The sequence below is a fragment of the Harpia harpyja genome, chromosome 2 (assembly GCF_026419915.1).
Source record: "Harpia harpyja isolate bHarHar1 chromosome 2, bHarHar1 primary haplotype, whole genome shotgun sequence".
In the NCBI taxonomy this organism is placed as follows: Eukaryota; Metazoa; Chordata; class Aves; order Accipitriformes; family Accipitridae; genus Harpia; species Harpia harpyja.
This window is the reverse complement of record NC_068941.1, coordinates 38962453-40109002: the sequence shown is the minus strand read 5'-3', so window position 1 is coordinate 40109002 and position 1146550 is coordinate 38962453. Positions and strand designations below refer to the sequence as shown.

The 1146550-nt window shown below is 44.7% G+C and overlaps 31 protein-coding genes, 3 long non-coding RNA genes and 1 other non-coding gene across 78 annotated transcripts in view; 14 read left to right on the top strand and 21 right to left on the bottom strand.

The window, feature by feature from the left end:
• The window catches only part of GATB (glutamyl-tRNA amidotransferase subunit B), a 52232-nt gene extending 4646 nt beyond the window's left edge, over nt 1-47586 (top strand). Inside the window, exons 3-13 of the mRNA XM_052777183.1 lie at nt 19982-20095; nt 23193-23391; nt 24387-24509; nt 27765-27878; nt 28934-29018; nt 29390-29434; nt 31517-31706; nt 38237-38370; nt 38783-38861; nt 44411-44545; nt 47123-47586. Of these exons, the coding sequence (XP_052633143.1) occupies nt 19982-20095; nt 23193-23391; nt 24387-24509; nt 27765-27878; nt 28934-29018; nt 29390-29434; nt 31517-31706; nt 38237-38370; nt 38783-38861; nt 44411-44545; nt 47123-47251 (1347 nt within the window). The 3' untranslated portion in view covers nt 47252-47586. The remainder of the gene's footprint in view (nt 1-19981; nt 20096-23192; nt 23392-24386; nt 24510-27764; nt 27879-28933; nt 29019-29389; nt 29435-31516; nt 31707-38236; nt 38371-38782; nt 38862-44410; nt 44546-47122) is intronic.
• Nucleotides 47587-57527: 9941 nt separating this feature from the next.
• On the bottom strand, nt 57528-152622 carry FHIP1A (FHF complex subunit HOOK interacting protein 1A). Of its 6 annotated transcripts, XM_052777083.1 has the most exons (13): nt 152512-152622; nt 152087-152175; nt 96817-97046; nt 94786-95412; nt 89773-89931; nt 87442-87528; nt 75324-75491; nt 71518-71597; nt 69892-70079; nt 68350-69390; nt 64570-64748; nt 64146-64284; nt 57528-60035 (listed from the first exon to the last, which is right to left on the bottom strand). In XM_052777083.1, exons 3-13 carry the CDS (start codon nt 96916-96918, stop codon nt 59785-59787), a joined length of 3021 nt encoding a protein of 1006 aa, XP_052633043.1. In that variant the 5' UTR covers nt 96919-97046; nt 152087-152175; nt 152512-152622; the 3' UTR covers nt 57528-59784. The 6 variants fall into 6 exon arrangements, with proteins under 6 accessions (XP_052633043.1, XP_052633058.1, XP_052633051.1 ...); XM_052777098.1 differs by lacking the exon at nt 152087-152175 and having other exon boundaries at nt 152512-152614; XM_052777091.1 differs by lacking the exon at nt 152512-152622 and having other exon boundaries at nt 152087-152251.
• On the top strand, nt 152320-269122 carry SH3D19 (SH3 domain containing 19). 4 transcript variants are annotated; one of them, XM_052777063.1, is made up of 23 exons: nt 152320-152434; nt 153264-153368; nt 172429-172571; nt 201827-201866; nt 222536-222576; nt 228767-228807; nt 229667-229709; nt 230946-231093; nt 231317-231518; nt 232127-233119; nt 246247-246354; nt 249774-249886; nt 252120-252178; nt 254535-254799; nt 256139-256207; nt 257495-257567; nt 257849-257979; nt 260348-260406; nt 262113-262300; nt 262561-262613; nt 263136-263322; nt 264231-264328; nt 265676-269122. In XM_052777063.1, the coding sequence occupies exons 6-23, from the start codon at nt 228792-228794 to the stop codon at nt 265790-265792; spliced, it is 2922 nt and encodes a 973-aa protein (XP_052633023.1). In that variant the 5' UTR covers nt 152320-152434; nt 153264-153368; nt 172429-172571; nt 201827-201866; nt 222536-222576; nt 228767-228791; the 3' UTR covers nt 265793-269122. The 4 variants fall into 4 exon arrangements, with proteins under 4 accessions (XP_052633023.1, XP_052633014.1, XP_052633004.1 ...); XM_052777073.1 differs by lacking the exons at nt 152320-152434; nt 153264-153368; nt 172429-172571 and adding an exon at nt 182678-182693; XM_052777054.1 differs by lacking the exons at nt 152320-152434; nt 153264-153368; nt 172429-172571; nt 228767-228807 and adding an exon at nt 182372-182693 and having other exon boundaries at nt 232130-233119.
• A 2518-nt stretch (nt 269123-271640) lies between these two features.
• Nucleotides 271641-276012, bottom strand: RPS3A (ribosomal protein S3A). Its single transcript, XM_052777141.1, has 6 exons — nt 275827-276012; nt 274868-274971; nt 273520-273707; nt 273137-273345; nt 272404-272513; nt 271641-271803 (listed from the first exon to the last, which is right to left on the bottom strand). The coding sequence occupies exons 1-6, from the start codon at nt 275886-275888 to the stop codon at nt 271682-271684; spliced, it is 795 nt and encodes a 264-aa protein (XP_052633101.1). The 5' UTR covers nt 275889-276012; the 3' UTR covers nt 271641-271681.
• On the bottom strand, nt 272077-272146 carry LOC128139111 (small nucleolar RNA SNORD73). Its single transcript, XR_008234227.1, has one exon. It is a non-coding gene; the product is annotated as a small nucleolar RNA SNORD73 (small nucleolar RNA).
• A 2395-nt stretch (nt 276013-278407) lies between the features above and the next one.
• LOC128136859 (ribonuclease CL2-like) lies at nt 278408-279467 on the top strand. 2 transcript variants are annotated; one of them, XM_052777155.1, is made up of 2 exons: nt 278408-278510; nt 278933-279467. In XM_052777155.1, exon 2 carries the CDS (start codon nt 278939-278941, stop codon nt 279368-279370), a length of 432 nt encoding a protein of 143 aa, XP_052633115.1. In that variant the 5' UTR covers nt 278408-278510; nt 278933-278938; the 3' UTR covers nt 279371-279467. The 2 variants fall into 2 exon arrangements, with proteins under 2 accessions (XP_052633115.1, XP_052633123.1); XM_052777163.1 differs by having other exon boundaries at nt 278428-278516.
• Nucleotides 279468-282232: 2765 nt separating this feature from the next.
• LOC128136869 (uncharacterized) lies at nt 282233-285547 on the bottom strand. Its single transcript, XR_008233510.1, has 2 exons — nt 284717-285547; nt 282233-283997 (listed from the first exon to the last, which is right to left on the bottom strand). It is a non-coding gene; the product is annotated as an uncharacterized LOC128136869 (long non-coding RNA).
• Nucleotides 285548-285716: 169 nt separating this feature from the next.
• On the top strand, nt 285717-287187 carry MBOAT4 (membrane bound O-acyltransferase domain containing 4). The gene is given in 4 exon segments (XM_052781004.1): nt 285717-285886; nt 286164-286468; nt 286471-286618; nt 286620-287187. Coding segments are annotated over 4 exon segments (1065 nt in total). The 3' UTR covers nt 287062-287187.
• PRAG1 (PEAK1 related, kinase-activating pseudokinase 1) lies at nt 287187-318567 on the bottom strand. Of its 2 annotated transcripts, XM_052777033.1 has the most exons (7): nt 317945-318567; nt 313902-314296; nt 310672-312506; nt 301477-301634; nt 297354-298093; nt 292808-293899; nt 287187-288507 (listed from the first exon to the last, which is right to left on the bottom strand). In XM_052777033.1, the coding sequence occupies exons 2-6, from the start codon at nt 314256-314258 to the stop codon at nt 292862-292864; spliced, it is 4128 nt and encodes a 1375-aa protein (XP_052632993.1). In that variant the 5' UTR covers nt 314259-314296; nt 317945-318567; the 3' UTR covers nt 287187-288507; nt 292808-292861. The 2 variants fall into 2 exon arrangements, with proteins under 2 accessions (XP_052632993.1, XP_052632984.1); XM_052777024.1 differs by lacking the exons at nt 287187-288507; nt 317945-318567 and adding an exon at nt 289954-290129 and having other exon boundaries at nt 292751-293899; nt 313902-315046.
• A 26424-nt stretch (nt 318568-344991) lies between these two features.
• On the top strand, nt 344992-346284 carry CLDN23 (claudin 23). Its single transcript, XM_052810816.1, has one exon. The coding sequence runs from the start codon at nt 345181-345183 to the stop codon at nt 345880-345882; it is 702 nt and encodes a 233-aa protein (XP_052666776.1). The 5' UTR covers nt 344992-345180; the 3' UTR covers nt 345883-346284.
• Nucleotides 346285-347057: 773 nt separating this feature from the next.
• LOC128139064 (low-density lipoprotein receptor-related protein 2-like) lies at nt 347058-360810 on the bottom strand. The gene is made up of 33 exons (XM_052781003.1): nt 360693-360810; nt 360089-360208; nt 359563-359682; nt 359254-359481; nt 358915-359028; nt 358696-358815; nt 358262-358387; nt 357955-358161; nt 357621-357789; nt 357316-357484; nt 356842-357067; nt 356366-356491; nt 355943-356158; nt 355412-355720; nt 354944-355156; nt 354178-354756; nt 353553-353768; nt 353091-353329; nt 352879-353008; nt 352356-352534; nt 352053-352239; nt 351492-351710; nt 351081-351264; nt 350597-350798; nt 350362-350526; nt 349875-350075; nt 349241-349784; nt 348964-349092; nt 348670-348777; nt 348345-348581; nt 347789-348212; nt 347431-347566; nt 347058-347130 (listed from the first exon to the last, which is right to left on the bottom strand). The coding sequence occupies exons 1-33, from the start codon at nt 360808-360810 to the stop codon at nt 347074-347076; spliced, it is 6717 nt and encodes a 2238-aa protein (XP_052636963.1). The 3' UTR covers nt 347058-347073.
• A 25386-nt stretch (nt 360811-386196) lies between these two features.
• On the top strand, nt 386197-392801 carry PPP1R3B (protein phosphatase 1 regulatory subunit 3B). 3 transcript variants are annotated; one of them, XM_052776990.1, is made up of 2 exons: nt 386197-386273; nt 389267-392801. In XM_052776990.1, the coding sequence occupies exons 1-2, from the start codon at nt 386260-386262 to the stop codon at nt 390156-390158; spliced, it is 906 nt and encodes a 301-aa protein (XP_052632950.1). In that variant the 5' UTR covers nt 386197-386259; the 3' UTR covers nt 390159-392801. The 3 variants fall into 3 exon arrangements, with proteins under 3 accessions (XP_052632950.1, XP_052632959.1, XP_052632968.1); XM_052776999.1 differs by lacking the exon at nt 386197-386273 and adding an exon at nt 386367-386840; XM_052777008.1 differs by lacking the exon at nt 386197-386273 and adding an exon at nt 386367-386846.
• Nucleotides 392802-397949: 5148 nt separating this feature from the next.
• Nucleotides 397950-399565, bottom strand: LOC128136800 (uncharacterized). The gene is made up of 2 exons (XR_008233484.1): nt 398731-399565; nt 397950-398261 (listed from the first exon to the last, which is right to left on the bottom strand). It is a non-coding gene; the product is annotated as an uncharacterized LOC128136800 (long non-coding RNA).
• Nucleotides 399566-426402: 26837 nt separating this feature from the next.
• ERI1 (exoribonuclease 1) lies at nt 426403-436969 on the bottom strand. Of its 6 annotated transcripts, none has more exons than XM_052776915.1 (7): nt 436839-436969; nt 435839-436014; nt 433253-433463; nt 431829-431912; nt 431083-431192; nt 428759-428873; nt 426403-426815 (listed from the first exon to the last, which is right to left on the bottom strand). In XM_052776915.1, exons 1-7 carry the CDS (start codon nt 436917-436919, stop codon nt 426573-426575), a joined length of 1020 nt encoding a protein of 339 aa, XP_052632875.1. In that variant the 5' UTR covers nt 436920-436969; the 3' UTR covers nt 426403-426572. The 6 variants fall into 6 exon arrangements, with proteins under 6 accessions (XP_052632875.1, XP_052632924.1, XP_052632886.1 ...); XM_052776964.1 differs by having other exon boundaries at nt 435839-436009; nt 436839-436960; XM_052776926.1 differs by lacking the exon at nt 436839-436969 and adding an exon at nt 436210-436648.
• Nucleotides 436970-438511: 1542 nt separating this feature from the next.
• MFHAS1 (multifunctional ROCO family signaling regulator 1) lies at nt 438512-473933 on the bottom strand. Of its 5 annotated transcripts, XM_052776903.1 has the most exons (5): nt 470603-473932; nt 444308-444434; nt 442273-442702; nt 441334-441464; nt 438512-440732 (listed from the first exon to the last, which is right to left on the bottom strand). In XM_052776903.1, the coding sequence occupies exons 1-3, from the start codon at nt 473784-473786 to the stop codon at nt 442699-442701; spliced, it is 3315 nt and encodes a 1104-aa protein (XP_052632863.1). In that variant the 5' UTR covers nt 473787-473932; the 3' UTR covers nt 438512-440732; nt 441334-441464; nt 442273-442698. The 5 variants fall into 5 exon arrangements, with proteins under 5 accessions (XP_052632863.1, XP_052632833.1, XP_052632852.1 ...); XM_052776873.1 differs by lacking the exon at nt 441334-441464 and having other exon boundaries at nt 444277-444434; nt 470603-473933; XM_052776892.1 differs by lacking the exon at nt 441334-441464 and having other exon boundaries at nt 442238-442702.
• A 7140-nt stretch (nt 473934-481073) lies between these two features.
• Nucleotides 481074-628920, top strand: TNKS (tankyrase). 3 transcript variants are annotated; one of them, XM_052776663.1, is made up of 27 exons: nt 481074-481606; nt 492958-493182; nt 516503-516598; nt 559833-559869; nt 560742-560817; nt 582045-582139; nt 584958-585024; nt 585483-585669; nt 587711-587832; nt 590424-590515; nt 590610-590688; nt 598900-599071; nt 602898-602977; nt 603995-604140; nt 605148-605313; nt 608030-608249; nt 608524-608633; nt 611204-611392; nt 612752-612989; nt 613723-613805; nt 616344-616464; nt 617094-617191; nt 618552-618626; nt 619829-619934; nt 620798-620984; nt 621730-621886; nt 623711-628920. In XM_052776663.1, the coding sequence occupies exons 1-27, from the start codon at nt 481108-481110 to the stop codon at nt 623795-623797; spliced, it is 3810 nt and encodes a 1269-aa protein (XP_052632623.1). In that variant the 5' UTR covers nt 481074-481107; the 3' UTR covers nt 623798-628920. The 3 variants fall into 3 exon arrangements, with proteins under 3 accessions (XP_052632623.1, XP_052632618.1, XP_052632633.1); XM_052776658.1 differs by having other exon boundaries at nt 612752-613025; XM_052776673.1 differs by lacking the exons at nt 481074-481606; nt 492958-493182; nt 516503-516598 and adding an exon at nt 559601-559662 and having other exon boundaries at nt 612752-613025.
• On the top strand, nt 529712-828784 carry SARAF (store-operated calcium entry associated regulatory factor). 2 transcript variants are annotated; one of them, XM_052776723.1, is made up of 7 exons: nt 529712-529715; nt 819713-819813; nt 820265-820440; nt 821692-822082; nt 825781-825886; nt 827873-827991; nt 828510-828784. In XM_052776723.1, the coding sequence occupies exons 2-7, from the start codon at nt 819720-819722 to the stop codon at nt 828533-828535; spliced, it is 912 nt and encodes a 303-aa protein (XP_052632683.1). In that variant the 5' UTR covers nt 529712-529715; nt 819713-819719; the 3' UTR covers nt 828536-828784. The 2 variants fall into 2 exon arrangements, with proteins under 2 accessions (XP_052632683.1, XP_052632672.1); XM_052776712.1 differs by having other exon boundaries at nt 825778-825886.
• DUSP4 (dual specificity phosphatase 4) lies at nt 629545-634356 on the bottom strand. Its single transcript, XM_052776699.1, has 4 exons — nt 633955-634356; nt 631027-631163; nt 630436-630655; nt 629545-630198 (listed from the first exon to the last, which is right to left on the bottom strand). Exons 1-4 carry the CDS (start codon nt 634346-634348, stop codon nt 629813-629815), a joined length of 1137 nt encoding a protein of 378 aa, XP_052632659.1. The 5' UTR covers nt 634349-634356; the 3' UTR covers nt 629545-629812.
• On the bottom strand, nt 707208-744170 carry LOC128136775 (uncharacterized). Of its 2 annotated transcripts, XR_008233471.1 has the most exons (4): nt 744084-744170; nt 713696-713847; nt 712149-712222; nt 707208-709345 (listed from the first exon to the last, which is right to left on the bottom strand). It is a non-coding gene; the product is annotated as an uncharacterized LOC128136775 (long non-coding RNA). The 2 variants fall into 2 exon arrangements; XR_008233473.1 differs by lacking the exon at nt 712149-712222.
• On the top strand, nt 743310-747879 carry SPINK2 (serine peptidase inhibitor Kazal type 2). Its single transcript, XM_052776812.1, has 4 exons — nt 743310-743417; nt 743760-743797; nt 744433-744542; nt 747712-747879. Exons 1-4 carry the CDS (start codon nt 743369-743371, stop codon nt 747755-747757), a joined length of 243 nt encoding a protein of 80 aa, XP_052632772.1. The 5' UTR covers nt 743310-743368; the 3' UTR covers nt 747758-747879.
• THEGL (theg spermatid protein like) lies at nt 750242-791024 on the bottom strand. Of its 4 annotated transcripts, XR_008233459.1 has the most exons (10): nt 790946-791024; nt 786477-786527; nt 785351-785473; nt 783580-783717; nt 783146-783266; nt 781965-782096; nt 781279-781454; nt 779291-780665; nt 773665-773827; nt 750242-750918 (listed from the first exon to the last, which is right to left on the bottom strand). XR_008233459.1 is itself a non-coding variant. In XM_052776748.1 (9 exons), exons 1-9 carry the CDS (start codon nt 789735-789737, stop codon nt 780551-780553), a joined length of 984 nt encoding a protein of 327 aa, XP_052632708.1. In that variant the 3' UTR covers nt 778894-780550. The 4 variants fall into 4 exon arrangements, 2 of the variants coding, with proteins under 2 accessions (XP_052632708.1, XP_052632697.1); XM_052776748.1 differs by lacking the exons at nt 750242-750918; nt 773665-773827; nt 790946-791024 and adding exons at nt 789293-789326; nt 789644-789737 and having other exon boundaries at nt 778894-780665; XR_008233468.1 differs by lacking the exons at nt 786477-786527; nt 790946-791024 and having other exon boundaries at nt 785351-785713.
• On the bottom strand, nt 758370-759844 carry LOC128139063 (inositol 1,4,5-trisphosphate receptor-interacting protein-like 1). Its single transcript, XM_052781002.1, has 3 exons — nt 759684-759844; nt 759396-759456; nt 758370-759231 (listed from the first exon to the last, which is right to left on the bottom strand). Exons 1-3 carry the CDS (start codon nt 759842-759844, stop codon nt 758836-758838), a joined length of 618 nt encoding a protein of 205 aa, XP_052636962.1. The 3' UTR covers nt 758370-758835.
• Nucleotides 769229-777725, top strand: HOPX (HOP homeobox). 2 transcript variants are annotated; one of them, XM_052776836.1, is made up of 3 exons: nt 769229-769568; nt 774358-774533; nt 777023-777725. In XM_052776836.1, exons 2-3 carry the CDS (start codon nt 774390-774392, stop codon nt 777098-777100), a joined length of 222 nt encoding a protein of 73 aa, XP_052632796.1. In that variant the 5' UTR covers nt 769229-769568; nt 774358-774389; the 3' UTR covers nt 777101-777725. The 2 variants fall into 2 exon arrangements, with proteins under 2 accessions (XP_052632796.1, XP_052632786.1); XM_052776826.1 differs by lacking the exon at nt 769229-769568 and adding an exon at nt 773953-774102.
• ARL9 (ADP ribosylation factor like GTPase 9) lies at nt 790085-796123 on the bottom strand. 3 transcript variants are annotated; one of them, XM_052776764.1, is made up of 4 exons: nt 795935-796123; nt 795363-795531; nt 792392-792567; nt 790085-791266 (listed from the first exon to the last, which is right to left on the bottom strand). In XM_052776764.1, exons 1-4 carry the CDS (start codon nt 796079-796081, stop codon nt 791087-791089), a joined length of 672 nt encoding a protein of 223 aa, XP_052632724.1. In that variant the 5' UTR covers nt 796082-796123; the 3' UTR covers nt 790085-791086. The 3 variants fall into 3 exon arrangements, with proteins under 3 accessions (XP_052632724.1, XP_052632743.1, XP_052632734.1); XM_052776783.1 differs by lacking the exon at nt 795935-796123 and adding an exon at nt 794180-794254 and having other exon boundaries at nt 795363-795534; XM_052776774.1 differs by lacking the exons at nt 795363-795531; nt 795935-796123 and adding an exon at nt 792803-794134.
• Nucleotides 797750-812165, bottom strand: SRP72 (signal recognition particle 72). The gene is made up of 19 exons (XM_052776687.1): nt 812003-812165; nt 810622-810742; nt 808696-808819; nt 807737-807880; nt 806851-806962; nt 805645-805676; nt 804902-805026; nt 804752-804809; nt 804431-804562; nt 803898-804026; nt 803305-803377; nt 802672-802736; nt 801854-801949; nt 801283-801386; nt 800588-800665; nt 799783-799920; nt 799482-799519; nt 799004-799163; nt 797750-798006 (listed from the first exon to the last, which is right to left on the bottom strand). The coding sequence occupies exons 1-19, from the start codon at nt 812124-812126 to the stop codon at nt 797832-797834; spliced, it is 2028 nt and encodes a 675-aa protein (XP_052632647.1). The 5' UTR covers nt 812127-812165; the 3' UTR covers nt 797750-797831.
• Nucleotides 813039-819450, bottom strand: LEPROTL1 (leptin receptor overlapping transcript like 1). The gene is made up of 4 exons (XM_052776799.1): nt 819298-819450; nt 818718-818793; nt 817163-817349; nt 813039-815513 (listed from the first exon to the last, which is right to left on the bottom strand). The coding sequence occupies exons 1-4, from the start codon at nt 819311-819313 to the stop codon at nt 815397-815399; spliced, it is 396 nt and encodes a 131-aa protein (XP_052632759.1). The 5' UTR covers nt 819314-819450; the 3' UTR covers nt 813039-815396.
• A 14714-nt stretch (nt 828785-843498) lies between the features above and the next one.
• REST (RE1 silencing transcription factor) lies at nt 843499-860125 on the top strand. The gene is made up of 4 exons (XM_052776643.1): nt 843499-843623; nt 844968-845878; nt 851447-851530; nt 854633-860125. Exons 1-4 carry the CDS (start codon nt 843499-843501, stop codon nt 856333-856335), a joined length of 2823 nt encoding a protein of 940 aa, XP_052632603.1. The 3' UTR covers nt 856336-860125.
• Nucleotides 860126-866751: 6626 nt separating this feature from the next.
• On the bottom strand, nt 866752-876959 carry NOA1 (nitric oxide associated 1). Its single transcript, XM_052776621.1, has 7 exons — nt 875970-876959; nt 875079-875243; nt 874002-874198; nt 871468-871599; nt 869224-869340; nt 868277-868394; nt 866752-867696 (listed from the first exon to the last, which is right to left on the bottom strand). The coding sequence occupies exons 1-7, from the start codon at nt 876913-876915 to the stop codon at nt 867491-867493; spliced, it is 1881 nt and encodes a 626-aa protein (XP_052632581.1). The 5' UTR covers nt 876916-876959; the 3' UTR covers nt 866752-867490.
• A 71-nt stretch (nt 876960-877030) lies between these two features.
• POLR2B (RNA polymerase II subunit B) lies at nt 877031-897456 on the top strand. 2 transcript variants are annotated; one of them, XM_052776601.1, is made up of 25 exons: nt 877031-877158; nt 877465-877537; nt 879270-879420; nt 882540-882652; nt 882926-883145; nt 884075-884233; nt 885276-885440; nt 885951-886147; nt 886875-886994; nt 887364-887550; nt 888670-888813; nt 889095-889234; nt 889356-889467; nt 889928-890082; nt 890340-890538; nt 890648-890816; nt 891281-891377; nt 892720-892814; nt 893103-893353; nt 893439-893528; nt 893812-893919; nt 894388-894501; nt 894594-894754; nt 896128-896323; nt 897209-897456. In XM_052776601.1, exons 1-25 carry the CDS (start codon nt 877140-877142, stop codon nt 897296-897298), a joined length of 3525 nt encoding a protein of 1174 aa, XP_052632561.1. In that variant the 5' UTR covers nt 877031-877139; the 3' UTR covers nt 897299-897456. The 2 variants fall into 2 exon arrangements, with proteins under 2 accessions (XP_052632561.1, XP_052632571.1); XM_052776611.1 differs by lacking the exons at nt 877031-877158; nt 877465-877537 and having other exon boundaries at nt 879279-879420; nt 882517-882652.
• IGFBP7 (insulin like growth factor binding protein 7) lies at nt 897402-916191 on the bottom strand. The gene is made up of 5 exons (XM_052776632.1): nt 915681-916191; nt 902708-902817; nt 901035-901151; nt 900055-900181; nt 897402-897634 (listed from the first exon to the last, which is right to left on the bottom strand). The coding sequence occupies exons 1-5, from the start codon at nt 916174-916176 to the stop codon at nt 897615-897617; spliced, it is 870 nt and encodes a 289-aa protein (XP_052632592.1). The 5' UTR covers nt 916177-916191; the 3' UTR covers nt 897402-897614.
• A 2927-nt stretch (nt 916192-919118) lies between these two features.
• LOC128136645 (probable E3 ubiquitin-protein ligase HERC3) lies at nt 919119-939628 on the top strand. Of its 2 annotated transcripts, XM_052776568.1 has the most exons (23): nt 919119-919207; nt 920215-920347; nt 921002-921078; nt 921650-921871; nt 922636-922727; nt 923322-923452; nt 924229-924377; nt 924695-924771; nt 925076-925170; nt 926380-926439; nt 926988-927090; nt 927250-927433; nt 928342-928520; nt 929368-929466; nt 930673-930777; nt 930852-930974; nt 934235-934375; nt 934491-934657; nt 935726-935792; nt 936025-936104; nt 937135-937318; nt 937703-937802; nt 938419-939628. In XM_052776568.1, exons 1-23 carry the CDS (start codon nt 919153-919155, stop codon nt 938631-938633), a joined length of 2838 nt encoding a protein of 945 aa, XP_052632528.1. In that variant the 5' UTR covers nt 919119-919152; the 3' UTR covers nt 938634-939628. The 2 variants fall into 2 exon arrangements, with proteins under 2 accessions (XP_052632528.1, XP_052632534.1); XM_052776574.1 differs by lacking the exons at nt 919119-919207; nt 921002-921078 and having other exon boundaries at nt 919484-920347.
• On the bottom strand, nt 929481-934112 carry PYURF (PIGY upstream open reading frame). The gene is made up of 3 exons (XM_052776582.1): nt 933892-934112; nt 933558-933718; nt 929481-932372 (listed from the first exon to the last, which is right to left on the bottom strand). Exons 1-2 carry the CDS (start codon nt 934095-934097, stop codon nt 933577-933579), a joined length of 348 nt encoding a protein of 115 aa, XP_052632542.1. The 5' UTR covers nt 934098-934112; the 3' UTR covers nt 929481-932372; nt 933558-933576.
• PIGY (phosphatidylinositol glycan anchor biosynthesis class Y) lies at nt 932794-933559 on the bottom strand. Its single transcript, XM_052776590.1, has one exon. The coding sequence runs from the start codon at nt 933541-933543 to the stop codon at nt 933313-933315; it is 231 nt and encodes a 76-aa protein (XP_052632550.1). The 5' UTR covers nt 933544-933559; the 3' UTR covers nt 932794-933312.
• Nucleotides 939629-943882: 4254 nt separating the features above from the next.
• On the top strand, nt 943883-996606 carry HERC3 (HECT and RLD domain containing E3 ubiquitin protein ligase 3). Of its 5 annotated transcripts, none has more exons than XM_052776549.1 (25): nt 943883-943952; nt 948887-949144; nt 962701-962860; nt 964320-964396; nt 964989-965210; nt 967611-967702; nt 968718-968848; nt 969474-969634; nt 970160-970236; nt 971005-971129; nt 971680-971739; nt 974115-974226; nt 974941-975130; nt 976871-977034; nt 977563-977676; nt 978977-979000; nt 979088-979177; nt 980964-981134; nt 981777-981920; nt 983263-983429; nt 984580-984646; nt 986462-986544; nt 991659-991842; nt 992589-992691; nt 994764-996606. In XM_052776549.1, the coding sequence occupies exons 2-25, from the start codon at nt 948919-948921 to the stop codon at nt 994970-994972; spliced, it is 3153 nt and encodes a 1050-aa protein (XP_052632509.1). In that variant the 5' UTR covers nt 943883-943952; nt 948887-948918; the 3' UTR covers nt 994973-996606. The 5 variants fall into 5 exon arrangements, 3 of the variants coding, with proteins under 3 accessions (XP_052632509.1, XP_052632516.1, XP_052632501.1); XM_052776556.1 differs by lacking the exon at nt 943883-943952 and adding an exon at nt 944124-944146; XM_052776541.1 differs by lacking the exon at nt 943883-943952 and adding an exon at nt 947720-947789.
• A 6456-nt stretch (nt 996607-1003062) lies between these two features.
• Nucleotides 1003063-1137776, bottom strand: FAM13A (family with sequence similarity 13 member A). Of its 7 annotated transcripts, none has more exons than XM_052776524.1 (23): nt 1137647-1137776; nt 1134746-1134935; nt 1131664-1131873; nt 1122232-1122412; nt 1111334-1111493; nt 1079497-1079669; nt 1053627-1053668; nt 1043401-1043445; nt 1041608-1041787; nt 1038533-1038719; nt 1035527-1035603; nt 1034758-1034800; nt 1029556-1029703; nt 1021587-1021800; nt 1021061-1021199; nt 1019875-1019956; nt 1019516-1019736; nt 1018101-1018184; nt 1013828-1013923; nt 1012178-1012261; nt 1007970-1008166; nt 1007176-1007277; nt 1003063-1006117 (listed from the first exon to the last, which is right to left on the bottom strand). In XM_052776524.1, exons 1-23 carry the CDS (start codon nt 1137671-1137673, stop codon nt 1005991-1005993), a joined length of 3009 nt encoding a protein of 1002 aa, XP_052632484.1. In that variant the 5' UTR covers nt 1137674-1137776; the 3' UTR covers nt 1003063-1005990. The 7 variants fall into 7 exon arrangements, with proteins under 7 accessions (XP_052632484.1, XP_052632440.1, XP_052632446.1 ...); XM_052776480.1 differs by lacking the exon at nt 1137647-1137776 and adding an exon at nt 1135314-1135442; XM_052776486.1 differs by lacking the exon at nt 1012178-1012261 and having other exon boundaries at nt 1137647-1137769.
• Between the last annotated feature and the right edge of the window lie 8774 nt (nt 1137777-1146550).

Below are 1146550 nucleotides of genomic sequence, written 5' to 3'. Positions count from 1 at the left end.
AGCTTTTCTAGTTGCTATACATTTCTGGGTCACTAATGAGTGTGAGCATGAGCCTTTACTGTGGTCTGCACAGGAGAGGGGAAACTAGAAGAATGTGTTTAGCCCTCCTCCATCTCTCCTCTTTATATTTTCTTCCTGTACTGTAATACAGCTTATTTTATGCTTCTGCTGCAAGAAGGCCTTAGGAGGACTGTCACAGTATTAGTGTCATGGCCATTTCACTATGCTGCTCTCATAATGTGCCTCTGAGAGACAGCTATGGGCAAGAATAGCTATGCAGGTGCACTCTTGTTCGGCATGAGAAAAAATAATGTGGCAAAGCTTTGATTAGAAAAGTAGATTTAGAAGCAGTGAGACTGGACGGCACATCCCATGCTACTCTGCACACTTTTTGTGCCCTGTGGTGGTGGAGCCCTTCACCACTAGACCAGATAGCATCTTATTCAAATTACTGTAAGGATCTCCTTTCTTTGGGACTACATATGACTACATTACATTTCATGTAATGAAATGTGCACAGGCCTGGTTTTTTTTTATCTGGGGAATGGACTTTGCAGTGATCTTAGCTTGGTGTCTTTAGAGGACCTGTTACAAAGAAAGTTTTATGCTACATGTGGTGGCATATAGTGCATCATACCTGCAGATTGATCTAAAATTCTTCTGAGGATCCATAAAGGTGGTTGCACTCCCAGTCTGATTTATCCTCTTTGAAAATTCTGAGAATCTTTATAAAGGTTTATAAAGATAAGACTGGGCTCACAAAGAGAATCCATGATTATCTATTCTCATGATGGAGGTGGCTGACTAAAGGTTAATTATAGCTCAGCTACAGAAATAAGATGGTAGATGTAGTAGCTAAAGGCTGAAACCTTTTTGTCTGTGCTTACAGTCTTTGATGCTAATCACATGAAAAGATGCACATTTTACATTTGTCTCCTACATGACTAAAGTGAAAGCCTGATCCTATTTCTTTGTAGGCAAGTGTACTAAGAAATAATCTAGGATTTACATAACCAAGGTTTAAACTAATAAGATTTGAATGAATGTTAGCCCTAGAGTCTTAAGTATTTTGAAATTTTTGACACCTTCTCATGCATTTGCATTTCATTCTCTTCACAGTGTGAATAGCATCTGTTTTATCTTTTTTTAAGATAGAGTTTTTGGAAACGCTTGGTAATGATTAAGCACTCTTTCTAATGAAGAAAAGGTAAATACCTTCTGACCTCAAGAAACAGAGTAAGATTGGTGTTGAACACTGCTGTAGAATATCATGAGATGCATGATTTTATCTGAATATACAGTTTTTTCCTGTTCCACTGGACATTCTTGAGGGCTTGACAACTCACTCACTGCTATCCTGTACTGAGATTTTCGTATCCTCTTGTTTTAAACTCCTTTAGTTTTCATGCTGTAAATAGTGTTAGAAGGATGCATTTGGGTCCTACTGTATCTTCTCTTACCCATATAATAACAGTTGGGCAACCAGATACGCGTTTTCATGGAAGAAAGCAGGGCTAGAACAGCTATTAGCCCTTGATCCTTCTGGTATTGCACCACTGGCAACTTAAACTCCAAACTCTGACTTCTCTGAAGCTGAGGAATGTCACTGCAACGCTGCACAGTAGCGGAGAGCACGCGTATCATGCTGTTGCCTTCCCCAGCCTGCAGTGCTACGCTGTTGAGATGGCTGCCCAGGGATGCGACAGGGTTAATACCCAGTTTGGGGATGTGGAGGGTGCTTTAGTTCCCCTTCCTATGTTGACACTGCATCCATCCTTGACAGTGACAGATACCCACTGTTTTTCCAGATGTCTTGGGTGATAGATTATCAGACTTTATGATGAATTTTAGATATTATTAATATACAAAATTTACCTGATGCATTTGCTTTCAAAGGCACTGAGAGGTTTGTGTGAGATTTTGGTGGATCTGTCTGCCAGCTATACGTATTGGACCAGAAACAGCATTTGAGACCAGGATTTATGCTATACAGCATGAAACTAGATTTTTTGATATCCTGTGCCTGTTAAATCTGGTGATTGCAACAGCTGCTTTACCAACTTGTGCTTTCAGTTTTGTTTTGACATTCCTGCTGGCATGCATATGAATTTACTCCCTTCTTGTACTACTATGCTTTGAAAAAAACCTGCTTCTTAGCTTGACTTTTGATAACTACATTTTTAATTGCATGCACCTTTCTTGAGGAACTGGACAATCTTCTGGTCTTTGTATGCATGTTGGTTTAGCTTCCATTATATAAATTTTCTTCTTTTCTTTGAAACGACGTGATGCCTAGGTTATTGTATCCATGAGCTCTCCTCTAAAAATAAATTAGTGGACATACCTGAAGGAAAAAGTGAGTTCATGCTTGTTTTAAGCCATTTACTTATGTCTAGGTTCACTTTAACTGCTTGTTACTTCTTTCGGTAAGACTGTAATAATTGTACTTAGGGGAAAAAAGGAGATATTTTCTTAGAAATTGATGGCACCTTTCTGTTGCAGTCCTTTCTTTCCTGATAATATTTGGGTTTTCTACATGCATTGTATAGTCAGTGGTTAACATTCTTTTGTTGCTCACGCAGTCCCAGCTTGCTGGATTTACAGTCCCAGTAAGCCTCTAAAAAGAAAATCCCACATAATTTAGAAAAAAACCAGGGGAACGAAATAGGCTTTCAAACCATTGCTCCCTGAGAATGTCTTTGCAGTTCATAGACCCTTAAATTTCTGAGTGCATGATGGATTAAAGCCTGCCTACATAATTTCAAGCTGTAATCAGTTCAATGCTGTTGTACTGGTTAGGAGAGATATTTGAAAGATGAGGGAGGCCTGCTTCAGCTGACTTTTAGGGCTAGGTTATGGTAGGGGTTGTTCCTCATTCTGTTTCTTTCTCTTTCCTAGGATCATTCACAGCCCCGGGGTTACCCGTGGAGCTAATCTCCTTCAGTGGGATCTGAGAAGTCTTACACTTCCTCAGTTACTGCTGTTGCTTAGCTTAGCTTTATTTCGTACTTACCTGTAAATGCCATTTTTCTGGAGATGCCTCTGCTTTTGTGCTTTGAAGTGTTTGGTGACGTTTGTTGCTCTTCTCTCAAGCTTTGAAGGAGTCCCCTGTAAGGTTTTCTCTTGCTTTTTGCTGTGTCTGGTTTATTTGTGGGAAGTTCTGACACTCATTCTGGGTGTTTTAATCTTTTTGTCAAGGCTAACAATTCCTGTAGGGCTTTGTCTCCTTAACACCTCAGTAACTGTGCTACCTACTGAGCTCTCTTTCTTTTTGTTGTTCTTGTTGGCTTTCCTGTTCATCCTTAACAGATCCCTCTGGCTGATGTAAACTTGCCAGTTAGAACAGCATTGAGTTGATAAAACATCTTGCTATCACCTGTTTCAGTAGATCCTTCAATGCATCACTGATGTTATCCATGTATTTTATCTCTTTTTGTGTCGTTTTTTTGGTGGGTTTTTTTTTTATTGCTTTACCTTTTGCTTTATACAGATATTTTTCTACTTCTTAGCAGGGAGCAGGAGTTTGTAGTATCTTGATTCCTTTCTTACAGTTCTGTTACTGCAGTTATTGTGCCATGTTTGATACTTTTGGACAGCGTGACCATTACCTGACAACTAGACAGATCGGTGTCCCCTCTTTCTGGATTCAGTCTGAAATTGCTGCTGAAACACACATTAGCTTTTTGCAGTAGTTTTTCTTAGTGCGCTGGGAATTTCTTTAAGTTTGAACTGTGAGTGGGTTTTCTGGGGGCAAATTTCTATTACTTCTCTTACCAGGCACTATATGTGCTCTGGCATTCTTAAGTGTTTAATTTTCTCTCAGTATGTAGACAAACAGTCTGGTTCCAGGTGACTCCCTTTAAGGAAATCCAAGGTAGTATTGATGTGCGGAAAACAGACTCCACAATCAGTGAGATTGTAAAGTAGGTATGTTCATTCAGCGCTGGGCAGCACGGGGGGTAGTCCCACCAAAGTCGTGTGCGCCTGATTTTGGCAGTTCACTTTAAATTTATACAGTCAAGTGTTACATATACATAGAGTTTCGCAATACGCCTATACATAGGCATTACCTATCCCCGCTTCATATTATAATTAGCTCTAGGAAGTCATTTCCATAGTTTCCTTTCAACTGCGCTTGCGCAGTGCCTCCTTATGGTGGTCGTCTGGTGGTCGTGAAGATGAAGGCTGTATGTCTTCTTCACAGTGAACTCTTAACCTTCTGTCCCTGCGCAGACTCAGTTGTCCCTTGGCATTTGTCCAAATCACAAGGTCGGTCTTGGCTGGTTCTTGGAGTCACTGCTGATTCTTATCAGGGACTATCTCCTGTCTCAGTCAGCCTCAACAATGGAAACGTTAAACATCACTTCTCATCCCCTTGGGCCATGTCTACCTCTATTGAAACTTCTTTAATTTCATTATAAGCTATATAATTATTAAACAATTCCTATCTACATTCATATATCTACTATATCTACTAAGGTTCCTTTGGTTCCCCGTCTCAGTCCCCCCTTTTCTAGAAAATAGTAAATTCTTTTACTATATCCAACTCTAGTATTTTAATGCATTATTTCCTTATTTAGCATTTTCTCAAAATATTTGTTGGACTCAAGTTTTCGTCGCAACTGATTCTTTTTCCATTCACTGTAAGAGTCCCCTGTACTCTTACAGCACCAAACGCCACATTGAACCATTATGCAAAGGACTACAGACAAAAGAATGATGATTATTACAGTGACAAACAATTGTTTCAACCATGTGAAATTTGGTAACCAGGAGGTTAATTTTTCCCATATCTCAGTGAATCCCCATGAAGTGTCATCTTGTGACATTAAATGTAAAAGTTGGGTTTTTTTCCAAATTTGAGAGAGATCTGTTTCTATTCGTTTCTTTTGGTTAACATAGGTGCAGCAGCGTTCATTAATTACAGTGCACAGGCCCCCTTGCTGAGCAAAGAGCATGTCTAGACCTAGTCGATTCTGGAGCACCATTTTTCCTAGGGAGGTGGTTTCTTCCTGGAGGGCCTTTATAGCATCGATTGTGACATTATTAATAATTTCCATAGTGGCAGAAAGATTTACCAGAGCTTTTTCTAATTCACTAACTCCCAATGATGGAATGAGCCATCGTACAAAACTATGAAAGCTAGTTGGTCTTTCCACTAGAGGATTGCTGGTGCGTTTTTGCCTTACTACTGGTTTCATATAAGTTCGTAAAAAGTTTTGGGAATCGTGATCCGTTAAATTTTTAATCGTAATGGTATTAGGAGCTATGGTTCCTACGGCACATTGGCCAGTCCAACCTAGAGGCAGTACTTTATATCCTGTCTGTCCACAAATCCAATACCATCCTAATCCTACTGGGGTGGGCCATCCCCTGGGTGTAATAGAATTATGCCCCCGGGTTCTTGCAACCCGGGTTTGATTGGAGTTCCACATGTTTGCGCCACCATACTTAATATATTCAGTACAATTAGGGTAACTTCCAATAACTTAACTGATCCACATTTAGGGTCTGTGTTATTACCTCCAGAATTCTTAGTTGTGTTTTTCAGATGGCACCTTTGAACACATGGAACCTTTTGGGTTTCATTCCACAATTCGCTCAAATCTGTTTGCCATTGAAGGTTCTCAGGGGGTATTTCAGTGTACCTTGTGAGGGACATGTTATTAAAAGCTGCTACTATCACAGAGATGTTAGAAAAGACTGTAGCAATTACAGGGTAGCCCCGTCCAAGACCCTTAGGAAAACATGAACATATCCAGCAATCAGTTTGATTTACTATTTTTGCAATACTCTCGTGGAGTTGAACAAACGTGTTCCCATCCCATGTTACGCTCCTTGTTACCAAGGTTGCCCATGTTACCGCGTAAAAACTAAGTGTCCATCGGGTTTTGTGGTGACTTTCCATGGAGTTTTGGGTGACTTTTTCACTCTGGTGTGATGAATCCAAGCGTTCTGTTCCTTGATTCTGATTGCAGTAAAGGAGGTGAGTAGTACTTGGAATGGTCCTTCCCACTGCGGTTCCAGGGTTTTTTCTGTAAGAGACTTTACATATACGTAATCTCCAGGTTGTATATTATGTACAGGTCCATCTAAACCTCTCCCTCGAGTCCCAGCTACATGTTTCCTGATTTTATTGAGCTGTTTACTTAATGCTATCATGTAAGAGGTCACAATTTCATCCCCAGCTTGTACAGACACCCCTTTTTGTATTTCATAGGGTCTCCCATATAACATTTCAAAGGGACTCAGTCCTTCCCTTGTCCTTGGTCTTGTTCGTATACGCAAAAGGGCTAAAGGGAGAGACTGAGGCCATGTTAGATTTGCTTCTTGTCCCAATTTTACAATTTGCTGTTTGATTAAGTGGTTCATTTTTTCTACTTGACCACTTGACTGGGGGTGATATGGAGTATGAAGTTGCCAATCTATACCCAAATGGCGGCTAACTTGTTGTACTATTCTTGAGACAAAATGTGGTCCTCTGTCAGAGGACATGGTTGCTGGAACCCCGAAACGTGGTATTATTTCTTGCACTAATATTTTAGTTACCTCCCGGGCTTTAGCCGTTCTTGTTGGGAATGCTTCTGGCCAACCTGAAAAGGTATCAGTTAATACTAGTAAATATCGATACCCCCCTTTTCTTGGAAGTTCTGTGAAGTCAATTTGCCATTGCTGTCCAGGTCCATTGCCTTTCCCAATATGACCCATTTCTAGTTTGGGGGTATTCTTAGGATTAGTCTGAAGGCAAAGATCGCATTGTTGAGTCACTTGTCTCACTGTGGTATATAAATTTCTAGCCACAATTTCTCTTATTAAATGTTTATACAGAGCCTCTGTCCCCCAATGTCTTTTTCTATGCTCCTCCCGTATCAAATGCCACAGTAAGCAAGAGGGAATGATTAGTTTTCCCTGTGGGGTATGAGCCCACCCTTCTTCATTATATGACCCTTCTAAATCTGTAATAAGTTTCTGATCTTCCTTGGTATATTCTGGCTTACCTTTTAGGGAGATTTGTCTATCAGGAATTAAAGCCCCTTCTATTTTTACCTTTGTTCTGGCCACTTGTTTTGCCTCTCTGTCCGCCAGTTCATTTCCTTTTTCCAAATCTGAGCTCACTTTCTGGTGTGCCTTAATATGCATAATCGCTACTTTCTTAGGGAGCTGGACAGCTTCCAGTAACTTCAGAATTTCTTCTGCGTGTTTGATATTTTTCCCCTGGGAATTCAATAGTCCTCTCTCCTTCCAAATTGTTCCATGTGCGTGTACAACTCCAAAGGCATATTTTGAGTCTGTATAAATGTTCACAACTTTGCCCTGGGCCAATTCCAGGGCGCGGGTCAGAGCAATTATTTCTGCCTTCTGTGCAGAGGTGTTCATGGGCAAAGCCCCTGATTCTATTACCTCTTGACTGGTGGTGATGGCATATCCCGCATGTCGATTACCATTTAGGACATAACTGCTTCCGTCTGTGAACCAGGTTTCTCCGTTTTCCATGGGGCTGTCTTTCAGGTCTGGGCGACTTGCATATGTTGCTTCGATGGTTTCCAAACAGTCGTGATGTACTGGTTCTCCTGTGTTCCCGCTGAGAAAAGAAGCTGGGTTGACAATGTTAGTGACTACAATCTCCACGTCATCCTGTTCTACCAATATAGCTTGATACCTCAGGAATCTTTGGGGAGAGAGCCAGTGTCCACCCTTTGTTTCCAGTACTGTTGATACTGTATGAGACACTAAAACAGTCATTTTCTGGCCCAGAGTAAACTTTCGGGCTTCCTGTATGTTTAGTATCACAGCCGCAACTGCCCGCAGGCATCCAGGCCAACCTTTTGCAGTCGTGTCTAACTGCTTAGAGAGGTAGGCAACAGCCCGTCGATACGGACCCAGGTTTTGTGCTAATATTCCCAGGGCAATGCCCTGCTTCTCGTGTGAGTAAAGAAGAAACGGCTTACTTACATCTGGGAGTCCCAAGGCCGGGGCCGACATTAAAGCCTTTTTCAGTAGCTCAAAGGCTCGTTCGGTCTCCTTGTTCCACTCAAGGTGTTTCTGCTCAGTGGTTGTTAGCGCATACAGTGGTTTAACAAGCAATCCATAATTATAGATCCACAATCGGCACCACCCTGTCATTCCCAGAAAAGTTCGTAACTCTTTCACTGTCTGAGGTCTCTGAGTTTGGCATATTGCCTCTTTACGGGCTTGTCCCAAAGTCCTTTGTCCTGCACTAATTTCATAGCCCAAATAATTCACTTTGCGTTGTATTACCTGTGCCGCCTTCTTGGATACCCGGTACCCTTGAAGTCCCAGGAAATTCAACAGACTCACCGTCCACGTCATACAATCTCTCTCTGTCTTGGTGGCGATCAGGATATCATCCACATACTGTAACAGCTTTCCCTCCTCAGACGGGGTTTCCCAGGATTCTAAGTCTTTTGCAAGCTGATTGCCAAAAATGGTAGGACTATTCTTAAATCCTTGTGGCAACACCGTCCAAGTGAGCTGGGTCTTTCGACCACTCTTGGGGTTTTCCCATTCAAATGCAAATAATTTTTGGCTGGCTTCATGGAGAGGGAGGCAAAAGAAAGCATCCTTTAAATCTAAAACAGTAAACCAAGTTAATTCAGGTGTTAATACAGTTAACAGGGTATATGGGTTCGCCACTACCGGGTAAAGATCTTCAGTTATCTTATTCACTGCCCGTAAGTCCTGGACCACCCGATATGACCCATCGGGCTTCTGAACCGGTAGTATAGGGGTATTGAATTCAGACTCACACTCTTTTAGTAATCCCAACTGCAAAAATTTTTCTATCACTGGTCGAATTCCTTCTCTGTCTTCCTTCTTTAGGGGATATTGTTTAATCCTTACCGGTTTTCGGCCTTCCTTGATCCTAACTTCAACAGGGGGAGCACTTTTCACTCTTCCAGGTGCATCAGTAGCCCATACCCCCGGGTACACTTGGTTTAAGATGTCCTCGTTAATGTTTCCTTCTAGGGGGAGACTGGTTAAGGTTAGGCTCAGTATTTGAATATATTCTTGATCTTTTACCTCCAGAGTAATTTCCCCTTTTTCGAATACAATTTTTGCTTCCAATTGTTCCAACAAGTCCCTTCCCAAAAGTGCCTTTGGGGAGTTGGGCATATATAAAAATTTATGAATGCCCCACTGTTTTCCTAATTTATATTCTAAAGGTTTACAAAAATATGCCTTTTCACTTTGACCAGTTGCTCCTTTCACCATGACATAATCATTTCCCAGGGGCATCAAAGCTTGGTTCAGAACCGAGTATGTTGCCCCTGTATCTACCAAGAATTCTATTTCTTGTTGTGTTTTCCCTAGCTTAATTATAACCAGTGGATCCGCTAGGGTAGATTCCCCAGGTTCCCGTCAATTTCCCTTCACATGGGCTACTGTTCTTCCTGCTTGAGCCCCCTGATCCTCCTTCTTGTTCTTTGGGCATTCCTTTTTCCAATGACCAAATTTCTTACACAAAGCACATTGATCTTTGCCCAGTCGGGGCAAGCCTCGCCTAGGCCCTCTTCCTCTTTCTTCCTGGATAACAGCCATTAATTTTCTTTGTCCCTGCCTATATCCTTCTTCTCTGTTACTAAATACTCTCCATGCCTCATCCAATAATATTTCTAAATTCCTACCCTCTGTAGGGCGCAATTTTTGAAGTTTGCGCCTTATATCCCCTGTAGATTGACCCAAAAATAGGGAGACCAATTGTTGTATTCCTACCTCTGACCCAGGATCCAGCGGTGTGTTGCGGCGCATTGCATCCCTCAATCGATCCAGGAATTCAGATGGAGACTCGGAAGGACTCTGTTTGACTGCATATAAAGCTGACCAATTTATAATTTTGGGGATTGCCCTCTCCATTCCTTTTGTAATCCAATCCTGATACCCCTGCAATCTTTCCATATGTGCAGATCTATTAACATCCCACTTTGGGTCTTGGAGAGGGAAATATTCTTTAACGTCCCCTCCTGTGATCTTATAATGATCTTCAGCTAGGTTCCCTGCTGTTTTTAAAATCAGCTGTTTCTCTGTTTCGGTCATATATTCTAATAATAGCTGTATATCCTTCCAATCAGGGTTATGCTGTTTTACAATAAATTGGAAATGTTTAGTTACACTTACCGGATCACTCCTATAATCTTTAGCAACCTTTTTCCATTCCCCTAGGTCAGCAGTAGAAAACGGTACTTTGATTAACATCGTCCCACCATCCGGCCTCACCGCCTCTCGGAGAGGTGCTTGTAAAGCTGTTGAGGTAGTTTTCTTCCTAGTACGGGAAGATACAGGGCTGTCCGGGGGGGTTGGAGTTCTATCCGAGTCTGCATCCTGTTCCTGTGGTCGAGGGGGAGGCTTAAACAAATCAGTTAGATCTTGTTCTGGTACCTGATGAATTTTATTTGTCTTTGTACATCTTTGTCCAATACTACATGCCGAACAACACCGTCTCAGTTTACCTCTAAGCTCCTTGTTGTTTTCTCGCTCAACTGCGAGCACCATGGGGTCCTGTGGGGGTACTATTCCACAGTCCCTTTGCCACTCCGGGTGGTTTCGGAGGGTGAAAAACATGTCTGCATATGAAACTTCATCCCATTTTCTTTCTCTCCTTAAAAACAGCATTAGTTGTAATAGAGTATTATAATCTGTTGACCCATTAAGTGGCCACTTAGCATCACCTTCTAACTTATATAACGGCCACCATTGATTGCAATACTTAATAAGGTTCTTTTTATTTTCCGTACCTCCGGCCCCAACAATATCTTTCCAGTGGGTAATAACACAGCCCAGAGGACTCTTCCTCAATATTCCCCCTTGATTGTTTCCCATTTCATTACTTCTCCCCTTAATATGATTCCATGCAAATTGTTTCTTACACCTCTTTATAGAATTCTCCTGGTTTTTCTCTCACATGTCCTGAATTCCGAGATTAAATTTTCCTTTTCACACACCAATTTCACTATTTTGGTTATCTTTCCAACCACAAACAATCCCAACTGTGTATGTAGTTCGTTCCCTCTTATCCCAAGGAGTCCAAACCCCACACTCAGGGCATTCAATATCCCCGCCACAATCTATTTGCAACCTCTGTTTACACCACACACATTCCAGGACATATGAGGGCATACACTCATTTCCTGGATGTAAAAGACACCATTCTAATACCCACATTTATGCGATGCACCATACAGGGACTTTCTTATACCAACACCACAAAATGATTAAGATAATCAAACTCAAACTTACAATTACAACTTTAACATATAAATTCAAGTTTCAAATCATCAGTGAGTCACACTTCGTTTGTCTCCGGCCGTACCCCTTGTGAAGTTACGAAACTGTGGAGCAGAACTCCACACACGCTCTGCAGCTGAGCTGTGTCTCTTTTTCAAACGTTCAATCCACAGTTTTAGATATTTACACATTAACAAACATATATACACATATGAATCTCAACATAACATTTTCACATTCTCACACAAAATCTTTAACATTAAATTTCCAAACATTCATACCATACAATCATCGCTCCAGGTGATAACTTTTCAGCAGCTGCAAAAATGTATCAAGCGCAATTGCGAGGGGGTCCACTTACCCCATAAACCAAGCGCAATTGCGAGGGGGTGCGCCTACCCTTCTCCTGCCTCTTATATACCAGTCATCGACAGGTCCGTCCTGGCTCCCGATACTGGGATACAGCAGTCACCCCGGATTTGCTCGATCTACCCTCAAGATCGCTAGCGGCCGCTCTATCGGTCAGCAAATCCCCCCTTGTTACCGTCCAGGGTACCCTCCTCCCATACGGGGACTACGCTGCACGCCAGACGTCTCTGCGCGATTTACCAGCTGCCCCGGCCTGTACTTTTACAGGCTCCCCTTGTAGAACATACCGTTTGGACCGCGGCTTCAGGAGGTTGTTGTCTGCTCCCGCGGTGAGCGGCTGGCAGCGGAGGCTCCTCCGAGGAAAGTGCTCGGGGCGCGCCTAGGGGCGTCCGCTCCGCAGTCGGTCCCGCAGCCGAGCAGAGAGTCTCCTGCCTGGCTCGCCAAACTGATGTGCGGAAAACAGACTCCACAATCAGTGAGATTGTAAAGTAGGTATGTTCATTCAGCGCTGGGCAGCACGGGGGGTAGTCCCACCAAAGTCGTGTGCGCCTGATTTTGGCAGTTCACTTTAAATTTATACAGTCAAGTGTTACATATACATAGAGTTTCGCAATACGCCTATACATAGGCATTACCTATCCCCGCTTCATATTATAATTAGCTCTAGGAAGTCATTTCCATAGTTTCCTTTCAACTGCGCTTGCGCAGTGCCTCCTTATGGTGGTCGTCTGGTGGTCGTGAAGATGAAGGCTGTATGTCTTCTTCACAGTGAACTCTTAACCTTCTGTCCCTGCGCAGACTCAGTTGTCCCTTGGCATTTGTCCAAATCACAAGGTCGGTCTTGGCTGGTTCTTGGAGTCACTGCTGATTCTTATCAGGGACTATCTCCTGTCTCAGTCAGCCTCAACAATGGAAACGTTAAACATCACTTCTCATCCCCTTGGGCCATGTCTACCTCTATTGAAACTTCTTTAATTTCATTATAAGCTAGATAATTATTAAACAATTCCTATCTACATTCATATATCTACTATATCTACTAAGGTTCCTTTGGTTCCCCGTCTCAGTATATATTGTATATATGTTTATGAAAGCAGTGCTCTCTTAAGCAAAAGTTTCTGTAACAATCATGGGTCTACCAATTTGTTAGCATTTTAACTTTGCAAACTGACATCTTGCTACTTCGTTCTTAACAATTTTTTCTTTGAAGAGTTTTTTCATTGAAAGGTATTTAGGAAACATTGTCCAACAGTAATGACAGATAATTGTAGGCTGGGTCTTTGTTCTCTTCATGGTTAGCTGTCTCCTGTAATGTTGTGTAACCATCAGGTTTATGTATTTTGTTTGAAACCTATCTTGGTGCAATTAGGCTGTAATTGGTTCCTGGGGTAAAATTAATTTGTGTTCTCTCTGATTATCAGCCACCTTGCCACCTTAAATATATTATGACTGTGTATTTGATTTTGAGAGGATTATGTAAGCTTCTGCAACTTGCGTTTATTAGTTACATGTGCAGATTTTGCCACTGCAACCATTGTTTTCTATACAGAAATGCTAGTTTTGCAGTTTCACTGCCAAGTTCAGCCAAATTTGCCTCAAAAAAATTCAGGTTTGTAGAGGTTTTTGTGAATATATTAGCAAGCAAATGAAGAGGAAAGTAGCAGTTGAGTCTCTTCTCTCTTCTCCCCACTGCTCTGAGCTTTATTTGGTTGGGCTGCTGCTATTCAGATATTTGTGACACTTTATACTCAATTTGGGATGTTTGATGAAATGGGGAGAAGATGGGGGAATCATGAAGGAGAGAGTGTTACTGAGGTAACACTTAGGTAAAACAAACTAGGGCAATTATTTATAGGAAATTAGTCTTAGTTGGTTCTGCTATTCCAGAACAACTTTGTTACAAACAAAGAATTTTACTTTGCTTTCCTCATAGCTTTTTGCAAGACTTGTTGCATTATGTCGCCTATTGTTTTCCTGAATTAGTATATTGTCTCTATGTGTGATAGACCACTTCTTCTCAATTTGTATGTTTTGCTTTCTTAAGAGATCTGGGTCAGCCTGGAGGTAAAGATGGCTAGCTCTTTGGAGAGCAAATAAGCGTTTTTCAGGAGACAGCAAATGGAGGAAAAAGGGATGAGGGAGTTGGAGCAAAGGCCTGGGAATTTTTAGTGTGTGTTTAGTGTGGGCTTTCAGACACGCAAAGATTGCAGGAAGGAGCAGAGAGCAGATAGCCAAGACTTAGAAATGACAGAAAATGACAGTCAATGTGTATCAAAGGTCAGAATTTGTTACAACTAAGAAAACCACAGAGCTGGCCCTCCCCAAGCCTACAAGCAAAGGACCATCTGCAAGGATAAACAGGGCAGGGGTTGGTTTATAAACTCTGTTCTGTCCTAAGTGTTCTGAATTTTCTCTATTTTACAAGTTAAACAATCTAGGTTATAGTGAAGAAGGCAGATGTTATTCATGTTTAAAAGCCTTTTTTAGCCTTTTTTGTGGAGCTCAGAGTAGGAAAAAAGGTCTGAGAAGGTCCACCTCAAAGCTCTGGTTGATTTTGGATTTTACCACATTCTGTAACTTAGGTTTTAGCCATTGCTCAGTCCCCTACCTCCAGCAGCAGTGAAGTGTTTTCCCTGGATCTTCCTGTATTTAACTTGTCCTGGATCACGTAGCATTATCAATGGTTTAAATTTCAACTGGCGTTAAGAGAGGGACCATCCTTATAACAGGTCAGGAGAAGATGTGGCAGATGCAGAACACTGTGCTGTCAACAGGGAGGGCATGGATGTTAGAGGGATACTGGACTTATTGGTGGGAACACCATAGAAGCACAGTGTTTGATTGTGGATATCATGAACCATATTATCACCGTTGTTTTATCTTCCCTGTGGGTTCTCCTGCGTGGAACCGGTTCTGCATGGTAGAAATTTATTTGGTTTTAGCTGCTGCTGCTGGGATCTGAGACACAAAGATCAATAGTTTGAGGCAGTGCTACTGGATTGGCTGCTTCCCTACCACTCCAGAAAACAGATTTATTCCACTGAGACCATCGAGCCCTTCGGCCACACAGCGGTCTGAATGGATTTTTCCTTCTGTGTTTTTTTAGCAACCCCTGTCTGAAAGGGCTGAGCAACCCAGAGGTTGGTCAGTATTTAAATAGCTTTGTATCTGGTGATACCTTCCTATTTTTCTTATTCCCAGGGGTCAGCATTTCTCCCTACTGCTGCTGAATTTTTCTGGTCATCACTGACACTGGAAAATGCTTCCTCCAATTCTAAACCTTGTGATATGAGCTCTCAGGCTAGCTCTTCAGCTTCGAGAAAGTGTGCCCTCCTATTCTTTGAGTACACATAAAGTAACATGTTTGGGAGCTGGGTGCTTCTTAAAATGTCAGACTTGCCTGGTTTTAAGATAACGACTTGAATGAGTGTGTGCTAGATCACTGTAAGCCAACTTTGCCATCAGACAAGGTTAGGAATAATAATGCGTTTTGTATAGCAGCATACATCTTCGGTACCAGACTGCAGAAAGATAAAGTTACAAAATGTATTAAGGTATATTTCATGCCACCCGCCCACCCACCACCCCAATCTTCCTTTGCTGCCTCAGCTTCCCAGTTGCCATTTTGTTCTCTTAAGCTGAAACCTCTTTCTATTTATCTAAGATCTTAATTTAAAATGTCTGGTGCTTCCTCCTCTACTCTCTTGCTGCTTTCCTTAGGGATACAAACATAATGTTCATATTAGGGTAGGAAATATGCTGTGAAGTAGATGCTGGACTGAAATGCAGAAGACCCTAAACTGAAGCTGGCCTTCTATTTAGATGTCTCCTGCAGTTAGAGACCTTTGTTTTTGGAATATGTGCGCTCTTTGCAGACCAAACAAATGACAAGACTTACGTTGGCTTGTTTTTTAAATTTTTACTGTATGCTTAGAGGGATGGGGTCTGATTCTAGACCTGTTGAAATAAATGGGTCATTTGGGAAATGGTTAGCTCTTAATTTATTGTAACGTATGTTCTGTACATGCATAGCTACAAGGCAGTTATGCCCTTCTGTGTGCATGGGAGTGTGCCAAGGAAGAACACTGCATTGAAGTACTCATCTGCAGTGTCAGACTGAACAGTCACAATTACATTTAGACTAAGTAGATACAAGAGGAGTTTATTTTGAAGTTTAACTTATGATTGCACTTTGAAGAACCATATATTGGAGCAAGTTGATACTTTTAACACAGCAAGAATAGTAAGACTGAGTATATCCATTAGTAGAAGCAAATAAAAATCAGACTGATATGAAATGGGAGTACTAGGAAATATGATTAGATCTATCTGTTGAGGTTTCTAAATATTACTGCCTGGTCTACAGAGAGCTGGCTAAGTACCTTGCACTACTTCCTTCTTCCAGCTGTTATTTTGAATGAAAAGGAGCTAAAATTAAATGTTTCTTAGATAAACAGTCCTGTAGTTAATCTGATTAAGGCTGATTTCTTCATGATTATAAGTAGGAATGAAGGTCTTAAGATAGCCAATTAATATGAAATCTACTTTATTAATTATTTATTAATAATGTGTGACCTAGAATCAAAAACTTCTAAAATTTCTGGGGAATTATTTTAATTTGATGTGTTTAGTACAAGGAATACTTTGTTCCATAACTTAGGCTTCCTGGGTGCCACTGTTATGGCAAAGATTACTTTTGTTTGTTTGTTTGTTTTTAAAGCTAGCAAAAACAAACTTTTTCCAGGAGAGAGATCTAGATGTTTCTTCATTTTTTCCCAACTTATCCTATATAATACTCATTAGCAAAACAAGAAACTGCATACCTAGTCTCTTTAAAATGTAAAAATGATCATTTGCTAAATATAGAAACATATCTCTTCACCTAAATGGGGGCCAGCTTTCTCTAATGTATTAACATAAGGAGTAAACATGCTGTTAAAGAAAAAACTGTTAAAAAATTGCTTTTGGTGGATATTTATGCTGTTGAAGGTATTGTGTATAGTTTTGTATGGCTATTGAGTAGTCTTGTATTTAAAACCAAGGTCTTGACTAAACTGACCTTGCAAATAAAGATGATAAATTTTTAAAGGAGTCTTTCTACTTGTGAACTAGCTATAAAGAATAGATGACTATCAGAAAAAGAAAGATCTTGGTTGCATTGTTCTTTCATTTCTTTAGAGCTCAGTTACCATGGTGCTCTAGCAGGATAGTGTAGCTACAAGGGAAATGGTGCTGGTGGTGTGATGCCATTGTTAAGGTTTCTCATGAGTTTCTAATACAAACAATTTACATTTCCTTTTGTGATAGCTCTCTAGGAATTTCTTTAAATAAATGCCTAGGAGAGATGCTTCCATTTTAGAAGACCAGATGTATTTAAGAAGGCTTGATAGGCTCTTGTGTTTTGTCCATAGCCATTGCAGGAACTACACAGCTTGCTTTCAAGGCCAGCACTTTGCTAACATACCAGACTGGCAGCTTGTCAGTTCAAGCCAGTAATTTAAATCTTTGGTGCTAGTCAAAGCTGTCAACTTAATAACAGCTTACTGCATAAACACGCTTGGGGGACTTATTCTAGGTCATTAGTATGGGAAGTTTCACATACTGAATTGATGTTTATTATTGCACATTATTTGAAAAGCTAGGCTTTTTTGAAGGAAAAGTAGTAGTTTGCTTAAACAAGTCTGCTTTATGTGCATAGCCGTGATCACTGGAATGGGTAGTAGTTGTCCTTCAGAAATGGAGCAGTATTAAACAGATAAGTTTTGATTTTTGAGGAAGTAGAGAGTCATCTGATTATGAACACTTTGGAGTTGGGTTTTGTCTCCTTCTCCGATTACAATCAGTTACAACCCCTGCACCATCAGGAAATGTAGCAAGATACCAGTTCACTACTTTGACACAGTGGTGTTTTGAGTCTACCCAGCCTTTATGGAAGCCTTAATGGTTTCTGGTGACCAGTTGTTAAAGAGCTGACTGGCATGGTCCTCCCTAATTTGTAAAGCTGAACAGGATCATGCCATAAGGCTTTAGTAGGAGGAAATTCTGCCTGTGTATTTAGAAATATTATGATATTTTGAACATTGAACAATTTGACTAACACTGTTACAAGTTTCCTTGAACAGTAAAAAAAAGTATCTGTACTGTCTGGAAGCATTTAATTGCTGAAAACAGGAGCATCTCCTATATAATGAACTGCTGCTATGATACTAAAATAAATTAATATTTCGTAGTTACCAATTTTGCTTTAGATTACAGTCAGGACTAATTGCATTAATTTTGCTGTGGATCAGTATTTCAAAGGGAAATGGTTCTTCCTTTTTTCTTGTTTAAAATTTGCTTTATGTATCTTTTAAATTTTTTAATAAATAAAATATGCCTGAACAGATGATGTGTTCTAGTTAGCCATATATAGCTACACTAAAGATCTGAAAGTTCCCTCGTTAAATGTCTTAAATATTTAATTTCTTTTCTGTATAAGCAATTTTTAAGTTTCTGTTACATGAAGAGTTTTTTATATTTTCTCTTATTATTTTGATTTTTGAAATATTAGACGAGTGAAGCAAAGAGATTCTTTTTCCGGCTGAAGACATGGGATGATGGGAAATGTACAGTTGCTTAATCTGTTTTCAGAAATCAGGCTGGAGAATATAAAAAGCAAATACTGTCAGAAACATTGAAGAAGACATTATTTAGGCCTTTTATGTTCTGGTCAATGCAGATGAAGTCATGTAGATTCTTTTACATAATGTGCCCCTTTAATGGTCCTGGTGGAAGTTGACTTCTTGGCAGCTGTACAGTGCAGAATAAGATGGATAAAGTTCTGTTCCTGTTTCAAAATACTGTAAGTGTGAGCATGTCAGAGTTGTAACTAAGACAAATTCAGTCTTACTTTCTTTTCAGTTTTATCCATTTGGTGTTAGTTAAACCAACTGTTAAATTAATGAGAGCACATTGGGAAAAACATAACTTTGAAACATTGCTTGTTAGTACTCTTTGGAGTGGATTTTTCTTTCTCCTCTGGATCCTGACACTGCTGAGGAGTTAGAAGGGTGTAGCACTGAGAGTGATGGGTCCATGGTGAGAAACTGCATTTAACTCCTTTATTTCTTCCTGAAGGCCGTACTGGGTCTTCAGATCACGTGGCATTCTGCAAGAACCTTAATCCCATGGGTTACCTGGCTAATGGAAATGCATGTATACTTGTAGCCATGAGATCAATTGATGTCTCTTTGGTTCTGTTTTAGCAAAGCATGTGTCCTGGTTTTGGCTGGGGTAGAGTTAATTGTCTTCCTAGTAGTTGGTACAGTGCTGTGTTTTTGATTTAGTATGAGAATAATGTTGTTAACACACCAATGTGTTTAGTTGTTGCTAAGTAGTGTTTATATTAAGGATTTTTCAGCTTCTCATGCCCTGCCAGCAAGAAGGCTGGAGGGGCACAAGAAGTTGAGAGGGGACGCAGCCAGGGCAGCTGACCCAAACTGGCCAAAGGGATATTCCATACCATGTGACATCATGTCCAGTATACTGGGGGGAGTTGTCTGGGAGGGGCAGATCGCTGCTCAGGGACTGGCTGAGCATTGGTCAGCGGGTGGTGAGCAATTGGCATTGTGCATCACTTGTCTTTCTCAGGTTATGTTTCACTCACTTTTTGTTATCTTCCTTTTCATTATTATTATTATTATTATTATTATTATTATTATCTCTTTTTATTTCAATTATTAAACTCAGCTATCTCAACCCATGAGTTTTACTTGTTTTCAATTGTCCTCCCCATCCCACTGGGGTGGTGAAGGGAGGAGTGAGTGGCTGTGTGGTGCTTAGTTGCTGGCTGGGGTTAAACCATGGCAGCATGTAAGTGTGCTTAATTTCATCCTGGTTAAGCAAAGCATTGAAATCTACCTGTAGATACTCATGAATTCACTGTGGTTCTGTGGTTACAGGTGTACTGTAGTGTTTTACTGAAATGGCACTGCAGTTCCCTAATCCAAATCCCCTGTGTTTCCAGTTCCCAGTATGAGTTGACAGCTAGTTACAAGTCAATTACCATTTGCCATGGTTTGTCTCTTGCACCCTCTAAGATTCAAAAGTACTGGAATGTTTGCAAAAGTAGCAAGCCAGAGCAGTGCACGCCTCCTTATGTGGCATGACAAAACAACTGAATGGCTTGTTTTTTCATCTTAAAGCTTTGCAGATTTGTAGCTACCATGACTTCAATGATGAATAAGAGCTACCCACACAAGGAAGGAGATCTAGTGGTGGCTGAAGGCAAGCAAAATTGAATGTATGCTCAATATAAGGCAATGTGTGGGAGACAACATTTGTTACATACTGAGTATCTGAGCAAAAACCATGTGTCATGTTTCCTTAGGTTCTCAACAGGAGATGTGTAGAAGCAGCAGTGATGACAGGCCTGGCACTCAACTGCAGCATAAACAAGAAGTCCTTGTTTGACAGAAAACACTATTTCTATGCAGATCTGCCTGTAAGTACACAGTATGGCTGGTCCCTTTACAGCTGTAGGAAAGGTCAAGTCTGGAGTACGGATGGCAATAGGGGATGAGTGAAGAGATGCTTTTTCTGTTTTCAGTCAGTGTTCTGCTCACTCCAACAGGATGCTGCACTGTGCCCTTATGAGTAGACAGCTGTACCCTAGTGCTCACTGATTAAATATGATTGCTCTGATTGCTGACTCCTTGCTTAGCTGCACGATTCCAGTAGCTTAATGTAATTGAATTGGGAGCTGGAGCTGCTTTGCCCCTTAAGTTCTCCCTTCCTGGTGTTTAGTACTAATTGTCTGTTAGGGTAAAAGCAGTCTGATAATAGTCCTTCATTTAAAGTGAATGTATAACAAACACAGGTTCCAGTGGTATAAACATAATAGTGTCCTTCTCGTGTGTGCTTAGGGACTTAAAAATACTTAATTTCCCTTTAAAACTTTCTCAGTCAGCAGTTCCAATAAATAAAAAAAAAAAAACAGAGAAGCTGAGTCTTTGCAGTATGGTTTGTTGGTAGCTTTCACATTTGGTAGAAGGTGTCACTGGAAGTCAACTGCATTTTGCTGCACTTGATATGGGTGTAGAAATATTGAATTAATTTAAGAACCTGACTCCTGTCTTTGCAACAGGATGCAGCAGTGTTTGACCCTTCTTTTCTATTTTAATGAAATTAAACCTTTCTAATTTTAAACTTTTTTTTTTCTGTCAGCTTATTTGTACTGAATGTTCAGTTTAACACTAACCTGTCAAAGGGAGGACACTAGTTTTACTTCCTCTTATTTTGGGGTGAAGATCTGATGACTGCACTAAAATAAAAAAATCTGTTTTATCTGAGAAAGATCAGGCATGTTAGCTTATCCTCTCTTTAGGTGAGGTGTCCTGGACATCCGGAGAAGCAGAGTGGGAGATTTCTCAGGTCCCATATTAAAGTGTAGAGGTGCTGTATTATTCACCAAACTACTTTCTCTCCCACTATTTTGTTCAGGCACTGGAAATATTTTGAAGTTACACAACACGTATTCAAATACAATTGCTTCCCACCTTAGAAAGAGAATTATGCTATAGCTGTCCACTGGAGACCTGGATCTCAGAAGAGATTTCTGTTCTGTTTTCTTCCAGGTTGGGAACTTGTGGCTTTTCTGTGAAATTGATATAATTACTGATTTGGTTTCTGTGGATAACTTTGCTAATGTTTGTGAGCCATTAAGAGGCCCTTTTGTTGGGGGCTCTGTAGTGAGCTACTGGGAATGTAAACCGCAAACTTAGCAGTTTGAATTGCCAATACTTTTTTTTTCTTACTTGTAATACTATCTTAAAGCCCATTTCCAGACCTGAAGGAGAAAAAAGTGAAATAGCAGGAAATACATACAACTTTCAAAATTCCTTTACACATCATAAAGAAACACCAAAAACATCACAAACTTGTTTGCAAGCCACTTTTGGTGCTTCTGCTGTTAAACTGAAAACAATCTCTCATATTCTTGTGATGTCTGCTGCTATCAGTCTACTGTATAGAAGCTATATGGAAGAATGTTGTCATAAGAAAGAAACCGCATCCATGTGTTTAGAGAAGAGTGAGGTGGAAGAAGGTGTGTACAGCGCCAAATGGGCTGCCATTGTCTGCAGACATGAGTTACGGGATCCTCAGGTCAGATAAGCATGGACATTGGGTTAAAGGAGATGCTGACACATTTTATTAGCTTCAAACATGTAATTCTGGCTTTCTACTGGCTGACTTCTGCAGTTTAAGCACTGACAATAAATGGCCCGACCTGCATTTCATAGTGAAACATCTAGTCAGGAACCCTGTAATAAGATGCAGAGTTTAGGCTAATGAGCTGTATAGAACAGATAAAATAAATCCAGCTCTTAGGGTCATTTGACAATGGGATTATTGTTACTCCTGAAAATGGGGCTTTGGATGGGAAATGGGATTCTTGTTATTTATTGTCACTTGCTATTTCAGGCTTTACAAAAATCACTTTAATGAGAAGTTTTAGGAGATGGGAAGAGCTGTGTGATTAGCATAGGCTGCATAGAGTCAGTTATTTTATTTTTCTCATAGTGATTATGGCTAGAAGGTCATGCACTTCATTGCATATATAAATTGAGCTGTTCACAGGGCCAGACCATTGTTCTCCATTCCAATGCACTGTCACCATCTCTACCTTTTAAGAGTAACCTCGTCCTCCCTGCAAAATATGCAAATGCTCCTCCCAATTCATTGAAATCTGGCAGGCTTTTCTTTTTTTTTAATTCTCACCTCTGCGGGCACAAGCAGGCTAGGAAGGAGGAAGAGATGGGGACCCTACCTCAACAGAGTAATTGATTCACTTCTGTATTTTTACATCATTGCAGTTATTCCAATACCTTGTCACTGGCAGCCCCCTTTCTGGCTAGCAGTTTCCCCTTTGAGTGGAGTCCCAGGCATGAGGTGGCATTTACCAGCTGTGTGCCTTATGTGGGGTTGCAGTGTCTATCTTTTAAATTGCTACATTAATGAAATTGAGCTTTCTTATTTTCTTGATTTCCACCCCCCCTTCCCTCTCCCTCACCTCCCCTCTAATAAGTAAAGTTCTGAACAGGTGGAGAGAGATATTCAGCCTGATGGGAGGATGAATGATAGTCCCAGCTTGGGGATGGAATATGGTAACTGGCTTCAGACATGATCAGGGAACCACAGGCGTTGAAGAACCTCTTCTAGTCCATTTCCTGCCCCAAGGCAGTATCAGTGAAATTTATGTCATCATTGGCAAGTGGTTGTGCAGTTGATTATTGATTATTTCTGTATTAGTATGGTATCTTATACTTGTCTGTATTGAGGAGTGCTCTTATTTCTTCCAGACCTCCAGCTTCTCACAGGTATGTCAAATTCTAGACCCATCTTCTAGCTTGCTTCCTTTCCAGCTAAGCAAAATAACTTCTGAATTTATATGTGCATGTGTTCTATCTTCTTATATAGGTCACTATGAAGTTGTTGCATTTTCAGTTTTGTTCTTAGTCTATAATATTTGCACTTGGTCATGCTGCTGCTTTCTGAAAAGTGAATGTTTTATTTGAGTATAAAGCTAATTTTGTTGACAGACTGGCTATCAAATCACTCAGCAAAGAGTTCCTATTGCGGTGAATGGAAGACTGTCATACAGTCTCTGCATAGACAACAAAATGAGCCAGATGGTGACCAAAACTGTGAGGATTAAACAAATTCAGTTGGAGCAAGACAGTGGAAAGAGTCTTCATGATGACACAAGGAGCCAGACTCTCATTGACTTGAATAGGGCTGGTAGGCTTGGATTATTTTCCTATTTTTCTCCTCCTTTCTGTGTAAGATGAGTCTTTAAAGGTAAATGGGTGACAGGGAACAGGTGGAAAATAAAAACAGCCTGATGTCTCTCTCCTTGAAAATAAAAATGCATCAAAATGACCATTACACTTGAAGCAGGGGAATACTTGAATTTTTTAATGGGCAGTGGACCTTTCCCATTGCTGTTGGTTGATGGCAATTGGCTATAGCAAGTTAGGAGTCTGTTGGCTCCAGTTTGCTCAAAACTGTATGTGTCAGTCACAGCCACTCAGCTATTTAAGCTCTTGCCACTGCATCCGTTGTTGTTTAAAAAAAAAAAATAAAAAAAATCACAGACCTAGTGAATCAAGTTTGTGTATAGAAGGAGCAGCTGTTGGAATTTGTCAGTGCATGAGTCAGACGTTTCTTTTAATTATTAGCTTTGAAAAAATGTAGATTTTCTCTTCAAACTTTGAAATTGTAAATGGAATGAACCAAATTAGCACACAACGTGGGCAGCAACCTGGATGGCCTAGCCTGACTGGGACACAGTGCTACAGTGTCCATTGAAGTTAAGGGCTGTGGCTGCTCATATTCTTTGAGGGCTGGATCCTGAAGCTAAAAACTAGACTACATCTGTTTACAGTTCTCTCTGTTCCAAAATTAGGTTAAGGTAAAAAATTTGAATCTGGAATCGGATTAGCTTTAAATGGGAGTTCTCTCGGAGAAGGGCAGAAGAGGAATGTGTTCTTCTGATCTGCATGTCATGAAAGGGTGGAGGATTGTCTGCAGTTTGTCTGCTCCTTTAAAAAAATAGGAGGATAAGTTTTTATAGCAATCTGCAGCTAGGCCCATAGTGACAGTTACTAAATAATACATGGGGGTTTATTTTTTTCAAAAAAAGCCCAAGTGCTTTCATGTGTTTAGCCAGTTGCACTCTAATATGCCAAGATCAAAAGCTATTGTTGAAAATCTCCTGTCTCTTTCCCTGATAGGAGTTGGCCTCATGGAGGTTGTCATGGAGCCTGATATGTGCTGTGGGGAAGAAGCAGCTGCAGCAGTCAGAGAGCTTCAGCTCATTCTTCAAACACTTGGGAGCAGCCAGGCAGTCATGGCAGGTACAGAAGGGGGAAGGGCATGTTCCCTTGTCACCAGTAATTCTCTGCATTTGCAGAGTTTTGCAGCTTCTGGTTATTTTGCTCTCTGGTTGCTTATAATGCATAGCCTTTTCTGGCTGTTGTTCTTAGAATCCTCAGAGCCTGTCCTAATGTCTGCCATGCTTCAGGTGTTCTTATGGGCCTGCCTTCATCTGCAGAGCTTTGCGGTGCTAGATTTTATATTGCCTCACACAATAATTTTACAGGATAAACCTAGGCAGGAAGGAATGTCCCCAGGGTTCTTGTGGTGTTTCTCCCTGTCTGTCCTCTCTTGCTTGCCACAGGACTGCAGCACAGAAGATCTGTAGTAAGGATTAGTTATAGAATATACAAGTTATGGGACAAAGTAGTGGGAGCATGGATCATCTTACAAGTTGTATGTTAGGTCGCAGCTAGTCATAAAATGGGTGTAGGCAGTAAACTTGTGCTGGTGTCATGGGTGAGATGGAGTAAATGACAGCGCATAGCAGACACGGGTGCTGGGGTTAATTTAAGAACCAACGAGTCTGCAGCTTTTACCCTACTTGATCATTTCACAGACTCACTCCGTCTCTCCCTCCCCTCCAGCATTATGTTCACTTGGTCTCAATTTCTCTTCCCACTAAGGAGATCACTGCTGGTTTGGGGAGGTGGGCCAGAAAATTGTGTTGGTTTGTGCTGTGCAGCAGGCTTGCAGATACTGGTCGCAGGTGTTAAGAGGCCAAGGTCCTAGGTATTCCCTGGCATTTGTCTCCATGCATCTTTCTGATCTTTGGGATCCTCCCCCACCTGCAGGATCTCTCTAGCCAAGATCACTGCTACCCTTCTGAGACCACTTCCTCTTTTGGAAACCCCTGCTTTTGACACGAGCTCTTCTTTCTGGAACCCTAAGGCCCCAGTCTTTGCAATAGGTGATGTACAGAAGCACAGCGTGTGATCAGCCTCCTAACAGGTGATGCTGTCTCATGTCTCTCTGTTAATTGGAGGATTCAGGTAATGCCATTTTTGCTTAGTCCTAATGTTACCAAAATTTACAACCAGCCCATGGTTACAGCTAGCAAATAGCAGGCTTCTGCTTGAGAGTTTAAATGTACAGTTTTGGGCATTCATCCCGACCACACATACACCCAATTATAAGCTACCTATTAGTGTTCACAATGTAAGCTATATTTTTGCCTGTGACAGTTGGCCTTGCTGTTCTGGCAACAAATTCAGTCCATAGTATAAGTGGATGCATCTCCTAGAGAACTGAGTCAGAGTGGTCCATGTATTACTCAATAAACAGGATCCAATAAATGTTGGCTAGTGATGCAAATCTAATTTAATGTAGGGGGAAATAATAATTGCTAGACATTATATATGTTTCTGAATCTTTTCTCTCACTAGTGTTACACATGTCAAATGGGGCACAGTTGTTAATATTAAACAGCCAGTTTGCATGCTTCTTCAAAGGCCTTCATGGACATACATATACACCATCATTTATCACAACTGAATTTGGCCCTAAGATTGCCATTGGAATTGCAGTATGATATCTTTTATCGCAGTGAGATTTCTGACTTTGGAGGAGAATTCCAGTGTTGGGAATATTTTTCCTCCAGTATAGTTGACTTTAAAAGTATTTGGATTTTTTTTCAGTGTGGTGTTTAGGGGCTTTCTACTGTGGTTTTCTCTCATTATAATTACTTTCTTTCGAATAAGGGCTTTACATTCTCATATTTTACCTTCATTCTACTGGTGTGTTCAGTGAAGACAAGTGCCTGGTTTTATCAGTGTTATTTCATCAACAACAAACAGATGAAAAGATGATTTCATTGCAAAGTGAAAGGAAAAGAAGCTGGGCTTAAAGGAAAAAAGCTTTTTTAAGAACATTTGGGACCTGGCTCTCCTTTCACTTATGCCTGATTAACTTCATTGTCTTGTCACATTGACACTTACATCCAAGTAGAAGCAGGTCATGTCTCAAAATGAAGCAAGGGCAGGACAAGACTATTCTTCTTTTAGAGCAAGTACTCATTTCACCTCAAAGAGGGAGCACATGCAAAACACTTTTCTTCAAAGAGTTGTTGGGTCATTCCAGAACCTTTGTCCTTCATTTGCATGTCTGGGAAGACTCTGTGAAGGCAGAGGAAGTTAGTGCACTATCATCCAGCCTACTTTTACAAAGTGTACCAAGACCTCTCTAGTCAATTTACATCTATTGACCGGAATGGATTCTGAAGCTGTAGATGTCTTCACAGGTTTAAGTCCAAGTTATTTTGCGCTCTCTTTAATAATGCTCCTGTATCTAAGCAGTAAGTGTTTGTTTCTTTTTATCTCTGAAATTAAAAAGAAACAATAACCCAACCAAAACCAAAGAGGAAGGCTACAGATGTTCACTGTGCAATATGGGAAAAATTATATTTCTCTTTAGTATAACCCCTCCTGGTGGTTTATTCCGACTAGTTGAATAACTGTGACAAGCCTTTTCTTCTCAGAAAGGATGTCTTTAGAGGGATAAAACTTAGAAAGATACAATTACAAGTTACTTGTGGTTGAGTCATTAAAGATCTCTAAGGACATTGTTCCATTTTGGACTAAAAGTGCAGGATGCTTTTATATATAACTTTGTATTCCGTTTCAGTTTTTGGTAACCAGGGAAATTTGGGGGGCGGGGTGGGGCAGATTGCAGTTTCTTGAAGGAAAGGAAGAAAATTACAAAAAAATCCACTACTATTCACATTTTGTCCTTGAACTGTAAATTTCCAAGAACACCTTAGTAAATCTGTTCAACATAACTGTAAGTTCTTGTGTTCTATGCTAGGGTAGTATATGTCCATCAAATTGTAATTCCAAAAGGTATTTTTATGCTGTTTTTAGAGGAATGGAAGCTCACAGTCCACCACTTTAAATTGCTTGTCTAATTCTGCCCTTTATTGAAGAGCTGTGAATCAGAATCACTATATGGCTTAGAGGATCTGTGCTGCACTGCACCATGCAGTTTTCTCTGAGAGGAATTATGAGCAGTAATTTTTTTTCAAGAGTAGTATTCTCAGAAAATTTTGAATGATTGGAGGCAGAGTCTTGAGATGGAATCACAAGCAGAACACTATGATGACATGGTTGTTACTCCTTTCTGAACATATGGAAGTCTGCTATTAATGCTCTGCACATAACATGCAGTTTATTAATGCATGACAACATTTTTACTCTAGTTTACAGGGTAGACTATTCTGTTGATGAAGTTTCCTTTTACAGAGGGTCAGCTGAGAGTGGATGCCAATGTTTCTGTGCATCACCCTGGAGAGCCTTATGGAGTGAGGACTGAAGTGAAGAATATCAATAGCATACGATTCCTGGCAAAAGCAGTAGGTAAATGATGGTTGCTTCATTATAGGAGCATTGTAGATATTTTTTGTGGTCTGACATGAAATATGTCAGGCTTCTGAGTGTAGTAATTGGCCCTAAGTGCCCTGACTAGCTTCATCTGGGTGTCCCATCCATGCACCTTGCCCATGGGTCCAGAAGTCCCATTTAAGCTCAGGCTGGGGCCTTCAGACTTTGCCTGAGCTACATCACAGGTGTGCCAGTTTTCAGTCCTGTCTCCTGTTGGACCTTGGACCTGTTCTGTAGTCTTGTTCCCAGTCCTGTCTCTGGACTTACCTCCTGCTGCTTCTGACTGAACTCCCTGGATGGATCCTGGACCCAACTCATCCCCTCACCTTGACTGAGACTGTCAGTGGACCCTGTTAATAGCACATGCCTCTGCCCATGCTGTTCAGACCACCAGCATGCTGTGGTCACCCTCAGCTCCTGGCTTGTCACCCCTCGTGGAGCAGCCCTGCTCTTGCCGCTCCCTGACAGAATAAGTCTTTGTGTGGGGTACAGTGGGGACAGCAGCCGTGTTACTCTGCAGTTTTCTTGCAGAGGTAACCCTCTGCTTGCAAGAAGAGTAAAGCAGATGATTCAATGCCGAGCATGTTTACTGCTGAAATATGTTAGCAGTAGCTGTGTCCTTCAGTGTAGATGATTGCTTTCTGCTGAGTACGGTAGGTGGTGTGGATGAAGTTCAGATGCAGCTCAGGTACAAGCAAGAAAGGATGATTATTACATCTCCAAAAGAAAACTCAGCTGGGTGATAGGAAGGTCACTAGGAATGTACGGCTTGGCTGCAGTGTCTGGGAGAAAATGTTTTTTATTTAAAGGGAATAAAAGAAGATGAGGAAAACATGCAAAGAAAAAAAACAGTGCTGGAGAGAGGGACAGTGACTGATAATTCTGCCTGTAACTACTGTTGTTTATTTCATTAAGGTTCAAACAACAAACTATTCCGTTACTGCATAGCATTGAAAAATGAAATAGTGGAGTATACAAAAGCTAATAGTGCAGTATAACAAGCTTATTCTTTTTTCTTTTGTTTCTGTCAGATTATGAAATACAGAGGCAAATTGAAGAACTTGAAAATGGAGGAACAATTCTGAATGAAACAAGAGCCTTTGATTCCAAGCTTGGGTGAGTTTTTATTTTGGAGGAACATCAGGAATAGCAGCTTTGGTGTGCCAGGGATACCTAGTGACATGATCAGGAGAGGTAATGTAGTATTGCTGAACTTCTGTCTTCTAAAGCTAATGTTCACAAGCATAGTCTCCTCACAGATAGTAATTTATTACTAAAGTCGAGGCTTTTTCACAACAGATTGTGTGCTACATCAAGCAGTGTCTGTGTGAAAATGACTGCCCTCTTACATATATACATTCTTTGAAGTGGCCTTAAGAAGCTCTCCTGATTTTCATGAGGCAAAGTTTTTGTTTTGTGTTTTTACCAGAAAACTAATTCTGTGGGGTACCACTTACCACATCTTACTTGTTTTGTTTTTATTTTAGGTGCACTGTACCAATGAGAGATAAAGAAGGAAAACAGGATTATCGGTAATTTTTTAATAAAGTTAACATTTAAAGAACTGAGAATGTATTTCATTTCTTAAGTGTAGTCAGGGTAATGAGCATATAAAGTTTGTCAGCATAGTGAGTATGTATTGGAAGTTTACCTTCAACTGGAAGGGGAAGAGACCTATCAAAATCAGTGCTAGTCTGAGCAGTTCAGATCTACAGCTGTGTCTCATCTCTGCTAAAACCCATAGACTTTTCCCCAAAACTAAGCTGGAGTACCTTAGCTCAAAGTGGGTAAGTTGAAGGTTTACTTTGTGGCCACTACACCTGCGTTATTAAGAATGCCAGACATGAAACGTAAGAATATTCTGAGTTAAGCATTGCTCCCAGTTTAAGAAAATAAGAAATGATTTTCAGATAGCAGACAAAGCCTCTCCATGCTTAAATTCTGTGATCATAGATTACAATCACTGTCTGAAAATCCTAACTACTACTGAAAGGTGTCAGCATTCATAGGCAGGTATCTACCTTAAGATCTTTGTAGACCTAATGAAGGTGTTACCTTGCTAAGTAATTCTTGCCTTCTACCTGTGTGAGATGACAGCCATCAAACCATAAACAGCCACCCAAGAAGGATTTAGACAGAGGGTGAGGGGACAAGCCATGAGTCCTGTTAGGAAGAAATGCTGCTGGGAACAAGTGCTGGGGCAAAGCTGCAAAGCAGCAGCACAGCTGCTCAGCGCCTTAGGACAGGAGGTAATCACAGTGGTGTCTGGATGAGATGGGGAAGAGTGATGCAGCTCAGTGATTGCTGATTGCTCTGGGCACCCGTTTTCCTGTTCTGTGCGTGCCTGCCTCCTCCCCTGGTTAGGGCCATCTTAGCGCTGGTCCTCCCAGTAGTTACCTAGCTTTGCATCCCAGAGACAGTCTTCCTGTTACTCCCAGAGTTCACTTCCCAGCTGGAGAATTGTAGTTCTGCAGACGAACTTTCAGAGCCCCTTAGCTTTGCCATATCTGTGTTCCTGTTAGATCTACATGTATTCTACCACTGATCTTACTAGAGCAGAGCAAGGATTTTGAAAACATCCCACAAACTTTAAATTTGAATCTGCTTTTTAAATTACTGTTTGTAGAAATGCAGCAGAAAAGTCAGTGATCATTTTGTGAATTCCTTATTTTGGTGGGGCCTGGCATGAGGCTTATTTAACAAGACTAATTCGAAAAAAGCAAAAGAAAATTCATGAAAATGTAGGCAAAACTGGTGAGTCTGAGATATTTCAAATAAAGACCAGAAAGATTATTACTAAGATTATGATCAGTATTAAACTTTGGTTTTCAGTTTTTTTGTAACTTACTGCTGCACTTCATACATTAAACTTAAAATCTATGTTTAGGCAGATTTGAAATAGAGATTATTATAGTAAATGTAGAGGGTGCCCAATGTCCTTTATTCTGATATTTTTGAACCCCTCATTTGATCATGTAAGAGTAAGGTTCTGCTTCAATCGCAGTTATTCCAGTGGTTTCAATTGGCCTTCTCTTTAAGGGAGGCTTTTGTTCTGTGATGGCACCCTGCTGAGCACAGTAACTTTGCTTTTAGCACAGCATGAGATTTCATCAAGATTTTTGAAGTTAGTCTGGAAAAGGTTACAACCTGCCCAGATCGCTCCTGGCAGTTGGCTGTCAATCTGGGGTTTTCCCTGCCAGTCCAATCCCATTTTTGTCTGGATCCACAATTCATGCTTGATACCAAAAGGAGTGAGTTGTTTCCATATCTATTCTTATTGGTTTTATTGGTTTTTCTAATTATTATTTTGGGTGTAGAAGTGTTAATCACCCCTTTTCTATCATCGACTCTTGGACAATACTCAAAGAAAGAAAATAGAGGCTTTGCAGCTTTTCAGGGGTTGATCTCTTACTGCTTAATGATGATACAGCCAAGGCATGAGTTTTTAATATTTTGTTCATTTGAAACAGTAGTACAACTTCCATGTAAGTATAAACTTGTGATATAAATTTTATTCCTTTTTGTTTAGCTTCTGAGTGAAAATAATTATAAAGGTTTTGGGGTTTGTTTTGGGGGGTTTTTTTTGGTTGGTTTTTTTTTTTCATTTTTACTAGGTTTATGCCAGAGCCAAACCTTCCTCCATTGATTCTGTATGATGCGAAATCTTTGCCAGCTAATATGAACCATCAGCAAGTGGTAAATATTGACTGGATTCATGAGAGACTGCCTGACCTCCCCAGTGTGAAGAGAGCAAAGCTTGTTGAACAGTATGGGATTCTTCCTGAACACAGCTTCACCTTATTGGTAGGTCTATTGATCAAGTGCAAAAATAAGTCTAGCAGCTTCAAAGTTGCATGTTTTTTGAAAAGATTTACAAATGTCATATTAACCAGCTGGCAGTTCTCATGGATGTTTTTTAGTTGGAAATATGTCCAGTGCATACTTTGTACCTTGGAGCCATATACATAGAATGGTGGGGAAAAGAAACCATACACAGTGTGCATAGAAGTTTCTTATGCAAGGTGCAGTCAAATAACTATTATTTAATATTGATCTTCTCTGTCTACACATGCATGCACCTGTGACTGATTGCAACAAATGTACAACTTCCTGCTGACAAACCCTTGTCTGCAAGTGCCTGCTCTTCTTGTCTTTGGGTCTGGTACAAGGCTGGGCACATTGTCAGTATTTAACAAATTAAGAGATATGTTTTCCTGACTGCAGAAGCAAAACCCAAAGTTTAAATCTTTCAGCTTCACTTGCCCGTTGATCTGGCTTCCACACTATTTTGGAAAAAAAAAAAAAAAAAGACTTATTCTCAGGTAAATACACAAAATGGTTGTACAGCGTCAACTTTGACCTCACAATGCAATTTACCAGGGATAGGTTCAGAAGAGGGGATGAGAAAGAAAAGACTGTGTCACAGCATGAGATTTCATCAAGATATGGATATAGGCAAGGAAGTGACAGAAAAATCTCTTAACTTCCAAAATTATTCTAAAGGAGTTTGAGCTTCTTAAATACAAACTGCATTATCTCTGTTTGGCAATGATAACTCTGTGTGGGGAGTAGTATACCCACCCAAGATTAGACATTTCATGTAGTCAGCTAAGCTAGGACAGTGTCCTGCTTTGGTTACCTCTGTAATTAGTGGAGACAGAAGGAAAAGGACTTCTTTAGAGTAAGATTCAGAGCGGAACCATAAGTACTTTAAATTGTCCTCTGGAGGAGTTTCTTTCCTTTGACTATAAATGGAGGGAGAGCAGTGCACCTAACTTAACTAGCTAATATCCCTCCTTTGTGCGTCTGTAGTTTAATACACTTGTACAGAAGCTGGTTCTATGGAAAAAAATTAAAAAGGTTCTTTCCTCTGAAGAAAGCTGTTAGGAAAACTGCTTTTGTGGTGCTGTGCCATTTTAGTGAGTTGCAGATCTTTTACTGTTTGGTGGGCAGGTGAGTCATAAGTCTCATCAAAGTCATGAGGCTGCAGTGATAGCATTGAGAGGTGTCAGTAGTTCTTACCTTTCTATTTCATTGTATAACTGCAAAATGTGATTTCACAGTCAGTATTCCTGTCCATGCATGCATTTTTTCACATCAACATGTTTCTCGCATATTGAAATAAACAGAGCTCAGAAGGGTAGATAGGTCCTGACCCCTTTTTTCTGACTTTTTTTACTTCTTCCTCCCCTCTGGTGAGTTGACCCTGGCCTGCTGCTAAGCACCACAGCTCCTTGTTCATTCCTCCCCACCAGTGTGACAGGGAAGAGAATAAGAAGCACAAAAGCAAGAAAACTCATGGTTTGAGACACTTAAATAAGTGAAGGAAAAAGGAAGGGAAGAACCCAGAAGTGATGCAAATGCAATCACTCACCACCTTCCACAAGGAGACTGATGCCCAACCAGTCTCCAACCAATGACAAAGACTACCTCCCCCAGAATGCCCTTCCTTCAGTTTTCCTTGTTGAGCAGGGCGTTATATGGCATGGAATATCTCCTTGGTCAGTTTGGGTTAGCTGTCCAGGTTGTGTCCCTGCCCAGCTTCGTGCCCACCCTCAGCCTGCTCGCTGTGGGGGGCAGAGTGGGAAAAAGAGAAAGTACTGCTCTCAGCAATAGCCAAAACACCGGTGTGTTGTCAGCACTGCTTTAGTCACAAGTCCAAAACACAGCACCCTACAGGCCGCTCTTAAGAAAATAAACTCCATCCCAGCCAGACCCGGTACACCCACTCCTTTCACTTGGCATCGACCCACTTCTTCTGCATTTCAATTTTGCTAGTATTGAGGGCTTCTGCTGTGTGGTTTCTGTTGCCTCTATCAACTAGCTGCATATATTTGCCTCATCATGCTGTTCCTTTCCACCTGTTCTCTGAAATCCACTATTGCCTTTGCTTTTTCCCTTTTAACTTTTTTTGCAGCATGTAAGACAATTAATGAGCTCCAAGCTGAAATTTGGGATTCAGCTTGTAATAAGATAATGCATCCATTTGAATGCATGAAGTGAATGTGTTCTTCATTGCTGGTCTTCTTTTATTGTGCATTAGAATGTCAGCATGTATACTCTCCATAAAAGTTGCTTGCCTGTTCACTGGGAGACTAGTTAACCTTAATTCATCTGAAAACGGTATGTCCGTTGCCGTGTTAAGCTTACATCAGAAGTTGCAGAAGATTGCTGATAGGGCCAGATGCACAAATCTAATGAGCATTCTTTCAAGTTAGAGCACCCAGGAGTGCTCATTAAATAAATGGCAGTGGTAGAGGGATGACTCTGAAATGCAAAATCCCTGTTCTGCGCCAACTTGTTAGAGAAAACATTATGCGCCAAAGTTATAATAAGACAATACCGTACTTCAGCATGCAAGTTAGTTTCCAAGCTTGCTTCATGAGCTTTATTCTCATATACAATAGCTGCTGCCTGTATGTACTGCAGTATTGAGAATGAGACTCCTGCTTTGCCTTATTACAAGATGTAGTGAAATGGAAGGAGAGCATTACCTATTAATATCTTTATATCTGAAATTTCTTAAGTGTAAACTGCTGCATTTTTGACAGTTTTGTATAAATTGCAAAGAAGTTTCTGATTGTCTTCATGCAGAACCATTCTCACTCGTAAAGATACAATTCTTTGAGCCATGTAGACTCCATAGTATTTGGGTACTCAATTTCTGCATGCAATTTCTACTTCGTTGTGTAAACTGGTAGGCTGCAAATACTTCAGTCAAGAAGGATCTTTGACAACTTTGCGGTTATGGTATTATAATATTTTGGTCTTGCTTCCTATTGAGTCAAAAAAGTAAGATGTTTTGGCATAGACCTTAATGTGACGGTTTGTTTTCAAAAAGTATGCTGAAGTCTGGGGAGGTCCAACCAAAAAATAGATCAGTTGTCATAGTACAGCATTAGAAAAAAACCAGTGTGATCACTTCCTTTCTCATCAGAATTCCAAGTCTTCCTGTGCATTTACTGTTCCTCTGCTTAGTCAGGCCATTCCACTTGGGCTTTGGCTTATTGCTTTGGTGGAACAATTACATTGGTGAATCCTTCAAACAGTCAAAAGTGGGATGCTGTACAAGTTGGGTTTGACCATTGAGTTTATGACACGCCGTCCTCATACACGTTGGTGTGCAGGTGAATTTATGCTTATTTTTAGAACTTAAATCATTTTATAAGAAGCTGTAGGAAAAAGTTTGAACTTTCTTTGACTGCTCTGCTTGTCTGCTTTAATAGGCTAGATTTGCTGGGGTTTTTTTTCCCCTGACAGTCTTGCACATTTTTGCAGCAGTTGTTACCTCACAGTTGGTTATTGTGGGAACTGTGATGGTGAAAATGGGAATAAGAAAGCAGAAAATGAAATTTTATTTGTGAACATTGATGTAGTTTTCTTCTTCAGGAAACATTATTGGTCTTTAAAAGCATAAGTTTGCATTACAGACCCAATGTCCCTAAATATTGTACCCATGGTATTCTGTAAAATAATGTGTTGTTTTAAACTTCTTTAAAAAGCATCTGAAATCACTCCACCACTAGTTTTTTAGACATCTCAGTACTATTAAATGATAGTTTTAAACCATATTTAAGAAATTTGCATCTGGTTGAAATATTGGTGTGTCAGATTTCATGCCAGTGAGACTCTAGTGAGTAAGTTACAGCATATTTGGTGTGTAACAGGAGCACCAAGTGGGCCTGGATCACAAACATGGTGCTGCAATTCCAGATTTCTGGTTTTCCTTCTATGAATATTAAAATACATTATTCACAATTAAGTGAGAACAGTCAGTTAGCATTACTGTACACCAGCATGTTAGAGCATGTGGTGGTTTTCAGCTCAGATCTATCACAAGGGACAGGTGGGGGGGGGGGGGGGCGTAGTTGGAGTGAATTTGGCATGAAGAAAGTTGACCAAAATGCAGAACAAATTAAAGTAAAAAAATCAAAGTTCAAGTAGTATAGTATCTAGAAATTGAAGCTAATCAAGTTATGCCTACATTTTTCTAATATGGCAAGAAATTAAGGAAAATATTTCATTTCTGTTAGTCATTTTCATGTTTTGACATTCTGCCTTATTCATGTCAGTCTAGCATTGCTGGGTTTTCCTACTCTTTGGCTACAGAAAATGACAGTCACTTTAAAAAACCTACAACAAAATGCAAGGGAATTTTGGGGAATATGTATGGTTTTATGTGCACAAGTAGTGAGTATGGGGTTCGGTACCTGGTAGCATATGTAAGCCTGTCTGTCTGTCTGAGCATTCCTGGGCTTTTCTGTTCTTGCTGCCTTGGAAATCATCTGAATAAAATGTGAAGGCTAGGTATGTTTGTCCTTGATTTTCAAAGGTCTGGCAGCAGGGTCAGAGCTGTAGCGCCAGCCAGGCTGTTGGTATCCAGAAATCTGAATGTGCTCACTTCTAGAGATATGCTTTCTAGCCTATACATGATGAAAGTGTTGGACATGCTGTGTCTGAGTTGTGTGGCCTGCATTCAGACATGTGGCATCCGCAGACATTGTTTTCATGTGCATAATGTTGTAGCTAGACCTACTCTGCCTGGCGTGTAAAATCTTCTGCAGCATGTGTAAACAAACGAGCATTTATATGTGCTCACTTCTTCCTACCTAAATTGAACAGGTGTTTTTGTGGAAGAGAGCCTGCTGTTTAAATAATCAGTGTTTGGTTGTGCTATTGAATCCTGAGGTGAATTAGAAAGAGTACAGTATTTAGTAATGCATCATTTTAGTAATTCCACTTAATACACACGCAGTTTTTAATCAAGTTTACTGTACTTTGGTAATCATGTCATTCCTTCACTTTTTTTTTTTACGCCAGATTTGTTCCTCTAGTCTGTTTAGCCTTAGATTTTACATAATTTGATTACAAAGTAACTGCTAGTTAAATTTATAAGACACTGGAAATGAAGGGAATTATGTCTGTGTGTATGGGCTAACTAGGGGGAGTTGTAAACTGGGTTTACCTTGGTTGACAAAAGACGTCAGTGGCTTTCCTAGGCTGAGAACTTGGTTTCTTTGCTCACTGTCTCAAGGCAAAGAGGATGGGTCTGATTTTTGTCAGACCGGTTTTGCAGCACCTGAACCATTAATCTAAGTACATTTTGTTCTGTTTCACGGAACAGAGAGCAGTAGTCTGCAGTCTTCTGAAAAGCCATACATCATTACCAATGAAAAATGTGGTATCTAGAGCTGTTGGAAGTTTGTGTTGTGAAAGTTTTGAGGAGGAAAGTCTAAAATTCTGTATTGCTATGGTGATAAATTGCCTTCAAAAACAAGGGCAAATGAGACTCTTTTGATGGGATGTGTTTGAGTGGAAAAGTCAGGCTTTGGTTTAGTGTGTACCTGCACTCTTTTTGCTTGGAACTGTTCCGAGATCTGGCTGCAGTCAGTATGTGCTTGAGAAATGTTTTTGTTGTGGTGGCAGTATACTTAGAATAGCTCCTTGGCTGTCTCTAAACTGCGGCCTCTCAACTTCTGAGACCTGGGTTGTCCTCCTGTGCGTTTACGCTGCACACTGCAGTAGTCCAATGGCATACTGGATTTGGATTCCTCCTTGAAAAGTTTGGAGCTGCCACTTGTATCCCTTCAGCCTTCAGTAGACCTAATGAGTTCTGTGCTACAGTTAAAGATCCATCAATGCCTTGATGACAAACAGCACAGCATTCAACAGACTGTGCAGTTATCTGTTCTTCTAAAAACAATCTCAGATTTCACTTCGGCTATAAATTGAATCCCCTACTGTCATACCTTCTGAGCATTTAGGGTGCTGTGGAAAAGCTTACATAGCTTCTCTGAAAAAACTAGAAAAATAAAATCCTGCTTCTTACTGTATGACCGTTCCAAATCATTGAAGGGTGAATGCAAGCTAAACTTATTCCTTCAATCCAAAATAAATAGAAGTGACTCCAAGATCAAGAGTGAAATACCTGTAGACAGTTTCAGGAGAACTCTCTTCTTGGTAAAAGATAGCATGACAGCCTGTTAGATGGCAGCATTATATTTTCTAGCATTATCTGTACTTAAAACACATGAGAAGATGAGAAAGCTTCTCCCCAAATGCTGATTTTAGGGAGGACTTAAGAGAAAGAAGATTGCTCGTTTATTGAAAGTTCCATTGAAACAGGCTGGCAGATAAGCTCTATGTACCTATTCTAGACATAACATAGTTTGTTTGCTGTTATGTTAAAATGACTCCAAAGTCTTGTGACTTTGCAATGAATTCACAAAACCAAGTTTACTTTAGGATTGAGTATTTATACTCCAAATGTAATTGTATAATTAATCATGTTTCCACTCTGGTATCTTTTTGATGCATTTACTTTTCTTGAGCAGAATGAAGATGGATTAACAGAATTCTTTGAGAATGTGGTAAAACAGACCCAAATGAAGCCAAAGAAAGTGATCGGCTGGATTCTAAATGACCTGCTCAGTTATTTGAAACAACATTCCCTTACAGTGAAGGAAAGGTCAGGCTTCTTGGTTACTACAATGGTGAAACAAAAGTGATTCTTTTCTCATGTACCATGAATAGTATCATGTCACTCCATTGCTCACTTCTGCTTTAGTTATTATCTGTGAAGTTTGTTACGCTAGGCAGTACTGTGTAGGCCTTGATGCTATCCTGCTGAATGAAGTTAACCAAATACCTTACAGAGAAGAGGACCATGTAGTTAAGAATAGTGATCAGTCTTCCCTCTTTGGAATATGACAATGGTAAGGCATAGTCAGGCTATCAATACCATAGCTGAATATAGTGTATCATGAGGAAAAATACTAGCTTGTCATGCTAAACCATGTGATCTTTAGGCAAGCAACAGTAGCCTAGATATATTACTTTACCTTATTCTCTGAGGTAATTTCTGCCCCCTTTTTCCATAGCCCAGTCAGTCCTTTTCTCCTGGCTGACCTTCTGAACCTTCTAGAAAAAAAAGAAATTTCTTCTACAGCAGCAAAGCAGGTAAGTACCTTTTTGATTTTACTGTATGTTGAATCTGTGGCCACTTACTCTATTCGTGTAGCAATTCCATAATCAGTGTGTACCAGTACATAGGTTACTTCAAAAGGAAATTATTTAGACTGTTGATGAAGGATAAATTATGTATCTATACTATATACATATAATAGATGAAAATGCCTCGTGTGTATATAATCTTATAGATATATCTGCATATTCAGTGTTAGAAGGGAGCACAAGCCAAATAGTAGATTTAAGCCATGTGAACTGAAGTCAGTTAAATAAATCCTGCTTCTGAACAGACTGGACACTAGATCTCAATTTCACAGTTTGAGTCAGACCTGAGTGAAAGGTCAGTGGGAGCTAATCCATGGCTTGCAATTAAGCTGAGAGTATCAGTTACTAGGTACTAAGGGACAGTAAGGTCTATGTTCCCAAGCATTAGCATGTGGAAAAGGATATAATTCACCTGAGTGTAGTCACCAAAAGGGTTCTGCTTTGCTGTACCCCTGAGTCAAAAGTGGAGAGGTCTGGCTGTTCTTTTTATCCTTGCTTCTTTAAGCAAGTGCTATCATGGACCTCTCAAGCAAGTACTGATGGTAAAGCTAGTTTCTCCCTCTTTTTAAATATCATCTTGCTTGATTTTTATCTGAAAAATCAGCTCTTGATGACTTGTATCTAAAATTGTGAACTGCTTATGATGGGTATGGTGACTGCTGTGTTTATAGACAAAATTTGGAGGGTTTTTGTGATAGGGAATAATCTGTCATTCACCTTAAATTGTTGTTGGCTCATTTATGTGGAATGCATTGTCTTTTCAGATTAATTATTGTCCTCTAGATGAGGCATTAGATGACTGCTTCTTCTCAGGTGTTCATCAGTGAAAGTGTTAATGAAGATGTTTAACTTCCAGTGAAGATATTTAACTTGGCAGTGTCTGCTTTCAAGCTTTTAACACTGAAATACACAGGGCAGGTTTCCATCTTTTTCTAGCACATACTGATTTAATCCAAGTCCAACTTTGGAATAGTATTGAAGTCAGTTCATTTTTTTCATGATTATAAACCAGGTATAACTGTTGCAAATGTGGCTCTTTACCCTGCTTGGAGACACTTAAACTTCCTGGTTTGTTTTCCTTTTTGGAGATGCTCGTGGTTCTTAATTCAGTTGGTATTGTCGGTCTGCTTCTGTGAATAGCCAGCTGCGTATGACAGGCATCATAAATAAGGATTTAAGTGCCTGTCTTAAGGCATGTGCATTTGGAAATTTGGGATTGGAAAAGTAAAAGCTTCAAAAAGGAGATAAAGTATTAATAGGAAAAGCATTGGAATGCACAGCAGTTCCGTGCCTGCGGGCTTATGGCTCACCCATCAGTTTGGTGTCTGCATTTGAAAGGGAAGCTTCAGAACTCCAGTCTTAACTCTTGGCTTCCTTGTGGAGGTGGAGACAGGGTACTAATGCTCTTCTACGGGAGTTTCTTGCCTTGTGATATATTTGTGTGCCAGCACTTCTGACAGGTTATGAAACGTCAAGAATTTCAGAGATGCTTTTCTTGTTTAATTACCAACTCCTTGTAATGTGCATGTTGTCCTCGGTGCTCTGAAATTGGACACAGAGAAATAACAGTACTGTTTGCCATCACTGAGTGATGCTATCAAACTGCAGAAACCTTGCCACATTTAGAAAAGTATTTTGGTTGCCTGGATGTCGGAAGAATAACAAATGTTTATAACAATTCTCAGCAGTAGGCAGAGATACTGGATGGCCTGAGGGCAGAAAGGGCTATATATACACTACAGCAGATGAATTGCAGCTCTTGGGGTGGGGGAGAAGGAACTGCAGTGGTAGAGACAGATCCAAAGAGAAAGGATGGAAAGGTTCAATGGGGTGAGCAAGCAGACATGCATACACATACATGCTCGCTGCAGGAAGCTGTTAACAGTTTAAAATTTTTAAGAGGTTTTGTGTTCGGTCTCTGCTGTATAAGGCACTAAAACACAGGCAGATAAAAGCCGTGAGCACTGATTATAGACACAGAACATTGTATGGTAGGATGCATATGCCAAGGAAGGGGCACTGTGTGCTTACATAATTGCCACTTAAGTAATTAACAGAGCTCACGCCCAACTTGCCATCAGATACAGCATCCTACTCCAGAGGTCTCTGAAGCAGTTTCAGATTGGCGTGCCTGTGCAAAGGGGAGCAGCTTACAGCTCTGCCGGTGTGCAGGGCTGTGGGGTGAGCGTGTCCTGGATCAGGGGACCTGCACAGGCACATGCTGTGGCCCACCCCAGAGGCACCATGTTGAAGCCCACAGTGGGAGGTGCCGGTGCTGCTCACCCAGGGCTGAAACCAGTCTGATGGGGAGTATGCCCAAGATGGAGCCTCGGTTCTCGTTTGCAGGGCTGGCAGCGAGTATATCTCTGGCATAAGGGGCCTGCCTTTGAGTTACGCCATTGTGGGAAGAGGCTGGTTCCTGGGCCAGGGAAGCAGAAACTTGCCCCTGCTGCTGAGAGCTGTGCTGGAGCAACTCCGTGCGAGCACCCTTGTCGCACGTTCATCGGGGATCTGTAGCAGGGTATGGAGCAGAGCAGACCCCAGGTCTTGTTTGCTTCTGCACTTGCATAGGTCACCCACATAGGAGTAACTTCAACAGACTCACTTGGCATTTCTACTTTAAAGTAGATAGCAGGGAAATGAGTACAGTACACAAACCTAAACAGAACCATCTGCTTTGACAATTACGGCTATACCATCTGGAGGACTGGACCCAGCCTGCCCCTCACTTTTGTCAGAGGCTGAGGGACAACTGCCAGACATCGAGGCTTCCATCACTGGAAAGGAGAGATGCCCAGCGGACTGACTCGAGTGGTACTGCCTGCTGCTTTCCTCCCACCCTTGGCAGCAAATCACTGCAGATAGGGTTTCCATTTGGAGCGTTCTCAGGCACAGCAGTCAGCTGGCACGTTCACCAGTTGCAAAATGTTTGATATGATGCCCGTGGCAGCCAGACGTGTAAGTCCTGATTAATTCATCTTGACCAATGGTTTGCTGCTATGCCTGTGTAGGTAGAGACCACAGAACATCATTAAAATCTAATCACGCTCAGCCAAGAATCAATAGTAGAAACTACTGAGATTTCAGTAATGGAAATGAGGCCCGAGATTCTCGTTTTGGCTCTGGAGACTTCATAATTTGATCCTCCTGTTGTGGTGCAGGCAGTTTGTGTAAATGAGTTTAAATAATTTTTTAAACTGCTTTCTTTAGATTCATACTCCTTGCCAAGTAGAGAAGCATGTTTTTAAAAGTGCATCTTTGACAGGTCTTGGCCACATCTCTTTCTGCTTTCCTACATACCTGTAAACAAGCAAAGGCCTTGATAACATTGTTGCTCTACTAGCTAAGTGGAGATAGATGCTTGTTACCAAATTGAAAAGTACACATGATGCAGATGTCACAGGGAAAATCTGGTGCCTTCAAGGTTTCTAATGGGCAAGCTTCTCTTGGTGCCAGGAGACATTTGGCATAGGAATAGCAGGGAATCAGAGCTGGATCTCTGACTGCCAAGCTGTCCTGCCACTGGTCTAAGTCAGCCTGATGAATGAGTTGCTCCTGGGTAACTCTGCCATGGTCAGCTGTGTAGATTTTGTTTGTTGCAGATTTTCCCCTCCTGCAGCCCATGACATCTTGCTTGAATACATACCAGTCCTAAAAATCACATCTGCCTTTTTCCAGGAGAGCGACACGGCTTATTCATTGTCCAGCCCCTGATTTGTGCAGTGCTTCAGACTTTCCAGGGTGTTTTGTTATGAGCTGTGCTCCTCCTTCTGAGGGGTGATGTACTGTCCCTGTGCCCCGGGAGCCCTTGAGGACAAAAAATCTTCCTGCCTGGTCCCTCAGGGAAGGAGCAGTAGGGGGCTGCCTGGGATAGCAATGGAGTGCAACAATAAAAAGGCAAGCAGCTGCAGACAGGTTGAATCTCTGTTGGATGTATTTCTTTCTAGGGGTGTTCCAGGTAGCACTGCCATGATGATTTTTAAGTACTGCATTAGAAGGAAGATCTTGTAGAAGACATCATATACTGCACTGATTTATTTAGATATAAATATCTGAAAGCTTTACGTATAGTGGTTGTAACTCTGGCTGCTTATCAGTAACTTTAATAGTGATCTGCCTTTAACCCTCTGACAGGGAAAAAACAAGATGTAGCTGCCACAATAAAGCTGCGTGTCATTACCCTCTCTCAAGGTCTCCAGCAGAGTGATAAGATCCCATAAAAAGCTTTGGGGTACTGCTGGCAAACAAATCACCTCTTGCAGGAATTGTGTCAATGCATGGTTCTTAAATACCTGTTGTGGCTACAAAAGTGTTTATCTGAAGGTCTTTGTACCAGAAAATCCTTCATGCTGAAGAAAATTGCTGGGATAGTTGAAATACCATCCCACGTGCTTCATTTTTCCTAAGTTCTCTTGCTGCCCTGCTAATTATTTAACATGCAGTTTGAATGCCCCTTCTCGTCTCCCCATCCCAGCAGCATCTTCATCCTACAGTGAGTATTAAATGCTGAAATTTTGATGTGACATCTATTTCCATATTGGTACACAGCAATGGCCCAAACATACAATTATATCTTCAGCTCAGGATGGAGCACAAGCAGCTGTTCTAATAAGGGTTTTCTTTTTCTCCTCCCACAGCTCTGAAATAAGAGCAAAGGGAATACAGCAAATGACTGCCCAAGGAAATTGGTTTTTTATAAATGTTCTCTTCTCTCAAGTTTATTCCAGGGCGATAGCCCTGCTACAGCATAGGAAAACACCCTAGTGTTAACAAGTGATTATTCCAGGGGCCTTGGTTCACCCAGCAGTCCAGTACTTGGAGGTGATGCATAGGTGGGCTGGAGCTGCTGCATTCATTCTGCTCAGCACTATTTTTCTTCTGCTTTGTCATATGTATCCTCATTACACCTTGCTGATGAGGACTGGTAATGGGATGAGTTACCAGGGATTGGACTTGGTACAATAGTCAGCTAATCGTCAGTTCCCGGGCAGAGACATTGCTCATGGAGATGCATTTCCTTACTGCTCTCAGGCAGTTCTTGTGAATAATGCGAGATGAGCACGAGTACTGCCGGAGGAACAGCCTTGCAGTTGGTGACAGTCTCTGCCATGGTACCCCCCTCTCCCAGCGAGGGAGCAGCGGCTCAGCGCAGCGAGGTACACAGGGGCTGCGCTCGGCAAACTACTTTGAAGAGGTACCATCACTGGTAGTAGCGGGCAGCTCCCAGTACTGCGGTAGGCTGCAGAGCACCGGTTGCGAACCATTAACCTGTACTCATGCAGTAAGTGAAAATGTTTTGTCTTATTTCAGGATGCAGAAAAGGAGGGAGGGTACAAGAGCTCTTTCAGCGAGGTGCAGGATTAAATCTTGGGTTTGTTCACATTTAGACAATCTGCTCTTGCTTTAACTAAAATCTGGCTTCTTGGATCAGTAACTGAAATACTGCATGTAAGCATGTCAAGACACTGACCTTCGCTAGTCTTTGTCGTTTTCAGGTGCTTGCAGAATTGTGGAAGGGAGAAGGGAAGACTCCTCTTGAAATTGTTAAAGAAAAGGAACTTGAACTGATACAGGATCAAAAAGAGCTTGAACAGATCTGCCAGGCGGTGATTGATGGACAAGAAAATGAGGTGATTATGATGGTGCTGGGAAGCTTGTGCACTATGGCAGTCTGTGGCTCTAAAAAGGGGGTTAAAATGGCCTTTTTTTTTTTTTTTTTTCCCTCCTTTTGATTGGCATTTGAGCTCTGGAGCCAGTATAGGAGCATTAAAGCTGCTGCTCTGCTATTATCAGGCTTTTCTTCTCCTTTCTTATTTTACTAAGTGGTTTTTTGGAAATTGAAGCATACACAAAATGATCAGCAAAAGAAATTACCAGTCTGGCTAATGTGCTAAGTCATTCTGAGAGACCATAAAAATTTAATGCAGGAAAGCAAAACTGTGGGGCTCTTTCCCTCTTCAGCTATACTGCCATTAACCTGACCTGGCCACCCGGCCACATAACTCTGATTTTTGTGTCATCTCTTGTGATATTAGGGCAACAATGTTAAACTGTTCTGAAGCTGGAGATTGAAGTTACCTGCCAGCAAGGCATATATTAGTTATGGAATTAGAGACTGTATCAGAGCTGGCAAGGCAAAAATTTTACTTGCACCTTTCTCTTCGCCATGTCCTTGTCTCCCTCCTCTGCCAAAGAGACAAGTCTAGCTGGCTCTCCTGCCTGACAATGTCTGTGGGGTGGGGAGGAGCCGGACCCCCGTGGCAGCAGCATCAGTGCCTCCAGAGCTGCTGTCTGCTCTGCTATTCTGGTGCTGGGCTGTGGCAGCAGCACAAATGCTGCAGTAGGAAAGATGGGGTTTTGGCTCTTCCCCATCTCCTTGGAAGGACACGCAGCAGCCTGCGTGGCTCATTGGTCTACAAAGGTCTGAGCTGGGAAAAAGGGAAAAAAACATTGTTGATCATGAAGGGAAGGAGTGGGAAGGGATCTTGACAGAGTCTAAAATCTGCTTTATAAAAAGCAAAATGAAAACAAGTGCTTATATGTTCTCTGGAGCAAAATGTAAAAGCAGAAGTGAATAGCTTGTTTCTAACATAAACATTGTCTAGATACATTTGCCATTTGGAAAAAAACATTAACATCTTTTGAGAACAATACCACCCACCCCAGATCTCATTGGGGGATGCTAACAGCTCTGCAAGAGCTTTTGATAAAGAGAATGAGCTTGCAGTAGGTCGGCGTGACCTCCATCAGACTGACTCATTTGCAGAGCCTGATAAAAGTGCTGCTGTATTTTCAGACTGGTACGGAAGCACAAGTGTGGATAGAAAGAACACAAGAACTGATTGGGAAGTGCAGAAGCTGAAGGTCCATAACTACACTCCCATTTCAATAATAGTGCTTTTTCTGAGAATGTAATAATTCCTCTGTTTTCCACTGTTTTAGTCAAGCCAAATGCAGTAGAAGGGCCTCTCTTCCCTACTTTTTCCAGATGATCTTTTGCCAAGGCAAAAGCTGCCTTGAAGGCCTGTAATTCACTGCTTTAAATTGCTGTGAGAGCTTACCTTACAAAATAGCATCAGCTGAGTACTTGACAGGGAAAATAAAAAAGTATGCCGTGCTTTTTGATAGTAACTTTCTTTAAAATGAACTAACTTACAGTTGCTCAAGCCAATGCAGAGCACTTTCTGAAAATGCAGTATCACCTGGATTGTTCTGCACTCTGCCCCATATAGGTAATTTCTAGCAGATCAGGAGTAATGAGTCTTTTCTGTATTGTGATGTCACAGAGAAGATTTTAGACTGCCAATAATTAGGATACCGTAATGAGCAGCAATATTTGCATTTGTGCTTGGTATTGGCACAGTTGGTGGTTCATATGTTCGCAATCCTTCCCTTAATATCTGTAAATATGACATCCTGTTTAATTGAAGCTATCATGTTTTTCCCAGTAACTCTGACAATGTAGAGAATGTTTTCCCTGCCACACAAACAATACGAAGGCCAGACGCTTGTCTTTTCAGCAGTAGCATCTCCTTTAGGAATGCCTGAAAGTGAAATTTCCAATGCTTTTTTCAGTGGCTTTACTTAGCTTTTAAATATGGCTCTTGCTATTTTGCAGGTGACTGTGCATCAAACACTAGCTGCCTGATAGGAGGTTGAATTTCTGATGGGTTAATTAATTGCTGTGTTGCAAAGGATTCCTTGCTTAAAGGAAGTAACATGCTGTTAGAAAAACACCTACGTCTGTGCTTGAAGGACCTCACAAATATTATCAAATAGATTATGATTTGATGCAAATTACTTGTTATAACTGAACACTATATTGAGTAAAAAGGTAGATCCTATTAGCAAAAGAAGTCATCTCATTTTTCTGGCTCTTTTCCAGGAAGTCGCTGTTCAAGTTGCAGACTCTGTTAAAATCCAAAAGTGTTTTCTGACTTTTTCAATAAGAGGAGATCTTTCTATTAGTTGTAAGGCCTTGCTGCTGTAGGGACTTGCTGTTGTCTCATGGGAGCAGAGCAGGAGCTTATTGCAAAGCTGAAGGTAGTTTTTATAAATAACACCTTAGCCCCAAATATATAGTATTCTACACAATGATCTGAAAGGACAAAACTATTCATACCTTGGCTGTGAATGAGTGAAGATGTCTGATTTTCCTATAACAGTGGTGTCTGTTGTTTTGTTGTTGGTTTTTTTTTTCTTTAAAGGTTATGGCGATAAAGGCAGGAAATCGAAAAGTTCTAAATAAGTTAATTGGGCTGGTACAAAGAGAAACACAAGGACGATCCAATCCTGTTCTGGTGAAGCAGTTATTAGAGAAGAAGCTGTCAGAGTAGCCACAAGAGAAAAACCATACAAGTGTCTGCAGAAGACATGTGCTTCGTTCTGTCTGGTTCACTGCAAATGAACTTTGGTGCCATAGCATGAGGACTGTTGGTTATACTTCAAGCAGCATTACATCCTACCCTTCCCCGGATGCATCAGCCCAAAGCAGATGAGCAAAAGAATAGCAGGAGATGATACAGTCATTTGCATCTCCCTCACTTTGGTGTGGCATTCAGAAATGTGATTTCCACACAGCCACGGGAAACAAGTTCCCAGGGATGTCTGTGAGTATGCAGAGAGCTGAAGCTGTATTGGTTAGTTTTGTAATAAAGTAAGTGTAAACTCAGCTTTTCTAGCTGCCTTTTTGTGAGAAGGGAAATTCACAGATCTTGAACACGAAATCTGGTGGTGCACAACAACAAGTCATTGTAAATTCGTGCGAGCACACTAGTAACAATGATTAAAACACCTAGCAGTAATTAAGATGACCACGTGTGCCTCCATGCCTAGCAGAAGGGAAAACAACATCCACTGCTATGATTCTTCCTGGTTTCATAAGGAAGTGCCTGAGGCTGGTGCCACAAACAGATAAGTAAGTGCCTACATCTAAGAATTAGCGTCAGATTGTTTGTTCACCACCTTCTTGTTACGTGTCTAAACATCTGCTTTGCCTACTCGCAGCTCTTTCAGTTCTGAAGAGTGCCTAACGGATGTATGCCTGAGCCCTTCCGAGGTTCACATCCCCTTAGGGCCTGGGAAGTTCAGTATAGCAGATGTGCTTCTGCCAGCCCTGCACTACAGAGAACAAGTCGTGCCTTTCTCTTACGCAGTAGCCCAGTGAAGGGACCATTTGCTCCAGTTTGGGTTTTTGTCTGCTGGTGAGAACTTGACCCTATGTTACAAATGCTCCAAGCCTCCAGTTGCTGCATGCTTCTCTGGCAGATGGCTTTCTGCCATCACCTGGAACTGCACCACTTTGTGGAAGGAACTGAACATGCAGTTGGCTTACCAAAACTGAGCAAGATTCAGCTCTGTCCTAGGGTCTGCTCCACTATTTAATCCTAAGGGGTGTTATATGCTGTTTTATTTTTATACCTTCCATTTTTCAGCTCCTAGCTTTAAGTACCCACTGAAATCCAGGGTCCTAGAGTTAACTTGCCAGTCCCAACCCACTTCAGCTGATCAAACCATTAACAGGAAACGCAACTAGAGGCAGCCTATCAAATTTACATTTATTAGGGAAAGAATTCCCATCTAGTACTAAGGGTTTGAAGTTCTTAAATCCCTTCTGCAGGCTGCTAAGCCATACATTTTAAAGATCACGTTTATCTCAGACCTCAGAGATACTTCTTCAGAATTGTTCTTTAGGATCTGCCTGCAGGGCAGACATTGTCAGAGGATCGCAGCAGGTATGGGGCCCTGGGAATTCAGTCACCTTTTGCAAATGTGGTCCTTGCAACACTGGTTCAAACTAGGTTGATGGCAGTTCATTCTCAAGAGTAGCAGTGCTAATGTATGTTTCAAGGAGGACATTTCTGTACAAACTGGCTCATGGTTTGAGTGTGAACTCTTACTTAGAAGGAAAAAAAAGCCCATGGTTTTCAAATACATTTAATGAATAAAATGTATACCCATTATTCACATAAAAATAACTTCACGATTCAAAAGCCATATAGCTGACAAAAAGCAGTAACATAGTTGCAATCAAAAACTGTGACCCTTCCAAAAAAACCCCGAAACAAACCCAACCAAACCTCCAAAAACTCCCCAAAAAACAAAACCCCAAACTACCCCCCCCCCAGGATTTTCATGTAACCTGACCTTCACACAAAGGCTTTTACTATCACTTTTCACATCATGAGCAAAAAGTACCATTTTTACTTACAGTGGTGTGAGTTTCCAGGTAAACGTTCAGTCAATGAAGGTTTGAATTATACAGCAAACATTAAATTTTGGAATTCTGTTCAACTCTTGCCCTGACAGCAAGAAATGAAAAGGCACAAGGGCTTCTGCATGAAATCTTGAATCTTAATTTAAAGGTACTCCCTTGGTTTAGAAAAACACAATTGTTTCCAAAAGGTGGTCCTCCAAGGTTAATGCTTTTTCTTGCACAGCTTGATGCTGCTGTGCTGTTTCCCCTCTGCTGTAGTGGGTGCCTCTTAAAAAAAGAGAAAGCAAAACAATGATGTATTTGGAAAAGTAATAATTAAGCTGCGTTTAAAAGAAGGAAGGATCTCTACTACTGTAGCATGGCTACTGCTGGTAGATGTCTTCTTAATGGCTACTTCTTCTTAGCCACTCTTTTCCTATGTAATTACACTGGGCTAATAGGGTTGAAAATCATGAGCCAAGTTCTGTATGAGTAGTCTATGTGACTACAGCATTAGATCTTTAAATGGATAAGGGAAGAGCAATTGACCTCATCTACCTGGACTTGTGCAAAGCATTTGACACTGTTCCACATGACATTGTTGCTAAATTGGGGAGACAGGGATTTGGCAGATGGACCACTATTGGCTGGATGGTCGCACTCAAAGAGTTGCGGTCAACAGCTCGATGTCTGAATGGAGACCAGTGGCAAGTGGTGTTCCTCAGGGGTCGGTATTGGGACTAGTGCTGTTTAACATCTTTGTTGGTGACATGGACAGTGGGATCGAGTGTACCCTCAGCAAGTTTGCCAACAACACCAAGCTGTGTGGTGCAGTCGACACGCTGGAGGGAAGGGATGCCATCCAGAGGGACCTTGACAGGCCCGAGAGGTGGGCCCATGCAAACCTCATGAAGTTCAACAAGGCCGAGTGCAAGGTCCTGCACATGGGTCAGGGCAGTCCCAAGCACAAATACAGGCTGTGTGGAGAATGGATTGAGAGCAGCCCTGAGGAGAAGGACTTGGGGGTGTTGGTTGACAAGAAGCTCAGCATGACCCAGCAATGTGCGTTCGCAGCCCAACCGTATCCTGGGCTGCATCAAAAGAAGCATGACCAGCAGGTCAAGGGAGGTGATTCTGCCCCTCTACTCCGGCTCTCGTGAGACCCCACCTGGAGTACTGCGTTCAGCTCTGGGGCCCCCAACATAAGAAGGACATGGACCTGTTGGAGCAAGTCCAGAGGAGGGCCACGAAGATGATCAGAGGAATAGAACACCCCTCCTATGAAGACAGGCTGAGAGAGTTGGGGTTGTTCAGCCTGGAGAAGAGAAGGCTCTGGGGAGACATTAGAGCAGCCTTCCAGTACCTAAAGGGGACCTACAAGAAGCCAGAGAGGGACTTTTTACAATGGCATGTAGTGATAGGACAAGAGATAATGGCTTTAAACTGAAAGAGGGTAGATTTAGATTGGATGTAAGGAAGAAATTCATCACTATGAGGGTGGTGAGACGCTGGAACAGGTTGCCCAGAGAGGCTGTGGATGCCCCATCCCTGGAAGTGTTCCAGGCCATGCTGGACAGGGCTTTGAGCAACCTGGTCCAGTGGAAGGTGTCCGTGCCCACGGCAGGGGCATTGGAACTAGATGATCTTTTAAGGTCCCTATCAACCCAAACCATTCTACAATTCTATGATTTACTGTACATCTCAAATCTATTTTCACCTCCACCTGCCAGACACAATGGATAACAAGAAAGATTAAAAAGGAGTAATTGCAATATTCTTCCCCTTCCAGGGAAGGGAAAGAGCAGCTATAGTCTATAAATTTTGCACTGTATTATGAAACAGTCACTTCTAAATTTTTTAAAGAAATCTTTTGCAGACGCATACAAAATGTAAATTTCTTTCTGATAGAAAGAAGTGGTTTGAGTCAAATGAGATAAAGATGATGAATCTTTTTAACATTTGTGGAGATACCAGCTATCAACTTCATCAAAGCAGTGGTAGCTGGCAGTGCTAGGGCCTAGCAATGAGAAGGCTCACCAGGGCCAGCTACCATTGCTCCTACTATGGCAGTCTGCATTAAGGGGCTCATCAGTCACTTTACACCATTTTCATTGGACCAATACAACCAAAACACCAGATCCTTTTTTGCCTGCCAAGGGCCTAATACAGCAGCCTAAATACAACCACCACCTTCCTCTGTGTCCTAAATGGAGCTAAAGGCAAATTCTAAATACTCCACAAGTGAACTCTGTACTGTGCAAAACAGCTTTGGTTTATATTTGCACAGCTGTACTCAATGGAGCACATTAAAAGACAAAGCAGCAGCCTCAAGGAATTTAATATCTGCTATTGTAAAGACAAATAAAAAAACCCATAGGACAGGTGAGTCTGCAAGATAAAGGGCAGAGCCTAACTATGAAGTGTTCGATGTCAGAACATTTTGCAGACCGGGAGAGGCTGTTTTAAGTGTGGTTGTACTGAAGCTAGGAACTCAAGAATTAAGATTGAGGCTTTGACCCCAACTTACATGTCTTATTTAGCTACAACAGTGCTCCCTGATCTACTGATTGCAGATGCCATCTGTGCAACAGCATTAGGCAGGGTGAGTTAAGGACAGTTTCATGCAGATTTTCAGCAGTAACCGTCCATGAACGGAGGGCCAAGGAAAATGCTCACAAATTAAAAGCTGACACCAGACACTGTCACGACAATCTCATCTACTCGTTGCTGTAAGTCCTTTGGGAGGTCACTCCTGAGGGTGGAGAGATGATACTTACTATCCTGTATAGCTGAAGTATCCCATATCCGAGAGTGCAGAAGAGGAGAAGAAAGCTGTCTAAAAAGATGCCGGCAATGCTGAAGTAGTGAAGAAAGAATTTCTAGTGCTCAGCCTCGGCTGCAGAGTTTAATTTTAACTATGCTAAAAATAGAAGCATATGATAGGAACCTTAACTAAAAAATTTACAGCTAGAGTATTCACACTGTGATTTCACTGTGGCCCTTTCCACTCCACTTCTGCAGCATGGTGTCAGTGTACTGTAATGTTCTCATTTCTCTTCTGAGCATCCCTCTACCTACACACTTTCACAACCACTGACCTTGGCAGCACCTTTGCAGTGACTTACGGCCTTCTGTGCATGCTCAACATGTAGAGCGTTTGGGTTTTTCACGTAAAGAAAAACAAACTAGGTTTTCACTCAACTCCTCTCAAACTGCGCGAGGGAAAAGATGGAACAGCATGCTGCTGGTCTTTCGCCCTTGTGGCCTGCATCTTCCTTGCAATGCTGTTTACAAATACTGCGAAGTTCACTGGATTCGGCTTCACATAATGGCCATATAAAACCAAGTTACAGCGGATAGGAGGTCAAGATTTATCGGCCCAAATGCATAGAAGCTTACCTGCATTGGATTGGCTGTTGAGTGCAAGTCATCTCTCTCCCCTCGGAAGCTGCAAACTTTCAGGTAATATATATATATATGAGAGAATTCTATTGCTAAACAGTGTGAGGAAGGCAATAAAATACAAAATCCTAAGTTGTTATGACCCATAATTTGCTGCGCCTTTTTCTGCCCATTGCAATGGCAAATTTAAACTCCATCTAGAGGAGCCCCTGGGCCAACCCAGATCAGTAATTAGGGATGACTGCAGCGGAAACACAAAACCACCAGGAATGCTCCTTCTCTTCTGACCATGGTCCGACGCACACCCCACATCAGGCGGTACAGCCTGAATTTTAACTGCAGCAAAGCAAACCTACAGAACTGTTCAGGCCCTGCCATGAGGCAACAAAGATGCAAAAGCAGGTAGAGTTCAGTGAGCAACGCAGCTGTGCATGGTCCTAATGAGTACTGAGTCTTCCCTCTAGGACTATCCTAGTCCCAGACCCTTAAAATCTCCCTGTAAGGGTGTACAGGCATTTCACAATTGTCTGCAGCATTTGCTGACCATTTGTACGTATAGATGGAGAGGGACCCTGACCTTTGCTGTTCCTCCCTTTTATCTGTGTGTGAGGTCCAACTCATGACCCTGCAAATGACTCCCTCTCACCTGCTAGCTTCTCCCCAAAAAAAGACTGGTGACAGCTGTGCCAGACCCCACGTTACCCCAGCACATACACAGGCAGCCGATTATTTTATGCCACATCTGTTGCCTTGTCATCGCAGCCTTTGGAGAAAGGCCTAGAGCTGGGTTCAGTACTTAGAGCTGCAGAGGTTGTACCACCATGACCTAATCCTAACAAGAGCACTTGAAGGCCAACAGTTTCACTGTAGGGAATGCTCCCTCCGTGCACAGGCATTTTGTGTAAGCACAAAGCAAGAGTTCTCCTGACATATGGTCGCATCAGCCACAGCTTTAATTATCTAAAGCATTTACACCCACTAAGCAGGCATAACCATCAGTAAAGTTGTATTTTACCTTCTCATTTCTGAAGCTTGAGAGGCCACATTTTCAGACTGGTCTTGGAGGCCCCTAGGTTTTTCACACTGAAGCTCAAAACCAGATGTTATGACTCCGGAGTTTCACAACAGACACTGGTAAGAGTTTCCAACACCAAGCTGTGCTTGGACACCGAGGGACACCTCGAGAGGCATGAGTCCTTGGCTCAAGCTGCAGCAAGGGATACCAACACCCAGAGCTGCTCCCTCTCCTTTGAGGATGAAATGGCATTTCATCTGAGCTCTGGCCAAACTGACACAGCAGCACTGAGCTGGACACAGTTTAGTTGTCTTGGATTTGACTCATCCCTGTTATTTTTTGGTCTAAATCCAAGCTAGTTATTTTTAAAGTAGAGTGCAATAAAATACAGCTGCTGTGGAATTGGCTTTGTCAGAAATGTAAGTTTGCAGGTATTTAGTCCACAATACATAATTGTATGCGGGCAGTCTGCTGAAGCACCAGAGAAAGTTATTTGGTTGAGAAATGCAGCCTTTGCACAAAAGTTCCATCAGGGCTTTTAGCCCAGAGACTTCAGTCTTAATTTAATCCAGCTGCCACACAAGAACCATTATAATCAATGAACAAAAAGAAGATTTGCACAGTCAGCAACAAAACGCCACTTTAAGCACCTACATATTTGAGAATCCAAGTAATGCTCCTATTCATAAATAAGAGGCTTCCAGCTGAGCTCATAACAAATGAAGTACATTGATGCTGGGCCACAACGTGTTTAGAAAAGCTGGGGGCCCCTAAAAAATAAAGTACATCTAGTCAGAGCTGGGCTTCCACCAACAACAGAGTCACTGAAATAGCGTTGCATTCTGTGGCTGTCTGCGGTCAGACAGCTGGCACCACTGTCATATTATCTGAATACCTATTTATGCAAGTCTGACACCACCTTAACAAGGAGCAATTTTTACCCTCCTTCGCGCAGTTCTGGCCCAAAACATTACATAGCAGTGCTATCTACTTGGACAGTTACCACAGGACACTGTCATATTCATTTTTCATGTTTGGTGTGATCTTTTTCTTCCTGGTCCCTGGTAAATCAGAGCAACACAAAAGTAAATTCTTACTGCATTCACACAGAGGCAAGTGCCCCCTGCTAATCTGCGGCATCTTACCTTTGGTTTGCTCATTAACGTAAGCAGCTTGAGTGTCACATACCCTCCGTTTCTGCTGATAGTGCTCAAAAGGTGCAAGGAAGAACATACTGTAATTATCTAAATCGGATCTGGACACAGCAGTAACATTACTGTACTATGCCAGAGCTATCTGACTTAAAAGAAAAAAGAGGAAAATCCCAGTATTCTACTCATAACCACAGATGCAGTTTAAATGTTACAAATGTAACAGGAGCTGTCATAAAAACTGCAGGCATGACATAGCAATTTCAGTAAATACAGCACAGTAAATTGCTTGTTAAATCAAGCTGCCCTCAAACAGGAGCTGTGGCTACAAATTCAAATGATACAATGACTTAATTTAACTGCACCAAATCACACCACTCCCATCCTTTTCTTCCCAGCCTTGCGATTTTAGAGCTTCTTAGAGGAGCTAAAAAACCTTCCTGAAGCACAAAACCTTCTGTGAGGCATAAGCAGAGTGCACAAAAGGGTAGTGAATGCGTATGCGCTGTGCTAGATGGTATACTTCCCTTGGTAAATAGAACTTAACCTCTTGAACTTAAACCCTTGGACGCTGCGGGATGCAGTAAATTTGTTTGCAAATGTTTTTCTCTGAAGGAGTGAACAGACCACTTAGGCATTGCGCCCGGGCCAAAGAGCAATTAGAATGGCGCTGGTGGCAGAAACGCTGTTCAGGCTTACTGTCTATCCAGCTCTGTTCCCATTCCAAAGCACAGCCCCTGCCAATGTCTGAGAGCCACCCCAATCACACCATGTTTTTTCCCATCCTAGGAAATTTACCGATCTTACTAAGACGATCAAATCGCATCGGAAATGCAAATGCACTAAGTGGGTACAGCAGCATGACACCACTGAATTCATCAGACTTTTTACAAAGTGATAGACCCCAATGAAAGAGGAAATAAGTCGTTTATGAACCGGATGCTCTGAAGGATGCATCTGGGTGTGCCAGTGGGAGGGACAGCCCATGCCCACTCCTGGGAATTTTCTCATCTCCACGGAATACAGCTGAAAACAGAAGCTCTCATTTCTGTTCTTCCAAACCAAGGCCTAGAAGTTGCCAGGACAAAAAAGGCAGTGCATCTTTCACATCCCAAACTGCAACAACAAAAACTTGATGTCATTAGAAACCCTATATTTTTCTTTAGGGCACACATGGAAAAGATCACATTTGAGAAAAATGCCTAGAATAGAATAATAAAAAGGCAGTAAGTAGGGCTCACAACACAGCACATGAATTGCAACTGACTCTACATGCCCAAAGATCAGCGTGTGCAGAGGGTGATGCTGTTTGAATGAAAGTTGCCAAGTGCGTTAGCCCAATTAATACAAACCATGTGTGTATGTGTGCTGAGACTAACCCACAGGGCATCCAAAAATGGTCAAAGGTAAAAGAGAATGACTGCAAGTGTTTTAAGACAAAGTGTTCACTTTATAGGTAGGTTGCAAAAAAAATAGCAGGTTGAAATTGCCAGAAAGATTCCTAGCTACAGCAGAACAGCTTAAAAACACACTCAAAGGCTACATCATTGGAAATGTGGCATTCACAGTGTGAAACATCTAGCAGGAGACTGGAAATTAACTTTGGTATCACTGAGCCACCACCTGCAGGTTTTGGAATAGATCTGCTAACCCCAAGACACTTCATTCGTGGCTGATGCTGAGACAATGTGCTGAAGAGGGACTGCTCTAATCACACACACATGCGTGAGTGTGGGGAAATCCAGACAACAGAGCACTTCCTTATTCTTGGAAAGAGCAACATAACGCTGCGTCCTCCAGGGCCCTACCGGCTGGACCACAGCTTGGACCATAGGCATATTGGGTTTTTTGGAAAAAGATTCATCATTGGTGAGAGCTGGGATAACGCCTTATCTAGCTGGAAGGAAGAAGCTTATTAAACAAGCATTTGGCTGAAGAACTTAAGCACACAGAGGTGATTAATCTCAAGAGATCAACATTTTCAAGCTAAATCACAGGTTCTGCATTTTGAAGACAGGAAGATGCAATTCCTGCCAATATGTTTTTTTGCTGGGTGCTGGACATTATGCTACTATCACAACTAAGACATAGCTGCAAGTCTGATCCCACCCAGGAAACAAGTAATATAAAGTGACACGTATGATCGCAATTTTTACAGTCCTGAGCCAGGGTCACTACACCCAACCACCTCTTCCTTTTGGGTAGACGACAGACAGATCTCCCATTTACAAGAGGACACTGCGCACAAACACAGTTCTGACCTTTCAGCAAGAAGTCTTCCACACGACTCCAGATTTCAAAGGCTGAATTTATCCTACTGGATGTAGAGCATAAGCTCCACTACAGCTTATGAAGTAAATCCTCCCCTTCCTCAAATTTACAGATGCTTTTTTGAGCAGTCCACATTTTAAAATCCCCATGTAGCTTAATAGACCTGCTGAGATGAAACTTTGTACATTTGTTGAAAACACCAGTTAAAATTAACAATCTCAAAAAAAATCCCTTCTACCCAGCAAATAAAGATTCTTATTTTAGAATAAAAACAAGGAAAGGGAGTGTTCACAAAGTAACCTTACTGCCTTGAGCACTAGTCTGCAGAACTTTTTTTTTTTTTTTAATTATTTTTCATTCCTTTTTTAAAAGTCTGTCAGAAAAAGGATTGGATTGCTTCTGCAATTTAGCACTTGCTTCTGAACCACTAAAAGTTAGCTGATCACACTCATTTGGTACTTTTTCTTTTGCTCACATAAAGTTCCTAGCAAAAGAGGTGAGGAGAGGAGCAAGCACTGACCCTGCATCCACAATGCTAAAACACTTAGCAACACAACACTAAAACACAACACTACTGAACCTCTTCAGGCCAGGCCTGCAAGTACAGCATGAAAGACAGCACTACTGGTAATAGTGGGAACTGGAACGTAGGAGTGGGGAAAGAAACCATTATGTCCTAGAACAAGTTTTAAAAAAAAAAAAAAAAAAAAAAAATCTTAATTTACTCATTGCCCATTTACAACAACAATGCAGGGGGGAAAAGAAAAAGAAAGAGCTCTCTTAAACCTGGATAACTAAGATTTAAGAAAAAACCCACAGCCTTGGCTTCAGCTTCCAAGGAAGCTTGTGAGGTGAAACAGGGCCATGTGGAGATCGGTAGGTGATTTACAGGATGGTGATGCAATGGTGCCTAAAAAAATAAACAAGTTAGAAGTGAAAGCAAACCAGAGTCAGCCAGGAAGCTACATGACCCCCACCCATTGTGTAAGTGAAGACTGTACAGCAAACAAGTGAAGACAGACCCAGAGAATTTCTTGAGGTGATTTTGTTAGAGATACCCTTTGGGTTTTTTTTTTCCTTGGAACAGCCTACAGCAGTCTGACACAATGAATGTGTCTCACAGCTTGTAGATTAAAGGTACAACTTTTCAGAAGCATCTAAAGGATTTAAGAGCTTAAATTGCACTGCAAATTCCACAGGAATTTGACCTGTAATTAATTAGACTCTTCTGGAGTGTCTTTGTTCTTTGTTTTTAAAGTGTTCTTTTGCCTTGCAATCTCTGAGAAAGTGTGTTTCAAAATCAGGATGCGATTAATGAGCATCCCACATTATGGAATTACAATGAGCAGGAGAACTAATGTATGCAAGTGTTATTTCTGATTTCTGTTTCTTCAGACTTCCTGGAGTCACTGTTAGTTTCTTTCCTGGACAAAGGGGTTTAAGGCTTTCTTGAACTAAGCCCCTCTTTATGTAGCCAACTACAGCACAGTGGAAGCACAATTATGCTACTAAGATAAGACAAAATGCAGTGGTGATGCACCAATTCATCATGTTTGGATTCTTCTAATGAAGCCCATTACTCACAGAAGAGAATTTTCTCAAGCAGTTAGTCACCAGCAGACAGCTTTCCCTGTTACTCCTTCCTTTTGTACAGCTGGTGAATAGTCTGGTCCTCCCATCACCATCCCAAAAGTGCAATATTAGGAAAAGTCAACACCTAAATTAAAAGTAAACACACAGTATTTAACTTTCCCTTAACCAAAAAAATTAACAATAAAACAGAACAGCTTTCAGGAGCAAGCCAACCTTTTTCATTAAAAAAAAAAAAAAAAAGAAAAAAAGAAAAAAAAAGACAAAACCAGCCTGCTGTCCTTTTAATACTACTGAAAGATATTGAATACCTTTCCTTAGCTTATTAAAATAAGCATAAAAACAAACTACATACTAATTATAGCTTGCATAGAAATATTTTGTTTTGTACTTTGTGCAAATCTTACTAAATAAGGCATGCTTGAGAGTTTAGGTAGCAATGCAGTAGTTATCAAAGAATGCTGAGAAACTGCAAGGAAAATTCCAGGCAGTCTGCAATCCACATCCACTTACACAGTTCATTTGACTTCAAAGACCAACAGCTGATAGCTGCAGATCTGTCTGCAACATAAGGCAATATGGTATGTGTAGGGTCCAGCACCTGCTTTCAGCTAGTCATGGATTTAGTACATATAAGACCCCTTGAATTCAAAAAACCTGAGCCACTAGTTAAAAAAGAGGGCTTCAGATGTGGATTGGTAAGAACCCTGTTTCAGGGAAAAGGAAAGGAAGGGGGAAAGAGGACAAAATCACAAAGAAGCACAACCCTTCACATAAAGGGGTTTTGTTCAGATTTTGTGTATATTTTTTATACCCTGAACTGTCCCCATGGGGCAATGTTTTTTCCAAATAAACTGTCTGCTACCAAGTTATCCAGAAAAGTATTTCTGGAACAGAAAATCTAAAATGTTTGCCTCTCTTAGCCAACCTACAAGTGTCTATTGCAGAAATTCAACAGGAATCAGTGACACTAAAGAAGGGTGGCTGTGTAAAGAGGAGGAGATGAAGTAGGAAATTGCAGTAAGAGCAGTATCAGAAATGTCTCATATAATTTATGTAGCACAGAGGGAAATTATAAGGCCTAATATAAGGTAACATGGAATAACATTTTGTCTCCTTGTTCCCCCTCCAAATCAAGTATTTTCAGGAAATATTGAAGTACAACCTTCTTTTGTAAGCAGCTTTGCATTAAAAATCTGTTTAAACTCCAAAAGCTTTTTTAAAACACGTTTAAAAAAAAAAACACTAATAATAATCCTCAAAATCCCCCAGTATTTTGTAACATAAAACGGAATGTTCCTGGGCAAGAGCTGCCAGCTCCTTCAGGAACTCTGGGAAAAGGGCAGCTGCGAGTACGGCATTCCTCACGTGCGCAGGAAGGCTGGGATGAGCCAGGCCTTTCTTTCCTTTCTGTCCCAGGAAAGGCTGGAGTACAGCCAGGTAAGCTTCAGAGAGGTTCCTTCCTTTCCCCACATTGCTGCTGTGCTGGACATTACCTAAAGCCAGGAAGAGAGGAGAGGAAAGAAAAAAAAAAAAAAAAAAAGGCTCAGTATATTAAGTACACACAGTATTTGTACAGTGTTCAAACCCAGTTTACAAGGATTGTGTTCAGAGCTGTAGTTCGCAGCGCCCAGACCGTGCAGGCTGATACTCCGCTAATCCAACATTTTAAAGTTCTATGTGGCCTGATTCTATTGCATTTTTTATTAGCTATCTTTCCCCAGGTTATATATTATTCAGTTCCAGCTCTGATGAGAGAAGTATGTGCGCAGAAGAAGACTCAAGGGGAAGAGTAATATGGATTTACCTTATGAAATAGCAGATAATATCTACCCATCTAGACCCAGCATGGTTGTCTCAATTTAAATGATACTGTGCTCTAGCACTCCCCCACATCAAAATACCATTTGGACTTTACTTCTCTCTCTCTTTCTCTATCCTCTCCCCATGAATCATCGCGAAAATGGGTTTGAGGCTGAGCTATCACATCGCCATGGGAGTTTGAAGCAAGCTAGAAACTAAGGGAAAAAACGTTTGAAAATTTGATTTTTCTACAGCTGTAGGTCCCACTAACTACACTTACTTTTGACCCCCTGTAAAGCAACTAAACATTAAGAAAACAGCAAACGAAAACCACCGTGTGCTCTGCTATATGATCTCTGCTGCCAGAGTTCAGAGGATCAGGGCTCAAGCATCAGAACGCATGGAATTACAGTGACAGAAGCACTTAAATTTCAATCAATTGCTCCTTGTTTCAACCTGGAGCAGAACTGCACTTTAATTAGATGATAATTAATTTAGTGAAACTAAAAAGGTGACAAAATTTAACACTGATGGAAATAAATACTTTACAAAGAAAAATTAACCTGCAGAACTCACTGCCACAAGATGTCATTGAGGCCAGAAGCAGAGACAGATAAAACCCTGTCTAACTTACAAGTGGATGTTCTCATGAGCTGTGTAAGCAAATCATTAAAAAGAAATAAAGGACTCTCGTATTAACTCACATACTGCAGATAATGCAGCAATGTAGCGTTTGGCTTAAGAGGTTTCCCTTAAAGTGCATGCAGTTTATGTTAAAACAACTCAGTCTCAGGTTACACCACCCTTTTTCTGAAACCTCTCCAAGCAGCTAACATGAGGACCCGCAGATGAATGCCTCACCCGATGCAGCAGAGTAATCCCTCTGTTCAACAGCTCTGCACTTTTGTTCCTTTCCTGTAGTTCTCCTAAGGCACTGTGGAATTACTGTACACTTCCAAATACTCGAAAGAAATTTTCATCTTAATCATCTAACAGACTTGTACTTTTCTTGAGTTTCAAAACCCTTTCCAACTGCAGACTTATCAATCATTCATATTGTTATTCTACAAATTTCTATCTACCAGAGACAGAATAGAGGAATTTCAGTTCTGTGGAAAATTCTGACTGTGGGAAGAAAAACAACTTTATTAAGTTTTGAGCTTCCCTTGAAGATTTTTTTTTTTTTTAGATTTTCTAATGTCAAAATGTTTCATAATTAATATTTTACTTTTTTAAATAGTTTAGCCAAAATAACCAGAATGCTAGTATACTGTCAAAGCTCTTTTTTTTAAGTCTTCCCTTCAAAAAGCATCAAAATTGATACATTTCCCTAAAAATTATTTTGATTCAGATTTAACTGCCTATTGAACACACACACACACACACACACACACACACACACACACATCCCCCACAAAACAACCAACCAGCAAAAAAAAAAACCAAAAACCACCACACACCACACAAAGAAAAGAGAAAAGCACAGAAAGCTGGTCTAGGGACCAGAGATTTGATTTTTTTCTTTGACCAAGACTGTCCACTTCTTTCTAAGGTCAGGATGCAAACTGAATCATACAATTGAGAAAATGATTACTCTGGAGATATTGTTACCAACACACTGAAAGAAGGGCAGCATTTCTTATGGGATCTACATCATGACAGCCCTACGTATCTAACTAGAACCCGAGCTACTGTGTAAGGAAACCACATACTACTGCAACCAGAAAATAACAAATCATCCATTTCTGCTCAAACACTTTCAGAGACCATCACTGTTAAGAGAAAGAAAATGCTCTGGTTTTACATTTGTGTTCCCCACTAAGTCTGGCTTCTGTTTTTCAGATGTGAATTCTGTAGGAGGCTAGTTATGCTCAGACCTGTAGAAAAAACTTTGGGGTTATTCACCACTTCCATTTGGGAAAAAAACCCTCAGAGAAGAGCTTATTTGCATGACACTCAAAGGTGGCATTCAAGCTAACGCAAAGAAATCCTACAGGAGTTCCTAATTATTATTTTTTTCATTTACCATTAGTGTAGTAGTTCCTACCTCGCACTTCTTAATCAATATAATGAACTACTGTGGGTTGATGGACTACTGAGCCAACTTGCCACAGGAATTACAGTTTGATTACTTGCATCACCAGTCTTGTTGGGAACCAAGCCTGCAGTTATCCAGACATTTATTTACTCTCCATCTATTTGTCAAGAGGTGCCTTCTTTGCAGGAGTTGCCACAACACAGAAGAAAATGTACCAACAGGGTGACTAAGCAGCCTTGTTTCAAATTCCTAAATAATAACCAGCATGAGTCAACCTGGCAAATTCTGAAGCCCACAGAAGAAAACTGACATAAAATAGTAAGGATAAATAAATGCCCTTGGGAATGCATTATATAAAAGTTCTTATTGCCAGCACCTGAAAAAAAGGACTCTAAATGTTGCCTCCTAATCTCATCTCCCACATGCTAGCTACAATACCATCTAATTGTAAAGCTTTCTAATCTATGGGACCAGAATGTAGAGCCTAAAATGCTACTGACATTTGCAATACACAGCTCCTTTACAGCAGGCACCTTCCACAGGCTAATTCTTCAAGAAGCAGCCTTAGCAAGATCATAATTCTACAGACTAGATGTACTGCAGAGCTTAGAAACACATACCATGCTGACTAGAAACTAGGTAAATTATTATTCAGAGCCTTGAAAAATGAAAACACAATTAAAATGGCACATAAAAAGTCCCACTTTCCACACCTCTGGAAATCCAAGAAAAGTATCAACGTCTTCACAGAGGTATAGGCAGAGGGAGTGATTATTAATGACTCCCAATGATGAGTAAGCACACACCTGTAAATGCAGCCTCTCAACCCTGTTGCTGAGTCAGCTCTTAGTCACTGCGGTCACTGCTCTCACCATATTTGACACATTCCCATGTGTGGGAAGTTGGCTTTTAAGGGAAACCTACACCCAACATTGCCTGCTCAGCAGCAAGCTGAGAACATGCACATCCTCAGGGCAGAGCCCCAACTCTACCAGTTGCCTGGCTGCATCTGGAAAGTTCTTAGTTAGAACATAAGATTCTTCATTTTGCTTATTTTTACTAGCTTCCCCCACAGCAGTGTAAATACTGGTAACTGTCAAGACAGGTGTAGCATGCACTATGCTTGAGAAGCAGCAGATGTTATGTAAGTCTCCTAGAAAGCTGGCTTGTTGGGATGATGCCTGTTTAACTCCCCACTGCTTTCAAAGTGTCCTGGCTTTTACACCCACCCACCCCTTTTTCCTGCTGTTGTTTTGTTTTTCATTCAAAAAAGCACATTCAAAGTTTTCTGGCTAATATTGATCTCTTTCAGTATTAGTCCAAACCATAATATGAATCCTTATTCAATTGTTACAGAAACCAATTCATTCTGGACTTCTGTCCTAACATTTATCAAAGAAGAACCAATGACTAGCTGAAGGTCAGGCTAAAAATGAAATGAAATCATGCACATATGCCATCTCACCTCATGCCTTGAAAGCAAGCTTGTTTACGGCCAAAGTGACAGCGAGTCAAGAGCTCATTTTGTTACTCCTTTAAACAGACATTTTCTGTAGCAGATGAAAGATTCTAATGAGCAAAGAACATCCAAATAGATCCATATATTGTGGCCTACTGAGCATCCTCAGCTTACAGTCAGAAGGATACATCTGGTTAATGATATTCACAACATACCACACCTACTTTTAATCATTCTGTAGAAAAAGAGAGAGGTAACTGGTGAGTCGTTCCACCCAGCACTCCTCCAAGTGTGGTTAATGTTTACCTTTGGTTAGCAATTCTTCCACAGCATCAGACATGTCCACACGAAACAGCAAGTATTGCTGGGCCTCCAGGAGAAGAGCTGGGAAGTCTTTTTCCACGGAAGCAAAATGTTCAATTTTATTTTTCACAGATGCCAGCACCTGCCAAAACAACAGTAACAATTACTTCTTCCTCCTTTGCTCCCAGCACAGCCACAGACTGAATACTCAGGCCTTCTCTAGCTGCATTAAAACACAGTTACAACAAAAGTTATGGTCACACAGAATTTCCAGTTCTTTGCACAAATGTAATTAAAACATCAAAACGAGATGAGAGGCTCTTAGGTGGGAAAGCAACAGGTGGAACTGAAAAATGCTAACATAAGGTTTAACGAGACACCAAAAATACTGTTCCAACAGGCAGAACTAACACTTGTGGTCAAATACCTGATAAAGTGACCGCACACTAGGCTGAAACACCATGTTGGTGTTGAGCAGAAAGGAGCGAAGAAGAGGCTGTGGATAACTTGCCAGCTGAGTAATAATCCCAATAAGCAGCAAATTTACATGCAAGGAATTCTCCAGCATGTTCTCCAGCTTCGACAACACTACGCTGATGAACGGTCCTGTAAGAAAAGAAGGAACCAATGTTTTTGTTTTCACCAAAGAAAAATCCTAAGATCCAGGAAATAGGCATTTAAAAGGAACTTTGATCATCATAACCAACCAAATTAGACCTCCCACACGCTAATTACAACCAGCAGGGAGAAAAACTAAACTATATGTTAACAGACAAAATAGACTTAACAGAGGTGCTGAAGGCTTTTGTGATTAGAAGCACTTTTGCTAGCTAGCCAATCAGTTTACATTAATGGCATATTTAACATGCATAACTATTCTACTTTACACATGCCAATAAGGATTTAGCCTAGTACGTTATGGTCTACTGTTCTATTCCTCTTGAAGTTAATCGGAACGGTACCACTAGTTTCAATGTAAAGAGAAACTGCCCTTTTTACTCTTCTTGTGCCTTATTTCTACATAAGGACTGGGCAAAGTAATTTACAGCTAGCTTTCTTATCAAAAAACTCTGGTGTTCTAAGGAAAATACAAAAATGCTAGTCTAAACATAAAAATCAAGATCTGTGATAGTTCAACATCACAAAAAAAGGCATTTGCAGTACTGCAAACAGTCACACAAAGCAGGGAAGACATTAAAATAGATTTATAAGCAAAATTATTGGTAGACATAGGCTTTATCACATAAATGTCACCAATAAATAATAGCTTTAGTGTGTGTATTCATGCCGCAGGATAACCACTGAAATACAGAAGCATTTACCACAAAAGTACATAAACCCTTAGTGCTCAAGCTTAAGAAACCTTTGCAAGGCTGAGCATGACTTTAACCAAATACTACATATCGTCAGATGACAGAGCTGGTGAGATGCTTGAGGCAGCCGGTACGACTGACCTAATCGCAAGTAAAGTCTTAGAAATGACACTTGTCCCACACCCAGTCCCACTACACTATTCTGGCTGCGTAAAAGCTAGGGAAACCACACAGAAGAATCCCTGGGTGACACAGTTACAGCACTGCTAACTTTGAATATCCCACCCTACTCCCCAGCACAAGATGCATGCCACAGGCATTTCTAGGGTCAAGCAGGTAGCCATAACCCGACCCCATTCCAGCTCCCCTCAGCTAGCAAAAGGCTGCCGTTCGAGCTACCTGGGCACAGTTTAGCCCCATTTAATAAGCCTTCTGTAAACTATGGCAGAGACTAAAGCAATCCTGGGCCAGCGCAACAGTAAGGATCAAATCAGAAGTGCCTACATTGCCACTTCACCGAACAGAGTTTCAGTAAAGGTTGAAGTCTATAATATTTTATAGCAACCGTGAGTATAAAGCAAACACTCCCTCGAGACTCATCTATCATAGCTAATGCCGGCACAGCTCCAGTCACAAGAGGAAAGATAGGAGGGCCATTGTTGACAAGGCTTTACGTGGCTGCTACCTTTCAACCACCATGTCAGCCATTAGAGTGAAGGTTGGTATCACATCCTGCAGGAATCCCCCCTGCCTGTGTACCCAATGGAGCAGCCCCAAAATCTTTTTTTGAGATACAGTTCCTCCTGTCCCAACATAACCTACTGCTTCCCCTCTCATGTTCATGGAGACATTTTCGCAGAGCTCCTGACGACCACAGTGCAGTGGGAGCCCTACTGTATCAAAAGGGATGGCAAAAGAAGGAGTTGAGATACATCACTGTTCTCTCCTCTAGGTCAGACTTCAAAGCTGAGTAGGTAAAGCTGAAGCTAGATACTTGTAACAAGTGCTGTATGCCACTGCAAGAGGTTACCAAGATACAGTTAAAAATTTCTCAGTGGCAGAGTGACTTTTTCCCCCAAGAAACTTTTGGAATGAGAGTCAGAGGAACTGAGCAGAGTTTGCAAGCCTTGTAAGAAACAGGGTAAACAGATGACAAGTCAAAAAATTATTCTTCTCCTGACTGTGCATCTCTATGTGGCCACAAAATCAAGCACTGATGGGGGGGGGGGGGGGGGGGGGAGAGCAGAATATAAATTCCTGTTTCTGAACACCACATTCTTTCTTGCTTAGGGGAAAACAGGGATGATAGAGTTTAATGCTTTTAAATTGCACATAGACACCAATAGGACATTTTCTTCATAGATCCATAGGCCTGAAGAGAGCATCTTTTCACTGCTGACACTTACTGGGTGTGGGAACCTCTGTTTGGTTATTTGATTCTGCAGAGAGAAGCCCCATCCCATGACAGCATCCCAAAACAGCAAAAGCAACCAAGAATCCTTATCACACACATCTACAAACATAATACAGCATTTCAAATTAAATATATTATTATATTTGAAAGACACTGCAACCTTAACATTTCTGAGGTATTGTTATGAGCACCTCCATCCTTGCAATCATTAAGATCTCCATTAAAGCAAGGTAAACAGCCTAAGAGTAAAACAGGATGTGGATGGGGAGCAAACAGCAAGGCTTTTTGTGTTGTTTTTTGTTTGGTTGGGGTTTTTTCCCTTTGTTTTGCTCAGTTATGGGGGTTTTGTGGTTTGTGGGGTATGGGGGAAGGGGGGAACAATGGAGAGAGGGACTCAATGAAGAACAAGAGACAAGGACAACATTTTTGAGCTACATTTGACAGCAGATAATGGGAAACAGCAAGGTTTGAATGTGATTAGCTTCCAGTACAAGGAAATTGCTACCACAGCAAATATAGCAAATTGATTTAAAAACAGGCTGAATTTTTCAATTAAGAAACAGTGCCAGGCATGCTGGCCACAGCTGACCAGAAAGGGCTGCATTTCAATGGACAACAAATGTTTTCCCCCCTCCATTCAAACGAACGAGAAGCCATCTTATAGAGGTTTCGTTTTGGATGAGGAAACCTAGTTACATTATTATTTTTTATTATTTGCATTACTGTGGTATCTAGGAGACCTAATTAAAGACCAGGAGCCCACAGTGCAAGGAGCTGTACAAATACAGATCAAAAGCCCACTCTAACCTCCGGTAGCACTGTCATTCCTGAATGGCTGGGCAGTCTGCAGATACCAAGCTTAAATTGCTGCCTGGCACAAGACAGAAAAGCATACCAACAACGAGGGCAGACCTGACATTGGAGGAACAGGATGGCAGGGCAGAGCATGGAGACAGGCATGTACAGACATGGCACCGGTGCTGCCACCGCGTGCTAAAATGTGAAATAGCAGAGAGAAAAAAAATGGCAACGTGATACCACATCCATAGCATCAGAGATGAAAGCCACCAGAAAAACAAATTATTTACCTGGGGCGTGTATATTAGAACAGTTATGCCAATCCCCTTTCAATTGCAAAAGCTTTCTCTAGAATGATGGAGCTCTCACATACAAACAACGTAACCCCTGGTCAAGATTTTAAACAATTACAAAAAAAAGCAGCCAACCCCCCTCCCCCCCTCGAGTAACCACCATTTGCTGTCACCACACTGATTGCTCTGCTCTCCTTTCATGTTGGATCTCTCACTCTCCTTGGACCGATCTCAGCTATTTGGGCTATACCCTCTTTAGTGCCAGGACTGTTACTTTCTTTATGCTCATGCTGTGTGCCACACAGTATGATCTCATTTGGCCACCTTTAATCACCATGCCTTCCTGCATTTGTTATTAACTGTATTATGTAATTAACAGGACATTCCACCTGTAAATGGAGCACTCTGGCTCCTCGCAGCATGCTTGGGAGAGACATCCTCCTTTGGTCCAAAGGGAGATGACATGCTCTCCACAGAAGGGGTGTCTGTGGAGAAATTCTCAAAGTCATCCTCCTCTTCTGCAGGAGAGACAGGCTCAGGAGTATCCAACTTCTGCTCCTCCAAGTTTGCACTGTTTGGATCCAGTTCCTTAATAATTTTGTCATACTGTGCAATGAAATCCTCACCATCTGTGCTCAGCAGTCTTACACTTAAGTTACGATCTTCCTCCTGAGGAGGAAGCTTCAACTCTAAGTCTGGCTGTGGATCAATTGCAATCATTTTCTGGTTTATTTGTTCTTTCATTACACCTTGAGTCAAGCTTGAATTTCTCTTACTGTGCTCATCCAAGTCCATTTCCAGCTGGCTCTTTGCAAGAGGCCCATTGACTACAGTCTGGCTTTGGACTTCATATTCTCTGGCTGCATTTAAAGTTTTCTCCTTAGAGTTGTCATCATCTTGAGTATCCTTCTGGGCACATAACCTGTAAACAATAACATCATCCTGAAAGTCTGATTCCTCTATGTAAGATCCTTTGATTAGCATGATGGCATTTTTTTTCATTTCTTGAATGTGTTTTGGTGGCTCTGCAGGTGGCTGCATGTCAGTGCTTCCCAGATCATCATATGGTTGTGGTGAGCTCACATCAGATCCAGGAGAAATCCCCGTGTCATAGCTATCATCCCATTCTAGCTCCAACTGCATCTTCTCACCGAATGGAGTTACTTGAGAGGAGCTACACGTGCTAGGTGCCCTTTGCTGGAGCCGAAACATGGGGTATTCCACATCTGTACTGTTCTCTTCAGCAAGCGTTTGGATAAAGGTGTCCGGATCAGGGTTTACTCCATCATACAAGGCAGACCAAACCTTACAGTCTTTCAGGCACTGGAGGATGGCTTCTTGAGCTTCCCCCAGATACTGCAAGTAGCTGATGTCCACAGCTCTTCCATATTCCACAATGCAAATAGATTCAGAAGAGCGTCTACCAGAATCTGAAAGTAAAGAAGATTATTCATATCATGAGTAATATACCACAAGTTCTCTAGCACGGCATCTACTAAGAAACGGCATAGAGTCTTTAGCCCTAACCATCCAATAAGGCAGGAATATCAAACCATAAAGATGAAGAGATTTGCTCATAAACATACATGACTGGTTCCTACTGCCAAGATGGAGCTGTAACTAAAGATTTCTGAGAGACCAGCCCACACTCAAACCTTAAAACAACAGCAACCACTCTGAAGCAGCCAGAGCTGCTGTCATGTATCTGTGCATTTTCATAAATGCATATTCAAGTTAGATAGCTGTTAAAATAAGGTTTCAATAGACCTGGACACATGGAAGGAATTAAATAAGCTTTCCAGTCCAGGCTTCCCCAATTTATTGTTGGCCACCACATTTCCTTCCCCTCCCATCCTTCCCCACCTCCTCCCATGAGCTGCTACCAAATCAAACTCAGTTCATGATCTGGTCTTCCCCTGAGCACCAATTACCTTTAGTTTGTGCTGCTTTTGTCCATAGAATATAATCTTTTCCTTGGCTTTCAAGTGTCAAGGTGATCCCAGTGGAGCAGCAGACTGGCGTTAGGGCCAGCAGTTTTGCAGCAGATACAGAATAACAGTCTCTCTCTTTCACAGCCCACCGCTGGCTCAACATCATGTGGTTACATGGGATCAGATATCTGAAACGGCAGTGTCTAGCATTACTTCATCACCCTTTCATGTTAGAGAAAGCAACAACATACAAAATTCCCTTCCCACCTTCCTGCCCTCTCCAAATTAAAAGAAACAGTAATAATAATCTTGACAGTGATCCATATTCTAAACCTCTCAAGAGCATGAAACCCTGACTCTTTATATTGTGAAGCTACAGTTTGATGAGGAACTGTCAAAATGAGTAGAGACAGGAGATCAGTTGCATCAGAACAGGGAAGTGAACAATCCTTTGCAGGTCAGAGAAAACTTGCTGTCAGAAGGGATGGAGGAAGTGTGGGATGGGCAGATGTCAAAGGCCAGCAGTGTGGTCTGGTCCCACTATGAATGAGTCCTGTCTCAGAATCCTTAATTTATTTGTTTTCCTGGGAAATGCAGAGAGAGACAGTTTACGTTTGCCAGGCAAGCAGCCAGCAAAAAGGAGGGAAGGGTCATCAAGGTGTTTTACTGCAGTAGATCAAGACTGAGCTCTCATGCAGAGGGAATAAGCTACGGGGAGTAGAAAGAATAGAGGAAGCACAGTCTTGTATTGAACTTCTTCAGAGCACTTTTGTTCAACTTTTTAAAAGCACTTTATTAAGAGCCTCAGTGTTAACTGGACTGATGTTGCACCATTTAAAATGCAAACAAATTCTAAAAGATTCCCTAAATAAACAAAAAGAAGATTAAATACAGCACTCTACTGCTGTTAAAGCAGTGACATAGTTGAATTCACAGAGGTCCTAACAGCATTCGCAGGCACCACAGCCAGACCTATAGGGGATTTCACCTTAATGCCTGTGGATGGAGGGACAGACAGTGTCTGAAACGTTCATACGATCTACAGTGCTAAAAGCCCAATTAATTCAGTTACACCAATATTTTCAAATAAATAATCAATTCTCACCTAATACACACTCCAAAATTATGAGTATTCTGAAGCAAAGCAAAAATAATCAACACTACGTAACAATCTACCTACAGCAGTTCAGGAACCTGAAGTATTCTCAGTGAGAGAGGAATCAAAGAGGCGGAAAACAACAAGAAAGAAGGTGGAAGCTGCAAACGAGTATATAGCTCTGTATCACAGTGTACAATACACTAGAGAAAACATGCAGGAGAGAAGAATTATACATTTAGAAGCAGGGAATAAGCAGTTTGGAGGCAATAAATATATTCTTAGCTTCTCTTCTCTCACTTTTATAGAAATAAATCACAAGAAAAATCTCTTGCTCCTGAAGATCACAGGACATAAATCACACTTCTTCAGGTCTGGTAGACTTTTGTCAGGATCATAAATATTCTTATCTCTGTAGTTGCTTGGATTTCTGCTCTCTTGGCAAACTCTCATCCAGCTCTGCATCTATAGGCAGAGACCGTACGTCCCAGAATTAGGATGAAGAGTGGAAAAAGGAGTTTGGGCTTTACCTTAAAACTAGCTGTAACATCACATCTTCACAATGCAAGCCAATGAGTGTTCTGAACAATGCCAAGGAGACCACACAGAGCTGGAAAATGATAAATGTTGTCAGTTTTTGATCTGGAAATTGTACCTTTCCAATCTTCCCTGAATGCTACATTACAAAATGGCTCTGCCAGATCATCATGCTTTATAAGACACTGTTAGTGATATTTCATTTTGTCAGCACCCCATGGGATTTTTTTTTTGACATTTTCTAGAGCTATACACATAACGTTACATTTTAACAAAATACAATCCAGAATTTTCCTTCAAATAAGTTATTAAAAAAAGCAGTAATTTACCAGTCCTTAATATTATTAAAATTTATTAATTTAATTTAACTCAGCATGAACTGAAACCTGTAACTTCCAAGACAGCATGTTAGTTTTTACTTCTGACATAGAATTTGAACAAACTAAAGGCCTTTTCTGAAAGAAAAGTTATAAACTGCCTCAAGTTTCTGTTGCCTTAAGTATAAGGAATGATTAGTGTTCTGCACATTAAGAACCTGAATGCTTCTATAAATATAGCTTAATGTACTGACAGGACTAAACAAGTCATTTTTGTCAGAATTTACTCCATATGGAGTGTTCATAGCCCCACCATTACAGGTCACTTGAACATCTGGGAACTATGGCAAGGCATGAAGATCCTTTCCGTGAGGCCAGAAGACAGGAAAGAAAAGTAGGATTTCTCATTGGAATTGCATGCTTGCCTCTTTAGCAAAGGTCTGATCAAATATACCCATAACTAGGTATTTCAGTAGTCACACTCAGCAGAGACAAAAATCATACCCATTCTGTCATCGGCACCCCACTTTCGCAATGGCTTTAGGACAGACTAGAAACGTGGCCTTCTACAGGCTTTTTTGGTCACTATTTAGACATACACCACTTTCAAAGCTATCGTACAGTACATTTCTACCTGCCAGACACTTGCTAGACTGCAGTTGTGTCCAAAATGGTAGAAGCATGAGCTGCAAGCTTTCACTAGTTTTCACAGACTGCAGCACCATTATCTCCCTGCCTCTTAATGCATTTTTCCTTGGGCACTTTCTCCTGTGCTGCTCTCTCATGGAAACAGTATCTCACAGCTGGCTTAGACTCCAGGACCAGGCTGACTCTTGTAAGAATTATATAGCCTAAGTTGACCTTTTCCTAAAGTTTCAAGTTGGTGTTTAAATCTTGCCTCTCCCCATATTAATTACATAAACTCAGATAATTAATATATGAAATTAATTGCACTTTTCAGTAGCTAACAAAAGAAACAGATTAGGACAAAATAAGGAAACGGCTACAGATATTTCTCTACCTCATTTTTTCAGTCACTGAACATCCTTTGTAATTCATTCAGGATGAAATCCAGCATCCTGCCTGGGCATGGCTTCTCTTCCACCCTGTGGAATTTCCTCCTCTTCTCTGCAGTCACTCCCCTTGCTCCCACTGTTAAAATGCTCTATTCTAGCTCTGCAACAGCACATTGTTACGTTCCTCTCTCCAGCCCATGCTTTCGCAATAATATAAACTTAAAGATTGTTTCACCCTTTCCAGTTCTCTCCTTCAGATGAGCGACTCGGCTCCCCTACAATATGATCAGCTGTGCACAGTGACCAAGACCAGATGAATGCATAGATTTCTTAAAAAAATACATATACATACATGTATTTTTCCTTACTTGGCAGGTACGTCTGTGAAACAGTTAAATAGCAATGTTTAAGTGAACCTCACTTGATAGCCTCTGAAAAGTAAGTTTCTTTGACTGCCTTCCCTAGTTTGGTCATTGAACTAACACTCACAGAAGAACAAAAGAAAGGGAATAAGCAGAGAGAAGAGAAACGGGGAATGCTCATGAACTGGCCTGCTGTGAGGCAAAGCAGAGCTCAAACTTGTTGCCCTGCCACCACTGTCCACTGCTTGTACTAGGAACCAACAGTTAGTCCAAGACCTCATGTCTACAGAAATAGATGCAGAAAGCAAAAGGGCAAGAGAGGAACAAATAACCAGAACTGGAGTTCTTAACAGGAATGTGGGGGCAGAGTTGAAGAGCTTCACAACAAGCTTTTGGAAGAAGTCAGATCCTTGCATGAAAGGTGTGTTTTAGCCGGGTGACATGGGGGAAAAACAGGAAATCTCATTTCCTCTGTGAAATTTACTGAGATCCCAGTCTAACTTTTCTTCATACTGTGAAAGTTCAAAAACCTGCTACTGCCTTAAATTTTCCTGTATTTAAGAAATTTCAGTTTATAAGGACACTTATAAACTGGATACTTATTTGTCTTTGCAACCATATTGCAAATCAGGAATCACCTGAATAAATAAAACTAGTTTATTTCTGTATTTTGTAAAAAGAAAAGATTTAAAATACACTCAAGGAGACAAAGAGGATAGTATTTTTACAAGTCCTTTTGGCCACCTGGCTGTACATAACTTTAACCCTGTGAATTATTAATAAGTATTTTCATCAGTAATAATGTACGTAGCTTTTGTGCTGTGGAAACACACAGAAGGCTGCAGTTCTGGCTTTTGCACTTGGCCAAGCTATACTGCAGAAAACTCATTTAGCATCACAGAACCATTTTGGCTGAGATCCTGAGTTGCTCAGGGCTGCAGAATTCTTTACAATTCCCATCTCGTTTGCCTATGGAACAGTAATTAATGATTAGCAGAGACAACAGCATTTGCATTTTCGTCGACAGAAGCTGTTTCAGTTTTCAGAGTTAATCCATCTTAGAGATGCAGTAACAGAAGCATATATCCATATTTGCATGCACTCACATTTCAAAACAAATTTCAGATGAAGCTACTGTCCCTAATACACAAATTTAATGCACATACTGGTGTTCTGGCTTTTCTTGTACCTGCACTAAAACTTTATTCTTTATATCATCTATGAAGCTGTGCACCATGCAAGATTCAGCCAAGACTGCCAACCAAGCAAGGCTCAAAAGGGTAGGTAGTCCAGTGCAACACATAGTCATTTTCTCTGCCTGAAGATCCAACCGTTAGCAAAGGTAACTACTATGGTTGTCAGCTAGCTCTCCAGCCACTGTGGTACATTGTGCCTAGGCTGAGAAGGGACTCAGTGCAAATTTGAGATAAACCTTACTACACAGGGGAGTAAAAGCAAAGCAAAGGAAGCAGCAGTCTGATCACTTGAGCAAGAAAGCACCTTCTTTTAATCAAAGAAGAAAGCAGGCAACATCACGGTTAAGTAAACATGCTATAATAATACAGACTTGATTCCTGAGAAATATATTGGCAATACTGCAATTCACAACTTGGATCAGTTTGGAGACATCCATATTGGGCTCCCATCATCTCCCAGAAGGACTATTTGAAAATGCTTGTTGCTTGGCAAAACTCCAAAGATCAAAAATGCTCCTTGCCACAAGTATATTTTATAAGTCCCAGTGTAAGTTATCTATGGCAGCACTAATTCAGCAGTATCCAGAATAAAAATGCTTCCAAATTTACCTTTAATCTTCTAACAGATTCCAGACTTCCAGAAGACCTCATCTCCCTCTATCCCATTTCCTCTATGTGTGAAACCACCTCACACTTTTATCAACTTAGTATAGTGGTAGCTAAATGTCATCACACACACACACTAAAAATAACATTGAGGGGGTGGAGAAATCACACATTTTGGGGAGGGGAGTGGGGTGGCAAAACTCCTAGTTAAACAGATACCCACTGAATATATGGAATCTGCTATTTAAATATTTAACCTACATCCATGCTGAGTACCTGAACTTCCTTCCTACTTTTCTTACCCGGAATGGTGTGTTGATTCGGCTAGTAAGTGTATCTAGGATATGCACATTCTCATGTCGGTGCAGCAAAATAAAACGGAGGAAAATCTTGAGGAGGGCTGGCTCTGAAACACTACGCAAAAATAGATCCAGGTACGCAGTAGTAGTCATCACTTCTTCCACAGTCACCTGCAAGCAAAAATAATGTAAATGCAAATATACTGCATACACAAAATATCCATCCACCCTCTGCAACTGTATACCTGGCAAACACTCTAAGCTCTCCATACATAACACTGCAACAAAAACATTGAGGTCTTTGCTTTTAAATTTGCAAAGAGCATGCTTCTGAATGGCTCACAAGCATTTAGAACCCATTTCTTATCTGTCTTGCTTCCCCAGGAAAAAAACCACCCTCCCCCCAAACTGACACCCGAAATCTCACACATACTGAAATACAAAGAGACAAATGCTGGAAGCTCCCCATCACCTTTCTGCCCATGTCAGCTCTTTTGCATCACACTTCTGTCATCCTTCAGAAGCATTTTCAGGTGTTGTGAACACCTGCATCTACCACTTTATTAAAAATAAATGTCAGAGCACAATCAAAGCACAGTACAAACTCATGGTTCTAGAGCTTTCAAGAAAAAAATCCCCATAGCTATCCAGAATTTTGCCACAATTTTCCTTCCTTTTATTTTCCCACAGCACAATTTCTCATCTTACTCAATTTTTAAAAGGAGTATGTATATACATACATAGACACACAAACCAAACCCCAAAATCTTCGCTATTGACTATTTGTATATCAAAATAAAATTCAAATATCCATGCGACATTTGCATACCATAACCCACGCTGCTCTGCTTATTGCAATCTTTTGGAGCTTATCTATTCACAGTATACACTGGCAAAGCACAGAAAATTCCAAAGGCCACCTCTGCACCATGTACTGCTGATGCAAAGTCAGCTTTTTAAAAACAGTTACCCAGGAACTTAATAAGCTTAAGTGCACAAAGATAAACCCTTAAATACAAGAATCTGCCTATATGAAAGGAAGCATTAAACATCTTTTGTTTACCAAACTTAGCTGGAGAAATGAAAAGACTGATTTTATTAAAAAAAAAGAATCAAAGCTGTCACTTAAGAGCTAAGAGGATTTAGAAAATACTCAGAAGGGCAACATTTACGTAACATGCTGTAAATATTAAAATCCCTGTTCCATTATGCTGCATGTTAGCCATGTACACAGTAATGTCATGCTGCAAATGTTCTCTTTAAAGCATTTAAGATCACAAGCTGCTTCTGGCTGGTTACACAGAACATAGGAATGCTGTATGCAGCCTGCAGACCTTATGGAGAGGGTGCACCAATGTGGAGAGCAGAGAGAAGCTCTAAAGTTAAGGTCATTGATTCACTCTCATTCTGAGGCTTTATTCTAATGCTCAGCTTCACCATCCTCAATCAGCGGGCTACTAGCTCATTTTGGCATTAGAAACAAAGCACCAGTGAAGCAGCAAGAGTCAAATTTTTCACCAGGATGGGAAAATAAGTTCACCTTCTTGGTTTATTGCAGTAAGGTTGGTCAAAATCAAGCATTAAAATGTAACAGTGAAAGGAAAGGAATGAGGCACACTTTCACAGGATCTGTGAACTTCATAAGGCTAAGTAAGCAACAGCTATAGACATATTTTCTAGACCTGTAGTTGCATGTTCAGTGCTACCAAAACCAGAAATAAGAATATAGTACTTTCACAAAATAGTATCTATTAACATATACTCCAACTCAGAATACAGTTTATTAATTCAATCCTCCTTCCCTCACAAGTGAAAAAAAATAAAGTTACTAGGCTAAGCACCCCAAAGTTACAGATTGCCCGAATAAGCACTATGCCTACAGCTCTAACTCAAATTCTGTATTATTGTAAGTGTGATAAAGCAAACGTTGTTTGTGCACATACACACACTTTTCCATAGGATTACTGCCATATTCAACCACCAAAAAACCTGCTCAGGAGAGGAGCCAGGGTTGTGAAACAAAGGAAATTGTTTCTGGTTGGAGCCAAGATTCTTCTTCTTTTTTTTTTTTTTTTTTTTTTTTTGCAATAGCCAAAAGGTGTGGGGACTTGTGGGGTAAAAAAGAATGGTTTTCTGGTGGAAGCTGTTGACTATTGCCCTGAGAACTGGCTTTTTTTGTTTTTTATAGCAGCAAGCTGTAAAAAGCAAAGCCCAAGAAATCCATCATGTGACATCATTATGATAGCATACAGTTCATCGAAGAGTTTAAACCCCATGCCAAGGAAAGGCCAGACAGAAGTAATACATCATTATGTCTCTGTGTCACTTCTCCTTCATCCTTTATAGGGAAAAGGAAGCACCTTCTTGGCCTGCAGGTTTCACAGATGTTTGCTAAAGGCAGAGGAATGGGCCTGTGTATATGTATAAAATACCAAAGCTGTAAATGAAAGCAAGAAAAGCCAGCAGATTCATAAGGGCAGTGACCTTCTTCTGAAATCGATGCTCTTTGGACATCTCATCCTACATTTGTACCAGTCAGAGAAACCCATATGCTTTTCAGAGTGCATATCATGAATGAAACAAAGAGCAGAAGAAAGTCAGCTAGAGACTACTTTAGAAAAGAAACGTTCAATTCTGAGAGCATGTTCAGTGCTCCTAACAGCTTGAGGACTAGATGAAAAAAGAAATCATGTTTACCGTAGCCAACACTTCACTGATACCACTGAAGAGAGCTAGAAGAACCAAACAATGATTAATGAAGCCCAAACAGTTCACAAAGGAGTGAGTTACAACCTTGTTAAATCTCAATTGTTTGAATTGAGGTTTTTTGTGCAGGGTGCCACATTACACTTAGTTTTTAGTTCTTCTTGGGAAAGAAGTTGCTGAATCTGCTTAACCATTTTCTGAGAAAGAGGAAAGACGACTAAGTTTTGTCAAGATTTAAGTGGATTTGTAAGAATCATTTTTCAATGAAAATGCACTGCCTTATCCACAACACTCCTTCAAACTTTTGCAATAAATAAAGCTAGGATCTATTTCACAGCTCACTGTGCAACACTCAAAGCAGGCAAGTTAATGCTGTACAAGTGATTTTAATGCTATCATGTTCTAGAAGTTCCAGTGCGCTCTCAGTGTGCCTTTGTGTGCAACTTGACCATACAGACCAGCACAGAGACCATTCTTCTGCTTCCTCGCAAGAGCAAATCAAAGAAAAATATTGCTTTTCAGCATTTGAAATGAAAGCCACGTATGCTGCTTAGGAAAAAGATCAATTAATCTGGCAAGCAGACATCTGTGCCTTTACAATTATATCTTATTTTGCCACCTTGCATTCTGTGTTTGCTTCTCCCTTTCACCATATCTGACAGTAAGTGTAACTTCCAAAGATTTGAGGCACCTAGAGAAGTATTCAAAAAGGCTAATTTTAGCTCCATGAAGCTAGTTTTCCTTTTACTCAATGGGATACATTAGCCCGCTCTGAATGAGCCTCTAGAGAACTCACTTTTTTTGCAACTAACTAGAAGGACGTTGGAGAAATCAGTTACACTTAGGCAAAACCCAGCATTGGCAAAACCCCTTTTAACTGTACACCTTTTCTACAGATCACATTACACATAATACATTGAGTGTTGAAAGTGAGACTCGTTCAATTTGTGCAGTTATTATTGAAGATCTCTGTTTTCTAAGATACCAAAGCCACGCTATTAAGCTTCATTCAGAGTACTTGCTGGTTGTCTCCTCTTAAACTAATGTCTCGTGAGACAGATTTGGGGAAAGTAGAGAAATCCTTCCTAATAAATTCAACTTGGTACTTCAGTAAACAACAAAAGAACCAATGTTCCCAGAGAACAAAACATTTACTACCCATGTCAAACATGTCCACTACAGTCAAATTGTGAGGCAGCTTACAAAAACTTTGTATCACTGTAAACATTGATTACAGTATAATTTGTCCAAGTAAGCTTTTAGCTAGCCTTCAGAATTTAACATCTTTGAAAGGATGATAAAAAACAAGACAAAGCTTACACACATCCACAAATCCAATATTTAATTTAAAAATTCTTCACTTCTGACAATTCAAGTATCAGGAAAAATACCATAACAAAGGGAGATGAATAAAATTAAGACATGGTATTTTTCTAGACAAGCCCTTTGTTAAGTAAGTAAATTTCAAGCTATGTTTTTGATAAAGGTATTTCAGCAACATTAAAATCCACCACTGCCACAACAGCAAAAATAAAAACCCACCAGCAGCATCCCTTGCATTAGATCTTTTCTACTAATGGTAAAGACCAGGGATATCTCTGCTCCCAAGATAAAATTGTAGGATTTAAAATGAAAAACAAGAAAAATCCATATCCATTGCATTAATCAGAACAGTATTCTCCCACTTTTATTTTCATTATCCACAGTTGTAACAATAAAAAGTTGCTGGAATTTTTTTTTTCAATATACATGCAAATTTAAAGTGTCTATCTAAAAGATACCATTTAAAAAACTCATCCACGTGTTTTTCTATACAACAATCAGTTGTTACAGATATTTAAGTTGTAATCTGCCACAAAAGGGACTACCTGGGAGTCCGACAGATACTAGATTAGAGATTATTGAAAAGAGAAAGCCACTTTTAGCCTTGTAATACCCTTCTCTAATTATGTAATAATTTTTAGCAAACCTTTTCTCGCCTCCTTTGATGACTGACTAGATGGTAAAGCAGAACAGTGTAAAGAGATCCAGCTTTTACAAGTCACTGTGCCAAGTAATAGCAAAGAGCCAGAAATTACTGTCATCGCAAGTTCAGTTTAATATATTATACTCACTGTGTTAGACCAATTGCACTGATTCTTTATTACTGGCTATTTTCCCTTGGGATCCACACCAATATATTTTCTAATTTACAGCTTCATGCCCTCTTAGAGGAATATGGCTATCACAATTCCTCCTTTCCTTCACATTTCCCTTCCTACAAGGATTTCATATTGCCCATGAAGAGACCATGAATGTTCTTATTAGAACTTATCCTCTAGATCCACAAGCAGTTTAAACCTGAATAAGCCCACCTCACTGATGAAAAAAGTCCAACCATTCCCACTCTTTTCTCCTTTCTATTCATTTTCAACTTCTTGCCCCCTGCTTATACTGGTAGAAGGGTTCATGCTTCAATTCACTGCACAGTGAATTGGCTCAGGGAATTGATTCAGGTTAAAACTATCCAGGAAATAAAGGTGAGTTTTAACCTCAATCAGTGTCCCATATGAACAGTTGTCCTGGCAAAAGAGAGGGAGGGGACAAGTGGGATCAGGGACAGAGGAAGTTTGCACGCTGGGGGAACTAAAAATCAGAACTGCTTCAACTTCCCTCAGCTTATGTTTATAAACTGCTACAGTTTATACCAGGTTAAAATTCAACTCAATTGCAGTGTTTGATGCAAAAAGTGAAAGCACCTTTAACATATAGCCACTTTGTAGCCAATAAAATTAAGTTTTGTAGCTACTAATGGGTTTCTCCAAAGCATGAGACTATTCAAAGTTTTCCAGTAATGCTTGGGTTACACCTTTTTACAGCAGCTGTCCAAATACTTTCAGCAAGGTGAAAGGTGGCATTATTTCTAAATGGGAACCAACAGTCTTGTAGGATATTTATAAAGATACTCCTTCTAATCTGTACACTATAATTTACCGGTCATTTCCCCCTAGCTGAGCTGTGTAATCATCAAGCAAGTATTATTGAATTATCACTGTGTTAGAGGTTTTCATTTAGATGGGTTAGTGCGCAATAGAATTGAGGTCCATTTGACAAAGCTTATTTGACAAGACCATGCCAGATCTTCCACAGAGCAGTTCTGTTCACTTGGCCAACTGCAACGTTTTACACTAAAAAGCTGGTACAATTTTCCATTATTCAGATTAAAACAACCCTTCCAAGTAGAAAAATAATTATATCATAGTTAGCAATTAAATGCCATGTAGTAAAGCAGTAAATGCTAAGACATGAAAAATTTGCATTTATCATATAATTTGTCAAATTTTCAGCACTATCTTCAATAAATTGAAATAACACAAATTACATAAACACTCAAGATGTTTTGAGTAGCTATCTTTGTCACCCAAATTCTCTGAATGCCAAATTAAAAGTAAATCATATGCACTTACAGTAAAGAGATGTATATAACCAATCTGAGTTGTATCAAAGATAGCATAATATTTATATATACCACAGTGTGGCTCCTAATTATCTAGCACATGGTTTTGACTGCAAAATATATACATATTAAAGACCTTCTGAGAAGAATTTCACTCAGATTTTTACAATAGTGCTAAAAGAATAAGGTAAATAAGCATTTTCTACTGCCAAATATATAAAGACTAAAACAAGACAATACAGCCTCTAGCAGAACTAGTAAAACAGACTTTGGCCTCAGAAGATCTTAAATTTTTTTTTGATAGAACTCCAGAATTTTAGTTTTGAAAGTGAAGCGAGAATTAGCCAATGAAATATGTCACAGAAATTTGACAGTATGGCTCTGTGCCTGAGCAGAATTATACCTTCTCACAAGTATTTTTTTCTGAAGCACCAAAACCCAGGGAAGAACATACAGAACTGCATAATTTCAAGTTGTAACTGACATGCCATCAGAAAATACCAGTCTTAAATTAAGAACAGATTCTGCCAGATAGTCTCAATTTTCTTAAATCCCAGACACTTAGACCAGAAAGAATAGAAGATGGTTTGGGCAAAAGAAAACTACCAAATTAACTTTTTCTTTAGCTCTGTATCTTTATGGACAAAATACTTCATTCCTTCTGGTTTTAACTGAATTTGTACAGAAATAAGGAATTTGTGACCTTGCATAATGACAACCCCCCTGAACAATGTTATTGAATCGCTTTTTTCAATGTCTCAAGAAACTCAGATGTCAGAAGTAAGGGAGGGAACTCTTTTGTAAAAAGTACAATAAAATCCAGACAACCAAAGGACAAGACAGGGCTATCCAGCACAGCCAGGTAATGCATATCCCTATCTATATAATACAAATCTGGGCTCTGTCTACCCATTCAGCAACATGCAGCTTCTGAGATACGAACATATTTGTCAATTGCTCATTACACATGTAGGTGGGATAACCCACACAAAGTGACAAGACTAGTACAGATCAGGTATAAATTAGGCTACAAGAACATGCTATATTTAGGATACTTATCTTTGAGAAATTAAGTTAGGGAGTCATAAACTTCAGAATGTTTGGGTTATTTAAGCACATTGCAGTTAATCTGCTACATAAATAACCTTCACAGAACTCACTGTGAAAAACAGGTTATTTCAAGCCAGCTAGCTAGCCCAATCAATTTGAAACTTCCTTAACTGGCAAAAAACTGAACTAGCGAATTCTTTTTCAACTCCACACTAGCTTCCTGCGATAAAACCATAAAAATCACACCAAGCAAAATATGTCGGTCTCCCCACCCCCTGACTTTTTCATAGAAACACGTCTCTATCCTCAACACTCTTGCACTGTTTCATTTACACAGTGAACTGTGTACATCATAAGTATGTATAGGGAGACAATCTGCAAAAATTAAAAAAAGGCAGAGCTTAGTACATAGTTCCCTAAACGTTACAGACATTTCAAGATCACACATATACATATCTCAAAGCTTTGGACCACATACTGAAATTCTGAACTACTGGTACTGAAATTCTACTTACTGAAATTCTGATGCTACTTTTACCAAAAGTCTTGTTTGATAGTCCAATGTTTTAAACTGGAAGAAGGTTGTCTTCAGTAATCCCAGGTCCCTAAAATGAGAGTGAAACTGTGGAGCAAGGAAGACCTACCCTTAGAGGAGGGGGATCAGGTTAGGCAACATTTAAACAAACCAGATATACATGAGTCTGTGGGGCCTGATAGATTGCATCCCTGACTGTCGTGGCCACTCTAGGTTTTTGAAAGGTTGTGGCTACCTGAAGAGGCTCCTGAGGACCAGAAGTAAGCACATGTCGCTCCAGTCTTCAAGAAGGATAATCCAGGGAACTACAAGCTGGTCAGCCTCACATCAATCCCTGGGAAGGGGATGGAATAAAACCTCCTGAAGGCCATTTCCAAACATATTAAGAAGGTTGACTGGGAGTATGGATTTATGAAGAGGAAATCAAGCCTGACCAACCTGATAGCCTTCTACAATAAGATGACTAGCTCGATGGATAAATGGAGATCAGTTATTATTTATCTTGCAAGGCTTTCAACACTGTCTCTTGTACAACATCCTCATAGACAAAATTATGAAGAACACACTGATAAGTGGACAGTGAGGTGGATCAAAAACTAGCTGAACTGCTGGGCTCAAAGGATTGTCATCAGCAATGCAAAGTCCTGGCTAGAGGCCAGTGATGTGGGGTCTACACTGGGGCCAATACTGTTTAACATCTTCATTAATGACCTAGATGATGAGATGGAGTGCACCCTTGTGACAAAGATGACCCACAGCCTCCTGGGCTACATTAAGAAAAGTATTCCTAGCAGGTTGGTGGGGGGCAAGTCCAGCAAAGGCCCACAAAGATAATTATGGGATGGAAGCATCTATCATATGAGGAGAGGCTGAGAGAGCTGGGACTGTTCAACATGAAGAAGAGAAGGCTCAGGCAGGATCTTATCCATGTGTGCAAACAGCTGCTGGGAAGAAGCAAAGAAGATGAAGCCAAACTCTTCTCAGTGGTGCCCAGTGAAAGGACAAGCAAGAAGCAATGGGTCACAAACTGAAATCCAGGAAATTCCAACCAGACATCAGGAAAAATTAAAAAAAAAAAAAAAAAAAAATCAAAGACCACACATTTTTCTACTGTACAGGTGGTCAAACACTGGAACAGTGTTGCCCAGAGAGGGTGCACCACCTCCAGCTTTGGAGACATTCAACATCCAACTGGACACATCCCTGAGTAACATGCTGTAGCTGACTCTGCTCTAAGCAGGAGGGTTCGACAGGACGATCTCCAGAGGTGCCTGCCAGCCTCACTCATTCTGTGATTCTGTGAAAAGGCAGGAGGAAGGAAGAGACTGGACAGCACCAATCATCTACAATATAGGCTTAGCTTTAATCCAAAAGTGAGTAAACCTCCTCATACCAGACATTTTGCTCATATCTGAATACACCAGTTGTAAAGGCAAACTGATGATGTTGTTATTCCATGAGGGATTAAAAGCTAGTAAGATTTTTAGCTACACGATTTATCTAATAGTGCTTGCACAGCTGTTTGGCTTGTTTTATTTTATATACTTGAATCAACTAAATTTGATTTGGTGATCAGACAGGAAGTCACATTAACATGATTTGTTTACGTTGCTGCTGTTGTTTTAAACAGAAATCAAGTTCTATCACACCGAGAACAGAAAAGATTGAAGACTTCTTTCCTAGATGTTTACATTTTTGACTGGAGCTGTCTTTGCAAAAACAATATATGCAATTCTGTGTCTTGCTGCAGAGCAATTTTTTCCTCAAAACATTACTTCTTGAAGAAAAACTAAAATATAGTACAGAGAGAACAGGTCTGAAGTAGTATGCCTACCCAACAGTCATTCAAGAGCAGAGCCAGAAGCTCATCTCCCTTCCAATTTTTACATTAAGGTAGAACCATGGGTGCCAGACTGGATGTGGGATGTCAAGGCTTGAATGCCACATGAGGTCTGGACTCCTTTCCATCCTTCTGTTCATGTGTATCACCAAGAGTTATCAGAAGCAGCTGTTAAATTCTAGAAATAAGAGTTATAGGGACACCTTGGGAAGACGTACCAATAATTATCATCTCTTCTTACCACCCCTCCCTTTAACCTTCCACAGATCTGTCTTTCTAATCAGGTATTTATACCATGCTCCATTACTCATTGTATTTGAGCTCATAAGCCAGAATGAGTCAGAACAACCTGAACTGAATGACTGGATAAAAACTAAAATCTTCAGCCACAAGTAGACTTTAGGATACCAAACCAACTTCACTGAGTTTAAAAGAAAAATCAAGATCCATTTAGTATTGTGTTCAATGAAAGAACTTGTTTTAAACACCATCATGGTGCATCTGGTCTCTTGTTTTGGGCCTTCACAATTTTTTCTTAACCTAAAGGTTAATTACAACACTTAAGTCCCCAAATGGGTGATACAGTTTCCAAAGCCTACTCCTCAACTTAGCATGAATGTTTTCAATGGCACCTAGAAATTATTTTAATGTGTGAAAGAGCTGTTGCAGCATAATTATCTGTCAAAGTGCGTAGACATCTGTCCCAAAAGCACAGATGTAAAATAGTTATTTTCTGTTAAATTAATGCAGGCACAGCACAGAAAGACCGAAGAGGTCGAATGTGCCTCTACTTACTTCTTTCCTCTTGCTATGGAGTTTTGGTCTCACGTATGTGAGAGTCTTGTATCAGATCCACTAGATGGTGCAATCCATCTTCTCCATTAAACGCATTTGAAGTTTATACACATAAGTAGTTAATTTTTAAACAGGAAAAAGTCAAACTTAATGCTAATCAAGGAAAGGTTTATTACTGGAAGAACAAGGCACCAAACAGAATGTCAGGGTCCAGGAAATATCTAGGCTTGACACTCATATACGTTAGCAGCCAACATCTCCATTTTCAAGAGAAATATGATTTCACCCAATTTCAGAGTATATAAATGAGGTTCAACAAAATTTTCATCACATGAAAAAAAAGTAATAAGAACAGCATGCTTTAAATGATTTAAGTAACATCAACAGGGAAATAATCAACCCAATAGGGGGTTAGCAGATTTACAGACCAATAAGAATGGCATCCAGCAGCATGGTAGTATTCAAAACAACCTAAAATTTGTCTTAAGTACTTCATAGGTGAAAACAGTACCCACACTAAGACTAGAATCCCACAGCTACATTCTGCTATCTCCCTTGTTATCTGTAACCTCGACCTAAAGCCGGTTAGCTTTTCACTTCTGATTCTAATTCCCAGTCTTGGTAAGGGATTAAATCAAGACACACAAATAGAAAAAAATTACTGCCAGGTAAGGAGGTGAACTATCTCAATGACAGACTACAGTCTTGATCTGGATGGCAGCCAAATTTTATTTCGGCCCTTGCCAAGTTCCCAAATGTTTGAGATCTGCTGAATCATTGAAGAAGATTCTGTACTGCTTTATTACTTTCTTAGTAAGTGATTATTTACCATGAAGAATTGTGTGCATTGCCAAGACAAGTCCTAGACTAGAAAGTGGGGTACAGTGTTTAACTAGCCTCTCAGAAAATGGAACAGGTGCAGTGCTTTCTGCTTGGCAGGCTTAGTAAAAATTAGTAGACCTTCAAAAAGTAATTTATTAGTCCTCTCCTGGCAGTTTTTGTGGCTTTTTACTCTCAACAATTCCTACTTTTTCTCCTCAAACAAGGTATTCTTTTTACAGGGCAATGAGGACTGTTAATTGACATATTCTGCAACAGTTGGAAATGTAGTTTGCTGCAGCCTAACAAAAAAAGAATAAATTAAGTAATTCACCAACATCAGTGACATATTTTGCAAAGGATAACCCCTAAAATTCAAAGAAAAATAGATTTTTTTTTCTTCAAACCAACATAAATTGCATCCTAATACATTAGAAAATTGATACCAAACTCCATTTCTTCTCCACTTTATGAAAATAGCTCTACCAACTGTGATAAGGAACTACAAAACAATACCAACTTTGCTAAAATTAGCATAATATTTCTTGATTGTACATTTTCCTTGTGGGCATTTTCCTTTTGGAAGGTGTTCATTTGGAAAAAAAAAAACCCTTCATGGAATAGTGTCTGCCATGATGAAATGTTGTCTAAAAAGTCACTGCTTTTTTGATGATATATCAGCCTAGTGCAACAAAAATATTTTGGTTCTTCATTTCACTTAAGAATTTTAAACATTTTCAGAAATACCAATATGTTGCTTAATAATCTGTATAATGTAAACAGAAAGTATGGAATAAAAAGATGGGAAGTTAGCCTAGAAACTTACTCAATTATATGGAAGTCACTACTGACAGTGCATTTAATAGTATCTTTACACAGAGATCATCCATAATGCTTTTGCCTGTTATTATTTCGTGTCATGCTTGCATACACCACTGACCTTATGGAGCGCAGGAGCCATTACTGGCACCAAAAATCCATTGTAAATGTAATTCACAAGCTGGTTACGTATCAAGGGATGTGCCACCTAAGAGGGTGGAAGAGAGAAAGACACAGAACAGTTCCAATGAGATTTAAAATAAGACAGGGCACAGACTACTATTATCCACTACCAAAACCCTTTCCTATTTAACAAGACGTTCATTTGTCCTTCTCACCAGCATTTGCTATGATTCAGGTTCTTAAAGATATTTCCTTCCTCAAAGAAATACACAAACTATGTTTAATTATAGTAAGCCTGCCAAATTTAGAGAACAGGGCTTTTCAATCTCCCTGCATGCTGACAAAGATGAATGGATGGACAGAAAAGTGTGTATACCCATGCATCGAAGGAAGATTTGAGATTCTAAATTTAGCTCCTGCGACCTTGTCAGGGTCACTCGAAGGTGGATTTGCCATTGTTGACTTGTCCTCTTACAAGAAAAAGCAGAACAGCTGCTTTCCTATGGTTCAAGAGTAGGTAAACCAAAGCGCTCTCTAGCTATGGGGTAAGAACATATTGTTCACATGCCCTTCTCCCAATCACTGTAAAACAAACAGAAATGAAAACAAAACCTACATTATTCAATCAATAGGCTGGTTAGGAGCTTTAAAAAATTAACTGCTATTAGAAGCCAAAAATTTACTTTTATAATGAAGCATTTGTTTTGTTTTCACGAAGAAAACATATTATCAATTCATGCATTTAAAAGAAATTTGATAAAAGCAGGAAAAAATTCCATTAGAAGCATTCTAAGTTAACATATTCTGTTTGAAGTTCACATAGAGCCTGGAATATCACAGCCTACATGTGGCCACAAATACATTCTCCCACTTGCAATTCTTCCCAGACTTCCTTTAATTTGTAACACTTCCTTTGGAAAGGAGAAGAAAAAGCGTTGCCCTTCCTACGCTGTGATCCAGGGAAAAAGTAGTAAATGGCAAGAGGTCTTGGCTACGCTGTCCCTTTTTAATCTCTGGTCAAAGTTTTTGGGTCAACACAGAACAAGCCACACCACAAAGACCATTCCAGGCACAGAGCAAAAATTCCTGCAGTAATTGAGCTTTCAATTCAGCTGGAGAAAGACTATGAAGACACAATCAAGCAGCAGTCAGAAACTGCTCTTTCTGCTTGTCAGTTGAAGATCCTTAACCTTTTTGAGTTTATTTGAAAAGTGGTTTTAAAATAATATGTTCTTCTTTAATTTGTCTGCAGTAACCTTTATATCAATTTTTTTTAAAAAGGTATCACATATGACCTCCTGCAAATGTAGATCGGTAGAAAAATTCTGCTTAGACATCAGAATGAATATTGTCTCCTTGTCATGTTTAAACAAGCATGTTAAAAATCTTATATATTGCATTTAAAGAATGACTATTTTCATTATTATTTTTATTATTATTTTCGCTTGTTCAATGCTGTAACAGTCAATCAGCTGCTTTACTGTATTTTGCACACGTCTCACTAAAACATATCTTTTATTTAACAGTAAATGTGACTAAATTTTCAATCCTATTCAGCACATCTCTTCAAGTAACATGTAAATCTACAGTTTCTGTAAAATTTATATCATGTTTTAATAAAATACCGGATAAGGGTTCTATAGGGTTTTCTAGCCTTAAAAACAATATAAAAAGACAAAAACCCCTCATTTTATGTTTAGATCAGAGAAAAAAAAATAGTAAGGGATCAAAGCCAGAAAAAAAAAAATGTAATCAAGAAATAATCATTAAGAACAGAGAGTGCATTCAAAACAGGCCAATCTAAAATGAATTTATATTTCTAGGAATATAGCTAAATTCTGCTTGGAAAGCTTGCTTTATGCAGTACTCGCCAACAGGCAAAATGGACTGTTTTCTTTTGTACGCTATTATGAAAGCTTAGACAAACACAGAATGGTTTTCAGCACTTAAATATATAAAGACTACTTTTTCCCACATGTAAAGGCATTCAATTTACTTTTAGTATCAACAGTGGTATTAAAATGCAATAAACTTTTTTTTTTTTTAAAAACAGAAAATCCTCCCAATTACATAATGAAATATCATGCCGCCACACAAATTTACTGCTTTCATTTGAAACATTTGTCACCTGAAAACCAAGAACATATTTATTCATCCCTATAACCAGGACAAACAGCACAATGCATCCATTTTATAAGCAACTTATTTTAGTGTAACTTAAAAAGTCCATGCCATTAATAAAAGTAAATAAACTCTACAATTTACAAACTTTTGCAGAATATATAAAACACTACTACTTCGGAAGGACAGGCCAACTCTGCTCCATTACCTGTATCACAGCATTGCAAAATTCAAGGGAATTCATGAATTGTACAAGGGCTGGTGACAAGAGCCAGTCATCTTTCAGGAGGCAATGCCACTCTTCTCCTTTTTCTTCCAGCTTTGTAGGCAAAGATGAATAGAGGCCACTTAGTCCTGTTGCTAGCACCTGTATTTCAAAAACAGAAGAGAAATAACTTACGTTCCAACTGTCCACCTACTTGAATGGCAATGCCACAAATGGTTTCTCTTATTAGTTTTAGTAACATAAAAGAGTGTTGAGATTAATTTCATTTCCTTTTGAAAGAGTCCTGTCGTAGAAAGACATGAATATTTTAAAGAGCATTCTATATAATATCCTTCTTTCGAGAGTTGGTATTTAGGAGAAAGTGATGGAGAAATTCAGGTTGTCTTTTTTTTTTTTTAATCCGAAGTTATAATTTATTTTTAAATACTTCTTTTTAAATGCTTCTAAAATCATTTCACACTTTCCTTCAGTCCCTTCCAGAAGAAGCCATCACTGCCATATATCTACAGTTTGTCTTTTGTTGGTGATTTGAATCTTACTGCTCACACATTCCTATATGAAGTCATTTCACTTGGAAATATGAAACATTAGAAATGGAAGGAGAAAGTACCCCCATCAACAAAAATGAAGTTGAGCTTCATATAAACCACAGGTATCTGTTAACTTTCATTCCTAGGCACTTGGACTCAGCTGAATCCACTTAAAAAAAAATTCTAACTGTTCATAATTTCTCATTTTCCTTTCTTATTTATTTGGAAGGGGGAGGGGAAGAAATAAAAAAGCCTGAAATAAGTTACTGTGTAAACATTGTTTCCAGTGACATTAAGGCTTACAGGTGATTTATGTAGAATATATCACTGAAGCATAAGATTGTATTTTTAGTTACAATTTAAAAAGCATATTTCCAAAAAGGTTTTTTAAATTTAACTGAATATATCTAGAGTATTGGTAGTTTCAGACCATGTTTTTAATTATTAAAGTTATTTGAAGCTGGAAACTTTCTAAATGTTATTTACAACTCTTATCCTTCTGACATGATTTTATACAACTTCAGGATGATTTTTAAGATGATCCTCATTTTAATGGGAACATTAAGACTCAGCCTGATGGAAATCTTTTTAGTTTTCATTCAACAGACTCTTGTAAGAATTTTTCCTCTTTCTACAAAGGGCTACTTGGCACCTACAGGGCTAGACAGTCAAAGCTCAGATGAAACACAACTGTTTGACCTGGACATTGTCAACTCTTTGTTTTCTAACACATAAAAGACCAAGGGTTCAAGGAAGGGCATTCAGGTTTTGATCATACGCAAGCATAACCAATTATAATTGCTAAACCATCCAGTCAGACAAAGGCTGTCTTTCTGAATGCTTTCCATTCCTAAATCACATAATTTTGAAGTGGGATTTATTCTGGCATACATAATTAAGCCAAATATTAAGGGGGGGGGGGAATACTGTGGAAAATTCACTGCTTTAGCGCACTGTGCTACTTTTTTTTATACACATATATACATAGATATATAAAGAAAGATGCTGGAGATATGTTAAAAGCTTTATTTGGACAATCACCTTCTTCTATAACCAGAATCTTTTTTGCTTTCTCTGTCTCTCATGGTAGAAGAGCTAAAAGCAAAAAGTTGGGAAGATCTTACTAGGCCTATAGAACTACCTATACATAACCACCCCACCCCCCACACACACACACTCACAAACCCAGGCTTCAGACAGTTCTAGGAAGCAAAGAATTCTGAAGAGAGAACTTGAGTTTCTTTTGTGTTGCACACTTGATTTTCCATTGTCTGCTTAAAATTTAATTGCTATTCATAAACACATACGTACCCTCTCAGTAAGCAATTTGATTTTCAGAGCTGTGGACTATCCACATTTCTCCTTCATATGGAAGTTTAGTCCTTAAGCACAAGGAACCAACCTTAAACAAAATGTACTACTCTCCACTAAAAGGGGCAGTGAACTCACTATCAGTCAAGGTCTTGAAGTGAAGAATTCTTCAGTTTGTCTGACTTACTGAAGTAAGAAGTGCCAGATATAGCTGCTAAAATCTGTAAAGTTTAAAAAGCTCTTGGTTTTGCTATGAAGTACAACCCAAATGGCTCTATGAAATTATGTTTCTAAAGCACTGAGACAGAGTAGCCACTGGAAGCAATTTCATCTCTTTACGTAAAAAACATTTGAAAATTTTCATAGAAGTATATGGTATAAACAGGATTACCATTTGAAATTACCAACAGAACTCTTCACATATAAAACAATGCACATATATAGACCACATTATGGAGTTTTAATCAGTAAAATGATAAACATGAATTTAAAAAAATCTGAAAGGGAAGGAAATGAATGAGTGCACAACCTGGAAGGGCAAGATTGGTTTTATTTTTTGTTTTACCTAGAGCAGTGTCTTTTCAAACTTCTCCCAACATTTGTCATGTCAACACTACATGCTCATCTACTTTTACAAGCATCTCCAGCAGGTTTCCTTTTTTTCTCACCATCGAGTTGTGAGTCTTTCTGCAAACCAGTCTCGATTCATTTATTTTCTCTTAACTCACAGAAGACACTGACTATGTGATTTGTAATCCCAGACACATTATATGATTAAAATCTGTTAATATATAATCAATCGCCATCTGGCCAATTCCTTTCCTTTAATAATTCCCTTTCCTCCCACATCCATAGTCTACCTCTGTGTAGCTTCAACTTTTCAAGGACATTGCAGAGCCATACCTCCTCCTGCTTTAATACATGCTTTCCTAAGCTGCGAGGTATTTACAGATACAAAGTTTTATGGAGAGACTTTGAGATGCTATCCTGCTCAAAATCCTTCAGAAACATTGTTTTCTTACTATAATGCTGGACAGATAATATCTTCAATCAGAGTCAGAAAACTTTCAGGTCAAAACATGATAAAAATGATATGGCAGAAAAATGTCTATAAAATCAGAAAGCCTTGTCTACATATTCTGTTTTGAAAACATGTTAGTGATGTATCTTACTGCAGCCTGTCCCCTTCCTTTATAGTTTATTCACGTACAGTTTTGAATACTATGGACAATCTTGTTTTAAAAAGCTGCTAACCTAAGTGAGCTCAAAAAATACTATCAAGAAAGCCTTCAGGATCACTTCAGCACAGATCTAACACTGGTTCAGCTATATGAGGCAGCAGAGATTTATGGCCAGACCCCGCCCCAGGGCACGTCTATACTATGCAATAAGGCATGGTAAAGAAAACCCTATATGCTACCAACCAACTCAGCCCCAGAACCAGAGAAAGCATCAACACAGTGCCATCCAAATGCCACTCCTATCAGCACAGGACTGTGCTAGCTGTTTTGCAGAGTAGTTGAGGCCACATCTGCACTGATTTAACTGATATACAGCAATGCCACTGACACCTACAGAGTATTCCACCAGAACAAAACTTGTTCCTTCAGCTCATTACACTCAAATTCAAAAAAGATGTTGTGCTAGTGAGCTAATTCTATGGCATTGCATTAAAGTTTTATTATAGACTTAGGCCACTCATTACTGTTCAGAAAAGTCTGATTTTAGCACATTTTGACAAGAAGCCTTCCTAATTAGAATGATTGTCAATCATAGCTCCCTGCTGTTCGAAGGTTAATATAGCTGGCTTTTATCTTCAGTGTAAAAAGGCTGGGGGTTTTGTGGGGGTTTTGGTTTGGGGTTTTTGGGGTTTTTTTTGTTTTAAATTAATTGGAAGATGTAATTATGGAAGTTATAGCATGGATCCAATAATGGTATCTGTCCCAGGGACAGTTTGAGAATCAAGTTCATATTCTTTAGCAGCATCTATTACACAAGGTCAACTGGAGTCTCTCAGGACAAGAAATTTGATGCAATATTTACCACTGACAAAGGAAACCTTTTGTAAGTTTTGGGTTGGAACTTGTAGGCCTCCTCCAACCTGTATACCTGGCTCTGCCTTACTGCTCAAAGGACATAACAACTTCAGAGTAAATGGAAACCTACAGCTGGAATTGCTGTCATGCACTAATGCTTAAGGCAAGGATTCTAGTGTCTCTGCTCTAAAGCTCTCTGCCCTATATGTAAGGCTCCCCTCCATTTTTTCTGGCATTTATTAAACTAAAACGCAAGGCACATAGAAGATAAAAGAATCAGTCCAAAAACTGGCACACAAGAGCAACTTTTCTACAGAATGATACTTGGTTTTGAACCCATCCATTGCAGATCTCAAACTGATTTTTCAATAAGGCATGAAGAAGCAGTTGTTGTCATGTGCATTCTGCTTTAGCCTTAAAACTGCAGTAGGGCAGCTTTCTTTGTTAAATTAGATTACTTACTTGTTTAACAGCAAAGGTTTTCTATTCATGTAGTGAGATTGATTTGCCAGATGTAACAATGCAACACTACTACCAAATTTTTAACAGAGTACAACATAGCAAGATTGTGGTTTGCCTGAGACAGTCATGGAAACGTCTAATTCTGTGACAAAGTCTCCCTTTTACCTTGCAAAAATATTACACTGCTATAACACTCACACTATTTTCACACTTATTTTTTGAACTGTTGAATTGATATTACAGTGTGGCAAGCACAGCCCACTTAAGCTTGCACTGCCACGAGAAACAACAGCCTCAGAACACCTTGTTCCCAATTTCTCACTCCCTTCACCCCCAGAATCTCATAAGGGCCTCCAGTGAGACAGAACAGGTTTCCCTCCCACCAAGTTCTACTATAACTTCCATCAGTTCCCCAGTTCAATTCACTGCGTGACTGCAAAGACACTTGTGTTGGCCCACAGGACACTGGTATGGAAACAAGAAGCAAGACTACGTTTGGCAGTGGGTCTAGCTTGAACAGCATTACAATTTGTGAAACAGCTGTCAACAGAAACAAATGCATTACAACACATCTTTATCAAAAATGACAGAAAAGGATGAGAAGAATACAGGGAACAGTTTAGCATTGAAGATCAAGCAAAACAAGAACAACTTACTGGGCAAAAATAGGTGTTTTCTGCTATGTGGTTTGCAACAACGTTGTTTTCTGCAGACAGAGACATTATGAAAAGCAGCGCATCACGGGCCTGTTGGCCTACTGTTCCTTCTCGATGGATGAAGGGAATCAGCAGAGAAAATATGAGGAAATTGGCAGCTCCTTGGTCCTCGCTGGTATGGAAAAACAGTTCTAAAATGGAGGGATCTTTGGCTATTATAGAGCAGAGCTGGTTCAAGAGGATGACCAGCTCTGTTTCCACTGTTGGAGTGGCTGTTCCTGAGCAGGAACTCAGCAACATCATCAAAGGCTTCAAGATGGGCTTGTGATGCAGCAAAGGCTGATGGGACTGGGTTACTAGCATTTCATACATTTTGAGTTGCTCGATTTTTGTCTCATCAGTGAACTCTCGCCGTAGGCTCCAAAGAAAAAGCTTCTCCATGATGTTTTCTGAGACCACAAACTCCAGAATAGGCCCCATTGAGGCATCCTTTGCTTGCTCCTCAATTAATAAGAAAAGCATGTGCTCCACATAATTCTGAACAGTGCTGGCCTCATCAGGTGAAATCACCCCGTACTTTGCCTGAGTGTTTTTCAAAGGATCATGCTTCTCTAAGATTTTCAGAACCTAAAGAGAAACAGTTATTTGAATGCATTTTTAAAAAATATGAACTTACCCCATAAGGAAAAAAAAGCATCAAAATTCTTAACACAAAAAGTGCAAACTCTTTTTATGCTTTTAGTTTTTGTCTGTCAAACTTCCTAATAAATTGAAAAGTTTCACATTTGGCATGTACGAGGCCAAAACGGAATGCTTTTGTTCACTTTATTTTTTTTATAAGCACCTGAATTTGCCACTTGCCCTATTGCTGAAACTTGGGGTTCTCTGAAGCATGGTTGTTTAAACTAGTATGAAGTTTAAACTAGGTTCCCTTAGCCTTCAGAAATTGAGTTTCAATGACGTTTGAAGTAAGTTTCTTTGTCACAGAGGACTGAAATCAAAGGGCCTGCTCTTCAGCCAGAGTAACTGTGCTCAGGAGTATCAATATGATGAGATGCAGAAGCCCACAGAGCTGGTCTTTTCTTGCCACATCTTATATAATGCCAAATGGCCACTGATACCCACACACTCTTGCAACATTCAATATAGATTTAGGATTGAGTAACAATTCTCATCCCAGCATTTATACCCCTGGATTAAATTCTGTTCTGCATGCAATCAATGAAGCTTGTTGTCTGTGAAACAACCACTGTCTTTAGCCTTTTTGTGGAGGATAATTGCCACAAAACCACAAAGGAACAGCAGCTCCCCTAACATGACAGCATCACTAGAGTTAAGTGAGAAAAGGTGATTCTTGAACAATGGCTCTTCTGACTCTGGAAACATCTCAGAAACACTACCATTCATCTGGCTTGCTTCTCAGGATAGCGAAAAAACAACAAAAGCAGCAGCACACAAATCAATTTTACATAAACTGTTAGTTATTCATATTACTGCAGCAAATAAGACCTTATATTATGGTGCTCGGAGCAAAGCATCTTTGCCTGAAAGCAATTATAATCCTGATGACATGCAAACAATTTTTAGAACATGCTGAAGTGCATAATCTACATCTATCCATAATAAAGAACGCTGCATACAGCTTTGCACCATGCGTCTAATATACTTTACATAAGATAGGCAAGCCTTACCCAGCAAAGGAAAGGAAACACAGAGGTTTGCAACAGGGTACAATTCACAGTGAATCACTAGGAAAGCCAGTAAGAAGATTGAGGCCTTCAGTAAGGTATTACCGTGTCCTACCACTTGCCATTTAGATGCAAATCTGGAGTTCAAAGTGTGATTAGTAAAGCCTAACCACACCTTGAAAGGTCAGTTACCTTTACGTTTTAAAATGTTTCAGTGTCATCTACCACATTCTGCATGACAGACATTTCTTCCTGAGCCATTCAGGATTATCCGAAAAGAGAGAATGAAGCAAATTCCTATTAATGCAGCCTACTTCAAATCAATAAAACTAATTAACATTACCTGTGCCCAGTGTGTTCTAAACACTATCATGCATGTTTCTGGGTCAACACCCTGCAGGCTCGGAGCCTGCCGATTTTTGCTGATACTGGTTCCAGAGGACATTATAAATTTTCTGAAGGTCAAGCCAACTAGGCCATGCTGGATTTCTTTTTAAAATCCTGTAGTTAGCTACAGCTGTTCAAGCATCATGATGAGATTGATATGTTTTGAGCTTTGGTATCCACAGAAATCTGTTTAAAAAAAACCAAAACACATACACACATCAAATTATAGTGTATAACAAAAAGAACATACTTAAAGAGAATACTAAAAACTTTTTTCTTTTAATTCAATTTGAGGATACAACTTTTTAAAGCATGTTATATGGGACCATCTTCTCAAATTTTTCCTCATTATAATAGTTTCTAATGCTCAAAATTTTGAGATCAGTGACTGAATTAAGGTTCTATTGAAATAAATAAGCATAACAGAAGCTCATGCAGTAAACATTTTATGCATGTCACTACATTTTTAGTTTTTCATTATGACATTTTTGCCATCTGACCATGTCTGTCTTCAGAGTTGCTTAGTAACTAATGTTGTATAGACTACACAGGTAAAAAAAGTACAGGTTATTTCTCTATTTTTTAAAAACAATATTTCCATGTGTCATGGTTTAACCCCAGCCAGCAACTAAGCACCACGCAGCTGCTCACTCACTTCCCCCCCACCCAGTGGGATGGGGGAGAAAATCAGGAAAAGAAGTAAAACTCGTGGTTTGAGATAAGAATGGTTTAATAGAACAGAAAAGAAGAAACTAATAATGATAACACTAATAAAATGAGAGCAGTAATAATAAAAGGATTAGAATATACAAATGATGCACAGTGCAATTGCTCACCACTCGCCGATTGATGCCCAGTTAATCCCCAAGCGGTGATCCCCCCTCCCCTCCCCCCAGTTTATATACTGGGCATGATGTCACATGGTATGGAATACCCCATTGGCCACTTTGGGTCAGGTGCCCTAGCTGTGTCCCATCCCAACTTCTTGTGTCCCTCCAGCTTTCTTGCTGCTGGGCATGAGAATCTGAAAAAATCCTTTACTTTAGACTAAACATTACTTAGCAACAACTGAAAACATCAGTGTGTTATCAACATTCTTCGCATACTGAACTCAAAACATAGCACTGTACCAGCTACTAGGAAGACAATTAACTCTATCCCAGCTGAAACCAGGACACCATGAATAGATATAATTACAAATACTTAAAGTTTTCTGTCAGAAAGCATATCATAAACAGTTGAAGACATTTGCAGAACACCATATGCAAGTAGAAGGACGCATCTGTATCAATACCAAAGTAACCAAAACCAAACAACATAAAAGATAAAACCTTCGTGTATCCAAAGCCAAACAAATTGAGATGTGATATTAAAGGACTATGAGAATAACACCAAACATTGAAACATTCTTTTCATCCATTATTTAATATCCTAGATATCTGAGTATCAAAGTAGTTGTACACCTGCAGGGGAAAGTTAAAATGAAACAGACAGGTATCTTCCAGATATCTGAGAGGCTTAAGAGGACATATTATTCCCTCAAGCACCAATATCTAAGTCACACAGTCGTGTGTGAGTCCCCCCCCCTTTTTTTCCCCACCATAAGCTTTACATTTTTATTGTCCCTTTTGCAAACCAACTAGGCTTTTAATTTAATCCAGTTTTGGGCCATAGCAAAAAAAAAAAAAAAAAAAAAAGGAAAAGAAAAACCAACCAAACAAAAAAAAAACAAACCAAAAAAACCAAACAAAAAACCCACACCAAACAAAAAAAGCACCATGCAAAAAAAACAAAAACCAAAACCCACCAGCAAAAAAACCCACCCCAAAAATCCCACCCAAACCAAACCTCCACAACACCAAAGTACAAAGAGTTAGGAAGACAACAAATGCACTACAAGTTCCTACAGCTCATGTAAATCATAGCAGATTTTTATTTTCAATAGAGGCTGCATTTTGAAGTGCTCTCCTTTTCTCCCGTCTTCATTAGGATCCCAGGGCCCCTGGACATTCATTGGCTTTATGAAATACATGAGGAAATTTTTGTACCATAAGTTGCCACAGCCCATATAGCAACTCTTTGCCAGTATAGTAGGTATTTCTCTGTGTATATCTTAAAAGATAAAAATCTTTTCTCCACAGTGGACATCTCTCCTCCCTGCATATGTGCTCTGCTTATATTCTTGAAACTGTTAGCACAGGAAAACATACAGCCTATCTCAAAAGTTGCAGCAACTTTTGCCAATTTCAAAATGTCCAAAAATATACAGGGTATAACTTTAAGATTTCCGAGGCAAGCAAAAAGCAAAAGATGGTTATGCGTTCCCCTGTATCTATATATGTATATTCACATGTTCAAGATTCAACAGGATTGAACTGCATGATCAGCCTCCCCTCTCCATCCTAACCCTTGCTTCTTACAGCACATAAGATGCATTTCCTATGCATTTTCTAAATGCTCTCATACAAGACAATTAACACAATCTAGTCTATTCTTTTTGCAGATAAAACGTTCCATGTGTGGAGAAGCCATCATAAATCCTGGACAGTTTATCTGTTTGGGTAACACTACTTCCAGAACGAACCTGGTGCTCCATACAAGCTACTTTCCAGGTAATAAACCACCTGGAACCAGATGCATTGTGCAAAACCAGTGAGAATTAGCTCATGAAAGCCAGCCAACACTGGGAACAGAAGTAATCCCATATAAAATATCATCAAAGTCTCTCTACTCCTTGCCCTTCCGACTCTACCCACACTTCTCACCTGCCTCTCTCTTCTGTGCTTACACTGGCCTTACACTTCCAAGCACTCCCCTTCCAAACAGTTTGGTTCATATGCTTATTTATTTGAAGGCACCTACCAGTATACTGCTACTTCTTAAAAAGTCTTGTGAAAATGAATAGTACTATTTCTACATTACTGATGTTCCTGCACAGGAAGAAAAAAAAAATTTAAAAAGAAAAATAATCAGAAATCAAAGTAGCAAGTGGATTTGAGAACCCAACTTCAGAGGCCTAGGATCTGTTTTTTTATTGTTAGTGACTTAAGTAGCTACCACTGTACATTCAATGCACAGCTTCTGGTGACTTTTGCTTGCAGCTCTGAGCGCTCAACATTCCTACCAAAAAACACTCAGAAAACAATATGCATGCTTAGAGACCATTTAGAAAAAGCCTGCTCTAAGTAGTTTGCCTAGTACCATACCTAATAATCCAAAGGAATGTTTAATTGACCTATTCTTCAGATCACCTGTCCACTTCCTGCCAGCTCCCTCTTTGTCAGCCCTTTCCTTCAAACAGAAATCTTCCTGTTTCTGTAAAAGTTCAGCAGACTCCTCCAGGCAAAAGTGTCCTTCACTGCACAGCCCTGATTCACCCTTTGAGCAGATCTGTCCTGTGCATGAAGTGAAGCAAGCAGCTTTGGAAAAACTAATGTGATCATTTTAATTAAAGATGGTATCATAAGGTGCAGCAAGAGAACTTAATTAACAAAGCAGAGGCAAGCTCAGTTCTGGAATTTAGCGGTTGCTTGACTTTACAACTTAGAGGTTGTTTCAATGTAGACTTTGCATGTTATTTAAGAACTTAAATAAAAGAAACTGATATTACACATCTACATATCACATGACAAATTCTGTCAGCAGTACAGCAATATGATACCAAGAGTAGAATCGGAAACTTCAGATCAGCTTCCACTATTTAAGCTAGTAAACAACAATAAGGGAGATTACGGCATTCTTTAAGAATGGTGATAAAAATCAAAGATCAGCGATGTAAGACTCTTGGGATGCATGCAAAGCTCTAGGATGTACCACACACAAGCAATCCAAAACCATTTAGGCCATTACCCAATCTTCTCCTCTAATCTGTTCTAATTCTCAGTCCTCCCTAGCCTTCGCAATTTTCTTTTTTCCTCATGCATCTTTCCTAGCCCAGGCTCAGACTCTACTCCACGAACTTCAAGACAGTACTCATTCCCTCCCCATCAGACAGACCCTCCTTTAAATAACTAATTCTATCTTGCAGCTCTCTAAACATACTTTTTTGGGGTAGAGGTTCCACACTGGTGCTTTCTCATGACAGATTCCTGAAATATTGCCCTACTTCTCTGCAGCTATGAGAAGACCTAAAGTGAACAGAAATGGTACATCTCTCACCACATTTTCAAAATACAGCAAGATGCCAAGAGATCCAGTGACAGTGTGTCCAGTAGAAAAGCTAACTTTGCACAAAAGTGCTACTTAGTTGACATTTGTGTAAGAATTTATAACCACCATGATGTTACTGAGCACTCAAGTCCTGCCTGTTAACAGCTTACTGCCTACGCAGATGACTGCTACAGTCTGCACTTGTAGAAGGGACATCTTTTCCTACACAAGAATATCCTAAGTCTAACCACTATGTATAAAGAACACATATAGCCCCCATGAAACAAGTCTTCAAGACAAGAATGTGTTCCCTCATCTCCTGCATAAAGTCCCCTAAGGTCCTATTTATCCAAGATATTTAAGAGCTTCTTGCTATTTCCAAGTCCCAGTTTGGGCACACTCAAATTACAATGCTGGGAGTTGTCAGATAACACAGGTCATTAACAACTACCAGCATTTTGATTCAAATCAGATCTTTTTCAGGGTTAGATGACACTAGATCAGAACAGCAAGGGCTTTCAGTCATGCTAACTCTAGAAATGTCTACGCTACCAACCACAGAAAACTTTTAGGAAGGTTCCCTCGAGCTGATGTTGCACACATCCTGCCTGATCCATTTGCTGTATTTGTTATCACAGGCATAAACATTACCCCACTGCTTGACAAAGATCTTTGGGAGTATGCGACTGACAAACTGTAAAATAGCAAATTAATCTCCAGCATTTATGTACTCTAACTAAAACCTGCACCTAACAGTATACTGCACATACATACAATCACAAGATTAAAGCCACTTACGTCTTTAATAACAAAGAATCACAAAAAAGATCATTTGTCCCTTTGTTGAAAATATTTTGATAAAGAAATTAAAATCTAATTATATAAAAGAGTTTGGTTTGATTAAGAAGTAAAAAAATGTGAAGCATAGGTATGGGAGTGTTAAGTTTGAAATGTAGTCATAGGAACTTAGGAACTTTAGAAAATGTACTATGTGTGACTATAAGAATTCAAGTATTGTCTAAAATCAGTTAACCACAGAAACTTTGACAAAGATTTGTTGGTTTGTAGTGTTTTGTTTTAGGAAACTAGGGAAACCATTATGGACACCAGTTTGCTGCCTGGAAACCCCTTACCCTTCCCACCTCGATCTAATTATTGAGGATTCCAATCAGTAGAGTTAAGTGAGATTAACCAATGATTGTTTTAACATAAGAATATTAATAAGATGGTGTGACTGAAGGACCAATTATTAGAAAGGTTAAATTTAAGAATAGACATAGTACGCATTTTTATGTAAACTAATATAGATGATGGTGAGAATCATACTGCGCAGAATCACCTAAGAGAGGTCAAGAAGCGGACAAGTGAGGAAGACTATGGAAGACCACCAGAGGGCTTCTGAAGACCACCAGAGACCTTCACTGCGCTTGCGTAAAGGACATTTACATATGTTAATAGTTTCCCAGAAAACTAATGATTATGTATAACATTTCTCAGAAATCTAGTGAATATGTATAACAGGTGTGCATTTAACCTGCATAGTTAAACCAGACAGATGCACACGATAGGTGGAGCGATCCCCCGTGTGCCCAGCGCTGCAATAAAGGAGTGCCTGCTTCTTAACTTCTCATTGTTGTTAAGGAGTTTTATTCTGGATTTCAGCAACACCTTGGTGACAAACAATAACATGTCAGTAAAATTCACTCTAACCGTTCATTCTGAATGTTCACTCCTACTGCACAAAGTCATCATAAACAGACTGTTTATGCATCAAATGAAGAACAAAAATACCAAATTTGAATTATTAGCTGAAAACAACTTGCCTGCAGAAAACATTATGTTGACGAGGGCTAAGTTCACTTGCATCTAGCCCAGCTATTGGATCAGAAATCTAAGACTAGTGAGAGAACACAGACATTGTCCTTACAGTGGCCAATACGATGGGGTTTTAATCATCTCTAATTTAAAAGTAACAAGACAGCAACAAGCAGACTGCAATGTGCAATAATATTTCTAAGATCACATCAATTCCCTTAAGGAAGCAGATATTTCCAGTTTGGAAAGCAGCTTGGAATGCTGGGATTTCCTTAGTAATACAAAACACTAATAGATTGTGTAGGCTTCAAAGTCTTCAAACTCTGTAACAGTGTTTCAAAAAGCATTCAAAGCTTTTGACAACTTAAGTGGTCACAGGGTAGATCCTAAAAACAGCATACCTATTTAAAAAAGGAATAACTGAACTGGAAGAGATACTATCTTTTAAGATACATATCAATCTAAAGTTAGCATGCTCTAGTTATAGCAGTAGTAGAAAGAATATATTCATTATATTTGTGGTAAGCAGATTTTGTTACTAGATTAGTAGGATTTCTTGATTATTTTGCAAGACCAAATGTGCCATAGTAACTGCAACGTTACATTATTCCCTGTGAAGTAAAACTAACTCCAATTAAATAGAACAGATAACCTGACCATATTGAGTCCAAAGGTGAGAAAATAAATTAATTTATACAACATCGATTCTTGGAGGTAGAAGTGAACTTGTGGGCCACTAAGAACAAAAGTAACCATTTATTTTAATCAGTTCATGGTTAAAATTTTACAGTAATTTAGCCTTTCCTCTCTGCTAAATCCTGATCAAGGTATTACTCCACCATTTGATAGTCCTGACAAGTGCAAATACACCTCTCCTGCAGTCTGTTCAAAATTCTACTTCCAAAAACCACTGCTCTGTTTAATACTTCAACCCTGCCACACAATAACAGAACCTTCTTAGCAGGTAAATCTTTCCACAGTTCAACTGTATGTTATCTATCAATTGTTTAACCCTATTACAAGGCCAAGTCCACTTACATGAGACTTCTAGAGCTATTTCAATTGTCCATACTGACAACAATTTTGTCTCTAATCCCTCCTCTCCTACACGAGGTACCTGCCCTTACTGCCAAGGGTTTATATATTTAACAATCCCCATGTGGAACAAGAAGCACCAGCATACACATCACACACATGAGGAACTGAGGTTCAAAGAGACAAGTCACTATCTCCCCTAAGATCTTCCTATATTTCTGGGTAACTGGACAACAGCTTTTGAAATTGGGTAACTAATTCGCACCTACATAAACTTTGTTGGTACCATATTAAATACCTTTCAGTGTGGGCTTGGTTAGTTGGTTGGGGTTTTTTCCTGCAAATCCGGTCAACTGTTGCATATACAAACGTGCTAACAAGCACCCATCTCTCCCTAAGCAGCAGCAGAGAAACTTATACAGTCACATACATAGGTCTATAACAATGTTTGTGCAGTCTTGGTAAGTGAAGAGGATGGGAGGAAGAGAGCAGAAAACTTTAGCACAACTCAGCCTATTTCCAGTTTTAAAAAAAGCAGCAATCCACAACTGTGCTGGGTAGCTTTAGATTAGTGATGAGATTGAGACCCAGTCATTGGACTCGTGGAGGATATCTGCTTTCAGTTTTCCTTCAGAAGTCTGTAAATCATCAACCCTTTTTACACAGCTGATTACAGGGCTCAACTCCCCAGTCAACAGAAGTACTTATTTTATGGCAAAGTACACTGGAAGAACAGCCTAGCAGAGAATCCCTTGTGAAGTCTGCTCCCACTGGAGTGTCTCTTTCAAAAGTTTCACTTTTGAATTTAAAAAAGTAGCACAGAAGTTTGCAGGACTGGGGCTTCCCAGGCAGTGCACAACATACAGACAAAAGATACACTGCATAATACAGTAAGGTAGACACAAAATATGCTGCAAGGCTCTGCAATTTAATTATCAAGGTTGTCTTCTGTTGAAACGCTAAGATGCTGTATTCTCCAACAGTTCTCGAACACAAATCTACCTCTTTTATCAGATACTGTATGCTTCTGCTCTACTGGCCAAAGCTTTCCACTCTGTCAGTCCAGGTACACAAGAGACAACAGAGAGATGGATAAGAAGCCTCAATGGCAGTGAAAGAAACAGCATATATCAAAACATTTTCATGGATCAGTGTAGCATAAAGGGGCTTGAAATTAGACAACTTCAAAGAAGCAGAGGGAAATTATATGGTCTTATGCAATCACATCTCTGCAGTCTCTGATAAGTGGATGAGGGAGGGTAAGAGAAAAATGAGTGGCAAATTTTAGCATGCCTCAACTTAGTTCCAGCTTAAAAGGGACCTTGTTCAGGGTTTGTTTATTTTTGATTGAAAAGAAAGCCTTCTGCATAAATTTATCAGCTTTTCTTTAGGGACTATGATCAGGGAGAGGCTTTAAATTTTATTAACAACAGCATTTCAAAGGAAGACATCAATCCTTTCAAAGGAAAGGATTCATCCTGGTTTATGATAAGTTTTGCTACAAAAGCAAAGCCTATGAAGAACAGTCACATCCCCACCCTTAATGATCCTATACATTCACCACCAGAATGCAGTAGGATTACAGCTTGCTCACTGGAGAGCAGTAGGTCTGTAGTAGGCAACCAAGAAAATGTCAGTGGTGAAAAGCCATTGCATCAGAGGATCCCCTTTTTGGTTAAGTACTACCCACCTTCAGAAGCTCTACTAGAAAGAAAGCTGCAGCAGATTACTAGAGGAACAGTTTAAACCACATGAACAGTTATCCTCCTTCTTCATTTGGTCTTTCTTGTTTCAATGCTGCAGTCTACCAATTGTCCTGTCCTTTGTCTGCCTCAAGCAGACATTTCACATTTAGTCAGCTTTCTTCAATCTATCTTTTCCACCCAGTATCTGCAAAGACACTATGCCTTCCATGAGTGGGTGGGAGAAGATACCTTTTACACTGATAAAGCTATCTGCTTAAAAGCCTAACAGAGAACAAGTCACTACAAATTGTAAAGCAATGTAGTTAATCAAAGTATCAATCTGTTCTCATCAAGCACGATTTAATCCAACCTGCTAACATGAAAGTAAGAACGTCTTGTGACTTGTCCCCACAGAGACTGCCTAACAAGATCTATCCCATGAGAGAAACTACATGCAGTATGTTTTATAATGAGACAAAAATCTTACTGTCCCATCTACAGTCAGCCTGCTGCAGTTAAAAAACACAATTCATCTTTTCTCAAATCTACGGGGAGCTACACTACTCACATGTTTATTGTAAATTCACATTATCTCGGACAACTAATTGGGGTACACCTAACCTCTTCATGTGATGTGTGTAATCCTATGGTATTATACATTAGGGGACCCAGGTTACAGCATTAAATAAATCCACAGTTCTCCAGACACATGAATGGGCAATTCCCCCACAGTAAGTACAGCAACAGCGACAGACAAGAGGCCCACCTCGCAGCCCCAGTTCAGCAGTGCTGCAGTGGTATAAATGTGCACACTTCAAGGGCAAGCAACGAGATCAACTCACACTGGCAGCCTATGCACTGGGACACAGGCTAAGCCAAATCCCAAGCCTGCAGAGACTTCTTTCATTTTGGCTGACCCATGCAGCAGAACAGACACATCAGTTAGGTAGTATGGTCCAAAATGCATTGATGGGTTAGGCTAAAATCATACCAGTGGGTCTAGGAAAGTATACAGCTAACCAACAAAGACGATTCATCAAAGGGCATATTACCAAAGCTAGAGAAATGACTGTGATTGTTCAAGAAAACAGTAATTAAATAAAGCAGAATACATGATAGAGACCTTGACCTCCTCAAGGAGGGCTCTATTTACATGATACACCACAGGGCATGTTCATCTACCACATGCATTTGCGCACAGGCAATTTCACTGGAACTCAAGAGCGTACAATCACTGAAGTTACTCTTGCAAAGTCTCAGGAGGAATGAACTACACATTCATATCCCTACATCATAAATCTGAAGCTAGGGAGGGAAAAAATAAGGTTGCAATTCTAGTGGTATGACTTGTTCCTTTTAGAGAGACATAAGGAATATAATAAACCTGTTTATCTGTTGTGTTTCATCTCCTCCCATTTGGCCTGCTACAGAAAGGCAACAATTCAGTAACAATTAGTGGTTCAAAACAGAGATTATGTTGGTTAAAAACTTAAGAACAAAATAGCAGCTAGGGTACTTAAAATCCAAGATAAATATCTCTCTATTCTTAGTAGCACTCAGGCACATTATGACTGAAGTATCTTGTCTGCTACTAGCCAACAACTGCTGCAAAAAGGATATTAAAACCTTAAACCAAACTAAAAAAACAAAAAAAACCCCCAAAAACCACACACACCCCCCCAAAAAACAGCTCAGAAAAGTTCATTTCTACCTATATACTGAAGAATGCAGATGTCATTGAACTGAAATAAATTCAAAGGCTTTAACTTTGCTGGTTCATTCCCAAATCACCACCAAAATTGCTGACCCAAGAAAAGCATGTTTCCATAGAAAACCAAGTCATTAAAATGTCTGAGGCCCACAGACCAAAGCGTTCGGTGGTGTACTGTGCGAGACAGGCATTACAAGCAAAACAAAACTCAATTTAAAACTTTGTACTGTGAATATGCTTTCATACCAAGTTTCAAAGAGAAAGAGAACAACCCCAAAGGGCATAGCACAAGTCACTGAATGAAAGCTACCTCCCATTCCTTGATTTACAGGTGAACTGCAGGTATCAGCTTCTGTGTCTACACTAGTAATTTTGTTTTTTCATAATTGAAGTGAATTATTGGGAAAAAACAGTTGTTGCCAACCTCCCCATCTCTACTGAGAATTTGTACAGGTTTTATTTCAAAATTTATCACAATCCAGGAGTGGAAGAGCGCAACACATCAGAAAGCAGACATTTAATAAAACCTACTTTATGTTCTGGTTATGCTAGTGGAAGAAAGAAATCAAAATGACCCATGCAATCTGCAACATCGATTTTGATTTCCAAGATAATTCTGACATCTGTGTGACATACAAACTTGGCCCCAACACGCTCATAATTTAGGAAAACCACATGCTTCTTGAAGTTGTGATGCTGAAGTGAATGGAACTTCTTTTCTTTTTTAAAGTTTTTTTTTGAGAAAGGTAAAACTTTATCTATAGCTAAAAGTATAAAATAAATTCATAGGAAATTATTAAGTTGCCTATCTAGAAAACCTTCCTGACGGGAAGATGAATGACACCAGCAAAGCAGTAGGAGGCTCTATACTCTGAAAATTTAAAACTATTTTTGGAACACTAGCATACAGAATAGGAAGTACTACCTTCCTGAGAGAAAGATGCTCTAGAAAAAATGTTATCAATATACCTGTAATTATCATATATAGATTACAGAAAACAAGATTAAGCTACATGTTTTATGGCTACAGTAGTAATATGTAAGACAATTTTTCAAGTGATTTGTATAACATGTCAAACTACTCATTAAAATAAGCATAAGAAGTCCAAGAATAACATTCTCAAGTCTACAAAGTGACGTTAAATTAGATATGTATGCTTTCAGCACTAATCCACAATAATATACAAATACACATATATTCTAAACATTCCATATTTCATGATAAAGAAGCCATAAACTTTTTTTTTTTTAACTTCCAAACTCTCAAATGATTCTGCAGGTTCTAAATATAGTTCAAGCACAAGAATCAGTAGTAAAACACCATTAAGATTATCCTGATTACTTGATCAATAAACCAACAAACCAACCAACAAGCTTCCCCAGAGGACTGTCACCAAGTTTTCACTGAGAAAAGAACTTCCACTCTGCAGATGGAATTCCTCTCTCTAGTCCACATGCATATGTTACTTCTCTTTATCTGTCTCTTTCAAATTAAAAGCTCCAGCAAAGGACAGAATATGCCTTAAAATCAAAATAGTTAGGTGTAGAATGGATATCGCGTAGTTGTTAACATAATACTTACTCTAGAAGCATATTTATTTCTCCTCCCAGGGCTTTATTCACAATACAAAGTTCCTTTTTTTTTCCTGGGAAAAAAAAATGGGTTTATAACTGTATCTAAATTTAGGTAGCTATCTATCACACAATAAAACCCTCTCATACTTCTCAATATGTTCATTATAGTGCGTGGACTATACTAATTGACTAGATGACTTGAATCTGTCATTTATCTTTCTGTACACAGTTAACTGAAACTACTCATTTTAGAAAGAATTACCACCCCAAGACACTTACCCACCAAGTCAACATTATTTCCTACACTTTGAAGTGATAACCTGTTAGTGAAATGATGAACTAACGAATGAAGTGAATGAGCAAAAGCACATCATTACGCAGCTTCAGGACAACTGTTTCATTGCACTGTAGGATGGCAGAAGCCCATCACAAATTACTCCTCAAACCTAGTAAGCTTAATGAGCCACTAAAACCTGAAAGGTCGTTTTCATATCTCACACTATGTACTATGTACTGCCTGACATTAGGTAGGGGGTTGTGATAAAATGTTAAATTTAGTGGATTGACACTTTTGAACATAAATGTACTTTCATGGTCTTTTTTTCCTTCTTTTAAAAAATAAAAAGAAGAACAAAAAGAACAGAACACTGTGTGAACCAACATTGTTTGCATTAGACATTTGCAATTTAGCTTGGAGAAAGCTCCAGAAGCTAGTGAACTCCCTTTGTCCTAAATTATGTTCCAGGCTTACCAAAGAGAAAAGAACTTGCAAAATCGTTTTTCATTTCCTTTTTATGACTATCGATTGCCAAATTTGGGGAAACCACTGAACAAACATTACTGTTTAAGATGAGACCCACAAATCACTATAGCACACTGTTCACTGAAGAACAATGATGAGGAAGAAAAGCAAAAGGTGGCAAAAGAAGCACTGCTTACAAAATCCTATCCTGTCCCTCCAGTTCCCAATTCCCATAACGCAGAAAACCCCAGGTATTTGGTCTCATAGGAAATTGCACAGAAACGCTGCTCGCTCTCTCCCTTTCTATGCCAACTCAGAGCAGACAAGCAGAAGTTGAAGATTTGTTTTATATTAATTCCTATTGCAAAGTCAAGAACCTCAATAAAATAACACTTCCCCCATCTGTGAGCATAGATCCATGAAAACCCAACTTCTCCTCCTGCAGTGACACCCTTATTTAAAAACATTAATACAGATTTACAAGTTGAATGGACTTTGGCAGAATATGGTTTTCTATACGTACATTGAATTTTTTGCTTTTAATACATATGGTAGTAAACAACAAAATTCGATGTGGATTGTTGGCATTTTCATGATGTTTAGTGCATAAAAAGCTAAATCAAAGAAAAATCCACATTATTTATATTTCCATTTCTATTTAGTTTCATTGCATTTTATACAGGTGGTAGGTGTTTTTCCCTCTAAGCCTCTCCAGCTTTCCTAGGAATAAAATTGTCATGTGAACAGTGTTAAGTTGCCCATTATGCAGAGAAGAAATTAATTCTTCATCTCTGATCTCATAACACAAGTCTGCTCTACTATGAAAATATGTTAAATTCTTACACCACCTAGTCTTCTGCAACTGGAAACTGAATGACATTACAGCATCTTCCATTCTTGTGACTACCCTTGCCTGGATAATAAGACATATGAATACATTGGCAAAAAAGAAACATATATAGTCTATACAATACTTGTCTCAGACATGTTGCTAGCATGCAAAAAAAGAAAGTGCTAAATAATTGAGGGAACAATTTGAAAAAAAAAGATCCAGGTAATCTGACACTTTCATAACAATTCTGTATAATTTTTTTTCAGTCTTGCCTTTGAACCTTTGGGAAAACATGAATAGAAATACAGGTGTCTTTCTAGTCCAGGGAGGAATGAAGATAAAGTAGCAATTTTCATGCCCTGGAGGGTAAAAGAAGGTAAATAATAGCCCTTTCTGAATTGCAAATGAAGACTGTACATCTTATAAAGGGAGTGCTCCGAAAAACATGGAACCTCACAAATGTTGCAGGAGAACAATATCTACTAAAAGGTGGGGTAAATATCAGAAGCTAGTAAAAATAAAATTTAATTACTATTTAAAGTTTTTAACACTTGGAATGATCAATACTGAAAGCCTAGTAAAGAAGACAGTTGGATGTCAGCCCTAGCAGGAATGCTTCTTGGTACAGATAGTCAAAAGTCAAACCACAACCCCTCCCACCTAATTTTATAACATGTAAGGAGACTTCTACAGGTGTGGGAAAGCACAGGTTCCACCCATCAATAGGTTGTTCTTATTCCTGCCTGCACACCTCCAAAAGCGAGGCAGTGTCTGTATATGTCTTCGGGAACCCTGCTGCTGCTTCTCACCTCTACTACTGTCCTTCTGTCTGAGTCGGTCGGAACTGCAGAAGCTACAGTACACCAATACTTTTTTTTTTTTTTTTTTTTTTTAAGTAGTTGGGGTGTACTCTTATCTCCCGTGCCTGAAATCCAGCACCTCTCCTCTCCCATTTCCCCTCATCCCAAATTTTTCAATTCACCTTTATGATCTTGAAAATTGGCAATAGATGTGCTACCCAAAATTGCAAACTGAGCCTTATGCAAAGTCACATATCAGTCCTCATAGAGCTCCAAAGGAGAAGCACAAGTTGAAGGCAGGAACACTTTGAAGAGGCATGAGAAAGTCTGTCTGTATGCACAGACCTTGAACATTAGCCACCTGTAACCACAGCATGTTTGGAAGTAAGACCTCCAACTTTAATCCTGAGGACATGGTTCTAGACACTGAATTACAAATTTATGATTTTTTTCCAACATCTCAATTAAAAGGGGAAATAGCCAATGAGAATTAGAAAGTATATGTCAAATCAATTTTTTGTTTTGATATATGTCGTGGTTTAACTCCAGCTGGTAACTAAGCACCATGCAGCCGCTCACTCACTCCTCCCCCACCCAGTGGGATGGGGGAGAGAATTGGGGGAAAAAAAGTAAAACTCGCGGGTTGAGGTAAAAACAGTTTAATAGAACAGAAAAGAAGAAACTAATAATAATTATGATGATAACAATAATAAAGTTACAATAATAATAATAATAGGATTGGAATATACAAAACAAATGATGCACAATGCAGTTACTCACCATTCGCCGACCGATGCCCAGTTAGTTCCCGAGCAGTGATCCCCCCAGGCCAATTCCCCCCAGTTTATATACTGGGCATGATATCACATGGTATGGAAGACCCCGTTGGCCAGTTTGGGTCAGCTGTCCTGGCTGTGTCCCCTCCCAACTTCTTGTGCCCCTCCAGCCTTCTTGCTGGCTGGGCATGAGAAGCTGAAAAGTCCCTGACCTAGTCTAAACACCACTTAGCAACAACTGAAAACATCAGTGTGTTACCAACATTCTTCTCCTACTAAATCCAAAACATAGCACTATACCAGCTACTAGAAAGAAAATTAACTCTATCCCAGCTGAAACCAGGACAATATATCAGTTATGAAAGTACTTTAGTACATGCAAAACTATTACATCATTTACCAGTTATCCCTCTGCTGAAACAAAACAGAGTATTTCTCCTGTCACCACATATATTGCCATCTCTGTACTCTGTTTTATGTGTTTCCACATTTCACTCTGTTTTATCTCCAAGTCCACCTCTCCCCACAGACACCATTTTACTCGCATCGTAATTCATGCCATGGGCACTCCAATAATAAAGCACTCCAACACTGTTTCAGAATGCATTGTCTCTTCGCTAGTCAGTGTTCGGATATCCCTGCTGTTCTCAAGCATACTTGTACTCTGAAGGACATTAACCTTCAGTGCTTAGAGTCGCAGAATGTCTCAGGAGGTCCTTCATTGACTGTATGGGAGAATTTGCATACAATCAAGCATCTGCACTGAAAAACTAACTGAAAATAAATAGTGTTATAGTAAGTCAGCACTAAACCAAAAATATACTACTAATGACAAATTAATGAAGGATGGTAGCAAACCTCTCTTCAGGAGTGCCAGTACCAAAAGTGCATCTGCCTGCAATTACACATACCACAACAATCAACCTAATTGGAAAGAACCAGTCCCCAAAGTTGCCAGCACTTGAAAATTCAAACCCGCTAGATTCAACATGTACAAATGGAGTTGTGGCAGTGCCTCTCCATCCTTTAACTCAGCAGGACTAGAAGCCAAAATGCGCTGTTTTCTCTGACAAGGGAAAAACTGAGTTCTCCTTGTGACAGTGTATCAATCGACCAACTCAGCCATCAATAAGATCAATGCAAAAAATAAAACACAGTACAGTGATGGATGACTACTAGCATAGTAAACCTACCACCAGAAGCAGTCATGGGCTCTATGGACCCACGAGGGCTGTAGCTACCGCTATTAAAATACAGTGCTACAGCAGCTGTCCCATCTCACATCCCTCAGAGTACTACAAAGGGGTTTAAGTATCAATTTAACATGGGATGGTAAGAAAAAAGATTCACCTTGCACCTCTAGCAACCATTTAAACAACAGATTCTGTCATGGTAGTTTCAGAGATATTTGAAGTACTATTTTAACGTTGCTCTGTAAAGAGGTGCAATGATTAAAGAACTCAACCTGAGAAGATTAGTGTAAATTTTTCAAAATAAAGACCACATGGAAGCAAACTTGAACCAAATCAGGTTACAAGTGGAGTGATTGAGTTTTATTGCCTCAGACACCAGAACCAGCCATGTTCACTCACAATCACTGAATCTTACAAATATTTATTGGGAAACCTTCAAAGCCTGAAAGTTTCTAGATGGATTGAACAAGTTTCTTTGGACTTAGGCAAGATTGTATGAGCAATTTGCTGGGAAAAAGTATTAACTGGACTTGCCAGAATTCCCTCAAATCTGTTAAATTCCCTCTTATTTGCTCTGAATAGCATGCTGGGGACACAATCATCATAAGCCACAGTGGTAAGTGCCTACATGCAAGAGTTCAAGCCAGGAGACTCAACGTTCTCCTCCAATTCTCCTCCTTTTACGTGAGCCTAAGGCAAATAACTCAGTTTCTCCTGTAAGATGAGAGCAACAGGCTTTTGGAGAGCTCTGATTATTATTAAAGCAGCAAGTCACCATTATTCAGTTGACAGTCTGGCTGTTTTAACTGCCCAGAAAACTCTCAGTCCCTACGTACCACACTCAGACAACAACTTAGACTTATAGCCCCCACCAGAAACTTCTCTTTGGCAAAATGTTTCTAAACCCAGGGCCTACAAGTAATGAATTATCATCTTACCTTAATTTCTATATTTTGGCATTGCGCAGGAAAGATAAGACAGAATCAAGGCCCTCTAAATGAAGAAGAAAATACATTAAGTGTTTCAGAACACCAGTGCGAGGATTTCATGCAATGTATGGCTATTATTAGAGTGCTATTTTGCTTAGCAGATCAGAGGATATAATCAGCAGATGATGCAGCCATGATTTGCAAAGCACAGCCTTATTAAAGACTAATGAGATAAACGAGTTAAAATTTACATTTTGCTCCACTGATAAGGTTCATTGGCACACTTAACTCCAACACCATGGTTTGAATATTAAACCCACTTATTAATGTCTAATAAAGCTAATTATAATGCTGAGTGGCATTAAACTATAATAACCAAGCAGCATGTTAGAATCACATCCTTTAGTATTACTGTAGCTCTGAAATTAAGTGTTCTGCACCTGGAAATAAATACCTGTCGAGCTCATGCTGTGAGAAAGTACTAGCCTTCTGTACCTTTTTCCTGACCCTTCTGAAAGCCCAAAGCCATGTTCTAACAATGCAATGGGCAGGTAAACATTGCTCGTTACTATGATTTCAACAGTGTCTGTCTGTCTTATTGCAGTAACAGTAAGGATTAAGTGACAAGTATTTTTGTATCTACAACATTTTTCATTACGCTTGGCATCTGTTAATCCCTAACAGAAAAAGCACTGAGATACTAACAAAATTAACAACAAAAGTCTGGAGACCATATTTGTTTGGTTTTACTCACCTTTTTCACTATCTTCTGTCAAAACTACACACACTACTGTAAAACACCCATCATTTACTGAAAAGGATACCGAAAATACAATTCAGCCTTACACTAACCTATATATTTTTATGCCACATCTATCTAATATGAGCACTTAAATGGACAATGATCATTTTTAAGGATAATGTAAGAGGACAAGGGCCATAACATTCTTTCCATTTTAATCTCCTCAATGTATCTGTCCTGTGACAGCAATGGAAAGAAGGCAAGATGGGATAATTAAGTGCCAGCTATCTGTGGATCAACAGTAACCAGCGTCAGGACTCACATGTGCCAGTCCAAAAAGAATTTCTGGTAAGCACAAGCTTAAGATGCACAGTTCCTCTCAGAGCTCCCCATCCCAACACAAGAGTGGTACCAGCTCTCCTTCCATGAGGAGAGCCATGGAAGGTACAGGACTGCACAGCAGCCATCACTACCTTTTCAAAGTAAAACATACCAAAAAAATGACAACAAAAGGCATAAAAACACTACCGATAAAATAACTCCACTTCTTATTTGTAAGGTAATAGTCAAAAGGAAATATTCATTATGCACATAAAAAAGGCATTGCAGAACTACCAGAATTTTTTCTTCTGTGGGGAAAAGTGAAAAGGCACTTACACTATGACAATAAAAGAAACTAGCTGAGCAAATCATGTGTGAAGCATTAAATGCAACTGCTTTTTGGAACATGCTTTTGTTCCTTTCAATTTATCACCCGATTTAAACATTCAGCTTGTAATACAATCCATTCCACTTTCTTTGGCCCAGCTTTAAAATACAGGCATGCCATATTTCAGCAGCGGAAGCAAGGAAATGCAGTGGAGCTCAGAAACAGAAGATTTGGTATATGGCTTGATGTGAAGCATTCCACTGCATCTCTGGTTGTAGGAATCCATGGGTATACATTGGTAACCCTAAGTCTGTGCTGTAGTCAGGCACAAAAAAAATTAGAGCGGTCCACTTCAGTGGTAGGTTCTTGTGCCACAAAACCACCAAGCCAGATGAGCTCCACCAGACCTTTTCAGCTACTTGTAGCATGAGTTATGTCAAAAGGAACACCACCACCCCATCCACCCCCATGCTCTTCACATGGTTCCTATGGCACGCATCAGGTCTTGAAGTCACTCCTGGAAAGGAGTGTTTGTTCCAGTGCTCAGAGGATCCCTCCCAACAATCTGTCTTGAAAATGGATACTTGTGACTTTTCCTGGAAAAGCAGAACCATCAAGCTTCTTTCCCTAAGGGAAAATCCTGCCAGCCTGATCCCACAGGAGCCCCTCTCTCTACACAGGTTCTTCCCAAAAAGGAGAAAGTGGCTCTGCAGTCCTTTTCCTTCAATACACTGCAGTAGATATGGCTTTTCCCAAGCCATTTTATGAGTATGGTTTGTTTACTAAAAGAATAATCAGAGAAGCTGCTCCAATTACTCTTTCAACTATGCTAATACTTGGTAGGTATTCTGAATCTAAATGCTTCAATACTTCCCTGCATCTATAAACAACAGATGCATCTAAAGCATATTATATTTTTAAAAGAGAGACAGCCAGCAGCACAGTATTCCCACAGGCAGCCTTGTCAGGAAAAGATATAAGTGGTAAATAATTAATTTTCCTAGGTTAACTTGAATTCCAGACGAGCATTTGTGAGCAACAGTGCCATGGAAAGGCAACTAACAACTCTAGTTTGTATTCCTGTCCAGCAGGCAGTTTTACCTTACATGCAACCACTGACAGCAAAAGTTTTATCATCTCAGAGATAGGGAAAAATAAAGAACACTTATGCAAGTCCAGCAAAGACTCTTCTGTGAAATACAAAGAACTCGGAAGTCTGTGCCTGGCTACTGCTGTATTTTTTATTATTTCCTTTTTTGACAGTTAATAGGCCAAACACAGATAGGTGCTGAGCACTGATGTCAGACTGCAGCACACAGAACCCTCCAGTATCATCTACCCTACAAATAATTAACGACATCATTCCCTGCTTACTATGCTTTTTTCTCCTGCATTACAGATGTTTGGCAGGAAGGTTGGGGACAATTCTAAACATGTGGGGGGGCACATTCCAATCAAATCTTCTTTTCAACACTGATCTTAAATTTAGCAGTTTAGCAAGTAAAGATTTAAAACAGTGCATAAAGTCTTACGAATAGTACTGGTGTACATTCAGTATTTGTTGCCTCAAAAGTGCTGGCAGATCATGACAGAGAAAGAATAGTTCATACAATCAGGAATAAGCTGGCTTTTGAGACAAGACTTCGCAGAAGATAGTTCCTTTTCCCTGGAAATGCCCCACAAAAATGGACTAGAAAACTACATAAACATCTAAGCAACAAACTTCATTAACATATTGTTTATGCATTAATTTTCTGACAAATGAGGGGTTTCTTAAGTAATTCTATACCTGGTGATACCCATAAAGGGGACGGAAGAGCCTCTCACGCTTAGCTTCATTTTCAAGCCATGGAACTAGATCTAATACCACAGGAATTTTTCTTCCAAGTCTGATTTTATTTCTTGTACTTCTAGAACTTGACTCTGTGACCAAGAGCAAAGTTGATGGACCTCAAGATCCTATTTCCTTTCATTTCAGTCAGCTGAATTTTTAGAGGATCAGAATAGTTATATATTTCTTTATAATAGAGCTGCATTACAACCATGATAAAGAAATGGTAGAAATGTTCTGCTCTGTTCATTACAATCAATAGATTATGTAGCTCAGACAGAAAGCAGAAGGAATTATGAAAAAAGAAAGTAATCTTTAAACTATTAATACTTCCAGAACAACTTTTCTTTCAGATACACAGATTCCCACCTCCCAAACACAGCTAATAATGTCAGAAGCCCTGAGATTCATATGGTCAGAGTGACTAATATTTACATTAAGCAAATGTATTGCCATAGTAACATAGACACCACAGAGCTATCTACCTGCCACAGCTCACTAAATTATTTAGCGTGCCAATACTACAGTGACACTGTGTAAATGATCACATTCATTAAGAGCAGAGTATGTGCTGAAATACTCAATGTTAGACAGCTATATTTATTGCCATGAAAAAAAAAACCAGCACCAGTATTGAAAAAAAAGCAGAGAAGCATAGAGGAAGGCTACAGCCTGTAGCAGAGCAACGCACCTTAAAAAGTTTCATTTAAAAAACATGTCCACATCCCCATCCCTGTGCAAAGCAGGACAAACTATAATCCCACTTACGGAACATAAGGCAGACCTGCTGCGGCCAGAACAAAATGAGATATTAGTTACTTCCCACATTACATTTTTGGGATAGTCATTAAATTCATTTAACATGCATCTTACATTCCCAAAATAGTATTCTATATTGTGGGATTATAAGAGCTAGTGCACATGAAATATTCAGAAGTAACTATGACACTCCAAAATCTGCAGTTCTTCAACAGTCAACATATTTACAGTTAGGAGAGAGGTGCAATATTCTGGGTGACATTTGCCACGTCCTCCAAGTGGTAGATGACGGCAAAGATCCGACTGGTTTGTGTAAATCACTATCCTCAATCCGAGTTAAAGCAGTTTGAAAACCTCAAGCACTTCCTGCACTATGGATATTTTCCCCTCATCACGTGCAACGGCAGAATCAATGACAGGTCAAGAAAACGAAGGGACAGCTTAAGTCAGCTCTTGCGACCAGATGGATTTCTTCCTAATTTTTGGCAGCTATAGCCCCTTTTTTTGTTGGGCACAAATCATGTTTTTTCACATCTCTCTTTGAACTCAAAACAACCAAGAGGAAGCCAAAGAGTCATAGCACAAAGATCCAGGCACAAAACTAACCCAGCCCAGCTCTAACCAACTCCTGTTCTCTCTTATCTTTTTAATTCTTCATAGGCTCAATTTACAGAATTTCAATGCAAGAGAAAGCTTTAAATAATTTCATCTATTAAATTTTTATGGAAAATAAGTCTGGCATACGCCCTTCTCCACCCTCATGTTTGTATTATTATTCACCTGCATGGAAATGCCACAGAGTCTTAACGATATTTTTATAGTACTAGCAATAATCAAATCTAACCTCAAAACAATAGATTACTATAACACAGACTCATGTAGAATGGAGATCGTGAGAGACCAGCTTTTCAAAATATCGCAGTGTTTGGGCTATGTTGTTCTCCAGAGAGAATATTGCTTAGATAGCAAGAGTCTGCTTTTCTTAAGCAAGTTTTTTTACTTAAGAATTATTCAAGCACTGACTTGATCCTCCGCAGGAGAATGTCAGGGAAGTATGGAGAACAGCACCATGGTTTGAAAGCAGTTTTAGAAAGTAGTCTTATGGGACCTATCGATAAAATCCAGATTACTTTCCACTCTCTACTAAGCATTTTAGATGTTCGGAATATATTCTGTACTGTAAGACAATGTGACATGCATAATTTATTGTTTTTAACTCATTCAAACAATGAGTGACATTGCATATCTCACTATCACATGAAAGAAATCCTCCCTTGATGCTCCATCTGCATAGCCTCAATCTTTCCCTCCATTCACCAGCTGAATCTTATTTCTGAGATAAAACAAAGATACTCACACCAAAGTAATAATGAGACTTCCCCTTTGCCAGATACAGTATTAAAAAAAAAAAAAAAAAAACAAAACCAAAAAAACCCACCACAACAAAACACCACAAATTTTTCATTCCATTATCTTTAGAAGACGACACTAATAAAAGCATCATTTTGAAACATGCTGTTGACAATCAGCTTGATTATGCTCATCATCTCAAAGATCCTCTCTCCTACTGGTATTTGCTAGAGCAACCACATCTAAAACTATACATTTTTTCAGTAGACAATATAAACAATTCATGCAGTTATTTAGTGACTTCTCGTATCCAAGAAGTAGACAGAACTATACTTAGTAGCATATCATACTGGACCAATCTGTGCTTACAATTTTGCTGAGCTCCTGACAATTCTTGCAGCTGAGAATGTAAGATTTGGCACTTCGAATTAACTAAAGCATCTTCCAATGCTAACTAGAACATCAGCATTACTGTTACTAGTAATTTTAGCCAAGCTTCTTGCTATCCTGTATTTATTGCAGAAGCTTAATCTGCAAGATTGCCATAATCAGACAAGAGGTATCAAGGGGGTTGAATGATTTGAAGTAAGAGAAATTAAAAACCAAAACAAAACAAAAGCTTGAGCTGACAGTTCTCTACTATGGGAACAGTGTAGGAATTGGGTATCTTTACCTCTATTTACCTATGTTCTGTAATTCCTCTGAAGCAGTACTATAGAAATGTAATTCAGGATCAAAACAGAATTCTGAAAGCTATGCACAGTACAACTACAGAAAGACAAAAGTATCCATGAAAAGCCATACTTTGCCATGACTATACAGACAGCTTCCCAATATTCAGACTAGAGAGGGCTGCCTCAAATACCGGTACTGGAGAGCACAGGGGCGGTGAAGAACACCAAAAAGTTGACTGCTTATGGAAGTAAGTTCATCTTCCAAAAGTACTTAGTCAGTGAACTTCTTACACGGAGTCTCCACTCAGGACCCTATTTGAATCATAGAATCATTTAGGTTGGAAGAGACCTTGTCCTGGTTTCAGCTGGGATAGAGTTAACTGTCTTCCTAGTAGCTGGTACAGTGCTATGTTTTGAGTTCAGTATGCAAAGAATGTTGATAACACTGATGTTTTCAGTTGTTGCTCAGTAGTGTTTAGTCTAAAGTCAAGGATTTTTCAGCTTCTCATGCCCAGCCAGCAAGAAAGCTGGAGGGGCACAAGAAGTTGGCACAGGACACAGCCAGGGCACCTGACCCAAACTGGCCAACGGTGTATTCCATACCATGTGACGTCCCATCTAGTATAGGAACGGGGAAGTGGGGGCAGGGATTCGCCGCTCGGGGACTGGCGGGGTGTCGGTCGGCGGGTGGTGAGCAATTGCACTGCGCATCATTTGTACATTCCAATCCTTTCATTATTGCTGTTGTCATTTTATTAGTGTTATCATTATCATTATTAGTTTCTTCTTTTCTGTTCTATTAAACCGTTCTTATCTCAACCCACGGGTTTTGCTTCTTTTCCCGATTTTCTCCCCCATCCCACTGGGTGGGGGGGAGTGAGTGAGCGGCTGCGTGGTGTTTAGTTGCTGGCTGGGGTTAAACCACGACAGACCTTTAAAATCATCAAGTCCAAACATTAACCTAACGCTGCCAAGTCCACCACTAAACCATGTCCCCAAGTGCCACATCTACAGGTCCTTTAAATACCTCCAGGGATGGTGACTCAACCACTTCCCCTGGGCAGTCCTTTCCAATGCTTGACAACCCCTTCCATGAAGAAATTTTCCTAATATCCAATCTAAACCTCCCCTGGCACAACTTAAGGCCATTTCCTCTCGTCCTATTGATGTACTTAAGACACCTTAAAAAGGCCATGAAGGTCTTGTGAAACAGAATACCCTTTGTATAAACAATGCATGCCTTGCTAACAACTGTGCCCCTGAAGAACTAAAAGACTGATAAGAAGGGAATATCCTACCCCAAGAGGTGCCAAAAGTTGAATCATTGCTAATAGGCATGAAGTCAGCAAAGATCTTTAGTAACTGGAGGAAAGGTAAAGGTAGCAGGGGGAGATCAGGACCACGGACTCAATTCAAGACCAAAAAGACTTACTCCCCACTCTCCCTGAGCATGCACTGTAGAATAAAAGAACACTACCTTTAATTTGAAGCAAGGAAAACTAAATATGTAAAACTAAACTGTATAAATTGCTTGCCCGTTTAGGCATAAGGTGTGCTAGCTTTGTGAATTACCACCTAGCCCCCATCTTTACGCAAACATGAATTGGAATAAAATACCTCTGCTCTGTGTGTATATTGGGGTCTTGCACACTGGGTAAACGACCACACTTTTGGGACAACGGTATCAGTTGTTACTTGGGAAAAGAGACCAACACCCACCTCACTACAACCTCCTTTCAGGTAGTTGTAGAGAGCCATATGGTCTCCCCTCTGCCTCCTTTTCTCCGGGCTAAACAACCCCAGTTCCCTCAGCCACTCCTTGTAAGGCTTGATCTCTAGACCCTCCATCAGCTTTGTTGCTCTTCTTTGGACACACTCCAGCACCTTAATGTCTTTCTTGTAGTGACAGGCCCAAACCTGAACACAGTATTCGAGGTGCAGCCTCACCAGTGCCCAGTACAGGGAGATGATCGCTTCCCTAGTCCTGCTGGCCACGCTATTTCTGATACAAGTCAGGACGCTATTGGCCTTCTTGGCCACCTGGGCACACTGCTGGCTCATATTCAGCCGGCTGTTGACCAACATCCCCGGGTCCTTTTCCGCTGGGCAGCTTTCCAGCCACTCTTCCCCAAGCCTGTAGTGTTGCATGGGGTTGTTGTGATCCAAGTGCAGGACCCAGCACTGATCCTTGTGGAACCTCATACAATTGGCCTCGGTGGCCCATCGATCCAGCCTGTCCAGATCCCTCTTGAGACCCTTTCTGCCCTCAAGCAGATCACCACTCCCACCCAACTTGGTGTTGTCTGCAACCTTACTGAGGGTGCAGTACCCGATCCCCTTGTCCAGATCATTGATGAAGATATTAAACAGAACTGGCCCCAGTACTGAGCCCTGGGGAACACCACTTGTGACCGGGTGCCTCCAACTGGATTAACTCCATTCACCACCACTCTTTGGGCCTGGCCATCCAGCCAGGTTTTTTGTTTGGGTTTTTTTGAGATGAGTTTAACAGAATGTCTGCTGGTTTTAGAGAAATATCTTAATCTGTGAAAGATGAATTCTGCTGATAGGACTGTCAAAATATAAATTGATCAGATGAGAAGCAACTGACTAGTGGACTAATTAGCAGCAAGGAATAGAATTACACAAAGCCTCAAAATTCCAAGCAGAGGTATCAATTACATTTACATGTTACAAATCACCTTACTGATAAAGTGCAAGCTGGAAGTAGGAAGTCACCTTCAAGTATTCAGCATCTTAAAGCACATTTGCAATAGAGCCAGTAGGGATATCTGCTCGGTTCATTGGAGTAATTTAAAATGTGCACTAATACTTGAAATGTTTCTATGACAATTGAGCACTCAGCTAAAGTGCCTGAGATGAGCCTTTGACAATTCTAGATAAGAAACACTAAGCAATTAAGAGACGTATCCAAACATTAACTTTAAATTCCACTTAGGGTGAATTTTCTCCTGCAACTTCTATCTTTCAAGCTTGTAACTGAAAGCACTAGAAAAGTCAGTCCTGCTACATAAACCACAATTAATTGTAAACAGAAAACCCGTATTTTGTTTTCAAGCCAACAGTGAGTAGATGAACCCAAAGAGTAACAACAGTCCACAGGAATACTGACTTAATTTTATTAGATTTGGCTCAGCACCGTTACTACTGGATCCAAACTGTCTCCTGCAGAACAATTCGAGTAACAGCAATGCAAAACACTCTGCTCCAACAGGAGTGCTTTACAGATCAGGTGTAGTACCATTCCCAAACCAAGCCCACGTTTTTGCATGGTGCTATATTATGCTATAACAAATCTTCTCAAAACCTAATATTAAGCAAGCTTTACATGATATCAGCTTACATACAGCAGAACAAGAACTAATTATGACCACAGATGAAGCTGAGCTGACTTCAGGCAGAATGGACATCTCTGTGCTGAGCCTCCCAGTGCTTCCCATTCCAGGAACACATGTCCAAAGTGGTTCTGTACAGCAACAGTTTATTAATTTTGGTTCTGTTCAGGCAAAACTGGTTGTACCATTACCAGAGACAAACTGACTTTGGAAACATTAAAGCCAGATTTGCTGTAATGCTGTGCCATGCCATGCCAACTCCAACATACCTAAACTATTTTTGGATCTACAGTGTGGTTAGTCCGCTGTCCAGATAATCTGCCAACACATAATTGTGAGTTGACATTATACGTGTACGGTCAATATGGATTACAAAAATTTTGCCAATATAAATTATGAAATTATATAACCAGATATAAAGCATACTGCACAATAAGCAAGATTTCTTTTAGTCTTCCCCAGTGATCCAATATAACTGCTGCTTGAATTCCCTTAACAGTACACAGAGTAGCAGGTTCAGAAGAAAAGCAAGTATGAAATTTCAGTATCGCTTACTTTAAAAGAAGACTTTACAGCAAAACACTTTTATTGTATAAAAGATTACTCAAATCAGAATCTTTTTTTACTCTGTATATACAATAAAGTCTGACCCACAGTAAGGGGTTTTGCATGTAATTTTAAACAGACCTATCATGCAGATCCACACATAAATTAAGTTGGATAGCTAAAAACTCGTACGTGTACCCAATTTTCATTTCTGGATGACCTAACCTGTTCTGTGTCAGCAAGACACATTTAAGCCTGCAGTGCATTACTGGGTAGTCCTCTACTATAGGTGTATATGCATGCATGTGCACATATGTGCTAACTGCGGCACATTTGGACAACTCAGTACCCTGAGAAGAAGAAGAAAAAAATCCAAAATCACCATTTCTCTGGCTCAGTTAATTTTAAAAGTCAGAATAAAGCAGGTATAGGAACTGAATGGCAGCTCTACTGCAGTTTCACATATTAAGGTTAACAAGCAGCAAGTAGGCTACCTAACAAGGACGTAATTGGCATTAAAGGCAACAGCAGCACATCTAATTTCCGGTGCTACAGTCACTATCTCAAGGGTGTTTTGTTAACACCAAAGTATCAATGACTGTACAGAGTATCTTACATCAATGTTTTTACTTTTAACATATTCAAGAATCTTGTGGTGCATTTTGTTACTTTCTCATGCATTATTCTGATACAAGGCTTGGCCTCACCCAGTGTGACATGTCCTGTTCAGTTTAATGGCAACTTGATTCCCCATTCTTAAAGTGAAATAGAAAAACTATAAAAGGTTCATTTTTATTATTATTTGTTACTATTGCCCTTCCTTCCAGGCTCCCCCTTTAACCCCCGTTTTTCAAGGGACACTCTCGAACACTAAAGCCCTGCAGCAATCTGCCAAACCAACAAAGAAAAGGCAACCACATGCTTAACACAGTCATCAAACTGATGTAGAACCTCCATGCTTGCGGAAGTGAACATGTTTAAATGCCTTGCTGGACCAAGGCCAACTCAGCACTTTGCAGGACTAAGCCCCAAAAGAGCAAGAAGTCTGGAAGGAAGAAGCAAATCCAGGCCTCCCATATGGCATAAAAGAGCATTAACTGACACAGGGTTGACCTATATTTGGTCAAATTGTAATTTGTTTGAGCCAAAGCAGGCTCAAAAAGGTCCTTGAACATGAGGAGCTCCAGAGACTTGTTGCTTAGTAGTTCAGAATCCAAAAGGTGAAGACAGAGTCAGCGGGTGGAAAAAACTCCAGAACTCAAATATCTCTCATCCTCATTTCCATATCTTAGTCCTCCAACAACTTAGTTTTAATGAAAGTGCCAAAATCCTAGTTCTGCAGAGCACTTTGCCAAAGAACCAAATCACTTCAGACAACAGAGTTAAGAGCTGTTACTGAGGTTTTTGTTTTTGAGGTGCTGCAGTACCTGGCTAAACACAACTTGCAAGAACACAGTAAGTGTTCAAATGATTCCTCAAAATCCACACGAAACAACCAGAGCAATGAATCTGTAGTTACAGCCAGGGAGTGGGAGCTGCCTTTATTTTTACTAACCCAGAAAAACTCCTTCCACATTCAGCTCTCCTCCTCAGCCAGGATGGGAACAGAGCCCTTTGTCAGGGTTAGCTTAGTCAGCCGCCTCTCTCATGCCGGCAGCTCCTTTTATACATAGCAGGGAGACTGAAGAGGTAGAGCAAAGCTTAGCATTATCAGCTCAAGCCCAGGACTTTAAAAGGAATAAAGTCTTTTCCCACTTTGCATACCACAACAACTCAGCTCCCTGGTGCAATGAACTATGCCTTTTTCCACTTCCATCCTGCCCCCACAATGAAAAAGTATCTTTGCCATGTTTTCTAACTGGCAGAAACTTCCAGTCTGGACTCCCCAAACAGGATTAATGCAGATATAATTTGCACATAGCTGAGATCCTCTCGTTTAAGTCATGATTTACTTGTATCTATGCATTTCTCCTACTCTTTCAAAACTACCTGTAACAATGATCAGGGCAATTTTCTTATAGTAATTCCTGTATATCTAGAATAATGTTTTTAATTGTTCGATCATTTGGTGTCAGCTGATCTCCCGCAGACAACCTGCCATATTGCTGAAGGTGTTGTGTGAGTGATAAGAATAAAATGGGTAAAATCAAAAGAGGTGTATAAAGGAACAGACCAGACAGAAGCAATTGAAGTTTTTTTCAGCACCTCCTCCCTGCACAGCACCGCCCCCCCCCAAAAAAAAACGCACAAAATTTCAGGTTGCATGACTAAAGTCACAGTTGGCACCAGTGACACTGGGATGGGACAGTGGGACAATACCAGAGAGCTCAGTAAAGTAAGGGGCAGCAGCTATCTAAAATTTTTCAGTTAGAACAAGAGAGGTCCTCTCACCACAGACACCCACACACCATCAATGGAAAAGTCCCACATTAATTCAAGAAACGCAGAATTCATATAAGTTTTGGTACAACAAAAGTCAACCAACAGCAGAACAACCAGCACAATGTCTCTGATTTAACAAAGGCAAGCAGAAATTGGGTGGACAAATCCATAAGGACCCGAACAGATTGCCTAACTAAACCTTTACCTAGACCCTACTTCCTAATTCTGCTTATAAAAAAAAATTGTGCTGTTCACCCCAAATTCCCTTCCACCTCGTCTACTTAACCTGAGGTAAAAGTAGAACAAGCATTCCAAGCAAGGAGGCAGACGCACACAAGGCTCCTCTTCACTCCAAAATTAGATTATTAAGATGACCATTTTAAACACAGTTTTATCAAGTTTACCACACCATTTTCTCATAGTAAGTACTCATATAGTGCAAAAGTCCTATCAGCTTTCTTCTTTGCTAACCTTAGTCCTTAAAGCCTTCTTTGTTCCAGTAAAATAATTTTCTAATCAACTTAGATATCCAGAGCAGATGCATGATCCAGGGTGGGTCTGAAACAAGACTAGCTTTTTGCTGCCATTTCATATCTCAAAATAAAGTTGACTTTACCACTTACAATTATTTTTAAAAGTTTCAAGCTTTCAGCTTCCCATTTTCTGATCCCACTTACATAGTTTCAATTTCTCTCTCCCTCCCAACATCAGAAAAGCAAAAACTATAATAATTGTTTTGTATCAGGATGCTCAATTTGGATGCCTGCTGTGCTCTCATTGACACTTTTCCCACAGGTGCTCCAGGCAGTGCAGAATTAAGATAGTGAAAGTAATTGCTAACACCCTTTTGGTTTAGTTGTTGTCACTGCCCAGTTCAAAAGAAGTAGAAGTACAAAGCATGATCTTCCATGGCTGACAGAGGAAGAGCTACAGAAATAAATGAGACAGCAAAACAAGAGGGAAGGAAAATTAGAGAGAAGTGCAGAGAAAAAGGATAGATGCAGATAAGCAAGGGCCACTTAAGTGACTGGAGTCTGTCACCTCTCCCTCCAGTTCCAGTATCATTCCTGCAGAACATTAGTTTATCAGAAGAGAGTAAACAGAGGAAGATGGAAATAGCAGAACTGAAGGAAACAAAACCAAGCATTTTTTTTCCCCCAGGCAAAAAAAGATGGGAAGAAATAAAGAAAAACAATAGATGGAAAACAGAAGATAGATTTATATGATTTGCACTGATTAAAATACTAATCAGCCTCTTCTGTACTGTACAGCAGTGTTAAAAAACCCCTACCACCACCACCACCCATGCACATACATACCAATACATATACAAGTCAATACACGTTGCTGTTGGGAGTCAAGCTGCTGCATACTTAATACAGAGGAAGATTTACTGAACAGGTATTTCTAAATTCACATTCAAACCCCTAAAGCCTCAATATCTACACCTTGAACATAAAAAATGACAGTTTCAGATGCAGATATCTTGCTATTAAAGAAAACCCGAACAATTACATATGCATTAAATAAACCTTACGTCATTTATTTCCTTAATTCTTTATGTGCCAAAACATGAAAAAAGAACCCCAAACAATAAAAACCAACAACAAAACGCCCAGACACGGGCCCACCTTACTATGCATTATTAAAATGCCAAGCATAGTAGGTTGTTAATTTTTCACTTGAAGTAACTGCATAACTTGGTCAGGGAATTATTCAGTTCTAAAAACTCTGTAGCCATTTCATTTCACCTTTCATTTTCTATCATCCACAAGTCAGAATCGTATATGCAGGTTAATGAAAAGTAAAGTGCACAAGTCCTTGAATCCCAGATACAGATGGGATGTGCTGTAAGCAATTTTTCTTATCATAACTGATAAATGAGCAAAAAAAACCCCCCAAAATAAAAATTGAAATATACAGAGATGTTAGTATAAGCATAGTAAGTCAGAAGTTATTTTTATCATACTGGAAACAAAATTTCTTCTTTCTATAAGCCCAAGATATATTTTCAATCTTTTTATCATGTCTCTATGCTATGCATCATGAAGATAGATGGTGATAGATGAATGGCAGTAGAATGGTGATAGATTAAAAATAGTGACACTCAGGAGTACAAGAAGTTTAAAAGAGTACTTTGAGTATAAACATAAGTGTATGAGCAAGAACATAATTATCTGTATGCCAACAGACAAACACAGCACATCCCCATGGACAGGTTCTTTTTCTGTGAACACCCTCCTGCTATTAAATGTGCAGGAGTCAGGGTTGGGGAAGGATGCCGACTCAAACTTGTGGTAAATAAAAAAATTTAACCACAACAGATGTGCATTTACCTAACCACTGTTCTCCTGACTCACACAGAAGAGGTCTTTCAAAACTTCTTAAGATGTAGGCCTGTAATTGATGCTTGCTTAAAGAGTCTAGGAGATGGGAAATATGTATACTGATCTGCTGTAAAAAGGCGGTGATCGGAAGACCATAGATTGGGCTAGTCTTTGTATAAAATGCTAAACATCCACTTGTGCGGCAGTTTGGAGGCACAGTTGTCACCTGGTCACTTGCACAAATAACGTCCTATCTTTGCACTCTCTGCTCAGGCTGTGAGCATGCTGAGGCGAGGGAAGATTGTGGCATCATCTCACTCCTGACTTAAGTAAGTGGGAATCCCACTCACAGGAATCAGTTGTTCCAGCTACTCCCCCCTAGATAATTTTAAGACAATTATTCTACATCATGAGACGCTTACGCTTACTGCTTTTGTATGCTACTACAGCACTCTTTATTAAGAGGCTCAAGAAAGAGGGTATACCATATAGGTTTAAAAAAAAAAAAGATGTAAAAGAAAAAAATCACACAATACATAAATTCTGTAGTTTGACAGAAGAAAGGATTTGGGGGGCTGTGCTCTCCTCCAGAAGTATCCAGCACTGGGCTTGTCTCAATTAGATTCAAAGCCTATATTGTTTCAGAACATTTAAGAACTTTTTTGGAAGCTAATGGTGACATGGTAAATGAAACACTCCGACAGAGCACGTACAAGCTCAGTTGTCTTATTATTAGTAACATATGCTAGTCAATACATTGTGAAAAAAGCACACATACTTTTAAAAATGTAGAACAGATGCACTTACATTACCTCCCCAGTTTGCATTTTAGAAGACACAGGTGTAAGATACACTGCCCTATACCAGTTCAGGTGATTTTGTGGAGTACATGTTTGTAAGATAATCATGCAAACAATTAAAAATTTCCATTACAAGAGAAAAACCAAACCATTCATAAAAGAGCATCAGTAACTCTGCTCAGGGTTTGTCGGGTTATTTTTTTGCTTGGTTCCCCCCGCCCCCGCCACCCTTCCCGTATCAGGAAAAGTGAGAAGTTCTGAACAGGGTCATTCATGATACCGATTCAGCTGCTGCATTGCCTTTCAAAAGTGCCAGACCAGTTTTTCTTGTTTCTTTTAAGCAAGCAATGCAATGGGACAATAGCTTCATCTCCCAAATTAACTATTGTTGGGCACCCAGCTCTAAGCAATTGGCTTACTCTGTGCAAGCACTTTATTACTACCCTCCTACTTGTTTGTATTTCTCAAAATGCAGCGTATTATTCTCTTCGACTGTAGCTGCTTCCCACATGTTCATTCATCTTATTTTGTCTCACTGGATTTCTTCAACTGTGTCTCATTAAACAGTCTGAATTTTTCTTTCCAGCTGCATGCTATGTTGACTTTCAGTGAAATTAAGGTAGATTTACACCAATGAAAGGAAAACAGAATCCAGTAGCACAGTCTTAAGATTTAAGAGACAACAAAGCTTTCTAGGCTATGAATGTTAGTACTCAAAGATTAGCAATTCATCTTAATCTCAGTTCTATCCTTCTAGGACAAAACAGTTATTTAGAGTTCCTGATAGGGTTTTTACTAAAAGCATAGCCCCAAAAGACGGGGTGAGCCAATAGAACAGTTCATAGTTCCCAAGAGAACGAGATCTTGTCCCTGGCTCCACATCCCTAGCACATTTATTTTGTACTTCCTGTTCAGTTAACGAAGCAATTCAGCTTAATAACAGCTCTAACAAGAATCAAATCAGAAGGGAGTAAGCCCACATCACTGCAAGCTGGCAACAGGAGGGAGAAACCGGGGGGGGGGGGCGGGGGGGGGCGGGAACTGTGCAGCTTCCACCTTTGACAAGAAACTGTATCAGCTTTGCTGCTCCTGGAATTATTCCCCGATTTTTATTACCATAGCTGTACATTTAGAGCCAGCAAGTCCAATTTTGAAGATTTATAGCCAATCCCTTGTTACTGAGCCAGTAATTAATGATATGTTAGTTCTTCTGAAATAATGTTACAAGAATTCAAACTTATTAGCAGTAAACATTTCAAAATGTTAGGAGACACTGGATCCCTGGTCTCACCTTATTCCAAACTAACCAAATGCAAAAGAAATATTCCCTGGCCTGATAGCCACTGTGCCCCTGGTAAGGGACACAAACTGATAAAGGAGGTATATGGAAACATAACATAAAATGCTAGCAGAAGTGGACAAAAACTCATTAGATATACTGAACATGATCACTAGTCAAAATATTCCCAGAAGTAAATTTCTTTTTGCAAATTAATAAAAATTCCTTATTTTCTTAAAATAAACTTTTTATATCCTTTCCTCCTCTGGAACTGGATTCTCAAGGATTGCTTTCCAGTTTTATTTCTCCAAGAATAAACCTCCAACTCCACATTTGGCCAATGGCCATTCCAAGCTGAACGCAACCCTTGGAGGCCAGCAGATTCTTTTGCACCTCACCCACCCTAGCAACTAAGAGTAGGACTGTGCCTCTCCCTACCTGGCCACAAACAAAAGTAATAGAGGATACTGCAACCTCCTCATCTATTCTGTCCCACCCTCAAAGATCCTTGGTACGGAGGTGTCGTGGTTTCAGCCCAGCCGGTAACAAAGGACCACGCAGCCGCTCGCTCACTCCTCCCGCCCCCCTCCGGTGGGATAGGGAGGAGACGGAGGAGAGAAAAGAAAAAAAAAAACCGGAACCTCGAGGGTTGAGACAAGGGCAGTTTACTGGGACAACACAAAAAAAGGTTACAACAACAACAACGGTACTAATGAAAGAATATACAAAAAGAGTGATGCACAGTGCAACTGCTCACCACCCGGAACCCGACGCTCCGCCACCGAAAGTCCCGAGCCCTCCCCCCGGCCCGCTCCCCGTTTATATACTGAGCATGATGTCACATGGTATGGAATAGCTCCTTGGCTAGTTCAGGTCGGCTGCCCGGCTATGCCCCCCCACCTCCCAGGTTCCTGTAAAAATTAACTCTATCCCAGCTGAACCTGGGACAGGAGGGAACCAATTCCAGAATGTATCTACTATGACTCCAGTAAAAAGACTTTAGTTCCTACCTTAAAACACACTTTGCTGCGCAGCTGACATGGTTGTGAAAGGGAAAACAGACTGATAATGTTACAGCCTCAAAATAAGGGGAGAGGCAGGAAAGTTGTTTCTCTCAGGCATAATACTTTTTTTGAACTGCTCCTGGGATGACACCTACCATTACTTCCTTAATCACAGCAAAATAGAGTTTCTGTCTTGTCATTCATGAATAGCAAAAAGTTACGCTGAAGTTTCTAAGCTGCTTTCAGAAGAGAAGTATTTAAATTACTTTGGCTTTTGCAAGTTTTTTTCCCCATGTCATGACCTTTGTAGGCCTTAGAACTGAAAGATTTCCTTGGTTATCAAGTCCCCCTCATCTGCTATCATAATTTATAATCCTTCATAAATTGATCAAGCTCCAGCTTTTAATGTTCTCTTACATTCACTGAAGATACTATGACATTTCCAAAGCACGGAAATAGCAGTCCACATGTTTTTTTTCCCCAGTATCATATTGTAGCCTACTTACTCATTAGAATCACCCATAGAATCAGATAACTGTCAGAGTGTTTTATGAGTCTGCCTTTTAAATGAGAAGGTAAGTAATTAGATCTTTAAAGACTGTACTGTAAGATAAATTTTAAAGTTACTGAATTCACATGCAAAAGCTTCATTACCCGCAGCATCTTCGAAAGATTCATTTTTTTTCAGTTGCAGCTGGTTGCTCAAGGATATACATAAACAATTATTTCACATGGCTAAAATGAAGGCTCCTCTCCAGCTCATCCTACAACAATAATACTCTGCTGCTGGTGTGTAGAAAGTGTATTTTGCATAGGCCACTTGAGAATCTACAACATTTTACAGATCGGCAACATAATTTCAGCACACAGGGAGAACAAACTCTCAACTCGAGCAAAGCTCATTAGGACTTAAAAACAACCAGCAAAACTAGCAATGATTAAATATCAACATCCTGAGATAGAGTTGTGGGGTTGTTTTTTTAGTAATGTTGTTATACATCTTCTCAGTATAACTGGATAGCCATTAAGTGTGAAGAACAGCTATGAAGCAAGAGAAATGCTGTTGAAGAAGCTCAATATTACGTGATACTTACCAAGTTATTTTCTAGTATCCCTTTTTATATCTGAAGGATCTCAAACAGCTTCAGAAAGCAATCAAATTCTAATTGTACAGTGATTAAACTGACAAACACCAACTGTTCTGCATTGAAACAAAATATTTAGACATTTCTTACACTTTAAGTTCAATGTTGGTAAAATAAATCCCAGAATAGTACCAATCAAGTCAATGAGTTACAGTAATTTTACCTAGGAGAACACAGAATATGGGTCAAAGTTTTGATATTGTTTCAGGTTAGCCGCCTCCTGTGGTAGGGTAGTCATCAAAGATTTCCCCATTAGCAAAAGATTCAACCAAAAAAGACATTCACATATTGTCACACACTGCCTGTGTGCCAGAAAGACTTTCCCTTCCTCTTGCATATAACATTCTTACTAGAAGAGAGGCGAAAAAACCCATTGTCTCATAAAACAGTTTCCATGCAAACTTCAAAAAAAAGCTTCAAAACCTGGGACTGAAGTAGTCAGCTGCACACCTTTGTAATACAAGGAAATGACCTACAACAAAACAGCCTGTGTATAAGGTACACTGTTGCACTTTACTGGTAGGAAGAGGAAGCTTTCAAATTGAATGGACATAAAAAGAATATTACAATAAATCATTTTGCAAACTACATGCTAGTTCCAGCAATCAGTGCCCTTCAGGAATGTATCATATTTATCTAATCACTTCCACCTTCTCTTGATTAAGATAAGCCACAGTTCATTTTAGTTAATAGAGCCACAAAAGTAGGATGAAACAAGTATTCTGCTTAGCTTGCATTTTGTAAACTTGAGCACGCATGTGGCAATGGAATCAATTAATTTACTGCCCAGTCAATTTCTTCACTTTGAACCTCAAGCACTGCCAGCAAATCTCATTAATCTGGGTAGTAAAAAAGTTTCTCCAAAATTCCTTCTCAATCATGTCATACTTAGTGTCCAAATCTTTGTTTTAAAATACTTACAACAAAAATAATATTCAAGGTAAATTTTACAACATTCAACTTAATAGGAAACTAAGGCCACAAACACTGCTTTAAAAAGCCCAACAGTACACTTGAAGTAGGTGACAGATTACTTTTTCGTTAATCCAATTCTATTTCTAGCAAACCAGAGTTTAAAAAATTTCTCCAGAATCCAGGGAGATAAATGACAATGTACATTCATAGTCCTGAAACATACACTAAAGCAGAGACACAGAGTCCTTTAAAACAATTAAAGGGAGTATATGATACATGATTTAAATACCCACAACTTTGATCCTGTATTCTCCTCCCTCTGGATATCTCCTTTTCCTCTCTCTGTTCCTGCATAAGTGTTAATTGGTGACAAGTTCTAGAACTCATTGTTACAGGCCACAACAGGTACCAAAAGTATATATGATTTTTAAAAGCAATGAGTCAAATTCATGAAAGAAAAAAACCCACTGAACTTATAGAACAGAAAGACTATTAAATAAGCCCATGGACTGCACATGGCCAGAGATAATGCCATACGCTTGGACTACGCACGTATTCCACCCTATGCAGCTGCCACTGGAAAACACCACTGTGCTGAGCTGATCTTTGACCCCGGCCAGTACAGATGCTCTTAAGTTGTCATTTCAGTCGCAGGTGTCAGTGGAGCCAGTAGGATGGAATCCAAATCCAACCAACAGGAAAACATGCTGAATCACATGAGGCCCTCTCTGGTTTTACATCAAAATAGCATTTCTGTGACACGGCCACTGGGACCCCCAGCTTCTGTGCTGGGGCAGCACAACTTCCACCAGGCTCCTGACCCCTGCTTTCAAGGGCCATAAACCCATCAACTCCTGTTGCAAGGACAGTTGAACTTGAAAAGCCTCAGTAATCCCCACTGCTCCATATACCACAAATGCATCGAATGTCATTATCTCCATTGCTTGTCTGATTAACAAGAAGCTCGTCTGACAACAGCTACAGAAAGGTTTCTCTAGTGTTTCTCTGTTCAGCCCAACAGATTCTAGGACTGCAGAAACAAGCCCAGAATCTAATGAACAAGTTTCTATTTAGCCTTCCAATTCAGTCCATTCTTGCAAGCCTATATATTAACAGTATATCTTACTCCTCTCTTTCATTTATTCCAAGTTTATATTTTGAAATAATAATGCACACTTTAAAATATTTTAATGAATCCACACTTGGAAAAAATGAAGTTAGCTTTACCTGAAAACCATCTTTGTTTTAAAAAAAAAATTGGGATTTGAAGAACAATGATACACAGGAAAATATTCTGTCAACTAAGAATTTGAACCTTAGAGATTTTGTTCTGCAGTTTTATTTTGTATTAGCATGACTTTTTCCTTACAAGTTTGCTGCCATCACAATGGTGGTTTTTCCTCCAAAATAAACATAAAAACATTATGTCAATAATACTCACTTTTGTTATGAAAAACATAGTAACTTTTTTTTTTTTTAAGACTATCATAAAATCTCTTAATTTCTAACATTGAACTTACCAAATCTCCTTTATTCAGAATGGTCACAAATTCCCTTAGGTTTCATAGGGCTGCTACCGAGAACAATTTACACTAACTTAGTACTAAGGTGAAGCCAATTCTGGAAAGATACCTACTTACTATTTTTATTTCAGTGAGACCAAAGTTGAGAAAAACAGCTGTCACTATTATCAGAAAACTAGTCTTACTTTTCTATGTCATCATGCCAGTGGCCTCTCCTATCTACCATTACACACTGCTAACTTCCCTGCACTGTGCTTAATTCTTCAGGGCAAAATATGCACTTATCTAATTAGACTCAAGACAGAAGCAATGACAAATAAGTCAAGATGGTTGGACAAAACATTCTTTATGACATACCCTGAAACTCTGCAATGAATAGCCCACATTATGTGATATATATGCAAGTTTTTTCCTTCTTTGTCTTGAGCTGAGAAAGAGCAAGTGTCTTATGCATTACTAAAGCAATGTATACACTTTTATAATTCTCCAAACTGCCAGGCATATGTGTGCTTTATAGAGGTGGCCTCAGCATCATAGTGAGAGCAAATTTGTACACTAATATATAGTGATAAGACTGGAAATAAGAACTATTTAAATTATTTATAGAACATCACTGGCTCCTAAAGATGGCCATGCCAAGTAACCTGCAACTGGCCCAAGGAATCCTATGAAAGAGTAAAATCTAAATCATGTAATAGCTCTTTTCTATTAATATTAACATTTTGTAAAGCTCAAGGCAGTTTAAAAATTACCTACATCAGCAGAACAGGATCTTCCTCTATAATTTTAATTTCAGGTAACTGATAGTAACCAAGTTTTTACTGGATTGCTCCTAAGATCAAACTCACTGCTGAATGAAAAAGATACTTCCCTCCCCAACAAGTCTGAGTCTTCACATTTTTTTCTACCTTTCACCAGAAAAAAAAACAACAACAAAACCACACACACAGGAAGAATACAGCTGAAAGGAAGCATGATCCTAAGACCCAGCATACAAACTAAATAACTTAACAAAAGGACTTTTATCCATTTTGTGTCTTTTTTCATTCTGAAATTCCAACCTCAATCTAGGAATGCTTTCCTTAGTAAAGTTTAATTGAAAACAAAAATATATGGGAACATACTTATTTCAAATGCATTAATATTTTCTGTTAAAAAAACACTATCAACTCTAGTCCCAACTGTGATTAAAGCCTTAAACACAGATAAACTTAATAAACTTAAACTAGATACTTAAGCTCTTACATTAAGAAATTATTATTTTTTTGCATTACTATTGTTAGCTAAACCAAGAGGAACTCAAACATACTAGTATAATTGATGACTTGAACTAACATGGAATAGGAACTATTGGGAACTAGAGAAAGACTTCACAACACTCTGTTAGTTTATGTCACTTCCCACCATCAGTGACTGTATTACCTTTCCATTAGCATAACTAGATTTTAAGTCAGGGACAGAAGAAACAAGTAAGTGAAAGCTGTACACTGCTATAAACAAAGTTACAGAATAAGACTGGACTATAGTTTAAACTAACAGTTGTTCTTTTGTTTTCTATCAGGAGAAAGAAATAGACTTGCCTTTATTGTGTAAGATATTAAATTCTAACACTACAAACCATCTGACAAACTCTTACCTACAGCAACTGATTGAGAAATAGTCACTTTGGCAATCAAAGCTGCTTCCATACAGCCACAGAACCACGGATTAGCTGTAGCTCAGCACAGGTAAAAGCTGATACTCATTCAATTTTGGATATAGTGCCATCTGTCTTGAGAACACATAGCTCTTCTGGACAAACACCCTGCTAGCTAAGCTTCTAGACAAGGCTTGACATTCAGAAACATTTTAATGATTTGCATGTAATAAAACAGATTTACAACACTGTCAGAGCTGCCAATTAATTCCTTCAGACGGTGGAAACAATAACATATTAAGTATTTAACTTGTCAAGCATCAGTGTATCTACAGCCCCTCAGTTTCCTAAAGATACTTTGATATGATACTTTGGGAACTTGTACAATATATTACAAAGAAACCAGATGCCTCCCTAACCATTACAGAGCAGGACAGGTTAGTATGAGAAGAATAGCCTCACTTCCAGCTTAAAGAAGAGTCTCCCATTCACGGGTCAGCATCAAGAAATGCAAAAAACTGCATCAAGAAAGAGGTGGAAGAATTAATACGTAGCATTACAGGGGAGGATAAGACCAGACACATGCTATATGAAAGGCTGCTGAAAGATGGTGTTCATTTTCATAAGGCAAGTGTTTGGACTTTTAAAAATAACAAACAAGGCACAAGAGTTTACCAGAGAGTTAATATTTAGTTAATACCTACCAGCTATTCAGATGTTTTCTAATCAGCTTCAAAGAAAAACAGGAACTAGTGATTATTGTAAAGTATCCTTTCATATTTGTTCCCCTTTCTAGTGCTATTTGACTGGTATGAATGGCCTACCTGATGTAACCAACTCAACTCTAGAAACCAAACAAACTGTCAGATTTTCAAGCTTGTCTGTACTAATCCCAGTCTCATTTCACACCCATGCATCAGGCTCCCTCCTACTAGCTAGCTTGGGCTTCTCTTATGCACACAACTTCCTTATGTCAAGCTTGCAATTAACATCCACACCTCCTCCCCAAATGACGCCAACTCTTCTGTGAAACATTCAAGCTATGAAGACCACACCCCCATTCATGCTCTTTCATCAGTACCTTTTGCAACCCGAGAGTAAGCTTCTCTTGGGAAGGCAACTCGTAAGTGTCCAGCCCTTTTCACCTTGTAAAACAGCTTATCTAATAAAAAAGGCACATGTATGATGATGCATCAAAAACCAAATGATATTCATGCTTGTAGATCAGGTCAGGGAAGAGGTTTATCTGAATTTTCATCTGTCAGCTGACTAGTTTCACTGCAGAGTAAAATGAAATAAGATAATCCAATGACAAACCAAAGTCTAGGAGCCTCTACCCCTTATTCTTTTTTTTTTTTTTTGTAAAAGTATTTCTAAAGTTTCTGTGCTCAATTTTTAAGCACATAGAGAAGACGAGTCTTTCTTCCTTCAACTCTTTCTGTATCCTACAAGTATACCTGCTAGAGTCAGAGAAAAAAAAGAAAATGTAAATTCTTCACATGATGGGCTTTTCAACTATTTCATATCTCATATTCCAAATGACATGGAGACATTCTGAAACAAAAAAAGAGGAGTCTTGCCAACTCAAGAAAATCCTGGTGTACAGTCTGTTGTGTTCTCATCAGTGTGCCGCTGGTAATCTATCACCAACTTACAGGGTATGTAGGTCACATACAATTGTTGTCCAAAAGTTACAGGCCACTAAGAGACAGCTAAAGTGCATTTGATAATTGCCACATATTCATTTCACATGTAAGCAATTACTGTGGTTGCCACAGGAATACTATGCAACTGTCATCCTCTGTGGAGCATAGCATATAGGTGTGAACAAGAAGAGAACAGAAATGCCAAACATTGACAGGATGCTCTAGTGCCCACATTATCTAAATGCAGCTCAGTGCTACTAGAGCCTCTATTTGACATTTTAAGTAAGACTGAAGTCTCAAGCCCACTTTTCAGAGGACAGGTGTCCATACTGCAAAAACCAATCGTGACACCCAGCATTCCAAATAGAGAGCTCATGGTTCAGCAAATGGATTATTGCAACCCAAACACATTTGCATCCATGCTGAACCTCAAAAACACTTGTGCATCACACACTGAATATGTTTGGGGCAATTAAGAAACTGTTCTGGCTAAAAAGTAACCACTGGGGGAAAAAATAAATAATAAAACGCAAAAGCAGAAAAAAGTGGTGTGACACTGAATGCTAAAGCTGGCTACGCTGCCAAAAAGCTGATTACAAAACTCAATTTTCAGGCAGGAAATGCATCATAACAACATCTTGTTAAACAAGCTAAACACATGCAAAGGCAAAGGAGAAGGAGAAATCCACACCTTTCTGTCAACACTGGAGTCATTTATATTAAATTTATATTTGACATGTAACAAGGCCACACACATACAAAAAAATGCAAGTATGAAAAGGGTGTCTATTCATTTACACAGTGCTTAGCATCCAGAATTGATTTTACAGACATCCTGCTAACCTGTCTAACAAATTCCTCCAAACTACATAAATTAATTCAAAATAGGGAGGCTGTCAGTTTTTCTGTCTTATAAGCAAGGAGGTAAAATTCTGAAATAGTTTTCAGCATGCTGAAAGGAAATCATGCAAAAGTTAAAAAGGTTGTTTCCAGCAGATGTGGGAAACGAGTATGCAAGAAGCACCCATGGAGGTGCCTCAAGTGATCAGAATTGGGGGGAGGGGGAGGGAATGAGCCTCTTAACAGATTTGTTTTAAAGATTCCAGCGTGCTTCAACCTGAAGAACATTTCTTACCTAGAATCTCAAGCCTGAAACCAAAAATTGGCACAAAACCTGAAACCATAGCCAATGAAGAACAGAGTTGTATGATGAACAATCCCATTTCTGATCTGGCTAGTGCATGTTTTCCATTATATGCTTAATAAAATATTACACATTTAAGAGTAGTGCCATATTATCCTAACATATTCAGTGTTTCAGCTTCAAAGTACTGCAAGACTGACTCAAGGAATCTTTACTACTACTGCTGAGGCAGTAAAGAAAAACACAAAGGTCTGTTCTTTTGTAGTCTACAAAAGCATGATTTCTCTATGATATGCAGTTTACGTGCAGGTTTTAAAGAGAAGGCATTCAGAACATGGAAAGATTCTCTGACCACACATATGTAAAAAAATCTGGATCTGAAACCTTAACATCAAGCTATGGTAACTTTCCAGAACCTAAGTGCCTTTAGCTTCCCAACTCATTTAAAAACAAACAAAACAAACCAAAAAACCACAGACACACACCTTAGGTTAGAGGGCAAAAGACAACTCAGTCTAGTATACAAAATCACAAGAATTTGAATAATCTAAAGAAATTCCAATTTCCAGTCAGCTTTTTTTTTTTCTTCATTAAAAAAGCTGTAATTAAATTTTAAAAAGCACAGTTATAATTAAACAGAGAGCTTCCTGTATTTGTGGCCCAGGAGAGTCATATTAATCACACAGTATTGCTACTGTGTACTTGTTACCAGCTCTCATTCACCTCCAGACAAAATTCAGTACTTCCAGGTAGAAAACAATACATCCGAGGCACTGACGGATCCATTGACACTTGGATCTCTTTCTAGGCACTGATAAACCATTACTGTCAAGCAGAGTCTTGCCTTATTTAATGTATTTTGGGAAGAGCAAGTATTTTGCTTTTGCATCAAATACCCAGCTTTGTAAAAGCAAGCAAGCAACACCACACACCAGGTAAAAAAATAACACATGCATGCATTCTGTATCCTAAAGGCAGGCGGGGAAGGGCAGAGGGGGAGAGAGAGAACACAAAAAGTTGCTGCCTTCTCATTTCTGAAAACTGAGACAAATGAGGAAAATATGAAATGGTAGAGGAGCTGCTCAAAAAATTGGAACCGGATATAAAAAAATATATATAATTTAAAATCATATAGATATCAGGAAAAAATATATATCAGCTTACATTGCTTGGATAGGCTGAAATTCTGCTCTAAAATGGGTGTGATAAGTATATTGAAAAGCTTTAGAACATAAAAAACAGTCAGTTCATACTAGTAACCTTCATGAATTAAGATGCTCTATTTTATATCTTGATATCATCAACATCATAATAGAAGGCAGTTTTCAATGTTTCTTCAACCCACAGCAGAGCAGTCTGTCAAACCTTCTTTTAACAGGCAGGTTACAGGACATCCTCAGAATGACAAAAGCCTTTTCAAGGATTTCTAAGCGAGTAGCCAAGAACTAGCCATCATCCTCTTTTACACAATTAATTTTGAGCTCAGGATTATACTGTATTTTATTGGACATGAAAGTTGTCCTTAGAGACTGTATTGCATCCCACATATCATAACCTACACCACTACCCAGGCTACATATTATGAAAGATGCATAGCCTTGTGGTTTGGGAAATTTAAATTGCTTTCCTTATCTTTCCCCTTCACGTGAAAGCCCAAGAAAATAACCCCAGAAACCATAGTCCACAGATTTATGAATCAATACAAACACTCCCAGTAGCAATACATGCCATTCAAAATCTCACAAAAAGAACAGATGGACTTTAAAAGGGAAGTATGTTAAAAATTAGCTCTGTTTCATACATGCATGATAGTAATTTAGAGAAAGAACACATCATAGAAGTGATACATCCTGGGAAACTTCCCTCTGTGAGTGGGGGAAAAAAAAAAAAAAAGAGTCTCCTAAACTGTTAATTTTACATAAAATTGTGCCTATTTGCTTTTGATTTAAAGATCAGTCGACACTGCAGGACTTCCTCAAATCTTTGCTTTTCTTCTGCTATTCACAGCTTTGCCCAATAGCATCCAAGAGAAATTAAAACCTTTGTTTAGTGTCACTGTTGTTATCCCTAGCATTCAGACAAGAAATCTCACACAGTGAAGAGCCATCTCTGCTTTGTGCTGTTACTGGACAATTAATTAAAGGAAAAGAGTTAGTGCATCCAAATAAACACAGGGTACAAGGGCAGCACAATAGAGGGTTGTTTACAACATACAGTGGATTACACGAAAGAGTTTGCCAAATTGTCACTAGCACAAGCTGATTAAATCTGCATGGCAGAAAGCAGACATAAGCACAAGTCTGGAAGCAGTAAAACCACAGTGGCTTGGATGCAATGCCATACAAATATGAGAAAACTGCTTTTGAAGCTAATCTAGGCATCTTCACACCACATTTTGTAGCACTCCCCGTTCCAGGATTTGCTTCTGCAGAGCCAGTGTGGGTATAGGCACGCCCGCAGCGCTTTTTTCATGTTGTTGTCTTCTAATAGAGAGTTCTAGCTACTTTTCAACAGCCAAAGATATGTGAAGTTCTGTGTCTCGCTCATCTACTCCTGCGGGGGGAATCACCTCAAAGTCATCTAGTCCTTCCCTCTTTGCCATGGTAATACCCATCATGTTTCTGTCACAACTCACAGATGCTTGCATCACCAATTCTTAAAATTATTCACAACTTTTCCTGATAATATATTCCAGTGCAACAGTATCTTACCAAGGAGAGAAAACAGATCATTGTGAGAAACATGTATATTTCACATAGACTAACCCTTACTCTCTCATTTCTCCACTATCTCTTTCTCTTTGAAGCTAAAATAACAGCTCCTGGTTCATTGACTCATTCCTCCAGATACCCAGGTATTCTCACTGCTCCTCTCCAGACTCCCTCCAATGTGTTTGTATTACCTTCTTTTTTCTTTTTTCTTTTTTTTTTTTTAATAAATTCCATCTTCAAAAGTGGACACTATCTCAACATTGGTTAGAAAGATTACTTAATTTGCAGAATATACTTCTATTCTGACATACGTGATGCAGTCACAGGACCCCACGGTAAGAACGAGAAGGGTCTTAAAGGTTTACTGAAGCAAGCGTTGGGGAGAAGCATTTGGTCCCTCTGGCCTTCTCTGATTGCTCTCATCAAGCAGGAGGCAGTAATTACTTTAAAGAAGCCTTGCTGTGTTTTAAGTAAGGAAATGGGCTGTGGGGCTCATGCTTTTGCTATGCAAACCTCAGCCCCAACCTGAGAACCACCCCTCTACCCCTATTAAAAAAATCCTTTTCTAAGGGCAGAATTCAGTCATTCTGTGACAATATCTTGGTAAAATATTCTCTAATTTTACAATTACATAACAATGGTGACTCTTATTATTCTTGTCATCCACTATAATACCTAAATCCTTCAAATATATATATAAAAAAAACCAACTAACCAACCAAAAAACCCCACGCCAAAACCAAAACACTCATGAGTCCATTCCTAGAGAAAACAATGTTTTTCAAGCAGTTTAGCACTTACCCACAGTCAATTCCTCCAGACATTCTTTAACAAGATTGAAGTTTTGACATTTTCTATCAGAAAGAGTCAAGCTATCAGAGATCAACTGTTCCTCTCCTGTTAGCATTCCGGAGAAAGAAATTGCATTAGTCTAACATGGTTTAATCTTAAAAATAAAATCATATGGGTTACTGTTCACTTCTTTAGGAGGGTTTAATTCCCAGGAAAAATACTGGAACAAATAATCGAAGTTAAACAACTGGGTCTACAACTGCTTATTTCCACTTCCACTTCCCCCCCTGCCCCGTAAAGACAAGACACTATAATCACTCTTCTCAGTGTCACAGTATTACACACATCCTCCATGAGTTAAGTAACTGCAGCAGCTCAGGGATTACATCAGCCAGCTCTTACCCTTTCAATAGTGTTTTTTAAACACTTTGAACTTAAACTTATCCAAATGCTCTGCAACTCATTCCTTCCTCACACCAGCTTAGGGTTTTAGCACTTGCCTTGAACACCAAGTTCACCTCTGAATCCCAGTCTCTCTTACAAAATATGAAGAAAAAAAAAGACCTCAGTCTGCTTTGCATTATCTCTCCACAGCTCCAGTCTTCAAACAGCAGCAAACCTTCCCTCTTTTCCTTTTTACTAACATTATATTTCTATAATGATTTCTTGTTACTCTTTTTGAGTTGGTCATTCTGAATGTTGCATTTCAATTATATGTGCTTGCGCTTTATTTTTACACTTGTCCTTGGCAATCCAGCCTGGATTCCCTTTCTCTCCTTGTGTTTGATGTTAAAGAGCTCACTAGTAGCCAGGTCAGCCTCTCACTACTTTTCATATTTTCGTCTGTGGAAGAATAGTTCCAATTTCTTCCATTAACATGATTTCCTGAAGGAACAATCTCTCTCTTCCCCCCCCCTTCTTTTTTCTTTTCTCTTAACACACAGAACTAGTGGATAAGATTCATGTTAACTAGACTTACCTGAAGTCTGCCTTTCTAAAAATCCATTGTTTTATTTTAGCACAAATCCTGCTTCCCAGACTCTCATTTGCTCTCACACAAGTTACTTATCTTCTGGTTATAACAAAGCTTGGAAGAGCCTATCCACTGATTACTTTCTTCATATTTAGTACCTGGAAAGCTTTACCAAGGTCCTCCAAGAACTTACTAGGAACCTGCATCCCACCATACTCTCTAACCAACACTCCTAGGTAATTGAAATCCTGTGATCTGGATGATTTCTCCTAGGGGTCCACAAACACCCTCATCCAGAGAATGTCCCCAATTTGCCAGCCTTCAGTCACCTCTACCAAGAGAGCACCAATATTCTTTACCTTTTTATTCATGCAGACTTTTAGTAGAATTGTTTAGAATGGAAAAGTTTATTTATTCTGCTATCAAATGCTTTTTAACTCCCTTGTGCCACAGACCCTAATATTCCTGTACTTGAATAAATAATATTTTTATCTCAGAATATTTGAGTGGACCTTGGAATGATAACTGCTTAGATCACATTGTCTCCTGTCACTGACCCCAATGCTGAGTGCTCCTGAAATGTTGCTGTTGAGTTGATGCCTCTTTTAAACCGAAACTGTTGTTACTTTAAATGTTTGCCAAAACTCTGTATGAATGTTACCACTAGTAATGGAATATGCCTTGCTGCCAATACAACAAAATTCTATCCCCCACACTTGCTGCTACTTTAAAATCAAACAGTAACTTTCCACCTATTGAATCATTGCACATCATTACCATAGCAGGTACGTGTAACGCACAGCACGTACTGAGTTTAAGCTATGCATAGTTTATCACTTCCTAAACTAATACAACATCCATGAAATGGGAGGCATTACTATCACTTTAGAATTTTAAATTGTCAAGAGGAAGAATCAGATAACACTTCATTCATCTTTAATTCATTGAACTTTTTAAAATGTATCTGCACACAAAGTTATTCAAATACTGTTGAATTTCACTGAAGACTAATGGGAAAAGTTCATGCAAATACAAGCCACAAATTCTGCTAACATTTTTTTTTTCTTATAGGCAAAGACTAAAGGAAACATTAATACCTGGAAAAGTGTTCAAATAGCTTCTATATACACCAAAAGTCAAATAATTCAGTCATTTTAACTTAGCTGCCTTGAATGTCAGCAGAACCAAGGTCTGTGTGCCCAGAACTTTGCCTACTCCCTCAGCTACAGAAGTCAATCTAATGAAGAGCATTATCACTTCCTTTGACCTTTGTCCCTATGTCCTTAATGTTGGGTAGTGGATGCGATTTACCATTTCTGATTTACCCATTTTACTAACAAGTTGCTAAAACCAACACTACTAACAAAAGCTATAACTTGCAAATAGCATTCATCATAAATGCAGTATTTGCCAAACTGCCTTACTTGTTTCCCTCTGAATAATTATTTTTTTTTTTCAACAATAAAAGTTCTTGTGAAAAGAAAAAAGTTTTCCAAGTACTCCACTGGCATCCAAGCAAAACAAACCTAGCTCTATCTAGCCTAAGGAAATTATGCAAAACCATCTCAATACTACTGTGTGTTCTGCTGTATCAACACTAGCAAGTCAGGAACCCTAAGCACTGGGCTGTTGCTGGCAAACATCACCACTGTAAAAATCATGCCAGCGAAATACTGCTGAAGGCAGATGTAACCACTGACATCCATAAAACCTCTGTGTTATCTGGCAGCCAGTTCGCACTAACATCTCCCAATGTTGTTCGCATTGCTGGGACCAAAACATTAAGAAATCACTGTGGGGGCAAATCAGTTTCTGCCCTCCATGTTTATTTTCCTCCATTACTCTTTTTTTTCCCCCTCCACTTCTAAGAAAATGTAATTTTACTTCACATGCTCCTCATCCTATGACAGTGTTTCAAGGAGCTGATAAAGAACTTTCTAATTGTTTACCTGCAACCAGTCCGAGCAGGCAAGCATAATTAATCTTAACACAAGTCAGCAATTCAGAAAGGAAGCAATCCTGTTACACCTATTGCTGACTATGTGTTCTATGCTTCCCTGTACTGAATGGCAAAATGGCCAATTAAAAAAAAAAAAAAAAAAAAGAAAAAAAGAAAAAGAAAAAAGGCAAGACCGCCTCAAAGTAGCAGACTAGTTGAATCCACTACTTCTTTGAAACTCAGAATCATGAGTCCCAATATGACTGATATTCCCAGTCCACGCCAGGCATTCCAAGGACATTTGTGTGGTTCAATAACAACATCAGAGCAAAGCAAGGAGCAACACACCCTTTTTTGAAGATGCTAATGGTTTGCAGAAAAATCTTTGGCTGCTTAGCACCTGTCATCGCTGTACCTCGATCAGGCACACAGGAGAGAGAACCCAGCATAATTCTCAGTCACACACAGAGAGGAACAGAGCCCTCACCTCCAAAATGAATCCACATCTTGCTGTGGTTGGGAGCATGCATTTCCAGCAAAGTCCAGCACTGAAAATCAAGGGAGTTCCTCAAAAGGGGAGATAAGATTTTGTTCTCCATAGGTTTCCTTACAGGAATACTGAACTTATGACACTGTACTAAAACATATTTAAGGCACCAGAAAAGTGTAAAAGTGTCACAAATGTGCAAGGAGGAAACAGGACAGCTATGTTTAATAAAGCACATGGGTCCAGTATAACAATGTAACAAGCTACAGATGTTTCAACTTCAACTTGTGATTACAGAAGTAGCACCTCCCTACTCAGGCTCCCTTCTTTCCTTCTATGTTCAAGGTATATATGCTTACAGAAACACTACTTTTAATGTAATGCCAGTACAGTGGTGAAGCAGCAAGCCAAATTATCTCTCCCTCTCAGGTTTGTTGCATTAGGGCAGGAACCTGCAAATGAGTTAGCACAACTCAGTAAAAACCCACACTACTTTTTGGACCTGGCTGTACAACAGCAATTTTTCATTTGTTGCTCTTTGACTTGTGTGTCAAAAATGAAATATCTGAAAAATGTTTAGTTATTACAAATATATTAACTGTTAGTTGTTAATGAAACTAACTCAAAAATACAAAATTCTCTTCCCTCCTGCTCAGGGTACCTGAGGTTTTACAAAAGATTTTGTAATGCAAGTGGGATTGATTCTTCAGCAGTTCAACTCTTCAACCATCAGCACAGTGCAATAAAAACAGCCAACAGTTAAATTTAAGTTACAATTCAAAAGTTTACTGGCATATGGGTCTTGTCAATAGCTTAAAGGCTTTATTTCTTTAATGTGCATTAAGGAAATCCTTCTATCTGTGCGCTCTTTTGCTGGCATCATTCTATCAGTTCCCCAGGCAAACTAAACTACTACTAGAATACTCACTACCTTAGAACTACTTATATAAAAATTTTCACAGAAATGAATCATACCCTCCACCAATATACAATACAGGCAACTTTAGAAAATGAACTAGAATTAGAAGGATAAAGGGCACAAGTGTCTTTCAGCAACAGTTATTTACGCACAGAACCTAGTACGTGTTTTTATTATCACAAAACCTTTTTGCCTTTTTTGTTTGGTTTTGGTTTTTTTAAACCCAACCAGACAAGCTCTTCTAAGGCATGCAATTCTTTAAATAAACAAAACTGTCTGTCATACTGTTTGGAGGCTACAGTAGATCTACAAGGGGACAAGATGATATTTGATTATGCTTCTACAGTTAAACGGCAAAAAATTGTGTAATAAGAATTTGCCTAATACTTCTAGCACTAATCTAGCTATGTATTTCCCCACACAGAAGCAGATGATATGTCCTCTACAATGCTAATTAGGATTAGACCAGAATTAATTGCCATGGTCTATCATCACTGCAGGTAGGCAATTCAGTATTACCTCACAATTTGATGACTTTTTTTTTTTCTTTTTTTCTGTTTCTTTAAAAAAAAAAAAAAAGTAGCAATTGATTTCCCAATAATTTACCACCCATGGGGAGCCACCACAGTTTGAAACAGAATAAATTTCAGGACAAATTCTGCAACTGCTATGAAAACACGCTGCATTTAGTTCGGAATTAATGCGAGTCAAAGCCCCAAGTACATCTTACACAAACTAACTCAGGATCTCATTCCTCCTTTTCAGGTGGCAGTTGATTTTGGAGGAAAATAAACCTGTCACATATATGTGGAACTAAGGTTTCAGGCCTCCTGTGTGCAAAGAGCTATATTTGTGTCATGTTTCCAAACTTCCCCCTGTTAATTAAAGGTAATCCCACTAGATATCAGAGGTAACACGTTCTTAGATCGTGTCTTCACGTGCCTTGAGCCTCTACCACCGCTATCACCAGCTCTTACCTTATCTGCTCTGCTTCCATTCCACATGGAATTGCCTCACCTGGACATGCCCTTCAGGACCACCCTTGACAAGAATTTTTTGGCCACATGGTTTAAAATGGAAAGCATTCTTATCATACCATGAATGAGTCATTTACTAAAAGACACCTACATATAATAATAGGAAGTCTTATGATCAATGCCTAAGAAAGTAAGGCAAGATATGTTCCCAAAAGCTCCTCTGTCTTTGCTACACTAACTTTAGCTGTGAATGCTTTGCTATCATCAGAACACCTCCAAACTTAAGCTGACACTTTAAAATGTACTTGTGTGTCTATATCTATTACACAGGAGTAATTATGCCAGAACCACTTATTGCTGTACATGCTCACAAATGCATTCAAAACTGTTCTTTCAAATCAGCCCAGTCAGTCTTCAGACTTAATCCAGGTCTAACTGACCTGCTCCCCATGACACAGTGAAGTCCTAGCTCTACTTTCCAAATGGATTAATCCAATCAGGAAAAGGCACCATTTCCTGGAGGCTGTTCACACAAGTTTTAAAAAGTACAGCAATTCTTACAGAACAGCCATACCAGCAGCTACTTACAAGCCTTTATTTGGCCACTATGGTGTACTGCAAAAAGGACTAAAAAAAAAAAAAAAAAAAATCAGAATTTCCAGATCAGTAGTGCCCCAGCTTTTGACCAGTGCAGGCTTTTGTAGCCTCTTCTGGAAGCACCCCGAGGTTTCTTGTCTTGACTCAACACTATCAGAGCATTAGAAGTGCATTCATAACATACCTAAAGTATAGGCGTCCACTGTTGTGTAATACATTACCTGAAACACACCCAAAAGCGGGACACAAAAAGCACTATTTTGCCAACAGCCTTCCTTAATGTCCTCTTTCCTGGGAGCTTCCTCCAATGGGGATAGAGTATACAATTTTTCCTGGGTTGTAGCCCAGTCTTACACTAAATAACTATCTGATTAGGCTGAGAAGAGACCACAAGTAAGCTAATAATGCCAAATAAGCACATTTGAGTAGAAGAGTCTTAGAGTTTAAGTGTCTGTAAACCAAAATATAGGTATAAAATTGTTACAAAAAAAGGATGACTGGAAAAAGAAGTCACAAAAGCCCTGTTCTGAGCAGCACATAACACCACAAACATACCACACAACTACTCTGGGCATGCCATAGAGCACAAAGAAAGAGAGAAAACATCTCTCGAATGTTTGGGAGAAACTACTAGTCAAAATAACATACCAGGATGTGCAGACCTGCATTTTTTAAAACTCAAGTACACAACTCAAACATTAAAGAACTAAACAAGATTTCCATGAGCCTAATTAAAATTTGAAAAGCCTTTGCAACGAAACCCTCTGCAAGCACCAAAAAGCAGCACCTCTATACTAATAAATAAAGATATGCAAGGGTGGAACAGCAGTATTTGTGAATAAGTTCTTTTTAAGAGAGCCTTAAAACTTTGTGTACATCAAAGTAATCTTGGTAACCCTTCAATGAACAGTTTAACAGAGAAATTGATGCTTCAGATAGTACTGAGAGCCTGTAAATCTGAAGACTTAAGCTTAACAAACATCAATGCATTAGTATAATCTTTTGAAAAGCAAATATATCTATAGATTTCTAAAACTCAGTTTCATGCTAGGATCAAATAAAACCACGTCAGAGGCAGTTTCTCCAATTTCGCTTCTCTTACTTTCAGATTCTGTGAAGTTTTGTATCCCATTTTGGAGGAAAAAAAAAACCAAACCCAAAACACCCCTCACAGAGGATAATCCAATTTTTACCATTACCACCATATAGTTTAGACACAATGTGGATACAGAAAAGGAAAAAAAAAAAAAACCAAAGAGGGGAGAGGAGAAAAAAAGAGGATGTAAATGAAGTTAGATTTCTTCCATGGGCTTTAGCAACACATTTTTCATCATTTTAATTGAATTCACTTATTTTTCAAAGCACATATCATCCATCAATCACCGTGGCTCAATAAATAGATTAAAATAGCTGTTAGCAGAAATCAATTGAAAACATTTGTCTTGATCGAGATGGATAACAGAAAAAGGCATCTGGTTGTTCCATCAGCTTCACAACTGCCATCCTCACACCAATATCTCACTGGTACTATCCTGACCTTTGCAATTATTTATACTTTACAATGTAGACTGTAAGTTTTTCTGCCTTTTCCTTCTCCCTTTGACCTTCCATGTTCGTTAAAGCAGAGCCAGAGAAGAAGAAACGAATTACAGCATTAGGTCCTAATTCTTAGATTAGTTTCAGATCAGGTGGACACTTTATACACAGCCCAGCAGAAGTAAGGCAACACAAACAACGTGAAAACCCTAATCCAACTTCACTCCTTTGGGTATTATAAACCCTTCCAATCGCCATTTTTTCTAAAAGGTTTACTCTAGAAATTATGATATAAAAACAGCACAGGCCAGAAACATAGGTCTGTACTGCATGACCTAACACTATTACAATATTGGTGTGTGAGAGATCTCTTTGAATGGGTGGTTTATTATCACTCCCTCTTCTCTCTGAAAATGAAAACAAGATAGAAGCATCATGCTTCACCACTAATGTGATGAGGTCCTGAATCCTTCTTACAGCTACAAGGAGGAATAAAACCACTGTTGTACAGACGAAAAATGCAACTATAAACTCTTGCACAGCATTAGTTTCGCATTGATCAACAGAAAACACCTAGGCAGAGGGAGAGGCCACTGGCAGCTTCTGAAGTCTTTTTCAGTTCAACTAGAAGTAGTATGGCAGCATATAAAATAACACACTCATTTTTAGGCATTTTTCTTCTTATCATCATATGAGATGTGTTAATGCTAATCAGAAAACCAATCACACACCCCAGGTAGGAGGAGGAAATCAGACTGAAATAAAAATCTCCAAATACTACTAAGCGTGCCTTAATATTTCTGAGTTATAAGAAACCGTATGCCTCAACCTGGCAAACTGTCCTATACTGGCAGGCTGGCCCTACGCACAACCTCCTAACAGAGTGTATCTGCCTGCACCTACAGATTTGTCCACATGGAGTAACTCAAAATCATGCCGAGTTACTCCCAACGACCTCGGGTGACAGAACACGTTCACATGACCTTACTAATAGTTCCTTTTTGCCTCAAAGATCAGAGAGAGCAACACAGCAATCCCTTTATCAGGACACACTGCCTTCTCCAGTTACCAGGGCGCTGAAGTTGCTGAGACTTTCCTTTGGCATCCCAAGAAAATACCAGGATAGCCTCCAGTGATTTGGTGAGTGACTCAATGAGCGTCCTGAAGAAAAAAAATAATCCATGTTACCAGCCTGTTAAAACGAAGCCCGAACCCAAACTGACAACCCACACGCAGGGTCACAGAGCTAACAGATGCAAGTAGAAATACCTGGCGCTACGTAAAGCGTCGCACTTGTGAGGAAAAAGCCTTCTTTGAAACAAAAGCGCACATCCCACGCTCTCACCTTGGCACTCGCCCGCTGCCCAGCTCGCAGCCCTGCGCGAAGCCTGGGTCCTCTCCCAGAAGTTCGCGGCCAACGCTGCCCAGCTCGCCCTACAAACCAGCAGCGGAAAAGCCGAGCCAAAAAGATAAAGGGGATTAGGCAGGCATTACTTCCAGTGACCTATATACTCCCCCCTCAGCCCTGCGGCAGCCCCGAGGCAGACAGCAGCTGCTCGGCTGCGGGGGACACCGGCCCGCCGCCCCGCCCCGCCCCGCACCGCCGACGAGACGCCTCCTCAACTCGGCGTCCCGGCTGCCGCCCAACCCTGGGCGGGAACGACTGAGCCCGTCACGGAGGCCCCGCCGCCAGGTCCGAGGCCCGTCCCCAACCGCCGCCACCCCCTCACGGCTCCCGCCCCGGGGAAGGGGGGGTGGCCCAGCCCCTACCTGGCGCGGGCGGTGGCGGAAAGTTTCCCCGGGGAGGGGCGAGGCGGGCTCCGCTCCCTCTTTGCCGAAGCGACCGGCTCTGGGAGGGAGGGAAAGGAGGGAGGGAGGGAGGGGAAGGAGGGAAAGAGGCTGCCGCCCAGGTAAATCGCCGTCAGCGACGGGGCAGCCGGGACCGGCGCTAATCCCTCAGGAGGGAGGGATCCCCCTCAAGCCCGCCCTCACCGAGCGCCCCGGAGGCTCCATCCCCTCAGGGCGGGCATCTTCCCCCCACCCTCCTCCTCCTCCTCCTCCCTCTCAAAGCCGGCGGCCCCAACTCGGTACCAGCCGCCGAGTTTGTGTAAGCGAGGGGCCGGGCCGCTGAGTCAGAGAGGCGGGGAGGAGCCGCGACCTGACGGGGTGAGGCCCGGCCCGCGGCCGCTCTCCGCCCGCCGAGGCGAGAGCGGCCGCAGAAGAGGAGGCAGTCGGTCGGTGCCGCCTTTTGAGGTGATACTTGTGGGTATCAGGTGAGGAGGTGTCGGCCCGGAAAGAAACACGCTCCTGGAGAGAGAGGGAGGAAAAAAAAAAAAACCCACAAACCAAAGAACCAAAAATCAGTGTTTAAAAAAAAAGTAAAAACGTGTGGTAGATGGGCGCTGTATTTTACAGGCGATGCCATAGGACGAAGGTGGCCCCAGTTATGCGAGTCACTAGGTGGCACTGTTATACACACACCCCCTTTTTAATTATTATTATTACTTTTTTTTTTTCTTTAGATGATACCGCGGCGTATGAGTGTTGTTTTCTCTCAGCAGAAAATGCCGGTGCTCCCTGGGGAGCGTTTCTCTGCAAGCGGGAGCATTTCGAGTCCTCTTTCCTCGGTGAGCCGCACGCTGGCCTTTGGGGCCCGTTTGCTTTGTTGAAAGGGTACAGGTGGGGGGAATCGCCTGCCTGCCATTTGCCTGGACCCTCCTGGAGGGTTACGCACGTAGCCCCCGTGAATAACTAAGCAAGCTTCCTGCCGTCGATTTCTCCCATGGAAAACCTGCAAAACAGAAGTACCATTTTAAATCTAGCCCATATTACTTACAAATTAGAATTAATTCCCTAATGGTACAAGCTATATAGTTCTTATTTTTAAATACCTGACTATAACTGTGATAGACTGCTGTGAATAGTTAAGCATGGTGCGCTGTGCTATTGTGTGGTGGTTTGTTTTTTTTTTTTTTAATGGCTTCAGATAAATTAATTAATTAAGACTGCCAGGGTACTGATTGTGATTTTGCTAATGACTCAAAATAGGAAGAGATGCTGGCCTATTAGGGTAACAGCTCATTTAAATAAATGTATAATATAATTTACCAAGTGTAATGGTATTCTCGATGAGCTCAGGAAGTGTTCTCTCCAAATGCTCCATGTAATTAAAGAATAGTTTACTAAGACTACTAACTAACTAGATCCACACAAACTAACTCACGCCTAGGTATGCCAGAGTTAAGATTTCCCAACCCAGGACAAAACCAGCATCCAAAAATCCAGTCAGAAATAAAACTGATCTAACCTGAGTCAGGTTCCTCCACTTAGAAAAACTGGAAGAATCATTGGTTCTTGTAAAATACCTTGACACATGTTGAACCTAAATCTAAGCTTTAAGGAGCAGGGGAACTGCCATTTCCAGAGACTATAATTCCTGCCTCTTATGCTGTCATTTATTGTTTTCAGAACTGCAAGATGAAATATTAGTTTGACATAATTCTTTATTGCAAATGGTATGGTAGAAGTGCTCAGCAGAACTACTAATGTCATCCCCCTCATAATCTGAATCCAGAATCTGTTACCTAGATGTCTGGGTGTGCAGGTCTCTTGTTGGAGATGTGAGTTCCTCCATTAGATCTGGTATTTCTTACCGTTCATTCAGGAAGCAGCTTCCCTGTGCTGCTATAGAGCTTGGGTACACAGGTGGGTGGCATTCAGTGGCTGCCTAGGATGGCAGAGCAGAAGCCAGCTTGGGAATTTAGTAAAATTGTCTAGAGGACTTTAGCAGAAACTGAGAGGATACTTCTGTTTAAATTGTTTGGTCTCAGAAGCATGGGAACTGTCAGCCAGCACACAGATGAAAGATGCCCTTTGTGTGAAACATCTCATCATAAGCAGATCATTAAGGAGTGAGCCTCTGAAACAGTGCCTGTTATGGATGCTGATATAATCTATTTCACTTCTTTCTATTGCTGCTCTAAGCATTTTAAAAACACTCCATAATTATTTTTCCTGTGATAATTAGGCTGAATCCGAGATAGCTGTCCCTTTACATCCCTATCTCTTAATCATTAGATAAGCTGTTCTATCACACGGAGTTAGAAGAGATGGAAGTGTAAAGATGACTTATCACAAGCTCCCACTAATCCTCCTACTGGCCATCTTTGTTCTGAAGGCATTCTTAGCTACTAAGAAATACTTCACCCAGGTATAAGAGTAAGAAGCATAACGCTTGAACCCAAACATAATTGACTGACAGGATAGTTGCAAGTAGTAAAGGTAACACAAGATTTAACAAACAGCATTTGCCAGTCTTGAATGTTGTGTCATCAGTACAATTGTGCAGGGCCTCTAGTGAAGTTTAAGCAATAATTACAACTAAGTTTGTATTTATAGTAGTTAGAAAATGTAACAACATGTATGCTCATACTTTTGGTCACCAGCTTTGCTCCATGGAAAGCTCTGGCTTTCTAAAGAAATCCAGAAAGTTTCTGCTTTCTGTGACCCAGGGGCATGCCTGCAGCATCAGGAAAAAAAAGTATCTCTACAGATACCCTAAAACCTTCACACTAAGAAAGAAAAGCACTGTACTTTAAATGCTTATGCAAAACCATTGTTTACTTCTAGCTAAATCATATTTCATCTGAATGGTGTAAACCACACTTACCCCTTAATGTTCAAAGATGTCCCCAAGCTTTTTTGAGGTACGGTTTTGCAGATATTTTGTTTCAATGCACAGTTTACAATGTAGTACCATTCTAAAATCATTAGTATGTGAAAGATAAATGTTGTATTTACATGGATAGAATCCAGACACTTGGCTGGAGTGGTAACTAATAAAAATATTTATACAGATTGGAAATCAGTATGTTAACTTTAAGTGCTTAAGCAATACAATGAATACAAGAAACCTCAGATTGCTAAGAAAAAGAGATAATGAATTCTAAAATGTCTGTACTTTGATGAACAGAAACAACTTAAAATATTTTGTAATCTATCTTAACTGGTGTTTGTTGATTTACTGGTGTCATGACAACTCTTTAAACAAAAGGAAGTTTGTTAAAGAAGTTCTATAACAGGATTTAGTTAAAAAGACTCACCTTTGACCATTATAAATTAGTGATTTACGAGAGAAACCAAAATAAGTTCACTGCCCCTTTAACAAAATTATTTTTCCTCTTTAAAACCAGATTTGGTTATCTATGATACATTGTAAGGGCCTGACACTAATTTTGAGAATAAGTTAATTCACTCTGCTCCAAAAGTCAGTCCACTCACAGTCTGTAATTTCTCATATGCTGTAAATCGGCACAGGTCAGCACTGCTATCAAAAGAAGTAATCTTGCCTTCCTCCACCCATTCTGTCCCCGTTTACACTTCCATCTTCCTTGATGCAGTCAAAGAAAATCTATGCAGCTGTTTAATAAACGAGATCAGTTCCCTGACCCAGATTAAAATTATCCCCCCCCCCTTTTTTTTTTTTACAGTTAACTTTAACATGGATCAGTTCTTTGATCTGCTTCACCTGCCACCACATAAATCCTTACCCTGGCACAAGAGAGGGAGCAGCATGAGGGCAGGAACAAACTGGGGCACCATAAATTAACATAAAGAATATGTGAAGCTGAAAGCATGATTCCAAAAATGTCTTTTAGCAGATAGGCATCTAGAAACAATTGTGCTCTATCCTATTGTTCCTGAGGTTTTTTTCCTTGAGAATCTGTGTCTAAAGCACATGCTATAATATATCCTCTGCATTATCTGAGAACTTGCCTTTGTCCTCTCCAGATACTCTCTTTTTCTCTTTATGCTTTGAAAACATAGAGCTGAACCCTGTACTTGTGCTGTAAATCCTTCAAGCTGTGTACTTGGGGACGAGAGGGGCAGCTGACAAAAAAAAAAAAAAAGCCTCCCTTCTCACAGAAACAAGACAAAACCTCCTTCCTTCTCTGTAGGCTGCTACTGTTGCTGGGTAGTTGCAGGATAGAAAATTTTTCATTCTCTCATAGATTTCTTCCGGATTTGCTGAACCATCCCTGCCAGCAAAGATTTATGTCTGGACCCTAGCAAATCGCTTACCTTAAGAATACAGCTGAAGGATATTTAACAAAACTATATCCCTAGAGGATGAGTAGCAGTAGACTCTTTAAAGGCTCATCATCCTCCTTTTCTAATTACGAGTTATACGCCAAGGTCCAGTGGGATCTTTGGCCAAGAACTACATAACACATTTCTTAATGAAAATTAGGTTATCAGCATTATTCTGCTTTTCTGGTTATACAGACTGTGATTATAGTGAATGTGGTGTTTAAGCAAACAGAGCCAAAGCTACTCTTCCATAACCTATAACTTGCACACATGTCACATGACAGTCAATAGTGGAAGAACATCCACATTTTCTATCCCTGCCCCCTCAATAGTCACCTCTGACAATCTGGATTTAACAATTTAATTATCTCAGGTTTTTAAAAAAACCCAGAATGTTGTCAGTTCATTAGTAGGGAAAATTTTAGTAGACCACAATCCACTACTGAACACTGGCTCAGATACAAGGCCTCCTCCCAGCTAGTTACAATGCAATCTATGTAAATTCTTTAGAGAAGCACTTGCTTATTAATAGCTATACAGTATTCTTCCTATTTTCATAACACCTCCCTTAGTTTTCACCAAAGCCCTCCCAAAGTCACGCTTCTGTCTGCTTTCATAAAACCTTCCACTTTGTCCTCCTGATAGACCATGTTTTTGGTAGACTCTAATAACTGAGCTACTGACAATGGGAAATAGGTTACCTGCGATATGGGAAAATCCTGCAGTCTGTGTTGCATGAAGCCTATCTTCCAGATATGAAATCAGAAATACTGGAATTTTTAATTTTTTTTTCCCCTGAACTAACATGAATTTGCACCTGCTGGAAATTGCTACTGAAGGGGGAGGAAAGAAAATGTCATACTGTATGAGCCCACTGGTCTCTGGATAGTACTACTGTCCAGCTGCGTGCCTGGGAAGATGCAGAGACAAAACAGGTGATGAAAGATCATGTAAGTCTGCATGCCTCTCTTACACCACTTAAAATACAATGAAATATCATTAAGTAGCATTCTTGTGAGAGTATATGAATACTGATTTCCTCTATGAATGGACCAGTACTAGCCAGGAGATGAACCATTCAGCTGCTAGGCAAAAAATCTATAGTGAATCAGAGAGTAATTCTTAGTAGTGTTTTGTTCCTCTGCATGGGCTTTTTTGTTCCTTGCTTAGGTCTGGAATAAAGTGATTCTTCACCATTGTCAGATATTTTGTGAAGTCAGTAGGTGTTACTTTCTACAGAGAAAATAAGAGAGAGAAATAAGACTTGCAAAGGAGGAGAGCTTCACTCTGCATTTCTTGCACACAATGTACAGAAAGATTTTTTTTCCCAGAAACTCAGTTGTTTTTAATGGTTTACATTGCAGCTTTACTTCCCTTCAGAGTTTATGGCTGTTAAGAGTCATAAATATAACGTAGTTAATTGAGAGAAGTCTTTACTTAATCTTTTGAAAAATTGTTTTTCATTTTTTGCCAATGATGACTTTACTCATGCCAAATAAATACTCGGTGCAAAAGAAAAGCTGGGCACCTATCTTTGTGTGAGATTAATTACTTGAAATGCTCAGAGTGGGCAGTTGGAGAAAGACTCTCAGGAAGAGACTGAGAACAGTCAAGACAAAACCTCCAGTATGACAGACACAAGGCCCCACATTTTAAGGTCCCTCCTTGTTCTGCAAGGTATTCAATAGGAAGTTTTACTGAAATCCTCAGCAATTTGCTGAATTGGAGGTCAATGGCCATTTGGAGATTTGGGGTCAAATAACAGCATTAGTAAGTGCCTAAAATTCTTTGAAATAAAATCCTGTTGGGATTTGTTCAAAAGCATCTGGCAGGTGAGAAGTGCTCTTAACCCTTTGCATTTAAAAATCATTGGATAAAATGCACAGACAGTATAAGGATCAAATACCAGGCTCCAAGTCTCCTTGAGTTCTTAGGTGCTAGCTGGTACAATCATGCTCCTCTTGCTTGCTCTTCCCAGGCTTGTGCTCTTTGCAGCATAGTACCCCAGCTTCAAAAGACTCCCCAGTTTCCCACTTGGTGTAAATTGATGGGTAAGAAACATGCTAGGAAGGAAAGGTGAATTTGAATTTCTTTGGCTGAGTTAAAACTAATCCATGCTCTTTTATTTTGTAGGCAAATGATCTATTAATGAACTATTTCTAGGGCCAACAGCAGCTCCTCAACAGATGTGTTTTGAAGACAGCTCCCTCCAGTTCTAAGAGTGGTTTCTAGATACTGGGCGCTAACTATAAAAATCTTCATTCATAGCCCTAATTCATACACAGAATCTCTAGAGAGGACAGGATTACAGTTACACTCTTATGTATTGCATAGCCCTTTAGCTAGCTCTAAGCAGCTCCCTGCTCAGTGGAGACTTCTTGGATGGCCTTTGTAAGGGGCTTAGTTCTCCCCATGCACTTCATGAAGGACCTGTAAAGCAGGTATGAATTTCACTCTAACATGTGAAAGTTAGGCAGTGCCAGCACTGTTGAAACCTGGCCATTAACTGTCTTGCTGAAGGCAAAACAGAGAACCAGAAATTGTTAGAATTATGATTCAAAGGAATTTGTCTTTCAGCTGCCTTTTTAGGGTATTTCTGTTGAGTTGTTTTGCTATTCCTATTTTTCCTTATATTTCTCTCCCCATAATGAGATTCTGTAGTATTTTACTTGCATTAAGGGAAACTTGCATATGGTTGCCATCCACCTATACAAAGGAAAAGAAAACAATGCGTGCTTAGTATCCTAAATAGATTAGATTATATAATGAAATGTTACTAATTTTGAACTTGGACTGTTACAGTTCAAGAAATATTGCCTAACTGTACAGCATGAGTTATACACACTCGTCTCTGAGAATTCAGTTATAGTTTGCACACCCAAGAACTTGTATATTTACAGAATATAAGCTGCCAGATACTAGTGTCTTGAGATTCTTTATCGTAAGAAATTATTTGTTCAAGTTCAAGCTTGACACCCTTGTTTAAAAAAAATATCATTTTCAGGGAATATGTCCTTTAACATGTAGTCACTGGCAATTGCAATCCTGATGGAATTCAATGTTTTTCATTTGTTGGCCCTGGCAGCTGTGCATTAGTAAAATAAATAAATTAAATAAACAGCAACATCTGTTCCAGTCACTAGAGGCTTATTGCTGGAGTTATCTGCATCGGATGGGAGGAGAAGCTCTGTAGAGGAGCTCGGCTTTCCATAGCAGAGATTAGTGGAATCACTAGGAATAAATATGTAGAATTGTGTGACCTGTGGGAAATATCTCACCTGCCAAATGATGACACTAACTAGTATTAAAGTCTGACGTCCTCTAGCATCTATTCTGTATTATGCATATGAGTAGGAATCCCAGTATATTCAAAAAGCTAATATGGTATCAGTCTGTATCTTATTAAAAAGAAAATCTGTGGTGTAGCTGAGAACCTAAGCCTGTAGGTTTTTTCTTTTAGTTCATTATTCTTGGCTCCAGAGTATACATACTCTATAGATGTATATGAATAGTATAAATGTGTGTGTATATATATTTATGAATATACACATAATTCTTTGTGTGCATGTGTATGTGAGTGGGACTGGATAACACTGGATAAAGATGCAAAATAAATTCTTAATCAACCAGACACATGTAACTTGCCAATTCCATGAAAATAATCTGGGAAAGTAGTATAGAGCTCTAGGAAAAAAGTGGCAGAATGAACCAGAACGTTTCACTTCCTTTATTGGAATCCAGAAACTCAAATGGAAGTTGCTTATTGGGGTTGCAACCATAGCTAGAAATACATGCTAATAAATAGATATTAAAATTGGAAGGAAAACAAAATTGAAATTTATAGACTTCTGAAGATGATTGTGCTGCTAAAGTGCTATAGTTGTATAGTGCATGGTTGTTTCAATTGGCAAAATCAGATTTCTGTGAAACCATTTCTGTACTGAGTCCTAAGCATTTAAGAAAAGAATTTATTGTAGTTAATCTGTTCCTAGCCGGAGCCTGAAACTCAAAACTGAGCTGCTTTTGACAGAAGTTGCTCTCTTCTGGGAAGGTAACTAGTTGCCCACCTTCTTCTGGTTCTTGTGCAGACACCTCTTTGGGTCTAATCCTAGCAATCAGAGACTCACAGAAACACAGAATCGTTTGGGTTGGAAGAGGTTTCTGGAGGCCACCTAGGCCAAGCCCCTGCTCAGAGCAGGACCAAATAAATCAGCTTGCTCAGGGCTTTTTCCAGGACAGTTTCAAATGTTTCCAAGGATGGAGATTCCACAATCTGTTTGGGCCCTCATGTCAAATACCCCCAGTATTTGACTGCCTTCATGGTAACACAGTTGTTCCTGATACCTAGTGGGAATTTTCTGTGTTCTAACTTGCACCCATTGCCTCTTGCCCTATCATTCTGCACCTTCAATAAAAGACAAGGACACGCTGCTGACTCACATTCAGCTTGTTGTCCAACTGGACCTCCAGGTCTTTTTATGCAGAGCTGCTTTCTACCTAGCTGGCTTCTACCCTGTCCTGTTGTGTGAAGTTATTCCATCCCTGGCACAGGACTTTGCATTTGCCCTTGTTAAACTTTATGAGGTTCCCATCAGCCCATTTATCTAGGATGCAGAGGTCCTGCTGAGTAGCAGTCCTGCCCTCCAGTGTAACAGCTGTGCCCTGCAGTTTGGTATCACTCACAGACTTGCTGTGTGTGCAGTCCATCCCATTATCCAGGTCTTTATTAAAGGTGTTAAACAGTATTGACCCTAGTATCCATCCCTGCCTGAAGGCGCTGCTAGTAAGTGATGGCTAGTTGGATTTTGTACCACTGATCCTAGATAGTTTCCTGGGACCAGCAATACAGCCAGTTGCAATGCCTGGCTTCGTAGGAAAAGCAGCTGTCAGGGCCTTTCAATGCTTAATTTTAGTAAGTAGAGTCTGTGGCATCATTACTCTCATAAGCACTAGAGGGCTGTCAATGAAGTGATCTGGTTGCAGGTTTAAAGCAGCGAGTAAGCAGGAGGTAGTGGTAGTGTGAGGGCCAGTAACTGAAGCCTAGGAAGAGGTGCAGAATGCCTTGCTAGATCACTGATCATTGCAACACAGTGGTGGTAAAGCAACAGTTAAAATGGGTTCAAAGGGGAGTAAATAAAATGGAGGACAAGTCCCATTGATTGTAATTGATATTGAAAAAAGTACTCCTGGCACTTTCTTTGGCTCAGAAAGTTTCTGAACTGCTTATTGCTGGGGAGAGAGGTTAGTTAAGCTATTTTCATCCTCTTCCTGTAAGTATGTACTATTAGCTGTTGCAGAAGATGGAATATCAGGCTAGACAGACCCATCTGTGTGAGCCATTATAGAGTACTTGACTTCCATCTCTTTTCACATTAAAAACATGAAAGTATTAACAGGCTAAGTGGTAGTGAGGTAGAAGTTGAAGGAAAGAAGATGTTGACTTTGTTTTGATATCCAGGAGGAAGCTGAGAAGGTTGGAGGTTCCCACTTTCTTTTTCATCCTTTAGAAACAATTTATTGCAAGCAGCAGATGCGGAAGAGAAAGGAGCAGAATATGGACTATTTAGAGTAATTGTTACAGCTCTGGGAAGAATTCTATTTACCAGTTCTCTACTTTAAGCACTGAATGTCAGCCAAGTAAGTCAGATGGATATGTGTGGGTAAAAGGGATATGTGGTAATTTGAAGGAACATGAGTATGCCAGCAAAGGCGTCTTCGACTTTGTGTGAGGGTGCTTTTCAGTTTTCAAATTATATCTCAGTCTGATAGGTAATTTTCAGGCTTGCTGCAGTGAAAATTGTTCACATGAAAGTATAGTGCAGCCTATATTTGATTACTAATTGGTTGGCATTTATCTCTCTAGTTTTGTCAATTTTGTATTACTTCTAGTCTGCAAAGAACATCAGTAATATGTGGACATCACAGATACAGAAATCAGGAATTGCAGCATGAAGATATTTATTGTGTAATAATTAAATTTGATAATTGCAGCTATTTGAAGTAAAACTATAAATGGTTCATATAAAGTAATTCTGTTTTTAAAGATAATGAGCTATAGAATTTAGTAGCACTGGGAACTAAATTCTTTAAAATTTGCTGTGGCTAATGCTTTTTTCATACTAATTTCATACTTAAAACTCCACCAGCATTAATGGAGTTAATCCTGATTTTCATTTACATAAATGCAAAGAAAGCTCAGCCTCAGTGATTTTTCACATACTGTTTCAAGTGTGCTTGAAACTGCTAAACTCACTTAATTCCACATAAAAATAAAGCTTAATGCAGAGATCTAATTGTTCTTATTTCACACATAAACCTCTATGGCAAACAACAGAACAATGATATACTGTTCTTTGACATTTTAGATTTGCAATACTCGTTCAACATTCAGAGGCTTTTTGAGCTGTATTTTTATCAATGAAAAGTCTGTGAAACCACTTAACTAAAAATTAGCTTCTATTAATGTAATCCTGTCCACTAGCTTCCATAGATGATGGAAGTACTAACTGCCTGTATCAAAAGGAAGAAAAAGCGTTTGATTTTTAAGACATAAATCAAGTCCTTCGTTTCTTAATCTTTGATCAGCTTTGCTTATATGGGCACATAATCTGACCCCCTTTACCATCTAATTTTCAACCTCTTTCCTCTCCCTCCCCTTAGTATGGAGCTTTCATCAAGGCCAGATTTATTTTTTTTTTTCTCCAGGGACTAGTCATGCCTCATTCATTTTTCTCCCTAGTGTTTAGAAACCCCGTTGCAATGTTAAACCATCAGGAAATACCCACTTCTTGGAACATAAAACGCATCCTTTTTTTTTTTTTTTTTGTTACTAGGCTGCCGCTCTATGGCCGTATGCATGAACTACAGTTTTAGTTCCACTGAAGTAAACTATTGGAGGGGTTTCTGGGAATGTGTGATAGAACATCTGGGCTTCAGGTTCTACAGCAAGAGTATGATTACCTTAAAGAGGACAAAGGAAAAGACTACCATTTCATCTGTAGGCAGCTACCAGGCTGATGTCTTAAATACATTACAGACTATCTTTTTGATCATTGATACTGTGCATAATGTATTACCCTAACATGTAATTTACCACTATGCTGCTTGCCCTGGCTGTCTAAAATAATGCTATTTTGAATTGGATTTTCAAATGAGAGAATATTCAGTCTTTTATGCCAGAAAGCAAAAGGATATGCTTTCAAAATACCCTGGCTAGGAAATCAAGTAGATGCTTAGACCGATACATGCCTGGTGTCCTTCATAAGTATGAAGTTTTGATGCTTTTGAATTTGTGCAATAACTAAGTCATGGAAGTGAATCAAAGTGTGTTTTAAATGTAGAGGCTTATATGTAGCCATACAAAGTGGTTTACAAATGGGTTAAAGGCTCATCTAAACTTTTACTAAGAATTTTTTCACTTATGGGAGGTTAGAATACGCTGCCTAATAAGTTATTATATAAGTCACTATTTTCACATCTGCTTCTGAAAATGGAGAGGATTGAAATTTAGCAGATCTGCCTTCTAGAGTACCATGAGCAAGCTGTAGATTTGTCTGCCGGTAAGCACTTCTGCTCGAATTCTACAGTGTCAAGACCTTTCAGAGCCAAAACTCATGTTGAAGAGGGTGGGAATGGCACTGTATATATGTATAGTATTATTCCTCATCCTTGGGCAATTTTGCATGTTTCCATTCAGAAAGAGGAATAAGAGCAAGCTCGAGATACATTCTTGCCTTCATTTTTAGCACACCCAAACTAACAGGAAAACTCCAAGGTTGATGGAGATCTAATTTCTCGTAGATGTTAACTTCTCAAGAACACAGTCCCTGGTTGATGTCCTGTCAGTGACTGTCAGTTACTACATAAAATATTGTAAGGGCTTCAAAATGATACTATTTTTTGTATAAACAATACCTGTCATTTGAAAGCAATCTGAAAAATTAAAGTCCAAAGCAAAGGAAATTCATTAATCCAGGTGAATAAAAGAGGTCTTATTAGCCAGAGAAGCCCAGTAGCTTGAAAACAAGCTTGAAATTTTTAATATATGTTTTCTTTTGAATATTCTCCTGTATGCACTCCTGGGTTTTTTGGAGGGCAGAGGAGAAAGAGGATTGTTAAAAATTAAACGGCTTGCTCTTACTAAAAAAAAATCCATTGTACAGTCATCCTTGATTTAAACTAAAACAGGTACTGACCTTTGGTCATGTTAGTAACATTCTTCCAGAGAATCTCTACAGCATTTTAATATTTTGTGTTAATGTAGATTAATATTATAACAAGGGACAAAACTCCCTAGAATGGTATTTTCAGGATGTTCAGCTGTAATGCACCTTTGGTTTTGAAACAGAACCTGTTCTTAAAAGTGCTAATTAGTTCTGCCAAGAAGGTAACAGTGCCTATGCCCTAATAAACCAAACTGTAATATATATTAGGAGGCTCTGAATGCCGCAGTTACATTGCCCCATTTAGGAATATTACAAGCAAAATTTACTATGAACAGGAGATTGAGAAAGAAGGAGAGATCATAAAACAGTATAAAGCAGGAGCTCAGAAAGAAATTGGATGAGAAACCGCTTGGGTATGGGAACTAAACTAGAATAAAAGAAGATAAAAAATTACCTCTTTTTCTAAAGTATTTCTGCAGCAGTCACTACAAGCACAAGCAACATAAGTGGTGTGGCTTAAAACCATACACTGAAGTTGCAAGAGACAGCATTGAAATATAATGAAAGTATTTTTAAGAAGCAGGGATGCTGACCAAATAGCTAGAGGCTGGAATGCAGAAGAAAGTGAGGCTGCCTGAAGCAGGATGCAAAATCCTCCTCTGTAGCTTATTTGTTGTAGCAGAAGCACCAAGGTCCCTAGAGTACCGATCGGTGCCGAGTACAAACCTAATAAGTGCTGCAGTGCAGCAGTTTTTGACACCTAACGCATGCAGCTGAAACACTCAAGTCTACCAGCAAGGCTAAAGAGTGAGATTTAGAGCAGTAGACAGTGAGAAAACATCAACAAATTTTCTGTTTGGTGGCACTGTGTCAGGTATATGCACAAGCAAACTATGTATGCAGAGGCATACAGCGAGCAAAAGCTAGGGTAGCTGTAGTTTGTAAGAAGTAATTTAACTGCTGATTTAAGATGGTGAATTGAACTGCAAACCAAACCAGTAACAGTCAACACAGTTTTTGAGCTGCTGTAATAAACTGAATTATTTCCTTCACATGGAGATACTAAAAATGTCCATCTTGTACAAAATGTTGTATTTTTTTCCCCCGAAACTTCTGCATAACTTAGTTGCCATTTATCACTATTTTTCTCCTGCATTCTTCCTAAATGGTTGAAAATGCCAGTGCACCATATTCCAGATACAGCTGAAACAGAGCTGCAATAGGGCTGTATATAAGATTATTTATGCTGCTGAATTCCAAATATGATCCATGGCTATTCTCAAAATGCCACTGTTTCTTTGTTTTTACAATGGCATCATGTAACAGGTCTGTATTTAGTTGCACACTTTTCACCTGTCTGGTCTGGGTCTGCTTCTGAGACAGTAGGTGTCCAAAACTGATATGTTTTTTTAAAACAAAATAACATGCCCTCAATGTTTTAGAAATGTGAAAATGTCTTAATACTACCGAGTGATCCTAATCCCGAGAAAGGGACCTTTTCCTCCCTATGCATCTAAGTTATCCACAAGGGGAAAAGGCCTATGAAACCCAATCAATCTTAGTGTCAAGACATGGAAATATAAATAACTGCTTTTACCTTATCTTCCTTTCCTCTTGTTGTTTACTAGGAATTAGTCAAACAGATTCTGTGTGTTTATTTTATCATAGTGCCCAGCTGATTTAGTTATAGCCAGAATCCTGCTGTGCCAAAACAGAAAGTGCCTAGAGGACCCAAATGTAGTTTTCCCAGTTTTCCTGTCCCTTGCCACTAAAGACCTTGGATAGCATCATTGAACTAGCAAGGTTAGAGGCCTAGAGAGGCAGAGTTAATTACCTGCTTCTGCCATCCCTGGTGAAATGCCATTTCACTTTTCTGTATTTCAGTTTCTATATGCATTGTATTTCCTTCCTCTCGTCTTTTTTTTTTGTGTCGTTGCTTTGTTTTGTGTTGGGTTTTTTCCATATTCGTTTTGACAGTAAGCTCTTCAGCGTAGGAACAGTGCATCTAAAGGGCCCACTCTGAGTTGGAAGCTCTTTGTGTTGGTATAATCACGCCAATAAATTCTTTAGTCCAGGTACTCTAGCTCACATTGTCACTTTATTTCACTAGATGTAGATCCTCACAGCACTTCTTCCTCACTAATATTCTGTTTTAGCAGGGACGAGCAGATTAGAAGGAGCAGGACACCTGCTACCACCCTTGCAAAACGGTGGAGGTCATGGTCAGATCCAATTAAGAACAAGAACTTGAGAGATACAGAAGTTAGTATCCCCTTCAGCTACCCAGTGCTCTGCCCTCTCTCACCTCAGATCAAGTTTTGCATTGAAATAATCTCCTGTCTTGATTTTGCTGCTTCGTTTAATTATCTGTACTGTTTGTACTATTTCTTTTCATGTTGTGTCTATTAAGCTACCATTTCTTTTCCTGTTGGCTTGACTGAAAAAGTCTTATCCTGAATATGCATGAAATCTAGTACAACCTTCAGGCAGTGGTGAATCTCCAATACTGTTATTTATAAAAGATATTTTGTGGACACTAAACACAGTAGTAAATTTATTGAAGTGTAAAGAGAAAAATTGCTCAATACAATGCAACATTTCAGGAGCACATTTTGGTATAGCTCTCAATCACACACACACATGAAGTTATACCATCTGTCATAAAAGAATTGAATGTGGTAAATTCTGTGAGCAGTATATAAAATCTAAGGCTCAAAAAGCTAGCCACTTCCACAGTACCAGCTCCAGGAAGCTGGCTTGATTTCCCTTCGGTCTTATATTTAACAAATTGCTGCAAAATTATGTGGGTGGTTTTTTGTTTCTCTTCAAAACACACCTTTTTGAAACTTCACTCTTTAATATTTTCTGTTCACATCCTAATGAATAAACATTCACATCTCAGAATTTACCACAGCTGGCAGAAAGTGGCAGCACTATTTGTTAGAAGAGAGGCAAAAGACTGAAATGGAAAGGCATTATTACCCCATAAATGTGATCTTATCAAATCAATCTGCAGGTCTGGAAAATTCATAGTTCTTCCATTGAATCATAGAATCATTGAGGTTGGAAAAGACCTTCAAGATCATCGAGTCCAACCATCAACCATGCCCACTAAACCATGTCCTGGAGTACCCCGTCTACTCGCTTTTAGAATACCTCCAGGGATGGTGACTCAACCACTTCCCTGGGCAGCCTATTCCAACGCCTGACAACCCTCTCAGTAAAAAAATTTTTCCTAATATCTAACCTAAATCTCCCTTGCCTCAACTTGAGGCCATTTCCTCTTGTCCTATCTCCAGCCACCTGACAGAAGAGACCAACACCCACCTCACTACAACCCCCCTTCAGGTAGTTGTAGAGAGTGATAAGGTCTCCCCTCAGCCTCCTCTTTTCTAGACTGAACAACCCCAGATCCCTCAGCCGCTCCTCATAAGACTTGTGCTCCAGGCCCCTCATCAACTTGGTTGCTCTCCTCTGAACACGCTCCAGCAACTCAATGTCTTTCCTGTAGTGAGGGGCCCAAAACTGAACACAGTACTCGAGGTGCGGCCTCACCAGTGCCCAATACAGGGGAACAATCACTTCCCTGCTCCTGCTGGGCACGCTATTTCTGATACAGGCCAGGATGCCGTTGGCCTTCTTGGCCACCTGGGCACACTGCCGGCTCATATTCAGCCGGCTGTTGACCAGCACGCCCAGGTCTTTCTCTGCCGGGCAGCTTTCCAGCCACTCTGCCCCAAGCCTGTAGCGCTGCATGGGGTTGCCGTGACCGAAGTGCAGGACCCGGCACTTGGCCTTGTTGAACGTCATACGATTGGCCTCAGCCCATCGATCCAGCCTGTCCAGATCTCTTTGTAGAGCCTCCCTACCCTCAAGCAGATCGACCCTGCCTCCCAATTTTGTGTCGTCTGCAAACTTGCTGAGAGTGCACTCAATCCCCTCATCCAAATCATCAATAAAGATATTAAACAGAACAGGGCCCAACACTGAGCCCTGGGGAACACCACTTGTGACCTGCCACCAACTGGATTTCACTCCATTCACCACTACCCTCTGGGCTCGGCCATCCAGCCAGTTTTTCACCCAGTGAAGAGTACACTTATCCAAGCCATGAGACGCCAGTTTCTCAAGGAGTATGCCATGAGAGACAGTGTCAAAGGCCTTGCTGAAGTCAAGGAAGATAACATCCACAGCCTTTCCCTCATCCACTAGGCGGGTCACCTGGTCATAGAAGGAGATCAGGTTGGTCAAGCAGGACCTGCCTTTTGTAAACCCATGCTGACTGGGCCTGATCCCCTTCTTATCCTGGACTTGCCATGTGAGTGCTCTCAAGACAAACCATTCCATAATCTTCCCCGGTACCGAGGTCAGGCTGACAGGCCTGTAGTTCCCCGGATCCTCCCACCGACCCTTCTTATAAATGGGAGTCACATTGGCAAGCCTCCAGTCCTCTGGGACTTCCCCCGTTGACCAGGATTGCCGATAGATGATAGAGAGTAGCTTGGCAAGGACCTCTGCCAGTTCCCTAAGTACTCTTGGATGGATCCCATCAGGTCCCATAGATTTCTGAGTGTCCAGATGGCGTAGTAGGTCACTAACTATTTCCTCCTGGATTAAGGGGGGTATGTTCTGCTCTTCATCCTTACCTTCCAGCTCAAGGGGTGGAGTACCCTGAGGATAACTGGATTCACTATTAAAGACTGAGGCAAAGAAGGCATTAAGTACCTCGGCCTTTTCCTCATCTCTGGTTGCTACGTTCCCTTCAGTATCCATTAAAGGACGATTATTCTCCTTGGGATTCTTTTTACTGTTAACATATTTGTAAAAACATTTTTTGTTGTCCCTTACGATAGTGGCCAGATTTAGTTCTAGCTGAGCTTTTGCCTTTCTAATTTTCTCTCTGTATGATCTAACAAGATCCCTGTACTCCTCCCAAGTTGCCCGCCCTTTCCTCCAGAGATGATACACTCTCCTTTTTTTCCTGACTCCTAGCAAAAGCTCCCCATTCAGCCAGGCTGGTCATTTTCCTCGGCAGTTCGACTTGCGGCACATGGGAATAGCCCGGTCCTGAGCCATTATGATTTCCTTCTTAAAGAATGTCCATCCCTCCTGGACCCCTTTGCCCTTCAGGACCGTCTCCCAAGGGACTCTCTCAACCAGTGCCTTGAAGAGGCCAAAGTTAGCCCTCCGGAAGTCCATAGTAGTGGTTTTGCTGACCACCTTCCTTGCCTCACCAAGAATTGAAAATTCTATCATTTCATGGTCGCTAAGCCCAAGACGGCCTCCGACCATCACACCTCCCACCAGTCCTTCCCTGTTCTTAAACAACAGATCTAGCAAGGCTCCTCCCCGGTTGGCTCACCCACCAGCTGTGTCAGGAAGTTATCTTCCACACACTCCAGGAACCTCCTCGATTGTTTACTCACTGCTGTGTTGTATTTCCAGCAGATGTCTGGAAAGTTAAAGTCCCCCATGAGGACTGCTTCAACACTGTATGTGTGTTGTGGATAATGTGAGGACTTACATGCCTAATCCAAAACCAGCTGAAGCTGGCAGAAAGACTCCATTGTTTTGATTGTAATTCTTTGGAGTATGTGTCCTCATCTACTGACACAGATTAAAATAGGCGTACAGAAATACCTGTGCCAAGCTCCTGTGCCTGCGCCTGCTTACAACAGAGGGAAAGCACTTGTATTTCTACTGTTTTTTTAAATGAGGAAAACCAATCCTGGTGTAGAAGGGAGCCCACCACATTAAGTAAACAATGCAGCAGGACTACATGAGAATTTTTACACTACATGTCTAGAAGGAGGAGGACTGAATTCACGGCCTTAGGGGAGGATAAGCAAGACTAGCTTTAAACCATCTTTGTAGTCCTCTGATTCTGGGTTGCTTGGCAGTCTGAACTGGTTTCCAACTGGTGCTGAAGTTCTGGCTCTGACAGCTCCCATTTGCCATGTTTTGCAAGAGGCCTTTGAATAAACAGCCTTTATACTCTTTATACTTTTATACTGCCACCAGCAAGGACTCCACTAACTGCAGAACACTCCAACTATCTGAGCAGGCATAAAATGGCTAGAGCATATTTGAAGACGTTTAAAGTGCACAAGAACTACTTCACTTTTATTGAGATGTCCTAAGTAATTTCTATGAGGATCACTTGCCAGCAAGCAGTGTGCTAATACAGCTCTGTCATCACTGTTCCAGTTCATCACTGAAGTTGCTCCCCAAAGTAACAGAAGAAGTGCAGAAGACACGACACTGGAGGCTGTGGTGAAACCTACACAAAACTTCCTTGTGATCAGAGTCTGGATCAGTGTGGACCATATGGGCTTATCATAAATGTGCTAGAATATTTATTATACAAAGAATAAAAATATAAACACAACTTTTTATTGTAGGCAACAAAAGAGTAATGTAACTGGGAGAAAAGTGAGGAATTAATCATAGGCATAGTTGATGGCACAAACATAAGAACTGTGATACCAAATGTAAGGCCTGAATTTCTGTTAAATAACAAACATCTCAGTGTGTCTTTACATTCTTTTTATTTCCCGGATTAAGGTATTAATGATTGGGGGGTGTTTGGGTCATTTAAAAGCCAGAAATAAACTAGAATGTACAGCAAGTTTGTCCTGACCCTCCCTTTTCTACTGCTAACCCTTGCTTCCTGGCTTTTGTGCTTCCACCTCCCCGTTCCTTAAAACTGCTTGTCCTCAGTAGTGATCACGTCACAGTCATGCACCAATTAAAAGTCTTACAAGACAGTCCCTCTAAATGGTTTCTGATTCTACCATTTCTCCTGATTCCCAATTTCTGATTCTACCATTTCTCCTGCTTCCTCACTAGCCTTTAATAAAAGTGATACTTCTGGTAGCCTCAGAATTTCCTGCTTGAAGTAAGTCTTAAAGTAGCATGTGTGTAACAGCCAGCTGACTGAAGACAGAGGTAGTATGAGAACTGGGAGGCCTTTTAGTGAATATTTTCAATATAAAAAGATTAATGTGACAGGACTCTGGAAAAAAGACATTAGACAAATAAAAAATTAAGTCCAATGGGCATAATTTTTAAACATTTTTACTTGGTTCAGTAGAACCTGTTCAGTTTGCTTTCTCAGGAGTGCCGTGAACTTCTGTTTTTCCTATTTCTTCTTGGCTCACTGTTTGTATTCTGATATCACTTTGCACAGAAAAAGATTGCCTCTTGGAGAGTTCAGTTACACATGCTGTTCAAGTGATCCTGTCAAGGATGAATGGTAATACAAATTGTCCATCCTTTGAACATGATTTGGATTACACTACAGAAATTACATGTCAATATTGGATAGAGCTCTATGGGGGATATACACAAGAAATATAGGGTTATATGTGGACATGATTTGTCATTCCCCTCCTGACACCACTCACTCTACATGCCTGTTCTTTATTTATAGGCAAGAAGCATGCTGACATTTCAATATTCCCTCAGCTCAACAGTTCAGAGTACAGTCACAGCAAGAAAAGGAACATGCGTAACCATGAATAGCCTGAGATTCATTGCACTGGATTTTCCAAGAATTTAATTCTAAATTAAAAGGTAAGCCACAATGCTAATTTTACAGGGATTTTGAAAAGGGGAGGTCAAATTTTAGGATAAAAATAAAAGATGTATGAATAGCATTCATAAGATAATGAAGAGACTGGAAAATGGCATACAAAATTCCCTTTACATTTTAGTAGTAATTATAGGAGACAACAGATGCTGTCCTGTCATGCAACATAATATTTTACTTTATCTAGGTCTGGGCTTTAATTGTATTACTAGGGCCAAAAGTCAATCTTAGCTTATTTCTATGAATTGTGTCTTTGTTACTGACAGAAACAGATATCATGTATACACAAACACATGCAAATGTGTGACACAAATAAAAGTTGTGCTATTGTAATTAGAAGGATGAAAAAAGTGTATGAATTGAATTAGGCTTCAGTTAGTTTCATTAACATGCCAGGGTACTGTGATCATGAGCACATTAGAAATATCTTAACAGTGATGATTTTCCATTTCTCATGCCCCCTTTGAAAATAATTTTTGTCATACATTAGGAAATCATGAAAATTTGTAGTTGTCTCCTTGAAAGTTTTGACCTGGTAATTATGCAGAATGAATATGATACTTCTGCTAGTAGAAGACTAAGAATGTCAAAGTATTTCAGAGTAAATAAGATGGGGATTACAACTTGCAAATACAAGGTATTTTGGTATTTTAAGTTAGCAAGAACCATTGCACTCAGGCAAAAATTCACTTCCTGGGGAGAACAGGAAGTGTAATTTAATTGATTTCATTCACTAAATCTGTTTTTAAACTCAAGCCTGTAAATTTTCAGAAGTCTTGAGCAAATACCAAAAAAAGAATCAGAATGGAAACATCCAAGCATGTCACTTTTCCAGTTGTTAACACACCAGATGTAATGTTAGCACATGTGAACCTGTCTAGCATTAAGCAGTTACTTTTTTTTCCAAGACATTTTTCACCAAGAAACAAAAATAAAAGTCCTGCTAGACTCAGAAATCTCTGGTTCAGCCAACATTATGTCAATATTATTGGGCTTCAGTTGCTAACAACTTGCAAGCTGGAGAATTAATAACCAGACTTAAGTTGCCACCACTCACTAATGAGGCTGGAACGTGACCTGCACACCTAACCAGCCATGAATAAAAATAAAAAGCTCAAGGCTCATTTACTACAACTGTCAAACTAATGCATTTTCTTTAGTGCTAATCCAAAGAAGGATGAGTCTTAGTGCTGCAGCAGTATATCAACATTCAGCCAGTGAAAGCACCAGAGTAAAACAAGAGACAATTTACTCCAGAAATTCTCAATATATGTTTTCCTTTTGCTATAAAAGTTTCTAATGTCTTGCCCTGGGACCGGTCGATAAACCCATATTAATCCTCTTGGAAGGCTGTATTTCCCGTAATTGTGTGAGATGGGACCAAGGTTTTATCTGCATATTTTACATTCTCCTTTGCAAATTTTTGCATTCCTTTCTCAGTCTTAAATCATTGCTTTGCCAATAATAATTGTGTATGCCAGAGCTATCAACAGTAGAAAATTCCATATGTTGCTGCACAGATGAAACACAGAGAAAAGAATAACTCAAACCTACCTCCTTTATATGCACCCCTCCAATCTGGGCAAAAGCGGGGTGTAGATTTCATGGATGAATTCTAGCTCAAAAACGGTGTTTTAATTATATTTTCAATTAAATCAGAACATGTCACTTGTTTTCTCTCAACTTGAAGGAAGTCTGAAATTGTTGTCCAGACAGATACAAATTTGGGGCATGACCACATCCATAAATTTTCAGAATATAAAGGCTGTGTTACAACCCTGAAGGTTTTGTGGAATGAAGTTGTCTCTCTCTAAGAGACCTGCTTCGGGCCTGATAGGTTGTTCCTGGCTCCAGCTCAGTGCTGAACACATGGCTTTTGTGAAAGCATCCCAGAAACTGATTCTGACACTCTCTTCCTTATTTTCCAGACCATTGAACTCTTACTGATCAGGAATTGAACACTGTAGAGATCCTTTAAACAACTTCTGTCATTGAGACAGCATTGAGAGGAGGGGAGTTCACAGCAGATGTAAAAGATTTCTTTCTGTGAAGCAGTTCCCAAACTGATAAAGTTAACCTGAGATAAGCATTTAGGAGATTTTGTCCATAAAGACAATTTGGTTAGGCAATGGGAACAACCAGAAAGAGTGTAGAAAAGCACACGTGAGTGTGTCTGGAATTTTTGCCCTACTAATTTCTGGATGCCACTTCCTGACCTTGGAAACAACAAAATCCCACGTAAATTGGAGTGAGGCCCTTTTTGGAGAAAGGAGGAATAGCCCATACCTCCTCCCATGGTGTAAAACTCCAGGACATCCTACCCAGGCTTTTCTCTGCCTTTCATGCTTTCCACACTCCTAATGCTTTCTGCTCAGCAGCCCCTTGAAGAATGTGGCATTTCCTTTGAGCTAATGAAATTGCAAAAAGCAGCTGTAAGGTTTGGACTGAATAGGCTGTTTCTCTGTGAGGAAAGAGTGCAGTTTCTTTCTGGGTAAAGGAATAAATATTGTGAAGAATAAACAGTATGAGTAGCTGCAGTCTGAGGAAGGCAGAGGTTTGGGGCAGGCTAGAGGAGTTAAAATATATACGCATTGGGGAAGAGTAGGAGAGGCTATGGTGACATAAAATGCTGCAGAAAAGATGTGAGGGAAGTCTAAAAAGGTTTGAAAATCATGCCTTAAGGAAAATCTGAGTTGCTTCAGTTTTCAGCTGAGAACTATTATGTACATATCTCACTCAAAAACTGGCTAACACGAAGCTCTGATGAAAGGTGCGAGTTTTCTGTGAGAAACTGTCCATCCAACTCTGATTTTGCCAACAGTGTCTTGCAAAAATGCTGCTAACCTTCATGAATCCAGACCTCACTGGGAGCTCCAGACATTTGGCAGACATTTGGTTTTCACTTATGTAACTAAAACAGAGGAATTTCGTTACTGTTGTGCCATCACATTATAAAATTTAACTTTGTATTTTTTTAATCACATGAATTTTTTTTCTTTTGAATGACACAATCCTATAATTATACTTGGTGAATATGGAAAAAAATTCTGAACCCAGTGAACGTGCGTAGGTATATGCAAAGTAATAAGGAGGTAAAAAAAAAGCATAAGGCCTCCATTGTTAGACTATACTGATAACAAAACTCAACATCAAAGAGTTTAGCAAGAGGTCATTGATACTAAAAACACCAGATTGCTTTGTAGTAGCAATGTATGGATAACATGAAACTATTTCTGGGAGTCAGAAAAAAGAATAGTTCTGCAGCTCAATTTTTCATCTATCTAAATAGTATAGGTATCTCCTTGATTACTTGGGAGTTGTCAGCTCAGAAACTACAGTTGTTAAAATAAGTATGTATAACTGGAGTGCAGGACCTCTAAAAGCCTAGCAAAAGAGATTCTTGCAAGCATGAGTGTGAAATACATAAACTTCCTAGTTGATGTCTAGCCTTAAGCCTCTTTAAAGCCGGTATGGAGGCCCTGATGATGAGGATGCTTGTCATCATCTATTCCTCTATTGACATTTGGTGATTAGGGTAAGGGTTGTGGTATAAAATTGAAGAAGACAGGACCGATACTATCATGTAGGATTATTTTTATTTTTCCCCTAATTGCTACTGAGGTATGCAGGTCCATCCTTCTTATGAGATAAATTGAAAAATAAATGTCTGAGAAACACTGCTATATCTTGCATCACGTTTGGCTGGCTGGCTTAAAATAAGCAGATGTCATCCAAAATTTGTCAAGGGTCCTAGCCAAGTACTCAGTCAAAGCTACCAAACTGTTTTTTCATTCTTCAGTTTTTATAAAAACAGAATTGTTTTAAGAAGCTGTGTGTTGATGAATGTATGGCTGAAAGATAATGTCTGTAACAGATCAAAATAATTTTTTTAAAGTTGGAAACTCATAATATTCTATTTGTAGCAGTCTATTTTGAATTTTTGAAAAACTTCCACATTAGAAAAGTGTTTTTCCATTAGCAAACACACATTAATGTAACTAGAATGTTACAACCTCATTAATATTAAACTTTTCAGCACTGAACTCACAAATTAGTAATTATCATACAATAATTTAATTGCAGAATTACCCTATTGCTGAATATTAACATACCTTTGTGAATACTTCTGGTAAGTGTGAACTGTGTCAATATTCAGCACAAGGAAAACATGACAGAATGCCTGACTGCTCACAGGTGGTACCATGGAAAAAAAAACCAAAAACCAAACCCCTCCCAAAAACAACAGAAAAAACAGGCGACTTCAAATTTTTGTATTCAGCTGTGAAGATTATCCACCTGTATGTCATATATATTTCCAGTGAAAGGCAGTTTACATGCATTTCATGGCAGAAGAACAGAAGAAAACAAAATCAGAGCTACTCATATCTGTAACCAATTTCAGTACTGTGAGAAACTTCTAAATTTACTGCAATGGACAAATTTATGACCCTGCTTCACCTTTTGAAAATTCTTTAGGACTCTGTTTGCTGTCTTCCATAAGTTTTTCCCTTGTCAGCTCTTTGCACTGAAGTGCAAACTGCAGCAGAAAAGCTGGACTCTCATCCTGGGGCTAGCATTGTATATTCTTAGGTATTAGACTCATTTGTGTCCAATGTGGTAATACTTCTTACATCATGCTGTTGCCAGCTCACTTAGCACAACATCAACACTGTCCACTGATAACTCTGTGGTTATAGAGTAAGCATGAATACTTCAGGACTCAAACTACGAATCAATTTGGCCTTGACAGCCTCTCTTTGTAAGAAGCATTTACCTCTGACCCAGCTCTTTTCCCTGCCATATTTCCTCACATTTTTTCAACTTTTCCTTATTCTCTTTAATCATGAAGGCAGTAGAAACAGACATATTTCTTACCCTGTGAGTGATAACACTAATAAAGGAGAAAAATACTGTTAAGGGATGTTTGTTAACAGGACAGGAGAGGAAAGGGTGCTTTTAGTCCACAAAAGTTGGAAAACAGCAAAAGTAACCAAAATTATTTGTAAAACTAGTTTAAAAACTAACAACTGTAAGAATCTCCCTCTGAATAGGTTTACCCCACTTGGCTGCCAGTTGTTGGTCTTTTGAAATTATTGGATTTGCTGCTTTCATACAGAGATCCTTCTCATTTTTTGAGAGCAGTCTCAAAATCCCTAGTTTTACATAAAGGTAATTTCCCAGTGTTTCAACACGAAAGGTCCTTTTTTGAGGAAATCAATAATCTTCTATTTCAATCATCTTCACTCATCATAAAACCATCTACCTTTAGACTGTCATCATGCTGATATGCTGGGAGCCACAAGCAGTTGTAACAATGCAAGGAGAACCTGCACTTAGCTGGAGACATTTCAGGAAGCCTGTAGGCTCCTGATATGTCATTCTCCAACTACACTAAAACCCATTGGACCAGCTGAACACAAATGGAGATCAAATTATCAGATCTTGGCCCTCAGCAATGTCAGCTTCCTATACTTGGCTATATTGTCAATGTCATTCATCTATTGAACGACACCCTTGTTATTTTTACTCAGAACAAAAATAATGTTGTCATGTCCAAAGGCTACATTTTCTCATTTGAAAACACTCTTTTTCATCCTTTGCATTTTTAAAAAATCCTTTGTCTGCATTCTTTTGTGGTCTGAGGCTCCTGTATCTTAGCCAAACACTGATACATTCATTGCAGGCTTCAGCTGCTTTGCAGAACCTGAATAGACATTGAGGCTACATGGGCGACTTCAATTAAGCAGTTCTATAGAGATGATATTTTTTGTTGAAAAACAGTGTCTTTTTGCAGGGCCAAACAAAGTGGCAATTCCAGGGATGCAAATCAGAACAAAATACTTAAAAAATAATAACTGCCAAGGCAACTAAGTGTAAGCATTCAGCAGGGAGTACAAAGACCCATTTACCCAGTTGTTTCCTTCTTTTACTCTACCATTGTGAAATTCCAAGTATGTACATTACCGCAAAGATGCATATGATGAAATAGAATTTCAGTGAAAAATTTCCAGATTTTAATAACCAAATTGCAGACTTTTTGAGATGGTAAGGTTTGTTTTCTTGAAGAAGTGTAGCTATGAAAATATACAAAAGTCTTTTTATTCCTACGCACATGTACACAGCAGTGATTCTCACTGAAGTACAAGAATGCAATTATTTTTCCTTCACCCTGCTTGTTAGACACAAATACTTTGTATTTCATGAAGGGCTTTAGAGCAGCATATGCCACATGCTGATGTGTTCCTCTCAACTACCTGAGACTATAGCAAGTGCTCTGCTTTTTTGTTCCTTTTTTTTATAAAACTTTTGCAACTTGCTTCTACATGTACTTTTTCTTCCCCTTTTATATCTTTTTGATAATTTCTATCAGTTTATTTGCTGAAAAGTGAAAGAGGAGCTTTGTTCCTTGACTTTCTGGAGAGAATTTCCCACATGGCTTTAATTCCTGCTGCACTTGAAATGGTTGGGTCCAGTTCATCCCCCCCTCCTCTTTGTTTCCTTCTTCCCCTGGGCCCAGCAACCCCGCAGAAGTCTTTTTTTATGTGTGTTTCAATCTGAGCCAAATTATCGCAAATTACTCTGTCTGGCCTAGGCTATTATTAGACCAGCCAGCAACTGTGGCTCCTTTGATTATTTCAACAGCTGGTTTTGCTGCTTCTCTAAAGACCCAAAAGCACAGCTCTCTCCTCCCCCTAGGAACTGCTTACCCAGATAAAGGGCTGTGTCAGGATCTGTTCCAAGACTGCTAAGGTAGATCTGCTGTTGCTGCTCAGGAGCACTCTGTCAGACCCCCGTCTATCTCCTGCAGACTTGTTAAAGCCTACCTCCTTCCTAGGTACCTCCATTATTCACAGACCTTTATCAGGTATCAAGCCAGTGATGTGTTGTTGCATTTCACAGAAAACCCTAAAGCTGTTTATCACTTGAAAATACCAACATAAACTAGAAGTGCAGCACAGCTCACAGTCAGAGAGTATGGATGAGTGCATCTGGCAAGCACTCACTAGAGAAGAATTATTTGTAAGAAATGGAGCTCTAGACATCCACCCTCTGTCTCTACTCCCTTAGAGTCCTTACATGTTAGCAGATTTTGCAGCTGAGAGAAGTGAAGAGTATGCGAACATACTGTCTTACACATTCCTGTATATTACCCTACATACACTTGTTCTATAGGCATTTAAAACCTAAAGAACACCTCTAAGCTTGAATGCTTGTGACATTTGTACACCAACAGTGTCAGCACACCTACAGACAACATACCCTGAAGAATTCTAGCTACTGGTAAGCAACCTCCTTTTGGAGGGAATGCATATTGCATATTATTGAATGTTTTTTGCAATAAATGTTTCAGAAATATGATTCGAGTATTACATGCAATGCTGCCTTGCATTTTAATTTCGTTTAAATGCTGGGAATTTTTACTTGTTTCCAGTAGTACTGATTGGAAACTGTTTCCAGTACTGTTTCCAGTAGTATGTTGGTTATTGCTACCTGAATCTTGTATCCACATATGAATTGTATCTTAGTTTGATCCCTTCCTTTTTGACGAAATCCATCTTCAATCAGTTCCAAGCATTTCCCTCTAGCTCTAAAACTCAGTCCCTGTCCCAAGTGCATTTCCCGCTGGCAGAGCTTGGTATATGGCCAAGCAGTTGCTTCAGAGACTTCATCACTTTATATAATTTAGGTATTGTACTTTCATTTTTAAGTAAGACTTCCCTTGTGAATGCTAAGGAACTCTTGATGATCGTCAACATTAAATGATCCTTCCATACTGTATTATTTGAGATTTGGGGGAATGTTTTCTTAGTCATAGCTGGAACTACTCTCTTCAGCATGTTTTTCTTCAGCCTAAGATCTCTCCAAATGTATTTTTCAGTTTTATATGCTTGGAAGCCTCTGTGTTAATTTCATCAACAGCAACAAAAGGTTTAATTCAATCTTCTGCGCTCTTTGAATTTGTGTTATGTTCTATGGTATATTTCTGTTTTTTCTTTCCTTGGTAATTTTACATGATAGCATGCTTCCTTTCCTTACCCCCCAGCAGTAGTGAAACACATCATACAAAAAGGAGATATTCAGGAAGCGGAAAATGGATGATCCTTGTCACTCTTTGTGCTTAGTGGAGTTTAGGAGCTGAATATGGGTGCTTCATTTTGGCTCCACAGCAAAGAACCAGCATACAAACACCACATACTGTTTGTTTTACACAGGAGATTCTCTTTTGTCTCTCACACATGCACATACAAGCGACTTCCCTCCCTCCCGCTGTTCTGCCTCATACTTTCCCCATTGGAACTTCTTTTTTGTGTTTTTTGTTGCAGGTGAGGCTTTGTGGCACAGCCTTATAGCCTTATCTGTGACAGCAGTGCTCCACTGAGGAACTTTGTATCCAATTTAGATCATGTAGAAGGCACGCTGATCTTGCATTCAAATTTGTGAGGCGAGATCCTTTGACTACCATGCTATCCACCCATGCAGAGGTCACCTGAAGCATAAGGCTTTTGAGAACCCATACCTGCAGTGGAAGGTTTGATTTGTCTGTTATATAGTGCTGCTGTACATCCAATTTTATGCCTGGCCTTACTTCCTTTTATAGTATAAAGCCTTATGTCCTTCTAAAGTGTAACTATTATACCATTTGAACACTAAACATTCCAGTGAAAAAAAGCCGCTGTTAAGGAACAATGATTGTAAAGTCAAGCACTGAAACACTAAGAAATGCATAGACAATCATTTGTATTCCTGCATTATATTTTTCAGTTTTGTGTTCACATACATTTTTTTCAACCTGCATGATCTGCTTTATTCAGTGTACAGAGTAGATGGTGCTTAGTGAGTCAGCACAGATATTGCTCAACATTAGGATTACTCAATGTTTTGTTGTATCTTCCTGGTCTAATTTGTGGTCACATACTTTATTTATTTACTGTCCCTTATTCACCTGCTCTGAAGCTGAATTTAACTTCCTTATATGCTCTCTTTAGTGGTGGAGTCATCTGTAAAAACGTTTATGACTTGGTTTTACAGTAACCATATGATGTGAAGAAGCAATGTAATTTCAATTTTAGATATGGGCAACTGAGGCCCAGGAAAAAAAAAGAAAAAAAATTAAAGCTAAAACTACATCTGACTTCTAAGTGTCCAACTTGAAACGTGCCCAGATTGTTCATATCGCTTCTGCGCTGGAAGTGGGTACCTCACCGGTTTCAAGTGCGTCCGTGAGATTACTTCAAGTCCTGAAGTAGTTCAAACCACCCTAACGAACCCCACGCCAGGAAACACATCCTCCTGGCGGCGAATTAGCGCCGGCCGCCGTTTGAACGCCTGCCTGCCCTCAGCCCTAAGCCGATGGGCCGCCCAGGGCCCAGCTCGGCAGGGCCGGGCAGCTCTTCTACCCCGCCGGCACCCCCCGGTGCTCCCGGCTTCCCGGCCCGCTCGCAGTGACTGCCCTTTTCCCCTCCTAACCCTCGTCGTGAGGGGAGGAAGACCTCGGACCCCCTGGCCGCAAGCCCTTTCTCCCCCTTCGCACGGGGCCGCTCGGGTTCACACGCCCCCCCCGGTACCGGCGGTGACGCCCCGGCCCGGCCCCACAGGGCACCCGCGAGGTGCCCGCCGCGGCGGAGAGCTGCCCGGCGGCGGCCGCCAGGTACCTCCCCCCGCCACCGCCTCCTCCGCCCCCTTTTGTGGCGGTGCCAGGCGGCCGCCGGGTTTCCTGCTGACGCCGGAGAGCCGCGGATGGGCAGGAAAGGCCGCGGCCGCCGCCGCCTCTCCCTCCTCTCCTCTCCTCCCGCCCGCCGGCTCCCGCCTCGCCCCCGCTCGCCCCGCCGGCAGGAGCGCGGAGCGGCCCGCGCCGAAAGCTCGCCGGGAGAAGCGGGGCGGAGAGGGCGCAGGTGCGGGGCAGGCCCGGGGATCAGGGGGGCCGGGCGGCCGCGCTGAGGGGAGGGCGCCGGCCGCGGGCGGACATGGCAGCCCCCGCTTCTTGAATGCTGTCAGCCGCCGCCCCCCGCCGCCGATGGCCGAAGCCTGGAGGCTGGAGGAGGACGAGGAGGAGCTGCGGGAGCTCGGCAGGAGGCACCGGAGGGTCGCCCTGAGCTCGGCGGCAGGTGAGGGGCGGGGGCGCGGCGGGCCGCGGCGTCGCTTGCTTCAGGCTAGCCCTGGCCCGCTCCCCGGGTCTGAATTCCTGTCGGGGGCTGGGCGGCGTTGGCGGTGCCGCCCCAACGTGCGCCGTCCCAGTCGGCTTCGCCCCGGGTCGGGTCAGTTCAGCTCCGGTGCATCCGAGCCACGGGCCGGCGTCAGCCCCGAGCGCGCTGCCGGCGGGCTCTCCGGCCCGAGGCTCAGCCCCGCAGCTCGCTCCTTCTCCGAGCTGATGCTAACGCGGACACGCGCTGTCCGCCACAGGCACGTCCAGGCGCTTAAGATGCCGTATCAGGAAACAAAATACCGATTTTTCTTGAAAGCACCAAGGTGGAGGAACATCTAGGCGTCAAAGTTGTCCACATGTAGCCGTTTCCGTGTAGGTATGGGCAACAGGCCTTGGCGAGCAGGAGGTAAGAATTGGCGTATACGAGAAGGCATGGAGACAGGAGCTTGGGAGCAAGCAGATTGATAAGTCTTCGTGGAGAGACTTGGAGGTCGCGACAAGCTTTTATTTGAAATGGTGAAATCCAGTGGACCCTGGCAGCAGTTGAAAGTATTTACTTAAGACGTCATTGTTAATTGAGGGGCAATGCGCGTTACCACTTTTCTGTAGCCACTGAGGTGTGAATGCAGCGTTCCTTTTTCTGTCAGTGTAAAAGCCCCTCCAGAATGAGTCATTTTCCTATGGTCTGTTTCCAGAGAAGATCTCAGCCGCACTGCATGTTTAAAGTTGAATTTCAAATATTCTGATTTTTAATAATTATGATACAACCTTAACGATGTAGTAACTTCTACAATTCATGTGGTTTTGCATCCTTTTGAGCAACAAGAAATTTAGTGTCCCCTCATAGATGGCAAAACACAGCAATTTGGAGGATCACAGAAGAAAACTTGCAACAGGCAGGCGCTATGGCTTCCAGTGACCCTAGGTATGTCACCGCATATCTGGACAGGTGCGGGATTAGCAGGACCCTATTGAAACTATTGTGGCTTGGCATGTGTGCAGGGTTTTGCCTTGTCTAGGGTAGGGTGCAAATAAAAAAGTGTTGGTTCCTCTATGGTTTCCTCAATAGCTAAATGTTCATGCTGCTAGTTATGATGTCTGCTTCTTAAAGGTGTTTGTTTTGGAGATTTTTATTAGCGGAAAACACATAATTGGTTTGACGGACGGTTTATATATGTATATAATCTTTGCCTCCTTCTTGCGGAGCAAAGCTTGTTCCTAGAGTTTGTCTTTGGCACAATGCTACTAATCAGTAATAAAGGGCCTGGGTCCTTTTTTTTATTTTTATTATTACTTTGTCCTGACAATGCCCCTTTGAAGTGGGTCGGGCACTGTTTACCTTACTGGTGAAAAGTATGTGTGAATGAACAGCATTCTGCTTTAGCTGTCTCACCTTCTTTCCATCTGTTTGCAAGACTCTACAGTGGATGATGGCACAGACTCCCAGCAGAGCATTCTTAAGGCATCCGTGAAGAATATCACCTGAGGTGGATGAGTTTGCTGTTCTTCCCTTACTTGACAAGTCTCTTATACCTTTATTTACAAACCTATTGAAAATAAGTGGGGGTTTTTTGAGGTGCAATATGCAGTTACACTGCCAAAATGGTAATGTAAGTAGGTGTTAAATAACCCATTGGATATTTTTGCAGGGTTTAAGAAATGTTGTAGTTGCATCTTAGCAGACTGTCAATTTAAGCATTTCAGTCTATTAAACTAATTGTGAATGCGAACAACTTAAACTTCTGGTATGCTCAGCTTATGCATGGAAGTGCATAAGGACAGTTGCTTACCTTTGTCCTGCACATACAAGGTATGTATGCAAAGTGGTAGTTGAAAGGTGAAAGTTCACAAATGCTTCTGACTTACTAAACACTCAGACATGTAATTAGCACTGTTTTATTGGAGGACCAGAACACAGGAGACCGGAATGAAGTAGTAGTATTTTCCTTTGAAGCTAGTCACAGTTGTGCTATGCCAGATACTGTAGGATGAAGCCAGCTAAACTAATCTAACAGCTTGCCGCTGCTAGAGGTGTGATTTCTTTCGTGGATGTGCACTTCTGCTCTTTCTCCTGTGTCAGCTCTGCTGCTTGTCTGATCTGTTGGTGAGTGAAGTCACTGAAGTTGCGGTTTGGTGGCAGCCTGGGCTGATCTACCTGGTGGCTGCTGAGACCTTTCTTGGAGCCCTTGTGCTCGGTAGGACCTGCACCAACCTGTTCTGGTGCGTTGGCTGAACAGAGAGCTATTTTTCTTGTTCTCTTCAGTGGATGGGAGCCTGCTGATTCAGCTTGCTGGAATGGTTTTGTACAGGTTCTAATGAATGTTGAAGCTGGCACAAGGGAAAGAGTAGGAACATGCAGCCGGAGGGAGGTAAGAGACTATGCCAGGAGTTAGTTTGGCTTAGGTTGCTGTGAAACTGCAGCCTGAGAGCTGTTAGAGATCTACTCATGTGGTGTTATTTATTTGGCTGGGTGGAGGGGGTTGTTTGGGTGGTTGGGGTTTTTTGCTGGATTGGGTTGGGGGCTTTTTTACTGGTTTAATAGCTGAAGAGGCTTTCTTAAGCACTAGACAAGTTGCAGAGCTGATGTTAAAGCAGGGAATGAAAACTTGGAGACATTAGAAGATGAGATGGGCAGAACTGTCCTTGTCCGTGGAGTTGTCATAGATAGCTCAGCTGACTTGTCTGACTGCCTGTTTTTACCCCACTGCATGTCATGACGATGGAATTGTTTTCTCTGAATTCAAGAAAGCTTTTTAATTACCATGTTCTGGAAAACCTGCGAGAAGATATTAAGTAGAGCAATTTGAGAGTCTTCTAACAAAATGATTTTCCCCTTGAGAAAATGCTGATTGTTTGATTTTTTTTTTTTATATGTACAGGGATTTTTTAAGTGATAGGGAGGAGAACTAGGATATGTTCTTTAAAAATTTGAGAAGAATAAAATTAGCTGTATAGGTTCATTAAACTGAATCATCTGGTCACCTGCTGTGGGAAAGGAAGCCAGTCTTGCTGGAAACCTTTAGGTTTCTTTACTGTAACATAAATAAGTAAAATAACGTGATCGATTTCTACCCCCCTTGTTTCATATTTCTGTCACATACATCATTGCTCTGGGAAGTAATAGAAAACATTGGATTTTTTTGTTTAGAATGTTAGTATTTTTATTTAGTTTGTTTTTAATAAAGTGGAAACAAAAAACAACCACCACCAAACTAAACTAATATCCTATTTCCCCATAGACTTACTGGCTCTCTTCAGTCTGACTTTGGACCTTAATCTGGTGTACTTTCATATTCTGACTAGATTTTTATTCTGTGACTACTGACTAAAATAAGTGGACCTGCAGGAAAGTTTATAGTAAATATAGTAAATCTTAGTTATGAACTGCATTGGTTAATTGGGGTTGGACTAGATGATCTTTGAAGGTCTCTTCCAACCCAAACTGTTCTGTGATTATGTGTCCTTGCCGCTGCATTAGGGCTGAAGGATTATCTTAGTATTCTGATATTATCTAAAGTGCACGAGAAATTTTTAACATATTCAGTATCTGTGTTATTTCACTTTGAATTCTGGTCAGTGTTCCTGGAGAAAGAATAGCCCATTATGGATGTGGCAGATTTCTCCTTACTTAAAAATAAAATAAAATTGCCAAATACAGAAGTCAATAATGAAATTTATTTGAATTCATAATGAAGAGCTATTGTGATTAGTACTTTAATGTGTGGTTAAAAGTACAGATGGTCAATAATACAAGGAAAGGCTTTGACATAATTTAATATTGCTCTGTTTTACTTATCACAAATGCTTGTCTGTGATTTGTTCACACACAGCAGCTGTAAATTTTGCACACGAGTTTTGCTATGCTTACTGAACATCTCTGTTTTCTTTCTGTTTGTGTGCCCCCTGCCTTCCCCCCCCCCCCCCCTCCTGTTTCTCCATAGTATTTCAGATGTTTTCTGGAACTTTTTCAACTCTAGTGGGCAATTTTAGATTATGGGTGAAATAATCTATTTTTGGTTGATTGATTGACTAAGTGCTTTGGGGTTTTTTTTGCCAAAACAAGATCTAGCTCAGAGTTGGATCAATTCTTTACACTCCCACAACTCCCACATCAAACTGGCGCTGACTTGTTTTGGAAGCTGAGAACAATGAGCTGTGTCCAATATAACAAATTAATGTTGAATATTTCTCTACTCAACATGCTGAGAGGTTATGGGGGTACGTTTGTGTAGTGTGTCTGATGAAATTCAGTGAACATTAATTTGCAGGCATCGTGGACTTTTTACAGATAAATGAAGAATTTGATACAAGAATGTTCAGCAGTTGTTCCCATGTTAATGCAAAATATGTGTTTGGCTTTAAGAAGTAAAAAATAAGATGGTCTGAAATTCTTCATGAAATTCTTAAGTCTGAGACTGATTAAGTGATGATGTCCTTTTAGGGTTCACTGGATCATTAACATGAGCAGCTTGATGTTAGTACTTCCCAAGGGGTGCCAGTGACCCTGGAGCAGAGAGGAAGCATGATTAGGAAAACGGTGGCTCTAAGAGTTAGTAGCTGTGTTCTTAAAATCTTGACTAAATCTTATATTTAAGAAGTGGAAAGATCTGCATCTTACAGAACAGAAGTCAGCATTGTTCAGCTGGAAACTTCTTTGTCTGCATGCTTGTGTCCTTCAGTGCTATCTGGAAATTGTTTTGATTGTCCATAGCAACAGTAACCATTTATCGTCTCTTATTGAGAGAAGAAAAAAAAAAATCCTGATGGAGCAGATCAGCTGTCTTGAATAAATGCATAAGGTCTACCTATGATCTGCTAGTCTGTCCACGTGTACACAAGAAGCCCTTAAAAAGAGGGCTGAGAGGAGAGTTGGGGGGGTGGGAGCGGGTATTTGTTTTTATTTATTTATTTATTTAATCAGTTGGCTCACAAGTTCAAGAAGTAGCAGAGTTGGTTGCCAGCTGGGCATCTCTTCCCTCTTTCTCCTGGGATTCAGTCTGTTCTGTTTTTGTAGTCCCAATGCAGGCTCAAGGGCTTCAGTTTTAATAATTGCTTGAGGCACCACCACAGTAAAACACTTAAAATTTGAAGAGCACAAATAATGTAATTCTTCTGTAATAATCTCTAACTGGTGCTAATATATTGTATCATGTAAGTATTAAAAAGATTACCTGATTAGGCCTTTCCCATAGCCTGTTGAAGTTACTGCACACATTTCCACTAAATTTCAGAGTCTTTGAATGTAACTTGCTTGAGGTAAACATAAGATACTAACTAAAGCTTTTGTGGAAGTTAAATAATGTAGCCTATATGTCAAAATTCACCAACATATCTTGAAATTCAAGTGTGCTGTCAGTGGCAAGAAAAAAACCTGCTTGCAGTTACTTGGCCAAGAGTGTAGACTGAACCACAAAGAATGTCATGTCTTCTGAAGAAACAACCCTTCTAAAAATGAAGGCTGCTCTAAGGAAAATAACGGAATACCTTCTGATAGTCAACAGGGTCATTCCCTAGCCAACGAAACTGTAGAAGGACAAATAATAATAAGTATTATTATTAAGTGATGAAATGGACCTTCTTCATTTAGGTTATAGCCAAAGCAAGGCACAAAAATATATCTTTGCTTAAGGAGCAGTGAGTTTGTAGCCAGAGAATAACCCATTGAGTTATTGCCTGAAGACCATGCTGTTAACTGTGTTGCAGGCAATCATTTCCTGTCAAGGTAACAAAGGATAAATCAGGGTTCTTGCATAAAGAATGGGGATGGACAGCAAAGAGCAGAACGAGTCATAACCTCATTGCAAGAAGCTTTTACCATAGTCGTCATTGTTTACAGATGGAAAAAACTTTAATATTTGTAAATAAATTTGTCAATATTTACTTTTGACAGTATAGCCTTGATTTAAAATCAGAAACGGAGAAGCAGTGTTGACGCTCTCTCCATTAAAAGTTGATGTAGTTCTGCGTGTGTTGTTTCAATAAATATCTCGTACAATATGTGTAGTATGAAAAGAAATTTTATTTTGATAGCACTTAAAGCCATTGGACATAAACTTCTTCTCTTGATGCTTATTACCTATGGTTAAATACAGTGCTTTACATTTAGCATGGTTTAGTTTCTTTGCTTTGATGATTTTGTGTTTGTGGCCATGGAAGTGTTGGCTGGAAGAGAGCGTCCTGCTTGAACAGGACTGTTGCCAAGGTTAGATTCATCCAGCCAAGGCTTTGCCTAGCTGTGTCTTGAAAAGTCTCACAAAAGAGAGGGATTTGCAGCCTCAGTGGGAAACCTGCTCCAGTGCTGCACTATCTCCTAGTGAAGGAATTTTTCCTGATGTTCAACCTGAACCTCCCAAGCCACTGTCCACTAACACCAGGAAGAGTTTGCATTTGGGATCTTGTTGCTACCCTTCAAGTAGCTGCGTGCTGTTGTTACATAGCTCTTTTGCCTCCTCTTTTCCGGACTAAAGAAGTCTGACCCCTTCAGCCTTCTCATTGCGCAGTCCTGCCTCACTTACTCAGGTTCTCAAACTGTCCAAAAATGAAGTGGAAGCACTGGCTTCATTGCTGGCCAAGATGTTTACTCTTCTTTTGAAAAACAACATGCACCAAAGTTACTGAAGCATTCCAGCAGCAGACTTGGGAAGACAATATATCATCTGTTTATCTGTGGTTTATGATTGGCAAGCATCGTTCCCTTCAGTGAAGGACAAAAATAAGTTTTGCAGGAAAGCATAGATTTAGCGGTTGATGGCACATAGCAGGAAAACTTCCTTTTTTCCCTCAACATTGTATGAATTTTGAAAGACACAGGGTTTTATGGATATTGGTATTTTTAAATTGACCATCTGATGTAGTGCTGTGTTACACTAACTGCTTCAGGTGGTGGTGCAAATCAGCAGACATTTATATGGATTGTGTGTGTTATTCTAAAAATATCAATTTGACATTCTGACTTGAGAATTTAGCATCTTCTTACAAGATTTAATGGAATTCTAAATAAGATGCTTCAAAGATGAACTTAATTGGTTTATGAGGTCTTGCATATGTTACAAAACAAATCTATACCTGCTTTCTGTGGCTGTATGTAGCTGTATTTGGGTCCAGTTTGAAGGGCTGGATGAAAGCAAGGCTGAAAATGTTCACACCGTAGTAGAAGCTGAATGCAACAGATCTTATTGCTCATTTTCTTTCCTACTGCCTTTTTTCCCCCCTAAGCTTTTTAAGAAGTTGTTGTATTTATTTTGTGTGTGAGTCACCACCTCAGTCAGCTTGTTCAGGCTTTTGGAGAAAATGGGATTGGATCAGAACGTGCAGAAGATTTCAAATTATTGACATTGTCAGTCCTATAACTAATAGGGTGTACTGCCTCAGCCTTTCAGAGCTGTGATAGTAGCTCACATGTGCCCCACTGTGCAAACTGAAAAAAAACATGGAACAAGAATTTTATAATTTTCATGTCCTTAGGAACGTCATACTGGATCAGACAAAAGGTTCATCTTCTCAGATGATGAACCTGTTTCTTACAATTGCCTACACATGTCTTCTGGAAAGTATGCAAGAAACATCTCTTAGGATTCAATATTTACTTCCAAGAGAGATTCCTTCCTCTCTGCAGTCAATGTCTTAGCAACTTCTTGGAGGCTGCATGTGAAAGGCCCTGCTAAATTGTTGCCAATGGATTTATCTTTCAGGAGTTTAATTCCTTTTTTGAATCCACTTACACTTCGATCTTAAAATCTTACATGGTAGTAAGGAACACAATTATTGATTATATAAGATCAGTTACTAGCTTTTACTTGCTGGTTGGTATTTTTACTGGGTATTCACTAGTTCCGGAATTGTGATGATAAATTTCTCTATATTTTGCTTTTTTAAGATGGTTTTCAGCATGGTGATTTACACTTTTAAAAACTTCAGTAAATTTTCAAGCACTGTGTTTCCTACAAAGGGGTTTCTGATCCATTCTGCTTCTAGACAGAATATTGCATGCATAAAAGAAGCCATTTGATTTTTTTGTTCAGCTATAACATTTTGCTTCTATTTATGAGAGAAGCTAAAATGAATATAAATTGTTTTCTTAAGGTGATAAATTTGTATTCATCATGCACTCTGTCTTGCATTAAAACTTGAGCACTCAATATCACAGATCTACACATGAAAATTGATTCAGGTTGTGCACATCTGTGCTAAATCATTTACAAGAATTTTTGAGTGTACAGTGTGCTGTGATGTTATTCATTATTAAAATACTGTTGGCTTATCCTGTAGTAGCGATGGGACATAAACACCTGGAAACAAGCTTAGCATTTTGATAACTTTCTCATAATAAATTGCTCCATCAGTGTGCTGTATTCATTGTGTAACTGTCCGTATTGTAAATCTAGGGTACAGAAACTAATAGAAATGTGGGACTTGGGATCAAAGTAAAAGTTTTGGAAGAAATCTCTCTCCTTCTTTGAAAACAGTATTGTCAGGTGCCACAGTTTATCTGATGGCAAATGCTGTAAGCTTTGACATTTGTCATAAGCTTGTCAACCTTTGCAAGTATGTCTGACGAAACACCCAGTGATCTCCAGACTGGAATGATGAAGTTCACCTGAGAATGGAGTTCCTGAGGGTGGGACACCCTGTTTAAGCAGGTAAAGACAGTGCTTGGAAGAGTGTCACTAGCAGTGTGGGACAGGTATCGCTGAACGATGAGGTAGGATAATGCTGCAGACCTCATGTATCCAGCGCTCATGGGCGTAAGTTCATGATGACAAAATCTCTTTTTCTGTGCTGGTGTAGAAAGCTTGCTGTAGATAACCAATATCATCTCTGGGAAATGCACAGTAGCTGCTGCCGTGACGTTAGGCACGCTTCATTTCTCTAATTGCTGTCCACTAGCTTGATGTTGGTGGATCAGTTATTAAGAACAATTTAATTGAGGTGTGTCATTATGGTATTTTACTCTTGGCACCGTAGCAATGTAGAGGTACTTATTAGTGTATTTACAGAGGCTGGATGCCTCTGACAGGATCTGTAGGCCTTTTTGGTGTGTGCATGGGAGTGGCAAGAGGAGAGGTCTGGGAGTGCGTGGGAGGAGAGGTATTTCTCCAAGGTACCAAAGAAATCAAACAGTCTCTGCCAGCATTACCAGAGTGCACAGGAACCATGGGTTTATCTGCAGTAAACACAGGATCCTTTGTTTTGAGGGTTTCTGGATGCTTATGGCTTTGACATCCTTTTGCTTGTTCATTTAAGGCTGCCGTATGGTTTTTGCAGCCTCTCATTGGACAGTAGGGAAACTGCTTCATGTTACTGTGAGTAGCAACAGAATGGGTGGAATTTGCATTTAGAAGACTGACAACAAGATGCACTAACCTGATGTCAGGGCTGGAAGCAGCTAAAAAAATACTTTTATGATAGCTGCTTTTTCTATTGTGTATTTTTTGAGAGGCTGTAAGGAGAAGTCCAACGGCTCAACATTTGGAAAAACAAATGAGAAGGCTCCGTGAAATACTGTAACTTCTCAGGAGCCCAGAGTTAGGTGCAGTCAGCTCTTGCCTGAAATACAGGGGCCACATGTGAAGAATGAAAGGTGTATGCATCTAATATGAGTGGTTGTTTATAATGCATTTCTTAGAATTGTGACTTACAGCTTTCATTTTGTACACAGAGACACAGTATTTTTATTGTGATTTGTATATGTTTTGTCAATTGTGTTGAATTCAACCATGTTTTCAATTTTTCATTAAAAAATAATACACCAAGCTGTGTGTTGTGAACCATACTCATTTCTACTGAGCATGCTTGAAGTTCTTACAAAGTGGTATAAAAGCCCTGTGCTCTGGAAGGATTGCCTGCCTCTCTTTCATCACAGCAGGTGGTGTTTCTATTTCACGACTTACTATTTCCTTGTTGTCCCCCTCTTCTTTCCTCCTGTCTTCCTTCTTTATAAAACATTGTTATTTTCTTCTCTTTTGGAGCTTGGGAGAATATATGTATGTTCCCCACCGGTTAGGCAAGTGGACCTGTGTTAAGAAGGCAATGGCACTGGTGTCCAGCGACTGCATCTTTTCTGTCCTTGTCACAGTCAGTGAGGACCCATGGACTTCCTCAGTCGTCTTCTGCTCCTTGGCACTTTTACCGATTACCCAGGACTTCTGATGCACTCCCACTGTTTGAACTGGGCTCCCCTTTCAACTTCCTATCTCTAGTTGTATAAGACCCTATTTCAGTGTTGGTCAGATGAGTCTGCACACCTTCATTTTCCCGTGGACCGGCCTGATGCAAAAGACGTGGCTACAGAGCGATCAGATTTACTGCACAGACACGCCTTCTGCATGAGGTAAAATCACAGTGCAAGGAATCCAGCCGTACACAGTGACTTCTGGTCAGGATGGTCCTCAAGGACCAAAGGGCACATGTATGCAGATTTACATGCACATGTTACACCAGTAACGAAGGAGTCTGAGGTACCTTAAAGGGGATTTGGTATATGTTTAACACTTCACTTGGAGTAGATGTGGATAAACTCATCTTACACCTCAGTAAAATGTCTTCAGAATGCCAGGTGACTCACATCTTAAAAAATGAATTTTGGATGCTGATGTTTACGTTATCAAATAATATGCATTAAAATACGACATGTTTCAAGAATAGAAAAGTGCTGGGCTTCCTGTTCTGTGGAATACTAGCTTAAAGTTGCACAAGTTTTAAGCATGTGCCCAATGCTAATGGATGAGGGTTATCTCAGATTGCAACAATTTATTGGTATATACCAACATTATTAAACAAATCAATTTTTACACCTTTGAATTAATCCCTTTTATGATGTTTCTAGATCTTGTAATCTTTCTTTTATGATAAAGTGCAAGAGACCTTTTTGGGAATAATCCATTTTGTGGTACTTAAGAAAAATCCAGTGCATGTGAGAAGCAATTGCTACATTCACTTTCCCAGAATTTTGTATTTCTGTATGGCTGTTGGGCAGTATTACCAATGTCACTGGAGGAAAACATTTTGTTAATAGGCTAATTTCAAATGCACTTCTATAGAAAATCAGTACTTGCAACAAAATCATTGAGGTTTAAGAATGTTCTTGTTAGGTGTCTTTATGTGGACTGGGTAAACAATTTGGGGATTCTTTCATCATAAATAGTGACAAGGGACCACAAAATATTTAAAGAACAAGCTATTGAGTATTTCAGTGGTATCTTAAGAGAAATAAATATAGTTATTTGTGTGGTACAGTTCTTCTGGTTTTATAGAGGTTTTTCTTTTATGGTTGAGTGTGTTACAATCTTTTAATAAGTAATTTTCTTTCTTTCTGCATCATTTCATCCTGCTAGTCTCCAAATTCCTCCCAAAGTGCAGACTTATGCCCTTACTTGCACTCACCATAATGTCCAATTCCTAAACTGGAAGCGGTGTCATCTCTATTGCTGTCAGTGGCTTCACAGGATGAAATAATCCAGAAAAGATTCTTCTTGTTTGTTTATTTTAAAGCTGAATTAGTTTCCTGTGTTACAAAAGTGGGAGTATCTTCTGCTGATATTGCTATTCAGCACTTTATTGTGAATCCATGTCTCGCGCACATTAAATAAGGCTTAACTACCAAGTGCATAATGCATAAGGTTACACTGGAGACATTTGTTGTTGAGGTTTGCCATCTCAACAATCAAAACATTGTTTTGGGTAAGCAAATTCAGAAAACTTAATTGCCCAATGGGACAGTATTGTTGGGTTGGCAGGGAGAGTGGGAACGGTGAAATTTGCAAAGTGTTTTATGTTCAAGAATAAATATTCTTACTATATAGCATAGTAGACGGAGATTACATCTTTTGAACGTAGGGTGTGATTTATCAAAAATTGTAAATTATTATCTGAAACGTATACAACAAAGGCTGTTTCTACAACACGTGCTTTTGTGCTGTGTAGGTCAAAGGAAACTGCTTAAATGGTGGAATTGATATCCCCTGCAGTCATAGCCTCAAATTATCCTGCCTGTGGCCAGGAATGCACAAGTTTAAGAAACTGCTGTTTAACAGGAAAAAATCCAAAACAAACAAGCTAAATGCCCTGTAGAAGACTTAAAGAAAATGGTTCTTTTTATATTCTTTTCAGAAAGCCTTTTATCATGATTGGCTCAGTCACTCAACAGCACTATTTCTCTGTGCATATTTCAGGTCTCCAGGCATAGAGTGTGCCCTAAATTAGTGTGGTAAGGGGCATGTTGTGACAGGTAAGTGCACCTACGCACAGGTGTTCAGAGCTGTACTTTTGGTGCTGGTTGTGCTGGTCCACAAGCAGGGCAAACCCCTGAGGAGAAAAAGAATTGAATACGTTTGGATCTTGGATATGGTGTATGAATGTTTATAAGATGCTCTGTTAGTACAATGTAGGAACCACAAGTTTTACACATGTGTAACTGTATTGCATTTATTGCGTGTTGTGTATCAGCACCCTATGGCAGGCAGACATACTGTACCGTAAGGCTCTGAGCTCTGTTGTCTCGTTGAGGAATATGCAGAGCCTCTACAGGCATGCTGAATCTCTGATTTGGGAAGAAAGAGATAGTAGCATGCTCTTGAAAGGTAATTTCCTTTTATGGGCAATGCTAGCAACATCAGAGAAATGTTTTTCAGAAATGTAGATATAACATTTCTGAAATGCCTAGAGAGGAAGGTATTTTGTGGTTATAAATCTTTTGTCTATCAAAAAGTTGGGCCAATTGGCATTTTCCTCATGAAAGTATCAAAAAAAATTAAGTAGTAGGGCTTGTCTTGAGTAGCTCCCACTGTGATTCTGGTGGTGTGCAGGTACCTATGTCTGCTTGTACCTGAAGTACATAATCTAAGAATTACATTGCACTGATCAGCTGGGATGTCTTGTATGAAGATGTGTGGATTTGTACTTTCAGGAGTTGCTCATTTCTTGAAAAAAGAGCTTTAGAAACAACTGTCTCCTAAATTTCCTTCTTAAACAAGTGCGGTAAAAGGTACAAGTGTGGTAACATATGCATATGCTTCGTATATTTGATTGCCTATATACTTTATCATTCACAGCCTGAGAACAAGACCTGTTCCCAGTGCTCAGTTTGGTCTAGGTTCTTACAACATGGACCTTTTTGAGAAGCAGTAAGAGCTTACACAATCTGTTTCCTTTCTCTCTTGTTTCTGCATTAGGCGCACTCTTATGCTGGCATGTATGTTCACACTGATGCATGCACACTTTTGCTGTTGCAATGAAGGAGTAACATAGGAGCAAGAATGAGGGGGTGGAAATTCAGAGTCACAAAAACAAATTAGCAGCAAATGTAGCACTGGCAAATGTGGCCTCTGGGCAGTAAATTTTTTTTTCACTTATATATTGTACAAGTGCACAAAAGGCTTTAAAGATGACTATAGTTTATCGCTAATCTCTTTAGCAAGTTAAAGAATATGGTGTTTGGATAATTACAAGCTTTATGGTGGTCAGTAGGTTTCAAGGTTGAATACTCAACCACAGAGGTTCAGCGCATTCTTAGGTATGTGTTGGGGTCCCCTCCCAGCCATAAATCAGTCATGCTTAAGGGTGGGGGAAAAAAGCATTACACCAAGTATGAAAAACTGCAGGAATGCTTTGTCCTTACAAGATTCGGTTACTGTTTAGTATTAAAACTGACAGACTAGTGTAATTTCATTTGGGGGGGTTATGTATTTTTTTCCTGCAATGTACTGCTCTGGAATTCAGCAGCATACTGTAGAATTTAAAGTAAGTATAAAAACTGTCTGCCTTTACAATTATAAACTTTGAGTGTGTCCTGTTTTTGTGGCCTTTTGGAGTAAAGGGAAAGCTATACATAAACTAAATGAAAAAAGTTTCTTCCAAGCCTCTCATTAATCTCTCCTTGAGCCTTCTGCCTTTTAAACAACTGATAAGGGACTCTGCTGTTACGATACTAAAATACATAAATAAATGTTCAGTTTTATGGGTTTTGTTGTATAGCAGTTCCTAATAAAATTGAGTGAAATTTATAGTAGATTCTATACAGTGGAATTAACTTGTGTTGTTCTGACTCCTTACCTGAGAGAAGTGCTAAAAAGAATGAAGAGTTGCTGTGAGCCACATTGTGCCTTAACAGAATGGAAGACAAAAAGATTGCAGTATTACTGGCAGTTATTGCTTATGTCAGTGCAAATAAAGCAACTAGCATTGAAAATCTTGCATAAATGCAGACCTTTATCCCAGAAAATGTGCAGTTTAGTTTAACTGAGGGCCCCATCCACGTTGGCAATTTGAAATGGAAATTTGGGGCTCTTGATCTAATGCGGTTGGCTAATAGGGACTGTTGGACCATTTAGTTATGATCAGATGGGTAATAGTCAAGATACATGTTACTAAAACAATGGTAGGAGCCACTGCATTTCTACATGACGCACTGTAAAGCTGCTGCATTGATCTTGGCATGTAGATTTGTTAAGGCCTGGAAGCTTACAAAAGTATGCTCATTGGGGATTAATGCATTCTGATTAGGGGAAGTTGTATAGCCTCTTTCAGCAATTGCTATTCTGAGACTATGACTTCTCTGTATATTTTGTATTTTGGTGTTCCCAGCACTGCTTAAGAGCACACTGTTCCCATTGCTTGGTTTATCTAGAGGTTTTCCATCATTACAGAAGTATTGTTATAAGCATCTCATGCTACTTTTCATTATGAAACCAGTGCTGTGCCATCAGGGGCTATAAACAACAGAGATGGAGACAGCTGGTTGCTCTAACTACACCTCTTCCTGAAGAGTGTTATGATGTCCTGCCCCCTCTGGTGGCTGCTCAATTCAAGACCCATAATTAAGATGAAAAACACAGTATTTCCCAGAAATGGAAATGGTATGTGCTTCCCTTTGCTCCCTTCAGCCAGTTCAGCTTTTAAAAGAGATCAAGCTGTGGGATGGGGTTAAGAGTAGGAAGTTACCTACCTCAGGAGGTAGTTGCATTGGAAGTTCCTCAGCAGCTTTGCAAGTTCGAAACGGCAGAATGTGTATTAACTTTCCACTCATTTTTCAACAGCATTTCATGTTTATACTTAAATTTTTTTCTAGTGAGAGCACGCTTTTCAGTTGAAGTTACTCCTAGCAACATGATACTTTGAAGAAGCAAAATAAACAGAGAAAAACAATGGCTCTGTTTGGTGTGAGTTGCCTTTTTCCTTTTCTTTGCTTGTCTTCCAGAGACAAGAGTGAATGCCGTAAAAGCTATTGTTTTCTGCTTTGGTGGTCTTTTTGGCAAAAACTTAAGCTATTCTGAGTTTGTGGAGCAACTGAAATAATGTTGTGTCAGTTATTTTTCTCCTGATGGTTGTGTTTATATTTTCCTTGAGAAGAAAAACTGTTCTATCATATTAAAAGCAAACAAACAAATAAGATAATTTTCCCATGCTTGAAGGGTAAGAGAATCACCAGTTAAAGAAACCTGACCCTTTCTAAAAGCAACTGGAACATGACATTTCTGTCTGCTGCTCAATCTGTGAATGCTGAAAAAAGGCATAAAGTGTCCGTGGTATTGATGAAAGATACACAGCACGATTTTGTAAATAAGCACTAGATTTTCCAAACAGTTGTGGTATGAATAGCAGATCTTTGTGTGCTGATGCTTTCCTTGATTCTTCTGCAATGCTTAAAACTTGGCACCGGTCTTCCCAACCTCAGCCAGGAGTATCTGACTTCTTCCACCTCATCTGCTCCACCTGCCAGCTCCTTGACTTCTTGCACTGTATCCTGCTGCTGAACAAAGATAATATATTTCTCCCGCACTGGCTGTATTTGTATAAGGGCAGCAAAGGTTTTGTAAAGAATAGATAATAGTATGAAGTGGAGAAAATCTCTTTAAGTATGGACTGTGGGAGGTTGGAGGATGGTCAGTTCTTATGGATTGAGAGACTGCAAGTCTCTGGCTATGGGAGTTGTGGATTGAAGGACAGGCAGGAAGAACTTTTTTTCTGTCTGCAGAAGAACCATCTTTGTGCTGTATGTCTGTGCTATCTGAGCTATCTGGCAATATCTGCTGTAGTAAAATTAGACATGATAGCACTGCACCACCTCTAGGGTAGTTGTCAGTAAATCGACAACAGATCTGCCATGCTAGCACAAATTCTGAACTACACACTGTTCTCCTCTATCAGGTTGGGGAGATGATGCTGATTTTCAAGAACAGTTCATTAGCCAAAATAAACTTAGAATCAAACAATCCAGTTCTCTAGCTTGTGAGTACTAGCTGCTTAGGAATTCCTAGCCTATTTGACTATAGCTAAATACACCGTAAGGACTTGTATTACTTCAGCAACACAAGGATAGGAAGAACAGTACTGGTGTCTCATCTGTGGAAGCTTGCGTCTGGAAGGTATCATCTGTCACTGGAAGTGGAATTTTTTCCTATAAATGTCCCATGCTGGAGTGCAGACTGCTCTGTTTGTTCATTGTGCATGCTAGTGCAGCAAACATTCAATGTTTGCTCTAATCTGACATGCGGTTTTGGCTTCCAGAGTTTAGAATTGAAGGATATACAGTATTGTGCTAGAAAGACATCATGTCCCATAATGTTTTATAGCAATTTATGTCTTTGATATAGAGGAATATTGGTAGTGCAGGATTTGATTTTCAGATCCTTGCATCTATACAGTTGTCTTGCTTATTTCTGTTAGAAAAGATTACAAAGAGATGTCTCAGTTGTTGAGGTAACATGTATAGAGTAAAAGAGAATCAGCTGTGGACATGCACTTTTGTGACCCGACTTCTGCAGGGCAAGGATTTGCCTGCAGAATGCAGGAATAGGATCTGCGTGTGTGTGTGTTTAAATGTAACATATGTATATGTGTGTGTATATTAAAAAAAAAAAAAAAATTTGCCTGTTTTCTTCTGGGCTTTCATATTCTAGAGGTGTGTGACATCACTTGAATTGGTGCTTGTATGTAATGCTAAAACAGCATCTAGAACTGCAAAATTTAAGCACTAAATTGAAAGATTCAGCTCTTTGAGTCTCTTGTTATGCTTGATACTAAATCAAATTTAAAAGATTAAGTTCACAATAACCTTAAACAGGTGCAGGTTTTATTTCTACTTTAAAATGCTAACAGTGTGCTTGTAGGATTACATTTCCCTTTGTTCTTTTTAGTAAGACCAGTGTACATGTGGATGATGTGCTTTCACTAAGTTTAGCAGTAAATAAGATGTGTAAAAAAAAAAAAAAAAAAAAAAAGTAATGTTTCCTGTTTCAACATTTCAATAAAACAAAAGGGAAAAGGGAATTGCATTGATTTCCTGAATGAGCCGGTTGCAGTGGTGTGGCCAGGCTGTGGTGGATCTGCCGACTGGACGTGGGCTGAGGGGGAGAGCTCCCAGACGCTGTGTTTACATGTGCTCTGACACCTTTTCTTCCTTCTTACTGGTTTATTCACACAATCTTTTTAGAAGTGGGAGGGTTTTGTCTGAATACTGTGAGGTTGTGGCTGTGTACATAACAGGGAACACCGATAACAAGCAACATATGGCAGGCAGATTTCAGTAGGAAGTCCTGCCTTATTTTTTTCAGTGCTCACAGGTTAGGAGATTACATGAACAAATGATAAGGATGGAAGGAGCCTTTCTGTGTGTGTTTGAACAACTGTTGCTGCAACTCTGGTTTGAGCTATACCGTGCTGTTTCTACCTAACAGAGTAGCACACGGTGTGATGAAATGGAGATCACTGTGAGTCAGAAACACAATAAATTATACACTGTGTGGCTATGACAGCTCAATAGGAGCACCTATGGATAGAAAAAGTATTAGATACTTCTTTGAGCACTGTTGACATGCAATAATTTTTTACCACTTTAATGAAAACATAATCAAATAAGCACATAAAACTTGGAGAGGACAATATTTCTTCTGTACATGAGATAAAGCTACACAAACGTGTGGTATTAAGAGAACAAATTTTATTTCAAATGCAGAGCTTTAAGGTTAAAAATACAATCTGTGAGTATGAAATTTTTTTTAGGAAGACTCTTATTCTTCTGTATAGACAAGCTTTTCAGTAAAGTGTTTACTAACACAGGAAAAATAGCTTTCTGTTTGAAGTACACACAGATGGAATCAGAAGCAAAATTACCATGGTCAGTGGAGATTATATATAGCTGTAAGAATATCCTTCTAATTGCATAGTGGATCTTTCTGTAATAAATGATTAAGCCCCCCTCTAATTTTAGAATATACATAACTTAGGAGGACACAAATCTCAATTGCTTCTTTCAGGTAGTTGAAAAGGCATGCGGTAAGAGATATTCTGGACTTACAATACAACTGATAATATGTGAATTCTGATAACAGTGGTTATTTTTTAATGCTTGTATGATAATCTTAACTCTTAGGAGAAGTATTTTATACTTTCTTTGCGTAGCGGAGCTTTAAAAAATAAAAAAAAAACTTTTAGAAATTTATCTAGAGATGGCTTTAGCAACTGATAAATTGTTCAGCAAAAGAAGTTTATCTGAGTTGTTATGATTGTACCGTGTAGATTTTTATTTGCAGGTCAATCTCAGTGCAAATAAGCTTCTTGAAATACAGGATAAAAAAAAACGTTTCTGAAAACACAGAAAGATTCAGTATCTAGAACACCCAGAAGTCAAAGAGTTAATGATGGGGCTGCACTGGATTCAGTGTATTTGCAGATGTTGCTGCAACCAACTGGTGATTTTTCTCCCATCCTGTCAGGGAACTCTGCCAGCCATGATTCATGGAATGATTTTTTTGCGCTGAGTAATCTGTGGTTTTTCTTTTTTCCTCTTCCTTCTCTCTTATTTTTACCCTAAACTAAGGTCCTATTCATTTCAGCTAAAGGGAGGGGAAGCTTCCAAAGCATTAATGCAAAACATTAAATATACTGTGTTTTGAGTAGAGGAATTTTAACAAATGTTAGACTTGCAGTAATTTTATTTGGTCTCAGGCAGAGTAGTCCAGTACAGAAAAACAGTTTTGTAACTGAATTGGCTTTTGGTTTTGCTAGTCATACAGTGTGACAGTTCTTTTAAGACTTCTGTACTAGTATTGCTAAAGAACATCCAACTTTTGTGCTGATATTATGCCTCCTTTCTCACAGATCGCTCTGAAAGAAATAAACCAGACTGCCGTTCTTCAGGGTAAGAACCATATTTCTGTATTTATTCTTCTCTTCTTTTCCCCTTTTTCCTTAATTTTTTTCCTTTTATGGGATGAACTAGGAAATTAGCCAGAAAAATAAAAACGCCATTCTTCTACTTCTCTGTTTTGGTAACAGTAATGAAATAGCAAAATAGCTTTGTGTTAAAGGTAATTGTTTTATATTCCTTATGGGCAAAATTTTGCAGGGAATTAACAGGGCTTACTACACTGTAATTGTGTGCACTTAGCATCCAAAGGCTTGTTTACGTATCACATACAGGGTTGTTTGGTAAAACTGTGGTTTAAGACAAGAAGCCCTCATGACTTTTGCTTCTTTGAACTGTTTGCTTCTGTAGCAAGGAACATAATTCCTAGTTCAGTCAAGAATAGCAACACTTTATTCCATTAACTCTGATCCCATCATATGTAAGGTTTCAAAACCAAGAGAAGAAAACGAATGGGTATTAAACAAAACGCGCGCGCGCACACACACACACACACATTTTGTGTTTATTTAGAATTTCCATCAGCATATGCTGCGAACTTCTAAGATATTGATTTGCAAGGCCACATTTTCTGTTAAGTTTCTGAATATTCTGTAGTTGTTATCCTCTTGCTGTTTAAAAAATCTCTTTCTCTTTTGCCTTATTTCCAAACTCTCCCTCTCAATTCTCTACCAGGGAATAAGATTTTGTCCATATCCTGGGGTGGATGATGGGATTTTAATAAAGTAAAGTGATAGAGCAGACCAGCTAACACTGGCTCTGCCAGTCCTTTGTGAAAAGCCTTTCTAAAGGATGCCCCTGGTGTCCAGCCTTCTGACATGACATGACCTTTTCATTTGATTTTTAGAGTCTGATTATTATTTTTTTTTGTTACATTTTTACAGTACAGTGGGGTAGCTTTTATAGCCAGAAGAACAGAGGGAACTGTAGCCACTTCTTATAGCACAGTTGATGTGTTGTATCTACCATGTGATGTGATGGAAGAGAGGATGCTTTTTCCTTCTCTCCCATATCCGCAAACAGCACTGTAGCTGTTTCCAGCATTATGTTTAAGTTGCAGGGGAGTATTGCCTTTGTCTTTGATTACTTATATCTACTTAAAACATCAATCGCTGTATTTCCTTTTATAATTAAAAATACTTAACTTTTTTTTCTTAAAATGATGCAGCTACAGTCTACATGTTTGAACTTTTATTAGATCATGTCATATTACAATAATGTCAAATAAATCCAAATTATTATCAAAAGGAAATCTAATTTTATCAAAGAGTTTAGTTAAGGTTGAAACAGTTTCAGTCTGTTCCCCTTTCTTCTGGCTGGTCCTTCCCACCAGTACCTTTTTGCTCTGGAGTGTATTTTAGAAGTTCTAATTTGGAACAAAAAGCAAAGTAAAACTTCATATTTTTTCCATGGAATTGGAATTTCAAATGTGGACCAGCTCTGACAGTAAAACACTGCCCTAAGTTATCTGGGTTACAGATTCCAAATTCTCACTTGGAAAGCACAGATAAATTAACAGTATAATGTAGGTCGCTAATAATGTTGATAAAAATGCAGCTTTCAATAGTCTTTCATTCCTGTCGGTAAAGCATGTGCTTTGTAACCATATCTATGCATCTTCTGACCCCTTCTCAGTCTCACTGGCCATCGTGTCATGATAGTTTTGCTTTCCAGGATGAGCTATGAGGAAGAAAAGTCATTGTTTAAAGAGTAGTGTGGTTTAGTGCATGTCTTGCTGCTGCTTCTAGGCTAGAGCCTTAGATGACATACTCTGCTAACTGATACTGCTACACCCTGTGGTTCATCTCTCATTATAGTTTGAAGCATAATCCCGTGGTGACAAATTGCTGGGTGAGATTCTTATCCCCAGTCTGGCCATGTCATGTCTGGGAAAAGAGCTGCAGCTGCATGAAGACCAGAGCCCCTTCCTGTAAGAACTAAGGGAAAACTAAATAGTGACGTATGCAAGACTTAATTAAAGTGCAAAATACACTTCTCTTGTAACATGGGCAGCATTTCAGAGCTGTTTTAGTTCCACTGGGGACAGTTTTATGGCTTATGCCCCTTTATGATGAGCTACTACACCCATGACACTTTCCTCTCTGTGGGCAGCTCATGGCCAGGGAAAGAGAAAATACAATGGCTCAAAGACATCTTGTCTACTTTTTACTTAAGCTGCATGTTGTGGGATGCATCTCTTGAAAGTGCAACGTACCATCCCTCTCATGATCTAAAGCAGAACAAAAATGACCCTGCAGGTCTTCGTACTTACACTCAAGGTCTAGTAACAAGAATTTCTGCACTAGAATTACTATAAAATAATGGAGGTGGACATCGGGATACTAGCTGACTGGATGAAGACATATGCAATGAGCCTTAAGAAAGGTAGATATCCTGAGATGAAATAATGGGTGTAGATGTTTCCAAGAGAGAGCCAGAGAAGTAGAAGTTTATTTCATACAAAGCGCTGGTGAGATCTTGCCCAGAAGTCTGTCCAGTCTAACCACAAATGTGGAACACAGGGATAAGAAGAGACAAAAAAAGCCCAACCACCACCACCACTACCAAATCCTCCTCAGGCTCTGTAAGGTTAAGTTTTAGTCTGGAATACAGTCAGCTTAATAAAAAGATCACATGACGATATTTCTTGCGATTGCAGGGGTCTAAAGCTTGTCCTTTCCAACACCATGTTCTTATATGTTTCTATGTCTGTGTATTTCTACATCAGCTTGTGCTTGAGTCTTTGCAGTATTAGGGATGAATAGCTCATATACAATGAAACAGGAACAGTTTTAAAACATAGCTCAGACATAATTTATTTGCAATGAGAAGCATATAAAAAACTTCTAGATAGAACAGTATATAAATGGTCTTTAATATAGTTCCTTTTATTATAGGATGATGCCATTTAGATAATGCGGGGTGAAACATATTTATAGCGGTATCAGGAATTCTGAGAAATACTCTGGTTTTGTTACTAGCCTATCAAATGTTTAGTATGGGAGAAATGCTACAGGAAGGTAGAGTATTCTCAGTGGTGATACTGGATCTAGCATGACACTGGGAAGAAATTTGGGGAGTGGGTGAACCAAAGACCACAGGTAATGTTTTAAAAGGAGGGAAACAGATACTAGATAATGCTTACAAAATGCACATTGATACACTATCTTTTGCCTCTTTTGGTAATTAGCAACCATCTGCCACACAGGAGAGTTTAGATAAAGTGGGTAGCAGAACAGGGCCTGTGGATATCTCTTTCATGTACCGCTCTGCACTGATTTTTCTTGTTAAATGTTAGCACATTAGTAAGATCAAAACAGATGTTCCCTGAATCCAAATTATACCTATTGCTATGTTAAATTTTTATCGAAACATTTAATTTCATGACCTAATATTAACCATCCTTCAATTGTTGTATTTCACACAGTATTAAAAATATGTCTGTACTGGCAACAGTGATCTGTAAGTATCATTATTTCTTGATTTTACTGTCAGGTCACACACTGTTGGCTCTGATAGCTTCAGGTCATGCCCTGCTGTAACACAGTTCAATTAGGTCAAAAGAAGTAGACCTTTTAGTCTTATGCCTCTAAATGTTTTCAAACTGAAAATTATATGATAGTAGTAGAATAGAAGATTTCAGGCATCCATATATTTGCAGTTAATTCCTGAACTGGATTAATTTCATTATGCTTTTTTTTCCCTTTGGGGTAAGGATTATGGATCAAAATATCCTGAAACACAGTCTTGTAATGTGATATAATTCATTGTAGTTGCCTTGACCTTGGAGATGAGAGGATGAAGGTAGCTAAACTGCAACAATTTATTGAGAGATTTAGTAGCATATCAATCACTTGAAGTCAAGTAAGAGATTTTGATTTTTAAAAACTAGGAGTCTACTGTGAAAGCTTGCCCTCAAAATGGGGCAGGGGAAGAAAATAATTAGTTCATTTCTAGGTTTTACTGGCATATAGTCTGCCGGCTGATGGTAATGTGGTAAAGTTCTTTTACAGCTGGTTGCCTTCACTTGATTGAACTAAATTGGGCTGTTTTATTTAAAATGCATCAAGTCAACAATACAAATAGACACAACCCGTCTTTTGTTCCTTTATAAAGACCCACTTGAAGTGGCTGATCAAAGGGGCTACAGATCCCTTTAGTGAGGATCTGGTAAATCAAGCTATCATTTTTATGAATGGTGTTTTGTATCTTTGGTTTTAGGTTTTTTTATATAGCAGAATTCCATTAGTGAAAGCTTCTCTACATTTCTATTTCGCCTGCTATATAATGTTGATCTTGTGCAATTGTGTTTAATAAATATTACAGTAATGGTCTGACTATATCTCACGAATGTGTTTTCCCAGATTATCTGTAAAGCCTGAAAGACACCTTTTAATTAAGATCTTAAGCCTTTAACAGAACATGAAGGGAGTCTTAAGGCACAGGCCTAAGAATGTAGTGGAACTGTCCTCACTTTATAGTTAAACTGATGTGCTTTTACAAATCAGTATGCTTCTGAGGTCTTGAGAAAACAGACAGTAACAGGATTTTCTATGTTGTAACCATTACGGTCAATCTGTGGTTAGTCATTTAATAATTCCAGCTTTGCATATCTGAAGGGCGATACGAGAGTCCTTCCTTCTGCTGCAGAAATCTTTCTAGCTCCTAACCCCTGAAGCCTGGGGTTCTAGTTTGAAGCCTCTCACAAATTGCTGCTGACATTTGTGCATGTAACAACTTGAGTTGTTTTGTCCTCAAGAGTAATTTCACTGCTAATTTTGTAGGCCACTTAACAGACTTTGTGTATTTTAGGTAGATTTAAAAGCCAGGGTACCGTATTGGAATTGGGCATTGAAAAGAGTGACAGGTGCTCTTGTAACTCTACTGAAGACCTCTACCTCTCTGTTGTGTCAAATGGACAATGTGGAGAGACTGCTGCTGCTGCTTCTGTACTGAGAAATCATAGAATGGTGGAAGTGTTGATGGGAAGGGACCTCTGCAGGTCATGTAGTCAAACATCTTGCTCATAGTGGGGAGATGCTAACACTAGGTCAGGCCAATGATGTCTCTTTCTAGCCAAGTCTTGAAAGCCTCCCAGGAGAGAAAGATTGAGCCCACTGGTTCTCAGCCCACTTATAGGCTGCTTGTCTGTCTCGTACTAACTCAATTTCCAAATGATAATGCTGTGGGAGACAGCATCAAAAGAACCAATCTAAATCTAGTTCTTTAGTTCAAACACTGGACTACTTAATATCCAAAAGGACCAGATTCATTCCCACAAACATCCTGAAATATAGTTTTTCATTGTGTCATTCAGAAGCCTTGTATTGTCCACTGGCAATGTCTGCATTACCTTGTCAATGCAGCTGTTCCACACAGGAAAATTTCAGGCTTTTGCTCATCCAGCCAGTGTTACAGGTTGTAATACAGATCTGAAGTTTGAGACTTTGAACCTTGCTGGCACTCCATCTGAAAGGGAAGGGTTGTGTGTAGAAGAAGGAATGTTGGGCGATGACACTTGTTTTACTGTTACATTCTTATTCTTTATATGTAGCTTTTACGATTTTAAGGCTAGGGAGTAGCAGGTTGCTCTTAGACTAAGCATACTTTTACGTTGTGAAAAAAGGAATGTCACTTTTGTACGCTCCCAGTAGGCCAGAAGTTGATGTAATAAAAAGTATCTAGTCTCCTTCCCAAACCCTTGGGGTGTAGTTTCACAATTGCCTTGAGCTGAGCTAAGCCTGTGCCACTCCAGAAGGAAGGATCTCATCCCCTCCTTTGGGCTGTTACCAGTGCTCGTGCGGTTAGTTGGATCAGAAGGCTGATCTCCAGGGAAAAAACCAGCTGTCTCTCCACTTTACAGATGAAGCAGGTTCAGCAGAGGGGGCAGAGTGATTTCTTGCAAGTCGCACAATAAATCAATGGCAGAGCTTGAAGCAGGGGCTCGGTGTCATGACTTTCGTTGTTGGTATCTAAAAAGTAGGATCATGTGGCTCCATTTTTTTTTTGTTCGGAGAGCTAAATTTTGGACTCAGTCACTCGGAGCGTGGTGCAATCCCACTGGTTAAGCATGGATTGAAACTGGTGAAACTTGAGATTGGAATCTGCTTACGTGTCTCTCTTTTGTTTATCATGTGTTTCTGGTCAGCAGCACGTGCTGTGCACGTCAGAGATGTTCCTCCTGGGAGTAGAATAAGCTGGAGCAATTTTGCACAACATATTTCTTTGACAGCCTCTTTGCCACAACAAATCATTAATTTATTCTTTGCAATGTTAATTTTCCCTGCTCAGTTTATATTTATCTGTAAATGAGAAAAAAAAAAATCACAGGTAGAGCAGAGGAATAAATGGCAGATGGGTTCAGCTTAGTTGTTGGCAATTAGGGATCATGCAGGTTTCTAGAGCCTGTTGCTGCGGGTGTTTGTTTTAATGCCACCAATTCATCGCTGTTGTGTTGGGGATTTTTGGCTATTCATCTCACAGATAGCAGTAAAGAGTTACTGTGAAGGGCGCATCCTAGCCAGCCTTCCAGATTCCTTATTCCTAAACAGAGAAGAGGGATTTGTTTTAATAAAAGAGCGCTCTGTTCCTGGTTTCTGCAAAGGGAATTTTGAAGGCCTGTTTGCTTTGGTGCCCTGAACAACTCCTTCTGTTGTCTGGGCTGCTCTCCAGTGCGTATGCTAATTCATAATGGAAAATAATGCTGAGAATGAGATGGTTGTTGAAGGAATAAAGAGAACAAGGTTCACCCTCCATCTTCACTCGAAAGAATTTCAGTGCTTCTTTGGGCATCTTGTGTACATGAGCAAGTTTCACTGTCCCATCACCTTTCAAAGGAGATTCCTGTAGAAGGTACTGAGGACCACCCAGACACAAGGCCACTCTCCTTGTGCATTAGGAGAATTGTCTGGGGCATAAATAACCATGATAGACCTCAGTTCTACAAAAGGTGGTTTCAGGAAGTACACGATTATGCATCACAGTTTTTTTAATCACGGAACTTTCCTTTTAAAGGTCATTTTGAGAAGATTTCACTTTTTCTCTATAAAATGGCAATAATTCTCTTTAAAATAACCATATGGCTTTGTATTTTAACCCTGCTCTGAGATGAACGGAAGATGTGGTGAGAACTGGAATTGTCTGTCTATAAGTGACATGTGACGGGCCCAATTAATCAGTCATGGTTATAATTCTGCTTCTTTATGATTATTCTTTCTTTTCCCCAAGACATTTCAGTAACAAATAGCACAAGAAATTAATCTGGTGAGTGGGAAAGAGTGCTGGAAGAGAATTCTTTCCAAAGGTATTTGTAATAGTCTCAAAGAAAACAGAGAAGGAGGGGGAGCTGCTAAGGGAAGCCTATGGGTTATGTGTCAGGGCTGAGGAGGCAGACTCAGCAGGTTGTAAACTTCCAGCTCAGAAGTAGTAGTAGTTCAGTTCTCTCTGAAAGAATTTCATGCTGATATTTTAAGAGTGCTGGAGCTGATACTTGAGCTTTGGTTTATTTCCGTAAGGATTTGTGCAGGTTTCTGTCTAAGCTCAGGTCAGTATCTACATTTTCCTTCACCTGTGGAATTTGAGTGGGAGAGCTCAGTTTGCAGTTGTATCGTGTTGGTTTCCATGGCCTTTTACTCTGATGTGCACAAGAGAGAAGAGATTGTTACTTCTTCCTTTTTTTCATTCTCTTTTTCTGTACTGCTCAGCTACTTTGTCATTTCATTTTAAGTTATTCCTTGGTGTCTGCAGATCATTCTGATATAGGTAATCAGTTACCTTAAATAGCATCTGATTTGGCAGGTTGAACATTGAAATGATTGATCAAGTACTCTTTCAAAGCATGTTACAGTTGCATCCTCACTCCATTATGGGGGAAAAATATTCCTAGTGAGGCCTGTCACATTGATAGTTTCTTCCTTCTTACTGTATTTCTTTCTAATGCTTGCTTTCTTCCTTCTTACTGTATTTCTTTCTAATGGTTGCTGTGCAGTTTGCACAGCTGTACTTTAGGCTCTGATCCTGTCATTTGTGAGACATTGCATTTCTGATTTTTGCTGCAAAATTTCTCCTTTCAAAAGCGGTATTTTGCTCAGTGCAGGTATCACCATTTGAATTTAGGCCATGTTTACATATAGGGTTTGTCCTAGTTTTGGCCATCTGTGACAAACCACAGGCTCAACTGAGCTAGTACTAGTCCTTAGTGTAGACAAGGATGAGCTGCTTTTGCATCTGTTTCCAGCTACTTCAGCTTCAGGAAGAGAACTAAGCTTCAGTGGTACAAAAGTCATGTTGCCTGTTCCCTTGGAGGCTACAACCAAGGCAGGTCACGGGCAGGTCCCTTGCTGCAGAGGACTGAAATTAGACCATGCAACCCTAAATGTGGGAAGATTCATGTAAGTATGGTCTTTATAAGTATGCATAGCCACATCTTAATCTTGGGAGAGTTATTAGAAGAGGTTTGTCATCTGTTCTGGGTATAGTGGACATTCCTATCACCTGAGGCTTGAGGCAAAGGTTGACTTCTAATTAAAGAGAAGGTCCAAATCTAATCATAGTGTTCCAATCACAAACAATGATTACTTTGTTAAATCTGTCTTTTGATCTACAGCATAATACTTAGCTCTAGCGAAAGAAGTACATTAGTGATCTCATGTTTTATTAAGCAATAGTTTTGCTTGGAATGAATGCTTAGTGGAAAGAAATAGCTTTGGTTTTACTGTTATAATTCTTCTATTCCATGTCATCTGGACTTATGCTCCCCCATCTCCTCACACATCAGCATCTAGTATTAATACATTATTAGTTCAAACAATCATGATATCATTTTATGATTGGACCAGTTCAGGAAGTTTCCTTCCTCTCCCAAGAACACAGTTTCTTTTGGGCAACTGCTTTTAAGACCATTGTGTTACTACCTTGTTTCCACTGCCCCTTCTAAAATACTAGGTCCATGAATAGCTAAAAGCATGTAGTGCTCCTGACAGGTGAATGTTGGACAGCTAGGAAGGAAGAGGACAGTATCATGGGACAAGACAGTAATGACAGCTGCAGGAGAGGCGTTCTCACCACATCTTACTGGTGTATAGGACAGAAGATTATTTGCATTACTGCCCAATCTATCTTCTTCGTTCTGAGGCTGGTGACAAGGAATTGTGTTCTGTTAAATGAGCATTTTACAGTGTGAACAGACCACCAATGCTTTCTGTTAATAACAGCATTTTTTTTTTCCATCTAGGACAGATCTGAAATGATGATACAGTTCTCTGTATTTCCTTTAATTACTATTCCCATACTGTCTTTTGTAGATTTTTTAAATGATGTCTGTTACTATTTGAATTGACAAAATGCACTTCTTAATGTGGTAACTGCCTTGCTGCAGGTGCTAAACAGGTATTTTGCTTAGTGTAATACAGATGTACTTAATGGCCATATAAAACAAAATCAGTAACCTTCTTGGAGGGTGTAAAATAGAAATTGCCAAGATTATTTTCACGTTAAAAAAAAAATCAGAATTTTCAAATGTCTTTAAAAACTAAACAACCCAAGATTTGTCCTTTTATCTTAAGGTTTATCTTATTAGAACAACTGAAGCAACTGGAAAAAAAGGCGAAGTTTTCAGACAGGTGACCTCGTTCCATCCTGAAAGACAACTAAGGGTGTAAAAATGGCCTTTGTGGAACTGACCAAAAGTCCACCTATTCCATTATTCTTATTCTGTCTTTGCTTATGTGTGAAATAGAAGCACAAGTGTGCATTGGAAAGTATCCATGCATTCTGTCAGCATGCAGATTTGTGTGGCTTGGGTCCCCCGAGAGAGGTGATGCTTTGTATTTAATAGCTCTCAATGGGCTTTCTTTAGGGTTTTTTTAATTCATATATACTTCTAGCACGCACAGTGTTTTGTAGTAAGTAATGCCATAGCTTAACTTCATGTTGCATGCTGAAAAGTCTGACTCTTTCAAACTTGATGTCTGCTGGTTTTATATAATGTTTTCTACATCTTGTAGTGTAAGAGACTGAGCTGTCATTCCCTATAGCTTTGCTGCTTCTTGAGAAAGTTAAAATGCCATTGTTCTGGGTTTAAATAGATTGTGTTAATCAATTAGGAAGTCTTAAGGAAAAGGTCACTATTACTTTTGGAGGCTCAGAGGTATGTTAGCAAGGGAAGAGGGAGGTAAGGTTGTTGGCTGACATGAGAAAAAGGACAGGAACAATTTACTGCCTTTGGAGTTAAGGGCATCACTGAGAGCGGAGGTTAGAGAAATTACCTATTATCTGAATCCAGAGCCTTTAAGCTGCACTGGAGATTTTAAAAAAAAAAAAAAAAGTTATTTTCTAAGCCTGTTTTTGTAAGGATTTGGGATCAAGGGTCAGAGGTCAGAGGTGAAGTGGTTGTTACGAGGGAAGGGTAAGCCCACTGGTCCCTGTTTTTTCTATTCTTTCAGTCGCCTGAGTAAGCTGAACCTGATGCTTTGTGGCTCTTTAGTTTGCTCTGCCTAATTCACCTGATGGCATATGGTGCATTGTTTGAAGTGCATGGAGGAGCACGTGAAAGACCTATGTGTTTGGGGGATTCTTACAGGCTAGGGGGGGACATTGATTTCCGCAGCTGTTAAATGTTTTGGCAAGGTATTTCTTACGACTGTTGCTCTGGAAAGGTCCGCTTCAATCTGTTCTACAAGGTGTTTGTTTCTGAAGCTAAATTTAGTTGAGTGGTAAAAGGTGATGATAGCGATTATTTCTTCCAAGCTATAACCATCCATTAGAGGCTGCAGTATTTACTGATTTGACATATAATTTGAGGTCCGTGATGTTGTAAGGCAGCCAGACTATATGATTGAGGGTGGAGGAAGTTCCTCTTGTCTTGTAGTACATTTGTAACGTCACTTGCTCAAAGATGAGATCTGTTTCACTGGAGAAGTGTCCCCATTGGTTAAAGACCTTCTCTTAGTTGTTGAGGTAGGTATTTTGAGTGCTCTTACAGCAAATTCAGTGCTGTGCCCGCCTATCAGCGTTTTGCAGTGTGTTTGGGATAGATGCAGGTTTTGTAGGCATAGGTGTGATTTTAAAAATCTGGCTTCTATGGTTGATGCTTCTATTTCACCCTTGGAAAAGAATTTGAGTATGTAAAAACCTGTCTGTTGAAAAATAATCTTTGATGTGTATCTTTTCGGAATGGTTCACCTTAATCTCAGAGTTGCTGGATCTTTGTGAATGAATAAAAAGGACTGCAGTTTAAGGTCATATTTAAACTTGGAGGTAAACATTGTAGACCTACAGATGTATGAATGTATGGTTTGTTGTTATGTAGTGCAAGTTTCTGACGAATCTTTTTCTGTGTTTTGTAACCAAAAAAACTCTGTCAATATCTGTGATATAGAAGAAAAGGAAGCATTTCAGTGTTTTTGGAGGAAGTGTATAGGCAAACACGCCATTTCTCTGACTGAGCTGCATGCAGGTCACTTTCTGGAAAGACAGGTCTGGTGAAGGGTGTGGTTATGAGATTTGATTTTACAATTTCTGTGCATGGTGCATTCTGTAAGGGCCACTGTTACAAGTTCATGGACCCCATGTACTGTAGGGTGTAACTCTGTGAGTCAGCAGTCCATTGGAACAAGATGTGATCACGCATGAAGATAGTTTTACTTTTGTGAGGCTTTAACATGGGAGGGTTGAAAATGAGTGTTTCTGATGCTTGTTAAATGATTGATTTTATTTATAAATATAAGTGGCCAGTTTGAAGCCAGTATGTCTCTTTATACAGGTAACCTTGTAATATTCTTACACACGTTTTTTGGCTGCTGGTTCACATTTACAGTGTAGAAGGGGTTTTGGGTTTTTGTTTCTTGTTTTTAAGTGCTGAATTAAGATTTCACTATATTTGATGTATATGTATTAATACATCTGTCTTATAGACTGCCTCTTCACAACAAATGTCTTTGCTCTCAATGTACATCTGTAATTAAAACAATGAAGAAATTCCTTTTGTTTCCTCACTCAGCTAAAGCTTAAACTCCAGCACAATTCACACTGCATATTTGACTTGGATGGCCTACGAAGAAGTTCAATTAGGCTAAAGGAGTGTGGAAACCCTACGGGATGGGTCTTGTCAAAGAGCTCAGCATTGGCCATAGTCTTACTTTGAAATTCTCGAAAGTGTTCAGCTGATTTTTTGGCATTGATGTCACACCAGCATCAAACACTTCTTGTAATGCCACTTCGGTGGTTTAGGTTGAACTTTATATTTTGGATGCTTCTCAAATGGCTGGGTTTTGTATTACAGAAATATTGTACATGGAATTGTGTGCTGTTAATCTCTGGTTAGGCAGGATCCAGATACAATCTTAACTGCTGAGTGTAGAAGCTATTTGGTACTGTCCCTTGGAAGTGTGACTCAATTATCCATCTGCCAGAGGCCTTAAGATGCCTCAAGATTCCCCAGGAACTCCTTCCTCATACATACACTAGTTTCCTCCTCAAAGGATGCACAGTAGTTGAAGCAAATGGGCCTATATTTTACAGATTATTTTTACACAGGAAACAAACAGATCTAGGCAAAGTAAGTAACACCTATACCTTGTTCCCGCGATTTGATTGCTGTTCTGAAGTCTTTGAAGTCTGTAAGCATGCAAGCACCAGAGCATTCTCCTCTGGATTCCTCACCTCCAGCTCATGCATTCTCTGGGTCCTGCTGAGTTCTTGCCCTTGCAGTCAACACCCTTTAGTTCCTGCTTGTTCCTCTCTGGAGCCATACTCTGTTGTGTTTCTATTCCTAAGCTTCTCAGCCTCTATATTTTCAGAAGGCCAGCCGAAATACACCTGGGTTTTCGTTACTTTGGGTGATTTCTCCCCCCATCCCCTATTCTTTTCTCTTTGCTGATCTGCAGGTGGCTGGTTTAGTAGGGATTTAAGATACTGTTGTAAAGCAAAGTGTTATCTGTTTTGTTAGTAATCATTATTAATGCTTCTAGTCATATGAGGACATTCACATACCACTTTCCCCCTTTACAAAACTTAAAGATAACCTTAACGCTCTACTTATATGTACTATGAAGTACACAGACTATTTGAAGAAAATCTAATATCCATACTTTTTAATAGGTAAAGCCCTGTAAAGGTATCTTGAATCCTGTGGATCCAGATCTACAGGTTTTCTTTATGCCTTTGTCCTGCTCATGCTTCATGATTAAACTGGGTTTTATTCATCTGTGATGTCAATTACAAAGGTTTTGGAGCTCATTCAGCCACCAGATTGTATTTGATGTACAGAGATGTATGAAGCGAGCAGAATGTCCTGTCAGTGGCTAGAGAGGGCTTTGATTTACTGACTGAAATGGTACCACAAATAATTGAACCAAAGAACCATTCTTCAGAAGCAAGCTTTGTTTCATATTGTTTAACTGTAGAAGTAGGGCACTGTCATCTTTCTCCATTTGCAGATGCAGAAACTACATAGACTTTAATGGTAAAGAATTTCCATCAAAAGAAGCTGCAGTTTACAGCTAAGTTGTTTTATCTGAAAGAGCTGGTTCTTCCCTTCAGTTTTTTAACCCTTTTGTGTCTGAATGTACTGCTGGCTGGGCCCAAATATTCTGTCACTATCACTGTGACAATTCAGTGATACTTGCATTTACGTTTACAGTGCTACATTGCTATTATGCTATTATTAAAATTATAGGTGCTTTCTACTTCTAGAAATATTTACTACCAAGGTTAAATTGTCATTAAAGCATAAATACTATTTATTAATTTTAATCAAAACATACTAGCAGGTTTATCCCAACAATGAGTAAAAATATGTTGAGAGGTGGCATAGAGGAGAATCTTCTTAGCTGTTACGGGAGGGCCAAACTCTTCAATAAGCAGAACCCTCTGTTCTTGTAATGTACATTGTATTGGGAGCTAAAATCAGTCAATATACAATGAAGATGGAGAGTAACTTGAATCATGCTCTGAGGATTTGCCTTTCTGGAATGGGCGTGTTCATACAGTGATCTTCAGGGGCAAGGTGCAGTTCAGCTCAGGTTGTTGTCTGAAAGAAGATGCTAGGGGAAATCTAGTTAGCATGTCTGTAGCTCTGGATCAGGAAGGAGTTAATTCAGGGTGCACATGAGCTGAGCGACTCAGATTTACAAAAAATTTGGGGGGTGTTTCAGCTTCAGGGTCTAAGCTGGACATTACTAAGTGTGGAAGCTGTTGCAACCTCATGTTGCTGTGAGAATCGGAGTGTGAAATTTTATCATCTGCTGCCATTATCTGCTCTGACTTCCTGCCTGTGTTCTGCCTAAAAATTGAAGGTTCGGTTGCTAAAATACGATCCCCAAGTATGACAGTGACAAGCACATGAATATGTAAGAAGTGGTTGAAGAAACAGCTAGAGAGCAATTCCTGAAAGGATTTCCATATGCTGATCCATGCGAGCTGTTTTAATTAGCTGAGCAGCTGGATTTTAGCTGCTTCTTAAGTACATCCTCACTTGTCCGGACAGTGGGAAGTCGCAATTGTGGCATTCATTAAGTAACGCAGAAGTAGACATCCTCAGCAGAGTGATGAGGATTGAATTGTCACTGGACTTAATTACTGGTTCAGGATTACTTGCTTTTGGGGCTGGACCCAAGAGAGAAGCAAAGTTGTACCGGGGTGAGTCTGATTTCCTAGGTGACCAGATCTGTACTGTTGAGCATGTGATTTCCTAGGTGACTGGATCTTTATTAGTCTCCTGTACCTGCAGGGCCGTGACAATACCCCATGATTTAGCAGAGAACGTGAGAGTGTGTCTTCATTTTACAGAGAGGCCACTGTGGTGCCAGGCTGCTGCCAGCTGTTTTTTTTTCTGGTGCTTGTCTGATCTCCCAGTGAGCCAATCTGGATGACCAGCACTAACAGGAAAAATAAACAACCAAGAGTGGATCAACTGATACTGAGGGGTGAGAAGAACCTCTGACCCGAGGCATAGCCAGCATTTGGTGATTTGCTGTCAGATTAGCTGCAGAGGCATGGACTTAAGGTTTGTTTTTGTGAGTAGAGGCTGAGCTGCTTACCCCAAGGACTGCCGCTGGCCTCCCCAGCTGTCCGCTCCCACCACTTCTCCAGTGTCACCCTGGTGCTCCTGTGGCTACGCAGCCAGCTGGAGCAGTCGGCCTGTCTGGCTGAAAACTAATCGGGATGTTTGGGATGGGACTGTTTGTTGTTAGCAAAATCACGTGGCTGATCCAGCAGGCTTGTGACCACGTCAGCACCAACACAAGAGAGCTGGTGGAAATGGCGAGTGTGGGGAAGGTGGGACTACCAGCTACGCAGTCTCCACTTCTCTTACACTAATGGGTAAACTGCACCCGGAGTCTGTGTATCATGTAATCTAATTTACACTGTCACATGGAGGACTGGGAGTTCTCTGCAGTGGAGGCATTGAAGAGGTTGATCACTGTGGATACGTTTTCAGTGTAGATTCATTTAATCCACAGGATTAATACAGTTCTGTCTACTGCATCCACATCATGAAGATGGGATAGCTGCAACTCTTCTGTCCTAACTTTGAGAGCTTTTTGGTCAAACTGACAGGTCTGTCTTTGGCCCGGTGTCAGGGTGGTGGTAAATCTGATCTTTTGCACCACCCTTAATTTAACTATAAAATTACTAACATCTTTCTGTGACTCAGTCTGCAGTGAAATCATTTAGGTGTCATTTTAAACATTTTGTGTTTGGAATAATGTCTTCTAATAAGTTTAAAAAATGTTACACTGTAGTACACTGGCTGTTATAAAGATGGCATGATTTCTAAAGTAACTGAGAGGCATATATGATGCCTTTTATTAAACTAGTGTTTTGCCTGACAGTAATTTCAACATCAGCTATTTAAAAATTCTTGGCTCACATTCCAAGAAGTCACAAGACACTGAAAAGAGCAACATTTTAACTTTTTTTACTCTGTGCATGTGTAAGACAGGGTCAATAACCATCAGAATTAAAAATATGTTAAAAAGCTTTTGCACAGGTATGTGAACCTAAGGACTGATACTTTAAGAAAAGCTTCGTATAACATGACGTGAAGGATTAATTTTGAGTCTTTGCAGCAGATGCTTCAGTATATTCATTTTTTAGAACAAGTGATCATTCTTTTTCATTGGGTTTTTTTTTTTTTCCCCACCAGGCTTTTGTGTATGTCTAGAGTGATGTATGAAAGAAGTGCAATCAGTTTTCCTGTAGAATGTTCGTTGTTATGTCAGTTTAGATAAAGAAACCAAAGGTCCTGGTTCTGATAAAGGGAGCAGGCATTGTGGAGGGTTGCTCGATTCCTGCTGAGAATCCCATGCCGGCCAATAGGAGACTGGTGGATGTGGATGAAGGAGAGATGCTGAGACAGGACCGTAGCTTGGGATGTCTTCTCTATCCCAAGCGGTACCACAACCCATAGGTCAGAAGACTGTAGATAGCCTGGGAGACCCCCCTAAACGGCTATTGGTATGCTTACAGGCAGGAGGGAGCAGTCACAAACCAGTACTGCCTGCGTTCTCCAGAGGCAGATAAAGCCCAGCACTCCTCTGCCTGTTTGCGCTCAGCAGCAGAGCTGTCTCACCATCAGCTGGCTGGTGGGAACATGTCCGTGAGGTGCCCTTGGCTCAGCTGGAGCCACTGCTGCTCCTGAAACAGCTAAAAGACTTGTGGGTGAAAACGTAGCCTCCTGGCCTCTTTGCTCCGGTAACGCGTGCCTTGAACGCTGTCCTGCTCCGGGCACGCACAGATCCCTGCCTTGTTGCTTGGAGATGCCCGTGTGACACGACGTTTATTCCACTTGAACAGCACCTCCCCTCTGCTGCTGTGTGGGGACTGTTCAGGTGAGGGATACTCGCACGGTTGCTGTGTTGGGTCAGGAGTCACCCCGCAGGAGCGGGCCTTTGAGAAATACTGTAGCTACACTGAAGTTGTGTTTGAAGAGGGACACTGCTCACTGCAGGTAAAAGTGTTGGAGCAGAGCCCCTAATGAGGGAGAGCCCATGATTTATACACAGTAAGTGCACTTACTCCGCTGAACAGTTTACAGCTCTTTGCCCAGTCTAGTTTGTGGGAATTTTATTTCCCTGATACACAGACCTAAAATACATTTTTTAAGTGTTTTCCTCAAGTGTTTATATTTAGAAAACCTGTCCTTGAAACCCAGAATAAAGCCTGCCAGGAAGAGTGAGTAGGTGTTTAACAACTTCAAACACACCACTCTGGGTTCTTTATCTCTCAGAAACGGTGACCTATGGGACCCTTTTCATATTACTGCTGACTTAAAGCACCCAACTACTTTCAGCATAGCAGGTACAGCAGCTTGCAGATCCCCTCTGAACTTGTTGAGTGGGTTGGTTTGGGTGTACAGAAGGCCTGACAGAGGTGGGTTAGTTCCCCCTTTTGAGGGGCTGGCAGGTGAAGCTGGACATGAAACAAAGTTTGTGCTTTAAATTAACAGTGAAGTCTAGGATAAATATGCAGATGTCAGAAGAGTTGCTCTGGTTGTCCACTCCTGCATGCTAAATCATGTGGGGGATGGATGAATAGTTTGCATCTTTACTTATCCCATATTAGGTATGGCTGGGCTGGTGTTGGAGCTAATGTTTATCAGGGTCGTTAATGCTCTGAAACTTCCTGCTGTCTGCGTTGTTTTCTTCCAGCAAAATGAGTTTGGACTTTTGCTTATGTACATTGCAGGGTGACACAGGAGCTGCTGTCCCCCACCCCCAGGGGCTAGTTATTGTCACACTGTCCCCCCAGGTGTTCTTATGTAACTGTTGGGGGAGTCACACTGGGACCAGGATCAGAGATCCCACGCAGATTAAACTTCTTCCCTTTTTGTTTTTCTTTGACATATGCGTTTGTGGGGATTTTGTGTGTGCTCTGGTTCATTGCTGTGCCTTATGGACAGGAGGAGGAGGTGGGAAAGAGGCAGGAACTCCATACAGTAGAGTAATTGCTTCAGCTCCTACCTCATCAAATAGGATAATTAAATTCGATTTGGTTATGTTAATTATTTGGATGGCTTGAGAGAAAATGTGTCATTAACTGTGGAGCAGAGGAGGATATTAATAACCCCACCACAGAGGATATTAATAACCTTACCACTTCTCTCTTTGCAAGACAGGACAAGAGACCAGAAAATTGTTGCCTGTGGAACGGGGAGGGCTTAGCTCAGCATAAGGTATGGGCAAAATCACCAGCTGCCCCAAGAACAGCATCTTATTTAAATTACTGGGGTTTAGTGTATAACAAAGTTAGGGAATTTGCAGTTCCTTTACAGGGCTTCATGGGGCGGGGGCAGGAAATTTCTACATCCACTCCCATTCCCATGTTTTTAAAGGGCTTAAATAATTCTAAGCTAAATGTGAATCAAACTCTCCTGGGGGTGGGAAGTGTAGTGCTTTGCCAAAAGGTTGTTGATGGGTGACCTGTTAATGGAAAGTGGAAAAGAAAAACTATCTGCTAACAACTTGTTTTGCCTGTAAGCTCATAAATTTTCTAACAGAACCATGGGTTCTAAATTACACGGATAGTTGCATACTTGTACTGCCTTGCTTTTGATATATCCATACTTCAACTTCTCTAGATCGGTTTTGTGAAAGGTTTTGCTTCTTTGTTTTTTGTATTTTGATTTTAAAATCCTTTTCTATACCTTTTTGGTCCTCATGTTGCATGGAAAACTTGAACTTTTGCCTACATGATGACTTCTATGATTTCTAGTCAAAAATACCTGCTCATATTTGAAAGTGCTCATCGGATTCTGAGGCAAATTGCAATGGGTCAGAGGGGTCTTGCTAGTGGAAGAAAGAACTTAACTTGTTCCTTTTGGTTCTTACTGATACTTGAATATGCACACTTTATAGATTTCCTAATTTCCTGCTATAAAGCTTAAGTAAGTCTTGAATTCTGACTATAGAAAGTTTTTGCTACTCCAGAAGATTTCAGATTCATGTTACCAGACTTGAGTCTCCCTCCTGTCTGATACTAAATATGATTAAAATAAAACCCTAAAGACTGTAGTTATTCACAGCAATGAAAGCAGAAGAATAAAGCTTCAAACATCCAAAAGAAAGAGACTTGAGTTACAAGGAATTAAAAAAAGGAGTCTGGGGTACATCTGGGAGGAAGATACAACTAAAAGCGTTTCTTAAAGATAAGGCTGTATTATGATGGGACGTTTTGAAGGAAAAAATTAGAATCCTTTTCTGCTGAGAATGCACAGCGAAATATGACTGATAGAAATGTTTTCTAACGCAGCTTTGCTAGCTGTGTGGATAGGGGCCAAGCCACATTTGAACTGTTTCTGAAACCAGACAGATAGGCATTGTTTATCCTAGACTAGCCAAACTATTTCAGAAAACAGTTCAGTCAGATCAACATTCATTTCTAGTCTTAATTAGTTTTCAGAATGACTGTAGGACATTTTCATCCACGTCCTTTTTGACCGTCTCTTTCTTCTCTCTTCCAAATCCCCCTATTCTTCATCCCACTGGAGTAATTGCAGCCATCAGCAATTGCAGTGGAAGTGCGTGTGGAGCTAAGCAGAGCCCTGACGGAGTTGGTGTGCTGCGTGCCTGCTGCAGGCAGAGCGAGAGCAGTGCTAAAATGCTAATGCCCTCCCTGTACTAACATTCCTGCTGTTACACTGCTGATGAAGGCTGTGGTGGAAGGCTTCCAGAAAAGACTTGATTAGTATATCTTTCTGTTGTAATTAAGATATTGTATTAATTTCAGCCAGATACAGTCTATTTATTTTCAGCCTTTGAAAAGACTATTCAGTACGTCCAGAGGCTTCTTACCAAGAAGTATTCTTTACCTGCTGTGTTTAAAAGAAAATAGAGCAAAAAAAGTCCTTTTCTGAAGTAGTTGTGTATTGGGTTTTCTTAGTCTCCTCTGTAGTTTTGCACAAGTGGCAGGTTATTAATACCATGTTCTTAAGTTAGCAACACTTTCTGAAAATGATAATCCCAAGTGTCCTGGTTAGTTTTGGGTTTTACCTGCAAAAATAGTAAGCAGTGCTGTATCTGTTAAATAAGACATTCAGAAGAGAGGCATCCGAAACCTTAGTCTCACCAAGAAAACAGATGAGCTGGCAAAAGGAAACATTTTTGTGTCGTTGTGTATCAACAAATTTTTGGTCATGTTGTCTTCCTGTCTAACCCCACCCACCAAGTTATTACTGAAAACTGCAATCTCTACTGAAAGGGAAGATAAATTGTTAAGTAATTGTTAAAAATATTTAGCAAAGGGGTTGTAGTTTTTTACTCGGCTGTGTAAGTTTTATTTATTTACAAGAATGTTAAGTCATTAAATGCTTATAATCTGAGAATATGCACACCCACATGGGCTCTCCTCCAAGTTTTCCTGTCAAATGAGACAGAATGTGAACTTCAACACAGAATTGAGAGGAAAAAAATGGTTTTAATAATTGGCTTTCTATCTTTGCAGAGTCTTGCAGCTAAGCTGTAACCTGGTTTTCATTAGAAGGGTTGGATATGGTTGTATATACTCCAGGAGTTTTGAACAAATTTCTGGAAGATATCAACCTAGGGCAAAAATGCACTTGGCAAACCCTTTATAATATATGGGGAATTTCTGCGTGATGTTACTTAGTTGTTTTTAATTTGAGACATTAACCACATTGTAATAATTTTTTTTTCTTCATTAAGCCAAGGACCCTTGTCATCCATAAGAGCAGCGATCAAGAGATGTAAGTCTACTTTTCCTATTTTTTGAGAACCATAATATTGTAAGATTGCTACATCTTCATTTTTAGTAACTGGTTAACTTTATATGTGAAAACAAAGTAGCTAGCAGGCTTTTGGGGGGCTGTAATTTCTTTCTCTTCTTCTTTTCTGCTTCACATTAGACCATGTTTTTGCTTGGCTGGTGGGCTTTTCCTTCTTGCCAGTTATTAACATTTTCTTATTTATGCACTAATTCATTTGTGCACAGATGTGATCCATCTCTAAAGAATTTGGATTACACGTGCCCAATTTTTAGTTCACTTGACAAAACAGAAGATTGTTCTATTTTAGTAGAAATCTGCAGCAACTGCTCATTGACTGTACTGGGGACAGGATTAGACTCATGCACTGGGCTCATTTTGGAAAAAAAATTGTTTATAAATCTTGAATGAAAGTCCAAACTCTTCTTCCCTGGTTTCATTGTTTAACTCCTCTTTCCCATTCCCTGATCATGATATTTCCAGGCAGAGAGTTTCTTTAGGTGCATCTTCCAAAGTATTTTATGCTGTTTCTTTCTTCTACTTTTTATTTTTATTTCCCTTCTGCCCATGGTTTCAATTTTATATTAATGAAACAACCCTTAGGATTCTGCTATGGGGAAAAATAAATTAGTGTATGTACTACTGATTTGTTTTTCCTGGACCTATTAGTCAGGGGCTCATTAGTATGGATTAGGTTGGAGGTAGTCAAAGGGGATCATGAAAGCTTTATTCAGATCAAGTCTACATGATGCTGTAGTTAAAATGCAGCACTTTATCTGTGCTGTTGCTGCCATAGATAGGAAACTGCAAAACAGAGAGCACCAGATCACAGAGGGCCTTTTGTGGTGGACTCAGAAATTGATTCAGACTGCCTAAGCCCCAGTACCTCATCTAACTGAGAAACCGTCTAAAAGATCATTAAGCAATTGACCTCTGTGTTTTTAAAAATATAGTAGCAAGTGATACTTTGTTTTGATGCACAATCACGTAAAAAAAAAAATCTAGTCAAGAAGCCCTGGCTCATATCCGATAACATTATACCTAATAATATTAATATGTAAATAACTATGATGAAATGTAAGTACCATGTGAATTATTCAGATGATAAGCTAGAAAAAAAATCTCCATGCACATATCAGGGCATTGTATATGAAACCATAGTTCTTTGTATGCCAGTAACCACACTTGTGGATGGACCTAAGTTAAAAATGGACCCTGAATAATTCCTAACTCCCCTTGCCATTAATCTGGAAAAAGTATGGTATCCTCTGGAAAAGTCTATTTCCCTAACAGAGTTAGAAATCTATCTTTATTTCTTAATCACATTCTGTGGGCTATTTATCTCTAATTTCAAGAAACAAGATAGGTATGTGCAGGGTTTCAACTTTCCAACCTGTGGACAATGCTTTATATGACTTTGTATCGGTGTCTTGTGGCCAAAGAGGAAGAGAGTTTATCTTCCTTTCAGCCACCCTGACTACAACTCTGGATAGAAAGACAGTGTAATTTTGTTTCAATTGTTTGACCCAGTAGAACTCAGAAAAGTGAGCCCAACAAGCTTGAAGAAAGCAAGCATGTGAACATGAGATGTGCTCGTGAGTGATTTTTTACTCTCAACTCTTCAAAAGTTACCCCTGGAATTTTAATGATGGTCTCAGGCCAGCTCCCACTGAAATCAGTGAAACTATTTCCATTTATGCTAGTGCAGCAACATGCACAACAATGCCAAAGAAAGTAAAAAGTGGCAAGCCAACTGCTGCAGTAGTGAGGCAAAGGGGAACAATGTTTTTGCTCACTTCCCCACCCTTCCAGAACAGGGCTACAGAAGCGAGTCTGCTGCCCTAAAATGTTGGAAGAACCTGCAGGCTTGTTCCGTTCTCATTCTGTTCTAAGCAAGTATGTGGCTGAATGAAGGATGTGTAACAGCTTGTATGCACTCTGAGGCTGTGGCTTCCCATTTGGCAGTTTTGCAGCCATTTTTGGCTGTGGGTTTTATTTGTTTTTCATTTTTGTTTTGTTTTGCTTGGGGGCTTCCTAGGTTCTTTTGGCTCCCACTTTTTCCCAACCAGATCAATTCTGTGACCTCATTCTCTCCCCATCTGCACAAACATTTGGGCTGGCATAATGCAGGGAATCATGCAGAGGCAGGAACATACAGCCCAAGGAAAGGTGTAGGAAGGAGTGAAGTGCCTTCATAAATCATTATTGTCAGACTGGAGTGAAACTACCAGCTTGCTTTAAGGGTGTAGTTATGCAGGTTTTATTCAGCAGCAATGCGAGCCTCTCTGGTGCCCAGCAGTTTGGTCAGCTGTGAAAAGGGTATTCGACCTCACTGGGGGTGGGAAGAGGAATCTCCATCACCCCCCTAGGTTACTTTTTATCAGTTCCCTCACTGAAGTTGCACAAAGAAGAACTGGAGCTGGGAAGCAGAGGAAGGAAACAGAGATTGTTCTTGGGGGTGGCACGTTCCTTCTCTTGTGCTGCTGGTGGTCTGAGCCCAAGGTGAACAGGTTCAAAGAGAGAAAATCGACAAAAACTGTACAGAAAGTGCTCGGTTTTTTATTTAACATTCTGAGCTCACTTACTGTGGGGTCATATGCATGCTAATGATCGTTCAAGGGGGAACAAAAGTCCATGTTTGGAAGGGAAATTGGGCATGACCATCTCTTTTAGCTACATTCAAGTATTAAATCAGCCTAGCTCTAATGTCAGATAACCTAACATTTCCCTGAGGTGCCTAGAAGAACTAGAGGAAAAGGAGCAAGACCTCCCCCTTGTGCCATCAGGAGAAAAGCTTCAACTCTTACTTCAGAGCTGCATGAAAATTTCCAATTAGTTTGAACCCCCACTTTTACAGAAATAGTCTAATCAGATCTTGGGTGAAATCAGACTTTTTTTTCTGGTTTTGGCTTGAGGATTACCTGCTCCTTTTAGTGTTCCCTGAAGAAGGGCCTCCACAGCCATGTAACACCTTTGGTATTGCAAAGACCGCAAGTGTTGCCTCTGGCATGGGACCATTCTGTCAGCTCTTCTGATGTATTACTTTGTAGGTAAGGGGCGGAATGTTTGCCCACTCTTGAGGCTATCCTTGAGATGCTATAATGAATAATCTTTATTCCTAGGCAGCTATATAGTGAGAAAAATAACTTCTCAGTCTAATAGTCTACACATTTCATAGGATTGATGGTAGAAATGTCTAGCCCGGTGTTAAAAAAGCATTGAAAGAAGCTGTGTTTTTAAATATTAGCACATGTCCTTGTCGTAGAAAGTAATATTATTACTTTTAAACCTATTAATAATAGTTAATATGAATTAACTGAAATAGTTAATTGGCAGGATTGTGTTTACTCACAGCTGCTGGAAGGACAATAGATAAAAATCACCAGAAAAATTTGGAGCTTGATTTCCCACAAGGCTTGGGCTATTTGAGGCTATGCTTCCAATCTTTGATGCAAAATGAAACTTACTTGTAAAACACTCTGCAATGACAAAACTGTTCAGTATTGCACACAGATTTGCTAATGGAAACACAGAAATACTATTACGCAGTGTCTATGTTGTGGAAGTGCTCAGTGCTCACAGCAGGGTGGTATCTCAGCAGGTCCCTGAATGAACTTCATAGTTGCCTCTATATTGCCTTAAAAGATTGCCTGAAAGACTAAGTTCTAGCCCAGCTCTCTTCCAAAGACTCAAAAGTGCATGTCAGACTTCTGTTGCCACCAGCTTGTCTGTAGCATCGCAATTCATGATTTTGTGGTATAATGGTGGTTGTACTCACAGGCACCTTGATCTCGCAGTTTAAAATGCCCCCTGCACCATAGTATGTATGTGTTTCAAATACAAATGACATATTAAGTGCACTTGAAAAGTAGGACCCAGAGAAGAAACAATAGAGGAAAAACATTCTAAACATAAGTATACAGCACAAACTGAGTACCCTTTACCACTGCACATTCAAAAATAATTGGATAAAGCCCACTAAATAGTGCTTGTAAGAAGAATGTACAAAAAATGAATCTATAAGTCACTGATCTGTCCTCTATTTACAGTATTACCATTAATCCTTTACTTGCTTAAATTCTACTATACAAGGTTAAACACATTTAGATGCCTCATTGACACTAATGGAAATAAATAGTGACAATGTTATGAGTTGATTTGATGTTTTTTTCTTTCCCCTGAGACCAATAAAGTTATAAGATGAAAAAGTGCAGATTTTATGTGCTGAGTTTTTCCTCTCCCATCCCTTCTTTAACTGGTTTGTTTACCTTTTACTTAATACCACTAAGCATATGCTTCTGGAAATGTCAACAATTCTCACCCTGAGCATTTCTTAGTGTGGAAGTTGAGGAGCCAACTGTCTTGGAAATACATTTCCATTGACTCCCCTGATGGAAGAAAGGGTTTTCAAATCTTAAAGCTGTCATAATTTGAAATCTGGGGGAGAAATTAATAACATGCTTTTTCAAGGCAGTCCACAAAAGGAATGACTTACAGGATCAAAAGACCACGAGGCCAGAAAAATGGCTGCAGGTTTTTTTTTCTTTTGTTTTCAAATCAGGTGTTTGCTGTATTTTAAAAATTCATGTCTTCTCTCATACACTTTTTAATTCAAATTCATTTCTTTGAAATGGTAAAGGAATGAACGCTGTGCAAGTCTGTGTGCAAGGATTATTTAGAAAGTTTGTATTTTCTTTTCCCTAGCATTTGTGGAACTCCAAGAAATACATGAAAGCAGAAGATGCAGTAGCTTTCACCTCTGCTCCTACTGTGTATTTAAGAGCTTCCAAACAAAAGATGTTCTAAAAGTGTGGTTGTAACAAAAATGTGACAGCAAAAAGAAGGGAGTGTTTGATGGAAGAAGGGAAGAACTTTGTCAAGGTCCTTAAAAAATAAATGTTTATATGAAATGTTTATGTACATGGAAGTAGCTTGATTCCATAAATGCCTGGGAGATTTATTTTTTTCAGACAGAATGAGCACATTCTGAAAACATATGATGGCTTGGCTATTAGCCCTTTTGAAAAGACGTGCTTATATCTACTAGTAAAGTTATTTTTATATAAATATTTTAAATGTGTTGTTTTCAAGTGAGTTTACTTGTTTACCTGAAATTTGGAGTTTGATGGATTACATAGATGCCTCACTGGAGTCTTTTTGCCTATGTTAAGAGAGGAAAAAGGTCTTTCAGACTTTTTCTAGGTTTTTCTTATTTGTTTTAATAACTTTAATAAATAGAAGTACATTTAGAGTCTCACAGGAGAAAACAGCATGTAAAATTTATCTCAAAGAAAGAATGAAAGAATTTAACAGGTTTATCAGTTCAGTTCTACATCCCTCATTAATTAGCTTTTATTTCTAATGCCCTTATCATTGTAATTTGGCTATACCCCAAGCAGTTGTATTGAATACATTTACCAAATGAACGCTTTCTTCCATCCTCTTTGCAAAAGTAACCTTGGAACTGGTTGGTTTGGGTGAGTTTGTTTTTTTTTCTTTAATGTGTGTATTAGATCAATGCTGTGTTAAGATCTCTGAAGAAAAAGGTGAAGGTGAGGTGTAGGGGATTTTTATTTACTTATTTTAGGCAAACAATTTTTACAGAACTGGTTTAGGAGAATTGCAGTCATGCCTGAAACTTTGAGGTCTGCCTCTTACTAGGATCAGCCTGCCTGCCCATACCTCTTTGATAGGTGAGAGTATAAATTATGGGGTCCCAGCTGCTTTGCATCTGTATCAACTCCTCAGTGTAACCCATTATTTTTGGAAGGGAAAAAGAGCAGACCCAAATAAACCATGATTTTAAACTAAATAAAGCATTCAAAGAGATTTGACTTCCCTATCCTTGTTCCTCCAGTGGCTCTTTGTTGAGCCATACAGTGGATGTTTCCATATTCGGTTATATTCTTCACGGTTAATTTATTGCAAGGGAAGCTTCTAAACAGCCATTGTTAAAATCAGCATGAGACTAGAAATAAAATCTGCTTTTATTTTAGTTTTTTAAGAAACTATATTGTGAATAGACATTACAATTGTCCTTTTACAACACTGGCACGTGCGCTATCCTTGCGTGACTAACTCATTTGATCATGGTTTCTGTCACTCTGAAGCCTTGGTTTGTTCTCCTTCACCTCCTCTTCCTCTTCTGTAACCCCTTCTTTTTTTCCTCTAGCACTCATGAATAGTGCACATCAAAAATGCCCTGTCGAAGAGGTATGTTTGACACGCTGCTATGCAACTCTTGAATCAAGTATGCTTTGCCGATTTCAGCTAATGATTCTGTGATGGCACAGAAACAGCATAATTGTCAGCTTTTGCACAATAAGACTACCACTTCCTAAATTGCACTTGCTATGCAAAAATTTGTCCCTCGGATAATTTCCTTTTCTCTCTAAAGAAATAAAAAAGAAAATATAATGTGGCCATTGAAAAAATTATTTGAATATAAATATGGCAAAAATAGAAAAACGAAGAGATTAATCCACAAATGATTAAACTTTAGGAAGTTTCTAGCTGGGAACATTTCATTTTTTCTTTTTACATAAAGGGGGGTGAAATAGCTTCTTAGATCTTGTGCCTTAGTACTTTTCCCTTCTCTAAAACAAACAAAAAGAGACATTAAAAAAGATTAAAGAACACATCTCAGAAATGAGCCATCAAAGCAAAGCCAGACGTGTTTAACACTTCTTTTTGTTTTATTCATGGATTGTTTTGACTACAGACAAAGAAATTTCGACTCTAGGGTCACTGCAATGCAGAATGCAGGAATGTGTGGTGAGGAAGAAAAAAGGGGACAGGACCATCTCTCTTGGTGGTAACTTGGACACAGAGTGACTTAAACGGATTATGAAACTGCACCCGAAACCTTTTAGAAACTTCTCCTCATATTTAATACAAATAATTTTTTTTTTTAAACTTGGCCACTCTTAAAATCTGGAATTTATGATCAGATGCTGTATGTTCTCCATTTTGTTGATAGTGGATTGGTAAGGGCTCTGCTATTATCCTCATCTTATTGCTGTGACAGTATATTTTAACCTCTTCAAAACTTTTGTTTCTTTTCTTTAAATAGCTTCTCGGACCTCTAGCCATAGCGAACAGCAGAGGGATAGAAGGTATGATGCTGTTTTTTATATTGCAATTAGGTGTTACTGTAAGGCTTGTTAGATTGTGTCACAGTATTAGTTTTTATGGATTTCTCCTCTATTTTATTTTTTTCCTTCTTTCTATTCTTAGTGTGTTTAAAAGTAAATTAGACTTGGAATAAAATAAAAATACTGTGATTCTTAAGCACAGAGTAGGTTAAGAGTTTGAGGAGTTTTCTCATCGACTTTTGTATGCGTCCTCAAAAAAAAGATGCAACCAACCATCAAACCTCTGCAGAACTGTTTTACTTTCCTGACATCTATTTACAGAATCACTTCACAATGAAAATAAGCACATTTTGAGGCCTCCTTCCAGTTTCTCAAAGGGTATTGAGAAAGGAGGTCACCAACCTGGATAGCTGGTGAACTGAGTCTGCCATTATTTCAGGTGTGAAGAAATTGTAGCCCCCCCCCCCCCCCTTTTTTTTTTAATTCTTTTTACAATAGTTTTAGAAGTTATGCTTGTGCAGGTTTTTTCTGTCAGCAGACAGAGGCTTCTGTAGCAGACGCTTCATCTACTCAAAAAACTCACTTATCAAAGTGTATTTTGTGTGAGACTCTAGATTGGTCAGTGTTACTCTGGGGGCCGTGGTCTGGGAAGGTGGGCCATCACGGCAGCTTATGCTCTAAAGCAGTCATTATAGTGATAAAGCAGGAGTAGTACCTACGGGTCCTTAACTGTCACAGAAGTCCCTATTGTGCTAGGTGCTGTAAGCAGATAGGCCGTGTCCCAAAGGCCTCCTGAGGCTTGCTCTGCCCCACTTCAGCAAAGTGGGAGGTTTCCCTAGAGGTCTGAGGGTAGACAAGCTTTTAGGTAGCCAGCCAGAAGCAGTTTTAACTATCCTACTGTTTTCACATTGTAGCAGGCTAAGGGCAAACACATGATTAGTTCTCATTACCTGGTGAAGACTAAGACGTCTTCCATCTAATTGAGTTACACTTGTGTTGTAGTACTTTAAACATGTAAATTATTTCACTGAAGCCAGTAAACCTACTTTTTGGCTTAGGCATTTAATTAGGTCCTTTGAATGGAAGCCTAAGTGCTTGTTAGAAAGGTCAGGTAAGTTACTTTGAAATAATGGAAAAACATCTTTGGTTAAATCAAAAAGACCTGATTTCCCATGCTGAGAAAACCTTGGTCTTTTATACTTAAAAGAACTATTTAAAATGTTTTAGGTAATTATTCCCCTTTGCCTTCATTTCCAGGCGTCCTGAAATTACAATAGTTGCTGCTGAACCCCTCCGGCCATCCTCCTGGTTTCCAGGTGCAAACCCTGTCACTCCTCATGGATTAGGATTCCCTTCTGCTTCATCTCATGCTCAGTGGAGGAGAAATGAGCATATTCCTGCTGAGGTGAGCGTGAATTTACATGAGGTGCGTTTGATTTACAAAGGTAAAAAGCACATTAAGTTAGAGAGGAACAGAGTTTTTGCTTAGACTTTCATCACATTGAATAAAAGACTATGACAGTGTTCTTTTCCTCTGCACATGTTAATTTAGTATTTTTAAATTTATATGCTTTTTTTTAAAAGATCACATCTGGACGTACATTAATATTTATCTCTCTGTTTTGTAGCTTCCACCATCATATGAGCAGGTGATAAAAGAAATCAATCAAGTGCAAGTCAATACAACAAATAACAATAATGCTGCTGCTCCTAGACATACCACTACTTCTGCAACACAAACTGACTTTCCACAGGAACTAATCAGCCATTTGCCAGGAAGTAATGTAAAAACTAGTGTGCCTACACACTGGGAATCTGCAGGCTATCCGGGTGAGGCTGGTTTGGATTTCTTATTGATGCAAACCTTACTCTGTCTCCTGAAGATGTTCTTTACTATTGGTCTGTGCAGCATTTAATATGAATAACAGTTAAATTTCTGTGAATTATTACTGGTGTAAATTTCTACAAAAATCTTCTGAAGAACTGCCATTGCATTCACGGTCAGACTATGATTAAACCTTGAAAGTTTTGCTCGATTCAGCTATAATGGCAATTGCTTTGAGGCCAGAGGAGGTCAGATGTCCAATCAGAATAGCAGCAGTGTTACACGTTCAGACTGAAAAGTGTGCAAACCAAGCTGGGGAAGTTACTGTACTATTTTTTTGGTCTAGATGTTGCTTGCATGCCCCTCATGCTGCAAGCTAACAAGTAGTTTTGAACTCACAATGTGTATATACCATGCATTTTAGCAATCTTCAGCTTCTTCCTAGAGTTTGTATATTTTTGTCATTCATCTTTTTAGAAAGAGAACTGCAGTTTCACAAGCAGCAGTAAGTTCTGAATGAAAACCATCATGTTTACCATTCCGATGGCTGACAAAAAATAACATAAATAAAGTGTTCTGGAATAGGTAACTGAAACCTTTTCTTTTCTGTTAGCAGGGCAGAGTCCTCTTAAACCTCCTAGGCCTTCTGCATCTCTCCTGAATAGGTGTCTTTCAGAAAATGAGAATCCCTTAATAGTTTTTGAAGTGTCTGAAGGTCAGAGGTGCCAAGAAAATCCCAATGCTGTGATACGTCCTGTGCCAAAGCCAAGATCAAGAAGCAATCTCAGACCTGTGGTCAAAAATACTGAAAGCAAGGTAGACAATGGAGAAGTGAACCAGTCTACCACAAAAAGGCAGCAACCTCCAGTTCAGCAGTCACCTCTGTTAGATGATAGCATACTAGACAATCACTTGGCGATGGACAGCATGAGTACAGAAAAGAGCCAAAATAGTATTGTTTCAAGGATCAAAGTTTTTGAATCCCAAGGAACTAATGATACCTCAGGATTATCAAAAAAGCCAGAAATTGCCCCTCGTTCATTCACCCCAAGACCTGTTACTGCAAAGAAGCCAGTAGTTGCTCCAAAGCCAGGGGTAAGCAGAATTTCAGGAGACTGGGATGCATGGACAGAAAGCAAATCAACACCTTCCAAGCAATTGCAGCCTCAACCTGAAGTAGTTGGGAGCAGTGTTGTAACCAAACCTGAGCTGCCAAAGAAGCCAAAACCTGGCCTTGTTAAAAGTAGTAGTAGTGATTTTCTTGATGTAAGGAGTGGATCAGTTGCAGAGAACAGTGATGGACAAAAGAAATTTCCCGTTCCTGCTCCAAGGCCTCTTGTTCCTAAAAAGTCACATTACGCAGAAAATCCTGCCCTTTCTTTGGCCTCACTAAAACCGATTGCTGCTCCCCCACGGGCTTCTGTATCTGCCCAAGAAAAAGTTTTCAAGTCTCTGGGGGAATTGTCACCTGCAGCCAACTCCTCAGCACCTGCTTTGCAAAATAAACTAGATGTGGAAAGAGATCTGATCAGTTTTGATGATGACGTTTTGCCCGTAAGTCCAGCTTGTGTAGTTAAAGATAGCATCAGTTCTGAAGCAGCAGCAGGTAAGAAGAAATTTTTTTAAACTGTCCCTGTGGTTACTCTTTGCAGGTGTATGAGCCTGTGTGAGTTATGTCTACCTGTCTTGGCGGGGTTTATGTGTGTATATGAAATTCTTGGTTTTCTATTATGTCAAGATCACTATGAAATTACTTGGATTTTGAGACTCGGGAGGTTTCAAGGCTATATAAATCTCAGAACTTGCCTGCTGGATTTATTACATGATTACTAAAATAATGATAAAAGACTTGATGTTATACGCTAGTTGTCACCTCCAGAATGTATCGCAATTCTCTCTGGGGAGCTTGGGACATCTTATCTCTCACCATCTAATCTCATTTATTTGAGTGCCTGAAGTTCTGTAGTGGAAACCTAGTCATCTAGAGAAGCAGCAATGTTTGTTACATTTATGGAAACTTCTGATCAAACATACTGGTATACTCTGTCCATCTCACCAGTGCCTAATTTTCTCTTTCCTGTCTTTGTGGCTTGTCTTGTCTTGTCATGCGACTATGTGCTTGTTATGCAACTTCAATTTTTTCTAATAAGTGAAAATAATTATTTCGTATGGACAGATTAATTACTACAGCTACATCGCTTTCATAAACCTTGTTTGATTCCATTAAGCAGTTGGGGTCAATTTTTTAATGCTGTTTTAGTTAAAGACACAGGTTGGTGTTGGGCTGTCATTAAATTTTATAGCAATAGGTTTTTCCCTCTTAATATTCAGGTATGTCCTGGTTTAGCTTATCAGCCCCATTGCAATCCAGAGAGAGTTCTGCTTTAAAACAGATGGTGTGTGTCATACAAAATGTTTGTTCAAGGGACTATGATTTTTATTATTTTTTTTTCAACTTCATTTTTTGTTAAACATCTCAGCTTTCTGAAAAGAGAAGCATAGATACTGTGTAGTTGTCACAGTAAATCGATATTAATGATTGTTAACAAATGCGATTTCTTCACAGTTTGTGGATTATATAATTAGATGAATTTCCGATTCGTTATTGTTTCTCCTCTGTATTGGCATAAAAACCCCAAGGCAGATGTAGAAAGTCCCTTAAAGCCCTAAACTGCTAACATCAGCATGTACAGACATACAGATCTCAGGGGAGCTTAATGAAAGTAGTGAAATAAGGCACCAGAAGATCCTATAGGAGAGGTGATTAGCTCAACATGGATACAAGTCCATTTTTTCTTGGACTGACAGATTCCAGGAACACTACAGAAGCTGTACCAAGCCTGGAAGGAGACAGGAGTACAGGGTGTCTGGAGAGGTGTTTCGTACTTACGTCAAGGAAGTGTATGACTGATGGTGTCTAGCTGGGAACAGTCACGGTCATCGCATCTGGGGACTGGAGTCGTGGAACAGCCACTGTGCATGTGATGGTTTTAGAAGAAAGTTAGAAGCATGAGGGAGGACTCTTGCTTTCTGTGCATTTAGGGTAAATCTTTTGTAGTTTCAGTAATTTTATTTTGATTAATACATGCAACAAACAGAAGGAAAACGTAACCATTCTAAGTAGTAGGCAAGAAAAGAGAATACTTAAATTTTGAAAGTGCGTAAAAAGGAAAATGTTTTGGCTATGTACGCTAAAAGACTGCCTTTCCCCCAACCTGGAAAAATAAAGTAACCTTAATTTTTCTGTTAAATCAGAGGTTGAGTGATCCCAAATGAAAATCACCTGAAAAAATAGCTTTCATGATAAAGTGGTAAGAATGTCAGTCTTTGTCTTTCTGGTTGGTGTCCTAGGTGTTATTCTTGATTTAATTAAGAAAAAAATACTTAACATTCTCATGGTCAACAGAAGAATTACTCATATGATAGCTTCCTGACTTCTTGAGTCACCTGTCCATGATGTTATTCATTCAATAAAATGGCATCTTTGCTGCAACCCCTTCTTACCTACTAAAGAGAAAAAGGTCTGACAGCATTATCACTTTATTACACTGTAAAATTAGGATTCATTCCAGATTTTTGCAGGCATTTGTGAGCTCAAGATCATATCCTGTACTCTTTATTACTAATGCAGCACCATGTCTTGACAAAGCATCCACAAGAAGAACACTGGCTTTCTGAAAAATGAGGCAACACGGAGCACTAACACTAGCTATTTCTCATGTTCCCATAGGAACAGCTTAGGATTTGCAAGATGAATCCACAGTAAAATGTTTTGCAAAGGCAGGAAGAGAAGCTCTAATCTTGGTCCCATTTCCCCAGACCTTTGCATTTCTTACAAATTTGTCACTGTCGTTATTTAGCAAAATGACATTGCTCCACTTGTTGTTATGGCAACCCTAGGAAAGGAAGAAGGCTTTTATGCAGTGGTGTTTGAAACTAAGCACCAACAGCTTGTTTGTCAAAGAATAGTGTTACATCACAGATTATAGTGTTCACAAAAGTTAATTTTTTTCTGATACAGGACAAATGCGTCTAGTACTTAGACTAATGTAAATAGAACTGGACAGATCGATCACTGCTGCTGCTAATGCCTGATGCAACAGTAAGAAGGTGAAGTGTTCAGTTGATGATGAGGCAGGTGCAGAAGTTGAAGTGAGCATATGAACGAAAAGGTGAAACAGGCCAAACAAATGCAGAATGTCCACAGCAATTTAGTTGACTGACATAAGATGCCAGCTTCCTCTAACAGAAGGCTACCATCTCCACAGTAGTGAAAGATATTTGAATATTATCTGTGTTGAATCTGTTGAATATTATATGTGCTAAGATCAACAGTGTTGGCAACAAACCAGTTTATAGTTTCACCAGTTTAACTGTCAGTGTTTAACTGGTAGTTTAACTACCAAAGCTAGCTGGATGATTTTCTTTCAAGTTTACCTCAGGCAGTCCCATGGGTTTCATCAGTGTTTGACAGCATCTCCAACAGCACAGCTTTCAGTAGAGTGAACTTGCTCTTACTCAAACATTAATCATTTTATCTTTGTCCAGCCTATATGGAGGGGGGGAACCGTTCTGGTACAAATAGAGACTCTGGGTACTGAGATCCCTTTCAAAGGTTTCAGCATCTACTCTGTCACTTGAAGTCTGTGGGAGCTTTAGAAGCTCTACAGCCCTGAGATTCAGAGCTGAACTGTGGCAGAACCTTGCATCCAACTCGTGCCTCTGATGCTGGCCCAAGGGAAGTGCCAGCAAGGAGAAGTCAGGAATGACAAATATGTAGAACTACTCCTTTCATCAGCAGCCAAAATTGATGGCAGTTTTAAGTGCCATAATTTTGGACTCAAAGGCTAGAGATAATGTTCAAAGCCATTTGTATCCTAATGAAACTACTCCTGTTCAAGTCCGTCATTTAGAATGTGAAAGCATCTGTTTGGGACTCTAAATCTTGAGGTGCTAATGCCTTGATGACAATTATGATATTTTGGATCATCTGGAGTATTTTTACATTTCTCTTATAGCTGATAACAGGGATTTGTGCAGTTCCTGAAGGTTAAAAGTTTTGGTAATCTGTTAGGTGGGCTTTCTTCTCACTAATCCATTTTTAAAAAGGCTTGAAAATGAAATCCTAGTGCAAGTTGAACTGAGTGTAAATTCCATGGCTTCAGAAGATCCATGATTTTACCCATAACTTATATTAATTGTTATGTTAAAGCACGTAGTGTGCCTGCTTGCTAAACATTCTAAGAATGTGTGTTTTGGACAAAGAAAGTGAGGTAACAGTGCATTTAAAGCACACATTTAAATTAAAACCTGGAGGTGATCTTGCTAGAATGTTTTCATTCCTTTTTGCATGTAGAGAGTTATTCTTCTCTCTCATCTTCTCTCTCTCTAAAACAGCATATAATTCACTGATTACTCTATGCCTGATATACCAGAACTCAATTTAAACCAAATGCTTAGAAAAGTAGTTCAGAGAGCGCCTTACCTTACCAGCAGGAGACAGCTCTCTCTTTTGGTATCTTCATCATATTAGTGTATTTCAATTCTAACAGTAATACTACTGCATTTCTTAATTGTTTTATCTATCTAGCTGTCTATCTATCTGTCTACTTCATCACAGTATAAAAGTTCATTTCTGCCTGTATGGTGAAAAAAACACCAACCAAACTAATGCTGCTATCCATTTATATGTATTGTTCCTTCTTGTGGCATGAACGGTAGAGTTTGGGTGACTTTGTCAATTCAGAAAAATTGCTGCCTGAGTAACTCCAAATTTGTGTGCTGTGGGGATATTGACCACCTGCTTGTTTTTAATTGCTTCCTCAAGAAGGAAAAGAAAAAAGAACTGAGATATTTCTAACTGGTAGATTAGTCCAGACATATCTTCAAAATAATGCAGCTTTTCTTAGGGTTCTGCTGCGTTACTTCTGATGACTCTTTGTGCTGGTTTTGGCTGGGATAATTTTCTTCATAGTAGCTAGTACGGGGCTATATTTTGGATTTGTGCTGAAAATAGCGTTGATAATGCCGAGATGTTTTAGCTATTGCTGAGCAGTGCTCACACAGAGCCAAGGCCTTTTCTGCTTCTCACCCCACCCCACCAGCGAGGAGGCTGGGGGTGCACAAGAAGTTGGGAGGGGACACAGCTGGGACAGCTGACCCCGACTGACCCAAGGGATGTCCCAGACCATATGACATCATGCTCAGCAGATAAAGCTGGGGGAAGAAGGAGGAAGGGGGGACATTTGGAATGATGGCATTTGCCTTCCCAAGTAACAGTTACGTGTGATGGAGCCTCGCTTTCCTGGAGATGGCTGAACACCTGCCTGCCGATGGGAAGTGGTGAATGAATTCCTTGTTTTGTTTTGCTTTGCTTGTGTGCACAGCTTTTGCTTTACCTATTAAACTGTCTCTATCTCAACCCACGAGTTTTTGCACTTTCACCCTTCCGATTCTCTACCCCGTCCCACTGGGGGAGAATGAGGGAGCAGCTGTGTGGGGCTTAGTTGCCAGCTGGGGTTAAACCACAACACTCTTGTGGTTATTTTAAAGTTACCTGTCTCCTTTTTTACTTACTGCCAAAAGTATCATTCCCAGAAAAGAGCGAGCTGTCTCATCCATTTTAATCTGCTATTTGGCTTAAACCCCTGACAAAACCAGATTTACCTGAAGACTTGCTGTTGTGGGGTGGAGTAGTGGAGGTATGGGTCTGTGTTGTGTCCTGTTGGTTTTGGTGCAAGGTTGGCAATCTCCAGCAGAATTGGTAACAAGCATCCATTAACTCTTCACAGGCTACAGATGTTTGCTTAGTAAACATAAATTGGAGCCTTCAAGGAGCTTGGAAGTGACTCCACTGTTACCACAGGAGAGGGCCTTATATCTAGTTTCAGGAAACAAATAAGGTTTTTAAATCATAGCTATGTAGTAGATGAGGAGCCCTTTAGGTTGTCAAATGCAAATGAATTTGCTTTTGAGTTCCATGTCTATAGATGCCATTAAGTGGTAACACACAAATAATAATGTTCTTAATAATAATTGTCTTCTCAGATGATTAAATCTGTTTAGTTTACAATAACACTTAAAATGCAGATATCTTTTGATCAGAAAGATTGTCAAAGAACAACAAAATGCTTATTTAAAAGAAGTGTTTATAAATAGAACTATTGTTTTCCTTTGCTGAAAGCATGTGAGATTCTTGTAAGAGGGTAGATAGGTATTTTAAACAACATTAATAAATTCCCTTGTCCGTCACGTTTTCATTAAAAAGATTTTGTATGCCCTACTGTTTTCCATCATCAATCCGCTGCTTTGGAGATTTCCAGCTTGCCTGTTTTGGGGCACTTCAATCTCTTGCCAGTGAACAAGCATTCATTCACCTGACAAGAATGGACAAGGCTGTGTTTCTTAATCTCCAGGGTAATTTGGGGTTTGGTTTTTTTGTCACCCACTGTATGTCCAAATACCCTCCGGCATCCAATTTTTGAAGTTAGACCAGGTTATGCAACCAATTTTTAACAACATGACCTCATGGCTGACCTGTTCTGGGCAGGAGGTTGGATTAGAGACCTCCTAAAGGCTCTTGCAATCTGAACTATCCTAGCCTTACTTGAACTAGCAAAATAGATTAATGATGTAGGAATAGCCTCCAAACTCTCACATAATAGCTTGTGCTGGTCTAAGCAGTCCTTTTGTGCCAGAGGCGGTGTAATTACTATCACCTTTACTAGTATGGATAAGCTAGCGATGAACCAAACAGTTGTGCTTTTAGATACATACAGATAGTAATTGTGGGCATTCCCGCAGTTTGAGAGAGAAGTGCTGAAAGCTTGGAAAAGGTCCATTTATATCTGTCTCTGTGTACGATGTAGCACTGTAGTTTTCCACCCCATAAATGCTTGTATTGCCATTGTTACAATAGCCCAAGAAATTTTGCTATTCTAGATTTTATTTCATCTGCTCTCCAGCTTTCTAACAGTGTAGATGAGATATTTCACTGCTCAGTTAAGGACATCTTGCATTTTCAACAAGTACATTTAGTTTGGATCTTCTGCTGCATATCTCAGCAATTTTTTTTCTATACTTTCCAGACAATATCAAACTCTACATAACATTTGACTTGTGGACTTTTGTCATACTGATGGCTAGGCTCCTTCTGCAAACGCCACATGTGTCCTGTAAACATCATTCATTCTTTGGATTGGACTTGTTCCTCAAAAATAGTGATCACTGGCCTTGAGTTGCCTTGCTTTCTGTGGTGATCCGTCAGATGTCAGCAGTGAACAGGGAGCAATGCCTGAAACCTATGCAAGTAGTTCACTACATTTACTGCTACTCAGAGCAGAGAAAATGTTGCTGGATAAATTCTTCCTGTCCTGAAGTCTTTGCACAACTAATTTTAAAAAATCTTGTTAATCTGTGAGACGTTTGAAGTTTCTGTTTTGGCATCTGGACATAATATTTCTGGGAGGATAAATAATCCTCAAGACAAAACTTTCTGAAATTACTGTGTGCTTGCTCTGGTGTTGTGTGCTTTTGATAAAACAGCATAAGCAGATGTAGAAATAAAACTAATGGTTTGGCAACTGCACTGGAAAAGCTACTTATATGTAAAGGTTGTTACATAGAAGAGATTTTTACCAGCCCACTCAAGTACCTGTTTGACTAAATGTACCATATCAGGTAAAGCAAATCTCCTTGGCCTGATGAACTATAATTCTTTGAATGAAGCAGGACCACACAGTCCGTTCATAGCCTCTACCAAAATAACTGGGCTAGTCATGAAAAACCTCTTTGTAGATCAGGGAGAAAGAAATCTTAGAACGTTATGGTAGCAGATTTGCTTATCTCTTCTCCAATTTTAAGCCTGAAGCCATACTAAGTCTACTCCTGAATACTGTATTCCTTTTGAGTGACCTGGTCTACTCTCCTAGTGTTAGGAGAATGCTGGGAAGCCTGAGTTTCACCTGAGCTTACTTTCAGGTTATGTGCAGATTACATCCTGAAAGAGCCTGCATCCCATTCTCTTTCTTTTTTTTTTCCTTTTTCTGTTTTGATTTCCCAGTCTATTAAAAGATATGGTCGTGACCAGATCATGGCAATTTTCCATGCAGAGGGAGCTGCAAATTGCATATTTTGAGAAAGGTGGTGTAGTCTGTATTATTCTCTCTGGGTCAGAAATACCATTTCTAAGAACAGTGAACTGTTAATTTTGGTGATGAAAAATACTGGGGAAAACTGAGATTGGGAAAATCACTGATGCTGGAATTTAGGTACGATACCTGTCTAATATGTCTATTTTTAGTTGTAAATGGGTTGAGATTTAGAATGTCTGAGTGAACATCAGACTTTTGGTTGTCGCATTTCACAGTGTTTCTTGAGCATGGACCCCATTCCTCTGTCAGGTTTCCATTGAATCTCCAGCTATATTACTAGGAGGGGCCTGTTGTTGAAAAACTTCGCCCAAGTATGGGTTAAGTATGCTTCCACAAACACCAGAGTGGTTTCATGGGGCTAGGTTTTAATAAAACCATTTGTTGGTGAGGCTTGGCTCTGTTCTCTGTTCCTGGAAGGCCTCAATAACAGTACTGTAATGTGTGAGGATAATGTGCAAGCCTTGCCTTTAACAGCTGATTTAGTTTTTTTAATTAAACATTGAAAGTAGACACAGTTGCATACTTCTGTGGTGGCAAGTGTTGTAATGTCAGCATCAACACCTTTTGTACTACGTTGTTCTCGTGTACTGAGAGTACTTCTTGCAGGACTGAGCATCTTCACAGCAGATACTGCTATGCTGTGCTTTTAGCTTTCCACATCTGATTTGTTTGGAGATTCCCCTTTATTGCTGCTGAGGTATCTGTTACCCTCTTACTACCACTTACTGAAAGACTACCAATAAATATTTCAGAAAGATACCCATCTGTCCTGCTCATATGGGCAAAACCTAGTGTTTGTTCTGTAACCTCCTAATTTTTTATTTTAAACAAGGATGGTAAATGAGAGTGGGGAAAACGAGCTGCCTCTCCTAAACTGGTAAAAGAAAGAGATGATACACGGTATATTTGAATACACAGCTTTCATTTGTCTTTCCTGCAAACAAGCACAGTAATACATGTTATCACATAAACCTTTGAAACAGAAGCTGTAGAAAAGGGAGACTAAGGAAGACACAGGCTTTAAGCATCATTGTAAAAGTTTAATAAAAAAAAAATCAATAGAAGTCTGTGGATATATGTTATGAAAAATGTCTTGCAGATTAATTTCCTTGAGCTGAGAAGCTTTAAATGAGTACATTAAAAATTCTGTTTTCACACCTCTGTGAATTATGCTCAAACGATGCCCAATTGTTGTTAAACAACATAAAAATTTGATATGCTGTCAGTGCCATTGCACAAAGCAGCACAGTCGTTTACTCGGCCAATTTCTGCTGCAAACTCAGCACTGGGGAATGGAATAACACAAACAAGGTAATAAGTTTTAAACTAATTATGAGGTGACAACATTATAATTGAACATAAGATAATGAGTGGAAAACTAAGGTTCATCAAATGGTTTTCTCAGCCTTAAAAATTACTTTTCTCAGACTTAAAGATTACTTCTCAGATTTACTGATTTAGAGACCTCTGCCCACTGTTGAATGGTCGAGAAAACCATTTTTACGCATAGCAGTCATTAACAGCTGACAAGCAGTAATTTTGTACAATTTTAAATCTCCCATAAATTTACAAGAATACAGATCTGTGATTATTTTGGGGGTTTAGAACATTTCTACTTGTTGTCACAATGTCTATATTTTTATAAGATGGAGGCTTTGGAAAATTGTTTCCTCGTTGTTAAACTTCCTTAACCTCTGCAGAACCTTACCTTGAGAGATGCTCCACGTGCAGGTGTGTTCCCTATGGTCCTGCTGTGTCAAGGAGCCCATGACTTAGCCCTGCTTACCTTTCCTCTGCTCGCCCTGTGTCTCCAGCTTCCCAATGGGCCAGTGCAGCTTTAAGGCCCTGCTGCCCTGCTGCCTCGTCAGGGTCACTCCTCAATCTGTTGCAGAGTTGTCAGATAACTGAAAGAGAAGAAAGCCTGCTGTCAGTTTTCTTTTTTCAGCTGCACTAAAGTCACTCTGAACACCAGCATAAGAGTTAAGATTAGATAAATCTTCTGTTTTGAATGCAATTCAAATGTTAGCATTCTAGCTAGCAGGCATAGGTATAAAGGAATAAAAGAAAATTGTAACTGCAGGCTTGCTCTAAGAGTGGGATTTTTGTTTCTTGTAATGACCGTACTGCCAGAATGCTTGCACCTGTCTTGTGGTCTGTGTTTTCAAGTCCTCTACAAAAAACCTTGCTACGATAAAGCTTTCATTGAAGAGACCTAAACCTTTTACTGACTAGTGCTAATCCATAACTTAAACAAGATGTTAGTTTTACCCTTACCTTCTAAAACATTGTGGGTTGCCTGTGCCTAGTTTGTGTATGCGCCGGTGTCTTTGGGCACAACGTGATGGAGCCATCTTCTGTCTAGATGGTAACAGAGCTTAGTTTTAACTATAGCCTGTACACCTTTAGCTGTAGACAAATCGTTGACCTGTGATGATCCTTTCTACCTGAAGTGTACACTCAAAGCTGTTGTACAAGCAGCCTGACAGAAGGAATTGATGTGCTTTGGTTCATGATTAAACTGTGACATGAAGGTACCCAGGCAGATTTCTGGGGAGCCTGTAGGCAGGTAGATCTCTTGACTTTGGGAGAGACCACGGCACAAACCCCCATGGCACACCTGTATGTGGTGGATACGCCAGCAAAGACAGCCTTAAGCAAGGAGCTAGTGAGAGGTGGACATCTGAGCAGGGGTGAGCGTGCGTGGGCCTTGCGGCATGTTGTCCCTGCTGTTGCTACAGCTGCGCACTGGCAGCGGGAGCTGTGGGTATGGACAGAGGGGGCTGCTGGCAGCAGGCAGATGTGCCCGGCAAGGAGGAGCGGCAGCAGAGGCTGGGGTAGCTGTGACCGCCAAATCATGTGCATGCGGAAGGGCAGTCCATTACACTGTAATTTGGCAGCCCAGTATTACCCAGTGTTTTCTCTCTCTGAAATTACTTTGGACCTGGTTTTGTTTAAAAAACAAACAAACAAACAAAACATAGAGCTTGATGTACTTGGTCTTCTTCCCCTCTCTCTAAAAATGCCAAGGCTTTTTTAATTAAAATGCTAAAAGGTTTTTAATGAGGTGGTTCATAAATAAATACTGTATTTCTGGATTTTTCTTAAATCCTATGTATATTCCTAGACACAGATTTCTAGTGTCTTGATAATCATAGAATCATAGAATGATTTGGGTTGGAAGGGACCTTAAAGATCATCTAGTTCCAATGCCCCTGCCATGGGCAGGGACACCTTCCACTAGACCAGGTTGCTCAAAGTCTCATCCAACCTGGCCTGGAACACTTCCAGGGATGGGGCATCCACAGCTTCTCTGGGCAGCCTGTTCCAGTGCCTCACCACCCTCACAGTAAAGAATGTCTTCCTTACATCCAGTCTAAATCTACCCTCTTTCAGTGTAAAGCCATTACCTCTTGTCCTATCACTACATGCCCTTGTAAAAACTCCCTCTCCAGCTTTCCTGTAGGTCCCCTTTGGGTACTAGAAGGCTGCTATAATGTCTCCCCAGAGCCTTCTCTTCTCCAGGCTGAACAACCCCAACTCTCTCAGCCTGTCTTCATAGGAGGGGTGTTCTATTCCTCTGATCATCTTCGTGGCCCTCCTCTGGACTCGCTCCAACAGGTCCATGTCCTTCTTATGTTGGGGGCCCCAGAACGCAGTACTCCAGGTGGGGTGTCACAAGAGCGGAGTAGAGTGGCAGAATTACCTCCCTTGACCTGCTGGTCATGCTTCTTTTGGTGCAGCCCAGGATACGGTTGGCTTTCTGGGCTGCAAGCACACATTGCTGGGTCATGCTGAGCTTCTTGTTAACCAACACCCCCAAGTCCTTCTCCTCAGGGCTGCTCTCAATCCATTCTCCGCACAGCCTGTATTTGTGCTTGGGACTGCCCTGACCCATGTGCAGGACCTTGCACTTGTCCTTGCTGAACTTCATGAGGTTTGCATGGGCCCACCTCTCGAGCCTGTCAAGGTCCCCCTGGATGGCATCCCTTCCCTCCAGCGTGTCGACCGCACCACACAGCTTGGTGTCGTCGGCAAACTTGCTGAGGGTACACTCGATCCCACTGTCCATGTCGCCGACAAAGATGTTAAACAGCGCTGGTCCCAATACTGACACCTGAGGAACACCACTCATCACTGGTCTCCACTTGGACATTGAGCCGTTGACTGCAACTCTTTGAATGCGACCATCCAGCCAATTCCTTATCCACCGAGTGGTCCATCCGTCAAATCCATGTCTCTCCAATTTAGAGACAAGGATGTCATGTGGAACAGTGTCAAATGCTTTGCACTGCATTGTGTTATACTATCCAAAATTATCTGTAAGAAATCATGACTTCAAATTACATAATTTTTTAAATTGTTTTTTATAAGTGTTGAAAATAAAATTTTATCAAATACAGGGCTTCCAACTTTGTCAGAAAGTGTGGCAATAGTTTTGGGAAAGGGTATGTTTTTATAAAAAGTCCTGAAGAATTTAAAGAGATGCCCAGCATACTTCCTCTCTGAGACTCTGACACTCCATAAATAACATCTCATTGAGCTACACATCTAAAAAGACCACCAGCGGAGATCAGACTTGGTTGTTGGGGCTATGAATATATGTCATAGAGAATTTATTGTCTGGAGTTCTTCTCCAGTTTCCACTTTACACATTTATGATACCGTTAAGTGTTGCCATTTTACTGCAGTTTTTGGTAATGTCAGAGAAAAAGGTAGCAGTTGTTAACAACAGAGAAGTAGTATAAATGAAGTATTGCTCTTTGGCATGAAGGTGTACTTGAGAAAGAACCCGTTGATTTGGATTTTATTTACGTACAAGTATTTTTACAGCTGCTTTCTACATGCGCATATGTTCCCATGCCTATTAATAAGAGACCAGTGCTTAAGTTTATGAAGCATAGAAAACGTTGCTCCTGTCTTACCAATGGAATGATTGGACAGGCTTGTAGAGGAATGAGTGATACCGGCAGGGGCAGAGCTCAGGCACGATTCCCAGTCCTCGGTCTGAACCAGTCTCCTCCATGACGCCAGGTTTACAATCAACAAAATGATGCAGAATCTTCCAGGGAATTAGTTGTTCTACACCAAAGACATTATGTAATCACTAATACTTAAATGCTTTGCATTTGTTTTGTTTTGTTTTGTTTCTATAGGCATTTTATCTGCTGCAGTGCTGATTCTTTAGCTTTGGCAAGATTTTATTGATTAAAACTTTTTAGCAAATGTGTTCACAGCTATGTCTGCATATTGGAGCAACTGCTTTGAAAACGTTTCCCTAAAGCCATCCTGATTTCAGGTCCCTATTACCAAGCAATGCAGTTCCTTTTGTTCAGTGGCTTATATAATCCCAGAAGGCATCTGGAGCGTGTTTATGTTAAGTCAACTATCAATGCAGATGTACAGAAAAGACATGTTATTTACAAAGAGCTGAGTATGCTATTTGCATCAGCCTGATTTTTTTTTTTTTATTACTTTCTTTGGTGTGAAATATGAATGTCCTTAATAATGAAAGCAATACGCAGCGAGATGTGTGTTCAGCAAATAAATATTAAATATGTTGGTTTTTTTTTTTTCCTTTTAGATCCATTTCAGTTCCTCACCAAAATTGAACCTGCAAAGGAACAGACAGCTCAACCAGCTTTAGCCCGGAAACCCACTGTGATCCGAATCCCAGCTAAACCCGGGAAACGTAAGTTCTTCTCCCAAATTGTCTGAGAAGTCTCTGTCAGAAAATAATCTTAATTGGGACTTACTATTTACTAATTGAGTTGCTGTTTACTAGCTATATTAGCTGCCAAAGGAATCCCATGATACAGTTTGACAAGATAGAGGAGCCAACATAAGGGCTGTGGTGGGAGGGAGAAATAGCTGGGAGTCATGTTCCCCTCTCCCTGCCTCCCAGCTACCTCGTCTGGCTCCCTCCCTTGCACTAAGTTTGATGTCCCTCAAACCTTATGGAGCTAATGCGTATCAGAGGTGAAACAGTGTGTGTGGGGGGATCTAAAGGCTGGCAGGGAAGAGCTGGAGGAGACCCTTTCAGCAGAAGCAAGCTTGTTTCGTCAGCTAAACCATATCACTGAGCTGTACCTTTGGTCAAATTGACTTCTGTTCTGACATCAGCTGAGGATATTTTAATGCTGCTCCCGAGCTTCCTGGGAGCAGGACCCCCACTTGTCAAAGGAACAACATTAGTGTATTAAACTTTGCTTCAAACACAGCTTAGTTGGGATGTAAGCATAGTTTTCACGGCTTACATCAAAAAGTTCCCTTGACCCTTGTTAGATTTGAAATCTGTGGCCATTTAAGCAATAGTGTTTTGGTAGCAGTTGAGGGCATGAAAAAGGCCTGTGAGAACTTGGATGCAAAAACCTGATGTGTTCAATTTTGTGTCAAGGTCTAGACTATAGTTTTCTGACAGTTACTGTATCCCTAATGCCTTCCACCTCTAATCCTTCACAGCTTTACAAATTACACTGACAGTACCTCAGAGTGGAAATTTATCAGAGCGCCACAAGGTCTTTGTGTTGATCTTTGTATGCTGGAGTGCATACTTGCTTCTGTTTAGCCTTATGGTTTATCCTCAAAGCTTAGGGAGAAATGTCACAAGATAGCTCTTAAAATTTTTATTTCAAAATCATGTTTTACGGCATTGAGTAGGCATAGAGCCAACTTGTAGCAACTAGATGTCCAGGTGGCTTTTCTCCTAAGATTTTCTCTTGTTATTTCCTGAGTTCCCTTTTCCTCCCACCACCCCCCCAGTGGTAAAATAGTAGGCTTTCTTTTCCTCTGCATATGTGAGAAATGCAGTAGAAATGATTAAAAATGCAGGGAAGACTGAAGGTAAAGCTATGAGGAGAAGTCTTTCTGTTAATACTTGATCATAAATAAAAGGGTTTTTTCAGTTGGAAGAATATGTTTACGAACTACTGTAAAGAACCCAAGACATAATTCTTCTCTACAAAGGAAATTGTAATTTCCATTAAAAAAAAAAAGAGGCCTGACAATTTATTTTTTTCTTTTTTTTTTTTCCTGAGCTAGATTCTCTTTTGAACTTTTAGATAACTGGTCCCTTGCTGCTCTCTAGTGGTAATTGAACTTTCCACAGGAGACTGCCAGTCACTGTATTTGACTACGATTGTCAGGGGGGTGTGAAGGACTGCTTTATGGGAGGCTGTGGCTGGAAGATTAATGGGATGTGGAGAAACAGAAGCAGATTCCAAGAAAGCAGAGTAGCCTGTTGTCAGATAGGAGCTGCTGCAGACATGTAAACTGTTAAAAGTTAAAAAATGAGAGAAGTACAACTGGGCCAAGGTATAACATGGATATAGTAGGATTTACCTTGTAAGAGGGCCACATAATCTCAGTACAAGGGGTCTTTCACCATCGTGGGCATGGAGGGAGATTAATTCTGTCAGGAACCAGCACAAACCAAAAAGAAAACCCCCAATAAACAAACACCACCCCACCCCCCCCCACCCCCCCAGCACTACCAAAAAGGAGACAGAGCTGGATGCTTAAGAATTTGAACTCCAGTAAAGCACTCATTTAGCATGAGCATTTTTGTTGAGATGTGATTAGAAAGGAAGCATTAAACATCCACTTCAGTTATTACACTTAGAAATCACTGAGAATAACACCTGCCTTCTAGTTCTTGGGGTTTTTTTAAAATTCTTTTATTTCCTTTAATTTTGTCTTATAAAGAGTAAAGGCGAGGAAATTAGGCCATCTGTGTACGTATCAAGATTTGAAGTGGTGTGAATAAATAAATCTCTCGTGCTTTTTATATATCAGTAAGGTATGATAAGAGAATATTTCTCCTGCAATTACTGTCAGGTATTTTTTTTACTTCTCATCCATCATACTAGCTTAGAAGAGCGATGAACTTCACTAACTTTTTTTCCCTGTGCTTGGTCACTGCCAACACGGTAACCGTGACCTGCTCCTAGGAATAAGGGATTTATCCTCAAGCTGATCCATTTTTAAACATCACACCAGTGTTTTAGATCATAGTAACGCAACTGAGGTGTTAAAAACAAACAACACTTCTCCTTCATATGTGTCGTTTCTTTGCTGAGAGTACTTTTCATGAAATGAGCAACTGAAAGTTTTCATTTGGATAGAATCTCTCCTCTTTTTTGTCATCAGTCTATAAATGTCCAGACTGTCTACACATATTTTTACATAACTCCAAGACTGGCTGGAGTTCAGAAGAACTTAAGTGTCTGAAGTTCTTTGTATGAAATTAATTTTTTTGATATACAAATACATTGTAAAATAGATAGCAAGGTTCCAATATATAAAGACAAAATGATTGGTAAATATGCTGGCAAAACCTTTCCAAATGCTTTCCAGGTTTCAATGGCAGAGACATTGAAAGAAAATACCGTATAATCAGCAGGTTTTTTTGTTCCTTATTGAGACTGAGGACGTCATCACTCTTCCCTAGGAAGAGCCATACTGTTTCCTCTTCCATGTCCTAAATTTGCTTAGCTCCTTAAAGACTACTAGGGAGCTTCCATCTCTGTTTTCTTTCTGTCACCCTGAATTTTGTAGCAGGCAACCGTTTCTTTTCTTGCCTTTACCTTTCTGGAGATTCTTCCATCCAAGTCTCCTGATCTTTCAGGGTTACTTGAAATAACCCTCAGCTGTTTTCCAGCCTTAAGGATATTCCAGGAGCTGACAGCTGAAAAAAGTGAGCCAGTTTAGAAATGTGGCTGAGAGATGGTGATGGTGTTTCAGGGTATTCAGTAATGAGTCTGACATTCCCAGGGGTAGAAACTCTTCTACTCATCTAATATTATATCAACAAGTATTGCAGCTGAAACCCTAGAATAACTTGCTGGTGTCCTGAGAGTAAAGTGAAGACCCATTATGCAGGATGGGAAGTACTCCTGAAGTCCACCTCAGAGTTGCAATGTTCCCTTCATGTCCCTTTTCTCTTCGCTAGTCTTTAAGTGGTCCTGCCCATTGGCTGCCCTGGCTTTGAGGAAGGAAGTTGCGTTCACAAAAAAAATGCCCCAAACCAAGGTGGATTCCCTTACCTATTGTTGGTCTATGTAAGGAAGCTATTAATTAGACTTTCATTCAAGAACTTTTGGTTTTTTACAGCTTTAAATGAAATCCCGCATAGCCCTCCACCACTTCCTGCTGAAAAGCCCATTGGGAACACCTCCAATATCACAGTGGGAAAAGCCAACAGCAGTGACGTAGTAAAAAAAGTGGTAAGTTAGAACTGCTTTCCTGGGTTACAACTTTGACTGCTCTGGTTAACAGATCTCTTGTGACTCTCAAGCATTTGTAAGGTAAGTTATTTGAAGGACGAAAGGATGAAAAGGACTACTCAAAAATACAAGGCTTTTTTCTTTTAATTGCATTCTCTAATTTAATTAGGTAATTTAGACTGCTGTCAGTTCTGAAAAGCACTTTGTTGATTCTACTAAACTTTGATCACATCTATCTTCAATTTTCTGTGTTTAGCAGCTGGAATCAGGATATTCTACAATTTAGTTTCAAAAGCACTGCAAAGTGGTTCAAAGTCCAATGAGATTTACATAGTGAAATATTGTCAAAGTCCTTTAGAAATGTATTTTTTTACCTTCATACACACAGTACCTCTCAGTATCTGTGCTAATTTCCAGGCAGAGGGAACTTTTCTGTAGATGAATGAAGCTTGCTTTCTTCAGCTCTTTCCTTCTGGTTGTTTTCTACTGGTCATGTCAGAGCCTGAGTAGAACTATCTATTTGGGAAAGTAAGGCTCTGCTCCTCGCTCCTGAGAGCATAGTAACGGTAGACACTGTAGCTGTGTATCCTATATGCCCTTTGACACAGATTTACAAAAGGGAATTAAAATAAACTAGAAAATGATAGTAGAATTTCCAGATATTGAGTGCTGTGATGGCAAGAATGGCAGAGAATCTTGTGGAAACCACAGGCAGTAAAAAGATCAAATCAAATCAAAAGCTCTCACTAGATGGACAGCTGCCAACAAATGTCTTTGTGGCTACCTCTGCTAATAGGATAAAGGGGCTTTTAAATGTCATGGTTGAAAAGGCTATTCACAGAGGTCCCATCTTTTCTGGATAATGCTGAAAAAATAATTTCCAATACAAGACATTAAATAACATTTTATACAATGCAACCCCAAAACTTTTACAATGTCATCCAGGTTATTGTGACAGGCATGTGTAAGCTTCAGAGGATTTTTTTTAAGAAAAAGCCTGCATCAAATCCACTGAAACATTTAAATCTTATCTTTGGAAAGAACTTCTGTGCTTCTAAAACTAGTATTTTTTGTCAGTGGAAGTGATTAACCAGCAACAGTAGAAATTCTTGACTGTAAGCAGCAGTTGGCGCAGATTTCTTCCTTTTCACACAGAAGAGGAAAATTTGTGCTATGAGGATAACATCCCCATCTGAAAGTGGCAGGTTGTTTTCTTTCTAATCAGGATCATTTGATCAGGAACATTCATTTGGGGACTTAATCAAGGGTCAAAATTTTGTCACAAAATACATGCAGGTATTTTCTAGGTGGGAAAAATCACAGAAATTGTTTACCAGTTTCAAGCACATGTATCCTTGATTAAGTAACAAGACTGTTCAGACCTATTTAAAGTTACTGGTTCAAAAAGGATACTTTTGAACCCAGATCCAGCACTCTGATTTACCATGCTGTCCCACAAGCAGCTGTGCTTGTTCGCCAGAGCTGGCAGTGCTTTCTCGCACTAGCATGAAAACAAACAGCAGGAGGCAGAAAGGATGGTAACTTGTTACTCCATTACTGTGGTCCAAGCCCTTCAGACATGGCACATGTTCCCCTCTGCTGACTCTGCTACAGGGTAGTAATCTCTGGCAGGGTCAGGATGGGCAGCTGGGAGGAGTGACACCTTAATCTGCCAGAGAAAGAGTCACCAGGGTTTATCTGTTAGACCTCTAGGAAACGTACTTAGATGGCTACTTTAATGAGAGCTAATGTTATTTGCAAGAGACTCTGTGCTGTGTGAGTTGCATCAATGTCATGTTCTCTGTTTTAAGCCTGTTCAGAGTGTTTCATCTGTCAAATCGAAATGGATAATGTAACTGCAGTAGTTGGAATCCTATGGGCAGTGAAATTGTACATTTGTATGACTCTCCTGAATTTGCCTCTTAAGCCCTGACTCCCATGTAGTAGGAAAAGAGGGCTGGGTCATACCTAATGCACAATTTAAGCTGTGATTCAGGTAGTCAGCGAGGTTATTTACATCTCCTTCTATGTCCAACAAGACTTTAAAATGCTAGAACACACCATAATACTTAATTCTCAGACCTACAGAAACTCTTGTTTTTCCTGTCTGTAGGATGTGATATAATTTAATATAAGAAATGCATCATTTAATATAAGAAATGCATCATTTAAGCAAGATCATTTTTGTTTCTTAGGCTTAAAGAAATGGCTTTTTTCTTTTGAACCTTTGTAGGAGTTGGATCATTCAGAACAGGGTGGAGTGCCTCAGCTAGAACCTGTACTACCCCCAAGGTAAGTGCAATTCCTCAGTGACTCACTTAAAAGTGGTGTTTCCGAGTTAGTTTGCCTAGTTGGTCTCAGTGCAGACACCACCAACTCTAGTCCTAACTCAATAGGCTTGGATAGGTAGTATGCTTACTAATAAATAGGCAGGACCAAGTTGCTAGCCGATTAATACTTGTTTGTACATTATTGGTATGAGCAGGGAGATTATAGGAGGACGGCTGTTTGGCTCTTCAGCTAATGTACAGTGGCTGCTGACAGTCATTCCTTTCTGCATCTTTAACCTTTTCACCCACAGCTGAACATAGAACATCCCCTCCTGCATGACCTTTTGATCAACAGCCCTTGCACTTATGCCAGGGTTTGAGTGGTGAAGGAATGGAGGTGGCAGATGCTGCCACCCTGAAAAGGGCAGATGCTGGGCCAGCACCTTTCCAGAAGCACTGGCTAGTTTCTACAGTTCACTTCAGACCTAAAACGCCTGTGAAGGTGCAGAATCAATGATAACCTTGGTTTTTATCAGTGATAACCTTGGGTTTTTTTATTCTTTTGAACCAACAAGAAAGAAGGCCTGCAGAGGCAAAAGTAGCTGGACCAGCCTTAAATTCAGGTCCACTAAATGCCAGAGGCAAACTGGAGGAAGATAAGGCATTGGCTAGCTAGCCCACTGCGGCTATCTCAGCATCTGCACTCTAAATCTGTGGGTTTAAACACAAGAGTTTGCTCTGTTGTGTCAGGTAAAGAGAATCTTTCAGTTATTAAACTTAGTCTACCAATAATAATAAGTATTCATTAACAGGAAAGAATATGGTAGTACCTACAAAGAAACACCTCATTATTGCCCCTTACGGGCTTGTTACTTTCCCCCGTTCTGTTTATCATACGAGCATTCCCGATTCTCCTGAAGGTCTCTGGAACTACAGTAAACATTTTGTCCTTTCACTCTTCTGCTCAAATGGATTTTTTTTTTTTTTTAAAGTAAGCAATCATAATACTCTGAATTGCTTGTTAGGGTTTTCTTGTTTAGTTGAGTTTCCTTACAAACATATGGGTTGATTTGTTTCCACATTTAATGCAGTCTAACTTGGAATTTCCCCTTTTGTCAATATTAAAAATGCTTAGTTTAGGATGAGGCCAAGAAAGGGGAGAGGTGGAAGTTGAACAGAAGTGGAAAATTTTTTTGAAATTTAAAAAATAATCCATACACAAATAGTAGTAGAGAGCTCTTACCAGGAGTATTAGTAGAGTGCTAGTATCTTCACGAGTGGTGGATGACACTCACAATATATGTCAGAAGGATACTCCAAAGATCCACTAATGCACATTTGTTGTGGTTGATGATAATTTTTACAGACCCTTGAGGAATTCACGCAAGCAAATAATTATGCTGAATTACACTATATGAAAAAAGGAGAGACAATTGTAGCAGAAACATGCAGTAACTGGCTGAAGATCCAATAACAATACAACAATATTGTATTTTAGGAATAGTGGTAGTGCCAGGGTTCTTAATAACAGGAAGCCAAAGTTTTATGTACATAATGCTTGTTTATAACAGAGGTGATTTTTAATTAACAAATTATTGATTTGGCCACGCTCTTTGATTCTAAAAATCATGGCTCGTGTGTACTGTATAGGCAGCTTTTTTTAATCATTGCTTAATAAGGGGGATTTAAATGTTTTAAAAAATTACCACTGTCACTTACTAGTCTCTGATTTTGGTTTCTAAACTACTGGTACACTAATGAGAGTGTGGTATCTCCAGCACTGCTAGAAAACTCAAGTATTTGCAGTGGTGTTTTCTTTCTGCAGTAGACATCTGTTGCATAAAAATAGTAAATTCTGCTATTGATGCCATGGTGCAAAGTGGTGTCCTATGTCATGAGTTTCAGCAGAGGCCCAAAAGTCACGTCAGGTAAGTGACATCCCAGGGAATGAGCTAGGCTGATTCCTGAAGACCAGCTAGATCAGCAGAGCTTCTCAGGGCTTTCACTAAAGCTCTCCACTAGAAGAACTCCATCCTGAGGCAGCTTCGGAAAAATCTCTGTCTAAAGGTGAATTGCTGAAAGAAATTCTGCTTATGTAGTGGGCTCCCGAGAAAGCTGGCAGGCTGTCGATAAGCAGAAGTGGTAAGCAGAGTTGGAAATATGTAGTCAAAGGATCTGTCTGAGGACTTGATCATCCAGTCCCAGTGTCTGAAGAGTTCATATATTCCCGGCAAGCTTCAGATACTACACACTCTACAGCCCAGGTCATCATGAGTCCTGTTTCCTTATTGCATGCTCTATAGCTAGGGCTGTGGTGGAGGATGAGGTGGCAGGCTTATCAATACGCATACTTCTCTGATGGTTTGCCCAACTTTTAGGCCTGTGGATGGAAAATTTATACCTGCTCGACCTCCCCCACCTAAAGGTGTTCCTGGAAGGCCACCTCCACCAAAACTCTCTGCAGCCAAGACCTCCTCCCAGAAGGATGCTCTTTCACGATCTACTTCTGACATCGCTCCTGATAAAAGACCCAGCAAGTTCAGACTGGGACCCAAGAGAGCAAAAAGTCAAGTCTTTAAAAATCCAGATCCAGCATTACCTCCTAGACCTAAACCGGGTCATCCTCTCTACAATAAATACATGGTGAGAGTTGAGATACTCTATCTGAGACTGTTGTTAATAAAACAGTGCTGGTTAAAATAGTAGTGAAAAAGGTAGTAAGGTATGTTACTATTATGTTGCTTTCAAAGTGCATCTATCAGCATAATCTTCCTTAGAAAATACTAATAGATAAATAGTAATAATTACTGTAAGGTAATACTGGAGAAAGCAATATATACATGCAAAGTATAGATATATGTGTGTGTATTTTTGTGTATATATGTAATTTATATAGATATATCTTTAATGCATAGCTTTTGGGATTTAGGGGTTCTTTTTACAGTCACCAGTTCAGAATTCTATTACAGCACGTAAAATGATGTTAAATAATTGCATTTGCGTATTGTTTTTTCCCTGTATATGTCAAAATGCTTAATAAAATTGGGGGAGCATTAGAACTTAAAAAGTAGTTACCTTGCTTAATCAAGCCTGCAAAGAGTGAGGAATGTAACATCACTTATCTTACAGTTTCATTCTATTGATGCCATGCCTTTTCATTATAAAAGTGTTTCTTTTTGGTATTGCATGTGTTGTTAGGCAATATTAAATATAAATGGATCAACTTTACAGAAAAATGGAGAGAGTCTTTCCCAAGATATTTGAAACTGGTCAGTGATCAGAGCTGGTGACTCCTTGAACCAGTGCTGCTGTCAAAAACAGCACCCACACAACAGTAGCATGAACAACATCAACATTCAGCATGAAATGGAAGCTTTCTGTTGCCTTCTTTTTGATCTTCACTCTTGCATTTAGATCCTTGGTGGAGCAGAGGAGCAACAAAGAGAGAAAAGGATGTATCTAAGTTGATAGTAGGATCAGCTTTGAGATAAGGGAAGCATTTTGCTTCCTTTCTTGTGTAGCCACACCCATTTACATAAGAAATGTGTGACATACTTTTGTAGATTATATTTTTTTCAGTAGCAGATCACTAGTCATTCCCTGCTCTTAAGTGTTACTGTCATTGAAATTCTCCTCCCAGGTTTTTTTTTCAGTGTCCTCCATGACAAATGAATACATTTCTGTGTCAGTGTGTTGCTGAACATCATGTACCTACCACATGGTATGATACCAGTTAGGTGGCTAAGACACTGTTAAAGTGGATGACAACACCTGGGTTTCTCAAAGTGGCAGTTTGTATCACCAGCAGTCTGTTCTGAATGCCTTCCAAAGGAGCTTGCCCTCTTCCACTGGACTCGTAAATCAGTTACCTGTAGTAGGTGGTCAGGATAGTTCCATCATCTGACCACTTTCACTTGCAGTGGGAATTTCAGGTGCTTAGAAGTGAAACAAACTCTTCCATTTGCCTCTGTTTCTATTCAAGCTACCTGTGCCTCATGGAGTTGCCAAGGAAGATTGTCTTCCCAGGAACACTGGAGAACTGTCCTGTAAGGTAAGGCATTTTTTTCTGCTGATAAATATTTAATGAGCAAGACTCCTGTTGTATCAGGTGCTTTAGGCTTTAAAGTTTACACTGAGAAATGTAATAGTGGTTTATTAAATCCTTGTGTTTCTTTAATAAAAACAAAACAACCACCAAAACAAAACCTAATAATGGTGATTTGCCTTATAGCACAGGGACATTCTGCTTACGAGGCAGAGCAACAGTAATTACTTGGAGTGCCAGAAGGGAGAGGAAACTGGTAAAGTTCCTCTGTCTCATAGAAAGATAATCACTCCCTTGGCTGAGTATCTGAAAAGTGGGCAAAAGATAAGCAAGCAGTTTTATGAAGTGCTGTACATGATATATCAATGAATTGACTTTGACATACAGACTTCAAAGTATTTTCCTCTCTCTGCTTCTACAGAACCTAACCTGGTTTTAGGGCATGACTGTATTAATATTAAGTAGCCAGTATAAGTTATGGCTATGATAGGTTTTTGATTATTATCAGAAACCTACATGGCTGAAATAGATTTCTATGCAATCTGTTGTTACCTGTTGTAATTCATATTATTCTGGCATTATCTTTGTCGGGCTTTTTTGGTTGGGTTTTTTGTATGCAATGAATTACTTTGAATGTAATTCACGCACAGTGATTCTCATCAGTACAGTCTGAAAATTCCTAGTGTGCGGGATGGGGAAGAAGGCTCAGCATTTTTAATATAATTTCCCTTTATAAAGATCCCACAACAAAATTGTCATTTCACCTCAGCGTTATCTTCCTGTAAGCAAAGGCCTAGTGGCTCGCTTGCCCCTCTAAAATGCTTGGCAGTCGGCAGATGTGCTGCCCCTGCTCAGTGTGCTGGGCAAGAGTTGGGCTGGGGTGTTCTGTCCAAGCAAGGAAGAATAATTCACAGCACGCACTACCAAGCAGCAGTGCAAAATTTGGCCACGACCCTTGCAATGAGAGTTGCTATCAACGCTCTGGATTTCTGACTCACAGAGGTAGCTGAGGCTTTGTCTATACTGGGAAAAGTTGTATGCCTTCCCTTCCTTTTACTGGCTCAAAAGTAGATTTTGGTGAAATGCATTCTGGTTTACACTGGCGAAAGGCATACAGAATTCAGACCCATAGCTATATGACCAGTACTAACTGTTGCCTCCAAAGGTGATTCTCTGATACCAGAACAACATTGTGTCCAAAGTCAGAAAATTACTTTCAGAGTACGTCACAGAGAATCTCTGTTAGTATCTTCTGTGATTTATAAACTACTTGGATTTATTTGTTGTTGTCAGGATTCAAACCACCCTCCAAAAGTTTCTGACACAAGTGCACCTCATGCTGTAGTCCTGCATGATTTTCCTGCAGGTAAGTAAATGTGAATATTCTGGAAGCATTTTCTTAGGAATTAGAGCTTAAAAGGATGAGGAAGCTCAGCCTATAAGATCTGCATGTAGAGTTGTTCAAATCCATGGGTTTAGCTATAGTTGGGCCAATTTAGTTAAAGCTAACTGGTTTATCAAGTATAATTAAGACTTTTTGAAAACTCATTCTGGTTTTGTCTGTGATATTTATATTAAGCAGATTTTAGTTAAAGAAAATCACTGAGTGTGACGACTACTGTTAACTGAAATGATGCTGTCTTACAGAGCATGCTGATGACTTGGACCTTCATTCTGGAGACACTGTTTGTCTTTTGGAGAAAATCGATACCGAGTGGTACAGAGGAAAATGTGGGAATCGCACAGGGATATTTCCTGCCAGCTTTGTTAAAGTAGTTGTATGTAGGCTTTGTATACATTGCTACATAAGATCCTATTGCATTTGTTTTCTGGTTCTATTTTACTATAGATCTTGTGTGTTTAACTCCATTCTGTATTTAGATAATCTCTTTTCCCTCTGGCAGCACAGAAGACATATCAACTTGTTTGTATGGTGTTAGAAAGATGCTTGATTTGGCATGACTGACTTGTGTTTTGGGGATTATTTTGCTGTTAATTTGAAGCCAAGTGAGAAAATTGTGGCCCTTACCAGATTCTCTTTGTTAACCTGGGTGGTTTCTCAGGGTCTACAGAGAAGGTTATTTTTCACAACTGCATGTAAGGATCAAGACCAAGTAAGATGGTTGCTTTTTGTGCCTCCCCCAACCCCCCAGCTTCTCTCATTTTCTTGTCACTTGAACTGTGCTAGAATCACCACTTTTATAGCCATGTAGTGAACTAGGTCAGGGCAGCAGCTGAGCCCAATGAAACATGTTTTTTTCTTCCTAGAATATTTTTTTCCTGGCTGGATCAATTCGCCTAAGTGGCTGCACAAATGGTTGTGCTGGCACAGTGCAAGGAGATTGTGTTGTTGCACATGAGCAGCTTAAAGTAATCCTGTTACTGAATGTGACACTTGACAGTAAACGGCAGGCAAGAGACAGGTGCTGTTTTGGAGCCCAATAGCAATTAATTGAGTGCCTCATCTTTAAAAGGGATACAGTATGGTTCACTGCATCAAAAGCTGGGTCAAATCTATTGCAAGCCTGAATCTGAGATTGAAGTCCATTTTGTGACAGTAGAAAGGGCTGTTGGGCTATCCACATCAGCCATATGGACATGGAGGAATGCTAAACTGACACCAGGATGCAGTGAAGGTGTATGGCTGGGCATTAGACAGTAAGTGTCTGTGTCGAGCCGGGACAGCTGGCAGAGATGAGCACTGCTGCTACATGGACAATACCAAGTATTTGGTAACTGCCAGAGAGTATAGGGTGTCTGTTTAGTTTGTAATGGTGTTATTGGAGAAAAATTTTAAGATTTGAGAAGTGCTGAAGAATAAAAACTAAACTCAGGGGTAGTAATAATAGAACTATGCTCTATTCGCTTTCACAAGAAAGATTTGTTAGCTAAATTGATCAGCTGCTTCTACACAGACCAACAATTTAATTTAAAAGCTCTTGTTACTACTGGTGGCTAATAGACAAAAGATTTTATGTTAAAGCAGTAGAATGAGTATTTGGGGTCAAATTCAGCATTGATGCAGACACATACAACTTCTTAAAAGCTAGGGAAGATGTGTTTCAAATTTCTGTTTTAGTTGTAAAAGGTGGTTACCATTTGAGTGCAAAAATCTTTTGTTTCAGCAAAATTAAAAAAAAAAAAAAAAAGGAAAAAGTGCAGTACATGAGGCTAATTTACTGAGTGAATTCTCCTGTTCATTCGTGTCAGATTTGATCTTGATACAAGGTCTCTATACAATACGCTATAGTATGTTTTACAGTATTGAGCTGGGTAGCAGCTTAGGTCTGGACACCTAACAATAATACATGGTTATTACTTTCCATAGAACCTTCAGAGCACCACAGATACCAGCTCCTCTAGAAAGAGCACTGTGAAGATTATTTGTCCTAAAAGGACAGCCAGCATGATTTCCTCCAGTCCTTCACAAAAGCTAATGAAACATTTTCTCGTTCATTTCTATGGGAACTGGCTAATGCTATAGTAAGCGGTAACCCAAAGCTCCTCGCCAGGGTCTCTAGCCTTGTAGTCTTATACATCTCACAGATCATGCTTCACATCACACCAAAAATACAATTGAAGTCTTCTTATGATAAAGTACTTGAATGCTGTCTGTTTGATATATCCATGTATTGATTTTCTAAATTATATTTATCCAATTCAAGTGAGATTTGTGAGATGTATTTTTGTTTGGAGGACAGCTGGCTACCAAAGCCCAGAAAGGATAAGTGTAAACACTAATTTTGTCTATTGTGATATATTGTGCTAGTAAATAATAGAGAGCAAATACCAATTGAAAGTTGGGAGCTAAATGCAACAACCTGTAGTAGCATCCAGGCCCATATTCTGTCAATCAATCGTGCCACAAGTAGAAAGAGTAAACCAGCTTCATAACAGAAAACATTAAATAGTGCTCCTTGTTTGCATGAGACTGAAAAATGAGAAATCAGGCATACAAAACTGAAATCTACATTAATATGGTCATATATCATAGCATGCCAGGGACTATAGAGCATCACGTGGAGGTCATAACTGGAGCTGATGCTTAGCTGAAAAACAGATTATTTTAACGAGTTCCAAGCTTATTGTAGTTATGTTGCCATGAGCTTGAAATGAAAGATTTTACTTATTTTGTTGTCTTAATAGATTGATGTTCCAGAAGAAGGCAACAGGAAAAAAATACCCTGTTCATCAAAATGTATTAAGTGAGTTAGATAAATCTTACTTTCTTTCTCATGTCGATTTACTAGGAAGTAAAAAGAAAGATAACTTTGAAGCAGGTCTTATCTGTGCTGAGGTTAATATGGTTAACAGTTTCTTCACCAAAATATATTTAAAAAATTAAGCTCTCAAAACTGAAAGTTTATGATGTTTTAGTAAGACTCATATTCAGGTAAAAAAAATTCTAAAAACTCACTTCATGGCTTCAAAAAATTGGTAGATCACTTTATAATAAAAGTTTATATAGATATAGTCCACTCACTTTCCTTCCTCTTATGAGCTGTATTAGGAGAGCATTTCCCATAATTTTTCATGAAAATTAGTTACAGAAACTGTGAACCAATCTGATTAACTTCAGCAGCATTGCACTCTCCTCTCTTTGCTCCTGGCCTTGTTACTTTCTTCTAGAATCCTCATAAGATGTAACATGGTAGGGCTCCTACCCATTTGAAAGAACAAGATAAAATGGGGCAGAACATAGCTGTACTTTAAGTAGAGAAATCTATCTAACCTTAAAATCTATAACTGTACAGGTGAATCTAAAGTTCCCCAGATCAAATTATCAAATGTACTTCAAGCACTTTCATTTCCGATTTGCAAACAATTTGTACTAAGATTTGTGGGCAAGGAACAACTTTTCATGCTGTTTTTACTCTATGATGATTTACTGGATTTTGTAATCATTCACTGCAGCAATTAAAGCAAATTCAGGCAGAGGCAGGAACTACTAGTATCAATGGGATCATTCAGTTTGTTCTTCAGATAGAGCTTGGCTTGTCTTAAATGAAACTTTTAAAAGCTTTTTAAAAGCTGCTTCTGCAGGTAAGAAAGAAACAAAGTGCTAGCTCTGTCCTGAAGCTTTTGCAAAGATCTGAGTGGGGGACAGGGGTGGGAATCAAGCTTCTTACGTTGGTTGTATGCTACAATCCTATAGAAAGAATTAAAGCCTATTATCACTTTTTTCTGGCATGGTATTTCTGATAAATCAAAAATTTTCTTAGAGTAATTTCTTAAATTTCTTTTATTAGTTTATTAAATTATTAAACCTATTTAAGTAAGGAAGAAATTTAGTTTTTTCAGTATTCTACCAAATTATGTAAAATTTATCAGATGCTGCATTGATGTTTCTTTCTTCGATAGATAAGTTATTTCCCCGTGCCTGGGATAGACTTTACAGAATAAAGTTTGTCAAAGTAGATAAAAACTAGCTTCCACTTATGACACCTCCATGTATTTGGGACAAATACACAGCACCTACCCCCCACTCATGTTTGTTTGCATCTAAATTGGATGCTAGCTCAAAAAAACATCAAACTCTTAACAAAAGTGTATCTGGACACTTACTTGGATATAGGCAAAAATATAAAATGGGACAGGTAGCCCAGAAACAAAGTGATATGGTTTTTGTTTTTGTTGGGAAGAGAAATAGGGTCTTATGCAAAGTACTGTAACAGACAGGAATTGGGATGCAGAAGTTGCCTCCAGCTCCTCCAGACTCCATACTCATCCTCCTCAGAAAGAAGAGATGAGAACCAGGGCTAGACCCCGGTTTTCCACCTGTTCTACCTTCAGTGCATTTTTTCATCATTTTAATTAAAGATATCAATCCATATTTTGCACAATGCTGTCTTATTATTAAGTGGGCGATAATAATAAATAAGCAAAGTAAGTTTCTCTTTTGTTTGTGCAGAGGCCCAAGATGTGTAGCACGATTTGAATACATCGGAGATCAGAAAGATGAGCTCAGTTTTTCGGAAGGTGAAACTATTATCCTTAAAGAATATGTAAATGAAGAGTGGGCCAAAGGAGAGCTCAGAGGCACATGTGGAATTTTCCCCTTGAACTTCGTGGAAGTAATTGAAGATCTGCCTGGAACAGGTATGAATGCGTTTGCAAAACTCTTCAAGAACATGGTTTTGTACTGCATGCATGTAGGCAGCATATAGGAGAAAAGTCCAAAAGCACGATGAACGTGGGAAGGAGGCAGAAAGGGAAAGAAGACAGATAAAAAAAAAATCAAAAGGAATAGTAGCACTTCTTAAGAAGCTATTCTTAATAATTACTTTGAATATCTAAAATCTCTAGTAACGTTTTTAATAGTCATTGCTGCTATTCTAAGTTGTGCTTCACTTGTGTAGGTACAGGAGCAGCACTGAAGAATAAGGTGGAGGTTTCTTCTTCCCTTCCTCAGGTAATAAAATTTTATAGGTAAGGGCCAGAATTTACATAGCGGTTTCGTAGATTTACATAGACTTTCTATTATAATGTCAGATTAGCTGCACAACTTTAAACCTGAATATAACACAACTCCCACAGCACACAATGCTGCATGGTCACATCTTGAATTCTGACGGTTGGCCTGAATTGATTGAATTCATAGCTTCTGGCAAATTAACATAAGTAAATTTTTGTCCTTTGCCCTTAAGCAAATTCTTGTTAGCTCTATTTTAAGTATTGCTGCAGTGGTCTAATTTTGAATTTATTAATCCTGTCCCCTGCCACCAATGACAAAAAGGAATGCATCTCTGAGCCTAGATGAAATTCTGTGGTAATTGCTGAAATGCCATTCTAGTCTACATCTGCAGTGACACTATTGTCTGAGAGAAAGTCAGGACACCCCTGTTCTGTACAGCTGCTTTCACCAGTATCTATCAGCTTATGGGCTCCATTAACGCTTCTAAAATTAATGCATTTCTTCTGTTCACTTGAATAGAACAACAGATGCTCAGTAGAGTGGTGTGAAGCGCTTCATGATTTTACAGCAGAAACCAAAGATGATTTATCCTTTAAAAAGGGAGACTACATCCAAATACTAGAACAAGTAGATTCGGCATGGTATAGAGGAAGACTGAATGAAAAGGAAGGGATTTTCCCAGCAGTTTTTGTTCAGACCTGCTCAGGTACAGTGCTCCTGCTAGATGGCAATTGATTATTCCTTGGGTGGTGACAGTCATGACAGAGTTCTGGGAGAACCCAACTATTGCATTGCATTAACAAGCCACACGCCACCACATTCCTTAATATCCTAAAGCTAAACTAAGTGTTGAACCACCCTCTCCAATAATGGCAATATAATGCTCCAGTCAGTAAGTAAGCTGGGACATGATACAGATTCTGGGATGGTTTAAAGTGTGGTTTGGACACAGGCAAAACAGAACCATTGAGCTGCCTTTAGTAGGAATTCAGGGGTACAAAAGATAGGGGGGAGCCAGGTTCTCCCTCAGCTGAAGAGAAACACTGCAGTACAGCCAAAGAGCTGGCAGACCTGTAAATAACTGCAACTGCTGCGTCTTGGCACAGAAGTATTGTAATGCCCTTGGTGAAGCAAGGAATGAATGCTGCTTGCTTTCCTCAAGCTTCTGTTTGGTCCTGAAATCAATGCAGTCAAAACCTTCACAGAGGACACAGAAAATCACAATTTTTTGCCCATAGTTTTTGCAAGTAAAGCCACAAGTGAAAGTTGACAGGAGATATAATTCCACATAACTGGCAAATAGCACACACTGAGTGCTGCTTCACCTCCACATACAAAGAGGAAAAGACAGCTTTTATTCAATATCGCCATTGGAGAGTTCAAGTAAGTGAACTTTAAATTTAGTCCTCTTAGAAGCAGAACCATGTAGTGTAAAATGAACTGGTTTCATTTTATTCCAGTAGGGCAGTGAGTTTGCCAAGTAGCAGTAGTAATAACATCTGGACACCCTGTAGCACACGAGAGGGGAGAAAACATGAAAATGACAGGAAACTTCTCCAGAAAGGGATTTATTTCACTCCAGTCAAAATAACTTGTCTTGTCCATGTTCTGCAGCCAGGGTAGAGCTGTCACAGTCTGTAGGAGGGAAGAAAGGAAAAGCCAAAGCTCTGTATGATTTTCATGGAGAAAATGAAGATGAGCTTTCCTTCAAAGTAAGTACCTCTCTTGGCCCAATTTTCCAAATGGTCTTATGCTCCTAAAGAATACTAAAAAATAACTTTTCCACTGTGAAAATAGGCTTGGAACAAGAAAGAAGCATATAGAATAGGCATAGATACTAACACATTTGATAAACGGTATCTCTAAAAAAATGTTTGCTCTTACCACTTCCATTTCATATTGGCAAAATCTTCACTGAAGACATTGAAAAGAGGTCAGGAGTGGCAGAATTCCTCTGACTTTTCTGATTCAGTAAACATAAGAAACAAACCTCATTTTGCAGTACATTCAGTTCTTGATCAGTTGATGCAGTCAAGGAAGCCTCTTTTTTAACTAGAAAGAGGGCAGGGAGAAGGAGGATAATACTAAGAGTGCCAGTGCTACAGCAGCAATGCCTCTAAGGGACACCTAGTACAGCAAACTCTAAAAGTTTGGCAGCAAAATACATAGTTACCATGGGAACGTGGGGAGAAATGAAATACTTGCTGGATGCCCAGATAATATTAAGAAGCGTTAACAAGCAGCAGCATGCCCTTGTAGATTCAAAGTCATGATTTAGGTAACTCTGTCCTCAAAAGCAAGTTCCTGAGAAACAGCAGACTTTCACAGCAGGCCCCAAATTGTGCTTAGCAGCTGGAACACACTATTTTCTCTTTTAAAACTAGCAAAATAATTAGTTTCAGCATTAGCAGCTTGCAATGCTGAAAGGATAGATGATTCTTTAAAGCAGAAAAGGGGAACAGAGGTACTGGAAGAAAGGCCAGGGCCATGACAGTACTTCAGATGAAGAGTGTGGCATGGGACAATGAAAACAGGAACAAGTATCAAACACAGGAGCTGCAGTTTATTTTGAACAGCCACACCGAGCTACTTAAACGATTGCTTTCCTTTCTGGGAAAGTTTCTGAAGGAAAGAGGAAAGTTTCCAAGTGCTGGAAAATATTGGGAGTACATTGGGGGGGGGGGGGGGGAGGCTTAAGAAAATAAACCCTCATAACAGAGCAGGGAAATACACACAAATAACAAGTAAGGTGGGGGCCTGTGAGCCAGCTCTCCAATGTACCTACCTACCTGGAGAGCTTAAGCAACACAAGAAGTTATCCAGCAGTGCTGTTTTTTCCTTCCAGAAGGCAGTGATTTTCCAGCATAGACAAGTATTTACCCTAAGAGAAGCTTCAGCTGGTTTAGGCAAACAATCTTGAAGAGATGTAACCAACAGAAGAGACTGGCCACATCCTGCTTCTATTTGCTTGATATTAATTGCTTCTGAATAACATCAGCTATGCATGCATTAACATTGATAGTAAGCTATACTGGCTCACATTACTCCTTCTCTTACAGGCAGGTGATACAATAACAGAGCTGGAATCTGTAGACGAGGACTGGATGAGTGGAGAGATACAAGGAAAGTCTGGGATATTTCCCAAGAACTTTGTTCAGATTTTAAAAACACCGTGAAGTGTTGCCTCTCTTTGTACTCCCTGCATGTGGGAGAGAATGTTTTCTATCCTAAAGGCACAGCAAAGACAACATGTTTTGACTATCAATGTTTTGCACTACTTTTTCTAGAGAGTCATACTAGTATCTTGAAGTCAAATAAGAAAATCTAAGTCTTTTGTGACAGTGTATGTAGTCATGCTTCATGAATGCTCTGAGAGCAAATACAAGCAGGATTTTTAGCAGTTTCCAACTAGGGAAATACTGTGGTGCAACACCATTTTAACTTAAATAGCATAAGTAATAAATAGTATGTTTACTATCTGGTATTACATTTATCATGCACAAAGTCTGCATAAAGTAAGCTTCTTTGGGCTTCTTTAAAAACTTTTAAAATCCAAATTTAAAAAATTGTTTTTAAGATATAATTACAGCACTCGGCATGTAGATCAAGTTTGATGTTCAGGTTTCATTACTGCTTGACTTCCACATTAGGAGTAAAATCCACGTGTTTTATGACTTAGAGGATAAGGATGATAACTGATATTTTGTAGTAGAAAAAATATCAAATCTAATACTGGTAAGAGGGAAAACTCCGAAGCAAATCCTTGTGTAGTATTCTTCTATTCTTAGCCCAAGCTGCTCATACAGGAAGATCACAAAAGCAAAACTTTAAGTATTTTGCCTCTTAAAGAATAATGTTCAAATCAGTATGAATCATCTTAGACCTTCTTCCCTTCCCCCCAAATCCTTTCCAGATACAGGTTTAGATTTTTCTACTGCCCACTGTTCAAGCACCATCGTACCCTTCTTTTCCAGCTGAAGTTAGTTGTGACAGACAGCATTTACTGAGCTTTCTCAGATCCCCTCCATGCAGTAGCTGCACTATTCCAACTATTTGCCCCTCCACCCCCTTCATGTAAGTGGAAAGCCAGTCTTCACTCTGCATTTCATTTATCACTCAAGCACTGGAACATACTTCAGCAACACTATTCCTATCCTTAACATGAAGGATATTATACAGCCTTGGTTTTAGCTTTCAGCAGACATGGGATTAGTTTCCAGTTTGTTACCACATACCAACTATACTGAGCATCATTATAAATGGTCTGTCGAGGCCTTAAGGAAAACACGCCTGGCAAGAGGTTACTTCAAGCAGCTCTAACAAAGGCATTTAGTAAAAAGCAGCAGTGTGACTTGAATGACAAACTTAGACAGACATGATTGAGGTAGCTTCACATTATAGGAACTTCTGGTAGTAAATTCCTTTTTGCAACCCTTGGCTTCTGACAAAATAGTTAAATGCATCTTGATTAACCGTTAACTTCATCAGACTGGAACAGAAAAAGAATTATGCTGCAGTTAGCTCTTTCACTGCTGACAGTATTCCATCACTTTCGTACTATATAACAAAAAGGAACCAGTAAGCTGTTAGCATGAGTCATTACTTCAGAGAGATGCAGGTCACTAGGTATCAAGATACCCTTACAAGATTTTTCTTTGTGGGTCTGAAAATTCAGGTTGCAAAAGGGCCAACAGTTGAGTGGTAGATAGAGACTGGAAACTAGAATCATCATGATTGACCTCGGGATAGTTTTGGCTTAGTGATGTGCCTACCTACAACTTTATCAATACGAGGTCTAAGTATTACAGCAACAAATACCTACTGCTACAAAAGATCAGGGTGCATCTAAATTGGTGTGTGAGCAAGCTGGGGAGGGTAGCCCTCCCCTCCCCATGCCCTGCACTTTGGTTACCATCACAGCAGGCAGAAACAAGCTTACAGCCAAAACTGCAACTCCCCTACAACAGGGAAGGGGCATCCAGTCTCAGTAGCAGACTGGAGCTCACCTGAAGCAAGCCTCAGGAACACGGAGCACAGACATGAGGCCCTCAGCACCATTTCGCTCTGCAGTCACTGTTATGCCATGGTACTTGCAAATATAGACACAGGTGTTAGCCCTCTGGTTTTTTTTTTTTCTCTAGAAGCTTCATGAATGTGAAGCATTGTGCATTTAAACTGCACCAATACCATTTGCACAACTGGGGGATGAAGATCACACAAAGTTTTATGAGCAGAGAACTGGATTTCTACTTTCATTAAGAGGATTAACATTATAAAACCAATTATAAATTATGTGCTATTCTAGAGAGATGGAAACATGATAATTTATACAGCTATTACTCAGTTTTACCATCCCCAACAAGTCTATCCATAACTCCTGTGTAATCAAACTTTAACATAAGTCCACCTCAGAAGACAACCCTTCCCACTCTCCAAGTTCTCCTGCCAGGGGATTCCAAAGGTCCTTGTTTATTCTAACAAACAGCCATCTCCTTCTGGAGAAATCCAAGGAAACAAATACATAGATAGATAGCTTTCCTGACTCCTGCAAGCCCACTCAAGACTTTTCAACCATAAACTTTCAGTGGATCACCCTGTTAAAACAGGCTTCTTCCAACATGACCTGTGCCAACGCAATTCCTGAATGTCCAGTGAGCACAGCAGGGGGAGAATAGCAGAACCAAGCAAAGCCCACACCAACAAACAGAATACCCAGATCCTCCAAAGACATACTGCATCATTGTGGTGGTGGATGAGGCTTAAGTGTACGATGTTTACTTACTGTTTGTCTGGCGCAGTTTTCTAAGATTTTGATACAAGTCTCAAAAGTAGAACTGAATTTTTATATTTTTTTTTATTTCCTCCTCCCCGTTTTTATAACTGTGTATTAACCAGTTGTTTTTGTAACTTCCACTGAATGTTTAAAGTCAGTGCCTGTCAGTAGATAAGACCACTGCTTTATTTTAATCTACTCCTCCCTATTACGCAGGGTAGGAAGAGCAGCAAAGCCTTACATTCAGAGCAAGGAGTGCCACCTGAAGGCTGCTTGCATTACTGCAGGCAGCTAAACCAGCGTATTTATTAAAACTGAAACAAGTTAGATGCTTGGCTTTGACGGCAAGGTATTTTCTTAAGACTCAATGCCTCATATCACCATGAAGCTGCATACAGATCATAACATAAAATTCCTAAGGTGTACAGTACATAATCCGCAAAAAAAACCGAGAATGGGGTGGAGCACAAATCCTAACTGCAATCTAGTAGCAAATTTCAGCTGTAACCTTGAAATTCAGCTAGACCCCCATACGTTAGTATGATAATAAAAGCCTCATTTATCGAAACATTTTCTGTTTGATCCACCCTCTGGAAATATCTTCAGGAAGACGTCTTTGTTGTGTGTACAATTAACGGTGTCCTAAATAAATCTTTGTTAAGTCCAGTAAGTTTTATTATGGTACCTCTGTAAATTAAGAATGTATTTAACCAAATAAAATTTTTATAATTAAGTCAGTCATGATGGCATTTTTATTGTCTTATGCTGTGGAGAGCTGAGCCTTCCACCTGACATGGCAGTTTTATGGATCTCATTCTGCTTACGTATTTAACACAACAGCAAAAAAACCAACCCCCCACCCCCAAACAAATCAGAGAGTAATATCACATCCCTTTACAAGTAGTCCAGACCCCTCAGAGAATCCTGATGGCTTTAACGCAGTTTATTCAAGTCTTCGGACTTGGGTACGTTTCACACTTACCACCTGCAGCAACCAGCTGTCATCGCATGGTATCGCACAAGACAGTGATGCTCTATCTACTCATGCTGTGGCAAGATTACTTATGACGAAGACACAGGCTGACCCTGAGCTGACTGGCAATTCTACACATAACTTGCATGTGCTCTGCTGATTGCTGCTATTCATACACCGTGATTTTTCAGCTGATATTTGTACAGAGGGTGTTTAAAATTTCCCTTCCTGCTTACTTTTCCCCCATCTGAAATCATTTCACAGAGCATACATTTACCCAGCGCTCCTACGTGGTAATGCCAGCAGTCTACTGCTCAAAAAATAAAAAAAAAAAAAAAAAAAGAAAAAAGCAAGCTCTTGTTCTTTCCCCAAATCCTCTTGGACTAGCCTTTTTGCAACATGCACTCCTCAGACGTACACCTGAAGGGAAAAGTACAGGATAAAAGACATGTAAGTTTTCAGAAGCAAGCTCGGAAACACCACTTTAGGATTTCTAACTCTCCCAGTCTACAGAGTACAGGCTAGTTGCAGTCCCTCAGCATTTGTTTGATGGAACTGTTGCTAAAGCAGAGGAAATGCAGCCAACACACATCCATTATGAGAAAGCTCTGACAGATCTTCCTCTAATACAGGGCTTGAATATGTGCATATACATATATGTACACACCTGCACTAAAACTTCCTGTAGCAGGTTCAAGAATTTTCAACCTCAGCATACTGACCCTAAATCATGGTTTCTTTTCCCAACTCCAGTAAAAAGTTCTCATTTTTGTTAGAGAAGTAAAGGGGCATTTGTTGCAATTTATGGCTTCAAAAATATGACTGACTGGGACTCTTGGATGAGGATGACACCTGCCTCAACAGTACAGCTGAAAAGGGCAAAGCAGAAGATTAAAAGCAGCACTATTCCTTTCTCCTGTTCCAGCATCGTTATAGCTTTGAGCACTCACTACCGTTCCACTACACAAACTGGAAGAAGCAGAACAAGTAGGCCTGTATTTACAATCCAGTAAAGATGGTTACCTGAATATTAAGTCATGGGTTATTCTAAATATCCTCCCCTTCCGATTAAAATAGTAACTTAGAATCACAACATGAAATCACATCACCTGCAGTCTTCTAAATTAGAAAACATACTTTTCATTTGGCATATTATTTGCTCCAAACCAGAATTACCAAGTAGGAAAAGGTGAAAATCCCCAACACTGCAGAGTACGGCCCTCATGGGTAGCATCCCTCTACTTCTCCCCTAGTATCTTTGTTGCAACAGTAACATTTCCTTACTTTCCTTCATTTCTTGTCCTGAGCTATTTCACAGCTGACTGCAGGAGCCACCACCACCATCTCAGTGACCGCCCCAAGCAGCTCCATACCATTTTGTTCTCAGGCTTTAAATCACAAACTGGCGAATAATCTAATAGCACAAACTTTAGGTTTGTTGCCCAATTCTAAACAAAACATGCCAATAATGCAAAATACTCCTTGTTTTAGCCAGAAAAACACACTCTTCAATTTTTAAGCCAGCATAAGCTGAACAAGCGACAATGCTACTGGATAATGGAAAAAGCACTGTTAAAATTACTCAGCAAACATAGACTATTGCCTTTTTATGATAGAATTTTTTTCCCCTGAAGTTCCACAGGTTTTTCAGCTGTGATTACGGTTACCCCTCGGTTCTGATAGAGATTAAAAAATTACATACAACCCTACTCTTGAGCATATTCTGCATTTCTATACTGCTCAAAACTAACACTGCTTCCATCATCAAAATTGCAGCTTAAAGATCTTTTAACACCTTTTGACTATCAGAGACCAACTCTGTCCCATGAGAGGTCGTATCAAATTACCACCAAGAAGCTTAAACATACACATACGTAATTCTCAGGTTAAGTAGTATGGATAAATCCCTAAGACTTCCCTATAACAAAAAATTCTGGAACAGTAAGTTTCCCTGTGTGGCACCCCATCTGCCCTGTAAAATGCTCCTCTTTAAAGCACCTTTCACCAACACAAGCTCTGCACGCACCCACAAGGTTTCTTTTCTGGGCACCAAAATTATTGGGAAAAAACAACATACAGAATCCTTGGTATTGCACTTTCCACCTTTCAAAAAGGACAACCCACCTTCTTCCACCCATCTCACAACACCAATCATGAAAAACAGATCTCCAAAACAAGTTTTTCTTTTTGTTTAGACCAAGGCAATAGTTTTACCTTATTAAAAACCCATCCACATATCCAATATTGTCCAGCAGCAATACAGGCAACCAAACGTTAGTTCTGTATATTAAAACTTTTATTTTCCATCAGTTTTTAGTTTCAGACAGACTCTTGCACGGGCGGCTCATATCCATCAGCTCGCTCTACTTTTGTGCCTGCCTCATCCCCAGAAGGTTTTCCAGCACCACCACCTTCACCATGCAGTTCCATCAGCTTGCCCACTAAAAAGAGGAAGTATTATAAACAGTGAGAGATGCACCTATTTAAACACTTTTCAATTACTGAATTGCTCATCATATACAAATTAAAACACCAGAACATTTAATGTAGGTACGATCAAGTCTGTTCCAAAAAGCTCATGCAAGGAGATGCTGGCGCAATAACTGACAGTCAGACAAAAACAAGCAGTGAAATAAGTGCTACATAATGAAATTGCAAATTAAACTTTTTTTAAAGAGAGGTAAAGTCAAGAACCTACTACTGCATTATATGGGAATGTCAGAAAATGGGAAAATAGAATCATTCCATGTCATCTGGGACCGAAACATTTTGTCATCATTCATTCCCAAGCCAAAGCCTTTGAACATTCAGCAGCAGTTTCAGGCAAGAATTCAAAAAAAGCTCCAAACTGAATGATCACTGCTTGGCTTTCAAGCCTGAAAGCCAAATGCCGGACTAGAAGCACAAGCCTTTTTACTACTACAGCTACTTAAACTTACAATGCTGTTTTAACATCTTTATCCAAAAGCAAACACATTTTAAACTAACAGCTTCCCACATCCTCCACTAAGAACACTGAACATTTGCAGTGATTGCCTTACATTCAAACTTGGGCTTCTTCAGCATCTTAACCTTGCGGACATAGACATCATGAAGAGGGTAAATGGACTGACACGCCTTCTCTATGTCTTTGCCAATGCTGTCTGGGATCCTGAGAAATCAGAGAGCACATCAGTACCAGAACATTAAAAATTGTGCCTGCTTCTTCATCAGCAACGCAGGCTTAAAAGAATTCTTAAGAATACATAATATTCTACAGAAGTCTGCATCATCAATACTACCTTCACACTCTGACAATTTTCTTCAAATATGTCTAGATTCGAAGACATTTTCCTTGCAATGTTAGGAGGGAGATATAGATAGATAGATAGGTAGTGCAAATGTGCTCATTTTGAGAGCAAATCTGCAATCAAACTTTTGGAAGCAAACACCACACTTTGGAAAACTTCCTTCTGTCAGAAGAACCCAGAACATTCACAGCCCCAACTGATCAGAATTCCAGTTTTAGTCTGTAGAAACATGAATCAAAAAAACTGGAGAGCCTGATTTTACATTTATGCAAACATGATGGTTTACAAAAGTCAAATATGACGCAGAGACTAACAGAGTATTTGAAAAAAATGGCACATCAGCTTTTCAATGAGACACACCTTGCCTGGTCTCTGCCAAGCAGTACACGAAGCACCAGCATTCCCCAAGTACTCAGTAACAACTGACCAACAAACAACTACTTAAACTGTATCGGAGAAAAAAGAAAACGCGGCCAAAGCTTACAGCTTATTGACAACTTCTTTCAGGTCATTGGTTTGGACCTCTCGGGTCATGATTTCCATCATCTTCTTGCGAATCTGTCGAACCTGCTGATGCTGGGCATACGAGGTCTTGCGGATTTGGTTATTACGCTTCTTCGTGAAACCCACACAGAAGAGGCGCAGTAGGTAACCATCGGTAGTTTTGACATCTACATGGGCTTCAATCATTGTCTAAAAAGGAAACAGTCATTTATCATCAACATGATGGACAGGTTTCTCAAAACCATGCACCTGACATTGATTAATATCTGCTGATGCCACTTCAAACACAGCTTTACAATGCATCAGTGGTTACCTCCTTTCCTAAAGGCACTAGCCAGAATGCAGACCTTGTTCCTTACACACCTGCCATTTTTTGACCATGGAACACATTTTATCCCGGGTGAGATCCATTCCATGGAAGTTGGTCAGACAATTCTTGCCCTGAACATCCTCAGTTATCAGTTTAAATTTACGGAAGGCAACCTCATCATTCTGCAGATCAGCCAGACTCACTTCAAATACACGACCCTTCAGTCCATCAGAGGCAATTTCTGTAATATGAAACAAAATAAAACACCTTTTATTAACATTAGAAAAGTATTATTCAAATCAGATACTGAACTTCCATTTGATGTTTTCTAATAGTAGGTGATGCCACTAGCTTCACAGCTCTGAAGTCTATACGTATCTTGAACAAGATCAAATCAACTTAGAGAACCAAATAACATATTTTGTTAACTTTGTGAGCAATCTTTTTAAGATAATTATATCAGATGCTAAGCACAAATACCAGTACACTGCAGATTCCAGCCTGTGTAACAGTCTGGGGTTTTTTTAAGTGGAAGGGTTTACAAAGTATTTGGAAATAATGAACAATAATGAAAACATAAAAATCCACCTGTGCTCAGCAGAGATAAAGCAGCAACAAACACCTAAGTACAGTCATTTTACAGCTCCACCTCTAACAATTAACCATTTTAACACTAGCTTACTCATGCCTGGTTTACAGTGACCTTATTTTACTTGTTTCACATGTATACAGTTCAAAATAATGACCATCTTTGTAACTTTTAAGTGCAACCGGAATAGTATAATGCCATTCTATTTAGCCATTCTACACAGCTAACCTTCCAAAAGGCTTCCTTTTCCTAAGGTGTGCCAGACCATACAAAAAACCTTTACCGTTCTGTGATACATCTACATGTGCTCCCATTAAGTTAGCAATCCTAGCTATCAACAGAGATCTCTTTACCTATAAGCTTCAAATTTCAGTCTCTTCTAACACAATGCTCCTTTATGATCCTATCATGACCAAGGTCTCCTGTTGCACTGTCACCACGTGTCCCTGTGATAATCAGAACGAATCCTTAATTCTTAACTTTCCTCAAACTTGTCAGGTTACAAGAGCAGGTCATAAGAAGCTTCAGGCATGTCCTTTCATATCATATCCATGGTTTGGTACTCTCGTACAAACAAGGACCACGCCACATTAACCTCCCTGCAACTAAGCTCATTTATTTAAACAACTCTGTCAACTTAAGAACACTCACTCGAAACAAGCAATTAAGTTAGAGTCTTTTTTTTAAAACTGCCAGGTTCATAGTATTATGAGCAAAAACTATTTGTCAGCAGTTCTTTAATCGAGTCGCATTTGGAGCTAGCACATGGAACAAATACATCTCCCTCTGCTGCATAAAACCCCACTACTCACTAGTTCCTTGAGTCCTGGTGACAAGTGTCTTCCCGATGTTTCGGATATTAAACATTGCTGGTGCTTTGACATCATACCAGTCCTTTTTGGAGAAAGGATCAACCCTTAATTTAAATAAAGCAGAAAAGATTTTCTTACTGATTTTCTCAGATTAAATCGGTCTGAAGCAAGACCTTCCTCCCCACACGCTTTGCAAAATGGAAATGCAAACATCAGCATTTTGGGCTTTCAAGTTTAACATGGACAGGTTGGCAAGTATGTGAATGCAGACGGTCAGCATTACCCACTCCAGTGAGGCAGGCATTCATTTCAATTTACTTCAGAAAGACAGAAATCAACTGCAGAAACATCATAAACCTAAGATGACGGAAAAAAACCATACAGCGCTACAATTCCGGCTACCGCTCAGGAGCGACACAAGCGGTGCACTTTAACCAACTTCCCCACGAAGACCCCCCCCCCCTTCATTTCTTGACTTCTGCAGCTAAAAGACACCAGACACAACGAAGCCTGCACCAACGCCGCCCCAGAACCCCAGCTTCTACAGCGAGCAAACTACGCCAGGCCTGCGGCCGCAGGATTACAGCCACGGCCGGGGCCGGGGCTGGAGCCGGGGCCGGGCGCGGGTCTGGCCCTGCCCTCCCACACGCCCCACGGCCGCGGAGCGCTCCCCACACCGAGGCCCTTCCCGGCGCCGGGGCAGCGGGCACACGGCGGGGCTGCAGGAAGCCCGGCCCGGCCGGGACCCGCGCTCTCACAGCGGCAGCCGTCCCGTCCCGTCCCCCGCCGCCACGCAGCTCGCCCCGCATCCAGGCGAGGCCCGCGCCCGTCCGCCGCCATGACAGCAGCGGCCCGCTCGCCGTCCGCCGCCATCCGCCCCCCATCCACGGCATCCTGCCGCCCCGGCGTCCCGCCCGGCGCCCCCGGGCCCCGTCTCCTCCTCTCCCGGCCGCCCTTACACTTTCTTCTTGGCGCCTTTCTTGCCGCCCTTGGTGAGGCGCTTGTTCTTGCCGACCGCCATGGTCCCGCCCTGCCGACGAAAAGGCCGGAAGCGCCCGCTCGCGCGAGATTATACGAGAGTGGGGCTCGCGCGAGAACTGCGGGCGGCGGGCAGCGCTCTCGCGAGAGCGGAGCCACATCTCGCCGGGAGGGGGCGGGCGGCCCGCCCCCTGGGACGTACCACAGCGGGACGGAACCAATGGCGCGGGGGAAAAGGGGGGGGGGGCTGGGGGCGCTGCAGCTCTGTCGCGGGATGTGGCGCGTTGGCCTTTCTGCGCCTTTCGTGGCCCCGCAGAGCCCGCCGGCGCTGTTCGGTCCCGTCCCCTCCCCAAGGAATTTTGGGTTAGGACTTTTGGGGACCTTTCGGTGCACCCTGAGGCCTCCATGCTGAGGCAGCCTTGGCACGCTTTCCAGCACATCACTTCTGGCCTTTCTGTGCCTCTCGTGGGTGTCCCGGGCCCCTCCTCGTGGCTTTCGGGGTGCTCCAGGACGATGGTCTGTGTTGCCAGGGCAGGGACCAAGGGATGGTGGCCGTTCTCCGAGGGCTGAAGGGCTGAGATGGAAAGAAAGAGAGCAGAGATCAAACCCCTGTGTCTGCAGAGGTCCCGGGGCATCCTCACCAGACAGCGCCAGCCCACCCAGCCCTTCCCACGCTATGGGGAAGCTGGGGCACTGCAGGGACAACTAGAAGCTGCTGGTCTGGGCTGCCTCGGGTGCTTCGACCGATTCCTCCTCTCCCCTCTGCACAGGGGTGCAGAGCCCACCTTGCCTGGGGCAGGGCACACCGCCCTCGCTAACCCACGCAGGCAGTCGGCACCTCCTCGCTCGCTCTGACGCCTCGTGCCCTAGGCACACGCAGCCCGTCACCCCATGACGGCCTGACCATCCGGGGCGACGCAGGACAGCAGCCGAGGGGAGAGCGTGGCGCAGGAGGAGGCTCCCATCAGCCCACCTGCGTGGGCAGGGATGGGAGAGGGAGATGCGGTGCCCAGGCCAGCGCCTGGCAGTCAGGACTCCTGTGGGACAAGAGGGGACCACAGGTTGTAGCTCACTGATGAACCTCACAGCAACCTCTGGCAAGGATGCCTGAGGGCCCTCCAGGTAGGGTAGGCTCTAGCATGGGTACCTGTACCGTGCCGGCTAGAGACAGCACTGGGACACAAGGCTGAGGCAGACCCTTGCCAGGCATCCAGGCTTTTTCCTCCTCCTCCTGGGGACACCATCCCCTTCCCACCCACACCAGGTCAGTGGAAGGCAGAGTGTGTCCGGGAGGCGGTGATGAGAGCCCCCATCCTGCTGCCAAGCCCAGCAGGAGCAGGTTCTTGTCAGCCTCAGAGAGTCAGCAAGGGGGCTGTGCTGATCTTCCATGTCTGCGAGGTTTTGGCCAGGTGGCTGCGCTGTTCCCACTGCAAGGGCTGTGTGACTTTTAGGAGGATTTCTGGAGAGGCTCACAAAGCTGTAGAGATGACACCACAGCCCAGGGCAGGGCACTCTCCACCTACATCGTGGCCAGGCTTAGACCTTTTCCAGCTCTTTTTGGGAAGGTGGTGCCCAGGACCGAGCCTACCCCAGGCTGAAGGACATGGTGGGCCTGGGACAGAGAGGAGAATGGCTCTGTGCTGTCCTTGGGGACAAGTAGGTCAGGTCTGACAGTGACACACACTCAAAGAGTGCATCTCTCAGCAGCCCATAGCCCTAGTGCTGAGGCCCATTTGTGAAGTGTCGGCATCCAGTGTCATTGTCCGCCTTGAATCACTGGTGGGGTCAAACTTCGTTGCTCCTGCAGAAGAAGGGCAGCTGAGGGCTCCTGTCCGCTTTCTTCCTCATCCTCCATTTGCCACTTCCCATCACAGTCTCTATCATGTCTTTGAAGAGGACGATGGAGACCACTTGCACCCGGTGGTGACAGCCTCTCCTGGGCACTGTATGCCTTTCCCTCTGGAGGGTACACGCTCTCCTTGGGGCTCCATCAGGTTCTCCCTGATGGTCAAGGGAAAGGGGTGCGTTTTTGATGGGCTCAGGCTGGCTCCTGGCTCTTTGCTTGTCTCTGCCTCAGCGGAGCAGCCGGGAGCATGTGAGGTAACAGCGGGGCAAAATGCATCCTGGCACTTCCCAGGGGTACGAACTTGCCTGCAAGGGTGTACAGGGAAAAGGGACACATAGCTCCTGAAGCAATGCAGGGCAGCTGTGGACATACCACATCGTCCAAGAAGGGCAGGAGCGTCTGTCAGCTGCCCCAGAGGTGATGCTGACATCCTGTCCCTCTGCCAGGGAACTAGAAGGCGTCTTGGCCTGCCACCCAAGGGGACCCAGGCGTCCTGCCCACCATGGGACACGTGGCCCGAGGCCAGAATGCATGGGCCAAGGCAACGTTGGGAGGGGGCACCCAAGGGCACATGCGCAGCCAGTCACGTGGTTCGTTAATGACTGCCTAATGACCCTGGGAGGGCCACGAGGGGGAGTGGGGCCTCCTGGATGCCTGGCTCCCCCCCAACATCCGCTGGACTTTGCTCTTTGCCCTGCCTCTCCTCCTGGATCCTTGCCCATTGGGCCCAGCTGGGGCCAGTATAAAAGAGGCACGGAGGAGTGGGAGGGATCCTGGAGACCCCGAGGCCATAAGGGAAACTGAGGCACACACACAGAGGTGCGGGTGAGGGATGCGTCAGGGGACCAGAGTGTCTGCGGGAGGAGGACTGTGAGGAACCCAAGCATCCAGTGGGGGAGGGACGATATGTAGGGGATGCAGGTGTCGGGGCAGGGGTGGGTCTATAGGGGACCCAGGGGTCCAGGGCGGGTGTTCCATAGGGGACCCAGGCTTCTGGGGAGTGCAGAACTGTAGGGGACCCCGGTGTCCATGGGGTGTTCTGTGGGGGACCCAGGCATCCAGGTGGGATCCACAGATGGCCCAGGTGTCTGGGGAGGGGGGTCCCCTCATGCATTTAGAGGGGATCTGTAAGGGACGCAGGTGTCCGGGCAGGGGAATATGTAGAGGAATTGAGCGTCCAGGGTGGGGTTTCCAATCGGGGGCCCAGAAGTCCAGATGGCCCTGACCCCCACTTTCCACAGGTGCTCATGGCAGGCTGGGCCCTCTGCACGGCCCTGGTGCTGGCAGCGCTGGCAGGGGCGGTGGGCGAGACCCGCTATGAGAAGTTCCTGCGGCAGCACGTGGACCACCCCCGGACATCCGTGCTCGCAGCGCACCGCTACTGCGAGACCATGCTGGCACGCCGGCGGGTGACTGCCCCGGGGCGGCCCTGCAAGCCCTCCAACACCTTTGTGCACGCACCGGCCGAGGAGCTGCTGGCTGCCTGCACCCAGACGCCTGACACAGCGGGGCTCCACAGCACCCCGACACCCATGGGCCTCACAGCCTGCCGCCTGCGGGGGGGGGACACCCGGCCTCCTTGCGCCTACCGGGCTCGGCAGCTCCAGCACCACGTGCGCGTCGCCTGCCTTGACGGGCTGCCTGTGCACCTCGCTGGCACCCACGCACCCCCCCAGTGAGGCTTGACATGGCGGGGGGGAGGCTGTAGGTGGGGATGTGGGTTCTCCCTCCCACTGGGGGCTCCGTTAGGGCCTGCAATAAAGGAGGTGCCACAGGCCTGGGCTCCGACATCAGCTTCTGGGGGGGACCCTGCGATCCTACCCCTCTCTGGGTGCCCCTGAGCCCCCTTGGGTGCCCCCAGCCCTGTCCAAGGTGGACCTGGCCCCCCATGTGCTTCATAAACCCCTGGGTTTTCCCAATCTCCTGGGTGTCCCATAGCACCCTAGAGTGACTCTGACCTCTCCTGTGCCCCATAGACTCCCCTTTCCTGGGTGCTGCACAACTCCCCTGGGTGCCCCATAACCCCCCCCAGGGTCCCCCTGATGCCCTGGATGTGCACCCAACTCTCTCCCCTGGTATCCTGACCCTTTGGGTGTCACATTGTTGCCTTCCTGGATGCCCCATAGCTCCTGCAGGGTCTCCCAACCTCCCATGTGCCTCATAACCCCCTGGGTGCTGCCAACTTCCCCCATGCCTGTCCCGTAAACCCTCACGTGCCCCACAGTCCTCTCTCCCACATGCCTCTGCCCCCATCTGGGGCCTTTCTGGGGCTGAGGCTGATCTTGGGCCCCCTTGGCACTCCCATGGAGCCGAGCACTGGCTGGGGCCACACACAGCCCTGAACCACCACCCCACGCACACTGAACACACACAAAAACACAACATATGCACACATGCAAACACAAAACGCACACAAAGCATGCAGCGTGCACACAACCACACACCGCACTCGCAACACAAAACATACACACACACTCCTACACACAACATGCATACACAGCACAAACACACACACAATACGCAAGCATATACACACAACACATACACTACATGCACACACATACACAAACAAGTATTTTCTTGGGTTTGGATGGGATTTCATGTGCTTCAGCTTGTGTTCATCACCTCTTGTCCTGTCACGGGGCACCACTAAGAAGAGCGTGGCTCCCTTGTCTTCATTCCTCCCCATCGGTACTTATCAGTACACTGATAAGCTCCGCCTGCCTGAGCCTTCTCTTCTCCAGGCTGAACAGTCCCAGCTCTCTCAGCCTTTCCTCTTATCAGAGTTGCTCCAGTCCCTTCATCATCCTCAGCCCTTTGCTGGACTCTCTCCAGTATGTTCATGTCTCTCTTGTAGTGGGGAGTCCATCACTAGATCCAGCATTCCAGGCGTGTGTCTGTAATGCTGAGCAGAGGAGCAGGCTCACCTCCCTCCACCCGCTGGCAATACTGCCTAGTGCAGCCCAGCAGGCTGGGGGTCCTCTTTGCTCTGGTCCTATTACTGAGGGAGCCCTGAGGACTCCGATGGAAGTGCTGACATCCAGGTGCTGTGCTGTTGTAAAAAGGCTGCCCAAATGCACTCAGAAATTGTAGCTGAGGAGGAAATGAAGGGCAGCAAATGGTCTTCCCGATCCTTTTCAATTTCTCCCTGTCCAAGATGTCCCTTCATGTGCCTTGAGCAACTCAGGTGCTCCTTTTCTGGAATTCATCAGAAAGGCACTTGGAGGGACCTCCATGGACTGGTGAGCTCCAACTCTCAGCCCTGCCCCAGTGAGGAGAGCTCTACTCTCTGTACGCTGGAGAGGAATTGGGGTATTTTGAAGGTGTTTGGGGCATTCCTGGCAACTTCCAGCAGACTCACTTCTCCACCCTGCTCCCTCCTGGCCATGGGAGGAGCTGGGTGGGCAGACCCTCTCAGGAGGCAATGCCCAGGGTCTCTGCAAGTACAAGGATTTGATCTCTGCTCTGTTTCTTTCTACCTTGGTTCTTCAAGGCTTGGAGGAGGACTCCAGCCTCTCCATCTGTTCTCTGGCAGCTCAGATCACCCTGACACTGAGAGAGAAAAATATCACCACTGTGATTTACCTGTGGAGCCTTGCACTACAGGCTCTGAAGAGCATGGGAGAGGTGGCACCCATCTTGGGGAGACAGCTCTGAGCAGCAGTCCCAGAGCAGCAATGGCAGTTCTGGGATGCCCTGCATGCTGGGGCTACCTGAGTGTACTTGAAAGTCTGGTTTGTTCTGGCATCTCCCCTTTGCCCGCAGGGCAGCTCCACCCCTCAGGCACATCCCATCCCATTATTGCACTGTTGGTTCACCCCTCTGCTGTGTTTTCCCCTAAGAAGTGACTCTGCTTCTTCAGCATATGTTAGTGTCCATTCTTTGTGAAGGCTAAAGGGAAAAAAAACTCAGCCACAAAGGAATCAGGATCATCCCGAGGGTGTTAGGACATCCACTCTTTCTGACAGCCAGTGGTAATGCGTATCATACCCAGGTACTTTATCTCTAAGGCAAAGCACCAGTTGATCTGCTGGCTTCATAACAAGGATCAGAAAAGCTGTAGCCGTTCCTGCCATCTCCAAAAGGAGACACCAGGACAAGAAATGCCTCTCTACAGGGCTTGCATATCATGTGAAAGGGAGTGGAAGGGGAATAGCATGGAGCCCTAGACCTTTTTCCCCATCACTGGCTACTGTGCATGGTCCTTGGAGCTGCACACCTCTTCTCTCAGGAACTCTGTGGTGAGGTTGAGGGGAACCAGCACAGGGGATGGTCTCCAGTGATGTCAGTCCCTGTTCTAAATGTCCCCAAAACTTAGGAGGTACAAAAGGATCCGTCTCCATCTGGCCTTGGCCTCAACACCGAAAGAGAAAAAGGCGATCCTAATCGGATTCTGCCTTGAAAAATAAATCACCTCTTTTGCCACTGCTGGCACAGGGAGGGGCACAGTGCTGGCCCCTCACCCATACTAAGTTCAACTGATGTGGCTGAGCTCAAGAGTTGCAAGGCTGTATTGCAGGCAAAAAAGTGACTTGCAGAAATTTCACTTAATTTAATTTATTGCCAATTAACGTACACTTTTAATTACTGATTTGGGTATTAAGAAGCACAGAAGATATAAAAAAATTACATGAGGACTTAAGGAAATGCCTTCCCTCCCCCTTCCCCAGGCACAACTTCAAACCTCAGTGAGTGGGATCACGGCTGCGATGCGAGACTTCCACACTATCCTTAAACTACTGGGATGTGGTCCTTTATCCAGGGAGACAAAAAGGCCTTTGCCACAAGCAGCAGTGGGCCATTTACAGGCAGTGGTCAGCAAATCTGTAATGGCAACAAGTAGCAAAAAGCCAGCATGGGACTGGTGCCTGAAAATAGAGGAGGGATTTTTGCATTTTTGTATTTTAATAAACCATTGCATTTGTTTCTTAATTCCTTTCTCATTTAGGTACTTTCATGTCCTGCCTATCACAGCCAAATGTAAAGTTCCAAGGTTTGTGGTTGATTCTGCCTTATAACACCACAGGGAGATGGAAACTATATCATCTCTGTTTTGTGGATGGGAGTTAAGCAGCTTTCCTAAGGTCACAGAGAAAGTCTGAGACAGGAGCTCTATTCAGGCCTCCTGAACCCTATTTAATGGCCTCCCTTCCCCTTTACATGCTTTTCTCTGGAGAAAAGACAAACCGTGTCAGTCTGACTTTTTCTTTAAAAAAACTTTTTTTGCTTTCAATGTATGTCTTTCACTTTGCCGTGTGTCCTGCAGCAGATCAGTATAGGCTGCATTACAACAGGCAACAAAAACTGTTCCCAAAACAGCACTATATTCCACCAAGAAAGCAGCTATAAACTTTTTGGATGCTAGCCTAAAGCTAGTATCTAAGTTATATCTGCTCGAATTTCATGCCCAGAGTTTGCTCTGACAGTGGTCAACCTGCTGTTCTCACCTGCTGTATTACCAAACAATTAATGCCTTAGCCAGGAACTGGGCTGTTGCTTGTTTAGTGCATGCAAATGAAGCAAATTATGCTCTCTCCCATGCTTCACTATGGCTCATGTGCTTGCTCTAAGATCACACTTCCACTGCCCAGCATCTGATGGTACAAAATGAGAGGCATAGCACTGTGTTAACATTTCCAACGCTACTGTGGAAAGTCATTTCTACTTCTTGAAAAGCAATGGCATTTTTGCAGAACCATAGCAGGGAATTGCTTACACAGGCACTGCAAAGGCCTTCAAAAATATTTACTCAGCAAAGTCAATACTGGGCTCCATAGATTTGGCAGAATGAGTCCTGTGAAACTAGGCTGTTGCTGCATGCCATGCATGCCAAAATTGACATGGAAAAAGCTTCTCTCCAGTGCTATCGCTTGCACTTAAAACATACCCTGCACAAATACAGCAAAATACAGCCGGTTGCTCTGCAGCATTTGCTCTAATAATTTTTTCCATGGGGTTTTGGTCCCCTGCCTTCTTATAACCAAATAACTCATCCAAACAATGTGGTAAGCTTTCCAACATGACGATAGCTTGAAAAGCTCAGTGAAGAGTAGAAGCATTCATAAAAGTCAGACTCGATATATTTTTAAAATCAAAATTTCTTTTTTTTAATGAGCACAGTTCTTTCTGTAGCTTTAGGCACCAATTTTGCTCTTTTTATTGAAAAACGGACTAATCTAAATATTTCGAAGCATTTGTCAAAGGAAGGGGAAAACCTTACTTCTTCTACCCCTCCAATATGTCATTTTTTTTCTTCCAGAAGGAAATTCCAGGTTATTCCTCTTTGTATTCACACTGTTCATATGCCTAAAATAAAGCAGATATTAACTGAGTTTAAAATAAAAATAAATTCATGAGCTTTCCATTTGAATTTGTCTGGTTTTTCTTGGCTATATCTCATGAAGAAGAGTCAAGTCCTGTAGACTGATTTTCTTGGGCTTTTTGTCTGTTTAGCATGAAATACTGCTGGTAGCATTGTAAGAGCAATAGCAACTGGCTTCACATCACCCTAGAGATCACTCTTCAAATCACCTTTCAAGCCTGGCCCAAAAGCCTTTTGCTTTCTTATATGGCACATTTTTGAATGAATGCACACTTTAAATAGTTTAACTGCAATGACTAATTTCTACCATCACAAATATCTCTGTGAGTCCATTTTTTTTAAAAATTTATTATTTACTTGAAGAAAAACTGTTTGGAGAGAACAGAGCTATTCCTTTATCTCTGGTAAATTAAAAGACCCTGTAGCTTGGTCTGTGTTGAGGCTGAGGGCCTCACCCTCCCTCATCACTGAGAAGTGGCAGAACCCATCCTCTCCTTTCTGTGACCAGGGTTTAAATACTGGGACGTCCCCACCACTACCCCATAACAAGTGAGGCCAGAGTTAGAAAAAAGGCATAGCTTTCTGTGAAGGACTGAGCTGAGAGGAAGAGAAGAGAAAGAACCAAGCCTCTGGGAGCACCTGGGGATTTTGCTCTGAGGTGCATCCCAGCATGGCACACGTGGCAGCTCCAAGAGGCGCTTACCTCGGCAGCTCACTCTCACTGTCTTCAAAATATGTAGTAATGGCCCAGGCGTCTGGCAGAGCAAATAACCAACCCCAAGTTTTTCCACCTACACAGAAACCTTGGGTCAGAGGTGCTTGAAGGAGTCAGCACTGACGAATGCAACAAACATGCTCTTCCTGCAGATACCTCTGTTTCCTTGGCTCTGCTCTGTTTCTTTGAGGTCCTGCCATGTATAAAGAGGAGCCAGAGCAGCCCTTGGCTCAGTCCTTTCTCCAGGCATCACAGGCAGTTGAAGCAGCAAGGTGCTTGATGTGCTGGGCAGACCTGCTTGTCCTCCCTGCGGCCCCATACTGACTGGCAGCTTTCCTCTTTGCTGCTCTCTTCCACCACCTCTGTGCTTCGGGGTACCTCTCTGGCTGCCCAGTATGTGGTTGTCACCCCCGCTGCCGTGCCGAGGGCAAGTCATGCCTGTGGATGCTTTCTGGGGGCTCTTCTGGTCAGAGGTGCAACAGGACACACGGTAGTAAGTCCCCGCTGACTCGGGTAGGGACATTTGTATGGCTTGGATGTGAGTTGTTCCCAGTCCCCCCTCTCTGCAGTGGGTGCAGATCAAGGTTGTTAAGGACAAAACAGCCAGGCCAGACACTCTGGTGTTGCGAGAGTTGGGTTTAGGGGTGTACCAGGATAAGCACATGGGCAAGGGGAGCAGGGTAGGGAATGGGGACTGTCTCTGGTGTGGCTAGGATGAGGGCCAGGCAGGGCCAGCAATATCTGCTCCAGTCTGCCCCCATTCCTGCTTGCAGCCACGGTGGCCCTGGTGATCCCTCAGCCCCATGAGAAGCCAAGAGGCAGACTACAGGGAGACTGTGGAGGCTGCAGGACCCAGACTAACCCACACTATCAACACCCTGGTGGGAGTTTCAAGCCCCGTTTTCCCCAAAAGGCAGCCAAAGGGCATCTGGTCTCTTCTAGGTACATATTCCTCCTCATTGGAGGATGTCTCCTTGCCAGCACAGCCATGGGCAGCTACGCTGTGTTGCTCCACATCCCTGCCACTGGCTCCATGCTCGTCCTCCTCTCCGTCAGCCCAGCTCGTGCCCACACCTGGGTCTTCGCCCTCCAGATGTCCTGGCAGACACTCTGCCACCTGCTTCTGAGCAGCCGGGAGCTGGACCCACAGGGTGCCAGGTAACGCCCCGGCTCTGCCTCCTTTCCGCTCCTCCCCTCGGTGGGCTGGGGGCCCTCCTGGTCATTTTGTGAGGGTGGTGGGCCCCCCGGGCCGCACTGGCTTGCTGTTCCACAGCCATCAGTCTCCCCGCTGGCTCCGGCCGCATCCCCGTGCGTGGGCGACTCTGGGCACGGCAGTGCTCTGGGGACGTGGGACAGCACATCTCCCGTGTGTGTGCCTCTAACGCTCCCTTCGAGGAGGGACTCCTAGCAGCTCTCAGGTGCCCTCTCCTTCCAGGCCAGCCGTTGCCCTCTCTGCCATCACGCTGTTCACCCAGAAAGCTACATCTCTGGCCCTGGACATCCACAAAGGGCTCATGCCGCTCCAGCTGGGCCAAGGGCTTTTGCAGCGTGCGCTGCCCCTCCGCAGCTACCTGCTCTTTTTCCCAGCCCTCCTCGGAGGTCCCCTCTGCTCCTTCAGCAGGTTTCAGGCCCAGGCCGAGTACTGCGGTGCTCTCCCCTGCTCGCTGAGGGCCGCTGGCCAGCAGTGCCTCTGTGCCCTGGCCCTGCAGGGGCTGGCGGGAGGGCTGGCCACAGGCAGGGCTGCGCCGGACAGGGCTGCGCCAGACTGGGCTGCCTGTCCCGCGTCTGGGCACGGGCCCTGCTCCTCCGGCTGGCCTACTGTTCGCACAGGGTGCTGGATGAGGCCCTCCTCGAAGTGGTGGGCTTCGGGCCAGTGGCGGGCCCGGGAGATGTTTCTGTCCACGACCACCCACCGCCTGGCCATCTTCACCCGAACCTGGAACAAGAGCACGTCCCGCTGCTTGAGGAGACTTGTCTTCCAGCGCTGCCCAGCCCAGCCGCTCCTAGTCGCTTTTGCCTTCTCCGCCTGGTGGCACGGCCTCCGGCCCGGGCAAGTCTTTGGTTTCCTGTGCTGGGCTGTCATGGTGGAGGCTGACTACTGCAGCCATCCCTTCCTCGGCGCCTGGGCCACCTCCCGGGGTATGAAGCTCCTCTACCGTGGCACAACCTGGGTGTTCACGCAGCTCATCGTCGCCTACATCCTGGTGGCTGTGGAGACCGAGAGCTTCTCCATGCTCTGCCTGCTCTGGACTTCCTGCAACAGCATCCTTCCCCTCTCCTATGGCCTCACGCTGCTGCTGCTGCTGCTTGCCAAGAAGCCGAAGCAGAACTGAGCCTGTCCTGGGCGAACTTGTGCGGCCAGTGGGGCACATCCCTGCACACGTGAGCACACAGGGTGAGAAGTGCTATTGGCCGAGCAATCTCATATAACAGCAACTCCAGAGAATCAGGTTGCCTTTTACTTCTGGGATATCCCCCAGCTTTGAGGGCTGCTCTGAAGCAGGGAGGTGAGGTCACCAGACCAGTGGGGGCCTGGGCACAGGGAAAGGGGCTGGCCATCTGTCTGGGGGCAGCACAAGACAAGAAACACCCCTTTCCCCACCCAGCGGTACTACCGAGATGCATAGGTGGTACTCCTATGTGGTAGTCCTCCAGCAATTGCTCCTCAGCACTGTCTCTGTGGCATGCAGACCCCAAACCGTGCTCCCAATTAGGCGTCTCCTGCAATACCTGCCCCCCACAAGTGGGTGACATGCTTGGCCCCTGGGGTGCTGGGTCAGCTATGTCCCCTGCCACACCGGGAAGAGGGATGGTCCATCCCCTCCACCATTCTTGCAGAGGATCCTGGGCACGGGGGCAAGAATGCTGCTGGGAAAAGGGGGGCTACTGCCCATGGTGTGCTGAGGACAGCATAAGCAAGGGAGAGTAAGCCAGCAAAGTCCTAGGACTCAGCTGTGGCATTCAACTGAGGCTTAGGTGTCCCTTTCCCCACAAAGATACACAGCAGAAATCCTAATGCACTTCTCCAGTTCACGCACTGGCCTAGGACCCAAAAGCCTGTTTAGGCTGTGGAAGAAGCATGAGCTACCATAGGGGAAGGTATCAGGAAAGCATGGAGCTAAAAGTTTCTGTTTATATGAGAGCAAGAAGCCACCCACCGAATATCAAAATAATATAGCTGAAAATGCTGCAAGACTATTGTTGGCCTCTGGTCTGCTGGGCATGCTGCTGCAGGGTACCAGGACCAACACCAGAACCAGTCTTAAGTGCCCAAACTCAAGGGAAAAAAATTTTGATCACGTTAACATCCCACACCGTGCAGGCCCTGTGTCAATACCTGTATCAGTGTTTGTCACTAAACTGAAACTCAGCACGCAAAATCAATCTAGCCTTGTTTTATGCGGGTTGTTTGGATGTTTGGCTTCTTCTTGAGTCCCACTGAGTACCCATCCCAAGCCTTGCAAGCCACTTGCCACACATATAATCTCCCCGTTGCCAGCACAGCTTGCATTTGTCAGGGCTAGGCCCTGTCTCCTTCAGTGCTGTCCTGCAGAGCTGCCTCCAACTTATTCCCTATATCCATGCTTAGAAACTGAGTCATCTCTTCATCTTATCTCTGAAAAACATGCTGGGCTCCTTCAGGCAGGTTCTCCAGCTGTTTCATCACTCTGCTGGCCCATGTGAGACCACATGCAGCAAGCCAGGACCAGACTTTCCAGGGTGACGTGTCCGGGATGGTCCACAGGACAGTGGTTCCCAAGCCAGAAGGCTCCTGCCACCTATGTTGGAGGGAAGTGGACCCAAGAGTCAGTCGCAAGAAAGCCAGCGTATAAAAAAATCCCGACGGCCGCAGTTGGAGCCATCCCACATTCTTTCAGCAGGCAGGGACGTGCACAGCCTCCTCCCTAAGGGTATCAGGGGAAATTCATTGCAAGTGGGTGCCCAGCCAAGGAATCATCCCCTCCCATCAGCAGCAACCATAGCCAAACAGATTTAAAAAAAAAAATAAAAAAATCCAGGTGAGAAGCCTGGAAAAGATTCACAGAAAGTGTATGAAGTGTCAAAAAAACTGGGGAATTAAAATTCCCCCAAGAGAACAGGCTGGATCTGGAGATGAGTCAAGGCTGGAGGAAAGCACTCATGAATTTCTCCCCATTTTGAGCTGGGAGAGGGTTAGCTCAGCTAGTGACATCCTGTCTCAGCTAAGCTGATGCTGGGCTCTCTCCACATGTCCCAAACCTACCGCTTCTCCAAGGGCTGCAGAACTGGTGCCAGGAGCAGGGCAGCTCATCTCTGCCTCATGTTGGGGGTGGAAGAATAAAAGCAGCCTACGACCTTTTGGAAAATCAGTTTTTCTAAGCAGCAGCACGGCCTCTCTACCAAGCTGAGTGGCTGCTATATGTCTGGATGGAGGGAAAGGGACCGGAGGGAGCCAGGCCAGCTTCTCCCTCTTCCACCGTGCTGCTCTTGCATCACATCTCTTGGAGGAGCATGTTTGCAGCACACCCACCCCTATGCATTTCTAATTCAAATAACAGCAGCAATAAGACCCTCGCAGACCACAGGCCAGTGGCCCTGGCCTTTCACATGCCAGCTCATCTCTCAGTAAAGGGGTTAAATAAATGCTAGACACAAGGGACAGGTGAATTACCAGGTGAAGAGAGGGAGCTGGACGGATGGGGAAAGCAAAGCAACCTGGCCCTGACTTCCCTCCCCAAGGCCTTGGAGGCAAATTGGGGATTTTCCATTTCATTAACTTTACAAGGGGTAATTCCCAGCATGCAGCATCATCCTCATGAACAAACCCATCCTGGGCTCTCTCACCCTTTCACAATTAGCAGCCCGCACAGCTGCACCACTAGACCGGAAAGCCATGCTGTATTAGTATCTAATGAATGTAACAGGCAGCTGATATTGAATTGCCCACAGTGGAAAGTACAACTGATACACAGAAACAAGCAGTAATTTTTGTTTTTAAAGTGAGAAGCGAAATGCATGCCAAAACCCACAAAAGACGTGAATTTGAAAGCCCCTCCTGGTTCTCCCTTGCAAAGGAGCATTACATGAATTGCTCTTGCTCCCCAGGAGAAGCAGCCGACCGTTCATCCCTGCTGCCCACTCTGGAGAGTGGTGGTGTTCCTGGGCAAAAAGGCTCTGATGCTTTAGCAGGGGTGGGGATCAAAGGACTGTCCCACAGGCGCAGAAATCAACTCAAGTACATTGAGTTCATTAGAAACATGCACACACGCAGGCAGGAGTTTATTAGTCCACAGACTTACCATACCAAAAAAAAAAATTCCCCAAAATAGGGGTAGGTTCCCAGTTTTGCCTGCTCGCAAATTAACAGTGCTGAGAGTACTAAACATGTCTTGTGCACTCTGATGGGAGTGCGGGTGTATTGGTTTTGTGTGGCAAGGTTTTGGTAGCGGGTGGGGTTACAGGGGTGGCTTCTGTAAGAAGCTGCTGGAAGCTTCCCCTGTGTTCGACAGAGCCCATACCAGCCGGCTCTAAGACAGACCCGCCGCCGGCCAAGGCCAAGCCAATCAGCGATAGTGGTAACGCCTCTGTGATAACATTTTTAAGAAGGAAAAAAAGTTGGGACGGCGGTATTCGGCAGCCGGAGAGAGGAGTGAGAACATGTAAGAGAAACAATCCTGCGGACACCAAGGTCAGTGAAGAAGGAGGGGGAGGAGATGCTCCAGGCGCCGGAGCAGAGATTCCCCTGCAGCCCGTGGTGAAGACCATGGTGAGGCAGGCTGTCCCCCTGCAGTCCATGGAGGTCCACAGTGGAGCAGATATCCACCTGCAGCCCGTGGAGGACCCCACGCCGGAGCAGGTGGGTTCCCGAAGGAGGCTGTGACCCCGTGGGAACCCCGCGCTGGAGCAGGCTCCTGGCAGGACCTGCGGATCTGTGGAGAGAGGAGCCCACAGAGCAGGTTTTCTGGCAGGACTTGTGACCCCGTGGGGGGCTCACGCTGGAGCAGTCTGTGCCTGAAGGACTGCACACTGTGGAAAGGACCCATGCTGGAGCAGTTCGTGAAGAACTGCAGCCCGTGGGAAGGACCCACGTTGGAGAAGTTCGTGGAGGACTGTCTCCCGTGGGTGGGACCCCACGCTGGAGCAGGGGAAGAGTGTGATGAGTCCTCCCCCTGAGGAGGATGAAGCGGCAGAAAATAACGTGTGATGAACTGACCGTAAACCCCATCCCCGTCCCCCTGTGCCGCTGGGGGGGGGGTGGTAGAGAATCCGGGAGTGAAGTTGTGCCCGGGAAGAAGGGAGGGGTGGAGGGAAGGTGTTCTGAGATTTGGTTTTATTTCTCATTACCCTACTCCGGTTGATTTGTAATAAATCAAGTTAATTTTTCCCCAAACTGAGTCTGTTTTGCCCGTGACGGTAATTGGTGAGTGATCTCTCCTATCCTTATCTCGACCCACAAGCTCTTTGTTATATTTTCTCTCCCCTGTCCAGTTGAGAAGGAGGGGGAGTGATAGAACAGCTCTGGTGGGCACCTGGCATCCAGCCAGGGTTAACCCATCACAGTCTTTTTGGTGGAGAATGCGGGCAAGTGAGGAATTTGAGATAAGGATAGTAACTGAGAGAGGTAACGGGCAAAACATGGACTGAACGCAGCTAGAGAGTTAAGAGCTGCATGACGAGCGGGGAATTTTTATTGTTGTAATTGTGGTGAAGGGACGAGGGGTGGATTGTGTGTAAATTGTCTACTTTTTGTCGGTTTTGTGATGATATTATTTTGATTTTGGTGTGGGGAATTCTTTTTTGTTGATGTGAGTGAAGATTTTGTGTGATGAATGTAGATTTTAATGATAGTTCTTAAAAAATGTGATGCACAGAGGCGAGGGGTGGAATGTATTGGTTTTGTGTGGCAAGGTTTTGGTAGCGGGTGGGGTTACAGGGGTGGCTTCTGTAAGAAGCTGCTGGAAGCTTCCCCTGTGTTCGACAGAGCCCATACCAGCCGGCTCTAAGACAGACCCGCCGCCGGCCAAGGCCAAGCCAATCAGCGATAGTGGTAACGCCTCTGTGATAACATTTTTAAGAAGGAAAAAAAGTTGGGACGGCGGTATTCGGCAGCCGGAGAGAGGAGTGAGAACATGTAAGAGAAACAATCCTGCGGACACCAAGGTCAGTGAAGAAGGAGGGGGAGGAGATGCTCCAGGCGCCGGAGCAGAGATTCCCCTGCAGCCCGTGGTGAAGACCATGGTGAGGCAGGCTGTCCCCCTGCAGTCCATGGAGGTCCACAGTGGAGCAGATATCCACCTGCAGCCCGTGGAGGACCCCACGCCGGAGCAGGTGGGTTCCCGAAGGAGGCTGTGACCCCGTGGGAACCCCGCGCTGGAGCAGGCTCCTGGCAGGACCTGCGGATCTGTGGAGAGAGGAGCCCACAGAGCAGGTTTTCTGGCAGGACTTGTGACCCCGTGGGGGGCTCACGCTGGAGCAGTCTGTGCCTGAAGGACTGCACACTGTGGAAAGGACCCATGCTGGAGCAGTTCGTGAAGAACTGCAGCCCGTGGGAAGGACCCACGTTGGAGAAGTTCGTGGAGGACTGTCTCCCGTGGGTGGGACCCCACGCTGGAGCAGGGGAAGAGTGTGATGAGTCCTCCCCCTGAGGAGGATGAAGCGGCAGAAAATAACGTGTGATGAACTGACCGTAAACCCCATCCCCGTCCCCCTGTGCCGCTGGGGGGGGGTGGTAGAGAATCCGGGAGTGAAGTTGTGCCCGGGAAGAAGGGAGGGGTGGAGGGAAGGTGTTCTGAGATTTGGTTTTATTTCTCATTACCCTACTCCGGTTGATTTGTAATAAATCAAGTTAATTTTTCCCCAAACTGAGTCTGTTTTGCCCGTGACGGTAATTGGTGAGTGATCTCTCCTATCCTTATCTCGACCCACAAGCTCTTTGTTATATTTTCTCTCCCCTGTCCAGTTGAGAAGGAGGGGGAGTGATAGAACAGCTCTGGTGGGCACCTGGCATCCAGCCAGGGTTAACCCATCACAGCGGGGCAGGAGCTGAATGTGCATTCACAGCTGAGATTCAAGCCTCTCGCCTATAAAGGGGCTGTGTACCTTTAGCTGCAAGGCAACCGGGAGCCCTCTGCTGCCTCCAAGACACATCCAAGGTCAGAGCAGCTGCAGCAGTTTTAATGTGTGTGAAAGGGAGGCCGGCTCAGCAGATGCTAAGTACTGGCAGCACAGCCAGTCTTCCAGTTCAATGCTCCGCTCCATGTCCACAGCCCTCTCTGCAAACTTCATCATGAGCAGGGCACGCTTCATGTCCACCCAATTCTGAAGCACCTGGCAGAGGGCTTCCTCATGGCTGAGGGGCTGCTCAGTGAGGTCTTTCCGGGGCCCCCAAAGCAGACACTGCAGCATCCGCTTGGCCTCGGTGATCCGCACACGCTTGATGGGATCCGCTTCCAGTAGCAGGTGGGCCAGCTGCTGGAGCCCGCGGGAGTAGATGGACAGGCAGGGCAGAGCAGGGAGGTCCTCAGGGCTGTACTCCTGCTCCCTGAGGTGCACCTTCTCCTCAAAGGGGTTGGGCTGGTGCAGCAGCTCGTAGATGAGAATACCAGTCTGAAACTCATCAAACTTCTTGTACTGAGAAGCCGACACAATCTCCGGGGCCAGCCGGGCCTGACTCTTCTTCAGTTTGGAGTCTCCGCTTCCTGGCTTCTGTTTGGCTTTCAAAAAATTGCTGATGATGAGGCGGGGTAAGTGTTTGTCATCTTTGGCTTTCACACAGCTCATGGGGGGCTTGCAGGGGACAAGCAGGAGGTTCTCCAGGCACAGGTCACGATGGATGATGCCGTGCTCTTTGAGATGCTCCAGGCCATTGCAGAGCTGGAGGAGCAAGAAGCAAACGCGACGTTCGTACAGCTCGGGCTTGGCTTGGTGCAACATCACCGAGTCCCTCACGAAGTCAGCAGTGGTCTGGCTTGGCACCTCCCGGGTAATGACCACCACACAGTCGTGCTCACTGGCAGTGCGGGAGGGATGGAGGCCATCCCCAGGCATGCTTTTCCCCACATCTGAGGCCAGCAGCATGCTGGAGGGGACAGAGGCCACAAAATGCCCACAGTCCTGCTGGATGTTGAAGTGGACTGGCACTGCAGGGCTGCAGTATGAAGCAGCCACCTTGGACTCCTGGGTTTTACAAATCTGTGAGGAGAGACCAGAAGAAAAGTCTCATCAGTCAGTGACAGAGGCAGGGCAGAGACCAGAAGTTCAGAGGTGGGTTCCTAAGCTGAGATTTGCAGATGCTAAGGAAGACATCACTAGAAGTAGGGTGCGCATTGGTCCTTTTAGTACTTTAAACTATCTCCTGGCTTGAGGATCTTTCTTGTCCTGCAATACCCCAACCTTATCAACCAGATGTCTGGGTTGCATTTCTGGGCATGCTTCTTTTGCCAGGCAATGCTCAGTATTTGCAGGAAAGGAGGAAGGTAGTCCTCCCATGAGTAACTTCGTGAGATTTTGTTTCATTGCCACAGAAGCAACATAACTTTCACATCACAGATGTCATCGAGATTCCCCCCCGAGACTCAGGAGACATTCTGCAGAGGGAAAAGCAAAGCCTGTGGCAGAAGATGTGCTGCCTCCATCTCTGGAAACAGTTAACACTTGCCTAGATGAGGCCCCACACGACATGACACAGCTGCGAGGGTGGTCCTGTTTAGAGTGAGGGGTGGACAGAGACCTCCAGCACTTTCTTCCCACCTAATGCTTCTCTGGTCTGAAGCCCTGGAGCCACTTTCACATCTTCCTCAACCACTCCACTTCCTTGCTGTCAGCAAGTACTCTTAACCCCCTGATCAATGGCTAAGGGAAACCAGCAGCAAGTTGTACTCATCAGCACAGGGAAAAAACACCAGAGAGAAAATGGGAGCTAACAACAGGCTTAGAAATAAGTGAGAGTGCAGCAAACTCAAGGGAAAAAAGCATTTTATAATCTGGATTCTCTTAAACCCACATGACTTTTATCTTCATTTTGTTATGTATTTTAGCTTTATGACTGCATTAAAGACTAAACAAACTCATACTCAAGTATCCATTAGCTTATGGGGCCTTCTGGCGTTTCTATTATACACTTCTTTTTTTTTTAATTTTATTTAGCGATGTATTTATATCTCACCCACAGGAATCGGCAACAGGCTGAAACTCAGCATAAAAGGTTTCAAACCCTGGAGCGTGCCACTGCCAGTCACAGCATGCGTGCAAAATCGGACAAGAAATCAATTTTGCCTCAGAGTTAAAATAAATGCAAGAATAGAGAGGAGCTGGAAAAGTGGGCTGCTTTTGTATTCCTCTAGCAAGGGTCTGAATCTAGGCATTTGCAGGTAATTCACTCAGATGAGATGATACTGTGGAGATGGGGCATTTCGAATCCCCATTGTCCTCTCTTTTCTAAACAAAAATACCCTGCCGTGGCTGCATGCTTATTTTGTGGAAAGACAAGCTAGGCAGACTGCAGATTAACACAGTGGGATGCAGGAAGACGCAGAAGGTCCCCAAAGGCAGAGGAGGCCTTCCAGCCCTCTGCTGAACAAGCCTGCTTTTTCCTCCCCACGTAGAGAAGACATGTAAGGCTTAGGAAAAGGGGAGGAACTCCTGTGAGAGAGGAGCCTCTGGAAGAATAACTGCAACCAAACGAAGACAGGGAGATCTTCCCCAGCCAGCCATTCTTCGTGACTTTGGCTGCACCAGAGGCATCGTCCATGCAGCAAGTTCCGAGTAGGAGCCTGGGGCTGGCTTAGTCACGCATCTTTAAAGTGGAGAAAGAAGCCAAGGCGTGGAGCATATCTTGGCTTAAATCCTTCAAAGCCATTTCATGTAACCCTGGCTCCTTCTAACTGTTTTATACGTGTCTGTCTGTGCACAGCCCAAACTCTGGCTCCTGCTCCTCAGCAGGCTCCTTGGCTCAAGTCAGATCCTCTGCCCATTTTCAGCTCTCCAAGTCTAATTTTAACTACAGGTCTGTGATCTCCTTCATGTCGGAAAATCTGTACCAGAAGCCAGGAGAGGCAGCTAGGAATCAGCCAGTTGTAAAGTTTCACAATTATCCTCTTCTTCAGCTACCAAAAGGAAGGTGGCACATGGGAACGTTGCAGGAGGTGTACGCATGTACATGTGTAAACACATATACAACTTCACTTTACGCTGGCACAGAGTACAGCCATGTTGCAGTGTTTTTGGCTTTGTTAAGGCACCCTGCAGTGTACCAAGGGCACAGAGTAAGCCCACATCACACGCAGGGACACAAGCGCAGTCCCATTAAGAGAGTGAAATGTGCCGTTTCTGCCTTGGCAAGAATTCATGCACTACAGCCATAGAGCTGAGCCTCTGAACCCACCTAACATGGCAGGCAAGAGCAAAGGTGTGTGCGTGCCACAAGGAACTGCAGATTGAAAAGGAGCACACCAGTTCACCACGCAGTTCTTGGGTTTCAGAAGGAAAGTTGTGATGGATTTAGGTATAACACACAAGAGAAGCTGCAGCTCTGAGTGCTGGACTAGAGGTATTGATGCAAGATCTCATCTAACTCCATTCTCGTTATTTACAGCCCCCCTGTTGGGTTGACTGTACTTCCTTTAGAATATGAACTGGCTTTAAAGCCATCACTTAACTAAAACATCCCCTTGGGGTTCATAATGGTGGAAACGATTCAGCATAGATTGTTTTTTTTTTTCCTTGCTTAATGCATCTCTGACAGTGCTTTTTCAGGAATTACTTTAGGTTTTGAAAACAACCTGAAGAGTAAGCAGCAATGAGATGCCCCTAGGGTTAAGTCAGAATAGAAATTAAAGGCCCTGTATTCAAGTTTAACGTGGGTCAAGAACCCAAAATCCATGGGATATCCATGGAACAGGTTGGATAAGCTTACTTATCCAGGTTTCAAAGAGCTGAACTATTGCACCTCAAGTTTCCATTTCAAACATGGATTCTGTAGAGTTACAGGAAAATGTTTCAGACCTAACCTTACACAGCATGTCTGGGTCAGGCTCGCATTGTTTAATCGAGATCTACAATATCTTAACGCCTGCAGTTTCAAGATCATTTAAGCACTCACATGGTTTCTGGGTCAGACCTTCCACTTAAAAGGCAGGCAGAGGCAAAAATGCTGTCTTTTGAACAGCCTTTCATCAGCTTGTGTCATCAGAGCCAAATGTCTCTGAGTTTACAACATCGTATTTGCACAAAGATTTTTTTTAGAGAGAAGCTGGTTGGGTTTCAGACCCTACTAGTCTGCAGCAATAAGCATCTGACTGGCATTTGTTCCAACAAAAACTACTTCTCCAAGTTAACCTTTGCAAGTCGTAGGGGAAAAGTGGCAATTTTGGAAGGGGCTTTGCTCACCCAACTTCACCTGTGAGAAAGACAAGCAGAGGAAACAGGCCATTGTGTGCTGATGGTACTTCTCAAAGGCGTACCACTAAGTCTGCTTCCCACTCTTTCATTCAAATCCATACACCAGAAAGGGGGAAAAAGAAGCTCGAAGGTTCAGTCCCAGCTCAGCTATGGGCCCCCATACAGCTTTGGGCCCTGCAGATCTTTGCCTCATCCTCCCAACTGGAAGATGGAGATAAGCCTGGATACCTCCCGGGTGTGGCCTTACCTTCACAGCATAGGTGGTAGAAGGGTCCTTGGAGCAGGTGGCACAGTAATATATTGCATCCCCCGAATCGCAACAGGGCTTGTTGCACGCCAGCTTGAAGAGCGACCAGTTGTTCTCACTGAAGTGCAGCTCATTCTTCTGCTCCCGCATGAAGCAGTCCTCACACTTGGCAACCAGGCGGCGCAAGGACTCGGCGTAGAGGGCCCCCAGCTTGGCGTACACCCCCTCCTTGCTGTCGATGTTGCTCAGGAGATTGTGAAGCTGGAGGCTGGAGCCCGATGACACCTGGCTGGACACACTGAGCTGCGAGGAGGAAAGCGACTGGAGGTTTCTGCTGGGGATGCAAGCCCCTGTGCTCTTACCAGTGGCTGAACCCCAGTAGCTGTTTCCTTTGGAGCCTTTCTCCAGGGACTCGGAGGAGGAGAAGGCGCCAGGGCGGCCCCCCAGGCTGGCTGGGTGGATGAAGGGAGGCTCCTCTCGGAGGCAGACGTTGCTCTCGGAGTGGCTGACATTCAGCCTGGGGCTGGCAGCACCGGCTGCTCTGCCTGAAGATGCCTGTCCCCCAAAAAAGCCATCTGGGGAGGACACTGTTCTGCTTACTGTCTTCTTCTGGGGCAGAGGGGGCGGGCAGCTGGGGGCAGAGGAGGAACCATCCTCACTGGAGGCAGGAAGGAAAGGGACAGGGGGAAACACTTGGCTCTCAGCTGGAGGGGGCGAGTGGTTTGGCTCAGATGAGCGCCCTAGGAGACAGCAACACACAAGAAGATGCCATGAGTGGCCCTTGGGGCCTGGAAGCGCAGGACCCTCTCCATGTCCCTGCCACCCCCACAGGCTACGTCTCCCAGGGTCCCGCCTGGGAACAAAGCAGCAAGCCAGGTTACGTCTGAACCCAACGCACAGTCCTCATCTATTCATGACTTCAAAGCTTCACTGAAGGCGTTAGGGATTTAATCCAGTTTAATACAGCAGGTTTGCAAAGCAGGCTGCAACCAGCCATCTAGAGAAATGCTCCCCCCCAAAACCACTCCCCTATGAACAGCATACACAGTAGTAAAAAGCTAGTAGAGGGTAAATATTAAAGCTGTGACATTATCCACAGGGAGGTAAGAATGAAGCACTCCGGATAGGAGGACAATCTCTTAAACACAGCCTGTTTCACCTGGGAGCTGCCACCCAGTGCTTCAGCAGCATGGTGTGATAAGGAGAGAGTGACTCACACTACACAGCTCTGTCCCTCCAGCTGTACCAGAGCAGCCCAAGAAGTATATGGAACCTGTCTCTCTGCCTCACACAGGGTATGGGTCACTGGGCAAGGCCCGGGATTTTGGCAATTTCCATCCCCCTGAAAAAATCTGGCCTCCCCCCCTGCTGCCTGTCCTCCGGCTTATTGCCAGATCTCTTTGCTGAGGGCAGCCTGGCCCCACTACATACCACTAAACCCCAAGCAGCTCCACGTCCTATCTGGACATGGATTGGGTTGGGATGGCTGGCTTTTTTCAGGCAGCTGTAGCAGCTGTTTTCTTACCCTGGACAGACTGGAGACAGGTGATACAGTTGCATGTCATGGAAGAAAGGGAAGGAAAATGAAAAGGAAAAAAAGATGATTTGACATTGAAATAAAAAGCAATAATTTCAGGTCATGGAGATGGAACGAATGAGGAGTGGAGGGGTCTGCAGGGGAAATTAAAAGAAGAGACGTAATTTCAGAGAATTTTCTATGCCACTTGAATGACAGGCAGGACTCTTGATAAACTTGAGGTCTGCTAACACCTTGAAAGGTGCGTGGTGGGGTTTTTCTCCAAGCAAGCTCAGCAGATAGCAGGATCTATTGCTTTCTTTGAACCCAGCTTCCAAAGCTGCAGAGTGGTAGCAAGCCATCCTTCCTCCTCACGAGGCTGCTGGTGAAGGTTCAGCTGCCAGCAGGCACTTCCTCACAGTGTCTTTCTGCTTGCTCCACAGGAACGCCCTGGGGCAGCTTCATGTCAGCCCGCAGCTCCCTCACAACCCTAGTGACTCACCAGCTCTCGAACACAACCTCCAAGTGCAGGGACTCAGATCCCGGAGCTCCCAGCCTGTCCTGGCATGTCACATGCAGGCTCAAAGCCGCACCAGCTGGGCCAGAACAGCAATCCCTGTTAGCTGCTCTCCACCTGGAACAGCATGAGTTGAGGCCACGTCCCTTAGTTCTCAGCTACCAGGGTGGATGCCGGCACGATCTGTCCTTGTCCTTCCCCACCAGAGTTTGGTAGCATGACATTAATTTTCATTTCTCCGCTCCACTGTCAAGGCTGCCTATATGCTCCTGCTGCAATACACCCCATTCCAAGCAACAGCGTTGAGAGACACCCCAGGAATGAGCAGCACTGATTTTGGCTTCTGTAGCAGATGAGGTTCCCATGCAAGGCAGTTTCGGTACCCCGTTTCTGACAACATGCTCAGAAACAGCTCTGCAGGAAATGTTGTGAATCAGCACACATCCCTTTTGCTCCAGTTTCTGGGTGCTGAGCTATCTGACTCCCATTGGGCCCTTGCCCCAGCTGTCTGCCTGCATTGTACACCCAGTCACCGAGCAATTGACTGCTCTCCAGTTTCAGCTGCTCTGCAGCTGCACAGGTAACTGTGGAGCCCATGGCTCAACAGAGATGCATGCCCCAAGCTTTAATGAAAACCCAGACACCTGCATCACACCCTGCCCGGTCCATGGGAAAGATCCCCTCTGTTAAAACCCTGTCAAAAGCCACAGGCAGGGATCGTTCAGCATGGCATCTCTCGCCACTTCCAGTCCAAGGGGCTTTGACAGAGGATACAGCCAAGAGAAATTCTTCAGCATGCAGCCCAAGAGCAACTCAACAGAGGCATCTCTGCCAGGACACGCAGCTGAATCCCCATTTTGAGAGGCAAGATTTACTTGACAGAGCCTTACGGAACAAACGTCAGCACTGGAAGCTTTGGCAACCAGTCCACATGCCTAGTCCACAAATGCCAAACTGCTCTTACGTTTTTTTTATGTGCTGCTGGGCTCTGCCCCAAGCACAGGTTAACAAATGAAACCCTTTCACAACTTTCCTAACAGTGCTCTGCGCCTTCAGTGTAGAGTCCCTCTGCATGTCAAGGGCTTAAAAGTTCCCCCTCGCTTCATATTTTAACATCTGACAGCATAGCCAATTAATTTAAGCTCACCTCACTTAGTGATTGACTGCATAGCTTCTTGCTTGCGTCAGCAAGAAAAAATTGCATTCGGGTTATTCACTTAAAAACTCATGTTTCCCAAGATGAGTTGAAACAGTTGTTTCTGTTAGTGAAGGCAGAGAAATCCTCTTGTCCTGTATCATTTTTGACAGCAAATTGCTTCTGTGCCCAGCAAGTAAAGATCCAACATATGTGAGTTTTTCTTCCCCCTGTACAATTTCCTGGCATGGTCTCACTCTCAGACTCCAAGTTAGCAGTGGAAAAATGGAGTTTCCAGAGCTCTGGCTCTTAATTTTATTGCTGCACTTTGTTGCTCTTGGAAAGACAGAACTTCCACTACACGAAGGCTGCTTTTGCAAAGGAAATACTTTCTGAGCTGCTGAACACGTTAGTGCATGTCTAAGTTACGCACTGATGAAAAAAGTGACTTCATAGTAAGTATTTTTTAATCTCAGTTAAACGAGTGCAGGCAGATTTTTTCCTCTTCAAGAAATAATTGGGAACACAATGAGAGGGAGAGACCACCTCTAGCACAAGACTCTTTCTGGTACTACTCAAATCTATGGAGGACTTTCTATGGCAGGGCTACTTGTGACCTCGCGCAACATATGAAGCACAAGCAGGATAAGGACAATTGCTTTCAGATGGAGGTTTTATGCAGATGAGAGGAGGGCTACAGGATGAATGATTTTGATGTTTGCCAAATGAAAAAGGAAAAAGCCCATGATGTTGCCCTGACCCTGCCACATTCATTTTAAGTGCATCAAGAGGCAGAAGGGTAGAAGTGGAAAGATGAAGGGTTGCTGGAGAAACTAGGTGATTGGACCCTCATGATCCCTGCTCTGAAGATGCTGCCTCAGCAGTGGGCCTCAGGATGGAGGTAACTCCTTCCTCCGGTCCGATGCTACCTCTCCCACACCCAGTGGTCACTTACTGCCATCACTGCCAGTTTGTGTGTCCGAGTCGAGGCTGTCAGTGGAGCCAGCGGTGAAGCTGACGTGGACGCTCCTGAAAGGTGGGCTGAGGCTCTCGGCAGAGCTGTTGCTGACCCTCTCTAACTCAGCGTTACTCGGGTTCATTTTCAGAGTGTGCCTAGAGAGAGTGAAAGAGAAGAGTCAGGAGACAGATAGCAAAAGATACCCTGCATGCACTGTGGAGACTCAAGCCAAGAGCAGCCTTAGCTTGGTCCCTGCCCATCCATACAGACACTGTGCAGCCTGTTACCATGCCACGGCACCTCATTCCTGTGCATTTTTCTTCTTTCTCTGGCACCTGGGGATCACATCCTACTGACACTGAGCAGGTTATAGGCTTGCAGCCCCCATGCCAGCCCCTCATGACAAACCAGCTGTGCTTGAGCAGAGAGAGAACCACTGAGGCAACATCATCCAGCCCCAGTCTGTGCCTCCTTTGCCTAGTACATGTGGGGTCCTGGACCACATCCCATCTTGGCCACCGTCACTGGGAAGTGAGGACCCACCAGCATTTGCCTTCAGTAAATTTCTCAAGGGAAGGGAGTGGCATCACTCCTTCCATTTTACAGAAGGGCAGGTTGAGGCTGGGTGTCAGAACCCAATTCCTTCATGGCAGAGGCATAAGCGGAAGAAGAGTCCATCCCTAGCAGCTGTTGTCTCCTCAGTGCATCACAGTAACAACTGACACCTTCCGAAAGAAGAAGCGCCTCTGCAGAAAACAAGTGTCTGCCAAACTCAGGACCTATCATGCAGCTTTTAATGCAAGACCTACAGTTTTCCATGCAGCTTCCATCTAAAAAAATAAATAAATAAACCATAAACTGGGTTTATAATCTGCCAGGTCACAGTTTAAGTGATCAGTTGTAGGCAAGCAGGACTTTCCGCTAAGATAAAGAATTTCCCTTGCATTTTCTTCATTTTTTCCTCCCTGGAAAACAACAGAAACTTTTGAAATCAGGCAGCACATCAGAGCACAAACACTCCTAGCTTTGGTACGGTTCAGACTCTCTATCAGCCAGCAAATGAAGGTTATCAGTCCACATTTTTTAAGTAAAACTGCCAATCTGCTGATAAAATTCAACACGTTGTTGATTAAGAACGTAAAAAGGTTAGTGGCAGACTAAAAAAGAAAAAGGACTTCCACCAGCTATCTTGCTGGAAGGTATCCGGCGTTTCCTAATCAGACGGCTGAATGGCTGCTGAGAAAGACAAACAAAAGACGTGCATGACCGTTTTCTTGTGGCACCCTGTTCAGGCGCTCAGGGTCCCTCCTCTTCCAAAACCCCCAAGCACAGCAGATGCCACGAGCGATTTTTATTTGAAGATTGAGAAATTATTCGTTCCCCATCCAGACAAAGCACTTACTCTCGTGTCCACACCACCACATGGAGAGCAGAGTGTATGAGAAGCCCGGAAGAAACTTCTGCCAGACTTCCTCATTTGCCTGAGCAGCCTCGGTCTAAAAATACTCAGGGGCTGATGAAAATAAGGCTCTAAAAACCACCTCAGGTATAACTCAGCAGAGACACTGGTCTTGCACCAGTGACGAATCTACCACGGCAAGCCTCTTGGGGATGATTTACAAAACTTCGCAATGCACCACACAAATCACAGTTAAAAAATAAAAAGTGAGAGAGACACACATTGAGGTTTTTAGCTCTGTTACGATTAATGCTGTTGAAAGCAACCAACTAGACTTAAATCCTTTTCACTTTTTTTTTTTTAATTATAAAGTTATATCTGTATCCTATAACTTTCTCAGACATTTAACTTCTAGTAATTTGGGGGGGAAAAATGCATGGGTGCATACATGCGGGTACACTGTCTGACCTGGCAAGAATCAAGGAAGCATCTAAATCCGTAAGAAAAGAAAAAGATTTTGCAAGAGAGCCTGTCTCGATTTGCACAGATGAGAGGTTTTCTAACACATTCCTCCCCCACCCCCCCTCCCCAAGAAAAGTTGGTGCATTTCTGTTTCCTTCCCATCTCTTAAACACAAATCCACAGAGCTGCCTTACCATTCCCGCACTCAGAGAGAGATGGGACTTTGCTCGGTGGGGTCCAAGGTCCACCGCACGCAGCCACACCTATTCCTCCAAGCAACCTGGGTGCAACGCGGTGTCGGCCAGAACTGTGCTGGCTGCTGCTTTTGCTGAGCTCAATGTCGCGGTGAAGTCAGATGTACAGAGAGCCCTGTTTCCTCTCTGTACCGCCGTGACTTATGTAAAATGCAGTTCCTGAATAGGCACACCGAAATAGAAATTGTTTGCTGCTTAAACGACATCCTGCTCTTGTTTCAGATGTTACAGCCGGGCTGGCTAATACCGCCTGGAAATACCTCCGCTTTACATCTCCCTCTCCGCTTCACATCTTCCTCTTCCCCTACGAGCTGCTTGAAGCCCAGGCTGCAGCCTGCACAGATTAAAATACTGCCCACTATACCAAAGAATTACTGAAAACACTTGCTAGGGTCAAACTCTCCCATTTCAGTAAAATTCCACCCCAAGAGCTGAACAGCTCATCGCTGCAACAGCCTGTGGGATCTTGATTTACAGCTAAGCCGAACTTCCCCTGCTTTGCTAGTGTTCCTTCCACCACGTGTGACTGCGAGGGCACAGGTGGCTATTCTCCGTCTTGCCCTTTTCACCAAAGGTTATTGGAAATAAAGACCATCAACCCATCTTAAACCTGAAGAAATCACTGGGATTGCCCCCCCACCAGCTTGCTGACATCTGTGGGCTCCACTCCCCTTCAGAAAGATATAGCAGTTGTTAATTTACCTCCATTTCAAAAATCTGTGCTCAGCACCTTAAATGTAACCAGCAACTTCAAGAGAAGCACCAGAGCCTCCTTCATGTGCCAGTGCATAAAGAACAGGTCACAAGAGTCAGCTCTCCCAGTCTAATAACCTAAAAGGACAGGATTTCCAGCTCTCAAAATTATTCTGGTGGCTTTAAATATACTTCAATTACTCAACATCCTCCATGCAACACACTGGCATATTCAGGCAACCCTTCCCATTCGCTATTCCCCAGTTTTCCCATCCTAAACAATTTCATGCAGCTGGCTTTCCACATGATTCCCACAGTCCTGCCTAAAACAAGTCAAGGTTGAAAACAGCGGTCATGTGAAAAAAACCCACCACCCCGCCCCCACCCCTCAAACCAAAACCAAAACAGTTTGGAGTTCTGTAACATTGCAAAGGGACCCAAATCATTTGCCATGCCCCACGTCGCACCTCTGGCCAGGGCATGCTTCGTCTTTCCCGTGATTCATATTCAAGTAGTAGCCATGTGTTTAATTTCACATTTCTTAACAGATCGGGGTCCCACCTGATGCTGCTGCGGGACTCCAGCATCGCTGACTGCGTGCCTTGCACTTCTCGGAGAGAGAATGGAGACGGGCACCAAAGCATGGCTCCCCTAACTACAGCAGACACGCGCCTCTTGGCATATCGCCCCAGGGATCCCTTGGACTCCGGGCATGCCTTCGGCTTGAATTTCCTGCCCAAGATTTGACACGCAGCTCTGATTACCTACCAAAAGTGCAAGGGGCAGGGAGGTTTTGAGAGGGGGAGAAGGCCACTCGGACGCAAGAGCTGCAAGGCTCACGCTTGCTCCTTTCCAGCAGCCATCACACGTGCAGCCTGTTGGCAGCAGTGGAGGGTGCTGGAAGACATCTCTCCCCAGCGCAGAGACCCGATCACAAGGAGCACCCGCTCTGCAGCCCCATCACGGGGGTTTCCCAGCCTTGCTGTGCTGGCAGGAGGGGGTCGCTCCTTCTCAGCACAGATGACAGGACTTGAACAGCTAACAGAGATGCTGAACTTTATACATCATGCAAAAGGGGAAGGAAGCAGAGGAGAGCAGAGAACACACACAAAACACTACAAAACAAACCGCACTCCAGGACAAGTCTGGTGATAATGTCAACAGGACACCCCCTCCAAAATAAAATACTGGAACTAATGCATGGCAGAGGGAAGAGCTAGACTGCATTACAGCATCAAACACAACACATGGCTGGGCATAATTGTTACACAAGAGGAAGCACTGTTGTACCATATGCTTGTCTATCATGAAACGTGAATAATTATATCTTCCTCCCTCCACTGCTCGCTCTTCTAGCATCTTCCCCTGGATGCACAGGGCAGTTAAAAGCCAGCATACAGGAGCTTACAACATTTGAGGCTTGGATTTGTACTTATCCTTCTGCTACCAGCTGGCAAACATGGAGAAACCAAAATCGAGGTGAGGGGAAGAAAGGATTTTGAAACACTCCTAGCTCTGTCCAGAGGACTACACCGCCCCTCCCTGTACCAAAAAGGTTTTACGTAGCGCAGGTTAAGTTGAAACAAGGGTTTGGAGTCTGGGGATGCAAGGGGAAATTCGGATGGGGTGCAGAATTAAGATGGTAGATGGGTAAAAAATTAAATCACTGCATGCTCCGATGTGGTGAAGAGGACACCAGATCTCATTTCGATTTCCAACTCTGCACTTTTTGAAGAGCTAAGATAGGAAACACACAGAAAAGTGAATGACTTTCATTTTAAAAGAAACAAACTCTCCTAAAAGATGGGCTGATAAATCACAACCTTTTAAAAATGATCCACTGGCAGAAGCAGCACAAGAAATTGCCAATTAGTTTTAGACAAAAAACACAGGGGGAATCCAAAAGCTGTATTTCCTCCCTGTCCTGGAGCATGATTCTCTCTCCTGCTTGAGCCATACCCTCCCTTCTTTGCTTTATTTACTTATTTAATTATTAATTATGTATTTAAATAGACTCCACCCAGAGTTTCTTATTTATTTATTTATTATTTTAATAATAATAAATCTGGCTTGTCCTAGACCAAACAGCAGCTCCCTGCTGTCATCCACAGTCACGGACAAGAGGGCCAAAACCTGGGACCCATGTGACTTCCAATTGCATTTGTAATTGCCACAGCAGCTCCATGTAGCCAGTCTGCTTTTGCCACAGGGGTACACCCTGATACTGAGCTCCAAGGAGAAACAGGTGCCTTGGGAATGGTAAGAAAGGGGGAATATTCTGTCTCAGGTGCAGCACTGCTCCATCGCAAACCGATTCCTGGCAAGGAACACACGGCGCAGTCCCACCTCCCCAGCAAGGAACAAACCTGGCTCTTTTCCTGGTGATCCAATTCCCAACATAGTCGGTTTTTTGTAACGCTCTTGTTTTCTGTTCCCTCTGGCAACAAGCGGCAGCAGCAGCACCGTAACATGCAATCTTGGCACACCTCAAGCTCATTTGTCCCGGCTGTTTTCAGTGATGGCGGGTGTCGGGATGTGCCGTGCTACGCACCTTTGTTACCCCAAGCGAGCGCATTCAGCAAATTTCAGAAGTTATCTACGGTGCTGCCTTTTGAAGGTGGCATTAATTATGATGAAAACAGCTCAAGAGCCAACAGCTCGAGATGCAAAACAGCATCGCTGTTTCCTTTCTTTAAGAGGCACATGAAATAAATTAACCGTCAAGGTTTTGCAGGCTAGAAGGAACCGTGAGGATCATTTAGCCTGACCCGCTGCATAAGAGAGACATAAATTTCAGCAAAGATTCATTCCTCATGCCAAGAAACTGAAGGCCACGCTACAGCATTTCACACCAAAGAACCTTTAAATCATTGCACATACAAGTCCTGGGGATCCTAGTTCCCCTGGTGAGCCCTTTCCTTAGCCAACTACCTTCCCAGCTTTTGGAAGAAGACCAGCCACTATCTTCCCTTTCCAATCTCTTTCCTCTTGTAATTAAACTCATTTTCCATTCCGTTTCAGACCAAGCAAACCTTAAATATCTATAATCTTTCAAACAAGCAGGAAAAAAGGACTGTATGAAGAAACAGTCACAAGAGGTCCAGAGTAGATTTATGTGGGATGAAACAGGCACAAATTCATTATTTTCCTTTTTTGCACCAACTTTTAAAACTCCCTAAAATCAAACCTTCCACCATCCTAAGAGACAGCTTACTGCAAAACCAGAGTTTCCTCAGTGCCTGGCAGGAATTCACCCTGTAAAAACTTTTTTCCCTTTTAATTGTTAGAGCCAAGATGAACAAAACATCTACAGAGTCCCTTTTTCTTTCTCTGCTTTGAAACTAGTTTGAACACACATGTGAGTTTTCTTTAAAATAAGCAATTAAGTTTAATTAGAAAAGTCAAACAGGCAGGCTTCATTTTCCAGCATGAAATCAAATACCTTGCTGCAGCTTGAGATCTAGAAGGAAAAAGGATGGTTACATGCCTTTCCTGCAGCTGAAATGAACCCTGATTTGCTAAGCCCCAAGCCGCAAGACTGTGCCACAGCCAGGTCTACACTGGCTTCATCTCCCTCCATCCATCCAAGGAGCCTTTGCAGCGGTGCCACCTGAGAACATCTTGGGCTGAGGCGCTCTGTCTCTGCGAGGGACTACATAAGCATAACAGAAGTATCGGTGGTTCTTCCGTTACGGACGAGCACATGCCCACGGACTGCCCAGACCTAGGAGAGTATGGATGTGTCTCAGAGTCATCTTTGTGTGCAAGACCTCCTCCCTTCTTCAGGCATTTGGCTGCAGCCCAGGAGGACCAGAGGAGATGCTCCTCCAGCAGCAGGTCAGAGTCATGTCATAACCCGAAGCTGCAAGCAACGACTGCCCAGGGTAACACAATCCCGCTATGGTGATTTTAACCAGTTGTGCACGTAGCCATCCCTCCCACCACCATGCACAGGTAACACCACCCTGGTTCCTGCATCAACATGCTCAGAGAAGCCACGCTCGAGACAAAAACAAGAGCACCCTCAAAGCAAACAAACAAAGCAATCAGCTGGGTTTGCAGGGCTTGCAAAACCTGCCATCTGATCAAATCGCTCCTCAGGCCGGCTGTGCAGGGGTTTGGTAGCCAGAGAGAGGGCTATGCTCTTTGAGCAAGGTGCCCCAAGGCTCAGCTGCAGGCATCGAGGCGTTTATGAGACAAACAGATGTAGCACAACACATGGCCTACAGCCACAGGGGGTAAAAGAAATGCCAGCACCTACCTCAACCACCTGGCAGGGTTTATGGCTCTGCCAGAGATCCCGGTCACGGATGCCACGTGTTCCCTGACCTCAGTTTCCCCGCCTGCTTTCACACGGGCTTTCTAGCACACATGCTTTCAGGATGACTCAGAAGCAATTGTTATTGGCACAGCCCAATCACACCAGGAGCACACACCAGCCCCTCCAAGGAGGGGAAAATGCTCCACGCCCCTCAGGACGGATCATAACTCCTTGTGGAGGGCAGCAGCGGGGCATGCTCCTGGCTTGGAGCACAGCTGGTCCAAGTCACCCAGCCAAGGAGACACCCTGACACATCAAGAAGCCCCCTGCCTCCACTCCCAGCCCTCATGAAGGCAGAAAGGAGACTCCAAGCACTGCCAGGGAAGCATCCTTGCCTCCAGTACAGACAAAGGGCTCTGCATAGCTCTGCATAGCTGCTCCTCCATGAGTGGAAGGAGGTCCTAGCACTGCAAGTGGAAGATGCTGCTGGGAAATACATTGCTGAGTCTGAGTGCCACCACCCTTCTGGCGTGCCCAGTGACCTCTGCTCTGCAGGGGAAGGGATCAGGTTCTGGAGGACTTTCAGCAGGCAACTTGGTGTTTCCTAAATGATCACTGCTCGACAGCATCATATCAACTCTGCTGGGCCTCAACACCACCTCATGTGGCAGGTGCAACCCCAAGCCACAGGCTGATAGGAGACACCAAGTGGCAGCAGCCATGAAAGTAAGTTCACAGGGTCAAAGCTAAAGCACATCTTGGTGTTCTCTTTCATTTTAGAGGCAACAAAGCTCATCTGTGTGCTCACTTGCTTGTGGACCTTTTCTTTCCTCTAACTCCAGCAGGCATGCAGCATCACAGCAGGAAGCTCAGCATTAAGGAGAACTAAAGCCTCTTGTTCATCTCTTCCCTTTCCTCGAGAAACATAATTTGTTCCCCACTTGGTCAATTTAAAACACTAGTTCCCTGGGCTAGCCAACCCCAAAAACACTGAAAATTCCATGTGAGAACAAAACAGACGATGGGCCAACTCAACCACAGTCTCAACCTGGAGGTCACTGATGCCTATGCATAAGCTTGGCCATGGACCCCAAGAGCAAGGTCTTCTCTGAGCACCCATCCCTTCTTCTCTCAACTTTTTAATCAAGGAGCTGGAGTCAAATCTGTTGTGCAATGCACAGTTCCAGGTAACAAAACTGACACATGCAATAAAGCAAATAGAGGACACCCGCAGAATGTGGAAGTATCCCTCCCCAGTATGCTCAGACAACCTAATTCATTAGTTGCATGGAAAGGAAATCAATTTTTCTTCCTCCATTTTATCTTTTTTTTTTTGCGATACGCACAGCTGCAGATACTGAATGCACACAAAGTATCAGAAGCCTGGTTTTTTAATTGCTTAGCAGAGCTACTTCCTTCCCAGATGGACAGCTCTCCCTCATTCACATTTGTTTTCTAGGGCCTGCTGTCGTCCTGCCTGCAAACCTGACTTCCACGACAGTGGCGAGGGGAAGGCTGCCTGAAGCCAGGTGGCTCCCACACATCATAAGCACACGTTAAGCAAGCTCCAATTACCTGCTTGCAGGCAAGGAGTCCTCCCTGGGAAATTGCAGCTTCAAGAGCTAACCTTGAAAGCCAAAAGACATTAGAGCCAAACTGAAAATGAGGATTCCAGAGGCCCTTGCTATTAGCACCAAGAGAAGTTGCCCAGTTCCACTTACAAGAGGAACTTGCAACCCCAGATTTTCTATCCTAGTCAACATCAAGGAACTGTGCCAAGACAGAATGAAGCTGACCTGGGAAACACCAGCCATCCCGGGCACAGACCTTGTTCTCACTTGAATATTGGGACCCAAGGCCGTACCTTCCAGCCCTGAAGGGCCTTTGCAAGTACGCATGGCATTTGAACCAGGACTTGCAAAGTTCTGACAGCTTTTCAGAGTAAAAAGGTAAGTAGTTTTTCAGCTGGGCAGTCTCCTCCCATGCTCCTGAAAGCCCACCTTTGAACAGAAAAGGAAGAAAAAAAAGAACGGGAAGCACCTCCTAGTCAATGAATCCCTGCAGCAAACATCACTATTGCAAATGTTTAATAGACAGCTGCGCACACACTCACAGGGCTGTACCTGGACTGCTTTTTCGGCGGCGGTGGCGGTGGTGCAAACTCCACGCCATTACTCTTGTCTTTAGGGAACTCAAAGGAGAAAGACGACGATTTGCTGATCCCAGTCTGACTCTCCAGCATTGGGCCGTCATCCACAAGGTCAGCACCAGCTCTTCCATTCTCAGCTCCCACTGCCCACGGGTGGGTTAAGAGCTCCTTCTCCTCCTCCTGCTCCTCCTCCTCCTCTATCCGGCACTGCTTGGTCCATGTTGGGATATAGTATTTCTGCCTCCTGTCATAGGATGAGCCTGCCAGGCCTCTGCTCGACTCCTCCACAGAGACCCCGTTGACCTGAGTGCATGGAGAAGGGGATGCCCCAAAGGCACCTGTATCAGTATAGCTCCTCGGCAGCAGCTGAACACCAGCTCCGTCATGGCTGTTGTCATCACCAAACCTTGCCACGTGGGAGCTGACCGGAGGCACACGGTTCCCCTCACTGCCTGGCTGGCTGTTTTTGGACATCTTTGGGGGAATGGCTGGACTTTCAGTAACTGAGGTCTTGGCAGGAGCTGCCAGATGAAATCTTGGGCTGTTCTCACTTCCAGATGCTTGAAAAATCTCTCCAGGCTCAATGGCAGGTGATGAAGTCCCAAAATCGGGATGGGAAGTGGGGCTGATACATGGCCACTGAACTCCTACTGCCGAATCAGGGCTGCTGAGGAATATTGTCTTGTGATCATCCTCAGTGTGTGCCGTCATTATAGTTATCTTTGCTGCCACCTGGCTGGTGGAGTCCTGGTATTCCTTCTCACCACCCAACGCCCAGCCACCATCCCTCCACGTCCCATCAGCTTGCTCCTTGCCAGTGCTGCGGGCCAGCTTCTCCGCTTTTGCCTGTCCACCGACAGCCTTCAGCTGCGCCTTCTTCCTCTTGGTGCTCTCGGCGTAGATGGGATCACCGTGGGCTGGCTCGGTGAGGCGAGGGCGCTGCGGCTCCACCAGAGCCTGCTGAGGGGTGCTCGAACCCTCAGGCCGGGAGCCTCCGGTGGCAGAGGGCTCTCCAGGGAGAAGCGAGTCCTCGTCCTCCCGGGACAAAGCAAAGGCAGCCGCCTTGCTGCTCCCTGTGCTCTCAGGGAGGGCAGCAGGCTCAGCGTGGAGAGCCAGCTTTTTCCTCTCTGAACACAGGGCATAGGGGAGAGGATCGCCCTGGTCTTTTGTGATGCAGAAGGCCACGTTCACCGCTTTGCGCTCCTCTTCGCCGAACTTGACCGCCCTGCCACTTGGCCTGGGAATCTCGGGAGCATCCCTTTGCCTCCATCCGCAGGGGGCAGGGCTCTCCTTCTCGCACCGGGCACCCTTCCCCTCCACACAACGCGGCTCCCAGGAGATGGGGCGCTCCCTGCAGCAGTCCGTGATTGAACAGTACTCGCCCCCTTCGCTTTCAAAGCCAGAGGAGAGGTGACCGCAGTCAGCCTCCGAGGGGAGCGCTGCTCCTTCTCTGGCTCGGGAAGAAGGGTTTCTGCTGGAGTTCGTGGTGCTTCTGTCCCCCAAGGTGGACAGATTAGGGCAGGGGGCCCGATGCGGCAGGGAAAACTTGTCTTTGGCTCTGTCCTCCTGCTTGCCCACCTCACCCACAAGCACCAGGCTGTGGATGGAGACATTTCTCTCCACTCGACTCTCCAGGCTGCGCAGGCCCACCATGGAGTAGCTAGGAGGACAGCAAGACACGCAGTCACTGGGTGGGTTGTGAAGGAAGGGCTTTCTCACACCACCATTGCCAAAATTGTCGAGGCAGATCCGCTGCGCTTCTCCTGATTTCAGAAAGAGTTGTTTGCCAGAAACCATGCCCCAGCTGACCTGCATGGGCCAAAGAGACAAGTGCACTGTCAGGATGTGCATATGCAAAATGAAGGAGAAATTTGGAAAAAAAAAAAAAAAAAAAAAGGAAAAAGCCCATCTCCACAGTAAAGCCCTCTGGCATTCACCGTCTGTTTTGCTCTGTGCTCACCCTGCCCCACCAATAAACACTGCAAATCTTTTCTACTTAAACTACACTTGTCCTATTTCCTGGACCATTTACAATCCTTGCATTACCAACAATGGCAATGAACTGAAATAAGGCATTCTCCTTTCTCTTTCTATGGGTTCACTGCCAGAAACATGTCCAACCTGTCATCCTGTCTGTGAATCACCGTGCAATTAAAGATTCAGAGAGGGAAGGAATAGTTGCACCTCTCTGCTTATTTTCATTTCATTTCACACTGCTGCTCCGGAGTCACATGCTCTGGAGCACAGACGCAGACTATCACAGGTTACCCTGGGACAGCAGCTTGGCTATGGTCAGCAGTAGGGACTGAGGAGCAGGTGAGCAAATGTATCAGAAATCAATTAATCTGAGGGACATCTGTCCTGCTTGCCAAAGGAGGAGTGGGAGAGGCAGAGAGTAACACGTGCCCACGAAGCGACCTCCTGTCCCCGGGTGGCAGAACCCGCTCCCACAGTGCCAAACTCAGCCTGGGTCCAAATCTGCGTGCACAGATCAAACCCCACCAACGATGGCAGCCTGTGCTCACGTGCCCTTTACCCCTAGAAGAGAAGCAAGGGAGAGCAACAGGAGGCTAAGAGAGCTGGCAAGCCCTGACTCTCCTCTGGGGCAAGGGTGGGAGATACGAGCACACCTAAGGCACCGGGAAGGTAACAGCAGCCCATGCTTCACTCTGTGTGGCTGGGGCAGTGCTGGTATCAATCGGTCAGGGAGAGGAGTGAACCACCCATCCCGACTGCAACTCAAACCACAGAGGCTTGCCAGTTTGCAGGCAGGCAGCAGCGCTACACCCAGAGGGCATTACTGCTCTGGCAAAGGTTGGGAGCCCAAGGAGCTGGGCTAGGAAGGCAGGGCACTTTGTTCCTCACCCATGAAGACCATGGATCCAGTTAGCACTGACTGCAACCACACAGGACTTCTTTTCAGTATATCTTCCCAGGAAAATAACTTTAACCCGCATCCTCATTTAAAATCCGGAAGTTCCTAAACAAACAACGTATTTTTAAGCTCCTTTGCACATGCTTCATGAGTAACTGCTCATTCAGCTTCAGCCAAAGATACTTTGAGAAGCCAATATATGGCTTAAAAACCTGAGTCAAGACCAGAAGGAAGAACAAAGGGAAGGAAACCGTTTTAACAGATATTCCTAGCACTCCTGAGGAGAGGTAAGTAACGGGAAGTCATGCTTTGACTGGATTAATCATTACCTGTGACAGATCTGCATTCATATTCACATCCGCCCACGCGTCAGAAACATCCGAGTTTATCATAGTTGGCTTCACAGCAATTGTTGGCTTCGAGAAGGGGGAGGTATTTACACTTTCGTCTTCCAACACGGGGCTCTCAGGCTTGGTCCTAACTCCATTCGGGAGCACGCCACGTGCTCCCACGTCTGAGGGTGTTTGCAGCCGATGGGAACTCTTTGGGTTGAAGCAGTTTTTGCAGGAGCCAGGCTTCCAAATGTGTTCCACAAAGTCACTGCACGCAGACATCTTCAAATCCTCGTGGCTCAGACCGAGAGCCCTCTGCGTCTTCTGCACTGTCCTCCGCTGCTCATTTTGCATTTGCTCCCCAGAGCCGCTCTTAAAGATCACCTAGTTATCTGGAAAAGCACAACACTGTCTGATTAGTTTGGTTATGCCCCAAAATGGGAAGATTTTTAATAGGACAGGTGATAATTACACTTACTCTGCTTTCATCACAAAGGCTTATTGTTTACGAGGCTTTTTTCACAGCTTAGCTAAAGCCCACACAATCACTTAAAAAGCCTCAACTTCTAAGCATAGCTCTGTAATAAAGAAGACATCAAGCAAGCAGCATTCCTATGTGATTTAATTCCCTGTTTAATGAGCATGTATAACCAGCCTCGTGCAAGGTTTGGATCAAGGGTAAAGGAAAGAGGTCTTGGAAATAGCTGTTCACAGCCACACAAGGAGAGCCAGGCAGGAAAAATTCCTTCTCCAAAGTGGCATCCTCTCTCTGAAAATAAAAAAGCCTAGAGATACAAGGACCAGAATCAGCAACTGTGTAACCAAGGGGACCAGCAACAACCTTCCTTCACCCCGAAGCACCACTGTGATTACTGCTGTGGTACACAAAGGCTTCTCTCCCACCCAGTGCAACAGAGAAAGGCAATCAGCAAGGCTGGGGCTGGCACTGATTTGAGCAAGTGGCTGGCAAAAAGCTCTTATCTGGTTTTCCAGGAGCCACAAATAACAGTGTCAGCTCCCTGAAACGATTTATTGTCTGCAAGGGGAGAAACGTTTTGCTCTTGGATTACTTACAGACAAGGATGCCTTCCCATCTTCCTTCCCCAGGAGGAAATGCCCCAGGAACAAGACATTCCTGCATTCCTGTGCCCCCCCCAACCCCCCCACCCCACCCCACACGGCCAGGTCTGATTGCACTCAGCCAGTCGCTACCTGGAGCTAACAACTTTGGAGATACTTCAGACGAGGACTCCCACAAAGCTCAGTGGATTAGGGAAGAGAAAGATCAGAAAACGCAACTAGATGAGGAAAATTGCAGCCGGTTCCTAGGGGTGTCAGGGCACACAAGTCCCCCACATGGCTCCACAGAGTCTTTCCCCACCTAACCAGCTTCAGTTCATCATCTCCTGGCCAGCTGACCCCAGTGCAAACTGAGGCTCCTTCCCCGAGGGTCTCTGAGTGAACAGGCACTTTTACACCCCAATCCTGATGGCACAAGAGCCAAATTTACCAGCCTGATCCTTCAGCGCTTCCTCCACGCAGGCATACTGCAACATCACTGTAGCTATGGACATCTTTGCACCTGCACGCACCTCTAAACACGCCTGCACTTCAGTAAAGCCTTTTGCCTCTAGGCTCAGATATGCCCTGGCCAGCCTCTCCAACAGCCACCCTACTGCATGGTGAAAAGAAAAAATACTACTAAGAGCCTAGGTGGGACAAAGTGAAGGGGGGCGAGAGCCACTGACCCACAACCGTCATCTGAATTCAATGCCACCTTTGGGAAGGGAGGCTTTGATCGGCTAAAGCTTTAGTACCTGCAGACTCATTCTGTCTGGCATGCTGATAAATTAGGATCTGTTTCATGAAAGAACAGAATAAAGGGGAGTATCAGTGGGACTCACTAATCAGATTGGTGCATGTCTCTCTCTTTTTAGGGAAAAGATGGTTTTAGACAGGTTTTTCCATGGACTTCACAGAGTCCAAATTAACCAAAGGACAGCAAATCACTCTTGGACATACCCCCAACACCTTCAATGAGATTAACGTTATTTGCAGGGAAAACATCTTTAAAAAATATTCTATTCTTTGCTTCCTTTCAGATCTAGCAAGCAGTGTCCGGCATCACCCAGAGTTGAACAAGTGTCCTGATGAGAGCCAGCAAAGAAAAAACGAAAAAATCAAAGGGAGGAAAGCAGGGACCGGAGCCAGAAAAAACTCTTCACTTCTGGTTTAATAACCGGTGCTGCCAACTGCCTTTTAAAGATCGGGATTTCCCTTTCTGCAGCCAAAGCAGCCGTTGTTTCTCGCTGCCCAGAGCCCGGGACAGGCGGCCCCGTGTCCGCACCCCGGCGGGGCGGCCGGGACCGACCCCGCACCAACCCACGCGGCGCCGCGCGGGGAAACCGGCCGGGCTCGGCCCCCGCCCCGGGCAAGCCGAAAGCCAGGAGCTGGGTCTGAGGCACCCCCGGAGCCCCCGCGCCTCCCGGGGCACCGGCGAGGACCCGGTATAAAAGCTACCTGTTACCTAGGCTAGAGATGCTAGGATGCTGCACCAGGATGCTCCGGCGCAAGAGGAAACCCCCAACCCAAGCGGCTCTGGCTGCCGGACGGCCCCCCTCCGGGCGCCGGGCGCCCACCGGGACCGGGAAAAGTTTACCGGGCAGGGCCCGCCGGGGCTCCCGGCGCGGGCGGCGGTGCCGGTCGGGACTGGGGCGCGCCCCGGGCCGGCTGCACGCACCGCCCCCCCCCGGCCACTCCCTCCCGCCCTCCGCCCGCGTGCTCGGTGGGCACCGGCACGGCACGGCACGGCACGGCACGGCACGGCACGGCCCCGAGCGGCGGCGGGGTCCCTCCCAGCCCGGCTTTGTCCCGGGAGGCGGAGGCGCAGCGCCCGCCCCCGGCCCCGCTCCCCGCTCACCAGCCTCCCGCCGCCGCCGCGGCGGGGCTGGGCTCGGCTCGGCTCGGCTCCGCTCCGCTCCGCGCTGCGCTGCGCCCGGCCACGGCCGCCGCCGCCGCCACCGGGCGAGTGGCGAGCGGGGCCCCGCGTGGGCCGGGGGGCAGGGGCCGCCCCGCCCCGCCCCACCCCGCCTCCCGGCCCGCCCCCTCGGGGCACGGCGTGGGCAGCAGCCCGGGCGGGGGCTGGGCGGCTCCCCCCCGCTCCCCCCGCACACGCGTGTCTCCCCCCCTTGCACAAAGCACACCCACTCGCTGCAGGGCCACACGCAACCCGCGGCGACGACACCCCCCACCCCCCCCCGGCAGCGCTCACGCAGACACGCACCCTCTCAGGGACATCCCCCTGCGGGTACCAACCCCCTCGGGGGGATGCAGGCACCCACGCACCCCAGCAGCCCCGCACAGACCCCGTAGGGTCCTACATCACCCCCACCCCTTGCAGGGACACGGCCAGAGCACCCACACCCCTGCACCCCGACACCAGGTTTGAGGATGGTCCTGGACCCAGCTGGAAGATACTGGGAGCCAGAAAGCTCACTCATCCTCGCCGAGCTTGCCAGACAAGGACATGGTGAAGTTCAGCCCGAGGGGATGCTGTGGAAGGAAGAGAAGTTTGCAGCGACCAAAAGCAGGATTTGATCCCACCGTGCAAAAAATGCAGACAGCACCTCAGGAAAATCCCGAATCTCTGTTGGCCTGGGAGGCTGGGGGTCATTAAAAGGGAGCGGCATGAGGTTTTGCTCCCTGTAGCACCTGAGCTGTACTTTAGGGCAGGCTGGAAAAGGAATGGTCTTCCCTCACCCCAGCCCTTGCTCTGTGGTGTCTCGTTTGGAGCATCTAAATTCTCCAAAACCAGGACCCCTCCCCCCCCAGGTTTCCCCCTGCCCTGGTCAGGGCCTTAGCGCAGTTCTTTGCTTAAGCCACCTTTCCTTTAGTGCAACAAAGCATTCTTAGTCTCATATGTTTCAGGAGAAAATAGTGGATTAAAAAGGCAAGTAGGCTTGCATAATGGGAAATCCAAGCCCTGAATAGAAAAACAGAAGCTGGAGATATGCACAGCACTTATCATAGAAAAAAATTACCTCTCGGGAACCAATCATCCCAGTAAATTCTTCTTCAGGGAATTTTGGCAGTACTGCAACTTGCAAACCTTTATGCTTGCAAACATCCTGGCTGGCTGGTCTTCTGCAGTTACAGCTGTCTGCTCATGCTCTCCCTTCTTTTTTGATCAGTTATTAAAATAGTCCAGAGACCCCACAGTAAGCAAAAACACAGGAAAACATAGGAACTCCTCCACTTAATCTGCCAGATTGCCATGAAGACATCCGCTTACCACACCTCCCGCTTCTTTCAAGCAAGCCACTCGCAATCAATTTGCTGCGTCTTTTTGCATGCAGGATCCCAGTGCCAGCGTGCCCAGTTGAACAAGTAAATTAGCTCTCAGAAATGCCTTCATCATGACAGAAACCCCTCTTCCAGCACAGAGCCATGGCTCATCTGTGAGAGGGGAAAATGAGCTCGGAAAATGAGTGGCCCAGATTTCCCACATTTTCCCTATTTTGAAAGATTTGGATGAAAGAACCTAGCCCTAACCAGCCCAACTGAGGCTGTAGCTGAGGTCTCTATGGCTGGCTAATTTGGGAGGATGGTAAACTTCCCCAAATTCAAGCATCAGAGTTTCATACCTGGAAGTTTAAAAAGAGCCTCCACTTTCTAATAATGGAGGTGCTATAATTTTCTCGCCATGCCTGCTCAGTGAAGAGTCAGGGACACCTTAGGGACGGAAAACCAGATTTAAAATTCTTCCTAGGTTCACACTGGAACAGCACTGGACCTGCTGAGCAAACTGTCCTGAGATATTCACCCCAGGTAGAAACGCCTTTCCCATGCCAGAAGCCTTGGGATTATGGGATAATGAAAATTCATTTTTTCTAATAAAGTCATCCTCTTTATGTCCAAAGATTTCAGTGGAAAATTGAAAAACCTCAAATTTTCATAAAATGATTGTTCTGTAAGGTCTGAGACCAAACATGATGGCTTTTTGCATGGCTGTAAAGTCCCGTAGCTTCTCCAGTACAGTATTCATCATTGTTCATTTTAGGTATTTTCTCAGTGGCCAAGAAAACTTGTGATAAAGAAGCCCTCTCAAGTGGAAAGCAGCACACAAAGCCCGCTAAGACACGACCACATGGCTTGGCCAGCCATATATCTTCCAATGTATTGTTTTCCAGAATGCTGACTCAGCAGCAAGGCACATGGCTCGGAGCAACCCTGACGGCACAAAGGGAAATTTCAGGCCCACCAGAGCTTCAAGCACCATCCCTTGCTGGCAGAAGCGAGACCATCACCGAGTCTTGTTTTCATCGTGTCAGCTGTAAGAAACCCCCCCCAAGAACAGGAAGACAAACATAAACCAACAGGGAGTTTCTCTGTAGGCAGACAAAAAAAAGCAAAGCTCTCTGGAGCTGGGTTCAGCATCGCTCACGGCCAGTAAAGCTGTCCAGTTCCCAAGGCTGCTGGTGCCAACAGTGCCTTTTACTCCAGGGGACTCAAAAAAAACAACAGGAAAAAATGTGACACCTTTTATCAGTTATGGTCCACACTGTGTGACTGAGCAAATCTTAGTTGCCACCTGGGGTGCACAGATCTCTTCTGGCTGTGGTCCCCAACGTGCTGGGGAGTCTTCCTGTCACTGCCAGGACTCCAGCTTTGTCCATGGTGTCACAGCTGGTAGATCTTTCGGGTGGAAGTGGGGTGGCATCGTCTGTGCTGCAACCGGTTTGCCTGCTCATACATAGGAAGAATAAATGCACCTGTGATGGAGCCAGGGGCAACCAGTGCCAGCACCTACTGCCTGCCTGGCAAAAGAGCAAAGGGCCATCCTTCAGCAGGCTCTTGGGAGGTTAATACCTGCTGCCACTCAACGAGCTGCTTTGGTCAATGCGCATGTCCCTGGAAAGTGCCTCTCCTGCACTGCAGACCCTTTTCCTACTGGAAAAGTAGGTTGGTGGCTTTGTTTGCCGTGCCCCTTTTCTCCCCCAGCCCTCCCTTTCCTGCCGGAGCGGATGTGCTGGCTGCCCTCCGCAGCCCCTGCCCCCGCCCCTGGGACTTCTCCTGGCTCTTGGGGACATTGTCGCCACCCTGACGCCCCATCTTGCTGTAGGAAGAGAATATACCTGGGGAAATAGGTGTCCCTTTTGTTCAAAACAACATTGTGAGACCCAGCTCCAAAAAATCCTCAAAATCCAGCCCCTTTCCTGGGAAGAGCAGATTAAAAGCATCAGCCATAAAGAATGAAACCCTCATGTGGTCTCTTAACCACCCTCCATGGGAGTTACCCCCACTGCTAACATCTGGAGGCCCAAAGTGTGATCTCTGTAGGACCCATCGACCTTGTAGGAACAGAATGAAGCCCTAAATCGCTAACACAACCCCATGTGCAGGCAGCAGCCCCCCGTCCCACCCTGGCCACTGCGATGGGCTGCAAATCAGTATGCCAACCAGCGACAGGCACCGCTATTCCTTTGCTCCGCGGACTGTGTCAAAGGGGGAGCTCGGTTCTCCATACCCAAGAGCAACAGTGGCTGTTAAGAAATCACGGGATAATAGCCCTTTTGATGGATGCTCAGCTTGTGCTTTCGGGATGTAGCGGTTGTCGTGGGGCTGGGAAGGGGGAGGGGGCAGAGAGGCATATGACAGTGCCGATAACAAGTGGGCTTTGTACACCATGGCCAGGGGCTCCCACAGCTGCTCCGGCCCCCTTTCCCGCTTGAGGTAGTTTGGGTGGGAGAAAAGGCTACAAAAGCTCAAGCAAACAAGCATGACACAGATAAGAATTTAATGATTCAGTCCCTGCCTCTCCTTAAAGAGCAAAACTGGCAGAGCATCTCCTCCTGCCATTCAGGCAGGGGCTCTGGAGAGGAGAGGCTCCTCCGGGCTGGTGGTCTGGCTGCTGTGGTGCCTCCTAGACAGGGAATGCCCTTGAGCATGTCCGTCCAGTTTGTTTTCTTTCTCCGTGTAGCTGGTGAATACTTGCAGCCTATGCTGCCCAAGGCCCTCACCTGCTTCTTGCCATCACTCCAAGAGCCTTGGTGGTACTGACATGGAGCCTGATGGCAATCTGGAGCATCCCCCACCCTGGGAGAGGGCAGGGCAGACCATTGGCTCTGAACCAGCCTGTCCCAGTGAGCAGGCAAGAAAAGGAACAAGCCTGGGGGTGGGCACCATGGCAGAGGGAGGACCACAGAGCACACGGTATCGAACCAATATTAACTCCATGTATCCCTGGCTTTACTTCACCTGTCATCACTTGATGACAGTGGGTTTTTTTGATGACGCATATTCTATGTGGATGGGGAGATAGCGATGATGGCAGCTGGCTAAGATTGCCAAAAAAATACTTCCCCCCCCCCCAAAAAAAAACCCAGGCAGAAAAACCCCACCCCCAAGCCCCCATACACTTTGTTTCTGTAATCCCTGTCCCAACAGGACACAAGCATAGCCTCCCAGCCAGCATGTGTGGTTGCTCTTATTAAGCTTTGAACAGCTGGGGGATTTGGAGATGGTATTAGCTAATACAATCCAGGCTCAATTAGCAAAGGAAGCATGGAGATTCCAGCTCCCGTTGGGACAGATGTGGGCAGGACCACTCCAGAGGGTTAATCACAGGGCAACTTGTACTTCATCCATAAATAACCAAGCTGCCTGTGTCCCCCCCTCCCACCCACGGCTGCCGTTGGAGTGGGAACGTTTGCCATTGCCAAACACTGCCTTACTCCCTGGACCCAGCTAAAACCCGCTTTCCTGCCCACGGGCTGGGAGAGGGGAGGACTAACCGCAGCGGGGAGGGAAAGCAGGCATGCACGCAGGTGCAGAAAGCTGGCAGCCAAACAAAGGGAGATCGCAGGAGCAGATACAGGCGAATGCAGGCTACAGTGCTTGTCAGCACGGCTTTCTATGAGCAAGACCAAAGGCAAGGGGAGGGGGGATGAAGGAGATGGTTTCTCATTGATGGGAAGATGCTAAGATGCACCAGCAATGGGACACCAGTGCTTTGTTTAAAACTGGGACCCCTGGGCAGAGCTTTTGTTATCACGAATGCTCTTTGCTTGGCCAGCTGGGAAAAACAGTGGGCTCACTGGGCTGCTGGGGCATCCTTCAGTACAGACTTCCAAACACTCCTGGCCACCTCAGGATGAAGCAGGGCCCACATCTCTGAACAACTTAATGGGCACCGGCTTCCAAACTTCCCCCCACACCAGCCTCCTTGAAAAGCTAAACCAAACCCACATGGATGCCTGATGAGCATCCCCAGCCTCAGCTGGTTCCTCATTTCCAAAAGCTCCCCTCAAATCTCTCATCTGTCTTTTTAGGGCATTTTAAAGACACATAGCCCCTCATGTGCTGAGACACAGAGACTCCCTCACTGGAGACAGGCCTCCGCTTGCAGAGCTGGTGAACCGGTTCCCAGGGTGCGAGTTGCATGGGCAAGCTCTCCCACGCATGGATGGGTTTCGCATAGCCCTGTCTGAGGCTGGCTGCTAAATGCCAGCTCTCTGTGGAAAGCAGATGGACTTGGAAAGGTTGGGGGGTGCCCAAGGCACTTGGCACTTTGGAAAAGGTTGCTCCTGAAGCCAGGGCTGAGGACTGCCAAAAGGCAAGATGTTCATTGATTTTTTAGTTCTCTGAAGACAGGAGTCAGGAATCAGACCAGGGAAGAGTGGTGAGGGATGGGGCTTGGGCCAGTCAAAGCAACTGGCATGGGAGATGCAGCAAACCAGACTTGCTTTCCCAGCCTGCCTTGGATGGGGAACCAAAAGTCTTGCAGAGCGAGCTAATTGTCCTTGAGCAGTGCCAGGTGAATGCAAATAAATGTCAAGCACCTTCCAAGGTGTCAGCTTGGGAAATAAACCCACCAGCCTCTTCCCAGTCCAGTTGCTGGGACTCTCACAGAGGAAGCAGTAGCCTCCAGCGCTGTGGAACAACTTTGCGGAGGGCAGCAAACACCACCTGGTCTCATGTCAGAGTACCCCAGGGTCTGACGCTCCTGCTGCACCCAGAAGACATAGCTAGGTCTGGAAAAGCCATCACCACACAAAGAGCAGACACACAGACACGAGGCACCACGGGAGAGCACGCAGCTGATTTTTGCCTCTCTCCAATAAGAGTGGCTTTTTTCCTTGCTCCTCAGCGGTGTTTGGTGTTTACAGGCGCTGGGAAACATTTGCTCCTTGCACTCCTTCCAATGGAGCGTGGGAAAAGCTCTCACCCAAAGCAAAAAAACACGGGAATTTGCTTTCAAGTCTATTCTTCTCACTCTCTTTCTCTCCAAGTGAAAAGCCCTGAGCTGGCTTTTTTTCTTTGCAAGGCAAGTTTTCTGGCCAAGGCAAACTGGTGTTTGTCTCATGCTGTCAGCAGAGTGACAGGCATCAATACAAGCTGAGGGGCATGGCAGTGGCAAAGCAACCGGGACAGAGGGAGTGGTAACAGGGCAGACAGGGCCTGTGTGCACCTTCCCCTCCTTTTAGATAAGGGAAATGGCACATTTCAGCTTCAGTAGAAAGAAATAAGGGCTTGGTCTGGGGGGCATTTTTCTCCCAGAGGATATATAGGGCCTTTGGTTTGGTGCTTGGCTCACTGAGGCAGACAAAGAAGAAAGGAAAATTAGCATGACAAAAAAAAAATGGAGGTTGCCCCCCCCTGCTAACTGGCTCTGGAGAGAATAAGTAGTGAGCAGAAATACAAAAGCATCCTCCACTGTCAGAAGCAACGCCAGGGTTTCTCCCATGCCTCATCCAGCTGCTGTGTGCTGGATCTGGCCAGCGAAGGCAGCCTCTGCACCAGCACCTGGCACACGCAGGCGTCGAGTGCCATCAGCCCTATGTGCCGAAAGTTCCCGGGGCTGGGACGGGAATGTGCGCCAGCCCAGCTGCTCAGTCCTTGCTGGCACCTCAGCCTCCAGAGAGCTGGCAGGAGGAGGCTTCCCACCCTGCCCACCAATGTCTGCCTCCTCTCCTGGGCTCTCCACCTGGTCCAGGAGAGCCTGCAGGAGGGCAAGTGGCTTCGGGTGGCCTATTTGCAACAAGGCTAGGGTGATGCAGGAAGGCAGGGAACTTTCAAGCAAAAGAAAGGCAGTCATGCACTTCCTTGCCTGGGGGACCAGAAATTACTCCTTCTCCAGAAAACAAGGCTGAGGGACCCAACAGGAGTCTGCAGAACTCACAGGACAGTGACAAACCTGGAGAAAATGGAGACCTCAGGGAACTGGCCTTTCCCCTGGTGCAGGTGGACACCGCAGGAAAGGTGCTCCCCATGTCCAAGGATGCTGCTAGGAGGGGAAGAAAGGCACCGTTGCCTCGCCTCACAGCCCTCTCTCCAGTTTTGCAGGGCAACCCTGGGGACCAGCAAAAGGACAACTGTAACCCCTGATATGACCCAAGAGACCCACTCTATGCCCGGACAAAAGAGGGAGGAACACCCTTTATACCCAGAGGCTGAAGGCAGATCTCACGCTTCCAAACTCCATCCTGCAAGTAACATGATGCCCCCAGCACAATTTTTCCTGTGTGAAACTCTCTCCGCAAGAGGTGCCTTAGGTGAGCAGCTGCAGAGGCAGCCAGATCCCAGAGGAGGTGTTTGCTTTCTCCATCTCCCCCCCACCCCACACCCTCTTTTTAATTGTTTGTGCATCAAGAAACAACTTGCCATATTGCAACCTCCCAAAGGGAGGCAGGCATTGAACTTGTAACCTGAAACTGCCTCTCAGGGAGACAGCCAGCACCCACCTCCCTCTGTTCCCACATCCTCTCCCCAGGGAGACAGTCAGCACCCACCTCCCTCTGTTCCCAGATCCTCTCCCTGGCTCATCCCCGCCTGAGCAGCAGCCATGTCCTCCCCTCGCTCTGCTCGGCTCTTCAACAGCTACATGCTTCACTGTTAATGAGTGTAGAGAAAAAAAGCACAGAGCTGCCTTTCAGGACCTCTCTCAGACACCAAAACATCTCTGCATTAATAATCCCTTTCAAAAGCCCCTTCCTCGCACACATCCCCCCCCAGCCCCTGATGCTTTTCAGGAGCAACTGATTCATCTGAGGTGCAAAACAGCACGGTAAAATTTTAATACAGCCCGAACATGATGTGAGAGTGCTCAACTGTCTTTTAAGCAGCCTGTCTGTCTCCAGCAACTGCTTTGAAGGCAAGATCGCTTCAGCGCTGCGTGAAGAGCTTCAAAGAGAATATTTGGGACTGATTTTGACATGACTCAGAGAAGGCAGGAAGCCTCCAAACACAGTTCCCTCAAAGGATGAGCACCAGCAGAGGAACATGCCAGCTCTTGCCATGCCTCCCTGCTGGGGGTTGGTCCAGCTGGACCACATGGGAGAGCCTCAGAGGACCAGAGGTGCGTGTACCTATAGGATACCTACTGAGTGCTGTGACCTGGTCCCCATCTCCACAGATTCCCGTGGGGAAGAAATTTCCCCGACCACTGGTTGTATTGCATGCTAAAAGCCCTGGGACCTATGAGCTGCCCCCAGCCGTGACTGCAAGGGCTGGAAAGCAGGGGGGAGTTCTCCATGCCCCAGGGTACATGTGTTGATAGGAAAAGTATGAAAACAAGGCAAAACACTTGGGTTAGCCCAAACAGGAAGAGATGCTGATAGCACCCAAGGACTCCTCTACAGCCAGTAAACAAAAGGGAAACAAAACCAGTGCCCCAGAAAGTGGGGCTAGGAGATGTGTGTACAGAAGGACACAGCACAGGCAGAGGAGGGTGCTTCCCAAGAGAGGCTTTGGAAGCCTCCATGAGCTCAGCCAGCAAATATCCTTAAACTTTGCTGCTTTTCAGTGTCACACACTGTTCTTTGGCTCCCTGGGCCTCTCCAGACCTGCGAGCAGCACAGCGCTGCCCTCATGCAGGCAAATGCTCTGGCCCTGGAGACCTTTGAACTCAGCTTGGGAACATCGACCTCCAAAGCAAGAAGCTGAGCTCTGCATTTCCAGGTGACCTGCCACAGGGCAGCTGGCAGGTCCTGGTGATCTTGTATTGTCTCTGCTCCCAAACTACGGGCAGAACACCACCTAAAGCACCTTGTCCCAAGTAGCAGGGATCTATGTCCGTACTGAGCAGCTCTCACAGCTCCTTCTCAGACCATCTGTTCCCATTTACCTGCCAAATTGGCCCCAGTAGCACGTCAGCCCAAGGCTGCTGGAAGGATGTTGGGAAAGTGCAGGCTGCAATCCTGCGTGATCAAGAAAGAGAGGGTGAAGCCACTGAGAAGAGGGTAGAGTATGTTTGAGTTGGTAAAATCCCTGGGGGTACTGCAGCATTTGGCTTTTCTCTGCAAATTGTGCAATGCACCAAAGTAATTTGCCTCCTGGGCCACTGCAAAGAGGACTCAGAAAGGCAGGAATGCCTTTCTTGAAAATTTAAAAGCAGATCACGACAAGACTCCCTCTCCATGCCCCTCCATGGGCAGCGCCAGCACACAGGGCTGGTAGGGAACAAGGCCCAAGACCGGGCCCCAGGACAGCGTGGTCTGACTCAAGCAAGGGGGAGAAAAGGGCAAGAGCCAAACCCAAGGTCTGGGCAGCACAGCTGTAGGCACACAGGCTCACACGGGCTGGGAAGGAGATGGGCAGGGAGGCTGTGGAAGACAAGGACAGCAGCCCTCACGCTTTGGAAGAAAGGACTCTTTCGACATGAAGGCAAGGCAGCCCCAATGACCGCAGGGGTGATGCCTGGGGGAGTTCAGGGCAGCTGACCTCTACTGCCCTGCAGAGACAAGCCTGAGAGGACCCCAAAGTGCACAGACCTGCACAGAGCTGAAGGGAACACAACCACCTGAGCCCTAGGTTTACATAAAGGTGGTGCAATTTTTGGAGGTCATTTCGAGTCTGAAGCTACCTATGGAGAGGGATCAACGTGGTATCAACCTCAGGGTCACTTCTCACTCCAAAAGAGACCATTCCCCTTCCCAGGGCTACATTCATGACCAGGTTTCCCTGCAGAAACTTATCCACTTAGCAGAACTAGCATCTGTGCTGACACATCCTGAGCATCTGCACTTACTTACAGGAGAGCAGCTGAAGAACTTGGCCTGGCTGTCAGGGAGCAACAAGTGCAGAGAACACCCCACTCTAGGCTGCACGTAGCCTGAGAAATCCCAAAGGGGGGCTTATTTGGGGGAAAGTCAGTGGATTTCAGAGCTGAGCTGTATTTGCAAGAGATTCAGCAGACATGCCTCCTAGGACATTTTTGAAATGAGAACTCTCCATGTCAACTGGGAAGTGAAAAAGGCACGCATATCAACCTTTTACTGGACTTAGCCCAGAGAGGGAACAGAAGCACCATCTCACCTGCAGCAGGGCTGTTTAAATGCAGTCATCAGCCACTCAGCCTCCAGCAGGACTGTGCCACCCCTAGAAACATACCCGCAAGGTGCGCGGGCTGAGGATGAAGCTTCTTACACGCAGTTTGTGCTCTCTCAGTTGCAGGAAGATGCAAGACATTGACCTATCTGTTTGCTGGAGGTCTGTTGCTCCTAAAAGGTTGCAGTCAGCAGTACCTCACAGGAAAATGGAGACAACTGAATGCCAATTACATCTACGCAATTTAAGAAAACAGCAATACTCAATTAGCTAATGGGCACACTTAGTGTCGGCTGACACACCCAGGAGCATAGGCATGTCTGCGAGGAAACGTCAGAGTTTCTGTATGATCACACCCCTTATATTTCAAAGCCACCTTCTGAACTAGGAATGACAAGGGAAAGAGAAAGGAGCCAGCAGTCCTGTGAGGGAGTGACAAGACAGGTAGGATGGCTGAGCAAAGGGTGGTGTGACAGGAAGGGATCACAAAATCAACAAAATGGGGCTTATGCAGGGGCACCATCAGCACTTGCATGTAAGCAAGGAATTGCTTACAAGCCACCATTGTGGAGAAATCCCCCAAACCCTTTCCAGGAACTAAACATGCTGGGGAGTCTCTCTAACATGTCTGTACACTAATGCATGCAGTACAGGGAATAAACACGAGGAACTAGAGTTCTGTGTGCAGTTGCAGGGCTGCGATCTTGTGGTGGGATGGTTCCCATTACTGGAGTGTTGCAAGGAAGGGATACAGGCTCTTCAGGAAGGACAGGATGGGAAGATGAAGGGGGGCAGTTGCCCTTCATGTGAGACAGCAGCTGGAGTGCGTGGAGGTCTGTCTGGGGACAGATAAGGAACCAGCTGAGAGCTTATGGACTAGGACTAAAGGGAGAACAGGTACAGGTGGTGTTATTATAGTGGGTGTCCGCTATAGGCCACCTGACCAGGAAGAATAAGTGGATGAGGGCCTCTACAGAAAGAAGCAGCCTCGTGTTCACAGGCCCTGGTGTCCTCATGGGGGACTTCAACCACCCTGATATTTACTGGAGGAACAACACAGCAGGACATAAGCAATCCAGGAGGTTTGCGGAGTGCATTGATCATAAATTGCTCTTCCAAGTGACAGAGGAGCCAACAAGGAGAGGTACTCTGCTGGACCTCATACTCATCAACAAGGAGGTGCTTGTTGCAGATGTGAAAGCAGCCTTTGCTTCGGTGACCATGAGATAGTGGAATTCAGGATCCTGAGGCGAAGGAGGAGGGTGAGAAGCAAGCTCACAACCCAGGACTTCAGGAGAGCAGACTTTGGCCTCTTCCAAGATCTGCTTGCAAGAGTCCCATGGGATAAGGCCCTGAAGGGAAGCAGAGCACAGAGGAGGGGGAGGGCAAGCAAAACCAGCCGGTTAATATTCAAGGATCACCTCCTCCAAGCTCCATCCCAACAAATATGTACCTAGGCAAAAATGCCAGGAGGCCTGTGTGGATGAACAAAGAGCTCCTGGCCAAACTCAGACACAGAAAGGAAGCATACAGAGGGTGGAAGCAAGGGTAGGTAACCTGGGGGGAATACAGAAACATTGTCTGAGCATCCCTGTCCAGATTCAATTCCAGTTGGGCTTTAGCTTTCCTAACTCCAGAGAGTGAGGTGGATTGAAAGCTGGCCTAATGGCCAGGCCCGGAGGGTGGCGATTAGCGGCAGGAAGTCTAGTTGGAGGCCAGTCACTAGTGGTGTACCCCGGTGGTCAAGATTGGGTCTGATCCTGTTCAATATCTTCATTAATGATATGGATGATGGGGCAGACTGTGCCTTCAGCAAGTTTGCTGATGACACAAAACTGGGAGGACTGGCTGATATGCCAGAGAGTTGTGCTGCCATCCAGAAGGACCTGGACAGGCTAGGGAAGTGGGCTGACAGCAAATGAAGTGCAATGACTTCATGAAGTTCAATAAAGAGAAGCGGAAAGTCATGCACCTGGGGAGAAACAGCCCTAGGCACCAGTACATGCTGTGGGCCACCCAGATGGAAAGCAGCTTGGCAGAAAAGGACCTCGGGGACCTGGTGGACACCAAGTTGAACACAAGCCAGCAGTGTGCCCTCACACAAAAGGTTAATGGTATCCTGGGCTGCATTAGGAGGAGTGCTGCCAGCAGGTGTGGGGAGGTGATCCTTCCCTCTGCTCAGCACTGGTGAGGCCACAACTGGAGTATTGTGTCCAGTTCTGGGCTCCCCAGTACAAGAAAGACATGGACATACTGGAGAGAGTCCCGCAAAGGGCCATGAAGATGATGAAGGGACTGGAAACCCCTCTGCTATGAGGAAAGGCTGCAAGAGCTGGGATTGTTCAGCCTAGAGAATGAAAGACTCGGGGGGGATCTTATTCATGTATACAAATACCTGAAGGGAGAGTGTAAAGAAGGTGGAGCCAGGATCTTTTCAGTGGTGCCCAGTGTTAGGACCAGAGACAATGGGCACAAACTGAAACACAGGAGGTTCTGTCTGAACATCAGGAAACACTTTTTTAATGCGAGATTGACTGAGCACTGGCACAGGTTGTCCAGGGAAGTTGCACAGTCTCCATCCTTGGAGAAACTCTGATCCATGATGGGGGCCAACTGTCTGGAAGGCAGCTTTGCTGCAAGGGTGACAGAGCACTGGCACAGGTTGCCCAGAGAGGCTGTGGAATCTCCATCTTTGGAGGTATTCCAAAGCTGATGGACATGGTCCTGGGCAGCCTGCTCTAGGTGGCCGTGCTTGACTGGGAGAATTGGACTAGATGACCTCCAGAGGTCCTTTCCAACCTCAACCATTCTGTGATTCTGTGAAACTCTAACCCTTCACAGGAGGGCACACTTATGCCATTGGAATCAGTTGTGCTGAGCCAGTTGATGATGCTGGACAGCCACTAAGTGGGGAGACAGTACTCCTAATGAGGTGACAGAACGAACTGGTTGAATGTTGTAGTCCAGGCTGGCTGGAGGATGCACCTCCAAAAAGCCATGTGGGACCTGAGGTCTCTAACACCTTACAAGCTTTCTGGCATGGAGCGTGTGATGGATAAGGATACAGTCCAAAGAGACATGAAGATACAAGAAGGTACAGCCATGCTGACCAGATCCCCCGCTTGAAACCCACACAGGACTCCTAAGGGTTTATGCTACACACCCCAAATTACCAAATCTTCCTATTTCTCGGAGTGCAACCGCTTGATAATAGTGTTGTGCCTCTTCCGGGGCCTACAATAACGTTCCTATGTAAGAACACCCAAGGTCCATGAAGGCCATAATCATGTCTCCAGCAGTGGCCAAAAAGTACAGGCATCTGAAGGTCTCCTGGTCTCCAGCAAGCTTGCAGGGCTTCTTAGGCCAAAGTTAGTGTCTTTGGATTTAGCATTCCCAGACTCTTCCATGAATAACTCCAGTTTCCCCTGGAGGCCCTAGAAATTGCAAGAGCCCCTCTGCAACATCCTGCAGCAAGTAATTCTGCAGCTCTGTGCTGGGCTGGGGGAAGTACCATCTCTTATTGCTTATGTTGAACCTGTCACTTGCTAGCTTTATTCAACACTTTCTAGATCCTAGTTCTTGTGTTGGAAAGGCAGTGCACACTCATTCCCTCTTCAGCATTCATGGATTTATCAACCTTTCTTGTACTGTCCCTCAGTTGTCTCCTCTTTCTTCCTCCTAGGCACTGCACGAGGCTGCTGGTGCTCCCCTGTGGAACATATTCACAGCCTAAACAAAGTAGCAGCTGACAACAAACAGCATGCAGGGATGAGACAAGGCACTGCATGTCAGAATAATGCTGATGAGAAAACTGGTTTACAAGCAGAGTGCAATACCATCTGTCCCAGGGTGGGTATCACCTATGGAGAAGGCTCATGCAGAGCATGGTCAGAGTTCCACCGGCACCAAAACAGGGCAGGGACAGGAGACACCAGTCTGATCACTGCCAGGAATGCTGAAATGCCAAGGTACTGTGCCAGGCTGTAATGTGCAACAGGCATAGTACCTTGGCACCAGTACAAACTGGCTCTTGGAACAGTGCAGAAAAAACCATGGAGAACCATCTTCTGGGAAGATATACAGTATGTTTCTGTGCTATCACCTTTCCCAGGGGCTGTTTTTGTAAGATAAGATTTGACCTCTCAAGAGCAGCATCAGACAAACCCAGTCCCCCTTGGTATTTTACCACTGGGCAATGATTTATGGAGCAGTCTAGGAGCACCTCCAGCCAAGGTAGAAAAAAAAGCAGGATAAGAACTTGATCCTGTTTGGCTTTGCAGCTGCAGCTGACATCAAGTTGAACATCTCTCTGAAAGGTCAGCCCTGCCAAGACAAGCCTGTCTTCATAGGAGGGGTGTTCCATTCCTCTGATCATCTTCGTGGCCCTCCTCTGGACTTGCTCCAACAGGTCCATGTCCTTCTTATGTTGGGGGCCCCAGAGCTGAACGCAGTACTCCAGGTGGGGTCTCACGAGAGTGGAGTAGAGGGGCAGAATCACCTCCCTTGACCTGCTGGTCATGCTTCTTTTCATGCAGCCCAGGATACGGTTGGCTTTCTGGCCTGCGAGCACACGTTGCCGGGTCGTGCTGAACTTCTTGTCAACCAACACCCCCAAGTCCTTCTCCTCAGGGCTGCTCTCAATCCATTCTCCACACAGCCTGTATTTGGGCTTGGGACTGCCCTGACCCATGTGCAGGACCTTGCACTTGTCCTTGTTGAACTTCATGAGGTTTGCATGGGCCCACCTCTCGAGCCCGTCAAGGTCCCTCTGGATGGCATCCCTTCCCTCCAGCGTGTTGACCGCACCACACAGCTTGGTGTCATTGGCAAACTTGCTGCGGTGCACTTGATCCCACTGTCCATGTTGCTGACAAAGATGTTAAACAGCACTGGTCCCAATACTGACACCTGAGGAACACCACTCATCACTGGTCTCCACTTGGACATTGAGCCGTTGACCGCAACTCTTTGAGTGTGACCATGCAGCCAATTCCTTATCCACCGAGTGGTCCATCTGTCAAATCCATGTCTCTCCAATTTAGACAGGAGTGTGGAACAGTGTCAAACACTTTGCACAAGTCCAGGTAGATGATGTTGGTTGCTCTTCCCTTATCCACCAATGCTGTAACCCCATCGTAGAAGGCCACCAGATTTGTCAGGCATAATTTGCCCTTAGTGAAGCCATGTTGGCTGTCACCAATGACCTCCCTAATTTCCATGTGCCTTAGCATAGTTTCCAGGAGGATTTGGTCCATGATCCTGCCAGGCACAGAGGTGAGACTGACTGGCCTGTAGTTCTCTGGGTCTTCCTTTTTTCCCTTTTTAAAAAGGGGGGTATGTTTCCCCTTTTCCAGTCAGTGGGAACTTCACTGGATTTCCACAACTTCTTAAATATGATGGATAGTGGCTTAGCCACTTCATCTGCCAGTTCCTTCAGGACCCGTGGATGCATCTCATCAGGTCCCATGGACTTGTGCACCTTCAGGTTCCTTAGATGGTCTCAAACCTGATCTTCTCCTACACTGGGCAGTTCTTCATTCTCCCAGTCCCTGCCTTTGCCTTCTGTGAGTTGGGCAGTGTGGCTGGAGCACTTGCTGGTGAAGACTGAGGCAAAAGAATTATTGAGTACCTCAGCCTCCTCCATGTCTCAGGTAACTAGGTCTCCCCTCTCCTCCCAGAGAGGGCCTACATTTCCCCTAGTCTTCCTTTTATCACCGATGTACCTATAGAAGCTTTTCTTGTTGCCCTTGATGTCCCTGGCCACATTTAATTCTATCAGGACTTTAGCTTTCCTAACCTGATTGCTGGCTGCTCAGACAATTTCTCTGTATTCCTCCCAGGCTACCTATCTTTGCTTCCACCCTCTGTAGGCTTCATTTTTTTGTATTTGAGTTTGTCCAGGAGCTCCTTGTTCATCCATGCAGGCCTCCTGGCATTTTTGCCTGACTTCCTCCTTGTTGGGATGCATTGCTCCTGAGCTTGGAGGAAATGATTCTTGAATATTAACCAGCTTTCTTGGGCCCCTCTTCCCTCCAGGGCTGTATCCCATGGTACACTACCAAGCAGATCCCTAAAGAGGCCAAAGTCCAGGGTAGTGAGCTTGCTCTGTGCCCTCCTTGCTTCCCTAAGGATCTTAACACCACCATTTCATGGTCACTGCAGCCAAGGCTGCCCTTGAGCTTCACATTCCCCACCAGCCTCTCCTTGCTGGTGAGAACAAGGTCCAGCATAGCACCTCTCCTCGTTGGCTCATCTATCACATGGAGAAGGAAGTTACCATCAACGCATTCCAGGAACCTCCTGGATTGCTTATGCCCTGCTATGTTGTCCCTCCAACAGATATTGGGGTGGCTGAAGTCCCCCATGAGGACCAGGGCTTGTGAACATGAGGCTGCTCCTATCTGTCTATAGAGGGCCTCATCTACTTGGTCCTCCTGGTCAGGTGGCCTGTAGCAGACCCCCACTATAATGTCACCTGTCCCTGCCCTCCCTTTAATCCTGTCCCATAGGCTCTTGGTCAGCTCCTCATCCATCCCCAGGCAGAGCTCCATACACTCCAGCTGGTCATTCACATAGAGGGTGACACCCTCTCCTCATCTCCCCTGCCTGTCCTTCCTAAAGAGCCTGTATCCTTACATTCCAACACTCCAGTCATAGGAGCCATCCCACCACATCTCCATGATGCCAATAAGATCATAGCCCTGCAGGTGCGTGCACGTCTCTAACTCCTCTTGTTTATTCCCTATGCTACATGTGTTTGCATTGAAGCATTTAAGTTGAGCCCCTGATGAAGCTGACTTACTGGCTGGTGTGGCTTGAATTCCTTTGTGTTGCTCTTCAAGTGCTCTCCTGCTGACCTGTGATCCCTCTCAAGGCTCTGGACATCTATTGCTGGCACTGGCATTAAACTGGTAGGGGTGGGATGGATTGAGGTTCCCCTCCCCTGGTACCAGTCTCTGTCTGAATAGAAAGGAAAGCCTTAGTCCCTGTGTGAGGTTTACAGCTGCTGATCTTGTCTTCTAACTATGTGGGCCTGTGTCCCTCACTGAGATGGGCCAAAATGCGACTGGGAGTGGCTGCATATATTGTGGGTAGAAAATTTTCAGAGCAGCTGAGAGGTGGAATTTGTGCTGTGAGTAATAGGAGGTCCTACAAAATGAGTTAGCGGATGTTTTAGGTGATTCATTGTCTTCTGATAACTGCCCAGCTCCTGAGGCATTGCTGGCATGCAAAAACAAGGTATGTCTTGGTGAATCAGAGGGCCAAGGGAAGAGTATGGGTGGTAGTTAGCAAAGACATGCACAAGTTTATTCAGGGATCAAACTGTAAACTGCCACTATTTTCCAAGGTCTGCGGTGAACTTCCTGGAAAAATTGGGTCTCCTTTGCTGCCAGATTTGGGGTGTGCCTTGGGAGCAAGCCCCTTGCTCCATCCTCCAAATGCAGGCACTGGTATGAAAGGCTTAGAAGAGCCAGGCTGAGTCATCTGTATGTGATACCTCCTGCCCACCCTCCAAAAACATGTCTGGTGAGTCCTCTGTGCCAGGCAGCAAGAGGTAAGGTCTCACTGGTGCTGCCTGGATGATCCTGGGTGTCTCCAAAAGATGGGAGCACCTTTTCTTCCATCTCCTGCTGGCCTTCAGGACACATCTCCAGATTCCTCCTTGGCCTTGGTTTCTCTGCCAGGCATCTAAGCTAAATAATGTGTTTGCCTTTACAACTGCCAAGAATATTTGACATCTTGAGTACCCACAGGTTACTTTGGAGGGGCCAGATGAGTGGCAAGGTCTGGAGGATGACAGAGAGAGCAAGAAACTCAGTGCCAGCTCATACCTACATCACCACTAGCTTCTCACTTTAAACCAGAGGTCAGGCATTTGTCACGGAATGAAAAGGAGCAGAAAACACAGAGGACTTTGCAATGCAGCTCAGTGGCCTTACATATGTCCCAGGGCAAACTTTGTAATTATACCTTATCCTAATTACTGCTGTAGCAGCAAAGACAGCAAAACAACAGAACAGGCACCAGCACCCAGGGCACCCAGGGCAGTCCTGGCCATGGGAAAGGATGCAAGCATTCCCAGCCCTAGCTATTAAATCCCAAATTCTGGTGCTCAGGAAGCTCAGCAACAAGCTTGCAAGTTCAGACATTTCAGTAAGGCTATTTTAAATGCAGTGGCAGGCCTGAAGGAGGAATGCAAGGTCAGCTCTTCCATATGCGCTGTGTTTCCATTGTACGCATAAGTAACATAGGTGTCGTGGTTTAACCCCAGCCAGCAACTAAACACCACGCAGCCGCTCACTCACTCCCCCCCACCCAGTGGGATGGGGGAGAAAATCGGGAGAAGAAGCAAAACCCGTGGGTTGAGATAAGAACGGTTTAATAGAACAGAAAAGAAGAAACTAATAATGATAATGATAACACTAATAAAATGACAACAGCAATAATGAAAGGATTGGAATGTACAAATGATACGCAGTGCAATTGCTCACCACCCGCCGACCGACACCCAGCCAGTCCCCCGAGCGGCGAATCCCTGCCCCCCACTTCCCCGTTTCTGTACTGGATGGGACGTCACATGGTATGGAATACACCGTTGGCCAGTTTGGGTCAGGTGCCCTGGCTGTGTCCTGTGCCAACTTCTTGTGCCCCTCCAGCTTTCTCACTGGCTGGGCATGAGAAGCTGAAAAATCCTTGACATTAGTCTAAACACTACTGAGCAACAACTGAAAACATCAGTGTTATCAACATTCTTCGCTCTGAACTCAAAACATAGCACTGTACCAGCTACTAGGAAGACAGTTAACTCTATCCCAGCTGAAACCAGGACAATAGGGCCACTTCGCAGGGCACTAACACTGAGCCAAAGGAAAAGAAAGGACTGTTGTGTCCAAGTGCAATGCAGATGTGGTCCTGATGCAGGAGAATAACCCACCTTTGGTACATATTGAATATTTTCTTTTGCAGACCCATGGCAGCATTGTCTGGAAGAGCCCTCCACAGTCTCTGGTCCAGGCTCCCTCTTGGAGCAAGACTATTGGCCACAGTGATGAAGGCCAGACAGCTTTGTCTAACCATCACTCAGCAACCCCCAAGGGTGATAAGCCACCACCACTCTGAGGACCTGTCCTAGGGCTGCCTCTGCTCTTGGGGGAGATTTTTTTTCCTAATATCCAGGCTGAAATCCCAGTGCTGCAGGGCAATTCCTTGCAAGCAGCTTTTTATAAAAGGGAGAGGAAAGAAAAAGAGAAGAGCAGAGGAAAGATCTGAGAATTAGCAAAGCTCAAATGTTTGCAGGTGGCCTTAGACTGAATGGGCTAGCTCTGTGCCCAGGGTTTGCCTTGCTAATGATTGCTTATCAGTGAGAAGATGGCTTATGTGCTGAAAAGCGAGCGATGGACATGAAGAAACTGTAGGAGCGTGAAGAGGACCAAGGGGCAGGTGACACCATCACTGTCATTTGAGGAAAGCAAATGGAAGAAACTGATGACCGCTGCCTTTCTTGCATTTAGCTTTCACTTAAAAGTTGAATCTAGAGGTGAATAACTCACTGAAGGGATCAATTACCTTCCACAAACCACCAAGATAAAAAGATAACTAGCTGAGACTTTGCAGTCTCTCTCTTAGGCACCTACAGCCAAACCCTTGCCCCGGCATTTAGCCATGACGATGAACAGAAAAGGGGTCGGGAAATGGGCCAGGATTGCGAAAGAAGAGGTTCACGAACTTTCAGCTAGGTGAAATGTGTATGAGCTACAGCAACACTCATTATCAGAGGAGGAGCCGTCTCCAGTTCCCAAGACACGCTCTCCAAGAACTGCTGGAGGGCTGGAGCAGAACCAAGGAAATGGCACAGAATGAGCATAGCATCCTGTTTAAAAGGCTTGAAGTCAAGTTATAGATCCATAATTCAGTGCCTGGAAAATCAACCTGCACAAAGGATTAATTCAGAAGCACCAAGGGGCTAATATGGGGGCTGAGAAGTGGACAAATGGGATTTCTTAAGAACTATTTTATCCCAAACCATTTAAATTTCTTCTCTCAAAGATTTGGCAGAAAAAGGGGAAGTAGCAGATGTGATAATTTTGACCTCCATAAAGGACTTTGTGTTATCAAATTCAGACTTCTTGTCAGAAAGGGAAATATCATCTAGATGAAGGACAGATGTAAAATTGGTGCAAAAATAGCACCTTGATCTGGTGACAAGAGCTATTCATGGCTCACGGTCAGACTAGAAGGACATATACAGAAAGGACCAGCAGGAAAATGGTCCTGGCTTTGGTATTATTCAATGCTTCCATATTATGGGCTAGAAGCCACGCTATGCTGCCTTAGAAATATTGTGGATAATGTTAAAGAAAATGAGACCAGAGGAATGCCAGAAAGTAGATGAATCAGGTGACCTTAAAGACCTGGCAAAGACAGGATTTGACATCAGTCAGGTGTGAAATGCTTTGAAATTGGATCAATCCAACCCAAGGAAAGAATGAGATGCGGGATGACACAGGCCACAAACCAGGCAGGGAACATGCTGGAAGGAAGCCTTCCTCTGGTGGTGGAGAGGAAGACATGTCACATGCTTTAAGGATGTCTGCAACTCTATTTCCATCACTGAATAAGTGTCAGGGACCAAATCAGTGCCACAGAGGGTTTCATACTTAGGGGATAGAGATAGTTCACCCTAGCTTTACTCTGCCCATGACTGCTGTGTCTACCTGCCCTCTCCTTCCTGCCTAAGTGGCTGGCAGAGGCAAGGGTGATGGGGACAAGCAGCTAGCCGGGGCCAGCTGCTCTCATTACAGCTTAGCCTTAATGAAACTCCACCATGCTGGGAATAGTGTGGGGTACCAAGTCTCCATGTGGCCCACAGCTTATGCCTGCTTTGAGAGGGAGCTGATTCCTGAAGGATGCTGTGGCCAGCGAATAGGCAGCCTGCCCTGGACACCCCCAGAGAAGGGCAGGCCTGCAGCCAGGCACAAACACCTGGCCACCACAGCCAGATCAGTGAGAAAGTCCCACTGAGCAAGGCACAGGCCAATGCCACCAGTGGAAACCTCTCCTATCTCCCAGGGCAAGAGTGATCAGGCCGCCTCATCCTGGAGGCAAGACCACCATCCTGCAGCCCTCCATACTTTCTCAGGTATCCAAAATCCTACCCACCCATATAACAACTTCCTACTGTCACCAGTATTAAGCCCCCACAGTCTCTGAGAGAGGGCACCCAGTACATCCCAGGGCCAACCGGCAGGCAATCCTGCACCTCATGTGAGCAGCAAGTCCTACCAGGCACTTCATACAGGCTGTGGCACACTGGGCATCCTTCTGGGAGTCAAGCAGTCTCCTGGAGCTTTGAAGCAGCCTAGCATTTTAGGAAAAGAGAGGACTTCTGTGGCATTTCATAAGAACTTTCTCACCCTGATGATCTAGCGGCAGCCTTTGCAATTCAGCAGCAAAAAAGTCCTCTAGATAGGGCTACCAGTGATGCTGTTTACCCAGTGAATTTTTATTATGAGAGGATAAGAACCACGGTGAATGGTGATATTCCCCCTCACACACTCTCCCCACACCCCAGCCCGTAGGTCAGTGGCTTTTCGGCCAACCATGTGGGTTTGAACATTCAAATGACAGGTCCAGGCAGCACACGCTGCTTTGGGATTTGCAGAGGTTGCCTGTTATCCTCCACAAGCAGACGCAAGGCTAGAAAGAAGCAGATGCTGGCAGAACTGCAGGGCACTGGTCCAGAGGGGTGGGGTTTTTTACCTTGGTATAAAAGGGAAGGTACAAGGTACCCAAGACTAATCCTGCTTTGCTTGTACCTATGCTTCACGTTCTCTGTGGCTGGTGATTTCACTGGTCTTTCCATGCCAAAATCAATTAGCTTTGTCTCTGCTGATGTACTGACTGCCTTAAAAGTACATGTTGATGGTATCAGGCACACTGAAGGTAGGCTGTACTGCGTGGATCTGACACCTTGCCAGGGAGAAAAATATTTTCCTTTCATTTGCAAGATTTCTCTGACTAACCTGGAAGAGTCCTGTGCTTTCCCCCAAAGGGGGCAGGATCCTCCTGTGAAGTAAAACTGGGCAGTCTGTTCACCAGCAAGTAACATGGGAGTGAGATGCAGCTATCCTTCTATCCAAAATGTCCACATAGTTCACAAATACAGTGGGGGAACTTCCTATCGTGAAGACGGAAGTCTCATCCCACTGATGCTCTCATCCTGTCCACTATCAGAATAAAATTCCCGTAGACTAGAAGTCCCACTGTTTCTCAGTCCCCAGAACAGGCATGGGACAGAGCTGTCTCCTGCCCAGGGCTTTCTCAAGAGGAAAGGTTTAAGCAGGTCTTTTCTCCTGTGGCCTTGGCCACACATCCAGTGGTTTGACCCACAGAGCTGACCGAACTGCTAGAACATACGTAAAGGCACAGTCATAAGCCATCTGCGCTTTGGTTTCAGGCCTTTCAGCCCAACGAGAGATCAAAGTACATGCAGATGAGTCACATTTACAGTAACTAGATGAACCCCATCATGAAGAACTGCTTTTGCTTTGCCAGTTGCAACATGTTCTGCACCCACGGGCATTGGCATTGCCCTTTAGCTCCCAAGCTCTGTGGCCCAGGAGCTGGACAAACATGCAGTTTCCACAGCCAGACACAGCTTTAACTGCTCTCTTCTCCCTGTCTGAAAAGGGCTGCACCTCCAAAACCCAGCACGAGAGCTTTGCATCCAAACCACTCTCAACCATTTCAGGATTGAGTCAAAAATAGATAATAGCTGCAAAAATGCTTTTTATATAATTCTCTGAACTGAAAGCAGAGTCTCAGAAGCAGCACTGGGCAATCTGGCAAGTTCAAGTGCAGCAGTTTGGAAGTGAGGGAGTTTAATGGATGAGTGAATACCTGGGGGGCATCTACTAAGGCTTTCAACAACTCATTCTCAGGATCTAGTCTGAATAGTGTTCAGAGAGAGTCACAGCTGGGCTGCAGAAACAAAGCGGTAACAACCTCAGCGCTCACTGATGGATTTACTGCTCCCTGCAGGCGTTAGAGGATACTGCCCCCGGATTGCACACGTGTATACAGCTCCCTCACGCTGAGTTTTGAGCAGGGGAAACAGTCAAGACTCCTATGGGCCTCAGGCCTGAGTATGATAAGCCACTGCTGGGTCACAGCCCCGGAGTGGGACCTGCCAGCACAGGGCTTGCAAGCCCTTGCATACCCAACCCATTCCCTGGTCTCCAATAATCCCTCGAAAGTGCATCCTTGGGGCTGCCGTCACCACCGTGGCCAGTCTGGAGGGTGGCAGGTCAATGGGCAAATGGAAGGCTAATAAATCTGCTTGCAGAAGTCACGCCCCAAAAGGCTGGAGAGCTGGGACATGGAGCTGCATGCTGGGTGCCGACCACTGCTGTCTGCGCTCTGGGGAGGACACACAGACTTCTGTTCCACATTCAGCTAGCAAGGAGGACCACAGACCCTGTCTTGCTTGGAGGCTCATCCTTGGCCTCCCAGGGGGCACAAAGACAGTAGTGTATGTGTCCAGGGAGGAAGCTGAGAGAAGCCCATTGCAACTGCAGCTGTTTGCACAATGCAGAACGTGTCCCAGTTACTCACACGCTGCCTGGGCAGTGCTTGAAAGCAAGGAGTCATCGATGGGGAACCTTCATTTTGCGCTCTTAGAAACTCACCCACTCCAAGTTCTAGAAGAAAAAGCAGCAAAATGGAATAGTCAGAACCAAGTCCTTCAACCTGGGCACCTGCCTAATAAGACTTTCCTGTGGGGTGGAGACTGAGGAGAGACTTAGACAACCAGGTCTAATGCTAAAAAACCCAGCATAGGCTGTTTGAGCCATCCTGCTTTGCTCCCAGCCTGCAGGGATTCAGGGTTTCAACAGAAAGGCAAACACAGGTGGCTAGGGGCTAGACCAGAGGAAATTGCAACCCCTCAAGTGCCCCCAGGCATTGCTCCCAGGCAGTCCCCATCTCCTACAGCAGGCAGGACACAGGGGGCTGCCAAGCTCTGCAAAGCAAATTCTGTTAAAGTGAGAGACAACCAGGGTTAAGTGTTGTGCCTGCTAGGCACCTGCCAGACACAGGGCAACCCAGGGAGGCAGAGCACATGTGCTGCCATTTGCCATGTCTGCAGACCTATCTGCCACGTGGCTCAGCGTCCAGCATGGGCACTTTGAACCCGAGAAGCAGTCAGGTACAATATAACTTGTGTGACATGCAGGCAGCGTGGTGGCACGGGGGAGATCTTGCCGTATGTGACACAGGTGAAGCCCCAGGGTCAGTGGGATGTAAACAGGAATTACCAGCTGCAGGCTCCTGCTAAACAGCCCTGGCCCTGGCTCTTCCCTGCACTGCAAACAGGATGCTGAGAGATCCTGCTGCTGCTGAGGACAAGCCCCACAGCGGTGAGGGGAAAAGGGGTCAGAGTAACCCCCTCGCAAATACGTCCCATCCCCCCCGCCCCGGTCTCAGTGTCATGAGCTCAGCAGACAGCATAGGGGCAGAGCTGCCTTCATGCAGGGAAGCTCTTCTCTCCAGAGCCACTTTTTGAAAGCTCTGCTGGACCCGAGAATCTAGATCAAACTAAGGATCGCAGAAGCAGCTTTGGAGACTGTTATGTGCATGTGTTCCCCAGCTGTGGCCATCTCTGGCATCAGGTAAGGCCCAGTTATTACACCAGGCTCTGCTCAGTTGGTGTGATAATGGTTGTCATGGTTTAACCCCAGCCAGCAACCCAACTAGCCACTAGTGCTATCCACACTGACCCTACACTGAGCCACTGTCACATAAGAGACACTAGTACTTGTCCAGTCTGGGGTACCATCACCACCAGTGGCTGGAAGCAGATACCTAGGGAGGCAGGGGACAGACTGAATGCAGCAATGTTGCCCTGAATGCATTCCCAGACTTCAGTGGCGCAGGGTATCTGAGGCTGGAAGCAGCAACCCGGCACTCAATAGCTCATCATGGGGGGGGGGGTGTGTTAAATTTTTTTTTTTCTTGGAATCAAGCCTAAGCTCTGACCATCCTGCCCTGGATCTCTTCCAGTTCCAGTTAGCTCAAGGCCTTCTGCTGCTCCTCCAAGTTACAAAGGGGGGGGGTGTGTGTATGTTTAAAAAATAATAATAATAAGAAAATGCAAGCCAACTCAATCAGGTCTGGGTACAGTTTCCATCACGTTCTTAGAGATGACTTTGCCAAGATAGGAAAAACTAAGTCACAGCCTTGGAGAAGTAGGAAACACCAAGTAAGGTGGCTCTCCCCACCCAGCAGCTAGGGAAACATGGGAAGGAAGGCAGTTTCAGCCAGACCATTTTATCTCTGTGACCAGATGGCTTTAAATGCTTCCCCAGAGCTTGGAAGGGCCAGGCTCTGCTTTGAATTGCTTTTTATAAGACCTCATTAGAAAGTAAAAGGGAAGAAATGAACAATCTATAACTTTGTGGTATCGGGAAACAGCTCTGTTAATCCCATTTCCTTCCCCGAGCTTACTCAGAGCAGGTCATCCAGCACCAGGGCCACATCACCTTATCTGCTTATTGTTGCCCCGCAATCAGAAGCCTGGGCTCCTGCCCAAAGGGCAGATGCATCCTCCTGGGCATTATTAATAAATTGGAAAGGCTCAGGTTGTTAAATCTGACACCGCTGCTTAATTGTGACGCTCCCAGCACCCAGCTTCTACTTGCTGCTCCAGATCCAAGCAGTGACCACCTCCCAAAGCCAAGCCTGTGGGACTGAGGGCAAGAGGGGCAGAGCATCGCTGGGGGAGCAGACAAGAGGCACCCTAGGGCAGGCACTGCAAAGCCCAGGGTGGGGGTACCTGTGGCACTCCTCGCATCCTGAGCAGCAGGCCTCTAGGTTTCTTGGCCTGTCTGGGAAAAACATGGGCAAATCTGACAAGATGCAGAATTTTGCCCTTTCCAGCAGGGCTGGCGCATGCCCTGCCCGCACACCTGGGATGGGGGCAAAGCCCTTGCCAGCAACACAGAGCTCAGGTCTTGCTCCCACCTGCTCACAGCTACAGTATGGCCTGGCTACTCCACAGGTCACCACTGCTTTACCTGCCAGCATTGCCACTGAGTTGTGTTTTGTCACCTTAGTAAAAGCCTCCTGAGCTCAAGAGGAGCCAAATGGCACTGATGGGCCCTCATACATGGCACCCAGGCTCACCGGGCCACCCAGCTCACTACTAGCCCTTTCCCTCTGCCTCCCTCTCCCCCAGGAGGACTATGTCTTCTCAGAGCCAACCTCCAGCTCGTGTCCACATGGAAAGGAAAATACAGCCTCCTGCGAGAGTCAGGACTAAGAGATTTCAGACTTTCAGCTCCTGCTCCTGTCAGGGGTCCCATGGCAGAAGGCAGCCTCAGGCAACACATCAGGCAGGCAGCATTTAGTGTGTTGGTTGGACCCACAGCTCCAAGGGCAGTAATGGGTGGCTTGGCATGGAGTCAATAGCTGGAGTGGGGTAAAAGTTAAAAAAGTTAATGGGACAGAAAGAGAAACAGCAATCCCTAGCTTAGTTTCTCAGCTGAGGAGTGCCAAATTTTAGCAAATTACTACCTGTATACAACAAAGCCAGGCGTCCCCAGTCTGGACCTATGCACAGCTGGCTGTCAGCATTGACGCCCTGCAGACACGGCTGGGGACATGAGCCTCTGGCTGAGTCCAACCCACCCCTGCCTTCCCGCTGGACTGAGATCCAGTGATCAACAGCTCCGCAATCTGTCCCCAAAATGATCTGGCACCCACAGAGCAGAAGGGCTTCAGGGGCACTTGGGCAATAGGGGTGGGACGGAGGAGTGGGGAAGGGAGCTGGTCCAGCAGCTGGTCCAGCACAGACCCACCCAGCCCTCCAGGTGGCCGAGGCCGCGAATCCCGCAGTGCAAAGGTGCTGGGGCACACACATGCAGCCCTCTGGATCAGCTGGGGTTGCTCATCCCAAATTAATCCACAGAGGATGCTGCCCTCTTTTGGGCTCAGCGTGACTGGCAGAAATTCAGGGAAATTTGGAGAGGCCCAAAACCAGTGCTTTTTGGGGCTCAAAACCTCACATAGGGGTTTCTTCAAATGTGGCGACTTCCCATACCTATCTCAGTGGACATCCCAGGGGCTTTACCCACTGAGATCCAGGCTGCTGCGCCTGCGGGTGGCCTCTGAGCGCAGCCTGGGAAGGGAAGAGCAGGGCCAAGCTCAGGAGCGGTCCCTGAAGGACAAGGGGATGCTTGCTGGGATGAACAGCAAGAAGATGAAGACCAGGGGTTGGGAAGGTCTCCTGGGCCTGGGGAGGACCACGGCGTCCTTACCAACTGTGAGAGTCGCTAGCATTTCATCTTAATTAGTGATTTTCCTAAATTAATTCAGTTGATAGTAAAATAAGTTCACAGTCAGTTTAAGCGAGCTTTAACAGGGTCCTGTGCTTCCCCAGCAGGGAGGAGTAGGGACCGAGCACTGCCAAGCCCTCCCAAGGGGTGACGCTGAGACGTCCCAGTGCCATCTGTAGCAGCCCGGGGATGGCTGACCACCCCCAGCCCTGCTACCTGCAAGGGGAGAGGGGAGGCCAGAGCTTCGGCGGTTCCCGCAGGCTCCCACACCCCTGGCAGGCGCTGCCCCTGCAGCAGCACTCGGAGCTGGGTGCCAGCCAGCCCTGCCTGCACCGGGCTCCTCCCTGCCTGCACTTCCTTCTGCCGCTGGCACCTCCCCGCAGTCCTGGGCACAGCCAGGACGGTGGCCTGCACCGGCTTCGGGGGACCCTGGGACTACTGCCCGACCGTGGGATATCCCTGCCTGCACCAAGCAGCCCAGGGGCACCAGTAACACCTCTTCTGCTCAGGTGACGGGCAGCAGCGGTGAGCCTCTGCTCTCCCCCGGAACCCCCGCAGACCTCTCTGCCTCTGGCGAGCAGAAGCACACTGGAGCCCGCTTCACCCACCTCTCCAGCATGCGGACGCCGACGGCGATGATCGTGGGGCTGGTGCTGTGCCCCTGCGGGCTCCTGCTGACGCTCACGGGCACGCTGGCACCCAGCTGGAGGCAGGTGAGCCTCATACCCAACCAGCCCGTTGACCTCGTCTTGGAGCAGGGCATCTGGGACATGTGCAGTGAGCGGCAGAGCAGCCACGACCGCCACTGCGGGCAGGCTGATGAGCTGGGCTACTTTGAGCAGGTGCCTGTGCGAGTGGCCCAAGGGCTGATGCCTACCTCGCTGGTGCTCACCTTCCTCGGCTTGGTGGTGGCTGCCCTGGGGGTTCGCTGCTGGCAGAAGGAGCCACGGCACCTGCTGGCTGGTGTGGCAGGGCTTGTGCTGCTCCTCTCAGGGCTGCTGAGCCTCGTGCCTGCCTCCTGGTACACCCACGAGCTGTGGGCACTGCCTGCACCCGCTAGCAGCACGCTGGTTGTAGGCTACAGCTTGGTGCTGAGCTACTTAGGAAGCTGCCTGGAGATCTTGGGGGGGCTGGCCCTCACCCTCAGCTTCCACCACTGCTGCAAGAAGCGCAGGGCCCCCAAACTGCCCCCCAGCCCTGTGCTGGAGGCTGGGCCGTGCTCCACCACTGGGGCTTACCGCAATCCCTGGGACGTCCTGGAGGACGAGCGAGATGGACAGCACCAGAGGAGCACCCTGCCTTGTGACTCCGACCTGTAGCCCCAGCACAGGGACAGCAGTGGGCACCAGCCAGCCCGCCTGCCTGACACTGAGAGCAGCGCTGGCTCCTGCCCCTCCAAGCCATGCCCTTCTCTTGGGGTACTTCAGGGCAGGCTGGAAACAAAACCAAGGACCTGGCTTGAATCTCTGCAACCTCCTCAAAAGCCTGCCATGCTCCGGGCCCCACAACTGTGCCAAAGCCATGCTGAGTTGAGGACCAGCCCTGGCTCCAGTGCCTCCATGCAGTTTTTAGCTCATCCTCCTGCACTGCACAGCAGCTTAGGCAAAGGCAGCTCCGGTGTTCCCACGTGAGCATGGTATAGGTTAGCACCTTGTAGCCTTCAGGGCTGGGAATAGGGGAGGGGACCACCTCCCACATGTCTCTGCTCAACTCAGGGCTGTGCAAACAGCAAAATAAATGAAGAGGAATGGGTCTGTGCTGTGGGATGGTTATGGGCTTTCTGCCAGGCAGGCTGGGCTGACAGCCAGTGTGCAAGGCTAACCTGGCTCCCCCATGCTTTGCCTGAAGCAGGGATGAAAGGTCTGTAAAAGGGTACAGGTAGCTTTTATAGCACCTTCCTCAAGGACTTTTGCCCCATGGTCAAAATCAGCTCTGGAAGAGGTTTCTCATTCCCTGAGTACAGCCACTTCAGGGGTGGGGGGGGGGGGTTGGGGGGGGAGAAAAAAAGAGAGATCACAGGGAAAAAAAATAGCATATATTTCCCCTTTCATCATTAGCTTGGTGCGAGGCAGTAAAACTGGTCTCGCTGGTTTGTAAGGGACACTCGGGAGGTCAGAACTGCACTATAAAATGCTGCTTGGCACCCTGCATAACAGGGCAAGAGCTGAACCAGCTTCCTTGCAGAGCTATTTGGCCAGATTTCTACCCCAGGAGAGCCCAAAGCACCCTGGTCAGCAAGCTAAGCCTTGCTGCAGAGGGACAGTGGATTGAGATGCCCTAAGTGTGATTAAGGGATGGTACAGGATGCCCTGTGTGATGCAGGGGGGGATCAAATTCAGGTGGCTCAGAGAACGTGTTGGAGCTGGAGACTTCCCGAAAAGCCTCCCAAAGCTTTTTGCTCTGGACTGTAAGTTCCCTAGAGCTTAGACATCTGGGAAGAGCAAACCAAGCTCCCCTTCCCAGCCCACACACAAACCACAATAGCACCAGAGATGCTGCACAACATTCCTTTATGAAAATACAGTGTCGGGGCAATATGGTCCCTTCCTCAGCGGGGCTGGCAGCTCCTGCAGAGATCACAGACAGGTGCATCAAGGATGAGTCTGAGCCAGCCTCCCTGGACCCACCCCACATCTTGGCACAGGGGCTCCAGCCACAGATGGAGAGGGACAGCCCCTGTACCAGCCAGACTCTAGGCACCCCCAGGTCTTGCCCCTCTTCCCCAGCAGGAGGGCAGAGCTTGCCTCAGGAGTGGGCACCATGCCAGCACTGGGCCTGGGGAAGGATCTGCATATGGGGGGGGGGCTTTGCGGCACCCCACGGTGGCAGGGGGGTCCCTACCAGGGCCTGCTCCAGATGCTACTCACCTCTTTCCCTTCGTAAGCTTCATTCACAAAGGTATCGCTCTTGGGGGGAAGCTCTTCCTCCTCCTCATCCTCTTCCTCAGGATCGCTTTCACGGTGGTACAAGGTCAGCACTCGGGTGGAGGCAGTGCTTGAGGTCCTGGGGAGGAAAAAAAGTACACTGAGGATGGCATGGCTATCTCTTAGAGATGAGGCAGATCCCAAGGTCCTGCCATAAATTCCCGGTAACAGCCTGCCAGGGTGATCGGAGCTTTCCACATAGCCCAGGAGTGCCCCAGGACACCACGCTGTCCCTGGGCAGGGAGACCGTGTCCCTCTCCATCCCCAGTTGTACCTGGCCCAGCCCAGCCCCAGAGCTCACCTCCTCCGCCTGTCCCGCCTCCGCATGTAGGCCAGGGCCCCCACAGCAGCGACAGTGAGCAGCAGGAGCACAGCCACCCCCAGGGCGATAGGTCCTGCAACGGGCTTCACCTCTGCCTCCTCGCAGTAGTTGCCACGATAGCCCAGGGCGCAGTGGCATGTCACTCGCCCAGCCTCGATGGCGCAGTCCCCGCGCAGGTTACACGTCTCACTGCTGCACGGCACAGCCCCCAGCACCTCCTCAGTGCTGGGGGGTACGAGGAAGGGCTCTCCATGCTCCCGGGGGCCAGGGGCTGCGGGCAGGCTGGGGCCGGGCTGCTGAGGCTTGGGTGCAGCTGTGGGGAAGGCTGGTTTTTGTTCTTCCACATGGGACGTTCTGGATGGTGCCACTGTGGGGACCTGTGTCCCCACCTCCACAGAGGGGCCTGGAGGGATGGGCATAGGTCAGCAGAGACCCAGGTGAGACCCCCCTTCCCAAACTGGGGGAGACTGGGCAGGCTCCCCACCCCGTGCGCAGCCAGAACCCTTGCACGCCCCTGCCACGGGCAGGCACTCACAGTCAGACTCATCGGAGCCGTCAGCGCAGTCAGGGTGCCCATCGCAGACCTGCTCTTCGGAGATGCAGCTCTGGAGGTCAGGGCAGGCCTGGAGCAGGGCCGGGCAGGGTGGTGCCGGCGTGCATGCCACCCCACGCACCAGGTGGTAGCCAGGGGAGCAGCGGCACAGCCGCCCTGCAGGGTTGGGCAAGCAGAGCTGGGCACAGCCCCCGTTGCTCTTCGCACAGCCGTTGGTGCCTGCCAAAACAGCATGGGTTAGCATGGCCACCACGGGGCACGGCTCAGCCCCCCCCAATGCCTCGGCCTAGGGCAGCCCCAGACCCACCTTCCTGTGAGAACTGGCTGTAAATCCTTATGGCTACCAATTCCTGTTCCATTGGGAACCACCAGCTCTCAGCCCGCTCCAGCCGGCTGTGCCAGATCTTGCTGGAGCCTGGGAGACACACGGGGTCAGCACTGCTCCATCTCTTCTTGCAAGGGTGCCCGGAATGGGAGGTGGGGTCCCCCAGCCTGCCCTTCACCCCGGGGAGGGGCAGCCAGCACCCCACAGAGATTGGCAGACACCCCTGTGTCCTGGTGCAGTAGGAGGAGCTGGCCAAAGCACAGCAAATGGACTCACCGTTGGTTGAGGTCGTGCTCCAGAGCAGAAAGCCTTCTCCGATGGCAAAGAGCGAGAGGCCGTGCAGCCCTTCCCTCACCACCTGGAAGCGGGATCCATCCAGCTCAACGCTGCTGATGGTACCTCTCTCTGCAGGGCAGAGACGCAGGGACATCAGATGTAGGGGCACAGAGGGCTCCGGGCTGCACCTCGGGGCTGTGCCAGGCTGTGCCCTGCGGACCGAGCGCCTGAACCACCGCTACATCCCCAGCAGTGCCCTGACTCAGCCCACACTCACCGCGGTCTGCCCAGTACAGCCGGGTGCCAGCACCCCCGAAGGTGAGGCCAGTGGGAGCCCGGGCTCTCCTCCAGACCACTCTGCGGCCGGTGCCGTCCATGGCCGCGCACTCCACTGCGGCGCTGGGCCGGCGCCTGCCTGCCGCCGTGACAAAGCACATGGTGGAAGCACGAGGACACAGCGCCAGCCAGGCAGCGCCCTGCAGCCCCCCGCTGAGCAGCACCAGGGCCCACCGCCCCCCCGGAGCTGCCACACGGATGCTGGGCGGCTGCCCCCCGATCCAGTACAGGTTCCCGCTCAGCCAGTCCAGGGCCAAGGACGTCACCGTGCCCTCCACAGCCACCGCCTGCTTCCAGGACAGCCGGCCCCAGTCCTTCAGGCGCAGCAGCCCGATGGAGTCGCCCCCCACCTCCGCAAAGTACAGGCTCTTGTCTTTCACTGCGTAGTCGATGGCTGTCAGGCGGCCCACCTTGGCCAAGGGCAGGGCTTGGTGTGGGGGAAGGCCTTGGGATCCAGCCGTTGTGGGCAGGTCCTTCAGGTAGACCTGGAGGAAGGAGGCAGCGCTAGGACAGGGACCCCGCTCCCCTGATGACAGAGGACAGCAGCCCTCAGGGCCAGCTCAGGAGGACCGTACCTGTGCCACGGCTGCCGGTGACACCAGGAGGGCAAAGGCCGAATCGCGGAGGGGCAGGCAGGTGGTCTCATCATCGGCCAGCATCAGCCTGGCGGGGCACCGGCACTGCCCGGCGTGCCTGGCGCTCAGCAGGCACAGGTGGGAGCAGCCGCGCGCCACGCACGGGTTAGGGGCCACAGGGCGCAGGGCTGGGTGCATCACCTGTGGGAAGGGCAGGCTCAGCCTCACAGCCCTGCCAGTGCCCAACACGACTGACACCACGCCATGCTGCCGAGGCCCAGACACAGCCCAGCTGGGGGCAGAATAGCGAGGCAGAGATGCTCCAAGAGGACCAGAGACCCTTGACTGCAGGGACTGCTGCCCAAAGACCACCGGGATGGGGGTACAGCTCCCAGTGGCTCTGCACTCAGAGGATGGCAGGGCCGTGCAGGGTGGGACCCCCAGCAGAGCTAGCACAGCAGGGTTCAGGGCTCCCCCAGGTAGGTACCTGGAGGCCATGGGGCTGCCCGTGTCGTTTGAGCAGCACGGTTCTGTTCTTGCCGCTGGCCTTGTCCACTTGCTGCACGGACCATGCCTTCCTCTCCGACCAGTAGAGCTGCCCCTCGCACACCGCCGCTGCGAAGGGGCTCTGGACCCAGCCCAGCTGCAGGACCTGGCAGAGAGGCCGTGAGCACCCACCCTGGCTCCCATCAGGAACCCGTCACCAGAGCCACACCACAGACCTTCACACTGGTGCCATCCAGACGTGCAGAACCAATGCTGCCCAGCTTCTCATCCAGCCAGAAGATCCTCCAGGTGGGGAGGTCGAGGGCCAGTGCTGTGGGCCAACCCAGCCCCTGGGCCAGCAGCACATGCCGCCGACTCCCATCCATGGTGGCCTCCATCAGCCGTGGGTGGCTCCCCACCTCTGACCAGTACAACAGCCTGGTGGGAAGAGAGGTGCTGGCCCACAGACCTGGCACAGCATCGTCCCAGTACCAGGGCAGCCCAGAGGAGCGGCATGGAGCTTCCCATCCCATCAGGGATGCACTGAGAGCTCCACCCAGGGCAGGGGCAGGTGCCTTCTTCCCCACTTGCACACCCCCAACAGCACCCAGGTGAGGCCATCCCAACTCTTCCCCAGCCTGTCCACCTGCATCTGTGGAAAAAAGCAGGGCAGGGCAGGGATGGCAAGGAGGTCCCCATATCCTCTTGTCCCAGACTTACCCTGCCAGAGGCTGGAGCACCAGGGAGTGGGGCTGGTCCAGGTCTCCATCCATCACCACAGTGTACTCTGGTATCCCTCGCCAGGCAGCGCCCAGGCGAGTGGCCAGCACCTGCCCTGCTGCCCCATCTGTCCAGTACAGGTTCCTCCCAAGCCAGTCCACTGCTACACAGTCTGATCTCACACCTGCAATGCGCTCAAGAGTCAGCACCCATAGGGTGACAGCTGCATGGCCCTTTGGCACAATGCTCCCCGCCCAGACCCCCTCCATCCCAGGAGGTCTGGCTCCACCCAACCCTGTTCCCACCAGCACCTCTCCACACAAGGGGACACAGCCTGGCACCCACTGCAACCTGGAGATTGCACAGCCACAGAGAGGCCAGCCCTGCTAACCCCACGCTGTCACAGCCCACCTTTCACCAGTGTGCCTTTCTTGCCCGAGTCGAGGTCCTGCCAGCGGATGCTCTCTGAGGCCAAGTCCATCCAGAAGACTTTCCTCTCCACCAGGTCATAGTCAAGTGAGAAGACAACGCGATCCTTGTCAGTAGCCAGTAGCACCTCCTCACGCCCACTCCGCAGGCCATAGGACAACACCTCTGACTGCACGGCCACCAGCAACATGGGCTCTGGTCCTGGGGCAACACAGGCGCCCGGACTCTGCTCAGTGCTGGTGGCCCCAGCACACGCAGGCAGGAATCATGGCGCTCACAGGCATTGGAGCCTGCTGGGACTCGGCCCTGCCGCACAGCATGTTCCTCAGCTAGTGCAGGTGGATCTTCCGATCAGCCACGGGCTGGCAAGCAGCAGCTCACAGCTGAGTGGGGCCTGGGAGGCCACATGGCAGAGGGGACAGGACCATTCGTGGGATTACAAGGCTCATGGGCAGCAGGCACAGGGGGCAGGTACCCACCGGCTTCTGGTGTACCCTAGAGTGCCATGGACCCTCGGCGCTGCTTGACCGTCACAGGGCTTACCAGTGAGTTTGCAGACACGTCCGTCAGGCTCCAGCAGGTAGCCAGGGAGACAGCCACAGCTGTAGGACCCTGGGGCATTGAGGCACGTCTGGCTGCAGGCTCCCTCGCCCCGCTCCGTGCACTCGTCTATGTCCACGCAGGACAGACCGTCCTCGGCCAGCCGATAGCCCGGGTCACACCAGCACCGCTGCGGGGAAAGGGGCTGTCAGGGTCCTGCCTTGGGGACACATGAGGCTCCCTCCTGCAGCTGGACCAGGGCAGCATGGTGGGGTAAGCCCCTGGACCAGGACTGCTGGCACTCACAGGGCCCTGGGGCGAGGGGTAGCAGAGATGAGTGCAGGACTGCTGGCAGGGCACAGAGCAGTTCCCCCCCTCATCCGAGCCGTCTGCGCAGTCCTGCTGGCCATCGCACACTAGGGATGCATTCAGGCAGGCCCTCAGCCCACATGGGTACTCGTGACTCTGGCAGGGAGCAGGTTGGCCTGCAAGGACATGTAGGGAAGCCTGCCCTGAGCCTCGTCCACCAGCTCCTTTCACTCAGCTGGGGCAGATTCAGCTGCTCCTGCAAAGTGCCCAGGGCTCACTGCAGCCACCTTCAGAGCTGTGCCTGTAGCCTGGCTTCAGGTTATCCTAATCCCAAGGCCACCAGCCCTATAGGAACAACAGCTACCCGGGGCCTGGAACCACCACAAATGCTTGGAAGAAGCAAGGAGCACACAGGGCCTTTCGCCTCTGTACAGACACGTCCCCACCTCCCTCTGTGCTGGGCACCCACCAACCACCCCTGGGTGAGACACAGAGGGAATAAAAGCAGGGTGTTGCTCACAGCCAGCCTCATCGCTGCCATCTGTGCAGTCACTCTCTCCGTCGCAGCGCCAGACGTCAGGGATGCACTTGTGGCCATGGGAGCAGCCCCACTGGTGGTCCCCACACAGCCCTTCCTCCCAGGGACAGCCCTACAAGAGCAGAGGGTGAACAGGGCCACCAGCCCTCCTGGGAGCGAGCAGGGACAGGCTGTGTCCACACCACCCCACTCACCTGCTCGTCTGTGCCATCCCCACAGTCGGCGGCACCGTCACAGCGCCAGGCCTCCGGCACACACTCCCCGCTGTGGGGACAGGCCACCTCACCCGTGCGGCAGAGCAGCGGCCGGGGCACGGCGCAGCCCTCCTCATCCGAGCCGTCCCGGCAGTCGCGGTCGCCGTCGCAGCGCAGGGCCAGGGCCACGCATTGCCCGCTCCGGCAGGAGAACTCAGCGGGACCGCACTCCTTCGGCACTGTGGGCAGGTCCAGGGCTGAGTGGGGGCATTGTCCCCATCCCTGTCCCCATCCCCATCCCACCAGCGCAGGCATGGCACTGAGCAGGGTACGGCCCCTCCAGCCGCTCGGCAGGTTGCCCCAGGCACTGCCTGCTCCTGGACCCACAGGAAACTTGGCGCACCCACCTGTGGGGCAGGCAACCCCCAGAAGCCCCTGTCCCATCCAGCCCCAGGGTCTCACCACAGGCCTGCTCGTCGGTGTGGTCCAGGCAGTCGGCATGGCCGTCACACAGCCAGCTCTCAGGGATGCAGCGGGTGGCAGCGTCACAGCGCAGGGCGCACTCCTGCGTGGGGCTCCAGCAGCCTGTCTCATCCGAGGCATCAGGGCACTGTGGCACCCCATCGCAGCGCTCCGCAGCCCCAATGCATATGGCTCCGCTCGCACAGTGGAAGGCCCCTGGGGAGACAAGGCGCCTTGCTAAGCCTGCAGTAGGCAGCCAGGGTGCCCAGACCCTCTGCTAGCCCTGCAGTGACCTAGAATGGCCCCATGCTACAGCGAAAGGGCTTGGTCCCTCCTAGTCAGTGCATCTCCAGCAGCCTAGGTCCCGAGCAAGGCCAGTGAGGCAGTCTCAACTCAGCCACATCTAGGTCACCACAAGCAGTGGGGCCAGCCCTATCCCCTTCTGACAGCACCTCCAGCCCAGCACCGAGCTCAGAAGAAACCAGTATGCCACATCACAAGCACCAGAGCCCAGGACACACTCAGACCTTCCCAGGGCCCCACCCCACCAACCCCACCAGGAAGCAGCCAGAAGCCCTGGCACAGGGCAACCCAGCTGCACAGGGGACTGAAGAACAGCTCCTACCTGGGGTGTCACAGAGCTGGGCACACCCATCCTCATCAGAGCCATCTGCACAGTCCTTCTCCCCATCACACACGTACTCCTGGTCCACGCACTCGGTGCCGTCACGGCAGGGCACATGTGTGCGAGGACAGGAGAGATGGAGGACTGGGGTCAGGGGGCGTGCAGGGCTGGATGGGAGGGGTGGGGTATGCGGCACTACCCGTGCAGGACTGGTTGGACGCTGGGTGATAGTAGTTGGCCGTGGGGTAGTGGTCTTGGTTGGCAAGGACCGAGTGGTGGTGGTGGTGGTGGCAGTCGTGGTGGTGGTGGCAGCTGGTTGCACAGTGGTGGTCTTGGTTGGTGTGGTCCGGGCAGTGGTTGGCGCTGGGGTGGTCTTGGTTGATGTGGACTGGCTGGTTGTGGTTGGTGATGTGGTAGCCTTGCTGGTTGGTGCACGAGTAGTGGTGGGCACAGCGGTGGTCTTGCTTGGTGTAGGTCTTGTGGAGGTAGTGGGCCAAGCAGCAGTAGTACTTGTGGTTGTCTTCATAGTGGCGGTCACAGGTGGAGGGAGCGGCAGGGCAGACTCCTTGCTGGGTGGCACTGGCAGAGGCACAGGAACATGAGCCTGGATTTGGGGCTGTGCCATCCCCACACTCAAGGCACCTCCAAGAGCACCCCACATAGCCACCAGCAGCCAGGCACCCTGGTCCAGCTCAGAGCACCACAGGCCACCCAGCCACATCAGGTACAGCACCAGTGCCCGGCAAAGAGCCATGGCCACTCTTACCAGCCTGCAGCTCCGAGCCTACGAAGGCCACCACTCCCTGCACGCCTGCTGCTGGCATGGACAGCACAAGGGCCAGCGTCCTCCGGTCCCACAGCAGCAGAGCTGTCCCATTTGCTGACACCAGGTATGGTTCGAAGGCAGCCACAAGGCCATGGGACCAGCTGGGTGCCAGGGTGACTGCTTGCCGCTTGGTCAGACTCAGTGACTGTAGGCCTGCGAGGCAGAGGGATGGTGTAGGACCCTGGGGCCCACAGGCACCCCTCGTGGCCCACCCCATGGCCCACCCCGTGCCCCCATAACCCACAGCTATGGCAGGCACCTCATGGCTGAGGCCAGGGGCTCAGCCATGGGAATGGGTCTGCCCCACGAGCACCCCACTGCCCAGGCAGGGAGCTGCTGCATGTAGGGCATGGCTTGTCACTCCTGTCTATAGCGACCACCTCCGCTCTCCCTGCTCCCAGGACTCACCCAGGACTGAGCTCCAGAGCAGGCTGAAGGCTCTGCTATCCATGGCTGCAGGCAGGTCTCCAGGCCAGGTCTCATTCCAGGCATCCCACGGAGCACCCCCAGCCAGGCTCAGCTGCTGCAGGGGCTGCCCACGGGCTAACCAGTACAGAGCGCCCCGCTGCCAGTCCAAGAAGAGGTGCTGGATGCTGCTGCGAGCACGGTGCAGGATGCGTGGGGACATGTCAGACGCCTGGATCACTCCGATGTCCCTCCGGTTACATGCGAGCCAGTACAGGTCCCCTGAGCGGATGTCCACACGGGCAGAGCAGACTTGGCAAGAGTAGGCAGGCAAGCAGTTACAAGGCTGTCCCATGACCCCGCTTCTCTGCCTAGTCACCCCTGCCCCCAAATCCAGGCCACAGCTGCCCAGCGTCTCGGCACGGCCCCAGCGTGGGGACCACGGGACTGCTGGGCTCTGCACCCAGGAGATCCTCAGGCCTCAGGGAGCACCAGGAAGGGGAGCATGCCCTCCATCACCCCATAGGGTCTCACCTGGCAGCCCAGTTGCAATGGCCTCTCTCCTGCCAGGGTGCCCCACAACACGCAGCAGCGTCCCATGGTCATCCGTCCCGTAGAGCACCGACCTCTGCCAGTCCACGTCTTGCAGGTGGAGGGGCTCCTGCCACTCCTGCACCCATTTGCTGTGTGCTCCAGGGCCCACCTGCACCAGGGAGATGGCCTTCCCCGATGCATACACGATGGACAGCTCTGCAGGGTGCAAGGGCAGCGTGTGAGCGTGGCGCCAGGGGCACTGGACGGGGTCACCAGCATAAACCAAGGCAGAAATGTAACAGCACTGGTGTGTGCTGGGAACCTCATCCCATCAAAGCCACAGCCCCTTACGGCCTCCCTCTGACTCCCACAGTGATGTGTCCCAGCCCAGGCAGCCAAGCCCGCCTTGCAGACCCTGCTTACCTGCGCACTTCCCTGAGGGCAGGAGGAAAAGGCCCTCCGGACACGCACATTTGTAGCCCCGAGGGTGCACAGGGGACAGAAGGCAAAGGTGACTGCACAGGCCCGGAGCACATGCAGCAGTGTCCCCTGGAAGCAAGGGGACATTAAGAGCTCAGGCAGCCATGACCGCCCATGCCTCTCCTGATCCCCAAAAAACACAGGCTGTCCCGGGGCTGGATATGGGCTGGCTACCCCAGGCAGGGTAGCAGTGTCACATGAGGTAGGAGGGCTCAGCTCTACCTAAAGCCATGGGACTCGGCTGCTTTCCTACAGGTTCATACTTCCCCTCTCCCACAACCCCTCATTGCAGGACCAGGAGAGCCATCGGGCAGGACCCAGTGAGCTCCAGGACCCAGCACAGCCTCCCCCAACACCCAGGGAAGCAGCAGGGATGCTGCCAGCCCTGCACTGGAGCGGGCGCCCGGCAGAGTACTTACGGGGAGGCTGCTGCAGTGCATGCAGGACAGTGAAAGCCGAGACAGGGGCACGGAGCAACACTGCATGCTCCTGGGGAGAGGCCCGGGTGGCCGACACCAGCTCTGTGCCATCAGTCCAGAAGAACCGGCTCTCAAACACAGCCAGGCCCAGTGGCTCCGTGTGGCTCCGCAGGACAGCGGGAAAGGAGTGGCGCCCGCTGCCATCCACCTGCAGCGTCTCGATGGACTGGGGACAAGGCAAGGCACGGTGACCATGTGGCACCCCCACACCCCGGCACTGTCCCACAGCCACGGGGCTCACAGTGGTGCCTTCCCCCTCCCAGCCCAGGGATGCGTGCCAGACCTGGGCACCGCTCCGTGCTCCCTCCCATGCCTTGGTTGTAGCCACAGGGGAACCAGGGCCGCCCTCTCCACTCCCACCTCATCGCCTCCCAGCACCTGGGGGGGCAGAACCCTGCTGCCCTGCATCCCTACCTCCTTGTACTCGCTGATCCAGTACAGCCTGCCAGCCACATGGTCCAGGCTCAGCCCCACAGGCTCCTCCATGGACACCACTGTGAGCTCCCGCCGGTTTGAGCCATCCATGCCAGCTGCAGCAATGACTGTTCGGCCCCTCTGCCCGCGATTGACCCAGTACAGGGACCTGGGGGCAGGCACTAAGCACCCACTTCACAGCATAACACCAGTGCTGCCACAGCCCCACAGCAGGCGTGACATGGTCAGCACCAGCATCGCTCACCCAGGAGCCCAGGGCCAACCCTGGCTCACTCGCACCTCACCTTGCAGCCGGATGCACTGTCAGCTGCTCCGGTGCCACGTCCTTCCCCAGCACTGTCACGTAGCCCCTGCCATCGCCCAGCCCCGCGCAGATGGCTGCAGGGTGGCTACTGGCCCAGTACAGCTGGCCTGTGAACCAGTCCACAGAGATGCTGTTCACCTCTCCGGCATCTGCAGAGACAGAGCAATTTAAGGCACACCACCCCTGCTGCGGGCCAGGAGGCAAACCCCATGTTGCCCCTTCCTCTACAGGAAAGGCAGGGCTGGGGTGGCAGGCCAGCTCTCAGCTCCCATCTCAGCCCCGCTACGGCACCCAGCACCCTCACTCCTCCCCACCTGCATAGAGGGGCTGCGTGCCCTTCCCTGGGAGACGAGCCCAGAGCTCGCCCTCCTCTGTCAGCCAGTAGTAGGTTTCTCGGAGCAGGTCATACACCAGGGCGCGGGGTTCGGTATTGCTGGAGAGCAGAGGCCGGTAGGCTTGGGTCCGCACATCCAGAAGGGCCAGGTCCTGCCCCACGGCCACCACGATCTGCGTCGCGTTGTCTGCCAGGGCAAGGGGGATGTCAGCCAGTGAGCGGGGACATGGCTAGCTGGGGTCACGGCCCAGCCCCTCGGACAGCCCGGGCTGCCCAGCTCACCCTACCTGCCACTTCGCAGGTGGTGCCATGCCACAGGGTGTAGCCCTGGAGGCAGGCGCAGCTGAAAGCGCCCGGGGTGTTGCTGCACAGCTGGCTGCAGGGGCTGTACTCCAGAGAACACTCGTCCACATCTGCGGGGATAGGTGCAGCCAGGAACCTGCCGCACAGCTGGCTAGCCACCCCCAGACAGCACCACCACTGCTCCCCAGGGACCACAGGCAGGCTCCCTAGATACCAGGACCTGGGCCCCAGCCCCAAAACACACCAGCTGCCTCTGGGACATGACCTAGACACAGCCTTTGCAGGGCCAGGCGTCACACGCAGGCAGGAGCAGGGCTGAGGCAGGCGTTCCCGCGCAAGCACCGGCTCCGGGGAGACCCTGCTTTTGGCAGCCGAGGCTGCACATGCCCGAAGCGCGTACACCCTGACCTCTCCTTACCAGCACAGTTCTGCCCATCCGCCTGCAGCACCCAGCCGGCCCCACAGGAGCACTGCACTCCCCAGTGCGTGTCAGTGCACGTCTCCGCACAGCCCCCGTTGCGTACGAAGCAGCTCCGACCTGCAGGGACACAGCAGAGGGGTGACACGATGCAGGACAGCTCTGTGGCTCCCCCGGGCCCCAGCCACACAGGCAGTGGCCGGCAGCCACACGACTCACCGCATGTGCTGGGCTCATCGGTGCCATCCAGGCAGTCATCCTCATCATTGCACATCAGGGACTCCAGGATACACTTCCCCTCGTCACACCGCACCATGCCAGGAGGGCAGGGGGCTATGGCGCACACAGCTCATGTCAGGAGGGCAGACTGATACCAGGTGGGCACAGGGGAGGCCATGGGTCCCTGACTCATGGGGAGGCCCCGCAAAGCATCAACAGGTTCCCGGGATGCTTGCCACCATCCCAAGGGGAGCTGGGGCCCACGAAGGCAAAGTACCCCTTACATCACACATGGCCTAGAGAGGTCTCACCCCACTGAGGAGCATCCAGCGTGCTTACCACAGACATCTTCATCCGAGGAATCACCACAGTTGTCAATCCCGTTGCACTTCCACTCGGCCATGATGCACACCCTGTTCCTGCACTGCCACTGCCCAGGCAGACAGGGCTGCTGGGGACACCCCTCCTCATCCCAGCCGTCGTCGCAGTCCTGGTGCCGATCGCACAGCTCCCAGTGTGGGATACAGTGGTGGGTGCCGGGACACTGCACCTTCTTTGCCCCACACACTGAGGGAACAGAGCAGCACTCACACCCTGCCCTGTGCCCCCAGCCACCCCCACTCAGCCCCCCCAGCAGAGACTACGTACCACAGTCGTGCTCATCAGAGCCATCCAGGCAGTCAGCAGCACCATCGCAACGCCAGCTGCTAGAAACACACCGGCCGTCATCACACTGCCAAACATGGGGGTCCCCACCACAGGCAACATCTGCAGGGACAGCACACGGTCACTGGGACCTACCGCTCCGGCACAACCAAAAGGGTCCCCTCCATCCTGGCACGGGGCAGGTGCTGGCAATGCCTGTGGGGCTCTGCCAAGGGGCTGGCCCGCAGCAGCCCCCAACAGGGCTCTCGGGCAGGTGGGGGGCTGCCTCGCTCAGCTTGGGATCCAGGATATGTCCCCGTGCCACAGACATCCCCCGGGAGCTCTGGGGCACACACGGCCCTGCGGGGTGCCACGCAGGAGCCGCTGGCAGAGCCAGCAAGGAGCGAGGTGCCTCTGGCCTGCCCTGCCCCACCACCTGCCAGAGCGGCTGGGCCCCTCGATGCCCGAGCAGCGCAGCCCCTCAAGCCACCCCGCGACAGAGGATGGGTGCCAGCTTCCCCTCGCTCACCGCACTGCTCGTCCGTCCCGTCAGGACACTGCTGCTCGCCATCACAGAGCCAGGGAATGGGGATGCAGCTGGCACCGCAGGCAGCCTGGCGTGAGGCCGCACACGTGGGGCTGGCGGGCGCTGCGGGAGAGAGGGATGCCGGCCCCTGGTCAACCTGGGCAGCCACGGCCAACACCCGCCGGCACACACCCCACACAGCTCCCTGCTCTGCTTGAGGGTACCAGCACAGCCCCGCAGAGGGGGGGACTGGCCCCAGCCAGGGGCACCCCAGGACCTCGTGCAGGGTTGGAGGGAGAACTGCAGCCTCTCGTTCCCCCCCACCCAGGGAAGGGGGGGACCCCCCAGCCCCTCCCCCAGGCAGCGGGACAGGGCTACTCAGGGTGCAGGACCCCCCCACGCTGTCAGGGTGGGAAGGATGCCACGGAGGGCAGGAACCCCCACATCACCGGGGAGTGGGGAGAACGGGGACACCCTAGGTGGCAGGGAACCCCCCGCCCATAGCCCATCGCCGGGGGGGGGCCAGCAAGCAGCCCTGAGGCAGCGGGCGCCCACCGCAGCCCCTCGGGATGGGGCAGGGACCCCCCCCTTCCCAGCCCCGGCTCACGGGCGCGGCGGGTCCCGGCACCGGCGGCGATCCCGGCCAGCAGCAGCGGCGGCAGGAGGATGCTGAGGAGGACCAGGAGCAGGCGGAGCGGCGGCGGCGGCTGCGGGGGGCGGCCCATGGCGGCGGCAGCGGCGGCGAGGGGCGGCTCCGGGGGGCCCGGCCGGCGGAGGGGAGCGGGCCGCTGCCGCCGCCGCCGCCTTTATGCCCGGGCGCGGGCAGCCATTGGGCACCGCGGGCACCGCCCGCCGCCGGCGGAGACCCCGGCCCGCCCCGCTACCGCGGGGGCTGCGCCGGGCTGACCCGGGGAGCCTCCAGCCAGGGTCTGGTGGCGAGGGGGGACGGCCTCAGGCGGGGCAGCTGCGGTCCCAGGCCGGGCACGCTCGGGGCCCGCCGCCCTCCAAGAGCTGGGGGATGTAAAGGGTCCCCAAGCCACCCCCCCACTCCCCGCTCCGCTAGCCCGTCTCGTCCCGCTGCGCCGGGCCGCCTTATCGGCCTGGGATTGTTGTGAGAACCGGGTCCCGCAGCACCTGCGCCGGGCGTGGGAAAGCAGCGGCAGCCTTGAACGCGGGGGCATCCCCCGAAAACACCGGCCTGGTGCTGCGCACAGCTGCCCGCCCGGCCGCCGCCGGTCCTCGACCTTGAGGGCTGCGAAGGAGCCGCCGGAGCACAACAAGGAGAGCAAAAGCAGCGGCTGAGGGAGGAAAACAGCCCAACAAGAGGATAAGGCACCTGCCGCCGCCTGGGAAAGGAGCCTTCTCCCACCGGGCAAAGCGGAGAGGCATGGCCCAAGCCGAGGAGATGGCCCCGGGGGCACGGGGGGGGGGGGTCGGCAGGCCTCCTGGCTACGCACCCGAGGGAAGCTGGCAGCGTGCTGCCCCTCCACGGCTTTTGGCTTGCCAGCCGGCTGCGCAAGGTGGCATGAGTGTCTGTCGACCCCGAAGACCAGCCTGTGCTTCAAGCACATCCATTGCCCGTGGATGCTGTGCATTCGTCCTCTCCAGCCTCCCCATGAAACTCCCCACACGTGAGCTGAATCTGGGCAGTTACTGCTGTGGGTACACACCCACAGGCAGACAACTGTCTGTCTATGAGATGTTCAGGCACGTACAAGGGGCATTTGCTCAGGAAGGGAAAGCTCTTCGTGTGATCTCCTGCATGCTGTGGATATACTGGATGCCAGCCACGGGGCTGGCACAGGAAGGGCTCTGGCACAGCCAAGTCAGCTGGGAGCTCAGGGCAGAGGCACCATCAGGTAGATGGAAAGACCAGGGTGTTGCACAAAGGAGATGCCCCAGGCCCATGACATGGCCGGAGAGACCATTTGTCCCAGGATGTGGTGCCCCGTGAGCGTTAGCCCCTGTGCCCATACACACCCCTGCCAGTGCTGCAGCCCAGGGGGCAGATTGGCCCAGCTGTCCTCTCTCTCTGGGGCAGCGTCCCAGCGGCCCTGGGCAATTGGTTTCCTGGGGTGCTTCCCAGGAAACAGAAGTGTGCAAGTCCCAGGGATGATGAGCACCCCTGTGGCAGGGACACCAGGCAAGGGGGTCCTAGTGGTTGGGGGAGGGAGCGGAAAGGACAGATGGACGCACAACAGAGCAGTATCCAGGCACCCTCAGGCCGTGCAGAAAGCCCCGATGCCCTCATCACCCCTACAGGCCAGCACTGAGAGTTGTGGTAGGTCCCTGGGGATCTGCCCCATCTCCAGGGGCTGCCCCAGCCCTCCCACCCCCCCAGCATACTCTTTTCTCCCTAGGATGTCCAGCACTGCCTCCACCCAGGCACTGAGCCTGTACCACTGCGAGAGCCAACCCAAGGAAGGGGACAAAGAGACTCCCCCCAAGAGCAATACCTCTGTGATGGGAAGGAGGAGGACAGCACTTTGGGCTGCCCAGGGAGGTGCCCAGCATATGTGATCCTTTTCCTGCTTTCCATATCATTTCCTCGGCCTGGGAAGGGGCCATGGCAGCCTGCCCAGGTGGATGTGCAAGCCCCTAGTAGTTCTCTGGGCTGGGGGTTGCAATGTGCATTGCTCCCGGGAGACTAGTGGGCTCTCCTTGCCCACCTGTCCTTGAGTTCAATTTAATTCCAGCATGGCCTTTGTCTTCCCCTGATATCAGGCTCCCCCCATGGCGTAACCACGCCACCGAAGCAGTAACTCCTGGCAGCAGCTGGCTGGCAAGTGCAGGTGGCAGCAGAGGGACTGTGGAAAAGGGTCCAGAAGTTAGTGGGTGCACCTGAGCATTAGGTTGGCAAGCTGGGGCAGCAGTGGTGGACACCTGGTGTGGCCAGCCTCTTAAAATGCAGGAGATTTTTTTTAAAAGCGTTATTTTAAGTCAAAGTATTTAAAATATATGTGTATAGATAGAAGAACGTACAGGTATATGTATGCACAGACAGTGGCCCCCTGTACACAATTATATTCATATGCACAGACAGTGGCTTTTGCTCTACGAGGTACTGGCTTTTTTTTCCCCAAGTTCTGGAGAGATTTCAGGTTTTTCTTTACAATTCCATCAGTTGGGAAGTCTCCTTTTCTCACTGACATTTAGATTCTCCTTTCTCTGCCTCCAAAAGCTAAGGGGGGGCTTGAAGATAGCAAAAAGCTCTCACCAAAATGATGAGAGGGAGTAAATCAGTGCTCACTTGAACAACAGCATGCAAAATGCTATATAAAAGTCCAGCACCATGTCCCAATAAGTGCAAAATAACATTTTCACCTTTAACTATTCCTAGTACAGCAAACAAATTTTTCAAATATCCAAAGGCTGTTTCACATTAGTGTGATCGATTTTATATTGTTCACATAAAATTATATGTATCCTTTCTGCTATATGATTGATCAAATTCTCTTCTCATTGTTCGTGTAAGAAGTTTTAAACTATTCCTGTTTACCTACAGTGACTTTTAAGCACTCTTTTCCTAAAGATGAGGGTTGTCATGCTTGTAAAGAAGAAAAAAAATTTCAGTGGGACACCTTGCCTCACATCAGTTATTAAGCTACTGCAACCTTATTCCCATAAAGAAAGTACAGTTCTACTTGACTCTGTGCTGAGTGTCCGTGCTCAGAATTAAACTGCCTGCAATCTGTTGTCTTGTTGTCTAAAATTTATTCCAGCAGAAAAACTGGATTTCATGAAACACCCATTTCTTCCTAGGAAAACATCTTATTCAATGCTGAAGTTCCTCAAAATAAAATTTCAGAGCATTCCAAACTATTTTAATAAAGGTGGGTTTTATTTCAGCTTCAAACTGAAATACCCTTGTGGCCAGCACACGTGCCCAGCACCAGCCCCAAAGCAGCAGCGGCAGCATCTGCCTTGGTGGGTGTTTTAATGAGCAAGGAAGCGGTCTCACAAGTGATACTTTCAGCCTCCAAGATCCTCAGCATAGGCAGGAGGAGCACAAACACCGAGACCTGTGGACAAGTCCTCCCACCTCCCAAAGACCAAACAGCCCTGGAAAAATAAGTTTACAAACCTAAGGCACTGCTGGGGAGAACTAGGAAATACTAGCACCTGCTGTGATGCAGCATGGCAAGAAACTTAGAGTAACAGCACCCTTTACCATAGTATTCTTTCCATTAATTAAAAGGGTTAATTTTGAAAGGAATGACATTCAGGCAAGCTGGAGGACTAATTTCATGAATGCACTAAGGAAACAATTTCTTGCTCTCAGCAGTAACAACAAGAGCTACGCTGCTCTCATCACCCTAGAAGTGGTTGGAAACTTGATGTGTTTGCCCTCATGCCATTTGTTTCAGAACAGAACAGGAGAGCACGATCTTTTCAAGAAGCGAGTGAACTATCAGGGTAAGGAAATTGAGCTGGTTTCAACCTCTTTCACTGACTCTGGAAAATAAATCCAGAAGGTACTGTTTAGTCCCCAAAAGGGTCTAAAAATGTTTGCTTGTTTTCAAAAAACTCTAAGCTCATGATTGCATCTCCCCCACATGCTTGTCATCCTGCTCTTCCCCAGTTCGGTGAGAGTTATCCGTGAGACCTGGGGAAGATAGAGAAGGAAATCAGGACCTCCACTTGCAGATGCCACAGCCTCCTCGCCATCTCCCCTCAGGGTGAAGATCACCCATCAGGATCTGCCTGTGATGCCTCTCCACGCCGCCACTGGGGAGCAGCAGAAGGCTGCAGGAAAGCCCTGTCTTGTCGTCCTGCTCTTCCCAGGCTCTCTGAGTTATCCGTGAGACCCGGGGAAGACGGAGAAGGAAATCAGGACCTCCACTCGCAGATACCATAGCCCATGCCCGGCCTTACAGCACCCCTGTCGCACATCCCACCTTCCAGCCTCGCAGGCTGCCACCAAACCCTGCTCAAATCTTCCCTGCACCCTCACCGAGGAGGTGGGACAAGGTGATAGACTCTGCTAGGAGGCCAAGTCCAGGTTTAGCCCAGGACAGGATGATGCGGGGGAAGTCTCCTAGCCCTGGTAGCTCTGACCTGGCTCTGGGGCTCTGATCCTTCCACCTTTGGAGCAAAAATCACAGTCAGCGCACACCAACAGGGCAGAAGCATCTCTCCAGGGGACAACTGTGCTAGTAGGACATTAGGGACCTCCCACTTGGTGACACACACACTCATGTGTGTGTATATATACACACACATACATGGATTCACACACATCTATATGGACGTTGAAGGATTGTTTCCAGTCCTTTGATACCCTGCTCCACTGAGGTGTCTCCTGCCAGGCAGGTCCATGAGGTTAGTTTATCCTGGACATGGTATTTAAACCAATCTGAAGTGCTGCTGTCCCCCCTTGCCACAGGTTATGGCCAAGAGTATGGGAAGATGGGCAACCCAGTCATGAGCAGCTGAGTGTCCCTTGCACAGATGGGTAAGATTGCCTGCAAAGATTAAGCAACACAGTGGCTGGATAAAGGGCAGTGTTGGCTGCCGCTTATAATGACTGCAGACTGAATTCATCATTACGGATGTCTTGTTGGCTCTCATGGGCAGTAGCTGACCCCTCATTGTCTCATCTGGCCTCATCTCTGTGCCCCACCATGCTTTCTGGCACAGGGCCTCCACTCTTCACAGCAGCCACACTGTCGTACACACATGTTGCTCACCCCTCCAGCCAGTCCTGCTTTCAGCCAAGCTGCCGCCTCACACCGACATGTTTCTACACTTCGTGTCCAGGACCTGGCAGATCTGACTGGGACCAGGAAACTTACCCCAGAATAACCAGCTGGCCACACCTTGCTCTTCCTCAAACAGAAGTAAAACTGTTTGCGGAAAAAAAATGGCAGAGGTCTTCCTTTCTATTCTGTTTTTCCATCTTCTACTTAATAGCTTGAAGTTCCTCCTTGCCCATACCCCGTCCCTGGTTCTGCATTCACCATACAGAATGAACACGTAGGCAATGACACATTCTCACTCTGTCCCTTGGCTGAACTCATTATCTAGCAGAGTGAAAACCCAAATCATGATAAAAGGTCCTCCTCTTCCAGAAGCAGCAAGCCCAACATTGCTCCAGCATCAGATATCTACTGTTAGCATCACATTGCTGGTTTTAGCTGCTTAGTAAGGCATACCAAGAAAAAGAAATGTCTTTATCATCTCTTCCTTAGATGCACGTAACTTCTCAAGAAAACATCTGATGCGTCATTTCTTGGAAAATTAGCCTGCCTTTAACATGCCCCCAGAACAGCTCCTCCCCACCCAGTTTTGACCAGATTTCTTTTTTTAGAAGACTTTGGCTTTCTGATTTCCAACAGTCTGCAGATTTTTCCTCCTTCTCTACGTACTGAAGGCTGCATCTGCACTTGGCCAGTGCTGCTAGGCTCAGCCAGAGCAGGGACCAGCTCATACACATCATGGCTTCTCATCTGACCCACCCATGTGTGTTCCCTCCATGAACATCACAGTGTAGGTTGGGATCTGGGTACACTCAGTCCTCACTGCCAGAAGCACAGTTGGTGTCCTGGACCAGGATGTCCTCCTTGACTCACAATATTGCCCTGGAGTCACTGATGCCTGCTCTCAGTATTTGCATTAAAACCTCACCTACTTTGATTGCTCCAGGCCTGGGACAACAGTGCAGCCCACTGCGAAGTGAAGCACATGGTGAAGGCGCTCATACAGGAAGCAACAGCAAACCTCATCCTCTGCCAACACTGCCAGGGTCACTTCTTTAATGATTCCAGGCAGCACTGAGAGCTGCTGGGAGACAAAGGAGGCTATAAAACAGGCCAATCTGCCCTCCTCTCAGGCTGTCACAGCAGATCTTACTTATTGCCAGTGAGCAATAAAGCATTATAACCCTGGGACAGCTTGTGCTCCACACATCATCTCCCTTTCTTGTTCCCCAAGGAGCTTTCCACAAAATCAAGGGGGGAAAAGCCACAAAGAAAAAGAAATGATGCTTAAGGAGGAGAGAGAACTGGGAAAATGTGCAGTCCTCCCCGAAACCTCATCCAGGTTCCAGTGATCAGCATTTCTTGAGCCAGACAAGGTGTCTCCATCTAATAGTCCTTGATGGCTTTTTCTTCAAGGTATCCCTTTTTGAACTCTTGCAAGCCTCAATATCCCACAGCAGGCACTTCCTCCTCTCAGCTCTGTGCTGTGGGAAGAAACCAGCTCTTCTTGCTTCCTTATAACAGGCCACCCAAGAGCTTCACCTGGTGAAAGACAGTTCCTCCTTGGCTGCTCACAGCTGTACCTCATCTGTCCTCTCAAGGCTAAATAACCCTACCCTGTTCCTGGTGTAGAAACTATACCAGACCTTTAAAAATCCTTGGTGCTCTCCTCTGGCACTGGGGAGACCATAGCTGTGCAGAGCATCTGAGACATGGGCACACCCTGGCTGCAGATACACTGCTTGCAAGCGGCATTTCCATTTTGTTCCTTTCCTAGCTATTCCTAAGGTCTGTCTCAGACATGGTAACGGTTAATCCATTCCTTGGCATCCCGAGAGCTGCAGCTAGCAGCCAGGTGCCTGTGAAACAGAGCATCCCTGCTGCGGGCACATACCTGCACAGCTTCTTGTTCATGCCGTGCTGTGCTGGGATGCCGTATGGCCAACCCTCACTCTTCAGCCAGAAGTGGGGCTTCTCACCTTGCACAATCAGCTTGGGTTTGAGCACAAACCCAGTGCAAATCCCAGATGTAGGATTTCATGTACCGGAGCACTCCTTGCATCTCTGCCACTACCATGCAGTTAAGTTGCTACATACTTCCAGGCTAATTCTTCTCCTCCAAAAGCTCTTCAGAGGCAGGCAAGAGCACGTTGTGCTAAACGACTGAGTTACCTCAACCTGGCACACAACGAGAGAGGTGACAAGATCAGGTTAGCGTTGACCATGAAATCTCACCCATTGCCTTGCAGGGTGCTGCTCTTCAGCATCAGCACTTGCGCTTACTGCGGCAGATGGCACGGTGCACTCCAGGGGAGAGAATGACAAATGCTGGAGACCCATACTGCTTTAAAATAGATGCACGCATGTTTTTGTTCATCACAGCCCATTCATGTCTTCCTTCCTGATTGGCAGTGCTGGAAACAACATTAGCTGCATGGGAAATGTGCCTTGCTGTCTGCTTCTCATACCGCAAGAGCACAGAAGACACCTTTTGGTGTGGGGTTCCAGGAATGGCATGCTAACATCAGGCTGTCCACAGATCACCTTGAGGATATTAGCCTGGGAGACCCAACAGTTGTGATCATACTGGCTGGACTTGGTACAAATCTTGTCACTTCCCAAGCACATGTTTTGCTTGGGGACTTTTGTCACCTTCCCCTCTCCTGCTAGGTCTCCGGACCATAGGATTAAGAGATGAAAAGCAGTAGGATGGGGTCAGTCCCTTGCTGTCTGGCATCATCATGCAGCCCCTGCTGCCAAAGTCAGTCACGAGCAGCTGTTCCCCTTACCTAGCAGACACCAGGAAGGTGGGCAGTTGGAGCAAGAAGGGCATCAGCCCAGGCAACTACAGCCATTTGCTATTGTAGGACCCACATTTTGCAGTGGGCTTTGGTAGGTGCTGTATTTAGTCTGTCCTGTTGAATGTCTGTCTGCCTTGAGTCTGGAATGAGCAGAGAAATCCCAATGCTCAAGCGAAGAGGAGGAGCACTCCAGGAAGATTCGATGGGAGCAAGAGACATAGGCAGGGTTGGTATTCCTCCCTGGAATAATACTGCCTAAATCCTACTGATTGCAAAAGTCTCATGCAGGATAAGCATTTTGGCTTTATTTCATGACTCACAGCAGCTTTGCTCTCTGCCAGATCAAACTGCACCACACACCGCTTTACACTGACTGGGCTTTTAGACCCATGCAAAACACTGCTGTTGCCGTACTACCCAAAAGCAGGCACCCGGGGAGCTGTGGCTGCGTCCAGAGCATCTTGCTTAATCCCATGAATACCAGTCCCCACAAAAATAGAAACAATCGCCTTCTCACAGAGGAGCTTGCTGTATCAAGTTTCTAGCGCTCACAGCAACCAAGATAAACTAATATTATCTTTGTGGCTGGTAGATTAAATGGTTTCTTTCCTGTAATGTTAAATAAGTGAGGGATTTTTTGTGTGTATTTTGGGGAAGCAGGAGTCTGGAGTATCTCCTCACCTTTATGACATATTGTGCCCACTTAATTTTTTGCATTGATGACATGGAAAGTGTGCTTGAAGCCAAAAATGGAGCGTGTTTGCCATACATAGCAAGTGTGTTGGCAGAGAGAGGCTGGTTCAGCTAATCAAGCAGCCTGCATTACTTAAAACAATCCTAAACCTCCAGCGGGCCCTGCAGTTAGCACATCATGTCCGGGGCTCAGCATCTGGGACAATGCTGCCATGGCAGACTCGCTGGGATGAGACTGGGAAACAAGCGGAGGAGAGAGCCCTGTAGCCATGGCTCTGACACTGCCTCAATTTTCATATAAGAAGTATTCAAATAGGCTTGCCAAGACTGCTTTGGAGGCTAGTCTCCCATCTCAGGGTAGGGTTTTAATTTCCAACATGTAGTCTTTCTTTCATTTTACTGCCAGAATTTTAATCATCTTCAAATGAATAAATGCAAAAGATTTGCCTACATGCTCACTGCTGCTCACTGTAACTTCATCTTGTCTCAGGTGGCTGTTGGTAAGATGCCCCGCCAGCTCTCCCTGGAAAACCTGAGGGAAGATTTTTAAATCTCCTGTAATTTGACCTGTCTGTTCAAGCGGGATGCCCAGAAGCCACTGAGGTGCTGATTTTTAAGGTGTGCAAGGCCTTTCTCAGAGACTGGCAGTCTCCCAGGAGGTGCCCAAATGCACGGGGAAGTGCTGACATCCACCCTCCGAAGCACAGTCGCCTCTCGAGAAGCGGGCGGTCTCTGCATTTTCCCTTCAGAGCAATGTGGGAGTGTTGGCGCTGAGCATTTTGTTGTCCCTTGGAGGGACTGTGCCACTAAGTCCTGGGACATAAAGCGCTGCACTCATTTTCTTCTTTTAGGGTGGGACCCTCTTTCATTCCTCCCAGCTTACTCTGGCTTAACCCCATTACCTATAAGCAGCGGTTGCTTGATACTAGCCATTCAGTCTGTGGGTCCCTTTCTCAAAACCTTTTAAACCCACAGGTCAACAGCAAGCCATAGGTCACCATTAGACCCAAGCATAATAAAGGCCTCCAATACATCCCAGTTCCAGGAAAATCAAGCCCAGTAGAGGCGGGAGACCTCCTGGCAGGACCTCCCTTCCTCCCTGCAGTGCCATTAGCCAAAGACACAGAGCAACAAGGCAATGTGGGATGCTGTCTCCACTTTCCATGAGACCATTTGCTTTTCTCCTGCCCCAAGCACCCTCAGGGTATGCTCTTGCCACCACGAAGGAAGAGCTTCACAGGGAACGGCAGGCTTGTGACCTTCAGCGCACCTCTTTCCTGCAGTGAGTTGATGCTGCCAATCCCTTTGGAAAGCCCTGGGGCTGGCTGTAGCAGCAAGTCTACTGCAAACTAGAGCTCTGGGCAGCCACAGATTGCAGCATCTAGCACAAATGCATGACCCGGCTACTTTTTTTCTGGGAAACAAAGATGTGTGAGCCTTGGGACCATGACTATGGGGCTCTTGATTCCTCGGAGTGGAGCTGCGCTGATCCAGCCAAACACATTCGCTGTGGCCTTGTGGCTTTTTGGGAAGTATCAAGGGGCAGATGACACCGACATGAGCAGACAGTGCTGCCTGAGCTGGCTGGGAGGGCGATGGGGAGGGTGCATGTGATGCTGTCATGCAGGAGATGCTGGGTGTGGTTGGCATTGCATCCCACATGGTTGAGGGGAGAAGCTGTCCTGAGCAGGCTGTGTGGTGTGGAGATACCAGGGTAAAGACAGGGCAGCCCAGAATCTTCAGCTTGTGTGAGTCATCTACATATCTAAAGTATGCCAGGATGTAGATTGCCTTATTCTCGAAGAAAACAGACATTTTTAACCTAGCACCCACCATCACAGCCCCCATCTCCAGTTAAGGCAGTCCCAGGCCCTTTGGGGAGATGATAAAGGCTATAGGAGATGAAAGGTAACTGGGACAAGCTCAAGGGCTGTGAAACTTCCTCCCGCATTAGCCGCACACACATATAACCTGCCAGGCTGTTTGGTTTTTCGGAGATAACCCCAGGGTTAACACTCAGGAACGCAGCCTGTTTGAGCCTGCCAGCACCTCCCAGTGCCTCCCAGCCTCAGTGAGAGCCCCAAGCCCAGGCAGCCTCCAGGGCAGAGCACAGCACAGCACAAGGACCAGAGGGCATGGTAAATAACTGTGGCTTGTTTAAACAGCCCCAGCCTGGCAGCAAAAGGTAAAACAGCAGGAGTGAGACTTGGGCAGCTTTTGGCCTTGCAGGGCTACCATGAAACCAGCCACCAGATGTTTCCTCAAGTGCCCTGCCTACCTCCAGAGGAAGGGGCGAAGTAAGATGCTCAGTCTCAGTGCAGACACCCGGGGTTTAGCCCCTCCGGGGGTGGCTGGCATTACACAGTCACTGCTGAGCCACGCCAGCCTGGCAGGGCACAAGCGCTTTGTCCCGAGGGTACCGGAGAGGTGATCGAGCACCTGCCAAGGCCTGGCTGCATCCCAGCAGGAGGCCGGGGGAAGGCTTCTTCACAGAGGGGGAGTCTGACCCCCCTAACCACCTGGGAGGGACACGGGAGCCTGGCAGCTCCTCTCTCCAGCTGCAGCTCAAGGCCTGGCAAGGGGCCGTGTTGACTTTGTGCTCCAGGGCTGCACAGGCACGTGTACAGAGCTCACCACCCTGCGCAGCGGCTGTTCTCAGAATAAGTCCTGGACTTCAGCCCTGAAGCTGGCAGCGCTCACAGCACAGCATCTCCATCTGATCGGCGGCCAGGACAGACCCCAGAGCTGCCCTCCTGCTCCCTATGCAATGAGGGCAGAGGGTGCCCCAAGCCAGACAGGGAAAGACCCCACTGGGTCCTGCAATCTGTGCCACCTACCACAGGGGAGCTTCAAGACGCTTTCTCAGATCCCCTGTTTCACCATCACAGTCCTGCCATCGGGCGAAGCAGAGGGACCATTCCCATCAGCTCAGCATTGCGCAGAATTAAGGTGATTTAGTCTGAAAGTCCTTGATGCTCCATTTCTGGCCTTTGGAGCCTGCTCCCTGGCCGTGCTCAGTTTCCTGCACTTCTGTGGAGATAGCAAAGCTTTCTACTGCTACGTTCAGCCCTTGTTTCACTTTGCTCTTGAATGCCACTACAGGGGAGAGAGAGAGAGAGAGAATGGAAACATAGAGGGCCAGCAGCAGAAAGGAGGAGAAGGCTGGGCAACTGTCTGCAGCTGGTTTCCCAATAACTCTGCATGAGTTCGGGGAGAGCATTGCTGCCAGAGGATTTTCGGCGTGTTTACATTGCATCTCCACTGGATGTGAAACAGGCACTTTAACCGAAAGGACTCTTCGCCAGCCTTTCAACCACCTCTGCAGAGCTGGGACTCCCATGTTCCTCTTGCATTTGCAAGAAGGGAAATACGGGTTTCCACTGCCATCTTCCAGGCCTGCCTAGAGGAGAAGTCCGTGTTAGACTAAATAAACTCTGTGCTGACAGGGACCCTGAGGAAAGGGCTGCACAGAGGCACTTGCTTAAGACGCAGCTGCCTGTGCCTAAGGCAGATCAGCAGCAACCTCCCAGGGAGTCCAGACAGCCAGGGAAAGGGAAACCTTGCAGTCCCCAGAGGCCTGAGAGGGAAGCCACATTGCTTCTTGCTGGAGGCATCTTCTGGAAGGCATTTGCTCACCATGTTTGTTTGAAGCCTGGAGTTAAGATTGAACTAATCAGACATTAGCCCTGTGCAGCCCAAAGAGCACCTGCCACAGACACAGGGGACTTTGCAACAATATCCACAGAGAACACATCTTTGTTGGCTACAACCGCTCAGCGTGAGCACCTGCTTGCTTTTTCCTCCAAACTGAGTCCAGGCTGAGACTGAAAGGCATTAAACAACTGAAAAAGCTTGGAGAGAGCTTGAATAGCCTTTTTCACAAGATGAAAGGAAGAGCAAAGTTAGGACACAGTTTACTTACAGGTTAAAAAAATAGTCTCCAGTAGTCACACAGCCACACAGTAGCTGGTTGCCACTTGACTTATCCAGCATGCTCCTCCCGAGTGCCAGCCCATGCCTGCCTCTTGCAGTCTCTAGCTTACCCCAGAAAGGAGTATGCTTTACCTCACGCTTGGGCCCATTGATCAAGATATCTCAGATGACCCAGTAAAAGAGCTCAGGAAAGCTCGGGGGCCTCTTTTGGATGACCTTCGGTCACTGTCAGACCTGGTCACTGAAACAGGAATTGGGTCACAACCTCTGGTAAGAGCAAAACTCAACTCGCACAGGAAAGGCAAACCATGAGGGAGCCTCCAGTTGCTGCTCCAGTTTTTGGAGCTGAAACCTGACTTTGATCTGCCCCTGAATTTACACCTTGCTCTGACGCCAGTGTCTGCACTGGCTTTGGGTCAGACGCTTCAGACCAAACTCCAGGAGATTGCCTGTGGACAGGATGATGATAAGCACCACCACAGTCCTGTGAGGCACAGAAACTTATGAAAACCATCTTTTCCGCTCTTCCTGTGATGTTCCCTAAACCAGGCCAGCACAGTAGCAACCCATGATGAGAATGCTATGGCTGATTGTGCCTCCAAAACCTCATGCAGGGAGGCAAAGGCTGAGGCTGGGGAACTTGGAAGGGCAGCAGGGAGAGCTGTGCCCCACCACAGGGCCTGGGACATCCCAGAGAGAGACCAGGGAGGGCTGTGCAGCTTCTGGGGTCCTACCTCAGTGGCCAAGCTTGGTGACCTCTTGGATGACATTCTGACAGCAATGCTTTTGCATTTGAAGCACAGGGCACATGCCACACAATTCAAAGGACTGCCTGGCACTCTACAAAGCAATAAGAAACACCACCACCAAGCAGCTGGACCAGGCAAAGCAGTCTGCTGTGCATGGCTCAGCAGGCAGGGCCAGTCCTCATCACCTAGGGGTTCCATGGAGGCCAGCTCAAGCTCTGGGGACTGCCTGGAAGAATGACCCCTCTCTTCTTGCAGCTCTGTGTAGGGCAAGCAAAGGACAGTCTCCACAGTGCCTTTGAGACACACCATGTGTCACTCGCCCCATGCGAGTCTCCTCAGGAGTGAAATGTGACACTGAGTGTGTGGGGCAGGTGTCACCTCCTTGCATACCAAGCCCCACTGCTCCAGCCCATGTGTCCATATGAGGCATTCCCCAGCTGCCCTTATCACTATTTCAGGACCACTTGAATTCCTGGGTCTTATCAGGCTTTTTCTAGACACGTGAGCTCTTGAGCTCAAACGCCACTAGGCCACATCTGGGCCCTTCCTTGTCTCTGCACCGAGCCAGCTGCACAGAAGTTGGGGTGCCAGCGTTGACCTAAAGGGCAGCTTTTGGATGATAAACTGTTTTTTTGCTCAGAGGATCACAGAAATCACAGACTCTCAGGCTGCAACTTCTCATGGCCCTGTTTATTATCAAGCAGAGACTCATTTCACCTGCCACAGGGCAGGCACCTTTGCGTTTTACACCAGTGATGCTCACCAGTATCCTTGCTGCTGGTCCCAGCTCTCCCAGTACAGGGTAGTTGGAGTTACCAGTGCTGCCCGGGTTCTCCAGCTGAAGCATGTGGGTGGGGAAGCATCATCTCAGGATGGCTATCGCTACCTGTCCCCACAGGTGATTTCAAGATATTTGCAAACCCCAGGAGCATTTCTACATGGGAGCCCTTGGGTAGGGAGGAGGAGTTGGGCAGCCTTGCTCTTTGCTCTGCAGCTGTCCCTCTGCCATAGGATTTTGCCTTCTGTGAAAATTTCTAGGGAGAAATTCCAATCTACCTGTGACACTGTGAGTCCTTAAGCTCAAATGTGGTCCATCTCCCCCCGCACCCTGTCTGGTAGGGAGCTATGGCAGATGCCTGAGGAAGAGAAGAGCTGGACAAGCCTGTAGTGATTGCTCTCTGGATTACTTTCCCAGCCAGTGCAATTTGCAGATCAAGGATTTCCTGAAAAGGCAGCAGCGTCTTTGTGTGCAACGGTGGCATTTTTTCTTCTGTGAATGTGTCTGGTCCCTTTTTGAACTCGCATCAGTTTTTAGCATCCACAAGGTTCTGTGACAGGGAGTTGCACATTTTATGTACACCTCCTTTACAAATGGAAAAAATTAAGAGTGGTCTGATGCTAGCAGCTGATGGGATGACAGGATCTCCGATATAATCTTCATTCACATAGAAAGTCTTAGACCAGAGTGAGTGGTGAAACAAACCAGCCAAACTTACTTAAGACAACAGCGCAGATGGCAGCTGAACATGCCGTGGGTAACAGCAATACCCAGCACAAACCCATCTGGTCCGCGGCAGGAGCTAAGGCAAGCAGGAATCTTCAGAGGTGCAAGAGTCACATCGTGCACTGTGGGCAAAGGTCTGTGAGCCAGATCACTTGCACACAGCCCACAGATAGGCTTATTTGCTTTATGCAGAATAAGATACCTCTGTATTAGTAAGAGATGCATGTGTTTACCTTAGATTAGGATAACTTGGCTTTTGCATATTTGATCGCTTCCTACAGGTTAGGAGAATTTTATATTGGTAATAAATGAATTAAAGGAAGGGCTTTGCTCTGAGACAGTGTAGTGAGCTCATGCTCATCTGCTACTTCCTATCTGCAAGTGCTTTGAGGCCTTTACTAAACCATTTTGAGAGTCATCCTTTTCTTTCTTTCTTTCTCCTCTCTTAGCCACATAATGCTGGATTTCATACCACACTGATATACGAGTTCTCCATGTCTTATCTGCCTCCCATCCTGTATTTTCTCATTGCACCACATACTCTTAATTTTAAGCACTGTGGGTTTTTGCCTGTTCGTGAGAGCCTTGGTCCCCTGAGATGGGTCTGTGAACTCCCACAGACTGCATCAGGGGGATCAGTAGCCATCGATGCTTTCCGGGGGCAACAGTTTCAAATGGGGAAATATAATGTAATCATACAATCATGCACAGCTCTACGTGGAAGGGAGCTCTGGAGGTGTCTGTCCCCTCCCCAATCCTTGCATGAGGGCCACACTCACAGTCAGGTCAGAATCTTTGGGGCTGCATCCAGGCGAGGCTTGATCGTCCCCAAGGATGGAGATGCCACCACCTCTCTGGGCCATGTACTGCTGCCCCATTCTCATGGAGCAGAGCGGTTTCCACCTATCCCGTCAGAGGTGCCTCTTGGCTCTTGTCCTTTCACCAGGCACCTCTGAGAAAGGCTCTGCATTCCCTGTCTACCTTTCAGGCAGTGGAAGATGCATCTGTGGCCCCGCCAGCCGTCTCTCTGGGCTGAAGAAGCCCAGCTCCCTCAGTCTCTCCTTATACACCATGCGCTCCACACAACTCGGTGGCTGCTGCCGGGCTGCAGCTTGTCACCATTTCTCTCGCACCGGGGAACCAGACTGGGCATAGTGCTCCATGTACAGCCTCGGCAGTGCCCAGTGGTGGGGAACACAACCCTGGGGATGATTTAAGAGCCTCAAACTTTGGAATGGCCCAGAAAAGGCAATTAAAGCTGGAGTGCGGCGCAATGCGTTTGGCATATCACAACCACACCGTCCGATCATAACGCGATAACACACCCATAAGGGAGAGTGGGCTGCAAAACAAAGGAAATCCACTTAATAAATAGGATGCATGCTCGCACAGATAAGAAATACTGGAGGCCAGCAGTGCCATGATACGTGGTGGTCAGGCCCATGACAGACTGTCCACTGCAGTGTCCGTACCAGATGGGGACGTTGCCTGCTTTTGCAATCTTGGTGTCAAATGTCCTCCCTGCCCCAAGGAGAGATTTATTTTAAATATATTCTTTAACTTTAGAAATCTCTATGGTATTCTTTGCACTTAAGTCTTAATTTGCAATTTATGCTTTATATTTTCTGTTACAAATCGTATATTGTAGTTATGTAGAAGCATATTTATTGCCATATAATAGATAAATATGTATTTTCATATTTACGGGTGTCTGATGAAACATATGCCCTCTCCCCCCCACCCCATTACCCAGCCTACAGGACAGCAATGAGCCAGGAGTACTGATGAACCTGGCCCCCAGCTTATGTGAGAGATGAGGCCGAGAGCAGCCAACCACTGACACGTGGACCCAGCTCCACGATCAAAGCCCCTGGGTCAACCAGGGGCCACTGATTGCTATTTATAGCTGCCTGAGCTCATGTTTAAGCGGAGGCTTTAAAAAGCTCGGAGGCAGTTTGGATGCCAGGGTGGCTCTGTCCTGCACGTGCAGCACATGGTTCTTTGCACAAGAATGGTGCAAAGCCCAAATTGTGTCATTGTACAGGCGGATCAGGCTGTGGCTGTCAGGGAGGCCACAAACAGCTTGGGCTAAGCTCTTAATCAAATAGTACTTGATTATTTTATTTGCTTGAGCTAAGATCTAGCTCTGCCTGCCTTTTGGAGGACCCAAGCGAATCCCTTACCTGAGCAAACCCCACCACAACCACAGCTCTAGTGACTGTGGGATCAAGGGCTACAAAGGTTGTCCCAAAACTGTCGAACAGCTCAAACCCAGCTCATGGCAGCAATGACCTGAGCTGCATTAGGCTTTGTAAGGGCTCCCATGGAGGATCCAACCAGCAATGACCTCGAGGGAAGGCAAGTCAGAAGACTGGACTTGAAGTCATTTCAAGACCATGCAATCAAAGAGAGTTGAGAAAGTTGGCAGCATTTGAGGTGGGTCAGCTCTCTGTAGGGCAGCCAGCCTAGATATACAGCCCTTCTCCAAGGCATGAAGCACCTTCCTGTCTCTGGGACGTGCTGATGATGAGATTCGAAGCGCTCTGTGAGTCTCAGATGATAAGGTTACAGCAACCAGCTTCAGAAAACAGAGTGTTTTGTCTTTTCCAGGCTGTCACCACACTAGGAGCCTGAAGGGCATAGGAAACGTTGTGTTCTGAAGCGACCCTTACACGAATGGAAATAATTAGTGCAGACAGTTCGGTATTGCCTGCAATTTTTCAGCATTGCACTATTAGTTTTGATGGAGCGGTACTGCACAAAATTGGACTAATGCAGTGGGGGTTAAAGTATTTTTGAAAGAGTAGGAAAGATGGCCTATCAATAGAGACTGAGTGGCAGTTGGCTTTTGGAAAAAACACCTGAGTTATCATTGTAGTTTTGGAGGTGAAAAAAGATCAAAACCTAAGACAGCTCAAAATCTGTGTCACCAGGTTTCTTTTTTCTCTGCAACTGGAAAGCTCAACAGTAGATGATGTTCTGCTCTTCGAGCTTGTTTAAGCATAGGGCATAACACTGAACTCTTACACCTTTCCATACAGATTCTTAACACTAGCATACACGTCTTTGTGCAGGATTGTGCCCATGTACATGTGAGAGTCACACTGATGCCCACGTTGCTGTCCTCTTGCACAAGACATGAAAAAGCAATATTGCATTCACTTCCTTTCTCAGAAACCAGTCATCTAAAATACAGCAGTCACCAGGGGATGTTCAGCTGCTATGCACTATTGCACCTCTTCTAGATTTGTCTCTCCTTTATCGGGAGCAGATAAGTCAGTAAATCCAATTCCCAGCCTATTTGTGATGACTTTCAGAACCATTATATTTATTTCAACTTACTGATTTTCCTACAGCCCCTGGCTATCGCTGCTTTTTTCCAGCTTTACTGGTGCCACCTGGTTCAGATCACTATAGGCTGGTCTCCCATCTCACAAAGCCAAGGACTTTCTTCACCACCTGCTGTGTCTGCACCACCTTGATCTGCCTTGCAGCACTTTAACTTCTGCTCAGGAGCAGTGGCATCCAGAGAAACCTGATGGACACCAAGCAGTTTGTTTTGTTTTACTTTTGGGAGAGGGGTGCATTTTCTTTATGTTAGTTTTCAGCCACTGCTGGATCCCAGCGACTGCTGCTCAAGGCTGACAGCACCCTCCTCGTCCGCGTGCCATCCCATGCACATGGAAGCCGGGCAGATCAGTAATAGGAGATGAGCAAAGACTAGAGGAGGAGGAGATGGGATGAAGGAGACAGCCAAAAATGCTCACAGGCTCCATGGGCTTGGGACATGCGCTATTCCCAGCTGTCAGCACTGGAACGCTGCTTAATGTACTGTTTGATGGCCTGACTTCCTCCTCCCTGACCAGAGCCAGTGTCAGGCTTCCTATGAATAACCAGCCTGCTTTCCAGGTCCCATCAGAGTTATTCCTGACCTGGGTGTGTGTCTGGTTTGCAGGCACATTTCCTAAAGTCTGCCTCATCCAATCCAAGTTTAGAAGTCCTTGCTCTGGTGCAAAAATGCTGTGCATAACTGATACCTGCTAGGTGCAGATGAGATTAGCTAGATCTTGCTAGATCTTGCTGTCTCTGCAGGATCCTAAGCACTCAGGAGAGGAGGCAATGCCAAGCTACCTGCAGACAGCAGAGGTATTTGTATGCACCAAACGTGGAATCTCAAGTGATCTACTCAGCTGCATTTAACATGCAACTTCAGAAGTACAAGAACCACAGAGAGGGGTAATTTCAGCTAGCAGTCAGCTTCTGCAAGAAGAAAACCTCAAGCTTCTGGATAATTGGGTAAATCCTTGAATATCACCAGGGTTTTTTTCCTGGGATTAAATTAAAAATTCCAAATAAAAAGGCCAGATTACACTTGAAAAATGCTTTCAAAGAATGCAAAGGCTGATGATGGGAGTAGCTCCAGCTGACCTCCTAAACCCAGCACCCTCCGCTTAGCTCTTGCCTTTACTGTTGACTTTTAAATGGTATCTCGAGCAAGTACCAAAGACAAAGTCAGGCATCCTGTTCCTGCTAACTTTCAGATTCCCTCTATAGTGAATGCACAGAGATAGGCAAGTCAGGAAAGCAATGGATCCCATCTTTCATTGACGCTAATCTTAGGATGAGAAAAAATTCTTCATGGAGGGACTGACCACTCTCTGCTGCAGAAGAGAGAGCTTGGATACTGACAGAGGCTCCGCTGAAGGGCATGAACCCCTGAAAGGAGCTTAGGATCATACCTATCATCAAGAACTACATGCACTCCTCAATCTGGCCTTTTGTCTCTCAGCCTTCATCAGCATACAAGTGACTTTCAGGCAAAGCACAGTCTCTCATGCAAAGATAAGCCCTCCAAGTCCCCAGGCCCGGATACATGCAAGTTCCCAAGACATCCGCCCCACCAAATAAGGTTTGCAGTCTTTGTAGGGCACCGAAGTTAAAATATACATTGCTTTGCTATGACTTGTGCATCTAGGGCAGATGCAAGTCCAGCCAGTCGGTCACTTGTATGGTGTAAACAAGGCAAGCTGTCAATGCAGCTGGACTGATTCAACCTGCCTGGGAAGAGCTGAGCATCCCTCTGTCTCTGCAATCACATCAGTGTATCAATGGAAATAACCCCGATTCCTTTTTATACCCTCATCACTCCAGCCCAGCCCTTGCTGTCGCTCTCCTGCAAGAGCACATATGGAGTTTGGAGGATTTGAGGTTCTGGTCCAGGCTGTGTCTTTATGCTCCTTTTTCCCTTCATGTAGGAGGGCATGTACCACTTACAGACAATTTTTTTTTATTTTTTTTTTTTTCTATACATCATATCTGCACAACCAGGTACTCTTGGGTTCAAGCAAACAGCAGAAGGGATGGACAGCCACTGTGTTTCCCTGCATCAACTAAAGCATAACAAAGAAAAGTTTCTGAGAGGTCAAGCCAGACATTTTGACTGGATATTAGGAAAAATTTCTTTACTGAAGGGTTGTCAGGTATTGGAAAAGGCTGCCCAGGGAAGTGGTTGAGTCACCATCCCTGGAGGTATTCAAAAAGCATGTAGACAAGGCACTTCAGGACATGGTTTAGTGGGCATGGTTGATGGCTGGACTCAATGATCTTAAAGGTCTTTTCCAACCTAAATGATTCTATGACATCTCCACAGTGCGTGTTCACTAGGGGAAGGGATGCTCTCAAGAAAAAAAAAGTAAGGATGGGTACACAGTTGTTGCACTGCTTTGTGCAATCTTGGGGCAGACAACCAACCTCCTTTCTTTTGCTATGATTTTTCCAGGACTTCACTGATGGGAATGAAATCTGTAGGCTGCACGAAGGCAAGGTCTTGGAGCAGCTCTCTGAAGAGAACATCATAGATGCTGAGAAAGCAGGAGGTACCCTTCTCTTTTTGGAGGGGCTTGCCCACTCTTGGGTCTCAATCTCTGCGAAGAGGTTGCTTTAAACTGGTACCCTGCGTATAGTGTCTCACCTTAGCACTGCTATAACGTTTTTGACAAGCACGTTGTATGCCTGGCCAAGGACTTAACCTCTTTGTTGCTCCTGCCTGCCAGTCATTTGGTTGCTCTACTGTCATTTTGTCTCCCTGTGCTGCCCTTAGGGCTCTTCCTTCACTGGAAGCCCATTCCCTTTTTCTCTGTGGGTAGCAGCTTTCCTTAGGGCATTTGTAGTAACTTACTTGCATTCATTCCCTTCCCTATAACCTCCCCTTTTTCGCCAGGATTTTCATGGTGTCTTTTGCTGGGCATTTTTATTATTAAGAACCAATAGTTTTATACTATCGAGTCTTTTTCTACAACACACAGTACCAGGCCAGGCTTTGCATCTGGCCCCACACTATCTCCTCAGTGACCACTGGGCTGGAAAGGAAGGTGCCGTGGTCTTCAGCAGGGAGAGTACATGTTCCTTGGGGTGCTTGGCCACAAGCATATACGAGATCCAAAGGGAGCTGTGCCAAAGTAAATATCCTACCTCGGGCCTGCAGCCAATGTACTGAAGTAACCCCTCATTTCTTGACAGAGCCAGGAGAAGCAGTGGGGCCTTTGCCTTGGAGCACATCTCCCCAAAGCACAGTCAAGACCCTTAACAGAGAGCAGGATTTCCTTTGATACTGGGGCACATTGAATGCTTTTTGCTTAATTTCCTGGGATGGCCACAGGAGTTTGAGTCCTACAGAAATAAAAGAAGGGAATCCCATCACCCAACAGGACTTCTCAAGTCTCTTCTTTGGTGGAGCTGTGTTTGCTGTGACTCTACAGAAGCTGGACGGGGGCCTGGGACCACAAGGAGCTCCCAAGCAACACACTTCAGACCTCAGTACGCAGTTGCAGCTAAGACGAAGTTGATGGTGAACCACAGAGTGAGAGAAGCCATGTTTCCTACAGATTTCTGTCACGTTGTCTCTCTCTCCTGCTTTTGTTATCCCAGCTTTTTCCACTGCTCCAAGACCAGCCCCATGACATGTACGATAGCTGGCCAAGGGGCTGTCAGTGCTGGCTGGCCAGCTGGTGCAGACACTGACTGGCCAGCGGGCTACCGTGGCCAAGCCCCGCTCTGCTTTTGCTCAGTGAGGATGCTTACTGGGTCTCTCCCCACCAGCTGTCGATTCTCACAAAACTTAAAAAGGGTCTGGAAGCTTCCCACTTCCCCATCTAGTGTGGCTGAAACCCACCAGTACATTTAGAAGGGATGAGGGAGGACTGACAGCCAGACAGACATCCAGCTCAGTCATGGATACATCCTTTCTGGAGGATGGCACGTCATGCTGCTGACTGCAACCACTCCTGGGGCTGTGCCTGGCTGACTCTCCTGCAGTGCCCCAGTGCTGCCCAAAATAGCCTCTCAGTTTCAGTCAGGCTTTCCTCCCTGACCACGTACCCTCAATGACAAAAATTACTCCAAAATTAGTTTCTCCTTTAGTGTTTTGATATGAAGCAACATCTGATTAAAATTACTTCAGAGGTACCCTCAGAGCCCTGTCACAGGCAGGTGGACTTTTAACAAAAGCCTTCCTCTGCTTGGTGCAAGCATTGTGGCCTGGCTCAAAGGCATCAGCAGCAGTTTCTCAGCGCTGCCGATTTGGAAATTGCTGGCAAGTGCCAACATTGCAACAGCATCAGCCACACCACCGCGGCCCGCACCATCCGCTTCCGCAGACTGCTGCAGTGAGCACAAGGAGCGTGGCACCTTTGCCGCCGCCCCGAGGACTTCCAGCAGCCCGGGATGGAGACATCCCCTCAACCGCGCTGCTGGGCACTCCCAGGTGTGGACGTGCAGGGGGCTGGAGCCCCCGTGCCCATTGGCAGCAATGGGGGATGGCAGCTGGGGTGGTAGGGAGAACAAGGTAGCAGGAGGGAGCTGCTGATTTGGGAGAGGGCACGAGGTGTGGGACGGGGTGCCCCACGGTGGCAGGCCCGGCATGGCTCCCTGGGCAGCGCTGTTACATCAGCTGCTCCGCCAGTTTACAACACTCGCCCTTGAGCCTTGGCCCCGCAGCCTGCTGTGGTGCGGACATGTTGCACAACACCCCTGGCCCCGCTCCCTTTCCCTGCGGGGGCTGCCGGCGGCAGGCTGCAGGGAGGCCGAGCTGTCACAGCAGCCTGCCAGTTTCCGACAGGGTGGAGAAGGTGCTCCATCCACTCCTGCCTCTAGGACGGCACTGGAGGAGGCAGCAGGACCAGGAAGGGTCCCCAAGGACCTACTCAAGCCTGCTGGTAGAGGTGGCTCTTGAGGAACCGTGGCAGGGGAAGGAGGGCTGCCCTGCAGGAGGGATGGAGAAGCTCTGCCTCCCCTCCCACACCAAGCTAGTGGGGCCGCACCCCAGGGGTGTGGAAGCCACCACGTCCTGTCCCAGGGGACCCTGGGGTAAATCCTCCAGCTGAACCAGGAACAAACCCCAGGTGAGACATGATGGGAGAGTGGGACCCTCCTTCCAGAGCTGTCTGTCATGGATGGGACTGGTTCTGCAATGCTCCTCCAGGGAGAAATACCCCTGGAGCCTCTTCCCAATGCGAGGGAGCAAGCTCCTCCTCATCCCTCAGCAAGGTGGGAGGGGTGGAAAGCTGTGGGGAAATCCCAAAGACCACTGTGCAATAGCCTAGTGAAGAGCTAAATATAGCCACTATCTCAGCTCCCCAAAGATAACAGCCTGTGTCCACAGTCTGCCACAATGCCCTGCCCCAACTTCCACCTACCTTTGCTTTGAGGGCAAACACCAAGCAGCAATTGTGAAACACCCTGTCCCCGCTCACGGCAAACAGGGCTTGTATCACGGGGCAGAAACGCGCCCTAAGCCCCCTCACATGCATTCCTTCCCTGGCGCTGGGGGCTGGCTGGCCAAAACCCACACAGGTCAGAGGCTAACCAACATCTCCCTCGGCACCTCTGTGGTGCTGAGCAGCCAGCAACGTGCAGGAGAAACCTGGGGCAGAGCAGAGCAACAAGTGTAAGTCAGGTTGGGGCTTCCCAGTTTTTGGGCTCATCCCATTAAGCTCACCGCTTCCACCTGAATCTCTCTGGTGTCCCAAGATCAGTGGCACTGAGCCAGGCTGCGGTGACCCTGCCTGGAGAAGGAGAGGCAGCAGTGGAGAGGGCCCATGGGCCGTGACCACCTTATCGGGTCTCTGTCTATTGCTCCCAGGCAAATCTGAACATGGCTCCCCTCATCCCTGCTGTAAACCCCATCACTAAGTAGCACACGCTGAAATCCCACCATACCCTTGGCACATGAAATATTACTGTAAGTCTGCAAGACTCCTGCAGCGGGTACATCTTTCAGCTCTTGCTCCCCAACTTTAAACCTTACCACTGCCTTTATCTAAAAAGGGTTTATAAAACAAAAAACAATGTGGCTTTTTTTCCCCCTCAACAAAACCCTTTTGCTTTGCAGAGTAATAAGTTTATGAAATGGCAGCTTCCAGCAGGAAGTCTCTGGCTTTAACCATAGCTCTATGTGTTTCCACAAGTTAATTGAAAACAAATGTTGACACTTCAATCCTGCTTTTATGCTCTGTAAGGGAGGCGAGAGAGAGCGGCATTGCTCGCAGCTGTGCAGTTAGAGGCCAGACGTGGCAAAAAAAGAGGCAAATACTTTTATCCCCACCATTACCATGGGGAAAAGGTAGATGCACCATCCCCACCTTGCAGCAGGCTTTACAGCCTCCACTGCTTGCCCCGGTAGGCAGCATTTGTCCCCAAAGCTGCTTCCCTGCCGGGGCAGCCAGCTCCGTGCACGCTTTTCGCATCGTCGAGGATGTCGGGCTCCGCGCCGAAGCGGACTCAGGAGCAGCCCCGGGGAGCAGAGACGGGACCGGCGGCAGGACAGCTGGGAAGACCCCGTGGCCCAGCTGGCCCCGCAAAGCACTGGGGGTCTACGCCAGATCCTCAGCGTGCCTGGCAGATGCTTTCAGGGTGTCGGAAACACCCTCCCAGCTCCACACGTGTGCCGGACAGGGACTCCCGTGGGGCGGGCCTCTGGGCCAGCTGGGCCCTGCAGGTGTTTTTTCCCACTGTAAGTCACCTCTATGAGAAAGTCATTTTTTCCACTCCACACCGTAAATATTGTCTGGAAAGAGGATTTTGGAGAATCCTCTGGAGATTTCTACCCAGCGCCAGCCCGGAGCCACGGACGCAAGACATGGCTGCGTGAGTGACCCTCCTCCCCGCCCGTCCCTGAGCACCCAAACACCCGGGACCAGCTCAGCCGAGAAGGATCAGCGCCCCAGAAAGGCTTTTCTGCCTCAAGAACACGTTCCTGTAGGTTTAGCCCTCATCTGCTTATTTGCGACGTCCACGAAGCCCCACTCTGCCCTCCCGGAGAGGCAGGGACGGCACCGTGGCACGGGAGCCAGGCGTTGCCGCAGGACAGAGAGGGACTGGGAGCATCCAAGGCCTGACACGGAGCTTCCACCTTCTGCCGACGCAAGCCAGGCCTGCTCGGGGAAAGGCGGAGGGGGCTGCCTTAGCAAGATCGCTCCACAAAGGAGAGGGTCCCTCAGGTTTGATGGCCCCGGGAAGCGCTGCCGCTGCCCCCCCCTCCGGCTCCTCAGGAGCCGCCCCCCGCCGCTGCCCCCCCACGGGCTGCCCCGCCACCGCCCCCGGCCCCGCGCGTGCCGGGCGCCCGGCGGCCTATTGGCCCCCCGCCGCGTTCGGAGCGCGCTCATTGGCTGCGACGCGGGCTGGCCCGGCGGGCGGGGCGGGGCGGGGCGGGGCGGCGCGGGCGGTCGGTCTTAAGGCGCCGGGTCCGGCGCTGCCTGGGCTGTGGTGGCGAGCCGGGGGGGCTGTCGGGGCCGGCCTCATGCACTGCACCAGGTATAGTCCCTGTGGGGCTCGCGTCCTCCTTCCTTTGCTGCTGCTTTTTGGCTTCCCCGAGTGCCTGCCGTGCTCGCCGGTGCGGGGTCGCAGCCCCCTCGGGTGCGCGGGAGGGGCACCAGCGCTCCCCGACCGCGGTGCCGCTACCGGGGGGAGCGGGGACCGTCTTGGCTTGGCGCCCCGGGTGAGCCGGCGGCGGGGTGCCCCTCCGCCGGGCTCGCCGAGGGTGTCCTGGAGCCCCGGCGGGGCCGGGCGGCGGGTCTTGGCCCGGGTTTGCAGCGCTGCTTTTGCTTGCAAAGGGGACGGGCTGCAGCGGGGCTAACGTATCCCCTGGACCCCGGGTAAATGCCGGTGACGGGTGGGCCGTGCCCTCGGAACAGCTCGGCTTTTCCTGAACCGGAGAGGAGAAGAGGGCAGAAAACCCGAGTGCCGCTTTTTCCAGCAGCGTGTCACGTCTAAAAACTTCTGGCTTAGCAGCTGCTGCACGCCGAGCCCTCTGCGAGAGGGTTACCTCTTTACAGGCAGCGCTGGAAGCAGAATGGAGGCAATCGAAGGGTTTTGATAAATGTAGGTGTAAATAAGTCCTTTGCTCTGTCTTGCTTCTCCTTCCTAGAAGTGGAGGAGGGAAGAGTGAGTGGTGACATCCTCTTCTGGAGAGGGTAGAGCTGTGGGAAGATGTCCGGAGACAGAATCTAGTCTGTTCACTCCTTGAGAGGAAGGGGAAAGGAATCGGCCCCTGTACCTGCGTAGGGCTGCCTGCCTTGCACTGCTTGCTTCCTAGAGCTCGCTTTCCTGTGTGAGCTCTCAAAACTATTTCCCTGATCCCACCTTCAAAGCATGTGAAGTTCAAGACAGCCAACACTAGCCCCAAAAGGGAAACCTTCCTCTGTGGGCTGTGAGTTGGGCATCAGTAAGCTCTCAAGTGCAGAAGGAGATGTCTGGGGTATCAAAGGAGCTGAAAAAGTTTGTAAAAGCATGGAGCTCAGCCTAATCATAGGTCTGCAAAGCTCTTACTGTAGTTCTTAGCTTGGAAAAAAGCTCCAAGTAATGCAAATCAGGCTGGATATTTCATACCTCTTCATTCTAAAAATTGTGAAGTAACCAAAGCTTACTAAGAAATCTGATGTCTCAGCAGTTATCGGAATTCAGCTGAATAAATTTCCCTGGGAAAAGATGCTGTGTGGATGAAACTGGCCCAAGTAAGAGAGAAGCATTGAAGGCTGCCTTAATTTAAAGGAGGAAATGACCTATATAAAGTGTGTGTGAATAAAAACTTGGCAAAACCAGGTAGAGATGAGCAGAATGATGTTAGCAGACAGGTGGATCTGCTGTCTGTCTTGTACAGCTGCCCTTGAGCTGAAAGGAGGCTGAAGGAGGCAATACCAAAGGAGTTAGCTGGTGGGTGTGTTGGGAAGCAAACCTTGGCACATGTGCTCTGAATAAACAGATGCCCTTGCTGAATGGATGCTGTGAAAGCGTGCTCAGAGCTGCTCTGTTGCTGTTGCAGGGTGGGGAGTTAAAGCACCAATTTGGAGAGCGTAGCTCTTGCTTTTTCTTGGCACGGGGGCAGCAATCAAGTACTAGAGCTGGCTGTGCGTGGCTTTGGCAGCCAGAGCTCTGCCGCATCATGTGGCCGCCAGCCGCTGCTACTGCTGCTGGCTCATCCTGCTCTGCACAGTGGGAGCAGCTTTGGAGCCTGGCCTGCAGCCAAACGGGATTTTTATTAAGGGAATACTCTGTGTTTAAGGTCAGCTGCAATGCAACTGACTTAAGGGGGATGTGTGTGATAAATCTGTCCAGCAGTTTATCCAGAGCCAGGCCAAAGAGTCTGCCAAAAACATCCAGCCTAACCTCAGTGCAAGGCCCGGAGCGATAGGTACGATGTTTTGGGAGCTGCCTGGCTGTAGAGGCATCTCCAGGGTTACATCTGGCAAGGTGCTGGGTGGGAGCTGCCCTAGAGTGGGTGCACAGAGTTGGATGGTGCTGCATCCCTGGAGGAATGGGCTGGATGCTGGAGGAGGAGAGGCTGTGGTAGAGGGGCACATGGCCTGTCCCTTTTTGGGGACAGACTTGCTTCCAAAGGCTTGGTCGACCTTGAGTAGGTGAGTTGTGTTTGGCAGAGCCCTGTGGCTATACAGGTGTTTCCCAGGGGCTCAGCACAAGTGCTGTGGAGGCTTGAGGTGTGAAGTCTGCGTTGGAGGTAAAATCTGCTGGGCCATCTGAGCTGACATCTGTTTTGAAGTGCAGTGGAGAGAAGAAAGAGGCTCCTCTGTAGGTGCTGAGCAATGTTGGCTAAGTCTCTACCCTGCTGCTGTATCAGACTGTTGCTATCCTTACAATACCACTTGCAGATACTTTAGATGGAGCAGTTCTAGGAGACAGTGATGAGCAAAGTACGTAGCTCAACCAAACGAGTGCTTTTTAGCCTCTAAAAATACCAGACACTTGGGGTTTATGAAAGGTGAGGTCAGTTGTGTACAGCACCTTGTGACAAACTGAGTTCCTGCTCCTACAAAAGCATCTGATGCCATGGGGAGAGTCCTCCCTGGAGGGAGGAGAGCACAGCAGGAATACTGCTTTATGTAGCACTGGAATTTGATAATCTCTTGATTTTGTGGACATCAGCAGGACTGAGCCATGGGTTTTGCTTTGGGTCAGAAATGCTCTAGAGCCTGCTATTGCTAGCCTAGTAGGGCAGTGCCTGCGTGTGTCTTCAAATGGTGACTCTGTCCCTGTAGTAATTGGAAGAGATCTTGTTCAAGGGCACAACAGGCTCTGGTCCTGCCACTTCTGCTGTAGCACATTTCTCACAGTGTCTGTAAATCACACCATGCAAGTACCTGCCTTTAATTAAGCTTGATGAGGGACTTGTGGAGTTGATGGAAGCAAGTTTCTTTGGGATGGCTAGGGGGGAAGTGGTGTAGCATTTGTCTGACAAAAGTCATATCAAAATGCTTTTCTAATATCAACTAACCCTTCTTCTCATCTTGCAGAGTATTAGACTATTTTCCTCACAAACAAGCAATGGCTGTGGATGTAGCAATGCAGCTATACCTGTGCTCCTCACCCTTGCGGAGAGAGAAGTGTGCCTGCAAAATTGCTCCAAAGCCAAGCAAGCCGTTGCGGCCGTGCATCCAGCTGAGTAGCAAAACTACACTGAATGGACCAGAAGAGGCAGCAAACTCCTTCACACACAACAAAGTGAAGAAGAGGGTGTCGTTTGCAGATAGCAGAGGCTTTGCTTTGACGATGGTTAAGGTGTTCTCAGAGTTTGATGATCCGCTAGATATTCCTTTCAACATCACCGAGCTGATAGACAACATTGTGGGCCTAACAACAGTGGAGAGGGACAGCTTTGTCCTGGATTTTGTTCAGCCCTCTGTGGACTACCTGGACTTCAGAAACCGCCTCCAGGCAGACTGTGTCTGCCTTGAAAACTGTATGCTAAAGGAGCGATCTGTTGTGGGAACAGTGAAGGTGAGGAACCTCGCTTTTGAAAAGACTGTGAAGATCAGGATGACATTTGACACCTGGAAAAACTTTGTAGATTACCCATGCCAGTATGTCAAGGATACGTATGGAGGGTCAGATCGGGACACATTTTCCTTCGACATCAGCTTGCCTGAGGGAATTCAGTCCCATGAAAGAGTAGAGTTTGCCATCTCCTTTGAGTGCAATGGGAAGGTGTACTGGGACAGCAACAAGGGCACAAATTACAGGATCATACGGTCAGAACTGAAGTCTGCCCAAGAAGCTGTCCGCCCCCCGCAGGGCCCTGACTTTGGCAGCGCCTTTGACCAGTTTGGGAGCCCTCGGTGCTCCTACGGCCTCTTTCCTGAGTGGCCCAGCTATTCGGGCTATGAGAAGCTAGGGCCTTACTATTGACCAAAGGACAAAGTCCTGATTGACTAACTGTTGCTGGTGTGTCTGCAGGCCTGGGAGCTGGTCTGAACACGAGGTGTACGGAAAGGTGGAAGAAGTATGGCTCCCTGTAGCTCTGCATAAGCCTCCCGGCAAAACCAGATGTGCTCTGCTGGCAGTGGGCTTATAGTCAGGGAAGCATCTCTGGCAGGCATAAAGGGCAGCCTTCCCTGCCTCAGCTCAGATAACTGGCTCTCCAGATGCTCAAAGGACCAGGAGCCGTTGCTCATGTATCTCTTCAGTGCTGCTACTCCTTCCTCTTCTATAAAGCTGCTAGTCTCCAGGGAAACACTACCGTGCTTATATTGTCTGTCCAAGCTATGTAGTGGTGGCTGGTTTGTATTGCTTGCCTAGTGTTAAAAGGCTTTTTTCAAAATATGTTCTAGTATTATGTTTTTAGTGGGCTGTACTTCAGCTGCATGGTTCTCCTTGCAAAGCTGGCCTGTGCCTGTCAGGTAGTAGAAGAGTTGGCTTGCGGGGAACAGAGCCCTCTCCTTGCATGTGTCCTTGTAGCGTGAGGTCCTTCCTACTGGAGGCAGAAAGGGTGTTTTGGAAATGAAAATGCAACTGTGATGACAGGAAATGTGGCCCTACAGCTGGCCGTATTAGGACATGTATGTGCCTGTGGGAGAGGATCTGATATGCTTAGTCACCAGTTGTTTTATCAGCTGATCTTGGAAAAACTCTCATTATACCCTTGGTGTTACCAAAAATAGAGATTAGCTGTGTGGTGCTTGTAACACAACCATGGGTTGACAGCCTTGACTGCTGCCTTCAAAACCCTCCTGTTTCTTTTATCACAAGTGATTGATGATGCTTTTCCCCTGTGATGGACATCTGAAGTCAGCTGTTGGCTGTGCTGGGCCCTGAAAATGCAGTTCTTCCTCCTGTGGACTGTAAAACAGGGTTTTGTCCAGCTGGGGCCCACAGTCCTGTGCAGGAGGCTGTGCTCAAATGTTGCAGGAGCTAAACACAAATGGACCACATGGCTACTCTGTGCTGTGTCCTGTTACAAGAAGGTGACTGTTGTGTACCTACTGTGGTGGAAGTGCCTTGACTGAGAAAGGGGTGGTACATGCAATCCCAGCAATGTGTTGGGATAAACAGGCTTTGGAAATGATGTTGCTTTTAAAAAAGGTCTCCTAATGGTTTGTTATTCTGTGCCACGGACTGCTTGGCAGCTAATGGCATGGCACTGCTCACATGTGAGGATGCTGTGGCTATACTGGATTAATATCAACATGCTGGGCTTCCCTAGCTGTTGTAGCAGTAGCTGCCATTCCGACCTGTAAATGCCCAAACTTTGCATCTCTGTGTCTGTAAGAAGTGGCTCACCCCACCTGTGCAAAGAACTAACTGTGAGGAATGTGAGATGTGGGGTTATCCTGACACTGCCCCTGGATGTGAAACAAATCATGGATGTGAGCTGTCCCTATCTTCAAAGAGGGGGCTTGTCTTCTGGGCCTGTGCTGAGGTGAGGTGGCCAGCTTGTGCAGTGCCAAACAGCCTCACAAAGCTTCTTGCGTGCTAGTTGAGCAGAATAACTTCATCCCTCAGCTCAAAGGGAGAGTGCCGAATAGTTTGTAGAAACAGAGGTCAAGGGAATCTTACTTTTTTTCTAGTGCATAAGCTTTATATAGTTTTTTGGGTGCCTATAATAGCTTATGGATGGGCTTGAGAGAAGCAATGGGCTAGACTACTTAACTTTTTAAACCTAGCTTTTAATTCTGGAGACTACTGTATATAATACTTACAAGCTGTTTTACCCTAACCTAGATGATCACTGTTGGATGCTGAAAGGGACAAGAGCTAGCCTTCAACTGCTGCTTTTTCAAAACCCAACACCAACGCATGTCATCACTATGCTTGATCACTTAGTTGAGGTGGTAAATCTACTTGCTAGCCCAGAACTCATCAGGCTTGGTTGCTCTGTTCAAACAGCTTCCCAAGCCAGCTCTTATAACCTGCATCTGGTCTCTCTTGAAGGGACTGTTGCCTAGCTTGGCTTGAACCTGGTTTTAAATTTAAAGCAAGTCTGAGTGACACTGATCTTTTTTTTCCTTTTTTTTTTCTTTTTTTTTTTTTTATTTAGTGTATGGTGTTAATGCTATAAGACACTGACTGTAGAAAAGTCATGTTCTCCTGGCATGCTGTCATGCCTACGGAGAGCTGTTTGTGGGCTGAAACAAGGCATGTGTCTGGGGTGCTGTGGATGGTGGTATCTCCTTATGGGCCTGTTCATTTTCAGGCTGTGGATGGGGTGTGCTTAGGGAGGAATGTGAAATATAAGCTAGAAGAGCAATGCCATAAGTAAAAGCTAGGCTGGGAACTGACTATTTGACCAATAGTGGTTTAAAAATATTACTTGTGGCCTTTCCCCTTTTCCCTTTTTCCATTGCCAATGTGAACATAGTAGCGAGGGGTTGCTCTCCTCGCTCTAGGCCTGGAAGTGCCTTGTGGGTTGTTTTGCATGTTTGTTTTTTAAGAGATATTTTTGTACACAACATTCAAGTGGAAAATGCACTTTATAATTGCCATGTAATGACTCTTTTAAAACTATAGTCCTGTTTTTATCTGATTGTTATAATAAAGGTGGAACAAAATGTTGGCTGTGTATCGTCGTCTTATTTAAACACCCACGGGGCTCGGGAGGCGATTTGGACACAGGACCAGCTTCCTGCAAGTGGCCATTGGCAGGGAGGAGCACACATCCGCAGTGGACTCTGCTGCCTGCCACAGGAAAGAGCTGCCTATTCCTGCTGCCTTCCTGCCAACACAAATGCTTCCAGAGCCTCTGCAGCTGTGGGAAGGAGCAGAGGAGCCAGGCCCTTGCCTTTGCGCTTAAGTTTCCCCACTAACCACTGTGTTCCTGAGCTGCTCTTCACTCTTTCCCTGCTTGCAGTGCCAGGAACAGCCTTTTCAGGTTTTTCTGCATTTGTTTCAGGTCAGGCTCAGTCCTCCCCCCTACCTGGCTTGATCTGGGATCAATGCTTTCTTTCTGCCTGGGTACTGGGGTGTGACGGATACAAGGAGAGCTGTTGCAGTAGGAGGGTCAGGCTCTTTTCTAATACCAGGATCAAGTGAAAGTTAGACCCTTCACCTCAAACTAGATTTTCCTGTTGCCACTGCAATAAAAAGCACTGGCAGGAAAGGTGCCCCTTTGCAGAGAGGGAACAACTCTAGTGTAAATGCCAGCCAGGGCTAGTTGCAGGATGTGACCTGGCTTTCACCACAAAGATGAGGTCTTGGTGATGCCCTGGAAGTGTTGCATTTCAAACAGTCAACTACTGAGTTGGGTGGCTTTTGCCACTTACAGATAAGAGAAGAAAGCAAGCTGGTGGGAGGGGGAAAAAAAAGCACATACAGTCTTGGTGTAGGCTGGCTTGAGGGACTATGCAGGCAGTACTTCCTATCCTGCTACAAAGCCTTACAGAGTGTGAGCTTAGCCCTTGCTCTATACAGAAATAAAACTGAGCACCTTCTGACTGTGGCTATTTCTGAGTCTCTTGCTTTCAGAAGATGAACTATCTTTCCAGGGTGTTTTGCTTTCAGCAGCAGCTGGGTAAGGTAAAGCTTTTGGTTTCTCAGCTTCCTCCCCCAGTCTTTGAATCACAAAACCAAGCATGCTGACCCAGTGGGGTGTGAGCTCTTCCACGGAGTGGTGAAGGTGCTCCCCTTGACAGAGGAGTATGGAATTTGCATGCACCTGGGAAAAGGGTATTGCATGGTGTTTCTTGCTGGTCTGTGATGTTTTCCTCCCCTGTGCCTCAGGGGAGCCTGCGTTGGCTGTCACCCACTGCTGTTTGTGCCCAGAGGCCCTTCTGGCATTGTCTTTGTGGTGGGATTCTTCCAGGGGTGGCAGATCTGCCCAAAGGCAGCTGAGCGCTGCTCTGCAGTAGGAGTGCTGGGGTCCTGGGAAAGGGAACAGCACAGGCTGAGGGGGGCGAAAAGTTATGTGTGTGTGATTTTTCACATGCAGGTGGGTAAGAGAGAAACCCTGCATGTAATCCCCAGCCTGACAGCAGTTATGCCATGAGAAGTAGTATAAGGCAAAGGGCTTCGCTTTCTTGGCAACCATTTGCCACTCCCTTTTCTCCCCAAATTCTGTCAGCGCCACATCTAACCAACAGCTGTTAAGCACCATTAAAAATGCTTCAGATATATATATATATATTTTTTACTACTGTTCTTCTTTTAATCAAACATACAACACAGACCTCTTTTAAAAGGCCATCTGATTATTTTTCTGGTTGCAGGGGGAAAAAATAAATATTTTTAAAAGCTATTTGTGCCCCTCCCCCTGCCCCAGCACATCCCCAGGTGATTCGGGTGGCTTGGCCGTGGCTACTTTCACATCCGAACACTGACCCAAGCTCATGAGTGAGACAACTGCAGTCAGCCATTTCCTGTAACAGTTTTGTGGCCGAAAACCCCATGTGATGACGGTTTCTGTTTGCGAGATAAGGAAGTCCAAGCTATGCCTGCTGACATCTGGGGCTGCCAAGATGTGCAAGCGTTAGAAGGGCTAAGAGAGCTCTTGGATTTCTCTCCTAATGCCCAGGTGTTACTTGCTAGAGGATACAGACACTGCAATTACTACATTTATAAAGCCCTTGGTGGCAGGTGTGATTGTGTGCTTGCTGTTTAATATACAAAGATTTCTTAGAGTGCTCCTGGCATTCCCCACCCCCTTAGGCTTTGCTCTGAGGTTCCCAAGCCTCTGTATCCTGAGGTTTTTCGGTGCCACCTCTTGGCAGAGATAATCAAGCTGGGATATGATGTTGATCTCGGCTGAGGTGTTTGGAGGTTCAGGTTTGCTAAGTCTGTGCTCCATGGACAGCTCTGTAAAGGGGAGGGGGGCAGGTGTTCCCCTGGTCCATATCCAACTCCCTTTGCCAAGCACAATCGCCCACTGGCCCAGGGATGCTGTCTTACAGGGGAGCAGCTCTGCTGAACCACTGCCACCACAGCACCCTCATCTAGAGCACACTGGATTGCAAGTCCTGGATGCAGTGACAAAGGCAGGATATGGGCTCTCTGCACCCGCATCCTGGCAGAACAGGGTCAAAACTGTATAAGAAGAAGTTTGTTAAAAGTAGATCCAAGCACCCCAGGAAGAGCACAGGTGAGAGTTTGCTGCTCTCTTCCCATTCTCATGCTTTCTAAGAAGGTCCTTGCTGGGGAATATGGACTGCCAGAGTTGTCCCCAGCCTTGTCCAGCTTCCAGAGCAGGGCTGGTGACAGGCTGAAAAAGTTTTCTTTGAGGCTGCTCATGTATTGAAAAAGGGCCTTGAGTTCATGTTTCAAGACATGCTTAGCTCATGGCCCTGCTTAATCAGAAAGTGAGGCTCTGTTGCTAACTGAGCACCAGACAACAGTGCGAGCACAGCTACAGCTAAGACACATGATCCTGAAAGTGAGGAGGTGATGAGCAAAAATGTAGGAAATCCAAGAGAAGCTGACTGCTTTCAAACCCAACGAGGACAGTTCAGCCTGCCGTCTGTCTGTGTCTCTGTACAGATGCTGGATGAGCACTCCATATTCTTGCTTTAGATGTTTGCCAGGCTAAACTCAGCATGGGGGATGCTCAGGTGAAAAACTGCATACAGCAGGGTAAGATGCAGAGGGTAGGAAAAATGTCTCTGCCAAACCATGCGAGTGTAAATGCATCCAGATAGTGCTTTGCTGCTGGAGCAAATTTTTCTTTGGTGTTAAACGTAGCTCTTGCAGGCGCTCGAAGTGGAGAGTGACCTGTGGAAGATGTGTTTGCCTTGCTAACAGAGGGCAGCAGTAGCATAAGAGGGGAGGAAGACCGAGTGCATCATTTCCCGGCAGCAGTCAGCATTTCTTCTTTGGTTTCCCCTCCACAAACTGTCAGCAAATGAGCCTCACTAAGAAACTGGGTCTTTGGGGTCATGTCTCCTGTCCACGAGGCAAAGGATAAGCGGTGCTTTCTTTTTGACATGTACCATGGGGCTTCCTGTTGCTCTGTAGCATCTCCCTCATGCTCTACAGCAGGGCATTCCCCTTATCTCTCTTATACACCATGATGCTGTTTCCACCACTGCTAGCATAACCATCAGGAAACTCAAGCATGAGCTTGGTTTCGCAATGTCTTCCACAAGCTTGTGTGTGGTCTGGGGGCAGGAAGGGCACTTGTGTGCAGTGGGAGGAGGCTGTGCCAAGGACACAGCTCGCAGCAGCACCGAGAGTACCCTGCACCCCTGGGAACAGCACAGAGCTTTGCCATAAAGCCAGCAGCATGGGGCTGGGTTGCGATGCTCCCAAACTCCCCTGGTATTTCCACAGACTTGCTCCTACTGGGCAGTTCGGCAGGCTCTAAACTATTGCAATAAAACATATTTATGTCCTTGTCTCTTTTTGATGGAGCTAAGCTTCAAACCAGCTCCTCTGGCCCAGCAAGGTTCTGCCACGCTGCAGCCAGAGAAGCTGCCTAGCCTGTCTTTATCCTCCCCCTTGGAGGGGTACCGTGCCAGACAATTAGCTGTCTTTAAAGACTTGTTATTGACATTTACACGAGGCTTAAAAAAAGAAAAATGGTGTCTTTGTTGAAAAATAATTGCAGCTGGCATGTTCCTTAGTACAGATAAGTCAGAGCAGTCACCAAGTTAAGTACTTTGGCTCCTGGAACCGGGAACCAGGCAAGCCCTTCCAGCCGATACATTAGTCACAGGCCTTCTCTCTGCTCCAATGCTGCTACGTGGTCTCAGGGGGGAGGGAAGGCTCAGACTTCATAACCCAGGAGAATTGTGCTCAAAAGAGCATAAGAAGAGGGTGAAATATTCAGGATATCTCCTTAAATGCTTTTATAGCTTCCAGCTATTTCTGGTGTGGGAGCCTTCTTGAGACCATGGTGATGTCTTTATATTTAATGAATCCTAGACAGGTTCAAGTGGGAAGAGATCTCTAGATGTCTGCTCCAAGCAGGACCACTCTCACAGCTAGCTGAGGTCACTCAAGGCCTCATCCGTGTGGATGATGATGACCTCAATGGAGATGCCACCACATCTCTGTGCCCTGTCCCAGGGCTGCCCCGCTCTCCTGGGGAAAAGACATGTTCCTCAGCAATCAAAGGAGCTCTGAGCAACATTGCAGCCTTGCAAAAGCACCCTGTTTGTTCCAGCTCCTGGCCAGATTCAGGACATATGGATGTGAGGGGACAAGGTAAGTGGCCACAGGACAAAAATATTTCAGGGCTAGCAAGTCCTAACCCATGTGTAGTCTGAGGCAAGGGAGCAGCTGCTATTTGCATATAGCAAGGTACTTGCTATATCAAGGCCTCCTGCAGTAAAGGGTAGAACCATACTCCCAATACAGTTGCTGGAAAACCCTGCTGCCAAGAGCTCAAGCCCCAAACTGACCTACAGCCCACCTTCCAACGACACCCATCAAGGTCAATCTGAGTAAACCAGACCCCAGTTTCCTTCCCAGCACTCAATACTCAGCAGTAGGGAACTCATGATCTCCTGGGCCTGCTTTCCATCTTTATGGTCCCTGCCAGAACAAAACTGGAGCATTATCAGCAGGAATGTAATTCCTCAGTGTTTGTGTGGTGACACTCCAGCACTATGGAGACAGGCACTTTTATAGGAAGAAATATAATAGTCCTCTCCAGCCCCACTCGGGGTTTTATGACTGTTCCCCTTTCACACATTGTTCCCCTGGACACCTGGCAGGTGTTGCTTCTCCTGCATTTTCCTACTTGCTGTGCTTATTGGCATCTGGGAGACCATCAGAAATGCAGAGTGTTTATTCATCTATGAGCTCAGCTGAACGTGTCCTTGATAATGTTGCAAGCCAGGGCTCAGGGTAGCTGTAGGTGATGTGGTGACAAAGACCACGAGTGGCACCTTCCACCCCTCATTCCACAGCACACTTGGTCACTGGGGTAAGACATGTTGGCACAGGTCTTCCTCTTGGGCTGAGGACTGTCACAGCCCAGCTTTACTTTCTCCAAGAAGCTGTCTCCAAGCACATCAACTCACAATAGGAGGCAAACTAAAAATAAATAAATCCATCGAACCCTCCACTCCTCCATGGTGGCTTCTGCAGGAGAAGAACTTCACTTCAGAGACCAGAACAATTATCACTAGAATGCTTTACAGCCATGCAAGCAATTATAGCAGACATGTACTAACTTTTAAGTTGGTGGTCAACAAGATTTCTTAGACAACCAATGAATCTACACACAAATCTTTCAGTGCTTCTAAATGCCCTGCAATAACAGCCCAGTGCTGGTAAACAGTGAGCCATAAAGCCAGCAGGGATGCACTCACTGAGAGTTAATAGCAGGATGACTGAGCATTTTAGTCATTTTTCCTTTTTTTAGTTTTGGTGTTACTGCAAGGGAACACAGCTTTTGTTCAGGCAAGCTGTCTTGTGAGTGTTATTTCTGCTAATAGGTATCCTGTTTTAGTCTAAAATTGAGAAATTGAGTATTTATTAACAGTTTGGTACAAAAAGCTTTTGTCATTACTCACCTGCATCAAACTGGATTTAGTGTTTAACCACTTACCTCAACAAATACAGGCACTGCACACATGACTTGGTGGCCTGCTCTGAGACCTGGGAAACCCATGGCAGTCTCAGGCTGCTTAGGACCCGCAGAGCCCAAGGCTGTCTTTGAGGCTGGGCACCATGTGAAATGGCTCCAGCTGGCAACTCAGGATCACTTTGAAAAGGAAAGCAGAGTCATCTCCCTCTGAAATCAGAGCAATATCTGCTAGCAAGGAAAGAAGATCTCCAAGGGCCTTGTCTTGGCCACAGTAATGCCTGTAGGATGCAGCTGTGCCCTGGGTGAGGGGACCAGCAGCTTGCGTTGGCCATCATCCTCTGGCGCACTGGCAACATGGAGCAACTCAGCTGTGCTGGGAAAAGTCCACCCTTGGCCTTAAGGTGACTGGATGGGGAAGCACGACACTGGCCACTCCAGCCACCTTTGCCCCTTGCCTCTCCTCTCCTCTTCCTGGAGCAATTTCTCAGGATGGGGGAGAGGACCCTGGTGTTCAGCTCCTTCGGCACCTGTTGGCCCACATGGCCATGGAGCACAGAGGTGGCCTGGCAGGGGACAGACCATACCCACTTCCTCACCACTTGCCCTGGCCGAGGACACCAGAGCCCATGCTTATGCATGCGGAAGACATGCAGGGAAGGTGCAGAAATTCATACCGACGACCGGTTATTGAGCTTACATTAAAAACACAGCATGCTTTTTTAAGGATGTGGGGGGCAAGCAGCAGGTTACATGAGATCTATGTCTCTTGCTACCATGGTACCTGCCAGCAGCTGAGCAGTGGTCCCCCAAGCCTGCCTGTCCCCTTCTCTGCCAGATCAGGTCTCAGGTAATGCGGGAGCAACACTGTCTGCTCCTCTCCAAGAGTGTCCCCGTCCCAAGAGCAGAGCATTGACATACCTCACAGTAGCCAGGCAGAACCATTGACAGGCAGAAAGCAGTGCTAAAGTTACTCAGGTTGGTGTGCTTCATGTTGTGCACATCCTCTAAAGCAGGTCTTGTGCTGGTCCCCATGCTACTTGGTAGAGCCAATCCTTCACTTGCCTGCAGCCTGGATTTTTCACCTGTGAATGTCTATTAGACCAGGCATTATTTCTGAGTGCTTGTTGTAACTTGTCTTGCTGCTGCGTTGCTTTCTTGTAGGATGTGTCTCAGAAAGCACGCTGAATCGAGTGGTGCGATTCTCATATGGTCTCCCCCTGGTCCAGCAGCAGCACCAGCCAGAACTGGCAAAATAGCCCTTCTTATAAAGATGGCTTGCTAGGCTGACTTGTGGGTGCCACACTGGAGGTAGCCAAATTCTGGCTACATTAACCAACCTCCAAATAACCATGTAACCCCCTCTTCCCAAACAAAACAATGGGATGTGGGAAGCCATGGCTCCAGGTCATCTCAATGAAGCTAAATACCATCTGTAAGGCTACAGGATGGGCTACACTCCTACTGAGGAGACAGAGGAGCCCAAGTCCTGGGGAGGTGGCAGGGCCAGGCCATCTCTGACCCCCGTTGTGGACTGGAGAATGTGGTCTCACGTTGTAGGGCCTGGGACAAGTCTCTTGTGCTGGATTACACAGCTAGGCATCAGAAACACTCATTCCTCTTGCCTGCTGTGTGCTGGAAGGGCTAAGTCCATCGAATCTGCAGCTGAAGTGTGTCAGCTTGGGAAAAATCCTGCCTCACGGATGAATGTCTGGAATGAAAGAGTGCCAGCATGCCTGCACACCGTGCTAAGCTGAGCCAGCACAGGCTCTCAGGTTCTGTCTGCCTTAATCCAGCTAAATTCAGACTCAGCATTAAAGCACTGCTTAGATCCCCAGACATTGCAGTTGCACAGCCACACTGCAGAAGGTGCGGCTCCTTTGAACACCCCTAAGCTACCTGTCAACTTCAGCCATGCTTTTCATGAGGCTGGGACTGGGCTGCAGGTCAGTCCTGACCGATCCTCTTGGGCTTCTCCGTCTCAGTAGTGCCTTTACTGAATGGAGACAGGATGGCATTCTGGCGCAGCACATTCAGTTATTCGTCTTTTCTTGCCATCAGCCAGCTCCTTACAGCAAAGGCCCCCCAGCGATGACGGGCATCTTCCCCCATCATGGGTAGGAAGAGCAAGGGAGAAAGAAGGCCTCAGTTCAGCTTTCTAATTAACAAAATGAGAGATCTGCCTGAGTCTGGAAAAAGTGCCCATCTGGCAGGACCCTGCAGCTCCACCCTCAGGGAATTTGCGTTTCTGACACTCAATCTGCCTACTTGAGAGAATACACTTCCAGGATCAGCTGCAAGCAGAGAGACTTGTGAGCCAGTTCTGTACAACTCTTACCCTAAATAAGGCTCCACCCAGCTCTAGCTGGAGCCAAACAAAGCAAAGGCTCTTTTCTTCCGAAATACACAGGAGGTCATAAGCTAGCTTGGAGCTGTATTTTCAGCTCTGACGTTGCTTTTCAGCTCTGCTGCTTGTGTTCGTGCTTGGCTGCTTCTCCCTTTCCAAATTCCAGCCGTGGATTGCCTTTGTTTCCTTAACGATGTGAAGAAGGAAGAAGTTTGGCTATGGTCTTACATGAAAAGAGCGGATGCAATTTATAGCATCTTGCACTAAGGGGGCACTGAGAACAACTAGGAGCCTCAAACTAATCTGAACCTGAATCAGTAGCCAGATTTTTCCAAGGTGCAGATGACCCAACAAGAGGAATGGGTGAGCGGTGACCAAGGGGAGTTCCCAGCTGCAGTATAGACCCTGAGAAAAGAAAAGACTGGCAAATCTGAACCCCGGGGAAATCTCCAGAACTCAAACTTTTCCGTTGATCAGAGAGAGTGATCCCTTCTCAGAGGATCAACTGTTTGGTATGGAGTGGCTCCATGGCCCAGCAGACCAAGCTGTAAATACGGCCCCAGGGACCCAGACCACTCCAAACTGGTGCAATTACTGAACTGTGGGGATGAATAATCATCCAAATAGCTTTCTCAGGCGATGCAGGGAAGAAATGTTACCAACCGTGTGAAAATTGAGACCATATGCTTCTGGGATGCTTTCTGAGCGGAGTGAGCTTGACAAAGCTGGAGTGAGTTCAAGGCTGGTTCCCAGGTCAGACCCCGGCACAGCAGTCCCTCCTCTTCTGGTCCCAGGGACTCTCCCAGCTCTGGTCATTATTTTCACTGCAGCCAGTGCCTACTTTTCTGCACTACCTAGTGAAAGGCTGCAAGGCCTCCAAGGCCGAGACAGAGCTTGTGCTTTGTTTGTTTGGAAAAAATGAATGCTAGAAAAAAACACGCCGGAGAACTGCCTCTGGCCTCCCCCATCTGTGCATGAAGGCAACTCCTCCACGGTGGCAGCAGCCTCTCCTTCTGCTTGGCAGGTGTTGTCTGGACCAGAGCCATAGATACAGGATCTGTTCTTTGTTGAGCATGGAAAGGAGAAGCAGTTGCTTGTCATAGCCCATGCCAGAAAACACTTTGCTATGCACTTTAACAGCCGACTTGGTAACACAGAGGTGCTGGCCCCTGTTCTCTGCGCTTCATTCCCTGAAGAAGCAGGGCAATCATTGCTTTTTCTTTGTACGAAGAAGCTGTCGGACATAACCTGGCACCTGAAAGGGGTTCTTCCACCGTGCAATTAGTTTCTGGGGATTTGGGATTCTTTCACATCCTGAAAGATGGCATTTTCCACCTCTTGGGAGGCCTGTCCCTCATCATCCAGCTCTCTGTGTGCCAGTAATGGAGCCACATGTGCATGTGCCAGAGCCTCCCTGATGCTTTGGCCTGGTTACCCTGTCCTGCACAGCCTCAGCTACAGCTCCCACATCTCTGGAGGGCACGCACCGGCGGCTGGGAAACTGGGAGAAGGCAAAGCGAGCCCTAATCAAGCAAGGCGGCTAGTTATTACCAAGCTGCTCTTTCTAGTGCAAGAAGCCCTGGAGCAGCAAAACTGCTCGCCTCGCATATGCTCATTAGCAGCACGGATAAGAGCAGCATTGATTGCAGGCTATAATTAGATCTCTGGGACCTTTCTGGACTGGCTTTCTCTGGCATTGTGCTACTTTGAAAGCACTTCCAATTTCTTTTCTCATTCTTTTTTTCTTTTCTGAATGGTTGGGATGGCATTTCCTTATTCAGCAGATTTGGGACAGTTTCTGTTTTCTCCGTTGTGGCTCACAGACCTCTCCTCAACTTGGTGCCACAAGCCCCACACCACAGATTTAGCAAAAGCTCCATTGTTTGACCACTCCTGCTCCCTTGGGCTGTAGAGTTGGCCAGACTGTAGCTCTCTTCTTAGCACTGCATGGTTAACCTGCCAGGCAGCCCTCCCTGCTTCAGTTAGCTTGCCAAGATGTAGTTTTGTGAGTATCTTCCTCTGATGATGACTGATTTTCCTGGAATTGCTTTCTTCACATGCTCTGCGCAGCCAGCCTCGAGCACTCCCAGAAGAGATGGATGCAGTCAGCCAGCGCTAAGCACGCACTCCCGGCACAGTGGCCTACATGGAAATTATTACTCCTCCCCTGGAGTGCTGGAAAACCACCCCAGCATCCACTCAGTGAAAACAGGGGAGGAAGAGTGAACGGAAAGACCCACAGCACAAAGGCCTGGTGTTCACGTATCGACACTCCATGTGGCAAATGGGACCCTGGGGGTCTCCCTGCTTCTGGCTTCCCCTCCACGATGCTGGTGTGTTGGAGACAACCACTAAGCAAGGCCCTGCAGCGGGCATGGGCCTTCTGGGCTGCACCACGTTCATCTCTCTTTGCTACATCCACAGACCATTCCTTCATCTTCTGCTGCGCCGCCCACACAGCAGCCGGGAGGCAAGGGCAGAGGTGCCGGCAGCCCACCTGGGATCACGGAGCCAGAGGCAAACACGCACAACGAAGCTTGGCTGAGCCATGTGCTGAAGGAGAGTATCTGAGGAAGCACGTTTGCACCTCTGGTTTTGAACCCAAGGCCAAACCGACTGAGATGAAAGTGTATTTTTGGGTGGCACTCTCTTTTGAGACCAGAAATTCACCCCGGACAAAACATTTTGGTGATGAGCTACTTTTCAGCTTCCTGTATTCTCACCGAAGGCTTGCTGACCTCACGCTGACGTGTAACCTGAACTAGATATACCGAGTGCCTGCCTCTTCCCAGTACCTTCAGGCAGCAACACAAACTGACCCACCCAATGCAAGTTAATTGTGCTATTTTCTGCAATGTCAACATGAATTTTGTCCTATTGTTTGTGCTTCAAAGCTATGTGAATCCTTGGAAGCAATTTTATCTTTATTCCATAGCCTCCCCTTCCCTTCCATTTCTCTTCCCTAATCTTAAATTGCTTTTCTGCTGATTTAAAGTTAAAGCAGTTTAAAGCCAAAGCTCTGCTCTGAGACATGACTTTGTGAAACTGTATTTGCTTACGTATTAAATTTGTTCCCTGTGTGAGATCTAAGCCAGATCTGCTGAGGTTAGTGGCTCTCATACGGGTTTATTGCTTGTTACTCCTCTGAACCCAGGAAGAACCAGTCCAGCAAAGTGGAGCAGGTGTTTTATTCTGGGTAATTTTCTAATTACCTATATCAGCTCTGCACGTGCAAACCACAGTATCTAACCAAAAGTTCATCATTGGCAGAACATGGCCTGGCTGGAGCTGAGAAACTTGATTATATCCAAGGGGTGAAAAAGAAATTACAAGCTTGAGTTTCAGAGCCCAGCACAGGTTCTGACCCAGCTCACAAGATTAGCAACCAAAAATTTAAGATCAAGATCTCCATCTGCAGGTATGGCAGGAAGAAGTTCTCTAAATTGAGCAGCATGAATTGGGTCTCCCCATTTACTTTCTTTTATATGTAGGTGATTTCTGATCCACAAAGGCCTTTTGGTACCTAACTCCATCTCCCCTGTAGGTCTTACAAGTTGCCTAGAGCAGCCTGTAATAAACCAGACCTGGCAACACTGTGGAATAATTTCTAGCACAGAACTGCCCAAGCGGTAGGACAAGAACATTTGTAATCAGCAGGGTCTAAGGACAGAGCCTCTCTCTCCCAAGACAACCACGGGTTTTCGGCAAATCGGTCTGGTGGGAGGAAGAGACAGCCGCAACCACTTCTGTCCCAAGGCATTTGACAAGGCAATGCATAGTTCGCACTGGAGCCAAAGTCCATTAGTTTAGCAACAAAAAGCTGGCAGCACCTGATTTTCTAATGTAACCTGATACCACTATTTAAAGTTTACGGTGTGAATTATTAACAGAGTTCCACCCAATGCCTTAACATTGGGAGGCTGGAAAAATCACCTACTTTCAAGGGCAGGTTCAATTTCCTTCGTCTGACCTAGATTCTATAATCCCCCCCCCCCCCCGCATCTTAGCCTTATTTACACTTTTAAATTGACATGTATGATGTGTGGCTTACCACCCTTCCATGAAAAGATGAACAAGTGGGTGAAGGTCACTGCTACCTGTCTGTTGGAAGGGAACAAGCTGAACGGGAGGCAAAGAGAGAGAGAGGGCGGTTCTGTTTTCTTTTGATATAGTTTGGCACTGAAAACGCGCACGCCTAAAAAGAAATGGAATGTTTAAAGGACACTATGACAGGGACAGGTTTGCAGGGTAAAGAAAAATCCCCTCCTGGCCAGACAGAAACTCAGGTTGTCTCTGCCTCTCCCAGGCCACTCTCTGATGCTCCCATCTCCCCCTTGCCCTGTGCTCCCCTGGCAATCTCCCTGATAGGAACCCCCATTTCAAGCGTCCCATTCCCTCCTGGTCTCCTCTCCCTGCCTCGGTTTCCCTCTGGAAACCCACTGCTGATACAGGAGCCCGTCATATCATCCTTACTTCTATCAGGGGCCAAGCCATGCCCCAGGTTTCTCCTGAGACGTCTGCAGCTAAGTGGTACCCGAGCATCTGGATGCTCGTGCTACCCATGCAGGCTGAGCAGCAAGCTGTGCCATGACGTGAGAAACGTGACATCCATGCTGCTCAAGGGCCTGGCCTCTTGCCCGATAATTGGCTTGAAGAAGGAGGAGAAAAAAATTGTTTGCAGGAGTATCATGGAAAGACATCAAGACAGGGCTATTAGTAAGAGGCGAGACATAACCTGCAGGCCACATGTCACGGGACCTTGTGGTGAGGCCATCGTGTGGTATGTGCAACTCAGTGTGCCTTCGTGGGGAGGCAAACATAACCCTCACTCCTGTGGACCTGTAGCTACTCAACCTTTACATTGAATATCTCAGTGCTTTGTGACGTTCTTGGGAAACACCTCAGGACCGCCAGGAGTGTTTCTCCCTTCTGTGAACGACCTTCCCTCGGTCCTGTGCCCATCCCTTGCCATTGCAGAGGGTGCCACAATGGGCAGGCATCAGCGTTCTTAATCCTCACTTAGCTGAGCTGCTATACCTAGACACAAACTAAAAGAGCCTTTGACTCACTCTGGGCAATTGCTCCCCTGACCGCTCCATTGGCAGCTCACCCTGCAGGGTGCTACAGAAGCACACAGAGGCTGTGTGGCCGGGCAAAGCAGGCAGCAAATCCAGCAGCCAGCAAATTGGGCTTCCCTCTGCGGCACATGGATCTTGGCCCTGATGGACACAATGCATTAGGCTGGCAACCTGCCTGCCTGTCCCCTGCAGCTGCTCACTGTCGTGGAAGTCCCTCCATCCTCAGGACTGCAGATCCACACGCTTTTTTCCCAGAATATACTGCATTTATTTGTAGCACCTCAAGAATTTTCCTTGCCTTGTTTTCTGGCCACCTTCCTAATTTTTCCAGGGCATCTTGGATTGTTAATTTCATGCCACATTCAAAATCCTGGAGAGTTATTGCAAGCAAGTGCCCTCACTTGCCATTGAGATGTGCAGTCTCCAACTTCCCTTTACACAACCCTCACTTTTGCACACAGACCACAGCCCTCTTACCATGGGATCCAGTCTGCTATCCATCACCTCACAGACCTCTGGTGATACTATACCCAGTACAAACCACTCCTCCGTGGAGTCCGAGTGTCTCCCTTTCCTGCCAGCACCATGCAGAGACAATGGCCCGCTCCTTCTCAGCAGTATTTTCTCTTCTGCAAACCACAACTGGCTCCTGCTTTGCAGCAGCAAAAGCAGATATCTGTATTTCACTGTGTTATTAGGAAGTGAAATTATTTCACAGTATTTGCCAAAATATCTTTCTTCCCAGATTTCAGTATGACTAGGAACGGGAAGAAGATGCTGCTCTAGTTTCACCTACTTGAAGAAGTGTTTGGCATGCAGCTAAAGAGCAGAGCATGCCACAGAAACAAGAGTGGGACATACCTGCTGGTGGCCAGGCTGCCTTCAAGACCAAACACATCTGCCTAGAGAGCCTGCAGAGCCTCCTGGAGACTGCTGTCCCAGGGAATGGCTCTTGAGGCCAGCCCCTCACTTTTCATGGCGGAAAGCCCAACTGCCTACATGGGAACCATCTTCCAGCACAGCTTCCAGTGCTACTTGCTCCCCATGAGTGTCAGGTCTCTCCAGCCAAGGGGCAGAGGCCAGCAAGGACCCCAGCCACACGTGTGAACCAAGCCCTGATGTTAGAGCAAGAGCGGGGACGGCCACAGGGGTGACTCCATCCATGTGTCTGTCCTGCTGAGACAAGGTGGTCTGCACAGGGCAGACACCTTGGGCCACAGCTAAATACCTCCCCCTTTATGGAGAGGAGATGGAAAGAGGCCAAAGCTCTGGGAGGGACTGGCAGCCATGCAGAGGGACAGGAAGGGCAGCCTGGGAGAGGCTGGAGAAGGCTGATAGGGAAAGGTGGAGAAACACCACCCTGTTCCTCCTCAGTGGCTTTGCTCTCCCCTCCTGCCACTTCCAATACACAACCACCAGGAAAGCAGCTGTCAGTTTGGTGAGAGGGTGTGCCTTCGCACTGGAGGAGGAGGGGGGGACCTGGGGAAGGAGACCCAAGGCCAGAAAGGCAGGTGGAGATGCCCCAGCACCACCAAATGGGAATGACGGGAGACTGAGACTGAAGAAAATGGCAGTGGGAAGCCTCTTCTGTTTGCACTGTGTGCCCTCACAGGTCTGAGGAAGAAGAGCAGGGTTCCCCAGGCTCACCATGGCCATCCTACTCCACCATAGTGCTCCACAGTAGAGGAAAGTGAGGAACTAGCGAGAAGTCACTCCCCTGCCCAAGACACAGCAGCAACCACAGACAAGGACGCCTCAAAGTGAGGCAAGATGCACATTTCTCATCCGCCCAGCAAGCAGCTCTGCCCAACTGATTCCCCTGAGGAAAGGAGGAGAAAAATGTGTGTCACACCCTGACCAGAAGCCAGCCAGCAGCTCACAGTCACATCAGCTGTCATAAAACTGCAAAATAACCTTGTGGCTTAGCCAAGCCAAACCCCGTTGCTCTGAAATTAATTTAGTAAAGCATAGGCAACTCTGGTCAGAAGGCCCATAGGAAACACCCCAAAAGAGAGACATAAAGTTTTCTCGAAGTTGCTTTTAGGGCAGGTTAAGAAGGCCTTCCTTAGATGACAATGAATGGTCATCTAAGCACAGGGTAGCAGAATCAGTTGTGATTTTGCTGGAGCCAGTTAGACTTTGGAGGCAAAAAATTCTCCCCATGAGATAACGTGAAGTTGCTTAGGACCAAACTTTTCATAAGAAAAGGCTGGGCCAAGCAATGGCTCATTTAAGAGGAAAACCGTAAGGTTTTTAAAATGCCAAACGTCAAGTGTTTTAAAACTGCGTGATGAAACATTTGGAGAAACCCAAACCAAAGTATCCCCTGAGCCTTGATTCACATTCACTTTGACCCTCCATCCTGGTTTGGGGTGAGGAAAGAGTGAAAAGTCTGTAGTTTTCTTGGCACAAGCAAACCCTTCCCTACAAGGATGTTTGAATTTACCGTGAGAGGGGCCTGAAGGCTTGCAGGGAACGGTGCCTGCGTAAGGCATAGCTATGGCTTTCTCCCCACTGAAACCCAGGCACTCAACTTAGGCCTTGCATTCGCTTGTGAGGGAGGCTTTTAACCGAAAAGAAGGATTAGCATGGAAAAAATGACTCTGTGGGTATTGCGTTGGAGTCTGGGGCTTCCTTGACTCATAGCATTGGCAGAGCATCCAAAGCTGGACTTCAAAGTTGGACCCAGGCCTTGGAGACCTTAAAATCCCAGTGGTACTTGGGCCCCGCTGTCTGGAAAGGCTCTCTGCCAGGCTCTGAGCCTGCTCCTCCTCACCCAGGGCAGGGTTATTACTGCTTGTTGGCTCCAAACCTTTCCTCTGGTGACAGTAGTCGTATTTTCTCCAGCTGCTGCAAGTCTCTGTTCCTCAACCGTTAACCCTCCCACCAGAGACAGCTGTGAACTCGCAGGATACCTGTCCTTCCCCCTTGGTGTGAATCCCAAATTTCTTTGGTTTCTCCCAGGAGGAGATGGAGAGAAGACAGCCCTCCTTCTCTACTGCCTCCAGGGCATGGGCTAACGAGAACACGTGCCTGCTATTTCTTCCTCTGAGATAACACGAACAGAGCCCATCGCAGACACAGGATGCCTGTAGCAGCCATCCTGCCTTTCTCCTGCCTCCAGCAATGTCAGATCAGCGATGCTGTTAAAGCAGTGAAACAATTGTCTTGCATGGAGGTAACCAACACCGATTCACAGCCCTTCCATGGCAAGGACTGATCCAAACAAGTCAGGCAGCGAACAGTGCCGAGACCTGGGGATGGGAGAAGCCTGGAAAGTCAGGGGAGGTGGGGTTTCCCAAAAGGCGAGGAAGAAACGGCACATCTCTTCAGCAAGTTCGTGAGGTTGAGATGGCAGCCTGCGAAGATGCGAAAGGATGCACGGTGCTGGGCCTTGGTGAGGAGGAGCCAACACTCCTACAGACAGCAAAAGCCCCACGACAGAAAGAGGTGTCCGACTGGCTGCCCTTTGAGCCAGCCTGGAGAATCTCAAAGGATTTCACGATGAAAGAAGTAGCAGGCAGATTGAGGGGTCAGGAAAGGGAAATTCTCAGAAAGCAGCAGTGCAGCTCCAGGCAGCCTTTTGCACAAACGGCTGAATGCAGACAGAACGAAGGTCTAACAGGAGACAGAGAAGAGGGAAGCCTGGACATCTGCCCAAGACTACCGAGGAGCAGTCTGACTGGGAAAGATCAGTCCTACAAAGCTCTAAGGCCCAGCACAGCTTCTCTGGGTTTGCTCTTGCAGTGAGAGGTGTGTGACAGGCTCCCAGCCCAGTCCATGCTGATAGACCTAAATCTGACCGCAGTGGAATGCTGCAAAGCAAAGGCATTCACAAGAGATGAAGGCCGTGGTAGACATTTTGGTGATGATTACCAGGTTTTAAGCCTGTTGGCAAGGTTTCCAGACATGGAATTTTCCCCATTAAGTCATCTGATGGACCCGTGCTGGAGCCAGAACCTCACCATCTTCCATATAGGGAATCAAACCTTGTGTCACTCCCTGCCCCCCTGCCCCTGTGTTTCTAAATCCTGTTTAAAAATAGGATGTTTCCGAGTTCAAGCTCCCCTAGTGAAAACCATAGGAACAGTTGCTATCCAAAACAGTGTTGTCATGAGTTGTGTACACCAAAAGACTATAAAACTGGAGTGCAGAAAGCCAGTGACCTCAGGAGAGGTAAAAATGGCTGCAAAATTACTCCCTCTCCATTCAAACGTGTTGCTTTCTTAGACAGTGCCTGCCAAAGGAGACAAATGTTTTTTAATTATTCAGCCCCCAAAGTCATTAAGTAGACTAGTACCAAGCTAGCTGAAGTCTGACATCTTTGCTTTTTTTTTTTTTTTTTTAAATGAGCATACTACATTTCCTTCAAAAAACATCTTTGCTGTGCAAAAGAGCAAAAGCCAGCAGCCTATGTTTAATTGGGTCCCTGTATGTTTGGCTTATGTGCACTTTAAGAGAGAGAGAGAGAAGAATGCAAATATGGGAACAGGGCCAGCATTTGCAAAATTCATGAGAAAAAAACTCCACAGTCACTGCTTCCACAGAAGCACTGCCTCCCAGGAATTTATACCTACACAACCGACCAACAGAAGACAAAAGCATGCAGCATGGTCGCTTGTGCTTAGCTCTCCTTCCCTTCTCCCTCCAGCAGCACAGGGACATCAGGTCTGGGTAGTTTCTCAGCCTGTGATGCTGTGATATAGGAACAGGACAGCTGAATAAGCTATCTGTAGTCTTTCTGTCAGTCAGATCTGCCTTGGTCAAACACTGCTCCTAGGAAGGTCAGAAGTCTGCAGAAAGGAGGGAACTGCTGCAGTAGGCTTTCAGTCTGCCGCAGCAGAAAATACCCATGCAACTTCTCCTCCAAAGCAAAAATCAAGGCTGAACGTACCAGTAGTGGGAATCCTCCTCTAAGGACTTCACACTCCACGTGGCTTGGCACAGAACAACTGGTAGCGAGAGATTCCCTGTCGCTGCTGGCTCCTGAGAGCGGAAAAGCCAGGCTGGAAGTGCTGAGATCTAGGATGCTCATGTTGCTCCATGCCACTTGGCAACCAGACAGCCCATCACAGCAGTTTTCAGCCCATTCCCAGGAAGAGGGCAGGGGAGGAAGTCCTGGTGCCAAATCTGAGATGATGTGACCTACTGCCAGAGCCCCACAGTGACTGTAGGTGAACACTGGCTAGCAGCACCACATGCAAGCATACCAGTGTGGGACACAGCTGGGCTGCTGTGGTCAGGCCTCTGTCCACCATAAGGCACTAGGATAGCAGAACATGAGACTCCCGAGAAGGAGCTATGTATGCAGCTGATGCTGTGTCCGAGCTGTAAGACCAATGACTTGCCTCCGGCAGAGTAAGTGCTCTCCACTCTCAACTCTGAGCCGTTGAGCAAGGTGACCTCACTGTGTTTTCCCACTCAGAGACCTTTTCTATGTTGCTCTGAGGACAAGCAGAGTACAGACCACCTTTGAGTCAAACGCTTGGCTCTGAGCAGACCACGTTAAGCAGAACACAGAACGAGAGCAGCTCATCAGCAACTGGAAGGCCTTCTCAAGCAGCAAAAGGCTCTCAAAAGTGTTCAAAAATATCTAGAGCCCTACAGCCTTGTGTGGCAACACCAAGAAAAGAAATCCTGAAGAGAAGACTTAGTACTGGACAACCACAGACAAGGCACTGGCCCTGAATTTCTCAACAGCCCTGAAACTCAAAGCTTCCTGCTTGGATGTTTTTTTCTGTTTAAGCACAACCCTTAAACAGAGAGTGTTTTCAGCAGTGCAAGTAGAAACTATTGCAGCTGGCTTAAGTGATGGACAACCATTGTGAAAATGCCTACAATGGTGCAAGCATCTAGTGGGACCTATTTTCTGGAGGTTACTGCCCTCACATATATCAGTGTTGTTCATCTCCCACTGCTAGTTGTGCTTGCCTCTCCGCAAAAGATTGTCTGAACTCACCTGGCCAACATTTTGCTCCAGTTAGAGCTGGAAAAAAGGACATTGAAAATGCAATGACCTTTCTCACGATGAGACCCTCATCACCCCAGGGTCATTTTCAGATGTTTGACATCCTGAGCATGCACAATGTGGAAATTTATCCTCAGCTGATTCTTATAAAGTAAACAAGCAAGAACACAATGCCTCTGCAAAACTGGTACATCTAAGGGGACTGCAAATACCTGAAGATTGGAGTAATGTGTAGGGTAAACGCTACTTTAGTACTTTCTTATATTTTCCTTGCCAGAGACCAAAAGACCTTCCGTATATTAATAAAGCAAGAATCCTCTGTGTCAGTAGTCCACAGATGAATCAAGAGCCTGTGGTATTAAAAATTGGGAAATTTAGAAAAGAAGCTAGAGCTGGAAAAAAAAAAAAGCACTAGCAACTTGGGAAAAACTCTGGTGCTTTTTTAGGAGCCTCAGGAAAGGCTAAAAGTTAAAATTGGCCCGAGCATCTCAGGTAATGCTTATGGCTACACACATCCTCCTGCTTTTTCTGGAGAACTGGCTACTAGCACTGGCCATGACTTAGAAGCCATTGGTCCTTCTCACCTCTGACTCCTTGTTGGGTGACCTTGGAAATGTACTTGGGGTCACGTTGGACACCTAAAAAAGGGCCGGTATAGGCACTAAGCAAAACTGTTAAGTTCCACGTCTTGCCTTGACCCTTTCCTCAGTTCTGCCTCTCTCTGAGTGCGTTCAGACCCTCCCTGCCTGACGTGACATTTCCCCAGGTGTCAAGAGCTCAGAAGTACCTTGAGCAAAAGATGGGAGCAGCACTATTTCCCCACACCCTGCCTCTCCCCTACAGTCGTGGCTCAGGAGAAAGGCATGTCTCTGTCCATCACACGTACACCATTTGTAACAAAAACCACCCTGTCCAAGGACTGTTTCCACCTTACCGGTGAGGAGTGTGGTTTTCTGCCAACATATTATTTTTTGGGCCTGTTTACATATAATCAGGGCCTAGCTCACTCCAGTTTGTTGACATCTTTCTTCTGGAGGTCCTCAAACTGGACACCATGCTTCTGATACAACCCTACAAACACCAAGCGGAGGGAAAACAACCATCTCCCCTGCTCCCGTCACCTGGGTGCAAGCTAGGCAGGAGAAATCACCCCTGAGGACAAAAGATGTGTAGCTCCAGAACATCAAGGATACTTTTTGGCTCATCCAAAAACTGGAGTGAAGCTGGATAAGCACCACCTAGAACTGTGCTTAGAGGTGTGGTTATTCTGAAATAGAGGCTGCTACATCTCAAAGCTGACAACCTCTGCAGAAGTCAGGGCAGCAGCTGCCAGAGAGGGTGTTCTTGTGGATACCAAATCCCTGGGAACATGGACTGCAGGAAAGACTTAGTCACTGGCAAAGATGCACCTGGGTGTTATGTTTATGCTAGAATTACATTTGCTTATTATCTATTCAGAAGTCCCTTTCTTTTCTATCTTGTGCAATCTTGTTTTCTGAGTCCCTTAGCACTCACTGAAGACTCCTTTTCGTATTGAGCCTGCCAGTACTGGGGTTAAGATGAACTGGAATGAAACCTATAGCTTTGTGGACAGAGGGTGTCCTACAGTCATCAGAAAAGGCAAAGAGAGGGGAGATGTTACCCACAGAAACCTTGAAAGGATTCAGAATCCAAGAAGTGGGTGCCAGCTAAGCTCTCAGTGGACCCTGAACGAATACCACCACCAACAGTAAGATGGCAACGGGGAAGAAAAAGTGCCATCAGGCTGAACTCTGGGAAGGTGTTTCAGAAGGCAACCTGAAGCCAGCATCCCCCCACCCCCAACTCTGTCTTCAGTCTCCTCTAGAATAACATTGGCTGCTTTAAAAGTTTGGTATAGGCCAGCTGGTGAAAGAATTTGTGCCCAATTTGCCAGGTAAAAAGGGACTAGTTTGTAGCGCTGCTGCTGTCACACAAGGTCAAAGTCACCCGTGAAATAGTGCAGGCCCCAGGCCAAACACAGAGACAAGCCCACAATAGCATTAGCTGCCAAACTCAGAAAGCCTTTGACTGCAGCGTTATTACCTAAATTTAAGGGCAGCAGGACTAGTTGAATTATTCATTGCAAGAAAACTCTCTGGCAAACCTTAGCCCTGCTACCTGTTAACAGACTGAGGGCAAACTGCCTTTCTGTTTACAGATGCTTGTTATGCAGAAGTGTACGAACTGTTTCTGCAAAACACATTTCAGCCTAGGAGCTGTCTGCCAGTCCTTTACTTCTGCAGCTCCCTGCCTGTGAGTTGTACCACATCTCAGATGACAGAGTGGTATCCCTGCTCCCTGCAGTACCTGTAAGTCCTACCCATGGGCAGAAGAGAGATACAGCCCAGGGAGAAGGAGGATTCTGCCTGCAAAGTGTGTGGGTAGATTTCACTGTCCTTTTTTTGCAGATGCTTATGCATGTATTTGCTGGTATCCATTTTCCACTCTTTCTTGTTTTGCTCTGGGAGATTATCTTCTTTCTCCAGTGGGGGTTTTTTCCCTGTCTGGGGGACCAGACCAGAGACAGTGCTGAGAGTCCATCGTTAGATGCACTTCTACTGCAGACCCTCCATCTGCAGCCAGCGCTCTGTCCCTTTCTGCCTTCAGCAGTCTCGCAGCCATTTCCAAATCTTCTGGCTAAATAATCAAAACAAAGCACTCCCTTGCTGGTGGAAGATGCTAGTGCTGTGCTATCAGTGTTGCAGGCACATCCCTTTGAAGCCTTGCACTACCCTTTCCAGAGGCAGAGCTCCATTACCAGGCACAGTCTTTAGCACAGAAAAACTGCTTTCTGGGAAGAGGTAGGATGTGGCTGAAGGCAGCCCAGAAAGGCTGGCTGCTCCAAACTTATGAAGGGAAAATAGAGTGCAAGAATACTCCCTTTTTTTTCTTTTTTTTCTTCCCCTTTTTTGGGCATTCTTCTTTTTGCAGGGGAGGGCTAGTTCTCCTGCCAACCCCTTCCACCTATACTCAGCTATGTCTCAGTGTCTTGCAAGGCTGGGTTCACTGCCTAGCACTCTAGTTTGCCCCACTTGTTCTCATGCAGTTGCACCGAAAGCAGCTCTGTCCTCATGCAAGAAGTGCCTTTTCATGTTCTACCAGCAGAAAGGAGACAACAGTCCCAGGCTCTGTGGTTTGTGCAGACAACCACAGAGATAGTTTGGCAGGCAAAAGTTGCCGTGAGAGGGAGTGACACCTAACCCTGAAAGCACTAAGACAAGGCATCCCAAATGCAGCATTTTGTTCTAAGAAACTGAAAAGCTGAAATCCCTTCATCCCAGCTTAAATACTTGCACCAAACCACTACCAAAAAATAAGCATCGCTCTTTCCTCACTTCAGCAAGTGCTTCAGAGACTCTTCCCAACTTTGAATCAGTTCAAGACTTCCTAAAGGCCAAAGGCTAAGCACCCTGGTCTGCAATTGAGGACCTTGGCAAATAATCGATTTCCACAAAGATCAGCTCCTCCACCACTCCTGTGCAAACAGGCAGTAGAGCAGAAGTTGATCCCAACCTTAACAAACCTATAGCAGCTGTCACTATTCATTTTCACTGAGGTGCAGAAACAAAACAACTAAATCCAGATCTAGCTGTCTTCTGCCCATGCTTTTTGGGAAGGCTAGTGAGTGAGCCAAACAGAAACACGTCTCATTTCCCAAAGCCTCTGGTGTTTGGGAGATGATGTCTTGGCCTCACAATTGCATTCCCTCCCCTGGCTGCCTGAAGTCCCCATCTCTCTAGCAAAGGGAAGCTTGTATGCTGCACAGCAGCAGCACAGCTTCTACCTCCAGCTAAGTCTTATTAAGAGGCAGCAAAGACCAACAGGACAATTCATCCTCTGGAGGTACTTGTCTCTTCCTGTTAAGCTGACTAGGCCATGGGCTTGCTCCAGGGGCACCATTCCAGTGCCCACACACAGGTATGAGCAACAGCGCTACTGGAGGTATCTCAGGTCTCCAGTCTGGCCTCCAGCTGCTGCTTCAGAAGACAGGAGGACTCCTGCAGGTCCCATATGGTATCTGCAAGCTTTGTGCAGACAGCTCAGATACCAGAGGGCACCAGACAGCTATGTTTAGGTAACTAACTCTTTCCCCTAGCAGGCCCTACAGGTCTAATTCTTAAAGAGCTTAAGATAAAGTGAATTATGTGCTGTTTGCGCCAAGCTCTTCTGAGACAGGAAGAAATAAAGCAGAATTCGAAACAGGACTAGAGCAAAAACTATAACTCTATGGCAAACCCAGCAAGTGGGAACCGTTTCTAATGAACTGACATTCTTCTGTCTCCTTGAGAAAACAATCTCCTAGTTAGTCTCCATTTGCCCATTAAACCCTACCAAAAAGGCACACTTCATCATGCTTCCTTGAGATGTTCTGTAGACTATGTCTGTCTGGAAAGACTCACAGACTCCTTTTCCATTTCAAGGCCCATCATTTAAGGTTGTAGCCTTCAGAGTGGATCACCAAACCTGTTTTGTAGTGGGACACTGCAGTCCCCTGCCATCCTTTCGTTTGCCCTCGTACTGGCAGATCCTGGAAGGATGGCTCCAAGCACAGCCAGATTGCCCTCTACATTGTGTTGGATCCTAACGGTCCAGTAAGTCATCGGTGCCTTAGCAGTGTGCTAAGTGGCCCATAGACACCTTGCACCCGAGGATTTGGCTGTATATATGCTCCCAAGACCACTTTTCACATTCACATGAAGGCAAAGTAAATCCAACGACATGGATCAGTAGAGGATCTTGGCGAGACATTCTAGTGCTGCTGCTAAAATCACTGGCAGCTATTGGTTCCCAGCAAGCTTTCAAGAGTAAGACAGCCTGTCACAGGAAACCAACGAGCAGAGAACAGTGTCAGAGCTTGCTTTTAAAGCAGCAAAATCAAGCCATAAGTGAAAGAGAAGAGACAGCTGGAGAAGGTGACTTTCCCCCAAAGACACTGGATGAAGAATGAACACTTTGCATTCCAGCACTGCCTGTGCACTGATGGATCTCTTCTTGAAGCCACGCTGCAGCAACAACTGTAGCAAAGCTCAAGGTGAGACTATAGAAAGTGATTTTGTTTAACAAACCCTAAACTGATTACACTCATGCACACTCGCATATAATCACAAGTACTATGACAGGATTCCACGCGGTCAGTCCAGAATGCAAGCATCAAGGGTCCATGCTCTTGCTAGGATTACTTGCAATAAGATGGAAGAAAAAAGATTGCAGCTACCCTCCCCCACCCTCCAGAACTCTCAGGTTCGTAAGCATACGCGTATTTTGGATGTGCTTTCTGTACCTGTAGGAGTGCGACCTGTGATTAGGATCATCTTGTCCTACCCATCTCTGTGAATCATTAAGGATATACTCTGTCTTTTGTCTCCTTATGTCAACGACTAATTGCTCCAAATCCCATTCTTTTCTCATCCAACCAGCATATTTTTATGCCTTGAGATTTCAGGTTTGTCTTGCCTTGGTTTAGGCTGCCCCTTGTTCATCCCATCTAGGTATTCTAAGGAGCTGTAGGTGTGCTGTAATTTTGATGACCTGCTAACACATGTGCCATCAGCACCTGTCATTCTCATACACCTCTAACACCTTCCTTCTGGTGCTTCTAGACACTCCCATTCCTTCTCCATTCACAACAATACGTCTATTACAAGTCTCAAGAACTCCTGGTAGCATGAAAGAGGTGAAGAGCAATTGCTGTTTCTTAGCAGTCATCACAAACATAGTCTATAGGGTTTTATGCTGTCAGTCCAAGTGACTGCATGCACTCAGAGCTCTTGGAAGTCTCAGCACTAGAGCCAAGGCAGGCAGACTGCAGTGTCCCATTGCACCAGAAAGCATTTGCAGAAGATAACATCCTGTGTGTCCAGAGATGAGATGCAGAGCCAGCTGCTTTGGAGACCAGGAGCTTGAGTGGAATTCCCTCAGGCAAGGGCCTGTCTCCAAGCTCAGCCAAAATCATGACAGCAGTTGCACAGCCTCTTCCTCTAGTGTTGTCTACTGAAAAGAAACAGTAGAGGGTTTTGGGAAGACAGCAGCTGAGGAGACAAGGCAGCTGATTTCCATTTCTAGCACTATCCTTACTCACTGCATAAACTTGAACAGCAATTTAAAGCTATGCCTGAATTTCATCCTCTTTAAAACAGGGTTAGTAACTTTGCCATAAACCACAGTCTCTGTAGAAAACTTACTGTGCTTGTCCCTCTCCTTAAAGCAAGCGTAGGGCTCAGCCCAACTACACATACTTTGGGAGGTTATGTTCTTGACATTGAGGGGCTGCTGACTATGATAAAATGCCATGGTCAGGAGCACAGCATAGGGAAAAGAAAACAAGAGGGAGAAAGGGAAAAAGAAATGGGAAGCCTTAGCCCAGACATGCACAGTACAGCTGATGCCCGACAGAGTGGAAAGCTTGAACAGAAAAGCAAAAGGAGGACAGAAAGCAGTCAGTTGTACTTCAAGGTACGTTACAGACACTTAGTCCTGCCAAAAACCCCGCAAGTGAACAGAGCAGTGGTTGCCTGCCAGACTGAAGGGTAGTTGGTGTGGATGGAGGAACAGAGGTCATCTAGAGTACACAAAGACAGTTCAGTCCATTCTACATGTGCTCCAGAACTCAAAGATTGGGGGGCAGGGGACACACACAGTTTCAAGACATTTGTATTCCAAAAGAAAGACGACTGTATGTACAAAGGGCTCTAAAGCATGAGGAATTGGCTGAGCTGCAGGATGTGCTTGAGGAGATTTTGTGCAATTTTTAAAAGATTATGCAGATGGCAGGAAAGAAGAGGAACAGATGGGAAGCTCCCCACAGCAATGGCCAGGTGGCTGCAGCCACCAGCTCAGATGTTAAGCTGTGAAGCCCCTTCATATATAGTATGAACATAGTCGGACAAGCTTACTACATAGACAGTGGCACACAGCCAAGCTCTATGTTCTTCACCTCTCAGACACAAAAGCTAATGTTTCCACCACAGAGTATTTTGCTCACTACCACAGCTACCAGGAGGGACCTGAATTAGGTCTGTGGTCTCTTGGCTCAGGAAAGAAGTAGTTCAACAGCATGACTACCTTGGTTCAGGATAGAAGTTTCATCTAGTATGACACAACTACTGCAACCTCTACAGAAATGTTTCACACACAGACAGAATCAGCCAAGCACAGAGGGGTTCATTCACTCTGTGCCAAATCACACCATTAAGCAACCAAAAAATTCCCATGTCTATGTCAAGCAGTATCCACCAAGGTGGGCAGGTCTCTTGGCTGGAGGACAGGAAGAAGACATTTCTGTTTTCTGCCTAAAAGGGAGCTAAATCATAGGCTGCTACAGTGATTCTGTTTTCATAGTGAAAGATCATTGTCTGAGGATCATTCATTTTGGAAGCCTTGATCCAACACTTACAAGAACATCACCATCTCCCAGACTAAACTACGGAAGAAAACTTCCTGCCGATATGTTGAGGCACAGTGTTTATAACACAACTGACTTCCTCTATGGAGCTGCCACCATCTCTGCCTGATAATATCTTGCTCTGTGCTAAAAGCTGCAGCCCTGCTGGGATTGCTGCACAAGAACAGCCAGCAAGGCTGATCAAGGTGCTCCAGAGCTCCACAGTGTCACACTCCAAGGTGTTAAACAGCTACGCAATGCTAAATGCTACACAACTGCCACAAGAATGTCTTGCTCTGAACAAAATCCATTGTTTGTCACACGCTCCTGTACTCGACAGCACAAAAACACTTTCTCAGCACCACTGTTTCTTCTAAAGCGCTTCCGATTTCCCAGTCTTCCTGAAACCATATGTAGATCTCTTCATCTTCCCAATCCCTCAAATACAAGCTTTAAAAAGATAAGTTGTAAAAAGATAAGTTTAAAAACTTTATTTTCCTCTTTCAAGGCCAACACAAGTTTTCCATGTTTGATGGCTAATGACAATCTGTCAGAAAAATCATTTGAACAGGCTTACTCACTGAAATCTAGTAAAGCATCACTCTACCTCTTCCACATGATGCTACACTTAACCAACGCAGCTCTAGTGTAGAAACAAATACCCATCACGCATCTAACTTAACTAGCATTCGGTTTCAAAATGACCCTGTCCTTGCCACGTTTTTTAATCTCTAATGGTGGCAGCAGCCCCAGACACATGCATGTGATGGCATGTATGAATGTAAGCACCATTAAACCATGAGAATTTGCCACAAGCTTTTTGCCATGACTTGTGAAGGAAGCCGAGAGAGAGGTTCTCCATTTACTTATGCTGTCCCTCCTACTGTTAAGTATCTGTTAAATGACTGCAGCATTCAGGAACCACAACACCACACTACACAAACTCCTAACAACGCAGCAGTCCCTGATCTGATAAGGTTTCTGTAAGACCTGTTCGTAACAGTTAGGCTAGCAGCGCAGACAAGATTAGAGCATAGAGTACAACTGCTTCCAGACATGGCTTGTTAGAAAATCAGTACAAGCAGGGTCAGGGAAGGACTATTTCATGTAAGCAAAACAAGCAAGAACAAGGAGCGAGCCAGCAAATTCCAGAGAAGCCAGCCCCAAAACCAGCAAATTTGAAGTCTTTGAGAAGGGTCTGAAGAAGAAACATGCCCATGTGGCTCTGCAGATTAACAGAGGGAAACAAAGCACCAGCATAGCTGAAGGAAACTGCTCCCAAAGACCTGCAGCATGCCAACAGAGGGTCTTTGCAGGCACCACAGCTATTCCCTCCGATGCCGGATAAGGATGCCTGATTTCTTTTTCAGCCATACCCCACCCAGGCTTCTCAGCTCAAATAAATGCCCCTTATCTACAAGGGCTGCGTGTTTGCCAAAGACTGCCAAGTGTGGTGACCTGCTCTATGGATATTACTCTCAGCAGGACATGGTTTAACTTTCCAAATGAATACATTGCAAGACACTGTGTTGGTAGGAAAGTACAGCTCTTTAACAGTAATGAGAAACAGTCCTCTGAAGACCAAAGCTGGTATGAAGGCCCTGTCTGTGGCCAAAAACACATGGAAAATTCCTAGTTAACTAAGTGATCCCAGCAGCAGTTAAGACTACTGGATAATCTACAGCTTGTTTTTCCCCTTAACTGGTTTTCACAGAACCACAGCAGTGTTGTTTGGAAAGGAGGTCGGGAGGTCTCTTGTCCAGTCTCCCATTTGGAGCAGAGCTATCACTAACATGAGGTCGGGGGGCTGCCTCCATCTTCCCTCTCTTTGTGGAGGACAGCAATATATGTCCATGCTATCCCCCAGACTGTGCTTAAATACAACCAAGCTTAGTGCAGAAGCAGTGAATTACCCCCTCTGTATGTGGCATTAGGCATCCCAAAAAGCCTGTTCTCGAAGTTCCTCAACTGTATTAAACACTCAGACTATACAGATAGGTATAAGCACACACCTGGCCTACCCTCCCTAGATCATCTAATAACATGTCACTTCTCCCTTGTTTTCAGGTCTCTATCATCTTAGTCCATATCTGCATAAATGGAAATTAATCACAAACATTCAAGTGTTCTCAAGTAAGAAAGGGAGGCACTTTGAGTCTCATACTGCTGGCTGCTACACCTGTCTCTAAATTACATATAAAGCGCTTTCATGCTGCTCAGAGCACAAGTATTCAACTACTTATCAATTCAAACTATGAATTGTTATGAAATAAAGAAAGGAACACAGCAACGAGACCTCCAAATCACACTGATTACAGTCATAAGTAAACATACGCGATGCCCAAGCATGGTGTTTTGCTGAGCATGTAGCTGTCTGGGAAGGTGTGTCACACTTCACGGCCAGCCTGCAGCCCAGGACCTGCACGCCACCCCAAAGCTGAACACCAGCACGATGAAGCAATTCCTGCTTATTGGGACATCTCTGGCTCACAGAGGTCCATTTGGCTACGTGTCCTCTTTAAAAATCAACATCGCTGAAACAGGGAACATAAACAAAGGTGGTCAGAATCACCTGCAAGATCATTACTACCATTCACTTCAAGCAGCAAAAAAACATGATTAGCAATAACTTAGCCAAGAAAGTAGGCAAAACCCCCCCTACTATGTATCTGCAAGCAGCATCACAAGATTTACAATTAATGCATGCAGTCATGACCACACTGAGTTAAGATCGCAGGAGCAAGGCATGGTACTACCCATGGGGCACCCCTGAACTGAGTGGCCACAAGAGGAGACAGCTGCCTGAGCCATGCAATCACATCCCTAATCAGAACACACCCAGCGGTCACCTCTGCCGTAAAGAGGTGTCCAAGGCTCTTGTCATTCATTTGAAAAAGCCTCTCCTCCATGTCAGGCCACTTCGTGCAAAGCAGTCATGCTCCTTTAATTTAAGGAGCACATCCGTGAAGCTACTTCAGGCTTTTCTCCCACAACACCAAGTCCTCCAATTTAAAGAGGACAAAAGCCAGTCAGTGTTGGGAGGCTGTGAATGCACAAAGACCAAACTAGAAGAAACCCAAGAGAGAAGCGACTTCTCATCCTCCAAAGCCCTGTCTGCATCCGTACTTGCAGATCAGCACCCCATTCTCCACTGGATGAGCAGGAAGGTCTTCTAAAATGAAGTGTTAGCCTGCCCCCTACTATGGCTGTTTAGCTACGCCACAGCTCAATACAAGGTAGAGCAGAAGCATGGACTGACCATCACCTTGCTACTTCGCATATCACCATTAGGGGAATCCTTCTGGTAAGCTGTCACTGCTACCCACGGGGCTGTCAAATACGAAGTCCTTGAGAAGGGGCTAGAACGGTCTTAGTTGCAACAGAACGATGTTCTACACATTTAGCCCGTTCAAAATCCTCCAGTCAGTAACTGGGTCTCTTGACACCTATGCTCCACAGGTAAGGCTTCCAATTTCTTTTTAAGGGGGCTGTGTTGTTTTTTTCCTAGATTAAAAAGAGCATACAGAGATCTTGCCTAGCACAAACTTCTTTCCAGGGGAGGCAAAAGTTCACTAAGAAAAAGGGAAAGGGAGGACTTAAAAACAGCCTTGGGAACTGTAGGATGAGAGAAATGAGTTGTCCTGTAGCGAAGCTCTGGTGAAAAAACACTGCTTCCGCAAGGTCACCAAAGAGCAGTAAGGGCTTGCAGTGAAGCACTGAGAGCTCTCCAAAGGCACGAGAACCTCAACTCAAGGTGAACTGAGGTTTTTTACTTATTTCCACTGCTGGGAACAGCCCCCTCCTCATTGCAATGTTCATTTCCAACAAAATATGGAAACAACAACTACCTTGTTAAACTAAATTACTGAATTACCTTCTTATGAGACAAGCACAGACAGGAGCAGTTTCTATGGACAACTGACTTGCTGAGACTTGCCCCTGTAGCCATACCTGACTAGGAGGTTGATGGGAGGCTACAAACTGTTGTGACCCCTTCTTCCCCATGCAGCTAGCGACATTTGCTCAGAGACACAGAGGTTATTGGCCTTTAACCTGCCCGAGAAGCCTTTTTTCATCTAACACAACCCCAAGATTCTATGAATCCCTCTCACGTTCATATAAATACATATTAAGAAATGTACTTGAAAGTGCTCATGTTGAAATTTGTCCGCAACTCCTTTGTTTAAAGTTCATTAGCATTTTACAAAGGCTGTCTGCCTGTAGAATTTCTCAAGTACAGCTCCTGAAATGTGAAATGAAAAAAAAAACAGACAACAACAACAAAACAAGGCCTCATTACTATATCAGCAGGATAGTGTCTGCATGGTTTTTTTCTGCATAAAAAGGAGATTGTTTCTTACATAGTTGTCAATGAATTTTTCCAGCTTGGGATGACTCCTCTAATAAATAAAAATATTCGTTACAGCAGAGATGCACTCAGCAAGCTTCTCTGGGTGAACAAATGAGATCAATCTGAAAAAACAGTATTTGGCTGAACACAAGTGTCACTACTAAAATCACCATACCACATATGGTTTTCTCCTCAAATGCTTCCCTCCCCTTTAGTATGAAAGCATGCAGGAAAATTTATCCCTTTACTGAGTGTTGTGAACTAGTCCCATTCATGAGACTCAAGCGACCTAGCCATGGCAACGTTGCTAGTCCACCAGAGAAGACTAATCATGAGCCATGCTGAGACCGAGACTCCCAAGACTGCTGAAGTCATCTCATGCTTTATAGAGCGATTTCAGTACCTGACATGTTAATAAATACCAACTTATTTTAATACGTTTGTTTACATTTCAAGCAAACCAATAAACATTGATAAAATTCACTTCATCTCAAAATCACAGAAACGAACATTCTGTGAAAATAGTTACAGCTTCCAGTTTGACATTAATCCAACTTAGATAACATAGTATCCAGAATGATTCTACTGGTTTCTGCAACTCACTGATAAAAAAAACCAACCTACTCAAGCAGTAAACAGAAAACAATTATTATTTAACCCTTATCTCAAAGTATCTCTCAAGTTTTTTAACAAAAATAAACAACTGTACTTAAAATAAATGATGTAAAATTACAAAAGCTCTTCGCTTACGAAACCTGAAGTATAATCTGTAACAAATAAAGTTTTTCATTGGCCTATGAGCCTGGTTACAGACCTGTAAATAAAAGACTAGTGACAAAGTCTGTGATACTGCCAGCACCCCAAGGGGACATCTGCTGAGCTAGACTCAATTTTATCATAGAAACCTGCACCACAGTATCTCAGAGACAAAAGAAGTAAATTACCATGGTTCTTCAGAAAAGAGGATACTATGGTCGCTACAGTGAAATATAATTAACAATTTGTACAAAATATGGGCTGACAAATAAATGGTATTTTCAGAGTAAGCATATTAGAGATTTGGATTTTACCCTTCTGAAAATACATCAAATATTGTTACAGAAAGACAGGAAACTGTAAGGTTCAACAAAACTCTACAACTAGAACAAGTATTTACTTTCAGAAAAAAATGAACATCATTCTAAAGCAGTTGTAGCTGTCCAAATCTGCGACTCTGGAAAGAAAACTGCTTCCTTCCTACACGTGAAGCAACAAAGAATTAACCAATACTTCTCTCTCTTACATGAATTTAAAATAAATTTTTCACGTTTCCATTGATCCGCTTTAACAGTCAGAAGAGCAAGGGGAGCTGGGAGGAGTTTGATTAGTCAAGCAGTGACTATCATGAACAAAGCTTTATTATGAATTGGTATTTTGTTTCCTGAATGTAAGTGGCAGAAAGAATGAATGAATTATAATACAGGGATACCGAACTAACTTTTTTTGACTAAGAGCAACCAAAATAAATCATTCTGCTTTTCAGAACAAGCCATTCTAATACAAAGCTGATCACATTAATGTTGTACTTCATAACCACCCATGGGACAAAGCAAATTAGCACTTTGGCCTCTTTTGAATATCAGCTTACCTGGGGCCTAGGAAGAAAGCAGAAGTTGTTGTTAATAATTAGATGTGGCCTTTACTAATAAAATCATATTAATCTTCCAATGTTAGATTTTGAGATAAAGGCATAGCTTCATGGTGGCAGAGGTAGGGAAAGATACCAAAAATAGTTGAGCATGTCTTTAACTACGAACTAGAAGCTTCCTGTTTTGTTTTATGGAATAAGCACACAGCACAAAATTTTGACGATCTGGCATGTTTTGAACTTATTTTTACTTCACTCGTTTTTAAGTCCAAATGGCTGACAGTATCTAAAAGCAACATTAAATGAAGTGCAGCTATGAGTGTAGCAGGAATAGGAGATACGATTCTCAAAGTGAAAATCTGAAGAACCTTCTCTTCTAAATACAGGTTAAAAAAAAATTACTATCATACTGCATTAATGGAATTTTTATTCAATACACAGCTCTTCTATTTGATGTGGAAGCAGACAAACACATCCCTTAAAGAAAAAAAAAAACCAAACCCCAAACAACACAGTACTTCTCTACTGCTTTAGAAATTATGAATGTGCTCCCATTTCTCCTAGACTTTGTAAAAAAAAAAAAAAAAAAAAAAAAATTACCAGCAGGAACCCTTAGAAGAGTGCCTTATCAGGAAAGGCCAGCCCGACCACTTCCTATTTCAGTTCTCCCAGCAATGTCTTATTTGTGTGCAATGAATAATCAGGTGCTAGATATCATTAGAGTATGGCATAGCAAATAAGTACCACCCACAGGCTGGGGTGGAACAGCAGTGCACAGGCTCAATCAACTTTTGCATGTGTTTAAATTACATGTTCTTAAAAGCTTAACACTTTGCCTGGATTCTGCATATCAACCTTACTGCTAGAAAAGTTGCAAACAACAACAAAAAATCATCAGTATAAAAATATGCTGTAACACAGGCTTCAAAGAGCAAAGAGCTTCCACACTCCTCTTTATTTCAACAGAGACGATTAGTTAAGGTGCTTTCAGATTCTGCACTGCAGACAGGTTGGCAGAGGTGGCCGTTTAATAAGGTCTTAACAGTCTTTAGCGGGTATCTGAGAGCAGTTCCTAAGGCAGAACCCCGAACTGCTAGTTTCTGTAGCGGGGCATCTGTGGAGCAGGGGCTCCCTCTAAGGGGACCGAGGAGGAGACTGTCATAAGCTGTCCAGCATGCATTCTCTCATTCACCCGCAGTTCACAGCCATCCTGTAGCATCCTTATAGCTATCCTTGCAATGTTTTTAGAATCATCAAGTCCACTGTGAGGTCTCCCATCATAATTCATGCCCAGCTTTTCAAGCATGATTGTCAGCTTGGTCTGGTTCCTCGGAACCTGATGGAGAAAGTGAACCACATTCAAGAATTAGGTTCTGTACCAAGTCTTTTTAATCTAACACAGTGCAGTAGAAACATGCAGATTTTAAGTCTACTTAAGTCACATACTACTTTCATGTTGCCTTTTGTCAGATCACTAACAATGTAACTTCAAAGTACCTTGGTGAGACAGACACTCTCATTTTTACAGAGGAGACATAGTCAACTGGAGCTTGTCTAGACTCAGGATAACGTCAAGAGCCTCTCGCCATTACCAGCACCAGCTCAAGATGTACCAGTGCTGGCAACAGTGGAAGCCATGGCCTAGCTAGGTTTAACAAGCCTTATAAAAAAGGAATTACCACCCAAAGTGGTACTGCAGAGGGAATCAGATTTTTTTTTTTTTCCTTTTAAATGCCAAGCGAATCAAGAAGCACCAGACTCCTGATTCTCACTGACATCAAGCTTCTGAACACCTCCGAATACCACAGGAACAGAGAAGCAACACCTATAGCAGCCGATGTTTACATGGATGACCAACAGCATGAACAGACAAGGAAGCTTAACTGACCCATGCAAAGTGCTACACCAGCAAAAGCCTCAAGTCCTCTCTTGATTAACTACTAAATATACATTTGTTCTTTGAAAAGATCAAAGAAAAACAAAAGGGTAACTTTAAAGGAAAACTTTAGTTTGCTCTCTTGGTGGTGATAGTTAGGGTGGGGGAACATGGGACATGACAAGTTCCAGGATATTGTACCATACTACTGGATTTAATAGCTAGGCGGCATGGCGACAACACAGTTGCCAAAACCTGGCCATATGCAACTCCAATAATAACACCCACAAACTGGGCAGGAGAGACATACCTGCAGGTTGTGAGATATTCCACAGGAAAGTTACAATACATTCCTTGTCATTCATTTTATCTATTACTACTACTGAACAACCGATTCAACAACAGCACAGAATAGCTAAACAGAAGCGCTGAACAACTATAAAATGCTGCAACTGTCTGCATTTATTTAAAAAAAAAAATAATTACAAAAAGTAAAAAGAAAGTGATTCCTTCTAAGTTATAGTCTTCATTGCCTTTGATGAAAAAGCACTCACTGCTCAACAGAGAAGGAAAAAGAAGGTATGTCTAGGTTAAAGCTGATAGGACTAACAAGACCATTCGGTGCTCTAGCGTGTTTCCAACAGAAACGGTCATGCGGAGAAGGCACAATAATAGCGGGAGAAGTGGAGTAACCCTGTAATATTCACCCAGCACAAAGTAAGGCTCTTCTCTTATTAAACGTTAACAACTTCTTTTTTCCTAGAGGTTACATTTAGTATGAAAAAGCCCTTCAAGAGAAGATTGTCAGCTAGGCTGAAATCATACAAATGGTTTAGTGTAGACTGGCTAGGAATTTGCTAGAATCTCCAGTAACCCATTTTATGGCAATCTGACAGTGAAAGAAAGCAGCAATAAGGTCCAGCACTGAACTTGGTATTACTTTTCTCTTGACAATTTGATTCCACTGTAGATACATCCTAATCTTTCTCTGTCCCCATTACACTGTCAAAAGTGGAGATATCCGAGGGTACTGGTGCAAATTGGTTTTGTAGTGTATTACATGAAAACAGGGAAAAATAATTGAAAAATCAATACAGAGTCTTTTCAGCTGAACTACTTCAAGACACACTTGATGTAAGAGCACCGGTATGACATTTTTAGACAATCCTTCATGGAGCATCTCCTGATTCTTAAAAACAAGATTAAAATCAAAATGCAGTAGATTATACGATCTTCAATTAGTGAAGTGAGATCTGGGCATGAAGCACATTTGAAAATCAGGCCCCAGGGAACTAGTTTGAGTACTATAATTTTATACTACATAAGTAAAGATGACAAGCACAACAGGACATTCTAGACTTAAATCAGATTTTCCTGGAAGAGAAACAACAATTTGTACAAACCTTATAGAAGTTCCCATACGATTTGCGAATATTGATCCACTTTTTGGCAAAAGAAGGGTATTTGATACGGCTGATACGGCACTGGATGTTCAAAAATTTACTCATATCCCAAGATCTTAAAAAGTCAAAACAGAAAAGAGAAAAACATTACAATACATAATTCAGATGCCCTGCATTCTACATATTGCACAGCTGTTGCACAAACAGCTGACTTTGGTGATGAGTAGAAGGAAAACAGTTTAGGAAAAGCTCTTTTGCTATAGTCAAGGTAAAGAATTTTTTAATATGAATTTGTTAATCATGGGGAAGACAAATAATGACATGAGCAAGATTTTCACTAGGACGGTTTCAGGTCCAGGATGGTTAAAATAAAAAATAGCATGCCAACTTCTCCACCTACCACATCTACTCCAAAACCCACCAATAAACTAGACGCTTACACAGCCCTTGGGGAAGCAAGCGACACCTTAAATTTTCCTGATCACTTGGGTACGCATGCATCTCTCTACTTAACGTAGGTTATTGAAACAAGACTGCACTCAATTTTAGGAGAACCAGACTTTTATGGAAAGAAGATGAAACTATAACCCTATGCACTTCTAGTCTGCCTTCCTAAAGGGAACCACCCAAAAAGTTTGTAAACTTCAAGCTAAAATAAAGCCTTTTTTCCCCTCTCTTGCAGCTGTCTACACAATTTCACATACATGACAGAGATTTCACTGCACCTATTTTCCTGGAGGAATTTCACTGAGGGGATTCCCCTGGAGGGGAATTCCAGACATGCTCTAGGCCCAGTAATATAACCAGTCTTGCACCAGTTTTGCTTTAGCATTTTCTTCTTTTAATTCACTGTTGCTTCCAAAGATAGAAACCTAATCATAGGTAAAATAATTGGATTGACATTATTTTAACTCCTTATTTTTAAGGTGTACATGGATCTAACCCGTATACTTCAAGTCTTGTGTGACAGCTTCTAAATGGCTTCACTGTTCACACTGGATACAACCACACTTCAATGTTATAGGTTCTTCACCAGAAAAGAGCTGTGATTTATAGTCATTGTCCAAATCGTCAGGAATTTTGAGAAAAAAAAGTCTTACGGCCAAAAAAATTTTCCCACTTGCTAAGTTGAGTTCGTTAAAAAAGCTTTTGTTGTGTATCCATTCATCTCCTATGATACATTATTTTTCAAACCACTCATATTATACACTAGAATATTTATCTGTGTTTTACTTGACAGAAGTGTTAGGAAGTCATACTAAGATCCCACACACTCTTTTCATAAACTCCGTTTTTGTTTCGGGGTTCATCTCTCTTTGGTTCAACACAGTCATTGTAACAGAGCAGCACAGGACTGCCTTTTTAATCCAGAACAGCCGAAGACCTACTCCAGGCAAACAGGCGCAGCAACATGAAAATGCATCATTCACTTCAACACAGCTAATGTTAAAAACTCCCTGTCCTACTTAAATCCCTCATTCCAAGAGAAGGAGAAAAGCAGATGTTAACAGAAAAGTAATGTTTCACAGCTAAAAAGCAAGCATCACGTACAGAAAAATTCTCTGGCCAGTGCTATATAAGATAAGGCTCCAACAGTATCTTTCATCATATAACAAAGCTAAGATCACAAGAACAGTATTGCATCACAGGTATATCTAGATCTCAAGTTCTGTTCACTTTGCAGTCATTATGAGACTTGATTTTCCACCCAGCCTTTGGGACAGAGCAAGTTCAGGTGGCAGTTCAAGGCCTAGTCAACCCCTCACACAGAAAGCTTGTCAAGAGCTGGGACCCACCAGAGCCACAGTCCTCTAAGCCAAAGCAGAGAGCCTTCTGTGCTAGCCATTTCTCCTTGTTCGATAAACAGCATAATCCATTATTGCTTTCTGCCGAAACATGCAGGACGTATTAACAGTAACACTAACACACATAGGATACAACACAATCACCACAGGTCTCCGAAACCTCAGATTCAGGAGAGCATGGGAGTTGCTTAGAACTGAAATTGAACAACATTATTTTCAGGTATTATGTGCTATAAGAAAGCCAGATGTAAACAGAGAATTACAACAACAAAAAAAGGACAAAAGTCTATTCAACATCATTTAGTTGCATAAAGAAAGCTAGGAAAGAAACAGTGCCATCTAATGGATTTAAGCTTAATTTCAAATTGTTTAGTTCCGCTTTTCTGATTTTCCTGAAAGCTAAAATTATAATACAATGGCAAAACGGAAGTGTCATGATCTGCCTTTAGCAATACTCTCACAAAGATTAAACATTGTTTTGCAGTTTTAGATTGTGCTGAAGGTTGCATAAGGACATACCCATCTGTCAACATGGAATAGCTATACTTTGTTCCCAGTTCTCGCTGTCTCATCCACTCTATGACGTTCTGCAGAACTTGAGGAAATGTATCAGCTTTATCAACAATGTCCTAAGAGAACCAAAAAAACAAAAGTGAGGACCATTTTATCAGAAAAAAAACCCAGCGTGAAGTGTAAGAATTATATTGGCATATAGGCACTCACTAAGTTGGCTTCACAAAAATCTTTAGAAACAGATTACATGTTAAGCAGACAATTGGACGGATTTTTCCAAACTGAAAAAACCCCCACCACAAAAGCACCACTAAAAGAGCCAACCTCCAAATGGCATCTATAAAGGTAACAAGGTTAGTCAGCTGTTGAACATGGATTAAAACCTTTGAGCTTGCTTCCCAGGCTCCTGCTCAAGTCACTTGATCACAAGCTATTGTCATCATAGGACTATAAACCCTTTAGAATAAAAATCTTAGAAGAGGAACTGATGCAGTTCAAAAGGTGGTTTCCTCTGCTAAAGATTTTCTACACATGGATTACAAAATGAATGTTTTTCCCTACAGCCCCTTACAAACACCTAAATGACCAACTTAGTGAAGTCAGTTCTGTCATAATTGGGAGAGAGGGAAAACACAAGGATTAAGAGAATAAGCCTTACAGAAAAATTACCATGAAAATTATCACTCTGAAGACATCAACACCACATCTCTTTTTTTCATATTTTTTCCAGAAGAAACAAAAGTGCAAATTACCTGGGTGATTCCTGTCAGACTGATGCAGAAGTTTGAAAGCTTGGGATTGATCTCTGGCTTTACATATTGCTGAAAGGTATCCTCCTGTAATAAGAGAATCAAACAGCAGCAGCACACTGTAGCAACTTCTTTGGCTTGCCTATAGCTGAAAGGCAATAGCGGCTACTTGTCCTGCTGGAGGCAAAAAGGAGTGTGTACCTCCCCAGCCAGTATGAGCGTCCTGACTGGCCATCATGAGATTCCCAGTGGGACAGATGGATGGCTTTCCAACCAGAACATGTCCTTCCTCTCAGCCAGTAGGCACCAAAGAGCAAGGATGTGGATGTAAGAGGGGAGGTGGACAGACTGCAATAAAGGGGAGGATTTGGGAAAATGATAGCATGAATAAGGAAAAAAGAAGTGAGAGGCATGAGCAAAGCCTGATGTTTTTCAGGTGGTATCTCTAAAAGCTCACCTGTAATTCAAGGCAGGCAACTGGCTACACATCTCAGAGGCTGCATGCAAGTCACACACCTCTGGATGGCAGCCAGAAATACACACGATGACCTCACTCTAGGAAACTGAGCAGTACAAGAATGAAGACTACATGCAAGTTTCATGGAAAAAAGAAAGCCCCAAATCCCTGCTGCTATACAAACCCTTTTGGACAGAGGAAAAACCCATGCTGTTTCTTCCTACTCTAAAGGTAATAAAACAATCTTGGTATCTGCACAATCCTCTCTTGTTAGTCATACATGCAGCTACACGCTAATGCGGCATCACAGTGATTACTGGAAATCATCCTCCTCTTAGAAGTTCTTGATAAACGAACCATTAGTCAGAGGTGCATGCACTTCCTCCGTTTCTCTGAGTCACTCAGTTTCAGTTAGACAGCAAGTAGTTTTTCCTAAAAGAAAGCTGTACTGGAACAGACAACTTGAAGCTGCCAAATGCCTACCTAAAATCAGGTTACACACCTGTCAATCTGTCAGGTGCACTGTGGAATTAGTCTAGCCTGCCAAGAAGCAGAGTTCGCTCAACTCCACTTTCTAGATCTCTGCATTAGTCTCTTCTAGATTGCCTCACACAGGACCACAGAATTTTCTAATTCTTGTTTATGACAAAGTCCTGGAGTCCTAGAAATAGCTTTGTGGATCTTAAAGCAGGGAAAGACACAGGGGAGGATGACTGAGAAACTGAAAGTCCCTCATATCAGTAGAGGGAGTCAACAGCAGGAGCATGATCTATTCCAAATGCTTTAAGAATAAAGTTTTGTTTGTACGCAACAGCCACAGAGGATAGGTCTTTATGGGAAAAAAAGAAAAAAAAAAAAAAAGCTATTTTTAATGAAGTTCAACATCTACCTAAAAACCAATCTAAGACCTTGTGAAGCAAGGAAGTTACATTGAAGTACAGCATACTGACACAGTAATTAGATCACTTACTATTTCCAGGGTATGCGTGTTTAGTAAGACAATAGGAAACTCAATTATTTCATGTATGAATTCAGGTGGGTTTCCTTCTTCACATGTTGCTTCAAAGTCAACAACACAGATGTAGTCATAGTAGCTGTCTCCATTAATGGGTTCCTTCTGCATCAGCTTCTGTTTCTTGTAATAGTTTTTCAGTCTCTTTTTCAGCACATCTTTCACTCCTCTAAAGAGATAGGGAAAGTGACAAAGAACACACTCTCATTTAATTAATTATTTCACCATTGTAGAACTGAAGCTATATTTAACATTTGAAAGTTCATCATTTATTAACCTCATTTTGAACACCAGCACTTAAGAAGTCTGCATTCAACTTTATCATACAGTTAATGCTCCATTATCTGGGATAACGTAAAGGCTGCAATAGCCCCCAACAACTAACACAGCTATATAATATCAGTATTTGGGTATGGGCTGGGAAGTGCAGCGCAGAGACACTCTGTAGTCACCTCCAGTTCAGCAAGACCCAGTAGCCGGAGCCTTTGCAAAGCCCAAGTCTTTGCAGATTGCTCCTAGATGACCTCTGGCCCTGGAAGCAGTACTGCTTCACCCATACTTCAGTGCCCTCTGCCTGAAGCGACTGATGCCTGAGGTATTTCTGCATCAGTGGCACAGATAATGCAGAATCCAGCTAAAACGCTCACATTTTAAATTCGTCTCAATTTATATTTAAAATTGAGCTCGAGTAACTTGATAAAGTACTTGAGATTTCAGTTGTCAGAAGAACTTCCTGGTCAAGATCCTGCTTTTCAGGAGGTTTGTGGCTAACACGTAAGTTCACAGTGGCAAGCGATTGAAGTTACTTACTGCATCTTTTTAATACAAACATAATATGCAAGTGCAGGTGCCAGAACTGCCACGTACCAAACCAGAGCTGAATAAACAAGCATAATTTACTCTCCAAAGGACGTTATTTTTAAAATTACACATTGCAAATGAAATCGCAGAAGCCGTAAGAGCTACTTGTAGCTTATCAGAAAAGCAGCCCACTGATCCACAAGGGAAAAACTGGAGTCAGACTACTAAACATGCATTTGAGAACATCAGCTGCTTCTACAAACACAGATAACTCTTTTTCACTCTGGTTTATTAATCTAGTTTAATTCAATGACCAATTCATTCAAAGTTGAGACAGTATGGGAGCTGTTGGAGTGGAAAATCACCTTTTTCTTCATCACACCTATAAAAGAGGTTGAAGGAGGAGATTATCTGCTATCAAAATAACCCTAAGGGAAAGGATGGTGTGTGGCAAGCTGCTCAATTCACTACATTAGAGGTGATGCACTGTTTGTTTGCATGTAAGACATATTCTGACCAACTTAATTGAATATATCAAACAAAAGAAGTCTAGCTTAGCTAAAAGAAGTTTAAAGCTTTCTGCCTTTACAACTGAATAAAAAGCACAAATAGAAAATTAATAACCTAGGAGGAAACCACAAACATAATTTACTATTTGAATTCTGCTTTTTATTTTTAAGTCAGAATAACTGCTGAATAGCTGTACTAATCTAACCTGTTTTACCAAAAATTTTATCAGGTAATGATAAAAATTTTTCCTCCTGAGAAGCTAAATTCATTTAACCAAAGGAGGAATGAAAAAAACTACGCAGCCAGAACATCTGCAGACAGACAGGGTGGAGGTGGCAGGCTGCACTTCCCACCCACGTAATATTTTTTTTCTTTTATTCTGTTCAAATGAATCTCTGTTCCTTCTGGGTTTTTTTCCTCTGAACATCCTCTCCCCTACAGTCACCTTCTCCTCTAGAAAGCTAGACTTCTCCTTTCAGACTCCTTCTCACCTTTCATATTCCCTCTTCCTCCAGAGCAGTAGCTTCTCACTTTGCTAACTACCCACCACCACCACTGTTTCCCAATTACTGCTGCCAATAGAAACAATACACTTTGTTTTTCCCAGCTGACCTTCTTCTCAACATATCAGATTTGTCAGGCCACAGCAGTATCAAAGGGTCTTGCAGGTCATTTCCGATAGAGCAGGAACCACTCTCTATACTCCTAGCCCTTTCCGCCTCCTCAGTGAGCACAAACCCAGTTTATAATACATTCACCTACTCACATTATTCTCTCTCATCTATTCAGATTAGCAAACTCTCCATCTAAAGGAACCTGTCCTCTGCATTGATTAAATTCCAAGCCCTATCACCACAGAGGTTCTAGCCAAGATTAGATCTGTACTGGCTACAGTAAATAACAATACGTATGTTCTGAAGCGAGTTTCTATATGCTGAAGGTCTGCAAAACCTTCCCCCTTGACCAAAAAAGTGTTGAGAAGTACCCTACAGTTACATATTCTTTTGTTTGTGTTACCAGTTGAGACAGCACACATTTCTGGTAACACATTAAGCAGTATCACATGCACTAATCCTGTAACAAAAGCTGCATCAAGATTGCACATAAAACAACTGGCATTTGGTGGCGTGTCTGCTTTTCACTTTGTGGTGTGTTTTTAAAATTTAAAATAATCATCCCTTATGGCTCTACCGCTCTCAAAGATAAATCAAAAGGTTTACAAATCAACCTAACCTGGTTTCAAGCTTGAATTCTGCAAGTTTACTTCTGAGCTCATCTCTGGTCATTCTGTTGATACAACCATTGGTTATAGCAATTTCTTTGTAAATCGGATCACTGAAGTCATTCGAACTGGCAGTTGAGTTTTTCCCATTAGTTTCTTGATCACTGATCCTACACTGCTGCCTACCCTAGAAGAAAGAGAAATCCGAAGGTCATTTAAGAATGTCGCAACAAGAAGGTAGAGCATTAAAATTTTCACATCATTTTGGCACCAAAATGCAGCAAACCGTCATGCTGTTTCACTCGTGATGAAACCGAGTGAACTATCCTACAGACGGCTAAGAAAATCAATACTGAAGCAGACGGAATAAAGGGATACTAACGCACGTGTCTGAAGTCATGCCAAAGAGTAGCTCTAAGAGACAAAACCTGAAGGTGTGTCCCACTTTCAACAGAGAGTTAGTTCTCCGGTAAGAGCTGGCAAAACCTCGACTGGCAGTACCTTAATTAACGAGAATCTCCACTAACTGAGACACACAGACAGACAGATGTCCAATGCTGTGCAAAATGAATAAAACAATACTTTAAGAGGAAGAACTAACGGCACTTCGACTCTAAACGGTTACTCGCAGCCTTTGTGGGCCAAGCACACGGCAGGGCCGGCCTCCCCCGGGCCCGCCGCCGCCACCACCACCACAGCCGCCGGGGCCTCCCTGGCCTCGGGCGCAGACGGAAGGGCCCGTGGCACTGGAGGCGCCCCCCTGGGTAAGGCGGCACTCGGCCCGCCCGGGCAGGCCGCGCTAGGCCCCGCCGCACCGGCCTGGCCCCGGGAACCACCGAAGGGCCGGGGCGAGGCCGGGCCCGAACAGCGCAGCCACCGGGACGCCCTCTGCGCATGCGCCGGGGGAGCAGCGGCGGGCCGGGGGCGCCGGCGCATGCCCGGCGCGGCCAGCACCGCCCGCCCGGCTCCTGCGGGGCCGCCTGGCGCCTCCCGCCGCCCCAGCGCACTCACCGGCGGGCAGGCGGCGGGGGCGGGCGGCGCCGGCGCCTCTTTGGGGGCAGCCTGCGGGCGGTTCTCCTTCTGCTCCTCCATGGCGGCGGCGGCGGTGGGGACGGGGACGGCGGCCCGTCGGGGGGCGGGGAGAGCGCGGGGCCCGCCCCTGGGCGGTGGGGGCGGCCCCGCCGCCGCCTCCGCCCTCGCCGGGCCGTCGCCGGCACTGTGCGTGCTGAGGCCCGAGCAGCTCCTCGGCTCCGCCTCCCACCTTCCCCGTCTGGGGTAAAGAATTGCCGTGGGCGTGTGCCACGCGTGCCCGGCCTGCCTCGCCCCCTGCCCGCCCCGGCTGTGTCCCGCCGGCCCTCGGCCCCGCTCCTCTGCGGCAGCACCTCTGCCTTCACGCTCCCGCCGTCGGCCCTCCTGAGCTTCTGCGGAGCAGCCTCCTGGGCGTCGGGTCACGGCAGCTCTCTGGAAGCTCTGGCCGCGTTATGGGAAAACCGCACTGGACAGACGCCTTTTTTACGCTTCCACGTTCCTCTCCTCACGAGGCTGACTTTGCGCAGGGCATCCTAAACACGGACCTGGGACACCCGTGGGTAGCCACATCCCGGCTACCAGAACGATTCAGCTGGCCCCCATCCCCTCCCTGCCCAGGGAAGTTGCCTCACGTGTTCGTCCCCAAATCCCCAGTCAACAAGTGGGGTGGGGTGGATGGCACAAGACACATGTGAGCCCTCTGGGTCTTCTTGGCCAGGAGGTGAAGGCAAAGGGAGAAGGCCTTCCTGTCCATCATGGGTCAGTTAGTTTTCCACTGGTGCTTCCCACAGCCCTGGAGCGCACTCCAGGCACATCCTGAGTTTTCCCTCCTGTTCCTCAGCGATAGAGGCCAACATATATGTGGCAACCACCTGACTGATGCAGCCACCCTGACACCTCCACATCTGCCAGCCCCTAAATAGCCTGGCATCTTTCTCATCTACCCTGTTGTGGCTGGGGCCCAGCCACCCACCCTCAAGTCTTGCCTCCTGCCTCACTCCAGCACGCCAGCATCTTGTCGCAGATGCTGCCATCCCTTCCCCTAGACCTGCTGTGCAGCATCACTGTGTTTGGTGGGGTTGCCACAGAGGTCTGTCTTGTCTTTTACTCCAGATGAGAGTGGTGATGGAAGTGGGGTCACACACAGCTGCTCAGAACTGTGTGGGAGGGGACTTGCTCCCTACTTTTAATTCTCCCTCCTGGCACTGCTGCAAATGCCCATGTTGGCAAGCAGAGGGCCATCTGTCTGACTGCCCTCACCTCTGAACAACGTGGCACTTGAGCAGGGTTTGCAGGGAACCAAGCATTACAAGAAAGCAAACAACATGGTACCAATGCGAATCACTGAGCTGGCCTCAAAAAACACCCCAAACGCAGTAGGGAAAAAGCTGTTCCGCAGAAATCACCTGCCTTGGTGGAGTGGGCAATGGTTCACAGATGTTAATCCAAGTAAGGGGCTCCATGCTCAGATTCACTCAATGCCAAATCTCTTGATGATTTTGTGAGTCATTTGCTAACAGCTCCTAAAAAAGCTCCTAAAAGCTCTGGCTCCTGGATTCAGAAAACCCCAGATCTACAATTAGGCGCAGACCCTTCCAGAGGCAGGACCCAAGGAGGCACTGGAAGGGGAGAAACAGATCAAACAGCCAGGCCTCTCCTTGAGATTGAGATCACTTTTATTTTCAGTTGTTTTGGCGAGTATGTGTGGGCAAGTGTGGGTGTGGTGCATGTACATCTGGGCATGCATGTGTGTGTGCGCAGAGTCCTGCCCAGTGATGTAGATTATATGAATACCTGCAATTACAGTCCACGAACTGAGCCATGAAGTGCGTGATGAGTGCTACACTGAGGCCCACTTGCTTGCCTCTTCTTGTGCTTACTGCAGTGCAGCATCTCCACCTCCCCGCACTGCCGTTCCAAGGATGCCAGCCCAAGATCCCACCCAAAGGGCGTGGGAGCAGCTGAGCTCCGGGATCTGGCTCTGCAGGAGTGAGCTGGTGGGTTTTCACCTCACTTAGTGAGCTCCTAAATACCATTTGCAGTTCCCTTTAACACAGCTATATCCGTCTTCTCACAGTGAGGAACCCCTACTGCTCTGACAAACTTTAACTACCTCAGAGGTACAAAGGGGAAGAGAACAGGGCCCCATGCAAGCTCCGGTGCTACAGCACGGCCAAGCGCATCTTAGGTTCCTGGGAAAGCAGCACCCAAATACACTATTGAGTTTTCACAGCCACTGTGGAACTGTAGCATAGAGGATGCTGCAAGGGAGATGACCCGTGCTTCTGCAGCCTCCAGTCTCTTCCATCTGATTTGAGAGACCACAAGGCAGGTTAAATCCCAATCTGATCTCTATTTCTGTTTAACTTTAAAGCTGAATCCCCCAAGCTCAGAGCAGAGACAGAATGCAGAAAAAACAGTATTACCACGAAAGACTAGTCAAACACATCCTGGCCTCGTGGCAGGTTGGAAACAATCCCATTTCTCTGACCTTTTTGCCTTTAGCACAGATAAAGCAAAGGTGTCCCATCACCCAGGACCCTCTGCAGTTGCCAGAGGCCTCCAAGTACCTCTGCAAGCCCCAAGATGAGCTAGATGTGTAGCATCACCCTTCGGGCTCCCTCTCACTCTACCTCAACAGACTTGTCTGCTGCTTAGGGACACGCAGTTTCTCACATTATGCAGACCTAGCAGAAGGCAAAGCTGCTCTCCTGGGAGTTTCACTTGGACGGATGCAGGTTTCAATCCCAGGTTGTGCTTCAGAGCATAACACAAAGTACTCCAGGACATGTGCAGCTGCTGAAAGTCCTGCAGTGCAAAGCAACTTGCCAGCTCTGCTTCCAAACCTGTCTGCACCAGTTTCAGTAGGAAATCAACTGGTCAACAAGCAAGGGGTCTGCAAACCAATAAGCAAAACCAGCACAGTCCTCTCGAGTGAAGTAGGCATCTAGTACCAGGAGATTGTCCTCCTGTTCCAAAGGGGTTAAATTCACTGTCAGCTCCATGGGGAGACAATTGATGCCCCAGTCCTTTCTGCCCTCTTCACAATACACTTTCAGTAAAGGCCACAGGGTGCTCCACAGAGGCCTTAGTCATTTCTAGCAGTTCAATAACTCTCTGGGCAGGGACAAGAACAGGAATATAATACATGCTCTGAACTGAGGTATCTCTGCTTTTAGGGCACTGCCTTCAAGTCCTCTTTCCTTGTGGCTGGACTCATGAAAAGTGACAGATCCTTCAAAAATACGGGGCCCTCATCCCTGGGGCTCAGGGATGTTAAATGGGGTCTAAGAGGCAGGAGCTCAGCAAAGGGACACTGTGTGCAGAGGATTCCAGGATGCATCCTTAAAAGAGAGCGACACCAAAATCAAAAGGACTATCAGCCACTTGGCTTGGTTCTCCTGCACAGATCTCCCACCTGGCAGTTGCAAAGGGGAGACATTTTTGAACTGCATAGAAAATTAAATGGCTTTTGCATATTAAAAAAATACAGATGAAAACACAGTTACACCAGTTACTAAACAGTGGGCGGATGAGCGATCACCTTTTCATATTAAATAGACCCAACTAGACTGATCTCCATACTGCCACACTCCTGGCATTACAGCTTCAGTGCACACAGCAGACTGAGTGCCTCCAAAGGCCAGGTAATGCTGTGCTCCCGCTGAAGTGGCATGCTGCAGCAGGAGGGCTGCGGTCCCAAAGAGCAGGCCGTAAGATGTCTGCTCTGTCCTCTCACTCCTCCAATGCTCATGCGTCCCAGACCAGATGGGCGCACTGGGAAACAGGCCTCCGGCTGGAAAAGGATTCCAGTTTGTGGTTTCTTTACAATGTGGTTTCCACACAACGTCACAGCAACAAATCGCTAGTTTCTTCCTATAGAGAACAGAAAGAGAGAGGTAAGTAGCAGAGAAGAGAGGAGGAGAAGGCTGCCCAGCATGGGAGGTGACAGTAGGGAATGCTCTAACATAAGTTCTGACTATACCAAGGCCCTTCATGTCTCATGGGCAGCAAGAGTCAGGACAAGGGAGTTTCCCAGCACTATTCCTGACACTGTTCAAAGATCTCACCTCCCTTCCACTCCCTCCAGCTGCCACAGGCAATTTCTAGTCCCGAATTTATCTATAGCGATACAGAAGCACAATCAATCAATGCTTCTCACTGACATAAGAAAGGTTCAAATACCCATTGCCAGAGGTGGCAGGTCAACACATGAAATCTGAGCCCAAGCTCTTCCCCCAGCTGGAATGATATCCTGAAGAGATGCAAAGCTGACGGAGCTGCCAGCTTTTATTTGGCAGCTTTCCCACCTGAAGTGAGGCACAATGGCTTGATTTCTTCCACCTGGCCTCTGCAATCTCCCACCAGAGTGGGTTCTGCCCTGCATTTCCCAGTGTTAAGCTCCTGCCAATGGGGATACTTGCAGCCCTGCACACAAGGCTGGTATTTGAAGGACCAGAAGCCAGGGGAATGTCACCTGTGCAACAGCAGCAGGTCCCAGCAGGATGCATGTCACTGTCTTGCACTGGTTGCGGGCCCTGCCAGCGTGCATCCTGGTCGGGACTGCCTGCTGACCAGTATCACCCACCCCAGGTCTGCCATCACGGCCTGAAGGGTTAAGAGCTGTACATTAACACAAGCATTTTAAGTCCCTCATCTCTCAGACCTCCACCAGCATCTGATGAAGGGATCCTGGCTCTGGAAATGCCTGCCTCCTATTTGATTTACACTAAATCAAATATTTGCATGGAGCAGGACTCATACAGCCCAGTTATCAGGGCTCAGCTGCAGGGCACAAACTGACAGCAACATCTTAGAAGTCCTCAAAACCACCTAGTCAGGAGAGAAACCAGCACTGTGGGGCCAGTGCTCAGCCTGCCCTTTCACACGTCTGGCCCAGGAGAACGGCTGCTCACGAAGCACGGCTGCCAGGGTCAGCCCAAGGGGATCAGGGCCAGTTTGTACAACACAGCCACATGCTGCTTCACTGGATCTCTGCACAAAAATGCCTGTGTGGCTTTGCTAGCAGGAGGACCCAGATCTAAATTTCTACTGCTCTAGTGGACACAATGCATGGAGAGTACTGCAATGGCAACTCCAGAGCATCCAGACATGGCAGACAATGAGCTGCTGGGGGCTAGCGATAAAGAAGAAATGGCAGGTGCCGGGGGCACACTGACTGCCCTTCTTCCGTCCCTGCGTGATTACAATACATCCTTACTACTTCATGGCACAGCGCATGTGAATGCACAAGGCAGGAAACATTTCCCAGCCTGCTTCTCCTCCCGCTCTGCAGCCACCGCCCAAGCCTGCTGTGTGGGACACAGCCAACTGTTTTGCAGTGGAGCAATTTTAAAGGCTTCACAGCATCAACCCCCTACCCGACAAAGTCTTGGCCAACTGCCACAAAACTCACTTGTCCAGGAACAAATCCAGGGAATCCCGCTACAGCTCATTTCAAGAGACTTTCCTCCAAGCAGGTCTGAATTAAATGGTACCAAGAACATTTTTACATTCATCATGAGATCCACATGGGTTTTCAACACGCGATCAATGGTCCACAGAATCCTATCCCCAGTGCTTTCCCTCTGGCCAGCGGCCCTGCCATCTGCAGCAATCGTTTTGCTTCATGCCTCGTTGTTATCCCCGACCTCCAGGTGACTGCGTCCACTCCAGCCATGAGGCCCCCACCTGGGAGCTGCCCCCGCCCCACAGCATTTCAGAGTCCAAAGTCCCATCGATCTCCGTCAGCATGCAACTCCAGAACTGGAGAGATGGGAGCACTGCAGAGCATCAGCCATGTTCTGCCCGGTGGAAAACCTTTGGCACCAGCACTGACGATTTATCTGGAAGAGGAAAGGATAAAGAAAAAGTAATGTAGCACGAGCAGCAGGGTTCATAGCGGTTGTGATGAATAACCTAACATGCACAATTTTCACTAGGCTTCTAAATAGGGAGGGTGAGGTCTTCAAAAGTAACACAGGCCTTTTTGAGAACACAAGTTTCCTGCCAGCTGAGTGACTGTGAAACTGGGACACAGTTGTTAGATGTTGTGAAAGGCAGGCTGCAGGACAGGAGGACAAGTGCACACGCATAGCCTGACAGCACAGTACAACAAAACTTGCAACCTGAGGTTAGAAATGTGCTGAGCCAAGTATGCACACAGGAGGACCAAATGAATAGACAGTGGTGACCTGTGGCTCAGGATCAGGGCAGCTACCTTGTTTCCTGCCCCAGGTGGGCACTTCCAACTTCACCTTCACACACAGCTCAACAGCCCCTCATTATCGAAGCTATTCTCCAGCAGGATGAGCATATTTTGGGGTGGGAGGGTACTGAACAGAGAGAACAGCATCCAAAGGTACTTTCAGATACTGAAGTGAAAGTAATAGGCATTCACATGCAGCACAGCAGCAGCCACCAGCAAGATACTTGGCTCGCTCCTTTAAGCTCCCTGCCAAATTCCCTTGTGCCACTCCAAGGAGAGCAGGCCATGGCTGCATTTCTGTTCTCACTTCAGAACATGGTTTAGTGGGCATGGCTGATGGTTGGACTCGATGATCTTGAAGGTCCTTCCCAACCTAAATGATTCTATGATTCTATGATTCTGCAAGAAAACCTATGCATCAAAAAGCCAAGGCACTGGCTGTTTTTATGACTGTTGTTCCACATTTGTTCCCACCACAACACAGCTCTGTTTTCCAAGCACATCCCCACTCCGTGGAGTGAAGGACACATAGGCTATTGATACACAGGAGGGCAAGGCTTCTGTCCAGAGGGACCTCACCAAATTGGAGGACTGGGCCAACAACAGTGCTGTAAAATTCAACAAGGACAAGTGCATAGCCCTAAATCTAGAACAGGACAACACCATGTACCACCATAGCCTGGGGTCCAGCTGGCTTAGGATCTGGTGGAGAGCATATTGAACACAAGCCAGCAGTGCATCTTTGTGGCAATGAAAGCCAAGCTGTAATAAGGAAGACTCAGACAGGACAGAAGGAAAAAAGTTCTGCTCCAGGAGGGCAGCGTTAACTCTGGAGTCCAGAGAGGTGGTGGCACCTCCACCCTTGGCAGTCATCAACCCTCGCCTATGCAAGGTCCCAAGCAACCTCACCTGGCTGTGAGGGTGGCCCTGCTTGGAGCAGGGGGTGGACAGAGACCTCTTGAGGTCCCGCCCTACCTAAACCTGCCTATGATTGTATTATCTCCTAATCTGTCCTGCCCACTATGTGTCTTGCATCTGCCACAACACAGCTCAGGGAACACCTCAACTCATTTTACTGTACCTCTGATCCTTTGAGCAGGCTGTCTATATCCACAAATAATTAGAACAGTCCCCAGGCTGTGGGGCTGCTACCTTCCAGAAAAAATACTTAGTGAGGGTGTGTTTTACGTAGGCTTTCTGGTGTCTACTGACAGGGGAATGGGGGTCTGCTTTCAGGTCTCACTTGGAACAAGGGCTGATCACAGTAGGAGTTGGGGGGTAAACCAAGGCAACATTAACTCGCTCGCTGCCATTCTTGGGACAGATGATCTCCGTCAGTCCCTCTGGTCTCGGCTGACTCAGCAGTTCTCCTGTGAATAAGGGAAAACAATGAAAACACTTAAGCATCGGCAAGGCAGTTTTGGCAGTTTTTGCTTTTAGCATGCCCTTCCCCTCCCCCTCACCAAGTAGACATCCATGATGGATGCAAGTGAACACTGTAAGAGGGCCTACTGGTCCTGCAACCCAAGCAGGTCTCATCCATGTAACCATGGTGAATGTCCTGGTGATTACAGCTTGGAGACATGCTGCTGCACACAAATGTAACATCTGCCATCTTTCCTGTCTCTGCTTTGAATCACTGCACACAGACTTGAGAGCTCCTTAGGGATTCATAGCATCTAGATGGAGCCTATTGAGATGGAGGTTTTAGGAGTAGGTGTTTTAATTAGGCTTTGGGGGCAGATGGGATCCAGAAGTTTACCTTCAATCTCCATGAAGGGGAAGAAGCTGACCTGTAGCATCAGCAGGAAACTGGCAGACAGGTAGAGAAAGCTACAGATACAAACCTTATTATTCACATCTGCATACTACAGCCATCCACACCCACAAAGCTACCGAAAAAGCAGCTGTCTTTCAGTCCAAGTAGAAGGATGCTACAAGGACCCTGCCAAGACCACCTTCTTTGGTATGAACCAGAAGGAAGATGGTCTGAAAGCACTGCTACAGACATGATTTTTGCATCACTTCAGTATTTCTCCCCTAACAAATTCTAGGGAGGACCTCAAACCAGCCACAGACAAACGTGCTTGACCTTTTCTAAACCTGTATGTTACCTCCTGTTCTGTCCCTGAGAAACCCTGCCCATTGCAGCTGTCCAGCTGTTGCTCCAGTACTGCAACTTCTGAGCTGGAGCTACCTAGGAGCTGGAGAAACCCTGCTGTTCTGCAATGGCTGGCCAGCTGCAGGCTGCCTCTCTTAGCTGCCAGAACAATATTTAGAAGCAGGTAAAAATACTCAAGAGGATTCCCTAACGGCCCTCTCCCTGGTCGCACTTGCCACAGCTGCTGTGGGACTGCTGCTGCGTCCTGTCAGGGCTCTGGACCACACTATACTCTGCTGAGCATGCAGATCCCAGCTCCCAGCCGTCAGCTCTTCCCTAATGGAGGCAGTACCAGCTCTGTATTGAGTCAGTAGCAGCGGGGGGCTCTCACACCACACGGTATCCCTCTGCTAGATGAGTTGTGTCAGCTCTGCTGTTCAAGTGCCAAGTTGGCAGCTGCCCACCACTGGCACCCTTGCAGCATGTAGTCCAGGGCAAGACGCAGGTCAGCACAGTGAGAGGGGAAAGCCAGGTGCTGCAATGTGCCCAGCTCCGAGGAACACTTCCCCAGCAGCTTGCTCAGAGCAACTCAAGTTTCCTCCTGGCTCCACTCCACACATGACTGGCCCCAGCAGGGCAGATTCCCTGGCCATTGACATGCCATCTCCTTGGTGTAGTCCAGCCACAGCTTAGACAGCCAATAGCACCAGAAGCACCTCTTGATACCAGTCTGGCAGGTAGGGTCTGCTCTCAAAGGCAATATGGGATGGGAGCATCCATGCCCAGCAAGGGCTCAATTCTTCTACTGAGCGTGCCGACATCGGTGCCAAACAGCCCTACCCAAGGCAGAGGCACCAGGCCACAGCTGGCTTGTGCCAGCTAGATCAGTGACTTCCTTTACAGAGGAAGGCCGGCTGTAAGCAGGCTACAGTCACAGGTCCGTACAAAACTTCTGTAGCCATCAATCAAGCAGCCACCGTGAGCTGTCCCCACTTCCACTAAAACACTCAAGACAGATGATTCTTGGACTCCCCTATTTTGAAACGCACTTGCAATAAATTCCTCTGCTGTTAAACAAAGAACATCAGAAAAATGTCTCCCTGTGTCTAGCTGCGATTGCCAGGCACCCCAGGAAAACCAGAAAAGAAATCATGCTTTGAAGAAGTACTGCCCAGGCTGCGCAGCAATGGCAGAACAGTCAGCCCCATCACACATGAAGCCCCCCAAATGCTGCTTCCCTCCTCTCCTCCTCACACTGTTTCTCTTCTCACTTTCATGAAAAAGCAGCTTTAAAACCTCTTGGTTCTTCCAAAGCAAGAACACATAATTTGGTATCGTGAAAGCAGAGGGGAGAGACTGGCAGGGAACACACACACACAGCTCCCCTTGAGAGAGACCCCACCTCTGGGGCCAGTCATTCCAGTTTGCCCCTATGGTCCACAATCTGAATTTACATTTGGTTTGAATATTTACCCTTGTCTCACACCCACACTCAAACCTGAAGTGGAAGAGCAGCTTTTAAGCCTTGCAGACATGTCTCCCAAAACAGAAGAATCGTGATGGTATTTGCAATTCAAAGTTAAATCTGCAAGGCAGCGTCCTTAATTACGTGAGCTGTTGCACGCTGAAAGCAGCACTGCATCCCATCAAGCACATACACCACAGGGCTCTGTGTCCTAGTGATTCCCAGGTTTCCAACCCCAGGTTGACTTCCAAACTGCATTATTGCTAACAGTACTGAAAACACCAGCTCTGACAGGTGCGTCATAAAATCAGTGCACGATTATGTGCTTTAAAGACAGGGCTAATATCCATTAGATCTTAAACCAGAGGAGTGCAATAAGACCAGTCTGTCTGCTTGAGCCTTCATTCCCATTTCCATCTCCCTACTTCAGGAATCCTTAGATGGAGATTTCTCAGGCAGAGAAGATTGCTGCAGGGTAAAACAGATGCCTCATTTGCAGGCAAACCCCTTCCCACAGCTCTTCAGTCAACCCTCCTTTTCTTTACCTTCCCCTCTAGGTTGCCTCTGGGATAAAGCTCACCGCACTCTGTCCCCAGCCTCATCCACACCTTCTCCAGCCCCACTCCCATTTCCTGCTGACATACACACTGCTCCCCAGAAGACATAATTTTCTCACAGTTACTCCATGAGATATATCACACACCAAGTAGGCAGAAGGTCACCTGTGCATCCTTCCTATTTCTCCCCCTCCCAGCTAAGGGATGTCCCACTGCCTTCCCACCAGAGCATTCTTGTCCTCTTGTCTTTGCAAAGTGTTCATCTTTGCTGCAGAAACTCATCACAGTACTAAAACAGGCATAACTATCTAAATCATGCTTCACATCACTGCTAAATAAAAGCCAGTGCAAATCCCATTGCAATATGCCATCTTCAGAGCTCAAACTAGCATTGAGACACTGCTGGGAGAGTTGCACACTCTCCAGTCCCAGAATCTCCTGGAGGTTTCAGAAACCTCATGTTTCTATTCAGAAATTATTCAAGCTGCAGGAGATTAGAAATAAAAGTCTTCAGGGCTGTGGCAAGGTGGGAAAGAAGAGATCAAACGAAGTATTGCACTGATACAAAAGAAAAAGTGAAGTGCCTGGTATGCAGTGGTGTTTGCTTCACTTAACTGTTAAGTTTAAATGTAGCTAGAGCAGCCCATGTCTGCAGCACTTGTTCTACCCCTGTGTACAGACTAGCCAGTCTGTATTTTGATTGCACATTCCTTTATGAGCATGTCACAAATTTTACTGGAAACCTCAGTTCTGCTGCCCCCTCTGAAAGGTTGCCCTGCAATAGCACACACACAAACCACAAAGCTTATCCTAGTCTCGACGTGGCCTTGGTTTTAATGTTAACTTCCACAGAAGCCACTAAGGTTTTAACGAAAACTCCAACTATTTTGTCTTAAGGCTAAAGACTAACATGATCGAGTTTTTGAAGAAAAATCCCATCTTCTGGGAGACAAATCTGCATCACTAAGGTTATTCAGCTGATTTAGGAGTATGAGCCCTATTTGCAAAGGCCCTTTAATGCTGGGTACTTGCTGACCAAGGCCTGATTTTTAGATGCATCTAAGTCCCAGTTCAGGTGATAGCAGAGTCACCCACCAAGCCTGGTTAAAAGCACCTGCAAATAGACAACAGATGCTTTAGAAGATGCCCCTTTGCTGCCTCTCCATTTACAATGGCAGAAACGGTGCAGAGGAGTTGCATCTGTCCCATGGCCATCCTCCTGGTGTTTTGGCACAGAAACAGGTCTCCACAGCTGGGTAAAATGTGCTGTACAGCAGGCTAAGGCTGAGATATAAACCAAGACCCTGTCATGAAACTACCACGGTTGGTTTTGGCTGCAGCATAAGCTGGTTTGTAAACTCCCCCAGGCAGATGGGGTAAGCGAGTCATGGTGCCCACTCTATTTAAAAGAAACCTGCTACATGTGGGCGGTCACAGGCAAAGATAGGAACAAACCTTCAGTCATGCCCAAAGCTCTTAACAGAAGGGCCTGTTTCCTCTCAGCATTAGCCAGCTCACCCAAAGCAGGTATTTTTATGTCAGCAAGATGTTCTTTGCTGCCACTGTTTTATCCCAGAACAGACACAGGCACGGCCAACTTTGAGCTCATGCTGGGCTCCCGGGTCAGGCCAACGCCTGCAGCCCGCAAGGATAACTGCATGTGCCAGACAGAGCTTAATTGAGTATCGCCACTCGGTGTGCAAGGAAGACATTTCTACTGTCATATATGCCTAGGAACACAGAAAAGCATCACTGTACAATTTTTGGTCAAGTACAGAGTTAGGTACATTACTCCTTCTGTCCTTGATTTACTGTAATTTGGGGAGGGATGCCTCCCTCGGGGCCCATGCCAGTGATCAGACCCATGCGTGCTGCAAAGCACACTTCACTGGGCTTTAGGAAATACCCGTGAAATGCCAGATACCCATGACAAATCAGAGAGTTAGGAGGGAGGCTGACAGCAAGAAAAGTGAGTACTTGCAGGAGTGTTCGGTTACTCCATGCTGGCAGCCAGACAAGGCCAGCTGTAAGCCTACTTGGCTGCCTAACAGAGAGAAGAGTTTTGCACGCAAGGAGGAAAATCCCACCCGGACCATTTGCCTTCATGCAGTTCCCACTGCAACGGCTGTGCTAAGTGGCACAAGGTTCCTTGTTCATGTGTCAACAATCTGCAGCAAGAGCACAGGGGTGAGAGACTCCGCTCGGGCCTGCCGAGCCACCTCCTTTCTCTCAGAGCTCCCAGGAGAACACATTTGCACAGTATCAGCCTGATGGTGTTTCTCATTTTCATGCTGTCGTTCCTGCTGTCAGGATCTGGACTCCATTAGGACAACCAGCAAGCAGTGGATGAGCAGGACCCTGGCCCTCGCTCCTTGGTGCTGCTTCTCTCTCTTCAGTCTGCTTGGGACGTTGAGGCCCATGCTTCATGACAGGGGCATGAGACAGCCAAAACCAAGCTGTTCCTACATCCTGCCCTGCCTCAGCACTGACCCACTCACTCCACCCCATGCCCCAGAGCTGCTCCAACCACATACCCACTGGTTTTTGCAGCCCCACTGCTCATTTGCTCTCCTACCCCAAATCCCTTCTCACTCTTCCTCCTTGCTGAAGGCCTTCAGACACCAACCACTGCAAGTGGGGTTGGCAGGAGACAGACTTTACATCTCAGCCTCAACTGCTTCTCTGTCAAGCCTCCTTTGACTAAACCTTGCTTGTGACATCTCTCAGCACAGCACCCAGCAGTCATGCCTTCAGAAAAGTAGAAAATGGAACACTTCAACACTGCCCGCGTACCAAAAGCATGTGTCCCGTGCTCGGTTTCTAACAGCAGTCAGAAAGCAGGGCTCACAAGAGAGCCCTAGGTCCCAGGACACCCCTCTGCTTTGCATGTAGTCCTACCCCCTTTCATCCATACAACTGCAAAGAGATTGGGGTTGGAGAAGCTACAGCTTCTCTGCCTGGCTGTTAGCTGTTTTGAGGTTCAACAGCTGGAGCACTTACACAATTAGATCAAACCTGTCACAAAGGCAGGATGAGTTGAATAGACATGTACACAGATCTCCCCCTCTGCTGCAAGCACAGGCAACACCCTCACACACTGGGACTTTGCAGCCAGCTCTACAGCAGACGAGAAATCTGCCAGGAGTCTTGGCAGAACAAGAGGGAAGGAGATGGTGTCTCACACCAAGCCTGTTTCTACTCCACGCCATTTAAATCTTGTCTTCACCACTCTCTGCTTGGATGAAATGAGTGAGTTGCTTCCTGCAAATGTTGCTGTGCACGACACACAAGCTTATTCTCAAGCACTGCGCACAGAAAATACTGCTCTGTATTGGTATGAATTTTTAATATGCTCCTCACAGCACTGCCTGCATGTCACGCACAAAAACATTCCCCAGAAAGTCAGAACTCTGCACTTTCCTTGATTTATTTCTAGAGTCCTGAGCAACCTTATCTACCTGGCCTGCTTGGAGCAGAGGATTGGATTGAGACCTCCAAGTTAGGACTTCATTTTCTTCTCACTGGACGCTATTCTCCTGGCTGCAAATGTAACAAAAATAAAGAAGCTGAAAGCAGAGACATCACAAAATGGAGCAGAGCAGGGTGAAATCCACATTATGAACAAAAGTTTCACGCACCTCACATTGCAATCCCGCTTAAAGGAGCTTAAACTAGCAAACAAAACCAACAACAACCCCAGCCTGTGAAAGTGCCCCAGTGGGAGAGACCACTGTGGAAAAAAGGAACAGAGAAGAAAACTCTGTTGGTAAGCACCAATCACAACAGCAGGCTGGTGAGCAGAGCCATCCACCAAGTACTGCATGTGCACAGGAACATATCAGCCTGGGATTAAATATAGTTAAAAAAGAAAGGCAAGGCTTGAAAACAAAAAGCGAAGCTTGCTCTGGAAATGCAGAGTGGGAAAGGCAGCCAGTTGCAAGGCAAAGGACCAACGTGCAGACATGAGTCCCCAAGACCAGAAGCTGAGAGCACAGAGAAAGGATGTGAAGAGCAAGAAAGAGGGTCAGAGCTTTCCAAAATATGCAAAAGGAACTGATGGCAATTTGCCATTTCTCCTTTTAAGGGTTCAAGACCAAAAATGTCAGCAGTGACACCTTCCTTGAACACAAGAGTAGTCTCCTGTGGGTGCTCAGCTCCACTCCAAAGCATCACAACTGCCAGAGAGACAGGCTCAGCCTTGGGGCTGCTGCCTGACCCAAGCACCAGACTGCTTTCCAGCCCTTGCATTCATAGCACCAGCTGCCTCTCGAGCCTGCACCTCATCTCTAGGCCTCACAGCTCTGGCTGTGGACATGTATATGGCTCACCTTGAGTATCTCCCCCAGCTGGCTGCACAGGAAAATGTTTTCCCAAGGCTCTTAATTCATGACAGATGACAGAAACATGAAACAACCTCCATGGTGGATCTCTGGAAACAGGCAGTAGTGCTTTTCAGCTTGGAGCTGACAGGTCTAGGTCAAGCTTGAGGACCTAGAGCTGCAGTTCCCCAGGCCAGGAACCCCAGACCAGCTGCAGAAGCTGTGCTCTGCTCAGCTCAAGCCCAAGCAGCTTTCCTACCGCAGCTGAGATCACCCTGCACTTCACCTCCTACCCAAGGAGCTACCAGGCTAATCACCCTGGCAGGAAGCCAGGGACAGTGCCAAAGGGTAAGGTGCTCTGCAAGGCCTGCCCAGGAGACACAGGGAGATAGATGCTGTACCTGGCAACTGCGACCTCTAATTTTAGCCACTCAGGGAAGGGGAGAGGTCACACAAATACCAGCTAGAGACTGGAAGGCTTAAGGGCGTTAAACACCCTCCTCCCTCCCCAAGTCATGACAGCGTCAGCTAGCTCTTAACCCCTTGCTGTCACACCAGAAGAGGACATTGACACACCTCAGCAGTTGCAAAAGCTCTGGGCAAGCCTTTGGCACTGGACGGAGCGTAACTCTGGGTGGAGAACTTGAGTGGAAAGCATTTTGGATGCTCGACTCAGCAGCTACAGGAGGGTAATTATTCAAAATGCCAATTTACACCTCATCTACTAATTTCCCCAACATGAGTTATTTGAGATCATCCCTTACCAGTGTGGCAGTACAAGGTTTCCAAGCATAAAACTTGGAAAACTCTACATTTGTCCCAAAACATTAGTTAATTATCTTTCTCTCAGGCACACAGAAGTTAATTATAGTTAGAACTAGAATTCAATTAAAAGCAAAACGAAAAGCCCACACATTCCCCAAACCACACAATTTGGTACTTCCTATTTTCATACTCACAAACGAGAATGGAGACAGCAGTAGGAAATCATCAAAACAGCTCCATCAAAATAACTCCAGGAGCAGCCATGAAGGTTTCCGCCCTTCTGTCTCATTCTGACAGTATGACATAAGCAGCTCAGAGAAATAAAGGATGGTTGACATCTAACTTATTCCTAAGCCTGTGCGGGTAACTGATCTACCATCAGTGTGGCTAAACAATGCATGCAACATCTCTTTCCTCTTTCCGCAACTGATGAAATACTGAGTGCAGAGAGCATTTATGCCAGGTAACAATGACATCTCAGCAAGAGGCCTGCCACGAGGAGAGGAGGATATGACTTTTGACACCACCACCCCCTCCAAAAAGATGGGGTGAGCGGGGTGTGAACATGATGCCATTTCTCCTCTGTCCTGTCAAATTCAATCTATTTCAAATAGTATTTCAGCGTGAGTAGCCTCCCTTGTCCACCTTCATCTCTACCTGTTCTTCTGGGCACTCCATCCTTCTTCTCCCTGTGCAACAGGGAAGGTGGGAGCAAGCCACCTCCGCCCATGAGTGACCACAGCAGGCACTGGAGAAAGTAAGTGACCAAAGAGGGCAAGTAAACAGCACAGCATAAAGGCAGGAAAATGAAAGGGGACACTGGGGAAAAGTTGAAATAAAAAACAAAGCATCCTCCAAATTGCTGAATATTTTGCTGCCCTTCTAGTATCTAAAAAGCTCCTTGAATTGGCAGGTTGCAACACAGCACTTTCAGATGACTGCAATACAAAGCCATGAAAAATTGATTTGCTTCATTAACATTTTAGGACCTTATTAGCTGGAACGAAATTGACTGTCAAGGCATTTTAAGGGAGAGTCATGGTGTAATGAGCTCAGTGCGAATTATCCTCATCCCAGAATAGGAACAGGCCTGTCATTGAGTAACCAAGCCCAGAATCTACCTTTTGGTTATTTTTAATTCCACCCCTTCAGCCGTATCTGCCATGAGCACTTTCTCATTCTGCCAAGGCAAGGCACCAGCTGGAGAGAAAGCTGCAGCCCGCCCCAACCTGTCTGCTCTCACCCAGTAACAGCAAGGCACAACTGCATGCAGAGCATCCACCTGAACGCTAGACACCACCAGCTGCAGCCAGTCCAAACAGCAACAACTCCCACCAGCCATAAGCCCACCTTTCCAAACAGTAATTCCAAAGCTATTACACCCTCATCACAGAGGAGATGCTGAGCCTTCTTTCATCCTGATGATTAGCATGCTGCAGGTCCCACTAAAGGAAAAAAAAGAGTTTAAGAGTTCTCAAAACCATTACTATGATAAAGTTAACAGGCAGGGTTCACTGTAGTCTGCAGGGATCCACCAGGACTGGTCAGCATCCTGCTAGCTCCGGCTCTTTGCGTTTGGGTCATAACACATTAATAGCTGGCCATGTGAAAAGCCAGCTCCTGGAGGGGGGCTTACAAGACTCAGTCTCATGGACTTCCAGCCTTATGCAACAGATGAGGCAGGGCCAAGTCTCAGCTTTCCCCTCTGCTAAATTTAGAGAATTAGGCAAGCCTGCAAGTCATCTTCCTCACAATAGTTTGGCTACAGTATTGCACCCAGAACTGGCTGATCATTTTTCTGACTGCTCCAACGCAAGAACTAGGAAGCCTCAATGCAGGTACTGCAACGTGCACTTGAAGAAAACCAAAGGAAGCGGTCCAGCACCTGACACAGCCTGCAGAACTCCCTGCTGCAACAGGCTGTAGATTCAAGAAGCTCACGAGGGTTCACGAAGAGACTGGACCAGTAACTGGCAAAGTGTCTTTAAGCATTACCAAAGAGACAAATCCTTGTGCTGAAGATAGACAAAGGCTGGGAAAGCACTTGGGACAAGTTTTTTCTCCCAGTTGGCTTGCTCCTTCCCCACAAGATGTCCACACATGCCATGACTGAAGGTAGAATCCTGGCTATGCAGCCCCTCTTCTGGAAGTTCAGCAAAGTCCAGCTTGGGAGTGAAATACCTGCAGTTCCCCTTGTAGTAGCCTTTTACATTCTGCCACAGCAACCTTTTTTTTTTTTTTTTTTAATTTACCTGCTTTTTGCCAGCCAAGAAAAAGAAGAACAAACCAAAACACATGCAAGACATGCATGTACATGTGCTGCGCAACAGTTTTCCCTGAGATTAAATAAACTCCTTCCTGGGTAAAAGTAACTTGGCTCCACGAGTTGCTGTTGCCCTAGGGTCATTCCAAGGCTTCAGTGTGTTCTGCAAACTGAATTGGAGGGAGCTGTATTTTCAAACCTGCACAGTAAGTATTCTCTTCCAGATCATTAAAGGTGAGATACGTATGCAATACTCCTCTGTAAAGCTATTTAGGTCACTCTAAAACCCTTGCTGTTCAGCAGGACAACCACAGAGCCCACTTAAGCAAAGGAACAAATTATTTTTATTTTTTCCCTCCATCATCAACTGGTCTAAGGAGCAAAATCTAAACACCGTAAGTCCCATTCAGGCTCAAATGTTAAGTCAAGTAAATATTTTACATGTTAATTGAACCAACTTGAACTAATCCCTGTTTTAACCTATTAACATGACTTTCTATTGAAGCCACTTTACTGTGGAATTCGATCTATGCATGTACATCAGATAATTTATTCTAGGCTCATGCTTAATTGGAGCAAAATGCCTCCTTGGTGCTTCTCCTACAAAGCTACCCACTTCCTGCTAGTTAATAACTAACACCACACTACATGCTGACCACAGGTATGGCTTTAGCCAAGAGGAACCTGCAGGATCACAGAAGTTTCCTTAATTACAAGGGCATCAAATCTAACTTGCTTCTCTGTATATATTTTTTCCCTTTACATTGAAGTTCCACGAGTACATCCTTAGGTCAAGTGTTTCTTCCTTGTGAGACAGTGTGATGTAGATTTGCATGAAGCTATATGGCTGAAATCAGAGAAGCAGAGCACTGAGACCAGTGGCCAACTCTCTTCTGGGTCTCATGGGTAAGGCTGGTATCTTCTATAAAAGCATTGCTGGTACACATGGCAGTGCCCAAGCAGCACTCCACAGAGCTCAGAACCTGAGTTTCGCTATGCCAACAGAGGTGGAGAACTGATTTTTGTTTCAAATCTTCTCCATTTGTTTGGTTTAAAGTATTTTTGTTATTACCAAAATTGCGCTCTCTCTGAAGTCTGAGTGAGCTGCTGGCTTTGCACTGCTCAATGGTCAAGAACAAAGCTCTGTCTGTCCTTCTACTATTAAGAGCTTTTACTTGTCCCCTTTTCCAGAGGGGATGAGAACTAGTCTTTTAAATCTTTTTTTTTTTTTTGCTGTGATTCCTCAGCACTTCCAATCACTTAACCATTCTTCTCTGAACCCTCTCATTCCCTAATATCCAATCAGGTGACAACTAACAACTGTAAATCAAGGCAATAACTAGCTTTTGCTTACACACACCTTTTCCCCAAGGGAAAGTGGTTAGTTATGGACTTAACATTAGATTGTTTTACTACCTCTGCTGAAACCAATTCTTACTACTTTTTATTCTGCCACTGGAACGCCTTCCAATGATAAGTCATACGAGTTCAGAAACAATAGCTTTGCTGCTTAACTCCTGCAGAGTTCATTGCCTGCTAAATGCCATCTGGTCTGGGGTTCTCAGTGCCCAAAAATAAACTGCAGCATCCGTCTTTGCTGTTTAAAAATCACTTCTATGGCAGTCATGTTTGCTACTGAAACAGGAAGGAGCCCTGGGGGCTGTAAAGAACTCATCAGCCTCCCAGGGAGGCAGCAGGATTGCCAGGAGAACATTTTACTCCCCCACTCCCCTGCACCTTCCCAGGAGCTGCCTGCTCCACTATGGGACTCTGGGACAAAGCTGAGCTCCTTCCTGGCCCCCTAACTATTTGTGCTGCAAACCTGTATTACGTCAAGGTTTTCTCCAGGCAGCTTTCTACCAGGTGGATAACACTGAGGTATTTACTCCCCAGTGTCACTGTAACACAGCCCTGGCCTCCTCTCCTTCAATGTTTCACCAACCCACCTGAACCGCAAGCTGGCTGGCTCTCCTCTGGATGTGCCCAGCACTGATCCCCTCAGAGGGATCTGTCTTGGGAAGAAATAAACTTAAAACTTCCCAGTCATTTACTTGTACTGATCAAAGAGGAGAGACTCGGAGAGATCTTAAGCATATGGTCAAGATACCCCAAGAGTGAGGACTATTGGGACTGGAAAAGCAGGAACCAGCAGGATGCTCGCTTTCAAATGCCATTCAGCGCTGGTGTTCAGGCCCCAACCAGGCTTGCTCTGAGGGGAGGTGAAGCAGATGTGGCAGCTCAAGAGATAGCTTCTGCCAGAAAAGTGGGCAAAACACTGGAGAAGGAGGAGGAGAACAGGAGAAGACAGCATGTTGCAGAGCTACTCAGAGATCACGCGTTATTTTAGACAGTGCGCTTCCCACGATACAATGGCAGAGCAACAACCAAAGAAATAAGGTCAATCACACAAACTCACACAAAAGGCCATCACAAGAGAAGCAAAGAGCATCCCCTCCTCTGCTGCGTTTCATCCAGGATCCCAATTTGTTCCGAGATGCAGGAGTCCCTGGAGGACCACCAGCATTTTGGACATAACACAGTTTAAAGGGGGAGCACGAGCCAGACTGGACTAGAAAGAGTCTTTCCTTCCCTCTGCCACCACCAAAAGTTTGCTCTGTGAGGCAAAAATTCAGAGAAAGCACAGACCTAGTGGCTGCTTCTATTTGCACACATAAGGATTTTGCAGGCTTGGTGCTAGTGGAAATGTGTCCCACAGCTCTGGACTTCACCAGCAGCCAGCTGGGAGCCAGAGGCACCGTGTCCCTTCTCCATGATCTGCTTCCCTCCCACCTCCCTCAGCCTCCTGCATTTTTCTTAAACACACAAGCCAAGAGAGCAGTCCTCCAAGCAAGGCAAAGCTTTATTAAAAATGACTGATTAAGAAGTTTTAAATCCTTCTGTAATGATGACTGGATTATCCACATCATGCTGAATTATGCAACTGGGGATAAAGCAGCACAGAGCAAGTGGCGAAAATGCTGTCTCCAGCAGAGCCACAACTTTGCGGGCAGCTCCCACATGCCATGTTGGCAATGAACTAGAGGCCAGGCAAGAACTGCACTCAAGCTGCTCAACCTCCCTACGAGGTCCATGCTGCCAGCATCCACCCTGCTGTCCAGGGGCAGAAGCAGCCATTCAGTAAGCGAACAGCTACGCTGCTCAGCTTCCCCTGGCCCAAAGACACCCAGCCATGCTTGCAGCTGCCGGCTTTTAATGGGAAGCACATTTTTAGCACCTGCAAAGTGCTGTGCTAATCCAAGTCACAGATTCAGAGCCAGCCTACTGTGCTCCCCAAACCAGCCCATCAAGCATCTGCTCTCATCACACCCTCTTCAGCCCAATGGTTTGGGGGGGGGGGGTATTTTTTACTTTTTTTTTTTTTTATCAGATCCCCATGTGAATCACTAACTTGAACATGGTCTTGCCTTGTTTGGCAACATTTTCTTAAGATTGTGTTTAGCTTCACTGCAGGCATTCAAAAACGTGCATGTGTGTATGTACATAACGTGCTAGCCCTTCTTTTGTTGTAGAAGATAAGATTTATTTCAAAGAATGACAAGGAACAAGTTAAAAATAATAGGCAGCTTCAAAAGCTTTGTGGTAGCGTTCTGTTACAAAAGAAGACAGAGAAAGGTACTTTTTTTCTGATCCCAAAGGAAGGTTCCCAAACTTTTCTTTCATCCAAAAAAGTCTTTACTTTGGCTGAGCCTTTGAAGCACAAATACATTGCTTGGGAAAAAACACACACACGACTCAACTCTTGATCATTTATTTCAGCATCTTATCCTAGGAAGGCTCCAAACTGACCACAGCAGCCACTTGCTGAGCTGAATTATTTGCCCGCACAAGCATCGGTTAATATCTTGCCAAAATCCAGTAAGCATCACCTCAGAGTCTGTAGGGCTCCCTCTGGGCACAGGCACGCTCCTCTGAGAAATTACAAACTTCTCACTTACTAAAGCTGGCATGAAAATGTCACCAATGCTAGATCACAGGTTTCTCCTTCACCAGCATGAGTGAGACTCCCTGCCCAAAACCCCTGACAGTACAGGTTCAGGTACACAGATCTGACTGGACCTGTTAGCAAGGACAAATCACACAGGAGCTTCATTCCCTACGCAGCCCTCCAGCACTGTCACGAAGCTGGGCACAAGTTCCTGGAGATGACCAAAGTTCCCGAGTGAGGCTCCACATTGCCTCCATTTTCACCCACTGAATGTTTCTGCACAACTGTCCACCAGAAGCTTAAAAAAAACCCAGTAAGAAGTAAATTCTTGCTCAGCAGATCTCTGGGATATTGCAGCCAGCAAGCAATGACATCTCTTCCCAATGTCCCAGTTGTCTGCCTTCACTCCCATCTCAATGTGAAAGCAGGCGTGGGATGTTCGGAAACAAGTCAGAAGGCAGCTGAAGCAGAGCAGTCAGCTATACGAAAATAGGAGCTCAAAGCTCCGCAGAGCCACCTTTAACAAAGGAGCTGGCTTTCAAAAAAACCAAAAACCCCCAAAACAAAACCAGTAAAAAAGTTTGAAAGCTTCAGTTATATATTCCTGGCACCAAGAGCTCAAGGTGCTCCAGTTGGGCATGATTCCAGCAGTGCATTTTCAAGCCTGGGATGGCTCAGTCCTGGTCCTAACAGGGTATAGTGAAAGGAAGCCCATGTATTAAAGACCTATGAAACCAGAGGCATACTGGTTCCCACACAATCTCCCATTGCGCACGCAGTTGTCTCCCTACTTTGGTGCCAGTGAAACACCATCTTCCCTACGCTATCCTCCTAGAATTTGGATGATGGGTGCTGTTTGGGGGTGTTAAAGTCCCTGCCACTTACTACACCTCCAAGATGCTGAAAAAGTTAACTGCTGTCAGAGGCTTATTGCTACCTTTTTAAACAGAGCTCTGAGCCCCAGAGCAAGGTGGGGAGGCCAAGCGGACAGGGCTTGAGAGGGCTGAGCAGGACTGCCAGGGGGCCCCAACGCAGCACTGGCACAAGCTCAGGGTGAGCAGACTGCCCTCAGAGCCCTGAAGCTGCAGCATGGCTGCCTTACTTCACAGGAACAAATGTCGTCTTTCGCACTGTAGCCATCCCTTACGGCCCAACCAAAATAGATTTAAGCTGTTCCGTAGTAAAAATAACAGCGACCAAGAAACGTTATGTCAGATCACAGGAGGGGGAAGCTCTTTTTTGATAGATTTCCTAAATTTAGCTGCTTTGATAAACCAGAGTCATTTGGACACGAGAATTTTCCATATCCAGTGCATGCATCATTATCTGAAATAAGAGCATCAAAATCTCTCAGACAAAGAAAGAGCCTGTTCAAAAGGAAGATTTAGAGAAACGCACAGGGAGCTGAAAACTCGTCTGGTTACGCAACGCATGTAAGTAGGCCTGGTGCTTGCTGCTGACTCCCTGGTTTGGAAACCTGCCACCAAACACATTTGACCCCATCCAGCAGTTCTGCCTGTAAAATACAGCCGCACATGGCAAGGGGGTAAGAAGCACCACGCAGACCAGGAGAGGAAACACACAGAAAACCTCCCATCCTTGCAGCAGCACAGACTTATCAACAGGATAAGTCTGTGCCTCTCTCCCTGCCTGGGATGCCCCAGCAGCATGGAGAGAGGTCTGCCTGCTTGCTCCTCTCTGGACATAGCATGCTGGCTTCCTGAAGATACAGCCCAGATGAGGCTTCCCCAGGAAAGGCCACCCATCCAAAGGACTACTTGGGGACTACTTTAAGGCAGCATTGATCATCCCAGCTCTTGCTGCTTGCTCCTGGTTGGGCTGCCCAGTGATGTGGTGGTGCAAGATGGAGTCACACAGAAGGGGTAACGGTGGGACGGAGGCTGGCTGGCTCAGAGCCCACATTAAGGCAGCGGAGGCCAAGCCAGCAGTTGTACCCTTAACCTACTGTGCTCTTTAAAACCAGTTTGCGCCCAGGACCAGCTCCCCATCATAGAGTGAAAGCTTGGCACCACAGAGCTGCAGCTCAGTCTGACACCAGTTTGTCTGGATTTACAATTCCCTGTGCCCTTGGGCAACTCCTGGGTGAGTCTGCAATTTGCAAGATGCCTTCCACATACAGATCTCCCAATGTGTGCTGAGCAGCTCAGCTGCCTCCTTACCATCTCTTCTGCTCCAGCTCCTATGGGTCCCATCATGACTAACTTCCCCTGCTAAATAAGGTCATCACTCCTGTGAGCCAGTCCCCACTTCACAGATAGAGAAGAGGATGAGGAATTACAAAAGGAAGGGGAAATCTAATTTTTTTAGCTGCCCTGAGTCCCCTTTGCTCCCACAGAGACAAGGCCCCAGCTGCTCAGCCCTTTTTGAGGAAAAAACAAATGAACTGGGCGTAAATACCTTGAAACATTCCCTATCACACATTGCAATAAATACAGTGGCATCTCAACTATCTGTTGAGGATGTAGTCCTGTAAAGTGCAATGGTTTGCAATTTGACAGACAGTTATGCTATTTTTCCCCATAATGTAGTAGAGGAGAACATGTGTACAGACTAGTGAGTTACACAGTATAAATACAGAGCAAGGGTGGAAAGATACAAATGCAAATATCAGGATGGTCAATATGAGATGACTGCTTTTCAGAGTGGAACACTATCCCCAGCCATTATCCCATTTTTGGGTCCTTCATTCTTGATTGATTGTGGTTTATCTGAGAATTTTAATGAGAGTGATGAAAATGCAACTGTTCAGACCCAGGCAATAGGAATACTTACAGTAAAAGACTGATGTCAGGCAGCCAGTCTCAGACAGAGGTCCCTGACTCTCCATCCTCCACACCATACATTCTGTGCCCGTGCGTTTCAGCTCCGCGCATTGCTAAGTCCTTGCTTTCTAACATTATCTGTTCACAAAAAAATTGCTTGTCGTTCATACCTGACTGCTTCATCTAAGAAAGAGGCCACAGTGAGTGAAGAAAGGTATTAAACAGTCAGCAATACAGCTCCACAACAGAAGCTAGAGATGCAGCTGGGTGCTACTGCACCATGCAGCACTCACAGTCTGTGCTGCTGCACAATTTTGCAGTTCTGCTGCGTCCACCACAATGTTTCAGAGGCCACACAACAGAGATGCATGTTTCTTCTGCTGCAGGAAGGTCACTCTCCCCTTGTTGACCATGTAGCAAGGGGCCATACTAGCTGTAAGGATACTTGTTTTGCGGTAGGTTTGGGACAAATCAGCTGCTCCAGCAGTCCCCTGTTGCCAGCCTTTCATAGATGCAAAAGCACCAAATGCATTGCACATGTCTCAAAGTCAAGCAAGACCCAGTCACTGTGTCCACCTTCAATATTTTTCCACTGTGTTGTTTTACGTGGCAGAAACAGCAGCTAGATACATGGGATGCAAATCAGGTCAAGCACCTCTGTCTCAAGCCAAACCCTGCAGATTTTGGTGCTGTGGAAACCATGGCCAATTTATTTTTTAGAAGCTCATCAACAACCCTACCCTTCTACAGGGCAGGATCTGTCCCTTATCACATGCCACTGCTCACTCTGTATTGCTGGAGAGGAAAACACCTGCTAAAAATGCAAAAAAAGATGCTCTAAAAAGAATTCACCACACAGAAATTGGAGATCATTCAAGAGACGCGTCTCGAGCACAGGGTGCCACGATCTTGCATTCTGTTGGGAAAAAAACCTACAATATTAATTTTATCATCAATCACAGCATGAGGTCCACAAATCCCTGTCCTACCATTGTTGTACCTTTGTCTCCTTCCTGTTAAACCATAACAGGGAGAGCCTGAAAACTCTACAGAAAGCAATAGGCACCAGCTGAAGGAGAAGGGACCTCTCCCAGAATCGTCTAGGATATCCAGGTTCCCTCTCATGTAACACAAATAAAAATGCTTATCTAAACTGGATGCTTGGCAAGCATCACCCTAAAACTGGGTAAAGGGGAAGATATCCTGGTATCGCTTTCACAAAGGGCCTTACAGAGATCACTTAAGCCAAGCTTGTGAAACCCCGCCAACAAAAGCCCAGCAGAAGTCTCCCGTCATCTCATCAGCACAATTCAGTGTAACCTAGATCAACAACAATACAGCTCCTTCCTAGAGTATTCAAGCATCACCTCTGAGTCAGCATGTGGCACAACCAGGCAGGTCTGAACAGGATTTGAGATGCAGCTTTGTTTTGCTCTGAAGGTTACTTGCCTCCATAGTTCAGTTTAGCCTGATCCTCACAAAGCTCTAAGTCTAATGGACTTCCCCACAAAAGTGCCTAACTCACCTGAAAGCTGTCTCGTGGTTCATGCAGAGCTTGCCATGCTGAACTGTCAACTCAAAATTAATGTTACCTTGTAAAGTCTGTAGGTCCTAGCCCAGTTTCACACCCACCCCCAGGAGTCCAACCTAGCCACAGCTAAAACCAGTAGAGTAGGTGTACCTCAGTACACCTTTTGGAGAAGCACTGAGGTCCTGAGAATGACCACTGAAAAAAAAAACCAGATCTGAAATTAAGGTTTTGCTTTAAACCACAACCAACTCAAGCAGGCAGGCACTCCAGCAGTCACAGTTCAGTCTGAACACAGCCTCCATCCACTGGCCACAAGCAAGTCACCTCTAACCACGGAGCCTGCATCAGTCCTAAACCACACTGCCACTGACCAAGCTGGCAACCCAATCAGCGCATTCAGGACCAAGCTTTAGCCACGAAAATACCACAAGTACAATATGACTTCAGCCTCCAGCAGCCTGCTGGGGCAGAACCGTAAGCCCTCAAAGATGGTCCAGCTGAACACCCCAAATGAAATTTCTCCCAAAGCCAACCAGTCAGTTGTTTCATAGGTCTTGAACCCCCCAACCCCAGTTTTTACATCTGGTTCCCAACAAAGAAATTGCTAGAGAGCAAATTGTTCCAGCTGAGCAGCTGGGAGAGAAGGCCACATTCACACAGGTGATCTTCCCATTACAGGTTGAAAACTTCATCCACTCAACAGCTTCTAAAAATGCCAAGGCCTCCTCATCTTCTGTATGAGGCACCTGACACTGTGGTCACCAGAATCCCATCAGCTCTCCTGCTGTAGTCAAGGAGATAGCTGTATAGCAGACCAAGGAAGCAGGCTGAGACTCCTCCAACCCAGCTGCACCACTTTCTCAGACCCAGATATGTTCTTAGCTAGCCAAAAGCACCAACACATGTTGTTTGCAGCAGCAGGAGTTTGATTGTTGTAACTGACTTACTTTAAGGACTCCCTCCCCACTTCTTGTCCCTACAAGGTGCTCCCTTAAATAGCACATCCTTAAATTGGCATCCCACAAGCTCACCTGAGAATAGGTGACCTTAACTGGCACCAGCCAGCCTGCTTACTCTCACAGTTGTCCACATCTGTATACCAAGCGCAAGTACCACAAGCAAGGAGAGAGAGATAAAAGGAAGTAACTGGTCATCTTGCATTCACCCCCCAGACCCATTTTCTTTACTCATTTGCATAGGTTATTCTTCCTCTACTCAGGATGGTGCAGGGGGGGAGGGACGAAAAAAAATTGTACTCTGATGACTTCCAAGAATTCAAATCCAACACAGAACTTTTCATTCAATACATTTTCTCCCTTCTCCCCTGGCAAACTGTTTTCAAGAGCCAAACAACTAGCCTGCACTATTATTAGCAAATCATTCATTGGAAAGCATGCTAGGCTACCACAGTTACCTGCTTAATACTGCAAATGCAACAAGACACCACAGCATACAGGAGAATTACCTACCAGATGCACTCATATTTTGCTTTTAAACTGATACTTTTTTTTCAGAGCTCTACCCCAATGTCAAATAACGTGTTCACAGCATCACTAAAAGGCAACAAAGATTCAGCAACTGTTGATGATTTCCCACCATCTTCTCCTGGGATGCAAAAGGAGTAGCACCTTGCAATATATCTGCATGTGGATCATGCACATGATACATCTCAACCCAACTTACATGGGAAAAGTTTTCACACTTAGGAGTTTTTAGAAAGAGGCATCACACCACCAGAAGTGCATGCACACAGCAGGAAGCAAAGCACATTTCATGACATCTTTGTCCACAGTGTGCTGAAGCACAGCACAAATCAGTCCTCATGGAATCAATTGACTCTGGAGAGGGGAAAACCTACATTAATATTTTATCTCACCCCCACAGTCAGTAGCTTTTAAATAGTTCTCATTCAATGAAACAAAGAATCACTTGGTACTGAGCATCTCTCTTATAGGTCATTTCCTGCAAAGACAAATTTCAGTGACTGTAAAAATAAAACACACAAACCAAAAAAAAGTAATGCATTAAAGGCCAAGAACTCTGCTTTGCTTCACTAACCTAACCAAAAAGATCCACTCAACCAAATCCAGTGTTTTCCTGGTTCGGTGATGGCAGTTCAAAGTCCAGAGGCCCAAAGCCCAGAGATGACTCCCATGGGGAATGGGGCAGGGCAAGACAAGCTGTTAAGGAACAAACCAGAAGTTTTCTGGTACCAAGCTGACATACTAGGAATCCTTTCCTTTAGCAGAAATGCATAGGAACTTTTTGCATAAGGAAGAGGATTCCTTCAAACAGTGTTAAATATGCACGTTGCCTTCCTAATTTCAAGTAATTTTAGCAAGTTCCATATTAGAAGCCTTAAAAAAAAGCCCCCAAACACACAGAAAGCAATGCACACAATGCAAGGTAACCAGACACTGCAGGCAGCAGGACAGCTCTAAGAAGGCAATTCAAAGCCTCAGCCTCTCTTCTGGCATCCACAGTTGAGTTTGTTCCTCCCGTTCCTGTGTCATCCCAAGCCAGACTGTCAGGCACAAGCCCAGCTCTGCACTGGCTACTCCAGTTCTCCCCAAGGACTGGTTCCCACACCTACACCCCACCAGGCACAGTCCCACAGTAGCTGTCTACGCTGCACACCACACTCTTCCTCTGGCAATTTCTCTGCCTCCTCCAAGATCACGAAACATTTGTTGTCTCTTTCCCAAATGTGTTGTTTAAATTCGAGGATGCCCTACCACAGCCACCAAGCAAGAGAACCTCAGACGCTCACCATGCAACACACACCTTAACATGAAGGAAATCTCTAAAAATCCCTGGTGGTAAATAGACTGTGTTTCTACACTATTATGTACAGCAAGTCACACCACTCAGGGTTGTCACTTCAGCAGCACAGAAATCAGCTCTTGTCAGTGCTAGAGCTTCCCGAAGTTCAGCAACTGCTCTGTTCTCTTCTCCTCCTGAATCACAGGGCCTCGTTCAGCTTTCTTCTGCCACCCAGATCATGCACGTCCAGTGCTCCCACTGTGCTCAAGTCTTGCCCTACTGTCTCTGATTACGCCACAGTACTCTGCTGAAGCCACAACCTTCAGGAGAGCGTGACAACAGCACCAAAACAGCTGCAGCCTCTACTTTGAAAGTTAGGCAAAAAAGACTCCACCCTCAAATGGGGAAAATAAAAGGCTGTCAAATGCTAGCATCAGGTTTTGTAACAAGCAGGTGTTGCTCTACTGCAATTGTCTGTGAAAAAACCCCAGCTGCTTACGATTTAATTACAAAGGACAATTAGATACCTGACATCAGCCTTTCACTGAGAGGCAGCTCAGATTTTGGAGCAACTTCTGAGCCCTTCTGACAAAACCAGTCCCACCTGCTCCCTCCTCAGCTTGCACAGAACTTGACAGCATGACACATCGTGGGATCTTCCACCTCTCCATCTCCTGACTCCATCCCAGCCACCAAGGGAGTTCATGCTTGCTTTTGACTCCAACGCAGGGATGGTGAGCATGGTTCACTTTGAATCACATGAATAACGTGGCCTAGAATTAGCCCTGCTCTGGCCATGACACAGAGTGTCACAGGGGAACTACACTACGATACCTCCATCTGCACCCCTGAAGGCGACTGGCATGTAATCCTTGCTTCTGCTCACCTTTGATGTGTCTGGGAGACGAGTGGAGTAGAGGCTCGTGATCTCCTCCCTATTCTGATACCTTAGGAAGGGGGCAGCAAGGCAGGCGGGAGATGTGCACTTCCTCTCCACAGAAGACCTCTTGCCAGTCCTCGGGCATCTCTCAAAACTCCCCAATAACTTTGCAGCATCCTTTTGGAGAAGGGCTGCTAGGCTCGCACACGGTACCTTTGCCTGTGGCTTTCTGTCTGTTGTCACATTTTTAATCTGTGGAAACCCAGATCATCTTGTCTTGCTTGTGACAGCATTTTGCCCATTTTCCACAACGGACAAAGGCTCTGGCTTTCCTGTGTCTACATTCATACATGTAACATCACAGGCAGGAAAAAAGGAAAACCACCGGTCAAATGCAATCCCCCCCACCTCAAACGCCAAAAGGATCCACATCAGACATCAGGACACCTTGTACACACCACAGTCTGGAAGGGCCTGTGGTGGCCTGGACCCAGCCTAGCGCAGGGCAAGAAGAGACAGCAGCAGAGCAGTTAGCAGGTGGACATGAAGGCAAGCTTGGAAAATCCAGTCACATTTGTCCCAACATAGCACACATCTACTATCAGACAGATGGCAAACCACCTCCATCCCCCCCAATCCCAAGTCACTTAATAGCTTATGGGACATGAACAACATAAAAGCCCTTAAGTCCAGGGACTAAAAGAACATCACATACAAAATCACAGCATTTCACAATGCCCGCAACAACCCAATTTAGGTCTCATCGTCTTGGAGTGCTGAACTATTCTTGTTGGTCACTGCAAGCAGGGATATGCCTTTCTTAGCCTGGCAGGGATACTTTTATTATATATAGTGCAAATGTAAAAGAAAAAAAAAAAAACAATTCAACACACCACTTATCAGCCAAGCAGATGACTGCAGCCTCAAAGCACATTGAGATTCCAGTTCAGATGCCAATTCGGTTACTATTTCACCCAGCTACAAAACTGTTTCAAACATGAAAACTTCCTTAAAAGGACCCTATCAAGGGTTTTATATATAATTTTTATATCACTTTTATTCACTGTTTGTTTGCAATAAACCCTCAAAAGACTGAATCCAGAATCTCAACTCTTATCAACCATTTCTATGCACACTAGCTTGTTCTTAGAGAACTTCTGTGTGTATTTTCAATGGAAGTTATAGCATGTGCGCATGCAGGACCGAGAGGGAAGGGAAGGAGAGGAAAAGCAAGGATTAATCCTCAACTCGAGCAACCAAGTCCCCTCTTTAAAGGGGATTCCAATGAAAATTTTGGATAACCAAAGAATGCACCATTGGTTTCATGAATGACGACAAATATTGCACAACCAAACACACAGCCAGACTGCACTTCCATTTTTGAGCACAAATTTGGCAGTGTCTCCACAGAAATATTTCCCTTATTAAGGTCAACAGGCTGCAAAGCAGTTCTTCAGTGCAGTCCTAAAAAGACCACAGCCCTATTTAAGAATTAGCAGCATTGCAATTGCCATGGATTTCCGCTGGAAGAGCTTGGAAAGAAACAGACACCTCCCTCGCTACACATTTTTGTAACATTAGACCCATCTCTTTCCTACACCCTGTTAAAAATGACACCAACCATGATTCACCTGCACAAGAGCAAGCTTGGCAGCACGACTTTAAACATGCACACCTTCTGATCAACAAAATCAGGAGGAAAAAAGTCTTCAGCTTCATGATTGCCATTTAGGGGCTCCTAAACAGTCATTTACTCATACAGCAGATACACAGCAAAGAGCATTTTAGATTAAATGCAGACAGATAGGCCTCGCCAAGCCAAATGACGGTTCACATTTTTCATACAATCCAGGTCATAGCTGGGCTAGATTTAAGCATCATCCAAGACGACAAGCAGGTTTCTTGATTAATTGCAGCCTTTAACCACTCTTCAGCGCTTCCACAGATCAGCCCTGCCGTTGAAATACATTTGTCTTCTCAACGTGCTCTTCCCCCAGCTAGACTCGCACAGTATTCATGTTAAGACAGTGACCCCCTGCTCCAAGGCAGGGCCACTTGGGATGCTAAGTCCTGTGCCCCTGGCACCGAGGCCCGGCTTCTCCCTTGGAAAGCTTCAGAAACGCTGCAACCCTCCTTCCACAGGCAGCATCACCCAGGTGGTGTTCGGAGGCCTGGCACATGAACCACTGCTCCTCCCATGCCCAACAATGCACTGCTTAGTTGCACCAGCCCTTGCCAGCACACCTACCCTGGCTCCCAGGTGAGAGAATTCCTTTCCTACCTCTAAGGAAACATATGGCACAGCAAAATCCAAAGGAAAATGCCCTTCGATTTCAATGCCCCCCTTATGCTTCCAGTCCTGCTCTGACTGTCACTGGTCAGCAAAGATGCCAATCATCTGCAGACAGTCCAGCTCTTCACATTTCACTTTTAAAGCATCACCTACTCACCGGGGAAAAAAAAAATGATCAGCCACAAAACTTTCACACACAAAAAAAAAAAAAAAGAAAGAAAAAAAAAAGGTATGTGACTGCAGTTCTGAATTATTCACAAGCTAAACCTTCAATAGCCATCCATCACGCCTGCACATACAGTTTGCTGTCTTGGCTGATTTTGGTGGGGTTTTTTTTGGGTGGCTGGTTGGCTTTGGCTTGGGGTTTTTTTGTTTTGGTTTGGGTTTTTTGGGGGGGTGGTTCTGTGGTTTTTTTAGTCTTCGGGGTTTTTTTGGAAAGCAGATCACATTGCCCCAAGCACCACGTCAGCAGCAAGACCCAGCATGCGGATACCACTCAGCAACTCACACAGCATGGGGTCACCCCCCCCAGCCCAACGGCTCTTACATAAGCTAGCACAGTTAGAGGGAGATGCAATCGACGGAGCCAGGACGCTGGCTGAGGAGCAAACAGCATCTCCTTATTTTCAAGGTCCAGAGAAAAAAAAAAGAAAAGGAAAAAAACAAAAAAAACAACACAACCCCCCCAAAACACACCTTATTATTCACATTTGCCTATGGACTAACTGAGTACCACTGCTTGCTTTAACTCTAATCATACTCCAGTTCCCCCACAATTTCAGGCTACTTGTAAATAAAGAATGCTCCAACAAACTTCCAACATGGGTGTGCGTGTGTAAAAAAAAGCATATTTCTAGAGCACAGCTTACAGTTCAGAGTGCATTTTGATTTCATACAGATTTACACACCAAAGCACCTTTCCCATGGCCCCCGCAAGCTCTAGAGCAAACCCAGCAGAGGAGGGAGGGCACAGGTTAGGAGGCAGTACCTGCATACATACAAAGTAAAACAGATGCTGCTGGAAACCACCACCTATAAACCCACGACTTTAGAAGTGACAGCTTTACAAAGCACCACAACTAGTCATATTCCAGAGAAGAGAGATTATGCTTTTTTCATTAGATGAAGGGTGAGCGAGGAAAGAAAATAATTGCTCTCAAGAATAGCTCCAAGAATAGCAGTCTGGGAATCACTTCTAGGTAAGACACTTAAACAAAGAAGATGGAGTATCCCTCTCTGTTCAGGGAGGAATTCTTCCTGCTAGAGACAGGGCTCCCATACGAGAAAGAGCTTTTTATACAGGGCTACGGAGACCAACACACCCATTGTCTACCAGCAGGAGCTTTCCTGCATTCAGAGAGGCTGCAGCACAGGCCAGGTTTTGGGGGGTGGGAGGTGGAAGGGGGGGAGGATGAGACACCTGCAGTCTTTCAGTCCTATCTGCGTTTACAAATAGCCCCAAGGAAGGGGGAGCTGCAGGGTGAAGGGAATTAGGAAAAAAACTGCAGTGCCATTCAAATGAATCAAAACAAGGAGAAGGACAGGTCAGGGCCTTTTCAACAATGGCACAAGCAACGCTCGGGGCCAAAACCCAAAAAGCAGAGAGAAAAGGCACAGACAAAGGGGATGCAACACCCGCCTCATCTCAGAATAGGGTTATTTTAAGCCTGTCTCCTTGGAGCTACCCTAATATTTTCTCTCATGACTCAAGTCACCAGGGAAGGGAGTTAGAGCAGAGGAGAAAAAAGAAGGAAAAAAAAAAAAAAAAGACAGAAAAAAAAAAAGACAGAGCTAAGACTAACACCATAAAACTCCCTCCTAGAAGGGGTAAAGCTCCAGAAGACATGAAAGGCAAGCTCGGCTATGCCTTACCTGGAAAAGTGTGTGGGTTGGGTGACCCTCTTTTAAGGCACTTTGAACAGAGGACGTGCACAGTGTAGTACAGGCCCGGCCATTCCTGGAGCAGGACATTCAGTTCTTCCACTAAAGGGGTAATAGCTTGCCAAGCTGTCCAGATATTTGGTAGGGACGCATGACTAGCAATAGACAGAGTATCTGGCTGCAGAGGTCCCCTGGCAGGCCGGTAACTCACCACCACGGGCACCTTTCCCCGGTAGGCATAGATCTGGTATTTGCCATCTGACCGCTGAACCACGTGGCTGTTAATCTGGACGCTGTAGCGTGCAAACAAGCCGGGTGGGAAAATGAATGGAAAGCTATATTCAATCTGCAGCTGCTCGACCACGAAGGACTGTCCGCTCAGATTGGCGCCGTTGATCCACGCCTCTGCATGGGGCACCTCATTTTTTACGTAGCAGGGGAACTTGTACCAAGCGGCTGCCCCATTTAGGGGCTTGCATTTGGGTTTGTTGACACAGTAACAGAGCCCCATCTTCTCCAGCAGCTCCAGGATGAGCTGCAGATCCTCCCGGCTCTGGACATGGGGCTTAAGAAGGAGACGGATAACGTGGGCAGGGAGGAGGCCGTGCAGCAAGAAGCCCTCCACGTAATGGTGGAGCTGAGTGGCCCTCAGTTCGTCAATGTGGGTGTCGCTGAGCAGTTTTTGGAGCAGCACAGTGGCATCCCGCTGGCAGAAGACATTGAGGATGTCAATGAGCCGCGGCAGGTTGTGGAACACATACTCCCGCAAGGTGAGGTGCTCCTCGAAGTAGAGCAGCTTCCCACTCTCATGCAGGTAGGACAGGGCGCTCTGGAGCCGATCCTCCGTCAGGCCCGCCTGCAAGCCCAACCGGGCAGAGTCCCACCAGCTAAGCCACAGCTGCTGAGCTTGCGGTTGGAAGTGCAGCTCCTCCAGCACTTGCCAGGATTTGGGCAACACCCGGTGCAGGTTCGGGAAGATATCCCGGTGCTCAGCCACCGAGAGCAGCTTGTCCCGCAGGCGACGCACCTGGCAATGGTCCCGGCAGCTGAAAGGCAGCACTGGAGACAGGATCTGTGGGCGGTGGTTGAGAAGGTACTGAAACTGGGCTTTCTTTCGCCGCAAGTTCTTGTCCGAGACCCCATAAAAGGCAGCATGCGGGCTGGAGCAGCGCAGGTCGAAGTCCTGCCCCAGAGCCTCATCCACCTGCTGGACCAAGCTCTGGAGTCCCTCGGCATCCCTCTTCTCCTGCTGAGCGATCTGGTGATGGATGTCCAGGCACTTCTCTTCCAACTCCCGCTCCGCACAGAGGTCAGCATGGGTTCCCACCATGCACACCACTGCGTGGGGCACCTTGGAACCAAGCCAGTGCAAGAAATAGCCCACAGAGGGGTAGAAGCGCTGAGGGACATAGGCACTCAAATTCACCACCAGCACGTACAGCGCTCCGGGAGAGAGGAAGAAAGACTGTATAACATCATAGCTCGGGTCCCCCGCCAGCTCATACACAATGAATGTCAGGCCCCTCTCTGCATCCGCTGTCCAGTCCATCACCTCAATGCCCTTGCTGCCTCCTGACAGTCCCAGTCCTGACGGTACTTGGGGGGCATTCGGTGGCAGCGACGGTGCAGGGCACGGTGTTTCCCCTTTCACTCGGTGGGAGGGCATGTGAGAACGGATGTCCTGCCGCTCAACGGGGAGATGTTCCAGCTGCTGCATGGCAGGTACTCGCGCTGAGGAAGCGTCCTGAGGCTCTGGGAAGGGGCAACACCCAGCCGGCACTCTCCCACCGTCCTGCTGCTGCCCAGGGCACCCTCTGGGCTGGGTGCTCCCTGCCTCCAGACCTCCCACGTCCTCCCTCTGCCCATCCTCCTCCATGAGGCATCGTCTCAGCAGGGTCTTTCCCGCATCCTTTAGGCCCATCAGGACCAGCTTGAGGCGGGGTTTGAGGGCAGGCTGGGAGTGGGCCAGCTCCTGCTGGTAGGCTGCGATGTAGGGGATGCCTTTCATGCACACCTCATAGGGGGGCTGGATGAGGGGGTTGTCCTTGATCTTCCACAGGGTGACACGGGAAAGCTGCCCGAAGCCCTCGGGCAGGATGGCAATCTGGTTGCCTTGCAGGACCAGCTCCTCCAGGCTGTGGAGGAGCACGATGGAGTCCGGCAGGTAGCGGATGCGGTTGTTGTCCAGCCAGAGGGTGCGGAGCTGGCGGAGCTGGCAGAGGTGAGGGGGCAGCAGGGTGAGCTGGTTGCGGCTCAGGTAGAGCTCCTCCAGACTGGGTAGCGCCAAGATGGCAGCGGGGAACTCCCCCAGCAGATTGGAGGAGAGGTTCAGCATCTTGAGCCGCTGCAGGCTGCCAAAGCCGGCGGGCAGGGCCTGGAGCCGGTTGCCGTCCAGCATGAGGCTCTCGAGGGCGCTCAGCTGGCAGAGGCCCTCCGGCAGGGCTGCCAGCCCGGTGCCGCTCAGCCAGAGGATCTTCAGGCGGTGGAGGGCGGCGATGCCCTCAGGCAGGGCCCCGAGGTGGCGGTTGCCGGAGCAGTCGAGCTCCTCCAGGGCGGCCAGCTCCAGCAGCGGGGCGGGGAAGGAGGGCAGCAGGTTGTGGTCGACGTCAAGGGCGCGGAGGTGCCGCAGGCGGCCCAGGCCCTCGGGCAGGCGGCGCAGCCGGTTGAAGCTGAGGTCGAGCTCCTCGAGGCGGCCCAGCTCGGCGAGGCGGGGGGGCAGGCCCGGGTCCTCGGCGCCCAGCTCGTTGTGGCTGAGGCTGAGCTTGCGCAGGCCCCGCAGCCCCGCCAGCGCCCCGCCGTCCCCCAGGGCCCGCAGCCGGTTGTGGCTGAGGTCGAGCTCGGCCAGGCGGCCCAGGTGGCGCAGGGCGGCGGCGGGCAGGCGGCCCAGCCGGTTGCGCCGCAGGCTGAGCACCCGCAGACCGCTCAGGGCGGCGCCCACCTCCTCGGGCAGCTCTTCCAGCCCCCGCCCGCTCAGGTTCAGCGCCTCCAGCTCCCCCAGGGCGGCCGCCGGGGGCGAGCGGCGAGGCGCAGCGGCGGGGGGCGGCGGCGGCGGCCCCCCCGGCGGCCCCGCGTCCGGCTCGGGCTCGGGCTCGGCGGGGCCGCCCCGCAGCTTCCGTGCGCGCAGGGCGGCGTCGCGCCACAGCCGCACCGCCTTCGGGGTCTCCGTCTGCGCCATGGCCGGGGCGAGCGGGCCCCCCGCCCCGCCCTACCTGCCGCCGCCCTACCTGCCGCCGCCGCTGCTGCTCGCCATGGGCGCGGCCGCGCTGCGCGCCGCCGCCGCGGCGGGCTCGGGGCTCCCCGCGGCTCCGCGCCGGCACTGCCAGCCGCCCCGCGCCGCCCCGCGCACGTAGCCGCCGCCGCCGCCCCGCCGGGGGCGGGACGCGGGCACGGCCCGCCCCGCGCCGCCCGCGGCGGCAGCCTGCCCCGCCAGCGCCGCACCGCCCCCGCGCCGGGGAGGGCCGGCCCCCGCCGCGGGGACAGCCGGCGCCGGGACACCCCGCCCCGGCCTGCCTGGAAACCCCCGCCCGGCGGGCACTGGCAGATCCCGCCGCGGAGGAAGGGTCCCCGTCTCCGGCCTGAGGCTCCCAGCCTGCGGCTCCTGCCCCTCGCACCGTCTGGCACGGCCCGGGAGCGCGGCCCCGCCGCCTGCCCGCGGCCCTTCGGATGCCCGCGGTGTGTGACAGCAGCCGCCCGCCGCCCCGGGGTCTCACCCTGCCCCTGGGCTTGCTGCGAGGTCTGGGAGCCGCTGGGCTCACAGAGCACTGCTCACCCCGTGGAGTAACAGCAAAAGCTCTCGCCTTGCCCATCCCCGCGTCATTTCTGCACCAGGCAAAGGCTGGGTTTTCATCCAGCCCTGCAAGGAACCGAGATTAACCTTCCTTCCCGTTAAATAAGTGCGTTTCCGTGTTGGAGGGTACGAAAGCCCGTGAACCTCTGGTTAGTCGGAGCAACTCTGCCACCTTCCTGCCGCGCTTTGTTTCCTTTGCTGCGCACATCGGGCCAGATCCTAAACACTGCCTTCTTCAGGATCCTCAGCCAACCTTTGCTCCCAGGGCTCACAGAAGTATGCCTGGAAATTTCTACCACTGCTACAGGGGGGAAACAGGGCCGGTTTATAGCGAGGCCGCGAAGCAGACTGACAGAGGCTGTGGACACTCGGATCTCCCGAGATGCGTGACCTTACCCTTACAAATGCCGGTGATGCCCCGTGCCCAAAGGTTCAGAGGTTTTGAGATGTCACTGGTTTTGTACAGCGTAGAATACTTCAGCGTGCTTTCGGGGCTTGACAACAGTCGGTTCCTCTCACCTTGCCGTGTTGTAACAGCTACCATTAAAGCACACTGTAAGCTATTACTTCAGAGCCATGAAGAGAAGGAAAAGCATTTGAAAAGTGGGCCACGGGGGCAATGAGTTTCACAGCCTTTATTCTCGTCTTTAATGTGGAGAGCCCTCACAAGAACGACGCCTTCTCTTTTGGATCACCCTGCACATCTAACCGCGCTCCCACTTGCAGAGAAGGAGAGTGCTGAACCATAGTCACTGCACTAAATTATTAAATTTACTGACTACTAAAACTACAGATCGCAAAGGCTCAGGTTCAGTTGCCATCTTTCCCATCAGTAACAGACAAGCAGGGGCAAGATAATCTCTGAGTCCTAACAAACCTTTACCAGGTTTCTGCTAAATGCCTTTCTGAGCACGACGTCACCCCTGGGTAGGGAAAAAGTTGCAGTGTTGGCTGGTAAAGCCAAACAAAGGATGCAAAGGACAGGGAGGAAAGCCCACGGGCCTGGGAGAAAGCGTGGCTGTGTGAAGGTAAGACCCAGCTCCAAGCAGGGTTCAGGAGCTGCCCAAAGCCAGTGGCAGTCCTGGGGTCTGGGCCCATGGTTTGGCTCCAGGGCCACCACTCCGGCTGGAGGGGAACAGGAATGCAGGGACACTCATGATCCAGGAGGCTCTGCTGAGAGGGACTAAACCTGGGGATAAACCTTCTTTTCCCATCCTTCCTGGTTGGCTGGTGTCAGATCCTGACCCCGGGAAACAGAGATACTTCGTGGCCTCTTGCTAAATTGTGCCCATCTAGAGCTAGTTTCCAGGCTTGCCCTCATTTATTTTCAGAGCATCCCTGCATTGGGTCAGTACATGTTTTATTTGGGCTAACCCAGTTTCTCTCTTTGTTTTTCCTGAAGATCACTTGGGAAGTAGCCCTTCTCTGTGTGCCCAAAGGAGCACTCTCCTTCCCCACTTCAAAAGTAGCACATTCAGTTCCTCCTGGGGAAACAGTAATTCTCTTCTCCCTCCCTCTTGCCCAATTGCTCTTATGATACCATGTTGATGGTTTCATTTCCAACTCTCTACATGCAAAGCCACTCAGCCTGTCGCTATCAAAATCACGTTTTTAAATCAAGATGTCATTTCTGGCATCAAATTTGCAGCTGATTTTCTTCCTCCCTGTGCCTTGTGCAGGTAAAGACAGAAAAAGCAGCATCGTTATTGGGGGCCACCCTCCCCATGACGCCCGCAAGCGCTGCAGATCCCTTCTGAAGCCAGGGCAGGCTCCCAGTTGCTCTATGATCTGCAGCAAGTGTAACCCGAAAGGCTGCCACTCTGCACTATCTTCTTGTTTCCCACGGGAAAACTGGACAACCCCCTCCACCAGGGACGCTTCAAGCAGCTGCTCTACTCAGCCAGCTGAAAAATACCCTGGAGAGAAGCGCTTATCTCCATTTGCCTGCTACTAGAGGTCATGGCCTGTATTAAACACATCTTTCTGACAGCATGCAAGGACAGCCAGGGAGGAGCTGGCCAAAGCAGGGAAAGTTTTGACTGTCAAAACCCCTATCACAAAATAGGCAAAGCAGCAGGAGCTGAATGCCTCCCCAAGGTAATGAAGAGGGGGAGAAAAGTCAGGCATCACTAGTCAAATTTTGATGAGCTTGGGTAGGTGGTGAATGAAGCTAAGCCAGAAAAAACAGTGCTGCTCAGAGGTTGTCCAAGGAGGAAAGCTCTGGTTTTTTCCCACCAACTTTACATTTTATCCTACTATACCTGCACAGGTGTGCAAATCTGTGAGTAACTTCAAACAGCTAGGGATGGTGTCTCTTGGCTTCTTTAACACATTCACCATGGTTAAAACTGCCAGTTGTGAGTGAGGTACTCTCTGGGGAAAGGGAAGATTTTGTTTCTCAGAAAATGTAGCTTTTGCTAGAGACCTAGATGATCCCTTGTCTTCCCATCTGCTTAGGCAGAGGAGACACGTTTCTCCAAAGAGGACTTCCTGATTTCCTCTTGATTTGCTTGTTGGCATCCTAGCAGTCCATTAAACATGAGCACCAGCATGCTGGATGCTGGTTTTGGAACCATTTCCTATTTGTTGGAGCTTAAAAATATTCAGAAACCACCCCAAACCCCTCTCCTAGCTGTCATCAGCTGGAGCTGAGAGGCAGGTGGTTGTAAAATTGCCAGCAATGCTATAAAGCTTTTTGTTTAAAAAAAAAAAGCAAAAGAAATGAATCCCATTTCAGTGGATTCCATTATATGCCAGAATTGCATTTGGAGTTATTAATTTTAAATAGTGGCCCTGGAAAGTCCTATTGATGCGTTTTAATTATTCAGCTGAAGTCTGAGGTGCCTCCACTTTACTGAGCCCTGCAGCTGCATCATTAATAAGATTTCTATCTAAAGCACCTCCCAGGTCAGGTAAAAGACAATGAGTTATCAACAGTTTTTTAGAGCCTGACTCTGGGCTTTGTGGGACAAGAGGTGCAAATGTAATCAGCCACTTGTGACAGGACGTGAACCTAAATCAGCTCAACAGATGCATTAAGCCGCTGCGGCAAGCGGATGTGGGGAGCACTGTGGGCCGCTGCAGAGCTCATGGGCTCTGGCGTCAGCACTGAGCAAGGCTGGCATCCCCTCAGGAGAGTTCTTGTCTTCCACGCCACCAGACACGCAGCCCAGATGGTAAAAGCCCCGGGTTCCCGCTTCATCAGCAGTTGAAGAAGCCATGTTTCCAAGGGCTCGGTGGCTGGCCAGGGAACAAGCAATGGGTTGACTGAACACTTTCAAAGATCCTCCCCATGTTCCTCCTCAACCTTAAGTAGAAATCCTGTGAGGATGAGGAAATTTTGCCCAGAACTGCATTCCTCACACTGTTTTGCCCACTGTTTCTGCAGGAATGGTAACAATCTACCCCAAGGCACACCAAGCCATATACAAATGGTGATGACAGCCCTTGAAGGGATCCTGGACATGCTTTGGGCAGGGGAAAGAAAAGGGTTGCGGTGGACAGCACTGTTGCTTGCCTCATCTCCCTGGAGGGGACCAGTGCTGCTGTACATGTGGGGCAGGATGGTGGAAGCTTGGGGAAACTGGGGGCTGCAATGAGATAGGGACCCCCACCCAAAAGTGGGGGTCTGAAGAGGAAGTGCATTCCCAGAACTGCTTGGCATCACATCCTGTGAAACCCAGGGCCAGGCCCCACTTCTCCATGGACAGGTCTCATATTGTGAATCCTAACCCCTTTACTTGTTCCTTCCCAGGCACAGCTTTCATAGCACCACAGAAAGGTTTGGGTCAGAAAGCACCTTTAAATATAGAATCATAGAATCATTTAGGTTGGAAAAGACCTTCAAGATCATCCAGTCCAAGCCCCTTGCCTTGCGCAGGGACATCTTCAACTAGAGCAGGTTGCTCAAAGCCCCGCCCAACCTGACCTTGAACACTTCTGATGACGGGGCATCCACTGCCCCTCTGGGCAACCTGTTCCAGTGTCTCACCACCCTCATTGTAAAAAAATTCTTCCTTATGTCCAAGCTAAACCTGCCCTCTTTTCAGTTTTAAACCGCTGCCCCTTGCCCTGTCACTACAGGCCCTGGTGAAAAGTCTCTCTCCTTCTTTCTTATAAGACCCCTTTATATTTTGAAAGGCCTCAGCAAGGTCTCCCTGGAGCCTCCTCTTCTCCAGGCTGAACAACCCCAATTCTCTCAGCATTTCTTCATGGGAGAGGGGTTGTGGCCCTTGTCTGGACCCGCTCCAAGAGGTCCATGTCTGTCTCGTACTGAGGACCCCAGAGCTGGACGCAGTACTCCTGGTGGGGTCTCACCGGAGCAGAGTAGAAGGGCAGAATCACCTCCCTCAACCTGCTGGTCATGCTTCTTTTGATGCAGCCCAGGACACGACTGGCTTTCTGGGCTGCAAGCGCATATTGGCAGCTCATGTCCAGTTTTTCATCCACCAGTAGTTCCAAGTCCTTCCCCGCAGGGCTTTCCGGAAAGGCTGACGCAGAGTGTAGTGTTTCTTACTCAATCCTACAACCAACAATGAATTGTTAAGGCCACCATGAATCCCAAATCTTAAAAAATACTACTTGTGTATTTTAAAATCTTTCAGGAAGTAGAACAAGTGTTTGCATACCAATACATTTCATAAAAGTGATGCTGTCTGTAACCTTGGTTTATGGGAAATACAGAGAGGGGTAAAGGAATGTGATTTGTTTGCCACTGATGCCACAAAAGCAACTGGCTGGTGAAAAAACTGCGGGAAGCCAGTGGCGAGCTGAACAGACGCATACTGCTGCTCTGGGCTCTTAAATGTCTTGCAAAGCTTGAGCGTGACAAACCAGATGTTGTAGTGAGCTTGCAAAGTCCTTTCAGGAGTTTTGAACTGAAAGAAGGCTGCGAAGCAGCAGCTGCCCAGGTTCAGGTGTCAGGGAAGTCTTGCCGAGCTCTCTCAGTGCCTGGTCAAGGCCCATGGCTTCGAAGTCATGGCACAAACAAGAACTGAGCTGGGCACATTTTAACTGGATCTTCATTTACTGCTCCAACAGTCAGGGGATCGATTTCATGCCTACCACCTCAGCGCTGGCAGAAGGGTACTTCGTAGCACTAGACCAGATCCTCATTTCTTCTGAAATACTGTTTTCTGATTTTCTGTGCCCCCAGTGTTAGACCCAGTCAGCGCTTCTTCAGCGCATCACACGGTGCTACGCAAACACTTCCCAACGCCCTTTCCCTACCAAACAAATAAAGCAGATGTTTGCCAGGACGAGGCTGGCTGGCATCAGCCACATTCACTCCCGTTAACGGGAATTCCTCATCACTTTCCCCATTCTCTGACCTGTGGCTGCTGCCCCACCAGAGCTGGGAGCCCCAGTACCTGCTGTACTGGGAATTCTCCAGGAATTGTTGCTGTTCATGTTTTTCCTGTCAATGGAATCTCCCTTGTACTCACAGATTAAAGTTAAGTGAACTCGAGATCTCTTGGTGACAGTTATTGGGGATTTCCGACTTAAACAGTTTATCCATAATGGGTGTTTGTATCCTCCCTCGATACCAGTAAGCCAGAAGCACTTTGGTCTCATCTTCCTGCTGCTTTCCAAATCCTGATTTAACCGCTTCTGCTTATTCTCATGCAGTTCAGATCCTCTCATTCCACAGAGGGCCTTACGGGGCTGTTTCGGTCCCTGACATCCTTGGATTTCTCTTTCTTACCCTCAGCACTGACAGCCACCGTCTGCCTTGCCGCCCTCAGCTTCCCGTTCCACCCCTCGGCACTTTGTTATTTCTGATGCAGACGGAGCGTTCCCCGCTCGCCTCTTTCTGCCGTTTGCTGTACGTGGCTTTTTAGTGACTGCCTCGCCCTGGAGAACAGGCTCCAAGCCAAAGCTGCTTTCCTCCCCGAGGCGAGCGAAGAAATGGCCTTTCAGCTTCGCTAATGAACTTCTGAAAGAACTGCCAGACTTCATTTAGGTTTCTCCCTCCGCTTGCTCTCCCGCCGGTCTCGCTCCATCATTTTCCAGCTTTGGGAAAGGAGCTGCACCGAAACGAAACCACGCTGCCGGCTGGATCGCTTCCAGGGGAGCGGAGAAGGTGAGCGCTCGGCCAAGCGCTGCCTCTGCAGGCCAGGCAACCCACCCGCCTCAGGCGTGACCCTTACTTCAAGGCCGGCCTGTGCCGCCCTCCCGGGCGCGGAGGCGGAGGAGGGCCGCCTCGCCTCCCGCACCGCCTTCCTAGCGGCAACAGCGGGCTCCGGAGGGGAACGCTTCCTCTCGCCCCTGCCCCCCGGCCGGGGTCGGGGGTCGCATCGGGGCTCGCACCGGGGGCCCTGCCGGCCCACCCTTGGGCTCCCCTCCCGCCCCTTCTCCCGGTACCGGCAGCCGCCGCCGTGATTCGGTTCCCGGGCGCGGCCGGCCCCGCCCCCGGCCCCGCCCCCGGGCCCGCCCCCCACCGGAGGGGGCCGCCGCATGCAGCCCCCAGGGGGCAGGCGCGAGCCGCTGCCTCCCCGTGGGGCGGGACCCGGCGAGGCCTCGCCCCCGCCCTCGCCCGCCCCACCCCGCCCCGTCCCGCCCCGCCGCCACCGGGGAGGCGTCACGTCCGGGCGCCGCGTGTTGGGATTGGCCGGGTGCGGGCGGAAGCGTGGGCGGGGGTTGCCGCCGTTGCCGCAGTGACGGGGGCCGGGGGGGGGGGGGCGGGGGGGGCGCGCGGAGGAGGGCGAAGATGGCGGCGCCGCGTCGCTCCCAGCACCACCACCACCACCACCCGCCGCCGCCGCCCGGGCCGGCCTCGCCGCCGGCCGCCGCCTCGCCGCCGCGCAGCCCCAGCCTGGCACCGGCCGACCTCGCCCCCGCCGCGCAGCGCCACAGCCTGGCCGGCCCCGAAGGCGAGGCTCCCCCCGACGTGGAGCGGCCTCCGGCCCCGGAGTGCTCGGAGGGCGCGGGCGCCGCCGCCCCGGGCCCGCCGCCGGGCTCGGGCAGCAGCTCCAGCAGTTCCTCCTCGTCCTCCTCCTCGTCTGCCTCGTCGTCGGTCGCGTCGAGCCCGGCGGCGGAGAGTCCCGAGGCGGCGGCGGGCCCGGGCGCGGCGAGCGGGGCCTTCCGCGAGCTGCTGGAGGCCTGCCGCAATGGGGACGTGACGCGCGTGAAGCGCCTGGTGGACACGGGCAACGTGAACGCCAAGGACATGGCGGGCCGCAAGTCCACGCCGCTCCACTTCGCCGCCGGTGGGTACCGGGGCCGGGGCCGGTCCGGCCTCCCGTTCGCGGCGAGGGCAGTGACAGCGAGTGCGTCGGGACAGGGAGGGTACGGCTCCCCACCTGGCCCCCCGGGAGTAGCTTCCCTCGCTTCGGGGAGTGGACCGCCAGCCTCTCGGTGGGTCGGCAGAACTCGAGCCTGAGCTGAGAGGAGGGGTGCGCGCACGCTTCCCCGGCAGTGTTTCGCTGCAGGTTGTGGGGAGACGGCTCTTAAATCTCCTTCCCGCCCCCTCCCCCCCTCCGCCCCATAAAATGGAAGGTGATTCTTCCTTTGGGTGAAACGAGTGGGAGAGGAGATCTGGAGGTGTAAGAGAGACTGCGTGGTCTACAAGTATGGATGTTTTTCTCTGTGTTTGATGCATAGGCAGCTGCAAACTTGTGCACGTATGCTTAGGAAGTGAGAAACTGGAATTCACGATAGAGTTGGCTTGAAGTTAAGGGTTTCACCTGTATTGTGGTAGCTCTCGAAAGTCAGGGACCTTTGATGCATGTAGGCTTGATAGGAATCAAAGTTGATGCCTTGGGCTTTGTAACTTTTTTTTTTTCATTTGGGCACAGCTGCTGATTGATCTCTGCATCTCTTGTGGTCTGAGCGGGCTGGGGAAAGAGGTGAAGTGGAACAACTGAACTTGATATAAGTTATAGATGTGTCCAGGAGAGAATATGACACTTAGTGCAGAGATGTTGTTGTGATCAGAAATAATGGCATAAAAGCAGTTAACAGTGAGGTCCAACAGTTTACCTTAACTGGAAGTAAACTTTACTTTTTGGCAAGTATAGCTATTACCAGTTAGCGTAGTCCATAAAGAGAACATTTTCTACAGAGTGTGGGCTTCACTGGGGGCACAGGGCACATGAAGTTCATGATAAAAGTAAAATGAGAAAGATGTTTTAAATCATCAGCCCAAACTCAGGACTTGCCCAGTTACTAGGTCTGTGGTCAGGCTGAGGGGCTTCTGACACATGCCACAGTGTTACAGGACTGGACTTTATGTAGTAGGGGGCACAGATCTTCGAGCTTTAAGTGGTGCACTAGTACACATAAATTAAGATCATTAACAGGACTATATTTAGTGGTCGGTATTTAAATGCTGGCGTATGGCTCTAAAGCACTGTGTTGAAATCGATAATAAAAATAAACATTTTATGGCACAATGTTGCCTGGAGCTCTGAACGGTGTTGTTCAATTTATCAATCGGATAATACTCTCTGAGATCGTATGGGTTTGTTTTCATTTTCAGAGTACAAGTGGCATTTCATGATGCCTCAAAGGGAACTTTTGGTCCTGAGCAGTTTCTTTTTCATTCTTCTCTGATCCCTGAGCTCTACCAGTAAAGCATGACCTTATGCATGTGGAGTTCAAAACACAGTGAACCGCTGGGATACAGAGATGGACTTAATGTTAGCAAACCCTGGAACATAATGCTGGTACAACTGCATGCATGTGCATGAAGTTCTTAAAAGTTTTGGGAGGGTGATCTTGAGTCTGCTTTGCTTGTTTGGGATTCAGACTTAAAATTAGACCTTGCTGCTTCCCCTTAAACTCTGAGATCTCAAGTTGTAACTTCAGTGCTAGTACAAAGTAGTGCTGAAGCTGCAGTGGTAATTTCTACTTTGATTAGAGAAGGAATGAACAAAACTTACTTGAGGGGATAAGGCTTTGAAAGGCGATAGTGTCAGTAGGATGTTACTGTAATAGCAATGGAAGGTGCTTCCTTGTACCATGAGGAAAACGGCAGATGAAGTTCTTGTACTTAACAAATTCCTGTATCTGTTTTTCTAGATTTAAGGCTTTCCTTAGCTACCATACATATTTTATCTCAAATCACTGCAGTATGTCTGGTCCAAATGGATTTGATGCGTAATCATAGTATTAGGCAGATTTCTTATTACAGAGATCTTGGGGTCCTGCATTTTGGAAAGGCCCGTAAGCACGTTGTTTGAATGCAACTGATCTTAGGCAGTATATATCTGCCGGTGATGCAGTGTGTTGATTTGATCTCCTTCTCCTTTGTGGGCAAAAGGAGAAATAAAACTTGTTTGCTTATGAGCATAGGAGTCTGCTGTGTATATGAAGCTGTGTTATGGATAATAGGTCATATTTTATGAGCCATACATAAGTGTGAATTATATGGCCCCTTCGCTAGGGGAACGGCAGTTGGAGAGTGCAATATGCAATGTTTTAAACTGCTTCTTTCAAACCTTTTGAAGCTAAATTCTTAAATGACAAGACAGAGGATTCCACTTCAGACCTTGTGATTTCTGATAGAGGAATTCTTCTAATTTCTTCTTCATTTCCCAGTTTTGGGGGTAGCTGGATTCCTCTCCCCCCACCCTCATTCCCCGCTCTGGGTACTTGGCTTCTCCCTAGCTCAGTCTGGTTTTCTCAGATGTCCTTTTTGGCAGCAAGGCCAGGCAGTTAAGTTACTTTTGCTGTAACAGGGAGGGACAACTTCCCTAGTTCCAGTTTCTTGTGAAAAGCACTAAGTTCAGGTTTCCTTAAGGTTTGTGAGGTTTCTAGTTTCAAAATCACCTTTATCTCCTTTCCCGTGGCAGAAGGAAGATAAAAGGGGTGACTTCTGAGAGCGTTCAGAATCATTAGCATGTACATAAGCTGGGGATAAGGTGAGAACTGAAATCTCTGTAATCAGTTATTTCAAAAGCCGGAGATAGATATGAATCTGCTTCTAGAAGTTGAAGTCATCTGTCCATTATCCACTTCCAGATAAAATGTGCACAGCCACATCAAGTTGAAGCAACAGTGTTATCCAGATTTTCTTTATTTGGGATATCTGAATGGTCAATTGATCTGAATGAAGGGGAATCGGTTCTTCAACTCTGTGTTGAAATGTCAGCTAGTGTGCTGAATAAATCCGACCTACTTTGGTTAGCTATTCATAAGGCATAAATTAATACTGAGGCCATATCAGGGTGATAGAGACCTCTCTTGCAAGCAGGAAGAGGTTGCACAAAGGATCATTTTCCTTTCATCCTCCAACTGGACTGTTATTCTAGCAGAGCCTCTCTTGAAATTCTGAATGTCTTTCAGGATGTGTGGTGCTCAGCTTTTCCTTTGCAAGTGATTCTTCTGTAGAGGTACACATGCTTGGATAGAGGAAAACTCAGTAGTGTCTCAACTGCTGTGTGGATTGCAGGGTATTTGGGTCTCTGGTACCAGTGCAGGCTTTGTATATTGTCCAGCAGCACCCAAGAATCAGAGTAAGAAGCAGATTCTAAAGACTTGAAAGTGATTGAGTGACTTTAAAATACAAAAAAGAAACCAAGTGGAGGTATTAATGTATTCACAGCATTTGCATTCAGTTTTTTCAATGAAAACTAGCTTGCTTATAACTAAAAAGAATTAAAAAAGTAACTGTGCTAGGCACGAACAAAGGTATGTTTGGCTCGAGGTTTTATCCGTACTGGTGGTGAAAAGCAGATGTCTAGGGAAGAGTTATACACTTGCCCTATTCATATATGATACTTCTCTGAGTACTCTTCCTGCAGTTTGTAGCTCAGCAACTATTTGAGCAAGACCCAGTTTCTACATGTTAGTAGTAGCTCATCCTGTGGTAAGGAGTTCACTAAATAATTGGACTATTAACTTGTATTAAAAGTAACTTGCTGCTGCTTTGTTTTTTCCACCCTCTTCAACCAGAATATCCTGTGTTCTGCTTAATGGTTCTCTTCTTCAAACTGCATTGAATGAGGCAAACTATTCCGCTCCCTTGCCTTTCCACTGCATTCCTCCTTTGATCTAAAGATGTGTTACCTCTTTTCCTTGAGAAAGATCTTAACTGTCATTGTTGATTTCACCAGATTATGAACATCTTTATTATATACCCCTCACTAGTTGAAAAATTTATTTATGCCTGTGCTGTCTGTTCTTGTAAGCTGGCTTGATAATCCTGTGTTTGGTGATGATGTTGTCACATAGTTGGCAAAATACCTTTTTAGCCAGCATAACCAAATGAGTTGGTTGTTCTGCGTGTGTGAGGTAGATTTTTCTTCCCCTTTGGGGAATGCTATTGACTTTTTTTTTTTTTTTGAATGGTTGGATGATTTCAGTCTATGTGATAATGTGTCATGTTTTGTGTGGTGTAGAGTGGGACTTTACTCAGCCTACATACTTTCTGTGAATCATGTGGTTGGGGGGGCGCCTGTATTGGTCCATTATGTTTGATGTTAGCAGTGGTGCTTTCATGGCTTTTTTTTTGTGTGTTATCCTCCATTTGTAGCACTTGCATACCAAGGCTGGCTTTCCAAGACTTTTCTACCTTTCATATGCCTAGATGGGGAGGAGTCCTGTGACCTTTTGTCTGAAATCCCAGCTTTTTCCCAGAGCCAGCAAGAATTTGTAGCAGCCAGCTTGGTAACGGACTTGCTTCTTCCCTTCTGAAACAAGGTTTAGCCTTACAAAAGGATATATATGTATTTGCTGCTGACACCTTGATTCATATGTTTTTAAGTCTAGTCTTTGCTGGTAAATCATTAGTAATAGCACCTCTTTCAGAAATGACTAGGTGGATGGACCTGATAGAAATAAGCTGAGTCCTAGCCAATTTCTTCATATAGCCACAGTCATAAGCTTGTCCAGTTCCACACCTGTTTAATGAGAAGTTTAACTTTTTTATTTAATCATGAAGTTAGCCCCTCAAGTTCTTAGGCAACATCTTCTTTTAGCTTTACAGTTATTCTCTTTCTAGTGTTCAACCCAAGGATGCAGGAGTACTAATAGTAATTGCTGAACTGTGGCTTAATGCCCACTTCTGTACTGAGGAAGAGGTAGAGGTTTCCAGAGTGGCTTTTGGAAGGTATGGAGTTGCAGTCACAGGGTGAAGTGCTCTTGGTGGTATCAGCCCAAACTCAGGCTTGGAGGAACCTGATTTAAGGTGACTCGTTAGAGCATCAGTGATATTCTTTGTTTTCTTTCTTCTTGGGTCTATAGTAATGGCAAAAAGTTGTTTGCGGAAAGTAGTCTTCTGTAAGCGTGCTTTTGATATCACTAGTAATAACCTTTGGAAGTCAAATCTTTTTATGAAGGCTAACGTATATAAATATTCTTTGGAAAATTTCTGGAGTACACAACTTTAATCCTGAAGGTGAAGGGATCTCACTTGGGTTGGAAAATAGTCAGCAGTCAGAGTTTAAGGAGAGAGCTGATCAAGTTGATTTGTCAAATAGCAAGCTGTTAATCATAAAAATGCAAGCTGCTTCAACATATGTGAGTGAGATAAGCAACTGACGAGGCAGAACTAATATAACTAGCTGCTGAGTGTTCCTTGAGGGAGAGCCAGGAAAAGGCAGGAAGTAGCTTGTAACTTATTACACACTTCCACTCTGTGCAGAGACACCTGAATCAACCGCTCCACCTGTGGTGCAACGTAAAACAAGTTAGCTTAAATTGCCCTGGAAAGCCTTGCTTGAGATACCATTCTTAAACTACTCTGACTCATTTTGTTGCAGTTGTCTGATATATCCTTGCCATAGAAGAGATGTCTGACCTTACTCAACTGTTTGTAAAGCTAAGTCACTGATTAATTCTGCCTTGTGCAACTTAAAGCAGGGGTAATAACAATTTTCAGCTGGATTCATATGGATAGAATGAAGAGTGCAGATTGTGTAGGCAATTAGGAAACATCCTGGCAGCCTTAGGCTCAGAGCCTGCAAAATGCAGACTTTCATGTAAAAAGATGAATTGATAAATTACTGGCCTTGACTTTGAATTTCTTTCTTTTATGTTTTTGTAGCATTTGTAGTACATGAACTGTTAGTGTCGCAAGCATATTACTTCCTAGGAAGGTTCAGCTTGCTTTCTTTGTGGCTGGTAACTTGAATGGTCTTGCAGTAATTTGTGCAATGTATTGTATCTCTTTCCCATTAAAATCCTTTGAAGGAATTTACAAGAGGATATAAACGAAAAATCTCAGACCTTCAGTAATACTGAACCAGGTACCCTTTTTCCTAGCTTGAAGGCTCTTCAGTTTACTTAGTTAAATCACTCAGTTTAATTGTGTTCTGCCTAGTGAAGTGGGAGAAGTGCTGGTGGCTTTTGGAAGACCTGTCTTGGGGAAAAATCTGGTCCCAGAATATGCAGTACTAAAGCAAAGAGATGTACAGTGACTTAGCTTGAAGTTTTTCCACCCTTAGCTTACAGTTTAAAACCATTCTTGAAAGGGTGTGTGCCTCTAAGATGTGTGTTTTTCCACTTCAAGGGCTTGTATTCTCATATGAGCTATGCTTAGTGCACTAACAAGTGGGGTTGCATCTAGTAAGAGTGTCTTTCCTGCTTTGCCTAAGATCACAGTAATACCTGCAGGTGTGCTTAACCTGTGATTATACACTTTTGTAAAATTTAACTCCTTTTGGAGTCAATGTGTTCTTAAGAACAAGCAGGTGAAAGGAGGAGGAAAAACACCTAGTGAGAGTTAGAAGTTTTCCGTGTGATAAGTTAAACTCTGCACATAACAGCAGCTTTGCAGAGGTTGGAATTGGCATTTGGAGGAGTTCATGCTATGTTGTGATAAAGTGACATTAATTGGGCTGCGGGTGAAACAGTACAGCTGTACTTAAACTGATCAAACTGACTACTTGATGTATTGTACCCACTGGGGAAAGCATTCTTCCGGTTCTAGTGGGAAGTCCATATATTTATTTGGTTGTTTTTTTACCAAACTTACTGAAAACTACTCTTGAAATTGTGTGATGAATTATGTGGCTTCTGGGAGTATTGGTAATTAAGTGTCTGTGAACTGTTACCATGTGAAAGCTTGTAGACTAACTGAAAGCAGGTTTAACATGGAAGCCCTAACTGGAGCATGTAGTGTTGCGGGCGGATCAGCTGGTGCTCCTGTTGCTTTCCTTGCATCGCTTCTCTCATCAGTCATTCAGCCTGCTCACCCTGTTGCCTCTTGTACTTAGGTTCAATGCCACAAGAAGAGATGGGACAGGACAAGCTTGTGGGCTGGGAGCAGGATGTGAAGTAGACAGGTGGTCTTGGCAGTAGTAGTAAGCATTTGGTTGTGTCTCTGTGTGCTGTCCTGTCTGACAGCATTTAAAACTTCTATTTAGCTTAATTTTCATGCTGCCAGTTTACTACCTAAAGCCTTTTTTTCTCACTTTCAGCCTAAAGTGACAGGTATAAATTGGAAAAAGGCAAGAATACAGCATTGGCAAAGAACTAGTTAAGTGGCGTTTTATCTGAATTGTCTGCCTGTCTCTTGATCTATGTAAAGCTATCACAGCTACGTCTACCTCCTGGCTTTTGCCAAGCCTTAGTCTTCTGTTGTTTCTGTGAGATGAGTGGAGAAATGAAGAGTCACTGAATTTTTGCCGCCTTTGGTTTGACTGATGAGTGTTTCACCCTTAATTTCAGATGTGCTCTTGCTACTGCCTTTTTATAATGGGATTACTGCTTCCTTTCTTTCCTGGACAGTGTGTTTTCTGAGGTACCGTGACTTGCCTGAAACTTCTAAATTGTGTAAAGAAGCTAAAATGAGGGCAAAGCTTGTACATTCTACCTGTGTGAAATAGCCCAGGCTAATAAGGGACCATGCCCATGAGTGTGCTTTGGAAGCTGGCAGGTGAATCTCATCAAAAAAAGCTTGCATGCTGGGCCTTTAAATATGACTCTTCTCCGTGGTTACCCTGGTTTGGGATGTTTTCTGTAGGAACCTTCTATTTGATTGTCTTTGGGGATCTTTGATTACTGGTCCTTTCTTGGGAACTCTTCCTTAGACTTAGTAAATTAAAAGTTGCGCTGGAAATATACAAGAGTAGGATTTTTACAGTCATCTTAAATGACAGCACATCAGTTTCTTCAGTTTAAACCGAATTATATGTGCTTCATCTGTCACAAATGGCTTGGCATGTGTCTGTTGTTTTTTACAAAAGGTGACCCCAACACTGCAGGAGTTTCAGTAATTACAACTGCTTTGTCAGATTGGGTCATGTGATCATTTTAAAGAGTTTCTGGCACTTTGTCAATTCAAGTTTTTACAGGTTTGCCTCTGGTGGTGGGGGAAGCTATTCCCATAATTGCTTACTTTTTCTCTGAAAGATGGGTGGTCTGGTGGGATAAAATCACAGTAACCTTTACTGTGCATTTTGAGGACTGAACAGAATAGCTAATTTGCCAAAAACTGGAAAGTGTTTATTGCTGGCATTTCCAAAGATACCTTTATCAATGAACCTATGTCCAGCAATACCTTGAAGAAGTATGTGTGTAGTCCTGAAAATCACAACACTGAACAGTTTGAAAAGGAATCTGGGTTTTCAGGCACTGTCAGGTTGTTTTTCCTTGGGAGACAGGAAGTACATGTAAAGCAAATGCTCATGCAGTTTCAGCACTGTTTTTAGTAGTTCAGCCTATAAAAACTAAAGGCTAATAAAATCTGTTGATTTACTGTTTAGTTGAAAGCATCCTTTTCTAATTCTTTTCTTGCTCAATTTTCCTTTGCCAGTCAAATGAACAATATAAAGGTGGGAACCTTGAGGGCTTGCTTCTTGGTATTTATGCCCCAGGCCTGTTAGCTTTGCTGTGGGACCAGATACCCTTTGTTTACTGTTGTACCCATTTAAGCTGTCATTTTCTATTTGAAGACTTAAGGGTGATGTTCTTGAACTGTTTTATAACAGAAACAAACAAGCAAAAAAGTTTTCATGCTAGATGCTGCAGTGATTTACAGTAGTAGTGGCCCTGCTGACAGTTCAGTTAAGAAAAACGTCTTCTGGTAGCAGTTTTATCGTGATAAATAAGTATCACTTTTAATAATACCAGTTTTGATTCGCGTACTTCCATTTCTGTGGTGTAATTTCTAATGTGAAGTGGTCAGTATATAATGTACCAGAAAGCTTTGACTCATCTGCAGTGATGGACTAAAATTGGATTGCTGAGTGTGGTGCCAGTCTGGTTGTGGGCCCCTTCTTGCAGCTGGTATGGCTCTGCAGCTTGTGGTGCAGCTGCCGAACTGCTGTTTAGCCCCATGTATTAAAGAAAACCCACCTTGGTATCTGCTCAGTGTGCTAACTTGTAATTTGTAGTGGTCCAGCATCTGTGCTGAAAGCAGCTGAGAGCTCTGTAGAGTGGGGATGGGGAAATCCTTACAGCTATCCCAAAGTAACCAGTCTGTACTTGTTAACTGGAGCCCTTGAGCTACATTGCCATACAGGATTAACCGAGGTGTGAACTGCTGCAGTCTAGTAGATGTGAGCATCTGTGTGCGTATCCATGATGTCTCCCCCAGACTGTTCTTCCACCTGCTTGCTTGTGTCTTCTATAAGAATACTTCTTTAAGCAGAAATAAAGATATTGTTAAACTAACCTGTCATCAAAACCCTGAAACCATGGTAAGCCTCAGTAAAGGGGCTTTTTGTTTTAGCCCTGCCTGCCTTAACCATAGCATTAGTCAGGTTCTACAAAACTTCTGTCCTTCAAGAAAGGGTGTTGAAGGACTCTGTGCTTCCCTGAGGAGACAGTGTAAACTCCTGCAGAATAGTTAGCCTGCAGCTTGGTTGAAAGCTGGATGTTGAGTTATAACATCAGCCTTAACTGGATAAGCTGGTGTGGATGTAAAGCTGCTAGATCTGGCTTAGAGATCTCACCATATAGGCTGTGGGGGGAAAAGCATGTTAATACTGCACCATAAGTCTGCGTAGCTCTAACTAGGGCGCTACTCTGGCAAAAAGGGGGCTTAATTCATTGAAATGGAGGTCCTATCCAGGGACTGCAACTCTGGGGTAAAACATTCTGATTTGAGAAGTTTTTGTGCATGAGTTGTTGCCTGCCACTGAGGGTGCTGACTTTTGAGAACCATTTCTTTACAGTTTCAGCAGCATTTTGCTGTGGCTGAGTTACATGGTCACCAGGGGAGAACTGACAGCTGCTTTGTTGCTTTCCTTGAGCTTTGTATTTGCCTTCTAGAAGGGAAATAACGTTTTTAGTTATGTTTTTGATCCGTGATCTGTGGAGTTAATACAATCTATAAGCTGCCAGTTAGCACCACTGTGATGGAATTTCACTTGCTGCAGCATTTAATTCAGCTGTTTCATAAATATAGCTCATATATGTGGGATTCTTCATACTTAAGCTGGTTGGTATCCATGATTACAAGAAGACACAATAACTCTTAAAGTGACAGTCTTTTAAAATACCCAGTGATACTACTTTTAGCTCCAAGATTTATAAGAAATGCAATCCAACCTTTGAGGTTCAGCCTAGTACAAAAATGAACACTTGTGGTTTAGTTCAAACTGTCCCTCTTGAGCCTGATTTTTGTTCCTGTCCTCTAAGGCAGTGGTCCCCAAAGTGGAGTGTACAAAATATTTCATTGGGGTGAAGGAAGAAAATATATTTTGTACCACTAATAAATACAGTAGAAATTTAAAAACAGTATTTATTTCATCTTTATCTCAGCCTTTTAAAATTTGTATTTTTGTGTATGTTTATAATCTACATAATAGTGCAGTAGTGCATGTATATGACTTATACATATATTGGGGGTGTGTGCTCAAAAATCTTTTTACTGATAGGGGTGTGCAATCAAAAAAGTTTGGAAACTGCTGCTCTAAGGCATTTGGGGCAATAGGAAGCACATTTGGGCACTAGAACCTTTCCAGGTTTATCGTGGACAATGGTGTCAGTGCCTGGCATGCTGATGCAGGATTTTGAAGCATATTAGTTTAATGATACTGGCTTTATGGTGATGTTTTCCCTGGCCATAACAGAGGCTGTGTTCCTAGGCTGAGACCTTCCTGAGGCATTATTTTCCAGCTGAACTCTCAATTCTACTTATCTATAACTTCTAAGTCTGTCACTTTGTCAGCTGGAGGTAGTCAGACTCTTTGTAAAAGAGCAAGAATGTAGTTTGGGTTGAGATAAGGTGGTTCTGCTTGAGCACTGACAGTGTCCTTCAGTGTTTATTAATGAGGTCTTCTTCAAGATGAAGACCTATATTGAGAGATAGTATGCAAGATGCTTGCTTTAGGTATGCACAGATTATACTAAATTTTTAAGATTTATAATAAGCTTTTCTTGAAAAAGAATGGCAAGCCTATTGTAGAACTTCATGGGAGAGAGTGGCAGCCAGTCAGGCTAATTATACTACAACACTGTTCACTTCTGTCATGACTGTAAGTGAATCTTCAGCTGTTGTTTGAGCAGATGAATATAGTCTCACTTTATGGTGAAATGAACCAAAAAGTAGAAGAGGGACATGAATAATATCATTTGATGTCTGTACACTGGACTAAGAGTGAACAGTTTTAAATATTAAATCGTTTTGTTTTACCAGACTAATGAACAGAAATATGTTCTCTTACAGGTTTTGGAAGGAAGGATGTTGTAGAGCATTTGCTACAGACAGGAGCCAACGTTCATGCTCGTGATGACGGAGGGCTGATACCTCTTCACAATGCCTGCTCTTTTGGTCATGCTGAAGTGGTTAGTCTGTTACTGTGTCAAGGGGCAGACCCAAATGCTAGAGACAATTGGAACTACACTCCTTTGCATGAAGCTGCTATCAAGGGGAAGATAGATGTGTGTATTGGTAAGTGTCTGTCACTTCTTATATTGAAATTTTACCAGATACATGTTTTGTGCAGTTGTAATTGTTAATGTGCTGGACTTGAGATGAAAGATACTGCTTGTTCTTAAGAGCTAACTTCTTTTAAACCTGCAGGTAAGTATAGCGATAGTAATTTAAAACTAACTTTTTCATGGTGTATAATACAAGCTTTGCTGAACTTGCATCTGAAAAACTAACCTGGCGAGGTTGGGTAAAGCCTCCTCGTCTGTTAAATTACAGTATTCAGAATCTGAATATGGAAGTTTGTCTGTCTTGGTCGCTCTCAAGAAAACTAGCTTTACTAGGTAAAGTCTTTGCTTTTTGGGCTGCTCTATATGTTGTCCTAGTGGTTAGGAAGATGGTTAACCTTTCATTCTATACAGTATGAGGAAACATCTCATTAGTCCTTTGGAGATTTCCAATACAAGTTACAGGATACCATTGTTGACAGTGGTTATAGATCTTCAGTGCGTGTGCTGTAGCCTGGAGCCAAAGCAGTTTCAAATAAAATTGAACACTTCAATCATTTTAAATGTTTAGAACGTATAAAAAGCTTTTCAGTCAGGATGTCTTTAACTTTTATGGTTTTTCTCAGTGTACTTAGTATTACTTTTTTTCTAAATGGGAAATTCTATTTTTATTTTTTACACTCAGATCAGTTCCTTGAACTTATTTATCAATTCTGGTTCTTCTCACATCTACTAACTTGAATAAAATGGCCTGCTCAACATTGTGTTTTATATCAAACGTGGAAAGGAAAGCTTGATTTTTAGGAACCACAGTTAGATTATGAACATAAGATTTGTTCTATATGTTATCCAGATAACAAGACACAATTTTCAGAATTTCAGATAATGTCTATTTGCTTAAAGACTTATTAAGCAAAATTCCTGCAGAGAAAGCTGCAAAACTTACAGGACAAGTTCTTGCATTAGCTTTATTGCAATACTTATGTCATTACTTAAAAAAAAAAACCACCAAAAATTGAGGGAAAGAAAATTGGAGGAAGCACCAAAATATAATTTTTTTAGTCTATTTCTTCTTTTTACAAGGGATGTGATGGACTTCATTCATTTCATCTCTTTGTGTGAGGTAAAACATACGGAGAATATTTTACAGCAGTTACTGAGTATAGTTGGTTATGCAGCAGTACTATGGGAAGAGGTCCCTTGATATAGTAGGTCCCAATAACAGTCTGTTGTGACAATGGTGAATAGAAAAGTAAGCTTAAATTCCAGTCAGTAACTGGAGTTTTGTATGTGACTTAAAGGAAGTTATTACTTTGGTCTGTTCAGTGCTGGAGTCTGCCTGGCTTTGGGAACTGCTGACTGAAAATACAAATTAAATGGGAGAAGGTTGATAGTAAGAAGCTGAGAAGAAAAGTGCCCTGTAAAGGAGGACTGGGTTTGTTTGGTTTGGAAAAGATTCGTCTTGCTTGGTCTTTTAAAACCTTGTTACAAAGCAGGAAGGGGTGCAGCAGCACACCTTTGTGTTCATAGGTGATAGGATGAAAGATGGTTGCAACAAAAGGTTTTAGGATTGGGGGGGCAGCATGGGTAGTGTCACTTTGGGTGGTTTGTCTAAAGGCTCTGTGGTACTCTGTGGAGGAGATAGGGCAGGTCAGATCAAGGTGGCAGATTATGTGGTACACCAATTTTGATATACAATGTTGGCAGTAATTTGAGATTATTTAGATCTAATTACCATAATCAAACTGATGATACCTTTAAAGGTATACTATAATTCAGCAAGAAGTTGTGGGCTTGGTGAAAGGAAGTACAGAATCAAATTTATGGCTTGTATTACACAGAACTTCATTCTCTAAATGTTAGATGTTAGACTAAGGGGATGATCCGTATATATAAAATATTCACCGTGTTGTACTGATCAAATCCCAAAGCTATTCTGATGTCTGCTGCAGTTGTAGGGTTCCTTGGAAGCACTGAGCAGGGCTGCAGGACTAGATGCAGTTCTTACAAAGCTACTTGCAGGCAGATTGGAGTCTGGGAATTTTTAAAAAATTTACTCTATTTTATATTAAAGGAGCAACCATGATGCTGTTGTGCTCAGTTTAGTTACAGATATACATGTATTTTGTACTTCAGATATTTGATCTGTCAACATTGAGAGTTACTACTGAAGGCAGTGTCACCAGTCACTAGATTTAATATGTACCGTAGTATGATGTTTCTTTGGGATTTAGTTGATTCCATAAAACTGCTGGGAGACAAGTATGGACAAAGAAGTCTGTTCTTTCTTGTTTGTGGTGAGTTTGTTTGCAATTAATATCTAGTGGGCAAGCATGTTTTGCTGTCTTTGGCAAGTTCCTGTTTCTTTTGAATGGTTTTATATATAATTTTTATATTAAGGTCTTCAGCTTTTGTCTCAAAAAGTCTTTTGAAGGAACACATTATACACAGGATAATGGAACAATGATTGTATGGGGCACAAATTCTGACTAGGAATACTTGAATAGCTTTCTGGAATATATTGTACAGTACTGCTATTTACACCTTAAGTGTAGACTTACAGCAGATATGAAGGAAGAAATTGGCCTCTAAAAAAAAAAAATCACATTCTTAGAGTATTCCTTTTTAAACAAGCAAGGCATGTTTTTTTTAAAAGCATTATTGAAGAATAGTCTCTGGAAATCCTGGCATAACCTAGAATTTATTGCTGAACTTAGATATCTGTCTGAAAAGCAATAGACTGTGTAGGAATTAGTCATCTAGACTCATTTTTGGCTACCTATTCTTGGCATCTTCTTCCAAATGATGTAATGGGAGAGACCTTTCCAATTTATCTTCTCTCCTTCCCTTCTTCTTTGCCACCCCAGTCTGCATCTTTTCTTTATCATATCTAGCATAGAATGGTGTTCTTTTGGCCACTTTACAGGTCAAAAAGGGACAAAGTGATAATTGAACAAAGCATGGAGATGCAGCACGTTCATGAATAACAGTTTTTCAGAGGAAAACTCCAGGCATTGAAGCAGGGTGGGAAGACCAGCAAAAGCTAGGTAGTGATTGCACTACAACTATAGAATGCTCTTGTGTCTAGCACTAGCCTTAGAATGGAATGTGCATATTTGTGCTAAAAGTACTATGAGTGCTCAGCTGTACAGCCAACTTTAATAGGTACAAACCCTGCCACTGGGAAGCTTATGTGGAAATAAGAAGTGTACATGAATGGATGAAAACTCATCAGACTATGCACAAACTTCTACTCCAGGAAACTGTAAGACAGCAAATGACTAGTATGATTTCTTGTTCTTCTGTTTTACTGGTTGCATATTACAATCGTAGGACAGTGCAGGAACTTAAAGGGAGAGAACACAAATATGCTGAGTTTGGGAGGAATATGGACTGTGGCACTTTCAGGTGGCAGTTGTTTTTGTGTCCTGGGTCTGGAAGTGCAAGAGATCTTGGAGTATGGTAAGCAGTACTCAGCTGGTTTGCTGACCATCTCTTACAATATATTTAGTCACTGCAGATTTGTTTAGTTGCTAAGTAGTTGAATCCATTTGAAAGCGTTGTTTGCTATATGTAATCAATTTTTGGACTAAATGTATTGAAGCATTAAAACCAATTGTCAGATAGTGTTCTCCAGTATTTATGGCATCTAGGATTGCTTTATCTGTCAGGAAGATGCATTTTCAGTGTTTGTGGGCTGCTTCTAGAGCTAATGAAAAGTGGTTTTGTTCCTCAGTGTTGCATTTGCTCATGGAATAATGAACGAATGGTGAACTCTGTAAAGTGTGTTTGGAGGAATGCCGCAATGTCAGGGTAGTGACTGTTCTACAGGTCAGGCTGGGGAGAACGGATGATCTATTTCTTCATCTGAAAGTCTATACTGCAGTCAGACCAAAGATCTGTGTAGCTCACTTTTCTCCAACAATGACTATGAATGGCTTTAGTGTATCCTTCTTTCTCATGGCTGCCAGCAATTTAGGAACTTGATAAAGTAGAGGCTGCATCTGGACTGTGTTGCGTAGCCATTGGTATAAAAAATTATTGAAAGATAGATCTAATCGCTTCTTAAATGCTGCTATACTTCTGGCTTTGAAGGTGTTCTGTGGCAGGAGAGTTCTACAATTTAGTAGCCCTGCAGGAAAAAAGCAACCCTTCCTTTTCATGGGAAATAGTGAACAGTCATTTCTATTTGTACTCTGCATATCCTTCATGATTTTATAGGCCTCTATCTTTTCTTCCTTCAAATGTCTCTTTTCCAAGCTGAAAAACTCAGTCTTCTGTCATGTTATCCTGTTGAATATTCTGGTATTTTTGTCTTTTTTTTTTTTTTTTTTTAAGGGTGAGGAGTTGGTATGTGGGGGTACAGACATCAAAACTAGGTGTAGTAGATTTATAGGGTAACTTTCTGTTTTGGTTTTCTGGTTGCTGAGCACTGAATGGGCGTAGCTCCAAGGTATTTCCTGAGGGGTAACAGCTCCTTTAAGACTGTGTGTTTGCGCAACACACTTTTTTTGTTAAAAAAAATAGGCTAAAAATAACCTTACGGAAGCTGTGCTTATGCAGTCTGTCCGGGCTTGCTTTGTCCTCCACTGTGTTTCTGCAGAGGCTGTGGTTGTTCCTGCAGAGATGTTTTTGGGTTTGTTTTTTTTTTTCCCCAGGTGGTTCTCCACTTAAGTGTTGTGAGAACTATAGGACTGCTAGCCTGAAAGTGATCTCAGGTGTCATACACCTGCTTAGTTTTTAAAGGGCATCCTTCACAAATATGCAAACCATGAGCATCTTCTATGGTGATGCCATGATTTATGGATCTTGAACATACAGGGTACTCTAGTAATTTTAGGGAAATAAAAAATTCTAGCTAATGAAAAGCTCCCTTGAACACTGTACAAAACTGTGAAAGTTTTTTAAAATTGCTTTTAGCCCATGCAGTGCTAAGGATCCGTCAGGAATTACTTAATATGACATTAGACCAGTGTTTTGATTGGCTTCCTCTGGGCGAGTCATAAAATTTCCTGCAAAGGTCCTGTGGCATGATGAATTTACCATCCCGGTGCTACGAAGCGATCTCTAATGGTAGCGTCAAGGTGCGTTTGTCTCTTTTTGACCAGAGAACTTCTGTGGAAATTGATTTTTTTTCCATTATCCTTTTTGCACTTGAAAGATACAGCAAGCAAGCAAACTAAAACTTTTTTAAGCTAGCAGGTTTTCCAAAGTACAGGTCCTGCCCTTAGCATAGGGATCACTGTTATTTAAATGTCTCTTTGTTAACATGTCAAAACATTGCTCACCCTGCTATGCTTTCTTGGACTGGGGAAGGAGAAGAATTCATTAGCTATTGCCTTCTGCTATTACATATCTTTAGGCTGAAATATGTGGAGGGAATATGATGTGACCCCTTCCTGCAGGGCAGGTAAGTCTTCTGTCAGGATTAAAAAAAAAAATGAACTACAAAAGGTAGTTCATGGGTAGAACGAGTGCACAGTAAACCTTAAACAAATTGTAGAAGTGGTAATTTGCCCAATTATTGAACTGCTCGCCTGTTTGGTCACCTTGCAAAGAAGGCATATACGACAAATAGTGAAATTATTACAGTTGATGATGTTTTTGTCCCTTGAGATTTTAGAATGCTCAAAGTGTTTTGCCTTCCAAGCAGAGGAACTGTAATGCTCTAAAAGTTAGAGCTGTGTCTGATTTTACTACCTGAAAAATTAAAAAAAAAAATCACAGGAAATACTGTCAAAGAGCAAAATTATGCAGTAGCCAGTTCTTTTGGGGAATGGGATGGGGTGAGGTGAGGGGGAGAAGCTTTAGCATCTTAACTGAAAAATGATTACAGTGACTATAGATTTAGCTGCTGGATTGACAGAAGCCTGTAAGAAGACTAGTAGCTTCTTAATAAATATTAGAGGGGGATATTGGTAATTGAGGTACATTGGGAGCTGGTTATGCACGTTGTCTGTTGGAGAGATGTACTGAATTCCCAAAGACTCTCTTGGAGAACTGGTGTTCTAGAAGGAAGCTTAGATTCAAAGAGGCATCCCAGGAATCTGATATTTGGAGGCTTGTAAAATCATTGGAAAATGCTCTTAAGTGAGTACTTCCAAATATTTTGTCTAAAATGTTTAACTATTGTTGCTGTTTATATCAGAAGATTCTTGAATATTGTTAATATTCCTGCTTTGACTTTTGAATTACGGAGTTGGAGCACTACTGCTGCTGACTACTCAGTGTGCGGTGGGAAAACAGTGACTTGTATTTGAACATTTTTAAGCTGCAGGACAGTCTAAAGAACTTTAGACTGTTCTTGTGTACCAGAAACTTGAGTTTTGTTCCATTAGGAGGACATGAATTAATCCCTACAGTGGGGGAGCTCTCCTGTCTCTTGGTTGCAGTTAACATTGACATACAGAGCAAAGACACCTTGTGGTTTCATCTGCTTTAAGGCCAAGCAGTCCTGGTTAACAGCATCTATCTAGTATCTGTCTAGATATGCCAAATAAATATCCTGGCTATTAATAGTATTTATTACTCAGATACTGATCAAAGGCAAATCTGTTGTGGAAGCAGGCTCATCAGACTATTCAGGTTATGAATTCTTTTGGTCTGTTTCTGTCTGTGAGTGATAGCATGTGTGTGGACCCCTGCTTCCTTGAGTAGCAAATGGTTTTAAATCCTGTGCATACACAGTGGCTCAAAGACCTAATATGCTTAAGTCTACTCATACTGTTTCTTCATGGGGTCCTTCTCAAGTGAACCTTGCATGATAGCAACTGTAGGATAAAAATTCCATGTTTTAGGTTGAGTGGAAGGATGCTTTTGCTTTCTCACTGGAGTTCTTGTTCATGGTTTTAAATAGTGTCATGTCCTCTAACCACTTGTTTAAGCTATGTCAGCTTCTAAATGTTAGTATTCATCACAGAATTGAGAGCTGCTTGGGCTGAATCTTACTACATTTCCCACTGCGTAAGTCTGTAGTTCAGACTTCCCGTATTGAAAGGGACCTGAGAGTAAGGCTGCGTTCTCTGTGAGCTCGTGGGGGTGGAGGAACCCATGATTGAAGTCAAACATTGGTAATTTGGAGAAATTCTGTAATACTGTTGTCATAGTAACAATGGACTGGAGTGTGAGACAACAGGGCTTTTGTCAAAAGTGACTACAGAAAATGGTTTGGGGCACTCTACCATGGCATATACAACTGCAGTGCTCCCTGGTGGACTTTGACAGAAGGACAGGAGGGAAGTTGGTCAGTTTCTGTGTGTGAAGGATACCTCTTCGGTATGTGACATCTATGTGCAGGCAGGTCTGTTAATGTAGTGCAGTCTACAGGAGTTACTGTTATGGGAAAAGCTGCCAAAATGAGATGGGGTTGTTTGCTATAAAGGCTCTAGGGAATCCTTTCTGCTGGCATTTGCATCTGTGCACATGTAGCTGTGATAGATGCTTTATGAAGAAAATCTCTGTGAGCAGTGTCAGTCACACATGTGTGCCTGACAAAGGTCTCGGAGTGCCAGGAGCCTTGAAACGAATGGATCATTGACACAAGGCGGAACTGCCCTACCGCAACATTCTTGTGAGAGGACCAAGCATTGAGCTGGATTAATCCTGAGGTTAAATCCTCTTTGGAAACAAAATCAACAGTAAACCTGATAGCAGAGAGGGTGATGCTTTATACAGATTGGGTGAAAATGAGCCTTACTTCAGGTGAGGAAGACTTGTCTGCAGGGTTAAGCTGTTGTGGAAGGTGGCAAAGCTGAGCTACTCGAGCATGTGGACCACACCTGAATGAGACTTAAGCAGCGTGGTGCATAAATGGGATAAGATTGTAAGGCTATAATAGCACAGGAATGTATATAAATTATAGAGGCTGTTAAGATGTTTTGGAGGACTTTGTTTAGCTGCTTAAAAGTAGTCATTCATGACAAAGCAGGACTCATAGCTTGCTTAATGCTTTTGCTTAACGTTGACCTATTCTCTGAGTGGAGGAATAGGAAGACTTGGAAAGCCCCAGACCCAGTTTGAGCCAGAAAAAGGAGATATAGTAACCACTAGCCTAAAAACTAAGAAAGGAAAGAACCTGCCTAGAGACGAGAAAAAGGCCCCAATGAGAGAGAAGATGACCCCAGACCTGAATATTACTATTGGACCAGACTATGGTGTGAGAGGCAGGAACTTAGATTGTAAGAGTATAATTGCCTAGGAATTTTAGTGTTTGGGGTCCCTCTCCAGAGGTGCCCAGCTCGAGCAGTCTAAATTTGTGCACCATAGCTGGAATAAATTATGCTTTTTATTTTGAAGGCCTTGATTAGAGATTCTACTTTGGGGAACCCAGGGTCGAGCCCGAGGGAAGAAGCAGTGCCTGAGGGCGAGTGTGTGTGTGAGGAGTCAAAAGGGGCACCCGTGGGCTCACTGGAGTTGCTGCTGCGAAGGGACTCTGGTCCTACTAGTTAAAGTCTGAGGTGGTGTGTGTGCAACTCCTTGAGTGGTGGGTGAATGCTCAGGCAGCGGCTTCTCCCTTAACAATGCTAATAAAATTACTACTTGTTTTCATATCTAGAAGTAGTGGTGCTGAAGGCTTGTAAAACCTGTCATGTTAACTGTGTTGCTTACAGTCCTTAAGGCTTCATTTATATTATGGTGTTTGTATTGCTAAAAGTTGATTGAAATTCAACTTCATGAAAATAAGTTGAGAAGGATTCTCTTATCTGGGGTTTCATACATAGTGTATTTTGGAAGCCATCTGTTAGGTTTGAACTGTGTTGACATTTAATGTGTTACAACCCATCTGTGGGTTTTAGACTTTTTCCCAGTTCTATTTCTTCTTTCCTAAAATTCAGGTATCAAGAAAACTAGCCTTTTTGCCTTGTTTGGCTGCTCGGCACAGGAGAATCTGTGGAGGACAAGAAAAGAGTCATTTATTTTATGATGTTTCTTTACAAGTGTTGGTTAAAACAGAATCTGGTTGCTTGCCACAAAGGAGGTGGTACAACAATATGCAAAACACTATTGGAAAACTTGCTGTAGGGCGTTTATGGGAAGTAAGGTCTTCAAAAGTACTGATGTTAACTATTAGCAAATTGAGAGGGAGGGGAAGAGGAAGTTGCATATTACCCAGAACAGAGTAATGGAACAGATACTGCTCTTGCAGACACTGAAACTGCTTTCAGATGTCTGATGCCAGTTTACAGTGGCTTTCTATGTATCTTGCAGAATTACTTAATCTTACAGGGCTATGCTTCTGATTACTGTAGTAATATCTGCTTTTAGCTTCTCAGAGGAACCATGTGGTCTTAATGCAGTTCATATGTGGTTTAAAAATGATCTCTAGATATATGTGTAGCTGTTAAGACATAAATGAGTGGGGCCAATTCTAGCAGAGTTCTCGGATGTTTGCTTGGTCTAATGGAAAACATTGATTAAAGTATTATTATAGGATATAAAGGTTTTGCTTGTAAAAATGTGCAAGCAATGAAATATTTGTCCTATAGTGAACAAAGGAAGGTGTCTCTTTTTAATGATTTGCTCTTTCTACAATGTAAAGCAAGTGTACAAAATTAACTATGGGGATTGAAGCCTGCTGAAAATACTGAGCGCTTACCTCTTGTTCTGTGTGGTCTTCACTTCAGTCTTTCATGCAGCTAGGACTCATGATGAGCATAGACTCCTGTACTCCAGTAATTAGTTGTTTTTCCATGTTTATACAAAAGCACCACACTTCTTAGACAAAGCTATTCATTTCTAGGAAAGGCTGAAGTGTCTGGTGTGAATTCTGCTGTTGATGATGCTGTGTGTAGTCTTCATGTTTCACTGATGTCTTGTCTAAGCAAGCAGTACTGAGTAATTCCTTGGTTAGGCATGGTGCTCTTGACCCAGCTATGGTATTGGATACTGAACTTACATAACAAGGGAGCCAAGAGGAACTGGCTGCAACAATTTGGTTTTATTTTCTTGTTTGGGGTGATACAAGGATGGCACAAGACACAGGTGTGACCTAGGAGAGGAACCTGCTCAGACTGATGTAGTATGCACCCTTCCCTAGCTTGAGACCCACAGTAGTGATGATATCTTCTTACCTGACAGATTGTGAGATTTTTGCAGTGTAGAATATTTGCATGTCAAGGACCTAATGCTAAATAGGATAAGACTTGCACTGCTCTGTATCAACAGGGCATGGCGATGAGCAGTTCTGGGACTGGAGAACAAAGGGATATAGCTCTGTCCTTTAAGAATGGAAAGTAATGTGACGTGTTTTATATAATAATGTGGTCTAAGTGGCTGGGGAAAGTTTCCAAGACTGATACATGCGGTACTACTAGCTAGTCAGTTATTATTAGAGTTCTATATCTGCTTGAACTTAATGTATTCTTAGCTTCCTGATGTTTACTTCAGAAACAGAATTTTTGAGAATACCTATGTCTTCTGGCCAACATGTAGCTTTAGCCACAATTTCATGGACTGATCAGCTTGATATTCCTAAGATTTCATGTACTTCTTGTATTTCTTAAATATTTGGTAACTATGCTGTGGACTAGTGATGAGTTTACAAAATCGGCACAAGGTGCAAGTTTTATGCAAAACATGCAAAAGTTACTTGGCATGTTGGGGCTTCTTCAGTCAAGAGTTTCAGCTCTTAATCACGTCAAAACGTTACTGTGTGTGTTCCATAGGGTGTGTGACTAAGATACCATCCCCAAGTCAGGTACTGTTGAAACCTGGTAGGCACTGAAGTTCACCTCTGGAAAAGGCTGTGCTCTTGGATTGTAACAGTTGTTTTGTTTGTTGGGGGTTTTTTTCTTTTTTTTTTTTTTTTCCTTACCCTTCTTGTTCACACGTCACTGAATGGTCAGTTGAGAGCTGCTGCAAGGGTTTGAATCTCTTCAACGCATATTTCTTCTGGTGCTAAAAAAGAGAAACTGGTTTTGATTATAGATACACCCTTTCTGTTTCAGAAAAATGGTAAATCCAGGACAGGGTCTAAGAAACTTTTAAAGACTCCTCAGTGTGTTGCTTCCTGAGTGTTAGATTTTGGTGCACTGGCAAATAATGCATTCTGGTAGCCACATAGCTAATTCTACATGCAATCTATCACCTGACTTCCACCAGGAGTTTTTTTCCCCAAACTTCACCTTGAAGAAATGGTTAGCATATGCAGAAGGAGTTTGGAATTGGTCTTTGGCTTCTCTTAACTCTCCTCAATTCCTTTTCCTCTTAGGATGCTACTTGTTGACCTGATTTGCCTCAGTGGCTGCTTTTGCTTTTCAAGGACACTGAAAGCAGGGTTCTTAATCTGTCAAGTGGGATACCAGGATTACAGCTGACATTTATTTGAATAAAACTTGAAGTAGAAAGGTGAATTCATTCAGAGAAAAGTGAAATGGGGACCAAGCAATGAAGAAAGACTTGTCCTTAAAGCAGCTTTCAGCTTGGGATATAGATGAAAACATAAATTGCTTAGACGGTAGGGCAGCAGTTAAGATTTCTAGCTGTTCAATAAACAGTATACTAAAACAAATGCTTAGAAACTAAGTAGCTGCAGAATTGTTGCTTGCAAGGAAAAACGGCATGATTTAGTTGTGGCATTGTGAGGCCTCAACCCGTACTATCTAAAAATGGGCTAAATGCTTTTGTTTTTCTTTTTAAAGCTCTTTTGGTTAACGGGTCTTCTATTCCATTTTGCACACTGACAACATACGTGTTCCAGATGATGACTTGAACACACTTAGGTGTGATTCTTAAGCCTCTGTGTGAAATGGGCACAAACTGAAACATGGGAGGTTCCCTCTGAACATAAGGAAATGCTTTTTACTGTCAGGGTCACCAGTCACCAACACAGGTTTCCCAAAGAGGTTGTGGAGTCTTCTTCCTTGGAGATACTGAAAAGCCATCTGGGCACAGTCCTGGGCAACTGGCTGTAGGTGGCCCTGCTTCAGCAGGTGGGTTGTTCCAGATGATCTACAGAGGCCCCTTTGACCTCAACCATTCTGCGATTCAGTGTGAGCTGTGAAAAAGGAGTGCATGAGCATGGCTGCAAATAAATGGGATTAAATAAATGCTTAGTGTAGTGTCATTCTTTGCTTGTTAGCTCAAAGAAAGTTGTTTGGGTTTGTGGGGTTTTTTTGGTAACTTAAGTTTCTAGAGTTCTTACATTTTGCAGGTTCACTGTGGAAGTCCCAAAGCTTCCCTTTACACTACACAGCTTTTGGTGCTGATTGTGCGCTTGGAGGGAGTGTTCTGGAATGACAGAGCCATCTCTTGCTTGATGCAAAAAAACCCCAACAAACAAAAAACTGCGGTGACACTAAGGTTTTGAGGTTGCTCTCTAGAAGACTGCATTCTGCATAACCTCCATATACTTTTGTTTTCTGCTAGCTGGAAATGCAAAATTTTAACTTGAAAAGTATTCCATACAAAAAATGAAACAGGAATATTTACTTCCTTAAGTCCAGGCAAGATCAAGGCTTTAAATTGCTGTTCATGCAGGCTGAGCAATCTACCAACTCTGGCTCTTTGAGGGCAGAAGGATATTATCAGCTTACTGTGCTGCCTACAGCCTCTGAAACTTTCTGCTTGTTCTCTGTCCCTGTGCATATTTAATTGCTGGTAGGCAGAACTGGTGTACCAGGGAGTGATTTTTGTAGTGCTTCCTACATATAGAAAACTAATCATAGTTAAGACGCACCTACTTGTAGGGAAACAGTTGTGGGTAGTCACTGAGGGAGAAAGGAGCCTTTTAAAAAGGTATCTTCTTGCCCTGCTGGAAGAACTCTGACCATTGCAATGCTGCTTCTGGTTTTTGTTGTCTGGTTCGGATCCTTTTCCCCTACCTTACTTTGATTAGATAAATCTGATCTCTGGAACATGTAGTGCAAACTTAATTCTAGAATACATTGAAGTATTTTGTAGTGTGTTGGGAAGTGAGGTTTATGATATGTATATATGGACCAGGAGTCAGACTATCTTGCTAAGAGGCTGAAACTTCAGTAAGGAAAGTCTAAAAGTACTTCTGGGGCAAACAACGAAAAGGCTGTGACAAAAGAGTCTTTCTGAACAATTAGAGCTTGCATGAAAATAGGATAAAGTCCTTTTAAAGTGATGCTTTGTAATATTCTTTTTGTCTAGATCCTTCTCCTCCCCTCAAAACAAACAAAGAAAGTTGGTACTGGGAGACCTTGTTCATGCTGCTGCTTTGATGATTTCTTATTCCTGCTTTGAAGCCTGTTTCTGTGAATTGTTCACCTAAGCTGAAGGAAAGTCTGACCTCTAAGCGTTGTTTCCATTTAATGTTTTATTTGGCCTCTGCTCAATTTGGTAGTTGCATCCTGATACTGTAGGAACTGGTACAGTTTCTGCACTGCATCGATGCATGAGAACCTGCCTTTCAAAGAGCAGATCTGTGTCAAGAAAGTGAGATGTTTGATATGGTTATCCTCTGTCCCTGATGGACCAAATGGTCACTTCAGCTCTAAAGCAAGAGTTGCCTCTGCTAGGAGCCATATTCTAAGCTGTCTGCATGTATAGTCTCCTAGCTATTGATTGATCCTAGCTATTGTATTGATGCCCCCAGCAGTTGCTATTATTGCTTGTCTAATGACAAGGTAATAGAAACATGCAAGCAGGTGCTATGATTTTATCTAGATTATGTCATGTTTGGCCAAAGTAACATTTCTTTTCTAGAGGTAGCTTTCTTTTACTTAGAAACAACCATTTAAGACCATGCGTCCGCATAAATTTTAAAACTCTGTATCTCCAGGAACTGGCCTGCAGGATTACAATCATAGAATGGTTTGGGTTGGAAGGGACCTTGAATGAGCATGTAGTCCAACTCCCCTGCTATGGGCAGGGATAGTTTTCACTAGATCAGGTTGCCTAAAGCCCTGTGCAGTCTGACCTTGAACACTTCCAATGATGGGGCATCCACAACTTCTCTGGGCAACCTGTTTCAGCCTTGCAGAAGTTCAGGTAGATGACATCAGTAGCTTTTCCCTTGTTGACTGATGCAATCATTCCATCGTAGAAGGCTACCAAATTACTCGGGCATGATTTGCTCTTGGTGTCTCTAATCAGCTCCCTGTCTTGCATGTGTTTCAGTATGTCTTCGAGGATGATCTGTTCCATGATCTTATTGGGCAGAGAGGTGAGGCTGACTGGTTGGTAGTTCCCAGGGTCCTCCTTTTTACCCTTTTTAAAAATGAGCGTGATGTTTCCCTTTTTCCAGTTACTGGGGATTTGCCTGACTGCCAAGATTTTTCGAATATGATTGCGAATGGCTTAGCAACTACATCAACCAATTCCGTCAGGACTCTGGGATACATCTCACTGGGTCCTGTGGACTTACCTATGTTTGGGTTCCTCAGATGGTCTTGAACCTGATCTTCACTTACAATGGGAGGGACTTCATTCTGCAGTCTCTGCCTTGAGGTTCAGGGGCTTGAGAGATGTGGGAAGAGAGCTTACCATGGAAAACTGAGGCAAAAAAAATTTAGTACCTCAGCCTTCTCCATAATGGTTATCACTAGTTTTCATGTCTTATTTATCAAGGGGGGGGGTATGTTTTATTTAGTATTCCTTTTCTAGCCAATGTTCCTATAGAAGCCCTTGTTATTTGCATCCCATGCCAAATTCAGTTCCAGCTGTGACTTAGCTTTCCTGATTCCATCCCTACACATCCAGGCAGCATCCCTATATTATTGCCAGGATACATGTCCCTGGTTCCACTGCCTGTGCATTTCCTTCTTACACTTTAGTTTGACCAGGAGGTCCTTAGTTAGCCATGTTTGTCTCCTGCCCGCATTGCCTGATTTGTTTCATGTGGGAATCGAGACCTCTTGTGCTCTAAGAAAAATGTCCTCAAAGAGCTGCCAGCTCTGTTCAGCTCCTTTGCCCCTGAGGGCAGTTTCCCAGAGGGTCCCATCCATTAATTCTTTAAACAACTGAAAGTTTGCTCTCCTAAAATTCAGTGTCCTGACTCTATTATTCACCTGGCCCATGTCCCTCAAGACTCTGAATTCCACCAGGGCATGACTACTGCAGCTCAGGCTGCCACCAATCTTGACATCCCTAATTAGTTCATCTGTGTTGGTAGGCAACAGGTCTAGTAACTCTTCTCTGGTTATGCTATCACCTGGATTAAGAAATTATCCTCGGTGCACTCCAAGACTCCTGGACTGCTTAGAGCTTGCTGTGCTGCTTCTCCAGCAGATGTCAGGGTGACTGAAGTCCCCCAGCAGGATCGGAGCCTGCAAGTGTGATGCCTCCTGTAGCTGAAGAAAGAACTCTTCATCAAAAAGCTCCCCTGGGTTGGGCAGCCTGTAGTAAACACCAACCATGAGGTCTCCTTTGTTGACTTGGCCCCTAATTTTTACCCATAAGCTCTCAACTTGTTGATAGCTGTTTTTCAAAGGCAGCTCTGTGGAGTCAATTCATGTTTTTTTACACGGAGGGCGACTGCCTGCTCCTCCTTCCTCGCTTGTCCCTTCTGAACAGTTTCTAGCCATTGATTGCAGCACTCCAGTTGTGTGATCCTTCCTACCATGTTTTGGTGATAGTGATTATATCATAGCTTTATAGCTGCGCAGTGGCTTCCAACTCCTCCTGCTCAGTACCCATGCTGTGTGCATTGGTATAGAGGCACTTCATCTGGGTCATTGACTGTGTCACCTTTTTGCAGGAACATGCCCCAATTCCTTTGAGACGTTTCACAGGTGTTTCCCTCTTGGTTCCTAATACAGCAGCAGTCCCTGGCTTTTCTCTGTTGCTCAAAACTCCATCACTTTTCCCCGCTACTTGTCTGCTGCTTTCTCCTGCTGTCAGAACTCTCATTTCTGTCTATGCTGTTGGAGAGCACTGTTCTAATTCCCTTTACAATTTTTTGATTCAGCACAGCGGGGCCTAGTGTTGCTTTTGTAAGCTTCTGTTCATCTACTTCATACTACTGCAGTCGGCATATTTGTCTCTTACTCTGTCTGGCCCCAACAAAGAACAAAACCAACATGCTGGTGCCTTGGGAATAAAACGTTGTCTGGGGTAATGGGAAACTGGGATGCCCTGAACAAGAGAAGTAGGGAAGGCAAAATGATGGGAAGTGCTTGGAGCCATTGACTCACCAGGACTTTGGCTGGTAATGTTAGGAATACTCTAAACTAGAACAAAAAAATGATCAACCTTTTCAACTCCTGTCACTGGCATGTGTCCCTGTACTGTTCTTTCTTATGCCAACCAGAGCATGTCATGTCGTTACATGATGAACTGGATTGGGCAAGTGATCACTTCTCTGATTTGCCTTGTTGTCTGACCAAATGTTTGCAGCTGCCCAAAGCAGGGTGAGCAGCCTAGGGCTGGGGGTGGCAATTCTGCCAGCCTGGTCTAGGTGAAACTGTAGCCTGTGATAGCGCTGTCTTGCAGGGGGGCAGTTTTAAAATTCTTTGTAGTCCTTTAACAATTTTTTTTTTTAATTTTTTGTTTTTTATTGGGAGTGAGGATAAAGGCTGCATGCTCTCCTGCTCTCTGCCTTGAAGTGTTGTCTGTTCTCATCCTACTAGAGATGTTCCTTACACCCCTGGAACTTGGTGTTTGGACCCTCCCTTCTCCCCTTCAAGCTAAGCACTGTTCTGCATGGCCCCTTTGTCTCAGGGGTGTTGAGACTAGCTGGACATAATTTCTCAGCTTAGCAAGGTCCTTAGCCTCTGCCTCAGAAACAGCAGCTCTCAGCCTGGAAGAGTCCACTCCAGTCTGCCACCTGAGCAATAAAACCCTACAAAGGAGCTGTGGTAGTGGTAACGCAGGTCTTTGAAGTCTTCAGCAGTTAACTGTTTGTAGACACCTTTGTTGCTAGAGGTCCAGTCTTTACAACTTTTCCTTACTTGTCCTACCTGCACCCATGGAGACTTCTACTGTATTTCTCCCTGAATTCTCTTAGGGATTTAATTGCTCACCCTGCCTTTATTCTTCTTTTTTGCTGCTTCTGCATGCTTTTTCATGTTTGTCTGTCTCTCCTACCAAATGCATTCCTGTCCTTCTGTCCCTGAACTGCCACCTGGTTATCATCTCTTCTTGTCAATAAACTACCTGCAGTGCTCCCAGGTATGTCTGGTTACTGCCTGTACACTACTCTGACTCCGAACTAAATCCTTTGGTGTGCTTAGCCTCTTTGCTCCATAATCCTCTCTTCATTCAGCTTTGATGGCTTTCACTATAAAAGGGCAGTCAAGAGTGTAGGACCTGCTCCTCTCCTTTTTTCCAACTCCTCTTAGCTGAGCTGGCAGTGGTGTTTAAGGCCATGGATGTCATCAGGTCAAGTAGTGATACTCAAACCTTTAGAGCTGTGTGCAGCTTCTGTAGCAATAACTGCCTCTCATGTCTTCTCCTTGTAATTCTGATGGCTGATGAATATAGCGTTTTTCTTAATCATGCAGCCAAGACTGGGATTGCTCACAGAATCATAGAATCATAGAATCATTTCGGTTGGAAAAGACCTTCAAGATCATCGAGTCCAACCATTAACCATGCCCCCTAAACCATGCCCTGGAGTACCCTGTCCACTCGCTTTTTGAATACTTCCAGGGATGGTGACTCAACCACTTCCCTGGGCAGCCCATTCCAATGTTTGACAACCCTCTCAGTAAAAAAATTTTTCCCAGTATCTAACCTAAATCTCCCTTGCCTCAACTTGATGCCATTTCCTCTTGTCCTATCTCCAGGCAACTGACAGAAGAGACCAACACCCACCTCACTACAACCCCCCTTCAGGTAGTTGTAGAGAGCGATAAGGTCTCCCCTCAGCCTCCTCTTTTCTAGACTGAACAGCCCCAGATCCCTCAGCCGCTCCTCATAAGACTTGTGCTCAAGGCCCCTCACCAACTTTGTTGCCCTTCTCTGGACACGCTCTAGCAGCTCAATGTCTTTCCTGTAGTGAGGGGCCCAAAACTGAACACAAGTGAAGTGGAAGTTAATCAGTGATACAGTTGTGGTTAATGTTATTAGCTGTATCTCATATATTCAACTTTATGAAGCTAAGAGTAGGGTGCTACAACTTCTGTTATATGGGGTCATTTAGCAGAAAGGCTTATGTATCTGGTAACTTGCCAAAATGGGATTATTAGATGTGAATCACAGAATTATAATTTCTAGGCAAGAAATTGTTCTTGTAACATGAGAAAAGCTTCAAAACCTCAGTGGTTTGGTTTACATGTAGAAGTAGTGAGGGGAGAAGATGTATTTAGCATTGGCTGAAAAAAGAGTTTGGAGTCCAGTGTGTTGTCTAGATGTTTTCAGAATGTGGAGGTAAATGAGCACATGATGTTTCTGGTGAAGTATAACTTGGAAACATGTCCTGCATGGGACTAGTACTGAGGCGTGTGTGTTCCTGGGACCTAAGGTTAGTGAGAGACTGACCAGCTTTGAAAGTGTCCTTTAGAGAGATGGAGGATAGTGCATATGTTGTGAGTTAAAAGGAGGGCTTTTTCTTAGGCTGTTTTCTCTGTACCTTGATACTTTGGGAGTAAGTAGATAAAGCTACAGTAATATGGTTTGGAAAGGACCTTTGGAAATCATCTCCAGAAGGTGAAGTTGAAAAGAGGGAAGAAAGGATCTATACTAAAGTTAAGGTAGCTGGAAGGGACCATGAGCATAAGGCAGTGGGACACAGTGATAAAAGAACTGGTGGGGAGAGAGGAGGCAGTGGTAGAGCTGTGGGGAACTGAAGTCTCTGGAAATGTAATTAAAAGCAGTAGGCAGCTTTAAGTACAGATACTTGTGGAAGGTCTGCCTGTTGTTCTTGCATTTTTCACTCAACAGTCAAAGGTTTGGATGTCTCCTTTTTTTGTACTTAAGTGCATCTGCTTCAAAATCCAATGTGAACTTTTCTGTCAGCATTCCTCCAAGTACACTCAGGAAGCTTGTGGATGTTGGGCCTAGACAAAGTATAACAGAAATACTCTGATCTTTGATTGTGCCTAATATTGGAACAACCAGATTGATTTTTTTATTCCCATTGTATTTCTGTCTTTCAATCAAAAATGTTTTCCTTTGGTGTACTTTTAACTGAGGCAGTATGAAGGAGGAATGGTTAAGTACTTGGGTGATGGTTTGTGTGTAGACAAACTCCCCCCCCTTTTTTTTTTTCTTTCTTCTTCAAATAAAACTTACTTCTCCCGTGTTCCTGTATAGCTACCAGGGAAGTTTTTGCCATACCTTGTTGGTGAAAATGCGAAGGTTGAAACTGCTAAAAGTAAAAATGCTTGTTCTTGGTGGGTTTATAATTTGACAGCCAAATGAGGTAGTGTTGGTTAGCTTCAAAATACCTATGCCAGGAGGCTGTGGGCCAAGTGTTTAATTTTAGGATTTATCCTGCTGTAGCAAGTTGGCAGTAATCTGAAATGATTAGTGGTTGTAGTTCATGCTCTGTGCAATACCGTAACTTTTTTTTATTTGGTGGGAAGAATGTGGCCTTTCTTATCTCTAGTACTGATCTGGTATAATAGCAGTGTAATTAAATAAAGCATTTCAGATGGTATGTGAAGATCAGAAACTTGTATATTGTAGCAGTTGCAGTGAGGGTAAAAATATAACTCTGTACCAGTCCGTGTTTGTTCTATAGTTAAACTTAAAGGACTTTGTCCATACACAATATGAAGATTCAATTAAAAGAGCTTCTTTACGCTGTTTGTACAATATGGTCTGTAGGAAAGGCAAGGATAGCCAGGTAATAGTATTGCTAGATTATTAAGGGCTCTGCCTGCAGTACAGAAAAATAATACACCCCAATGTCCCCACTGTCCAGAGGAAATAAACCAGCATATCAAAATGTTCCAGGAGTGAATTTGTGTGCACACCATCCTTGCACTTGCCTGTTAACAGTGGTCTCTTGACAGAAACTATTGCCACGTTTCATTTTCAGGCTACTCAGAAACCATCCTCTAAAACCAGTGTGCAGTATTTGAAATCCGAAATAGCTACAGTTATCTAGAATGGCTTGTTCTGTTGTGTTTCGTTATAAAGGGAATGTTTTTCTCAAACAGGAGATCTATCTTGACGGTTTTACACATCCCTGGTGCATTGAAAAGGAAATTCAGAGAGACACACCGTGTCTAGATCTCAAATACCCTGTGGTTAGAAGAGTCTTTGTGTTGGGCTAAAGTGTTAAAGGTTTTGAACAAGCAGGTGAACATTCAATTAGAAGCTGCCTATGGTTTGCCAGGTATGAAAGTACAGCTGCGTTACACCGATAGGCTAAACATCAAATGCTGGATTTCTTTTGTTAATTCATGTTGATGACAACATTGCTCACTTGGATATTTTTTTGTGAGATTATGCACTAAAAAAGTGTGGAGAGGATAGAATTGAATAGTCAATAGAGGAAATATAAGATAAGACTGCCTTTGTGACCTGAATTTGCTTCCTTTTTTCATCTGCATTCTGATACAGTCTTTATTTATATGATTGGTTTCTTCTCCCAAGATCCCAAGATGCTACTGCATTCATTTCACAGGATAGATCTGTGTCTAGGACTGAATAAGGGAGCTATCTGCAGGACTATACCCTTGGCTGTTGGAGAGGCTGGAAGGGTTATGACGAGTGGGATGAGTGATTGCAGAGACAAGAAGGACAAGTCTCATGGTTACAGCAATGGAGTTCTAACAGGTTCTTTTTCTGAACCTAGTTTGGCCACTTCAAGTGCATGTTCCACAGGCAGTCACTAATTTAGGGTTTTTGCAGGCAACCAACTTAAGCACTGTTAGTAAATTTTTAGTTTATTTCCCTAGGTTTTTGAAAAACTAAAAACCTGACATAGAAATTGTGTGTTGTAAGCCATGCCAAAACCCTTCATGGTTCATTAGCATGACTGAACAGGTTAGATACACTGCATTGTCCTTTGTCATTTTAGCCAGGAGGGGAGCTGAAAGTACTGTGTTGTCATCTTCTCTGTGTGCCAGCAGAAGTAGTAGGGAAGCCCCCTTGGTTGGTTTGCACCAGACGGAAGAATTAAGAGACTTGAAAATCTGTGCTTCTGTTTTAACATCGGGCTCTGGCAGCTGTAGATCCCTCTGACATCTTTACACCTGTTACCTCTCATTTTTCAAAGTCACCTTTCTTGCACCCTAACCTGCCTTAGCTTGGCTTCACATGCTAGTCCAAACCTCCAAACTCCAGTCAAATCCCAGTCATTCCTCTCTCGTGGTCTTTCTTCCGGGACTTTTTATCTGAGCTATTCTCTTTTCCCCTGCCACATCTTCTTGTTCAGTTTTCTCCCCTAGCTCTTTGTCCCAGGCTTTTTGCTGTGTGAATCCTTCACTGTCTTCTCATCCAGGCTGTGCTGTTTCATCATTTTGTACTGCCTGCTTTCTCTTGATAGATGCTTTGTTCCTGGGTCCCACCCTTCCCTGATGCCTTTTGGGACAAAGGGCTTCCCTCTCCTCTGGAATATAGATTTACTAGCAGGGTCCAAGTGAATAGAGACAGGACTACTGAGTGTGTCTCTCCATACTTGCTTTCTGTACTGCCTACTGTGTTTAAAAAATCCTGCAAAAAGTCCTGTTCACCACTTCCTGCTGGAGTGTGCCTGACTGGCTTGTGAGGCTGGCTCAGAGTCAAACCTGTCTGTGAGTAAGATCTCTAAGGGGGTGGTAGCATGTATGGCACAGATGGCATCTTCAGAAATGTAGGTGCCAGATCTTAACAAGCTTCTGTGAGCACGTGCTAGCTGGTTTTTTTGGTTGGTTGGTTGTTTTTTTTCCATTTTGGTGTCTTCGTCTTGGCATAGGGAAAAAAAAAACACACCAGCAAACAAAAAAACCTACTAGTAAAAGCCCAATCTGTCTACTTGAGTCTTCTTTCAAAAACATGAGACAATTGCACCTTCTTGGCAAAGCAGAAAATAAGTCAATTTATTAAAGCACCAGACTTCGGCAAAAATTCAGCTTAGGGCAAGTATGTAGCATAGCTGTAATACATGAAATTTGGCAATGTTAAAAGCATTTAAAGTCAGACTTGTATAAGAAAAGAGGTTTGAATAAAAACAATACTACCAGTTAAAATTTTAATTTAGAAAAAAGTTCATTCCTGAAAAGCCTTTTGCTGGTTAAAGTGATAACATGTAATATAATACTGGTAATTACTTTTGTTCTGGATTGGGTTATGTTTTTTCCTGGAGAATCCTGTCCATGAAGTGTTTCTGTACCCTTTGTTACAAAAAATGTTTGCAAGTATTTCTTTGTCTTGACTCCTTCAGTCCAGCTGTATCTCAACAGACATGGTTACATGAGCAACCATAAATGTCTTCTGGTTTTTATTATTTGTCTCCTTGACATTGAGTCTCTGCACCTCTGTACCCTGTCCTGTTATTCACATTTGTGCAAAGTGAACGTGTATCTGTTGCTCTGAATTTGTAATATGTTGTGCTTATTTTGCATGACATTTGGGGAAATGGAGAATTGAGGCCCTTTTGTGTCAGACCTCTAAAGTTGCTGTGGGCTTTGTTTTCCAGTTCTGTAGAAAATGCCTCGATCTTGAGAGGGGGTGGTCTGAATTGCATTGTTACTATGTTGTTTCTGATCAAAAGAGTTTACAGGTGAAATAGTGTTTTCGTTGGTTTTTTTTTTTTTTAATGAGCTTTTCCAGATGATAACTTACTGTATCAATGCCTTCCTAGCCATATGGTTGCATATTGCATTCTGAGTATTTTTATGTACTTGAATTTTTATGTGTTAATAGGCTTAGAGGGAAAAAATAGCAGCGAGAATAATAGTCTCTGAACATCCAGACTGCAGGGTACAAGGTTACACATCTTACTCTATTTGTTACACTTCTTGAAGGCAAGCCAGTATGCTGTGGTTAAGATTTTGTGTGCAAGTGACGAGCCACTGAAAGGCTGGAGTATTACTGATTTACAGAGGCGGGGTGACTTGGGATATTCGGCAGGAAAAGGAACAGGAGTGGTAACAAGCAGCAGTAGTGGTAGTAAAGGCAGGAGCAGGTTCCACAGCAGATTTCCCAGTGTGAGTCAGTGAATGCACAGCTTCCCAGCTAGCTGTCAGGAGGAACCCAAAACTGAGTATTGCAAGAGATTCGGGGTTCATGTTTATCATGCAAAGTCATGTGATCTTACTATATCTTAACTTGCCAACTTAGCCTTACTCTGAGGAAGATCCTTTGCTGCAGTGCTTAACACAAAAAAAAAAAAAAAAAAAAAAAAGAGAGAGAGGAGGAAAAAAAACCCAGAAGGAAAAATAAAGAAAATTGTGCAATGTGTTTTTATGCCTACATCATGCCGAGGAGACACTTAACAGTAAATGATCTGTGTATACCTGAGGTAAGATACTGTTTCTGCTTTCCCTGCACAGTGCTGCTGCAGCACGGAGCTGATCCAAACATTCGTAACACCGACGGGAAATCTGCGCTGGATCTGGCAGATCCTTCAGCAAAAGCTGTACTCACAGGTAAGATGCCTGCATCTCTTAGCAGTGTTACCTGTAGTTCATTTTGTGTGTATAAGTTCAGCATCATAAGACCCTTCTGCCTTTTTGGTTTTTCTGTTGTGTAAGAGCATTTTAAAACTGTCTTTTACCAGATTTCATATTGATGTAACTCGTTATTCTGCTGTGCTGCTATAGGTTTGCTTATTCTACTTATGCCAATGCTGTAATTTTCTGTTATAACATCATTCATTATTCACTGTGTTTCTGTGGTTTTTTTTCTTTTTAATTGCTACCCAATATACAGATTGAATAGGACCCCCCAACCCCTGCAAAAAAATGAAGAAAACAAATCAGGTCAATTGTTTTAAGACCTTCACTGTTGAGCCAGCAAGGACGTTTGTATAACTGTAAAAGTACCTGTGATCTGAAAGACTACCTGCTACCGATTGCGGAGATCAATAGTTACATTATATTTTGCTGCAGATTCACATGCTACCTTTTCCTTCCTCTTCCTCATTAGTCATTTTAGGTAGAACTCTTTCTCACCCACCAGTTTTTTTCCTTTTTAGGGACTGTTAGCTGCCAAATAGTATGTTTCATGAAAATATAGATAGAACTTTGTTTTTACACAGCTTTGGGGTTTTTTTAATAAATTAACTGTTATGGCATACCAGTAAGCATTAAAAGTGTAATATAATAGCCTGTCAAATCTGTATCAAGAAATACATGGTCCTCTGTGCTGATTTTGACATCTAGGAAATAATGTTTAGAACAAAGTAATCTTGGATTTTAAAATATGTACAATTAGATTTACAGAAGGGGGTTCAGCAGCTGCGCTTCATTTGAAGAAATAGCTATTTTTCTTCTTTTGCCTTTATATCCCCTATTCTCTCTCTCTTTTTATTGACAGCTTAATTTATAGGTTATGTGCTATGCAACACCCGTATTCATTCTTCAGATTATGTTCAGAGCACACCACCAGCTCCCTTCACTTTGTCAGGAACATTTCCTCATCTTTTTCCAGTGTGCTGACTGCTATACATAATTATCTACAGCTCTGCAGTGATTTGAGAATGCCTTTGGAACGGTGCACTTTAAATACATACGATTTAGTTTAATTACTCAGTGTCAAATTTAAACACGTTCCTACAGTGTTAACACTAATGTTAGCTGTGCTAAGCAGGTTAATCTGGCTTTCGACTGTTAATGGCTACAGTTGTACAGATGCTGAGGATAGAAAGGGCACCAGGGAGTCAAGGTACCTCAAAGGTGTTACTGGATATTTGGCATTAGTTGTGGGGAACTTGATACAGTTTCGGGGTTCCAGGCTCCGAGCTGGTCTTCAGGCTATGCTCAAAGATCAACTTCAGAGGATAGTAGAAGACTTAGAAAGGTCTGTGATGGTGACTTCATGTCTGCTCCACTGAGTTCTCTGGGCACTAGATCGCCACCTTGTGCTTTAGGCAATGGAGAGGGCCATGTGTCACAGCAAACAAGTGTAGAAGGATTAGAAGCAGCCGTCTGAGAATGTCCTGTCGAGTGCAGCAAGCGCCCTGTGTCCCTGGCCTCATGTCTGATGCCTCGCACGTGAGCATCCAGTAACTGCAAGCTTCTGCCACCAATGGATGTTACAAGGTTGTGCATATAAACACACATGCACAGAGCCACTTCTGCTTCTATTTAGGTCTTTTATCGTTCATAAAAAGACATAATTTTTGTATGTGTTTATTCTTCTTAGCAAGAAAATCAGCTTTTGGTTTTATCAGCTTTGTCCTCAAGGTGGCTCTTGGCTACACTGGGCGCTCTCTATGCTGTGCACCTGAGCTCTAAGCTGTGTAAAGAGGGTTTGAATCTGGCTGTAGCTGCTGTATGATGCACAATAACTGAAAAAGCTGACACTGGATGCCATTTAAATGGAAGCTTTCTATTAAGGGCTTAATTTTTCTGGATGCTGCCCTGCTTTCTAGTATCTCTATTAGGCTGCTACTTTCTCATGCATTTTCTATATGTTGTTACCTTCAGGTCTTGCTTCATCCCTCTGGAAGAAGGGGGCTTAAGGGATTTCTTAGGATCTATCTGGCTTGGGATAATCTTTAGCTACAGCAATGCTTTGCAATTAGGTGCATCAGAACTTAAAGGTATTACTGGATTAAGGATGAGTAGGATGTATTAACTTAATTTTCACTATTTAATGTTGAATGGTGGGATTTTAGAAATGCTCATATTTAGAGCTTTAGAAAGTGGAGTGATCCTGAAAGCACAATCTGTAATTGTTACTGTATTTGCATCTTTAAACAGCATGCATGTCAAGGCTGTTCTCATGACATTATTTTGGGTTCCTTTTTCTACCAGTCTATGAATATAATAGACTTGTGCACATTGCTGCTGTATTGATTGTTGGAGAACAAGGTTCCTCTTACTACTTTTTTGAGCAAGTATTTGCATAAGTTCATGCATTGATGTTAATCACTTTTTGAATGAACTATGATTATCGTCTCTCTTTGACTTCCACCTTTGACTTAGCAAAAGTGAACAGAAAACTTGTTGGTAATTGATTAAATCTTTTCAATTTGTCAAAGAGTTCTGTATGTGTTTTAAAAGGAACATTCCTGCTGCGTAAAAAGCATTTCTGGTGTTCTGGCAGCAAATGCTGAATCCACAATGATTTGTTCTTTTCTGTCTCCCAGTCTACAATAATGTATAGTATCTTTTTCTCCTGAATTACAGAAAGGATATATAAGGCAGTGGTTTCTGGGATGACTTCCAGCCATTTTCTTGCAACGTTCTCTTAAAATGTGTGTTTTATAAAGGATACATAATGCAAATGAAAGGCTAATATTTTGATGGAAACGGACTTTGAAAATTTCTTCGTAGATTAAAGTGAATTCTATAGAAATTAAACACCCAATTCCAGCTTCTTTAAAAAAAAAGGGGGGGGGGGGCAAAAAAAAAGCTGTATAATTGGGTTATCTGCTTTTTACTGCTTAAACGGGAAAGCAGTCTTTTTTCCACTTCTGCAGGATAAGCAGCATTTGTGTGAGCCAAGCACTTCATGATTGAGAGGGTGACTATTTTTTGTTTCTTCTTCCTCAGCATCCCTTACTGTTTCTGAATCAGGTTGTCAGAAAAGGATTGTAATCCTCCTCTTCTCTAGGCTGAAGTGGTAGTACAGACTCCAAAAACATATCGCATTTGAAAACCAGAGCTGTTGCACATATCAGATTAATATCCTAGTTAATTTTATTTTAGTTTAATTGCCTTTGGGGTGTGTGGTTTCTGAGATGGGGACTCATCTTTGCTGCCATACATAGCACTGTGGGACTCCCATCCAGAACAGGGCCTTTGGGAGCTTTTGCACTACAAGTCATATTAGTCTTCATTATTCTCTTACCCTGCTTATTGCCTCTTTAAACATTAATATCCTTTTATATCTTTTCTGTACAGTATATGAACAGCCAACAATATTGTGAATGATTTATGTGAATGATTTATTTTGATTTTTACACAGTGATGCTTTTTTGCCACTTCCCCATGTTATCTGCTATTTGGAAATGCTTTCTCTACGTGAATGGTCGTTCTTTGTACTTGAGCAGTTTCCAAAGCTGTTAGCAGGACCTGAAGGCACTTTGATTGGATAATATGTTCTTGACTGTTCCATGCCACTGTTTTGCAGAGTTGGTTTTGGCTGGTTTCAAGAGTTACTCCCTTGAAACAGCTCAAAATGAAAAAAGTTGGAACTGCTGCATCTACAGATTAAAGGAAGATTTCTTGGGTACGAAATAATGTCTGTTAATAGAATAGATTTTCAAAGTTAAACAGGACTCTGATCTTCCTACTTACTATGGAAATAATGTCTTTTACAAACAAAGTGCTTAGACCCTATTGAGCATTTCTCACTTATGTTTTTTTGGATGTGAAGGACAGCTTGATGAGTGAAAGTACAGCTAGGCTAAGGTTACCAGAGGCGTTAATGAGGATTCATGTTTTCATCTATTTGTCATATCAACTTTTTAATTTAAGTGGGGAGCATAGTCCATTTATTGAAATATATTTGCACAAATTTTTTTAAAGGGAACTGCCATCTATGCATAATTTGCCTCCAAGGAAGGGAGAAATCTGGTATTTCACTACAAAAAGTTTACTGAACTTTAAAGAATGAAAAATGGATCCTAGGTACAACTCATCCATTTTAAAATTAGCAGGAAGAGAAGAAACTCTTTTAGTTTGGGATAGTTTTATTTTTACTGTGGCACCTTTACAGCTTGACCATCTCATATCCCAGACTCTTTCCTTCTGGGTTGATGGTATTTCCTTTCAGGTACTCTTAGGATTTTGAAGGCATTCTGGATAGACACTAGCACTTCATTTTGGGAGGTGCCAACCTCCTTTCCCTTTCCTTTTACTGATCTAATTCTAATAGTGTGCTCTGAAATTAGATCATTTGGACAAGCTGTAGCTTCTGTCTTTAAGAAACAGTATAATAAACATCAATGCAAAAGGAAAAGTGCTTTAATGGTCAGGAGGGCAGGTGCTGCTAGAATGGTTTGGGCCATCCGTTTATCTGGGTCATTGTCCTTTCTGATGGTGACACTTGGGGTCTGCTGCTTTAGAGAAAAGTACAAGAAACCCAGCAGTTGAGTAATATATACTTGCCTTGCAGAAAACTTTCACCTTATTTCACATAGGCTGTTGGCGTATGTCTCGAAGCGAGAGGTCTGAATGGCCTTTTCCAGCACTTGTTTGTGCTTTGAATGTATGTTTTTGTGATTGCTATTTGTTTAGCATTCAGGTAGGTCTACTCTACTCATTTTTGCCAAGGCCTTCTCAGGAGGAAACAAGCCATCTGTTCTAGTTCACTGGTATGGATGTCATGTGATACTTTTACATTTGGAGTCCGTGGTGATACTTTACATCTACTTTCTGGAGGATTATAAGGAGTATCAGCTTTCCTCCGGGAATCCTGGGGCATTACTCTTCCAGTCTTTGGAAAGATGTGGGCGAAATGTACTTGTGCCACGTAAAGTCTACCATTTTGGATGGCCCTCATCTAGAAGCTCTTAACTATATGGATATGTAAATCTTGTATTCTGTTTTTAGAGAATATTATAACTGTGACTATCTTGTTATTTTTGTAAACATATAATTAAAAAAAAAAAAAATCTCATTTAGTGTGTGGTCTAGTTCCCATTTTCCTCTTTGAAGGAAGTGCACAGGTTACTTGGCTGGCCAGGAGTGAAATGCCTTCCTTTCTCAGTTCTGACATGGTCACATTTCAGTTTTATTTCTCATTTCTTTGTTTTCACAATGAGAGGAAAGAGGAAGAAACAGTCCTGTCTGTCTTCTAGATGCCATGCCATACTTTGTGTGTACTTCTGCTGTTTCCTCTTCAAGAGCAGCAGTCCTTGTTCTTTAGACTGTCTACATACAAAGTTCCACTTCAATGAAAATGAAGTTGCACTTTGGTGGCACTGCCGCTATCACCAATTCTCTTTCTGCTTCCCAGCACTGCGTTATTATTTCAAGATAGCATATCTTGATTTGAGCACTGTGCTCTGGTATAACATCCAGTTGACTTCTGTAGTGATGATTTAATAGCTTTCATGGCTTTTTTTTATTCCAGGTTTTATTCAGGCTAAGTTTGGTTTTTATTACCTCTGTGATTGCAGAAGAGCTAAATGTATTATGGGAGCCTCTAAAGGAATTCTGAATTCTGAAGTTTGTGGCTTAGATTCCAGTATAATTCCAGATGACTTATATTATGCATGGAGTGTTTATTGTTTTAATTTGTCAGTACTCCTTTGGTCTACCCATTTTATTGCCCGTTCTCTGTTTGTCTTGGGTCCTTCTAATTTCTTCATTTTTTTCTGGTAATTGAATAATTTAAATGTTTCCTTCAATGTGGTGGATTATTTTAACACAAGTTCCAGTGTGTTTTATCATAAAGGAAACAAGTTACTCCTGCTTTTAAGTGTCTGATCCTTGGAAGTACTTTGGTTTTGATTCCATGACTACGTAATTTCTTTAATCTCTTACTGAAGGACTTGTGCAAGGATTTACGTGAGCCAGTCTGTATGTTTTGCTGCCTCAGTTGTCCATTTCCATGCCTTAATGTGCTTGGATTTCTTCCTAGTGTAACTTTAGCTCTGGATGCTCTTGTTTCATAGGGTTTAGTTTTAAGATAATGAGAGCTTCTCTTCTCTTTCTCCCTGCTCCCCATTTTAGAGACAAGCGCTATCATCCTCATCTTTTGTTTAAACTTAGTTGTGTGTCTTGAACTGGCTTCTTTGGAATGTGGCTGTCTAGCTAGATCAGATGACTTTTCCTTCTTGTTCGTATCCTATATTTAGGCAAGGAGTTAAAAGTCTGTAGTCTGTTGTGCGGGCAGTCAGATAAGAAGGGGCACTGTGGGATTCAGGATTGGTGCTTTTATGAAAAGTGTGGTTTGATTTACACCATCCCCTTTGCCAGGTTTTTCACTCTTTCAGCTTTACTTTTTACCATGATATCCACTTAGGACTATTTAGTAAGAGCTCTTTGAATTCAATCAAACTCTTAACTTGTCAAAGGAAAAAATTATCTTTTCAAAGCTTTCACGAAGCACCTCAGTGCAGTCTTTCAGCTCTCTGATTCTCAGCTCTGCTATTGTATAGAGTTTTGGATGCTTTGAAAGCTTTCAGAAATGTGATGTACACAAATTTATTTAGCCTATACTACACACTGAAATTTAACAACATCAAACTCAAAAGAAGCTTTTCTTCCTAAGATTTGTTGTTATCCAAATGGACAGGATAACAAATAAGATCTCTAAACCTTCTAAGTAAAGAACCCAAAATGTATTTTCCGTGCTGCCCTAGGAAAAATAACAGCAGAAATGTGCAACAAGCATTTCTATTTCCATAGTGCATCAGAGCACTCATCTTTTTGTTTCCTTGCCTTGAGCACTGACCAATCTTATCCTTTACTGAAATTTTTTCTCTAAATGTGGATTAGATAATTTTGTTTGTTGTTAAGGTTAGGATTTGTTTGTTGGTGGTTTTAGCATAGTCTATGTTGTACACTCCTGGCTATTAATAGCAATTTCTGCCAGTCCTGACACCAAATACTACTTTGATCTGTACTACACTTTTCCAGTATCCATGGATAACTTTTCTGCATTGTTGTACCAAAATGGCCTTTTCACACTGTATACTGCATGCAATAGTAAGCCAGGGTGCAGTGGTAAGAAATGAGTGGGTGCAGAATGTTATGTAACTCATTTGTTTTGTTCTGTTTGTAAGTAGGATAGCCATGCTGCAGTTGTAACTATTTTAATGTAGTTTTTGTATACTGTCTTTGATTCTAATATGTAATCTAGTCTGTAAGCAATCATAGAACTTTCTTGAAAAAAATTTTTAGCTAGCTAGATAATTGCTACAAACAAAAGCTCCCATTGCTTTTATCTCTTGTACTGTAACTTCAAGAGCAGTCTTTCATACTTGGACTGTTTTCTTCTGAAAGTGAAGCCACGTTTAAATTTTGAAAGCGATGAGCCACTCAACTGTGAAATCTGTAGAGTCTGTGAATGTGTGGACAAAACATTTAAGACAATTTTTTCCAGGCTGAACAGGTGAATCTGAAAGAGTGTCAATGTTGCATAAGGAAAATATACTGATTAGGAAGTGGGAGAGGCAGACAATCTTAATTTTACCTTTTTATGCATATATTAGGACACAGACTCTGCTTATGAGACTGCTTACTGTTCCCCACTGCCTCATTCAACAGGACAGATGACTGTGCACTGGGGAGGAATCAGGACTGCACAGTGAAGTAGTGTTGTCTGTATGGCTTCTGCTTCATTTGCTGCAAAAGTTGAGAGCAAGAGTGAGTGGTGCAAGACAGGAAAAAAAATGTTGCATCTGTGGATAAGGCAGCTAAATATTTCCTTTGAAACAGGATTTTTTTTCTTGATTCTGACCAGTATTTCCACATGGTCTGGAGCGTCATTCTAACATGCTGAAGAACAGTGGTTTGTTTTTTGCTATTCTAGTTCATCTCTGTTAGCAACTGAGTAAAGGTTCATTGCATCCTGCTATAAAGCGCGTAAGTTTGAAGTGGCTCATGTGTTACTTCACTGCCTCCCAGGCAAGGAAGCACTGTTATAAAAGGTAGTGTGTGGTAGAAGTAATAGGCTGTTTTCCCCATTCTTTCTAAACTTGGTGATACCAGCTCATACCCAATGCTATCCAACTTCTGGTCCCAGTTCCAGGACCCTGGCTTGTCCTTCTTAAGCTTCTTATCTTGGTCCCCACTTCCTGCCAACACATTCACATGCGTGCATATGTACACCCCTTACTTGAGATCTCCATCCTTCACCCTGCCTCTTATTAGGCCTCTAGGTTTGGTTTTTTGTTGTGTGTGGTTTATTTGGTTTTGTGGTTTTTTGTTTGTTTGTTTTTCCTGCCTCCTAATCCTGGTTGTCTTCTAAATTCTTCATCCAGAATCCACGACCACTTCAGCTCCTCTGTCCGGCTAGCATCCTGGCTCTATATCCCATTCTTCTCTTCCTCCCCTCACCTACATGTTCCCAGACAGTTTCCGGTATGACTTCTATTCTTGTTTTCTTGAGCTAGCAAAATAACTCCTTTGAGAGTGTTAAATAAATGCCCAGATTTCAAAAGAATTTTAATACCATGTAGAGATTGTGTTATGTTTTGGATTATTAATTGTTGTAGCTTTCCAACCTCCCTCTTTTATGCCAGTCACTTCTTATTTTTCCTTACTTCATTTCCACAGGAGCTGTTTTGGAGTTTGAGGAAGAATGCAAATTTTGGAATTATTTTATTTTAAATTATTTGTTTCTTTTAAAATGACTAACCTAGCCAGGTGCATGTGGCTTGAAAGGTCATACTAGAATAATCTCAGTAAGCAGCATGGTTCTGATGCCCTGCTTGCAAGCCCTTACTCAGCTGAGGCCTTCTAGTAAGAAGCTTGGTCAAACTTGAAAGTATGCATTTAAGGAAGATTTGCTATGTGTGTATACCAAATTTAGTAATATTGCTAAAAGTAAATCCATAAATTGTTCTGATTGGTAGGGATATGTCAGCTTAGGGGAAGGTTTCTTCCAGTTCTTTCAAAGTGAAAAAGAGCTGAACGTAAGTCCTTACAAAAGCTCTTGGTTCCTTCACATTGCTACTGAGTGCTGTGGCTGTGTTGGGCACTCTTTCTGTACACAGTGGCTGCACCAGTTCTGTTCTCATGAGAGCTGGCTTGCTTTTGCCAGCTGAGAAGTGCTCCCGCCTTGCCGAGTAACGGGCACGGGGCGCATCCCGAGTTTTCTACGGCGCAGGGCACCTGGCTGGGTCAGAAGCATTTTTCCCCTTTAATTTTACTACATATGCGCTAGATGTGATTTAAGTTCAAGGATAAGACTTTAAAAAAGTAGTTAATACTCCTGAAATTTAAAGGGACTTGGGTTCCTGAGTTATATTTTGTTAATGTAAATGTTCAAGTGTTTTTAGAGCAATGTCTAGAAAGGAGAAATAAAATCGCTTTTTGCTTCCATTGTTTCATTATGAGGCATTAAATGACTAAAAGAATATTTGTACAAATTTATTTAAAAATGTCTTCACCTATTGCTTGTGTAACTTTTATTTCTTTGAAAACCATTGTGGTAGTTCTCAAGTCCCTGTGGCTTCATTAACCTAAGATTTGAGATAGTGATTGTTCTCATGTAGTAGGAAATCCATTTTTAACAATGTTTGAAAATTATATATTTTATATTATATACTTAAGGTTGTGAAAGTCGTCTGTGGATTTATTTGCAGTTCTTTGAAACTTCCATGCATCAAGTTTTGTCTTGCCCTTTTGCTGATGCTGCCATTCTCATAGCAGGATTTGAAGCACAACACATGTGTTTGTCTCAGATATCGCATTTCACCCTAGGATGCCCGATCATAAACTGAACAGGGATGTGCACTGGACTCTGCAGCATTTGCTGCTTCCAACAGTTCCTACGTGCTTTCCCATTTATGCAGTAAATAAAGCAGGTGTCCTGCAGATAAGATTTAGTTTGTTTGTGCTGTCCTTATTCATATACTGAATGCAGAGGGATCCTGTGAGAGGGAAAGTGTGTTATGATCAAAGCAGAATGCACATACATGCAAGTTGAGTTTAGTGTGCATGGGAAGTCAACCAGATATTGGAGGGGAATGTGTTTTAATATAGACAGACCCCTCTAGCATCACCGTTTTCAGACTTTGCCCAGCATTCTCCTTTACTCCTGTCCCTCATTTGCCTAGGTGTCTTCTCACTTTTCACCTATCTCTGTAATCCAAGCTGCAGTCTTCAGCAACCTACAGTTTAGACAGATGAGCTTGGATTTTTCAGATTGGCCATACTAGGCATTTCTTCTAACTTTGGATGACCCAAGTGTTCTGTCACGTTTCAAGTCTCTGCTCTGAAATACCTAGATGTTAAAGTTTCTTCTCAAAGAGGTTAGAAGAGGTTCTGTATTCTGTTCAAATACACAAAGCATTATGTATGAGTTTTGTGGACAGCACGAACACTCTTTGTCTTGTAGATGTGGTGCAACTCTTTTTAGGATAGTTTTAAAAATTAGATTGAGATAGGCAAGAAGAATTTCAGCCTGAAGGATTCAAAGTTGGCAGAATTACAATGGAAACTAGTCTTTAAATCATAGTTAAATAACCTTTAGTTGCCTAGTAGCTATCAGAATTGCTACCAGCTCTGTCTACAATTAGTATATTGAAAAGAGTAATATTTCTTGGATGCAGCTTGTTTTGCTTTCATGTGCTTCTGAGCTTAGACCACCTACCTTGAAGTCTTTTGAAATGAATTTCAGGGTATAGGGGACTTTTATAATTGTAGAAATATGTAATGGAAATGGAATTGACCTGACTTACTTGATGAGGTGATCTGATTCAGCAGGCTCAGATGCAGTTTACATTTCGTGTGGCCATGGGTTAGTTCTTTGTTGTGCTGTACAAATCTTTCCAGAGATGAATGAGGAGATATAAAAAGCTTATACTTAGTATCACGTAACTTACACCATCACTTCAACTGGCCTGTATTGACAGGCCAAGTGCCACAGGTTTGATGTGGTGCGTCTTCAGTGCCTTGACACAAGCCTGGTATCCAAACGCTGAGGCCATCCACCCGACTTGTTCTGTTGAAGGGGCAGTAAATTGTGAAGGGAAGGGGAGGAAGGTAATCTAAAGCAAAATACCTGCAACCTCTTGCTTATTGGACTGGCTGCAAAGAATAGGTTGAACCTGTAAGAGACTCAGTTTTCTTTCTAGAAATACACCAGATGTCCCTCTACAGTTGACTGTAGCACCATCTGGAGTCTGAATGTGGAGGATTGGTGCATATATCTCTACTTAAAGAATATACTGCATATAAGATTGCAACAGAACAGCATTGCTTCTGTTGTATTTTACACATGCTTTTTTATTCTGGAGAAAGTTTGTGTTGTTTTATACTGGGGGTGTAGTGTGTGGGGAGCATTTCAATTCTCATGCGTATGTACACGTATGTTTATATTATCAACAAAAATGAGGCAATTCTCATGTGTTAGGTAATGACAGTATTGTTTTTACATAGTTAAAGTTACTGTCAAAAGTGTTGTTTTCCATTGGTGCATGAAGAGGCTTCTAAGATGGATGCTTCTCAGTGAATGGATGTTTTACTGTTCTAAGTTTCTGAATAAACCAGTAAGTTTCTACTAAACTGGGTAGCCATTTCAGTGGTGACTAATTCATTCAAGCTATCACAAATAATGTAAGTGTTGACTGCTAAGACTCAGAAGTCCCAGGATTTGGAGTCTTATGAGCTTATGTTTGCTTCATCTTTCCCTTTTCCAGAGTGGGGGAAGCAGTCTCAATGACTATTTTTTAAGCAACTATTAACTTAATTATTTAATTGTTAAAATTATTTAATTGTCAAACAAAAATCATCCTCAACTTATCTTCACTTAGAACATAGCTTAGATATACTAAAACCCAAACAAACCAAACTGTATTTATATTCTCCAAGGAGGCTGGAGTAAGAAAGGAGAAAAAACTGCTTCCATAGTGTTTGTCTTATTTCTTAATTTGTCACTGGAAAGCAAACAGATCCTGTGGTGAATAATGCTGATGCACGAACTTGAATTTCATAGAACATGATGTATTTTAGATAGTTTAGATAGCACTAAAAAATTTCTTCAAGTAGCTGGGCATTGCAGTTTTTAAATTTAATTGTGTGGTGCCAGTATGTGGATCTGTGACTGAAGAACATGGAAAGTTTAGTTTAAGATGAGGAAAATCAGGCTGAACTGTTTTTGAAAACTTTGAGTACTTTTGTTTGTTGAAAATTTCAGGCTCAACAGAAGATTTATTAGCTTCATTTCATGCTTTCTATTTGTTGTGATCATTAAATAACAATCAAGGCTGTCTCTGTGTGATGAGAGATCACTCGTTATAATTCAATTTTCACTAGGAAGAATAAGTATTAGCATTTAAATTGAAATTGCTAATTTCCTTTTGTGTATGTCCTTAGGGTTCAATCCTGCCAGATGCTGAGCCACTCTAGTTGTGATCCAGGAAAGATCTGGGATTAAGTTGGGGTTTATTCAGACATTTAAATGTTGCTTGCTGAAGCAGGGCCATGATGTTCACCATCTCTGGAGTGAAGATGGAGGCCATTCCAATGAAGGTCTCATGGGGTGCTGTTCTGCTCTGGGGTACTATGGGTGACTTGAGGCCAGTGGCTGTAGTCTGCATCTTCTGAGCAGACAAAGCCTTGTTCCAGATTTTATAAAATAAAACACGTTACTTGTTTAAAGTGGGGGGTTTTTTCTGCATGCAGTTATTTTAGGAGAAGCGTAATATGTGGGTATAGAGGAATAAAGCAGGTCAAAGCAGTATTTCCCATCAGAGTAGTAAGCAGGCAGACCCATTATTTTGCATTTTCTTTTTTTATTGTCTTCATGGACAAAGGAACATGGGTGGGTTTTTTCTCTTAAAAAATTTAAGTTAAAATTTCTGAGCTGTAGAGAGCATGTCTTTAATGTGATGGTTGAGTTTTCATAACTTTGTGAGCACTATCCCTGATGGCTATTTATGAAACTGTTGTGTTCAGGCATGAAAAGCCAGGACTTGTCCTTCAAACCTCCTGTGTCTGTGTGAGTCAGCCCTTTCTGTGTGTCTGTCCAACATACTTCCTGGCTACAAGATGTCTGTCTTGGTGCTCTCCGTAGAAATGGGCCCTCACAGTTGAAATGCCTTTAGTCCTGGGATTAACACGGGATCTCTTTCCTCTCTAGTTTTTTCCCACAGCCCTGCAGTCACTGCAGTGCAGTCTTCCACTTTGGGGGTGTGGTTCTTCACAGTGGCACTGGCAAGAACCTCTGATAATTCAAGGGCATACAATGAGCCTTGGAAATCTTCCTACGTTGATTTCTCTTTTCTGCACGCCGCACAAAGGACACACGGAACAATATCCTTTTTTCTAACTGTCTGCATCTATCTTTGGTCCCCTTTTGTAGAATGAACATTGTTGCTTTTTCTTCTTAAAGTTCAACAGTTATTTTTTCTTCTGATTTCACGACTAGAGCTGGTTTTTCTAGGTGGTGGACTCTTTCTTCCCATACGTACAGTTCATCCAAAGCCCACCTGATGAGGTGAATTGCTGCCTTTTGTTTGTTTTTGTTTTGTATTGCTTTTCTGAGGGTAGGGGAGAAAAAAGATTTTACTTCGCATCAGGGCTATTGTCAGTCTTTTGTGGATGTACTATGTGGAGAATCTTTCAGGGCTATTGGCGTTTTCTCTGAAATTAGATTGAATTTGTCGTTTGTGCATGGCTGTTTATCAGACTGTCATGAAGGTTCAATGTTTAATTTATAATACAGCAAGAATTAACTTTATATTAAGACTTATGCTAAACCTCTGTGTAATCCTTTTGGAGGTGATTTTAAAAAGCGTGACCTCATTGGGATGCAAGAGGTCATCTATAGCTTTGAAAATGCATCAGCTGTGGTCTTTCTTTATCATTACTTCTTTCATACATGAAAGAGAAACTCTGGCAACAAAGATTCGGCCTTCCATGTCTCACAAGCCTGTTTGTTTCCAGTGTGCTTTAGAGATTTTTCGAAATTACATTTTTCTTTGTGATTTCTACCTAATTTAGTTGCATTTAATCATATGTTTTATAACTTTCCCCTGTAGTGCAGTGGGACTGTTCTTATGTTTAAAAGGACTATATGATTAAGTGCTTTACTTGGTTGGTGGCATTGAATGGTTTCTAATTTTAATGTAATAGTTAAGTCTATTGTCAGTCTTGCACGAAGATGCAAAATTTTGAATTGGTACCACATTATTAATGGAAAATTTTCATGCATCTGGCAAGCTATAACATAGATTAAGCAAAACTCTTTTGGTGCTTTGGAAATGCGTTGATAAATTGTACGCAATTATGTTGCAACACTTAGACAACCAGAATTAGAAACAGTAGACTGTAAAGTATGAATGTATGTGTTCTATGCTATTGATTATTTTTCATAAATAGTAAGTATCAGAAACCTTTGTTTTCCATGATGCTTTTTCTACTCCTGTTCCACAAAGGTAGTTACATTTTTGTTCAGAGTAAAATAATAGGTTTCAGTGGTAATTTAAAGACTGTGTAGCTGAGACTTGTTATATATATGATATATAGACATTGATGTAATTTTACTTTTCCTTGGAACTGCTTACAGGCCCAAAACTTGGACAAAAGAGGATTTATCCTCTGTTGTAATTCCCATAGTCTAATAATGTCCTTTTTATAACGAAAGCAGCTGTGTCCTGATATTTTATTAGTCTGAAATGTTTTAAGATTCAGCTTCCCTCTTTATGGATAACAAATTTATTTCTCTGCTGCTTTGTTCCAGACTCCACAGATCCTGCTGCTTTGGGTGATAAAAGTGTTTCCATAATTTTAGAACTTATTAGGCCATACATGACTCATGTATTTTTCATTGCTGCATGTATTAGTCCTTTGAAACAATTTGGGAGATGACTTGTGGCAGCAGAAATTCTGTGATTAGGTCAGCTAAGTTTGATCTTTAAGGGCTGATCACAAGAAGCAAGTTGCAGAGTTAGGGCCTATATCAGCAGTAAGAAATACAAGCTGTCTCAGTGGACAAGAACTGTTTTATAAAATAAAAACAAATCAACCCTCTCACATTTATCAAGTAGAGAAAAGGAGTACAAAACAATTCCATGCCCTCAAAAAGAGAGAGTGAACTTGGAGTTAATTCTTTCCCCTTCCGATTTCCCTTGCTTCTATGCATGTATAGATGTATTGCTCATTGAAGAGGACTGTGTCGATGAGCAACCTGTTTTTAACTGTCTCCTTTTAGTGCTTAATTGGGAAATTGTTTTCATATCCCCAAGCTTATTCATTTGGAAATGGCAATTTATATAGCTGTGGCTGAGAGAGTTAGGACAGCTTGGGTGTGTGGGAGGGATGCCCTAGGCTCTACAGAGCATAGGGCGATGACATCCATGTGAAGTCTGAACAAAGTCTTTAGAATTAGAAATAAAATGGCATTGGTATTTAATTGACACATAGATGTAATGGTCCACCTCCACAGATTGACTGAAACTTCCCTTATTAAAACCTCAGGTCAATTATCATTTATACAGTTATTTCAAGCAAGTTTCTACGAAGGTGTCCTTGTCAGTAGTTACTAAAAGTTACACCCATAGTAATTAAAGTTGCAAGCATTTGATCATAATAGCAAAATCCAGACCTTGGAAGACAGGGGTAGTTAGCTCCATGCAAGCAGCAAACTGACAGCAAAGTTCATGTCACCAGGTCTCTCCCCCTGCACCTTCCTCAGTTCCCTGCAGTGCCTTTATTGTTTTCACAGACTTAACTTTGTTACAAATGGGAGAAGGACCCTGAGGCTTATTCCCTGCATTTCTTCTCCTTACTGTCTTTTCACGTTTCTATTTGATACACCTTGTTTCTGGATAAGGTGCCCCTAAAAATCAGGTGCCTCTTTTGCTTTCCACAGACCATTGCTGACATGTGGAAAAGGCAGGCAGACCTGACAATCTGGAAGACAACAATACAGGGCGTGCCTAAGATTTATTACGTATGTGTTGTGATGAGCATATTGTTTACAGCAAAGTAGCGGTGGGTTTAATTAGAATCACTAGACAGTACTGTTGTCTTGAAATTTCAGAAAAATGCCATTTTGTACAAAGCCAGTAACTTTATTCTTTATTTCTGGTAGAAAGAAACACTGTTCTCCACGGTCCTGAAAATAGAGAAAGGAGCCATTGAGCATAGGAAGCTGGTCGTCTTTTCACCAATCCAAAAAAGTCTGTATTGCCTTGAATAATGATATTAACCCATACAGAAATTAATATATCCTGTGCTGTTTGTCAAAATGGTGAACCAAGAGTCCTTTGGGGAATAAACAGATGCAAATATGTAGACCTGAGGGAAACCTACACAGTGCTAACGGACGTGTAGATTTTTCTCTTTCTATTGCCATTTGTTTGAGGAATGAGTCTCACATTTGTTTAATCATGGAGTTATAGATAGTGAACTCTTGAGATGTTTGTTAATCCTAAAGTTAAAAGGAGGCTGAAAGAACTGGGCATCCTCCTTTTTAAGAAGAATTCTTAAATTGGTCCAGCAGTACCCTCAGCTTACTTTACATGTAAGCCATGAGTTGGTGTTCTTTGTTTGTTTCAGGGTTTCCTGGACATCTGAAAGATTGACCAAGACCTGTTAATCATTCCCTTAGTAACTTGTTTACTGCTTCAGCGTGAGTTCCCTCCCCACAGGTCACAGTCCTTCATGGACTTCTCCAATGTGGGTCCTTCCCACAGGCTGCAGTTCTTCAAGAACTGCTCCAGCGTGGGTCCCCCATGGGCCACAGCTGCCAGAAAACCTGCTTCTGTGTGGGCCCTCCACAGGCTGCAGCGTCCTTCAGAGCACATCCACTTGCTGCGGTGTGGGGTTCTCCATGGGCTGCAGTGTGGATATCTGCTCTGGCATGGTCCTCCATGGGCTGCAGGGGGACAATCTGTGCCACTATGGTCTCCTCCATGGGCTGCTGGGAATCTCTGCTCCAGCACCTGGAATAACTCCTCCCTCTCCTTCTCTGACCTGGGTGTCTGCAGGGCTCTTCCTTTTGCATTTTCTCACTCCTCTCTCACAGCTGCTGTGCAGTGTTTTTTACCCTTTCTTAAATGTGTTACCACAGGGGCACCATCAGCATCACTGATTTGCTCAGCTTTGGCCAGTGGTGGGACTGTTGAAGCCAGCTGTAAGTGGCTGTGACCAGCACAGGGCAACCCCTGGTCCCTTCTTAGAGAGGCCATCCCAGCAGCACCTCCTGCTACCAAAACCTTGACACCTGCACCCAGTACAGCTTGAAAGCTAGGTAGATGAAGTCTCTTTTTGGCCACATTGAGACTCAAGTTTGTTAAAAAGCAGTGTTAACTTCAGCTCACAAAATGAGCCTCCGCTGTAATGATTGATGTCTGCTGTGTACCATGTATTATATATACAGTGCCATCAGGCTACTTTGAAATAGGACCATCTGGAGTTTAACCTCAGTTATTTAACTTTGCCCGTACCAGAAAGCCCCTTGAGTCCATGGTGTAAATATATCAGTCATTCTGCTTCTATCCAGTGCGTAATTTTGTCTGTAATATATTTGTCATCTTTTTTTTTTAAATCATCTTTATGTGAAGAAAAGTTTCCATCTTTTCTTTTTCCACTGTAAAACAGCCTAAATTTTTTGAACTGGCTGGATGGTTGCACTCAGTTGCAGTCAACGGTTCAATGTCCAAATGCAGAGCAGTGGCGAGTGGCATTCCTCAGGGGTCGGTATTGGGACCGGCGCTGTTTAACATCTTTGTCAGCGACATGGATAGTGGGATCGAGTGCACCCTCAGCAAGTTTGCCGACGACACCAAGCTGTGTGGTGCGGTCAACACGCTGGAGGGAAGGGATGCCATCCAGAGGGACCCTGACAGGCCCGAGAGGTGGGCCCATGCAAACCTCATGAAGTTCAACAAGGCCGAGTGCAAGGTCCTGCACATGGGTCAGGGCAGTCCCAAGCCCAAATACAGGCTGTGTGGAGAATGGATTGAGAGCAGCCCTGAGGAGAAGGACTTGGGGGTGTTGGTTGACAAGAAGCTCAGCATGACCCAGCAATGTGCGTTTGCAGCCCAGAAAGCCAACCGTATCCTGGGCTGCATCAAAAGAAGCATGACCAGCAGGTCAAAGGAGGTGATTCTGCCCCTCTATTCTGCTCTCGTAAGACCCCACCTGGAGTACTGTGATCAGCTCTGGGGCCCCCAACATAAGAAGGACATGGACCTGTTGGAGCAAGTCCAGAGGAGGGCCACGAAGATGATCAGAGGAATAGAACACCCCTCCTGTGAAGACAGGCTGAGAGTTGGGGTTGTTCAGCCTGGAGAAGAGAAGGCTCTGGGGAGACATTAGAGCAGCCTTCCAGTACCTAAAGGGGACCTACAGGAAAGGTGGAGAGGGACTTTTTACGAGGGCATGTAGTGATAGGACAAGGGGTAATGGCTTTAAACTGAAAGAAGGTAGATTTAGACTGGATGTAAGGAAGACATTCTTTACTGTGAGGGTGGTGAGGCACTAGAACAGGTTGCCCAGAGAAGTTGTGGATGCCCCATCCCTGGAAGTGTTCCAGGCCAGGCTGGATGGGGGTTTGAGCAACCTGGTCTAGTGGAAGGTGTCCCTGCCCATGGCAGGGGTGTTGGAACTAGATGATCTTTAAGGTCCGTTCCAACCCAAACCATTCTATGATTCTATGACTCTATGAATTTGCAAGTGGCTATCTTTGTATTGAAACTTATAATAATTGGGGACAGTGTAAAAATGGATACACCTTCCCTGGCTCAAAACTGTGCAACTTGCCTTTTCACGTTTTACATGTAGTTTTTTGGAAACATTTTTAAAACGAGGATATTGGATTTTCTATTTTACATTGTTATTTGTCCTGGAAAATATTTTGTTCCTGCAGAAGTTAGACATGAAAGATTATCCAAATATTTGTGATTTGAGCCCTCAGAAGAATTACTCCTGAATGTGAGTAATGATACTATTTTCTCAAGCCGTATCTGTCCTTGGAAGAAACATGTACTGCTCTAAAAAATTTAAATATCTCACTTCTGCAGTAATTAATAAGATTTTCTTGAGAGTTTTAGCTGTAATTAAAGACAAAGTCTGTGCCATTATAAGTAGCATGATCTTTCTGCTCCTCAAAGATGACATAAATGCAGAATGTAATAGTGATTTGTTAGTGTGCATGAAGAGCAGCTGTCAATTTTGATATAGCTGACTGTCGTGAATCATAGTAATTTCTATTGCATTTTGCTTTACAGTGCCAGCTACCAGTCAGGTAAGTGTTTAAAAAATGTACCTAGATTTCACTTAGCATTGCAGCAGTGATGGTGGTTAATATATATCTAAACAAAAACCTCTATAATGTTAAAACCAAAATTTTACGCTAATTAAGATAATGCTTTCTACTTTAAAGAAAGCATCTACTCCTCCATGTAGAGCAAATATAAATAAAACTGACTATATTAAGTATAGCTTTTAATGGGTAAGGAAAATGTCATGCTGTGCGACTACTTACCAGAAGTTTTATTTCCTGGCGTTCTTCCTGCCCCAATAAGTCTTTTAACATTTTCCAGAGGCTTCACAGCTAGTACTTCAGCTAATAATTTTTTGATTTTGGCATCACAGCCAGAATAATCATTTAGAGGTTCACCAGTATGTTTCTAGAATGTCCCTCTACTCCCTCTTTCTCCATGGGAGATCCCTAGGAAGCACCTAGTTTCCTATTATTGTGACTTTCCCGTGTCCATCCTGTTTTTTAGGATTAGTAGGAGAGGGATCTTGAAATGGCTCTATAGAGCCATTCTTAATGGGTATATGCTGTGATGCACAAAGCACAGAGGGAACCGCCTGTGGCTTTTTCTGGTGCAAGAAAACCTGACTGTGGGAGACAGAGACCAGTATATTTGCAGTAGAGGTGCGACCCGTTAATATATAGCTACCAGTGAGCCAAAAACCATCCTGACCTGAGAAGAAAGTTGTCTTCTGAAGTATCTCAGGTACACTCAAGACTGCTGAAAGAGAATTCTTTTCCAGGTCCGGCTCCCAGGGTGGTGCTACCAGGTTTGTACAGGGTAGGCTTTTTGTGTCCCCTTGGTGTAGATACTTAAGCCTTGCTGCAGGCCAGGTGCACAAGCCAGTCAATTTGAATACTTGCGACAAGACAATTGGAGTCAGTTTTTTAATCAGACTTAGGTGAGCTAACTCTTGCCCAAGGTGGTCCTGCGAACATGGGCATGTAAAAGACATTATTTAGTATGAGGCTGCTGTACCGGATTCATGCCAGCATGCTGCATGATCTACGAAGTTATATTTTTGAAAGGCTTCTGAAAAATGTCTTCTCTGTTTGAGCCTGTCTTGTTGCTGCCATATTTTTATTGTGTTTTCTGATTGTTGACCCCATAAATGCTTGTCTTGGTTTCCCATACTTGATAGCTAAAGCAAGGAAGTGTCGTCAGGCCATGCTGTTTAAATGAGAATTCACTATGGGTCTGTTCAGACAAGTTTGCGTAAATAGAAGCAGTGAAATGATTTAGTTCAACAATTCTGCTTGATCTCATTTCTTCCTTTTTAGTTGTCACTTGCCTTTGGGTTTAGCAGAGAAATTAAACTGCCTGAGAACCAGAAATGTATGAGATTCATTTATTAACATTTCGTTTAAGCCTACCATCAAAGTTAATGGATTTATGTCTTTTTTGTACTTTACAGTTTGGAGACCTGAGATCTAAAAACTGGTTTGGTGTCGCAGAATCACAGAAACTCTCAGGTTGGAAGGGACCTCTGGAGATAGTCTAGTCCAACCCAGCTGCTAAAAGCAGGGTCATCTGGAGCAGATTGCCCAGGACCATGTCCAGTCAGGTTTTGAAAAGCTCCAAGGATAGAGACTCCACAACCTCTCTGGGCAGCCCGATCTGCTGTTTGATCATCCTTACAGTTTAAAAAAAAAAAAAAAAAAAAAAGTAGAAAAAACTTAGTGACAACAAAGTAAGAGCCAGTAGTTTTCTCAGTGTCTGAAACCAAGTATTTCTGTTTATTTGTTTCAATATATTCACGGTCAGACCAGGAACTTCAGATTTGGCAGGTGTTCGTGCTGGGTTCAGAGGTGTGCCTTTAGCTGTCCCTATGGAAGTCCACCTCAGTTTGACTGAACTGTAAGTTTCTGAAAATTTTCATTTGCAAAACCTCCAAAGAACTTACTATCGGGTTACAGCTGAAAGTTGCATCTTCATTGCCATGGAAGTATTTGTTCCAGTTTACTTCCTTACGGTACCAGTTATGCACCAGAATATGCTACCAGGTGTGGAAATGGTGGGAGATTGAGGAAACCATGCAAGTACACACCAACAAGCTTTCAGTCTAAATAGTATTTACCAAACTTTTGAAAGCAAATGATACTGAAACACCTTAGCATGGTCATGAGTTGTTAAAGACCTATTCAAAATACAGAGTCATTCAATGTAAATAGGGTGTATGGAGTTAATTAATCTTTAGTGAAGTGCTTTGAGGAATAAAACAGTTAACAAGGATGATTATTAAAAAATTGCTGTTTTCTGAGGGATATTAAGTTGAAATGAAGGAAGCAATTAACTTGAAGTTACAGTTTCATGTGCTGTGTAGACTCAAACAGGGTTTTAGTTGCATTTGCTTTGCATTTCTTTCCTGACATCAGATAGCAGCTTCTCTCTTGAAAAAATTAATCTGATATATTTTTTTGCCATTTCTTGATTTCTCCACTTATCAAGGAAAACCACCAAATGTTGCAAATGACATTTGGTCAATCACAGCATTTAGTAGAACTTATCCAAGACTGCTACTTCTTGTTATACCTCTGCTTTGGAAAACATGTGTTAACTGCTCGTTGGAAAGCACATGATTAAAAATTTGTCTGTTTGCCTGTAGCTTTGCTTTAATTAAACCAAACTCAAAAGTCTTAGGGAAGTGCATGTAGGTGTGGGGGGCAGGAAAATTGCAGAACTATCTGAAGGCTGAAAGACATGAACGTGCTCAGAATGTCAGAATTGAAGTTGCACAGGCAACCTGGGCCCAGGTCTCTGGGTTGGTTTGTTTTTTTTTTTTTTCCTGTCCTAGACAGTAACTGGGGCTCCTAATATGTTGATAGCTCCAAATCTTAGTTGGGGTATAAAGAATCAGGTCTAGAGTAGAAGTCAGTCGGTGAACTGTAAGTCGTAGGATTTATACTTTGATTTAAGGTACAGCGGGAGTAAGAGGTAGGGTGGGAAGCATTAACTCTATTTTTAAGTAACGAGGCTTTGTAAATATGGTATTGACAAAGGCTATTGCAATGCCAAGGCTCCTGCCTTTGTCCCAGGCATTTCATTTCCAAATGCTGATTTCAGCATTTGGGAACATCACTTTATTCTAAATCGTTGCTCCAGGAAGCATGTTGAACCGTATCAGAATGGGTGGGGAAAGGCAGCTAAATACTGTCAGACTTCTCACTTTGATGTGCTGAGTGGAGGTATACCATGGAAGAATTTGGGATAAAAGATAAGTTTCCTAGTACTAGGAGACAGCTTTGAAACAGTCCCTTAGCATACTTTACTGTTGGCCGCCTTGGGCATGTCAGAAGAGCTGGCCTTGAGTAGACAATAGCATCCCTCCACTCTATATACTGGTGAAATTTAGTTTCTGCCTCCTCTCCTAATAAAGTGGCTATTTCTGTACTTTCCTTTTGTATTACAGGGTGAGATTATATAAAATACTGAAGAGCGCTTTCTGTCTTTTGTTGCTGCTTTGCCAGAAAGTTTCAAATGATAGCTCTTCCTTTGTGTAGAGATGGTCATTTTTCTCATATTAACATGCCTGGAATCTGTTTTCTGTACTTCATGTTCCTCTTCATCTTCTTTCTATTTCCTCCTCTCTTATATTTGCTGTTTTTTCAAGTTAGGTTTTTAGTATACTGAATTTGTATATTGTCAAATAGACTTATCAACAGTCAGGTTCAGTTCCCTGCTTTGGAAGTATAAAGCCTTAGAAGCCTTTGCTGACTCTCCTGTCAGCAACTCCAAATAATTTTCTAAAGTTGTTTTGGGTTGGTTGGTTTGTTTTCGTTCGGGGTAACTCTAGTCTGGTCCAGTCGTGTGGACTCAGCACCCACTAGCAGCTGGAGTGCATCCTTTTGTGGATTTTCTGAAAGGCATCCATGTGGTGAACTCTAGGACTGCTACAGTATATGCACAAAACTGCAGTAAGTCAGGATGGTGAAGATTACTTTGAAAGCCCTCTCCAGATCTATAATAAAATGCTTATGTAAATATATCAGAGTTCAGAAGTACCAGAGGCAGCTTTGTCAGCCCTTCTTGTTACAGCCCACTGGTTAAAGTCTTCCAGGTCACTGAGTTAACCCAGACTTTCACAGTAGTTTTATGGATTAGCATTGCCTTTGGCAGAAATAAGGAGAGGTGTTTATATGTGTGGCCAAAGGTACCTTCTTCTTATAGGATTAGCTTTTTTCAGTCACATTCCTTTTCATTGTGTTGATGCCTGATTTATTGTCCCTAATTCTTTTGATCCTGCCATGCTATTTTTAATGCTATTCTATGTTATTGAAGCAATCAAAGCGTTTTTAACAAACTGAAGAATGGCATCAGTATGAATTTGCTGTCATTTGTGTATTGCATAAACGCAGGTGTATGCTGCAGGTTGCAATACTGCTATTGCTCTTACTCCTCCTTTGCAGGTGTTTGGTAAGCACATATACAGGTGCAATGAATCTTGCTATTGTTTAGAGGGGTGAACATTTTGAGGAATGTCACCAGATCCTGAATATGTTCACCTTGTGATGTTGTCATTGCTAAATGAGTGTATGCTTGCATATACCATAGTTGTCAGATCAATGTGGTTTAAAAGTCCTGCTCCTTAGGTACAGTCTTGTGAGAGAAAGACTGCCTTGAGCACAATCTTACTATTGGTGAAGGTAGAAAAAACAACTTTACCTATAACAATGCACTTAATCGGTGGCCAGTGTTTCATGAGCACAGTCCAGTGTGTCTTAAGGAATGGATTTGGATGCAAAGTCACTATTTTTAATATTTTATTTTGTTTGTGTATACGCTGATGGTGTTCAGCAAGGTTTGCTGCACACCAAGGAACTGGAGGATTCTTAATGTCTCTCTCAATATTAAAAGAATTCCTGCCTGTAACCCTTCTTTCTCTTGTCCTGGACTAGCTCTGTCTCTGTCCTGTTTTGTTTCTTTTCGCTGCCTGTCATACTTCTCTCTCGAACGGCTTCCTTCTATGTTTCTGGATACCTATGTACTTTGAGAAAGCTATGTCTGAAACAAGGCCTTATTTTTTTCCCCTGTTTTCCTCCTCCTCCAGTGGTCACCAGAGGGTTGAAGTACGCCTCTCCCTGCCTGGCAAACAAGGATAGGTTAGAGGGGTTTGGAGTGAAACTGCCTGACAGAATTGAGTCTGCATCATGTGGAAGTTGAAAGAAATGCTTGTCCTAGCTTGTCTGACTTGAAGAAGATCTGGCGCTCCACGCAATGCAAACAGTGTCCAGATTTTCATAATTTAGGACTCACAGTTGCTTATTGTTCCTATAGAGTGCCAAGTGCACTATTACAACTTGATAACTCTATTATTATTGTTGTGATGCCCCACCATTATACAATGTATGTGTAAACCATTTTAGGAAGGAGGGTTGGCTGTGATAATGGCACCAGGTAGAGCAATTGATTATGTGGCTGCAGTCTTTTACTTGGGATTTGTGCTGCTCAGTCAGCCTTGTTGAAAAGGCAAAATGGCATGAGTTGAACAACAGATTAATGAAGTAGTGCGCAGACTTGGTTTCTGCATTCTGAAAGAGATGATAGGGTAATGCAAAAAGAGGTCTAGAAGTATTATAGGCAGGTAGTACTGTCTTCCTTGAGAGCAGTGATAATCTGACGTTATTGAAATACGTATATGTTTGCAGTGGAGTATGACAGCACACTGCAGGGCATTAGGCCAGAATTCATTCCAGTGCAGGTTTGAGCTGAAGAGCAAGGGACTTTTTTTTTTTTTTTTTTTTTGGTAAAGAAATGTGATAGCCATTCTTTGTAGCTGCAGTTCAACAAAGCACATTAGACATGAGAATATCAAGGTCAGTAGGGCTGCTCACATGCATGCTTAAGAGTTAAGTATACTTTAGTGTGTTCTAACCATGCTATTTTCAGGACTCAGAATAGGCATTTTATAATCTACAGCTTCTCAGTAGTGGAAAAATATAAACAAAATTTGAAAAGTTCAGATGAAAAGGAGAAAAGCTGAATTAAGCTTGCAAGACTGAACATAAAAGGTGTAAGTAAATATAGAGTCAATTGATTTTTCATTCGTTTGAAGTCATCTTGTTACTACTTTGGTGGCCTAAAGGATCGTCAAATCTGACCTTCAGTATTGTTTTACACTGCCAGAGCAGAGTAAATGGGTCTTCGTATGTTTGAGGATCAGATCGATGAAAACCAGAGAAATGGAGGACAATTTTTGAAATTGAAGCAGAAGAGGTTGAACCCCATGGAACGTTCTGTATCATCATGTCAAAGACCTGTGTTGTTACAGCTGATCATGACGTAATCTGCTTAATAAATTGACTATGCTGTAGCATGCAAGTGTTAAAAATACTGAGGACAAAACATCTGCTCAGAGCCCAGTTTGGAAATCATTCCTGTGCTAGCTATGAACTTAATAATTTCCAGCCTAAAAGTATTCATGGCCATTTTACAGTTGTTATTAGTTCCTGTGCCAGCAATGACACCTAGCGTACAGAGATCTTCCAGTCCTCTATCTCTCTCCACTGATTTCGAGGGAGGCTTAAATGCATCTGTGAAGTAAAGACAGGTAAGTGGTCTTGAGTCAAAGTAGTGGAGCATACAAAATACCTCGTCTCATGACCTGAGCTTGAATGTTCAGCAAAATTTGTAAAAGCATATTATGAGTGGTGCGTGCTTTTTTTTTTTTTTTAAAGTATGTGCAAATAATAGTCACAGAGTTAATGGCATAGTGCTATTACAGCACATTGAGCAATTAATGATGAAAGTCCAGTAAGGAAAAAAGAAGGTGGCTCTTCAGTGCAAATATGCAAAAGATGTGAGGACTAATAGAGAATTGTTATATGTGAAAGGCTTCCTGGCAGGCTGCCCTGTTGGAAGAAAAGTGAAAGTTATAGTAGTGACCCCTGTAGCAGAATCCCCTAACCTTGTCTGGCCTGGTTCGGTTCCTCCCATGGGGACAGACAATATGGATGTTGATCGTTCTGGATTACTTGTCTCTCCTTTGTCATATCACAGTTTTGTGGGGTTTGGTTGGGTTTATAATGAGTTTCTTTTACCTTGCTGTTGTAATTCAGGCTAATGGCAGCCTTGACACTGCTGCGGCTAATGTAGTGATCAACCCTGCCAGACCACTGCATGAATTGAAGGTATTCCCATGGAACTGAAGGTATTGGGAATAAATAATTCAAGCTATAGAGTAGGCTGCCCCCCTACTTTCAGACCAGTGGTTTCCCTTTCAAGGATAACCTGATATGTCTTCACTTCAGGTTCTTTAATGTTCCTACAGTACCTGTACTAATACCTATTTGAAATAGTAATTCCCCATGTATCTGCATGGATAAGGTATCCTGTGTTTTCCTTTTAACCATCAGTAATTGCATCAAAGATTTGTTTAGGGTAATTCACCTTTCTGATGCGGTCACATATTGTGTCTGTCATCTTTTCTTGAGAATTGTTTTTGACCTTTACTTGCTGTTGAGGTCAAGCATGTGTATCTGAAGTTGCTTGAATCGATCTCCCCTTAAAAGGAGGCACTGAACTGGCAAGGCCACCCATCTTGGTAAATTTATGACTATTTCTTACCAGTACTTCAATAAAAATGATGTGCTGGCTCCTTCAGTGGTTTTGGATGGTGCACAGACAGGAGCACATTCAAGTCTGTTTTCCTTTTGTGGTGTTGTGCAGTTTCCATTTCTACATACTTACTGCTATTTTTCTTTTGTATCCATGTTCTATATTGCCATCCTGATTAAAAACTGAGGCAAAGCTGGTGTGAAGAAAACCAGTGCTGCCAAGTGGAGAAGAAGGATGTTCTGTCTCCAGCTAGCATTCAAGGCAAGAATGAGTAAAACATTAAAACCACATTATTTCTTCACGAAGGAGCTTGTTTTTTCTACCCATGAATTCCAGCTAGTTGTCTGTAGCAATGAAATGTCTGTAGTACTTCACAGATGAAGCATCTTTCAAGAGCGAAATTAAGATGGTGAGGTACCAGTCTAGAGCTGGTGAATGAGCCAAGGGCAGCTGAAAAACTGACTGGTGGTTGATGGCTTCCTTGTTGGCAGAAGAGCGAAGTGTTATATAGAACAGCATCATTTTTCAGGTCTTGGGGAAAGACAAGAATGGAATTTTACTCTGCAAAGAGTACAAGCAATGATTTGAGGCTCTTTGGAGGGTGCAGGGAAGGGGACTGGTAATATAAATGTCTCAATACATAAGGACCATTTAAAATAATTTACAAACCAAAAAAATTACTCAAAAGATATCTCCAGGAGACTGTTATTCATAGATACTGTTCTTTTTTTGTCAGGTATCTATTCTTTGAATAGAAGCTATATACAGTCCAGTACTGCACTGCACACTGCATTGAAATAATAGGACTGATGCTATAGCATTTTCAAGTGTATATTTTGAAATGATGTCATCAAAGCATATTTTTAAATAGTTGCCTATTCTGTAGGGTGCAAATTTTTGAATGGTAGTCCTCTGTTTTCCCTGGGTCACCTAAGTAGTGAGCACTTTACTCTTTTCAGGGCATTCCCTCGTGTTTTGAAATGAAACCTGTATTTTCTGCTGTTTCAGCGGCATTTTCAGCACATAACTTCATTTGATTATTGGCAATAGAGCATCATGGTCCACCTCATTCTGTGCTCTGCAAATTTGTTTTTGCTTGCCTTTTAAAAATACAATGTTCTTGTCTGTTTGAACATTATTGTGTATAATGGCAAGAATATTTTGGCCAGTTTATTCTTTCAATTTGGGCAGAGAAGTAGCTCTATCCTTACATAAGTAGCAGACTTGCAGAGTTGCAGCATTACTAGCAACTTTCATCTGACTGCCATCTTTGAAATGATCACCTCTTGCTATGCTTATGTGTCTGATGTAAGCCAAACCAGATGATGTAAGTGGCTGATGAGGCTGCCAGCTGTTCTGGGGAATAAGCCCCTTACGACTGTAGGTAGAGGATCTTGTCAGTATGACTGTTGTGAAGACAGCAGAAAAAACCTATGATGCATATCGGTACTTTGAATACCTCTTGGATCCTTACATCTACCACTGTCAGCCCTAAAGCAGCTGCTTCCCATGACAAATTACTGATTCTGTGCAGAATCCCCCAAGCTTCTATACACAGTCTGTTTTTGCTTGTGGGAAGGTAACATGGGAGGGGGCAGAAGTAACAAAAACCAAACATGGGATGGCATCAAATCCAGGGAAGTGGGGCTATTCATTTCTGAAAAAGCTTTTGAACAGATTTGTGCAGAGAGCTGGACTCAGTAAAATATGCATTTTGCTTCAGGAGCTCTGTTCCTACCAGCAGTGGAGAAGGAGGAAGGAAGGCAGAGCCTTGAGAACCTCCCCTGCGAAGAGCTAAGAACTGACTATATTTGAATCTTTTTTTTTTTTTTTTTTTTTTAAGAGATTCCAGCCTTTACTAATATTTTTATAAAAGCCATTTCTTGATGGACATATTACTCTTGCTACTTTAGTAATAGTAGTAGTAGTAATAATAATAATAATTACTGCTCTAATATACTCTGCTTAGAGGATTAAGCATCATCACTCCTGTAGCTAAATATTACTTTCTTTTGCAGTCAGTGACATGCCCAAAGTTGTATGCAGGTTGGTGTGTGTTCTGCTCTCCCCTGAACACCTTCTGCCGACTTCACTGGAATGGTAGGGTCTTTAGTACTCTGCCTCAAGTGTGAGGCAAGGTTTAGGCTGCATTGGCATCTTGATTTACCACCACTGTTAAACAGCCCAGGCAAGGGCAGTCTAGCTTCAATGTGTGGTCTGTCTGAATTAACCTTCTTCAGGAAGGACTTCCTTCTGTGGCCAGGCTATTGCAGGAATGAATGCAGGGAGTCAAAATTTCAGCTATCCTTTGCCTGCAGGGTAAATCTCACCTGCTAAAGGCAATTCTGTGCTGAAATTGAACAGATAATCTGGTGCGGAGAGACTGCTACCAGTTAACAGAACTATCCAAAAACCAGGGTGTCCGTTTTGCAGTTGTAGAGAAACTTAAGGTTTTTGTTCTTGTTATACATTCTAAAAATACGGAGCAAAGCAGACCTGAGTGAAGAGATGTTATTTTCTCAGTGATACACTATTTCATGTGTGGCTTTGCTGGTTAGTCTCTTGTCGTCCACTGCCCTGGAAGTGAAAGATTTATTTTTCTCTGACAGAACACAGAAAAATAACCTTTCCTTTGAAGGGAGGTGTGCAGATTCTATTTAAGTTTTAGCAATCATAGCGAAAACTCTTTTGTGAACAACTTGTTCAGTTTCCAGTAGATAAAAGGCAACTGTTTTTTTTTCTTACATGAAAACAAACCAAAACACCAAAAGCCATATGCTTGATTGATAAAAATAGAGGGATGGAAAGAACAAAGACAGACATTAAAAAAAAAAAAAGCAGCATATTCATATATTAAATCCAATACTTGACTAAGAATGGAGACAATTAATATTTCTGTGTTTGCATTGCAACTCAGGCTGGTCTTCCCTGCAAATCTAAAAGACAGGTATTTTAAGTGATTCCTTTCAAATGATTTGGTATCCTCAGGGAGCTAGATGAGAACTCCCATCAGTGTTCTAGACATTGTTGGTCTAATTACCCAGTAAATCTTGGCTTTCACGGATCTTGTTTTCTCTTGAAGTCATGTTGAGCTATACAGGGAAACCTGTTCCCGATCACTGGCAGGGAAAATGTAGCTCCATCTCATGAGTCTGCCCACTTTTGTGTGTCTGCACTACTGTAAGATGGTAGATGAGCATTTTCTTCCTGGAGCACTAGCAAGTCTGAGGGAAGATAACTTACGACTTACATGCATTGTGGCTCTTACCATATCTGGCTGTACTTTCCCATATAGGATATTCTGTCTTTGCTAAGCTTACGAGCAGCATCTTGGAGAAGGTGAGAAAAGGGGGAAGGAAAAGAGGAGTATGTTTGCTGAGACGTTGCTTCTTAGCTGCTGGCCAGGAATCCCCCCCCCTAAAAACCGAAAGTACCGTACTTCCAAGTATGGTTCAAGTTGCTAGAGTACACCGCTGATTCTTAGAGGGAAATTTTCTTGTGAAGCACAATCTCTATGTTCAAGAATCTTGAAGGCTTCCATTTCTAAGCATAGTCTTCTATTTGGGCTAAAATGGTAAATATAAAAACTGTCTTGACAAAACCCAGAGATAGACTGATGTCTTGCACTGTTCAGTGACTCCTAGATAGCCTACAGCCAGGGGTCGAGGCTGCTGGTGTGACTGTTGAATGGAAAAAGGGAAACCAGAAACTTCCCTCCCTTCGAATATTTCCTTGCCTGTTCCTTTTCAGCCTTGTGTCCTTCATCCAAATCCAAAACCATTTTGATTGTAGTAAAGCATGTTATGCTAGACATATATGCTAGAACTGTTTTAATGGCACAGTGTGATCCAGCGAGAGCTGTCCTTTCCTGGGAGTTTGTTCTTCCTCCCTGCAGTTTTCATTGTCCAGATCTCTGAAGGCAGACTCAGTTCTTTTATAACCTGTCTTTGCTCTGCTCTGCTGAGGTATGCTCAGAGGATGGCAAAAAAGGAGAGTCAGCATCAGGAAGCAGGATCTCTCAGTAACAGATCTCACCATCTCCTGTATCAGTAACCGGGCTCTGACAGAAACGGATAAGCAGGAGTCCTAAGCTGGTGGTAGGCAAGGTACAGTATTATTCCTCCTTGATGTGCTCTCTGGAAGGGGTGGTAATACTGAGTTAGCTCATGCTGAACTAATACACCTAGGACACAGTAGGGAAAACCTGCATTAACTCTTGCATGGTCCTCTTTCAATTTAGGTCAAATGGAAGTTTAAAATACCACTTTTTTGGAAGTCAAAAATGAAGTGTTCCTCAGAATAACTTTGAAATAAAGCCTTTGGCAAAATAGGCTGGTTTAGGAGCTGCTGGTAATCCTATTACCTAATAAGAGGATCATTTAAATGTATTTTCTTGGGGATATTTGATAATTAATGGTAGCAATGAATGAGGAATGTAGGAATACTTTTTGGCCAATTATATTTTGAATTATTTGAGGTAAGCAGAGTGTTTAAATCTAGGGAGAATTGCTGGAAGTAACTGAGAATGGAAAGCAGTATTTTTTCCTACTTCATGGAGAACATAATTAAACTACTTTTCACTGCAGGTCTGCACAGAAACCCGCAGAGCTGTCATGCTGAGGTTTACATGCAGTTCATGTATTTCTTTTCCGGCCCACAATGAAGAGGGAGCATCTGCTTTGGAAGGTGCTTTATTCGTGGATATACCTGTGAAAGTGAAGTCCTGGTACTTAGTTTTCCAGTGTAATAGAAATAAAGTGCACATGGTGTATCAACAGCGTCAAGCTGGACGTAACTGGTGACTGGTTTCCATAGAGTCATTTTGTGTAGGGTATCTCTTGAACAGGCAGCCCTGCATTGCATCACATGAAACTTTCTGTGCATAAATGAAAAACTGAAGAATGAATGCTCTCCTTTGGAGATGAAACATAATGACAGCAGTCTGGTGAACTAAAACTCTTGTCTTTAATTAATGAGTTAGTATCTCTTTCCTTCTATCAGCCTTCTTTTTTCCTGTGGTGCTATTCTGTTTCCAGTCTTTGTAGTGAACCACATTGTCATTTAGGGCAACAAGTTACTTTTTATTATGAAATCATATGCATAATCCTATTACCTGTGAGGAGCAGCTGACGACTCTGGGTTTGTCTAGTTTGGAGAAAAGGAGGCTGAGGGGCGACCTCATTGTTCTCTACAGCTTCCTGAGGAGGGGATGTGGAGAGGAAGGTGCTGATCTCTTCTCCCTGGTATTCGGTGACAGGACACGTGGCAATGGCTCAAAGCTGCACCAGGGGAGGCTTAGACTGGACATTAGGAAGCATTTCTTTAGTGAGAGGGTGGTCAAACACTGGAACAGGCTTCCTCAAGAGGTCGTTGATGCCCTAAGCCTGTTCGTGTTTAAGAGGCATTTGGACAATGTCCTTAATTACATGCTTTAACTTTTGGGCAGCCCTGAAGTGGTCAGGCAGTTGGACTGGATGATTGTTGTAGGTCCCTTCCCACTGAAATAGTCTATTCTATGAGGCATTTAACTAGCAAAGCATTTAAAACAATGAGGTTGATATAAGGGACTGAAAATGTTTGCAAAATTTGAGTTGTATGTAGTATATCATTTTTCTTTCATTGTTGGTAAATAACATAACCCTTCACAGCAAGACCTCCTGCATATTGGCATTAGATATTGTTATTGCTGTATTTCAGTCTTGTGGTATGTTATTCCAACAGGAGTAACAAAAAGTGCCCGAATGTAAATAACAAATTTATTTTCCCCCAACTGGTGTTTTAATAGATATTTTTTAGTGAGGACAACAGCTTGCAGATTGAGATTCTGAACACTTTCTGTAAATCCACACTTCTTTCCTCTTACAACACACCCCTAATCACATGTAAGGCACAGAGCAGCTCTTTGCCTGAGTGAGTACCCAGAGACCACACCATTGCTCAGATCAGGCACAGCTTGATCTGAGTTACTGTGACTGATCACTGGTAGTGCAAATGTGTGTTCAGAAAAGGCATTAAAGATAATTTTTAAAAATGAGACAAAACAAAGGAAATCATCGCTTTTAAGTATATATTCCCTACATCATAAGATCTGATGGGAAGGACAAGGGAGGGGAAGGATGTTCCAAGTCAAACACAGCTCTTCTTTACTCTGGGGTACTAGCATGAGTCTTTCATATCAATCCATATACCCTGTTTCCAGTCATGCTGCTGTCTCCTCTCACCCCCAAACTGTACCAAGCTTTTCCTTATTCTCCAACTGTCTTTTCACTCTTAACTGGCAAATAAAAACCCCCAAGGAGGGAAAATTTGCCCGCAGCAGTGAGGCAAAATTATTTGAGTTATGTGGCTTTAAAGTGGAAAGGTGGTTGGATTATCTTGTTACCTTTTTTGTTGTGGGGAAATGCATGTTGTTCAAAATATTTAAACTGAACTGTTGACAGATTAGTTTCCTGTTTAGCATGACAAAATTGTTCATTATAACAAAATCTGTCACCTCTGTTTTGACATTCTTTTGGTAAGGATTTACTTGCTGTACTTTGCTTAAATGTTGCATAAAAATAAGTTGACTCTTTTATTTCCCTTTAATGATATCTCTGCTCTTGGTAATGAAGATAATGTTGCGGCATTGTTTTCTTTACCTTTCAAAATAGAGTTAGGTGGTTTCGTTGCTGTGTGTTCAACGGGTTTGCCCTGTGTTTCCTCCACTTATGAAGTAGTTCCTTCCTTCTGCTCACTATTCTGTGGCCCAGCAGGTGTAGGAAATGTTTTGTGTTTTTTGTCTAGTAGGTAGAGAAGTGATTTAACTGTATTTGAGTTCCTTCCAGGTTATGTGCTGCAGGGCAAGCATGGCAATACATGTGCATTTTTTACGAGGTAGCAGCCTCTGATTTCTCAAGCTTGTAGAGTAGGTTCGGATACATGGGGCAGCTTCAGATGTACAGAGGAAGGATTGTACTGTTCAGTAAAAAACTTTTGAAGTCGGTTAAAAAATACTTTGGCACGTGTATATTTTATGTCTCATCAGTTTCCTAGCAAACATTTAAAACCCCGCTTCTTTAAATCTGTACAAATTGTTAGTACAAAATTCATTTATCTTTGCTGTATCTAACAAGGTATAGGTTTTTTGGTTAAAATAAATGCTTCAATTTTGAATCTACCTATAGGTTTTCAGACACGGTGTCCCCAGCTTGCTAGCATGTTTTATCTACAATGGGAAAATCAGAGAGATTGCAAAATTTAGTCTGCTCATGTTCACTCTGGAGTTCTTTTCAGAGAAGGATTAGATGATGGAGCATAATTTTGGAGTTTGCTTTTATACAGTATGGCTTTCCTGAGGGTTATATATATTTTTTTCTTGCTAGTTTTCTTCCGTGCTTTGTGTCAATTACAAACAGGCATTTCTGTGGCTTCTCTTTAGAGAATATACTGTGGGATCAAATAATTTCCTTGTTTGAGGAGACTGTTTAGAAGGACAGGGGAGGGAGCTGGCTTTTGGAAAGGATGTGCTGATATGAAAGCAGCTTATTTTTCCTGCTCAGTTCTGGATACACTGCTTGGCTATTGATCCACCTCTACTGTACTCAAGTCTTTGACAGAGAGAGTTTTGTAGTCCTTTGTCTTCCTCTAGAAAATCCTGGAGAGAAAATACATATGCAGACATATTACAAAAGTGAGAAAGTAGTAGTTGCCAGAAAAATGTAATAGCAGAGTTTATTAGTTATTAATATGGAGCACGGCCGGAGTAGTGGGAATTACTGTGGAGGTTTGGTTTTGCTGATAGCTGAAATTAATACAAGAAACGAAGGGAAGAGGGAGAGCCATGGGAATGTTGCTTTTGCATTAGGCATGAAGGGGTGGGTGATAGGGAAAGCTCAACAGCTCTGGAAAAAACCAATCAAATTTATTTTTTCATGTGTATTTCACAAGAGATCTCATGAGTATTGAACTTTGGTGAAAAGATGAGCCTCAACCTCTTCAGTTTTTCCCTCTCACCAGTGTGTTTTGAATTGCAGAAGATTTGGATTTTCTTCCCAGTCCTTTGAAATTCTGCAGTTCTTTTTCCTCTTCCAATCTCAGTCTGAAGACATGACAGAGGAGAGTGGTGGTGTGTCTTCAGGAAAAGTATAGCATTCTGAAATAACAGTTGTATTGAAAAGAATAGGTTTTTTACACTACAAATAAAAAATGAATGTGCGCATGGTGTTTATATGAGTAGCATGCACTAACATAAATTGAAACTACTTGTACAGGTACACTTAAGAAAGTGAGTTCTAGAAAATTTGTCAGATTTATTATTTCAGAAGAAATTATATTGTAGGGTATGGTAGCATAGTTGAAGGTAAGATGATTATATGGATTACCACGATGGGTGGTTTTAGGGGTTTTTTTGTTGCTTCGTTGTGTTGAGGTTTTTTATATTTTATTATTATGATGTTGCAGTGTGATGTGTTGTGTCTTTCCCTGCACATTCAGGAAAATTCCTGTTTGCTGTGATTGACTTAGCTTCATCTTTGTATCTTATGATTTAAGAGTTAAGAAATTTGAAACCCTCTGACAAAGGAACTTTTTCATCTTCCTTCCACTGTGTGGTGAAGGAAATCTGATAGCATTTTTTAACAAGTAGGTCAGCACCACTGAAAAGAGCTCCTTTGAGAAACAGAAGTATGTTAGGTGCCAAATGTAAACTTAATGGTGCTATAATTGCACATGCACTGAAGACCCGTTTTGATATACCACCTAATCCTTTTTAGTGACCAAAACCTATAATGTACACGCAATTTATACTTAGATATGAAGATGGTATTTAATAACCGCTGTATCTTATATGTGCTTATGTAATATATGTGCTTTGAATTGGTGGCTTAATAGACAAGAACCTCTTCCATCACTTAAGACCATAGCAGAGGTTTTGCCAATCTGCGCTATACAAAGCTGCAGATTTCCCAATGTGCTGCTTCCTGCCAAGCCTTAGAAAAGATCTAGCTTTCTGTTTCTGGAAGACTAAATCAGGAATGCTCTGGATTCAAGCTCTGTCCACCTAACTGAAAGTTATTCCAGGTAGGATGCTGCTAGCTCAGTGGTTTGGTAGAGTTGTGGCCAAAAGTGAGTAATGTTTGCTTATTTCTTTAATTCCCACCCCACTTTAAAACATGTCCCTAAAAACACTTCGCTATTAGCTGAGCCATTTTCAGTTTTTAAATTTCTATTACAAATGGCTAATTTGAATCCGCATGCACAGTTCCTGACTCATCTTCAACAGAAGAGGCAGAGTCAAGGTACCAAACCTTTCCTCCTTGATAACATTCCCCCCTGTCTGCAACTTGTTCTTGAAGACATTATCTCCTGAGTTGCTTTTCTGTCACTCTTCCATATAGTAGAGTTGCTTCAGTGTTTTTCATCTGTGACAAGAGCTTAAAAATTAGGGTCTTGCTGTGTTCCTGGTTGAGCCTATTAGCTTATAAAATCAGCCCATTTACTTGTGAGAAACAGTGGAGTGGAGAAATGCAGAGAAGTGTAAGAGGCATAACGAAATTAACCCTAAGCAAGTGGGAAGTAAGGGAGTATAATAATGAAGTCTGAAATTATTATTTTTGTTCCTCTTCCTTCTCATGTGTTTCTTGTACTTCTTAGTTATAAATGCCTTTTCCCAAAGGATATTATTTCAACATACCTTTTTTTTTATTGTTGAAATTTTTTTGCTGTGTTGGGAGGTTATTCCCACAACCTTGTGCTTTTTAGATGGTAAAATATATTGCTCAGATTTAACTTAATATTTTAGTCTTACCTGTTGCTTTACTTCAAAAAAAAAAAAAAAGTTAAATGGGGAAGAAGGAATTGATAAGTATTTTAATGGTGTGATTGGACCCTTCCAAAAGCAACCACATTGAAAATAAAATTTGAATTTGCTAGAAGAATGATGTTTTAAAATAAACCAAAAAACCCCAAAACAAAAAAAAACCAAACACCCCACTCCCCCCCCCCAAAAAAAACCCAAACCCCACAACCCTAGTAGTCTGTCACAAGCTGCCTGCTCTGATTATAACTTGAATATTTGTTTTAATACTTAAATATTACTCCAAAGATCACAGTGGATTAAAAAGGTTGGCATATGTGGATCTGTGCTCATTGCTTGCTCCTAGATCTGTAAAGTCCTGGAGGGTCAGAGAAAAGGTATATTTTAATTTATCTCTACAGTGTTTTATTTCTTTGCTAGACTCTGGATTCTGGTCCATAGATTGCTTGCTTTGTAGCAATGCCAACTCAAATGCGGAGTCCCCATTTCCCCTCCCTCCTCTCTGCACCATCTTGCTTAGGCTCTTTATTCTCAGGGACCCGTTTGGGTGGCCAGAGGCTGAGCGGGATGAAGCAACAAATCTGATGGAAAAACAAGTTCCCAGCCCCCCAGCTGCATCAGGACTCTGGTGCTGTTTTCCCAGTAGCCCCATGCATTCCTGTGCTAGCAGAGTACCTCGTTAGAAAGGCACCAGAAACACTTAAACAAGGAAAAAAGAGAGATTCTGATACCCACTGTCTCTACTGCTGTGCCAGAGAGCCCACGTCCACTGTGTTGCTGGGTAATTGTGAATACTTATTTGAAAAAAATCTGCTGGGCTGTTCATGAATATCTTGTCAATCTTGGCGTGGGACCTGTATTTTTAAAAGTGGTAGTTCAGGTTTTTCAGGGTAGGCAGCCAATAACAAGCTGTAGTCTGCACATGGTCAAAGTCAAATGTAGAGCTGCCATGTTTTCTAATGGAGCAAGATTTTACCCGTTACTTCCAGTGCTGCTAGGCCTGCAGCTGCCAAGAAAGAAACAGGAGGTCCTGAAGAGATCGCCACCTGGAAAGTTAATGAGTCAAGCGCAGTGGGACCAAGCACTGCGACCAGGTTGCCTGGAGAGGTTGTGGAGTCTCCATCCTTGGCGAGATTGAAAAGCTGCCTGGACACAGTCCTGGGCAAGCTGCTCTAGGTGGCCCTGCTTGAGTAGAAGGGTTGGACAAGAGGACCTCCAGAGTTCCCTTCAACCTCAACCATTCTGTGATTCTGTGATATTAATGAATTTTCTTGCCCCAGCCTGTGGCCATGGTTGCACATTTATCAGGCCTACATCCTTTTGTCACATATCTCAGAAGCAGGGTACCATTGACTAGTGTAAAATTTTTCACTGTTTATCAGTAGTCTGGGGATTTAAATTTGTAACTCTGATTCCATATGATGAAACTTGTTCATCCTCCTTAGTTTTTCAGTTTGGTTGAAAATACTTTCATCCATTTTTTTCCCCATTATTTTCTGCCATTCTGTTGGATAATAATGGCTTGGTTTAATGCGTGACATTAATTTTTAGGGAATTGTCCTCACTGTGGAAAACCAACACGTGATAGTATGATAACACATAAACTGCTTTGTCCAGGTTGACATTTTGGCTCTGGCTGGTTTCTGTATTAGCTGACATGTAGGGGAAGAGAGAGAGAGGAGCAATTCACCTTGTTTCTTACTGTAGATGCATTGAAAAAGCACTGTTGGTTTATGCCATACATTCAGATAGGCTTTTCAGCTTGCAGTATTCGGATGAAATTTCAACACTTCTGGGAGAGAGTGAAACAGGGTTATTTGTCTGTAGAAGTACACTGTAGGATTTATTCATTATGTTAGTTTTCTCCAGAATTTGGGATATTTTTCTTTTGTCTCACATGCGTATATGATGGTCATGTTTCACAGATTCATCTAGTAAATTAAAGCTAGAAGTGGATTGACTGATTATTCCTTGTAACTCTTTAATAACAAAATTGAGTTATGCCACACTTAGATTTTTAGTGTGACCCAGTGTAACACCACATAATCAATCATGTGGCACTAATAACCACAAAAATAGGAAGATGGCACCCTGAAGATGTGAAGCAGGAAGAACAGGTTGATGGTGGAGCAGGGTTCGTGGAGACTAGCTGCAACAGGCTGGTTGTGCTTTTCTGGCTGCAGTTTTTATCATTAAGCTGGAAAGCATAAATGAAAGGAACACATTAGGAGCCCATAAAGATTTCAGCCTGTCACTGTTGGTGCACGCCTCTCTTTCATTCTCCCAAACACAATGTTCCTGCGTATGTCTGTGTATGTCCCCAGTTCAGTACTCTGCCCTTTCAGTTACTTTCATCTGCTGCAGTTCGATTCAAAGTGGCTGCTCATCAGCATGTTGTCTCAGTGCAAGGCAAAGTCTCCTGTCTTCCATTGAGATCTCAGTTGAGCTTCCAGCTACTGATCTGCTTAACCACTGGGTGTAAGTGGCTGCTGATGTCTGATAGTTATTAAGCATTTGCTGCTAATCAGCTACTGCAAAATTCAGCTAAGGCCAGGTGCAGCAGTGGCTGCATAGCAAGGGGAGCTGTGGTCACTGTAGTTCGCAGCAGCTGATCAGAGGTCTTGGAGATAAATGGTTTTCTCCTGGGAGGGGACAGAGATAGGACTAGTTAGCTGCCTGGTGGTGGCTGTGTTTTGAAACACTGATTGTCTGTGGTTACCAGTGGTGACCTCCTAGTTCCACCATAAATGGAGCAGCAGTGGTGTGATCTGGGAGCAAGTAGAGAACTTCATGGTTTAAAGGATGCTGAGCAAGCTGTAAGCAATGGACTTGATTAGATGCAGTGAACACCGGACACTGAGCAGTTTCTGCTTACCTACCAGCTTTTGTCTGACAAGATAGGAACAGGGACACTGCTTTGGTATAGCTCTCCCTGCTCCCCATTTCACACCCTTTCTGTCCTTGCCTTCAGAAATTCCCAGGCTGACTGTCTCTGGGCTACCCAGCATGCGAAGGTGAGCAAGTCCAGTGCTCCCCTCGTGGGCTGCTGGGCCAAGAAGTGGCAGCTTTTCTGGGCTGTCACTCTGGGCTTTCTTGTAAGGAGAAGGGAGGCATGCCTGGCAAGTTCTCACCTACCTAGTGTGGCAGGATGTGTCTGGTCGTGTGGCCGTGTGTTGTTTGGGCTTACCATGAAACACAGAAAGGACAGGTTGAACTGAGATATGGTGGAAGGGCTGTATAGCAAATAGATGAAAATTGTTTGCAGCCTTGTATTTGGACTTCTGTGGCAAGGTCTAACAATATTAACTTTCACACCTGTGGCAGACAAGCTTTGTGCTATCCAAAATATTGCTGCCAAAAATCTTCTGTATTGACATTGTGATTGGAAGGATGTTTTTCTCTCAAAGCTAGCAACTGCTAAGAGATTTGGAAGAGTAATTCAGGCTGTTACCTGTGCTTTGTTCTGCAGATGCCCTTTTGCAAAACTATAAATCCTAACCTGCCCAAAGGAGCTCTTTAAGTGATGTTATTAGCTTGGTTCAAGTCAAACAGTTTGACATTCTTTGAACAGAAGTATTATGTGAGGTTGATGGTCTGTATTCCTGTACTTCAGCTCAGAACTTGAAATTCGTCTTTGCCACAAGCACGCATGGTTTGTTTTCAAATGCTTTGCAAATGAATATTTTATTAGGTAGCTGTGGCCAAATGCTGCAGGATGGCCTTTGATATGCTTCGTAGCCAAGCAGCTTTAGCTGTGTTGGCAGAGCCCTCTGGTGGGAATGCAGCCTGTGCCAGCAGCAGCCGGTCCTGCGGGCAGTGCCACCCAGTTCTCCCAAATGCCATCAGCCAGCCCTCTCTCAGCTCAGTGGCATCCCACCGTTTGCTCAAGTGGCCAAGGGGTTCCCCTTCATCCCCTTCCTAGCCAGGAGAGCAGAGCCCTGTGGAGTGCACTTGACCTTTTTTAGCAAACCTGATGGTGTGCTGTAAGCGTCTGTATAACTTTAGGTGTTGCTTTGCAAAATATGATGGCCCTTTGAGAGTAATAAAGCTAGCCAATTACAAGATAATATTTTCCTAATCCATATCACAGTGTGGGAGAGCTGTGACAAATTTCAAGAATTGCTTGTATGAATTTCAGTGGTATCTGTAAATATCTTTTTTTTTTTTTTTTTTGAAGTACCACTTAATAAAAGTAACTGATTTACTTAGGCATACAGTAGGACATTTCTAAATCAAGGCCACAGCCTGCCATTTCTGTTGGTCAGTAATGCTTTTGCTAATCAAGGTACTTGAGGAAAGGGCTTTTGTGTTTTAAAGTACCAACTTGCTGAGCATGAAAGAAAAATGTTATTACACTTGTCTAACCTAATACTATTCAAAAGCCTGGTTAGAACTGCTATATGCACTGCCAAACCAGAATGTGCAAACAGGTCTTTTAATCTGATTAGGTCCCTAAAGTGTTGATATAATACAGGCCAATAACCCTCCTGCAGGAAATCCAGCGGTTTGAGATTGTTGCACAAGTAAGGCAGTAGTAATAAAGTGTCTTTTTTTTTTTCCTCCTCACATGATGGCCAGAGCTTTTCACTCACCATTGATTTGAAACACTCAGGATTGTGCCCAGTATTTTATCTTCATTAAAATAAAAAAAAGAAGAACATGTACCATGGCTTGAAAAGGCAATTGCCTATGGTGAGCAGGATCCCCCTCTGATAAAGTTGGAGAGTGGCAGCAAGACAAAGGCAATCATATTTTTGTGTCACTCCACTTGTTTCATGATCAAGTTTTGTATATATGTATAAATTCTTCCAAAAGCTAAATTAACCTTCATGGCCTATGTTTGAAATGCCAATTTCAGTTCTTCACCTTTGTGTTGAACTCACCTGCTCTGTTGCTGGGGTTCTGCAACACAGAACCGCTCCATTAAGAGACCCGTCATTTGAGAGGCAGTTGTGTGGTGGAGCTCCTTGCTGCAGGTTCTTGTGAATTCCCAAAGCTGAATACGTTTCAGAAAGCAATTAAACACACTTGTGAAAGGAATATTCACCAGTGTGGTGAGATGGAGATACTGCCTTTGTCAGAATTCCTCAGCTGCAGCCAAGGGGATGGGGTGGGAGGTGCATGGCTGCCTGTACTCGCCCGCTTCCTCCTTATCCTTGGGTGGAGGCAGGATGCTGAACTAAAGAGGGCCCCTTAAGGCCCTGGAAAGGGCTGGTTTTGTTGTGGTTTTTGTCCTCCTCTGCTGATAACTGGAGGAGCTGTGGTGGGGGGAGTACCAAGCTGTTTGCGATGGATGAGGACTCTAACCCTCTTCCCACAGCCTGGAGAAGTTCTTTGCTGGAGGGTATCGTTTCCAGAGGAACCTTCCAGTTTACCTGCATCTCCCCTGGCCTGACGGCTTTCCTTGCCTGTAATGAGAGTTTCACTGGAGTCTTATTACAAATACACATAGGAGGCAGCACAAAGGTTTTTTTCTTTCTTGCAGGACAGCTTCGTCTTCCTCTTTTTTCTTAGTGTTGTGGTTAGAAGCTTTAATTCTCTGGCAGGTGGTATACGGTATGTTTTTCTAAGCCCTGCATCTTTTGGCTCTTAGGGTACCCTCTGCTCTGTGACTTCGTAAAGATGCTGAAAAGCTATTTTTCTAATTTCTGAATTGAAATTCCCTTACCTTTGTATTGCACAGTGTCATCATGATTCAGCTTTGTGGAATACTGTCTTACTTCCACAGGTCATCTTGTTCCATGCTCTTTTTAAGACAATCACATCTAATTTTAATCCTGTGATGCAACGACCCTCCTGAGTTGTCTATTGTAACTCAGAATTTCAAATGTAAATGTTGCTTTAACATTACTTGTGGTTATCTCTAATCTCAGAGTCTCGTAACAAAATCTCTTGGAGAGTTCATTCTCTTGTCTGTGCTTTTTATTTCAAATGTGTATTTTCTTGGAAAGTGGCTGATGATATAATATTTGGAATTTTTTAAATAATCACTGTTCTTCTGAAGAACTTGGTGAAGTCTAAGATTACCATTCAAATAGGCAGGTAAGAGCTTTGGAGATGGGTAATTTGTAGCTTTTAAAAAGCCGCACTGCCTCGCTTTTGTCTCGGAATTTATTATGCTTCCCAAGTATAATGTGACATACTGAATAGGGCAGGGGGTGGGGACATTGTCTTCAGCTGACATGCTGTTATCAGCGGGACTGTGTTTCTGGACACAAGATTTTGCAGTCATTGGTCGTCCAAAGAAAGCCTTTCCATCTGAGGATTGGACAAGAAGATGCGTCAATTTGCTGCCCGTCTCCAAGGTACTGGTGATGCTGCCTCCACAAGCTGGCTAACGTCACAGCTCCATCACCCAGCGGGGTGTGGGCTTTTTTCTCCTCTTCTCTGTTTTAATTCTGTATTTGCTTCCTACTGCATTTCTTAATCTGTCTTCTGCCAAATGCTAACAGCATGATATTTTGCAATCATTTAGGTGAATACAAGAAGGACGAACTCCTGGAAGCTGCTAGGTGAGTGCTGCTTAGAATATAAAGCATATTTTGGGGGTGGAAGCAGGAGAGGAAAAGGGATTTTTAAAACAGTAATGTTTTGCCATTGCCTTTCCATGGAGTGATGCAAACAAACCACTTCATTAGCATAAATCTCTTCGGACTTTACAGTCTGGTACAAATGGAAAAGCCTGTTTATGTAATTGAAATCCCCCACTATGGTGGTTATAAGGTTAATATTGAGTTTTTGCTTTAAGCTGCTTAAATCCTCTTTATCGTTTTGTGACTGTTCTTTTTAGGGGCAATTTAAATATTGGAATTTTTTTTTCTTTTGGTTTTTACTGCAACCTTAGGATATATTTTGAAAATAGGCTTTATCAGAACAGAGCGTAAGGAACCCTATACAAAAGGTGTAAAGTTCAGTCATGTATTCCAAAGATGCTTTCATCCTTCCTTCTGACAGCATAAGACTGTTTTATATAGACTGTTAACCCTTCTAAAAAATTTCTGGATATTGGTATGTAGTTGTTTCAAACGTTATGGGCCATATGCTGTGAAAACGTATTTAATTCAAAACATTTAATTCAGCAAATGGCTTTCAGAGGATCTGTAAAATTAGATAAAGGAAATATAAGATGAGGTTAAGAAGAGAAATTAAGAGATGGTTTTGCATGATCTTTTGTAATATACTTAACTGCAAATTTAATATTCTTTCCTGTATTTACCCTTGGTTTTGAAATGGTCGGAAGACCCTTTAGCCATCTGATGTTCTCCCTGGCAGAGTACAAATTTCAGTATACTATACTTTGATATCCAGCTCCTTAGCAAATGTTTTGCAAAGAGCTCTGTCTTTTTTTTTCCCCTTTCCGTAATACTCTCCTCTCCTTTTACAGGAGTGGTAATGAAGAAAAACTGATGGCTTTATTGACTCCTTTAAATGTGAATTGCCATGCAAGTGATGGGCGTAAGGTAAGTTAATATCTGCTTTATATTTCTGTTATTCAAGAAAGGCCAATTTAGCCATACTGGGAAGCATAGATGTATAAACCAAAAGAGTGTATGGGGGGAAAACCCGTGATGTCTTTTCACTGTAAAATTAAATGCTGCTGTTGTACTTGACGCTGACAGTTGTGTCAGATCGACAGTCGGTGGACATGGATTTTGTGTGTGTCTTTTCTTTTAAATGTGAGACCCTGGTGTACATGTAAAGTGAAGTCTTAAGACCTTTTATAAGAAAAACATCATGTACTGTTGCAGATGAATAAAATAACTAAGGGAGGAAAGTTATTATTTGTATTTGAACATTGTCTGGGTGTGGTGGTTGGTATTCGGCTTAGGTCGTAATGCCCTGCCACGTAGACTGGCACTTAACACCTTCTGCGTTTTCTTAAATTTGACATTTTTGTTTTGACTTTCTCTGGCAGGGATGTTTGAATGAGTTAAATTAAGGATTAGGCTGAAACTGGAGGAGGGAAGAACATACGGAGTGAGAAGTAGATCCTATGATTTTTAATGTTTTAGACATCAAGATGATGGTCTGTCTAGACTGTTGGATTTACAAATGTTGGTTATTTTTATTTATTTATTTATTTTACTGTGTACCAGAATGTTCTTAATCTGCATCTCTTAAAAACGTCTCTCATGTGTAACAGTACATCTCAGTCTTGGAGAGGAAAGCATGGGAGTGTGTTCCTTTATAGTTTTCTTTATTTTTGGTGGAGTGTGTTGGAGCATAGTATAAACCTCTGCCTATTCTGGAGCTGTGGTGGAACAGCCCAGTTCCACTGAAATCAATGAAGATAGGCCAGTTTACGCTGCCTTTTTATTAAAAGACATATTGTTGGTGATTATAAAAAATGTAGCTCCATTGTGAAAACATTCCTATTTTTAATGCACATTTTAAAATGTTTTCTCAGTTGTAATGCCTATGATACCTACTATGTGAAAGAAAACCCAGCCAGTTTTTCACTTGTTTACATTTATCACTGATTGAAAGTTTATGAATCTTCTAGGTTTTTAAAACAATTAATTTTATGATTTGAGGACAGGAAAATGAACAAGGGCTTTATTTAGTTCAGTTGTGTCGGAACTGATGAAATACTCCACATATTTTACGATTAAACATATTGTCCAGAGTCCTTCATTTCCCTTTTCTTTTTTTAAGCCTTTACCATTCAAATTAGATTGTATTTAGGTATTAATAGTGCACTGTGTTGTTATAATTAAGCATGGTGGTATACAGCAGTGCATTACTGAGTAATTGAGTCCCCATCACTATTGATTTAAGGTCAAAGACAGAGTTGTGATTTCTGTCAATATGGAGAGGAATAAGCCCTTGCAGATAGGTTATCTAGAACATTTATCACTCTAAAATAGGAATAAAAAAATTTAAAAAAGCTTTTAAAATTCATATTAAGCTAGCAGAAAATATTTGTGTATTATTGCAGCCTCTGAATTAGTTTGAAAATGTATGCCCAAAGGTCAGAAAGCATATTGCAGTGAAAGCTAATCAGTGTGGACACTTTGATAATTTTTCTGTGTGTTTAACTGTTGGTAAATGCACTGGTTATTAAAACTCCTTTTAAGATGGCTTGCCATTGATATTAATTAGCTTTTTTAAAATTATGTCTACCAGATGTATTTTTTTTTCCCCACCATATGTGTATAAACTGTTTAAGGTGAAGTAATTCTCTGTAGCAAGTGTGCTGTATAACTGTTAAGTATTTCATTTGTAAGGCAAAGCGTTCAGGTCCTGTACTAGTGCAAGATCACTTGGGGTTTAATCATTCTAAGCTGTGCTGCAAATTAAGTGAACTTTTCATCCTACAGCACAGCATTCTTGTAAATGAAAGTCTTTGCTGGTGTAGCTGCCTCCAGTTGACCTATGTTGATTTACACTAGCTGAGAATTTGTCCATTTTGGAAGCTGGTTTTTGCATTCCTTGATGCTTTTCATAGTTATTTTTTGCAGATCCCTTGAGTTTTCAAGCCTCAAACTTAACACAGTGTAAGGCTACAGACTTAACGCAGCTGTTAGGGCTGGGAAGTGCAGACTCTGTGGAGTGGCCTGAGGTTCTCAGCAGCATCATGCTTATTCTGCAGTACAGACATATCCACAAACTCTTGTGTACACGTTTGTCCAGTTTGTGCATTCCTTGGCCTTGCATGTTTCTGAGTTCAGCACTACTCTGATAAGGGAAACATTCAGCTTTGTAGGTGAGGAAACTGAGTCCCAGTACTGAATGGGTGATTATTTTTTCTGTATAGCAGGTGGTGGTAGTGGTTTTTTCGTACTTTGGGATGTGACTTTCCAACAGTTGTCATCTAACACCCATTGCACTGGAACTGAATAGCAGAATAGTCAGGATATTTCATTGCTGTATGCACTTTACCTTTTTTTTTTTTTTTCCCTTGGGGATCTCTTCTGTGTCACATGCATGCTAACATCTGGAGTTCCTGGATTTCCCAAACACCACATCTGCTGTGAGGTTGTGCTTCATAGAACAGATAAAAGGGGTGGAAAACTGACAGTAGCTCGCTGGTTTGAAACCAGCTCGGGTTGGAAATAACAAAGACTTACTGCATTCTGTGTGCTGCTTGCAGCCTTTTTGAAAAGTATTGATACCCAGAGTCTGATTCCTACTGGACAGGAGTCCATGCTGCTAAAACAGTTACAGCTGGTGCTGATAACCATTGCTCCATCTGTTTATTTAGCAGAGAGGTAGGTCAAAGGCTGAATAGGAGTGAAAACTGAACTTTCTTCTTCCTTCCAAGTCACAGTTAGACTATGACCATTGTGGAAACGTTCACATTACTGAAGCTCTTCAGCTGTTGCCTGAAGAGAGAATTCATTTTCGGTTGCTACTCTAGCAGTTTTTTTCTGGAGTGAAAAATGAAGGAGTGTGTGCAAAAGAAAGAGCAGTTTTATACATCAGCTAAAGCATTCCTGCATACCAAGGATCTAGGTAATTTGTGGGATTTTGTTTTGATGACCAAGGAAAAATCAACAATAGTATCTCAGAGAAGCAGCTATTTCATTGAGCTAGGTCATGGTTGATTTTTGAGTAAGTATTGGCTTATGTGCCTGTTGAACATATATGAGGCCACAAATAATAGTGTACAAGTACTGAGCTATACAGTGCAGAGCTATACGGTACAGTGTATGCAAATGAGTGTTATGCAAGGGTAAAATTTCACAGGAACTGGTTTTTTTTGTTGTTTTTTTTTTTTAAAATGGTCCTATTTGCTCTTTAAAAAGCAATGCCTGAACTGAAATGTAATAGTCATTTTTCATGCCAATTAGTCCTGCTTTGATTTTTTTTTTTTAACAGGAGACTGAAAAAATCACAGAATTGTTAGAATGTGGTGTTGTGTGTAACACAAAATTTGCATGTTACATCACTTCTGTTTAGGTTGCTTTGCAAAGTATTTGCTCTGTCAAAACGGAACTTAGACAAAATGCATGGCACCTGTGTATTCCCAATGGGTCTGAAATTTCACCGTGTCCAGCCTCTTGAGCTCTGCCAAACTGTTCGCTCTTTATGTAATCTATAGAAGTAATGACTTCTAGAAGACATGCTATTGTATTGAAGTTAACAGATGGTACTGAACTTTCACACTGTTAAAAAGCCAAGCCACCTATTTACATGTCTATCCACGTAAAGGTATGCAGGCTCCGGAGATTTGCTTTACAGCCGCAGTTATTTTCCCTCAGATTTTTTTTTTTTCCCCTCTGGGGGTGTCTTTTTCCAGACTTAGTTGTGGGTGAATTTTCAAAAAATGTTTTTGACTATTTTAAAACAACAGGTTCCTGTCTGCTACTGGAAGCTAAAGCTGTATTATTTTGTCATGGGAGCTGGATTTCTGATTTGTTACAACAGTCACAGTTTACCTAATCCAGTATTTAGTGGCAAGAGACAGGCTTAGAAGGTATCATGGTTGCAGGTTGAGTTGAAGCCATCTCTTAGCCCCCTCATTTCCTTTGGAAAGCTGTTGTGGACACTTGAAAAGCGTTTCAGGAGAAATTGATGTTGCCTCCATTTTTAAAATACAGAAGTATCTGAGCTAATAAGGAAGCATTGGTTTTAGCAATTCAGATGAGAACTCTTCTCTACAAGGCAGACTTCGCACATCACTTCTTGACAGCTTTCCAAAGTTAACTGCATCCAGTTGACATGGTAGCTGTTAGCAATGGGAGGTTGGATTTTTGTTTTGAAGGCTTGATTTTTGCTGGTATATAATATCCTGCTCCTGTCCTACATTACTCATGCTCAGATCATGCCAACACTCAAATACTCAGGTGTCGGCTGAATAAAACCTTCTCTTTGTGCAAGGGAACCCAACTCCTCTGCACAGAAGTTACTCAAAAAACAGTTTGTTTTGCTCCTTTTCTCAAGGTTCATGTCCTTCGAAGCAGAGCAAATATCTGAGATTTTGAGCTCTTTGGAGCACAGAGCAATTATTTTTATGTAAAATAAAATGGATGCTTTGTATTTTGAAAGTGTAGATTCCATTGATCTGTTGCAGCTGTGTTTTGTATTTACATTTTGTATGAACTGTGTGAAAAACGGAGAATACCATGGCGTTACCTGTGAACTGCTTGGTCTCGGGTATTTGTTCAGCATGAGGCGGGAATTACTACCAGAAGGCAGCACAGGATGCAGTTCCCCCACAGCTACATTGTTTTCCTTCCTGCGCCTTCCCTCCCTGCCTCATTCCTTAGAAAGTAGAAACGTAGAAATTTCTGCAACAAATGAACTAGGGAGGCGGCAAACAATGCATCTCCATTCTTTCCCAGCACGGGACCATCCAGCGCTGTGGATGAGGCAGTGATCCTATGGAAAAAAATAATAAGCAATTATTTATTAAAAGGCCTTTTCTAGCATGCACATAGTCCTACTTTATTTTATTTCACTGTAGTCTTCTGGCTCCTAGTGCCCCTTTTTCTGTTTATTCCCAGTTTTCAGTCCTTAACAGCTCCCAGTACCAGTCCTTAATACTTGGTATTATGCCTCTCCAACGCCTTTGTTGTTCCAAACCAGATGTAAACAACCCTGGATCCAGAATACCAGTAGCAGGCCTTTGCATTAAACTTTGTGAGTCATAGGAGATGTACTTGCCTCTTGGGTTTGATTGAGGCTGTTTCTTCAGCCCATTCCTTCCTGCCATACAGACACTCATTTTTCTTGTGCAAGGCATCATCCAGGTTCATGGATGCAGGGTACAGATGTAAGAAATCCAGCTCTGAGAAGGTCTGCAGTGTGGTGCTGGGTACCAGCATCCTTGGCCTGAAGCAACCACTGCACAAGATCTTGCATGTGTGCATTTTGTGGAGAGGATGGAGTGCCCCTCAGCTCCTGCTATAGGACATCTCTGATACCAAGTAATGTTCTGTTGGATGGGCTTGCAGATTCCTTCTTTTGCTTCCTCTGCTTCTTTCTCTCTTGAGAGATCAGCCTTGATCAGCCTGTAAACAAAGAGCTGATAAGTAGAAATTGAATTCTAACAAGATCAGGTGAGTTATGTCTCCTCTTACCAGGGAGTCTCCAATTTGCTGCTGGTAAGTGGATTTGCCAGCCCCTGTTGCAGAATTCTGCTTGTTCTCAACTATTTTAATGAAAAATCCTGCAGTTCGGAGAAAATTCATATGCCTTCCAATTTCTGAGTCTGTATGGAACAATCGATCCATGTTTTCACAAGCTTTTTCTTTACAGTTATTAAACCTAGAGACTTGAGCAGAGGTTTAGATCCTCTTCTAATCATCTTGGCTCTAGGAGCTGGGGGTTGAAGAAAAATGCCATGTTTTGCAAGACTTGTGAAAAAATTGTGTGCTAGTGACACTATAAACCTTTACAGTTGTGTGCATTTTTCTTGTGCTACAGTAGTAAAATGAGAACTAATAACACATAAACCTATAGGTCTGTTTGTTCTATAAATTTATGGTGGGCAGATAATATTCAGATGAGTATGGAACATCTTTTGGAAGAAATCATTTCACATATAAAAGTGTTTAAATGTTGTGAAAACACACAGTTTTCTACAGACAAAAGCTGCATATTTGAGCAAAAGACTTGCAAGCAGATACCTGAGGGAAGGCATTTTTGTCATACCCAAGGATATGTCTGAATCTCTGTGTGTACTCTACACATATGTATATTTTTTGTCATGTAATATATTATTTAGTGTCACAATTTACATTTTATCTTCCCCAAAATTTTATGAGCTTTTTCTGCTGGTATACATTGCTTGTTTGTGGTGTTTGTAGATATATCAAAACTCTCTAGTCTCAAGGCTTATCTACAATAAATAACTTGTGCAGAGGAGAGGAGCAAAGGAATCATAGGTTGAAACCAGATTAACAGTTGACTATGTGTATTCATGGTTAAGAACAAGTGTTTTCTCCCCGATTAGTCTAGTAAAAATTTAAAAAAATACATTAAAAAATTGTTTAACTAGAAAATGCCATTTTATTTCAGAAAAAAAGGCAGCTCCACATGGAGTAAATCCAAAACAGTTGTTCCAGAATAACTGGGTAGACTAGCCCTTGCTGAATCTGCCCACTTGCTGCTAGCATAAAATTTCAGTCTGGTTTTGGTGAAGTACTATAAAACCACTTTTGTGGGTGGGAAATGCACAGATTTGGGGCTCTTCATTTGTGGTCCTGCAAAGATTAGGCAGAAGTTTCATGATGCATGGTTACAGCTTTTGGAACTGCAGTTACCAAAAAAGCAATAGTAGTGTACTCTGTTAGTTCATATTTGGTAGTGTAAATTTGGCCATGACTGATCATTTCTAAACACTGTAGTCTTTGACACTGATCATGGATGTATTTCATGAAATGCATATGTATCAAAGGTGTATCTAGGGGTGTGAATGTGTATGTTGAGAGAGAGAGAGATAAAAAATTAAAAGTATATAGGTATATATATCCCTATATATACTCACATATACATTAATATACACTTTTATATATACCTAGCTGTTTGTACTTATATATGTGTGTGTATATCTTAGAGATATAGCTAGGTAGTGTACTTGCGTAGGGGAAGATAGGAGCCAGCACTCCCCTGTTTCTGCAAGCTGATTTTCTGGGGATTGAGGGAGGATGGAGAACACATCTATTTCTGTTTAAAACAAAAATGTTATGCTGAGAGCTTATGGCTTTAAAAATTTGGGATTTAAGATCCTTGTTTACTATGTTCAATGACTGCTGTGTTCTGCAAGTGCTACAATTGCTTGTGCTTCTTCTGCAGCCTCACCAGTGACCCATATTGGGTATGGGCATGTATACCGTTGTGGGAGAACTTGTCATCAAAAGCCAGCTGCTCCATGGCAACTGACCTATATATGCTATTATCCCACCTCAGATGTGAAGTCATTCACAGTACCTGAGTAAACCGAGTGAAAAGGGGCAGCTGGGGGTTGGACTACAAGTTGATCTTCAGAGCTCACTTCCAACCTCAGTTATTCTGTGATACCTTGGCGCCCCACAGTAATATATTTGTGTGGTCCATACTCCCAACTTGGATTTGGATGAAGGGCTTCACAACCTTAGAGCCTATCCCTGTGTATGCTATAATTAGGAGGACCGATGGAGGTAAATAGATGGACTAAAGTCCTTCTAAGCAACTCTTCCCTTAGTGAATATGTGCCTGTAGATCAGATGCACACATTTTTGTACTCTCTTCGGTTATAGCTATACTTCTCTGTAATTGAGTTAAATATTTTAAATCAAAGTCTGCATGCAAAATTAAGGGTCCTTCCTGGATTTAAGTAGTGGAAGACTGTGAAAGAGGTGACATGTCCAACATTACAAAACGGGTACAAAGCAAGTGCCATAATGTTTGTGATGTGCCTGGGGCAGAAGTGCCAATGCAGTACACACATAAAAAGAACATTTAAAAATGGCCACAACTGTATTTTGCCTTTAAAACACGATTTTGTTTGTTTAAAAAGACATTTCCCAGGATTCATGCATGTCAGAAATAGTGACAAGTTATGCTTTTTCTTATGCTGTGATCCCATTATTTCATCAGCCAAGCATGGTCAAAGTGAATAACACAAGAATCCCTCCCCTGACTTTGTACAGTGTAGATGGCTTAATTTCTATCCCTGGTGTCACTTAAGACCCTCTATGGCCAAAGGTGATACTTTCTGAATAAAATGTAAAACTGATAGCTGCTCTAAGTTTCTATTATGAGATCTTAAGTTTATTTTCCCCCAAAAGTTTAGGTGAGCATCCCTTCACCTGTTTCCATTTTCTTCAGAAATTACTTGAAGTGTAGTCTATCATATCCACAAATAGAAATTGTCCACTTGAAGGACTGGAAAGATATTGTTTATTCTGTAGTCATTCTCTCTATTGTTCTCTAAAAATCAGGAAATCTCATTTGTTAGGTCTTAATCAATGTGCTCTTCAGGAAACCTTCAAATGTATTAAAGGTGTGGGGTTTTTTTTATACCTGAACTGTTTCCCCTTGATGATTAGCTTCACACAGGGGACGGCTTCTTTCATTAGGCTATCATCTATCTACTGTCAAGAGAAAACAAGTCAAACTGGCATATTTGGGCAGAGCTGCCATTTAATATTTTATGCACATTAACTAAATGCTGTGGTCTGGACTAATGCTGGAGCTCTGTCAGCTCACAGAGCATCCAGAAGTCGAGTACTGCTGATGTTTCTTCTACTGTGATCTCGAGAGTGGACTCCTTTCCTTCTCAGAGCTTCTGAGGTTATGTTTGAGTTGAAATGTGCAGCTCAATCCATGGACTGTATGCATTTGATTTCTGTATATGGTTGACTATAGTGAATACTGTAGGTGCCATTTCTATCCTTGGTGTCACTTCCCTCTCAAAATCCCTGCATGTGAGCATGAGAGGTACTGAGAAGTAAACCGTTCTGCTTTCTTACTGATTTTCACTTTTGAATGTGGTATTAGAATACTTTGTGGCCTCCCTCTGTTGTTAGTCCTGTCATTTAGTTATACACTCTGTTTCCCATCTCTGCATCCTATCATGCAACCATCTCGGGACCTAATATCATCTTTCTTAAAAACCATTGGTGAGGATTCAGTTAAAAACTTGTTGAGTACCCATATAGACTGTATCAGTTGGATTACCCTTATGCACGTGCTTGTTGACTGCTTCAGAAAACTCCAAGTTTTAAAGGTGGGACTTCCCTTAACACTATTTGACTGTTCCCAAGCAGATCATGTTTATCCAGGTATCCACTAATTCCAGCTGTTATTATATTGTATTTTTCCTGGTACAGACATCAAAATTACAGGCCTGTAGTTCCCCAAAACATGTTTTAATGATTGGTTTGCAGCTTTCGGGTCTTCATGTACCAAGATAATCTTAAGTGAAGGTCACATACCACTAATAATTCATCTGTTTCATTCTCTAGTGCTCTCTTGAGTGAATGCAGTCCCATCCTGGCAATTTGTTGGTGTTCATTTTGATTATGGGTATCATTACCTCTTTTATGCTTAATTTAGTTTCAGACAGATCCTTTGCCAAGCTTCACCATGCTCCCAAATACGCACATGCTCACTCGCCAGGGTCCTGGTATGAGAATTACTTGTTTCTTCTAAGACGTATACCATGCAAAGAGTTCTTTTAGTTCCTCCACAACGACTTGTCGCCTGGAGAGGTCCATTCCTTGCCCTAGCATCACCTTGCCCAACTGGACTGTCTGGTGGATTTTGTGCTCTTGGTGGGTTGCAAGAAGGATTTATGGCTGGTTTGAATTCCTTTCACTAGTCACTGCTTAAACTGTTTTTGCGTGTCTAATTGTATTTTTACCTTTAATTTGCTGGAGTTTATGGTCCTTGTGATTTTCTTCAGCTTGTAATTTCAGCTTTTGGAATGATGCCTTCTTAATTCTAGTAATCTCTTTTAGCTTGCTGTTAGTCACACTGGCTTCTTTCACTTTATCAAGCCCTTCCTCATAGAAGGTATGCATTAGCATGGCATTTCCAGTGTTGTCTCTGTTTGTAGTCTTTATGCTGCCTGTAAGGACTTAATTCTCTTAGCTACCGCTTTTAGCTTACTGTTAAAAAACTTAACAATTTTTTTCATAGCTCCACTTTCTGAAGGTTTGGCAGTTGTGATGGATTATTTTAGCAAGCACTCTTCTCTGTAGAGAAGTGGAATCCAAGTACGTTATAGTCGCTGTTAAAGAGCAACTTCTGCTGCAAAGTTTTGCACCAGCTGTTGGTTGTTAATTGGTACCAGCTCAGCAGTTGCATTTACTCCTGGTCTCCCTAGCCAATTTCTTTGTAAAACAATCCCCGATACCATCCAAACATTCCACCTGTTAAGTCACCCAAAGCTGTTCTGTTTTCTGCTCTTGCTGCCTCTCTGATTTCTCTCAGCACATCAATTATCATTTGCTAATACAACCCCATCATTGACTTCATAGGTTGTATGGATAATTTAGAGTGATCAGTTTAGTTCTAAACGAAAAGAACTACAAATACTTATGTGCAAGGAGAAGTGTATTTACATAACCATTTCTAAAACTGTTGTGTAAGTTGACTGAGCAGGCAGCAGATGAACAATAAAAGGGGAGGAAAATGCCAAAATAGGACATTGTAATTGATGATGGATGTGTCATTGATGAACAAGAAAATTGAGGTTATTTGGTGAGTCTTTTCTAAGTAATACAATACACCTATAAAAGAGACTTACTTCTTACAGATTAAATTCTTTAGAATATTCATATTCTAATAACCATACATCTCAATTTTGAAACATACTAAAAGGAAGTACAAGATAAATTCTCTGCTTTTTTCCCTGTATTTTGCAAGGCTTTTCTTCAAAGGAACAGTGAAGTCTACTTGATTCAATTATAAAGGCATTAAATTCTAAAATTTGCAAATTATCACTGTAATACAAAGAGAATATTTCGTATATTTAATTTTGTGAATTATTTTATATTTTGTGTTTTAATTTCATTCCAAAATACAAGGCATAAATATTTTTTTCACACCGAGCACTGGACCTGAAATGCAATCAGTTTGCAAGCGTTGTTCCTAACAGAGTTTGTTCTGACCCTGCTTTCAATAGAATGAGTGAAGTGCTGGTCTGAATGTCATTTTAGCAGAGGGAACAGTCAAATTAATATATTCTGAGAAGCTTTTCTTCTTTTTTAATAATGTGAAAATCTTGTGGACTGAAGCCTGGAAAGTTTCTAGTCGGAAGGGGAAGGAGGAAAAGCAAAATAAATATATAACGATGGAGTGGGACAAGTGGTAAAAATAATAAGAGATATAAAAAGAAAAGGGAATAAAAGGTTGTTAGCTGACTGTAGTAGGAAAAAGATTTTGACAGCAAGTGGAAAAAGAAGAGACTGAGATGGCAAAAACCAGCAGAGTTTTGGTTCTCTGGTGTTCCAGCGTGCATCTTCTTCAGATTGTTGTATGCAGGCCTCCCCCAGTCATCTGGCATGCCTGGTTGGAGAGGAGCCTCTTGTTAACACTTTTTTTTGCTGCCAGAGCAACACCAAAATATTTCATTAAAAAGAAGGAACAGCAGCCTGAGCAAATAATTAAAGAACAGGATTCTATAGCTTCTGACACTGGCTGACAGGACAGATAAAGACTTATGTATTTGTGCTGGAAGAGGGGAGAAAGTTGTCTCATCCCACTCTCCTGGAGTGATAAGTATTTGCAGCTTGCAATTTGACAAGATTGATGGGTTAAGACTTGGGCTGCGGACTGTGCTGGCTGGCACTAAGCTGCTTTCAAAAACTCTGCAGAAACTTGGCTACCCGTGCCCCATTGCTCAGACTAGCAGCAGTAGCATCTGTTCTTCCCCATGCACTAAACTTGAATCACAGCTTCCAGTGTGTGATTTAACAAATAAAAGTTCCAGCTGTTGACATGAGAAAATCCTGCATGCCTGTGTGCTCAGTCCTCCAGCCCAGATGAGTTTGTGTTCTAGCTGGCAGGTGTTGCCAGCTGCTCCTTGGAGTACTACAGGTTTGAATACCCTCTGATGACTTTAATTAATAACATTACAGGGGCAGTTTCTTCTTCTTGCCTTTGCCCCAGCAAGAGCCAGTCATGCCTCAGTGCCTCACCTCAGACTTGTCCATTTTTGACTTGCATTTCTGACAGATTCCAGGTGATGAAAAGAAGCAACAAAAATGGCCATCCTGGACACAATGATACTGTAAGTAATTCCTATGTAGTGTTCTGCCATATCTTTCAAGGCAGTATACATCTCCTTTCAGTGTTAAACAACATTAGCAGCATTCCCTTAGGAGAAGAGAGTGGGTCTTTACTGTCATTTCATCTTCATGTAGCTCAGCAAGCCACTACTCCCTCAGCTGCCAGCATCTATCACAAAGAAACAGTGTATACTCGTCTGCCTCTCTGATAACCCATCTCAAAGTCCATCTCCCCATGCCGTTGAGCGCTGCCAGAGATCTATTCTGTGCTTCTGAATCCAGGAAAACTGCAAATGCTGGTTCATGGTAGAAGCTCCAAAATTTCTTTTTCATATTGCAGTTCCATCCATAGCCAAACCTTCATCATCCACATGTAGAAATGGAAGAGATTCTTGTAAGGAACTGTTTACTGAGAATACCACAGGTTTGAGAGGGGTGTTGCTCAGCTTTTCTGACACATCCTCTGTGGAACTATGTTACCAAATGGGTAGTAGGTTAAGATGCATGCAAATACAGAAGAGTTGGGGGGTGGAAGGTGTTGCATTTTAACTCTTGTTTAGGAAGAGGTCAAGGATCTCTAGAGCCCCATTTATGGGACCTGCTGTTTGTGAAATCCAAAGATTTCACAAGATCAGAGGTCAAGGTGGTGTTCCCATTTAAAGATTTAAGTGTCTCTCCCAGCCTTCTACCATTTCCCTCTTAGTCTCTGCTTCTAGGTCAGTCTCTGAAAGTAACGGCAGCAACTTAGTATGGAGCTATTAGGGAACTAAGCTTCATACCTGCTTTTTCTTGTGAATCAGATTGATCTTTGCTTTTAAAGTTCATTCCGAACATGGTTGCTGCCTTCTGTCTCACAGTATCTCTTTTTCTTCTGGCCTTTCCTTTAGCCCTTTATCTGCCAGGTAACGATGCTCTTTCAGGTTTGACTTTGTTTCCTTTTCTCTGAAGTAATCAATTTGAGTTATTTTCTTTTTTATATAGCTACTGTTAAGAGAATAGCTTTCAGAGCTATCTACATGGATTAAGGATTTGCCTTCCTGGTGTCAAAGATAATCATCTCCATAATTTTGAAAGTCAAGTGTCGTTGTCTGGAGAAACCTGCCGGGCAGGGAGACTGGGTTTTTCTTTTGGGATTTAATAAGGCTTTTACATGGTCATCTTCAAATATCCATCTTAAGCCTGCCTCTGCAGATGAAACTGTCTTTTCTTGTGTGGTCCTGCAGTGCCTGCATGTTTTCTCTCCTGTCAGGAAAGATATCTTTGCCCTTTACCCTCTTCTGCTTTTGGGTATATCTTGTTTGCCTCCACATACCTACCTTCTCTGTGGTGGCACTGTTTCTATGCTAGCAGGAGGAGTTCCTGAGCAGAAAAGTGAAAGCACTCATTTCCTATTCTTCCTTCTTTTAACCTCTAAGAGACAGAGACACTCTGGTTATTTCTTTGTCTACCTCTCTGCAAGATGATGCTCATCATCTTTTCTGTCCTTCCCTACCCCAGGCATCTATGTGTTTGAAAAAGCTCTTCTCTCCTAAATCTCCTGCCCCTTATTTGTCAACACTTAGCCCAACTTGCAGTACAACAGGGTCACAATGTTAATGTGTAGACCTGATGCTAAGCCGTGTCACACAGTCTTGAGGTTCAGAGATACAGTCAGAAATTTGTATTGTCTCTCAAAGGTCAGATCTACTGGTGAAACATTTAGTAGTCAGTAGTTTGGACATTACAGCCCTCTGAGAAGGAACAGATTTGTATACTCACTGGAGATCAGGAGTAGAAGAGTCCTGGTCTGTGACCCAAGTAAACCTTTTCCAAATGAGGGCTTATTCCATCAGTGTATTTGCAGTATTTTTATTCTGCTCTTCCTGTGCTTTTTAACTCTCCAGCCATTTTATTAATTCTTTCCATTTCACCTTTATTTTACATTCTTATCTTTTCCTCCAGTTTATGAACATCTGCCTGGTCTGGAGGTGTCCAGCAATAATTTGAGAAAAACATTCCAACTGTGGTTTCTGCACAGTTGAATGCAGAGAGGAATGTTCCTTCAATCTGTGATCCACAAAGCAATGCTTTGTAGCTGGTACACATTTCTAAATACTTCTAGGAGCTATGCCATTCCTGATATCTGACCGGCTCTGGACTTCATACCATAACCCAGGTGGTATAATACCTGAAAAAATTTCTGAAAGGTATTCAATTGCAATGAAAAATTTCTTTTTAATGCAGACTACTTTGTTCTCCTTCTGCCAAGTGATGGAATGAAAAGGAATGCAAACATTTCTGTCTTGTTTTTTATGTAATCTTCATTCTCGCCTAATGATGCTCTGCCCTAGCACTACTGTGTAGGTGAAATCAAGCTGGTTTTGTCTTCACTCATTTACAGCTCAAAACAGTGGATATTTTTTTTTCCTCAAAGAGATCATCTGATACACCAGAGCTCTAAATTAAGATACTGAGTGATTTGCAGATTCTGAATTGGTGAGCTGTTCAGTTCATTTTTCCCTGTCGTTAGCTGTTAGAAAGCACTATGTGAAATTTGTGATGTGATGTTTTTCTGAATTTTACTATACTAAGTCTATCCTGTTCAGCAATCTAATTAAGTACTACCGGCTGTGTTCTGAAGATGAAGCACTTAAATTACCACTGGAAACACAGTGGAGTGACAAATGTCTTCCTTAAGCATTTTGTAATACTTGTCCTTAGGAATTGGGTTTTGTGGTTTGGTTTTTGGGGTGGTTTTTTTTGTTTTTTACATAAGAAAAGTAGTTTAAGCCTTTCATCCCTGTACTTATTTATCTCTCGAGTTCAAACTTGTTGCAGCTAGCTCATCTACAGTCAACAGACCGACGTAACTTGTTTTCCTGGAGCAGCATCTATAAGTTTGTCCCTAAAGCGTAATTATGAACCATGAAATTAAATAACTCAGTACTGCTATAAAATGACCAAGGAAGTTGCACAATTTGGGTGGCTGAAGCTGACAAGCCATGTGGCTGATGAACAGAAGCACAGCCCCTTTCCTGCTCATTAAGAGCATCATTCTCTAGCTGAGGTTAGGAACCTTTATTTCTGTAGTACCTCGTGTGCAAGAGCATTGTAGCATGAATATAAAAGAATTATTTTGAGTTATTTGAAATCTGTGTTTCTAGAAGAAATTTTTTTGTATATGATGATATGTCCAGTGTTGGCACTATACAAACAAATGTCAATGAGAGATTTTCCCAAGAAAGCTTACGACCTAGTCTAAAAATGAAGGTGTAAGATGGGCACACTGCTTAAAATTAGAATGCAAATTGGTACCTGAGCAGCAAAGGAAAAGCCTGATCATTTCCACAGTGGAAAAGTTCAGGAATGTCTCTTAAGATTGTGATGTTGCGACTTGTTTTCTTACCCCATTCATCAGAATGATAAAGTGGCAACAGGAGGTATTCCACCACATCCGGAATGTCTTCCTGATGTACACTTATGATTGACGCAGTTCATTTTAGAAGTCTGTAAGAGAGCAGCATCAGGCAGGAACAGACTATTGTGATTGGAAAGAAAGATTATATCATAAATTCTAACCCAGTGAAGAGAGAGTTGTTGCCTGCTCAGAGTTTTTTTTCCTTAGTATGCCATATTCAAATAGTCATCTTGCCAGGAGTCAGGACACCTTTCAAAACAGTTTTATGCAAAACTGTGAAACAAAGGTCCCTTCTGCGATTAGAAACCTCTCTGCTCTTCCCTTAATTCAGAGGAGGTGAAACACTGTTTTGAAGGGAGCTTGTAAGACAAACTACAAAAGTTTAAGATACTATTTTTATTGCTGCTGCTCTCTACAGGCAGTATGGTCTAATTAGAATAAAGGTTTTGTTTGACAAAAGTTAGATTGGAGTTTGCTGCATACATGCAATTTCCAAATCTACCAAACCTGAAGATAATTATAGACAAGGTAAAGAAGTCCAAGGTAAAGAAGTCCCGTATATTAAAGTCTACATGAAACATTTTAAAATCTCTCCTCCTCCCTCCTTTTTTTTTTTTTTTTTTTTTTTTTTTTTGACATCATTCGTCAGCAGGGTGTTGTAGAAGAGTTAACAATGAACATACGGGTGTCTTTAGGTATTTTCTGCCAAGTCATACTTGTTTGACTGTTTGTGTAAGAATCGCCCTTACTGGTGCGTATCCATGTGGGGACCTTCTGAACATGAGAGTAGCCACAATATGTCAAGGCCAGAGCTGTCTCTCAAAATCAGGGTGTTGCCTCTTTATATGGGAAGTGCATTCTCGCAATAAGACGAAATGAAATGATGGTAATTCTAAATCACTGTATGGTCTTGTAAATTAGATGTACAATGAGACATCATATATTTGGTAAGATTGTTGTTTGTTGATTTTAATAGCCTTCAAGATGACAACTTGAGAATGAAACACATTAAGATTGTTATCAGATAGCATTATATAGAGATTTTCGTAGTAGAAGGCAAGAACAGGCAATATTAGTTCTTAAAACAGTTCCTGCAGCTGTTATTGATCATACAGATAATGGATGATACAAGATCCTTACATAAGATCCCTCAGTTTAAAGTTGCCCATAAAATGGGGAATTCATAACTTCAATCTGAAAATGCAGCTTTCTTCTGAGGCTGTGGCAGCATTACCATCTAAGAGCTGCTGAAGACTCTTTAGCAAGATAGGAAGGGAAACTGATGGTGCTTGGAGCCAGCGCTCCCATGTTGCCTGTGGACAATTTGTTGAAACCAATTTTCTGATTTCAGTAGAAGCAGCTCAGCAGCCTGCAGCTCTGGTGATTCCTTGGGGCCCATTTTGTTTGTGCAGGTGAACAAGGGGCAGCAAGTCCAAGGCGGCTGACCTTGAACAGGGATCATCAAATCAGCTGTTGGTAAAAAAGCAGTGTGAAAATACCTAAGGCTCAATGAAAATAGTATCGAACTGCTGTATGTACAGTTTTTAAATGTAAAAAATGCATTTCTTGTATTCCCAGGCAACACATTTTCAAGAAGGCTGCAGGCAAAAATACCTGCTTTAGCATTAATTGTAGGTATATGGGTTGACAGTGATTGCCATCTTGTGTACAGTGATCTTCCTTGAAATGCACAGTACCTGCTTTGACTTAATTACAGCTGCCATAAAACTTTAAAATAATGTGAGCATTTCACATGAGGGTCTACTTTACTTAATAAAAGTGGAGTTGTACTCTTTTTAATTACACTAGCAAGTAAGACAGTGTGATTGGCTTGGTAACTGTGAATGTGAGTCTTGGAAGGTAAGTGCCCTCTGGGGATTCCTGTTAGTAAGTCTCTTGCCAGGTATTGCAAGACATGGGAGGAGGGGTTAATTGATAGCTCAATTAAATCTCTTTTCTTAATGTTAAGTGATCAGTTTGATACACCTTGCAGGTGCAGTATGCAATACTGCTGTTTGTGATAGCTAGTTTCTACTTTTCTAGTGTTTCTAGTGCTATATAAGCAGCATGTTAATTTTAAACATCAGTCTCTTTACTACCATCATTCACTTGGGGTTTTTTTGCTGGTTTTTTTTTGGGTTGGGGGGGGGGGGGGGCTAATAATCCCACAGAATGAGTAGTTCGTGTAGCATGGCATTATCTTTAGGTACTTCGTTTCTGTAATTAGCATACAAGCTTGTAATGCCAGATTAGTATTTTTAACTATTAAATCTGCAACATTAATGAATGCTCTTTCTCACAAGAAAGGAAAATAAGTCCTTAAAAAAAAAAATAATCATTGAGGTAGGGCCTTCCTGCTTCCTCCTTCCTGAAGTGTATGTAAGCGCAGCATTTATAAAAGCCTTTTAGGCAACCTAAAGAGCAACTGGCAATGCTGCCTTGTGAGTCCTGATACACTAGGCCTGGATATCGGGGGGAGCAGCCCTCCAGGATCGCTGCTTCCGCAGGTTATATGGTTTGTGATTGCAGAGTTGAAGCATGCAGACTGGCGGAGGTCTCAGCCCTGTCTCCAGGTTCGGGTGCCGGGAGCATCAGTTAGCTCCTCCTCGGAGAGGCAGCTGCAGCACAGCACGCAGCTTCGCTGAAGCTGCTGTGGATCAGAAGGCCAGCACGCCAAACATCAACTGCCTGGCTGCTGCTAAATAACTAATTCCTGGTCTGTTGTGGAAGACATGGTATTCTGTGTTCGTTCATGGGACTGTGGTGTCTGCGTCGCCTTGCTTGAGGAGAAGGAAGTAGCTCACCTTTCTGAAAGGCTGGAATAGAAGTTGTCTGAAGATTTGGGATGTTGCTGTTTTGCTTCACTTCATTTGTCTTGGAACTATAAGCTTGAAACATTTTGGATTTCTTCTCTAATGAAGTTATTTGGCAAATACAGGTCTAATAGCCCTAGAAATAAAAAATGCACAGTCCCAGCTTGAGTCATAATAGTTTTAATTTTAATCAGTGAATAAGACTCCAGGGTTGATATATCTTTATTGAGAACATCCCTATTAATAATGCTTAATATGAGTAAAGCATCATCTTGGAAGTCTGCCATCATTGTTTTAGAAGTAGCATGCAGACAAGAATGGGAGTAGTTTAATTGTAGTGAGGTTGAAGGATCCTGCAGTGGTCCAAAGATTTAGTGTTTGTTCCAATTTCTTCTGGAGTTTAGACCTTTCAATAGACTGACTTTTCCCCAGTCCCTTTCAGGTTTTCAGAGTTATTAATTCGGTTGATAAAAACTGTCCTGGTTTCAGCTGGGATAGAGTTACCTGTCTTCCTAGTAGCTGGTACGGTGCTACGTTTTGAGTTCAGTATGCAAAGAATGTTGATAACACTGATGTTTTCAGTTGTTGCTCAGTAGTGTTTAGACTAAAGTCAAGGATTTTTCAGCTTCTCATGCCCAGCCAGCAAGAAAGCTGGAGGGGCACAAGAAGTTGGCACAGGACAGAAGTTGGACACAGCCAGGGCAGCTGACCCAAACTGGCCAACGGTGTATTCCATACCATGTGACTTCCCATCTAGTATAGGAACTGGGGAGTGGGGGCGGGGAATGGCCACTCGGGGGACTGGCTGGGTGTCAGTGGGCGGGTGGTGAGCAATTGCACTGCGCATCATTTGTACATTCCAATCCTTTCATTATTGCTGTTGTCATTTTATTAGTGTTATCATTATCATTATTAGTTTCTTCTTTTCTGTTCTATTAAACCATTCTTATCTCAACCCACGGGTTTTGCTTCTTTTCCCGACTTTCTCCCCCATCCCCTTGGGGGGGGGGGGGGGGGGGGAGTGAGTGAGCAGCTGCATGGTGCTTAGTTGCTGGCTGGGGTTAAACCACAACAGTAACCAAGGCAATTGTCAGAATAAACAGTACTGAAGTATTCTGCTAATGTCAATAGTGGTGTAATCTTTATCCACATTTTCATTAGTGTTTATGATATGCAGAAGCCAGCTGTTTTATAATAGGGGCAGGTATAATACCTTCTGGATCAGTCCAAATTGTTAATTCAGTAGTAGAAGCCTTTCTGAAACAGAATAATAGATCCTAATGATTTGAATGGCCAAACACTTAAAAGATTTGACTCATTTTGTTGTTGGTGGTATTTTGTATTTTGGAGACACTTTAGGGATCTTCAGGTTAGGAATGTTAGAGGTCCTTATTTTGAGCATAGATAATTCTGAAGATGGTTCTTATGGAAACTTGCATAACTGCTTCCCTAAATAAACTGAGTTACCCAGATGTTTTTCTTAGAGATGCCCTGTGCTGTCATTTCTGACGGTACAAGCTGTGTCCTCACAATGGTACGCAGGACACTTGGTAGGTGTCAAAGTAGTTACTCTTTCTGGACCAAAGTAGCTAAGTGTTGAGACTGTAGTAAAATATAATACAGACTACTCCAAGTTATGGTCATACTAAATATGTATTAATTCCTGGAAATCTATACTATTTATGGATATATAGCACCTGCTGCTGTTTACCACAGTTGAGACCATTTGTCTTGGTTTTTTTAAATCTTGATAATAGTGAAATCTGATGTTTCACCTGTAATATTATATAATGATGTTTTAATGCTGACAGTAAATCTGTACTTGGCTTAATGCTGTGAGATATGTAAGTCTTCCCATGTGTTCAAGCTGGTTTATATATGGGGTTTTAATGTAATAAAATTGCGTTGTTTGGTTGTGCGCCACAAAATAAATTGCAACAAAGATCCCTTTAAAATCCTCTGCTTCTCAGCCTTGGGAAACAGGAAACAGCATCACCCATTCATGTAAGAAATCAGTTCCTTCGGACTGATACAGCACACAAAATTTGTTTCATAATAAAAAGCTTTTAAAATAAACTTCAAGGGGAATTACGTTGTCAACGTCAAAAGCTTTCAGTTAAAACTCTGACAAATTAGCTATGGAGAAAGGTGTTATTATTACTCTGCTATTATGCAGCAAGGTGCATTACTGCTGAAGATGTGTATTTTGCAGGAAACTGCGTACAGTTTGCTCCACATGTCTTAGCACAGTACAGAATATGTACGGCTACTTGTTTGGTGCAGAGCTGAAGACAAACATTCCTGCTATGGGATAAATGCATTATTTCTTGTTCTGCAGTCTGCCTCTGGTGCACTTGTTGCAACAAGTGTACGTACAAGCAGTTTTATAACCTGTGAGTATGCAGCCTGAACTGCATAAATTTGCTCACGAATTAAAAAAAAAAAACAAACAACCTAGCATTTTAAAAACTAATTAAATTACAGCATTAAAAAGAAAAAAACCAAAACCAAACAAACAAAACCCAAACAAAACAAAGTTGGGCCGTTATTTAAATTAACTTTAAATTATAAGCTTGTTATTGCCCTAGGAGATACCTGGCTTCTTCCCCACCTTAAGGAACATTTATTTGGTTTGACAACATGAACACCATGCTTGTGCTGTGTATTTGTTAATTTGGCTAATCACAGAAAGGAAGTGTAACTTATCTTGATCCAATGTGTAAGAGAAATGAAGTGTACTTCAATGGCAGGAAGTACAGGACCTCAAATTTATGTGGCTCCCATTCTTCATCTTGTTTTGTTTTACTTTGCAGTCCACTCCTTTACACCTAGCAGCAGGCTACAACAGAGTTCGAATAGTCCAACTTCTGCTTCAGCATGGTGCAGATGTGCACGCAAAGGACAAAGGGTATGTAAAATGAATTGATTTATTATCTGTTTTCAGCGGTGGTTTTGTATTAATCAGATTGAAGAATTATTTCTCTGTTTCACATGGCAGCGTAATCTCCAATAGTTGGCTGAGAATGTGATATTTCCTTCCAAAATCTTAGTGTGAATCATCATAAATGAACTTTTGTTAGAGCCCCAATAACAGACTAGCTGTGACTGCACTTGTTTTAAGTCTTCATTGCGCCCTTAAATTTTTTTCCAAACTTTATTCTTTACTTCCGTGCACAAGCTACGCTGTGAAATCATGGACAAACAGCGTTATTTGAGGGAAGGCAATGGGGAAAAGAGACATGGGCATAGTGCAAAAAATGTGCATTGAAAAATTTACCTATAGTTTTATTATCTCGTTGCATATATATGGATGTAATTCCAAGTAATATCAGTAACACTCATGTGCTCACAACTAATGGTCCTCAAAGACCTATCTTGATTGATGTTGCCAGCAAAAATCAAGATATAGTAGAAGTTAAGCTATTCTATTTTTGCAGTAAGGATGGTAGTTACGTAAGATACCAACAAAAAGTGCACAGCAGTCAGAAATCTGGAATGATACGTGTTGTACATTGTTCTCAGCCACACGTTTCTGAACTCTAAGGTGATGATTCTCATGGTGGTCTGATAGGAAGGCTTAGTCCTAACATTGTAGAAATTTGGCCACTGGTTAAAGGCATGCCTTTTGTAGTCAAAGTCCATAGAGGTAAGATATTAATGAGTGTGTGTCCTGTCTCCGTCAGCAAACTTGAGGCACTTCCTATATCTTCATTTCCTGAGTCCAGCCTAGTGTTAAAAGAGATTTTAAATTAAGATCTTAGGGTTTTTTTTTTTTTTTTTCTTTTCTTTCCAAAACCAGTCCCAATCGTACTTAAACTCTTGAAGATTGACTAATTGTAGCACTTTTGTCTGTACATTCACCCCTGAATGGCTTTTTTGATCAGAATTGTTGTTAAATGCATAGTGGCACATTATGTAAGTTAAAAAAAAAAAAAAACATAGTAAAGCTGCATGTAATACCTATTCAGGTAGATCCAGCATTGTTAAGCAAGTTTTAGGTATTTCCCACCTTTCTGAAATTTCAGCATCACTTGGTAGAAAATTCCAGCGTAGATGCTTTAATGAGATTTGATCTCATCTGCTTGGAAAGTATGAAAAGTAATTTAAGTTGAACTTGGGGTGGGGCGGGGGGCAGGGGGGAATGGTACACTTACTTTGTATTAAACTTAAAAACAACCAAAACATACTCAGAAATGTCTGACATCCCAGTAAGCTCCCACTGTTTTTAGCAGCATCACACATTTACAATCAGTGTGGTGTTTTGTTTTTCCTTGCTGTTTCTTATTTATAAATAATTTATAAGTAAATAGGCTATAAATAAATGTCATTTATCATTTATGGAGCTAAATTAGGTTACACCGATTTCATAGACCACTTGACAATGGTCATCACTTCTAGTTACTCCCAGAGAGGACCACAGCCAAGGAAGCAGCTCTTTCTCCACTGGCCCTGTCTTTGCCTTACTGCTATTGTGTACAAAGTCACAATGTGCTGGAAAAGAAAAGGGGAGGGTATGCTGCAGAAGTGGCCAGGTGGATTGCTGCGGTGACTGTCTTTGCTGATGAGACCTTGAAGGCCTCAGTCCTCTTAGATGACCATCATTTTGGAAGAGTGCAGGAGTTTTTTTGAGTGTTCTGTGGACTGGATACTATCTGTCTCTCTCACACATACACCCATTGGTTGCAATTAAGAAAAGTAACGATGGAAAATAGCAGTTCGAAAAATTTCCCCCAAACAAATTTCCCTCTCCTGTGACAAGTGCTATGCTGCTTCTGAGAGCATCTACCTTAAAATTAAGTTTACCCTGTTGTCTAGTACATGCTGTCCCAATGCTTTTTGCGTTGATTTTGCAGTTCCGGGAATCATCCCCTGTATTTTTCATAAATGGTGAAGGGTTAATTATTGTTTTCAGTGTATTATGCATCCTGATGTTTGTTGAGCCATAACTAGCCTGCCTTGCTTGGCTTGAATTAAACTTGTTTTGTTCTCTGTAATAATTGTCCTCTTTGCATCTCCCTTTCAATGCATGAATTTTTTTATTACATCTTGTGCTTATGACTAGATCCCTGTTATTTACTTTGCTAGTGTCATTTTTAGGTATGGCCTCCAGTAATATAGCTGTACAAAAATTACAGGGACTCTCTTAGAAGTATCTTGCACGGTTAAGTAGGTTGTACTGTAAAAAAATGGGAGTAAAATCAGGTAGGTCATTCCACACTCTGGAGCAGCAATTTCAGTCTGCGTTCTATGGATATTTGTACATCTTAATAATATACCCAGGAGTTAACGTTAGCGTTATCTGGGGAGTTTTGCCTTTCGCATAGCACTTTAAACAAACAGGAGTTCATATTTGGGCAGAAACAGAACACTGATTTCTCTTGAGCAAATTGAATGTGGAATGGGACTTTCCTCCCCTCTTAATAGCTTCAAGAAAGATCATTTCAAAGCCAATTAATGCTAATCTTAGTGGCAGATTAAACATCTGTGGCCTGTTAGGACCGGAAAAAAAAAAAAAAAAAAACATTTTAATGCCAATCTTAAGTAACACGTTGTTTGGGAAGGTTAGATTTTTTTCCATTAGTTTGTGAATCTTAATTTTTAAATATTTGCATATTTAAATATTTTAGATTTAATTTGATTTCTGTTCATCTCTCAGTAGAGAGAAAATTGTTCCTCCTTTAAAAATGCTGCTTAAATAAATTTGTCATTTGCCTTCTTCCATACAGTGGTCTTGTGCCTCTTCATAATGCATGTTCATATGGACACTATGAGGTTACAGAGCTGCTGCTTAAGGTAAGCAGAGGGATGGAAAGTAGATTTAGATGTGTTAGGTGAGATATGAACTGTTTATACCAGAGCTGAAAAGGAAAATCTCCCCCCCCCCATAGTAACATTTTTCAAACATCCTGGACATCATTTCAGAAGTCTGCAACTTTACATCTTTCTGTGGCATGGTATATGTGAGTTTTTTCCCTGCCTAATTTCTTTGGACAGATAGTAGAGTTTCATTTATTTGAATTTTTCCATGGAAAAATCTGTTCTACTGAAAAACTAGCTCATACAGAAATTCTAATTTTTTTTGAGGATTCAACAGTATTTTTGTATATACAGGTATTTTTATAATTAATTTTTTGTGTATGTGTTCATATATGAAAGAATGGAACCAGTTTTTACAATGAAATGAGAATCTGTAAGCTTTTACTTGTTGAAGATGATTTCTTACTAATATAGGGCTTTCTTTGCTGTGCTAGCATGGTGCCTGTGTGAATGCTATGGACCTCTGGCAATTTACCCCCTTGCATGAGGCTGCTTCCAAGAACCGTGTGGAGGTCTGCTCCCTCCTGCTGAGTCACGGTGCGGATCCCACATTAGTCAACTGCCACGGCAAGAGTGCAGTCGATATGGCTCCAACGCCTGAGCTAAGGGAGAGGCTGACCTGTAAGTGTTTTCAGACTGGAAACAGTTGTCAGTGGGTGTAAAGGGGTGCTTTCCTTTCAAGCCAGCCCTCTCATCCTTCACAAGTAGATGCAAAGCAGCAGAGTAACTGCAGCTGTGCCTCTCAGTTTGAAGTACACAAATACCTCTAATATACCATTCGTGATATTGCCTGGTTTTCTTAGGTTTAAATTGTTTAAGGCACTGCTGAATCAGTGACTGTGGGGGTTTTTATTCTTAAAGTCCAGTTAAGTCACATAGGAGCCTCTATATCGAGGCTCTGTATCATACTTAGAGTAACTTCTGGAAGGTAGGTAGCTTCGGTGTGCAAACTTGGACATGGAAATTCCAGCACCTTCTTTTGTGGTCTTTGCAATCCTTATGCTGTTTACAAAGCAGCGTTTCAGCTCATAATTTGAATTTGTCTTCCTTTGTTTGCCCTCTTTTGAGGATTTGTTTTCTCGTTGTTATAAACTGTGAAAGATAATTAAATGAGACAAGTATGGAAACAAAGCATTATGAAGTTACAGAAAGCTCCTTCTTGAGAAGTAGATTCTGAACTCAATCATAAATAAGCTTTTGGTTTTGTCTGTCACCTTTCCAGTATAGCAGAAGCCCCCTGACACACTAAGAATGTGATCCTGCACTTTTCACAACCACAGCTAGTCAGGTTGTTGTCAGTCACTATTCTTTGCATGTGAAAGTGGTGAGATCATGTGCAGCAGAAAACTTTGCTCTAGGAGAAAAGAGGAGGGAGTTAATATCTTTTAGCTACTTCTCTACTCTCTATTCTGGGCGAGGTTAATTTACCATTTGTTTAAATTAGCAAGCAAAAAAAAAATTTTTATTAAAACTTTGTTTTATTTCTGTGTTTATAGTTTCTGGAGAGGAGTGGGGAAAGATTCATGTCCATTAATATCCACTGAAATGTGTGCACAACTGTGAGCATTATGCCAAATTTGACAGTATCTTGATGGGACATCCTGTATTTGCATACCCAAAATAACATGTTTAGTCTATTCTTGAGTTCTTTGGTTTTATACCTTAGGAATAATATTACATTTATTTGTTATTTCAGGATTTATTTGTACTTGTGCTTTGAGTAATGCTCTGTTTACAAAGAAATTTGAATTTTATTTGAAATGAAAACTTTAAAGTTATTATATTTATTTTTATTTCTAAATCCACAAATGTACTGGATGTTAAAACAAGGGTGGGAGAAGAAAGCCTTTCTTAAGCTTAGCATTTCAAGCTTGCTTATGAAAGAAAAATACTGATATTTTTACTGAGATTGCTGAGCGCTTTTTTTTTTTTTCCAATTCTAGTTCCCAGGTTCAGACATCATTCTTGCTAACCTAACTTTCATATGTACATTTTAAGAGAAACACTTTTAGTCCTTTTCAAATTCAGAATGATTTAAAACTAAAATGAACTAGCTGCTGAACTGAACAAGATGTGACACTGAAAATAACAAAATTACCTCTCCGTACTTGCAAAGATAAAACTGCTATCAAAAGCTGTTTTATCTTTGTAGCAGACTGGATTCAAATGCTTAGCCGGGGTAGCTTTCTTTAAGACCAATAGTTCAATATTTTATATTTAAATGATATATATTATTCTATTATATATAAATTATATATATTTATTCAGGCTTTACCTTGAATTATTTTAGTTGTAAATACAGTAAGGTTTTTGAAAAGCAACTGTAATGCTTTTTTCTGAAGAGCATTTAATAGCATTGTGCTCACTTGAACACATGCATAGGTAATTCAGAGGTCGCATATGCATTTAATATCAGGTGGCTGGAGGATAAGAGGGAGAAAAGCTATAAGGATTTTACCTCAAGGAATCACTTCCCCTCTCCTTCAGAATGTTCCTTCGGTTTCAATAAACCATGTTTCATGTTCTACGTCCCAGGTCAGCTACTGTCTGAAGATGTACAGAAATACTCTAATTTCCTCTTAATTGAGTATAGCTATCTTTCAATAACATTTATAAATGTGACATATTGCTGAATATTAAATGCATCTTTTTCCTCTAACAGATGAATTCAAAGGACACTCTTTACTGCAAGCAGCCAGAGAGGCAGACTTAGCCAAAGTGAAGAAGACACTTGCTTTGGAGATCATTAATTTTAAGCAGCCACAGTCGCATGAGACTGCACTGGTGAGATTATACAGTCAATCCATTTGTTTTGATAAATGTGGTGGTAGTGCTAGTTGAGTAGTTTTATTTCTACGCTATGAAAATACATTCATCATCTGAGATTGAGGATTTGCCATCAAGCACTTTATATATTAAAATTAAATCACCCTTATGGAAAAAACACCATATAATTTTTCATCACTTTTTTTTTCTTCTTCCTGGTAGATTACAGAAGGCCTCCAGCCACTCCTCACCTGTTCATTTTTCACTTCTCTTTTGCTCTTTTTCCCATCACCCTCCTTTTTTGTTGGTCAGTTGCTGGTTTTTTTTCTGGGGTCAAATTCTGTTCCAGTGGCCCAGTGCTTCCTTAATGTTTTATGTGGGCAAGCTTGGATTACAAATTTTCTTCATAGGGTATGCAAAATTGTGTTGCAAATAGATGCTAGGTATATATCATAGGGTCTTACAGGATTAGAATAGTACTGACAATACGTTAGCTATGGAAACAGGGGTCTTTGAGACTTCCCTGGCAGTATCCTGCTCTTATTTCATTGTTTGAAAGAAGCAGTGGAGGCAAAGAACACAGCCAGTATCCCAGATGCAGTGAAGGTGTTGAAGTTGAGAGAGACTGATGGTATTATTAAAACCATTACAGTTATGATACTTTATTCCAATGGAACATTTTCTTCACAGTGGTAGGTCTCAACTGCAGGCATACAACTGCATATTTAATGTTACAAACATTGTGATTGTGATCAGAACACTGTGTGTTGAGTACCAAGCATCCATATGCTCTGTTTTCTCCATGGAGGACTTAGCATCCTAGCCTGAACTTAGAACCAAGACAGAGAAGAGATATTTGGAGGCTGAGCACGAACACAATAGGAAATTTGGGATGATGTTATCGGTTTCTTCCTGACTATATCAGCTGCTGTGTAATGATCACTTCGTACTCCTGTGGTATTCTTTGTTCTTCTCCACCTGCTCATTCTGCAGAGACAGCTAGGCAAAATGGGATATTTTAGCTCTATTCATGTCCTTTGGTTCACTGTTCAATAAGTGTTTGACTGGGATTTCTCAATTTTTGCCTCCTGTACTTGAGATTTCCAAGTGGTCTCCCATCCAAAGGACTTAGCTTCCAGGATCAGATGATGTTATGTACAATTTAACCGAGCTATTCCTGTCTAAGCAGGGTGTCTTTTACCATGGGGCACTCGGGTCTGTGCCCTATTACCCCACAAAGGCCAAAGCAAGCACCTGGTTTATGTTTTGTGTTGCTCTGAGGTTTGGCAGTATTTCAGCATTTGTGTTGCTTTTAGTGCTGGTTTATCATATTGACAGGAAATACAGTTAGGGTATTAGCTGCAAAGCCTCAAAAATAGTACCACTCTTCAGAGCAAAAGTTGATCTTAATCTTTATTTACAAAGCTTGCCTTTGCAAACCTTGGACATGCTCTGCTGATGAACAGCAGTGTGGAAGCTTGAATGGCAGTTACTTCATAGTGAAGGCTGAAACTGGGGAAAAGATGATTATCAGTACTATTGCTACTTATTAGCATTCTGCTTGGGGTCTGTCTCATTGCAAAGGCTGTTGTTTTGCTATTGGAAAGTTTGAGAACTCTGTTCCAGGAGACTATCTGCTTTTTATGGGTTACTGGTTTAAAACATGGGTAAACATATAAACAAAAATACTCAAAACTCTCTTCTATTTCTCATAGTCTGCTATCTTGAGCTATCCAAACTTGAGACAAGCATTTCCGGACTGATTTTAAAGCATGGTGTTCAGCTTATGTGGAACCATGCTTGTAGTTTGAGGCCTCAGGAATGCATTGGTAGGGCCGCTGTTGAAATCACGTCAGGACCGATTGAGTCTAGTCGCTGCAGAGGATCAAAGAAGTGAGCACTTTGTTCCCTCCTTTTTTCTGGGTGCCGAACGCATAGACAAACCACAAGCAGACCCCAGCCACATTCAGGAGAATAGGTAAACCTAGCAAAGGGCTGTATGGTGTTCCCACAGGGGCAGGCTTGAGCATTGAAAGGTACTGTGTGAAAGATGCCTCTGTCTCATAGCATGGGAAAGAAGGTACTCTAAAAGAACTTTATTGCCTGTTTATTACATAATTTGTAACTGGGTGCATAACAGAGTTGCCAGTAGGTTAACAAGTTCAGTACCCGCTGAAATAAAAGAAGAAACAAAGCAACATTCAAAAGTCACCTTAATCTGACCACAGCAGCAGAATCTTAATGGACCTCTTTGGAATCCCTCTGTAGAAAGTTAGGCTGTTTCAAGCCCTTTGCCTTTACCTCCTTTGTGCATTATGTGCTGGTTTTGTCGTGATATCTTGTTCATATAGTTGGGAACATACAGCTTTTTTCATAAGTGACAAATAGCTTTAAAATGAAAATTGTTTTTCTGAGTAGAATAATTTAGCATTGATCAGTAGCTTGTATTTTGTTCAGTATGTTATAGTTTCGGCAGAAATATGATGGATTCTGTTTGTAAATTTTGTAGTCTGATGTTCAGCAGAATAATTAATGAGATGAAGTCATGGATCTTAAAGCTCTTTGTCATCTGTGTAGTTGAAATATAATTTATATTTACTTTTTTGCAGCACTGTGCTGTGGCCGCTGTGCATCCCAAGCGGAAGCAAGTTACAGAACTATTGCTCAGGAAAGGAGCAAATGTTAATGAGAAAAACAAAGAGTAGGTTTCTGAAATTTTTGTATTTTCCAAAGGACTCTGTCATACAAGGAATGTAAAACTAATTTTTTTTTATTTTTTTTTATTTTTTTTGTAGTTTCATGACACCTCTGCATGTTGCAGCTGAAAAAGCTCATAATGATGTCATGGAAGTTCTACATAAACATGGAGCAAAGGTAAATAAATATATTTTATTTAAGGCAAAAGGCAAGAAGAAGGGTTATATCGGTTATACAGTGTTAATTGTTATGATAGTTGTTGCTTTTTCTTCTGTATGCCTTGTGCTTCTCCTGTTAACCTTGAACTGTGTTTATCTTAAATCAGTACAGGATGTTCAGGTCTTCTCTCCAGTACTGAATACAGGCTTTAGGAGTCTAGCTTACTTGTTTTTAATGAATCTTGCTACTCATTTCTTATAAATGTGGTCATCTAGGTGCCTCTTGTTGCTTTATCTTGTTGGCTCAAAAATATCCAAAGTCTGAGTTTGCTGACACTGAGTTTAGTAGTCTAATGCTAGGCATCCCTTAGCCCTTGCTTGCTTCTTATTCTCTTGGTCAGATTGTTTTGCCATGTCCTTTAGCCACTGATAGGTGCTGACCAAAGTAATTTGTGAGCCTATGGTGAAGCTTGCTCAGAAGCACATGGTTCAGCAAGTTATTAGTTAAAGGCAGAGGAAAGTATAACTTTATTTAGGATGTCTTTTAAGCATCTTTCAGAAGTATTTCAGAATGATCTTTCTCTGAGTTTTAGCAGCAAACTTGACATTCATGGTAATGATAGACTTAGCTACTTAATTTTCTCAGAAACTCTTCTTGATGCGTACTTTCTTTGCATCGGTTAAAATATAAATGATCTCCTTATTTTGCTTTTAAGGGGGCTCACATTACTCTCTTTGAGCCTTCATCTTCATTCAGGTAGCTAGAAATGAAGAAATATACCTGTAATAATAATCTAGTGTGTCACTGTCAGTGTGCTAGGAGGTGCAAGCAACGTAATCGTATGCATAGTTAATACAAAGTCTTTTTATTTTGAAACAATGAATTGTAATTTATAAGCCTGTATGAGAGCTCATTGCCAGATTTCAGTAGCTGGTTCACTTCCATAGTACTTTAATGGCATCGTACAAGAGCTTAACAACAATACCATGACAGAGTTTATCGCAATCGAGAATCCTGATGCAGTGGTGACATACCAAGATTTTTCTTGGGGGTAAAGCAGGACCAGAGGTCTCAGTTATAGTCGTTAAAACCATTCATTATCATTTTCCCAGATTCACTCTTAGTAGCATACCTATGCACTGAAAGCGAAAAAATTTCATGTTGCCTTAGGAATAGATACCTCATGGCTTTATCGATCTGATTTTGCCCATGAATTCAGTACTGATGGTAGTTGGGTAGGCACTGAACAGGACATGCTGGAATTTCAAGTGTATTGATACCCAAGTACTATCTGCTTTGAAATACAAGGAATTTCTGTGTGCTGAGGGTTTCTGGAAGGACTGCTACTATACTGTAGGTATTTAAATTAGCGTTCCCTTGAAAATCTAGCTCTGTGTAGCCAGGTTAGGAGCAAGTTCAAAGACTTCATCCTTACTGGAATGGCTGAATTTTATTGTTTGTGTTAGTAGCACATTCTGATGATAGCTTGTAATTCTTTTATGTCCTGAAGCAGGGGTTCCTAAATCATGATCCATGAGTCACTTGTGGATTGAGTGGTGGTGGTGAGTGGCCCAGAGTTATCTACAGAATCATGTGGAGTGGTGTGTTCCATTGTTTTTTTCAGTTGGCAGTAAGCAAACAGAGGTACATGGTGGTCATTAAAACCCATTCTTCATTCATGTCCTGGTATATGCTTGCAATGTTATTCTAAGGATAGCCATTCACATTTGTGATCTAGCAAAGCACTTAAGTGCATGGCAGGAGACCACTAAAATTTAAGCATATATTTCCATACTGCAATGGATCAGGTCCCTCTTCATTGATTCCTTAGCTGTAAAACAGTACATAATGTAATCATGGTTTTTCATCAAAGGTAGGTCATTAAGGTTTACGAAGCACTTTGAAGTTCCCAGTTGGGATATGCTCTAGAGTATCAATTAGGTAACTAGGCATATTTAATCACTCTGAAATGTTTGGCTTGTTTGTATGTTATCATTTGACCTCTTGTTCATGCTTTGACTGTAGGCATTCAGTTCATCAGACACTCTTAAAATAGATATTTCTTTGTTTCTGATTGTTGGGACATGGCAGCTTTAATCCCTGAAGCATGATACAGGTTTTTGATTTTTTTTTTTTCCCTTTTTTTGTGTTTCTGGAAGCTTTTTCTTCCTGTTTACTCTTTTTGTGCCTTGAATTTTAGTTACTTCATAAGATGTAGTCAGATGTACTAAGCTCTTTGATCTTGTCTAGTTGTATTTTTTACAAGAGAGGGTTCTCGTGAGCTGGAGAATCTAGTTCCCCTGCAATAGCCGCCTCACAGTGAATACCCATTTGTTCTTCGAACAACACTCTCCTGCAGTTTAAGTACCTCTTTTCCATTTTGATACTTCCATTGCTGAGGTATTTGCAGTGAACAAACTGATTCTTCTTAGCCTTTGTTTTGCTAGGCTAAAAGTCTCAAACACTTAGTCTTCCCTCATAAGGGAACATTGCCATTTCCTAATCATCCTTATAACCCTTCGCTTTACTAGCACCAGAGGAAATTTTGGAGCTCAGGCAACGAGAATGGAATTCATTCCCCCTCTGCCTTACATGATGGCACTTCCATATCTCTAAAGTAAATGCTGGACTAATGCATACTGGGATCATGTTTGCCTTTTTAATAGACACAACACAGTAGTATTCAGACCCTTCCTGTAGTCTTGTAGTACACAGAGAATCTTGATTTTTTTTTTTCATGCTAATTTTTCATGTTCATGCCCTTCAGCATTCTCCTGTGCCAAGATCATTAATGAAAATACTAAAACAAAATTATCCTGTAGCCAATCACTGAGCAGCCCTCCCCCTTTCAATATGTTCAGTTCCCATATGATCCCATATCAAATGCTTACTGAAGTATGGATGGATGAGACCTACTGTATTTTCTTTACTTTGCAACAATTTCTTCCATCAAAGGAAAGGTACTGTATAAGTCAGCTTTAATCTACCTTCTGGAAACCACTACTGATTGTAGGGAGAGTAACGATTTGAAAAAGAGGAGTAACTGGAGTTTCAAAGAAAGTAGAACTTTCTTCTTCTGAAATACAGTGCCAAAAGGCAGACAGCTGATCCACAAAAAAACATCCAGTAATGGATTTAGGAGACAAAGTCATGTAAGTTTGTAGATTGAAAATCATTTGTGATTGCTTTAGCAATAGAGAAGCAGCTCTGCTATTTTCATGAGGAGCAGCTGTGATCTGTGTCAGACAGCAAAAGTGCAGTAACATGTGAAGTATGTATGTTTGGGAAATGGGCCGAAGCATGGTAAAGACTGCTTTAGGCAATTTGCTTGGGATGAACAAGAGGTGGTTCGTAGTCTTTGAACTGGATTTAATTATCCTTAATTTTATCACTGTGCAGATTTGCTGTTTGAAGTATGTCAGACTATAATAAAAAGTGAAAGACTGTTTGAATAACATGTGCCTCATCTAGACTTCTTTTACAGAAATATTTCTAAGAACACTAGTATTGCCAAGAGTCAACCTATACCCACAAATTGCTTATTTTGGTGTGTCTTGCTGGCCCTTACTGAGGACACAGACTAGATTTGTAATATGAACTGTGAAGAAGTGCTTGGTGCACATCACTTGCACATCAGCATGGTATATCTAAGCAATGCCTGTTCCATGGTCAGTGAAGATATTTTCATTAGCTTGTTACTTGAGTTTTCAGAATTGACTGTCAACTGTACATCTAAAGCACAGGTGAGAAACCCTGGGGTTTCTCAGAATTTTTGTCAAGAATGTTGATCATGAATGTTGATCATAAATGTCTGTGGTTTTAAATGCCATACCCACTTTTTACTTGTTTGCTTGAACTGCAGTGTGAAACAACATTTCACACCACTGCTTATTTGATGTTGAATATCCTCAAAGTACCTCATGAAAAACAAAAGCAGAGGATCTTTAAAGAATCCTCAAACATAAATGATTTTTTTATTAGACCCATGAGCAAATCTTCAAGTGCCACAATTGTATGTTTGAAGATGGTCAAAATCCTTTGTTTAAAAAGAAAATCACTTGAAGGTGGTGAACTAATGAAAAAGTGACTTTCGTCCTGTTTTGTTGTATTGCTAGATAGTTGGATACTTCTTATAACTAGCTCCTTGTCTGAATTTACAGATACATGGGAAATTTAATATGGTCAGAAAGACATTCAGCTTTCTAGCAGTGCAGAAGAAAAGGATTAAAGTCTTTTCTGAACTGGAATGATTGTTGGAAAGACCTGCAAGCATGCAAGTTCACTGGTATCTTGGGCAAGTGTGGAGATGTTATTAATGCTATTTGTTTAACTGTGCTATGCTTCTAAAGGATAACATTGAAACTATTCTTATGCAAGAGAAAATGAGCCTTTCTAAGATGGTGTTAGACAAATAGTGTCCCTATTCATGATGGTAGCAGAACTGGCTTCATTTTGCTCTGCTAGAAGGACCTGGCTTTATGGATCTTTGCATAATACAATTATTTCTGTGTGTCGGAGTAGTGTGTTGACAGCCTTTCATGATCATGGATTTGACAATGGTCACCATCTATCTAGACCCACACAACAGACTTTAAATGGTTGTGAATAACCTTGTTGTGTAATACCTTTCTTCCAACATTTCAAGTAGAGGTATGATCTTCTCAGGAAAGAATAAGCATCAAAAAATTGTATTTCCTTTCAGAAATGCAGCAGGTTCTGGACTATGATGGTTAACAACATGAAGAGCTGTGTGATCCGTTGTGATTGCGTGGTTCAACTTTTCTCACTGCTTAGACATCCAAACTTAGTGACATTAATCGTAAGCTTTTATGCAAAGGGACAACTGTGGAACATACGGCTGGATCATTTAGGAGCTTTCAGAGTGAAACTAGACCTTTTTTCTTCTTTTTTTCTTTTTTTTTTTTTCTTCTGACAGAGCTTGAAAATTCACCAGCCTCTCTTCACTCCTATCTTTTTTATTGTTAGTGGTGCACAAAGACACAAGACATACTGCAAGTTGTCTTCAAAATAAATGCAGCAGGAGAGCAGTTAGAATGCTTGCATTGTGCAGGGAAGGATACCCTGATACTGGAATGGCTGGCAGAGCACAAGTTTCACATGTGATTTTTAGAATGTACACCTTCTAGAAAGATCTCACAGAGAAAATTGCAGTGCTTGGAAGCTGTTGCATTTTGCACTGCTGTAGTGTCAAGGAGTAGTAGAATACACAGGGCCTTTGATACCAACAGAAAGCTGATACGCTTATGATGTCTTGCAAAAAAAGTTTCCTGAACAAGGCCCAGCTGTTGAGCTGCCACAAGGGCCTGGCAGCCAAGGGAATATTGCTGTAGCTGTGTATGCTGCTCTGAGACAGCAGCGGTGCAGGGAGGAAAAATCTCTTCGGTGTCTGATGATACACGACCATTTTGAGTTCTCTACTGCATATATCCAGGTTGGGGAAGAGGAAATGAAAGGGATAAAAGGAAGGAACAGAAGGAATTCTGCAGTGGGAAATACTGTATAAGATGGTATCTTTCAATGAAAAGCCTTACTTAAAAACACTTTTCCTTTGGTAACTGCATTCTGCTTTTATGTTGCAGTTTGAGCAGCAGAGTGACTGTTTTCATGCTGAACAGGGAAGAAACCAGATCCAGAGCCAGTGTGCTGTGGATCTAAAGCTGTCAAATCTGTCATTTTTAACTTCTTGCAGAAAACTAATTCATAAAGTAATTCAGAGCTGCAGCCTTCTAGTTTCAGACTGCATATAAAGGGGACCAGTTGAAAGTTCCTGATTTTTTTAATTAGTGCAGCTGAAACAATCTGCCTTCTTAGCACACAAATAAGGCAGTACACCTTGGATATTTTACATTTTGTCAAACAGAGTTTAAACTTGAGCTTTGAATTTTAAAGGGCACATGTTTTTAGATGTGGTATTGGGCAGGCATATGTCTTACCAGGTTTGATTTTTATGAGAGTTTAATCTCAGTTTGTATTTCAATTTGTAATGCTCAAATTGATTTTCACTTGGAAATAAATCCTGTTGCTTTCAGCCTTAGTGCAGTACGTTCTTGGGTTGGTTTTAGACAAGTGCTGCATGATTGGCAAGAGCAGATCTGCCTCAAAGTGAACATACTCCACATGAAATTGCCCTGCAAAGCCTAATTCTGCTCATGAGGGAAAGAACAGCTTCATGTGGTGCATGTGTCCCTCTGTCAGCTGCAGCCCTCTTTGTCCCGGAAGTAAGCAGGCATTTCTTCAAATGGCTGGCATTCTTCTGCCATAAGAATTGATTGCTGGCAAAGATAATTATTTGGAAGTGAAAGGAGACCTGCATACGACATGTGAGATGATGGATCTGATGACTCTGCCAGTGTTCTTTTCAAATGAATATTAATATTTTTTCCAGGTACACAGTTGGTATTGAGTTGTGCAGTGTGAATGCCTTGCTGCTGTTCTTCAATTTGTTCAGTACAGGAACATTTAACACAGGAATTCAGCGTTATGGAAGACGTTAATTGTGATTCTCTTTCTTGGGTGAACAGAGTGTTATCAGCTACTTTCAGAATCCACAAGTTTCATTTCATTCTGCCTTTACCATCACTAAACTTGTACGGCCCCAGACTTCTGCTTTTCTCTGTGCCCTTATCAGTGGTGAAAAGTATCCGGTGTCCTGAAATAGATGAGGATCATCATCTGAACAAAATGATGGATTTGGGACATTCAGCATCTAGTTAATATTTATGACAGCAGTAAGTTTTTATTTAAAACAAAACTTTTAGTGAAACCCCATTAGAGTGGCATGAGCTGAGCACGAGGTTAGAAGAAAGCAGAGCTGTTCTCCTGTACATCTTCCTGCAAGAGAGGTTTGTGATCTGAGAAATTCACGGTTTACCAGCCTGTAGAATTGTTCAGGGATATAGAAGAATTTCAGACAATATCAAATCACATTCTGCTTTATTTATGTGGCAGTTCTTTGTTCTTTCCTGTGGCTTGATATTGTTGTATTGCAGGTATTTTTCTTTGGTTTTTTGTCCTATGTGGTAGTAGATATTTTCTACATAGTTACTCCCCCAATTAAATTTAATTTAGTTACAGAATATGCATCTTACCCAAAATGTTTTTTCACTAGTTTTCATGGAAAGGTAGTAGGATTTGCAGGCTGCATTTTAGGTGAGAAATAACAAGCAAAACCTTTCTTCAGTGCCACCACAAAGATTTTGAGAAGGTAAAAAGGTGGGTTTGTACAGTAACAGAGTCTATTATGCATGCGGTTCACAGCCTGCAATCCGTAGGCTTGGAAACAGATAGGTTGTGAGTTGCTTGCAGAGAATATAGAGTAGTTCTGTATTTCATAAAGTGGTAAAAAAATGCTGTTGGACATTTGCATTTAAATTTGTCATGAATTGCTGCTAGGTACGAAGTATCTTCTTGAAAGGTTATTTTCATGAGGGTTTTTTTCTGCTTTTTAAAGCTCTCTATTACTCTCTTCCTTTCTCTGATAGTGAACCCATGGAGATGCTTCCAGTTATTTAGATACTCTGTTAGATCTTGACAGACAGATAGGTTTCCGTTATATCATACCCTTTGAAAGCTGTATTCTATTTTGCCTGTTTGTACGGTCTTGTATTGGGTAGGATTATATCCAGTTGTACTTAACATTTCTGTAAAAGTACAAAAACTGAGGGGGAAATTGAGTGTTTGTATCTAACCTCTTCCCCACCCCCCACACCCCCCTGCTTCATAGAACTCCTAATCTGACATCTTTGTTTTGCTTTAATTCTTGGTAGTGAGTAATGTTAATTCCCATTCTGAGGATGACAGATGGTAATTTCCTTAAAGCTGGAAGATCTTTGAATTGTTTGGTTAATTATTACCTCTTTCTCTTCTTCTGTGAGAGTTTTGCTTTTCTTGCACAAGGTTGATCTTCATTGAATTTGTCAAAGGCTTGATAGCTTTTTTAAGTATGGTTTGGGGGATCCTGTGTTGTCTGTTAGCCATGCAAACAAATAACCTGTGTTAAAAGACAGGAAAGCATCTGTGGTAAATTATCTTTACATTGGAGTGTTTACCTATTTTGTCATTTGGTTTTGTTTAGTTGCAATGCAGAGGGATTGACAGATAAATTTGCATGCTGGAAAATTCTTGTTATTGCTGCTCTTATTAAGAGCAGGGACAGGTGCAGGCTTTTAATTATAACTGTTTTATTTCATATTGCTGTTGATTTTTCAGATGAATGCACTGGACACACTTGGCCAAACAGCGTTGCACAGGGCTGCGTTAGCAGGTCACTTGCAAACCTGCCGGCTCTTGCTGAATTACGGCTCTGATCCCTCCATCATCTCTTTACAAGGCTTCACAGCAGCACAGATGGGAAATGAAGCAGTGCAACAAATTCTAAGTGGTGGGTAAAAATAAAGGCTTGTGTATTTGAACTTCAGCTTCTCCCTTTTCTTTACAGCTGTGGGTGTTATTTCTTTTTCAATGCAAGAGACTTGCAGTAGTTTTCTCATCCTCCTTTCTGCCATTGTGTGCACATATCTACAGTATGTACTGCGTGATACTTTTCAGAAGAAAACCACAACAAAACAAAAAAAGCCCTGCTCAATTCAGTGATTTTGTGCAAATTGGGAAGAAAATAAACATCTTGTGGATTTAGAGCGTGCTGCTGTACGGGGAGATTGTAGGAAGGCAGATGTGGGGAGTTTGGGGTTTTTTTGGTAGCAAGTTCTAAGGCAGCTGGCATATTGCTAAACATGTGAGAAACCTTTTTTCTCTCGTCAACCACTCTGTTAGGTACTCCATACTTTAGCAGTCACAAGCAGAGTGTTCCTGGCAGAAAATTACTGATAGTTGCTAAACTATTTGAACTTTTACTTCAAATCTCTTGCTTGTCCAGCAGAGAAAGATTTTTATTGTGAAAGTACTCTGGATACTGTTTAGATAACAATGTGTTTATATCTTGCATTAAAAAGGTAAATAGATCTTTGAAGAGGGTTCTACTATTTTTCATATAAGTGCTTGAGAGTTTGCATCCTCTTACCCATGCCACTTTTGAATTTTTGCCAGTAGGGAGAAGAATAATTGCAACAGTAGCTACTACAGATCAAGTAACTTACCTTAACAGTGGGATATGCATGTAGTCAAAGAAAGGCAGATACCCAGACAGAAGAGAAGACCCATGGTAGCTAGAAACTTCATTTCCTTCAGTGTTTTCAACAGTTGCCTTAAAACAGGCAAAATAAGAGGCATTTTACAGCAGTGCAAGGAAGGACTATTTGAAGTGTACCCATGCCTGAGACATAGCTGGTTACATATAGCTGGTTACACGAGTAGCATTACCTGTTTAAAGGATGCACGTGACTGTACATATTTGTATTGAGAGAGAAGAATGTTAGCTATGAATCAGAAGAAAGTAAGCATATCTCCTGCTGTTAAAGAGAATAGGAGTTTGATTTTAAAAAATAGTAAACTTACACGTATTCTGAAAACACTCATTTGATTTTTGATTAAAAATTCATTTTCACTGATTTACCTTTTCTAGGAAAACTAATTTCAGATGTCATACTGTACTGCTTTTCATTGGAGATGTAGCAGCCTTTCTCTTACATCCATGAAGGTGTTCAAGACTGACAAATTCAAAAGCTGAAAAAAAAGCATGTAGCATAGGGTTGTTGACATTTTGTTCTCTGTATTTCAAAGCTAGTAAATGAATGCTGAAATTATTTACGGAATATTACTGTGTGTTCATTTTTGTAAAATTGGGTTAAAGAAATCCTTTTTTTAAATGTTGGAGTTGTTTTGATAGTGATTTTTACCTGACTCATGAATTCGCAGCTTAAAATATTTTCCATAGAGTATAGGATTTTTTTTTTTCTCACACTTGATTGCTAAGCAACTTCCCAAATGTGAGATAACCATGAAAACAGCTTTCTGATGGCATAGTGGCCAGTGGATACAACTTTACTCTAGCTGCTTATGATTTTGGTTGCAACTGGTAGGAGTATGGCCATGTAATGTAAGAAAGCTTGTCAAGTGAGCTTGTTAATTTTTTCAAATGCTCATTAGAAAATGCTGCTGGTTTTGCTTTTCTTGGAGAGTAAGATTTGTTTTGTTTCTTTGCTCAGTGCAGCCTTTTGGTACTCAAGTTCTAATCTAGTGGAATTGAAATTTCTCTTTCCTCTAGTAATTAGATTGTGTTTATGATTGATTTCCTTTTTTACCCTGACCAAAGTCAGGGTCTTGGCTATCTTGTGAAGATAAGGACAGGTGTCCAGAGAAGAAAGAAACAATTGCTAAGGAGCAGAGCTTTGGATCCAGTATAGGACTTAGCCTCATCTATTCTCTCCCTACCTCAGGATGCTGAGGTGGTAGTGCTATTGGGGAGAGTGAGGGAGGGCAAATAACTTAAGACGAAGGTGTGAGCTGAAATCTTAACCCACTCCAACAACAGGAGTTTGATGCATGCTACACTCTGCCCACAGTCATTCACGTTTGTATCAACCCCTGCTGCCATCCTTCTCTTGCGGCATGTGTTTGAATCACTTAGAATCATAGAATCATTTAGGCTGGAAAAGACCTTTAAGATCATCAAGTGCAACTGCTTGCTAGTGCAACTGCTCCAGAAGATCGAGGTAGACTAGAGGAAAGGAGCTGGCAGCTTTGTCTATATTAAAGATGCCGCTATCGCTCTTCCCTGAGCTTTCTCAGCCTTTCCTTCACTGAGAACTTTTCTTCACTTAACAGTTGAGCTTGTAGGAGTTGCTTCTCACCTCCTTCTCCTCCTCTTCTTCCTGCAGTGAGTATGGAGGCAAGGAGGTAGCAAAAGGCCACAAAACACTGATCAAGAAGAGAAAATAGGACTGCAATAGGAAATGCTACTTCAAAGTGAATTGATAGGTTGATGTCCTTCTGTAAAGATGGCTAATTAAGAAAACAAGTATCTCTTTCTACCTGTTTTCCACTCCTGTGATATAGTCACAGATTACATTGCAAAGTCAGGAATTGACTAGATTCTGCAGAGACTGTATTAGTCTGTAAGAACGTCTCTGCAGTTTCCTCTCAGGACATAGTACCAGTTCTCTACATTTAAAGAAGTCTTTTAAGTATTTTTGATGGAGTTGCATGCCCATCTAGAATGAGTTTAGCCTGTAACAACACTCTGACTTTCTTACAGCATTCTTACAGATGATTGCAACTGCAAGTTCACCTTGCCCTGTTTGTTTTGCACTAGGCAGTCATTTCTGTCACTGATCAGGCAACATGCTGCCAGAACTTCTATTCCATAAATCCTTGAGCTTGAGACAAGTGGCTTCTACAATAGAAAGCAGTTTCTATTAAAAATGAAGTGATCAAGATTGTCTTTTCAGCTCCTTTTTGAGCAACACTGAAGAGCTCTAGGGACAGCTAACCCACTGCTCCTTTCCAGCTACTTCTTCGTCTTCCCTCACTGCATGCTTGCTTTCTCACAACTGTATTTCTAATGAGAAGTATGGTAAAGAAAGTTTTGAGGCCAAACCCTGTCATTGTCTTACAGTCATTTAAAGAGGGGAAAAAGGTGTCTCTCTAAAGGTCTCCTTTTAATCACTATATCACTCTTCTGATTCTGTTTTGAATCACTCCATGTTTATAAGAAGGGACAGGACAGATCTCATTGTCACTATGAAGTGCAGTATGCAACTGGAGCATCGTAAAGCAGGCAGTCACCATGTGGCCAGAGCTAACTTAGAAATCCCATCCTCTTGTCACTGCTTTGTAGTACCAGACGTGTCATAAGTGCAGAGTGCAAAGGCTGTCATTCATCTGCTGAATTGAGCACTTTTAACCCTGGCTGGGCACTGGTGCCTCATACAGTTTGCTGAAATTATTGAGGAAGGTGCTTTTGAACTTCAGCAAAACTTTGAATCTGTCCCAGTGAGCATGTAGATTTCTCAAATGCAGAAATGGTCATTTTTACCATACACAGGATTGGCAAAGCATTGAAATTCCATTTGGCAGAATAATGTCAACTCTAGAGTCTAAATCTGACTGGTTTACACTGAAACTAGGGTTCCGTATTCAGTTGTTTAGGCAATATGAACTTGAACATCACAACTCCAGCTGCATTTTTACAAATGACAACAGACTGTTTCTGCCCACTCCCCCACCCCCAGTTTGGAAAATATGTTGAGCACAACCTAATATAATTTAATGATCCTAAGTAATCCTAAACCATCTTTTTCCCTATGTAGAAAGTACTCCTGTGCGCACATCTGATGTGGATTATCGGTTGTTAGAAGCATCCAAAGCTGGAGACTTGGAAACTGTGAAGGTAGGTTTGAGCAATTCATGTTAACTTTCCACTATGTATTGCTGTGCAAGGCTTGTGGAAGCCTCTGCTACAAGAGTTGTGGAAGTAGTGCCCAGTGGATGGTAAATCATAAAAAATGGGAAAGCAAACCTTTTTTTTTTTTTTTTTTTTAGAAAGTAGTGCCTTAACATGTGCTGAGGTGTTTCTCTTGAGTTTTTGGTTGTTCATTCTCTCAGTCCTTCACACAGTCATGTCGTTGATGGACTCAGATGCAATGTTGCAGATGCAGCTGTAATTCTTTGAAGTGGACCCTGTGATCCTCAGAATCACAGTTTAGTAGAAACAAGCCTCAGGTGCATGATTCAATCAGAAGGCAAGAAAAGGATAGTGTTAACAGGTAGCAAATTTCACATTTTAAGCCACCCTTAATCTGAAGGTGAAGGGTCACGCTGTGGAATCCCAGCATCACAGGAAGGTTTGATCTTGTCTTTCATACTTGGTCTGTGCGCAAAATAGCCTGCAGATAGACTGTTCTGCATGTGTTCTTACCTTGAACTTCAACCTGATACATATTACTATTCAAACAGCAGTAGTTTTGTGCACCAGCAGCTACTTTGACTGCCAAGCTCAATATTTTTAGATTTCTGAAGACAACACAAGCTGGAAATGGTAACATATCTGGAGAAAGTTACATGGCTTTGAACCTGGTGCTTGATGATTTAGAGGCTCACCCTTTCTAATACATTATGAATGTCTTCATACTGCTTCCATCATTTAAGTCTTGTTTGTTATAGGAGTACTTTCAGCCACAAAATTAGACCAGCTTTTTTTTTAACTTTGCCTAAGTGGGAAGAAATTTCGTGAAACCTAACTTCTAAAAATTTATATATAAGAATAAATGGATCAAATTTTGTGTTGAGGTGTTTGGGCATGGTAGTTTGGGGTTTTTCTTTTGGGGTTTTGTTTGTTTGACTGGCTTGGGGGGGGTATTTGTTTTAGTTCTGAGCTAGATTTTGGTTTCTTCTTTTGTCTTTGCAGCAACTTTGCAGCCCTCAGAATGTGAATTGTAGAGATTTGGAAGGCCGTCATTCAACACCACTGCACTTTGCTGCGGGATATAACCGCGTATCAGTGGTGGAGTATCTGTTGCACCATGGGGCAGATGTGCATGCCAAAGATAAAGGGTACATTTCATTCCATGATATGCTCCACTGTTTTCTATTAGTGTGAGACTTCTACCCACCTCTATTCATTTTTGTTTCGAATTTCGGTAACTGCCATGTTTGTCTCTTGAAAATTTTTCTCTCTTCTTTCTTCTTGTTCCTGACATCACTGTAGGGGGATTTATAGACCATTAAGGCAGACTTATCTTTCTGGCAAAGCCATTGTCAAGTACATTTCTGCACTGTAATACATATGATCCTTTCCTTCCCCCTTTTGCCCATTTTGGAGACTTTGTTGTGCTTAAAAAGAGCCTCTAAGTTATTTCAGGTGATCTAAAATTAGTTTTGAATTGCATGGGGTAAAATACCAGGGTTATCTCTGGTTATTTTTCCAATTCTGTTAGTTAGCTTTTATTATTAAGTTAGTTATTTATTCAGTTAAATGATATGAACTGTTTATAGGTTTTTGCATTATTTGCAAAGTAATCTTGTAGAATAGCGTGATTATGTTTGATCTTTCACTGCAATATATTGGTTCAGGGTGGGATAATTCATTTCCAATGCTAAAACATTTCCAATACTGAATTTTCAGGCTCTCCCTGAAAGAAATGTTTGAGTATCTTTCTGTATCTATCCGGTGTGCAGTGCTTACTTATAACTGTACTTAAAACCCATTGTATAGTGTTATATCTTTTCTGAAATTTATACTCAAATATCCAAAGTCAGAACACTAGTGATTCTTGCAATTTAGTTTTTGGCTGTTGGTAACAGCGTCGAAGTTACTTGCTTGTGGAAGTATTAACACTGGTGCTTGCTAAGTATTTAAAAGTCTCATGGATGAGAACTGAAGGAGGATAGTGAAGTTTTAATTCATGTTTTAATAGCAGGGAAATAAAGCCATGAAAATCAGAAAGACTGAAAGATACCGATAGTGTCTGGTGGAAGTGGGAGTTTTATCTACTAGAAATTTGTATGATTGCATATTGGATTTTGTTTTCCGTAGCTATTAATACTTTCTCTTTGATTAGTGGCTTAGTACCCTTGCACAATGCCTGTTCTTATGGACACTACGAAGTGGCTGAACTCTTAGTGAGGCACGGTGCTTCTGTCAACGTGGCAGACCTGTGGAAATTCACTCCTCTGCATGAAGCAGCAGCAAAAGGAAAATACGAAATCTGCAAGCTGCTTTTAAAAGTATGTGATCTGGAGTTCAGATGTGTCTTTAAATGTATATATGTTTATTTTTGCTGAAGATTAATTCATTAATGCAAAGTTAATTGCATTCAGTGAGTTCTTTATGGTGTCTTTGAATTCATTTTCATCTTAGAATTGTCAGATGGTTTCTTGTGCAATGTCAGTTCACTTACAAAGAATCATCAGTACAGTTACTTTTTCCAGTACGTGTATTAATACTATTAGCCAAGTAGGACAAGACTCTCAAACTGGAAAAAGCAGCTGAATTTGTGTAAAAATAGGAAAACCCCACCTTATCCTATTCATCCCTTTCTGGAACAGTTACTGCAGTTAAGTAAACCTTTGTAAATACTTACACAAGAGTGTGTTACAAAACAATAACTGAGGGTGGGTCCTAAATGGTGTCTGGCATGTGGGAAATTTAAAACTGTTATATTAATGTATAATTTATCAAGCTCCTGGAGGAAATGCATATTAATATACTGGGGAATAAATATTCATTACAATTAGTGGAAGAACCTGTAAAAAGCATGAGGTAATGCCAGTATGTTTCCAGTGAGAAACATGAGTTTGAGAGACTTCTTAACATAAGGTCATATCCTGCCGTGGGAGGGTAAAAGAGGGTGCTAGAGTAGAATTTCTTGCCAATCCTATTTCCTGTTTTAGCCTTGCCTACTTCATGTCCCTCTGAAGGACAGCATTTAAAAATAGGAGTAAGTCAGAATATGCATAGTCTTAAAATGATGAGGCTTTTCCTTGTCCACTTCTCTCTTCATTTGCTGCTGCAAAGCTCCACTATTTCCCTCCTATCTCATTAATTACTTCACTTGATTACCAAAAAAGCATTTGGGGGGGTAGCACATCAGTTGAAACACATCTGCAGTAGAAACCAGAAGATATTCGGTTGTCTGTGGACTAGGCACAATGATGGCCCTGGCAATAACAGCTGAGTACAGATGTTAGTTCGGGCTATAGGAGCACTCAATCTCTCAAGCACAGTGTTACTTTATAGACTCTGCAGGTCTCTGGAGTTTTCTGATGGTTCCACTGGGAATGTAGCCTTTTTTTGTGTTCAAAGGATCGTGAATGGATGTACGACAGGAAATAGAAAAGTGCTGAAATCCTTCTTTTTGAAATCACTCTTGCACAAGAGCTAAATATGCCCTTAAGGAGACACCGTTTTGTAAAGGCTCTGGGTGTCCATGGATATATGCTCACGGTGCAGTTTCCTCAGGGCTTCTCCTGCTGTGTCTCTTATGCCAGCTGGCAGTGCTGTCAGTTCTGCTGAGCTGTGGGTGTTGAGCTTGACTCCTCCTGACTTGCGCACTTTCTGGCCTGTTCTGCTTGAAGAAAGAAACAAAAATGTACAGGCATTTTGGAGAGACTTTCTTTTTTCATCACCTTTCTTTAAAATTACCACCTTCATTTGTTTCTGTGCCTCTGAAGGGGTCTCAGAAGACATTGCCTCTTCGCTGTGATACTTATTCTGGAGAGTATTTGAATGGTTCCAATTTTGATGAGTTTTAAATTAAGGGATCTAAGGTCATATCTTGGAGAAGTCATTGCAGTTTAAAAGGCTTTGTGCAAAGAATGCTGTCTTCCCAAAAGCACCACAGATGTGGAACTGGTTCTGTGTAGTCAATACTCTGTCCCTTTCTGTCCCTTGCTCTTTACCCTTTACACCCAGAGCATTCCGGTACTGCTTCCAAATACAAGGCAGTCAGTTCCTTCTGCTCTTCCCATCCCCAGCTCATTCCCTGTGGCTCACACTAACACAGAGTTGCTGGCATCCTCAGTGAGAAATGGCAGGGTAGACTTGCTGGCAGGGGTTGGAACTCTGTGTTTGATTATTCTGAAGGGGCCAGCCAGAGAACTATAGTGCCAGCAGCTGCCCCTGCCTTATCTGTCTTTGTTTTTTCCCACTGCTGCTGAGAGTGATGAGGGAAGGAGCTGTCCTCCCACAAAATTGTACACGGACATGACTCACACCATATGCTGTATGTAGATGTAAGTTCCCCTCCTTGTCCCGTGCTCCAGTACTGTGTTCTTATCACTGGCTGATCTGCATGTTTTACCAGCACAGGTATACTCCAGCAGTCATCCAAATCCACTTTCTTCACTTTCCCACCAAAATGTTTTCTTCACTGCTTTCCAGGACCTGTAAACATCCTAAGATGGTGCTGTTATCTATTGGAAAGTGTAGAAATGAGTATTTTTCTTGTTCCCTTCTGAAACAAGTGCCTTTCAATAGCAAGGTGGCATTTAGTGAAACCTGGGGCCTGGCTTCAGTAGCTCAGAAAGGTGTGCTGAGGAAACACCTCTGCCAGCCAGTTTGCAGGAGAAGGGAAGGATTGACCGGCAAGGTATTTGCAGTTGGCTTTTCTTTAGCACCTGCTGTGACAGTAGGGTGTAGCTATATGCAGCATATGATCCTGAACCTACTTCAGTTGCAAGTAGAGCAGTGGCAGCTCTCGCAGAGGGCTGCTATTCTTGCCTGTGGAGTTGAGATTCACACAGCTGTGTTGCAGACTAGTGCTTTAGGCCTCATCCTCTTGGATTTATTCTCATGTGCCTACTAATCTATACAGTTGTTGCTTCATGATTGCAGGTTGGCAAAATCACCCGCCTCCTATCTTGTGCCACAAAATAGTGACACACTTACGTGCACTGCTCTGCTCATGGTTGTGACAGTAGCATTCCACTTTGCTCTTTGCAGCATGGAGCTGATCCAACAAAAAAGAATCGAGATGGGAACACTCCTCTAGATTTGGTGAAAGAAGGAGACACAGATATCCAGGACTTACTGCGAGGAGACGCTGCCTTGTTAGATGCTGCCAAGAAGGGGTGCCTGGCACGAGTGCAGAAGCTATGTACTCAAGAAAATATCAATTGCAGAGACACCCAGGGAAGAAATTCAACACCGCTACATCTTGCAGGTGGGTGACTCACTGGGTTTTGAAGGCTTGTATATTTATGATAGGGCTACAGAAGTTAATCACCAAAACCAGGATTGGTATAATAAGAGTTTCACAGAGGATTGTCCTGTACAGAGAGTTGTTAACTATGGCAGCTGTATTTCAGGAGGTAATACAGTTACTAGGAAAGAGGAGCTTTTGCAGTTGAAAAATTGCTTTAGCTTTTCTGTCTAATAATTTTTGTTTAGTTTAGCTCTCCTAATACCTGATTTCATTTCCTGTGCCTTTTCTACAGCTGGTTACAACAATTTGGAAGTAGCTGAATACCTTCTTGAGCATGGTGCTGATGTTAATGCCCAGGACAAAGGAGGATTAATCCCCCTACACAATGCAGCATCGTATGGGGTAGGTGCAGGCATTCTTGCCATGAGTAGACCAACAAGGAACTCCTTAAAGTCATATCCAAAACTAGTTATTTTGCAACTGTCTTGCTGTGAACGTAGTTCTGGTTTTGATGGCATGAAATACCTGTTGGGCTAAGTTGCTGTTGTGAGTCCTGTTTGTAGTCCTACGGATCTAAATAAGACACAGATTCAGGTGTGCTGTAGCAGTTAAAGGCTGTGGTTTGGAAAGATCGCTAGAACATAGCTTTTATGCAGGCAAGCAGATGCATGGCAATGAACAGTGTTAAATTTGGGGTGACTGTTGAAACAGAAAAGACCTCAAATTGTCACTGAAAGACTTGGGTGGAAGGAAGAGAACAATACCAGGGGATCGTGCGTAGGTGGTGACAGGGAAGTGGAGGCCTATTACAGCTGCTCTCTGGTGGGGAGCTATTGCTAAAGCTAGAAGTGCTGAAGGGCTACTGAGTTTGTAGTGTGGGTGTACCCCTGGGCAACCTGTCTGCTGCAGTGGGGGTGCAGTGGCTGATTCAAACCATTTTGGATGAGGCAGGCCCTCCTTCCTCCATATAGGAGGAAGCACCTGTGTGCATATCAGTTGCACAGATGCCTGATAGATTGCTTATAAGCAGCTGTTAATTGTAGATGAGGTGAGAAAGAGATCTTTTGCAAATAATTGTACAGACAGTACTTGAGAAGCTCCCAGCAGTGTGCTTAGTCAGACAGAGGACATGAAGCTCAAGCAGTGTTTTTGATGGTCTCATGATACACTTTGTCTGTTACTACCTGGCCCCGGCACAAGAAGAGTAAAATCTGCGAGAGATGATTGTAATGCTTTCGTTTGAGAGCCAAATGAAATAAAAAGTATAGTGTTCACCTTGTTTTTAAGGAGAGCGTATCAATGAAACTCAGCCTGCATCATTTGTGTTGGTTCTCTATGTCAGTCTGGGATCCCGGTGTCCTAAAAAGCAAAAAACTCCAAATCCTGCTGAAGGTTTAGAAATGCAACACAGAATTCTTTTATGATGCTGGGTCCTAATACCAAGCAATATTGTTCATCAGCATCTGCCATAAGCATTAAATTCCCAGGACCTTGCTTAGATCTAGAGATATATTTTGTTGCAAAGATTGTGTTCTTTCTTTTCAAGCACAGGAAACCCAAACACACATTTTACGTGAAGGCAAAACGTTCCTTACTGGCACAGGGAAATATAAGAGATTGGTTCAAGCTGATTATCACTTCTAAAAAATCATAATGCCAATCTAATCTGGTTGCCTTACTTTCTCTAGGAGAAGTTAACAAGGCAGTGTTTGGTGCTTTTCCATCAGCTTATTTAGTTAAGAGTTGCTGTATACCTTTACTGTGGTGGCCCACACTTCTCTCTGAGCTGTCATCAGCCCATTCAGATCTCTGTGATGGGAGGCAGAGAGGAGATGAGCACTGGTTTCACAAGTTCATAGCTGGCAGGTTTCACAGGCTCAACCTTTTCCTCACAAAGTATCTTCAGTTCTCCCACCGAGTACTTCATGCTGTCTGTCCCTCAGTAGGGTTTCATGTGGCAGAAAAGTCACAGGAGCATCAATTGCTTTAAAAGTTTGGCAGGGAGGAAAAATAAGGTCATCAGTCTTTTCAAACCACGCTTACCCAGAGAGCAAGCCCTTTTACGAGAGCTGCTAAGAGTCACTTAATTGCCATTGAGAGAAAAAATGAAATCCATTGGCAAGTCTTTGCACTTCTGCTTACAATTTCAGTGTTTCACACTCCTACCTACTCGTTTTGACTACCTGCTTTTTTTATATCTTAACTGTATCGCACAAGTAATTTTACTGGTCAGAGGCAGTGAAAAATTTTATTTGCCAGTTTTCTGTTGTCTTATTTTAACTTGGGTGACTTCAAGGATGGGATATTGATGGAAGGTGGGGTTATAAGATCATTACTTTTACAGCCCGTGTAAAACAGTTGTCCCCTTAGGACACTCATAATACTTTCTATCAATTAGAGTTCTCTCAAAATATAATTGGAGAAAGAGCAAATCTGTGCTGCCATGGATGGGTTCAAAGTCTTGCAAGAAATTGCAAGGAAGAAATAAAGTACGACAAAGACTTCTGTGTGCAGACATTTAAGTGGTGGCTCAGCAGTACAACACATTGATCTTCAGAGCTTCTAGTATCGTATCACAGGTGTTACAGCCCTGTAAATTTGTCTTGCCAGTTCAAATTTGTCTACAAATATTTTGACAGTTAACTCTATCGGTTTTATGCTGGATCAAATATAATGTCTGCTCCTGCAGCTGACACAAACCTCATGCTAGGTACTTGGGGTGATTTGGCAGAAATACAATTCTGTGCCTGATCCCAATTACACATGTGCTGGTGGATGATCTGGTAACTGTGGAGCTGCAGTATAAAGTGGTACCTGAAGAGGTGCGCTGCTACATAGACGCAGGAGGCAGAGAAGTGAGTTAAAGGAAAGAGAAATCACAGGGGTCTCTAAGCACCATTACCTCCAGCACAAAAAAGGAAATACGTGTTTCACAAGAGTCACATTGATTAAGATGTTCTTGTGTTTTCCAGCATGTGGATATAGCAGCGCTGTTGATCAAATACAATACATGCGTAAATGCAACAGATAAATGGGCGTTCACACCATTGCATGAAGCTGCACAAAAAGGAAGGACACAGCTCTGTGCTCTGCTGTTAGCTCATGGAGCAGATCCAACCATGAAGAATCAAGAGGGTCAGACACCACTAGACCTGGCAACAGTAAGTTCACGTTAGCATGCCAGCCACAGACTGCTCTGGAGGATTTGCTCTGCATATTAAATGGCTTTCTATGGCTCCATGGTGTCAATGGTCCTCAGCTTTTGCTGTGCTGAGGTGGAGGGAGATGAGCACCTCCAGGGTGCCTGTTTGTGATTTTTTTACTCATAGGTCTAGGCTTTTTCCTTTGCCTGAGATCATAATGTGGCTTGTGGTTTAAGGTTTGCTTCTGCTTAAGGATTCACTCCTAGGATCAATCCTCTCATTGCCAGAAATAACCTATCTGAAATGTCTCCAGTGGTGGTCAGCCTGTGTACCGTTGGTGATTATTTCTTTGAACCTAGGAGGAAAATCAGATGGCTCTTTAGAGAAATGGGATCATTTAGAGGATGATTATGCTCAGTGTCTGCATATTACCTCAGTTCTTTTTTGTCTAACTCCAGAACAGTATTCTAAGATTTACAGGTGGCTATCAAACTTTTTCTAAAACTGGCATCCAGAACCTTTCTTGTTAGTGGTGGCAGTGGCGGCTGGTTAAAAAGCCTAATAAGGTTACATAAACATTTATGTCCCAGGTTAACTAGTCTTGATGGAATAGATAATGCAACCAAATTGGATGCTGTGTCTGGTTATAGTGTGAGTATCTTTTAAGGCCACTGATTAATTTATGGAGAGTTCAAGAAATATCCTCCAGAATAATCTGAGCTCTAGAAAACCTGCTTTGTGATGAGGGATACAAAAACTCTGTCATTTCTCTGGGGGAAAATAAGGATGTCTTAATCATGTTCTACAAGAACATGCAAGGAGGAAATTCTTGAAAATGAGGGTCCTGCTTAATTTAGTCAACAAAGGCTAAATTCAATTGTTAGCTAAGTTCATGCTTCTCCTGTAGCTCCTGTCTTGTTTTTCTATTATAACACTGTAAGATGTGATTATAGCAAAAGCAGCGGTAAAGTCTTTCCATTGAAACCTTGATCCAGTGCAAAATGCTTCACCAGAAGTTGAGCCTGACAGAGAAATTATGAGGTGGCATTGCCCAGCATAGGTTGTGAAGGATTTCAGATAAAGTTGCTGCATTGGTCTTCCTGAATTTAACACCTATAAGGTCATTCTGCCAGAAAGGAAATTAGATGTACATTCTTACATACCTTTAGAAATGGGGAGAACTCGGTTCACCTATGTCTGAGCAGTGAATCAGAGTGTTTTTGCAACCGTGAATTCCCGTGTTACAAAAGTTGGCAGTTTTCTTTTTAACGAGGCAACAGAGCAATCAATTAAAATAAATTCAAAGAAAAATTCTTTCCAGAGATTGGTGACTTGTGATAATAGAACCTCATGTTGAATGTTCTTTCTGTTTTTCAGGCTGATGATATCCGAGCTTTGCTGATAGACGCGATGCCTCCAGAAGCTTTGCCTACATGCTTTAAGCCTCAAGCTACTGTTGTTAGTGCCTCCCTGATCTCACCAGCATCTACACCGTCCTGCCTCTCCGCGGCCAGCAGTATAGATAACCTCACTGGGCCACTGGCAGAACTAGCTGTAGGAGGGGCATCAAATGCTGGTGATGGAGCAGCAGGAACTGAAAGGAAGGAAGGAGAAGGTGCATTTGCTGCTGGACAAGTTTACGTTGCTAGAAGTACAGTAGCTTAGTATCACAATAGGCCTTGCTTTATCTGAAAAGCATTTCTGACTAGCCAGAAAATATTGTACAGCTTGAGCTGTTATCTGCATTTTAAAGTGTCTGATGCTTGCTCTGTTTTCATGTGCTCTGCCAGGAGCATTGTTGGCTGTTCATCTATGTTTTCTATCAATGATTAGGTCTGGCTACAAAGGCAGATCTGATTAGGTGCCCAGATGTTCATTGTTGATTTTATGCAGAAAATCCAATGAGAATTATTTTGATGAAGGAATTGTGATTGTGATGGCTGGGGGATTTTGCTAAGGCTTTTTAAACCCTTTGATTAGTATCTGGAATGCATGCTTTATGTCAGCATCTAGGTGATTACATAGTGAAAATACACCTACCCTTCCTTTCCTTCTCTTTGCCATGTGAGCCTGTATTTGCCACAGATCATTCGTGCTTCTTAATAGTTGATTCTGAGGAGGGAACAATGATGAGCTTTGCACTGAGCTTTCACACAGTGGAAGTGGATTGTTTATTATAGACATAGACAAGTTGATGGTAAAAAGAATCAGAGTTTGGAATTTTTACGTTAGAATCAGTGGTATTGCTTGATTTGTTTTTTAAGTTGTTGGGTTTTTTTGGTGGTTGGTTTTTTTTGGTTTTTTAATTCAGGTGCATAGGATATAACGACTTGTTTCTTCTCTTACAGTTTCTGGTCTCGACATGAACATTACCCAGTTCCTAAAAAGCCTGGGTCTTGAACACCTTCGGGACATCTTTGAGACAGAACAAGTAAGTGGCAAGCCTCATCTCTGTTTGTATGTTTAAAAGAGAGACTAATCTAATAAATGTGAGTGACATTTACATTCCCTAATTGAAAAAGAGAAACAAAAAAACCCAACCTCACATCTACAGGAAAACAAATATGTCCAAGAAAACTGCAAATTAGTTGCCAGATACTTTATGGTGAAGTTGAGAAACCTGTGAAAATCTCTTTTGCTGTTTGATTCAGATATCCAGTGTCTTTCACTTTCTTATACGTACATGATGACTGTCAGTTTGGCTTGTATTCTGAGAGACATTGGACCTTGTGAACTTTGAACATGATGGCTATAACAAAGTTAAGTTGGAATGTCGCCTGCACTTGTCCTTCAGCAGTCTTGATATCCAAACAAGCCTTTTGCCACCTGTAGTGCTGCATGTAGCACTTTGGTTAGATCTAGGAAACCCTCCAGTTTGACTATAAGCTGAAATAAAAATCCAGTTTATCAGGGCTTAGTCACACTAGAGAATGCAGAAGCTGGATTTCCTAATAGGTTAGGACTATAGTATTAACTGGGGTTTGCAGGGCTACCAAGTTTCAAATGGAATTGAGAGATGAGGGAAAAAAACCTGTAGATTTATCAATAATTCACAATACATGAAAAGAGTATGACTAATGTAACAGTTTCTCAAGCTTCCATTACTTCTTAGAGCAGAAGTACCTCTAATGTATTTGTGGACTCTTTTTAGGTACCGTTTCTTAAATTTAACATGTTACAGTTAAATAGATTATTTGTTTGCATGAGTGTGATGGACACAGCAGTGGAAGTGAAAGGTGCAAGTGCAAGAAACTGGATTTGATGGTTATTTTTTTTCCCAGGCCTCTGCTGCTAATCGTTTATGAGGGGTCAGGAAACAAACATTTGAAATGTAATGTGTTGTCTACAGGAAAAGTTCCAACTGTTTCCATGAAAGGTTACAGGAGGTATCTCCTCAAAGTTAAAATGCCATATAATCTTTGTCCCTTTCTTATATATGACACATAAGCTCTTTTCTAGTAAGAAGCAAACTGCTTCTATTAAGAAGCAAATCAGCCTATATTCTGTTCACGTTTCTTTTTTATTATTTTTCGCACTTTCCTGTTACGATGCTGGTTTTGTTCTACTTTTGCTTCCTTAACTCCTAACCTGTTTTTAAGATCTTGCCCTGCTAATAAGATTTAATAGTGCAAGTTGGATTGACTATATTAATTTATCATTTTTAAACTGTTTAACTCCTCTTGTAAGTTTCTTTCTAGTGAAAACAAGCTCATCTTCCTTCAGCTTGTTGGTTTAGGCTGCTTTTTCCAAGCACTGCAGTACCTTCATGTGGACTTTTTCACCTTGGCTCTAGTCTCTTATTCATACTGGATCTGTGCTGATGCTTTCTAATATCTGGGTTTCTTCTGTATTTTTTTCATGTTCTGCTGCATGTGATGAATGTCTTCAGTGGCTTTTCTACAGCAATCCCAGTGGGGTTGTTTCTTGCTCAATTGGATGGATGTTCAGTGTGGCTATTAATTCCTTGCTTGAGTTGCTTTCTTTTGAATTAATGATATTCAATTTGTAGTAGATAGAGTTCACACCTGCAAGTCCAGTTGTGCTAACATTCCAGCTTCTTTTGAATCCAGTTGTATGGTTTTCCATTATTTGCTGAGCTTCCCATTCTAGTTTAATGTGTAAATTTGGAAGCAGATTTTATGTAATTATCACCTCCAGATGAAATCTTTGTTTTTACAGAAACACCTCTATGCACTATTGCTTTATAGTAATAAAAATGTGTGCTTTATTTAGCCTTTATGTCCTGTTCTTTTAAAAAAAAGTTTGACATCATGTTTTATTACCTTTCTGCTTCCACCAATAATCTTTGTGACCTTGAAATTTAAAAGCTTGTCAGGTGATTGTAGATATGTTCATATATTGCAACCAAATGAATAGTTTTATGTGTCATCAAAATGTTAATTATTGCCAAAAATAGTGGAATAGTTGAGCATGACTTAGCATAGCTGACCCACTGGTTTGATACACATGCAAGTGCACACATGGATATATATACACACACTAATAGCACACACCATAATAATGTTGATGTGAAACACACTTAATGTTTATTAGTAAACTTACAGAATACCCATTTCTGTTTGTGTAGTGAAAATAATAAATTGCACAACAATGTGAAACTTAGAATGTTTCAAAAATACTCCCAGATTTGTCCCAGCATTTCCATGCATCCTCCTTCCATGTAAGTAAAAATGTTTTTGAGAATCTCCTGTGAGAACCAGCTCCTGTTAATTGCTGTAAGAGAAGTAAAAGTTTTGCACAGCTTCAGGCTGTAGCAGCTGGGTAAGGTCCTGTGGTAGTGAGAGGCTTGCCAGAAGGTGGCAGCAATTAGAAGTGCAGCAAAACATAAAACATCTGTACTCTCTTGGTTGCACCATGAATACATGCCATTTTCTGAGCTGATGGGTCTTCAGCCTTGGGAATTGGGCCGGGTTTGGCAAGTGATTTTTGTGGTCCTTCACCTTTCCAGATAACCCTGGATGTGTTGGCAGACATGGGGCATGAGGAGCTTAAAGAAATTGGGATCAATGCATATGGACACCGGCACAAATTAATAAAAGGTGTGGAGAGACTTCTAGGAGGGCAGCAAGGTAAATATGATGCTTTTACTGGTTAGTCTAAGCGTAGCATACAACAGGCTCCCAGAAGTCACCTTTTGTAAATGTAGGCATTGTCACCAGGGCTTGAAAGAATCCGGATGTCATGAAAATGTACTTGCTGGCAGACCTGGTGGCTGGGTGGGTTGTGACAGGTAAAGAACATACTGAGGACATATAGGGCTGAGTGATCACTTGCCTTTCCAGAGAATGGACACCCCTGAGGCAGCTGTGGAGGCTGTGCCAGTTTCCAGGGACTCTGTTTCACCCAGCCAGGAGCTTTTGGATTGATTTGCCCTATGTACCTACCCACAGGCCAGTTGTATCCTGAAGAGTGGACTTGATGGAGTTTTTTGCTGCCCCACACTTCCCAGATGCTTCTCTTGAAAGCGGAAACAATAAAATGCAATTATGTGCCACGTGCATTTTCCTTCTCTCTTTTAAAGCCTCTGCTGCTAACAAAAGCACTTTATCTTTTCAAGGTTGTGCTTGTCTTGTGTTTATTTTGCATTTCCTGCTGTACTGGGGTTATTTAAGAAGAATAATGATGATGATGGATACAAATAGAGCTGGTATTGTTTTCTCCTGTTGATTTTTATTCCTTTAATTCCTTCTCTTTGCAGGCACCAATCCTTATTTGACTTTCCACTGTGTGAGTCAGGGCACCATTCTCCTTGACCTTGCTCCTGACGATAAGGAGTATCAGTCCGTAGAAGAGGAGGTATTGCAAGTACCTTTCTTAATGCTCCAGTGGCAGTGTATTTCTCTTTTCACTTATAACCCCTCAGAGCTAAAGCATGCAACGCATGTTGAAAGTGATAAAATGTGTTTTGGTGTATGAATTGCATAGATCTGACGTGAAGCTTAGGGCTCTTCGTTTGTCTTTTTATACAGAGCAATGATGGAAATTATTTTGCTGTGTCCTGCCAATTTTTTTTAATAAGTGGTCTGTTTGCTCACTTAGTGTTATCCCAATTTTGCCTTTTTGGTTTTGTGTTTTGGATGTCTCATCTCATAGCAAGGGTTTCCACAGCTTTCCGGAGATAGGTGGACCTGTGAAAATCAAAGGCAGTGAGTGAAGACCAAGGGATCAAGGCCTTGCAAGTCTGTAGGCATTTTCTGTGCTTAGGCTGTTTCTGCATGTGAACCAGTTTGTTTTCTCTTGTCTCAGTGGCTTAGTTAATCTGTAACCCAGATAAACAGCTCTTGGATAATTGAGAGTTGACTGTAATTTTGCCTCCCACACACACATGCTCTTTTATTTAAGTAAACTACAAGCAGATACCATTTTGAAAGAAAAATCATAACAGAAAAGAGACTTTCTGAAGAGTTGTGCTTGGACGAAACACCATTTTACTGTGTATTTGTGTTCCTACACTGTAGCACAGAAGTGTTTGGAGTCTTTAAAAGTCTAGATATTCAGGATTGCTGCCAGCTGAGCCTGGAATATTTTTTATTAGTAACTCTGTAAACTGGAGTTTGTGTAGATCTTTTGTATAAACTTTTCTGACAGAAGGGTTGCTTGTCTGCTGTAGTAAATGGGAATATTTATTTGAGCTGTTACTAAATGTTGTTGCTGTAGCTGTAAATACCTCTGGAAAAGACATGATGAAACTGTTGAAATTCTCAGGGGCAGCTAATGACATAGGAAAATTTACAGTGCAAGCATTTCCTGTCACTGAGAAATACAAACTGTACTCATTAGAAACACATTTGTTACTACTTCAAAATGATTTTTTTGTATATTCATTTTCAAAGTTTTTTTCTAATCTAAAGCAAGTTGTGTATAATTTTGATAGCAAGTGCCACTAGTCTCCTTTTTCCTATGTAGATTTTTATTACAAGATTGGATAATTGCATCATCCAGCTTCTCTATTGTGGAACAGCATAGTGCATTGGGTGCCTGAGAAATAAGGGTGTACCTCAGTTTAAAACTGAGTTGGGGGTTTTTTGACACCTTTTAATTAATTTTCAATCAAGATTGTCTGTTGTTGCCAGTGATATACTGAGATATTGCATGAATACTTTGCCTTGCTAGCAAGCTTTGTGCGCTGAACATTCAGTTGTGTTCATTTATGTAGATGCAAAGTACAATCCGGGAGCATCGAGATGGTGGAAATGCTGGCGGGATCTTCAACAGGTACAATGTCATCAGGGTAAGTTTCAAAACCTCTTAATTCTATGTGGTAAAATAAGTTGGTACTTATGCAAGCAGGCAGAATTGGTTTAATGGATCACCCTTTTATATTTAAAGTTCTTTGTTGAAATAATATTCAGGAGCAGAGTTAAAGCAAGTGCTAAATGCTAAAATTAGACTGATCCTGTACTCTGTGCGTGGAATGAGGGTGAACTATCCACTTGTGCTCTTAAAGGAGTCTGAAGAACTGAAGACAGAAGTGGTGAAGAGCCTGACCTAGGTTTCACAGCCTGATTTAATTTCAGAGATCTATAAATTCTGTATTTGACTTTGCAGCACAGATTTTTTTTTTTTCTTGGCGTAGTCTTTTCTTGCATTTTCAAAGGAGATTTTGGAGAGGGGGAATGGATGAGCATGACTTTAATAAAAGTTTCTAACTCCCTATGCTACTTTGGATCTTGACGCCTTCTTCGCCCCTGCCAACTAGAAAAATACCTTTTACAAGCCCTGGCATATCAGACAATGGAGTGTTGTCTTTCTGAGGGAAAGTACACTTTCTGGTTCCTTTTTTGGGGGAGGAGGGAACAGAGCTCTGTTCCTGAGCTCCAGCAAACCACTGCTGTATATCTGTTTGAAAAGTGAGCCTGTGCAGAGCCTTTGCAACTTGGCCCAGTAGGTCATATGTCCTGAAGCAAATTCTGCTTCCATCCTACTCCCAACCAAAGGTGAAGTCCTTTACAGAAACCACCATGGTATTAGAGCATGTGGCTGGAACAATATCTCAAGATAGATTAAACAGCACATCTCCTAATTTCTTTCCTCAGAAGTTGTTTCTTTTCATAAAAATTGAACCTAAACCAGACAGCAAGCTGCAAAAAGCTAGCCCAGATTGTTCAACTTAGGTAAAAGCAGAGAGGGCAGGAGTTTCAGGCAGTTTGTAGTTCTTGGTGGTATTACAAACTCTGAGGGAAGAAGCCTGAAAGTATTCCTTAAACCAGAGAACTTGGGCTGCAATTTCACAATAGTTTTAACCATCTGCAAGTGGGTGCTACCAACTTGTTTGAAAGACTTCAGCCTTGCATGCAGAACAGCCATGGGGTTTCTTTATACCATTCATATGTCTTACTCTTAGTTTCCCTGTCAAATTTATGCAAATTCTGTGAAACTATATTACATTTCAATTCCAACTGAAGTATGGTTGGACCTGTTGTACCACTGCAGATTCAAAAGGTCGTGAACAAGAAGTTGCGGGAGAGATTCTGTCACAGGCAGAAGGAGGTATCAGAGGAGAATCATAATCATCACAATGAACGCATGTTGTTTCATGGTAAGGAAGTGATCTCTGTTTGTATGTACTGATAATTACAAAAAAAACCCCAAAACTTAAAAGGATCCATAGGCAATGTTAATGTTGCTGTGTCACCATCCTGTACAGTAATTGTATTTCTGCACTAGAAATGCAGGGGTGTGGGGGTGGTGGAGTTAGTCTGTGTGGTTACTGCAGTCTGAAACTACACTAGATAAAAAATACATTTTCAAAAAAAAGAAAAAAAAAGTGGGTTTGCTAAGCCATATCTAAGTCATTTCCAGTAAAGCGGCTGGAAGGATGTTACATTGCTGTGAGAAAGACAGAGTATCTTCTAAAAGAGGGGAGCAGCACACAGTAAAAGCATTTTACCCTGGCACTTCAGGCAACCATGAGGGAAAGGAATCAAAGCCAACCATGAGTCTCAGCAACATGTTTTCTAGAAGCATCCAGAAGTGCCTACAAATGACAGTTGCCTGAGGGTTCTCCTGCCCTAGATCCTTCTATGATTCTGCGTAGGAAATTGGTTTTGGGTATGATTGTCCTGACCTCTTGCCCCATCTTAACCAGTACTGACTGCTGGAGAATGTGTGCACTGACAAGATAAATTGTGCTGAAATGTGAGTGGGGGGAAAGCCATTTAATGAGATCTGTGAAATGAGTAAGAAATATGAGTCACATGTGGGATCTTGGTATATAATGATAAATCCCACACATCACTGCATCCTGCTGGGTATCGCCCCCTTCCAGCTGACTGAGCATGCTTTCTGGTGCTTAGTGGTCTATTTGAGGCAGACAAGCTCCTCTTGAAATAGACTCCTGTATTACTATAGCGCTTAACAAGTATGTATGATAACACATCATTTCATGTCATTCTGTTCTAGGGTCTCCTTTTATTAATGCTATCATTCACAAAGGATTTGATGAAAGGCATGCATACATTGGAGGAATGTTTGGAGCTGGAATTTACTTTGCCGAGAACTCCTCAAAAAGCAACCAATATGTTTATGGGATAGGGGGAGGAACAGGCTGTCCCACACACAAAGACAGATCCTGTTATATCTGCCACAGGTATGAGTCCAGCAGTATTCCATGTATGTACTTCTGGCTGTCCTAGTTTTTACAATCCCAGCACAGGATGAATTGCAGGGAAAGAATAGCCACTTGAGCTTGGTCATGGCAGGAAAAATGCAGCTTTCCATACGTCAAGGCTGAACAAAAGTGGATATAAATGCAGCGAGTCCCACAGAAAGGTCAAAATTACATCTAAGCATACAGTGAGTATAAATCAAAGGGAATTGTGGCTCAGGAAAGAGGCTTGTAACAGCAAGTTTGAAAATGAAGAGTCAGGGGAAAATAGCAATTAAACTCCAGGCACTCTCAGAACAAAACTGCAGTGCAAAGTGGTGGTCAGCAGTGCAGTGTTGTACTATGGATCAGATAATTTTGGAGGTAGTGAACAGTACTTAATCACAGCTTTGTTTTGTACTGGAGTAGATCAATGTGCTTTTCACACTTTGACACCTGTCTGTACCCTGCTGGTAGGAACACAAAGAGTTTCACCTTCTTTCAACAGCTTTATATAAAATGAACAGGTCTCCATGTGAAGGCTAAACCAAATGTGTTTTCCCTTCTGCATGTCAAGAAAGATTTTTTTGTGACGGGTTTTATACAGCCTTAGAACTGGTTTCTAAAAATGTTTCTCGAAAAACCCTTGAGAAATTAAGTGTAACAAACTCAAAAGTCTGAAATCATTCTGGAAGCATGCAACTCCTGGTAAGATATTTTGAAATTATGTTTTCTTTTTTCCTTTCAGACAAATGCTCTTCTGTAGAGTGACCCTTGGAAAATCCTTTCTTCAGTTCAGCACAATGAAAATGGCTCATGCCCCTCCAGGGCACCATTCTGTTATTGGCCGGCCAAGCGTGAATGGACTTGCCTACGCTGAATATGTTATCTATAGAGGAGAACAGGTATGTAGGTTAGCAAGGACTGGGTTTATGGAAGGGCAGAGCTTGGAGCTGGAGAGGGGATGTGACTGGTTTCCATACCAAGTGTGCTGTGATAACCTGGTTGATTACATTTTTTTCATTTAAATGTGGAAGGAAATAGTGAACTGCATCAAGCCAGCAAATGCTATTCCTTTCCACTGAGCTGCTCTGATTTACACCATGCAGAATTGCCTAATTCCCCCTGTGCAGCACTGCTGGAGTCTGTTAAGAGTTGTAGTTTCTCTCAGGGGGCGCTGGTTCTCCCATTGCGTTTTACTGGCATTACTGCAGTAACAAGAATGTGCATTTTTCACCCTTGATAATGCAGATTCTGGGCTTTTTACCTGTAGATTCCAAGTAGTGACGGTGTCCCTGTCTGCCAGAGACTACCCTTAAATGGCAACTGAGGTAGCACAACACTCTTCAGGAGGTGATTTTTAATCTGAATAACTCAGCTAGACCATTACTCTAGAAAAGTGGTTTGCTTACTACTCTGGATCCAGGCTCCAAGATTATATAAGAAGCTCAGGTTGGAAGGAACCTTGGGGAGGTCACCTAGGCCAGCGTCTTGTTCAGACCAGATTGCTGAGGGCTTTCTTTGACCAGGCAGGTCTTGAAGGCCTTGGAGAATGGTGTTTCACAGCCTCTCTCAGTAGCTTGTTCCTTTGTTTAATTATCCTCAGAGCAAAAAACATGTTCTTTGTATCCAATAGAAACCTCCCCTGATTTATTAATCTCATTCTCCTGCTGCGCAGTGCAGAAAAGAATCTGGGTCTGTTTTCTCAGTAGCCTTCCATATGTGATGGAAGATTGCTATGAGATCGCACAAAGCCTTCCCTTTTCTGAACTGAATAAGCCCATCTCCCTCAGCCCCTTCTTGTTTATCCTGTGCTCTCTCCCACTGACTATCTTACTGGTCCTTCGCCAAACTTGGCTCCAGCTTGTTGCCATCTTTCTTGTATTGGAGGGCCCAAAAGTTGTATGCAGTTGTCTCGATATGGTCTAGTGAGTACTGAATAAAGGGCAGTCATCGCTACACTCAGTTGACTGGCTACACTGTTGTTGATGTACCACAGGATGCTGGTAGCATTTATTGCTGCCAGGACACACTGTTGATTCTGCTTTAGCTTGCTGTCACCCAAGGGTCCCCAGCACCTTTCAGCAGAGCTGCTTCCCGTCCTGCAATGTTACAAGGAATTCGTTTATCCCAGGTGCATTTGCCCTTACTGGATTTCATGAGGCTTGTTGGCCTGGTCTCACCTGTCTAGGTTCCTCTGGGGCCCTGCCCTCCAGCAACTTTAGCTTTGTTCTGGGACTGAACCTCCTACCAACCGTCTTGAGAAAACACTGGGCAGACACCTGGGTTACATGCTTTGGGTGTGCTAAGTATTTTACTGCCAGTGAAGGTGTTTGCAGGTCACGTGGCAAGTCAGTGAGCATTTTAGGGTCAGACTACATCGGTCATCTGAGATTTTTTAATAACTTACAGGCACTGACTGATCCATAGGATTAGCTAACAAGGAGAGTAACTCTGTGAATTCCTGTTGCACACACGTTTTCTAGCAGTGTCTGCATGGAAGAAACATCTTTCTTTCTACCAGTGTATTAACGAAGGTATTAACTACATCAAGCAGTTCCCACTTAGTGCTGGCTAGGTTTGAAATCTCCCTTTTTCTTTTGCGCTCTGCATAGAGCTGATTCTTGCACTGTGCTTCCTGATCACTGTTTAGTGAAATCCAAAATGAGAACTTGCTGAGTATACCCTTGCATAAAGCAGTGTTGTTTTTTTCTTGACTTAACTTTCAGGCATACCCAGAATATCTCATTACATACCAGATTGTGAAACCAGAGGCTCCCTCACAGACAGCAACAGCAGCAGAGCAAAAGACCTAGTAGCTACAGAGTAGTGAAGAAGGATGTGACTTCAATCTTGGACTGGATGGATACGTGTTTCAGAAAATCAGTATCATATAAAATCCTTAACAACATGGAAATAAGCTGTATGTCTTTTGTAAAGCATTGCTGTCTTGATGAATACAATATGAGTAACTCTTGCATACTCAACTGCTACTGTTCCTTTTGAGGAAAGTTTACAAGGGACTGCCTTTTAATAACATATCTCAGGCTCCTAGTCTCTGCAGTTACCGTGTATAAAATAATGGGGTTTTGATCTAGGCTTTGGGAACATTATTGTGCAAACAGAAATCTTTATTAGTGCCATCTCACATGTTAAAATTTCAGACACTACTATTCTAGTTATTTTATTTGCAGATAAATTGCATTAAGCCCGTAATTTTCTTTTCAGTACACACCATTCATTTTATGTTTTCAAGAGATCCTAGTCAACTATTTATTTTCCTTTTGTATTCTGAAGTTGAGCCGGAACCTTCTTAAAGATATTTTGCACAAAGTCGATTTGACTGAAATCATTAACAATGCAATATGAATTTCATCTGAGAAGGGGCTAGGTCCAGTTCTTCAATATAGGGGGTTTTTTTGCACACCTCTGAGCAAACGGTAATATGAGTGAGTGTAACTTTAGAGTGGAAACAAATTGTGTCGGTTTGCTGCTTTGTCTGAGTTTTCTGGGGGAAGCCCTAGGAAGTGTTCGCAAGGGTAAACCAGCTCTTGTGCTTGGAAAAACTTCATAGAGCAGGTCAATGCCCTCTGCTGGCATCTCTAAGAGAACGTTTTATAAGGCTCCTTATTAAGTACATGCAGTTTGTGAAATGTTCTCCAGTTACAGTGGCGTATGGTTTTGCTGGAAGATAGCAGGTGAAAAGTCAGAAGATTGCATACATGAGGGCATATCTGGTTCATGTTCCTCTAATATAACACCCAGTAAATGGGTTTCATACCGGTAAGGGAGAGTGTATTATAGCTGTTTCATGTCATATCTTTGTGTGTGACATCACAGTTGAAGAGCTTAAGGGATTTACAAAAATAATAATTTTTCTGAATATCGATTTTACATTTTTATGAGAACGAGCTTTTAAAACATCAGTTGGCAAGTGGATTGTTTGCAGGTATACCAGAGAACAAAGCTAGGATTTATTTACTCTAATCCCCTTCCCTGCAAGGTCCCAGGTTTATTTCACTGGGCAGGAGAAAGTTATTTTTAAGCATTGCATAGCACAGCATCAGACAATTTCAAAAGTCCCCCTCATGGAGGATATGCATTGAACAAAAGTGGAGACCGATTTCTTTTTTGTGTTGTTTTTACAGCTTCAGAGAAGGTTGAAAATCAAGCTGTGTTAATTTTTTTCTTAACAAGCAACACCAGGAGATGTGCTTCAGTGTTGAGCATGTAACGACTGGAGAAAAAAAAATGTTATTTTGAACACAACACGCTGTACATTTCCCTATTGACCAGCACTATTTAGTATCTGATGATCCAGTTTATGCATTCAGGCTTTATCACCCTTAAAGCAAGGAAATGACAGAATAGCGTGCTTTTAGTTTATAAAAAAATATTTGTGCTCCCCATAAGTGGGATTTTGCTGACATGTTTGGATAAAACAAACTTAAACCTGAAGAGCTTTTCACTTTCAGCATTAAGACACAAAATTTTCATTTTTGACATTAAGACATTAATGTTGAAGCAATCCTCGCGGAGGAATTTCACCCACTATAAAAATCAGTCATTTGATGCAATCTGGCTGCCTGCACATCATCTGTTTGTAATATCTCTAAAGAAAACGTTAGAAATAGCAATACTCCAACAGATCTTGAACTTTGGGTTTTATTTTTCTTGAGCTGGCAGTGGATATATGGTTCTTGCTTCATTTTGTGACCTGATTAAATATGTAGCTTTGAAGTCCAAGCCAGGCTCTAGCCTAGTTGTCCTTTTAATCAAATTTCATTGATAAAATTGGGTGCTTGTATTTTGGCTACTTGTTTATAGTGTTAGGATTGCAAAGATCACCACTAGGCTTTGAAGCTTTGTATTCATCTTTTAAGTTTGGGGTTTGTTTTTAACTTAGTTAATAATGGAGTGGGGGGATGTGCCTACCTACACTAGGGTTTCAGATAGTGTTGAGAGTGAGTGTTGCTCACCATCCCCAGTTAGACATAGTTTTAAATGGTAAAACAGTTGTGCTGCTTAGGTGAGCAAAATGGTTCATGTGGGTGTGGAAGTTAAAAGCTTTACATCTTTCAAAAACAAAAACAAACCTAAAAACAAAAACCCCACAAAGCCCACACCAGATTCTGTTCTTGCTTGTTGTTTCCTGTGTGCTGATTGAACTAATGGCTAGTCTGGATTTCTTCTGCAGCCTTGAACTTCTAGAGGATAAAAATACTGTCCAGTATCTTTGAACTGCCAGTGTTAACGTATCTGATGTTCTGTGCAGAGTAAAGGTGCTGTGTGAGGAAGTCATTTTGCAGTGGTTTTTGTCTCGTAATGGCGTGATCTCGTATCCATTTGTGGCCAGACACAGAGGAATACCCAGGCCTGATAATGCGTGTGTGTGTCGTAGAAACCCGTGCAGGAGTAGCATCTGCCTCTCCTGGCATATGTTGTTGTAGCTCCTCTTACAGTTTAAAACAAAGTGAGGATCTGCCCATCGATACGGATGTTGCCCATGAAAAAGCTGGTCATGGTTTTGGTGGCAGAGCAGCGTTTAGCAGGTTGTTACGGTACAGATGCTGCTGCTTTAGCTGAGGGAGTTAACTTGATGCCTCTGAATTCTAGAGAACGGGACCTTAAAAATAGCACGCCCCCATAACCGGGCAGCTGCTGCCTCCTGAGAAATGAAGAAGTTTTTCGACTTCCTGGGAAGGGCAGTCCCCCTGATAACAGGATGCTCATTTGCAGCATTGGGTCACCGATGGAGGCATGGTAGGAGCTGAGGATGCAAGAACACACTGGGCTAAGCCATCTCATGGGCTTGGGAGCCTGGGCACCTCTCGCTGGCTCCAGAAAGAGCTATTCCTACTAAGACAGAACGTGGTGTCTGCTGGGGAAAGGGACAGTTGTCTTTCAGGCCTGTTGATTTTTTTTTCCGTGTCCCTTTGAGGCAGCATTTTGAAATGTCTGTGCGGTTTGCAACAGGACCTTAATAGGCGAAACAGAAAGAAACTTCACCACGTAGCAAAGAAGGGATGGTTCTGCTCTCCATTGCTGAAATTGTTTCCATGAGACAGATGAATTGGGTACCTGGTGCAGAGTGACATTGCAGTCTGAATGCTGTCAACAAAACTTATGTTAGAATTAAAAGCAGAGAATACAGTACCTTAATAAGGTGTATCTTATTTTCTCATCCTTATTTTTATCTGCCGGTCTATTTTGATCCCAGCTCCATGGAGACTGTTACAAACCTCTTGTACTAGTTCCACCGTTTTGCAGTCACTATGGGTCTGTAGTCCAAGGAATGAGCAATGTGTTTTCTAACCTCTGTTTTGAATGGTTGTATGTGATGCAATTGAATCCCACTGCATTATGCAGCTGGAATTTATTTTGCCTGCAAACTTTTACACTTTGCTTGTTGATAACAGAATACCCCAAAACAAAATTCTACACTGAAGCAAAAAGAAAGCCCCGCAAAATATTCTGCACTGCTGGCTTCGGTGGGCAGCAGACACAGAAGAGGCATGTGGTATGAGACTGAGTAGCTTCTGGAGAAGGGTGCTTCCTTGGCTCTGGAAGGCAGCTGATCCTACTGTTTGTTGTAGGTTAGAGGAGACGTCTGCTCCCTGTGAACGTGTGAAGCACTGAGGGATGCTAACATATCGTGCCACCGCGTGGCCTGCGGGAACTACTTAGACAGACAGTGGCAAATCTTCTCAAAAAACCCTCCTGCATCCCTGCAGTGAAGTGAGAGCTCCTGCACAGTACATACACTACCTAGAATTTCCACATGGGACTGTTAACAGAAATTGCCCACAACAGATTTTTTCAAAAGATGGGTAAAAGGAACGGGCCAACCACAAAACAGATTAGTTTGAACATTGCTAATCATTCTCAGCAGCTGAAGGTCAGGAAATGTGTGAATTTATTTTTAATGGGATTTCTCCCTTTCCATGCTGCTTTGCCACAGAAAATCTGGCTCAGAAATCTAAAAGGAGATGCATCTAATGCGTGCTTCAGTCATTTTAAGCCATGCTGCAGCCTTGCTGGGGAAGACATGGGAAAGTAGAGATTCAGTTCTAGCCACAGGTTGCGAGTGGCCTGTGAACCTCTATAGCCTTGAATCCACTGATGATCAGAGGTGGTGGCTTTGGCACAGTCCAGAGCACGCTCTCCTGATCTTTCAGAGAGAGGCAGGACACGTGCGCAGAGAGGGAGCGGCAGTGTTCCCACCTCTCTGAACACATAGTAGATATGAAACCTTGAGGATGAGGGGACAGCATATGCGTGTTAAGACTTCTGAAGGAAGGTGAATGAGCCCATGAATCAGTAGGGAACAGAAGAAACAGATGCATTTCCCATTACACTAACACATACGCCTGTCAGATCGTATTATCTGACTGGTTTTGATGTATCTCTCTTGCTGAACCTGTTGGTGGCAAGTTCTAGTGTTGGTTCCATTCATTACTAAGGTAGTTTGATTAGAGTCTCTGTATTACAAGGTAATTTTGACACTTTCTTCTTAACATCTGCAGAACTTGCTTCAGCTTTGGAAACTGAAATGGGGATTTTTCTGTGCCGCAGTCCTGCAAGCTTGTGTACCTTCATTCCTAATTGCTTTCTCTGCCAACCCAAATGGCAGTGTGCGTGGGGGTTGAGTTTTTAGACCTTTTTTTGTATAACTTGTTTTCATAACTAGCCCGGTATGTTTCCTCTCTTGGTTGCCAGTTACCTGGAGCTGGGATATCATTTATTTATTTCCTCCTTTACCCTCTCTCTCAAAGACGACGATGGGCAGGTTCTCAGCCTACCTACATGGTGGACTTTAGGTAACATCTCTGTAACAACCGAGTTTGATCTATAAATGTGCTTGGCTAAATGTCTGATCTGCAATACTTGTAATAGTTTAAAATTCAATAAATACATTTTTAACAGTTGCTCTCTGAAAGCTGAGTGTTTGCACAAACTGCTATTCTGTCTTGGTCTTAGGACAAACCTGCACCAGCCACAACTGTTGAAAACGGTTTTATTTTTATTTTCTCCAAACAATTTGTTTTCTCCCTTTCTTGGGCAATAAATAAAAAGTTAATTTCTTAAAAAAAAAAAAAAGGAACAAAACCATACATATGTACATCAGCCACACAGGCATCTTGTGTGTTAGATTGGACTGGGGGGAAGGAGAGAGGCAGGGTGGGAAATAAGGCTCCAGGTGGGTTGAAGTGAAGATGAGGCATTTTCTAGGCTTGGACCAAAAGCTGCAGCATCGCCTCCCCAGGCGCTGGCAGGGGTGAGGCTGACTGCAGGCTGCCCTGTGCCACCACCACTCCTGCTTGCCCCAAGGCCCTGCCTGCAGCTCTTCATGTCACCCAGTGTAACTGGCTCAGGTAAGCAGCACCCACCACACACACCCATGTCAGTCTGTGCAAGGGGGAAGACTGCTGCACAATAAAAGGAGGGTATTGCTCCCTTTTCAACCCAGATGAGCTAGGGGCAGAAACACAGGGAGGTGTGTCTTTTTTTTTTAGAAAACACGACAATAAAATGGGGATGGAAAGAGATGAAGACCAGGCACTTGAGGAAACCCAGTATACTGTTTTTTCCCTCCCCCAAAGAGCCTGGAAAATATCGGGGTTTGTGGCTTTTACAATTTCCCGTGCTTTCAAAACATAAAATTAAAAAGCAAAAAAACCAAGATGAGGTAAGAAATTTCTCTACGAAAAAGACATTGAGTCCAGGGTGAACGGCAGTGTCCGGCACTATTGCTTAACATCATGGGGTTCCATGCCCCCCTGCCCCCTCCGCGCCTGGCACTATCTGCCCGGCTGGCCCCAGCCCCTGAGCTAACAGCTGGGCGACGTGGTGATGGGGCTGTGCAGGTATGGGAGGCTGCTGGGGGTGGCATGGACACCCACAGAGACTGGGAAGCTGAAGACAAACTGGGAGGTGGGGGTGGAGGTGGCCTTGCCCCGCTCCCGCAGTGTCCCCGAGGGGCTGACAGCTTCCACTGCGCATGAGGTGGCCAACACCTGCGACTCAAACTGCAGCAGCTGCCCCATGAAGCTGAAGTTGGGGGAGATGATGCTCCGGCGCTGCTTGACGAACTCAAAGGCCTCCTCCAGCTTGACACGCTGCTTCATCATCAGGTAAGCCAAGCAGATGGTGGCTGAGCGGGAGATACCAGCCTGGCAGTGGACTAGGACCCGGCCACAACACTCCTTCACCGAGTCTGGAGGGCAACGGGATGAGATGTGAGACCAACGCCCTTCCAACAAAGCCAAACCCATTACCAAACCCGCAGGTGGTGGCTGACCTCCCTCCCACCAGTGCAATAACTGGCCTGGACCCTGCTGGATCCCGGTCCCCTCTGAGCCAAAGGCTCCAGGTCTTTGAGGCAGGAACCTCCCCCCCCCACCCCCAACAAGTGAAACACACACAGACACGGCTCCTCTGTGCAGGCACTCACCTATGTATTCAATTGCCTCCATGAACCAGGAGCTGATGTCGGCTTTGTGGTTATCCTCCACGGGGATGCACTTGTACTGGTAGTGCCCCTCAAAGTGGTTGGGGCAGTCTGAGGAGACGTTCAGCAGGGCTGTGATGCCCAGTGCATCAAGCATGTCCCGCCGGGCAGCGTGGTAGGCGCTGCCAAGGTAGAGGAAGGGAAGGATTTCCACAGGGCCACCCTGTTACAGAGGAAAACAACAGATACGGGGATGACCAGGGGACAGCAGTGGGCAGGACACACATCCAGATGGCTTGCAGGCCCTGAGCAGAGGCTGCCTTTCTGGGCTGTTAACCCATTTCAGCCCTACCCCTCTTCATCCCTTTCAGGAATGGGCAGGTGTGGTTAATGGGATTTGGCCTTGTCTGTTCCCCAAAGAGCACAGACACCCTGGGTTGAGGAGGACTGCCATGTTCTCCCACGAGAGGAGAGGGAGCAGGGCTCCAGCTCTGCGGGCCTCAGCTGAGGGAGAGCAGAGAGACTCCAGCAGGACCAGGTTGCAATGCTGGAAGGAGCAGTCAAAATAGCTGAGCACCGGGCTTCTGGACATACCTGGTCATGAAGAGGGGTCCCACAGGAACTGCAGCCCAAATCCAGGGGCTCAGCACTGCTGGGGGGTGACACATTGCTCAGGGACTTGGTTTTTGCGCAGAATTCGGGGTACTCCGAGGAGAAACGCTCGTAACCCCCTGCAAGAAGAGAGGCACGAAGTGTTATCCCAGGCTATGTTCACAGCACTGCGGAACAGCATAGCCGGAGCTGACGCGTCTCACCGTGCCCTTCACCACTAGATGATGCTACAGCGATGGAGAGTGGTCTCCTGCCCCAGGAGGAGCAACCGGGCTCCTGGCAGCAAGGGGGGGAATCCTGGAGGCCCCACCACTTCCTTGGAGCCAGAGCTCCCCAAGAGCTTTGCAATGTTCTTGGCTGCCCGAAGTCTCTGGTCCAGGGTTTAGTCCCCTACACGCCGCCAGCCAAAACTCCAGACAGAGGCCAAGGTTGCTCTCCTAAGATGATGGAGAGAGGATTTGTTGCCGGCATCCTCTGACTTTAACTGGAAAAGCTGCCCCCAGGCCAAAGATAGTTCAGTTCCCAGCTTTCCCAGACACAAAGCATGGGGAGGTCTCCCACTTTCCCAGCCTGACCCTCCAGCCCAGAGCTCCCAAAACAACAGGCGGGGGGAAGCGCTGGCACTGGCCAGGTACAGTTACCCTAACCCCACAGCAAAGCTGCTCTCCAGAGAGGCAGGTGTCCACTGCCTCTCAAGGACATGGGTGCAAGCTGAACATGGAGGTGAGCACCCTGTGAAAGAGCAGCTTGCTCCTTTGACCTGCTGCCAGCGGGATAAGCAAAGGTGAGCTCAGATCTTCCTAACAGCAGGTAAAACAAGAGCAAACCCCATCAGCTTCCCAGGACAGGGAAACTGCAGTGTTGGCTGCAGATAAACTCTTCTGTTGAGATCTCCGTCTCTCATTCCAATCAAACCAACAACCCTCACATCCTTGTAGAGTCTGACCTTGAGCCTTAAAAACCAACAGAAATCAGGTATTTTACTATCACCACAGGAATCTAGCTAGACCAAGCCCTGACTCCCAGGCTACCTCCTGCAGACTCACCCCAACTACACGACCTACACCTGCAGATTTGGGCTTGCCAGAGCACACACAGCGGGACACGTATTCCTTATCCAGCTTTAGCTCTGAGGCTGCCCTGAACAAGGCGGGATGTTCAGAAGACCAGTGGATGCAAGCATCTCCAGCAAAGCAGCCCAGGACTCCCTAGCCGGCTAGAGACCAGTGTTGCCAGTATCCCAGTATCCTTTATGGTTTTCTCCCCCTGCGCAAGGAAGGGCTCTAGTACCTTAAAGCAGAAACATGCATATGCATCACTGAATTGGCATTGTCCCTCCCATGTGAGCTGGGCAGTTTGCAGAGGCTGCTGTTTCCAGGGTCTGACATCCCTTTGCAGTCCTACTGGTTCGATCTGGAGGAGCACCCAGAAACAAGTGCCCCCGTTAGACTTCTTCAGGATGTCTGATCCCAAAATCCCAGCATCTACCACATCCCACTCCAGTGGGATCCTGAGAGGGAGAAGCTGCCCAGGGTGATGTGCAGACACAGGTTCCCTCCTTGGAAAATCAAAGCGACCCTTTCAAACAGTCAAAGATGTTTCTCTTTAATGTGCCTGATCAGATCTAACGCCCCGTCAGCCAAGCTCCACATCCAGTGGCTCCATCCAGTGCCGCGCAGCTCCCGGCTGTGCGCACAGGCCCTGCCCGGCACAGGCACCACGCTGCGCAGGTGCCCATCGCCACGCGACAGCCAGCCGGGCTGTTTGACAGGGAACCTGGCAGCTGCCTGATCTGCACCAGACAGATCCGGGTCTGCACCCAATAAATTTGCATTTGGACGGGCACAGGGCTGGGTTAGCACGGGTCCCGTAAGAGCCACAGGGGCAGCAGAAGCCCTCAGCTGACGAAGGCCACCCTTGAAGCACAGCAGCGTTTCCTGCCACACGTGCAGCTGCCAGCACCACGACGGCTCGTGGCGAAGGACCCAGAAGCGTGTTCCTGAGCGAGCCCTTGCTGTGCAGGCGCTCCCGCAGCAGCGCATCGTATCGCATCCTTGGAACAGCTCCTGCTGTTTTTACTCTATCTAGTACAAGAGAAGCGCCGGCTCCTCCATCTATCAAGCCTCTTAATGGATTTGCTACTCTGCATAAGCATCCTCACCCCTGCTGTAAGTAAACCGAGGAATAAATTAACTCTCAGGCTGTAAACAAAAAAAAGAAAAGACCCCACAGAGCTCATCCAGGCACCCCAGCTGAGCGTCCCCCTCCCTTAAATCATCTCACGGCAGTTCTCAGGACCGGCAGCTCCAGCTGCTCACGGCATCTCATTTAATACGCGCCGACGCTGCCGCGAGCACGGCGCGGGGGGAAAGCCCCGATCCCTGCTCTGGTCGCGAAGGGAGGACGGCGGCATCCCGGGGGTTTCTGCCCGCTGCGGAGGGACGCCGGCCTGACACCAGCGATTTGGTCCTGCACAAATACCTCCTCTGCGCCGGGGGGCCGGGGATGAACTCAAACGAAGGGGGGGAGCACACACACCCCCCCACACACACCCCCCCGCTTCCCTCCGGGTTTGCGCCTTTTTCCCCCGGGTGCCGGGCAGAGGCACGGGGCCCGCTCGGCCTGAGGCGGCTCAGAGCGCGTCCCTCTCGGGCCACCCACGCGTGGGGCGGAGGGATGCCCTCGCCGCCGACCGTCCCAGGACCCCACCGCCCCGCCGGCTGCGCCCCCTCCCCCCCCCCCCCCCGAACGCGGCACCCGCGCTCCCCCGCCGCCGGCTCCCAACTTCTGGCGGGACAGCCGGGGCGAGGAAGAGCGGGACCGGGGACCCCCCCCCCCCCCGCCAAGAGCCACAGCCAGGACGCGCGACCCGGCCCCCCGCCGCCCCCCCCTCCTCCCCCCCGGCGGTACCTGCCAGGAGGCGGATGTCGGCGCGCGCCGTGTCGCGGCGGAGCGCGCGCACCACCAGCGCCACGGTGCTGTCCTCGCGCAGGGCCTCGGCGCGCGGGCTGCGCTCGTCGTACACCACGACGGCGGCGTACAGCCCGGCGCGCAGCCGCGCCCGCACCTCGCCCTCGGCCGGCAGGATCTGCTCCAGGCTGACGGCCCCCTTGGCCCGCCGCCGCACGATCGTGTTGCAGCGCACGTTGAGCGCCCCGCGGATGTGGCCGGCGCTGTGGGCCAGGAAGGGGCGGCAGTCCAGCAGCAGGCAGCGCCCGGGGCCGCCGGGGCCGGCCTCGTCGCGGCACACCAGGCGCCGCAGCGCGCTGCCCTCCATCTCCCGCAGACCCTCGGTGGCCACCATGGCGGGAAAGGGGGGGGGGAGGGACGACGGCGGCGGCGGCGGCGGGGAGGGGGGGGACACACACGGCCCTGCGCCCGCTGCCGGCGCCGGTGCCGGTGCCGCTCGCGCACCCCCGCGCGCGCGGCGAAGCCTTTACTACCCGGCGGCGGCCGGCGCGCGCCCCCGCCCCCCGCCCCGCCCCGCCCATTCATCCCGCGCCGGGGCCGCATGAATGGACGGAAGGCGGCGGGCGGGCGCGGGCGACGTCACCGCCTCCATTCATAAAAAAAAAAAAAAAAAAAAAAAGAAACCCGGCCTCTCCGCCAGCCGGCCGGCCATGTTCTCCTCGGTTTGTGAATGGGGGAAGAGAGCGGCGGGCGGGCGGGCGGGCGGGCGGCGCCGCGCCGGTGTCACCGCGGGGCACGGGGCAGCCCTCCCCTCGGGCGCCCTGCCCGCCCGCCGTGTCACTCGCCCCCGCCGGGACCCCCTCCAGGTCACGCGCGCTGCAGGGCACACGTGCGTGCCCACCGGTACCCACGCACGTCCAGGCACCGCCGGGCACACGCGCGTGCCCACAGTCCCCCCACACACACACTTAGAGCGCACGCGGGCACGCGCACACGCACACGCACACGCACACACACCGCCGGGCGCACACGCGGGCACGCGCTCCTCTTTCCCTCTTTGTCCCTTGGCTCCCACTGAGGCCGCACTGGCTGCCACGGCCGGGGGCTTTAAAAGCTCTGCGGGTTCCCCCCGACTCCGTATCTGCCACCGCCACGTTTTCCCTCTCAGAAAATGACAGCTCATTAGCTGCAGAGCCTGGGAAACACCGCAGCACCCTGTCTGGGAAGCAGCCCCGTGGAAGGCTCTCCGATTTGACTCCTCACGTGGAGGAACGCTACTTTCAGCTAAAAGCCAAAGGAGCAAATGCACAGCCCTGAAGTGACCCCAAGAGGGTCTCCCCATAACCACCCCCTAAATGCCAAGCAGCCATTTCATCCAGACATCCCCTTTTGGGCTGCTTTCAAACTAAAGCAATGCTGCAAACCCCAACACCAGCAACCGTGCTCAGGGCATTTCCTTCAAACAGACGCTGGCCAGTCCCAGGTGAGTCTGCTTCGGAGACCTGAAGGCACTCAGCTACCCCGACGCAGATGTGGACATGGTGTAAGGTTAAGGGCCCAGCGTTCACCCAAGCCCATCTGCCCCGGTCACGACTTTCCACAGAGGGCAGCATTTGGACAGGCAGCTTGACTTGCCCTCCCCTGCATGCCCAGTAGCTGTTTATTTGGACAAGGCAGGGTGACACCTCGCTGTGCGTGCCTACCTGGGAGGAATCCAGCCTACCACGCACGTTCGAGGCCTACAGCTGGTGACACTGCTGCGTACCGCTGCCGCCTCCCCCTCACGCTCTGCTCTCCGACCGCTGCCGGATTCTCCCCTCCATCTGCGTCAGCACGATCTTTGTACCCCAGCTTTTGTGTGCTGTGCCAACCTTTCGCCAGCCAAGCCGAATCAAATTACCTACGGGGGAAACGTGGCTGCCATTTCTGTTATACACCCCACTCCGGGAATGTATTTGAGCCTGTTGCCTAATACAACAGGGGTGGAAGGCTAATTTTCTCCCGTTCCAACCTGCATCAGACACAAGGAAAGAAGAAACCTATTTCTACGGAAGTAAAGCAGACTCTGGCTGGCCAGCGACATGCCAGGGACATGCTTTCTTCCTTTAGAGAATGCTGTCAGAGACCAAAAAACTCAAACGGAGAATCTGATTTCAAACTAATTGAAAATTATGCTCTCATAGCAACATGACGTGAATCCAAGTTGGAGCGTCAAAAATATCTTAGGAAGTTTTACTCAAGAGCTGATGCCAAAATATGCTGTTCTCTTTGCTCCGCTTGGGCAAGGGATGTTGGCCACTACCATGTGATAAGCTAGGCTGCTGTCTTCAAAGCCTTCTGCACTGCTCGCTCCAGCTTTTACACTAAAAATTGAATGACCAAGGGCACAGAGCATATGTCCCTGGAGGCAGGCCCTGACATCCTAATTTTTCCCTTTCTCGTCCAGCATGTGACTGGGCCAAACTGGTCTGAGGCAGGAGAGGAAGGCAACATTGGCATGGGTGCAGGAGGGGGGATTTGGGCTGCTCTCTCTTCCTGGATGTTTGCATGAGCATTGACGGAGGACATTATTTCAGGATGGAGCATGGATGGATGTGTGTGCATGTGCATCTGACGGTGATTTCCAAGTGTTTCCACGTGCCTGAACCCTCCTCTCCCCATTGTGCATGCCTTCCTGCTGTCTGTGTGGAGGTGGCAGGTTCTTGGCTCTTTCTTCCCGAAAAATAAACTGCACCCAGCCAGGCTGCTGGAACTGCCATTGCACACCCATACCAGCTGTTCTCACCGCTGTGCTCCCGGCTGATCGTGTCTGGAGCTGATGTTGTGGTGGGGGTGGTGGCTCACAGACAGCTAGCAGTGGAGAAACTGAACCCGAAGGAAGGTGAGAGTGCCCAAATCGGACCAAGTCAGGATCCACACTTGGAGGAAAATGGGCATCTCCCTCACCACAGTTAGCTCAAAAGGAAATCTAGTTAACTTTGGAGGTGTTACGATGGGACAACCAAGAGCCACCAGAAATGCTTGCAAAGCAGAAGCCACAAGGCAAAAGAAACAACACAGTTACCTGGGGTGGAGGGGCGGCGGGGGGGTGTGTGTGGAAAGGACTGGGGAAAGGGGGAGGGATGGGAGAAGGCCATACGGCTTCATGTCCTGACTTTGCAAACCTGGAGAAGCGTGAAAGTGAATATTCCTGTCAAACAGCAGCCGTATGGCGCAAACTGAAATACATCCTGCTGGAAAACAAACAACCAAAAGAAAAGAAAGAGAGCAAGAGACATTCATTTCCTTTGCAACAGAGTCAAAGAATCGTCTTTTATAGGGCTCTGGCCAGAAGAGGCAATTGTGGCTGGAGGGAAATGAATTGTCAAAGGAGACGCACATTTGGATGATTAAATGTCAATATGTACCTTGAATTAAGGAAGAGGAATTTACACCTCATCTCACTGTGGCAGCGAAAACCAAGTTAGAGCCAGGCTGTAAGTTTGCCAGCCAATAGGTAACAATTTGTTTGGCTATCAAAATGCTTTTCCTGCCCAGAGAAATGCTGAAGCATGAGTCCCCCTGGGTGGGCAACGGCTGCTGTGGGCAGCTGGTAAACTGCTGAGCTTAGTGAGCCCTCCGGGCTTCTCCAGGCTCTCCTGGCTCTGCTTCCCCCCCCGGCTCCTGGCCCCAGCACGCACACGTGGGGTCCTGGCATGCTGTGTCACGCCGCAGGTCTCAGCTACCCGGCAGATGTGCCACCTGGGCTGGAACACAGGCCAGGATTTTGTTATGCTGGAGTTTTCCCAAGAGCTTGATTCCCTCCATCCTCCTGGTCAGCCAGCTGTACGGCTGCAGACGGATGAAGCACAGAGCTGTATCCCCGCTACTCTCAGCACGTGGCAGAGGTTGCAGCGTAAGGATGCTGCCACCTTCCCTCAGCAGCTCCCAGCAGTTAGCCAAAGGGCTGTGTGATTTGCCCTGGCATGTGCAGGAAGCCTTTGGCAGAAATGAAAGGCAGAATCAAGGTCTCAACAACCTGCAAGTCTGCGCTTACCCACAAAACCTGGCCTTCACGGAGTGCCGCGGGGTCATTGCTCCCTTTTGTCCTCACACAGCACCTTACGGTGGTCCTTTCACGGCATCTCTCTTTCTCACAGCTTACCAGGCTGGGGAAAGCATCCTCTTGTCTGCAAAGGCCAGTACAGCAGTGAAAGAGTTAACAGATTCATGTTAATAAATTCAGGCTCTCTTTTCCTCTAGGGCATATTTGCATATTAATGGTGGGGAATTGTAACGAACCTGTCTAGGGAGGCTAAAGGGAAAATTATGCAAGGTTGGCTGAGAAGGTGGGGGAGGGGAAAATGTTCATTTCCAGTGCTTTCCAACCCCTCAGCTGCAAAAGCATGTGAGCAACCTGAACTCCAGGGCAGTGCCTTGCCGAGCATGGGACACCCTGGGAATGAAGGAAGTACCTGAGCGCAGGCAGCAATTCGGACCCACCTGCATCCCTCCTGCACTGGCTTCTCATGGCTAGGCTTCACAGTGCCCCAGACATGCTTTTATTTTAAACCCAGGGCCACAACAGCAGATTTCAGCAAGCGTGTCCCAAATCATCACCCTGTCCTCCAAGGCATCCAGATAAAACGCAGCTCTTGGTGGGCTGTCAACAGAGTAGCTCATCCACAACTCAATTTCATCAGAGGATCTCTCGGGGCTTTTCAGCAGCGCTGTGCTTGGTGCAGGGTGCGATGGAGGCAGGGGAGGGGAGTTGACCCAGGCTGGGCCAAAGCATGCCTCCTTTCCCATCCCTGCTCCTTCACCCCAGGCTGCAAGTAGCTGCAGCACACGCTTGAACCCCGCCACAATCTTTGTTGCCTCAAACCCCAAAGCCCCACACACCAGCCTGAAAGCCTCTGACAGCACATGAAAAATGCTAGGAGCTTTGCCAGGTCTGCTTTCTCCGCTCTCTGCTGAAGCCTCCATTTATAATCCCCACTCCAGTGAACTGCCCTACAGATTTTATCTCAAGAAGGACAAATAATCTGTTTCTTTTGCCCTGCAATAGCAGATAGAGTGAGGGTTTATAGTCATGGGGAAATCAGCTATAAATCACTAGGTGGGAGACTAATCACTGGGCCCCTCATCTGATCTCTATCAGGAGATGGGAAAAGCAGCCTTTATTCCTGAAAGCAAAGCAGCCCTTCTTCAGAACAGTAACAGGGCCCTCCATGTACCCCAATAGCTGCAGCTGGTTTGTGCCCATGCAAATGTGATCAGGGCAGGACCCACTCAAATTAGCAGGATGCAAAGCAGCCCAAGCCATTTTCTGCTGCAGGTTTGGTTTCCTCTCTCTCTTTCTCCCTGCTGCCTTTTGCCATTGTCTCATCCTTGCCTGTAAAAGTCAATGTGGCTCCAACCACAGTGGGTGAGAAACTTGAGGTCTGATCCAGGAGAGTCAGTGAACAGGAGCAGGATTTTAAGAGGATATATGGCTTCTGAGAGATGGTTAGCTCAGGCAGTTAGTTGGAGCTGGGCGGGGGGGGGGGGGGGGGGGGGAGTGTCTGCAACAGGCCTAAGTGCCACCTGTGGAAGCAGAGAGGCTCTCCCCCTCAAAATCCCCGTGCTGTTTCTTTTTGACCCAGTTGGTTTGGAGGGGGAGGTGTGGGGGGAAACAAACTGCAGGGTTTGCAGGTTAGCTGCTGGTGGCATTCCCAAGGACTGGATGGTGGGTAAGGGCCCGCAGATCTGATGCATCACTCCGGCTCTGAAGGACTTAGGAGCCCAATGGTCCCACAGACATGGCAGACTTGCCCCTCAGTATCACCAGGACCCAGAGACCAGCCCTGATAGGGGCCAGCAGGTGCAGAGCCAGTCTGGCTGTCCCCTGGGCAGAGCATCTTCCAACACGTGGTTCAGTTTGAGTGGTGGCCAGTTGGATGCAGGGTCATTGCTGAATGTTTCTACAGCCTTGGCGGACAAGGGCAAACCACACCGGTAAGCTGCTTCCTAAGAATCTACATGATCTGTCCTTGACATTTTGTCATTTTTGATACAACTGTGGTGCCTTGCTGACTGTCAAACCCCATCAGTACCCTGTGCCAATCCCGTTTGGTCTCCTGCCTTCCCCTAAAGCCCTGAAGCTTTCCCCATTCCAGGTGTTGGGACATGTGTGGTCTGTGATCATGTTATTACAACCACAGATTATAAAGCAGATGCATAAGTGAGGTGGATAAAACAAGCACATGGGTCCCTTAATCCCAAAATTTCAAGTGCTGTGGGGATTAGACTAATATCTTTGGCTGCAGGATTTGGGGGTGCAGCAGAGCCAGAGAAGTGAATTTGTGGAAGCACGTTGATCACCCCCTCTCAGTTTGCTGTAAGACAGACTCGATGTAAGGGATCAGCTTTTGAAACTATACTGAAGCCAGTAAGGGATGCAGCATTTTAACCTCTAACATAATCTGTGACATTTTGCCTTTAGGACACATTGGATCCCACATGGCTGTGAAGCTAGAGCTCACTCCTGAAAGCTCTCTAGCCCCAGTGCAGTATTTAATCACAGGCATGCAGATCCTAGCAGCTGCCTTCTTTGGGGACATCGTTGTTTGCAAGTTGAAAGAGAAACGCCTCACTTGAATTTCCCAGTGTTCGGTTAGGCATCCGGCCTCAGTGATAGGATTGAAGCTGAGCTTTGAATGACGTTTTTTGCTAGGAAGAAAGGGCTGGGGAAGAGACATTTCTCCCTTGGGCTTAAGATCATAAATAAGACAGTGTTATGTAAGTGTGACTATAACCTATTTATACATAGTGTCAGACTCATACAATCAGGCTATGAATGACAAATGTCCCACTAATTTCTATGAATATAGCAGTGGTATTTGAGCTTTGAAACAGCAGTGGAAATGCATGTTGTTCTGTGTCAGCCATAACTGGGACTCCTCTCCAAATTATACCAAGGGAGGAGTGACTTGTGTCCGGCACTTCGTCTTACACAGGCACAGTGGGTGCAACTGGCTTCAGGCAGCTGCCTTGCACCCATTCCTGATCCCAAGGCCCAGATGGCAGGCACCAGAGGAATGGAAACCTTCTGCCTTTCTTGGGCTCTTGTCCCTCAAGCTGTGGGCCAGGTGGGAGCTGGACTCCTTGGAGGCTCTTTCAACAGGACTGTGCCCTGTTATGAAGCATGGAGATGCTGAATGTTCACTCGGGTGTCAGGGCACAGGAACCAAAAGTGTCAGCTAGCAAGGTCAAACCAACATAAGGAGCACCGGCTCACATGCAGTGTTAACCAGGGGAATGCTGTGCTGCAGGACCCTGTGTGTGCTCAGAGTTTACAGGGATTCAAAACCAAAGCGATAAATTCCTGGAAGCAAAGCTCATCGGGGGTTACTAACCATGGGGAGATTGCTGAGCGAGAAATGTTCAAGGCTAGAAGTGTGGCTGGAGTCCTTATGGCATACACTTGCCCTGTTTCTGTATGTTTGTCCCTAATATTGGTGCTGCTCTGTGTAAAGTTGCTGAGCAGAGTGGTTTGAACCAAAATGGCCACACGTGGGCTAAGGCAGCCTTAGCTGTGCGGGTCTAACTTGGGTGGCACGGCCTGATGCCTGCCTGGGATCAAGATAATGGCAACTATATAAAAACCAAAGGAAGATTCAAACCCAGAAATGACTCCTGAGGCACAGAGAAGCAGTCGTCATAATTGCGACCAGACAAAACCCCAAATCAGGTTCAAGTTTAAAGTCAGGCTTTTTCCTTCTCCATCACCTTGCACTCTGGGCTCTGCCTTGAGCACTGTCTCAGCATGGCAACTGCACATCACTGCTTCTCCCAGGGTCCCTCTCATGGCCCCTGTGCCAGCAGCCATGGACCCCTGAGACCTGAGCATCGCAGCCGCCCGCGGGAGGCTGTGGCAAGAGGAGAAAGTCCAAAATCCCTGTGGTGTTCCCTTCTGTCTCTGGCTGATCTTCCTTCCCTGCTTCACAGATGACCTCAGCTCCCACTGCGGCCTGATCACACAGATCTGGCGGGGACACATGGCCCTGGCTTGTCATGCCCTGCTGTCCCCCGCTGGAGATAAAGCAGCCGTAGTGTCCAGTGCGGATGGCCCAGGGGGTCAGAAGCGACCGCAGCTGCCGTGATGTTTTCCTAGACACCCCCAGCAGAGCCCTGTGACTGATTCACCTCCTGTCTTGGTGCATCAGGCATTGACTCACACCTAAAATGCGTCAGATGGCCGTATCCGTGAAGGGCTTCATGGACTTTGCCCCAAGCGTCCCCACTGAACTTTAAAGCTGGGCCTTCTTTTGGAGGGGGAGGCACATGGGAGACCTTTGCTCATGAGGGTCTGGGCCTCCGCAGGAACACGAAACCAGGCTGGACAACTCTCCGAGCCTCCTGCAATTTGCTTCTCGGTGATTTCATGTGCCAGCATGAGGTGTCTCTCACAAAAAAAAGGCCTGATCTGAGAAAGGCCTGATCCTGCTGCCTTTGCAGTCATGTCAAAGCCCTTGGTAGCTCCAGCAGGGACAGAGGGAAGCAGCAGAGACTTCAGGCTTTCAGGCTGCTGCCAAACAGATGCTCTTGCGGCTGAACTCAACTTCTGCAGCAGTTGGCATGCAGATGGATATAGGCACAATAGGCACATGCCACAGTCTGGCTGGCAAGAGTTTATGCCCTTGAAAATCTCTCCCAGGAGCTCGCTCCTTCTGCACTCTGCTTTGCCCAATGAGTTCATTAAAGAGAAAAGAAAACCCCTGATAGAAAGGAAACACTCTGACGGACCCCTTGATGTCCAGACCCCATCACTGACCTGGTGACTCTCTGAGCAGCCGCCCCCAAACCCCAGGAGTGGTGTTGAACACCAGTAGTGCTGGCTCAGCAATCAGGAAAAGAGACAGTAAGCAGTAGAATAGCAGGAACAGCAGAAACACTAAAACTATGTGCTAAATAGATGCGTTTAGTAGATGTCCCAGCCAGTCCAACAACACTGGGAGCGCTCAAAGGATGTTTGTACTCCAGCCATAATATAGAGATGTAAAAAGTCCAGGCAGATCAAGGACCTGGCTGCAAGTGCAGCTAACCTGCTTCAGGCACCTCGGAAACAGCATGAACCCAGGCGAGCGAGCCAGTGCTTTCCAGGTGACTCTTCCTGTCTCATGCAATGTGCCTGCGGGACTTCCTGAGCCAGCACTGGGATCTGTGCCCCTAATAACCCCTAATAGATTCTTCCTCCGTGAATAGGCCAGGGTACTTTTTGAACTCATGCAAATGCTCCGCATCCACAGCATCCTGCAGCGAGGAGTTCCACTGCTTCATTATGCCAGAGCCACTTCCTTGGGCTTGCTTTGAACATGCCACCTCCTCGTTTCACTGCTCCTCTCCATTTCTGTCCTGGAAGAGACAGTCATTTCAAACCCATCTCCCTCCAGCGATGGGAGCAGAAGAAATGGTATCTTACTTGCTGCTTAATTTGGGGACCTAACAGTGCTGCCCTGAATTAACTAATAAGAGCAAAGTATAATTCTGCCCAACTAATTCAGGAAAATATTGTCCTTTTTGCAGCTCATTTGCTGTGGCACACAAAGGATGCATAGACAGGTTTCTACTCAGCATTTGTAGACTGCTCTTCACCATCGAGACTCGCTAAATAATTTTGTCAGGACATCATCTTCTGCAAATGACACCATATAGCACCATACTCTTCTCGGAGGCAAGGGCTCCCCAGGTTGCTGGTCATTCAAGCCCTATCATTCTGGGCTCTGAGCTCCAGCTCAGTGAGTGAGCTCATGGGGTGTAACATGACTAGCAGAGAGGAAGCTGTGTTTTTGCAGAGTTTGGCATGATGTGGGAGCCTGCACGCATTTGTGCTGGTCTGTGCTGCCAGCACACGCTTGCCGGTGGCTGATAATAAAGGGAGAAGTGGTCAGACGATCACCTCTGAAGGCAAAGAGGAATGAATAGATAGTCTCTAGAACATTTTGCATAGGAGGCAAAATGTATGGGTGGCACAAGTCACGTATGCACACAGATAGGTATGTCAGGTCTGGGGGTTGTTCTCCCCTGTTTTTAGCATCACTGCCGTAAGTCCCCAATACACAGCTCCAGTGACAAGGCCATCTGTTTTGCCATGACAGCTGGCAGAGGCCAGCATGAATAGTCTGCCTCCTTTGGAGTCAGTGTACCGCCAGACTTGCTAAGAAAAGCAATTTCAGCCACGCCAGATGAAACCCACCTGCTGCCCCAGTCAGAGGCACGGGACGTGTGGGCACCACGGCACCGGGCTCTCCCAACCTCACACCACATCCCTCTTGTGCTGCAAGGCAGCAAGGTCCCGGGGCAGGGGAGGTCCCCAGTGACACCTCTTTTCACCCCTGCATTTTAGCAGGGAGAAGCTACGGTCGGGCTGTTCTCCCTGGGTGGACTTTCCCTGGGGTTTGGGGTTTTTTTCATTTTCTTTTGAAAAATGAAGAATTTTCCTCTCTCTCTCTCAATATCCTTGGTGTGACCATTACTCAGTGGCTGAGGGAGAGCATGGTGAGTAACGGTGCTGGGTGTGAGGAAAGACTGACATAGGAAAATGCAGCAAGGAGAAGGAAAGGGCGCAGACAGTGCGGCCCCACAAGCTCTCCAAAGGGCAGACCAATGGTGACAAAGTGCTCAAAAGAGGAAGCAAAAGAAAAAAATGGGGAACTGCCAGCCCTCCACTGGGTGTCCCCTGGGGAAGATGTGCAAGACCGAGTCCCCAGAGCGCATTATCCAGCAATGTGTGGCCAGCTGGTGAGTGGGGGCCTCACAGCTGCCTGCTCCAGCCCTTCTGTGCCACTTCTGGGACCCTTTTTGGGAGTACCACAAACCTGAACCCCATCTGCCTGGTGCTGATTCCACACACCTTGCTTGTCCTGGTTTCAGCTGGGATAGAGTTAATTTTCTTCCTAGTAGCTGGTATAGTGTTATGTTTTGGGTTCAGTATGAGAAGAATGTTGGTAACACACTGATGTTTTCGGTTGGTGCTAAGTAATATTTAGTCTAAAGTCAAGGACTTTTCAGCTTCTCATGCCCAGCCAGCAAGAAGGCTGGAGGAGCACAAGAAGTTGGGAGGGGGCACAGCCAGGGCACCTGACACAAAGTGGCTAAAGTGGTATTCCATACCATGTAGCATCACGCCCAGTATATAAACTGTGGGGAGTTGGCCTGGGAGGGATTGCTGTTCGGGAGCTAACTGGGCATCAGTCGGCGAGTGGTGAGCAATTGCATTCTGCATCACTTGTTTTGTATATTCCAATCCTTTTATTATTATTATTGTCATTTTATTATTGTTATTATTATCATTATTAGTTTCTTCCTTTCTGTTCTATTTAACTGTTCTTATCTCAACCCATGAGTTTTACTTTTTCTTCCGATTCTTTCCCCCCATCCCACTGGGGGGGGGGGGGGGGAGGGAGTGAGTGGCTGCGTGGTGCTTGGTTACCAGCTGGGGTTAAACCATGACACTTGCTGCAAGAGGAGAGGGGTTGTCTGTAATCACAGGGGTCCCCTGGGAATGGCTACCTCCTTCCGAATATTCACTAGGCTTCCTCATGCAGAGAAGGGATCCAGCACCCTTTCTGGGAAAGCCAGACCCAACTGCTGCCTTTGGAGCATCCTACAACTTCTCAGCATCCTTGGGGCTCTCCTGAATAGAGGAATACCTGGCTAGTGGACCTGACTCAGGTCTGAATGCACTGGTCAGAGAAGTTAATCTGAACTATAATTTCAAATGTTGCCTTAAAAAGATGGCCAGACACTTTTTAACAGAAGTAGCCTTGAGACTATCCCAATAGAAATAGGGGCTCACAGGAACTTTTGGGGGGGAGGGATGGGCCCATCTACCAGCATCAGTGATGCCACCAGGAGGCTTTGTTTGAAGAAAGGAAACTGAGACAATTTACGCAGAAGCAAGGACCTCAGCGGGGTTACCCCCACATTAAGGGAACCTTGTTAATCGTGATTAGCGCCAGGGATCTCCTGCGGAGGTCAAAGCCAGAGGTGCAATTGCGACCCATGGCAGTCCTTGCACCCCCCTTGCACCATGCACTGGTTTCAGTTCCACCCAAAATTCCTCCTTAAGCATGTGGTATAAGACAGAAGAGGAAAGGAAAATTTCCAGCAGAAGGGTTTTTCAGAGCTACCCATTGCATTTGTTTGGCCTTGTAAAAGCTCACTTCATCTGCAAGGAAAATTTCTGCAAATGTGGCCACACAACGGCTTTGCAGAAAAATTTTGAGGGCCACTGGTATCTCTTCTGCAGACCTCCTGGGTCAAGGGAAAACCTGCCTAACTTTCCCTCCCTGTATTTGGAGAGCAAATTGGCAGGGATGTGCTTTTGCTTCCTCACATGAGGGTTGGCCTCCCTCTTCCTGTGTGCTTGGGAAAAACTGCAAAGGTCTCAGGACAAAACTGAGCTTTCTAATTCTCATCAAATCTACTGTGATAATTTTCACCCTTTCCTCCCTGTGTTACACATGTCCCTGTCAGCTTTGCTGCTGCACAGCTGAGGAAACCCACCCTGCATCACTGAGATGTCCCATCTCATCCTGCCCTGTCCTGTCCATCAGGAAAGGGCAATGGGGAAAGACTCCATTTCTTATACCACACTTTCTTTTTTTCTGAACTTCCTTGATTGAGCCTGTTGGAAAAAAAATAGCTATGGCAAAGCACTAGGGACTGCAAAAAGCCTGGAAACAGCGAAACGATGAGGGCAGAGCATCCTTCCTCCCCAGGAAAGTGCAACCAGGGCATACAGCAAGCACTGATGTGCATGCGCCTGTGGTGTCAGGGTCTCATGGAGAAAGGGACTGGGATGAACCAGTGGTTTTAATTGCAGACATGAATTTTTGCCACAGTCTTACCAATTCAGTGCTGTTTTGGGGCACACACATGCCTAAGCATTGCCAGTGCCTGTTACATGGGGAGCAAAAGCACGCTTAGCTGGCATGGATTGGTTTTGTATTAGCCCATTTCCTTTTGCCTGACACAGGAGAAATTTGTCTTGCATTAGCGTTGTTTCCTACCCACTTGGAAAGGAAGAAGTGGGTGGTGGCCACATCCCCTTCTCTGAAGGCCGTCCCCGGTGAAGGGGGCCCCGGGGCTGGAGGGGAGGGAGCAGAGGGGGCCCGCTTCATCACGGCATCCGCTCGAAGCATGTCAGACAGCTTTTAACGTGCCATCACACAGCCAAGGGTCAGCCCTGTCTGCAACACACCCTCTTCATCCTCATCTAACCGTCACAGCAGCACAGACAGCTCCTAGTTGCCCAGCAATGCTGGCTGCAGACCTGCTTTCCCACAGCATCCCTTCCTTAGTTTGAAATCTCTGGCTGGCAAAATGTCTTGTTTGTCGCTTTTTTCCCCAGAAGCTATGCCATCCTGCATTGTCCATCACTCAGCAGGAAGTTTTCTGGCGTGACTGCAGGTGCCAGCAGGGAGGTTGGGTAGCTGCTGTGGCCACTGGCCATGAGACACAGACTCCCAGCAGGAAAGGCTGGCCAGGCTCATGAATGACCGCTGCTTGCTCGATGTAATGAGCAAATAATGTTAACAAGCAGCTGTAATCTCCTGGCTTTGCGCCCTCGCCCTTTCCACGCACAGGGGCAATGTGAGGGTGTTAGGGCCGGCGTCTCCCTCCCTGACACCCTGTGTGCTTGCAACCCAGGACCAGCAGAGATGCAATCCAGAGCTGTGCCAGCCAGCATGGCCCCTTTCCCCCTTCCCTTGGCCCTGCAACCTCTGGGCCAGAGCAGCTCTTATACCTACTGCATGACTTCTCAAATCCCCCCAGCATGTGATGGTGTAGGGATGCATGTGCTTAAGTGCAGACACCCACCCACCCAGACAAATTTAATGTCCATCTCACTCAAGCCGGGGGGGGGGGGGGGGGCACAGACCCTTCAAGTCAAACAGATATTCAGTCTTGCTGGCATCTTTGGGCCCTTAGATGCTCCCTCTGAGGGCCAGTGCTCTTTGGCATTAAGGGCTGACTCTAGCATTATCATTTTGTTGGCGGAAGAGATGTTAGGATTAGGGGCAGAGGAAAGAAAGAGTTGGAAATGTGCTCCATTTCCTAGAGGCGGACGCTTTTTCCTCCTCCCAAATTGCCCAGTCAACCACAAGATGAGTCACTGGTCTCCCGCATTTCTACCTGACCCACTTTTGGCTTATCGGGGCTGACTGCAGAGCTTTTGTTTCTAGGATGCACATATGCACAGCCACGGAGCTGCGATGCTTTGGGCTTTTCCTGTGTGAAATAACCTGGAAGCAGGGAAGCTTTTCAGCCCCGGGCTTCCCTTGAAGGCACAAAATGATGACCATCCCAGGCCACCATCATCCAGGCTCCAGTAGGAAGGTCCTGGGGGCTTTGCCTGAGCTCTGTGCAGCTGCTGCAGGGAGGTTTGACCCCCGGCAGCTCCAAGCTGAGCCTGAGGGTCTGGGGCTGTGAAGCCGTTATCCCGTGGTTAGGTTTCCCCCTGGGGAAGCTGAAAGGAATAAACAGCAGATGGGACAGCTCGTTTTGCTTGCCTGCTAATGGGTTTCAGCAGGCTGCTCCTAATTTGCCTTGCTCCTGTCTGTGGAAAGGTACTGTCATAAGTCAGGATGCTTGCGCAGCCCAAAGGAAAAGCATCTCTCAGAGGTGCTCAGATGACTGTGCCCACCAGGTGCCTGTTTGCCTCCTCAGTGCTGCATCTGGCACGGACCTCTCCTTTTCCAAAACCAGGAGCAACACTGCTTTGAACCACGGTTGAAATGGTTAGCTGAGAAACACAGATTAGCGGCAGAAAGCAGAAACGGCATCCCAGGCACAGGAACAGCCCTGGGCGGCAGTATAAATAGACACACGCTTGCTCCGCTTTGTGCATGGTGGTGTCATGATTTTTTTTTTCCACTGCCCAAGGGAAATTCCCAGGGGTGAAATGTCCATCCCAATCGTATTTTCCATGTCCAACTCATTGTACTCCCTACCTGTTCAGCCATCACATCTTGAAGGATGTTGCAGGGAACTTGCCTTGCAACCAGATCATGCCTTGCTTTCACCTCCCTTTGCTGACTGGTAAGGCAGGGCTTGTTCCTCTGTCCCCCGCTATAACTGTGTGCCTGTCTCTCTCTCCGGCTTCTGGTGCAGTATCTCTGTGGCTGCCTGAAAGAGCCCCTGCCTGGCCTCTGTCACCTGCAGCCAGTCCCTGGCTTGCTTGTCTCTCACCATGCTTTGTTGCAGCCTCTCGCTTAGGATCCCAAATTCAGGTTAAGTGTCTCAACACCTCAAGCCAATGGCTATGGCCCTCGTGGCTTGGGTGCAGGGCAGCAAAAAAGCCCAAGCCTACCCACAGGGCATGGTGGGACTCTCAGGAGAAACTCACTGAAGAGGGGCAGCGAAGGGGAAGGTTGCGCTTATTTGGCTGCTAAATGTACAAGGACTGTTTAGTGCTGCGAAAGGCCACTTTGGCTCAGTACCTGTCGCACACAGGGCAACGTCGAGGTTATCCCAGACTCAACTCCAGCTCCACTCATGCTGAATAGAGGACATTTATTGTCAGCCTTAAAAAGCTGCCGACAGCTGTACAAGGTCCATGTCCATGCGCTGCCTGTTGTGTACCCCAAAGATGCTCACAGCCCCCTACAGCAGGGCAGCTGTAAAGTGGCACCTCCTTTCGGCTCTCCGCAGCACCTGGCAAACCCTGAAAGCAACTGAGCTAGCAAACAAATAACGTGGTTCCTGCCCACAGGCTGTAAAACGTGGGAGAAGGAGGCCACGCATCTCAGTGAGCGGCTTCCCAGGCTTCTGACCACAGTGAAGGCTGGGGGCCAGGTACTGGTGAAACGGCCTGTTTATGTTTTCAGTGCACATGGCCCTAATTACTGGTGTCCGCGCACTAATCCATGCTCTGCGGGCAAGCCAGGAGGCGAGGTTGGGCACACCTGCCCAGCATGTGGGACCCAGCCTGGAGCGCCGGCAGGGTCTGGCAGGATCATGAGGTGCCTGTGCCCCCCGTGTGGGAGGCACCCAGCCTCTGCCTGTGCCCGGTTGTGTCCACCAGCCCACACATCAGGGCCATGCTGCCCAGCAGGAACCTGCCCAGAGCCAGCCTGAGGGTCATGCCAGGCCCCGTCTCCCAGATTTTGGGCAGGTTTGGGGTGCAAGGGGTTTGCCTGGGCTGGAAACGTGCTGATCAAGGCAGGGTTGTGGCTAAGCCCTCCCAGCCGCAGCCGTGCCGGAGTCGGCCGCACCCTGGCTCCCATCCGAAGAGGTGGCTCCCTTGGCCAAGGTGCACTCCTCCACAAATGTTTACAATATTTGGCACTTGCTAAGTCCCTGGCTCTCTGCGCCAAGATTTTGGGCGGTGTGACAGCTATTTGTTACACCCTGGAAAAGTGGGAGACTGCATTTGTTTGGAAATCGGGGGTTGTTTATTTGACTCTTCCCATGATCTCCTCTGACAAATGAGAAGCTGTTTAATGAGGCTTTTCTTCCTTTTTTAATGGGAGCTACAACTTCTGACATGACTTTTCTCATATGAGCCCCTAACTGTAGTACCTGCGATGAACTGCAGCTACTTGTAGCCTCATAAAACCAAAAGTGCCAGGTCCTTTTCATGCCCTTTCCTCTGCCCCTTAGAGCAGCCTGTGGAAATCTGGTCACATCCATCCTATTAAGCTCATTTTCACTCTAGAGCAGAGCACCCAAACTGCTGACCGGGTTTCTTTCCTAGCCACAGCCTAACACTGTGCCCCATTGCTGAGGTCCCCATCTGGGGAACTCCTTCCCAGGCAACTCACAAAGATAAAACCCACTCCTCATTTCAGACCCTGAAAGTACATAGCAAAATATTTGCAGGAGGGTGCAGATGTGCCTAGAGTCACTGACATACAAGCCACTGCACTCAGCCAAGTTTGGGAGCGTTAATGAAGCTGGCCTGGATTTACAGCAGCACAAAAGAACAAAATTCAGGCTTTGATTAAAAAAGAAAGAAGTCGAGGAAATCCCATGTAAATGTAATAGGTGTCGAAGGAAGATGATGTTTTTTCACTGGTGAGGAATAAAAATTTGTACTGAAAGTCAATTAAGTGAGCAAGCAGTATGCTTTTCCCCAGCCTTCAATTTGGGAATCACATCAATTCCCTAAATCTCCCTTTGGAGATGACTTTTACCTCCGCTGTTAAATATCACTGCTGGAATTGCAATGAGAGGAAATCAGTGGTATTCACTGATATATGGACCTGCCAGGAGAGAATGGGGTTCATCTGAAAATGTGGTCATAATTCTCTTTGCGTTATTTCCCCACTTCCTGCACTTCTCTGCCTCCGCCTTTGTACGTTAGTAGTCCAGGCTGAAACCCTCAGCTCAGCATGTCCTCGATTGCAGCAGGACTGGGGTGCCTCAACAAAGACAAGCCAAAGGGACACCCAAGAGGGACTGAGCAAAATCCAGGCTGAAGTCACCATCTCCCGGAGCTCTCCTCAGTCCATAGGGCATAGCCATTAGTACCCAGCACTTCCTTGGCACAGCCTCCAGCCCCCGGAGCCCACCCTGCCTGCCAGTGTCTCGGCTCACTCCGCTCACCCCATCCTTGGGACAGTGCCCGCAACACCCAGCAATTACTCGTTTTTGGCAAGCAATTTAGCAGCCCCGAGTTGCTCGTAGTGCAGCGAACATCCTGTGAGCACCAGAGGCGAGGGGGGGACCACAGGATGTGAAGTGCAAAGCTTATCAGAAATGCCCCCACAGGAAACACAGTGATGAATATAGAAACCTGATCAAACCGCAGCCGGAAATGGGCTGCTGAAGGCTCCGAGAGATGCTGGGCTCTCTTGTGACCTGCCGAATTGCTATCTGCTTCCTTCCAGCAAAATTAAAAGAGGGGCAATGATATCTGAGGAGGAAAGTTGAATGCACATGGGGAGAAGGTGTCCAGCCCAGCAGAGGTGCCTGCGTGTGTACCTGCTTTTGCAGGAGCCTGCTAAATTTCAGCCCTCTCTCATACAGATGCCAACTGCAGCCTGTGCTTCTTCATTAGGTGCTGGGTCAGATCTAAAGCGGGAGGCTGTCAGCGCTGTCCAGCACCTCCACGGCTGGCCCCAGCCCCGAGGCACTGCACCCCACTCCCACAGCCCATGCAGCCGCTCGGGCTCCTCCACGTGCCCGGACCAGGACCAGCTCACGTTTGGCAGGGATGCTTCGGAGCCGGTTCTGCCCCGCCGGTGGGCGTTAGCTGGTAACGCTGGGACACCTGCCGAGGCCGCCGCCTCGACGGACTCCTACAAGTGCATTGCTTAAGGGTGAAACACAGCGAGCGGGACAGACTGCAGAAATAACAGCCTCGGCAAGAAAGCACATGGCTCGCAGGCCGAAGGGCCCCTCTGCCATGCCTGTGCTCACCAAGCCTCTGCCTGACTCCCCAGGTGGGCTCTCCATCACAGCATCTTCAGTCCCAGCAGTGGCCGCTGAATGAACCCATCTCATTCGCCCTGGGAGCCCAGGACTGGAAAGCAAAGGGGGAAGAGACATCCTGACAGCCTGGGCTCACAGGTGTCCATAATATGTCGGTTAAAATGTTCCCCCTCCCTGGGGATAGTCTGTTGGTGCTGAAATTCATTTGCATTAGCTATTTTAAGCACTGGCCTCCTTCTCCAAAAAGCCCTGGAGCTGGAAAGCTTCTTGGGTTACCTCATGCACTGCTCCTCTCTGGCTCATGCCAGGTCCTAATACTTTCTGCCTCTCCAGTAAAACAAACAGGTTTTGCCTGCAGATCCCAGCCTATCCATTGCATGCCACAACCAGGTTGGTGTTCGTCTTGAACGCGATATTGTCTCTGCTTCAGCCAGGGAGAACCGTGTAGTGAGCTCCCACACTCGCTCAGGCCTAGTGATTAATCAACTAGCAAGGGCAATGGTTAAATGGCACTCAGTACCATACATAGGCACATAATGGCACAATTAAACCTCCTGAATAGATGTCAAATGACTTCCTTAAGGTAGCTGCTAAGCTTGGACAGTTCAGAGAGTTTTTAATACCAGGTGCTAATGGGCAATGCTCAAATGTAAGCCTGGGTTAATTAAATCATGCCGCAACAATCAAGCATGAATGCAGCCTAGTTGGCATTTCCAGTTTATCGTTAATATGCGACCCCCACGAGGCCCAGAATTAATCAGTACAACCAATTATTCTGCCCCCACCAATAACACCGGTGCTCACCAGGTGCCCTCGTGGTTGGGCACAGACCTTAACACAGGCTGTTTGGCTGGTGGGTGACGCTTTTCTGCCTGAGAAAAGCAGACTGTGGGTGACTGAGACCCCGCGGGGCTCACCCTTAGCTCAGCCAAGGCCATGCAAGAAGGACATAGAGCACTCTCTGGAGATGGGCACTTTTGCACTGGGAAGGTGGTGGAGCAAGCCCGTCTCGCCCAGAGGAGCAACAGGGGAGGACAACGACCCAGGGGACACAGCAGAGATGGACGAACTCTGTGTTCTGCCAGAGGCTTTGAAGCCACGTGTCAGTAGGCCTTTCTACATGTTTGTTTCCCCATCCGTAATAAAATAAGTAAAATAGCACTTAGTTGCCTCATAGGGTGTGTGAGCTGTACTTAATTGATATGTGCAAGCGATTTAAAGGCTCTGGGAAGAGGGGAGAATTGAGAGGAGCTAAATGGCGCTCATGCTCCTGCACAATGTTGTGTCCTTGTGTACTGCACCCTTCAAAGGATGGAGTGTCCCATGTCACCACTTCCCTTTAACAATAAACCCCATTTTGAAGTCAGAGACAACCTGCCCTGTCTTGTCTTGACACACAAGATGTCTTTGTAACCTTGACACCTTGACCATCAACACGCAACGGTCTGTTCTGACCCAAGGAGACAGATGTCCTTTTTGCATGCAGAAAAACGCTGCGAGTTAAATCGTCCTTCAAAACAATCCACCTCAAGGCACTGGAGTAGAAAGATAGAGGTGAACTGAGACAAAGTTGGAGAGAACCTGGGTTTACAGAGTGCTGCAGCTCTCTGCTCAGCAGCGCTGTCACGAGACGGTACAAACATATCACCAGTCCTTGGATGTGGCTTCTAGTTTCCTTTGCACTGATGTGTTGGTAATGTTATTCAAGAGTCACTTAAAATATGAAATAAGCACTCTTTTCCAGGTGCCATAGTATTTAGCCTGTTTTCTGTCACCGCTCTGGGCTGCAGTCCAAAGTGCATTATGACATTCTCTTTTTCTATGTGCTCCATCTCCCTGCTCCTCTGGATGACATCAAAGTTCAATTTTCCTTTGACTTTGACTCATCTTGGCCTTCAACAAGCACCAAAACCTCACAGCACAAGTTGTCTAAGCCACCAGCATTGTTACCTGCAGGCATGTCTTCACAACTTTCTTGAACATGCCAGCACCAGGCCTGTATGCAGAAGACTAGGCTCTGGTGTGCCTGTATGACTAGATAAGACGGGCACAGAAATGTGTGTACAGGGAGGAAACAGTTTTCAGAGGTCTTCACTGCCACAGCTGTTCCTGCCCAAGGGAAAATAATTGAAGGGTAATGATAGACATCACTGGTATGCCAGTTGCTGGAATATTTTCTCATCGAGATGATGTTAGTGCTTCTCTGTAGGCTAGATGATGTGAGGACCGTAAAAGAAACCTGTAAGGAGATAATGGGGCAAATGAACCAGGACTGCATCTGCCAGCTCCTTATGCAGCATGGAGCCACATAGTGATGCTTGGCTCCTCACAGAGGAGCTGTGAAGCTAAGAAGAAAGATGGAAGAAGAAAAAAGAAAGAGGAAGTGATGAAGAAAAATAAAATCAGCTGATTCAGCTTAGGGCCATGCACAGGCAGAGTCAGTCCCTGCCATGGCATTGACTCAAAGCTGAACAAGTGAAGGGACAGGGCTCCTACCGATGCTCCCTTGCATCCAGCCACTCATCAAAATCAGGCAGGACACTCTTTTTACACACATGCAGGTAATTAATTCAGACATCAAGAAAAAGACACTGGAGACTTATTGCTCACTTAATTAAATAAAATAAAATTGAAAGAAGCAGCACAACCTGGCAGGAGCTCAGCTCCGTGCTTCCCAGGCAGGCAATGGCTCAGCCACTAAATGTCAACTGTTGCTAGACAATACCCATCACTGGCAAATAACAAGTACTTTAGGAAGGACATCCTCTGTTCAGAGCACTCAGGACCCCTTCTGTTCCCCCAGTGAGGCAGAGAAGTCCTTAGCATGTGATGGTGAGACTTCTAGCCATGTCTAGAGACGTGCAGGCTCTGGTAAAGGCTCGGCAAGATAGAGAGCCCACTCAATCCTATCAGCTGTTGGTCCGGGGGTCAATTCCTCTCTGATTTTGTCCTTCCTTCCCTTCAAACTCTGGGCTGTGCTATCCCTCTGTACCCTAGGATGGAAAACCCAGCATGGGCAGAGATATCCTCAAGGCAGTACCCAGAAATAAGTCATGGCTTGGACCTGTAGGCTGCTGCTGTCTCCCAGGGCAGCAAAGCACAGGTAGTTCAGCCTGTGTCCCAGGACACCAGAGAAGGTCCATCTGCAGACATGGGTGACATTGAAGGCCCAGGCTGTGACTGCCATCTCACATGTCATAGGCAAGGAAGAGACCCAGCCACTGCCAGCCAGTGATTCATCCTTCCTAAGACAGTTTAGATGAATCATCTGATGCAGATATCTGCTCCTCTGCATCAACCCCAAGAGGAGATCGGCTGTCCTGCTTTGAGACATTGGCTGTTTGGTAGTACCCATCTCATGTGAGACCTTTAGCAAGATCAAGTCTAGATTTACTAAGCATCTGAGGAGCTACTGGGGCCTGACCACACAGGCCTTCACACCAGTGTAACAGTGTGAGCCCTGGGATGGGACAGTGGGTTCGTGATGTTAAAACAGCTTAGCTGGAGGCTAGACTTTATCATATCACAGTTAAGCACCACCACACTTCAGTCAACGAGGCTTGCATCATGGACAGGACCCAGGCTGGAGGTGTTACTCAGGTTACAAGCCACATTGATCTGCCAGGGGAGACAAGCCAGGAAGAGATGGCTAATTTATCATTCTTCAGACCAGTAGAAAACTCACCCAATTAACCAACACTTTGCTTTCCATGCAAGTTGTCTTTGAAGGTTTATTATTAATGCAATTAAACTGGCTTCTCTGGCTACAGCTGGGTATCTCTACAACTGGCCTATGTTGCTTTGGATCAGACATCAATATAAATAACCAGAGCTGGCTGAAATGAGAAGTCTTGGCTTGTTTGAGGAAAGCACTCTGGCTTGTTGGGTGATTTCAGGTAAGTCCCACCCTGACCCTTTACTTGACTTTCCCCATCTGCCCAGTAAGGGTACCAATGCACAGATGCTGAGGGTTGTTCTCACATGAGGATTGTCCTTTGCCCTGTCCTCAGTGAGAACGCGTTTCAAAACACTGTTTTTAAACCTCTGCGGGAGTTAGTTAGGCAGGAGCTTAGGTTGAGGTGGGCACACCAACCTGTCCAGGAGACAGGAAGAGGAAATCCCAAAATTGAACATCTGTTCTCCCTGGCATAGCTCATCCCACTTGTGATACTGCTTAGTCAGCACAGCATTTGCAAACCTATCGGAAAAACAACTGAATCATTAAAACCAGAACCTAAACCCCCTAAAACCCAAGCCCACAAAATGCAGTTATCCTTGCACAGCTTGCTCCGACTCTGGTAAAGGGCTTTGGGTGCATCAGATTTAACAGGGAGGTCAGATCAGCCATGCGGGATGTGGAGAAAATGCAGAACAGCTGCTACATACATAATGCAGCCAGTTAGAAAACATTACAGAAGTTTCTTGCCACTTAAACACGTTAATCTTGGGAGGTACTATAGACACATTCAGCAGTAATGGTCCATTCTTTCCTCTACGACTGAAAGAAATTAAAAAATGCAAGTCAACAAGACATGATCCTTGAAGGTGTCCCCAGAAAGCCCCAAAAGCTCGTTCAACGGATGAATCACCTTCAGCAACATGATAAAGCCTCCTGAATTGTGCAAATGGATTAGGACTTACAAGTTTTCTGCAAAACCATGCAACAGCTTATAATGAAAGGACAGAGAAACCAGGTGGAGAGGAAGCCAGGGGCATGGAGGGCATCAAAGTATTTAATAAAGGCTACCTGTGAAACGCAAGAAAACCCACCTTCAGCCAGGCTGATCATTTTAACTATACCAGAAAATCGCCTTTCCAAAGAGGATGGATATTGAGGCTTGTTGACAAATCTCCATCTGAGGTAGGTCTTTCTCTTTGCCTGATCCTACTCCTAACCTGGTGAGGACAGGGCAGAGTATTGCAGGAGCTCAGCTTTCACTTGGCACATTACTACCACATAGTGCATTGCAGCTAGTCTCCAGGGGTGCTTGTAGCTGATGGCACCAATAAGGTGTGAGGTTTAGTCTGCAAAAAGAGGATTAAGCCACAATCATTATCCTTATCAATGATTTCACATCACTTACCATGTAACTTTTCAATCTGCCATCAGCAAACCATGTACGTGAGGACTCTAACTGATGTTATGGCTATGGTTACAGAGGTTGTAAGTGCAGTGACCTACCAAGTCTCTCTGTATGGTCCCAGACACGTGGTCCAGGAGTTGGGCTTCCTTCAGAAGAGATTGTTCTTAATAAAATGTTTCATTGCTATTCAATTTCCTTCATGGCTCAAAGATTGTCTCCTCTAGTATCTATAAATATTCTGGTGATCCTATCCTGGACACACTCATTCCACAAGCTGATGACTGTTGCAAAAGCTGACTTAGACAGTAGGAACACAAAAGGGAAAATTTTAAACTCGGAGCTATGTCCACTCTTAGCACTTGGCTGAATCACACCCACAGTGATGTCCAGCTCCAAGCTGGCAAAACTGATCAATTGTCTTAAAAATATGTTGACTTTCCCTGCCATATAAAGTTAAGCTTGGATCCAGCAGAGTGTCTTTTGTGTGTGCTTGTGGCTAATTTCTTGAAGGAGAGTAGGCAAGAGGAGAGTCACTGAGGGAAGCACACCCGGGCCTGTGCTGCTTGGCTCACATGTTGATGAGCCAGGATGGTAGAGGGGCTGGAAGAAGCAAATGACACTAGGTGATAGTTTCCAAACAAAGGAGATCTTTGCACAGTGCATAGTTAAAGCATGGACGCACTGAACCACAGGATGTTGTGCATGCTAAAAGCTCACACAAATTCAGAGAGCAATTAGACAAATTCATGACAGAAAAATCCATCAAGGGCTATTAATTGCAAAGGCAGAGTCTCTGTTTCAGGAATTCCCTCAGTCCTACACACCTGGAGGCCAGGACAGTACCCTGGAATAGTATCAGAACATGCTAGCCCCATGCTTTTAGTTCTTGCCAGGCATTTTTTTCCTGGCCCTTAGTAGCGAGAGGATGGATGGGCTGAGTAGTGCTGGTCTCACATCAATGTGTAGCCATGGGATGCTGACCTGGGAGTACCACAGACCTACACAGGACTTCCTGCCTGTGAAGAAAATTCCCTCCAACTCCAAGTAGCAATGTCATAAGACTACAAACAAAACTGCCCAGAAAAAAAAACCCTTTTCTTTTTATCCTGGAGCATATCTGTGAGCCCTATGGAAAAGTCCCCAGGAGCAAGATCTATTGCTAATGTGAGGAGACAGAGAAGAAAGCTACACCGTTTTGCCTGAACTGCCCCTCTGATTTGAAGGCACCATCCCTGCCTCCTGTTGATTTTTTCTTCCCAGAGGCTAAAATGCACATGAATCATTAACAAGCTCGTAGAGCCCGTGCGTGCTATCATGCTTTGTGTAATTAAACCTGAGCCAGTGTGATTTGGTGAATTAATAAAGTTGCTGTTGCTGGGGTGGAAATTCCTGTTACCTGCAGCAGGGCTGGATTTGCTGTTCATCTGCATCTGCACATTTGCAGATGCCTGTGATCACAGCAGCACAAGCTATATACAGTGTATATAGATAAGGGGTAAATATGCACAGAGAAGAAGAGAATGAGAAGAAATGCATCATGATCCAAAGTTTTAGTGGCTCTTCTATCAAGGAAGAGGGCTCATCATGGCTCAGGCGCAAGAGATCAGGTTTGTCATGACGAGCTTGGGTGTCTATGCATCACTTCTAGAACCTGGGAAGACATCTCCAACACTTTGGTCTTTTGGTCTTTCTACCCATTCAAGCTGTTTCTTTACTTAGCATCTTCTCTTAATCACCTTTATCTGAGAGATCCCTGTTGAGAGGAGCAGAGGGAACCAGCCCGGTTAAAGGGAAGCAACCCTGCAGACCTAGGCAGCAGAGAAGTCCATGTTCTCTCATCCCCCTCCATTGTCCATCTGCACTCTGACACATAGAAGCGAGTAGATGAGATGCTCAGGTTTTACCTGAGTAACAGAACTTGGTTTCACTTCAGAACATTCACCTGCAGGAGCAAGTGGTACTTGCTCCAGGCACTAAGTTTTATGCAACCCCCCTCTACAACATTTGGCCTGTGATTCCTCCAATACCATTGTCCAGGTGAGCTCTCTGGGTTTGGCCTTCATTGAATTTAAGACTTTCCTGCTGTTGAATGCAAAAATCTGTCTATGTTTGAGGACATCAAGACCCTGTTGACCACCTCCTCCTGGAGGGTAATTTTGTTAATTCCTGCTTGGTAGCTGCTATGGCAGAGTCTTGGTCCTGCCAGTGATCTAGAGAGATCCCAAAGGTCTCAGTAAAGTGCTAAGGATCTGGACTGGAAATGTTCAATCTGATGGTACCCTTCCCTCCCCATGCATCTCGTGCACTAGGTTAGATATCTGTCGCTTTTATCGATCTCTTGTTTGTTCTTTCTTGAGAGTTAACAGGCGCTTGTCCCACCCCGCCAACAAGCGTGTCTGACATTGGCCTAGCTGATTTCCACCCCTCCCTGGGTGCAGAGCCCATCCGTACAACGTGAGCAACGCACACCTGTTTCTGATGGCAAGGCAGCTTCTCTGCATCAAGAGGACACTGTGTTTTTAGTGAGTGAGCAAGAAAAGAGTCATATAAAAATAGTCACCCAACTTCCTTTCCCAACCCGGGTTTCAAAGACTCCTCGGTCACCATTTGCCAGACACGCTCTGTCCAGTCAAGCAGGCAGTTCTGAGTGTACACAACTGTATGTGGTTTGAGGTGCTCTTCTGCTTTTTTTTTTTTTAAATACAATTTGGTTTCTTTTACAGTCAAAAGTGAAACCTAGGCTTGAAGTGTTATAAAAAACAGTGCAGTAGTGAAGAGGTTACACAGAACCAGAGTGGTGAATTTTCTATCAGTGCTCACTCTGTTAAGTGATAGAAAAACTCCCATGCGATATGTCCTGAGCAGCCTTCTGCTCACCATCAAGGGAGGCAAAAATGTTATTTGTCCTAAACACAGATGTGGTAAAAATAGAAGTTGAATCCTAGGCCATATTTAGCATTTCAATTAAATGACCTCATTTTTAATGAGCGTACCTAGATGATTCACATATTAGAAAAATCAGGCTATATACAGAGCTGCCCAAATGGGAAAATATAGCATGCCCAGATACAAGTGGAAGATTTAATGCATCTTCAGTTCAGATCTTCACACAACTGGTGAGATTTCAGTGGTGGTCTCTTTTCCATTCCTTGCTTCTCCTTTTCCCAATAAATGTGGACTGCAATCTGTCTTGTGCCAGGAGACCCCCATAGTTCCTCTCCCCAAAGTCAAGAGAAAGGAGGTGAAACACAGCCCAGTCAGAGCTGTTTGATCTAGAAGAGAAGGGAACAGCCCATGCTCAAGAGGCCAGCTGAGAGCAGGGCAAAGACAAGAAGTATGGCAAACACTGATGGGGTAGGAGGAAATAAATCTGCCCCAGGAGAGCAGGCCAGCCCTGGATTGGGGCCCAGAGGCATGGTGGCATCTCCATCCTTGGGGACCATCCACCATCTGGCTGTGATGGTGTGGGGGAGAGGGGGGTCACAAAGATCCCCAGACCTCCCTTACCACCTAAACACTTCTGTAATTTTACAAATCTTTGAGCAGCCCACATCTACCCCAAAGGATGGGGTTGAATGTGCCAGAAAATTAAATCTAAGCAGCAAAACTTTGGCCCTAAAATTATCATGGCAATGAGCTGTGGAAACAAAATGATTGTATTAGCAGATTGGCTTAAGCATTAGTATAAACCTGTCATTCTGTCAGAAAGGACAAATATTTCCTGCAGAGTTAATAGAGCTCTACTGGGTTGCTCCTAATAGTTGTTTATTTTATTTTTCCACTGTTCATAATAAACCTCTGTGCATCTGAAAATAGCTCTCTCTAATGAGTACTGTATGAGTACCCATGCATTATCAGTGTGCATGGGTGTGTTTGTGTGTGCTGATGACACCTCAGGTATATGTAGAGGGCTATTCAGCTCTTTGAAAAATGCCTATTCACTGGGAAACCTGAAATGTATTTGGTTCACAAAAGTTTCACCAAATCCAAAACTGGGTTAGCACATCATTGCAATCCTTGGCAGTCACTGCCAGATCTCTGCCTTTGGAGAAGACATGCACAGAAGAAATCCTGCAAGGAAGGCAAGGGACAGTTAAATGGAAAAATAAGAAAATTAAAAAAAAATTAAAATGGTTTGCTCTGATTCATACCAAAATGAACTGTCGGAAGAATGATGTTTCCCCTGAACATGAAGCCTTGCTGGTTTTTTTCAGTAAGACTCCAGTGACATGCTCTCTCACCCTTCTCTTGAGATTTTTGTCACAAATTGCTCTCCTGATAAGATTCAAGATCCTGACATGCAAAATGAGATAAAGAAGATGGATATGGTGGGCTGGTGATTTCCAGCAGTAAATCTTGTGCTACATGAAAGTCTTAACTAAAATATGGCATGTCTTCTTAATGAACAAGTTGTTTTTCATTTTGGTTAAGACATTTTGGTTCATCGAGGCACCTGGACAGCAGCTGGGTTGTCTTACAAACAACAGGTGCTCAAAACCAGGGTTCAACTCAAAAGCAGTCCGGGGGGGGGGGGGGGGGTGCTGAGAAACAAAAGATGAATTTGACTCAAAATTTTGCATGGAATTTGGTCAATGCAGATCAAATCGGTGCTGGAGCAGGGATATGGGTGAATGCTCGCAGTGTGCAACAACCAGGGAGAATGGATTTTTAACTGGAGGGGGACAAGGTATTTTTAAAGGGCTCCTGGCTGAGCTCCACATCTTTATTTTTGCTTGGTTGAGTGCAGCTGAGAAACTAGTCATGGAAAGATTTGCACCTCATGAATCCCTAGCAGACTACACCTGCAGTGACTGCCCCCATTCCGGGTACAAGCAAATTAAAAGAAGTCAGGGCCAATTTACTTAAAGATCTTTTCCAAGTCCAGTACTGTCTTCGGATGCATCAGTGGATTTTATCTCTAGGCCCATCTTTGAGCTAGACTAGCCACCTTGTAGAGGGAGTATCCACCACACAGCATGAGAAGTGCTTCTTTCTTTCCACTGGCTTTTTTCACATGACTAAGCTCTGGAGTGGCTGTCTACACTGGGGTGCACCGCCACCTCTTTATTTTATCCAGGGGTGTCAGTTGCAGCATGCTCTCACCTGGCTGAGTTCTTCAAAACCAAGTCCAGGACTGGAAATAATGATGCCTGCTGAGAAATGTGGTACCAGCTGACTGCATTGTTCAACATGGCCTTCATTGTCTTTTCTTCTGACTAAATAAGGTGGGTGGGGGTTTTGTCAAAATTGATGACTTTTCCGTGGGATAATTCTACCCAGCTCTGAAACTCCAAAATATCTCTGGCATTTCAGCTGAAGCATCAGCAGTTCCTTCCCACTGAAAATGTTCAGGCGTTTTTTGGAATTGCACACATGGGATTGTGTGTGTGGGTCATATGTGTTGTCATTTGGTGATGGAGGCAGGTCTGAAAACGCCAGGGACGTTGTTTCCTGTATAACGAGTTTCTGTGTGTGCACTAGTGTCTCTGTGAAAGAAAAGACAGAAACGTGATCCTAACCGTGGTGATGCTGGACACCCTCCATCTCTGCAGCAGGCTGCAATGTGGGCCACAGGCTGTTTTACAAAAGCTGTTCTCTCGCACTGTCTTTTCTCTGGCTCATGCTCTTTAAGCATCACCACTGCCAGATCACGTTCCCTAGAGGAAGCAGAGACGTACCAGGTCTGTGCAGCCAGCTTGGTCTGCCAGTGCAGCATTCAGGACAGGTAACAGCATCCTTGTTCTGACTAGATTCAGGCAACTGAAAGCCAGAAAAAGAAATTAAAAAAAAATGTGCCATCCATGTCCCTTGGATTTGCAGGCAAGCACTGCTCAGTGCCACCGTGCTGCTGGCAGGGCAGCGCAAAGCCAGTAATTTAGCTCCAGAACACTGTCTAGTAAATCAGCAAAAGTGCAGGGTGCCCAGCTAATGGCCCTGCCAGGGCAAGGTCCCTGAGAAGCAAGGACCTTCCAAAACAAAACCAGGAGATGATTGCTGAATGTGGGATAACAGGAAGACTTCTAGGTTTTGAGTGATGCAAACGGACAGAGAGAAAAATCACTCCTTCACCTGCATGAGCGGTTCTTCTGTGCCCAGCAAGAAGGCTAAACCCTACTCTGGGGTGTTGTTTCACTTCCTTCTCACCAAACGGGAGAGGACAAGCTGGTGTCAGAGACTGTGCTGCGTGCATGTTTTGGATTCCCTGCACAGCCTGGGAAGGGGCTGGCAGAGGAAACCCAAGTTCAGTTTCTTGCTCTATCTCTCCCTGCCGCTGTGATGGAAAACTTGTCATCTTTTCAGGAAAGCCGCTGGATGGAGAGGAGGTGTTTGAAGGAAAAGGAAGAAAAGACTGCAACACAAGCACCAAAACCACTGAGATATGGCAGCTGGCTAGTTTTTCATAGAAGACATCTGGGCAAACAGCCACCGACAGCTGACTGATGAGTTTGTTAGGCATCTTGGAAGTCCTCTGAGAAGGTGCTTACCAGGCTGGTCTCCTGACATCCAGCTGGCTGAAAGCAAACCCCCCCCAAAGCACTGCCCCTCTTCCCGTGATGACCTGCTGCCATCTGCCAGAGCATACAGCAGAGCAGCAGCCATGCCCCAGCCCCAGGAATAAGGTGTTGGAGAGGCAAAGCAGAGATGAAATTTCCTCTGAACTCTTCATGCACGCTGCAGGATTTGACAGTCTCCCAGGAGAGCGGGAAGGCCCAATCCTTTCAGAGCAGTTCCCCAGAATCCCAGCTTCTCAAATTTCATCCCTTGGGGTCCACCATTAGCTGCTCCCAGCACTGCATCCTCTGCCACACAAGGATGAAAAAATCATGCAAACAACCAACAAGGCATGGCTCACAGCTGGTATGGCACCTCGCTCTGGCCCGCACTTCATTGCAGAAGGTTATTGGGTCGGTTAAGCACGATTTCCCCTTCGTAAGTCTGTGCTGACTACTCCTGATCACCTTCCTGTCCTTCATGGATCTGGAAATGATTTCCAGGATTAGTTGAGGTGAGGCTGGCTGGCCTGTAGTTCCCCATATCTTCCTTTTTCATCTTCCTGAAGACAGGAGTGGCACTTGCTTTCTTCCAGTCTTGAGGAACTTCTCCCAATTGCCATGGTAGCAGACGCGCCACAGATGGGGAAGCACTGGACAGGCAAAGGCCATGGACATCATCTCCGACAGTTCCTCACCTCTTTACTGATATTTCCTCAGCCAAATTAAGCCAAAAAATGGGGCTGCTGAGATCTTACACAGTTTTGTACTCTGATGCTGAGGATTTTCTTGCCTATGTGCTGCTTTCTCTGGAAAGCAGTGTGACATGCCACTCCAAGCTCTGCTGGGCCATGTTTTGCAGCTCATTAGGGCATGGGCTTGTCTTTAATTAACCCAGATGCTTAAATTCAAACTAGATCTGGATCTAAATTTCTGAGGGACAGACTGCTGCTGTAAGCAATCCCACTGCTTCTCCTGGCCACTTCTATGGTCTCTGTTCCTGCCAACACTCCTGGCTGCCTCTGTACACATGTGTGGCCCCCTCTGCAGAAAGAAGACCAGCACTTTAAACCTTTAAGGTAATTATTAGTTTAGCTTCAAAAGCACATACACGCCTGAAAGAAGAGTTTCAAGCTCACACCCAAAGCAAGGGAAGCCACATGGGGATCTCTTGGAAGAGCAGCTCTCCCTGAATGGAGCTGAAGGAAGATCTCTTTAAAAGCCTCAGGTTTTGAGAAAATGAATAAACATTGGAAGCCAGCTGCTCAGGATTCACTCTGGGCTCCCTCCATGTCTTATAAGTGCCTACCAGCCTCTGAGGCTGGATCAAAGGCCAACGCATCTGGAGGGGATGCTGAAATAACAATGATTTTACTTCTGCAGAGAATCACAAAGCTGTGGCCATGGGGAAAACAAACATGGGAAGTCTGGAGAACGGAAAAAAAATCACAGAATTGGACCAGAAAGCCCCCTTCTATTTTTTATTTTCCATGAACAACAAGCCTGCATATTACTGATTTTTTTTTTTTTTTAAATATATCCTCTTGATTGCATTATGGAGATCTGCAGATTTCTGATTGACCTTACAATTCTGACTCCTCCTGTCAAACCAAATCAAAGCCTAATCTCGATCCTTCATCCAAAATGCCTGGATTGGACAGATGTTTTGGATCTGAAGCTAGATCCACGAGCCACGGAGCCTGGCAGGCATCGGCAGGCCTCCTCAGCGTGCAGGGCAACACGTGAGGAACGATGGGGCCCTGCCAGGGCTGGGCGAGAGGGAAGGCGTGTGGCAGAAAGACACAGTCTCCGTGATCCATGTGGGTGGATTTGGCTCCTTTCTTTGGAAATACTATCAACGGTGGCAGACACTCCCTCTGGACGCTGTGAGCCAGGCTCCCAAACCACCCTCACATGTACAACGTGGAGCTCTCACCTTCTGCCAGCCCGAGGCTCCCATGGGGCGATTTGCCAAGTACAGGGTGGGACTGGAAGCAAAGGTGGCATTAGGGTCTTCAATATGTGCCTTGGCTCTAGTCTATGGGGCAGCAACCTCCAAAAATATGGAGAAAGCAAGCTTTGGAGCTACTTTTTGCTCCATTCCCCACTGGTGGATGATCTTGAAGGGATTTTGCACCTTTGTACCAAAGAACTGGGAAGTCTCCAGGAAATACCCCTGCACTACACGAGCAGTGTCCAGATGCACAATATTCAGAGCAGCATCTGCCAGGATGAAGGTCCCTAAGGCCCCTCTGATGCCCCAGCTAGGATGTGTCCTCACCTTGGTGATACAGCTAGCAACACATGTGCTGAAAAGCCCCACCAATTCCACCCGTGGGAGACAGCAGTGATCACCTGGGACAGGTGAGCGCATCCTTGTGTATTTGCTTTCTTTCTGAAACTAGTCATTAGAGAGGGTGTCACTTGCTTTCAGCTGACAGCAAGCAAGGTGTTGTTACAGGAGTCTTCTTTGCATGTCAGAACTTTCTCACGGTCAAAAGTGCTCCTGGGCATGGGAAGGGTAGAGAAAGGAGTGGTGTCGCCCTCTGAGTGTATGTCTCATGCATTGAGGAAACACACAAGCCAGGAGGAACAGGAACTGTGCTGAGTGGATTGCATCAGGTCCTTTGCATCAGTATCTCACCATCCCAGCCATTTCAGTATGTCTTTCTCTACCTTGACCTGCTTCTCTTGAAATGAGGAGGGTTCTCCTGTGGATTTCTCAAGCCCTGCTCCCTGCTTGCGGGGCACCTTGTGCTGTGACTTCAACAAGCCTGCCAAGCCCTATGGTACTATGGGAGCTGGTCTGCCCCTAGGTATCTCTGACCACTTCAGAGCAATGGTAGCACCTCACAGCTGAATTGGAGAGGACAACTCCAAGGAGCAAGTTACTGTACCATTTGGTGCCTCCACAATATGGAGCTATCCCATTTAGGGTTACCCACAGACTCAGTTCTCCTCTAGTAGCTCTTCTTGTTGCTCTGCTGTGAATCCTGTGAAGCTGTCCCTCTGTGGAGCCAACTCTTCTTTCCAAATCCTGCTGCATTGTTCCCAGGCCCTCCTCCCACCTTCCTTCAGCACAGCACACCTTTCTGGCCAGAATCCATCCAGTATCATCATTAGAAGGTTTGTTGATCCCCAGAATAACACCTGCACGTTCTTTAGCAAGCACCGAATTTAGTTCATGGTTGTTTTGCCCTATATGTACTTTCATCGAGTCACACAGTGCTTGCTGACTCACAGAAAGCATTCAGGTGAAAAGCGGCAAGAATGGTAGGATGCAGGCTGGATAGCATCTCTCCCAATGGGAGGTGGATGAGACTCATCTGTTTAGCTTAGAAAGAGACCTCACGCCTCTACATGCATCCATATGGAAGGAAGGTTTCTGACAGTTGAGGTTTCTAATTTATAGGGAAACACAAAAGAGAATCTAGGGGTTGGACATGGGTACCAGAGGAATGCAGGCTGAAAGCAAAGCCAAACATTTTCTAAACAAGGTAGCAGAGTACCTGGGTAGTATGGAGAGCCCTCCATCATTTAACATCTCAAGCAAGTACTTGTCATGGAACAGAGAAAGGCACACTATATATGAAATCTTCTCAGAAGTAGCCCTGCCATGTGCTGCTTATGAAATCTTCATCCTTCCTTGTGTTCTGGTCACACATTACTGTATTATGGTGATGGGTACCAGAGACATGGTACCTTTGCACTGAACCACTCTCAGAAGGGATGAGGCACTTGCAAGAGTCAGGGGACACTAACCCTACAGGCCCCCCCCCCCCCACGCACGCATCACAACTCTACCAGGAGTGAAGAAAAACACCTCTATCCATTCACATGTACAGAATGCGCTGGCAGACTTCCCATGGGGTATGTCTGGGACACTCCGACCAGGAAAGGCCAGTCTGGTGCTGCTAGTCTCCCCACAGTGCGCAATCTCGGGCTTTAACACTGTAATGTCTCTTGCAAGTTCCTTTCTGACAGGGTTTTGGCAAGACAGGACAGCCTCTACCAGAATGAACGCTGGAGCCAAGACCAGATAAAGCAGGTGGAGTGATTTGTCATGCTGGAATAGCTATTTCATATTTCCCAGCTCAGCCCTTTTGCACGGCTTGCAGATATTCACCCCGGCTGTGTGTTTGAAAGTCCTCTGTGCCTGCAGAATATCTATGGAGCTTTAAGCATGCCCTTAACCAAAACATCAGAAGCAAAACTGATGCAATCTCTCTAGCTAACTGTGTTGGACCCTGAGGCCTCTGGAAAACTGTAGCAAGGTCCCCACAGCTTCTGGGATGAATGAGGGCCATGTTAGTGGCACTAAAGGGATGACAGCCAGCTGTGAGTTTTGCTGGCTGCACGTGTGTTTACCTCATTCATTCACATCTCACATGTAGGGAGCTGTGGATTCAATTAGAAAATAATACCCATTTGCAGCTGATTGCCTGAGACATCAGCTTTAATAGCAGCTGGAGAGAGTTAGACGCCTGAATTGGTTCTGAGCTGCACTTCCTAGTTATTATGCTTCTAATTATGGCAAACCTGCTATTTGTCAACAATGTTTTATCAAAGGTGGGGAGACATGACAGTCATCTTTTGGGAGGTGGCTCAGACTTTCTATTAGGTATTACACAAGATGGAGTCTGCCATATACCTGCTTGCCTTTCAAAGAAGCATCTGGGCTTTTTCTGTGGCAATGAGGATGTGTAGACAGCCTGGGAACAGTCGGTCTGGCAACTTGGTGGCATTCCTGTTTCTCTTCTGACACACAGGGGGCTTACACATGCTCCAGCATATTTTTTACTCCACCTGGACCAAATCTGTGAGAAGATCTGTTCTAGAAGAAAATTGGGATTTTCATTCCAATCAGGGCAGCAGACAGCTGGGAAATGGTCTAGAGCCTAGGACAAAACTTTGCTAACAGGTTATATGCTTGTAAGGAGAGAGCGAACAGTACTTCTTATGCCTGTTGCAGCAAATCAGCGAGGGTTGGTCAGTGGATCTTGGTAGCTTGGTCTTGAGGACCCCCTAAGACACAACTTTTCCTGATGGAGCTTGGTTCAGAAGAGCAGCACTTGGGCATTATACAAGTGTGTGATATGCTCTGCTTGGCTTGATGTAGAACATGGAGCAGGAGCTCTCAGGCTGTCTAATCCAGCCTCCTGCAGTCAGAGGCAACCACTGAGTAGTCATTCAGTCCTGATAGGGACACAGGGCTGCACTCCATGAGCTATAGAGCAACTGTAATGCTCTTTAGCAAGCTTAAGATTGTCTACCAAAAAAACCTACCCCCAAAGCAACAAAAATTCCTACTCCAGGAAGACAGCAAGAGAGCTGAAGGTTATTGCAAATGTCCTCAATGCCTACAAGGGAGAGGAATTTGGTAAGTGAAATTCCCATGTGTGCCTAGTAAATAGATCATAACCCTGTAACAGAATGCAAAACAACTGACCCAACCCTGCTTTTGCTGGCCAATTCGACTTGAAATTCCTTCCCAACTCCAGATTTGATGGTCTGTTTAACTCTGGGCAAGACACATCAGCCAGGCACTTGGAAAGCTCGCTAGCATCCATAGATGCAGCATCATCCTCCATATCTAGCTGTGGTCAATCTCCAGCGTTCAAGCGAGGTGTGTTTCACATCTTTCTTTCATGCACTAGTTCTGTTTGCCTTTTTCATGTGGCAGTCCTAATTGTGGCCACTGCCTCAGGAACTGACAAAGTCTATCTCAGGACATGCAAAGACAATTCCTTTTGGAGTGTCCTTCGTAGCATATGCCACATTGGCTTCATGATGAGCCAACATCTTGCTCTTGCAGAGGGATATGAACAAGCCCATTGGTGATATTAGCCTCTTTCAGGACAAAAAGAGACCAAAGATCCCAGAGAACTGGCACTTCAAAACAGCAGCACTGACCCTTCCCAGAGAGCTCTTCCATGGAGAACAAAAACCAGCCCATCCTGTGAAAATCACAGGAACCGGTTCTGGGCAGGGCAGAGGCATAGTAAACAACTTTCACCTTCCTGTGACCCTACTGCACATCACTGTAGACCATGTGCAATGTATTAGGGGTATATAGTAATCCCATAAAGGACAGGTGACTATAAAACTACAAAACACCAAAAGGCATGTAGTTAAACCATAAGCTTAAGTGTTAACATGTAATGAGGTCTCATGGTATTTCCTGCAACCTCTGAAACCCTGAGGCCCCAGGATCCCGTGGCTCTGAGAACATCTCAGCATTTTTATATAAAATATCTCCAGAAGACAGACATTTCTTTCTCACTTTGTGAAAAAAAAAAAAAACTTGAGTCTGTTCTAAAGGCATTTATTACCTCTTTTAGATCACATGAGTTTTTAGGGGCTGGCAATACATAAACCATCTTGTTCATCAGCTGGATTTATGAGACTGAGCATACTCTCTCCAATTTCAAGTTTGACACCAAATTGTGGGGAGCAGCTGATGTGCTGGCAGGCAGGCGAGGCTGTGATTCAGGGGGGCTACAATAGGCTGGAGTACTGTGCCAGCAGGAATCTTATGAAGTTTAACCAAGGCATGGGCAGACTCCTGCACCTGGGATGAAGCAACCCCTTGCACCAGGACAGGCTGGCTGGCAGAGGCAGATACCAGCTAGATTCCTCCCCTACACACACATCTTTCTCTTCTCCAGGCTGAGCATACCCAGCTCCCTTAGCATCTCCTTGTACATCACGTGCTTCTCATATCCCAGCTGACTGCATCTGCCCTGCTTGTGAGAGCTGCCAGCACTGCAGTTTGTGAATGTCACCACAGGGCAAAGAGCTGGGGGCTAGGGGACAAGGGGAAGAGGAACAAAAGAAATCATCAATGAAGCACCAGCATCCCTTTGCTTTGCAGAAGCTGACGGCTATGACTAGAAGAGGCAGAGACCCCACACTGCTTCCCCCAGCCCCATCACTGATAGGCACCCATATGAGTTGCATCTCAGAAGAGGGTGAGGTTTTTTCCCTGTACTTCAGGCACACCATGAGCTATGAGCAATCATTTGGACTGGGTGGCTGTTCTGCAATCCACTGCCTACTCTGGGGGATTAGCGTATCTAATGAGTCTCCTGCCCCTTCTAATTGTTACCCCTATACAATTACTGAAAAACCTGCCTCAACATGACCCAATATTCTCTCCCTACACTTGCTAATTGCCACAGGTCCTTACTCTTGTGCACGTGGCTATAGCTACTGGAAAATGTTCTCTTGCTCAGATAAAAATTGTAACACAGGCATTTAAACTGGGTGGCTTTGTTTATTCATTCAGCTAGAAAAAAATAGCTGGGGGAAGAGCCAGCTGAGCAAACAGCATGAGATGAGGTGAGATACTAATATTTTGTTTAGGCCTATGCCATGCAGCAGGATCCAGAAGACATGTTCCCAGTGAGGGGCCCCAAAGGGAAGCACTCCTAACTAACCTATCTGTGGTCTAAGAAATGGCCTATTTTGGGACACTGAGCATGGACTGGCTCCAGAGAAAGCAACAAAACTGTAGGTGTTAAAGTCCTGTGAATGAGCCTAAGAGATGGCTGAGTGAGTCTACTTGTGGCTGACAGCATTGACGTGACTGACAGAAGCTGGAATAAGTCCTTGAGGTCCAACACAGGTATTCCAGTCATGGGTACCTCTCTTAGGAAGTGCTGGCCACAGCTCATTTGCATTCTTTTTTGTCTACTGATACCCCTGCCCAAATTCCTTATCTCCTACGACATGGCTCTGGCCAGTTGCTCTCCAAGGTTGAGAAGTGAGAAACCACCTGACGGTCTTCCATTTTCAGATGTCCTCTTCCAGCATGCTCAGATGCTTCTGCACCCCTAGTGCTGAGTTAGGGCATTGAAACAGGGATGGGGTTCCTTGGTTTATATATTTAATTTTACCAAAGACTGTGATGAAAAAGGACAAGGACTATAAACTCCTCCCCTACCAACAGATTTGCTGTTGGGCTGAGACAAGTCCCTGAACAGAGGGAAGAAGTTTACAGACACCACTTCCTACAATACCCCCTTCTCACCACTAGTTATGTTGGCACGAAGCAGCAACCTTAGACTGCAGACCCCTGAAGCCAGGTAGAAAGACCCCCTCTCCTGGATCTGTATCATGGGCCTTATGTGAAACTGAAGACGTATCTTTTCTTTCTCTCTTCTTTTTTTTGGGGGGGGGTCATTTTAATTTTATTCAGGCTTTCAAAGGAAAAACAAACAGTGGACTCAGGTGTACCACCAGGTACCAGATGTATTTGTAGTGCACCATCCCAGAATCTTGCTCAGACTCATCTGAAAATTTCCTTCTGCTCCCCTAACAATTTGGATACTAATCAGATTCAGTAGTGCAAGTATGTGCAGATGCACATATGTTTCACATACAAAGAGTAAACAACCAAAAGGTGCCTGTAAGAGGAATCACCACGTCCCCATTGCACATGTATCTTAATCTGCCTTCTTTCTATTTCAAAGGATTGGCACCTTTTACACAACAGGCCAAGAGCTCGCAAAGTGCTGCACCTTGAAAGGCAGGGTGAAGAATACCCATTTATGAACTGCATGAACCATACAGAAAACTTTAGTGCATGCTGGCCACTCATGCGTCTCAGCAATGACTGTTCAAATTACACCTTGAAGAGAAAGTAGAGCCACAGAGTATGACTCCTACAATGAACCGGCTTCATCTAAACACAGTAATTAAGGTAATATGCAACCACTCTGCTACTTAAGTATCTGTAATAATTATGCCCCAGGAAAGTAAGCCCAACACATGTTCACAACCTTCCCCTAACATATGGGTTGTTTACACATTCAAGTTCCCATCCCATCTTCTTGGCAGCTTAGCAAAAGCATCTAAAAATATGAGGCCACATTTTTGAAATGGCCCTCTGACAATGCCATTCGATTCAAAGGCTTTTGAAAATCATCCTGGAGAGGCCCTCTGACAATGCCATTCAATCCAAAGGCTTTTGAAAATCATCCTTGAGAGGAAACTGAGTGGTAGTTTCAAGGTTCAGAGATGAACTTCTGTACTCGTACATTCAAATTACAGCCACCATTCCATGCACACCAGTGTCACCAGTTCTTGCTGGTGTTTTAGGCCAAGTCTTGTGCTCCTGTTTCCCCAGTGACTGTCACATTTGCACTCTCAAGGAAGGAGTCCCAGGATCTGTCTTGCAGTCTCCAGGATCCCACCATGAGTCAAGTCTGGAAAAGATGGAAAAGTTCTGCCTTCCCATGAGAAGGCTTAGTCACAGTGAAAGGGCAGCCAAGAGGATACAGAGAACTGGAATTTTACTTGAGCCCTGCCGTGTGCTATCAGTACAGCCACAACTAGCTCAAATCAGTTGTGACTGTCAGCTGAAGACTGCTCAGATAGCTGGTCAGGGTTTGGCTGAATCCATGTGACTCTGACAGCCTGGATGCTGACAGTTGGTGAAAAACAAGCCCCATTTCTTTCTTGTTTTAAGCCTGTGGTTACTAAGGTCCTCCCATTATCACCTCTTTTTCCTGTTTGTGATTTTGAGGTCCAAGACCAAGAATTGTAACATAGGAACACATCCAAAAAACTCAGAGATAAAAGATTGCAATATATGACACCAAAAATACAGAAGCCCCCAAATAACAGTTACTCCTGAGGCCCTAACACTGATCCTTAAACACCTTTCTTTCCTTCACACATGGGCTATTTCATTTGCATTTCTTATTAATCTTTCCCTTTCGTTTTTTAAGACTGTTTCACGTAGCCGGATTTACGCAGTGGTATAAGCAGGGCAGAAGGCAAACGCATGTAACATAGACTGCACCATTCAAGTAATTGGGGAGACGAGGAATGGGGCTTGTTGAATTCTTTCTGGCATAATTTCACCAATTTACTGCTTGTGAATTTTTTCTCTATTTTCACCTATTTTTTCTCCAACGCAATATCTGCTAGAAGTGCATCAGCCAGTGGACCCTCAATTTCATCTGAATGCCAGTGCGTTTGTTATTTAGACTGTATGACTGGCCACTGAAGTCACCAATCATTTCTTCCAGCTCACTGCATAATAATAAACCACAAATAAGACCAGTTCCTGCTGAAACAACCTGACCTGGCCCACAGACCTGAGGTTCTTCAAATAAGACAGCCTCTCCCCAGGGGATATTTGGAAAGTTATGATCAAATCTCTGCAAGCTGAACACCGAGTATTTTGAATTTCCACAGCAGTAATGCCATGAGCCTGAGCCACAAGAATATATAGAAGCAGGAGGAAACCCTTCCTGGAGAAGTGGCCTCTGAACAGATGGTAAGGAGATGAACCCATGTCATGCCAATAAATGCCCCAGTTGTTTGGAAGGACATGGTTTTTTCTGGGCTAATATTTTGTATAATTTTGGGCTTAACAGTGACGTCTGGAGATCAAAGGGATGTTTATGCTTAGATATCCCTTTAGTCTCTTGCTTAATAGGAAGGAAAGAGAATATTTATGTCAAGTCTGGATTTTCATATTCTTGTCACCATTGTTATTGTATATAAAATAGGAAAGGAAGAATCACATCCTGATTTTCTCTGTGTATTGCTGCTCTTTACCGCATCAGGGGCAAGCCAGAGGAAAGACATTGCAATATTGCATAGATTTGGTGAATATGGAAACAACTCAAGGTCCCTGGGATTCCATGATGGCTGCCACCACTCTCTTTGCTTGCTGCATGCTCCTTGCCATGTGCTGCCTTGAAAGCAAGATGGGCTGGCCATACAGAGAGGATGCAAGATGTCCCAGACAAATCCAGATAAACTACCAAATTTGGGAATGCCTCATGGAGCCCAGCCCACATTCCAGGCCTTGTTGAGGTGCACTCCTCTTGACTCATAGCACAAAGTTGACAAACTACCCACAAAGGTCTCTGAATTCTCTCTGTGATTAATTAGCCACAGGAAAACCTCAGAGAAGAGAGATGGGAGCAGTTTAACACAGCTCTCAGAATGACACAGGATGCCGAAATACTGAGGAGTTAAACCTGTCCCTTCTTCTCATCAACCTGCTCCTTAACAAGGCATCCCAGAGGCCATTCCTCCGAAGAGAAAGGTCGCAGCTTCAGGACAGATGGTGATTTTGGGGTTAGTTTTCTGAGTCATGAGTCTGGCTTCCTTCCACCTTGCAGGTTTTATTCAATAGATGACAAAACCAAGCAGTATTACTCAATGGAAAGCTTCCCATCAACTTCCATGGCAATTGAAAGAGGCCTCATTCTGTTGCTGATCTTCCTGAGATGCCACTCCTCAGACATGGTCTGTCCCTCTGCTGCCCCAAACACCTTCTGATGTTTTAAGATCCAGATCTAGACAATAGCATGTCTTGTGTACAAGACTCCCTTCTTCTTCCTCCTGCCTCCATCCCATGGCTTTATTCATGATACTAGTTTGGGACATGACAGCAGAGCTTTTCCTATACAACTCTGCATCCACAGTCATCTTTGGTCACATCATCCTATTTGGTTGGTATTTCCCGCAAGTACGTCTGCTTAAAGGCTTTGAGAATAATTTAAGCCTGCTGAGTGAAAAGGAACTTCTATGAGGGGAATTCCTCCTCTCCCCTCCAGCCTATGTCTCTAGTAAGTGAGTCCACCTCATTCTGGGCTTGCATTTGTAATCATCTGTGACATTTAAGAAAAAGCTGAATGAATTCATCATCACAACATGGTGTGCAGCAAAGAGCTCATAATTTCCCAGCCATTTACTTAAATTGCTGTAGAATACGTGTATTGAACTAAATTACAATGGGGAGAAGGGAGAAAATGGCCTTGTTGTCTTTGATTTCAATACTCCACCTAAGTGCCAAATTCACTACCTCATTACATCTTCTGATGTGTTCAAGAAACAGGAAGAAGAGGGACATGCATATGCTTTAAACCACTTGTCTAATCAAACCTTCTGCTAATTTTGGAGTGGGAAGTTTGGAAAATAAAAGATATCATTTTCTCTCCCAAATGCATAATGCTAAAATGGCGTCTGGTGCACATTCTTCCTCCTGCTGTAGCCCATCCTACTGTCACCTCAGTGTAAGCTTCTTCTCCATGGGTGCGTAAATCATGATTTTGCATATTGTCCTGCCATGATGAGGAAGTCCAGTTCAGCCAGATACTGGTCTGTGCCTTGGCTGCTCTGTGAAATCAGCCTCTAACAGAAAAGGCAACAAAACAGTCAAAGCCCAGCAGTGGCCTTCCTGTCCGAGCTGTGAACATAAAATTTCCAAGCCATGGCTCAGGTTTGGAAGTGGACGTCTGCAGCCAACCTGCTGCAGAACAAAGAGCATCAGGCAGGGTCTTCACTCTGTATGGTTTCTTCTAGGTTTCCTGTGCAAAGGCTCTGCTTGCAGGCACTAACAACTCTGACTCCCCTGTCTGACTCAAGCCACTCTGGTTCTTCTACTGTCCTGACAAACAGCAGCTGTGTGGACACACAGCAGGTTTAAAATTGGCAGACTGTTCCAGACCCTTGCCAACATATTGCTCCTAGCCAACCTAGTCTCAGCTGCCTTTCTATAGACTTTTGCAATTGTGTAGCTTAGTTCAAAGGTCCAAACTGGAGGGCACATTTGCTTGTTGAGGGCTGCTGGGCTGCTCTCCCAGAGCCCTCTTGTGGCAATGAGGGAGAGCCAAGTAAAGGCCCTTGCCTCCCCGAAAGACAAGAGGATTTCCTGAGGTGCCCCGGATGGGTTTTGCCATCCCGCGACGGCACACCAAGGCCTGAACTCAGAGCTGACCTCAGCAGACACATCTCTGCTTGGCTGGAGCAGAAACGTTTACACCACAGATTGGCTGATGCAAGACCCAAAACAGTCTTCTGTCCTGAAAATTTGTTGCTGTCCTCTTGGTTTGCCAGGGAGGAAGTTCTAGCTGATGCTGCCAATGTCTTTTCATAGCTTCACATTAGAAAAGGGGAAGCAATGCAGTAATTTTGAATGGCTTGGGAGCTTCAAGAAGCTCATAAATTTTAACAGAAATGCCTGCTAGATCTGGATTGGGTGTATTACCAGGTTGACCTACGTGTGACCACAGCCAACCAGGATTCAAAGTTTACTTCAGCCAGAGATTAACCTAAACTTCACCCCAGATTTTCATCCAGAGCCTACCTGAGATATGGTAGGCCATATCTCAGGTAAAAAACAGACCCAAGATGCTCACATCATATGGCTTCTGGAGCTGGTATCAGAGTAATATTGAACAGTGGGACAGGTTTTGTCACTGATAGTATCCTACTGCTCCTGCACCATGCCTAAGAGCCTCTCAGGTCTGATTCTCAAGGAAGGTACCAATTCGTAGTTCTCCCCCCACTCCAAAACACAGGTCTGCATCTTGCTCTTCTGCAGCTTATACAAAGGAGGTTGTGGGTTTTTTTAAGGTTTATTACTGCCATCAAAAGAGGCAAATTCTCCATGGCCAGACAAATAAATCAGAAGGTAGTGGGCTTGCAATGCACCTTTTGCCCAATATGCCAAATGTCAGAGCATTACGGCAATTCCTGCTCCGTCTCATTGTCATGGCTGTGCAATGCCAGCCGAGAAAAATGTCGTCTTTAGCACACTGATCTTCAAAAAAATATGTGATCAAAAAATACCCTTGCAGCTGAAGCACCACGAACCTGCCCTTTTCCTACACAGAACAGTTTGATGTGCACACAGCACAAGCTGTTATGCTTGCTCTCTGTTCTGAAGAGAGAAGGGAGCATTTTTGTTCAGTTAGCATGAAGTTTTGCATGGGATAGATAGCTGGAGCTGAAGATAAGGACTGTTTCATCTTGACTCAAGAAGTCCAGAGGACAAAGTGTCCTTCAAACTGTATTGGTGTGCTGTTCCTGTGACTAATTAAATATCTGTGCTGTTAAAAATGCAGGTTTGCATTTATTTGTATTGTGCAAATGATTTACTTCATAGGATTTCTTGTGATTTTATTTCACAGGATTGGAGAGATGCGATTACATCCTTAGTTTACTTAGTCCAACCACTGTTAGCTAAAGAAATCCCATCATCATCTGATCTTGGGAGGAGGGAAATTTTATATTTAATGGAGACAAGAGGACAAATTTTCCAGGCAGCATATTACATTCTTCCTCCTGAATCCCAGTTTCTTTTTCTTTTTCCTCTTCAGGAACACTAGCTAGAAGACAGACAACAATGCTGCTAGTGCATCGCTGAGCTCTGCCTTGGTTTTTACGGCAGGATCACACTGACAGCTCACATTTGGCCCGTGTTCCTCTACAACCCCCAGATACTTTTCTGAAGTACTGCTCAGACAGTTATTTTCCATTCATAAAAAAATCATAGCTCACATGCTCACAAGGTCTTTAATTCCATCCAGCTAGTGTGGCATTGGGAATTTAACTTCTTCTGAAGTGCAAAGTGGTACACCTGTCTTTTATCAAATTTTATCTCATCGATTTCAGACCTTCTCTCCAGTTTGACAGATTGTGCTGAACTTCTAATCCTTGCTGACAAAGTTCTTGTCATCTGGCCCCACAAATTAAATAGCATGGCCCTCAGTCCTTTGTCCAAATTATTAGCAGAAATTTGAAATGGCAACTAGACTGTGATGCATCCCTTGAAGGTGAATATATAAAGCCTTTCCAGTTTGGCAGTTACCAGCAAACTGCTGGGTAACTACTCTTTTTCTTCTTTTTTAAATAAGGATGCATATAGAAGGCGTGTCCAATGAGGAGCGGCTGAGGACTTTGGGCTTGTCTAGTTTGGAGAAAAGGAGGCTGAGGGGCAAGCTCATTGCTCTCTACAGCTTCCTGAGGAGGGGATGTGGAGAAGGAGGTGCTGATCTCTTCTCCCTGGTATTCAGTGACAGGATGTGTGGCAATGGCTCAAAGCTGCACCAGGAGAGGTTTAGACTGGACATTAGGAAGCATTTCTTTAGTGAGAGGGTGGTCAAACACTGGAATAGGCTTCCTCAAGAGGTACTCTAAGCCTGTCAGTGTTTAAGAGGCATTTGGACAATGTCCTTAATAACATGCTTTAACTTTTGGGCAGCCCTGAAGTGGTCAGGCAGTTGGACTGGATGATTGTTGTAGGTCCCTTCCAACTGAACTATTCTGTTCTGTTCTATTCTATTCTATGCTATTCTATATTTTTAACAGGAGCCTAACCTGTGCTATAATTCCTGACTTGATCCTGAGACTGTCACCTGGGGCAACCTCGAAACATCTTCTGTCAAGGCGTATCACACTTATGACCTACCCTGATTTCAAGGCCAGTGGACCTACCATAGGAGAATATTAAGTTAACTTGATATAATCTCCTCTTGACAAATCCACACCAGCCATAAATGTATTGGCGGCACTGAAGTGTTTCCACGGAACTTTGGTTTCATGCAACATCTGCTGTTGATAACTCTTGGTAACCAGGCTGCTTTTCAGTAAATGCTTTGGTGGAAGCACGGGTTTTGATTTTGACCATGTCCAGTTTATAGGTGCATTAAATGGTAGGACAGAGCCAGAGAAAAACAGATTATGCATTTTGGTTGCCCACATGATGTCCACTCCTTCTTGCTCCCCATCCCAGAGGCCACCAACAAGGATGCCCCTATAGCAAAGTGTGCAGCTCTCCTTTACAATATCTGTGGCTACAACAGGCCAGCAATGAGCACAGTGCTTCCCATCACAACATTCTTTAACCTCACATCAAAACTCACAAAAAAATATGCCAAAAAAAAATGTAAACTTGGGTATTTTCTTATGCTGGACCATTTAAAGGCAAAAAGACTTTACTTTCCCATTACAAATGGAAACAATTCCTATTTCCATCTGTTAGTGGCTGATACTGCCCTGATAATGCACAAAACCACTCCAAGACAGAGACATCAATCACATTGAGAAGCACCTCTCAGAAAATAAAATTAAAAAGTGTTTTCCATTTTTACGATATTAATGAAAGCATGGGGGGAAGTGGCTTCTAGTCCTGTTCTGTGAACTAGCTTTTTCCATTTTCTGCTAGATTCAGGGAGGTTTGGGAAGCTGTTAACATGCAGATAACTGAAAAGAAAGTAATTCCAACTTGATCCAATCCGATGCCCAAGTCTCAAAAAGAAGGAATAAGCCATAATGTACAGTGAGCTACCTGAACACTACCTTTGTCTTCTGCTTAGAGCTTTCCCAGACGTTGGGTTGCCATTTTTCCTGCCAGATACCCACCTATTTTGAAATCTTCATGACAACTGGCTCAGCTGTTTGCGAGAACAAAGCCAAGGACAAATCAAGCCATTGGCTGGTGTTATAACACTCTAGACTGTCTTCTGAAAATTTCAGCTACCAACAAGGTTATACTTTCATCCACCACATAATCTGCATCTGCCCCAGCTCATGGTGTTGCTGAAGACAGGGAAAGGTTTGCCAGCCAACCCTACATGGAGACTAGGAGAAGAAAGGTCTTTTTGAGTACTTGAGCACTGAGGTCTCCCAGCAGTTTATACATCCACTGAGTTTTGGATGGTTTTTTCACCACCTTCCAGAGAAACTGCAAATTGCAGAACAAATCTTGGAAGTTTTTTTATTTGTTTTTTACTTGGGCCAAGAGACAGATTTTTCCCCACCCTCACTTTCAGAAATGGCCGAGCTTGTTTTGACTGAAAAAAATTCAGCCCAAGGCAGAGGTTGACACTGAGAATTTCACTTCTGACATTCTGACTAAGTTAGACACAAGCAAAACAGGTTCTTATGAGAAGCATCAGGCAATCACAATACGAGGCACTGCAACCAGTGCAGCCTATAATACAGTTGTAATACAATCAATTCCCATGTAGTTTGCTCTTCCAGAGTGCTGGGCCATTATCTTGTCAGCTCACTGGTAAGTCAGAATAAAAGCCCACATCTAGCCAGAGCAACTTTTAGCACCTAAACAAAAGAAATCAGCATAGAGTTGTGCTGCACCAGCTGACCTGGAGAGGAACCACAACACACAGAATACAGACAGGAAGGATTTACTGTGCTCCAAAAGCAGTCTCAGTCCTGTGTCTCCACAGGGGTATAGTAGTTCTTCTCCAACAAGCATCTCACTGTGAAAGAAGGAGGTCTGTTCCACCTCTGTGGCCTTCAGCTAGTCTCTAAAGCACTTGCCTGGTGTTATTTGATGCTCTGACTCAAATCCCTTGCATGCCTGACATGGGACATGGCCTTGAGTAGAAGCCTCCTGCTTCCTGGCAGTGTCTCATAACTCTCTCCTGAGTTGTTTCCATTTGGAGTAATGCTGGGCTGGGTTTGGCAAAACCCAGCCTCAGCCAGAAGACCAATGCACAGAAACTTTTAGGCAACAACCCAGGCTGGGGTTCAGTTATTGGAATTTCTTTTTAAACAAAGAGACTTCCAAAAATACCCATTTAGTTGTGTTGGAGCTAAAATACCTCCTTCATCCTCCACAATCTCTTCTGAACGTACACGTGTCTGAAAGCTAAGCACCCTTTGGACTAGCTGGCATCTTTTCAGCTTAGCCACTAATGCCTGCCTTCCTCTGCGAGCTGACACAGCTCTTATTGGGAAAATTTCTGCCTCCACGGGCAGCTAGGAGGGATACGGAGATCTCAAGCAGAGGTTGCCGAGGAAGGGCTTTGCAGCACACAAAGATGTTCATGAGCAGATTGGGGCGGGTTTTACACAGAGGCCAAGTTACAGAGAGTGATTGATCACATCCTGGCTACAGAGGGCTGCACGGCCAGGAGGAGGACCCGTGCTCAGGGGGGACTCTGTGTTCAAAGTGAGCCCTGTGGGGTGGGAGATGCTGAAAGGGTCTCTGGTGCTGCTCCCTAAAAAGCCCTTTATCCTGATATTAGGGTTCCTATGGCAATGGGAAAACTGAGTCATCACAATGGTAGAGGAGTGGGGTTGGCATTGGACATTTCCCCATATAAGCCACTGCTTATATGAAGTATCCAGCTCATTCCTATGCCTTCCATATTCTTGTCATGCATTTGAGGTGATCAGAAGGGTTTCAGCTCTTGCCACCAACTTTTAGGGTTTTTTTGTCTTTCATGTTTTAGCAAAAACTCTTTTGGGGGCTGTTGGTATCTTTTTTCTTTGAAAAGATATAAAGTATTTTTCCAGTCATTTGTTCTCACTTTTTCCAAAGTGGCAATTTAGTGAGAAGAAAATTAAAAGGCAGTCCAACTCTCAGTGACTGAGGTTGGCTGCATGACCCCCCCACTGCATCTGGAGTTCATGGCAGCCACTGCTCTCCTCACAGGACCACAGAACGCGTAGGCACCATAGGAACATTCCCTGTGTACTCTGTGCACAATGTGGACAAGATCTGACCCACTTTACTTGGGAAGCAGTTGCTGAAAGTGTGTCTTCAGTCTCTGCCAGTAGGTGCCCAATATCCCATCTGCTCATGGAGCTCAGTCTGTCTTCAGATGCACTACTTTTTCATCACCTGCTCTTTCATCATTGCCATTTCCATCAGCAATTTCCAGCCTTCCCGGGGGAGCTATTGGGTCTGTTTGCCATCTGTCCTCCTCCTTCCCCTGAGAGCGCTTGGACTACGTTTCATTTAGTGTTGTTGGGTTTTTTAAGTAAGTAAGTTCAACATCTTTTGATAATAAATTGCTCTTGATATCCCTTGGAGGCACTTCCATCGCCTTTGGTGACCTCTTGCTCCTTCTGTGCATTACCATAGCTTAATGTTCACCTGCCCTCTTGCTATTTCATTGGTCCACATTTGACGACAGAACAAAACAACCCCTGAGTCATCATCCTATTACTCTTCTGGAGAGTGCTTACTACTACCCGAGATTACTTTTCCCCTTAGCATCCTAGCATTACTCTTTTCTCATCTGCATTCTTTTTTGTGCATGTTCTCCATTTCATTCCTTGGTTTTCATTCTTCCATCTTTATTTCTGGCAGTCCCCTTTCTTTTGCCTTTGAAAAACAAAGATGATAAAACCTACAACAGCTTTTTAGATAAGATTTTTTTTTCTAATTAACTTTTTATTGGTTTTCCTTGAGAGAATAAAAAGGATTTTTATTTTTTTAAAGGAACACAGAAAGGGACAAATACGGATAAAGCCAAAGATTCATCTAGGTTAAATAATTGGAAGAGGTGGACAAGATTATATTTAAGGTCATGAACAGAGAAGGAGAGAAGAGCAGCAAATGAAAGCAAAATCTGGGAGTGCTTTCACTTAGCCAACTTCTACAGACAAAAATAAAGCCAAGTTAAGTTCTTCTAATCTGATAAAAATACAGAATTGAGCAAATGTATCACTTCATCTAAGACTGAATTTTGTCTCTCTGTCTTTTCCATGTTGGGATTGACAGAATTTTTCAAATTTCCTTTAAAATATTATTAAAAAAAAAAAAAAAAACAGACAGCTGAGATTTCCTTCATCCTGCAAAAGCTAAAGCTTGAAGATTCAAGCACAAGACTTAGACTAATACTCCAAGGGGTGGCAAAGCTGGAATTTACTTTACAGCAGCAGTCTCACTTCATCTCCTAAACCAAGATTTTCCTCTGAAACTTCCAGACCACATTATTGGTTACTAGAGAAGGAAATGCAAAGTGCTGAGGGAAATACCAAAAGGAAGCCTATGGAGGAGCTTGACTGATTATTCACAGGAAGCGCTTCTGAGCTCTCTGCTCAGCTTCCATGGTTGCTTTGGGTGACACCAAAGAGAGATGTCTCATCATTCTCTGACCTATCTTTTTTTATTCTTTCTTCTTTTAGCACCAGTCCTTCTCGGAGCAGGGAGGGACTCTCCCTAGACAGGTATTGCTAGAGTGCGGAGCCACCACGGTCCTCTCCTATCATTCCTTCTCTCCCAGGTAATTTGTTCTCGGCACCAGGACACAGTTTGTGGTCTGCTTGATGTTTCAGTGCTTTGAAGCAAGAAGTCACAACAGACTCCTAAAATGCTTAGATTGCTGGATATGAAAAACATCCATTGGATGCCGTTGCTTCCTTTGCAGAGGGGATGTTGGTCTCCCATTGTGCCGATTTAATGCGTCAAGGAAGTCCTACCAGTGACACTGCAGGAGACAGCTTTCCCTGATGATCCAGGGGACTCTAAAGTGGTGTTTGATAGCCTGTGGCTCTTCTGTGCTTCATATACTCAAGATGTAAGTTGTGGTCTAGCCATGGTATGTGCTATGGCTTTTGCTGAAGTGTGGGTGCCGTACTTGGCCTGCAGGTTATTTCTATAGTCCTGTCTTTTCTAGCAGGCAGTCTGGGAAAGAAATGCGTTGTCAGTAGAGGGGCTCCTGAAACTCGGGTGGTGTCTGCTCTGCTACCTCTTACAGAGAAGTCCTGACTATGAAATGTGAAGGACACACCTCCTCTTATCCTCCCAGCACTGCTATCATCCAGAAAGCAGTATACAAACATGAACTAGTCTCCTGAGATTCCTAAACTCATCCTGGCTCCCAGGCTGATCCTTTCCTTCTTCCAGTTTCTTTTCTTCGGAGGCCTGCTCCTGGCTTTTCCACGCAGGTAGTGAGAGCTAGGTGGCTTGACTCTCTGCGGGGCTCTGATGACCATGCTCCCCACCCCATAGCCTCCATTGAGAACTGACATCTCCTCAACTAGCAAACAAAATTTAAGCAGGCTGCCCAGCCAGGTCTCCCATCCTACCACACCAATAAAGCCAAAACTGTTCCCCAGCTATTGTATTTCAGTAGGGAATCACAATTGTACCTTGCATTTTTTGTTTGGGGTTGTGAGAGGTTTTTTTACAGGGAGAGGGAATACATCCTCTAATTGTGTATTAGTGTTCAAGAGCTGAGCTGGTGAACTCCTTCTGGCTCAGGTGAGTGACAGAGAGAAATTCTGACTCATTTGCAACAAGGAAGGAAGTGGAGTATACCATGTGCTTAGAATTAGGGGCAGCAGACAACATTATAGCTGGAAAGGCTGCCTGCTGAGAGCACAGTGTATTTAGAAGCATCTAAAATTATTTGTGTGACTCAATACTGTTTTCCTAACACTGAGAACAGCATGTGGTAACTCTCCCCCTTAGGATGCTCTTTTTATCCTCCTTGATTTTTTTACTTGTGGATGAGAAGGGGGAAGAAAAATGAAGAAAAGGGAGACTTTCTCTGCTGTTTAATAAAATGCAAACAACACTTTGCACTTCTGCAGCAATTCAAGGTGTTTTGCAGATGAGCTTGGAGGTGTTGGACTTGAACCTCAGTTGGTATCACACGGTATCTGCTCTTGTACACGAGAGCAAAGTTTTGTGGTTATCTCTAAGTGGTTCTGATTGAGCTGAAGGGTTTGTTTATCCTGGAACAAAGCCTTTTCTTTCTGTCAAAGACAATTATACACAGTCAAAGCCATGGCAATATGTGAGCACCACTATGAAACCTGGAATGTCTAGTACAGCAATTTGAGAAGCCAGGAGGACACAACAGTAGCAGCACTAGGAAATGCTAAGGGCAGATGGTAAGGATTCTACTACGACTTATTCACCTTCATATTACAGAGGTCTTTGGTGATCCACAGCTACCAAATAGTATTTAATTTTCTACCCATTTTTGTCAGCTGCTCAAACCCCGTTCTCCCCTCACCCACAACAGTGTGCCCCTTCAGACAAATCTCACCTGATGGGATCATGTAGAAAGTGATACCTGCTCTCAGTGCCTGGACTTTGGAGAATCTACTGAATGAGCTGTCCCAGGATTTAATTTCCTTCCTAGGTAGTGAAGCTAGGTACCTGCTGTCTTTTCTTAACCTGCTTCACGTCTGGTTCCAGCCATTTCATTTGCTTCTGGCTACTGGATCAAGGAGCACTTGGCTGTCAGAAATGCTCTGAGGGTTCCCAGTGGTTGGAGATCGTGACTGAGCTACCTCTTTGCCAGCTCATTTGAGCCCAGAGCTTGCTGGGAAGCTTAAAGAAAAGACAGTTTCGTTTCACAGTGTGTCTCTGCAGGTCCAAATGGGCCTCATGCCAGGCAGGTGAGTGGGCACAGACACTGCTGTGCAGTCGTGATGATAACATGGCAGTGCCTGAGCCAGCTCTTCCCTTCAATGATTCATTATTTCCCCTGTTTTTCCTTCCCTAACCAGCTTTGCTGACAAAATTAGCAGATACCTGCTGTATGCTTAGCGCTACCATTCACAGCACAGAAGAAAATATTAATTCATTATAAATGGAAGCAAATGGACCCACATTAAGCAGGAAGCAGCTTATACTTGTATTATTGCATCAAAGTGAATGGTATGCTTTGACTCATCTAATAGAGGCCATCACAGAGGAGAGCCTGCTAAGCAGAACAGAGGAAGTCCATATCTGGATGAGAAAGCATCTAGTGACACCAGGAGCCATCTGTAAAGCTGTGCAAGTATCAACCACAGCATGTTTCTTTCTTCAAATCCCCTTGCACATAATGTAGCTATCTGGGCTGGAGCTCCTCCTGATCCACCCAAACCACAGAAAAGGGCAAATGGGCCCACAGGAAGAGACATCTTAGCCTTCCCTCTCTCCACAATCACCTCCAGTGCCCAGCACTTGTACTCTGAAAACTAAAACTGCAGAGAGAAGGAAAATCCAACTGAGATGGAGCATGTATTAATGTGGAACTCATGTAGCTGGATACCCTACCTGACTTCTTTCGGATCCACTGTTTTTGCCTGGGTACTTGTCATCTGCCCAGGATCTACTGGTGGAAAGAACCTACTTTCCATTCATGGGAAGGACTCACCCTAGCCCAAAAGAAAAGGCACCAAAATGAGAGCTATCTGCCAGCAGAGAAGCGGAGGCTGTCCATGAGTGCAACTGACTGCTACCTGCTCACAGCCAGAACATCTGCACAGAAATCATCACACCAATGAGTGAGGCCTTAGTCAGGTCCTTTTCCAGGTGTCTTTCAGTCATACTGCAGAGGATACAAGGAGTCACCGAAATGGTCTTCTTTAGGGCCAGTCAATACATTGATGAAACAATTGTTCCATCTCCAAAACATTGCTCCCACCTTGCCTTCTTCCCCTAAATCGCTTTCCCCATAATTAGCATCCCAACAGAAGCACATCTCACCTTGCAAAGAGACAAGGTCCAGACACAATGGCTTTTCCTTCTTGTTCATTCAAGGTCAGCTCCAGTCCTAAGGCATGAGCTTATTTTTTCCAACAAAGCGTTACAAAACCATGGTAATGGGATCGACCTCTGCCTCCAAGCTGCTAATGACTTCCTGGGTGAGCACCCAGGGAATGGATCCACTCTAGTCTGCATGCCGCTGGGGGAATTCATTTGCTGGAAGAGCATTACTTAGCTGACTTTCAGCACTTTCACGGAAAACAGGGGCTCAGCAATAGCTGGGTGAAACCCACAGCTTGCCAGGGGGGCTGGCTGTTGTCAGATATTGTTAAATCTCACAACGCTGCACAGCCACTGCATGTCTCTAGCAGACAGGGTGTTTTCGTTCAACAGTTATTTGGGAGCAAAGTGCACGAAGTACCTTAGGCAAGCATTATTATTAACTCTGATTATTCACCACTGGTTTTGCCATTACTCTACACTTAAGAGAGGGCACAGTGACTCAGATCCCAGGAGGCCAGTGAAGGAATGCAAAGACCACAGCAGCAGCAGGCATGAGCTCATGTCCCAAGCAGGCGCAGCAAGGCAGGTATGGTCCAAAGACCTTGTATGCTGTCTGCAGTCCAGAGCTGGCTGCAGAGCCCTCCTAGGGCATATGGCAGGCATGCGAGAGGAGGCTGCATCCCTCATTTCATGTGATGCAGATCAGGAAAAGAAAAGGAAGGGAAGAGGTTTTCCTGAGAACAACATCCGTCACAAATGAGACTGAGCCGGACTTGTGTGTTAAGCTGCATTATGAATAAGGTCTAGCAATTGAATTGGCTCTTCAGAAAAATAAATAAACAAAAATCATGATGAAACCAGGCCTGTTCCTGTTGGCATTTTGGACCCAGCTCCTTTCTGAGCTCTGACTTGCAGAGCCATTCCATAAATCCAGAGAATGGAAGACATGAGCTTCTGTACTGCAAATTGTCCTGAACAACCTGATCTAGCAGTTAGGGTGGCCCTGCTTGGTGCAGGGTTTGGAGACAACTCTCCAGAGCTTCTTTTCCACCTAGATCTCTTTATGATGCTATGATATTTCCTGCTGAAAACCATATGAAGGGAAAAGCAAAATACTTCTAATTTTTGCAGGTCTCCTCTTTTGGCACAGGTCTTTTTAGCCTCTAACAGCCAGCACGGGCCTCTCAGGAAGTGTACTCTGCTCTCCAAAGAAACATGCATATGCACCTACCCTTCCAGTGCTGCTCATTAGCACCTTTTCAATGTCCTGAATTTTTTACAGTTACTGGATAAGCAAAAAATCAATAGCAGTTTCTCTTGTCCTTTCACTGAACTCACAGAAGGACCAGTTTACCCTGGAATGACTCAACTGGCTTTGCAGCCATCCAGCTGCACAGGGATCCACAAAGAAGGTCCAACTTGAATATTGCAAGTCAATAAATATGGGAATTCAGTGTACTTGGTTTTCAAGTTGCCTGGTTTATTAACTCAGTGGTGTGGTCCAGTTGCCTAAGAAGAGGGCTGTGAGCCAGGTCTCCTGACCTGTCAGGGCCATGAGTGCAGATAAACATACTCACACCCAACAGCTCCTTTTAAGCCTGGCGTTGGGCCTTCAATGCCTGTTTGAGCTGTGCTGTGGTTTTGCTCAGCCACAGCTATGCCTGTGCCTGGCCATGGACCCTATTGGTCTGGGCTCTCATCTGCAGGCCGGCTTCCTGAGTTGACCTAGGATATGTCTTGTCACCATGATCTTGCCTGATGATCTTCATTCTTGGCTGTCTTCTAGGCCTGCCTTGCCTGGGTACTGTGAGTTGGGGCCCCGATTTGCAAAGCCCCTGCCTTGCTGGCTGTGTTACTATGCTTGGCTCCTGCTCTTTAGGGAATACCTAAGGCTGGCCCTCACTGCTCCTGGACACTAACTCTGCTACGGAGGTCCTCCATCACCTTGGGGAAATTGTTCCCATCCATGCTTGCTTTAGCTCTGGGGCTTTTCAATGCAGTGATTAATGATGGATGGGGACTGCAGCCCAAGGCAAGTCTGAGTCACCAGAGAAGTCAGCCAGGTATGTGGTTGTCCTCCCTCACGTGGCCGTCTTCAGTTTAGCATTAGATTAGATTCTTGTTCAGGATTTGTCCTAGACTTAGCTGTTGTTCGCATAGTGCAGAAAATGGACTGTTCACAACTTGTCCCATCAGTAGAGGGGAGAATCAGGAGCATCAGAGTCAGGCTGAGCGTTGTGAGACGAGCACTTTGCGCCAGGAGCCTGTTAGGAGCTGAGAGGTCTTTCATGGAGACACACAAGGTGGGCGCAGGCCAAAGTGAGACTTTGATTTCACTGTCTGTCTTTATCTGTGTCTTGAAGATGCACAAGCAATTATTTTAGTTTTGTGAATGTGCACCAAATGTGTGGCTTTCTCATAAGAAAAAGGAACAGCTTAAAAAAAAAAAAAAAATCAGGATCACAAACCTGGTTCTAATACTGCTTCAGCTTTCAGCTCACCAGGCAATCCCTTTCCTCCATGAAGACATGGTGGTATTTTTGCAACTTGTGCTTTCAGCTGAAGTCTCCCAGTGCTGGCAGACTTCTGCCTGGGCTGAGAGCTCCTTTCATTTTTCCCCCACCAGTGAAATCCCCATTTACAGCTGCTGGAGTCTTCAAAAACAAAAAGAAAACAGGAAAGCCAAAGCCTAGACTGCTCTGTCAGTGTGACAACTATAAGTCTGTAATACTAGATTTGCTCGTGAACCCTTTCCCTCGTGTCTGATGGATCATCTGACATGCATGCATCCAAACTGAGTGAGCTGGTGTAGCTATTTCCAGATGGGCTTCATCTCATCCCAGGGTGGGTGTATAAGCTGAGCGGATGATTCATTCTCTGCAGGTATTAGTCTTTACAGTCCTATCACAACCTTCAGAAATGGTGCTTTGTTGTTTATCAGCACCCACTTAAAAGAAGTAAGTACGAAAACAGTAATGCCTCATTGCAACAAATCTCATCAAGTCTGGAACTGAGCATCTAACAGCAGAGAGATGTAGGTGTACTACACTGCCTTCCTTCTGCCACTCAAAAAGTGGATGAACGAATGAAATTTTAATGCTATTGTAAATGGGAAAAAATCCCCACTGGCAGGAAAGGGTTAAGTTCCAGTGGCATCACCCCAAAAGGAAGACCAGGGTAGCTTTTCAAACCTTTTTTTTTCTCATCTTCTTTCCCCAAACCTTTCTCTGAGTGGCAGTCTCTTTTCCTTAATTCCCACAGAGAACAACAATCTTTTTGCTTGACCAAGGAAATAATAGGTGCTTACAAAAGCAAAGAACTACCTTAAATTGCTTGGGCAGCAGGAGTGGTTGGTTTAATTAATTGCCTTAGCTTTGCAGAAACATCTGGCATGCTGTTTACATCCTGTGAGAAGCAGACTTCCATTAGGAACGGAGTAAAGAAGATGAATGAAAATCTGCAAAGACTCACCCACAGACTTCAGCAAGCATAAGATCTTTAGCCTATTCCTATTGAAACCACACTGCAAAATGCATCTGCTCACACAGTCAGAATTTCAGAGTAACACAGCTCTCAGGTTCTTACAAGAGATTTGATCCTAAGAATGGCAGCAAATGGGGATGACAAAAAGAGTCTAATTATCATCATTATTATCGCAGGTAAAGTAAGACTGTCTGACCCTGGAAGGTGTTCCTGGACTTCATCCAGCTGTGTTCCAGCAAGGACACAAGGACCAGCGATAACATGGTGCAAACTGAACCACAGGCTGGAGCCTTCATCCAAAACCCATACTGAAAAACATGACCAGCATGGCACAGAGGGTTTCACAGGGTTTATTGCAAAGGCTCTGTGCGTGAAGGAGGCAGGAGAAACTGCATAAGCAGCCAGAGAAGACAGTAAGGAACCAGAGCCAGAGCCATGGATGACTTGAGCCCTGAAAAAAGAAACTGAGTTTCTTGGGTGGAGCTCTGGCGGACAGTGGTTTCAGCTGTTTCCAGTCTTCTCCAGGAGGCAGGATGCTGTGATCCTCCTCATAAACAACATTGCTCCTCATCAAAATGAAAGGGATGATTTCTAAACCACAACATTGCTTCAAAAAGTCAAGGCTGATTATCTGGCCTTGCATGTGCTGTGGTATGCATTTGGTGCTCCAAAATGTAAGGTAACTGGCAGGTGAAGACCTTGGTCTCTCTGACTGATGGGAAGCTCCAGGGAATGTGGCTGGCTGGCTCAGAGACCCTTTCCTGACCCACAGCACAAAGCTGGCTCTCCTTTCTTGGAATCAGTTGTGAAACACACATCTTCCCTAAGGGTCCAGACGGTGAAGATTTGGGTCAGAATAAAGAAAGTGAATCCAAAAGTGGTACAGACCCAGTGGGAGCCATTCCCAAAACTCCTGATGGGTTAAACTCTTCATGCTCAATACTTCCAAGAGCGAAAGACCTGGGTGGACTAAGAAATCTTTCCCATGTTTACTGAACACAAAGTGGCAGGGAGAGAGCAGATCTAAGAAAATAATCTTGTAAATGATTTATTTACCAGTGGAGGGACCAGTTCCTTCTGTCTTTCTCCCTGCATCTGGCTTTGTTATTATCTTGCACAGCCCACCAACACAGAGCAAGAAGAGATGTGCAGAGTGGGTGGGTTGGTATGGCTCATCTCATACATCATCTGCACCTAACTGCTGGGACTGTATGGAGCTTGCAGGCTGCAGGACATTTAAGAGGAGATGTATGTTGCACTGGGGACAGGGCTCTTGCCTTGGCATGCTGTGTTTCTATTGCACGCTTTTGACACTGAACATAAATGTTTTTCCTTCTTCCTAATGTCGGTTCTTGTTCCAATAAAACCAATGCCTGACTGGTCCTGTCAGAGCACAAGTCCCAGTGTACTCCCTTAATGTGGTGGGGAAGCCATTTTGAGCCCCGCTTGTCTCTTTCTTTCTTGACAGGGAGGATATTTTTAGGCCACACCGTTCCTGGAGCCCGCTTCAGGACAAAGTGGCAAGGGCTGCCAAAGCCCACTGAGGTGTGGAGCCCCAGTGGGAAGCCCAGGAATGCCCCCGGCTTGCTGGGTCACAGCCACCACCTGAACGCTACCCTTCCAGCAAGCATCTGCTTCCCCGCATTTCAGTGTGCTGCCACACAGGAACGTTCACCACGTGCAGGCAGCAATGCTGAGCTAAAATTAGAAAGAATCATTTCCAATAGATTGATAAATTAGTGTCTTTTGCAGGACCTTCCCCTGTGCGGGTTAGGAAGTGTTTTGGCTTCAATTTAGCCCTGGCATATCAGTCATCTCACCTTGTGCCTTCCATGATGTTTTCCAGCTCTACCTTCTCTATCCATCTTTCAGACCCTTCAGCCGCCTTCTTTCATTATTGTTAATGCCTAATTGACAAGAATTTCAGTCCTCTTTCTTGAGGGGGCAGCTCATGTACACGGCTACCTGATCTGGCTCATGTAAATGAATATGCAGAGAGAAAATGGTTGTTCTGGAGTGAATACAGGGTAGCAACACACTGGGAGGATTCTGCTGACACCGAACACCGAGGCCATGGCATACACTGCTGGAGAGCATTAGCAGAGCCCATTCAGAGGTTTGCCTTTCTCAGGGCTGGTTTCTGTTCTTCTTTTTATTGATGGTATATTACTTTCCAAGCTCCCCTCTGAACTGAGGAGAGATCACTTAATTTTAAAATGATGGATAGCTTCAACGCCTCTCACTTCTGAACCACCAAAGGAGCAGAGTGGAAACCACAATGACTGCCACTTGGAAGGTTGAGTTGGCCACTGCATTAAGGTATATCTTTATCAGGAGTGATCTCTCATTCCCCGAGTGGGCAGACATCTTCCACTGCCTGGAGTTTATTCTCAGTGCCATTTTTAATGCAGTCTGTGCTCAGCCAGAGTATGACAGTCATCAGCCTGCATTCAAACACTTCAGTTTGTAACACTTCATATCACTAGGCGTCATAACACCACAGTTAGAGACCTCTCAACAACCTTGGTCCTGTCATGCTTCTTGCAACCCGTGGCCATCATCTTCCTCACTTGCTGTAGCTTTATCTTCTCAGGTCCCACAAAGCAGCCACCTGGAAAGCAGCCAGTACCACCAGCTTCTGCATCCAATAGCACCCAAAAGGAAAACCTGAGACAAGCCTCAAGACCTCTGACAGTTCCTCCTGACTGTTTGGCCTTGTGCTGCTTCAGTGCCAGAAACCCTAGAGAATCTGTAGCCTGCTCCCCAAGAGGCTGGATCCCAGGAACCTGTCCTCCTCTTGTCCAGGACCTTTGGTTCAGATGGACTGGAGTGTTGAGTCTCACAGCTCCACCTCATAAGCCAGGGTGGCTGGGAGTCTTCTCACCTGATTTCAGCCATCTCCTTCAAGGTCAGTATTGTGAGGTTCCTGGACAGAGCCAGGCACCTCCAGGAGGGGAATCTTGCCCCCTACCTGATATCCAGGAAGGAAGAATTGAACCTGTCTAGGAGATGAGCTATTTGGACTAAAAAGTGTGTCTGTGCTCTCCTGCTCTAAGGTGGTGACTCCATCCTCTCTGGGAGTGACCTAACAGTAGTCAGTGCCCCCTTTCCAGAGTCATCTTCTGGCAAGACAGTAATGGATGCACTTTTCTTGGGTCCCTTCAGGCTTTCTCCAGGCTAAGGCTAGGCTCTGAGACTATGCCAGGCACCTGCTCTTCACAGACAGGGCACCAGGGGACCTGAAAAAGCTCCACCACTAGTGGCAGTCTCAACCCCATCCCCACTCTTTGGGCTCAGTGAACCCAGGCAGTGCTGGACTTTTGCTTCAACCTACTTCCCAGCAGTGTATACAAAAGTGTCACCATGTATAGCCCAACTGGACTAATCTAGTTACGGAAAACATCTTGATATGTACCCTTTGGTACCAGCTATGACCTCTTTAAAACATTCTCATCAAACCACTCTTCCTAAAGCACAAGCCAGAAATAGACTGTGGCAGTGACTCAGAAAGGGAAAGAAGAGGAGAAGAGTCATTCTGACTCAAATACCGAGGTGGGCCTCCAGAGAATGGCACATGGGACTCTCTGCACCAGCACTCACAGCTCTCCATCTCTCAGCTGCCAAAGTTCCCTCCGCAAAACCTGCAGCATGCTGGAAATGTTGCTGCTTCTCTCTCGGTAGAGGAGGTGATGCTGTGCTGACTCTGCAGCGTGACTCAAAGGCATCACTTCTCCCACAGGTCTTGACCATGGGCTGAAGTCCCAGTAGCTTTATCTGGGCTAGTAAATAACATGGGCCAAGGCTCACTGTCTGGCCTAGAGGGCAAGCGGCACTGCAGAGCTCACATCTATGCAACTAAACTCTCTTCTCTGTCTATATATCCTGGGAGTACTCCCTGTTCTGTTATTTCACCTGAGCCATGGCCAGGCACTGCTGCAAGCTGGGACAGTCAGAGCCACAACAGAGATATGGGTGGTCTCACAACTGAGCTCACAACCCAGATCTAATTAGGAAAGCCAAGAAAGAGCACTCACGTTTAACTGCTCTCCTAAGCTGGTCTGACTCTGGTTAGCACCAGTTGCCCAGCTAACAAGCATCTCGTCTGCAGAAAACATCACTCCACTGCTCCACTTGCTGAAGGCACATCTGAATGGGAGGTTTTTGCATGGGAAAAAGGAGATAATTTGCAAAAAGGTAAACAAACAGACACATTTCCCTAGAAGGAGAGAGCAGACATTCGTTACCAGAACCTAAGTGATTTCCCTTTTCTCTCCCTTCCTGTTTTTCTCATGTTCTGTGCATTTTCCCCTTTGTCCGGCAATATAGCTCAGACGATAGTATCACATGGACTTTCTGGGTCTAGAAGCATATGTTAGGTGAGTGGATAAAATAGGGCAAAGTATGGCAAAACATAGAGAAGCACAATCCCAGAGAATGGTCCTACCCCCATCCCCTCCACATCACCAGGAGCAGTGGGCTGACTTCCCAGCCTCCTCAACAAATCAGCAGGGACTCAGTCCACCAGCCTAGGGCAGGCTCACCTGCAGCAGAGAAAGCAGGTCCACAGAGAATGCAACCACATCCTCACCTCTTACAGGAACACATTCGGCTTCCCATGCTTTCCTCACCACCTGAAGCCTAGTCCACAGGAGTGTTAGTTCTTCTGGCTGGTTGTGAAAGATCAGCAGAGATCAGTCCAGGGGTGGCACTGAAGGAGCTGAGCAGTCCTCTGGCTCCTGGATACTCATCTATTTAAATGTTCTTCTTTTTGAAATTTGGGGACCATGACTGAGGAACTATCTGCCCCAGCCATCCCTTTCATTCATGGGAAGTCAGGAGGAAATTGCTCCTTTGAACTAGTTAGAGCAGTTCTGAGACCAGTTTTGTGTCTGTGACCATCTACAGTCCTTCAGCCCCTTCCACTCCAGAATTGCTCTGCCCGAAACATTCAAAATCAAGATGCTCTTTGCATCCCCCAAAACACAAGGACATCTGTGACCTGAGCTGAGCAGAGGAGTTACCTGCTTTGGGACTCTATCCCAGTGTTTGATTTTTTACAGCAGGAGGTTTTGACTCAAAAAAATTATAGCTTTGATCAATGCAACTTCTAGCTAGAGCTAGCAAAGCTTGACCCTGAGCTGGCTTCCTTCTACCAAATAGCACATTCTGCTTCAGAGCAGGAAGGGTCTTGAAGGTGTCAGAATTTTTTTAATGCATCATTTTGCCTCACCTCCTTCTGGGAAACAGGCAACTCACCTGAGCTGCAACTTTCCAAAAAGGTCAAGCCTGGGCCAGGCGGGCACAAAGGACATTGTTGCTTGAGTGAATAACATTTTGTCTAGAGCTCAACCCCAACTTTTAAATGAAAGCATCAAGGAAATCTCTATGCACCTAGACCAGCACAGCTCTTTCAGGGAAGGAATCCAAACTGCTGCCCAGCTCATCAGCGCTGTGCAGAATCACAGCAAAAGGCTTTCCCAGCTGGCAGTCCACATCCGTGCAGGCAATGTGCAGCCACTGTAATTGCTCTCTCATGCTTGCTTTTCCTGGCTTTTCAGAAGGAAGCAGCAGCTAACATATCTCAAGGGCCAGGTCCTCTGATTTTAAAAAAAACTGACCAGTACCACTGTTCTTTAATTTAAAAAGCCATTTAATGTCTGACACAACAAATGGGTCCATATTTTTAAAGTCCCACTGACTAACAGCAAAAAAATTACCTGAAATAGAGACACATCACCTTTCTCAGGAAATCAGATTGATTCTTGAAGTTTATTTAATTCAGCAATTTTGGAACCTTCTGTCAGTATTCCTGGTCATAGGTATGTGTGTGCACAGGTGCATTCTTCTGACCTGTTTCTGACCTTGATTACACCAGGGTTAATCCAAGTGAGTCCATTGCTGGCCAGGAGGTGCTTCAAACTTATGCTGTGATGACAAGAGTTTTCTCTGAGAACCTTATTGTCACGTAAGCAGCACAGAGCAAAACCAAGCACATCAACTTTCTGCAGTGTGCATCTGTCGACCCTTCTCATGACACCCCAGTTTTTGGCATGAGCCAAGCCCTCACCATGAACCTGTAATTGACTCTGCAGTTCATTGAGATGGACATATAATTGCTTTTGCTATTGTCATCTGCAGGTAAATCAGAGCTGACCATTAACATTTTTCCTTGTGCACAATGGAACTTCAGCTTCTGCAGTCTGAAACTGTGTCACAAAGGTTTGTTGCTAAACGGAAACGAAGCCAGTCACAAGGCTTTCGGTGCTGGCGAGAGCACGTCACTCCTTCTCCTTACTCTCCCACTGGAGTGGCTTATAATTAGCACAGCCCAACCAATAAAGCAGTGTCAGACTGCAGTCACGCTTCCAGAAGTTATTTATGGGCAGGAGCAAACACGTTTCATGTAAATTTGCATCGTGGTCTGGCAGGTTATCCCTGGGAATTTCTTGGTCGGAGCTGCAGTTTCAGCTGGCACTCTGCTCTGAGCAGCACAACGTTCAGCAGCCCTGCGGCAGCACACTGAGAAGTCACTTGGCCCCTCTATCATCCCTGGGAGAGTGTGGCTTGTGTTTGCTTTGGGGTGGACAAATTATGCCCTTCAATGAGTACTTTTTCCCTTCTCAGTGCAGATCTGCAGCCTTCCTACTATTCCTCTCACATTTTGGCCAGGCAAGAGCGCAAAGAACAGAGAGGTCTATCCAACTAACTGCTCTTCCTTCACTCAATTTGATGTTAAATTCCACTTATCCCATGCTTTTTCGCATTTCAGCAGACCAACACAAGAGAGATACATTTAGCACCTTAGCAGGATGCTAGAGAGAGAGAGGTGGAAAGAAATAAAGACCTTTTTGCTAGGGGTCCAGGAGACACAACAGCAAGGGCTGTCACCCAAGACAGCATGGGAGGGAGAGTCGAAGACCTTCTGTAGTCTCCTCTCACATTCTGGTGTAAGACTTACTTCAGGATGGTCATTTTACCTGGAAAAGCACATCTTCCTCAGTCATCCTTGGAACTGGCCATCACTCAAGCCTCACCCAGAAAGCAAGGGAACAGACTCCAGGGCAACACATTGGCTGGAGGAGGAACTGATGCTTTGGCTAGTTGAGGTCTCTCCCAAGGTTTATACAACAGCTGAGCAGGATGGTTGAAGATCTGCCTGATGGCATTTTTCTGGTGCCCAGGGAGCTGACATTCCCTGTATCCTAACTTCCCTCTTTACTACCTTGCCAGGTGGGAGACCCTATAAGGAGAGGCAGGGGAAGGACATTGAAGTGCTCAGCTCCCACAGTAACAGGGGCCATAACTCAGGAAAGCAACCTCCCAACCTCTCATGTCTGAGGAACATGCCTGAGACTTATTTATTTTCTCCTCACACCATTCCTTTCTGGCTGAGGCCCCTGCAACTTGAGCCATCACCTGGAATAATGTCCCAGGCCAGGAGAGAGGCTGTGGCACTGGGAAGCACCTGGGGAGTGCGAGGATGCCAGCTGAAAATTTTCCAGGCTGAGGCCCTGACATATTTTGTCCCTCTTCCTGACATGGGGACTTGATATACGTGCAATGTTGAACCATCATGGACCATCATCCAAACCCAAATACATGCAGAAAGATGCATGTCCCTGCTCATCCCAGACACCCGACAGAAAATTGCACCTAGAAGGACCAAAAGGTCTTACTTGCTTTGGAAAAGCTGGTTAATCCAGTTTGGTGTGAAATGATGTTTCCCACTCTTTACCAATGGCCTAAAATGAATTATCTAAAAGAAATCGAAGGCTGAAATCTCTTATATCTCAGGTATCCATAATGCAAGCTAGAAGGTATATTTAATGGTTTTTTAATGTATCAGAAAAGGAAAAGCCATAGGGCTGATATCATTAAAGGCAGCAAAACCATCCTAGTAAAGACGGCGGATTTAATCTGGTTCTAACATTTCTGATTAGCTTTTCTCCTTGCGAACACTTTGATTGTTTGAACCTTGCTTTTTTACTTACTGATTTTTTAATGCAATTAATACTCATTTCAACATTGCCATCGAGAGCATCTTTTCACTTGCTTTTACAAACAGAAAGCTGAGGTCTACTGTAATCAAAAGATGCACTCCAGACATGTGAAATACAGTACCACAATGTGCATTACAACAATCAATTGATAAATTACATCAGCTCGTCATTCCCAGGAAGGGTTTATTACCAACATAAAAGGAACAAATGGTTACAGCAAGAGATGGTTTGTTTTTTCTTGCTGATTTATGCAAAAGCTCTGTTCCAGCACTCACCTAAATGAAAGTGTTAAGGGAAGAATGCACTGTCATATGGATTCATATAGAGAAAAGCTATGCATCGTATAGAGGAAGCGATACTCACAGTGCTGTCTTCATCATTCGGTTCAGTTAGTTGCTTCCACCAGAGACAAAAGTTGGATCGTTAAACGTGGAGGGAAATGGAAGGAATAAAATCTTATGAAGAAAAATGCCATGAAGAGAAAAATGAAGGATAAAAGATGTTTTAAAAGCAAAGAAAAAAAAAGAATGGATTCCAAGTTACTGTAACAAACTTCTATCACGTCAAGACATTTTTCACTTTGTTGTCTCAGGAGATTCTTCAAGACCTTTTCATTTTCATTCTGATCGAGTTGCAGGAAAACACCAAAACCTGGAGAATCTTTGCCTGATTTTCTCCCCTTGCCATTGCCATTCTCAGCAAGGCTTGAACAAGAGCACTGATACATTTTGTTAAGACCTCTACAGCCTTTAATCCAACCATGGGTGCCTAGAAGAAATCCAATCTCTCCCTCAGCTGCCTTGCATATGTAGGCAGTGCTTTAAGGCAGTACTGGTTATTAGATGTGTCTGCATGGACTACAACATACAGACAGTTTAGCTTACAGTCATGACCACAAATGTGGCAGGAAATTAATGTCTTTAAGAGATCACACCTACCCATAACTTTGGCTGAGAAGCATCAAAAATCCATTTTTATTAGGCTCAATAAGAGAACTGTCACATGTGGTAGGGAAAACTAGCATATAACTCCTGCTCCATCTCTCCTTGTTTTTTTCTACACCTTTCTGAGACAACCTGGCTGTATTTTTGCAGTGTGCCTCATAATTTTCTAAATGCTGGACTGGACTTTCGCCTTGGAAGCCATTCCTGGCTCCCTGCCATCATTTTGCAGTAACAAGCTCTTACATAGGAAGTTGCCTCAGCCCCAGGCTGGGGTCTCTCCTGGTGTAAATTCTCCCTGTCTCTTAGATGGCATCAATCATTCATAGCCTTGTCCTGTTCAGAGCATCTGCTTCCCATTCTCTTCCTTAGTTTCCTCCTGATTAATTGATGAAATTGTTGAGTGTGGTTGCCTGGGGAACTGCCATTTCCTGAAGCATTTTTGGCCCCCTTTATGGGAGAAAGCAGGAAATCTTCACAGGAACCCTGAAGGTACAGCAAGGTTGAACAGGACCCACCTTTCATCAGGACAACAGAGGCTAAGACACCAAAATAAAGCCAGGCTGTTCCCAGGCTGCAACTGTGTCTGAGGGCAGAGGTGAGAGCACAAGGAGAGGAAGGACCATGTGCTTTTCCTGTCATACTCAGCATCCAAGTGGCAAATAAGCCACTCTCCAGGCAGTTTTCCCTCAGGCAGTGTCTACAATGGCTCTCAAACTCTTACCCATGATGTCATATGGGTAGCACGAACCTTGGTGCAAGGCAGAAGTGGGTGACCTTGCACTACCACCGCCTGCCCTCTTCTACCCCTGCTGTTCAGCACCTAAACTCCCTGGCTGCATGATCATGACGCTCCTGGGCAGCTTGCAAATGACCAGCACCTCAACCAGGGAAAGGCACCACCAGGAGAGCTGCAGCTGATGTGAGCACAAAAGCATGGCAAATTCTCTAGGAGCCTATGGCAATGCTTCCTCATCCAAACAAGCCCCAGGGCCAGCACAGTAATGGTTTGCAAAGAGGAGCTGGGGGCAGAGATAACAGGGATAATAAAGGCCATCTTCAGCTGCAAAGCTAGGAAGGAGGCCATGGAGAGCCTGAGCCTCAGGCCTGTGGTGTTTTTCTCCCTCTCCAATGCCCACACATCATGCTTACCACGAGGCCCAGGCTGCACAAAGAGGACTCTGCAGTATGAGTCAAATCCTGCCTCCCAGGGCTACCAGGGGACCAGTCCCATCCATCCTTTGCAAAGGCACCAGGCATGTCTCCCCCGTGCTGAAGAATGAGCGCGGAGCTTACTGACATGATGAGATAACGGACGACATTGGGACTCTATCATAAGACTTGATTTACAGGCAAGTCTCATTACAAGACAGCAATTGAGACATAATGTGGTGAAGACAACTGCCTCGTGGCGTAATTTCATAACTCGTGAGAAGCCTGGGGGACCAGAGTATCATCTCTGGATGCACTCTGGCTTCACTCCTGCATGAGACAGGAACCAGCATTGGGAAGACCCTAGAGTGGGTGCAAGCTGGGGGCTCTCTCTAGCACAAAGGGGAGGGGAGCTTTGATTTCAGTCTGTTCATCTTGCTGCCACTATTCAAAGCTATTAGTGCCAGTGCTTTTCTGCCATCATGCTTTCTTTTTCATAAGGGTTTGCTGATCACTGAAAAGGCTCATGCTATGCTGCTTTCTTAGGCTGACTCCTTCTGCTTTTATTTGACTGAAGGAGAGAGCAAACACCATCCCTGGCAGTCCAGAGATGCTTATGGTGCCACCAGCTTTCACTCACAGCACCAGAATAATCCTTAAAAATGAGACTTGAATTCTACTTGATGTTGAAGAGGAAGTACTACAGCCACTGGAAGCTGATGAGTGATTACACAAGACAGCAAAATCACTGAATTTTGGTATTAGTCAGCAGAGATGTTGTAAATGTCCCTCAGCAACTTTTCTTTCTCAAGCAGGCACACAAAGTGCTGCATGCACTGGTCCAACCATGGGAGACCACTGGATGGGTCCCAGCAGGCACAAACACTGACAAGAGACATGCTTTCTGACCTGCCATGGCTGTGGTTGGGAGGTGGCTTGTATCTGGCACAAATTCAACTGTTACAGCCCTCAGTAACTTCTAGTACCCCATGCTCTAAGCTGGATCCCAGAGCAGCTAAAATTGGGGGCAGGGGGGCTTATCCCCCTTTCAAGGGAAGTTAAATTAAGCAGCCTGGTCTATGTAGAGGGAGTCCTGGCTTGGGAACCAGGAGCCCAAATTTCTAGCTCTGCCACTCACCTTGGTAGTCTTGACCACTTCTCCCAGTCTCTTCTCTGGCCACACAACCTTTGGGCAGGGACTGCTTCCCGCTCTGCACATTTACAACCCCTAGCATTCTGAATACTGAGCCACTAGAACTTACCGTAGACTAAAAACAAATACGAAAACCCAAGTCTTTGGCTTTGTCTCTCCAGAGTTTTTGGATTAAATTCACCATTTCCCAGGGGAGAACAAGCCTTCAGAGCTAGTTACATCAATAGAAGAAGAAAGGAGGGACCAGCCCATCACTGACTCCTTAGTCCCAGAGATTGTGTATCCTGTGTCACCTCTGCTTTCCCATTTACAGCCCAGCTTCCCCCACTATGGAAATGGGGGGGGCTGCAAGCAAAGTACTGCACTGATACTCCAAAAGAAAAGAAAAGGGGAAGAAAACAAGCAGGGCTGGTGCATATGAGCTGGAGCTCCCCCAACACCCAGAGAGGCAGTGGGTGCCCAGCCTAGGGGATAGAGGCTTGCTGTAGGAAAGAAGAACCTGCTTCGTTTACAGGCAGAAATCTATGAGAATTTTTTAATGAGGATTTCAGCGGTTACAAATTGTTTCCTGGGCAATGGCTAATGACAGCTAATAGGGACCCCAGAAACAACATGACAGCACCTTCTTATTTTCTGTTGCCTGTGATCACAGTGTCCAGCTATTATTTCCATCCTCCCAAGTAGTATAATGGACAATTGCATTCACACTTCTACTCCCTTATTTTGCCAGAGATGTCACCATTCCTATTTTCTCTATAAACATAGAAATGCAAGATTTCTTCCCCCTCCCATTGCTTCAGTTCTCAACTAATATAAAGAGGCAGAAGCCAGTAAAAAGTTTATTAGCAGACCTCTCTGTAGGATCGATTTAGCATAGTTATGCATAATACAGTTTACTTCTTTTATTTTTCCTTAAATTAAAAAAAAGATAGAAAAGGGAGTTATTTTAAATTTATGAGCTGATGAGGCAGTGAGTAATGGTGAATCACTGTTTAATATTTTAGTCAACCATCTGCAAGGTGAGCTGTACTCCCATTTCAAACTGCTAGAGCTAAGAAGTCACCTCAAGTTTCATGAAAGGAATCAGTCTTGCATCAACCCCAAAAGGCTCTATTCAGCACCAAAACCAATCATCTTCCATGCAGGGATCTCAAACACACAACCTTTGAACGCAGGAGAAAACAAGCACAACTATAAGCCAGAGTGGGGGGTGAATAACACACTGAATAAAAATTGCTGCAAAGATGAAGGTGGCTTTTTTGTTAGCTCTCAGTGATTCTGCAGGCAGAGTTACAGGGAAGGGCAGCTTTCTGGCCGTGCATGGAGGACAGTGCTTACGGCTGTCTATGTGCTGGCTTGTGATTGCCTTTCTTCCTGTGCTTCCAACACCGTTACTAGAACTCCAGAGGCACTAATCCTCAGGCCAGCATGGGATTTTCCAGCCAGTATCCCAGAGGAAGCAGACACGAGCTTCTCGCTCCTGTTTCTTCTTCCTCCAGCCCAGTGATGTATGCAGAACGTCTCTGTGTCTCTGTGTCGCAGCTACCCCAGGAGAAAGCACAACAGTGCTTGCAAGGGAGGAGGATGCAGCGTTGCCCTGTGCAAAGGAGGTTTGTCAGCAGCCTGGCACCTGCAGATCCACACTGCCAGGGGACACACACGCCGTGCAGACTGGTCACCTGCCCCACCTGCAGGGACAGTGTCGGAGCAGAGAAGGTGCAGAGCCAGCTGTATCCCTTCCCATCTTCACATGGTACCTCTCCCACTGGCAACAACCTAAAGACTCTGAAATCCGAGGTGGCTCAGGAAAGCCTCCCTTAGATCTGCTGTTTCCAAATTTCCCCTTCCTCCTGCTCCCAGTGCCAAAATCCTTATCAGCGTCTTGGTCTTAGCTGCTTTCATGATAGCGTGGTTTCTCCAGGTTGGTTACTTAACTGTCTTTTGCCCACCGCTCATACCCAGATCCTCTGCTGCTATTGACAAGAGCTGTCCCTCTAGCACGTGCTACCAGCAAAAATCAGGCTCCAGGCCCAGTGTCTTTGTCTTTCTCCAAGGGCATCTTCAAGTTCCTTCCCTTGATTAATGTATAGTAAGGCTTACTAATTTCATGCCTTCCATCTCTGTAGCTGTTTTACAGCAGAGAAAAATGCAATTTCCTCTCGGTTGTCAAGTGTCACAAGAGCTTTGTGAACCATGACAATGTACATTGCTTACTGCTGCACATCCACACCCCAAAATCTAATGGTATATGAATAACAGTTTTGCAATAAATGTGAGTTATTAAATTACTATGGAGAGCCAGTGCTACAGAAAAGGGCACTGTGAGCCTCTGTGACCCAGCAGAAATATGGCTGTCTGTACAGCATGGGCAGAGCACAACCACTCCAAAGGAAACTACATCCGTTGCCTTGGGGCTGATTTCAATGGAGAGTGGAAAACCTTCACACCTTTTTATACATCTGTTACATCTGGAGGAAGACCACTCATGTCAGTTGTCTTTACATTGCTGCAAATGACAGAAAAACTTCTAGTGCATCCAATTCCTTCACAATGTTTTATTTATATAGGTATGAATGAGCAGTTTAATTTCCACATTGGTTTGCAGACATTTCTTCCACAGCAAGTGCTTCAACCACGATACAGTATAATCTGATGTCAGCACAAAGTCAATGGTTGTTCCTTCTCTCCCTAAAAATAACCTACTTCATACTCTGTAATAAAAATTTTGGGAAGATTAGGTATGCTGATTTAGACCAGAAAGATGTCTCCCTCTCTTCCCATGCCAGTGGTTCACCACCCAACCTATTAAAGAGTATGCAAACTGTATTATTTGCCATAGCTATTTTTCAATGTCCATTTTTTATTGAACCTGACCCTATCAACTGAAGGAGCCTTCTGGCATGTGGTGTCTTATCTCTGACAACACATGGAGACACCACGTTCAGTTCACCTCCTGGACTTCTCACTTAATTGGGCAGATTTGACGCTGGTTTAGTGCTAAAGAAGTTCCTGATATTATCCAGGATTCTTGCCTCAGAGATATTATCTGGCACTCAGAAAAGTGTAGGTTTGTTTTCTGAATGCTCTGTTTCCTCCATAAAAATTCAAAAAGCTTGCTCACAAGCTTGAAGGACATATCTTGAAGGACAGTAACAGAACAAAACTGAACATTCAAAGCAGTACTTTCTTTTGTCTTTTCCAGGTCTTGCAAGTGAAGCAAAATAAAGAACAAGAGAGCTTTCCACCCTCTCGGTTTTTCAGACTTATGAAAAGATCTCCAAGCAAACACATTTCACTGTTTTTTGAGGTGAGAGAAGCAAAGGAAAGAGTTGGTAGAGAAAAAGAGAGGATCTTCCCTATCTCCTTCACATTTAAGGAAGGAAAAGTTTATGGGTTTTTAAAAATTAATATGAAGCTCTGTTATTTTGATCCCTCTCCCAGGCTGTACGTCCCTTCATGTATTCAGGAACTCCTTCTCAAAGTCCTCTTTTGAACCGCCCTTGACTCTGTGCATTCACCCACTCTGTGGTGCAGTGAGCATGGTCTGGGTGACAGTGACCACCTGGTAAGACAAGGGCCCCCATCTTCATGCCACACCAAACCGCTTTTCTCACTGACTCCACCACAAGACAGAATAAAAAAAGAGAGGGTGAAAGCACTATTGTAATGCTCCAGTTCTGCCAGGAGAGTCCAGCGTGAGAGTGGAAGAAGACACCCTCCTACCAGCACGTACCGTCATTTTGCTTTCCTGTATTTGTCTGAATCTCTTATTGTTCCCCTTTCTCCACTCACTCATCGTACCACACAGAGCTGCGATCTGAAAGCCTCGTGTGTATTCATCAGTGCTTCAGAGCGGATGATTCACCTACCCCTCTTTATAATTTTATCTCCCATCAGCTGAGAAGTCAAAGTCTGCATAATGCACCATTGTTGTTTTCAGGAGCAGGCTTGTCGCTGTGATACGAATGATACCAGGAAAAAGGTATGATTTGAATTGAAACAGAGGGTCGGCAGGTAGCATCCTAAAGCTCCGGAGCTAGCAGATTAAAAATAACAACAATGAAATCATGTCTTCTAACAACCGGGAGGAAAATAATCATAATAAACACAACAGTCCTGACTGCGGCACTGCGTGGGAAGGTGCAGGCTAGAGGGTGTATCGTCCACGCTAGGCAGAAAGTAAACAGTGCTTGTTTTACATCCTTTACCACCAATTGTATCCACATCCAAGCTCTGTCTCCTGCTTGGCTACCACACTGTGCCTGGGAGACCTGTACTGGTCTCCAAGAGAGGAGCTCTGGGGGGGCATCTGCCCTGTGGGCCAGCAGCCACCAAGCTGCAGCAGCCAACCTTGCTTGGCATAGAAATATTGAGGACAGGGACAGAGGGTGCATCTGTGTCAGACCCAGCTCAGGCTCTACCATGGGTTGTTAATGCCTGAAGGACATCAGGTGGCCTTGCCCAGGACTACTGCTTTCTGCATACCATGCAGCTCTTTGTCAGGATGCCCCTCTCCTACCCCAGCCAGGAGGCTGTGAAACACCCCGACACCATGGGGGACCTCTTCCAATTCAGCTGGCTTAACGTGAAGCTGATGACACCGCCAGCTGCAATGCCTGGAAAAAGATGGACTGACAGAAACCAGTGGCTAGAGCGCCCTGACCTGAGGGTGCATCCAACCCTCCCAGAGTGTTCAGGTGGTGAAATGCACGTTTGTTTCCCTGGTGGTTGGTGTTGTCACCCTCTGTCCTGCTAACTGAATGGCAGGCACAGAGTCTTGAACATAGCTGTAACTTCCTTGCTCCGCTCTGCTCATGGAATCAAGTTATCTATTACAAAGGACATGCCTTGTTTTTCTAAATTGTCACTGGATTTTGCATGAAAGTAGGCCAGATGGAAGCAAACAGCCTCTCCCATATTGCTGGATGTCTGCCAGAGGGGCCAGATTCCCCCACACAGGAGCCACAGGAAGGACACTGAAGGCATGCCTCCCTGGGGACCATCTTGCAAAACATGGAGTGGGGAATGCCCTCATCTCTAAATTTTGACTGAGATGATTGTTTCTTAGTTAAGACAGAGCTTACTAATCCTTTCAGAAGAAGCATTCACCCATTGTGACCATGCTATTGATGGTAGGTAGGTTGTAAAGCTGCATAAGACATGCCAGAACCTCACAGGGCTCACAACAGCCCGCTTTTAATGTGATGCCATATGCTGGTGCAGAGCAATTGCTATCCTTGGCTAAGCACTGAGTTGAGGATCCTGCAAGTATACCCTGCTTTTTCACTGTGATCCTTCCTCATTTTCAGGGCAATGGTTGAGGCAGCATCTTCCACTCCATCCATCCCAACCTGTCGTATCTCGTAACATTTTTGGATTTAAGGCCTGGCCCGACTCATGACTTCTTTTGACAATGGTGGCGGCTGCCCTGAGACATCTAGTGCTGCCCACTATTTTCATTGCATCAACCCTGAAGTTTGTGGGATCAGGCAGGAAGTGGGATCACAGAAGTAATATCACTGGGGGGGAGGGAAAAAGAAAAAAAAGTTTTGTTTTAAGTGGAATCAGCTCCCCAGACAATGGTTTCATTCAAGGAGATGGAGAGAAGCAGGAGGACATACTCAGGGGAAAAGGAAATCTATGACATTTCAGGTGGCCAGACTTGTCTAGCTATCCCCTAAGTCAGAAAGTAGCCCCTCAGCTCCACCTGTAGTTAAAGGAGGAGAAAAGAATGTATAACAGCTCCCAAGCTGGGCTCTGGCTTTCAACCACCCTCCCTGGAGGCAACATATGATAACCATCTTAAAAGATAGAGGTGGTGCAAATACCCTCCTACACTGGCAAGAAATCTTTCACTGCTCTAAGCTGTGGTTCCACACAGGCTGGATTGATCCTTCAGTTGTATTACCACCAGCACAGCTATTAATCAACTCTAGTATGTACTAGCCTCAGTGACTACAAATTCTCAGCAGTTCCTCTAGGCAGCTGCATCACATACCCCTCGCTGCTCCATGGCATGAAAGACAGTAACCTGAAAAGCAGTGACTCGCATAACCACCTGGTGTTCTTGGAAAAAGCAAGCTTTGAAACAGAAATTGGCTGAGAAACAAACATCCCACAAGGACATCCAAGAATTGGCACGCTCCTACATGAGGTGCTCAGGATAATATAACAATGTGTTATCCTTCTGAGCACAGCCCAAAATTCATCCCTAGAGCTACTCAAATAAAACAAGCTCTGAAAGCAGTGTTGCTGGTATAACTACAGCTGCAACATTACCTTCAAAACAGTCTTCTTCTGGCCTCCTCTGTCCATCAGGATCACGTATTATCTACCCAACAGAGCAATGCAATCGGGTATCTGTCATGCAGACCTGGCCAAGAGAAATCCAAATTACAGATCTCAGTGTCTCCTGGGAAATACTTACCAGGGCTGTCCATATGGACAGCACGATCAGGACTCAAAGGACAACAAGAAGGAGGAAAGATGTTCTGCCCCAAGGTCTATGTAGGCTGGTAATATGCTACTGAAAGGAACTACTGAATTAATGTGTTAACTGGGTTAATAGTTTCTGTTGAACACATCTTTCAGCTACAGATCCATCAGAGACCTTGCTGAAGCCTCTGAGTACACAGGGAGAAATGAAAGGAGCAACTCACTTTGTTCTTACATAGTTATAGCTGAAGACACGGGAAGCTCACCAGGCTTGGACACATGACAAGGTCTCTACAGGTGGGATTTATCTTGCATCACTTCAGACACCTGTAACACAGACACTTCTTTGGTTTGTTCTCCTGGGCTCCCTTGATAGTCAGTGAGAAAGAAGAGGTTGTAAGAGACAGCTCCTCAAGAGGCAGGCCTCTGAAACAGGCCAGGTGTAGGTCCCTCCACTGGAGAGTGACCGTTGCTTGTTCTCCACAAAGATGGCACACCCAAGAAATCACATCTGCACTTATCTCCTAGGTCAAAGCATCTCACAGCACCACCATTCCAAAAGAGAGCCCAGCACAGGCCCCCCATGCTTTCTAAGGTCCCCCTGTCTTCCGGGAGAAGTCTCTGTGGCATGGGAATCCCCCAATATGGACGGATCTGATTCTGTTCTTGTGGCTGATGAATATGGCACTGAGCACCAGCTGCAATGGTTCACTTGCAGCAACCATCTCCAGAGACTACTATTTTTGAAAACACAGTCTGCTTGGAGAAAGTAAACAGGTTAATTTTTCTTGAGAAGACCCCACCAGAAGCTAAGGACCTGCCTTGGTTTACTGTCTACTACTTCACTGTAAATCCACAGGAAGCTCAGCTAATGGCCAACAGAGACCAGCATGAGTAGGGATTATGTGCAGGGTTTCCAAACCATGCCACAGAGCCTCAAGATAAATACCGAGTTGGTCTGAAAACACAAGTATTTTGCAGTTACTGAGTGAGCAGGTCAAAGCAGACTCCATCTGTGCTCCATTTTCTGCAGAGAATCATGCATACCTCCAAAACACTGATACTAGGTCTTAAACCTTCTCCATCTGCTGCCTGTGATGGTTGCTTGGACCATAACAAACGTGCTGCCACTTCCAGCACCCAGCAGTGATTGATGCTGTGTTAAGAGGACACCAGTGGTTCCGGTCTATTTACATTTCCAAGGAGCTTGGCTGGGTTTTGTGCTGTCATTTTCTTTTGGTATACCAGCTGTGGGAGACCAAAGGGTACAAAAATTACTGCAACGCTCAAGCAAGCAAATGCTACTGTTGAAAAAACATCCTATTTATGCCACATTTTAAAAGGAGTCCCTTTTTAAGAGTTTTAAAGAACTGCCACTAGCAACAAATGAGGCTGCTAATTTGGCCTGGCAAGCGGCGTTTGCTAAACACCATTTCAGTTTTTAATTCATCGCATGTAGATTTGGAATTGGAATTCTACTAGCAAAACCATCATCAGTGTGTTTTTGCAATCCCAGCTCCCTTTCTTTTCACATCAAGCCTGTCTCCCCCTCTCCCTCTGTCTTCCACAGCTGTCAGCTGTCATCAGCCAGGAAGGCAGATGAGCCTTGCAGATCTGACCCAATCTCCTGTGAAACAGATGCCCAGGCCCAGGTCCTCTTTGCTTCTCAGCCCCTTGTTTGCCTGCAGAAACTGCATGTGCTACTTACCCCCTGCAAAGGGAGGAAGAACAATTGACTTCCTGGGAAGCAGGCAAGGGATAAAATGCTTCGCACATTCGCTCACGCTGAGAACTGACGTCCAAGAGCCTGCTTGTGCCACTACAGATCAGGCGAGGAACAGCTGCCATGTCCCCCCTTCCACCCAAGTTGTCACCCAGCAGCTCCCACAGGGAGCTCTCCTGTTTCCTCTTGGTTTCACTGCTGCCATGAGGTTGCTCAGAGAAGGGTGCTGCTGATGCTAGCTTGACTCCAGCCATGCCAAAGTGATGGCAATTTGTGGGGAACACATTGAGGAGTTAGATCCTCTCTCCAGCACAGATCTCTGCTTCAGGGTAGAGTGAGTCCTGCCAAGAACTATGTGACTAGAATTCTCCTTTTCCCCACCCAGGTGTTTCCCCACCACCACAACCATGGCTGGAGGGAAGGTTGCAATGGTGCCAGCACTAAAAGTCCTCTGTGGAAAGAGTCCTGGTACCAAAGTGAGCTCTCAGAGGAAATGTGGCCCTGTTCAGGATGTCCTCCAACACAGCCCTCTTGCTGCTCTGATCACCCCGGTAGCTTTCCCTGATGTGTGCCCAAGCAAAAAACTCCTTAGCACCCACAAGACGGACACAATGATGTCCTCTGGCTAGGAACTAGGTAAAGGAGTCCTAATTCACTTGCACAAAAAGGGCCACCCAACGTGCCATGCTGCTAGTGTCCCACTTCCCACAGCAGCCAGGAGTGCATCTGCGTATACAGAGCCTGCAATGGGACAGGCACAGAGCCAACTCTTCCCTGGCATGTTTTGCCAGGTACCTTAGGGCCATCCTGGGGCAGAATTTGTGCGTTTAAAGCATGGCATCATATTTACATTGCACGATGCTCCACTCTTCATATATTGGAAACCAAATGCTTAATGGGAAAGAACCGAACCAGCAATCTCTTCTGTTTCATGTTTCTAGTATTTTCATATCTATTTATTTACTATGTTACGTGGCTTGCTACTGTAGAGCACAGGAGATGAACATCACATTGGAGCAACTTCCAAAAATCAGACCCCAGCTTTTTTTGCAACTAGGCTTTTGAGAATTAAGTGTAGACTAAGGGGTGGGGGGTGCCTGTGCCAAGAGATCCAAGCTGGCAGCCAGGCAAGAACCGTGCAGCAGGAAGAGGGCAGGTGATCGGGACAGGTGGGCTGTCATTCCCAGGGAAAGGAGCTGTGTAGATCCAAGCGAAGGAATCATGTTTTGAAAACTGCTTTCCGAATGAGTCAGCAGAGCCGTCTCCCAAGGCACTGGAGCCTGCCAGAGGGAAGAGCAGATAGTTTTGTTGTTTTTTTCCCTTCCGCTGTTGAGGTCGATTATTCACCATCTTGAAGTACGTCACCAGCCTTGGGAAGCTGTTTTTTGAGTAGAATACTTCTTGACTTTTCTATTTCTGAGGAATTTTTCCAGCCTGCCTTGCTGCTGTTTTGTCAAAGCCGATCTGTGAGAGCAAGGTTTGGAGGAGAAAACAGAGCAGGCCAACACATCATCCCTGCAGGCCTGGCCTACAGATGCTTTTCCCTTCCAGGCAGGGAAAGCCACTACAGCCCTCTTCATCAGAAGGACACACTGAAATCTCTCTCCCTTCAGAGACACCCCCTTCCACTTCTCTCTTCTCTCCTCTATTCACAAGTATCAGATAGATACATTTCTTTCAGAGGTGACCTCACTGGTACACACCTAATTCAATACTGAGCAGCTTGGATCTACGTTCAAGCCTGCTGCTTCTATTTCAGACCTGAGGAAGGACCAAAACGTGTCCTTTATCCAGTGATATCTATTGCTCTAAGAAGGATATGCTCTCTCGCCTTGAGTTTTTCCAGTCAAGGTAACTGACGTAGTTAAAATTACTTTCAAGGCACACAGTAAATGCTTCAGTTCTTCAAGTTAAGACTCATTCAAGTTAAGAACATTTTTGGAAGAGATGCTTGAGCCAGAACAGACTCTTCTCTGTGCTATTCCTTCTTTTTGGATATGCAGATTTGACACCCCCAAAGGGGTGGCATCTCTCATCTCCATCATGGCATGCGGCTACAAGGGCTAACATCCCAACCTTGGTCACATTCTGGCCTGACTGCCATTCTCCAGACAGTTTTGAACCCATGGCTGTGCCAGGCACAAAGCCATGGGTGAAAGGCAGTTTGTGAATAGCTGGGGCAGAAGGTATTGTGTTTGCACAGGCCAGGGGTACGCGCAACATTTTGGCTATGAGATGGTCCAAACCTGACATTCCTCTGGTTGTCATGATGACAAATGTGAAAAATAGAGTTCTGTTTTATACACCCATGCAAAAAAAAAAAAAAACCCAACATAGCATGGCTGGTCCCAGAGAATGAGCTAGAGCTTCTCCTCTCAGCCTGGGGACAGGCAGGGGGTCGCCTGCAATACAAATACAGAGAAACAAGGAACCCTGATACTCCATGCATCCGTCAGCATCAGCTTGGAGCAAGCAGCAGTCAGGAGAAACATCATCTCCACAGTATATCCTACCACATGGCAAAGCGTAAGCTCTTGACGAGCCCAAAATCTAAGAATCATAACCCCCCCCTGACATCTAAAGCCATAGACACAACCAGAGATTTTTATTTCAATCTTCCCCACCACCTCTTCTTCTCCCAGCCCAAACTAAGCTAATTACTAACCTCTCTCTTTTCCCAAAAAGGCTAGCTACTTCTTCATCCCTGCAAGTCAGCCACCCTTATCCCTCTAATTGCTTGAATGATTAGCATAATTAAGTTGAACCCAGAGTAATTGCTCCTGACCTGCCTCTACTTAGAAGCAGCAGCTTCCATTCCCAACCTGGGAATGGACTTGTGCGCTGGCAAGCATGTCTGCCCCCTCCCTGATGTATCTGTAAGCCTAGTAAAAGATAGAAGCTCTTCCTACAGACCACGCTCCACTGGCTTCCTAAGGCAGGATGCTAGGCTGCTTTTTGTAGGCTCTTTGCCATGAATAAATGCACGTCACTAAGAAACAGCTTGATAGTAAAATGGTCAGAACAGCAATATATGAAAATCAGTGTCTGGCTGCACTTGGCTAGGATTAGCTCCATCAGATGAAGCACAATTAATGCTAATTTCTTGCTGCTGCAGCCAGCTTTCCTACCTCTGACATCCTATGGGAGCAGGGATTACCATCGAGCTAACAGGATCGTCTAAAAACAGTTGTGGTCTACTCCTGGAAACAAGTTTTACACTCAATTCTTTATAGTCCAGTGCCTCTTTTTGTGATTTTTTTAAAGCCAAGCAGAATTACTGTGAGCCCTTTTTCTGATCTGCATAGAACAAGGCCGGGTAATTTTTGCCAGCAATTTCTGCACTGATTTCATTCATTTATGATGACTTTGGAAAGCCATACAGTACCACTGCAAATGACTATTTTTTCACACAGATCAATTTCTGGGTTTTCAAATACTCTGTGCTATCACCCTCGGTGGCTCTGACTTTAATCTATACTCAGACCACCTTGCTTTAGTGTGGAAAACGAGCTGAAGTTGTACTTTATCCACAGCTCATGGTTCCCTGGGCTCAAGGCACCTGCAGCAATCAGAAGCAACGAAACAGTAGATATGACAGAAATATCCACATTCCATTAAAACAGAACGCTCCTGCTTTTTACAAGTTAGTATGCAGTGGAAGTTGAGAGACAATGTCTTTAAAACCCCCAGCTAATGCATCCTATGGGCCACAGAAGAGGGTTCAGGGTACACTGGTATACCTCAGCGGTTTTTTGTGGGTTGGTTTTTTTTAGTTTCTCCTTCCTGCGATAACCTTTCACCCCAGGCTTTGTGCTCTTTGTGTGTTTATCAGCAAAGCACATCCAGATGCCCTTCAAGGGAGAAATGACTCATACCTGACTCACAATCGCTCAAGCAAAGCTGCAACCTTTAGTTCATTTCCTGGGAGAAGCATCTGTTAGATTCATCTTGGAAGATTAAGCATTTCTCACTGTCATTTTACAGATGGAGGCATTTGTGACTGGCTGAGGAAGGGTCAACTGATTCTCTGCAATGGACGGAAAACAAACTTTGGGCAGTTGAAGCGACGCACTGAGGACTGTGAAGATGTTCTTTAGCAAGTGCTGTCAGCCCCCTCCCTGTACATAACTCCCTCCTTGCAGAAGGACCTCTGGTTTCACTGTACGCCTTCAAAAAAAAAAAATCACCCTTCCCATGACAAGTGTGCAACTGTGCGAAGCAGGCAGCCGGCACACTCCCTGCCCACATTATCCCTACCCTGTTGCTGTCTCTCTCGCTGGCTGATTAACTGCCACTCAGGAAATGCAAATTGTCCGTCAGTCCGTGCTCCCCTGACTGCAGTCACAGCAGTGACTATCTGGCAATAAATATTGCCAAGTTGCCTATCTGGCAATAAATAACAAACGCACTGAGAGGCCACTGCAGAAACCACCTTGTTTCACAGACCTGGCAACTGTTCACCCCCAAAGGTTCCCCAGCTGTTTCTGCACAGCCATGGGCCCCTTCCTAATGTGACTTTTCATTCCCAGAGGATGAAAAGGAACAGACCCACTAGACACATCAAACAAGGGCAGTACTGGAAATATTTTTTTTTCTATCTTCCCTTGAAGAAACCTTAGTTCCTCTTCAGGCTAAGTCCCCATATACAGGATTTGCTTCACACAGCTTTAGAACTCTAAAAGATACTTGTACCTGCCATGTATCCCCCCGTTTTTTTAGAAACAGAGAGACACCTAGCGAGGTTACTGCCCCATCCTTTGGATGCACAAGTCCTAGGACCAGAGGAAGATCTCCCGTTCCTCCCCATGAGGACTTGATCACATGGATGTTTATACCCAGACATCCCAATAAGCCCAACCCTGCCATGGTACATGGCTTTGCTTTCCTCCTTACACTTCCAAATAGTATGGAAATGCTAATAATGATGTGTAGCCCTTGGTGTGCACATTCCTCTGCTTACCACTGTCTCCCTTCTTGGCTGAATAATCACAGATAATTCACTTGCCTGGATATGACTCACAGCTACTTTATTTCACACAAAGCAATTTCTAATTGCATGTTGTATGTCTGTGTTATGAAACCCAGCGCTAACTGTTATTACAAAATTAGTGCAGAAGACTCAAGGGGAAGGAAAACCACAGTGAGAAACCAAGTAACAACCCACAAAGGGGCAGGCCAAAACTGTGTCAGGTTTCCCGTCTCTAGTACAGGAAGCTTTTCCACACAGAGCCAAGCATTTCCCAGTTGCTCACACAGTAACTTAGAGGCAGTGAGACAACTGGGTCCTTCTTCCTTTACCCTCAGATGGGCTGAAAGTATTTTGGCAACAGAATACAATGGGGATTTGGTGTGGCTCTGCTTGTCCTTGTATCTGTGCTCAATAAGCTTTACAGCAACACCAACACGAATGGCAGCTGTGAGCTACTAGGGAGGCGGGTCCTGTCCTCTGCCAGGTGTCCCACTTCTCATGGCACTTTCACAAGACTTTTATGTGCCTCTGAAAGGGCAGGCAGTCAGCCAGAACGTATCATGGCTGGAGAAAACACAGGTGATGTTATAGACCTGGCAACTTTTTGCATTTCTGGGTAGGGCCAAGTCAGGAACATGTGAATTTTTGATTTTGCTCAGACCCTAGCTCCATCTGTTCCAGTGACCTCCTTCAGAACATTGCCATTGCTAGATACGTTGGTCAAAGTTGGGTGAAGCCTGGTAGCAGGCAGACAAGGGATAATCCATCCCGTGGGCTAAATTTTATCCCCGCTTCTGATGCAATGTCTAGACTGTTAAATAAAACAGAGCCAGGGAGAAAGATGAACTCCAGAACCCTGATCGTCCAAACTACCCAGCCATTCATACACTACAGATAGGATTTTGGCCCATACCAACAGCATCTTTCCTCAGAGCATGGCTCAAAGGACAGCACACACCAGCAACCACTCCCAACTTGCCTATATTGGCAAGGTTAGTCTGGGCTCTGCGACCCTGTATGTTCCTCTGACACTGCCCCAGCAGGCTGTACTTCCTCACAGTCCTACATACCACATGCTCTCAATTTTGTGCTATGAAAACATTGTTCTTGGATACTGAAACACACCCCTGTCATTACTTTGAATACTTTGAACTAGAAAAACATTCTTACAAAATGAATACAGACGTGTCTTGCTGTCCACTGAGGATGTATTTCTTCTCTAAATATCTATGGTGAGATGTGCGCAGAATGGTGAGCTCAGGGCAAATCATCAACCATCCACCTGCATCCAGGGGGACTAGAAAGGATCCCAACTCTGTGTGAGGAAGGGACCTGCTAGGTGCTGTGAGAAAGCACCCACAGGCAATCAAAGACCGTGAAAGGGAGAAGTAATGCCAAATAAGACTCACCACGCAAGCTGGGGAGGCAGATTCTTAGCAGCGAGGGGTGCTTAAACACCTGGACAGATTGCCACAGGGCACAGTGTTCTCTATCGCCATCAATATTTATACAAAGATGAGACATCTCGTGACAAGGAAATCACAGCTCAGCCAGAAGCTTTCAGGCAGGAAGCAGAAGGCATTGGGTGGGAGTCACTGATCTGCACTATGCAGGTGGCCAGCCTAAAAGAGCTAATGGTCTTTTCTGGCTTCAGAGCCAGAGGAAATATTGTGATTTAATCAAGCACAGAAAACCCACACAGGCAAAGGCTCAGCTCTGGAAGACTGCCAAGTCTCTGCTGTTGGGCTGCAAATGAAGTGCCCAGTCCTTCACTTGCACCACTGGCAATCAGAGGAGCTGGTCCCAGGACCCCAGAATAACACAGGTGCTCAGGATAATCAGGATTTGAGCTGTAAGCAATCAATGAAAACAAATAGGATGGATATGAGGCAGACTTTGTGTGCCCAAGGAAAGCAAAACATAGGGACAGGGCTGAGTGATCATTCAGGCCCACAAGGGGACAGACACGGTGGGGAAACGGGCATCATCTTTCTTCAAGTATCTCTTTGCCTAGCCCCGTGATCCCCTCTCGCTTCATTCATGTAAAACGCAAGAATATGAATGAGAAACTCTGCGAAGTGGAGAGGAGGAGGGGGAAAGGAGGAGAAAGGATTTCATTCTACCAGGGCAACCATCACCATGGCAACTATTTAATTAATGAGCTGCTGATGAACCCTACCAATATGGTTCTAGTGAAGTCATGCTGTAGTAATTACCAGAGTTTCATTCATCCTGTCCTGGTGGGGGCTGCGCGGGCAGCCTGGAGAAGCCTGTGAGCTCTGACAGACGGGAGAGAACAGCTTGCTGAATCAATGGAAGGAGAGCGCGTGCCTGGGAGCGTGCTCCATTACTCCTCCAAGCCAGCTCCCCGGGCACTCGAGCACGGAGACCGCATGCCGTCCAATCCGTCTTACAGTCCCACACTGCCAAAGGGCAACCCAGCTGGCCTCGTGCCACCGACGCAGGCAGCATTCACAAGCAGTCTGCAGAGCTAGCTCTCCTCCTCCCTGCTATGCTTTCAACCTCCAGAAGACGTATAAGGAAAATAAGCAAATGAGCTTGTGATTTGCCTTCTCTGGCTGGAGGATTTCTCTTTTCACCCAGCAGACAGCAGCATAACAGCTGCATGGGCATCCAAAATGGAAAAAGAGCTCCTGATAAACACAGTGAGGTCTCGAGAGGCGCGTATGTACCAGGAACTCGAAAGAGATTATGGCTATTCCATATGGAAGGAGGATAAATAAAATACCATAGATGAGATACATAAAGCAAAAACTACTACTAAAGGTGAGCATCAGGTCGGCTAATTTACCTGTTCTCATGAGACACAAGATGCTCCATGATACTGCAAGTGCTGAAAACACATCAAACCACTACCCTGTGGTGTCACCTGCTCCACAAAGATCCTCAAGCTTTGTGGGACACTGGCATGGTTTACACAAATCACAAGGATAGGACATTTTACAGTCATATTTGACTGAAAGATGTGGAATTGTACAAGCTTACATGCTGCAGGACATACCCTTTTTTAGTACTCATGGTCAACAAGCACGCTTTGCCCACTTTAGAAAACACAAATTAGTCTGCCAAATATTTTCATGGCAACTGAGAGAAATCACAAGGATATGCACCCCATTCACCTAAATCTCAGCCCACAGGATAAGCTTCGCACCCTGGAACTGCCAACACAGTAAGAATAACCATACGTTGTAGAGAATTCACTGTACATCATACTGACCATCCTGGACATCAGAGATCAGGGCCAGAAGTGGTGGGATTTATTTTCCTAGCCTTTAAACAAGCACATCTACATCTGAACCAATCATCCAGACTCCCTTTATAATCAACAGAGAGAAATAAACCCCTCTTGTTAGTAGTTTCAGATGTCTATCCAAGCATAATTTCCTTCTAGAAACACCCAGGTCTCCTCCCAAAGGACACAGCATCTATCAAATCAGTGAGTATGGATGAAAACCTCATGGAGCTCTGTACCTAGAGGGACCTGTTCTGATACAGCATCCTCATTCCTATTCTCCATATGAACACTAAGTTGGCCTCAGCCCATGGTTAAATATAGGAGCATGGTTAAGTATACCTGGCAGGAAACTGTTCATGTACTCATGTGAAATACCAAGGCATCATCCAGGCTGAGTTGTCTGTGACATCATATTGGCTAATCTTCAATTGTCTGGTACTTCAGGAGCACAGTAGTAGAGAAAAAGAGGAGTAGCCTCGATCATGACTACCTTCTGGGGTATCACATCCTGTCTGTACTCTGAAAAAACACATTTACATCATAGCTTAAGATCCAGGTCACAGGGGGAAAGCCATTTTCTAGCACCTCTCCTTTCCCAAAGAGCTAGGCAGAAAGCACAAATACTGGCTGGATAGATGGAGGCAGATTATTTTCCATATTACATAGAATTCCCATTCAGGTCAACACAACATATTCAGAACCAAGCTGAAAGTCACCACATAAACCTGAGTCCCAGGGTCCTTTGGTATGTCTTGCACCAGCTGCTGAGGAGCAAGAACTCTCCTTTCTGACACCATCAAACACTTTCCAAAGAGTTTGGTTTTGAGGCTTCAACTTTCAGCAGTGTCATAAGCAGGGTCCGACACTGTATTTTGGATAAACTGGTGCTGACAGGGCAAGGGAACTCGCAACATCCCTGATCTCAGCAACATATGGCTGCCTTCCTCCGCTGGCTAGTGGGATGCAATGTCTTCTGGTTTGGGCTGCAGATGAAACAGTGAGAAGAGTTAACCTCATCAAGGCACCTGTGAAGTCTGTTAAGAGGATCACAAGAACTCTTCTCGGAGCAATTACCTTCAATTTCCTTGGTCAGGCCGGCTGGGGACAGGATCAGCAGCGGTGCCATGGGTCGCACAAGAATGCCACACTTGCAGTAATCCTCAGCTCTTAGGGTCACTTTTAGATGGGCATATTTTAAAATGAACAGAATTTTGAAAGACAGATTATATACAATTTATGAGTACACACCAATTACCTGTTGGCTAATACACTCACACAAAATGGTTGGGACTAACGTGCACCCCAGCTAAGGGGACCCAGTGCTGACTGCCTGGACAACAGACTTGGTCAGATGGAAAAGGGTTAGTTTTTACTGCTCCTTGGACTGGGCTAGGCCTTCATCTTGCTGAGCTGTGATCTTCCAACTCCCTGCTGCTTTTCCTCATGTTTTTTCCACCTTTTTACATCAGTATGTGCCCACTTGAACCAGGAAAAGCCAACATACACATTTGCCCAAAGGGCAAAATTTGGCTGTTTCCCTGCACTTTGTCAACCATGGAAATTGGTACTCGTTAGCTCCCAGTTTGCATTACTATAGGGAATATCCACTTTATAAGCCATCTAGAAACACCAGTGCTCACAAGGAAGCTCATGCTGTCTTTCCACCATAAGGACCTGAGCCTCCATTACTGTAATATCTTTAGTAACTCATGGCACGGCTCCCCTGTGAGCTGGGGACTGGATATGAGAGGGGAGTCATCTCACCTGACGTTAGGTGCCCATCTTAGAATGAGACAAAGTGCTCACCTCTCCACAGTCTGTAGGAGGGGATTCAGACTGCTAGCACAGGATAGAGCATGGTACTGCAGATATCTCAATCTGGGCAGATGAATCACAACGAAGACACTAACAGCTACACTGAGCAATGGATTTAGGCACGCATTGCAATGCTTAGGTGGAAATGAAGAGCCCAAATCCACACTTAACACCCAAGATATCTAGCCAGTATCCTTCCCCCCCACACTGACATGTAACTCACCTGCCAACACTCAGCCTGACTGGCCGACTACTGCCAAATCTGAGCATTGTCTGTTCAAGACCAGATCCACACCTGAAAACAAGGTGGTCTTCTAGATGACATCCTGAAAGATGTGGGCAGAGAGGAGCGCTAAAAGTGTCTCTACCAGGGTGCCTCTCCTGTTAATATTGCACACTGATGGTGCTTTTACAAGAGTCTGGTTGCAACATTGCTCAAATCCCATAAAATCTAAATTCAGTTTTCTTTAAACTTCATTTTGGGGCTCTAAATGCAAACAGCTCAGTCACTCTGATCCTAATCTGACACCACTGAATCAGTCTTTATTTCTCTGGTGGAAAAAAAAAAAAAATGAGGAGAAACCTTTTGCCCAGCTTCCAGGCTCATTCTTTACGTTTGAAAATGAGGCGAGACAGCAGCCTCAAAATTTTCTTTTAGAAAAAGTAAATTTTTTTTAGAAAAAGAAATCTTTCTTATCCATGCCAGTACTAAAACATCCATGCCAAAGCACTGCTCCGAAGCAAGAGCCACCAGGACCCCTCATAACCCAGCACATACAAGATTTGCAGTGGAGGTCTGCCATTTTTCCCCTAAAAGCCCTTCTATTTATACTCATCTTGGCAGGCTTGAAAGTACCTGCCAGATGGACAGATAACTGACATCCGGAAAAGACACTCTACCAGCTGCTGTTAGCAGGGGTTGGGAAGCGTGGGGGCTGGTTAATAAGAAACCACTTACTTCCTCACGGCTGCTAGCTGCCCGCTCCCATCCTAGGGCTTAATGGAATTTGGAGAGAGTATTTCAAGTCAGACCATCTGTCAGCACACGTATATATCAGAGAAGTCCCAGCACCTTGCTTGCACGTTGAGCACAAGCTTTGTTTCCTCACAGGAAGCTTTGTTGGTGCCCTCTCCCTCATCTCTCTGACTTCCACGGCGATTCCCAAAGGGCAGGGGTTTGACCATGGATGGTACGTACTGCTGATGAGCTGGTGAGCTGAGACCCATGCCAATGGGCAGAGGGCTCCTTGGATAGCTGTTGGCTGCAAGTCAGAGGCAGCTGGGCCCAGCAGAGGGGTAAGAGGAGAAAACTAGCTTTCACACCACTCAGAAGCTGTGAGCCCTCAGACCACAGGCAGTCCTGGGTGGAAAGGCCCTGGGGGTGATGCTGGACACGAAGATGAAGGAGCTGGCAGAGCACTTTCCTTGGAAATAGAGCAAACCGCATCCTGGCCTACATTAGATGAGTGGCCAGCAGAGCAAAGGGAATTCTTAAAAAATCATGCTAGCTCTTACCCACTGCAAGAATCACAAAATTTTAAAATGCACCCGTATTTGGGAATTCTCTAACAATATTCTTGACTTTATGATCTTTCTCACTTATTTCTCAGTTTTGCTAAGAATTTCCCAGCAGGCAACATACAAACTGTGTTTATTAACAACCTGAAAGAAGATTTCTTACACCTTTCTGTGTTTAGCTTTTCCTCTGCAATTTCAAAAACCAAACGCACCCTTTTCCTTTCATTGCAAGCAGGGAGCCTGGCATAATCATGGGACTCCAGGAATTGGGGCTTTAAGACCAACTGCAACTTGTGTGAGCCTCCTGAAAAATGCACAGGCATTTCCCCCATGCTTTTCTTAAACAGAGTGTTTTAGTCTCCTTTTTAACCTAAAGCAATGCCTAGGCTCCTGTAAAAGGTAACAGCCGAGTCCATGTGGGCAGGTTGAACAACTGGGCAAAAAGCTACAAGCATTTTTGCAGTCTGTTCATCAAGAGGACCACGGGAATAAAACCACGTACTCCTTTACACTGCATCGGTACCTGTAGTTGGCTAAATCCCCTCACTTCTCCCTCTGCCCCCACACCCCCCTTTGTAACACAGCACCATGATGCCATCCTCCTTCATGAGCTCCTGAGAAGCATGGTTTATAAAAGCAAGGGACTGTCATCCTTCTACTTAAAGGGAAAGACCCCTGCCTGCACACAGAACCTAATTAAAGTGAGTTCGACTGATAGATTAGTTTGCAGCTATTTTTGTTCTCTGCAAACCTAGACATAAGAGCAAGTACTCTGTTCTGATGCATTAACATGGCACTTACCTGTAGTTCATTCACTCCATTTATTTCTTATTAATATACTTGCCTGCAGAAGAATAATAAATGGGAACAAACAATTGTTGGGATATTTCTTCTTCTGGGCCACGTTGTTTCAGAGATCTGCCTCGTACTAATAAGATACATAAGTGACAAACATTACAGCTCCTTTGTGTTTATGATCTCATTTATAACTAGAATAATCTTTGGTAACTGCTGAAGTCAAAGGAGCTACTTATAATTTAAGGGCTGGTGCTGAGATCAGCATCCACCTAATGCAATACTTGTTACAGCTTCCACCACTCCTCGACAGTTTTGCAGACACTTGCAATTTCACCCAAGAGTGCCATTTTTCTTCAAGCACCAGATCTTGGAGCCTTAATTTGTCCTCTTGTTTTCCTTTCTTTTTTTTCCTTTTTTTTTTCTTTTTTTTTTTTTTTGTCCATTTCAATCCCATTGAGTTAGAAAGAAGCCTGAGACATTCCAACAGTAAGAGACAATTAACAGCAAATTATTTTAGATAGTTTCACATTTTTCCAGGTCATTTCACATCTCTGAGGGTGTGCTTGGATTTGGAATTTAGCAATGCCAGACTACTTCTCTGAGTTTCTGCAAGCCAGTAAATCACCACTGCTGACCCCTTGAGAGCAATAGTTTTAGAAGCAGTGGCATCAATATCAGATACATTGGACAGCCCAGTAATTTAACAAGGCTGATGATCATGCTTCAAACTTCTTTTTCAATACATTGGGTCCAAAAAAACCCAAAGCCACTCTTTGTCTCTCCCCAAATCCTGCCTTGTAAATGACTTTATTTTAAATTCCTTCTGTCTGAGGTAGGCCAGGGCTCCATTAAAAACCACACACTGGCACCTTACACACACTGGTAACCTTACTACACTGACAAAAGGGGACATGTGGGGTTAAAACGCATTAATATCTTGTGGCTTGTTTCACTCAAACAATTGTGTTTTTCCTACTGTAGCAGCATGACCTTGAAAAGACCTTGCTGAACCCACGTGCTGTCAGAGTCCCACTGCCCATATTCACCTCTTCATGTCCAGGAAGATACTCCAGAGACTAGGAGTAAAGGGCTCCTCATCCACAAGATGGCAAGGGATGTTCAGGCATGGCAAGAGCTGCCCTGAACAATAAGTTGCTGCCTGCTTGTTAGGGGAGTTACAGTAGTGTGGGGTGGATCACCAGCAACAAGTGAAGAATATTCTGGGAGTAGAAGCCAGAGGAATGAAATGGGAGAAGACAAACCCAGGCTCTCGGTGAGCTGTAGGGATGGTCCCAAATGGGGATGGTTGTGCAAGCCTCAGTCATACTGATGCCGCAAGCACAAGGGGAAGGAACTGTGTAATGCAGGCAGAAGCAACTCTGGAGGAGGTCAGGGCTTCTTCCATGATAGCATTTAGATATCTTGGCTGAAAAATTCAGGAAATACTTGGTGTTCTGCTGGGACAAAAATCACATTTTAAGGTGAGTCAGCTGCAAACAGGCCCCGTTGCTGAAGAATGCTGGCTTTCCAGTTCTCTTCGGTACAGCACGGCTATCGTTCAAACTTGGTTTGTTTCTGCATTCTTCCTGTGCTTCACAGCTGCCAGCACCACAAAGGCATGCTCCTAACCTCTCAGTCCTATTGCCAACAGCCAGGGCAATGCTAACCTTCCACTACAGCGTCAGTCTGGGAATGATGAAGCAAGAGCAGTAGGAAGTCACTAGGAGTAAGACATGACTATTAGAAATTGCCAGTTCATATAAGTACTCCATTGTCACTCATTTCAGCGTGAAATTTGCTGTAAGGGCATAATCTCAAGTGTTCTGGAACAATAATCTACAGCACTGCAATTCTTGAAGACCTCTTAATGAAGAGAAACACTTAAAATTAATACTTGGCTACTGGCGGAATTGGCCGGTTCATCAGGACTTTATTACTGTTAACATATTATCTTTGCCACATAAAGTTTAATTAATGCAATGAAAGAAGAGAGTGTCACAAGCAGCAGCAAGCCCAGAAATGTCAGAAGGGGCAGCAAGCCCCACCAGTCACCCCAGACTCACCCTGGACAGGGACAGCTGATAGAAGGCAATGCCACAATAGAGTCAAATAGGTAAAGATAAATTTAACCTATTTTTAAAATAGTTGAAATCTCATAGGCAATGTCCCATACTTTGAGAGTTAACATTTCAAAACAGCCCAGTAGAAAATAGAACACAGTGAAGATATTGAGAGATTAGTTTCGTTCAAACTGATTCCAGAACTGATTATCAGTTCTGGAAGATTTGTCCATTTTTAGTAGATGTATAGTGGATTGCATGATGAAGTGAAAAAAATCTGAAAATCTTTGAATTCAAGATTCGGGCATTCTGGTGAATTCCAGTCTTCTTCTGGAATTTCCTAAACTTCTGGAATTCCCTAAACTTCTGGAATTCAAAATAGAATGATGTTCAACAGACAAATTTTTTTGTAGCAGTTGCTAATTTATTTATGGAGGAATTGTTAGCATTAGTCTGCTTTTTTTGTCAGTTTGGCAATTTTGGTATATACTGTTGAGTATTTAAAGAAATACTGAATCTATATGCCTTCGATACACTAAATTTCATCATAAAGTACCCAAGTTTCTTTAAAAGTCTGCTCCTAATTGTGAAGCAAGCAACATTTCCTAACAGACTTCCAGAAAAAGCTTCACATCCAAAATGACTTCCTGGTTTCTGCAACAACACGTGAAGCCATCAAGGAATCCTTCAACATATCTTCACCTTTGCTTTGACAAAAGGAGCCTGGCAGGTCCAGTTTCTTCCTCTTGAGTATGTACATCTCCCAGTTCATCAGTGAAGGTAGGCGGCCAAAAAAAGACCATTGCTTAAAACTGCTGTTCGACTGGATTTGGTTATTGCCTTTGTATGAAGGGTGTGAAAAGGCCCTTTTATATTTGCATAGACATGAAGAGGGAAATAAGGACCAAGATAAAACCATGTAAGAACAGAGATATTCAAGGACAGCGTGTTTAAATGGGACTGCTCTGGGCAGCCATGTTCCTTCCTTCCTTATGGGAGGCTTCCTGGGCAGAGAGCAGTCTGCACTGAGCAACAACACCTGGTGGGGGGCTAAGAGCACACCTGGTGCCTAGATCCTACAGAGGCTTCTGCCCATGATGGATCAAGTTCTCAACTTCTCCAAGGAAAGTCAATGCACTAATCCACTAGGAAATGAGTTGTACACTTTGGTTCAAATAGACCTAAGTCTCCTTTATCTTCCCCTGCACAGGATTTACACAAAAAGTAATTCTTTCTGATGCCAAACTCATAATTCAGTTCTATTACTTGCTGTATTAAATTGCTGAATCCAGTGATTTATTGATTCAATCTTAATTGTGACCTTATTTTCATCCTTGTCTTGTTCCTCTTTAAATAGTTTCATGAAACTGTAGTAAATGAGCCTAATAATGTGCTTGACAAGTACATACTTGCTCACTTTTTTATTTTAGTAAAATCCGGAAAGAGTACATGGGTCTGGTCTGCCCTTCCAAGTCATATGAACATTTGATTCTGCCTAATATCTAAAGCCCAAATTCACAAAGGCATGTAGAGGCTGAAACCCAAGTTAATAGAACCTGCTCTCATTTATTTATTGGATTATTTATTTAAATTAATTTATGCCTTTTGCAGCCTTCCCTGCAAAAGTGGGAAGCCTTCCCTTGCTGAAGGTCCAGCGAGCCCAGCATGAAAAAATTTGTGCTGCTTCATTCTGCACGGGACTCCTGCCTGTAGGTTAGTTGTGTTGGCATTTGGCTGGTTTCCAGTCATCATCCAGGCCATCACACACAAAGTAATGCCAAGGGCTACTGCATGCCCTCCACAGTCACGCGCTACTCTAGGAAAGGTGCAAGTTATGTAGGGAAACAGTCCAAGCACTCATGCCAGAAGCAAGTCTGAACTTTATAGATGGGCTCATTATCCCAGCAAAGCAAAATGCTCAGTCTTAAAGGTCTCTAATCCCCAAACTGTAAGAGCCCATTCTTTTGTCTATGCTGGACTTTCTGCACCAAATTAGAATGACTTCTGGTAAGCAAGGTCCATGACTAGCTTGTCTTCTTTCCACTTCACCACCCGCCACCCAAAAGATTGGTTCCACTACCTCTTTCCAGATACCTTACTTACTGCATTGCACAAGTACTACATACCAAGTCTCTGCATCCCAAAGACTGGGGACTGGCTAGGACCATTGTGTACTCACAGAAGGGACTGGGACCTTCAAAGAGAGCCTGGAACAGCAAACCCCTGAAAACACCCTGTGCCTCCTACCACTTCCACCTGAAAAACACACTTCCTACTCTGCAGGAAGGGAAGAATGCAAACAGATGTCTGTGCAGACATGCAGCCTAACTCCAGGTGCACAGCATCAGAAAGAAATGTTCCGTGAAGGGTGGTGTCCAACAGTGTCCTTTATTCTTTGACCATGCTAGCCTCTGACATAGGCTGTTTTCTGTGTCCAGAACAACCTAAATTCATAAGAAAAGAAAAGAAAAGAAAAGAAAAGAAAAGAAAAGAAAAGAAAAGAAAAGAAAAGAAAAGAAAAGAAAAGAAAAGAAAAGAAAAGAAAAGAAAAGAAAAGAAAAGAAAAGAAAAGAAAAGAAAAGAAAAGAAAAGAAAAGAAAAGAAAAGAAAAGCGGGGAGAACAAGGTTCTTAAGGAGCTTCTTTAATGAAAGAGAAATCTATCAATTGCTGCCGGAAGAGCTGTGTTATCATAGCAATGCGTATCTAACCATGTAGTTTAAGTCATATTTCAAGAAGGGAGGGTGTTCATTAGCTTTTTTTCTGATTTGTAGTTTTCTAGTCCCTGGAAGAACCTTATGTCAGATACACGTGCCAGAAATAAATACAGAGGACCAATGTTCCCTCCTTTTTCTATTAGTGTAATTCCACTGGCATGTGCTCCTCAGGGTAAATCCTAGTAAGATCTGCCTCTTGCCCCACCCCACATGGGTCCTTAGCCTCACTCAATTCTCTTGTCTGACTGCCAAGTTAAAGAAAATTATTAGCAGAATGATCCTCAAACAAGCACTGAACAGGAAACAGAGCTGATGATTAACTAAGGCAGAAAGGTCTCCAAACCACAGCCAGGGTTTTCTGCTCCCTTAGAACTCTGCCTGGCACCACTGGGAGCAGCTCCGACACATTCACACCACCCCAGTGCAGAAGGGGCCTCTGCTCAGCAGAAGGGAGTAGAAGCAGGTCAGACAGTGGGAAGCTGATCCCTAATGCAGGCACAAAATGAGAGACACATTTGTAACAGTCTGGAAATCCACAGGTGGATCCACACACCCTGGGAACCATCACTTGGAGTTTTTAAATCCAGACTGAGCCAGCACACGCCCCTTAGGAAAAGGCCACATAGGGAAGTCTCATGGTCCAGACCATCGCAGTCTTCTCAGGCCTTCCAACCTTTTTCTATACAGCCCTCACAAAGCACTATGGCCATTTTTCCTCTTTTGAAAACTGCATTTCTCATCTACATTGTATTACCTTGTGATGAGAGAACTCCTGAGGTCCCTGGGCAGTGACCACAACCAACGCTGGGAACTGGATGCAAAGGCTCAGCCACAGTCAGGAGTTTTGCCTTCCGGGCAGATGGTCAAGGACAATTTAGCCCTTTATTACCATAAGCAAACGGTCATCTCTAGCAACAGAATGATCATGCCAAATACCATTTCCAATTTGCGAGCCTTCCCAACAAACGAATCAATTACAACTCCTAGCTTGGATCACTACACAGCCTTGTTCCCTCCTGCATTATTTGCTCAGTAATATTGCTCTGTCTCTTCATTAACCAGCAGTGATTCGGAAAGAAACAACCATAATTCATATTCCAAAAGTCATCCTCCCATGTACCCATTCACTCACCATTCCTAATTAAGTTCATGAAAGATTAATTCCTTAATGGTTATGATTTGTAATGTTAATTAATTATCTGCTTTTCCATTAAGCATTCAGAGGTTTCCAGCATTACAGTGATTCCTTAATTAGCCTGTGGCGAGTGTAAAAAAAAAAAAAGTGAGTAACCCACTTCATTCTCTTTGTCCCTTAGGCAAATTATCTGCTGCTTGGTCTTCCATTCCATCTCCTTTCCCACTCCATGCAGAATCCCTTTCCTCCACTGCTGCAAATGTACCTGCTTTGCTCACTCATCTTTCTAAGTGGATAGCATTACCAAGAAAGTACTTTGATATGAACTCTGCCTCTCTTCATGCTTCCCAAGGTGGGCAGACCTACAATTGAAAAGCTGCCCAGCATCCTGCTACACCAGGATGGCCCTTTCTAACATTCAGATTGGGATGAGAATCCCCAGGATTGCTGAGCTGTGTCTGATGCCAGCATTGGGGACGGTATCTACATTGCAATTCAAGTTAGCCTGCCAGGAGCTCCCTGCAACTTCAGCTTCATCACAGTTTCCAAGGCAACCTCTTTAGCTCCTGGTGTTGATAGGTTTTGGAGGATGCCTAGAGGGGGTCTGCAAGCTCAGCCTGTCCTCTCTGCCCTGATGGCAGCGACTAGAAGCTCCACTAGCCACAAGACTGAGGCTGCACTTTAGAGTGAAAATTTTTAATTTCTCCAAAACTTCTGGGCAAAGCTCTAATTCTTAGCAATGTTCTTGATTGGGTGCATGCTCCAGATGTGGCACTAAATGAGCACAGAGCATAGGCATTCCCCTTGTAGCTCTTACTGCATTTTGGGAGACTCAAACCAATGTCTAAGCTGCTCTGAACAGTGGTCCCAGGCCCAAATTCCCATTGTACTTTCTGCTCCATGTCTGGTTCCCTGCTGCCTGTGGAAGAAGCTTGCTGATATCTCCTAGAAACTGCAGAGGTGTCCATGTGTCCATGTCAGGTATGGTCACCGTGGGAATGGGCATGCAGAACACAGAAGGAGAAGGGACTGAAGAGATAACTGAGGTGAACAGAGCATCAGTTCACCCTTGAGGACTGCTGCACATCTAGTTCACCCACAAAGATTACTCTGAGACGCACAGACAAGAGGCCTTTCTTCCCCAAACCGTCCTGGAAGTAGAGCAGAGCTTGGGACTTTCCTCCAGCCCTTCTTGGCTCCCTTCACGTGGCATATGAGACTTTGCAGCCACTGGTCACCACCTGCTCAGACTCAGAGCTGGGAGCAACCAAAGAAAGTCAGTGTTGAGTGGTTAGGATATATCCCTGATGCCTTTCCATTGCCATTTTTAGAGGTACCCCTAAGCCATGTTTCTCTAACACCACCATTCCCAAAACCCCTCTAACACAGTTTTCGAGGGGAATGTCAGTAACCCTGACCACCCCAAACACGGCAGGCCTGACCCAAGGTTGAAGGCCTTTTTAAGAGGTCAGAGCATTATAGTTGTGGAAGGGTGTAGTCTAGGGGCCTTGGCTTCAGCTCAGCATTTCTCCACACACCTACTCACAGAAAAAAGATTTCCCACATGCTGGATGCACCCAAGGGTGCTGCTCCACAGGCCAGGTCACTCCTTGCTCTCCTGCAGGCAATATAGCCATAGTCCTCAGGGGCAACCTCAGCATTAGCCGCCAGTTTGCTTCTAGAGTGTGGTAGATAAACCTAGTAATGTGCAAGGAACTATTGGGAATTGCAGTAAAACAGGGAGCATCTCCTCCTGGACCAGTGCAACAGGGTGAGGAGCTTGCACAGTACCACTTCCCAGCAGGAGAAGCTCCATGCTAAAGAAATAGCAAATACATGAGTAAGAAGCCACAACTTCTTTGTCCTTTGCACATGGAGATGCTGCCATCAGCAATTGTAGTTCATTCCCAAGCTCCATACTGGTATTATCCTGTCATTAGTTACTGCACTACACTTGGTTCCTACAGCAAATTCATCTCATAGCTCCAAGCCCTCCACTTGAAGCCCAAAGCCACCTGTACTAAGTAGATCTGCTGCAAAGGATTCCCTCTGTGCAATAAGCTGAAAAGGAAACCCACCAGCCCAGACTCTGTCCTCCAAATAATTTAAATGCATGTTTAAGAAAAATGCTGTAGATCAACTTCTATCTACTCCTGCTCCCCCCATCTTCTCTGCAGGTTTTTATACTATGGTCATTATCATGGGGTTAGCGCCTGCAAGCAACAGGATCTCTAAACGTAGGAAAACTGGGATTCACAGGATCCCACGGTAATGGCAATGTGCCCACAGTGTACCAGTCCTCAACGTGGCACACATATCAGAAGCGCAACAAACATGGAGGGAACAGAGCTCCCTTCCTTAGGCCACCTGGCCAGCATATATTGCAGAGGGAAAACACCAGCAGTAGTCCTGCATTTGCCAAAATGCAGCCTAAGAAATATTTCCTAACTAATTACTATCCCGTACATGCATCTCTGATCAGAAACAGCAGCGAAAGCCAAAATTAAGGGGAAGAAACAATATGGCAAACCACAGACATCCTCTCTGCTGGGGCTCAGTGAAGTGTAAACCAGTTGCAGCACACTGTAATCTCCATGCAGGTGCTTTTATTACAGCAGTAAGTGCTTCTCTGTTTAAATATGTGTTGTTTGGATGATTTCTGGTAAAGCCAGCTTGCACTGAAGCAAATGTGCCTTAGGAGAGCCACATCAGCCTGATGAGATTCTTGGTAGCTAGAGAAGCTGACAGGTAGAAAGTTCTCCTGTCAACATCATATGCATCTGCCAGGAAGTCTTCACATCAGCTGGTGACAGGGACACATGAGGATTCAAGATGGAGACCACAGCTGAGCCGTGTCCCCAGATCACCTCAGGTGACCTTTCCATTTAGATGCTTTCTGCCACTCCAGGTAAACCTTGCCCCTGTGTCCGGTTCCCATCAGGAAAAGCTGAGCAACTTTTGAAGCATTTCTCTTCTTCTCTTCCTACTGTCATTACTGCTTGGTGACTCACTCCCAAGTATGCCCACAACCTGCTAAGCCATTGCTGCTGGAAAGCCCCGCCAAACACAACACTACAGCTCAACCAGAATAAATACCACCTGTCTCCTTCTGGCCTTCAACCACCAGCACAGGCAAACCTGTGAGCTGAAGAGACCCCAGCCCTCCAAAATGGGGCTCAGAGTGAGAGACAGTACGGAGCAGACTAACCCTGCATGAATTAGCAGGGAAAAGGGGAAGGGACTCAGCTAGGAATGGCGCTTACTACCTGCTACCAGTCCTTGCTCACAGCTCCTGGGCACCTCTGGGATTGCCAGGCAGGGATCTGAAGGGCTGGGTGAGGTCTCACATGCCCCAAACATCCTCACGTCCTCACGCCTGCACAGCCCTGTCACTTGTGCTGCCCTGACAATATATGTTGGTGCTCCTAGCCCAGCAGAATGGGCTCTTTCACACTGAATTATAGATGTCTCCAGCAGGGCAAGGAAGGGAAGCGGCTGTGCATTGCTGATGCTGTGGGGATGAACGCACTACATTACAGTACAATATTATCCACTGACAGCATCTATGGCCAGTTGAGCTCTTCACCCTAAAAAATTGTTGCAAACAAAACCAGGCACGCAAGCAGGCAACACAGAGCACGTTCTGTGAGCAAGGCTGCCACCACACGGTACAAGGACAAGCCTGCAGACTCCTTCAGCCAGAGCAGGAGCGGGGAAAACCATCCTCACAACTCCAACCAGCCCTGGCCTCATTAACCAGCTATGGCCAAATCCTGCTGTCTCAGCCTGATGAATTAATTTGGTCAGGAACTGTTGCTCTTGCACCCTTCCCTCCCCTCCAAGTCATTAAAGTATCTGCAAAGAAACCACCAGAGTCTAGCAAAATAGGGATTCCTAAAACACAGATGAGTTCTGGCTGTTCTTACTAGGGAAGATATGAATCAAGTGAACCAGTTCAAGATCAGAAAAGTCTGGGCTCAGCAGAGGCTCGACGGAGCCTGAGAGCACTGACAGACAAAAGTATACCAAGGTCTTGCCATTCCTAAACTTGCATTGCTTATGGGCATGGAATTAATCCAAAAGCGTGATACTTCCAATAATGGCTGGGGAGCCTTGGCCTCTCGTGTTGAACTACAGAGCAGTTCAGGTAACTGTGATTCTGCTCTGCAATAATGGAATCATCTGCAAAAGACAGAAAATATTTTTTCTTCCTCTCTTTCAGCCCCTGCAAAATATTCCCCAAAAAGGTGGGGGAGAGATGAGTTGAAAATCTAGAGGAAAACGGAGCTTTTTCCACTACAGATTAAAATTGCCTTTATTGTTGGAAAAAACATCATGTGGATAAAAAACATTTCCAATGCTATTTTTACAAAGCTTTCTCTAGAATGCAGGTCTACCAATACACACCCCAGATGCCAGACACTGCCAAATGTATCCCAAATGTAGAAGCAAGAAGAGCAAGAGAAAACGCAGCTTTGTGATGGAGGAGTACAGGCCGGGTCAGGCCATAAAAGGGTGAGGGGGGAACAAAGCTGAGATTTACCTTCCTCCATCATCCTCAAGCCCAGGCAGTGTTTTGAGGAATCCTGCCTTTTGTAGGTCTTCCATCTAGCAGCGCCACTCAGAAATGGTACCTCCGACAAGCCCCAGGCTTTGTCACCTTCTCCTCCTTTTGCTGTTCTCCTCACTTGACTGATGGCAGGTTTCTAACAAAAATACAAACCCCACAGCTGTGGCTGGCAGTGGTGCATGGCAGTAAGATGCACACACACCCATCGTGAAGCGGTACCTCTGGCACTGGCTTTCACAGCGAAGGAACAGCCTTCAGCAGCATTGAGCCTTCATGGGGTTGGTGCTGGGCACCTTTGCAGCCAATTCATCTCCATCTCCAAGCCATCACTTAACTTCCTTGGTGAATAAAGGTCTTTTTATTCTCAATTTTACCAGACAATCCATCAGGCAGACAGGCATCAAAGCCTGACTGACCCTGACCGCGATATACTGGCCAACTCTGAAATTCTTATCTGCAGTTCGTCCTCACTCCTGGAGACCATAAAGTGTGTTGGATGGGTTTTCCCAGGATAAAAATACCTTCATTTATGGGGTCAGAGAGAGCTACAGCACACATTGTCATGAAACATGCTTGGGGTACAGCACTGCATAAACAGGGCACAGGGAAAATGGAGATGCTGACCCTACTGCCTGTCCTCCCCTCCACCTGCCCTCCCCCTGCCACAGTGATAGCTATCAGCAACCCTTTCCCCCTGGCACTAACCAGATACAGTGCCCTTGTCCCACAAACCCAGCCTAAGGGCACTGGACAGAAGCTCTGCAGGGACAGAGATGGGGAACACAGGCTTTGCCTGGATTAAGCTTTTCTCAGGTGACCACTCCATTCACAGAGCCTTTTCCTGCAGGGTGAAGAGACAGAAGAGGGTGTGAGGCTGCCTCTGAAAGCAGCTTTGGATGGACACTGCCCTGGCTGAAACCACTTACTTTGTCAGAAATATGTGGCCATGAAAGAAGATGCCTTTGACTTTTCAAAGTGTCTTCCCATATGGAAATAAGACAAGCGTTGCTGGATCAATTAACTTTCAAGCACTGTGCCGATTCAGTAGCAGCTTTGCTCCCATCGCCATGGACAACCTCTGTCCTTTCACAGCTGAAAACAGTTTCTGCTGACCCACCAGCCTGGCTGTTGCTCTATAGCTGCAGGTCATCTATGGGGTTTAACCTTAGCACCCAGAAAAATGTGAGCAGCCGTCCAGGCAGGTTCCCTTAACCCTATCTCCTTTAACAGCTTCAGCAGTTATAAGATGCATTTACAGCCTGTCTTCAAAGTTTCTGCTCTTTGAGAAAACTTTTGACATGAGAAATTCCACTGGGACCAGCTACCTCCCTCCAAAGTGGTGATGATCGCAGGACAAGTCACTAAGACGAAGTGCATTTCCCCTCTAGCAGGACGTGTGGCCCTGGTCTGCCATGCATCATTTGAACTAGCACACAGACAGACAGCAGAAGTCAAAGCCAGCAGCTGTAAATCTGTCCATGACAGACCAAGTAGATAGATGTGCTTAGTCGAGTTGGAAACAACAGCAGAAAAAAACTTCTGGAGGAGAGAGAAAAGGGAAACTATGTTGATTACTGCCCATCAGGACACCCCTTCAGGAGCTTTCCGGAGGCCCCGAGGACTACTAAAGCCCTTGTTCAAGCCTGAGCATCACAGAAATCCACACACATTTCTCTGCCAGGCAGAAGGCTGCTGCTTCGTGACGGTGACTGACGGCATGAGCAGATCCTCCAGGAGCATGTGGGTAACTCACAGCAGCCCTTTCCCCACTGAACCACAGGTCAGCAACACTCCTTAGGGCCATAGTACCAGGCAGCACATGCAGCCACCAGGAGATGCTCACCCCCTGCTCCAGGGAGCACCCCCCATGTTATACACAGATGGGAGGGAGCCAGGGACACAAAGTAGGCAGTTGTCCAGCCAGTAAATTAATTTCAAATGCAGGCAGGTGATAGATGGCATTCATGTGGGAAACAGGAGAGGACAAATTGCCCATCTGTGACTGAAACAGCAGAGAACAGCACAGGATTGAGTAAACTGAATGGCCACGGAGGGATCAAGGAAGGAGAGACTGAACGGCATGTATATAATTGAATCCCTGAGGCCTGGATCCTGTCTTTTGGGCTACATGGGATTGCAAATGTAGGAGCACAGCTGAAGTGAATGATTCATGGGCTGTGTGTGACAGATAGGACCCCCAGAGCAATCTCTTATTGGTGTGGGGGTGGGAATGCCACTGACAGGATGGTGAGGGAATGTGATGAGACAAGGAGCTTCCTCCACATCCTTCTGTGAACCTTTGAACCCAGCCTTTATGAAAACAGCCTGGAGGAGTCTGCCAAAATTAGAGGTGATGCCACAGCTCAGCGCTCTGGACCTAGCCAGGGAGGCAGCTTGTCAACTGGAACCAATCCCCCCTGCACAACAAACCCAGACTTAGACCAAAAGCTCATTAGTCTACTCGGTGCTGCTGACTTCCTCCCTACAGGAATCATTGTCAGGGAGATGAAAATGTTCAGGAAAATCAGCTCTTTCCCCTTCTCTGCCCTGCTGCTGTGCCAGGTTCAAATTGGCAGAAATGGCCAATTAGCAAGTGCCAAACCATTTCTAGGGCATTCCCAGTCTCACCAGAAAGAAGCAGGGGCCCTCCAGTGCCCTAGGAAAGAGACATTCAGCAGAGCCACCCCTGGCTGATGTGCTGAAAAGCAGCTCAGAAGCATTTTTGATCGTCCTGTGCTATGTTCCTTCAAGGGTGTTGCTTGCTTTTACCCCAGTAATTACTCAGGTGGAAAGACACGCTCCCGTACTTAGGGCAAGAGACCCACATGCATGGCACAAGTACAGCTGGGACGTGCCCAAGTGCTGTGCCCTGCCAGACTGCCTGAAGCAGCACAGGCAAGGCAGCTGCACCATCCTGCTGCTTCAGCGGATGTAAACATCCTCCCCCATATGACTGGGGGCTGCGAGAGGACATTAACTGCAGGTTATGTGTGACTGTAGCATCCTTCTCACCAGCCTCCTCTCTCCAAGAGAGGCCAGCAGTGATGGCCAAGAGAAGAGAAAACTGGAGCAAATGCATAGCCAGACTTCTCCTGTGTCACCTTCCTGCCTGCAGCGGCTCGCAGGAACCTGTTCAAGTGGGAATTTTCAGGCTATTAAGGCCACTTACAGTTTCTTGCTCTACAACTCTATTTTTTTCCCCCATTTTTTAAATTTTAGCATCCATCATCTGTGTTAAAGAGGATATTCCACACCACACTGCTGAATCCTTCAGTCTAAGGTAGCAGGCAATCTAGTGCCTTAGTCCCAATCCTCCTGGCACTACAACAGGCTAAGACCTCTCCCTATATCTGTTTTAAGCAGATGAGGTAATAGATCAGCTTTCATTTGATATTGTGAACTGATTTTATACTAAGAACTGGTGTGTCCTAGCTTGTTCCCAATTTGCCCTGCCACCTAAGCCCATGCTGCTCTTGTGCTTGAGTAAAGCTATAAGCAGCCTGGCTCCCTGTTTGCAAAGAGGCCTCATTTCACTAAATGGTACAAAACGGCTCTCCACTTGTCCCATCTTCATGAAATAATGTGGGTTTTTATTAGGCTCAGTGGCCTTACTGTCAGAGGCACTGAGACAGGCACAAAGTAGATGTTAAACCACTAATTCAAATGCTTTCCATGAATCAGAGAATAACAGAGAATACCACTAATGTTTATAACCCAGATCACCACCCAATTTTTTCAGGTGGTAGAAGAGTAAGGAACATACTGAAGCTCTTTCTACTGCAATGCAGGCACTTCTGCACTCCCAGAAATTGCCTGTGTCTCACTGATATGTTCCTGAAGGCCCAACAAATAACAACCTGTTGTCCCTTCAGCTTTGGCACACCTATCCTAGCACAGACATGCCAGCCAAACCCTCTTCCCTGACAAAGGTGATACCATTTCAAAGAACAAGAATAAATGGCACCACCAAATACATTTTTAATACCTGTGCTAAGCTGCATATCCAGAATTTTGTTGGTATTGAAATGTTGCAAAATGATACTGGTAAAAATTCCTAGCACAGGCATGAGTTTTGGGCTGTCTCTCACTGGAAGTCTCCATCCTTCCAGTGCCTGATGCCCATTGATTTCAGGAGGATAGGCAACATAAGTAAACACAGTGTGAATCAGCAGATGAAAGCTCTGAATGAATTCCAGGGGCAGGGACATAGAGTCATGGCAGGGATTCCTGGGGTCTCTCGCCCACCCTCCCACTCGCTACAGGACTATTGCCAATAGTAGATCAGCGAAGTTGTGACCTTGTCTAGCTGAGTCTTGGAAATCCCCAAGGATGAAGATGTCAGAGTCCACAAGTCTTCAACACGTTTTCTTTCCAAGGAACACCAAGAGTGAGGCAAGTTCAGTATTTCACAAGGGGACTCAATTATTTAAAAAGGAACATCAGATAATGGCATTTATCATTCTTTGTCTAAAAGCTTTCCTTGATGTTGAATCCATTCCACATTCAACCAAATTCTTTTTGCTGCAGTTTGTTGATATCCACCTTAATCACTGGCTATTTCATTTAAGACCTACTCATTACTGATTGTATATAAAAACTATTCCTGTTTTGCTTAGCATGCTTTGGGGACATAAGGAACAAACTTTCTCATCCTGGAATAAGATGGCGCTACCCACACCATGACTTTGTGCCAGAGGTTGCCACTTCAGTCCAATGTGGCTGGGGTACTTTGGGATTTTTAGCAGTAGGTCTTTGCTCACCTAGCTGATTTGCACAGATTTAAGAGGGGAAACACTCCCACAGGCAGACCCAAGCAGTTGAGCATCTCCAGCAAGCAGGGCAGTCATGAGTGGTTGAGGATAAACAATATAGGTGGAGCCATAAAAGGACCTTCCTGTCACCGTCACTAGGGTGGTCACGATCAATGGCCAATCTTTGCAGCAGGTACATCTCAGAAGCACCTAGCTAGCACTCACTGGAGCAGCAGCAAGACCAAGGTGTGCCAGAAGGGTTTCAGCCCCAAAGGTTTTGCTCAGCAGCTTGTTTTATTTTGTTTCTTCCAAGACTACAGGCCAGCCCTGCTGGAAGCAGTGGCAAATACTCAGTCACTCCTTCCTATACAACCACTTTCTTCTTAGGTGAACCTGAGGCTCTGAACTGCGCCCTTTGTTCTCCAGGCCAAACATAGACTCTCATGGGTAACATTTCTTTACTCTAAGAGAAGGACACAGGCACGCAATTCTGCTGTGAAATCTGCCCTTAGTCAATTCTGCTGCTCTTAATATCTTTCAGGTCACAAAATCTCTATGTCTTGGCTCACAACCTTGCTAGTGCCTAACCGCTGGGCAGCAGAAGAATATGAAGTACATATAAACTCACCAAAGGAACCTTTTTCTTTCAGGGAGTCATATACATTTACTTAGAAGCGTGACTAAAGTTCAAATAAATTCTAGCTTCCAAGCACAGAGGGTTGTTCCACTAAGGCAGAAAACAGACCTTCTCTGTAGGGATATAACTTCTAATTACGTATTGCTCCCTGCAGCCTATACGCTAGGATCATTATTATCTTCCATGTTTATTAATCAGCTACCTGATGTTAACAAGAAGATAACTTCTAGGAGATATGCAAATAATTCTGCAATTTTCTTTTCCAGTGACTCAGCATTCATATCAGAAATGTGTTAATAGGATACAAAAGCTATTAAGAAGCCTCTGCATAATTATCCTCTTCCTTGCCTCCAGTTCTTAATAATTTATGGAAGAAAATGGGTATTTTCTAATAGATACTCATCTTGCCAGAAGAAAAGTTGTGTAAGTTGTCTTTTCTTCTATTTAAAATCTCATTTCTTTCATTTTCCCTTCTCTGGAGACCTGTGTCTAAAATTGTATTTGAATAAGGCAAAGTTAAATACTGTCAGTGAAAAGAATTTAAACAAGTAAAATGAAATGCTTTCAGCACTGAGGCAGCTGTACTGGCACCAAGTTAAAATATGAGTGTCATGCTGAGAGTTAATAAAGCACCTGCAGATTACTTTTCCATATTTTCTCTGCAACATCAAGGGGAAGCATCTGGGACAGAACACATGGCTGCGAATGAGTTCATGTTACTGTCACAGAGAGACAACTGAAGCAATGTTAAACCTAAAGGGTCCCCTTCACCCCGTTTATCTGGGATCAAGTGTAACAAATTGATGAGCATGTAATTAACTCATTGGAAAATACATTAGTGTGGAGAATGTGGGGGCGGGGGGGCAGCTATTCTCTTAGGTGGCATGATGACAGTATGCATCCATCTTGTGCTTGCTATGCTAGAGTTGTTCAGGAGAAAGCTTGTCTGGGCTACCAACAGCTGGGGCATTGAGCTCTTACTTGGGTTTTTTTGTTTGTGTTTTTTCCTGTGCAAACACAGCTCTATGCAAGAGCTTTGCTCTTAATTGTTTAATGACATGAACTTAACAAATGAACAACTTAGATAACTCCTACCCTTGGTTTTCCTTTCTTCATCTTCCCCTTGGTTTTTCTTTCCTCACCTTCAGCTGGCACCTTTTCCTTTGAAAAATCACACATTCAAGCAGCAAGGAAACCCACCCCAGCCTAACTCTCCAGTATTTAACCCCCTGATGCTCCTTCTCCCAAGGAAATCTCACTGGAACCTGAAGGTCCCCGAAGGATGGCAAATCCAGCAACCACCCACCCATAACAAGGTAATAGAAAGATGCCCTCTTCTAAAATGGCTTAGCAGGCAAAGCTGGGGCAAAGCTAGGGAAGGAGATCAAGCAGAAAGAAAGAAATACCCCTCTACACGCTTCACCAGCCACCAAATGTTCTGATTAGCCGTCTTGCTTAAAATATCCAAGCCAGAGGCTTTTGCATGAAACATCCCTTGTAATGGGTAGTAATTTCAAAGGTGTGCTCTGAATGGCAATCTAACACTGCAATCAGTTTGCAGAGGTTACCTGGAGGAATAAGAACATATTCAGCAGATAATAAAATAACCTCCCTGTGGTGCCATGCGGGCAGGGCGCACTGTCAGAAACACACAGGAGAAGAAAAGCCATGTTTGGAAGGACTCGGAGGCTGACAGAGAGACAAGAAGGATGTGTGTGATGCCTGCATATGTACCTATATGGGACATACCAAAACATTTGAAGGGTCTAAACCCCAGCTCATATACACAAGCGTAGGCCATTTTATGAGAAGCCCGTATCCTAGATATAAGGAAACTGCATAAAAATTCCAGAGCCAGACTCTGTGTAGAGCTAACCTCTGGGCTCTGCAAAGCTAACAACTCTTATCGGCAGCTAACAGATGAGACACTCTCTGGAGAGCCGTGCTGCCCAGACACCCAGGCGTGCTGACAGGACAGCGTGCCAAGCCTTTCCAGGCCCTGCTGGCCTGGATTCCCATGACTTCAGATGCAGGCAGGTTGGCTTTATTGCTGGGGCTGTATTAATTTCTCTTCCACTTGGCAGGAACGCACTCATAGCTCAGCACAAGCCATCTCATGTCACTTTATGATGAGACAGGGCCTAGGACCTTAACAGCCACATAGCACTGCACGTGTATTTCCAACTTGCCCACGTTGCCCAAAACGCTCTACAATCAAAGCGCAATGCTAACAAGGTGAAGCCAAGCAGGGAAACCCGGGAAATGCTGAAATTACCGCCGGGCGCCCACCATTAACTCCGCTGCTCCGCTGCACAGCCCTGCCATTAAAGCTTTCTGCACCGCTCCGTGCATCGCAGAAGCAGAGCCTGGTTAGTTGCTGACTACTGGATATTTTGGGGGTTCCCCGTGGAAATGGCAGGGATAAGCGACCCCACGGGGACCTGCTGGTGGGGCAGGCACAGGCTTGCTTGCCAAGGACGGCGTTCGGGGCCCTCAACCCCACGTCTGCTGGAAATACAACACAGCAGTGAGTAAACAATCTAGGAGGTTCCTGGAGTGTGTGGAAGATAACTTCTTGACACAGCTGGTGGGTGAGCCAACCAGGGGAGGAGCCTTGCTAGACCTGTTGTTTACGAACAGGGAAGGACTGGTGGGAGGTGTGATGGTTGGAGGCCGTCTTGGGCTTAGTGACCATGAAATGATAGAATTTTCAATTCTTGGTGAGGCAAAGAAGGTGGTCAGCAAAACCACCACTATGGACTTCCGGAGGGCTAACTTTGGCCTCTTCAAGGCACTGGTTGAGAGAGTCCCTTGGGAGACGGTCCTGAAGGGCAAAGGGGTCCAGGAGGGATGGACATTCTTTAAAAAGGAAATCTTAATGGCTCAGGACCAGGCTATTCCCATGTGCCGCAAGTCGAACCACCGAGGAAAACGACCGGCCTGGCTGAATGGAGAGCTTTTGCTAGGACTTAAGAAAAAAAGGAGAGTTTATCATCTCTGGAGGAAAGGGCGGGCAACTTGGGAGGAGTACAGGGATCTTGTTAGATCATACAGAGAGAAAATTAGAAAGGCAAAAGCTCAGCTAGAACTAAATCTGGCCACTATCGTAAGGGACAACAAAAAATGTTTTTACAAATATGTTAACAGTAAAAAGAATCCCAAGGAGAATATCTATCCCTTAATGGACACAGAAGGGAACGTAGCAACCAGTGACGAGGAAAAGGCCGAGGTACTTAATGCCTTCTTTGCCTCAGTCTTTAATAGTGAGTCCAGTCATCCTCAGGGTACTCCACCCCATGAGCTGGAAGGTAAGGATGAAGAGCATAACATACCCCCCTTAATCCAGGAGGAATTAGTTAGGGACCTGCTACGCCATCTGGACACTCACAAATCTATGGGACCTGATGGGATCCATCCAAGAGTACTGAGGGAACTGGCAGAGGTCCTTGCCAAACCACTCTCTATCATCTATCAGCGTTCCTGGTCAACAGGGGAGGTCCCAGAGGACTGGAGGCTTGCCAATGTGACTCCCATTTATAAGAAGGGTCGGAGGGAGGATCCGGGGAACTACAGGCCTGTCAGCCTGACCTCGGTACCGGGGAAGATTATGGAACGGTTTGTTTTGAAAGCACTCACATGGCAACTCCAGGATAAGAAGGGGATCAGGCCCAGTCAGCATGGGTTTACGAAAGGCAGGTCCTGCTTGACCAACCTGATCTCCTTCTATGACCAGGTGACCCACCTAGTGGATGAGGGAAAGGCTGTGGATGTTATTTTCCTTGACTTCAGCAAGGCCTTTGACACTGTCTCTCATGCATACTCCTTGAGAAACTGGCGTCTCGTGGCCTGGATAAGTGTACTCTTCACTGGGTGAAAAACTGGCTAGATGGCCGAGCCCAGAGGGTAGTGGTGAATGGGGTGAAATCCAGATGGCGGCGGGTCACAAGTGGTGTTCCCCAGGGCTCGGTGTTGGGCCCTGTTCTGTTTAATATCTTTATTGATGATTTGGATGAGGGGATTGAGTGCACGCTCAGCAAGTTTGCAGACGACACCAAGTTGGGAGGCAGGGTTGATCTGCTTGAGGGTAGGGAGGCTCTACAAAAAGATCTGGACAGGCTGGATCGATGGGCTGAGGCCAATCATATGAAGTTTAACAAGGCCAAGTGCCGGGTCCTGCACTTCGGTCACGGCAACCCCATGCAGCGCTACAGGCTTGGGGAAGAGTGGCTGGAAAGCTGCCCGGCAGAGAAAGACCTGGGGGTGCTGGTCGACAGCCGGCTGAATATGAGCCAGCAGTGTGCCCAGGTGGCCAAGAAGGCCAACAGCATCCTGGCCTGTATCAGGAACAGTGTGGCCAGCAGGAACAGGGAGGTGGTTGTTCCCCTCTACTCGGCACTGGTGAGGCCGCACCTCGAGTACTGTGTTCAGGTTTGGGCCCCTCACTACAGGAAAGACATTGAGCTGCTAGAGCGTGTCCAGAGGAGAGCAACCAAGTTGGTGAGGGGCCTGGAGCACAAGTCTTATGAGGAGCGGCTGAGGGATCTGGGGTTGTTCAGTCTAGAAAAGAGGAGGCTGAGGGGAGACCTTATCGCTCTCTACAACTACCTGAAAGGGGGGTTGTAGTGAGGTGGGTGTTGGTCTCTTCTGTCAGGTGCCTGGAGATAGGACAAGAGGAAATGGCCTCAAGTTGAGGCAAGGGAGATTTAGGTTAGATATTAGGAAAAATTTTTTTACTGAGAGGGTTGTCAGACATTGGAATAGGCTGCCCAGGGAAGTGGTTGAGTCACCATCCCTGGAGGTATACAAAAAGCGAGTAGACGGGGTACTCCAGGACATGGTTTAGTGGGCATGGTTGATGGTTGGACTCGATGATCTTGAAGGTCTTTTCCAACCTCAATGATTCTATGATTCTATGATTCCCCCAGCACCCCGAGTGGAGGGTCCCGATGCCTTCTCCACCCCCGGAGGTGCCTGCCCCCTCCCCAAACCCGCAGGTGAAGACGATAGCACACCCCTCCCCACCTCTCCCGGCGCCTCCAGCCCCGGAGCCTCCCCGCGGCGGGTCCTTACTCTCTGCCTCTCCGGTGTGTCCCGGGGCCTTCCCACTCCGGTGGAAGCCCCACGGGGTCCTCGACCCCCAGGTGTCCCTCCCCCGCCGTGGCATCCAGGTCCCGTCGTCCGCCCCCTCCCCGGCTCCTCCCAGCCCCAGCGCCCGGCGGTCCCGCCCGTGCCGCCCCCCGCGCTCCACCGCCGCCGTTGCGCCCCGGCGGCCCCGCTCCGGCCCCGCTCCGCCCCCGCCCGCCGCCGTTGCTCCGTTCGCCGACATGGCGGTTCCGGTGCTGGTGCTGGTGCTGCTGCCCGCCCTCCTCACCGGTACCAGCCGCACGGCGCCGGGGTAGTGGCGGTAGAGGGAGGCGAGCCAGTCCCGGGGAAGCGGGGGGGAACCGGGCCGGTCCCGTGCCCCGGCCGGTCCCGTCCCAAGGGAGGGGAGACCTGAACCGGTACCGGGCACCGGCCGGCGTGGGTGGGAGGCCGCGGTATCTAAGCCAGTAGCGGGCATCGGCCATCCGGGGGCGGGAGGAACGGTACAGGACGGTGCCGGAGACCGGCTGGTCGGGGACGGGACCGGTAACGGAGACCGGCTGGTCCGGGGGGGGGAGGTCGGGGGGAATCCGGGCGGGACCAGGCGCCGTTAACGCCGGTTACTCTCCACAGGGCTCTTCTCGCGTCCCGGCGCCGTCGCCAGCGTCCCGGTGAGTGCCGCCTGCCCCGTCGTCCCCGGGAAGGACGATCCCACCTGCCCTCCGTGTCACCAACTGGGCATCCCGGTGCAGGCCCTGCCTCCGGAGCCCCGCGGCCGAGCAGGGGTACCGGAGGGGCGGCCTGGCTCCTTCGGAGCCAGGCTGCCCCTCCGATACCCCTGCTCAGCCCCCAGAGATGCCCCAGTCAGTCTCTCCCCACAGCTGAGGGACCCCGGGAGCCCGGCACCCGCCTGCTGAGGGCTGCAGCAGAGGTGTCCTGGTCATTCCCATCTCTTACCGGCCCGGTCTGCGGTTGCCCTTCACGGGGACTCGCTGTCTGTGTGTCCCACTGATGCTAAGATGTTGGAAGGAGCTGCGTGTTGTAGCACGTTATATGTCCTGACACGGCAGCTCAAGCCGTGCCAGGCCGTAGAAGCCAAGCCTCAAGCGATAAATTCCCAGAAGAGCATGAAAGATAATGTGGCACTTGATAATGCTGTGCCAGCTCCCGCTGAGCGCTCCTTTCCGTGCACGAGTGTGCCAGGATTCTTCAGCGGCTCTCAGCTCAGAAGCTGCTCATCTGAAAGGGCTCAAGAGACCTGTTCAGACAATGTATCTTAGACTTCTCATGTACCTGTCTTCCCTAGCCTGCCTGCTACAAGTATGGTGTGCCTGGATGTCCAAGGGACTACAATCCAGTTTGTGGGACCGATGGAAAGACCTACTCAAACGAGTGTGTGCTCTGCCTTTCAAACAGGTAGTCGCTTAATTGACATCCTAACCTTCTCTTCCCTATATGCAAGCAAAATATTCACCCTCACATCCCAATTACCTGATAGATTATTGGCTTTGGATCGTTCACACTCTGTTAAAGTGCAGTTTTAGCAGTGTCTTCTCAACTGTCAATGCCTTGCAACAGCTTTTATCATGATACCTGTAAATTGCTTAGATTGGATTCACTTAACTGGGAGTACTGGATATTCTCTTTTGTAATTCTTAAGGAGGAGCATCTCAGAGGGCAGTTGGCCACGTTCATACAGTGGCACATTGCCATTAAATATAATGCCGGACTATTCCACAGTCTCCATCAGAAAACATGAAAGATCCCACCCAAAATACTACAAATATTTACATTCAAGATCCAACCTCCTGTACTTCCTTTCACAGAGAAGAGTAAGAATGCCAATGTTAGGATAAAATACTATTTTGCCATTCAGATTGTTTAAAAATCAAGAAAAAGTTCTCCCAATATTTGAACGAGGGTATTTTATTCTTTAATAATTTAATCATTTTTTTAAAACAAACTGAAAACATAGAAAATCAGTACTTAATAAGCATTGTTGCCCCTCATCACAATTGACTGGATGCTCTATAGAGCGTCCCCTCAGTACAAACCAAGAGGAACTGCTTATGAATTGAATGTGATGGTGAAAGGAATTTATATAAATGAAATAATAGAATTTCTGTTTCCAGCAGAGGGAATAAGCGAGAGCAGCACAACAGCAGTGATGGGCATTTACAAAATTACAAATAGATAGATGTCAAGAAAGGGATGTTTCTGTCTTTGGGGTGGGGGAAAGGTTAATTGTGACCAGATAGTTTACAAAATCCAGATGACCAAGATAGAGGGAACATAGGCCAGAATAAGGAAAGTGTCAAAGGACACTTAAGGAAATAATATTTTAAAGAAAATGCCAAAGTGTGTCAAAGTATGTTTAAGGGTATGCAGATCTGCAGAATTTGGTAACATTTTCACTAGAATACATCATAAACTACCCAAGCAAATGACAAATTGCAAAGAGAATTGATAAACCTACAGTCTAGGGAAAAAAAAACAAACAAACAAAAAACAAACAAACGACCAGGGAATCAAAGGGCACACACAGTACAATCTGTGAAAAGGGGAGAAAAGAGGTGCTGGCATGCTACGTGTTAGGAGCCCACCCATCTTTGCTGCCTAGAACGATGTTGGAGTAAGCTACTAAGTGATTGACTTGAAGACAGCCAGAGGTAAAAAAGAGAGTAAGCAAAGATAATACAGATTTGTCAGAAAGAATCCGATCAAGTCTGTGAGATTTATTTTTTTGGCAAGATAAGTGGCCTAGCAGAGTTGGAGGAAACAGAAATATTGCTCCATGACATTAATAAGGCATTTTACATAGCTCCACTTGACATTCACATAAGCAAACAAATAGTTATTCAGCTGAAATTGTTAAACGATGAAGTCATAAGCAGTTTGAAGTGCTGTGGTTTAAAAGCAGTAATCAGCAGTTTACAGCCAAACTGGAAAGACCTATTAAGTGGGATTTCCTTCAGGTGTGGTATATAATTCAGTATTTTTGTAATGAATTGGGTGTCAGAAACAAGACAATCAAAATTTGCAAAATGGCATGAGATACAATGATCTATGCAGGACAGCATCAAAATTCCTAGGGATCTGGAGAAATGGACCGAAATCAGTACAATAAAAGTCAAAGAGAAGTGCTAAGTATCACACATAGAGAATGCAAATCCATGTCATGGAGATATAGACAGGAGAGTGTCTCATGACCTAAACAGTATATTTGATCCTTTCTCAGAGCAGAATTATGGGCTTTGAGATCCAGCCTTACATTTCTAGGATGTTTCATTTTTTAGGCAGGATCCCTCAGTTCCAGATGGGTGCATGGTAGATTCCTGAATACAGCATTGCACATAGCACAAAGGGTTCTCTAGGCAAACCTGCTGTTTCTTTCCACTCAATTCCTTAAGTAATTCATGATGGGGCTTACTTCTTATTAGTATGAGTTGTAATGTACATGTTTTCATGAAACAACGGGATTTAATCCAGTTACACAAGATAGATTTTTATCTTAACCATCTTTTTTTTCTGGCATCTTACATGCTCAGAAACATGCATTTTGGTCTGAAGGGGCACAGGGTGATCAGATACTATCTTTATTTTTTTTCTTTAATAATTCAGTATTGGTGTACTCAGTGGCTTTCTAGTTCAGTCTGGAGTTGTTCTAAAGCATTTGACTTGGCATGAACACAACACGGATAAAACACTTTGTCTTATTGGAAGAATTTCGGCTTTGAAAAATGGTTCATAGTCACAAGCAATGGTCATTTCACTTCAAGGAGTCTAAGGTACAGTCCATCACACTCCTTAGGAGGGGAGAACAAAGAGATCGTTCTGCCCTTCTTAAGCTGCATGACCAGTAGTTGCTGAGATAAATAGTGTAATGTGGTGATGTAGAAACAGATATATGGGCATATCCCATAGTGAATTACAAAACAGTCATGTCTAAATTAACTTGGGTGATTCTCAACAGCCAACTTGCAAGTCACTTCCAGCTGGTGTTTAAGCCCATTAAAGAACTTTTAAGAGGGAGTTGTATTAGCTCCCAAACTAAGGGACACTTGGCTAAAATTTTCTTAAAGAAGATTCCAACATTCAGAGAACCACACATTCAAATTTTAACAAAGCCTGGGATGCAAGAAATTCATGAGGATGTGTACCTGTCCCACTGAATTCCCACGTGAAAGGGGGAAATTTTGGAAGCATTAGAACTGGTTCCCACTTCAGGGACTGTGAAGTTTGACTTGCATTAGTGCTTTGTAATGGACACATTAGTCCTCATGGCCTGATTTGTCATGTGGTTTGATACTTCTCAGATTTGCAGATGGCTTTATCAGGTTTTTACAGGTAACAAAGCCTGAAGTAAGGCTGTCTCTGGTAAGTTACTCTCTCTCTCTCTGTGCAATTCATAAGTCTTTGTATCACAGTTAATTTGCAGTAATGTTTGCCGTAAGTGATGCAATTAAATGCATTGCTGCATTTAATTGAACACATAGAAAGACATGGGAGAGTCTGCTTTATAAAATGTCTCTGTTAAATTCAAGTGTAGTGCTTCACTTCTAAAATATTTTTCTTTTGCTTGCAGTGAAAATAAAAAGTATGTCCAAATTTTCAAGATGGGAAGATGCTGATATGGCAGATGGCCACTTTTCAGGAAAATGAGAAGGACACAGACATTCCAAATGGAAACAATGCCTTAAAGGTGCCTTCTATGTAGCCTGTCTTAATAAATAAATATGCCTGTTTAAACAAAGTAGTGTATTAAAACCAGTGTTTATAAACATAGCCATAGTACACTTATAACCTGAACCCCGATTTGTTTTCTCATGCAAGACATCATAGGGGAAGAAAGAGATGTCCTGACTGTATACCAGTAGGTCAGCTGGTTGGAGAAGGAAATGAACGGGTACCCAGTGCCATTCCCACGGCACCACCTGGGAGCAAGGAGGCCCCAGCATCTCCGCCACAGGCAGTGCTGGCCGGGGGCTGCTTGTTGTTGCTGGGAGGCTCTGAGCCTGCAGGTGCCAAGGACCCCTGGGGAGCTACTGCAGGCGTTTGCTGTGGGACCAGTCTGACATGTACCAAGCCTCTGCCCTGGGGTCTGTACCTGCAGGTCCTGCTGGGGGAGGGCAGTGACCTGGGCACCCTCTGCTCCTGCCCCGAGTAAGGGCTGTTTGGGGCCGCAGGAGGAGCAGCCAGGGGGCACGCACTGCCCCCTGGGCACCCAGGCCTCTGGGCTCTGCTCCCTGGGGCACGGCCATGGCAGCCGTGCCCCCTCATTCCTGGGGCACGGGCTGTGAGAGACTGAAAGAGTTAATGTCTCAGAACATTGCGGTGGGGCAAGTTCTGCCTAACAACGAACCCTGCATCAAAAGAAGCCGATCAGCACAGGACATCAGCAACAGGACGTGGAGGCCGTGCTGTGCCGGAGGGTGCGCAGCTCCCTGTTCTGATACACTGAGCAGGGCAGCTCACCATGCATGGCCAAAAATCAAACAATGGTCATGCCTGCAGGGAGGGAGAAGTTACTCCCCAAATGACCCCCAAGCCCACTGACCCATTTCCTGAAGGTTCTGAAAGCACAAACTGTGCATGACACCTAATTAGCCTAATGAGTTCAAGTGCCCGCCTGAAGAGAGGGGCAAGGACATGATAAAAGGACACAAACTGAAGCCCCACGTGCACGCACCCACCGGAACAGGACCCCACGGCTGACTGGACACCTCGGCTGACTGGACCAACGCTGGACCCGGGAGCAGTGAAACCCTTCTCTTTTCCTCTTTCTCTCCCTGTCTCTCTCCCTCTTTCTCTCTCCTTTTCCATAATCCCTACACCTTATCCCTTCAGACATAAAACCATAGACCAAGTCTGGGACTAGGAGTGGATCCAGCTGCCCCTGGGCTCTTCTCTGAGAAGGAGTCTAGAAAGCAAGGGGATCTGCTCTTAACCTCGTGACTCAACGGGAGGGGTCTCCTTATTGTCTTCCCCGAATTGATGTATATGGTTACCACGGGTCACTGAGGTAGTTCCATGCCAACTCCTGTTGAGAGAAGCCACACCACCTGCTGTTGCACCTTCCAAGTTCAGGCTGCTCCTGCTGTAAATAAAATGTCTAACTGATCATTTGGTGTCGTTTCACCTTAATTTAGCCTGAGGGAATTACGAACTTACCACGACCCCTCCCTGGTCTGTCCAGGACAGGTCGTGACACCAGTGTCACCGCCCTGGGCTGGCACGCGATAGTCACTTCCCACAGCAAACATTAAAGCAAAATCAGAAAACTCAAGACTCGTGTAAAAGGGCACACTCTGGAGTGGGTCTGGCAGACCTTCCCACAGGGAGGAGGGTGTGCAAGCACTGGCGTTCCATCCTTTCCTTCAACCCGTTGCCATGCGCATGGGCACATAGCCTTTCTTACGTTATTCCCTTCTGTTCTGTTAAACACCTCTGTTTTCTGCATGTTGCTTGAAATGAACTGTATTTGGTTTGTCTTACAGCTTGTTGGTAATACACGGATGGCTTCTACCTTTCATCCAAGCCAAGTGGCGCTGGCTCTCGCCCTGGCCCCAGACAATGTCTTTGTCAGGCTTTGCTGGGCAGCGGCAGCGCAGGCAGAGGTGTATGGCACACTTTATGCCTGATGAACGTTCACAGATCAGTGGCTTTGGTTTTGAAAAACAATAATGCTTTTGTCTTATAGTTCCTTTAAAAGGTCGAAGCCATCCTTATCTTCCAGCACATGCCTGCTTTCATGACGGAGGGATCTCATGGGTGGCACAACTGGAGGGCTGGAAGCTTAGGATAAAGTGGTCATGTGGAGACATGAATATGTGGATAGAAAAGAAAGATGACCAGTGCTTCCCAACAAGTCATCAGTTGTTCATAGAAAATCAATTTTCTCTATTGGTGGCAAATCCATTGGAGAAAGTTCCTGTGTGCTGCCAGCTGTTGTTTCCACATCCAGATCTGGAAATTTTCACTTTTTCAAATTGTACCAAATGCCAAAGCCGTTGTGTGCTATGCTATGAATTGTGGATGGAAATGATAAGCTGTTTCTTTTTGTATTTCTATTTTGACAACTAATTGTGCTTACAAGGGAACTTCAAAAAAACTCAGAAAAAATAGTTGTCTTTGTAAACACCACTAAATGAAACAAAACCAAATAAAAAATAGCTTGTAGGCTGACAATCGTAATTACACTAGAGCACTGCTCCCAGCATATGAATGCTTAAAATATAACCTTAAAGCTGACTTTAAATCTTCCTATTTTTCTGTGTATTTGAAAAGTGGTGAATTCAGCACCGCATGTAAGTACTCACCAAATCTGCCCCTGACATCTGTACTTCATTTTCTGTAATTTAAAAAGTTCTGGCAATTCCCACAGGTAAATTTTGACAGAAAAAATTGTGAAGAAAAGTGGAGATGTATGTCACGGATCCTACTTCTTTCTAGTCTTACCCAAGACAAGAGACCTCTCGTTCAGCAGAGCTCTACAAAGAAGATGGATGGGATGGTTCTTGTGCTTGGGAATGTCTAGAACATTTTGGAGTTTTTGAAGGTGAACACCACTTCACAGTAACTTCTGCACGACTGCCTATGAAGACTGAGGGAGAAGGATTCCTATGTAGGAGCAGAAGTTTCCTTATCATGGTCTGAAATAATCTTGATGGGCATTTGATACATTTTTAATTAATGTTTCAACATTTCTTGTAGCGTATTTATAGTGTATTGTGAAGTTGTATTCTTGCTTTAGGTAGTGCCATCTTCTTGATGTGCTTTGCAAGGATGAAAACTAAAATGTAGAAAAATAAAAGACTCTCAGTGCTGTCAGCTGGATCCTTCCAGAGCTGAATGTAAAACATCACTCATATCCTTTCCCAAACTCAAAAACCCAAAACAAACCCCCCAAAAACCCCAAACCAGTGTTGTACTCCAATTTGGCATTTATGTACCTTTATAGATCAAAAAGTTGATGTTTCAGAATTTCAGTATGGTGGACTTAATTTTTGTTTTAAATTAGAATTTTGTGGTGCATGTGGGACAGTGCCAGAAAGGTTTAATCATATCATATCATAATCCTCACTCAAAAAAAAAAAAAAACCCTTTTCTCAAACTCACAAAAAAAACCAGTAATGTAGTCCAGATGGGTGTTTATGAAGCTTTATAGCTCAAAAATCTGGTGAATTGTGGTATGATGGGCTTAATTTTTGGTTTAAGTTAAAATTGTACATTATGTTTAGGACAATGCTGGTCTTATTCATACGAAGAATAGGACTCTTACACTTCTAGAGTAGGACTCTAAGGCTTCCTATGAAGCCTTAGGAGAAGGCTTACTTGTATGATGAGTCCTTACTCTTGTGGTTTAATCCAATTGCCTTCAGTGGTGCTGTTAGAGGTCTATTTTACATACAAGTGAGGTACGAAGTTGTCTAAATGAGAGAGTGCTAGAGTAGCAAAATTAAGTGGCAAAGAGGGAAAGACGGCCTGGGAGGTCTTGCATTGCTGGCTAGAGTGGGTCAACACTGATGACTTCCACATGCTCTAGTTGCCCAAAATTTGGACAACAATCTGCTTGTTCCCAAAACTGTCACCCAGCTGCCTCTTTGGCTGCAGGAAGGGTTTCACTGGCTGGCAACTCTAGCCTCTGCTGCTCAGGGAAGTCACCCAGCAAGGAGGTTTTTGAAGCCTGCCTATGCTCCAGTCCTTCCTATTTCTGGAGTACGTTACTTGGAGGGGAAGGTGATCGGGCAGGCTCAGGGCGTGATGAAGTACCCAGACGCTGAGGCCATAGCCATGTTGCACTGCTGCTAGCAACCCTCTCAGTCTTGGTACCCAGAGCTCCTTGGAGTAGGTGGCATTAACTTTTCTACTAAACCAAGGCAGAAATACTTCTTTTCTCTTGAGATTATTTTTCTTTTAAACATTTTACATTGCTTTTCTTATTGTAACAAATAAACATAATCATTGAAAGCAGGAGTTGCCCAGAATCTCCTTATTTTGGTAAACTTCTCTTAATTAGTTTTTTATTTTCCTGAATCTTACTGTTATTCACCTTTCAGGCAAAGTGGGTTTTGGGTGGAACAGTTCCTCAAGTTTGTTGCAACTGCTGTAGCTAGGTTGCCCAACTTTCCTTTTGCTCTCTCTTGTTGTATTTTAGATTGTGCTTTACACTTGCTGCTGTTCTTCAAACTGTTTAAACATATATTTCCAGCTGGATCAAAGAGGTGTATTTCTCTTCAACAGCCTGGTGTATAGCATTGAGTCATGCCATGCCTGGCTCTGATAGGAATTGATAACATCCTAGCCTCCTTGAAATTAAAAACTGACTAGTACAGGACTTCTCACCAGTGTTTGGTGACCACCATGTTTGATTTATCATCAGAGGTGTTAAAATCCCTATGTCACTTTGCTCAGAGTGTTGACTGGCATCTACTCATGGCATTTAAGAACTAGCTAAAATTGGTAACATAGAGGATGCTATTGTAACCTTTAGACATCAACAAACCTTATGCCAAGTATTCTCATTAGCTTATTACATCTGCATGAGGCTAACAAGGGATTATACGAGGTGAATGGCATGATTGTGAAACAAGATATGAAATGATCTCTCTTCTGTTTGAGCTCAAATGGTTGGATAATATTTTGTTTGATTAGGATTTTATGATATTTTCTAGCTTCCCAGGATCAGCAGAGTCTTCGTCTGACTGGGAGGAGAATGTGCAGCCATCCATCTAGGTCAAATGAAGGTCAGAAGATGTCTCACTGGCTTTTGCTAATGAAGAGTAGGTATGATTTTTGTTCCTGGTTGAGCTACAAGAAGAGCTTTTTTAATTGATTAAATTTCCAACTGTCCCTCCTCTGGAAATATTAAAAAAAAACATTTGTCCAGGAAACATACATAAACAAAATGTTCGCTGGCCTCCACGCACTGTTGCCCAGCAGGCACTGCAGGTGTGTTTTCTGGGACAGCTGGGCTCCCACTCCCAGCTTGGCTGTGGGTAGTTTGGAAGAGCTCAGCTCCTTTGTTTCAGGCACTCTTTTGAGAGTTTGCAGGTTTTCTCAACCAGCGGCAGTAACACAATTTGGTTTTAACAAGGAAGAAAGCATCTCTCCTTGAATTTCTGGCAGAGTCTTTCAGGACTGGGGATCCTGACATTCTCTTGGGTGTGACAGAAATGTATCAAACCCACCATGCTTCCACTGAAACATTTAGGGCTCAAAAAATATTGCTAGCTGTTGAAAACCCTTGTCTATTGGGGAACATCTGTCCAAAAGTGCCATTAACAGTCACCCAGGAGAGACTTCTCTCTTCCCCTTAGGTACCAGTACAGTGCTAGCCTGTACTTGTATACAGCCGGGCTGGCACAGAACTGTAACCAAGCGCAGAAGGGAGAGGTCTAACTGGGGGAGCCATGGTCTGAATCCTGTGGGAAACCAGTCAGGAAGCAGAGCTTGAACTTGCGGATTTCCATCTTGATCACTAGGCGGCAGCATTTATTTTCTTTTAAATCTCATTTTACTTCAGTAGGGGTGTAGGAAAGACTGTTTATTAATAATTATCGTTTGTATGCATGTTCTGTTAGGACCTGTTTCTTTTCATCTGTATTATTAGTGTCACTGATAAACAGTCAATCCCATTTACTTGGCAAAGTTAACTTGCTTTTTTCCTGATCATTTAATCCAAATATGTTTGCTCCAAGAGACTCTACAGTACACCATTTTGTAAAAATTTTATTCTGTGGGCAGATGCCTCATAGATGGACCTGTGGCATTCATTGCCATGCGTAGGATTGCACTGGGTACTGTCTTAGTTTTATGATTTTCTAGCTGGTCATGCAGCAGTTCATTCATTTTCTAAACCCTAAACATTTATAGAAGCAGCATAGGTTTCTGGACAGAGCATTCTTAACTAAGTAACCTCAGAAAAAATAAATTTTCCTCTGCGACTGAGTCTCACCTTTACATTGAGGAAAAATTAACCCTTTTTAAGTGCTTTTTTGTCAACTGGTGAGAAATTATGTAAGATTCTGGTACACTTGTTTTATTTTACCTCTTAAGCAGATCTGAATTCTTCTTCCTCACACTAGATGCAAAAGCATTTATTGCTGACCTACAACTGCTCCTCCTTAAGCTAGTCTGTTCCAGCTTCCCCAGTGACAGAAGCAAAGGGGCTGAAAAATCTTACCATGAGGCGCTCTGGAGCAGAGAAATGGGCTGGGACTGAGATGTTGAACTTGTCTAGTAATAGTCTGGTGTCACTATAGGTTCTGTGGGATATTGCAGCAAGCCTCAAACTGCTGCCCTGGAAGGGCCTGGGTTTCCTCAAAGTCCTTTTTCTTATCTGCCAGTCCCCTTCAAATATTTTGGATACCCACCAGGCTGCAGATGTCTGTAAATGGACAGCTGAAGTGAGCCCTCTCTCTTAATCTCTGAAGACCATCTGTCAAAGTGAGGAGTGGGTCCTTTAGGAAGCTTTGGGGCTCCTCTACAATAGCTATCTGCATGCATACTCTTATCTTCCGGGAAGCTCCAAGGAGCTTGTTTCTCTCTCTGAATTTCTAAAAATCAGCTTTGCATTTACATGGGATTCAGAGCTTTTCTGGGGATTTTTTTTTTATGGAGTAGGTGTTGTTCTGTAAATTTATAGATATGCTTGCCCCACAATGTTCCTGTTTTCCCTAAGCTTAGGATAGGAGACATAAATACAGCTAGAATGCACAGAGCAGTAGTGAAATGCTTGTGAATGGAAAGTCATGTCAATGATTAAGTTTATTTAATAATCATAGAGTCATTTAAGTTGGAAAAGACCTTTAGGATCATCAAGTCCAACCGTAAACCTAACACCACCAAGTCCACCACTAAACCATGTCCCTAAGTGCCACATCTACACGTCCTTTAAACACCTCCAGCGATGGTGACTCAACCACTTCCCTGGGCAGCCTGTTCCAATGCTTGACAACCCTTTCAGTAAAAAAATTTTTCCTAATATCCAATCTAAACCTTCCCTGGAGCAACTTGAGGCCATTTCCTCTCGTCCTATCACTTGCTACTTGATAGAAGAGACCAGTACCCACCTCACTACAACCCCCTTTCAGGTAGTTGTAGAGAGTGATAAGGTCTCCCCTCAGCCTCCTCTTTTCTAGACTGAACAAGCCCAGTTCCCTCAGCTGCTCCTCATAAGGCTTGTGCTCCAGGCCCCTCACCAGCTTTGTTGCTCTTCTCTGAACACGCTCCAGCACCTCAATGTCTTTCCTGTAGCAACGGGCCCAAAACTGAACACAGTACTCGAGGTGCAGCTTCACCAGTGCCCAGTACAGGGGGACAAGCGCTTCCCTAGTCCTGCTGGCCACGCTATTTCTGATACAAGCCAGGATGCTATTGGCTTTTTTGGCCACCTGGGCACACTGCTGGCTCATAGTCAGCCGGCTGTCAACCAGCACCGCCAGGTCTTTTTCCACTGGGCAGCTTTCCAGCCACTCTTCCCCAAGCCTGTAGCATTGCATGGGGTTGTTGTGACCCAAGTGCAGGACCTGGCACTGAGCCTTGTGGAACCTCATACAATTGGCCTCAGCCCATCGATCCAGCCTGTCCAGATCCCTCTTGAGAGCCTTTCTGCCCTCAAGCAGATCACCACTCCCACCCAACTTGGTGTTGTCTGGAACCTTACTAAGGGTGCAGTACTCGATCCCCTCGTCCAGATCATTGATGAAGATATTAAACAGAATTGGCCCCAATACCGAGCCCTGGAGAGCACCACTTGTGACCAGCCGCCAACTGGATTTAACTCCATTCACCACCACTCTTTGGGCCTGGCCATCCAGCCAGTTTTTTTACCCAGCAAAGAATACGCTCATCCAACCCACAAGCAGCCAGTTTCTCCAGGAGAATGCTGTAGGAAATGGTGTCAAAGGCTTTACTAAAGGCCAGGTAAACAAAATCCACAGCCTTTCCCTCATCCACTAAGTGGGTCAACTTGTCATAGATGGAGATCAGGTTAGTCAAGCAGGACCTGCCTTTCATAAACCCATGCTGACTGGGCCTGATCACCTGGTTGTCTTGTACGTGCCATGTGATGGCACTCAAGATGATCTGCTCATAACCTTCCCTGGCACCGAGGTCAGGCTGACCGGCCTGTAGTTGCCTGGATCCTCATTCCGGCCCTTCTTGTAGATGGGCATCATGTTTGCTAACTTCCAGTCAACTAGGACCTCCCCAGTTAGCCAGGATTGCTGATAAATGACGGAAAGTGGCTTGGTGAGCACCTCTGCCAGCTCCCTCGGTACCCTTGGGTGGATCCCATCTGGCCCCGTAGACTTGCCTGTGTCTAAGTAGTGTAGCAGGTTGCTAGCCATTTCCCCTTGGATTATGGGGGCTTCATTCTGCTGCACGTCTTCCAGCTCAGGGGGCTGGGTACCTGGAGAACAACTGGTCTTACTATGAAAGACTGAGGCAAAGAAGGCATTAAGTACCTCAGCCTTTTCCTCACCCTTTGTCACTGTTTCCACCCACATCCAGTAAATGATGGAGATTCTCCTTAGCCCTCCTTCTGTTGTTAATGTATTTATAGAAACATTTTTTATTGTCTGTTATGGCAGTAGCCAGAGTTACGTTCTAGTTGGGTTTTGGCCCTTCTAGTTTTCTCCCTGCATAACCTCACAACATCCTTGTAGTCCTCCTGAGTTGCCTGCCCCTTCTTCCAAAGGTCAGAAACTCTCTTTTTTTCCCTGAGTTCCAACCAAAACTCTCTGTTCAGCCAGGCCGGTCTTCTTCCTTGCCGGCTCATCTTTCAGCACACCAGGACGGCCTGCTCCTGTGCCTTTAAGATTTCCTTCTTGAAGAATGTCCAGCCCTCCTGGACTCCTTTGCCCTTCAGGACTGCCTCCCAAGGGACTCTCTCAACCAGGCTCCTAAACAGGCCAAAGTCTGCCCTCCACAAGTCCAAGGTGGCAGTTCTGCTCACCACCCTCCTTAACTTCTCCAAGAATCTAAAACTCTATCATTTCATGATCGCTGTGCCCAAGACGGCTTCCAACCATCACATCACCCACAAGTCCTTTTCTGTTCGCAAACACAGGTCCAGCAGAACACCTCCCTTGTTGGCTCACTCACCATGTCAGGAAGTTATTTTCCACGCACTCCAGGAACAACCTAGACATATCTTTGCCCTATTTGCCTGTGACTGTAGGCAGGCCACCCAAAGGAATTCAAAGTGTGCATGTGTAAGAGAAGGTGACATGGCCTGTGGATGGTTCACTCCTGCCCTGTCACCCCATGAGATGGATCGGCTCCCTTGGTGCTGGCCTTTGTGCTTGTAGAGACACGACGGTGCTCTTGGTGCCTTTGTGATGCTGATGTGGGGGTGATGGTGTCTATCCCTGTGGCGGGATGGGACCTCTCCATGGCAGGGTCTCTGTCCTTGCTGGGGAGAGATCGTTGTTCCAAAAGAGACTCTATTTCCAAATGGTGATGAGGGGGTGCCTGGTGCTGCAGGACACCCCCTCCCTCCTGTGCCTGCCTTAGCTGCTGTGCCTCCAGCTCTCAAGCGGCTGCTCTGCATTGGCTCGTGCCCAAGCCCCTCACCAGTGCAGCAAGCAGAGCATCGAGACCCGTGCACTGCACTCATGGTGCTTGTTCCCTGTGCAGAGGGCTCACCGCTTGGAGATCATGATGTCCACCTCCCCAGGGGTTGCCCCGGGGCAATGCTGTCGGGCTCCCAGGGGTTGCTTTGCCCCAGGTTTGTCTGGTGCAACCCCCCTGCTCAAGCACAGCCACCTAAAGCAGGCTGCCCAGGACCGTGTCCAGATGACTTTCAAAGGCTGGAGACTCCACAACCTCCCTGGGCAGCCTGTGTGTGTGTTAGAGCACCCTCAGAGTCAGGATGTGCTTTCTTGGATTCAGATGGAAGTTCACATTTTTTCATTTGTGCCCATTGGTTCTTGTCCTGTCAGTGGCCACTACTAGGAAAGGGCTGGCTCCCTTGCCCTTGTTCACTCCCATCAGGTATACATGCACAGAGGCATCTTCCCCTTAAAATGGAAGCAGAGCAGAAAACTGGAAAAGAAAGGAAAAAGGGGTCAGGGGAAGCATTCTGGTTTGGTACTACTTACTTACCTCAAAACGCCACCCCACTGCTTCTGCATCTGAGCAGGTAGCAACCTGCTACCTGCCCATATTCCCCAACAAAGTGTTGCACAGACACTCACAGACAGAGGGTTGGTTAAAACAAGCTCATTTATTGTCATCTTTGCATCGCCTAAAGGTCCCAGAGGGGATCAACTCTTTCCAACAGGACAGGTGGTCCCATCCCATTACAGGTGGTAACAGGAGCCTCAGTTACAATGGCATCTTCAGCTGGACCAGGGGAGAGTCCCCCTAACTCCAGTTATGCTGAGCTCTTCTTGAGCAGTGTCATCTCCATGCTCAGATCTGTGGCACAGACTCCCCAGGCAGTCTCTGGGATGAGCAGATTCTCTGTCCCAGTGTCCGAAATTGTTGCCCGGGCCCCCCCAGCGTGAGAGGAAAGTAGGTCCTCAGGGTCACAGGCATGGGTGGAAAAGCCTGTGACCACAAGGATACGGGTGCAGAGCTGCAGACATCTGAGCTGGGAATTGTCCTGCTGGGTGTGCCTCACCATGAGTCTGAAAAGCTGCATCTCAACAACAGTGCAGCTCTCCGGCCATCATGTGCTGCTGGTAAAGCTGGCCTCTACCTACTCAAGGTTCAGGTAGGTGCCTGAGCTGCCTTGCTGCACTGCAAAAATCATCTCAGTGAAGATGTTCATCTTGGAGGTGCTTGTCAGCTGGAACCTGCAGGACCAGGAGGAGGGCAGCACCATTAGCTGGCAGTGGTGTGACTGAGGCAAAAGCAGCCAGGCTGATCTCACCAAATGTTGCACCCAGCGGGTGATTTTCTCCAAGCCTAAGTAGGAGCATGTGCAGAGGGTGCATAGGAGGTACAAGCTCTGATCCCTCCATAGCTTGTCGTCGGGATGGTGGAGAAAGCACAAAATATCCCCCAGCAGCTGCTCCCTCGAGCACCTGCCCTCCAGCACCACATGGATGCTGGAGTGCCTTGCTGGCAGCTGCTCGTGGTGTCCAGCTCCAGGCTGAAAGAGAGCCCGGGGGGTGGCCGCAGGAGCAGGCGGTAGGCAATGCTGTTCTCGTGGACACTCCAGGCTTCATAGGTGCTGCCCATCCCAATGGCTGGGAGCATCTGCGGCATGAAAGTCCTCTTGCAAAGCACTCGGCAGACGTCAAGGAAGCCACCCACCAGCTCCTTGCACGTGTCAGGCAGGCCCTGCACTGGCAATGGGGTGGACACAGCCAAAGACCTGATAACGTTGTGTGCACCACTGAGGTCCTCCTCCTCCTCCTGCTTGTTGTCCTCCTCCTTGCTGTCCTCCTCCTCCTCCTTGCTGCTGGAGCTGTCCTGCTCACTGCAGCTGCCAGAGGCAAGCTTCATTTCCCTGGCCAGCCAGCAGACCTCAGCGAACAGGACCATGGCTCCTGCAACAGTCCAAAATGGCCACATGCAAGGAGCATGGCTTCCTGCACATACCTGCTCCGCTCGATCTCCCGCAGCAGCCCAATCATTTCCTGATGCAGATACTCCTCACACTGCTGCATCCGCTTGGATGTGGCCACATCTATCTCATGATCACACTTCAGCCTATGCTGGACAGCCAGCACAGCCAGGATGAGGGCAATTGCCACAGCCATGGCCTAGAGAAAGGGGGAGAAAAGGGGGCTCAGTGGGGCTGGGTTGGAGGGAGCATGGGGCTGGGGGAGCGGGGCAGAAGCCGCCTGGAGCTGGGGGCAGGTAGGAGAGAGGGTGAGGGAGGTGGGAGGGAGCAAGGGCAGGGTTTGTGAGCACTGCATGGGTGGGAGCCACGGGCTGTCTCAGGAAAGCATTTGGGCACTGGTGTCAACAGGCAGGAAGGGGCCGCAGGCCCTGGCTGGAGACAGCATGGGGCCCATCCTGCCCAAGCCGCCCTCATGCTTAGCCCCTGGCTGGGCTGCGCCCCATGGAAGAGCAAGGGACACCAGGCTAGAGTCTCCCGAGGCCCAATCCCTGCCACACAACAGCATCCCATGGAGCCACGAGCACCCGGCACATCCCCAAAGCCTCTCTGGGCACCTGCTGCCATGGGGAGCCCCGAGCATCTGTGCCCCCAGCCCCAAGGGCAGTGCCGTGCCCTGCCCCAAGGGGCTCAGCTCTCGCTCTGGGTTAGAAACCCCCTGGCCATCTGCCCTGTACCCCGTCCAGGTTTTTTTACCCAGCAAAGAGTACACTCGTCCAAGCCACGAGCAGCCAGTTTCTCCTGGAGAATGCAGGGGGCAATATGCAGTTTTGGCAATTTTTGTGTCTGGAAGATAGGTAGTTTTGCAACCGTATTCTAAGTTTAAAACTTGACTGTATGTATTGTTATCGGTTGAAAGCTAGATAACACTTGTGTCAGAGTCAAATAGGAGAAGGCAGTAAGCAAGCCATCTGCCTGGGTCAGCCAAGGTAAAGATGTCCTAAACTCTGGGCATAAAGGTCTGTGAACTCTTAGTAGCATGTGTTATTATCTGACTGAGCCCAAAGAGAGGAAAAACCTGCATATTTTGGGGACTCCAATCCTACACAGAGGAAGAAGGATGCCCTTTAAAAAAGCACTCAGAAGAAGAAGAGGACATTTTGAATGCTGAAAAAAAAACCAAGTGTTTGGGCTCATGGGGAGGGAAAGAAGAGTTTGTTGTCCCCTGACAAACATTGCCTTTAGACTCTGCTATGCACCAGTAAACCAGAAAAAATGTAAGGAATAGTGTGCTAGAATGAGGATCTTGTATACATGCAAAATTTTGATTAAATACTAGCAAAAATTTGTTCCCCATGAGGAAACAAACACTAGAACAGGGACCCATAGAGGTTCTAGGAACAATACTCTTAGAGTTGTTCACAATTCAGCTGCTCACAGCCCTAAGCAAACTGATCTAGAGGGCCCTGCTTGGAGCAGGAGGTTGGACTAGAGCCCTTGAGAGGTCCTTTCTGCCTCAGTTATTCTGTAATTTATAATAGCAAGAGGCTAGTGCATTTGCAACCGGCACCTGTACTACCCAAAGTCGGGTGCTATCAGAACCACCCTGACAGGTCTGAGTACTTATGAGAAAGCACCTAAGTCATCTGCAGTGCTGTGTGTAGGTACACAGCAGAGAAATGTCTCTGAACTTTTTGCTTAATCTCCCATCTCTTGGATTCAAGTCCCTTGGGTGCAAACTTCATAAAATAAGTGCTTAGGTTCAACAGCCAGCCATTAGGGAGTGATAAGATGACTTTCTTCAGAAGAGATAGTACAGTCTCTGAGGCTCAGGAAAGCCCCCAGTTCTTCAGAAATGGCAGGCCTGAACCACACCTGTCAGAAAACAGGAGGTTGTGAACAGTCCCTGGCTCACACCAGGTCTCTCCAGGCCGGGTATGTAGTCACTTGTGTGTTCCCACCCCCAGATCACCCAGATTTCCAGTGCAACAGCAGGCTGGGCACGGAGAGCAGAGCTGGCCCCTCATTTATTTTATTTCCCTCTTGGCTCATATTTGCCATGATCAGGCACAAAGGCATTTCTGCTCACCCAGCTTGAGCTGTGGGAACACCGCTGAGCCCATGACAGCCCTTAGATGCACTCAGAGCCCTGATCCATTCTGGCAGTCAGTAACATGGCACACGGTCAGGGGGTTGGGTGGCCAGGCTGAAAGCAGGAGCTGGCTAAAAGTGGTTCATGTATATCCAAAACACTGTACAAAGAGTAGATAACCCAGCCAAGCTGACACCCTACTGCAGAGCTAGTGATCTAACTCAGCAATTATACATCACAACAAAGAAGGGATAACACTCTAAGCTCAATAATGAGCAGACACACATGAGCTACTTGTAGCCATCCTGTTCCTTTACCTTACTGTCTTATTGTAACATTCAGTCCCTATAAAGTAGTTGTGTCTGTAGAAGTGGAGTCACTCTGGGACTCTATTGCTTCATCCAAACTCGCCAGTTTTCTGTCCTGCCTGTAGGTGAAACCCAGGAGCTTCAACAAATCCCTTCTGGAATTTGAGCTTTGCTTCAATGCACACCTCTTCTCTTTTTCAGCAAATGAGACCCCAGTGGCAAGAGGAGATGGTTTATGAAGAGGCGGCATGCGCAGAAAAAACTTTGCCTATGGGCTGAATCTGGCAGGGCAGTTCCAGTGGGCTGCTGGTTTGGGTCTAACCTAGACAGATATTTCCCTTCTTCCTCTTTCCAGGAGAGTTAATGCCAAGAGGTGGCACTGCTGCCAGACTGAGCAGTGGCTGGGAGCACCCGGGAAAGTGTCAGTGCATTGTCAGGGCTGCCGGTGATGAGCTCCCAGCAATCAGTGAGAGCTTGCAGAGCAAAGAGCAGGTCCTTGTGCTCTGCGGTGTCAATTTATGGCCTGGTTATAAAGCACAGCAGCGGTCCCAGTGGTGAAGGGTTCTTCTGTGTCCTTATCGTCTCTCCAAGGGGCATAAGGGCTGGATCGGTGAGAACCAGCTTCCCTTTGGCTTTCAAACAGGAGGGATGATGACTGCATTCTCCCCCTGCCAGGTGAAGAGTTCAGCTCCAGTGTTCAGCATGGAATATGGGGATGCACATCTTCAGCGAGTTCAGCCAAGTCTCCAGCAGACTGGTAAGGGCACAGCATGAAGCTTTGAGCTTCACTCTGTGCCCTGGGAGCTCCTGCAGTCATCCCTAAAAATGGGGAGCTACACATACCAGGGCTGCATATCAGGTAAAGATCAGCAGTGCTCAATTGGACAAGTTCCCTTGGGAGGACCCTGGTCATCCCAGGGAATAATGATGTGGCACGACTCTTCCTCAGGCATGCAGGGTTGCTCTCTTGCTGTGCAATTCATTTCTGAGTCTGAAGAGGGTCCAGAAGTATGTCGCTGTGAACACCAGGATGAGTGCAGCCAAGCTCCAGAGCTCACTTTTCAGCTCTGCACCAGGGTGAGATGTACGAGCTGCAGGGACCTCCTTTCCTGGCACCAAGGGAGGGAGCATGGAGTGACAAGTTAAGGACAAGCAGAGTGCAATCCAGGGTGGCTGATATTGGGACATGTCAGCCCCTTCTAGCCACCTGCTCCTTCTCTTCCAGACTTCATGGTCCTTCCAGCCTGTTAGCTGAGGGTCAGCAAAGTGGCATTTTCAGCCAGAGAGAACTCCTTTGTCCCTGCTTTCCCCTAGGCCGGAGAAGCAGCTGGAAGGGCTCTACAGCACTGCCATGAACTGTTTCTTTTGAAGATGTGCAGAGATCTAGCACAGAGATGATGCTGCAGCATAGCAATAAGATGCCCTGGAGAAATCCTGCCATGCTGGACAAATCCTGCCACGCTGGCTGGTGCAAGTTTCCCTTCTTCATTTTTGGCAGAGGTTTCCCAGTGCCACAACCCAACAATGGACTGGGGTGGAAGAAATCAAGTTGGGAGAAATCAAGTCAGGAGAACTCAAGACTACCTTTCCCTGACTTAAAGGCAGCTCAGCCTCACAAGTCAGCAAAGCCATGTCTATGTGCAGAAGAGCTGAATGGGCAGCAGAGGCTAGAATTAGTATCTTGCTAAAAAAAAAATCTGCTAAAAGTGAAGTGTATTTCAAGGCAAGCAGGCTCTGGAAAGCCCTGACTGCCTCTTCCAGTGCTCTCTTGCCATGCAGACAGGCCAGCACTGGACAGCAGGAGCAGCACAGTGATGGGGACACAGCTCTCCAGCAGGCTCTCTCAGCTCAGCCCTGCTGTGCCCACCCCACTGAGCAGGGTTCCCTGTGGCCAGGCCATAGACTTAAGAAACAGGAGACACAGGCCTACACCAAGCCCTCTCTGGAGAAGATCTTACTAGCCAGGACTAGGCCTGAGTGAAGAAACAGCCTTTGAAGAAGGCAGAAAAACCCACCCAGGGAAGCCAGACACACTGGCTGTATGTAGTACCAGCCAGCCAAGAGATAGGCACATAGACACTCAGAGCAACATGAAGGCAATCCCACGCCAGCACCAGAAGCCCTCCTTCTGCCTCAAACAGCCTCAGCTTGGCAGTGAGCCCCCAGGACCTGACCTCACTGCTGATGGGAACTGGCACCCCCAGCCTCTTCTGTCCCCCAAACCACTCCCCTCCAGCAGGACAAGGAGCAAAAACACATGCCGCAGACAAGAGTGTGACTTCCTTAAGCAGTGGTGCAGGTACAGCTTCTTTAGCTCAGGTTTGTTACGGTGTTTGTGCTTGTTTGAGCCTGCTGGGCTCTCCCATGGGTTGAGCACTCTCCAGCTGCTTACCTATGCAGCACAGCAACCTGCTCCCACTGGTCCTCCCTGGAAAGCACCCCCCATCCATCAGCCCGGTCGCTGTGTCCTGAGAGATACAGCAAGGAGCATCCTCCTCCAGCCTGGAGCCTCTCTGCCAGACACACTGGACACAACCAACCCTCTGACAGCGGAGTGTCCCAGCCCCCAAAGCTGGAGCAGGGGGGAGGTCCCAGGAGCAGAGGATGTCCCACTATGGGTGACCCGCTCCCTGGGGCGGTGAGGCTGTCAGAGCAAAGAGGGAGCCAGCCGTGAGCACCTCTGTTGTGCTCCCCCAGCTGTCCCTGCGGCCAGCCGTGTAGAGAAGACTGTTGGCAGCTAGCACCCAGGTAGCTGCGATGCCTTCATCAGTGCCAGCTTCCCAAGAGCAGCGAACCCCAGGTTGCTAAAGGGAAAAACACTTTTTAAATTAAGTGCACGGGGCCCCTGAAACCGCTGCCCGACACTTGGCAGCCAGAGCAGAGGACCAATCTCCTTTACATTCCTTCCCTGTTCACTGTCACTCTGCAAGTCATCTTCATCGTTTGCCAGTGCCATGGGGGCCCCACAGGCGCCCCGGGGGCTGTGGTGTGTGTTGCACAGAAATGACCCATCCTGCTCACAGTCCTGGTGGCACCGGGGTCACCTTTCAGCGGGCGCCCACCATGGCCCTGTGCCACCCACCCAAACTGGTCCGACCAAAACCACCGGGACCGCTGCCGGCTGCATGTCACCGCTGCCGCGAGGCGGGCACAGGGGCCGGGCACCTCCCGCAGCCAGGGGCACCCTCCCTGCCCCTCACAGCGAGCAGCACCCGTGGGCTGCCCGGCCTGGGACAGCACAGGGGAAAACGTGGTCCTCGTCCCTTGTGGTGAAGGCTGAGGAAAGCGGCTGGGCTCCATGGCACAGCTACAGGCTGGTCTGTGCCTGTGCTCATCCCGCTAAGGCCCCTTGCTCTCCTCAGGGTAGGCCTTCGGGACAGCATGCCTGCTGCAACCAAGAGGGCCATGCTAGTGGTCTGGCAGAGCTCATCCCTGCTCCAGGGAGGGATAAAGTCCCTTCATGGACCCGTATACAAGTGTCTGAGTCAGAACTTCCAAAACTGGGCACCTCCAGCCTAGAGGTTCAGACTGGGACAGATTTCAGGAGGCGTTTTCCAGCCTCCTGCCTCTCTGACTTGCTCCCTAGAAAATGCACGGCCATCTGAATCTCTGGAAGGGCACTCGCTCTTCTTCACATCCCTCTGGCACTCCAGGAGTAGACAGCAGATCTGCATGTCTCCTCTAGCCTCTTCCCTGCCTCTCGCCAGTGCCGGAGCCCATCTTTTCCTGGGCTGGGCACAGCGGGCAGCTCACACGTGTGATGCCCTGCCGGCTCTCTCCGCGTGCTAGGGCACGCTCTGCCTACAAGCAATGGCAGTGCTGCTGAAAAGCCTCCTGGCAAGGAACTGGACGTATCAGCGCCTGGTTTAGTCACTTCAAAACAATCTGGTTAGTAAGAGGGAGAGGAGGGAGGAAGACTGTACCCCAGGCAGAGATTGCACATGGAAATACCGATGAGATGACACTGTTCTCTGAGAAATATTGGAACAACTGGAGGAGCAATAAAACACCGCAGTTTCCATCCACACGGCTGTATCCCATGGACAAAGAAAAGGCAGGGATCTTATTGGAAGTCACGTCTGATTCGTATCTGTCTGGCCTGGATCAGTTCTGATGCTGAGAAGAGACAGGCTGAACCCTGCCCAGTAAAACAAAAGGAAAATGCATGAAGGAGAGTGCAGCTGAGGCAGTTGCTGAGCCTGGGTGGGCAGCAGGCAGCCCTGCTCCAGCAACAAGGGCAGCAAGGAGCCACTTGTGCCCACCTCCTCCTCTTTCCCCTGCCCGGGGCATGATCTGAGTGAGCACTGTGTGCTGCTGGCTCTTGGGCTGCAGCTAGTGTTGCTGCTCTCCCAGGGAAAAACTGATCAAAAGATCAATGATTCAGTCAGGTTCTTGTGTTTTGGGGTATTCGATAAAGGCAATTGTTAGCTGCACCCTGCAGAGCAACTGATCTCTTACGCTATTCTGGAGCAAGTGGGTTTTGCAGGTAGAAATCTCATCTGATTAGCTGCAAGAGTTGTCCTGTGAGTCAGTACTGGCTGGTTAGGAAACTCTTCTCTAACTGAATGGAAGCCAAAAAATTCTGTAAAGCCTTGTTTCCAGCCACATTTTTTGGGTTTGTAGCCAGAAAACCCCAGCACATCAGGAGAAAAACACTGGAAAACAAACCAGAAGATGGCTTTTGCGGTTGTCCTTTGCATTGGCGTGATCAGGGGGAGAAGGGAAGGTTTTGCTCTCACTCTGACAATTGGGTTGGGGGAGTCTCTGGAAAGCACACATTTTTTAACTCACATACTCAGAAAAAGAAAAAAATCTCTGCTTAATGCCCAGACAAGAGGTGCTGGTACTAAGCCTCATTTTCAGGAAGGAAAACATGGCAAAATTCAGGAGAAACACATGCCTGCAAAGGAGGCAGTATGAACAAGTCACAAAAGCTGAATTATAGCCCATTCTCTCCTGATGGCTTGACAAGTTGCTTCCCCTCTCTCCTCTTCATCTTTTTTCCATCCTGTCTCCACGCAGCGTTAGAGGGACAACATTTGAGCCAGGATGGCCATGAGCTATGCGTCCAATGCCTCCCACAAATTAACTGCAGCCAACATGTTGCCATAGTGCAAGCACTGGATGATACTCAGGCCTCTGCAAGAGGGGTCCAGGGGAGCAGGATGCTGAACACAGGCTGCAGCTGCCAACTCCTCCCTGCAATGCCACAGTATCATGCAAAATCGTCAAATGCACATCACAACAGCTGTATTTCTTCCCCTGTAGAGAGGAAAACTCAGTGATGGGCCTGGATGCACCCCACACTTTGTTTCTATTTAATCTAACTCTCCTGACAAAGGGACATCCTCTGGGGCCAGGATCTCCTCATACCAGGTGAGGCATAAACTCCAGCAGTACTTTGACCCTCTCCCAGGAAGAGAAATGGGGCCTAAAAGATTTCGGGATCAGAAAAGCATCAGCATTTGCCAGCCAGACGTGGACAGATTTGTGATGTGACTTTCGCACTGTCACTGCAGGACTCTCAGTGCCTCTGAAGCCATTTCAGTGGCATGTCTCAGCCTGAAACACGTCACTGCCAGCGCTCCCTGTGCAAGTCTGGGCTGGGTTCACAGGCTAAGGGAAAAGGTTTTTTCCACATTAAAGACTTTCTCTCTGTTGACAGCAATAAACAAGGGAAGAGAAGAGCTGATCCTGTTCCCGCAGGCCAGGTTACTCACATTTTGCAATGCTTGGGGCACAGGCATGGAAGAAAATAAAAGACAGCGTACAAACATAAGAAAATCTTTCTGGGCCGGAATATCTTCCCACCTGTCCTGTCTCCAAGGGTGGCCAAGAGCAGGTGCCAGAGCAGAGCATAGGCATGGGGTAGGTAAGTCGCAATACCCACCAGAGATCCCCCAAGCACGTGGCAGTATGCAATTCAGGGCCTCTGCCTAGGCCTCCCACACTGGGTTCAAAATCCAGGGCTGTGTCCTGCTGCAGGGGTCTGCTACAGCCCCCTTGAACGCACCCGAATCCCTCCAGCCGTGGCTGCTGGAGCCATCCCATCGGACACGTCTTCCAACCTGCTTGCCCCCACCCATCGCTACCCATGCTCCTGTCACTTAGCACCAGTGATAAACAGGACATATTCCCTTGGCCGGGTGCCCGCCCAAGGCATGCAGGATCAAGCCTTCTCCCGAAAACCTCCTCTGGCAGCCACTGAACAGCACCACTTGGTTTATCAGGCAGTAAGGCTATCTCTGTAGCAAAAGGAGTCTTGCTTGATCAACGTCATCCTGCTAGGAAAACTGGCACGGGTCTGCCTGCCCTTTGGCGCAGATCTCTTCGCAATCCCCTTGCCTTGGCCAATGTTTCCCCCCACATTACAAAACCACTCAATCTTCAGGACAGTTGTGGCTCATTGCCAAACATATGGCAGGTTTCTTGCCTGGGTTTGTCCAGCCACTTCTCCCCAGGGGCAGGGCTCCCTGCCCCTGACTCCAGCCAGCTCCACAGCTTTTTGCATCCAGTGCCAGTTTTCCTTTTGCTCTGGCAGATAATCTCAGCCATTGCAACCCATACTCAGCTTCTCATGAGCGCTTTCTCCAGCCCCTCTGATTTTCCAGCATCCCCTTCCAGCTATCTGTGAGCTGAGAGAAAATCAGCTCCTCCCCACTGCACCCCACCCCACAAGATGCCTCTTTTTAAGCTGCTGTCTAACGCTTCCAGCCCACCCCACTGGGAGCTGCAGAATCCTGGGCACTTGAATCGAGGACAGTATAGGTCCTTGGCAGAAGAGGATGCTCTGACCACAGCCAGGCTCCTGCAGTGTGCCTCTGAGGGCACCTGGGCTGCAGCAGCAGGTCAAGTCCAGGACCCAGTCCTGCCCCATACTCAGCCTGGCAGTATCACAGGGCTGACTAAAGCGACAGCAGGGTCAGGAACCTTAAACCTGGACAAATCATTTGCAGGGGGCTAAAGCGAGATGAGAAACCAGCCCTGCACAGCAGTGACCGCTACCGTGCTCCATCAGCAAAGCCCAAAGCAGGGCTCCCCACAGCAAGGGAGCCGGTCGCAGCCTGGCCGAGGGGGCAGAGGTGGGGACCCCGGGACCCCCAGAAGGGCAGGCAGGCTGGCTCGCCTGGAGCGCAGCGCAACGGCTGAGCGCAGTTTCCGCCGCACCCTGCCTTCACCCTTCCTGTACCCCTGCAGGAACAGCCCCAGCAGCCCTCGCCCGGGCCCGCGGGACGGCATCCACCAGCCCGGAGCGTGGCGGGACGAACCCCGACAGCTTCCCTGTGCCACCCGTCCGGAGAGCCCCGCAGTGCGTACAACCATGCGTTGAGCCCTGCCAAGGAGAGTGGATGCCAAACCTGAATTACCAGCCCAGAGAGTGGCTGTGGATCCCGGGAGCTCCTGTGATTTGCGGCAGGTTTTTCAGGTCCCCGCCTGTCACACACACACGCAGATACTTAAGCAGCCACCCAAGGACCTGCGGGGTTCTTCTTTTACACACTTCTGGTCCCTGCCAGCTCCAGGTAAGTGCAGGCTTTGAGCTGGGGGTGCTGGGGTGGATTTGCAGTTGGGGATGCGGGGGGGGGGGGGTGGAGGGAGGAGCTGACGAGCGCTTATTGATGCTGGGGAGGTTGGAGCAGCGCCCAGCAGGGCCGTGGTGGGAAAGCTTCACGCCTGGGGCAGGGAGAGGGGCACACAGGCAGAGACCCCAGGCTGGGGGTACCACGGGGACCTGCCTCTGTTTCAGCAGCTGCTGTGCTCTTCTTTGCTTTGTTCCCATCCGATACTATCTTCTAGAAGGCTGAACGAGTAGTTTACAGGATGCGTGACAGGTGGTTTTTCCTTATTTATGGCAGGGTCTGGTTTATTTTTAAAGCCTCCGTCCCACCTTATCCTGTGCGCCATGCTGGCTGATGTTATCCACAGCCACCCCACAGCAGGAGGCTGAGCAAAGCTTGGGACAGGACATGGCTGTGCAGCAGAGCAAGGGAGGGCAGGAGGGCTCGTTTGCATTGAGAACTGCTATTTTGATCCCCACAGTGGCAGGAAATAGCTGCAAGCTAAAACCAAACGCAGATGCCTCCAGTCGCATCCCAGCTCTGACAGTGGGGAGAGCACTGGGGAAGGGGTCAAGAAGCCCAGCAGGGGCTATGGGGCCCTGTCAGCTGGGCAGGAGCTGCTGCTCAGAGAGTTTTCCAGGGGCTTCGGGTGCAGTACAGCATTAGAAAGCTGCACAGCCAGCCAGTTACTGTGTCTGCCATTCAAAAAAGCAAAGCTGAGCAAGCAGAGATCACGTCTTTTCTGGAAAAGTGGCTGCTTTCTGCCAGGGTAGTAAACACTGACTGCACTAGCAGTGCTGGGCAGGCATGCTGGGAGACAGAGGGATGTCCTCTCCCATCTCAGGCCAGAGTCGGGAGCCTTGCTAGTAACCCCAGGGTGTCTCTGGGGAGCTCGGTGCAACCACAGGACACCGGCGGTATAATTGTAGAGGGAGGTCTCTCGCCACCCCACTGGTCCTACCTCACATCTAGGTCAGGTCACGCAGGGCTTTGTCCAGCTGATTTTTAGAGATCACCAAGGATGGAGGTGCCCTGACCTATCTGGTCCCTGTCCCCATGCTGGACCCCCCCATACTATGAAGATTTTTTTCCCCAATATCTAATAAGACTTTCTCTTGCTGCAACTTGTGTCCATCAGCCATTGCCTTTTGTCTGCTCACTTCAAAATGGCCCTGGAGGTGCATTTAAATGCCCCATCAGCCACACTAAGAGCACCAGATGCTACCTGCACAGCCTCCATCTACAGAGCCATGCTGGCTGCAGCCGCGCACAGCAGCCCAAGCAACCAATGAACCCCTTGCAAGCTTCAGCTGGTGGCTGCTCTCACATTGCTCCACCTAAAACCAAGACAGTTAGTCAGAGCCAAGCGTGAATTCCCCAGGGCTCTTTAGCTTGACGCGTAGGACAGAGCAGGTGTCACCGGTGCTGTGGTTTCACTGTGACAGTGCATCTGGCATTGTCATTTCTACCTGGGTGAGTAACCGCCTGCCCCTGAACTTTCCTCCCTGTGCTGCCCAGGGGAGACAGCAGTGGGCATGGGACTGCTCGCAGACCTGAATGATGACCACAGCCCCCCAGCCTTTCTGAAAGCCGAACAGATGGTTTACATCCTTTGCAGTGAAAAAGCTGTTTTTTCCCCAATGCCTGCAAAAATTTAGGCAGAAAAAAGCAGTGAGCAGTGGTGCTTTTCAGCAGCTGAGCAAAACAGTTGTGATTCTCTGTATTTCTGCCAGGCTTAAATAAATGTAAGCAAGAAAATCACCTCTCCTGTACAGGGGAGAGGTCCTGTGCAGCCTGAAGGCCAGGCTCCAGGCCTGGGCTTAAACAGGGCTCCACTTAAGTAGCAGGTAGGTGAGTAATGGTCCAGAAACAGCCAGTCAGGACATTTAGGGACTCCTGGTGTCCTCAAGTCCTGTCATGTACCCCCAATTTTTAGCACCCATGAGGTGCCAAGTGCTGGGTCCCACATGCTGAACAGGGCCACATGGCTCCTGAAAACCTCCAGGGCCCAGTGGAGCGGTGTGGGGAGACCTACAGAGCCCTCCAGGACCCCCAGGGTTTTGACCTTTTCCTGAAGGCCATCTCAAAGCCTTGAGAGGTAGGAACTCTTCTCCCTCCAGAGCAGGGGTAGAGGGGATACAAGGAAAAACCATCAGGCATCACATCCTGCATGCTGGGGCACCCTGAGCTGCCAGCAGGCAGAAGATACTGTGTCCTACGGGGAAACGCCTTAGGAACCTGGAGATTATCAGAAACAAAAACAGCCTGCAGATGAAGCATGAAAGTTGAAGCGCGTGTTCCCTATGCAAATCAATGCACACACATTAATGTACGTTAATGCAGCAGGCTGCAAACGATGATTTATGAACCACCAGGACATGTTGCTGCTGGTGGCCCAGGCTAGATGCATGATCCAGAGGTGATGAGGGGCCCTGTGGCGACTGAGCTTTCTAGGAGAGGGGCAGGTGGCTCAGTGGGGTGCTGATCGAGGAGGAGAGGAAGGACTTGTGGCCTGAGCTTGGCCTCATCGGCACTTTGACCTCATGGAGAACCTGGCAGCCACAGTGCTGAAGAGCAGCACCTCAAGTCCAGGGGATCTCCTTCTCCCCCTGCATCTTTTCCAGAGGTCTCCAAATGCCCGAGGCAGGTGAGCAGCATTCACCTGGCCCCCACCAGCTCACACGCATGAGGGACTGAACTTTGTCTGCCCCCGCCCTATATGGACACCTCTGAAATGAGCTGATCCCAGGAAAGCCCAGGCAGCTGCTCCCACACACCTGTGGCCGCAACACTCTGCAGACAAGGCCAGCTCGGCTTGCAGCACCTGGGGTTAAAGATGGTGTTTCTCCAGTCCATCCAGGGGTGGTGGATGATGCCGTCCATCAGCGCACTCCATCACACAGAGATGTGCCCCGGCCTTACGCAACCCCTGCGTTACAATCTGTATTTACCAAGTGACTCAAGCAGAGTGGGCTGTTTCACAACCAGCTCTGGTCTATTTATAAGCCCCTACTCAAATGCCAAAGGATCCTTTTGTTGGTAAAAGCACCTCCTGCAGACAAGGCTCAGTTGGACCTTTGCTTTCCAAGGTAAAGCTCAAAGAGGAGGATCTCTCCAGCCTCTCGTGAATAGCAGAGCTGGCTCTCTGCAAGCTGCAAGGCAGTTTTGGACCTGAGCCTCATCCCAGCAGTGCTGTCAGCAAGTGAGAGCCCTAGGGCATTCAGTACACCCCAGGGTACCAAGTGGGTTAAGGTCAGTTATGTGTCAACCAGGAAAGCAGTTGGGTTTAAAGCTAAGCAGTAGGGGTGCTACACGATGGAGGTGCCTGGGTTACATCCCAGAGCCAAAGGGAAGGAGAAGCTGGACTGCAAGGCGGCGGCAGGGCAGGTCTGCAGCGGATGGCCCAGAGGAGTCCCAAGGTGGGCCAAGGGCTCCTGGCAGCACTGGAGAGCCAGCAACCACCAACCAGCCCGCCCGACAGAGACGGGACAGGCAACTCGGACAAGCAGGAGAGCAGATCAAGAAAGGCCACATTTTTGCATCCAGCTCCTCCCCCGCCAACACCCCACAGCTTGGTTTCGGAAACACCAAAATGATTCAGTGTCAAGGGACTTCTGCATGCTTTGTGGGGGCAACGCCTCTTGTTTCAGTTGACCGAACTGGCAGGCTCGACCCTCTGCCACACAGGAGCAAACTTGGAGCCCTGCAGAAGAGAGGTGTGGGACTTACCCAAGGTGTACTTACTTGTTTTGCATGTGCTTTTGTGCCAGATCTGCCAGAGGTTTGTGCAAAGCACGAGTGGGACAAACATTACTCTGGAGAAGAATGTGGGTTCCTTACTTCTGCCATTGCTGGGAGCACCTAGCACTGATCACAGCCAAAGGCAGTGAGTGCTTGAGCAACAGACATGCATGGGGTGCGGTACTCCGAGGACTGACCCTTCACTTATACACTGAGAAACAAACAAACAAACAGTTCAGCCATGCTCAGGAACAACCGGACTAACTGTTTATGCCCATGCAAGATAACATTAAACATTAGGAAACACAAGGCAGCTCACCTGCTCACCGCCAGCTTTCTGTGATGTCTGGCCATGCTGCTAGGAAGAGGACCAGGACACTGATCAGGAGGGAAGATGGGGTGATTGCTGGGTCCAAGCCCATGCCCCCAAAAGATACTGCATCCTCTGGTTTGTGATTCCCCTGCAAAAACTTGCCTGGTCGCTTGGGAGAAGGAAAAAAAAAAACAAAACCAAACCACTAGGCTGGATGCCAGATACTGTCCCCTCACCTAGAGGATAAATAATGTTTTTTAATTCATGTCTTTAAATTAACCCCCTCAACATGCCCGTTGCTGTGACATCACTCCCAAGTGACGCCCAGGCCTAAATACGGCTGTAAACAGGAATCGTCCCCACGGGAGTCACACTGGCTATAAATACAGCACCAGGGGAGTGCTGAGCAGAGGACAGGCTGCAGTGTCCTGCCAGCTAAGGATGGTGAGACAGCTCAGCTGGGCGCCGTTGGTGCCCGGTTGCCACAGTGGGGAAACTGAGGCAGGAGTTGCTGGGGGGCTGGGGCTCCTGGCTGAGCTCCCCGGCATGCCTTTGGGAAGAAAGTTGTGGCCTGCCACGGCCAGAGGCCACTGGGGAGGGGGGAGCTGCTGGGGATGGGGATGGCAAATCTGGGGCTCAGCAAGTGTGGCCCCACTGGCCACTCCCAGCTTGGGCAATGACGCTGGCCTGTCTCCACAGTGCCTGGCCCCATAGCCCTACCCCAAGAGGAGATGGCCACGGAGAAGCCAGTGACTCCCACTGAGGAGCAGCTGGAGATCCTGGAGTACAACTTCTGCAAGGTGAACAAGCATCCTGACCCCACCACGCTGTGCCTCATCGCGGCCGAGACCGGGCTCTCCGAGGAGCAGACCCTGGTGAGTGTGCACCCATCACCCCCACCTTGGCACCAGCCCTGCTCCCCCTGCATGCCTCTGTGCCCCACACACCCTCCCCACATCTCCTGCCTGTCCTGTCCCCGGCTCTCTATCATACCCCCTGCACTCTTCTGTCCCCCCACATGCTTCCTACTGCACCCCCTGCACCCCTTGGTGCCCCATAGGCTCCCTACTTGCACTCTCTGCATCCCACACTGCACCCACAAGTCTCCTTTGCACCTCTGCAACCCCTAGTGCACCCCTAACCCCACACTGCACCCACAGAACTCCACTGCACCACTGCACCTCCCTGCACCCCACATGTTCCTGCCCCTGCATCCCCAAAGCCCCTTCCCCTGTAATCGCAGCCCCTTCATCCCACAGCCATGGCCTCCCACACAGCAGCCCAGTGCCCCACTGGGATCCTTGTGCCCCCGCCTTGCCCGAGAGCCCCATCCCCAGCCTGGACTTGGAGACCAGGCTGGTGCTTCCCGCAGCCAGACCAAGGGCACACCCCGAAGGTCACTGGCTGGCTGTGGAGCCCTGAACATACAACCGGTGCATGCTGTCCTTTCCTTCCAACCCATTTTTGATAGTGTCAGGTGCCCAAACCATTGCTGGCTTTATGGTCTGAAGAAACTACAGTCATTTTAAAACAGATACGGGGTAGTTGCAACTCCTGCAGGATGTGCTGTGGGACATGCTCAGGCTGTGTGCACTCCCCCTCACTGCAATTAGCTACTTCAGCAGCCCTAAGCCCAAATGTCAGGCAAGTCTGTCAGCCTCTCCAGGAGACACAGAGGCCTCCAAATGTCCCTCCACAGGGACAGGCTGGGACTTCCACTGAGCCCTGTGCTCCATCTGGCTACCTGCAGGCTACCCTGGGCTTCAGAAGCAAACAGTTCCTTCCCAATTCATTCAGGATGCAGTGCAGCCGTTTTTGATGCAAGTGTTTTATAATCTACTAGACCCATAGCAGCATTGATGGGTATAGAAATGAAATCCAGCCCTCTGAAAAGTTAGCAGCATTTTGCAGAGAGCTGCCAAGCCTGGTTCTCCCTGGGCAAAGCCAAAGGGATACGAGAGCTGAGCAGGCAATGCCAGCAGGTAGCCTGTCCCAGGGAAGGATGCTGGTGTAACATCCATTGCACTGATAGTCCTTGGCTGGAGTGGGAAAGGAGACCCCTCCTCTGCTGTGCTTTGGTGATAGGCCAGGTACCACTGCTTGTTTGAGGCAGCAAGGAGGCAGTACCCCTGAAATACCTTTTCCTCCTCAGAAATCGCACTGCTTTATTTTTTTTTTCTAAAGCAAGTTGTAAACACAGGCCATATATGCCCAGTACACCTCTGGAGATGTCTTAAAATCTTCCCTGATAACCATATTTTTCCATAAGTCAAGGGTGCTTCTAGAGATCTGGAGATGAAGGTCATGTTAGGGACAGGATGGAGACTGGGATGGTGAGCTGCAAAGTGCCTGCATTGCGTACGACACAGAGAATCATTGCTCCTGACATCTGGAGTGTTTTATCGGCTAGATATAGCAACCATTTTAATAAAAAATTTAGTAAAAATTAGATGCAAAGGGGTACTGAGTCAACAGGAGATGATGGTTTAGGACAGGAAGTGAAATTTTTGGGAGGAGGCTAGGCAGGCAATCATCTGACTGGATGTGGTCCAAGGCAGTGCTAGTGCAAGAGCACCGTGGTTGTATCGTTACAGACCACAATAGCTTCAAAAATAGCCATGAACAAACATAGCAACAAAATGAGCAGCAACAAAGCAAATCACAGGCACATTTCCAAACAAAAAGCTGAGCTGTGCTTCCGGCACACATGAGTTATATCTCTCTTCTTATGGAGGTAGTGTGGCTTTATCCAGCTGCATTTTATATAACGTTTGAAATTGCAGCTGTGTTGAAGTGGCATCAGCAGCTCTGGGAGTTGACTTAGAGATGCTAAGTTACTACAGAATAACATAGCCATGCATATTCCTTGGAGACTAAGATAATTTTTAACTCATTTTTTAAAACTGTTTGTTCTTAAATTTGTTGAGAGCCACTGTGTTGTGGCTTTCTGAAGCAGGTTAGCTTTTGATTCCTGTCATTTTTGGACCTGCAGTGATCGTTTCACTGCTCCAGCCATTTAAACAGACCATCCAACAGCAACTTAGCCAATCTTTCAACCTGTTTGCAAGAAAAACCTGGACTCACAGCAATAAAATGAGAACTCACCCATGCTGTCAAGGTCTGAAGCGAGCAAGACAAATGAAAGAGGTGCACACGTAGGTAACAAGACCGTTCAGTCAGAAGTGGCTGTCCTGCTGCCTGTACTGCCTGGGAACAGTGCAGTGCCTTGCCAGAAGACAGCAGTACTGTGACTTTCCCTCGCCTGGTCCGATGTGCTGATCACATCTGCTCTTTTAGCAAGGTTATTTGGAAGTTTTGCTCAGCCCAGCGCACTCAGTCTCTGTTTTGTTTTTTTTTCCTCCAGAAATGGTTCAAGCAGCGCCTGGCAGAGTGGAGGAAGTCTGAAGGGCTGCCCTCAGAAAGCGGGTCTGTCAGGGACTAGAGGATGCTGCTCTGATCCCCATGCCTGCTGTAAATGATGGTGAAGCTCTTCAGAGTGGGTTTCCTTGAGGTTCTTCTGTTGCAATAGGTTTTGAGATACAAAGTAATACCCTGCTATTTAACATAAGTTTTATTTAAAGTGTACATAACCAGGAAAAAAATGTTATATATATATGCTTATACAGCTTCTGGTGGCTGCATAGCCTATCTAGCGATTCCCATCCATTTTAACAGTAGCTGCACAGGGCAAGGCAATCTCATGCCCTTGTCCCAGGCTTGCAGAAAACCTGCCATGAAAGGTTCAAACATAGAAGGGGGGGGGGAAGATTTGTTTTCCTTATGATCCCCAGAGGCAAAGTATGTGAGCTAGCTTCAATATACAGATCATCCAGAGAGGAGGGAACCTGGAAAACCAGATGTGTTGTTCAGGTGATCCTGGTTAGCTCAAGATGCCCGAGTCAGCTATGGATATTGGCAAACCAAGTGCCTACACCATAATCAGACCAAGCCAAGCCCCCACGAATGCATTTCTCACATTTCTGTTAAAGGTCACCAGAGGGAAAGAACTGGTCTTTTTTTTTTTTCCCCAAGGCATAAATAAAAAAACAATTTTTTTTTTGATGAAAGGAGCTGTGTTATGTCCTGTGATGGGTTGACCCTGGCTGGATGCCAGGCGCCCACCAAAGCCGTTCTATCACTCCCCCTCCTTCTCAGCTGGACAGGGGAGAGAAAATATAACAAAGAGCTTGTGGGTCGAGATAAGGATAGGAGAGATCACTCACCAATTACCGTCACGGGCAAAACAGACTCAGCTTGGGGAAAATTAACTCAATTTATTACAAATCAACCAGAGTAGGGTAATGAGAAATAAAACCAAATCTCAGAACACCTTCCCTCCACCCCTCCCTTCTTCCCGGGCACAGCTTCACTCCCGGATTCTCTACCAACCCCCCAGCGGCACAGGGGGACAGGGATGGGGTTTACGGTCAGTTCATCACACGTTATTTTCTGCTGCTTCATCCTCCTCAGGGGGAGGACTCATCACACTCTTCCCCTCCTCCAGCGTGGGGCCCCACCCACGGGAGACAGTCCTCCACGAAATTCTCCAACGTGGGTCCTTCCCACGGGCTGCAGTTCTTCACGAACTGCTCCAGCATGGGTCCTTTCCACGGTGTGCAGTCCTTCAGGCACAGACTGCTCCAGCGTGGGTCCCCCACGGGCTCACAAGTCCTGCCAGAAAACCTGCTCCGTGGGCTCCTCTCTCCACAGATCCGCAGGTCCTGCCAGGAGCCTGCTCCAGCGCGGGGTTCCCATGGGGTCACAGCCCCCTTCGGGAACCCACCTGCTCCGGTGTGGGGTCTTCCACGGGCTGCAGGTGGATATCTGCTCCACCGTGGACCTCCATGGACTGCAGGGGGACAGCCTGCCTCACCATGGTCTTCACCACGGGCTGCAGGGGAATCTCTGCTCCGGCGCCTGGAGCATCTCCTCCCCCTCCTTCTTCACTGACCTTGGTGTCCGCAGTGTTGTTTCTCTTACATGTTCTCACTCCTCTCTCCGGCTGCCATTTACCGTCTGTCCCAACTTTTTTTTCCTTCTTAAAAATGTTATCACAGAGGCGTTACCACTATCGCTGATTGGCTCAGCCTTGGCCGGCGGCGGGTCCGTCTTAGAGCCGGCTGGTATGGGCTCTCTCTCGAACACAGGGGAAGCTTCCAGCAGCTTCTTACAGAAGCCACCCCTGTAAGCGCCCCCCGCTACCAAAACCTTGCCACACAAAGCCAATACATGTCCCTACTTGTTCTCCCTGCCCCAATGGCAGGAGGCAGACTCTTTCCTGAGAGAACGCAACACTTCTCCAAGGCAGCCTCAGTGGGCACCGTGAGTTTTCCCTCTTGCCACAGGGATAGCCCGCAGACATGGGCAACCTCCTCTTCTAGGGCACCCATGGGTCCATCCATGGCAGCCCACACAGCCCCACACACACCCCAAGCCCCGAGGTGGCAGAGGCTGGGGGTGCTGGGGTTCACCTGCGGGGGGGGGGCAAACCCCAGCCTTCTTCTGGCTATTCTCAAGCCTGAGGGATGTAGTTGCGCTGGGGCTCTGGCACAAAGCCCAAACTCTCATCCATCCTGGTACAGGGCAACGCATGGGCTAAAAAATAACGAGCACCATTGCCCAGTGACCTTACCTTGTTCAAAAGGGTTCAAAAATCCTCTGCTTAGTGGATTATTGAATCAATTGGTGGATCCTGTCGTGGTTTGTGGTCACCTGCCTCTACTCCTTTAGAAGGAGAATCAGCCTAACAGAGGGAAGAAGATACACTGGCACCAAAACTGCCACATGCTTTCATTTATGGCTTTTGTCCCTTGCTGGAGAGGATCTCTCTTGCCTCAGTATCTCCAGCCCATCGCCAGTGGTTGGGCTGCCAGGGCAAAGCACACTGAACCTGCAGGAAACAGATAAAAGCAATCTCCCTGTGCAGTTCCCACACAGGCTGTGTTGTTCCCCTGCAGTCCAGCTGCCAAACTGACTCACCCTCAGACCCAACTGGGGCTCAGAGTTTATTCTGCAGAGTCTGGCACTGGTATCTGTTTTCTTCTTAGTCTTTGCAATGTGCCTTCTCCCTTACACTGAGGAAAACTCCGCTTTTTTCAGTTAGGCTCCAAAGATCCCAATGCAGAGCTCCATTATTTTGCCCAGGGTCACAAAACTGAGTATCTGAACCGCACAGATTTAACCCACCTGTGTAACTTGTATCAAAGATGCATGCAAAGCAAAAGGCTGGATCTTCCCATTCTCCAGGCATTTGAGAAAACAGGCCCCAAATCCAAGCCAACTCAATGCACATGCCACCCCAGCATTTCCTAAGTCTGTACTAAAGCTTTGCACCTTAACAAATCCAGCCCTGGATCTGGAATTTTGCAGCCTTTTGTGTTTCTACTTCTGTCATAAGCATAAAACTTTGAGTGCCACTAAGAAGCCCTCTAAACTTTAGCAAAAATTTTGAAACCAAAGGTCAGGAGTTCTGTTGCATCAACCTACTGTGCGCCGTCAGCTTCGGTTTGCCACACTTCTTTACGTGAAAGAACAGTTCCTGTGCTGGCTTCCCCCAGCAGCTGTTTCATTACTTCTTTAACTATTGCAGCAAAAAAACAAGAGTGATAAGCTCCAGACATAACCCAGCCTAGGGAGAGAGGCTTCCCACATTAGGTCAAATTCTGCTCGTTTCCCCCAGTGACTATTTTGTTCTTAAGGAATGACCATTTTATTTAAGTCCCCAGATAAGCCCAGTAAAAGTGGCTGCTCGTAAGGAAGTGTTCCTCCTGGGTGCTGCCTCTGCACGGTGTTCAAGGAGGTTTTCCAGCCACAGCACAGCCCAAAGAGGGTGATGTTCCACGGGGTGATGGGGGCAGCTGGCACGAGCAGCGGGCTGTGTTTCTGAGGGAGCTCAGCGCTTAATCGGGCGAGCCAGTTCTTGGATCTGAGCAGAACAAGTTGCCTTCTTAGCAGTCTCCTTCACTGTGAACGCGTCTGGGTTGAATTGAGCTGAGCCCATAGGAGGCCTGGGGGAGCAAGGACAGAGCCGGTCAATTCCGACTGGAGCAGGGCCAGCTCTCAAATCTGCCTGTCAGCTGACACACCTCCACCTGAGCCCTGCCCTTCCCTGTCAAGGGGGGACAAAAGCAGTCATGCCTCTGCTGCCGTCACCGAGACAGTAGTGAGAGGGGATGCCCCATCTCTCACCGAAGCTGTCACAGCCACTACAGCCAGGCATTCCCTCATCCTCCGTGAAATATCCTACCCAACATTTCCTGCAGTCCAGGCTGAGGCCAGCTGCATCACACCGGGCAACGTCCATGTGCTACACTGTGCCATGTGTCAGCTGGTTGCTTTTTATAATTGCAATTAATAATTAAGAAGTCCCAACCAGTAATTCCTATTGGAATTGGAAAGGTCCTATTTCTTCTCTTTTGATTCTCCTTCCACCTCAAAAATGCTTTTTAAACCACAATCCCTGTAGCATTAGCACATCCAGTCATATAAAATCCATGTATTTTGGAAGTGGAAGAGCAGTGGCTTAATCACACTGGCCAAACCCAAATCAACAAGGTACCACGGTCTGCACAAAACAGGCTGACAGCTGATATTTCCCCATGGCAGGAAAGCAGCACCTACCTTCTGCAGGGCTGGGCCAGTTCCACAAGCCTTGGCGTGGCCACCGTGCGCTTTGCAGCCTTCGTCACTGGCCACTCAGCATCCTGCAGGGGCACGTAGTCAGGATGCAATCTTTTTGCCCTAGCCAGCTCCAGGGTCCGAGGGCTTGCAATTGCTTCCTGAGCCAACTTGGAAACCTGTGGAAGAATGGGGAGAAAGGTCCTTACAGGTGCCCCTGGCATTCAAGGGTGACCAACCAGCAACTCAGTGTACCCAGGTTCACAGCCGCTGACCACACGCAGATGGGACACGATCCTGTCCACAGCTGTGTCTAGCATCAGACAAGCTGTGGAAGGAGAAATCACTGCCTGGCCAGTCCTAAAACCTGCCCTCCAGCCCCGTCTTACTCATAGCCCTTTGTCCAACCCATCCCCCAGCACTGGAGATCCCAATTACACACTTGCCCGTCCCCACAAGTGCAGGCTAGGCACAGGTCTGCCCTTCTCTGGGGATATCTGCTGGGAGTCAGTTCATGCTCTGGATGGAGGACGAGTCCTGCTCTCCAGCCCAGGAAGCAGCTACGTCAGCCCCACAGACAGCAGCACATCCAGGGCTGCCAGGAAGAGAGCCACCAGCGACTGATCACCCATGCCTTCCCCGCTGCCCAGCGTCCCTGTCACGCACGGTGCCGGGTGATGCTGCCTTACCGGACGAATGACAGATTCAGGAAAGCTGCGCTCATAGCAACAGGTCACCTTCCTGACCCGGGGCTCTGCGAGACGCTGTAACCGCGAGGATGCTCTGGCCAAGGCTGCAGCATTTGTAACCTTTGTTGGCACCTGCATGGGTTCAGAATGGGGGAGGGATGTGCGGACACAGCTCGTCCACAGCAGCCCACAGGGACACACTCCCTCTCCAAAGGGGTGTGCACCCAGCACCCTTCCTCTGCAGACATGCTCACAAGAAGGAGCACACTTACTTTCCCAGCACCCACTACATTTCTTTCACCTGAACTATAAGGTAATTTTGGCGCTATTGGGATTTGTATGTCAGATAAATGCCTGTAATGAGAGCCTGTGTAGCCAGGTAAACATGCAGAGAAATTTCTTCCAGAGTAATGTTTTTCATACTCATCTTCCTGTCTGAATCAAATAATTTCCCTGCTAAGGATAGACACTTAGATTTCAGGGTAAAAGTGCTGGTGCAGTTAACTGCATTCCTACAGCAAAAGTGATTACTGCTCCAGGACAGGACTTCTTCCCCTATTTTTCATAGGGTTACTGATGCCAAGGCCTGCTCCAGCACAGCCTCCCTTATTTCCCAGCCCAGACTGCAGCCAGAAAACCTAGCCTTTGCCATGGAAATGAGTGTAATCTGAGATTGCCCCAAGCCCCTTCACCCCTGCCAAAGCAATGACCCGCCTAAAAGGAGCAAGTTCAGAAATAGGTCTCTAAATAAGGCTTCTGGTAAAACACTGATAAAATATACATAGTGCTTGCAGGCTCATGCCCCCTATATACACAGTGAGGAGCACAGCTGCCCAACTACAAACACAACTGTACTCCCTAGGAGCTAAACAGGCCATTCCCATCAGGTTTCTCCACTTTCCCAGGCTGCTTGATCAGGGGATGCCTCCCTTGGCTCTCCTGCTATTCTAGGCTGCTCCGGCCTGGCTGTTTTCTGTCTCTCAGCAAGGAGATTTTCAAAGACCACATCTCACTCCGAAAAGGCAGTTTCTCTCAGTATCACAAATCGCAGCAGAACCAGACAGCTTCTCCCCTCCATAGCACACACTGGGCACATCCCAGGGCAGGACACAGGGTGCGAAAACTCAGGACAGTTTGCTGCATCACTGTCCCCTCCAAATCTCACTCAACCACCTCCTCACCTCTCTGGCCAGCAGGAACTCTGGGTGCAGCGCCTTTGGTCGGGCAAGCTCCAGGATCCGTGGGGAGGCCTTGTAGCTCAGTGCAGCTGGTGATATGGGCCACTCAGGGGACTGGCGAGGTCTGGAAGCAGAGAGTCATGGAACCACCACTCGCAGATATTCCTCCACACAGGTTGAACCAGGCTGCAGCTGGGATGTTTAAGCCTCATGCTTGCTGCAGTAGAAGGCAGCTTTGTCTTCCGGCCGTTTCCAGTGTAGAACACACTCAGCCCATGAAAGAGTCCAGAGGTCCTAATCTCAGCATAGTTCCTGCTCTGCATTTTGCCCTCTGTTACACCCATCTTCTGTTTCTGTATTATTACTTTGAAGCTGCACTGATGCTACAAGACCCAAGGGCCTCCCTATAGCACCCTACAGGCTTTCTGGCCTCTCACCTTTGCTGCAGGTAAGCAGCCTCATATTTTTTTGGTTCAGACAACTTCAGCAGCTGATCAGAAGGGAAGCCAAAATCCACTAGCAGGGGACGCTCCCAGATTGTTGATTCCCGTCCACAGCTGTACAAGAAGAGAGATCTTGAGGAACAACACAGAAGAGTTAGTAAAAGGCAACTGACAGAGAACATGATCCTGGCAGATGGTATCCTAAGTCTGGTTAAACATCTGTGCCTGCTGCATGTACAAAAGTTGGCACCGGTGCACATGGAAAAGCCATGAACAAATGGGCATTTACACTTGAGATTTCCTGACTTTAAAGGCAAATGCTGTTTGCATATGCAGAGTCCTCTTTCCAGCACCCTCAGTGCATTGCTTTCAAAGTCTAGGCCTTTCCCTGGACCATTTCAAGAAGCCACTCCACAACACAAACCTGGCAGCACCTCTGTTGTTAAGCTCTGCCAATTTAGAAAGCTCTTTGTTGCAATGGCTTAATAGCACCTTGTGCTCTTGCAGCTCTTTTCATCTTGGGATCTCCCCAGGCTTGCCTAGTGCATGCTCATCCAGCTTTCCATCAGCCACTACTGTTGGAAGATGCCTGTCATCACCAGGGAGAAGGTGAGCAGAAAGGCAGGAAGGGCTGTCAGACAGACACCGTTAGTCAGAGGCAGAAGCTCTCAGGAGGATAAGAGCCCCTGAACTGATGACAGTGGCAGAGGAGGGAAAACTACAGACAGGCATGTCTTGACATTCCTCCAGGTAGAGCAAAGCCAGGAGCGCAACACGGTTTCATCTCCATTCTCATTGCTAGGACTTCTTACAGACTAGCAATCACCATTCTGTCTCCAAAAGAGCTTCATCCCCTCCAACAGAGCTACAGATGAGTTGCTTCAAGTAACGTGGCATCACCCAGCACCACTGAAGTTTACAGTTTTTACACCATTTCTCACTCCTATTCCCAAACATGGACTAGTTTTTCACCATGCAGTGACAGCAGAGGTTTAACTCAAGGCAAAAGACCTGGATTCCTTCCAGCCAGCAGGATGCTGCAAGATCTCTCTGTTCATAGCACTTCCTAACCTTTAACCTCAAGATTTAGGCCAGGCTCCAAGAGGATGCAAGGGATCACCGATTGTGTCCAGGTGCCTTGCTGGGCTGCATCAGCCCCAATACAGACAGGGAACACTCTAGGGACAGACAGTCCCTCTGTACACACAGGTGTGACACATAAATGTTTCCATCAAGGCATGCATGCATGCACATGATGTCTCTGCTTCCAAGCCAAAGCAGAGCTGTTGGTTGTGGTTTTGGTTTGGGTTTCTTTTTGTTACAGCAGAGGAACATGCTCCCATGTGCTTGGAGACTGAGACCAAGGTGAGATCAAGGCTGGCTCCTACGGCAGCTGATCCAAACCCAGAGCTCTAATCAGACCAGCAACCACCACATGTTGCAGAAGCCCTTCCCACAGCCAGGAAGTGAGTGTGAGGAAATAAAAGGGCACCAAAAGTTAGCACCCCCCAGTTACTCCTCACTTTAGAAGTCAAGCAGTCAGGGCAACTATGTTCCCATAGCACTTTCTTCCCTGCTACAGACAGCCCCTGTTCCAAGCACCAGTACAGCCTGGTGGGTCTCAGTGGCGTGGAGCGTCCTGTGGTGCAGCAGTGGCAGGAGATGAGATAGCATCTCCCCTTCCCCTGGGAGCCAGCACATCCCCCTGATTAGATAGCACCTCTGAGCTGCCTCCTTCCCTAGGATGTGCTACCACATCACTGACCTGCACTGGTTCTTGCCAAAATCTTGCTTGGGCTTGGCCAGTGCCACTGTTCTTGGGGATGGTTGAGCTGTCACAGCACGCCACGAGAGGGTCCAGATTGTCTCTTGGTTTCCCCACACGAGCCTAGGAAGAACAGCAAGGGCGTGAAATTTTAGAAACATGCACAAGTGTGAAATGTGTTTGCTGGGGTTATCCTTCCCTGCCTAGGATGGGACACGCACACGGTCCCTACGGCTCCCCACAGCTGTAAAGTGCTGCTGCCATGCCCTAAGCCCTCACCTTCTCTGGTATGGAATTTCCTAACGCTGTCCAGGTGGTTGCTGTCAACTCAAAAAGAAAAGAGCCTTCAAGTGATGAGTCTGGTTGTACAGTTCCCAGTGGATGTGCAGAAAGGGTCATTTCACTAAATCTCTGAAACCCCTGGGGGAGTTTCACGATTGCATTTTTCTTGCCTCACCATTACCACCTAACCATACCACAGGTATGACAGTAAAAATAATAATAATGTTACAGTCAGGGTGTGCCATGGAAAGTGGGTGCGGTTTTGCAGCACGTTAGTGGTTACTCTCCTGTGCCCAGGGCAAATTTGGAGTTGCTCATCCCCCATTGTGAGAGAGGCCATAGTGGGAGAGGGTACCAGGGTAGTCAGGACAGGGAACAGCAGGGCGATGGGTTTGTGGAGCCTTTTTCAAGCACAGCGACTCCTATCCAGACAATGGAGAAGAGACGTTATCAAGAGACTGTTGCCCTGGCTTGTCAAGCCATAGGTTGACCGTGCAACGCAGACAGCAACTCTGTTCCTAAAGCTGGACTGCGTCCTCCAGGATACAGCAGCCTGTGGCTCCAATGAGGTCTGGTCTCCTTGCAGCACAGCACCATCCTACCCCACAACATCTCAGTGGGGCAGCTCAGGCAAGACTCACGTCAAGCCCAGGTTTTGGACTGAAAACAAGAAAGAGCAAATTGAAGAGAGCCCCTCACGCACTGAACATCTCAATCTGTTTTTTTGGAGCCACTTCTGCTCTTGAGAGGAAAGCAGTAGCAAGACAAAGGCAAAGGCTCTGCACTGGCTGAGGCCCCATCAGTCCCCAGCCCTCGATCCAGCGCTGTCTGGGTGCCTCCTTACCTGGGATCATTTGTACAAGCTGCTTTCTTGGGTTCTGCAAGTTCTCGTATCCTGTCAAAATTGCAGAAAAGGACAAACATGCCATTAAACATACAGTTAAACCAACAAAGCGTAAAGAAGCTACTGCTGTACTCAAAGCCATATAACACACTCTCCACCACCCGTGCCTTTGACTCCATCCCTTGCGAGAGTGCATTTAAGGGATCTCTGTCTCTCCAAGTTACTTTCCATCCATTTAATCTGGTGAATTCACCAGCCCATGGATTTTTGTGCTCTCTCTTGGATTGCAGAGTGTCGTGGTTTAACCCCAGCCAGCAACTAAACACCACGCAGCCGCTCACTCACTCCCCCCCACCCAGTGGGATGGGGGAGAAAATCGGGAAAAGAAGCAAAACCCGTGGGTTGAGATAAGAACGGTTTAATAGAACAGAAAAGAAGAAGCTAATAATGGTAATGATAACACTAATAAAATGACAACAGCAATAATGAAAGGATTGGAATGTACAAATGATACGCAGTGCAATTGCTCACCACCCGCCGACCGACACCCAGCCAGTCCCCCCGAGCGGCGATATCCCTGCCCCCACTTCCCCGTTCCTATACTGGATGGGACGTCACATGGTATAGAATACACCGTTGGCCAGTTTGGGTCAGGTGCCCTGGCTGTGTCCTGTGCCAACTTCTTGTGCCCCTCCAGCTTTCTCGCTGGCTGGGCATGAGAAGCTGAAAAATCCTTGACATTAGTCTAAACACTACTGAGCAACAACTGAAGACATCAGTGTTATCAACATTCTTCGCATACTGAACTCAAAACATAGCACTGTACCAGCTACTAGGAAGACAGTTAACTCTATCCCAGCTGAAACCAGGACAGAGAGACACAAATTTGCAATTCTGCCCTCACTGCAGGGTCCCTTTGGGACATGGCAGAGAGAGGGGGAAGATACTTTTCTGGTTAATAACATGCCACATAACCCCAGAAGGTAGAAGATGGATGATCTCCCAGCCTACAGGAGCCCAGATGAACAGAAACACCTGTTATCAACACTCTTGTGGTTTACTAAAAGGCACCATGGAGACAGCACTGTTCCCACATGGCTTTAGGAGCACAGATGAAGACATGGTTTTTTATCATTTTATTTCAGTCCATTTAGCACAAAGGTCTTAGACACTACGGAGACACAGGAATATACATGGTCTGTGCCCTAGGAGCAGCACTGAAAATGTTTTTACTGAATATTCATCAGACCAAAACCTTTCAGGAAGATCAGATATAGCTGTCTGCTCCTCTTCTCAAGCGTCCCAGGCCTGAAATCCCAGTGGCTGGGAAGCACTTGTGTTTTGTGAGCCTGGGTACAAAGAGAAGGATGAGATGATGCCAATGCCACAAGTGCGTTGCAGAATTCCCTGGTGTCGCAGACCAAGCCCGCATCCACCCACTAGGGCTGCAGGTGCCTGCCCCCAGCCAGCTGGGGAACAACCACACGATGCGGGCAGCTGTGGAAGTGCCCCACCATGGAAAAGCACAGAAGGTGAAAGCCTGGGGCATTGCTTCCCTGCCTAGTATCACCCGGCAATAGGGCATCATAGCCCTAGAGAGGAGCAGGGACACCCATAGAAATGTTTGCTGACATAAAACGGTCTGTGCTTTGGGGACACACCTGTGGTTTCTCTGATGGGGCCAATACCTCTAGTGAGATGCTGAGCCCCAGAAAACACTTGCCAGAGAGCTCAGCGCCACAGAGACCATTGCAATGGCAGGCTGCTGTTAGAGCATCCTCACCACATGCTCCCCGAGAGATGCCCGCTGATGTTATCTCCCCATCACGCCCAACCGCTGGTCACAACACTGCAAACACAGCTCCCACTGAGGTCCCGCAGAGGGAACTGCCTGTAGGACTTTGGCCCCCTGCCGCCAGTTCAAGATGGGACACGCTCAGGAAGGCAGCCATCATTTCAGGAGCCAAAAAGCAGTTTCAGTTGTTCATTCCCAAGTGGCTCCCCAGAGGCTTTTCCTCGCAAAGATGCGAGGGGGTGAAGGATTACCATGCGGAGGTCCCCCCCAGCCTAGCTGCGCCGCAGAGCTGGCAGCCTCTCTCTACAGGCAGGCTCGTCGCTTTTCCTCTACTGCTGGCACAGATCCACGGCGTAGCCACAGCCAAACCTAGCACAGAGCACACGTGGCCCTAGTGCCCCACATCACTGGCTTGGACGCTGCTGTGCAAACCTTGTGTCATGACCCAGCCAAGGGACGAGTCACACATATCTCCAAATCAGGTCCCTCAACTCACTTGACAATCGTGAAGTTGTTTTTTTTTTTCCCCCAATTACAAAAAAAAAAAGATGACCTTCTACTCTTTTATGATGGCAAAAGCTACAGACAGACCGGCATCCCCACACAGGACGCATCTGCAGCAGATCTGCAACTTGAAAGAGTTAGGCCACCTCACTGACAAGGGGACAGTCCTGGGAGAGCCTTTGCCGTTTGGTCCCAGTGGGGAAAAAGAGGCCTCGCTGCAGCTAGCCGAAGGAACGCCTCCCCTCCGCTGCCTGAGCTCACACAGACTCATCGCTTAAGGGGGGGGTCAACTCCCTTTGAGATCAATTCCTTGTAAAGCAAAGGGTCACGGACAGACGTTGCTTGTCATGAGAAGCAGGGGGAAGGGCAAAACCCGGCATCATTTTCTCTGTGTGTTTATCACAGTGTCACCCGCTGTGGTATCGACTCGCCGCTCAGCGTAAGTCCCCGACCCCAAGAGAGGTGGGGCACGGCGTGGACACCCACGCAGCAGGCCGGGGCCAGGAGGGTTTCTTACCTGTCGCGTGAGCGGGCAGGCAAGGAACGAGAAACTGCAAAGGCAAGAAGAGGTGAATTTAAAGCTGGGCAACACCTGCAGCCTGGGCTGCCCGCTCTTCAGGGCGAGACAGTCACAAGGCGTGTGAAGCTTGTGCATCTCCTTAGGGTACGACTGCCTGGCAGTTATCTGCACCGTTTTTCCCGGTGCCGCGGCACAGCGATGCACCGGCACGCCGTGAGGGGCTCCGCATCCACCGCCGGGCGCTGGCAGCCCCTGAGCCTGCGGGACAGAGCACCCCCGGCACCACCTCCCCTCACCAGCATCCTCCGCCGCCGCCGCCTGGGACGAGCACCGGCGGCCGCTGCTGACCTGCGGGCGCCATTTCGGGGAGCCCCGTGCCCCCATGAGCGGCAACGGCCCCGCAAGGGGCTGGCGCCGCTCGGCCCGGCGGGCACTCCCACATCTGGCGCCAGGGGCCTGCCGGCCCGCCAGCCGAAGCCCCCGAGCCCCGCCGGGGCACCGGGGAGCCGCCGCCGGAGCGGGAGGGAGGGACGGGCTGCCCCCGCCGACGGCCGCGGGCCCCGGCATCCCCCGCCGCGGCCGCCCCCGCCCCCCTCCGCGCCGCGCCCCTCCCCGTCCCCACCCACCGGCGCGCGGCCCGGCCGCCGCCATGGCGCGCGCTCCCGTCGCCACGGCAACGGCGGCGCCCGCAGCCCCGCCCCGCCGGGCCGGGCCGGGAACCGGCGGCTCCTCCGGCCTCCGGTTCTCCGGCGGGCTCCGCGTTGGCGTAAATGAAGGCCGGACCACCGCTTAGGGTACAAATTTTCTGCTTTATGCACCCGAAGGACGAAACTATAAAACCCTCGGTACAGTACATGCGGTTGCAAAACAGGTCCTTGAGGGAACGGCTCCGGGATCACACGTTCTTGGAGTGGAACTACGAGGACGCTGGGAGAGCGGCACCCGTCAGCAACTCAGCATCCTCGCCTGCCGCGCTAACAGACATCGCTTCCCAAAAACAACAGCTTTTTCACGCGTACGACTGCTTGCTCGAGGACAGCCTGGACTAAACCAGAACAAGCCGCTCAGCCCGATGGAGGAGTCTCCCACCTTTGGTGCCAATTCAACTTAAATGCTTCCAGTCACTACCTTAAATTACACTGCTTTGTTTTTTCCCTGGAGGCAAAGAAACACCTAATGTCTTCCTGCTTTCATTTTCTTGTTCTTACCCACTAAAGAAGCAGTAACCAACCCAACTTCCAGAGATCACTAATTTGCCGCTCCCTTAAAAGCCAGCTCCAATACGGCAACAACAAAAATTGTCACGGCCGAAAATACCAGCCGCAGCACTTTAAATTTCTGACACTGTCAAGAAGTGAGGTCTCATTTTTAACAGAACAACACTGTGAACAGGGTTCTGTAAAACCTGTGAAGTAAACATATTTCAATTTAAGCCTGAGACATCAAGCCAGGTTAAATTCACTGGATACAACTTTGCTCCACTGAAGTCAATGCTCGATTCCCACCTGGCAAGAAGCCATCTCAGCCCACCTAAGCTATATATCCCCTTAACTCTGCTGTCCAGGAGACTAACTTTCCCCTACAAATACGCTAAAAAATAGACTACTTTTCAAATGTATTTTCAAACCACTACAAATTAGGTTTTCTTACCAACTAGACATCATTTTCAGAGGAATTCCACACCCACAAGGAAAAGGTATTTGCACGTTTCAGTTGTCACGTGGCAAACTGACCATACGCTAACAACACATCTCCCTCAGCTGCAGATACCACATTGTAGGAAAAGAGCTGTCACTGTGTTTCCAAAACCAGCTGTGCTATCAGCTCCTTGGCATCCTTCATGCTGGAGGAGATCTCGGAGCCATCCTCTGCCACGTGGGTACCAATCAAGAACAGCTTCCTCTCGTCCCCAATATCAGACAGTGCCAGAGCATCGTGGATATCGGTGATGCAATATGCGCCTTCGAGGTCCTGATACACAAAAACAAAACAAGCCTGTTAGTTGCATGAGGTGGCAGCACCATTCCTGCTTTGAGCCACTGCCTTTGTCCAGGGAGGGGAAGGGTCTCAAAAGGTTCTGGGGGTACCATTCTTACATACTTTCTATGAGATCAAGTTCCCATGCCCTAAAATGCTTTCGGAAAAAAAAAAATGTTTATACTTAACCTAATTTCTTCCCAAAGAAACAAGGGTACAGTTCTGTTTCTAGTAATCCCAGTGTTTCTGATAATAATGTTAGACTAGCTGTACAAGGCAGACAAAAGTCTTGCTGGCCCAAGACCCCAGGCGCCCAGCACAGAGTTACAAGAAGAGGGCAAACGTACAACAGTCATTCCCTGCACACCTTCTCAGCCACCAGTGTTTCTGACTCTGGGACCTAGAGAATAATAGCATTTGCGTTTGATGAAGCCAAAGCCTGCGTTTGCGCTCAAGGGTGACACAAAGGACCACCAGTAACATGTCTAAGTTACTAGAAATTTAGAAGGTAAAAACGTAGAGCAAACCGAGCACACAGCCCTCAAAAGAAAATCTGGGCTTAAAAACCCTGGGCTGTTCCGTCATCTGACCATACCACAGGCACAACTCTATTCCAGGTACAGCACCAGCCACTGACACTTTCACAAAGATCTTAGCAGAAAGCACTGCCTTGTGAGGAAAGCTGCTCTTCTCTCAGGCTTCAGCAGCAGCCTTAGGAGCAACCAACCGGAGAATCTGAAGGCAAACAAGGGTGCTTCACTTTTCAGCTGCTGCTAGGTGAAGTGCTACTCCTAGACAGACATTCAGAACAGAAACCTAACTCCAGGTCTAACTGTGGTCTCCCTTGCAGCTATCAAACCTTGCAACTCTACAGCAGTTTCCACCATTACTTCCACCCACAGCTCTGATTGCACCATCTGCAAGTGCAGGACCTGCATCTTGCAGATCCAAAACTCAACCTCAGATTATTTTCTTTTGCGGTCAACAGGTGTCCCAGAAAGACCCCCAGGTCCCAGCCACGTGGCCCCCTTAAAGGCACGAAGCCTCCTTTGAAAGGCTTTGTTGCTGTTTTCAGAGCGGCTGCCAGCCCAAGCTCAGCTAGCAGCAGGGAACTCTTACCTGCTTGTTGGCCAGAACCACCACCGGCAGGGTGGAGTTGTTCTGGATCAGTTGATGAAGCAGCTGTTTTGCCACAGGCAGTCGGGCATGATCGGCCGAGTCTACGACATAGATCAGCAACAGCACTTTGGGCAAGTACATCTTCCAGTATGAACGCAGAGATTCACTGCCCCCGACTGGAAGAGAAGACAGCAGCACAGGATTCACCAAGTAATCCAACCAGCACTGCTCCCAGAGGTGCAGACAGCAGGCCCTGGGCTGAAAACCCAAGGTATTTGGGTTAACAAAATTCAAAAGTATTTGGGCTACTGTATATGAGACTGGAAATAGCTTTATTTTCCCCAGTCAAGTCCCATGCAGGTATATATGTGTATGCTGTGGAGAAAAAAAAAAAAACAAAACCAAAACAACCTTTCCATTTTAAGCTCTTATTTTGAGAGGATTCTGGGTTCAGTTTCTTTATGGTTGCTTTCTGCCTTGTTGGTTCTTGCTCTCAAGCAAGTAGGGAGAGTAGAAAGAGGTTCAGTGCCCATAAACACCATGTGAGAATGTCCCCATATAACCTACCTCCACATGCCCATCTCACCTTAAGACAAAGCAGGCCTACAGTTTCCAAAGAAGAAATTTAGCTCTGAAGTGGGGAGAGCTCTCATCAGATTTGTATGACACTAGGGACTAGTTCAAAACTCCCACAGCTTTCATACTGTCAATAACCAGAGGTGCTTAGGAAGAGAGAAAAATCAAGCCCCAGCAGACTCTTCAGGCAATCCTTGGGAGAAATCTTTGCACAGGATACATTTCTACCCGAGCTCTTCTCTGCTCGATACAGAGGAAAACTGTCCACCTTCAAAACCAGGCCTTATAACAATTCTGTGGTGAAACCATATGCAGCAAGTTGCTCAAGATTGTTGTTCCCATCTGGGGACAAAAAGAGTTTAGTAGTTTGCTGAGTTTAATAGAAACAGGAATAGCTAACAGCATATGAAGTATTTCAGATGTGTTTTCAGCTCTCCAGGTCTTCTCCTAAGTACACTGCAGAACCATTCACTCTAAAGTATTGAGGTGCTCAAAAGGCACGGGTGAGTCTCCCAAAAGTAGCAAGTTTTCAAAGCAATACCTCTGGGGTTCCCTCAAATTGTCTCCTGCCTTACACGAGAGTTCTTTTCAAAACTGACTTGCTAGTTGGCCATCTTTTACTGCCCTCAGTGACTTTGTTCTGTTTCAAAGCAATTGTGCTTTCACTTAAGTCAAAACGATTCAGTAGTTTCAAGAACGCAGAAAGGGAAGCAACAATTCCCGCTACAGCATGCCTGCCTCTTCTTCAAGAGCCCCAGCATACCGGCAGGCAGAACTGCAAGTCTGCCACTGTGGAAAGGGGCCAAAGGGCTGTGACTGACATGTCACACTTGGGACAGATGCCTCTGACTCTGTACTGTGACATTGTGGGGGCTCACCACTGTTCCCTTTGTTAAGTGCATTCATGCATAGCATAACCCAGGGGTCAGCAACCTCACAGAGAACGTTTTTTTATTCCCAAACCAGTAGGAACTCAGCAGAAGCCAGGAGCTCCTATCCCTTACAGAGGCAAGCTACCACCCACTTAGCTATATGATGGTACAAAGAAAAAGATAGAACAGTTTTCTATCTGTCTAAGCCAGCAAAATAAAAACCCTGCTGTCTGCTGATCACCTTGTGCCACGTGATCACAGCATAGGCTGCTAACCCCTGGACTAGGCGATGGTACAGACTGGATAAGTAACCAGATTAGAGAGCCATGCACGGATTTACCTGGCTGAAACTGGCCTGAGACATTTCATTTCCCATGGGTCAGATCGCAGCCATCACATCTCAGTCACTACCAACCTGGACCAGAGAGGGAAGGACGACTCAGAGACAACAGGTTCTGCCATGGGTGCACAGCACTGGGCCCAGGCCATCCCCAGGCAGGAGTAGAGATGCTGTGGGTTTCTCTGGGCTCAGCTAGACAAAGCACCTCCCAGTAGGAGACACAGGTGTCTCATACCTACTAGGATCTCTGGAGAGATGACTTCCCTAAGACCCTGTAGAGACTCTGATGGTAGTAGGACTGGGAATGAAACTCTGCCTTAGCAGCCTCATCCTCACATCCCAAAAACTTACCTGGGAACAGCGCAACTCCTTTAGGCCTGCTGACAAAGGTACGGAGGTGCCTATGGGCTAACTGCCAAGTGAGCCGGTCGAGCATTGGTACAGCACAGTGCAGAAACAGCAAGAAGTAGCTTCTGCCTCCACAGAAGGCAGGCACTGATGAGGCTAGGATGTCAGCCTCTCTGTACCAGGGACTGACCTGACTCCAGGGCCTCTACCTTCCCCATCAGCTAGCTGCACCTAGAACAGCTGTGGCACCCCAAAAGCATCACAGAAGACGCTCTCTGCAGGCATGGACAATACTCAAAAATCAGTGCTAAGGACAACACAGAAAGTTGGTGAAAACCCAGACATTCAAAAGCCATTAAAGACTAGAAAACACCACTTAGGAGGCTTTTGAACAAAAAGCGTACAAAGCTTTTCTCTTCCTCCTCTCTTCTTTCACCTTATTATTCATTCCCCTTTGCCTCTTGCCCTTTGCCAGGCATGAGCACCAAGGAGAAGCTGTACAACACATAATGGCGACGGACCACCACACAGGGCTTACTAGGGACACCTCTGCTTTGGGCTGGTTTCACATAATCAGGCTTGTTCCCCTTCTCTCTCTGGGAGCAGAACTCCCTGGAGGACAGGGCCGAACGAACACAGACCTCCTCTAACACCAGTATATAATCTCTTTCAAGAAGCAGGGTGGTAAAGCAGAATCCCTAAGGAGAAATTAATCACAGCTTCGCGTTATCAGAGCGGGCACGAGGGGATGCGGAGCTTTTAAAATACGGGCCTGATCCCTAGGGCACAGGATAGGAACTTATTTTACGTTCCGTACTAAAACAGGTTCACTCACTCTCCAGGAACTCCATCTGGGACTCTTCGGTGTTGACACAGATGGCGTTGAAGCCCTCGGTGGGAGCCACGCTGCGCTTGACGTGGTTAGTTGCCAGGGAGTGGAGAATGCTGGTCTTCCCGGCCCCATCCAGGCCCAGCACCAGTATCTGCTTGCCGTGTCCTCTACCCTGCAAAGCGAGGGGCAGCACGCTTAGCCAGGCAGCCGGGGCAGCCAGGCAGCGCGAAGCTTAGCGGGGCTGAGGGAAACGGGGGGTCTGTCCGCGCCCGTACGGGGGCAACAGCAAAAACCACTTCGCGGTGAAGAGGGAGACGGTGCCGGCTGGGCTCCTGGCCGCGGCGCAGCGGAGGCGATGGGAAGCCAGGGACGCCCGCCGGCCCCGGCCCGACCGCGGGCAGCTGCGGAGGAAAGCGGAAAGAGCGGCCCCGGCCTGCCCGCCCCGCCGCAGCCTGGGGGCCCGGTCGGACCGAGGCGGGCGGGGGCGGCGCAGCCCCGCCGAGAGGCCCCGGGCGGCCCCGCCGGCGCTCCTCGACCCGGCGGCCCCGCCCGCTGCCCCGACCCGGCCCCGGTACCTGATCGGCGGCGGCAGCTGCAGGGCGAGTGGCCGGCGACGCGGCCCGGCTCCGCAGGCGGGCCCAGGCCCAGGCCGCCACGGCCGCGCCGCCCGCCACGGCCAGTGCCGCTCCCCACAGCGCGGCGGGCCGCAGGCGGGTGCCCATGGCCGCCCCGGACCGGCCCACTCCGCTCCGCTCGGCGCCGCGCAGGGACACACGGACACCCGGACACAGGGACACACGCACGGAGAGCTCGCTCGCCCCGCAGCCCTGCGCGCCGGCAGGGCTCCCCCTGCAGCCCCGAATGCAGGGCTCCCTCCCCCGACAGCTGGGCTCCCAACGTCAGGCTGAGATCTTAACTGGTTTCAGTGAAAAGCGAACCGTTTCACAGGTGGCTTTTTGCCGTTTGTTAGAGGAAGGCAGGCCTTCCCCACAGCTGCTGCTGCTGCTGCCGCCCTCTTCCCCCCGCAATGGGATTTGCTCCCAGTTCGCATCTACTTAGGCATCCATCTCCGGGACACGCAGTCAGGGCACTGTCCAGGCAGCCCAGTGAGGGCTCCAGCAGTGCCACAGTCAGCGTTTCCATCGGGTCAGAGTTTCAGCAAGGTTTGACCAGAGAAGACGCCTGCAGAACACATAGTCGCATTCTCCTCCAGTATCTCCTCCCTCCAAATCACTCTCCAGAAGCTGTGTCACTACAGGATAGCACTCGCTCTCCTGTAGTCACCAGCTGCTGGCTAAGAGGAGACACATCAGCCAGGCAGGTCATTTAGAACAATCCTTTCTATTTAGCAGTCACTTGGCAGCAAGCAACTCTGACAGCCATTCATAAAGCTGTTTTCTCTATGCTCTTCTTCTTTCTTCTCACTCAGAGCACAACACACATTCAGGCCCCTTCCCAGATGCTCCCAGTGTACAGTCAAGGTAATAAAGAGTGGATTCTACGTAGATTTTTAGTCCATGCGGGCACAGGGGCAGGGGGGTTTAAGCCACAGTAACATTTCCCTTGCTCCCCACTTCCTCAGGCCTTTGCTTTAAATTCTTTGAGAGACAGAAGCCTTTGCCTTTTGGCCTAACATCTAACAACTCTCCCTGATGTGCTATTTCTACCTACTGAAAGTCCACGTATCGAAAAATGTTTCTGCTACATTCAGACCAAACCAGAAGTTTCAAGAGATGCTTGGGGGCTACCTGCAGGGTTCTAGGAGAGCAGACACATCTTCCATCTCACCACCAGCTTCCACTTGAGAAGTGCAATGTCTCTTCAATGCAGCCTACCATCACAACCAGCCACTTTGTTTTAGCTCACTCTCATTTTGCCAAGCCCACCAGAATAAGGCAGCTGGCTTACAGAAAAGGGGACACCGAGTCAGCTGCCATACACTTCACCATGCTTTCTACTAACAGCCTTGTTCTCCCCCTTCAGATTATCTTCTCCTGTATAATTTAACCCATATGTTGTTTTCCAAGACCCTTTGTGCCTGTGCTCTTTGGTGGTCAATGACTGACTAGGACAAGACATAGAAGACAGTGCTTCCATCACACATAGTCAGACACACTTGTCAGATAAATCTGCTGAAGGCCTTAACTAACAAACGCAGGAGGAGAATAAAACATTTCAAGTTCTTGATTATTCCACATCTTTTAAATGTTTGGCAACATGGACAGACTTCTTCTTCGGGGCTGCATTTGAGTTTGATGGCAACACCCTAAGTCACAGTGGGGGCAAGCGTGATGAAGGCAACTTGGTGAGCAGACACATCATGGTGCCTATATACCAGACCATCTCCCCCCAGACCACCCACAGGCAGGACAGAGATCTGGATGCCAAGAGTCTTTCACCAGCACTTGCTTTTGACCTTTATTCTGCAACCAGCGTCACTTATTGCAGGAGGGAGGTTACACATCCTGTTTTTTACCACCCTCCTTTAGCCCCTTTCTTTTTCTTCTGCTGCTGTTTCTTCTTGGTGGCTGGGGCACCAGCAGGTTTTTGGTGCCTGGGAGGGATGACGTTACTTGTGGCCGATACTGCTGCAGCGCTGCCGGGCCGAGGGGAGGTAGGTGGGCTGCTGGCAGTCCTACTGGCATCCCTGCAGGGAAAATGAGAGAAAGAGATACCACGTGGGTTCACAGCCACCTGCAAGACTCAGCACTACTGCAGGAAGCTGACAGCAACAAATAGCAGCTGCCCCATAAGATAGCACTAGGTAGCATTATGTATGGGAGGGCACTCATGCAAGGAGATCTTAAATAAGCTTCAACATACAGACAAGGGCTGATGGGCGACAGGACCTTCTAGCTGTTATGTTTACTAGATAGCTTAAGTCCCCAACTACAAAAGCAAGGTTAACTTTCAAATAGACAGGTGGCAGCTCATGCAACACACAAGAAACCTTTCAGGCCCCCACGCTTAGGCAGTGCAAACCCAACATCCTTTCTCTCTCCTTAACCACAGAGGAATCTTTGTGCCAGCTCTTCTTGCACATGCTGCTCAAGCCAACAGTGTCACAAAAGGCTTTTTATGCTTCTGAGACAGCTGTGTAAAGAGAAACGATCAGACAGCACTGGCAAGTCCCTGAGTTGCTGTTATTTTAGAATTACTTCCTTCTCTCAGATGCTAGTAAGTCACCATCTTGCTGTCAGGCCTCACACAATGGTAAACCCTGATTCCAGCTCAGATAATCAGTGTCAACTTAGAAGGAATTATAGTGTTTTCCCAAATCATGGCTAATGGTTCTCCAGCCACCAAAGGACTTGAAAGCAAATAGCTCGAGAGAAAGCATGCGAAATTCATCTCATTGTCAAAACTAAGAAAAGCACATTAAAAGACTATGGGAATTTTATTTGCACCTTGGCACCTTCAAGCAAAGCATGCCAATCATATCATCTTGATTTTCAGCAACCTACAGGGATCTTCGGGAAAAGCAGCTGGTAGAAAGTTCAAGTGGCAAAGTACAGTTTCACTGTACTACCGTGCTACTCACGGTTGGCGTGGTGACAGAGCCACAGAAAAAGCAGCACAAACCCAGCCCTCCCAGCTGCCCAGGAGTGACTCCCCACACCAAGCCCTACAAAATGGGTACTTACAGTTCAGAGGAGCCAGCTGTGGTTGAACCCTGAGTCCCCTTGCCAACCTGATCCTTCTTCTTGCCCTTCTTCCGTCCACGATAGTAGGAACGCTCTCGCATTGGAAGCCACCGCTCAGGGTCGGGAGTCACCTTGGGGTCGTAGTTCTTAGGCAGCTTTCCTGCAGAACATCCAATGCCAGGAACTGAGACTAGGGTCAAGACACTAGAGAGGTATCATCAAGGGATACACATGGGATGTCAGTAGCCAGGAAGCACAAAGAGCCCAGCAACCCACATCACCCTGTCAGGGTGTTGCTCTCACTTCTGTGGAAAAAATGCCCCATCCAAACAAGCTATCATGAAGACCTGGGTTCACAGGGACCCAGTCCCAGCAAAGGGCTCCAGCTCCTGGGGAGCTGAAGGCTGGCTATTTGAAGAAACAGTCTGGTGAGCTCTCTGGAGCTGTGCCGCATCAACAGCTAGGAAATGCAACTTACCCTTCTTTTTTTTCTTCTTCTTCTTCACATCCCCTTGTCTGAAAAGCAAGAAGGGAAACAGCTGCTGTGACACAGCATGGAAACAGCAAACAAGTCAACTAAAAATTAGCTCTGGAAGAAGCTAAACCATTCCCATCTCTCTCAAAACTTGGTCTGCTGCTACCTGAAGCTCCTTGCAGTTAAACATCAGGCTCCCTTTCCACCAGCCTGCTTTCTGCAGCAATGCCCCCCACCACATCAGGTGTGGTTCTTGTGCTACCCCAAGTAATAACTGCACCAGAACTACAGCAGCCCGCTTTACCCTTGCTCCTTCTGCTGGTTGTCTCCAGTGAGCTTCCCAGCTTTCTTCCGAACATAGGTTGCTCCATGGGAGTTCTCCAGTGCGTCAACATCTACTTTCAGTGACATGGTGTCTGAGGAAGGCAAATGTTTGCTAAGACTGCAAGGGAAGAGTTCAGGGATGCAAACCAGCAAGCAAAAAGATAAACACTCAGGTTTGTCCAGAGAGCAACAGGCAACTTCAGCTTGAACAAATTCAGCCTGTTAGTAATGCTGACACCACCAGACAGGCCTACAGTGCAAGGTCCACCTCTTTCACCAGCTTCCTATACAAGCTGGGATGAGCTGCTTAATCACCATTTGCCTCATTTTTCCCTTCTCTGATATGGGGACAGAAGCAGCAACTTCCTCTGAAAGCCACTCAGTGTGGCAAAAGCAGTATGTGAACCTTGTGGTTTGGGTCAGTGCCAAAATTAGCATATTAGCCATATTTTATTGGGCACAGTCTTGCATTACTACCACTGGTTTAAGACTCCAACAGAAAAGATGAAGGAGCTCCTAATTTTGGTTCCACCTAGTCTTAAGTTATCAATTCTCAGAGAGAAGGAGGCCAAAGACAAAAGGGTCCCGGGATCATGCAGTAATCAAACCAGTCAGGGAAATAATATAGCTCCAGACAACTTGACCTGGATATGGTAGCTGTTCTGGAGATGTTTCTTGCCTTTCTTCAGGTGAGAGTGGGTCTGAATTCCACACACAGCTGAAATCCAAGGGAGCAATGCCCAAACGCCTCTTTCTTTGCTCTGATACCACCACCAAAAGGATACACTTTAGCTTTTTCAGGGTCCACCAGGGAGTAGGCAGAGATGAGCTGTGCCAGAGTATGCACATCTTTTGGGTTTTGCCTTTGTCAGGGAAAAAAAAAGAAAAGGACCAAGTTACCAAGGTACACGCTCATCCCAAAGACTGGTATCACCATGCAGTGCTTGCTGCTGCAGCATCGCTGCTATCTGTGGGGATAGGCATGTCAGTCTGTGGCATGTGGCTCCTCCAGAGCACATCACCAAACATCACTGGTGTGGACAAAGGGAGGTGCAGACATCTCCACAGTATCATGAAGCAGGCAATGACAGACAAAAAAGCCCCCAGGTCCCAGTAGCAAAGGCAAGCTAACAGTACCCCCAAAAAAATCTCATCAAGTACATAATAAAAACTAAAACCTAGACATCCATGGTTTATTTAGTACTAGAAAAAATGATGCATCCCAGTCCCCAAAGCAACCTTCACTGCACGCAAGAGGCCTCTGGGACAAGTCAACCAGGTTTTCAAGCAAACATCAGCTATAGATCAAATTAATTATCCCCCCTCCTTCCAAAATATGGCTTTGCATTGGAGCCCCTGTGCAAAAGCAACTCTAAAGAATGGCTAACAGTCAATCAACATTGTCAGACGCTGCCTGGCACCAGACAGCTTGCAGAGGTCTCTGGGCAGAAACCTCCTGTTCAGCAACCACCCAACTCACTTCCAGAGCTCCTCCAAGTCACTGATTGCTTCCTTCTTCCTGCCATGCTTTAGTTTGAAGTTGGCAGCTTCCCTTATCAGCGACAAATGGACAGGAGACTTTGGCTGAAAGACACAGCAGCCATAATTAGTTCCTCATTATCACAGCATGGAGCCCAGCACTAGCTGGCTTTAATGCCCCTGAGACCTGGCCAAGGAGAACTGAGTTAGCACCGTGTTGTGCAGAAAGTAGACCACCTTTCCACTCTAGGATGTCAGGCAGAACTGCATGGGACACGGCAGCTTGCTGCTCCACAATGCTTTCTAATCAGGGAGAAGGCCTGACTGCTACATTTGGGCACCCATTGCCCCCACTCTCCTAATCTGACAGGAGCTGCTGCTCCGTGTTTGAAACACATCTAAAATAATGAAACAGTGATAAAACAAATGCTCACAGAACAGGAGTTCACAGGTCCCCAAAACCCCAACTGGATGAGCTGCTGGGGCTACGCATCAACAGGAAAAGATGACTTGGACTAGCTAGAAAAGACTGAGAAAAATCTTTGTGCATTAGGTCCTCTGGTCTCACTTGCCTGGAATTGCTGATACCACTGGATAGCCTGTGTGAAGACCTCAATTGCACTGTCAATGTCCTCTTCATGACTGTACATTGTCACCAACGCAGACACCTGCAAACATTGAAGAGCAGCTTATAGTAGATCCTTCACAGAAGCTGTCTATAGACAAGAGGGTCAGCAGTTAAATGACAGGATTTCCTACAAGCAGAGTCAATGTGAGCTTTCTGCTCTGTCCCTAAAAACCAGCTGTGGTTAGAGGTGACTCAGGGCAAGGAGCTGGTATTGCTGACTGCCCCTATAAATTACTTTGATCATCCGCACTTGCAATTGGAACAGACCTACAAATGTCAGCCTCTGCTCAAGATGTTTACGCTGTACACTTGAGCGTTTTCAAGGTCATCAAACTTTTCCGAATACCAGGTGTGGACATGCATGCAGACCGGGGTGATGCTGTGGGGATGGAACATATGGTACTTTCTCCCTAATACCTGTTATCCTAAAGCTGCTTCAGAAACTTCCCAACAGTACATACCAGGGAAGCAGCTGCTCCAGTCATGTTATGCAAGTAAATCCAGGCAATATGCAGGTCTGAGGGATTACGAGAGACTGGGAACATAGGCAGAAGGCACCTCTGCAGACAGGTAGAGTACTGTTCAGGCTACCTGATACAAGTTATAATCCCACCTTTGTCCAAGACAAGGAAGATGGGCTCAAATTCCCTGCAGACACTCAGGTCAGGTGAAAACCACAGGGAAGAGGTAACAGGGAGCAGGCAGTACAAAGCTGCGCTACAAGGGAAAAACCTTACACAGTTCAGACTGAGTTTTGCTTACCATACCAGGCTTGTGCTGCAGTTCTTCTATGCTCCTCAGGATCATGCAGGCTTTGGTGACACTGCCTAGAAGAGAGACAGGGAGGAACATGCTCTGAGTGGCACAGTAACACTTCACCCTGCCTGTGAGCTTCCAGCCAAAGGCAAACAACAGGGACTTAACGATCCCCTTCTCAGAATATCTCCCCCGTTTCCAGGAATAAAGCACAGGCCTCCACACAATGGACCTTTCTGCCCTTGCCACATCCTGCAAGGGTTCAGGAGCAAGCTTTTGCAAGCAGGCTCTTCTCTTCCAGGAGCAACTCTGAGCTGCCTGACTGTATGCAGGAATGGTAGCATAAGGGAGCTCCACGCTGCTCCCAAAACCCTCCTGCCCCAGAACAGATTCAGCCCTATTATTCACAAAGACTGTGGGCATCTCTGCCAAGGATCTGTGGAGGCTGGACATCCATTTTAAGCTATGAGTGTTATCCTGCCATAGCCATATACATAGAATACTCAACTGAGAGCATCTCTGCTCTGTACCACAGTCACAACAGTGACTGCAGCAAAGATTGCCCTAAAGCCTGTTTTTCTCACCCCTTGAACCATTATCACGTGCAGACACTTCCCAGCAAAGAAGGACACTGGATACCTTGAGCAATTTTTAGCTGGGCCATCGTCAGCTTGATCTCAGCTGCATTGGCAGGGTGCTGATCTGCAAAGTCCTGAGAATCAGAGGAAAGAACAATTCAACATGTGTGTGGGCACCAGGCTGCTGCTATGGTGAATCATATCTCATGCTCAGTCACAGCAAGCTGGCAAGTGCCAAAGGAAGCTTTCCACCACAGGCAGGCTTCAGCACACAGCAGAGGAGGGCCCCAAACTGTGCCAGTGGCCCATCTTCCTCTCAGATTTCTGTCCCAGGCCACTCACTCCCTCCCGAAAGGAGGCTGTTGCAAACTGCTGGCAAGCAGAGCAGCAGAGCACACTGCTTACCCTAGAAGTCTACTACAGACAATTTCCTAAGCATAAAAATGAGAGGTGCAAGGCAACTATTTCCCTTTAAAAGCAGCATTGCTCAGTTGGGTAATGCCTTCCAGCAGCATTAAACCAAACCAAAATAAGCACAGTCAGATACCCCAGAAATTTAAACCAGACAATACAAGCTAAGGGAAACAGCACAAGAGAACACAAAGCACAAGTTTAAACAGAGCTTGGCCAAAAGAGTACTTTCTCTTAACCTACCTGCAGAAGCCCTACAGCCTTTGCATGCTGCTTCTCACGACACAGCTGGGCTGCCTGGATAAGCACAGGGAGCAGATGCTCAGGGCTCTGTGACTGCAGGCTTGCCGACAGCTTGCGGCACTGATCTGCCTGAGGAGTGGGAAGAGAGAATACACTTTACTCAACCTCTGCAAGCACGTAACACAGGGCTAACATACCAGTTGTATTTGAGAAGAGATGCTAGTGATGGCTTCCCTGGAATGGGTACACAGAACCAAGAACAAGTCCTCTTAGTAGCACTTCAGATGCATCTAAGAACCCCACAAACCCCTTCTGTTTCCTAGTCATCTCCACACCATCCTCCCTACAGCAACACTCAAGTAACTGCACAACTGGCTGGCTGTTCTTTTAAGGATGATTCTTTTTTTTATTCCTCACTCATGTGCTTAAACCAAGTGGTCTTCTGACACAGAACAATTGCATATCCACATTTGCCTAGTCAAACTCTTGTGGAGTAAATCTGTAGCTACTTACTGCAGATCTGTGTCCCCTACCTGGTTAGTGTACATTGCAAGCAAAGCTTTGTTGAATTCAATCGCCTGGAGCTGTTTCTTGGAGAGTTTATGCTCAACACCTTCTGCATTGGTCAGCTTCACCTTTTTCTTTGAGTCAAAGACATTTTGGTCCTGGGGAAATCACACATCATGAGATTTCACTACGTTCCTTGAAGAAGAAAAGGTCTCTGGGTCTGCGGTTTAACTATTGTTTAGGAAAAAGTCTTTCCTGATTATCCCCCTTCTCTCCACAGAAGCAGAGAAGCAGGCTGAGTAACCACCAGGAAGGGCTGCATTGAAAGCGGCAAGGTAATTCTATACCTTGTTAATTGTGATGATGTTATTTGCAATGACAGCAAGCAGTCCTACATCTGTTGGCCTGCAGATAAGAAAAGTAGAAAGCACATTGTTATTTAACAGTGGCCTTTCTATAGGTGGAAGACTGAGCATTTATTTTAGAAAAGCCCTTACTTCAACTTGATTATTTGATTGTAGAGCTGTAGAGCATCCTCTGTACGACCCTGCAGTTGCATGATATAAGCCATCTGACCATGAATAATGGCCAGTTCAGCCTCAATGTCTTCCTCAGTCACATCCTGAAGGAAAATCAAGGCAAAAAGAAAACAGCTGCCATCTCACCTCTCTTCCCCTGGCTTCAGCATTCTTCTGGCAAATGTCTACAAGCTCTTTTGGGCAGTATTAACAGCAAAGTACCCCAGGTACTACAGGTGAAGATTGTAGCCACAGCACAAATACAAGCATATCTGGGATAAACCAAGAGAAAAGAAAGCTTCACCTGCTCTTGCAAGAATCTGGATACCCTTAACTTGTGCGCTGAATCTGCCTCTCTGCTTGAACCAATGACAGTGATTACAAATTTCCCATGTTTCCCACCACCCATTTGGCATGTTCATCCATAGCAGGGGTGGGTGACAGGGAGGTTTCAGACAACCTATACCCATCCTGTCTGCACCAGCACAGGCAACTGTGCAAGGAGCACAGCAGCAGTCTGCAGTGTTAGCTACACTTCTGCAACAACCATGATTGCTGCCCCAGCCTCAGAAGCGGGTACCAGCAGCAGTGGCAAGTCTAGCTGAGTAATACTGCACAGCAGCTTTACCTATCCTCTGGCTATCTGCAGTACACTTCATGACCGCGCCCGCGTTCATGCTGGTGCAAAGCAAACACTTTCCAGAACAACATCAAGAACTTACAGAGTCTTCTGATAGCGATTGGCGGCACAGTTCTAGAAGGAAAAACAAGTTGAAGAACACAGTTTAGAAGGCTTTAGGGGAAAAAAACAGCCTAGAAGCATGGGGGAACATAAACTTTTTTCACATATCCCTGAAACTTCTGCAGCTTAACAAGGGCACATCAGACTACAAGTCTGATGGTGGATGGGACTGAGCATGAGGGAGACTACATGATGCAGAAGAAATATCAAATGCACAGGAGATACTGTCCCTCCCAAAGCTGCCTTCTGAGAGCAGACTCACACACTCATTTTCTCTCCTAAACAAATTTCCTTAAACCTAGCTCATGATCTTTTCCGTAGGGATCACTTGGCTGCAACTGCTCACCAACTGCTCACCATCTTGGGAGTCATTTTAAGTGCTGCAAGCCTGCAATATTTAGATTACACCACCCTTTATGGGGCAGCAATTCCCTCAGTTTTCAGTACACATACCAGTCACTTCTTCACTTTCTCCTATACCTCACCAGAACATCACTTGTTCTGCTCTCTGAAGGACTACTATCACAGCACAAAGGCTCAAATTACGCATGATTAATAAATCAGTTGTATGGGAGAGCTGCTATTCTATCATCAAAATCAGGACAGAATTGACCTATTTATCTGCAAGAGCAGTTAGATCAGAAAGAAACTAATTCTTCCTAATTCTCCCCCCAGCCTTTTTTTTTTTTTTAACCACACACAAAAAAACCCTTCCACCCCATAGAAAAAAATTTTCTTTGCAAAAAAGCTCATTTATTGGCTTATACTAATTTTATACCTAATTCAGACCATGAAGTATTTTTATTTTTTATAGCGTATGTTCATATATACACATACACTAATAAAGCCAAGAGTCAGAATAGATGAAACATCTCATGCTTATGAGATTACACTCATGTCTACTTTCTACTTCAAAAGACTGGTCAAAGGAATTGAACACCAATTGGGGGCTGTAAGAGAGCAAGGAGATGGTACATGCCGCATGGCTCTGGAAAAGGGCTACAGAGGAACACTTCTACAAAAACACCAGTTCTGTCAGTAACCATATGGAAACTTACAACAAATCCTGCTGCTGGGCAGTTTTTAAATTTTCAAAACCTCTTTCTCTCTGATTAAGTGTGTCTATAGAAAGCAAATAACTACATCTATCACACAAAGCTTCCCTCTCACCTCACCATGTTTTTACCTTCTGCTTTCTGTAGTTTTTTCATTGCTTCATTCAACTTTCCTTGCCCAATCAATGCACATGCACTGTTATAACACAGCTCGTAGGTAGCTTCTCGAAGGCCCAAATCTTCCTAGCATGAAAAGCAAATGTAACACTGCATAAACACCAACTGATCTATACAGATTTGACAGGCAACGGACACAAACTATAGTTTCATGTACATTCAGACTATTCCTTGCAAAATAAATTGAGGCAATTTTAAAAGGACACACACCTGGCAAATAAGTCACAGTGCAAAGGATCTTCCCTCACACTGCACAACAAAGTCAGAGGCAACTGATAAGGCAGCAATGAAACTACAGCCTGAACTTGGGGACTACTTAAGCTGCTGAGAGAGGGCAGGTAAGAACTGCTACTCTAGAGAACTAGAAAGTGGATCCACAGCACTGAACAGAAGGCTGAGCATACTGTGCACACCTCCAAGGACAAAGATTTCTGAAAAAATGAGAACATTACAATCTGCAGTCTTCATTAACAAAAATATTCCCAAGCATGGCTGGGCGATCCAGGCAGTTAGCTTTACCCTGGGCAAGAGGGTAATGAGACAGGGGAAAGTGCTAGTCACCACAGGTGTTCTGCCTAATGCAGGTTCAAAGAGATGTATTTCCTGCTCTGCTGTGACATCTACTAATACAAGCCTCCTAGAGATCAAAGGTGAAGTATAACTCATGAACAATAACAGCGTTTATTCCTCCATACAGGGGAAATCACTAGGTGATCTTCAATAAACTCAGAAGTCATTAAGAGACAGCAACACATTTCTGTCCTGTTAAATATCTATGATTCCATATCCTTTATTCCTTGTCTCTCACTCTTGGACGCATACACACACACACTTACTTACTGGCATCACTTTCTCCCATGTGCTTTGTGCTGCCACAACAGCAGAGAGGTTGGTTTTTCTCTCTTCCTCATACTCATCCTGGGAGTTGCGGATGAGATCCCTGTATGCAGCCAGACAATCATCATAACGCTCCAACCTGTACAACTGAAAAGGGGAAGGGATTAGCCTTCAAAAGTGTATTTCCCTGTGTATGCTAGTAACTACAGCCTCCTTCCTCCCCGCCACCATGGACTGGCAGCAGCAGAGCATAGTATGTTTTAAGCTGAACACTACTAACATTTGCATCTAGCTTTAAGGGCAAACTCTCTATATAGATTACGTTTGCAAGGATTCAAGCAATGAAACCAGATACCTGCACGCAAATGGCACAGTTCTTACTCCTAAAACAGCTTCTTTAAAAGCATCAGTTTACACAGTTCTGTCCTCAAACAGCCTTCTTCCAGATTATATCACCTCTCTGGGAGAGAGATTAAATGAATGGTCTTTCATGCAGCTGAAAGACGACAGCCAATTCTTCACAAAACCATTCTGATCAACCAGGGAGAAAACAGAGAAGAAACACAACTTCTTTTCTGCTTCACTTCTAACGCCTGAGATGTCAGGTCCTGCAAACCACTCCTAGACAGGTATCTAATGCAAGCAGATGGCTCAACCACAAATAAATCCCATCAGCTTCTTCCATCCTCCATCCCCTCAGTCAGATGGCTATTACCAGGCCAGACCCAGGAAGGGAGAGTGAGTCACAAATGTATTGCTTTGTTCAGTGGCAGTAAGACAACAACTCTGCCTCCAGCAACAGGTGACTGAAGCTCCACAGAAGTTGGAGCAGTTGGGAACTGTACCTCTCCTTACCTTCAAGGCTGAGAAGGAAATTCTGTCCCCATACTTGCCCCACATTAGAGGAGGGACAAGGCATCCAGCATATGAAACTCCTACCAGGAAGAAAAGCTTGTAATTACCACTTGTCCATAAAGCTCCTTCAGTTTGTCTGTCTGCTGACTGGCACTCTGAATGGTCTTGAGAGCATTTTCAATACGATTCAACCTGTATTCACAGTAGGCCTTCTCAAAGGCAATGATGTCACTGCAAGGACAAGACAAAGGCTGACAGCACGCACTGTTGTCTTCATTCAACAGCATTCACCCACCTGAACACACTTGTTTAAGCAGCCCTGATTAGTCACAGACTGCTACGCTCCCAAAGAGCCAAATACCAGAGGTGAGCATATGATCACAGAGTACTGAATTACGTGTCTGGTGAGCACTGAAAATATCTTAAACCTACTTGGTGTTCAACAGAGAAGGAACACCAAAACTTCACCTAAAAGAAGAGGTTCCTTTCTTCTGGTGTTTCCAGACACATGGCATTTCAAATCCTGCCCCCCCGGCTCCTACTGATTATGCAAATCAAATGCTTAAAGGTAAAACAATACCAAACTTCATTATGGGACTCCTTCTTAAGGAGAAGGCATATCATTACAGCAAAAGATTGTTACTGCAAACTTTCAAAGAGAATCGACTCAGAGAGAGAAAGGAAATGGTATAAAACACAGTCCCCCTTATAGTCCGCTACTAAGCCAATGGTAACATTAACCTATTTTGAAATACCAGTGCAGCAGAACTGCAGCAAAGGAGTTTGCTGATGTTAACCTAGAACTGGCTTCAAAGCAAGCTCACACCAGCAGGGAACATTATCAAACAAGCAGTGCCCTGAATGCTGTGTTCCACCTACCCCCTGAGTTACCACTTAAGCCAAAGGAAAATTAATCAGCAATTCCCTTAGTTCATCACTGGTGCCACTTTGTCACCAGCTACTTCTTTGCCTATTTAAAATTATCTCAGTCCAGCTGAGTATTACAGGAGTCTGAAGACAAACAAATGGCATTAAGAATTAAAGCAAAGCAGTGGGCCAGCCTCAGTGCAGGACAGGACAACTTCAAGGCAGAACAAGAACCACCACTTTCCCTGCTCTGCAGGATGACAGAGACAGACACACAGTAGAGCCAAGCTAAAGAAATTATAGGGAGAACTCTGAAGCCAGTTGAATTTAGAGAAATTATTCCTCCTCCTCTCCATATACTAAAAAACAAAGCTAAAAAACTTAAATTAAACCCCTTCCATCCCAGGAAAGAAGGAATTTGTGAATAAGGTAATTATGTTTTAGTCAGATGTGAACATAAACGAGGGTATGTTTCATCGCACTAATACTACAAGACACTTCTCTGGGAAATTCCTTAACAAGAGAAGTATCTGAAATACAAAAGTTTTGCTGCCAGGCAGTTCTTGGGTAGCAATTTTCATCCTAGTCATTGCACAAAGAGCATCTTTATGAGGAAGAAAATTAGAGTCTGCTTAACGACACAAATGGGAAGCTTGACTTGTTCTCAAACACAAATTGTTTCCAAGGTCCCGATTTTGAGAACATGCACAAAGGGCCTGCATCACCCCAGAAGCTGAAGCAGTACCTTCAGGCTGTCAAGAGAAAAGGACTCCAAGGAGCAGTATGATGAGACAGCCAAGCAAAGCTAACAGCTCACTGCCACTGGCAAGGGCTTCTCCCTTCTCTCTTCACTACCCATGAAATCTGTCCTCTTCCCTTGTACCAGCACGTCAACAAGCAGAATCAGCTCATGAAGGTGGATGAAAACTAGATTAGGGACAATCCCTTCAAGAGTAACAGCAAGACGTTAGACTGTCCCAAACTCATCCAGACCACCTCTCACACCCAAAATAAGTCGGTGTTTCACTGAGAAGCACAATCCCAATGGCTCTGAGCACCTCCTGCTCCGTATTTTGCTGCCTATTAGTACCCTCCACTGAAGCTGCAGCAGCTTCTCAAGGAGTTGCGGTTTCGTATTTTGTAGAGCACAGGAAGCCACAACTCACCTGGTTAACACTTTAGTGTGGGTGTTGATTACGCCAAGGGCTTCCTTGAAGTTCCCGTTCTGGATAAGACACACTACTTTACACTGAAGTGCAGTCACATCGTCTTTGCTGATCTGCAGTACTGGAGGAGAAACCAGTTTCAACACAACGATCTACCTCATTATCAAACACATTAAGGCTTTGTAAGAGCTGTATGTTTTTACAGTTGCAAAAACCCATCACAGAGAGCAGTCACATCAATTTAAAGGGGTCCTGGCACGGCTTGCTTTGGCTCAGATCATGAAACAAATCCTGTCAGCATAAAAGAATCCGGTATTTATACTGAACTTACCTGAAGTGACTGCTGTGCTAACATGCCTGGAACAGAGCTGCACCAAAGGAGCTGTACACACCTCGACAAACCTTTCATTGTCATTTCACTTCCAAGCAGAGAACGCGGTGCCAAAACCCGAGTGCCACGTCAAGTGCACACAGGAGGAAAAGCACACGATATAGAAAAACTGTATGGCTCTAGCCAGGTATTCACTTTACATGCTAATACTTTCTGCCAGTGGAAGACAGTGAGGGAGAACTAGAAGAGAGAAATAGGTTTTGATATTTGCTTTTTTCACACGGTCCCAACTCTCAGATCTGCCAGGACAAGAGATGAGTCCCTGCTCCCTACAAACAGCAGGGAGAGAACTTTTAGCCATAACGTGCCTTGTATCGCCATCCCATTTTGGATGCCAAACTAGCAAGACAACGCATCTCAATGTGGATGCCAAACTAGCAAGACAACGCATCTCAATGTGGACTCTCACTCCCGAGCAAGTTATCACTCCCAACTCAGTCGGTCCACACCACGCACACCACCACTCCTCCAGTTCCCAGGAGGAAAAGCCCTCCTTCCTCCCACGACCAGAGCTGAAGGAAAACCCACGAGTGGCTCCAAAAGCCCGGCCCACAGCAAGGCCTACGTGATGCAAGAGAAGCAACCGACAGTCCCGGTGCAGGAGCAGGGGCCTAGGCAGCTGCCCCGCTCGGCTCCCCCATCCGCTTTTGCCTCTCACCTCTCCCCTAGCACAGCGAAGCCTCCGGCAGCGTGCCGCAGAGCCGCCGGGCGCCCCTCGCCCGCCGCCCTGCTCCCGGAGGCCGGCACGAAGCCTACAGACGGAAACCGCCCGCTCCCCGCCGCGGCGGCCCTGCACAAGGCCGAGCCCGCCCGGGCAGTGACCACGGGGAGCGACGCCGGCCGCGGCAAATCTGAGGCGGGGGCGGGGGGGTGACGGGACGACACACGGACGCCGGGAGCTTTCTCCTGGCGACGTGCGGCCCGGCGGCGCGGCAGGGCCCGGCGCCGACATGGCGGCGGGGAGCGGCGCTCGCTCACTCACTCACTCACTCTTGTTAACGGACTTGAGCGCGCGGGCGAAGTCGCCGTTCTGGCCGCAGCGGTTCACCTCGCTCCACAGCGCCGCCGCCGCCGCCGCTGCCCCCGCGCCACCCGCCGCTGCCGCCGCCGCCATCTTGGAACCGGGAGGCGAAACACCTCACGGGGGGGCGGGGGCGGCGGGGGCGGCGGCTGCCCCGGAAGCGGAAGGGCCGCGCGCGCGCCGGCCGCCACGTTGCAAAGGGCCGGGCGGGGCCCCGCCCTCCTGGTCTTCCCACAGCCCCCCCCCGCCCACCATCCCCCCAAAAAACGTGTGGAGGAAGGGGGGAGGGGGCCCGGGGGAGTCCGCCTGCCGAGGTGAGGGGCTGTAACTGTCTTCCTGACGCGACGTCGCGAGTTTAGTTCGGTTTCATGGAAGGCCCGCGCGCAGCTGTAGCCGTCTTGGCTGTTGCCAAATTTCGCGGCTCCGCTTCTCTTCCAGTGTTTCAGCTGAAGAATTTTTTCCTTTTGTTAAGGTTTTAACCAACTTTTTTCCTCTCAGAATAAAGAAACAAACAAAAATTAATAAAATCAGCACATATGACCAAAGTGAGCGTGTGGGGGGAAGGTGGCAATTCCCCCCCAAAAAAAGGATTTTCCACCAATTCCCATTATTTTCTTCTGCTAAAAGACTGCTATCAGTCATCAGTTTTTGAATTTCAGAAATGTCACGAATTATTACAAATATTAGAAAGGGTGGGGTTTTTTAATAAAAATTATAAATACATAAATCTGCCAGAGTGTGAAAGTGGTGGCTATCGCTCTGTATAATAATACCACCAACATAACAGAATTTGGACTTCAAACACAAACTGAAGATAAACTGCAGATGCAAGATGGGGACCAGCAAAGCCAGCTCAGTGGCACCAGTGCAGCACTGGGCAACCAAGCCCCTTTTTATAGAGTAGTCCAAGGTAAATAACACGAGTACTCACTCCAAAGGACTATGGAGTGAGATCTCTTCAACAGGAATGACAACCACATTAAAGAAAGGAAAAAAAACAATTAATACTTTAAACAAAATACTCTTTTATTAGAGTATTTTTGATTAAACATACAGAACTCAAGATTGCTATTTAAAATTTTTTATCGTTCCAAGTTCTTCCGTCTAGAAGGATGATAACGCTGTCTCAGTGCATATTACATGGAAGGATCATACCTCTCAAGTGTCTAGCTCATACATCAGAGCACTACTGCATGTACTCGCTGTGCAAGCAAAAGAAGGTAACGCTGTAATGCAATTAACACACAAAAAATGCACCGCCAGTACATATGCAGTCAGCTCTATGGCCAGTGATCCAGAGTAGCATCACATGGAGAAGTAGGCTTAGCAGCACAGGAATGGAAAAGAAAACACAGTTCCTGACCATGGAAAAAGAGTCGGTAACAGATTCAGAAAATTTGTACGCCTAAGCATTCCTCCTTCGCAAGGACTGCAAAGGACTGCAAATCTAGCCACTGGTTTGGAAGATTTTCCGGAGCATCTGTCGTGCTGGGGGCTGGGATGCAGAAGTCTCACTGAAAAAGGTGGTGAAACGAGTGATTCTGCAGCCCTTACGCACCTCTGAACCTCACCGTCACAGGCAGTCTGGTGAAGCGCTTACTTATGGCTGAAAGACCATCTGCTATAGACTGGCTTCCGTGCTAGGGTCTTGGGACCTATTTGTTCCTCTACCAGCACAGATAAAATTGAGCTCTTAGTTTATACACAGGACAACACTAACAAAGCAGCGCGTGTAGGTAGCTGCACCCCTGCTGCCCCTACCTGCTGGCATCAGTTCCTTGAGCGTATCGTGTAAGTAACTACCATTACTAACAGACTTAAAATATTCAAGCTTTATACTTTGTTTACATCTGCGCACAAATACTACAGCTAAGACTGCAATTCTGTGCCTTTTCATACTGCTCCACTGTTAAGCAGAACCTAAGCAACCATCAGCTTTTAATTAGGCACAGGAAGTTTCCTAGACTTTTTTTAAAGAATCGAACAACTAGATAGTTTAGAAGTATGTTTGGTCGAGTTTATCACTGCATGTGGTACAATCAAACCTGGTTAACTGGCACTCATCAACTATCTCGTGATGGAATGTCCAATGGCAGATTTCTTTAAATGAAAAATCCAGACAATTGAGAGGTATGCAGAAAACTTGTCTTAAGTATTTGAAGCTACATGTGCAATCTTACAGAACACAAGCTACAGTTACAGACATAACATTAAATCTTTTTAACCAATAGTGCATAAGAACTTAAAAACAGTCAGTGAAATCAGTTCAGCCAGTGACTTCCAAAAAAGTCATGCCTCAACTGCATTGTGTGAAGGGGGCGGCGGGGGAGGGGGGAACCAAACCCAAAACATTCTTAGACAAGTTTAACACAAAGTTTTAATCTACATTTGAAAAGCTGTTTTATTTTATATATATACTATGTATAAAATAAATTAAAAAGGGGAAGGAGGAAATAGCTTTGTATATGCTTCAAATTAACACAGACCAGTAGTTCCATAAGTGAACATTTTACCATCTTTGTGGTAAAAAGTTGACATAAAAGTTCAAAACCATACAATACTTATAAATAGAAAGAGTTCAAAAGATATTTTTTAAAAAAATGGAATTTAAACATCATTTTCCCTTCCCCTACAATACACTTTAGTTTTGTATGTCATAGCATCAGTACATTTACAGAGTATTTGAATATCACATCCACACAAGAATTGATAAGAAAGCAGGTAAAAGTGCTAGCGGTGTTAAAATTTAGGACTTCTCCCAAATAACTCTACCTGCTCCTCAGCCTTCTCCCGAAATGAAGGCTATCAACATTCATCATCCAGTTTGAGGTATGGGCAGAAGAAAAATCTGCAACTGGTACTCCCCGCCTTGCCTCTGCTGAAATATAGCAACAATCTATTGATCTGGTAATTGACAATGGTGGTGCACAATCTCTTACCTCCATTCAGCTTGTATATAACTTAATCGATATATAAAAAAAGTTATTCTGAAACATAATATTAATGCTTAACTTAAAAAAAAACAAAACCAAAAACCCAACTTCAAATCTTCTTTGAAACCATGTTTAAATGTTCTTGTTCCAGATTTAAAGCTTCACATAAACACCGGACAGAAGGATGACAATTTTAAACCAAGAGAGCACCTAAAAACATACCATAGGTAAAAATGAAATCAATCATCTCTCCACTTCATAAAAACGTAGAAACCTTGTCAGCAACAGTAGTACACTCAGAACGAACAAGGTGAAAAGGAGCATCTAGAATACTCAAGAGGCTTGCTATGCTACTTCTCTTTATTGCCCATTCTCTCATTTGTATGGATGGCCACTGCATGACAAGATGCCTGTGATAGTTCTCTTCCTTTCACCACTGCTGCCAGCTGAAGTCGTCATTGCTGCCAAAGACCAAGAAAAATCCTAGGATCGTGGCAAAGATGACTGTATTCCCCGTAAGAACAAGTGCACACGCGCCCCAGTAAATCTGTGAACAAGGGGAATTTAGTTAAGACACGTTTTGAGCCAAATACTGACAAGACAAAAGGTAACGTCTTAATGTCACATTACAGACAAAGTTTAGCAACAGGTCCACGATGGGAGAAGTTGGTATCTCATTATTTGTGGTTATGCCAAGAAGGCTGGGTTTACCCCCAAAAAATCAAACAATTCACATTTAGCCAAGCAGCACTGCAAGTTTCTTCTTCAGTGCCGACTAGCAGGCACAGCTGTTTTGCTGTAACATCCAAAAATAGTAAAGTAAGCCTAAGCAACAGCATCAAACACATCTGCAGCCCAGCTATACTTGCTAACCACACTATAAGACTTTTAAAACTGACCTTTAAGGATGCACCTCTTCAAAATGCCAGCAGATATCCCAGTAACAAAAAAGGAGGTGACTGTTTTCCAAGGAGAGTAAGTGGGTTAGTCAGAGGGTGTGAGGCATGCAAACCGACTGTCTGAGCTGTTCTGGCCTAAAGACATTTTTAGGGAAGTGCACTCCATGTTTTTTGACTTAGTAATGCTTTCCGAAATTCACACAAACAAGGTCATCTTTTAAGGGATTTTAGTGAAAAGCCGTATACTGGGAAGGATGTAATGACAACTCGGAAGGTTAAAAAAAATAACACCACATATCACTTACAGTGAGTGCAAAAATGCATTGTTTATTCATGCTTCTTTAGCCCAACTATTCCACAAATTGCCGTCAAAATAGTCTATACACTTTTATATTTGGTTACTTGCCTGTTAAGTTTTCACACTATTTCCTATCTCATTTTCTCTGCATTGCATATAGGATGTTAGCGTTTATTCCACGACAATGCAGAGCAACTGGCAATCACAACATTTCATTTTGCCATGCTTCCATTTCTAGTATCAGTTTTTCTTGCCAAAAGAACTCTTACTCTGTTTCCATTGCAAGCATCTGTCCTGGTTTTGGCTGGGATAGAGTTAATTTTCTTCCTAGTAGCTGGTACAGTGCTATGTTTTGGGTTCAGTATGAGAAGAATGTTGATAACACGCTGATGTTTTCAGTTGGTGCTAAGTAGTGTTTAGACTAAGTCAAGGATTTTGCAGCTTCTCGTGCCCAGCCAGCAAGAAGGCTGGAGGGGCACAAGAAGTTGGGAGGGGACACAGCCAGGGCACCTGACCCAAAGTGGCCAAAGGGGTATTCCATACCATGTAGCATCACGCCCAGTATATAAACTGGCGGGAGTTGGCTGGGGGGTGGGGGGGCATGCAGATTGCTGCTCGGGAACTAACTGGGCATCGGTCGGCGAGCAGTGAGCAATTGCATTGTGCATCACTTGTTCTGTATATTCCAGTTCTTACTGTTGTCATTTCATTATCGTTATCATTATTATTTTCTTTCTTTCTGTCCTATTAAACTGTCTTTATCTCAGCCCACGAGTTTTATTTTCTTTCAATTCTCTCCCCCATCCCACTGGGTGGGTGGGGGAAGTGAGTGAGCGGCTGCTCAGTGCTTAGTTGCTGGCTGGGGTTAAACCACGACAGCATCTTAAGTACGTATTTATAAGAGTTGCTTAGTGTGTGAGAGCTTTACCTTCACTAAAAATACAGAACAAAGTTTTCTAGCAAAAAAAAAAAAAAAAAAAAGATTGAAATATTACTAACCAGTTCTGCTCTCGCAAACACTATCGGTAGCCCAAATGCTGAGACAACAATGCCTGTTGTAAGAAATATTGCTAGCTCCTTGCAGGCATTACTTGTAGCATCTGTGTCATCTACTAATCTTCTTGCTATGCAGTACGGGATAGGAGAAAGGATGTAAAAAAACAGAACAAACAGTGGCCAGTACTGGCTGAAAAAGAAAGAAGACAAGTTAAAGTTAACTTGATTTCCTTCCTGTTTTTCCTAAAATCAGCGCAAGGCATCTTCCCCATCCAGCATCCACATTCCGGAAAGACAAACACAAGCCCACAGAAAGCAAATCCTTTGCTTTGGAACAAGCTGACATTAATCCGACAGACCATGTTTGTGAGCAGCTTCAGCTGACCTCAATGCCAGCAGCAGAGAGCTCGCTAACAGGATATTCTTGAAGCAAGATTTCACTAAGCAAGCCTAAATCTAATGCCACCTTGCAAGATGAGCTTAACTCTTAACTTTAACCTGTCAGCTTTACTTAAGTATTGCAGAGATACCTTTGTAGACCCCTCACGTCGTTTTGCCTGTAAGCTTTCAGTGCACATACACTGAACACAGTGTTGTCCTCAGCCAATACTGAGCCGCCATGGGGCACTGAGACTTTTTTTTTTAAATCTGAATGCAACCAACAAAAATGTGCAAAAATTACACCAGCATATTTGGTGACGTTTTCTTCTATTGCTTGCAGCTCGCCAGACTGGATTTCTCAGACACACCAATGCAGCTGCACGTTGTTTCAATAAAACTATTGCATTGTTTGAAGGGTGACTGCATGATGATCTCCTTCCTAAGGGTTTGTCACCAGCCCTGGTTTTATAACAAAAGAAAGCTGGCATAAGAAAGCTAGTCATATATATAGAGAACTGCAATTCACAGCCACTAATGGCACTATCAGCAGGATATTTGATATTCATTTAACATTAAACAGGTCGATTTAAAAGATTTTCTGTAAAGTCAGCATTCACTCACAAAGGGTCAAAGCCACAGGCCTAACTTTGTGCACTTCTGGTCTACTACCTCGCATCTCCTGGAAACTAAGCGATGGGAATCAACAGACCAAAAGTACCGACAGCAGCTGCAGTCACTCCAGACGCTGCGTTACCGAGTGCAGTACGCAGCCAAGGGCCCACCTGATGGTCACCGACAGCCCAGCTACCACCAAGTAGCAAGAGAAAATGCAAACACTTCCCTGATGATACACACTTGCTCTCTATGTCAGGAGATGCTATCTGCTTATCAGCCGCAGAGGGACAGTACTGGAGAGGCATTAGGACAGTGCGTTCTTTAACGGGTTGCAGCCAGGCCTGGTAATTTCCCTTTTGTTGCCTTCACTTTTATGGTGAATTAGCTCCTGGGTGGTCTTTTTTTCCCGCCCCGATCTTCTGAAGCCAAACCACACCCCACAAACCCCCAAACCCTCCTACACGCAGAGGACTTATCAGCCCGCAGTGACGAAAGCCAAGCTATCCTGGAGCTACAGAGGTGCGAAACAAGCCGCGAAGAACAGGAGGAGAGCAGACGTTACTTGTACTGGGGAAGGGCACATCCCAGCATCAGGAACATCAGTCCGACCGCTCCCCCGAAGGACAGGCTGATCAAGGCTGCAAGGAGAACACAAACAGCCGACGGCTCCAACGCGCTGCCCACAACACCCGCCACGGCCCTTCGGCTCAAGGCGGCCACCGACCCGCCTTCCCCCCCTCCCGCCCCCGCCGAGGCAGAGCTCCCCACGGGGGACTGGGGGGGGGGGGCAGGACGGGCGGCCCCGAGGGGAGCCCACCTCCCGTCCTCTCCCCTCCCGGGGCTCTGGCCGGCTCCCGCCTCGCTGCCGGCCCCCCCCGCCCGAGGACGGACGGACGGACGGACAGACAGACAGACGGCCCACTCCCGTCCCGTCCCCGCCACAGCCGCCCCGCGCCCGCACGGCCCGCCGGGCCTCCCCGGGGCCGCCCTCCCTCCCCTCCCCGCCCCGCCCCGCCCCGCCCCGCCCCGGCCGCCGTAAGGCCTCGGACAGGCGGTGGAGCCCACCGGGGCGGAGGGGGGGCCGGGGGGGGGGGGGAGCGCCCCGCCGCCGTTGCCAGGGCAACCGCCCCGCCCCCGCCCACCTTTGATGCCGGCCATGGCGCCGCCCGTCCCGCGAGCCGCACAGGCGGAGGGGCGCGCGCCGGGAAGCGGAACTGGCAGCGGGAGGGAGCCGCTTCCGGGAAGGAAGGGGAAGGGGGAGAGCGCAGGCGCCAGGAGCGCCCCGCCCACTTTCCTCGCCCACTCCTGCCACGTGACGCACGCTCCACGGCGGCAGCACCGCCCCCTCCCCGAAGCGCGGGAAGCTGCCGCGACGTCACTCGAAGCAAGCGGCCCTCCCGCTCCGCTCCCTCGCCGCCCATTGGCCCTGAGGGCTACTAGGGCGGGGGGGTCAGGCCGGCCCGGCGGTGCGCATGCTCTTCTCCAGGCTCCGCCCCTTCCGGTAAGGTCAGCCAATGAGAGGCGCCGTGCCCGGAGAAGAGGGTTGGCTTACGTTAGGGCTGTCATGGCGGCCGCCGGGCGGGCCGTGGCCGCTCCTGCGCTCTGCCTGCTCCTCCTCTGCGCTGCCGCGGGCCCGGCGCGGTGCTGGGACCAGCCGGGTGAGATCCCTGGGGCCGGGTATGTCTCGGCCAGGCCCTCAGCTGCCCCTTCCGCCTCTCCCGTCACTGGGGCCGGGGCGCGGCGGTTTGTCGCGGCCGAGCGCTGCCGGCTTAGCGGCGGCCTGGTACGGGGGAGGGGGCGTGCCGGGGCCCACGCCAGGAAGGCGTTTTGGTTTGGGCTGCCTTTAAGTCGGCTTGTGCCGCAGCAGTAATCCCGCCGCGCGGTCAGGGGTGGCTGTACGCTCTGAGAGGAATAACCCGGAGCCCCCTCCGAAGGAAGCGGGGAACTCTGCCATGTTCCTCTCTGCGCGTCTGTCCTTCCCAGAGCTTCGCCTCTTGAAGAAGCACGCCGTTGCGTCCGTTGGATTGTCAGCCTTTTCCTGAAGTGAGGCCCTTGCGGCGAGGGGGATCGCATCGGGACAGACGCTGACCTTTGTGCTACCTGTTTCAGGGCGGGTTCTGCTGAGGGAGGTGCAGGCGCTCACTCTCCACAGAGGTCAGTACACGACGTCCCGGCGGACCGCTGCAGTCCCTCAGTTACAGTGCACAGGAGGCACTGCCGGATGTTCCCATGTCCCTGAGGTCGTTCAGTGTTACAACAAAGGTTGGGACGGCTATGATGTACAGGTAATTGTTTGAAGCTGGTTAAACGTTTAACGAAATCGTCTTCCCCCTGGCTTGGTAACTTCTGAAGGAGAAAAGAGTAACAGGCTAGAGTGTCAGTTCAGTTTGCTTTGTGTTAGAGGACCTTTGACATCTAAAACTTAACCTGAATACTTTTTGGGTTTGGATTTTCCAGAACTACTGTAGGTATATCTTTGAAATATCCCTGAAGGCTCTAGTGTAATAACACTGCATAGCAAACCTTCGCTGGTTTTAATTAAAAGGTTGCTCGACTTTATAAAGTCAAACTCTCGTGAGCCCCAGAGGATGCTCTTGCTTTGATGTTGCTGCGTGGATTTCCAATTTTTACTGCTGTTGAAGGGCCTATACATATTTGAATGACTTCAGCTCTACCTTTTAAAAACTAAATTTCAGACTTACGTGACTTCCTCTTGCATGTTAGTACATCAGTACTAGTCGTGTATTTCTTATTTTGTTAGCTATTACCTAGGCTTTTGCCAAGAGATTAGCTAGGAGTCAAGGCTGAAGATCGTTGTTAAAACTGATACAGTATTGTAAAAGTACCACCAAATTTTAATTGGCAGTTGGTACTGCTGTCCTGTATTATTAATTTAGAAACTACTTCTCTTTTTTCTTTTTTTTCTACACACCCTCCCCATGCGTCACTTGCAGATAGAGGCAATACCTAAGTTCAGATACTTCAGGGAAATGTGAGACTGAGAAATTTGCATATGTTCAACTGTAGAATCGCTATCTGATTGTTAAGCGTTGCATATGAATGCCTGATGATATCTGTCCCAATTTCTTTTGATTTCTGTGTGGACACGAATGGAATCAGGTGCACTGGATTTCAGGCTTCCATATTATGTTTTTGTAGCTGCCATCTAGTTTAGGCGGGACAGGCATTTATTAGGTAACTGTTGCACAGGGTACAGGTTATTTTCAGAAGTAGTCCTATACCTAAAGAAGAGATACTTGAAAAGCCTGTTCAGTGAAGAAAACCAAAATCTTCCAGCATTGTAACTTCTGTGTTCTGAAAGATTGGAATTTTTTTAACTTTTAAGATTTTAAGAAACATTCTTAGTTTAGTCCTTTTAAAAATAAGAGTGCTCAGAAGTTTCTTACCCTGTGGCATTTCAGATGATTTTTTTTTTAGCAATTACAGCTTTATTTCAGAGTATATTTGGGGAAGCAGACAGGTATTTTCATCTCTGGAGCAGGAGGTTTTACTTTGTATTGTGTTTATTTTTTCAGTGGCAGTGCAAAGCAGACTTGGAAAACACCTACCGTTTTGGACAAATCGAAGTGAGCTGTGAAGGCTATGATTATCCGGATGATCCTTACATCTTAAGAGGCTCCTGTAGTTTGCTGTTCAGGCTAGAGCTGACTGAGGAAGGTGAAAGGAGAGCAAAGAACTCTGGAAGCTTTGGCTCTAGCTATTACCAGTCAAGGAAGGATTCTTCTGATTCTGGTGCCGGAGCGATTGTTATAATTGTTCTTCTGGGTCTTGCTTTTGGAGTATACAAGCTCTTCCTCAGTAACCAGCAGCCTCAGCAGAGGTTTGGTGACAATGATGGATTCACTAGGCCTTCCTGGCAGAGTCAGCAGGCACCTCCTCCTCCTGGTTTTAAGTCCAGCTTCACAGGTAGGGCTCTAAGCCATTTATAGTACCCAAAAGAGCAAGCAGGATTGTACTGTTTTATCCGCAGTAGGTGCGGGTGGGATAGGCTTGAAACCAATGCATTGGCAGTTGACCCTGCTGAATTGGCTGCAGAGTCTGCATTCTGTTCTTTGTTCAAAAGTGGAAATAAGAACTTGGTTTTTCCCACAGGCTTTCTGGGCAGGCTGTGCAGCAAGCTGCCCTTTGAACATCCATCTCCCCATGCTCTGCAAGCGTTCTTTTCATACTCTGTGAAATAAGACGGTTGTGACAGGCAAGAATAATTTTCATTAGTAATCTGGAAGAGAGAATAGTCTCATGCAGGCAGAAACAAACTTATGCCAAAGAAGCGCTTTGAAACTTTACAGAAGGGTCTTTGAGCCATTGGGCTACCTGACCCCTGATTTCATTCACAAAATAGTTGATGGAGTTGAGTATCATGTACCAGTCCTCTGTTCAACAGGTGCCTCAGTGTAGTCCCAGCGGTTGAAAGATTTGGTTCCCAGAACTGAGTACAGTGTCTGTGAACTATCATTAGGAGTGCAGCACCTGAATCGTGTGGTGCCTTTCATCTGAAGTTGGAAATTAAATAAGCAGTGACAAGTGCTGCTAGGAGGAATGAACTTTTTCCAGAAAACTGATGACTTTTGCCACTTAAATGGTCTCCCTTAGATCGTCAAAGTGTCTAAGGGAAATAAACATTATTCATCTGGTGTCTGACCAAGTTGTTTAACCCTGTGAACATGTGAGATGCTCACAGCACTGGAACTCAAATTGTATTCTGACAAGTTACATCATCTCCATCTTTTTGTTGTTGTTGTTGGTTTTGTATTGTGATACAGAGAAGGGGTTTTATCAAGTAAATAAATAGCAAGCATTAAGTTTCTTTAGTCAAAAACTTACATTTTAGTAGTGCTTGTTAATGCTTTCTTCCAGGTTTGCTCAAGCCACTTGGCCAACAGAGGGTGCCAGTATAACTCTTTTGGATACCCTTGTGCAGGGCATGTGCAGCAGAAACTTTCAGATGTACCTGCAGCAGAAAATTAAAGGGGTTCTGCTTCTGTATTACTAGTGGCTTTGCAAATTGGTGTCCATGTAGTTATTTCAGACCTCAGACGGTCTGTCTATGCTGTGTGTGCATCTGTGACCTTGTGTGTGCCTGCCACTTGCCACTGGTGTTCTTGTGGTAATTACTAAGAGCCCTGGTCGTAACACAGGGCTCTGTCACACTGGGTGCAGGCAGAACAGGGTGAAGAGTTACTTTCTTTTTTCCTGTCCTGTTCCTTGTCAATTAATTGCACCAATGCATTTTTCATTGCAGGAATCTGAAATCTAGCAAGGGTAGGGCCTTGAAAATGTGTTTTCTTGATGATTACTGAAAATTGAGACACTTAAAATGCACATTGGGAGCCATGTAAGGCTTAATTTATGGTGTTTTTCATGAGTGTCAATGATTTCTCCTTAGATTTCAAACAGAGTAAGGAGGAAAACCTCTTGAATGTGGGGCCAGCTTAAAAATATTAAGTGTTATGCTACTTCATGCATTTAGTGGCTGCCTTAAATTTTGGCACCGGAGCAAAAGCACATCTCTGAGTGTGTATGTCCATGTGTTCCAGGAATGCATTATTAGTCTTTGAAAATCTGGATGGTAATGAAAAGCAATGTTGTTCACTTATTGCTGTTAATATTTACTTTGCCTCATTTTAAATCCTCTTAACATGCAGAATGTGTCCTGTGAAACTTGTTTAGCTAGCCTATCTTAATTAAATTCTACTTTTTCTCTGTTAGTGGTTTGACATGATCCTTAATGTTTACTCTAGATATTTCAACAAAAATAGTTTTCTGAGTCAACGTTCAGCCATGGTGCTTTTGAACAAATGAGTTGGTTAATCTCCCTGATTAACATCGTTTTTGCAGTAAATTAAGTACTTTTTTTTTTTTTTCCAAATCGGTATAGTTTAATGGGTATATCATCCCAATGACAGTTTATCTTTCTCCCAATGCGTTCAAAATGAAATTCAACGTCAAATCCAATGTAGACTTAAACCGATTATTTAAATTGGTTTTTTTTTATCCTCCCTGACTTCAAACAATCCAAACCAATTTGAAGACAAACCAGGCCCTGTATAACTTTTACATACAAAATCTCTGGTCCACTTGTTAGGTGGGCATGTTTCAGGGAGACCCTAATGTTATCTTCAGTCCTTGCCTTTTACACTTCCTTATGTGTTAAACCTGTGGTTGAGCTTATTCTTGCATCTGTGTTTTTCTCGAGACCAGAAAATGACTCTACTTTGGTTTTGCATTTTCTCTTTTTATTTCAAAATGGAAGATGTTTGGTTCTGAGTCAGAACCTCATGTTATGAAGGTCACACGCAAAAAATCTGTGACTCTCCTCCCCCCACAACCCACTTCATATGCTTGCAGTTTCATCAGGTATTTGTCAAGCTTGGTGACTCATGCATAATAAAAACTTTGCAATGTGATTGCAGTTAGCATGTCTTTTGATAACAAATAACCAGACTGGGATTACCAGAAACAATACAAAGTAATGTTAGCCATTAGACTGAGCCATTGTTACTCAAAATGTGCAGCTGTTCTGAGTGAGATTAGAAGCTGTGTGTCTTAGTAGCTAGTTCACTGTTTGATCTTATGTACTTGATTTCTGTTCCTGTGTCTGCTTCTGGCCTGCTATGGGACCTTGAGCAGATTATTCTTTCTTCATTTCCTTCTCTATTTTTCATTTAACTTGCCTGTTTGTAAATCTGCAGGCAGGGACTCAGCAGTGTGCCCAGGTGGCCAAGAAGGCCAATCGCATCCTGGCCTGTATCAGAAACAGTGTGGCCAGCAGGAACAGGGAGGTGGTTGTTCCCCTGTACTGGGCACTGGTGAGGCTGCACCTCGAGTACTGTGTTCAGTTTTGGGCCCCTCACTACAGGAAAGACATTGAGCTGCTGGAGCGCGTCCAGAGGAGAGCAACCAAGTTGGTGAGGGGCCTGGAGCACAAGTCTTATGAGGAGCGGCTGAGGGATCTGGGGTTGTTCAGTCTAGAAAAGAGGAGGCTGAGGGGAGATCTTATTGCTCTCTACAACTACCTGAAAGGGGGTTGTAGTGAGGTGGGTGTTGGTCTCTTCTGTCAGGTTGCTGGAGATAGGACAAGAGGAAATGGCCTCAAGTTGAGGTAAGGGAGTTGTAGGTTAGATATTAGGAAAAATTTTTTTACTGAGAGGGTTGTCAAACATTGGAATAGGCTGCCCAGGGAAGTGGTTGAGTCACCATCCCTGGAGATATTCAAAAAGTGAGTGGACAGGGTACTCCAGGACATGGTTTAGGGGGCATGGTTAATGGTTGGACTCAATGATCTTGAAGGTCTTTTCCAATCGAAATGATTCTGTGATTCTATGACTCTTTGCCATGTTTTGCAAACATCAGGGCTGTGAGATTGAGTGGACGTTAATTTTTAATGTAAAGCTCTTTATATCAGTGTTCGTTTTTATGTTTCTTCCTGCTTTCTGAACGGAGGCCTTTCAGGTTAAGCTTGATCAAGAATCTACTGAAATCAGGATGAGTTTATTGTCTAATTTTCCATTATCTTTAATAGGGAAGAGCCTTGTTGCAACAGCTGGCCTGAGAATTAGGTGCCACTAACTGATATGTTTTCCATTTTCATTTTGTTTAAGAAGGCAACAGCTTCGGGACTCATTCCCATCATGGAACCAATTCAGGACCAGGATTTTGGACTGGATTAGGAGCAGGAGGCTTGCTAGGCTACTTGGCTGGCAGTCACAGGTAAAATATGCATGCTATCAGATTTTAAGTATTTAAGCTTTCAGGGGGTATGCCATATACTGTGTTTATATTGTTTCTAAGCTTTCAGGCCTGTATCATTCAAGCTATAAAATTCTACCTCTAGAACAATTTTGAGGAGCAATCTCTAGCTCCAGCAGCAGAGATATTTTAAACACATTTCTGGGGAAGAAGAATTGGGAGGACTGAGGTACTTCATTCTGATTAATCTGATGTGGCATGATGGCCTCCAAATTTAAAATGAGCATTTAAGCAATCCATCTGCAGACTGCCTTAAAACACAGGTAATAATATTAAGCATAAAACCATCTGTAGATAGGTCTCTTGTATCAGTGTCATCTCTCCTAAAGTCAGTCTGGATGGCAGCTGCTCTTCTGTGATACTCAGTGTGGTCAGATTAAACAGTCTTTAGACTATAGTCTCCTAATGGCCCATGTATGGAAATCCAAGAGGTGTGGTTTTCCAAAGGACTGGTAGGTCATATATAAGTTGCATTTTGGAAAAATGTAACACAAACGGCATTCAAAAGCAGTTTCAGTGCTGGAGTAAACATCTGCTGGTCAGATTTGCTAAACACTTTTAAACATTTAAAATGCATCATTTTTAGATAAACAGTTTAAAGGGAGCAATTGCTGCCATTTTAGGCTTCACTAGAGAAAATATGTGGCTCCTGCAGGGAATCTTTAGAGCCCAAGCAGTTTCCTCTGTTCATCAAATAACTGTATGTGTATCAAGTCTAATCCTGTAGGAATGCAATAATATAACAGATTAAATATAACCACATACTTTTTTTTATATTGAAAGTTTGGGAGTAAGATCATGTGGACAGGAGTGTGTTAAAACATCTTCCTCCACTGTAAAGTTTTTTTGGTAATGGCAGAAGCCTTATCAGGATTGCCTGTTTGTTAAGGAAGTAAAAACTTGGGATGTAAGAGAATTTCTGAAGTGTCCAATGTGCAGTCTTGATCTCACAGTCAATCAGGATGAAACTGGGATGGTGATGCCATCAGCAGTAGAAATTGTCTATGAATTCACTTTGCATAGAGCTTTAGGAGTTGAAAGGTCATATCTTGGATTTGATGATCTTAAAGGTCCTTTCCAACCAAAATGATTCCATGATTCTATGACCTTGTTTTATTATAGTAACCCCGCAAAGAATTCTTAAAAAGTATAATGTGTTAAAGGTTTTATTGACTTGATATTTCTTAAGTCTTAAATACGGGACCCTTGTGTTTAAGCATTGTATTTATGTATTATCTACATACAGGTTGGTTCCTTGATTTTCACACACACCCCATTTCAATAGCTACCTCTTATTGCTCAAGATTAGAGGCCTGACTGAATATTTAAGTCCAAATACATGAACAAGCTTCCTCACTTGGGCTTCTTTTCTTTTAAAACAGTCTTTGGTCCACTTATTTTATTTTTTTTCAGTTGTTTGAGATGATGTGCCTGAACATGCTGGTGCCAGAAAGTATGAGACAGCTTTTTCTACATTTCAACAGCAGGAAATTCCATATCCATAGAAGCAAGTAGTTTAAATCAGTGAGTCAAAGGTCATGATATGCTAGTCTTACTGATACAACCTTTTCAAAATAGTTAACAGAACAGAGGGATGTTTTCTTTTGTCTTACATCGCTTTTAAGCTTCAGATGTCAAATCTGCTTTCTTGTCTGACAGAATCTAAGGTCAGAATTTCAGAGGGAAAAATTTTCTCATTTGCAATTGTTAGAATTGCTTATCCTGAAGAATGAGGTTTAATTTCCTTTGGAAAGTCTGCAGATATTATTATGACAATACTTGGTATCCTTGCTCTCAACATGTTAATTGCATTAAACAGGGAGATTTCCAGCTTTGAAACAACTGCCTGCTTACAGTTTTCCCTCAGAAATGTAGCCCCCTTGTTTGGAATCTTAATTTTTCGTAAGGTCGCTAATGAAGCCTTCCTTCTACTCTGTTTCTCATTAGAGCACAGCCACGTTCCCCATATTACAGTACGTGGACAGATCCCACAGCTGCACCTCCTATGAATGGGCAGTCAAGCAATTCCACCCAAGGTGGCAGTTCAGGAACAAGAACTGCTTCTGGTAAGGGAAAAGACCTCTTAATCTCCTGAAGCTCAAGAGACTTTGACCTATCAAAACTACACAGATGTTAGTTGAGGTTCAACAAGCATTCTTTGTTTTATTTTACCAGTTGGTACAGGTGGGCATGTAACAATGTCCCTTATTTCTGTTTCCTGTGGAAGTAGGGCAGCATTGTGGGGCATGAAACTCCCTGCAGGCCTACAGTGGGCATGGTACCACCAGTACTGGGTTTGTCTTCATCTGCAAGGTGCATTAGTTTAAGGCTTTCCCCTTTGGTGCGCACTGCACATGCCCTTCTCCAGCAAACATGTACAAATGTGATTTCTTTGTAGAAAGCAGGTTGTCTGATCTGCAAGAATAGAATATTTTTCAGGCCAGTCAGCCCACAGTTGCTTGCTCTTCTACTTAGGTGAATAGGTTTAACTTGACTCACTTGCCACCTTTAGCCTTTTTAGAACTAGAGAGCCCAGTGGAAAGGCTATGGTGGAGCTGACACTTTTTTTTTTTTTTCTTTGCAGGCTTCGGGGGCACAAAACGAAGATGAAATGCCTGACGTTATTACATCTAAGTGATTGAACTAAATCTTCCTGTGTACTAGCATTTCTTTTATTAGTAGTAGGCTTCAGAAGTGGATATGAGAAGAGGTGTGAAAGACTAGGCAAAGAATTCCTCTTACCCTAAACAGGAGTGAGAGTCCACATTTCCACAGGGAATCACAGATGCTGGAACATCCTCTATTTCAAAACAGTGGCTTCTCATAAGATACAAATAAACTCATCCAAGTTAAGAAGAATGATGTTACAGTGCATATATATCTGTCTATACTTGAGGGATTATGGCAGTGGTAGCCTTGCCAGATTTTCAAAGCAAGTATCTTACTATGTTCTGGGCTTAATTTCATTTAATCCAGAATTTCCAAGTTTTTTCTTTTCCTTGGTGGTCCAACATCTGAAAGGCCTAGTGTGTAATCCACCTGATAATCTATGAGGTGTTGCTCTTTGAAGCTACTTTTGTTTGTCTTTGTAAAATTCATGTGAACATTACTGTAAGTGCAGTCGGCTAACTGGATGGGTGTTGGGGTTTTTCCTTAGTGGAAAAGAGCAAAACAAGAGAGACTAACATTAACATAATGTTTGTATCTGTGCCATCTGACTACTGTAGCAAAAATTTGCAGATTCGAGGACACTCCCATGTTTTAGGGTTTATCCAAGTGGCTGAGCAAACCTGGGGGACTTTGTGTATAAATTATGAAAAAAAATAATAAATAACCTGAAATGAGAAAAGATGGTCCTTTTTTTAATTTGGACATTTTTCTGGAAGACTGAGGTCATTTAAATTCAGGTGGCTACAGACACTTTGCCCACTTTGAGGCTCCAGACTTTTCTTTTTAGGGTGGATGTTAGCAATGCTGTGAAAACTTCTGATGTGAATGGTCTGTCCTGCTAGATGACCTGTCCAGGACACAATAAACCAAAGGTGCTCATTGCAAAAGGGAAGGGAGCATTCTTAATCCAAAGATGGTGGTATCTCTAGAATATAGCAGGCCTTGAGACTAAGCAAAGAAAGGAAATTGAATATCTAATGGGATGTAACCTTTCTTGAATGTACTTTTTAAAAAAAAAAAAAAAAGTGCTGTCAAAGAGTGGGAAGCAGAGAGGCCTTGCTTTGTTCTGTGATGATATTTTGGAGCTCTGAGAAGTGTCATATAGTTATTGTGTGATTGACTGTGCCCTGGGAGAAGCATTGCTGAAAAAAACCAGAGAAATTTCTCAGGATTAGGGGGGGAGGGGAGAGTGAAAAATGGGCTGCTTGACCACCAGGTCTTCTCCAGAGGCCATCCTAATACAGCTTAGAAGTGTGCATGCACAGCTGTTCTATGCTGGCAGCAGTCTGAGAAGCATAGCTTTCATCCTGTGAAAACACTGTGTCCGGGAATTGATGTAGACTATTACAGCAAAAGCAAAGCACTGTTTTGCTGATACAAGCTGCATCTCCACAAGGAGATTTAGCAGGTATGGTTAGTCTAGGAAAGTGACTTCAGTGTTACTCCTCAAAAAGCAACTATGTCCATTCATGAGTCCAGAAATAATGGGTTTGAAGGATAATGCCAGAGTTCAATGTCTGGCTTAAGCAAAAAAAAAAAAAAAAACAAAAACCCAACATAGAAATCCTTAAGAAGTCAACAGAAGCTATGAAAAAGAGTAGAGCTTACACTGAAAATGTGGGAATACAGATAAAATTGGTAACTGGAGGATAAAATAGTGGTTTGCTGCTCAGAGCTGTTTGAGGACTGGGGGAAAACACCTTCATTAACAGCCTGCTCTATCAACCTAGAAAGGGAAATGGCAAAGACCTTACTGTTGGACTGTTAGAAAGTTTTACCTTTTATGAGGAAATGTATGTGACAAATCTGTAGCTTTTTGACCAAATACAGCAAAATAATGTATTTTAAATGTGGAGGTTTTACTTGGTTCTAAGTGTAGTCAGGTTGAAACTTGTCACAGTCAATACTCTCTTTGCCAACTAATTACATAACAATGAAACTGGATTTTTGCTAACTGAGTAGTTTGAAGCTGAAGTTTGCTCCCAAATTACAATGTGTTATGAAATGTTTTAGACAATGTTTTCATTTGTATGTATAGTTTCTGCATGAAATGTGATTTGATGCATAAACCTGATGAATTACCATAGTTTATGAATCTGTCTGTAGGATATTTTTGCCCTTCCCTTTGATAAAGTAAAAGTGAATAAGGAGTATTTTTGTCTTTAAAGCACTATCTTGAGGCCTGCAGGGATGGCACTGTCTGTTTTTCAGTGTTGGCTGTGTCTCATCCACTTCCTGGGTGGTGTAATAACATCCTTTACCCCCAGATGCATAGCTGGTAAGCTGTATATTGTTTCAACAAAATAAAACAATACTGGGAATTAGAGGTATTTTACTGATTGGATATTCAATAACAAAATACTGAACCATGTAAGGAAATGAAGGGTTTCTTGTAAATCAAGTTTTCGCATCTGAGTCTGCAGAAAAGCTCCACTATTTTGGTGAGTTGCTTGTTTTACAAGGTCATTACCTGAACCTTCCAAAAGAACCGGTGGTCACTGCTGCTGTTCCTGGCTGTGGATATAGCAGAACTCTACCCTGGGATAGCAGCTGACGGATCTGCTTCTTACACTGAGCCTGTGTCACTGCTGAACAGAGACGGGGCCTACAGATGGATGCAGTTCAACTTCTTGGCAGTAGTGAGGTAGGGTTAAATGGAGGCCTGCAAATTCTGATATCAAAGTTTCCTTGATCAAAGATGTTGCTGAGGCTTCTGAATGAAAAGAATTTGCGGAAGGCAGCTTAGAGCTCATACTTGTGAGAGACCTTGAGCTTCTTTCCTGAACATCTGATCTGGAAGGTCCTGGTCTTCCTTCTGCTCCTGGACAGGGTTTTGGCAGCATCTTCACAGCAACTTCATAGTTGCAAGGCATATGTAAATGCTTAACTGTTAAATGCTGTTGTAGGATAATTGCAGTTTTACTTGGCACCTGGGACTAGTTCTGCTCATACTCTGACATGGCTTACATCCTCACACAAAGCTAAAGCTCATTACAGGAACAAAACTCCTGGTTTTACAGCTGACTTCCCCTGAAGCATGTGATGAAAGAAAAAAAGATACACAGAGATAAGCTTTCTCTATGCCACTCTGTCTTGTGACTCAACTCCCAGGTCAGATCTTGGCTAGTCCTCCAGACTGTCATGCTATGCAACTTGCTCTTTTCTCTGGGTGCAAGGTGTGTGTTAGACTTATCAGCAAGGGGAGATGGTATGTTGTTTTTTTAAAAAATAAAAATCTTCCATAATCATCACTTTGCACCATTAAATTCCAAAAGGGACATTAAACCAGGTGGCACCATTTCCAGCACTAGGAGTTGTTGCACAGAGAAATTGCTGAAATAAGGTAGCAAGCAATGCCTGCCTGCACAGCCATCTAAAAGCTGAAAATGCAGTATTTGTACACAGGTTGTTGTCAACTTAGCACTAATTACAAGTGGTGTATTTTTCCCTCCTTAGTAAAGCAAATTAGCATTAGCTCTCAATATTTTCAGAGTACCTATCAACCAGTGATTCTGGTACAGAAATAGCCCAGCTGCCTCCAAACTGAAGTATATGAGCAAAACCACAAAAATAAAATAAAAAAACCACCTCGTGGAGTTGCAGTCTGTATCAACAGACAATGCTCTTGTCTTGTGTGTAATGAAACATATTGTCAGGTCCCTTGTTCTCCTTCTGTACCTATTGGGGCAGTTCAGGATTAAGTGCTGTGTGGGAGAGGATCCATATCCTTCAGCATATTTCGCTGAAACCTTCCTCTGCAGCCGATTCTCTTGCTTTCCTAATATTGTGTCTGACTACAGTAGTTTTCATTTTCTGACATCTCCATTTCTATTGCAGCTGTGTTTTGCCAGTGCTAATGAAAATAACCAGCAGACTCCCTTTATGTGGCCTGTATTTATCTCCCACTGTCTTCCGTCTTAAAAGTTCCCTCCATTCATGCTGAGTGTCAATGTTTCTTCAGTAAGGAAGTGACAAGCACTTGCAAAAGTACATGGAGCTGGGAATGGCTGGATTGGATTAAGATGAAGTCAAGGGAGCAAACTGTCAGGCTGCAAATTGACCTTTGTGGGCAGTATGTCTGTGAAAAGAACTTTTTCCAGCCTTCTGTCAGAGAAGCATTTTTGTCAAGGGTACAGTATTGGCAGCTGGTGGCTGGAGTAGATTAAGGACTGGTGAACTGGCAGCATGGAGAAGACCTGGAAACATCCTCTCCATCTTACTTTAGGAATGACTAAGACTTGTATAAGCAGGAAGCTGGCCTAGGAAGTGCTAGCTCAGCCACTCCACAGGCATGCCATTGCAAATCCTGTAGGTAGATGTATGTTTAAAGATACCAGATGCTTCTGAAAATGCCACAATGCTAGTGCCAAGCACAAGAAAGGGGACTTGGCCCTGCATCCGTGTTTTTTTTCCCACTGCAGTGTGTCTTGGAATGAACCGTGAAGGCCAGAAATTGAAAGAGCAGCAAGCAAGCATGATGAAGGGTAGCAAGTTTACACCTGCACTAGCCAAAGCCAGGCTTGCAGGTGGAGGAGCCTTTGCCCTGGTATGTCCTGTCTGCTTGCTCTTCTCACACAACAGCAGGAAATACTAGGCAGCTCTAGTAGCAGTTGTATCAGGATTATTTTACTGGGCTTGAAAGTTTCATTCTGCATCCCTAAAGAAGTCCTAAGGGCAATTACCAGTAATACGTATTGATACCTTTTGCTATGAGGACCATCTGAGCCATAGTCCAATTCAGTCTTCAAACTATCCACTGTGAAGTTTGGTGGAGACCTATCGCCACCTGCTTAAAGACCAGGTTTTCCGAGTTACCGCACAGGGAATTTTCCCTCGATTACTGGATTTGCCTTGACTTCCCTGGCACTGAGACTCTTGTGTGGTCTTTGCTCTACAACTGTATTTGGATGTCATTGTACAGGATCCTCTGAGAATTGGCCTTGAGATCATAGCCTGAAGATCATGGCCCTTGCTAGCCATTTTCTATAGGCCTCCTGTGCCCTTGTAATTAGCATGTGGGGGGGGTGTATTTATTGAGGCAGCACTGGAATTACCAGTAATCCAAAATACCTTTTGCTGCTGCTGAGTAATGGGAGTTACTCACCTCCCAGTCAACTCCTATAGTAATTTTCATGTCATTTAGCAGCTGTAGATGCATCACATCTACTTTAATGGACAAAAAACAATTATGGTTGAGGGGAAAAACTAAAAAAAAAGGCGTAATGAATGTAGGTAAAATGTTGAGGTGGAACAACTTTGCAGAGCTGACCTTCACGCTGGGAATTCTTTACCAACATTCTTTTTCCAGGAGGAGGAGGAGTACTTCATTGCTGTGGATTTGAGTAATACCACCAGTGCTTTCTGCACCACTCCAGCAAGAGTGGGAGACTTAGAACTTTAACAGGTCTGGTGTTCAATAAAGTCAGACCTGTCTGGGGCTCTTTGTAGTTTGATGCACAGCTTGCAAAGAATTGGTAGCAGTAACAAGTGAAGTTAGATCAGTGCAGAAATTCACACAGTTGCAGAATAGACAGAAACAAATTATCTGTGCTGTTGCTGAAATTGAGGTAAAAAATCAAGCTCAAAGTAGGCTGAAACAGCTCGGAAAGTTGTTCCTGTCTTTGCTTTTGAGTCAAGGAGATCCTGTTCAGCACAAATCATCTGCTGCTGCTAGCACCTACTGTCAGCAGTGAAGGGCTCTTTTCCTTACGTAGGCAAATCCTGCGTCCTCATCCTGACTATTACAAAACCAGCCAGGCCCCCTGGGTCACAGTGCAGTGTGATTCTCTCTTGGCAAGCTTGGCTGGTTAATTCTACATGCTCTCCTTCATAACAGGTGGAAGGATTTATTTCCTTTTTAACAAGGAGCTGGGGATTAGGCTGTAACTAAGTGAATGTGTATAGAGCTGAAACAGTGCAAACATAAGTGATGACAGGAAGACTACGCTTGAATCCAGTAATCCAGGTTTACCTGAGATACTAATACATTCCCTTTAGCTCAGCTGATGCAGGTGCTAAAGAGAAATTAGGGTTTGGACAGATACTGACTTTTGCATTGCAAAGCTGCTTTGGGCATAACTGAGAAACAGAACTTTCTGCAGCAGCTGAGAGAGAAACACAACGCGAACCGTCTCCAACAGTGTTCAACCTGAGAAGAGCAGGGGAGAGCAAGGAGTCCCAGACAGGAACCGGTGAGCGTTTCTAGCCTGAACATGCTACCGAGGCATGTGTTCCTCTCCAGCCTTTGTTTGCTCAAGCACCTGAGAGGCCTCGTGGAGCAACGAGTGCTACCACTTAGCCTCAGCTTGGCAGACCTCCAAGCCAAGAGGCTGTGGGCGAGGGAAGATTGTATTTGATGACCTTTGGACAGCATGTCAGGAGAGGCCCAGGAAGACAGCTGAGCTACAGGAATGTTTCATGCCCTGGAATGACAAACAAAGCAAGGGCAAGGAATGGTCGGCAACAGAGACCTTCGAAAAAATTATGTGGGATGCTCTGGTGAAGGCAGTCGACGTACTGGAGGGTGTTCTTGTGCGCTGCGGCTGCAGCACGCTAACGGAGCCGCATCCCCCAGTCTGCACGTGGCTTATGAGGACACCACGTACATTCCGCTGCCGGGTCAGGCCGTCAATCTTGCCAGTTCAGAGCCACATGCACCTCAAAATACAAGCCCTCTGGTTTATGAAACTGCTTACCACAGCATGTTTTAAAGGCCAAAACCAGAGATGAGATAGAAAGGATTAGGTGATTTCTCAGCAAGTCAGCACATCAGTCACCGAGCCACTATGTGACTTCTGGCTCAAAAATCCCTAGATCTTGAATTCCAGAAGCAGAAGGTGTTAATGGCCTCCATCAAAATCGGGGTACTGGGGTAGGCAGAGCTTTCTTCCGAGGCCGTATGACAGCTCTTACATCCTTATCTACGAGGATGAGCCTCCTGGCGCGGCCTCCTGGTACAGAAAGGTAATGCTAGCTGAACAGCGCTTTTCCCAGTAGTTGGCTGGAATTCTGCAAACAGTATACCTGTAGTTGCACTAGAGCTTTTGCTGGTGTAGGTGGAAGGAGAGAAGAGTACGGGTGTTTTGCATTCCTGTCCCAATATATGTCCTTGGCAGATAATTTAAATGTAGGCCAAATTTCATAATAAAGTTGTGACAGTTGGCACCCCCTAATTCAGCATTTCTGTTAGACTGATGATTTGAATAAGCAGTTGCCCTTACTGCATTCAGACACTTTCACACTTTGCCGACAAGACTGCTAAACAAGTGTTAATTTGTCAACGGGCCAGACAAGGGCAGGTAACATTACCTGTCTTCCAGGAAAGTTTGTGGATGAAACATTAATGTTAAGATTTTGATGATGAAATAAAATCCACGCTCTTTCATCTCAGTAAGTGGCCTGATTTCCCACTGAAATCAGGAGAAAAGACATGGTCAACATTTTGGACAACTATGTCATTTTTGCTGAGCATCCTAAATAAATGAAAAACCAATTATTAAATACTTCATTTGCATTTCAAGAGATGGAGCTATAGCCTGTGCTATGTTACAGCATGAGCTACATTACAGCACATGCTGTATTACAGTGGTCACATAACATCTAGATCTACAGAAGATTGAGCTTAAGATCTCATAGATCTTAACAAATCTCATACATCTTAACAAATCAAATCTCAGTGCACTAGTCTGCATTTCCACCCAAGACAGGGACGTTGTAGGAGCTTCTTCCAGCCATAGCAGTCTACTATTATAAGCCATGTGAGAACTGTAGGGAGAAGAAATACCTTTTATTAGCATGAAACAGAGCTTGCATTTTGCTTTTTCTTCACTATTTTTCTTCAATAAGCTTTTTCAGCTTATTTTTTCCCTAACAATTTACCATGCTACTGAAGCCCACTGAGTTGAGATTAAAAACTGCATCTGTCCCAGAGGAGGTCTCCGAGCAGGCTGGCTGGCTGGCAAGGGGACAGTTAACAGGATTGGCATGATTTTCCTATCCTGGAGTAGTGCCTCAGGGCCCCAGCCCAGACTGGGAGAGGAAACCGATCATACTGGGCACTGTATCCCCCCAGTAAGACACAATCCCTGTCCTGCTGGGCCCCCAGACAAAAGGCTGGGGGCAGGGATCACCCTGCAGGGATGGGTGGGATGCAGATTTTCCGGTTCCTTTCTTACCTTGTGGGCAGAGTTTTGTTAGTCCGAGATGAGCTGCAGAGATACTAGAAAGAAAAGAGTGAAAAGGGAGGCATTCGTAACTGGGGTTTGAGACTGAACTGCCCATCTAGGTCAATCGGTGAAGCGGGGGCTGTTACTGAGAACTATGGGTTTGGGGCTTCTTCCTTCTGGCTTCCCATTCCGAAAAAAAAAAAAAAAGGGACAATAGAAAAGTCATTTTGTCTGCACAGAGCACTGAATTTTCCATATTTAAAAGAAACGTCAGGCCTCGCTTAAATCTGGGCATTAGCCAGTATTGTACTGGTGCGGCTGCATCAGTGAAACCTCTCTTGAAAGTGTGCTGCGACCCCACAGCTTACCCTGGGACCGCAAAGGCAAAAAGCACCCTCGGGGGCTTCGCCCAGCCGGTAAATGGGTGTCCTGCCCTGCGCGGCTTTCCCAGCGCTGGGAGCCAAAGCCGCAGCATCCCCAGGAGTTCAGGGTTTGGAAAAGCCCGTAAAAGTCCGGGGAAGCGCGCAGAGAGCGTGCTTGGGAAAATGCTCATACACTTCACTGAGTCTTAGGGATTATTTCAGGCTGGTGAAACGATGTTTCTGTTGACTGAACAATTACTGGAGGTGAAGTGGAAAGGACACATAGTTTATATGTTTGTCTAGGCTGTGTTTTAATTTCTACACACACACACACACTGTAGTTGTGCTGATGCAAACAGCAAAGCTTGGAGAGCTGGGCTGGAGTGAACAGTGACTTGGTACAATGAGATGCATCTTCATGTCTTCTGGAAAAAAACCTGTGCGCGGAAGCGAGTGGCAAAGATACTTCTACTGCATCTCTACATCTAACGCTGGATGTATTTCAGTCTTACCGCATGATTTAGGGTACCCTCCCCTCACTACTGTCTGATCTCTGACCCCTTTTGTCCCCAGTACTGGAAAGGTACAGCTCTTCCAGAGAGTCAGACTCAGGGTTAAATATTGCCTGGTTGTCAGAGGGCGAGCCCGTGCTTGCAGCAGGTGTGAGAACAGGCAGTGGCCCCCGTGCTGGGGAAGGTACGGCAAAGGCTCGGTGCAGGAGGGAACGGAGGAAGAAAGGGCTCAATTAACGACGGGGCGAACATCCCAAATGTCTTTGGCTTCGTGACACTTCCAAGCCAGTGGGCATAGGAAGCCTGGTGAGAAGCAGGAGTGAGAGGATTGTGGGTTAAACCCAGAGGCATTTAGGAAAGTTAGGCGGAATTTCAGAACCTGGGGTGAATAAACCAGACTCTTCCCAGCAGGAGAGTTATTGAGAGCAGGCGTGCAGCCTGGAGTTTGACTTGCTGGGAGTGAAAGGGAAACCAAGGGACAGGACCGTGGTCAGAACAGCTGAGCCCCACTGCACAACAGCATGTTCTTTCTAAAGAGGGCCTTCCTCCTCCCTTATTCTTCCTCTTACCCAGTAATTGTCCGTTACACCCTCTCTCCTCCCCACATAATCCCTGTCGCTGTCAATTAGCCAGTGGCAAAGAGCAGAGGGCTGTTGCTTAAGAAACAATTGCTGATCCAGAGAACTGTTGTCAAACACCAGGCACACTGTTCCCTACCCTGCCATCACCCAAGACAAAAGACGTACCACTCCAAATCTAGTTACGCCAGTGCTATCTCCTCTGCTCCAGTATGAGAAAGGCCTTTAAAAACAGTTTTACGTGTTGCAGCTGCACCTGTGGCACTGTAACTCTACGTACAACATTACCCTCCCCACCAAACAGTTACTCGGGCAACTTTATTTGTCTGGTTCAGAAGCCAGGAATCGCTGCAGAGGATTAGGTGGTATGTGCCTAGCCCTGACACCTGACTGCACAGCTTCCAGCTGCAAACTTTAGAGCAGGTTTCCCACAGCACTCGATACCTAACAGCTCTCCTTTCCGTGGCCTGAAATCATTTGGAAACACAACCACATAAATGGGAGCTGCATAAAGTCTGATGGCACAAAATTAACCGTTAGAGCATCTTGAAATGAGTAGGACTCTTGACATGATGTTTGTGCCAGGTTCGTGCTTTGAGTCAGATGGTTTTGGTGGGCTAGGTCCAGCAGTGGCAGCCTGAATGCTGGATTTACTGGTAACAGGCGTACGTAAGGAGCCAAAAGAGGTTTTGAAAAAGATTTACTGGTAACAGGCGTACGTAAGGAGCCAAAAGAGGTTTTGAAAAAGCTATGTAAAAATAGGTAGAAGTCTTAAGCCTGATTGCTTGTAGAGAAATGCCCTGTGAGTAGAAAAATTACTTTCAGTAAGTACTTACCTGAAGAGTCTTTGCCTTATTTGAGCATGATATTTTGTACTGTATGAAATTATGGCTTTGCTGAAGTTTGCCCCTTCACAGTACCCACTCCTATCCAAGCAGGTAGCAAAAATGTAACAAATCCAATCTATTCTCTGTGCTTTTCTGCAAGAGCTAAGAATGAGTAGCTAACTCCGGATAATCACCTGTAAACTGGTATTCTCAAAAACTGACCCTGCATTACATTCATTTTTAGGCAGAAGCGATAACGTGGCATTTCCAGTGACCCTGCAAGGTGGGATAAGCCGGCACTGCTGACCAAAGAGGAGCTTTTTGGAGAGGTCATTTTAATAGGTGGTTTTTTACTGATCCTGTTCACCACACAGATACAGAAACCTTCATGTTGGAAGGAGGGAGGAGATGCCACGGTGGAATGGCTACGAGTCGGAGAATGTCACTGACTATTTGAAAAAAATTATTTATTAGATTCCTGTCATCATGAGACCTGCATATTCTGAAAGCTGTAGAACGAGCTTTTTCTTTAAAGCCAGAATTTCTGAAATGCAAGTGATGCTGCACAGGGTGTGAAATTTTGTCCCATTCTGATCTTCAAACACGAGATGTGTTATAAGTAGCAAATGACACACAAACCAAAACAAATGGAGACCTTTTTTAAACCAGGCAGCAATGCTTTTTCTCCACTAGCACTGAAAGAGAGTCCTTTCAGAGCACAATACTGCAAAGTGTATATACATCGTTTGACACTCTGAATAGCTTTTTAGAAATTCAGTAAAGCCAACATTGTATTTTTAAAGCAAGTGCTTAGAGGGTCTATTTTCCTGGCAGTGAAGCGATTAATATTTAAGTTTTTTTAGAACACTGGAGCCATAAACACAGTTTTATAACATTAACATAGACAGTTACAGCAAATTGGCATACTTGCAGAGTACAAAAGTTGAGAAATCTGGTCAGACTGGTTTCTGAAAGGCGAAAGAGATCTCTGTTGAAGTGATAAACATTAAAACACTATTAAGATAACATTAATAGGGGTGCTTTCAGAGAAGCCTAAGCAATCTGGTGACTCAAAAAAAAAAAAAAACAGATGAGGAAAACCAGACGGTGGGGGAAAAAACAAAAAAAAGCTTCCAGGGAATGAACCTAAAAGGGCACTTATGTCAAATCCAATTGTGAAATTATACACGAAGGAAAGAACCTAAGTTCCCTCGGGAACCTCGAGTCATCTAAAATGCTTTAACAGTTCCTAAATGCAGCGCCTTTATTTTTATAACAGATGGATGTTAATATTGAAGTATGCTTTCTATTACAAACTCAGTTTGAGCTCCCTGCTCCCCAGCTGATGCAGAATGGAAACAATACATCTTAGTGTTAACGTCAAGTTTCTTGTTTTGGCAGAAGTTTTTATTTACTATTGCATTTTTTTGCAGCCATTACAGGCTTTGATGTGGATCATTTCTTTCAGGATACATATTCACTGCAGAATTATCTACATTCAAGCTGCTCGAAAGCATCCTGACCACAAAATAATTGCTGTAGCCACTTCCGTGTTCCGCTAAGATTTCTTGGGGTGCACATGTGGGATTTTTTGGAAAGCACTGGAGAACTAACAGCACTTGACTGCTGGCGCTGCTAAGGAGTGGTGTAACTTGAGTTTTAACCTATAAATCTGATGGGGCAGCCACTACAGTTAAGGGGGTTTGTGAATGGCTCAGACTTGACTTAGGGGCAATGTTCAGCTTTGAGCTCAAAGGAGCTTTTCACCGGGGATGCATCCTTTGTGTTGGGCTGGGATAAGGAGAGCATTGAGCAAAGAGCTGCCTGCAAATAAGGCAAGTTCTTCAGGAAGAGGAGTAGGCAACGGCGATGTTGAAACTACTTATGGAAGCTGGACTAAAAGTTGGGTTAGATTTTTTCGGAGCCAAGGAGTCTGAGCCAGTCGCATCCATATTATTTTGGAAAGGCAAAGCTTTGATGCGAGTCTGTCCTCCCGTGCGCCCAAGTTTCTCTGCCTGAAGAGCAGCTCAGCGCTGTGGCCTGGGTTAACACCAGAGCACGGCTGTGGTCCAAGCACCCCACTCCAAACTGGGGGAAGTTATCCCGAGAGCAGCGAAGCAGGAGGAAAGACACAGGGAGGTTGCAAAGAGCCTGATGCTTTGGCAAGGGAGCTCAGGTTAAGATTTTAGGGCAACCTCTTTCAAATAAATACATAACATAATATATATAAATATATATAAATCCATAACATAACACACCTGTATTAAAGAGTTCCTCTTCTGGATGAAGAAAATGACAGGCGGGCATATATGGGGGATGGAGAAAGGAGCTTGCCCTTGGGAACCAGGGATACATAAGCAGAAGTAGGACCAGCTGGGAAGATTTGCAAGTGTGGTTGGCATTTCTGTAACTGCTAATGAACGAGTCTTTAGGGAAAAAAAAAGAAAATTATACGATGAAGAAACTCTTCTAGAAATGTAAATTGTAAAAGGCGTTTAAAATTTTTTCAAAAGAGGTGGGAAACATCAAAACTCCTTTAAAACGACTCAGAAAATGAAGCCTTTTTGAAAGAAAGGTTCTTAGGTTATTTATATGCTTCGCCAAGTTTTATTCAGAAGCTTTCTGAAAGCTGGAAGTGCCACGTTACAGTTAAAAAAGCACTGAAGTGGTGCGAGAATCCACTTTTATACTTTCCTGAGAATAAACCCTCCAGCATAAAACCCAAATCACCACAGGTCTTCATCAGACACTGAAAAAAAGATGCGAAGAGCCGACTCGTGACCGAACCGTGGTGGTGTTTTAAACCCAAGGGTAACTGCGTGTGCCTGTCGCAGGCGCATTGGCAAGGAGGGTGGCAAGGCACCTCTGGTGCACACCCCAAAACCACTGCTGTGCGGGCCGGGAAGGCTCTTACTCACCATCTGCAAGTGTATCCATCACACTTTGGGGCGAGTCCTAAAAATCTCGGTGTTTGTCTAAGTATTGATTTAAGTATTTACGCAGGCTTGGATTCTGTCAAACACAGATACAAGCGCCTCTGGAGGAGTTACCGGGCTGCAGTCTGCATCCTGCGGTCTGGTACGCACAGCCTGACCCCCACACCTGTACTGCTCGATTAAATGAAATACCGTACAGTTGCTTTGAAGCCAAACTCCTCTGCCCTGCCTTACGGGGGATTGGTTCCATCAGAGCCTCTACCAACGATGGTTGGGAAAAAAACCCCAACTCTCAAAACCCCGGGAAGAAAATGGCACGTGAAATCCCTCAGGATTCACCTGGGGGAGAAGCTTCAAAACGTTTTGCAACTTGAAACGCGGCCCAGGAGTATCGGCACCAACTGGACTCAGCTGCGCTGAAATTCCTGTTGGGATACAGACTAAACAGGGATGGATCAGGGATGCTCCTTAGATACCCCATTTAAATACACGACAACATATCCGACAGAGCGCCTTTACGCTCCTTCACCAGTTCCTGACGTAGTTTGAATTCTCCAGTTATTTTTGTACCTGGGAAAAACCCTGTTTGCTTTCCCCGGTTCCGGAGAAGTTTCCGCTTTGCCAGCCAGGGAGGCTGCCCCTGTCTCTGCGCCCGCTGCCCGGCAGGGCAGCAAATCTCGCTTTGAAGTTGGCCAGAGCAGACAAGGAGAGGGTTTTCTGCAGCCTCCTGGCGAGGTCAGCTCATTAAGCACTCGGCTCCTGCTGAAAAATCGGCTCAACCCGAGGAATTTCAGGCCCAAGGTGACTTTTCAGACATTCACGTCGAGGAGCCGCGGGAGAAGAAAGAACCACTGGGAAGTCTGGGTTCCTCACTGGGGATTGGTGTTTGTCGTCGACCCAACCTCGGCCCGGCCGCTGTCCTTGCGCTCCCGGTGGTCGTAGGGACCCGCTGCCGCGAGGCGAGCTCTGCGACAGCGACCGCCCGGGGTTTTCTCCTGGATTTGGGACGAAGAGGAACCTCCGCGGAGGCCCGGGCTCCTACGGCTGCTTGAGGCGCGTTACATTTCACGGGCAGTTCGGGCAACGCTCAGTCGCCCGGCCCCTGCCACGGCGGGGCACGGTGGCGGTGGTGCCACGGGCAACACCGCGGCGCCATAGGGTTCAGCCTTCTCGTCCCCGAACGGGACAAAGGAGAGCACGGCGGCAGCGCAGCCGGGCACCGACACCCCCCCCCCCCCCCCCACCGGGCTGCCGGTTCTGCCCCTGAGGACGAACCTTCTCCTCGGGTGGAGGCCACGAACGCCACCGCCGGGGCGTTCCCCCGTGGGACCCCTCGGCGCCCCCCCCCCCGCTCTCGGGTCACCCCGTCGGCCCCGGCCCCTCCCGCGGCCCCGCGCCGCCCCCCCCGCTCCCCCCGCCCAAGGCCGCGGCCGGGCCCGGGGGCGGGGCCGGGGGCGGGGCGCGCGGCGCCGGTGGGGGCGGGCGGGGCGGGGCGGCGCCGCCGCTGCGCGCTGTGTGCTGGAATGCGCGGCGCCTCCCGCCGCGCCGCCGCCGCCAGCAGCGCCTCCCCGCCTCGCGCGCGCCCGGCCCCGCGCGCACCGCCCCGCGCCCCGCAGCAGCCGCGCGGCCGGGCGGCCCCGCGCCGCCGGTGAGTGCGGCGGGGCCCGGCGGGACCCGGGCCCGGGCGTGGCGGGGGGGAAGGCCGGGGAAGGGGGGGGGAGTCGGGCCGCGCCGGGCCGGGCCGGGCCGGGCCGGGCGAGAGGCGCTGTCCAGGGCTGATCTGCGGCCGGCGGGCGGGCGGGGGCGGCCGGGCCCGGCGGGGCGGGCCGGGCCGCGGGGGGATCAGCACCACGGCTAAGGAGCCGCCGCCGCCTAAGCCGCGCCGGCCGCGGGGGCGCTCGCCGGGCCTCGCCGCCGCCGGAAGGCGATGCCGATGCCGCCGCCGCCGGGCGGGCCGGGGCGGGCGCAGCCCCAGGCCGCGGGCCCGGGAGGAGGCCCGGGGCGTCGCTCGCCCTCCCGCCGCCGGGCACCGGGTGGGCGCGGCGGCCGTGACCTTGCCGGTACGGAGCCGCTTCCCCCACCCCGCGCCCCCGCACCGGGGCCGCTGCCCTGCCCTGCCCTGCCCGCCGCCGGGGGGGGGGGGGGGAGGAGGAAGCTGAGCGCTTGCCTCGCCTCCCGTCCCCGCGGGCCGGCGGCAGGGGGAGCGGCGGGGCGGCCGTGCCCGGCCAGGCCCCCCGGCGGCGGCGGCGGCGGCGGGCGGGCCGGGGGCGGCGGCGGGCGGCCTGGGGAGGGCCGCTTTGTGTGGGCAGGCAGAAAATGGCCGCATGCCTGGCAGGGAGGGAGGGCGGCGGCGGCGGCGGGGGCACGGCCCGGCCCGGCTCCCCCGGCCGCCTCCCCCGCCTCCCCCGGCGGATGTGCGCCGGGCCGCGGTGGGGCGGCGGCCGGGCCGGGCCGCCCCCTTTTGTTGACGGCCTTGGGCCCGGCGGGGTCCCTCGGGCAGCCGGCAGCCGGGCGGGGGCCTTTGGCGGGGCCCGGCGGCCTCAGCACCCACCCGCGGGCGCCTGCGCCGCCCCCGGTACCTGACATGGCGGCCTCGCGGGAGCTGCTGGGGCCCGGCGGCCCCCGTGGGAGCGGGCAGCGCTCCTACCCGGCCCGGAGCCCGGCCCGGGCCCTGCGGGACCAGGGACGTGGAACCCCGCTGTCAGTGGCCCCGGGCCCGGCCCCCGCATGGCGGGATCCTGCGCCGCACGTAGGGCAGAACCGAGCAGCCCTGTCGGGAGAGGAACGGGACCGCCGCCCGCCCACCGAGGCCGAGCGCAGTCTGTGGTAGGGGGGAAGCCCTCGCCCCGGGCTCTGCCTCCCGCTGCCCCAGTGCCTCGGCGAAGGGGTTTAATTTTCTGGCGTTCGCCGGAGGGCTGCTTGGACAGCACGAAGCAGAGGAGGCTTCTCCACGATTCGGGTTCTTACAGGTGTTCCTTGTCTCTTCCAACAGAATCACTGCCATGGCAACTCAAGTTCTGGGACAGTCTGGTGGCAACAGCCTCTTTCCTGGCGGTGCTAATATTGGTATGGCATTGTCCAATGACATGTATGACTTACACGACCTTTCTAAAGCTGAGCTGGCAGCTCCTCAGCTTATTATGTTGGCAAATGTGGCCTTGACAGGAGAAGTCAATGGCAACTGCTGTGACTACCTGGTTGGAGAAGAGAGGCAAATGGCGGAACTGACAACAGTGGGGGACAGCAACTTCTCAGACAGCGATGGAGAGGGCATGGAAGATACCCAGGCTGCGGAGAGCGACCGCGAGGCACCTGAAAATGTGGAATTAAGCTCTCTTGAAGTTCCTAGTGTGGAAACCCAAGGTGCAGCTTCTTGCCCCCCTCCTAAGACTCCCAGTGTGGACAAAGATGTCTCATTGGAAGCACCGGGTACTCCAGAAAGCACAGAGGACAAGTGTAAGAACTTGAAGAGCAAGCCGTTTCGTTGTAAGCCTTGCCAGTATGAGGCAGAGTCTGAAGAGGAGTTTGTGCATCATATCAGGGTTCACAGTGCTAAGAAATTCTTTGTGGAAGAAAATGCAGAAAAGCAAGCCCAGGTGAAGGAGTCTGATTCTTGCACTGCAGAAGAGGTGGATTTCTCTAAGGGCCCAATCCGTTGTGATCGTTGTGGCTATAACACTAACAGATATGATCACTATCTGGCTCACTTGAAGCACCACAACAAAGCAGGGGAAAATGAGAGAGTCTACAAGTGTACCATATGCACTTATACTACTGTCAGTGAATATCACTGGAAGAAACACCTAAGAAATCATTTTCCCAGGAAAGTGTATACCTGCTCACAATGCTCCTATTTTTCAGACAGGAAGAACAATTATATTCAACATATTCGAACTCACACAGGTAAGTCCTTCGTCTTTTTTGATTTCAGCATGATAAAAGTACTGAGAAACTGTGATGAATGAAGCAAGCCGAGAGTCTTCTCTTTGCAAAGTTCGTTCCACCCCAGTAAAGCTCTGTGCTCTCTCCTCTTGGTGCTACCAGGTTATAGCTTCATGGAAGCGTGGATTTGGTTTGAGCTCCAGCCTGCAGTCCTAGAGGACTGAGAAAACCTTTCAATGTCGAGGGCCCAAGAGGAGATGAAGAGCTTCCCGTTCAGTAATTTTCAGCCAGTTTTTTGAAGAGGGCATGACAAAGTGTGCCTGTGATGATTGTCAGGGTCTACAAAAGGAACGCCTGATGTACTGTAAAAACAAAACAGGCAGGTTGACAAAAGGTGCCGAAGTCACATAGGTAGTTTTGAAAATGGTACCTTCAGACTGAGCTGAAACTTGACTAAACTGTAATTACAGAGAAGAAAGAGCTGATACACGCATGCAAAGGAGCCCTCCAGCATCTACAAAGTCAGCATAAGAGTTGAGTAGTGTTCCCAGTGAATGCATTCCTGTTAATGTACAGGGGCCTCGTTTTTCCTAAGGTCTGCATCCTTGCAGTAGCCAGAAGTAGACACATACTTCTGTCGGCCTATAGGAAGCCCTCGAGGGAGTCTTTGGCCTGATTTCCTGTCTTCTCCTAACCTCGGTTTGTAATCGTCTCAAGGAAAAGCATGAGGCCCCTTTCTACTCTGGTTTATACCAAGTGAAATCAGAGGACCTTCAATGTTGCTGCCATCCTGTGAGCTGGGGCCACAGGTGATTTAGGAAATACCTTGCTTTGTATCACAGAGCCTTGCCAGCCTCTCACATGGGGAGTCCTGAAGCGTACCCAAACTTAAGACTCCTTCCTAGGAGGGGATGGCGTAGACACCTCACCTCTTTGGGCAGTGAGGGAGAGTTGCTTAGCCTCCTGATCCCTTTTGTGAAAGCAGGAGGGCAGTTCAGACTTTTCTTGCAGCTTCTCAGAAGCTTTTATTTCCACCTTGTCAAGGCTTTCTGAGGAGAGGGCAGACTTGCTAACCATCCTCTAGTGTGCTGACCTGACTCGGTTCCCCTTTATTGTAGGCTGTGCTGGCTGAGCAAAACACTGGGGAATTTCTCCTTTGAAGTCATGTTTTGTCACAGCAGTGACATGAATGGTTTGGAGGCTTCAGTTCAGTTGTCTGCAGCTGTCTGGAAGGGGAGGGCTGGGCTCAGGCGGCCTCAGGGCTGGGCTTGAGCTCAAGTGTGCAGAAGTTTGTGTTCGTCAGCATGCTTTAGTATCTGCTTTGACGGGGTTGGGAGGGTCTGCTGGGATTTTTAGTACGTTAAGACATATTCTCCTTTTAACAATAGCCACGTGTTGTTGTTTAGAGGATACCATCAGTTTAAAAAATCAGTCTTGTCTAAATATTGTTTTCCTAAACAAGTAAACAAAGATTATCGTGAGCGATGTTAGGAAAATGGTGTCGTTTATCCTCCAGTTTGTTTTCTTTGTGTGTATTGTGTGAGATAACAGGAAGTAGGCCAGGTAAAAAATGTCAAAATAATAGGAGAAAAAACTAAATAAAACATCCGGGGAACTCATGGCCAAATGTGAGCCTATGCTGTGGTGCCTGTCTGTTTTACATTTGTCTCAACTTTAAATTCATCCTTGCTTGTGTTTGTACATGACATTAGGTCCCCCCTCTGATCTCTGAAAGCTCTTGTTGAATTTACAGGAACTAACCATGAAAGCATGTTTGCTGAGGAAGCGCTCTGTTATCACTGCATTTGACCAATTTACCAGTGAACTGTACTAAAACTAAAACAAAAAAAAAAAAAAAAAAAATCAAGCATGTTAAACTATGTAGGATATTGTCCAGTTCCTCTTTTCTGCTTTAAAAATAGTGGTGCAGTCAAGGTTTCTGGTTCTTTGGTTTGCCATGTCTTTTCATTATTTTAATTAAGGTGAAATGAGTGGTTATGATTTCAGCATTTTTTAGTCCACCCTGGTAGTTGTTTCTTTGCTAGCTCTTAACTAAAAAGTTAAGATCTTTCAGCCAGTTCTCACTTGATAAGAATCTTTCAAATGTGTTAGTAGACATGATTTAGGAATGTGCCTCATTTCCAGTAACATTGATTTTGTGGGGGAGAGTGTTGAAGCTAAAGGAAGAGTATTAGAAGAATGAATAAGCTACCAGCAGCTACATTTATACACCAGGCTAAAACTTTCTGCTGGTATTAATGTGTAATCGATTGCCTTAAAAAAACAGAAACAAAAACACAAAGCACAAAAAAAACCCCAAACAAACAAACCCCCCCAAAAAACAGAAAAAACCACCCACAGATGTTTTATAGTCAAAAGTATTTGCAGACTGTTAACATAACAGAATTGAATTTAATAAAAACTGTCTGAAGGAGACTAAAATATTTTTGGATTATAGTTTTCATTTAAAACTTAAATATTTGTTGGAAAAAAGGTGAGATACATACATGCTTCATGTTCTTCCTATTTTATGGGTTCAGAATGTTGGAAGAAAGTTGGAATTGTTTGTTTCTTTGGTTTCCTGATGGCTAATAGGTTAAATAATTTTGGACAGACACTTTTCTTTCTCTCCTATTTTTTGTACTTCACCTGACTTTTTCCGTGTGGGAAGATGCCTCCTTGCAGATAACTGGATTCTGCTGTGTTTGAGCCATGCCGTCTTCTGAAACACTGACTCTGTTGTACAGAGTGTAGTTTCACAGGAGCAAATGCTCTGCTGCTGTTGCTGGAGAAAGGCAGTCTCCGTTTTCTGCCCGTATCCTGGGACTGGTTGATTCAGCTCACTAAAATGGCAGTAAAATATTCCTTTCCTCTTTCCCAGGTTGGTTTTCTGCTGGTTAGTGAACTGAATCGACTTACTAAGGACACACACAAATGCCAAAGCACATGGCCAGGAGCAGGGAAGGAGGCTGCATACTGGTACCTTGCATGGTGGGAGAAACACCTATCCTCTGCATGTTTGGGGACCACGGGGAGGCAGGCAGAGGTTATCTGCTTGCCTGTTGCTTGCATCCGTGTTGGAAAGCAGGTGTCCATGAACCTGCCCTGTACTGGAAGATACTTTGCAGCTTGTGACAGTGCTTGTGTGGCAGGCTGCTGACAAATATGGGGGACCTTGGGCAGAGGGGTGTTTTAAGAACCCTGCAGAGGGTCATAAGCTTGTCAGCTGGGAAAGCTACATGTGGAAGAGCCTGTCTGCTGCTCAGGACGGGGTGGCTGGAGATGTTCAGGGCCGTCCTTTCCTCTGCTGATGGGGCAGAAAGGACCCTTTGTGTCAGGGACAGATCTACCTGGGCTCGTTTGTGCTCATTAGACCTGTTAGACCAAGTTTTTACTTGATTTACCCCATCAACTATCCACACTGCTGATCCTGGAACTGTAATATGTGCGAGACAGTGCAGCATTGTTCTCAATTTTTTCCATTTTACTTGTTAGAAGCAGTTTCTAGAAAACTTAATTGAAAATCATCTGCAGGGCTATATAAATAAGATACCTATTTCAGGCAGTCGCAGTGTTCAGTGCCTAGCTTTGGGCTGTCATTTTTTTTTTTTATTTTGGTTATCATAGGGGATCTTTCTTGCTGGCCACTGTGTTGGAAGTTTGATGGAAGCAGTTCCGTTACAAGCAGACAGAACTTTTAATGGCATTACAAGAAAAGCTTTATAGAGAGATGACCTTAAACTTGTTCACTGATGTCAGTCTGCCTGTTCATTTGCATAGAGTTAAGTGCCTGCTTAAGCTTTTGCTACGTTGGGGCTTATTCTTTAAGTGTCTTGTGGAGATGTTTTTTTGGTGGCTTGTTTGCATATAATGAGCTTGTAAAACTACAATAAAAATCCTTTGCGGAATAGCATTTTATAAAACAGCCCTTACAATGTAGTCATGCATTTAGTTCTCAAGTGGCAATAACCCATTTTAAATTAGTTGCGTTCATCGTACTTTAAACCTAGTACATTTTGTTGCTGTGCCCTATATAAAATACCTGAAAGAAATCCTTTTCCATATTCTTGACACTGTAGGTAACTTTAAATATATGGAATTTCAGGTAATGGGAAGAAGACATGACTGAATATTCCAGGACCTTTGGCCACATATTTTCAGATTGTAAGGAGTCATTTAAAAACAAAACCATTTCTTTATAACAAAAGGACTACCCTCCCTTGTACATGACTTAATCTTACTGTGTGTATTGCACCAATCTCCTACCTTGTTTTAACTGGAAAGGGAGGGGGGTGATGGTTGTTAGGGTGAATTTACCTTTAAACTGCTGATCTAATCGAGAACGATAGTCTAAATGTTTGATGGGAGGAAGAAATGTGGGATTAGTCTGCATTACAAAGACTGCTTCTACTGCTGTTTTGGCAAAGGCCAGCAGTGGAGCCTTGCTGTTGCAGATAGAGCTATGCCTCTGAAAGTGAACAGATAGCCTGTATGCAGGGCTTTTGCTGACATCCAGGTCTCAGTGATTTGGAGAGCACGTTGGTTGTGTGCTTCGACTGATGTAGCGAAATGCTGTAGTGTAATTCCAGCTATGACTTGAATAAATATTACAGTCAAGTAACTTACTTTTCTCTTCGCAACTTCACTCCCTTCTTCTGTTGGGGGTATCCACCTGAGACTAAAAAGTGTTACAACTTGTAGTGGAGACAAGGCCACCTAGATCACTCGGCTGTGCTAGCAGTTTGGGGCAAACACCCCAGGTGCTTATCTGGACATGCCTAACAGATGTTAATTCTAAAACTGTCTGTCTTTATTTGGGGCTTGCCTTCACTTGAAAAGGATTTTCAGGTGTCTTTGTATTGATGGTTACACAAGCTAGCTGTCCCTTGTGGAGACCTAATTTATGACGGGTTAGTTTCCATTATTTCTCCAGAAACAATGACTCTGCAGGCAGTGGGATTTGAGTCTTCAAAATAAATGTTGCTGCTACACTTGAGCTTTTGCTAGCAGCGTAGTTTCACTGAGCAGGGCATCATGCTTTTCCATGCTCCAAGCTAATTTCACTCTGCCAATAAAACTTCGGAAGTAGAGACCCAATCTCTACCTGTGTTTGTGTTCTGGCAAATCCACGCTGAATGGATGGTTGCTCCCCATCTTAATCCAAATTAAATACGGAGGTTTCAGGTAAGGTGTTACGTGAAGCAAGAACATACCTGGTTTCTTACAGGGTCTGTATCTTTTGTGCATCTTCTGAGTGCTGGGAGAAAATACTGTAGGGAAGTCAGCTCTGGTGGCTTAGGGCTTCCTAAAGGTGGCTGTCCTCACCACCTTTTGCCTGAGGTTACCGTCTGACCCCAGATGGACAAGAGGATGTGCCTCTCTCACATTCCGCCCCTTCACTACCCTCCTTCATAAGGCATGACACGTTGCACTGGTCTAGCATATGCTTCCCACTGTGTCCCTTTGCTGAGAGGTGATGTGCCGTCAGATACAACTTGGGGATCTGTGACAGCCTCATGTGTATGGCTCGATCACCAAGTTTGGGAATCAGCTGTGTTTCAGTAACTAATTTGTTGTTTGTTTTTGCAGGAGAGCGACCCTATCAATGTGCGATGTGTCCTTATTCCAGCTCTCAGAAGACCCATTTAACCAGGCACATGCGCACCCACTCAGGTTGGTAAGGGGCGGCAGCAGCATGACTCAGGAAGAGGGGGTTTCACAGCACGGTTGAAGTCGGAAGGGACCTCTGAAGGTCATGTGGTTCAGCCCCCCTGCTCAAGCAGGGCCACCTAGAGCAGGCTGCCCACTTCTGTGTGAGATGTCATCTCATCCAGTACTGCCTGAGCTTTAGCTCCTATTTTAACAGGGAAGGTTGTCTTTACCTGCTAAGGAAATGCTGAGTGTCATTATCAAAAAGTGATAACGGGAATATATCTTTTCTTTCCCTTTTACTTTCCAAGGTATATTCTGAGGTTCATGGGGCTGGTCTAGTAGTCCTAGTAATCTAGTAGCAAATACAACATTGTGATGATACAGGAAGAGATTCTTGTCTTCCGTCTGCTGCCATAACTCAGTTCAAATCAATGAAGCTGGGAAAATTTTGAGCAGCTGAGAGTCTCCTCTGTGGTGTCTGCGATTTCATCTCATCCAGGGGTTCTGAGGGAACCTTTGGCTTTTGCTTAGTATTACAGAAAGGTGTAAAATAGTGTCTGCTTATGGCAAGGAGACACAGAGGAGAAAAAAGCAAACTCAGAGGGTGGTTACAAGTGACTCGGTCTTGTGGCACTAAAAGCTAAACTAGCAATTTTCACTAGCCTTTATTTCCCATTACTGGTCATAAGCTGTGGTGTTACAAACATTGGCTCTCGCTGTCTTGCAAATCTCTTTTTTTGAATGAATTAATAGCATTTTTGTGAGTTATAACAGCATAGGCACACTAGACACAAGCACCAGTTGTCCTTTGTGACCCTCGTAGGGTAGTTCAGGTACATCTCAGCCTGTGCTTTTGGTTTGCTGATATCTCAATTGACCAGACCTAGGTGAATTCCTAATCCTAGCAAACAATACTGAAAGTCTCTTGAACAGTACTTGTTTCAATTTCAATAGATAAGGCTTTTAATTGAAACCAGAAGGCAGGCAATTTTAACTGTAGTGGAGGGCAGGGGGTTGGACCCATTAAAAATAGCCAGGTTTAAAATGACATGCCAGTATTTTGGTCTGAGAATTTTGTGAATGAAGTATTCTGCTTCCAGAAACAAAAAGCATTTTTGGCTGAACCCCTGGTCTAAATGCAAATTTGCAAATGATTTAGTCAATACTGAGCCTGGAAACCATTTCATGAACATTTTATTCTCCCCTTGTCTGTACAAGGAAGTCTCAAATCCAAAGGAGATGAGGAGTGGGATCTGCCCTTGGCCCTTGACTCAAAGGTCTGGGAGGGAGGGTGTGAGCTGTGCTGACAGAAGTGGGAGGGCACATGAGACTCTTGCTGTCAGGGGTGTTTTATTAATAGCTCTCATAACTTGTATTGCATGCTGTGCCACATTGCCCAGGCAGCTGAACCTTTTCTGTGGTAATTTCTGGACTCCTGCAGTTCACAGGCTGGCCTTTTAAAGCAAATGGGTGCTGGAGCTTTCTTCAAATGTCAGACAGTGAACCACAGTGGTTTAGAGCCTGCTTCACAGCTGTATTCTTAGCCATCTTGGTACACATCCTTTCCACTTGTGCAACAAAACCCCTGGATTTAGTAGAGGTGATGGACACAAACTCTTCACATACAACCTTTGAGTTATCCTGTTGCAGCTACCTCTGAGCCCTCTGTGCAGTTAGAACAGCTCGTTCATGTGCATGTAAGAGAGAGGCTGTTCTTGTCCTCACTCAGTGTAACATGGAACTGTTCCTTGAAGTGTAGGCGATAAATGTCCATACTTGTGACAAGGATGAGCAGTGAAGCACATCAAGCTTAAACTTGTGGAAAATGTCACCAGGAAGTGGGGGGAAAAAGGAAGGAAGGAAGATAGGCTGAAGATGATAGGGAATCAAAGTAACCCTTCTTTAAATAATGAAGAGATGCTGCAGGCAGACGTGAAATGATCTAGACTCTTAAACAAGTGTCCCCATCCTTCCTGCCAGGGAGGCAGCACAGTCTTACAGAGTTTATGAGGGCATTGCAGATCAGCCATGTGGCTAACACACAGACACCATAGTCACAGTGGCTTCATCTTTGCTGCAGGCTGCAGGTTTCCTGAGTCATGCTGCAGAGGAGCAGCATGAGTATGGGCAGTGTTGGGGCAGCGGGTTGCAGGGGTGGGAGAAGTACTGTTGTACCATGAGCAGGAGGGGCTGGAGTGGATTTTCAGCATACTTGAGAAGTGGCACACATTAGTTCTGCAGGTCAGTTTTGAGATGCCGGTTCAGAGCTCAAGAGCATCCCAAATTCCTCAGCTGAATGCACATGCACAGATGTTCTCAATGTATTTCTGAACTTGAGTTGTTGCACTAGAAGTGTTTTTCCTATTTGCTTTGATGTGTAAATGGAAAGCCACTTCTGCTGCAGGGGCACGCACTAAGCAGAACATTTCAGGAACATTTCTGCAAGAGTCCTTGCACAACTGTAAATGCAGATTTCAGTAGTAACATGATGGCTTTGGACTGCATCTGGTTGGCTTGCCAAGAGTAGCCTGTAGCCAGTACGTCACGTGTTTGAGACACCATAACAGCGAACTGAATTATCAGAGGTAAAGATCATCTGAGCAGTGTGCCCCTTTCACGTGCTTTGTTTTTTGCTAGCTTCTTTTCCCTCGTTTCTTTTTCAATGCAAACACGAAGTATGCTAAATCTGTGTAAAGTTGGACTTTTTTGAAACGTTTGTGTGAAACTGCTATTCATCAAATGTTACATTTCCATTTTTCTACAATGCATTCAATGGACCAGTTGGGTATGGATTCCATTTGCTAATATTACTGTAGAGAGATCTCTGCCGGTATGTATGCATAGCCAGAACCTGTGACGTTACTGCTTGTTTGGTTTTGGATCCCCTTCCTCCCAACCCTCATCCCTTCTCTCTTTTTTGTATTTTGTTCTTGGTGTCTTGTGAATGTGTTTGTGACTTGTGGTTTTCTTATGTTGACTTCACTTAATTTTAAAGGCGCATGGATAATTTTTTTTTCCCTTTTTGAGTTTCATATTTCTGTATCTATATTAGCGGGAACTGATTGCCCCTCCACCCCCATGCTTAATAATCACCATCATTCCCTTCCACCCTTCCTTCCTTAGGTGAGAAGCCATTCAAATGTGATCAGTGCAGCTATGTGGCCTCAAACCAGCATGAAGTAACTCGTCACGCAAGGCAGGTTCACAATGGGCCGAAGCCTCTGACTTGCCCACACTGTGACTACAAAACAGCTGACCGCAGCAATTTCAAAAAGCACGTTGAGCTCCACGTCAATCCGCGCCAGTTTCTCTGTCCTGTTTGTGATTATGCAGCATCTAAAAAATGTAACCTGCAGTATCACATCAAATCCAGGCATCCCGATTGTTCTGACATCACCATGGATGTTTCAAAGGTGAAGCTACGGACTAAAAAGAGCGAAGCTGACTTTTCTGAGAGCATTAATGACAAAGCAGAGAAGGAACAAATGAAAGGGGATTCAGCTGCAAAGAAAACTGAGAAAATTGTGAAAGTGGAGAAAAAAGATAATTTGGCAAAGGAAAAGAAACCGACGAGCAATGTTTCTGCAGGCCAGGTGACAACCAGAAGTCGGAAATCGGCTTCAGAAAACAAGGAGGTGGATATTAAAACTGAGAAAAATACTGAGAAAACATGTAAAACAAAGAAGATCAAAAGAAAGGCAGAGGCTGAAGTAACTTCCTCAAAGCAAGAGCCTGTAAATGATACCTCAGCAGTAATAAAAAAGAAAAAGAAAGTGGAAGCTAAACCCAGAGACTGCCAGGAAGCTCAGAAAAGTGATGTTGTACCAGAGGAGGACCCTAAAAAGCAAAATTCTTGCCTCAAGAAAAACAGAAAAAAGAAAGCTCTGAAAAATAAGCACGGTAAGAAAAGCGGTAAACTCGATCAGGAGAAGATCGAGGAAGAGGAGATGCCAGATGAGTGTCATGTCATGGAAGAAGATGGACGCATGAAGCCTGACACTGAGGGCAGCGACCAGAAGGAGCAAGATCCCACTGACACAGCGGCATTAAACAATGATATTGGTCATACTCTGAAGGGGGAGAGCACTGATCCCAAAGGAAGCTGCATGCAAGACCCAGGGCAGCTTTGTCTGCCAGCTCAGGATGCAAACACAGAAGCTGAGGTAGAGGACCAAGAAATGCTTGCTGCAGCAGGAGAGAGCGAAGACACTGTTGGTGAAAAAGAGGAGGAGAGAAAGGCAGACAGAGGGGAAGACGCTTGTTCTGAGGAATCTTCCCAGGCAGCGTCTTCTGAAAAAAGCTTGGATGTGCCCATGGATGCGGTACCAGATCTGGTGCCTGAGAAGGAGCCAGAGGAAACTTTTGCGGCAGAAACTGTGAGTAACTCAGACCTGATGGACCTGACCAAGACATGCCTGCCAGCACCAGAGCCAACAGAAGATGCCGTGCTGGCACCTGCGCCCCCAGAAGGGTGTACGCAGAGCCCTAAAGTAGCTCTGGCCTTATCATCTCCGGATAATACAGCAGTGAATGAATCTCAGGAAATGGATGAGGATGAGGGCATCCACAGCCACGAAGGCAGTGACATAAGTGACAACATATCGGAAGGAAGTGATGACTCGGGGTTAAATGGCGCTCGCTCCGTACAAGAGGAAGCAAGTCCAAAGGCATCACAAGGAGCTGCAGACACCACAGTGGCCAGGGAGAACTATGTGTGCATTTTTTGTGACCGCTCATTTAAAAAGGAAGGTGAATATAGCAAGCACCTCAATCGCCACTTAGTCAATGTGTATTATCTTGAGAAGGCAACAAAAGGGCAGGAGTAGAAATAGCTGTGGTTTGGGGGAATCATCTTTTGTAAGATCTTATACAGCTTATGTACAGATATTGTAGATTTATTTTTTTTTAAGCACGGTTTGCTTTAGTGTCTGCATTGGTTTGTTTTTTGGTTTAGTTTTTTTTTTTAAGTTGAAAATATTTTTGACAACTTTTTGTGTAATGGTGAACTCATTAGCTATTGGATCTCTTCATTAGAGAAGGCAGGTAGGGTGTATGAGGCTGTAAAGTCAGTGTAAGCTTCTAGTCTGTTAGCTTATGCGATTCCTTTATAAATTGAGTTTTAGGAAGAAGACTGTAGTTAACAATATGCAAGTTGGATGTTTATAGAGCCATTGGCATTAGTTGCTTTTTGTTCTAGCAGCCAACTCCTTCTCTCCCTCCCCTCTTCCCTTCCCCCTTTCTTTTTTGGTTCTTCTTGATGTGTCTTGATGTTCCAAGTGTTAAACTACTTGATGGTTTTTCTACCAGGAAGATAGCTTCTATTACATAAAGAGCACTTTGTAAAAGAAATCAAAGTTGGCTAGTGATGAACATAACTGTTTAAGATAATTATAATTGTGAACGTACATTTCAGATCCCCTAAGTGTGAATGGTGAGCCAAAATTTGGGAGTAGTCCTTCCAACTTTTGATTGGAGAACCTCTGTCTTGGTTAATATCTTAATGACTATGATATATAATTGGTTTTGTTGAGGGGGAGCAAGTCTGTTACTTTTAATTTCTGCCTTTTTTTTTTTTTTTCGATTGTGCTTTAAGGGCTTAAAATATTGCACATTGTTTTTGATTTTTACCTATGCAGTTTAATCCTTTAGGAATAGCGCTTGTGCAGTACATGTACACTTTATATATGCATGTTTGGTTTTGTTTGTGTAAGATTTTTTTTATTTGGAAAGGTTCAGATTCGTTGCTTACCATGGGACAGTTTTCTCTGATGCTTTTTACTGCAGATTTTTCTTGTTTTCCTGGGATATTATTAGTTGTGCATGAAGCTGAAATTATGAACTGCTTGGCTATATATTTTTGACTGCTTTAAAATTGTATAGTTCTTGAGCAAAAGGATACCAATGCAATTTCAAAACACTATTTTATAGGATTTGTTTTATCATGGAAATGCCACTTCTGATATTTTGAATAGTAATAAATACTAATTTATAATTTGGGATCACCAGACAGGAAAATGCTCACTCTCAGTGGAAATGGTCTGCAGATTCTGCAAGTCCAGCTGTGATGATGATTTTTTTTTTCCTCCCTCTTCATTTGTGTGGTGGACAGCAGTCAAACTTCACAAGCTTAAAAAAAATAAAATAGTAGCAGTGATATAAGTATGGTTCAACATCTCGCACACCAAGAAAACAAATAAAGGTAAATCAACTGGTAAGCAACAAACCTGGCATTAAAAACTGTAGGAATTCCTGCTCCTTATTCATTCAAGCTGCATTTAATAAAATCATCCTGCTTCCATGCAGAGAGAAACTCGTAAGTGATCAGATTGTCATCTTGGGTCTACATGTCATACCAGGAGTTTTTAATGCTAAACAGAATAAATTTCTGGCACACACAAACACAGGAGAGATACTTACTGCTTGTAGCCAACCAGTGGCAAAATGTAAACAACCTCCAAACCAGCAGGGAAAAAGCAAAACCCTCCAGTCCCTTCTGTGCACTCTTCCGACTGTCATTAGCCACCTTTCCCGTGGGAGCAGTTGCAGGCAGCTTAGCTTCTCTGGTTGTCAACTCCAAAGAAGCAAATTTGGAGGCAGGTGTTATTTCGAGAGTGGAGTTGAGGAGCTCAGATGGTATTTGTCAGAATACTTGATGGCAAATACTCTCACTGTAAGCTCTGGAATAAACCCTATTCTTCTCTGCATGTCCCCAGAGCATCTTCCCCTCCAAACAAACCCACTGCCTTGAATGAATAGAGAGCAACAATGCTACATTGCTTCTGCTTTTGGGAGAGATTGGTAATAGGAGGCCAAAGATTTGAGAGGGAAGGCATCCCTCGTGGCAGAAATAAATTGTATAATGTATAGTGAGTTTTTGTTTGCTTAGATAGTGTTCAATCCTTACCTTGGCTGCGACAATCATTGTCAACTGAAGATCAAGTTGCAACTATATTTATGTTAAACGTTAAGAAAATAAACCTAGTTGAATTGTTTTCCTAAACAACCAGTTGTAATAGTCTTAGATGTATTTTTTTTCTTCATAATAGTATTTCCTTTATATAAATGTTGCCACCATTTGTGAGCGATGTAAGCTGGGAATTCCAGTACTGTGTAGAGGTTTTATAGCTCTCTTCATATCCTTGCGAAGAGCCTTTGCCATCTTGTGAGAGACTTCAAGGACTTTAGCTATGTTCAAATAAACTTGTGGACTGGCCTGATAATTTTTTCCTCGTTGTTTTTAAATGAAAATAATGGTGTTGACTGACTTTAAATGTCTCTCTATGAGATTAAAAACAAAGATGTGGTTCTCTGGGATATTCTGCTGCACATTTCTGTGAAGTGGCCAAGGTTTCAATGCTTGATCTGACAAGAACTCTTTGAAGACGACAGTCGGCTCCTGTTCGGCGGTGTTTCTTACCACAAGATTAGAAACTGAAAATAAATTATTAACATATTAAGAAGAAGAAAAGTTGATTCTTTCTATCTGAGACCCATCAACAATGTCCTGAAATACCTAATGTTGGCGGAGAACTGTGTTGGAATTCTCTGCTTGGTTAAGACCAAGGTTTGGGAGTATGTTATGGTAAAGCAGCAAGGATGTAATGCATTATGTGTACCTGAAATGTTAGACATTGCTAATACTGAGTATTTGAGCTGGGGTGCAGGTCAGGTAGCCCACCATATACAGTGGTCTTACATTGCTGTATCTCCCTTTAAACAATGCCTTTTTTTTTTTTCTTTTTCAATATTCTTAAATTATTTTGTGTTGGTTTTGCCAATGATAGCATTTTTGTAGTTTCTTGGCAATAATACTTGTACGAATGTTCAACCTCCAATATGTGGTTGGAAGGATTAGCACACCGCTACCCCTACACTGCCAGCCCTTGGTTGAGCAACGTGGTGTTTTGGGCTTTTGCTGTATGAATCTATACACTCAGAGTAACTGCCCTGAGACATGGTCTAAAAGTGGGTAGCTAGGCATTAATAATGCATGCTATTGTAATTGCTATTTCTGGATTTTGATGGTCTAGGCTGGAACTTTAGTTGTTTAAAGAAGAATGTTTAGCAACTGACAGTCCAGTTAAGATATGGTAACATCATTGATTTCAACAAATTTAATTGATTTCAACAGATTTAATGTAGCTGAAAGGTATTAAATCAAATTCAAGAGTTTTCTTGAATGTCAGTTGTGTAGATGTGGCGTGCATACAATATTAACAGAATCCAAATAGCTAATGGAATTGTTTCATGTGTATATATATTTTCCCCCCTCTAAAATTACACTAGCTAACAAACTTTTGTAAGCTGGCATGGAAACATGTTTATGATGTTTAGTTGCACCATGTTTGATGCTTTTACAGTGCAATACTTGTATTCTCTGAATTAAACCAAAGGTAATTTTTTTCATGCTCTCTCTACTGTAGTGCATGACAGTCTTTTCTACGTTTGTAATAGATGTAAAACAAACCAGATCATACATCCTGTTTTTACCTAAAACATGTATAAGAAGTCTTTGGTCCAAAATGTAGTATAAAGTTAAACTAAATTGCATTATATTAACCCTTACAAGTGTATTTTCCTAAGCATAGTTATGATTAAATAAACTTTATTAAGGAACTTGCAGCTTCTATCTCCCGCTTATTAATGGCTATGAAAGCCATTTTTAACTAAAGGCAGGAGCAGTGCAAGCATTGTTGACAGAGCTCTTCAAAACCTCAAGCCAGCACGGTCCGGGGGAACAGGTACATGGATGCCACGTGCGGGCGCACGCAGACTTGACTGCAGACAGGGACGATGGTTCCAGAAATAGGTTCTTTTTCCATCTCAACGGTACTGTATTCCTTTCCCCGCCTGCTTCGGTGAGAGCAGGGCACAAGGTGGGAGATGCATGCCTATGGATGAGGCTCAGACTTAATGCTGGACCTGTTTGTGACTTGGAAGGACAGGCCCGATGGGCATGAAAGGCATATTCCCTGCCAGGTGAGAAGAAATGCAACTTGATGGAAGCTGCGGAATTTAAATTTGAGCTTCAGAGGTAACGCAGGTGGCAGTTCCTCCTGCATTCCAAAAGGGTCTCTGGTGCTGTCTCATTTGGGGAATTAATATATCTATAAAAATTGTCACCCATCATCCCTACGGCTACAATACTGTCTATATAGATACTGAAAATGTCTTGAGAGCTATGCAGCCCTGTATAGCCTGCAAGGGTGACTTTTCATCTCTCTGCCAGCCTGGCCCTTTTAGAAAACCTGAGCTGGATTAGCCCATGATTCTAACCTGCCTTCTAGGGCTTGGTCATTCTTACCTCCTACTAATGCAGAACAATTCCTGTTTGCCCAGGGACCAAGGCAAATGACAGTTGATGAACTTGTGGGGATAGTTTTATAGGCAGCTGTGGCAGCTTTCAACAATTTGGGACGTTCCTAGAAGCATAAGAACTGAGCTTTTGTCTTCTCTGATTAGATGTTTTCTCATAAGCAATGCCCCCTGCCAGAGTCATCTTAGTCTGTCAATGGGAATTTGGGGTTTTGAGCCATGCAGTTAGTCGTCAAGCAGCAAAGAGCAGGGTGCACTGCCATCATGGGACATAGCCGTGGAGGGCCTGTCATCACCTGGGTAAGGGGCAGGTTTTGGTTTGCTCCCCCTGAAGTCTTGCAGATGGCGTGTATGCAGTTTATGGTAAAGCCGGTGTAAGGACCGGGAACCCGAGCCTGCCCACGGACTGCAAGGGAGATGCTCTGAGAGCATGGCGCACACAGGCAGGGTCCGGGTACTTCTGCGCCTCTGCCTGTGCCTGTGCCGTGTGAGTTAATGATTTCAAACTGGATCGATAGAGGAGGCCCTGCCCTTTGTACCACCAGCTGGTGCTGCCCCCCACCCCCAGGAAGGTGTTCTGCGAACAAGCTAGCTGAAACGAGAGACCACAAGCGGGTTGGCAACCTGAGAAACCATTTTCCCTTAAACCTGCAGTCAGGTCATCCTTATCTTTGACTAGCTCCTTGGACCGTGGTAGAAAACCTGCTAGGTTTTTCCTGATAGAAAACCAGAATAAAACCTGCTAAGGTGAAAGCATGCTTAGATGCTGCTTTATGCTACAGAACTGGGTAGCTGAGCACAAGTGCATGGCTCTGTGGTACCTTGCAGGCCAGCGTGAGCTCCTGCCCACACACTGAGCTGCCCAGAAGGTGAGTTGGCTCAAGTGGGGGATGGCTTAGCTTCCTGCTGGCTTCTATGGGGACAGAACAAGCTCATGTCTTAACTCAGCTGCCTTATTCAGGCTTTGCTGATGCTGTGCAGGAGCCAAAATGCTAGGTTCCTGACTTTGGTTTGGTGGCTGGTTTTTGGTTTTTAAAGTTTAGCCACGCTGATGCAAGTGGCTTTACCTTGTTCATGTACAGTATAACCTATACATCGGAAGAGGCAATTCTAGAAGGGCAAAACCCTTCCCTTGGCCAGGCTGTATTTTTAAGCTTGGTAAATTGAGTTCCCTGCATCTCCATCCTTTGCCCCAGACCTGCAGCAAGGCAATGTGGTGGCAGTGCTCTGACAGCCTTGGGCTCAAGCCAGGCGGCTGAACCTGTCCCTTGCCCACGGGCTGGTCGAAGGAGCCATTCTTAGCTTCCTTTAGCCCTGTATTGGTCAGAGCACTCAAACTGCTGTCATCTGCAGCGGAGGCTATGCTGGAGGTGAGGGGACAGATGAGGTTTGTGGCTGGGTTTGTTGTTTCCATCACAAATGGGCAAAGGAGGATTGCAGCAAAAAGTTGACTGGGAAGATGGTGACTGGTCCCTTGGTGGGGATACCAGGGACATTGGCAGCGCCTTGGGTCGTTGGAAAGCGGGAGGACGACCTCCCGAGTGCTGGCGCAGGTCGTGCTGCCTTACGCAGGGACTCAGGATGCCAAGGGGCAGTATTTTTTAAGTGGAGATTTCAGGAGCACACACTTGCAGCATAGCACGCACTTGCACCGCACACCTAACACGCAGCTGCAGCATTGCAGGCATGCACCCCGCACTCGCAGCACATCACACGCTCCCCAGCTAACACATGGGCAGCATAGCACATGTTCGCCTGCCCTCTGACCTGGCCTGGCTGTTTGCACTCTGTTCAGCATCCCTGAGCCCTGCAATCATGGAGGAAAACCAAAAAGAAGGCTGAACCCCTTTCCTGTCGCTGTGCTGGGGATCCTGGTTTTAATAACGGGCTCATGTGCTGCTCCAGTCCTTCCAAAAGGCACTAAGCCCTCGGCCTGCTCAGAACTGGCCAGAATAACCCTGATGGTTTGAGGGCTTTTTTTTTTCCTTTTTCTCCTCTTTCTTGATTCGGTGCTGCCTGGTAAGGCTGGACTGGGGACCTGAGGCACAGAATAATTCAAAGACGTGGCCACAGCCACACCGTGGCACCCAGTATGTGGCATGGGACATTACCACCAACTCATCCTCAACAGCAGCCAGTCATGAATTCCCCCTGGTATTTCAGGACACTGCTAGCTGACCTGCACGGACACAGCTCTCCTCTGCCACCGGAGGAACCACTGGGACAGGTCAATGCACCGCCAGGGCATGGACCCACCATAAGGTTTCTGCTCCAGCACCAGTCATGTTGGGCAGCCCCCAGCAGTTTAGCTACAAGACCAGTGAAGACAGTTGCTGGTGAGGGAAGTTTATGGGCAATTGCAAGCTGTGAATCACAGGAAAATCAGCAGGAAGCAGATGCTTGAAACTTCTGGTCCATTAGGCTCCCGGCCCAATGCACCTCTCCCCACATTACAGGCTATTTTGGGAGTGTTAACAGTGGGCAAAATTTCAAACTTTACATGGGACTGGTTCTGCTCTTGCCATGAAAAGCAGTGGCCATTTTCCTGGGCTGGGAGTCCCCTGCCATGAGCAGCTCTGAAAGGGAATAGCCACTGGGCAGGGAAAGGAAGTAACTTTTTTTTTCTTTTGGGTGAGCTGGCGCCACATCGGATGCGTGCCAAAGCAAACCAACCCACGGGCTCCCAGCCGCGGCGGCACATCCCTGCTTGCGGGGAGGCGGGGAGGTGCAGCCCTCCCTTGCCTGGCGCAGTTCTGCAAGCCACACTGCCCAGCTCCGACCCAGCTCTGCGCTTTGCCGGGAAGTTGAGGAGCACCCCCGTCCAGGTACACAAACACCACCGGGTGCTGCAACCCCCCCGCTGGCTCAAGGGCACTGCCAGCCAGCTTTAGCTGTTACATGTTCCAGTCGGTCCTTCTGTAGGATTTTACCTGTATTTTAATGGCCCCATCCAAAGCCGTGAGCTGGTCTTTTTGTGCAGTTCTCCAGCAAACTGAGCGGTTCTGCTGAATACACTCTTCTGGAGCGGCTATAAATGATTGCACGCTGCTAGTGCACACTGGGACACCCATGAAGAACAGACCTTCCCAGGGGGTTGGACCTTCCCAGCTGTCTCCTTATGCCTCAGTTTTGCACAGATTCAAACCACCTTTGCTTTTGGCTCCTGTGCTAAGATTAAATTGGCCGTTGTCCATAGGCATGGTAAAAATTGTCTTACCTTTCAGGCTGTCTGGCATAAACCAAACATGAACCCTCCCTTTGAGAAAAGTTTCCAAGCAGTCTTCAGCTCCCGTGTAATTCAGCCCTGGGAGCTCATAAAAGCCATGTCTATGCTTTCATTGAGGCACTAATTGCTTCCACATTACAACCCCCTGTATGCCGAGGTTTATCATCTGTCAGGAGCACCCATTTTTGTTCCCAGCTGGGGCTGTTGCTAGCAGGCTGCTGCTCTCACGGCACAACACAGCTTTTGCAAAAGCCCTTCAACACCTGCCCAACGCCAGGCCCCTGTGCTGCCCCAGCTCACTGCTTGCACGCTGGGGTTGGACACAAAAGGATGCTGGGCAGGCGAGGCGTGCATGCCCCCTCCCTACACATCCCCCTGTCGGCAGCAAGCCTTTTCTCCTGGGTATGCCTCTGGCACCCTCTGAGCCCAGTGCAGCTCACCTGTCCTTGTAGATAGGCTTTTTGGTTTTTTTTGCAAAACTGGGGGACCTGCTACACCAGACATTCACCTTGGCTGCAATTTTTCACATCCAGCCCCTGGGCTGAGGACCACTGCTCTAAGGAGAGGCAGGTCTTCCAGTTACTCTTCCCGCATGCGGAGCTGTTTGCCTTTCATGTTGTGTCTTTCCCAGACATACAGCAGCAGAGGAATGTTACGGGAGATGCCTGGTTTGGATTTGTCAAGCTAGTTTGAACAGACCGCAGCCAGACCCCTTTCCTGCCTCCCAGTTTAGCTGAGCGCGCCGTGCCTTTTTCCGTGCCTGCTTTCCCAGGACTGCTCCGCATAACCCTGACAAATGAGGAGGTGCAACCTTCTGTTTTCCACTGTTTTCTTCCCCACTGTTAAATCAAGTGTGTTACCAGCACGAGACAGGAGACAGGTTCTCCTCAAGGCACAAAACACTGTGTATATCTGTGCAACAGTGTAAGTAAGTAAAACCCGATGCCTGTGGTTAGCTCTGGTTGCTGATGTCATTTTAGGCAGCAAGATGGGGCTAGTGCTGGGTTTCTGCGCGCTGGCCCCGTCTAACATAGCTGCAGTGCAGGCTGGTGAAGAGGCATCCTTAAGCATCATCCAAACTAAAGCAACTTCTCCAGCCCAGGCTGCACACCCACAAAGGAGCACACGCACACACAGTGGTGGGAGCAGGAGCCCAAATAATGCCCTGCTGGGCTACTCCCGGGCCCATCCTCGGGACCGTCAAAGACCCATTTGCACAAGCCTAGAGCTGCCCAGGCACAGCTGGACAGAAACCCAGCTGAAGGACTCCTGAGGAATGAACACCCTTTCAGGGCTGTGTTTGCAGAGCCATCAGCCCCTCTGTCCAAGAGTGACACCCATCACGGTCAGTCTTTCCCTTGGGGGGATCTCATCAATGTTTATAAACACCTGAAGGGAGGGTGCAAAGAGGACAGAGCCAGGCTCTTCTCAGTGATGCCCAGTGATAGGACCAGAGGCAATGGGCACAACCTGAAACACAGGAGGTTCCTTATGAACATCAGGAAACGCTTTTTTACTGTGAGGGTGACCGAACACTGGCACAGGTTGCCCAGAGAGGTCATGGAGTCTCCATCCGTGGAGATAGTAAAGCCCATCTAGACACAGTACTGGGCAGCCTGCTCTAAGTGCCCTTGCTCGAGCAGGGGGTGGGCCCAGAGGACCTCCAGAGGCCCCTTCAAGCTCAGCCATGCCATGAGTCTGTATGTCATGGGAGCTCTCCAGGTCACCTTTTGGGCTAAGGAGGATCACTGTCTAGGGGTGTGGGACACACCAGGGGATGCAGGGGAACATTTTGCACAGAACTTATTCAGGGGAAGAATCAAAGGTGGGAAAACAGAGGGATTTAGGTGATTTGGGGAACAAGTGTGGGAAATAATAGAGGGGTAAGGGGATAAAGAGGGCTAGTTATGTGTAAACAGTTGGCTAGTCAGTACACTTGTCTGGCCATGCCCTGCACCTCACTAGCACAATCATCTAACCTGTGTCCTCATTAAATTCCTTTCTAACTTTCTTGGGTGAGGGCTCTGTATTCTGTGTCTGTGTGTGCACATGGGGATGCGAAGGCAGCAACTGGAGCCAGACCGTGGGTCGGAGGAGCTGTGTCCCAAGTGTGCTATTGCTTGTGAAGATCAAGCTGGACTAGCTGGAGAACGGCCTGGGAGAAGCGTGGGGGCCTCTAAGGGCCAGCTCAGGGTGTCAGAGCACCCAGATGGCTCTAGGAGAGCATGAGGCTACAGGACCAGGAGAGTCCTGGCCAGTTGTGTGTCTGTGAGGGAGACTGTCTGTACCAGTAACTGGAGTGGGGCTGCAGCCTCAGGGGCTCACATCTCCGGGTGCCAGCAACAGGGAAAGTGGTATCACCAAGCATCCACCCCAGCAGCTGGAGAGATCCACCCTGTGTGTGTGTGTCTGTGTGCACACACATGTGGATACAGGCTGTTGGCACTGTCTATGTTTGCATTAAGTGCTGTGTGTCCGTCTGTGATCTGTGTGGCCAGAGGTGTATGTATGCAGTGCGTGTGTGCACTCTGTGCTTGGCAGGATGGAGCTGCAGCAGCCTCACCTCTCTTCAGCTGTCAGAACTGGCATGATACACTTTCCTCCAACACTGGCCTTCCTACTGGAGCTTTTGTGTATTTAGCAGGATGCTTATGCCCACACAAGAGTGCTTTGTCAGTGATTTGAAAAGGATACAAAGGAGTAAGCGTCTTTGCAAAGTTTTATTCCACACCCTCAGTCTCAGAAACCTTTACAAAAGTTTGTCCTGGTTTCAGCAGGACAAGAAACCAAAGCAGTGAGTCGCAAAGGTTTCCTCTTCAGGCATGTGAGCAGACCTGCTTTTTGTTAATCCACCTTTCCTGTGTCCAAAAGCAGGGCATTGCACTCCCTCGTCTGCCCCAGATGTTGAAGGACAGAAAGGACCTGATTTTTGGTTGATGTTGTTGAATTACTGTGAGCCACTAGGAGGGTCATACCCACACTGGAGCATTCCCTGCTCCTCCCCACTCCCTCCACCTCCTTCAACTTTGGAAACACTGTAAAGTCTCCAAGAACAAGGTGATGATTTCTGACCTGCGGGAGCATGTCTGCAAGAGAACACCTACTCTATGAACAGCAAAGCCAGCCCAGGGCAGGCAGGTGAGCTTCCAACCTGTATTTCAAGAGGGAACAGGTAAAGGTATTTGCTCATAGATACTGGCAGGTCCCAGGGAGAAGCTGTTTCACCTCTTACAGCAAGGTACCAGCCACTCAGCTCATTCAAAATGGCTGCAGTTCAGCAGCTGGATCAGATGTGGACTTGTGGAGTTCCCCCCAGGCCTGCTTTCAAAAATGTGCCTGTCTGCCTTTAAAAAGGACTCCAAGCTCTCCTGAATATCAATGAGCAACAAGGTTCTACAGAGGCTGTTCTGTCTTCTACCTTGCTCAGATGATGGTAAGTGCTATCTCCTTTCTGTGGTTTTCAGGTTTTCCACCAGGGAGGGAGGCTTTTTGGTCCTATAGGCAGCAGTGCCTGCAATCCGGGCCCCTCTGATGGTACTGATGTATGGCAGAAGGGGAGGCTCCCGCACCACCAACGTGGTGCCCTTGGGAGTATAGGCTCGGAGTAGCAATTTCTCTTCCGTGTGAGCCGTCACTGCCACCCAGCCTGCACAGCCAAAAAAAAAAACAAACAGCAAGATGAGTCACTAGGATCAGAACGAGGGTTCTGGCACAAACTCAGTGCCTTCCATGTTGGCTAAGAACCTGAACTATCCAGGCGTGATTTCTTTGAGAAACCAATCTCAAAGGTAATATCCAGCCCTTTCCCAGCACCTAAAGCCACACCCTACTCAGCCACACCAGACACAGCTCTTTCCTGGTGAACTTAAGAGGGATGGTGGGAACTACCAAAAACCACAATAACAAAGCTTTCCAATCCATGGCCCTTTCCATCTCACCTGGACGGCCGACAGTGTCACAGCCATTCCTGACGCTGTGGAACTTGTATGGCAGCCAGAGCATAAACTATTCCAATGTGGTTATCCTGTACAAGCATGGTTGTCAATCTCCATTTCTGGAGGTTGCCAAGCCTCAGCTGGACAAGGTCACGGCTGCCCTGATTTTGTGTTGGTGACAGTCCTGCTCTGAGCAGGAAATATGACTTCAACCCTTCAGAGGCCTCTTCCCATCAATGTTTCTAGGACGCAGATCCTGCAAAGCAAACTAATGAAGCAATATTAAATTACCTGCAGAGGAAAGCTTGATATCTGCGACTGCCTCAGTGGTACCAATTCCTTTCAGTGTGATGTCCTGAGGGACAAGCGGGGGGAACTCTTTCATTCGCTCTTCCCCACCCATAGGAACCTAAGATCAAAACATGGAGAAAAGATTTAACAGTCAAGAGATGCTTCAGCACTCCTACCTTAAGCTGGCGAGCAAGGCACAAGTGGGAATAAAGATATTAGACTGTTGTTAGCCAAGTAAGAGCTGGCTTGAGTACCCTACAGGAGTTATTTCAGGTTTGCCAAGAACAGAATCAGGATCACATCCAGAGCAACCCAGTGGGAGCTCAGAGGTGAGCAAAGATGCCCACTGCACAACCCAGCTGGTGGCTCAAGCCAGCTGCCTTGATGTGAGTGACAGCACTTGTTCTCCAGGTGCACAGGAATGGAGCTGCCAGGACAAGGACAGCTCACCCCATCCGCCATCAATCTGCAAGTGCTACAGAGTATGTGGCAATACCAAGGAAAAAAACAGACCACCAAAAGATGAAGGGATGTGCGGCACGGGCAAAGAATAAGAAAGGTACATTTTTCAACTGCAATCTGTTCTGAAACCCCAGTCTGAAGTCTGCCATGGAAAATATCCCCGTTACTGCCTGCACTTTAAGGCTGTTCAAGAAAAGCTGAGCATTAGAGAGCAGAGCACTGTAAATCTTAATCAGCCTGAACGCTAGAAACAAAAGCTCTGCTGAAAACGCATCATCTCAGATGCTCTCTCCTAACACAGCTGCAGCCATGCAGCCTGTGCAAGACCACTCCACACTGCAGATCTCCACTCTCCCAATGCAGAAGTCTCAAACTCCTAACACATCCTGGTTTTCTCCATCAATTGTGCCCCAGCCAGGGCACTTCACCAGGTGGGATGGCCTGCCTATCTGCAACCATAAGCCCAGGACAGCACCTCCTCTTACCTTTAGTAACTCTTGGCCAGCATGTTTCTCATAGATGGCATCTGCTTTACTCAGAGTAGAAATGTGGACTGGCAACAGGTTAGAAGCCACGACAGAAAACCAGGCAGGCTTTTCTCCCTGAAATAAGTAGCAAGAAGAGGATGTTACTTATGATAACAGAAAAGCAGCCCTGAATTGCTTTCTCTTGCTCTGTTTTCTTTCCTGCATGTTGAAAACCTGTTTGATGTCCCCTCCTTGCCCTAGGGGTCCTTGCCCCTGTCACCGCAGAACAGCCAGGGTTTACATAAACAGGGGAGCTGAGCTTCCAGGAGAGAAGCACCCACGGCTTCATCATCCTGCCTCAAAGCACCCCCAATTCCGTATCCCCTGCCATTTCATTTGCTCAGCTCAGGCAAATCATCCAAGAGATATCTTTGCTCAAGTTTAATTCCCAAGAACAAACTCAGTGTGGTTATTTAGCATGAGAGGTGATGGCCATCTCCTGTCTGGTGCTTCTTCTCCTATCACTTTACATGTCTAACACACACCTCTCATTAAACCATACTTCATTCCGAGCTGCTCTCAAGCTATGCAAAGACCGAATGTGGAGCAGTTTCAGCAGGCACTCTCTTAGCTTTTGCATGCAAAGCAAACAAGGTCAGAGAGGGGAGAAACCTCTATAAACGCTGCTAGCAGTCTGAAATAAGGAAACCCAAGTGCAGCAATTCCTTCAAGTTCCTCACAGATCTAATCTGAGGCAGGGACTCCTGTAATGATCTGAGTCCTCCTTCAAGGCCTCTGGAAGATGTAGATACGCAAGACTGATACAGCAATGGGCTGAGACAGATACCGAGGACCTGCGGGGCCCTAAACATGCACAGCTCAGCTTGCTAGGAGCACCATTACGTGGAGAACAGGCTTATAGCACGAAGCCTGACTGCCAGCCCTGCTGCACTGGACATGTCTCTGAGCCTGATCCTCTCATCAGGAGATGGTGTGACACTGCTTCACCCTGACCTCAGGTTCCCCAGGCTGCCAACACCAGCTGCGTTCTCCACAACTTCTAAGAACAGAAGTCATCCCTCGTGACAAAACAACCCCTCAGGCAGCCCTGTGGCTGCCTGATCTTGCAGCGTTTCTGCAGAGGGTGTTTACTGCCAGCAAGATGTCACCTGTATCACTGTCCTACTTCGTCATGGATGCAAATCCTGGTGCTTTCTTAAGTCCCTGATAGCGCCCAACCAACATGGCTAGGAAGTTCTTTTCTGAGAGCTTTGCCCAAGACAGTATGGACAAAGACAGGTTTTCTTCTGCTGGGTTGCTCTCCTCACAAACAGCATTTTTTCTGAGTGAGGCATTACTCCTCTGTACCATTTTTCAGGACAGGGCTCTGGATTCTCACCTCAACTACAATGGAGCTCTCCTGCCATACTGGTACATTATTACTTACAGAATCCTGTCCCCTCCACCTTACTGGTTTTCTCCCAGCAGGTCAAGACTGTCCTCAGCAAAGTACCAATTCAACATTTCTACGGTGATATTGGAAAGCTGACTGAAACAAAGGAACAGCCATACACACACCCCCTTCCCAAAATGGGACAAACTACTGAGAAAGGCATTATCATAAGTGCTAGATATATCTTCCGTATCTGGAAGAAACCACCCCTTCCAGAGGAAACATCATGGGAGGTCAGCTCCACACAGTTCAGTAAAGGTGTGTGACATGGCATTTCTAATAAATGGAAGAAATTGGTGGGGACACACACACACACACAGAGCGCCTTTAAAAAATATTTTTACAGAAACTAAAATACACGTACATTTAATTGCTTCCTTGGGCAAACTCTTCAGGAAGGTCTGTGTCAGAAAGAAAAATGCCCATGCTTTTCTCTCTTGGCAGACAGCTCTCACAAAACACAGAAATGAGGAAACCCAGCTATTTTCCCAGCTAATTTTCACACTCTCTTCCTTCCCTCCCTCTCTCCCTGCCTTGTGCCTTTGTATGTTATGGGAAGCACATTAAGCATTCAAAAGCAGTTACTGTTATATGATATAAAATACAGCAGGCTGGTAACAAGTATCAAACCTTTTAACTGCAACTCCCCACGCCAAGGCACTTTGACTTTATGCGGTGCTTTATTAACAGAATCATCATCTCAAAAGCAGCAGAGAAAGGGTCTGGGAAAGCTACCCAGAAAGCCTTTTATTGTCTGGTACTATAAGAAGAGATGAAGCAGCTGCTCACAAAATCCTTTCTTCCCTTACCTCTAAGTAGTCTACACGTCCCAAGGCTGCTAAAAACAAGACCATTCCTGGCTTGAGAATGAAGGTCCGTGGAACGATGGCCTGTGTTGGCAAAACCAGCTTTACTTCTTTCTCTGTCAGGAGATTTAAAACCTGCAAAATAAGTTGTACTGCCGTAACCCATTCCAGATTTTTCAATGGGGACAATGAAATTAATACTGGCATTATACTGATAGAAGAAAAAGATCAAGTAGAGCAGTGTGAAGAACATCTAACAGAACAGTTAAATTCTGGTCCACACAGTAAGTGAGAAACAGGAGGAGGTAGGGATGTCAACAATCTCCACGGCAATGAAGGTCCGTAACAAAGTAGAACAGCTGCCAGCAGCCTGTTGGACCAAAGATTTGGGAATCCTAGGCCTGGCTGGAACAAGCTCACCCAAGATTTACTGTGCTTTAGCATGAGTGCAGCCATGTGCAGAACTGGAACCACCTTCCGCTATGACATTTGAGTTACTCCACTTAGGTAGTGATGCAAAGCTCTGAATCAATACCAGCAGCAAAACTAGTCTCAAATATCTCACTGTGAGAAAAGTGCTGGATGACGCTGTGAAACAACTCAAACTGCAGGATGACAGCACGGATCCCTACCCTGGGCACAGTGAAACAAGCTCTCCCCTCTGTGAGGGCTCCCAAATGCTCCCGCTGCCTGTCTTCCTCTCCTCCCTCTTCCTTTCCATCTCCTGGCTTAACTGGCTCATCTCGTTAGGTGCTAACTTGTTTCAGTGAAATGATCCATCCCAAAGTCTACTTAAAAGCCAGAGACTTAACTAGCAGTGCTGCAGCCACAGCGGTCTGATTACTTTTTACAGAAGCACTGTTCAAACCCAGCTATGAAACAATGTGCAGGCACAGAATTTCAGGAAGCAGTGCCTTGAAGGAAAGAAACAACTAGTCTCCGGGTTGACAGTGTCTCTTTCTTAAACGCAGGGAAGTGACAACACAAATGCTTCCGACTGTGCCCCGCAGGCATGCCGCAAATACAAGTTTGTAGCAGTCTGGCCATGAGGATTAACTTCAGTTCAGCATTAAAAGACCGAACTAACAAGGGCTGTGGTGCAGCCAGAACCCCTAATGTTCTTCCTGTGTTCACAAGCAGACAATCTTTAGCTTGAAAGTCAGGGCAGCCTTCAATACCGATTCTAAAAGATGAGGAGGCTTTGCCCTGCTAGCTGCAGGTTCTCTCATGTGTTTGGCAATGCTTAATCCAAAATTTGAGTTATCAGTAATCCTTTTCTAGGCTTTCCAGAAGTTTGGCTTTGGAGGGAGTCATGAAGAAGCAGATATAACATACCTCCAAGGAATAAGGACAAAAATGTAATTCCATTATATGCTAACAGCCACTTTCCTTCCCTCTTCTTCAAAAAAAAAAACCAAACCAAAAAACCAAAAAACCCAACGACCCCCCCCCCCCGCCAAACCTGCTCATAACTAGAAATCTCCCCTGCCAAAATCTGCCACATAAACAATCTGCTTGTCCTCCAGTCAGATCAAACACCGACTGCAGGAACAAAATTTGATCTGAAAATTGGCATGTAGCTCTCCAAAGACACAGCGAGGATAATCAAAATCAGAAATGGCAGCAAGTATTTCTGGATGCAGGAAAGCCCACTTGTTTTTCACACTTATTCAACACCAGAAGAGGGGAAGAACATATCCAACCTCTAGTTACCAAGCCAGGTCTCTAAGCTGATGACTGTCTTTACACTGGCTATCAGAGAGCCAAGTGCCACAGTAAAGTGGGTTACATACGATCTGGCAAACACATCTACTAGAAAACCAGCAGTTTTCTAGTGCTCATGAAAGCAGCATCTGCACTTGAGCTGTGCAGCCTCAGTACAGTTCTTGCACTTCATTCTCTTCAGAACTTTTCTATCTCCTTGTACTTTTTAATCTTCCCCAAAAGATGACCTGCAGCTCTGCAAAGATACCGAAGTGATCAAAAATCAAAACATGACTTTTTTGGACATGTGCACTACATCAGCACTGGCTTCAGAGCCATTGCTCTACTGAAACATTGAGGTAGGCCTGACGTATTGGAGCTATTAACAGGAACACTGCAGATCCCATTAGCTTCGGGAGAATGCTTTCTCAAAGATTTGGTTCAGTCACACAACACTGGTTATCCTCTTAAGCTCTACCTTTTTCAGTAGGCTGGTAGAGCTAAAAAAGCGCAGACTTCATTGGGTGATGCTAGTAAAAGCTTGCTTACAGCACTATCGCTTACTTCCCTTCATTTAGATGTTAAAAAAGTTTGACGATGCAGTCATACAGTTCCTTTGCAAAGATCACAGTAGGCACTATTCAGAAATGCAACAGTGTTAACACAACAAATCCTTCCCAAGTAATCACGAACCATATTTTAACACAATTGCCCAAACCAAAAGAATCCTAACCCCAGGACTGCAACAGAACTACTCTCCCACATGCACAGCTAAGGCAGAACAGTCCTCCCAAACCCTATCATCCCGAAACATAGCACCACAGGGTACCTACACAGTTTTCCTTTACAATCCCTGGAGTGTCAAAACACCAGCGAGCATCCTTCACTTCATTGTATGTGAACTCCTCCCTTTCCTCATGCTTCTTAGGGGAATGCCTGGGATCTTCGTCTATGCTGTAGGAGAGCATGTCAGGGTCAAAGTCAACTACCAGGCTAGACTTCTGCTGTTGAAACGTTCTTCCAACTCTTCCTGGATTAAAATGAAAGATTTCCTGGTAATTAATTTATTAACCTGCCTTTCCTTCAATTGGACATCTGTCCCTTTCCTTGCTTAAAAGAGATGCAGGTCGGTAATATAAAGTTGATAAAGATGCTATGTGGCTAGAAATTGGTGTGTTCAAAAGTCAAGATGCTAAGAAATCCCTTCTATAATTCTTGCTTTGCACTCCTCAAGCCCCAAAACCTTAGCAGGGACCAGATCACAGACACTCCATGATTTCCATTTTACAGTAAAGGAGGCTGGGGTTTTGGGGTTTTTTTTTTTGTTTTTTAGTGCCTTAGACTGTCAAACACAGAATTACTTGAAAAATCAGAGCTATCTTCCGGCAAGCCCCTCTTTTGGATACATACTAAAATGTTGTACAACCGCTGTGGCCTGCAGCCAAAACGTGATTATTTAAAAATGAAACTTGTTTTCTTCCTTTGGGAACGAGAGATAGCCTATAATGGAGTACCATTGTAAACTACTAAGCTATCTGAGCTAGGTTAGCAAATGCTGATGGGAGATGCACTGCACAGAGGAAACCTCTGCAATGCCATAACAGCAGCTGAAAAATAAGTACTCAGAAGAAATACTAATGCTGCTACTTACACAGGAGCTAGAGGTCTTGCACCCGTTACTCAGGGAACAAAAACTGGCCAAAATAACTTGAATGCAAGTTTGGAAATTTTTTATTGCTACTACAGATAGCGTGTTCTTCCCATAATTAAATGGAAATGAGTTCTTTCAAAGTGGGAAGGAATTACTTGCCAAAACCAGCTGGATTCTACAGCAAATGAAGGAGTCCTTTGTGTAATGCAGTATTTTCATCAGGGCAGAGGGGCAATACCTTTACTCAGGCAATACTCACCCACAAAGTAACCTTGCTTTTTAAGGTGATTAAGGTACTTTTTTTCTTCACTGCTTAGTTGATCTTCTGTTTTTGTTGCCTCCTCTCTCAGCCTCTCCTGCCTTCGGAATATCCTGTCACACGTAGGATTAATAATTGGAAATTTCAACAGGTTCAGTGTTGTTCCTGGAAAAAAACAGAAGGCACCTGTGGGCCTCTGACTACCTGGCACATTTAAGCTCTGAGGAACAAGATAAAAAACGAACAAACAAACAACTGCTTCTCCAGCTTTTGAGTGAAACCCAGTAACACAAAGTTGGAGGTGGAACTACAGCTGCTCCCATAAAGTACTAGCCTCCCCAGCCAGGGCGGTGGAAAGGAGGCATCCATCCGCTCGAGATCTGCTCTCACCCATGGTTTGATGAAACATGTCTCAAAGCCACGTTGTGCCAAGACTGACTTAATACACCCCAGGCAAGTCCCACCTCTAGGCAGCTTGGTTTGGCCTACGATTGTTTTACAGGTGCTTCCCAGTCCACCTCCTGGTCTCTCTAGACTGGAGGGCACCCTAATTGATAGGGAGACGGCAAGGCACGCAGATCAGGTACCGTCCCCACTGGTGGGGGAGCACACAGGCCGGGTCTGGCTTACCAGCCCCCTTAGTGCCACGAGACGCGCAGCACCCTCTGCGCACGCCTCCCACCCTCGCTGCCCTGAGGAAGGCAACGGTTTGAAGCACGGCACGGCACCGGAGCGCGCTGCCCACAGCGGCGACGCTTCAGGGTGGTGGGCAGCCCTTTGGCGACGGGTCCTCCCGCCCCGGGGGGTGGCCGAAGGTAGCCTCACGGCAGGCCCGGGGCTAGCCGGCCTCCGGGCGCCCGCCACTGTGACGGGAAGAGCGTCGCTCCTGACCTGGCCAGTGGGAGACGGTGGCCCTGTCGACGACATCGGGGGCACGGGACTTGCAGTAGTCAGAACGCAGCAGGGCGTTGAAGAGCGTCGACTTGCCGGAGTTGGTGGCACCCAGCAGGTAGACGTCTCCGGCGCACCTCCACGAGTGCTGCAGCCGGCTGACCAGCCCCTCCAGGCCGAAGCCCGTCTTGGCGCTCACCAGGCGGACGTCCACCAGCGGGGCTCCGTGCAGGCCGGCCCCCGCGCAGGCCGCCGCCACCCGCTGCCGCAGCCGCCCCAGGTGCCCGGGGGAGTCGGCGGGCAGCAGGTCCACCTTGTTGCCTGCCACCAGCAGCCCGGCGACGGGGACGTCGGGGCCTAGCAGCCCCGGCAGCTGGGGCAGCACCGGGTCGGGCAGCTCCAGCACGTCGAGGAGGTAGAGGAGGAGCGGGCCGCGGCCGTGGCGCGGGGGGCGGCGCAGGGCGGCGCTCACCACCCGGCGGTGCTGCTCGGACGGCAGCTGCAGCCCCAGGACGCGGCCGTGGTGGGCCAGCAGCCAGCACCGCTGGCAGACGGCGCTCCGCAGCCCCGCCTCGCCGGCCGGGCCCTCCGACAGGCTCCGGTACTTCTCCGCCGGCACGAAGCCCGGCGCCGCGCCGTCGCGGCACTGCAGCTCGGCCCCGCAGCAAGAGCAGCTCACGCCGCTCGGCGGCACCGAGGGGTCGGGCCGCCCCGCCGCCACCAGGCGCCGCTCCCTACCCGGGGCCCGCTCCCGGCGGGGCGCCGCTGTCGCCGCTGCCGCTGTCGCCGCCGCCGCTGCCGCCGCCCCGCTCAGTTCCGGCTCGTACTCGGGGAAGACAAACAGCTCCTCCTCACCACTAGCTGCTGCCGCCCCGCGCCGCGGCACCGGAGCCCAGGGCCGGCGGCGGCCCAGGCGGGCCAGGAGCGCCGGCGCCAGGCGGTGCATGGCGGGGCCGGCGGGAGGAGGGCGGGGGCTTACCGGCCGCGCATGCGCGTCGCGCCACGCCCCCCCACCCGCGCTGCCTCCTGGGAGGGGGCGCGTGACGCGCGCAGCGTGCGCAGGCGCTGCTCCGCCGCCTTCTCGTCGCCGCCTCGCCGGTCGCGGGCTCCCGCCGCGCTTCTCGCCCCTCTGCTCGGCCGCTGCCGCCCGCGGCTCTTCCCGCCGCCACCATGTACGACGCGGACGAAGGTGAGGGCGCCGCGGCTGCAGGCCGCTCCCCGTCGGGCCTTTTCCCCGGTTCAGCCCGGCGGGGGGGGGAGGCAGGGCCGGCGGAAGGCGGTGAGGGTGAGGATGAGGATGGGGGTGAGGGATGCTCCGGGCGCGGTGGGGTCTCCCGCAGGGGCCCTGCCGCCTTCGGGGGGGCCGGGGCACTGGTGGGGTGCCGAGGCGGGGGGGGGTGTCCATCAGCTCGCCGTGTGGCGGCCCCAGCTCCGCAGGCGAGGGGAGACGCCGAGGTGATTGGAGCCTGGCTGAAATGTTGTGCTTCCCCCACAGATATGCAGTACGATGAAGACGATGATGAAATCACCCCCGACTTGTGGCAAGAAGCCTGCTGGATCGTTATTAGGTGGCTTTTTAAAACTCGCCGTTCTTAACGCTTCGGCGTGTGTGTTCTTGGTCTTACGGGTGACACTTAGTTCACTAGCAGCGTGTCGTGGAAGCTGCAGGCTTGGTTATGCTAAATTTAGCGCTTTCAGAGCAGAAGGTCTTTAAGCAGAAACAGCAGGGTTGTCATTAGGAATTAAGCCCAGCTGAGCCCCTGTAGGATACCCTGTTTTGAATGAAGTTAGAAGTGATTTTGATTCCATATCCAGCACATGATTTTGCCCACTACTCTCACAGTTGATGCTGGGATTAGGAAATCAGTACTTGGCTGTTGCACCATGTTAGTGTTTCTCCAGCAAGACATGAATGTCCAGGACCTGCAGCTTCTTGTGACTGTTAAGGAGTGGGATGCTGTGCGGAACTGGGTAAAAAGTGTTTCTCTTGCTAATTGCACCAGTCATCAAATGTATATGACTGTTCTCTTGGAGCAGCAGTTGCAAACAGAAGGGTGGATCTGTGGGGGTGGTCCCATGGGCAGTCGAGAGCAGAGATGAGAAACTTTGGAGGCAGAAGGAGATCCTTTCTGTTGCAGCCCAGTGGAGAATGCTACCTCCGCTTTCAGTCTGATGGGAGGTAACAGAGGCAAGTCCCTCCGCTGAGGCCGCACCTCACTCTGTATGAAGAAACATTTTTTTTTTTGCTGTGAGGGTGACTGAGCACTGGCACGAGTTGCCCAGAGAGGTTGTGCAGTCTCTGTCTCCATCCTTGGTGGTATTCAAAAGCTGTCTGGACATGGTCTTGGGCAGTCAGCTCTAGGTGACTTTGCTTGGGTGGGGTGATAGGACAAGATGACCTCCAGAGGTCCCTTCAACCTCAGCTGTTCTGTGATACAGGTTGCCCTTTTCCTTCCTCCTTCCCCTTGTGTGATACCAGACTGTGCTGGCAAGATTCACTATGGCAGCAGCACAATAGCCAAGGGGGTGTTGCCCTTCTTGGGGTAACCTGAAGTAATTGGCAGGGAGGTAGTTTTCACCAGTTTTCTCTACAGATCTTGGCAGCGATGGGACAGAAGCTGAGGTAGTGTGGGTTCCCTGGCTGGCTTCAGGAATGTGAGGCAGAGGAGCTTGCTGGCAGGAGCTCATGCAACAGACGTGTTTAGGTCATCCCATTAAAAGTTAGGATTTGAGGCTTCAAATTTAGCCTTTGATTTTTACACTTAGGTTGTGCTGGGTTGAAGCTGGGTGACGTAAAGGCTAACGGAAATCCAGAGGAGGAGTGAAGCTGGGAATCTCTGTGTGGCTGGAACAGAGGGGATCCAAGCTAAGAAAAATTCTGAGAACTGTTACCTTGACTTAGGGGCATGCACTCAATTTACTGCAGCTTGGAAAATTAGTTAAAGCAAAGTAATTTCAATACATTGTTGAAAACTTCAGCTGAAGCCACTTTTACAGAGGTTTCAGTCACCATGTTTCCCTTCTAATTTAAGGTAGACTGCGCGTACAGTCATGGCTTAGCTAAGAGGTGGCAGCAAGTCTGTTACTTCATAGTGTCCATGCCTTCAAATGCTGAGAGAGAACTGTTTAGGATTTTTAAGCATCTGTGTTTGAAAGTCATGCCTTGGGAAAAGTGAATGTGTTCGATTCTGTACTGTATTTCATGGCTTTTGAAGGCTTTGTAATAAATACTTCTTAAGCTTGTTGTATAAAGTACGTAAATTAAGATATCTTGTTTGTTAACGCACTTTTTTTTTTTAGCTCCTATTTTGATGAAAAGGGTTTAGTCAGGCAACAGTTGGATTCTTTTGATGAGTTTATTCAGATGTCTGTGCAGAGAATTGTTGAAGATGCTCCACCAATTGATTTACAAGCTGAAGCCCAGCATGCCACAGGAGAAGTGGAAGAGCCGGTAAGTGGAGACCTTCAGCAGAGGTGGTGTGTTTTTACAATGCAAAATGATTTTACGTGGGGTTTATTCAGCCCCCGTCTCAAGAGATGGAAATATATCTAAGTTATGACACTGCTCATGCAGTCAGTAGGACAGAAGTGTGAACTCTTTGGAGTCTATGAGGTACATGGCCAAGTTTCCAGATAGTTGAGTATATGGCTGAGAAACACATGCACGAGCTTTGTTATCCATGGAATCGAACTTCCCTCTCCTATGGAGTTACTCTCTCCTGCTGGTTAAATTGTTGATTGAGCTGAGAACTGACCAAGAGCAATTGGCTGCTGCAGTTCATGCTGTCAATTACTGTACGAAACTGTACTGACAGGGAGGTAGCAAACCAAGTCAGGTAGCCAAAAGCAAACTATGTTTTGGTGGGATTTTGACTTTCACTGGCTTTACTGTGGCAAGAAATGTTTATGGCTGAAAAGTTCTCTGTTAGCTTTCTTTGGCCAAAGTTAGGCCCAGGTTTTCAAAGGGTGCCATTGTTCATCATCTTCCATTGGCACCCTGTTCCAAAGGAGAACAAATTATCTGAGGTCTGTGCTGCGTGATGGCTCTTCTGCACCTTCTACAGTGGCTGTGGTACTTCCATCCTTGTCCCTCCTGTGGTGTGATACCTGTTCCATAAGTGATCCGTTCCCCTGCTATCAGTCACTACCTTGCTGCTTCCCTGTAGAGATATAAAGGAATTTAAGATACCTGAGCGTTGAATTTGTTACACTTTTTCACTATTCCTTTGCATTTTTTTGCAGGCAAACAACTATCCTTTAGAGATAACAACTGAGATTTCTTTTAGTTTCTTTGTTAGACAAACAGTTCATCAATGTTTATCTCACTGTAATTCTCCTTAATGTTTCTTCTGTTATTGTATGTATATTATTGCGGAATTCTCTAGCTGTGCAGTTCTGCAGTTGGTATATGCCCTGTATGTGGTTAAGGTTCAGATTGTGAGCATGGTATGTAACTTGATACCTTTTGCCCAAAAGCTAGTATTTTACTCTCTCAAATCAGAGAGGTTAGTTTCTTATTCTTATTTATGAGATTAAAGTTTTTAGGAATAGGTCTAGATATGAGAAAAAGGAAACTTTTTTCCCTTCAGAGTCACTTGCAGGCAACCTCTCGCCTCATTTGAAGATACTGGATTAATTTAAGGAGACTGAGTTTATTGGACTAATTTGACTTTTTGTTTCTTTCTCCCTCCATTTCTCAGCCTCAATTTTTGAAAGCAATTTGGGCAATTTGTAGCATATCAGAGTGTTTAACAACCATGATCAGAGATAGTAATTATGGTAAATGTGTTCTCCTTGAGAGCGCTTGCATGAGAACTTGGGAAACTTGGTACTATACGTGGCCGCTGCTGCAAATCCAGGAAAAAGGTGTTTCTTTGGGTAAGAATTGAGAGAATTTTTTTGACCTACAAAGTGTTTGCCAACAAGGCTCTGCCACCTGCTATTGTAGGAAGCGTTTATGTCTTTTTAAAATCAGATTGTTTTGAGGTCCTTTCTGATAATTCACCTCTTTGTTTACTGATCCTATAGAATCATCTTAGGAACTGGTGTTACCCAGCTTGCTGTGTTTTTAGTTATTGATAAAGGTTATCCTTCTCCAGTAGCAGTTTTGGTTAGTAATGAGTAAGAGAGAATATCCTGAATACAGAAGGCTTGTAATTAATACATGTTGTGGACAGAGCAGCAATGACACTTCAGTTTGTCTGAAAGCTGTGTTTTTTTGATAAATTGATGCAATAATCTGTTTAATCTCTAGAGGAAACAAAACCACGTAGCGCAGGTGTTAGAAAGGTGGTTTCTGTGGCTCTGTGTAAGACAAAATGTATGGGATGGATAATTTGTACCTTTGCCTTTAATAGAGAGGCCAGAAAAAGGGCTGAATATGAGGACTTTGAAAATATATTTCAGAAAGGCTAAAACCACTTGCAACATAAACTGTAAGCTGACTTTTTTTTCCTCTGCATTGGAGCTTGCTCTGCTAGAACAAGTGTTGCTTTGGTGGTGTGCTACAGTGGAGTCCTTATGACTGAGATACGGTAAAATGCCTGCATGGAATTCAAGTTTTGTTTTAGTAATAGATATTCTCAGCTGGCTTCTAGGCAGATACTTAGTTGGGGTGGCAGCACTGTAGTTATTTATTTATGTTAGCTTCTGTTCTGCAGAGGGATGTGGTGGGAAATAGCAACTTGAAGAAAACATTGTAAGGAGACAAGCCTTTCAACTTGTATACATGCAGATCTGATGATTGCTTATGTTTCTCTACCCGCCTGGATTTTGGTCTGTGAAAGAATGCTTTGTGAGTAGAGTGGCTCATCTTTAGGTCCTTTTGCATGCAAGGAGGCCGAGATCCAGCAGGCTTGTGCACCAGGGCTGAGATTACACATACAAACTGCTTGAACAAAGCTACTGTTGTGTGACTGCTTGCTTTCTTTTAAGTTCTAGCTCCCCCTACCAGATACACAAATGCACTTTGATAAGGGTATTGTTTTAAAACTTTTACCCCTTTATTTTAAATGCAAGGCTTTTGATTTTAAGTGAACTGCAGGCTCTAAACCTCGTTGCAGTAGAATTCTGAGGGGTGAGTGGCACTCGGAGCAAAGCTTTACAAAAAATCCCACATTGTTTGATATGTCAGCTATCTCATTGTATGTGTTGAAGCAGATTCACCTTTTTGCATCATAAAACTAGCAGTTTTATCTGAAGTTACCTAAACAATAAGTATCTAAGAAGGCATATGTAAGGCATATTCTGTTTGTTAATATATTCACTGACTTGGCAGATTTTGAGTTTGTTAGCTGTTTTATAGGAAGAAGACTTATTTGGGTACTTTATTCTTCTCTTACCAATGGTTTTGACCCTTCAGTTTCCTCTGTTGTTTTTTATTAATGAGGTGTTTAGAAATTATTGAAAGTTTTTGAGTGCTTTTTTTGATCTAGTCATCTGAAGAGGGATTGTTTCCATGTTTTGAGCTGAGAACATGCGGCAGCATTGGGTATTAAGCTCTAGGGCTGCTCTTGAACAACCAAAATGGATGTTTCTTCCATTACAGGTAAATGTCTTCTTGTTTTCCAGCCCCGGTATCTGTTGAAGTTTGAACAAATCTATCTCTCCAAACCTACACATTGGGAAAGAGATGGAGCACCCTCACCTATGATGCCCAATGAAGCCAGATTGAGAAACCTTACGTAAGAACAAACTCTGTAGTGGATAAACACAAGGAAGGACTGGCTCTGCATTATTAATTGATAGTCTTTTTCAATTTAGTAGTGCCTTAAAAATGTAATAATTACTGCTCTATTTAAATTTCCATGTCTAGTTGTTAAATCCAGACGATGATTGATGATTTGGTAATAATGCTTAATATTACCAGTGAGTGCTTGAATAACCACATTCATTATACTTGTGTACAACTTTGAGTAATAACTGACAGATAATACAATGGTGTTTTTATTCTGTAGGTATTCAGCCCCCTTGTATGTGGATATAACTAAAACAGTTATTAAAGAAGGAGAGGATCAGTTACAGACACAGCATCAGAAAACTTTTATAGGAAAAATTCCTATTATGTTACGTTCAACATACTGTTTGTTGAACGGCTTAACTGACCGTGATCTTTGTGAACTGAATGAATGCCCGCTTGATCCTGGTGGCTACTTTATCATTAATGGATCAGAAAAGGTAAGGGATTATACCTTGCACAGCCATCTTTACAGACACTGAAAGTATTGTTACTTGTTTCCATATGTTTTGCCAGGAGCATAAGCACTTTTATTCCAGTGTATCACAGTCACTGTGGGTGCTCATGATCTTGTAGAAAGATGGGCTTTTAGTTTTCTGTTAGGACTTTCTCGAGCCACCTTTTCTTCTTCTCTGAGGCACATTTCCCTTCTTCAGTTTCATAAACTGTTTTGCGTTGAATGCCACTAAGTACTCTAGATATTTTCCTTTCCATTTTCAACATTGCAGAGCAGCGTGCTCTCTAAAATGGAGTACTTTTTCACTTGGAGTCTCCTCCAGTTTGTTCACAGCAGTATAGATGCATTTTATTGTAAGAATAGGTTCTTCCCTCCATTGCTGTGGATTCAGCTTTAGCAAATCATACCCTCTCCATGCTTCTGCCTTACCAATGGAACTGTCTGTTTTTTGTAACTGACACCTGGGCAAACACAGCAAAAGAAATAGAATTGTATTTTTCTTCTGGGAAAAAAAAAAAAAAGCTGGCTTTGACTATCAGAGCTGGCATTTAAATTTAAATGCCTGTGTAGCGTGTTGGCCTTGGAAACAGGTGGTGAAATGCTTTCTCTATCAGTGTTGTGCCTAAAGCTAACAGAAATGTCTTGGCACAGCTAGCAAATGTGGTAAGTACATCATAGAGAACAGTATTCTCGGAGTCTTTTGGTTATTCTATCTTAACTAGGTGTATGTTTTGCTTAATACTGTAGTTTTAAAATGTAGAATGTAATCCAACTGAGTTTGGCAAATTGACTTAATGCTGTGCAGTGCTGTTAAAAGTTAAGGCACCTGAAGGAATAGTAGAAACACAGTGCTTGTTACTTTCAGCATGTCCTTTTGTCAGTTACTTATTAGTGTTCTTGTTTCTAACACAGGTTCTGATTGCTCAAGAGAAAATGGCTACAAACACAGTGTATGTGTTTGCAAAGAAAGATTCAAAATATGCCTACACAGGAGAGTGTAGATCTTGTCTGGAAAATTCCTCTCGACCAACAAGTACTATATGGGTTAGCATGCTGGCCAGAGGTGGGCAGGTATGCCTAAGCAGTAATAACCCCTGCCCTGGGGCTTACAATAAAGATTATTTTAGGAGTTTTCGTACTGTCCTGTCTATTCATGTCATTTACTTTCGGGATTTTGAGAAGAAATTTCTTCTGATGCTAAGTTGTAAAGAAGGTAAAATGAAATAAAAATGTATTCTGTTTGTCATAGATTATGCCTGTCTCTGGGACAAATAATTTGAGGATTGAAATGAAGACTCAATTTGTGGCAGGTTTTAGGGCGAGGCTAAAAAATAATTTTAGAATTACTGTAAATGAGTTTTTAGAAAATCCAAACAAGCTGTGTTCTGTTTTTTGACAAAGGACAAGAATAGGAGCAGGGACTCTGTCTTTGCTGATGGCTAAGCTAGTGTTTAGATGTGTTTTGCAGACCAGATGTTAATTCATATTTAATATCTAATTGTGCCATCTGTGAGGGGAAATAAGTGCTATTCATAATTTCAAAAGCAGAAGGTGTCAGTACTCATTTACCATTGCGCTGATGTTTGGAAAAATCCCAAACATGTTCCAAGACTAACTTTAATAGAAGCCTTACACCACTCTTGCTCCTGATGGCTAAGGCACTCTTCAGTGATTGTCTTTCTGCATCCCACAGTGTTTGTTTCTTTCTGGGAGGGGGGAGCAGCTACTTGTATAATTACGAGCATGGAGTCTTATACGGTGGATTAGAAAAGCTGGGCTTAAGCTGACAGAAGGAAAGCTGAAGGTGGATAGGATTGCTCTTTGCAAACACACAAAGGGAGAGAAATGATGCATACAGATGGGCAAGTAGTATTATTTAAATTCCTTTGTATCAGTTTTTACAGACTTCTAAAGTTAGAAATGTTCTTGAAATAAAAAAGTCACTGCTGGACTAAGGTTTCAGAATAGCTGCTTAGTTGGCCTGTGGAGAAGTAATGTTTCCTGTAGTGCCTGAATAAATACACTTATGTTGTATAATCCAAATCCAGAGAGATATTTTTATTTAAAGGCAAGATCATTTAAGGCTAATGTATGCTTTTCCCCATCTTTTCAGGGTGCGAAGAAGAGTGCTATTGGTCAGCGCATTGTAGCAACTTTGCCATATATCAAACAAGAAGTCCCCATCATAATTGTCTTCCGTGCACTAGGCTTTGTGTCCGACAGGGACATTTTGGAGCACATCATATATGATTTTGAAGATCCAGAAATGATGGAAATGGTAATATATGTTAAATAAGTTATTTCCTGGCTTGACATTTGGTGATGTGTAGGTGTGGCTAATCATAATTCAAAGTATTGTTCATTTTCCAATTGTAATTTATTACTTTATTATTTTTGTGGGTTGTCTATTAGAATGTCAAAAGTTCTCTGCCTAAAGCTATTCTAATGAGTATTTTAAGTGCACAGAGTCTAATGGAAATTTCAAAGAGTTAATGGAGAGGTAGGGTCTTATCCTGCTGCCATTGACTTGAACTGTAAAATCCTGATTTATACATGAAAAAGCAACAGGCCTAGAATGTACTCGAATGAGAACTATTTTTAGTGTGCTTTCTGTGTGCTCCGTTAGTGTTTGCTGCTGCTCTTGAAAGAGCTACTAGAGTAAAGCCAGAAAGAACTGGGTCAGTAATTAGCAGTTCCTGAAAAGAATCATCAGCAAACGACTGCATAGTTTCCTTCAACCCCAACAGGCACTGGATGCTACAGGATTTTGCTGTATTTTGTGCATTAGGTCAAGCCTTCTCTGGATGAAGCATTTGTCATTCAGGAGCAAAATGTTGCTCTAAACTTCATTGGATCAAGAGGTGCAAAGCCAGGTGTCACCAAAGAAAAGAGAATCAAGTATGCTAAAGAAGTCTTGCAGAAAGAAATGCTCCCACATGTTGGTGTCAGTGACTTCTGTGAAACCAAGAAGGCCTATTTTCTAGGGTATGTCAGTGTTTTCTGTCACACATCTGCAAATGGACCCTGAATACAGATTTTATTCACGTATATTTATATGATTGGAAGAACACACTGAATGGAAGTTTGTTTTTAACCTCAGTCTTCTGGATACTCAGTGATAAACTTTAGGGCACCGGTATATTTTCGTAGCTGAAAAAATGCAGATGTTGATAAAACAGAAAAAAAAATTGAAACAAAACAAGCCTCTAACACGTTCTGGATCTTAAGTTAGATGTGATGGTAGTGATAAATGGCTTTTTGACATTGCGTTGCATGGACAACATATAGAGGTTGATAACTAATGTGTAGGTAACTACTGATAAACTGTTTATAATGTAAACTCTTTAAAACTATTAGCACATCCTCTTTATCACTGCTTATTGGTACGCAGATGAACCGTAGCATCAGGAGACTTACCGTTTTACACCTGATTCCGTGTGCTTAAACATAGCCCATATTACAGTACAGGACAGACGTAGCAGAAGACGCATTGCCGTCATGATGTCTCTCTGTAGTTACCTGAACTTTCAGTGGGTCATTCACCTCTAAGGACATACGTGCTGAAGAGGTTTGTTTTAGGACAGCAGTTTCCTAAAGATCCAGAATGGACAGCCTTTAGGAAACAGCTCACTGATTTATCTATGAAAGCATGTAATCTTTGTTGTGAATGTCTGCTGTCAGTTTAAAACATACACTATCTTATTTGCCTTAGGTATATGGTTCATAGATTGTTGCTGGCAGCACTGGGAAGAAGAGAGCTTGATGACAGAGATCATTATGGCAACAAAAGACTGGATCTTGCTGGGCCACTGTTAGCTTTCCTATTCAGAGGGTAACTATAATATGTACATTTTCTTTGGAGATAATTAATGGTAGAGGCATTGCCAACTCTGTGCTTCTAAATCAATCAGACTATTCTGTTGTGTCTGGTAGCTGGTCTTGGGCAACACAGCCTGTATCTGATTATGACTTTTTAATGGAGTGAGTAAGTTTCCTCTAGTAGTAGGTGGCTGGCATCAACTTGTTTTGAAGCATATTTTGTGCGTGTTCATAAACAGGTTAATTTGGTTTGGTTCCCCCCCCCAGTTACAAATTAATTGCTTCTTTTCAGGAGGCCAGTGACATTTTTTCCAAATAGGGCTAAGTAGGCTGAATTGCTACAGTACTGTTTAATCATGTTTCTTGGCATCTTCTTCTACAGAATGTTTAAGAATTTGCTGAAGGAAGTGAGAATATATGCACAAAAGTTTATTGACAGAGGGAAGGATTTCAACTTGGAACTGGCAATTAAAACAAGAATTATTTCAGATGGTTTGAAGTATTCATTGGCGACTGGAAACTGGGGTGACCAGAAGAAAGCTCATCAGGCCAGAGCAGGAGTATCTCAGGTACAATAGCTGAATAAGGCATGGTAGCATTTGTCAGGTTTACATAAGAGTAAAACTATATCATAGAAGAGTTTTTAACATTTCTTGGCAGCCATGCATATTGTATGTTAAATAGAACCATTTTTAAAAGGAAACTTCCAAGGCTGAAACGGATGAAGATCCAAATGGTTGAGTCTATTGTGGGGTTTGGGTTTTTTTTGTTGTTGTCTGGGTTTGGTTTTAGCTATTGTGTTCGCTGCTAAACAGTTGGTGTAGCTCTCGTAAAGACTTTTTGTGTTAGAGCATATACTTGTGCGTCTGGTGAAGTCCTAGTCCCAGGGAATCTTTAGGGAGGATGGATTTCTTTCCTTTAACTACTTCCAGTCCTTCACAGGTGGTTAAAGAAACTTGAGTGACAACTTGTAATGTAACAGTTATATATTCCACAGCTAATGATGAGGAGCACTGACTTTATTAGCCCAGAGCAGTGTTTAGTTAGGCCCATTTCTCACAAAGGTGGAAACGGGAAAGAGGTGACAGTTCTTAAATGCCAGCACATTTTTTTGTCTGGAGCCCTGGTGAGATCATAATTTGGGGAAAGCAAAGTTAGGAAAGGGGCGAAGATGGTAGCTGTCCCTGGATGGTGAGTTGTTGGTGTGTGTGTATCAGGGGCTTGTTTGCTTTTTGAATGAACTCTCACATTTCAGGCTGTAAAATCAAATTTTCTTAAATTTTTGAGGAGCCTTGAGCAGACTCTGAAAAGAATGTAAATGCTGATTTGCTGCTAATAACTAAGTCGTCTTAGTTTTTCAAACTAAGTTTGAAAAGATCTCTGTGTCATTGTACTGGCAAACACTCCTGGTGAAAATGCAGCTTAAAAAGTATTTTTACAAGTATCACTCATTCTAGTTACCTGATCAGGGTAAGCTATACTACAGAAAAAAACAGATGTTGGGGTAAACTTAGTCCAAGATTAATGGACATGAACTAAAAAGTGTAGCTAACAAATATCAGCTGTTTTTAGTTCTTTTGAAGTATATAATTTCTAGAGGGCATTGATCCTTTTCTCTGATGTATCATGATGCCTGTCAACAGCACACTTAAGAAGCTTTGACTAACTGAATTCCTTACTACGTGCAGGTGTTAAACCGCCTGACTTTTGCATCTACGCTTTCCCATCTGAGACGCCTGAATTCTCCAATTGGTAGAGATGGTAAACTAGCAAAGCCCAGACAGCTGCACAATACGCTGTGGGGAATGGTCTGCCCTGCTGAGACCCCAGAGGTAATGAGAGGAGTATTTATGTCAGTACTTATGCCTAACTGCTTTTATCTGCTAGTCGTTTTATAGCTATGGCACTTGTGATAATCACTTGCACTGTTTTTTTTAAATGCTGACGTGAATATTTAGCTTTATAGCTAACTCTGTAGTTGAATGGTAGAAATTAATAAAGTAAATAGCATGTTTTGTGTCCAGTTCCTTGAGGACTTGAAGTTTAAATTCTCAGCTTTTCTTGGGGGAATCTCTTGATTTGGAAATGCAAGTTAACTTTGTGTTTCTACTAGGGTCATGCAGTAGGACTTGTGAAGAACTTGGCCCTGATGGCTTACATTTCTGTGGGGTCTCAGCCATCCCCAATTTTGGAATTCTTGGAGGAGTGGAGTATGGAAAACCTGGAAGAAATATCTCCAGCAGCAATAGCTGAGTATGTACAAATGAAACTGTTTAAACAGACTTAAGCTTTTTATCCTGCACAACACTTCAAGGGTTTGGGTGTTTGTTTGGGTTTTTTTTTAATTATTTGTTTGTTTTTCCCCTCTTTCTAGTGCTACCAAGATCTTTGTTAACGGCTGCTGGGTAGGCATACACAAAGATCCAGAGCAGCTCATGAATACCCTAAGGAAGCTCCGTCGTCAGATGGACATCATTGTGTCAGAGGTATAAATTTTACATCTAGAGTTTGGGTGTCTTTTTAGATGAGAGAGGATAATGCCTTGATACTACTTTGCAAGCTCCAAATAGCATTATTTGCAAGTCTCTTTCTGAACATACTTCACACTGCACTTTTTTGGGGGGGAAGTTTTTGTGGGTTTGGTGCTTTTTGGTTTTGTTTTGTTTGTTTGTTGTATGTGGTTTGTTGTTTGGTTGTGGGTTTTTTTGTTGGTTTGGTTTTTGGTGTTTTGTTTGTTGTTTTTTTTAATGAGGATCCAGTTGAAAGAACAGTTGAAAATAGTCTCTTGAAATGCTTCTGTTTGTAGGAGTGTTAATGTTTGTTCTGTGCTGCTGATAGCACCTGTAAGGTCTTTGCTTTAGGGAACTTTGTTATGCTATTTTGTGTTCCATAGTTCTGATTCTGGGCTGAGACTTTGTACTCACGGGGTGCTGCTTTCTTGTACAGGTCTCAATGATTAGAGATATTCGTGAGCGAGAAATCCGCATCTATACTGATGCAGGCAGAATTTGTCGACCCCTTTTAATTGTGGAAAAACAGAAGTTGCTGTTGAAGAAAAGGCATATTGACCAACTGAAGGAACGAGAGTATAACAATTACAGGTGAGAGATGTTCCCGAAATTCAACTGAATGACTAATTTTCCATCCTGGAAGCTGGAAGTTCCCTCAGATTGGAGAGAGAAATGTTTAAAGCTTTGTGCAGTACAAAGATGCTTTCTCTGCCTGGTAGCTTAATTCATTTGTTTTATCACACTGAGGCAGTGGTAGTAATAATAAGCCAGGAAAGTCCTTTTTCTTGTTACTGCTGAAGAGACACATTTTGTGTGTTAATTGAGTATTTCAGACACTGGTTATTCAGTTGGCAGGATCTTGTGGCCAGTGGTGTAGTAGAATACATTGATACACTGGAAGAAGAGACTGTGATGCTGGCAATGACTCCAGATGACTTGCAAGAGAAAGGTGTGGCATATTGTTCAACATACACGCACTGTGAAATTCACCCATCTATGATCCTGGGAGTATGTGCATCTATTATCCCTTTCCCTGATCACAACCAGGTCAGTGCATCACTTCTGACATCCTGCTTTTAAAGTTGATAAAAACCCCACATGTGTATGTGTAAAGAGCTTTATGTACATACATACTGGTCTTCCCTTGTCTGTCCAGTCTCCCAGGAACACATACCAGTCTGCTATGGGTAAACAGGCTATGGGAGTTTACATTACAAACTTCCATGTTCGTATGGATACACTGGCACATGTGTTGTATTATCCTCAGAAGCCCCTTGTAACAACACGCTCCATGGAGTACTTGCGATTTAGAGAGTTACCAGCAGGTATGTTGTCAGTTAATGTTTATTAAACAAAAATACTGCTGTTTTGTTTAAACTATGTCACATGTGTTGTGTCTAATACTTGAATATTTAGCAAATGTATGTAATTTAAAAAATAATTATAGGTTAAATGTTAACTTGTAGTTTGACACCTAGACTGCAAAAAGTACATTGCTAGTGTTGCAACTGAAATTACCTTATCCGTATAGCCTGCTAAAATCTAATGGGAAAAATGCATTTTCTGTATTGGTGTTTGCTAGATTCTTCACAAGGGGTCACTCTTGACTCTCTTTTCTACCTAAAATTGCATTTGCTGATACCACGTGGTTTTTGTGTGTGGGACATGGAGATTTTATCTCGGAAAGGGTAGAACAGCTTCATTGTAGAGAATACAGCTTATTTTGAGTTAAGTAATGTCTGTCTGGTATGTGTGCATCCTTTCAAAGTATTTGCTCTACATATTACAGGTATCAACTCGATTGTAGCCATTGCATCATACACAGGCTATAACCAGGAAGACTCTGTCATCATGAACCGTTCTGCTGTTGACAGAGGCTTTTTCAGGTAAGATTTTGTAAATTTTTTAACTGTTTGGGAAAAAAAAAAGTAGTATACTGAGTTGTCCAGAGGCTCAAGAAAAGGTTATCTTGTGCTGGAAGACACCATTCTCCAAATCTTTTCAACCTGAGAAGCTTTTTAATTTTTTTTTTTTTTATATGAGAATGGAGGGAGCAGCACAATGAAAATGGTGAACGTGTATCTTAGGAAAACACTGCAAGTAATGGTTCATCCTTTGTGTAACCTGGCTTCCCACTCTGTCTTCCCAACTCTTCCATTTTGGTCTTATTTACTATGTCTACTGTTCTTTGTACGGTGGTTAAGTGAAAAAATATTTGGACTCTTTGCTCTTATATTTTCATATAACTCTTGTCAGTTATGTGAACACCTTAATGCCAATATTGGAGCTTTGTAATATAGTCTTGTCTTTAGTAGCATGACAATTGCTACCAGTGAGGATTGACATTTTTGTCTCCTTAGTAGCAACTGCTATTGGGACAACTGGCAAGTGAAGTGACTTTGTGCATTATAGTTTTTAGATGGGTGTGCTTAGCTGTATAGCTGGTCAATGGGTTTCTAGTTTTGTTCATTTTCTTTTGCCCAAGTTGAGCCCAAGAATTGTGTGCTTGGTATCTTGGATCTACTGCCTACCAATGTAGAATAAGTATGAGACTATTAGACTTTAATGGCTCACATGAAGCTTTTATAGAATCTCCTGTGTGTATGGGACTAATTAAATGTGGATAATATTTATCTGAAAGGCTGTGGCGTGGCTTTGGTGTGCTGGCAAATGAGGCAGCAAACAAAAACCCCTAAAGCCCCAGAAAGAAGCCTATATAAATTGAAAGTTTTCCACTGCAGCTCAGTTGTACTGAGTGTGGCACTGCAAGGTAGCAGTAGAAGCCTAAAAATGCTTGCAAAATGGCAAGTGTAAGGAGAAAAGTAATATGAGAATGATATGATGAAGATGTGAATAATCTTTAGGAATAATAACTACTTTTGAGATGTCAAGCAGATCTAAAGGTCTCTGCAGTTCATCAAAAATTAGCATGTTATCTGTAGGTACTTTGGCAATATCTGAAAAGTGACCATCAAAATGCCACCTGAAACTGGTTTTTGTTTGTTTGGTGGGATGGTTTTTGTTTTTGCTTTCCCCTCCTCCGTGATGGACAGATTAACAAGACTAGAGGAAAGGTTGTGTGGCACGTGAACATTATTTGTTTTGGTTGTCATCAGTAACAGTAGCCATAATATGTGATAAAAGGGTGAATTATAGTGAAATTGAGATGCACAGATGAGGAAAAATGATGCTGGTTTCACTGGAGAAGGCTTTATAACTTTGTTTCAGATCTGTGTTCTATCGCTCATACAAAGAGCAAGAGTCTAAAAAAGGGTATGACCAGGAAGAAGTTTTTGAAAAGCCTACACGCGAAACTTGCCAAGGTAAGATACAGGAGTGTGTGAAGACTGAGTTTTTAAATTAATTTTGTGGGCAAGGTTGTTAATGTTGTTGAACTGATTCAGTCTTTATTTTGGGATATATAAAATAGCAGAAATGTCTGTATTAATAGCAAAATACATCAGTTGACATATTTGCATAAAATTATCTTTAGACATTTCAGCAGTAGTCTGAAGTTGCAAGCAGACTTGTTGAATTTCTACAGAACATCAAAGTAAACATGTTGAAAAATTTGGGAGTCTACCTTTTTTTTTTTCTTTTTTTCCCCAAAGGCATGAGACATGCAATCTATGACAAACTTGATGATGATGGTTTGATAGCACCTGGGGTGCGTGTGTCTGGGGATGATGTCATCATTGGCAAAACAGTAACGCTGCCAGAAAATGAAGACGAACTGGAAAGCACTAACAGACGTTTCACAAAGAGAGACTGTAGTACTTTTCTACGAACTAGTGAGACTGGTATTGTAGATCAGGTCATGGTAACCCTTAACCAGGAAGGATACAAGTTCTGCAAGATTAGGGTGAGCACTGACGTGTGCTTTCTACTTTTAATCATTTTTGTTCTGTATTTAAGTTACCAATTGAATGTTTTCCTATGGCCTACAGGTACGCTCTGTAAGAATCCCACAAATTGGAGATAAGTTTGCCAGCAGACATGGGCAGAAAGGAACCTGTGGTATCCAGTACAGGCAAGAGGTAGTGATTTTTTTTTTTCTTTTTCTTTTTCTCCTTCTTAACATTTTATGTCTGATCTTCTTAGCATTGGAGCTGCCTTAAGTGAGTTGTCTGTGGAATATCTACTAGAGTGCAATATATTGACTTAAATTTAGCTGAAATATGTTTAGAAAGGGACACAGCTCCTTCTTACATGGTACTTCAGTGCCTTTGAAATGCTTTAAAAGATTTAATTTGAATCCACAGAACTGCTTTTCTTAAAGTTGATATTCTGGCCAGTACTGACTCTGTTTCCCTGCTCTAGGATATGCCCTTCACCTGTGAAGGCATCACACCTGATATAATTATCAACCCTCATGCCATCCCTTCCCGCATGACCATTGGTCACTTGATCGAGTGTCTTCAGGGAAAGGTAAGAAGAATCTTTTATGCTGTATATCTGAGCAGTATGAATTAAAGTGTTTTCTCCCCCCCTCCTTTTTTTTTTTTTTGTAAAGATACTACTCCATGGTAGGTGTTAATCCACTAAAAAATAACAGTTGTTCTCCAGTTACTTGATAGCAAAAGCAGGTTTCTTGGAGAAGACCTACAGTCCTGTAAATTTTGTCCAGCAAGTCAGACTACAGTGCACTCTCTCATCTGTTGCTTTTATTCCAAACATTTCCTGTGACCTAGAGAAAGGAGTAGCAAAATTGTTGATATGGTGTATTTTTTAAAATTTCACTGTAAATTGTGTAGCTGATAAAGCAAGATAGGCTACTGTCATGGGCATGGAATCTCACATTCTGGCATGAAGAGTTAAAACTGTTTGAAATAGCTTAATGTTGTCTGACCAGTCCTTCAGAAGTCTGACAAGCTTTTGCAAATCTCTACTCTGTAGGTGTCTGCAAACAAGGGAGAAATTGGTGATGCTACACCTTTTAATGATGCTGTCAATGTGCAGAAGATTTCCAATCTTTTATCAGATTATGGCTATCATCTAAGAGGAAATGAGGTATAATCAAAGTATCAATTCACTGTATTTTTTTCATATACATTTGATGGATGGTAAGGCTTATGTTTCAGTGATTGCCTTGACTACTTCAGGTCCTCTACAATGGCTTCACTGGTCGAAAAATCACATCACAGATCTTCATTGGTCCTACATATTATCAGCGATTGAAGCACATGGTAGATGACAAAATCCATTCTCGTGCAAGAGGGCCAATCCAGATACTTAACAGGCAGCCCATGGAGGGTAGATCTCGGTAAGGATGTTTAATGTTTCTATACAGCGTTTTCTTTTTCTTTGAAGTTTTTAGCCCTAAAAATTAGCTGCCTCAACTTTGCAGCTAGAATTTAATTAGCTCACCCTGATTAGCCACACATTTTAATGTGTTTGGCTTAAGATGATGTACTGCGTGCTGGTGTCAGGGTTTTGGTAGCAGGAGGTGCTTCTGGGATGGCCTCTCTGAGAAAGGACTGGGGGTTGCCCTGTGCTGGACACAGCCACTTACAGCTGGCTCCAACAGACCCACTGCTGGCCAAAGCTGAGCACGTCAGTGATGCTGGTGGCACATATGTGGTAATGTACTTAAGAAATGGTAAAAAACACTGTGCAGCAGTTGTGAGAAGAGTGAGAAAATGTGAAAGGAAGGTCAGTGAAGAAGGAGGGGGAGGAGGTGCTCCAGGCACCGGAGCAGAGATCCCCCCTGCAGCCTGTGGAAACACCATGGTGGCATAGGTTGTCTGCCTGCAGCCCATGGAGGACCACAGGTGGAGCAGATACCTGCACTACAGCCTGTGGAAAGCTGGAGCAGGTTCCTGGCAGGAGCTATGATCTGTGGGGGACCCATGCTGCAGCAATCTGTTCCTGAAGGATTGTACCCTGTGGGAAGGGCCCATCCTGGAGCAGTTTGTGAAGGACTTCCCCATGAGAGGGACCCCACACTCAAGCAGGGAAAAAGTGTGAGGTGGAAGGAGTGGCAGAAAGGAACTGTTATGCACTGACTGAATCCCCATACCCCATTCCCTCTGTGACCATTGGGAGGGGAGCGAGGAGTTGGGAATGAAGAAGTGAAGCTGAGCCTGGGCAGAAGGTATGGGAGAAGATATTTTTAGTTTTGTCTTTGTTTCTCACCATCCTAGTCCATTTTTAATAGGCAATAAATTAAATTACTTTTCCCCATGCTGAGTCTGTTTTGCCTATGATGGTAATTGGTAAGTGATCTCCCTGTTTTTGTCTCAACCCACGAGCTTTTCCATCTTATTTTCTCCCCCTGTCCTGTCGACATGGGGGAGTGAGAGAGCAGCTTGGTTGGGTATCTGGCAGCCAGCCAAGGTTAAACCTACCACAGATAAGTAGAGTATGATTTAATTGTTTTACTTCATTTTGCTATACAGTTGTGCTGTGGCTGTTAGCTGTCTGCCACCTTTAGAAACGCTTAGCAGCAGTTACAAATTATTGTGTTTGCATTCTCCCTAATAGTTCTATTCTGAGGTGTTAGAGGAAAATTAATCCACAGTTTTACACCTGCCTTGTAATACTGCTGTTGTGTTTCTGATAAGTTACTTGTTCCACCAACAAGAACTGATGTATTTTGCCAAAGAACTCGAGTTTTTTTTCTTTTCCTCTTTTCAGTGATGGTGGCCTTCGTTTTGGAGAAATGGAACGTGATTGCCAGATTGCTCATGGAGCAGCCCAGTTCTTGAGAGAAAGATTGTTTGAAGCTTCAGACCCGTACCAAGTCCATGTCTGTAACCTCTGTGGAATCATGGCAATTGCAAACACAAGGACTCACACCTATGAATGCCGGGGATGCCGTAATAAAACTCAGGTACGTGTGGTTTTCATCAGGCAGTGTTTCTCTTTGTGGGCATGAGGAAATGCCACTTCAGTGAATAGGAGGATAGGGAAGTAAATATTTAAAGAAGCACCATAACAATTGCTATTTTAGTTTCATAACTGTTTTCAGTGTTTATAGTGTCCTAGTTAATTTGGATGTTTCCTTATTAATTTTACAGTGTTGGCTTGCCACTTGGCAGGAAATGCTGTTCAAGTATTTTGCAGTGCAGAGTTTTCAGAGACTTTAAAAGTAAACGCTCGAGAGCTTATTTTTAGAAATAAAACTCAGAATCACAGGAATTTAGAGCCATCGCCCTTGTGACTGTCCCCGTGAAGATATTTATGCTTGCAGAGCTGGGTCCCCATGGGAGGTCTTTTGTGTTGCACTTTTTTTTTTAATTAAAAAAAAACTCTGTAGTGTGTGCTTGGTTACAGAACTATGGCAAGAGAGAGTGGCAGCAGAGATAAAAATAGTTGCCTTAAACAGGCTTGTTTTTGTGCTAGGGACTGACTCCTGCATCTCTGACAATGGCATTGGGGTTACTGAAGAGATGTGTGCTGGAAATCTTAACTGCATTTACTGTACATCAGGCACACTTTGCTGTGCACATGTTCCCTTGTTAAATGGCTCAGATCCCTTGGCTGCAGGTTTTATTATTAAAAATGCGTTCTGGATAGCTGCTGTGTAGCCTCTACAGACCACCTCAGCTTCCCTCTTACTTTGTTACTGTCTGTGAGCAATTGTTGTTAAATGCTTTCATGCATAACTTCAGATTCACTTTTGAGCCATAAAACTTGACAAGTTATTTGTGTAGAGGGTGGTGGAAGTTGATGCTTTAGGAGTGCTTACCACAAGCCTTTTGAAATCTCTTTCCAGATATCTTTGGTTCGAATGCCCTATGCCTGCAAACTCCTCTTCCAAGAACTGATGTCTATGAGTATTGCACCTCGTATGATGAGTGTTTAGCCTTTAAAAGGGCTTTTTTTAAAAATGATGAGACTGAAGTGCTCAAGTTTTGTTTCGTTTTGTGTAGGTTGCATTTAAAATACAGTTTTACTCATCTGCTACATGCTGTTCAAAAGTATGTTTATTTCATGTAAATAGAATTAAAATTTGTAATCAAACTTGTGAATCTCTTTATTTGTGTATCTGTGAAAGAAGTGCGCAAGCAAATTGGTGATCAAAGAATAAGGGAGTAAGAGGGAATGATTAGTGAGCCAGAGGTTGCAGCTTTCCAAAATACTAATTTAAAACTGTGCGAAGTGAAAGTCCTCACATCACATCACAGCTCTGCACCGTCATCTGTGGAAAAACAAAACCACGTTACGCTCTGTACTGTTCTAAGGGGTATTATCACAACTTGGGCAGTAGCACAGTGAGTGAGTTTTCTAATGTCTTAGCTGAGGGTGAGACCTGACAACTCAGCCCTGACCCTCCCTCCCTCCCTCCCTTCCTCCCTTCCTTCCTCCCTTCCTTCCCTGCTGCAGGACTACAGCAGCAGGGAGATGGTAATAGATGTCATTTTTCTGTGCTGAGATCACTTGGACACAGACTGACTAACCACCGTAGTGTGTAGCTATGGAGAAGCCTGTTTCGTATGACAGTTTGTGCCATTTAACATTATCGATTTCCTTTAAGTAATTGTGGACTGCCAGCTTGTTGCTGAGCTATAGCATGCTTACTTGAGAGCTTTCCTACAGCTGAAAAAGAACAGCTGTGACATGTGGTGTGCATATAAGAAATAAACCATGAGGCAGTACGCATGGTACTACAACCTTGCAGTAGTTACTGTGAGGGGGGGAGTGAACAACTTCTATTCTGGAGTGTAAGTGTGCTGCTCATGGCACAACTTGGTAAAACTCAATTTCATTCACGTCTGTAAATAAGATTTTGAAAAGGGATTAGAGACTAGCTAAAAACCTTTAGCAAGGCTTCTATACGTAATTGATACTGGGATTCATTTTATGCTCTTATTTCGATGGCAGGTGCTGTTAATATTCTGCTAAAGGAAGTCTTTCAGCTATTCAGGGATATAAGGATAGAGAAAGTCAAGACTATATCCAGCTAAAGCTACTGGATACTAGGATAAAGCTACTGGGATTAAAACTAAGGATTATGTCCAAAAGTGTATTTGGGCAGCACAGTATTCTCTACCTGGCTGCTTTGTTCCCACTGCCTCTCCCTCTAGCATGGTTACAGTTACTGTTCCAGCTCTCCAGATTTATTCCAAAGCACACACAGCCGTGGTACTAAGACATCCTCTTTGCAGCTGGAATGAAGGTGGTTGGTTTGCTGTCAGCTTTGGACGCAGCCTGGCAAAGAGGACCTGGGTTTGAAAACTGGCTGAGGCTGGAGGGTAAAGGTTTCAGGTCTTGCCTAAAGGCCTACTGTGGCATATCTATCCCCTCCTCGGTTTGACACTCCAGCATGCAGAGAGAATGGCAGGGACTAGGATGTTTCCAGGATGGGGAAGAAAAAGGAGGTGCAGGGATTTAAATGCTTGAAGTTCCCCCTCAGTCTTGGGGCTGGTTGTGCCAATACTGCTCCCAGGAGCGATGGGCAGGTTTGGAAGTGAAAGAGAACGGAGAAAGGAAGATACAAATTTAGGGCTAGAAAACCACTGAAAGTTGCTTTGTAAAAACCCCAAAAGGTGTTTTTAATTTTGTATCTTAATCTCCAGTGCTTTATAGCACTTGGGGGGTTATTTAACAATCCCACAAGAACTCTAGCAGCTGAGATTTACTGGGAATCGTAGAATCATACAATAGTTTAGGTTGAAAGGGACCTTTAAAGGTCATCTAGTCCAACCTCATTGCAATAAGCAGGAACATCTTTGACTAGATCAGGTTGCTCAGAGCCCCGTCCAACCTGACCTTGAATGTTTCCAGGGATGGGGCATCTAACACCTCTCTGAGCAACCTGTTCCAGTGTTTCGCCACCCTCATCGTAAAAAATTTCTTCCTTATATCTAGTCTAAATCTACCCTCTTTTAGTTTAAAACCATTGCCCCTTGTCCTATCACAACAGGCCCTGCTAAAAAGTCTGTCCCCATCTTTCTTATAAGCCCCCTTTAAGTACTGAAAGGCTGCAATAAAGTCTCCCTGGAGCCTTCTCTTCTCCAGGCTGAACAACCCCAACTGTCTCAACCTTTCCTCATAGAAGAGGTGTTCCATCCCTCTGATCATTTTTGTGGCCCTCCTCTGGACCTGCTCCAACAGGTCCACGTCTTTCCTGTGCTGAGGACCCCAGAGCTGAATGCAGTACTCCAAGTGGGGTCTCACCAGCATGGAGTAGAGGGCCAGAATCACCTTCCTCGACCTGCTGGCTACGCTTCTTGTTATGCAGCCCAGGATACAGTTGGCTTTCTGGGCTGCGAGCACACGTTGTCAGGTCACGTCCAGCTTTTCATCCACCAGTACCCCCAAGTCCTTCTCCGCAGGGCTGCTCTCAACTCCATCATCCCCCAGCCTGTATTGATACCATGGGTTGCCCCAAGCCAGATGGAGGACCTTGCACTTGGACTTGTTGAACCTCATGAGGTTCACACGGGCCCACTTCTTGATTTTGTTTTGCCAAATCCAGTAAAAGCTGCATGTTAAACTGAGATTTCTAGCGTGCATTTTTTTTTCAGAAAGCATTAAGCAGAGGTGGTCCTTCTGTATCAAGTAACTGAATAAACTGTTAGGGGGAAGAGCTGCTGAGTGTTCGACCACACTACCTACCTTTGGTCAGGGCTATTTCATGCAGAGTTTCCACAACGTGGATTTTTGCAGAAGCTGTTGCCTCTCCTTTGGCATTTGATGCGTGACACTCATATTCTCCAGCATCCTCTTTGCTCAGAGGAGATATCTAGGGAAAGAAACATCCCCCATCCCCCAGTAAGTATCCTGTGCATAGGTAGAGGTGATTCTGTTTTAAGGTATCTTATATAACTTTGCTAATTGCTTGAGGCATAATGAGATGAACAGAGTGCATGAAGTAGCAGTTAACCCTGAGGGAACCACACTGACTGCATGATTTCTTCTGTCTGCTCTAAACAGTCCTTGTTTCTACCTCCGCTTTTGTAAGTGGTGCAGGAACCAACGCCCTGAGCTGTGCTCCCTTCTGCCAGCTTCTCTGCAGCTGGGAGCCGTCATACTTGCAATTCCTTTACTGGGATGCACAGCAGCTCGCTCTGGCCACCCTACTGCTTCCCTCTGATGTCTGGTGACTGCTGATTAGCCTGCAGGTACTCCTGTAGCTTAGGAGGTCTGCTGAGTGAGAGCTGATGGCTTCTGTGCTGTTCTCAGGCAGATGATGTCTTTCACTGAGGAAAGGACAGTTCTGCCAGATCTATAAGGGCTCCTCAGCTGTGGGTGGGTCTTAGGGATGCCTTGTCGCTGTACTGATTCCTTCCTAGACATGGTGAGGGTCGTAGTAATGACAATTAATGGCATACAGAAATGAGATCTTCTGTTTAAGCCTAGCCTTCTCTGATCTAGAATGCATGCTTCTGCTGCATGCTAGACAGAGCGGAAAAACTGCAACGGGTGAGACTGGAGCCAGCAGCCACCCTTACCCTTTATGCCTAATTCACACAGGTTGTTCTCCTCTAAATGCCCTGTATGTTGCCACGTGTCTTCTGTGCTGTTCTTTGTTCGTGAGCTGTCTGCAAACTGCACTGTACCATTTGTGCAGCTCTGCGCACACACAAAGTACTTACGAGCACCCAGCCAGTCACTTCATGTTTCTCAGGGCCCCCTCGGGTCTGGATAGCCAAGTTTTCCCGGTCCCCAGGCAGAAGCTCCATCCTCTGGACACCATACTGTCCCCGAATTATCTAAACAGAAGGGCAGAAAGGGGTAAGAATTTGGGGGCTTATTTATGCTAGAACTGTTAGGACCATACCTGCACACAGACAAGATCAACACTAGTTTTACATGAATGCGTTTTGTGCAGTAGCCGTGTTTTTTCTAGTGCCAGCATTTCACCTTACCCTCTGTATATTGTAGCCCCACTACCCCAATGCCTCAGCGTCTGCACTGAGGCTGCATTCCCCTTGCCTCAGCAGGAACGGATAGAGCAGCACAGCTCTCTGGTGTAGACAGTATTGGGCAGTGGGGTGTGCAGACATGCCCTGCGTCAGCCTGGTCTCACAGAACTCGTGTGCGTGTTCCCAAGGGTGTGTTTAGCCCATCAAATGATGCCTGTGCTGAACAAGGAGGATTCGGCTGCCTGCAGCTGCTGGTAGCCATACGTCAATCCAGTTCAGCAGGCTGGAGCAGCTGCCTTCCAGCTTGGGACTGGGGGGACAGCAGGAGCTGACTGTTGTCCTTGTTTGGAGAGGCTCCCCCGCAACTCTCCTGACGATCAGTCTTTTGACTGTGGCAGTAGCAAAGAACCAAGTGTCTGCATGTTGCTCCTGGAACGGGCTCTCCTTGCATCACCTATCCTTTCCCTAACAGGCCAGCAACAGCCATGTAGGTTTCTGCTGCAGCAAACTGGGCAGTCCCTCCTGGTGGGCACAGCATCGATGAGAGAGTAGCAGTGCAGTCATTCCCCAGTGCTGCGTATCTGAGCCCAGCGCACAGCATGGGATAAGTGGAGCTCAGCCCGTGTTATCACCAGGCCAAGCAGTCTCTTGGCCATGAGGAAGAGGCACAAAAAGCAGAGCAGCGCTGACAGTCAGTGTAAACACAGCACCTGCTTGTAAACAAGCAGAAAATCCTGCCTGGGTCAACATGCCTACGTTGTACGCTCACCCAGCAGTCTGCTCTGGGACCCCTATGAATAAAGTTTGCTGTCTCAGAACAGAGCAATCTTTGGGCCAATCTAGGTTTTTTTCCTCCGTAGTATTCTTAAGCTAGTATTGTTTCAGCTTAAGACCCCTCCCAGGTACCCACAAAGCTGTGGCATTTGAAGAGGCTACAGGGGCCACGCAGTGGCTCTCAGCCCTACAGCTAGGATCCTCTCTGCTCAACACTGGCCCCTGCCCTAAGCGCAGGTGTTACCAGCGTGCTGCCCAAATCGGCACGCCGCTGGCTACCGGAGATAACCGCCGCATGCGGTTCCTTTTCCTGACGTGGGCGAGCCGTGTCCAGCCACCTCAGGAGTCACTGCCGCCAGCAGGGTGACAGCAGGTCAAGGGACATTCCCCGCGTGCTCTGAATACCAGGGGCTGCCAAGAGAAACACAAGTCCCATTCTGCTTCGGGATCAACAAGAGTTTAGAACAAGCAATGACTAGAGACTAAGCAAAGCCAGATGTTTGGGGGTGGACAGAACTGTACCGATGGGAGAACTCATCAAGGGGATCTGCTATGGCCTTTATGCTTACCAGGCAGTTTCAGCTGCCTCAGGTTTGCTATGCTCCAGGAGCTCCTAGCAGGGCCCTTACCTTGTTCCAGATGAGGACAGGGGTTGGGATGCCCATGACTTCACAACTCAGGTAGACCTGTGCTCCTGTCACATTCCAGATGTCCTTAGGAGGGGTCACAATGGAGGGTCCTGCAAAAAAGGGAGGAATGCTTTTAAGCACCGGGTGACTGCAAGCCTGTCTCCTTGCTAGCCTTTTAAGTGGGGCCGGTCACTTCTGATGGGTTTTGAGGATAAGGTGAAGGGGGTCCCCTGCTTGGAGCAAAGCTTGCTGGACTGATCCCACATCACAGCACTTCTTGCTCCAAAGCTACATATGCATCCGACCTTAAGCTGTTCAGGCTGGTGTGCTCTTGCCCCAGATGGAAACTCAAGTGTTGAGCAGTTCAGGTGATCAGTCCATCTACTTGCAAGACTGAGGTTAGAGGTAAGATAATGTTTGTTATCTCAGGGGCTGAGCAGGACTTCACAAACTGCTGCCTCTGCTCACCATGCAGCCACCAAGTGCACTGTTGACACTCCACTGGCATGGAGGAAAGGACTCCCCAGGAGACAGGGTGGGTCCCCACTCACTCTCCCATGCTACGGAGAGCTTGGCCAGCTTTGCAGCATCCTTTTTCCCAGCATGATTTTCACCTGCAGCAAAGCCTGTGGCAGCTGGCTAGCAGAATTCAATGTTATGCCGCTCCCTTTTTACCTGTGTGCAATATTCAGCCAAAGGAGGCTGGCTGGAGGGTAGCAGAGCTCTTCTTGGGGGGGATCTGGGAAGGGACCAGGTGAATGTAGAGCTCCATTTTTCCCCAGAGAGCTCCAATCCCTGGTTAAATAGGGAATTGTTTCCAAAGCGAGATGGGAACAGAGCTGTTTTGCAGATCTGGCTGGAGATGTTTACCCCTTGGGCTGGGAAATGTTGGAGACGTAACCCACATCCCAGGAAGGGAAGAATGGCCTTTTCTGTTTAGTCCCTCTTTAGCGGGGCTGTTTTGCAAAATGCAGCTATTAATTCCCCACAATAGGAAAAGCAGACCAAAGGAGCACATAGTGTTTATTTCCACTTGATAGCCTGAAGAACGCAGCAGCTTTTCCCCTTCTGCTCTGAAGATGCAGGCGGTAACAGGAAACAAGCTCCCATTAGGCTCCACCAGAAGGCGGCACTTCTTATGTGAACAAGTACTCCAGAGCCAGCCTGACTGAAGCCTCTGGGTATGTTGGCTCACAGACCACGGCTCATTCCCAGCTCCATAAAAGAAGGGTAGGTTTGGGTCCTGATGCTCCTTCTGGGGTCCTGAACATGCACTGACCTCAGCCCCGCAAGTGCATTCTGCCTTGCAGCCCTCTTGCAGGCAGTGGGGAGCAGGTTTCAGGTGCATCCCACTGCACCAATATCTTCCAGCAGAAGGCTGGCATCTTTTTTTCCTTCTCAGGATCTGGAGGCAGATCCACGCTGGTATCACTAGCCAGCGGACATCAGCCATCCCTCAGTCTTAGCCCAAGGGATGCCAAGGTGGCTCCCCACTCCAGAGCAGCTGATGTGATCCCAGAGAAGTGTTTGCTCTTCTCTTCCAAGACTTCCCTGTCCAGGAATGACTGTACACAGCCTGCTGATGGGAAGCTGCTAAGAGATCAGGGGTGGCTGGAATCCAAATTCTCCATTACAGAGATATCCCAGACCTGGTTTTACAAGGAGGTAGCTGCGTAGAAGCAGGGAAGTTTTATGTGTAGCCCCAGGGCCATGGTTAAAGCCGCACCTAATGATCAGTATGAGCTGGTTTCCTGGCAGACAGACATCACAACCCAGGTGCTCCTCATCTGCACAGAACTGAGTCTCTCAGCTGAGAAAAGGATTTAAGCAGTGTTTCGTTACACCACTTACCCTGTTGTTGGTTGTGCTGCTGCATGAAATGATTCCTGTGCATGGGCCAGGAGAGAGGTGTGTTGGAGCCACAGCACCCTTTCCCATATGGAAGAGTACTGGAGTTATCCTTGCTCCAGGTGGCCCAGAGCAGATCCGTACCTCCAGCCCGTGCCCAGCTCTGCGCTCTCAGCAACACCCCGCAGGAGGTTGTTCTCCTGCAGGTAGTACAGCGGGGTGACCCGTGGGGCTAGCACCCCCAGCGCGCTCCTGCCCGAAGCACTGCCTGGCCCCCGCGCCAGCCCAGGGTATTGCCATCCCTGCGACGGGGCCGCCTCGGGTCACACACTCTGCTCCCCTTCCCCAGCGCAGCCGTTTCGTTTCCTGGTTTCTTTTTCTGGTGTCCCTTGAGCAATAGGGACAATAGGGCATTTGGCAGCTCCGGTGGGATCTGGATGTCCCCAGGCGGCTTAGCTCACCCTGTGCTCTGCTAGGACCTCCGGCAGATGTGCACCCAGCATCGCCTGCTGCTGCTGCCCTCTGCTCCAGCCATGCAAAACCCTCCACGTGCAAGGTGCCCTTCCTAGGGCAGAGCTGTTCCTCGAGAGGTCTACGTTTGCCCCTGTATGACACTGTCCTCTTTATCACCGGTCGCTGGGCTTCTCCGTGAGGCAGGAGAAACACAACTGCCCCCAGATGACTACCGTCTCCCACCACAGAAAAGGAGAGATATCCTGATTCTTATGATAAAAGCCAGGTGGATTTTAAGGCACTGTTACGCTCTTCCAGAATCTGGCTCAATCCTTCCCTGGTTGGGAATGGGCAGCATTCAACGCACCACTAAATCCACTGCCTGAGGCGTCTCAGTTTTGGCTGCCACTGAGTTTCCCCCTGTGTCACGGGCCCGGACACCCTCTGCCTGGGGATGTTTGCTCACCCTGCCAGGAGCAGGTCACACCAGGATTTCTCTGCGGCAACTGCTGGCAGGGGAAAAGAGAGAGGGAATTTCTACCCACCTCCTGGGCGAGGAGAAATTGTTTATCTTCCCTGGAAAGAGGGAATTGCCTGCACAGCTTCACAGCGAAGCTCCAGCTGACTCGGCACAACAGCCACAGCACAGAGAGAGCCTGGCTGCTGCGAGGCAGTCCCAAGCTCTGGATGCACATCTTGATTTAACCAGGAGGAACACTGAGACTCTGCCTTTGGCTGCAAAATGAACGGGGAGCATTCACAGGCCTCCGCCTCTATCCGGCACAGCCTTGAGGCCAGGAGGGAATACACATTCTGAGAGATGCAACAGTGTCATGGGAAGCATCAGTGTGGTCTCTTGGGTTATTTGACTTAAATCCAGACAGCCACAACTCTAGAGCTGGGCTTCTTCCTCCACTAAAAATAAATGAGAAAGGCCAAGAAGTCAGCAGATTTAAAGTCAAATCACGACAGGCCACAGCAGTAGCTAGATTCCCACCACAGCGAGCTGACATCCAGGTGCATGGCAGCCACCCTGCTTACTGCCTGTTTTGGTCCCACTCACGCTCCCTCCCACAGTGCCCCAAAGCAGCCAGAGATGGACAGGGGATGTGGCAACCTGCCACGACAGGAGAGGCAGGGGATGCCTGAGCCTTGCAGGGACTTCAGAGGATGTGAGGGCATTCCCCCCTCAAGTCACCCTCTTGCTTCGGGGGTCCTTGTGAAGGAAGCGAGGCCACCGTGCGCTCAGCAGGACTGGAAACAAGCCCACCTTGTACAGAGCAGGTGAGTTGATTCCTGCCAGCAAGGAACCCCCTGGCCCTCATCCTACAGCCTGCATCTTAGAGGCCTTGCTGCTCTCCTTGCAGCACTGCCCACAAAGGGGAACGTTTCTCCGTCCACTTCCTTCGACCTGGGGACTTGTGGGTTGCACCTGCTGATGAAAATGGTCACCACCATCGATGCGGCTGAGTGGTCTCTGCTCCCCGCCAGGGACGGAGCCAGGGGCACTGGGGATGTACAGGATGCTCCCTGCCGGTACTTGCCCTGACTGCGCAGGACCTCCTTGGCCAAGAGGACAGTGCAGGCTGTTGATGGAGATCAGCTGCTCTCGGCAGGCACTTCAGGCATTTCCTCCCCACTCTGCCCATTGTTCGTAAGACAAACAGCTCTCCCTGGCCAGGGAACGGGCTTACTTACAGAGCCAGTGAGCTCATTCACCCCGGGGAGAGGAGCCTGAAAGCACAGGGACTGTTTTTTCTGCAGATCACAGGGAGCTGACAGCCTGCGTTATGTCAAAAGTAGCAGCCGGAGAGGAGTTCCCACTGCTGTTATGTAGTTGCTTTTCTGCCGCAGCAGCAGCACGTGGCAGAGCCTGTGACTTCCTCGATGAGGCTATCGTTTGGCATCTGTTCCCGACACCCGTCCCGTGCCGGGCACCTCTTCTCTGCTCAGCCGCAGCAGGCGGAGATCAGGCATCTCCCAGCCCACCCACCAGCCCCTTGCTGGTACCTGGATGGTCTATCGCAGCTCAGGGTTTGCTGGTCCTCGCCGATCTTCCTTTGGTGTCCGTCCACACACACACACAAATAAATCACACCCCAGCAAGCAGAGCAACAACTTTTTTGCTAAAATTAAGGGGGCTGCAGGTATGTCACTAAAGGCAAAAATAAGCTCAATGTGAAGCGCTGTGGGGTATGCCCTGGCGCTTGGGTGTGCATGGGAAGTCCTGACCACAAACATACAAAGCTGTGTACCACATGCTGAAGCTCGCATGGGCACCAGCCTGGTTCCCCGCCAGCCCTCCTGAGCACTGCATCGCTGTGCCATGGCCTCGGGTGAAACACAGGCTGGGAACACTCTCCACGAGACAGCAAATCAAAGCAAAAGCTAGACATCGTTCACCCTCACAAGCTCTTGCACGTCTGAAAATAGACCTGCTCCAGTCTCCTAAGTTGCTGGGAAAGTATTTTCCCTTCAAAATGACTTTATATGGAGAAGGGGAAACCTTCAGTAAGCAGCATCTACTCATTCTAGCTGGCACGGCCTCAGCTGCTCCCTCCCAGGTCAGTGCTCTGCGAGAGGCAGCAGCAGACGGGAAGTGCAAGCAGCTTCTGGCCTTCCCCATTCCCAAAGCTGCCTGCTGCTTTCTGGCAGACTTACAAGCCTCCTTCTTTACCTTTTTCTGAAGGCATTTCTCCCCCTCCTTTAACCTGGCCTTGAAGAGACTAAGGAGGTACAGAAGGAAGCTCCGAGACATCCAGACCAAAGGAGATGCCGGATGCTAAGCCTGTGCAGATACTCCCCCTCAGACTTCAGCAGCCCAGTGACCCTGAAAAGGCTGCAAACGTGAACGCAGCTTTGCCCCAAGCCCTGGAGACTTGGGACTGAGTCAGCGTGAGGCAGGGCCCTGGGCCACCATCTATCTGCCATGGATCTCCTCCTGCTTCCCACCCCACCGGGCTCAGTGTGGAGCAGACCGATAAGAGCTGGAAATCCCACCCCTGCTGTTTTACCACAGTTCGGGAACGCTGCCTTCAGAGACCTTGTGCACGACCTTTATATGGCTATTTATCGGTCGCCCATGGGGTTTACATATGGGTGGGAGGGAGAAGCGGGCGGCCCTGCAAAGGACAAAGCCCCAAGCCCTTTCTCCCTTACCTAGCAGGCAGGACGGGTCTGTGCTGGCCCCAGTGTTGTGCCCAGAGAAAAGGCTGTGCCTCTGCACGCCTCGTGCCCGGCTCAGCGCTCTGCCACATCCAGCAGCGTCCTCAACCCAAGCCAAATCTCAAAGCTGGGGCAATGGGGAGGCCAGTGTGGCTGAGGCTGCTCTGAAGCTCAACTGCAAGCTTATAACCACACTTGCCGCTGGAAACAGCCAAATGGGGAAAGGGCAAGCCCTCTGAGCAGAGATGACACTGTCCTTGTGAGCGGACTGCAACAAGCCAACCTCTCTCCTGCCTTTTCCCCCCGTCCTGCCCTTTTTTCCCACCTCCCCTTCCTTTTGCCAGTCTCTGAAATATGCTGTCCCCGGGGTCAAACAGGCAGTAGCTTCCTGCAAACATGCTTGCTGCTTCCCAGCCATATCTGGATGCGTATTTGGGTTTTTTTGTCCCCGACCTCCCAGACAAACTCTATCAAGAAACTTCTCTCCCGCCTCCCCTCTTCTCTTCGTGTGACCTTGGCTCAGTTTTATTAAGAAAACTGTCATGGCACAAGGACGACCACGAGCTAAAGCCTGGAAAGAATGTGAAAAGCTTGCGGTGGGAGACACGGAAACAAAGCATGGCAGCATTTATGCATGGAAAAGCAAGCAGGGCTTTCAAAAGTCCGACCTGATTAGACTTGTTATGTGGTAATCTCCTATTTAGTACGAACCTCAATCAACCTCAGCCCAACAAAGGATTAAATGCATTTTTTTAAACACGGCATGCCTTTCCAGCAACAGAAAAAAACAAACATGGGGAGGAATTTGCTGATGTGTAGTCATTCCTTCCCAGTGATTTTGGATACGCTATGATGATTGAGAATGAAGACACAGGTGAAATGTGGGATCCTTTTGGGCAGTGGAGGTGTTTGCATAGTCCCCAGCATATTGGTGCTCTCCAAGACTCTGAGCTGCCGAGTAATACATTAAACAGCTTCCCTAATAAGATTTTAGCATAGTAACCATAAAAACTCAAGCTCCAATGAACCAAAACCTTTTCAAAGAACTAGGTGCCTTTTAAGGAGGAATTTATGGCCTATCCTACAAGAGTGGAAAACCCCAAAGTTACAGATGAATTTTAAAAATACCAGCATAAAGCTTCAGCCCTAGAAACTCTGTCTCAAAATCCCAATGCACTGAGTGCTGGGAAAGCAAGCACCACACTGAAAAATATCACATCCCCACACCACGCTCCATCTGAAAGGACCCCGCGGTACAAAACAAAAGGTGTAACCCCACCACGCACCTGCACGGCTCTGCTCTGCCACAGACTCTCTGGACGCAGCACAAAAATGCTGGCAAGATCCACCTGCAAATGCAACGCTTTCCTTTGCGGTGGGAGAAAGCAGGTAGAAGGCCACTGCTGCAAGACCCCTGCTCCCAGCTGATGCAGAAACCCAAAACAGCTTTCCAGGAGAATTAGGGAATTCAGTTCATTTCCATCCACAGATGACTTAGCAAAAAACTTGTCTAAATCTCTCTTTCACCAGCAAAGAAGTAAGCACTCATAAAATGTGGGTGTTAAGTCCCTTAAAATCCAGGAAAGGAAGAATGGGAGAAAAGAACTAAAGCACTCTAATCCACTTGTTAACTAAAAAGCACAAATCCACAAGAGTTTCTTGCAAAATGTGATCGGATATGAACTATGCTCTCTGGTGTCTAAAAGAGTTGGGAGCCTTTGAATTTAAGGCGGCTGTATCAGGAGAACATGAGCCAATGTCAGTGATAACAGCAGTCTGCCATCTCCCAGAAGATTTTCCCCCAAAATCCTGTTTCTGCTCTACTCTGGCAGTGGATTAAAAAAACCCCAACAAACCACCCTCAAAACTAAAATATTTCTGGCAAAGCCTCAACAGCTGAATTTGTACGGAATGAGCCAACAGATGTGATTCATGTTTCTTGTTTTAAAATCGACCTGTGGGAACTCGGCACCTCTTTGTCTGCAGCGCAGATGCAGCTTTATGGGACACTGAGGCACCAGCAAAGCAAAACCACTGCTGGGGTAAAGTGGCAGGAATTTGAGGGGGTGTACTTGCCCCTGGGGCTGTCAGTCTCCACGAGAGCTTGGCAGCCACGATCCTATGACCATCAGCCCATTTTTTAAGCCCAGTGGACAGCCAAGAAACCTTGCACCCACCTTTTCCTGAGCCCCAGAGCTGGCGGGTGGCACCTTAGCAAAAAAAACCCTTCTAGGAGGGATGCTGTCTGGGCTTCTGGCAAGCAAAATGATACCCCTCTGGGGGGACAGCTCAGCTCCGGTGACTGGGATCTCTTTGCTGGTGAAAGAGAGATTTAGGCAAGTTTAGTGATGGTTATATTCAGCTTTAAAAGAATCTCTCTCCTGGTCCTGCTGTTCATAAGCTCTGCAACCTGTGGGATGGATCCTGCAAGGTGCTGAGCCCTCGTCACCATAGAGCAAACGCCTGCACGTTCCCAACGCTGGGAAAAGACTTTCATGGAGCCACGGAGAGTCAAGCCATGTTCGGATCAATAGAAATAAAGCAGGCTGCTTGGTGAGCCAGCAAATCTACCCTTCGCTCAGAGGCGCCCTGAGTTTCTACCTCCAGGAGGTCTTTGTAGGTAGGTACAAAGCAGCACCAGTTCCCTGAAGAGTGAAACGCTGTCCTCTGATGTCCACCGAGAGCCGCTTTGTGGTATGCTGCATTTGGGCAAGAACAGGCGCTTGGCTTCCACCAAGAGAGAAGAGAGCATAAAATACAGACAAAGCCCTGACTGACAATGGCAAAGCAACCTGGAGACCCCAACCCTGCTGGAACAAGTATCAAGGACTTCAAACCATAAGGCCTTTGGGCTGTAATGAGGCAACTTCAGCAGTATTTCCAGCAGTCATAACATGTCCCTCGAAGCAGGTATTTGCTGGTAGCTAATGATAAGAGAGACTCGGAGGTATTTGTCCCTTCTTGCACTGGTTAGGCAACAAGTCTGTGCCTGGTATTTTTCAGCTCAGAAAGATCATCATGCCAAAAATCCTGCTAGCTTTTTGATGGGGGTTGCTGCTTTGAGGTTGTTTTTCTGCCTGGCTTGAGCTGAGCCACGCAACCCTAATTCTTTATGCCAGCTGGCTTTGCATGGCAGTGGGTACCATGATCCTCCTGCCCCAGGTCCCAGCTGGCTGTAAACAACCTCAGTGCATGCGCTGCAGAATTAATTTCAGCCTAAATTACTGAAGCCACCAACTCCATAGGAGGCTCTCCTGAGCATCTGCGCGCAGCCGGGTGACGGCAGCGGCAGAGGGCAGCTCCCCGGCTGTCACGGCAGCCTCCCCTCCTGCAGAGGGGACCACCGGAGGTGGCACCCCTGACTGCCTGTACCTGCCCCACCAGCAGACTTCTGCTTTGTGTCCGGGCCTGCCCTGCCTGCAAGAGCTGGCAGCAGACCTGAGCGTAGCTGTGCACGTTCACGGGCAGAGAGCAAAGGGCCGAGCCATTTAAAGGCAATGCTGGAAAGCAGCTGGAAGACTTCAGAGCATCCATCTGCTGCACAGCCTCGGCTCCCTGGCTCCCTGGCAGGGAGTGGGGCAAACCCAGTGCCAGCTGTGAGTGCAGGCGTGAGGGCACAGCACGAGCCCAGCCAGGAGGGAGCACCATGCACGGCATCACTGCCTGCTACCCCGGAGCAAACTCAGGCAGCTTTGCTGTGCCCTGCTGACCCAGCACAGGCAGCCTCAAGGAGCTGGGAATCAAGCAGGGTGCCTTTTTCCAGCCATTCCCAACGGTCCTGTCCAGGCGCAACCCACTCCAGGAAGGACTGGCTGGATCCCTGCACCTGCCAAGTGCAGGTATAGCAAGGGTTATTTCCATCCTCTCAAACTCTTCTCAGCTGTGTCTTCCTTTGCCCTGCAGCAGGAAGTTTTGGCTGCAACGGAAATACCTTTTTCTGCATGGCTTCACTATTTTTGTACAAAGAACACAGGCATCAGATCCGAGAGGTCTGGGAAACAAGCAGCAGAAAGAGAATCCCAAGGACAAGGTCAAGGCGAATTATGTAGGGCTGAGAAGTGGCTCCTTCCTTTTGCTATTTAACAACAAAGAAACATCCAAGTTTTTCCCAGTCGGTGGGCAGTATCTCTTAGCAAGCAAAAACTGCCGAGCACTGCGCAGAAAACCCTGCAATCAGCACCATGATGAATATAGAAAGCTCAGCTGGACATGCATTTGGTCAGCTTTGTCAAATATAATTTTAATGAACTTTTATCCCCTTGGAAATATATCTATGGTGGAAAAAATGTGTGTCTCAAGGAGTATTTTGCATGTTAAGCCTTGTAGCTCAGTGCTTTGTTTCTAGGCGGCTTTACTCATGCCCACATGGTGTTGCCTATGACAAATCAGTAGGACTGCCCCTCCCAGCAGGTATACCTCCTTCAGACCCTTTGAATAGCTGGTACATATGGGACAGAGAGGGAGACAAGGCAAGAGAGAGGGTATGAAATGCAACCCCAGCTAACCAAGGAATAGGAGCCCAAGTCTTTTAATCGCTTGTGGCCGATCCCTGTCTCAAGCATGTATTTCAAGGCAGAAGAAGAGGAGGTGGCTGCGGTAAGCCTCAATCCCACCTTGCCTGAGAGGTGAGGTTTGAGCCAACAGTGGCCAGGAATCAAGAAAGGGATAAATCAGCAGCATTTGCCCCATTTGCCTCAGTCTGTGTCCTCCTGCCCTGCCACCCCTAGCATGCCGTAGTGCTAGGGTGGGTGAGGAGGAGCATCTACCAACAAGCCATTCCCAGATGCGTTCCCTTCTTCCGCTGGATGCCCCATCTCCAGCTGCTGCCCTTCCTGCCGACGACAGCAAAGGCCGACGGCAGCCACAGCTCTGCACCTCCTCCTCCCCCCAAGCACCAGCTTTCAAATAGGATGTGCAAAACAAGCCCTCCCTCTCCAGCTCCACTTGGAAAAAAAAAAAGAGCAATCAAACACAGTTAGGACCCACTGCTGGAAACATGTTTTTCTGGATCTCTTCTCAGACTTGTAAGGCTGCTCGTTCTTGGACCCAAAGGATGTGATCCTGATAGCCCAGTGCGTGCATGCAGACACTTCAGAGCCCAAGTCCCTGTCCCCCAAGGACTTCCTTCTGTGCAAAAGCTGTCAGACAAATGACTGATACAGGAAGGATGCTGCTTGTTTGTAGTCTCCCTGTGCAGGATCCCACCCTAGAGAGCACCTTAAGAAGATCACGTCCATTTGTGGTGGGAAATGGCAAAAGCCAGAACTTCCACTCTTTGACTCCCACAGCATCTAGGTTCTTTTAGAAACCCAGAAAAGTGCCATCTCCTATCTGGAAAGATACCGAAGCAGGCTCTACCCCGTGTGTCTGATGGGATGGATGTCCTCTCCTGCCATTGTTTCAAAATCTGTGTGGAGATTACAGCTCCCCTCCCCTCCCCACCCAGCAGTCCTAACTGCCAGGAGGTCCTGAGGGCTACAGAAATACTTCCAGATGTCTACCACGTGTGTGGGCTGAGTCCCTGCCTCAGCTGCAAGCCACAGAGCGATGCGTATCACCAGAAGAAGGTCCACAGCACAAGGAAGGTTCACGCAGCCGAGGGAAGTCTCAGAAGAGTCAGTTGCGACACCACTGCTGAGCATCCCACGTCCCTCCTGCTCCCTTCCCTGAGATGCTGGGTCAGAGCTCTCCCAGCCGCAGGAGCCAAAAGAAGAGCAGCTCCCCAGAGTGACATTTTGCCAGTGGCTTGGCACCCCATGCTCCAGCGAAGTTCTTAAACAACAGGTAACAGCCTGCAAAGGTGTCTTACTGCACATCTGCACACCCCAAGGGACCTTCTCCAAGGAAGGGATGCGGTTTGCACATGGAGTGGCTGTCCTGCACTGTGAGCCTCTTCAGAGAAGCTGCCGCTGTGATGACCAGAGGATGGAGAAAGTCTTCTGGGAGCTGTTTGAGGCTGGCAGGCCACTGGCCTCCCACCATCCTGCCTAGCGGCTCGTGTTTGCATTGACCTCATCAAACTCTGTCTCCGTAGTCTGGGTCAAAGCCTCACCAGGCCAAGCCAGCACCCCGTCTGGGGCGGACACAGGGAAGTGTGGCAAAGGCTTGGGGCAGTAGCTTACAATATGAGTATTGATACCCGTTTTGCCACGAACTCCCAGGTGACTTTGGGCAAGACAAGTGAGAGCCCAGTCCTCTTCTCAAGTACACAACTGAAGCGTGACCTCAGACATCTTTCAACCACATCTGCTCGCTTGGTCTGGACTGGCAGGGCCAAGCAGCAGCACGCATTTTTAGGAATGCTGTGACTGTCTCCCGAGTCTGCTGGGCAGGAAAGGCTCCTTCCAAATGCTAGAGGGAGGCCCAGACAGAGGCAGTTCTCTCTTACCCCACATTAGCCTGAGGGCTGAAGCTCCTTCTCTCCCAGAGTTAACACTGTAGCACAATGTTTCTGGCTAATATATAAGCCTGATGTTTTGCACAGGGTTTGTGAAAAGCCATGCGGGCATTTAATGGCCAACATCAAAGTGCATAACCCAGTCCTGACCCAGCCTTTCGTGCTTTCCTTGGGAGCTTCAGAAACGTTTTTTTGCAAGACATACTTGGCCTCACTTATGGGAAGAAAGAGAAGGAGGGGGTGGAGGTTGTGACCCTACACATACTGTGTTTATGAAAACACTCCTCCACCAAAACGGCATTGGCGCTGCAGTATTGTCCTTGAGACGATCAGTAAAGGGTTTGCGTGCTATGTCCCACCCCTCCCTCCCTCTCTCCCAGCAAAACCCACTCTCAGCAGCCAGGACTTCTGGTAGAGGCTCCACAGCAGAACGATTTCTTCTTCGAGCACCAACCCTAAGCTAAAGCTTGGGAAGAATCGAGCTCCCGGTTAGAAACGCTGCAAGTGCAAACCGCTATGTGCAGCTCACGGGAAAGTCACTGCTTGTTTTCATTTCGAACCAAAGCAAGCCAGCGAACGCTGGCTCTGAATTTCTGTGGCTTTCACGTCCATTTAATAGTTTCCTTTTCTCGCCGTTTGCAACCTTCCTCTGCCGAACCCTCCCCTGGACAGCTCAACCCTTTTGTCCCACGTCATAGCATCCCAAATTTCAAGCCGCAGGCAAAGTATGAAAAGCAGGGCAGCGTAGTTCCAGCACGGCTGGAAGCCGAGAGAGAGTGGCTACGCTTCTCCGCACTTCTGGCGCTGGTCTGAAGTCTTACTCCAAGCTTAGGCAGCATCACCCGGCTGGGACTCCCGAGTCCATTTCAGGTGGTTTTGAAACCATCCTGACTTTACGAGTAAGCACCCCGGTGGGATAAAACAGCACGAGGAGCACTCGGGACCAGCGTTTTCGCCGGGAAGTCGCTCAGCACGGCCGGGCACCCACGCACCCACCCACGCACGCTCTCTCCCGCCCCGCGGCAGCGCCCGCCGCCCGGCCCGGCCCGGCCCGGCCCGGCCCTCCCGCTGCCTTCCCCGAGCGCTTGCCCTCGGGCCGCCGCCCCCCACCTTGCTCGCAGGCTCCCTTGCTGCGCTGGCTGATGGCGGGCTCGCCGCGGCTCTGGGCGCGCAGGCTGGCGGCGCGGAGCTGGCAGCCGCTGCCGTAGGTGAGCCCGTCGCTGCCGCACACCGGGTAGCGGCTCTTGCAGAGGCACACGCCGGACGGGGTGGCGGCGGAGGGGGGGTGTCCCGCGGCCGGGCCGCCCTTGGCCTTACGGCGCTGGCGGCTCTTCACGCACTCGAGGCCGGGGGCGCAGCGGCCTCCCGCAGCGCCGCCGCACGCCTCCCCCTCGCCCCGGCCGCACTGCCAGCAGCAGCCGCAGGCGTCCCGCACCCGGCCCAGCGGGCAGCCCCGCGGCGGCAGCGCCGGGCACCGAGCCGCCTCGCAGGGCCCGCAGCCCCCCGCCGCCGCCGCCGCCGTCGTCGCCGCCGCCGGAGCGGGCACCGCCGGCAGCAGCAGCAGCAGCGGCAGCAGCGGCAGCAGCAGCAGCGCGGAGGGCGGCATGGCGGCACGGCGCCGCCCGCCCCCGGCAGGCACTTATGCCGCGGCGGGGGAAACCCCTCCCCGGCGGCGCCGGCCCGGCCCCGGCCACGGTCACGGCCACGGCCCCCGCCGCGGCAGCGGGGCACCGCCGCCCTCCCGCGGCCGCCGGTCCCTTCGCGTGCTGTCCCGGCTGCCCCTCAGCTGCGGCGTCACGTTGGGTCCCCTCCCTGGTCGCCACCCGGCCCTGCTCGGCTCCCAGCCGTCAGCTGCGAGGGGCTGCAGAGGCCCCGGTGAGCCCGAGGGACGGGGTCGGTTTCCCGCGGGAGCGGGGACGAGGGAGAAAAGGAGAGCCGTCGGGTTTCCTTCGTGCATACTTGGGACAAAGTTCTTGCCCGCTGCCGCCTTTCACCTTGGCTTGTGGGTAATCACCTGCCCCGGGATGGCTCCTGAGGAGTCCCCGAGGGGCCGAGGGCGGGGGGCCGTTGCCACCAGCAGAAACTGGGAATGCTTCTCGCGCAGTGCTGGGCGACGCTGCTCGAGTCTGTCGGGACACTGCCCTGGAAGTGCAGCGCCCCAAAGCATCGTGGTGCTGTTAAACCCCTCGGCACGGCAGTGGGGCGGCACAGAGTGCCCTTTTCTGCCCTTGCGCTCGTTCCCTCCCCTCCGGCCTGGCTGCGTCTGCGGGGGCTTCCTCTTGTGTGGGGACGGCCCAGGCCGAGGCGATGCTCAGCCCTGGTACTGCCGGGGCCTGCGCGGCGGGCTCTGCTTCGGCACTCCTCGGTGGGGAACGATGGAGGTAGTCGGTGTGCCTCGCTGTGAAACTCGGGGATGCGGCACTGCCCAGCATGGGTTGCCAGCGGCTGAGCCGTGCTGGGTGGCCCGGCAGGTCACCGGGTCCCTTCACATGGAGGGCAGCTGGGGGCCGTGAGTGAGACAGGCCGGCTGAGAGAGGCTGCAAGTTCCCCACGCTCCCAAATCTGCTCTGGAGGGATTGACCCGCTTGTGCCCGTTCAGCTGCCGACACTGTGGGAATGGGCTTCCGCAGCACGCTTCCTTGGCTCCCTGGGGCCCACCATGGGGCATTCCTCCTCGGACACCATGGCATCTGCATACATTTCCTCGGATTTCCCCATTCCCCTCACCCTGGAAGTGCTCAGTGCTGTTCTCCTGAGAGAAGGGCTGCCCTCATAAGCAAGCACTATGCCAAACTTGAGGTGTTTGACACATGGGCGTTTTTGTGTTTTGGTTTGGTTTTTTTATGGGCAAGTCACTATAGAAGTGATGAAAAGGGGTGAAATGGCCAAAGTATGGACGGACACATCTGCCAAACCCAGTTCTAGCTATAAAACCCATTTTTCGCAGTTCACCTCTCTCCTCTGTCTCCTGCCAGTTGCCAGGCATCTCCCTCATGGGCCCCCAGATTCCTTTTGGTCAGGCTATCGCAAGCCCTGACACCTCTTGGGCAGAGAACCACAGGGTGTTTGAGGACCCTGCAGTAGCTTCCCAGAGCAAGCCTTTCTGACCTGAAGTCACTGTCAGCAGGCCACTCGGCAGGAAGAAAAATGTAGCTCCGAACGGAAGAAGGACATCAACGCGTGTCCTTTCCTCCCCTCGAATCTCTTCTTCATTTCTGTGCCAAACAAGAGGCAAGTGCCCTTGCCTCTGCTTGGAGCAGTTTTTCCCTCCAAGGAGGAGGCGTTAGTTCGTACTTTGGTGCCGAAGGACCTCTAGTGTCCCTTCGTAGCTTGTGCTTTGGCCTCACAGCTCTGGCTGGGCATTTCTTGATCTCAAGACCTTCCTATGTACTGTGGAAGGAGATAAGGTCCCTGCAGTGTGCATAGGGAAGTGGCTGGGAAAGACAGGCTGGGTTGCTCCTCCCTGGGGAGAAGTCAGTTACTGTATGCCCCAGGTTCTCCTTGCTTTGCTTCCGCAGCATCTCCCGCATCCCTTTTTCTTCACCCTGGGGGCCTCTGTGTGCCTTTTTGTGCGCCACAGGCTGCTCCATTCAAATATATTATGTTAAAAGCTTCCGGTGTCTCAGTAATGAATTTTCCACTGCGTTTCAGTGAACACCAGTATAAATCGGTAGATTCATGTTGCGCTTCATAGGACTTTTGTAGACTGCCCCACCAAAATCCGTGCTTAGTATTCAGCAGCATAAAATTTTCTTAAGCAGATTGAATTTAATTAATCAGTGGAAGCTATTAGGAATACAACAAAAGCGCTCTTATGTGTTTTGATCCATTTCATCGTTCACATGGCTATCCTTTATTCCATCATTAAGATGGTCCTGCATGCATCGCTCCAGTGAGGAAGAGTGGGAGGTGGGGCAGGCTGGGCGGCCTTTCTTTGCGGGGCCGGGGGGAGCTTCCCGGCTCTTTGAAGGCAGGGGGAGATTTAGCAGACGGTAGGAGAGACTCCGTGAGAATGGAAGCGGATGGTTTTTACCTGCCGATGTCTTTCTAAACCGGGCATTTCACTTGCTGCTTGACTCCACCCAGCCAAGCAGCCCCTCTGAATTTGCGCGGGCTCTTCCTCAGGGTACAGCGAGCAGCAGAGTAGGTCTCTGAGCTTACAGAAAGCTGCAAAGGATGGACCCAGGCGGGACGCTCTCCCAGGTGAATAACGAAGTCAAACGGGAGTCTTTTCCCCACGGAAAAGCCCGGCACCCTTCCACCCGCTTTCTGGTTTCCCTTCTCCCCCCCCCCCCGCCCCGCCCTGAGCAGCAGCCGCCTGCCGCAGGCCGGGAGGAGAGCCGGCCGTTCGCCGAAGCCCGGCGGCTCACACGTTTCCAGCGCAGGGCTCGGGAGTTTCCCAGCTCCGGGGATCCCGGGCACCGGCCGCTCTCGCTCCTCCTCCCGCTGCCGCGGCACCCGCCGAGTTTCGATTCCCGTTTCCCCGCCGGGGCGGAGCCATTCCGGTTTCCCCGCCGGGGCGGAGCCTTCCCGGCGCCGTCCCCGGCGCCGTCGAGCTGTCGGGGCGGCCGGCGAGCGGGGGATGGCGGCAGGACGGCGGCAGCGGCGGCGGGGCGGCCGCCGGCGGGGCACGGGAGGTACCGACCGGCGGCGGAGCGGCTGGAGCCCGGCCGGGGGTGGGAGCGTCCCGGCCGAGGGCGGACCCGACCCGCCGGAGCCGTGCGCGTCACGCTGGGGGGGTGTGAGACACCCCCACCCCGGGACGGGTCCGCGGAGATGAAAGGGCTGAGGTTGGGGTGACCTGCTGGGCTGCCTCTCGGGGAGGGCGGGCCGCGGCATGAGGTGCTGAACCGTGTCACAGTGCGCGGCAGGCGGGGGAGGCTGGAGGGAGGGAGGGAGACCGTGCTGGGGAACAGACGTGAATGTTCCTCTCTGGTTACATGTCGGGGTTAAGCTGGGGAGGTGTGAGAAGGGTGGAGAGCGAGTCTCCGGAGGTGCTAGGTGAATCAGGGAAGGCTGTGCTGAATGATGACCGCCTGTCACGCTTGGGCATCCCGGCTCTCGGACGCTTGTGCTGCAGCAGGGCTACACGCGAGTAACTGAGTAAATCTGGGTCGGAAAAGCACCTGCAGCCCCTCAGCTGTAGACGAGAAGGGACTTCCTTCTGCTGTAAATAGGCAATGTGTGAATTTTTCCGTCATTGCTTCTCCAGCGTCTTGTAAAGCATCTGACTTCGAGGCATGCCATCCCCAAGGCTGTGGCAAATCTGGGCCGGTCAGATGCCTCAGAAGTGCTTTATCTCCCCAGGACACTCTCCACAGCTGTGCAGAAGTAACAGAGCGTGCTTCTGCTGACATTTTGCTGATTGCCTTGGGAGCTGGTGGCACAGCAGCCTAAGAGGTGGAGAAATGTCTTTTAGTGATAGCCGGGGAGTTGTCTGGCATGAAACCAAGCAGTGGGTTGGACACTGAAACCCCAAGAGGCCTGAGCAAATAAGTCATACACGCTTGTCTCACTTCTTCCTGAGGAGCAGAAGCTCTTGGTGAAAGCAGTAGCACACAGAGATCATGGGGAGGGGGCCGAGATGGTTAAGATGCCTGCTGCCTTAGTGTGACTGTTGTGCCTGTCTGTATGGGTTCTGCAGAGCACACGCAGTCGCAGAAGAATGAGAAGGTGCAATGCTCAAACCACGACGCGACACATACGCTCGTTCTCTCCCACAACGGGAAGCTTTCTGAACACTGGACTACAGCCTCAGCTGACTGCTCTAAGACAAGGTAAGAAGCTCTCATGGAGTGGAGGTATGGGTGGTAATGGTCAGAAGATGTAGCCCACTTTTCCTAAAGGTAACATCCAAGAGACTGAGGCGTGTTCCTGTTCTAGAGAGGGAGCTGGAACACACACATTCTTAGGACCCAAAACTTTATCTTCTTTTTTAACCAGGCAAGAAGTGCACTGATTTTGAGGGGAATACCAAGATCTGAGCTGCTTGGGATGCACAAGAGACAGGTTTCTCTCAAACTTAATAAGGGTTAGTAGCACATACCAGAGTAATGCAGATGACCTGCAAACCACACGTGGCTTGGGAAAGCTGCAGGTGAAAGACTCAAGCACATCTGAACCTTGCCACCTTCTGATTAATCTGTGAGAGTAACCATCATCTAAAAATGGCACAGCAGTTTGCTATGGGATTTTCTGTTAGCTTGCCCAGGGCTGAGCCTGACTTTTTTCCAGCTTTTCGTGGTGCAAAACGCAATCAAATCAGTTAGACCAGCTGCAGTAGGCTAGCATCAGAGCAGGGTGAATCAACTGACAGGTGACCTGTATTTTTCCACATAATTCCTGCTAAATGTGCTAGGATCTTCTTCCTTGACTTTGTCTCACGGAACAGCATCTATCTACTTTGATTTTTTTTTTCCTTATTTTTGTAGGCTGGTGAAAGGACTAGGAAACCGAGATATTGTTCAAATAGCGTGTGGGGACCAGCACGCCATTGCGCTCTCCAGAGGTAGCCTCCTTCAAGCACACTTTTCCTCCAAACGGGAGTCACATTATGGCAGGCTTGCTCTCGGAAGGGAGCGTTTGAACTACTTCCAGTAGTTGGTGACACCATTAGAGAGTAATGAGCGGTGGGTAGGGGACACAAAGCGCGCTGGCTATCAGCGCTGCCCTTTCCTCCCAGCACCTAGGGACCTGCAGCTCTGTCTTTCTCCAGTTCCTGAGCACTACCCCTCCGCAAAGGTGTGTTGTGGAGAGCAGATGTGGCTGCCCCACTCTGCGGTCACCAGACCTGCTCATTCTTAAGTTAGAGCACCTCTCTGGTTGGGAACTTCTTGCAAGTATGGCTTTAGAGCTGGAAACACCCTGCCTTTATTCTTGCTGTGCTGAGTCACATGGGCAGCATGGGACTGCCCTGAAGGGGTCAGAAGCAAACACGGAGATCTGGCTGCTGCTGCTGCTGCTGGTCTCACCTTGGAGCTAGGTCCCTGAAAACACTGATTTTCACTCCCACTCCCAAAGTGCAAAGACTCAAAGGAAGCAGTGAGGCTGAGCTGTTTCCTTTTATTCTGTGCGTGAAGGAGGTCAGCTCTTCACCTGGGGCCAGAACACCCACGGACAGCTTGGAGTGGGGAGCCAAAGCACACTCATTCCCCAACCACAGCTGGTGGAAAGACTACGGGGCATCTCACTCGCTCAGATTGCTGCTGGAGGAGCTCACAGCGCTGCCGTGTCACTCTCTGGAGCTGTCTATTCCTGGGGAAAGAACGATTTTGGACAGCTGGGACTTAGAGACACAAAAGGTAAGGAAAGACAGCAGCAGGAAGGTGTTTTCCTGGTCAGTGGGCTTACTGCAGACACAGGAGTGGCTCCTCAGGATTGTCAAGCCTCTTTGGAGCAGCAGCGGACAGTAAAGACTTTTGAAGAAAGTATATCTGGATGAGGTCTTTGTTTCCTGACCAGGAAAGGCATGCAGGGACAAGGGATTTAGGGATTGTATTTCTACAGAGAACTTCCAGTCATTTTATGTGGCCAACTGGATAGCGTGGGCTCTTAAACCCATATGTCTCAGAGGTCTCTTTCCACTCCCATTCTCTCTCCAGGCAGTCTTGCATGAAAGAAATTAATTTTATACCTCTTTGCCTTCTTTAATTCTCTGTAAACACAAGGTGAGAGAAGAATTAAAATCACCCATTTTTTTCAAGCCTAGAAGGCTAGAGCAGAGTTGCCCTAGCCAGACAGAACCTGAAGTCAGCAGGATCTGAATGAGTCTGGACCCTTGAGAGTCAGATATTTTGAAGCCAAGTACCTTTTGGCAAGCAGATGTGAAAGCACTGTGTTTTGTTTCAGATCGAATGTAAATGAAAAGAAAATACCATGAAAAAGAACATTATGAGAAAAAAGTATGTTCTAGTGGAGGGTAGAAAACAACTCAAACCCAAGTTGTAAATACATGAATTGCTGTAAGAGAGGACTGGAAAGTGCTAAAACACCCTATTTTCTAAATCTTTCTTTGCGTGAGACCCCCCAGTACTCTTCCACTTCAGCAGTGCTATCTTCTTTCCAGACAGGGACTGCCCATCATACGTTGGAGCATTAGAGCACTGGAAGACTGTATTTATCTCATGTGGGGCAGATCATACTGCAGTTCTCTCCAAGGTGAGTCTGAAATGGAAAGTCAGCATCCGAGACCTCACCCTGTGAGAAAAGATACACTGCTAAAAGTCAGCATGGAGAAATTGGGATGGCAACGCCTGCTTCCATCCAAGTCTGAAGACAATCCCCAAGGGATGCTAACTAAGCTATTGGGAAAATTGGCCTTTTCTCAGATTCCCGTCACCTGCATGTAAACTTTTGCAGGGAGGTGGTGAATGAGAATCCTGGGGCAAAGAGGTGCAATTCAACTCTCAGTATTTTTGAAAATATTGTCTTTTTTTGTAGCACGTTGGTGACTTAAGAAGATGTGAACAATAGCTAATTCAGTAGGGTTTACTCATACAAGTAAAACTCTGAAACATCAGGGAATTATTCTCAGGAGTTAAATTGCTTTTTTCAGGAGTTAAATGATTTGGACATTAGACAATGTAAGATTAGGCTTGACACGAAGTGAACTCTACCTGTGTTTGAATCAGGGATGTTTTAAATCAAGTCCCATATAACGTATTGTGTCTTGCTGGCTCTTGCTCTCGGTGGTGACCATTTGAATGCCGTTAATAATGCAGTGGTCCTGTTGTTTGCTTCTTCGTTTTCAAGGAGGGGTTGGTGTGCACCTTTGGAGCAGGAGGGGCTGGCCAGCTCGGTCACAACTCCACCCGGAATGAACTCACGCCTCGTGTGGTGGCCGAGCTGTGGGGAGCAAGAGTTTCGCAGGTTGCCTGCGGCAGGTGGGAAAGTACCGATAACATGCCTTCCAAGGTCAAGGTCTTAGGGGAATCACTGAAGAACAGTAGGGGGGGGGAGTCACCATGATGTTCAAATCCCTGTATCCCAGTAGGTCAGCACTGTCAGGATATTGTCCATTCCTCATGTGTAAGCCACCCTCCTGCCACAGCCCCTCTGAAAGCCGAACCCTCAGCCCATGCTGAGCAGAGGGAGGGGGCTGCAAAAAATACCAGAAGCCCTTGTTTTTTGCTCTTTTAAGAAATGAAAGGGGTACTGGGTTCCAAAGGGCAAAAGACTGTCAAAAGCCTGCGTCAAGAGAGTCACAGAGTTCCCGTCCACTTTGACAAACTGGTGGGTCCTTAGAAGGAACCAGAGTGGTGATAATTATCCAATTTCATTCTGCCTTTCTGGAACTGGGCCAGAAAAAGTCTCCTGTCAACTTTTCTGGGCTTTGTATCAGGAGCATAGAAGTTGTGCTTGAAAAAATGGAAGGGTGTGAAGCTAGCAAGCCATAACACTTTATTTTTGTATGTGGAACCAAGGTAAATCACAAATATTAGAGGATAGTATAGGGAATTTGAGTCCATATGTTTCTTTATTGCTGAATGTTTATGCAAGGAAGGGTCCTATGACTTTGGTTAAAGGGGTTCTATAGCTGGACTGTTGGGAGTTTTAAAGACAAGCCTCAGCTATCCACTCTGAAAACGTATCTCTAAATTTTATTCTGACTAGCCCGATGGTATGAGCTTATCATGACTATTATTCTTTTTCTGAACAGACAGCACACGTTGGTCTACGTCCCCTCCTTGGACAAAGTCTATTTGTTTGGTTCTGATGAAGAAGGACAGCTGGGACATGAGAGAAAGCCTACTCAGTTGATACCACTTCCCATCAATTCACCAGTGAATACTGGAGAATCCTGTCAGGGTAAGGACTATTGCAGATGTGTACAATCTATATTCGTTTCTTCCAGGGCAATGCTTGCTTTCTTGATTTCATGTTTGTACTGAGAGGCTAACATTATGTCTCATGCTTGCTTGGTCATCCCAACAGATTCTAGCAATTGATAATTCCATTTGCTGCTTGATTTATCATCGTGGTAATGGCCACACAGGATCAACTTTTAGACAGACAGCAACTATCTGAGGGATTTCTTTACTGTTCCACATCTGTGCACTGAATTCTCTGAAGATAATGACTGTCTCTTCAAATGTTCCTTTGAAAATATTTTTATTCTTTCACAGAAAACAACACATCACAAGAAGTGATTGAAATTGTTGCAGGAGGAAACCAAAGTATTGTCCTTTACAAGAAGAACGAGGTATGTGCATATTTGATCATGGCTTCTAATTTTACCATTGTTGACATTACTGCTGGAAACATTTGGATTTTCCATCCTGCTTTTAGTGCACCAAGTTCACGTATGCCTCATGCTTACACAGAAACTAACTTGTAGTGCAATTATATATCTGTTTGGTGGTTAATGCATCTAGATCATTTGCAGCTGGATGACCATTAATTTGTTCATACTTAGGCTGAAATCTTCTTGTAATGATTGGCTTGAAAAAAAGAACCCCATCTGCTAGACCTGTAATCTCATCAATACTTTCACGCATTTCATACAGAATTCCTATTTGAATGGAATTGCCACTCTGAAGGATGAAGATGTGGACACATGGATTTCTAATTTTGGTTTGCAACACTGGGAGAGTATAAAAAAGTAAGTCAGAAACCTGCTGGTTTTTTTTTTTTTCTCTGATACATGATTTTCTCTAAAAATTATTATCCTTTGGAGGCTATTGTAGGAACTGATGTTCAAGAATTTAGCTGAGACAGAATCTTGTACCAGGACTTCTTACTTAGGTTTTGCACAGGAAAAAGAGATGTTGATGAGCAACAGCCCTTTGATAACCCTTTTGCAGGAACAGAGCAGATGTACTGCCTGGCTTCAGAGGCTTGTCCTCCTCTTCTTGCACAGGGTGGTTGTTAAGTTGATGAAGAGCCAACAAGTTAAATCAGTGAAAGATTTGGTCTGCAGGCCGAGGCCTTGTGCAAAAATCGTAATGCAGAGTACCCAAATTGGAATGTTTTGTGTGTGTCAGCATTTAAAAATTAGTGATCCCTTCTTTAGTTACCCATTTTCAAAAGCAGTAAGTATATACTACTGTGGGAAGCTTTACACTAACAGCTGAGAATTATGATTACGTAGTCTTTTTTCAGATCTTACATGGGAGGTTATTTTCTTTGGGCAAGTCTGACTCCAGCTGCTGATTTAGCACATTTAAAAATCTTGGCTGATTTGGATCTCAATGTTCCTCTGACCACTTTTAGTATGGTTTAGATCATATGGGAAGTGGTTCTTTCCAGATACCAATAGGAAGGGCCTGACAGCAAATCACTTGATAAAATAGCTGCTTTAACAAGAATAGAGAACCAGGAATACAGGTAGCGTGTAAGTCTAACATCCCTTCGGACACTGGGAACCCAGCTTCCATGCAGCAGCAAATGGATACCCTGATGGATTTTCCCTCAGTGTGCTACAAAGATCCCGTCCGTGGAGGGGTTCCTCCTCCCTCCCATGCCACACTGCCTTTTATTTTGCATAACAAACAAAACCAGGCAACATCGCAAGCTGTCAGGAGAAGATATCTCCATCATAACACCCACCAGCGTGCGACACAGGCTGGCATGGGGCGCTTGAGCAGGTTCCCTTACAAGGCCCAGGGGAGCAGAGGTGGCTTGCTGACGATCACTAACTCCTCAAATACAGCGTCTTCTGCACTGCTCTCAGTACAGTGGTGCCAAGAAAAGTTTTATGTGGTCAGGTGCAGACATACTTGTACCCATGGTTTTTGTTCTTTCAGAACTAAAAACCTGAAGTTGCTACTCATGTTGAAAGAATTGACTTTGGTTTGTTTTTTACTGTCAGGAATATCAGACTGATCTTTTCTTCTGAGGCTTGCATCAACGGAAGCTTCCTGGAGAAAAGGTAGCGTGCGCTGACTTAGACATAACAGAATATATTGGCTGCATGTAAACTGACCAGAAAGTGTTATTGTAGGCCACATATGTAGAGAAGATGAGTCGTATCTGAATTTGCAAGAAGCAAGTCTGTATTTTTCAAAGCCCAAGCTAAAATTAAGGGTTTTTTATCCCCCAGTCCTATTGAAATTTGCTGTAGAAGCTCACATTCTAGCAGATTATCCTATAGTGACATTTGACAGATGACGATAATCCCTTTAGGCGATATTACAGCTCCCAAAGGATCCATAATAGCTCCTCCTGGCACTGAAGTGCAAGTCGATTTAGGGTGAAACAGAGGAAGCCTACCATTAACAGTGCACAGCCACAGAAGACAGGAAGGACAGAATGTTAAACAGGTCACACCACAGTGAGACTATCTTCTTAGAACAGAATGAAATTATAGCCACTGGGGCTGAACTTTCCAAGTATTTTCTGATGTTAGGATGCTTCACTATTCATTCAGTAACAAAACCCAGCTTATCACATCATTTGGTGTTTTTTCCTTTGTGATAGAGACAAACATTTCAAAACTTCCAAAGACTTATCGGGTGTAGACATATCAGAAGTGCAACGTTTTTATGAGAAGATCAGCAAGAAGCCAAAAGTCTTACTGGAGGTAAGGATTCAATATAAAGATTCTCACTACGCAGATACTGAGGAGCTCTGGATTTGTGCATGAAACTTGGAAATTTCATGGCAACCTAATTCATAGATGATTTTGGCAAAACATAATTGCATTTTTAACCCTTGTCCCTTTTTTTTTTACCCTCTGAAGGTGCAAAAGGAGATTGAGAGGTTACTGCCATCATTGTCTTCCTCTCCCATCTCGCCTGAAAATTTTAGAGTCTACTTGGTCTTGCCTTTCCTTCTGCAGGGAGAGGATGACAGCTCTTACCATTCTCTCGGGCTTCTAGCAAAAGCCATCATGAAGCTCCAGCCAAAGGACCTGCAAACTCTTGGTAGGGTTTTATGATGATAGAACTGAATGATTTAAATGCTTGGTCATTGTCGTGGTTTAACCCCAGCCAGCAACTAAACACCACGCAGCCGCCCACTCACTCCCCCCCACCCAGTGGGATGGGGGAGAAAATCGGGAAAAGAAGCAAAACCCGTGGGTTGAGATAAGAATGGTTTAATAGAACAGAAAAGAAGAAACTAATAATGATAATGATAACACTAATAAAATGACAACAGCAATAATGAAAGGATTGGAATGTACAAATGATGCGCAGTGCAATTGCTCACCACCCGCCGACCGACACCCAGCCAGTCCCCGAGCGGCGAATCCCTGCCCCCCACTTCCCTGTTCCTATACTGGATGGGACGTCACATGGTATGGAATACCCCGTTGGCCAGTTTGGGTCAGGTGCCCTGGCTGTGTCCTGTGCCAACTTCTTGTGCCCCTCCAGCTTTCTCACTGGCTGGGCATGAGAAGCTGAAAAATCCTTGACATTAGTCTAAACACTACTGAGCAACAACTGAAAACATCAGTGTTATCAACATTCTTCGCTCTGAACTCAAAACATAGCACTGTACCAGCTACTAGGAAGACAGTTAACTCTATCCCAGCTGAAACCAGGACAGTCATTTTTGGCTGTGGAGCAAGAGTTAGTATCACTGATGTAATTTGTTTCAGAGTTCAGTCAAAAGAAATGCTTTCAGTAGACGTAGAAACATGGGGACTACGCAGCAACATGCAAGGAAAAAAACCCTCTCAGTCTGAAATTTACTGGGTTTTGTAGTGCAAAATTAAGCTTTTTTTTTGTTTAGTTCATTTGATAAAAAGAGAAAATGCAGCTTCATCCAGAAATTGCAGTTATTTGCATGTTACCTGTGACAGATACTTCACTAGCTGTTTTCTTTACAGAATGCCTGTGGTCAAATCTAGAAACATCCTTTTTCAAGGAGCTGGTCATTCTGTATCAGAGGGTTTCCCAGAAAAATCTGTCTCAATTTATCGTGGAAGTCAGAAGCTGCCACAGAAACCTCTTAAACCTGTACCCACATGAAACAGCGACTCTGCAAATACTGCAGATTCTTTATCAGGTGAGAAAGTGTTTGGATCCTGATTAGATAGGACATATCGGTACAAGTTAGAGTATTTTAATCCTTTTTACTTGTTGAATTCTCTGGGTTTCTTTCTTACAAGGGAACGTGGGGCCTTGTCATTTGACATTGCTTCAGGAATCCCTTTGGCTCTACACCAGCATAGCTTTGAAGGAATCCCGCTCTTGAGCTGTGCCTGGCTGACCCTCTATAGAAGTGAAGAGCTGAAGTGTGTTACAGCCCCTGGCAGGGGGAGGGATGCTTTCAGTGGTGTGAGGAGTGTATGCACTGATGTGTACAGAGCTATGGATGTGGTGTCCATTACGTAGCATGCCCATTCCCCTTTCTGCTGGTGAGACCCCTCGCCCCAGTAACTTGCTCACAGCATTTAAAAGGCAATCCACCTGCTTGGGACATTGTGGCTGCCACAGTAACGCTGCATGATGCTTTAAGAGTCCGTTACCCGAGAAATTTTCTGGGACAATAGAATTAGACCATCTTTAGCTGCATACGAACAAGGGGAAGAAAGGGGGCAATAACTGTATTCTTTTTGACAACCATCCTTTCTCCTGCTGAGATGTTCAAATTTTAGGAAAGTCAAGAGCTCCTGATGGAGTCCTGTTAAGGGGTCTTCATTGTAAGTGAAATTTGCTTTCCGGCTAGTTTATATATGGCTTTCTGAGACTTCTCACTGTTGAGTGAGCACTTCTATCCTTCCACTTCTCTACAGGGTCTCAGAGCTGTTTCTGCAGAAAGCCCTGTTTCTCCTTAGTCCTGTCCTGCCACACAGACGCATAGCTCACTAGATCTGCTGACACCCCTTTTCATATTGCGTGTGTTGATGCAGGTGAACTCCAGAACTGGTTGCAGAGTACAAGAAAACAACTTCTATGTGCCTCAAGTGAAAACTATTATCAGATTGTGTTGGGTCATTAATACAGAAGAAGTAAGTATAAAATCTTACCAGCAGTGCAAACGACTTTTTTTTCTGTTTTATTTAAATGAGTCGATACATATGAAAGTCAGCTCTAGACTCTAGCCAAGTACATCTCAAAGACAATGCATTTTCTCTAGTTCTCCAGCTGTTATAAATTATGCAAGCCATTTACCGTCCCAGTATTTTAGCAGCTATAATAGTGCCTCTCCTGCGATGACCCCTGGTTTTGTGAGTTGGAGCTGTCTTCCAGCATCTTAAGCGGCTCTATTTGCTTTGAACTGGTGAGCAGCGTGAAATAGCACCAGGAAGGATGGTTGCTATACTTCTTGTTATTCTGGATTTTATTATGTTTAATTAACAGAAATATTGTGAGGTCTCTTTAAACGTTTATGTAGAAATCCTGTTGAGCATTTCAATTTACTTACATCTAAAACCAAAGCCGTAGTAACAAAAGATAATCTGTGAAATGGTTCATTTCTTGATGACATGAAGGAGTGAAAATTAGCTACCAAATGCAATCGGTGTCACAGGAAGCAGCATGAAACAGAAATGTGGATAGTACGGGCTTCCTTAGGCAAAAAATGCAGTTTTCTGGCAACTTGGCTGGAATTCACAGGGCAACTGCCTAATTCTTTCATAAGCTTTTGTTTGCTAAGTACCAATTTTGTAGCAATTAACCAGAGCAGAGGAGGAGGTTTGAGAAACAGTATAGAATCAAAAGTCAAATAGGACATTACCTGAAGTTGCTGCTCCATCACACTGGAGGTGTAACACTTTGAATTAGATTATTTTGTACACCAATATCTACTTTTGGTATTGCAGATAATAAACCCAACAGTTTTTAACAATATACCATAACCTGGGTATCCAGCACATTTTTACTATGTGTTTTGGTTTAGCTGAATTATGGAAGATGCTATTAAAATGACTCTCTCCCTGTTTTATTCTTGGGGCACTTTAACACAAGTGTCTGCCTGCACAGACAGTTCAGATGCTTGTCTCTCAGGGTTTCCCACCCACAGAAGTGTTTAGAAGCTGCTTTTAGGAAGTGTGCCTCTGTCGGTGTAGTGTTCTTGTACAAAACAAGGGCATGTTTCAGAGATACAGGAGTTTGCCAGGGTACAGACTGGCAGTTCAGCCTGCACATGTACCCCCGAACTCTTGATTTTGCAAGAGAAACCAACATGTCATCTTCTTTCTTCCTTGTCATTTCAGATGGCCCTATGGAAGCTGACCAAATATCCATGCATCTTTGACATACAAGACAAGATCGTTGTTCATTATACCGAATGCAACGCTCTGTCCAGCCCCTTTAGTGCTGTAAGTGTGACCAATTTTTTTACGATTTAGAAGAGATAAACACACCGCCAACAGACTGTTACTTCAATCTTCAGATACGCCTATTAAGGATGGGCCATGAACAGTGGGTTTTCCCAGTCAGAAGACAGTGCCTTCTGCAAGACATATGGACCCATTTAAATGACGCACCAACCCAGCAATTCAGGAGGATCTTAACAGTAAGATACCAAATTGTATTATTTGTTAGCTCTGAATATATTGCTGCAGCGTTTTTTGGTTTTCAGTGTTGCTGAAGCATTGGTAGAAGGGTTTCAGTATTCACCGAGCATACAACAAAACAACTACTCATGAAATTATTGTAAAACATGTTCTGTGGGGGATGGAAAGTAAATCTGGAGGGCAGTATCTTACATTCTTATTGCAGGTAGCCATTTAGCTTTGTTGGAATAAGTTAAATTCAAGTGGCAGTGCTATTTACTGTGAAGTTGCTTTGGGGTGATGTAATAGGATTGCTCAGGAAACTGGTAATTGGCAAAGTCCATTACTATTACTGCTAGACTGACTTTAAAGGCTCTAGGCTAGTTTGCTGTACAAGAAAAACCCGGTGGCTGGGGACCCAGCCTTAGAGGCCAGCAAGCAACATAGCCACAAAAGCCATTCCTCTCAATGAGGTGCTGCCTGAAGGGAAAGGAAGGATAGTGCCAGCAAGAGAGACGAAATGCTCATTATAATGCTGCTGTCTCCACGTGGCTTTAGTCTGCTGTTTCCACACAAACCCAAAGGTTCTGGCAGCTGTATTTTCTGCAGGTATTGCAATGCTAGCCCTGCCCTGCAAAAGCCATTAGATGGCTGACAAGGGAACAGGGCACCTGCTCAGAGCAGAGCTCAGCTCAGGGACCGTGTGCCGTATCAGTCACAAGGGCTGTCAGAGTATGGCACCACGCCTGTGCAGCAGGAAATACCAACCTCAGTGCCTGATTACCCAGTTCTGGTTCTTTCCAAGTGACCCTTCTTGCCAACCACAGCTGTCAAAGCTTTTCCTTCCTGTACACTTAGGAGAAGATTCACAATGGCTCCTAGAGCTACCCTTCCTTCCCTCTTCCTCACTACAGCCACTGAAAGAGGTGTTTATTTACAGAGGCAATACGGCATGTACTCTGTACTGTCCTCTGGATCTGGAGTCTCTGTTCACTGATTGTACAAGGGGCCCCAACAAACAGCTGCACTTAGGTAGTCAGCCTTCGAATACACCCCTTGCAGGCACTGCCTTTGATACTGTGCCCAACAGCATTATTTGCCCAGCAGCAGCCCGATCAATTTGACCACATTATTAGTATCCCACCAAGAGACACTGAGATCTGCAGTATTTACAACTTGGTGCTGCATTTCTGAATTTTTCAGCAGGTAAGGGACATTGGTGTGTCTTGTGTTGCAGATATAAACCACCCAATAACAAAACATAAAAAAGAAATCCTTGTAATAATAGATTATCATAGCATTAATCTGTCCCCTTCATAGCTCTGTCCTGTGAAGACATTTTGTCAGACAGTACCGAGAACATAGTTCTTTGCACCCGACACCCACATAGTGGTCTGTCGCTCCACTCTCTAGCGTTGCTGTAAATGAAAAGAGGGAAGGTTGAGGTATTTAGCAGAATTATCTTCTGTTCCCCCTCTACTGAGGAGGATAGTGCTAAGGGGAAAGACACTTTACATACTTAAACAGCATTTGTAGCTGCCAACTTGGCTACCAAATCCTGGGCTCAGTTGGAGTTGTTTTTCCTCTAACCTGTCAGGAGATGCCTCTTTAACAAAGATGACCCAGCCTGGCTGTCAAACTTGGGCACTCAGAGTCATTTAACAGATAGTACAGGGACATACATCTCCTAAGCAGACACTGGAATATGTTGGAAGTCACTTTAACAAAACCCCCAAATGCAGAAGTACATCTTCTCTGCAGTGCTGTCATCTCCCCATCTTTTTCTTTAAAAAAAAAAAAAAAAGGCAAGCAAGCAGCTATTGGACATACAGACATGGGTATCATCCAACTAAATTTCTTCATTTAACTCAAGTTTTGTTATTGAACATCAGCCCAATTTATTTTATGTTCTTCTGACAGTGAGACTGATACATTTCAACACACACATCAGTTCAAAACAAAACTAAGGTTCGTAATTCAAAGAGAGATTCATATCGCTGCATGTTGTCATTGCTTATTATTTAAGATCAGTTATTTCAGTCAGGCTACAGTTCTTCCTCGTAAAAACAATCACCACCTAGAAGATTTTCATTAGTGCCACTACAAACGCACAACACTCTTGAAGGGATACGCTAGAAGGAATTAGTGCTTCTTGTTATTCCCCCTCTTTATCTGCCTTAGCAGTAATTAAGTAATAGGCTGCTGCAGAGGACTTCATACAGTTCCAGATACTACTAGGAAGATGACGACAGTCACTAGTGCCAGAAAGGGAACTCTCTCAAATCAACTGCAATACCTGATGAGACTAAATAAACCATGTTGCTTTAGAGAAGCCCAGAGATTATCAAGTGCATCGCACTAGTTGTGCCTAAAAAGCTTAATCCCCATCCAGGTCCATAGGTGGAAGAATACATAAACCGGTATTGTAACAGGAAGGAGGAGACTGTAGAAACATAAGCTGTTTGTGCTAGTGCAGCCCTGCGGGAAGGTTTCGTCTACGCTGGCTGAGTAAAACAAGCCTGCTAGGGACAGGAGGGGAACAAGTACAGTCAGGGTGGGCAGGGAGGGGAGCATGCCTCCTCCAGCCATCGGCCCCAGTTTACCCCTGTGGCTCGCGGGTCCTCAGGGCTGCTTCGAGCCCTCAGCGGGGGGCTTCTTCCGAGTCGTCCTGGCAGCCTCCGGGATCATGTTCGGGATGCCGTCGATGATGGGGTATGCAATGCCCAGCTCCTCGTTAATGAGCTCGTTGGTAGCTTCCTCGTACCTGGCCGGGCGAGTCAGGGGAAGGAAAAAAAAAAAAAAAAAGAACCAACAAAACAAAAAGAGGAGTGAATCACCGGGCTTTGCCCTTTGGCAGCCCCTCTCGCTCGACTCGGGGCAGCAGCAGGCCAAGAGCGGGCAGCCAGAGCTGCTCTCCCGCCGGCCCCCGCCCCTCACCTCAGCGGCCGCTTGGAGAGCGGGCACACCAGGAAGCGCAGCAGGGACGGCTCTAGCGGCTGCGGCCGCCCCGAGCCCGAGCCCTGCCCCGGGTCCGGGTCCGGGTCCTGCCCCGGGCCCTGGCGCTCGCCGCTCGCTGCGCGGCCACCGGCGGCCGCCCTCCGCAGCACCACTGCCGCCGCCACTCGGCGCCCGCCGCCCAGCATGGCCGCCCACCCGGCCCGCCGCTTCCGGCGCGCCCGCCAACCCGCCCCGGGCTGCGCTGCGCGCACGGTGGTTCCGCTTTCCGCCGCCGGTGCCGGTGCCGCTCTCCCCGGCGCTATGGGTGTCTCGGGGCTCGCAGGTGTCGTTCGTGGGCGAGATGGGACTGGACGAAGGCGGGCTGTCCCAGGAGCTCTTCAGCGTCGCCGCCAGGACCCTCTGCCAGCCCAGCACCGGGGCCTTCCGCCGCCTGGCCTCCGGCCTCGTGTGGTTCCACAGCCAGGTGAGGGACCGGCCGGGCGGCCGCGGCAGCCCCGCGGAGGTGGGGAAGCCTGCTCCCGGGTAAAAGGCAGTCACGGCTTTCTTTCTTTTCTTTTTATGCTCTTTTTTGTAACCAGGCCTCGAGCTGCGAGCACACCTTCCTCCGGATCGGGACGCTGTGCGGAATGGCCCTGTATAACGGGTGCATGGCGCCCTTCCCCTTCCCCAGGGCTCTCTACAAAAAGCTGCTGGGCCTGGCGCCCACCCTGGAGGACCTCGAGGAGCTGTTGCCCGCCGCAGGCCGGTACGAGCTGGGCACGGCCCGAGCTTTTGCTGGGAAGCTACGGCCGAGGCGGGTCTCCTAGCTTGACAATGCGCACGGAGATCCCCAGGGCCCTGTTTGGGGGGGATCCCCTGGCAGCTGCGTTTGCCGTTGCGGAGCTGCTAAAAGCTGCAGATTTCCAAGGTGGTCCTTGTCCAGGGCACGGGCGTTGCTCTCGAAGAGAGACTGGCATCACCAAAATAGAGAGCCGAGCCCCGTGGCTTAGAAGGGGTCGGATTTCTGCTCCGCGTGAGCTTAAGTCCACACTGTGAATATGTAGTTCAAAACACTTCGAGCTGTAGTTCGGACTTGCAAGAACTAAGCGCCCAACTACTAGTGTTGGTTTTTTCTCCGATTTACTAATTATCAGTTTCCACAATGTTGTTTTGCACAAGCGCGGTATCACTATAGGCTGCAGGTGTGCCAAATCTGAGAACCTGCATGCAGGGTTTCCAGCCGCTGGGAAAGGAGATTTCAGGCAGATAGGGCAGGGAGAGGTGCTGCTGCCACCAGCATAAAGCTTCTAGGCCTCTGAAGCCCAGCTTTCCACGCAAGTGCTATAAACAGCCGAGAAAATGAGAACCCCTTCCCACGAGCCAGTGACTGTGTTGAGGTGCAAGAGAGCCCTCAGTGGACTGAAACATCACGTTGCCTGCAATACTCTGAGAGGTGCTGCACCCCAAAACGATTCTCCCAGATCATCCCACTGGTCCACACTTAATTCCTCACTAGATGATATCTGGAAGAACAAGGCTGTGGTCCAAGCCCACTTGCCACTGAACTTTGTATAAAGTTATCCCCACACGGTGTGGGGAAGGACTTGCCTGGAATCCTTCACGGTGAAGGCATTTGCCCTCAGCTCGTGGCAGCAGCGGGACATAAGTGCATAGATCAGTTTAGGGCCATATATGAAGGTTCTTTGTGAGTATAGGTGTTTGTATGTATATGCATTCAAAAACTGCTTGTCAAAGGATGGTTTTCAGCAGAATTTGAAAGTGCCTTGAATGATCATGTTTCTTCTCTCTTTTTTTCCCTTTTGTTTTTCGAAAGGAATCTTCAGGGAATTTTGGATGAAGAATGTGATCATATCCTTGAGAGCCTGGACCTGAACTTCACGGTGAGATATTGTGCCATTCAGACATGCCATGCATGTACCCAGGCAAGACAGTGTCCCACTGCAAATGACACAACTTGTCTGTAAATTGGTAAAAGTGCTATGTCAGGCCCTGTAAACTCAAACTAGTAAAAGTGCTATGTCAGGCCCTGCAGAAAGAAAGAATGATAGATGTAGCGCATATATATCTGTCATATATAGATATAGCATCCAATGTTTTCATTTATTTGCGTAGATAATGGAAGAAGGAGGTTCCATGGTACCTGTTGAACTTAAAAAAAATGGTGCCAACATTCCTGTCACAAAGGGTAACAGGTTGGTTTTATTTTTCTTTTTCTTATCCTGTTGTCTTGTTATGAGTGTATGAAATACCATATCTATACCCATCCCCATATCCTCTTAGAAAATATTGAACATCAGCTTTGTGCCGTTCGTCTTGGTCCAATAGGTTGTATGCTTTCAGTTCTTGTTGTACGTGCTACGTACATACCAGACATTGGCAGTTTGTGCAATCAGTGGACATCTTGGCATCTGCATATACAGAGATGCCTGGCCTTATCCGGGAAGTTCCTAACAAATGTATAAAATACCCTTGAACAATATTTTCAGGGAAATACAGACAACTTGTCTGGGAAATCCAGCTATAGGTACACCTCTCTAAGGTTTTTTTTAACGAGCAAAATGTTTCCTGCTTACTTATGTATATGGAAAGTATCTTGTATGTAACAGAGAAGGAGCAATCTATCAATAAGGTATTGTGGCAATATTAACCTCAGCACAGGGGACAGAGAAAAATTCTGTGGCCTGAGCTATGCAGATGATCTGAGGACCCACAGGGATACATGAAAGGGCTGCTTAGGAAGCTTGAAGTATAGCATTTACATTGAGTTGATTGTACAAGTACGATGTCACTAAACAAATCCCCATCACAGTAGAGAGAAGAGTGAAACTGTACTGATTAGCAGCTGTGCAAATATTTATTTTGATTTCAGGGTAATTCTTGGGCATTTGTTGGAGTTTTGCTGAATTTACACCATTTAGGTCTGCTAGGTTCCATCTTAATAGTGAAGTGTCTGATAGGATTTCATTGGAGTGTTCACATGACGTACAAGGAGTATTATCAAAATGAATCCATGTTGGCCAGCATTCTCTTCTATTTGTGATGATCCTCCCAGCTTATTCAGTGAATAAATAATTGCCAGTGATGACTGCTCTCGGTAAAGACTGAGTCTTTACAGTAGAGCAGGTCATTCGGAATAAAGGAATAAGAAATAAAGTTCTCTATAATTCTCCTTTTAAAAAAGCACCTATTGCATTGCTTGATGGATTCAAAATATCTTTGCAGGAAAGAATTTGTTGACTTGTATGTGAATTATGTGTTCAATGAATCGGTACGGAAGCCATTTCAGGACTTCATGCAAGGGTTTTTAAGAGGCTGCCCAGCTAGGAAGTGGAAGATGTTTCTCCCTGCAGAGCTCCAGATTGTTCTCCAGGGACACACAAAAGTTGACTGGCATCTGCTGGAAAAGGTATTGGATACAAGCACAGTGTACTTCTGCTATATGTGCTGAGCATAAACTCATTCTGACCTGTTCTTTTGTTGAGTGTGTAGGTTATGAACAGAAAAGAGAAGCTCAAGGGACTTTCTCTTTTTTTGACTTGTGTTGCTGGTTTGAGTCTGTTTCTAATCTACATCAGGTACAAGAATAAAGGGGACTAAAAATCAAGTTGTAGCTCAAGGATTGTCATATGAATCTTTGAAAAATAAATGAACAAGCAGATTCCAGAGGTTAAGAGGATTTGAGTATCTGTGAACAGGATTATAAAATTTATTGGATAAACTGTTGTTGCTTTAAATAAAAATGGAAATAGTGAGGATTAACTGGCCTGTTTTGTTTTTATCTCTTCAACAGAATGTGACGTACAGACAGTATAAAAAGTTAGATCGAACCATCAGGAATTTCTGGACTGTGTTTCACGAACTCCCAGAAGAAAAGAAGAAAAAGTTTATTGGTAATATATCAGGCATTTAAAACTTTTCATGGCCCTTTTTCTCCCCCACAACGCACATTTTAGATGCTTGCACATGAAAATACTATAGTTCCAAATGGCTTTTCGACATGTTCCCCCCCACCACATTTTCTAGTGAAAGCCACAAAGAAGTGACACAAAGAATTGCACAGACCCAGCTCTGACCCTCCTCACATCCCTTGAGGCTTGCCTGAGTGCATCTGACCGCCTTGAACCTTGCAATTACTTTATCCCTGCCTTTTGTGGTTATCAGTTGTTGGGTCAGATGCCTTAACTTGTGTGAGCAGACTATGTTGACATAAGCATTTTAGCTTTCTCGAAGGATCGCAGGAGCTGGCTCATCCTTTTTAAATGTAGAAGGTCAAACCTAGCCTGGGCTTTCTCAGCCACAAAGTCTGTATAAGTAAAAGAGGGCTTATAATTATCACGAATCAGCAAGAGACTTTATATTTAGGTACAATTTCAACAAAGCAAAATAATTAGCTTATGGAAATAGCCATATTTTTACACTAATTTTCCCTTATTTTCATCTTCTGATATTATCTTGTGGTTTTTTTTTTAATTTGCTAACTTGTTTTTCTTTTTCCCCTTCCTTCAGCTTTTTTGTCAGGATCTGATCAAATCCCTGGCTACGGACTGGAACATTTTAAATTTTCTATTGCAGATCCTGAAGCAGAAAATCCAGATGAGCTCTATCCTTTTGCTAATACCTGTAGCCAGATTTTGTTCCTCCCCAGATACAGCAGTAAAAAAATACTCAAGAAAAAGTTGCTGTATGCCACAGAGCATAATGAAAAATTTGGCTTGCCCTAACTCTTGGTCAGGAGCACTCTAAAGCAAAAATAAGAAAACAAGTCTTTGGTTTCACTTGCGATAACAACTCCAATTTACTAGTTTCTACCCTGCCTTATTTTTATTGCACTTTGTAAACTCATGAGCGTGTGTATTCAATGAGATTTTATATTGATTATAAAAATGAGCTTAGACCAGATACCTGATTGTTAGATCATAAAGTTAGGAAAGAAGAATCCTATTTAACATGCATCCAAGAAGCAAGCTGATAACCAAGTATATTTACATATATGTGCATCCTGTCTGCACTGTGCTGGTCTTGTTTAGTTGGTGAGGTTTCAGCAGCAGGGGTTTGGTGATTTGTGCATTACCAAACATATAGCCAGTATACGCTAAGCAGTCATCGTTGCAAGAGGAAGCTAGAGTAAAGTTTTCATCTGTATTAGTTAAGGATTCTCTTAGGGAGCACCTAACGCTAAGGAGACATGTTCTGCAAACTGTAAATTGAAGGAGCAGTCTGTGCTCACCTGGATATGGCCTTCGACTTATCTGAGAGAGGTTCTTAGGATGAGGATTTGATAGGTCCTAGACTTTGTCAAGAGCTGTATTTGTAAAGCATTCATGGACTTTTTATTATTTAGTGTGATAACACTGTGATATTTGTCATGTTTCTGTATATCTTCTAAGGAGATGTTTGGCAATTAAAAAAAATTTTAGGCTTGCAGAACAGCTCTGTCTACAGAACCCTGCGGACATGAGGCCTGCAGGGCTGCTGGAAGCTGATTGTCAAAACAGTGCATAGCACTGGCAAGATACTGAGAACGCCAGGCAGGATGTGAAGGCAGGATGTGTATTTTTCTGTATGTTTTGCTTTGTGTAAAAATAAGAGAGAAAGAGAACAATCATGATTTTTCAGCAGTGTTTGGTGTGTTAAATGTGTCAGTGGACATACATATGTAAAGAAGGCTTTTACTGTGTTGAACTAAATGATGATTGATTAAATTTCCACACCTGTAGTTGTGTTCTTCCTTTGTTATGCAGCGGCCTATGCGTGACAGTGTATCTGTTTTCTGTCCTTGTTGATATGGGATAGCCATTCACAAGAGGAGTCAAAGGCTGTGTATTTCAAATAGGTGCATTGCATAAGCTGAACAAGTCAAGGTCTTTCACATTTGGTGCAGAATATGCTTTAGGTGAATGTAAAAATTGAAAGCGAGAAGACGACAGCAATTTTTACTTCCTGTTCTGTCTTGACTTTGTGTTGGGTATCACATGCACGCCCTCTTGGACCAGGGAGGCTGCCTCTGAAATGCCAGTAAATTATATAAACCTTTTTTTTGAAGTGACCATTAGGTTAGTGCTTTTTTTTTTTCTTCAGGAAAGTAAATGTTTCCTAGGAAAGACATAGGCATTATTTATGAATTTCTAGCTCAGTAAAAAGGACATTGTTACATATTAAGAAAAAGAAAGCTTCCTTTTAAGTTCCAGTACAGTAATTAGTAAAGAAAAACTTCAAGCACTCACCTCAAGCACCAGGGTGGTACAGGAAAGCAGGTGGCATGGCAGTGGTGACAGGAAGAGGGGAACTAGTGCCTTGGAGGATGCCAGCTGCCAGCCAAGGGGAGCTAGGGGACATGGCCCGCACAGAGCTAACCCCCGTCCCCCTCACCCGCCTGGGGCAGACAGGACATCACAGGGATGATTGCATCCTCTGGGAGAGGCACCACCCTGCTGCAGGTGTATTTTTGTGGAAAGAGGGAACTGGCAGAAGCCAAAGCTGTTGTCCCCATTGAGCTGGAAGGTCCCCATCCCACACCCAGCTGATGCTGCCACACCATCAAGCTTTCTGTCGTAGCAGCTTAGCCTGCTGCTCTTTACCAGCCTGCTCCTGGCTGCTTGTTTCCTTTTTTATGTTTTTCTAAGTGTCCGTTAGGGCTTGGAAATCCAGAGTGATCTTCTGTGCTGTGAAAGTGCACAAAGGTGTATTCTGTTTGGATTTCAAAATAACCCATTAGAGCTTAAATGATAATAGGTTTATTTAGAGCCTGGAGGAATTTCCTTCTCATCATGTATGATGCAACATCACGTGGGAGATTAAATCCCAGAGTAACTTTCAAGGCTATTTTTAATTTGTCCTCAAATAAGCCCTGCTGTTAGGAAAAAAAAAAAAAAAAAAGACCTTCAGAGGGAGCAGAGTGCTCCTCTGTCATTTTCTGAAATGAATTTGAGCACTAAGCTGTGTCTACGTTTTCTCAAGCAGTGCTCATTATAAAATATGCAGAGGAATACAATGTGAGTGAGCCTCGCACTCAGCTATGAGTTTGAAAGGCTTTACACAAGCAGCAAGAGTATATTGAAACTGCAGCAGGAATCTTTTTTTGACCGCTCGTCTGATCTGAATGTCACCTGTAGAGAAGCACAAGAGCCTGGCAGAGAAGCTGATGCAACCAGGGTGGATCTGGGGCAACTGGGACACCCTGGCAGCTTGTAAGCCGTGAGAAGTGAAGGAGGTAGCCTGGTGAAGTGTGTTAGGATGAGCTTCATGCTGGATTTGCTGCAGAGAGGACACCATGCAGAAATACCGCTTCCATGGGAGTAGCAGGACCTCGCCTTGGCTGGCTAATCCCCAACTAAGCCCCTCTGAGCAGCTCTTCCCTAACATGGGAAGGGCCAAAAAAGAAAAAATACAGAAGAGTTCATTGCTTCCAGAGCAACACAGAGACATCAATGGCCACATAGAAGGATTTTTCCTACCCACAAGAGCTTTCTGGCCCAGATGCCTGGGGCGTAGACTTGTGGCCCATGCGGTGGTTTCCCTGCAGTGGCATGCTCCGTGGCTAGCTTTCCTCCCCTCCTCAGGTTGCCATATTGGTGAAAAGCTCTGACAACAGGCAGGACTGACTAGGCATAAAGCATCACTACCTCTGCACAGCCCCGGTAAAAGGTCTGTGCCGTGGCCCATTGGAGCAGAAGGCTACCGATGGCACCGGGTGAAGGACTCCGGAGGAAAACACCTACTGGAAGAAGGTTCACAGGGCAGGTGAAAGCTGCCGCCCTGTCTTCCTTTGTGGAGATAACTCTACTGAATAATAACTTGTATTACCACAACATTCCGGAGACCTCGCCACATGCTTGCCCATGTGGTTCTTGACACTGGACTGCTGTTCAGCTGCTTGGGGGAGAAGAGAGGTGGTGCTTTGGAAATCAGGATGAGCTGCAGATTTTGGCATCTCTGGATATCTTCAGACCTGATCTCTGGATGATCTAACCCATCAAGGAGCTACATGTTCTTCTGGTGAAGGTCCAACCTTGCCATGAGCCTGCCTAGGGCAGCCCTTAGCCAGCAGGGAGATGTGGACTCCAGCCTGACCACCCCCAGGTGAGGAAGACCCACGGTGGGATGAAACATGGGCTTTTATGAAGAAATCCGCAGTGGTAGCGGCCTCCAGATGGAGCTGTGCACAGTGGAGTGCAGGGACAAAATGGGTTCATTTTGCTGTCTTTATTTAAAATTTTATCCTTTATGAAGGAGCAGCCTTGAAAGTTCTCCACAATGCTGAAATGTAGCCAGTTAGAATTTGGTTTAAGCAAGAGACTCCTGGCTCCCTCAGACAAATTGCAGGCTTTGTTCCCTCATCTACTTCTTTTTTTCGCTTTGTGTCTACCTTCCTCTCCTTGATTACTCAATCAGAAACAAACAGAGGAAACAGAGTGTAAAGAGAAACACTGACTGTTTTGCAAAGGTCTTCAGACGATGAAATAAATAAAACAAAAACAAAGGAAATATTTTTTCCTGTATACTTTTAGTTATTCTAGAAGCTGCTTGTAACACTGGTTAAGTAAAAGCTATTATGCCACAGGTGTAATTTTACACTAGAGAGTAGCTCTTTTTACACTAAACATGCATGTTCCATGCAAATACAGGTGAATTTTTAGCTGATACGTGACACGCTGCATGCTAAGTATGCAAACACTGCAAACTGCCACAGATGTAACGTAAGGGAGATGAATACTGTGGGCACTGGACTTGCTTTAGGGACCAGAATCTTCCCCCCACCCTAAGCCCTTGCAAACATCTCTGTGTGGTTTGCTGAAATATTGACTGTCATTTCGATGGTCTGAGAGGGATCCAGCTTGTGCATTGCTCTTCTGGCATGCAGAGTCTTCTTCTAATGGATGGCGTTAAAATCAGAAAATGAGTACTTGGGGGTTACGTAACTGCTTGCTCATTGGCCTCTTTTTTCCCCTCCTTCTCTCTACCACCAGAGATGTATCCTTTGACCACAAATATTTTCCTAAGGTTGAAACTTTATACGAAATGTTTGAGTTCCTAAGCAAACAAGCCCATCAGGTGCCTAAAGGCCATGTAAAATGCAAACGAAAAAAAGGAGAGGGGAAAGGAACGGACTGTTGTTGTTAGTAAGTGCTATTTCAGGCTTAACAAAACCAAGAGTCATTTGATACAGTGGAAAGCTGGCTTTCCCTTGAGACCTTCATTTAGAATAGCTTAAATTCTAGACTATTTGCATATGCTTAACTTTGCCCATGGATTTCTATTGTCTTCAGTGCAGCTACTGATCTGCTTTGCCTGTAAGGCCTGCCAAATCTCTGCAGTCACAACCCTCGGCCGCAGTTTGCGGTGTGAGCTGGTTATCCATAGTGCTCTCTTTGCCTCAGCTCCCGTGGCATTTCACCACCGGCGGGAAGGCGGGCATGCCGGATGACCCCCAAGGAGCTCTGATCCCGAGCAGTGCCCCGGCTTCCGGGAAAAGAGATTCCCTGCACACACCTTCCTGGGGGACGAGGCAGAAACGGCAGCACAGCGTCCCCGAGGAAGCGCCGTCCCCCCTGCCCCCAGACCAGGCTACAGTCGCTGCCAGGCGCCCGCAGGCCGGGCGGGGGGGGCCGGAGAGCCGGCGGGTTCCCTCCTCACCGCTGCTCCGCCAGGCCGGCCAGGCAAACCCTCAGCATCGGGAGCAGGGCCCGGCCCGGCCCGAGCGAGCCACGGCAGCCGCCCGCGGCGGGCGACGCCAGCCTGAAGCCGTCCCCCACGCTGCCTCGGGCCCGGCCCGCCGCGGTCCGTGCCCCCCGCACCCGCCCCACGGGCCCGGGGAAAGAGCCGAGGCCGGGGGGGGGGGGGGTAACACACGACACGGATACACGCAGGACAAGGGGAGCCACGCCACCGACCGCCGGCGGCGACCCACCGACTGACAGGAGCGCCCGCCCCACCCCGCACTTCCCATTGGCCGCCCTGCGCCGTCACTCCCGCCGGCGGCGGCGGTATCAGGGGGCTGGACTTCCTCGTTGCCGTGGCGGCAGCGGCGGGGCCGGCGGCAGGTGAGCGGCGGGCAGCGGCGGCGGCCGGGGAAGGGGGGCTCGACGGCAGCTGCTTGCCCCGGGCCCCCTGCTCGGCGCGGTCAGAGCTCCGCCGGGCCGGGCCCGAGACCGGACCCGTCGCGCTGGGGTCGGGCCTGGCCCGGCGCGGCGATGTGCCGGGGGAGGGAGAGCCCAGCTCCCCGTCGGGGCCGCCGGTGGGGTTGCTGCCGGCCCTGCTACCGAAACGGGGTGTGTAGGGAGACGGGGCTGAAGGCAGCAGCGGCAGCGCGAGTGTGCGCGGAGCCCCGCCGCCCCTCCGCTCGCCGCTCTCCCTGGCGCAGGACGCGCGTGCCCGGGTGGGGCCTCCCGGGCCGGTGCGGGGAGCCGGGGGCGGCGGCGGGGCTGCGGCAGGAGCCGGTCGGCGCTGCTGCTGCTGGTGAATCACCCGGCGCGGCTGGCTGCGGGGCGGGCAGCGGGTTGCTGCCGTGGGGTGCCGGCGCGGAGGGGCGGGCAGCGGGTGCCCGAGGCCGCTGCTGTCGGTCCCTGGCGCCGGGGGTCGGTGTGACCGCCGGGCCCCGCGGGAAGTGCCGGTCTGGGGGTGGGAAGCGCGGAAGCCGAGAAGCCTGGGGTGAAGGCAGGGAGGTGTTCTTGCTGGGATTGCAAGATGGGGATGGCGTGGGTCTTGTTTAATTTTATTGATTTTGGGGTTTGGGGGGGGGGGGTTGGGGGGTTTTTCTCTCTTTTTTTTTTTTAGAATGTTTTCTGTGGCGGCACCTCTTGCTGCGGGCATGTGGTTATACAACGGAAATGCTTTGTTTCTGCTTTGAACTCATTCACTGTTACGCCTTGCGTTCGCTTGCTCTATAGCCTGGTCTACATTGGACATTGAGTTGGAGAAAAATGAAGGCAGAAGGAAGAAAGTGGGCTTGGAGGCTTAGTGTCAGAAAGAAGCAGTAAATTCATTATTGGGCAATGCTGATAAAAGGAGCACATTAGCTAGCTGAAATCTCACAAACAACAGGGAAGGAAAAAACTTGTTTATTCATGCCCTGCCAGTTGACACATCTCTCTGTTTAGAGCGCATTCAGCCTTGAGTGTTGCTTGTTGCAAGCACAATATTTACTTACCTAACTTTCGCAGAAAAGGTGCAGTTGTGGTCGCAGCTATGGCTTTAGAATATGTTTGCGTGATTGTGTGAAGAGACTGTGTATGTCATGATAGTTATTAAAAAGAAAAGAAAAAAAAGGCAATATAAAACACATCCTGGAATGATGTTATAAATTGAATAAATGTAACATTATTATCTTACCAAACCACCAGGGTTGTCTTATCACCAAAGGATATAGACTTAGTATGTCAGCTGAGCCTTATTGTAGCAGAGGGTGGATCTTCTACCCACAATAGGTTTCTTCAAAATATGCCCCACAGTGTGAGGCTTTCCTGTCTCTAGCTGTGCTGTATATGTCCTTTGCTGATTTGATGGTGAATTATTCCTGGAATGTCAGGGTTTGAGGATGTTGCGTTATATCTTCCCCTGTTTTTTTTGTTATGTATGGGGAGTCTCTGCAAATGACCATCTTGACTGCATTGCATCTGTTCTTATCTCTAAAATGTGAATACCAAGCTGGCTGTGTGAAGAAGAGGAATAAGTGATGTGGTTGGGTACTGCAGCTCTTGCACTTTTTGCAATCCAATTTTTAAAAGGGGCTGGGAACTTTAATGCCCTAACTGATGCATTTAAAGAAAAACACCTTCCCTAAGGGTTTGTCCTCTGAAGATAAAAATTTGACTTTTTTAAGGTGTATTGAGCTGAGTGCTAGGAATAACTAGTCACCTTTTAAATTTCAGTTAAGTGAATATAAACCGTATCTATATTTTTTTTATATACGTGTGTGTGTATGTGCAGACCCATGTCTCTGTTAGTGCCTGCCCACACTAGAAACTTTTTACATAATTGTTTTAGTTTTAGAGGGTATGCAGCTTGTAGAGGTAGTTTGCAGTGTAACATGCATTTTTAATTCCTCCACTAATGTCAGAGAAGAGTAACTGCCTTAACCAGATTGGAAACGGAGCATGAAATTGTCATTTGAAGCCTTGTTATGTTTCAGGACACAGCTCCTACTTGTACACATGATGTATTAAGACTTGCAGCAGCTTTTCGGGGGGGGGTGGGTGGGAACTGAACATCAAACCAGTTGTGGTTTTAAAAATGTGCTATGTCTTCAAAATAAGTAAATTAAAAATGTGGCTCACCAGGCCATTGGAATCTATGTTTAGATGTGCCTGTATGCTCAGATGGAAAGTGGCTATGTTGGTTTTCGCTCTTGAGTGGGAAGTGCTGTTCTGTCCCCTTGGAATAGGGCCGCACAGGGATTTCTCAGCAAAATGTTTGGAGGATAGGAGGTGGGATTCAAGGGAGGTGCTTTAAAAAGACTAACCAGAAATCTAGTTGAGACCAGATTTTCTAAACAGTCTGGCACGGGCTCATTGTCAGTCATAGGGATTGTTAAACTTCAGGGTGCTTCAGAAAATCTGGCCGCTAGCATGAATGAGGGTTGAACTCTTCTGAAATATCACCCTAGTGTGCATGTGAATTACTGGGAGTCTGAACTCTTCTTGTTTTAAATAGTGCCTTACCTGGAGGAAAAACCATCTCTTACCAATCACTTTGCATCCTCCTGCCCATTACAGCAACTTCTTGTGTGGAATATGAACACAAGGAAAGTAATTAAAGTATTTTTAGCATTTTAAATGAAATTAGCACTAGGAAAGATGACTGTAGTCTATGGGGAGCAGACTGTTCAGGAACCCTTTTAGAATGATATCCCAAATTAATATTTAGCTCATGTTGTACAATGTCATTGTAGTTCAAGTTGTATAGTGGGGAAATCTTTTCAGCTGAGAGGCAACATCCACTTATGCTAGCAGGGAATGTGATCTTTGGATCTTCAGGTTTGCTGCTATTGTGCTGCTTATATCTTCGTAACAAGGTAATTCCCCAGGCTGAGAGAAATGGCAGTCCCAGATTTCTGCTGTTTCAGATGTCAGGTTTGAAATGATCCCCTGCCTTAGTGTTGCCACCTTCAGGGTGTTGCTTATGCTGGTTTTTTTTCGAGACAGAGCACGAAGTTCACTAAATATAGCAGTTGTGTCATTGAAAGCACATGCATGCACTTCAATTTTACTGTGTCCCACGGCATTCCTATTCTTAGCATAGGAAATAGTGTAGCTAGTGTAGAGGGCATCTTCCATCAGGCTTTTGTGCTGAGGGCGGTCAAGTACAGAGTGTACATGGCGACTGATTTAACAACTGGACAGAGCCTTGTAACCTGCTTTTTCCTCTGGGTGCTTTGGAGCTGGCCAGTGATAAGCATATGTGTGGATGTGAGTGAACTGAGTTATGCTATAAAGGAGCAAAGGCTGTTAGAGATAAATGGGATTCATAGTATGCTTTAGAGCACCTAATAGGAGATTGTAGTAAACAGTTTGTGGTAGGAAATTGCACCACTGGTGAGCTACAACTGGAAAATCCAATCCTCTCCCTCCCCCATCCAGCTCAGCCCTGCCTCAGTGGAAGGGACCACACCTGATTGTGTGACCACAGCTGACAGGCAAGGATAGTGGGGTATGAGATGAACACCTGTTGCATAGGGCTTAGATTAGGAAAGGCTTTATTGCTAATACCTAGAGCTTGAATTAGCACCAGGCTTTGGAAACAAACTGAATGCATGTGTTTCCTATCTGCTCAGAGTGGGAGAAGGAATCTCTGGTGCTTCAAGGGTTACCTTTTGCTTTTCAGTGCTGTGCTGAGGTAGTAAATGCTGCTGTGTAAATTGCCTTGGCTTAAAACTTGGCATGGTGAGTCATAAGACTTGATGTCTTGGATCTTTCATTTTCTTCTCTTCTTTCCTCTTCCCTTGACAAAAAAAAAGCTTTAATTGGTTTCTGGTTCAAGCACAGGAGTTCTCAGTGTCTTACTAGTATAGCATGTTTAACAAATAACCCAAACCTATTGAGATTAGGAGTGACAAGGGAGTGTTACTAAAATCTTTCACATGCTTCTTCTGGAATGAGAGCTCCTTCCATCCCCCCAGCTTTTATGTGTTAGCATCCTGTTGTCATTATCAAGTTCAGGCTGAGTAATTCCTTGGGCCTCTTATATTGCTGTGTTTTTTTCCCTTCCCATGTTACCCCACTCTCTGAAATTCTTGACTTTCACTGAGCACAGCACAAAAGATAACACCTGACTGCTGGCGAGTTGCATCAATGTTATCTGTCCATTGCTGTTGGGGCCAAGCTGTCAGTATGCTGCTCCATGTGAACTGCTGTGTCTTGGGGAAATTCTTGCTGCAGTTTAGGGATGCATGCATGTGTATGTGCACGTACTTGGGTTGCAAGAATGTGTTCAGTTGAGCAAAATACTTCTTAATCTGGATTTATCAGAAATAATACAGTTCTGCATTGGCTGGTACACCACAAATATCTATGCCAGTCTGTTCAGAACTAGTTTGACCACCTTTGAGATATTTTTTAAAGATTTCTTTAAGCAGTAGTCCCAAATACGACACTATAACTGTAAAAGTTCAGGTTTGGACCCATTAGTCTAAAAAAAAAAAAAAAGCATTACAGTTGGTTTGTGGAGTTTGGTTTTCAAAGCAGGGTGGTCTTGCTGAAATAAAAGCTCAGGTCTGCTGGGTTTCAGAACGCTTCTACCATGTTAAAGATGGAGATGGCCAAGGCACGAAGGTACTGACTCGGTACCTGAGCTATCTCAATTCCTCTTTGTCTGTGTAATGGTGGAAATCCATCTTTACCATCAGTCCACAAGCCTGACAGTCATGCAGGAAACGCCTTTTTGGTTGTTTCCACCTCCTGCTCTGAGCAGCTTATCTCTGTAGGATCACTTGGTGAGTACTTGTTTCACTTGCACTCCTTCCCCTGTTTCTCTTGCTCAGGAAGGATACATGACTTGTTGAAAGGAGAGAAAATGCTATGCTGGGGATACTCGTCTTTTGGACAACCTGGGATAGGTAGCAACCTCCAGGTCATCATTCCTGAGCCACAAGTGTATGGATTCATTCATGACAGAAATGTCAAGGAGGTGGCATGTGGAGGAAACCACTCTGTGTTCCTGTTGGAAGATGGGGAAGTGTATACCTGTGGCTTGAACACCAAAGGCCAACTGGGGCATGACTGTGAAGGAAGCAAGCCAGGTAAGTCAATTTTTTATATGTACTTCAAACTGTCTTGAGGCTAGTGGGCTGAAAAGATCATGGAAGCTGCTTTGTGTTGATTGCTCAGGAGCTGGAGCAGCTAACAGCTGAAGATCATGTGTAATAGCTGAATAATATTTGCGGGCTCTGGAAAGCTAAAGCTGAGCAGCATGGGTGGGGAGACAGGTCTGCATAGTTTGTCTGGGAAATGTATCAAAACAGAGGCAAGCCCAGATGGTCTCAGGGCAGATTTTGTTATTTGGCATTATGTTGCCTTTTTATAAATGGGAAGAGAGGGTTGTGAGTCACAAGTGTCTTCTGCTTTGTCTTTCCAATTGTACTGCATCCTTATGCCTACTCTTGTTCAGTTATTGGGAATTTTATCATTTACCTCAAACAGACTAGATCTGTATTGAGTATAGTTGTGGAGAACAAACTCACTTTTGGCCAAGAGAGTTTGTGAACTTTTTCCCCTCTTGGAAATACCTTGCTGACTTGTGCCTTCTCCCCTCTGTGCTTTCTTAATCTAGAAGGTCATTGTATCCTTGTGTTCCCCAGACTCAGACTGTTTTCTTCATTGTGTTCTAACAGGCAGAACCTGTGTGTGCAGAATCACAGGCAGCTAATGCCTCTCCTTTCCAGTGTGAGGGAGTGGTTTAATTGTATATTGTTATTCTGAGAAACCCTGTAGCCTTTCTTATGGGCTTTCTTTTGAATGTTGGCCTTCCAAATCACTTTCCATTAACTTCTTGGTTTTGACATGTGGTAAAGATACAGGTATTTCTGTTCCATAATAAAATAAAAATCCCTCTGTGTGTAATTAGGGCAGTAAGACACCATCATTCCTCAAACTGCAGGCTACCCTCTGTAGGACTTGGGGCTTCTGTAGCATACCTTATTATTGCATGACAGAGATATGAGATGTGTACAAAATACCCAGTTTCCCGGCTTCTGTAGCATACCTTATTATTGCATGACAGAGATATGAGATGTGTACAAAATACCCAGTTTCCCGGCTTCTGTAGCATACCTTATTATTGCATGACAGAGATATGAGATGTGTACAAAATACCTAGTTTCCCATGTAGTATGTGCAAATCTGACCTGACTGATTCCACTACTCCTTTTTTCTGTCAGCGTGTCCCTTGTCTCTTTCTTTCAAACATGAGGTGATAGATGTGGGATGCTGGATGTCCGTGATGCTGGATTAGAGGAGTTGACCTTGAATCTGGCCTCTCTTGCTTTTCCTAAAAGTGGTTTCCAGATGATTACTAAAAGAGGTTGGGATTATCAGAAGTGCTTAAGTAGTCTCTGTGCACAACCACTGTTCATCTTCTGAGGACTTGTAAACCTAGGCCCTTGAATTAATGAGATGCTTAGTAAAGGAAGCCAAGCCTAGTGAATATTCCACCTGACCTGATGAGGATAGTTTGTCCTGCAAGTCCCCTGATTAGCTGTGTGGCTTTAGTGCAGAGGCCCCAGAAGTTGAGTACTATTCCGAGTGCTGTAAAGATGTATACTGAGAAACATCTTTGGGCTAGCCTGCTCTTTGCCCATAAAATAAAGCAAGCATAAGATGATAATGAAAATGGAGGCTTCACAGCAAGTAGAAGGATCAGAGCTGGAAATAGATTTCATGAATCCTGAATGCTGAAGTGTAGACTTCTAGAAACTAGGTAATCCTGCCTTCTGCTAGGGCTCTAGAAGAGGGACAGTCTGAGATTTGGAAATAGAAATAAAAAGTTCTTTGGGTTTGATCCCAAGTGCCCTTCTACCCTTTAAATTAAGGGACTGTTACCAAGATGTGACACCAACTTGCAGTTATTATGAAAAAGGTTCTGCAGTGCTGCTCTCTGAGGAGCCTGTGACCATCCTTGAGAAACCATGTTTCTCTGCTGACACAGCACTACTGGCTGTGCCTGCAATAGGGTTTCTGCTGGCTGGGGCAGGTGGGAGGGGTGTGTTGTAAAGTAAGGAACAGCTGCTCTTTTTAGCTCATGGTGAACAGCCACAGCAGTCATTACAATAACAGTAAACTAGTGGAGAGTCCCATCCAACATGCTGCTTTGTGTGGGTCTGCTTTGGCTTGCAGCAATGGGAACTGAATTTCTTAGTTCTCCTTTGCAAATAGGAATAAGAAGAACCAAGGCCTCCTCTTTTACCCCCACCTCCCCTGCAGGGGATAAAGATGACCTTACACCTTCTGTATAGAAAGATATGCCAAAGATCATCTTTCATATTCTGTTAGTTGTGGACCTATGAATAAAGCCATGTCTGGTAGGAAGTGAAGATACATGTGTGGGGCATAGGGTCCTGAGCTGTTAAAGATGAAGATGATGGGGAGAAGGCTGCCAGCAGGTGTTTGAGGAAGAAAATGGGACAAATGCCTGGAACTGGGAGTCTTGCAGCTGCATCTCTTCACACTGCCCTGTCCAGCTGAGGCCTCTTGGTTTTATTGCCTTATGGCTTGATTCTGTGTAGCCTGTGAGGGCAGCTGAAAGTGGCGGACCTCTGCCCAGCTCTGGAAGTGAGCTGCTGCTTCTCCTGGGGGAGGCTGTGACACAAGACTGATTGTCCCCTCCAGGCAGCCTCTGGAGAGCCCCCTCTGGACTTCAGAAATGCTTACCGTAGCTTGGTTGTGGTTGAGAGTAACATCACGGCATGAAAATAGGCAGGGGGTCTTGAAAGCTTTTGAAGGATGTATAAAAATGCTGGATGACTTCAGAGGGGTGGAGTTATCGCCTTCCTGCTGCCCAGGTCTGTGCTTGTAAGAGGAAACTCCCTTTTACCGCTCTTACTTTTTTTCTGTGTGTGTACATGAGGCTTATGCTGCCAGCATGCTAAAAAGCTTCAATTAGTGTTTTCAGAATGTGTGATAATGTTGTTTATCCAGATGTGGTTATTTCCCAGGATGATGTCTACTTGTGAATAAAATTCTGGGACTTTGCAATGCACTGAACATAGATCTAACCCTGTTCCCCTTGAAAAGCTTGCAGGTTTTTCTAATGGCTTCCAGTGGGAGAAGAGTTGTTATATTTGCAGTGAGTGCTTTTGAAGACTTTTTTCCTCCCTTTTTTCCCTTACTATGTATTCCAGATAATTATTTTTTTCTCTTGTTCTGCTGCCCATTTACATGTATCTGTAGTAGTAGGATTCAGTTTTGCTTCTCATTCATGCTACTCACAAAAATGTCAAACAGTGGCATAGAAGTGTGTTTCAGTAATTCCTCTTAGAGGAGTCCTTTGGAGGGCATCTTTTGAAATGAAATTTGTTAATTAAAAAGCTGTGTTTACTATCATATCAGCTGAGCTTTGTGGATGTAATACAGAGACAGGATAGTGACTGTTGAAGTGATTCTTGTGCCTCTCCACTCTAGGGAACAGAAGTTACTGGGGGAGTACATGTCACTGTATAAGTCAATAGAGGTTTATGTTCTGGAAGTGCCCTTTCCTTGCATTTTACACTGTGGTTGTAAAATTCATATTTAAGATGAGATATTTATCCTAGCTAAAAGAACATTCCTTTTGACTAAAAGCTAACAGCCTGTGATCGTTTCCAACTCCCTACTTCTGAGCTAGGGTAGTACTCCCATTCCTATGGGCTCTACCAAGAGCCATCTCCCCATGTTGTCATGCTATTTACTCTTTCATTCCTTCTTTGAAAGGTGGTTAGCAAGCTACCTGAGGAGTCCATCCCTCTCAGGGATGGATACCTGGCTTGTAATATTGAAATGATTGTTTTTCCTCACCTTCCCCCACCCCTGAAACAGTCTGTTGTTTGTGTCTTGCAATCACTTGGCAGGAATGCAGAGGGGGAGACACTGTCTCAGTGTTCTCACCACAACCATATTTAATAAAATAGGACATGACCTGTCCTAATTTTCACTTGTGTTGTTACGCACTTGGAGTCCCCAGAGCCTCAGATAATACCTTAGGAGAAGTAACTCAGTGATCTTAGTTGTGAAGTATTGAGCCCACTGCAGGTTTCCACGCTTGGGTCCATAAGTGTCCAACTGTAGCACTGCTTGGCAGCCTGTGAGCTCTAAACAACCAGCAGCTGTGTGGGCTGTACACACCACCTAAGTTCAGCCAAGCATGTTTCTGTACTGGAACCAGAAGGTCCAAAACTAAAGCTCCTGCTGGAGAGGGTCCCACCATCAAAAGGAAGAGTGATGAAGCAATCCTCATCTCCACAGGAAATCCCTTTGATTCATGAGCCCATCACTTTGCTATAAGCTTGCTGGCCAGGATGAACTGAGACTGGCCATTATCCAGAGCAGCTGAGCTCTTGAAACTGGTCACAAACTCACCAGCCTGCCATTCTTCTAAAGCTGGTCTCTGCATGCTGCCAAACACTCCAGGGGACAACATGAGTCTGACAAAATGATAAACGTGGGCAATAGGGGAAGCTAGGGCATCCTTAACAGAGACTGTGTTTTGCTACCTGCAGGCATGACTGAGCTAATTTTTTCCCTGGGAAAGCAGTATTTGCCACAATAAGTATACATGTCTCATTTGCTGTGGAAATGTTACTGTGAGCTGCTCCTGAGCTATTGGAGCACCTTTGGGAGGTGACAGAAGATTCCAGTGACCAAAGATCAGCATCAGGAGCTGGAGGAGGCAGTAGTGCAACTGGAGAAAAAGTGCACTGAGGTATTGGGAGGCTGTGGGAAGGACTACATAGTGAGGGCTTCACACACTGGGATGCAGAGAGGATATCCAGTGGGTTTAGAAATCCAGAGTGCTTGCTTCAGTCCCCACAGATTCCATCTTAAGTTTAATTTGGCAACACAAACCTGACCTTGCTCTATGTGCCATCCCAGGGGACTAATAAATGCTAGCTTGTTTTGAAAGGCTGCCCTGTATCACTGAAAGCCTTCAGTGACTGCACTGCTCACCCAAGAAGCAGAGTACAGCCTCACCTGGACTTGCTGGATGACCACAGACAGAAAAAACATGCATGTCTTGGTGCTGAAGATCTATGCCTTTAGAAATGTATGCATACGGCCTATCTTGCCATAATATGTTCCTAAGACCCTGTCAGTCACAGCTTGCCTGTGAATTCATGAAAAAATGTAAATGTGAAACAGTTTTAAGTTTTACATGCTCATACACATCTCTTTCCAGAGATGGAAAAAAGCCAGCCTTCCTATGGGGGCACAGACTGCCCAGGGAGTCCAACAAGGGTCCCAGTTCACTGTCAGACTTGCCAAGCCACCAAATGTACCATCTCCTTGCTAACATGGGTAGTATTATAAAAACATCTGACAATTACTTCTTTGTTGACCTCCCACCCCTTCCTCACATCAAAATATGAGGGGTTTTAGTGGTTGGTATACATTTGTTTTAATTTCCAGAGCATCACGACACCATTATTCATTCCTTGGAAAAGATGCAGCACTGGTTTGGGATGAAGGGTGAAGTTTATTCTTAGTATTGTCTTCAGTAACTGATGAATAAAACCAATCAAATAGAGCTTAATAGGCATGATTATATACAAAGCTAAGCAGAACAAAACCCTGAAAGCAAGAGGGAAGGGCTGAAGGACTTATGCAATACAGTGTTTTAACATGTCATAACACTTTCAAAAAAACAAACCAAACTCCCCAATTTCCAAGAAGTACATGCTGACCGAGTCTTTTATTTCTGAAGCCATCAGCTGTCTCAAAACAGCAACAATGCTTGCAAGTAGTTTATCAGTTCTTTGTATCTGGTGGAGTTCTGATTTTCATTGCTCTCTTCTGTCTGCTTTAACTCATGGATCTCAACATAAACAGACATATCAAGGTTTGACTTCTTTTGGTCTTAACCTTGTTAGCTCTCTTCATAAAATACACGTTGGACCAAAGAATGAGGTCCAGGCAAGAGGCCTTCAGGACAGCCCTTCTCTGAATGGTGACAGGCCTGGTTCCCAGGAGTGCTCTTGTGTTTTCTTGCCTGCCTGTGGTTCACAGGGACAATCCAGCAAAAGTTGAAGACAGGTGCTATATGTTTCTGTAACTCAGCTTTCTGACAGTGCATTTAGCTTGAAGGTTTGGAAATGGCAGTAAAGCTGGGCCAAGGATGAAACCCCTTGAAAAACTCACCTTCGGTCCATAGCTTCACTATTTATAAAATAGGGCTTATACTTTGTCCCCACAGTGTTGGGAAGCTCTACAAGATCTTCAGTGTCTGCAACTGTGGGAAGCACAAAGCGCTCAGTTATATGGCACTGATTAGAATGCACAGGCAATGAATGATTAATTAGCTTTCCTACTCCTAGTAAGTTTGTCAGAGAGTTGGTACACCTCTTTATGTATAGCTTCCAGCTGCTCGCAAGACAGGCATTTGCTAGAGGACGTGGCAGAATCCTTCAGCCATATGTGTGCCAGGATGTACACAAACAGCACCAGATGGCTTCTACTGTCTGAAAACGACATAGAGAAGCTATCAGCTCTGAGGTTACACCTTCAGTGGCAAAATCTGGATTTCTTCACTGGTGAGAAGAAGCTGTGGCTTGGAAGAGTTTCAAGTGATTTCAGTCTGCTTGGACACCTGGCCAAAACTCCTCATTGCCTTCCCAGCTTGACAATAAGCAACTCAGAGCATTTGCTCATCTTGGTTGTTGCTGTCTGCTGGGAAAGTGCTCACAGACTCCCTAAGATAGGTGTCTTACTAGCTTGCCCGGATAAGAAAGAGGTAGTGGTAGAAACATGGGAAGGGAGAAACAACTGTTGGCAAGAAATTCCTCTGGGTTAAATGCTAGCAGCTGGCAAGTCTGAGGACAGATGAGCCAATTTCTTTGTATTGCCATGCTTGTTAATATAGTCCACATCCACACTGAGGATGCCTGAGCATTGTGCAACAAAGATCTAAAAATCAGGAGTGTGAGATACAACATTTTAATGCACAAGGCAGCTGAATATTTAATCAGACACCAATAGCAACCTAAACTTCACCCATATGGTCTTTCTGTTCTCTGCGTACTGAAAAGCCTTAATTCTTACAGGAAGGGAGCTGAGTTCTCTCCTTTTGGAGATGAATTACGCCTACACATTAAACTCTCTAACGAGGTGACACTAACAGCATTAGCACTTACGGAAGCCTGATCTAACAGCGAAAAACGCCATGAAAAACCTGCTACTGCCTTCAATGGGTACTATAAGAAAATGAGAAAAACACTATGGCCCAAACTTATCAGTCACCAGCATTTCATTAAACCACGGTACAAAAAGCAAGTAAACAATAGTGGATCACCAAACTCCCTGACAAGAGTTTTTATACCTTAAGTAGGAAACTTCAGCTGACTGCTGATTCCCCAGTCTCCACTGGCACATCCTGGAGATGTTTCTGCATTTGGACATCCTGGCTATATTTCTAGGCTGTGATGAGCTTCATGATTTCAGTCCTAATGAAGCCAGCTGAGCATTAAAACATGTCTGAGTGTTTTAATGAAACTGGAAAGAGGAAAAGATAAAAACAAAGTGCAGCAACTGAAATGCTTGCTATCGAAAGTGCGCCAAGAGCGAAGTACACCCAAGATTTCTCCCTCCCCTTATGAAGGTTTCTCCTTATTTTGTCAGTATAACTTCAACAATGTCTTAGCTATTCAATGCTTTTACCACTATTAGCAGCATGAGTACACTCACCAACTTTTCCAGGAAACATCATCTCCAGTGGAAGTGGGATTCTGCCCCTTGGAAACTTCTAACTGGGGAAGGGAAAATCATGCTGTTTGTCAGGGCCTTTTTGCCTCTTCCTCTCTCCTTTAAAGCCCCCAAGAATGAGCCTCTGATTTCCGTCTGCACTTTCAACTCTGATCACCTAGGTGTCTCGTGCTCACAGCTGCCATGGACAACATCTGGAGTCTGGGACTGGGAGGAAGAAACCAGACTCTATAAACCACTTCAGCAAAATACAGACTTTCTGAAGCTATCAGGTGCTTTTGAAAACATGATCTAACCCAGGCAGCTAAAACTGCTCCTGTGGCTTCACTCACACCACCTCTGCAGGCTGTGGTTTGTCAGCAGTAACACCAGAGGACAGCTCACAGGGAGGAGCTGAGGAATGAAGGATGGTTTCAGGAACGCACCTTTGTGACCGCAGACAGTCTCTGGCATGGCCAGGCATATGACACACACAACACGTAGGCAGTTGGAACTGCCCTGCCCGACACCAGCCCCACAATTTCACCACCACTACCCTCCTCCTCCTTGCCGAGCCTCTCTGAGAAGGCATTACATGCTTGTTGTGTCTTGCGTTCAGACTATGTGAGACTACTGCACATGAGGGTGTGGGAAACATCATGCCCTGCACCTGCACAGCACAAGACTACAGGAGCAAACCCCATGGGGAGACCACATCCCTGCTGTACGACAGCTACCCTCGCTTTCTGCCTGCTCTTCTTACCCATGTATGGCAGCCCACCTTATTCTCAAACTTCTCTTAGTATCGGGCAAAAGCTTTGAAGTATGGAGCAAGTGAATGTTTATATCGGTATGTAACCTCTGACTTTCGACAAATGACGTTTACTATGTCCATCGAGGAGGCTGGGTTTTACAAGTCCAATTCGCCAATCTTGAGGTCTTCCTTTCATGAACTTCATGAACTGCTGCTATGCTTGCAGCAGAAAGCAGAGTAGTACCAAGAGTAGCCTGATCAGAGAGACTGATGACAGCAGCACTGAAGCTGATAAGGCTCTGATAATTTGGTTACAAAGGAGGAAATGTAAACACAGAGTAGACTTACTGAACAAAAAGTAGAGGGGGGAAGACGGTAAAGGACAGAGGACAGACCAAAGCAGGTGACATTCCCAGGAACACTGTTGGTCACATGGGTGGGAACACTGTCCATAGGTCAAGGCTGAGAACCTCCAAGTAACAGACACAATGATTCTGCGGTCTCCTTTCATCCACAAACGCTAATGATGCTTATCGACTTGACTGCTTCCTTGCACAACACGTACAGTACTGCTCATTAATTTATTTAGCATGGCTGCTTACAGGCTTAAATCTGAGAGAGGCTGGTTTAGTTATTAGCACTGCCTTCACTTTGTAAAGCTGCCTGTGGTCGTGTCAAGGCAGGAATGTAAGAGCAAGAAGTGAGAGGCCGCAGTGACAGCCCGGGGTGTCACTTCGCATACGCTTTGCCAGCTACTCCCCCTCACAGCTGTGAAAGCAGACACCTACCCTGAGAGATCAACCCCCTTCCTCAGACATAGCCATAGAAAGCCTTTTACTTCCCCACATCGCTGCCTTTTGTCTAGGGGACACAGCCTCTCTGAGCACTTGTCTGAGGAGCCATAGGCAGACTGGCATGGGCACAGCCAGCCAGAGAAGGCTCTGGGAAAGGACTGGGCAGGCAGGGAAGGCTTCAGTCTGACAAGCATCAGCTGGCAGTGGGAAGAATCCACCTTCAGACCATGGAGGTAAACAAGTAAGGGCAGCTCTTTCAAAGAGGGAAGGCACCAAGACTTGTGAAAGAAACACAGGAAAAATGTATGTTCAGGAAACCCAGGAGAGAGAGAGCCTGTTTTCCTCTTCAGGTTACTGCAGAGAGCTGTAAAGGTGGTCGCTCGGCCAGGGTTGCTGGCCACTGGCAGCACAGAAGCTGCGGCTGGGCCGTGACTGCTGAGCAACCCCCAAGGTCCACCATGCATGCTCTGGCAAATGCCATGGCTCCAGGACACCAACTCCAGCGTGGGCAAGATGTGCTAGACCTTGGGGTGACGTGCTGAGGATGGACGTCAGAGGTGGAAGGAGGAATCAGGGAGATGGGTGCGTAGATACTGGCCTCAAGTTGGGGCAAGGGAGATTTAGGTTAGATATTAGGAAAAATTTTTTTACTGAGAGGGTTGTCAAACATTGGAATGGGCTGCCCAGGGAAGTGGTTGATTCACCATCCCTGGAAGCGAGTGGACAGGGTACTCCAGGGCATGGTTTAGGGGGCATGGTTAATGGTTGGACTCGATGATCTTGAAGGTCTTTTCCAACCGAAATGATTCTATGATTTGATGTGCTGGTACTACACAGGACAAAGCCGTATTTCTTCTGCCTGAGAAATCCCAAGCAAAGCCACAGCAATCTTGAGAGCTGTGACAAAGGTCGATGGCAGCTCTGCCCTTCAAGACAAGGGACATTAAAATGGTCCCTCATGTCCTCAGTAAAACAGGCTGTACCGATTCTAAAAAAACCAGTATCTTGCTTCCCTGGGCTCACTCTTGTTTTCACCCCTCAAAGTGAAATCAAGAGAGAAGTCTGGTGGTTGTAATAATACATGTGTTCTTAGGAGACAGCACTTCAGAGTTACATCTGACAACACATTACAGCTGTTTCAGGCTTGGACTATAAATTTCTTTACTGACAAGAAACCAGATTTCTACTGTTTTAGGCTCTCCTAAAGAGCCTTATCTCTCCTCAGTTTAGGATCTCCTAATCCTGCAGTCTCAGAGAGTATTGGTAGAAGTCAGTTCTCATGATCCAGACCACGCAAATTTTAAAACAGCCCACAATAAATATCTGGCATATTCAGAGCCCTCAGCCAACCAATTCAACACAACACATGCATATTTAAGATATCTAAGGGAAAGCACTTCCTTTGATTTTATTTCTCATTCAACCGTATACATACTGTTTCTGAATGAAGTAATTTTAAAATCCAGCCTTCTAATTCTGAAACCTAAAATCATCCTGAAGCTCAAATTGCACCAATTCAGCTGAGATGTACACACCATAACGCAAGTCCATGTTGCTGGATGTTGCTGCAGTCACTAGTGAAGGCATAACAACCTCAAATAGGTTGGTCAGATCCTGTGAGCGATCAAAGGAGGGAAAGGGATGGGTACAAATGAACATACCTGACTCTGCAGGGGGTGGCCAGTTTAATAATCTGACTCTTTTTACAAATAACATTTACAGTAGGTGCTGAAACATGAACTGTGTCCTAATCCTTCCTTTATTGTTTTTCCAGTTTAAAGTCAGCTGCTGCAGGCTGGCACCGAAGGCCTGACTCTGCAAGGGCCTCACTGTCCCCCAGATGGCTCCATCCCTCCCCACAGATCCCTCAGCACACTTGTTTCCCCGCACGTCCTCCCAGGCTTTGGCAGGACTGATGCCTACAAGCACGGCTGCCATGCCTACAAGCACGGCTGCCATGCCTCTACTACATCTTTTACAGCACGTGGCTCTGCTTTGGGGTTGTAGAGAAAATGTGATGAATGCAAAGCAGGACTGTCCCAGACCACAGCGCTTGGGAAGTGTTGCAATAGCTGCGTGGTGAGCCTCAGCTCCATGCCCAAACAGGGGGACAAAACTGTCTCAGATCCTCTCTGAACAGCCTGCTTAGTGGAACCTCCTGGAGTTACTGCTGTTTAAGTTCTTTTTTTTACTTGTTTCTCTCCTCTTTCAAAGAGGAGGAAGGCAGGGGGAACTAACCATTCTCCTGCCACTGTCATCCCACCTGTGAGCGGCTCTCAACCTTACCTATTCCATGCAGCAGCCATACCTCCTCGTCTGCAACTTGCTCACTTCCACAGCTGCTTCCAACAAACGTAAGCCCTGCCACCTCTCTTCCTCTTCCTGAGCAACCAAGGGCTCCTGGCTGACTTCTCACCCACCAAGAAGAGGCTAAAAGAGGAAGATCTATACAGACTGTCCTTGCAACCAGGTTGTGCATCTGAATTCTCAGCTGTTACAGGGTTTATGATTAACAGGCATGCTGCAGTGAGCACCAAGGTCTCTCTCTGGTCACTGTAACCCTGTGCTGAAGTTCAGGACAAGTGGATTTATGTTTGAAAAGAAAGGCCACTGAGTTCAGAGAAATCCAGGGGATCTGGATCATGTAGTGGTTTCTTGTTTTGGTGGGGTTTTTTCCTGCTTTTTGAAAGAGATTGAACATAGTGATGATATTTCTGGTCCTGCAGCTGTGAGCAGATAGATTCCACAATGCACACAGAAGCAATGCTACCCTGTGTGTTTGCATCCAGACAGGAAATTTAGTAAAAAAGCATGGTTTTGTCTGCTGTGTGTTACCAGAGGAAAGGTTCGAGGCAAATTTGGCACCAGATGTTTTCCTGTAACACCTTTGAGACACTGATTACTAAACCTGTCTTGTGTCTTTGCATAGGTTTGGCAGTGGGACTGGGTGAAATTGGTCCTGCTGGAAGGAGCTGCAGGGCAAAGGGCATTATTAGATGGCAGGGCTAAACAATGGCTGGACAGCAGGTAGACCCAGTCTCAAGCCCTCCTAGATGTTTGTGTGCTTATTACTTGTAAACTGCACCTCCATTGCCATTAATTATTTCGAGTGAAAGGAAGCACATGTTCAGGTAGCATTTTCCTCTGTTAGAATACTTACTTAAATAATTGTCACCTTTCTCTTCCATAGCATCCATTAGGGATTCTTCTCCTCATTTTCTGACTCCCAGACTTAGAAGGCAAGCCCTCCTAGGGGTGCCTTCCTTTTAAATTAATTTAAGACATTTAGATTGATCGGTATGCAGGTTTTGGTGCTAAGTATGTTAATGATTTTTGGATGTCCTTGATGTGGGATATCATTTTCATAGAATGACATGTAACTACCCTTCCCTCCCATGTCGCATGCAAGCGGGACTTAAATAAAACTGATCACTGCCTTGTAGCTTACAGGGTGCAATCTTTCTTCATCCACCTGAAACATTTGTATTTATTCAGGGAAGAAAAAAGAAAACCAACTTTGCTTCTGTCTGGCTTGTGGCGAGTTTTTCCATCAGATGTGTGGCATTTCCAATGTTTTATTGTAAAACGACTTTTTCATGTCCATTTGTAAAAACTCTGCGTAATGAATAAGATTTGGTTTTTGATGTTGTAAGAGTACTTGTCAAACCTACTTCAGTTGCCTAACATGATGTAATGATGAAAAGTCACTTGTGGGTGATCTCCCAGAGGACTGAGTGATTTTTTTTTTTCTCTCTTTTATCCCTCTGCAAGGCCTTCTTACTTTGCTTCCTTTTTATGGGATGTTTTTATGAGTGTCTGACAGTGGCAGTAATAGGTTGATAGGTTCAAACCTGTCTCAAGCTTAGCACAGGGGATGTCGTACCACATATGCTTTCATGCATCAAGCAATAAAGCAAGGGGCTGATGGGTTGATTAGCTTTGTGGATGATTCATCTTCATTGGGCATGAGAGCTGTGGAAGGTCAAATGGGTTTTACAGGGTCTGCCAACTTCTGGGTCCTGGCTGATCCCCACATCAAAACTGAGTGAGAAAACCTCAAGTCTGGGAAATCTGGTTGTTCCTAAATAACCTGATAGGTTTCCCTGTATCTGAGAGGCTGTGTCTGTGTGTAGACCATCATTGTGCTTGGGGGCATGTACCTGCCTTTCTCCTATGATTTGCAGACCAGGCTTTCAGAAGAGCTCAGCAGCTACATGGTTTCAGTAAAACCTGGCGCTTTCCTCTTGTAGGAAGTGTTTTCAAACTAGATTGGGGGTCAGTGCACCCATCCGAATGGCTTTGCATACAGATTTGCCCAGACCTGATGTCTGCATGTCACGGTGAGATGAATCCTGTGACCGGAGAGGCTTTCTGTTTTCCTCAGAGCAAATTGGAGCCCTGGCCGGGCAGCACATTGTGCACGTGGCCTGCGGAGAGTCTCACAGCGTGGCGCTCAGCGACCAGGGCCAGCTCTTCTCCTGGGGCGCCGGCAGCGATGGGCAGTTGGGCCTCACCACTATAGAAGACGCAGTGACAGTACCAAGGTAAATTTTTAACAGGTTCAGGTTTCCTTAAGGCACCTTCTTGGAGGTGATGCATCGAGGGTTGCTCGCCTTCCAGGCTGGAGTTGGTCGGAGCGTTGCTTTCTCTCGGAGGGGCAGTAATGAAGCACTTCTCATGTAGGGATGTAAGGGTGATTCCTCCTCCATTTCCATACTGTACTGGTGCTCCCTGAGCCCCCCTGGGACTCAGACAAGTCCTCAGGAGGTGTGGGCAGGATGGGCCTTCTGCCCATGGGTGCTTGGGGCATGGAAGAGAAAACAGGAGCGTGCTCGGCTTCCTCAATGAAAAATGCCACCGTGTTTTGTACAGAGCAAGGAGGTGCACGAGGGAGGACCCAAAAATAGAAATGCTGTGTGTGATACCTATCTCTGTTCCAGTTCCTAGGAAGTCCTCTGAGATAGAAGATACATTTCAAGAACAAGAAAAAAATATACGGCTGCGTGAACTGGCACTTCAGCTCTGAAACTGTTTTGCAGTGTTGCCCCTTAGCAGCAAAGCTACTAAACCAGCCTACTACAATTCTGAATAGTGAATGTTGCTCAGAAACTTTAGGGTAGTGCTCAGTTTTCTTAACTTATTTAATGCAGCTTACCCGTGTCAGAGCACTAATAGGGTTAAGTGCAAGGACATGTAGATGGTGGCAGTGGGAGGGGCCAGTGGCAGACACCAAGAGTCCTCCATCCAAAGCAGTTCAGAGATGATAGGTCTCAGCTTATTACCATAATAAGGATAACTGGTCCCTTTGTACTTCATGGTGTTGTTTCATGCTACAATAATAACAGATGTAGTCTGTCTCTTATTTGATCTGCCACTGCAGATCCAGTGCAGAGCAAAAGTTTGGTACGTCTGTGTAGGGTGGCTGTCATTGTTGAAACAGTATTTAAAGGAAGAGTTTCAGTCACAAACATTAATGTTTGAGCTGAAGGGCTCGCTCTGTAGGAAGACAGTCCTTAACTTGTAGGTGGCTCCGATATAAGAGGACAGGCTCACATGTCAATGTGATAGCACCATTTAAAAATAACATTTTTGTGAAATAACTTGAACCTTTGACATGCTATTCTCTGTACAAAGCACTGAAGAGGTTTTGGTGCTGTAACTCATAGGAACTGCTAGGCCCCTGACAGCATGAAAAATGTCGATGCCTGAAAAAGAGTATTGAGAGAGACACCAAGAACCAACTATTTTCACCATTTCCAGATGGCTGGATTCGGCATTATAGCAGGAAACGTAGTTGGGAGTTAGTAGTCAAGTGTTGACAGGACTCCACAGATTTGCATGTTATGTATGGATCTGTATCACCTTTAAGACTCCGTTCCTCAGTCTCAAAAGCATAGGTTACATGTATGTGTGGAACGAATATCTGAATGGAAATCATAATTTCGACCTAAGGTGATACTGTATTTGTGGACACTTATTCTAAAACAGTGTCATCTTCTTCAGGTTGATAAAGAAATTGAACCAACAGACAATACTGCAGGTTTCCTGTGGAAATTGGCATTGCCTGGCTTTGGCAGCAGGTACTGTAACATTCATTATTTATTACCAAGATTTGTGCTGTTATTTTGCACAGTGTCCAAGATTGCATATTTCTGCGTAATAAACCTAGGACGTCCCTGTCCCAACTGATTTCAGGACAAATGGGAGGCTATGAAATGGATCAGGTACCATGAATATTGAAGAAGAGCTTTGCCAATAGTGTCAAGAAGGAAAACGTTACACACAGGCCACCCACTGTCTCACTGGTGAATGATGGCAGGAACACTTAAAAGCTTTCCATCTTGATGTAGAAAAATGTGTGTAATTAATTTCTTTGTGTTGAAATTATCCTTGGCTATTAGTCGTCTGTATGCAACGTGCGGACCATTCTTCGTTACGCTGTTTAAGTTACAGCAGTCTGATGTTGTATTTTGCACTTAGTTGCACGTCTGTTTATTTTCCTGGTGACTTCAGACCAGAACTTTATTTTAGCAAAGAATATCTTCCTTGATTTTTCCATCATAAGGCTTTGGTGGGAGCAAAGCCCCCAGCACCCATTCTTGTTCATTTTGACAAACTTGCTTTTCTGTTGACCAGCTTTTACTCACTGTTCTCTTTCTTTCCTTGTTTCAGATGGCCAGTTCTTCACATGGGGGCAGAACAGTTATGGTCAGCTGGGCTTGGGCAAAGAATGTCCCTCCCAAGCCAGTCCACAACGTGTCAAGTCTCTTGATGGGATCCCTTTGGCTCAGGTTGCTGCAGGTGGAGCCCACAGTTTTGCCCTCTCTCTCTCAGGAGCTGTGTTTGGCTGGGGAAAGAACAGCTCAGGACAGCTGGGACTAAGTGATGAACGAGGTATTAAATTTATGCTCCTAGATGAAAGAAGGATGGACTTTTATGGCCTAGTGTCTCTTTTTGCATTGACAGTATGTTTTTATGGATATGTAACCCTCAGCAACTCCTCTTGGGAGGAGAGGGCAGAGGAACAGTCTCTGATGGACTCTACAGGCTTTTCATACTTAGTAGGAACAGAAACACTTTTTTTCCCGTTGTGGTTGTTAGTGGAAGTGTGGAAGGTCAAAAGAAAAGATCTTTCAAATGTGTCAGCACACAGGCATTGAAGGAAGCGCTCATATTCTTTCTTCCTCTTCTCAAAAATGCTTTGTCCATGTGTCCATATGTGCCCATGGTGTGGAGCAAAGGCTGTCCCTGCAGAACAGCAGGATGACCTCATCCCCTTGTTTGCCAGCAAATTTTTGACTGGTGAGCATCTGTATGCTACAAAATGATGGCAGCAGAGAGTATCTCAGTATTGTAAAATGTTGTCTACTTTGTTGTACAGTTTTCCAGACACACAGGGCGAATGGTAGTTTTTTTCAGGTGGCCGTGTTCAGTGAAGCCTAGCCATCAACAGACTTGAAGATAGGTTTATAAATGAGGCTGAAGAGTGGATATGACATTACCACTAGTCTGAAAAGCCCACATCTCCTCTGCTTGTTGTTAACACATTCTTAACTTTTTGCAAAAGCGAGTGAAAGATTTTCCTTGGACCTTCAAATCAACCACTTCATCATTTTCTGCATAGTTGCCACGTATCTCTAAGTATCTAGGCAAGTTACTGAGTGTGGATGTGATACCTAGCATGCACGGATAATTTATTTTGCATGGGTGAGTACATGAGATGTATGTATTTGTAAATGTTATGTTGCATAATGTCGTAGCATATAAACACTGTATTTTGCAAGAGAAAAGTGTTACCTCACATTTTGTGTACCTATAATGGAATGATGCACTTTGACAACCCAGCCTACCAACTGAAACGTATTTAAATCAATTACTCAAAACCAGCCTGTGGTTTAGCAAAGGAGGCTCATATGTTGTATGCGTCATTTCATCTTGCTTTACCCTTTTAGAAATATGAAACACAGTTATAAGACTTGTAACATATCTTTTGTTCTCTCAAAAATACTCCAGGTCTATTCTCTTGTACTGTATGTAAGCTAGAGCTGATCTAGTATAATAGCAGCCATGTTCTTTCCATGTAGACTGGCAGATAAATGCTTCTAATTTAACAAAGCTACAGTTTATATATGAGAGGCTTGCTTTGACATGGGGCTAATCTTAAATGAACATGTAAGGAGCATCTGCTTGTGGGGCTGTGTTGGCCAGGGATCATACTCTTCTTAGCCCTTAATACATGGCACTGTAGTAAATACATGGTATTTATGGTGAGTGAGTCATGGTAAGACTGTGTGAATTATACTTGGTGAACATGAACAGCAAAGTCTACAAACATGAGTATTCTGCAGCACTGTTATTTAAACAATTATGCTGTAGAGATAAGAAGTGTAATTCCTGTTAAAATAAAGATCAGAGTGCTAAAATAGAGAACAAAGTAAATGAAAAATCTGCTCTCATTTCTAATTCCATGAAAATGTGACCATTTTCCTTTCACTACCCAGAAAAAAGCACCTGTCAAATCCTTGGGTGAGAGTCTTAAAAAATGGACAACTTCTATAGGTAGGAACCTGATTTTTTGTTGGTATGAAGTAAGCAGCTGCTCCCCTTAATATCTAACTGGTTTGGGGTGCCTACTGCTCCTTGAAATGCTTAGGTTTTATTTTATTTTTACATCAGTAAAACATGTAACTTTGCTTAGTGTATTCATCCTCGGGAGACCCACTTTTAATGATTAGAATGTCAGAGTGAAGGGGAAAAGCATCATTTAACAGTTGGCAGTGATTAGCCTTTGCAAGTAGGAGGATCTTCTTAAAGGATGACAACAGAAGGAAGGCTAGGCATTTAAATACACGTTGGGATTCAGCTTGTCATGTGTGTTGTGCTAGTGTCTCCCACGTGTTAGGATTGTTCTGTATGGAAAAGGTCTAAGCAAGGTTTTGGAAACAAATGTTTGCAGTCATCAGTGAGGAGTCTGGAATGGAGCATGAAGCTGAAGGTGGGCTAGACTGCACTCATCATACCTCCCAAACTGCAAGTGCATGTTGAGTTTATACAAGATTCTCAATACTTGCATTCTTGCTCTGGACGATTTTTTTTGAGCCAGGACAAATCTTTTAACAATTGGAGGGGGAAAGCAGCAGTGAAGTACTCAAGGACTTGTTTTTTTCCCCCACAGTTGTTAAAGCTTCCATTGTACACATAGACCACATCTGAAAATCAGACTGCCAGTGGCTTTCTCAGACGTATAAGTTTGTGTTTATGAAACAGCTCCTTTATTTTCTGTCTTCAATGCAGACCGGGAATCCCCTTGTCATGTGAAGCTGTTGCGGTCTCAGAAGGTTGTTTACATCAGCTGTGGAGAGGAACACACAGCAGTTCTGACAAAGGTAAAGATGCTAACCTGGGAACCCTGGCTGCTGTCTCGCCTGCCTGATGGTTTCACAGGAGTTTCCTGGGTAATGGTAGAAAAGAACAGATTGACTTACCATATTCCATCCAACCCCAGTAAAAGAAACCAAATGGAAAGTATAGTCTTACTATAATTTATTCTGAGATTCATTGCCAGCATGATCCATTGCTGTTTTTGAAGATGAAGATGTTAGTAATCCATGACAATAAATAGTAAAACTCAGGTGAATTGCTCAAAGAAATTAGCTTTGAACAAAAAAATTAACAAACATACATCCAAAGGGGGGAAAATAGCGTTTTGTTGGAAGATAAAGAGAGTGATATTGTGCATCAGAATAAAATGCAAGTCAAAATGAATGGGTGTTTAAATGAAACATTAGCAGTCACTCACAGCATTTACAAGAGGTTTTCCATTCCAAACCTGCTGTTTCCAAGTGGTGTATAGTTTAGTGGACAGAGGACAGAGCTAGGATTTGGAAGATCATTGCTCAGTTCTTGCCTCTGCCACTTCCTAGGTGTTGCATCCTTGTTTGGTGCCACAGTGTTTTCCACTATAAAATGAATTAAACAGCTGGCTTTGGGATTCCTGTGGGAAAAACACCATTGTAGAAGATTAGTTCTATAGAAGCTCTTTTTCAAAGAAAAAGGTCACAGTCTTTTTGATCAGCAGCTGACAGATACAAGTGTAAAATATTGTGGAAATGGGTGCTATTCAGCCACGTTTAAACCTGCTGGGATTTCAGACTCATCTGGTGATGGTGGGGGGAAGCTTGTCTAATACAGAAATACCTAAAGATAATTCTGTTAGTCTGATGGGTGGCAAGGTAGCTATTTGGAAGCTGCATTAGCAGAACCCTAGTTTCTTTTCTGAATCCTTTGGAAATCCCCAGCAATCTCTGCCTAAGCTTGGGCTTGTGCTGAAACTGGAGTCAGAAAGATACTGCTGGGTTATGGGTCCCTAAATGGAGAATATGCTGTTTGATTTGCTAACAGAGTGGAGGGGTGTTCACGTTCGGTGCAGGTTCCTGTGGGCAACTGGGACATGACTCCATGAATGATGAAGTGAACCCCCGAAGAGTTCTTGAGCTAATGGGCAGTGAAGTATCCCAGATTGCTTGTGGCAGGTGAGTCCTGTGTGCTGTCAGAAATTTTCTTTGGTGGAGGCTAATGCTGACACTGAGTCTTGTAAACCGGGGGAATAGTCTTGCTTCTGCATCCTACATGTCAAAACTAAGTTTCAAAACTAAGTTAATTTAAATTTTACTTCCCATGAGTATTTTAAGGCTCTCTAAAGGAGGTTGTTTTTTAATTGGGGTTGTTCCTTGTGCTATAACCTGGTAAAAGTTACCTTTCCATCTTAATAATTCAGCAAGACTTCAGAGCAGCAGCCCCTTTGGTCACAAGTTTCCAGCCTCTTTCATGAAAAGAGAGTTAGTAACGCTGGTGCTGTGTTGTTGCCTTTTGGTATGTACAGGCTTAGCAAATGACTAAGCTAATTCTGTGTGTAAGCCTGATACCAGCCCAACGCTAGCACAAGCTGCTCTTTGTCACTTCCACCTAAAGAGCTCTATCCCATAAACTGGTGCCATCAGGTGGCAAAACCTGAGCACTGGCGCTCGTGTAAGGATGCTGCTTTGCACCAGCTTCTGGCCTAGGGGAACCGAGAATACGTTTTAGGCTGCATTTGTGGTTTTTTTTTTTTTTGAATTGTTAAACAAGGCCCGAACTTTGTACCTGTCTCTGTTACAGACATCACACTTTAGCCTTTGTGCCTTCTTCAGGAATGATCTATGCATTTGGCTGTGGAACAAGAGGCCAGCTGGGAACGGGGCACACTTGCAATGTTAAGTGTCCCTCTCCTGTCAAGGGTCACTGGGCAGCTCACAATGGGCAACTCTCAGGGAAACCTGGTACGTACTATGCGTGATTTGGAGTTGCAAATGGACATAAATAATTTCATTTCACCCATGGCTGTCTAAAGACATCTTGACTTTGTTCTGCGAAAGTTCTTGAAATGGCAAAAGAAACCCATCCTCATGACCCAAATGCACTGTGGAAATTACTGGGTGACCTTTTGCTCTCTCTGTTAATGTGTGCCCTCTCCTTTTCTCTTTTTATGGCAGAGCTCAACATTTGACGATCTTGAGCCTTCATGAAGCTGTACTAATACTGATTTCCAAGGGCTTTGGTTTCACTTTAAAACCCCCATTACAGTTTAAAAATTACAAGTTTTCCCTCCTGCCAGGCCCTGTATATCTCTCAAGGAAGTGCTGCAGTGCTTGAGTTCCAACTGATTTCAGCCTGGCCTTCAAGGGACCCAGGTGCTCCTTGTAGTGTAAAACCTGAGAAACTGGCAGTGCAAATGTGGGGGAAAATGCACGGTAGGAACTTGCATTCATCAGTCTCTAACACAACCATGTCTTTTTCTTCAACAGACGCCTGTAAATATCATATTGTTAAACATATCTTCTCTGGAGGAGACCAAACATTTGTGCTTTGCTCCAAATATGAGGTAAAACAAATGAAGTCTGCTCCCCTGTCCCAGCCTTCACAATGCATCTTTTGTTTATGGTAATATCTCCTGAAAATGAAGTGTTGCTTTGAAGTCAGTTCTGCCTTACAGACCTTACCAACAATGACAGTTGTTACAGGGATATACAACTTTTTAGGAGTGGCTGAAGGTTGCCTTCCTTTAGAGGCACATCAAAGAGCCATTGCGAAGACACTGATTTCAGTTTGATCAGCAGGGAGAGGAGTCCAATCTCCTTTGCAGATTGGAAGTGAGGGGCTGCTTTCCTCCCGAGACACGGGGGTCCAAGTAATTAGAGTGTAGGGCCATGGACCACATATGCTCGGGTTTTGTCAAGACATGCTGGATGGAGGGCTGAATGCTGAATTGTTTTTTTCTGCTTCTGTCTTCCTATTTCTTTCAAAAATTGCTTGACATACACTTATGAGGCGTGGAAATAAGTCTAGAATAAATGTATTAAGCCTGTAGTTATATATGGCAATATTTAAGAGGGCTTTGATACTTTTAAGGAAATGGTATTTTGGTTTTTTCTTTTCCTCTTTTTAAAATGTATTTGATGATGATCTTGGTTTTTTCCATACTTTTCCATGCCTTTCCTTTTGAACTTCTTAGTAATGCCACAGCTTCCTAACCAAACCTGTTCAGAGACCACACTAAGAAAGCTATCAGTTATATATAGAAAACAGATTATGGATAAGAAGGAATTGTTTTACAAGCCTTGTCTTTGTTGAAATCTGTATCTTCTCACAGAATTCCTTGCCTGCTGATGATTTCCGGACCATAAATGAAACACGTTACACCTGTTTAATAAATGATGAAACTATAGATGTCTGGAGGCAAAAGCTTTTAGAAAAGAACAGTTCTAATTCTGTCAAGTAGGTATTGTGGCACTGGACAAGCCTTTTGTTGAAAGTTTTATTTAAATAATTCTGTTGGCTTCCGTGCCATGCTTTCACTTGAAATTTAGCAGCCTTTTCAAGTGTGGTTCTTGGTCATTTCCAAGGGGAGGACAGCTCTCAGTCACAAGGCTGCCAGGTTGGAGCTTCTGAGCAAAACCAGAGGAATTTGAGGCTGCCTCAGAACATTGCAAATGGAGGGTGGGAAATGCATTTTAAAGTTATCCTTCATTGTGTGCTTAGAGTTCTTGAAAAGCAGCAAGAACTTGTGAACAGGCTGATTAAATTCCTTCCCCTGTGTGCCTGCCATGAGAATGGCAGAATAGGTGGAAAGGAGGCACTGCTAACATCCCTCCTTTCAAAGAGGGTTGTTACATGATCCTGAATGAACTGCTTACCCTCTGTGCCTCTAAGGGGTGATCCTGACATTGTTCCCCATAGAAGGAAGGGAAGAGAGCTGAAGAGATTTGCTGGGACATCTCTTCATAACCTCTATCTCTGTTTTCTTTTGTCTTCCTGCTGCAAACAGTAATGTTGTTCAGATACTGTCCTCAGCTGCTTGCTGGAATGGAAGCTTCCTGGAGAAGAAGTAAGTGGCAAACTTACAGAAGTGTGGCTTTCCCTTGAGGCAGACTGGAATCCCTTTACTTCACTCAATGCTGCAGTGGGATTTGATTTTTCTGATCAGACAGGAGACGGGGGCAGAGAGTGTCCACTAAAGAGGTGGGTGGTCAGAGCTGGGTAAGGAAGGCAAATGGTCTAAGAAAGTGCATGGTGAGTGTACTGTAAGTGGCACAGATTCCTTGGAGTCATCACAACTATTATTTTTCCCTATGAAATGAATATCAACATCTTTAAAAGAGAAGGATAGGAATACAACATTAAGGGAAATGAGTGATGCCAGGTATCTGAATAGTCTCTTACCCAGCTGAGCTAGCTGGTGGAGGCTGCTATGTGTGGAGGTATGCTTCAACAAAGGCTGCTCGTGAAAAATGCATCTGGGGCAGCATGGAAGCACTTTCCTTTTAGGTGACATCAGTTGGTTGTGGAAGGTTTTGTGCTCCTGCTTACAAAAGCAGGAATTTCAAATGGGTGTAACCAACCATAGGTGGTGACAAGTATGCAATATGCATAGCTGAGTCAAAGGCTGTGGGTTGGGAAGGATTGTGTTGGCTGTGTCTGTAAATGTTGGGGAGGTAACAGCATAAGATGAAGAGGAGGAGAAATTTTTTATGGTGATGTGATGAGTAAATGACCTGTAACTAGGTGAAGAAAAACTTCGTTACTCTGAGTAATCTTTGAGTAATATTTTCCAAGAGTAACTCGAAAATAATTTACTCATTATTCTTGCATTTTTCTGCTTGTCCAATGGTTTCTTCTCTAGAGTTGTGACAAGGCAGCATGTTACTGTATCAGGAGAGTTGTGTCATGTTGGTTTAAAACACTTGTTGAGTCACTGTAAATAGTCCCACGTCTCCTTTGAATGTGGAAATGAGTGGAGTTTATGGCTTCATCACCCCAATGCAGTTCTCCTTCCACTTTAGTAATGTCCTGGCTAGTGCAGGACTTAACTTTTACAGAAAATCTTTGACCAAATGAATGATAAAATTTGAAGCCACCATACACTGAAGTGAGGCTGTGTTTAACCATGTACCTGTATATGTGAAGCCTTATGTCACGGTGCACTTGGTAGAAATACCCTAGTATATCCATCCAGTGTCCTAATGCCATATAGGCCTGTTTGCAATACAGCATTGTGGTACACAGGGTTAGATGGAAAAGCAGCTTTTCCGTGGCTGTGTGACTGGGCACGCTTCAATACTACTTCTGCACATGACAGCCTGAAGTGCTCTGTACTACAGTGTGACTCTGAGGAGCTATTTCCAGTCTGGTGCCTGTGCTGTTATGGAAATAGCCATTCTACTACAGGAGGCTATATTTAGCTTCTCGTGTTGTTGTAGTCACACCAGCAAACTGAGAAATGCATCCCATCTTCAATAGCTACCTTTTCCTTCAGAGTGTCTAATACAGCACAGTCTCAGATGAGTAGTGACAGACTTGGGAAATCTTTGAGGTCAATGGAGTTGTACCAATGACCATGACCTTTTTTTACTAGCAAGTGCAAGGTTTTATGTGCAGCTTTACTGCAGACTATACAATGGTGCTGAGAGCCTCTGCTACAGATGCGGATCATGCTCTAGACGCTGGACTAGGTAACTTACCTGCTGGACTGGACATTCAGTGTTGCTAGATCTGTCTGTTAAACTGTTGTCTTCCACAGGCTTGCCTTCCATTATCCCTCTTACACAGGTAGCCTGAGTAAATTACAGCCATTCAAGCACAGCAGAAAGGACAGCACATGTTCATTACAACTAAAGACCTTTTGAAGACTGTTCTCAGCTGTGCTGTGTTTTGGCTGTGGTTGTTGTTTAGTTTTAGAAAATTGGAGACTGAAATTGCCAAAAAGCTACTCTGAATATCTTCCCTTATTTTCTTTCGAAAACCCTCATCTGATGTCCCCTTGTGTAGCAGTCAATGTCGTCTTATGCATCAGCCTTTCCTTTCTTACTGGGTGTGATTAAACGGTTTTGCTATAAAAGTAGTGTATGTGAAGACAATGCAGAGGATCCTGATACATATGATAGATACATATTTTATAGGTTTTTAAGCAGTCTGGCCTGTCTAGACAGGCTCTTAAGTCAGTAAAGGAGTCCTGGGGAATCAAAGACTTCGATAAAGTGTTTCTCTGCAGGAATCCCAACCCTCACCAAGGCCCAGAGAAGTTCAGAAGGGAGAGTTGGCCATCTTGTCTTTAGCAAGGAGATTCCAACTTCTGCTTTGTTTCTAGTCTGACTAATTCCCTAGAGGTCATTTCCCCATTGCTTGCTCTCAGGCCATGCCAATACACAGGTAATGGTGTCTCTTCCTTAAACTTATGCCTGTCTGTCTGCGATTTTTTTAAAGAATCGATGAACATTTTAAAACGAGTCCAAAGATCCCAGGGATTGATCTGAACTCCACCAGAGTGCTGTTTGAGAAGCTGATGAACTCTCAGCACTCCATTCTCCTAGAGCAGGTATTGCACTTCTGGGGTTTTGGGTATTCAGAGGGGAAATAAAGGCTTTGTCCCTCTGTAACGTGCAGGTAACAGCAGCTTTTTGGGGGAAGGGTTGTATTGCAAATCTGCAGGCCAGATCCTTCATGGTATCAATGGATACTTCTCCATTGACCTGGGCTGATTTTCACCTTCTCAGAATGTGTCTCTAAGACTTGTTTTTAAAAAAGTTCTATCTCATGGCATTTAATATTTGAAATGGCTTCTGAAATTAGTTCTGTGTATGTTATACTTGTAAATAATAACTATTTATTGCCTGTCAGGAGTTGACTACTTTATGGTTGTATAATTTATTCTAACTCAGAGGATTTCTTTCACGAGTGCAGAGCTGTGGGATAAAATTGTGTATGTTCCCCATGCCATTTTTTAGCTATAATTTTTATAGCTTTTTTTTTTTACTCTGGATTTGACTTTTAAAACAGGGGTGTAACATTAACGAGAGGGGTTAACTAACCTTTAGCCAGCCCTGGAAAAACCTGTCCAAACATTCATGCATTTTGGAAGAATCGGAGTTTAGTCCTGTCCTATGGGGTGTTTTTAAGAGATCATCAGCAAAAGCTGTTAAGTCCACCCATTCTGAGTGTGCTCTATTTCATCAGTTCTTACGCATCATCTGCGTTGTAGATGCTGTATCACCCAGGATAAGTTGTCTTCTTTTGTCTTGTTTTTCTCTAGATACTGAAGAGCTTTGAAAGTTTTTTGATTCCTCAGCTGTCCAGCTCACCTCCAGATGTCGAGGCAATGAGGATCTATCTGATTCTCCCTGAATTCCCACCCTTCCAAGACTCCAAGTATTATATCACGTTAACGCTTCCTCTAGCAATGGCTATTCTGCGCCTAGATACCAACCCCAGCAAAGTTCTTGGTAAGAGGCTGGCATTTAAGATGCATATTACTCTCAGTATCCAGCTGGGACACAAAGTGTTGCCTTTAGGTTTTTCAGTCATTTTTTTGTGTTGGTTTAATTTTTCTATTCTGTTACAATGGCTGCAATGATAATTGGGTATTATTTATGATATAGTGTTGTTATGAAGCAGTTGCCTCTAAAAAGCATCTGGGAACCAAAAGGACTCAAGGAATCCTCCCCCCAAAACCTATGTTTCCATGTAAAAGAATTATAAACATAAAATTTGAATTTTAAACATGAACTATGAAGAAATGAAGAATGTGCCATGCAGGTAAGATACAGGAAGTTAGTTACAATAATATAAACCATAAATTTTATGGTGGTGTGGATAATAAATGAGAAAGAAAATTCAGGTTAAGAATTGTTTTAGTTTAGAAGTAAAATATCATTTCAAAAAATGTTTACTAGGGAGGTTAATTTAATTTACCTTATCTAGTTTAACTACGTTCAGAGACTCAGTTCCAGATAAATTTGCATGCTTCTATGTGAACATAGATTTTGTATATCATGAAGATTAAATGATCTTATTCTCTTAAAATATTGTCCACATTAGAACATCCGTTCTGTATAAGGTAAATAAAAGAATATACTAAATATAGTATGAAGTTACTTTGTCCTGTATAAGGTGCAGAAAAACCTGTTGGCTGGTCCATGACCACGCTGAACACCCCAGCTCTTCTCCCAGTTCTGAATCTTCTCATTTCTGCTGATACTATTTCCTATGAGCTCCTTTTAAGCTAAGCAGAACATATGCTGCTTAATGATTGTTACTCATGTTTGCTGACCTGTTACTTTTCTTGTTATCTTACTCTGTTTCTTAAGGTTGTCTTATACTAAATCTCATATTATCATGTGAAATGTTATGTAACACATTCAGACCTCCAGGAGCATTGCTCCAGTGAAATTTATTTTGAGGTTTAGTGATTTATTTATTTTATTCAAAGAAGCTTTGGAACCAAGTTTCCTCCTCTACTCAGAGTAGTCCACTGTGATTGTTAGCATACAGAAATGTAAAGGATTCTCATACTTTTGCCTGCCAGAATCTATTGTTGTGCTGACACTTGAGAGGATAAATTGGTGTTTGTTTCTCACAGCTGACGTGATGTTTTCCCAGGCTCCACCTCCTACTTTGCAGGTGAATTGGTTCTAGCAAAGAAGCTAATAGTCAGGGTCCCTTCAGAGGAGAGGTAAGGGTTACCCATCCTTGGCAAGAAAGAAGTCAGCCTTTCTAAAGAGGGGGAGCTCAGACCTTTAGTGCAGACATGCCAGGAGACACGCTTTGACACCTGCTAGAAAAGTATGTGGTACTATGGAGAATTGCCCAGGCAACTGCTTTCTTATCACTCATGAGAGACAATGGTTTGCCCACAAGATCACAGTGTCTTGAATACAAGATACTTGAAACAGTATCTTGAATTGAAGGTGGAAAAACCTTGAATTCAGGCTCTCACACTGATCAGGGATTAGGGCTGGGTAATGACTGGGGTGGTCATATGAGAGCGGAAAGGGAAGAGATTTTTAATTTCTGGTATGGAGCTGACTCTTCGCACTTCCCTGTTGTTACACTTAGGACAGATATAGGGAAGTTTTTTTAAACAATCTTTAGGTGTGTTCCCATATTTTCAGCTGTAGCCCCTTATGTAGGGGTTACTCTGGCCTTTAATTCAGGATTTATATTGATGTTCCCCTGCTTTCCAGATAACTGGTGGTCTCAAGTGTGCCCAAGATATTTCCTCAGGCTCGTGGACCTCTATAAAGGCGCAGTGGTTTACCTCCTCAGTGGAAGAAAGACACTGTTGATCCCAGTCCTGTTCAGTAGCTACATTACAGCTGCTCTCAGACTTCTGGAGAAACTCCACAAGGTAAGAGGAAAGCCTGGGTGCGTGTTGGCTCAAGATGATTCGGTCTTGTCTGCCCTTTGCCACTTGGCAGGGGCAGAGTGGTCATGGCCCTGGCTTGTAAGTAGTGTCATTGTCCACCAAGACACCACATGGGGAAGATGTTAGTGGTTTTCCTGAATTTAAGGTACTTGAAGATTGTTCAGTCCTGTCTCAAACATTAGGAAAAAATTACCCTAAAGAATGCTGCTGCTGAGCCACCGGACTGCGTGCACTGTGGCATCACAAATACCTGTCCCTTGATGTTTTCTGCTCCCACTGTGTTGGTGCTGGATAGTCTGGGTGAGGAGGAGAGGGAGCTAAAATAAGTCAGAGGTTTATCTTGATTCTTCTTCGTTCGTATTAAAATATAAGGGACGATGTGTTTTTGCAAGACTTTCTGGGTCCTATTGTTGCAAGCTGCTCTAATTGATTTTATGAAAGCAAACTTGTGCATTCTAAGAAAAATGCTGAATATACCCATATCTAAAAACCATCTGTTTTCTTCACTAGGTAAATCAGAAGGTTAAACACGTAGAATATGATAAGTTTTATATCCCTGAGATTTCCAGCTTGGTGGACATTCAGGAGGATTATCTCATGTGGTTCTTGCATCAGGCTGGAATGGTAAGAGGTTTTGTGTATAGTCATGAAATAGCTGTCCATGTTTGTCTCTCTGGTTGTAGATCTGTATTTTTAATATCCTTAATGAGTGTGTAATGTATTCAGTATAGGAGCATCTATATGTTAAGTCTGTCAGATTTGGGTACTTGGTGGCTTGATAAAGTTGACTTAAAATAAGGCTGTCAGAAGAGCTAGAGCTAACAATATTTAACTAACACTTGCAACAATCTATGTGATTATTCATGTGAATTTCATTCAATCCTTGCACAAGGGGATTAATTCAGTGACTGGATCCTTTTAATGTAATCAAGACCTCAGGGGCCAAATCCTGTATTCTAAAATTATAATTTTTACCCTTTACTTCTGCTGTTTAGGCAGGTATTGTGAATAATGTAGCCAGTGATCTTAAAATGTTGCTCTGTAAGAGGAGGCAGTGTGGCGTTCTGGCTAGGGGACTGAACCAAGACTCAAGAGATGTGGGTTCTATTCCTGGCTCTTCCAGTAACCTGCTGGGTGATCTTGGGTAAGACCCTTCACCTCTTTTATGCCTCACTTTCCCATCTGTAAGAAAGGAGATAACTAAACTGAGGGCTGGAATATGGTGTGTAGGAACCCAGTGACATTATTTAATTACAGCAAGGAAAGGAATCCTAAGTGTGAGAAAACACAAAAAAATATCCACCAATGGATGCTGCAAGAGTAAAACCTGACTGTAGCAAGAATTTTTGTGTGTGTTTTCATGGACTTTCTAAATGTTGTGTGTGCCGTGTCCCCCATCCCCTGCGTTCCATCATTTAAATAGTGCTGTTCTGTGCTTACTTTTAGTGAGCAGAACAATAAAATACTGACTCAAATTTATGTAACAGTGATAGTTAAAAATAGTTAAAAATGTATCAATATGGCTCATGAAAGGAGTAATTTGCATTGCAAGAGTGGTCTTATATTGTCATGTTGTGGCCTTATGGTCTCTCCTGTTGTTTTGTATGGTCTCTGCCTTGTGGGTAGTTTTCTTGTTTTTCTTCATAAGAGAAAGTTTCACCTGTGGCAGGCTAACACAGTCTTCTGTGCCAGTTAGTCCTCTTAGCAATGTTTGATGTTCAAGTTTTGAATTAGACTTGTGCATTTTCAAATGAGCACACTTGAGAAGGAAGTTCCCATGGGGTTTTTTTTGAGGGAAAAAACTGGGTTGTCCCAGATGAGAAAAATTTTCTTTGGATCACCTTTGAACTAGTCTGTCCAAAAAAATACAAGACACAAAATCAAAAGAGTAAAAGATTTTCATATTTTTCTTTTTCCTTCACAGAAAGTAAGACCATCTATCATGCAGGTAAGAAAATTGTTTTTCATGACTCTTACTTAAAAGAAGTGCTATGGAAGCTGTAGATAGGAACCAATTTGCCTGCCTTTCTTGCAGGATGCTGTGACACTCTGTTCTTATCCTTTCATCTTTGATGCTCAAGCTAAGACCAAGATGTTACAGACAGATGCAGAACTACAGATGCAGGTAATCCTTCTCTCTCCCAATTTTCCTGCCTCATTTCTTTTTCTCTGCCTTTTGCATTGGTGCTTGCAAGGAGGGGTGTTCACTGGGAGTTAGCATGTGCAGCACTTTATTGTTTCCATGATAAGGGAGAGCGGAGTAGCTAGAGAACCTCTTTGCCCTGGATATTGCAGAGGCAGTGCTTGGCATCTTTCACTTCAAAACGTTTGGTAACATCAGAACTGCCAGATGCGCATGTGGTGGAAATCTAAACCGGGTAGGGAAGGAATACTTATGTATTTATGATGGTCCAAGGATAAGAAGTAAGATGAGGCCTCAGTTAGAGGAGCTGTAAGGCTGGAAAAGTAGACAAGCTTTCAGGTAAGTGGGCACTTTTTTTCAGGTTTCTGCCTGGTGCAGGAGGAGTGGTTGTCAGAAGTGAGGGTTGAAGACCAACTCCTGACACTGTTCGTGGTTGCAAACAGCAGCTGTTGTCAGCAGCTGACCCACCCATTTGCAGTGAGGGGTGCAGACCCGAGGCTCTCCAGGAGCATGTTCACAGCAGGTGTTCAGCTCCAGCACCCTTACCCTGTAGGTGGCAGCCAAGCCAGCTCACAGCCAGGCTGTGACAAGGACAGCTGGCCTCTGTGCCAATGTAAACCTCCCAGCGCCATGCATTGCTCATGCAGGTGGCTCCTGAGAGAGGCAAAGCATTGGGCACTGATCCCTCATCCAGTGCAGCTGGGGTCTGGGACTAGTCCCATCCTCTGTGAAATGAGTTTGCTGAGGTTGTTGGTTGTCAGGTTCCTTCAGGATGGAAAACTGTCATCACAGTTACTCATGGCCATGGTGTTGGTGCCATGTAATATCCATCTCTTAGCTTTTCTGTGGCTGCTTGAACACATAGCCTGCAGCAAGGCAGAGGAGGCTCAGCCTACACTCAGAAGCTGGAGTCACCTTCTCCTGCTTTCATTTTGTCACCCTCTTGAGTATACTTTTAGCTGCCGAGTTTGTGAGCAGTGCACTGCTGGGAGGAGGGTATCTACCTTATCTTGGCAGGACAGCAGGCTGGTAAAGGTTTTGTTGCCCTAAGAGATAGGATCTTTATGAAGACAACCACTCAGAGGCCAAAGAAACCAGTACTTCTGTGAGTGCTGGAGTGGAGGAAGCCTGGTTTCCAGGGGATTTCTGTCTCAGGTTTAACTGACTTTTAAACTGAATTTACAAATGTGAATTTGCCATTTACTGTGGACAGTGCATGAGAATGAATATACTACATGTGGTCAAAGCTTTGAGTGGACTTTGTGCCTTACCCAACTCCAGAAAATCCATGTAGATGAGAGTTTTGAATTGCATGCAATGGATTCGCTGGTGCCTTGCCAGGTGCAGTTGTCAACTGGCTCCTCGCTTGGTATGTTAGTAACACTGCTTTCCCTTGTGGACGCTCTGACTCTTACCAGGGTGTGTCCACACTGAGTTTCTTGACTCAGTAAGAGCATGAATAAGGCCTCTTTTCCCCACCCACCTGCCTAATGTAAAAAAAAATTCAGGAATTTGATCTCTCTGTTGCTCAAATTTGGTGAATTGATCAGTGGACTCAAAAGGTATGGGTGTGGGAAGTCCGGGGGGACAGGTGGGCATACAGACACACAGTTGTACAGAGGGAGCGTGTAATCCTTGTACCCTGGGGAAAACAAACTAAGAGAGTAAGGAAGAAAGGAACACCAGACATATAGTTGTTAACTGTTTTCCTTCCATAGGAAGAAAAGAGCTGAGCAGCGGCTGTTTTTCACCCCTCTTTTATTTACAGGTTGCAATAAATGGTGCAAATTTGCAGAATGTCTTCATGCTTCTCACCCTGGAGCCTCTGCTGGCCAGAAGCCCTTTCCTGGTACTTCATGTTCGCAGGAGTAACTTAGTTGGTGATGCTTTAAGGGAGTTGAGCATCCATTCAGACATTGATTTGAAAAAGCCTCTTAAAGTAAGTTTTCCCCACACCTTTAGCACCCTCTCATCCAGCTGACATTTCTGCAGCCTTTCAGCCATTCACATTCCTGCTTTACCAGCGTACAGTGGCTTCTCCATAGGTATAGCACACAGGGACTCTTGGTCTAATCAATGCTAGGGTTGAGTCTTTCTGCTCTCCGACTCCTGGAGTGTTTTGGCAGTGGACAGTTTACAAGAAGGCAACCAGGGGATTTACTCTCTTTTCCTGGTGTGTCTACTGTATAAGGGGCAGGGGAGGAAACATTTCTGTGATATTATGCAGTCTCTGTTTTGCTCTTCTGCAAGAACAGGCCATTTACAATAGGACATGTTTTATCTCTGAGAGGTTGCTACAAAATTCGGCAGCTGCTGTCATGTTGCTGCTTCGGTTGTTGGGAGGACAGGTGGTTATTTATGATTTGCATAAGGAGTTAAACATTTTCAAAATACCAGATTTGCCTGTTGATATCCCGTGTTACCTTTCCCTCCTTGCAAGCAGAGCACTGAAACAGGCTCATGGGTTGTAGTGAGTTTGGGCACGTTAGACAAATTGCTTTGCGTGGCTCCCAATTAGAAAGATGTCTGATTCACTCAGTCTTACCTCTGCATCCTTGTTACTGACCTGCTTTTTCTACAGGTCATCTTTGATGGTGAGGAAGCTGTTGACGCTGGAGGAGTGACAAAGGAATTTTTCCTCCTGTTGTTAAAAGAACTCCTCAACCCCATCTATGGCATGTTCACTTACTACCCGGAGTCAAACCTGCTGTGGTTTTCAGACACGGTAAGCCCTTGCCCTCTATACATACAGATTGAAATAATATGCTGCATTTGAATGACAAGAAAGTTAGTGGCAAATTATGGGAAGGAAATGATCTTCCTCTCATTTTCCACCCACGATACAATGTGACCTCTATTTTCAGTCAGTGTAAATTAGTATAGGTCTATTAACTTTAGTAGAATGGTGATGATTGTGCCTATTAAGGAGTTGGCTCTTTCTGTTTATTCTTATCCCTTCATAAAATTTGTATTAAGTATCAGATGACAGTTAATAGAACTCTTACTATCATGAATGTGATAATCATGTGCTGTTTTACAGAACCAGAGGTTTAGGTCGTAATGGTGTTAAAATTCTGTGCTTCCCTTGCTGTTCACATAATTGCAACCAATCCACTTAGTCATGCATCACTATCACCTTCAGGGCCTAAACTTGTTAATGCTTTGTGTGAGGAAGCTCTTAAATGGCAAGAAACACGGTTTGTAGTGAAAGTTGGTTGGTTTTGGAAGAGTGTGGAGTGCAAGTTCTGTACTTGTCAGATAGCACTATGCTGGAGGTGGTAGTTTATGTCCTTTTTTCTTCACCTTCCTAGGTAGCCAGATGGGAAATGATGTTGTCAGTCTTCCCTTAAGGTGTAGCTGCCCTGATGGGGTTCTTTTTAATTTATTAATTACATTTTACAAGGAAGGAAATTACATGGTACCTTTGGTAACTTGTAAACAGTATTACAGAGCAATTACTCCTCATGTTAATGCTATAAAAACAAGTCTTTTGACACTAAGAATAATGACAGTGTAAGCACTGAAAATGAGTCACGTATTTACAGCATTTAACAAATATAGGCAGCCAGTCTGCGACTGACATACTAGTGTGAGTGTAAATATGCGAAGGAATGAAGGCCAGTATACCAACACCTATGTTGGTATATTTGCTTGGGTGGCACTGTGGTTATGCATATGCTTTTAATAGAAAATCAGATGGGTGATAGGGAGATAATTGTTAACACATTTTCTTGCAGTATATAGACAGCAAACATCAAGCTTTGTTAATGTCTAAATGCAGAGGTATGTAAAAAGGAAATAAAAGGCGGATAACGTGGAAAGCAGCTGTTGCTGTTTCCACAGTTAATCATGGCTAACAAAAGTAATAGGGCTTGCTTTCTGAATCTTCATTTCTGTGCCACACTCCAGCAAGGAATTCACATCCACACTGGGACCTGATGGGACCTCTCTGATTTTTTTCCCAGTCGGAAAGGCAGGAGCTGGCTTACAGTGCATGGGGGAAGGGGTATTGTGCATTGCAGCAGTGACAGTGTGTCTCATTAGGATTTTGCTGTGTGGTTTTGCAGTGTTTTGTAGAACACAACTGGTTTCACTTGATTGGCATCATATGCGGTCTTGCAATATACAACTTCACAGTAGTAGACCTTCACTTTCCCTTGGCTCTGTACAAAAAACTCTTGAACGTGAAACCCTGCCTAGAGGATTTGAAGGAGCTATCCCCTACGGAAGGAAGGTATGAAAACCAAAATTTGCAGCCTTTCTGGGAAGGGGGACCATCCAACTGAGAACAAGACATGCCAAACTGGGTAAAAGCTGTTCAATAAAACACCTCCTGATCCTTTTGAGTGATTGATTAATTTGGGGGACTGTGATCCTAGCAAAGTACAAAGTGGTGAATTTTATGTAAGACTTCTCCTCTCCCACAGGCTATCAGATCCATCTGCTTAGGCCCTAATCTCTGTACCCACCTTCTCGATGTCCATAAACTGCATATCAACACAGCCAAAAGATACCTACCATACTCCTTTGAAAACAGGGGTGGGGGCCTGTCCCTCCACTCTGTGATTGCAAGCATGAGCTCAGGTCCTAGCCTCAGCCTTTCCCCTCAAGACAGGCTTGCGTTAGCAAGCAAATCTGCTGCATGTCTCATGATGTAGCCCAGGATGGGAACTGTGTGTAGGATGTGAACTGTCCCATCCTTGAACCAGCGTAACTCTGACCTGCTCCCATGCCAGAAAGAAGGAAGTTGAATGGAGTGAAGGAATGACTTTTTCTAAATGGCATATTGAGTAATTTCTGCCTAACTGCATGGGGATATTGGTTCCCTCTGACACTGAGAGGTTATGATCCCACTGTCTGACTGCTGTCTTCTTTTTTTTCTTGTGAGTTGCTCTCTGATTTATTTGCACAAAGCAACAGATTTATTTAACAATAATGAGGTAAAATGCCAGGAAGACAGCAGCAGGATTTTGAGGGATAGGAGAAGAGTATTTTCTGCATGATGGGGATACAGGTATAATCAAGGACCCTCTCTTCCTCCACTCCCTCAGACCTTTGTATGCTCTGTGGTGGCATAAATATCTAGCAGTCCTTAAGAACTAGAAATGTAATTCTATTCTAAGGCCAGGATCATTAAGGGGGACTGTAGGGCGTGGGCTATAATGTGTGGACTGGCATTTATCCTGCTTCTACAAAGCATCTCTTTATTTGAGGTGTATTTCTTTCTTACCCCTTCAGGTGACTTAGAGATTCTCTCTCTTCAAATCCTATTACCCAGATGTATGATGCTGTTTACTTCTGCTGGATTTCTTTTCCCCTTTAGATGTATGGCTTTTTGAATCTGATTTTTTTTTTTCTCATTTCTTTCCCTATCTGTTATGTAGGAGTCTTCAGCAACTTTTAGATTACCCTGGGGAAGATGTAGAAGAGACATTCTGCTTGAATTTTACAGTAAGTCACATTTAACATATCGACTCTGTGATTGTTATGGTACAGTTGAAACCCATCTACTTATTCATGTGTATTAATGGTTTATTCCAAACTATGCCTGTAGCGCATACCCCATGTTAATGCTAAATGTTAATGTTAAAATGTTAAAATTCTTTGCTGTTAACTCCTTTGTTCTTTTGTATGTGGTCATGAAAACTGAGCTATTAAGTAGATTAAGCAGAGTGGTTTTCAAAATAGCCTTCTTGTTGCTGTGGCATGTGACTTAAATGCTAGTGGCCAACTTCTCACACTAGGCAGTGAGAAGTAGATTCCTAAATCCTTGAAGATGGAAGTTAGGTTTTGACATCACTAGGTCAATTCTTGAAATGCTAACACAATTCAGAATTGTCCTTGCTGTCATAATATTAATACTTTTTGACTTAAAAATTTATAGCAAGTGTACTTGGTCAGACTTTCTTAGAAACAAAATGCTGGAGGCTATTGGTAGGAAACATGCTGAGGTAGTCAGCTTTCATGTGCTACTATGGGAGGAAAAGAATTTTTTTCTAGCTAGTAATCTAGATGCAACAGTTTCTGTTACACAGCGGAGATTCCCTGAAATTAAGAGTTTGATCTTGATGTACATTGGAATATCAGGTACATCTCTCAACTTGTGCAAACATTTAGAATGTCACAAAGAGATATGGCATCATTGTTCTCCAAGCTATGTTTTCCTCTGACTGGGGCAGGGTAAGGGCTTCCATGTTTCAATGTCTTTGCTTTAAAGTCCTGATGCTCTAACAGGTTGTGAGCGATGGGTTCATCCTGAGCTTGATCTGGGTTCTTGACTCTCTGTCCAGGGCCTGCCTGGGGTTAAATCACAGTAGCAGGAAAGTCTGCTACACATTGTGAAGAAAATACTTGCTGAGCTAGGAGAGTGTTGTCCATTTCCTTGTTTCATAAATGAGAGCACATAAAGTCTCTTAGATCAAACTTACTTCTGGAGTGAGTCAGACCTGGGTCTGACTGTGTCTCATGCAGGTCAGAGCTGCAATTCAGGATGAGGTAACGAAGCCATAATGATGATAATGCAGACTGTGTAAAAAAGAATACCTTTGAAGTAACACAAGAGATTTTTCTCCAAATTATCTTTTCACACAAAAGGGCATTCTTACTCTCTCTTTCTTGCACTATATACTGCATAATATATAAAGACATACAGATATATCTGCCAAAACTTTGAAATTAATAAATAACTGATATCCCAAACCTTGAAATTAATAGCTCATCTTGCATGTCAAAATCTGAGCCTCTTTTGTGTATGGCAGCTTGAAAATTGGTGCTTTTGCATTTTTCCACATGACCAATTTTGTATGTGCAGAATATATGTTTGTACTGGTGCCATCCTAGGCCAGGCAAAGGCAGGAAGCTGTCTGTGGTCTTGCCATCTTGCAGTGAGAGTGGATGAATTAACCTGCTGAGCTTCTGTTATAAAAAAGGGAGTCCTTTTTATTGCCAGAGCATGTGGGCTTAGTTAAATATGGCTTTTTAGTTATCAATCTCTTGGGTTTTTTCACAGGAAATTTACCTAAAAGAATAACTTTTTTCTTTTCTGAGTTTGCATTTAGACTTAATAGCAGTCCTACAAATGTATATGATGGAAGGTGGTGAAGCATGCACGGCATTTGGAGCAGAGAAAAAACGTTCTGCGTATACCCTTTTCTCTGGCCCACCCTTCACATGCCAGTCATTAACTGTGAAAGAGAACTCTATCTTTCTGCAGGCATATGGCCTGAAAGGTACTTCTGGTAAAATCAGTTTTCTGGTTTTGTATAGATCTGCAGGGAAAGCTATGGTGTGACAGAGCAGAAGAACCTGATTGAAGATGGAGATAAAATTCTGGTGCAGAAGGACAATAGGTAAGTGGGGCATATGTGGGGATGGACTCTTACTTGTGGTGAAGTCAGGTGCAATGCCACAGAAAATTTGGCTGAGGTGAAATGTGGGAGAGAATTAGAAGTCACTGTGAACAAATTCTAAGACCAGTTGTTCAAGTTACTTGGTGCCAGTGGCACTTGAATAAAAAGCAAGTTTTCATCATCTTTCCACCAATGTTTGGAAAATGTCCCATACCCTTTTGGATGGACATCTTCCCTATAAAAGGCCTTCATACAGACCCTTGGCAGTTTTCTTATGGTAAATAGAGATTGCAACATGCTTTTGGCCCTTGAAGGTTAATCTCCTTGATGGTTTAGAGAGGAACTGTACGTGACCAACAAAACTGAGGCTGGAAAACTTGTTTATACTATTAATGCTGGAGCTGGAAACACTTTCCCTTGAGTGTGCCTGATAGAAGACCACCATCCCTGATTAGAGCCATAAGGCCCTACTGTACATAGATTCCTTTCTGTTTGACTGAACACCTGAGAGTTATTACTAACACAGCTACCATTCCCCCCCTCGATTTTTTTTCCAGCTGCTAAACTATTTTCTTCTCATAATCCTGTAACTGGATTTATACAAATGCCTTTATTGAGGCAGTGTTGAAATTCTTTCTCTGCTGGCAAAACAGTGTGATCCAGTGACTAGTCAGCAGCATGGTTAGGGGCTTGTGCTAGGATTGCTGAAGACCTTGCTGGCAAGCCTGGAGATGAAGTCATTTCCTATTAATCTGATTATTTAAAAGGGTTCTGATTGTGTCTAAAGCCATTGCTGTAACAAAAGCTTTGTATTACCTTCTTACCTACTTTACTACTGCCCAAAAGGGTGCAATTTTACAGCTAAATAGCTGCTTCCATGCAAAACCTATGTAGAGGTGGAGATGGAGCAGTGTAAGTCTGTCTCCCTGCAAAGGGAAGACTGGCTCAGGTAAATAGAGGAGAGTTTAATCTACACTTGCAACAGTGAAATAAAGGTGAAAATGCCAGTGATAGTACGTACCCCTTAGGTTTTTAGGCTGGGCACGTACACTCAAAAGAAAAATGGCCATTTTTCTACTGTGTGCCATACTGGCCTAGGGGGAGGAACAAAGATTTTAGCTGAGCAAATATTTGGGAAGAGCACCCAGGTTAGCTCCTGCAACTGTTTATTAAAGTCAGGGTAGGCAACAAGAGAAGAAAATCCTTAAGGAGAAAGGCTAGTGTGTAGCTCCACCAGCTTAACACATTCCAAAATGCAATTGTTTCATCTTGACCAGGGTTTTGAACTCAAGCTAACCTCTAAATCCAAGTCTAGACATGGCTGTCAATTCATCCACCTTACAGTGCTTAATGACTTCCTCCACTCCTACATTTAGAGGCCAGGGACCAATTTGCTGCCCTCCTGGCCTGAATAGTTTGCTGTGTGCATGTCTTTGGACACTGCCCTTCCTGCTTGAGGAAGGTTGACCAGGAACTGAAGAATGCACAGGATTGCTTTGACTGAAAAATGCCAAGTAGGAAATGCCTGCATTTTCCCTTTCTCCTTTGGAGTTCATATTGGGTATCAAAACATAAAATGTTCTTGATAAAGCCTTCATGACTGTAACAGCCAGAGAAGTATTAAGCAACAGTTAAGTGCTTAATCAGCTTGGACTTCCCTAATGCTCAGGTGACTATCAGGAAAATGACAATAAAACAAATGTGCTGGAAAATAACTCCCCCTTCGCTATGTGATTTCTTATTCCAAGTTTTCATGTTTGTCAGTGTCCTTATTTTTCTTTTTTACTTTCCCACCCATCCCTTGCTGCTTTTACATAGCATATACATTGAGAATTCCTCCACCGAAAGGTCAAAATATTTTTTTCAGTTGTGACCTCCTCAGCTAGAGATTGAGATACCGGATTCTGTGGTATTCCCTGATCTGCTTATCCTCTGAGTGCAGGTGTGAGCTGCTCTCAAATGTCAGGCAAAAACGACACCTCCACCCACAGAGAATAGTTTCGTGTCCCAGTTTGCCACATGGGCTGGTGCATTATTGTCAGGTGTAAAAAAAAAAAAAAAAAAAAAAAAGAAAAAAAATGTCAGGGGAAATATTTTAAGTCATTGCACAAATAAAATTCTAGTGTTGCACTCGGATCACGGTGCTTTGAGAATAGGAAAGAGAGAGTAGAATACAGATGCTTAACCTCCTAACAAAATCCAGAGACAGGGTTTGGCCAGGGCCTGCCACAAGTTTCTTGCCAATGACTACAGAATGTTGTTTTTATTTTAATGCTGTTCTTGGGAACCCTTGAAGAAAAACAGGGTTGTCATTCTGAGAGGAGTCATTCTCTTTGCCATGTACTCCAAATGCACAAGTCCTGTATTTAACCAGAGCGTGAAGGCTGAAGAGGAGGTTTCCATGCTTTCTAAGACTATTTTCTTGCTTTGTAGGGAGGGGTGTTTCTTGATTTCTTTTGGTCGCTTTCTCTTTGGGGCCAGGAGGGGGGGAATTGGCCATGTAGTTTCAGATCAAGACTTTTCAGAGCAGGATTTCCTCAGGCTGCCTCTAGGCTACAGTTTTGGCTTTGAAAGTGCTGAACCACTGGCAAGACTCATTGGGAACTGAGTCAGCAGGAGCTGCCTCTGAAAATTCACCTAACTAGGGCTCTGTGAGGCTCTCGGTTTTGGAAGTGGTAGTCTTCTGGGCACCATCTGTTCCCTCTCCCCAGCAGAGCGCTTGCTCACAGCAACCTGGCAGTCCGAGATCATCGCAGGTGGGCACAGAGCCCTGTGCTGAGTAACCCCAGACAACTGCGGACTGAGCAGAGCCGTAGGTTATTTCCTGGACTCCCTAAACGTAGGGTTGCAGGAGCTGGGCCGGGGGTGGGCATGTTCCTCTGGTGACTGAATCCTGATATTTGCTTAACACAACCTCTGTGCAGGCCACGGGTTCCACAGGGAAGAGGGCTCTGTACCTGACACCTCCCCAGTGCTCGGTGTCACTCTGGCTCCCTCCTGGCCCTGTGGGCAACTGAATGCAAGGCCACTGGGTGGGTTTACTGGTAGTATAGAGCCTGGGCTGCTGGGGGACCTCCCACACTGGCACTGCCAGGGAATAAGCAGACACGCGGTGGTACTTGCTGCCTAATACTTTGTTCATGTTGCAGTGACTCAGCTCAGTAAGAGGAGGGTAGTGGGTTGAACCTGTTGGAGGCTCATGTTTGCAAGACACATTACAGGCAGAAACAAGAAAACTTAGCAGTGCTGCTGCTCAGGCATATGATTGTAAAAATGTTTTTACAAGTATGTTAACAGTAAAAAGAATCCCAAGGAGAATATCTTTCCTTTAATGGATACAGAAGGGAACGTAGCAACCAGTGATGAGGAAAAGGCCGAGGTACGTAATGCCTTCTTTGCCTCAGTCTTTAATAGTGAGTCCAGTCATCCTCAGGGTACTCCACCCCATGAGCTGGAAGGTAAGGATGAAGAGCATAACATATCCCCCTTAATCCAGGAGGAATTAGTTAGGGACCTGCTACGCCATCTGGACACTCATAAATCTATGGGACCTGATGGGATCCATCCAAGAGTACTGAGGGAACTGGCAGAGGTCCTTGCCAAACCACTCTCTATCATCTATCGGCGATCCTGGTCAACAGGGGAGGTCCCAGAGGACTGGAGGCTTGCCAATGTGACTCCCATTTATAAGAAGGGTTGGAGGGAGGATCCGGGGAACTACAGGCCTGTCAGCCTGACCTCGGTAGCAGGGAAGATTATGGAACGGTTTGTCTTGAGAGCACTCACATGGCAACTCCAGGAAAAGAGGGGGATCAGGCCCAGTCAGCATGGGTTTACGAAAGGCAGGTCCTGCTTGACCAACCTGATCTCCTTCTATGACCAGGTGACCCGCCTAGTGGATGAGGGGAAGGCTGTGGATGTTATTTTCCTAGACTTCAGCAAGGCCTTTGACACTGTCTCTCATGGCATACTCCTTGAGAAACTGGTGTCTCGTGGCTTGGATAAATGTACTCTTCACTGGGTGAAGAACTGGCTGGATGGCCGAGCCCAGAGGGTTGTGGTGAATGGGGTGAAATCCAGTTGGTGGCGGGTCACAAGTGGTGTTACCTGGGGCTCAGTACTGGGGCCAGTTCTGTTTAATATCTTTATTAATGATCTGGATGAGGGGATCGAGTGCACCCTCAGTAAGTTTGCAGATGACACCAAGTTGGGAGGGAGGGTTTATCTGCTGGAGGGTAGGAAGGCTCTACAGAGGGATCTGGACAGGCTGGATCAACGGGCCGAGGCCAATTGTATGAGGTTCCACAAGGTTCAGTGCCAGGTCCTGCACTTCAGTCACAGCAACCCCATGCAATGCTACAGGCTTGGGGAAGAGTGGCTGGAAAACTGCCTGGAGGAAAAAGACCCCGGGGGTGTTGACAGCCGGCTGAATATGAGCCGGCAGTGTGCCCAGCTGGCCAAGAAGGCCAATCGCATCCTGGCCTGTATCAGGAACAGTGTGGCCAGCAGGAACAGGGAGGTGGTTGTTCCCCTCTACTCGGCACTGGTGAGGCCGCACCTCGAGTACTGTGTTCAGGTTTGGGCCCCTCACTACAGGAAAGACATTGAGCTGCTGGAGCATGTCCAGAGGAGAGCAACCAAGCTGATGAGGGGCCTGGAGCACAAGTCTTATGAGGAGCGGCTGAGGGATCTGGGCTTGTTCAGTCTAGAAAAGAGGAGGCTGAGGGGAGACCTTATCGCTCTCTACAACTACCTGAAAGGGGGGTTGTAGTGAGGTGGGTGTTGGTCTCTTCTGTCAGGTGGCTGGAGATAGGACAAGAGGAAATGGCCTCAAGTTGAGGCAAGGGAGATTTAGGTTAGATATTAGGAAAAATTTTTTTACTGAGAGGGTTGTCAGACATTGGAATAGGCTGCCCAGGGAAGTGGTTGATTCACCATCCCTGGAGGTATTCAAAAAGCGAGTGGACAGGGTACTCCAGGGCATGGTTTAGTGGGCATGGTTGATGGTTGGACTCGATGATCTTGAAGGTCTTTTCCAACCAAAATGATTCTATGATTCTATGATTCTATGATTAAAAGTGCTTTCCTTTGCCCGCTCTCTCTTGATGCACTAGGGAAGAATTTGTTGAAGCCTACGTAAATTACATCTTCAACCTCTCCATCCATGAGTGGTACACGGCCTTTTCCACTGGCTTCCTGAAAGTGTGTGGTGGGAAAGTCCTGGAACTCTTCCAGCCCACAGAACTCAGGGCCATGATAGTTGGAAACAGTAACTACAACTGGGAGGAATTGGAGGAGGTAAAGCTTTCCTCTTATTGTATTTTTGTTCTTTTTCACAAGTACCAGGATTACATGAGGTGGGCACTATCTGGGGCATAAGATGTGATAAGCTGCAGATGTCTTTTTTTATGCTTCTTGTAGCCCTTGCTATCATTCACATGAAAAGTTTCTTACTGGGCTGTTCTGCTACTGGTAAAGCTCAGGGAGGAAATTCAGGATGAGAAAGGACAGGGGAGAAGGACTTCTATCTGTTGATTTTAGGGATGAAGCCTAAGACTGAAGGGAAGAGACAAAGCCAGGACTTTACCTGCAGTAAAACTCACTCCACTGCACAAGGGCAAAAAGTACACAGCCAAGGGTTCAAAGGGGAGACTGGACACAGAGTAAGAGTTGTATCCTGTCAAAATGCATAGATCAGTAAGTTACTTGCTCTGTCTCAGCCTCAGCAGTAAAAATGGCTTTTCAACACAGAACATATGATCCTGTTCGTGAGTCCAGCCTGTGAACAGGTACTCCAGGATTCCTCATGACACATGTAGTTAGCTGAATAGCTAGAAGCCTAAGGCCTGCCTTCCACATATTGCTAGGAAAACCCTTCGCTGGGTCTTTGAGCCTTGCTGTTGCCCATGACCCATCCTGTGCTTCATTTTGTAACTGTCAGACATGGATCTGATGTCAGATACCAGAAGAGCTTAGGTCTGGGTTCTGCTTAGTCTTTGCTTTCTAGTGCCAGATGAAATGATATGACTTTTGGTTTTTAATAGAGTGCTGTCTATAAGGGAGACTACACGGCGACACACCCAACTGTGAGAATGTTTTGGGAAACCTTTCATGCATTTCCCTTGGAAAAGAAGAAGAAATTTCTCTGTAAGTATCTTGCAGTGGTGCAGAGTGTCTCCTGAAATTGAAGACTCGGGAGTGTCTGCAGAGCTCCAGGGTTATGGCGCGTTGCATTAAGTGCTAGAAGATGATCCAGCATGAATGGCTATCTCCTGAGTTATCTGCTAGTCAGATAATCTGTTTTCTTCCTCTCTTGGTTTTTTTCTTTTGCGTTCATTTTTACCCTCAAAATCACTGGGTGATATCTGCAGTGCAAGATCCAGTGCGGCCTCTCACAAGGGAGTGCAGTATCCATCCGTTTGCATTGCCAGGTGGTGAATTCATAGCAACCCCCAGTGCCCCTACTTGATCTGGTTCATTATACTGCAAGCTGAGCTTTCAGGCATTGCACCTCTCTTTTTAGGGGCAACGGGGCAGTTGTAGGGTGACAGCTGAGTGGAGAAGCTAGTGTATAATGTGGCAGGAAAAGGAGACCGCGTATTGGTGTGACTGGGTAGCAGATGCCTCCCCTCCTGATGATGGTCTCCTTGTATTAGTATGGTGGGTGGTGTGCTGAGAAGGAGAGGAAATCCCCTGCAGAAGTGGCCTTGGGAAGTGTGTGTGTGTGTGTGTGTGTGTGTTGCTTCAAGCTGCTGTGTGTGGGTCACTTTATTTGGGGACAAAAAGGGGAGACAAGGAGAAATACATGGTTTTAAGGGTGGGTGGTTCTGAGTGTGTTGCTACAGCCAGTAACTTTTGCTCCCTTGGGAGTCCTGGTGGACACCAAGTTGACCATGAGCCAACAATGTGCTCCTGCTGCAAAGAAGATGAATGGTACCCTGGGCTATATTAGGAGGAGTGTTGCTGGCAGGTTGAAGGGAGGGTCATCCTTCCTCTCTACTCAGCACTGATGAGGCCACACCTGGAGTGCTGGGACCAGTTCCGGGCTCACCAGTGTACAAGACAGACATGGACATACTGGAGAGACTCCAGCGAAGGGCTGCTAAGATGACTGGGGGACTGGAACATCCTTCCTATGAGGAAAGGCTGCAAAAGCTGGGACTGTTCAGCCTGGAGAAGGGAAGGCTCTCAGGGGACTTCATCAATGAGTACAAATACTTGAAGGGAGGGTGCAAAGAGGACAGAGCCAGGCTCTTCTCAGTGGTGTCCAGTGACAGGACCAGAGGCAATGGGCACAACCTGAAACACAGGAGGTTCCTTATGAACATCAGGAAATGCTTTTTCCCTGTAAGGGTGACAGAGCACTGGCACAGGTTGCCCAGGGAGGTCATGGAGTCTCCATCCTTGGAGATACTCAAAAGCTGGACACAGTCTGGGGCAGCCTGCTCTAGGTGGCCCTGCTTGAGCAGGGGGGTTGGCCCAGAGGACCTCCAGAGGTCCCTTCAACCTCAGCCACTCTGTGATTCTGTGACTGCTGGAAAGATAAAGGCCAGTGGTTTTATGTGAGTTTTTTCCCCCAAAGAAATGAGTAGTCAGCTGGTTGTCCTCCATGTTTGAGTTGGAAAAATGGCTCAGCCAAAACTTGCACACTGAAGTTATCAGCTGTGTAGAGAGGGTCCTGGGAGTCCTGGTTCACAGCAGAGGTTTTTGTGGGTAGTTCCTCACTCCCCAAACCACCACGGCAGGGACAGTGCGCAAGGGTCACACTCGGGGAGCGTGAGTATGGTGGGGAGCAGCAAGGAGGAACCAACCCTGGTGCCAGCATCGAGGTGCTATGCCTGGGAGGGGTGGCAGCAGGGAGGGTGGCTGGGCCCCCTCTGCCTCTCCCCAGGGGTGTGCCCCTGCTGTGGGCATCAGGCAGCCCTGGCTTTGCTCCTTTTTATCCTGCCCTGGCATAAGAGGGAGCTTTTAAGGGAAGGGGGTGCCGTGAGCCGCTTTTTTCACTCATTTGCGCACCCAGCAATGGCTTTGCTTCTTGCCTCTGCTCTCCTGCACCTCCTCTGCGAGGGCAGCCGTGCCCTGCCTGGAGTTCAGTCAGCATTTCGGCCCCTCCAGGCAGGGTCCTGCGGTGCGGGTGGGGATGGAGTTTGCCTTCAGATGCAGCCCGCAGCGCGAGGTCACCTGCCCTAACTGTCCAACCTTCTCTCTGATTCTCCTAGTGTTTCTGACGGGCAGTGACCGCATTCCCATCTACGGCATGTCCAGCTTGCGCATCGTCATCCAGTCCACTGCCAGTGGGGAGCAGTACCTGCCCGTGGCGCATACCTGCTACAATCTCCTGGACCTGCCCAAGTACAGCAGCAAGGAGATCCTCAGTGCCCGGCTGGTGCAGGCCATCGATCACTACGAGGGCTTTAGCTTAGCTTAACCAGTGTGGGAGAGGCACAGACGCTTGGGTACGGAGGAGGAAAACGATGGGCTTGGCTTTATTTTTGTAAGGGAACGGATCAGAACATTTTGGGGGGAAATATAATTAATAATAATAATAATAGATTGAGATGATGCAGTCTCAGCCTGATGCTGCCAGCATTTTGAGGGGCTTCAGCAGGGAGGCTATTGCTTTGAATTTTCTCATCTACTGAGCAAGATCAGTTCGGTAGGCATTTTTGTTGTTTCCTCTCCAACTTGACATCACTGCCCTCCCGGCAATTCCTCGTAGTTTGCTTTTATTGCCCCTACACACACACACACACACTTACCTCTTCTTTTAATCCAGTTTAAATATTTTGATGTTCCTTGCATTTAGGCTATGGTGGAAATCGAGGATGAAATAGTGATCTCCTTTTTGAAAAGCTGTGATTTCTCCCCACCCTTTTTTCCCCCTCCCTTTTTAAATGCAAGCTGGTTCTTGCTTGCTTTGAATGGAAATACCCCCTTCGCCCTTTGGTCCTTGGCGGATGGTACTGGGCTGGGACGTCATTTGTGACCCCCAGGGTGGTGTATTAGTGATGCTCTGTCTTTTTGCACCAGGATGTCTCATGGAGAATATGATGGTTTGGGCGGGTTGGCTTGTTCTTCTTTTCCTCACTTGTCTCGAATTTTGTTTCCAAGCAATGTCTTCTTAAAGAAGCCTCAGACTCCTCTGGAGTGGGGTTTGTGTTCAGGCTTGTGGAAGGACAAACCCTAACTATAACAACGGGTTTCTCAAATTGCCTCTCTCTTGTGTTGTGTTTCTAGCTAACTTGGCAAGTCTGCAAGTTAGATGGGTGGGCTTTGCCGAGCCCTGTTTTTCCATCCGAACAGACCTGTTATTCCAATACAAGGTGAGGTGGCTGCTTTTACGCTGCCGCCTTTCTCCAGAGGAGTCCCGTGTGTGTGAATGTATGCATGCGCGCCTGGGAGCGTGCAGGGGTGTGAGTGTATGAGGTGTGTACAAGCTCTCCAGTCTCATCAGGTCAGAGAAAAGAAATAAGCATGAGATCCATATTTGAGTGATAACCCTCAAAGATTGGAGATTGGTTTTATTTTTGCAGTTAGGGTTACTTTATTTTGCAGTTTGAGAGGAGCCCTTTCACTTGACAGCTGTTTTGCTGGGGGGCCCTAAAGGCTAATCTGTATGAATTAGACTGGAAATGCACATTAGGACTTGAGTAGGCAAAATCATTACCTAAATCTGTCCTGTAAGATTGGAGAGCCTTTATCCTCTTCCCCCCAGTCTCACCCCCCCCCCCATTAAATGAAGTTTGACTGATCCCCCCCCCCCATTTTTCAGGTCTTGATGTAAATCTCATTTTAAGCCTAGGGTGGTTTTGACATTGACTTGTTATTAGGACACAGTATTTATGCACCATGTTCAATATACAGTATTGAACTTTGCACCTCGTAACAAAAAGTTTTAGGCTTCTGGGTTTTTTTTAAGACAAGCTGTGGGCTACACTGAGAGCCCTCCAGCCTCTTTCTAATGCAGCATTGAAGACAAATATACAATTATATCAAATGTTTATTTTCGATGTGTGTGTACATAGTACAGTATTATGCAATAAATTTGATGTTTAATTCTGACTGAGTGGCTGCCTTTGTGTCAGGAGGCAAAGGAGGGGCTGCTCCAGGCACCGGTTCTGCCTCTCCGGCTGGTCTCACCGTACCTCTGAGCATCTGGAAGAAGGGTGCTGCCTGCCTCTGCCTCGGCCCTGCCGCTGCTGAGCACCCCAGCCCAGCCCCTTGCCGCTCGCTTCGGTCAAACGCTGCCCTTGCTCTTCCTCACCCAGATTCGGCCTGGTGCGCTGGCTGCTAAATGAGGGCAAGGCAGGACGCAGCCCCAGCCGTGGGGGGACTAACTTGCTGTCTCCATGGATGGAGCCGGAGGAGTTTTATCTGCCCATCCTGGCTCAGCCAAAGTCAGGCCAGTGCTCTGTGGAAGAGCTGGGAATTGAGACCAGACCCGAGTCTGTCCATCCCTCTCCCTTCACCCCCGCATCCCTGGTGTTTCTCCTCCTTTCCTCCCACCTTGCCCAGCAGTGCCTTTCCTCATGGCACTGAAGGCCACCAAGGCTTCTCCAGCCTGTGGCCTCGCCTGCCTGGCCCCATGGCCCCACAGGTGTGGGCAGGATCCTGGGACAATGTCCCCATGTCCCCCGTGTTCCATTGGACTAGCCTCAGAGCTGTTTCTTCATTAATTAATGGCAAGTAATTAATTAACAAGGGGTCTGTGTGTGCAGGAGCCATGGCAGCAATACCAGAGGAGCTGCAACAGACACTTGGCAGAGGGAGGGTGAGTGTCTGTGTGTATCTGGGGGGGGGGTGGGGGGTGCATGTCTGCCTGCAGCCAGGGCGCAGTTTGGCGGCTGAGATGTTCCCTCGGGTGCCAGGGCCCATCGCCCTGTTTGCTCGGGGAACCCCCCCGACCTCACCCCAAAACAGGCCTGGGGGGGGGTGCTCAGCATCTGCTTGTCAGGTGCAGCCTGGGGAGTCGGCTGGCAGTGACGTGGCCTCATGGTGCTCACCTGGCTCCCCAGCACTGTGGGACATTGTTAGTGTATGCAAATACAGTCAATTTACTGGCTTAATACAGGATTTCCATCACATGGGCTTATGGCTTCAACTTTCCCGAGCTTATGAAGAAAGGGCGCTGTGCTCTTTCCTTCAGCTCTGTGGGTAAATGCACAGCATCTAGGTAGGATTAATAATGAGGTACCATGTGCACACACGTATATATTAAAAAAAAAAACAAACCAACCATCTACATATACATGTTTGCAACATGATTTGTAATGTTACTTACAGTACTGCATCTACCTACAAATAAATCTCATGAAAAAAATTGTGTTCGAAGTATTTGTGTGGTATCAGCAGGATGGGCAAGCTGAAGTGAACCCTGAAGACTTGACTCAAAATTCCGTCGGGCTGCCGGGGAAATGGCTGTGGCCAAATGCCAGACACGAGGAGGAATTTTCTATCAGAAAGTTTATGTAAGAACAAAGTAAAATACTTCCCTGCCTCCACAGAAAATATAAATGCATGTATAGTTAGACACATGTATCGCACACATGCATGTACATATGGATGAATCCGTATGTATGTACATATAGGTATATGCAGATACCCTATATATATATGCTCTCTAAACACAATATAACGTATATACTGTGTGATCTGTATTGTACCATTGTGTAAGGGCTATGTATAATAGTGTATATAGACTATATATTTTGCATATAGTGTATGGCATGTGTTGCATTATTGTAGATATCACACACGTGTGTATATTATACACAATAATACAGGTAAGTGTGTATACTTTTTTTTAATATAATTTATACCTGCAAAGTGTGTGCATATACATATTTATACATCATGCACACATACACCCGCCCATCTGTTTTCTGCTAGCAGCTGTCAGCCGAGGAGGACGGGGCGGCGGCGGTGGCCAGGGCTGTTGAGGACACCATGAGCAGCCCTCGGCCCTGGCCTCTGCGCAGCTGCACGCCAACCTGCAGACAGCTCAGGGCCTGCCTGCCCTTCTCGTCCTGGGGCAACGTGGTATTTAACCCAAGGCCGGGCGGAGTGAAACGTCAACCCCACGTCTCTTTTTTGGCAAGACCAAGAGCGAGGGAGCCCAGCTCAGGGCTGCCAGGACTAGGGCAGGGTGTTGGCTGCTGCCCAGCCGCTTGCGGACTGAGCTGAGGCACCCTGAGCAGCGTCACACACGGAACAAAAACTGTCACCAAACACCTGCAGTCAAAATAGTTTTTTTTCTTGTTTTGTACAAAATACAAAACATACACATTATGTCTGCCAATCCATTTACGTTAAAAAAAAACCACCACAGATGCAACTTAACCTTGCTTACGTAAATCATGTAAATACAGATCCAAGCCCGTATTTGCTAAGGTTTCATTAGCTGTGGAATACGCTGGCTGCATGACAGAGTTATCATCTAGTTGCTTTTATACAGCAAATGTAGTCTGAAAAAAGTGATTATTATTAATTTTATTATTATTAATTTTATTATTATTATTTCCTTTTATTAATTTTTATTAATTTTTTTCAGTCAGGCACAACCCACCCACCACCAGTACTGGCTTCTGCACTCCAACAAACTGAAATAGTTGATATACACCAAGTTATTTGCATAAATATATCTTGTTTGATGTATATACATATCCATATACTAGGAGATGGTTCACCACCGCATGCAGGTGTCCAAAGGGAGGCACAAGGATCACTCTGAACAGACAAGGTCCAGCAAGTGTACAATACCCCGTGCTGCGAGTGACCTCACAGGCTGGTGAGACTCAGCTGCCTCCTCCACAGCTGGAGACATCGATCCATCCCCATCTCCAAGGGCAAGAGCTTTTTACAAGGCTTCCCATGAATCTTCTCAACATGGGGCACCAAGACACACATGGGTGGAGGTGGGCTGTTCCCGGCTGGACTCTCGGAGCCAATTTACGTCTCGCATCCCAAGAAAAGGGCCTTCGGCACTGCATGCTGGGATGGTCAAAGGCAACAGTACCTTGAAAGCCCCTGAAGAGACACAGGAGGAGACCGGGAGATCCTGCTTTGCCGTCAGCCTGGCTCACTCTTGTTTTGCATCTCTGCTTGTTGCCTCTCACGGATGTAGCCATCGCAGGTTACGAACATCAGCGAAATTAAGCTAGTATGATTCACTGAGCACGCTCTGCCCAGCTTACTCCCCTTCCACCAACTCTGGGTTACTTTTTTGTACTTTCCCAGGTATTGAAACCAGTGCAAAATTTATTTTTGCCTCAGTCTGTGAGAATTTCAGTCCTCCTTTTTTTTTTATTCAAGAAGTGGCAAGGAGGAGTTCATCACAGCCAGCTGAGGCTGGGCTAACTTCATTACTCCTTTCTTAAAAAAAGAGAAATGCTTAAGTGCAGTTGAGCAGTATTGCAAAACCAACAGCAAGACTTGCTTTTAGGAGCGCCAGGATTTCACCCATTGCACTTACAGAGAATAAGCTTCCTAGCTGTTTCAGTAGTTGCACTCTCAATTTACAATTTATGGCTGGAAAACCGTTGTTTTATGCGTTGTTTAAATATTTGCAAGGGAAATCCCCTGCAGAAACAGATCTCCTCTGTCCCTGAACCCCCACAGATCCTGTTTAGCAGAAGAATGTCATCACATTTAGCATTAATACAGCTCACCCCCTCCTAAGCAGGGACTACAGAGGCAGCAAGTAAGAAAAGCAGCTACTCTTCAGAGGAATGAGAAAGGGATTTGGCTGACTCGGATGTAGGGAGAGATTTCTCTCCAGACATGTAAATTTTGCAGTCAGACCAGTATCACAAAATGCACGGCAAAGGGTTTGGTAGAGCTGAGCCCCAGCAAGCGCTGGCACACGTACCAAGGACATGGCTCACACCAAGGGTTGTCCTGCTGGAGTCAGTAAGGAGATGGCTGTTAACTTCACCAGCTACAGGGTCAGGCTCCAGCATGGTCCGTGCACGTGAGCCACCCAACTGTTTCCCAAGGGCAAATAAACAACATCGCTTCCCAGCGCACAACCATGAGATCAGCCCAGCCCACCAGGCGTGCAACAGGCACACGGCCCAGCTTTCGCTCTGGTTCTGCTGGTGCTCCTGGTGCTAACAGCGCTTTCTGTAACACACTGTTGAGGGAGAAGCCGCTGCCCAAGCATTCACCCACCACTCAAGGAGTCAGTCGCACACACCCAGCCTCAGGCTTTAACTGGTGGGACCAGAGTCCCTTCGCAGCAGGCGACTCCAGTGAGCCCACGGGTGCCCCTTTCGACTCCTCACGCACACAGACTCACCCTTGGGCGCTGCTTCTTCCCTCAGGCTCGACCCTAGGTTCCCCAAAGCAGAATCTCTGATCAAGGCCTTCAAAATAAAAACCGTGATTTATTCTAGCTATGGTGCACAAATTTAGACTGCTTGAGCTGGGCGCCTCTGGAGAGGGACCCAAACACTAGAATTCCTGGGCAATTATACTCTTACAATCTAAGTTCCTGCCCCTCACACCATAGTCTGGTCCAAGAGTAATATTCAGGTCTGGGGTCATCTTCTCTCTCATTGGGGCCTTTTTCTCATCTCTAGGCAGGTTCTTTCTCTTTCCTGGTTTTTAGGCTAGTGGTTACTATATCTCCTTTTCCTGGCTCAAACTGGGTCTGGGGCTTTCCAAATCTTCCTATTCCTCCAATCAGAGAATAGGTCAACATTAAGCAAAAGCATTAGAGCAAGCTACGAGTTCTGCTTTGTCATGAACAACTACTTTTAAGCAGCTAAACAAAGTCCTGAAAGCCCTCCAAAACATCTTAACCGCCTCTATAATTTATATACATTCCTGTGCTATTATAGCCTCACAATCGTACCCCATTATTGCCCTGAACTGCTTACGTCTCGTTCAGGTGCAGTCTGCATGCTCATGTAGCTCAGCTTTGCCACCTTCCACAGACATGCAGGGCACATTGCTGGAATCGGCATCTGCCAAACCATAAGGCACTTTGTGAATGCACCCACTGGGATATGGGTCTTTTTGCCCTTCTGGAACATGGCAGCATCCAGAGATAGGAAGGAAGCGAGCCACCACTTCCACCGAGTTATCCCACACAAGAGGGTCACCGAATGCATCACTCGTTGCAGTTTTCAAATGCAAAATTAACTTCATCTGCACATAAGCAAGCAAAATCCCCTCCTATGCCTTGGCTTAGAGAAACGAGCCTGGACCCAAATTCCCTCCCCAGCAGCCAGAATTCCTTGGATCCCTTCCCCAAGAGATGGGAAACAGAAATAGCGAAGCCGAAGTAAGTTGAAGAACAAGCTGAAGTACAACTCTGCACCCTGTTACATACACCAAGCACCAGTTGGTCTCACACGAGACAAAACCCCGTGGCTTCTGCGGGGTTGCCACCAGCCAGCAAGGGCCACCAGTGGCAAGGGCAACAGCGCAGCCCCGGGAGGGCCCTGCTGACCGGCCAGCACTTCAACCCCAGCACTGGGCCAGCGGCTGGCACGGCCCTGCAAACAGGGCAAGCTTCGCCTCTGGGCACCGTGGGGACAGTCGCAGGCTACAGCCTGGCTCTCACCTCAGCAGCTTGTTTCAAGCGCTGGAGAATCACCGATTTGGAAACATCTCCGAAGAGGACTCTGGAAGCACCTCAGGCTGGAGGACTTCAGGCAGCACTTAACCTCTGAAACTTGCACATACCAGGAATAACAACTGATGTCTTAGCAGAATGATTAAAAGATGCGATGCTTTAATTTCACTGCCTTTAACATAAACATCCATTATTTGACTGTTTACTCAGGAGTAAACAGAACAAAACCAAATGCAACTTGTAAGAATGACAAGTTTTTCCTCTGTCTTTAACTCTTGCAATCTTATTTTGTCCACAACCCGTTCATTGTCATCATTTAAATAAACCGCAGTGATTTATTATACCACAATGTGGTAACACGCAGACATGCATGTCTGAAATGGCCCCAGTGGATGGGAAGCCCAACAGACCGTACTGCCATCCTACAGCAGACAGTTTGTTCTAGCGACATGGAAACAGGTTGTCTTATACTAAACAGCTATTTATATCACATAAAGTACATTTTTGTACAGTACTTCACACCTTTTAAAAACATAGTCTTGTATTTAATGTTCTCCAGTCAATAGTCATCGATGTTGGCATAGACAAATCATCAAACAAAACACACAGATGTTGCTTGGATTGACTTAGAGGAGTGTGGCAGGGCAAACATCATTTCTGGCTATTTGTGGTTAGTGGGAAGTCAAATCATCTGAGGGAGATACAAAGACAACATTTTAGTGCTCAGGTCTTGGAGCCCTCCTCCTGTGCAGGCTTGGGAAACGGGAGTCACAGCATCTGTAAACCCAGTACAGAAAGTTGAGCATTTGTACGCATCTTTCCAGGACTAGAATTTTAAAATTCACTTCTTCTCTACAATAGTCTTTCCTAGCAGTTCCCCTCACAACTAGGCAGATGATGGGGGTTTTTTTGGTTGTTTTTTTTTTTTTTTTTTTTAATTTTTGCCACAGGGAAAGACTTGAAAAGAACAGTTTAAAAAGAGAGATGGCTAGGTGTGTTTTTTTTTCTTTTAATGTACAATCTCAGTTAACAGGTTTTGTTACTTTAGCTTTCAAAGTTCAAAAATATAAACTCTCTAAAGTGCATAATTGTACTTACATTTCATATAAACTATCTGAAATTCTAGCAATATACCATGTAAACAGCAGTAACTAAGCATCAGAAAATGCTACAATCTCATCAGTTTAAAAATAAAATGGACTGTTCCCTACATATCATTTATCAAGATTTGTCAGGGGCAAAACCCAGCAAAACAGATAATTTATCAGTACACAGTGCAAACAGGCTTTTAAAAATAAGCAGAGAAAACATACTCCTGGGAAGCCTTGGCCCACTGGAAAAATGTATGACTATGAAGAAAGGGCTGAAACTGCTTCTCTTGTCCATATAAAGATGTCCAGGCCCAGACTCAGCAAAACGCCCAAGCTTTAGTCCATTTTAATTCAGCAAAATCCCAAAGGCAGACCAGCTTTAGGCACACGCTCACCATGCATGTTTTTGCTTTGATGAACTGGGCCTGAACAATACAAAACTGAGCCAGCGCTAAGGACATTGTGGTAACCCAACATCCTTTCTCATCCCACACTTCTACTAGTAGAGTGACACCACAGCCAGTTTGGCTCAGCGGCTATACCTAAAATAACTAGGGAGAGCTGACTACAGACTCTGAGAGGAAGAGCCCATAACAGCAGGCTGAAGGACAAAGGCACAGCTCTGATTTCCTGGGCTGCCCTGTGTTCAGACAGGGGTTTACCCTGGCGAGGTTTCCCTTCCAGTCAAACATTTTCAAAAGCAGTTTTTGAGCCCGTTTGTCAGCCCAGTTAACACACCCAAAGGATCAGTTTTGCAGAGGCAGAGCCCTGCATCTCTCAAGTGATGGAAACCCAGCATCTCTGAAAAGCCAAGCCCCAGGTCAGCATACAAGTCCTCCAGACTCTTTGGAAATGCAAAATTCAGTCTTCACTGATTTTATATAGAAAGGGCAACTCTGCAGTCAGTGAAAAAAACCCCCAAAACCCAAAAACCAACCACCTGGGAGTCCCCCTCCTAAGTGCTTTCACTAACTAACACACATCACTGCCTTACCCATCCAGACTAGAAATGGCCATGTGCAAACCCGCTGGGAGAAGGTCACCTTCTGAAGTGTTTATGGGATCCTGAAGAGGCCAAAACACCCTCAGCATCAGTTTTGGCAAGAATTAACACAGCACATACGGCAGGTGGAAGGGGTTAAGTCTAAGTACCACAACCCAAACAAAATCTATTTGTGAGCCCACTTGCCCATATAAAGAAGGAAGGGGGAGAAGTTGTTCTGGAAGTCCTCTTCTTGCCTCCTCCGGCATGAAGCCTGACTACGACAACTAGCACCGCATTTGATCTCAGCCATTTGGCTTCTACACGTTAGCTCCCCAGGGGATCAAAGCAAAAGAAAGCATTACAGAAATGCTCTCCCTGGGACATCAGGGTTGAGCCCCGGCTCGGGGCAGAGCGAGCTGGTGCACACAAGCCTCTGGAGTGGGAGAGCAAGCCCAGGTGGCCTGGGACTGCAGTACTGTGAGCCCTCGGCTACTTAGTGCGTTCCTGAACTCGCTGCCTTTCACTCCTTCAGGCAGCATCTGTCCAACACGAGCACCTGAACCGACTGTCTCAGGACTTTCTTTTCTGAAAGTCATAAACTAATTTGAAAAATGCTGAATTGTCAAAACCTGCACCTGAGACCACGGGCCCTTTCTATAGGCAGAGCACGGCTCTAGGCTTTCAGTTCCCTGCAGTATCCTCTGTGCTGGTATACCACCGATACACACTGGGAAGAAAAGACCATCCTCTGTTGCCGCCATCACAGTGTCATTGCTGCAGCCCACATAGTCTGACTGATGGTGTACATAAAGAACAAAATTTAGGCTAGCAAGTACGTATGACACTCACATGGACTATTCAGCTTGGACTCTTACGTCTGTATCAAATGGGGTGGGTCTTCCAGATACCTTCCAGATATTTGACACCAGACATTCAACCAATCAGCTACCAAAATCCCGAGGGATTCTGACCTAAAGCTTTTAAAACCTCTTTTCTTCCCAGTTGCCTAAACATGGTCATAATGTTACAGTATCGCCTTCCAAGTGGAATGAGCTGGCAAGAACCTTGCTGCATGGCTCATTTTCTTTGCTCTCCCAGACATGCAAGTACTTTCTTCTACTTCAGTCGAAGTGGCCATCAAAAAAGTGGGAAGAAAACCCAACTCAAGCCTAGGCAAAACTGTAACTTACACCATCTCTGAGTGATGACTGGGAGATTCTTACAGCATTTATCTAGAGCAAAGGAAGATGCTGGACTCCAAACAGTCAGGTCAAAAGTCTGAGCAAATCTTTACTGTAGCTACAAGAGAACAGAACAGTCTTGGTGCTATCTGACTTCTGCCTTCACATAAGATCAGTCAGGGCACTTGCCTGTTAAACTAAAGTAGAAGCTATTTGATGATTTAATCACTATTCATCCTACTTTGACTCTTGCTATGATAGCCTGGGAAAAAAAGAATAGCATGGCTGCCTTTGATAGTCTAAATTTTACAGGATCTGTAAGCAAATCAAAACAGAAGGATCCCTTCACTGAAGTCACTGAGCGCAGCGTCATGTCTCCTACACTGGCAAACTCCATTTTGGGCATCAGGCCTGGAGAAAGTGGGCAACAGCAAGTGTAGAGAGTGATGGAAAGCCACCTTTCCTCCCTCTCCCGCCTCTGGGAATGGCCCTTCAGTTCCCAGGGAGCTCCTCAGCTCTCCCCAGCCAGGCTCCCACTGTATCCACTTCATGCATTTGTCCATTTGGTGCTCTCTCTTCTTTGTTTACTGGCAAAAACAATCTCCTCCTTTACATGATCTTGGAGCTAATATCTCTTTTACTGATCAGGACCTCCAGCAGCCTCAGCTTGGCCTTAATCTGCTTGTATTCATTGTATTCTTCAGCCATAGGAGTGCGGTCTTCTTTCTGCACGTTCCTAGTGGGAGTGAAAGCAGATCATAAGGATTTCTGTAACATGACATCTTCCCTCAGCAGCCTCCCTCTGTCACCCAAGATGACCTAAAAAGCAGCTCCTCTCCTCCACTCCCCATCAGGGAACAAAACCAAACCTTTTATCCTTTGAGAGGGAAAAAAAAAAACCCCAACAACCAAACAACCAAAAACAGAGGGGCTAACAAACTGCTCCAACAAAGCATGGAATGCTTGCATATTGAGGCTGAACACAATCCCATGGTTCCAAATGCAAAACCCTACTTGAAGCACGCCCTACTTCTCTGAAATTGCCAGCCTCTACGAAACAGGTGAAAAACATTTCAGGAGTCATCTGAATGTCAGCTTGCTAGCATGGCAAAATAAAATACAGCCTCTCCTGGCTTGGCACCACATCACTTACATGAACACAGGCACAGTTGTGAAAAGGACGATGATATCTGATCAGACTTCTCTTAGCTTACATGAAACTTCTAAGTTTTCAGTGATTTTACAAGAACCTCTAAGGATGACGGCTAGCAGCAAGAAACCAACAAGATAATTTAAGAGTATAGATACATTAAAACATTCTATCAGCTCATTAATGAGGGATGTTTTCTGAAAACAATAAACCCAGCTACACTAAAGCACAAATACTTGTTAAACTAGTGTCTGAATACCTCACAGACAAGCAAGATTAGGACAGAAATGTAAACATACATCATTAGGAAAAAACATAATTATTCTATCCCTGATAAACTCTTCCACCATTCTGGTCAGCTGTGTTTGAAGCAGCTGGATTTTCAAAATCTGTACTTTTGCTTCCCACTGCCTGTCCCAAGACAAAGTTTTCAAAGAGGCCGTGGTCCCTGAAGTTCTTTGTGGGGGCAGGCGAGAAGTAATTCATTTTAATTGGCAACTATAAAGAATGTGGGTAAAACACTGATGATGATGAAGAAATATGTAATAGTGAATTCAGGTAACTTTCCATATTTGGAGGTCTTTGCAGATGCCAAACAGATTAAAAGTAGCTGAAGGACAGAAAGACAGCTGAGAAATTATTACCTTCCATTTTGTCGGAAAAAATTATCTTCAAAGTCTCTCAATTTTTTTCTGATTCGCTTTTTCTCTTCCCTGACTTCTTGGAGCTGCTCTAGGAGTTCAGGGCTGTTGGGTTTAAATATAAACAAGATTATAGGTATGTACACAATTATAACAGGAAACATACAGTAAATCTACAAATGTATGGTTGTACATATGCCAAGCAATGGAGCTGCTCCTGCAAGCAGCTCTGGCAACCTGATATTACTTGCAGCAAAAAGCTCTCAATTTAGCTCAGCAGAATGATCATACACTTAAGCTGAAGCCTCTAAGAAGGTCAAGCATGCATTTTGCAATTCAGCACTAACTTCTGTGAAACTTACTTGCTGAAGATGGGTCTGGGTTTGGTGACTCTTATAGGATCAAGATTCAATGGTCGCGACTTAAGGCTATGACTTACGTGTGTTTGCATCAGACCTAGGTGCTCCAAACTAGCAAAGCTAGTTCAACTTGACCTCTCCAAAACCTGAAAAACCTTGTAGACTACAGGGTTGTTTTCATGATAAAGGCTTGCCACTGGTGAAGTGGAGCTACTATTTAGTGCTAGAATCCAAAGCTGCAGAAGTATCAGTATAAGGACAAGGCAGTTTCTTCCCAAACCCTTTCATATGAGGGTCTATTGCATTTAAAAATTAAAGCACAAAAACTTCTGACTCAGATCATAAATGGAAACAAAAAGATCTAGACACTCTTCTGACAAATAAAATGCTATCTTAGCAAGAAATAACTTTTTGAAGTTGCCTATGAATTCAACATACATGGATGCTTCATGGAGATTTGAAAGCCCCATATCCTGATTGCTCCTAGATGGCATCTTATCATCCACTGGGGAAACAAAGCCGTCAGCATCATCTTCTAGTTGATCCAAGAAGCTACGCACGTTGAAATCTGTTTTCATGGTAATTGTGAAATCTGGCTTCACATTGCTGTCCTCCTCAGACCCCTCCTCTTCCTCCTACAGAGAGGGACAGAGCACCCCCGTAACAGAATAGGTTACTGCTTCCCTTCTCAGAAACAGGTACCTCCTTTCACCACATGCACTGGGGAACAGATATGAAAAGTGGATAGGCAGAGCAAGCACTTTAATTGCTAAGCAATACAGGACACCAGAAGACCACCAGTAAGACAGCCTATACCCAAAGCATGTCAGAGAAACTGCAGCCACCAACTCAGATTGGTTAAGGAGACCCAGGGCAACAAAACTGAGTGAAAAAATACCTGGGGTTCTTAGCAACCTGTTTGTTTAATTTATGTATTCTGGTGTAAATAAAAACACTTACAGTCATTATGAATATTGCCTAAAGCATACCAGCCATCCTCTATGTTTCCCTACAAATACACCTGCAGCACACAGATTGCCAAGTTAAAAGGCGAAATATTCTCTCAATAGATGCAGCTCAACAGCTCTCTCTAATGGCTGGATTCAAGACCTCAAATGCTCGTACAGTGATATCAATGAGCTCAGATCAGTCTTGCAATGGCCCAAATGTGGGATATGACTGACTGTAAAAGGACTGCTGTTGCTAACGTGTTCCCGACATCAGCTCTGTACCATTTAGCTGGAATACACTAAAAATTGGAGAGGAAACACTCTGCCCAGTGCAATTTCCCCGAAGTACACTGACGAACTGGTTGCGTTCAAATTTTTTGCAAAATTTACAGGCACAAGATTTGAAAGTCTCTGCTACACTTGGTACTTGCTAATTCATAGCGTTCTCAAATGTTGGGCTTGTCCTGCAACACTGTCCAGAAATCATCTGAATTATCGGGGAACATGGCCCAGTTTTCTCTTACTTACAGAGACATTTCTAGAAGGCAGTTTTCAACCTTAATATAAGGAATGAGGCATGAGCACTAGAGGAAGGTAATAAATGCCAGCATGGACAGTAAGTCTCTTAAATATGTATGTATGTGTATATATATTTATTTTACAACCATGTAACTCTAGCCAGGAAGGATCTAAGCACATGCATATCTTTAAAAGCTTTTGAGGGCTAATATCACTGAAGTCTTCAGGTGTATGCAAAAATATATTGTTGCACTGGGATCAAAAGAAGACATTTTCTTTACTTTTTTTCATGCGATTCCTTGTGAATAGTTCAATTATTCCTAAGAGATTACCCCCATATTTCAAGCAAAAAGGGAGAAAGTAACACTAGGACCTGGCGTAGTCCCATTAAATCCTCAAAGTCAGTGATTTATAAATGCATACATTTAGATGAAATCAGAGTTTGCCCAGAGTTTTATTTTTATGTTAAAGCTCTAGGCCATGAAAATGCAATGCAAAGCCACAAGCTGAGAACTACAACCAAGATGGAGGCTTGAGGATCTAAAACAAGATTAGCTGGGGAGAAGTTTTGAGTAATAATAATAACAAAAGATACAGAGAAGTTTGAATACATCTCAGGAAAATCTGCAGGGAACTTGAGAAAGTTAAAGCAATACTTAGCATATGATTAGATAAGACCATTTATCCAGATGTAAATTATATATTTTAAACAGAAGACATAAAACAGCAGACACGTACTGTCCTTAAACCCTGCAAACAACTTCAGGCTGGGCTGGGGAGGGGAGACCATTGCTCACTGCCATTTACCAGTTCCCAGGCGTGCCATCCTGCCCTGCCGGGTAAGGGCAACTAGGACTGAAGCAGGAGAATGCCAATCCTGCTGTAGCATGGAGGAGGATTTGCTAAGTCAATCTAAGCAGTAAAAATGGGATGCTTTATTTTAGGGGAATCTCTCTGGCACCAAAGGAGGAGCTCCTGTGCCCTTTCCTGGAAGAGCAAGTTGCTTCTGAATTCCTCTTCTGGAGAGAAAGGAAAGGGACAATTTTCATAAGCAGTGTGACAAACTGCTCCCGAGGACGGATGCAAGGTGTCTTCCCCACAGACGCCCATGAACCCGTCTTGCTTGCCGCACTCCAGGGCACCAGCACACCACCGAAGCCAGCAAAGATTACTCTGGCCCAGAGCTCAGGAGCGAGCCTCCTGCCAATGGAAGCCCATGGGAGGAAAAGAAAGTGTAGAAATTTCACTTGTTTAGACCTCGGTGCCAAAACACTACATCTGGCTGTCACAAGACCTCTTAAAGCATTTTGCTGTTTAAAACGAAGGAGTGAATTAAAAGGATTCTTAGCGAGAACTCAAATGGAAACGGCCATCTAAGGCCTTCACCTTAAACAAGTCTCACATGGGAATCTTATTTTAAACCTGAAATGGCATTTACACCTCGAACCAGAATGATCTTCATTGGCTAGATCCATTTGGCTTGCACCTGCTTGGATCTTCAGGCAATCATGAGGCATTTAAATTTTCCAGAGTTACAAATATAAAATCCCCAGAGTATCCCATCATCAGCATTCCCAGCAAGCAAGCCTCCCAATGATTTTTTTCAACACAAACAATATTAAAGATATTGTACCCAAACACTTGGTAAGGCTTCACCTCAAATTACCTTTCAAGCTCTTACCCAACTCTCCCAAATGCTTCAAAAAACCCACGCAAAATCGAAAAACCCAACAGTGTCAGGGGCCTGTCAAGTTAGGCAGTGCTCTGCCCATAGTGGACCTATGCAGGGGGTAAGTTTTGGGGCCTTTTGGCAATTTCCTCTCTTTCGTTCTGAGGGTAGTTCAGTGCAAAGCTACCATGTGCAGCTTCACAGGGCCCCCTTTAAGTGTTAATAGGCATGTAAGTGTTAATGCTTTTTAGGCTGTCACCCAGATCTTCAGTCAGAAACCTCTCAAGGTTTGTATTCCCTGCAAGACACTGCTGAGTTGCTGCGATGCTGCCCTGGCGCAGCACCAGCCGTGCTGCTCAGAGATCACCATAATTGACAGCTGTAAGTTTTGACTCTAGGTGCAAGCACAGGTGAAAAATAGAGGACACACTGAAAGAAAAAAACCAAAACCAAACAAAAACATCCCCTACCAGGCCACTACCGCAGATTTGATCCAGCAGTTATCTAGAAAATGCCGAGAGCTCAGTGATGATAAACCAGCCTCCAAACAGCAGCTTAACATCTTCAGTCTGCAATCTGGTTTTAATGAATATGTGTCTTGAATAGTCCATTAATATACAATCTACTCTAATTGCCTAATAATCACATCACCTTGGATGTCTAGGTCTGCAGTATTTAAACCATTAACCAAACTCTGTCTGGACAATGGACCCAAGTGGGCTGAAGCACATTTTTCCCATTACATTGTAAGGGTAAACGAGAGCAAGCCAGGGCCCAGCTCCATGCTGCGTGTCCTGGTCAACCATTGGACTTCCCTACTCAGGGGAAGAAGGCCCAGTACTGTAGCAGTCTTCACCACTACCCCACAGCAGCACAAGAAAGAAACGCAACAATCCGGCCATCCAAATCTGACCAAGTGTTAACTAGCAAAACCGAGTTGTTCTTACTTCATCCTCATGTGACTTGGTTAGAAATACCCTTCACAGGGTGGTCACAAAGAGCCCTGGATAAAATAAGCACGTGAATGGGAGTAGGTAAGGATCCTGTAAGTGCCCCGGTTGGCTCCACGTGCGAGCATTAGTTTTGTGAGAGCTCATTCCCGCCACGGTGCTGTGTGCAAGCCACAGAGCTTTGGAGTGAGAGAAACTACCACAAAACAAGTTAGTGTCATTAAAAAGAAAGGAGGAAAGCAAGAAAAAAGCAAGGTACAAAGGTAATTGTGATTTTTTTTTTTTTTTAAAAGCAAAATAAAATATATTATGTGCAGGTGGAGGGGGAAGGAGAAGGATGGGAAAGAATGCAAAGCCAAGGAAATACTGTAGTCTTATCTACAACAAGGGAAGAATTTGATCAGAACTGGTGAGGCTTAAAGCAGCTACTGATTTTTCAGGAGGACACTGCAAAAAAATCAACACTGATGGAAAAAAAATATCAATCATTCTCTTTCATTGGTATAAGGGGAAAATTGATGCAAACTGAGCAATTAGTTAGCAGCTGGAGGTCTTCACCTTTATCTCCTTGAAGAAGGAAGCTGTTTCGCCCTCGATAATTGGCTGCAGCAAAGGGCTTCTCCGCTTGCTGGAGGGGGAACCCTGTGACAGGTGTTAACAAGTATGTTACATTATGAACCCCTTTCTCCTCCACCACCTGCTCTCAGCTCATTCTCACCCACACATTCACTCTCAGCTCATCGATGGACCATCAGGAGAAATCTATTTCTTAAAGAAGAAAAACATGCCTGGCAAATCCCCTGAACCTTGGGCTGTTTTCTCTCAGGATGTTGCTTAGCAAGGGACATCACTGCCAAACACTTTTAAGAAAAAAGCTTGGATGCTGGAATACTAGCTGGGCAGGAGCTACAAAAGTAAAGGCTGCAAGAAAATAATCCCCAGCCCAAGGCCCATACACACACACACAACATTTGGTAGGCTCTCCAGAGCTACAGTGTAAGCCCAGCTAGACTCTCCATGCTCGCTTCCCAGGAGCTTGATTTCCTACTGAAGTGTCTAATGATGTAGAGATGGATTTTCAAATGTATCCTGCCTCTGCATGAGCCTCTCACTGTTCTCACTCAAGGAGCTGGGGAAAGCCAGTCTTGTCTCTCCTCTGCTGGCCACTGTGCAATTTCAGTTTTGTGTCTAAACAGGACCTGAGCTCTCTTTTGAGAGCTTTGTGTTGAACTGCCCATGCACAACTACATGGTTTCTTCCTTCTTGATTGCCAGCACCATCTTCACAGCACACGTTCTGGGGAGTACTTTGCATATTCAAAGAGGAACAGCTTTTTGTTTTGTTTTAAATGCAGGACGACCTCCCACTATTTGCACAAAAAAACCCACTTCTCAGTGTGACTGCACTGAGTAATGCTGTGCCAGTCCATTCACTTTACTGGCAGTCTACGAAAAACGGCCAGGACAGAAGTGCTGCTTGGGAACCACAAAAAAAGTACAGGATCATACATGACAGAGTAAACAGGAACCATGATGAAACAATTCTCTTTCCATAGACAGGCTAAAAGTATTCTGTGTATATTTTTTAGATCAAATAATTTTTAAAAAGTGGCCTACACAAGTTGTCTAAAATCAGAGATAGTGCATTTGCTCCCTAGAGGGGTGCATTGGATTCCTTGCTGGTGGCAGTGCCTCCTTGCCAAAGCACCACATCGAATGAGGGAATATCCAGCAATTGCAGGATCTCTTTAATACAAATGAAGCGTCAGGAGACTGTTGGCCCTTTCTCTCAGCCAAGGAGACTGGTATCTCCTGTGGGACCCACACAAGTCCGTGTTCCTGACATACAATCCTGTGTAACCAAGCAGCATGGAAGACCTACAGCTCACAGTGGGTTGGTAAGGAAAGGGAAGTGAGGCTGTAGCCAAACACAAGATGATGAAATAACAGCAGCAGCCCAATGGAAAGAGGAGAAACAACACAAGGTGGGATGTGCCCCATGGCTCATGGGTGGGCACTAGAGTCCCTGACCAGCTTTGCCTGACTTCAGTATACGGTGTGTCATTGATTCACTCATCTGCTTGGACTTTGAGTGATAACAGAGGTTGGGACTTGGCCTCAGTGATTCTGTTGTATGTGAAAGTGTGGTGATTCCTGTTTCCCCAGCTCAAAACCAAAGAAATAGCCCCCAAAAGAATGCTCTACTCACAATGATAGGGATGGTGTTGGCTCTGGAGAGGATCTGCTTGACCAAGCGATACCTGTCATACAATGGCTTCATCACCTGTCGTTCATTTTTGGTAACCTGAAAAGGAAAAAGCAGCGAGATCCGTGAAGCCTGCAGCAGATAGGCTGCACTCTATAATGCATGTGCCTCTGTTTGCTGTTAGTCAGAGGGGGCTCGAAGGGAATTTCATGAGGATGACAGGTTGGCAGCATTAGCCCTGAAACTGGTAATGCAAGCGCTCATGTATGTCATTCCATCTCCTGTCCCAGATGACAGATGAAGCAGCACCCAAGCTGTGGGGTGTCTTGTAATGCGGCTGTATGAGACAGGTGGTTTAAATGACCAACTTAGGTATCGTATGTCCACAGCACAAAATGACCCATAGGGGCAGCAGTCTGTGCTTGTAATCACGTCTACCATTATAAGGCACAACATGAGGTTTCCCACCCTTATTCTTGTGGCTGGGACCTCAGAGGCAGTGATTATGACCCAAGAAAAGAGAAAGGAGCTGCGATGACTGGATACTGCAATGTAAGGAGACCTTCCCAGGGTAGGTTAAATGACAGATTTCACAAAAGCTGACTTTCCGGCTTTGCTATTTCTCCTCATTTCCTGTCCAAGCCAGCCGTTCATCTTTTTAACCCCGTAACCTTGCTCTCCACCCCTCCTCCCAGCAACCTTGCTGGGGAGAAGTCACCACAGAGCTGAGAAGGGATGAAGGTGCAAGGGCCGTGTGGCATAGAGAAGACAGAACAGTGCTGTGATGCCCACCCTAGGCCTTCCTTACATTGCTCTGTCCCCTACTCCACTCCCCCTAGCTGCCTGTCACGCTCCCTCCTCAATTTGAGTGTGTTACAAACTCCGAGTGTTCATTTCTGTTTTTCTTTCAGATCCAAGCTAAGCTGAAAATCTCAGTAGTACTGAGCGCTAGACAGTGCAGGAGAAGGGAAGACCTAACAGACTAACAGACAGTAGCTAGTGTGGGAAAGCAAAGGTCTGTCCAACTAAGTGGTAGTTGTGAGGAAGTTGGGTTTTATTTCTTCAATGTTTTGTTACAGCAGGGTTACAAAACAAACAAACAAACTACTCAGCAGAACCAACCTGATCATCGTCTTTCTTTGTATTCAGCCCTGTCTGACCCACATCCTATTACTGTCCTTCCATTAGATCTTTTGTCTAACTTTAGATTATAAAGCTCTTATGAGGGGAAGCTTTAACTGATTCTGATGTCATGCCTATCTTCCTCAAGGCTTTTTACTGTTGCTAATCACCAGAACATATGAACAGCTGCCATATAAAAATCAACATCAACAGCGATGAGCTTTGTACAGTCTCCCTTTCTACAAAAGAAATAGGAGGAAAGGGAATACAGCTTGAGACAGGGAGGAAATTTTAAAATGAACTGTCTTTTACTTTGTCTGCAGTTGACTTTCACTGGAGTAAGCTTTCTAAAGCTTTCACATCCTCCCTTCAGAGCAGGAGAGGGTGTTGATCTGCAAGGGGCAGAAGAGCTGTAAATATTGCCAGGAGTGGGACTGGCAGGGATGAACTCTACGAACCTGGAGGTAGCACCCTCCTCCTGATAACCAACCCTGTTTCCTATGTTGAAAGCAGATGAATAGGGAGGAAGATGGAGGAAGACCTTTTTATTCCTTTCTGGCTTCCATGCAAACATCCCCAAGCCTGATAAGGGGCATAGAGATGGGCAGTCCAAGCTCTAGGGCCTGCATGGCCCAAACCTCCAAAGCAGTCAGGCTCCAATACTCTACAGCCTCAAGCTGGCTGTTTGTTGAGTTAAGCAGCTCGCATGCATTAGAGGGATGTGAGCAGCATCAAACAATTCACTCAGCCCTCTCTGTATCGAGTTTTGTGTTGATATGTCTGCATTCAATTGCACTGGCTAGCAAGCTGCCTCCACCTTTGGACATTTCTCTGCAACCAATCAAGCGTGCAACTAGAGAAACTGGGTAGCCTATATATATGTATAAAATACTGTATTATTCTTAGCTTTACTAGGTTAGCAGTTAGTAAAACAGGAGGCACAGAACTACTGTTGGCTCAGACAGTCTCTGTTACTTAAAAAAAAAAAAAAAAAGAAAAAAAAAAGACTACGCTGAGGCTTATGCTGAGGCTGAGAACCAAACCTTCAATTAATGACATTTCAAAGTCGATAAATAGCACTGTTCTGTACAGAAAAAACCCATAAGCCTTGGAATGTGCAAAAAATCCTTAGGTATGCTGAAGAATGGAAAAAATAAGTTACACACTTCAGTGTCTGAATATCAGTATGGAGGAAGAACACAGAGAATTAATTTAGGCATTGGAAGTTAAGTGTATGGGGCCTGCGTCAGCCCTGGAGACTTACACCAGCACACTTAACAGAAAGCAGATTCTGACAGAAAACATTTAGCATATGGGCAAACTGTCTCAGTAGGTAAACATAAGTAATACCAGCAAAACCTGAGTATATTTTGGGAGAACATCAAAATGCAAAAAGACTGTTGGAATAATGGAGCCTTTGACACAACTCTGGGGCACGCTCCACATGGCAAAAGAGCAGCAGCTGAGGAACAGACCATTGCTTGCATTGTTAGAGCAGCTCAAGAGTTTCTGCAGATGGACTTTTTGGCTTAACTAAAACAGTTCAGTTCCACCTTTGCAGGTTCATCTATCACTGGTGCAGAAAGACCCAGTTGCACAAAAAATCTGAGCTCCATTGTTTTTCTTGTTTAGTTAAATATCTTTAAGAAAAAAAAAAATACTTGGCTGAACTATCCCCATTCTCCTCAAGCTCTCAGTACTTTTCCACTGCTGCAGTGCCAGGAGCCGGGAACAGCAAAAGCTGATCAGCTGCAGTCTTCCTTGCCATGCAGTTCAGTGTTGCTAGGTATAGACTGCTTACTTAAAAACAAACAAAATAAAAAGCAGTTGTATAAATAAAGCATCAGAAAGGGGAGAAAAAAAAAAAAGTATGCTGACAAGCTAGGCTCTGGGCATGTTCTCTTTTTAAACAGATTTAAGCAAGTTCACTTCAATGAGATGCCACCTGTTGGTTTATATCCTTGTAAAAGCAGCAGAAGCAGACTCGGTCTCATGGAGAAGACAGGGAAGGTTAAGTGGATTCCCTTGTGCTGGCCTTTTGCTATTTTACACAAGAATAAAACTGCATGTCCTCTAATACAACTATGCTGTTTTCAGTTGCTGGTATATGTGACTGTACAATATTAGCACTTCATGAAGGCATTTAAATAAATTAGTGAGACTTTTTTAAAAACAATGGACAAAGGAGGAAATAATTCAGGAGCAAAACACGAAGGAAGAGATCAGGAATCCCATGCAGAAGCAGAATGACAGATTTGTCAGCTCCACTACTCAAGTACTCCCTATCAGCAGTAATTTGCTGCTCCCAAGCCACTGCTCAAGGGATTAGCACCATTCTGAAATTAAGTTACTTTACTTATACAGCTGGTAGCAAAGATTATAATGTCATCAGTGAGAGGAGAAGGGATTCAGGCAAAGCCAACTTGGTGGCCTGGAAGCCACTCTGTTTCTGCCACCGCAGGGATCAACAGTAGACGATACTTAATTCTCTGTCTTCACAAATTATTTTCCTTTGTTAAAGAAAAACCTCATGCCCTTCACTTCCACTGGCACATGGAAAAAACCATCCATTTCTCAGGGGAAGAATGAAATCTCCTCTCAACTTATGCTGTAATGCTCAGGAGACAAACTGTTTCATGAAACCTTTGGCACAAGAGGATCGTGCAAACAGCACGGTGCTGGGAGCAACACAGTGCAGCTCCTCTAAAAAGGAGCAATGTATGCACACGTCTTCCCAGTTAGCCATTAATACCAGCAAATTGCAAAACTCCTGGTTGGATGGGGGACCACACACAACTATTCTGGTGCAGACTGTATCCCCGGCAAAGTTGGTGAGTCTGCTGTGCCATAAACTGGATGTCTGTGGATCTTGGTGAGTGTGATGCCAAAATAATGCACATTCAGCCTCATTGAGCCTGTCAGCTCGGTCCTACAGGTATTTGCCAAGCCCAGCGCTGCGTGCAGACATCACCTTGCTGAGAACAGACTCCTCAGTAGCAGTAGTGAAGGATCAGGGAGGTGGATTAGAGGATGCACGTGTGGTTTGAACAGCAAGAAGTTCTAGCGACTGACATCAAAGGAGCATTAGCGGGATCACTTGCCACAGACAAAGACATATAAAGATGTACTTTGAAAAAAGTGCTGCTGTACATACCGGTCTTCCATGAATGCTTTCATAATACAGCAAAGCTTTTTGGAGAGCCACTTTTTCAGCTGCTATCTGATCTCTTGTCATGTCCTGTGAAAAGTGGCACAGAGAAAGAGGAGGAAGTAAAAAAGGTCAGATTCTTGGACTCAAACAATACTTATTTGTGGCCTAACCAAAGTCATGTCATTTTGTCATTAATGTCTTGAAGCCTTATCTCTGCCTTCCGGTCCTCTTTTCCCAGCTATGTATCCAAAGAGGCCGTTAACATGAGTAGCACCCTATGTGCAATGCAGGCAGATTAAAACCATATAACTTTGCATATGAAGGTATTTTATGTACATAAGGGGGATTTATCGATTATCAGTGTGCTTTGAAAGAACAATGGTACGCAACTTTTAATGATGGTGGCTCTTTTTCAGCTAAGATCCAAAGTGTAAATTCTGCCACAAAACATGCTCGTTCTTTTTCTCCAAATCTGAGACAAGCTCCAGCACCTCTTGCAAAGCTCACCATCTTTGCTTTGACTGCCACAAACACACTTTACCAAGAACTGAAGTGCAGTCAGACCATCTCCTTCTGCCAATTCTGCTATGGAGTGAAAAGCTCTGGCAGACAGGCTGAGGGGACCGAGCCAAAAAAAGGGGCAGACATTGGAGAAGACTTCCCTAAGTTTGCCAGAGTTCCCTCACTGAACTTGCCTGACACCGAGCCTTCTCTCCCTATCACTGCACCAAGTACTATCACAGGCTCTCTTTAAATGGCCAGGCTGTGGATTCTTGCTACCATCAGAAAACAGCCAAACACACACTGTGTGTATCATCTTCTTCTGCAGATCAAGTAAACAAAGATAATGCTGTCTGCCCCTCTCTTACAAAGCACTGCACAATTTACATGTCAGCAGACTCAAGGACTTCACTTACAAACCTCAGGACCTAGCAACATCAGACACAAAGACCTCCCTGCTGATAACCCTCAGAGATTACAGCAGCTAACAGAGCTCAATGTGAAACTCTGAAGAGCAGCGATAAAGAGCATTCAGCTTCAGAGTGAACTAGAAGAAAACAGATGACCCAATCTCCAGAATCACTGGAAGACTCAGAATTTGCCCAAAGCCTTTGGACATAACAACAGAAATAGCCAAACACAGGGCAGGAAATATTGCAGTAATTCAGAAACGTTACTTGGAATATACAAGGATCAGAAAAAGAACACACAATAACATTCAGTAGAAACCAAGCTCTGGGAAAAAAAAATCAGATACTAAAGGCAGAGGGAAAGGAACTAAAGCAAGTGAGCCAGGAGTAAAGGTTGTAGACTTTGTGACAAAATGTAGAAGACCACAGGGCTTTCAAAAGTGACTGTGCAGCCATGAGTTACCGACTTGTACTTTAAGTCCTAAATATAATCTGTCTACATTGTACCTTAATATCTTCAGGTCGGTTTGTCTCTGTTCTTTTTTCTTGAAGCTTCTTCTGGATAGAATCAAGGGTCACTTCCACAGCAGGCTTGGCAGATTTATCTGACAGGTCTTGCTTCTTGTCATCATCCTTTTCGAGCTGAGAGCCGAAGCTCTTGGGGAGCGTGTTGCTCCGCTGACGCACAACAGGGCCAAGGTCCTCCTCTGATATCTTCAGTTTTGACTCTAAAACAGGGACATTTGGGGGAAGATGAATAATTTTTCTTTTAAAATGTGACAGTGACAGGATCGCTGCCTAACATCAAATTTAAATGAGGCAGAGTCCAGCTGCCCCCCAAAGGTGCACTAGTGGTGGCTGCTCACCTTTAAGTTGCTTTCGGAATTTGGCCAAATCATTTGTCCATTTGAGCACTTCAGGGTTGGCTGCTTTGTCACTGTGGGAAGGCTGGGAGGAAAGAACAGTCATGCTGAATCTGTGTTAAACCAACAGGAGAGACCCACCGAAACAAGCTTGTGTCACAAAAAGAGGTACAACAGCATTTGGACCCAGAATAGAGCATGGGCACTGACATCTGACGGGCACCTGCATACCTCTGACCAGCTCGTTTCAGACCTTGCTTTAATTGCTCCTGCCTGTCACAACACCGTCTCTTAGGGGCATCATGAGATTGATTTTCTTTTTAGAAAACACAAAACTTCTGATGGCAAACATTAAGTTGTAGGAGTGGCTCAGAGGGCCAGATGCACGTTGGAATCCTTGTGCCTACTGTTTCCTAAGAAGAGGGCACCTCCAAAATAGAGGAAGCCTAGCACGAACAGTTTGAGAAGTGTTAGGATGCGTGTATCCACACCAAAGGCTGCCTTACATCCAAAGACACCAAAATAACCCAAATGCTAGGCTACAGCAAGCTCTGAGCATTTCTTCCAGCCTGTTCTGCTGCAGGCAAGATCCTTTCAAGTACAATCCTTCGTGGTTTAGATCACCAACAAAGATGCACACATGCAAAGCTTTAGATCCTTAAAAAGCCTTCTGTGCATCAGAAGGACATGTCAGGAATAATTAGAGTACAGTACACTGCTACTGCTCAGCAGCACTTGACTGTAGTTCCTTGCTCAGGAGTAAAGGCAGCTGCTCTCTCTCCTCTGCAATGCACTGGTGTCCTAGGATTAGCATCATGCAAATGAGATGCATAACTGTGCTTCCCATAAGCTGAACTTGAATAAATAAACAAGCAGAAGTTTAACATACCTATTCCTACACACTTAGCGTGTGCTTTTGGCAAACCATCTTAAGCAGTGACCAAACTCCTGTGAGTTTATTAAGCTATCTTTTGTGCTGCACTGATAGTACATAATGCCTGGAAAGGTAATTCGCTTGGTGGGGACGCACGTTTTCTTTTTTGGGGCAGCAGCTTTTTTATTTTTTATTTTTTTTTTCCTTATAAAAGCTTTCAAGCCCTCTGCATGTTTGACAGACTTCCCTGATGTCCCTTCCCTTTGTTGCTAATGCACACCTCTCCATACAAATGCTTATCTCCTAGAGACTCACTCTGTATTTCCTCTCCTCTTCGAATTTGTCCTCAAATCTCCTGATCTTTTTCTTCAGTCCCTGAATCCTCCGGGTGAGTTGTGCAGGGGTAAGGTCCTCTCTGTCATCTTCATAAGATCCTAAAGATGAACTCCGCCTCCTACCAAGAGCAGAGATTGCAAGAAGAGCTTATCCAAACAGCCACAGTACATCTTCACGCAGAGAAGACCACTTAAAACTTTGTGTAAATAAAGGCAAATCCCACAGAAGTGAGAAAGCTATGTTGCTACTCTGTAATGACAGATAGCAAAAGATGCTGTAACAGCCTCTTTCAACAGCAGCAATTCCCTAGATACTAATTCACAAACCAAGAAACGATTAGTTACCAAGAACTTTTCTAAAAATACCAGTTTCCCATCAGCAGGAACAGAAACTCAACACAGCATAGCTATCCAGCGTATGTGATCCAAAGAGACTTTGCTTGATGCAACTGTGCAAACCCTTTACAGCTTGGTGCGAGAGTCAGCACAGGCAAATCACAACCCACCTCATGAAGGAATGAGAATTGGGAGGGGAAGGAGGCACTTCTGTATCATCCAGGTACTGTTGGCTCTGTCCATAGGCATAGAAACGAGGGGACAGCATAGGATCGCTGTCCTCATCCAGAAGCTGGCGAATTAAGCGACCGGCCTGCGGGGAAAGGCGAGCCTCATCTGAGTCTAAGCCGTCTCGCTGCCATGAGGAAAGAGCAGGGATGGGCTCTGGGAACAGTAAGACAAAGGCTGGTTTTATCGTTTTTGTTTTACACGTACAACAGGCTCCAGGCAACTTTTCTAATGACCCCTGACCCGTTTCTCCTGGACCACAATTCCTTGTTGTCAGGCATTCTCTGGGTCATTACTCGCATGTGCCCAGCATGCAAAGCAATGCAAAGCATTGCCTGGCCACAGTGGGTACTCTACACAAACATAAATAATCTCCTAGGTGCAACAGAAAACTGTACCCAAAAGTCGGCCAGTGATTGCCATGGACTGACACCAAACGAGGCTATCGCCAGCCAGCACCTTTGAGGAAAAAGTTATGCTGGACAAGACAGAATTATTGGCACACAGCAGTATAAAGAAGGCAACTGGATTACAGGAGGACTTTTTTTCAGTTTCAGGATGTACAAGTGCTGTAAATGAATAGTTTATTAATTGTCCTTCCATAGCCTCCAGCACTCCAATACGACCCTGCAGCCCGTTATTGGAAATTCAAAGACTACGAGTAAGCATACGTCCTTCTAAGTCTGCAAGGAAAAGGTGTCTCACATTACTACCTGTTCCACAGGGTGCCTTGCCTGTAAATTAACAACAATGGTAATATGGTCAGTTTCTCCCTTTTATCTTTCACATGCAATCCTGCTGCTTAATTGCATGGTAGAAAAGTGAGGAAATCTTCAGTCCCCTGGATGATCTAACCAGCTGGAAGTAAAAGTGATGTTCTACAGGGACATGGTGGAGTGGGAGAGAAAGGGAAACCCAACTTAGCATTGCTGATTGGCATAGTGGAGCCCACGGAAAGCAATCGCCTCAATCTTGTGATCACTCCCTCCAGATGCCATAAGGAGTCTAACGTTTTGTGTTCAGATAGTTTACTAAGCTGATTTGCATGCTCCTACTTAGCACCACAGGATTAGACAGTTTAAGAGCCAGGCTTTGAACTTATAAATCTAATGAATAGTTCTAGAGTCAAGTAACAAAACAAAAACCTTATAGAAAGCTCCCAGACCAGTTGCAGAACTATGGACTCTATTTCCTGTGCCCAGTGTGTCTACTCTTCTTCCATGAAGAGAAGGGGCTTTTGAAGTTGTCAATTTTTGAATAAAAGCAGTATTTCCTTTTGCCGAACAAGGTTAAGATTTTCATAGCTCAGAACAGATTGCATGAGGATTCCCTTACAGAACCTCTATGCTGTTTAATATTCCCCCCCATGTACAATTTGGACAGCGCAGATCATCCACAATTCAGCAATGACAGGCTCAGTGGTATTTTGCCTGTACACAGCATCAAACGATGCCCTCCTCCTCTTCCCTTCTTCCTTAGCACTTGAATATAAATGGCACGCCTCTGCTTAGAGGCTGGTGCTGCATGCAAACTGATGCGTTGCTCTGAAAGGGATGGCTGGAGGTTTTTGCCTCTCACAGGTGTTGTGATAAATGAAGCACATAAAAGCCCAGAGGCTACTTTGATGAGGTGTGCAAGTCCCAGGTGTATGTAGGTTGTTTTGCCATGGATTGGAAAGCTTATGCAGCCTGCACTTCTCTCAGTTAATTTCTGGAACAAGAGTTTTTTCTAAGCTGCATTCAACCTTGGCAGTTCTTAACACCTGAAATATTTTGCTCAAGGAATCTGGTAAGAAGGAAGGTGAAACAAAGGGCAAATGCTTCAGCCAAACGGTGACACTTTGGTGTCACACACTTCCCTGAATCTCCCATGATTTCAGGAAGGTCCTCACAAAATCTCTTGTAGCAAAATAAAGGCTAATAAAACAAAAGGAACAGATATGATACCTCAATTCCTGCTAGTAAAATGTTAAGTGATGCACGTGATTCTTCCAGACATCTCTCACTTCCAATTTTTGGAATACACTCTCACCCCTAAACGGACTTTGCTCTTGGAAATTGTTAAATCACACCTCCATGGGATTTACAGAGATGGAATAAACTTAGAAGGAATCAGCAGCATATTTAGCAGCAACCAAATTAAGCTCCTACCACACCAGCTAACAAAGCCATTATTAATCATGTATGATGCATGTGACTTTGTCCCAAGGTGGATTTATATACCAGATAGCATGCGACATTCAGGGAATTGCAATGGCTCAAAGAGCCTCTGATCAAACCCCAAAAGACAGCAAAGCGCTTTATGCAAGCTAGTGGGGACTGAGGTATGTGTACTTTCTATTGTGTTGATTTTAAAATACTGCCCCAAAATAGAAACTCGCATTCCAAAGGAGAAAGTGTTAAAAAAGAGAAGGAAAAAAGTCCTAAAAGGAAAAGTCAAATTTGAGACTTGACAGAAGAAATGCCCGCTATAGAGTATCAGCTGTTTTTAACCCTTGCTCCTGGAAGGCCTGACTCTATAGGTAACTTGTTTCCCTTGCTGACTGTAAATATGTAGAAGAAAAAAAATTTCATCTGGACACAAAATGGCTAACCCCCAGAAAGTAACACAGCAATTAATTAAGGAACATATTTAGGTATGTAGAATTATGAATTTTATCTACATCAGGTCACGAAGTGGACCAGAGCTGTAGTCCAACTGCCTTCTCTCTCATACTGGCCAGGTGCCAGGCGCTTCAGCTGGAAGCACTGGAATTGCTGGATTGCACAAATATACAGGAACCCACTAAGGGTAAGCTGCCACTTTTTCTGACAGTGCACAATCAACCAATTCCTGTTTAACAGAATACATAATATCTCTTGTTATTCATTTATCCAAGATAGCTATCAAAGTGCTGAGCTTTTTCTGAAGGCTGCTAAATTCCTGGACTTAATGGTTCAGGTTTGAAGTATTTGCTATCAGGATTAATGTTGTCACCCTTTCCCCTTTCTGCTAATTGAAGAATAAAATCTCAGTAAACAATGTGTTTTACCTTTTCTTTGCCATTGACTTGACAGAGCAGTTACCCTTATTCATCTTCTGTCTTGAACAGATCTCTCTTGCTCAGAGAAAACTCTCAGTTTTCTACTCATCTCCACATTCTTTCCGTGTACTACTTATTTCCCCATTTTCCATAATGACAACCTTTCATGAAAAAAAATACTTGGGAGTATTTAACCACTATGGCTGTACCAGTGCAGAGAAAGGGTGAAAAAATTTTCTATTTCTCGGTCAGACTCTCAACGTATTTCTTTTAGGTATGCCTTTTCTAAGTCTGCACAGAAGAAGTGAAATACGCTGGTATGGAGCCTGCAGTCCTTCAGAAGTGCTGCACTCCCTCTCAAAATCCCACAATCAGCTAATCTTTCAACAAAGCTTGTCAACCATCTGCCAGGTGCTGCTCTGCAGAACTCTGTAGGCACACCTATGCCTATAGCAATACAACCTCTCTGCCAATCTGCTGCACAGAGGACTGGAGATATTAATAAACCTGTGTCATGCGAGAAGGAAGGAAAATTAGTTGTATCAAACCGGTGTATTATTGGTGAGCTCCAAGCCGTCTTGCTGACAAAACCTGACTTTTTTTATCATTACATTGTATATTTGCCACAGGCTTACTGGGGGCTGCAGGGCCAACAGAGGGGTGCCCCCACACACATCCCACTTGAGGTTCAGCCAGCAAAATGCCGCAGGCATCTCCCGTTTCCCTCTCTGCAGCCACACAGCTGATACATGCTTCTAACACTGCTTCTACACACACCCATCTGACGAACAAAGGAGGCCAACACTTAGCTGCTGTAAACCGAAGTAGGTCCGGAGGGATTAAAAAGCCTAAACTAATTATGACACCTGAGGTCCTAGTATTAAATCCCACTTGAAAGACCCCAGAAAGACCTCTCATAATGAAGTGAATAAAGCAATTTAAAACCCCAAAACATTCACTAGCTCAGTAACAACCTATTTTACTCACCTTATACTGCTTGAAAACACCCTTGTCTGAATACACCAGGAGGTATTCTTTCTACGTAGATCAAAAAGAGTGGCCCAAATAAAGCGCTACCATGCCTTTTCAGTCAGTGAGATGACACCTCTCAGCTAGCAAGCCAACTTTGTATTTTGTTTATAATATAATGTCATAATACACAATGAAAAAATACATTTTTAAAATATCGATGCTATAAAATAAAATCGGTAAACAATGCAATTATTCTTTTCTACACATAGTAATTAAAAATGCAGCGTGTTTCCTCACCTCTGGATTTCTTATGCTAAAGAGTGTTACACACAAATACACTGATGTATCTAAGTCCACAGTGTTGAAAAAAAAAAGAAATCTAAATCCAGCTTCCCTGTTGCTATACCCTTAGGATTTTTTTGCACTACTCTGTTGGTTTTTTTCATGGGAAAGTATCAATTAAGTCAGTGTCGCAACTATTTGTAGATCAGCTTTACCCTCAGGGTCTCAGTGCTGCAATACTTGAGTTCTCTACACTGAGAACTCAAATTGTGCTTTAAACTTCTGCTTTTATTCTTTTTTTTTTTTAAGCTTGATATTTGTAGAAAAATGTCCACTGATTGTTTCCTAAGTGCTTGTTACTGTAAACTCATCTACAGAACTTTTTTTGAAGCATCAGTAATCAGGCAACGTAGGCAGCAATCACACGCATCGTACTGATTTACTGAACTGCCTGTTCAGCTCCAAGCTGCTGACAGAGCCAGCCGCTGTTATGGAGAGCAACATACTTCCAGATTTTCCTTGAGGGCAGGATAGCAAGTTCTGGGCTTGAATTAGAAACATTTGGTAAGAAATCTGCACAATAGCGCTGGTCTGTGAGAGAACACTCTGTGTTCCTCGCTCACGGCACTCGATTCAAATGTAATCCACAACAATTAAAAATCTTTGCTATGGAAGTAGCTCTGAAAACGCTTGCTTGCAAGCCATCTCAGCTGGCACTGATTGACCAGCTTAGCAGGCAAGCCTAGCAGTCAGACATCCCAGTACACAGAGACAGCTCAGTTCACACCTAGCCTGAGAATAAAACCATTTGATTTGCATCCACCAAATGCACACTAGTAAATACTTCTCTTGGACCGTGGGACATGCACCTAGGCTAAGTGCTCAGCACTTGAATTTCGCTGGGGCACTGCTCATGCCCTACATACTACATCAATAGCCTGATGATTACTACGCATATGCCCCTACGTGTAGCTGGCAAGGTGGATGCAGAAGGTGGGCACATGGCAGGGTGTGAGCCTATGCGCTGGAGGAAGCAGGAAGCAAATTTCTCTGTCCTCTCTCTGCTCAGCTTTAGGTAAAGGGAACATAGCCTGCAGAAGTACAGCAAACCTCTCTTGTGTACAGATTTGACTATGCAGTGTACCTTAGGGGAAAAAAGAAAAAAAATCCAATAAAAACTATTTCTAGCGTAACATAAAAGGCAGTGGGCCCTGCCAGCTCACCTGGCAGCAGTTATCACAGTTCTTTGCCCCTGAATGAGGGTTTTTAAGGCAGCTCTGGTCTTAACATGATGGAGAACCTGCCTGAGTGACGAATAAAAGCTAGTCAATGGACAAGGTTGTCTTGTGTAATTTTGTGCCCGTTCTTCAAGGCTCTTCCTAACATTTGACTGGATGCAGTGACAGCTACAGCTGAAGGCAACCCCTCAACCTGTAACTGTTCTCATGAGCCACTTGTGAAAGGCCCAGCAGTTGCCCTGGTCACTAGATGCTCTGTATCTCCCGCAGTATGATACAGAGGACCCTGCCCTCAGAAGTCAGCTCAACTATGTCCTGGACGAAAGGGTCATTTCCTGAGAGATGGACCTACCAAATTTGCTAGAGCAAAGCAATAAGTAACTCAGCATTACCGTATTTGGAGGCACAGTCCTTTCCCTTTTCACTGTGGACGCAACCAGAGCTGCGGCACGGATCCTGAAGAGATGTGCGACGGTTTGAGTGACACAGGCCGGCTGGCAGGGGAAGGGAGGATGCCCTGGCTGCTAGAGCTGTGGATGGGTGGTATCACCCTGCCCTGCAAAGCCAGTCTCAACGACAGACTCTGCCGTTAGCTGCAGAAACAATCTGAGAGGTGACGTTAAGATCTTCCCCTTCCTGGCTGCTGCGAGCTTGATTTTACATCCACAGCTGGGAAAGACTCAGTCTCTCCTTGCTGAGATACAGAAGGCACCACTTTGCTGCTCTTTCATCTGCGCCAGCAAAATGGTGATTCTCGAAGGCACATGTTTTAAAAGATGACATCTCTCTCACCCCAGACAACTGATTCTTTTGCAACTGCCCACCTCCTCCTCTTGTGAAATACATGTAAACAGAATGGAGGAAGGAAGAATCAGAGAGAAGCAGTCTTCAAGCACAGTCACACGTGCTCATAATCCTGTTTCATACTTGCAGGGCAAGAAAGCTAGAATCCAAACGTAAAAGCATACCTATGAAGAGGGAGTTGTACCAAAGGCGCAACTTATTTCATACAAACTCCCACTAGTAACCCAGCAAGGAAAAAAAAAAAAAAAAAAAAAAAAAAAAGAGTCATTACTTCCAAAGGTTCACATGATGGCTGAAGCCACGCATCACCTCTGAGAACACAGACGTGCTCACCCTGGCTCAAGACCCTGCGGGGCAGTGCTAATTAGCATCTCAGCAAACACCTAAGGCGGCCAAGGCCTCCTGGGAGCCCTTCCATGGTGCTTTGATCAGCCACACTGCACGCGTGGTGATACCACCCAGGGAATCCCCGCCTAGCAAGCAAGTGGAGAAATTCTCTCCTGTTCATGGTGACTAGTTGCCTGGCTGAATCAAAGGCAGCCATGGCCACAGGTTTTCTTTACTCATACCTGAACTGTCGTAACTACTCCTCTCCTAGAGGGAAAGGCAAAATATACTAGGTCATGTATGCTGTGGAGGCAGGAGCGGAGAACTTGAACTTCTCAGTGTTTCTCAGAGATTTGTTTTTTTTAGAGCAATATATTAGTTACACATTTTCCTTCTCTTGCTTTATTAAAACTACCATACTCGCGTTTTCCTGTTTCTTCCCTGTCAAAGCCCCTCTTTCACCCCTAAAGCAGAAACTAACAGAAGAATTCTTGCTTGTACACAGAGACATGCTCTGTAATTGCAAAAAGGTTTGATCCCTGAGGTGCTGGACACCTTCAATTCATCTCAATTTCAAATGAAATTGAGGTTCATGGCACCCACAGAGTTCCCCTATATTTCCCACTCTTAAGTGAGTCAGTGCAAACAGCCAACCAAGCATGCACTCTGGAGATGAGAGCTAAGAAACAGTATTAAAATAATTTAAACCACATGCAATTTAACACTGCTGTTTGAGCTGGTGATCAGAATTTTTTCACAGCATACATAAAAAAAAAGTTGTTTCTAAGAGCCATCAAAAGACAGAGTAGCAGATAGACAGTCTTTTTTCCAGCTGTGCTCTTCATATCCAAATCATTACTTCCAAATAGTGGCTGAAGCGGAAGAAAAGGAAGAAAGAAGCAAGTTCCTTTTAGACTGTGAAATACTCAGTTTCTTTGACGTGTAGGGCAGTCTAGCTTAATATTTGAGTGACCAGCCATCAAGAAATGTTACCCTGAAACACTCAGGGACTTAACAGTACTAAACAGCACATGAAAGTAACTTCAAGAATAAAACAATTAATTTTCTTCCTCTAAGTGACAATTAGAATTAGTACCCATCCAGTATTTCACTTAGAGTTCCTCCAAACTTTCAGTTCCATATTCAGGACAAAATTGCTTTCCTGTTGTTTTTGGCAAGGAAGCACGATCACATAAAGACATACGCAGCTCGCTCCAGTTTCCCTCTCTCGTTTCACTCATACAACCAGCCATCATACAATCCTACCTTCCCAGTTGTCATCACACAGTGCTGTCAAATCCAGCCGAGGCACTTCTGAAACAAAGCTGTTTTCCTGATCATCAGCATCTTGATTTCTTTGCAACTTGTTTTCAGGAATGCTTGGATGCTCTTGAATCTTCATACTTGAAGTCAGCTATATTCCCGTACACCCACAGAAATGAGAGAAAAAGAAAAAACAAATGTTTCAGGAGGCAAAGGAGGAAAAAAACCCCCTGCAGTAACAGCAGCAGTAAGCTCATGCCTTTATCTAAAAAGATCCAAACAAACAAACCCTGATGTTTCCAGCTCCAAATCCCCTGCTCGGTGACCCCTATGTACTAATTGCTCACTCACACCGGTAAAAACATCCGTCCATCTGCCTTCCTTGAATTTTTCCTTCTTTAGAAAGCCACTGCAAGTTCCCGAGACTGCCTGCCCTGACAACTGCATGCAGCTGAAAAAGCCTCCAGTAATCGATTGGGATGAAAAGGGAGGGAGGAAGGCAGGGAGAAAGGGAGAAAGAGGGGGCGGCTGCGTACACTTCCTACAGGAGCACAACTCCTTGGAGCAACAACAAAAACGCTGCTGCTGTTGTAAGGCTGTAGCAATATGGTGTCTTCCAAAAAGCAGGCACCGGAGCTCCTGAGGTAGCAGCCGCAGACAGCAAGCAGTGCAGGCTGTGTACATGAATGCTCTCATGCAGGCTGTGCTGGCTCAGATCAATTAGTGCCAGCTAAGCTGTGCTGGCTGCACATTCCCCATTTCCTGTGGTTGTTTTCTAGCTGGGCGTGGGGAGAGCAGAACTATTTATGGAGGAGCTCTGGGTATTAAAGCAGTGTTGCGCAAATCCAAACGGCAGTGGGGTTTGGCATCTCAGCTGGAAGCAGTGTGGACTCTGGGATAAAGCCAAAAAATTCACACAAGCATCCAATGACTTAGGAAAAAAAAGAAAAGGCAGAGTGCTCTCAAGTAAATGATTCATCATTTAGTACTACCTAGAAGCAACTGCTGTTTTGTCTCACCACTATTCACCCCTGCACATACCACACGTCGTGTGCATTTATGCAGAAATCACTGCCATTCCCACAATCCAGATACACAGTGCGCGTGTCTGTAATAGTGCTTGATGACACGAGCAGTTTTGTCACTCTGAAATAAATTAGCTGTAATGCCTCACAGAGGGCAGTAGGGAAAAGGAAGTGTAAAGCATATACATAAACATACAGTGCGATACGTATAAACCCACCAACAAACACAGAGCTATCCGAATAGATAGCATTACATTACTACATAAACTATTTGATCTTGGTAAGAACAGCTTAGGCACCATTCTCTCAAATAGAGTCTAGCAGGTAGTCAACATGCAGATTTCCCCCCCACAGGTATTTTCATAATCTAGTTAGCAATCTACATATGCTGATGTGTGAAGAAAACGGGCTTAAAGAAAATAACCGGTACATTTGGACGTATTTTACCTGTGAATCCAGAAGCATGGCCAAACTGTACTAAATCAATATTCTTAGTACATGCCGCTAAGGTACATTTAATTTTTTTCATCTGCATAAAGCTAATTATGTGTTTGTTGGGGTTTTTTTTCCCTTTGAGCAGAGAAAAACAAGTAAGCTTCATGTATTGAGGGAAAAAACCTGCTCAATAGACAAATCATATGAATAAATGTTTTTATCTGGATTCAATCCCATCAATCCCTGCAATTGGACAAGGTACTAGATAATCTCATCTAGGCTCCCTTTCCCACGAAAGGTTGACCAGGCGATCTTTTGAGGTCCCTTCCAACCTGGGCTGTTCTACAGTTCTAAAAACCTGGATGGTGAACACCCTGGTATTTGTAAAGGCTGTTCTGCATTGTATTTGTATAAGGTTTGTATTTCCCTTTCATTTCAATAAATCGCCTTTTTGAAACATTATAACAAAAGGAAACACTAGATGACAGTTTGCCAAGCACTAATAACTGGTACAGCTTGATGCTAAATCTGATTACAAATGTGTTTATTGTGAGAGCTGTACATGGAAAAATGCTAATTCACCATTCAATATCTTTTAAGCTGCTTCCAGGTTGGGAGGACTTAAATATTTCTTTAAGGTCTAGTAACAAACTTCTTGCCAGGATCTAAATAGTCAGTGTACATTACAAACAGAAAGACTGGTCAGTGGCCAGAGACAGGCAGTCTTCTACACTTAGTAAAGAACAAACTGTACCAGTTGATAAACTGCATTTAAATTGCCAGCACAGTATTTTAAGGCTGAAGGAAATAAAGCAGTAAGTTGCAAAATAGGTGCTATTTGTAATAACATCAAGAACAATTTCAAAGAACAATTTCAAAGGGAGCAACCTGAAAATACCATCTTGTCACCACCACTGATACTAATTACAGCGTTAAATGTCTTACTATGAAGAGTATACAATCTCCTGACTTATTAAGACTCTTAAAAGGTATCTGTACCAGATATAAAAGCACTTCCCAGATGGGTAAACATTTCCATTACAGATATATTAGAAAGATCATATCAATGTCTTCTTCCTTCTAAAGTCACTTCAGTTGTTGGAAATATTTTAAAAGCTGTTTAAAAACAGGCCCGTGGTGTGCCTGCGGCCAGTTACTCTCCTTTCCCTGCTCACTGATGTAGCCTCTAATACAATGAATAAATCATTAGGTGTTCTGAAGAACAATAGTGGTACAAACCCAGGAGACTCAAGAAAGCAGATGTTTAACCTTCTTTGCATTAACGCTCCAAACCCATAGAGTGGTAGGTAATTCAGTATTCCCATCACTTATTTTCCTATTTGATTTCCTGATGCCACCAGCTGCCAACCTCCAGGACAAAAATCAAGTAAGGGAGAACTACTGTGCTTTAGGTACGGATGTGCCCCAATTTCTTGCAAACCAAAGGGGCAGCAAGTTGATGATCTCGGCAGCAGTTGGCAGTCGCAGTGCACTGCGGATATTATGTAAATGACTAAAAAAAAAATAATCTTCAAACTAGTTACTTGAGCTCTGCTTTTTAGAAGCTGCTTCTACAGCCATGCTTTGAAGGCACCAGTAACTACAGATCCAAGTAACTTGGGGTAAGTCAGCTGCTTTCATTCTCCCTGCTCCAAAGGAGATTCAGCGTAAAGAGTAGTTCAAGCAGCTAGAAAATAGATAGCAACCGAAACATCTTTGACTTCTTATCAGGAGGTTGTATTCTGTTTGATTACATGTGGATTCAAATCAATTTTATTTAAAAGGCTTGCTTTCCCTACATCTGATCATCCATTACAACCACAAGCAGGAAGCATCCTTAAGGACCTCTTGGTAATACAATCTGATGCAAGAACGCAGCCATTCTGCTGCCTTACTCCTGAGTCGTGCCAAGCCCCCTCTACACTTGTTGCCATGTTAGTGTGAATCTTAAATACCCTTCCCTTATCAAAACCTGGGTACTAGAAACCTGTGTTTTTCAAATCACAGTCTACATCCTGGAGCTTAGCTACTTCCAAGGGCAGATTATGAAGGCTACAAAAGCACTGAAAACTCATTCAGGATGTGTTTCAAGGTATTTTTACTGCCTCATGGAGATCTATGGCAAATTCCAAATACCTTTCCTAGTATCTTCAGACTGGAGACGCGGTGAGAAAGAGAAAAGAGTAAGAAAGTCCCTGTCCTTTCCTCATCCTGAATGAGTTGTTTGTTACGAAAGGTATGTCTTTAAGCTGCCCTAAGCAAAAAGCTTATAAGGGATAAGGAATGCAGAACTACCCTGCAGGAATGTAACATTTTCTTGACCTTGTAATTCCTATATAATACAATCTCTGGGTTAAGGCTACGTCTTCTCCTGCACTTAAAATTCTAAATTTTAAAACTCTTCCTAAGGAGAAGTTTATTTTAAGATTATGATTTCATATACAAATATACCTCCTCCAGACTAATTTAAAAGCTCAATGGGAGTATTGTGTGGCATGGCAGTTACAGCACCTTCTCCACATGCAAGCTGGTACGTGAGGAACAAGGTGTTGCAAAATCCATGCTCTGGAAAAATGCCATAGCTCATGAGCAAGTGCAGGATCATTGTGGATTACTGACCCTCTGAGAGCAAGTAGGAGATCCGCCTAAGCCCAGTCACAGCAGTGATCAAAGGCAGCACTGAACATCCCTTGCAGAGGTTACACGTTTCAGTGTCCGACCTGAACTTCTCCAGCTACAATACAGCTGGTCAGAGCCCAGCCGTTAGTAAGTAATCTTTTAGCTTTCCTGCTAGATGAAAATAATACCTACCAGAAATGAAGTCTTTCAAAAGCAATAAATGCATAGTGATTTTTATTTAAAAAAAAAAAAAAAACACAAGAGGAGGCAAGTTTAAAAATACTATCAGCCCTCAGTTAACTCCAGACGGCCAGAGAAACCAGACATTGTCCACAGCTGTTTTACTGTGCTCCTCTAAAATGTGTGCACAACTGAGGAAGAGATGCCTCAGGTAAGACTCCCTAGTATTTTAAATGCTTGGCTGTCTAGAGGTGTTTCCAGCAAACCCAAATGAACCAGTGACTGCAAAAAGTGTTCACCTAATCCAACCCCAACCTTTGCTTTGCGCAACAGTTAAATGAAAAACACCATAAAGCGAATGCAGGAGGTGGGGGTTGAGCAGAAATGGAAAGCTGGGGAAAAAACTGTTGCCATCAATGTCACATCTCCCCTCCTGACATCCATCCCACCCACTAACCCTTAGAGAGAAGCAGGAGATAATCCAGTTTTCTAAGACAAATGGATCGCAGACACCTATGTTCAAAGGCAACAGGCTGCACTGGGAAATCATAAATAAAAGACCAAATAATTTTAGAGAAATCGAGAGAGACAAGCTAATCTTACTACTCTGGGAGATAACCAGTCACACACACCCTGTTTACAATGATTAATAAGGGAACTTGGCGTCACTTAAACCAAAGTGCTGACTTCAGTGACGCTTCCCTTTTTGGCAAGGAGGGACCGAAGGGACTGAAGCAGATGCTTTCAAATTCCTCAGTGGTTGAAAGGCTCCCTGAATTATGTAAATAAAAAGCAGAAGGAAGGGAAAGAAAAAGCAAATGCTAACTCCATTTCTCTGGGAGAAACAAAATTTCACAGAACTATATGCCTAACTACTTGTTTCTACTCATTAAAAAGCCCCTTTAGAGACCCCAAAACTGAAACACAAAACCCAAAAAATACCAACCTGAGAGTGCCTGAAAAAAACCTCATCGTTTTCACTTTCTTTGCTACAAAAAAAACAAAAACAAACCAACATATTACAAATACAAACCCAGACTTGTCTTGTAACAAAACCAAGCAGGACTTCTGCACGCACAGGTTTTTAGATTCTTGCTACTGCTGCACACTTACTAATTCATTCAGTAAATGAAGGGACACTCTGGGCTGCAGCACTTCAGGCTGCTAAACTGTGTATTTTTGCTTCCTCTCAGAAAGGCAAAATATATTTGTGAAAAATATAATGTCATTTAATTCCAGTGCCCTTAATCCAAACCAACACAACTCTCCCAACAAACATAACTGTGGAGAGAAATTGTCATCTCAAGCGAGCAGAGTGGGGCTGCACAGCTTTCGCAGAAGGGCGAAGCACAAAGAAAAGGGCTGGATTCCCAATCCACACGCCAGGTGTGACAGGCCCTGCAGTCCCCTGTGTGGAGCGTGCTGCTTCAGGTGCTTCACAGCTACTTCTTTTCAAGTCTGCACCATCAACATCTTCAGTGCCATTCCTAACAGGCTGGGAGAAGAGTCTTGGTGGCATATGCTGCTGGGCAGAGTCCACAGAAGCTAAGCAGTGCCTCTATACACTTCTACTTTGAAGCTAACATGGTAGGTAATGCTATTCTGCAGCATAACTAAATGTCAACCTCATAGTCTGTGTGGAAGATCTCTTAGGCTGTACTACAACCACAGGGAAAATCAAACATACATACATTTAAAAAAAAAAAAAAAATCACCTTTCTTCAGATAAAATTTCCATGTCATCAGGTTCTGTTCTGTCTATAGGCCTGGATGAGCTAAAGCTTTCCATACTCTGTAATACAGTAAATGTTAAAGCAGTAAGATACGCAAGAGAAACAGATTCAAGCTGCAGGCCATTAAACAGATCAAATATAGAAATGTCCAACAGGACTTCTAGAAACAAGACAACAATCAGACTACTGCCTGCTTCACATTTATAACAAAACAAACCCCACACTTTATTGCCCGTAACCTGCAAAAAACCCACAACTGCTCGCTGCTTCATCTCTTTCATCAGGTGATCTCAAAATGTCTAACAGAATAAAGCTGCATGGTACCCTGCCAGTTCCCATTTTACAGACTGGCAGACAGGCTGAGCTTGAGAGCAATTCTGTGGTGTGTAGAAGTCCTGTAAAAGCAGGTACCAGCATCCACAGCATCTTCTCAGCAGGGCTCCTTATGCTCATCTTAGAAAATACTCCCCTTCTCAGCCAAACCCTTCCCTCGTTTCTTCTTAAACGGGCAGAAGAATGCAAAGAGACTGCCAAATGCACAGAAGTAAAGTTAAGTTGTGCTAATATGAATGCAGAGCAAGAAATTAAACTGGTTATGGCAACTTGTTCTGAAATTTGTCCTGGCTACCATTAGGAATATTAATGCTGTTGTCCTATAAGAGCTTGAGAAAGTATTGTGAAGACAAGCCACGTTGCCACTTGGGCACACGTCCAGGAGGTTTTCTACTCTGGGTTTTGGGCAAGTCCCTCTTAAATAGGAGGAAGTATGTCAGTAGAATGGAGCGTGGTTCCTACCCCGGCCTTGGGAACCGCATGCACAGGCTTCTTGGGGCAGGCACAGCCCTCTCTCACCTGCTATACCTCCAGCCCCATAAGGTGACACAGCTCCGTCATCCCAGCCTTGCTTAATGTGATTCTTCAAGTCCTACTGGTACCTGGCTACCATGTCTCTGAAATGCAGTTACAAGCTTTTAATGCTTTGTGGTTGGTTTGCTTGGGAGAGTAAGCGGAACTGACAGTTTTTCCACCGCTGACTTACGCTTTTGACTCAGATGCAATTAGACAGCTAAGAGGAAAGCTTCCACGCACTGTCCTACATACGCTCTCAGGCTTTCAAAAGCAGGAAGGCTCAGAAAAAGGTGGCTAGGAAGATACAACATCATAAACTTGTTTACATGACGAAGGCCTATTAGTAAATGCTAAGGTGCAGGTTATGTCCTTTGATACTCCAAGTAGGTAGTCTTATTTGGGTTATTATTTGAAGTGTAAAGATGTAGCCAAAAGAAAGCTAAACCACCACACATCCTGCTGGCAGTCTCTGAAATGCAAGCATGAAATAAGCGCACTCATGAAAACTTAAAAAGCAGCCTTTGCTCTTCAAAAAGAGTAGCACCGTGCTCTCTGCAAGCCATTTCATAACAATACTCCCAGTTGACAATCCCACTGCGACAATTCCTCTAGCAAAGCAAGCAAGAACCACACTGATGGTCATCTTGGTCAAAGTGTTTTTTGTGCAAAGTTAGTCCGTTTTATGTTCTTTTCAGCCTTTGCCCCTCAAGAGATCCAAAAATGAGGCGCAGGGCAAAGCCCAGTGGACACAAGTAAATTTGAGGACATTTCTTCTGGGCACATTTTAAGACTTCAGGAACGTTTTTCAGGTCCACAGCAAAAGCGGACACTTCTGTCAGTCTTTCCTTTCCCAAATCCTGAGTCAAATTCTCATTTACATTTAAACTGCTTTACGCTCCACAGGTACAGAGAAGAGGTGCAGAAAAGAGTGTAAGCACTTGACCTCTGCCTACCTTAAAGTCAATTGCTACGAGCAGAGATGCAAAGTGAGAGTGTATCTATCTCACTGCACTCTTTCATGAAGTGTCACATGAGAAGGTTACTGATATTGAGCACCAAATCTAACCACAGCCTACCAGTTTTGGCATCTTGTCCTTTTTTAATTACAAAGAGAAGCCAAATCTGCCTCTCTCTAGAATCTCTGCACAGGGTAAGAGCATAAGATCATTGCAATTTTGTGACCTAAACAAAATGATTCCCAACACAATGTCACATTAAGAAGGAACTCACTCACAGCAGGCCCTAGAACTTAATCAAAGGAAATGCCCTATAGCTCAGAAGGACAGTCTTTTCACACAGCTTTCGCTGTTACTAGTAACCATGTAATGCATGCCTGGTGCCAGGCACTGGGATGCATAGCACTTCTGCCACTGTAAGCAGACCCTGCGTTGAAGCATAGTACAGTTTCTCAACTGCTGACACCATCATCAGTGCCTGGTTTCGTTGAGAGGGAAGAAGGGTTTTATTCCACAGTTGTAAAAGTTGGCAAACTGTCTTCTACTGTGAAGGTCACACAATATGCTGGGCAAATTCTACAGTATTCCAGATTTTTAGGATGTTATATCAGTGTCATTTACCTCCTCAGTAAAAGGTAGCTAGAGGGGTCATCTTTTGGACCAACACACTCCGAAGTGTTTTGCAAATTGCAAACACCACAGTAACACACAGACTTTAGGGAAAAGGCATAAAACACCTTTGTCATCTCATCATCAAGAAGTCACTTGCGATGTACGGTTTCAGAACTTAGCAGGAATATAAAAATAAACTTGACCTAAACATGTGAACCTACATCTGAGGTTCCAACCTCCTTGCAAGACTTTTGAAAGACTGGGAAAGAGACTTCCTTTTTCTCTTTCCAAAATGCTTCACTGAATTCAGAAGAAAAAACCCAAAAAGTTGTGGAAAGAGAAAATGACTATGGATGGAGTAAGAGAATCATAGCAGAAATACTGCTTCTCAGTTGCCTCACCACAAAGGTTACAAGTGCGGGATCCAGTGTTCCCCATAGTCCAAAATAGTCACCTATGCTTGTACTGTAGGCAAAAATGGCTACCCAAGGGAACCAGATGTACACTGAAATAAAAAAGACTTTTTCCCACCCTAGTACTAGGTGTCAAATAGTACAGCATGCCAGCTTACCACAGGACTGTCCTGGTTGTCATTAAGCTCTGAAAGCTTGGTGCTGGATTTCTGCCGTTTTGGTTTATTCCTTTCACTAAGATATCCAGAGTTGTTGTCTTGTAATTTTTCTACTTCTTGAGCAGCTAGAATACAGTCTTCAAGATTGTTGAATCCAGAGGGAATGTTTTCTTTGTTGACGACTTCCCTAAAAAGAAAAGGGACATTACAACAAGAGGTTGTTTAAAACACTCTCCCGCTACATTTATGGTAGCAATAGAGAAATGCATCATGCTGACTGGTGCAGTTCCGGCAACATCTTCTACACCCTATGAAACCAGTATCTCTGGTTCTTCCTACTGCAGCAAACAACACACAGTGCAATGCTAAATCCCATTGAGGAGTGAAAGCCAGAAGTATACACCTCAGGTGAGAAAGCTGTGAGGATCAACGTTTGGGACTTGATTCACTTCCCACTAAAGCCAACGCAGAGAATCCCACTGACTTCACGTGGAAGCTGGATGAGCTCCTGGCTGGCTGTGGTATTTTTATAGAGAAAAGGCAGCACATTTTCCTTTGAGACACGTGCTTTTAATTTAGAAAAGTGATTCACAGCTGTGGTTCAAGGATCTCTTTTGGTGCATGACACCGCATAATCAGCCCTCTTACTCATATTCTCAAATGCAGGAGCAGGACTGTGGTGCTTTAGCCAAATGTTTGATTCCTATTTGGGAATTACACAAAACAGAAAAGGGAATGCCTCCCTGCAACGGCAACACAACCGCTAGGACATAGCTATGTTGGGAAGTGAATGGGACAGCTAGCTTTAAATCATCACATGATGCACTAGCTGGGACTCTCTGGGCTAGCAGGGTTTGTGCAAGTTTTCCGGACGCCTGGCGTATGGCTTATCTTGCCCTGCACAATTAGCCTGCTGTGTCCTTCAGCATGCAGTTTTCCCTTCACAACCTGTTTAGTAGTCTTCCCTCTACTTTGTGCAATAATGAAGACGCACATACATAACACATCACTACATTATGGGAACAGTAGAAACACAATGCATCTCATTTGTCACCATCCTACCCTGCCGGAGGCTAAAGGCAGGCTGCTTACACTTGACATTGAAACTGGAACGTTTGCTAACTGTTTTATGTGCAGCTGCCTTATACAGTGCTGTGCAACTCCAAAGCCTGCTTTTACAAACAGCAGTAGAATTTATCTAGACTTGCACTGGTGTGACAAGAAACCAGTTACTCTGTAGTACCTGGACAGTGCCAGCATGACAAAGCATTCAGATCAAGAAGAAAACCAGAAAGTTTCAGTGATCTTCTAGACCATGAATATCTAGGTTTTGCTGGTAGAAGAGAGATACAAAGAGGTATTATAAATCTATGATTAAACTTCTAAGATAACACATTAGCCTTTGTGGAAGTTTTTACAACCCCCTAAGCAGACCAATTACATATACATAGCCTGTAGATCATGTAGTCTGCAAAGCCTGGGAGTTCACCTATGTGTTTTTGCAGTAAATGCTCTTCCAATCTGAAGTTCCATCTTGTGACATCACAAATCCTCTTGTGATCCATCACAAAGCAAGGAGATGAAGTCACTGACAATCAAAATGACAACAACAGAAAGAAGTTTTGAAAGGAATTCCCAGTTTTGATAATTCACCCAAAGGAGTTCCAGCAATCTGACCTAAGGGAATCAGAGAAAAAAATTTGAACCCTAGCCAGCACTCAAAACTTCCGATGTGCTTTAAATCCTTGGCTCCAGCTTTACGGACCAAACCTGAACAGCTGTGTCAACCATCTCTAAAGGCAGCTCTGTAACGCAATGTTGAAAAAAAGTGCTGCAGTACTATATGCTTCCAAACACGTACACTAGCCAGTCTCTGACCTACTTACCTGAGAAAGCCTGTCGGCAGGGCTACTCAACAAGAAAAACTACTTCAGAGCTGCTGCCAGATGCTTTGGTGACTTACAAGTGCTAATTTCCCAGTCCATTTTCACAGCATATTTTCATTCACTATGGAAATGGCTTTTTATTTTGTAACTATGGGGTTTTTTACAACAGTAGCATTGTCTGTTTGGGAAACAGCAAGGCTACAATATTAATAAGAGGTACTGATGGTTATGCACCTGCATAAAAGTGGCTTCATATAGGAAGGTGCAGATCGAATAGGATTTGGGCAATTCAGCACCCAGGAAAAAACAGCAAGACAGTAGATGTTTATTTCGGACTCTAACTTGAAATCCTAACAATCCAATACTACAGTCAATTATACACATTATTTACAAGAACTAGCGCTGTGTTAAAGCTAGACATATGTGTAAGCACTGATTAGATCATGGCCTTGCAAAGTCTATAGTTACAGTTCCTCAAAGATAGCTATGCCTTGGGCAAGCGTTTGTTAAGACTGTGGTGGTAATACATTTGTACCACACAATATATGCCACAAGTAGAGGAGTATGAAAGGAAGAATAGGTATTATTTTTACTCTTTGACAGACATTTAATGAAATTCATGACTAAATCATGTTTAAACTTTGTGTAACAGGGTGGATAAAAATTCTTAAACTCTGATTAATCAAAAGGAAGATTTTTCTACTTTCAGGCAAACTCCCAAGTCTCCTCAATAAACTCAAACGTAAGCTGTGCCTTCACATACAAAAGGGGAACTTGATCTCATTTTTGAAGACATTCTGAATTCAGAAAAGCACCTAAGCCCAATGTTTTTATCTAAAGAAAGTTACCGGCAATAGGACCAACTGCTTGGGAATTTCCACTAAAGCAATAAATACTGTAATTAAACAATTCCAAATACTGTAATTAAAAACTCTACCATGCTCTGTAAAAAAAACCCGGATTCTTATCATGCTTTGCCCCACTCCATGACCTCTAGTAAACTCCACATTTCCCAGCTCTAACTGATGCAATGGAGCTCTGCACAGGCACTGCAGTCTGCTCTGCACTTTCAACTCAGGGCAAGGGTCAGTGCATTTCATAACAGAGCTAACATTGCCTTGATAAGAGGACACGACTAGGGTACACTTAATCAAATATACTTTCCAAAACAAAGAAATCAGGCTCGTACATGTCTCTGTTTCTCCGGGCTTCCTCCTGCTCTTTGTGATGTCGCCTCCTCTGCCTGGCAGACACATTAGAAGAGGCTGAAGATGTTCCCGATTCAGAGTCCTCTGAACTCTGGCCGCCTGAGCCATGAACATCAAAGAGATGCTGCTCCACGGCTGAGCGGATTGTCTTCTCTAAATACCTGTCAAGCCGAAAAATAAGGTCAATTGAGCTCAAAGACTTTGTGGAGCTCCCTCTCTGCAACAATAAATAAACCATCGGTATCCGAAGGTTATGCTTTATTATGATGGCAAGGCAGTATAAAATGTCCTAGGGCTGTGACATCTGCAAAGAGCTAAGCCAAAATCTTCAGATACCCTGATGTTCAGGTCCCTCAGAAGAGCTGACCCTTCCCAATTCATCTTGCTCTCTTTTATTTCTAGGGATGTTTGAACCTTCAGTAGAACAGCTAATTTTACTTACTGCAACTACAGACATTCGTGCCTAACTTTCACCCTCCACTTTAATAGTCCTTGCCCTGACAAAATTGTATTTGATACCCAGCCATGCTGACACCGGTCAAGTCTCTTGTGCAATCCGAGCTCAGTAAGGCAATGGATCATCTGCAAGAAGGTGATTCACTGCTGTCTCACAGAGGGATGAGAACACGCAAACAGCACCTCACTACAAACTCCTCATATGCTTAACTCGGTGACCAAGCACGGATTCGGTTCTGAGTTCATGCTGGTTTTGCACCATTCTTGTGCCATGAACGCACCCACAGCCACCCCTGACTTACTCTGGTGTGAGATCACCATCACGCCCACTGGCAGTAAGAGGGCTTCCACACAAGCCACAGCAAGGGAGACTCTGCAGTTGCATCAGTTAAAGATGTGAGACTACTCGAACTTTCAACACAACCAAAGCTCCCTTCATTTTGGTACTGACATTTTCTTGTAATATTTCCTTCCTTCCTTAATTAGAGGAAGTTTCTATGGGCAAAATCTAAATGTATTTATTTTTTTTAAAAGATCATTTGGAAACACATTTTTGTACATCCTTGCCCCATCCCTGTTTCTTGCAATGCTTTAAGTAGACTGCTGAAGAATGAGTTTTTCAAACGTGCCTGTCCAAAGTCCATACATAGCTCCTAGTGCCTTTTCCATAATTAAAAAAGTTATTCGCAGGATTTGCTGGTTAATTTTCAACTGAGGAGCTATGAGTATAGGAACCTGTACCCAGGCTGACTCCTCCAGAGAATTTACAAAAGTTGTTGCTAAGTTGCTACAGTTGTAAGTCTGCTGAGACTGCAGTTCCTGAAAAAGTGAAAAGATCTTAGCAACTGCAAAAAACCCCACATGGTTTAACTAGACAAGTATGTCTGTGCTTCATGTATTGACAAGAATCAGTTATGCAAACCCATCAGCCATTGGGAATTTCCAGCTCCGGCATGGGAGCCAACTTGTTAGTTCTGCTGTGCCCAGTTATGGTAGTGGGGTCAAGCCCCATCCTCTGCTGGGATGCAACAGGGTGCAAACGAGCAAGAGGATGACATAGTGCGAAAGGCTTCTCTAAATATGCAAGTTCTGCCTAACCAAAACATCACAGGCACAGTGCGAGGAAAGAACCAAGGGCCTGAGAATTTTTCAGAAAGAAGTGATTTATTATCACTGCAGATGCATTGGTTTGGGAAACACTCTTTTTTTGTTTGTGTAAGAACAACCCTTAAAGAGAAATCAAAGAATAACCAGCAATACTTTAAAAAGCTCCAATATACAATAAAGGCAGCTACAAAATTGTAAAAGAGACACTTACTCTCCCGTAGCAGGAATGTTACTACTGACTTGTGATACGTGGGCACTGTGTAAAAGAAAAAAAGAGCAGAAAGTTAGATCTAATTATCACAATGAGGTCTTAAAAACCCTTGTCCTTTGCAGCACTAAGATTTAAAGGTCTGAGCTGTCTCAACAACAATTGCACGTACATGCCACGAGTTTTCCCCTTAAGGAATTTTCACTCCCACAGTGACGTGGAACATTTTGACAATGCCAATATCCTCACGAATTAATTTCCCTGTCATTCCCTTGCAGTAGGCCAAGGTCTAACGGAAAGTATTTCAACCTCAGCACATTGCAGGTTTCTTCTGCTTTCTTCTGAGCTTTCTGCTGCTGCAGGTTGTTTAGCCTCATCACAGAAGTCCTTGCCTTTCGAGGCCGACTTGAAAATGTATACACTGTGAAAGGGGACTTAAGACAACAAGATTTATTTAAGTATTAACGGAGGACAAAGGCAAAATACAGGCTTTGCACAGTTCTCCTCCTGCCGCTCTCTGATACTCACGTTCTTTGCTTCACATTTTAAAAAATAAAATGTATGCTCTCTTCTTTCCCTTTTCCCTCAGTCTGTTTTCAGGCTCAGGAAGAGCTGACGTGACTGTAGGTGTCATTGCTTGCTGTTTAAAGCCCTTCTGAACAAGCTGACGTGCCACCTTGCACAGCTGTCACTGCCTTCCTCCCTCTGCCAAGCTGAGTCCCATCCTGCCCCCTTCTTCCCCCACACTGACTCGGCTGTGCAGATAAGGTGACACTTTTTGCCTATTAATCCCGCCTGCGATCGTCGTTAAGTCATGTTACAGGCCTAGGGGTTTCATTTCGATTGATCCCTATATCAGCAGAGGAATTAGCAGTACCACTGGCTGATATATCCCAATAAAATGGCACTGTGTGGCCAGGGCACGAGCCAGGCTGGATGCAAGATGTGCTTCCTGCCAAAACAGCCATTCATTGCTTTCAGTCTTTACCAGTTTCTCCCAAACTGTTCCCATGCAGAAGAACCACCAACAGCTGACTTCACTAACCAAAGGTTTCCTCTCTGCTTCCCTTCAATACTTTGGACTTCACCATACAGATCTAGAGCTAGCTAAGAAGCTGCAGCTCTCTCAGATGATAACCACTCTGTGGTTTTCCTGGGCTTGAGTATCCCTTGTGGTGGAAGGCAGGCAACAGAGGATGAGAAGAGTAAACAAAGGGCCACTACAGCCTGTTTAACAAAACCAACAAAACAGCCTAACTCCTGTAGTGAAGTACAAACCCCACAAACACCCAGCTGCGGATCAGACTCGCAATACGCTTCAGCTTCCTTCGGCTGGGCCAGTGAGTTCACCTTGCTGCGGGTAAAGCAGTGTGCCCTAACCACACACGCATCCCTTCCAGTGCCGGCTTCACTCAGTGCTCATCTCCAGCCCAGGCACAGGTCCCTGGAGCAGCGGCACAGCATGAAAGCAGTCACGGATTTGCCAGTATATCCCACATTACCTGCACAGCACCTGAGCAGCTGTGTCATTCAGACGATTTCATGAACAGAAGACATACAAACAACTATCACTGTACTTATTATTATGGAGATGCAATCTGCATATAGGAAAAAAAAAAAAATTTGCAAGATCCCTCTCTTCCCACACGTAACATCTTGACTATTAACTACTGGATGGCTTTGCAATTTGAAGTGCACATTTCAAGCACCCTACTTGCTTTCCTGTTCACTTACATAAACTATTTGGCCTCTTCCCAGCCCAAAACTATTTTTTAAGACCTGGCCTCCCATGGGAGATGAATTAGCAAGTAAGATGCTAGTGTGGTAGGCTAAACCACATTACAAGATACAATTCATGTGCTGGCTAGGGCTCCTACATGTGTGGGAGTAAGTTAATATTGTATCAACTTTCTATAATATTTAGATGCAATCCATACTGAGCGGGGGTGTCTTTTCTATCACACCTTTCTTCTCAGTTTTCATGTCAGGAAAGTGGTAGTGGAGGGGGAGATAGGATTGTTTGGATTTTAGCTTTTTTAAAACATCCCTTGGATGTAGGTGTATCTACCCATCAGACAAGACAGAAGATCGCAGGAAACAGCTCCTCCCTCTATTTCCAACAGGATTAATACTGCAAAAGTGTGCAAAAATGCAAACTCCTGTTTCACATAAACTTAATGAAAGGCTAGATACTGTATGTGAATAAAACTTCATGCCATTAACCCCGCCTGTGGTGGTCAAGGCCAACAGTCACTATCTGCAAATCCCTCGCATCGTTACTGTAAACACACCAGCTTCTTTACACAAAAAGTAGTAAAAAGAAGAAACAAAAGATAAAGCTGCAAAAATACCTAAGTAAAATGCCAAAAATTTTCACAACACCCCAATACATTCTATAGTTGTCAATTCTCAGTTAACTGTGTGCTTTACTAATACCAATTCAGTTTTAAGTCCATTAAACTTGCTAATTCATAATGATGCATCTCTGTGTAACAATTACTTTGTGGTATCTAGAAAAACCCTACTCAGACAATACAGATTCAGCCAGTAATATGGTGATTTTCAAACTACCGACAAATAACAAGGAAATATATATACACCTACGTGCCAGCTGAGTGGATGACTACAAAATGAAGCTCTGACATTCTGATTTTCTATTTCCCTTCTAAATGGTACTTCCTTGTATACTGAATATAACTTTATTCTTAGCCCTGCAATATTTTAATGCTTTTTTATCAGTCCCGTCCCCCCCCGTAAGGCAGAGATTTGAAATCAGTGTTTTTCCAGATACACTATATTTCTTTTAATTCCACAATGGGTAACTGTCCTTGCTATTTCATTTTGATGCTTAATTTAAATGCATTGCTAAATGGCTTGATTTGCTCCGCACCAACCTTTAGTGCATCAAGGAAGTTCACATCCAAAACAAACGGTGGAGGGGAGAGAGTTACACAGTGGCTTTAGGATTCGAGCCTGCCCAGGGACAGAGCAGGAGGTGCTCGAGCACATTAGCAAACTCAGGGAAAGGCACAGCCCTGTAAGGATTTCACAGCCCAGAATAGCAACCAGGCAGGTGGGGTGTATCCTGCAGGGTTTTCCAAAATTCTTGAGTGGCAAAAGTCACTCTGCCATTGGATTTATTCTTCATGGAGCAGGCGAGGCGAGGCGAGCCGTGCCCAGAAGAGCCCTCTTGGCATGCCGGCCTGTGCAGACAGCTGCCTCGGAAGGGCTGCTTTGCTCAGTAACTCATCCGGACAATGGGAACTCATGTTCTGCTTCAGTTAATTATTTTGTCCTCATGTCTGCTCCGTTTCACTGATACATATGGTCAGTTATCTCCACAGCTAGATTATCTTTATTAAATTATGCAGCTGCTGCTGAGCATGCTGAGAACTAGCGACTTTTGATAGAAATTAAAGGTTCTCCTCAGATGACAGAAAGCAGCAGGAGAGTCTCCCAGTGCTGGGGACTTTTACTTTCAGCCAGCCAGCCACAAAACCTGCATCAAGGCACACAGCTGTTTAAAGCACTATCAACTTTTGAACTGGCTTCTTATGACCCTCAAGCTTTTCCTTTCGGGAAGTCTGACCTCTAGCACTTCCCACTGCTAACTTGTTTACCGAAGTCTTTGCTCACTTTCAGAGGTGCCCCATCAGCTCTGGATAACGTCTTGCTTCACCCGTAAGGTAAACTCTTACTGCGTGGCCTCTTCTCCCATTCTGTTTCAACCTCAAGTATGGGAGGGTGGTATTTTCCATCACCTTTAACCACATTAAATCTGCCCTGTGCCCCCTAACTAGTACTCTCTAGGTTTAAAAGACAGGCACCAGAGTGAGAATTCTCTCATGCAATACCTGCACCCTGTTTGGTCTGCATTGGGCATCTTGTGACAGCAGGCAAGTAACTCAGTTGGATACCAAACCCCCTCTCCTGTGTTTTTTCATTGAAGGCACTATTGAGCAAAATGTATTAGCATCCAGGTATTAAAAGACCAAAGTAAAAACATCAACCAAAGCAAACTGACTTAGTAGCATAATATTTTCCCAGATTGGGTTTTCATTTAGGAAGTCAATGAATTAATTCCTGACCATACTTAATGGCCCAAATCATAAGCTATACTTGCAATCTGGAACCAAGGCCACTCATTGCTGAGATTTATTTACAATCCATCTGCTTTATTCAGGAAGCAAAGCTATTTTTTTCCTGTTTTTTTTTTTTCTTTTTAAAGCCAAGCACAACAGCAAGAAAGCCTCAATAAATGCAAAAACTTTTTACCATTTTGCCATTCCAGCAAAGTAGAGGATGTTTAAATGGCTTTGACATTTCAGATGGGAAATTTCTGAAGTCCTCCTGAATATATTATTCCAACCCATGACCTAGTAAATTCCTTTTTCATAGGTATTTATATGGTCTAAACACTGTTCACTCTCTACAATTGTTGCACACTGTGACACGCAAATACTGCAGACTCACATGGGATCTATTTTAAGACAACTACTTCAGTTGACACACATTCCCCAAACAGCAGGACTGTGTCTGCATATAAAATGTGAAAATAATGAGTTTAGAAATAAAGCGATTGTGCTTTTAGTTACTGGGATGTCCCATCACACAGAGGACACACTTTCAATGTTTTCTCAGCACCTTCACACTTTTACAAGCTCAGATCCAATTATCCTTCTTACTATGCAGAAAACTAACCCCACTAAAAGCAACTGTCTTGTTTTCTTCAGGATTCCTGCTGTTTTTCACTTGTACTGGGATCACCCCTTTATGATGGGTGCACACTGACACCTACTGCTTGCAGCAGAGACAACCCTGAAGGAGATTCATCCACACCACCTGATTTAGTTCAGTGAATTTGGATGGCTGTGTCTGTGCAGGTTGCTCTACAGAGAAGGGAAATACTCCTTGGGGGGCCTCAGACCTGCACAAGTAGCTGGACACTGTGAGCAGGGGCATCCAGCAGCCTGGTGTTTATTTTCAGCCAGTGCTGATGTGATGCAGGACATTAACGTACATCACACAATGTAATCACGATTTGTAAAAGGGCCCAGCACTCCTTTGGCCTCAGGATCTCTTATGGCACGTCCCACTGAGGAGGAAGCGTCCAGTGGGAAAGCGGCCAAGCAAATTTCTGAGCAAGTGCGAAATCTAGAACAAGATTTTTCAGTTTCTTCAGAAAATTGACCTGAGAACAGAGTAAAACCTCTTACCCAATATCCTACAGGCTAAGAATACTTGACTTGCATCATATAAAAAGAGTTATCTCAAATAACAACTGCTAAAAGGAGAAACAGTCAGCTGTACTAAATACTGCCAACAGGATATTAGTACTTCAAGGAAAGTACTAAAACAGGCGAAACTGTCCAACACCTTGCCCTACGCTCATGGGTATCTAATGCTATTTTTGGCATTGCTTGTGATGTCAGGTCTCAAACCAATTTCAGTTTAATGCTCTCCATGTTAACAAGGAAGCTCTACACTACAAAGCTTTTGCTTCTTTCCCCTGTAATATCACTGTGGTTTATCTCAGGATGTACTCAGCAGGAAGCTCCTCTGAAACCATCTATGTGACTCATGTCAAATCTAAAGCATATACGCCAGCATGAAGCATGTCTGTAGATTCCTTGTCTTCTAAAAACTCATTGCACACGTTGAATAGAAGTGTGCTTACAGGGAACTGCTGTTGCCAGATGGTGCTTCATTACCTGAAACTGCACACTGTTTCTCAGTACTGATTACTCAGTACAGCTGGCATTCACAGTCTTATTACAGAATTATACAAGGAGCAGTACTACACATTTTTTAACAAATCTCAACCGCCTTTACCACAAGGTTTTGTTACAAAAGGCTTTGGAACATAAATGCCCTTCAGGCATGACTCGCTGGAACAATCAATCACCCAGCAAGGTTTTCATCTTCTTTTAACAGTGCAGAAATCTCCTTGCCTGGTAATAAGCACAGCTGAGTCAACAAATTCCCTTACCAAGGAGTACAGAAAGGGAGAGGATAACCCTGGTCAGCAGCAGGTGAATGGATTCAAATCCAAAATCTCACAAACTGGTCAAGCCCAAGTCATCCTTGCCATGCCCAACAAAAGAGGGCACCAGCTACAAAATTTCTGATTTTCTGCCCAAATTTATTCATAGCCTGTTTGTACACATTTTCTCTTACATCAATATTGTTACTTAACATAAACAATCCTTCCCCTCTGTCTAAAACCCAGAGGGAATATGTGTATTCTGGTTCATTTCTTATGGTAAATAAGCCTTTCCTGCTCTTTTATCTATCTTGTAACAGGGTCTGCCCACCTCTTTAAATCATCTTCACAAATCTAATGCTATTGGAACATGAGTTACTGAAACTGTATGAGGCCTCATCTGACCCTTATACAAGGGCATTCATATTTCCTCTAAGTATACTGAAAATACTTCACTGTATATACCCACTGTCATGTGATTACTTCAACTGAAGTATTTTCATCCCATGCCTCCCTTCCATCCCTCCACAAACAAGTATGCCCACATCCTTTCCTTCCCTGCCACTTCCAAATGTGAGGAACTCCCCTTTCATGTCATGGATTTTCATTATTAGTCCTGAGATTTATGACTTTATTACCTATGTTATTATTTTTCATCCTGTACCTTATATTTCATGTTTAATAGGACAGAAAGGAAGAAAATAATAATTATAATAACAACAATAAAATTACAGTAATAATAAAAGGATTGGAATATACAAAATAAGTGATGCACAATGCAACTGCTCACCACGTGCCGCCCAGTGCCCAGTTAGATCCCGAGCAGCAATGTCCCGTTCCCCCCCGCCAACTCCCCCCAGTTTATATACTGGGCATGACATCACATGGTGTGGAATACCTCTTTGGCCAGTTTGGGTCAGCTGTCCCTTCCCAACTTCTTCTGCCCCTCCAGCCTGCTTGCTGGCTGGGCATCAGAAGCTGAAAAATCCTTGACTTAGTCTAAACACGACTTAGCAACAACTGAAAACAGTGTGTTATCAACATTCTTCTCATAGTGAACCCAAAACATAGCACTATACCAGCTACTAGAAAGAAAATTAACTCTATCCCAGCCGAAACCAGGACAATTACCTATGTTATTATTTTTCATTCTATATCTTATATTTCATGCTTATCTTTACATATATCTATATCTATCTCAATCGTCCTATATAATATCCGTCATATATTTTCTCCCAGAGGACACCCCCACCCCATTTACCCCTCCTAAATTTCTGCTATAAGCCCAATTCATGAGCATGATTCTATTTTATTATGCCAGTGGCTATTAAAGAAAAAAAGTCCATGACACTTAAGAAGCTCCACGAGCAATCTCCTTCCTCTCCCACCAGCAACACCTATAGGTCTCAGCCCCTCCCTACCCATCTTTAAGCCATAGTATTAATGCCCATTTTCTCCATACAGATGGCATGATATAAAGCATTTTGCTGACATCAGAGAGATTAGGTATACTCCTTTTCTTCCTCTCTCTGGAAAGCCTTATAAAGTATAATATGGTTGTACTGGTATCACCTCTCTTGAGAAATCTACGTCACATTTTGCCTCATTTACCACTTACTCTTGTACCGTTAATGACTGCTTACTCCCTTACAGAGCAGCAGTGGTGATTAATTGTATACTTGCTCATGACTTTCCCAAAGTCTAAAGAAAAAAACCCCAAACAAATCCACAACCCTAAATCAGTGCCATTTTAAGAAATAGTGTATTGGTACCATTCTGACAGTTCTGACTTAAAGTTAAGACCTTGAGCATTTGCCTTATTGTTAAAAATAAAATGCAGGGAAACATCTCCATTGCCAGCTGACATGGTACATCACTGAAGAATCAAGTCTCTGGTTTGATCCTACCAAAACTGGTTTACAGAGGCACACAATGCTCCTTCAGTCTGTATTCAAAAAGCGAGTGGACAGGGTACTCCAGGGCATGGTTTAGGGGGCATGGTTAATGGTTGGACTCGATGATCTTGAAGGTCTTTTCCAACCGAAATGATTCTATGATTCTATGATTCTATGATTATGCAGTGTTTGGAAGCTAAAGAGCTCTTGTTCCCATTTAATTAACTTGTTGCATAATTATCCGTACGGAACTACTGTATAGACGCAGCAGCAACTGCTCTGTACGTACACATTCACGATTCACTTAAAGGATTACTTGAACAGTACTTCAAACTATGCAAGTGTGGCTGGTAGCAATAAAAATAGACTTGACCATCAGTCGGCTAAAGCAGACAGTCTCACCTTCCTCTTCCATGGTGTGAAACGCAATTCCTACATATGTCATGCACAGCTCTGGGGCAACAATTAGAACATTCAAAGTTGAACAGAAAAAACTGGCCGCCCACTCAAGTTCTCAGTTGCTGAAGCACCATGAATTGCCCAGCCAACACCAGCTCTCCTGCCAAATTAACTGCACTTGGCAACTGACCTCAGGAGTACACATTTCTGATGTGTGATAAATAGCAGCAAGACTTACAAGCTGTTAGTTTTATTTACAAGTAATTGTGTCTCAGCAATGTTACAAAAGACACAAGCTTGGCATGAAGTCTTATGTCACAAGGTGTGCTGCTCCCTCTCTGCTCCTACTAGCTATTTCTTCACTTTCCAACTATGTATTTATTCCTAACTGTTCCCTTCCTATTTGCAAGATAGATATACCCATGGAAAGCCAGCCCTTCACTCCAATGGACACACTCATTCTTTGTTCCCCATCCTAATATGCCCACATCTCTCTCTAGAATTTCCAAACCTGCTTCCTCCCCCTCAGAAATGTCCTGCTTTGATACCAGTTTCCTCAGGTCCACTCCTTGCTCCTCATCTCCTTGGCAATCCTCACAAGATCAGCTGAAGAGAATCTCCTTCCTGGAACATTTTTTCATGATCCAGGAAAGGGCTTGAAAGGACAGTTTTAAGCAGGTGGAAATGTAATGAAAGCCTACAATCATTTGAAGGTCACATCTAGCCAGAAAGAACAAAGGGGACTATTTTCAATGGAAAGACAGGACAAAGATTTAAACTGGAGAAAACTTGTGACAGGGGAATGTATGCAGCTACAAAATAATCTCCCAAAGGAAAAGGCAGAACCTCCTCGGACAGTTTGGAGCTTTTGAAGCACAGACTAGGCAACATCTGCACAAATACGCTGCAGGGAATGACAGTGCATCAACAGGAAGGCAAACAAGACCCTGCAACCAGGCTAATCCATGAACAGTTCATTGACCCTCATTTCTGCACAGTTTTAATGCAAGTCTCCATATTAAGAGTGTGCATGAAATGCACACTTTCTGTAGTTTATGCTAGAAAAATTCTTTAAGAAAAAACCCGAGCTACAAAGATAAATAGGAATATATGCAAGAGAATTAACAAATTTAAGAAATCACTGTAATTTCCAAATATCACTGCTCTCACAAAAAGCACCACAGGGATTTCTTTTTATTTGTTTAAACTCCGCAGAGATCAAAGAACCCTATTATAATATCTGTCCCTTCCTCCTCTGCAGCCCTTCACTGTTAATTGCTCTGGCTCCTATTCTTCCACTAAGTATAAATGAAAGCACTGGAATTGAGCCTGCTTCTGAAGCAAACAGAGCAAACTTTCACTGATGTCAACAGAATTAGGCCACTTTTTACAAGCAGTGACTTTGGCCTCCAGTTGACAAAACAAGAAACACAATTTGTTCAAATGCAGCACAAGCGCCATTCCCTCCAGGCAGGCACGCTGGGGACCCAAGCGCTCTCCTTTTCTGGGCTGCAGCAGAGGAGCAGTTGCTGCATGGGCTGCTGACTCACCATCTGGTTCCTGGTTTCTTTCTGAGCAGCACATGCTGCCGGTTCCTCAAAGCTTGTGGCAAAAATCTCTCCTGTGCCCGCAGATTATAAGCGACTCATGACAGGCATCTAAGCTACATAATGAACTGAAGAAAAGAGGAAACGAATGCCCATCTTCTAATTAAGAATTTACAAGACTGGCATTAAACCCCAAGCCTTGTCTCTAAATACAAAAAAACTGCAACACAATTTTTATCTCTGAAGACTCATTCATCCCACTAGCTGAGCAGTCAGTACAAACTTAACATTAATCTTCAGTTTGATTACAGTCTGTTCATCATTTCTGGCATCACTCCCCACATTTAATTCCAATAACAAGTCAATACCACACAGAAAAGCAAATTAAAAAGACTGAGTAAATACCTCACATAGAAGGGTGACATAGGCCGCTCATCTTCTTGGGAACTAAAAACAAAACATATTTTTTAAAGTTAGTATGCAGCTTTGTCTTGTATTTGCAGCAGTTCAAGATACTTACTCTTAAAAAGCAGACATAACAAAACTAAAACAGTACACCTGTTACAGAGGTAACACTTATGTCTACTTTTTCCTCTGCTTGTGCTCATGGAAGAAAGCTTTTAAGTTACATTCCTTAAATCCTGAGTATCCAACTCATTTCTCAGTGTCCACAAACGTGGTGTAACAGATCTCCTGCTAGATGGCCAGGAGTCACTCTGGCTCTGCAGCAGTGCAAGGACTATTCCCATAGCAACAGTAAAGCATTTTGCCAGCAAAACCACCAGAGCCTTTTGCCGTCTGCTGTTCCAGAATTAAACAACCTGCCTATTAAAGCAAAATTTGAGAAAAAGCCATATGACATCTTGAGACCAAAGAAACAGCCATGGGTGTACGCATGAGGCTACAAATTCCCCAGTTTTATCACTCCTGTGGAAAGCCAATTTGACTATGCTGAAATCTCCCTAGCCTTGATATTTAGGGGCTACCATCAGCTGTTGTGGAGCTCCCTTGACAAAACGGTGTTTCAGTGGTCAACTGGCCTGGCCCAAACATAACTACCTGGTGTGTGGCCAACCAGTTCCCTGATTCAGCTCATCATGCCTGTGCTGGCACAAGGGTAAGAATGAGCTGCTGGGGCACTGAAGCTTAAAGGTGTGGTGGACTGATGGTTTAAGTCAATTTAAGACTGTGCCGCTGTAAGGAGGGGTGCAAACGAATTTCACCTAGTCATTCCAACCAGATAAATGGTCGGCTTTGCAGGGCATGTAAGCTTTGTAATTCTCCGAGGTCGATTCATCCCCAAAGGACTTTTAATTGGGTCTGCTGAAGAACACAGCAAGTTCGGCAGAAAGGCAGAAAAGATGAGAAGCTGCATAAATTACTTTAAACAAAAGCAGAAATGATAACATCCCGCAGGCGCTGGAAACCAAACACGTCCCTGCTGCTCTCCCACCGTTTCAGCAGCCTGGGACTGCACCAGCACTCAGCAATTTGCCACAGGTACTCAGCCACAGGTCCTGGGGCACTGCCACGCTGTGAAGGCATCCATCGCTTTTGAGGTTGTTCAGAGGATGACAGAATATGGGAGAATGCTCTAGGTGAGGTAAGCTCAGCTTCAAACTCAAGTCACTCGGGGGCTTTGACACCCCGACCAACTTCAACAGGGATCTGAAGTAGATCAAGCTTGAACAATTTTTGAAAAGCCAGCCTGAGTCCATTCATCTCTTGAGTTTTTAAGGATTTTATTTATCGGTTTATAAAAACTTCTCTAAGCACAGAATAAAGGGGAAAGGGACATCTCCGTGGGTTTTGTAGCTAGGAGATCGAATACTCAGAGGAACCTTTTGCAGCTTCCACCGAAGCCAGCAGGAAACTCCCTCAGCAAGATGAGCTGAAACTGGCCTGCAGCCAGGAAAGCACCCTGCTCTCACACTGATACAGCCAGAGGCAGATTTCACCGTGGCTCATTTCGAACCCAGCCAATGTTATAACAGATCCACAAATATGAACACCGAATTTATCTGGGGGGCAAGAGCAGAAGGGAGGAGGCAGGATGCAAGGGAGCTGGAAAGGCCAGGAAGGCGGACAGACAGACAGATAAGCAAGCCAGTGTGCCAGAAAAAAATCACAGGGGTTTAATTCTGCATCATTTTGACACACCCCACCCACCCCCCCCCCCCCGCCCAGTACACAGAGATTTATAAAGCGACAACTACAGGCTTCTACAGAAAAGACCTTCCAGCATGTCATGCAGGAAGCCCGAAATACTGATTCAAGGGTAACACCAAATACCACAGACAGGAAGGAAGAGAAGCTGCTTCCGAAACCAGCGCGGTCTGCCAAAACTCGCATCGCCTCTGTAACGCAACAGTGACTGGGCAGTTTTCAGCAGCTCCCCAAGAAGACTGGGAGCACAGCTGCTACTGGAAACTTCGCTGCCACTTTCACAAGCCCATTTTCAGCAACTCCAGCAAGTTGTAGTCGGCCCGGGCTGCGGGAGCACTGAACCCTCCTCCGAGACCCAGCCAGCACACAGAGCAGAGCGGGCTGACGGCACCTGCCTGCACCAAGGTAGGTAACGCAGCTGTCTGTGCATGAACCGAGGCAAACATCACCTAAAGGGTCTTTGTGAGAAACCGCTACGGCTTTGAGACTGCCTAGAAGAAGTGGAGGGAAACATGGAAGTGCCCATCGTTGCCCTTCCCAGAAGATGACCTGCAACAAAGGCATGGCTAAGAACCTCTGCCAGGTACAGGCTCCCTCCCTCGATGGTATGCATCTCGCTTGCATGCATAAGTTATCTCTTTATTTAGCATTTACGGAATATACTTTTTTTTTTTTAAGTGTAAAGAAGCTGCTTTAAACTCACAAAGCTGCTGGTAAAGTTTTTTGTGTTCAGTTCATTACGTTAATGGCTGTACTTGTTATCTCAATGCAAACAAGGACCAGTGGTGGACGCAAAACATGAAAAATGTTTTCTCACGTAGAGAAAAGTTCACAGCACAATCAAGACTTCTGTGCATCAATGCTAATTCAAATGACACCACCAAATGCTGCTTTGTGTACAAGTGGCAGTTGTCAAAGCAGCACCAAACATGCTTTTTTTTCTATCATAAAAACCCTTCCTCATCTCAGGGTTTGTTATTAGCTTCCAAGTCACAGAAGCACAGGGATACTGAAAAAGTCCAAATAACTTTCTTATATTCATAGTCCCACTAGTTGCCTTGACAGATCAGATGGAAAAGTAGCATTCAGCAGGGACTCTGAAACCTCTTGCACTTCCTTCCTTTTATTCCACAGCAAGTACAACCGCTGCTCCACAAGTTCAAGCCAGTATTATACCTGTACAAAAAAAAACATTATCCACTCATACAAAGTAACTGAGGGGAAACAAATATTTTAAGACTATTAGCTGGGAATGGGGGAGAAAGAAGCTCTAGAGAAGTCAGAAACCAAATACCAGTTTCATTTAGACCATCATGTTTCAAAATTTCACATGGTTGGTAATAATTGTAGCTGTGCATAATCTCTCATCCAGTAGTGCTTTATAGTTTTACACGTGCAGCACTGATCAGTAGCTGCATATGGGATGAAGAGCTCCAAGCTAACTAGTTTGAAATGTAGACTTCTGAGAAAACCATAAAAATCTTTTAACTTTAGAAAGATTTCCTGCATCTGAGTAAAGCACATTATCCATTTCCCCCCTAAATCACTGAAACCAACATATCCCAAACATCCTTCCTTAAATTCATGCACCTTAGTCAACTCATCTGTGCAAGCTGCAAGGCATGAGCTCTGTACATTACAGATTTAAACCAGCTATTCCACATAATTCACAATCCCTCAAATTAGATGTGAGACTACCAAGCCCTACTACAATCAATTAGTGCACAAGGATTCTGTTTTAATTCTTTATGAAATAATGAATTATTCGTGTTGTAAGGTAATAAACTGATGTGCTTATATTATACTCACAAGCATAGATTAGTTTAATGGAAGAAATTAAAATTGTTTGAGAGGTTTTAAACCTGTGTATATCTAATCACATGGTTTCAGATATAAAAGAGACAGGCAAGCAAAAGTGTACAAGATATGAATCATAAATGATCATCTGTTGGTATTACACAATAAAGAGGCTAGAAATTGGTTTAAAAACTTCCACACAGGACTCTTCGTTACCATCACTCACACTGTGCTGATTAAAACCCAACTGCTTACTTGTTTTTAAAACACCTTGTACTGAAGGGCTTATTAGTATTGCTAGGAAGCCCTTTCTAGCATGTATCCTTTCAAAAGAAAATGCTAGAAGTCATTAAGATATGTTTAACATTTAACTGTACTGTACTTGGGCTGCATAATTCTCCTTTGGTTAAAGGGATATACAACCCTTCCAGAAAGAAAGGAAAGCTTAATACCTGGCACAATGACCTGGCAAACCAAGCCAGCTGTCCACAGTACGGAGGGGACAAGTCATTCTGATGTGCATCTCTTACACAGTCTAAATTTCTACCTTGGCCAGCAAAGAATTTACCCATTAGGCAAGCAGGTTTAGTAGTAAATTAGGTGGTTTTGGTTTCTTTTTTAAACCTTCAAAGTTTTGTCCAGCTTTACACATGTTTTATGGCCACAAGGCACTGAAGGGATGAAATAACTTTAAAAAAAATTCAATTATTTATTGAACTATCACTTATTACCTGGCCAAGCAGGTGAGTGCAAAATACAGCAGTCTCTTTCTTCTCAGACATATACATAGCTCCCCTAAGCCAAGGGATTAAACAGAAATGAATTGCTCTTTCATACAGTACTTTGGAGAGCAATTTCTCACACTCCTAAAGGATACCTAAATAGCTGATCACTTCCTTCTTGCCAAAACCCAAACCAAATACCAACCAAACTGAAAAAACTTTTCTTTATTTTACAGCTAAAGAAGTAATATTGTTATGTTTGTGACCTCCACTGAGCTAACAAAAAAGCTTGTCAGACTGGAAGGAACGCTAGCATTGCCCACCAGTCCATTTAGCACATCTTAGGATTTTCAGGCACGTGTATTTTACAGCATTTATGCAATGCATCCTTTCTGTCTCTAAAGAAGGAAATAGGAAAGCTTGGATGAAGTCTAACTGTTAAATCATAAATTTCCATTACAGCTACCTTTTTTTGCCTCCCCCTTTTGCAACAGGAATGTTACAGGCAACTGTTCACCCATCGCATTCTCAAATACACAATGATGGTTTTCCTTTTTTTTTTTTCTCTAATGTCTCATCTTGCCCTTCAGAAAGAATAAAGGAGCTGCTGAGCCTGTCGCAGAGCTGAAGCTGTAAAACACCCATTTAGATGGAGAGTTCCCGATTTATTTACATGCATATGGGATACCCCTGTCCCAGCTCCCTCACAGGCCTGAGCTCTCACCCTAGGTCAGAGGGTGGCTCAGCACCCTTCCCCCTTGTTTTATTTGCGCTTAATTATCAGCAGTTCTTCCATCCTGGCTTGCTGGCACTGGAACCTCCATTGTAAAGCTACCACTGCTTTCCTACTCCACATCTCTTTTGAAAAGTTAAATGGGACATTTTGTCGATTAAATGAAAATAATATGGGTTTGGGTTTTTTTTTGTTTGGTTTTTTTTTTTTCACAATCATGAAAATGTACTTTGACTCAAGTGTCAACATTCTGCACCAGAGACAAAGGGCCTAGACACTGGCAGGTCATGCTGTTCAGCCAAGGTCGTGTTTTCCTAATGCCTTGCCATAGGCTCTATTTGTTCTGACCTCAAAAGTTAGATAAAGAAATGGCTCACTTTCTATTCCACCACAGATATTCTGGACTTCAAAAGACATTAATTTTTTTTTTTTTAGCAAGAATACTTTTTTTCAGGAAATGAGATAGCTGCTTCTAATTTTAATGCAATCAAACAAAAAAGCATTGAAAATTCAGTGACATCAAATTACTAATGGTATCAAAAGTTAATGCTTTTGGGGGGAAGAGAAGGAAGGCTAAGCTTGGGTGAGTTGTTAAGACTTCAAAGTTACCTCCCTCTTGTTTTCTTCTCACCATTTAGAACCGTTGTGCCGCCTTGGATTAACATACATGCCATTTTTGCAATTGCAGAGGATTTTAACAATATTGTTTACTTACTTATTCTGACATTCAACATTAACACTAAAAACAACTTCAAGGAAGCCTCAATTTTGAGGCCACAGTAGTGCTTTTTGCTGAACGTCTTGTCTTATTCACAAATTTTTCAGCACTTCTTCCCCCCGCCAGGTCATTTCCCCATAAAAGCTGTTTCGAGCTTACGACAAATGCAAGATTGAAACTGCTCATGAAAATTTATTGCATAATTATTTTCTCAGTAGAGTGATTTACTCATAGTTTATGCTTCACAGCAGTGGGTAAAAGGTAATGTTTTTGCAAATGAGAAATAGCAGGCAATATAAGCCTCTTCGTTCAAATAAAGCCTTCAAAATAAATTTCCTTCAAATAAATACTGAGGTTATGTTATGCAAAAGAAGAAAGAATATCATCCTTGATGCAAGAGTAACCATAAATTTAATCTAACATGATAACACTGTGGTGATAAAATGGCCATCATTAAAAGTCAGCGCTTACCATCAGTTGTTGAGCAATACCACCCTTGCTCTATACCCTTAAACAGAGGGGGAGAGAGGAGGAATGCACTATATAATAACTGTCTAAGAAACAAACATTTAACAGCTGTTTCTCTGTGAGAGTTACTTCCATGCAAACATTTGCATCTTCCCTGAAGAGTAACTTTCATAGTCAAAACCATAACATGTCTTTTCAGATACTCATCTCCAGCCTTCACAATAGTTACACCTAACCTCTCTTACCACTGAAAACAAGTTAAGCTCATGCTTAAGTACCTGCGTAAGCTACTCACCAAATGAGCCACATGTCAAAATACTAGGCGGACAACCCGCCTTCTTTATTCTGAACTCACACACTCCGCAAAATATCTCCAATAACTTGGCCGGGGGTGGATTGGTATTGGTTTAAATATTAATCTCCAAAGGATCCCCCATCTTCCCCAAATCTGCTTCTTCAACAATGTTTTTCCTAAAGGTCTCTCAACTAAGTTAAGTCTTCAGTCTGCGAGATCACAGCGTGCAGCAATGTAACTGCGAAGCCACAGAAAGGGACCTCTTTGGGGAAGAGTTCCCTACTGGCCTTCCAAAAGCATGAGCTTCTGTCTCCTGTTTTATCTGGCATTCGAAATATCAGTATTACTATTTCATAGAGACAAGCTGAGGTGAATACGAAGGACCACTCTGTCACACATCTGAGGAGCACATACTATTTCTTGTTCTATTTCCACAGCCAAGATTGAGGCACCAGTACCCAAGCCTAGAGTAGGAGCCTTTTAATTCCAGGAAACACTAACATACAGCACAGCCACACACATTGAGAATATACTGCATTATCCACAGGCATAACTGTGCAGGCTGTGCATGAGGGGGCACTGAGATTGAGGCACGTTGCCCAAATGGAAAAAAAAAACAACCCAAAACACTGAAGCCTTTTTGCACACCTCCTCCCGCTTCAAAGCAACCTCAGGGAAGTACAGGCTATCCCATGGCAAGCTGAAATGAGCAGAACTTCTTGCTGATCAAATGCCACTGTGAGAGAGAGGCTGATTTTCCATTTATATTAACATATCTGAATCTACTGGAACCCTTGACAGCACAATTTTGTATAATTATTTTCTACTCGCTATCCTCATGGATTGCAAATATGTTTATCTTTTACAAAATGACGTCAATGTTAAACAGCCTGCTTTTGTTGTTTTACTTCTTAAACTAGTTGGGGCTTATTATGAAAGACAGGGCAGTGTCTTTTCTTCTACTTGTGGTTTGGCACTAGTCCTCACTAGGATAAAACTAGAAAATGGGTCAGAAAGAGGCGGAATGAATGTACCAGCCAAAGTCTCACCTCTTCTCAGAATTTAACAGTGTGAAGTTGCGTAATGCACACATACCTGTTGCATTATAATGGTGAAGAACTGTTACTAGGTAACCAGTGATTTCGATTTCAGGATTGTTTGTTAAAAGCTTGCACGCTTCAAATAAAGGTATCTAAGGGTCCGGTTTTTAGGTAAATATTCATATTTTCTTGCTTAATCAGGTGGACACCCCAGAGGCAAACACCACGGAAAATTTCCACATCAACTTCCTCTTTTAGTCAGAGGCGCCCACCCAGAGGTACCCAGGAAGCTTCCACAGGCTCCTACACCCATCACGTCACAGCCGTGACAAGACAGTACCCAGCTGTGGGTCAAATGTGAGCCTGGAAGGCCAAAAACTCACATAGCATTTTCTAATAGGCTATGACTATGACTTGAGGAAGATGAGAACTACAGGTTTGAATTTCTCTTCATTCTTCCACCAGAAAAAAAAAACAAAACACCCAAACCAAACCAACCAACCAACAACAACAACAAAATAATCACATACAAGTTCTCTCCACCCCCGGAGAACATACTTCACTTCACATACATATTCCAGAACATACTTCACTAGGGCTTGTCAAGAGCACTCCCAGTACCTTGGATAGAAAGTGATAACAAAGTCCAAAGGATCAGACTTATTTATGATACAACTTTAACAGATTAGCGAGCGTTTGTGTATGTAAAGAGAACACAGTGGCCATTCCAAAAAAACCAAAAGGAAGTGCGGTGGAAAACGAACGGTGTTCTCAGGCTAAAATACTGGGTATTTGTGAATGACCCCAAGCAAACAAACCAGTAAGGTAAATCAAACAACCCCAATGATGACTGCAAGCGAGACAGCCCATGCAGACAACTGCTGCTGTACAGGTAAGAAACAGATCCTCGCACTCCCTATTTCTATCAGATGCACTTTCTAAAAATATTTGTGATGGCTTCACTCTTCCTCTGCCTTGATTTGTTTTAGCGAAGTGCAAAGTGAGAGAGTCCACTGATCACACACAAGGCCTGAGTGTGTACCTGCCCTTCTTATCTCCTCTGGAAACTGGCAAATGCAATTGGCAAAGGTGGCTGCCACAGGTTTCAGCTTTGCACAGCTTTTGTTAAATCTGCAATAGACTGAGCTGGAATAAATGAATTAAAACATACATTAACGGCATTAGTAATGCTCTAACTAGGAATCTAGGTTATTAAAGTAAGCTAATGCTATTCAGAAAACATGTTAGCCTATTAGCAATAGAAGAGACAATTACTGGTGGATAGGTTGTTGGAAAATCAGTAACGCAACCTGTGTGACATTCACAGGTGCCTTTTACAGTGCTTGGGCAATATAGTACTTATTGCAGTGGAGGATTCGACACATTTGGTCTTCCACCTCTTCCCATGCAATGACACATAACCCTGACATACCCTTTGTCACTCCCTCACAGCAGGCCACCATATCCCAATGTGTGCCATTCCACAGACATCTATATATAGAATGACACTGTATAGTACATATGGCTCTGTGCAAGCACATTATATGATTTTTAGGAAGACAGACTCACAGTTTACAGATACCTTGGTAGATACAATACTTTGCTGCTCTAGTGACAAATAGTGTTTAAATGTCACAGCTTCTTAAATAGAGCCTTTCTCCCTCTCCCAAGTTTTACACAAGAGCTACACAGAGATGCATTCGTATCGCTTCAGCACAGGAGGCTTCCCCTGGCAGGCGCAGCACAGCCAGCTTGTGGCCCAAAGCCAGCACAGAGCGGGGCACCTGCGGGAGACGGGCAGGAGGGATTTCAGCCGTCCAGGAAGGGAACCAAGCATGATTATCGCTGCCAGCTCATTCCCTTTCTTGAGAGGGGAAGACAGATGCTCTCAGCTTAGGAAGTGCCCCAAGCCGCAGCACCTGGAGGTAGACACTAGTTTGCTTTAGACCCAGCAAGAGGAATCATGCTGCGAGTTGTCCATGCCCTCAGCTGGAACAGCATCATCAGCCTGTCCACCTCACAGGAACCACAAGCATACAGCTACCTGCGCTAGTACTAACTACTACCAGGCATCGCCTTTCCTGAAGCTGACAAAAAAATGCTCAAAGCCAGCAAGACCCTCTTCCGCAGCAAAACTCTGCTCTAAGAAGGGAGGAGACAATGTTCCAAGGGGAAGAACAGGAAAATAAAGATGCAACCTGGAGAATGCCACTGTAAAGGGATCCGGGAGTCTGTGCTTGTCTGCCCCTAGGTCCAAAGAAAATCAGGTGCTAGAAGTATAGTATACACAACCTAAACATAGATCAAGGACATGAAAAAGAAGCCAGAATTTTATGAATAATTTTTTTTAACTGCAAAGCTCAAACAGTTCTGTACCAAGCTCAAGGCTTAATGGGAGTTTGAAGAAAAATCTTCCCTTTTAAGGTGCAGAGTGCATTTCTAACTGATCGAGTGTTAATCCTTGCAACAACAAAAAACAAAGAGTCTAATTAGAGCTACCCTGTGAAACCTATCTTCCCCCGGGGTGAACAGTCAAGAGCACAACAACCACTTGTTCTGACCGCTATGACAGTCAGATCCTCGGGAACACAAAAAGGTTAAAAATACTATGTGAGGCTGGTCCTTCAAATAGGAATGATGCACTATGACTACTTCTTTAAGACATTCAAACCACATTTCTGTTTCTCTGCAGTCATCAACATGGAACCCCGCGACTGCATTACTGCAAGAGACTTCCTCCACATCTATCTGCAGAGGACCCCCTGCTTTATCAAGACAGTAACGGTTTGGGCAGCAATTTCAGTTACTATTTTATTGTGTCCAAGTAAATTGCACCACCACAGTGCTGAAATGGCACGCAAAAATTACTTATTTACTGTTTTGTAGATTACATAAAGATTGATATTCAGCCTGTTTGAATACGGCTAGAGGAGGTATGGACCGCTTAATTTTCAGAACCGAAAGAGCAATCAAAAAAAAAAAAATTAATGACTCAGTAAAAGGACTGTGTACACTCTGCTCCCCGCCCCCCCTCCAGCGGGTCTGTGCCCTGCCATTTCAAAAGCCTGACTGCAGTTATCCCTGCCATACCGTGGCAGGAGCACATGCCAGCACAGGTACGCACTCACAGCTGGTGCTGAAGGGAGGTGTGTCTCGACACCCTGGAAACAAAACAACCCTTTTCCTCCGAAAACTAAACCTCTCGCCCATGCTGCTGCAAAGGCAGACCACGCTGGGCGTGTAAGCAGACAGCTATAGGTGGGGTGTGCTAGGGGAAGCCCGGCCGGGCTCGGCTGGGCTCCCTTACCGCATTACAGCCCCTGCTGCAGTGAAGCGGCGGGAGGGAGAGGTTCGCTCGGGCACAGGGAGCCGTCAGAGCCCCACCGCTCGCCGGGAGGGGATGGCACCTAAAACCCTATACACCGCCGAGCCGCTCTCACTCCGCGGCAGGCTCCCCGCAAGGAGAGGGCTGCGTGGATTTCGGGGCGCTACATCGACCCCCCCCACCCCCCGCAGGAGGAAGCCAGAGATCTCCCCCACCCCCGGAGCCCCGTTAATAAATCGACTTGTCACACTGCCCCGGCGCCCGGGCAGCCGGCCCGGAGCGGAGCGGAGCGGAGCTGCCCTTCCCGGCAGGGCCGGAGTCCCGGATCCCCCCGTGCCCCGGGGCCGGGCAGCCCGGCACAAGCCCCGCGCCCCGCCTGCCCGCGCAGTGTTTTGGGCCGGGGACTGCCCCGGCCGGGCACGTACCTCTGCAGGGGCATAACTTCGCAAGCCATGCTGGCCATGGGGCCGCCGCCCGCCCTGCCTCGCCTCGCCTCGCCTCTCTGGCCTCGCCGCGTCCGCAGCGCTGCCAGCGCCTCGCCGCGGAGAGCCGGCGGAGCGGCTCGGCCCCGGGGAGGGGCGAAGGGGCCGCCAGCCCCGGGTTGGCGGCTGACGGCGACCCGCCCCGGGCCCCGGGCCGGCCCCCTCTCGCTGCCGCCGGGGAGCGAGGGACACCCCCCCCCCCGCCCCGGCCTTGGCAGACAAAGGTTAACCAAAAGAGGTTTACGATGTCCAGTTGGTCCTGGACCTGCAAGAAACGCCACAAGCGGAGGCTAATTACCACAGGATACCTTTTAACAAAAACACCCCACGAGTTCTTTTGTATCCCTTTTAGTAGCTATAACCCGCCCGCCCCCGTCTTCCTAAATGTCACCCAGGGAGCGATGTAGTCACCCACAACGTCCCTCCCCACGGCCGCGGCGGGCGGGATGCCCGCGGGCAGGGCACTCGGCACTGCACCTAACGCGCCCGGAGCTCTGCGATGCCATCGCCGGGCTACTCCCCCTCCGCAAGCTGCATGCCTTCGCCATACGTAGCTGTCTATAGGGGCTGGCACAGCCAGGCCTTCGAACTTACCATCCCTTTGCGTTGCAGTAGGTGCTACTGAGGTTCAGATGGTTCGTGCCTTAGTTGCCCAACCGATTTGGACACACAGCAAAGAGGAGCATACAAGAACTCTTGCCCTAATGTTTGAAATGAAGAGGTAAGTGTTGCAGAAGCTGAACTTATTTTTACTGGTGTTCTCAGCGGTCCACCCTCAAGGACCCCTGCTTCTCCAGCTGCAGCTCCTGACCAAACACTGCTCTGACAGAACGAATCACACCATTTTATTTGGTGGAAATTCGGGGCTGGGAAGAGTGGTAACAAAAGAACCCCACACAACGGATGTGCCACTGTCCAGAACATAGCAGCCTTGGAAAATGAACAGTGCAAAACCCCTAAGAAGGTCTTGCACTGAAACGTTTGATGGCTGCTGAAGGAGCGTACCCAAAGTTTCATTTTTCACCTTTGCGCCTCCTCTGCCCAGAACGCCTAAGGAATTGCCTTCAACCTCCCCTGACATTGGACAGAAAGACTTCTGCTGCTGCCCTACCTGTAAACAATGTTACCACATTGCACACTTTATGCCATGGGGAAGGGGACGATCTCAAACTGATGAAGGGGCATAAGGGAATGGATCATTTCAACATTTTAGGTGGCAAAAGCCTAATGGCTAATTCTGGCACAGCCAGACATGCCAATCTTCAAAAATTCAAGTCAATATTAAAAGCACCATCACCTTCAACCGCAGCGAGGACTAGCACTGGTTTGGGAGAAAGCTGTGGCAAGAGCTTAGTACCTGTACATCTAAGACTTCCATGCAGATGTAGGTCATGTGAATTAAACATGAGCCACATCAGCTTTCTGGAGAAGCAGCAGACACTCACAGGTTAGCAGAAGGGTATCGGACATTTCAAAGGGATGCCTAACAGATCCTGACCTCTCTCAGCAGGAGGCAGGGGTGTTTTCTGTCAAAAACAAGAGCAGTGGGCAGCTGCAGCCTCACAAAGTGGTGGCATGGAGTAGAGACGCAGAGGTCAGCTGAGAAGTGGCTCCGCTTCAGTACGCTGAACTGTTTAATATTTGCTCCTGTCAGCAGGCTGACTGGAAGAAGTGCATTAGTAACGCTTCTGCCCGTTGCCTCAGCACAAGCCTGTTCTGCTGCGCCACAGTCACGCCAGGCACAGCACAGTGCCCCTTTTTAGGAAAGTCAGCAGTGCTGATAAAACACTCTGCCATCACGGATGTGGGCTGCTCTTATCTGTGACAATTAAATGAGTATCTTGATGACTTCCTGTTAAATTAAATGCACCATATGTGTTCTTAAGCAACTAAAGCCACGAGAGAAAGATTTTACTCTGATACATAAAAATGCTTCAGTATAGAACAAAAGCACCTTGTACTGTTTCACAATTTGACAATAAATCAAATTGCCTCTTCCTGGCCAGTCTTTTTTTACACACACACAATTATTCATAGTTTATTACATTTCTATAAACTGAGTGTTGCCATCAGGATGCCAATTAAAAAAAATTAATTTTCCACATTTAACTAAGGACCCATCTACATAGGGAAGGAGTCAGGGTTCTCCAGGGCAGCTTGCTGAATAAACGGAAGTGGAATAACTCAAATAGCTGCTGTACTCTGAATTTATACCCTAGCTATTTTGTTGTAACTTCCATGGGACTTGCCCATATAAATGAGCTTAAAAGTACTAAGATCCTTAACAAAGAATTCACTAACAAAAAGAGATGCTGTGATAACCAGAAAGATTGATTTATGAATTAGCATTGGTGAAGAAGGTTAGCTCATGGCATCATGCTAAAATCAACCAGATGCCTTAAGAGAATATTAAAGTTGCCCAGGGCTCCCTGTGCCTTCAGCACCTTCAGATCCACCTTCTGTTTCTTCTTTTGGAGCCCCCTCAATGGGGTATCAGTTTTTTCCTCTCCTTCCTTGGTGCACGTCACCTTACTTCAGTTTGCATCATCTCAATGGGCCCTTTGAATCTCTCACCCTGCTAAACGACCACACAGCTCCTTAATTCTTCACCTCCCCTGTTCATGGGTACAGACCACAAGCAATATATTTGTGGCACAAAGTAGGCAGACAGAAGCTGCCAGAAAACTGCAGTCTTATCTCCAAACAATTCCACTTCCTTCTCACAGATGTTTACGTTAAAGCCAACTTGCTACTTGACAGAGGCAGGAATTCCTACCCTCCTCCTGCCCTCTTAACGCCCTTTTAAACTTGCATAATTCATGCTGGGTTATCACATATAAAACCTGGGATTATACGACATTTTGTTTTGGATTTGTTTGTGCTTGTTGAATTCATTCTCCCATGTTAAACATAGAAAACAAAACCTCTTCTGCAAGTTTCACACAATTCTTGCATTCCTATTGCTCAGAAAGGCCAAACTCCTCTGTTGGCAGCAACAATGCACCACAGTGGCTATTTATGGTACCACCAAACATACTACGGAGGATGGGGAAAAAAACCCTCTCTCAGGACAGGCACAGCATCCCCTCCACTGACTATGCTCCTTAGTGTATTGCGAATACCTCAGGAGAATAGACAGCAAATAACAATAAAAATGATAAAACCCCCTAAAATACCAACACATACCACCACGCTTCAGCACCTACGCCAAGACACCACCTGGGTTCAAACTATTTGATTTGCAAATTTCTTACTGAGATTCAACAAAGGAAAAAAGACACTGTCTGGAACTAAATATGAATAATCACTTTTCTCCACCACCATCGACGTTTAAAGAATGAACACAGGTTTGGAAAGGAAGTCTCCTGTCAATCATCATTACAGAAGTGCTTTCTCCTCTTTCTTTCCTTTTCATACTTAGCTGCACACCAAGTAATTTTCTCAGTGTATAAAGCAACAGAGAAGAGGATCTGTGAACAGCACCAGAGGATACGAGATACAAGTGATCTAGATAATGGATTTTATGAGGATGTGGCTGTGTCTGCCTCCTGAAAAGCAGTTATCCCTTGCCTCACTGCACTGTCATACACAAATCAGATACTATTTTTTAAAAAAGAAAAAGAAAGATCTTGCCTGGTCTGATAAAATCTGAGGGTTTTTAAGATGCTGGAGTCCTGCTCAATACCATCAATGTATTCCCACAGTGTTTACGAAGTTACACAATAATTTCCCCCTGGCAGAAACACGAAATGCAAAGCAAAGATATCATCAGACTGAAAATTAAAGAATGTCCTTTTCAAAATACAGCCAATACAAAATTTAAAATGCCATTATTTATGTACACATACATGCATTTTTCTCTTCAGAGTATCTGTGCATATAAATATCTGCAATTTTAAATGATAAATACCCTGGAAAATCTCCCGCAGGCCAGAAGATCTGCATGCACACATGAAATAAGCAAGTCACGTGTAAATAGAAACCATATTTGGAAACTGTAGCCCTTCACATCCAAACAAAGCAGACAGACAATTAAATAGGCCCTGTCCAAAAGAGTACAAACAGGAAGAAAGAGCGAGTAATATGTCAAAAACGTAATTTAGTAAAAAGGGAATCCTCAGAAAGGGGGCAAGCACCTACACTGACTTTCCAAGGCTGGTACTCAGCCCTGTATCACTTAATGCTTTTATCAATGATCTGAAAGGAAATGTAAAATAATATCAATGGTTCTTTTTGTATGTGGTGTGCAAGCCAGCACTAGAAATTTCAGTACAGCCATATGAGAGTAAAATCTGGGAACTATATGCAGGATGACGGGTCCTACTGGGGGATACAGCGTCATGCCAGATCAGCACTTCTATATAAGCCCTGAGTGACTGTGTGGCTAAAGAAATTAACACTGTCTCCTCAGAGGCATCAACATGGATATTGCGTGGAAAAGGTGTATTACGCCTGTGTTTCCTACTGGGGTGGTTGCTACAGAAGGCTCTGATCAGTTCAGGAAGTCCCATTCTCAAGCAAACTGTGAAAAATTGAAGAGTGCTTAGAGACAACCCATGAAGGGAACACAAGAACTAAACCCCACACGTTTAGGGCTTTTCAAAGAAAACAGCCCATGCATGCAGGAACATTAATATTTGTCCTAGTACTCACAAGCTGAACAAGATCCAATGGCTAGGGTCAAAGACAGACAAATTATGACTAGAAATGAGACATTTTTAAGTGGTGAGGATACCTAACTACTGACACAATTCATCAAAGATGATGGTGAATTTTTAACATTCTTAAAACTTACAGTTGCCTCTGTTTAGGAACACCAAGTCTTAGATAAACTGCCCAGATGTAATTTGCAGAATTCTCTTACTCATTTTCTTAACTAATACTCCTCTTGTCCAAAAGAGAAGCAGGTTGCTCTCAGTTGACTTCATTTTACCCCTTTTATTTTTTGCACTGGCATAGAAATACAAGTATTGTTGCCATATCCGTGGGGAATATACTGTTTTTTTGCACTGTAGCTCTTCTGTTCCTTCCTGCAACTTGGAGGCCAAATTACCTTTTAAACAAAGCTAGTTAAAATCTATTAAGGTGGAAACATTTTCCAGAATTGTTCCTTAAACTTGCTGGGACAGGAGAAAAGTAAACACCAAGCTGAAAGCTTCTCAGAGCTTCAGGTTCTCAGACTTCTGGACTTCAGCCAACAGATAAGCATGCAAGCACGGTTCCCATCGGGAGGGACACCCCAAGCTCCCAGGAGACCTGGATTAGGGGCTGTGGCTGCTCTTCATTAAGCAGCAGTGTCCTTTGCAAGCACTGCCACGCCCGCTTGTCAGCCGCTTTAACTTGTTCCAAAGGACTCTCGCCCCATGGGATAGCCCAGAAATTATTTCTTGGCCTCCCTCCTGGAGAAGGGGGAGGATTGGGAGTAGGTTCCTAAAGTGTTTTCTGGGAAAGCATCAAGTAATGAATGGTTGTGCCAGCTAAGCTGCTGTGGGAACAGGGTAAAGCATGCTGTGCAACAGGTCACTAGGTTCTTCATTTGCACCAGTTAGTTCAAGTGCCAGAGCATGGGAGAGCAAGCAAACAAGCAGGAGTCCGGTCGTGTAATTTTCAAAGTAGGCTTCTCCCAAAGCTCTGCTAATCTAATGAAATTCCTAAATATTAATGTCTAATGAAATTTCTCCCACTCCTCTAAATCGTTATTTTTATAAAACAGTCTGCACAAAGACCCTTTAAAAATTCAGCTGTTGCAGACCAATGAAAATGTTTGCCATAGAAAACACTGAAGCATTCATTTGTCAGCAAAAAGATTACAAAAATTTTTAAATGAGCCCTTGGTAGTCCCTGCATTATTTATATCCCTTACCAAAAATGTCACTGGTTTCACACTTGCCCATCTTCCAAAACCAACCTTCCAATCCTCTACAAAATTACTATCCTTTGAACTCCATGCCTCTGCACCAACCATGTTTCCTGCTTTCTAAATCATCTTCAAGTGAAATGTTTGTAGTTCACCCTTAGCCTTGCAAAAATAACAACCATATCAGAAGGGGCACAGCAAAGCGGAGGAGCAGGCCACACCATTCACGTCTGGTGCACGCGTCTTTTTACTCCACTGAAAGATAAACTGCCATCCGTGTTGGCAAGGGAGGCAGTCTGGCAGAGTTACTGTCCAGAAAAACCCTCTAGAAATAGCTCCTCTTCTTCAGCTAATGACGTGACTGAAAGGAGTCCTCCCTTTGCACAAGTGCCCCAGTGGCCAGCCTGGCTCCCGAGAGAGGTGGCTTGGAGGGAGAGACTGACTCTGTCTGGGAGGCACTAAGGGAAGAGTGAGCTTGGTGAGAATAAATCCATCTCTCTGCCTAGAGCTGGAAGATGCATCTGCCATGGAAGCAAGGGAGATCCTGGCTAAGGGAGATCCTGACTAAAAGGCAACTCTGACCAGATTTATTAAAACCTGACTGCAAGCCCTCTCAGGCCAGTCCCAGGGCTTTTTCCTGCACCCAGCTGTGCGTACATCAAGAAACACAAATTATTGTTTATGTGCAGCCAGATACAATGATGCCGGGCTCAATCAGCGCAGCTCACTGCTGTGCCCCTCATTTGCAACATCAGCTTTGAGTCTAACCACTCTGTACGTGTCCAGGCTGTGCAAACACGCTCCTATCCTGCTGCAGGCCAGTCTGAGCAATGTTAGGAGTGGCACAAGTAAGTGGATACTGAAGGGAAACAAAAGTTCAGCATAAGTCTACCTTTAGTTATCAGGAACATTCAGAACAACAAGAGCAAGGTCCCACAGTCCTGGGAAAAATCCAAGTTTTGCTACCCGAGGGGCATAAATCCAGCAAAAGCTAATGAGAGTTGAGAGGGAACTTATTTTCTGTGATGCTCAGTAGCCCTCTCAGAATGGTGGTCACTTGATTCTTTTGCAATTTGACACTTTCTGGAGTTTCGGGGTGGGTTTTTTTTGAAGGAAACATCTATAAATTTTATAAAACATGGTAAACTGTTAGCAGTGCTCCCAAGAGAGTAATCATTCATGGTGGTTAGGTGGTTCCTAACCATAATGCAGGACAATAAAAATGTTATTTTCCTAGATATTAATCCCTCCCTACATGACTCAAACTTTCTGAATGCAGAAGAGACTGTGAAAGGGCCTGAGGAATTGGTGGTGGAATCTCTTGTTTCCAGGAGTCCTGTCAAAGCCTTAATGACTGGAAGTTATTAACATCCAAGCGGCCTTTAGTAATTTCTTTGCAGTTACCGAGTGGCTTCTCTTTGCAGTCATCCCTAGTGCAAATACACTTCTTGCAGCAGGTGCAGAATGAAAAGGAAAGCTTTGATACAAAATGGAACTACCTTCACACTTCCTAACTGCAACCCTCTCAGGCCAGGAGGAAGGCACTGAGCCAATGTGAGAAAGTGCAATTTGTAGATAAGCAGTCAGCTTGAGATCACATTCCTCACAACAGATAAAATGAGAGGAAATCTCTCATGGCCACTGACCATGAAAGAGGAGGATTTTACAACACTGAAACAGCTCATAGACAAACAGATGCAAGCAAAGTGACAAGAGCAGTGAGTGACAACCCTGCCCTGCCACCCCCAGCCTTTTCTTATTAGACAGCCAGCTGACCACTTTGATTAAAAATATACACGTGGGTCATGGGAAGTCACAGCTGAACTCCATCCAGCCTACACCGCAACGTGCTGAACACAACGTCCAAATGCACAGTTCTTTCAGACGAACTGGGAAATTGCAGCAGCAAACAAGCCTGGCTGAGAATTCGGTGACCTCTGCCCGCTGATCTTCCTGTGGACTGCCTGCAGGATGCAGGCCCAGGTCCCCTCCGGGAAGCCGCTCAGGAAGGAGTACCTCACCGCTTCAGGTGGTAGAAAACTGCTTGCTCTGCAAAGCTATCGGAAACAAGGCACGCTATGCTGAACCTCCTCAGCTGAACAATGCACTCGGCACTTGAGGAGACAGGCTGAGGAAGCTACAGGAGAGGGAACTACCCACGTACTGCAGTAAAATAAGTCATAGTGCAGAGGCTCTGCCTCTTCCCTAGTTGCTAGTAAGGCAGGTTAGTGATGGGTGTCTTGGTTTTCGTAAACACAACTATTAAAAGCACAAAGATTTCCAAGGCTGGCTTAAACTCCTTATTATCCACTGCGTGTTCTCCCATAAGAGGTCAACGATCCTTTTGTTTGAAAATGACTTCAAAATTGTCACAGACGTTTGCACCTTTTTTCCTACAGCAAAAACTAATATCTGACCCAGTTGGTATCAGAAAGCCACCAGCCTCATGAGATGAAGGGACTTTCTCCTCACAGCAAAAGCATATACAAAAAAAATGAACAAGATGACAAAATATGGAATCCTTCTAGCTGAGAGGGCAATGCCCAAGATACAGAAAGGGAGTCAGTTTTTTCAGCTTTGTTACTCAATTGCTGTGAACTTACTGTAGGCCCTTTCTGGTTTCTAAGGCTGCTGGATGCTGTCCCAGGAAATGCTAATATACTTGGCTCATAGACTGAAAGAAGAACTTTCGTTTCCATACGCACGTTATGGCATTAAAGTGCTGCTTTCTACATCTAACAGTTGTCAGATCTTTGTTTCATTTATGATTCTTGTTGCTTCCAAGATGAACCTCCACTTCCGTGGCACAGGTCAGGGCATCAGATTTAAAATGTTCTCCATCCCACAAGCCATAATTTGTCACCAGGTAAATCTTGCACAGAGAGGCAAAGATAAGATGGCTAGGGGTAAACAGGAAGGTTAGAATAGTGTAATGGACAAAGCCTAATCTAAAGGAGTAACCTGTGCAGGGTGGAAGAGACAGGGCAAATGCTTGGAAAAGTGAACTGAAATCCACCCAGGTGACTTGCATGGAAAAAATCTACATAATTACATGTTTCTGTGACTGTCATTACATCTTGGCTATAGAAAGAGGAGAAGAACCCAGGAAGAGCTGAGACCACACCCTGACTTGCCATTCACAGTCACCTACCTTGGAGAGATACATAAATCACATGTCTTTGTGGCTGTGTTTTTAGAAAACTGAATGCTTTTCTTAACAACTCATTATGTAAGGCAGTTCTACTGCCAGCATCTCACAATGCAAGAAAGAAGGGAATTGATTGCATAGGAGGGTGGAGACAAATGTACTCTCAAAGTTAAATGAGTCAGCTCGGAAAAACTAACTCAACACAACCTAAAGAGACAAAGTGACAAACAGCAACAATACCTTACACAAAAAGTCCTCTCTGAGGGCTCAGAGCAGGGCCCACCACAGAGGCTGCTGCCGAATGATGCAGAAGGCAACCGCCCTCACCACCTCCCCACCGACCTCATTCCAGACCTTTGCTCCTTTCCTGAGCAGTTTTCTCGAAGAATCCACAGCTGTTGGAGGGCAGCCCTGCCGGCTGCCTGGCTGCAAGCCCTTATGTAAACCTGGCAGCAAGTCTCCTGAGTGATAAGGCAAATTATTACTTTGGATAGGGACTGAATGTACTGGCATGACAGACTTCAAAAACAAAAAAACCCCAAACCTAAACAAAAATAGTCAGCTAAGCAAACAACACCAGCCCCCTGTTTGATTTGTTCTGGCAACAACAGGCACCCAAGTTCTTATCACGTGCCAGAGAATAATGGTAAGTTTTGGCTTGCCTTGGTTTTAAACCGCAGCTGCTAAAAGGAAAGCCAATAAATAGGGAAAGTGTTTATAGTAAGCACAAACTTCTCAGTGTACAAATACATGTGTTTTCATACCTCAACAATTAACAGCAAGAACATGCAGTATCATTAAGAAGAGGGTGCAGCAGGATACATTAACCCACCCCTTATTTTAGGGAGGATACTAGAGCATGTGATCCCTCTATTTGCAGGACATAAGCCAGATATAAGGATCTTTGTGAACAAAAGGTTGATATAAACAAACCTTCTCTTTAAGAACATGCACATGTTACAAAGCCAGCATGGGGTATCTGTGCTGGCAAATCTCATTGCAGCTGTGACTGCAGCCACAAACAGGAATTTATGATCTTTGGCACACAAAGACATGGCTAGAAAGTACTGGAGAAGGTGGCTTGCTTACTGAACAACTGCTGCAGTTGCTCTAAGCTTGGGCTCTCAGGAACCGCACAATGTTTTTCACAAAGTTTGGCTGCCGTACATGCACCCATTCCCCAGCACCTGGCCACTACTAGCACGGAAGGGTACCCGGTGGCACTCCTTTGATCGATATTTCCACCTAGGGAACACGCACAGAGCCTAACAACACCGCAAACAGCAGTCTGCCCTCCAACGGAGGGATCCTCCTGCAAAACATTACCAGGACTGCAAAGAGATGCAGCTCCAGCAAGTGCTAGAACAGCCATATACAACAACAAAGCCTATTTCAGCATCCTTTCCTGGGCAAAGGATCCAGGATGGTGACAACAGAAGTCTGCAGGCAGCATGTGCCTCTGAGCCAGCACAGGAAAGACATTTCTGCTCACCATCAACAATCCCCTGCCTCACATTTTGGCTGCAGGAAGCATTTTCCCTTCTGCCTGAAGGCTATCCCTTTTCTCTGCTTGTATATGAAGTTTAGCATGAAAGGGTAAGAACATTGCTTGCAAGAGGCCTTCCTACCTTTGTATCCACTTAAATCTTAATATATCCTATCCCTCAAGTAAAATCCATTTGAATCTGTTATTTGAGGCACTTAAGTTTTAGCACCTCCAGAAACATCCAAAATCACTCCAGTTCTAGTGCAGTTATGCATGCCCCTTCTGAACCAGAGCTTTGAGCAGACTTTTTCCTGGTAGATGGCAGTAAGAAAGAGGGACCCAAACACAGACTCTGAGCTTCACCGAGCTGCAAGCCCACCCTAGCCCCCTCTCACTGAGGGCCTGGTAAGGCCCCAGGGAGCCCCGTTCTCTCCTGCCTACACCCTACTCCCAAAGCTGCTGCCTCCCCCTGGCTCCCGAGGTCACAGTGTGGGTCTTGTGGCTCTCAACCAGGTAAAGATAAAGTATGTGTGTGGTTCCCAGGGACAAGAAGTTTGGCTGCCCTGCTCTGAAGCTCTTGCAAAAATGAGATAAGCCTCACAGAAATATGTAACAGGCTGCATATTGCCTGCAGACTTCCATCCTTCTTTCAGAGGACCAGTCTCTTCTCTCCTGCCCCTTCCTTTCTTTCCTCCTCCACTGTTTTGGGATTTACTCGAAGACTGCATTACAGGTATGTTTTTCTGTTACTGCATAATTAGCAGTTTGCCCTTGGCACACAGTTATAATAATGAGGTAATTTTCAAAAGAACACATACATTATGTGCTAGTGGGGATTATGGGTACATATAGTTAATCCACCTATTTTGGTCAGAAAAAAGAACATATCAACTTTACAAATACCATTTTCTTAAGATAACAGTTGTGAACAGAAGGTGATACAGATTTTATGCTCTGCAATATGTTTTGACTGCAACTGATGTTTCACATATTTCAAATGACAGCAGCGCCTTCAAAAAATTCCTGTGATGAGGAGTATCACACCTGTAAAGAGGCATAACATGTCTTTTAATTTTTAAAAAAATGGTAATCCATTCTAGAAGACATAGTCACAACTGCAGCTGCTACTTAATACACGGATCTTCATTTTAAGGTCAACTGTATGAAGACACATACTGAGAGGTATTTTAAATAGTATCAAAAATTACTAATCAACCAGAAGTCTCTCATTTTTTCCCTGAAGACCTCTGCTCTAGTCTCAAATGAAACTGATAGAAAATTTATTAAAGATTACAGTCCTTGCTGGGGGGGGGAGGGGGGCAGGGAGGAGCTTACAGGCTTAGTGCGTGTGGTTATTTCTTCAATGTTACACTTGTGAGCCTGCTAAAGGTGAAGTTCTGCATCTACCATTCTGTGTAGCCCTTCATCCTCTTCTAATCCACCCATATCATGGTATCTGAGCATGGAAAGGGAACAAACCACAGGTGTTTTCATGAAACAGCAAATGATTATCACTGCCAAGAACAACCTTTATTCTTTTCTAACAAAGACCATATGATAGCTGAGCAGATACAGTCATTTCACTAAAACGTATCTGATAATTACATATAATTAATGATAAGATTTATTTAAGAACTGTTAGTACCTTGTGACACAGAGCCCCTCAACAACAACAGCAGTGTGTTTGCAAAGCACTTTATAGTCTAGGTCAGATGTCAGAGTCCTTCTGCTGAAAAAGCTGAAAACTCCTAATGTAGCCTTGCACTGAGATAATAGCAGGTAACACTTCACTGTGAGTTTGTATTACACGGGAGTGACACAAAGCTGCCAAAAGCATGTTTAAAACCACTCATGATATATCAGAGCACTACATTAATGCCAAGGAATCAGGATTTCTGACTGTTGCACAGACAGCTGTCCCCCAAGTGTGTTAGGTCTGCTAGAGACCTCTCTCCCCTCTTCCTCTTAGGGGTGGTTCAGGGCCTCCTCTCCATCCCATCTTGCCCAACAACCTGCCATCCTGGAGCTGGGTAGAAAGCACTACCTACTCCTCCTTCAGCAGCAGCAGTAGATCACTGACAGAAAAGTACTGGAAGCTAACAGCAGTGCAGATACTCAACCCAATTAGGTAAATATGTACAGAAGTGTGATACAGGACAGAAAACTAGGGCATTCTTGAACAAAATAGGATTACAAGAGAATTCATTTCTACAGTTTATTAATTTCCCAGATAAAATTAGAGATGCAGACATCTTTCATCTCAAGGCCTGAGCATGGAGATTAGGCTTCTGCCTAATTACAAACACATTTCATTTGCTGCTTAATGTATTGTGCCAGTATTGGCCCAACTGTCGCATACTTTAAGAGTACTCTTCCAAGGAATTACATATTGATGGGAAAGTATGAATTCCTACAACAAATAATTACATCTTTTGGGGAACATTCTCCTAAAAGAATCACAATTTTTTGGGGCACCTCATGAAGTACGTCAGTCACATACCTTCCTAGACATGAGATTCAGCAGTCCCTTATTTCAACTCTCAAGCATCTGACTTCCCTTTACACCTTGCAACATGTAGTGGAGTACAGACAGGGGCACACTCTCTGCCAAGCTCCAGCATACCAATGCAAGAGGCCATAACTTCTGACCCAGCCTCACCTGCTTGGCCCTGTCTAGCTGGTAGAACTGTATTGCCTTCTCAGTTTTGCCAGCTGACCTGCTTCAGTAATCATTTCCTAACTCATTTCAGTCAAAAGGAGCTGGATTAATGAAGACATGTAAATGAATCTGATGTCTTCTGGCTGCAGGAGTTTTTGGGGCAGACTTGGGGACAGTAAACCACACAGCTGACACAGCTAGAAGTTAAAGAGCATGTGTGCCTGCAAGGGAAAGGCTAGAAACCGGATTGGACATCTATGCTTCACCGCCATCATTACGATTCAAAATCTGGCATTAGTGCACAATTTCCTAACTCGTCCAACCATTATTATGAATCAAAATCTGGTGTTAGTGCATAATTCGCTAATTTGTCTCATAAGCTGAGTGCTGTCTGTCTGTCTGTGCTAGTGCTGAGAATAGCACCCATCTCCTGCTTACATAGTGAAGTCACTCAGTTACGTGTCTGGCAGCACTGCCTCTGCCTTGTGTTCTGCATTGGTATGCAGAGACACTGCGGTGTTGTGTTTCATGACATGTAAATAGCACTATTTCCCACATTAGGCCAACCCCATATTTCAGTAGCATACAGCAATTTCCCACAGTAACCTGAATCCTTCATGTGCTGCACTAGAGACAAGAAGAAAGGGAATGACAGACTCAATTCAATATCCTGAGAACAATGAAAAGATACTGGTTCAGTCTGACATTCAGGAAAGGACTTTACAAGATACCAAATTGCCCATTACCTGTTCAACTCATTGACAAAGTGCCAGCAATCAAAACTTAAGATACTCCTTTTGATAGATACTCTTATAGATGTTCTAGACAGACAGACTCTTACTGATAAATTCAGATAGATACTCTTATAGATACTCTATAGATACTCTTTTATTCTCTGTCTTGTCTGAACAACACTAGTACTATCACCATTCCTGCCAGAAAGATAAAACCCCTCAAAAGCCCCTTCCTTTTTGGATTGAGAATGGGAATAAAGTCAGCTGTCTCTTAAGACTTAAACTGGGCAGATCAAATACGCTTAATTGCTCAGAGGAGACACCTTACATTTCAGTTGCATCTTGTGCTTGGTGTAATTTCTAGTGCCTGATCTTTGATCAGTCCTGTCCATCTCCACTCCTTCACCAAACAGGCCACCTTCATATGCTGGAAAATTTATATTGGAAAGGCAAACTAAAGCACACAGCTGGCTTTGTAAGGAACCTGTTGGAATGTGTGGCTTCAATGGGGATAAGCACATTAATTTGCCTTACACCCCAGCATACTGACTCTGTAAGCATCAATGGAAAAAAAGTGTTCAAAAAGTTCAGAGCTGGAGTTGCAGGTACAGAACAAACAAACAAAGACAAAAAAGGAGTACTAACCTGGAGAAAAATGCATCACTGTTAATGAAGGAGATTTCATCTGTTAAATCCAGCTCCTTCCAACATGAGCCACCATCTGTTAATCGGAGGCTGACGTGAGGTATTCCATCTGACAGGCCTGCTTGTGGCACTAAGCATGTTTGGCTGGATCCTTCCATTGTGGGCTTTGTCATCTACAGAAGCAAAGAGAGATAAAAATGAAACGTGAAAGGAAGAAAGGGCGGAGCAGCCTTTTCAGATAATCTGTAACAGAAAGACATTCTGTACCAATGTACAAACAGCAAAGAATACGACAAGGTGCAAAATAATAACATAAAATACATATGAATCAAGCATTCTGCTTGATAAAGACTACTGAAAGAAAAATAAAGGTGTGTGTATTGAAAGAACAGGGGCAAGAGTGAAATTAAAAAAAGGAAGGTAAGTAAAATAAACAGAAAGTTATTTTCTGTATCAGAGAAGACAGAATAAAAACCTTCCCATTGAATTTGCTTCTTGACACAACTGGAGAAACAGATGGTAAAAGCAATTATACACCTCTTCTCAACTCCCGTCCCATCATTTTTAATAGCAATTGATGTCAATACATCTGCTGGAAGGAAATTTCTCAGGCCATGAATGTTCTGGACTGGCATTCTTTGCCAAGGCAGCCAGGACACAAGGTTGGAAGCTGGGCTCCCTAAATCGACGGCAAAGTTTCCAAGCATCACTGAGCCCATCTACAGGAAGGCCAGGGCTCTTGCTCTGATCCTTCAGCAGAAGTGTACAGAACATTAGAGATAGTGCTGGATCAGACGGGTGTCCAGTATCAGCAGAAGATAAAGGATACTTAGGGGAGAAGGAGAGCAAGTTCGGAGGTCTGCCTCTCATGCACTACCCCAGCTTTTGGTAGTCTGTTTAGGGCTTTTTTTTGACTTGGAGGTTGCACCTGGTTCACTATGTTTAACAGCAAACATTGAACCTAACCTTTGTGATTACGTTCAGTTTTCTCTTGTGTTCACTTCTATCTTTAGCTTTTGCAAGATCCTGTGGCTGGGAGTTTCACAACATTGTTACACATTGATTAAAATAGAAAAAAAAGTACTTCTATTTTAGATATGGTGACAGATAATCTTTCCTTTGTTTTTGAATTATGAGACTTTGCAAATAATTGTTCCTTACCCACCTTTCCCATACCATTCTTGACTTTATACTACTCCAGTAGTAGTCTCTAATCAGACAGAAAAATCTCAGTTTATATAGTCTCTCATTTTACAGAAGTCATTCTGATGCGTTTGATCCTTTTTGCTGCTTTTCTCTACACCTTTTCACCTTCTACTAAGTCCTTGTTGAAATGTAGCCAGAACTGCAGGCAGCATTATATATGTAGGCAGATTTAGTGGTGGCTTCTTATCAAAATCCAACTTTTTATTTGCTTTCAAGATTGCTTACCGAGCTGACAGCTTTGTGATGTTTCTGCAGTATGAAGATCTCTTTTCTGAAAACAATAGCTAATTTGGAGCTCATCAGTATACACATTTATATAATTTGTGGGGTTTTGTGGACATTAGTTAGCAATATAATGACAGAAATTCAACCAATCATATTTTTACCCAATACAAAGTAAATTAGGAGCCTTCTGTAAGTCCCTGTAGCCAGCTTTTAGTTCTTCCTACCTTGAATAATTCTCTATTATCAGCACAGTCAGTCTCTTTCTGGGTCATTATTGAAGCGATGAACAGCACAGATTCCAACAAAGATCCTTGAGGGACTTCACAGGAAACCTCTCTCCACTGATAAATGAACCATGTATTTTTATTGCTTTCTAATTATTAATCCATAAAAAGTGTTTCCTTCTAATCACAAGGCATCTTTGCTTCTTTAAAAACCTTTGATAATCCTATCAAAACCTTTTGAAAATTCAAGTGCACTACATTGACTATACCTATCCACATGCTCACTGGCTCCTCTGTGACAATTTTTTCTTTAAAGTAATGCTGGTGCCTCCTAATGACTCTAATTATCCATTTCTTTATTAATTCTGCTGCTTGCTATAGTTTCTACAAATCTGCTGGACAGTAAGTCAGACTTTCTGGATCACTCCTGAATACTTTGCATACCTGGCTTACCTTAAGATTTTTTGTAAAATTCTTGGGTTTACCTCTGTTTCGTAATGCTTCGTTTGGCTCACAGTTGTTTTCTAATGCTTTGTGTGTGTTGAAAAGTTTCATGGGACAGAAAGCTGCTTCTTACTGAGCTCTGAAGAGAATAAACTGAAAAATAATACATGTATCAGAGGCAAAGGGAAACCAGAGAAATACACGGAGAGATCTTCCCAGTTTCAGCCTCTGGACTGCACGTTCTCGTGGAGATCCTGCCTTTGCTGACATCAAAGGGCATTTTTCCTGGAGTCAAGATCTCACCTTTGGACCACTGCTGGCTTCCAGCAATGCCCTGTTAGCCCACTGCCTGCAGCACGTGGACACCAGGCCGTGGCTCTCAGCTGCTACAAAACGGCAGCGGTGCTGTGATTTAAAAGGGGAAGACCATGTTGTGGGGAGGAGGGGAGGCAGGGAGCTACATATTGGCAGCATTACAGGAGGGAATCACATTCGGAGGCAGTAAGGCCTGGGATCTGGAGGCACCAACACACTGAATTCTGCTTGCAGTCACTGATTTAGCTTTTCTGCATCTGAAGGTGACCGTTGTCTGTTGTGCCTGCACAGGGACATCTCTCACCGTGGCCTTTTAGTGCTACTTCACCACCACCTGCTAAAGCTGATGCCATGCACACCAGAAAAGCTCTCTACCAGAGTAACACATACGCACAAAACTCTAAACTAAAACAGTTCCTATGCTGTCCTGTTAGTACTTTACAGAAGCACATGTGGGTGGAAGCAAAACGGGCAACTTCTATGATGTACCACATATGCCAGCAGTGATCGAAGCCTGGAAAACAGCAGGAACCCAACCTTTCCACCCGAACCATACCGTGTGCATCCTGATTTTAAGAATGCAATTAACAAAGCTAAATAATTTTGCTACCAGGTACTGCATTTCTAGAATCTGCCTTACCTAACAACAAGCGCTAGGAAACAGGCAACATCTGCTGAACAGCATGTATCAGATTCCCTCTGTGCAAGCTGTTCATGAACTTTACACTGATTTACAGAAGCTCCTTATACTGGAGAATTCTATAAAAAACCTGTTTATTATTCTGGTGCTCTAAAATGAAAAAAAAAAATAGTTTTGGTACAGTCTTCAATTCTTCTCATTTTCTGACAGTAAAAGATCACCTGGATGCAGGCAGTTCCAACAAAAGGCATGCCAATCACATACAAGCTCTGCAGGAAAATTCTGTTTGGAAGATCAGATTCAAATTTAGGATTACCACTGCATTTTTAGGGCACTTCAAAATCATTAAGAAGTAGAAGGAACCAGTGTTCTCCATGCTCTGTTCCAGATGATCTATAAGCTAGTATTTTGATAGCTTTGGAAAACAGTATCGTAGCATTATTGTTATTTCTTTAACAATATAGTCTACAAGTAATGGCAACTTGTATCTGAATTAAACTTACATTTACTTTCTTTCTGTGCTTTCAGCTGCATCAGTATAAAAATACATGTAGAAAAAAAGTATTCCTTGAACTCATATGTATTACAAGTTAAATACAAATTTTCATTAATGTGTCTTGAATTTTTATTAACAATAGGAAGGAACAATGTTCACTATTGAATTCTACAGTTTTTAGTGACCCTGTGAAAAAGCCACCTGCACAACTATCGTAACAGCAGCACTTCACTGGGGTGCCACTGAGATGAAGATGCGCCCGTGGGTAGACAAGGACTTCAGTAATTTGAATTCCTCACAAAGCAGGTTAAAGAACTACGGACAGGGGCAGCTTAAATGCTTTTTGGGTGGTGGAGCTCTCAAGAGAAAATTTTTTGGCAGATTTCTTTGTTCATGCACATGCATACGTTTCATGCAATGACGTTTAAGAGAACAATACCATACAAAGTGAGGACAGTACCTTGTTATTTATTATCAAGATGATACTGGAAAGACAAGTGTATTTAGTTGTTAAATGATAGAAAAGAGAAGAAGAAAAAAAAGAGAACGCTTTATAAAGGATATTCTAATTTTCTCCAACACATCCCTTCTTGTGATCAGCCTAATGTGCAACCTTACCCCCTGGGGGATGTGGAGGATAGCCAGTGAAACCCCCAGGAGGGCTATTACAAAGGCACACAAGAAGTCTGTGAGAAGTTCAAGCATTAGTTTAAAAGGAAACAAAAAAAAGCCCCTATGGAAATTTGTTCCATGTTGTTAATACATTTCTACAGGCTGTATCCCGTTACACTCTGTACAAAATGTACAAGTATTGTGGGAGGTTTGTAGTTACTTGTGCAGCACACCTCCATTTGCATTTTGCCTCAAGAGCAGGCAATCCACTTAATAACAAAGATTCAAGTGAATTTTATAAAGGTCATGAGTGGAAGAATCCCACCATTCCCCAGGTAAGGACTACCCTTAACTACAAGGCAGTTGTTCAGCTCATAATGTTCTTATAAATATTAACAAACAGAAAAGCAAGCCACTGCCTGTTCATTAAAATACCATCTTGTCCAGCAGCTGTTTTGCTTATGTCAGGAAGACTTTTAGAAACAGTATCACGCTTTGTGTTTTAGCTCACAGCCCTTCACATTTGGTTTACGCCACTTTTAGTTGTTTTTTTTTTTTCTTCAGATTTAACAACAATCATCAAGCAGATGTTAACCTGACTTCATTGCTTATCTTTTTGATCACTGTTATGAAGTCCAGTTGGAGGCAAGTAACTAGCCTCAATGATCTAGATGATGGGGCAGAGTGTACCACCAGCAAGTTTGCAGGTGACACAAAACTGGGAGGAGTGACTGACATGCCAGAGGGTCGTGCTGCCATCCAGAGGGACCTCAACAGGCTGGAGAAATGGGCTGAACCTCATGCAGTTCAACAAGGGGAAGTGCAAACTCCTGTACCAGGGGAGGAACAACCAGCACATGCTGGGGGCTACCCAGCTGGAAAGCAACTTGGCAGAGAATGGCCTGCGAGTCCTGATGGACAACAAGTTGACCATCAGCCAGCAATGTGCCCTTGCTGCAAAGAAGGCCAATGGTGTCCTGTGCTGCATTAGGAGGAGTGTTGCCAGCAGGTCAAGGGAGGTGATCCTTCCCCTCTACTCAGCACTGATGAGGCCACACCTGGAGTGCTGGGACCAGTTCTGGGCTCCCCAGTGTTGTACAAGAGAGACATGGACATATTGGAGAGAGTCCAAAGAGGGGCCACAAAGATGATGAAGGGACTGGTGCATGTCTCCTCTCAGGAAAGGCTGAGAGCTGGGACTGTTCAGCCTGGAGAAGAGAAGGCTCAGGAGGGATCTTATCAAAGTGTACAAATACCTGAAGGGAGAGTGTAAAGAAGATGGAGCCAGGCCCTTTTCAGTGGTGCCCAGCGACAGGACAGGAGGCAATAGGCACAAACTGAAATACAGGAGGTTCCCTCTGAACATCAGGAAACACTTTTTCCCTGTGAGGGTGACTGAGCACTGACACAGGCTGCCCAGGGAGGTTTTGGAGTCTCCATGAATGGAAATATACAAAAGCTGTCTGGACATGGTCCTGTGCAACTGGCTCTAGTTGGACCAGATGACCCTCAGAGGTCCCTTCAACCTCAACTACTCTGTGATTTTTTAATTTCCCCCTTGATATTCTCACCTATCCAGCAAATGAACTGAACATATGAATTGCTGCATACTGAGACGCCTAATGTGGTGTGGCATATGTCAAAGGAGCATTTTGTCCCAGGTGAAATCTAACCGATACAGTCTGCCGATCTAAAAATCTTTGTAAATACATAAAAAGCTTCATTTTGGAAGACAACACCAATAAATCCAAAGACAACCCCAAAGAATAGAGATGCTTTGGTTGAAGAGCAAATCATTTGATATCTGTCTTCTGAAAGTTTTTTATCTGGTGAAGCTTAACCTCAAACCACGTTTGACAAAGATCTGATTCAGCCTGAACCAGATATGTTATGGGCTGTTACATTATAGTTACAGGCTGTGGCTGCTGAAAACATGGGCTATGCCAAAGTCTGCTATTCTGTAATTTAAAATACATCTTCATTCTCAGTTAAATACAAGTAAAATAGTACCAGATGCTACTGACCATCAAAGGGACCATCCCAATAAAGGAAAACCAAAACACCAAAGAGCAGACAACTACAAGGAATTATTACACCATACATCCTGCATTTGCCTTTCAAGTTTTGCTGTCTCAGAAAGTTCAGACGCAAGGAACTCTGTTTGCAGTTTTAATAGAGACTAGTCAGTTTTATGACCAGTATAAACATACATCATGATGGGTGTTGAAGAAAGTTCAAGAAAACCTTTACCCTAGAGGCACAAGCTGACCAGTCAAGGTGGCATCATCCCTCACATACCACTGCCAAGGTTCTTCATAACTGACTGGATGCATCATAGAGATGTTTCATCTCCCTGTGAGGTGTCAGAGGTTCCTGGGTTCAAAGATCAAAGATAAATATGCCATATACTCTAAAGATCTGATGTGGTATGGTGACTCTAATCTTTCTCTGTTCTTGAAGAACAAGGACTGCTCCACACCAAGATGAGTCTGGAGAGCTCTGTGCATATGCATCGACATGGAGTAAAGCACAGGTCATCCTGCTTTTCTGAGTACCTCACTCATCTTCTTACGGATGAAGAAGAAAAACTTTAATATCCCAAGCTATGCATGAACACGCAAATAATTAGGGCAATTCAAACCCATTTGAGTAAGTAATTATGAAGTCTAAACGCAGAACTTTTGGAAGAAGCTAGCTGTGAGTTTATATTTAAATGTTGTAATTCAAAGAATGATAAAGATGTTTCCATAAGGTGATCATCAAAAAAAAGGAGGTATTTAAAACATATACAGCACATTCTTTTATTTAATACTGCATGAACATAGTACTTTTCCAGACAAGACAGAAACCTCACTCAAAAACTTCCTTAATAAACAAATGGTACTCAGAGTTGTCCACCAAAACAAAGAGGTCCATATTACCTTTTGAAGGGCTTCATATTTTGTCAGCCTAGGGCTCTTTCAGCTTACAAGTTGTGTATATCAATACAAATATTCTACAGAATAGAACAGTTTCTTTGCAAAAACCTAGGTGTGGCTGAGTGATGCAGGGAAATTTAGAATGTTTTCTTTCTCACTCTAGTCTCAATTTGGCTAGCCATCAGCACAAACCTTACATGTCAATCTAGCCACTCATCAGCATTACCTCTGCTTCATGAATGACTGAAAAAGGGAGACCATTAGCCAGATGTACCTCTTGCCTGACAGCTAACCAACCTGATTCAACCAGTTCTGTCCAGTCAAATAACCAGGGAATGCTGAAGTTACCAAAGCTTGGTATTTGGCCACTGATAGCTCTTGAAACAAATGTATTATGTTCACTCCATTTAAAACACCGACTATTTCAATGGGATTTCTAATCACACATACACAGAGCTGTAAGCTCTCTACCAAATTTACTTAACAGTAATGACAATGACAGTGAATTATACCAGGCCTTGCTTGGCGATGCAGACTTTTGCTGGAGGGTTTAGGTCATCCTAAGTTGTCCCAGAGAATCAGGTGGAAATTCCTGCTGAGACAGCAAAGCCCTTCAAGTCATTCAGTGAACAGACCAAGTATTTATGCTGTACTTGCATTGCTCTCCAAAGCTTCATAGTGCAGTTAGCTCTCACACAACACCAGCTTCACCACCATCTTATTGCAGTCAGGGACTTCTGGGATGAATCTGGATGGTATGAATCTCCTGCAGCTGTGAGGACCACGTATCTTCCAAGCCCAAAGGGCTTTCAAAGGCAGGGATAATTCTGCAGTGAGATTTTTCAGTTACATTCCTCTCACACTTCTTACATTATTCTCTCACTTTCTATTCCTGTGCACCAAAGGAGGGCCTGATTCATTACGTTACTGGCCATGGCACAGAAATACTGTGTGTGAGGAAGCAAGTGCCAAAGTCGCAGTTTGAATGCTATCTGTACTACACTAGTAGAGACAAAAATGTCAGAGAGGCTGTGGAACAACATTATTTAAACAGACCTGAACTATGCTGGCATTTTCTTCCATAACAGTGGAAGTGGAGCTTAAGGCAAGGGAAGAGCTATGGATGTCATCTATCTGGACTTCTGTAAGGCCTTTGACACAGTCCCCCACAACATCCTTCTCTCTAAATTGGAGAGATGGATTTGACAGATGGACTGTTCAGTGGATAAAGGAATTGGCTGGATGGTCGCATCCAAGGGTAGTGGTCAACAGCTCAATGTCCGGAGGGAGATCAGTGACAAGTGGTGTCCCTCAGGGGTCCGTATTGGGATCAGTACTGTTTAATATCTTCACCAATGACATAGACAGTGGAATTGAGTGCACCCTCAGCAAATTTGCAGATGACACCAAGCTAAGTTGTGTGGCTGACACGCCCAAGGGTTGGGATGCCATCCAGAGGGACCCAGACAAGCTTGAGAAGTGGGCCCATGTGAACCTCATGAGGTTCAACAAGGCCAAGTGCAAGGACCTGCACCTGGGTCAGGGCAACCCCTGGTATCAATACAGGCTGGGGGATAAAGGGATTAATGGCAGCCCTGCAGAGAAGGACTTGGGGGTACTGGTGGATGAAAAACTGTATCCCAGGCTGCATCAAACGAAGGGTTGCCAGCAGGTTGAGGGAGGTGATTCTGCCCCTCTGCTCTGGTGAGACCCCACCTGGACTACTGTGTCCAGCTCTGGGGTCCTCAGCACAGGAAAGACACGGACCTGTTGGAGCTGGTCCAGAGAAGGGCCACAAAAACAATCAGAGGGATGGAACACCTCTTCTATGAGGGAAGGCTGAAAGAGCTGGGGTTGTTTAGCCTGGAGAAGAGAAAGCTCTGGGGAGACCTTACTGCAGCCTTTCAATATATATCAACGAGGCTTATAAGAAAGATAAGGACAAACTTTTTAGCAGGGCCTGTTGTGATAGGACAAGGGGCAATGGTTTTAAACTAAAACAGGGTAGATTTAGACTAGATATAAGGAAGAAATCTTTTACGATGAGGGTGGTGAAACACTGGAACAGGTTGCTCAGAGAGGTGTTAGATGCCCCATCCCTGGAAACATTCCAGGTCAGGTTGGATGGAGCTCTGAGCAACCCGATCTAGTCAAAGATGTTCCTGCTGATTGCAGTGAGGTTGGACTAGATGACCTTTAAAGCTCCCTTCCAACTCAAACCATTCTATGATTCTAAGTCCTTAAGCCTGGACTGAACTTAAGCAAGAGAACAGTCATCTTTAGTAAGGTTGCTCTAAGTACTAAAAATGGGCTTGTGCTTAAATACTTGCCGAAGCACAGATTCAGTTCAGATAGTAATAAAATGTAAAAAAGTAATTAAAAAACACCTCAATTCATCACTTCACCTACCACCTACAATATTGATTTTAAAACCACATAGGCATATTACTGCTGACAAGTTCTTCTCAAAGAAAAAATGTCTCATCATCCTAAATTACTGACACTGGGAGACAAAGATCAATAGCCCTATAATTCTTACCGGGTTTAGCAGGGAGTCAGCACAGATAACGTAAGCAGTAACACATACTTGCAAAATTCAGTTACCAGCTCTCTTCCATACTCAGAACCAAGCCCCAAATCTTTCCTTGATTAACTGCCACACTGAAATCATAAAGTCACGATGAATGCAGTCATCCTTACAATCTGTGCAGCTGCCACTGCCAAATTTGGATTTCTCTTACTCTACTTGTATTTTTAGGCATTAGATCACTAAAACACCTCCTCTGTACTCCGCCCTACTCAGATATCAAAGTTATAAATTTGATGCAATCCTGAAGTGTATGAAGCTTTAAAGACCAACCAAGTTCTGATTTTTTAATGCAAATTCCTGCGTCTTAATGAGGACAAGACCCTTTGGATTCAAAGAGCCAAGTATTATCTTCCTTTAAACCACACCACCACAGCCTCCATATTTGACAGAAGCCACTCCAAATAGCAGAACTGCTTAAATGCTTGAAAGTAAACACACACTTAAAAACTTCATTAACACTGCATGATTCCAGAGGTAGAGAGCTAGCAAATGCTGTCAGAAACCCCACAAAATTCAAGCAGAGCTATGCAGATACCACTTTTCTACCTCCAGAGTTACTTCACTTGTCACTGGCTGTGAATCCCATAATTTTGTTCCAGTAAACTTTCTCAAAGTTAAAGTCATGTCTCTGTTATAGATTGGCCAAAGCCCATGGACTTCAAATTGTACAGGAATTACTTGTGTCAGACTTAGGACCATTTTCTTGTTTGTAACTGCTGTACCAAATTTTGTCCATCTCCAGTGAAGTTTTAAATTAATGTTGTAACAGCAAGGTAATCACGAATGGTGTTGCAGATATCCAAATGACAATAAACTCACTGTTTTTAACTGCACCAGATCCACAGAGCTAATCTAAATGAAGAGCAGTAGACACTTATTTTACTTATTAAAGTTAATAGACAGGATTCTGAATTTAGACTGAGATTCACTGAGATGGTAACAGTTTTCCCCAGTTACTTCTCTACCAAAACAAATTCCTTGAAACTTTAGAAACGCTGCCAACAGAAAAGTCTGAAGAAAAAGAAATCTGTACAATATGGCTGATTCTGGTCTAAGGCCACATGAAACCACTCTAGGAGACTGCACCTGTGGTTTATCAGAGCTGTTTAAATTATTATGTCTCAGTGGATGTATTTGAGCTTGCTACCCACCGTTCTTTGTACCAGCAAGATGAAAAGGAGATGCATAGAGGAATCAGTTCCAGCTACCCTCATCTTTAAACAAGCCTACAGAAAAGGGGCATCCCAGAATCTGCATACTTTGGCTACATAATTCAAATCCCTGCACTAAATTTAAGGCATCAGTGAACATGACTGTAGTGGTACCTACCCTGTGGACCACATGATGTTACTCTGGCCTCCAGCTGCATTAACTGGAAAACATTTGGTTAAATTTATGTTCTTCCCAGACTTGCTTCCCCAACACTAAGTCAAACCAGCCTACTCAGTGAATCCCCTAACACAGAAAGGCAAAGGGAAGGAGAAGCCCTATGCCTATGTTCACTGTGTCTTCATTTCCCAGTGTTTACCCATGCTACCTGTGTTTCAATACTTATTTATTTAGGCAGTCGCTATCTTGGTTTGAACTGTCCGTATATGACTAAGAAGGCTAGACTTAATGACAAGTAGAAGCTCCCTAAAAGACTTCAATACTGACCCCATTTTTTCCCCATTAACTCTATTCCCCAAGACATATCATATAACTTATTGAATCATTTCACCACCAGTGAAAAAGGCCTTTTACTGTAAATACGTTGCTGCATGATATGTAGGAAAAATAAATCCAATACAAAATACTTTGATAGCAAAGTGGCCATTTATTATGACCTGGGACAACACTCACACTATTGGTATTTAAGGAAAACAAAATTTGCCTGTGTTCTCTCTGCAACTGGCAATTCCAAATATCAAAGCTGTTGATTAAGCGCTTTACCAAAAATAACTGACACTCCAGTGCTCAAGTAAGGTCTGGATGAACAGTGAAAAGGTAATGCTGGAGACACTTCTGCTAGGGCAGATTCAGTTAACAAATTCCAAATTCTCCCTGAAGGCTAAACATAAAAATAGTATACTCCAGAAAGATGTAATTTGAACCCAAAGCTATCCTGTCCTAAAAACATTCAAATTCAAGAAGGCAACCCAGTAGTAAGGTTATCTTCAAACTGGGACTCTCCATGGTACACAACAGGAGGTTGTTGAAGTGAACCAACACCACCTTAAGGCCCCTTTTCTGCAGGAGGCCGGGTACGTTTGCCTAAGGGAATCCCTTCAGCCTCCCACCCTGTGCGGCTCTACAGGCAGCTTTGTCAAAATGCTGCAAGTGTGCAGCATGCATGGGATGGATGCCAAAAAGCAACAAGATGTATGGGCCTCAAGCCAGAAGATACAACAAGCTCCCAGCGATCGCCGACTGCTGCATGGCATCTGTTTTCAGAAGGAAATCTAGCATGGGCAATGTCCTGAACTGGGGTGGAAAGAACTTTCTGCAAGCGGAGAGGAAAGAGTGAGATTGATGTAGACCTCACAAGCCAGGGGTCTGCAGGTGTGGCAGACAATAGCAGCCCACAGCTGAGCGCACAGCCAGTTCACTGAGTTGGCAACTGCAACCACCAATGAGGAATCTCAGTGAAAGGTATGTTGAGGACTCCCTGATGGACTAAAAAAAAAAAAAAAAAAAAGCTCAAAAGCACAACAGGCATGCATGCCTTCACATCAGGGAGATAACTGCCTAGTTTCGAAGTAATATACAGGAAAAATTACATAATAACAAAAATACCTCCTCCTTCTTGAGGTAATACCAAATTCCTTATGTGTATGTTTTCTGGGACAATATGAAATAATTCTCTCTTGCACTCCTTCCTAGAGACTTCTATCGGCTAACGGTTTGGCACATACTGTCTTTGTGTCACAGATGGTCCTAATGCACTGAGAAAGGCTCTAGCCTTTGGTATTGTTTTTTTTTCAGTTTCCCCTTTTAAATTTATGTAATTACTTCAGCATACGAACTGCTGGTAACCTAAATCTGCCCCATGTATAACGCTGGTTCCCCATACTCTTGCAAAGTCACTCACAAATTCATTTTTGAACTTCAAGGACCTCAAATTCCCCCTTCACAACTCCTGTGTCTGCACTCCCAGGCAATGCACTAACACATCAGGCTGGCTATGTTTTCTCTTATGCTCTAGGATTGAGTCTATGCACATGTGAACATCACCATCAAACCAGCCTCATAGGTAAAGCCACTTAGTGAACTGTAAAGGGTATTTACCTTCTTTTCCCTTGCATTTCTGTTTCACACATGGAGACTGGAAAGATGGATCTACTATTACTTGGCCACTGCAAGTAACCAAGTATTTCTTATGGCCTTCGCTCCATACTGGTGGCTATCCTTCAGCTTCAGTATTTTTAAGAAGTATCAAGCACAGTAGAGATGCTGATGGGGTATCAGGCATCCTGCTATCTCAGATTACCAACTGAAGCTTTGGTAATGAGTCCTAAGGTTGCTTTCATAAGCAGACACCTTGCACCAACCAAGAATTCTGTCACAGGCTCCGACAAAGGCAACTGGACACTATGAGTGTCAAGAGTCAGCTTAATCCTCTTTTGGGCATGCTTAGGTGGGGACAGCACTACAGGTCAAGCAATTATTGCTCAACAGTTGGTACCAACTGTACCAACTCCTTGTGTAGCCATATCTAGCCCATAGTCAGAGTACCTCTGTGCAGCAGCAAAGCTTATGGCCTCTTGAGAAACATAAAAATCCAGCCTCAGTCACTACCCTGAACGTAGAGTCAGAGCATCCCCACAGACAATAAGGATAACATATTTGTATCCAGATCTTACGAGTTCTCACCTGATACAGCCACACTGCTCCTCTGGGAACAACTTCTGCCTTTCATTCACTTGGTCTCTTTGGACTTTCCTAGCTTGAACAGAAGATGTATCAAGAGTAAGAAGCACAAATATGGCCAGGTGATCACAATCAGAGGAGACATGTAGGAATGAACTTAGAAGGCTGACTATGGTGATGATTTCTGTTTTCAGTTTCCCACAGGGCAGACTTTCTGCTCATGTCTGTATCCAGCTGCCCATTCAGAACAATAGTGAGTGCAATAAAAATTATGCTAGGTTACTGTAGTTACAATGGGCATAATTTGATATTTCAATATATTCTTAAAATAAATATGCCACCTCCAGTGAAGGAATCTTAAAGCAAATGCTCTGTAAATATCAGCTATGCTGTTAAAGGGCAAACGTTAATGAGACCATCAAAAGCCAGGGAACAGAGGTAAGTCAGTACAGCACCCATCGCATTCCTCCATCCTTCCTGTTGGCTGTTTGAGGTGTAAACAAGTAAGTGTTTGCCAAAGGATTTCTGCATTAGAAAAGCGTGAAGCTGTGCCAAAATTCAGAGCTGCTCCACTGAAGTCCATGTAAGTAGGTTGGAAAGTCTCAAACAAGCTGCTGAGAAACCTGTCTTTCTCCATGTATGGTACTTCTCCCGTTCACAGCATGACAATGAATTACACAGTAATGAAAGAATTTGCTGCCTAAAAGACACTGTTGGCACTGGCCTGAACTGTACTGTATACCATAAAGTGCAGACAGATCCTTCAAGGAAAATAAAATAGTTTTACCTCTGTATTTCTCCTGCCCTGCAATACCATATGGCCAACTCATTAACAAAGGAACCTGAAGAACTGAAATGATGACCGCAAAGGTTCACTCCAGCTACCCACCCTTCAATCACTTTTCGTTCTCAGCAATAAAGAATGGTGTTTACAAACTCTGTAAAAAAGAGCAGGTTCAGGCCTTAGGGATTTTGAAGAGAGCGGGAAGAGCACTTTCAAGCATACCAATAAACTGGCACTACACGTGCGTGAACTCAACTAGTACTTTTTTTATGGCCCTCTGAATCAACACCGGGTAATACAGATAAGCTGAGACTGCACTAGAAATTCCGCTAGACTGTGTAACAATCTGGCAAAAAAGTGTTTTAAACTTCCTGTTCTTGGAGCATTCACCTCTGAACTGGAAAAAGAATCAGAAAATACATTCTGTACTGTAACAGGGTCTTCAAGCTGATCTTGCAGGTCTTTTCCATCTCCCATTTTCATGGCATTGTATCTTCATTATAAGTATACCTCTAATTTTAAGTACAAGTCATTGCAGACAAATGACTCGAGTGAGTCATGTAGGTGTGTTAGATCAGATTCTTCTGTCACTTGCTAGCAAAAGTTAGAAATTAACATTCCTGCAGTTAGCGTAGGACCAGGCTTGCCGCTGACTGAACACATGAGCACGCAACAGTCAGTGATTGCAGGAATCATGCAGTACAATAATTGCTTTCATTAGGCTGAATGGAGATGAAAAATGAGAACAGAAGGGTGTGAGCTAAAAGCAGGAAACCCTTTGATAGCACACTATTAACTGCTCCATCATGGATTCTGTAACAGCACATGTAGATTGATGTGTTTCAGTACAAAAATGCATTTAGTTTACACAAAATAATGCTTCCAAGGGAACAGGAGATCTGTATACTGAAACACAGCAAGCAGCTCTAGCTACGAACCTATTAAACATTAACCTCCACCAGTCTGCTCAATGCAGGCTGTGGCAAGAGATCTTATTTGCACTGGGCAGGGTGCACACAAGTATATTTTTGTGGTTCTTTAAAAAAAGATTGTATTTACAGTTTATTCCAACACTTGCAAATCTCCCATCCCCTCCCTATTGTCTTCCAATCCATGCTGGTTTTTACAAGGCAATCATTAGCACAAGACTGTACCACTCCTCCTACAAACTGGCTGTTTCCTCTAACTTTACAGCATATCTATCTTTACATTAATTAAGACAAGGGGAAAAACTCACCACCATTTAAAAAAGGGATGCAAGTTGAAAGACAAAAGCTACTAGAAGGTATCGGGCAGGCCTAACAGTCACATTTTCAGGCTGCCCAGGTTCCTAGGCTACTTGGAAAATTTAGAACAAACAAAGCAAAACCAGAACCTCAAACACAGTTCAAGCCGAGAATCCACTGTTGTCAATGTTTTATTCTTACATATTAGCTCCTGAACGACTGGCAGTCTGTTTGATGTTACCTTTTAAAATCCAGAAAATAGAAAGAACATGTGCTCATTTCCAATAATATGTCACACTTCAGTAACTAAGCATATTTTGGAATATATTTTGTTTTCTAAACATCCTGTGAACTTGCAGCTCAAAAAAAAATAAGTCATTTAAGATAATTTTACTATAGTTATACTGACTCCTAACTCTACTAGCAGACATTAAATAACTGTACATCTTCAGAAATCTGACCTGGGTGCTCTCAGAACACTTTCTGGTATTGGGATTCAAACAATAAACCTAAGTCATAGTTTTCAAATGTGAGTATTTGAAGTCAGGCACCTGCATTCCACATGGAGTACTAAAAATGTCAAAATTTAGTCAAGTCACATTTGCAAAGACTTAAAGAACAGATGTCTATCTGTGTTTCTGATAAGAAAGATTATGCAATTACACCAACTTTTGTACTTCATAAAAATTAATTTTATTACGTAATTACCTATATGCATTTCTGTGCATCTCAACTACTGAAGCTTGAGAATTCTTTGACATTTCTATTTATTCATTTTTAGTGTTGCTTGTGAAATTTGTGAAAGTATGGGGAAAAATCTGTTGTGCTTTAAAGTCTGATTTCCTTTAAAACCAATGACATGGCTACTATACAGCTGGCATAAATCAACTTGGAGCCATAAAATGACTAGCATGCATCCCATGCAGAAGTAATACCCAAGCATCACTCTTCTAAACTATTACGGACCTCCAGAGAATGCTGTGAGGAGTAAGGCTTATTAGCAATTGCATACTTTCCATTCTCATATGAAGAAAAAGTCTCCAGTACAGCATACTGGATACAAAACAAGCTCAAGCTTTGTTTTGCTCAACTGTGTGTGCTTAACAATTAGTGTAACCTAACTGTTTACATCTGAAAAATTACCCACGTCCTGCTTACTGTCAATAGATGCCAGCAACCACCCCTCCACCCCATACTCCCCAAAAAGACAATCCCACCTGGAAAAACTACCACCTCCCACCTATCAACTCTGAATGATGTAGCAGAGTCTCGAAAACCTGCCCAAACTAGAGTACCTGCTCATCATGGCATCAAGTCCCACCATCAAGCCCCACTATTGTTACTAAGGGAAATTTTCTACTATCAAGAGTACTTGGGCCAAAGTAAATAGTCAGTATCTGTACAGGTCACTATCAAAACCCAGGTTTTGAACCAAGTTTCTTTAATGATTTCTGAGCAAGAATTGAGAAGATCATGGGGAAAGCCAGAGACTATTCATTTAACTTCCTACCTTTGATAGGCAATATTTATTGGCAAATGGTCCAATCAGAAGCATGTCAGCACAAAGCAAAGTTCTAGTCATCTCCTACATCTGCTAGTATAGCAAATTTAGAGACTTGCAGATCTTCCTAACCTTACACTATAATAATAACTTCCTTTGGCCCATTCTAAATCATGGCCTGTTATTTTCCATGAGATGTATTACCATTGTACCACAACTGCACAACACTTTATATTGCTCAAACAACTCAACAAGTCTGTAAGCTCCCTCAGGCATGCCTGAGACCATCTTTTAGCTCTAGGTTAACATAGCAGTGCTTTCTGACCCTCAAATAAGATTCTTAGGTAAGACTCTGCTACAAAATGCTAATAATTATCAAAACCCACTACAGAGCACGGCTGACTTGTTCATACCCCCCAAAACAGAAAAGAACTCACTTCATTCAAATTCCAGCCCAGCGTTCTTACACCTAGATCAGATGAAATATACTGGCCCAAGGAACAGGTCCTCTTCCTTAGGAAGGCTATTGTGTTGGTAAAGAAATTTTTCTCTCTCGGCAGATTCTTTGCAAGTCATACAAAACGCAGATTTTACAATGCATGAGACTCCACCTCAATAAAAGCTTTAAACCAATTAACTATGGAGACCTCAATGATTAGGAAAGATTAGAACATCCCTAGAATACTCTTTGACCTATTTATTCTTCAAGAGAATAATCCTTTCACGTCAAGAAGCGCTGATGCTAATAAAGACAGGTGGTTGAGTACTCCAGCTCCCAGCTTCCTCCCACATGAATGAAGAAACACAATAGGTCAAGGGCATCCTTAAAGGAGAGACCAAATCACAGGCAGGGTCTAAGATACTTAGCAAGCCTCTTACTCAGTTGCTCTTCCTGCACTTACTTCTCTTTATGTTTACCTCTTTGGACAGACGGACTGACCTGGATTATTGGTGGAAGGGTGAGAGTGTTCAATTACATATTTATTTTCAATTACATACTTGAATTAATTTTAGGGAGATGACTAACATCAGCAGAGAAGACTGAGAAAGACCATAGCACACAAAGACCTCATCTCTCACATCCTGAACAGTTAGCACTACTGGCTCTAGATGAGAACCTTGGCAAATTTTCAGTACATTTCAATGGAATGAGAAAATACTTGCTACAGTAGTTCAGCTTTAGTTATTCCATTATACCTTTTCTTCAAACAGAATAAACTGTACTGGTTCCTTTATCCATTGCCATTACTAAGTATGAGGGATTCATACAGCATACTTGCACCTTGCACCGTTATCTGGCTGGGATGCAGAGTTCAAACTGAACAGAATACTACCGTTGCTTTTATCCTTTTCAACAAATTGTTGAATGGGCATAAAAATAGTTAAGTTTCAGCCTCAGTCAACTGTAGTCCCAGAGATATTGAATTGCACAGTGAATTTACAGTCTTTTGTATTTGCAGCATACTACCACACCGTAACACAAGAGTTTAAATGCATCTGATTACAATTGCCCCAGGAAGGAATTAGGAAAATAAAAGTCAGTAAAAACAATGGTTATACACTGTGCTCTATTTTAATGATAAACTTACTCGTTGATAATTTGGTATTCCAAGTCATCTTTGTAACAACCTCATTATTACTGTTGTGCTTACCCTCCCTTTCCTACTTGGTTCAGTAATTAATCTCTTTTTGGCCTCACAAACTGCATAATCAGAGGAAACTGGCCTGTGGGATTTTCAGTTCAAGTTTTAAATGCTGCTAGGAAGCATCAGATCTATTTTGTTAGCTGTTAATACCTAGAAGATGACCTTAATTAAAACAAACTCTAACTTTATCAATGCAAAGCTTTTTCTTAACTAAGGCACAGATTAGTTATTTTACAGCAACAAGGAGTCAGATTACCTTCTGATATAAAGAAGGTGGAACACTGAACTTCACCAAAATGTCATCCAATTTACTGCATCAAAGTATTTGGCCTTGTGCCCCGAAAGAGAAGAGCTATTACACATGATTGTTTGCTCACTGACTCTATGCAGGGGCTTTGACAGAAAAAAACAGTTGTTGTCAGTGCAGTGATTAAGGCTGCAAATGTCAGTACTAATTTTTCATTAGAAAAACAAAAATCACGGTGGCTTATAGGTAGGATCTGACAGAGATACACAGTCATGGGTGGTGGAGAGAAGACGGACTGTTCACTATCTCCTTCAGTTAAAAAAAAAAAAAGAAAAAAAGAAAGAAAAAAACAGGTGACCTTCAAATGACACCAGTAGAAGCCATGTTTATAACAAACAAACGGAGTCAGTGCTTCATACGAGAGGAAGCAATTTGCAGCACTCTTTGCCAGATGACATGTTGGAAGCAAAAAGCTTACACATGTGAGGAGCACACAATACAATTACTTTGGACATCACTAAATACACAAACCACACCAACACCAGGAAAGCCTGAGAATAGTCACAAATTGGTAGAGTAACTGAAGGAAACACCTTGCTGCCCTATTCTTACTCCTCCCTGGACATCCGCTTATGGCCAGTGTGGGAGGCAGGATGCTAGCTAGGCTAGATGGATCCCAAGTCTGAGCCAGTACAGCCACTCTTATGTAGGATGAGCAACCATTAAGAGGATTATTCAGTGAATTCAATGCTGCAAATGATTGCAGAAATGATGCATTAGCTGATTGCACTGGGACAGCCTGCAACAGCTGACTCTTTACTGGGTCAGCAGCTGTACACCACAGAATAGGGAATACTCTGTTTCTCTCAGCAGCACCCTGTGTAACAGTGCAATACAGCCTTTGCTTCAGGTAGATGTTGGCAGGGTCATACCTGCAATTTTTCCCTAGGCTACAACAAAAGTGCACAACGGTGTTGTCCATGGAGCAGTGCAGAAGAAACAGTGAATTTCAGAGTTCCTGGCTCTCCCTTCATTTGATGTTGGAGCGGTGAATATTACCCAAACCAGTGCTGTCCCCTGCACAAAGTTCCCTGGAGCACAGCAGTGCAGACGTGACATGCAGCAGCACTGTCAAGGGTGCCAACGCAGAAGCACAAGGGCCACAGCAATTACAGAGCTGCTCTTCCTCTTGCTCACAAGGTGAAGAAAATATGGAATCTCTTTCCCTCTGTGATCATGCAGAATAACTCATGGCTGATTAAGACTCCACAAGACACACAAAGTATCAAATAATCTATATTTTTAAGACTAAAATTGTGTAGCCAATGGCATGGGGATTTTCAAAGGCATTTTCTAATTCATGTGGTCACAGGTATTTTCATGAATGTTAACTGGATGGAATAACTCCTTTTTATTCAGATATCAGTTCACAGAGTCATCATTCAGTGGCACAGGTATCTTCAGGAAAAATACAGACAATGATTTAACATGAACAGTAACTAAAAAATAAATATCTTTGCAATGTATTGGGAATCCTTTCCATTTTGTACCTAGAAAGCCATGAAAACATCCTTGTTAGAAGGGGAACAACGCTAGCAAAGCTGTTAAATGTTCTCTTATATAAACAAACCACGTAACAAAGATTGAAACAGCTAGTATTTGTATATGGGATTTTTGCTTTGGTTGCTATTGGCATATAGAAGGAAGAGTAAAGCTGACTCAGTGTATATCTGCTGTTCTATCTCGCTATCATTTACACTATACTTTAATAACCAGAATTCAGCTAAGCTGTTTCAGACAGAAGTAATAAAAAGCAAAATCTCACAGTTTGCAAAAAAACGCATCACTGCTTTTAATATGAAACTAATACCCTATTCAGTTCCCCTTTCATTTCCTTTTGTTCTCCCAAGACTATTTATATATATGACCTTTTACCTGAGACTATATCTCTTAATAAACAGCTAAAGGTTACTCTGTTTCACTTGAGTACAACCTTAACCTACTGCAATTATTGCCATGAAACACGTACAAAGGTCATGAATTGTGATACGAAAGCAAGAGAGAGATGCGGAAACCCATTATTTTTAGAGAGGACTGCAATATAAAAAAGGAAATGACAAACATAGTAATAATCCTATGATATACCTCAATGCTGGCAACTACATCTGTGGAACATCATGGTATTTTCTAGGAGGAAGAGAAAAACGTGTCTCCAGCCATCCAGGAGGACCGATTACTGAATGCTGCAAAAAGTTAAACCGGTAATGCTGGGATCAAATATAATTCCAGAACTTGTAAAAGGTTACAAAGACTTCACTGAGTGAAAACATTCATCTTCCATGCCCATCCCCACAATCTCTAAGTGCCCATCATATATTAGCTGGCAGGGTTAAGCTGTCATGCAATAGGTTAATGACCACAACTCAGCTTCTCGTGGCTGAGGTACAAACAAGGAGCCTGCAGCAGAATTTCAGATTAAAAAAACAAATCAAACCTTTATGAAGTGACACAACAACATGGCTATCTTGCTGGGTGTACCTAATGTGTGTGTGTATGTGTTCAATAACAACAGAGCTAAGATCAGTTCCAGGGGAACATTTTATTCTCCCTTGCAATTTTGAAAACTGGAGTCTGATTTATCTATTTACCGTAATGTTATTCCTAAATAGAAAAAGTATGATCTAAAAGAAAGACATGACCTAGCTATGGGAGAAACTCAGGCTCTCCAGACCTGCATCTCATGTTACAGTTGCTTAAACTTAGTCTTGGAAAAGCTAAATTGCATTTCTGATCTAAAAATCAAAGTACTCACAAGGAAAAAAAGTTTCACACATGGAATTCAGCAATGTTACTTTTAAAAGGAGTATCTGATGTTGCAGTAAATTAGGGAGTCCTAAGTGTCTCTATATTGTTCTAGTTACTAGTGTAAGATTTCCAGCATACAGAGAACAGACCCCTTTCTTAATAGTGAAACTGAGATGTTCACTGCTGGCAATTAAGGTCAAATGCTGTTGGGATCTGCTGGATATATCAGATTTTCAAGGGCATACATATTCAGACACATACATAGCGTCTGGCCCCTTGTGTCCTTTGCATCACATACTACTGTTGCTCCTAGACTGCCCTGAGCCCTGTTTATTACAAGTAAGTTTTGGGGCACCAGAAACCATGAAAAGCAGTGCATGTCACACGTGCACCAGGGTATCAACCAGCTTCTCCTGGACAAACTGTGATCTTCACAGCACTCAAAGGAGGGCTTTTAAAAAACGCATAGGACTTATACTGAAGTCAGTGAGCATTTCACTACTCTTATAATGGGAAAATGAATTAATTCAGCGCTGAGCCCTTCTGAAGCTCCCACCTTGAAAGTACTACAGATGAAGTTAATGGCAGAAGTCAGTGAGAATTAAACCCCCACAGGCTGAAAAATGTCTTGCACTTCTTCACTTTGGACCAGTTCTGACTGCCTGCAATATGTCCTTGTTACAAAGACAGCACTGACTGCCGATTTATACAGAGGGAATAATGATGATCATTTTGTGTAACCTGATTAACTGAATGACTAATTAATGAGAAACAGAATAAACATTGGGGAATCTGAACAGGAGAACTGAGAGATCTGTCTCAGCAGAAAAATTCTCATCCCCCTGCTAACCTCTTTTTCTCCCCACGGGTACAGCTAGGATGCTCAGCAACATCTGGCTAGAGCAGGGGCTCATATGCTTATTTTACTGTACCTTGTTTCTTGGTGTTGACTTTGATTCTTCCCTTTTGAAAGATGTTGTTGTACTGACTGAGATGGACTGCTCCCAAATGCTAAATCATGATGACACCCCCTCACTCCACCGTCCCAAAAAACAACCCCAAACAAAACAACAAGAGACAATGAATGAAAAACATTTCAAGTAAAACATGTGCAAATACAGACCAGGACACACATACACATATGGATCTTATTTTCTCTACATTTTGGCTATGTGGTATTATCATGGGGCAGTAATATCACTGGGCATTTGTTTAAAGAAAAAATTGTGAGAGAGTAAAAGCAAAGTTTCTAAGCATCTCAACTGCAAACTTTGCCATCTGGGTTCAAAAGTTTATAGTATATGAGAAATATGGACAGCAGGATAGAAAGAGATGTTTGTTATATGCCCCTGTTTCCTTTAAATGTGCTAAATCTTCGCAATTTTATTCTCATAATGTGTTAAAATGAAAATATTGTTGGTGAAATTCTAGCTAAAGAAATATCAGCATAATAATTTATTACTTTATAGAGTTTAGTATTAACATATTTGTATAAATATTCAGGATTGCATTTAGTAACACCACAAGTGACAGATTTATAATCTCGTGAATGCTTTAATTAACTTCAAGAACAGAAACATTCTGTTTTACTAATACATATACAGAATTATCAAAACCAGCAAAGCTAGAAGCACTGGACAGCTATTTCAAAATTACACAAGGAATTGTTTGGGATCATCTGATTTTTTGCTTGCCTTTCTGAATCACAGTCTAAACATAACTGTCATCCTCACTCCAGATTGAATCTGCTATAGGTGAAGGGTTTGGAGGCTTATAAACTTTCCCCTACAAATCTCATATTGCTCATTTCCTGTCAGCTTGCATGTTAAAATGTCATTCTGGCTGAATCACTATATACCCTTACTATAAACATGCCCATCTGCTCACTAGTGGACAACTGCAAAGTGAATTCTAGCTGAAGAAATACTAAACAGAAAACCGGAGACAGACTTCCACAGGTGCTCCTTCTCCTCACGCACTTTCCACCCACCTTCACATCTCCCATGTGAACCCGCTCCTGCCCTTGGGGGCTCCCTGGCCCAGGCAGGAGAAAACTGGTGTGACTTGCCCAAATAAGGGGATACTGAACGAAATGGAAACGTTTGTTGAGACCTTCAGAATGGATTTTCAAAGGAGATCAGTTCCTGCTGCCTCCTGATGGGAAAGAATTAATCCAGTACTGAAAGCCGACCATTAACACGATGCTAAAATGGTCCCAGACATGAAAGAAGAATAAAGGAAACTATCTAGACCCTGCAGGCTTAGCCAGGGCAGCATAACATGGATTAGAAGCGGATGCCTTTTTTCCTGACGTAAATGAGGGATTGCTCTCCTGCCTGCTGAATATATAACCATGGGGCCAGAGCACTGCGATGGCAGGGAAGGGTGACTTATTTAGGGGGAGCCCACTCAGCCACGGAGTTGGTGAGTTTTCAGCAGTTTCTCCTGGATCTTGTCAAGGGACTAGATCATCATGCTAAGGTATTTAAGTGAAAACAGCTGAGGAAGGGAAAGAAACATTTATTAATGAAGATCTTGCTTTACTCATCTGGGGAAATAATCCGAAAGATCATGCCTTTCCGTGGAGATGGAGCTTCACAACTGACTGCAAAGGGAGCATAGTCAAGCCAAGATGGAGAACTTTTTGACCATCTCACCTTTCCTACCTCTCTTCAAGGATGAAAGGCTCAAAACCTACCAAGGGCTGAATGATCTGGTCTCAGTGTTCAATCGGAAGGAGCAAGCAAGCACTATACTTTAAAATAGTGCCACCAAAGTCAGCTGGAGCACTCTCCTTGACATAAAAAACGCACTTAGGGGTTTGCCTGGCTGGGTTAGGCGCCACACACTTTACACACACCAAGCACCAACAGATGCAGCTACACACGGTGGATTGCTTGCCTCTTTAGAAATCTAACAGCAGGCTTGCAGAACACAGTGCATGTGTTTTTGCTGCCATTTAAAGTAAAAGAACTATTTTGCCAACTAATCCTCCCAATTGAAGTGGCAGCTTTTGTTAGAAGACTGGAAACAAACAGGATAAAAATGCAAGAAGTTAATTGCATCTAAAATAAAAGGGTTGTTTTGAAACTATTAGTTTTTGCAAAAGCCAGCAAGAGACCACTTTCTGCAGCTCTTCAGGAAGTGAAATCTCCCTCTTCAGAGGTCATCACAATGCATCTACATTATATTCACAATATTGAAATTGCACATTTATAATTCTACTTGACTTTGTAACTTTGATTTTTAATTTAAATTTCATGTTATAATTTTAATTTTATAAATGGACTTGCTTTCTCTTCTGCATCAGGTGAACAGGGCTATGTATTCTACCACCCAGCAGGGGAAGAAAGGGAAAAGCCTTTTGCATTCCTGCCCCAAATATGTAATCAAGTCAGGAACAGCATTACATCCTCATCATGCCAGTGCTTGTGTTCCAGTGCAAACATTTATGTGCTCTGAGTTGACTGGCTCTTAAAACTAGAAGTGCTCTGTCAAGAAGTCATTAGAGGGAAAAGGTGGGGAAAAAAAAAAAGATCTTGTAACCTTGCATGACTAGGTAATAGGTTGTAGGTTTTATGTGAAGACAATACTGTGCTGAACATCGTACTACTAAAGATGGCATGTTTCACCTGAAACCAGTGGAAGGGGTAATTCCAGAAATCTCCCATAAGTGAGTCTCATAATAGTTTGCCTGCCCAGATTTCCCTTGCTACTTGAACTAAATAAAATCCTCTTCACTGCTTATCTTTGATCATCAGAGAAGCCTAATCACTGTTATTCAAAGGTCACATTTCATTACAGTTGTAACAATACACCACTGGCTAGCTATACAACATAGGACTATATGCAGCTGCAGTCTGAACAGCACTTTAAGATCTTTGAAAGTGAAAGGTCCTCCTTCAGAATTACTATTTTTGTTGTGACTGTAGGTTTGGTAAACCTATTTATTCAAGAAGATGATAAAATTGGCAATACTGCAACTCAAGACAGACTAATCTTTCATTACATGAGTTATCACTCAGGCTTAGTGCCACAAAAAAATCTATCAGGACCTTATCTATACACACTAGGAATTCTGTTCCAAAGCAAAACATAAACAATATTTTATTATAATGCCCTGACACTTATAATGTGGTAAATGCACAGCATGCAGATATACAGCCAGAGAATTAATTGTTCACATGTAACACTGCCTAATAAAAAATAGCTATTTATAATCCTGACAATCTGAACACAGAGCAGATAGCTAATGAGAACACTCAACCCACTTCTCCACCCATTTCTAACTAGCAGAGCCTAATGATCAACAGACTGAGACTCTTCCAGACCTTCACTGGGTTATGAAATTAAACTGAAGCTTGGATAAAAGTCTTAAGGATTGTAATAATAGCTGGCTGCAAATGAGACCTGTAAACCCCAACAAACCCAACTTATTTTGGAATTAAAAAAAAAAATTAAAAAATAAAAGCCCATAATTCTTTTACAGGAAGGAAGTTCCAAATATATATATATTTCTGAAGAAAGTACATGTTATACTTGCACCTCCTGGCCACCTGCCTGGAAGATCATACAGATCTCATTCTACAAGGTGGAGTGAGAAACTAATGAAGTCCTTCCAGGCAAGGCATCAGGAACCTGACAGTTCAATTTCCCATTGAAATAGAAACTATGCTGAGATAAATCTTCTATTTTGTGAAAATTGCACTTTTTTTTTCTTAACATAGAGGTTTCCAAAGAAAAACTCCCCACCATTTCTAACTATAATCCTACTATATGCCTGCGCAATGAGCAAGAGGAGGCTTTACAGTCCTGGGAACAAAGCAGGGACTGGAAAGCAGCTTGCAGAGATTTCCAGCTCCCTTACTTTCTGAATTGCGATACACTGAGAAAGCAAGCTAAGAAATCCCTTTACCTGGCACAACTTGTCTATCCCAATGACTGAGCGATCTTTGAAAGAAGAATTATAGCTGGTGAGAAGGTGTACCTGTGCCGCCTCAGTGCACATACGCAGCAAGAATGGTAGTTCCAACTACCAACAGCCCTACAGAATCACGTCTCTTTTTCCCATCTCAAATTTATTAACTTTTGGCTTCCTTAAAACAGATGTTCTTTAAGCTGCCACAACCTGTACCTGACTGAAATGCTCTTACTCCTTCTGGAAGTCTGTAGCATCGTGGATTTCCCCTAGCTATGACCAACATGGTAGACAAGATGCAACTTGCTCCACTTGAGCTGTTTTTCCTTTCCAATACGCTGCTCAAATCGAAGCTTGATGCTTTCATGACTTTATCTGAATGATCCCTGTCTTCTTGTTTTCATTTTAAAAGAACAGTACGTCCTGCTTGTAAAAATCCACTGATTTTATGACCAAAGTGTGGGAAAATCTTAAGATATCCAGCCCATGAAGGGTCAGAAGTCATGGAAGTTCAGGAAGATGGTAAACATGACTGAGCGAGCACATCAGAGGAGGTACGTTCCCGTATTGGGATGGGATGGTATGAGCCACTACTCCCCTGTTTCCGGGTATTTGCTCAAAATTAATGATTCAGTGTTGACGTCAACTTCAAAAAAAATGCTTATGAGTGGATGATGTGAAGCAACAGGCACCTAAGCCATCTCAAGAACAACCCAAGACTGCAGGAAGAAATAGTATTCTCACAATACATTTAGACACTAACTAAAGGTAGGTTCCTGTTTTTCCAGTTGAGATTTCAGCACTAAAGTAAGAGCCTGAAGCCATGAAAAAGAGATAAAAAGCAGGGCTAATTTTGTAATGCAGTAAGCTAGAAAGGCTTAGCTAGAGCACTGAGAGAAGTGCATTGTTTGATGTTGTACTTTTTGCTGTCTTTCCTTATTTTTTTAAGCCATTGTCATTAGGTTTCAAATTTTGATTCAAGTTAGTCTTTCTGCAAATTTGTGGCATTCTTCTCCCTGTATAAGAGGTTTCATGCTTATAGGTGCTCTTTCCAACCTCTTAATCAAGAAACACCTGGATCAGCACCAATGGCTTTGTCCATCATGGGGTTAATCTCTTAACACAATGTAAAAACTAATTTCTTCTTATAAGTACCTCTGCCCCCATTTTGGGAACCCTACCTTTGGGTAAGGCTAGCAGCAGCATTCCAACCAAAAGGAGGCATTAATACTTGTCTAGAGAAAGTGTCTCAATAAGCCCTAGCCCCAAACTACACACCCAGGAGAACACAAAAGGCAGGCCACATTACCACAAGCACTGTACTAACCTAGAAGAAAAGTTATCTCCACATTCAAGAACATAAAAGAAAGGATGGCAAAGAAATATGGGCTGCAGAGAGGCTACAGCATATGTGCACAGTGACTAGAGGTGATGGAAGGCCATGTATCAAGAGCGCTGGAGCTTTTGCACTTTACTATAGACTGCCAGCCTCTTCTCTGGAGTGGGAATGAAGGGCTATCAAATTTGAATACAGGACGAATAGTGGGACAGGGCTGTGGGAATTCGGGAGAAAAATGTAAACATGGAAAAGTGAGAAAGGATTGAGAGTGAAGGCAATCATGGGAAAGGTAGCAGTGTAGTGACGCAGGGTGAAACACTGGCAACATAGGGAGTGATTTGGGGGATGGGATGGCAGAAATACCCCAGAAGGAAGTGAATGAGATCATCTAAATCTCCCCTCCTCACCTTCTTGCTGCTCACAATGTAAAAGCTAAAAAAGCCATCTGGATAAATGCAGCTGAGTTTGGTAAAGGGCAGGTCCTAATTTTCTTCCCTTTCCTTGCTGTCTGCTCCCCCATTCCACCATGGTTCATGCTTAAATGCAACACCCTTGAAATCAGCAGGGCCTCAGTTCATGAGAGTGCTGTCCTGAGCATCTGTTTTGCGTTTGTGTGGCAGGGTTTTGGTAGTTGGAGGGGGGGCTGCAGGGGTAGCTCCTGTGAGAAGCTACTAGAAACTTCCCCGTCTCCAAGTCAGACCCACCTCTGGCCAAGGCTGAGCCCATCAGCAACGGTGGTAGCACCTCTGGGAGAACAGATTTAAGAAGGGGAACCTGCAGTGAGTACAGGGATTGGAATGTGAGAGGAACCCCTCTGCAGACACCGAGGTCAGTGAAGAAGGAGGGGAGGAGGTGCGCCGGAGGAGGGGATGCCCCTGCAGCCCGTGGTGAGACGGCAGGCTGTGTCCCCCCAGCCCATGGAGGGGAGTGGGGGAGCAGATGCCCACCTGCAGCCTGGGGAGGACCCCACGCCGGAGCAGGGGGATGCCCCTGAAGATGGCCGTGACTCCATGGGAAAGCTCGCACTGAAGCAGTTTGTGACTGAAGATCGGCCTGCGGAAAGGACCCATGCCGGAGAAGTTTGTGAAGGACTGTCTCCTGTGGGAGGGACGCCACAGTGGAGCAGGGGAAGAGTGAGGAGTCCTCCCCCTGAGGAGAATGGAGCAGCAGAGACAAGGTGTGATGAACTGACCCCAACCCCCATTCCCCGTCCCCCTGTGCCGCTGAGGGGAGGAGGTAGAGAGAACCGGGAGTGGGGTTGAGCCGGGAAGTGGGGGGGTGTGGGGAAGGTGTTTTAAGATTTGGTTTTACTTCTCATTATCCTTGTTTTGATTTCATTTGTAGTAAATTAAATTGAATTTGGTTTTTCCCCAAGTTGAGTCTGTTTTTTGCCCGTGAGCATAATTGGTGAGTGATCCCTCCCTGTCCTTGTCTTGACCCACGAGCGTTTCCTTATATTTTCTCCTCCTCATCCCACCAGGGCTCGGGGGGACGAGTGAGCGAGCGGCTTCGTGGTGCCTTGTTACTGGCTGGGCTTAAACCATGACAGCATCCTACATTTTTCACTCCTTCCAACAGGATTACTTGGTAAATCTCTCTCCAGCTACCTGTAGATATGAATTCATCAGTGGCTTTTCAAGAAGCAGTAACTTTGCTTACAAATGGCTTGCTATTTTCTGGACACTATGACCCAGGTCATGCCAAATAATTCTCTAAGGCATTTGTTCTTTTATGACACTGGTCAGCTAGCTCCTACTGTATGTAACAGTTCACACATTAGTAAACTGGCAATCTCTTTTCTCTATGGAATCTCATTTATCACCACCTGGTTTTCTCTTCGAGTGCACCATCTCTAATTTATTATACAAATTGGCTAGGATAGGGGATATCTGCTAGGACATAGGAAAAGTAACCTTCGGGAATGGTATAAAGCAACCTTTCAAAGAGCCACCTGACAAATTTCAACAAGCACTTCTTATGTAGCTTTGCTATATGAAGTTAGATGCTTGTATTTCTTGTGTTTCAATATTTGTCCTGGTTAAGCTAGAAAACTTCCCACCCAAATTAAATGGACAAGGAACAAGGTCAAATTTTTGCAGCTGACTGCCAGCAGAATTTGGAAGCTATCAACAAGATCCAAAGACACAAACACAATGTAAGCCCTTGTGTCTTTAGGCATGGCTCATTCCTCTCAGGAAGTCACCTGTCTCCTGAGGCAGAGAGATGGGCAACATTTTTCATCTCACTTGAGTAACGGTTATCTTTCAGGCTATTTCATTGGAGTAATTCTGGCTGTCAACATGTACTTTGATAGCTCAGATCTCTGAACTGCTGTGGGAAATCTCCCAGGTCTCCACCCTTGTGCACTCCCAATTAGTAATAAGTAACAAGTCCTTAGAAGTGAAAGACCACCTTGCCTTTTGCAACTGGCTGAGGCTTGAAGGAGATGGAGACATATCTGAAGTCTTTCTTCTGGGCTCTTTGAAGTACTGTGTCTTTTTACAATTACATTCTTCTTAACTTGTTTTTGTAACTGAAATGACCATCAGCTGCTAAACTTCACTCTCATTTGCCAGGCAGATCATTTCCATTACCCAGAAGTTACTGTGACTTCAGTAACACATATTAGGGAGGACACTGCAAGTCACCAGTCATTCTATCTCCTTCCACAGAAGCATTTTAGGTGAATGTTAGTAACAGCTAAAAGACTAAACAGCTAAAGACTTCCTCACTGATACACCACATAAGAAAACAACCAACCCTTCTAAAGGCAGCTGGGTCCAACTCATACAGATTGCCCTGTAGTTCAGATTCAACAGACCCTCCTGTGATACACTGCAAAGGTGAAGGTGTTTTCAGCTGATTTCACTTAACTGGCAGAACTTGGGCTCACACCAAACTTCTTGTTCTCTCAAGGTCAAAGACACTATATTTTTATAACTTATTTTCTGACAACTTCCATTCCAGCCAGTGAAGGCTACAGTGATTTTATCAGTGGACGCTCACAAAACCCTACCAAGAGAAGGCATGTAGTTCAACCCTCTCAAACTCAAGAGCTCACACCTTGGAAAGGAGTAATTATCTGCACAGCTAACACACAAAAGGAAATAAGGCAGTTGCAGACCATCCTCATGACCATTTCTGCACAGACTTGAGGTTGCTTCCTGTAGCAGAGATGGCACAAGCCAGAACAAGGCACTTTTGGCGGCCCTACTTACTTTTGTCAAGTTTTTCTGAACTTCAGAATCCTTTGATGTATACACACATGCCCTCTTCCCACCAAAGATATACTACTTTAATTATATCACTTTTCTTTAACAGCTTCAATGTACTTTCCTCAAATAGTAACTACTATTTAATGCTCCTCTTCAAGCGCACTCAGGAATAGCTGTTCTGAGTCAGAACACATGATTTTTAAATTCAGGTACGTGTTCGAGACAAGCAGACTTCATAGTGGCAAAGGCTAGGGACCTCATACCATCCTAAAGTATGAAAGTTCATCACTGATGTACACCATAAATGATCGACACGTCAGAAAGCTTGAATACTTCCTAGAATTATTCTGCCTCCTCATTTAAAAACATTTAAACTTTAGCGAATATATTTCCTAAATAAGTAACAGTGAATAGCTAACAAAGAATAAAGATGTTTAACAGAATCAACTTCCAGACTAGTAATGAAAATTAGCCTAATCAGCAGAATTGATTTGTAAACTGTATACCAATCAGTAACACAGAGCATTCTTACAACAGTGCCTGCCTCCCACTTACCTAGAAGATTTCTGAATTGAAGCCTGCAATAAGCCTGCATTATTGATTTGCTATAAGAAAATGAAATAATAGAGATACTCACTTTTACCAAAATAATTCTTGCTAGCTCTTCACATACAGGCTTTTCTTCATCCTTCTTCAAACCCTCCAATTCAAACAAGGTATTGTAATTTTCCAGCATTTTTGTCATTATCTTGTTGCAGATCTCCTGTTCTTTTATACCTTCAAATCCAGAGGGCACGCTAAAATTGGACAGAACACAAAGCAGAGTGTTATAGGTACAAAAGTTTCTGCACAGTGTCTCTGTAACATTTCAGTCATGGATCCAGGCTGGCTAGCAGGCACAGGAAACTGTCTTTGAAAGGAGGATTGTGTCTATGGTGGTAACAACTATCACGGTTTGTTTGCAGTTTTTCTTACCAATATTAAATACCGTATCTGTTGGTCAAACAATCTACTTCACAGTACCTAGGTAGAGATCTAATTGAGACAACCACCAAATGACATACCACCAGCTTGGCTAAAGTTGGGTTAATGACTGCAACACAGACAGCACGAGGCATTTAAATGCTCTGAACTGTTAATGGGAAGAGAAAGATTGCTCCAAAAAGTGGTTTTGATAACCTCAAAGGTATAAAAGAAGGATGAGTCAAAAAATTAAGAAAACCCACATGCTGAGCAAAACACTAAAAATAAAAGTTAAGCAAGATCTTTGCAGCTTCAGGTAACCCCATGCTGTACACCAGATTTCTTAATCTAAGTTTTGAGTTGATATTTCTTTTGGAATTAGGCTCATAACTCACATGGCTTTTTAAAACATGGAGATAGAGGCTGCTTTCTGCAGAACAGCCTAAAAGATTCATATAAAAAGAGGTTCCTAACCTCCACTTTCTGGGATAATAACCAACTACTTGGCTGCAGAAGAAGCAACTTCTTGCTCTCTTGAAAAAGGCCCCTGTGCACCCAGGAATTGCTTGCTACAGACCTTAAAGGCACACACAAACGAAAAGGCAAGATACTGACTTGGAAGCAGTGGTGTATTCCAGTCTATGCTCCTTTGCCTTCCTTATGTGTTTCACACAACTCTGTCATGCGGTAAAAAATGCATATTACTCACAACAGAGCACACAATTCATTGAAGCATCTAATGATCACCTGCTGGAAAGTAGGCTTTCTGCACGTTTATTCTTTCTGCATGTTTATTGGACTTTGGTGCCCAAAACTGACTTAAATTCCGTTTTGTTAATTCAGAAGTAAGATCTCTGAAGAATCTTCTTCAGCATTTAGAACACTTCTCCAGTCATTCAGTGATTCCCATTGCACAGGATTTCCAGCAGATGCACTCTCCTCGCAATAATCCACAAAGTGGCTGCATGGATGTGAATTTTCTAAGGACCTTATAAAGCGGCAGAGACTGCAGATCAGGAGGTACAGAAAACACGGGGAAGATTTAAAGGGAAGAAGTAGGGGACCAAAAACCAGAAACAAAAGAAGTTTCAAGTATTTTTTGGCTGAGGACAACTAGTTGTTGTACAAGAGGAAAAAACAACCCAAACCCCCAAAAGTTAAACAAATGCCATCTGAGCTATTTTACAGGGATGTAACTTGAAAGTAAACCATTGTTTACTATAACCAGCAAATTAAAATTTACAAATAACTATCTACTGTAAAACTGTAACTGTAGTTTATTGGGGCCAGATGTGCATTTCAACATGAAGGCTCTGAAAGCAGATGCTCCCAGAAATTTGTCATCAAAAAGTGCCTTCTTGTAGGGGTTGCATGCTACTGATCCTTCTCAATATTTTACTCTCTGCAGTATATCTACATATCAACAGGGAGAGGATCCCACTGCAGCAGAACGCATCTTTGTAAACCCCAGAAGAGAATCTTTACTGCTGTCATTTCAACATTCAATACATGCTAGAGTTGCAGGACCTGAAGTTTAAAGGAATTGGATTATTTTATACTGCAGAACATTGCCAACTGTAAAATGAGTCAGTCTCAGCTGATTGATTTCATTAGTGTGGAACCTGGTCTCAGACTAAATAAAGAAAAAATGGGACTTCTATTGATGGATGTGCATGTATGCTTGGGCCAATTCACTTTAAAGAATGTCACATATTCACTAAAAGATAGTAACTGACCTGAATAAAAGAAAGTTTATGTATGCAATAGGCCCATGCAACCATCCCGATTTAAGGAAACCCCTCTTCCCATGCTAAATGATGTGCTCCAGAGTTGGCATGGTGCAGAGCTTGCTTGATAATGCAGGCAAATCCTGACTGTTACCTTCCTGATGTGTTTCTCCAAAACAGGGTACCACTTAAATAAGCCTGGCACCCCTATGAACCTCATTCCTAGTAAATGGACTGAAAATGTACTAGAGCAATTTCAAGTCAAAATAAAGACTCCGGATAGCTTCAATGAGTTTTAGAGCAGAACCTTCACCTAAACCACATCTGCTGGAAACTACAGCCAATAACCCCCTACTGGCAACAGCTAACACCAAAAAACTCTTCCTAGTTGAAAAACAGTCCAGGCTATAAAGTTTCCACAAAGCACACAAACAATATTTAATTTCTGCACAATTCCATGGCTTTTTTGCCCTCCCTTCCCCACATTCCTTTGTCAGTTAGATTTTATTAAATCAAATCTGTGAAAAGTCCAACATCTCACTCTGAACAATTCTGTATGTGTATGGCGAGATGCATATGCAGAACACAAGGCTAAAGCTCATGGCTTTAGTCTTTTTTATCACCCCTCTCTGAATGTAACCAAGCAATAACTGTTTTATTTTAATGGCAGTGTAACATACTTTATCCATTGCCATCTCTCTGCCACTTAAACAGGCATATTTTACAAAGTTTCTCTTTTTTTTTTTTTCCTTTAATTGCTGTTATTAGACCTTCATGATGGCAAGGACTATTATACTCTTTGAGCTATCCATGGTGACCTTTTCCTTGCAATACATCTTCAGCTCAGCATATAAGTTTAGATTATGAGCACGCACCACCCTGCATATTTATACAAGTTAAAACCCATCTGTTCCCACACTGCACGATCCACCAGTCTGACTAGACTTTTCTGAAAATGTGTGTAAAAAAAGAGTATCTTACTTGAGCTTTTCTTTGTCTGAAAACTCATGGTATCTACAAATTTCACTTCAACTCACTAGAAAAAGCCAGTCCTATGAGAAAGTATTGTCTTACACTACCACTTTCATGATCCACCCCCTACTCCTTGGAAATTTTTCATATTCTTTTGTGAAGACCTTGTTAAAACATTACAGTAAAACCGTGTTCATAGTCATGGTTCCTTTACGTCTAATTTGCATGTTAATTAGGCATTATAACTGTGTTGCTTTTAGAGTTAGACGCACATCTTACTCCAGGTACAAAATCCGCAACAGCGGGACTTGATCCCCTTATAGCCATGTATGTACCAACTGCATCAGTAGTAGCACCAGAATCAGCTTCACTACCAGAAACACATTTTCTAGAAGGGAGGCATAAACCTGTAATTTCTGTGGTCATTTCTAGAAGAAAAAATGTTGACGAGTTCAGGTCTATCTTAGAGATTTGAGCTGGAAAACTCCCACTGAGTTCTCACAGTAGCTTGCAAATTCATGAACAGATATATCGCATAGGCAGTGACAGAAGCAAATTCTCTAGTGTGTCCCCCCTTAGACTCCTCAGACAACCTGCCCTTCCCAGAAAGATGCTCAGAGTGATCTGTGCACGAAGTGCAGTGGCTCCACATTAAGTATTTGGGAAAAATGTGCTTTGTCTCAACAAGGCACCAGCATTAACAGCATCTGACTCAGTCAAGCAGGGCTGAGGGCAAAGGTGCATTAGTACCACAAGTTTTACAGGATATTAAAGATTGAAATTATTGGTGAAGCCACTTTAAAGCAGAAAAAGCAGTAGTTCTCAAAGCTAAAACATCACTTGGGAACAGGATCAAGTTGTTAGCCCTTCATTTCAAAATATGACACCCAGCAGTATTTCACACTTCTGCACAATGTCCTACCAGCATGCCTGGCCCCTGGCCCACCCACCACAGCTCCATGCCACTCATATCCACGTAGTCGCATGCTCACTTGTTCTTTGGGTTCTTCCAGACCACTTTAAGCCAAGAGTGTGTCTCCTTCCATGAGGATGCTCAAGAAAGCTAGTCTCAAACAAGTTAAACCACATCAAAGCCCTGTGTCACAACTCTTATTCAGACCTAAAGTGACCTGAGGTCAGATTAACTCACTGTGAAAGAATTACTTACATTTCATGCATTAGTTAAATGAATTTACCTCAGGGTCCCTGTAAACAAGCTGTAACAGGCTAAACACAGAATGGACTTATGAGACAGCGAATCTCCAGACTCTACTGTGGTGCAGTAACACATCCAAACATGACTGCATCCAGCACAAGACAGGCATCACTACAAGGTTCTGTCACCATCCACCACACCTGAGAAACTTGGTTCAGGTGGAAACGAGGGCCAGGAGGACTTGAGATGTAGTCATCTGCCTCCAATGAGCTGGACTGAGATCACTGAACTCATTTCCCCAGGCAACAACTGCTGACAGCTCCCTGTCACAACTGAGAACCAGCAATTTCCATGTGAAACAGTGTGTCTCATTGCGAATTCCCAAGGGTGTTCGACCCCACCCTGTCTGAGACAAAGAATGCACATTCACATTTCCTTAAGTGGCTTTGCAGAAGTAGCTTGCATGGAATGACAGCACCATAATCCTAATTTACAAACCACTGAGGGCTATATGCTCTGTGGACTGCTACTTTTGCTGTACGTACAGTACCTTTTGTAGGGGAGCACCACAAAGCCACCTTACCATTCTCCTAGGGGATCCCCCAAGAAATGAAGGGACGCAGAGGACTGGGAACACTACATGGGTTTTTTGTTTCTCCAGCCCTCACAAAACATTTTCATTAGTACCTCAGATGCCCATGAGACCCTCAACAAGCACGACTGAAGATTTTGAGAGCACAGCTGGAGTAATCTTAAGAGGTTACAACTTCAGGCAGTCTGCTCTGTCCCTCTAGACAGACGTTACTGTGCCTATAACAGATGTGACCTCATGGCCACAACACAGCCCTGTACTTCAGCTGATGAAAGCTATTTGTCTTAACACACTGGACCACAAACTGGTGCAGCTGACAACAGGCAAACATTCGTGTCTGCAGACTCTGCTGCAAGATCAGAGGCTAACAGGTAGCTAAACATACAGCAACACTAACTTAGGGCAGGTGTTCATCTTGGTGTGTGTGACTCATTTACATGCTCTGCATCATTTACAGACTTATGTCTCACCAGTTTGGACCAAATGCAATGACATATATCACTACTGAGATTTTACAGAAGTGTCTTCGCTTCTGAAGCACAGGAGAGTTCCGTGAGGTATCTAACTGCCTACCTTTTAAAATCTGGTCCAGATTATTTTCTGTAACATCAGATTTAGGAGCCTAAATCAACTCGGTAATTCCATCTGTCTACATTACTTGCACTACATGCATAATGCAAAATGCAGCTAATGCAGGTAATGCAAAGCAGTTAGAGTATGCTGCCACAAAGTCTTTACTGACTGGCTTCACTTATATGCAAAATCTTTTGCTCCAGCAAAAGCTCCATTTTTCATCAGGAAATTGCAGCAATAGCAGGCATCTTTGAAAGTGGGACCTACACAAAACAGGGCAAAGGGCAGTCCATAGCCTAACACCCACTCACAAAGTACATTGCTCATCTCCAAACATTTCTAAACAGAGGCTCCTCAAAAATGCTCCCTGTGATTGTATTTGAGCTGTATTGTTGAGCTCAAACACCATTTTGTTTTGCACATATTTGGAAAAAGTTCTTCACTAAGAGGGTGGCCGAGCACTGGAACAAGGTCCCCAGGGGAAGTGGTCATGGCCCCAAGGCTGTCAGTGTTCAAGCAGCATCTGGACAACATTCTTAGATACATGGTTTAACTTTTAGGTTGCCCCATGCCCAGACAGGAGTTGGACTCGATGAGCTTCGTGGGCCCCTTCCAACTTATGACATTCTATGATTGTAGTTTTTCCTGTGAAACTGCTCCTCCACGTCAATTCTGGGTGTACGCTTTCTTGCCAATCCTCAATCAAGATCAGAAGAACAAATATTTTCAACCCAGAGCAGTAACTTATTTTCATGGAGTTTTTCCAACCAAAACCCAAAACAAAATACAAACAAAAAACCCACCAAGCAACCCAAAACACAGAGCATTTCCTATTGAAATATTCACTATTTCATTCAAGAGATGAAATTGGAAATATTATAACACCTGACACTGAACACATCATAAAAGAGAAACTTTCTCAACTGAAAATTTAGGGGGTGGGTGTTCACTAGGAGAACAGAAGACTTGAGAAGGAATTTGGCCAGAACACCCCTCCACTTATGAAGAGAGCAATGCATCCATAGCAATCTTCAGTTTATTTTACATATAGGCCATTCAATGGACTCCAGATGACAAAGCTGAGTACACAACAGAAAATAAACAGGACAAGAAAACATAAAAATATATCACAGAAAGGCTCGGCTATATAGTCCCTTATGCACTTCCTAAAGAGGAGGCAAGCATGAGTATTTAATATGATTAGAGATGAGAACATTTATGGCCTTCTTGTATTATGCTTCATGCTTTAAACTTGCATCATAGGGTGAAGCATACTGAATTTTTATGAAAAACAACTCCTTTACCCTGCTGGCAAATGCAGTATTTAGAATCTATACAAACCTTGTCAGAAAGGTTATACTGCATGCTCCGATTTGCAATACTGAATGTTAGAACAACAATTTTCAGTAGTCACTTTGACCCCAATCCTGGACAGACATTTGTTTTTAAGACTGATGCAGGTTTGGGACTGCACTGCCTGAAAACAAAGTCTATTCACATAATGTTTCAAAGGCCAGTATTACTCACTGAGGAGTTCTAGTTCAGCCCCTCTGCTTTCACTTCAGCTTCATATACCCAATCTGTGTAGGCTCCAAGGCTGCTAGAAACCAAGACATTCACGCAGAACTTTAGATCAGATTTTAATTCTTACGAATTCAGCAACACATTGGAAATCTTTCTGATTCTCTGAAATACCTACAGCTACCCTACAGACAATCTACATTTTCTCCATACCATACCTAAAGACTATCTACCTTTTCTCCATATCTAATGCTTTCTTGTACAACCCTTCAGGTAACTTCCGTTACGTAGTCATCATACAGAAATAACTTCACCTAACTCTAGCATTTTAACTGGATACCTGCATTTGCCAGACACTTTGGGGGGATGGAGCAATCCCTCACAACATGCTTCATCTCTGCTGGAATGAAACACAGTCAGGTTAGTGAGGGCTTCAATGATGGAGACCACACAGATCATTCTTTGAGAGCGAGCTGCAAAAAAGGGTGCAAATGGATCCTCTGCTTACTCTGTAACTGGTAGATCTCATGTCTCTTATCATCCCAACCGAAGGACAGGGTGAGTGCAGCAACCCCTCTGATACCCAGGTCCAAAAGAGCAGAGAGGAGGAGAGAAAACCTAGCTAGTCCTCTCCTTCCTCTTCAGCACAACCTGTGAGAGCCGAGCAGAGACACACAGCAGGCCATAACTAAGGCTACGGCTCTACAGGAGCTGAAATTCAGGTCAATGGACAATAACTTCCTCCAAAAGTAACCACACTGCAAGTGTTAATACTCCACACAGATTAGCCCAGTGACAGAAGAGACAACTATTTATGTTCCTATACCTTCATGCTTGTTGTTCCTCAAGGGCTGTATTTCTCTGTATACTTGACCTTTGGCTTCCATCACAATAAATCTGAACAACCCAAGTTGAAAGAAAACAGTGCACTAAATCTCAAACCATCACATTTTCCTTTTTTGAGCTGTTTGACCTTGCCCTTTACATTTTCCTATATCTTACATCACACTTCATTACAAGGAATGCAAATAGCCATTTTCTCCCCTCTTCTATTCATTAGAAATACAGAAAGCACAAGATAACCTTTCATTAGAAAAGCACCAGTGCAGTTTGTCAAACAGCAAGTAAGGAAGCAGGGGAAGTAGTGGATAAGATAAAAGTAATAAGGGTTGAAAGTTTAGGAGATGAGATAAATTACAGAGAATGTGACTTAGAAAAATAGGATGAGATTGAGCGAATTAAAATGAAGTCTAAATGTCTGGAAAGTGGCCCAACAGTGAGATTTATTCAATTGTTAAATAGCTTCAGTTATGGAGTAGGAGATAATATGTTTGAATAGCTAAAATGTCACTAAAAATACCTTGTGGAAAGTAATCCTTCACTATCAGGAGATGGGCTTTATCTTCTCTGACACTGTGCATTAACTACACAGACTCCAACGTTGATTTTAGACATGAGTGTGAATTTCTGACAGAAAAATCTCAGATCTTCCTGCTTCAGCAGTGTAATTGCTGACAAGCTGGATGCTAAGCCTTCTTTCCTTGTCCCAGAGAAACACCCCATACACAACAGAGAGAGGAGTGTTTGCTTCAACCACCTGCTGATACTTAATTACTGCAGCTAGTCTCTCCAGGGGCTGCCTGTAGCCGATAATAAGACAGGCCTTGCCAAGCAGGCTTCAGCCAGCCTTACTCCAGAGCTCTGAATTGCGTTCTGAGAATCCCTGGCTGCTTGGCCAACCAACTGGCTAAGTCCAATGCCTGAAGTTCAGTGCTGCAAGTTCTTTCCTCCTCCTATCAAATCTTTGTTGATACAGATGGTCACAGTTTCAGCAATTTAAGACTGCATCCATTAACACAGCAGAAAAGGGTATTTGAACTGTTGCTCACAATCTTTGCGTCTGGACCATAATCCTGAACTACCTTGAAAAGATCAAGATCTGATGAAATACATGGCTGAAACCAGATGGTGAAACTTAGTTTAAATAAAAATCTACATCCATAATTCTGATGTATTTGGGTCTTCTAAAAAATGCATTAGTGATTTGTTAAGTGTCAAGCCTTGCTTTCACAGCCTCTTTTGCTACATAAGCATTTATTTCAATGTGTGTCACAACTGCAGGGCTGGCTGCATTCATATACAGCCACAAGAGCCCTTGTGTTTTCTTTCACCTCCAGCGAACTCTGCCTTTCTCAGTCTTCTGCAATGGAATGATGCGATTCCGCCCCTCTTACACACAGGCCCTGTAGCTTACAAAAATTGTTACGTCTTTTCTACGCCATCTTAGGAGTAGAGATCAGTTGAGGCAACAACTATGCAGCTTTTAAGAAGTATGCTTTGGTTTAACCTTAGGAATGCCAATTGCAATTCCAAACTGCAACTCTGCATTCTACACCAAAAAGTATGCAGAGTTAATTTTTAAACTTTCCTGAACCAACTGATGAGTAAACTAAAAATTATTCTAATAGACACTTGGGAGTTTGAGTCATAGAGATTTAGCCATTGCACTCAGATTCTTCTAATTTATTTTGTTTGTTCTTAACTCTACTAATACATTTAGAAATTCCCAAACTGCCCATACAAATGTAATCTTTAAAAATTGTTTTGCTTTTCCTTGTCAGAAATTTGCAGTATTGTGCTTTCATTAACTCTTACATTCATGTGTTCCTGTGCATACTACTGTCTTTTGAGTTTTCTTTCTTTTGGAGAAGACAATTCTTTTCAAAGTATGCTTTATGTTCTCATAGTAACACAGCAAATGGCTTGAATCCTGACATATTCACCTTCATCATCCATGAGCAACATCTTAAGATGAAACAGCAGTGTAGTTACAAGGACAAGCTTTGGTTTAAACATCTCATCTCTGCATATTCTCTCCCTAATCAATGGAAAAAGGTATGCACCTTTAAAAAGAGAACAGGCAGCATCTAGCCTAAAAATGTGGAACTGGCTCAATACAAGGAACCTAATTTCTGTTTTCTCTCTATAAAGAAGTTTACTTCTTTCCACTGGCTACAGAGGAAGCCTAGGGAGATAGTCTCATTAGGCAATTAATCTAATCTAAGTCTCATTAGGCAACTCAGTATTATTCCAGGGCAAAATATGACAAAGACCAATACAAATCTGACATTTGCTACAAGGAACTCGCTTGTCTCTTTTTGCTGATATCACGTATCTTTCAAGACTGATGACTGAACTGAACTCCCTACATGTCTCCCATGTATTAGATCTTGGATGCATCGTGGGTGTATTGCAGACAAGATCGAGGTGAAGATGCTAACGGTACACTGCATCACAGTGACTCAACAGAAATATTCTCGCTGAATTGTGTTCTTGCACCTGTAAAGAACTGCTCTTGCTACTGCTGCAAGCTCCACTAGCATGTACAACATGTTGTCTTCACCACAAGCACCAAGGGACTGAGCCCAAGGAAAGAAACTAGTAAAACTAGTGAGTCCAGTAAGAAGTCTCAAGAGACCAGTGGAACCCCATAACCTCCAGAGCAGTTTCTGAATATACTAGAAGGATAAAGAGCCCAGAATCATCAGCATCTTGAGGACAGAACCAGATCACAAGGCCAAATTTGCAGAGAGTATGCAGTATCCATCTCTAGAAATTATACAGCACCTCAGTGCTGCATAAGAGTCCTTTTCCCCCAGGTATCCTTTCTCAAAGCCTTCTGCAGAGAAGCATCCATATTATCTGATGGCAAAGGAAGAGAGCTGTACAAGCACAAGTCTCCTTGCACTTACACAGTCTGAAGGCCTTTCATTGTTATACTCCTGCTCTGCTGTTGACATAGCAATAGAAAACTGACCAAATGTTTAGCAAAATAGCAAGAGGAGATGGGAGAGCAACTCAACTCCCATTCAGCTCAAATAATAGCTTTAGCACTAAAATTTACCACAAAGCCCTAATCATTGCCTCTGTTTGATCACCCTGACAAATTACGGTTCTGAACTACATTTCTGGCCATCTGCTCCATTACACTCTCCATCAACATATGGTGAAAAGCGAAAATCCCAACTTACTGAAAGCAGTTTGGTCCAAATACAGTGGCAAGATTGCAAAGGTTCATCCTGTTCTCTACATGATGTTCAGCAACCTTTATCAGGAACTGGCACAGATACTTCAGCAGGCAGTAATGAGCATCAGGCAGTTCTTTAAGGAGTTCTTTCAAGTTACTTTCCTTCTGCATGTCATTTCTAGCGTCTAGGAAAAACAAGAAGAAAAAACATATACGGTTTTCTACATTGCTGCCAATTTACTTACATGGGTGAGCAAGCAGTGGGACCTAAAATTTAGTCTTATTTCTGTTCAGAGCCACAGAATCTTCCAAACCCCTCAGTTTTCCTCAGGGAACCCGTACCTTTCTCCTGAGGCTCACCTTGGCCACCACTGGCACTGTTTCATGCTCACCTTTACGATGTAACTGTTTTCCTGAACAGAATCAGCAGTGGTCATAGCTAACAGCATTCGAGCATGTTTGTTCCCACCCAGTACATAGCTATATCTGCTTTAACTCCAGCTCTACCAAATCTCCTGTTTCCACGCTTCTGGATGTTCTCTCTGCTTCCCAAACCCCACCTCATACTCTTAGTTTCCCCTCCCATGAAAACCTTCAAAAAGAAGAAAGCAAGAACAGTAAAACAAGGAGTCTCCTAAAATGCAGGTGTTAGAATAACAGTACTACAGTACTTTCTGTGAGTACATTTTATGAAAAGCTCAATTTTGTGTCTTTTGTCAGAGTCACAACTCTGTACTAAGTCTTAGGTGAGGAGTCCTGCTTACAGAGAAAAGGCTGTTCAGGGCAGTGTTAAGACTCCATAATGAGCCAAAACTTGGCCTAATGTTAGAGAATAGCCTGGTTATACTGTACAATCTTCTAGAATTTAAGTATGAATAAAAGTTTCCCATACTGAACTGAATAATATCAAAAGTATGACTAAGGTCAATTTTCTTTCATCCAGGTCTTTCTTGGTTTTTGTTTGTTTTGGTTTTTTTTTAAAAGCAAAAACTACATGAACTTCACAGATGCTGTGTTTATACAGACCCAGGCAGTGAACACAAGCTTGGCCTCACACACAGCTTCTACTTAATTGTGTTCTGCTTCTGGAATTGAACTCAAAACCTGGAAAATTCTTTGCTCCCTTCTTCTACCCCAGAAACACTTTCCAAAAAGTAATTTGTACACACCAAAATCTTGGGTTTATATATTAATAACAGCAAAATTTTGAGAACAATTCAGTATTTGCTTCCCTTTATGTCAAAACAGGATGCCTTAATGCTTGGAAATACTCATTTCTACTCTCCATCAAAATGAAATTTCACTGAACTCTCACATATGCTGAGTTCTTGGGGTTTTGCGCAAGAGCATTTTCAGACAGAAGACCTCAGGCTCTAAAGGTTTTCCTCACCGATCTAATTATAAGCAGTGTCCATTAACATGAGGGCAACTGCATTTCTAGTACTTTTTTTCTTTATCATCCTTATAGGTTGATGGTGTTAATGCTGTAAGACTGTTGTTGGGTAATTGATCTTTCCTCAGAGATGTACTTAAAGGTTTAAAAACAGTTCTAGTGTTTGGAAGGATGTCTTTATTCCGCAAAGCCAAAGTGAGCTCACACTAAAAGCTAACCCTCCCTGTTCTCTGTAACAGATTGCCTCATCCCAAAGTAGCTGCTGGCTTACCATTGGAATACAGACATCCTCCCCATGCTTAGGGTAACAAGGTATTTTTTCATTCAGAGAATGTTATGATCCTTAGCAAGGAGATGCACCCAGCATTCAATCAAAACCAAACCTTGCTCAGGAGGAAAAACAAAAAAAGAGGGGGACAAACAAAAAAAAGAGGGGGGAAAAGAGAAAAGCTTTGAACGTAGTGTAAGGTATGTACAAACGCTTCAGAAGTTTCATCTTCATTTTTTCTTTTCATTTCCGAGAAATATTCCAGGGCTGGATTGCACAGTATTCCAGGGGTAGAGTGCTTTGAAAAGTGGTTAGCTGTGTAAATTAGCAGTCTGTATAAAAATATCTGAAAGTGACAACCATTAAGTCACAATATGATTTCTGTTTTATAACCAGACGTTTTTGTGGCTAATAAACAGGATATATCCTGCATGTAGTTTGGGAAACAAATGAGTTTTGTATGTGTGTACTTGCCACTTCATACAGTTGAATTCGCGCAATTTCATCTGCTTCCAAGCTTAGGTTTCCTGCCTTACATGACGTGCATAATACAGTACATGGCAATAGAAACCTTTTTAAGTTTTATACGCAAGAAGAATTCATTTTTATGTATCTGTTTTGGCACCACAGACTGAATATGAATTCTTTCACAACAGCAGGCCAAAGTTTAAAATGCCAGTTAAATTACAGGACCAAACATTTCAACCAACTCATTACTTACATCCTTTTCTTCTGCAGCTAAGAAATTAGCTCCTTCAGAAAAGTCAAATATCAAATATGCATGAAGCAGATGAGCAAAAATCTTACTTGCTTATTTATCGCAAGTATTTCTTTCAAAATTTTTTTAAAGCTATACAGAATAAAAACAATCCTGACTTCACTACTATGAATCAGCTTGGTAACAGTAAGAAATCCGATTTATTATTTTTATTTCTGCAGCAAAATTTCAGGATGCTTCTGAAGTCTGTATTAAATGGAGTAACAATAAAGAATTTAATTGGATTTGTATTTGCACTGATCAAAGTGGACTGGACAGTCTCTGACTTGATTACTAATTATCTTTTCATGAAGCTTAAAGAAAAACAAAACACAACTAATTTCCACATAGCCAGAACATTACAATTCACCTCCTAACATACTTCCCTTTAGATAACAAAACAACTAGCACATAGTGTTTTCTACTATAAATTGCTTGCAGTTATGATAAGGAAAGCCAAAGCCATCTCTTAGAAAAAACACACCTCTTCCACCACCATCACCCCACCACCTAATTAGGGAATGCCCTTGAGAACTAATTGCCTCTGAGCCTCCCACTGGGGCTTTAGATTGACAGGTAGTTTTCCATTTACTGAAGGATTTTCCACCCCTTCCAAACTATAAAGTTGCTAATAATCTCCACAAAATATTCTGAAACACAGGTTTGCACTCTGACAACAAACAGAACTATTGGCCTCATGGCATCAGTTGTATTTGGTGGGTAGGATGTCCCTGTTCATTAACCATGATATATTACGTGGTGTGGATCAACATCAGAGATGCTTATCGCTGGGCACAGCCAAACCTTTCATTTCTGTACTTTCAAGAACGGAGACAAATATCAGATCATAAGATCTTGAGAAATTACCCTAACTGAAGGGCACAGAGACACTGAACAACATGAGGCAGCAAAACCCATTTACTGAGCCATGAAATTCCTTGTCCTTGTGAAATGGGAAAAAGAAAATATGGCTTTCCTCCCTCAACTTCTTTTCCAGTGAAAAAGCAAGGGAAGGAACTCAAGCCCTTCTCCCAATACAATCCAAAAATCAAAACTAGTTTAATTCTCCTGCTGCTGACATTTATTTAATGGATTTCAGCTTTATTTTTAAAAAGTACTATTACAATTAATGGTGAATTTAGAAACTGACATGCATACACAGTATTCCATGCACTCTGTACATTTTTCAGGACAAGTGTACCTCTGCTATCCATGACCGTATTACTTCAAATAAAACAGCTTTTCAACTAGAGAGCAAAAATAGTCTTGAGTCACATCAACCAATTGCTTGGAGCGTTCCTCCTCCTTTTGTCCACCTGCTACACAATTTTTCAATTTGCTTCAAAGTCAATCACTAAGGTTTACTCAGCTGGTACTGACCATCAGAGAAAACATTAGAGCACCAGAGCTGTTTATGCTACCATGCAGACAAGCATCAAGTGTACCAAAGCCCTAAGCTTATGTACATGCCTAATTTTGTGAAGTACAAGCTGTCCCGTGGAAGTCAAGACTACCAAGTGCAGTCTTTTTTATTCAGTCAGATTAAAGAGGGTGGCACGAAGCTAAGCATATGCTTTGGTCTCTGCAGCATCCTGAGACGAGACAAACGAGCTTGTCATTAACAGGAACAGCAGAGTGCCAGATTTTCAAAGGCAATTCAGGAACCTATATTCAAGCACTATTTCCAGATATGTCCAGCTACCAACACACTTGTGATTTTCAAGCACAGCACATGAATATCTTTTGAAAATTTTGCCCAATGGAGCAGAGAGAAGGAGAAAGGAGTAAAAGAAGAATGAAGGCTAAGGGGAAGGTGCTTTCAAGGCAGAATCAAAGGCATTCACTTTTTTATTTCGGGAGCCTGCCAGAAGCCATGTGAAGCAGACAGCACCCCAGCAGAGGTCTGCGAGAGAAGCCTAGCTAGATGAGCAGCCAGAAAGGGCTTGAAACCAGGGATGAGATGGTGGTTTCTGGGCTGAGGAAGGGAACAAAACCAGCAGCCTCAGGCCACGTCTGGGCTCAGCAGCCAGAGGACACAGAGCACAGTGTGACACAGGCAGAGGGCCAAGGAAGCCAGCAAGGGCAGTGTGGCACCTCAGAACTGAGCTAGGGACTTTCTACTGTGGGACAAGTCAAGGAGACAACTGAAAAGGACAGGCAGTCTCTCTAAAAATGTTAATTAGCTAGAAACAGGAGCCTCAACAGTGTAGGAGGCACAGACATATTTGCAAGGGTGTTTTCAGTCTCATTTAATTTCAGTATACACCCACAGATCACAAGAAGAGGGACATATTTTCCAGTGGTTCATCCTATTTCTGAACATATTGAGTTTCTCTGACATGCTACAGACACGATCTAATTCTGCAATCCATCCCTTTTCATGCTACTCCTTCCCCCTGCAGAACATGCTGCCTGAACATCACTAAAGGTATGGATGCCTGTAGACAGGTGTGTGTAATTGCTTTGTTCATGTCTCAAATGGTCTGACCCCAAACAACTCCAGCCTGGAAGCACTGAAACTGTATCAGCATAGTGCCATGCCCTAGCTAATTATCTCTGCTGTGAGGCAAGTAAGAGAGTCTAAGGCTCAGTGTCATGCTACCACGTCTGCATAGCTTTCAGCTGCCTTGCATACTACAAGCTTGGAGAGCAGACAGAAAAGCTTGCATCTGTCTGCAGCTATCAACGCGCCCTAGGAAGTCAATATTCGACACATAGGCACCAGGTTGTACATTGCAGTACCACTGCGCCCACGGGGCTGTTGGAGGAATCAAAGCATTTCTTTCCACCTCCACAATCTATGGGAAGTGGGACTCCGGTCTCTCTCTGACAAGAAGCAATCTGCTTCAGACAAGATCCCGTCCCAGAGGAAAAAAAAAAAAAAAAAAAAAATCACACCTTGCTGCCATCAGTAGCAGAAATGCTGGAGGTCCTTATCATAAGAAGGTTGTTATCACAACCCAGCTTGAGACCCCTCACGCTGCATCATTATGGCACTTTGCGGAGCTGTATTTATGCTTCATTCCAACATAGTGGGATCAGAGCACTCTCACTTCTTTTGCAGCTCTGCTGAGTGTCATCATCTGCACAAGAAATTCAGTTCCAGGAGTTTTTACTGCATAACAAACATTTTCTGCATGTGGAAACCAGAAGTTATTTCTCTAGTTTGGAACTAGTCCTGATAACACAAAAATTACAATAAAAGCAAAAAGAAAAGGTTAAAAAGATGCCACAAGAGCCTGGACAACCACAGACATCTAGTGAATCTTATTTGCTGCACTGCTGCAGTTACTGTGGTTAAAGGGTCAGCTCTCATCTATTCATTTTCACACTCATTTATTCATTTTCACAGCCACTGTTCAGGTTGAAATTGGACCTCTCAAATCCCCCAACACAACCTATATTTTTGGTTCTGCTTGTTCATGTAACTCAAACAGCTGCTGGCTAGTAAGCACTCCCTAACCTGACCTGCTGATCCAGAAGGGATCTGTTCTTTCTCCTCCACTACCTCCCATCCCTCCCCCTGAAACTAGCAGGGCTGTTGACAGGCACCAGACAAAACCTTGCCAGCCATGGCAGGTTGTGAGCAGGAGGAGGTATGTGAGCTAGAACTCACATATAGCTGCTGCCCACTGAAAAATATAAATTGTCAAGGATTGAGCATTGTCAAGAAGCCAGAGTGATCAAATAGCATTCAACTTAATTAGACCGAGTACCAAAGGAAGACAGGACCCCACATTTCACTGTACCCCCTGCTGGAGGAGGGAATGCAACAACGACAAAAAAGAAATTCACGTAAGGAAAAAGCTTTCAGTATGCTAAAAAGGAAAAGTACAATAGCAATCTGTCTTGCTGAAAGCAAGTGACCTGTGAAAGGGTATAAGAGCTGTGCATACAGTTCCTAGTATGTACAAATGTCTTAAGAGTCAGTGATCATGATATAAAAGATAAGGAATGAAAAACCAGAAGGAATAAACAAGCTCAAGCAGGGATTGCTGTATGGGAGCTGCTGATTTCTTCCAGCTGAGGTTTCTGAAAGAAACTTTCACCACTCTGTAAGCGCGGCCCATTTTGCACGGGCAGGCACAGCTCTGCTCTGCAGCGAAGTCTCAGTCACAAAAGAGATTGTGATGGACATTTTTTACCCCAGGACTCCCTGCAAGGAGCAGCCTTCATATTTGTCAGGCGCTGGGGGAGGCTGGCCAATGCAAAGATCACTATCAGTGTGTCCCTGGCCTGCACTTGCTACACACATCTCCAATCAACATCATTTACAGAGGGAGGCCCTCCTCAGTTCCCACTGCCACTGCCCTTCTCCAAGGGCAGAGAGAGAACATCAGGACACACCAAATGGCCTTTAGGAAACGCTACATGATGTTTTCTGGAACTGAATAGTCTTGGCATTATGCTGAATATTTATATAAACAGCAATGCGTCAGGATTTGGGGGCAGCACGCAGATCTCCGTTTCACACGACATTGCACAGGCTGCAGACAGCATGCCAAACCAGCTGCACGGACTTCCTTAACTACCAATGGGTCAGGTTCTCTCTTGTTCGTAAAAAGGCAGACTATTTACTCTTTCGTTTGGTAGCAAAGTCTATATGCGGAATTAAAAAGGGTTACAGCTACAGGTAAAATTTGTAATTTTCAGCCCAGCTATTTTTAACTAGACAAATTGCTCCCTAGCAATTTTTATAGGAAGTAAAGTAATTGTGTGTTATTCTCAGGCCAAGATCTCAGCTGGCTTAAAAAAATGCCGATACCAATCCCTGAAAATATTCCAAAGGAACACTAACAGAATCCCCCCAAAACATTTCCCATGCAAAGCTTCAACAGGAGGGAATACAGAGGTTGTAACAGAGCTTGTAACTGCCTTCACTGTAGACATGCAGCTAAGTGGCTCCAGATTCAAAGTTATTTTTTAATAACCTGTTGGCCCAGAAACAGCTTGACCTACTTTCTTCATAGTTTACAAAAAGAACACCCATGCACGCACCCTCTTGGTACCATTTTGCAACGAATACCCTTGTACATACTTTGATAAGTGAATAGATAACTCCTCTAATCCTGCATAGCTGGTTGATCATTTAACTGTAAACAAAGGCCCATCTACCACTTAAGCTAATCTGAACCCGATGAAAGTCATCAGTGTCTTTCATAGCAACTCATTTACGCTGCATTTTCTAGGGCATGAAAAAACCCTCAGTTTTCTTCAAACTTTACAAAAGCCTTCTGCCCACCATAACAGCCAACTGTCATTTTTCAGATAGGATTTTTTTTTCCTAATCAAAACTATAATGGGACTATAACTGGAGCTTATTGTGCAATACAGGCAAACTTAGCTATGAGGACACATCACGCTTGGACTGACTTTTGCAGAACTGGGTTCATAAGTTATACCAGTAACTTTTTTTTGAAACAAGAAAGCTTGGTGGGTAAACCTGCTAAGTAAGGATATTTATCGCATTTCCATAGAAAGTACTGGGGGAATTTTGCATTTCCTGTGGGAAGCAGGAATGAATGAAACTTTCCACAAACAGCACTGTTCACAAAGCACATCAGTAGTCCCTGGTGCAATACACCAATATGACCTTTGTGGGGACAGGGATGTAGAACAGCAAAGGTGTGACAAAATTTCCATTTAAACAGTGATTTATGAGAAAGAACATAATTAAATACAGCTCATGAGTCAGACCTAGTGAAATCTAAAAGACCCCAAAAAAAGCACAGCTATGACCAGAAAAAAGGGACTTTCCAAAACAATGGCACCTTCCTACACAACACTTCCTGAACCCTATCCTTGGGCCCCAGACAACTTTACTAAATGAGGAAGGTATTTTACACAGCCCACATACAACCTGAATACAGCTGAAATGCCTGCACTCAGGGGAAGGCACAGAGCTCTCCTCTAGTCTGTACATCCCCAAACAGGAAAGAAAGGAAAAACACAGTCGTGTTCTCCGTCCTCCAGGCAACGGCTAAACTTCACCTCCACTGCAGGCAAGAAAAGCAGAAGAGAGACCCTCAGGACAAGAGTGTGAGAACTTTGCACCGTCTTCCACTAGGGATGCCATGTCAGAGCACACATTCCTCCTCTGCATCATGCATCGCATTTGCCCGCTTTACTGTAAAGAGCACACCTCTAGGAACATTTACCCACTCACTTTGCAGCTTCTTAGGAAAAGAGCAAGAAGAGGCATCGACTGCCTGCAGCAAGAGAAGAGAACTGCCACTGACCTACACGGTCAAGGAACAGGGCCAACCACCACCTACTCCATGTAACAACAAGGACTGTCTGATACAGATTACTTAGACTGAGAAATCATTTGACAGAGAGTTGTGCAACTTTCAACCTTCTAAAGCAGAAGTGATGTTCTTTCCTATGGTTCATCCACCACTTGAAGGTGGGGGGGGGAGCGGGGGGAGTGGGGTGGGCGTGGGGAAGAAAGAAAGAAAAAAAGAAGTCTTCCAGGTTGTATGCTATGGTGAGGAATAAAAAGTAAAGTCTGCTGTTACTTGCAAACTGGCTCATTTTTTGTTGGGGAATCACATCACTTAGAAAGTAGGAACTTAGACAATATATGCTTTGGGCCCAATGGATATTCAATTCAATTAGCCGATGAAGTTATAACTTTTCAGAGTCCATTAGAATGAAATTGTCAGAAATCACCCTAGCAAAAGAGAAGCAAATCTGTGTCCTAAAGAGACTGCAACTACTGTCTACAAGGTTGTTCAAAGAAACCAGCTGATCATTTCCATTTATATTCAGCAGATATAACTGGATTAGAAAATCATAAATAGTCTAGACTTTACCAAACACACATGAAACAATTTTCTGTCTCTTCTAACAGAACTGCGCAGCTGTGAGCACTCTGGGAGCAGGTGAGAGCTAAAGTCAAAGGAAATGCAGAATGAAGTAGGCAAACTAAGAAACAGAGTATTGGTTATGCTCACTGCATAACCAATTATCCAGAAAGAAAGCGCATTGGAGGATGGAGATTTTACCTCTCACTTACCCTGGTAAAGCTGAATGAACCTGGGATGTAAGGCAGAGGTGATAATCCCATCTGGCAGCTCTCTCAAAAATAATTTCAACAGACTGGCCGCTGAGTACACATCACCATCTTTAACAAGTTCCACCTCTTCTCCACGCTCGTATTGCAGACGCAACTGTTCTACCATTTTCATGCTGCCGTTTACCCTGAAGAGGCCTTCCTGCGTCATACCTGTAATTATATATTGCATATGAAATTGATCTGAACTAAGACATCCCACTAATATGATGAAACAGATATCCTAGTGTGAATAATACACTTGCAGTAATACAATGGAGGGCAATTAATACAACATAGTTTAAAAAAAACCCCACTGTTTTCCCTTCAGAAACCCCCTCTAGTCAAGTAATTGGATTATGATAATTAACAAACACTAGTGACCAGATCTTGAGGCCTGGGATACTCTTTGAGAACCCACAAAACTCAGTGGCATTGCTGTAACCTCAAACCATGCAGAAATCAATTGAGACAGACGCATTTTGCATTGGTATATTTCAACAGAAAAGGATCCAGATTCTACAAAACAGTTCTGTTGTTTCACTTTTGCAAGTAGCCTGTTACCTTGAGTGGGACTCTGCCAAATTCACACATGTGACTACTTCCAGCTTCACGTTTTAGCGTAACAGCTTCTTACCTGTGAGCATCACGAAGCACAAACATCTGAGTATGTGCTGATTGCAGCACTAACTCCATAATGAGGTCTGCAACTTTATGACAGCAGAAAATCTCAGTGAGCAAATGTATATTTGGGACAGCATGAAGCCCAAAGTATTTCACAAAGAAAAAGAAGATGTATCAATTACTTCAGGCCAGACACCCCACACCCAGTTAAGGAGATGCAGAAAGAAGGTTTCCCTGAAGGAAGACAGATGAATCATACTGTATCAAACATCACTTTCTAGGCATATGCTGAGATTCAAAACCTTCAGTAAAGTGCCTAAAGGTGAACTCAGTAAATTAATCTTTCTCTAGAACACTTTCACCACAAAAATTCTGACTTTTCTGTGTCCATAAACCTGCTTATTCTCCTTCAGAAGCATAACACTGAAAGGATCAAAGTATATATGGTTTTCATCAGTTCAGAGTAGACATCACAAAACAGCAATCTGACAGAATGCTTCCAGTCCAAGAAATCAATACTGATGCAGCGGAATTTGCAGAGAAAAATAATCTTTTATTGGACTAGAAGACAAACTGATCTGGTAAGGCAAAAAAAGAAATGGACAAGCACTCAAGCATTTTACTTGACTAATATAAGATACTGCTTACAGATCTTGTATTCCTGTATTCACAACAAAACGCGTTCTTATGTGGCATGCTATACTGCCATCTTGGGGGCAGCAGAAAACACCACATCTCAATAATGATTTTCATTTCTGCAGCACTAAGTGAGCAAAGGACACAGTCCCCACGCAGACAGAACTTCCTTTCCTCTTCCTCAAGTCATTTATGGAAATAAAGAGAGGCTAGAACGTACTGGTAACAGTAATCAGATACTACTAAATTCAGCATAGGAAAACTTGGCTTCATCTATAAATTTGAAAATAGGCAGCTTAATGCAAACTTAGTTCAAGGATGTAGCTACCCAACAGTCGGCTCAGCTTTTTCGAATGGGTAGTCAGTTCCTCATGAACTAGAAGAGAGACTCTGAAAAGGTCTGGCTTTAAAAAGCCCTACAGTATCTATTAAAACATCTTCACAGAATAGGAGTTGTAAGACAATACGGAACAAACAGTAACCACGATTCACACAACACTCTGCCTCCTAATACTTTGAATTCATACCTGGGACTTTGTTAAAATTGCCTTCACAGTTAACTTCACCATTATTTCACAAAACAAACCTTAGGCAAGCACAGAACACCCATTTCAAGAACTTCCCATGTAAGAGGACATCTTTGAGATCTTGCTTGCACTTTTGAGAAAGAGAATGGATTGTATCTTTATTGGGGCTGGATAATCACCTTGGCATTCAGAAGCCTAGCTACTCTTGCTGCAGAGTAGAGGACTTGGCTTGTTTAGTTCATATTTGGGACACAGTTGTGCGGCATTCAGATTTTTTTATGGAATACAGAGCACAGCCCACAACTTGTAGTCAAGAGTGTTTCTCAGCTTCTGGTTTTGATTAAACCTTAAATGATGCAAAAACTTTTTCCATCCTTGCTCTTTCCTTGTTCTAGCAGACCACTTTAAGGCAAGTGGATCAAGCAAGATGCTGCTGTATAAAGGCAGGATCACGTTTTAAATTTGCACTGTGCCTTAGTCCAAACTAACTTTCAAGCCATGTTTGCATCTCTCAGCTTCCGAGGGTCTATCAAGATACAGACAAGGAATCTAAGGCTCTGCAATTGCATTATCATTACTGAGTAGCTAAAAGAAAAACCTTATGGTACAACCAGATGCAGCTTATTACAAGATGAAATTACCTCCATAAAATCTTTTCCGTTGCTTAACAACTGCCACAGAATATATCTGTGCACCAATGGTGCTCTAGATTTCTGCAAAGAGATGTATTTCAACAACAGGAACTAAAATCCTATTAAATGAAAGCAAAGAAAAGCTCAGAATTGGATACCTACTTCCTCAAGGAGATTCACAGTAACTGGAATCTATCTGAAAATCTGTAAAAACATGTATTCCTATTCAGTAATGTTCTCTGATGAGGGGCATGTGTGCACGTATCTCTATATAGATACTTATGTCTTCTCACTGTCAGAAAGTGTTGAAGACAAATGTTTTGCAACTAGAAAAAGACAGAAACCTTCACAAATGGAATACGTTCAATTTATAAACTGAACAGCTTGTTTATGAGAATGTGCTGCTTCATAACACTATAGTTTACCTTTATAAATATCCTATTAAAAAGTAAGTTCAGCATCAAGGCAGAAAAAAAAAGAAGCAAACCACATACAGTAATATTCTTTGCCTGTGGTTAGTGCCGCAACCTTATTTAGCCCCCATACCACAAAAAAAGATGGATCCCTCCCTGTGAAGAGTCTTACATAAAGAGTGCTACTAAGCAAAAGTGACTCCATTAAGCTTACCATGCTGGGTGAGGTACTCGACTATATTCCACACAACTATTGGGATGCCATTCTTGCTCAGTCCCTGCTGCTGGAGCTCCAGAAGGCTCACACCAAACACCTTTGGACAGGTCGTGTCCCTCTGCTTGTTCAGTGGAAGTGCAGCTATCTTTTTCATGTCCTCCTTCAATCTCACAGTTGATTTGCTTTGCTTAAAGGAGCAGAAGAAAAAAACTGCATTAGTCACATTTGTTGCAGAAGGCTGCATAGTCACAACGTAAGCACATCCATCAAAACTGGCTTCTATGCTCCAGAATAAGGTTTTTGTCTTACTTCCTTTTAATCCACATGAAAACCTCTGTGAAGTAGGAAAATAAAAATGAACAGAGAAAAAAACAGAAAAGTAACTAACAGGAAAAGAGTGTAAGTAGTCTGTAGTTAAGGTAAGGGAGAAAGACACACTTCTGTATGCACGCTTGTTACTGGAGTAACAATCGGGAATCACAGGAGACTGCTGTTGTAACTCATGCAGTTCACATGGGTTACAAAAGCAACTGGACAAACATGAACATGAAAAATCCCAATACACCACCATTAGTTCAGGTTGTCTCCAGGATGCCTGTCAGAGTCTGGGAGAATACTCTGGGGAAGGTTCGCTGTACCCTTCTTCCAGATGCTGTTCCCTAGGGATTCATTTTGGCCACTGTCAGGCGAGATGAATCCTTATGAAAGATTTTACATTATGTTTAGTATCTGCTAAGTCTGAAATTTAATTACCGAGGTTTTAAGGTTAGAAAGCGACTATGTAATCTAATCACACATAATAAGGGGAGTGGAAAAACCACTCCACAATAAACCCTTAATTGCATACATCCCATAGGTTCTTCCGGAGGCACAACATTCTCCCAAGTTTTGAGTTGCAGTGACGGAGAAAACATGAGAGCATAGCCAATAAAACCCAAGGGAATAACGTAATATAGGATTAATTTATAGAATCAATAATAGGCAGAAATCTGAATCAGCATACAGTATTGCACGTTTGGAAAGACAGCTCAAGGCGCAGCAGCAGTATCACTCACCACAGCTGTGATTTCCATACATACCTAAGCATTATTTCACTAATACGGACAAACACAGTACAACTCAGCAAACCTCACTCAAAAAACCCCAACCAACCAAACAAAAAAACCCTAAGTTTTTCTACTGATGAATTTCGTCATGTTTCTGACATCACACTGCACGAACCAGGGACCACTGCTACCATGGAGTTCAATCTATTTGTTTAAAAAGTCCACCGCTAGCGTGATGCTTAAAAATGAGCTTATTCCTCCTGTGTTTTATTAACAAACAGGTAGTAGAAACCTTCCACATAGAAAACATTGTACAGTAACACGAAGAAGTGCTCAGACTCTTGTCTAGGGCTTGGTGCTTGACTAGGTTAAGACAGATTTTAGCAAGGCATACACCTTTTATTTTAAACAAACCCTTGAAATCTCTTCATTTGTGAGACAGTATTTTTACTGCAGTCTGTAAGCAACATGAACACCTACATCGGACATGACTGTCCTTCTTCAGATATAAAATGATCTGGCAGTTTACTTCACTCACTTTCTGTGTTTTTCCCATTAAACACAACTATTGGGAACACGTGTGTGTTCTATAGTCCCAGGTCCTATGCAACACTGATCTTTACAAAAGATGTTGCTTGTATAAATGTCATAAATATGTTTATTATTTGTGAAACAGAATTGCAATATATAAATAAACCCAGCATTACTGTGACCACCTTATAAGTATATACGATAAACTGTACATGCATCAGTGTTTGAATGACAATTTAACTGACTTATTAAAATACCCCATCTCTTTTAAAAAGAGATGTTCCCATTCAGGATTAAATGAATAATATATGACTTTCACTCCAGGCAGACACATGCCAAGGCAAAAATCACGTAGCCTGGGTTAAAATTCAGAAGATAGCAAAAATCCTTTCAGCAGTTTCTGAGCAGCTGTGATGCTCAGAGAGAGCTCTTCCAACTAAGGCCTCCAATTAGCTTCACAATCTTGCTCAATTACAGGTTTCCAGCCTGTTTCCATTTCAGCATTCAAAAACCTGAGTCACAGAGCTGGATTTACTTGGGGAAACTTGCGATTTAAATTTGCAAGAGAACCAAGAGACATTTCCCATGCCCACAGGAACAGCAGAGGAAATTTTTCAGATTGTTTCAGGATCTGGAGAGGAAGCACTAACTAGGAACAAAAAATTACGCATAATTATCCAAAATATTCATCTACCCCAAATCAAAATGAAATCGCCCACTCAAAACAGCTCTGAAACACAGAGTTCAATGTTGTATGATCTTATAGATGGAAGATCTGACTTTACACAGGGAAAATTTGTCCAAATATTAATGCAACTGTTACTGATCTCCATGTTACTGATCACCAACACTGGAAAAGGCAACTTAATCATCTCTGCACGACACCGCGTGAAGTGCCGCCCAGACAACATGCCTGGAGTTGAGAAAAGCTATTTATATGCCACAGGGACGCACTTTTTCAGCTCATCCAACAACCTCAACACAGGGAATGATACAGTGCAGTTGCTCGCTGGCTTAAAAAAAATTAAAAAAGAAAAAAAAGAAAAAAGCCTGGAATCGCCTTTATTAATCTTCGCCTTTCCCAAAGGAGCGGCAGCTGCCGAGAGGGGAGAAGGAGAGAGAGCACTCGGGACGGGGAAAAGGCACCGGGCGCAGGCCGTCCCCTCTTCCCCCCCGCCCCGCAAGGGACCCCGGCGGAGGGCGGGAGGGAGGCGGCAGCCACCCCCCCCCCCCGCGGCCCGGCCGCGCTCCGCAGCCGCTCCCCCGGCAGCGCCGCCCCCGTCCACCGGCCTCCCGGCCCGACTGCCCAGCCCCTACTCACGCGTATGGCCAGCGCGCCGGCCCCCATGCCGACCGGCGGCCGGGCCGGCTCCCGCAGCCCGCCCTGGGCGCCCGCCTTCGCTGGGCCCGGCGGCCCCCTCAAGGCGGGAGGCCCGGCCCCAGGGTGCCGCCCGCCCGCCCTGCCGGCCCGCCCCCGCGGCCTGCGGCGGGAGCGGGGCCTGCCCCCCGCCCCTTCCCGCGGGAGCCGCCGGGAGGGCTCGGCGAAGAGGGCTCTCCTTCACGAAGGCTCCCCGTGTGATGGCGGACGAGGGGCAGGCCCCGCGGCTGCGCCGGGCGACCCCCCCCCCCCCCCCATGACCGCGACCCCAGGCCAGGCAGACGGCGGCTGCCGCTTGGCGCCGAGCGGGAGGAGGAGACGCTCCGCCTGTGTGAGAGCCTGGGCTCGGTCAGAACCGGGCCGCCGCTGACACTGTCACCACAAAACCCGCTTCCAGCCGCGTCACGTTAGCGGGGCTGTGGTGAAAATCGCGAGCGTCTCCTGCCCTCGCACGCTTAAAGGTTAACCCAGAGCCGGCCAGCGTCGTGTGGAGTCAAGTCGGCGAGGCAACAACAAACCCCCGTGCCAAGGAAGCCTCCCTCCGACGGCAGAGCCAGGCGTGCCAGGGCCCAGCAGAGCACAACGCAGTGCAATACTGGGCCTGAATTTAGAAAGTGTGAAGCGGTGTAAACATGCTCCCCCTGTGATCTTCCATCGAGGGTATGTTGGTGAAATAAGAGAAAGGTTAAAGTGAAAAGGGGAGGGGGAGGACACCCCACACAGCTAGCAACTGCTCGCAGTCACGTCATGGCAGCGGCGGGAAGAGGAATTCTTTCCCCCGGCACCCTGCTCCTGGACACCACAGGCTGGAAGCAGTGTTTTTCCTAGAGATTTAAAGCACGTTTCAAAACAGAACTGTGGAGTTGCGGTGTTTCAAGTGTTTGACCCTTTTTTGTGGAAGAAAAGCGCGTACACACATGTTTATTTCTGTATCTGCTCAGATGCAAGCATTGCTCAGCAGGGCCTTGGCATTTGAGTAGGAGCGAAGGTCTTTGGAAGTGCCTCTCAGAAATACCTGCCTCTGGTACAGGGACAAAAGAAAGTCTGTCCAAGTAGAGAAAAAGGGAGGAAGAAGACCTTTTTATCGAGCTCTCCATCAGAGGGAAAATGTTACCTGCTGATTCAAGTTTTCATTCACAATTCATTTTTTATTAAGTACTGCAGTCAAAATCTCCTTCATACTCAGTTTCTGTTTCCTCTCTAAGCCAGTCTAACTGACCTCAGATGACTACTTGCCCAGTTTGCGAGTTTACAACTGAAAGTTAGACTATGGCATTAGTGTTTCCTTTTAAGTCCACTATGGGACTCTCAAAGTGAGCTGATGTAACATCCTCCTCCTCCTCTATCTCCCTCTTTACTGTAAGCCTCTAACATGCTTTGCACATAAATCACACACAGCTCTCTTCTTAGTCCTAATTGCAGCTTCGCAGTAAAACCCAATGGCATGCTTCAAACTGTAATCTGGAGAGTGAACGATGAGAAACTGCAACTCCCTGGAGACTATGTGGGTGAAGAGTTCAGACATGACCCCACAGTGAACAGTAGCTACGGCATTAAGGCTTTTATAAATGTATGTTGAGAGGCAGCAGGTACATTCTCATTCTATAAAAAGCAACACCAGAAGACAAGCGCTAGCGGGAGCAGCCCCAAACCCAGTATTCTGGCTGGAGTACAGTATTTTTCCACCACAGCACATCAGAGCCGGGAAGGTCACACTTCCGTTAAGTCACTGGAGCACCTGGGGCTGTGACATGCTGGTAACTTTTCTCTGGGTTATTATAGACACTTCCCGTACTTGCCTGAAGTCTTGAGAGAGCTGAAGGCCAGCAGACTCATCTCCTGTGTGGCAGAAGAATGGAAACCGGACTGAAACTTCCTCAGTGCCTTTGTCCCCACCTAACTTTTCCTCATCAGCACCCCACAGGGCCAGCTTCTCCTGTGCAGGGCAGAATAAGATTTACCTGAACTTTTCCTTAACCCCAGCCTAGAAGTAAGTGGATTCCTTCCTGCACCTTCCACCCTTCCCACAGAGACATGTTTCTATATATCCTGATCTTCCTCCTCTCCCTTCACTGAACCACCGCCCTTCAGGATGACTGTTCAAAAGAAAGGTGTGATGAATGGGGAACACCAGTAGGTACTTCTGGCACCACAGAATTCAGCCAAGATGTGCTGTAGTATTTGACTGTAGGTTGCACCCTACTCAGGAAACCTTCACTGTTTTCCTGTAAGCAATTCAGAAAAACCCTTAGAAAACAAAAAAATCAGAAGCAGTCATGCCTGTCACAGAGAAACAAAAAATTCCCAAAACCCAGCAACAAAAAAGCACACATCTGTATGAGATCCTCATTATGCCATTTCATGTTCTCTGGCTAAGGTGTTGCATCAAACCACTGTCTCTTCCCTTTTCTACTCCTGAGGAATTTTATGCTGCATGGGCAGTACAACTGCAGGATGAACATTTGTGCAACTTGTCATAAATATGTCTAGAGCCATGAGAGCTCAAATCAGAGCAAACGCATTGTGAAAGACTGATAAAAAGTCTATGAGACCCACAAGTTGAGTATCACTAGCTTTTATGACATACCACGCCTGCCTACCTTTGGTCACACAGTTGTTTCTTATAGTTCTCAGCTACCCAGTTACGATCTGTGTGCAAGAAGTGCCTGATGGCTTTTTAACATGCCTTTCTTTCAAGGGGGGCCAACTGAATATATTCTCTGGCTGAGATACACACCTCCATCATCTACTCTCTAATGCCACGTAACAGCTAATAAAATCATGCAATGAATCAAGAAAGGAAAAAAAAAATTTTTTTTCCCTTCTGCTTGTTTACAAATAAGGCATTTAACGTCAGATGTTGAAACAACATTCCCAGAGGGAAAGAACAGCTGGGGTAGTGTTAGAAGTTCAAAGGAACTTCCTGACTCCACTTCTGTGAATAATCCCATTATCTCTGCTATGCAATTATGTTGCTTTAACCTGACTATTATTCATCATTTCCACTGTGACATCAGAATTCAGCACTCATTTCACAACAGCCCGCATAAAAGCAGGCTGCTGTGAAAGAAATGTCTACTGCCAGCTCTGGCATCCTTGAACATTACTCTGTTCTCTCCTGGCTAGCCCTAATAGCCAGCCGCAGGACACTTGCCGTGACCTTCCAGGGCACTCATGAGAAGGCCAGTCCAACTAAATATGGGGCATAGTCCGGTGTCCAGCATGGTGTAAGACCTGGCAGCTGCAGGTGAGAGGAGACAGATGAAGAAATCAAGAAGCATGCAATAGCAGCTGGAAATTGCCAGACCTACGCATCTGGCTGATAGGTTTCTCTAGCATTATGTAACTAACCGGAACTTCTCATCCAAAAAGCAATAACAAGACACCTATTCTTTAAAAAAAAAAAAAAAGCATGCAATAAAAAGCATGTGATTCACTTTGATCAAGACATCTGTGTGAAGTATTGAAGTATTACTGAACTGCTTTGGCTCAGTAAAATACAACTATAGGGGTAAGGAAAAAAGGAAAAACAAAGAGCTATCAAATAGCTGAGTACAAAATTAATGTATACTTAAGCAGTGGGGTTATCAGCCTACTGAATCAATGAGATGAAGACAGTCATACTAATTACAAAATTATTTAAAATAATACCAAGCTTCTTCAGGCTTACCTAATTACAAAGTTAAACATGTCCATGCAAAACTGTTTGACATTTGAGGATTTGGTGATCTAAGTAATTTCGCTGTGCAGAGAAATGGTACCATCGCAGGACTGTGTGATAATTTAGGTTATGATCCAGGCAAAGCTGGATTTTTAAAACAGCAATGGAGTACCAGGAACAGGAGTGCTGCTGCTTGTAGCACAACACAGAAATGTCACCCCCCTCCCCAAACCAATACTACATTACAGCACTTAACTTTTGCCCAGGCAAATCGCTGTGCCTGCATGAAGTCATACTAAAAATCAGGGTAGTTGTTAAACGTATGTGGGAGACTAAAAGCACAAAGAGTGTTACACAATTTCTGCCTAAATGCAGTGCAGGCTGCCCTGCAGCCAAACCGCTCCTGAGGATTTTACTCCTCAGTAACATAGCCTACACCTGCGTTACAAAGAAAGATGCACAGAGGCTGGCGATGGTGCCAGCACTTGGGCTCAGCCTGCCAGCGGTCAGGGCTAGCAGCAGGGCCCTGCATCCCACTCCCCCAGGTGCCCACAGGACACAAAATAAATATAAATAAATAAACAAACTAACTTTTCCAAGCAGGCAGGCAAAATGCTGCTTTCTCCCCCACTGGCTCCAATTTGATCAGCTTTCTGCATATCTTTGCTTGTTAATGATAGTGCCTGCCCTTCAGGAACACTAGACCAAAATACACTGGGTTTCAGAGTCAGAAGGATGACTTTCCCCAGGATGTTGTTCTTGTAAACAGATTAAAGGTCTTAAATATCTAAAACTAATGTAAATGGGTTTTTTTTGTTTGCTTGCTTGCTTTCGTGAACAAATACATGGCTACCTTGCACTTCTGCATGAAAACCAGAAAGTGAAGGGGACTAGCTTGCTTTCATTTCATTGTGTTGTCCAAATGGAGAAATACCAAAAGCCACCAGCACATGGAGGACAGAAGATTAAAACCAGCGTTTTTGAGAGCTCTTTCACTGACAGATGGGGCAGGGCTTTGTTGCGTGGCTCTTTTCCAATGTAAACCCTACAGAAATGGCAGGATAATTTTGAATGTCTTCACATCACCTTTGCCCTTCAAGGCAGGGGAGGATGTAGGGAGAAGGAGAAATCTGATATGAAAGTTATGATTGTAACATAAAAAAACCAAATTCTTGTTCTTGCAACACAATTTACAGTTTAATCAAGCCTGAATAATGTTGTTCTGCTGCCAACATTATCTTGTTATCTATGACATGCTACTTTATTTATACAAAATTTCCTTCAGAAAAAGTCAACATTTGTTGGAGTCACTCATTACTACATGCGGCTTCTCTGAACGTAGAATATTCTGAACGATGAGTACTTCATTGTATAAACAGTAAAAGAAAGCACAGAAATAATCAGTGGTGATAAATAGGAAAATAATTTATAAATAAATTATTTTTTATTGTAGGTAAACAATGAAGCATGTCCAGTACCTACATTTTGATGTAGTATTTTTGGGGGGTATGTGTGGGAGGGGTTTTTTAAGGTTTATGGCTTCTGGTACTTGAAGTTTCATTTTCTTCCTCTTGTCTCCTCTCCTTCTTTGCTTTCCTTCCCCCCAGATAACTGTAAACACAAATTTCATCAAAGTGCTGCAGTGTTTGATCTCTGTAGAGTTCCCACTTCCTGGAGCAGACCTGTGAGAGTGATCAGAGCTATTCACAAAGATATCAGTGGTCCCAAACTGGTGATGAAAGGATGTATCACCTCATAACATGGATGATGCAAGATGGGATTTTGGGTGCTCAAGTCCCTTTCAACCCCCTGTATCTATGCAAGACCTAAGAAAATGCTGGCTAAATGAATGGCTGAGTATGATAAACACTTGCCCTTAGCTCAGAAGAAATGGGAGGCTTCATTACAGCAACATAAAGAAAACATGTATGTGACATTTTCTACCAAAACCTTCTAGGGGCTGCCCGTTACTATGCTATGAAATGTAGCCTGTTACTCATTTCAGCCAAGCTGCCAACCACTGCCAGCTAAACATCACATCTGCAGGGCAAGGGCCTGCCCCAGCCACATTTTAGCCTGGATTTCTTCCCTTGGCCACTTGGGATGGAACACTTGTGGGTACTTGATGACTCTTGAAGTTGGAAACAGAAAATAAAGCAGCTTATGTAAGTTTAGAACTGATTTAGCTGAATAAATCACTAGTCAGCTATTAGCTGACTAATCGTTAGCTCACTAATCTCTACTGAGTGACATAAATTCACACCGATATTTTTAGAGAGAGGTTTGCCTCTTACTATCGCTGCAATGATTTAAAATTTGACATGGAGTTGCAGGAGCTCAAATCGTTTATGGCCGACTACATCACAGAGAAGTTTTAATTTCAACAAAGATAAGAAACAGAATTGTTTCAGACCCAGGCATCCCTCAATAACAGCAAAGCAGACCACCAGCTATTATTTATGAATTAACGTATCTTGCCAGCATGCACGCTCCAAATAATAGCAACAAACCGAGGTCCCTGAGTGGGCAAGGATCGCGGACATTCATTCCTGCAAGGGAAGAAGCCTGCTCATACCTGGCCTAAACTCGTGCTTATATCCCCATCTTGTGGCAAAAGGAATGGTTGCAAGGCAGGAAAAGAGTTACACCTTGTGGGCTAGGGTAACCGCAGTTTCACAACCAGCCAACCAGCAGGGATGCATAAGGCATGTCGTCTTGGCTCGGTAAGTGATGTCATGCAGTTTCTAATCTCACACCGGGTCCCCTGCCTCCAGTTCTCCTGCCACATCAATAAGAGGGGCTCAAGGAAAACCCTGTCTTCATCAAAAGAAAAAAAATAACATACTTCTTTCTAAAATCTCAGCAAAATTGCATTCCAAAGACTTTCGGTTGGTGTAGAAAGGGTCTCCATTCCAGCACTGTGCCAACCCGTTTAGGAAACCTGCTTGCCATGCTTTAGGAACAACATCCTCTTCTCAATCCCGTCTTAGCAGGGGAGACCTGAGCTTAAGTCCATTAATTTCATAGACTGCTGGCATGTTTTGGATCAGGGCTAGAAGTAAAACAGGAGGTAAGAGGCGTGGGCTGCTGTGAAGATCAGAACAGGGAATAGGTCCATTTTTCTAGAAGGCACTTTCTTGAGAGACTAGTCCTTTGTTTGCATAGCAAAGCCTTCTTGACTGGGGCTTGCATGCGCGGACTGTGCAGACAACCTTGTTAGGAGGTTTGTATGCACACTGTTTCTCCCTTAAGCCAGTTTCTAGTTACTAGAGGTTATAGTGAGAACTGATGCTGATGATTACATAACGTTACATTTTCACAGGGCACAGTACATCAAAACCATCCAGTATTATTTTGGAGGTAGACTGCTTGGCAATTCCCGACTTTTTTCTTCTCCTTAGCTTTTAGGGAAGTATTTTCTGACCTTGGTGATATACTTTTACCAAAGTTCTTTCCCTTTATTTTTTTGCAGGTCTAATTTGTCAGACAGATCTTTAAATGTACTTATCAGTTTGGGAAGGAAAATCTTAGGGGCTACAAAACCAACCAAGAAACCAGCCGAGCATTAACAGTGGAGCCATTGGCACACCACTGCTGTGGCAGTCTCGATACACTCATTGACTGTGGGTGTCTCACTTCGAGCATACACATTTAAATACCCCCACTGCACAGATTGTTTCACCTCTGAGAAAGCCATATTTCAGGGTGGTTAGTACTTAAGCTGGGTGATATATGTGGTCACACTGACCCAGAGCAGGGAAGCGCAGCGTGTTGTGTCCCAAACGTTATAGAGAGCTGTGTGTTTTATCCAACATCAGCTGCTGGGACGTTCTATAAAGAACTCAGAAGCAAAGGAAACAGTTAAAATACGGAGGCATGGGAAGGTCAGAGCGCCAAAAAATTTAACAAGCCTACAGCAGAATAATAATACTTCATTGGAAACCCTGTGAGAATAGTGATGAGCTTTACAAACAGATAAGCAATGTTTCTCCCCTCTTTCTCTCCCCACCTCAGCCCCCACCTCAGGTTGTGAGTCAACTTTAGCAATTAAACTGCTAAAGATCAACAGCTCTACAAGGAGAGAGAATGGCATTGCTACCCTATCCCATAGTGAGCTCTATGGTCCTAAAAATGATGCTTGGTGAAACCTGCACACACTTTTAAAACCAGGCAGGTCCAGGCAGCAGCTGGCAGGACTGCAGCATGCTTAAAGACATGTAGGATCCCCATGGGACAAGATCAGTGTGGGAGCCTGTGCTGCTGTTGAGACACACATCTGAGGATATTAGCAGGATGTCTACCCTATTCCAAAGTCTTCAAAAATTTCAGCCTGTATTTTCTGACCTAGAAAACCAGCATAACCCAGCCACTGTGTCTGGCTACACCTCCATGCCCAGTGCAGGCCAGGAGCCCTGGTTTAGAGGGATCAAGACCCCACTAGAATTCAGCTGTGAACTGGGCAATATTGTGTGAGCTTAGCTAACACATGGTAAGGAGGCAACCTTAGCCAGAAGCGAAGATTTAGACTTAAATTAACTGAAAAGAGAACCCAAGCTCTTGAATCTGGGCTGAACTTTCTGAAAAGTTTGCAACACAGCCCAATGTTTGTGGGCTGCTGCTATTTCAGGAGTGCCAGTCACTCCAGGCAACTGTCAGAAAGCAGGGAAGAGTTTCCAGGATTCCCCAGGGAGATGAACAGTGGAAAGGAAGAAAAAATGGGAGGGCAATAAATGTGGCTTTTGCTATCATATTTTGGTAAGGGAAATATCGCCAATATTTCATATTAAAAATGTTCATCTTCCAGTGATGAGCTACATGCAGGAGACCAGGTTAATTTTTTGCCTGGAAATTTCATTTGTTATGTGTGTGAGCTTAACCTCACAGCCCTTTCTCAGGCAAAGCTGGCAGCTATGTCCCCACTGCTGCCTGCCCAGGAGATGGCTGGCAATGAAAGCAATACAAGGCAGCAGGGCTAGCTGCGCACAACACTCAGGATTTTCTGTTCTTCAGTAACTTTCTGTTTTTCATTGCCTCTCTGCACTACAGATGTAAAAGCCCAGGCTCTCCCTTCAAAGCAGCTACTCCCCAGCATCGCTGGAGACTTCCCTGATTTTGCTGATGCAACTAACACTCAGAACCCCCTCAAAATCTGCCAAAACTATTCAGTTTGTCTGCTGAGGATTTTG

Excerpts from the sequence above, each read along its gene's own strand:
- SARAF (XM_052776712.1), top strand. The coding sequence starts at position 819,720 with ATGGCGGCCGCCGGGCGGGCCGTGGCCGCTCCTGCGCTCTGCCTGCTC. Across the intron at positions 822,083-825,777 it reads TTTTAAGTCCAGCTTCACAG|AAGGCAACAGCTTCGGGACT; the intron begins GTAGGGCTCTAA and ends ATTTTGTTTAAG. Across the intron at positions 827,992-828,509 it reads AGGAACAAGAACTGCTTCTG|GCTTCGGGGGCACAAAACGA; the intron begins GTAAGGGAAAAG and ends TTTTCTTTGCAG.
- SH3D19 (XM_052777044.1), top strand. The coding sequence starts at position 182,603 with ATGGCCGAAGCCTGGAGGCTGGAGGAGGACGAGGAGGAGCTGCGGGAG. Across the intron at positions 222,577-229,666 it reads AAGAGCAGCGATCAAGAGAT|CTTCTCGGACCTCTAGCCAT; the intron begins GTAAGTCTACTT and ends TTCTTTAAATAG. Across the intron at positions 262,301-262,560 it reads TGAAGATCTGCCTGGAACAG|GTACAGGAGCAGCACTGAAG; the intron begins GTATGAATGCGT and ends TCACTTGTGTAG.
- RPS3A (XM_052777141.1), bottom strand. The coding sequence starts at position 275,888 with ATGGCGGTCGGCAAGAACAAGCGCCTCACCAAGGGCGGCAAGAAAGGC. Across the intron at positions 273,346-273,519 it reads CCATGGTCAAAAAATGGCAG|ACAATGATTGAAGCCCATGT; the intron begins GTGTGTAAGGAA and ends TTTCCTTTTTAG. Across the intron at positions 271,804-272,403 it reads GAAGAAGCCCAAGTTTGAAT|TGGGCAAGCTGATGGAACTG; the intron begins GTAAGGCAATCA and ends TCCTCTTTTTAG.
- THEGL (XM_052776748.1), bottom strand. The coding sequence starts at position 789,737 with ATGTGGGAGTGCCCGCCGGGCCGAGCGGCGCCAGCCCCTTGCGGGGCC. Across the intron at positions 783,718-785,350 it reads TTTGGCAAGAACCAGTGCAG|ATCTCTCTTCTTGTACAGCT; the intron begins GTCAGTGATGTG and ends TTGTTCCTCAAG. Across the intron at positions 780,666-781,278 it reads CTGGCCCAGCCCTGCAGAAG|GCCTCCTATGGGCTCAGCTC; the intron begins GTAGGTGCTGCT and ends TTGCTCCCCCAG.
- IGFBP7 (XM_052776632.1), bottom strand. The coding sequence starts at position 916,176 with ATGCCGCCCTCCGCGCTGCTGCTGCTGCCGCTGCTGCCGCTGCTGCTG. Across the intron at positions 902,818-915,680 it reads CAAGGGAGCCTGCGAGCAAG|GACCCTCCATTGTGACCCCT; the intron begins GTGGGGGGCGGC and ends CCTTTTTTGCAG. Across the intron at positions 897,635-900,054 it reads TGAAATAGCCCTGACCAAAG|ATGACGGTGCAGAGCTGTGA; the intron begins GTAGGTAGTGTG and ends GTTTTTCCACAG.
- ERI1 (XM_052776915.1), bottom strand. The coding sequence starts at position 436,919 with ATGGAGGAGCAGAAGGAGAACCGCCCGCAGGCTGCCCCCAAAGAGGCG. Across the intron at positions 436,015-436,838 it reads CCCCCGCCGCCTGCCCGCCG|GGTAGGCAGCAGTGTAGGAT; the intron begins GTGAGTGCGCTG and ends TCTTTCTTCTAG. Across the intron at positions 431,193-431,828 it reads GTCTGACAGGAATCACCCAG|GACATTGTTGATAAAGCTGA; the intron begins GTAATTTGCACT and ends TGGTTCTCTTAG.
- LOC128136645 (XM_052776568.1), top strand. The coding sequence starts at position 919,153 with ATGGCGGCAGGACGGCGGCAGCGGCGGCGGGGCGGCCGCCGGCGGGGC. Across the intron at positions 927,091-927,249 it reads AGCCAAAAGTCTTACTGGAG|GTGCAAAAGGAGATTGAGAG; the intron begins GTAAGGATTCAA and ends TACCCTCTGAAG. Across the intron at positions 927,434-928,341 it reads AAAGGACCTGCAAACTCTTG|AATGCCTGTGGTCAAATCTA; the intron begins GTAGGGTTTTAT and ends TTTTCTTTACAG.
- FAM13A (XM_052776524.1), bottom strand. The coding sequence starts at position 1,137,673 with ATGGGGGCCGGCGCGCTGGCCATACGC. Across the intron at positions 1,034,801-1,035,526 it reads GAAATTTTATCTGAAGAAAG|CAAAGAAAGTGAAAACGATG; the intron begins GTGATTTTTTTT and ends TTTTTTTTGTAG. Across the intron at positions 1,029,704-1,034,757 it reads TTTTTTTCAGGCACTCTCAG|CTGACTTCAAGTATGAAGAT; the intron begins GTTGGTATTTTT and ends ACGGGAATATAG.
- ARL9 (XM_052776764.1), bottom strand. The coding sequence starts at position 796,081 with ATGGGCACCCGCCTGCGGCCCGCCGCGCTGTGGGGAGCGGCACTGGCC. Across the intron at positions 792,568-795,362 it reads CCAGATGGAGTTCCTGGAGA|TCGGGGGCAGTGAATCTCTG; the intron begins GTGAGTGAACCT and ends CTTCTCTTCCAG. Across the intron at positions 791,267-792,391 it reads TGGTTCTGGCCAACAAGCAG|GACCTCGAAGGCGCATATTG; the intron begins GTAAGAGTTCCC and ends TTTGTGTATCAG.
- LOC128139063 (XM_052781002.1), bottom strand. The coding sequence starts at position 759,844 with ATGGCTGTGGCAATTGCCCTCATCCTGGCTGTGCTGGCTGTCCAGCAT. Across the intron at positions 759,457-759,683 it reads CGGGAGATCGAGCGGAGCAG|GTCTTTGGCTGTGTCCACCC; the intron begins GTATGTGCAGGA and ends CAACGTTATCAG. Across the intron at positions 759,232-759,395 it reads CTGACACGTGCAAGGAGCTG|CCTGGAGCTGGACACCACGA; the intron begins GTGGGTGGCTTC and ends GCTCTCTTTCAG.
- SPINK2 (XM_052776812.1), top strand. The coding sequence starts at position 743,369 with ATGGCGGTTCCGGTGCTGGTGCTGGTGCTGCTGCCCGCCCTCCTCACC. Across the intron at positions 743,798-744,432 it reads GCGCCGTCGCCAGCGTCCCG|CCTGCCTGCTACAAGTATGG; the intron begins GTGAGTGCCGCC and ends TGTCTTCCCTAG. Across the intron at positions 744,543-747,711 it reads GTGCTCTGCCTTTCAAACAG|TGAAAATAAAAAGTATGTCC; the intron begins GTAGTCGCTTAA and ends TTTTGCTTGCAG.
- LOC128136859 (XM_052777155.1), top strand. The coding sequence starts at position 278,939 with ATGGCAGGCTGGGCCCTCTGCACGGCCCTGGTGCTGGCAGCGCTGGCA.
- MFHAS1 (XM_052776873.1), bottom strand. The coding sequence starts at position 473,786 with ATGGCGCAGACGGAGACCCCGAAGGCGGTGCGGCTGTGGCGCGACGCC. Across the intron at positions 444,435-470,602 it reads CAACCCACACACTTTTCCAG|GAGAACTGCTGAGTCAGCCG; the intron begins GTAAGGCATAGC and ends CCTTATTCACAG.
- REST (XM_052776643.1), top strand. The coding sequence starts at position 843,499 with ATGCGCGGCGCCTCCCGCCGCGCCGCCGCCGCCAGCAGCGCCTCCCCG. Across the intron at positions 845,879-851,446 it reads ACATATTCGAACTCACACAG|GAGAGCGACCCTATCAATGT; the intron begins GTAAGTCCTTCG and ends TTGTTTTTGCAG. Across the intron at positions 851,531-854,632 it reads GCACATGCGCACCCACTCAG|GTGAGAAGCCATTCAAATGT; the intron begins GTTGGTAAGGGG and ends TTCCTTCCTTAG.
- NOA1 (XM_052776621.1), bottom strand. The coding sequence starts at position 876,915 with ATGCACCGCCTGGCGCCGGCGCTCCTGGCCCGCCTGGGCCGCCGCCGG. Across the intron at positions 875,244-875,969 it reads CACCGTCTCCCACTGGCCAG|GAACAACACTGAACCTGTTG; the intron begins GTCAGGAGCGAC and ends GTTTTTTTCCAG. Across the intron at positions 869,341-871,467 it reads GACGTGTAGACTACTTAGAG|GGAGAAAAGCCTGCCTGGTT; the intron begins GTAAGGGAAGAA and ends TACTTATTTCAG.
- PIGY (XM_052776590.1), bottom strand. The coding sequence starts at position 933,543 with ATGGCTGGAGGAGGCATGCTCCCCTCCCTGCCCACCCTGACTGTACTT.
- TNKS (XM_052776658.1), top strand. The coding sequence starts at position 481,108 with ATGGCGGCGCCGCGTCGCTCCCAGCACCACCACCACCACCACCCGCCG. Across the intron at positions 493,183-516,502 it reads GAAGATAGATGTGTGTATTG|TGCTGCTGCAGCACGGAGCT; the intron begins GTAAGTGTCTGT and ends TTCCCTGCACAG. Across the intron at positions 616,465-617,093 it reads ACTTCTAGGAGGGCAGCAAG|GCACCAATCCTTATTTGACT; the intron begins GTAAATATGATG and ends TTCTCTTTGCAG.
- PRAG1 (XM_052777033.1), bottom strand. The coding sequence starts at position 314,258 with ATGCAAAATGAGCAGCGGAGGACAGTGCAGAAGACGCAGAGGGCTCTC. Across the intron at positions 301,635-310,671 it reads CCGCCGAAAAAGCAGTCCAG|GCACACTCTGAAAATGAACC; the intron begins GTACAGCCCTGT and ends CACTCTCTCTAG. Across the intron at positions 293,900-297,353 it reads CTACCACCTATGCTGTGAAG|ATTTGTAAAACCCAGGAGTC; the intron begins GTAAGGCCACAC and ends CTCTCCTCACAG.
- SRP72 (XM_052776687.1), bottom strand. The coding sequence starts at position 812,126 with ATGGCGGCGGCGGCAGCGGCGGGTGGCGCGGGGGCAGCGGCGGCGGCG. Across the intron at positions 806,963-807,736 it reads CATGGGAGAAAGTGATGCCA|GAAGATTTGGGCCTTCGAGA; the intron begins GTAAGTAAGTGT and ends TTTTCATGCTAG. Across the intron at positions 805,677-806,850 it reads AAAACTACAGAAAGCAGAAG|AACTGTGCCGCCAATCGCTA; the intron begins GTAAAAACATGG and ends TTTTCCTTCTAG.
- LEPROTL1 (XM_052776799.1), bottom strand. Across the intron at positions 817,350-818,717 it reads TGTGCCCTTCCCCAGTACAA|CCAGTACTGGCCACTGTTTG; the intron begins GTAACGTCTGCT and ends TTTCTTTTTCAG. Across the intron at positions 815,514-817,162 it reads TGTTTGCGAGAGCAGAACTG|ATTTACTGGGGCGCGTGTGC; the intron begins GTTAGTAATATT and ends CCTTGTTCACAG.
- CLDN23 (XM_052810816.1), top strand. The coding sequence starts at position 345,181 with ATGCGGACGCCGACGGCGATGATCGTGGGGCTGGTGCTGTGCCCCTGC.
- HOPX (XM_052776836.1), top strand. The coding sequence starts at position 774,390 with ATGGCCACGGAGAAGCCAGTGACTCCCACTGAGGAGCAGCTGGAGATC. Across the intron at positions 774,534-777,022 it reads TCTCCGAGGAGCAGACCCTG|AAATGGTTCAAGCAGCGCCT; the intron begins GTGAGTGTGCAC and ends TTTTTCCTCCAG.
- POLR2B (XM_052776601.1), top strand. Across the intron at positions 886,995-887,363 it reads TTAGCTTTCCTATTCAGAGG|AATGTTTAAGAATTTGCTGA; the intron begins GTAACTATAATA and ends CTTCTTCTACAG. Across the intron at positions 890,817-891,280 it reads ATTTAGAGAGTTACCAGCAG|GTATCAACTCGATTGTAGCC; the intron begins GTATGTTGTCAG and ends TACATATTACAG.
- PYURF (XM_052776582.1), bottom strand. The coding sequence starts at position 934,097 with ATGCTGGGCGGCGGGCGCCGAGTGGCGGCGGCAGTGGTGCTGCGGAGG. Across the intron at positions 933,719-933,891 it reads CTCTCCAAGCGGCCGCTGAG|GTACGAGGAAGCTACCAACG; the intron begins GTGAGGGGCGGG and ends TCGCCCGGCCAG.
- FHIP1A (XM_052777083.1), bottom strand. The coding sequence starts at position 96,918 with ATGTCCTCTGGAACCAGTATCAGCAAAAATCGGCAGGCTCCGAGCCTG. Across the intron at positions 75,492-87,441 it reads TGGCTCCTGCGCTCCATAAG|GTGACTGTGGAAGAAGTGAT; the intron begins GTCAGTGGTGTA and ends TTTTGCTTGCAG. Across the intron at positions 60,036-64,145 it reads GGAAGAATTGCTAACCAAAG|GTAATGTCCAGCACAGCAGC; the intron begins GTAAACATTAAC and ends TCCTGGCTTTAG.
- DUSP4 (XM_052776699.1), bottom strand. The coding sequence starts at position 634,348 with ATGGTGGCCACCGAGGGTCTGCGGGAGATGGAGGGCAGCGCGCTGCGG. Across the intron at positions 630,656-631,026 it reads GGACCCCTCTTCATGACCAG|GGTGGCCCTGTGGAAATCCT; the intron begins GTATGTCCAGAA and ends CCTCTGTAACAG. Across the intron at positions 630,199-630,435 it reads GGAGGCAATTGAATACATAG|ACTCGGTGAAGGAGTGTTGT; the intron begins GTGAGTGCCTGC and ends GTTGCCCTCCAG.
- LOC128139064 (XM_052781003.1), bottom strand. The coding sequence starts at position 360,810 with ATGGGCCGCCCCCCGCAGCCGCCGCCGCCGCTCCGCCTGCTCCTGGTC. Across the intron at positions 355,157-355,411 it reads GCTCTGGAGCTCAGTCCTGG|GCCTACAGTCACTGAGTCTG; the intron begins GTGAGTCCTGGG and ends TCTGCCTCGCAG. Across the intron at positions 353,330-353,552 it reads CACCGACGAGCAGGCCTGTG|TGCCGAAGGAGTGCGGTCCC; the intron begins GTGAGACCCTGG and ends ACCTGCCCACAG.
- HERC3 (XM_052776541.1), top strand. The coding sequence starts at position 947,750 with ATGCTGCTGTGTAAATTGCCTTGGCTTAAAACTTGGCATG. Across the intron at positions 979,001-979,087 it reads TAAGACCATCTATCATGCAG|GATGCTGTGACACTCTGTTC; the intron begins GTAAGAAAATTG and ends CCTTTCTTGCAG. Across the intron at positions 979,178-980,963 it reads ATGCAGAACTACAGATGCAG|GTTGCAATAAATGGTGCAAA; the intron begins GTAATCCTTCTC and ends TTTTATTTACAG.